The following is a 919,389-nucleotide window of genomic DNA, read 5'->3' as shown; positions in this document are numbered from 1 at the left end:
CCTGTCAGCTACTGTGAGACGGATTCAAAGATCTTTCCTATTCTAAATCCCCAAAGGTGGGATAGAGCAAAGCTGTGTCTAGCAACCTGCGTCAGAGAGGGGAGAACTGGAGCTTTCACTTCCCTTTTCTTTGTCTGTACATCTGTCCCTCAGCTATGCTGTGTGGCATGCTAAGTGCTGCATGTCCAAGACATATTTGCAGCAATGCCAGGACATTTTTACGGAGGCACTGCCTTCATGGCAATTTTGGTTGTCTGTCCTCAACTACTCTGCCCTCTGCACATCCACATTTGAGCTATACCTGAAAGCAGCAGCTGAGCTGGGACTCCAAGTCCAGAGGCAGAGGAACGGTGCAAACCCTGCTAGCTCTATGCAACCCTTGGTTCCCAGAGCCAAGAGAAGTGCTGGAACCACAGTACCTGGACCATGCATGAAGTGCTATGCTGTGCACTGCATGGACAGCAAGGCAGGAGAGAACAGACTGTCACTGCTCAGGGGGAGGCTAGAATGTGTGGGTGTGGAGAGAAAAGTGAACCAGCACAACCCAGCATCCATCCCTGTAAGCCTTCTTGCTGGTTTCAGCTATGCAGAGGCTTGGTCTGCAGTGTCCAGCTTAACCTCTGCACTGAGATGAAACTGTGGGCAGCAGCAGCCCAAAGCTGTGCAGCCAGGCCATGGCCCTGCTAGAGGAGCAGAACTGCACCGTGCAGGGCTTCCTGTCCATGCTGAGCAAGCGCTGTCTGCACACCAAAATTAGCTCAGCTGAACCTGGCCTTCAGCTCTACCAACATCCATACAGGCCTTTAGCAGACAAACTATGGATTGGGGTGCCTAAATGGAGTCAGACACTGAGTGCCATGAAGTGGCTCTGCCAGTAGATAGTAGCTATAAGCTACAGAGTGGTTATAAACTCTGTTTTCCCAAACAAAATGAGAATCTGCATATGGCAAAGGCACCATGCAGTTGCTCTGACAGCTCTGCCTAGCCACAGTGCACTGCTAACCTCACCTGCACCAAGTCCTTGGGATTTCTGGTACATCCAGTCTCTTCTCTGGAGCACAGCTGCAGCAGGAAGCAGAACAGCTCTGAATGTCAACCACTGCTTGACCTTACAGTGCTGTCCATGCAACAGGCATGTATCTGGATGCTCACATTGTGAGCAGAGAGAGCTGCTCACAATGTGAGTTTTGATAGAATTAAACTGTTTGGAAAGCTTCTCCCGATCTCCTGCAAACTAACACCAGGTAACAGGTACAAGCCCTCATTAGACATCTGAGACTAATTAGCTGCATATTTAGCTCCTATCCATACCACCACCTACACAGATTTTTAGCAAGCTGCTGGTATTTCCTTCAAATCCTGTGTCCAGGCACACACTACTCCTTGACTTGGAGACAAAAACAAGGGGAAGGGTTCCAAGTACAAATGATGATTATGGCAATTGAATGTGCAGGCTGGTTTCTGTGAGTATTTCTTGGCCCTAAAAGAAAGCAGAGTACAGCTCCAGCTGCTCAAAAGGTAAATCCCAATCCCCTAATATAAACAGTTCTGTGATCCCTAATGGCTTGTTAGATTGGAATAGTATCTTGTCTCCAAGACACTACAATAGACTCTTTATCTAAAGTGGTTTTGCTATAGATGTCCAGGTAGGTGTCCATGCACCAGCCTCTCCAGAACCAGTAAATAAATACTGACTGTGACATCATTCAGGATGTACAGTGGTCACCCAACCCCCCCACACACACTTATATTCAGCCTTTGCCCTGCACCAGCATGGGAACTTGGCTTGGCCAGATAAAGACCAAAGCATGCATGTCCATGTCACGAAACTAAAGTATTCCATAGTACCTGATGAGGAGGTTAAATCTATAGGGCAGCAGTTAGTTTTGCTGAAGAGTAAATACACCATGCCCTAATTAGGCATTAGTGACAGGCGGTTGGCCACAAAAGTTAGAGTCTAGCCTACATCTAAAAGCATATGAGTAATACCCAAAAAGTACTGGCTACCTGAGCCACTCTGCTACTCCAGCCCAGTATGCTACTGACCTGCTGCTTGGGAAAGGCTTGACAAGTTACAGGTGTATCTGTGAAGGTCACGAGATCCCTGCTCTCCCTTGGTATATGCAGCATCCAGGTGCTCTGAAACAAATCTCTGTAGTGAGGAAAGGCAGGGCCTCTCTGCCCACCACCATGAATGCTGTCAGTAGTAACAGGCACGGGCAGGATCACTGTGCAAGCAGACTCACAGACCTGAGCAGTGAAACTGCAAAGGATCCTATGGGACTTGCTAGTGTTCACCAAAGGGGATGTGCTCAGAGGCCTCTGAAAAGCAGGTGGTTTTCTTCACCAAGAGGGCAAACAAACACATTTTCCATGCAGTCATTGAACATGTGCACACGCAGAGGATACAACACAAAGGAAACAAGCACCGACTGGTTCATATGTAGAGTTTTGTCCAGAGGCATGGGTAACACTTTCCTAGCTCCATCTGCTCTGATGTGCTCCATCTTGCCTGATAGCCATTTGTTTCTGGTCAGTCTCTTGTCTAGTCGTTGTATAATGCATCCTTTCAAAACACACTGTATGGTAGTAGAGTAGTGTCTCTCTCACCAAAACTAGAGCTGTTTCCTTCAGAAATCTGCTGAAAAACTGTCTACATTAGAAAGCCTTCCAGCTTAAGTGTTTTATGCTACTCTGGCCTTGGTCAATTCTCCTTCCTCTGACACTGGTGCTTTTTTGCTGAAAGTGGAGAAATGTAATTTGTTTGATACAGAGCCTCATATGCCAATAGTACTCTGTAATAACAAGACATGGGGTTGTCCACAATAAGAGCAATTGCTACGTGGATCATAGCTTGGCACTTGTGTTAGAAAGACCAGCAAGCAGTTCCCCTCCTGACTCTAAATTGGGAGCTCCCTCTGCAGACCTGTCCTGATCCTGCAGTTCCCATATAGGCAAAATGCCATTTTTACCACTTGCTCTGTCCCCGAACATGGAAGGGTCCTGGTGTCCTCAATGGCTCCCACTGTCACTGCCGAGGTAGAGGGAGCAGCCAGAGCACACAAGGCTGTGCTTGTCTTACACATGGGAAACTGCACCTTCTCAATGTAGTGTAAGCAGAAGGGCAAGTAAGCAAAGAAACACAGCATGGGAAATAAAGGAGAAGGTTAAGTTAGACAGAAGCCTCTGGAGTGCCTGGAACTCAGCAAGACAGCCCCAAACACAGTGAAGAAGTTGGCAAGGAATATCCCAAGAGCAAGGCATCACATGGCCTTGCTGAAATAAGAAGACAGAAAGCCCTGGAAATTACAGGTGCCCACATTCCTGCGTTGGGTGCAAGAACCAGTGCTCCTTACCAGAGCCAAAGCAGTTTCTTGAAGGAGATGACAGTAGTTATAGGGTAGTAAGCCAAGTACCCTCTCTAGAAGTTTCTTCACAACTTACTAAATACCACTGAGCATAACCCTGCTGCCATCTGTTCCCTTGCAGTCCCTGCCCTGTCAGCACACGTGTCCCTGATGAAGTCTATCAGAGACCTCAAGGTGAGAAGCCCTATACAAAGAACACACTTGTTTTGGGCATGTGATGTGTAAAAAGGTAGCCAAAGAGAACAGCAAAAAGGGAGAATGGGCAATAGAAAACAAAACCAAACATGTTACGTTGTGGTATGTTTAATTGATTTCACAACCTACAGACACAACAAGACAACACCAAACTATGTGTGCAGCAGGAGTAAAAAAACTTTTACTGAGGGATAAGAAATGACAGTAAAAAGCATCAGCAAAGATGGTTTTTAGAGGGATGCTGATGGAAAAGCTTGAGACTCAGTGTTCCGAGGGAAAGGCTTGCTTCAAGGTGAACATGACAAAAATAATCTCTTCACATTGTCTGTGGGTCCCATATTCAAAAAGGCAGGAGAACAAAGGTGAGCCATCAGGCCCAGTGCCCATATACTGCAGATCTGAATAAGCACACAGGCCCTTGAAGAGTATGCTGGGTTTTGTCCAGTGTCCTGGATTTAAAGGGTTTTTGTTGAGGTAAATTCCTAAATCTTTTCGACCCCTTGGGTCTGTAGGATGAGCATAGAGTAACCAACTGTCTTGACATCTGGCATTTGGGGGAGGTGGAAAGGCAGTAACACTTCCATGGCATCCAGAGGGAGGTTCTATTAGCGTCTCAACCCTCTGGCCTCCCTCAAAGTCCAGCCCATGGTTGTAGCTGACAGCCTGGATCCTGGCTCCCCTGTTGCTCCTTGCATTGCAATAAAGGACCTTTCTGCCACAGCTATGCACCTCTGCTACCTGGCACTCCACCGCACTCTCCTCCCCCACAAAGTTCCCCTTCTCCCATGTTGTCCCATGGTCAGAGCTGATGAAGCAGAAGGCATGAGGGGTGGGGTGTTGCTTGGGATCCAGGATACGATAGGCATAGGCAGGAATCACAAGGCTCCGGGCCTCGTTGAGCAATTGTAATCCATGACCCGGCCCCACTGCAAACGTGGCCCAGTTCTTGTACTCATTCCTAATGGTCCTGTCGGTGACATCCTGGGCTGTGCTCCAGGTGCGTCCTTGGTCCATGCTAGTGACATAGCAGAGACGTACCAGGTTGATCTTTGTCCTCAGCTGATGCTGCTCAGAGATCTTTCCTGGGACAGCTATGAAGAACAAGATGAGTTTTCCCGAGACCTCATCATATACCGGGCAAGGATTCATAGATCGGTGGTCCTCCAGCTGTGCACTGACAAGGGTCTCCATCCTTTTCCACTGCCAGGGCCCATGGGAAGGGAGACAGGAATGAAACACACTGTTACAAAGAGACCCACATTATAGTGCAAGGATGTCTGGATAAAAGCTACAGAAGAGCATGGGAAGAACAGAAACAGGATAATGGATAGAGCAAGAAATGGGAAGACAATAATCTGGCATCACCAAAGGCAAGTGAAAATTATTTAGATGACACAAAGCATGTACACTTCACCAAGCATGTGGGTTATGTCCTTTTCAATTACTACTCCCTGAGGAACTGATAGCTCCATAACTCAATGCAGCTGGTGGCTGATGACTCCCTTTAAAAAGCTACAGTGGCTGAATTTTCAGAAATTCTCACAAATACATGTATGGCACACAGACATGCCCAGTGGTCAGAGTGTGCTAGTACAGACACTCTGCTGTGTCAATGTTTTTTAGGAAGTCACACAAAAACCCGAGCCCTTTTGAATAAATCCTACATGATGACAAATCCCTTTTAATTTGGGCTTCTGTTCCTCCACTTTGATGTGAATGTATGTGAATGGGCAACCCAGCCTACACTGAGGCACCTTGCTAGGGCTGATTGCGTGGCTCTGGTGTGGAAATTTGGACCCTGAGCTGTCTGACTCAGAAAATAGGTCGCAGAGCTGGTATAACTACCCAGCAAGCCCTGTTTTCAATGAATAGCACATAACACAATCATGTTTCTAACACTAGAATTGCAATTATAAAACTATGACTACATAGTGTTATTGGCTTGGTAAGCAAAGCAGTAGTTTTCAGTAAGATTATATTAATTAGCTTTTCTGCCCTGATTTGCTGATTAGCCTTTTTATTCATATCTTATCTTTTTCTATCCAACTAATATTAACTTTTATTGAAAATCTAATGTTTCCATTTTAAGAAACTAGCATGTGAACAAAAATTACTAAGTTTATGACCAACTGAACCCCACTAACTGAATTACAGGGAGTTACACAAGATGTTACCTGAATGGTACTGCAGGTGGGCTCAGAGGCTGCTTCTGCTAGGCAGACTCCAGCTCTTAAGAGCCTATAATCTAAGGCAACCAACGAAGGTTTGGAATAGAAAAATATAATTACATTTTTTTTCCCCAAGACATTAATGCCTTTGCATATGCAAAAAATTATTATAAATAGAGTTTCCACCACCCCCAGCCGCCCAAAAGCAAAACTGTTAATAATAACTGGTAGGTTAATAAGGTAGCAAATTCACTGGCACCAACAAACCAGACACTTTTTTTTGCATGGGGAGACTAGGTATTCTTAATTGTTTATTAAACTATAAATTAGTCCTAAAATGATGAATTAAGAAACCAAAAGAATAGTCACTGATTGCTAATTTACTCCTCCCCATCGTTAGGGCATTTCTTCCTCTTCCTTGAGGCATTTCTGCCCCTCCACCACATTTTTCCTGCTACAACAGAACTTTGTCCCATCTCTCTATCTGCATCCCCCGCTCTGCAATGATGGGTCAAAGCCACCCCTAGAATATCTACTCCATTTTAGTCCCCCCAACAGCTGCCCATAGGGTTGAATCCCAGCAGTTATAACAAGACGTGTATTATTTATAGGCAGATTTGTCTCCTGTACCTGGGAAGGAGAAGCTGCCCTGTCCCTACAGCGAGGGGGCAAATCCATTCAGCTCACTGGGGGCAGGAGGGCAGAACAGGGGCAGTGTCCTTGCGCTGGTACCTGAACGTGCTGCGTGGCTGGGTCATACACGCCTCTGCGCATGGCTATCAGCTTGGCATGTTCATCCACCAGGTCCTCTCGTTCCTCAGCAAAGGCCAGGATCATGCTGAACCGTGGCAGGTAGAGCAGGGCTGGAATTCGATAGCTCCAGGTACTGTTCTGGAATAATGTTTCTTGCTCCAAGACAGGGAACGCAGCCATTGTGCTAGAGGGAAGAGGACAAAGCACACTGCATTTTGACCCAGCAAAGTGTGATGGGGCAGATTCCACGGATTTTTGCTCTCTCTGCTCAGTGAGACCCGTCCTGCATTGAAACTTACTTTCTGCTACTTTCAGCTTTGCCTTTTCCTTCTGCTTTTCCAAAGAGAACCTATGCATTGCATAGTAGCTGGAACTCAGGCCAAACTTACCCCAGGAACAGCCTGGTTGGTCTGATTGGAGTGTCGCAAGGTAAGTACACCAAATAGAGTTAATGAAAAAGCTGTGCTTTGTTTTGTCTTTTTAATTAAATGCACAGGCTGGGTTGATGTCTTGGTTTTGGTTGTTGGTTTTTTCTTTGGCTTTTTTTTTTTTAGTCTGTAATAAGACATTGTAGTACTTTCCCTCAGAAGACCATTAGTTTCTCTGTTCATGTTGTATCCAAAACTTGGCACAGAACTTCTGCTTTGCTAAACATGAGCTTAAAATCCCATATAAATGACACACTGAGGCAATCCCTGGCCCCAGGGGTGCATCAGTTTGAGGATGACAAGCACTGAGCATGAATAAGAAAAGGAACAGAGCACCCCTCCTTCCGTAAGATCAAAGAACAGTCTGAATGGTGTAACATCACTTGGGATGGAACTTCTGACCAGGCAGAAACCTTGTCCTCTTTGCAATGATTTAAAAGCAATATTATGAAGGAAGGCAAACATGAGGGACAATTTAAAGAAGCTACCTCTGTGTAACTGCTCTGTGCTATGGGCCCACATATCCTCTCTTCCCCTTCTCAGACCTACTTGGCCCTCTGTCCTCTTGTACCAGTGAGCCAACTCACTCCAGTAAAAAAGCCAGTAGATTGAGGGAATTATATCTCAGCAGATGGGGGGAAAATAAGGGAAAAAAAAAAAAAAAGGAAAAATATAAAAGGAAAAAAAAATAAAAATCTCACATGATGCACCAGAAACTGAATGCTTGGATATTCCCTGCTCAGCAGAGAAGGCGGGGAAGAAAAAAAAGAAAAAAAAAATTAAAAAATCAAGCCTTAGATCTCTGACGCATTGAGTGGGTAGGATGGCAGGAAGAAGATGACAATACACTATGAGTAAGAAATTCAAATGCCTCCTACCTCGCTGAGGCAAGACTTGCTGCCCTCTTCGTTGAGGATTCTCCTATTTACCTAAATCTTAGAAAGTGCTATAGTAGCTACTGGACAGAGATGAGCTCCTGATGTTCTTGAAGGCTGCCTTGATGACTCAGGACCAGATATGGAGGCAGCTTCAGAGTTCCTGTACCTACCTGGAGAATAGTTTGCACTCTTCCATCTTTAAGAAGATTATATTAGCCAGCCTAACTAACATAGACTTGGTCAATAATTTTATTTTTTATAGTGTTTATTTTTGAGTTAGAAAAACACAGATAAACTGAGTTTCTCCTCCAGACAAATCTGAATCACAAGGCTAGCTAGCTCACATACATAGCTAGCTAGGACCATACATTCCAGATGTACATACGCTATCCAGATCCATTGCTAGGCAGTAAGTGTTCAAATATTCCTTGCTTTCACCTTCTAGATGCTATAAATATCAATGAGAGTTTTGAACTCACAGCACTGCTCAGAAGGGCCTGAACTACACTGCTCTAGCTAAAGCCAGCTGTACAGTCCACAAAAGCAAGCCACAGCTCCACTGCCACTCTGATCTAAAAGCACTGGAGAGAGAAGTCTATCTCCCAGGAGCAGCTGCTCCCTCATCACTGTCACAGAAGATACAGCAGTGTGAAGAAAGGCAGCAGCACCGCTACTGTACACAGTGTTACCAGAACTGGATCACAGCTATCCATGCAATAACATGAAGGAAATAGGAAGACCTTCCCAGAACAAACAACAGTACCATTCGCTACTTACCAGCATGGATCTGGCTATTTATGGCTCCTGAAACAGAAACTCACCAGTGTGCTTCCAGACTATTTAAAGGGAGATTATTTAAAGGGAGATTAGTCAGCCTGTCTAGTGCAGCACAGGTTCCCTAGTGTTCCTGCTCATGATGCCATCCTGATCTTGCAGTCCTGCTTCAGAGCAGGGCAACAAGGAAGGAAAAGAAAGGTAAAAAAAATAAAGAAGAGGAAGAAAGGGAGAGAGAGAGAGATCTGGGCAGGCCCATGAAGCCCTTGATGGAAAGCCAAGAAACCAGTGCCATGGGAGGCCATGCTGTACACGAGTCCCTCTCGTCTTAGCCTGTCACCTGCACACAGCACTGCCCACGCTCTCAGCCCCTCTGTGACACGCTCACTGTGAATGTCACAACATCTTCCACTTACTGCCAAATGGGGATTGAGGAAATAGCTGAACTGGGAATAGCTGCCATAGAAACAAGCCTGAGGCTCCTGGACACAGCAACTATAATCAAGGAAAATACTAGAATCAAATGACATTTCCATCTATCCAGAGACTAAACAGAGATACATGTGAGTGTGTGTGTGTGTGTGTGTGCATGTGTACACTTGTACATACACTCCCTACACACAGTGTAGGTATTATGGCTGTATGTGTATATATACATGCTATGTATCCATCTGCAGAGAAACTTTTCTATCCTTTTTCAGACACACAAAGTCAGTATTCAGCTTCTTCTACTTTCTCCCTTGTGGATTCTCATGCAGAGATTGAGTCATAACAGTTTGAATTTCACACAGAATCAAAAATGCAGGATCTTTAAATAAGCTTAAAGTTCATAATATATATATATTAAAAGAAAGTAAAATAGGGCTGCTTTGGTTACTTATCCAGCCACCTGAAGGGAATTGATTTTTCTTTTGACCCCAAGCTGTATTCAAAGGCATGCCCACTAACTAAACCCTCCTGAATAAAAAAAAGAAGTAAAACTGGTAAATCTTTGACTGGACAGCCATATGAAGAGTGTTCCAATGCTCATACTCCAGGAGTGCAGGATTTCAAATTGCACATGCCTTCCAAGGCTACATTGCCAGGGGATGCATGTGTCCACAATGCTACTCGGTTCCTAAACCCTACTGAAATAGCACTGGCTGGCCTGTAAGGAAGAAAACAGTGCTGCAGCCAGCATACTCCAAGGACATGGGCAAGACAAAGATCACAGCAATATCTTTTGAAATACTAAGAGCTATACTGGAAAAAAAAGATAAGCTTCTGGGAATACAGAGGCCTGAAACACAAGCAAGAGACTGGAGAGTTGTATATGTGAAGACAAAAATTGCTCAGATCTGTACCAACTCAGCAACCGTGGAGAGAAGAGTTAGCCATATTTTTGTGAACTATAGGAGTAAGAAAGGGTAAGTGGATGTATTATTTTTTTTCCTAAGAGAAAAGAACATAACTGGTCACCTCCTTCTGGAGGACAGAGGTCCTAGTGAGAAGGGAAATTCATCGTGTAGCCATTAAGCCAATATCTCCTACTGCTTTTTAGTATTTACCCGAATCTTTAATTTATTTTCCAGGCTTATTCTTGCAAAGTGTCTTGCTCAGGGAGGCTGATGTTTACCTGCAATTCCTCTCCAAGGCACGAGGGAAGCTGCTGCACTGAGATCCAGTACCTCACCTCTTAGCACGGCTGGGCAGACAGGGAAAGATGAGCACACTGGAAACACTAAGAGAAGGGGGAGTTAAACTGGAGGAACTATTACTCATCATTTGCACAAGTTACACTGTAATGATTTCCAAAGCAGAGACTGTTTCCAGCACACCAGAAGAGTCAAAAGAAATAACAGTTGTCAACAAGTGAATTTATGGTGGATTTAATGCCTGGAAGGAGCCCAAGTGGCAGTAAGGAAAAGGTGCTGGTAGACACCAGGAGAGGATACTTGTTCCTTCCACTTCTGTCCTTCAAGGCAGCTCACATGGACTTGGAGCAGGATCAACCATTGCATGTTTATTTGCTTTAATCCTCTCCAAGAAAAGTGAGTAAAAAGCATAACATTTCCACTGGCCTCAGCTTCTGTAAAAACCTGTTCTGAACATGATTAGAACCAAGCTGAAATAACAGCATGTCTTTAAAACAAACCATGCTTTGCATGATTTTTTTAAAGAAAAACAAACAAATATTCTAGGTTTGATCCCTTAGTCCCTGTCAGAGAGCTCTATGCTCTGTGCAGCAGGTAGCTTGTTCTTGAATGATTTCAGATAGGTCCCAAAAGAACTATCCAACCCATTCAGAGAGACTCTGGGGGAAGAACAATCAAAAAACTCAGAGACTCAAGTTCAAAACTCAACTAAAATTCTGCTTTTCAAGGCAAGCGTAAGAACCCAGGTCTGGTCATTCTCTATTCAACATCAGACCTGGACTTACAGTTTTCCAAATGTATAAAGTCAACCAAGCATTATGCCAAAACACACTCCTTGTCTCACTCAAAGGGAAATAATTTCTATTGGGATATTGCATAGCGGGGTCCCACCCAGAAGTAGTCACTTTCCAGTTGTATAGGGCAAAGAAGTAGAAGACCCAGTTTGCTTCTAGAATAATTGCCACACAGTGCACTTCTGCATGGAAGTTTTCCTCCCTCCTAAGCAGCATGACTGTGCCTGTTTCTGCCAAAGCCCAGCATCAGAGCACTCCATCTCCAACCTGCTTATGCCCTCAGACCAGATCCTACACTTAATCTAGGCTATGGAATTTCTTAACAAGGCAGGCAACACACATTTATTTAGCTGGCTAATCACCCTCAATGTAAAGTCAGAAAGATGTTATCAGCAAAAACTGTCAAACAATAAACCTTAAACAAACTAAAATATTCAGAATTTAGAAGTGAAAAAGACACAAAATTGGAATTACTTTAATCCAGCAGCCAATTGAACTAAATTTTGTCAACCACACTAGAAACAAAAAGTTTCTCTTGTGGTAAAAACTTAATACCACATTTACAAGGGGATTTTCCATCTCCCCAGTACATGCTTTCCTAAACAATCAGTCAGGGTCTGCTTTCAAATTGTTGTGGCTCAGCTTGGCACTAGCTCCTGTGCCTTAAAGTGGAGATTTTCTTAGCAGGAGAGAGGAATTACATGAAGCAGCAGTATTTTTCTTAAAATATATTTGGTGGAGGAACCCACAAACTGCATTCCCTATTTCAACCTACAAAATGTTGTATTTACCTTTTTAGTTCCTAGCAATGTCCACAGTTATGAAAAGAAAAGAAAAATAAAAAGAAAAGGAAAAAAATACCTTTTTTACTCTGTGTCTTCTGGAAGTCACGTCAAAAGGAAAGAATCAGAACCAAAAAGAACTCCTGTTGAATTAGACAAAAGGGATGCTCACCACGCTCTTACTAGTCTCCAACCTGCAAAGTTGTTTATGTTGGCAGCAATGTCAGCCGTCTTAGATCCCCAGGAAAAGCTATCAGCTGGCGTATAAACACAAGCTTACATTTAAATAGCAAACCTGTTTTGCATATAAGGGGTGGTTCCATGTGAGCCAGACAAACAATAGGGAAATACTTTTACATTATAATAGTAATTAAGCAGCATATTTCTACCTGCATGGGTTGGCACACTGTGGCACAGCTGCTTGTTCTATACAGTTCAGCATGCTGTCTTATTTCTTGGTGTTCTACTCCCCTGGTGCTGAGGAAGGCAAAGTTCCTCTGGTTGCAGCATGTGGACTCCCAATGCTTTCTCTCAGAGTACTGAGGTCTGGAAAAGTTTGCCTGAAGAACCCACAAAATTGTTTTAACCAACAGGTGATGCTGCTGTCATAATCTAACACTCTGGCTCCACACACCTCCAATCCATCAACATGTTCTTTCTGGATAAGAAATGGGTTAACACCAAAAGTTCCCAGGCAGGAATGCAGGAATGACATGCTGATGCATTCAGGTGCAGCTGCCAGAGCCTCTTTGGAAGTGTTCTGAGGCCAAACTATCCCAGCAGCTGCAGGCAAGGAGCTACTGGGGAGAACCAAGCAGGGAAACGGAGGAGAGTACAAGACTAAGGTCACACCAGAGGAAGAAAGGGATGGCAGCACCCCTTCTCCAGCTGTGCCCTGGCTGGCTGAGAGGCAGCACCTGCAGCTGCTGCAAGTACCCAAGCAAATAATTTCACAGCTACATTGTGCTACTGCTGTCATCTCTGACAGCAGTATCCCATTTCTTGCTGCATCCCTTGCTTTCCCCTTTTCTACTGAGTTTCCATTGTTGCCATTAACACTTCCTGTCTTTGAAGTGATCTGAAAGAATGAGAACAATAATCCCATGAAGAGATCTTGATAGTCATGGGAAAAAGGGTAAGAAAAGTATCCTCATTTGATGGCAGTTGTGGTTGATCTGTGCAAGCCAAATAGGAAGCTGCAAAGGAGTGGATTTACAACCAATCAGCTGGCCAACCAAATTAAGGTAATGCTTCTATATTACTCTGTTTCTCTTGAGCAACTCTGTTGTATGCTTTCCTGTGCCAGCAGGAATGCTCATCTTACCTTGGCAAGCCATCAGAGGATATCAGACTGGCAGAAAACTAATCCAGGAAAAAAAATAAAAAGTGAACAGTTTCTGCCAGGTCATTGTCCTGGACTGCGTCAGCAAGAGCCCATCAAGCAGCAGAATCTGCAGTTGGAGCAGGAGCATGAAGCTGCTGACAGGAGGAGCAGAGTCACCACCCAGACTAGCACTTTGCCATTGGATCTGCATTGTAAAACCACACCCCTTGTTTATGAACCTTGCCTAACTGGGCAAGTAAAGTACAGCCTTAATTGGGTCACACAAGAGAGGACCAAAGGCATTTGTATCTCACCTGGAATCAAACAACAGCGTGAAGAAAAGTCCCTCCAGAGACAATGTCAATGATATCCTCCAGACACTAACTTTTAACAGTGGCTCCTGGAGAAAATCCAGAGTCAAGTAAAGCAGAAGCAATTAATGGAGGAGGAAAAACATTGAAGAGGCTGCTAAGGTGCAGTCTGCCAGAAAGCGAGACATAAATGATTGCTTTATGGATTTCTTCACCTTTTTTCTTCTCCCTGGCTAGCAGCAGTGTTATTCAGGTGATTTTCTGAGTCACACACTTGGCTTCTGCAGCCAGACAACCCATAAATACTCATTTGTTTAATAAAAATCACCTTTCCCAGCTGCAGCTTCAAACTGGTTGTCCATCTTCTGAGTGGAAGTTCCAAGTGTGGCTTGGTGTGGTGGCAGTGGTTCCATGGGCTATGATGGCAGTATAAATTTGGCAGAGTAGCTCTGCCTCTGGCCACCTTCCACCTCCCCTTATCATCTGTTCCTCTCTAATTAAGATTCCACACATTCCCCTGCAGCCAGCAGGGGTGCCTCTCTTTTGACCCACTCCCCAGAACCAGTCAGTGTCAGAGATGTCTGTGCAGAAGCTAACAGGCTAGAAAGGCTAAATCTACTCCTAAAATGAAGGATGTGCTGCTTAGTCCTGCAGTGAGGTTAAAATGAGTGAATCCCAGTGCCTGTGCAGGACAGTCCCACAATCAACATGCAGGCACCCCACACTGCTTCCCTGTAGCCACCAACACCGCTGCCAGCATCCAGGTTCCAGCACTGCTCTTCAGCCTCCAGCCCACAACACACACCTACCTCTATTTGCAAAACCCCTTCCTTCAGATAAAAGTAAAAGTGCTTTTCCCAAACAACATGTTGTGTTCTGAAACTATTTTACAAAATTGTTCCTTATTAACTATCAAAAATGGATGTCCCACTGTAGACATGCATAGCCTGATCCTCCCTCTTTCCTTTCAGTGTAAATCAAAATCAGTGTCACCACTGAAGTTTAAAAGAGGTTTAGGTCTGAGTAGGATCAAAATCTTCCCTTCTATTGTTCCACACTTACTTCATTGTCCTTATATCTGATTGTTGTAATGAAAACGTTTTTAAAAAGGTTAAAAAATGCAAATAGGGTGTGTGGGTGCATTAATAAGAGGATATAAAAATAATGCAGAAGATAATATAATGACAGAATCCCTAACAATGGAGCATTTGAATTTGGAGGACCGTGTTCAGTTTTGGGTGCCACGTCTTAGGAAAGATTCAGCAATAGCTGCAAATGGAGGCTGAGGAAAAGAAGTCAGAAGCTAATGTTCCTGAGTATGTGAAAAGAAACTAGCAGGAAAAAAAGAGATGGCACATCTAGTGAGTGACATGCAGTCCATTAAAATTTTTCAATGTATATTTCCCTTGCAAAATGCTCAAACCTGACTCCATTGATTCCCAACATCATTAGAAAGGCAAGGGTGGCTCAGGTAATTCAGTATTTTTGCTCTGCTGTACAATGTAGCTGCTGTTGTCAGGCAGCTGTAGTTCAAATCAAGAGGTCTGTGGGGTCAGATCATGTGAAGCAGCAATTACACAGTACTGCAGATTTTAAGTTAAAACATTATGTGCTGCTTTTCAGGCAGTGGGGAACATGGTATCATTGCTGCAGAAGATAAATCTTATAGACCTGGTCTTTGACTAAAAGTCTGTTCTGGCTGGGAAGGAAAAAAAAGACAAGCAAGAAAAAGCCAAAGTAATAATGATTATGAAAGTCACAAGAAAATGCTTGTAAATGCTGCTAATGGCAAAGCATTTTGGGAAACAGGGTCCACTGGATGAGGAGACATCCACTGTTTCCTTGTAATACTGATTCTAGTTAGGGAAAAGAGCCTTTGAGCACATTTGAGACCAGCACCCCACTATCCTTGTCAACATCCTTAGGTGCAACAGGCATGAGGAGGAGGTTCTCTTTGGGTTTGTACTCTTTCACACTCCACTGACTCCACTTACATTACTTTTGATTTCCATCAGGAGGAGTAAGCACAGAATCCTGCTGCTGCTGCCACCTCTCTCACAGCAAATACAATTTATTTCCTCACCTTGTGGAAAAAATTGGACAAAATCAAAAAAATATTCCCTTAACTCAAAGGGCAAAGTATTACCCCATAGCAGACCTGTAAACCTTCTGGCACGCCATGATGAGTCATGGGTTTGTCACAGGCAAGCTTCCTCACCCTGTGAGAGACAACACCCAATAAACAGCCTGTCTATTATACACATTACACCATTTCCCCATTTACTTTGCCCAAAAAAGAAAATACTCTTTATTTTTGTTAATGGCACAATCTATGGGAAACAAAGGAAGAGAGGTGGTGAGGTTTGAATACAAAAAGAGAATTGTAGAAGCAGGATTTATTTAGTCCTAAAAAAAAAAAAAAAAAAACCCAAAAAAAACCAACAAAAAAAACCCAACACCCCACTGAGAAGGAGTTACTGCTGCAATTTAATGACTGGAAAACATAATAAAAGCATAGTTCCTTGCTTCATGTACTCTGCAGTGCTTGGACACCCAGATAAGCAAGTCTGAAGCACAAGCCTAGCTAGATTCACCCTGGACAACTCTTACAACAGAGAGGAGCCCAAATTCCGCTGCATCCCTCACTCCTGTGTCCTGCCAGCTCTCAGACCAGGAGTACACAGGCCTGATGGTGACCTTGATTAATCATTACAGGACTAATTGTTGGCCTCTATGCCCAGGCCAGGCCTTCAGCTGGTATAAAGGAACACTGACACTGGTGACCATGATTCTACGATGTCTGAACTCAGATTAATCCAATCTTAACTCAGTGAACATCTTTCATGGAGTAGGCTGGGCATACAGCTGCATTTTAAAAAGAGTAATGTTGTGACCAGTTAAAATATTTTGAAATTAACAAGACAATTGGCAAGTTCAGTGAACTTCAAGAAGGAAATAAAAACCAAAGAAAAGATTAGCAAATCAAATTCAGCAGGCTATGTGATGTTTTTCTAAGAGTCAATCCAGATGCAGTCTTGAAAATACAGAGTTATCCGAGGATGAGGGGAAAATTCTCTGCTAGGTATAGCACTGATCTAAGCAATCACTATTATTTGTCTTCCTTTGAAGCACTGGGCCTAAGTTGCCCCCAGAAGAGAGACATTCAAATCATAGCAAGAAAGTAGCCTGGTAATAAGGTAAAATATTTTAAGAGGGAAAATTATCACAGGCATTTGAACTGATCCAAAAAGCCTTCAAATAAAACCAGGTTGGCTCTGCTATATCCACCCCAGTGCCCAGGTATGTGAACACACATGAAATTAAGAAATGGCAATCTAAAAATAGTCATAAACATGTAGGTCTTTTCATCTCAAATGACTGTAAATAATGTAAAGCAAGAGCAGTTTCCCCACCAGTGGGCCTTAAAAATGGAAGCAAATACTATTTACCATTTCCACTTGAGTTTGCAGATTTGGACTGAAGTTTCGCCCAGTTGTTAAAGATTTATACGGGAGGTTTAACAATCCCCTGTCATTAAGCCTTGGCACAAGCAGTGCAAAGGACGTTCAGGGCATATTTGTACTAACTTATCTGGGTAAAGAGAAAGCTGTTCCTTTAAACCGTGTTTGCTGTGACTCTGGAAACTGAGCAAACAAAATCTGAGGGACACTTTACTCTCAAGCAGAGCTGACAGGAATGTAGAAGGACTGAAGGACAGCGAACTTCTGTAGGACATACCTGTCTCTGGATTTACAACTGAATTGCAAATCCCTAACTGTTTGGGAGAGTTTAATTCAGACTTTTTGGATGTACCTCATCTCAATGGCAAACAACAGACTGGCTCAGCCCCTGAGTGTCAGGTGAGTAAAATCTTATTCTGGGGGGATCCTGGTAGAGGAACTGCCTGAGGAAGAAACCTCAGGCCACAGACAAAGGCACAAGGCCAGTGCCCAAGAAAGAACTGACTTTACTCTACAAGCAAAGTCGTACTGAAGGAGTCCTGTGCAAGCCAGAGAGAACACAGTTGTGATACTGTTGAAATACTGGCTGACAGAGAGGAGAGACACTGCTGGCACAACCTGGCAGGCATAAAACCCACCACCCACAGGCAGGAAGCCTAATCAGAGGGGAGACACAGACTTCACAGAATGACATTAATGTGACCAACTGAACAGCAAACATTCCCAAACCAACCAAGCTGTGTGTCTTTTTCCAGGGGCAGCACAAGTTGTGATTTTTCCTGTCAAACATTTATGTGTGATCTTGCTTTAAAAAATATATATAAATAAAGACAGGAAATATGAAAAACAGCCTGTTTTCCTCTTAAGTTCAGGCTGATCCTTCCCCTGAGCCAGTCCTCCCTTTCACTCTCAGGAGGCCAATTGCTGTGAATCCAGTGTAACTGTGAACTCTGTCCCAGCAATTAGGTATATTTTTAAATGTGCAAAGTAAACAAGGACTCAAATTTCGTAAGAACGAGCTAGCTCTTCTGATCTTAAACTATGTAGATTTCTAGATCTCTTAACTAGATTTGACCGTTATAATGGAGCTGTCACTTCCAGATCTAGCTGAAAATAGGAAATAATGAAAGCTATTTAGAATATTTTGCTGAATTTGCAAGAAGTACTGATTGGCTGGCATCCATTTTAAGAGACAGACAGGAATTTTATTCAGGGCCGATTTTCTACAGATTCAAATTGGGACTGTTAACTCAAATCTACTTTAAGAAAAACTGTAAATACAGGAGTATGTGTGAAACACCACAGTAACTGCCAGATGAGAAAAACTCAAAGAACCCATTGTCCCACACTGCTATTATTTTGGTGAGGACATTTGCAAGACAATATAAAATGCTTTAATATTATAATAACCTTCATCTGTCCCTGAGTATGTGGCCAGTCCCTGGAGATTTCCTTCTGAAAGTACCTTGTTCTATGATTTCTATAGGCAATTATCATTTTTCCCTCCAATAATTATTAGAGGAAATAATTCATGTTTCCAAGCAGCACCCCATGGAAACTGCCTCATCATATCTCAAATAAGGAAAACTGACAAGACTCAGTAAAGCCTGAAACAATCTGGAAGTCTCATCTCCCTCTTGCCTTCTCTTTCCTATGTGAAATCATCTTGGAAACAGATGTCTGTGAAAAAACAGGTCAACCAGGTTACTCAATCTGCAAAACTTGGACTTTGCTGTTCCAAAAGGGAGCAATTCCTAAAACAAGAACCCTTTTTAGGAGCAGTTGCAGTCAGCTCAAATAAAATTTAAAAAGAACAACAGGGCCACTGAGGAAATGGAAATCTAGACAAGGTGCTTGCTTTTCACTGAAATGAAAATGTGGACTGAAATGTAGAAAACATCAAATGAAAAATACCCAAAACCAAGAGAATATTCAAACTGTTTCATTTTTTTCCTTTAATTACAGTATGTTCCAGAGTTCTTTTGAACACATCATGTTATGTCATGTTCTTGCACTTACATTGAGCTCCTGCTCAAGTAACTCAGAAGAAAAAAGACTATAGAAAAATGTGTGTCTTCACAAACTATTATATACTGCTCCCAGTCTAGAGATGGGGAACTAAGACTGACATGCTCAAGATTGCCCAGGAAACTGCAGAAGAGCTAAGAAATTACATCTACTCTCCCAAAACCTGATTCTGTGCCACAGCCATAAGATTCATTACTCTCATCCCAGCCTTCCTCTTTCTGTGCTTAAAAACTGGGACTGAAGAAGAGGGTAAAAACTGCTGTTAGAAGGAAAGATCCAGAAGGGAAAGTTTTGCCAACCTTTCCCAGTGCTTGGGTAAAATGAGCTACAGAATTGCAGTTGTGGACACCATGGCAGTAATTTGACAAGATGGAGACTCCCTGTGGATATACATGCAGCCAGAGCACTGCACATGTCCCTTGTTTTCCACAGTGCCATGCTGGCTAGTGCTGCAGCTGGCAAATTAGTGGCAAGTGGGGAAGGCTGGGGGCTGATTGCCTAAGCCCTGGGCTAGTCCCCCAGGACTGGGAGACAAGAGGCTGCTCTGCATTGGGAGCTGCAGTCCAGCAAGCTTCTCTTCCCACCAGGGTCTAAAAACGGCCATTCTGAAGGGGAAGTTTGTGTCCTTCAATGCTGTTGCTAATGAGCTTCCAGAGTTGTGTATCAAGTGCTTTTCCTGAGTTACTAAAGACCCATGCAGTCAGAGTAACAGGCTGTAAGAATACAATCAGCTTATGTCTTGTTTGAAATTAGCTGAAATTAGCTTGATGCAGTTGACAAGGATAGCATGGCATAGCAGCGCTCCAAACCTGCCTGTCTTTTCAAACTAAAACCAGCCTAACAGGATTCTGATGTCTTAGTGACTTCTGGCTTCTTTGCGACTAAACATTTGCAAGCAGATTCACCGAACAGGCACTGTTCGGGCCCTCCACCCAATAAACACTGAGGGAGTAAAAAGTGAGAACTCTACTACTTCTTGATCAACAAAATTAGCTTTCTCTTTCCCTGCTTCTGTGTGGAAGCTTTCAAATGAAAAACCGTATGAATTCTTACCTCTCTGTAGTTCAAACAATCACCCATGCTCATTTCTTTCATGACTTCCATAACAAGACCACACTACAGCCAAGTTGTCTAATACACAACACAACACAAGAAAATGTAGACACAAAAGTGGGAATCATTATATTTTTTCCCAAGAGTAGCACAGGTCTTGTCTGCCCAAGGGACACTTGCCCTGTCTGCTTACTACTGAGTCTGTTTCGAAAAGTTTCATCCAAGACATCTGTTAATCCTCCTTTTCCAAGTGTCTTAGCATTACGAAACCTCTGCTTTCAGCAAGGCATTATGCCCTGGATATTATTTCTCATACCATGTTTTTGACTAAATAATTTCATCAGAGACTAAAGCTTGATACCTTAGTCCTTTAAGTTTTTTAAGTGAGTTCTACGTTGCATACATATTCCGTGGCTAGAAGGCTTCACGCAGCCCAAACAGAACAAACAAAAAGGAACAAGGACTTGCAACTCCCACGTGCAATCCTGCAAAACAGAAGAGATCATCAGGCAAACTGCTGAGAGCCTTCCTGTGTACGTACTTGGAGAGTACATGGGTATATCCCGCTTTGAGACTACATCCTGTGATTTGCCCCTAAGCCCTGAGCTGATAATTGTGTACTCCCCCAGCCTAGGAGATGCAGTGATTTGGATTTTAATTATTCACTTACCTTCCAGAGATAAGCCTGGAAAATCTCATGAGTTTTCAACTATAGCTCCTAGCAACAATTTCACTATTATCTTCTCAGCAGAAATAAGGAATGGGATGGTATCTATGGCAAGAACATTTTATAAACAGCAGGAAGAAGGAAAGTGGGCTTCCTCTAGATGCAAGAGTTCCTGTTAGTAGAGAGGCATCAGTGATGTCAGAAGAACAAGGATGAATTTTAGACATTTTATTTCTCAGGACTCTCTCAAAATCTTCAAGCAAGGATGCATTTTCACCATTGCATGTGTAATAATTTAAGGAAAGGAATAGAAATAAGGTCAGATTTTTGGTTTATTAGCAGAAGCAGAAGAGTTTGTAGATTTCCACTTGTACTCTTCTGTATGATTTAAAAATGAGGTTGACTCCTTCTACACAACTGGAGAGAACGTGTGTGTTTATATAAGCGTATATATGTACATATACATATATGAGTATAGTTCCAGAGGTGAAATTCTTTAACACCTATGCTATTGCCTGTGGCTACATCTACCACATGAGACCCAGGGGTTGAAGCATGGAATTCAGTGAGATAGGGCTGGACCACTCACTGAGTTGCATGGATTGAGCAGGGATGACAATTAGTGGCATATAAGAAACCACATCTTTTTAGATAATTGTTCTTGAATCATAAAGAATCAATAAACAGTAAGAAAGATAAACATCCTGCAGCAGAAAAATATGCAGCTTTTTAGTGTTCTTTATTAAGTATATATTGAGATATATTAGCTATTAAAGTAGTGAAATAGTCCATGTTTCATCCAGAGGGAATTGTATGAAGGGATGTATTCTCTTCTGTCATGTGTCGTAATATTTGTAGAACACACTTATTTGGTGGTCCTGTGGACACATGGCTTACCTTTATGCATAGAACTACCCACAGTGCTAGACTTAATTCTAGAAACATTTTTAGATCTAGTGAGAACATTTGAGTCATTTTTAGCTACTTTAAATGTACTGGTTTCTCTCTCCATCCCCATTCACTTGGTCTCAGGGTTTCTAAAACACATGGTTTGGAGGATTTATTATATGGGTCCAATGTATTTATTTTTAGTCTCTGAAGTGTTTCTAAAACAGGTTCTCTGTAACATATGTGCAAGACAAAAAGGATTTTTTTTTACACAAAAGTGTAATGAACTATGTAATTCTGTCTTGGTTTTGCTTGCTATAAATAAGGTACCAGCACTAAATCATGGCAATAGAACCATTATGTTAGCTTCCTCAGCTGAAAGACTGTGTCAAAACTGGAGTGGCTGTAGTTTGATTCTGTTAAGCCTGGTTATAGAATTCCGTTTTATTTACAAAATAAGTAGAAAATGTTTAATTTCTGGAAACGTGGGGTCAAACTATTTGATATTCTTTCAGGCAGCATTCCCAAACTTATTATCTAATTTTCTCTGGCTTCTACTGCAAACCTCTTTGGTCCATGTCGTACTCTCTGGTCAGTCTGTTCTCATGCTCCACCTGTTTGTCTCCACCTTTGTGCCTTAATCAAATAATACCTTGGCCTTGCAGCTAAATAGTTGAAATTCCTGTGTCATGTACCTTGCTCTGGACATGGACAGGTGATTAACTGGCTTTTGCCACTACCTAATAGAAAGTGTCAGGATTATAAACACTTCCAAGGATGGCAATCCCAACCAGGAATAATGAAAATATAAATATTTGTGTAGTCAGGCAGCTGAGGGCCAGAAGAACTTTAGGATAAGATGTTACCATGCCCGTACATCCTTCTGCTGGAATTCAGTCCCCCTGGAGCAGGGATGGCTCAGCAGGACATGTGAGAGCACCACACACACTGGCTCCAAGTCTGTGCCTTCACCTCAGCCACTGATGAGGCTAAATGAATTCATAGCTGCATCTGCTGAGAGCTAAATCTACCAGAGCCTAGGGCTGAGTCTGTGGGTGTTACTATTCCCCTGACTCAGACAGAAATATCTCCCAATGCAAATGCAGGCCTGAGCTTGTGTAGAGCCCCAGAGCCTCTGTCAGGGTCCTCTCACATGTGGCACTCCTTAAGGGTTTGGCACCCGCATGAGCAAGAGCGGCTGCTGATGAGTAAGGCCTGCTGCTAGATTTTGGAATGTGCTGTATACCAGCAGAGCTGGGTTTGCCTCATTATCATGCAGAGCAAAAGAGTTTAGAAATTACATTCCACTCCAATTAAAACCAAGATGGACAAAAGTCACTGCCTAACACATGAGCAAGGATGTAATGGGGGACTGGTTCTGGTGGGAGATAGAGGTTTGATTTTGGCTTGCACAAGACTTTAAGAAAAGCATTTTAAAATGAAACCATTAAGATGCAGCTAAATTGGCATTTGCATGTACATTCACACAGTATTTAAAAAAAAAAAAAATATTAAAGGAGCCATGTTATTTATAAGGGCTTGAAGTCAAAATTTTGTCTTAAAAGAGCTTTATCTGAAATATACCTGAAAGGTGCATCCCTATATTCAGCATGCCAAACCTTCCAGATGAGTCATTAATTTGGCTTTTACACTTGAAACAACTTCAACACATAAAAAGGAAGAAAATATTATAAGATTTTCTGCCTTTCTACAGCACAAACACACTACAGCCAAAACAGCAATTTCTTCATTGAGCCCCAAAACAAAATGATGTGCAGGTAGACATCATTTAAAGGAGCATCCAGCCATGGATGGATTGGAGCTGATGGCAAAACTAACACAGTACTAGTTCCTAGGTAACTAGTTAGTAGTTATTAGGTAACTCAGAATAGGGGTTCATTGTCCTGTGTGCTGAGAGCACCCACCTGCATATTTTGAGTGGACACATCAATACTGTTATCTTGATTACTGGTGGTGGTAAGGACACATTATACAGTCAGACAAGGGCAATTCTTCTGTGACTGCATGTCCCTATATAGGCAAATGATTCAGTCAAGTTGTATTCATACCTGTTATTTTCTACTTTGAAATATCCCTGAGTCACACAGCTGGAGATTTCGGTCTGTCTCTAACATTAATTAAGCAATCTTCATTACTCTCTCAGGCTGGGCAATAGCATTGTATAATATCAGCAAATTGAGCAGTTTTAATTTCAAAATCCTTGTGTTAACTTCCTTATTGCAGTATTTAACACTTTTCAGTCGCCAATACACTTCCTCACTTTAAAGAGGAATTAAGAATTTATTGAAGGACTGGATTCACCAGCAAGGAGAGCCACCACTTCCTGCACCCCTTCCATCATAGGGAATGCTGAGAGCAGGGAGCCAAATAAGTCCCACATCCCACACAAATTATTGCCTTGTGGCAGTGTAAGAGAGGGTGCAGAAAAAAATCCTCCCAGAGGCACAGGCTGTCAGATCAGGGCCAGCACCAGGCACACCAAAATAGCCCATTATCCAGGACAGCAAAGTACTAGGGGGCAAAGAATCCATGATCCAGCTGCCTGTTCTGCTGTGCTGGAGCTTTGGAAAACTGCCACTGAGAGAGGGGCCAGGGTGTGTGGAGCAGCAGGTTTGGCAGGGAAGAAGGTGGCTCATTCCAGCAGCTCAGACACCACTTGCACCCCTCCTGTCTCAGCAATAGCTGAGACAGCCAGCCTGGCTTTCCAGGGCTGCCAGCCCCCAGCAGCTCACTCTGCTACCAGTGCCCACCGGGGCTGCCACCAGTGACAGACCACACAGTCTGCCTCTGCCACGATTCGTTTAGCTCTGCCTGCCTGGCACATCGTGGGATGAGACAGAGATGCTCAAATGATGCCAGAATGTACCTCCTGCTCCAGACTCACACATCAAACTGCCCATAATAAACCCATTTGAAATACTTGCAGGTCTACAAAGCATTGATCTCAGTTTTCAGACTACAGCCGCTACTAAAAGCATCCTTATCTTTAATTAGCCCTACCTGGTTAACAGAAGTTACACCTAATACACCTTTGATACAGCTGACATCCTTCATACCCCTCTAAGTCCAGTCTCCTTATATAGTAGTCACATCCACAGCTAGCCTATGCCTTGAAAACACCTCCAGTCCCACTGTTCCAGGGGCAGCAGTGCTCCATCTTTCCTACACACATCCATGAGTCCAGATCCACACTGTTCTAGGAACCTCAGTCCCTTTCACAGCTTGTATTAGCATCTTACCCAACATCCCTGAGTTCAGCTGTTCTTGTACAAATTCATGGCATTTGCTGGTAAATGCCAGTTTTTTACATAAGCAAGTAAAACTTCTATATAGTCTAATTCCTGGAGTCTGGATTATGTGTGAGTCAAAACGCATATTTCTAGTGTTGCTGTATGTGCATCACTTGCTGGCTTCACTGTTGTCATCTTTCCCTTTTCCCTACAGACTGCTGCTTTGGTCTCCATGAGCTCTGGGCAAGTGTTTGCCTGCAAAGCACATTCAGGTGGGTGGTGACTCAAGCCATGTGATTCTATGGTGGCATGTGAATATGCTTGGGAGGGGGTACTCCTGACAAAAGACGTGGCACTCACCTACCTCTGACTATCAGCGATGAATACCTTCTTAAAAAATTCTCTGCAAACACTCAGACACGGGTAGTTAAGGTCCACACATCCTTGAGCCATTCTCTGTCACTGAATAGTTTGTCTGCTACCATAAATATGTAATACTAAATTTTAATGCATCCTTTAAACATATCCCTAGGTTTTTAATACACCTAAACAAGTGGAAAAGTCAGGACTATTTGATTGACATACCAGTAAATGGCTTCTCAATACTTTCTTAGAGTATCAGTTTTGGAATCAGAAGTATTGACTTCAGAAATGCATTCTGTTCTCGAATTCTTCATTGAAGAAAGTAAAAAACAGTATATCTTGTTTATAACCACTACACTAAATGAGTGCCCCTTCTGCCTCTCCTAGAAAACATGAAAGTCTCTCTCTCATCCATTGCTATCTTCACTTCTGATCAAGGATCTTGTTTGTTAGGGACTGATTGAAATTTATCAGGATGGGAACCCTTCACTCCTCTGATGAACAAAAGAGTGAGTATCTGGCAAAGATAAGCACACAGGTTTGCCAGGGGTACTGAACACATTGATAAGTCTTTGGGTAACCCAGCTGAGTGTCACCTGGCCATGCAGGGGGCTCCTTCTCTTCCGAGGGTCTTTGTAAAAGCCCAACAATGACATCCATGTAGTCTCATATTCAGAAGTCAGATAGGTAAAAGGGGAAAAGTCTTCTCCATGCACACGTGTGCATCTCTTTGCCTAATGATCCCTTTGGACATTTACATGGTTTTGAAACTACTCATGACTGGTGAGCAGCTCCTGGGAAAACTTTATCTATATTTTATTGAAAACACCAGCAGCAATTTTCAAAGTATTGCAAGTTAGGTCAGCTTTGCAAAGGTTGTGAGAGAGACAGGCCCTCTGAGTCACATGGACAAGGGGTGGCCATTTGAAGCACAGAGGAACTTTGATGTAGAGAAGATTGTTACAGGTTCACCTCCTCAAATGTCAAAGCTTAAAATAATCGATAGAAGAGAAATAAATAAAAATTTAGCAATTTTTAGAGTTTGGGGTTAAGTAGGATTACAACTGTAATATTAATTGTAGTCCAGTTAGAAGATACACTTCCATTACAGTTGCAAGGATCAAGCCTTTGGGGCTCTAGTCTTGGGACAGAAAGAAAGACACAGGAAAAGAAATAGCCTCTCCTTTCTTTTCAAGCTGCCTCCAACAGCAGCTGTTTTTATTCCGTTGTTCCACACACCCACAGAAAAAAAGAAACAGGCTTAGTGAATCTCTGTACCTCAGAGTAGTTTGCAAACCAAAGTTAACACCACCAACAACAAATAGGTCCTTCATACACTTCCATTAACACTGGAAACAGTCCCAGAGCAACCACCATAGTTCCAAACAGTCCAAAAGGCAGAACTGAAGTCAGGATCCAAATTTAGAGCTGCATGCTGTGGTTCAGGCTACGAAAGAAGAAAGCAGGCTTTCTCCTCTGTAGAGCCAAGAAGCTTACGCCCAGCGCATGATTTCAGGGAGTGACCTTCTCTTTATAAGGATACATCATAGTGCCTTCAAAAATATTGAAAAGCAGAGGATTCACAGTTGATGTCCCAGGGTCTGCTGGAGTGACCCCAGGGACAAGCAGGGGAAATATTTGTGGAACATATGAGTTCACAGAGATTGCAGAATATCCATAAAAAATTTGAAACACCTTCTTTCTAAGCTATCTTGTATCTTGGATATACTGTAACATAACAAACGAGTGATACATGTGACTTCTTAAAACAGCATCTAACTAATCCACAGCACAGTTTTATGCCCTTCTCTCAGCCTGCTGTCAATTTTATATTCACATTTCCTATATAGCATCTCTTTCTACTACTCATGACAGCCCCATCAGTCACAAAATCATGTTATATACTCAGAAAGACTTTGACAGCTGAAAGAATTCAGCAAAGGACCAGAGAATGCTTAAGTAATCTGTTCACATTTTACCCAGTCCTGCAAAGGCTGAGGGATCAACTGATGTTTTGCTGTTGTGATGTGCCTCCTAAAAATTCTTGGGAGTCCTGGCATAGTCCACATAATGACACACAGAGTAGAGGATTTTTGTGCTGAAGTCCCTGTGTCCATGAGGAGGTACACTGGCACTTGAGGAGAACTCTGGGAAAGGAAATCAAGCCCCTGCACTATATAATCTTGTCTCTTCTACCTTCATGCTCGACAGTTATGGATTTTTCTTTGCTTACCTGCACAGCAGGAGTAAATGGTGTTGATAAGTCCAGCCCTGTAAAAGGTATTAATTCTTCTATTACATGGAGAAGTACACAGATAATAGACAGATTTACAGAGCTTTCTCTTCAGCTTTTACCTCTTATTCCATAACATTTTCACCCTCATATAAAAGGACACAGCCGCTATCTGCTATACACTCTAAATAACCAGTAATAACAAACCAAAATACAATATTTTTCCAGTAACATCTGCCATATGTCATGGAATGACAACCATTTGATATAAGCATATCAAAGCAATGTTCAGGTCATTAGAATAAGGCTTGTAAGGTGATGAGCTCAGAACGATCTCTGATAAAAACTCCTGTAAAGTCTCCATTATCCTAAACAGATGATGGACTATGGCCTCTGAACTAAAAAGAACTTTGTTCTCTCTTCTCCTGTTACTTTCTGTTTTGTCTGTCTCCAGCTCTAATTCAGATAAAGCTGATGGAGTTGTGGAGGCTACCTGCCTTCTGCTGTGCTGCTGCTGATCCACTGTCTCAGTTGCCATAGAGACGAGCTCTGGAAGCCATGGAAGAGCATGGGAGAGAAGCCACCCACAGGCTCTCCACTGGTGGGCTCTGGCAGGGCCATTCTCAGCAGGTACTAAGAGAGTCAGGTTCGGTCTCTGAAGGTGAGGAAGAGTCAACAGGTGCTAACCCAGTGACACATGAGGGGGACTTGCACACACATTACATTGCTATTCAAAGAAATTCCAGATATTACCGATCCATGAGGCTGCCGAACAGAGGGAAAAGGAAGACTTCGAGAGAGACAATGCACATGCATCATACCACAGGTGAGTACTGACCCAAACAGCATTATGCTGCTTTTTCCTGTGAGATTAGGAGCTAGAGGAGTCAATAGAACAGAAGAAGGACAGGAAGATAGAAAGCAGCTCAGCAGTCAGCACATAACAGAACAGCCCTGCCCTACAGCACAGAAGGCAAAGGAGTGCCATTCTTCTTTTCTCGGCTTGGAAATGTAGAATGGTTGGATGTTTAAAGACACTTCATGACAGAGAATCTAAACATATGTGGGACTCTGCACTGCCACCCTTCTGCTTTCTAAGAGAAAAATAACTTAGACATGAAGTTGTCGATGAAGTAGGGACTTCTTTAGCATACAGAAGTTACATATTCAAAATGCAATGTCATTACATTTTGTCAGTAAAACCAGAGGAAGTGGCAATGGTTCCTTGTGAGGGAGGAACAAGGCTTCTGTGAAAGTGCAGTTAGTGCTACTTTGCACTGAAGAGAGCTGTAAGAAACACCTAGGCTCCCTTTAAACAAGGAGGCTGAAATAACAGGAACACCATCCAGAACGTGCATGCATTCAGCCATAGCTTCAGTAGAAAAGGAATGAGTTGGCTTTCCCTGAGTATGAACAGTACACAGCATGACTACAAGGCCAGGCTGGAACCAGACATCTTTCAGGTTTCAGGGCTGGAACCTTGTCTGAGCTGATGTCTGTGAAAGAAGCAAGAGAAAGAAGAAAGAGAGAGCTAGGAAATGAGCTACTGCAACACACTGAGAAGCGCTGAAAACAGGGCTGCATGAAGGAAATTGAAGTTGTTTTATAAGTCATAAATGAGAGAGACCTGGAACTGGAAACGTAGAAAATGCCCTTTGCTTCCATCTCCCAGGTGCTTTGAGAAACTGAATTTTAAAACTCCTTCCCAGCAAAGTTACGTATCCTATCTTCAGGTTATAATCTAACAGAATCAATGCACTGGACTATGAACTTTCGATAGCAGTATGAATCAAAATGATACATCACAGTTCATGTTCAACTGCTCTGCAGACCACTGAAAGCTATTACTTTGATATGTAACAGTGAAGCCACCTCTTCAGCTCCTGAAAGCAGACCAAGTTCTTTAAGAAAAAAAACAAGACATGCTCCACCCCCCAAGTAAAAGGGGTGTGGGAAATGTCCCCAAGAAAATAAGTGTATCCCGCCTGCCTCGCCGAGGGAGTTATGCTACTTCAGCAGTATAAAGGTCCATTCAACTCCGTGGCATGGACAGAAGGAAAACTCCCTCCTTTCTCCAAGTTTCCAAGCAGACAACAGCAAAGAGCTCCTGTTTAATATTCTACTACCGTTGCAATGAAGTTTGTGGATAAACTGAGTGTTGCCTATGCCAGAGCAGAGCTGGTCTCCACCCTGCGGGTGCAAAAAGGACCGGAGCAGGCGCGCTCTGCCCGCCTCCCAGAGCGCTGCTGCAGAGCTAGCACCGCACAGCCCCTCCCTCCCTCCTGCTCCCGGCTGTCACAGCGTCCCCACGGCTCCTCACCCCTGCCACCTGCAGCTGCCAGTGCTGCAGCACCGGCACAGACAGACTCACCTTCTTCCTAGACCTGCAGCATCATGGCATCAGGACATTGGCAGAGGAGGACATCCCTTATATCTGGCCAGTGTCATTGAGGAAGGACAAGCTAAGAGAAGGGCTTCTCTCTTAGCAACTCATTAGAGCATCCACGAGGCTGACCTGTGCTTCTCGGCCACTCCCCTCCCTATATTACCACTGCTGAAACAGGATTGGTTCCAAACAGGGCTTTTCCTTCCATGTCTGCAATTGTTCAGCAAGACACACTGGGAACGTGTCTTTTCTCCAGTCTGTACAGCAAGACCTGGGCTAGGAGCAATAGTTCTTTCTCCAAGGTAACTGTAGCAAGTCCTCCTCAGAGCTACGGCCTTTAAATCCAACTAGGATTGTGTAAGCAGCATTTCTCTCTCTCTATTTCCCTGAATTCATTCCATCTCCCTGAAACTGGACAGAGGGTGCTTCTAAACCAGCCTCATTTGTAGCAGGAACTTATGACAGCATTTGCTGACATGCTTGGAAGCAAGGGATGGGTGAGTTATTTTATATTGCCTTCCAACCCATTTGAACAGCAGCTATCCAAGGATGTGACTCAAGCTCAAATGTTAACCTGTTCTCATTTTACTCAGGGAACAACTGGAGGGGAGGAGAGGGGAAGGCAAGAATACAGGAAGAGACAGAAAAGACAGAAGAGAATATAAAATGAGGAAAATAAAAACTCAAGAAATGCAATCACAGAAAAACAATTTAAAATTATCTAAATCCAGCTGAGGGAAAGGCTTCCATACAAGCACCCTTTGCTAAGGATGGCAAAAGCAGCCCAGCTTTGACTTATAGCCTAGGAGCTGTAAAACATAATATATGCTTTTCTTTAACTGGAAAAAGAATTGTTGCAATCTTTTTTGACAGAAGGATAAAGTGTTTAAACTACTCAAAGTGAATAACTCAAATTACTATTTCATAGGGCCTTGGCTCTGTTTTAGAAGGTTTTAAAACTCTGTATGTCATCCCTTCCCTTTGAAAATTGATTAAAAAGGTGCATCAGAAGCATGATTCAGTCAGAGCACTGACCTGACTGTGCTGTCACCAGTGTGAAAGACAAACAGAATTATGACTTAGACCAAAATATTTCTAATAAAAAACATAAGGCCATTTATTAATAAGCCTCAAACAATGGGAGATTTCATACGAAAAGTGAAATGCACCCTCTCCTGCCAACTACTGCAGTAGTAAGCCTTGGACTTAATGCAACTTTGACTCACTGTGAAAGGATCAGTGGTTCATCTCAGGAAAATTGAAGAAGCAATTAAAAGTAAAGCTCTATCTCACCAAATCTAACCTTGATTTATCTACTAAACTGAACATCTACGGTGTGCCTGAAAGCAGAGCAGTAATGATGCCTTAATTTGGGAAACCAAATATTGGCATGCACAGGTACACACAGCTGAACATTTTCTGCTTAAATAATTGCACTGAAAATCACTCATGTTGGGACCCAACCTGCAGTGGTGAGAGTGCTACTCCCATACCTAAGAACTGATACCCTAAATCCAACTTCACCTTTTCTCAGCTGCATTTAAGCTGAGAAAAGCAGCAGATGACACTGATCTTGTTTTAAAATCAAAGCTAAAATGTAACCACCTTTTTGTCTATGGTCTTTCTGTTGCCTTTGGTGTCAGCAAACCACTACATATAGTAAAGGTAAATAAAGAAAATTACTATTTTAACACCCTCTTGGCTTTCTCTTATATCACAGGTTCGCTCAAAAACAATGAGCCCATCAAAGAGCCTCTGAATGTTTTATCTCATAAGGGATCACCATCTCCAGCAAACTCTGATCAAACAACATTAGATGAATTATTGATCCAAAGGTAAGGAGGTTCCCATGCAGGGTATTCCCCTTGCCTTCCCTGAAAACTAATTAGAGTGGTGTCAGAGTGAGAATGCTTCTTTTGGGAAGGACAGCTGGACTAAGCTGTAGCTCTGATCCATGCCTTCTCACCTTGACTTGTGGTGCTGCTTTCAGTCTTAATGACTTATACAGTATAGTACTAGCATGGTGGTAAAAGGGTTTTATCAGTGTGGGCTTGAGGAAGACAGTGAAGGAAAAAGGGGGAAAAAGAAGAGAGTGGGGAAGATGGAAAAAAGGGTAATGTGATGCAGAATCACCCAGCAATGTTAGCAAACTGGGCAGACTGCCTTAAGCAGTTACTTGAGAATAGGAGAGCCTGTGGGCATTTCATTATGGAACATCCCAACATCAGGGTAATCCTATTCTTGGCCTTCACAGAGCGCTCTCCTGAAGCCTGTTACACAATCCCATATGAAAAACAGGATTTTATAGCTGAAGAAGTAGATACAAAGATGTTTTCTAAAGTATCCAGACTTTTTGTTTGCTGTTTACTTTAAAGAACTGATAAGCAACAGAGGCTTTCAGTGAGGTAGTCCTTTTTGGCTTAAATCCCTCAACAACAAAGGTCCAGTGAAGACCCTGGTCCCACAACTCAGAAATCTATAGATATTCCATAAATCTGCCCTCACTCCTGCTCTCTCACCACTGCAGCCAGGCAGAGAGAGGAGTAGCTACCTATCCCTACACTTTCAAATATAACTGAGGTTTTCTCCCAGACTCCTTCTCCAGCTACTCACCTCCTGTGTGTACAACTGTGAGATAGTCCCTCCTTCCATTGTAGATCAAGCTGGAAGCAGTAAGCATGTGTCCTCTAAAGGGGGCATGCATCCTTCTGCATCATCTGGTCCTAATCACTGAGACCAGCTGTCTTGGGTGCTTTCCCAGGCACCTTTCCTTATGGAGAGGACTCAAACAGAACAATTTTAGCCAAATGTCAAGTTGTATTTAAATAAATTAATTGCCTTGGCTAAAATTGATTGCCCCTTGGCCATAAACTGAGCATATGAAACTAGACAGCCACAGTCTGCTGCGATGTTAGACCCATCTGTCTTCCTCTCCTTGGGGCATAATCATCACTGTCAGTCTGACATCCTGACACTGACACTTAGGCAGCTCTGAAATGTGCAATTTCTGATTCTCCCTGGAGCTGGAAACAATGAGCCTGTGCTAGGAGATAGTTTTATCAAAGACTCTGCTGTGCACAGAGCCTGGCAGGTCAGTACAGGTTCTAACTCATGTGTCTGCTAAAAGCAGGCAGTCCTGCTGAGTGGCATCTCTTGAAACTGAGCACAGAGATTTAACAGAGAATGAGACCAAAGTTCCAGCTCAAATTCATCTCATGTCCTCTTTCCTTCTCCAAAAGATCAGTTGTAATTAATAAGAGAGGTACTAGAAATCTGCATTGGGAAAGCCTGCAAGAGCCTAAAAAATTGACATTATTTGTAGTAATCAGTAATATCTCACTTCTATTTGGAAAAAATGGCCATTATGCAGATAAGTAATTTAAAATATTATTGCTAGTCTCAAGAAATGCATTTTATTTAACCCAAAAGAATAAATCTGGTGCCTTCCAGCTAACCATTCTTCTGAAAACAGAAGCTAGCAGTTCTGCAGAAGGGACAGTACAGGCTCCTCTGACCAGGACATTCTCAGGAGTGGATCACCACAGTCCTGAGTGCAAGTGGGGCAGCAGTGCTGCATCTCTTCACATTCAGAAGCATCCTACAGAAACCATATAAATACTAGGGCCGTCACAATCCCTTCTCCTTGCGTGAAGATAACCAGCAGGTCTGACACAAATGAGCTCTTCATAGGCAAGGATGTCATTTCACATATAGCCATGCTACATAGTTCAGGGCAGGAAGTAAACACAGCTGGGGAACATAGTAAGGAGCTCAGGAAAAGAAATTGTCATCTGCATTCTACTCAGATGGGATTTTGATTTGAATCTACATGTCTTTCAAAGCTCTGAGAATAGTAGAGTAATTCACTGATCTCAGAACACTGATGTCTGAACAAAAGACGTCCTCAAACATTATTGCTGGTGTTCCAAACTCTGGATGGCCATGGGCTATCTATAAGATACTTCCTAAGGGAGTTTTTATGTGTAACTATGCTCAAATTATATTTTTTTCCCCATGAGCTTTCTTTTACACCATCTCCAGCTCCCCATAAGCACTCTAGACTACTCCAGAACATTCCACAGCTTCCTCTCAGTCTCGCCCATTGTACAAAGGTCTAAACCCCTGCAATGCCAAGTCACTTCCCAACAACTTGGCTGATTTGCCCTGAGCATCTCAGTGCTGTTCAGTGTTGTTCTAGCACAACTTCTACTTCCCAGAGTGACCAGGGAAGGAGCTGAACTCATAAAAAGCTGCTCTTTCACATTGGGATCAGTCCTTCCAGCTCCGGTGTGGCAGCAGTTGTGTAAAGCTCATAGAAAGCTGTCACAGAAGATACACTGGAAGAGAAATGCAGTATGGAATTTCACTTTGCAAAGCTCATGGAGGCCATTGATCTACCAGTGCAGAGCAAATAATTTCTTTATGCTGCTTATGAAACCTCCAATTCAGATAAACAGTGACCATCTAAAAACCCTTTGATCACCTTTGATCTGAGCTCAAAGAACGTAAGTGCTACAATGGTGAATACAAATAGTCACCTCCAACAGCAAGAGGGAAACTAACTTGTTTGAATTCCTGCAAACACATGTATTAGAGAGAAGCAGTACCCATGTGAAATAGCACAGCACTCTGAAGGCTGCTCATGTGAGTTTGGGTTAGCATCCCTTAGCCCAGCACTCTCGGTCCTGGGCAGCAGAGGGCACTGCTTTTATAGCCTGATTTAACCAGAAGAGCAAGAAAAGCCTCTGGAGAGTTCAGGACCTGGATTGCAAAAGGATTTATACCACACTTGACCAAGTTTCCTTCTACTAATGAAATACATTTCCTAAAGTTGCCTCCTCTTTATGCTGCCAATGGTGTTTCAATTGCAGGTGGTGAAGTCAGGAATAACTGGTGCAAACACCTGTTGACCAAATCTTTTAATTTTGTTGTTCTACAACAAATTTTTGTTCTTTCAGAGATAGATAAATAGATTTTTTTTCTATCCCTCTTTTTGTGCAATCTGCATCCTAAAAAGTCTAAGAGCAACCATATTTTCAGGGAGAAGTATTTTTAAAACTAATACATTTTCAGTAAAAATAGCCACTGTAGGTATTAAAATGTCATTACTGTAAAAATATCATATTTCACAGGATCACACAGAATAGCAAGCAATAACATACACAATTCTAATAAATCATATAGCCAATGGAGATTCCAATCCCAGCCTGCCCACCTATTCCACCCAGTCTCTTCTTGCCAGGTTTTTCAGCCCACTCTGCAAGGTCTAGGCTTTGCCATCCAGGTCTCCCAATCTGATCTGCTTCATCTGGACATACCCTGACCCCCAAGTTCTCCATCAATCTCTTTGTTTCACTCCTTTTCTATCAGTTTCAACTTGTAAATCCCCACACAATTTCCTCAGCCTACTATTTCCCAGACACATTCTTCTCACTCCCCCCCTGTGGCTCATATCTCAGTGTCCTTTTTGTCCACAGGTTCTTACCATTTGGCTCCTTTATACAATCTTAGTATCCCACCCCTCCTCCTAGCTCCAGTGCCAAATTTTACGGTCTTTTCCAATTCACCATTTCCTGAAGCATCTGGTTCTGGGTGAGTTCCTCTCTTCATAGCAGTCCCCTGGTCCAGAAGTAAACCTCTTTCTCTCCATGCTTGAGTCTTGCTCCTTCTGTTTTTCAGTCAGGTGGCTTTCTCATCATGCTGATCGCAGAAATGGCCTTTATTCACAGTGCCTAGATCTGGACCAGGCAGCTTTTACAGCTATGACATCAGAAATTCTCCCAACCCTCAGCACAACACGCATTCTCTCCATGGGCAGGAGCTCAGGAATTTTAGGTACTAAAATCTAAGTCTAAAATTTGTGTGCACTGTGGACAGTGGAAAAGGGCCTATAATTCTATGGATTTTCATGAGTGCAGAAAAGATAAAGCCCTCGCAAGCCAAAATTTCATTTTGCATATCAACAGAAAGCAAAGTTTCTTGAAGGGGAGAACAACAGGATTTTTGTTTTCCTTTAAAAGAGATCCAATAGTATTTTCCTAAGTCTAATAAATATTTTTTTAATATATAAAAAATAACTTGTTTCTGGCAGACAGTCAGTAAGTAAAAATGTAACCTTGATGATTATGAGCATCAAAAGGTTAGAAGCACATAAAGATGTCATAAACGGAATTCCTGAACATTTTTAGTTATTTGTAAGTCTGCCAGTCCCAATAGACACAGCTAAGGTGTTTTGATGAAAGCTTAAGGAGCTTAAGAAGAACAGATATATTCCTAGCCTTTAGGATCTAAAAATACTAGGGATGAGAATTCCCACCCATCTACCATTAAAAAGTCAAAAATCAGGAATAGAAAGTGCCCAGACATACCGATTGCCAAAATCACTGTTAAAAAATACACATGAACAGAGGGAACCTGAATGAAACTGAGGTATGAAAAAGTCCTTGAGTAGGTACAACATTCAAATCTATTAGTAACTTCACACTTCTCAATAATTTGGTTAGCTCAGATTTAAAAAGTGCTTCTTACCTCATCTTGTGGCCTTTCTTGGTGTGAAACTCCCACTGACTAGAAGGGTTTGGGGAATTTTGCATGAATAAGATCTCCTGGGCTAGCTCTTTTTACTTTCTAGAAGAAGAAATTTAATTTCTAAAAATTGCTGTAAGACAACATTTAGAAATGCATTTCAATTTCATTTAAAAACAAGCTCTTTGCAGGGCTTTATTCTAAGGATTGCTTTTGAGTTGAAATACACATAATAAATCTTAATTCAAATGATTACTCATTTTTCAAAATTACTAGTGCCTGAAAATACAAACCAAGATTGGGAATTCATCCCTCAAGCGTAACTTAAATGAGGTAATTGTGATAAACTAATTATAAACTCTCATCAATCATCACATTTTTAACACAACATGGACCAGGTTAGCCAGTGTTTAAAATCTTTTCCAGCAGCAGTTCCAGTGAAGCTGGAAACAGTCTGCAACAACACAAACCCTTCCTTGCAGAACATTTGCAAGCTCAAACCTCCTTCCCTTTGTCCACAGGGAGCTGAACCATGTCAGTAGAGCATGGCCACCAAGGATCATTTCCGGTGCCTTTATGCTTGCAGACCCTAAGAGTTCCAGAGACAAAACTGGAATTTGGTCTGTTGGGGCACTGCATGGCTTTTGTCACCAACAAGAGCAGAGGGCACGCAGCACCACTTCTACAGTGATGTGAGAGGATTATTACAGGGCTTTAATGTATGTTGTTCTAGTAGTTGGATTCTTTCTTTTTCCCTTCAACTAGACAAGGAGCTTTAGGAAGAATTGGAGGGATTTTGGTGAGAAAACTGGTTTGTCATCTTAAGTTTGTACTGATTTTGGTAACTGGGGAAAAACTCTTTAGGCTCTGTATCAAATTTCTTGTTGTTAATATGAGAGAGAAAAGTACACCTCCTCTAAACTCCTACCTCATGTTTAAGATCAGGTGGAGTAGGCACCTTTCCAGGTCTGAGCCTGCATTTCACAGCAGTGAATAATTATCCAAGGTGGCACTGCTGTGGTCCTGACACCCATCTGCATGTCTGCTACCTCTGCTCTGCTGGCACTCACTTTGAGCTCACTCTGTAGTGAGACAATATGCAGAGAGACCTAGTTCCACCAAAAAAAAAAAAAAAAAATTTCCAAAAGCTTAACTGCCCAGACCTGCTCTTCTGTGAATGGGATGAGCTTGAATGAGTGCTGGCATAAAAGCAGAGGTAGAAATCTGCCTCAGGGAGTCAAGTGAAAAGTGGAATTGAGCAGCTAGGTTAGCTTGAACTGCATATAAAATCCTAACAATTGTGGAAGTAGGGAGGCATCTTATAGCTATTCTACTTCACAGAAACAGTTCAGTATTGACTGACTTAAAGTAGTATCAGAATAAGGTGAATAAGGCATTCAGCATGTTCAAGAACCTTTTTGAGTGATCAGAGAAAGCCAAGCAGCTCCAGGAAGTGACAAACCTGCCCTGGAACAGGCAGTAACATGCAAGGGAGTAGCACATCTCTGACTCTGACCTGGTCCCCCACCCCCAGCATGAAGATCCCAATCGCCAGACCACTGTGACAGAATAACTTGATTGCCTGCCTTTAGTTTCCATGTCAAACTTTAAAAGCTTTCTGTTTTGTCCCGAAACAATAAAGCAAGACTTAGAAAATCCCAGCAAATTTTGTAGGACAAAAATATCTCCTTTTTGCTAAATATAATTTTTTTGTTCCAGTCCCATGAGTGCTGGGAACACTCTGTCACCTCAGTTGGGAGAAAAAGTATTTCTCGGGCACTTGTTTTGTTTATGTTTTTATATTCTCTGTATATCAGTGTGAAGTACAAGAATAAGACTGGGAAGGAAGAAAGAACAACATCTTTGAAAGATCAAATTACAATGAAAAAATAAACAGCCCTAAAGGAAGGACAAGTAGAGTACTGGTCATTGCTACACAGTGTAGCAGCTCTCTGAGACACAGAAACACGAGCTGGGCCTGCCATGGCCACAGGGAGCATTTCACTCCTAGCTAGTGTTTCACCTTTTCAGAGCTTCCACTGGGTTTGTTATCATTATTGCTTTCTGTGATATTTTCAAGTTTTCATCTCAGACCAAAAATAAAATCAGGTTGGAAAAAGTGAAAGAAAAGGGAAGACAGGCAGGATCAAGTTACCAGTTACAGTATCATAAGAAGATGCTTTCTATTTCTGAATGTTTTTCATAGCATGACCCAGACATTTTTCTAAGAAACAATTCTGATTTCCATCAGATTTAACTCTTGAGAGTGAAGCAACTGAAAATCTGAAAGATTTTTTTTTTTTTCAGTTAATACATCAAAAAGTTATATTTAGATATATGTTCATTCTAGTAGTGTCACTTAAGAGCTTATACACTGATTTCACTTTACATACTAGAGAGAACTCCTCACTGCTCTTGGTCCTTCCCTTGAGACAACAGTAAACAGCATATCTGATTTTCCAGATTTCAGGGTAATGAAGAGGCTCCCTTTTTCTAAGAAAGAAACTTTTAAGAACCCTACTCACTCTCTAAAACCCTTGACAATATTCTTGCCCTGACAACAAGCCACCAAAAAATGAGCTTCACATAGTTGCTGCTGCTTTTATCCCTTCCACAAGGTTTTGGCCACCCTCTCACTCACCTGGCTGCCCCAGCCCCCTGATCGCCAGTGTTGGGATAACAATGGCTGTAATGGCTGATAACCCATCCTGACCATCTATCCAGTGACAATCTCAGCCACAGCTCTCAGGCTCTCATCCTCCTCTGTAAGTACAACACAGGCTCCAGCTCTCACCCTCACCCTGATATTTCCTTTTGGTTTCCTGGTTCTTCTGACCTCCTGGTCTGGGACTGGACAAGGATCACACGCAGCCCTCTCTGAGCCCTCAATGGCATTCCCAGCTCTTTTTTCTTTCCCGTTTTGCTTCTTAATGACTTAACAACTGAGCTCTCCAGTGTGCCAGATCTAGATCTAGTTCACATAAGCTGAAGGAGTTTCTCTGGATGTATCGTCATGTGCTGATTAAAAGCTATCCTGACATATCATTTAGCAAAACCAATATAAAAATGGTAGAAAGGAAGCCATTTTACACATACAGACCAACACACCGATTTTATGTTGTTGCATAAATTACTCTATCACATACAGAAAAAAATCACAGTTATTTATGCAACAGGGAGAGAGCAAGCACAAGGAATAGCAGAGCATTTTCCCTCTGTTAACTCCTCAGCTGCAACGTGGTGCAGATGACATATTTTTTTGCTGAGGGCTATTAACGTGTGGTGAAGAGCTGCACCCAACCTGTCCACAAGCACTTGAAGTGATGCAAGTATGTAACCGTACTCTGGAGCTCAAAAGGATTTATCCCTGAGGCAGAAAAACAATTACCTGAACGAAGACAGATATGGATTACTGAGTACTGAGATACTTACTTCCTAAACGAGGGAATATATCCTTATGGAAGTAGCGACGCTAAGGAAGGGGAGATGAGGGAAATGACCGAGCGGGTGCGAAGCCCTGCCGGAGAAGGAGAGGCGGATAGCAGCCAATCCTGTGGGATAATCAGGAGTGCGCTTCCCGGCAGGAGGGATTAGGCTGAGTTTCCCAGTTACATTCCTCCATCTCAGGGTTTCACTCCTGAAGAAGTACACCATATGCACCAGATCTGTAAGCAGTTCAGGCGAACCCCCCTCTGCCACCCCCTTTCCTCCCTCAAAGCCGGCGCCATCCGCACATAAGCAGAGAGCTGCAGGGGATGGGAGGCAGCGCTGCGCCCCGGGGCTGAGGGACGGGAGGTCAGTGCCGGGGCAGGACCCCCTCCCGCTGTGGGGTGGCCGTGCATGGAGGAGAGGGGCTGTTGCATGAGGTGGGACGGGGTGTGTGGGTGCTCGCTGGGGGAGGGTGCCTTGCTGGGGAGGGAGGGAGGGAGGGAGCGAACGGAGAAAAGGGCATCCCTGCATCGAGGGAAGAAGCCCCTCTGCAGGAGCTCAGGGGGGATGGAGGTAGGGGGGCCTGTGAAGGTGGGGGGTCTCTGGGGCAGGGATTGATGCCTTTTAGGGGGGCCCTTGGGGAGGAGGGAGTCAGCCTCCCGGCGGAGGAGGGACCTGCGCTGGAGCGCTGGAGGGAGACCGGGGAACTGAGGAGGTCTCTGCGGGTAGGGGTACCGGGACCGGGGTGAGGGGCTCTGAGAGGGCAGCTTGGGAAGGAGGGGAACGACACGACACCTGAGGGGTCTGCGTGGGCTCGGAAAATATTTTGGTGGCGTTGAGAGGGTCTGCAGGAGGGGCTCTGAGGAGCTCTCGGGGAACTCAGGGGTCAGGCGGAGCTCTGAGGGCTCCGAGGGAGCGGGGCTTGGGAACTGCCGGGCTTCGAGGGATCTCGGGGTCTTTGGGGAAAGCTGAGGGAGCTCCTCCGGGATTTGGCAGAACTCCGTGGAGCCTCGGAGGAAATCGGGGAGCGAGGAGAGGGGCTGCAAAGGGCTAGGGGGGGCTCTGAGGGGTTGGTGGAAGCCCGCGAGGAGGCTCTGAGGGGATTTTGAGGGGGTCTCTGTGGGGAAAATCTGTGAGGAGGCTCTGAGGAGGGTGTGAGAGGATTTGAGGAGGCTGTCTAGCGATTTTAAGGGAGAGCATGGGGACGCTTTGGGAGAAGGGGGTGTTTGAGGAGAGGCTCTGAGGAGAGCAGAGAGGCTCTCTGGGGAGGCTTGGGGGCCCAGAGGGCCGGGGGGGGTGGCGCTGCGGGGGCGCCCCGGGGGCGGTTGCACAAGGTCCCTCTCCCTCCCGTGCAGGCTGCTGCCTTCCTACCCCGGTTACCGTGGCAACCGCCCGGGCTCCCCCAGCCCCGCACAGCCGCTGCCGCTGCCTCCGGAGCTGCTGGGCAGCCGCTTGCCGCCGCCGGCCATGGAGCTACTGGCCGCGGCCCTCAGCGCCGCCTGCGCCCTCGACCAGGACGGCTCGGCGGGACAGCCCGGCAGGTGAGGGGGGTGCTGAGGGCGGGAGGCGCGGGGCGCGGGCGGGTGTGGGGGCCGCTCTCCCGCCGCTGTCCCGCCGCTGCTCTGAGGGTGCCTCCGCCTCCCTGCAGGGACCCCGCCGCCACTGAGGAGACTCCCACCGCCGGCACGGCCGAGGCACCGCCCGCGCACCCCATGACGGCCGACTCCTGGAGGAACCTCATCGAGCATATCGGTAAGGAGCCGTGCCCGCCGCGGGATGTCCGACCGCCTCTGCGCCCTCACACAACTTCGCCGCTTCTCCCGCTCCCGGCACCGACGGCGGCACAGCAGCCCCTAGAGGTGCCCCTCAGCCCAGCCGGACTGCACCTGCCGGCCCCCTGAACCCCCAAACCAAAGCTAAAGACAAGCAGTGCACTGATGGGGGGAGTCTAGGGCAGGGTAAGGGCTTGTGCTAAAGGACCCCAACCCCTTATCCTTGCTGGGAACCCCCCTCACCGTTGGTGTAAAACATCATTATTATAGTTTTTTTGAGGTCTTTAGGGGCATCAGGTTTGCACGTTGCCTGGCAGGGATTAATGCTATCCTGGAACAGCCTGACCCTTGTCTATAAATAATGGTTATTCTTGTGATTATGAAACAATTAATCATTAAGGCTACCCCAAACTTTCTACTAAAATATGATTTTGCATACTCCAAAAGTCCTAAGACTAAAGTATTTTGTCACCTATCCTAACATTAGTTGTGTGCACCAGGTTCTGCATCTCTTTACTGTAACAGCCACTGGCGTAGCACTTTCAACACAGGAGTAAGTTATTTCATCCTTTGTGGTTTCTAAAAAGGCAAAGTTGAGGTTATCTGGGTGGCTATGGAGGAGAGGATTGTTAAGCTTTTGTTCTTATGGTATTTTATTTTTTAATCTTTATCTTTTCTGGGATGGGGGGAGGACCTCCACAGCTTGTTTCTTGGTTTCCCACATCAGAATTGTGGCATTCCTCAGAGGGATTTCATCAACAGCAAAGTTAAATCACATCCTGAGGCAGGTTTCATGGTAGGAATAAAAAAGCTTTGTTTTTAAACACTCCTGCTCAGTTTCAGGAAATAGAATCAACATACTTGAATCTAGAGGGTGGGAATGTAGCACTTAGCATGGGAAAATCGAAGAGATAACTCTCACGAGCAGCAGTGCAAACCTCCCTGGCAGGAACAAGAAGGCTTATCAGGCTGTCTCTGTTGTTTGGTGTCAGGCTGTGGCATGCAAGGCTGATTCTTGGTACACCTGATGCCACTGGGACAGTGCTGGAGAAGGAGGCTGGTGTGGAACCAGCAGCCTGCCAGCATCTGTCAGACAAACCAGCTGAGTTTGGGGCCTCCTGGAGGAAAGTGGCGAACAATTTGCATGAGTGTTGCCAGATCTGTTACCTGCTTTTGGCTGTGTAGATACTAACCTACCAAGGGAGCTGTGTCAAAACACTGTCAGTTTACTCAGACTGTGCACCTCAGAGGTGAAATAAAAAATACCAAAACGAGCAGGAGTTCAGAGCAACCCAGTTGCTATATTCACACATATTTTTATGTACTGTATATCAGAGGGAAGCTGTGCAAAAGCTCTGCACACATCAGTGTAACTGCAAGTAGGTCTGTTGCACCTTTATAGAGGAGACTGGGTTTTGACAGTATGAGGTGTTATGTTTATCCCCACCAGAAATGATACATCAAATGGCTTGAGCTCACTCACTCCCTGCCCTCCCTTGTGCTTCTGAGACATTAGTGGACTCTTTGTCTGAAACTGGAGCAGAGAATTTCAGAGAAAACCTTTCTGGGCCTCCTGGGATTTTATATAGCTTTCAATGCAATAACGTTTACTTTAACAGCGCTGCTAACTCTCTAAGGCGAGGATTTCCACAATTAGTAACTAGTTTTTCAATTCCCCTCCCAGGTTTTAAGACAGCTGGGAAGAGAGACTGTGACTGCAAAATTAAATGGAATAAACAAAAAGGGAAATGTCTGTTATGTACTATAAAAATTATGTAAACATGCCTTAGGAAGAACAGTCTTAAACACTTAAGTCAACAGATAACACCAAAATCATGCTCTGACCACAGGGATAACTGTTAGGTCACGGTAGGGACAGTTGGGACATTAAGCAATGAAGGGAGCTTGTATAGGTCTCTGACTTTTTGTACTTGTTAACTTACTAAATGTAAACATTTACTAAATAATTACATAATCTGAGTCACATTCAACTATTGATCTCAGCTTTTTTTCTACACATTCAGTTAGTTCCCAAATGTATTGTTCTCCTTTCAACATGTCAAAACCTTGTTCCTTCACCTTGCATCTGTCAGCCCTCCTGTGCTGTGACAATCTTCTGTTCCATCTGGACAAGGCTTTAGCATAACTTCCCTACCTCTCTCTTACCTACATAATTTCTCTACCCATTCTAACCTCTTTACCAGCATTTGAGTAGACCCTTAGGACCCAGACAGCAGTGATATCTTTTATCCTTGCTAGCACAACCCTCATTTCTTCCTGTCCTTCTGCCTAAACAGCTAACTGTCTTTTGTCTTACTTCTGTACCACCTTTCTGCTTTCTCCCCATATTGCTGTCTGTGGTAGAGCTTCAGCTAGTCTCTCTTGCTGTCCTTTCCAATCGAGTTCTGGTGGTGGATGCTTTCCATCAGTCAGATCTTTCTATGTCTGTATTTGCTTTGCCTGCTGCTGACAGCTCCGTAGCTCTTACCTGGTCAGTCAGGGAACGTGGAAACAAAACCAGCTTTAATTATCTGGGTTTTCTTTCCTTAAAAGCAAGAGAGAAATAGTCTTGGGCATCTCTTAAAAAGGGCTGCTTTTCAGATCTGCACAAAGGGCCCTAAATACCCCTTACACAAAGCATCCTCTGACTTGCAAGGCAGAGCCAGCAGCACAACATGGCTGTGTACCTGCAGTCAAACACCGTAAGTATAATTATCTCCAATATGAGTAAAATTGATTACGCTTTAGTTTCCCAGCGTGTTTTCCCCTGAGCCAAACACTGCCTACGCTGCTGCAGGATGTTGCTTCCCAGCTTGTCCTGCTCTCTAAGGGGCGAAAAGAACCCAGAGCCCTCAAGCACAGGCTGACCATACAGATCAGTGCCACCAAAAGCAGCTCCAATTTAGCAGGCCCCCTGCTACATTCATGAAGGAGCCCTTCCACCCTGCTACATCCTCAGCATCCTCCCTGATGGTGAAAAGCAGCCTGAAATGCTTAGGAAAGCCATATAAACCTAGTTGACGCAGAGAGAAATTACATAAGTGGCAGCAGCATGCAAAACTTCAGGGGAAGTCTCCTCTGCTCAGTATCGTGTAGGAAGCTAACAGAAGACTATATGGTTTCCTAGGCACAGCTACCCTTACTGCTATTTTAATCCGGTGTTGAACATCTTTCCAGGAAGAACAGATAACAGGACACACTCGCAGACTGCAGTAATGCTGCGCTTGTTCCTGCGCCTTTCCCCAGCATATTTCCTATATGGTTTTAGCAGTGATTGGTACATACCCTCATTGAAACTGGTCCAGAGATTTAATAGGCAGCAAAATCTACGCTTCTGCCAGCCTTAAACAAACTTTTAATCCCATTGTCTCTCACCTTATTACACACAGAATCTCAGATCAAATATCATAAGTACATGTGACCAGATAAATTTTAACCCCTAATGGTTCAGACAAAATTATTTAGCATGTCTTTTTTAACATCAAAAGCTTTTCTTTTTATTCATTCATGTTACACTGCAATTCAAGTATAAACCAAGGGAGATAATGTAAATTGTGCTTCTTCAATTTCATTAAGGGAGGAAAGTGACTCAGTGTGCTCATGCTCTCCTGCCTTTACATGTCTTCTAAATTACATTTTATATTCAAGCAATTAAAATTCTGGGTCCTACAGATGGTTCAGAAAGAAAAATGGGACAGTTTGAAAGCCCTCGGAGAGACAAAGGATGTTCTAAAGATTGGCAATGAACTTCAAGATTCCTGCCTTTTTCATGCTGTCAATTGATATCGGAGTGGGGGCAAATCCTGTGCAATTTCCTCTACTCCTGAAGTTAGTAGTTGAAACTTGGTAGACACCTGGTGTCATTGATGTGCTGCCACATGGTGTGAACTCAGAGTTTGTTCTTTAGTGCTGTAGAGAATAGGTACTTCTGAATATTAATTTTGTATCTTCAAGCATCATAGAAACTGAGAAAGGAAACAGCAGGATATTAAGCAATGTGTCCAAGGCTAACCATGAAGTCCATACCAAAACAAACCTAGCAACTAAAAAAGTAGCCAGTTGTCCCAAAACTTCACCTGTCCAATGCCAGTAACAGCAGCTCAGTGTTTCCTCATTAAAGATTTTTGTGGCCGTCAAATAGCTCCTTTTAAAGTAATTTCAGTGTGTGCAGTATTACTCTTCCAGACACATGGTTAAACATATGTATCAACCTATATAGCTTGTAACATAGTAATATAACAGAGAAAATCAAGGTTTAAAAGACATTTAAAGCCTGAAAAATCGCTTCTTTTATGTCCTCTGAATGATCATGGATTCATCTGACTGTGTTATTAAATGTTTTGTGAGAGCCGATTGTTAACAACACTTTAGATTTAGAAATGGCCTTCCATTTATAGTTTCCACTTCTGGCTGAAATAGGAATACCATAATTGGCTTTTCACTCTGCATGGAAGGGATATCTCTCACCTCTGCTGAGGTGAAGTAATGCAAACTAATTGTCTTTTCCACAATACTTTTCTACTGTCTCATTCAGTTGTAAGCTCTCAGACCTGTTACGTTCCTTCCTAGGACTCTTGTACCAGGAATATCGAGATAAATCTACACGTGAGGAGATTGAAACCAGGCGATTGCAAGATTCACAGACAGACCCTGAGGAGACTTCACCCAGTGAGGAAACCCCATCTGAAGCAGAACCCACAAGTACAATTGAAAACAAAGCTCCACCACAAATCAATTTGCTGAGAAATTCCAACTCCAGGTTCAACTTATGGCAGGATCTTCCTGAGGTCCAGAACAGTGGTGTCCTCAGCATCCTCCAACCAGATGAGATCAAGCTGCAGGAGGTAATGGAGGAAGGCAGAATATTCCTTAACTGTGTTACCTGCTTAAAAAATGGACAGTGAATTAGGCCAAATGATCAAGATTTAAAAACTAAAATCTTCACAGCAGTCACAGACAAGTCTTGCCCTGTTGAGTACTTTCTGAGTTGCACTGGTTAGCACTCACTTTTTTTGTGAAACTGCAGACGTTGTTCTATATGCTATTGCTGCTGGATGTTTCTGTAGCAAAAGGAACTTATTTCCCTTTTCTGGTTCAGTTTTAGGACAAATTTACAAAGGAAGAGGGATATTTAAGAGATTTTTATGAAAGAGCTATTGGTTCCAGTGCACATTAATCCTTTTCTGAAGTTATTGTCAGGACACATAACTTTCCACCAGAAATCTTAGAAGAATTCAACCATTAACTGTAAGGTTTCGAATATGTTAACATTAATAGAAATAGAAGAGATGGAGATTGATAAATGTCCTGATATTTAATTGTTGTTACTTGGGGTCTATTGCAAGCAGTAAAAAATAATGACAGGTGTATTTGCATTTAGCCATGCAGTGCAGTGACATCAGTATTTTAGAGCCATGAGCTATGACTTACAGAACTGCATCAGACAGTGAAAGGGAGTGGGTGGGGGTAGCTCTCACAAGCGATGACAACATCAGTCACACCACAATTTACAACTGCTTGCTATTTTGGGTATCATGGAGAGTGTGAGTGCTCTTTGTCACTGCATAGCGCTGCATTCATAGCAAGCAGTGGGGAGGGCAAACCTTGTTTAGTGTGTGGTTTGCTTTGTGGTACAAGGAGGGGGCTTTCTAAAGCTCAATCCCACAAGTCTAACTGTACTCCTGTGCCAGGATTGCTTCTGATGAGGTGGTTGTGGCAGTGTATGTGCTTAGCCCTGGCTCACAGGATTGTACCCCAAGTGCTGAAGAACAACTTAGGGTGCAAGCAGTCCCTCCTAAATTCACTTAGACTTCCATAATCCACACTGATAACACCTTGTGCACACAGTGCCAGTCCTGGCTAGGGCTGTAACTTAACTGTCACCCTGGAAAGGGTCATCTTGTGCACCCCAAAGGTATGATGGGAAAGGCTGTGTTATTCACACAGGGGACTGGTGTTTCTATATAGTAGTTTGGGCTGGCAAGCACAGGCTGTTAGTGTATCAGGGTTAGGGCTGAAGGTGAATGAAATGATTTGTTGTTGTTTTTCCATGTTCTTCTGCACTGGTTATTTGGATTTGTTCTGCTTACCTGGCAAAACACAGTACTTCCAAGTGCCAGCATTATGAACACAATCTGGCATTTGAAAAAAATACAAGCTTTTATTTTTGCTTCAAAATGAAGAATCTTTTACGGAGAAATATTTTGCTTAAAATGTGTGTTACAGATTCCAAGCTTGTCATTTCTGATAAGTTGCATTCATTACCTATATGTGTTTTTGGGAAAAAAATCTCTGTGCTGCTAAAACCGAATATTAAGTGTTCCAAATTTTCTTCTCTCTGTTAAAGTAACCAGAGAAATAAAGCAGCTGGAGAATGGGACAGTGCTGTCATAAAAAAGTACTATGCCTTCTCCACTGTTAGTTTATCAAACCTGAAATTTTCTTCCTGCTTGTTCTGGGATTAGCACAGTAAGAGATTATAAAATTGCTCAAAGCCAGAAAGCTGTGAAATTGGCTGAACATGAACAGATAGAGTGGAGAATTTGCTTTGTGAGGAGAATCAAGGTCAGAAAACAAGGAGGCCTAGAGAAATCACTGAAGCTATTGAAGAGATGATGCTGAATTCAGCCTTGCTATAAGCAAGCACTACTTGATCCTACAGTTCTGGAACTCTACTCATGTTGGATGTGAACTGTGAGAGTGAGCTGTACATGAGGGCTTAATTTAGAGAATGTAAAATGTTCAGCTTCATAAAGGGGAATTGGAGAAGTTTTCCTGAAGTACAGAAATTCTGGAGTAAACATCTTAAGGACAAAATTGTATTTTCTGACCCATTTTATCTTCAAAGCTGTAGTAACCATAGGGAGCAGAAAAGCTTGCATATCTTCAGCCAGGGAAGGTGGAGCAAGAGTATTATTTGGTACACAAATGGAAAGAAAGTTGAAGTTAGCACCCTGCTTCATAGCTGAGGAGGGGAACACCACCGTAATAGAGCAGGGCTTAAACAGTCAGAGAAAAAGTTGGTTATCTGAAATAATCTTCAAAGGAAAAGAGACTAGAACAAGGAGAGAAATCTGGTGTTCATTAGTGGCAATGATGGAATATTACTGAGCAGCTAATCAATGCAAGATTAATAAAAAAAACAACAAACAGGATTTTCACATGTCAAAACAAGAAACTTGACTGGGAGAGCAGTGGATGCTTGAGAAGTGTCATGGAAAGTGATTTTTTATTGTCCCCACTGGAACAAGCAAGCCAGATATTTTCCCTATTGATTTCATTATTTCTTTAGTATAGCCTCCATTCTGGACCTGCCCTTGCAGGTCTGGCACCCTCCACTATGGCAAGCAGCCAAACATGCACAAATTCTACAGTCAGACTTGGCAGAAAAAAATTCCTGACTTGGAGTCTCTGGAAAGCTGCAGTGCAAAATGATTGGAGGTGTCAATCTCCAGGATACCTGGAAGGGACAGGCTATTCCAACACATCCTTTATATCTTTTCCTATTTCCACTTCTCTAATTTATCAAATAAAAAGGTCCAGTTAAAGCTGTTAAAGTTACATTTAGGACTGAGCCAGTAATGCAGAAAGAGACATTCTCTCACAGGTTCACCCAGTGCCTGGGTAAAGCTTCTGGGAAAGGCTGAGCTGATACTCCTCTATTTTTCTCATTAGGAATCTGGCCTTGAAAAAAGATCCAGCATCCTCTTATTCCTTAAACACTATCTGTTCCACAGTCACTGACTAAGTTCATCTGTATTGACACCCTTTGCTCCATCTTCCTTCTGGGGGCTGTGCAGGCACAACCTCCTCCTCTGGTTCAGGAAACCACTGTTGGACTTAAGTGCCCACTGGGAACATTTCCTAGGCTGCCAACCCTGCAAAGAGCTGAAATGTCACTTCTACTGCTATTTCGGCAGCTCTGGACTGAGTAACAGTCCCTCCTTGCTGTACCCATTCACACAGATCTTGGGCTGCTGCACAGTGTCAGGGACACAACCCAGGTCTCTACTCTTGAGTTCTTATGTGATGCACAGTGATATTTCCAGAAAAAGGCCAAAAACTGATCAGTGGAAAATTCCAAATAATTTCTTTAAAGAGAAAAAACAGACAACAACCAAGCCACAAGACAGACCCCCAGCTAATTTAGAATATATTTTTCTATGTACACATCACAAAAAACACTGCATGTACCTGTGGCTCAATCAGACCTCCTCAGCTTTAGCTGGGCCCCAGCAGCTGCTGAGAGCCAGCAGAGCTCAGGGACTGGCACCCACACTGCCAGCTCCCCGGACCTCAGCAGGGTGCAACAGAGGAGCTGTGAGCGCAAGGAAGCAGCTTTAAATTCAAGGGAACAAAACTTTACTGAACTACCAACTATCTCTCAGTAATGGCAGCATGGGCCAAGGAACCCAAGATACCCCTTTATCAAGAGATGCCTGAAGGATCTAACAGCTTTTCATTGGGTTGAAGCTCTTGTGAGAATCTTCAGTTAATCTTACTTCAACTAATGGATTCAGTAGTTGTGTAAATAAATACCCTTTGTAACTACCTCTGAACAGAGACAACATCTACTCGCGCAGAGAGTAAGGGATCTCTGAGTGGTAATAGTGGAATGTCCCTGCAGCAGTTGCAGTAGGTAGAAGATTTTATATCTACATCTCATTAAACTGATTTTTATCTCTGAACCAAACCATCAATTTGTCTTTCTGCTTCCACAGACCACATCCTTGGCCTGAGGAAGCCAGACTTTGCTTTAGAGATTTCTCTTCTAACAGGATAAGCAAAGACCGAAATTTGGAGATTATTTATTATTTCTGGTATTATTTCTGGTAGTAGTTAGGGACTACCGTGTCTTGTCTTGGTCCCTTGTGAGCTAGGGCAGAAAAGTGTATGGCCAGGGCTGATCAGGGAGTCTCACTTGGACAGTGACAGCTGTATTTCCTCTAGGTCAGGGCTGATGGTTGTGGGAGGAAAACTTCCCCACTGAACTCACTGTCTCCTGTAACATGTGGCAAATGCATTGTGGGCTTACTTCTCCATGCAGCCTGGGCCTGCAGGGTGGGTGCAAGGTCAGTGGCTGAGCAGCACAGACTTAATGCCCAGTGTGCCTCTCTGTAGAAGGTAACTGCTGACTTCCTTCTTTGGGATTTTCCCCCAGGCCATGTTTGAGCTGGTTACTTCTGAAGCGTCGTATTACAAGAGTCTGAATCTGCTGGTGTCTCACTTCATGGAGAATGAACGTCTGAAAAAGATCTTGCACCAGTCTGAGGCACACATCCTCTTTTCCAATGTGCTGGATGTCATGGCTGTCAGTGAGCGGTAAGTTGGCTGCTGGATGGCACTGAAAACAGTAGCTTTAGGTAACTGCAGTTGTAGAGGGATGGATGAGCTGACTTCTCCTGGGCATTGCCTGGGACAGATGGGTCACAATTAATATGGGTGCCGACTTTCTCATTTAGCTTCCTGTTAGACCTTGAGCAGCGTGTGGAAGAGAACATTGTGATCTCGGACGTGTGTGATATTGTCTACCAGCACACAGTTAATCACTTCTCTGTGTACATCACCTACGTCTCCAACCAGACCTATCAGGAGAGAGCCTACAAGCAGCTTCTGTGAGTTCTAGTGCTTGTTGCTGGACTATTCTGCAAAATTGTACAAGCCACAGATTTATGTGTAATTTTGGTATTTATGAGAAAGGGCTAGGTAGCACAGAAACAGGGTTTCCCACTCCGTAATTTCTCACTGCATCTATAAAAATAAAATTAAGGTTTTATTGTAAGGATGGGTTGATGCAGGTAACATGGCAAGTTAATTCAAAGCCAGCATTTCTCAACTGTAGGAAATATTTATGGTGCATGCAGGGGCATGTGCTTGTGCAATGCACATATTTTTAAACTGCAAGTAGAGGCAAGAGATGCAAGGCCAAGAATATAATATAGATGTCTGATGAGAAGAATAGCCACTGCTTTTCCCAACCTTCTCAGCAAGGCATTTGACTTTCCTCAGTTTCATAACTATTCTTTTTCAGAACAACAGGATTTTCTTAAAAGGATTAAAAAATAAAAAAGCTATTTTTCTTCACATTCAAGTGTTAAACACACAAACCTAGGCCTAAGGATATAATCCAAGATATTTTTGTAGTATTTTTCAAGTGTAGCAAGTCTTCTGGTCCAGTAGGAATTTTCTGATACCAGTTCAAAACAACGAGTGCCCTACAAGCTCGTCTTTGAGAGGAGGAAAATCAATTTTTCTCTAGTTACAATGTCCTGGATTCTTTCAGGACAGCCCATTGCACATGCTGCAGTGTATTTTCTCCTGTAGCATCAGCTAGTTCAGGCGAGTGTAACAATGTTTAATCCTTTCATTTCTCCGCTCTCTAACTTTTGAGGAAAATAACCCAAACATGTAAGGGACCTTTATTGAGCTTGGCCTGCTGTTCTCTCCAAAAAGAGGGTACCACAGGGTTTCCTTCAGTCAGAGTTATGCAATGCAGTTGCAGAAAGAGTTTGTCTACAGCCATTATCTTATCACTTAGAAGCAAAGCAACAACGGGTTGGATTGCTTGAGCTTGAAAGGGACCTGTTGGAGATGAGGTATTCCTAAATGCAAATTCAGAGGGCAGCATTTTTGTCTGAAGGAATACATAAAGCAAATTGAAAAGAACAGACTCCCTTCCCCAGGCTCCCAGCTAGCACAGGAATTTTGCAACACTTGACTGAACTCAAAGCCCTGAGGTGTGTCACAGTTTTCCCCCTTTGGCTCTTCTATTGCAGTTCCATTCTGCTGTGAGTCACACTGTCACACAGGTATCTGCTGCAGCAGGGAAGAGCACTGCCGATGGCTTCTTTCGAATGTTGTAATCTGTTACCGTGTAACACACAGTACAGACAGGTTTTGCACTGTTAGCAACCTCTTTGCATCCATACTGTTTCCTCTAGCCAGGACTCCAGCAGCACAAGCCTTGCTCAGGTTTGCTCAGTCCTTGGCTGCCGGGAAGCTTTGCCTGTTTGTGGCAACCGGGACTGCTCTGCTCTGCACAGCTGTCTCTGTGGCCCAGCTGTGCCCTTATCTCCTGCAAACATCGTTAGGGAAGGCCCAGGAATAGCCCTTGCCCTTCTCAGGCCAGATAATGATTTCCATCTTCTAGCTAAGCAGCAAGGAATATTCAAGCTTGAGCTGCTTTGTGGCTTGTCTTGCTCTTATGACTGTGAATTTCACCTTATTACAGCATTCCAACTGTGTAAAAATATATAATTATGCCTCTGACTCATTTACTTGGACACACACCCCATTCACATACACCTACACACGCAGTGTATGCTGCTAAGATAGATATGAACACATGTGAGCACTGCCGTGGCTTGTACATTAGAAGTCTATTTTTTCCCTCCCCCAGCACTATAAATAGTTCTAGATTTAAACTAAAATACACCCAGAGGCATTCAGTCCCCTCCTTCCCTCTTGTCTCCTATTGGGAGAGGCCAGGCAGATGCTGACTCTAGGACCAAGCTGCTTTTGGGTCACCAACTATATACCAGAGTCCCAGGCAGGGTAGCACTCAAAGCTCTCAGCCTCTCTGTCTCTCCTCTCAGCCAGGACAAACCAGCCTTTCGGGAAGTGATCTCACAGCTGGAGCTGGATCCCAAGTGCAAAGGCTTGTCCTTTTCTTCTTTCCTGATTCTGCCATTTCAAAGGATCACTCGACTCAAGCTGCTGGTGCAGGTAGAGTTTTGCTTTTCTCTCTCCCACAAATGACTTTTGGATCACTCCTGGAATTTTCCTTTCCAGCAGCTGTAAAGGGGCTTAGATACAGCTACGATCAAACCTAGAACTGGATGAAGCCTTTCCACAGTCAGACACTCTCCACAACTATGGAAAAAGGATTTCAGTCAGAGTCCATCCCCGAATTAATGTTGAATTTGCCAGATTGCATTTACGGAGTGAAAGAGTTGAGAAGGAGCTTTGTTGAGCTGCCAGAAGGTGTAGCAACAGTCCATTAACTCAGCTGCCTGACAGTTAGGATGGTGACACACACACATACGCAGAACAGCTGGATGACATAGGGATGCTGCACCATGGTGGATTGGACCAGTCAGCCATTTTCCTCCTGTGCTTTGCCATCTTACCTAAACACTGCTGGAGAACATGCTTCCAGGGATGAGGAAACAGCTCAGTTCCAAACGGTCTTATCCCATTGGGATTACAAATAGCACTGTCTATTAGTGCCAGCTCTAGTTATTTATTAATTTATTTTTATAAAATAAGAATCTACCTGTTGTATTTCTCTTAGATATAAGGTCAGATGGGAGCAGGTCTTAATGAGAAACAGGAACTAAGAGGTGAGAGTCACTGTATTGTGTCACCTTTGCTGTAGTTAGGCTGATGGCCAGAAATAATCTGTAGGTTAGCAAAAACCTTTCTGTGCTCTCACATTGGGATCAGCATTAACACAGCATTTTCTCTCATGCAGAATATTTTGAAGAAAGTGGAAGAGAAATCTGACAGAGAATCCACTGCCCTGGATGCACATAAAGAACTGGAAACAGTAAGTTTGAATCAGTTAATGGAACACTGTTAAGATTAAACCACCGTGCTCATTTCACACACACATATCCCCCTGAAAAAATCACCTGTAGACTACATTCTATCCCGGAGCTGTTTCTTTGAATCCTGACACTGTGTTTCAAGAAGGTTTTTTTCCCTGAAGTCTGAAAGATGGACTAGTCTACATGCACTTAGATGTCAGTGACAACAAATCCCTTGCTAACAATAGATGTAGGTTTCTGCTATATGAAAAGTCAGAGAATGTTTTCCTTTAGAGTCTCCAAGAACGAAAAATGTTTTTGCAGACACCTGAAGGTGATGGATCGCACTGAGAGGTGTGATTAGGTGCAGAGTACAACTGTGTCAGGTTTCCTCTTACACAGCACACCTCTTCCTCTGACCTAGAATAACAGCTGCCTGATGAAGTACGCAAGCCAGCTTTTAGCCCTGTTCCCTGAAGCTGGTAGGTAGGTGCGGTGTTCAGTTGTGCTAGATACTGATGTGTACAAAACCCCAGGAAGGCAGTGGGATGCTTCCCATCTGGACTGTTCCTGATATGGTTAGACAGGATAATACTGTGTCTGAATGGTCTAGACATAGCTGGCAGCTACATGGGCTGGGACTGTGTTTCAACCCTCCTCCATCAGAAGCCTGGAACATCTCCTAACTCCTGAAGTTCAACACAAGTATTTGAAATTGAAAACTGTGCTAGAACATCAGCCTGAGAATGGGCCTGCAGTTTCTGACTGGAACACTAGAACAGAACAGGCTCTCGGATTTACCCTGAACCAGCCTAGGAAGTGTATGCTTGGAGATCACTAGGGATAAAGACAGGGACTTTATCAATGAAGAATGTTCTGCGTGGAGTTAGTATTTGCGTAATCCCTCTTGACACATAAGGTAGCCAATTATTTTTCCATTGGTCAATAGTGTGAGGAAGGCTGTTCCTGTAGCATGCAGATGACTGTAGCTGCTGATGGAAAAATGCTGGGTTTGTATTCAGTTATCAGTGACTCAGGTGATCAGTTTACTAATTCTGTTGCATGGTTAAACACTTACTTGTAAGTGTTTAAGCTTAGATACCTAATATCCAGCTAGGTACAGGAATCACAACAGAAGCCTTACTTTTCTGTAAGCTTACTTCTGTATGCTTACTTTTGCTATAGGCTTATTTTCTCTCTATTTGAGAGGCAAGAGCTGATCACAGGTTCAGTTACTGATGTTCTGGTAGATTTTTGAGTAGCAGAAACAGAGCACAAAGTGGAACTTGCTCTCCAATGTAATTTTTCTACCTAGCCAGTTCTCAGGAGAGTTGCTCCTTATGAAACAGGCAGTGGCATCTAGGTTAAGGTCCCTGTAAGAGCGTAGTGCTTGCACGTTGGTTGTGGTTTTTCAGTTAAAAGTTTGTACTCAGAACACAGCTGGGCTCTGTGTGATGAACGGCTCTTTCCCTAGGACATTTCATAGCCCTGGCATCTAGTGCTGCTTGGCAGAACTACAGCATTTGCATTTTTGAAACGAAGTTTGGCTTCATTTTCCCCTTGAAGATGATACTGCACATATACCTCATTTCAAATATTGGGAACTTGGGAAATGAGATATATGGTGTGCCAGGATCTGGAAAACAAGCAGTTCCTTTTGCTGTGCAGCCAGAAGTACTGTTTAATACTGTCTGGTTCAGTAACACAATGTAGCCACGTCCTCTGTCAGTCAGCTTCCACCTGTAACACCTTCTGGGTGTTCGAGAGCTTTTTGGTTGTTCAGGTTTTGGGTTTTTTCCTCCCCTTCTCTTTTTATTCACCCACAGTGTTGATAGAAGAACTTGGCTTTGTCAATTCCTGTTTGCAGCAGAGCACTTATCTGATCACGGTCAGGCCTTTTCATGCTGCTCATCATCACTTACCTGCTTAAGGCCAGCAGGGACAATCCTTTGTGCTCTCTTTTCCCAGGTGGTGAAAGCATGCAATGAAGGTGTCCGGAAGATGAGCCGAACAGAGCAGATGATCAGCATCCAGAAGAAACTAGAATTCAAGATCAAGGTATAAGCACAGGCTGGACAGTTTTGGTTCACTGTCTGCACATTGCAGACAGCCAACAAAAAGGCCCCTCTGAAGGGGCTGCTGCACACAGCCCCTCTGTGTGTGCTCAGTGTACACCTGCTGCAGAGGCTGGGGCAGCACCAAGGCCGGTGTGGTGTGCACATACACAGGTGGGACATGCTGGCATCAGCTCTCCTGTGCACTGTGCTCCTGCTCCAGCACTCAGGTCTGGCTCTTCCCTCTTACTTCTTTTTGAAACACAGGTCAGCTTTCAGCTGTTATTTTGCATACAAAATATGTTAAAGGTAGATGAAAAAAAGCAAAGCACTTTAAAACTGAAAAATACCCAAACAAAGATTGTCCCACCATTTTAATTCTTTCCTGTACTTATGCATTGTGTATGGTCTCTAAATACCTGCTGCTGATCTGCTTCAGCTCCATTGAGGGAATTACTAAATCAATATTTAGGGTGTCTGATCAGATCTCAGGGGTATCTGATCAGATATCAGTTGATATATACCATGAAATTCCAGTGCTGAGTATAAAGTTGTCAGTTCTTTTCTTGAATGCTATAGAGAGGCTTCTCAGGTCTGTCTGCCTCACAACCTTTAAGGATCATATTTAGCTTCCAATAAATCTTTTTATGTCCCTGAACAACCAGAACAAAAAAAATGTATTTTTATAGAGCACTTTAGCAGTGTGTAAAGTGCTCAGGGCTAGACTGCAGTCCAGGACAGTAGTAGATTAGGGAAGCTACACAGTTGCCTTCACTTCCTGAAAAGCTGAGGCTGTAATGACAGACAGGGGCTGGATCTCTGGAGAAGATCTGCCTTGGAAGCTGGCATAGGTAGGGGTCATCTGGGGAGAATAGTGCAAGGAGTTGAAAAGAAAGATTGTGCCACCATGCATTAGGTGAGCACTGGGAGTGAAGGTGGAAAGAGTGACAGTTATAGAGGTATTTTTCAATATTTCAGTCATTTGGAAGTGTAGTGTTCTTTTAGTACATGATGTGCTTTGTTCTGGGCTTCTTGGTTTTAGCACAAGATGTATTGAAACTCCAGCAGAAGTGCTGTGGTAGGTGCATGGACCGTATCACCTCCTGACTGGGACAGACCCAAGCAGAGGAAACCTGCTTAACCTGCTTGGGGTTTTTTTGTAGCCAAAAGGCCAAATCCATGGTTTTGAAAGTCAGTCTTACTAGGATTAGTTTTTAGGAAAGTTCTGCCCAGGTGATCTCTCAGAGAGAGATCAGGGCATAGGCTGTTGTTTTATTCCAGCATTTGGTGCTCTAGCATTGCCATCCTTAAATGTCAGTCCATCCTCAGGCCCCTGCTGTACTCTGTCCAACTTCTGTCATGCTGTGCTGGGCTGTGTAGATGGCAGCACACTGCCCTCTCCTTGCAGCTCTGCTCCGGCCTCTGCAGTGCAAGCTGTGGTGATGGGAGCTCGCCACCTTTCCTTTTGCATCTCTTGATGCTTTCAGCATCATAACCACTTGAATCCTTGGGGTTTTGCTGCTCTCCTGAACTTTGCCATCTTTTCCTCCCTTCTAGTCCGTTCCCATCATCTCTCATTCCCGCTGGCTGCTGAAGCAGGGGGAACTGCAGCAAATGAATGGTCCAAAGACATCACGAACGCTTCGCACCAAAAAACTCTTCAGAGAAATCTACCTGTTCCTTTTCAATGATCTGCTGGTGATTTGCCGGCAAATTCCTGGGTGAGTGCAAAATTCAGGTAGTACACAGGATACTTCATTAGTTCTATTGCCCCAGGTTTACCCAGCCTGTGATGCTGTGACCCCATCCTGTCCCTCAGGCACAGGGAGGGCATCCTGGCCTGACATGTACATCTCCCTCCAGCAGCCACCTTGCCTTTGAGCACAGGTGATTCTTCATGCATGGCACAGCTCTCTCCAGCTGAAAATTTGTGGCCAATAGGGGTTAAACAGATCCCAGGGCAGATCTGCCAGCAGGGTGACTATGCATCCAGCAGTTCCTGCAGGGTAGCAGTGAGTTACACTGGCTGGTGTGCTGACCCTGGAGACCTGTCTTTCTGTCAAGAAGTGATTTTTGACTTTTTGCTACCTAAAGAACAGCTCAGATTAGTCATTTAAAACTCTTAAAAAAGCCAACTAGAAAGTTAGATGAGCAGGGAGAGGTATAAATTTCGGTCTGAGGCCAGTGGTTTATTTGACACGGTGTAACCTGCCTCAGGAGGAGGAGGATGTTGTTGTGCTGAGGACTGTGTCTTGTGCAAGCAAATGCTGGTGAAATATAGCAGCAGAGAACAGCACGCTCTTTGTGGTGTGAATTAGACCCACTGGTAGGGAGCATCTTGCCCATCCAGTGTTCCTAATGAACATGTCGCCACAGTGTCTGTACACTGGGAAATGTTTTGCTTCTGTGGCAACTTGTATCCAGAAAACACAGAGGCACTTCATAAATAGGAATGAATTAAGCCTCACAATCCCCTTTGAGGGAGCGCCATCTGTGTTTTGGACGTGAGGAGCCAAGACGGAGCAAGCAGCTTATTCCAGGCCATGAGGGATGCCCAGGGCAGAGCACGGAGAGAGTTCCTTGCTTTGCAGTGAGTTTTCATAGCCACACGCTCATCTCTTCTCACAGCAGGACATCTTTTTTCCTCTTGCCATGCAGCAGCTCTTGGTCTGTGTCCTCACTACAGCTCTGGGTGGCTGAAGTCAGTCTCCTGCAATAACCACAGCTTTTCCTAATCTCCTCTCTAACCTCTCCCAGGGACAAGTATCAAGTGTTTGACTCTGCTCCCCGAGGGCTTCTTCGGGTAGAGGAGTTAGAAGATCAGGGGCAGAGTTTGGCCAATGTCTTCATCTTGAGGCTTCTAGAGAATGCAGACGACCGGGAGGCCAGCTACATGCTGAAGGCATCATCCCAGTGAGTACCAGTCACCCTGCCAGCACTCAGCAGTGCTTGCTCCCTACATGCTGCCTTCATGGGCACCAGCTGTCCAGGCTTTCCAGGGATGGGCAGGGAGGGATCCCACTGCTGCAGCTGAGCTGGCCCTACCAACCTCTCTGCCCAGCATAACTACCCTGAGGCTACTGAAAGGCACGGGTCACCTAGGCAGGTTTCTCTCTGGTAGGGTGTATTTGAGGCATCTGGGGATGGTGGACAGACAGGCAGTTCCTGTTCTGGGACAGAGAGGTCAGAAATCAGCCCAGGTGCCTTGCCCCAGCTGATTTTCAGCCTGCAGCATATTCAGAAAGTAAGACCAAGCAGGATACACACTGACACACTGCAATGGCTCCACTGACTCACAAGGATCATGGCCATGCCTGACCAGCCCTGTGGGGCAAAGTGTCTTCTGCTTGTGGGTGAAGGTGGGAGAAAAGGTTGCTTCTTCCATGTCTCCACAGCCAGTGCCAAACTTGCGCAGCCCTTCTGCTACTCAGGGCCTCCTTGTCTCCCTGGATACATGTTTCCTGGCTCACTGATTTTTCACTTCAGGCTCCAAAAAGCTCAGGCTGAGCAAATGATCCAGCTGTGCTAGCACTGACCCAATTGTTTTGGAGCATAGGGCATGGCTTTCTCACTGACCCAAGCATTACCAGGCCCATATTTTCTAGCCACCACCTAAACAGCTCCTAGAGACAATGTACGTCCCCAAGTTGATGTTATCTGCTGTCAGTAGGCTGGTGTTCATCATCCATATTCCTAAATGAACACCAGCCCCAGGGTTGCACCCTACACCCCCCCACCACTGCAGCATCAGGACAACGAGCCCCCAGTACAGGGAGCAGCTGTACCTTCTCCCCAGACATATGGCTGCAGCTCTGCTGCACTGAAAATAGAGATGTCAGTCACACTATGCAGGGCAAGCGCACGTGTGACGTCTGTGAGGCTTGGCTGTGCAGCAAACGATAAACCAGGCCAGGATTTGCTCAGCTCAGGGGATGCAGTCGCAGGTCCGTGCTCTGCAGCCTGTCCCATCTTCTAGGTGGCTACAGCAGGTATGTGATCCAGAACATGGCTTGCCAGCAGGTCTTGAGCACTAAAATGTGACATATCATCTGCTGAAGGTTGCTGTTTCAGAGATACAGGAATGACGGAAGCAGTACTGGGCACAGACTGAAAAATTAAACTGTTAGAAGAGATAAATGGGTGCCAAACAGAGCTACAGCTCTTGCATCAGGCAACAATGACCTGCTCAGTGGCAGCTTGCAGCTCATGCCCTGGATGGGCTTTGCCAGGAGCTGACACTTTATTTGGACACAACTGGATGCACTGATAGAACTGGAGTGTGGGTGAGCTCCTTGCAGGCTGAGAGGAGCTGGGCACTGTGGGTGGATCCATGGAGCTCCACAAGGATCTGTGGACAGGGCCACAAGCACGGCAAGACTCTGGGTTTGACCTCTACATGCTAGAGCTCCTCTGTGCACAAGGCCCTCATACCACACATCTTCATGTGGTGTGACCTGCAGGTGTTTCCACTGGTCCTTAGCACTGTTCTTCATACCTGAAATATAAAGTATTCCAAACACCACAGATCAACCTGCCAGCACTTGTCCTGTACATCCCTCTTTTAGGCCCCTCTCCTCCCTGAAGACACTCCCATGGCTTTTCATGTGTGTCAAGCTCAGGCTTTAAAACCACCTGAGAAGGCAGAAGAATCTGGCTCTCTAGCAGCTAGAAGCACATCTGGTCTTCCAGGCAGTAGCATGTGAACTGCCCCATTTCCTTGTGGGGCTGAGGGGAACCTGAGGGGATCCAGGCCTGGGACTCTCCAGCATTTGTGAAATCTTCACCCTCCCAGCTGCAAGTCCAGGTTTTGCAGTGTGCTGTTCACATGGGTCTTGTTGCCAAGTAAGTGGTACCCTTGGTGTGCTGCAGTGCTCTTCTGCAAGGGAAGTAATCAGTTCTTCCCTTTAAACTGCTTCCTACACAGCAGTTGTGGGAATAAATGGTTCCTGTAACTGCATATCTCACGGAAAAACTGCTCCTGTTGACCAGCCCAACCAGGAGCTGCCTTTGCTTGTTACTTCTCAGAAAATACCAGGCCCCCCATCTTGCTGCTGGCTCTCAGCAGCAAGGCTAGCAGAGGGACTGTGCTGCCTGTGGAGGACAGCCAGGGCTGTGCAGCAGGGCCCAGAGCACTGTGTCATGTGTGACATCCCGACTGGGGTGTGCAACAGTGGGGCTCAGCATCACCACTGAACCCAGGACCCTGGAGGGGCAGGCAGGAAAAGTCTGGAAGGAGGAATATGAAGTGCAGAACTGTCTGGGCAGAAGAACTAGGGCCCCTACAACCCTTTCATGTTCACAGCCTTGGTTTGTCTCCCTTATCCAGGAGTGAAATGAAGCGCTGGATGATTTCACTGGCCCCAAACCGGAGAACCAAATTTGTTTCATTTACATCCAGACTTGTTGGTAAGAGACACAGCATGGGAGCTTTTCACCCCTACCACAGGGCACCCTATTCTGCCTGATCTCAGTGCAGCCACATATCTGGGACCTATGCCAAAGCTAAACCCTCTCCCTGGGCTCCTCTCCTTTTCCACTATCAAGCCCAGAGCTCGGTTGACATCTGGGCCTGGCCCTGACCTCAACCCCTCAAACCTGGTCTAGGCTGCACCAGCACTCTCCCTCCCATCCAGGCTGCTCACGGCTGGCTGCTCATGGCTGGCACTGTGGTGGTGACATTGGGCTCCCTTCCCAAGAGTTGCTTCCTTGGTACCTGTGGTTGGGGCACTCCCTGGCTTCCCCAGAGGCCCTTAACAGATCAGAGGGACCATGTGCAGAGCTCATGGGGCTACAGCCATCCAAGCTGTGCTGTTCTTCAAGGGGCTCCATCCCAATCCACCTCTCACTCTCACCCTGTTCCTTGGCAGACTGCCCACAGATCCAGTGTGTCCACCCGTACGTGGCCCAGCAGCCTGATGAGCTCTCCTTAGAACTGGCTGATGTCCTCAACATCCTGGACAAGACAGATGATGGTATGGGGATGGGATGGGGATGGGCTGGGAGTCCCTGTGGAAGGATGGGCTTTGCTGCAGGCAGGCAGCTGTGAGTCTCTCCCTCCAGCCAGGGAGAGGCTCTGGCATCAGCATCACAGCCAGAGAAGGAAGTTATTGCCTTCTCCTAATTCCTTAAGTTGTGGCAACATTGGCACAGCCTCCCAGCACCAGCTGTGGGCCATGGTTAAGCTAGCACAGCCACCCCAGATAGGGGCAGCAGAGGGCACTTGGTGGCAGCAGTGCCTGCTGTGTCTGCTGACATCCCTTGAGCCAGTTGTCCTCACACAATGCTGCTCAGGTGAGCAGACCTGATGTTCAGCCTGGGTCTGCTCCAGCACAGGCCTCTGAGTAGCTTCCAGAAAGCTCTGCCAGCTCGAATGGCTCTTTCCAGCACAACTGTCCCAGTGCAGGAGCAAGGGCCAGTCCTTCCCCACTTATGCCTGTCTCTGTCTGTGCTCAGGCTGGATATTTGGGGAACGTCTTCACGACCAGGAGAGGGGCTGGTTCCCCAGTTCTATGGGGGAGGAGATCCTGAACCCCAAAATCCGAGCCCAGAACCTGAAGGAGTGTTTCCGGGTGCACAAGTCAGATGACAGTCAGAGAAGGAAACTGGGCAGCAGAAATCGCCAATGACCACCAGCACCCCCAAGCTTCTGGAGTGCCTCAGAGAGGCAGAAGACAGAGGCTGCCTGCTGGGAGGAGGTGGCAGCTGTGGGACACTGTGGGGGACCTGGTACAGACGAGGCACACACACCCATGAACAAACAGACTGTCGTTCCTGGGCCCCCTGGCAGCACTGGTCCTTTCCTGGAGATCAGCGCTTTAAACTGTAAAATAACCCCTTTTCCAAGTGTTCTGTACAGCCCCAAAGAGCATGAGCTCAACAGACACTGCCCAGAGGCCACTGGGTGCTGGCCAGATGAGCCACATGTGCTGGCTGCTTGGGAAAGGCAATGGCCACAAACATCACTGAGCAATTAATATCACCCAGTTTAAGCACTAAAAGCTCATTGCTACCTTCCAAGTCTGGAGTGTTCTGAACCCAGCATCTCACAGGTCAAGCAAGTAGACTCAACGGTCTCTCAAGAGCCATTGGCAACAGGCTGGGATAAGCCCCAGGACCTCCACCACCCTAGTCCTGCTGTGAAGCCGCTGGGCTCATTCCCACAGGCAGACCTCAATCTGCTTCCAGTCAAATGCTCTCCAGTGCTCCACACCCAGCTCTTCTCCAGCAGCAGCCCAGCCTTGACAGCCCTGACCCACATCTCTGCCTGACAACCTCGAAGCACATCTGGGCCCAGGACCATGGCTCAGCCCCCTCTTCCACAGCCCACCTCCTTCTGTAGGGCCACTGCAGAACCCCTGCATCATGGTCTTTCCTGGTTGATCGTGCTCTTGTGGTCTTTGCTACTCCCTGCTGCCAAGGCCAAAGCAGGGGTGGCTGTGCCAGGGCCATCTCACACACCACATGAGCTACGGGAGCACCAGCAGCCCCAGGTGCCACACAGCAGGTGAGTGACCTTACCTGGGAGCTGCTGTCCTGCGTGCTCTGGGAGACCCAACAACCACTGCCTGCATGCTTTTAACCCACCCCCATCAGCCTCCCTGTACAGGCTCACCTCCGTGTAAATATGCAAGTCCTGTGGCCAACAGAGCCAGCTCATCAACGCATGAAGCCCCAGGCACAGCACTGAGAGCAGCCTGGGGAACAGACCCACGGCAGCCACCCCTTGTTCAACAGTCCCACACGTGGCTGAGGGCCTCTCAGCCCTCAAGCTGGGCCCAGCATCCATGAGGAAAATCAATTATTTAGCACCTTCCTGTAACACAGCAAAGGATTGTCTTCCAGGCATTGTAGCCTGTGCTGATGTATGCTCTGGCCGTGCCACAGTTGTGCTCAGAAAGGGGACAGAGAGCAGCTGCCGATGGAGCCACGCAGTAGCCATGGGCATGGACGGAGGAGCACAGCTATGCCAGCAGGAATGTGGGGAGAAAGCAGGATGCTTGGAAGGAAGGCTGCAGAACTGCTCTTTGGACACATGGAGTGTGCAGTGTGAGGCCCAAAACAGCTGAGATGAATTCCAGGGCTGTCCCTACTGAAACCACAGCCCTGGGACAGCCAGCCCAGAGCCAGCACCCAGGACCAAAGTGGTGGGAGCCACAGCACTGAAAGGGGACAGAAGGCATTCTTCACTCAGGCACAGATTAGTGCCACCATATTAAGCATGTGACAACAGCCAGCAGGACTGTGCTGCCTTGGCCACCTGTGGGAAGTTTATACTAGCCAGTAATTCCCAGTCACTGCCCAGCCCCAGAGCTGGGCCAGGAAGGACTTGCAGCCTCCAATCTGGTGCATTGGGCAGATTTAATGAGGACTCCCCAAGCCAGGTCCCTCCAGCAGCACTCCACAGTGTGCTTTCTGAGACAACCAAACTTCCAGCTCAGGATCCAAACTTTGCAACAGCCGCAAATTCACTAGTGCAAACCCCAGAGGAGCTCCAGCTCTAGGAATTTCTTAAAATTACCTGAGAAGCCGCTACATCTCGCATCATCCAGCTTTGCAGCCCAGCAGCCAGCCCAGTCCAGCACAGGGCCTGCAGCCCCATGTGCCTGCCTGGCATGTTTCTCGCAGCACAGAAATGCTCCCATCAGATGTTTCACCAGTTCCCCAGTGCTAGGATGCCAGTTCCTCACTGCACTGCTCCAGGGAGAATGGCTCAGTGCTGCTGTGCTCTGTTCCATCACTCCCCACCAAGCCCTGGGATTGTTCCAGCCCCTCCTGCTCCATTGCAATTCCATAGGACTCCAGACCCCAGGCACAGGCTGTGCCATTTTCAAGTGCTGAATGGCATCCAGTGTTATTTCCTCAGACCCAGCCCTGCACGCCTCCATCTCAGTGGTCTCCAGTGTTGTACAGGGCCAGGCCTGGGGCCCACAAGTATGGGCTGAAGCCCCACAGCCCTTGCCAGGCTGCCTCAGCAAACTGAGGGGAACTTCTTGTTGTCTCGTTTATCTGTGATAAAATGTAGCTGAGCAAGCCAGCGCCAAAACACTTGTGTGTCTCCTTCCTCCCCTGGACTGATCACTTGTCTCTTCCCCAGTACCCTCCTGTGCAACTGGCCCAAATGCAGTGGGTGAAAATGGGGTTGCACATGAACAACCCTTCCCTAGGAAAGTTGTGCAGGGAGATGCCCAACACTGTTACCATCACCTAGACTAGACCCAGAAAGGCCCTTCTGAGCTCCCAGCTCAAAGCCACACACTGCCACAGGTTCCTCCTGCATGGGGTTGACAGGCCCTGCCATGTCTGTATCACCAGGAGATAAACACACACACGAACCAAGGGCAGTGAGAACTTGATGCAGCCTGGCTGCCCAGCACAGGGCCTGCAGTGCTTTTCCTGTTATCCATGGCACTATTCCCCCCAGGGCCCCAGGCAGACAGTTCAGGAGCAGTTTATGGCTAGAGACAGACCAGTTGTGTTAACAGAAAAATCTTTTATTGAGTTCAGGAGGCCGAGAACTTTCTCAGTGTGATGATGACCAAGGCCACGAGCACAGATGTACCCAGGAGGGAGGCGATGACAATGGCACCAATAGCTCCAGGCCCCAGCGAGCCTGCAGGAACAGAGAAAAAGACATGAGGTCAGCAAAGGCTGTGGAGCCCATATGGGAAGGGCTCCAAGGATCACCCCTCATCCAGCATGTCCCCAGGTATCAGACCACACTCCTGTCACGGAGCTCCCTGCACTGGCCATGTCCCATGTCCTAACACAACCCAGGTGTGGTCCTGTGCACCTTTGGGCAGGGGGCTGTAGCCAGCCACCGCCATCTCAGCCAGCTCCCAGTGACAAGGACTGCTGCCACAAAGTGGGTCGGTGGTGTCCAGCTTTCCTGCTAACACACCAGGAGAGTTGCTTTGCTTGTGGCAGAACCACATCTCAGCTGGTGCTTGCTGTCAGTCAGGAGCCCCGAGCCATGAAAGGCACTCATGCTTCCTGTGTCCAGGGAGCTCCCTGCATGCTCTGTACTGGATAGCCCTACCTGCACTCAGGGCAGTTTTCAGAGCAGGTGCCTGCCATGACAGGTCATGGGGCAGGAAGAAGTGTCTTGGAGCCATCTTGGGACTGGCAAGAGCTCTGCAGCAGAGGCTTTTCAACAGGGAAGTTTCCACAAGCAGGCAAATAAAACCCTCCCCAGCAGTGTGGCTTTAACCTCTCCTGGGAGAAGACAGGCCCACAGGGAGCAAATCCACCGTGAGGCCATCCCAGGCTGCTGCGGGAGCCAGCCGCGGTCAGTCCCTATCACAGCCACTCACCGTCCCCGGCGTCCAGCCGGTGCAGCTGGGTGGTGTCCTCGGGCTCCAGCTCCGAGGTGTACGGGGGGAAGGCAGTGGCGTCCGACAGCCGGGCGGGGTTGGTGGCAGCGTCGAAGGGACCGGCTCCGGAGGGCAGCTCGGGTGGCTCGTTCCAGAGGGTGGGAACCGGGTCCTGCGGGTACTCTGCTGGAAGACAAGCACCCCACAGGCACGGGGGGCCTGGTCAGGCTAATAGTGATAACCACAGGTCCCCAGGTGCCTGCCTGGTGCCTCTGAGGTGCATCAAGGGTGACCTGCAGGCTGAGAATCCCGGTATGGCAGAGGCCTCCTCTGAGGGACACCTCTGCTGAACAGCCATACCCAGAGCAGCAAAAGGCAATGCTTCTGTGGCAACCTAGCATATACACAGCACACACGAGACAACACAATGTCCTGACACCCTGCAACCTCTGCTCATGCACAAACAGGCCCCACATGAACATCCACAGCTGGTTTGCTCATGGATGCCCTTGGGACTGGGCTAGGAAGGGCTGTCACACTGCCAACAGGCAGAGGCCACCAGGCCACCTGTGCTGGCCAAATTCACAGCATCTCAGGGTTCTTTTGTCCTGCACCACCAGCCCCTGCAGTGCACGATGCTGGAGGTGCTGTCACAGCACAGGACATGGCTCCCCCAGACAGGACCCCAGAGCCTCGACTCCCCCCTGCTGCACCCCCGCCATACTGGGGAGATGAAAGCCCGGCTGGGTTCTGTTTAACATTACCACTCGTCTCCTGTTATTCCTTCCTGCCGTGGGTCAGAGACCAAGCCAGAGAGCCCTCCCTGTGTGTGGCTCACCAAGCACTCCCTGTCAATGCCCAGCCTTGTTCAGGTGGGCTCTGGCAGGAGCAGGAGACATTCCACAGCTCCCTGCTAAACCACTGGGAATGTTGCACTGGGATGGGGAAAAAAGCAGGAGGGAGAAAAATGAACAACATTCACTGCCAGGGCCCACCTGAACTGACACAATGGTTGTCAGGACTGGGAAATAGGGAGTCAAAAGCTGGAGCAAGCACACAAGTTCCCTGGGGCAAGGCACAGAGGTGCCCCAGGCACCCCAACTCTGGTGTGTGAACCTTGGTGTACCAGGGGCACTCAAGATTTGTCCCAGGCTCTCTATAGCCCAGGAAGAGAGATGGCAACAGCACATTTTGGCAGTGCCAGCCCCAGCTTTAATTGCCTGGAGCCCTCCTTGTCTCCTGTAGACAGAAGGCACTGTGGGAGGACAGCAAAGAGTCCTCATTAATGGGCTGCACCACACTTTGTTCTCCCTTCAGATCCCTCCCTGGAAGAGGAGGGCCAACACACCTTTCCTGCCAGTACAAACCTGCTGAGAACTTACTGCAGGGCTTGCATTGAAGTGTAGCTCCCACCATCCCCAGAGCTATTCCAGGCTGCCCACAATCTTGGGAACACAGCAAAGTTCTAGACTAGTTTGGAAAGCTCTTTCTACAGGTGGAAAAGCTACAAGGTATCCAGCGAGACAGCTACCAGGTTTAATCCTAGCCCAATGAGCATTGACAGAGACAAGTTTAAGTCCCCAGCACGCAACCTGTGCAAGTTAGACCCAGGCAGGAACCCAGTCAAAGCTGGGTGTAGCAGAGAACATGCTGTCCTCACACACTTAGTACATCCATGGTCTCTGCAGCAGATGTGGCATCTTGGCTCCCCTGTACAAGCACACAGATTTGTGTTCCACAAGAGCTCCCCAGAAACACCCAAGTCTTTGCAGGGCCCTTCCCATCTTGTGCTGCAAAACCAACCAGCAGAGCTGAAGACTCATATCCCATCCCATGGCTCTTCCAAAAAGTGCCATTTCCAGTGGACCTCTCTACTTTAAATCCTGTGGTTTCACTGCCAGAGAATGGAACAGGAGGAAATACAGAATTCATGTCATTAATGCAGGAGAGAACCAAGCAGAGCTGAGCTATTTAGCTGGCAACAGTGGCATGGGGAAGCTGTTGGTTTAGGAACAGACCAAACATACAGAATGCTTTGGAAGCCCCAGCTCCAGGCTGCTTTTTTAAGGGAGAAACTCCATACAGAAGAGCCACACTCCAGCTGTGACCTTCCTGACTCTGTCAACACCCCCAGGACCAGAACCAACACTGCCACTGAACCCATCTGGCAGAGGAACACAGTGCTGGGAAGAAAGTCTTGCTTCCTTTCCCAAGAATGTTTTTTTTTTCTCCAGAGCTGTGCATTTGCCTTGTGTGCGACCAGGGACTGGTGTTAGTTCAGATGATCTGTAACAGATGCAGGCACCATCCAAGGAGACTGTATGACCTGGGCTGGGCCTTCCCAGTCCCTGCTCTCAAAGGGATGAGGAGGGAGCACTGTCTTCCAACAGCAGGTGCCACCAGACCCAGAGGTGCCAGAAAGTCTCTCCTGTTCTCAGTGCTTCTAGCTGCTGAAAAAATTTCTGGCAGCTCTCTTAAAGCAGGGCACAGAGCTTATTTTTGATAGCCAAATACAGAAGAAACAGTCTAATTTGTTTATGATCTCCATGATTTTTAAAAACTTGGATGGCTGCTGGACATGTATTTTGTTAATTCCCCTCATCAGACCAACACACACTTTCATTTTGCCCACACAGAAAGGGCAGAATGTGCTTAACATGCATTTGCTGTCCTGAGTTCTTGCGGTTTTACCCTACCAGCACTTCAACCCAGGGAAACACAACCTCTTTCAGTTAGGTCTGATGCCTCAGGAACACTTGTGAGCTCAGAGGCAGCAGCAGATTTCTGCACACACATTGCATGAAGTACCTGCAGCTGAGCCTCCCCGGGAGCCAGGGCTTGATGCTGGTCCCCTTCTCAGCTCCTGCCCCTCAATGCTGCTGCTGCAGGTGACAAGGGCCCTGCCATTGGCACACAGGTGGGGGAACACAAAATGAGAGGCAAGTTCCTCCAGAGCCTGTTGCTGCAGCTTGGGAGAACATCTGCTCACAACCAGCACTGTTCTCTCCACGTTTCTCTTTTGATTTTCCCTCCTAACCTAACAGCTCATGTCCTCACATGCCTCCGCTCTGCTGGCTGAGAAACCCAAGCACCCATCCAGCAGGTTTCTTTAACAAGCAGAGGTTTCCCACCTGCTTCTTTGACAGTCCCAATGAGTGTCAGATCTCTAATGGACCCACATCAAATGCCACAATTCCATTTCAGTCCCTTGGTAAAAGCTAGTGATGGGAAGGACAGGGTTTGGGTCAGGTACCAAACCCCAACACATGCACACTATCAGTAAAGTCTCATGTCTCAAAGTGAGACACAAAGGCCTTTTCCAACCACCTGTTAGATAGAATCTGGAGAGATTCTAGGTACAGGCAGGGGACCCAGTTCAGGAGGTTCAGTTCTCTGCTCTGCTACTGATGTTTTGTGTGACCACCATAAGTCCTGCTCCTCACAGGCTGAGTTTCTCTATGCATGAGCAGGATATCAGAATCTAAACATGATTTACAGAGAGAACAGCACCAGAGTGGCCAGGCCTTCCTGCCCACACCATCGCCATCATTCTGACTGTGACAAGGAGGACATGGCCTGTGAACCTCAACAAACGCCTCAGTGACAGCTCTGGACCTGGCAGCAGCCTTTCCCAAGGAAAGGGCAGGTTGAAGGGAAGCTCCATGGCCATGGGGCAAGAAACAGAATTTTCAACTTGTAAGAACACCCAAACATGCTGCCATCTCCAGGGAGGGAGTGCAACCAAGAGCTGGAAACTAATTACTGAAGGTAAGGTAGTGCATGGCTTTCCTGTTCACCCAAGAACTTTGTAGAAATAAAGAACTAGCAAGAAACACATCATCCATCACAAGACTAGGTGTTTAACATCTGGGAGAAAGCCATGCATTAGCTGTGCTGCCATCAGTCACAGGACCAGTTGTACCTCTAGAAAACTCCCGTGGTGCACTCACATGGTTTGTTTGCCCTGCAGGGACTTGGCAGGGGCAGCCAGGGGCACATGGAGGGGCTGCCAGGCTGCTGAGGCACACGAGTGACCCACCACTGCCAAGGCTCCGTACCTCAGTGCAAGCTGTTCCGGAGGGAGGGAAACCTCCAGGCTCTGGCACTAATGAGCTCTTCCCCAGCATTAGCTCTGTCTCAGCACTGAAGCACAAGCTGAGGGCAACTGTTGCTTTCAGACTAACAGTAAAAGCCTTTTCATAAGGAAGTTGGAGAACACCAAGGAGAACAACATGCAATAATCTTATTGGAGTTTTACTGGAGATAGAACTGGACAAAATGGACTAAAATTATTAGAATGTTTTGCAGAAGGACAGGTGGATGATGGCAGTTCTTCCTTCCCACATGTTAACACTACAAATTGTCTCATTTTAGGGAAATCTCTTTGCTGCACTGTCTTCTCCCTCTCCCTAGCACAGGTTAGTTATAACTGAGGTGAGGAAATGGGAAGAAAATATCAGTTACCATAAGGAAATACATGATGAGCTTTCCAAGTGATGCAGGGGCCAGTGGAACTCCAGACACACGGGCTGTAGAAAGACCTACTGGGGATGATGGCAAAGGCAACTTTGCAAAACTGCTATTTCCATGCTCAGAAAGAGGGTGGGGTGAGCTGCCAGCACAGTGACATGGTAGCCAGTACCCCAGGTACTTAGTGACTGGAAGAGTGTCTACAAGTGACAGCCCTGGGGGAAGCCAACCAGACCCTCCCCACAGGCCACCTGTAAGACCTTAAGGGAGGCAGGTATGGCCACGTCACATCATTGCCCCTGGAGGTTACTTGCCACTGGCCAGTAGTCTTCTTCACACAAGCTGACTGCAGCACCTCATCATCCACCGCCTCCAACCTAGCTCCTTATTCAGGAGTCAATACCAGCATTAGAAATTCATAAGGAGCATCGGAGCAGAGCAAGGCTGAGTAATGGCTTACAAAGTCCTGGTTTAAGTCTGGACAGATCTGCTGGAACAATGACATCTTTTCCTGAAATTTGCCAAACAAAACCTATTTACCACTATCCACGTTCTAGTACTTAAGCTTTAAAAAACTTCCTAAAAATCTCCTATTTCCCTGCAGTTGAAAACAAACACACAAGCTGCTACAGAAAGATGTCCCTGGTCAAGGTGTTTTCCTGTGTCTTTTCCATTAGTGTGTGTGCTCTGTTGCTTTTTCCCCCCCAGACTCATTCTGGTGTGCTACTGCAGTAAAAGAGATTTCCACATTATTCAAAACAGGCTCATGAGCCCATATGTGAGCTCAAATACCAAATATACACAATTCAGAAGCCAGCACCTTGCAAAGGCTTGTACTAACTTCCTTAGTTACTTCCTTTGAAGCTCTGAATCCATTATAGGAGTTGAAACTAGGTTTGCTGATAGGGAAAAAAATAAAAATCAGCTCTTTATCCTCCTGTGCTCTACACCTACATGCCACTTGGGTTTGGAGAAAGAAGAAGAGGAGAAGGCTTAAATTTGCCACAGATCCTTAAGCTGGCCGGTTCCTGTTGCACCCAGCTGATGGGGACAAAAAGGGTTAATGATGTGCTTGGTTGCTTCCCCACCTTTGACAAATGTGACCTTGGAAAGAGCTCAGTAAACAGGAGAAGTTCACACTTTCAACAGTTTGCAGAGCCCTGACCATGCTGTCCAGGAACTCAGACCAGCTGGGCAAGCAACCAAAAGGGAGAGGAGACTCATCATGGGCATGGGGTCTGCATGACCAGCACCAGCTGCAGCCCTCCCCCAGGCAGAGCCACTCCTGCTTACTCTGGAGGGCTCTGCTGGGGAGAGTCAGAGGTGCTGAGATGAAAGGGCAGGGGCTGGTGAACTCTGAGGCCAGCAAGGGGCTGTCCAGCCCCAGGTGGCCATGGCAGGCACAGGGCCAGGGCAGGGCTGAAAGGAGGCCTTCAGCAGCAGCACAAAGGGCAGCCTGTGGCGGGCAAGGCCAGGAGCTCCTGTGTGCAGCAACTGCAGAGCTGTGGTTCTGATGGATGCTAAGTAAACTTGTTTACAGAAAGGCAGAGCTGTGTGTGTATGTGCTGAGACCAGAGGGCTGTCTGTGTGCCCTTCCCCTCTTTGTCTGCACCAGGCCTGAAATTTCCTTTCCTAATGGAGTAAAAGAGAAAAATTTCCACTGTTACTCAAAGCACCTGTACTGGGGGCAGGAACTCTCCATGTCTAATGCAGCAGAGACTCATTCTGCTTCTGGGATGGCTTACTGTCCAGGCTGGTTCCCTCATGTCCTCTCTGAGGGAGCAGGGAACAACCTGTTAGAGGCCTTCAGTCTCTGAAACACTGCAGAGAAAGCACAGAATCCCTCCTACACCCCAAGATCTGGATGTCACACTCCCTGGTAACAAAGCCCTTCAAGCCTCACTGCGTGACCACGACTCATCCAGTAACTGGATCAAGGAAACTTGGGAGAAGTGGCACAGGATGGCAGCACCAGGCACAAACCATAGCTGTAATGCCAGAGCAAGCACATCAAAAAGCTGGCAAGAAGCGGGGGGGGCAGAGCAAACGCACCAAATACTGGAAATTTAAAACAGCACAGAAGAGATCCCAGCTTGGAGAGGAAGCAGATTGAATTCTCACTTGAAATCAATCACTTGCTGCAGAGTGAAATACTAATGATTAGCTAATGATTAAGAAAAGACCTTACCTGGTATGGGGAAAGAGCATGGCCAGTGCTGCTGAAAGCAAGAGCGAGACACAAACTGAAACTGTGCTGAAGTGATTAATGTTACACTGTATGAAAAAAAAAAGCTCACGGTTTAAGAAGGAAAGTATCTATTTTTTAGTGCTCATATCTTAGCTAAAGATTTCCCAGCACAAAGGTGTCCCAGAAGATACCAGCTGCACTAATTCTATTCTTCCACCCACAGATGTTCCAGCCAGGCACTGCAGTGAAGTCCCCTACCCATATGAAAGCTCCTTTAAAAATAATTCCATAATTTGATTTCCTAGACAGCTGGCCAGGATCTCCCTGAGAAGAGGCAAGATGCTCAGAAGAAACTTGGAGAGAACTGCAAAACAATGTTACTCCTGGTCTTGGAAGGCAGGACAGGAATTTAGGAAAACAAAGGCTGTGCCTGTTATCTTGGTCCCAACCATCTCTTCAGTCTTGCCTCCACTGCAGGAAAGGCTTTGGGGGAAGCAATTCCCCAGTAGAGTTTCCACCTGTACACTCGGAGCCCATCAGTGCAGTGGGTATGGAAATCAGTTTTTCCCCAGCTGTAAAACCCACCTCAGAACTGCAGCTTTTGAAGCTGCCTGTGCCCACAGCTCCCTGCAGCCAGCACAACTCTGCTGAAGGCAGTAGCAGATAAAATTGAAATTCATAAGAATCCCCAGAAAAACAGTGCCTTACTCAACAGGCATCTCTCCCATTCTTCTGTCCATCTCTTCACTGAGTGCAGAGCCAGGCACCTTCCCTGCACTGCCCTGGTGCCCCAGGTCCAAAGCAACTCTGGAAAGATGCACAGCTTGGCTTTGGGCTGAGGTTTTCACACACTTCCCTAGCTCTGCCTAAAGCAGCTGCTGTGCTCTGCTGTAATCAAGAGCACAGAAGGAAGCAGGAATTGACAGAGGCTTTAGCCAAAGAAAAATGTTTCTATAACTCCAATTTCTTCCTGCCATTAAAAGCTGAGGGACAGCCTGTCCCATCAGCTGCTGAGAGGTTTTCCATCTCCTGATGATTGATGCATCCACTGACCCCCACCCACCAATGCTCACATAGGTACTACTGCCGTTCTTAGGAAAAGTTAAAGGATTTTCTCCACTGAAAATACATTCCTGCTCACCAGCAGCAAACAAAGCTAGTTTCCCTTAATCAATTACAATTCAATACATATTTAGTTATGTTTTCAGGAAAGGGAGAAGAGAAAGGGACAGTGTAGTAAAGGATATCCCAAGCTTTTGGTCTTTAAATGCAAACAAAGCTCCTTACCTGCCAGCACAGCAGGGACCAGGATGCTGCACAGCATTAGCAGGATCAGGTGAAGGACTCTGTGGTAGGGCATGGCTTCCCTCAGGAAAAGCATCAGCAGGAATCCTTAAAACTCTTCAAAGCACAAAACAACTCAGAAATTTCACTGTTATAATAAAAAATTTGTTCAATCAGGTAAAAAAGAAAAAAAAAGAAAAAAAAAAAAGAAAAAAAAAAGAGAAAAAAAAAGAGAAAAAAGTTTGCTAAAGCAACCGTGCAGAGAGTGCAAAGCCCAGCAGAGCCTCCCTTGCTCTGGCTCCAGGAGCACACCTCCTCCCAAAGGCAGCTCCACCCTCCCAAACTTGTGCCTAAAACCCCATAGGCAGCGAAGCAGAGCCATCAGGACCCTGCCAGGCCACTGCACACATGAGCAGCTGTTGGTGAGCCCTCCCCAGAGGCCATGAAGATGCTCCTGGAATGCCTTCCCTCAGGCAGGCCATCCCAAAGCACAGGAAACAACACAGGAGCCATTGGGGCAGCTCAGCCTAAGACCAAGCAGCCCATTCGAGGGCTCTGCTCTCCCTCACTGTGCAGGGTGGGGAGAGCAAAGAACAAGGGCCTCAATCTTCCGAGGCTAAAATGCTCTGACATGGAGCCAGAGCAGCTCCATGGCATCCTTGTTCCTTGGTGGAATACTTACAGAGCTAGCCTGGGAGCCATGGGTGGTCTCAGAACTGCTGTCAAGTGCTCCAGGAGAGTTGCCTTTGGCAGGCAATGGCATCCTCCTCAAATCCCAACTGCTCAGGCACCACCTCCTCCCACCAGCCTCTGCCACTCTGTCCCTGCCTGCGTCGGGGGCTCACGGCAGTTCACAACATGGAAAACCCAGGTTTGTTTCAAATCATATTTGCAGCAACAAAGAATGGGGAAAGGTGTATAAAAAGGGGAACACTCCAGCTGATTGTCACAGAAGAAATTTCATTAGTGTTCTGGAGCTGATATGATGATGAATACTTTATGGTTTCCCATCATGTAATGAATACATAAACACCTCCAATGTCAGTTCTTTATGCTCTGAAAGTATGACACAAGTAGTTTTGTCTTAAATTTCAGATTCAGATTTTTCTGCAGCGATCGCTTTGTTTCTTGGAGTCCCTATTCTCCCCATCCCTACTGATCCAAATGACTTGCTACAGAAAAAGTGCTCTGTTTGTCACAGGAGGTGACAAGGCAATCACCTGGGCACACAATCTGTACATGCCACCACCTTACCTTAGTACTAAACACAGAAACCAGAGTATTTCAGCATTAAGAACAGTATTTCTTCCCCACTGAGCCATTATCTACAAATTCTCAGGAGCCAAGTGAAGTCCTCAAGGTCTGACAAATTATCATACATTTTCCCTGCTTGCGTTTCTGCATTTTCATTTAGCAATAGAAGAGCTGTTCCTTTCCTGCTTCCCAGCAGAGCTCCAAACTAACAGGCTTTTGTTACTTGTAACATAGTGTAGAGCAGTCCAAAATTAGCTTGTAGAAATTAGATCATACCAGTAAAAAAACAGAAAGCACTTATGAACCACACACCTTATATGCTAAAAAGAGAAGATATTAAAACAAAGTCAGGTTATCAGCCTAAACACAAACTGTTCTCTCATACATCAGACATTGTGCAAGGCTACTGTGTAAGTTAGGCCTCAGCATAATTATTTTCCATGGTCATGTGAATGGCAGGACATTTACCATTACCTTTACTGGGATTTTCCACACAAAAACAAGTAGAAAAAAAGGAAAATAACTCTAAAAAGAGAAACCTACAAGGTATCCCTGTGGACTTCAGGCTGAGGGGAGAAATAAAACCTCTTATTTAGGGCAGTGCACTGAAGTGCATGGGGTGGGCACAGACTGGCAAAGGAGGCTCTGTGGCCAAGTGTTTGTGTTAAGAGCAAACCAGCCATGGCTTGATCTCCCCTGCATAAACAGCACCAGCATGAATGCACACGTTTCTCTACATACAGTGGAGGAAAATTAAAGCTTTCTTGTTAGAAATTTCCAATATCAACTTACTGGTGTTTATTTGAACTCTAAAATTATCAAGTAGAAAAACCAACCAGTATTCCTCACCAGGGAAGAAATAAAGCAGCAGCTGCTGTTCCACATCATGTGTATTTGCTTGTTGTTTCTTGATGAAAACTGATGCAAGTCAAGTTTAGGTGAGTTTTAGCACCAGGAATTATCTCAATACTCAGCTTTGACAAAAGCAAGCAGAAAGTTTTCTCTCAGATATAATACAACCAGGTTTTATTTCTCTCTTTTTTCCCCCCCCACACTGGCAAAAGTTCAGAGGGAGTTTAAAGTTTTGTAAACATTTTAACTACCCCTCTTCCCCCTTTTATGAATTTACAAAGCAAAGGAGACAGGGAGACCAGATTTGCAACAGTTCCAAGTCTCTCCATGCTATTGGATCCAAAAACTATATACAAGTCTGCAGCAGTCTCTGTATAGTTACTGTACATGTTTGGGGACGGGGGAAGAGAGAGGAGGAGGAGGGGAAGGTGACCCCAAAAAATGAATAAACCAAACAAAATAAAATCCAAAGCCAAACTGCTCTTGAGCAACTCAAACTGTTTTCTTTAGGCAGTGATGACAGAATAACAGACACCTTTATACAACTCCACCAAAACTGCAGCATATCTCCCTTCGCAGGTTACACCCCTCTGGGGACGGGAGATGGGACCAGGGGGGTTCAAACTAAGTGCATTTGGCAGTTTTCCTTCTCTGTCGTTTGTGGTGTGTGTGTGGGGGTGGGTGGTTACGTGGAGCAGGGAAGGTGGTGTTAATCTTTTGGTGAGAGAGGAAGGTTATGACTCCATAAACACTTAGAGGTTATGGATCCCAGTGAAGGTGCATGAAGTACTTTTAAGGTGTAGAAGATAAGCAGGGCCATCATTGCACAAAGCTTCGTCCTCCAGTGTCTCTCTCCATGACGAAAGGGCATCTCTGCTTGATACCTAAGCACTGCTTCAAGTGACAACCAGCTGAGGCTGCTGGCACGTCTCTGAAAGCCAGGGTCCACCCTCTCCAGAGACTACAGATCCACACTGTAAAGATCCCACTGTCTCTTAAACGAGACAAATTTGCAGGAAAAGAGCTCAAAATAAACTGGTCCTAACCCTCTGAAGGTAGCACTTAAGGGGTAAATTCAGCCTGAAAGAAGAGATGCCACCCCCCTTTTTCCAGAGCAGAAGTCCCCACTTGTCCAGGAAGGCTGGAGAATGCCGATGACAGGAACTCCACCAGCTTCAGCATCACCACCTAAGAAGACAGACTCGAACTTTCCCTCCAAAAATTATGTGCTGAGAAGGGCTGGCAGGGGGTGTGCAACTTCAAACCAACCCAAGCTAATCTGTGCCCGCTACCGCCCCTCTCCTGTTGCCAGTTTCTAAGGGTAGCTTATGAATGCAGCTCCTGGCCAGGAGAGCACCTCTTGCCCTGATGGAGCAGCCAAGTCAGTATCTGTGTGGCATTTTGGTTTTGACCAACATCTGTTAACCACAAACTCTCTCTCAATCTCTCTCTCTCTCTCTCTCCATATGACTGCACATGTTGGATGTGGTAAGAGTAACCAGGAGAAGGAAGCAATGCTTTGCAGAATCCCAATTGATTTTTTTTCCAGGTATGTCAGCAGAATGAATCACAGCACAGTGAAAGCTTGCTGCCCAATTCAGCCTTGTTGGGAAACAAAGCCTAACTCCCACCCTCCCGGGACTCTGAACCAAGTCCACTTGAGTGGGCTGACAGTAGGAACAACGCCTGTGCAGTCCTGGGCAGAAAGGGTTTGCTGGGGCCAGAGGAAGCAGCCTGAGATGATTGATCCTGTGATTCACTGCGAGGCAAAGAACAACACAAGGTGGAGAGTACGATGTCCAAACGGAGAATCCATGGTTAACAGATGCAGGAAAAGCCAGTTGATTTGCACATGCTCAGTAGTCTTCCAAAGTCTCTATTTCTCCCATATTGAGCCGCTCTGATGAAGCATTCACCGAAAACCCTGTGAACCAAGAAGGACTGGTTAAAAATCTGGCTGTGGCAAAGTGTACTTGATACAAAACATCAGTTATGCGCAGTACCACATGTAAGAGAAAGTAAGAATCTAGGGGTAGCTCAGGAAGGCTACAGATGCAGTCACACAAACTGATTTTTTCCTGAATAAACTGAAGATAATCAACTGTATATTTAGACATGCATCACTTAGTGTTTAAAAGCAGATCAGAAGACTGTTTTCAAGTTCCATTTAAAAAATGTCACCTGCAGAGTCAGTAGGAGACACATCTATGCATGGTGGTAACGTGGCTCCGTAACATCTCGCATGCTTAAGTCAACTGGCTCTTGGAAGTGGCTGTCAGCACCATATTTACATGGTGTGAGAAGCAGAAATGGGCATTCTGAGAACTTGGAATCCATATGTGGAATCATGTTCTCATGCTTCAGGAGTTGTGAGCAATTTCACCCTTTAAAGCCTCACTGCATGTACCTATGAAATCTAGTACAAATTACATCTATTTCCATGCTTTTTTTACAAACTTCCATCTCAGGAGTACAACATGAAAACGTACAAAGTTACCCAGGGCCATGTAGGTGGCTAGAGATGCACCCAAACTTCTACCCAACTTTTTAGCTATATGTGCTGAGGATATGATGCACATGAGAAAAGTGTGAGAGAGCGAAACAAATCAAATAAATCAAATGCAGCTTTCCTACTGAAATCCCCTTTTCAGAGCGCCATGAACCCCATATGGAGTATAAGAACAGGGAGAGTTTCCCTGTGTAAGGCTACTAAACACAAAGTTGACACTTCAGTGTCTTGGGAGTGCTACATTGGTTTGCTCTGTGCTACACAACCAACTGCCTCACACTTCTAGGGATAAGAAATGCTCTGTAGGCATAAGAAAATTGTTCTGGCTCCCTCATGTGGCAGTGTGGCCTAAAAGCATCTGAAATTATTTTGTAAAAGAGCAAGTGTATATGTTATAAAAAGCTGCATGGGCTACTTCCTTTACAGTTGGAACTTGTAAGTTGTATTTAGTGATTTCTTCTTCACATTACACCAGTTGGTTTGTTAATATATTCAACTGAGTACCCAGATCAGACTCAGTGGATGGGCACCTTGGGGTGGCATAAGTCAGGATTCCACTGAGAAGTTCCATACACACCAGTGCAGAAGTCACTGATGTAGTTGAAGTATTGCCTTTGGTGAGACCAAAAATAGCAGACAGACAAAAACCAAAGGCAGGGCTCTGCTAGTGCCTTAAAAAAGCAGTGACTTCAGGTGGACAATATCTATCTGCTCTACAGCAACTGGGCTCAGCAGAAGCAGCACAACAAAGCCTGGCCCAGTGCAGTGCCCTGGTTTCCTCTCTGTCACACAGGGCACAAACCCAGACACATTTATTCCACATGAACACAACAGTGACCTGTCACCCCACAGTGTCCATGCACTCACACAATGGTCTTGTACCTTAAAAGCTACTTCAAAGAAACTTTTCCATTCCATCAGTGCTACAGGGGATGGTTAAAACTAGCCGCATGTAAAAATCAAGACACAGAACATAATAAATAAATAAAGGACTACTAATGATGTCATCATCTCCACAGTCTCCAGCTGAAAATCTGTGATCACTTCAAACTTTGCTGTCTTTTCTGACTAGGGTAGTGGTTAGCTCCTGGAAAAATTTGGCAAGGCCAAGGCAACCTCAGAAAGCTGCTCCTCAAAAAAGAAAGGAAAAAATGTTTTTCTTCAAAGAATGAATCAGCATTAAAGCAATAAATTAGCCATAAGTCAGCTCAAAAGAGGAAAGGGAATTTAACTGACATCCCTGAACTACTCAGAGGTTTCCAGGTAATAACCCAGGTATCGAAGAGGCCATTACGTAAGGGAAAGTTTGACAAAAGTTTTTCATAAGTACAGAATTTTTCAAATCATTAAATAAATAATACTACTAAAAATATTCTAAAGACATTCCAACTTTTCTACTCAAATTCAGTATTACCATTAAAGGTCAATAAGAATCTTCTAAATTCCCCAAAGCAAAGCACCACTGCCCAATTAAACATCAATTTTTAAAAACTGAAACGGACCTAACAAGCTGGGATCTGCTCGAACCATTTTCTGTTTCTTCTTTTTCTTCCCGCTCTGCACAGCCTCAAAGTTGGACTGCTGGTTGTTGCTCTGATTGGTCTGAAAGACTGAATGTAGCGAACTGTGGTTCATCCCCCACACTGAATCCTAGAGAACAAATTAAGGACAAGATTACAGAGCACAGTGAAGTCTGGCTTATTTATACACAAAATCTTCAGAGAGCCCAAAACTCTTCCTATATCCACATGACGCATCCACCTCATCTTCCCACAGCATTTCCCAGATCCCCATGCAAAAACACTCTTTGACCTACAGTTGGCCTGAACTGTTGAGTTACAAAGGAATCTTGATCCTGTGGTAAAAACTGGAAAGCTGTTTTATTGTCTGCATTGGCCAGGATGCTGATGAATCCAGCAGGGGTGCTGAGCCCCCAGCCTCACAGTCCCCAGGAAGAGCAGAGGCACCTTTACCTGCTGTTGCTGCTGTTGCCGCTGCTGACTGGCTTTCTGTTTGGCACGGCGCTCGAGGAACTGCTTGGCAAACTCCTTGGCCTCAGGAGTATCTCCAAGGTAGGCTCGGATGTAGTCATGGACCTCATAGGGAGACTCCACTTCCTTCAGGAAAGAAACAAATGTGGGAACTGCAAGAAGAAGGCAGACCATGAGCGAGTGCATGTTGACAGCAAACACACACATACAGTTAACATCAATGTCAGATTTCTGTGTCAAATATTTGCTGGTCTAGTTCTCTGCAATAAAGCCCCATCATGCAATGCAGAATGAAACTAGATCCTCATCTATCTGCCTAATAATGCTTCCATGATTACCAGAAATCCTCAGGAGGGCTCTGGCTGACAGACTCCAGAACTTTTTCAAATCCCACTGATTTGCTTTAGTTCGGACAATGAAAACCTAAAACGCAGTCAGTTCTTCTGGCTGCTATTTAATGATGTTCTTTTGCTAAGTGCATTGGAAACATTGGTTTGATGTCATTAAAACCCCTCAGAACTACTCTGGTCAGGAAACAGAATAGATACTGTTCCCCCCATTCCTTTCCATCTCTTACCATCTAAGTTGTTGGCTGTGTTGAGTGCATGAAGCATCTGTTCACACCACTGAGTGAATCCATCCTGGGCTTTATTAACCCCCTGGAACAATTTCAACAGCTTCTCCTCTTCTTCTACCTTCTTGTTTTGTCTACTTGTAATACCTACAGATTTACTGAGGTAAAGAAAATACATAGAATTAGATTATCAGTTACCAGGCTTACCCACAGTACAGTACACAGTGCAACACTGTAAGACTATTTTACAAGATGCAAACACTTTTTCAGAACAAAATGATTTTCTAACCAGGTGACAAAATGAACTGTGAATGGTCACCTATTAGCTATTTTTGTTGTCAAAACAGATCCTGAATGACACAAAGAAAAAACAAAAGGAAAACACGTGAACATGTTCTAAGTGCCAAGTGATCGTGCCAGGAGTGGCAGTCTTTGCTTGCAAAAGCTCCTTCCCCAGTTCCTACCTGAGGCTGGCATTGCTTTTATTTTTATTGGTCGAGTTACGAGGTCCCACTTCCTTCACTGCATCATCCCAGAAACCCATGTTTGAGTTTTTGGTATCGGCATTACTCCAGATGCTACTGACCAGGTCAGATGCCCACTGGTTGCTGGGATTAGTGTTTAGAGAGCCCCACACTGAATTCCCAATGCTGGTGTGCAGGTTAGAGTGCTGCTGAGAAATAACAAAGAGATACTGGTTATTAGCACAGACCCCACAGAAAAGACATGAACAGAGAGAGGGAACTGGCATGGCTGCTTTCCTCCATGTACTGATTAGATAAATAATCGTACCGTGGTATTTCTGACTCTGTTTGGCTGCTGGTGCTGCTGTTGCTGCTGTTTCTGCATCTGCCTTGCCTCTTCCTGCTGTATCTCCAGCAGGGACTTGGTGGTGCCTGTTGGTTTGGTGACATTACCCCAGCCTGACAATTTCTGCTGCTGTTGCTGCTGCTGTTGCTGGAGGGCCTTCATTAGTTCACGCTGCTGGCGCCTTTGCTGTTGCATTCAAGACAAAAGTGCTTGTAAATACTTTCAGATGATCATTACTTTATTCAAAAGACTAATTTGGAAACTGGTTTTAAACAGAATCCACTTTCTTCTAGAGAAGTCCGGCTGACCTATTACTGTCCTGGGCCATTACAGTTCCTCCAAAAAGGGAGACATGAGTTAAACAGTGAATACAAATTGTTTATTAGCCTGGGACAGACCAAATTTATCAAATGATGACTGCAGTCAGCTTCTTGGAAGAACACCTTCTCTCCTACCACCTCTTGTTCCCCTCCTCAATCCACTCTCCCTTTAAGTGCCCTGGTCTCATGAATATCTTCACACATGTTAGAATTTAGATGTGAAATAATTGCACTCTTTTGTGAATATATTACACTCCCAGGGTTAAAAGGCTGCAGTTTTCCCTTTCAGATTCTTGTACTAAGAAGCCATGAAAACTTTCACATAAGTGCTTACTGAACCTATGCCTGAAGAACAGGATTTTGAGTTATGCTATTTCAAAAAAACATTCCTCATCCTCACCATTCCTTCTAATAACTGAAGTGACAGCTAAGCAGTCCCACAGCTGAGTCCCCTCTAACAAGTTGCACTCCGCTGCTGTCAGTGTTTACCTCTTCTCGGAGCTGCCGTTCTCGTTCTTCTTCTAACTTTTGGATTTCGGCCAATGACAGTGTGGTCTGGGATTGACAAGCTCCTGAATTTGATTGCTGACCCCACGTTGAAGATGAAGGGAGCTGAGCCAAAACAGACATCATCAGGATTACAAAACATTTTAGAGAATACTGCTGGAGTATAATCAGGAAGAAACTATAAACCCAGGGGAAAAGAAAGGACACCTTTAAAGTTTAACAAAACCCTAGAAAGTACAAAATGGTATAATAAGAATGTATGAAAATGCAGAAAATATAAATGGTACATTCTTTGAATTGCCTTATGACACATCAGTCTTTGACAGAGTGTATCAAGAATAATGTAACATCATTACCAGAAAAAAAGCAATTCATTTAGATTTCGAAGACTTTAGAAACTTTGCATAGGCCCTTGCTCATTGTGGCAAAAAGCCAGCTGTGCCCATGTGTGATGCCTTCCCAGTGTGCATCTACTGACAGAACATTTTGGGGTTTTAATCTGTAACTTCTCTTTCTCCTTTTTCTCATATCAACTCTTTACCATCTTCCTCTCCAGACAGCTCATCTATCCCTGCTCTGCCCAAGCTACTACAGGCCACCCTGAATGCAGCTGTGGCTTTAACTTTCCATGCTGAGCTGAAAGGAAGTTAAGCTGCAGGGACAGGTTACCTTCATTTGTGCAAGTTGCTGCTGTTGCTGCTGCTGCTGCAGCCGCCGTAAAGCCTCCTGCTGCTGCTGCCTCTGCCTCATGATCTCCTTCTGGCGCTGGAGTTCCAGCTCCTTGCGCTTCCGCTCCTCCTCCTCCAGCCGCTGCCGGGCCGCCTCCTCCTCCATGCGCAGCCGGCTCTCCTCCAGCCGCCGCTGAGCTTCCTCCTCTTCACGCGCCCATTTGGCGGCCTCCTCTTCCTTCCCGGGACACAGAAAGGAATAAAATCTAAGGAGACTTCGCAGAATTTAAAATACTCAACTCTGTGGCACTGATATTCTGACAGAACAGACAGGGACCATGTTATCTGTAATCTGTGTTGTTTATTTACCTTTACATTTCTCAGTAATAAAGTAATATGGTCTATATTCCCTAAAAATACATGTTTCCCATTGCTCCAAAGAACTTGCATGAGAATGACATCTCTGTAATTCACACCAGCTAATTTCTTACTACTTTCCTTTTATTAGATACACACCTTTCAGTCTGAGCTTCTGCTTGCTTATACTACTTACAGTACACTTTCAGTGGAATAAAACTTGGCAAAAATAACAGGAAAAAAGAGACAGGTGACAAAGATGGAGAGTTTACTGTTATTACTCAATATTAGAGTTCCAGAAAAGACATTTCTGCTAACAAACGACAGAAATGGTGATGGACATCTTACACAGGAGGACCCTGAAAAGGCATTTTAAAACACTAACTGGGAATTCTGAAATGGACCTGGAAGTTAATGTGAAGCCAATCACATTTCAAGATTAGCTTGACCAAGGGACTGTGAGAGTATCAATTAGGGGACTGGAAGTTCAAGTTTCCCAATAGGGACTTCTAATGCTGACCCCAAGGAGAAAAAAATCCTGTTAGTAAGAAAGAAAGAAAGTTGAAATTCTGGTAGTAGATACAGACTTGGCATTGCACAGGAAGACCACCAAAATTAATCATCTCAGATGACACTGAAGATAAAGAAAAGGCCCAGAGGGTGCTAATTCAAAACAAACTTAATCTGATACTGTACTCTGCCTCAAAACGAGTACAAATACTGTGCTGCAAAGCCATTCCTAAGGCTAAATGTGAAGGGAGAACACTCACCCCCACCCAAATCTCTTTACCTAAGGGCATATTGGAATTTGACTGTTTTGTCTGAAGTCAGGATACAGGTAAACAACCTTTTTACACTCAACTTGATACTGTCTGCAAGCTCTGCTTTCTTTGACCAAAACTGATGGTCTCTCAAGTACTGCTGCCTGTTTGTTGTGGCAGCCTCCATCATTAAACAGAAGAGGTCCCTTTTGCCATCCATTTTTCACCTGTTTACGAATTAACTCCTCTCGCTGACGTCTTTCCTCCTCCTCTCTTCTTCTCTCCTCCAATCTCCTAAGTGCTTCCTCCTGTTGTTGCCTCTCCTCTTCCTCCCGCTGCCGCCTTAGTGCAATTTCCTGCTCTCGTTGTCGCCTCAGGGCCTCCTCCTGGAGTTGGGAATAAAATGTTAGTCTATAAATGCCATTTTATCAAGAAACCACATCAGAACACAGATTACAGCATTGTCTGGCCAAATGAGTAGCCTCAAGAAAAGCTCCCTAGCTCCAAACTAAGCTCTACTGAAACATTGCATTAAGCACGACAAACCTACATGTCAACAAGTATTTCTGATGTAATGTGCATCTCCTACATGAATTATTTTAATGGAAAACAGAAGACATAATCGCCTGTCTTTGATTCTAAGAAGAATGGTGTTGAGAATGACAACAAAAGGTGAGACTCCTCTTTTCACTATGCAGCACTAGAAGCTGGACATTAGATCAATAAATATTTTAATGTGTGGGTATCATTAACTCCTTTGGGAGGGGGGGGGCAGCTGTCAGCTCTAAGTTAGAAGATTTTCCTACTTACAGGAGTTTCTGAACACTGACTTTCATGAGCACTACAAAACTCAAACCATATCTCCAGACACCAGAAAGAAGCTGACACAGCCCAGTGCACTCAAGAACAGCTACTTTTGAGGTCTCAAGGCCTTTGACTGGGCTCTCCCTTAACTATTTATATATTATGGGTAACAAGAGGCCTCTTAAGGGCTTTGATTTTGGGTTTTCCCTAAATTATTTAAATAGCTTCCAACAAATTATATTTTGTTTTCTAAGTACTAAAATAATTTACTTAACTCAAAAATTAAACATTAGCACCCTTTCCTATCAACATAAACATTTTTCCAATCTGCTACTTGGGTTTTTTTGAGGAATAGGGACAAGCAGATTCCTGTATATTGTCAAATGGGATCCCACCTGGGGACCTCTTCCACCAGTTCTGACTTTCCCTTGCATAAAAAAGCCTTAGTTTTTGCAGCCTTTTCTGACCTCTGATATCCAGCAACTGAGTTAAGGCTACCCTACTTTTCACCCCTTCTGTTGTCTGACTTACCCTACCAGCTCAACCTGAAGATCTCCATTTTTGGACCAGAACCTTTTTAAGCTTTTTTAATTTTGTTTTTTTTTTAAATGCCCACTATAGCAATCACCATTTTTTTATAAGAAATATTCATAGGATGATCAGTGATTAATTGTGCAGCATGGATGTAAACTCTGGTAAATCAAGGAAGTTAATTCTGAAAACTAAGACCCTTTTATTCAATCTGGCACCAAAGCTTCATGTACACACAGTAAAGATAAACTACACTACAGTTCCCTGGGTTTTTCTCTGACAGTGAATTTCAGATGCCTGAAACAAAACTGTCAGACAGAACATCTTTTCTAAGCAATTCCATGGTACTGAACAGCTGCTAGCTGCAAGCCAACAATTCATTCATATTGCTGAATATCTCAAGTGGTTTGGTGCTGGATGTAAGTGCAGTAAGTGTGCTTTTCCAGTAGCTGGACATAGAACAATAGCCTGTGATTCATTTCTCATTAATCACATCATCTTCAAGTGCAACACACACCACATGAGCCATTTTTGAAATTTGGGCCTTTAACTGTATTAATTGGACACATGTAGTCAAGTCATAATAATCAAGTGTCCCCAATACAAGTGCTGAAAAATTTCTGCATGCTGTATCTTTTATTGAAAAGGCTGCTGAGTAGGCTGGAGGTGCCAGTCATTTCTGTTTGCCTGGAGACCACAGAGCAGGGTCTCAGCTCAGGAGTCCTCAGTGCCAGCCAGGCTGGAAGCTCTCACTGACACAGAATGCAGTACCTGGGAGAGATGAGCACTACTTTCCCCTTGGGAAACGAGGCTAGAATTGCCATTAAAAAAGCTGTACAGATCTCTTTGCTCAGGTATGCCAGCAGAAACACTGTTGAATAACATCAGTAAAAAACTTCTCTCCCCTACAGAACTAGATGAACAGTGTTTTTCTACTGACACAACGGAAAAAAAAAACCCTGTAAAATATGAAAAGCTGGGCAAGACAACCTTTTTGCTGACTCTTCACAGATATAAAAATGTTGTCTTAATATTTACTTCTGTATCTTATTATCTGAAGTTTTTGTTTGAGCATGTGACCAAAATTCAAAGCTCTCCAGCTTTCTGCCACTGACTGGTATGGGAAACAATCAATCCTCTGGCTCTTAGTGATCCCATGTTCGTAGATTCCTGTTCCAAGACATTCTCAGTGCTCTTTAGCATCCTTCTTAGTAATTGTTTTCAAACATATGCATCTTGCTGTACAGACAGCTTATTTCAAATCTTTTAAAGTATCTGTAATATTACAAAAAAATCCTTAAGCAGCAATCCCCAGTTCAATAGACTCTGGATTTTTAAATAGAGAATTTTTTGTAGTTGATGACACCTGCAGTTCTGCTATTCTATGTTACCAGGGCTCACAAATCTTTTTGCTCTCCTCTTTGAAACAGGTATTTTATAGGGAGAACTAAAGACATGATTCAGAGAAAACAATTATTAGCTGGTTATTAAACCTCAAATTTTGTTCCTGAAAGCAATCAATTATTACAAAATAGAAGATACCAGGCCAGAGACAAAAACAAAATACAGGAGGAGCTACACAAGCTGGGCATTACTGTTTGCAATTCTAGAGTGCGAAGTAATCGATGAAAACTGTGAACAGAACTGAATTCAACATTTGGTATGACATTTCATCCTACAGAATTGAATTTCTATTAGTTATTTTTTTTATTTAGAATTCACCATCAACAGCATATTTACTAACCTTATATACTAGTCTTTTATGCAGTATTACATCAAAAGCCTTCCTGAAGTCCAGGCAGATTAAGTCTACTGCTTCACCCCTCTCAGCTCTCACTGTCATCTCCTCAAAAGAAGTTAATCAAATTTGTTAAGCATCATCTCCTCTGCATAAATCCATGCTAATAAATCAGTTCATCCCTGATTCTACAATGCCTTTCAGTACAGAATTCAGATTCAAATATTGACCAGTTTCTTTTTTTTAATACAGAATACAATGTTATTTTCTCTTTCCAGAGAAGTGCTTAAACTCTTTGTTACCTTTTCAAGACAGTACTGCTCAGAATTAAGCATTGTGGCAATTATTGCATTGGTAATGAACTAAAATACTTGCTGTTACTGCTTTTCAAGCCCGTTCTGCTTCCTTCGTGTAAATAGTTATTTCCCATGGCATCTCAGAACGGGAGAGTCAGACTGTTAACTGTACAAATCCCAAGTGGACAACAAAACTTTGGAATTTAACAGACATTGTTACACACAGAGGCAAAACTGTTAGTGAAAAGAAACAACCCAAGTCTACTTGAAGCCAGCACAGATGACACAAATTGAGTTACCAGCTGAAAAATGTGTTCTTGTTATTGAACCAGATCTAAAGCAATCTATCTCAAAAGTTAAAACTTTTGAGTATAATATTGCTTCAATGTTAGTTTGACCTCAGGTGGAGGATGCTTTTCTGTACAGCATAATGACTTCCTGCAAAGTAGATACACTAAAGCAAGGAGCCATTTATTAGCAGATTTGATTCCAAAAGATACCATGAAATTATCTACATATCATATTGTACCAATTAAAATAGACCTTCTGTGACAAAACCCAAACCCTGAGTGAACAGAGATCTACAATGAACTTCCAAACAAAACCAGAGATTCTAGAGGCTTCTTCAGAAGTATCTGATCCTTACAGCAGGAACACGCTTTACAACTGCCTACCTAAGCTCGTAAGAAATACTATAAAGGACAGATTTATTTAGTACTTTTTCCTGTTATTCATGTGGTACTTTTCAGGACATTTACTGACTAACTCCTTAGTGAGTAAGTTCAGCCTTGTGCTTGCCCTTATCCTTTACATGCAGAATGAAAACTTTAACTTTCACTGTCTCTCCCTCCTGCAACACTTAAGGAACAACTACATTTTCTTCCATATAGAATTCCGAAGTACGTGCTAAAAATGCCCAACAATAATGCCTCTATTTTGTAGTCTTGGATGATTAAGAACATACTACAATTCCTATATTCATTCCCCTACTGCAACACTGACCACATAATTCTTTTTAAGACATGCTTGATCAAACTACATCCCTTCCTTTCCCAAGTATCAACTCAAGTAAAAAAGCTGACAGACTCTCCTACCCAGATAATAATTTACTCAAAAAAATAATTTACTAAGTTAAAAAAAAAGGGAAAAATAAGCTGAATGTCACATCACTTTTTGTCCACTATAGCCCTCTACCTCTTATTCATATCAAACAGCTGCTCAAGCTCCATCTACTCCAGAACATATCCTCATAAAACACTTGACTGCATAAATGGGAAATAAAGATCAAAACATGCTCTAACTGGGCAACTAACTAAAGTCTTACATTGACATTAAAAAGTTGAGAGGGAATATTCCACATGGAATAAAGGCCCTGTGCTCACAAACAGAAACCTATCTTAAAGTGAAGCATCAAAGCCCATTTCTCAGCTTGCAGTTTGGGCTCTTAAAAAAAAAAATCAAGAACGGAAGAATCATAATTTAATATACTCACATGAAAAATATTAAAACTGTCTTCATACACACCTACCAAAGATTATTTAGACCCCACAGGATTCTTAAAGTGAGTTTTATAAAATATTATAATTAATTACAGATTAACTACATTGGGGAAAACTCACTTGCTTCCTGCGGGCCAGTTCTTCTTCTTCCCGTCGTTTCCTCTCATCTTCCTGCTGCCTCCTAAGTAGCTCTTCTTGTTGCCTCCGAAGCTCCTCCTGCCTTTTCCTCTCCTCTTCCTCTCGTTTGGCCCTCATTTCCACTTCTCTCCTCTCTTGCTCTAGCTACAATTCACATAAAACTATACTCAGATGCAGGTAACGTATTCCTACACCATTTCTTAGGGCAACTCTGCTGATATTATAGTAACAGCTTAATAGATGAAGCCTCTGACAGATGCTCTCCCTTAATTTCAATTTTGCCTATCAGCTGGCTGCCTACTGAGGTCAGATTCCTGAAACAGTCTAAAACAATTTTGGGTAAGTTTTGTTTGTAACAAACACCAGTTCTCTAGTCAGTCTTTCTACATCAGCTCCTCAAAATACCCTTTGACTTTGGAAGCAAGTAGTGAGTTGCTTTGCAGTCATCATAAAATAGTAATTTTCAGGAAACAGATAAAGTCATACAGGTTCAAACTCACAAAAATAATTAAATACTACAGTACATGTAGAATAACCATGGAAACAGGACTCTTATGATTCCCCAAGCCAGTTCTGGTGAAAATCACAAGGATTAGGAGTACAGCTACCTGGTCTCAACTCAGGGTTTGGCCTGACAGCTCATGATTTCAGTTTAAAACAGAGGTGGCTAGTGAAGAGGTTTTAATTGCAAATGTAGAACACAACCACTATTTCAGAGGTCAGTAGTACCTCCACAGTGATAATTTCCAAACAGCTGTCCACAAGGATTTCATAACTTGTTTTTATAAACCCTAATCTTTTCATGGTGTTTTCCATGAAAATCTAGTCAAAACCATCCATTGAAGAGCTCCATCTTCCACTGGCTCAAGAACCACAATTACATTGAAGAAGAGCAATCCCAACTTCTTAGAGTACAAAACAGTTTCTGACCTTTGCAGCCTTGGCCTTCTCGAGCTGCTGAAGTTGTTCTAGAGCTGGTCCCTGAGCTGCAGTATCAATGGGCAGATCCCAGACACTGCTTCCTTCCCAGACTAGATAGTGAAGAAAACAAACATTGACAAGCAAAAATAAGCACACGAACAAAACATAACTGAAAGGGGACAATCTTGTATATGCTGTTACTATGTTTTAGGAACTAAAATCACATTAAGACTTTTGCCTTAGTCAGTAGAGGGCCATCTTATCTTCCTGGAGAACAAGGCCTGTCCATGACTGAAGGAAGGATGGATTTCCTATGAAATTCCACAGAAGAACCAGCTATTCCAGCTCCTCCCATCAGAGCAGAATGTCCTTAAATAAAACAATCCCTTCAGATCTAGACTGCCCATAACCATAGCAAAAAATTACCATACTCTTCACCGCCCTCAAATGGAACTTCTACTTCAAGGCAAAGCAGGCTGATCCAGTTACACATCATGATGCAGAAATAATTTCACTTTACGTCAAAAAGGGAAGGATCATCTCAAAGATGCTGATTCTTAATGCATGGACTTTTCCCAAGAGACCTGACCCAGGCTAAGCACCTTACCTGTAGGCTGTGAAGCTGACTGAAGTTCCCATATTGAGCCAGTGTCCGGCACTGACACAGACCTTGTAACAGGTGGCATCATGTTCTGTTCAGATATTCTGTAATACCAACAGGAAGAGTCAACACGCCACTTCCAGGGAGAGGAGTGCTCTGAACACGCATGAGATTCAGTAACTTGTAACATACTGCTTTCCTTCCACACCTCTATTTAAAACAAAAATATGATGCGGACAACAGTAGTTGCTTGCAGAGTTCTTGCTGATCTCACCCCTGCTGTTAAGTTAAGGGCTAAGCTACAGTTTTGTATTAGTTGCTTAGAGGCCAGTTTGAGGAACAAGCATCCAGTACTGCAGAACCGGCAAAGCTCCTTGGTGACCAGCACAATCTATCTGTCAGACAGGTTAATTTCAACTCCTCATTTCCATAAACACTCTCTGAGGCAAAGATTACATATATAAAGAAGTACTCCATATCCTGAAACTGTTTCCTATTATTCTGAAACATACTCATATCCTTATTAGCATCTTTAACATATATAATCATAAAATATGAGCAAACTTAACTAGGACAGACAGCTAACAAGATTAAATTTTTGTTATATACAAACTAGAGTGCAGGAAGAACAGAATTCAGTTCAAGTTTGGGCTAGCTCACCTCATCTTCAGGGCCTGGAACTGTTGAAGGAGAATAGCGAGCTGCTGCTGCTGCTGGGATGAGAGGGCTGCCTTCTGCTGCTGAGCCAGCATCTGTGCATACTGTTGTCTTCAAAAGAGAAGCAGACAAATGGTATTTGTTCATTTATGCCCAATTTGCAGAGAGATGCATGCTCTGGGACTAATGCCCACTGACCTATATAATGTGCATGCTAAATACTAGAAGAAACCACAGAACAGGAGCTTGGCAAGAATCAAAATACAAGAATACAGCCAGTTGGCTCACATGACCAGAACCAGACTTCTCTTCACCCTCAGCTATGTCAACTGGCTATTACTGCCCCATGTTTCTCTTCTAAGCAACACTACTTTGCCTAAATTCTGTAAATTCTGTTAGCTCAAATTAATCTGGCTTTGATCACTGCCCACCTACAATCAGTCTCTTCCCCAGTAGGTCAAGGCATTGCCTAGTACAGGAGCAGACTCTTGCCTTATTCAGTCATAAGCTGACAATCAGTATTGAAAAACCATAATTATGACACACGCTTTCAGGATTCCCTGAAAAAGCAATCTATCTGACAGTGTTCTTTCCTTTGAGCTGCAGCAAAAAAGCTGTCAGGAACTGGCCATAACTGAACAACTGAGAGCTTTGGCAAAATGGATGACAAACTGCTTTGCCCAGCAGGACCTTCCACTGATCTTCAAAAAGCTGAGCAGCATACCAAATGTAAGTTCCACTTTCTCCATCTCCAATTCCAAAGATGTGTAGCTTTCTCCTGACATCAAAACAACTGAAGGTCATTACTAGGACATCTGGAATTCAGTCTGACCATGACAGCTACCTATAAAGCAAGTCTCACCAAACTAGCTATGTGTGACACTGGGAAGGACTATGAAAAGAGAGCCTGGGGCAGACACACTTCCCAAATCCTGTAGACTGTCAACATCTCTGGTGTTTGTGGAAGCAGCTACTGCTGTTGGAGGTGAAGCTCTCCCAGCCCCATTGCCCAAGAAAATAATGACAAGCAGTTGAAGCCAGATGACTAAAAATGCAGAGCAGAACACAGCCACTGGAAGATCACAGGAAGTCTTACTGTATTAAAAGATGCTGATACTGCAGGTGCTGTATTTGGATCAGAGCCAACTCTTGCTGTCTAGTCAGTCGCTCTTGGTCCAGCTCACCCTGTGTTTAGGGATAAAACAATCTTTTTCAATAACATATATACTAAAAGTAGTAGATAGCAAATACAAGTGATGTAAAAGTTGTATTTTTACCAGAAAAAATTCAAAAACCAGAAAAATACCAAGATCAGATTTACAAAGCCTGTGAAATACACGTATCAGAGGGCCTAGCCTCCCAGCCACACCAAGCATTTTTAAATTACATGTCCTTTCTACTCTTGCAAAAGTAATCTAACACCAAGTTCAACTTTGGCACTTGGAGCACCTGCAATTCCAAGACAGAGTAGGTGACACCTAAAAAACTCAATTCCCGCTTGTTAGAGAACTGTTTGAATATTGTAACTATCACATAATTACCAGATGCGGAAGTGGTGCTGGGCCTGGAGTGAAGGGAACCCTGCCCCACATTTTCATGATGTCTCCAAGTGGCTGGAAAGTCTCGTCACAGGCTCTCTTCACCAACAGGGACATCGTAAAATATCCAGCCTGGAACCACTCTGCCATCTCCTGATTACTGAACGGACCTGAAATCACATTAACCAACACACGTTGTGGGGAAGGAGAAGCAAGGCCAGGTTCAGCATGTTGGAAACAAGGAACTGGCTAAGGTCATACAGTGCCCAGCAACAGGCATTCTTGTCTGCCTCACCCACTCGTGAGGACACTACTCATCCAAGGCTGGAGTCCATGCACATCTCCACAGGGGCTACAGCACTGCCCCACAGTCTCAGGAAAAGTGCATGATGGCTTTCACCCTGCCTTAGAGGGAGACAGATCAGCTCTGGGGTGAATGCCAAGCAGCCACAGTGGTGTGGGGCTAGCACCCCTGCTATCCTCCGGCAGTGCTTACTGCTTCAGGCTCACAGCAGCAGCAGCTTCCACTCTGGAGCTCAGCAGTACCTGCTGGCTGACAGTGCTCAAACCACAAGTGCTGCTTTTCCACAAGCACTGCACAGATAATTAAACAATCTTCTGCAATCTTCTGCTTCAACTCTTGCCTTCAAACCAGAGGAACTCTCATGTTTTACAGAAGTTTTGCTTCTGGAACTCAGCAGATAAATAGATCCACCTCTAGTGAACAACTGTATTTTTTAAGATACTGAGGATCCAGTTTCTTTCCTTTGTAAAAATCTACCCTTTTCCTTCTCTTCCTCTTTTCTGAGAAAGATTTCAGTCATTCCCTTCAGAGGAGGGCCCCATTAGCAATTTTGCATATTCAAATACATACAAAACCAGTATAAAAATATTATTTAACCAAGTAAGGACCACAGAAGTCAGTTTCACAAAACAGCTTCTGAAGAGCAGGAACATTCTGTAACCCTTGCCTTCTCTGTAAGGAGCATCTCTAGAAGGCAATTCCTCCTAGGGGATATGAAACCACAAAAGGCCCAAGAAAAAAATAAAAATGTGGAAGTGTTTACTTTTTGATGTCACATTGAAGTACTTAATCCAACAACAAAAATATTTAGATTATCACTCAGCAATAACACCAAGCAATGATTGACATACACTAAACAAATGAAAACACTTTGTGGTTTAACATTCTCTAAACTTAAAGGGATGAGAAGAAAATCCTAAAGATGTGTAATACCTGCAGACAAGAGATTTACACAGATCCCACAAATAACACCCCTACCAATCCTATCTGGAGTTCACAGCTGAGAAATGATTCACACTACACAGTGTGAAGTACAGCAAGAAAGGAATTCACTGTTTAACTGCACTTTTGGGAAGCAGATAAGCAGCTGCTAAAACAGAACCCTGAGACTTTCAAAAGAAAAGTACCTTCTGAAAGCAAAGATTCAAGTATCTATATGAAAGGCCTGCTCCATATTTAATAAAAATAAAAAAAAAAATCTTAAGCAAAAATTGAAAGCAGGGAGCAGTTCCTATATATTATATGAACTAACAACACAGTGGCTGCAAGCACAATTTAAATTGAGATTTTGCACAAGCATGGGCTGGTGGAAACTTGATTCCTCTTCGCCCTCAATTCTAAACAAACCACCCTCCCTGACTATTCCATGTCTTCAGGCTGAGTCTAGAAATCTGATTTCAAGGTTTTTTTGTATATTCTTTACAACAAGCTACTTGAGTGGTCACATTCCTCATCTGTTTTCACTGTTATCTGGAAATCTGAGTAACTACTGGCATGTGAAATAGGTTTTAGTCTAACCTAATTTACAGAAACATGAAGTAATGGCAAACTTCAGCCACGATATAAAGCACAGTTCTGGACATTTGGCCTGCTGAGCTCATGGGGGCAGTGATGGGTTGAAGATATTTTCAGAACTTAATTCTAAAATGGTAAATTCCCTGTACTGCTTTTGTAAAAATAGGCACCAGAATCTGTTGGTGGTAATTCTGTGAAGAGCTCTTTAACAATTCTGTGAAACAAAAGAGGAAGTGTAAATGGCACAGACCTACCCTGAATTTCTCCTTGTGGATCTTTGTAGTACCACTTCTGCATGGCTTCATGGAACAGGGGCATAGAGGAACCCTTTGCTCTGTGCTCTTGGATTTTTGCTGCTAGTCTTTCATCATCAAGGGCACTGTCCTGCAGATATGCCACCATTTTTTCTGCTTGCTGCAGGAGACATCAAAACCAGCAAGAAATATGAGTTAAATGGGAGCTTAGATTTGAAAATGACCGTACCAAATACAACCATGTTGTGCTACCCAGTGCTCCAGGAACGACAAGCAGTCCCAGGACAGGAGTGACTGCTACACAAATCTGGAGCTCTGTCCACCACACTCATCAGGCAGAATCCTGAACAAGCACAGTTCACCTGCTTGCAAAAGCTTTAGAGCAACTTGCTAAGGATGTCCATGCAGCACCACAGTGAAAAATGAAACAGGCATGGGAGCATGAGCACAAAGAAGGCTCTACACTTCAGCAGTCACTAGTTTCATCAACACAGTGCTGTAATTCACTTACAGGATTTTTGGTTGGGTTTTTGCTTGTTTGATGGTTTATTTGTGTGTGGGTCTTAACAGACATATATAATTTCTCAAAGCAAATGATAATAAGGCTCCTTGACAGTGATCATAAGCATTACAGTCTCTAGCTCTTTAACACAGGGTATGGTATCCTGATCCATAAAAATACAAAAGACTGCATTATTTGCCAAAAAAAAACCCAAAAACCAAAACAAAAAAAACACAGAGAAGCAGCTTTCAGTACACACTGTGGAGTGTAAAGTTTCAGCTGCATTTCTGATTTTATGGGCTTCAAATGTTTTTTGCATTCCACATTCCTCCAGTCTCATGATTGTCAACAACAAAGGAATTAGAAAAATTCTACCTGCTCTAGGTGTTTGAGGCCCTCTTCATCATCTGGGTCAGTGGGAATGTTGCCCATGCCTGGAGCAGCTGTAACAGGTGTTTGAACTGGCCGCAGAGCAGGATTTGAATTGGAAACAGGAGGAGGAAGATGAGCAGAAGCAGCTGTGTCTGCAGAAATCTGTGGCAAAGGTTGAGCAAGAGAAGCCAAATCTAAAGAAAAATGTTAAAGTTAGTTCATTACCTTAAACATAAATGACAATTGCTTTTAAGAACTTAATGCAGAGAATATTCAACTACTCAAATTTAGCACCAAAACACTAGTGTTATCAGATCTTACTACTGTATGTACTGCTTACAGCATAGGCACTCAACCTAACTTCAAGGAACAAACAATTAGTTCTATCAATGCAGAACTCGGCACATTTGAGCATATCCCATTTCCTGGCCACACACATTTCTCCAGACTATTCTGCTGCACCACAGTGAGGCACATCCACAACTAGCTCATGTTTCTCTGGACCGCATTTCAGTGTGGAGTACCAATGCACTGAAAGCATTTGAGATGGCATATCCAACAAATCCTGTATTTATAGACCAGTTGGTGAATTCCGGCTTTCCATCACCATAATCCAGTCCTTGCCTCTTTTAAGGGTCTAGGATTACTCACAGTGAGTAATGGAAACTTACTAAATTTATCTGTCAGGTTTATTACCTTCCCCTCTGTTGGGCATTTTGGCTGACAATGTATTCTCCACTCGACTCTCTTTATCTTCTGTTTTTTCTGTTCTTTCTGGCACAGTCTCTTCCTTCCTTTCAAATAGGTTTGTCTGCAGTGGGTCTGGAGGCTGGGACTTTGGTGGGGTGTCCGACCTGGCAGCTGGAGATGATGCCTGAGCTGCTTCTTCCACTGCTTCTGTAACAGGGCACAGTTCTAAGTAACTGAATTACAGGAAATCTACACTGACAGCTGCAGAAGTCCCCCTTACCTGCCACTACTCTTTCTGTTTTCTCCCCCTCTTTCTTGGTCTTTTCATGATCTTTGGCTTCTTCATTGTGGCTCCCTTCAGAATCAGACCTTTCTTCCCCTTCCTCCACAGGCCGGAAGTCCATCTCCTGTTCCTCTGGTATTGGCTCCTTCTGCACTTTCTGCAAAGTCAACACAACCATCCATAACCCACCTGACATCACGGGACATTTGCGCCAAGTGACCCAAGGGCCCAAAGCAGCTTTTCACCTTTAAAGAGAGAAATGCTCCAGAGGAGTCAAACGTGCCCATTTCTTCCTCTGCATCCTCCAAGCACCACTCAGGGAGACTGTCCCTGTCGTCGTCCATGCTGCCACTGCCGCAGCGCACGCGGCGATAGCCCCGCTCGTCATCTCGGTCCCGGAAATCAAACTCGAATCTCCGCCGTCGCTCCATGTGCTCCCGCCAGCCTGCGGAATGAGGGCCGTCTAAGGCAGGGAAAGGAGCTTTACCACACGGTCCTGGGGCAGTGCTCGTGCAACGGGGGGAGGGACACTGACAGCAATTCAGAAAGCCCCTACATGGTACAGCCCACCTATGAACAGGCAACTTCAAGGACAAGGCAAAGAAATGGATCATCTTGCCAATAAGCAGAAGACTTTCAAATATTGTCCACTGTATATCCTCATTAAAAATTCTGGAATAAACATTAAAAACCACATAAGGCTAAAAAACCTCAGCTACAAAATCTAGAACAGGCACCAAAATAGGACAAGCAACACTAGTTGCCAATTGAACTTACTAGACATCACTGAATTAAGTCTTTTTTGTCACCTTTACAAGTGTAAGATTTTGTATTTTCCTTCAGGAACTCTGAAGAAGTCACATCTTAAACAGAACACCCCTGATTTTGCCTCTTGCCCTCAGATATGCTTTTATGCATATACACAAAAAACGGAGTGACAGCTGTTCAAATACCTTTGAAAGAACTGGTCAGTTTCCTGAAAGTTTTTTTTTTTTAGCCGTGGAATACCAAAACTTGGAAAGGTAAGAAGTGGGAGAACTTTCCCAATTCATGTATAAACTTCATATTCAAAAGACACCTTCATTCACCCAAGCTTCAAATGCTCCGAGTGCAATAATGTTATTCAAGCTGTAAAGAACTGGCTGCTAAGGAAAACAAATTGGGAGTGAAAGGACTGTACAGAGCTCTCCACGCAATACAAGCCGTCTTTATCACAAAGGTGCAAAGCAAAGGCACCTTAGTGCTTTTCATGGTGGCTGCTCTTTACTGGATTAAAAAAAAATAAAGTAAATTCTTTTTTTTGCTCCAAGAATCTGTGCGCCAGAATCAGCGCAGCCTCACAGTACCAAATGTCTACCAAAAAGAATTAAAAATCCTCCACAGTAAAGGGGAGAAATGTGTTCCTGTTTCATGCATGAAGAATGTTTCCACACAGACCTTAATATTTTAACTATTAATATTACCCATGCAAAAAATCCATGTTTGTCTCACAAATACAGGAAATGTAAAACAAACTTGTTCCAGAAACTTTATGACCTTCAATCTTAGATTTTACCAAGAAAACACAAATGTTAGACTTTTACAAGGCCTTCACTATTCCATACGTGCTTATTTGCAAATAATTCCACTGGATAACTTAACCTATGCTTCTAGTTATGCCTCACAAAGAAAGCAGTATGAAACCATCAAATCAATATTCTGAGGCAATCTTTTTAATGCTACTAAGGAAAGAAATTTATGTGTGCAAGGTAGTTGACAACCAGACAGCAATTTCTGATTGAACAGACTGCCCCTCACTACAAGCATCAATGCCCATGTCAGGGCTCCCAGCAGGGGGACAGAGCTGTGGCCTGAACCTGGCAATGCCATAGTGTATGGATTAACAGCTCTGCCTGTTTGCTACCCTAGTGCTAACAACAGGCTGAGCCATCTCTTCTTCAGCTCTCTTTTGTGTGTAATAGGAAAACTGAGTATTAAGAACTTCCTACACAGCCTTAAATGGGCCATCTAGAGACCCTGCACTGAGAGGAGCCTCTCTTTTTCCACAGTTCACAAGCCAATACCAGGCACGAGCTCATCATCGTGAGACGCAGAAATGTGGTTTTCGAAGGTGAATTCTAAGCATTTTTTTAAGCCCAGGTATCTTCAAAGTTCAAATTAAGAACCATTTAGTCTGCTTGCAGAGATTTTGTCACACCACCTTTTACAGCTCCCACATTTTCAGAGCTATGTGGAGAGGCAAAAAGACATAGGAACAGCAGACTCACACCCTTGTTTCTTAGTAACAAAATGTGCTTGGTGCTTGTAAAAGCCCAGTTAGAATGTAGGCCATAATTCAGGTCTGAAATGTCAGGCTGCCAACCTTTTAAAGCAAGCCGAAAGTAGAGATAAACCCGGATTCTTACCTGATGTTTTTTAAACAACAGTTAAGACACAAACACAGCTTTGAGTTCAGCCCTATACTATCACTAGGAAGTAGTTACATGTTCAGTGTGTCAAATGTAGAGACAATCTTAAGTTTAATTTATCCCTTGCAATTTATAGTGACATTGTAGGCAAAAGGACTACTGGCTGCTTCAAGAAATCCAAGAACACATTAGACTTACTAATAGCTATTTCTCTCTTAAAAGTTATATTCTCTAACTCAGCAGTGAAATTTTCAATATCTACTAAAACAATACTAAATACTAAACTGAACACTTAAAAGAATAGTACACTTTTTCGGGCATATATTATATATAAACCTAGTTCTTTGCTCAATTTTGGAACAAGATTCTCCCATGTACTTTAGTTGCTTCACAGCATTTAAGAAATGCAGGGAACAATGCCCAAAAATTCAACTTGAGTTGAATAGTAGCACCTGATTCTGAAAGTGGAGCGAATCAAGCTAAATTTGAAAAGCCTTTCAAATGAAGAAGCAACTAAAGAATCTTTACACAAGAGTACAGCCTAATACCTCTCTCAAATGCTTTTCAGGAAAATGACCAATTTGAAGAGCTATTTAAGAAAAGACACAAAATCATATCAAAAATTCTAGGCAAGAAAAACTTATTCCTATTTCTTAAGGCTGACTTGGTAACCAAAGCCATGAACATGTATAGATCAGTCTATAGTTATTTTGAGACCAAAACAGTTTTATGTTTCTGACAAATTTAAAAGGGCAATTGCTGGTATGAATGCAAGAACTGGAACAACAAAAAGAGGGGTGGTTTAGACATTCTAAAACATGGTTAAGAATTAAAAGGAAAAAGCACCAGAACATCAAAGCAGCCAGTGAATCTAAATCTGTGATCACACTCTTCTAGTAGATATTAAAGCCAGTGTAAGGATCCTAGCAGGGAGTACACAGAGCCAAGCCACAGGAAGAACCAACTAAACAAATGACTACAGTCATCTGAAGACATTTCTCTATTTTTAGCAGGATATATGACTATACTATTACCTAACATCAGAATAAGTACAAAGAAGTAGTTTAAGCCATGCCAATTTGGGTTAAACTCATTGTTTACAGCAAAAATGTGATTTAAACCATTTTGATCGTTCTGTGGCTACTACTGAGAGAAGAATTCAAATACAGGCTCTGATGAAAGCTGAAACTAGGACAACACAGCTGTAATCTCAGGCCATCTCAAAATTAGCAACTTTTCTGCAGAGTCACGTAAATCTTTCAACAGGCTTTCAACAATACATGCTAAAACTAACTCGTAAGGGAAGTTCAGTTAATTTCTACTACACTGAAAATTCAAATAAGCAGTAATATTTTCCATGACAGAAATGAGATGAATTTTCAAAACCTTCCTCAGAGCATCCAAAAAAGTTCAAGACCTGAATGAACCTCTGAACTTTGAGGTCTATGCTCCCTTTTAAGCTAAAGCATGCAGGCTGGTAGTCACAGAACACTCCACTCCTGAGTATCATGCTGCATCATGAGGTAGCTGGCCTGATGTCATCTCAACTAGATAACAAAGCAGCAGTGTCTGATCAACAACTGTGACCAAACACTGGGGAAAAGAAAATTATATTCTTCAAAATTTGCCTTTTTGCCTTGCTCTAAAATAGAAAACATCTGATGATAAATCAAGCCTTGGGCTTGCTGCTGAATTTTAGTACAATAGAACAGCTGTTTGAGAGCAGAGTTATACACAGCTGTGAAGAAGGCTCAGAACAGAGGTGATGGCTGCTCACAACAATAACCACACTGAAAGTCTGGGATGTTGAAAAGGGCAACAGAGCCATTAAAAGAGCAACTGGGACTTTTTTTTTTATTGAAGAGAATAAGTTGTCCATCTCAGCCTCAACAATGTCCTGTGCTCTCTTTGCTTTTCTATCAAGTTTAGCGTGGAGCAAAGGAGGCTCAAGCCAGGGGACCTTATATCACCTTCTCGAACTACCAGAAAGAAGGTTTAGATTGGGCATTAATAGCAATTTCTTCACTGAAAGGGATGTCAAGGATTAGTACAGATGCCCAGAAAATTGGTGGAGGCCCCATCCCTGGAGAGATTTAAAAGCCATGTCAATGTGGCACTTGAGGATATGACTTAGTGGGTCAATGGTTGGACTCAACCACCTTTAAGCTTTTTTCCAAACTTAACAATTTTATTATTCTGTGACGATGTAATAGTAGAAGAACCTAATCCTCTCCTAGTACTCCAGAAGCCTTCTGTAGCCAAAAGATAGCCAAACCCACGATCCCACACTACGTATGACAGGAAGCTTTTCCAAAGAGAAGGGGGAAAAAAAAAAAGTAATATGTTTCAGTCCTTCTACTAAACTACCAAGCTCTGTTTTGTATTTCTCCTGCAATTCCAGCAATGCAATGCTGGAAAGCAAGTGAACAGACTTGTCCTGTCAGGCCCAGGAAGGGGAGAGTGAAACCAAACACATGCCTAAAATTTACTGAGACAAGATATCCTGTAACTAACTACAAAACGTGTAGAGCAACATATTTTGAGATTTTCCAAGGATGCTTCATGGCATTGCCAACACATCTGGAAAACCAGGAAGAGGTCAATGACCAGAATGGTTTAATGTCAGTGTCACTCTGCAGCCTTAAGTATGCTGTCTAATGTGGGTGATTTCTATCCCCTCACTGTCATAGCCACAAAGAAACAGTACTATTAAAAACCCCTTATTTTACCAAGTACATAGACATCTAGAGCACAATACCTACAAGTGCACACCTGAAAAGCATTGTTCCCTTAAACATGTAAGGGTACTGAAGATGCTAAAAGGAAAACAAAAGGCACAATTTTATGCTAATCATTTTGTGACCTGCACATGCCAGAACAGTATTTAATGACCAAAACTACATGAACCTATTTTTGCCCTGAACGTGGCACCTCCCTCTCCTCATGACCTCTGCCCTCTCTCTGTACCACAGCTGCATGTTTGCCCAGCTCTGCTCTCACCTGGACTGTGAGGACGCCACCTCTCCCCATCCCTCCGTGACCCAGCCAGTCGCCAGCCTCCATCCTCATCTTCCCCATTCTGTTCCTCCCTGAAGATGCGCCAGTTCTCGCTCTCAGAGCGTATAAATTCGTGTTTCCTCCCCGCAGTCACTGTCCCACCTTCCTCAAAGTTTGGTCTCACTGCAAAGAAAACACAGGCCAGTGAACATGTGTCCTGTCTTCAGAAACACAGAAATACAAAAAGGTTGAAATCTTGCTCCCTAGGAGGCAAAAATGCACCAGAAGTGGTTATAGGAACCTAGGAGAGGAATGGAAATTCAGGAAGGAAACATGAGGGATTTAAAAAATCCAGATCCCTATGTACCTTGGGATGGAAAGATAAAAAATAACAAAACCAGAAGGAAGCAAAGCATACAAGCAATACGAACATGGATAGGAAACACAAAGGAGGAAAAGGCAGTTTAAGAGATCTAGGTAAACCGAATAGAAAGAAGGCAAAAGTGTGCAGAGAAAAAGAATAAACTGCTTTATCATGAAGTGTCTCAAGCTAAATGGGAGCATAGTGCAAGCGTTACAATAAACCAAACACATTTCCTACTTCTGTAATAAAAAAAATAGGTGAGATCTATTTATTTAATCCAGCATACAGCAGTCTTACTATTAAAAAACACTGGAAATTTAAGGTAGGATTGAGGAATAAAAAAGAAAAAACTTAGCAATGTTAACATTATACTGTGAATCCATCTTCTGGAGAGCCAAGGTCAGTGTACGAAGGGCTAGAAGCAATTATGACTGAGCTGGAGGATAAGACTACTAGAAGTTTAGGAGATAGGATAGCCTTTTAGTTCCCAATTTACATTATGTTATATTTAAAACAAAACATAAAATCCTCAAGTACTTAGGTAGGGCAACCTTTTCAAAAAAGGATGATGTATCTATGTTTATGAAAAGACTCCATATTATACACCAAGATTTCTACATCATACAGCAATATGCCAAGGCTTAACACAGATAGTTTCACTGCCGGCTTGCCCTGACAAGATAACCCATCACTGAAGTAAGTTTCTTCAGCTGTGTAGCACCAGAATTCTCACAGGAACCACATTTCCCCACTGGTACTATTACCCAATGTTAACCTGAAACTGTGGTGTTATCTATAAAAAGAAAAAAGTTTTCAACTACTAGAGAAAGCTACACTGAATCTTCCTTTTTAAGAGTCCTAAAATCCAAAATTTAAGATGTTATTTGGTGAAGTCTGTTTAGCATGCCTGCTTTCTTAGACAGGACAAACAAAAGAAAGCATGATCATGTACTAACACTCCTAGGGTGGAAAGAGACATTTTTAAGAATTTACTTTAGGAAGCATAGGAGAATGCTTTCTTAGCACCAGGCAATTTTTTCAGTCATTGAAAAAGATGAGAAAACAAAGAAGATCTGAAATTCTGTGGCATATCAGGTTTCTGTTAAGAACATGAAAATTCTTCCTGCTAGAAATACTGCACTCTGGAGACAGGAAGCACACACTGACTCTCTGCTTTGCATGCACCTTGGAGAAAAACTGACATCCCTTCCCCACCATCTCAAAACACCTTTATCTTCCTCCAGCTCCAATTTTTTTGGAATACCTTTCCCTATTGTTTATCCCATATTGTTCCTATATGAAGAGCTAAAGCACGCTGGCTAATTTCAAGTCCAGTACCTAATTTAAATTAAATTAAATTTAGTTAAGCACCAGCACCAACAGGCAACGTCATCTATAACACAAGTATAACCCAGTTACACCTTTACTTCACTGAAGGGGACATCTGGCTGAAGATCACTTCTGTATTTGCTGAGCTTTGAGAATCAAACAAAAAAATATAAAAATCTGAAGACTGTATTTTGGGGGGGTCTCTGGTAAGATCCCAAATAAAATTACTGGAGGCTCCTCAACTCCCTTCATTTGGTAAGTGTGATGCTGGCAACTTCATTTATCTGGAGGGGATAAATCTCTGCAGATGAAGGTCAAGACACATTCTGTTTTCCCACACTTCATGGAAAAGACAGGAAAATAACAAGCCAGACAAAAATCTAAGTCTGGGAATTTTTTCTTTTTTTTATTTTAAAATTTTAGGTATCTAAAAATATAATGCAGACTATGGTAAAAAAAGTCCAGGGAAGCCTCTCATCATTGCTTCTTGGATGGGCTTCCCATAGTAGAAAAGCAGAAAGCAAACTACAGAGCCGAGTCAGCTGGAAGTAAAACACAGAGAGAGGTGCACAGGAGAGAGCACAGGGGAGCCTAATTCCCAGACAACAAGGCAAATGCCTTATTCTTTCTGAATTTATTTTTAAAATGCTACAAAGAGGAAGAGAGAGATACAATTTTTTTCATTTTGCAGCACAAGACATTAAATTTTCTATTACTAAAACAGTTACCAAAAGAAGTTATTCAAATCACTATTTTGAGACATGGGAAGTAACATTTTTACAGATTTATCTATTGTTTTAATAAAAACTCACAGCTGTTACTTGACACTTATTCAGTAACATTAATGTGAGAGATTTTAGACTCTACCAATTAATGAAAAAAAAGGGATGTCCTTCCTGTCTATTGTAGGTTCAGTTGATTCTGGAGACTGCTCTTCAACACAGACAAGCTCTCAGCTCACAGATTCTGTTCCACTCTTCCAAAAACATTTAGGAAAAAAGGTCAGTTAAAGAAAACTGTGAAGTCTGCTTTGCCACTGTATATCCAGGTTTTAGCTCCAGTACACATCTACTCATGTTACAGGCAAACCAAGGCAACTCAGGTTCTGTTATTCCTTAGGACAGCAGATTTTGTTCCCAAGAACTGAACTATCAAAGTCAGGTTTTGTATGCTGAACTTGCAGAAAATGGGGCTCGAAACATTTCTCTATAGAGATTATAAAACGTCAAAAACTGTTTGCCAAGATTAGACTTAAGTGGGATCCTACCCCTCTTTTGATTTTAAATTCTATGGCATTAGAAATATAGAAATGAAAAAGAAATCAAATATAAGGAGTCAGTATTATATTCATGTGAGAATATATATATATATATATATATGAGATCACCTGTGGTTCCAAAACCTTTCCAAACACAGCAGCACTCCAGTGTGTCACATCAGAGACTGTTCTGATGCCGCATTCAGTGGAATTAAGAGAAAAAAAATGCAGCGTCTCATGACATATTTCAGATTTCTGTGGTACTAGGACATCATAGCAAGCATCACTCAAAGAACAAGTTATGTGTCCAAACAGGTCTGGCATTAGATGATCCTGAAGATTAGACAGACCAGCCAAGAAACTAGTTCTTTACAAACACAAACCAGTCACAGGTAAAGGACCAGAAAAATCAAGCTACACAAGTGACAAAAAGACTATAACAAAATTAATACAGGAATATTCATACAGATTATGTGAAAATTCCAAAGTCCCAACATATTCTTTGTAAACTGTTTCTAGATTTGAGAACAATCGTTTCAGCTGAAATGACTTAGATCACAGAGTCAGGACTTGGCAGTGTTTTAAGGATGAAAAACTAAAATGCAATCTATGGTTTTGCCTTGGACTAATTGACTGGACTTCCTGAAGAGAAGGAGCAGTAAAAGGGCACCTCTGTTCAGGCCTGTCACAAAGCCAGCAATGGTGTTTACAGAAAACTTCAGAGAGTCGGGTGGTATCCAGCCAGAAAAGCCTACAGCTGTGCAACACTGATTTGAAGGAATACTGACTGTGGAGAACAAGACTGGATTTGAGGATGTGGCCCCATGGCAGCGCATTTATGAAGAGGACTTACTAACAGAATGGCAAATAACTTCTGTTCTCCAGGCTGTCAGCCCACGTTTCCTACGCCATGCTCACTGTCTGGAGAGAATAAACAGGAAAGCGATGACTGACAGCACTGCTGTTTACAGAGGGGCAAGAACCAGGAGAGGCTATTAAGTACTTTAACTTGTTCTCTCTGCTGCCTCCTGTACAATTCCTCAAGAGGAAGATAAAAACCTTTGCAGGCAGTGTTTTTAAAGGATCTGAAATAACTTTGCTTAAATGTGTAATTTTTTAGTTTATTTCACAGAAGAATAAATGCCCTTAAGATGATGCTTCTAGAGAAGGACTACCTTCTCATTAGAACACTACTGGACATGCCAGGACCACCAAAGGAATACAAATACCATGAAGTGACTCCCAGTGACAGATCAGAAGTTCTGAATCCCATTTCTAGCTTCAAATTTTTAATCTCTCTGCAGAAGATATCAATTTCAAAAGGTCTCAAAAATATACCAAATATAACTCCATATTTTTTTACTAAATTGGCCATTATCTACTGTCACCAGTGTGAGTCAATAGATTCAAAGGAATTTTCAAGAGTTCAATTCCATAACACACCAGAAAAACACACACTGTACTTTATTTCACCTGGTTACAACTGTATAAAATTTCCAATTCATTCAGCTGAATTAGGTTAGAACACCAGTGAGCACATAGCATATTATTTCTACAGTTCAAAAGATGGTTTCTAAGAAATACTGTTTGAGTCACAAGTAGGATTTTGGTTTAAGTGAGGCTGCGTGCAGTGGAGGGAAGGGTGAAGGGCAAGTCACACTGTCCTAACAGCCTTGTCACACTGGTGGGAGTCCCCTGGCACTACATTACTTGCCCTGGTTCTCAAAGTCACAATATGCCTATCAATTTTCAGTGCCGTGCCTGAACATGTATTAAAACGTTCCATACTAATGAAGCAAAAAATTAATGTTTTGCAATTTAGGGTTGGGGGAAGGTTAAAGAAGAAAAAATAGGGAGGATTTTGTTTCCTAAGCAGGAAAGTCTACATTAATGATTTTCCCAGCAGGCCTTCAGTAGTTTTACTGCAAACAACCACAGCCTTTGTTTCTCAGATCCTCTTACATCTGACGTTTGGTCAAAGCCCTCACATCAGCAGCTCACCAAGGGATAAAAAAAAAATTAAAAAAAAGGGAACCAGTACTGTGTTCCAGAGCTGTCCTCAGAGCTGGTCCAGCAGGGAAGCACACACTGACCACTCTGCACGGCTGCCTGCTCAGACATACTCTCAACAGCTCCTCTAATTTCATGAGTGAAAGAGCAAACAGCTTAAGCAAAAGTGGTTTCATCTGCTGCATGGAATCAGCAAGCCACCTAATCTGCCTTGTTTCATTCCTAGGCTTTAGCAAAATCCTGTGATTAATTCCATGTTTTCACAAAGGAGCAATGTGGAGATGAAAATGGCCAGGTCTACATTTTCTGAGCAGCATTAGACTGCAATTCAACAACACTGTCCTGTGACCACAGGCTGCACCATGAACTGCACCCACCTTTCTATTAATGTTCCAGAGCTTGGGACCTAACAGGAAAGAAGTGGAGCAGCAGTGAGACACAAGAGTGTCTCTCTTCACTCAAACAGTAGTTGACACTGGTTAGAGAAAAGGTATCAGTGAACAGTGTAGGTTTTCAGCAGCAATATGGGAACTTTTCCACTCAGTTTTTCCAAGGGAATTTTGGCCTTTTCAACTTTCACATAAAACTTTAGGTTATACAAACCAAAAAAATTATCTTGATTAAGGAGCTGAGGGGGAAGGCACCCCTTCTCAAAGTAAGTGTTTGAGGATTTCTCCTTGGCTGCTAAGGGTTTGTGTTGGGTAAAGAAATGCTCCTAACAAACCAGCATTCTTTTCCACATGATCAGAGCCAACCGGCCCCCCTGCAGGCAAAATGACCAATCAAATCAGCTTCAGATGGAAACCAATCCCCCCAGCATATAAACACAGGAATGAGACATACAAACCCATTTTTAAAGGTTTTGGGGTTTGTTGTTTTTTTTTTTTTTAAATCTCTACCAACCACTTGTGGGAAGTTTCTTGCTAGTGCTGGGACCAATACACCAGACCAGAGCAATCCCTCTCCTGGAGCCCAGATTATCCCCTCCTCCTGCACAAAGACCCTCTGAGGACTGGTAAGTACAGAAAAACATCATATTTTTTCCTTCTTTTTTTCTTTTTGTACAATTTTAATGGTTCTGTCACTCTAATCAAAGAAATCAAAATTCTTTTCAGGGCAGAGGGTTTTATTTCTAAAGCTTGCTAAACTAGGTATCACCTTAAACAAATCAGTTGCTGATTTTTCCTCCTCAAAAGGAAAAAAATGCTCTCTCAGGTCAGTCCTAAGAGCACACAGAGCAAAACCACAGTCTTTATGCAGTATTTTTTCAGGAAGTTTTTGAGATAATTGCTGGCAAGGCTGTGTAGACAGGGAGCACTTGCAAGCTCCAGCCACAGCAGCTGGTGTCATGAAATTGGCCAAGAATTATGAAAAAGTCATCCTCACCTTGCTGTACTTAGCATTCAGTTCCATCACAAATTAAAAAAAGCAAGCTTCACATCTTCAAACTTGCTTTTACCATCTCCAATTATATCTCAGACTTCAACAGTTTTCATTCATCTCCCTGTGCTTATGGACATAGCGAGGCAGCATCGCTGTCCAGGACACCACATACGGACATGGAGTGAACACCACCACCCTGCAAAACCTAGCCTTTCTAGGCAAGCCATGGCAAAGTCTCCATCACACAGGGCAGGACTGCTCTTCAAAAACAGCAAGTTCCACAAAAAAAGGCTGGCAGCACACTTCCACTACTGCAGCTTTACATCAAATAAAATCCTCCCTTGTAACTGTCAAATTACACCTCTGTTATTAATATTTAATTCTGCATTTAAGTTTCTTTATAAGGATTTAATATTTACTAGAATATTTTAAAGTCTTTACCAAGACTTTGCTTAAATGTTGCTTTTCTGCTTCTCTAAAACTGGCTAAACTAGTTGGTCCACTCAGGTGCTACTTCAAAATCAAGAATTAGTGTTCATATGGATCCTCAGAGTACTTATGTCAAAATACATTATATATAAAATGGAGCACTATTTAGCATCCCAAAAATCTAGTATATAAGCAGCCTTGTTTTCTGTACTATAAAAGGAGGCATACTCTTCTATTTTACCACCTCTTTTCTTTAAAGTGCATTCTGTAATAAACTGTCACAGAAACTCAAAAGTACGAGCTCTCACATCCTATCCTTTATGACACTTGCTTTGAAAAATGTAACTTGGGGTCAACAAATTCAAGTTTCCATTTTAAAAAGACCTGCTTATAAATGTAAGAAGTCCTAATAATCTAAAAGTAAGAACATACATAAAAGCCATTTCAACAGCATGAAAAATGCCTTTAAAAATTATAATCTTACTTTGTTCTTACTGCAAAGCGCAGAGGCAGCAACAGACCTGCACAATCTCAGCTCAGAGCAGACAAGCTTTAAATCTGAAGCCTGTACACCATCATGTAAACCCAGGCCAAGTAAAGAGGGAACCTACACATCCCCAGAAGGGCATGCCACCACCTGGGTGGCAGAAGTAAATCTTCAAATGATGCTGCAATTATAAGTAGTTTTTGCAGTCACTCCCAGAAAACAACAGGTTCTCAAGACTACTTTCCTGCCAGAATGAAGCAGCACAGCATAAACTGTTACAAATCCCTTCCAAGGTCAATTAGAACAGACTTTGTTAAGACTAGAACCTGGGCAAGTAGAGCAACACTGCAGAAGTCTGCCCTGAACACAACTCCTCACTTGGGCTCCTCAGAAGGTTGCAGATGCATTTGCGTATCGAACTGAGAACAGGCTGGAAGTGTCACTTTGAATGCCTTCAACTGAGAAAGCAAACAAAAATGAAGACAGTGCTGCCAGTGTCTATCCCTCAGAGGAAAGACAGAGAGGACTCTCCCTACCAGAGTCCTAAGAAAAAGCTAAGCAAGAGGAAAGGAAATCAACACGGTGACATGGAATAGGAACACAGTAAAGGCTGTTACGACACAAGGAAGACAACCTCAATCAAAAACGCAGAGCATGGGAGATTGGTGTGCTGGATATCATGAATTTCAGAAATGCAAGCAACATCCTAAATCTGTAATGCAAGGTTTTATTACACATAAATCATTAGTCAGACAGGTCAGTTTAGAGTGTGTCCCACTGCTGAAGAAGGAATCTGTGATTGTTTTAAAAATTAGTACTCAGCATACCTTGATTTGTCTTAGAGAAGTGTATAAAAGAAAGAAGCCAGGATGAGGGACAAGGTGATAAAAAGACTGAAAACCAAAAAAAAACCACTAAGAACTGATAGAAACACTGGTGTTAGTGATAATTCAGCTTTCAAGAGAAGGTAAAGAGGAAGAATTAGACACAGTAAATGTGTGATAAGGTCAGCATGCCAGAAGAGGTTTAGGAAAGGGATTTCTGACAGTTCCTGTCTTTCTAGTCAAGGGCTTTCAGCTAAGAGATAGAGGGACAAGAAACACCCCAAAGCTTCAAAAACTGTGTAAGTCAGGAACCAGGAAAAGCAAAACCAAGCAAATAACGTAAAATAAAGGCTGTTGAGAGAGAATACTGGACAAACATGGATAAGAAACAGTGTGTGTATGTTATAGTGGAGACAAGCATTCTCCAACAAACACAGAATTTTTCTAGTCGAAGTTGAAATGCCTTTCCCAAAACATACACTGATTACTGGGATTAATGTGGAGTCATGAAGGATCATGCCAGGCAGGGGATTCAATCTAGATGGCTCAAATTGTACTCTACAACTTCATTAATTTATCACTAACAAGGAAAGAAGGTATTCATATTTTTTTACTATGGGCAAAGAAAGGAGTAGACAGAAGACGTTAACACTTTTTCAACTTAAAGTCACATCCGCTCTGCCTCTGCCTTTGAGAATACAGAGGACTGATCCTCCAGTCTGGGTAAGTTATTTCCCAATTGCTCTTTTGCCTCTTACTCTCACCCAACTGCACCACTCTCAGAGTTTATTGCAGTTTCTTATCTGATTTTCTCAGTCCAAGATGCTAAAACTTGGGACTCTTAATCCATCATAGCACTTGAAAAAAGTGCTTATCAAAAAAGGGTTTTTGGAACTTAAGCTTACACATTTCTAATGCTCTCCCTGCCACTGAACTACAAAACTAACATTTTCAACAGTCCTAGACTAGAAAAATCAGAGCACTGTACCAGTGCATAACATCGTTAACCTCAGAAGGCAAATTCACCTGCTTGTGAGTCTCAAGGAGCAGAGACACAAGACTGCTCTGAAATGTGCGGCTGTAGGCTGTCTTTCTCAAGTGCCTTCAAAATCTGTCAGGTATCAATCCTGCCCCATTGAAAAAATCCCAAAGAACCTGACTGATTTTTTTCAGAGTTTAAGACATTAAATGATTAATCACTACTGTAAGAAGCTCCTTAATCAACAAATCTGACATCCTACAATGCTGACAACACTTGCTCTAAGTCTGTAGTGTTTAAACACACTGCTTTAGCACCCATATGAAGATCTGAAGCACAGCCAAAAAAAAAAATGTACAATCTTAAGAATGTTTTCCTTTTTTTCTTAATGTACATAACACCACAGGAAAGGCTTCTGTCACCAATCAGTCAGCATCAGAATCATTTTCACAACATGTATTTGTTTTGTAAACCCAAATTACTTAGAGCCTACAAAGTAGATCCTGCCCTCAAAGTACCACAAGAATTAACAGAAAAACACAAGCTTTTGGTTGTGTTTCATTGTTTTGGGTTTTTTGTTGGTTTGCTGGTTAGTTTTGAATGCATGATGCACTCAGAAGCATTTTGTTCAGCAAGTGTTCTCTGTTCAAACAAGGGAGTGTTTCTTTTGAGTACCGCTTACTTTAAGATGATAAAACCAAGGCACTGTTCAGAACTCATTTTCAGCATGGTCCCCATCATCCTTCCCATTCAGGGATGCCCATTTTCCAGCTCCTTCAAGGCCTCCAGAAAGGCTCATCTTAACACAAGCACTGTGTTCCACAGACAAGTCACCAATGATTGGATTACTGAAGCACGTATCATTGCATTCAGGTTACAGTACAGCAAGAGTGAGAACTGCCATTCAGGGAGCTATGCAGCAGACTGAAGAACCAACTCACTGAAGGTGGGGGATCATGCTATAAACTGGATGGACTACAACCAAAATCCTCCAAGACAAGTAGCCTAGTATCATATGCCAGGAGAACTTCACTAAGTGCACTCTAGTCTCTGACACGATGAATGGTTTCAAAATATTCCTCTTGAGAGATGTGAACTGGGAAATTAAAACTAGGGGGAAAACCACTAAATTCTACTCAGGCCATCATCTATCTACTCTTATCTCCCCCTGACTATGGCATGGATAGAAGTAATAGCTGGATGGTTTTGAGAAGCTACAGAAGAAAAACAAAACCTTAACTAAATGGTCACTGTGATGTCAATCTTCATTATCTCAGTAGGCATTAAACACAAGTAAAAGCAAAAGAGAGTGTTCTGTAGTTACTAAAATTTGGTTGAAGATTAAACAAACAGTCATGCAAACTGCTGGTTTATGGGATCAAAGATCACAAGACAAATTTTCACCTACCATAAATTCATTCTGAATTTCAGGATCTTACTTCCAATGCTTTTCAAGAGAAAGCTAAGATGGCACTGTTGGAAGGGAAAAATCCAATTCCTCTACAAAAAAATGTAATAGACTGAAACAGCCATCACTCAAAGTCAAAATTGATAGGAAATCAAAACTAAATACACCATGTATAATTATCATTTGCAGAATTCACAGATTTTTTATTCCTCTGTTGCTCTACAAACAAGCTTCATCACAACCTTCTTTAAACAGGTTGTAGACATCATGAAGTCTTTATTTTACACAAGACTGTACTTAATTTTAATCTGTCCCAGGTCAGCTTTAAACATCCAGAATTTATAAAATGCATGTATTTGAGTGACCACTGTCTTGTCAAAAGACATTCACAAGCTCTGGCAAATTCCACAAGCTTTGAGGTTTAAAAGCAAACAAAAGAGCCTAATATGTCCAATACCTACAGGTATCCATCTGCTTCCCGTATCTGCAATTCCACCTTAATTCCCATATGCTTGCTGTCCTATTTTACTTGGTCACTAATAAAAATTGCACTGCTCGGGCAGACTAGACTGGAAATAATGTCAGAGTGTATTTTCTGTATTGATCTCCTGCCCTCTTTTTACCTGATCCTTACATAAACAGCCTCAGACTTCCAGAAGCAGCTTTGCCCTGAATACTGTAATTCTGTTTAACTGGACATGGTGGGTGCAGACAGCAGACAATTCTTGAGCTAAGAGAGTCAGAAATGGCTAGTAGCTGAAGTACAGCATTCCCCTAAAATGCATAAATATGTTATAGAAATAATATATTAAACATCCTTTCCTTAGTATAATACTACTGTTAATAGTATTCATAATAGTATTGGTAAATTATTATACTCCGCTCAAAAGAAGTTACAATATCAGATATAATCAGCAAAATTCAGTTTCTCTTCACACACAATATGCCTAATCCCATCCCACTCACCCATAGAGAATTAAAGCATGTGACTCCAATGTAAATTTAGGAAGGTATGAAATTTATATTTAAATAACTAAGCAGGGAAAATTTGAGTAGTAGTCAGATTTTTAGACCTAATCTTTTTTAGCGAAGTATTACCACAAACAGTGGTAAATTCCTCTCCAGGCACCTGACTTAATCTTCTCTGGATTGCAATGTATAAGCCCTCCTTTGTTGGCTGCAGTATTTCTACCCCTGCTGATGTGTCAGAAGCTGTGAACATTAGGCAAAATACAAATATGTGGCACTGTATCACCTTTTTTCCTTTCTTCTCCTTTCTAGAAGATGACAACAGATACAATAGAGAGCAATAACACCAAATCCAGCGCTCCTCTCTTGACTCAGAAATACCTGAGGCTGGTGACCAAGGATGGGCACAGCACGTTCCAAATGGCTGGTGCCCAAGGCAGAGGTGTGGCGTACCTCCGAGATGTGTGGGGGATACTCATGGACATGCGCTGGAGGTGGATGATGCTCGTCTTCTCAGCTTCCTTTGTCATTCACTGGCTGGTCTTTGCAGTGCTCTGGTATCTGCTGGCTGAGATGAATGGGGACCTGGAGCTGGACCACGATGCTCCACCTGACAACCACACTATATGTGTGAAGTACATCACCAGTTTTACAGCTGCCTTCTCCTTCTCCCTGGAGACACAACTCACGATTGGCTATGGCACCATGTTCCCAAGTGGGGATTGTCCCAGTGCTATTGCACTGCTGGCAATTCAGATGGTCCTAGGGCTCATGCTAGAAGCCTTCCTCACAGGTAATCCTTCCTACTGCATCTTTTACACAATTGTTACAGGTGTAACAATTAGTTTTAAGAATAGAGTTAGAAATAAATACTGTTCATTCTGATATATGAAAGAACAATTAGCCACTACAAGGATGACAAGATTTCAGCTATGTAGTATTAAAATTTAAACACCTCTAATCATCAAAAGACAAATTAGGTGCTATCAATATCTGGATTTAATAATTTCACCATTCATTAGAAAATACTTGTGGCAGATCACGGCATATCACTTTCAATCATTTATTTCTTATACCATTCTCTCTCTCAGCTATTACCATATAATTGCAGTGTTTAAAGTCAATTTTTTTTTCTTTACTTTTAAGGTATACTTTTGTCTGAGCTATCTTCATTGATCTTTAACTCAGTGTTTATGTATTCCTCAGTAGCCATTGTAATGAAAGTTTTTACAATGTCACAGCTATTTTGAGGTAATTTAAGTTATTTAAAATATTCATGTTTAAAGTAATTCAAAATAATTTGAAAATACACAGGTTAGTTTACTGTATATTAGAAAGAGCTTTGACAATGTAACATACTAAGATACATTCAAATTACCAATTACAGTACATGGGGCAAGCTAACAGCCTCCTTGCAGCTACAGTTAACTTCCAAACATTAATAAGTGAACACAATTTAGAAAAATAAGCATTTCAGGAAAGCTACACCTTTTTGAAAAAAAGCAGATTAGTACAGTGTCAACCTAACAGTTTTCAAATACGGTCTTTCCAGCCTCAGCCTGCTTTTGCTCCCTTGGAGCCCCTGCAGGGAACCAGCCCAGGTCCTGTGCTCACGCTGAGTTTGCTTTCTTCTGCTCCAGGTGCTTTTGTGGCCAAGATTGCGCGCCCAAAGAACCGGGCACTCTCCATCCGCTTCTCACGCTTCGCCGTGGTCACACACCCCGAGGGGAAGCCACACCTCATGTTCCAGGTGGCCAACACTCGCTCCAGCCCCCTAACCAGCGTCCAGATCTCTGCTATACTTTACCAAGAACAAGAGAGTGGGCAGCTGCACCAAACTAGCATTGACTTCCACCTGGACAGCATCACTGCAGATGAGTGCCCTTTTTTCATTTTCCCACTGACCTACTACCACTCCATCACTGCAGCCAGCCCACTGGCTGCCCTCCTTCAAAGAGAAGCTCCTCACCATTTTGAGCTGGTCGTCTTCCTGTCAGCTGTGCAGGAGGGCACAGGAGAAACATGTCAGAGGAGAACATCCTACCTCTCGTCAGAGATCCTGGTGTACCACCGCTTTGCCTCCCTGCTAGCCCGCAATGCCAAAGGTGAATACCAGATCAAGATGGAGAATTTTGACAAGACTATTCCTGAGCTCCCAGCTGCAGCTGACTCAAAGAGTCCAAAAAGGACTGACAAGGAGATCCGCATCAATGGACAGCATACCGACAGCTTCCAGCTCTCTGAGACTGGCCTCACAGAGTAGAATTAATTGACCTTGAACTTTGTGCTTTTTTAATTATTATTACATTAAACTTGCGGGTTCCACTTAAAAACTCACTTCCTTGCCTGCCCTGCCATCTTCTAGTGATCTCTCTTGCAGTCCCATCCTTTTCATTACAACGTGAGATACAGAGTGAAGAGAACTCGTGTGCCCACTGAGGAGGCACTGCATTAACCATCCAGGTTGAAGTCAGGTGCATCACTCACAGTACTAATTCTTGGGAAATTAGAAGAGCTATCTGCTGAATTCACCAGACTACGATTAAAGCCACATTGACCCTGAAAGGAGAGATCTTCAAAATTCCCAAAGGTGACCAAAGTCATAATTAACCAGCTTGTGAAAAAATGGACAACAAAACAAATGGAGAAAATAATATGGGGTCATTCAGTAAACACATGAATTCTGGTATAAGTAACTCTGCTCATCCAAGAGCCTAGCTTTTCTATTCTCTTAACTCTTTGGGAATACAGACTTTCATCATTTTTCAGATGGCTGATAGTCCTGCCAACCTCTCATGACCGTGCACAGCACTCCAGCTGTGCTTACTAAGCAAAATTGTACATACTAAGTGCAGTTCCTCATTCTGCTAAATAAGAGAACATCTCACTCCCAGACAGGTCTATGAAGACACTATCCAAAAATCTGGTTGTATATGACAAATACTGCAATAGAAATTTTTTCTTATTTGAAAACACTGAATAAATTCAGCAGTGGGGAAAAAAAAAAAAAAGACCGCTTCTAATGAATTAATGTGGAGGGTTTTTGTAAAGCTCCATACATTCCACATGTTTTCACCTTTGCATTGCTTGTCTCAAGTATATCTGACTCAGAAGGATGCACTATATATATGAGAAGTAGAACTGCATCCATTGATATTTTATGCTTTCTAACATCAATCTTTGCCTGTACACACCGCACAAAAAATATTTAGAGACACTTGAATCAATTTTGAAATAAAAAATTAAAACAAACTATATATGAGACTTCTGTATTTAAGTGCCTCATAAACCTTCTGCAACTAAGATGCCATTCTAAAGCTCCTAAATAATTTAAGATGCTAAAGGAAAAACACAGTGATGGATAACTATTTCCAAGCCCTTAAAAAAAGCATTGCCTATTAAGGGTTCATACCTGAACACTCAAGTAAAATTAAAGTTACCTTTCAAAGGTAAAATACTTTTCCCAGAAACCCAGATGGCATAAATAGCAACTTTTATTGACAACACCGTAAGACACTAGCAAATACACTTCCTCTTAACTTCACCCCAGTGGTCAGCAGCAGGAAAAATGGTCTCAAGCAATCTGATGAGGTAGCTTAAACTGAATTCTCAAGTCACAAAACTGTTCACTGAAGTGTGTTCATAATCCAAACAGGGTAGGCAAAAAAGCTACTTTGGTTCAGGGTTTGGGAAAATGGAGAGCCACCCCACAGAAGCATTCCACACACAGTTGGGGAATGAGGTAGAAGGGCCGCATTTTTGCTCCAACTGAGCTCTCATTCCAAAATAGTTCAAGTGCTGCCTTCCCCCATTGCAGACTTCAGATTTATCACAGACACTCCCAAAATCTTTTTTGTACTGAATTCTATGGACAAGCATTCATGACTATGGTGGAGCTTGGAGAGCAGCACTATCAAGTTATACTGCCTTCATCCCTTTTCATTACAGTTTGTTTAGTTGTCTATTCATACACAGTTTAAAGAGCCCTTTTCCACCCATGTGTCAACACCAATAATTTTTAATTATTTCTTGCATTTTTTCCACATTCTCTGTCAGTGTAAGACATTGATAAGAGTCCTACAAATTAAAAACTACTGCAAGACCAGGAGAACAGACTACCATATAAATGCTGAAATAGGGCAGCATTCTGTGTGAGGTACTGAGTATTCTGTTTGACAGTATTCTGGGTGAGGCATTTTTTTTCCCCATACATCACATGGGACTATAATCTCATGATTTAGAGCCACAGTTATACAAAGCTATTTCTAATTTCAATTCTCATCTAATAAAAGGTGAGCTGTTTTGATTTCTACATGACTTGATACTTTATAGTTGTCCTGGTTTTAAAATAATTCTCTTTATAGTTTTGGTTTAAAAGGGAGTAAAACAGCAAGTATAAAGAAAAAATGTGTTGTTAGTACATGCTAAATGCAATCTTCAAATATTAGATTTTGGAATGCAAAGCTGAATGATACTGTAGAAGCAAATCAGACAAAGAACTGTGCAGTTACTTCACAACAAGGGCAGAAAATACATTAAAGTTGCTTTTACAGCTCCAGAGAAGTGGTGAATCATGGATGTCTGAAAGTACTGGAAATATGCTATGGTCCAAATTGGAGTAGAAGCCTAGGAAAATTGCTAATGGATTCTGATGCACCAACTCCATGCTTTAACACAGTAAGAGCAAACTGGTGATGAACCTTCTGTGAATGCGCCTCCTGCAAGCAAGGCATGGCAGGAGAACAAGACAAGCAGAGTGAGGGAAAGTACAATTAAAAGAAATTCAACATCCTTTTTATAGGAACTTGAACACACCTTTTATATTCAAGTCTTCTGAACCTAACCAAAACCCACACATTAAACTAAACTCAACCAGGTTCTACAACTTACTAACTTACTAACAATTTTTCATAACATACAATTACATAACAATTATTCACTTCAGTTTGTAACTGCTGGTAACTAATCAAATCCCTTCATCTACTAAGCTGGTATTAGTCAGGTGGCTGCACAGAAAATTAAGCAGCTTTTGTGAAGAGACAGACATGTGCAAGAAAGCAACTTGCTCATTTTCTTTGCTAATGGCCTCAGCCTTCCAGAAACAATCTGGGTTCTAAATGAAGTCTGTCAAAACTGTGACAATCTGCAACAGAAACTTGCAAATACTTTGTGCATCTTCAATCTGCATGCTGAAACCAGGAACAGATACTGCTTATGCTGAGAATCAGTCAAATGTGACATTTCAAACTGTTGTGACCACTTAAAAAGCAATCATTAATTTTTAAGAACAGCATACTGATCATATTTGAGAAGAAGTTGTTAAATTTCTATTACTTTTTTAATCTCTTTGATTTTTAATTGAGGGTTCTTGCAGTGTTCTCCATTACAAATATACATAAATGTTTAAAACATTTGATCTCTTAATAATTCTCTAATGGGATCATCCACAACAAAGAACATGAAAAAGTTGGCAACTCAGTAAATTATGAAATCTGAATCCAAGGCCCTATGAAACAGCAAGGAAAAACTGAAGTATGGTAAAATTGTAGAATAAAATCCTAAACTAAGGAGTTTAACCAAGGAAACAGAAACCAGTTCAGGCATCAGGTAAAGCGTGTGATCCTGAATTATAATCTGTATGTCAATGTCCTTTCCTTTCTGCTTCCATAGCTCTGTGTGGATACTAGTGCTTGCTATTAACCTGGGACTTCTTTTGGCACATCTGTATCCTTCTCTCACACTCAAAATATTTTGTCATTGGGAAGCCACTACATAACAGTAACTACTTGTAATTAACCAAGGCTTGAGTCAGAATCGACCAACACTTTCTGACAATATTTCTGTGCTCTCCACCTTATCTGTCTTTGGAAGTAAAGGGGAGAGAAATGGTCTTCCCACCTACTGCAACATTAACCTCTAACATAGCAATGCCATAGTTAAAACAGTATTTTTATAACGAAACTTCAGAAAGATTGAAGGTCTTTTGCCTCATACTGACTAGCAGAGAAATACAAGAGATTAAAGAATTGCAATTAGGTACTCAAAAAGCTTCATAATTTGAGAATAAGCACTTCATCTCTCACAATGAGCTTCCAACAAATTGCATCAAGGACACCATCTTCCCTAGGGAACAGTTCATGGAAGAAGATGCATTCAATAGCCCTGATCACTAGCAGTTGCTATAAACACAAAATGCTCTACACTAGCTGCAGATTATCCTCTGGCAGAAGTCAACTTCTATAAGGACATTTTGCACTCTGTAAATTGTCCTCAATTTCAACTGAGAAATACATCTGATCCTATACCAATATGTAATATTTTTTTCCATCTTTATCAGAAATGTGGTGTATTCTATAGCCTGAAACTGGAATAGCTGTATTTCTAATCACAACATCAAGGAGCTAAATAAATAAATCAACTGTAGTAGATACTACCTCTACATCCATTTTTCTTTTGTAAAAGATGAAGTCTTGAAATCTCAGTAGTACTTACTTTATCCTATTTTCATTTTTTCTTTAAAAATTTCTAAATATAAAGATGCACAGAAAGTTTGAAGTGTCACTACTGACATTTAAAACTGCTCAATCTCTGACCAGTATCAAATTATTTTGATAATTTGTGCAGAATATAATGTGGAAAACATACACATGTTAATTTTGTGTCAACATTCAACTTAACAAGCAGAAAAAAAATAGTACTCTTTAGAAGCTGTGAGTATCAATTCCTATACAGAGAGAAGACTGGAAGGGCTTTGAAAGAAAACTCCTATGGCATGTGTCAGCATGATAACACAAAATTATAAATATGGCAATTTATGCTACTCTTAATGCAATACTAACAGCTACACAGGGATTAAAATACATTCCTGTTAACTTCTAATTGCAATTAGATCTCCTTGGGTTTGTCTTTAAATTCAACCTGCAATTATCTCTTCTAATCTATGCTTTCTCAGCATATTACCAAGGAAGATATGAAGCCAAAACTCCTTTAGCAAAGCCAAAGATTCCTTGGGTCCTAAATAGAGAAGACACATCATCAGTAAGCTCTTACTAGTAGAAAACTTCTCAGCAGGCACAGATGTGCTCCATGCACATGGAAACATGCCATGGAGAAAGAGAATGGGCGTACCAAAGAACAAGCAACAGATGAGCTCACACAGCAAAAGTCACTGAAGCTCCCAGATAGCCAGAGCTGCCCCAATGTTCTCACCACCCTTAGAATGTCTGTTTCATCTTCAAGATGACAAACCCATTCCAACTCAATTTTGGTTGGATGTTCAGATGTATTGGGCCACAATTAAAGAACATCTAAGCCAGTATGAAGCATTTCAGAACCAGAATAGTGGAGGAACAAGAGACAGAAGAGCAGATAACCAGACTGAACAGGAGGTTCAGATGATGACTTAACTAATTTGATCAACAGTAAATCCATCAGCATGGGAACCTCAGGACACTGCTGGGATCTCTCTCACACTAGTAAGCGTTCAAAAAAATTAAAGTTCAAATGGTCAAGAAGTCCTGAGTACCAAAACAGCCCACACCAGGAATGTTTAAAGCTGCACTGATTAAAGGCGTATTACCACAGCACGCCTGTTCATCAGCAAAGGCTTCTTTCACAGAGGTATAGGAACTTAGTTCCAGTTGTAGACATCACAACTTAAATAAGCAGAACCTTCTTACTCCACATGTTTCTTATCTACTACATTTAATACTAAGAACAACACAAAGTAGGAGAAACAGCACTTTGAGAACACACTTAGCAACCTGGCACATGAATCTTGTATCAATAATATACCTGGAGCAATAAGAAAAGTTGATATTTGTACAGGTCCCTTCCCCCAAACACACCCTGCTCCTCCCTCCCATTTTCTGCCCACACAGTAACAAAACCATACCTGGATCTTTTCGCCCTGGTTTTTCAAAGCGTCTGTCTCCCCTAGAAAGGCAGAATAGAAGTTTCAAATAAGGGTTTGGAACTACTCCAAAAACTCATTTTAGGCATAGGTTTTGTAGGTTTTCTTTACTTGGTGGGAACTTTTTTAAAATTGGAGCTTGATGGACAGTACCTTTAGAGGTCCAAGTGACAACTGAAATTTTCAGGAGCATCAGTACACACACGGCCCTTGGGAACTGGGTATGTTTTCAAATGTGCCCCTAAGTACTGAACAATGTCAAGACTAAAACTGAAGCAAATCCTTAGCACCAGCACTTCCACTGCAACTGTTGTAATTTATGTTCTCTTAAAGTAGTTTGCTCCTTCTTCCCAGGAACTCGGCAGAAAAATTCTTTACAAGAAATGTTCTTTTACTTTCTCCAGAGCCTCAAGAAACATTACTGTGTTAGATTCCATCTTAGAAATTCAGACACTTTACTCATAGATATAACTAATTACCTTTCCTAAAGTGTTTTTATGAAGTCAAAAGGCACAAATGGAAGCTGAACAGATGCGTGTAAAAAACTTTAAGGGCTAGAGTTCTGTTACCTTTCCTCCCAACTCTGTGATCTGTGCATTTCCCTGCCCCCTCCTCGCCCAAATCCACCCTCCACTTCATCAAAACTTCTTTGGTAGAAACCGCTTTCTCCTCGGCCTCTGCCTGAAAAGACAAAAAACACAAGTGTTTGTATAAATAATAATAGAAGTTGAAAGAATCAGGTAGGTTTCCCTTTCCTGGTGTCCCTGAGAACTAATCTTGCAGTCTTAAGCCCCAGTGAAATTATCTGGGACAAAAGGAAAAAGGAACGACTGAAGGAAGAGTCTTATGCAAAAATTCTTATCAAGAAGTGCAAGACCAGACAGAACAAGCAAACAATTCTGAAATAAATATGATGCAGAAAAACACAGATACTTACCCAAGAGAAATTACCAAGTAAAGTATGCATTGTTCACACAACATCCACATTACACGTGTGCTTCACACACAAAAGTCAGATTACTTTTAACAGCAAACTCCAGTATAATGGCACTGCACTGTGGATGTGCTCCTAATTATTGCTGTCAAAGGTCATATAGGAGAAGGAAGCATCACCACTATTAAGCTCTAGTGACTGCCAGCAAAAATCTCCCCCAGAATCAGTGGGAAGAAAGAAGGATCACAGGATGGCTATAGGCAGGTCAGAATGAAGAACATTAGCCCTAGATTAAAAATGATCCTATTGACCTTTTCAGCAAATGATTCTCTATAGGCAGATGTGAAGTACCAAGCTTTAAGCCAAAAAGATGCAGACATATCCTCAAGCAAATCATGGCAAAGCACATCTTCAGGGCTTGAGAAGGCATAGGGTGTTCGGGTAAAAGACACCAAGCCCCACAGACCAAAAAAAAACCAACACCCACATATATCCCCAGCCCTTCAAAACAACTTCCAGCACTGTTAGATTAATGGCTGGGGTGAAGTTTCCAGATCTACAAAAGATAAACACTGCTTCACACAGTGCTCTAGCAGAAGAAATAGCAGGTTTCTAATCAGCTAATTTACCATTTCAAGATCTCATGGGAAGAAGATGAACAAATGGAACCTTTATCAGCTAGTTGTCAGGATAATGCCTTGCCTACATATATGTGCAGTCTCTACAGTCAACTTCTAGAACCTAAAAAGCACCTGGTAACACGAATTCTGGGCTGGGTGAGTATTTCAATCATCAATCTTTTCATATTTCTCTCCTCCTGGCTTCAAAGAAAAAAACACCTCAAAGCACGAGATGTAAACCTGGCCAGGGATCTGCAGGAGTAAGACAGAATGACCAAATGAAACAGGACACAAACACCTTAAGAATGGACGGCAGTTCTTATAGTCTTCTGAAGAAAGTAGTAATAAAAAGCCTCTACATTTAAAATCTAAAGACACCTGGAAGCATCAAGGAATCATACCATGTTTCAGGATCTTATGACTAGAAAAATTTGAAATAAACGAGACAGTTGCAACAGTTTCTCTACTATTCTATACCAAATCTCTTAGAAGGGGTAGCAGAAGAAAAGGGCAGAAAGTTGCTTTTCAGGCAGAGAAAAAGAAAAGTGATCCACAGATAATCCAGTCGGGGTCTTTAAATACACAACTGCCTTTGTATCAGGCAGAACAGGTTGCAGGGTATATAAGGAACAATTTTAACATCCTGTTTAGAGACACCTATTCTGGTTTATCACCAGCAAAGCTGATCAGTAGCAGATCTCCCAGAATCACAGAGATGCAGCCTTCCTTACCACAGAGTTTTGAGGATGCTTAAGTTCAGATGAAAACTGGACAAACTCAAAAAAGATGAGCAAAATTCCTTAACAGAGACCACAACTGGTTCAGGAAATATGCTGAGCTGCAAACACCTGTCAGCTAAGCCTCTTCACCTTTGTGTTTTTCTCAGTCCTTACTCTCTTGCCAAGATGCCCTCTTTTGGCTGTTGCTACATAATGGACACTATGGAGTTGAGCACACCTATGCCATAGTCACTGTAGCTGTTTTTACACAAACTCAGGGGCAGGCAGAGGAGATGACTGAGCATTTAAGGTAAGAGAAGAGAAATGAGCATCAGACCTATGAGAGTTTTTAGGAACACCTTCGCTATGGCAAGTCTGATACTACAAGGTTGACCATAGTCACAAGTGTAAAACAAGCTGCAAAGGCAAGAAACAGGAAGAGGTGATACAACATCAAAAATAGCATGGTATTTATCCAGTTAAAGCATTGTGAGTCCCCAAAAATCCTGGAAAAGGACTCCAAGTTTTTATTCTTCACAAATAAAAGCCAGAAAAGTTTCAGCAGCTCATGCAATAGCAATCTTTGCCTAATTTATTCACTACAGGAAAGCTCTCTTCCTTCCTCTCACAAGAGATAATAAAACAAAAGTAGTTCATAGAGTCAAAACAGAACAAAGGCACTGACTCATCTCCTGACTCTGAGGTAGCAGAGGTGGTAATTGCATACATTTTCCCAACAAAAACAAAGCATGCTTGTACAGTGAGCAGCAGCATGCAGTGCTCCCCTTGCAGGGTGAGCAAGGGTGAGCGCATGCTGCCTGCTGGGAGGAGACACACACTACCACAGCCAGAGTGCTGGTGAAATGTCCCATATCACCAGCAAATAAAGCAAGTATCCTGAACAAAAGCAAGAATCAGTTGTTTTACCAGCAGCATGGCTTATGGCCATTTAAAAGTGTGTGAAATCACAGCCTGAAAAACCTCCCCCAACTCACCACTCCCGTATTGTGGCCAATAGTCACCAAATGGTCTATATTAAAAGATAACCTTACAAAATGTCTAAACAATTGATCTTAGGCATTCAGGTTAAGGCTGCCTGTGGGGTCACAGCACTCAGCTGCTGTGACACCCCATAATACAGGACAGGACTGCTGAAGACACCTCTGCCCTGGCTGTGTTGCCACCCCATCCATGTGTAGAAACAACATGGGCCCATCCATCAGTGCCAAGCAGAAGTGCATGTGCAGCCCCAGAAGACACCAAGCAGACCACAGTGTAGGAAGCATCAAACAGATCCTATCAAGCCACAGAAGAGAAGCAGCCAGTCAAGGGAAATTGTGGTGTGCAAAGTCAGTCATCCAGCAACTACTGTGTGGGTGGGGGGTCGGACCTGAAAGTGCACACTAAGGCACAGCTAATGCTGGTCACAGAATGCACAAGAAATGTCTGCAGAGAGGATAAAACATGTGTAAGCACACCATTTGACATTCTGCTTCTGAACTCCTTGGCTTATTTTAAATAGAATGCCACTTGTGAAAAAAAAATACCTGGCACACAAGCAGCAGACTAAGTGCATATGTTGCACAAAGTACTGAATGCAAACTCAATAAATGCCAGTAAACCTTTCCATTTAATAATGGAGTGGAACAAATGTGTAATTTGTATTTCAATAATTTCTCAAAAACCTCAGGATGAGGACATCAACCCACTGGACAGTGCAATTAGAACAGCTAAGTCTCTAACCTGAAAAATAGACAAGTTTGAATTTAAGTAAAAATATAAGACACAAGCAAGAAAAGAAGCAGCACAAATTGTCATTCTAATTGTCATTACAAAAAAAAACCAAAAACAAAACCCCACAGAATGCAAGAAGCAAATTCATGAAATTACAGTATAACTGGAGTTCAGGATCTACAATCACAACCATAATACTGTTTGGGAAAAATGGAATAACTATAGTGCAACTAATCCTATTTAGATATGCGAACATTACACTTTCACGCCACTGACACACTTTCCAACAGCAGCAAAAACAGCTTACAAAGGGCAAAGAGGGTGGGTGGGGAAAGAGCTCTAACAGGAAGCAAAGGACCCTTCTTAACAGTCTTAACCAAAAGGGAGAACAGCTACAAAACAAGGTGTCTGTAAGCTTACAGCCCATTCCAGGGACTATTTAAATCTCTCCTCATCTGAGGCTCTTATTCATGAATGTTGACATTCCAGTCCTGCCAGCACAAAACACAGGGCTTAATGGCACACCACAGGGAGCTCCCAGGAAAACAAGTCAATTAGAAAAGAGTCACGTGCAAGTACTTGGTTTCTTCAGAGACTACAACTTCTTCTAAAAAAAACCCAACAAAACTAAAAAAACAGACTAAAAATCAAAGCAACATCCACATAGTAACCGCATTCTCATCATCACAACATGACCATTGTCAGTAAAAGTTGGGGTGACTACCCAGAAAATATTTATTGAGTGTTATCTTTCAGTTTTAAATACTGGTAAGTGAATCCCATTTAGAGTTCTACCCGTAAGACTCCTTTACCAGCATTTTTTTCCCTTGCTAATCCACCAGATTGCCTCTCGTGCTCTCAAATGCTGGAACACAATTCCATGATTTGTGCCTCAGTTCATTAACAAATCTAATCACACATGCAAATTCCTCTATAAAGTTACTGTGGTGCAAGTCCCTTCAAGACAAATCTCATTTTGGTAAAGCTGAAGCCCACACTGACTCAGCAGCAGCTTTGCTGCATACAATTGTCTAAAGTTCATGAAAAACACCAGAAAACCTTTTGAACCCAGGCAATTTTGCAGTGCAATAAAAATGTTTTCCAACTGTTAAGTGAGGCAGCTCATTTAGTGAACAAACTCACAAGAAATTTCAAGTCCTGTTCACTGTAACTTGAAAAAACAAAATTGCATTTAAGCCTGCTACTTAGAAGCAACATTTTTGCTAATGTCAACAGTCCTATATTGAATTTTCATAAATAACTATGGGAAAGAAGTCCTTGGCTAAAACAGCATCATGCGTGTAATTATGAAAATGGTACCGTTTTGTCCTGGCAGAAGCCTTACTTTCTTTGCTGAAACACAGAAACTTTGGGAAGACTCATCATGCCTAGAACCCAGCACTAATTGCTCATGGGAGGAAGGGAAGAGTGGAAGAAACAAGCAGTAACCAGAAAGAAGCAAAGCTCAGAAAGCTGGAGAAATTTACTGCAGAAATGCGTCCTTTACAGCTTAGTCAGAGCAGCCTAACAAGTACACCATATAACAATTCCAACACATTAAAGATCAAATTAGGATAAAACAAAAAAGGAAGTGAAAAGGATTCATTTTGCAACAAAGTTCTCGCTAGTACTTCTTAACAAATCTTAAAAATGAACTATTCCTGGGAAACCAGGAATACATGAAGCAGCTCTCAAACAGTCTTAATACTGTGTACATTTTAAGTTCTGTCCACTAAAAGGTAACAAATCAAACTACTTCCAAACAGTCATGAACACAAGTAGATTCAATAACAGAATTACTGAATTAGAAACCATATTCTGCTACATTTAGCCTCACAAGTTCATTGAAACTAGTGGGGCAATTAAGAAACAACTTACTGCTCACTGCATAAGGATGACATTCTTAGTAGCGCAGAAAGAAAACAAAGAGAAATTTGACAAAAGAAAGCAAAATAAGGGGTTTGACAAATTAGAAATGGTCCAAGTATCTTGATATTGAAACTAGAGAGCACACTAGTAGGTGTATGATCTCAAATCACCAAATTTTAAGCAGAAATAATTTAATTTGCAGAATTAAGTCTTGATGCATGTAAAAAAACTAGCCAATACAGGTATTCCAAGCCAAAGTGAAACATAAGTGGTAGAAACACATACATTAAAATAAAACAAAAAACAATAACTCCCCAATGAGTACACACATCTATATACATGCACCCTTTTTAATAAAACCCTGAGTATTTGAGCAAATACATTGGCAAACAAAGGGGAAGCAACAGGAAAATCTAGTGATAGTCTCAAAGCTTTAAATTTGCATCTTAGCTGGGAAGCAACCACAACAATTTACAAATATCTGAGAGATGTAAACTAAAAAGAAAGCAAGATTAAGGAATGAGAACAGAAATAAGAAAAAGTGTTAAGTCATAGCAAAATTCTGGTCAAGCATGTAATTATATATGAAGTACTTTCTGAAGACTTTATTGAAAATATCACCCATTAAGGACATGTAGAATTAAATTCAAAAGGGCTCTAAGAGAAACCTCACCTAAGCACCTGTAAAGACAGAGGTTACAAGATTATTTACTCAGTATTTCCAAGTTACTACCTTCCCATTATTCTAAATGCAACCCATCATATTTATATATAAAGCCCCCCAAATAAGAGTTCACAAAAATACACACATTGAAAGGGAATTGCTAAGATCAATTCTGGGTTTAACAATTTGATTTGACTTTGGAAATATGGCTTCAGGACATTTTCTTCATTCATTTGTAATCATTTGAGGTGATCCTGCATGAGACATCAACTACAACGATGCACTAAAACTAAAAAGACTCAGACATCTCCCAAATTCAATTACATATTTCCATTAACTGTTTATGCTCAGGATGTTAACAAATGAAGATGGCTTTTCAGAACATTGAACACAACCTACTACAACCTTGATATTTTAAACACATTCACAGATTTTTTTTCTACCCTCTCCCTACAAATTTTTATGCTTTTAATAAAGTTATTCCTAACAATCTTGAACCAAAGAATTTCATATTCCACCCCAAAACTGTCTTTCCCTTTTGCTTTCCCACCCACCAACCTGGCAAAGGCTTATAACAGAGATACCAGTTGCATGCTAAGATGTGCAGAATCATCACTAAACACAATATAAATTCTCAAGCACCATCTTGTTGGAAATGTTTCAGAGCTTTAAGCGAAAAGAAACTGGGCATGAGAACACATGGCTCTAGCCAAGCTCCACTTAATATCTCTTTGACCTGGATCACCTGGATCCACTGCAGAAGATCGCACCGGCAGCTCACCTCGACCTCTAGAGGAACTTCGACCTCGAGGAGCCCCTACCACCGTTCCTCCTCCACGTTGCGTCAACCGCAGGACAGCAGCACTGTTTACAGACATCGAGAAATTTCTCTGCCAAGAATAAGAGACATGGTTAGATTTGACTCGAAAAACCTTCACAAAAAGCCACAAATACACAAAAAACCCAACGAAACAAAAAGAAAAAACAGAAGCATTTACCATTATCTTAAATTTGACTTTGTTTTCATTACAAATTCTCTACAATTAACACTGGAAAAGGAAAAGGATTCCATGCACACATGAGCAGCCAAAGCAGTCTATAAAAGGATCTTGGACAATATTATCATTTCCAAGTTACTTAGCTGAGATTTCTATCCTCTGAGGTAAGCATTTGAACGCCTACTCCTTTATCAGGTGATGCCAGCACAGAAGCCATCAGAGTTGAAGCAGTGTTAAACACACATTCTGCCACAAAAAGAGACTGGCACCTACCTATACCTGACACCAATAATTCATACCAATTCTAAACTTACTTCTTAAGCAAAGAAGGAACATGTAAAGACCAAAAGAATTTGAATAAAATTATATATACCTACTTTACTTACCTTGTCCTTTGCAGAAATAAGGTTTTTTTTATTCCCTAAATATCACAAGAGTAACATATTTTTTAGGAAAAACTAAGTGTACTTAAGGCTTCTGAAATTTAAGTGATACTCATTTTCGTAAGAAAATAAACACCAGTAAAAATCAACTTTAGCTTAATATAAAACAATTGCTAAAGAAAAAGCTATTTCAATAAAGAAAGGATAAATATAACCAACTCTGATGCTGTTCTCTGAGCACAAATACTTGGAAAACTGGACCAAAGAGCTCTAAAGCATGTTCAGAAACATTAACAAGTAAACCTGAATTGACACATGCTTTCTGAGTGTAAGTTTTCAATAATAAGATTGCAAAGGACTCCAAACAGCTGTTATATCAGGCTTCTTGAAAGGAACTTAAAGCCAAGGTGCTTACATCAACTATTCTGAATTACTATTACTTTGAAAGTCTTCAGAGAACAATGAGACAAGTGATTATATACTATTTAGATTTTAAATCACCAAGATCAAAGCCAACAGGAGTTTTAATACATTGCAGAAGCATTTCAGAAACTGCTTGATATATGCTCCCTATAAAAGTAGATCTTCCTTCAAGAGAGAACTCATAACTAATTAGACTTGAGGGGAAAAAAAATGCAGTCATGCATGGCAAAAAAGCAAGGTCAGCCTCCAGTAAATCTGTTTTCTGAGCTAGCTCTTAAAGTTTAAAGCAACTATTTCAACTGCAAGTCAAAATGAACCACCTCTCCATCCGCCTCTGAGCTAACGCTGGTGACCTTTCCGGGTGTTGATATTTATGGTTTTTTGTGAAGCGCTAAAATACCTCACCAAAAAAACATATTTAAGCTGTTTATCAGAATCATTGTCTTACACAGGAGATTCCTCTTTTTTTTTTTGGCTTATTCTTCCTGTAAGAACAAAATAATAATCTGATTTTCTTTTCCAATTAATTTTTAATTTGACTTGTCTGCCTGAACTCTGAGCAACTTCTCCCTCCCCTCTGTAGAGTCAGCTGCAGTGAAGGCATAGCAGTAAGAACCCACATGATAAGATCACAGTAAGCAATAATAAAACAAAGTCAAAAAAGCAAAAATTGCCCTACTATTGATCAGTGTATTCCTTCAATGACCAATGCTGACAATGCACACCAAAGAACAAAGCCACTGCCAAACAGCTTTAGCAGTAAATGAAGTTGTCTTATGAAGCAGATGTCAGGAAAATAACCAAGGAGGACACAAAAGGATCTCCACTATATTCAGCAAGAGTTTGAACCTCCCTTACTACGCAAGCTGGTAAGATTAAGACAACCAAGTCCTCCCCTAATGCAAATACGAAAAAGGAGAGCAGTGGGAAAAGCAAAGGAACACTTGCTGCACCTTGCCAGTGCTCTGTGATGGAAAGCCCTGTTAAAGCCATCTGCAGAAACCCTCTTTGCTTCAACACAGACTACCCTGCAAACATATCTTGGGTAAATCTATGATTAGAAATACATTGTATTTCATTACATTAGGTGAATCAGTGGAACTCTAGGTTAGCTCAACTTTATCTTCAGAAAAGCAACACTTTACATAAAAAGAACCAGCAATTCCATCCAAAGCATGTCCATGTCCTGCTAGAGGGAACACTGTAGCCTTAAGTATCTAATTAAATACTACAAGGCTAAGCACATTTAAGTTTAAATTAATGTACCTGACATGATCCAACATCCATCCCTAGATAATACATCTTTAAATCAGGTTGAGACAAGCTCCTTCCATAGTACACATACAACTGCAGTGCCATCAGGTGCATAATACAGCAGGGTGTCAGGTGGTATTCTCACTCTGTCACTTTAAAGCAGGGTTTCTGTATATCGCCTTTATTTTATTTTTCCTATTAAATTGTAGTTCTGACTTGCAATCTCCCGCTACTTTGCTTTCAGACTAGTACACTCTGAGACCTACTAATCTCAAATTTCATTTGTTTTCTTAATGGAAGCATACTCTTCATTATGACTTTACACTAATATCAACCTAAAGTTTTTAAAAAATACATATACATACCTGTTCTTCTTCTGTAAAAGGTACAAGTGCCAGTGGTGGCAGGGGCTCCTCTTGTAAAATAGGCAAAAATTCCTTATCCAGAAGGTCTGAAGGTATCTATACGAAAGAAAAAGAGCATTCTACTACATCCAAGTATTTCCACTTAAGGGATTATTCTACACACACAGATTCAAAAGAGTTTTTATTCTGCCAACTCTGTCTCCATCTACCCAGAACTTCCAGTAATGCTTCTTGGGGGTGGGTATAACTGCTGCAAATTTACAACCCTCAGAAAAAAAAATAATATAAACAATGCATCCAAAGCATCACCCACCCCCAAGGCCACATATCAGAACTCAAACTTACACACCACTGCAACTGAAATTCAAATCAAGTGGCATTTCACCTGGTAAATTAAACACTATTTCTTTTAACTTCAACACATTTTTATAGCCAGATTTTTAATTAACAAAACTACCACCTACAGCACAGAGGCATTTGATTTAAAGTAAGCAGCTCCAATTTAAAATCAACTAGGAGAGTAAAAAAAAACAAAAACAACAAAACCAAACCAACTAAAAAAAAACACATGGAAAAAGAAAAGTATTGAGACTCTATGTATAGATTAACTAGAGAACACTAATGTTTTAAATCCAAATAAATTTTAACACTAATTTTGAATCAGAACCTCCATCAATAGATGTGACCATGAGAATATGGACAAGAACATCCAATTACGTACAGCCAAGTGAGCTCCAATTATGCCAATGGACAACTGCTTGAAAAATATTTAGTTCTTAACACTAAATACATTTTTTTTCATTTAGATATATGCTAGCAGAAGTCTGCCTGGTTTCAGTCAGTCTCTCTTAGAGATGCAACAGCTTAAGAATATTGCTGACACCTACTAGCTGACTAGAATGACTGTCAAGAGTCCTCTCAGTCTTCATAACTAGAATCACTCAACACCCTGCAAAAATGTGGATATCAAAAGAAAGATATACTCTAATTATAACGGTTTTCTGGTGAACACATAGGAAAAAAAATATACTTTTGGACCATTCAAAACAATCAGAGAATGTCCTGTAACACAGGATATGTGGGGGTTGTCCTGAATCAGCCCCAAGAGCAGAGGTCTCAGCATCATCTGACATAACAAACACAAACTGCAAAAAACAATGACTTCTGACTGGCTGACCTATTCAAACATAGCACCAAGACTTAAATCGCAGTTTCCTGTAGAACAGGACAATCCTGCATGTTCAAGCATGGCTTTGAGCTATACCACACTTAACAGACTTAGAAACATCTTTGACATTCAATGCCCTTAAATCCATGTTTAAGCAACACAGGGCTCCCAGCATTGTAGAATGTCAGCACAGCCAAGACAGGACAGGAACATGAAGCTGTGTGTACGTCTCCATTTCAAACTCAAGGCACAATCTTGATGTCATTTCTTGCAGTCCCTCCCTCCCTGAGGTTAAACTCTCAGGGGAATTCAGACTTCCAACTCTGCTGCAACAGTAAACCAACCACTGTCACCATCTAAAGAAAAACCCAATGTTTACAACTGCAAAATATACTAATAATTTGCCTGAAAGATCTCTGAAATTTTATATAATCTTTTACACCACTGAGAACCTTTGTTTGAAGGAAGTTCTTGATTTTCTATACTGCTCTTATGCATTACATGTCATTGTTTCTGTCCTGATTCCCACAGAAATGAGCTACCCGAGGACTGCTCCCATTGGGCTAGTTACCTGCTAAAGTGAACTGACTTAAAATGGGATAAATAGAGACCTCTTGTTTTTTTCAGATAATCTGCTCATATGATTTATTGCTTGACTTTGTAGCTGAATCAAATAACATTATGCACTACATTAAATAAAATCCTACTGAAGCAAGCAAATCTGCACAGCTGCAAGGAGAGTTTAACCCTCACTCATCTGTGGAAGTAGGACTGAATATGGCAATCAGGTTTTTTTGTTCTCTGGGGTACAGAAATTACCCCTAAAATGGAAAAAAAAAACCCAAAAACAAGTAACACACAAACAAACAAAAATATAAACAAAAAACCCAAAACCATTGGATCTAGTAAAAGTTCAATCAAAGAAGTGCACACATGAAAACCCCCCACAATCAGCCCTCTTCAATCTGGGATTGCAAGGGATATGCAATTTCTTTGTCCATAATCACAAAATACAAACAACTATTCTTAATCACAAGACTGTCATTAGGAATATACACATCAGGCCACCTTCCTCTTCCTGCTCACCTTATTATCCTTTAGAAAAAGTGCCAACATTTCTTCTCTCCCATAGCGATAGTCTGCTAGTTTGTACTTCGGCAAAGCCGGAGACAGAGGAGGGGATGTCACACTCCCGCCACTAGACAAAGCTCGCAGCCTAAAAGAAAGCAGAAAAGCAATGAAAACTGAATTGAGACTCTCTTCACCTGTGCTACCATTCTTCTGCACATTTATAGATTTCACACAAAAAAATAAATACAATACTGAAAGTAAAGACATCAATACTCTAAATCTCAGTGCTTCAATAGGAAGAGTGGAAGAACCTCCATTGTTTCACCCCCAGCCAGGAGAGCAAGAAAAAAAATTCCCATGAGCACATCAAGGAATTCAACTTTCCCCAGGAAAAGTCTTATGTTGGCTATACAGCAATTCAGCTATACCCACCTAAAGCCTGACCTAAGCTGTTTACACAGGCTGCACACACATCAGTACATCTTAATGACAACAGCTTCCTTTTGCCAAGAAAAATTCCTACCATGCTAGGAGAGTGCAGCAAATATTAAGTTAAGGGAAGACTTTATTCAGATGTTTCATGAAGTTTAACAGTACAGCATACTAAATTTTATAACAAAGTTTCTTCTTCTGTCTCTGGAATCCTCCCTTACCACAAATTCCTTTTCCACAAGTTAAAATTAATGGCTTTTGTTTCAGAGTGCATATACCATCTAAATTAGGCTATCAATAAATAAAAATTAAAATTAAAAAAAATGTATGTACAAAATACAGTGACACTACTCCAGAGAAACTGGAAACAGCTACCTAATAAATCTAATTTATGGTAACAGATAAACATGCTATTAATTTGTTCCCATCCCACACAAGTAAGTTACTCGAGTTCTTGCAGGGAGCATCTTACTGTTGTACATTATTCCCACCCTGCAAGTGAATTAGTCTCACTCTACACAGCCACTTCCTCAGCTACCCAAATATTTTGTATTTTTAAGTTTGAGGAATGTTTTACAAAAAGATATGTGTGTCAAGAAATAAAACCCTACCAATTTTCTCACATTCTCTTCGATGGGCAACATAGACAAATAAAATAGTAAAAGCTTTTCTCAGCAATCAAAAAATCCTTCAAAAGGAAGTAGGTCTAAACTAAAACAGTGGTTCAGAGGCTACCTTTCACCTAATTATCGAAGCATGCTTTGATTTGTTTTATTGCTCTTTAAACAGGAAAGAAAAAAATAATTTTCAAGTCAAAGTTGATCTTATTTTTTTAGTTTGGTGCCACCCCGTGGTAGTTCCTCTATGTACCACTTCCAAACAAATTGTGCCTGGGAAAGAATTATTTAAAGGATTTGATGGTTCAGTGCAATGTTCAACACCAATCAGATCAAACGTGATCCAGAGTTTCACTGTTAAGTGATACAGCAGTTTATGTGACAGACATGACTATACCACAGCCCCAAAGAAAAAATATCTTATGTTCCATTATTCCTGTAAAAATATACTAATTCACTGAATATATGCTTCCATATATAATCTAATCTGGTTTTTAATCTAACTGGAGATTCAATACAACAGTCCCCTCACTATGACACAGCAATTAAGTTACTGTTGAAGTAAGTGCTTTTTTTTTAAGAATTGCCTTCCCCCTTCTCTTTTTTTAATCTAACTTTGGCTTCCATCCATCAAGAATCTAATAATGTCTGTCTCTTACACCAAAGAGCACTCCTGCACAAGATATTTGCCTGGTGGGTATATTTATAGAAATTGATAAATTCATTCTTTAACCTTCTTTCATTCTAACAAAACAGACTGAGCTCTCATTGTTTCACAGGCTGCAAATCATGTCTTACTTCTTCACTAAATCTTCTCCAATTTCTGTACATTGTATATAGAAATGTGTCAGCAAAAGTGAATGTGTTATTCAAGTAACAGTTCTAATCACATGCTATGCAGCAACTGTATTTCCTATAACCACTCACATTGCCATTCACACACTTGGAGATCAATCACTCTTCAGAAACCACACCACTCAGAAGTTTTGTTTGTGACTGAAGTCACCAATACTTTAACAAGAAATTGGAACAAATACTGAATAATCACACCTGTGCAATTGCTCTTTAGCAAAAGCCAGGACAATGCATGTCAGACAAGCTGTAAAACTAAAAGCTGATGAAATTATATGCCCACATGGATTCCCGTGAACACAATAGCTCTTTTCCTGACACTTTTCAATACAAACGTGCAGGACACTGACACAAAACTCACACTTTTACCATATTCCATACGTGGACTGGTTTTATTAAAACTGGGAAAAGAAAAAGCTTGCTTAGCTATAGATTTAAGCACAGTGAGGAGAGTTTAAGAACTTCCTTATTAACATGCATCACATAGAAAGACTGAATAAGCACATCTTCAATTATTCTGTGCATACCTCTGAGATCATAAACATTACTCCTCCCTCAAATGCTTGGCAGCAAGGTAAATATTATGCATTAACATAACAAAAAATCCAACTCAATTCATACACAATGCCAATTCACAAAATGAAGACTAATTTTATAACACTGCTTTACATCACAGGCCATGGACTGAAGTGAAGCAGGACAAAACAACAAAGATACATCCCATTCAGTCCCATAATCAATTCTGCTCCAAATGAAAGGGAAAAAAAAAATAAAAATCCTTTTAGACAAGTTCTGGAGTCTGACAAAACAGACAAAACTTACCATTCAGGCCCAAAGTTAAGTGTCTGAGTTTCTGCTGCCATTTTTTTCCTGTTCTATTCCTCTTTTTTAAAAAGTGTGAACCTGAAAAATAAATATTTATTATCAAAACAGCTGGATTCATACAGCCCTTCACAGATTAACTCAAAACACAAAAGCACACCTGGTCATGCAAAGAAGTGAAAAAATTGACTATATTGAAATTTTTTTTTTTTAAGGAATCCATTTCAGCTTTCCAACACAGATTGATTTAATAGTATAGGAACAACTGCATCAAGATTTCTTCCCTAAATCCCTCTTTTAACAGCTCAAAAAGGACACTGGATTAGGGTGTCTGAGGAAACAATTTGTACAAACACAGAGAACTTGATGCATAATCCTCTTCTCTAAGAACAGTAATGCTTAATTAACAGAATTGCTGCTTCCTGACAATTACAAGAGGATAAAAACCCCACCAGAATTACAGCAAGACAGATTTGCCAGCTGAGTGGCAGAGTATTCAAGAATTTTCCACTGCTCATTCTTGAAAAATAAGCCTTCTAAAGATTGAGTACATCCAATGCTACAACATCCTCCAAAATTCTGCAGGCAAATGGCAGTATTTCTTTCATTTTTGGTTTTATTAAGAAAAAAAAAAAAGCCTAACTTCAGACTTCAGCTAATTTCATTGCACTTAGCCAAGGTAGGTCCTCCAGACTAGCAAAGCTCAGGTCAAGTTCTTGCATATCCAGAGTGTATGAATAAGAGCAGATGAAGCCATACAGGAAATAAAGAACAAGACTAAGGCTATGAACTTTTTCCTAACAAAAGCAAGTCCAGCCCAAACAGATCTGGAGAAGTGTCTTTTCAAGCAATAAATACAGCTCCTCTTTCCTTCCAGCAGCAGCCAAATCCAAATCTGCAGAGAAAGATAGTAAAGTTCAAGAAACAGAAGAATTTGAAGCATCATCTGCAGACATTGGTTGATTAGACTTCAAGAACCCATAATATCTGGGAGGAAACTGCTGTATCAGAACCACATCCCTTAGCAGATCCAGGGACAAAATAAGGAACTCCGTGAGTTTGTCTATACTTTGCCTGAAAAGGTGATGAAAAAGAAAAAAAAATCCAGGGAGATAGAGGTGGAAAGGGCATTAGTTACTGAAAAAAACAAGACAAAACAGGAAACTTTTTTCCTATATATTTCCTATATATTCCATAGAAGCAATGATATTAAAGAAAATAAATCAAGGTCCTCAAAGCTAGAAAATGACAAAACATGCTAAAACCAAATATGCTAAAATTGCTTGAGTAGTACTCAAATACTTTGGGCATAAGATTACAAATGCTCATAAAACTCCCTGCAGCCTAAACCCACCAACTAATGTTTGGCTTACATATTTTAACAACGTGCAGTATCTTCTTTGTCCTGTACACAAAGTAATTAATATACTAATCTTAATGTTTTTATTTTCACAGTAAATCTAGACAATTAAATGGAATTATCCCTACTAGCTGCACCAAAAGCTAATACAAAAATACAGATATTCTCACAGGCCTAGTCTGAGATGATTTTGGTATGATCTGAGTTGCCATTTTGAAACAGCTGACAGCTCATTAGAACATTCAAGGTATATCCACTCACTATCCTGCAAATCAAAATAAAAGGTGAGGTACCCAACGACAACAGGCAGCAGCTACAAGACAAAATATTGTGGGGCAATTCAAGTAAACTATCATGCACACTTGGGCAGAGACAAGCGTCTAACACAATTCCCAGTAGCCTTAATTGGATGGCTGTCCCTCCACTTCCTGCAATGCCTGTAATCCCTCTTCTGGGGGTGGCATGGGGTGGAGAGTTTTCAGATCAATACATGTGCATCGTCAGGGAACCTGGGATCTTTAACTCTGAACATCAAAGCCAGTCTAGTATCGGTAATACCAAAAAAGGCTGGCACTCAGGGTTTAACAATGAAAACAAAGCTGAAAAGCATCAGATATAAGGACAAAGTACTAAAACCCAGTTAGGATCAAGCTGTTCACTGGTTCTGGACACACTCAGCCCCACTCTTCAGCCTCTTGCCTTCCAAAAAAATTGAGGATGCTGTGTCATTTTTCTCTACTAGACTCCTTAGCAGTTTGGTACCTACAAGAATGCTAGTCTCCTCCCAGTGAGCTGTTAAATGGCTTTCCATATCCCTCATTTTGGCCACAGTACTTAGTTTTGTGAACCCTTCCTCTTCTGTATTGCGTTCAGGTACGTTACTCCATCCCTAGAAGTTCTGACTGTAAGAATTTTGAACTGAAAACAAGACAACTATAAGTGAATGAAACTGCACTGAATATAACCTCCCAAAACAGATGTGGAGATGATCTGAATAGGTGTGACAGGTGAACTGAATAGACCCAGAAATAAAACACACATGAAAAAAATTACAGGCAAGGCTGAGAAAAAAATGCTGGACAAGAGGCACCCTGGAAATGGGCAATGATTTGGGAGGAGGAGGGCAGAGAACAGGGAAAAGCCTCAGGAAAGCTAAGACAGCATGTGCACCAGAGGAAAACACTTAAAGCCGCGTCAGAGCAGATGAAACAGAGGGAGTGGAAGCCCTGTTCTGCTTCCACTGGTTCTCAAACTGAAAGCCAAAAAGGGGAAAGAATGGAAGCCAACCTGAGAGGAACCTCTGACGGTGACTGCACACCACACCTGGCTTGTGTGCAGGAGAAGCTGTACTAACTGGAAAGGCAAGTTGGAGTGGACAAGGCAGCACTCGCATCACAGGAGGCAAAAGTTAGGGTGGAGCAAGAAAAAGGATGAGGTATTCAGAGACAGGAATGAATGATCAGGTCACAAATTTAACCATTTTGGCTAAGCAAAAGGTGTGAACTTATCACATCTTTATTATCTAGATCACTTTATTGGGTCTTAAAATTCAATATTAATAGCAGAAATGTTGATTTTGGTCTTTATTAAAATGCTACTTCCTTATTAAACCAAGACAGCAAATTACAAAAACAATATATACCTAATATTTCCTCCTTGATATAATTTGATGAGGGAAAAGCCCCTTTCTGAACAGTTAGTTCTGTGAGTTGAGGTTTTCTACAAATCAAAGGCTATTGATCAAGAAATCTCCACAGCCACAGATTTTATATGGGCAGAGAGCACATGGGCAGCCTCAAGCTGAAGCAAGAAACTGCGGTAATATTTTGATAATGGCTAGTTAGCACCACTGCTTGGCCAATGTGGCTACCTGGTGCTTCCCACCAATCCTCCAAACAGGAACATTTTTCCAAATAAGGTCAATATCTGATCAAAGTGCCAGTGAACTCTACATTTGGGGTTTTCCTGCATATTTTGGGGGAACTGGCTCATAAAACTGAAATTGGGACCCTGTTTTCCTGGGCTAACAGCCACAACCAGCCACCAGCATGCAGGAGTGAAAAGAGAAGAAATCACATCAACCCACCAACAACCTGCAGGCTAGCAAGGGGGAAAAACCTCTATTTTGTCTGCTCTTTAGTACTTTCAAAGTCAGAAGTCCACCCTCTGAACAGACACAAACTGCAATCTAATAACATGAAGGCTTTAAGTGGCTTTCACTCACAATTAACAGCTAATATTATACATGCAGAAGCTGCCATCAGCAACACTCATTTCACTGGTTCACTTCAGGAACAATGGTTATTTTACCAAGCTTACAGTTTCTTAAATTATTTTTCAAGCTTGCTGTTTATATTTAGTACCTTACAAATATATTAAAGCTCTCAAACATCTGCTACAGACATGAGCCAGAACTCGATTCTACTAGCTAGATTTATGTGTTAAAATGCATTAGATATTTCAGTTGGAGGTCTGCAATTACTGTGGCACATTTTGCCCATAAGCTCTGGTATCTTATTTAAAACATACAGCTAGCTAATAAGTATCTGGACAAAAAGCTGTTTTCAGAGATTTGAAAGATCAAAACCACCATGTTTTCCAGACTTTGCTCAACCTCACGTAAGTGCCATTTAATCTGTTACTGATAGGCACCTGCATTAAGATTTTCAGGCAATGTTAAATTTCTACATTTCCATTACAGAATTCTATCTGCTAGCAATTCATGGCTATCTGTCTCACCAAGATGTTCTGCTGTTCTGAGTAGAGACTACCAAGAGAGAGGTTCTTAGCATTCCTAGTTAAGCTTAAGCTATGGCTGCATTCAGGTCTGACCATCTAATTTTTTATGGAGACAAACAAAAAATAAAAATAAAATTATATATTGGGACTGTCAATGCAATTTACAGCTTTGGGGCCACTGCATGTTTAGGGGTTTTTTTATTAACTTCGGAAACCTAAACCTTTGAAAGAAAAAAATATACCACTGATCCCTTCTATACATAGCTCTTATTTTTAAATGGTCTATTCTCTGATCAGAGACATTTAAGAAGAAAAGTATCCTTTCTTTTCAAGGTAGTTCTGCTGCTACTGTAGGTCTGAAAGAATCTTTCAAACCTAGAAACTGGATGAAAATGTGAGAATCAAAGAACACAACAGAAATCCAACATGAACAGACTTAAGTGCAAGGAAATGGGTTCTCCTTAAATAAATACGGAGAAGGAATTAACAGCAGTGTTCCACCATTTAAGAGCAACATTACATCAAGATGAGAAAATTTCACCTTCCACAAGCAATAAAACATTCCAAAGACAGCTACTAGACCTAGCTGATGTCAGTGCCAATAACTGTGTTTTAAAAAAAAAATTAACAGGTTGACTGAATAATTAATGCTGATTTTCTCTAATTCTTGAAATATTAAAGATGATTGACAACTGTATGCAAGCTACCTTTGAAGTACAATGGTAAACAGGATGACTCAGGTGGCTACACAACCTGTTTGATATTAATCACTGGCTAAAGCAGACAACACTGATTAAAGGACACTGACATAATTAAGGCCAGGCAACATAGATTTATGGAAGACATGCAATCAAAATATACTTTTCTAAGAGTAGAAATGTCATTACTTGAGCAAGTAGATAGATTTTAACTTCTGCAGGACATTTCAATTTAGTAGAATGTTAAAAAGAACAAAATCATTCAGAACCACACAAGAAGTCTCAAATCATCACAACCTAATTTTTTTTTTCTTCTGAAGAATCCACAACAACCCATCTCAGACAGAACAAAATTCTCAAAAGCAAGTAAAAGGTAAGAAGCCATCTTCTACAGAGTTTGTAACACTGGCCACAAAACTTCTAAAACCAAAGGATGACAAACATGGATATGGTAAATAATGGAAATGATACATCATCAATAGTACCATCATGAATTATTCAATGACTCCATCCAGTACAGCAGGTTGCACTGAATAAGGCAAAGTCAAGAGACTCACAAGCAGAAAACACAGGTGATATATAAGAAATGCAAGGCTATTCTGGAAAAAGAGTCCTGACACCATGATGGGATTTGTGACATTAATCAACTGATAAAGGAATATATGATACCAGATCAACTAGAAGAGCTAACAAAAAAAAATTAACACAGGAAAAAGAAAATGCAGAATAAATATACACCAAATTCTACCACTGAAGGGATACAGTATCCTTTCTGTTGCAAGAGGCAAAAGAGTTGATAAATCAGGTGTTCAAAAATTGATAGAACTTGACAGACATGCCTTACAGTGAGAAGAAAAAACAACATACTCAAGCTCTATTTAATGAGCTTTGAGAAAAAAATTAAGTATCTTAGTCTGTAAATGATCACTCATGTAAAAACATCAGAAGACCCAAGTTTACTCAGTGAAGGGACTGAAACAAGGCATTCAGAGATAATCAACAAACCTAGTTGGTTTTAGATCAATGTGAAATTATTTTTGAATAAATATATTCTAATTTAAATAGAAAATTCATCAGAAAAAAAAATCCATTAGTCACATTATACAAGATGCCAGATAAGTCACAAGAGTCCCTTCTGGCTTATCAAACCTGATTCCTGATAAAGGCAGTGAATTTTCCAAGGCCTATCTACCCACACATCAAAAAGTTTTTCCTAAGAGAACGATGTCCAAACCATGCACTTCTCCAGAAACTACACTTCTTCTATTACACTTACATTTCTTAATCTCTAGAAGTCTTATAACCTCCCTGTCTCAAACCCCTGCAAAAGTATTTCAATCTCTTGGTAGTTTCTCATCAAAAATTGTCCATGACTACCTCAAATGGCACTTTCAAACTGGCACTCCTCTGCTCACTGCATCTCATCACAAGGAGCTTCACATCACATGGAGCACCTCAGCTTGGAAGGTGTTACACCCTAGTCAAGAACAACAAATACAAGTAGCCCTTCAAGGATAGAAATGACATAAGAGACTAACAAAACCTACACACCAAATAATCAAGTCCAAGAAAATGTAGAACATTAAGTAACACAACTCCAGATGTTCTCCTCCTTTCCTACCTACTATAGTGAACTTAGTGGTTAGAGGTAGGCTGGAGAGCTATCCACTTCTTGCTTCACCTGCATACAGCCAAATGTGAATGCTTTTCCCACTTTACCAGCCAGAACACAGTGTGACCTCCACCTTTATTAGCCGACTCCCAGCCAAAGGCAGACACCAGCGATTAAGCTCCAAGCAGAGTCAGGGAACCACACCCTTGGCCTTGCCACTAGCTGGAACACAAATGTTTCTCATTCCAAATCCTATCCAAAAATCCTGTCAGCATTCACTTTCTAGCTAAAAAATAAATTAAAAAAAAATATCACTTCCACATCTGTCTACCTTGTACATGGAAAACTTGCTGGTAGATAGCTATTTTGTCTGTGCCCTTCCAGAAGGCATTACCAATCAAGATGCCAAGCCTGTCCACCTGCTCCCCAGCAAGGCCAGCAGCCAGACTGTGAGCCCACTGCACCACCTCTCTCCCACTCATCAAATACGTTTTATACCTCATACATATTTCCAAACTGGAAGAACACAGCTTCAGACCACATCCACTGAATTAACAGATCTGGGTTGCTGAGAGGGTTCAGGGGTTCATTTTCAAAATGTCATTTAAACAACCAGCTTCTCTGGGCTTTGGAAATTCTCTCCCTCCCCTCCCACCCTGTTCCTTGAGGTATCCTGCTCATGCAGTTCTGAGACATCCTATACTTCAGGAAACAAACATTCAACAGTGAGCATTTAGTAAAAATATTCTAACAGAGAGAATCAGAATGTGTATCAGACTGCAGACTACACATGAACTACAATACTTTTTAATAGCTTATCCATTTTTGCAAAATTTGCTAAAAAAAAGAAATCACTTGTTTTGATCTTGTAAACTGACTTGTGATATTAGCCTGATCCTGGCCTCAGTACTCTTAAAACTTAGTATTACAAAGAAAATTACATATGCAGATGATTCAGCATTACCTAAGCCTACCATAAAAGTTTAACTGGTTTCAATGGTGGTGGAATGGGGCCTCTGATTTATTAAGTCAAGTTATGAAATAACTTTTTTACATAAAAACCTTGCCATATGCTATTCCATGATCAGCCTCGCTCACATTCTGTCACACACTGTCTAACACTGACATCAGCCCTGCTTTGTGCAGCAGGCTGGAGCAGACAACCACCAAAGGCTCTTCCCAACTAAATCATCCTCAGATTCCAACACACGTGGCTCAAAAAAATCAGTTCATAAATCCATTACTTGCCAGTCAAACTAACTGCTTGCCACATGACATCCTAAGGCTGAAGGCATGTAAATTCAGCTACTCAGCTATCATCACAAAACTTCACCCAAAGTCATCACTGGAGTATCTACAGAGCATCTCTTCCTTGTTTCTTCCAGGTCTGAACGAACATACCACCACACATGGATCCTATCTGTTTTCACCCAAACTGATCTACCCATGGACATCTATAGCCTCTGAGTCTCCCAGTCACACAAGCCAGTATCTTTATCATAAAATACTACTAACAGATTGCAATCTACATGTATTGTCAAGAAGAGAAGGAACATTAAAAAACCTTTTTCATTGTAACCAGAACCTGAAACAAGTATTTCTCTACTGAATAAAAAGGACAAAATTTCAAGCAACAAAACACTTCCAACTGCAGTGCATCATGCTTACTTTCACGGGAATAGTAACTATTTAACACTACAAAAATATCTTTCTAACCAGTGTTTGTAACTGTATATGTAAGGTTTATAATGACAACTTACATATACAAGCAGGCCGACTAAAGCCATCGAGTTATTGTTCTTTATTTCCCTAGATTTTTTTAAACATGTGGTCAAAGAGAGAGAATTATGATAATGCACTGTTTTAATAACTGAGACAATCAAAAATTAGTAAGTGATCCAAAAAGCAGTCAACAACACAGTGCTTTAAAACAAGTCTCTAAATATCCACCAAAATTTTTCACTGATCTACACACTCTACAACCTCTACACAGCGCATGGGACTCCTTCTGCTTTTCTCTATAATCCTGAGGTCTAAATATCCAGCTTCTATGTCTTACAAGCTTTAAGGATTACAGGAGAGGCTCACTCCTGAAAAGACACACTTTGATTTCAAGCTTGGGTAAAACCTCAGACACATCAAAACAATTTTATGCATCTTTTCCATATCTTTTTTTTTTTTTTTTTTAATAAATAAATAAATAAATAGGGGAGAAAGAGGCAAAGACAAATTTCAGTGACAGCCTAGTTTCCCATGCAGGCATCAAGCCATATCTACTGTGTATAAATTGAAAGAATGTTTAATCACCTTTAGAGAAAATGGAATGAAAGCCCTCCCTCCGCAAAAAAAAAAAAAAAGAGAAGTGGACGCATTTTGTAATCAACACACAGTGGCAATCTCAGCTCCTAACAAAGCTATGCAAAGACCTCAGCCTGCTACAACCTCCAGCTGCCATCTGAGCTAAACATGAAAAAATGGTATTAAACATCCCCATGATGAACTAGTTATATATATCCACACACATATTACCACCAACCACAAGAGGGCCAATGATGTACAGACCTTGTCACTTTAAACACTTAACTCTTACTTTCATCCACTACTTAGGCACACCTTGAGCAAACTTGCTAAGTTTTCTCACTTCTGGTGATTTTCAAGCCAGATCCTTTAAGCAAACAAAAAAAAATGTTCCAGAGTTTAGAGCAAGAGATACAAGGAGAGGCTAAGCTGGGCAGGAAACCAATTTTGTTCCTGTATAGCAAACCCCATCCCCCTGCAGCATTTCACACACCTTGGATTTCAAATGTCACCCTACAAATTAAAATAAATTGATGAGAAACCCACACAAAGAAAGAGTCCCTTTCAAGGCAAATGCTTCCTCAGTAAACAAAGGAAAAGGTTTCTCCTCACCAAGGCATCCAATGGCTGTTTAGCAAGCTCTGTAGGGAGAAGTTTCCCTTGCTTTGCCCCACAGCTCTATCTATAATCATGAATTATATATAGTTTAATCTCCACTAATCTTTGAGCAGAAGCACTGAAGAGGAAAAGGTAAGAAAAACAGAAAATTAAGAAAAACTAAGGAAATGGACTATTTTGTTCTAAATCAGAGAGAACTTAATATACTTTCAAAAGTCCTAAGGAAGAATTTTAAAGACCTCGATGAAAGAGGATGAAACATATACCTGACAGTTACTTGAACTTGCAAGACCATACTAAAGTAGCCAAAATCAAATTTCACATTCTTAGTAATTAAAACAAATAAATGAAGAGAGAGGCCAAAGGGGAAAGCACAGATCATAGTGCCCAGCTCATCTTCATCTGTTACTCTGAACCAATGCTTTCCCTTCCAGGTTTAAAAGGAAAGATATTTCAGCACAGAGATGTACCACCAAAGCCTTCAGCCACTCAGCTCTCACAATTTGTTCCATGAGACTCTGACATCTAGGGTTGTTTTTATTTTAATGAAGTACCTATAGATTTTAAAAAACTGACAATTTTTTTCCTACATTCAGGTACAAGGAACTCCACTTTGTGAGAGAACTTCATTCAGACAACTGGCCTTAGCAGAGATACAGTGGTGCTTAGTCTCAATTCCTTAAAAAAAAAACCCAAAACCTACTTTACTCTCCCTTTTTACACAATTTTTTTCCTCAACTGAGTAAAACAATAAGGAAAAAATTAATTAAAAAGACCACAACTGCCTACTTAAAAGCATTTTTTTCACTTATATAAGCACAGAGATCATAGTTTTAGCTTACTGTATGTTTTAGAAAGGCAAGCAAAAATGCTAATAGGAGCACCTGAGGATATTTTACAACCCTCAAGGTCAACACCTGTCAGAAAGTGTCTGCAAGATTCCAAGTTTCTTCTGCGGTATAAATTTTTTTTAAAGTACCCTGTAAAACAAATCATACCTGTTCCAAAACCACATTTTAATTCTATGCTCTTGCTTTGAAATAAGAGCTCAAGAAACCATCCAGAAAAAGGCTCCAAAAGAAATACAGCAACCAGATCTCCCCAGGCATGTTCTTGTATCCAGGAGCTAGGAGAGCCTGAAAAGCTCATAAAACCATTCAACTCCAGTGTTTACACACAATATTGCTAGATACTGAAGCAGGTTATCAAAGTATCAACATAAAACGTGACACCCAACTTCCAGGGTTAAAATTCTGCCCTCTCTTTAATTTAGCTGACTATTAGACAAACTTTTTTTTTTCTAAATCACACATTCATTGGGAAATTAACACCAATACACAAGCACTGACATCAACTGAATTGTAAAACTGCATGAACCTAGGGAGCAAAGCAGGTGCAGAAAGGGCCATGGACACTCCAGCATTTCTGCTGGCACCCAGGATTATTTAGGTTTTCACACCAGCATCAGCTAACTGCTCAAAGGATACCTATTCAAATGCACGGCAAGAAAACAAACACCTGGTAGTAATAATGCTCTTAGTATCTACTGCAGTCACCACCCAATAACAAAATTTTAAAATACCAAAACGAAGCTTTTGTTGGTGACAACTGCAACCAATTTTGTTTCCAAAGGTTTTCAATTATCACACTGTGTATCAACCAAATGCTACATTCACAAAACGGCAAATTAACTTTTATTTATTGGAGTTTCTTAAGAACAAAAGCAACCAGCAGTCATAAGAAAAAAAAAATTCACACGTACTTTCCAGGAACTTGCCCAAATCAGCTCCTGAAGCAAGAAAATAAAATGAGCAGCAAGAAGTTAGAGGATAATCAGAATTCAAAAGTCTTTTCCCCGCCCATCCAAGCAAACAGATATTCAAGAATTACAGTAAAAGCAGCACACCACGAACGTTGAACTGAATGTTACTGGGGAAAACGTGGATTTTTATTCCAGAAGCACTACTTGGCAATGCCTCCTTTTGGCCTACACCTTGTCCCAATTCAGAGTGCAATCAAAGAGAACTGCAAGAACCATAAGTACTCTGTTGACACTGAAACTACTTGTCTTGGATCAATACCAAACGTACACAATTCTGATCGATGCTCTCTTCAGCCTGCCAAGGCCTCTCCAGTCAAACACTGCCGGTCACCGCTGCTCCCAACACCCTGCTGCCTGCGCGGGGGAAGGCTCGGAGCTCCCTCCTTCCTCGGCCAGTGTAACCCGACAGGGCCGGGCGTGCTCGAAGCGGGGCTCACCGCGGCGCTCCCGCTGGGCTGGGAGGGGACGAGCGAGTTCACAAGGGTCAGTGCGAGGGGAGACGGCCCCGGAGGGCGGTGAGGAGCCGCGGGCGCCCCGCCGCCGCCTGACAAGTACCAAGGACCCACACGGAGACCTCAAGGCCCGCTCGCCCCAACTCCAACGACCCCTGAAGAGGCCCATAGGGAGCGCAGGGGGGCCCTCCAGGCGAACCCCCCCCTCCCCCCGGGCGGCCTCGCCTCCCGGTTAGGCCGCGGGGCGCCTCGGTGCTGCGGCAGCCGAGGCGGACGGGGGCCGCCGGCAGAGCCGGTGGTCGGACGGGGCGCGAGGCGGCGGGGGCGTGGCGGGGCCGGCCGGGACAGCAGCGGGGCCGGGCGGCGGCGGGACGGCGTTACCTGCGCTCCCGGGCGGAGAGTCCCTCACAGCCGCGGCGGCTCCTCAACCCAACAACACAAGATGGCGGGTGCGCCGCCACGCAGCGTCACGTGAGGGCGAGGCCACGCCCCCAGGCCCCGCCGCGGGACCCGGATGAACAGCGGCGCTTCCCGCCCACTGTCTGTGTGACGTCACCGCGGGGGCGGGCCTCCAGCGCCCCCTGCTGGAGGCGCGAACCCGCCGCAGCGCCACCGCCTCCCCTTCACAGCTCTGAGGGGAGATGGAGCCCCTCGCCTTGCCCGAACCCCCCGGTAATCAAATCACTGCGTCAGGTCCCCTTGTACTTGGCACTGGTAAGGCCACACCTTGAGCCCTGTGTTCAGTTTTGGGCCTCTCAATTCAGGAAGGATATTAAGAGGCTGGAGCATGGGTCAATTCCCCAGCCATTGAGAAGCTGAGGAAGGGTCGCCAGTCCGAGAGGAGCAGCTGAGGCAGCTGGGGGCGGGGCTCAGCCTGGAGAAAAGGAGGATCGGGGGGCCCTTCTTGATTTCCGCAGCTCCCTATGACAGGAGGGTGCAGCCGCAGGGAGGGGCTTGGGCTCTGCTCCCGGGGAACGAGCGACAGGACAGGAGGACATGGCCTTAAGCTGCAGCAGGTTTAGGTTAAACACTGGGAAGAAATTCTTTACAGAAGGGGTGATTAGACATTGGAAGGGGCTGTCAAAGGATGTGGTGGAGTCGCTGTTTAGGGAGGTGTTTAAGGAACGCCCGGACGTGGCAGTCAGTGCCCTGGTCTGGTTGACGAGGTGGGGATCAGTCAGATTGGACTCGATGATCTCGGAGGTCTTTTCCAACCTGAATGATTCGGTGATTCTGCTACCCTTCCACCCCTGTCACACACACACACATACACATAGGCAGCCTCAGCAGCGCAGTGTGGGCTCCCAGCCTTATCTGTTTCCTCTGCGTGGCTCCATGGGGCAATTCAGCTTTATCGGTGGCCACAAAAAACTCTGTGAAAAGCCACCGTGTGTGAGCACTCACAGTGCCCAGGCACCGAGGGCTGGACCTGCTCTCGCCCGGGAGAAGCCCCGAGGACACTTTGCCGTGGGGGTCACCCTGGAAGGCAGCGGCAGCTGCTGCTGACAGAAAAAGGGAATTAGATGATACATATTTTAACTCTTCTGATGGAAAAATCAGGAGCTCGAGGCAAACTTTCTCCAGCTAAAAATACCAGTTTATTTTTAGTCCCCAAACCCATATTAGTACATGATGCAGAATAGCCCCATGTGGTTCCTTCAGCCAGTAGTAAAAAAACTATTCTTGGATGTTAGGCACTGCTGAAGGTATAGCCGTTTTCAGCTGAAACAGTTTCACTCTAATCATGATGTCAGCCACAACGAATGTAGCTTTCTCCATCCTCTTCTAGGTGAATAAATACTTGTCATTGTGTACTGAATGACAGCCAAAAATGATGCAACAGTGAATACTAGTGATTTTTCCGAGCTAATGGGTTGAAAGCCTGTAATTCTTGGGGTTTATTTTTAGCTTAGAGCTACATAGGACTACCTCACCCGAAAACCTTAGAATGGAATTTCTCCATTAGGAGACTGGTATGGAAAAGCAAAGCTCCCTAGAAAAGGGCTGGCCTCTGATAAGCTGCATTCAATCCCCCTGGTTGTTGTCACACAGCTTGAGCCAATACTAATAATGATAAAGGGAGGGAGGGAGGCAATGCTGCATTTCAGGCTGTCAGTGAGAATTTCCAATTTCATTGCAGAAGCAGCTGTGCCTTGTTATTCTACTTATCAAATGTGAGTTTGAGCACTCAAAAATATTTTCACATGCTCTAAGACAGCCTTTATCTGAGATGGGAGATACTTAGCACTTGTAGAATTTTTTTTATCCCAGTTAGCACAAACATTATATTACTGAGACAAAAAAAAAATAAAATTTCAAGAATCCTCTGAAACATGCCTCATCTGCAAAACTTGGCATTTTTGTAAAATACCTTAAGGGAACTCAGATGACAATCTTTTGGTGATAGCAGATGCATCTTAAATCTTCCACAATTCATTCAAGCAGAACAGGGAGAATCTCATGAAAATTCAAGACTGTACCCGTGTGGTAAAATTCCTGCATGGCTCAATGACAGAATGTCAGCTGATATTGTGTAGGTGTGAAATCACCCCAGCAGCCAGTCTGGGTACCAAGGGCATTATGTACTTCAGAATTCTGGATTATTGTGCCAATTCATCCACACTATTAAAAACCCAGTGCAGGGAAACAAACGATAAACTTTCCTTCCTAACCCCTTGTTTTCAGCCATTCTGACTTGGAGGCAAGAGCCCACCTCCCTCAGTACAGTGGTAGAGTTAAGAACAAAGAACACAGCTTTGAAATGATAAATAATGATCACAAAGCAGCCCAAAAAGATGTGCCATAATCATGTTTCCCCTTGCCATTTCTGCATTGTTACTTGAAGAAGCTCCCCTTTTTGTTGAAATAACCAGTGATTTTGTCTGGGAAGAGTCAATGTATTCTCAGCAGCCTGTTTTCCATGTCCTCATTTGTTACATCCCTAAAAATAATGGCAGCAAAGCAGGCAAACAGCCAACTGCGGTTTTTAGTCAGTCACTTCAATGCATCTGTCACCTCAGGTGGCTTGTGCTGAAAGACAGAATACCACAAACAAGCTGCTACTTCTGCAACACTCAATTACTTTTAGATGTCTTGGATTTATTTGGATGCTCCCATAAAGTTAAAATGTTATTTTGTCACCTTAATCCTCACAGATAAACCCTGAACCTTGAGCCAGGAGGAGCTTGATCACACCATCTCTTTCTCTCCACTGTGACCACACCGACCTCTTCAGGTGAGACTTCCTGCTGCCATGAGCTGTCCCCTGCAGCCAATGGCAATGACTATGACAGGAGCATCCTTGAGAAATCCACTGCAATCTGAGCATCCAGACAGGCTGAACCCAACCTCTATGCTGGCTGAAGTGCTAGTGACTCCTCCATTGTACTTTGCCTACTCTGGGAAATGTGAAACAAAAACCCTTCAGGGATCAAAGACTACCTGAACTTTCCATTCTAGATGAGTGACTGGAAGCAAGTATTTGTCCCTTCTGAGGAAGACCACTAAGTGCAACAGGCTTTTCATCAAGCTCCTCTACTTGCCATCACAGACTTGAGTCACTTGGGGCACATCAGAAATACCAGACAGGCATTAATGTACCAGCAGACATCACTAGAGAGAACTGGGATTGTAAGGACCTTTGAGAACCACCTGTGGTGACATCAGGCATAAAAGGACAGAGAATCAAGGATTGTAATACACAAATTACAGGTAAATACAACCAAGTGTTGTCACATGGTTTTAGGTGGGAAATACAGCTACACAACTCTTTAGTACTTATGCATAACCTAATGACACTGTTACCCAGTCTAATAATTGCCAGTAAAACAGAACAATTTAGAAAGCAATTCATTTCCCAATGTCCATTTTAGCAAAGCTAATTTCAAAACACACATTGCTGCAACTTCCAAATAAATGCACATGCAAAAGCACTTATTGCTCACTGCACTGAATGCAGATTCCAACTAACAGCACCTATTTGAATTGAACAAAACCAGAGACAATGTTCATTTCCTTACTGAAACTTGTCAGTTGACTCAGTTCTATTAAAACAACTGGAAAGCCTTTTTCCACTCTCCTCTCCTGCAGTCCTGTGCTCTTTAGCCAGCTGCACATGCAAAGCAGCACAACTCAGCAGTGCTTGCTATGTTGTAAAGAAAAAAAACAAAAAACCCCACAAAAATCAAGAGCTGCAGTGTCACAATTTTCCTGGGAAAATAGGGACTAAGGAACCTTCACCCTGATTTTACCTGACCTCTGAGACCTGAGGACTCATAGACACAGTGAATGTATTAGCACAGAGCAGAGCTGCATGGGATAAAATATTTATGGTTTCTATTTCATCACTGGACCTGAAATGAGGCATGGTTAAACCTCTTCCTGAACCCTCTCCTCAGTGTGGCCATGCCAGCAAAGCTTAGCAGATCAGCAATAGTAGAAACAAAATGTTTAGACACGTTTTCAGATATCCGTGTATTTTCCTTTTTTCTCCCTTAAAAAAGGCAGAAGCAGGAAGTGCAAAGGGAATTCTAGCTGAAGTGACCTGCCCAGCTCCCAGCTGGGGCACTATGGGGGCTGACACAGAGGCTATTTTAAGATAAGGAAAGGCTCACAACCTTCAGATGTCAACATTTAGCAGTGGGCAGAATTTCAAGTATTTACACAGCCATGTCCCTTTCTGAGGAAATGCAAACATGAACGTTTTTTACACCATAACTGCTGTGCAGAACAGGAAGTGTTACCAAGAAGGAGCTGAATTCTTTTCCCACTCATCCAAGTCAGGATGACAAGCTTTGGGGATTACTACTGTAATTTGTGAAAAATACTATATTCAAAGACCTGTAATAAACCACAGACAAGACTGGAGATAACTGCTTTATTTTTACATTTCAGCAACAGGAGAAATAATTGAAGATGAAATTACCTGCTTTGTTGTAAAGTATAAAAACATTTAATTATAAATATTTAGCTAAAAAAGCGTGATTTATAAAATATAATCTGTGAAGATATATACACAGTTTAATCGTTTAGCAATTCTTTCACCTGACATTAAAGAGTAGAGGTTTTTCTATTTATTATTCCATGCTCACAGTTTAGTGCTCACAGTTTAAGAAGCAAAACAGATTAAGTGAAAAGATGACTGGTGAGTTTTGTCCTGGAAAAAAAAAAAATTAACATTTTGCCACAAATTTGGGCAATAGCAGAGGCAGAATTTGAGCAAATCTATGTCTTTAGAGAGGTCTCTGAGGGAAGTTCCCCTGCCATGACTGACCATGTTTATATCCACACAAGCAGTGGGTATCTCAACACTTGTGGTCAAGTTTCCTGTGTTTCCAAGAGAAAATGGCTAATAGAATAATGCAAGCCCTCAAGATTCAGTTCAGTTAAATGCGCTCACCTCTCTGAGCAGGGGTTGCTCAGTATGCTGTGCTGGTGTCCTCTGTTGTACCTCTAATGAAATCAGTGTCACCTTCATGTTTCAGGCTATGAGCAAATTTCCAAATAGAAAACCCCAGTGTGCCATCCAATTGCACTGTCCAGCTGACAATACCCCCTAAAAACAGATACAGCTGCCTAAGGCTGGAAAATAACAGTGAAGCTGTACAGTACACTAAATGTGATGGAATGTGAAAGAAGATAAATGGTCAGGCAACTCCGTTTTCTATTCCTTGTTTAAGAGAGCCAGCTTTTTCCCTTTTAAGTCTTGGGAAATCTCGCCTCTTATCAAAGGGCTTGTTACTATGGCACTTCAGAGAAGAGAAACTGGAAGACTCTTCAACATGCTGGGTGGCAGAAAATGCTACAGGAAATGATAAGTGAATTTGATCCATATCCCTAGTAATTATCTCTCTTCACAGTGTTTTCACAGTGCCTGTGGCATGGGGCTTTGAGGAATAAGAATAGGGTGACAACACCCAACAGTAGTACAAACATACAGAAGTCAAGCTGTATTTTGTACACCCTGATTTACACAAGACCTCACTACTTGCCTGTCAGCAAGGAATGAATTAATACAGGATTAAGAGAAAAAGGATGTATAGGAAATAATGAAGTAAGCAAACATGACACTTGTCAGTGCTCACCCATGATTTGCTACCTGCTGTTTCTACTTTAGGGTGATGTGCTTGTAACAGTTCAGAGCAAACAGCCTATACACAGCTCCTACTATTCACATCATTATGAATGCATAGTAGCTGTAAGAGTTGTGCCCTTAGGAGTTCAGAAGGATCTTCAAGAAAGGAAGGCTAGCAAAGCTGTGATGAGTCTTAGGCAGGATCCAAACAGTTCTGTCCAAGTCAGAGCCCTGATCTGGGAAACGTACCAAGTTGTGTGCAATTTCAGAACACATATTGGCTGGTTGGTTACTGGGTAAATGCAGATTTTAACTCCCTGAAAGCTGCTCGGCGGTGCTTCCTTTCCTCCTCTTCCCGCTTTCGCTCATCCTGCTCAGCTTTTATCTCTGCTTCAAATTTACTGGCTGAGGAGAGGGCTTGAGCCTTTATGAGACAGAGAGAAAATAAACAAGTGTCAAGCCTTGCATCAGAGGGAGAGCCAAAACCTGAGCTACTCCCAGATGAGCAACACAGAACTGCTTGCTGTACCTCCCAGTGCTTGCTGGGATCCTCTGTCAGTACAGTTCAAGTATTAATTACACTGCAGTGCTTGGGTATTTACACCCCATACCTGTTACCTTCCTTGACTTTAACATCAATAAAAGAAAGGCCACTTACTAATAAGTCACTAGCAAGTGACCAAAACAAGGCCATCAGTTCTGGGTCACATATATTATTTCCATATGCAGGCAGCAGGGCATAGGCTGTGAGTATGCAGTGGAAGAAACTACTGCAGAAAACACTCTGAATCACAGCCAAATCTGAGAACATCATACTACACCATGGATAATCTGGAGATCAAAGAGACATTGTTTACTTGCTGGCTATTTTTCCAGCTTTCATCTCAGTACATCTGCTGTGCAATAGCTGTGTTAGGCTCTTGGGAAAAAACTTCTTATATAAACAAGCAGGATTATTTTCTCTCCAACAGAGCTTTCAGAAAGGGTGCTTTGTCAGCTTCGGATGGTGTACAGCTCTTTCTGCCAACCCCAGGACCCTGCAGAATGATTTTGAGTCCAAAGGTTACAGAGAAAGAGATGTCTGAAATCCTATACTCCAAAACACTCCGTTCACCACTAAACTCAGAGTGTTCTGGTTGAGGGAGGGTTTGCAAAATGGGAAAACACTGTCCTTATTGCATTAGTTTTCAGGACACTTTTGTCTTTAAAAGAGGTCAGCAACCTAGTCCCAGCCACAGAGACACAGGTCAGCCAGTCAGCTCTACCAGGGTAAGATCCAGAACACAGACTGTGAATTACATTGCTCTGGTGTGTTGACTGAGCCACAGAAAGGCTCTAGCAAGAGTCCAACAAAATTTGAAAGAAAACTCAGCTGCAGCTGAGTTTTTTCATATTCCTCTGTGCCACACCATACCTTAGCTTCAAAGAAGTTCTTGGCTCCTTTGACCCCCTCAATGGACACATCTATCTCTGAGAGCTTCGCAAGAGTCAATAGGCCGCTGTCCTCCTCAAGTTCCCCAGCTGCAGCTTTGTGGAAAATCAGCAGGAACTAGCAAGACAGAGAAGAGATATTCAGGTTTTTCTCTGAGGCTCAAACAATTTAAAATACAAACAGCACAATCACCTGGAGAGGGATGGAATTCACATTTCAGCAAAGGAAACCAAGTCTATAAAAAACAAGTGGTACCAAGGAGTTTGTGCTCTAGTACACAGTCCTGTTACAGACTAAAAGCAGTAGGAATCTCACAGGAAAAGAAGGTTTCCTGGGAATCAGAGCCCTGGGTAAAGCACAGTTCTTACCAAGTCTGGGCTGCTATGTGGCCAGAGAAAGGAGGCCACCTCTGCACCTGCCCAGTACAACCGTTGGGCAGGCTCAGATACAGCTCTTTATGTCCCCACACCCTAATGGTGTACTCACAAGCCCTCCACTGGCTTCTCCAGTGTTCTACGGACCTACGTCACATCCCATGACAATGAAAGCAGGGCAAACACACCTCTGGTTCACCTCAGGCTCCCTGAACCAAGGCATCAGTGCAGTCCTTTTATAAAGAATAGCAGCCCAGGTGTGTGCATGCCCTTGTGACAGAGTGGCTTGAACAAGTGTCCACAGAGCAAGATGGTATGAAAGTTCTGTCCTGCACTGCACAAATCCAGTGTCACTACAGCACAGTATGTATTGGGAAATGAATTGCAAAGGAAAGCAAACAAAATAAGAGTTATATCTCATTCCACAAAAGCTTAATTTTTGTTTTTGTTTTAAAGAAGGAACAAAACCTGTCTGCTTAAAAATCAAGACCTCTGCACCACCATCCACCTGCCAATCAAACTCCAGGTTAAGATGTAAAAGCTCTAGGTGTACTTGCAGAGGTCCTGTAACTAACTCCCTGCTATTCTTAGTGACCCCAGGAGGTGTCTCAGTGCTCGAAACAGCACAGAGAGAACAGACACAAGAACAAGCCAGGTACAAAAGGAGCACAAGCAACAAAGCCACGCCAATGCAGCACTTCAAGCCAGGCCAGAGGGCTGCAGATACGAGGTAGGGTTGTCCTGAAATCCCTTTGCACAGGAACATCAAATATCTCTAGGGCTGCGCTCCTCAGACTGCCAGGCTGGGTACTCTGCTGCTTCCTATGGAGAGCCCTAGCTGTCCCAGAGGAGGGCAGCAGAGTCCCAGCATCCACACTGAGCCAGCCCTGCTTCAGCTTGCTCAAAGAAGCTGGTGGGAATGCAAGAGTTTGGGAAGGCCTCCCATGAGGAAGGGTGTGGAGATGACAGCAGTGCTGGCCGCCTTCTTGCACAGGCAGCTCACCAGGCACTGCTCCATGCAACAACATTTTAACCTGTGAGCACTAAGCACAGGGCAAGCAGAAAGCAGGCTGGGCTTAGCAAGGGAACTTTTCCTTCTCCAAACACATTGTAGTTGGTTGACCCTGGCTGGATGCCAGGCTATCAAAGCCATTCTATCATTCCCCTTCTCATCTGGATAGGGGACAGAAATTATAATGAAAGTTCTTGAGTTAAGGACCTGAGGAGATTATTCACCAAAATACTGTCATAGGCAAAAAAGGCTCAACTTGGGGATATTAACTGAATTTTTTACTAGCAAAATTAGAGCAGGGTAATGATAAGTAAAATAATTCTTAAAGACATCTTCCCCTCACCCCTCCCTGCTTGCTAGCTTCTACCTCTTCTCTCCAGCAGTATAGGGAGATAGGGAACGGGGGTTATGGTCAATTCTTCACAGGTTGTTCCTGCCACTGTGCAGGGAAAAAAAGAGTCCTTCCCCTGCTCCAGCATGGGCTCCTCTATCCACAGGTCTGCAGGTCTCTGCCAGGAGCCTGCTCCAGCGTGAGCTTCCCATAGGTTCACATCTTGCTTTCAGGCAACCACCTGCTGTGGCATGGGTGTCCTCCATGGGCTGCAGGTGGATCTCTGCATCCCCATGGACCTCCATGGCCTGCAGGAGGACAGCCTGTTTTACCATGGTCTTTACCATGAGCTGCAGGGGAATCTCAGCTCCAGAACCTGGATCACCTCCTGCCCCCCTCTCTCCACTAACCCCATGTCTGCAAAGCTGTTCCTCTCACATATTCTCACTCCTCTCTTCTCTGGCCGTAATTACGTCTGCATGATAACTTTTTAACTTTCTTAAATATGCTATCACAGAGGCATTACTATCATCCCTGATTGGCTCACCTTAGTCAGTGGCAGGTCTGTCCTGCAGCTGGCTGGCTTCGGCTTACCAGACATGGTGGAAGATTCTAACAGCTTCTCACAGAAGCCACTCCTTGTAGACCCCCTGCTATGAGAACCTGGCCATGCAAACCCAATACGCACATGTAAGAAATAAATGATTCACTGCCAAACAGGCAAAGCATCCTGCTTGGAAAGAAAACAAATCCTCCCCAAGACATCCTCTCCCTCCGCTCAGATCCACTGGGCTCTAGCTAGTTCCCCTTTGCCACTACCAGGCACTGTGACACAGAGGGCTGGCAGCTAGGCTGGAATTAGTCATGCTTCCTCCTGCTCCACCCTTGAAGTCCCACTTCCTGGCATTGGAAAAGAGCAGTGGAGGCAGCACAATCCTGAGGTCTGATACAGCTGTCACCTGGGGAGGGACTGGGTCATGAGTACAAGTGAGCATGAATCATCCTGAAACTAAGGGATGCAATCGTCTAGAAGAATATCGGCTGTTGTGGCCAAAAAGGGCAGGCTGAGTTTAAGGAAACTTGGGACTAAGACAGTGGTTAGGGTGGACAGAGCATAATGTCAGTCCCAAGGATCTGGCAAGGTGGACTATGGGAGATCATGCTGGTTCACAGAGGAGCTCAGCAGCAATCACTCCAGCACACAGCCTGCAGCCCACCTTACCTTGAGGTACTGGTCCTTACTAGCTAAAGAACACCAGCAATCTGCATTCAGCTCCTACTGCTAGCCTGTGTAACACCCTTGCTGGGCCCATGACACACCATGTACAGCTAAGTCTCAAGGAAATGTCAACAGAGAAGCACGTGAATAATGTAGGTAGGTACCTTTCAAAACTCTGCTCTCAAAGAGGACAACATGACCCACACTTTCCAACCCATTAACCTGGTAAATTGTATTTGCTTTCACATCCTTCATGACCCAAGACCTACCCCACAAAGCCAGGCTGGGCATCATGAAAGGAAAGGCGTGGGACTGACAGTCAGCAGCAGCCTTGCAACAGCAGCTTGCCAGAAAAGCAGCACTATGGAAGGATGTGGTTTGCACCAACCCTGGTAGCATACATATCATGTGGGTCAACATTTCAGCTGGAGAGGGTGTAGGGGGCAGTGGGTGGATTTCTGTGGGTTCTAGGTAGCAGCTCCAATTACCCATTACTATCCCAGCAATTAACTCTAGTTTCCTGTGGTAATGATGGAACTAGACAGTCAGAGGTGTAGGGTTTTTTCCTCCCACTACACCTAATCTTTTTAAGCCTAAATTTCATTGCTTGAGTCACAACAGGAGTCTTGTACAGTTAATTGTTAATGTATTGGTGGATGTTCAAAGGTCAATGTTAAAAGGCAGCTTTCCTAACAGGGCCTGTGGTTTGTCAGCAGCCTGCTTGCCAGGAAGCAGCTTATCTGGGATGGGAGGACACTACTCAAAGCAGTAGAAAAAGGTGATCTATTGCAAGTGAAAGAGATCCCTACCAATTCTCTGGCCAGGCCACAAGAAGAGTATGATCAGGCAGGTATGCCAGGCCTTGGTATTCTCTGGGTAGGCACAAGAACCCTCCAGTACTATAGTTGCACCCTACTGTGTTCAGACACTCATTTAAACCAGGTTTCTCCTGGTATCATCTGAATTACTCAAATCAGCTTAGTCACCCCTCCACATGCTTGCTTGTCACCACCAATGAGAAGCAGAATGGGACAGGTCTATGGGATAGTTGAGGCCTCCTAACCCACCAGGGAACCTGCTTCCCTTGTGAGCCCTCTGCCTGAACACAGCAGCTGGACAGGGCACACCTGCAGCAAGGCAAGAAGCATCCTGCTCCTCTCTACCACAGGAAGCTTTGGGTATCTGCCAAAACTGCTGTGTAATTTGTCCCCAGAGCTCTGCCAGTGATACTCCCTCATTCCAAACCATCAGCCACTTAAGCTTGCAGTTGCATGACCATTGTTTTCCCTTCTGGCAAAACACTTCAACAGCACCAGCTGCTGCATGCCACATGCCAGGGGCTGGCAGCACAGGCACCCCTGCCTGTGCTCCAAACAGGTGGCAGCAGAAGAGGAGCTGCTCTGCCAGTTTGTGTCATACCACTCATGCTGGGACATCATAGCACTTTTCAGGCCCTTGAGGATAAAGGCATTTCTCTTCCATGGGAGAGCCCCTGCAGCAAGCCTGGAGGCTGTCCCCAGCTCTTCACCCAAAATGAAGGGTGGCCCAGAATGCACACAGACAGAGGGCTCTTCAGCCTACTCAGTGATTTGGCAATCAGTGACCTGAGGCCACAGGCACGTGCTCTTCCTGCTACACTGGATTTTTTGCTACCTCCAGTTCACCTCTCACCGGGCAGCAGAGAACTCAGGGACAGGCTCTCATTTCTCAGATTTGCATATCCTTCCCCTTCTCTTGTAACCCAAGTCTTTGGTCTCTGTCTTTTCCTGCTGTCCTCTTGCACTGAAATAAATCAAACAAAGCTCTTGGGGCACAAAAGCAGAGGAAGATGGTGTGATGTGCCAGTGGAGAGAGATGGTGCAGCAGCTCTGTGAGTGACAGTCACCCCTCATGCCCCAACCAGCCCAACCAGTCGCAGGCCTTGGCTGCTCATCCTCCCTCCCAGCACTGCCAAAGCTCTCAAACTCCCACAATGGAGAGCTTGATGTTCTGAGCCCTACCCTGTAAGAGGCGTGGTGAGAGCATCATGCCTGCAGAAACAAGGGAGCCCAGCTGCTCGGGGCCCACCACAGGCATCCCACAGGACGGCAGGAAGCAGCACAGCCCTCAAAACCAGTGCAGGACATAAGAAGTGCTGCCCCTCCTCCTTCTACCTAAGGGGCTGTGGGTTAACACAGAAAGCCAGTGTGACATTTGCTTGTAACCAAGCTAGCTCTCAAAGACTGAAAGAAGGAAATGATGCAACAGGAGCTTTTGGTACCTGGGTTCCCTCTTCCTCCTGAGATGATTTGGGTACCCCTAAGTACATGCAGGTCACTTCTCAAATTTTCTCTCTTCCTCTGCCTGGAAGAGGATCCTGGCCTGTCCTCACAGTGGTAACAGACAGACATGTTTGAGCAGTGTCATTGCTGAGCCAGTGTGCAGTAGCAAACTGCTGCATCCACATGTTTATTCCTTGTTGCAGGGAGGTGACCACCCCTCAAAAAGCTTGCCATAGCTGGTCACTGCATGATGCAGAGAGGGTCTCAATACAAATTGGAAGAGAGAGCCTTTTGTGGCCCATGAGATAAGCTGCTCCAAGTAGAGCTCCTGCACTGCACCTAAAATGAGGCCTCAGCTGCTGCACCACAGGAGCCAAGCAATTAGACCTGGAAACTGAAGGGACAGAACTCCATCTAAAACAGGGAGCTCAGTGAGCACTCCCAGCAGCTGCAACAGGACTCAAATGTGTTCCCAAAGCAAGCAAGGAGGTTGGAGAGCTTTGGCATCGGGTACCATGACTGTCATGTGGAGATGGAGGTTAACAACACTCCGCACCCTTGGCATGGGGAAGCTCACCAGCTTTTCCACTGCACCCCACCACAGGAAAAACACAGAGGGGAGAGGGCTCCCTACATCCCCCAGGGTCCAGCTGCCTCCTCCTTCAGCCCTGCAGCCACCCTCACCTCACGGAAGCTGAGCTTCCCGTCAAAGTCTTCATCCACCTCCTTGATCATGTTCTTCAGCCCCAGGTGGGTCTGTGGGGCTCCCAGCTTTTCCATCATCAGCTTCAGCTCCATCAGGTCGATATATCCATCCCGTCCAGAGTCATACCTGCAGGGTGCAAAGGGGAAGGGGGTCAACCATCATCATCCCCATACTCAGCTCCCCAGAAGAGGAACCGTGCACATGGATGAAGTCACTGCATGATTCAAAGCTCAGGGGAGAGGGAAAGCTGCATGACATGGCCAGTGCTGAGATATATTAAGCTCAGGGAAGTAGCTGTCAGCTTTCAGAGCTGTTTCTCGAGAAAGAGAAGTACTTAAGGGAACTCAGACCAAATGACCCACACAGAAGGAGCACAGAAGAACTCAGCTTATCTCAGTGGGATTTCCATTTCGCCCACTTGCCTGTGCAGCACAAAGGTAACTTGCACACAGCTTACACCATGCACCAACAACATGGTGAGGCAAAGGCATGCACAGTCAGCTGCTGCCAGGTTTCCTGCTAGTTTCATGGAGAAACAGGGAACAGAGACCAAGCAGACCCTCTTGGCAGAAAGCAATCTTTCTTTGTAAGCAAAACTCCCCCCTCTAGCTGTTAAGATCTTTCCTGTCCAAAATGCTTTTGTACTAAAACAAGCACCGTGCTTCAGGACAGCTGTTTATTCTGCGTCCCCAGGCAGAGCAGAAAGACAGTCCCAAGGGAGCATAGCAATCCTAGCCAGGGCTGTGGTACCAGGGCTGCACCACAGGGCCAGGCTGGCAGAAGAAACCAGTGCCCACCTCCAGGAACAAGACTAGATTGGGACCATGCTCCCAATGGAGCACCAAGGACTGCAAGAACTCTTCAGAGGAGAGCACCAGTGCAAAGGGAGGAGTGCTTTAGGGATGGGGAGGCAGTGAGCGATCTGCTGTGCACAGCCTGGGACTGTGCACCAACTCCTCCCAACATCTGCTGTGGGTGTGGGTAAAGCATCTGGTCCATCCAGCAACCAGCACTTCACACCCACCAGGGCTATCACCAGCTTTCAAAGTCCAAAAGCTGCAGGGATGGGCACTCTGTTATCAGCTGGTCAACAGCCCTCTTTCATCCGGATCTTGACATCAGGGTTCAGCACAGAGCTCTGGCTTCACAGGAGAGGACAGGGAAGGGTCTCCCAAGCTGGGCTCAGCTCTGGCACACAGCCTGCCACTGCACCCCTGCCACCATCTCAACCCTGACAGAGTTAAATCCTTTCAACCATTCAAAAGGAAACCCTAGGCACAGTGCTGAAGCTTTCCAGTGGGCAGGAGCCAGTCAAATCCTCCCACCCATCATCTTTCATTGACTGTTAGCTCTCTTGCAAAGAAATGAGGGCTGTAGCCATCTCAGACAGAGATCTGCACAGTTGTGGTTACCCTGGAAGAGAGCCCTTTCCAGCTGAAAAACCTCATAGCCACAGAGGAAGCTGTGGCAAAGGAAGGCACGAACAAAGCCACCTGCCCAAAACTGCATACAGGCCTGAGCAGCACAAGGCAGAGCTGCAGCCAACATCTCTGCTTCTGCCTTCATGAGCACAGTCACAGCAGACTTTTCCCCCAAACCAGGGTGGTCTCCATGACTTTCCAGAGTCCCACCACCCCCACAACTATTTCTGATAATCTGTAGCTATTAGTTTCCAAGGGTCCCAGGATTAAGAGACTCCCAATGACAGGGATGTAACTACCAGACTAGATTGGCACAGAACTCCTGTTACCTATCTGCCTGCATTCTCTGTACACCCAGCAAGCCCCATGAGCCCACCAAGCTGAACTGCTTTCTGAAAAAATAGGAAAGAAACCTCCATCAGAGCAGAAACCAGGTCATAAACCTGGGATATCACAGGGAAGAAGTGCAGCAAGGTCTGCACAGCAAGGAAGGTGTCAGTTAATTAAGGCACATTCACAGCATTACCCAGACCAGAGCTGAGATGCACTTCCAAGACATCACAGAAGCATAGTAAGTGGAATATTTAATTGTAAATTTTCTTTTTTTTTCAAGTTCAGGAGAAAGGGTGCAGAGCTGTCACTGCTGGAGACATGGTGCTTTTGATTAGACACAGCAGCAAAATGTGCAATAGCAGGGAGGCACCTGGGGTTGGGTTTTTGGGGGCCCAGCAGGCTCATAATGCCCTTTGGCTGGGTGCAGAAGCAAAATAATACCAATGTCCCCTCTAAGGGCTGCTCATCTGGGGTTGGGATACTGCCCAGCCCTACATGGAAGCTCTGGGTAACAGAGATGAAGGCAGAAGTAGGACACAAGCCCAGCCTGTGCCTGCAGTGCTTATCTCACCCTCCTGTTATGGATATTACCTGCAGGTAAACATTGGCCCAGGGGTGAGTACATTGCCCTGAAAGGGTTAAGCATGGGGCACAGCTTCAGGGCTCATCCCTGCAGAGAGGCAGGACAAAGCCAGGATTGTGTGAAATGGGGTCTTGCCAACAGCAGGCCTGGCAGAGCAGCACTCTGTACCAGCCACACAATGGGTGTTGAGCATGCTGGGCCGGAGTACAGCTGGTGCTGAGAAGCACCCAGAAATCAGGTTACCAGTCCCCTGCACTCAGGGACAGCCAGACAGAGGGGCACTGAAACTCAGTGGCAGCACCCTGCAAACTGCTGCGTTCCCTCCCTGCCCCCTCGCCTCTTAAAACAGCTGAACTATTTTAGGACCTGGGTACAGCCACTCAGCTGCTGCACAGCCAGACTATTTAGGGAGAGGCATACTTATAGGGCATCAAAAACAGCACAATTCAGTCCCCACCACCCTCCCCCAGCAGACCACAGGCATTCAACACTGTGGGGCACAATGCAGACTGCATCCTTCTAGTCAGTTGATGCTCTCAGCACACCTCAGTCCTACCAAAGACCCACAGTCTGCCTTTTGAGAGATCATAAAACTCCCCTGTCTGCCTTTTGGCAGCCCCCTTTCAGGGCCCTTGGCTCAGCCAGCCCCAGATGCCTCACACATAGCTACCAGCAGCACAGCCCTGCCCTGGTGATGGACAGCCATCACCTTCACAGACAGAGCTGGAAGAAGGCGCCAGGGCAAGTTAAACACACCCCAGCATGCAGGGGAGCCATTCCATCCTGTACTCCAGGAGTGGCATGGCAAGAGCATGAAACACTCAGGTGCCTGGCAAGCCCCATCATCACCCAGTGTACTGTCCTGCCGTGACACCAGAGCTTGCTTCCTTCAGGCTCAAAGCTCCCTGGGGCATGAGCCAAGCCTCACCTGAGTGATGTGCAGGCATTGCAGACAGAGAGGAATTGTGCCAACAGGCACAGACATCTCATGTCACAGGAAGGCCACTCCAGCAGCAGGTCAGTGCCACGGCTACAGCAGATCCCACCTGTGACAGCTGGGATGCCGCAGGCAGGTACAGGCCCCATGGCCGCTGTGATAAAGCTTTGCCACGCTGCTGCCACAGCAGTGTTCCTGGCAGCAAATCAGATACAGCAGTGGCTGCCAAAATCTGCTGCAACAAGGATGCACCCAGATTCTCATGCTGGCTCGCTTCCACCCGGACTGCGGAGCGTGCCTGGCTGCTGAAGCATTGGGAGAGGAAAGCAGAAGACAAAATCAGGGGGAAGGAAGGAATACTTGCTGAAAAGACTTGCTTAAGAGCATGAAGTCTGTTACACAATTACAATTACTGCCCAAATACAAGCATTGCACTGGTGTTACACAGGTGCTGGGGGGGTTAAATCGCAAAAGAAGGAGGGATCAGGAAGGGAGGAAAAAGGAGATGCCAAGCACTGCATCACCTGTAGTGACTCTGCAGTCACCTTCCTCTAAAACTCCACTTAATAGGACAATTGAATGAGAAAACACAGATCCTGAAGGATCAAAGAGCAGTTGCTAAACATTTACATTCCTTGAGTAAAGCTGGAATGAAAACCTGCCCTCCCTGTACATGTTTGCTGCACCTTACCTTGCTTCACATACTATGGACACCTGTACTTTGATCTGCAGTTCAGTTCCTATATGCTGCAATGGCTTAATTGAGGCTTTGAAATAAAGTAGTTGGAATAATGATGCTGAAGTAATAATCTCCTCTTAAATATTTCAAATCCTAAGTAGCACTTTATTCCCTCTGAGCATTGTGTTTCACCTTACATGGAGAAGGTGGTGCCAATCTCTGCTCCCTGATATCAAGTGATAGGATAAATGGGAATGGTTCAAAACTGCCTCAGAGGAAGATCAGACTGGACTTGAGGAAGCCTTTCTTTAAGCCTGAGATGGTTGTCAGACCCTGGTACAGCCTTCCTAGAAAGGTGGTCAGTGCCTCAAGCCTGTCAGTTTGTCATTTGGACAATGGTCTTAAAAACAAGCCTTAACTTTTGGTCAGTCCTGAAGCAATCAGGCAGTTGAACTAGATACGATCATTGGTGGTCCATTTCAAATGGAATATTCTGTTCTGTTGCCAAGAGTTTGTTCCAAGAATTGGAAACAATTCCTCCATACCAGGGTGGGCACAGGAACAGGCTCCTCAGCCACATGCAGCTTCATCCTCCCCAATCCAGGCAGAAGGAGTTCTCCTGCTCTTCAAGGGACATGAGGGCAAGATGAGAGTCTCCTCCACTAAGATATTCTCCAAGATGCTGGGCAAGACCCGCAGGCCCATGCTGAGTCCCCACAATAATAACCTTCCTGCCCACTGGAAGTCCAGAAACAGCTGGTCACAGACCAGAGGCAGCCAGTCACATGGAGCACATGACAGCTCTAGAGAAAGCAGGTCTGCTGAAGCATGTCAGGTGAGGCTGGGGCACCTGGCAAAGGGGCTCCTAAGTGGCTCCAGGAGGACAAGGGGACATCACTGCCTCTCCCATCAGCCAGATGCAAGGAACTTAAGCAATGTGTGGGCAACACATGAAATTCCCTAGATATAAAAGGCAATAGCAAGACTGGAATTTCTCCACTCCCTCGCACCCCACAGATGAAGCTGCTGTCTGTTTTCCTCCCCCTTACATTTCTCAAAAAGGTCATTCCTGCCAGGCAGAGCCACACTGCCAACTCTGCCAATTTCCTGGACAAAGATGGCACCAAGGAGGGCTGTGAGTCTCCAGAGGCCTAAGAGTTCACTTAGACAACTCAGGAAAGAGAGGTTATCGTGGTTACCACAGTCCTCACATATTGTTAGAATAGGCAGCTAATTAGGTCACATTATAATTAACCTGAGCTCTAGACTTCCTGGTTTCTGCCAAAAAAATATCCATCCTGAGAGCTGCCTGCACCCAGCACTCCAGCAGATACCTGCACTCCATCTCTAGTGGAATGGGGCCAAAAAGGAGAGATGCTGATAAGAGGAGGCTTGGACAAGAGAGGGGGAAAAGTGAGCCCAACTGTGGCAGCCAGAGCAAAGGACATTATTTCTGCTTTGGAAGGATGCTCCTGGCATAGCTAGCAGCACACAGCCCCAGATGGAGAACTATATTTTGGGAAGTCCCACTTTCAGACAAGTTCTTTGCTCCCACCCTGGCAGTCACAGCCACCATCCATACCATGGGATGCTGTGACAGGCATTCAGGGCAGCTGCTATCACTAAGACATCTTTTCAGCTGGAGCACCATGACCCAGCCCACATCATGCACAGGACTACAGACTCAAATTTAGTCTAAACTAGAGATTTAAAAGTCCCACTAGACGGATAAGAATTTTTTTTTTGGACAGGAATTTTCCTATTGGAAACCTGGCATCCTATGGCAATGAGAAGATAGTAAAGGAAAAAAATAAGCCTTTGAGAGAGGGATGTAAGAAAGACCCTGAGCTGCAGTGGCCAGGGCCAATAAGCCATACAGAAAATTAAAACCTTAATCACATTAACTCAAGCTCTGACTGACAGGAATTAAGGGGAACATTTCCTCTCCTCATGGAGCACGTGATGTCATCCAATAGAGACAGGTCACTGGCAGCAGATGGACTAAAGACCAGATCCTCTTCCACTGCAAACCTCAGGTGCCTGTAACAGTGAACACCAGGACAGAGTTCTCTGGCTTCATGTCCAAGAAACACAACAGGGGAGCATGCAGCCCACCTTCTTCCCCCTTTGGCATCAGCAGTTCCTACAGGGTATGCAATGCTTTCCAGCTACATTGACCAGCTGATTAGCATTCAACTGCAAAGCCTAGCTTTTCCTGCTTACAAGGCTGGCGTTTAATGAGCTCATTGTTGAAAAATCAGGCTGCAATTCAACTCTTCCACTTCTGATTTCCCAAAACCATCGCCATTCCTTTCCTCTTCCCTACTGAGGCAGTGCTGCTGCCCAGTCCAGGCTCTCACCCACAGATTTCAGGCCTTGCCGGCATTGTTTGTCCTCCAATCCTCACAGCACCATGTATCAGCCTTCCATAGAGGGGGACCCCCTTTAAGCACAGTCAAAAGAGACACAGGAGAGAGTGGAGCAGCAGTCCCGCCTGGACTACCTCGCTTCCCACACCAGCTGCCAACACAACGCTGCCTGTGCAACAAAGAACTCCAAACTCCAGTAAGCTCACAAAAGCCCATCGCCTGGTCTCCTGTGGCAACAGCCCGGCTGGGACAGGCAACACCCCGCAGCGCTGGGAGGCAGCAGCATTCAAGTAACTCTTGATCTCCTCGCAACAATTCAGGGTGCCCAAGGCAGCTTTCAGCTAGGTGAACAATGATCTGACAACTTACTAATCTCACTTCAATCACCTCAGTAAGGTGAAGTACACCTTCACACCTTGCTCTGTGGTCCTGCCACCTCCTGTCCACAGCAGCTTTCTCCCAGTCTGGCAGCCTCTCATGGGGCTCTGAGGACACGGACACCAAGGAGCCCATGGGTCTGTGGTGCTGGAGGGAAACCTGAGCGCAGACAAAGGTACCCAGACACAGCCTAACTGCAGGAGCGAGGACATGGTCTGGAGGAGAGAAAGGGGTACGATCATGGTCTCGGGGAGGGCCAAGCCCTTCTGCTTACAGGAGCAGCTCTCCCTGCTGCTAGCAGCAACTTGACTTTAACACAAACCTTCCTGCTGGGAGGGGAACCCCATCGCAGCCCCCACGAAGCGGGTAGAAAAAGGAAACTGTGCTCAACCTTTGTTTGGGTGCATGGTAAGAAGCACCAAACCTGGAACTGTGCGCGGAGCTAGGACACTGCCAGGCAGAAACAGCAGGACAGCTGGGGACGTTCAGGGTCGCAGATGTCTCAGGAAAATGCCCAGCACCTCTGCCAGGCCCCGGGACACAGACCCACCGGGTGCCCCAGGGTGTGGGGCAGAAAAGTACTGTGTTCTCACAACCCCCCGTCCCACCCAGAGCGTCCCGCAAAGCCATAGCTCCTGGGTGCCACCACAAACAGCCACCGTTCCAATCCCAGGCAGAGCAGAGCCCGTGAGCTAAACGCAGGGCTGAGCCCCAGGCAAACTCTACGAGTCCCCCGGCAAAGCACAGGGACAATCTGGAGATCAGATGGCGCTGGGAACGCGCCGCGGCTTCCTCCAGCCCGACCGCAAAACCGCGGAGAAACGCGAGCATGCCGCCGAGAGCGGGCAGCCCTCCTCCAGATGTGCCCCCGGGGGCCGGCCCCGGGAGGGGCTGCGCGGAAAGACAGAGCCCCGGCCCCGGAGCCCACGGGCCGGACAGCGAGCCCCCCACCCCGCTCCACCCCACTCACAGGCGGAACATGCGCTCCATGTCCTTGATCTGCCGGCGGCTGAACTCCTTGAACTCGGTGTAGGGGTTGAAGACCGCGGCCCGCCGGGGCTGCGCCGCACCCTCGTTGATGTCCTGCCGCCGGCACAGCTTGGCGCTCAGCTCTGCGCCCGCACTGGCCGTCAGGCAGCTCCGCTCCTCCAGCTCCCCGGCTGCCACCGCGCCCTTGACCGCCTCCGCCTCGCCCTCCGCCGCTGTCCCGCTCTCCTCCAGCTGCAGCCGCCGCTGCAGCTTCTGCGCCAGCTCCTCCGAGGCCATGGCCCGGCGCTCCCGCCGGCTAAGCCGCGATACCGCCCCCTCAGCCCTGCTCCGCTCCGGCCAGGGCCGCCTGCCCCGATGCGCAACTTTATTCCCTCACTTGGCGGGAGCGGGGCGGGACGGGGAGGGACGGGGCGGAGGGAGGCCGGGACGAGGCGGGCACTTAAGGAGGCGCGGCGGGGTGGGGAGGGGGATTGTGGAGTTTGTCGCCACCATATGCGAGGATTTGGTGTGCCGGCATTCCCCCGGCTGATCTCTGACGTGTATGCTCTCCCATAGAGCAGCCACCTCTACCTAGGTGACCTACGCAGGCTGTCTCCCCACATCCTCATGCAGGGAGCCCCCCACTCCATGGGTACTCTCCAACGCATCCCTCAATCGAGGGATCGAGGGGGTCCTCGCCAGGTCTCCCCTGTACCCCACAGCAGGGCGCTGCACTGGCCCTGGGATGCACAGACCAAGTGCACCCCACAGCGCTGCCTGCTCCGGTCCGTCCCGGGGGGCGAGACGAGCCCCGAGCCCGACTAGGAGCCTCCCGCGCCCGGGCAGAGCAGCGGGATTCCGTCGGCTCACCAGGCGCTGCAGAGACGACAGAGACCAGGCTTGCCCGGCACCAGGCCAGAGGGACCCCTTAAGCCCCTCTATGCGCCTCCCTTTTCTTACCTCCTTGGTCTAAAATTAGCCTAGGACAAAGCTCGGCTTAGGCCTGGATTCTCTCTCCTTCCCCAGAGAACATGGGCAGCAGGCTTCCCAGTACTTCCCAGCACCCAGCCCCCCCTTCCCAAGGCCAGTGCCCAATGCCATCCCTGCTGCCTCCCCGGCTCTCGCAGGGGCGTCCGGCCCGACCGCAAGGACTGTCAGGCCCTCGCCTGGCTGATGTGAGCCTGATGGCGTACCCGACATGGTATTAGGGCTGGCGTGGGGCGGTTTAGGTGGCGGCTGATGGGATTTACCCACCGGGGAGGAGGGGGAGAGAAAAGAACCAGCTCGGACACGCCGCCTGCTTATGTCTCCCGCGTGCCCGAGCCTGTGCGTCACAGGCAACCGGTCCCAGCGTCTGTTACGTGGCTGTTTGACACCTCCGGGCAGGTAGTAAGCAGTTCTCTGATGTGGTGACCTGCAGTTGACCCTCTTGGATAAGCTCATTCCCACCAAACCTACTCAGAAAATGACTTATGAGGCCGTTTGCAGCCACCCTGCTCCTACATACTGTCTGGGCAGCTCTAGGCTGCCCCAGCGAGGGTCGGGAGGGTCAGGACGGCTGCAGGTTCATCACAGCATGTGACACAGGACAGCCACTGCAGGTATATTTCAGTATATTCATATTTCGGTATGCCCGGGAAAGGGCTGCTGTGTAGAAGGGGTGGGATGTGCTACGCCCACACCTCGTTGCCCTCAGGCGGTGCCATGTCTATGATGGAGACACGTTCTTTCCACCAGAGAGGAGTGGGGAGGAGAGCGGGGAATTCTGCCTCGGTCACTGGCCACCCTGAAGAACGATCCAACAACACAAGGCGCTTCTGTACCTGCAGGGTGCCCAGGGAAAAGAGTAGCTGAGGGTGAAATCGGCAACTGCAAAGCCAGGCTGCCATCTGGTGGAAATAAAGCTGTAGGCCACGGCTATGGGTGGGAGACAGCAGCAAGGGAGGGGTAGGAGAGGCAAGGAGAGGGGTAAGCAAGGGAAGGAGAAAGGTGGGCAAGGTAAGGCAGAGGTTTGCATGGCCTTCCCTTCCGTGATTCTCACTCCATCCCTGAAGTTGTTATCCTGGCCCCATTTTTCCTATCAGAGCCACACAGTCCTTATCCCAGCTCCAGTGATTTCAGCTGCAGCCCCAGAAACTTTATTTCTCTACCAGCTCTGATGTTTCTGCTCCAGCTCTGCATCTTCCCGATGCTGCCATGTGAAGCTGCTCCTGGATCAAGGCAGGATCTTCATTTCAGCTTCAGCTCTCTGATGCTTCAGCTCTAGAGTCCATATTCCATCTACAGCCGTACAGCGCCTATCCTGGCTCCACAGCCCCTATCTAGCCCCACAGTGGTTTTACCCTAAGCCCCACCTTCTCTATGTCACCGACAGCTCTGCTGCCTCAGCTCCAGCTCCTCAGCTTTCCACTGCCTCTGGCTAAAACCTGCTCCTGATTGTCACTCTACTCCAGGACTGTTGACAAGGCGATGAATCAATCACTGTCATCACTTAAATATCTCTAGGAGCTGCCACACTCATCCCAATGGGGCCCCAGCTTTGGAGGCAAATGAGCACTGGTCCACAGTACACACCTTGCCCTGCACCCCACCTGCCCACAGGCCCCTCAGCCAGCATTAGGTGCTGGAAACAACTGCTCAGCCCTTGGTCCCAGATCCCAAAAGGTGCCCCTCGGCTGGCTCTGAGACCTCCACTCCCAGCTTGTGGGTGGTACCATTTCTGGGAGGCCTGGAATCCCCCCTGGCAGCTCCTGTAGCCCTCAAGCTTCAGCTCCCTCCCCTTCCCCATAGGATTTATGTACCTCCACCCCCACAATTTCCATTACTCCACATCAGTTTGGGTCTAGATCCAGGTTAAGTTTCTACTGATTCTATTTTATTGTTTACTATCTCAGTTTTACATTATTCTAGTTGTATTAAGATTTAATTATACTATTGCATTGCCATATTTTTATTTTATTCTATTTTTAAAACTTCTATTCCTAGATATATGATGTTTTAATAACATAAAGATTATAGGGCTGGGGCTGTGGGGCCAGAGGGTATGTTGAAGCCCCTGGGGCTGAATCCAGACCCAAACCAATGTGGAGCAGTGAAAACTCTGGAGCTGGATAAATCCCGTGTAGCTGGAGGTGGAATCACTGTGCGGTTTGGGTAGGGACTGTGAGGCTGTGTAACAGGATGCTTGGCCCTGAGATGTGGTCAAACAACTCAAACAATGCCCTCTCAGCTACCAATGGTGGGCTGAGAGGCTCATCATGTGCTGTTTTTTGGTGCTGAATCATGCTAAAAACCCGGCACACTGTCTCAATCTGGCAGACCAGCCTCAAATCAACCTGCTGATAACAAGACAAAGATTTGGCAGATAAACTGCTAAACTGATCTGTAGGCATATCACTGATGGTCAACTGCATCACACTATAAAAGTCCAGTCCACTTTCCATATAGTAGGTTCTTCTAATAGAAGCGTGTGGAGATTTTTCCATTGGGTTTTAGGGATGCTCACCAAGGATACTTCTAAAGGTTAGAAGAGATTTGTTCACAGTTGTTGGTGAGTTTCATCAGTCTCTAATAAGGGTTTTTTTGCTAGCTTTCATAGAATTGCTTTAATATTGCTTTGATATAATGCATGATCCTATCTTGTAGAATAATAGTTTTAGCTTTTATAGTGTCTAGTAAATATTTCTGAGGTCTTTTTGTCTAATCATTTATCATAATAAATAATTCATTCTCATAAAAATATATCTGATTTGCTGTCGTTAAAACCTGTGGGCCAAAGTTGTAAAACTTTAATTGTTGGCAAAGTCCAGAGCTGGGACTGTTTACAGCTGCCCCAGGCATCTCTCTCTGAGAAAGCAAAGGAATCCTTTTCTGCACCTTGTGACACAGTGGAAGGGCTTCTTAAATAAATTTTGTCTGAAGTTACCACTCCCACCCGTGACAGGCTGGAGCTCAAATGTGGATTCTAGAGCTGGAGCTGAAACACGAGAGAGCTGGATGTGAAAAGAAGATCCAGCCCTGATCCAGGAGCATCTTCACCTGGCAGAGGTGGGAAGATCTGGAACTTCACCTGGCAGTGGTGGGAAGATGTGGAACTGAAGCTGAAGCAGTGGAGCTGGTAGAGAAACAAAGGGATAAAGCTTAAATGACTGCAGAGTGGGGATAAGAACTGTAGGGCTGGTAGAGGGATTGTTGGGCTGGAATAGCAACTTCAGGGATGGAGCAGAAATCTCTGTAGGACTGAGACAGCAACCGTGAGGCTAGACCTGAAATAAAGTTCTTCAGGCTGGGTTTGGAATATGCATTCTAGAGTTGAAGTTGGAACCTCAAAGATCTGGAGCACAGTGAAGATCCTTCCACAAGAAGGAGAAGCTTCGCTTGGCAGCAATGGGAATATGCAAAGATGGAGCTGGTGAAATAAACCTTGTGGGATTGTAGCCAGCATCACTATGATGTCACAATAGGACTGCAGCTGAAATCTCTGTAGGGTTGGGGTAGCAACTTTAGCGCTGGGTTAGTGATTGTAGGATTGCAATTGGGACTGTGGGGCCAGAATATGAACTGTAGGCCAGGGTACAGTCTGTGGGCTGGGGGAGAGATTGTAGGCTGGGGAGGTTTTGTAGACCAGGATAGGGACTGTGGGCCAAGGTAGGAACAGTGGGCCGGGGAAGGGATTATGGGTGGTACAGGGGCTGTGGGCCGGGATAGGGTCTGCGGGAACGGGATAGGGACTGTAGAGCACGGGTAGAATCTGTCGAGCCGAGGTAGCGACTGTGGGGCAAGGGAGGGGAATCTGACGGAGAGGCGTCAAGCGCCACCAATGCCAGCACGAGGAAGGCAATGGATCTGCCAATCGCGACCCGCTGACCCCACGTAGTACGAGCACAGCCGCCCTATCCACACGGTCGCGTTCCCGCCAAGCCCGCACCGCCCATCTCCGCACGGCGCTCGGACCGGCCCCGACACTGCTCCGCTCAGGCTTCGGGCCCCGCCAGATGCTCCTCGCACGAGAAAACTCGGGCTTAGGCTTCGTGCCCGGCGCGTAAGTAAACCTAAACTGTTTCAGGAATATATTAAGCCTACAGCCTGACAGAAATATCGCGTTTACTTCTCTGAACATGAAGAGTGTCGGGACTGGTTAGTACTTAGACGGGAGACCACCTGGGAATACAGGATGCTGGCATGCGTGGTTTGTATACTTTTTGTGCCTTGTACACTGTAGGATGCGGCTGTAGGTTGTGTTGTGCCATGGCCAGCTCTGGCCACCATGTAATCTATGAGGGTGCGGATCAGGGCGGGAAGGTGGAGGTGTGTGCTCGAGAGCGCTGCAGAGGCTGAGCAAAGTGCCTACGGCCATACCACCCTGAGAACGCCCGATCCCGTCTGATCTCGGAAGCTAAGCAGGGTCGGGCCCAGTTAGTACTTGGATGGGAGACCGCCTGGGAATACCGGGTGCTGTAGGCATCTTTTGCTGCGTGTGCTCCCTTGTTTTGCTAGGGCAGCCGTGGCGAGGGGCAGGAGGGTGCTGGCATGCGTGGTTTATATACTTTTTGTGCCTTGTACACTGTAGGTGCGGCTGTAGGTTGTAGTGTACCATTGCCAGGTGTGGCCACCGTGTGGTGTGTAAATGCGGTTGCAGGTCAGTGTGAGAAGGTGGAGGTGTGTGCTCGAGAGAGCTGCAGAGGCTGAGCAAAGTGCCTACGGCCATACCACCCTGAGAACGCCCGATCCCGTCTGATCTCGGAAGCTAAGCAGGGTCGGGCCCGGTTAGTACTTGGATGGGAGACCGCCTGGGAATACCGGGTGCTGTAGGCATCTTTTGCTGCGTGTGCTCCCTTGTTTTGCTTGGGCAGCCGTGGCGAGGGGCAGGAGGGTGCTGGCACGTGTCGCTTGTATGCTTTTTGTGCCTTGTGAGTGTCTTTTGGGCTGTTTGGTGCAGGTCAGTGTGAGAAGGTGGAGGTGTGTGCTCGAGAGCGCTGCACAGGCTGAGCGAGGTGCCTACGGCCATACCACCCTGAGAACGCCCGATCCCGTCTGATCTCGGAAGCTAAGCAGGGTCGGGCCCGGTTAGTACTTGGATGGGAGACCGCCTGGGAATACCGGGTGCTGTAGGCATCTTTTGCTACATGCGGGCAAGTAGGTTTGCAGTCCCTTGTTTTGCTAGGGCAGCCGTGGCGAGGGGCAGGAGGGTGCTGGCACGTGTCGCTTGTATGCTTTTTGTGCCTTGTGAGTGTCTTTTGGGCTGTTTGGTGCAGGTCAGTGTGAGAAGGTGGAGGTGTGTGCTCGAGAGCGCTGCACAGGCTGAGCAAAGTGCCTACGGCCATACCACCCTGAGAACGCCCGATCCCGTCTGATCTCGGAAGCTAAGCAGGGTCGGGCCCGGTTAGTACTTGGATGGGAGACCGCCTGGGAATACCGGGTGCTGTAGGCATCTTTTGCTGCGTGTGCTCCCTTGTTTTGCTTGGGCAGCCGTGGCGAGGGGCAGGAGGGTGCTGGCACGTGTCGCTTGTATGCTTTTTGTGCCTTGTGAGTGTCTTTTGGGCTGTTTGGTGCAGGTCAGTGTGAGAAGGTGGAGGTGTGTGCTCGAGAGCGCTGCACAGGCTGAGCGAGGTGCCTACGGCCATACCACCCTGAGAACGCCCGATCCCGTCTGATCTCGGAAGCTAAGCAGGGTCGGGCCCGGTTAGTACTTGGATGGGAGACCGCCTGGGAATACCGGGTGCTGTAGGCATCTTTTGCTGCGTGTGCTCCCTTGTTTTGCTTGGGCAGCCGTGGCGAGGGGCAGGAGGGTGCTGGCACGTGTCGCTTGTATGCTTTTTGTGCCTTGTGAGTGTCTTTTGGGCTGTTTGGTGCAGGTCAGTGTGAGAAGGTGGAGGTGTGTGCTCGAGAGCGCTGCGGAGGCTGAGCAAAGTGCCTACGGCCATACCACCCTGAGAACGCCCGATCCCGTCTGATCTCGGAAGCTAAGCAGGGTCGGGCCCGGTTAGTACTTGGATGGGAGACCGCCTGGGAATACCGGGTGCTGTAGGCATCTTTTGCTGCGTGTGCTCCCTTGTTTTGCTTGGGCAGCCGTGGCGAGGGGCAGGAGGGTGCTGGCACGTGTCGCTTGTATGCTTTTTGTGCCTTGTGAGTGTCTTTTGGGCTGTTTGGTGCAGGTCAGTGTGAGAAGGTGGAGGTGTGTGCTCGAGAGCGCTGCAGAGGCTGAGCAAAGTGCCTACGGCCATACCACCCTGAGAACGCCCGATCCCGTCTGATCTCGGAAGCTAAGCAGGGTCGGGCCCGGTTAGTACTTGGATGGGAGACCGCCTGGGAATACCGGGTGCTGTAGGCATCTTTTGCTGCGTGTGCTCCCTTGTTTTGCTTGGGCAGCCGTGGCGAGGGGCAGGAGGGTGCTGGCACGTGTCACTTGTATGCTTTTTGTGCCTTGTGAGTGTCTTTTGGGCTGTTTGGTGCAGGTCAGTGTGAGAAGGTGGAGGTGTGTGCTCGAGAGCGCTGCACAGGCTGAGCGAGGTGCCTACGGCCATACCACCCTGAGAACGCCCGATCCCGTCTGATCTCGGAAGCTAAGCAGGGTCGGGCCCGGTTAGTACTTGGATGGGAGACCGCCTGGGAATACCGGGTGCTGTAGGCATCTTTTGCTGCGTGTGCTCCCTTGTTTTGCTTGGGCAGCCGTGGCGAGGGGCAGGAGGGTGCTGGCACGTGTCGCTTGTATGCTTTTTGTGCCTTGTGAGTGTCTTTTGGGCTGTTTGGTGCAGGTCAGTGTGAGAAGGTGGAGGTGTGTGCTCGAGAGCGCTGCGGAGGCTGAGCAAAGTGCCTACGGCCATACCACCCTGAGAACGCCCGATCCCGTCTGATCTCGGAAGCTAAGCAGGGTCGGGCCCGGTTAGTACTTGGATGGGAGACCGCCTGGGAATACCGGGTGCTGTAGGCATCTTTTGCTGCGTGTGCTCCCTTGTTTTGCTTGGGCAGCCGTGGCGAGGGGCAGGAGGGTGCTGGCACGTGTCGCTTGTATGCTTTTTGTGCCTTGTGAGTGTCTTTTGGGCTGTTTGGTGCAGGTCAGTGTGAGAAGGTGGAGGTGTGTGCTCGAGAGCGCTGCAGAGGCTGAGCAAAGTGCCTACGGCCATACCACCCTGAGAACGCCCGATCCCGTCTGATCTCGGAAGCTAAGCAGGGTCGGGCCCGGTTAGTACTTGGATGGGAGACCGCCTGGGAATACCGGGTGCTGTAGGCATCTTTTGCTACATGCGGGCAAGTAGGTTTGCAGTCCCTTGTTTTGCTAGGGCAGCCGTGGCGAGGGGCAGGAGGGTGCTGGCACGTGTCGCTTGTATGCTTTTTGTGCCTTGTGAGTGTCTTTTGGGCTGTTTGGTGCAGGTCAGTGTGAGAAGGTGGAGGTGTGTGCTCGAGAGCGCTGCAGAGGCTGAGCAAAGTGCCTACGGCCATACCACCCTGAGAACGCCCGATCCCGTCTGATCTCGGAAGCTAAGCAGGGTCGGGCCCGGTTAGTACTTGGATGGGAGACCGCCTGGGAATACCGGGTGCTGTAGGCATCTTTTGCTGCGTGTGCTCCCTTGTTTTGCTTGGGCAGCCGTGGCGAGGGGCAGGAGGGTGCTGGCACGTGTCGCTTGTATGCTTTTTGTGCCTTGTGAGTGTCTTTTGGGCTGTTTGGTGCAGGTCAGTGTGAGAAGGTGGAGGTGTGTGCTCGAGAGCGCTGCGGAGGCTGAGCAAAGTGCCTACGGCCATACCACCCTGAGAACGCCCGATCCCGTCTGATCTCGGAAGCTAAGCAGGGTCGGGCCCGGTTAGTACTTGGATGGGAGACCGCCTGGGAATACCGGGTGCTGTAGGCATCTTTTGCTGCGTGTGCTCCCTTGTTTTGCTTGGGCAGCCGTGGCGAGGGGCAGGAGGGTGCTGGCACGTGTCGCTTGTATGCTTTTTGTGCCTTGTGAGTGTCTTTTGGGCTGTTTGGTGCAGGTCAGTGTGAGAAGGTGGAGGTGTGTGCTCGAGAGCGCTGCGGAGGCTGAGCAAAGTGCCTACGGCCATACCACCCTGAGAACGCCCGATCCCGTCTGATCTCGGAAGCTAAGCAGGGTCGGGCCCGGTTAGTACTTGGATGGGAGACCGCCTGGGAATACCGGGTGCTGTAGGCATCTTTTGCTGCGTGTGCTCCCTTGTTTTGCTTGGGCAGCCGTGGCGAGGGGCAGGAGGGTGCTGGCACGTGTCGCTTGTATGCTTTTTGTGCCTTGTGAGTGTCTTTTGGGCTGTTTGGTGCAGGTCAGTGTGAGAAGGTGGAGGTGTGTGCTCGAGAGCGCTGCAGAGGCTGAGCAAAGTGCCTACGGCCATACCACCCTGAGAACGCCCGATCCCGTCTGATCTCGGAAGCTAAGCAGGGTCGGGCCCGGTTAGTACTTGGATGGGAGACCGCCTGGGAATACCGGGTGCTGTAGGCATCTTTTGCTACATGCGGGCAAGTAGGTTTGCAGTCCCTTGTTTTGCTAGGGCAGCCGTGGCGAGGGGCAGGAGGGTGCTGGCACGTGTCGCTTGTATGCTTTTTGTGCCTTGTGAGTGTCTTTTGGGCTGTTTGGTGCAGGTCAGTGTGAGAAGGTGGAGGTGTGTGCTCGAGAGCGCTGCAGAGGCTGAGCAAAGTGCCTACGGCCATACCACCCTGAGAACGCCCGATCCCGTCTGATCTCGGAAGCTAAGCAGGGTCGGGCCCGGTTAGTACTTGGATGGGAGACCGCCTGGGAATACCGGGTGCTGTAGGCATCTTTTGCTGCGTGTGCTCCCTTGTTTTGCTTGGGCAGCCGTGGCGAGGGGCAGGAGGGTGCTGGCACGTGTCGCTTGTATGCTTTTTGTGCCTTGTGAGTGTCTTTTGGGCTGTTTGGTGCAGGTCAGTGTGAGAAGGTGGAGGTGTGTGCTCGAGAGCGCTGCGGAGGCTGAGCAAAGTGCCTACGGCCATACCACCCTGAGAACGCCCGATCCCGTCTGATCTCGGAAGCTAAGCAGGGTCGGGCCCGGTTAGTACTTGGATGGGAGACCGCCTGGGAATACCGGGTGCTGTAGGCATCTTTTGCTGCGTGTGCTCCCTTGTTTTGCTTGGGCAGCCGTGGCGAGGGGCAGGAGGGTGCTGGCACGTGTCGCTTGTATGCTTTTTGTGCCTTGTGAGTGTCTTTTGGGCTGTTTGGTGCAGGTCAGTGTGAGAAGGTGGAGGTGTGTGCTCGAGAGCGCTGCACAGGCTGAGCGAGGTGCCTACGGCCATACCACCCTGAGAACGCCCGATCCCGTCTGATCTCGGAAGCTAAGCAGGGTCGGGCCCGGTTAGTACTTGGATGGGAGACCGCCTGGGAATACCGGGTGCTGTAGGCATCTTTTGCTACATGCGGGCAAGTAGGTTTGCAGTCCCTTGTTTTGCTAGGGCAGCCGTGGCGAGGGGCAGGAGGGTGCTGGCATGTGTCGCTTGTATGCTTTTTGTGCCTTGTGAGTGTCTTTTGGGCTGTTTGGTGCAGGTCAGTGTGAGAAGGTGGAGGTGTGTGCTCGAGAGCGCTGCGGAGGCTGAGCAAAGTGCCTACGGCCATACCACCCTGAGAACGCCCGATCCCGTCTGATCTCGGAAGCTAAGCAGGGTCGGGCCCGGTTAGTACTTGGATGGGAGACCGCCTGGGAATACCGGGTGCTGTAGGCATCTTTTGCTGCGTGTGCTCCCTTGTTTTGCTTGGGCAGCCGTGGCGAGGGGCAGGAGGGTGCTGGCACGTGTCGCTTGTATGCTTTTTGTGCCTTGTGAGTGTCTTTTGGGCTGTTTGGTGCAGGTCAGTGTGAGAAGGTGGAGGTGTGTGCTCGAGAGCGCTGCAGAGGCTGAGCAAAGTGCCTACGGCCATACCACCCTGAGAACGCCCGATCCCGTCTGATCTCGGAAGCTAAGCAGGGTCGGGCCCGGTTAGTACTTGGATGGGAGACCGCCTGGGAATACCGGGTGCTGTAGGCATCTTTTGCTGCGTGTGCTCCCTTGTTTTGCTTGGGCAGCCGTGGCGAGGGGCAGGAGGGTGCTGGCACGTGTGGTTTATATACTTTTTGTGCCTTGTGAGTGTCTTTTGGGCTTTTTGGTGCAGGTCAGTGTGAGAAGGTGGAGGTGTGTGCTCGAGAGCGCTGCGGAGGCTGAGCGAAGTGCCTACGGCCATACCACCCTGAGAACGCCCGATCCCGTCTGATCTCGGAAGCTAAGCAGGGTCGGGCCCGGTTAGTACTTGGATGGGAGACCGCTTGGGAATACCGGGTGCTGTAGGCATCTTTTGCTACATGCGGGCAAGTAGGTTTGCAGTCCCTTGTTTTGCTAGGGCAGCCGTGGCGAGGGGCAGGAGGGTGCTGGCACGTGTCGCTTGTATGCTTTTTGTGCCTTGTGAGTGTCTTTTGGGCTGTTTGGTGCAGGTCAGTGTGAGAAGGTGGAGGTGTGTGCTCGAGAGCGCTGCACAGGCTGAGCGAGGTGCCTACGGCCATACCACCCTGAGAACGCCCGATCCCGTCTGATCTCGGAAGCTAAGCAGGGTCGGGCCCGGTTAGTACTTGGATGGGAGACCGCCTGGGAATACCGGGTGCTGTAGGCATCTTTTGCTGCGTGTGCTCCCTTGTTTTGCTTGGGCAGCCGTGGCGAGGGGCAGGAGGGTGCTGGCACGTGTCGCTTGTATGCTTTTTGTGCCTTGTGAGTGTCTTTTGGGCTGTTTGGTGCAGGTCAGTGTGAGAAGGTGGAGGTGTGTGCTCGAGAGCGCTGCGGAGGCTGAGCAAAGTGCCTACGGCCATACCACCCTGAGAACGCCCGATCCCGTCTGATATCGGAAGCTAAGCAGGGTCGGGCCCGGTTAGTACTTGGATGGGAGACCGCCTGGGAATACCGGGTGCTGTAGGCATCTTTTGCTGCGTGTGCTCCCTTGTTTTGCTTGGGCAGCCGTGGCGAGGGGCAGGAGGGTGCTGGCACGTGTCGCTTGTATGCTTTTTGTGCCTTGTGAGTGTCTTTTGGGCTGTTTGGTGCAGGTCAGTGTGAGAAGGTGGAGGTGTGTGCTCGAGAGCGCTGCGGAGGCTGAGCAAAGTGCCTACGGCCATACCACCCTGAGAACGCCCGATCCCGTCTGATCTCGGAAGCTAAGCAGGGTCGGGCCCGGTTAGTACTTGGATGGGAGACCGCCTGGGAATACCGGGTGCTGTAGGCATCTTTTGCTACATGCGGGCTAGTAGGTTTGCAGTCCCTTGTTTTGCTTGGGCAGCCGTGGCGAGGGGCAGGAGGGTGCTGGCACGTGTCACTTGTATGCTTTGTGTGCCTTGTGTGTATCTTTTCGGGTGTTTGGTGCAGGTCATTGTGAGAAGGTGGGGGTGTGGGCTCGAGAGCGCTGCAGAGGCTGAGCGAAGTGCCTACGGCCATACCACCCTGAGAACGCCCGATCCCGTCTGATCTCGGAAGCTAAGCAGGGTCGGGCCCGGTTAGTACTTGGATGGGAGACCGCCTGGGAATACCGGGTGCTGTAGGCATCTTTTGCTACATGCGGGCAAGTAGGTTTGCAGTCCCTTGTTTTGCTAGGGCAGCCGTGGCGAGGGGCAGGAGGGTGCTGGCACGTGTCGCTTGTATGCTTTTTGTGCCTTGTGAGTGTCTTTTGGGCTGTTTGGTGCAGGTCAGTGTGAGAAGGTGGAGGTGTGTGCTCGAGAGCGCTGCAGAGGCTGAGCAAAGTGCCTACGGCCATACCACCCTGAGAACGCCCGATCCCGTCTGATCTCGGAAGCTAAGCAGGGTCGGGCCCGGTTAGTACTTGGATGGGAGACCGCCTGGGAATACCGGGTGCTGTAGGCATCTTTTGCTGCGTGTGCTCCCTTGTTTTGCTTGGGCAGCCGTGGCGAGGGGCAGGAGGGTGCTGGCACGTGTCGCTTGTATGCTTTTTGTGCCTTGTGAGTGTCTTTTGGGCTGTTTGGTGCAGGTCAGTGTGAGAAGGTGGAGGTGTGTGCTCGAGAGCGCTGCACAGGCTGAGCAAAGTGCCTACGGCCATACCACCCTGAGAACGCCCGATCCCGTCTGATCTCGGAAGCTAAGCAGGGTCGGGCCCGGTTAGTACTTGGATGGGAGACCGCCTGGGAATACCGGGTGCTGTAGGCATCTTTTGCTGCGTGTGCTCCCTTGTTTTGCTTGGGCAGCCGTGGCGAGGGGCAGGAGGGTGCTGGCACGTGTCGCTTGTATGCTTTTTGTGCCTTGTGAGTGTCTTTTGGGCTGTTTGGTGCAGGTCAGTGTGAGAAGGTGGAGGTGTGTGCTCGAGAGCGCTGCGGAGGCTGAGCAAAGTGCCTACGGCCATACCACCCTGAGAACGCCCGATCCCGTCTGATCTCGGAAGCTAAGCAGGGTCGGGCCCGGTTAGTACTTGGATGGGAGACCGCCTGGGAATACCGGGTGCTGTAGGCATCTTTTGCTGCGTGTGCTCCCTTGTTTTGCTTGGGCAGCCGTGGCGAGGGGCAGGAGGGTGCTGGCACGTGTCGCTTGTATGCTTTTTGTGCCTTGTGAGTGTCTTTTGGGCTGTTTGGTGCAGGTCAGTGTGAGAAGGTGGAGGTGTGTGCTCGAGAGCGCTGCAGAGGCTGAGCAAAGTGCCTACGGCCATACCACCCTGAGAACGCCCGATCCCGTCTGATCTCGGAAGCTAAGCAGGGTCGGGCCCGGTTAGTACTTGGATGGGAGACCGCCTGGGAATACCGGGTGCTGTAGGCATCTTTTGCTACATGCGGGCAAGTAGGTTTGCAGTCCCTTGTTTTGCTAGGGCAGCCGTGGCGAGGGGCAGGAGGGTGCTGGCACGTGTCGCTTGTATGCTTTTTGTGCCTTGTGAGTGTCTTTTGGGCTGTTTGGTGCAGGTCAGTGTGAGAAGGTGGAGGTGTGTGCTCGAGAGCGCTGCAGAGGCTGAGCAAAGTGCCTACGGCCATACCACCCTGAGAACGCCCGATCCCGTCTGATCTCGGAAGCTAAGCAGGGTCGGGCCCGGTTAGTACTTGGATGGGAGACCGCCTGGGAATACCGGGTGCTGTAGGCATCTTTTGCTGCGTGTGCTCCCTTGTTTTGCTTGGGCAGCCGTGGCGAGGGGCAGGAGGGTGCTGGCACGTGTCGCTTGTATGCTTTTTGTGCCTTGTGAGTGTCTTTTGGGCTGTTTGGTGCAGGTCAGTGTGAGAAGGTGGAGGTGTGTGCTCGAGAGCGCTGCACAGGCTGAGCGAGGTGCCTACGGCCATACCACCCTGAGAACGCCCGATCCCGTCTGATATCGGAAGCTAAGCAGGGTCGGGCCCGGTTAGTACTTGGATGGGAGACCGCCTGGGAATACCGGGTGCTGTAGGCATCTTTTGCTGCGTGTGCTCCCTTGTTTTGCTTGGGCAGCCGTGGCGAGGGGCAGGAGGGTGCTGGCACGTGTCGCTTGTATGCTTTTTGTGCCTTGTGAGTGTCTTTTGGGCTGTTTGGTGCAGGTCAGTGTGAGAAGGTGGAGGTGTGTGCTCGAGAGCGCTGCGGAGGCTGAGCAAAGTGCCTACGGCCATACCACCCTGAGAACGCCCGATCCCGTCTGATCTCGGAAGCTAAGCAGGGTCGGGCCCGGTTAGTACTTGGATGGGAGACCGCCTGGGAATACTGGGTGCTGTAGGCATCTTTTGCTACATGCGGGCAAGTAGGTTTGCAGTCCCTTGTTTTGCTAGGGCAGCCGTGGCGAGGGGCAGGAGGGTGCTGGCATGTGTCGCTTGTATGCTTTTTGTGCCTTGTGAGTGTCTTTTGGGCTGTTTGGTGCAGGTCAGTGTGAGAAGGTGGAGGTGTGTGCTCGAGAGCGCTGCGGAGGCTGAGCAAAGTGCCTACGGCCATACCACCCTGAGAACACCCGATCCCGTCTGATCTCGGAAGCTAAGCAGGGTCGGGCCCGGTTAGTACTTGGATGGGAGACCGCCTGGGAATACCGGGTGCTGTAGGCATCTTTTGCTGCGTGTGCTCCCTTGTTTTGCTTGGGCAGCCGTGGCGAGGGGCAGGAGGGTGCTGGCACGTGTCGCTTGTATGCTTTTTGTGCCTTGTGAGTGTCTTTTGGGCTGTTTGGTGCAGGTCAGTGTGAGAAGGTGGAGGTGTGTGCTCGAGAGCGCTGCAGAGGCTGAGCAAAGTGCCTACGGCCATACCACCCTGAGAACGCCCGATCCCGTCTGATCTCGGAAGCTAAGCAGGGTCGGGCCCGGTTAGTACTTGGATGGGAGACCGCCTGGGAATACCGGGTGCTGTAGGCATCTTTTGCTACATGCGGGCAAGTAGGTTTGCAGTCCCTTGTTTTGCTAGGGCAGCCGTGGCGAGGGGCAGGAGGGTGCTGGCACGTGTCGCTTGTATGCTTTTTGTGCCTTGTGAGTGTCTTTTGGGCTGTTTGGTGCAGGTCAGTGTGAGAAGGTGGAGGTGTGTGCTCGAGAGCGCTGCGGAGGCTGAGCAAAGTGCCTACGGCCATACCACCCTGAGAACGCCTGATCCCGTCTGATCTCGGAAGCTAAGCAGGGTCGGGCCCGGTTAGTACTTGGATGGGAGACCGCCTGGGAATACCGGGTGCTGTAGGCATCTTTTGCTGCGTGTGCTCCCTTGTTTTGCTTGGGCAGCCGTGGCGAGGGGCAGGAGGGTGCTGGCACGTGTGGTTTATATACTTTTTGTGCCTTGTGAGTGTCTTTTGGGCTTTTTGGTGCAGGTCAGTGTGAGAAGGTGGAGGTGTGTGCTCGAGAGCGCTGCGGAGGCTGAGCAAAGTGCCTACGGCCATACCACCCTGAGAACGCCCAATCCCGTCTGATCTCGGAAGCTAAGCAGGGTCGGGCCCGGTTAGTACTTGGATGGGAGACCGCCTGGGAATACCGGGTGCTGTAGGCATCTTTTGCTACATGCGGGCTAGTAGGTTTGCAGTCCCTTGTTTTGCTTGGGCAGCCGTGGCGAGGGGCAGGAGGGTGCTGGCACGTGTCACTTGTATGCTTTGTGTGCCTTGTGTGTATCTTTTCGGGTGTTTGGTGCAGGTCATTGTGAGAAGGTGGGGGTGTGGGCTCGAGAGCGCTGCAGAGGCTGAGCGAAGTGCCTACGGCCATACCACCCTGAGAACGCCCGATCCCGTCTGATCTCGGAAGCTAAGCAGGGTCGGGCCCGGTTAGTACTTGGATGGGAGACCGCCTGGGAATACCGGGTGCTGTAGGCATCTTTTGCTGCGTGTGCTCCCTTGTTCTGCTTGGGCAGCTGTGGCGAGGGGCAGGAGGGTGCTGGCACGTGTCGCTTGTATGCTTTGTGTGCTTTGTGTGTATCTTTTCGGGTGTTTGGTGCAGGTCATTGTGAGAAGGTGGAGGTGTGTGCTCGAGAGCGCTGCGGAGGCTGAGCAAAGTGCCTACGGCCATACCACCCTGAGAACGCCCGATCCCGTCTGATCTCGGAAGCTAAGCAGGGTCGGGCCCGGTTAGTACTTGGATGGGAGACCGCCTGGGAATACCGGGTGCTGTAGGCATCTTTTGCTGCGTGTGCTCCCTTGTTCTGCTTGGGCAGCCGTGGCGAGGGGCAGGAGGATGCTGGCACGTGTCGCTTGTATGCTTTTTGTGCCTTGTGAGTGTCTTTTGGGCTGTTTGGTGCAGGTCAGTGTGAGAAGGTGGAGGTGTGTGCTCGAGAGCACTGCAGAGGCTGAGCAAAGTGCCTACGGCCATACCACCCTGAGAACGCCCGATCCCGTCTGATCTCGGAAGCTAAGCAGGGTCGGGCCCGGTTAGTACTTGGATGGGAGACCGCCTGGGAATACCGGGTGCTGTAGGCATCTTTTGCTGCGTGTGCTCCCTTGTTCTGCTTGGGCAGCTGTGGCGAGGGGCAGGAGGGTGCTGGCACGTGTCGCTTGTATGCTTTGTGTGCTTTGTGTGTATCTTTTCGGGTGTTTGGTGCAGGTCATTGTGAGAAGGTGGAGGTGTGTGCTCGAGAGCGCTGCGGAGGCTGAGCAAAGTGCCTACGGCCATACCACCCTGAGAACGCCCGATCCCGTCTGATCTCGGAAGCTAAGCAGGGTCGGGCCCGGTTAGTACTTGGATGGGAGACCGCCTGGGAATACTGGGTGCTGTAGGCATCTTTTGCTACATGCGGGCAAGTAGGTTTGCAGTCCCTTGTTTTGCTTGGGCAGCCGTGGCGAGGGGCAGGAGGGTGCTGGCACGTGTCACTTGTATGCTTTGTGTGCCTTGTGTGTATCTTTTCGGGTGTTTGGTGCAGGTCATTGTGAGAAGGTGGGGGTGTGGGCTCGAGAGCGCTGCAGAGGCTGAGCGAAGTGCCTACGGCCATACCACCCTGAGAACGCCCGATCCCGTCTGATCTCGGAAGCTAAGCAGGGTCGGGCCCGGTTAGTACTTGGATGGGAGACCGCCTGGGAATACCGGGTGCTGTAGGCATCTTTTGCTGCGTGTGCTCCCTTGTTTTGCTTGGGCAGCCGTGGCGAGGGGCAGGAGGATGCTGGCACGTGTCGCTTGTATGCTTTTTGTGCCTTGTGAGTGTCTTTTGGGCTGTTTGGTGCAGGTCAGTGTGAGAAGGTGGAGGTGTGTGCTCGAGAGCACTGCAGAGGCTGAGCAAAGTGCCTACGGCCATACCACCCTGAGAACGCCCGATCCCGTCTGATCTCGGAAGCTAAGCAGGGTCGGGCCCGGTTAGTACTTGGATGGGAGACCGCCTGGGAATACCGGGTGCTGTAGGCATCTTTTGCTGCGTGTGCTCCCTTGTTTTGCTTGGGCAGCCGTGGCGAGGGGCAGGAGGGTGCTGGCATGCGTGGTTTATATACTTTTTGTGCCTTGTACACTGTAGGTGCGGCTATAGGTTGTAGTGTACCATTGCCAGGTGTGGCCACCGTGTGGTGTGTAAATGCGGTTGCAGGTCAGTGTGAGAAGGTGGAGGTGTGTGCTCGAGAGAGCTGCAGAGGCTGAGCAAAGTGCCTACGGCCATACCACCCTGAGAACGCCCGATCCCGTCTGATCTCGGAAGCTAAGCAGGGTCGGGCCCGGTTAGTACTTGGATGGGAGACCGCCTGGGAATACCGGGTGCTGTAGGCTTCTTTTGCATCTGTGTGGTGACATTTTTGAGATTTCCATGTCCACTTCTCTTTTCATTTTGGAATAGTTTATAACTAGTTTATAACTAAGTTATTGTTTTGTAACTTTATCTTTTTATCATTTGTTTAATAACAACGATTTTTTTATTGTGGTATTGTTTTTATATTTTTTTTCAATCACCTTTTGTATTTTCTCTGTGATGTTATTTATTCACTTTTTCATTGTGCATTTTCTCTGTTGAGTGTCACTAGCTGTGACCTGCTATTTTCCTTTGTCTCAGTATTTTTCTTATGTTCTTTTGTGTTTTTTTCTGTCAGGATTTTTGGGCAGCTGTGATGCCTGTTTACATTTTGTTTTGCATCTTTCTCAGAGGCTGTTTTTTCATAGCTTGGGATGTGGAGTCCGCTGCTTGATCTGTGCACTAGGCAAGGAGCCCCTGTGTTTCTGCGAGCGGCCGTGCCATAGTCTGGAATGCCCACTGCAAGATCCCATCCCACGTGCTCTGTGGGACAGCCCCAGTGTTCATTTTCTATTCCCATACCACATCCTTCCCCTGTGGGGTCTCCCAGCACACAGTGCCTGACCCACAGCCACGTGTCACCCTGTGGGCCACACCAGAGACATCCGCTTTGCACGGAATCTGCCTGTTGGTGTCACAGAGTCTTACCTCACCTAGCAGCGCATCGAGCTCATCCCGGCTCAGCACAGTGTCACTGCCAAGGGCTCCGTCCTCTGCCTGTGCATGGAGAGATGTCATTCCAGCTCCCTTTCTGCCCTCAGCCTGCTCTCCTTTGGTCAGGCTTGTTCAGGCCATCACCTGTTGTGGGCCCAGCTCCTGCTCCCCCAATACAGCTTCACTAACTTGTCCGTCCAAGTCCACCTCCATGTGGTGTCAGCCAGTCCCTCACCCTACCTGACCCACCTCCATCTTCCTGCTCCCCATAGGAGCTCTTCCCTGCTCTTCCTCTCCCACCCCATTCCTGGCAGCTTGTGCTGACCTTGGCTGCTGGAAGCAGTTGGTCTCCAGCTGCTGAGGTGGTGCCCACGCCACCTGTGTCCAGGGTGCCCATGCAGGATGTGCACAGCAGCAGCCCCCTACACCATCAGGGGTGACACAGACTGTCAGGGCAGACCCCTCCAAGGAGGAACAAAGGCTGGGATGTGGGGCGTGATGGGGGATTCACCTGGGGTCCCCATTGGGAGCAGGACAGTGTCGGGCAGTGGGGATCTGGGTGCAGCAGCGGCTGCAGACACTTCCCTCAACTCCACCCAGCTGGGTGTCCCGTGTCGCCTCTCCCAGGATCTCGGGGGGTCTCTCCACAGGCAAGTCTGCCTCCAGCAGCTGGCCTGGTTCAGTCACGTTCTCCACACAGGAGCCACATCGCCATGTCCCGCTGCACAGTGGGAGCAGTGCAGTGAGGGATGGCAGGGGGCACTAGCAGGCCTGTGTGCCCTGGGACTCACCTGGGGACGTGGGGCAGTGGGGGCACCAGGCAGGCAAGGTGAAAGGCCCTGGGGCAGCCGTCACAGCAGATGAGCTCACCACCATCACCGCATGCTGCACACTCATCCTCATTCTCCTGTCCTCAGGGGAGTGGGCAGGGCATCACTGCCACCCTCACAGGCTGAAGCCGTGGCTGTGGCAAGGTCTGTCATCCCCCTTGCCCTCTCCCCCTGTATCACCCACCCTTCACCAAACATACCAATCCTTTAAGGGTGGCAAAATTGCCTGTCTCTTGGGAGTCGTAACCTGGTGAACCCCCAGTAGCTGAGCCTTGGGTTTCCTTTTCAAGGCCAGGGCAAATAGATATGCCAGGGAAACCCCAACAGTTCCTCTTGTGGGTGCACCAGGTGTCATATCAAGGGCTCACCTGCTGGGGCACAGGGTCCTGGCTGAACACAGTGGCTGCTGGCAGCTGGCCCTGGGGGTGCAGTTGGGGTTCCCTGTTCTGTTGGCAACACAAGAAGGGGCTTGGAGAGGCACTGCTTGCACTGGGGGACACTCCCAGGCCATGGCTATGATACCATGCAGAAACAACCCCCTGCCACAGCCTTGGCAGCTGCACAAGATGGGGGTCAAAACATATGAGGGGGGTGTCTCTACACTTTGGCATGCCTTGGGCTGGGCAGAGGGCTTCAGGCTGTGGCTTCTGCTCCTGGCCTCTGGCTCCTCGCAGGCAGCAGGGTTATATGGCTCATCCTCAGCTCTGCTGACTGTCTTGGAGCTGCCTGCAAGAGAGGCCAGAGGCAGCTCCAGCTTCCCTTCCCCACCTTGCCCTGCCTGAGGGTGGCTCCTGAATTTGGGGACTAAACTGGGCAGGAGGTGGCTGGGCTGTACTTACGTGGATCCAGCACATGTTTAATGAGGATGCCCTCGATGGCCCCACGGCTGACGGGCACCTCACCACCTGCCACAGCCACTGCCCTCTGCACCGAAGCAGCCACTGCCTGGAGGGCTGCAGGCAGGGGAGCAGCTTAGTGGGGTGGGCAGCCCCTGCCCACGGCTGTGGGAAAACAGGGTGGACAGGCAGAAGCTGCCCTGGGGGTTTTGGCACTCACCGCTGGCACGAGAAGTGCGGGGGGTATCTGTGCCCTCCGGCTTCTTCACAGTCTTTGCCTTCATCAGGGGCCCTGCAGCATTGTGAGGATGGGCGTCAGGGGGCACAGTACCTCACAATACCTCGGGGGCAGCACCCTGGCCCGTCTCCGTCCTGCTCTGGGTCTCCATACCAGGACTGGCGCTGTGCCGTGGAGCGGACTGTGCTGCCCGGGCCTTGTCCCGCTCCTCAGGGGCTTTCCTCTTGCCTTGGGGTCTGTGTGGGGCCGGTGCTGTGGGGCTCGGGGAGAAGCGCCTTCCACGGCGCTGCCGCCCCAGCTCCACCTCTGCAAGAAGAACAGACACGGGGACAGGCACCGGCACCCTGGCTGTCACCCCTGCGCACTGTCAGCCCGCCGGGGTGCCAGTTCTGCCTGAGCCCCTGCTACCTCTGGGGAAGGCGCCGCGGAGAGGCCGGAGCCGGGAGTACCGCTCCAGGTTGTAGTCCTTGAAGAGGACGGCCCAGAAGTCGCGGACTGCGGCAGAGTCGCGGCCCAGCAGCCAGGTGAGCAGCGCGTGGAAAGCGCGGTGGGAGCCCTCCCGCTCCGTCCGGCTCAGCGTCTCCTGCCAGGCACACCACGGCCTACGGGCTGCCCTCCGGCCCTCCTCCGGCCCCGGCCCCCACAGCATCACCGGCCTGTCCTGCTCCGCACCCTCACCTTGAAGATGTGATCAGGGACGACATCGTGGTCAGCCAGGCCATGCAGCAGTGGGAAGACGTCGTCCACTGCCATGGCGATCTCGGTGCGGTGCAGCTTCAGCAGGCGCCGCAGGTCCCCGTCGCTGCCCGGCCCCGCCATGCCCGGGGACACTGCCGGAGCCCGCAGCCGCCCGGACACTCGCCTTTAATACACCTCTGCCGCGGCACCAGAAACCTCATTGGACTCTCGCAGCCCCACTCATTTCTGTACGAGGCCGTAACCTGAACCCGGCCCTCCCTCGCGGCGGCACTGGGCTTGTCCCAGCCCCCCAGCCCCAGGCACCACCGCAGCTCCGGGCGGCAGCAGCCAGCGTGGGATCGGCTGTGCTGCTGGGCAAGGACACCCAACCCGCGGGGACCATCCTGGACTGACGAGGGAGAGGGGGTCAGTGAGGTTCTGGCGAGGGGCTCCCACCTCTCTCATATCTGTGGCCACCCAGGCAGCTCCCAAAATTTCTGGACTTTCCACAGGACCTGCTTCTCTCATTCAGAAACTCGGCTGCAGGAGCATGTGGGAAGTAAGGGCCCAACAGCTGGGGATGTGACAGCAACAAAAGAGAGTCAGGGTGTGGGTGCCTTTGAGTGTGTCCTCCCCCCACATTCTCCACTTCCCTTCCCAGCATCTCTCATGGACAATGTGGTATGTCTCAAGATAGAAACACAGGAGGAACTGTCTGGGTGCTCACAGAGACACAGGATTCCAGAGACAGAGGAGACAAGATGTGAGTGATTTTGGTGCACATTGGCCTGAAAAAGGATATAAAATGCTTCTGGAGACTGGGCCAATTAAGCAAACTGATCTCCTGAGGTTGCAGGCAGCTTCTGTGGGGCAATAGGAAGCACTGACACACAAAGCAACTCCACAAAAGGTGTGTAGGGGTACAACTGAGGATGCTGAACAAGCAAACGTTTTGCCAGAGCCATGGCAGTGCCTTGAGTACTCCCAGGGAACACCTGGGCAGGTGCAGCCCACAGCTCTGTCAGTGTCCACTTCCAAAACTGAGCATACGGAGCTGAAAAAAGTGTGGAGCCAGGGGGAAGCTGACTACTTGAAAGCATCTGGCATAGAAAAGTCTGGGGGCATGGCTGCTCTGTACCAGGTAGCTGGGAAGGAGAAAGCTCAACAGCTCCTACCCCAAGTCCCAGACGTTTGGATTTCCCCAGAATCAATTTCTAGCCTCCCTCCCTCTTGAAGGTGTGTCTGGGCTGCCCCGCAGGCTCTGCCAAGGGTGCTGTGGCTGTGCACATCTGTCACCAGGCCACGGGGCAAACTCCAACCTGAGCAGGATCAGAGCACGGTGCAAGAGGGGACGCTGCTGGGCAGCACAAGGGAATACAGGGAGGAACTTTCATTGCTGTGTCTTAAAAAACTGGAGCAGTATCTGCTGCCTCCAAAGCTGTGCCAGGAGGAAGCATCTGCTGTCAAGAAACTCGGGAAGAATAACAAGACAACACCCTTGGAGCAGGAAATACCCTTGCATGTGTTAATAAATCTGGTTAATAAATTAATGTGGTTGCCTATGGAAAGGCTCACTCTGCAGCTCCTGTCAGCATTCAGGAGCGGTTTCTGTGCCCAGCTCTGCCACCATCTGTCTCATGCATCCCCCCAGGGGAAAAATGTGGGTGTCAGGTGACACAGGAGGTTCATCTCCCTTCCTGGAGCTCTGCCCAAGCCTGGCCACAGGCACTGAGCACAAGCACAGTTGTGACACAGCCTCACAGGTCTGCTCCACTGTTTCCAGGAGCACTGTTTTCCCCAGTTTGTCACCCTGTGTTAACCTCTCTGGCACAGCTGGTCTAAGACAAGGCTCTGGCACTTCCCCCTGCCCACCCAGCTCCCTCGTGGGGAGGCACTGCCCAGCACTCCATGAGCCATATGCCCACAGTGCTGGGCTTGGACTTGTTTTAAATTCCAACTATGTGACTCTTTCTGTGCTGAGTCACAGACATTGTTTTCCACATCCAGCCCACTCAGTAGTGCCATGATTTGCATTTTGGGTTGGTTTTTTTGTGTTCCTTCCCCTTTCTGAGAGGGGCGGGAGGCAGAGCAGTGGCCACATGAAGAGGCACATCCATGCTGGGAAATCAGGTGGTTTCTGTACAACTTCACTCAAGACCAGCCTGGGAAGCTCTAAGAAAGTTGTAAGGGCTGCAAAAGGGCAGCTTTTGCCTGGGGCTGGCACGTACCCTGCTTGGCTGCCAGGGTCCCTGGCTGGAGCGCAGGGCTTTCAGGATGCTCTCTCCTTTCTACTGCTTTCTCTGCAGAAACCAGGACTCAAGGGCCGAAGGTTGACAATGTTCCTCCCCAAATCCCCAATAAAATCAGTGACTCAGCATCCAGCAAAAGTATTTGTAGCTCCTGGGATGCACCTCAATTCCCTCCTGCAAAAGCCGTTGATGCAAACACACCCCTTTCCAGCATTTCTTCCTTTCCAATTTCTCTTCCTTGTTGAAGTCCTGTGGTGCAAACCATCGCCATGTCTCCCTTGGACACAACTGCCCCTCACTCATCTCAAACAACATCCCTGAACCACAGTCAGGAGAGAACAGGCAGCAGTGGAACAGTCATGCATGGGATCACACCAGGAAGGCAGGGAGTCCCTACCTTTGTCTCTGATACCAGTCCCACCACACCTGAGGCACACTGAGAGTCCCCATGAAACACTGCCACAATGTGCAGATATTTTATTCTTCTCCCCTTACCTCCAGCTGCTCCAGGCTCCAGCATCTTTGAATAAAAGGGCCCCTGTGCCAGATCCCAATTTCTTGCAGCTGCCCTACCACCGCCCCACATGGTCTGGAGGGGAGCAGCTCCACCTGCATGCATCCCAGCTGCTCCTGCAAGGGCCTGGGAAGGAGAGCTGAAGCAGAGATTTACTTTAGCTTCAGTTTCCTCTTTCCTCCCCCTTTAGAAAGAAGAAACAAAAGCCCAGATGTATGTTATATTAATTTATTTGGGACACACCAAAAAGGAAAGTCAGCAACTGTTAACGTACAAAAGTACAGAATCCTAGGACAAGATTTACTGTCCTGATTAAAAAGGCACCATGGTCCCAAAGAAGAGTAATCAGAATACCAGAATACATGATTTAGAAATTTTCCCCTGTTGCAGCAGAAACAGAGCCAGGCTTTGGCTCTATCCACAGTCAAACCAAGTTAAAAAAACCCAAATATGATTTCATTGTGATAAACTCTGCTCAGCCTGTATAGGATGTTGTGAAAAAGAATCACAGCCTAGAAGTTGATCGGATTTTTTTTCATCTTTTTTTGAAATAGTGAAGGTGACTAATCACTAAGTAGATAACAAGGAAGACAGCAGACTGCTGACACCTGTGGTTTGACTTTCTGTCAGACATTTCAGTTCAACTGAGACCAGCAGGCTGAGTGTGGGGCTTCTGAATGAAATGTAATTCCCTGTGGTAGACAGGAAGTCAAATTTGACAACCTTAAATTCCCTGAATCCCTGAAAATCATAAAGCACTATACAGCTGTGTTCTGTATCCGAGCCAACCCTGATGGATTTGCTTTACACACAAGCATTTATACTGTCAGCTATATTTGTAATAAAAAGGGGGCTTACAGCAGTTATTAAAAAACTTCTACTTTGGCGAGGTCTGAGCTTGGCTATATTCCCTGCTGAAACAGAGCTGCTGGTGTAGAGACCCAGTGAGAGGCTCAATCCAGCACCTCCGTGCTGGAAGGCAAATAGTTTAAACGTGACATAATTTGCATGGGGAGGTCAGTGAAGCACATCAGAGAGAGGAGATGGAGGGAGGCTGCAAAGCCTCAGGCAGCGGAGGCTCAAGGGTGCTGCTACCAAACCTGTAAAACTACGAATGGCGCAGAGCACGTGGCGGGCACTAAATACTTTGGAGCAACTTACCATGAAGAGCTTGTCAGAGACACAGAGCAACGACCCTGGCACTAAGGAGCAGGGTCCCTGAGAAGGGACACGCAGCTCACAGCCGGACAGATCCATGCCAGGTGGCCGAGGCTGGAGCCTGCCTGGGCAGCCCGGCTGGGGCCGCCGTGTTCCAGGGCACCAGCAGCTGCTCTGAGTTTCATTCCTCCTTTGGCATAGGACTTCAAAGCAGTCCGAGGACTGATTCATCAAAAGTAAATGAACTGTCAAAATTATTCGTACATGCATTTATTGTTAAAGGGAGCAAAAGCCAAAGAATGAAAGAGCACGAGTTAACGTCAGTAAATGATGTGCAGGACGGAGAGGAAAGAAACGGGGAAACGCTGAGATACTGGAGTGGGGAAACCAACATTCACACTGGAAGGTAAATTTTAAAACCAGGCAAGTTTGCGCTCTTTCTACCACAGATCTTTTGTGGACAAGTAAGAGACTCGGGGATTTTCCATTTTCAGTGCGGTCTGGCAAGGTTTGCGCATCTCACCAGAGAGATCTCCAGCACTGGGTTTCACTGGAAGTTCAAGTCTCTCACCTTTAAAAACCAATAAAGCAACTCTTAACTAAAAAAGTCACAGATACATCACTGCTCAGGATATACGTGGGCAAGAGGGTCACACATGTTCAAACAACCTCTGGGTGGAAAACTACCATCTCCCCCCCTGCTGGTCTACACCACCTCGGGGGTGGAAGAGCAAGCCCACATCTGGGTGCATACTGCTGTGAACACCACAGCTACACCTGGGAAGGCTTTTTCTTCCATATGTCCTAAAAATGCAGTATAACAGTTTATAAAATTACTCTCATCTTAAAACTAAATAATGCAATTTGCATTTTCTCCTATGTTAACCCCCTCCCCCCAAAGATAAAACATTACCACTTCATTTAGGATTCACACCCCAGATCCTAGATTAGGGAACTTAATGATAAAACTCATCCAGTTATGGGAAGGTTTATCCTGATCAAGGAAACGTTGGTAAAATAGAATCTAGAATAAAACATTCAGAATCACCAATGCTTTAACAGCCAAAGCACTCCACTGTCTCCTGCTCTCTGCCCACTCCTCGAGCAGGAGAGCAGTCCCTTTCCAAAAGCACAGCGTGCCTCTCTAGGGCTGGTGACACACGCTGCAAACCCACTTCCTTCCTGGCAGAAACGCCAGCTCCCGCAGGAAGAGGCCAAGCACCTTTCACCCCCACTGCAGCCAGGGCTCTTCAGCACACGGATTTTCTGTTAGCAACAAGTCCGAGTTATCACCCTGCAGTAAATCCGAGTCCTGATTCACACTGTTAGGCGACCACTGGCTCAGAAATGTTGAGAGACTTCCTAACCCCATGGATGCAGACAGGACCTTGAAAGAAGAGGCTTATGTGCTACGTAACTTTGGATCATCCGCTGCATTTGAGCCTTGGCATCGCTGGCTGCTGACAGCTCATCCTTCCAAATCCATGTGGTTTAGTCCTTGTTGCCACTGTCATCATCCCAGCCCTCTTCCCTGGAGGCAGCATGTTCCTGTGCTCTGGCTTGTGGATCTACAACAATCACTTCCAATGGATGGTGGGATTTCAAACTTGCCTAACGTGTGCATTGCCACCTTGTACTCCAGCAGCTCTGCCCGCTCTCCGTGGCGGGCGCTAGCAGTTTTTCACCTTTTCTACAGTCTCGTAGAAGCCAGGCCTGACCCTGCGGATGCTCATCCGTATGTGCTCGCCCTCCAGGGGCAGGTCAGTGCCGGTGGCGGCTGCGGTGCAGCGGCGCTTCCGCCGGCCCCGCAGCGAGAAGGCCGGGGCACCACCGTTCTCCTCCTCCGCAGGGTACAGCTCATCAACACTTGTGCCCTCATCCGACTGCTCCTCACCCTTGTACTTCATCTCCTTCGCCTTGCTGCTCTCCTTCTCTTCCCTGGCGAGCTTTCTGAAGTGCTCCAGACACTGTATCTTCTGCCTTCTCTCCATCATCTTCAGCTCCTGCTTCTCTGTGAAATCTTCATAATACATTTTTCTCTCGTTCCTCTGATCTTCCAGAAACTTCCACTCGATGCTGGTCATTTTTATCCCACTGTACTCCTCCAGTTTATCCCTCATCTGTGTGTCTGTACAAAACACGTCAAAGAGCTTCTCTGAACTCTCATTGAATCTGTCGGCCCGCTCAGAAAAAGCCTGGTTCTGTCTCTGCTTCCTGGTCTGGTACAATCGGGTGAACTCCTCATACATTTTGAGGATGAGTTTCTTTATGTTCTGCGTGGCGATGGTGTGCAGGTTGCAGACCAGCCAGTGTTCCTGCAGGTGCTCTGCGAGAAGCTGGGCCGCATCCTCCTTGGAGCGCTGGGCCTGGCCGGCCCTCTTGGGCTGCAGCAGGTACAGCATGTTCTGCACCACATCCTTCTTGGTGGGCAGCACCCCCTGCGCGAAGCCTGAAGATTCCACATATTCCACAGTCCCCAGGGTCTTCCGTGCCCTCACCTCAGTGTCCAGTGATTCCATCACTGCTCGGTAGTTCTGTGGTTACGACATAACCTGAAAGACAGGAGAAAGAGTGTGTCAAACGAAACAGTTTTTTCCACGCAGCAGAAACAAGCCGATGTAAACCGTGCTGAGGCCAATGGGACGCGGGGCTTTGCGGCGCTCCGCCGCTGTTGGACGGCTGCGTTAGCCCAGCCCATCCCAGCCCCTTCTCCGCGAGCCTATCGCTCCTCGGAGCGACTCCCAGAGCCTAATACGGTGCGTCTGCGTGCGGGAATTCGGCTTTAATTGAGTTTTGCACTTCGCCTTATCAATTACAGCGGGACAGGCACGCCGGGGCCGCAGCGCGGCCGCAGCGCCGGCCCGGCCGTGGCCCTGCTCGCGGCTCCGCCCGCCTGACCCCGCGACAGCGCCCGAACCGCCCGCCCCACCCCCCTCCCCGGCCCGGAGCACGGCCCGTACTGCCGCGGCCCGCCCGGGGCACGGAGCCACGAGGCACGGCCGCCTTGGGTGCATCCCCGGGCAGCTCCCTCCGTCTCGGCCCCGCACCGGGCGCGGCAGGCGAGGCCGCCTCCGCCGTGCGGCGCTGAGTCACGACGCGGCGGGCCCCGGGCGCCGCCCGCCCGAGCCCTGCGCGGAGGTCGCCGCTGTTCACCCCGGCGCCCCCCGCCCGGCGCTCACCGCCATCGCGCGGAGCACGGCGCAGAGTCCGCGCGGGGCGCGGCACGGGAACCGCACCGACGGTGCCGCCGCCATCTTGGCGAGGGGAATCGCCGCCGCTCCCTGGCCTTGCGTCCGTCCCGGAAGTACCGCCCCCTCCCGCGCGCCGGAAGCGCACCTCCTGGAGAGCCACGCCCGTTCCGCCTCGGGACGCGCGAGAGTGGAGCGTGAGTGACGCCCGCCGAAACGTGGGGGGGGGGAAAGGGGACAGGGGACTCGTGCGCCGCCCGCCGGGGACCAAGGGGAGCCCTGTGCGCTCGCGGGGCCCCGGCTAATGGGGATGGCGGCAGCGGATTGGGCAGCTCGGCAGCGGGAGCGGGGTGAGGGAGGGGTCCGTGAGTGCGGGGCAGCTGATTGGTCAATGCCGTGAGGGGGGGCAGTGCCCAGTGAGCTGATTGGTGGGTACCATGGCTATGGGGCAGGAAGCAGGGAGCTGATTGGTGGGTGCCATGGGTGTGGGGCAGGAAGCAGGGAGCTGATTGGCGGGTTTCATGGCTATGGGGCAGGCGGGAGGGTGATGGGTGGTTGTGGTGCCCCAGGCAGGGCAGGTGCCTGGTCCCCCGTGGGCAGCCACATGTCTGTAACCGACGATGCCAGGTTGGTGACGGCAGCGAGACGGTAACAGTGACGGTGACAGCAGTGATGGGCGCGGAGACAGAGCCGGCGGAGGCGCGGTGTGACTCACTGGAGGGGTGAGGCCCTGCCCTGCCCCGTACTCCCCTTTGTGCCCCCCAGCACCCCTTATCTGCCCCTGTCCCTACAGGAGGGTCTACCTGGACCACAACGCCACCACCCCGCTGGCCCCCGAGGCAGCTCAGGCCGTGTGGGATGCCATGTGCCAGGCCTGGGGCAACCCCAGCAGCTCCCACCCCGCAGGTAGGGACCAGGATGGGCCATGTCACCTCCTCGGGCTGGGCCCCGTGGTGGCAGGAGCCCTCGGGAGCTGCTAGATCTGGTCCTGCAGGCAGGAAGGCGAAGGAGCTCATCGGCAGCGCACGGGAGAGCCTGGCGAGGATGCTAGGAGGCCGCCCTGAGGACATTGTCTTCACCTCAGGGGGCACAGAGGTGGGAGCAGGGAGGACCCCCTTCCTGGGAATTCCTGCCCGCCACCCCTTCTCCAGCAAGCTGCCATCAGAAGGATGGAGATGAAGGCTCCTTCTGAGCCTCCGTTTTCCGTCTCCATCCTTCCTTCAGGCAAATAACATGGTGATCCACACTGCCTGCAGGCACTTCCATGAGAGCCAGTATGGGACAGGGGACAGGCGGGGCACACCTCACATTGTGACATCGAGTGTAGAGCATGACTCCATCCGCCTGCTGCTGGAGCAGCTGGGGAGGGAGGGCCTGGCTGGTGAGTGGCACAGGCACAGATGGGGTTTGAATGGGGGACTTGTCTCTACTGGTGTTTTTGTAGGGCGGCAAGATCTTACATGCTCTGTGATGTTCCACTTTCTCCCCATGGGGAAGGGCACCATTTCTCCCCGTGGTTGCCCATATTCTCCCAGGCTGGATGTGTCACCTCCCTGCTCTGTGCCTGTGCTCCCATTGTCCGCACACTCCTGTCCTGCCCAGTGGGGCACAGGCCAGCCCTGAGTGTTCACAGCCTACCCAGCCAGCCTCAGGGCTTGTCTCCTGGCCTGCAGAAGCCACCTTTGTGCCCGTGTCCCCACGGAGTGGGCAGGCAGAAGTGGATGATGTCCTGGCCGCCATCCGGCCAAACACCTGCCTGGTCTCCCTCATGTTGGCCAATAACGAGACCGGTGTCATCATGGTGAGTGTGGGCAGGGAGGGGGATGGCGGGGAGATGTCCTCGCAAAGAGGTGGTGACAGAGTGGGGCAGAAAGTCTCTGGGATGCCGACTCTTGATGATTCTTGCCATCAGCCTGTTGCGGAGCTGAGCCAGCGCATCAGTGCCCTCAACCAGCACAGAGCAGCGGAGGGTCTTCCCAGGATCCTGGTGCACACCGATGCGGCCCAGATGATTGGCAAGGGGCGTGTGGATGTGCAGGAGTTGGGTGTGGACTACCTGACTATCGTGGGACACAAGGTGTGGCCCTGCTTGTGTGGCCCAGCTGCAGATCACCCTGTGTGACATCTCTGCTGGGGTGCTAGGGGAACTTAGGTTTCCCCACACAGCTTGGTACTTCACACTGGCCAAAGTTCTGCTAATTGGTGCTGTGCAGACAGACTTTGCTTGTGTAGAACCTGTCTGGGCTGGGGGGCAGGAGACTGAGGATGGGGAGCAGCTCTGCAGCAGCTTGTGCCTCTGCAATGGGCAGGAGCTAGCACTGGAGGGCACTCAGATTTGGGCAGGAAGGCAGGAAGCACTGTCAGTACTGTCAGTGTCCCCAGGGTCACCACAGCTGTCCCCACAGTTCCATGGCCCACGGATTGGAGCACTGTATGCCCGCAGCCCCGGCACCGCCACCCCGCTGCACCCCATGCTCTTCGGAGGGGGACAGGAGAGGAGTTTCCGGCCAGGGTAAGGGGACAGGTGGTTACTGGAGATCTGAGCCTCTGGCTGTTGGCCAAGCTACGTGGGCTGCCTTGCCTGAGCTAGGAGCTCTGTCACCTGCCAGCCCTGGGGTGAACAGCCCAGCATGGCAGGGAAATGGATCTGTGCATAGAAACTCCCTGGAGCTCAAGCTCTGCAAAGGGTGTAACCTCAGGGTGGAACTGCCTCCTTCTCAACCACCTCAGAGAGGTGTCCAGGAGCTCCTGCCAGCCCTGAGGGGTCCAATGAGGGAATGTCTGTGTCTCAAGGCTGGGTTTCTGGTCTGGAGAAAGAACTCACTGGTTCCTGTTCCCTTCCAGCACTGAGAACACCCCAATGATTGCCGGCCTTGGCCAGGTCAGTTGGGATGGTGAGGGGTGAGTAGTGCAGACCCAGCACAGAGACAGACACTTGTGCTTCCTGGTCAACAAAGGGACAAACTCAGGATGTGGGAGGGAGGGTGAATGGGGAAAGGTCGTGGGACTTTCTGGTGCCAATCCAAGGAGGTGCTTTAGGGCGCTTGCCGTGGGTTTGAAGCCCTGACAGTCACCCAGCTCACATGGCACAGGGCACTGAGAGGGCACACAGGGAACCTGGCACTGCAGAGGCTGTTCCAGGCTGGGCTCACATCCTGGGAACCATGCACAAAGGGAGGTGTCCAAGGGTCACTGGTGAAGCCTGTCTGTGTGTTCTCAGGCTGCAGAGTTAGTGAACAAGAACTGGGAGGCCTACGAGGCTCATATGCGGGATGTCCGGGATTACCTGGAGGCCACACTGGAGGTAAGCACATCTGGTCCTTTCCTGCAGTCTCAGGCTGCAGGGTGTGGGGCCTGGAGCAGGGTGGGTGTGTGCCTCTGGCCCTGCTTAATCCATCATAAGGACAGAGCTGCTTGGAAACCCAGAGAGGTTCACAGCCCCTCTGATTTCTCCAGGCCTCCTTTGGGAAGCAGAGGATTCGCTTCAACAGTCACTTTAAGGGCTCCAAGAGACTCTGCAACACCTGTAACTTCTCCATCCTGGGCCCAGGCCTTCAAGGTAGCTCTTACCCTACAGCTGTCCTGTGATGGTTACACACAGCCAAGCACCTGTCCCTCACAGCACCTGTGGTTGAGACTGGCGGGCGCTTGGTGTGGCTCAGGCAGGGAGGTGAGGCAGGAGTAGCCCCTGGAGAGAGCCTTGGCACTGGGAGAGCTGTTCTTGTGTTGCTTGTGCTGCAGGACGAAGGGTGCTGGCTCACTGCAAGGTGCTCCTCGCCAGCGTCGGGGCTGCCTGCCACTCTGAGAAGGGGGATCGGTGAGCACATGGCTTTTGCAGCCCCTGGGTGTCTTCCCATAGGACAGAAGTTTGGGAAGGACAGAAATCAGGACAGGGAAAGGGACAGTGGGTGGCTTGGGCAGCATCACCTGTGTGATGAGCAAAGAGGGTACAGAGCTTTCCAGAGGGGCTGAAGGGCTGTGAAGGGGATCATTGCAGGAGACACAGCTGGAACGCTTGATTGCTGCTTGGAAGGAGTTTGTCCCTCCCAGCTTTGGTGATCCAGCTGAGTTTCGAAGTACTTTTGAACTCCTGGCACTACCAGAAGAAAGCCTGCCTTGTGTGTGTGTGCCTGGCTTATCCGTTCCAGCCCTGCTTGGGTCTCCAGATGGCTTCTTTAGGGGATATGGGGACAGTGGGTGCTTTTGGCCTGGTCTAGAGCAATTCCCCGTGGATGTGGCAGAGCTGGTAACCCACAGGGACATGGAACAAGTTTTTCTTAAAAGAGCCAGATCCCCCATAGGGCAAGAAGCCCAGTGGGATTGGGTACCCCTGGAAAGCAAACAGGGGTCCTGAAGTGTATCTGCAGATGTGGTTCCTCCTGTGGCTCACTTGTTGAGGATCCCTACTGATGTGTGGAGCTTCCTCGACCTTCAAGTCCAACCTCCTCCTCTTGGCTGTGTTCCAGGCCCTCCCCAGTGCTGCTGAGCTGCGGGATTCCCCCAGAGGTGGCACAGAATGCGCTGAGGCTGAGCGTGGGGCGTGGCACCGCACGGGCAGATGTGGACAGGGCTGTGCAGGACCTCATGCAGGCTGTGGAGCAGCTGGAGCAGGACCAGGCTCCATAGACCCCTGAATTGTTCCCTGGACACCACTAAGGTTCTTGGGGTGGACCCCTGGGTGTGAGCTGCCTGTGCCAGCCTGGGCTAAGGGGTGGCAGGGGGAGGTTCTGAGGAGGGGGCTTGGCTGCTTTGGGGCTGGGGCAGCTCCAGGGCTTGCCCAGGACTCATCCCTGCTGCACAGTGGAGGCTTTTGGGGAGTCCTGCTGTTCAGTGCCCCTGGCTTGCCATCTAGCTGGGTGCCTGCACATGTATGTGTTTGCACACCTGAGCCCCTGCAGAGGGACAAGCGTGGAAGCCATTGAAAGAGAAGCCTCATGACCTGGTTGCTTTCCACAAAGGAAGCTTTCCTGCTGCCTGAGCAGCCAGAGGAAGAAAGACCATCTGCCCCAGAGTGCAATGAGGAATTGATAGAAGCACAGCAGGACTCTGGGCTGGGAACTGCTCTGCCCTAAGCTATCAAAGGCATTGATTACTGGATGGGCAGAGCTCTCCCAGCACTGCTTTGCTTTATTTGCTCCCCTTTTCTTCTGTCCTTCCTACAGGGGGCAGATCTCCTGTTGCCATCTCCATCTGCTCCTCAAGGAAACAGTTGTCGGTGTAGCTGTGACTCTGCCAGCACCTGAGGGAACCCTGTGTGGCCCAGGGGGTCTGTGGCATCAGCAACACTGGAGGACACAAGTGTCACACGGATCAGAAGCATTGCCGGCTGGGCTGGCTGATGTCAGGGAACTTGGTCTCCCTGGGTATTCATAGGAATAAAGCTAACTGCTGCTTTTTCTCACAAGTAAAATGTATTTTCTGTGTTGGAAGCGGGACGAGTTGGAGCCATCTGAGTGATGTCTTTTCCCTCAGAAAACACTCATGTCACACAGAACAGAGGCACAGGCGGCTGGAGTGGGAGGTGGCTGCAGGGCCTGGTTGGCACAGAGCCCATGCTGGCCTTTCTCTTTACAGCCACACATTAGAATGGCCAGGAATAGTATTTGAACTCAAAACCCTGGTGCTCTTGACAAATCTGTTATCTTATTGGAGTTTTAGGATCCAAACACCCTGACTGACAGTCACTGATCCTGACATACTGATATCCTGACTGATACTGACAGTCACAGGCTGGTCAGTATTACCATGCTGCTCACATCTCCATCTCAAATGCATTCTTTTATTTCTCCAATTTTTCCCCTCCCTTGGATAACAGTCAAAACTTCCTATAGAACACATGGTTCAGTAGAAGGGATTTTGGTCTGCCACAGGGCTAGATCTTTCATCTGTCATGGACCTTACTGTTCCTGGGGACCTGTCACAGCTGTGGCACAACCAGAGATTCAGCTTTTGGGGCTTACTTTCCCCCACAGGACATCTGGGCTTCGTGCATTGTTTCAGGCAGAAATTTAGCCACAAAGCACAAAAAGCTTTACTGACTTTATACGCACAGGAAATGCAAGTTTTAGCCACAGAAATTCAGCATTGCTCCATTTAGAATATGACAGCCAAAGCTTAAGAAGCATTACAGAGGAAATGACAATTTGGGTTGACTGTTGTAATGGTTTTGCTGCTCATCTTCCTACTACCACAGCACACATGAATGAGAGTCACTTTGGAGTCCCTCTCTATTGCTTTATCCAGAGAAGGTCAAGAAGAGCTTGGCCCACATTTCAGTGGGCCAGCCTGTGCTGGCTGTGCACCCTGTGAGGTACTCCTCTGGGCATGACAAAATGGTTGTGTGCAGCAGAACAAATCCACCTAGCATGGGAGCCTGGAAATACCAACATTGTTACATCAGCTGAGAAGTGAAATGGTAGAGAGAGGGCCTGGCCACTACATTCAGACACAGGAATTGAAAGAAGTCATTTCCACATGGTCACAACCAGAATCAGACATTGAAAACCAACATTCATTTAATGGACAAATCCACAATCTCCTGATAATCTTGCCTTCTTAACTCCTTCCAGGAAAGCTTATAACAAGCAAGGAAAAAAACACTCACCAAAATAAGCACTGCCCCGACCAGATCACATGTGCCTGGGAAGCTGTGCAGCACAAGGAGCTGCAGGACCATGGCGATGACAATCTCCAGGTGCTGCACAGTGCTCACCAGAGCAGGGTGGAACTTGCCCAGGGCATAGTAGACCCCCAGGAAGGCTGCAGTGGAGCACAGGCAGATGGTAAGGAGATAGCTCCAGGTTTCCCCGTCTAGTGGGACGATTGGCTCTTGGAGCAGGAACATGGTGGATGCTCCCCACACTGTTCCCGTCCAGCTGAAAGTGAACAGCGCTGTCCACATGCTGATGTTGTCTTTGATGGACCTGTAGACTATCATGGAGAGGGCAGTGGTCAGACCAGCCATGACGGTCATGGTGTAGCCAAAAGCTTCCTTCCAGGTGCTCAGCAAAGAGTTCTCCTCCTTAACAATGTTGGGGATCATGACGAGACAAACACCGAACACACTGCCAACAACAGTGACTATGTCTATATAAGCCATTCCTTCATCTATGAGTAAAAAAGCCAGAATGGCACTGAACACTGTGGTGGTGGCCCTCCACATGATGGTCCCATTGCTGGGGGGCACTATGGAGAAGGAGGTGTAGGCACAGGTGATGGAGATGACATTGCAGACCCCATAGAGGAAGAGCCGGAGCCTGTAGCCTTTGGGGCCAAAGGGAGGCTCGTGGTGGTAGCACACAGCAGTGAGAGACAGCAGCTGCAGGACCGAGCGGATGAAAATCAGCTCCAGAGATGGCACTTTGGAACGGTCAGAAATTAACCTTGTGATCAGAGCCACACATCCATGAGCCACGGCAGACCCAAAAAGCACTGTCCATGTTTTCCTGGACTGCAGTACATTTCCTTCAGGGAAGTGCTGGGATTGTCCACCCTCATCACGTTTTGGCAGTTGTGCTGGCTTGATGTCTGTTGCACCAAAAAAAGTCTTTTCTCTCTTTTTCCCATCATTCAGTAGTCCTCTCGTAGGATTATCCTCCATAAATACTCCAGTATCTTCATTAACATCCTCGTATCCATCTTCTCCTGGCTGGGGGTAATGAGAGGTGTATTTCACTGTTACTGTGCTGGGATGAATTTTCACTCGCTTTTTGACTGGGTATTTTTCAGAAGATGTATCCATTTCCTTAGAGAAATGCCCTGGTCTTAAGAAAAAAAATGGAGATACACTGTTATTTAATGAATAGTGAGAGATTAATTCGAATGTAAGTGCTTTTAGTGTTTACAAGCTGTTTTAAATCAACCAGTTCCAAGTACTAGTAGCCTCTTCCTGGTTTTGCTTTAATTTTCCATTGAGTAACTGCTAAATACCTTTGATGGCTTTGGGGGCCATTTGGATCTCCTTAAAAGTCAACCATGGCACTTCACTTCAGTCACTGATTTTTGAAAATAACATATTTTGTCATTATGTATGGTATACATAATGAATTCTAGTATATTTTAATAAGAAAGCTCTCTTGCTAAGCTTTTTACCCTGTAATTACGCATTACTATTAATAGCTTACCAGTGTTACAAGATTACACGAGAAATTTGGCTGGAGGAGATGACAAGAGGGTAACACAGGGAAAGAGGGGCAAGTCAGCAGTTTGCATATGGATATCAACACATCTTTGAACACAACCGGGACAGTGTTAAACCCTTCTGTCTCCTCGTGAAGGCCCATTTCTCACTACACAAACAGTGCCTGTGATGTGGGGTGGGGCAGTTGTTCAATTAAGTCAGGGGAATGTCACTGAAATGACTTTTCATACCATCTGTGCAGAGCTTTCCAAGCAGAAGCAATGAAACCTTCCTTGCCTTCTCTTCACCCCAGCAGATAAAACCTGTGTAGACCATACCTGTGACAGAGGCATTCGATCCCAAGGCAGAGGGGGAAAACACCTCTTCATCATCTACATCTTCAATGGGCTCTAGACAGAAACAACAGTTGCTCTCAGGTACCAGCAGGGAAGGTTACAACCATCTCGGCACAGAAAATAAAACCCAAGGGAGGCTCAAACCCCAAACCACTTTAGATGGAGAGAAAGTAATCCGTGGCATCCTGTCAAAACCACTCCTCAGCCATCTCCTAGAGTAACTGAGGGAACCGATCCAAAGAACAAGTGGTGGCTTGTGAGCTACGGGTCCTACAGCTCGACAAGAAGCCGATGCACCCTCCCACGCCTGCTGTGCTGCCCCAGGGGCTGCAGAGGAGAGGGAGCCCAGCAGGACCCACCCTCCCTGCCCGGAGCTCCCCCCCGAGCCGAGCTCTGCCAGCAGCAGCAGCTTGGGCTCTGCGGTGACACCGCAGGATGGGTACAGACAGTCCCTGTCCCCAGGGAGGGCCGCAGCATTCCTGGGGGTCCTGGAAGTGCAAGAGCACAGCTGCTGGCCAGTGGACAGCAGATTGTCAGGGTCAACGCAGGTCTAAAGGCAATGGGAAAGTGCGGGCAATAGTTCCTCACAGAAACACTGAAAATACCAGGTTCAGCCTTGGCATTCTCTGTGCTTGTCATCTGTGACAGCCAAGAATCGCCTGTGTCTCTGGCAAATTAATTTACATGAGAATTGGACAATCTGCCTTTTTCCTCACAGGCTGAGTGTTCATTAACCCCCTGTTAGATCCCAGCTGAGCTGTAGCCGAGTCCCTGCTCTCCTGCTAGGGATGAACGGGAGCGGGGCACGGGCGGGCACCAGTCCCAGCTCTGGAGGAAGCAGCAGCCCCGGCTTGGACCTGCACGAGTACCAGGGGCTGAGGACCCAGCCTCTCGAGTCCCCCTCGTCTCTCAGGAAGCCTTGCCCAGCACTGCTGTTCACGTTTTTCTGCTGCAGAGCCAGGGTCAGAGCACACCCAGCACGGTAAAGACTATTCCAGGGTGCCCGTGGGCAGCTTGCTGGGCAAGGAACCCGAGAGCGAGCAGATGAACGCCAGGGAGAGTAAACAGAGCTGGGAATCAGCTGTGCTAGCGGGCACTTCAAACAACACATCAACATTTACCAACACCTGCCAGAAATCTGCCCCAGGCTCACCTGCTACCTTCACTTTTCCTTCAGTTAAATTGTTCATTTCCCAATCTTTTAACATGCAAATGTAAACCGCACTGAGGGAGCCTAGGAAGGCAGTGATTTATACCTTCACAGCTTTTCTCACCTAGCATTTTCATTGTGCAGTTTTGCCTTGCAGCCTTAAAAAAATTAAGACTTTCTTGCTTTAAGGCACAACATACTGGATCGTGAATAAAATAAGTGGGAGGAAAAGAAGACAAGAGTGGACAACAGGAACTATTATTAGATTGACGGTAGACCACTGGGTAAACTCATTCATTTCATTAAGAAACAGCTGGGTAAATGCTGCAACTGTTCCTGAAAACAGAACCAAAATAGCTCATTTGTTAGCATGAGCATACAACGGTAACCTTCTTGCTTCCTGGCTTTAGATTACATTTTCTTTCAACATATAGTTCCAAATTCAACACAACGGTTGCGAATGTAGCACGGGACCCGTGCAATGTGTTCAGGGATCTCTCTGGAGGAAAACAATAGATGGTGAGCGTGTCGCTCAAAATGGCTGTTCTGCACAGAGCTGCTCCCTCAGGACTGCTCAGCTGGGAACCAGAACAGTTGGCAATCTGGAAAGTGGAAGGGCAAACACGTGTGAAAGGCAAGAGATGGGAAGTAATAAAGAACATAAATAACAGGAATGCTTAGCCCAGAATTTCATTTTTCCAACTAAATACTGAGTGTATGACAAATGTGATGCCAACAGTACGTTTGTTTGTAGTTTTTGGTGACCTTGCTTTTCTTAACCTGTGGCATTTTCCATAGAGACTGGGATTAGGGCATATCCCAGATCCATTATGTGTGTCCCTGACACAAATTTAAAATAGACAGAAATCAGCACAGCCTATACAGAAAACTTGCTACTTCTCTTTCTGCCCATGCCTTTTGTGGAGATGACATGAGATTTTTAGTTTTCGTTCATATCTGGAAACTTAATGTGGCTTATCTGCATTTTCTATTAAACTCACAAGTTGATTGTGAATCAAGTTTAATACAAGGCTGAGATGAAGCACTATGTGCAAAATTCTCAAGTTACATAACAAAAAAACCATTCCCAATTCTGACCGGGACACCCATTTAAATTACCAGCTCATTGAAATCACTGACTTCAAAGTGTGAAGCCTGTTTTCCCTTGGGGGAACAAATAATCACTGTAAATCAAATAACTGGCACAGATCATTGATAGAATGCAAACCATGATTTATTTTAAAAGAAAAACATCCCCGAATACTGCCCTCCTTCCCCCAGCACTGCAAGTGCTGGTTGGTCAGGTGGAAATAGGTGATTATCTGTCCCCTGACTGCTGGGGTTAGATACTCCCAGCCTGAACTCTCCTTCTGTACCTGAAGGAGTAAAGGCTTCCAGGTCTCGTAATTCTAACCACAAATCTTGAATAAACTCACAAAAAAATACTCTCATTTTCTACCAGATTGATTAAAATCAGTCAGGTTACTGAAGTGTTATTATGAAAGACTCGCAGACATGGCAATTCCAGCTATGGATACGGAGTTGGGAATGAGTCAGCTACCCCTGCACTCTGAAAGACAGGCCCCACAGGAATGCTCCTTTGCTCCTTCTGTGGAAAATCTCCCAATCCTCACCAGAGCAGGCTGAAATTACCAGAGCGCTGTGAGCAGTCTCTACAGGATAACTACAGACTGACAATTCTCCCTGAATATCACACAAAGGAAAGACCCACCCACCCCTGGAAACCCACGGAACTGACTGAACTGGTGCCACCTTCACTAAGCGCACGTGTGCACTGACTTCTCAGCATAAGGGATTTTCTTTTGATTCCTTATCAGGTGCAGGAAAATCTCCTAAAGTCATGTTTCAGCACCATTGAGCCACCTGGAAATTCTTAAGCGCCTCATAATTCAGACAACTGCACATGCTGAGGGATCTACACTCATGTGGTGTACAAGTACCTTTATCATTTTAGCCAGATTGACATAAATCAATTTGATTAAAAATACATTCCAAGAAACTCGAGTCTTTATTAAAATTTAATGAATAACAAAAGGTATTTAAGAAAATGAAGGACCAATTACATGAAAGGAGTTTTTAGCACAAGAGCAAATATTATACTCAAACCAACAAACCATTATCCTGTGTCTTCAAATTAATTGAGTCACATCCAGCAGCACTGCCTGAAGGACAAGCCAGCACAACCTTCACTGAATAAAAATACAAACCCTACGCTAAAGTCCCAAGAGTTGTCAGTACATTCCTCATAATATTTTGCTAACCAAAAAACGACCTCTGTTTGTGGTAGCTCACTGAAGCAACCTCCTTTGATGGGACATACCTTTAATTTCCTTTGCTTTCTCTATTCTCTTGCTGAATACCGGCTCCATTTGCAGCCGTTTCCATGAAAAAATACTATTTTCTAATTTCTCCATTCATGCCTGTTGCCTGCTGCAGCTCCTACCTCTGCAGCAGCAACACTTGCATTGAGTGATTTTGGGAGAAGAGCCACTTTGCCTGCAAACTTCCCATTCCAAAAACCCTTATCTGAACAAACCCATAGCATTCACATAGCAATTCCAGGCACGGGGGAAAGAACAGAGAATACATTAACACTGAAACGTAGTCCCCTACAGCAGAGGAAACCAGGAAAACAGCTTAGTTAGATGTAAGAAAGGCTTTAAGAGGTACATTACAATGGGGCGAAGCACGAGACGGCACCTTCGGTCCACGACAGCAGATGACAGGTCGAGATTAGAAAAACCTCACTCACTGCTCCGGATCCTCTCCCAACAATGTGCAACCCCCGGCAGGCAGCGGTGCTCGCGGGGTGTGCAGGAGGGGACAGTCGCCTGCAAAGCAACCGAGCCCGGGAGCGCGGCGAGGAGGGCGGCACCAACCGCGATGGCAACAGTCGCTGATAAGAGGGCACTCGTCAGAGGACGCGGGGCGTCTCCATGGGAACCCCGGCAGCGGCTCCAGGAAAGCCCCTCCGGGCAGGAGCTGGCGCAGGGCGGTGGCTGCCCGGGCTCGCTCCTCGCCGTGCCGCGCCCTCCGCGCCCGCCCCCGCCATGGCGGAGAGTGCCGGCCCCGCTCGGCCGCAGACACATCACTGCCACCGCCGTGGCGCCGCGGGGCCCACCCGCCGAGGCACCGCCGCGGGCTGGGAAAGCGCTCCGGCCCACGCCGGGTTCTCGCCCCTACTCTGTCGCGACAGCCACGACTCCCTTCCCTCGCCCGTGTCCCTGTCCCCGCCGTTTCACGGGGCCCGGGACCGTGGCCCGACCCCGCTCTGTCGTGACAGACGCCCCCTCCGCCGTTGCCGGCGTCCCTGCCGGCTCTGTCGCGACAGTCTCTCCCCCCCCTCCCCCCCGGCGGTGTTCGTGGGGACGGGGCGCACGCGCGGCCGTTTCCGCGCGAAAGACGTTTTCCCGCGTGCCGCGCGCGCCGGGGCGGGGCCGCTTGCCCTCGTTCCCGCCCCTTCCTCTCCGCGCGGCGCGGGGCCGGGCGCGCGCTGCGGCGGCGCGGGCGGCAGGGGGCGCTGCGCGCCCGGCGCGCGGGGCGGCTGCGCCGTGGCGGGTCGGAAATGCCGCCAGGTGGCGGTTTAGGATCGCGGCCCCGCTGAGCCCCGCGCGGGCCCCGCCAGCGCCGCCGCCCCGGCCCCGGCCCGCGCCCGCCGGACCCCGCGCGCCGCCGCCGCTCCCGCAGCGCTCCCGGGGCGCTCCCGGGGCGCCGCCGCGGCGCGGCCCGAGGTGAGCGCGGCGCGCGGGGAGGGAGCGCGCGGGAGGCGCCGATCCAAGATGGAGGCGCGAGGGGCGGGGGCAGCGGGGCCGGGGCCGCTCGCTCGCTCGCTCGGTCTCCGCGGCGGCCGGGCCGGGAGCGGGCGCTGCCCGTGCGAGGAGAGAGGAGAAGGGGAGGGGAGGGAAGAGGAGGCGGCGCGGGGCGGGGCGGCTCCTGCCGGAGCAACGGGTCCCCCGGGCGCGGCGCTCTTCGCCGCCATCTCATTGTCCCCGCCGGGGCTTTGCCGGGGGCGCGGGGCCGAGCCGGGCCGGCCTCCCCCGCCGCCAGGCCTGCGCCCCGCTCCGGGTGGCGGCGGCCGCGGCGGGCCCGTGGGGGCGATGGGGGATGCTCGGGCGGAGCGGGGGTGGCGCTTCCGCCGCGCGGGGCTCGGTGGCGGCGGCCCCCGGCCGGCCCCGGGCGGCGGCGGAGGAGGGAAAGTTCCGGGAGCCGGTGGGCGGCCCGACCCGCCTTTGGCCCGGCCCGGCCCACGGGAGCGCCCGAGCGCCTGGCCGGAATCCAGGGGGGCCAGGCCGGGGTGCAGCCCCGGGGTCGGGGACCCCCGCCCGCCGCTCTTGTTGCTCATCCCCGAGTTTCCAGTGCCGTGGCCCCGGGGCGAGCGGCCGGCCCTTGGCTGGCCCGGGGGACGGGACCGTGTCACGCCGCCGTGGGGCTGCCCCGGGCTTTAAACGGGAGAAGCAGCGCGCTGAGCCCCGGGGGTGGCGGGACCGGAGCCGGGATCCAGGGATCCGTGGCTCCAGGAGCGGCCAAGTGCAGGCAGTGCCCTCTGGCCGGTGCTGGGAGTGGAGGAGAAGCACAAAACGAGGTTGGGGTCCTGCGCTGTTGGGCTCAAACACAGCAAAGGCTGTGCATGGAGTAGTGGAAGGCTTCGGTGATGGGTGCTGGTCACTGGGTACCTGGCCCATCCCGGGAAGTGGTGGACAGCCGCACTCAGCTCTCCCTGTGTTCCTAGGGTGGAACAGGGAGTGTGAGCCGTGGCTGGGAGGAAGCGTGACTTGGGAGAAAGAAAATAGTTGTAGTATCCATGGAGCAGCTTAAAGGGACATGACTGCCAATACCAGTGTCAAAAAACTTAGTTTCTGGGAAGACAGTGTGAGTTTAATTAAACTGAATTGAGCTGCTTTGTAAGTATTGATTATTTCAGTTGCATTTCACACAATTTTGTAGCTGCCCAGAGTTAATCTAATGATAACATCTATTGTTGAGGTTGTTGAGGAATGAAAAGCCTTCTTCAAGTCACACCACCAATGTAACTGTTCTTAAACTGTGTCATATGTTTGGTGAGATGGATGACATTAAATGTCTGGGTTCATTAACTTTCCCATGTTATTATACTAGTCAAAAAGGAGTGGTGTGAGCAAAGGATCAGTGCAGATTCTCTGGATCCAAAGCAGCTTGGTCTTGCCTAGTGTTATAGCAAGGTTATTTGATGAGTGTTTTTACAGTATAACCCATCCACCTGTGAAGAAATCACTGGGCCACAAGACACTGTGCAGGTTGTCTGTCAGAAGGTGTTTTTACCATGTGAAGAAGTTCTTCCTATTAGAGAATTAGAAACCAGTTATTAGAAAACAGTTTATTCTTTCTTTGGTTTTTTTTCTTTCTGACTCAACTGTGATGACTTTTTGTTGGAAAGTCTGAGAAAATGCACGTAGGGGTGCAGAGGATTTTGAAATGACACGTTAACCCGTGATGCAGCAGGATTTCCTTGTGAGCAGGAGCAGAGGGGCTGACTTCAGGATTGTGATTAATCTGAGAGGATGCAGTTTTTACTGGCTGCTCAATAGAGAGTGTGCAGTTGAAATTCTATGTTGCTGCCACTGATGGGCACATGGATTTACATCAGTGAGAGTGGGTAGTGGGAATGAAGCCTTTCTGAAGCTGGATGAACAGTTAGTGCCAGTTCTGGAGGTTCAGAGCACTTCATCCGTCTACAGCCCCTGCAGTCCACGGCCTCTGGTGCTTCCTAACGTTTTACAAAGTGCTGGAGTTACTAGTTCACTGAGGGACAGCATTTCTGGGCAAATGTCCCCACCCAGTATGCTGTGGTTCAAAGTTGTGAGGGCAACTGAAACCCTGCCACTGGAGCTGTGTGACTGGGGTCTCTGAGCTTGTCAGCTCCTGTCCCTGTCCATAGCCTGTCCTTCATGTTGTGCAGATTTGTATGTGACTTCTTCTGCAGCTGCAGTGCACCTTTTGAGAGTTGAGAAGGTTTGTAAACAATATTATAGCTCATATTTGGATGCATTGACAATGTTTGTTCCTTGGGGTAGTCCAAAACTCAACAAGTGAATATTTTTCATTTGAAAGAACAAAATGTACCTTGAGTTTGTGTTGGTGACTGTGGAATCTCTCATTTCTTTTCCTTGGTTGTAAAGAAATGCTCTGATACAAGTTGGCGTACCGGTAATTTAAATAACATTTTAGTAGGCAAGTGAGCCCATAGAAGTGTAAGGATGCTGCAAGAGAAATGCTGAATTGAGATGACTTTCTAAGAAGAGTCCCTACACTGGGATGAGAACATGCCTTTACAGTAATATTGTGGTTTGTTTTCTGGTAACATGCACAAAAGCCTCTCCTACCCTGCTGAGAACTCCAGAGTATCAGATCTGTAGTTACCACAAGACATTGAAAGGGGCAAACTCCACTGAAGTTGTGCAGGAATGTCAAAGCCAGAATTCACATGCAACACTGCTGAATGGGTGATCAGCCTCTCTGGGATCTCCCCATGCTGCACCTTGGAGTTTTGGGATGAGGCTCTGGCTTCTGGTGCTTGGAGTCAAACCCAGAAGGTGATGCTGAATCTGGTGCCAAGATAAGGAAGTGCCTTATCTAAATCTGCTGTATTGACTTCAGGACTTAAAATGCCAGCCCATGTCTGCAAAATACTTCCTGCTTTCTTTAAAGTTTTGGGGATTTACTTGTAGTCATTCTCATTTATCAGTGGAGCTGTGAAACTCCAATTGCAGGTTGTCATCTCTCGCTTGCAGTGCCTCTCTGTCTGCTCATTTGGCTAAAACCAGAAAGGAGGAGAGTTGGTTTTTGTTCTTGGAGAAGAAAGGGAAATCCTACAAAGTTTGAGTTCACGAGCAAATAATTATACTGTTGTTTCTATCCAGGGATATGAAGTATTTTGCTTTTCCATGCTGACGCAGTTTTGTTGGTTTGGGATTTCAGTATGTGAGCAGAACACAGAAACCTATTTCTTTGTTCCCTTAGAAAATATGTGGTTTGGAGAGTGTTACCATGACCTCTTGCGATTTTTCAGTCAGAAAACACTTATTTCAAAAATAAGTGTTGTTTTGTGAAGGCACACTGATTTTTTTTAAAGGCAGACTTCACCTTGCTGAAAGAGGTGAAGGGAAGGAACTGCAGAGGGAATTTCAGCTGTGATTTTGTAGTGACTTGCTAATTTAATTTCTGACATGTCCTCTTGGAAGTCTGTCTGTAGGCAATGGTTGCAGCATTTGGCAGCTCATGTGTCACTGTGAGAGAATACCCAGGAACTCAGGTTTGAAGGAAATGTGCTCCTGGCTTTACCAGCTTTGCCACATTTCCTTGTTTGCATCCCTGCAGGCATTTTATAATTTGGAAAATGCTTTTTAATAATAACAGTGTGCTTGAGATAGGATGCCTTGGACAAGAGATCCATCAGGGCCCAAACAGCGTCACCTGTGTCCTGTTCTGAACTGTAGGTATGACATGAACTTGGTAAATTGAGTAACTCTGCCTAATTTTGGAATATCTGGGGAGAAAATGCCTATATAAAAATTCAGGTAATTCCAAATGAAGTACAAGTAGTGCAGATACGAGGCTTTTCATGCCTTCAGGCCTCTGACTTTGGTGGGCACTGCTCTCTGTGCCCAGAGCTGGGAGCAGTGGCTGCCCAAAACTACCAGCACCTGGTCTCTGACCAGCTGCTCATCCTGTCCAGAGGGGAATTTGGGCTTAAAAGACACAAAAAGGTTGCGCCTGGTGTGGTGGGACAGGCTCTCAGTCACAGCTGTCAGCATTATTAGACGTGAAGGCTTGATGTGGGAGTGTATTGTGAGCTGCAGTCACACAGTTATTAATCATTTATTTCAGAATTAGGAGCAGGAGGTGGAATTCTTAAGCCTGTCCCCCTTCAGCTGAAGGGCAGGTTGTTTCAGGTGGTTCTCAAAAGTCATGTTTTACTAGAAAGCAGCATGAGGGAACACCCAGCCAACTGTGTTTCTTGCTGTGCAAGGTTTCAGCAGCAGATATGTTATTTATTCTATAAATAAAACTAGTGAGTTTATATTCTGTAACTCTACAAATGGCAGACTTGTATTATATTGGCAGGTTAGGTGACTGAAAACAGCATTGACAGATTGTTCAGCTCACAGGAAAAAGATATTTATTTGTAGAGTTACTTAGGGATTATGCTGTGTGTCAGAAATATTTCTAAATGTCAACTGGTTTTTTACAATAAAATAAAAAAAAATCCAAACAATCTTGGATACATTTTTACATACTAAAGCATACCATGTGGAGGTGTTTTTGAAACCAAAATCAAGTAACAAGCTGAGTGTCTGTTTGCTCTCCCCCACATGAGGGTTTCTCTCTTTCCTTTTAGGCTTAGAATCCCCAAGGACCTGGAAGATACCAACATGTTTGTGTTTATAAGTGGAAAATGAAACTTCAGTTGCAAATGGGTAATGAATTCCACCTTAAATGCATACTCATTGTGCCAGTTTTGCATTGTTAATTTCTACATCTGTTCATTAAGAGCACATGAGCTGGTTGCTGCCAGTGGAATTGCACAAGATGGTTGAGCTGCTCTGCCAGCCTGCCTCAGCTGAGAGGAATCTGTGTCTCCACAGCTGTACAGATCTCCCTTCCCTTTGTGCTGCTGCTCACTTGACCTTCCCTGGAGCTCAATTCCCTACCTGGCAAACTCCTCTGCTTGGGAGGGAGGTGAATGAATGAGTGAATGGACTCAGGCTGCCAGAGTCAGGAGTTGAAAGAGGTGATACAAGGTCAGTGGCAGGAATATTTTTGCTGAAAAATGGTCCTGGAGATGGGGATCCTTCAGGTGCAAGGTCCAGATTGGCTCAGCTGTGTGTGCCTGTGCTGGGTGTGGGTGTTCAGCATGGAGCCCATTGCTTGGTGTAGGGTTGGGATTCTGTGGGTAACTCTGACTTCACTGAGTGCCCCCTGGCAGCTCTGCTGCCTGCAGCCTGTGTTTGTTCTTCCCTTCCTCCGGGCTGGTCCTGCCCTGCCAGAGTGGCCTGGTGCCATCAGCACATTGTTGGCATTCTTTTCTGGATGGAAGTGTCCCAGTCTGGCCTCCAGCTCACATTCCCAGTATCCTGGGTCTGTTTGGGTTGGAAGGGACCTTACAGATCATCTTGTCCACGTCCTCAGTGACACCTTCTCCTGTGGGACTCCCCTGGGAGTTTGCTCTTTGTCTCCTGTCCCTTCCCCAGGTAACCTGTCCATGCAAGGCCTGTTGTTGCCCTGGCAGCTAAATTTCTTTAAGGGCCTTTTCTGAAGAATCTTGTTAAATGTCTCTTGGAAATTAAAGCAGGCTTTGTCAAGTACAGTCCACTGATGTAAGGGAGGGCCTTGTGAGAAATCCTGTAGATTTGTGGAACTTGACTTTCCTATACCAAAAGAAGGTTGATTTCCCTGTCTAAATGCTGTAGTTTATTTAGTTGCCTTCAGATCTATTTTCTGGAATGGTTTCTACTAAATTAGGCTCACTAGGCTGTAACATCAGTGTTAGGTGAGAGTGTAAACATAACTATAAATTGTGTTCAAGAGTAAGCACTGCTTCAAGCAGTAGAATTTTATTTTGAAGGCTGTTTTTTTCCAGTTCACTTATGTGACTTCTTTGGTGTCTGATAGTTGCTTTAACAGGACATTGCTTGTGGGAGAGGAATTAAACATCTCTCTTCTAAGAAATTAATATTTTTAACAATGGAGAGGTACTTATATATTTCAGGTTCTCTGTTTTCCTGAGTTCAGTGGATATTGGTCCATGTACTGATAATTATTGATAGTGGAGAAAAGGATAGAAAGAAGGATATATGCACATATATCCTCTCGACCTGTTCCCGTTGGCTTCTGGGCTTAAAGAAACCCAAACAAATGGTTGCAGTGATACTGTAAAACAAATAATGTAGCACAGGGAGTGCAAATCACCACTGCACAGATCATCCTTGCACACAGAGCTGCCTTTGGCTGCTTCCAGACTGTGCTCAGCCATCTGTAACCCTTGTGCCCTGCTGTACAAAGTGCTCTGGCAATGGCAGTGAGGGTGGAGAAGGAGAGCTCCAGTGATAAGGAGGGAAGCTCTTCCCCAGACTTGGCCACAGTTTTGGGTACTCTGCCCTTTGGGTCTCAGATCCTGGCTTGTTTATTCTTTACCTCCTTTCAGTTCCACGATCTTAGCATTTCCATTAAGCTCTTTAGTTCTTTTTCTATTTTAGCATTAGCTGATTGTTCTGCTTGTATTTACATAAATCAAATAGAATTCACCTATAAGTGTCCTTTCCCATCCCTCTGAGAAGGGTCACTGTAACCGATCAGAAGAAATTACATGATTTCTGTGGGTTTATGCATCTCTTTTGCTTCCCTATTCAGAGGAGTGGTTTTTGGATTTTTTTAAAATATCTTTAGTTTTTGTAAGCTCCATTTGCAGCAGTTTTCTCTGACATAGCAATAAAATGGAGCTAAAATTTAATTCCTGTTTCAAAATGGTCTAGGAAGTTTTGAATGCTAATTACTGTGCTGTTGTACAAGATACTGGACATGCTCAGAACGTGGAGAGGTGTGTTGCGATATGGAATTGTTACACTTAGTTTTCTTCCCAAAATAAACCAGAGAAGCTGCTTGTTTTGCTTTGCTTTGCAAAGGAAAGTTTTTACACACTCAAGTTCATACTGAGCACCAGCATCAAGGACAGAAAGCACTGGTGTGGGGGCTTATGTAAATCCTTTTGCCTGACTGGGTAATGAATTGGGAATTTCTTGTCTTAGAGGTAAATGTGAATGCCAGAGCCATTAGAGCAGGGAGGACAAGCCTTTTCCATTGGTATGCCTTACTTTAATGATTTCTCATTGCTGGTTGTTGGATCAGAGCTGTTGGTGTCCTGGTGGAAAGTTCAGAAGGAAAGACAAGGGCTAAGAGATAAGGCTGAGGGATAAGAATCAAGAGAAGCAAAGCGTCACATTTGAAAGGTGGAGGGAGGAATTATCACTTGCAGCTGCCATTACTTCTTGAACATTTTGTTTCCCCAAGGCAAATGTATTTTTACAAAACTTCTAAGACTTGAATATGTATCATTTTCTAAACTTTAAACTAAGAATGTTTTCCTGGCGATCTCTACCGTTGAGGATTGCCAGGCCTTTTGCAAGAGTGTGCCAATCATCAACATCATCCATAGCATTCATGCAGGACTTGGAGCCCCTGTGCAATGGCAGGAGGTACCCACCAGTTTTTTCTGCAGTAAATTCTGTACTATTTGGCAGGGTATGTCACTGATGGAGTTTTATTGTGAAATACACAGCTGAGAATAACCTTTCACATCTTCCTCGCCCATAAATTTTTGGCAGTCAGCTCCTTTGTTGTCTGTCCCTCAAACAACTTCCTTGACCTAAAGTCATGCATTGGTAACACCCACATCCAGGGCTGAGCTATTGTGTCTGCCTCTGTCCTGAAGGCCACGTATTGCTCCTCTTTGTAACTCGTGCTTGCATTCAGGCCGATGTCAAAAGATAATGATTTTGTGTGGCAGTGGTCACAAAAAGTATTCAGCATGTGGGACAGCTCTGATTTGTAGTTCTCTAATTCTGATCTCTTCACCCACAGGCCTGGTAAATGACAAGGAGCACCACTGAAGTGTCACAGAGTGTGCCACTGCAGTTATTTATGCTGCTGCAATCCTGAGCCTGTGTGCAGGTTCACTGGTACTGGCTGATGTGAGCCTGACACAAGGAAGAGCTTGTGGAACTAAGCTGTAATGGAACAATCACATAATTAAAGAGCATGGGAATGTACAAAACCAGTGACTTCCAGCTCTTCAGAAGAAATAAATTCATGATGAGCTCTCTTAGCACTAAACAAGGCGTCAGGGGTGAGCAGAACAGGCTGTTCCCATCAGTGATGGGGGCAGCTGGGCTGGAGAAAGTGGTGTTGTGCCAAGAAACTGCAGCTCCTGCAGATCCTTAACTGGCTTGTTTTATATATGTGTATAAGAAAGAGGTGTCTTTTTTAATCTCTGGTCAAGCTATTGCTGGTGTTGGTGGCATGCCAGGCTCTTTGATTGAAGACCCAAGAGCAGCTCGAGTGTCTTGAGGCAGTGCAGGACCTGTCCTGCCCTTCCTGCAGCTCCTGCATCTGATGTTGCAGTCAGAGCTCCCTGAAATGGGGCCTCGGTTGGGAAGACAAAAAGCTGTGGGGAAGGAAGGGAAGAACATGCTGGTAAAAGGCTAGAAATTATCTGAATATCATCTTACATTCACCACACTTGCCTATTAATAGCCAACAAAGAACAAAAATTTAATACACAGGGCAGCCTCATTTGTATTATTTTTCCTTAGCTGTAAGCTCAGGCAGTTTGGAACTTGGTTGCTGAGGATTTTTTTTTTTAATCCTCAAGGGGAATGTTGGTTTTCTTATTGTTATAGATGGCTCAGATGAGCACGCCTGTGGTTGAGATGGGTATTGTTAGGCAGTTACTCCCATCTTGTTTCAAATAACACATGACTGACAAATCGACTGTCCTGACTGGAAAGTCCTGTGTTAAGTTTTTAGCTGCAGATTGCTTATTTTTGTGGTGTTTTAACAAAACTTATTCAAATTGATTTTTGAATATGAAATTAAGGTGGGTTTTTTTGTTTGGTTTTGTGGTTTTGGTTTTGTGGTTTTGGTTTGTGGTTTTATTTTTGGTTGGTTAGTTTTTGTTTTGTTTAGGTTTTTTAGGTGTGGTAAATACATTTTCTTCTAAGGATTTCAGTGGGAAATTCCTGCTGAGTTTTCATACTTTAGGGTAAAGGGCTGTGGCTTTAATGAGATCGTTGTTTCTTAGTTGTTAAAAAAAAAAATAAATCCACATTGCTTGATCATTTCATGATTATCTGCAAAATGGTAAGTGGTAGCTTGGTTTGACTCAGGTATCTCTTGCAGATTTTGTAGTTGTGCAGGTTTTGCATGGGAGCAGGTTGCATGTGCCACATGGAGAGTAACCTTCAGTGCATCCTTCCAACTCTGGCAAGGACAGGAGTTGGACAGACATCAGTCTGCTACTTGTGAACAGAAGCTGTTCCTGAACACCAGACTGTGTGAGGCATAACTCCCCAGGTTTGGAAACCAGGCTTTGGTTTTTTGGTTTCTTGCCATAAAGTTACCAAAAGGTGGACCTTGTCAGTCAGGTGTCTTTTGTGCTGTATCCTTGTTTTCCTCCAAAGCAGGCAAGTTACCGAGGGATCAGATAAGGAACAAATGTTTTTCCTAACTTTGTTTAGGAGAGAACATTTATTTTGGATGAAATCTCCCAGAGGAACTTGAACAGACAGCGGATGTTATATCCAGCAGGATATAACAACACTGTGTGCTTGGGCAGTTGAGAATGTGGAATATGAAATAAGGGAGCAAAATGATGTGGTTTTAACCTGGCCAAGAGCTGAGAGGTGGTGTTGAGATTAGAGCTGGTGGTGCTCAGAGTGCATTCTGAGGGTGCACAGAAGGGTGCACCTACAGTGTCTCAGTTTGGCTGCAGTCCCAGGTGAAAGGTTCCTGTCTTGGCGGACAGTATAGCACTTTTTTTTTCCCCCTTAATTTTAAATTAATGTTGATGATATGTGATGAGAAAAATTGAAACCACCCTCCATCATGTTCTTTTTCTTTAAATATTTTTTCTTTACCCTGCAGCTGATAAGAATTTCCCTGTGTTTAAGGGATTTAACCTTGCTATATGATTTCTTGAGGACTACTACCCAAAATGTTGCAGTGGTTAGTAGTTTCCTATAATACCTGCTCTGCAGTCCTCTACTCCTGGCTTTCAGGCAGAAGTTTTCTGTTATTTAATCCTATAATTATTTTCCTTTAAGAACAATAGTTTACTTTTGAAAAATTGCAAAGCGTTTGTCACTTATATGTCTCCATCCTCTAACTGGAATGTGCTGTGTTGTGAGAATAGATGCTAGAAATACTTTTACTGTTGTAAAGAAAGACTGGTACTGTTGATTTTATTTAATGAAAGAACCGGTGGAGTGTGTTTTTCTCTAATTATTTTATTTGAATTTTATGCACTGATTTGTTTTGTGCATTGCTGGAAGCTCTAGGATCACGACTCTTAAGTCCAAAATCATCTTGCTTTTACAGCCATTAAGGGATATTAAAGCTGCAGACCTCTGTCAGTCTTGTGTTTTACTGGAACAATGGACTTGTACTAGGATGGTTATTTATTTACTTTTACTTTTGTGGCTCTTCCTGGGCTTTCTTTGTTCTTGGAAGAACACAGAATAAAAAAACAATGGAGTGAGACCTTGAGTTAATCCCTTTGTCTGTCTTGGGGTGCAACAATTTACAATATTCTCGACAACCGCTTGTCTAATCTCTTAGTTGCTGGAAGTTTCACTACATTTCCTAAGCAGCTTACTCCAGTGCTATATGTTTTTACTGACTGGTTTGTTTCCAGTGTTTAACTGACACATTTTGCAGTTAACTTTTGGGTTTTATTTCATCACAATGAGGTATTTCTGGTGTACTGTAGTGTCCATGAGCTGTCATATTTTTTTCTCGAGCTCTAACACAAACCGGGTCTTTGAATTTTTCAGTGTTTCCCTCTTCCTCTGGTTTTCTTGTCCTCTGACCCAGCTTACTGCTTTGTAGACTCTCTCCTGTCAGTTCATATCTCAAAGCCTGGGCCCCCAAACTGGGCACTCTGTTCTGATTATTTAGTGGTGCAAGGTGAATTGTTCATTTATTTATTTATTGTGACTCTTCACAAGAGTCCCTTGCTCTTCCCTCATCCTCTTGCTTGTTATTCATGGAAGACTTTGCAGGCCATCCCAGGGGTTGTGCTTGGGTATCTGGAGTCACTCTGGATTCTTTCACCGAGAGACACGGTCACCCTTGTCACAGAGGGAGGGATGGAACCCGCACGGGAAGCGACTGTCACTGGCGAAACAAATGGATATTTGCCCTGGGAACCCACATGGAAGGCGACTGTCACTAGTGAAACAAATGGATATTGGCCTCTGACAGGGACAGCTTCCCCTGTGTGGTTAGCACGGGCTGCAGCACAAACACAGGATCAATCCTTGGCTGAGATGGTATCAGAGAGGAGCCCGGGCTCTCCCCTTGCTCCTGGGGAGGAGTGTGAGGATGCTGCTGGCTGATGCAGTTGTCTGCGCTGTCATTTGATTAGCTGCAGTCTTCAATATTCATGAAGAGCACTGAAGAAAGAGGCTGCCTTGTTTGTTCAGCATCAAGCTCTTGGAAGCATACACGCAACATTGGTTTTTTCACCTCCTTTGATTTCAAATGCTGCTTTTTTGTTATTATAAAATGGTACAAGTCTTCGTGATGACTTTGACAATACGAGAAGAAGACTTGGGGTTTTTTTGTGGTAAAAGTATGATAGCAGCTGTAAGAGAAAAAACTGGGAAAGAAAATTAAAAGATGCTAAAAAAGTGAAGGGATGCATTTAATATGGATGTAATCTGTGTCTTTCACAGACTTGCCCTAAAATTTTCCTAGGAAACAGCTGTCTTCCAGCATGGATAGCATTTGCAGTTTTTGTTTATTCCAAACTGAAGGTACATTTTTGTACCAAGCAGAGATGTTTTGAGCTTTGAAGCCAGTCTTCTAGTTATGACATCATTAGCAAAATTTATTTACTGTCTGCTTGAATCCTGAATCCTTTATATCACAGCATTTGTTTCCTATCAGTTTGTAATCTTCAGGGAATAGCTTCAGACAGATCTGCTTTGGTATGCTACTGTTTTAAGTGCGTAATGATTTGTAACTTGGATTTCACTCCTTGTTTCCTTATTTTGAAACTACCTTTTACTGAGTTTTACAAGCTAATTTGTCATGGGACTATCAGTAGAGGTGGGATGAAAGTTAAAAATTGATCAGTTTATAAGTAAATAAATGGAACTAGATTGTTCTTTTTAGGCTTTACTGAATTTTGTTCACTTAGTAGCTTTATATTGATAAACATAACTAACCTTTTGTATTTTTTAGTGCTTTTTTGTTGTCAGTTAGTGCTTTCCCACCTCTTTTTTTTAGATGACAGGCTATCACCTTTGCTGCCCTCCTGTCACCCCCAAGTGTCTGCTTTTGACTAATGAGCCTCTGTCCCCCGACCATTGCTGCCGGTTCCTTGCGGAGCAGTTTGTGTCCTTGGAGCACGAGGTTGTGTTCCTGGCAGGGCTGAAGCTGTTCCAGGCTGTGCCTCGGGGAGAGGACGAGTGCTCTGTGCAGGTCTGGGATGAACAGGGGTACTGTGTGTGTGTGTGTCACCGGTGCCATCTGCCTTGGCCAGCCCATCACAGCCACTGCACTTGTACAGGTGTTTTGGAGACACGCTGAGGGAATTTGTCAGCAGATGAACGGGACTTTGAGTAGCAGAAAAATGCAGGGGATGGTGGCTGAACAACCTTTCTTTGGTGCCACATGTCCTCCCTGTGCAGCTGGAGCTCCCCAGCCCTGCTGCTGTGCTGGGGGTGTTGGCAGAGGTGTTTGGGAAGACAGGGATTTACCTTTGCAGGTTAGAGAGTTCTCTGTGGTGTGAAGATGGGAATTGTTATACTGAGGGTTGGTCTGGAGAAGCTGTTGATGTTTTGGGTCTGTACTTCTGTGGTTCCCAACCTGATGGAGCGTGCTTTGTTGTATACTTAGACATTTTACTGGGTGGGGCAGCACAGAGTGAGTGCTCAAGGAACCTGGCTAGTTCTCTGGGAATATGGTTTTAGTCCCTATCATTGCAGCTGGGAAGCCATCAGCGCTTTATTCTTCCAGTGTACCTCCCAGGGGAACTCATCTCCATGATTACATCACTTACCAATATATCTCCCTTTTTCATAGACTAGGAAGAGCCTTACCATCAATCTCTTACTTTCCCTTCTAAAAGCCCTCAAAAATCCAAAGGTTTCTGAAAAAAAAAAAAAAGGTAAAAAAAGTCAACTGCGCTCGGATCTCTTGAGAGTTTGGCACTGTGTGTGTATAAGAAGCTTGAGCTTTAAATGTTTAAATCAAAATCCATTCAGTCTTAGGATGTTTTTCTCTCTGGTTTCATCCTGTAGCACATAATTCTGCCAGTCTCTCTTCTGCTCTGTTTTCTGTAGACTGCAGTATTTTTAAGAATCCTTTCCTTGATCAAGCTCCAAAACCGTTTTCCTGTTCCTCCTCTTCATAGTGGCTGTATCTAAGTTTTTGGTTAACAGACTCAACAGTTTAGTGTTGAAACAAGAAAAAGTTTGTGCTGTTTTATCACAACCTTGTAACTATTTCTTATCTGAAATTAAAATAAGAAATTAAAAAAAAAGAAACACTTTAACAGACCAAAACAACAGCCAGTAGGAAGGGGAAGGTAAATGACTAAATGTGGGGTATAACAAGGCAGAATTTCTTGTTTCTCACAGCCAAGAACTGGATCATTGGGTGTTCGGAGCAGGAATCTCACCAGCTACCTGACAGTGGTTTGTCCCTAAAATCATCTTTGCTTAGAAACTTTTAGACATTAAAGATTTTATTTTCCCCTGTTACTTGGGGGCTCTGCTCAGAAAGCAGGTGATAGACTTCAAGCATTCATTTCAATCTTACCTTGCTCTTGTAATGTCAGTTGTTGACTTAAGGAAATCATCTTATGTTTGCAAGTCAGTACTTAACTACTGTGCTAATTGTTTTCTCTTCCATTTCCCTGTAATGGGGTTGTGGTGGTTTCATTTTATCCAAGTCTTCATCGGTCTGGGAGTTTGCAAGCAGATTAGAAATTAAATTGTATCATAGAGAACAGGCAATAATAAATACCCTTTTAGATATTAATTTTTAAATAATAAAAAGAATTATAAAACCTCTCCTGTTAAAAATGATACTTTGAAATGTGTGCTGGGTACCATTTTTCTAGTGAACTGAAATCTCACTATGTTTTCTTTATTCTTCCTTTGGCAATTAATCTCATGACTCATTCTCCCAGTTCATTCTTGTAGTAAGTTCAGCAGCTACTCTAAATGACAATCTTTTTTGAAATGTGGCTGCCAAATTGCATTTTAATGTCAGATAAATATCTGTCTGTAAAGAACACATGGATGCTCCTGCTACAGAAACATTAGTTGTTCCATCTCAGCTCAATGTGTTCATGTATCAGTGCTCCCTCCTTTGAGGAATAAATGAAAGTGGAAGAGGCTTTTGTGCCCATTGGTAAGGAGCTTATGAAACTTTTTATAGATTAAAAGACACAATTTTCTCAGCATTACCCTAGGAATTCTGGAGAGATGTTTTTAGCTTCAATGTGGGAAATTTTGCTGAAACTAGTAACTGTCTTATTTTGCATTCTGTTAACATGCCCAGTGTCTCTGGAACTGCAAGATGGCTGTATTGACTGCAGTTAATTTGTGAATAAAACATACAATTAAACATAATATTTTTTATAATATATATACAGTATATAAAATGAATAAAACACGAGAGTGTTGTAGAGTTTCCTGAGTTCTGACTGCAAAGGAAGGTTGAAGGTTTGGGAGTGCTTGGCTGGGTTTCACTGGTGCTGTAGGTTCAGAGGGCTGGCACTGAAATAGGCTGGTTTTTAAAAGTGCAGTATCCACAGCTTCTATTAGACGTGATGTCCAGGCTCTCTGTTGTCTCACATCTGCTTATGGTGCTTTGTCTACAAGATCACATCCTTCTTACAGTTCTGGTTTTGAATGGTACCTACAGAAATATGAAGTGGACGGGATTTGACTTCACTTTATTTAATTTTTTTTTTTTTTTTTAAATTGAAGAATGAAAGAGCAAAAACCCACAGGCATAAAAACCTCAAACACATTCAAGGGTGGAGTTTGTGCTCCACATACTGATTGGGCATTACCTGTGAATTCTCTGGGAGCTGTATATTCAGGACCTTCTGTACTTAGGAAGGTTGTGTGATTTTCAGCATATACGTTTTGGAGTGCTGAATGCCTGCTCTAAGTGCACAGTGAAGTCCAAATTTCAGCCTGCAGCTAAGGCAGGTGCCTTCCATAGCAGATGCACAAGTAATTCCCTATATTCCTGCAAAAGAGGAATAAGCCTAAAAGCATCAGTTCAAAAAGGCAGTCAGTTCTCTTTTCTCTCTTTGTCAGTATTAATACCAGAGCATTTTTTGATAAAGAAATATAAAAATCGGTGCTGGGAATTGCACTAGAGTTGCATGGCTTTTGGAGCTCCCGTTCCTCTTGTGTTTCCTCTTGCAGCCAGGTGTTGGAAGGCCAGTTAGCAATCCTGCAGGGGTGTGCTCCTTCCCAAGTGCCTGTGGGCCTGGGATAGACTGATAATGTGTTTTGCCATAGATTTTACAAATGCACATGAAAGCAGTGTATCCTGCTTGAAACCCATTATTTAGAAAGCTGAGCGTGACAGAGACAGGAGAACATGGTAATCATAGCAGAGCAGGCCAGGCTGAGGTAAAGAATAAGAGGTGGGATTGCTCTTTTCTGTTGGTCATGGGCTGGAAATTGATTAGTGTTGGACTTGAAATATGTAATTAATGATGAAAAGAGCCACTGGCAATTTGGAGTGTATTGAACATGAGCTGTGTAATGAAGTAGGGAGGTAAGCTCAACCACTTTAAATGGGAGAACCTGTCATATCTGTAATATTAAAAATCTGTCTTACTATTAGAAAATGGAAATGTTACAGTACTCAGTAATTTATAGTATTTTGCGTTAAAAATCAGGAAGAGCTAATTATGGGTATTAAAATGGCTACAATAAAATTTGGACATTAAAAGTTTATAGAAGCGCTAAGCAGTAATTAAGGATGCTATTTTAAAATATAAAATTTAATAAAGTTGAGAAAAAAAATCCTCATGCAGCTCACAAAGCGAAGTGTAAGAAGAAAAATCTGCTTTTAAATTCTTATTGTCTCTTACTGAATTTAGTTGAATAACTAAGAAACTAGACTATCCTCATACACAGTATAATTTGAGATATTCCCATGTCCTTACTAAAATTGGAGAAGATAGTCCTTTGCATGTTTATCTAATTTTATACTTCAGTTGATAGTGGATTAGAGACTAAGTTGAGAATTTTTTGTCTACTCTGTATTTTCTGGAATTTTTCTATTTTAGAGCTTCTGAGATCACAGCTGAAATAAAAGCTATACTTTTATGCCTAATCAAGCAGCTTCCTCATTTTTAGCTGGTGGAATATTTTTGGCACCCTTTTCTCAATCTGACCTTGCTGGGCTACTACTGCTAGGAGACTGGCAGCTCCCTGGAGAAAAGGAGGAAAGCTCTGCTTCCAGCTTGCTCTGGATGACCCCTTTGGTACTGGAACCTCCTCATGGAACAGTCAGAGAAAATCCAGGCAACCTCCTTATCCACCTGCAGGCCTTTGGATAAGCTCTAACAGTAGCCAAGAAGCTCCTGGGAAATAGCAAGAAGTTACAAAATCTCACGGATTTCTTCAGAAGCTCAGCAGAGGCTTAATGGATTGTCTGAATATTGAGTTGTCACCTGGAATGGCACTTTTCCAAAAAAGATTTACATTACATGTGTTCTTGAGCCATCCACCCTCTTCCCTTCCAGACAGGTAGTGGTACATCAGTGACACTGAGCTGGATTAAGTACCTTGCTCAGTTAGACTGGGTAAGATGAGGTAAATAGAATGGGGCCTTTCAGTTTGCCGCCAACTTGTTTCTTAACTGCTTTTCACTGATTACCAAGATGTGCCCCTTTCTGCTAAAATTTTGGTGGTGTTTCTTTAGCACATGCAGGTTTGAAGGTTCAAGCTAAATCATTTGGGACAGGGAGACTTGCAGAGCTCACTTTTAACCTGTGTTTATTGATGAGTAATCTTTGTTCATTGATATCTGTGATTGTTGATGAGTAATCTCTGATTAGCACCAGCATCATTGACTCCTAATGAACATCATTGCTTTTCTCTAGGAATACAGGAGGATTTGTGTTGAATTCTAGCTGTTCTAGGCTCTATGCATCCCTTAAATGGAGTTTGAGCATGTCCAGTCATTCTTTTTGAAACCCAAAATAGAATTACTACCTCATATGTCCCTGAACAAATAATTCTGGAAATGTTTTTTGCTCTAAGTTTTACATTCACTGCATTTTCCTTGAGAAGTATTTCTGAAAAAAAATTAGTTGGCTTTTCCTCAAATCAGAAAGTGTTTGTTCTTGTTACATCTAGCTGTTCAGGTGGATGGATATTGCCTTGATCACTGGACTGAATTTTCACGAAATAGTGGCAGGGCTCTGAGAGCACTCCTTTTGAACACTGCAATTAGGTGCTCTTCAACACTTCTCTTAGCAGGACCCTGATCAATACAGTACTTCATAATTTCTTGGGTTCAGCTCAGATTTAGAGAGGCTGTCAGTATTAATGTGTTCAAATTATTCTCTGGAAGCAATCATGCTGTTAGTTCATTCAGCAGACAAAATCAACTTGACCTGGACCAGGAAACTGCCTCTCATCCTAAACCCTTATCATGATTTACTAAACCCTCTGCATTCATTGATGTTGCCTGTTCCTGCTACTGCTTTTCATATTATCAGAGAAGTCATTAACAACTTCCTCTTCTCTGAGATTATGGTATGGCTTATTAGAAGCCACATATCAGTCTTTTTGCTTTTATCACCTGCTTTCCTTAATTCTTGAGCCTTTGTTTCCCGCACTAAAAAATAAATAAGTAAAAAGATCAGCAACTCAGAAGGGTAAAATGCTGAGCATTAAATCCTGCCCTACTAAAGCTCTGGGATTAAGAGTTTTTTGACTGCTGAATTCTGGAAGATTTTGGAACAAACCTTTGAATGTGTATTAGTTTGGAAACAGAGAAGTCAATCCTTTAAAACAGTTCTACAGTACACATTTAATTGTCTGTGTTTATTCCAAATGCTTTTAAGGTAGAAAAGAAGCTTAAAGGTTCTTGGCAAATACGTGCTACTTGGATAGAAACCCAAGAATTTTAACAGCTGTTTTCTGGAGATTGTCTTGGCTTCTCTTGTTCTTGGTGATTTCTATCTGTATGGGCAGTTTGATGTCAGCTTCTGCTGATTTGTGGTTTTCAGTTTGGTTCTCTAAGGCAGTGTGGCATTGCAAGTGTTTGAGTCACTCCTGTCACTGCCAGGACAATGGGACAGAGGGGACAAGGGAAAAGCTCAGGGTACTTCAATATTGCTAATTTTTGGTCCTTTGAATAGGGGTTCAGATTTTTTATGGTTTGACATAACATGTTATTTAAATGCATTATAAGGATTGAGTTGCTGCATGTCTCTTAACAGCACAGCCACTAATTTCAATTAAATTTGGAAGGGGTGGGAGGTGTCCAAAAGACAAATTCCTGCAGTTTTTGTGAAGGCAGATAACTGGCCAAAGCTACTCTCTTAACGTCTCTTTCCTGTCCCTCTTCTACACAATCCTTCAAGAGCAGGATTTCATTTGTTGTTAGAGAATCCACACAGAGTTACAGAACAGTAATCCATGCAGAACCAAGCTTCATTGTTTCCACAGCTTGTGGAACTGCTGGAAAAGACAAACAGAAGGGAAGAGTAAGTGTGCAGCAGTCTCAGGCCAAACTCTACAAAGAGAGCTTTTATCAGTGTATCAGCATGGCAGCAAAGACTTCTGATACTGTGGTTCCTGAAAATAGAAATAATGTTCTGGTTCTGGAAGAAAATCTTCATCACAGTTTTAACTGGAGCAATTATATTCCCAGGAAACGCAGCAGGAGGGAGAGAAAAATGTATTGTACCTCCTCAGAAATCCCCACAAAGTAGCTGATTAGATTTAGGATCTCATTTGATGGCACATGATGTGTTCTTGCAAATTCACTGTTTTTAAGGTGGGATTGTGCCTGACTCTTCCAAAGGCACACAATCCATTTACTGCATTGAAAGAGTCTGTGTACCAATAACTGTTCTTGTTCTCTGGGTCAGGAGGTGGTTCCACTGCTGCTTTTACACTTCTTGGTTCTCTGGTTGGTGAGGGCAGAGGGCTGGGTGCACTCAGCCTCTTACCCTCGGGCAGTGGATTGGGAATGCACATTGATCATAAGAGAGAATATGGTTTTATTATACTTCATGCATATTGTATAAATTGTTATGGATTAGTATTTTACTTCTAATTTAAGAAGCAGTTTATTTGTATTAATTACTTTTTTAAATTTGACAGCTAGTTGGTAGAAATTATTCATTTACTGGGGAAAAATTCAGCTCATTTGAGGTGTCAGGTTAAATTTGACACCTTCAAATCTGACTCTTCAGTGCAAACTGAACTTTATGCAGTGCTGATGGCAAATGGAAATTATTTCTAGTTAGCTAATAAATATAACCATTGTCAGCTTAAAAACAGAAAGGAAATCCAACCTTTAAATAAAAGGAAAGACTGTCCTACAGCCTTATTAGAAGTGTCTTTTAAGAATTAAAATATGGGAATTAACTGAATGATGAACAGATCACTGGAAAAAAGCTATGTAGGATTCATCTAAACCATCAATTTTTCATGTTAGTGCTAATGTATGAATTTAGTAAGAAATGGTTATGTTTGTGTAATCCTGATAGCAAAGCTGGCGTTAATGTGGCCTTTTGACTTCCATCTGAAGAAAAAGTGGAAGCCTAAGGACCACATGAGTTTTCAATGATAAGTATCAGAGTTTCAATGTTTAATTACACTGGCAAATTATGCAGAAAGGGACATTTTGTAAAACGTCTTGTTTATGTGAAGGCCAGGGCTGTATCGCTTCCTAATAGCGAGACAGCAGCAGTGTACAGGATAAAATGTAAAAGCTACATCTTTGGGATCAAAAGAACTCTAGAAATGATGGACCTGAAGGTCTGATAGTCAGCAGATTATTTTTGGGGAGGAGTGTTCTGGGAGTTAAACAGTGAGCTCAGAACTCACCGTACGCTGCTGCTGGAAGGTGCACTCAGCTTCCCTCCATCCTTCTGCCCTTGTTTGCCACACTGTGCTCTTGCCAGCATAGTCTGCAGCACTTAACATTTCAGAGGACTGTATTTTAAAATTGTGGATAATTTATTTTTCAACTGGAAATGTTTCTTAGAAGAGGAGGCCGAAGAAGAGATATGAAGTATCTCAGCCACATATATGAGTACATGAGTATAAAGAGAAATGGTTACTTAGGGAGGGTTTGCTGGTATATCTTGCTGACAGGAATATAAAGGGGGGCACAGACTCCAGAACAGGGAAGGGTTGGGACAGGACAGGATGGAACCTTCATTTGAGTCAGTGAAGGAAAAGAAGCAGAGAGGGAAGGTGGTGCCTGACAGGGAGGTGTCCTGGCCCTGGCTGGGTCTGTGGGAGAAACCAGCCTCCTGAAAATGCAAAGGAGAAGCTGAAAAGCTGGTTCCAGCATGCCCTGGCTGTGTGGATGGAGAGGTGGGGATGGCTGTGGCATTCTAACTGCTGAGGAACCACTGCTCTGTGAAACTCACCTGGTGCCTTGAGATACCAGGGTGATGTCAAGACAGGCAGGGATTTTTTCCTGAACAAAGGGAAAGGTCCAGAGGGGAGAAGTAGATTTGGAAAGAAATGAGAGGAACTTACAGTACTGAATGTAGGTGGTAGTGAAAGCTGACCTGCATTGTTTATTATCAGAGGGGTTTGTCAGGGTAGGATATAACTGCATTTTTGAATAAGGAAGGATCCCCCTATACATATAATATTAGGGAATGAAAACTATCACCTAAAAAGATAATAATGCAAAATCTAACACGTGTAAACACAAGCAGTTGGGAAGATACAGATTTTGGGAGTGTTCTGGGAAGTGTGGCTACACACATGCATTTGTCTTGTGACTAGGCTTTTGGCCTCTGTAGAAGTACATGTCTTTACAGGTCTTTCTTCTTCCCCATGTGGTATTTTTATTATTGTAGATGTGTTTAAAAAAAATTTAGCCAGAAAATGATACCACTTCTTAATAACTTAGAAGATTTGGGTATCTTGCTGTTCTCAATTATTTAAAGGTTTGATTCATAAAACTGCTCAGTCAAATTCTGGATTTTTTAAAAAAATAAAAAAATTCCAGTTTAAAATTCCTGTTAAAAAACCTGGAGAGGTGTGTCTGTTGGTATCTCAGGGGAAAGATTAAGAGAAACTTTATTGTTGTATTTAAACAATAGTTTTTAACTAGCCGTCTGCCTCATGACTGCTGCCAGCTGTCCACAGGTAAGAGAGAAAAAGTTCTTCCATCTTGATGTGAGAAAAGAGATTTTAAGGCAGTGTTTTTCTTGCTGTTCAGAGACTTTTCAGATTGTTACACTAATCATAACTACAAAGGAAACACTGGTTGGTTGTACCTGCTTCGCTCCTGTGAGCTGTCAGCCAGATGCAGTGAGATAGAATTGCCCCTGTACCCCTGCCTCTGGGCCTCGCTGCCTTGGGGAGATGTGTATCTCACAGCTCTCTCACAGTACATTTTATATATGTATAAGAATCAGACTTTCAAAGGTGGTCTTTGTTATCCAAGCTAAAAGGATTAGTTGTGATATGGTTTTTAGAAAATCCTCCCTGTGAAGTGCAGGACAAGTGGAAAGTCCCTGTAGGAATTGTTGCACACACAAATCCAGGCCAGGGTTCTTGCTGGAGCTCGCTCAGGCTGAGCTGCTCCCTGAGGCCACGCAGAAGTTTGGGCAGGATTTCTGTCCCATCCAGCCACTGGATCTCAGGCCTCGCAGTCACTCACTTTTCCCCACCAGCAAGATCAGAGAGAGAAATGGAAGGGTAAAAGCTGGACAGCTCATGATTTGAGAGATGCCCAGTTTAACAGGGAAAGCAAAAGCTGCACACAGAAGCAAAGGAAACCAAGGAATTCATTCAGCCTTCCCACAGGCTGCTGTTCCGCACCTCCAGGGTAGCAGAGCCCCAGCACAGGTAACAGTGACTTGGGAAGACAAATGCCATCACTCCAAATGTCCCCCTTCCTCACTCTTCCCTCCATTTTATATACTGTTCATGAAGTCCTGAGGTCTGGAATATCCCTTGGGTGGGTTTGGGTCACTGTGTCCCCTCCCAGGCTCCCTCAGGCCCTCCCTGGCATTGCTGTAGGAGGGGCAGGAAAGGCCTTGGCTCCGTGTGAGCTCAGCGAGAACAGAAAGATCTTACCATTATCAACCTGTGTTCAGCACAAACCTGAACACAGCTCTGTACCAGCCCCTGTGAAGGAAATTAACTCTACCCCAGCTGAAACCAGCACAGTCTTTTACTCTGTTTTCTGACACCCAGAAGGATTTCAGCTGGCATCAATACCTGTATATTGTCAAAGACTGCATGCTGTGAGAGTTTGATGTTCATCTCAAACAAGAAAATATAACAGGAAAAATGATTTTTATCTTTGTTATGTGAGAGAATGGTTTGAACTGGATTTAGAGGATGTGAGAAAGGAAATTGAAACACTTTTAAAGGTCACATTGGAGCTTGGAAGCTCTGCAGGCTTTCTCAGCATGTTATTATGCAGACAGCCCTTGGTGATCCAGGGTCTCTGCAAAGCTCACACTTGTACATCATCTCTGTACATGTTCTGTACAGAGAATATTCTTCAATTAGCAGTGCACTGACCTTTCACTGGTCAGAGTAACAGTCCGTGGACAGCACATGTGCTGTAGCTGAGAAAGGCAAAGAACTGGAACTTAGAATACACACTTGACTGAAAATCAGCTGCTGGTGTAAGGCAGGGCTGTGAGAGGAAACAACAGGAAATGAGTTGTTGTGGGTAGTACTGGAGTATTCTTGAGTTTCTAATTGTGCTAGTTGAATTTTCTTGAACTTTTCTCTCTGTGAATTGGCATTTTAGATATTTAGTTCTTTTCTGTGCTTATGCTTTGTATCTAACATCACCAAAAACTGCTGGACACCTGCATCCAGAGAAAGGGACAATGCCACAGATTAGAAATAACCTGGCCACAGGATTTCATGTCTGCTGAGGCTGAAAGTGGATACTCGGTTTTTTGTTTACTCAATGTGTTTTCAAATCCATTGCTTCTTATTAGAGATTACACTCAAAACACCTAACAGAAACATAAATTAAATTATGTTCTCTGTGTGTTACTATACATTGTTTTGCAGCTAAGTTGAACTCACTTAAATTAGACATTTAATAATATTTATGAGTGATTTTCCCCCTTTAAGACTGAAATGAAGTTTTTTTTTCATACTTCATTAATTGTGTGCACTTAAACAGAATATGGGAGTTACATCTTGGTGCTAAATATGTGTCATTTGTTCATTTTTTCTATTGGTAGTGAGTCTAAGCCCACACTGGGTTTCCCAGTACTTCCTTATGGGGACATAAAGCCTCTCTGTTTATTTGTTAATTTTTTTGGAGTATGTGGTATGTTCCTGTGAGCCATGGTTATTAATTGACAGATGAGTTACACTATGATGGCACTTAAAATGCACAACGTGTATTTCTGAAAGCAGTCGTTGCTATAGCAACTTTCTAGTAGGTCACTGGCAGTGTTGTGTGAGTGTGTGTGTATGATTTGGCTGTTAATGCAGACTAATACTGGTAGAAAAATGAGAAATGGGAGAGTCAGAAAGACGGGGTAGCCCTTCCCCCCTCCCTGTCCTCTCCCCTCAAAACAGTGTAAGAGAATTTTGTGGAGAAAATGCTTACTTAGGATTTTGCATGTATTGTCAAGAAACTGGCTATCATCTGCTATAATTAGATGCTTTCTTTCTATTTATGTAAAGATTATTATAAAGCCTCCAAATGGCCTTAATCTGACTCTGCTTTTTCTTCGACATTTTTAGAGTTTGGTTTGGAAAGGAATCCGTACTCAGTTGATCCAAAAGTAATGTGTTGTATTTATTGAGCAGTAACACCTATTTTTGAAGTACATCTCCAGCATGCACTGGAATTTTGAGAAATTAGGGGGGTTTTCCCTCTTTTTTTAAGATCTTTCATCAAGGTACTTGCATTTCTGTAGCAATTTAGGCCAATGCAGATCTCCTGGTCCTGTTCTCTCCTGATTGTTCCTGTCTCTCCTAGCCCTGGTCCTGTGCTTGTGCAAACAAGGCATTAGCCAGTTCAGGGAGCTGATCCAAATACAAACAACTGCAAAACAGTTTCTAAAATTGCTAGATGATTTCCTGGATTGTACAAATGGGCAGAAAGTCAAATGCCAGTGCAGCCATAGGAGGGAGGAGCCACAGTGCCCTGGGCAGTGGGCATGGATGGTAGTGACTGGCATTCCTAGACATTCATTCAGATGCTATTTCCCACTGATTCTGCTCTTCATTTTGCTCTAAAACTTAGCTAATAGTGGTGTGCAGAGGACTCTATCCCAAGTTCTTTGTATTTTTCTCTGAAATAGTTCTCTAATAGTGTCTCCTGGGTTTTTCTTTATTTTTTAATTTTTACTGCTCTGATTAGAGAGCATTCATATATCCCTTTTAAAGTGATCAACCTATAGCTAGGCCATTGTTTTGAGTCTTGAATTAACACTGCCTTAAGATAATAGAAGATGAATGATTTACAGGAGCATGTTCTAGATGGTGATAAATGAAAATGATGTAACGTGTAGGAAGTGTACTCTGACATTGTAATCAAATAGATTTTTCTCAAACTACAGTGTGGACTTTGTTATGTATTGGCTCTTTTGTTCTGCAAAAGCCATGAAGAAGCTGTGCTGTATTTTCATTAGAATCAATATGGTGGAATTGCTTTGCTGCCTGGATGGGAGCAGGGAGGGCAGGAGGACTGCATCTGCTTGCTCCCTTCTCTTCTTTTCCTGTGTTCACTGGTTTGCTGGGAGTATCCAAGCTGCTGCAAAAAAGGAGTAGGAACATGTGGTTAGGAGCAAGAGGAAAAAGCAGGGAGTGCATTTTAAACATCAGCAACCAGTCAGATTGGTTCAACCATTGTATGAAACCTCATCCCAAAACCCTATTGAAAGAAAAATATCTGTTCCATGTTGTTTGCTTGTTTGTTTTAATTGTTATTCTCTGATATGTAGTAATGTTCTCTGGGTTTTGAGAACTTGATTTTTGGAAGTGCCGAGTGCTAGTATAACCCCTGGAAAAAAACTTCCTTGATACTTTTAAAGTATTCAAATGATTGCTGAATGCTTTATTAAATATACTTGTGTATACTGTGTGCTCTGGAAAAGCTTGCTCCAACTTTGCCTCAAGGGTGAAGGTAATGCTTACAGATTAGTGTTTACATTTATTTGAATAATTTGTAAGGAAATGGAGGTAGGACCAGGTACAAGAAAAATGAGAACTTGTGTCTTTCTTGTATTTTCTGTTAAGGATTGTTCCTAGAAGAAATTTTCCCATAGTTAACTCCTGGGGTTACAATTTTTAGCTAGAATTTGCTCTTGAGAATCTCATGGGAGTTGAGAATCTGTTTAAGGAAATACTTCAAAATATTCTCACTCTTGCTCTTACAGTCTGACACTTTCAAATACCAGGCATTTACTGGAGGCATTTTTATTTTATATAACTGTGTAAGATACGGAAAATCCTTTGCCTGTCTCTCTGAAGCACAGAAGAAAGTATTTGCAAATTCTTCAATTTTTAAAGCTATGTGGTCTATTCTCTTCTCTGCAAAAACAAAAGCCAAGAAATCTTACAGGGGGAAATATCCTCTTGTGTGGATCAGCTGCTGGAATTTCCCCCCTCACTGGAGAGCCTCAGCTTCTCTTTTCCAGAGCTTCTGTTAAGTTTCACTCAATCTTACCAGCAGTGCTGAGAGAACTGTGCTTTTTCTATTTCCAGTGTCTTGTGTTTGATGGTTAAAGATGATTCTCTTTTCTTCTATGCATGAGGTTTTCTTTTCTCACCTGTTCGTTTTTCCTTTTTTCTTAGTCTGTCGTTCTCAGGGAAGATATCTGTAGGGCTGTGTGTGTGTAAGCAGAAGGTTGGTACTGTTGGAGACCATCACTGTAGCTTAGTAGAGACGTCTGTGAGTAGCATTTCTTAAGTTTCACATGTTGAAGACTGTGCTCTGAACACTGACCTTAACTCCACCAGTCTGTCCTGAATGGAGCTTTGACCTTGCATAGACACAAACCAGGCAGCTGCCTCTAACCTCTCAGCACACTTCTAAACAAGCTTTGGTTGTATCAGGATAGCCTCTGGATCCCATGTTTTTCCTGTTCTTGGGTCCCTCAGAGATGTTGGTTTGTGGCTGTTGATTTCATCTGTTAGCCTGCTACCTGTGAGGTAGCTCACTGCAGCTGCTCTGCTTTCTGGTGATTAATCCTTGGATTATTTCTTCAATCCACAGTCAAGATTAGCTATTTTTGGGGATCAGGTGGGAATAGGTTTGGCATTAATAATTTCCTACAGGAGGGTAATGGGTTTAGATTGCTGGCAAAGCCCATGTTCCAGTTTTCCAGTACCACAGGGTTTCCTCTTTGTTTGGGTATCTTTTAAAAAATAAAGCACTCTGGCAGTTCATACTGGAATTGTTGATAGCTTCATTACCAACATCATGGAGCAGCATTTATCTGATGCAGCATTTCCAAGGGAGGCAAGATCTTTCTTCTGTCTCTTTTTACGTGGTCCATTTTGGCTAAGCTTTAGCTAAGCTATTTCATTAGGCTGGAAACTGCTGCAGTAGTCCAATGAACTGTTTTAGTAAGTATTTCCTAGATCAAAAAATTCTTCCTTGTCTAGGGGGAAGGACTGCTGTCAGTGTTACCAGGAGAAAGTATTTTTGGCTAGGCTTTAAAGTTGGGAGCACAAAAATGAATGATGCTTACTCAAACACTGTCACACTAATTCCAGTTCTTGTAATCTGCTTGTCAAATAACTCCTCAGAATTAAAAAGAGGTGTTCCTGTATTTCTGTAAGCAATGCAAGATACTATTATAAAAGAAATGATCAGTGTTTGCAATTGAGAGTATCCAAGGAAATTAGTGATAGCTTTGAAGTTTGAGTTGTCACCATGCCTTCAAAGTAAAGTATTCGTATTCAGTCAGGAGGGAAGACACTGAAAGGGCAGTGAGGAAGATGGTGGGAAATCAGCTGTTGTGTGATCGATCAGTGCAGTTAGCAAAGCATGTTTTGGTGATCCTGCTCTGTGCTGCACTGCAGTAAATCCACAGTTCATCTGTGACCTTGTGCTCATCATCTCTGTTACAGCATCGTCTCAGCGCCTTCCCTGGCCTGGGCTGGGCAGGGTATGTGGGCTCTGAGCTGTGTGTCTGATAAACAGGACAAAAGCAGCTCTGCAGAGCCAGAGCACTGGGCTCAGCCAGTGCCTCCTTTCAAAAATCCCCTTTTGAGGTACTGTCCGTCTGTCAGGCCTGTTGGGTTTTGGCACTACAGCCAGAAATTGTCAGGAGATGGAGGGCAAACAGCCTGGTTGGATGTGAAATCCTTAAAGAAGGAAACTGAATTAGCTTCTTGTCCGGGTCATGCACTGGTTTCTGTGTTTTTTCCTCTCCTTCTTGTATTTCTGATAATGCTGGTTTGGTTTGTCCAGTTTGAACTGGCCTCTCAACTGATTCCACACAGTGTGATCATCATCTTCCATCTGTACACACTCATCATTCCTGTACTTGGAACAATGAAAAAGCAATGGAAGAGATATCGAGGGCTTTTTCAAACATTTTTTCCCCTAGAAATTTTCCCTTTTATTGAGATTACTGTGCTGTGGAAGACATTCTTAAATAAAAAAGAAATAGCAATTTTTCTCCCCCAGCTAGTCTTTCTGGATTTTTGACTAACCAAAATTAATTTCTGCATGATAAAGCTTTTTTTTTCAGGATTATTTACTGAGCTAAAATAAATATCTTTTCCAGGTGCTCATTTGTCTTTTCCCTGCTTGCTTTTTGGCCTGTTGCAGAAGTTGCCAGTTGTACATAGTACTTAATAAGAAATAGGAACTAAGTTATTATCATTTCATTGATTTCTTGTGATTTCTGTGTTAGGGAGGTCATTAGGAAATGTTGGTGTGTAGCCATCCCTATTTTAGCTTATTTTATATTCTTGAGTCCTTGGATTCTTTTTTTCTCTCTCATATCTCGATCAGGAAAGGCTTGTAGGTACAGGTAATGTATTTTTTAGGTCAGTTGACATTGACATTGTGAAAAAGTAGGCAAGCTCCTCAATCACGCTGCTTTAGACTGAAATAAAACCACAGTCCTCAAGCTCAGTACAGGTAGAAAGCAATTCATTGCTGTCAGCTCTGCGGAGGTGTGGGGAGATATTGCCTGTAGGGCAGAGAGATAAGTTATAGAGGGATGGAGGAAACAAATGTGGGATAAAGCCACTTTCCCTTATGAGTCAATTATTTAAAATGAATGTGAATTATTATTTTCCAGCTGTGCACCTTCCTAAATGTTTTGAATCAAGAGTGAGAACTTAAGAGTGGAATGATTTTATTCTGGGAAGTGTTCTGGCAAATCATAATTTCCTTGTTTGCTGCTTGTCCTGTTGCTGTTCACTTGTGCAGTGTTGGGGAAGCCATTGGGCTTTGGGGAATTTTGTTAGCCTGTGGATTTAGGTTTGAATTTTGATTGCAGTATGAGGTCACCTGGGAGATGTGCTTGCAAGGCTTTTTATTTCTAGCTCCAGCATGGCTGTGTGTGTCCACTGGAAAAAATGTGCTTTTCCTCATGACTTTGTTGTGGTGGTCAGGTTGTTTTAAGACAGATGAGAAGAATTGTTTTAATGTATGCTTTTGCAGTGAAGGATTTGACTGTACTGCTGCTACAGGTCAAAGTGCTTTGTGTACTAATGCAGGACATGCTGTTGGTGAGGTTTGTTCAGCAATGTTGGTAGGTTTTTTTGTGTGAGGGAGTCTTTGGGAAGGTTCTCTTGGCTCAGTGCAGGTGCAGTGCTGAGCGCTCGCAGGACATGCCCAGGCTCTCGGGGCACTGCCTCCACTTTATGGCTTGTTTGAGTTTCACATTGTTGGCTTCGTGACAGGAGGTGTTGGCTTGGTGGACAGGAAACCAATCTCAGTGTGGGCTTTGGGAATGGTCTAGAGGTGTTTGTTTGGTGTCACATATTGGATGGCTTTGAAAGTGTATGAGTTTTCAGAGGAAAAATACATGGCATCTGTATGTTTCAGAAGAAGAGTAGGCTTGGTTGTACCTTTATAATATTTGTTGAGGTAAGCCCATTAGGATTTCAGCCTGTTCATGGGTCTCATCCACTGCTTTTAGAGTGAGGCAATGTCAGGTTAGGATGGATTTGGGCTATTTAGCAGCATGTGGACTCTGGAGTTACTTTTAAGTTCTTAAGGTAAAATATGGTCAATGGGAAACTGGTGATCTGACTTAGTGAGTTTGTGGTAGCATTGATGGAGGGATGATTTAAATTGTGTTGTTTGTCTTGTAACCAGCTCACTGGGTGGTGAAAAGGGGAATACTCTAATGTGTTGTGATGGGGTTTTTTTTCCATCTGGTCTCCTTGGATTAAAGACCTGCATAGCATCAGTCTTGGGGAACACATAAGAAAATTCCTGGTTGAGAAGAAAACCGTTGATTAATTTACTGAGAAGGGAATCTGAAGCAAATTTTAATGAGGAAGAATGAAGTTAGAGTTGCCTGCTTGTTTTGCTGTTGACAGGATTTGGGATTACTCACAGCTTTTTCTTTCTTGTCTGGGACATGGTGGGATTTAGGACTTGGGTGGTTTTTACCCTGAAAGGCTGCAAGTTGTGGATTGGTTCAAAAGAGGGATTGTTGTGGTACAAGATGTAGGTGGAGGGTGTCTGGTTTCATACCAGGTTGAATTTTGTCAAGAAAGTTGTTGGGGTTGAGCAGTAGAGGTTGATTCTGTAATTTTTATATTTATTTATATATATATATAATGATTTTATTTGATAACCTAAGCTTTTATGGTCTACCCCTGCTCCTTTTTTTGGTTCTTTTTCAGTTTTCACAAATGCTTTTTTAGGAGGAGCTTTTCAGATGTTTATAATTTAGGTTCTCTGGCTAGTGAAAATTACTCCCTCTCTGTGGTACATCCATAGATTCTGTCATTAGTCCCACAGAATGTCAAGAATCAAGAATCAAAATCTATGCTACCATGACCTCTTTTGAGAAGTCTCTTTTATGCTAAACCAAATGGGATTTTTAAAAAAAAAATATTTACAGAGTTACTTGGGCCAAAAATAATTAACAATGGAATAAAAAAGGCTTTCTTACATTTCCTGTTGAAATGTATTCCTGCTTAAATGAAAAGCATCAGTGGAACTCCTGTCCACTTAATGCTAGTAAAAATGGTTACTAAAAGCAAGGGTATTTAGGCTGCCTCACTGCAGAGAGGTAGCATTATGCTCCTTATGAAATGCTTATTGGATTTACTAATCCCTTTTTTAAATGCAACATCACGTCTGAGCAGCTTGAAACATTATTTAATAATTTTTAAATATCCACATACCCTCATGTACACAAGAAGATGATATTTGAGTGAATAAAGAGCTGTAGTGGAACAAATGCCAATAAGCTGCATCAAGTTGAGGGTTAAGCTGAGCTGCCAACCTGTTGTTAGACAGGCAGTAGTACAGGAATCCATGGGGTTTTTGTCATTGGAGCATTGCTGAATTCCCTGGACTTGGAAAAACTGGTACACCAGGATCTTCCAGTTCGTGAACTGATAACATTAGCCTAAAACTTTGTAAGGCTTATCTCTGGAGTGGATGTGAATATTGAGGAGAGGCTTTCAGTGCCTCAGCCACTCTGAGATAATGGCCAGAAATCTTTGCTGTTTGTGGGTCTTGGATCAGGACATCTTTGCAAGGTTGTGGATCTTGACAGGTCTGGTAATAAAGGAATTGATGGAGCTGCTCCTCCAAAGCTTGTGGTCTGAGATGCTGGCTTCCTGAAAGATGAGTTTTCAGTGGTGGGAATGCTTTATAGCCAAGTCCTCAACACCAGCTGCTTTTTTTGAAGAGCCATTATGAATTTGTGTACTTTTGAGGAGAGTATTAAAGGTGCCTATCAGCAAATTGGTGGGCTATTACACATTAGAGTGGTCCTACATTTTCTTTTACTTGATACATACAAGTCTCTATATTAACCATTAAATATCCTTTCTCACGGCAGCTTAGTATTTTACTGACCTTATTTTCATCTAGCCTTTGTGCACTTCCCCCCATAAGTCCAAATGAGTACCAGAATCTGTCATTTCCCAGAGTTCTTAATTTATATGTGACTTCAAAATGCTTGTATTCTTTTATAATCTGGAAATAATGTTCTGCAGTTCCTTTTGGCTTTTCTACTCAGAGTCCCCCATATGAGGAGAACAGAGAACAAAAACGTGAACCATTCTGAGAGTTTTTTCTTTTATTCTAGCATTCTGCATGTCAGGCTTTGCTTCCTTTTTGTGAAAATTGGTTTTATTGTTGGCAATTTTCCAGATGCAATGAATAATAGAACACCAGATGTCCACTGCTGAGAAAAATTACAGATGAGTAAACACTTTTCTGAGGTAGCATAAAAATCTATTAACGGTGCTTCTGGTGTGCCTGCAGACAGTGTGAGCTCCTGGCCTGCTGTGCTTTGTGCTGCTCAGAGATGAATATCTAAAACCTCTGTGGCCCTCTACATGTCTGACTACCAGGGATTCCTGCCTTCCTCTAGGTGTGTGTTATTTTCTAAGCATGAGCACTCACTGCAGTGCTTGAGTATGAATTTAATCACTGGATTTAGTTTTAATTATTATCGCACATGGGTTTGATTGAAGGTAAAAGTCCTAGAAACACTAGAAGAGACAAGGGTGAGAAAGGGTATGGCAAGTTGGCCTAGTCCCCAGCCTTCCTCTCCAGCAGGCACAGTTCTGGTTATGCCATGTTTTCAGACCCAAAGCAGGCTGTGTCCCAAAAGCCTTGTCTGGTTTTTCCCAGCTGTTTCAAGCTCCTCAGAATAAGCTTTCACCACAGACTTTGCCTGTTTCATGTGACAAACAAGACCCATCTGCTTGGGAAAAGCAAAAATATTCAGTGGTGGGTAATTCACATTTGATTGAGCAAACTATTGGAGAGCTTCACTTGTCCTTACCTGGTTTATATGTGTCTTACCTGAGTTTTCCTTGCTGCATTAAAACCCAGTGCTTGTGCTCCCACTGAGAAAGACACTTTATTCTCCCTTTCCTTTGCCTTTTCAACAGTTTTTACACATGGGAGAATTCATCCCCTTTCAGTCTGGTCTATGTCCAGCTCTATTTTCCTGTTGCTTTCCTGTGCACAGGTGTGTTAGGGAGTCCTGGAACACTGGCTTGGCCTACTGAAATCAACTGTGCAAAACTTGAAGAAGCTTTAGGTCATTTTAGTGAGCTGAGTCAGCATCATCTGAGCAGGATGGTCCTTTTGGGGCAAGCGCTTAATTACCTTGATAACTTTAATTGTCTTGATAACTCACACTTAGACTGTTCTTTTCATTATTCAGTCTTTTGCAAATTTTTATTGATTGCTTAGTCTTCTGTTTGGAGGATGACTTGACTCCACAGTTTCTACAATAAGCAAAATCTCTCTCAACTTAAAACTTGTTCCATGGACTTTTTTTCATGATTCTCAATGCTCTTGCATCATCTTAAAAAGACAATTGAGCTTATCTTCTCAAGACTCCTAAGTTTTGGAAATGGAAGTGCAGAAAAGCAGAAGGGTTCAAGGGTCCATCTATTCATTGTCACAGCTTGAGGACAGTAGAAGTATCTTTATAGAGCCCTTTTTTTTGTGTGTACTTTAAGTACAGGGCAGGTAGGCATGAGGCTGGTAGGTAGCTGATGTTATCATGGTGAACAGGTGGGAAGGAGAAAGTTGTTAATTTTGACCTTAATCATTCAGGTATTGGACTAACATTAGAACTCGGTGCCTTAACTCTTAGTCTTGTGCAATCAGCCCATAATTATTTGCCCTATGAGTGACGGAGTGCCCGTAGCCCCCGGTGATCTCAGTCACAGTTATGAATGCTCAGTGCTGCAGAAAATCAGGTCAAGTGTCTCATGGAGTGTCCACAGAGGAAGGAGCAGTTACATCTGAAGAGTCTGTAAGAATAACAAAAGGAAGGCAAGCTTGTTTTCATATGCTCAGTCCATCAAATTTACACTTATTTAAAAATATTCTAATTACAAATTGAAATTTTAACATTTCTGTTCTTGAGCAAGCCAGATCTACAGGCAATTGTTTTCATGAAGCATTGATTAGTATTTTTAATATTAGCCATCCTAGGCATTAGAAGAAGCAGTATATGATAATATATTTAAAAGCTATTGGACTAAACACTGGAGATCAAACAATTTTTGAGTGATGTGTGACATTTAAATTAATTATGCTATTACAGCCACAGTTAAAAGGTTGTATCAGCTTTGCTGTGTGATCTTGGTGTCGGTGCCTTGGCACAGACCAGCACAGTACAGGAATTAGCTGCTACCTTTTGGAAATGGTAGCAGAAGATACAGAAATAACTGATTGGTTTTGGCAGTTCACACGTTTTTAAAGACAGAAAACTAAGTATAGAAATGTGGTAGTATGACTCGGATGTTTTTGTCACGTTCAGATTTCATTCCCAGCTCTGGAAGAAGTGATTTGTGTAGCCTTTCAGTGCAAGGTCTTGAGTTTGGAATGTCGAAGAGCACAGAACAATATCTCATGCTATGATATGACACTTCAGATGATTTTTCTGGCTGACTGGGCAGGACCTGTCTAGGCTAAAAGCATTTGGTGAGAGGAAGCAGCAACAGCTGTTTTGCCTGGAGAGTCAGTTCTGCATGTTGGTGCAGCTGAGGAGACAACTGCAATTGAAGGCAATTTAAATGGACAGCTGGGGGTTGCCACTAGATAGTTCTTGATCCCACAGGTATGGGTAAAATGTCTGGTGACACCTGTAAAGAATGGAAGAAAAGAAACTTCAGTCAATGATAATAAAAATCTGCTAAATACTCCAGTTTTGTTACAAGCATCACTGTGTAATTCTTGGCTGTACATTTTATTGACCTTCATGTGATTCCTGTGTGTCCAGTGCTCCAGCCTGCCCAGGTCCCTGTGAACGGCAGCACAAACATCTGGTGTGTCAAACAGCTCTTCCAGGGTTTTGGGTTTAACATTCTGCAGGCTGGGAACTGCAGGTTGTACTGGAATGGCTAACAAGAACAGCAGAGGCACTCTGGTGAGGGATGTGGGGTTCCACTAATAATATATCCAGGATGATTTTGATGGGTGTAGGAAGTGAAGCATTGCCATGCTAGTGCTGACCTATTTGATACTGATATTTCTTCCTTCTGTCATGGTCTGACTGGATTAGGAATGCTGCAGACACATAGAGAGTTTGCTATGCACCATAAGAAGTGAGAAACTCACTAATGCTCAGTGACAATTTTTCTATCATTTGGGATTTCAATTTTGGTATAAGTACTTATTAGAATGTGATAGAGTGAAATACATATTGTGCACAGAACTTCAATGAAATTATTTTAAAAATGGGCTGAATGAGTATTATGCCTTGTTTGGCCTTAAATGATGCTATGTGCTTTCAAAATCAGAGCTGGGAGTGGTGATCTCATTTGGCTTTTAATCAAGTTGCTGTAGGGTCAAAATTAATTAATACATTGCAAATTCCAAACCTATAGCAGAAATAAAGCTTATGCTTATAGAAATATTTAATCCAGATCAAACAAAGATTCCTGAGTGATGCAGAACACATCACGGTGTTTGGTAAATTTGTTACAAGATTAGTTCCTGATGATTATTTTTCTATTCCTGCAGGATTTAAAATTCACACTTGCAATTTCTAGATATTATTTTCACTTTGCAGATGGGTAACTGGGCAGGAAGGTTTCAGTGGTGTGCCCAAGATGTTGGATGAAACAGTGAAGGCTAGAATTGATCTGCCTGCATCTGATGCTCTCTTCTCTCTCATCTGGTGGATGGAAGCTCTGCCTGGGTGTATGGTGTAGGATTGTTGTTTGTGCTGATATCTTTTCCTAACAGTCAGATGCAGGTTTTGGGCAAGAATATTGAGGTGACAAATCTCATCTCTAAACTATGAAAAACTAGAGTTTTCCATGTCTTGTTTTGTGGTGCTGTGCAGGGGCATGACACACCATCATGTACCTCCAGTACGGAGGGAGAGAGCGGAGTCATTAGAAATGGGAAATGAAGGAAGGGGGTAAAGGTATTACCAGTTAATTGTAGAAGACATTGCTTCATTTGTATGAGCCATTGTTTGAATATGTTCTGCACTTGGAAGGGATAAGGTGACTTGGTCAACAAGGAAAGGATTTTGTATTAAAAGTCAGCCTAATACCTGTTATCTTTTGTTTTGGGTATTTTCTAGCCAAAGGAATTAATAATGTCGTAATTGCTAGATTTATTAGCTGATTTTCTTTTGTTATTTAAGTTTTGGGTTCAGTTTTATAAGATGTAGGTACGTAGTCCATGATAGAGTTAATTGAACTTGATTTGGTTTTGTTGCTGACAGAGAGTTGCTTGGAAGGACTCTGTCAGGATGTTGTCAATCTTTTAATTTGTTTGTTTTTTGGCTAAAATGGGTGGATTACTTCAGCACCAGAGAGGCAAACAACCTAAGGACTGCAAAAAATGTAGGTAGCTTTGTGTGTTAGTAAAAACTGCAGGAAATATTGATTGGATTCAGTGTTGTAAAATCTTAGAGTCTTTTTAAAACTGAACTCAAGATGAGCTCACTATTGAATAAACACTATAATAAACCAAACAATCTACTAGAAAATACGTTTTTTATAAAGGCAGCTTTATATAATGATCATTATGTCTGCCCTGATTATTGTGCATGCTTGGAAAGCAGGCAAAAAAGGGAAACATTTGTTTCCCATTGTATGTTTGAAATAAATGGTGTCTTCAACTGCCTACTCTATATTCCTCTACAGGTAATTTTAACAGGACCAGCATAAATTTATGTCATCTTCAAATACAGAGGTACAGGTTAAAAAAGCTGTAGAGGTACAAAGGTCATTATAATTAGGTTTGAATGAAAACATCAGACTTTTTTTTTCTAAACTAAAATAGAAGCAGTTGACTGCATGTTGAAGGACTGTATAGTGTTTATCATAGTTTAAATAACCCCAAATGCCGAAGTATGAAGTATTCCTCTCCCTGTTCTGTTCTCCAGGACAGGTAACAAAATGGTTATGTGTCTCAAGCTTTCCGGACTTTTTTATCAATGCCTTTGTTCTCAGGCAGAAGGAGAGAAAGAGGGGGAGAGTTTGATTTTCCTGGTTATGAGACCATCATCTTTCAGAAACAGATATTTCTTTCATTAAAACCAGAAAAACACAAAGGTTCATATTTTTGATCCATAAGGATCAATGAATTTTCCACAGTTGTCAAACAGTTTTTGTATTTTGTCCCACGCTGGCTGTATTAATACTAGAGTGCAGAGAGGTAACTGTCATCTTCTGATGGTCCAGTCTGAATTTTACCACAGAGGGGTGTTTTCTTCCTGCCCTGTTTTGCAGTTTCCTGCTTAGCATAAGGACAAGGAGAAAACAGCACAGGCCCTTGCAGATCCCTGGTTTCAGGTTTTCTGCCCTTAGCACTGTGGGTCCAGCTGCCTTGGTCTTCTCTTCTGCTTCTGGCTCTCTGTACCCTTCACTCCACGCTTCTAAGTCAGGACTTTGCTTTTCAAATAAGCTGTCTCTGAGCAAGTATCCTTTTCTTTGTGTGTAAGAGCACTTCTCTAGAGAGCTGAATGCTGCTGATTACTACATGTGAGCATGCACAGCCAACAGTTCAGAAGGGTGATTAGGTTAAAAAAGAAAACTAAAAAAAGAAATCCCACATAGCAGTTGAGCAGGATGCCATAAATGTCTGTGGAAGTTACCTTACATGGAGCACACATAAATTTCCTTGAACTTCTTTAGAAAGCTTTTCTGAAAAGTAAGATTACCATGAATCCTGCTAGAATTAGATAATCTGGAGATCTAAGATGGATCTAAGCAGAAGTGTGTGTGTGTGTGTCTGTGTGCATGTTTGTATGAGTACAAAAAAATACTTTTTTCATCAGTCTTGTTCCACTTGTAGTGAACTCCATTTCAGAGGTCTGAACATTGCCTTTTATTTTTCCTACAGGTAGTCAACTCATAACTTAATTCAGTCTAATGCTGTGTTTATGATAAATTTTTACCAGTGTCTGAAGTAGTTGTTTTATGTTGTTGACTGGACAAGTCATTGCCCCTGTTAGGAGCAATCACATCCTTTGAAACACTGTAATGAGCAGTGTCTAATGAAGAAATGCTTATGCAAATAGCACAAATAGCATATTTGTCATTTTTGTTCACAGTGAACTCAGACTAACTTCTGTCTAATAGTGAAACTGGAGAGCTTTTCCACCAGCCTGGTCTATTGGCCCCCTTAAACCATTAATGCTAGAGTGGTGGTTTTAGCTCCAAACAAAGTTTTTGTTTGTTAACATGTGCTTTGCAACAAAATGGCTTGCTAATTGTATGGTATACAAAAAAGGTAAATTTCACAATGAGGTGCTGTAAGTAAAACTGTTGGTAGCACAAAGTAGTAAGTACTGGAAGAACTAGTTGTATGCAACTGTGAGTCTAGTTGGAACTGTAATATGAAGAGGCAGAAAAGTCTGTTCATTCTGTACAGTTTGGTAAATAAACACTGATGTGTGTGTAGTAGGATGGAAATTATGCTTTGTATGCTGCACTCTTTTGTTTAGAAAGGTGCACTTGAATTTCGATCCTCCATTTGGTGCAGGTTACATTTCCTCTTCCTGGCTGGATTGTCCTCCTGCCTTGTGCAAAGCTACTAGAGCACGAGAAAAAAAAGCCTATCAAGAGGAAATTACGTATTTAAATAAAAGAGTTTGAGCATATTCCATGTTTTAAAAACACACAGTTGAGTTCTTGGTGTTCCTTGTCATTACTGAGCTGCAGTGCTCCATGCAGCTCTTTATATTACCCCAGGACCTGTAAAATGGGAGACGGGAACAAATATACTTAGTTTCTCCAGAACTTGCATTTTCTGGAAGACTAGGATGGCAGTTCTGTGTTTTATTACAGTGAAGATTATTGAATCTGTCACATTGTGCTATTATTTAATGGTAAAGTCACATCTGCTTCCATTAGTCAACTCCTTTTGGGTCGAGAAATGTTACTAGTGGGTGTAGTGACACCACAGATGCAGTCTACTTTATTATTTAAACTTCAGTTTCATTAAGTTAAAATACCTTCTGCTGCAGTTAGACTCTTGCACAGCTTCTGACTATTCTGTGAAATTCAGTCACATAAAGCTGTAAGCCATAGGGTCTGATTAAGTAGGTGTAGTGCCATTTAAACACACATATATTAGTAAACAAGTACAGGATGTAATGCAGAACATTTGTTTTTAAATTTTTATTTAATTGCACAAAGTTACCTAAACAGAAATGTAAAAACTGAATGAAAGAATATGATTAAGCTGTTTCAGGGTCATCCATTCTAAAATTCTTGTGGTTTAATAGTGATGCTACTTTAAAATTGACCTTTTTTGTTTTATTCAATGTATTATATTTCAGAGTCACATCTAAAAATTTTTTTCTCTCTCTTACAGACTGGACTTTGACATTCTTTTCATGAAAGAGGTTTCCAAGTAGTTGTCTTATAATAACTTTGAGGAGTTCTATGTAGCTCTTACTTCCAAGAGTCCTGCAAAAATGATTACTTCAGATTTGCCAGTACTACAGTGAGTATACACTTCTTTCTACATTTGTAATCTTGGCTTTTAAAAAGGTTAAAGTAAACAGAGAGGTGATTGTGAGGAGAAAGCACAAGCTTGAAAGAAGTGCATGTTACTGTGACTCCTGTATTTTCATGGGCTGAAAAACTGTAAAAAAACCTGCAAAACACTTAATCTAAAAAATACTTCTTTCTGTGTATGGAGATTTAACTTCGCTGTGCAAAGCAAAACAAGGTCTTTGCTACTTTTATGTTTCTGAATGTCGTAAGATTTCAGCAGCATGTATTGGCTTTTCTCCTAATGGACCATATTGTGTATTCCAGTTGTGTGCTTTCTTAAAATGAGCTGAATTTATTGTGCAAAAAACCTTTGCCTGCTACAGCTGAATATAGCAAGTGGCATGAATGTGTTTTGGTCCTGGCAAATAGGAGTGGCTAATGCACATGGGAACATGGCTGTGCTTGGATAAAGTGAGCTACTGGGAAGAAGAGAAATCTATAATAGGAGGAGCTGGAGAGTAAATCAGGTAGAGTGAAGAAGGAATTTTAGAGACTGGAAGTTCCTCCTCTCTTCACAGGGCAGGGAGAGACCATAAAGTGAAGAAGCTCATGGGGTGAGGTAATGACAGGGAAATAACAACAGACCAAAGGGGCTTGGCTTGGAGAAAATTAATTTATTGCTAATCAATAAATCAAATAATAATAATCAAAAAGGATTTGGATGATGGTGAAAAACAAAGGCAAAACCTACCAGGTGTTCATTCTACCCCTGCCCTTACCTCAGTTCACCTTCATCCTTTCATCCCACCCCATCCCCTCATGCCCCCAGTGTGGGTGCCCAGCCCACTCCAGCATGGGCTCCCCTCACAGAGCTCCCCACCATCCCCTCACAGAGCCCTTCATCCCCTCAGAGCTCCCTACCATCCCCTCACAGAGTCCTTCATCCCCTCAGAGCTCCCCACCGTCCCCTCACAGAGCCCCCCACCGTCCCCTCACAGGAGCTCCCCACCGTCCCCTCACCGAGCCCCTCACCATCCCCTCACAGAGCCCCCCACCGTCCCCTCACAGGAGCTCCCCACCGTCCCCTCACCGAGCCCCTCACCATCCCCTCACAGGAGCCCTCCACCGTCCCCTCACAGAGCCCCCCACCATCCCCTCACAGAGCCCCCCACCATCCCCTCAGAGCTCACCACCAACCCCTCACAGAGCTCTTCATCCCCTCACAGGAGCCCCCCACCGTCCCTTCACAGGAGCTCCCCACCGTCCCCTCACAGAGCCCCCCCCCATCCCCTCACAGAGCCCTTCATCCCCTCAGAGCCCCCCACCATCCCCTCACAGGAGCTCCCCACCGTCCCCTCACCGAGCCCCTCACCATCCCCTCACAGGAGCCCCCCACCGTCCCCTCACAGAGCCCCCCACCGTCCCCTCACAGAGCCCCCCCCCATCCCCTCACAGAGCCCTTCATCCCCTCAGAGCCCCCCACCATCCCCTCAGAGAGCCCTCCTCCATCCCCTCACAGAGCTCCATGTGTGACCACTGTGCTGCCAGTGCCAGGCACCTGTGCCAGCTACACTTGGTAACTATCTAATGTTGGTTTATTTTAGCTTGGAACGTTTTCTAATTTATTTTTTTTTTACCTTAGTTATCAGGGTTGAGTGGCATTCGAAGCTAAGATTTCAAGGCCTGTTATATAAGAAACTGAATGGTTGGACAGTTGAAACCAAATTTGTCTGACATTAATAATAGCATGCTTTTCATTACAGTTTTCCCTTGTATTTTTAAAACCTCTTTAAAAAAATTTAGTTGTGGATGAGTAGAGGCTAAAGCTGGGGATGACCTTGATGGGCAGCGCTGAGGCGGGGTGTCAGCCTGAGGGGATTCTTGTTAGCTTGAAGATTAGTTGTGGAAGAACATTTTCTTGGTTCGTATTTCCTGGATTTGCCACATTTAAGCAGTGAGGGAATGTTTGTCAAATATGCCAAGAACAAAAAGCTAGGAGAATCTGTGATGGTAGTGGTGGGAAGGGGATATTTGCATTTGCACTTCAAGAACCCAGCTGGACTTAAAAAGTGAATGGAATATCACAGAGTTTAAAGTTAAAAAGTGCATATTAATGGATTTGGTAACTCTACATACCAGCTGAAAAATGTGAGGGATTTTAAATATACTGGCATATTCTTTACTCATAACCACTGATATTAAGCAAATCAAAGAGTGAAATAAAACATGAATGTTGTTTTTTCTGGTAATAATTTAATTTTTCTGGGAATAATTTAATGCTACTCTGTGAAGTGTTGGTGAGATGTCATCCTCAACAATACATGTAGTTTTGATTGCTTTTGAATAAGAGGAGGTCTTTCAATTTACACAAAATTCAGTATAATTTGCACATAAAAGTTTTGGGTCTCTCCTGAGGGCTCAGAAAGAACATTGGCTAGTGTGGATGAAGTATCAAAGGAAGCGATAAATTCTAATTCGGAAGGTCCCAGCCAGGCTTTCATCAGGAAGAGTGCTGGCTAAGGCTGAGGAAACCTGAAACAATTTTTGGGCTAGGGGGTATTAGCTTCACACATGTACAGATATGGGAAGACACAGTCCAGTTCCACACAGAAAACCAAGGTTTTTCTAGCTCTTAAATGAATTATTTGAAGGATTATATAATCTCCCATTCCTGTCCTTAATTTCTACTTCTTTTTTGTAATCTTTTTGGCTACCCTCTTTAAAGAAACAATCCTAAAGCCAACTTGATATGTTAATATACATTGCTTAGGATCATATTATATATTCTCTCCCAAATTATTCTTTGTCAAGGGAACATGAAAGGAGAATCTTTAACCTTTCTACATTCATAGAAGTGGCTTCAGAACACAGTAAAGGCAGGATTTCACTTACTGGTGTTTCAGATGCTTGGAGAAAACGTCTGGTGTATTTGATCTGTGTGACAGGTGTGAATCTTCTCTCAATGACATGGCTCATATTTACTCCTTAGATTTTTTGAAGATCGACCATGAGAACTGATTCGTCCATGATTCATGAGCCTGTGCATTTAGCCATTTTTCTTCATGAATGCTTTTTTTCACAAGGCTGAATCTGGTGGTAGCAATTACTGAATTTATCTCTGCCAGAATGTGAGCCCCTCAGCAAACAGAGCAAACAGAGATAAAAACTTACAGAAGTGTTTTGGTTTCTTGTTTTTTACAAAACCTGATACATAAACACAGGTTTTTGCTGTGGTATGTTTTTAAATGATCTATAAACTCTATAACTAGGGCTTTTTGGAATAGTAGAAGAAAGGTAAATTAATTTTAGTTTGTTTTACAGAGATGTGAAATTTACTGTGTTAATGGAAACATGTTTTTCAGAAGCATGACGTGGTCAGGGGCTGCCCAGTGATCTGTTAATTCTTCATTAACATGGATAGTGTCAAAGATTAGTAATTATAACTCTAGAATAATATCTGGAGTTTTTAGAAGGGATCCTGGAGTTGCTGCCACTTTTCTAGGATGCTTTAGTCACCACAGAAACCAGAAAGCAAAGCAGAGTATACCTGAGCCCTGAAAAGAGCTTATCACTTGTCTCCTTTGCTCTGCTCACCCCTATCTTGTAGGTTCTCCCCCACCTCTGTCAAATTCTCTCATGTCCCTGTCATTTCAAATGAGTCTTATGAGAGGAAAGGTTTAGCTTTAGGCACTTCCACCGCTCCTTAGATGAGGCAGGTTTCCTTAGGCCCAGATTATCTTCCCTCCAACAGCTTCAGGAAGGATAAATTATGACTAAGCCAAAGTTTCCCCCTCAGGTGCCTAGTCACACACAGTGGAATGAGGATAGGATAATTCTGGTCTATTAAGACGTGGATAACTGCCACCAGATAAATTACTTCTTAACAGTTCTGCAAGATGTGTAGGGAATGAGGGAGATGGATGCCGGCCAGCTGCTTCTCTCACTGAGTGTTACAAACTGTCAGAACTGCAGGCAGTTAGGAGATGCTGTACTGCTGCTCTGAGTTCAGAAATAAGAGAAAAAAGGGGCATGTGTGTGTACCCAGGGCAACTGCAAGGCTGGGACAGAAGCAAGAGGCACTACCTCCCAAACTGAAAGGGCTCCCAGACACACTGGAAGGGCATTTTCGTGTAGGAGTTTGTTGACTCAAACAGAATTCCTTGCTGCTTGAAATTACATTTATTTTCATATGAAACCATCTAAAGACTGCAGGTTGTCCTTGATCCTGGCTTCTTACTCCAAATAATGTGAGAACTGAAGGGAATCTAGTTTTTGATGTTTTCCCCTTGCTGCTTACATATATTCTTTGCTGGAAAGATGTTTCCTTTCTTCCTCACATGTTGTTAGGGTGAGTTTTATTTTGTTTAATTTGAAACATTTATATTCAAGCTGCTTGTCTTGATCACCTTATTATCAATGGAGAGAAAACAAAATTTATAAGACTTAAACTGTCTGACCAGTTTTCAACACTGACCTTAGCATGAGGTATCTTGTACATTAAGATTTTCTGCATTGCAAATGTTTCTAATTTAGATTAGATGAATCTCACCCTTAGTACTAATTTATTGAGCTTTTCCTAAAAAGGGAAATGGCCAAAGAGACTTCCAGCAAATTTGAGAAGTTTTACCAGAAGAATATAAAATTCTGTTTAAGGCAAATCTATTTAAGGCAAAGAATAGAAGGTGGTTGATAACTATTTCTTTCATATGCAGCATTTGGAAAGATTTGAAATTTCCTGAACTAAATAGACAAATTTATTTGGAGGTTTTGCTAGACCAGACTGAGGCTGTATAGGAAAGTCAAATTCTCTGTGGAGTAGATGCATGTGAAGTAGTAGTAGAGTGTAATTTATTTATATAGCTCTGGTGTTTCAAGGGAAGGGTTTGAGCTGTTTGCCTAGGAGGATTGCTGAATCTGTTTTTAATAGAAATTTTTATCCTGATGATCCTAGGGGTGCAAGTTTAAAAGCTAGCAAAGCACAGATTTCCCCAGGAGTGGGGGTATTGTTTAGACACACCATGCCTGAAAGAAACTCTTCCAGTAAGGATCTGAGCAGACCAGAGAGAAAAAACATTGGTTTTTTTTTAGAGAGAGCAATAGAGAATGGTTTTAATTTCTCTCCAGCAACAGAAGGGAACAAATATTTTTTATGAGGTTCCTTACTTCTATATTCAGAATCTATTAAAATTGCCATTGTGAACCAATGTACATTTTTGTCAAATTGACTTGCAGTGTGAGGAGGTATTTGAGTAAAGGCTAGATACATACATCTGCATAAGCATGTCTTCAGCTGTAGTTACTGCATTTCTTTTCTCTGCTGTGGCCCTAATCTACCAAACAATTTTGAACTCCATTTGGGGTATCTTTTCTTTGATTTTAGTATTTTTATATTTTTGTGTGTTTTTCCAAACACACAGCTTGATACTAAGTTTTTCAAATTTCATATTTTATGAAGTGAAAAAGCTTCTTTTCAATTGTATCACAACAAAGCTGCATTTTCAATATTTTGTAGAGGTACTGCATTACAAGCATGTAATTTGTGAACTCAAATGCACTTGAATAGTGGCTTTTCATCTAGGGTGCTTGATTTTCTGGGATATGTAGAGTATTTAGAGATAATCCACTGAAGTTACTTTCGGTAAAAGAGATTCATATATGTTCTGCATTCTGGCTTTTGTAAAAGATTCTGTGGACCCCTTGATGTTTTTCTGCTTGCAAGTAGGAAAAGGTAGGACATCAATGTCTTAATATTAGAAATTCATTATAGTTCTGCAGAATTATTCAAGTGACAGCAGACCTAGGCAATACAGTAATTTCAGTAAAGAGGAGTATGAGAACATTCCCAGTTCTGATACAGTGATATCTTTATGCATTATTAAATAGCTTTCTTGGTGATACAACAAATCTGTGAAGTATTCCCGATCTCTAGAGCAAAATACAAAATAACCCCCAGACAGCCTGGAAGATCTGTGTAGATCTTGGCTTGCTGGAGTTTCTCAGTTTCGCTAGAGCAGATCACTAATGCTGCCATTGATGTTTGAAGCTGTTAAATATGGAATAAGTCTGGTTTTCACCTTCCCTTTGCACAGCTTGTACAGCAACTGAACTCTTTTCACTTCAATGAAATTATTTTGGATTTAAAGAAGTCTATGGTTATAACTACGCTTGACCCATCCTTTAGTAATCTAGGACATTATTAGTTGTAAATGAAATTTTTTAGATATCTGGTGCACTGGTGGTCTTGCACAGTAAAATTAAAGCCCACCAGTAACAAGTGAGGTTTTGCATGTGAACTGCTCTCGGGTAAGATCTAATGCCTCAAAAGATCAATTAAAATGTGAGTTTCTTCAAGCAGCCACATCTATTTGGAAGGCAGAGAAGTACCTCTGCGTCTGGCTGGGAGGGGTATGAAAATCGGAGGAATTTCATTTTTTCTTATCATGATCTTAACTCTGAAATGGCAACAAATGAGAAATTATTGTTCAGGCTTCTCTGCTAACAGGAGTTGAGCAATGTCAAAGCTTTTCCATTGTACAAGCGAAAATATTTTTCTAACTGCAAAAATTATAAATGTCTTCAGATCAAAGGGAGTTTTTGGGTTTGGGCCTCACAGTCAGCATGAATCCTCTTTATTAACAGCTGCCCAAGCCCCTTGTCTTGGGGTGTGAGTGAGAGTGTGGTGTAAGCTGTGTGGAGCCTTGTATAACTGTGCTAATGATCAGACAGCTGGATTGGACTCCACATTGCTCTTGGGGCCTTGAGAGCAGCTCAGAAGCAGCTACAAAGAATAAAAGGAAGTTCTTGGTAGTGAATACATTGTGGGATTGATGAATTGAACATATGCTGGGTAATATAGCCAGTTTTGAAGTGTAACGTGTTTTCAAATGAAAATTAATTAAAAAAATTCCATTCAATAAAATGACATTGCAGCCAATGAAGAAGGAAGGCCTTTTGCCAGGGCTAACAATGGTCTGTCCTTGGTTTGCAGAACAAATGGCCTTTCAATGCCAACTTTTTTTTTTTTATTTATTTATTTGTTTTCTGTCTCAGGACTAAGCATTTAATTGGTCAGTTACAGACTATTTGTTGATTTCAAATAATTTGAATTTATCTATTGTTTTTCCCCCCTAGGGATTCTACAAACGAAACTACTGCACATTCAGATGCTGGCAGTGAGCTTGAAGAAGCAGAAGTCAAAGGAAAAAGAAAAAGGGGCCGTCCCGGCAGGCCTCCAGTATGTGTAATTTGTTTTGCTTTTGTTATGCATCTATGTAATTTTGTTTTGTTATGCATCTATTTATAATTGACTGCAGACTCTTTTTCATCTGATCATCTTGTGGTCACATAAATAGGCTTTTAATGAGTCCTATGTCAGACTTTATGAAGACTTGTAGTATGAAATATTTATCAAATTGATGTGCAAACAATGTTTGGAGTGTTTAAAAAAGGGCATAAAAATGATCTCATAATAGCTATTAATTTTTCTTTTGCTAGCTGCTTTCATGAACAATACAGTTTTGTTATTACTGTTGTTACAACATTCTTACAGATATGAGAATAACTTCAGTAGGTACAGCCACTTTCTTCTTGAAAGTTGTAATGGACTTCAAATGACAAATGACATTTGAGCCATCTTTTTATTACTGATAATCTTTTAATGTGAATAGAAGAATTGCAGCATGATATTTACTAGATTCCTGAGAAAATCTATTTTAGAAGTCGTGTGATTGACATGCACTGCATTCTACTTACAGAATGGAAGCTCTTCAACGAATCCTCTGGCATAATGAAGTAGGTGATAAGGTTGTCTTTGTCCCTGCTGGCCTATCAGTAGGAACATACAGAAACAGTTCCCTATTACACAGGGTATTAGGGAGGCTTTCTCTCTTATTTTAATTTATTTTATAAAATATTCAATTTATTGAAAAATAAAGGGAAAGTTCTGTGTGTCATGTTGTCGTTCGTCTCGGTTCTTGAAGATGATCAGCTTGGCTCTTTTGGCTGTATCACTTGAAGTACACAATGTGGAGTAAGACTTTGTGGGAACTTCTCTGTGTTTGTTTGATTCACCTCTTAGTGTTGCTCTATGAATAAAGTCACAATATGAATGTCCCATCTATATAGCACTAGTAGATGGAGATGTTTTGTTGTTTTTTTTAACCCTGAGGGCTTTGATCCTAAGGCTTGTCTCAAGCCATGGGCTTGGTGAGGCTGTAAGAATGGACAGATCCATGTGTTCCTCAGGCATGCTGGCCAAGCTGGAGCAAATTCCTCTTTACGGTTGGTTTTCAATTTGCATCACAGTCTCTGGACTTACTCAGGGTGCCAACATTTTAAATCCAGTCTTTTCTAGGGATGTTGTCTTCCTTTTTGAGAGCTTTTGAACACTTTCCTATGATGCATGTATTCTTCATCAGATAAATGGATTTGCTCATGAACATGAAGCCTCTTCAGAGCAAGCCTTAAGTGTTTAAAGAGAACAGCTTATCTGTTTACATAGCTTGTAAGCAAAGGATAAAATGAAAAATTATCTTATGAATACTTCATTAGCAAATCTATGGGGTTTTGTAGCTCTAATTAAAAAAAGCAGGCTGGTGCAACCTGATTGCTAACCCAGAATTTTGTCACAATATAGGAATTCAAGTTATAGTAACACTAGGGGTGGTATTTTGTACCCAGCCCACACTCACTGGAAGAGAAAGGTGAATGTTACAAAAAGCATTTCTCATTCCTCTGCTTCAGTTTATTAGTAGCTCCTATGGGAACATTTACTGAAGCACTCTGCTGGTCCTGCTATCAGGTTTCTAAGGGAGGAATTGCTCATTTTGCTTAGAACAACTCCAGGCTCATTAGGTATGTATGATTGTCACGTGATGAACGTGCAGGGGAAGCAGCCATTGCTTCATTCACAAAGTGATGGGCTGTGAGCTGCTTGCTGCTGCAAGACCTTACGGTTGTCAATAGAGATTCTGTGGAGGCTTCATCTTAATGCTCAAGAGGAGTCAAAAAACCCCAAATCCAGTCTTAAAACTTAGAGGAAGAAAATAGAGAATGAAACAAATACAGTATCCTTTATGAAACTGTAGCTTGTCAAAATTTGGAAGAATTTTCTCACTTCTACTTTCTCTTTCCCTTTTGACCTCCATCCCAAAATCTCAGGAAAAGCATATATTAGGACTGGAAGAGTTTCAGAGAAGAAAAACAGCATGGTCATTTATGGAATGGGACTTAGCAGATCTCAGTGCAACCTCCCTGTCAGAGTGGGGCAGCTTTGGGATCAGACCACATTGCTCATGGCTTTTCCAGTTTGATTTTGAAAACTGCCAAGGCTGGAGACTGCACAGCTTCTCTTAGGTGCCTATCCATTTTACTTCATGATAAATTTCTCCTTTGATTCTTCTACAAAAAAAAAAAAGCTCCTAAAGCAAAAAGTCACTCAGTGTCTAATGTCTAGAGGAGAAATGCAAAAACATTGGGAAGGCTAATCTAGGCAATTGAATTTACAGCATTATTTGATGTTAAGAGCCAGGGACTTGGTAATTGTATTGCTTTAGCAAACCGTGTTGCTAACCCAGTCACTTCCCTCAGGAGAACTGCCTGGTTCTTACAGGAGGTGCAGCTGTGACATTCCCCCCCCCACCCCTGACTCTTCACTACTGTGGTTTGTGTTTCCTTCACAGGTACTACCTACCTTTACTGCCAGATGTGAAACAGATTGAAAGGTTTAGTTAAGTTCAGAAATGTTTTTCATAACTGAGATTTAGCTTAGATGATTTTCATTTCTGTTATAGACCTGAAGAGGGTAGCCCAAAGGCTCTTCTCATTTCTGTGTCTGGGAATTTTTTCTAACTAAAATATTCTCTAATAAAATTTAATCTCTTCCTGTAAATGCCGATTTGTTGAAGTCTTAGGCCACCACAGCTACAGTGGCACATCTGGCATAAACATACTGACCTCTTTTGGAAAGGGACTTTACTTTGTGCTGCATGATCCTATTACAGAGCTGTCTGGAATATATTCCATCAAATATATGTATGTATTTTAAACATAAAAACATATTTTAAACAGGTTTCTGCTGAGTGTCATAGAATGGACGTGACATTTTATCAGAAAGATACACTACTACAAGAGGATTTTCCAGATTGTTTTCCAAAGAAAGACATTCTCTGCAGATTAGAGACCTTTGTAGGAAGATGGTGTTCATTTGAAACACTGCTTTTGTAGCAAATACCTCTTCAGTTCATAAAGAACTGTAATGCTTTGGGGGTGCTTTTTCTTTCTAAAACACTTTGAGCTAGTTGATTTTTAGGATTTCCGTTCAATCCAAGTCATTCCATTCTAAAGCACTGCTGTTTAAATAGCCCCTTCACTTCTATACACTGTTCTAATGAGTACTTGACTGAGTAGTCTAGAGAGTCAATTTGCAAATAGATTAAGTGCATTGGTCTTGCAGAATATCTCTCAGAATCAAACCTGACTGTTCAGAATTCCCTGCCCTTGCTGTTCATTTAGCAGGGGCTGCTCTAGTGGCTGGGGCTGACTATTGGCCACGTACCCTCCTAAGCACTGAGTCTCCTAGAGCAGATGCTCATGGAGTGACTGGCCAAGAGCTGAACCTGTCCAGCCAGTGAGATATTGTGGTGCACATGTTTGTGATACCATCTTGGTATGTATTTAAATGAATTCTGGGGATCTATTTAAGGAGTGAATTCTAACAGTCCTCTCCTTGAAGCTCCTGAGTAATACTGGCCAAATTGCCCTCTCTGCCTGCTACATTATTGAAATACATGAGTATGGATGTGCTCTCCTGTTCTAGGGGATTTGAAAGCACAAGGGCTTATGATGCAGTGTAGCATTCACATCAGTGAGCTCAGGCTCAGATCAGTTATTTACCCATCCTTTTTTGTCTCCTCTTTTGGATCAACACTTTGTTCAGCATTGTTGGCATGCTTTATTTTAAACTGCTCATCCTCACTTTCCTAGGAGCTCAGAACAGCCTGGCTTAAACCTCAGCTGCTGGAGGTTGAGGCAGTGAGAGAGATCCCTGGCTGTGTTTCAGATTCGAGGTAGGAGTAGACAGTTCTAATCTCTAATTCAGAGTACAGGGAGAAACATCAATTTGTCTGTTCCAGAGGTGGCAATTTGGAGATCTCTGCTGGTTTCTCTCTCATTCATACTCAGAGTCACCTAAAACAAGATGAAACAAGGCACTTCTGATGCTTTTGTCCCCAGAAAAGCCTGTACAATTTTGCTTTCAGGTCCTTTTGTAGATTTTGGTATGGAGGAGACAGACCACAGTGCCTTATCTTTGCATTCATATTGGAAATTTTAACTTTGCAGCAGATTCCTGGTCTTATTTTATCTTGCAGTATAGATGTTAGATACAGCAGGGGATTGAGTTTTGCTTCTAGTTCCAAGTCATACGTGTCCTGATTAATAACAGGGAGGAATCCTCTTAGAAGAATTTCTTTTCATAGCAGTGGAGGTTTGTGGTTGGTGTGATTTACATCAGTGTCCTGTTTCAGCTTGCCTGCTGCCTGATGGTTTAGGTCTGTCCCTTACAAATGAAGGAAGTCTCTAGGTCAGTAGAAATGCAGTGCATCTGTAGCATCTTTGTGAAGACTTTTTTGTCCTGTTACCTGTAGCATTAGAAGTTTTCTTTTTAAGCTTTTGATGGGATGGTTCTTGTATTTTTGGCAATCTATTCATTTTTCTGTGGAAAAAAATCTTTTTTTGGTACTAAATGCCTCAGCTAGAAGAATTGAAATTATTCAAGCATTTATAGTGTACTCTCTTGATTCTTTAAGATGACTTTTAGAACTCTTGATAGATTTCTAAATAAGGGTGAAAAATAGCACCACCACTCCCCAACACTCCTACTTTTTTCATCCTAAACTGCAAGGGCTGTAGCTGAAGCAGCTCTGGATGCACTGGGTGTTAGGGGACATGCACCTGTCTTTATTTGAATATAGGATGAAACTTTTCACAGGTAGCACCTTGTTTGTTTATATGACCAAAACAGTCCACAGGACTGTTGGAATCCAAGAACTTCTCCCTGGATAACCATGATGATGGTATGAGATGTGTCATAGTCTTTTTTTAATCAGAATTAATCCATGAAGACCTCAGGCATTACTCTTCTTCTGCTTAACACAGGCTTATAACACAGAGCCTCTTGAGGGGCTGATGCCTTGGAGAGGCAAGTTCTTCAGTCTTACTCAAATGGAGGTTACAAAGCTTCTACCACTTTCCCTGGGAAATGGGATATTTATTCCTCTAAATGACTCCCAGTGTGAATGCACATACAGGTCATTGTTTCCAGGTGGTGTGTTAGGTGGAGTTACTGACTCTAGGACTTTATTTCTTCATGAAGTGCATCACATCAACTTGGGGAATGTTAATGTAAAACATCAAGCCACCTTCACTTTTTTTTTTGGTAGTGTGTGAATTAATTTTCACTGTATTACTTGATTTTACGAATGTGGGTGAGTTTATTTTCTTCTTGGTAATTTTAAAGACTTGAAAGGAAAAGTACTGCGTAGCTAATTTGTTAGAAAATCCTGAACTGTCATCATTCTAGTTTAATTGCAGTCAAGGTGAGTATTTTGTTTCCTGTTTGCATTTGTTGAAGCCTTGAAGCAACAGATAAGGTATGTGACAATCAATATGGCCATTTTTGGTTGTTGCTTCTGTGGCATATTCTGGAACTTCTGAATTTCCTAATGCTGGTGTATATAAACCCTAGGCTTTTGTTGTCACAGATTTCAAAAATCATCAGTAATTTCTGTTTCATTTTGACATCACACCAGCCAAGCTGTCCTGGGTTTTGGAGAGAAATCTCAAATGCAGTTGCTGCAGCCTCTCAGCTCCATGCAACTTTTTTTTTTTGGGGTGTGATTAAAAAGCCTCAAGCATTCTTACCTTGTCACGCCGCTTTATCCTTTCCTTTGTCAGTCCTAATTCTCCCACTTCAGGGGGGAACTTTCTGGCTGAAAGCTATAAAATGGTGTGCAATAATCATGATTTTTATTCCTGTTAGGACTCAGAGATTCTGTTTTTCCTGTGTCTTGTTGAGCATTAGGTGGATCCGGGGGAGGAGACCTGCTACATTTTCACTCTGATCTTATTAAACATTTCATTTTAGAGCTGTCAGTGATAGTCTGACAGGTTTACTGGGGCTGCCTTAAGCAGGTCTGTTTCTGTGTGGAATCTCTTCATGGCGTTAGAGAATGGGTTCTGGTTTTTTTTGGGGTTTTTTTTCAGAAGGATCACCCTTTCCTGTGAGTGTATGTGTCTCTTTTCTGGGATGCACCGTTACCTGTGCCTGTCATCCTCAAAAACAAACGTAATTCTTAGATTTGTAGCTTTTGCAACTTCCGCTTCCAAGAGCACCCTGCCTTTGGAGATACGCCACAGATGATCTGTATCATGAATGAGTCTTCTCTGGGTTTCTGCGGATGTGCTAGTCCTGCCTTTTCGTTCACTTGCTCCGTGGTGGTGGAGGATGTCTCCATCCTGGGATGGAATCATAGAATACCAGGTTGGAAGGGACCTCACAGATCATTTGGTTCAACCTTGTCTGACAAAAACACAATCTAGAAAAGATGCCCTAGCAGCCTGTCCAGCTGAATCTGAATTGTCCAATGTTGATGAGCCCCCAGATTCCCTGGAGAGATGATTCCAGTGGCTGATTGGTCTCTTTGAAGTAGCATTTCCTACTGAACTTTGTGTTCAGAGGGAGGAAACTGTATGGAGCTCAAACCTGTCAACATGGCCTGCAGAGTTTCTTGATGTAAATTCAGACACACTATGTGCAAATAATGTTTGACTACTGCATTGTAATATTGTGTGTTAATGACCAAGGAATGCCATGTGCTTTGTGCTTGCAAAACTTTAAAGCACCAAACAGTTGGTGGAGGGCCTATATATGACTTTATTTCATATTCACACTCTGGAGTGAGACTGAACTTGGGCTTCCTGCCAGATGCCTGCTGGGTGGAAGTGCTGAAGGGTGGATGCCCTTTTACTAGTGCCTTTCCACCTGAAGACAATGTTAATCCTTTCCTAGCTCAGAAAGTTCACGTTTTGGATTTTCTTCAGTCTTGAGTGGAGCATCTTGTCTACTTGTTTTGTCTCTAGAGGCAGGACTCAATACAGATCCTGCATCTCTATTTTGCTACTCCAGCTTGGATACACAATGGCTTTTGTTAGATGCAAGATTTTTCTCCACTCTGAGAGATGTTCTCATTGTCAAAAGAAAACCTACACCAGAGAGAAATTTTATTCAAGTAGATTCAGTAATATATCTGGTGTTAATTCAAGGGCAGGATATTAAGGTATTTACTTGAAGAATCTGGCTTTATTTGTCAGAAGTACACCTGTCAATTATTTCTGTACCTCTTCTGAGGGCTCGGTGATGATCTCACCCTTCCAGTTCAGACAAGGAGCCGTGATCAAAGCGCCTCCCTTTTCCCAGGATACCTGACAAAGAGAATTTAAACTGGGCATTTATATACCTAGTGATGGCACATTTTGAACCTGTGTCTGTAGTACTCATGCTCAGGTACTCACACAGGTGCCTTTTCACATTGCTTTCATTAACAAGGTAGCTTTGGATATGTGAATGTCACACCCTTCTCTTACTGCCTTTCCCTTCATCCTTGCAGTGTTTAATGCCTCTCTTTCAATTACACGTTGAGAAAAACGGAGTGTAGAGGGGGCTTGCATTAGTTTCTGTAGAGGGAGTTTGCATTCAAGCTTTCATTTAGCAGTTCTTGTAACTAGGTGAAATGCTTACTGTCTCCCAGATGGAATAAGTGTATGGGTTATATATCTCAAAGGAGTCAATTTACTTCTAATTTTTTCCCATTTTAATAAATAGTGATCCCATGTCTTTCAAGCTCAGTAGTATTTAAACATGTTGTATGTTGATAATATTCTTGCTGTTACAGGGAGCTTTGCACATATTTAAAAATTCATTGAGGGAGATACTCTTTTGATCCTAAGTGCAAATGTTATCCAGAAAACTTCACAGAGATTGTACCATTATTTTAAGCTTTCTGGCTTGCATTTCTATGCGAGCCCTTAATTGAATATTTGCAAGAGGTGGTTGTGCTCTACCTTGCCCTTTGCTTCAGCCCTCTGGCCCCACCCCTTTTAAGGCAGGGATCCCTCTTTAAGCATGAGGGAAGCTGGACTTGCAGGGCTGTCTTCTGTCAGCTCTCTGCCAGAAAATTAGATTCCTTTCCTCTGCAGTAGAATTCTCAATGTGTCTTGAGACATTGAGACATTCTTAATATGCAACTGAAAATGTTGACTTTGTGTTCTTTACTAAAAGCATTAATAGAAACTCAGCTGACAATATACTTGAGTAAAACGGTGTCATAAGGATATTGTCCAAAATTTAATTTTTGAGTTGTTTGTGTGTTGTTTTCTTCAATATAATTCCTCACAATAGCTTCATTGTTCTGTGGGAAACAGCAGATTTTGCTTTTGTTTGCCTCACAGTAGGGAGAAAGAATAGAATATGAAAGTAAGAAATCTGATGTTATTTTCCCCAGAGTTTTTTTTTGTTTCTGTTTCACAAGTGACTTAAATTCAGAGCAAACTGTTCAGTAGGTGAGTCTTGACAGACAGCATCTATACCACCTGATTAAAACCTTGAAGAATGTAGAGAAAATTTACATTAAATAATTTAGACTCAAAGGGAAAACATTTTAACTCATAAAATTTTGAAGCAAGAGGCTGTTATGGTGATCTACTAAGTCTGGCTGTACAAATTTAGTAATTTGGTGATTTGAGTTGAAGAGCTGTTATGTACACAGTTTCTTATAAAAGCTGTATGAAAATGAAAATACAGAAAATGAATGTTAATGTGGCAAATGTATTTTTAATAACTTACTGTCTTAGCTCATTAGTTAAGATCACCAATTATTCTCAATGTCTGTCTTGTGTAAGACTCATATGGGGACTGACATGAACTCCAGCATTGGGAGTTCATCAGTGTCTTGGGGTGACCACTACTTATCTTGGCATGGCAGTGACTTTTAAATAGTCTCTCAACAACTACTGATAAATAAAATTCTATGTACATAACTGGATAAAGTCCTGAGCAACCTGGCTGATTTTCCTAGCTGACCCTGCTTTGAGCAGGAGGTTAGGCTGGAGACCTCTGGAGATGCCTTCCAGCCTGGCTCATCCCATGATCTTTGTATGTATAAATGTGTGTGAGGGTGTAAGGATGTAATGTTTATGGATCATTTATAAAGAAATGCTGGGTGATTTCAGATGTAGCTGTAATAAACTTTCACTCTGCTGGTTTTCTTTGCCCAGTCTGCCACTAAGAAACCCCGGAAGTCTCCAGCGGACAAGGGGCGTTCTGACGCTGGAGCTCGAGGCGCAAGTCGTGGGAGAGCCAATGGCCACCCGCAGCAGAATGGAGAAGGGGACCCTGTCACTTTGTTTGAGGTGGTTAAGCTGGGAAAGAGTGCTATGCAGGTAAAATGTCTACTTGTGTTCCTCCTCACAATTCAGTGTATTCAGACTGGAGCCCAGTCTAAGCTGTGCTTTTGTAGTATTTTCTCATGACTGCATTGGTCAGTGGACTGCATATGATAAAGTACAGGACTGAGTGGGTTCTGATTGAGGGCTGCTGAAGAGCAAGAGACCTGGCAGAAAGCCATGTGTTTCAAATTCTCCATTATTGATTCATTACTCTGAAGTTAAAAATATCTGTTGATAATAAGCAGTTAATTAAAGTATATCCTGTAGCAAGCTTTATATGGGAAAAAAGTGTATGAAAATAATGATGAATCCAGGCCTTTTTTGTTCACTTGTTTTTTCAAGAATACCTGCTCACACAAGTAGTTTGGAGCCCTTTGCACTGGAACTTGCATTCCTGCTGTCCCCATCAGGACAGTAGGTAAAGGCTAAACTATTTCCCTAGACTTCCACTGAGTCTGAGGGGAAATACTGACACATCCTGAAGGCAAATTTTTCATTGTATAAGTAAGATCATCCTAGTTGCCTCTAGAAATGTTTCTTACCCGCTTATGTTTTGATCAGGTCAGAGGTCTTTACAGGATGTGTGGGGCCAGGTGAGTCACATCTCAAGACCCTGCACAGAGGATTGGTTTTGACAGTGTTGTGTGGTTTTAGTAAGCTGCTGTGCTGCAGCTCTTGGTTTTGATACTCAAAGGAAAAAGAACGGGCCCAGAACACTCTTCATCTCATGCAAAGCTGACAGTCATTCCTACTCTGAAGGATTGTTTAAGCAAACCTCCTTTACTTTGCATTTCAACAACACAGGACTTAGCCAGTATCAGCTTGTTTTGATGCTGACTAACATGAGAAAAGTCCAAATTAGGAAAATTTGTGCTAAGTCCCAATCTTATTATTACTTTTAGTGTAGCCAAAAGCTGAGCCTCTTTTAAGTCCCAGAGGCATCATATACTTCAAATGAGTGAAAGTTGTTGAAAATTTCCTGTCTCAAATCTGTGGAAAGTCTGAGATGTAATTTTAAAGAAGTAATATACAGGAAGGAAATGAGAATTTTTGTTCTTCATAGTTTCTGTGTTTACACTTATTCAGGATTGACCCTTCTTATCTAGAAGGTGAAGACAGAACAAATTTACTCCTAAGAAAGCTGTGGATGGATTCCTTATGCCTTTTTTTTTCCTACAACAGAGCTTCAAACTTTGTTTGGTTTTCAGCACTTTTTCAAGTTTTGTTTTTGGCAGAAATCAAGGAAACATCTGGAGTCTATTTTCTGGTTTTACTGTGGTACAGAACATACAATATACTTTGTACAGTATAGTTGACTTAGAGTTATTGATATTTGCAGAAGTCAAATGGAAAGGAACGGGCAATTGCTTTGATATTTGATGAATCTGTGTGGATGTGGTATTGACTTTGATACATTTTATCTATATCAAAAGAGATGCTGAAACAAGTCTTCTGCAGATTAAATACAAAAAAATAAATTGTCTTCATGTTTGTATTAAGAACCCTTTGGAAATCAGATAGAAAGAAATTGTTTTTCGAAGTGGAGAATTTGTATATGCATGTGTAGGTGGATGTGTGTCTGTATATACACATATATATGTATCCACAAATCACATATGCATAGGACACACACACGCTTAACATGTGCCCAGCCTGCAGGTAGGAGAAAAAGTATACAGCACCATCTAAGCAGGGGTGAGATTATATGCAAATAGTAAAGGAATAAGCCTTTTGTATTTGAGATATATGAAGGCCTGGGGTACAAAAAGGCATAAATTACTTGAGCCCTAATTTCAGGAGTATGCATCTCTTGGGCACCTTTGAAAAATTTACTGTTGGTAAAAATATTCTAAAAAATCAAAGAAACCCTACAGCAGGAAAGAGAATGCAATTAAAATGTGATTTAATATCTTTTAACTTGCACTTTTGCACAATCAGCTCATGTGAAACCAAGGTTCTTTAAACCAAACTTATTAGTGTCTTTATACTTGTGGTTTTTTGTAATATATTAGGATTTTAATGTAACAATTAGGAATGCTTGGCATATTTGTTTTTCATAGTTTTGATTCAGGTTTTTCTGTTCAATTTTAGCAATTTTGTCAATACAGCAGTTTTCAAACAAGTGCCATATATTTGTATTTGGCAGAACATATTATTTCTCAATATTTAGTTATTTCTCTGTAGTATGAACTTGTAATTCCCTGTTATATAAATAATTTTTTTGTTCTAGTGCTCCTCAGTTTGCTTTCAGCAATGAAAACCCAGGAAAATTCAATTGAAATATTCTGAGATTACATAGAAATCATGTGCTTTCGTTTCTGGTTTATCTGCTCCTGCTGTTTGCTCTCAGAATTTTTTTTAGTCGTTAGATTTTTCTGGCTTTGTGATGCCAATTCATAAAAGTCTGTTGCTGAATTCAATTTTCACTTCTTCTAAGCTTCTCTATTTTTGTTCTCACAGCAGGATTCGTTTATTACTTCTCTTCAGGCTGGTTGCTTCTTCCACGGAAATAAAATCGGTTTAATTTTTTGTATTTAAAATATACATAATTCCAGGGTTGTTCTTTGCATAAAATCTTTGCCTCTGTTATGGGGTGCTGCTTGTGTCTTGCTTGAATTCTGTAAATCTGTTTGATGACCATGTTAAGTTGGTATCAGATGGTTGTCAGTGTTTTTCATTTGCTCTGTAACCTTTTGTACAGTTAGTGCTTCAGAAGTTGTTCTGTCAGCAGCTCTCTGTGTATGAAGTGTGACATAACCTTCTGCTCATGCTTTCTGCAGGTACATTTTCAAGTGTTACTCCATTAAGGCTGTTCATAGAATTTCTTCAGTGATTTTTGTTTTTGTAGTCAAACATGATACTCCTCTGCTTTTTGTCATTTATCTCTTCCATTTATTTATTTTTTAGTTATAGCATTTTATGGTGACAGCTATATTCTCTACATTTCCCTGCTGTGAACCTCCATATGCTGAATGGTCTCTATCAGCATTTGTCATGTGCTCAGCTGCCTGCTGGTTGGAATGAAGGCTTGGGTGAGCCTCTGCTCTTCCAGCTGAGCCACCCAGGCAGAGACTGACTGATAGCTAAAATATTCAGACATTTCAGCATTGGTGTCTGACCCTGCTTTTAAGATGACAGGGACTAAAGAAATTGTGATGAGATCAGATCTTGTTTAGGACTGCAAATTTCTCAAATTTGAGAAATTTGCAAATTTCTGCAAATTTGAGTTAGTTATGACCAGTTATCTGTAGTGAAGTTTGTACTACTGGTAGTCAAACAGAGTGTAGAAGTGTTCTGCTTCCTTGTCTGCAAAGGATTTTGTTCCCCCTGAACATCAGAGAATGCATCATCAGTAATCCTAGCAGGTGTTCAGTACTAAAACATGAACAGATCTGTGCCTTGATGTCTCTGCAATACTCCATGCATTACCAGGCACCCTCAATTGGTGTTGGCAGCTTACTACAGAGTAGGGGCTGATTTTGGGGAAAAAAACCATAAAAAATTGCTGCTTCTGCTTAGGCTCAGCTAATAAAAGGTAATCTTGGTGTTGATTAGACATAGTTCAGAATAAATATGGCTCCATTATATGCCAGCAAGTATTTTAAGAGAAGTATCCAAGTATCTAGTGTGTTGAAATTGATTTTTTAATTGTGCCACCAGTTTTTCCTTGTCTTTCCAGAAATCAAGGCTGCATGGGGTTCCTCACTATTCCTCACCTGCACATCTAGGCACATGGGGATTTGTGTCTTTTGAGGTTCCCTCCCTGTCCAAGTAAAGCTGTATTTGTAGTAGTGCTTACCCTGCCTTGAGAAATCCATCTCTGGCCGACTTATTCCTGATTAAAGTGATTATATAACCATATTTACCTTGTGCAGGAGGAATTACATGTGTTTTTACATAGATCCTTGAGATTAAGAACATCAGAGCAGCTGTAACTGGATTGCACCAAAAGTCCAACAGCCTGTATCTGACAGTGGCAGAAAGGGAATAAGATGGCAAAAATGAGTTTTAGGTACTCTCTCTATCTCTGACTGTTTGCAGCTCAGAGCCACTGTGGTGTCTGTGTTCTCAGTGGTCTTAAAGGCTCTCTCTTTTCTGAGTTTCTTTCTCCATCTAAAAGAGTTTTTTGCTGGATCACATCTGTGCCTCCCTCAGCTATTTCTGAAAGCAGAGGTCTTTGAAGATTAAAAATATACAGACATACATTAAGTATTACCCATGCTTTTTGTGTTAAAGGCAAGGTTAGTTTAATTGTCCTTTATTGTATTTTAACTGCTGTATCCTCCAGCTTGAAGGATGGATTATAACTTAGGGTTTCCCCAGATTGTCTCAGAAATTCTGAGTTTCAGCATGCAGTCTTTAAAGTTTACTGGGCAAAATGACTGCATCTATTATTAACATTTAAACTAATATTTTCATTTTGTTGGGCAGATTTCTTCTGTAGCCTAATCTTGCTTTGCTTTTGATTGTATGATACTGAATTAGAAGAAAAAAAAAATCAAACCTAGGTACATGTTTTTATAGTTGTTACACTTGAAACAATTTAGCCACCAAATGAAGCATTAATTAATTAGAGGAGTATCCCTTAATACAAAATGAATTTTTTCTGCAGTCACCAAACAAGGCTTCTTTTCCCTTGTGATTTAATAAGATGTGAGATGATTTTGCTGTTAATGTGGACACAAATGCCAGTAGTGCAGTGTGTGAAAGCATTTGTACCTGAAAATACTGTATTTGAAGGCAGAAAAGTCTTTTGCTCTCTAGAATGCTGATGTTTTTTGAAGTGTCTGGGGTGATCTCTGAACCCTTTACAAGCTGTGCTAGCAAAGGAATACGAATCATGTGTTCTAATAAATTGATGTGTTTCTTACTGGAGCAACTACATTTTGTTTCAACACTCCTCCAACTGTCTTTTCATTCCATTGTTCAATGTTTATGAGCAGTTTTGATGCTTTGTAACATCATTCATGCCCATGATTGGCTCAGCTTAAACAGACACAGTCCCCTGGAAACTGTGTAACATGTCAGCTGTGAGAGATGAGCACCTTAGAAATCTGTGCCACCTTAGAAAATCTTGGTGAGAACTTTGCATGGTGCACCCACCCTTTTTGAGCACTCAAGCGAGGAACTGCTCCTCTGACTAGTGTGGGTCTGCTGGGCAAGAGTGCTCAGCCTCAGGACTTCCTGTAATTTTATCCTGCATTTGAAAGCAGATTTTTCCCAGTACCTTTTATGCACTCAGTGTAATTCCAGTTAACCTTTACCATTCTAAGATTCTCTTAAGGAAATAATTTATTTATTTTTTTTGGTAGCGGTTTTTTCTCCCAAATGGTTCAATGTAACACGTTACATTGATTTCCCTGTGTAATTATATTTAATACCCAGTCTACTGCATAGAAATATGTATTTACACAAAACGCCAAATAGATAATCCTGTATGGAGAGTATAAATCCCTTAATTTTATTGGGAAGAAATACTTCTAGGATTGTATTCCTTTCTTCTCTGTGCTTCAGAAAATAAAAAGTTACGTAGGACACTGCATAAAACAAGTTTTCCCATTTTTGCTTACTGTTATCTATAGTGAGATTTTGGTTGTTTGTTTTTTTTAAAAAAAATCATTTTAGCTTCTCAGGAAGTGCATGATAGGTGTTAGCAAAATATGAACTCTTTCATAATTTAAAATTATGATCCTTAGAGAAAAAGAACGAAGTGTATGTCCTTAAGCTGCAGTTCATTTTTATTATCCTTATATTAGGTTTTCACTGGGTGTATATTAGACTGCAGTTTGGAATTCAGCCAGGCACTCATCCTGGAGTTTACTGTCCAATCTAAATTGCACTTTCACACATTAGGAGCCACCTTCTCCCCAGTAGCCATCTGTGTAATTTCTTCAGTTTTTACAAAATTTATCCTTAAAAGGCTTTTATTCTTTTTTTAAAAAACCCAACCTGAACAGATTCACTTAAAATTTTTTTGCCGAGTGTTTTAAGTCTCTCACTACTTGTCTTTTTTCCCCTGGGTCCTTATTTTAAGTGTACTAAGTTCTTCTCATTATCTGTTAAAGTATATTTTCTACTTTTCTATTTTAGTTGCTCTTTATACAGGTTATTGAAATATTTAATTTCACTGTGCATTCCTTTTTTAATCAGTTTCAAATTTCATTTGAGTGACTGTGATTTTGGCAGAAGTTGTTAGTGTAAGCTTTGATTATTGGATTTTTTCCTACCTTGATGTAAACACATTGCACACCCATTCTAGAGTAATTTTTTTTTCTTTCATATTCACTGTAAATGAAGCATGTCCATGATCAATTGTATGAAATGGCAAATTATTTAAAGTTCCTTATACTCAATTTGCCTTGGTTTACAGTTGACTCAGATCTTCCATTTTAACATGCACTTTGTATATGGTGTCATTTGTTTTCCCTTTTGTTTTAGCACTGTTGCCAGGTTGTTACTTAATTGAAATTGTGAAACAGCTTTTTTTGAAATCAGCTTTCATTAATATTTAGTGGGACTGTGCTAATTTACATGAACTGGCAATGTGTCCTCTGTAGTCCGTCCCTCTGGTTCCTTCAGCACTTAATGCTCCTGAATTCTCTCACACTGAAGGAATATGAAGTGGATTCATAGCTGCAAAGCCTAGAGAAGGTAATAAGATCATTAGCTTCATTATTTCATTCATTGCATCTGACTTGCTTTTACTGGAAGCCCCAAGCTGCTGTTCCTTTTCAGTACTGTAAAATGCTTTGGTTTATCTTTTAGCAGACTTTGACATGTGACGGTCAATATTTCTACAAGTTGATCGATTTGAAGTTGTTTACTCAGACTGTGGATCTATTCTGCTGCTTGCTTGACTTAATTTAGGCTTCTTATTTGTATGGGGTTTCTTACCTGGCATATTCTTCAAATTACGCTCCATGGTAGTTCTTAAAACAGCCTCATCAGAGAGTTCAGTTCTGTGACATTCTCTTGAAAACTGTTGCAGGCTTTGGAAAATCTTTGTATTGACTCTGTATATGTACCATACATCATCTGCCATTTGCAGGACACCTTGAATTTCTACTCAGTTCTCATAAGAATAGAAGCAATTTCATAATTTTAAAAAAAAAAAAGTTTGAGTCTTATTTTTGTAATGTACCTGTATGGCCTTGTTGACTGTCCCAGAGATATGATGCGTGTATGTGTCTAGATGTGTCCTGACAGCAGGGAGTGGAGGAGGATTGTTGGTGTTGCTGGAGTCATTTGGAGGTTTTATCTGTGTAGTTGAGCTTGTTGCCAAGGGAGCCTTTTCCTTGTGCATGTGCCTTGAAGTTGGTGAATCCCAAAAGTGTGGATGTGCTGCCCCTGGGAAGGCTGCAGCACACGTCCTCTAGATCTTGTGCCTCTCCAGAATGCTGAATTTATTATGTATTTCATGCACAGCATGTAAGTGCACATTTCCATATGGTAAATTTATGCTCCCCACTGCATCTGAAGGTAAAAACATCTGGAAGCAGATGGGTACCACTGGAGCAGCTCATGCTCATCTATTGCAGCCTTCTTTCCTAGATGTTTTGTGGAAGTAGGCAGGGAGACTCGTAAGGATGAATGTTGGGGGGTGGAACCTGCTTGTAGCTACCTCCTTTCTGAAAGGACCACCTGGTCTTTCCCTCCAGTCACCACATGTGCCTTCAAGATTTAATGATCTGTGCTTGGGACAGATGACAGGGAGGGGCAAGAACAGGAGATCTCTGGGCAAGTTGATCAAATGTGGGTAATTTCCCTGAGTTTGCTCTTGGATTATGTTAAAAAAAGGGTTTGCTGTAACCTGGGGCCCGTTGGTTAGAAATACTTGTTTTTAATGGGAGTCCTTCTCTCTATGCATATTTATGCAAAATAATTCAATTTCTGGCAAGGCTTGCATGTTGCACCATTTGCTACGCTGCTGCCCCTGCTTTGATTCCTTTTTTGCTTGTATTCAATCTTTTTTTCTGGTATTTGGATTACTGCTGTTTTGTCTTGTTTCAGTGTATACTTGTCTCTCTTTTGGGTCTGAGGTGTGTAATTTTTATTTATTCATCTAGTGTTTTCTAGTTCTTATAGCTCTTTTCTGTTACATCAAAAGTCAAACATTTGATTAAGTTCCAACTGTTGCAGCATATGTAGACTGGCTTCATTATCTCCTGTTGCCTTAAACTGTAATCTCTAACAAAATTAGGCAGCCAGCATGCCAAGTGTGTAAGAAGGGCTGAATGTGTGGGTCTTTGGGTGTTATTTTGGGGCACTGATTTTTAGGGCTTAGTGAATGCAGTTTCTGTGGCTCTGTGCTGATGCTGGCAGGTCAGGTGCCTGTATGTGACTTGTCACCCACAGCCCCTCAGTCAGTGGGGCTCTCCTGTAGTAAACATAAGCAAAGTGCAGCAGGAGCCCTCTCTGCTCTCCACAGATGCCTGTTCAGAGCAAGGAGTTACACTCACAGCTCCCTGAACACTGACTGTGCATGTGTGTCACACACAGTGGTGAGTGCCAAGGCACTGAGGAGCTTGTGCATGCCAGCTTAGATCAAATGGTCACACAAATTCAAATTTTACTAACAGCTTTGTCAGTTCTCTGAGAGGTCAAGACAGTCTTTGTTTGATATCCCTCTGGAGAACCTTCACTCTGATTTTTCTGCTTTTCTTATCTACTGCTGCCACTAAAGACTCTGTATTGCCTCCAGTCTGGAGATGAGCCACTTCTTACTTTTCTGTAAATTGCATGATGGTTCTGGGTTGAAAGTGCAAGTGCCAAACTGGTAGGACAGAATGGGCCCCCAGTGCCCAAGGACACAGCGTGTCCCCCATAATTCTTTTTGTATAAGAGACATAAAATAGAAGTGAGAGGAGCTGCATTGATGCTGCAGTTTGAGATAGTGCTGCAAAAATAAATAAATAATTGTATAAAAGAAGCAGAAGCAAAATTTAAAGGTATTCCTTTACATTTCTTCCCTTGTGTCCCCCTTTTTTAAATCCAGATGGGTTCACAGGCAGTATTTATAGCACAGTCCATGAGAAGCTGCAGTGGTATGGCTGAAGGGGCAGTGTGTTGTAGCAAAAAACAAGAGTAAGACTGAACGTGGGAGGGAATTTCTTGGGCCAGCCTTACTTCCATGGGGAGTGTTTTCTGTGAAACTAAGCTGTGGATAATGAACAGATGCTGGGAAACTAGTTATTAACACTCAGGAAAAGCAGCTGAGGTTTCCCAGGCTCAAAGAATATAGTAGACTTCAGAAACTGTCAAGAGATGTGTGACAGGAGTGGGCAAGAATAAAGATACAGAATTATTTCTGGGCAAGCCACGTGGCACAGAGTAGGATTATTCTGCCTGGAAAGAGGTGACCAGATGGAAGCATGGAAGATGCAAATAGGGGCTTGGGGTTTGTTTTTTTCTTCTTTCATAAGAATTGGGTCACACCAAATGGATCTAACAATTGGCAAGTTTAAAACACAATTATTCTTTTATTTTGCAGTGAATAATTAACACTTGCACAGTGCTGCAAGATGATGTAGACATAAAGCTGGTTTAGACAGACACATCCCTGGGAGAAGAAATTTTCTTGTTTTAAGGGTCTGGGACAGTAACTCAGAAATATCAGTGTATTCTTGCACTTACGCTTCTTAAGCTTTTCCCTACGTGTAGGGAAAACTGTAGGCCAGTGAACCTGTCATCTGACCAAGAACAGCTACTGTTTTCTTTAGTGTTAAAAATAACTGGCAATTGCATATTGTTCAGATATCTACAGTAACAGAGCTGTTCAAACAAATCTTGTAAATTGGTAGTTCACCAACAGCCTGGTCATTAAGCTCTGTCAATATTTGGTGTAGTAAATACTTTTTACATTTGGCTACATTTGGTTTATGTGCCCTGGAGAATTTTGCTGATTGACTGAAATGATTGATACTTCCAGGAACAGGTCTGAATTCATGATGAAATAACAGTGAGATAACATTCTAAATAAGTGATTTTGTGCTGCTGCTTCATGCTTCCTCAACTTGTGTGAAGCTTATTTAGAGGCCAAGATTTGCTAATTTCTTCTAAGTAGCAGATGGACCCTTTTTTAGATTGCTTCTCCTACAGGGTGTGTGTGTGTGCGCGCACGCGTGTGTGTGTGTGTATTTTGGGAGACAAAACCTGTGAAAACTGAGTTTCCTGGCAAATTGGATGTTTAGAGATTTACGCTGGTTGTTGGATAACATGATAGTATCACTAGTCTGCTCCTGGCTCAAGGGTGAGTGAAGTGATGTGTGTTAAACATGGAGAGCTTTGGCTCAGTACAGAGTTCTGTGTGTCTGGTACATACACCACTGGTTTGCATCCTTTTCCTAATTCACCTGCCAAGGGCCCACTGGTAGTCTTGGAATTTGCACTTGGAAAAGTGGAAACTGCAGAGGGATTTTTCAAGATTACTCCTTACAGCTACTAATCAAGAAAAAGGCTGATTTTTCCAAGAGATCAAATTATTTTGATTATTTTGGTTTTTTTTAATTAAATCCTTTTCAGCACAGTAGAGGCCACTTGTGTGGGCATGGTGGGATGTTTGTATGTGTGTGTGGTTTTTTTAAATTTAATTTTATAGAAACTCATTGTCAACCTGAACTGTCCAGAATAAACTAATCTATTTGCAAGTGTGCTCTGATAATATAATCAAGCTTTTCCTAATGAATGCTGTTGCATGTGCGGAACAGAATAGTTTGTCTTTTCCCTCATAAAATAAGTCAAGTGCAATGTTTGATTACATTAAATCAAACATTAAATATACACAATTCCTTACCTACAGTGTTTATGTAGCTGAGGAGCTTGGAATATCAGAGATTAGATATATATATATAAAAATAAAAATATCTCCTGGCCAACTGTAGTTCTGAGGGCAGTTAAAAACTGAGTTTCCTATCCTGTGATCCAAGTAGCTTTACAAACACACAAAGTCAAATTTCTCTGTATTATTTTATTTACTGTGTATTCCTCATTATATTTTTATTCTCCTGAACTATTTACAGTGTTCCTGGGTGACTGATGTACTACTTTGGCCTTTATAAAGACTGAGATATTCACTATGCAATAGAATATCAGTATTTATCCCGAAGTATTTCTACTCATCCATTTTCTGGGAATACATGTTGGTCATTCTGGAGTAACAGTGTTTGTTTTTTTCAACACAATTTTAAAACTGAAAAAATACTCTAAGTACTTTGGACAATTTAAAGTTAATTTCTATCTGAACTTGTGTTTATACAATATAATACCACAAAATGGTGCATATAGTTCTGCTCTCTCTAACTATATTTGTTCTGTCTCCACCTTGAGAGAAGGTGCATAGATTTCTGATTTTGTACACATGTATAATTATACAAAATAAATGCTAAATTATAAAATTATGTTCTGAAAAGAATAAGTCATTTGCCTTTAATAAAACACTTTTTAAGAGTCTCTGATAAGTATTCTTTTTTTCTTGACAGTCTGTGGTGGACGACTGGATTGAATCATATAAACAAGACAGGGACATAGCACTTCTGGATTTAATCAACTTCTTTATCCAGTGTTCAGGATGTCGAGGTACAGAACATGGGAAACAAGTTGTATAGAATAAATCTGACCTACAAACATGTGTTAATGCAAATGTTGGTAAAGATGGGGGAGACTCTTGGATTGATACTCCTTGTGTGCATGGTTTGTATAGAAATATTGTCTGCATTCCAGAATAACATGATTTAAAGCTTGTTTGTGAAGGGCTACCCTTTCTCTTTCTCACTTTCCTGTCATCATGCTAAAGTATACAAATCCTCACAGAGACGCTCTACTCATCAGCAACAGGAGACAAAAGATCTGGTACTCCAGGTAGGCATATCTTTATTTGCCTTTCTGTTTCTTCCCAATTTTTTAACTGCAAAAATCAGTTGGTAACTATACCTTAACTTGATATTTTTTCTTTCTTTTTAGGAAAACAATTTTTTTTTTTTTTAACTGAAGAGGAAGGAGTCCGCCTTCAGTTCACTTTGCTTAGCAAGAAAGGTTTTCTGTGGATGAGGCAGCAGAGTTATTTATTCCTCTGTAATACTTTATCATGTCAGCAGCGAGTGCCCTGCCTTTTATACCCTGCTTAAGCAGTCTCCATTACCAGGCATGCAGCAGTCAGCCATTCTAGCATTCTGTTGCCACACTGTGCCTTCTAATGAATTTTTCATGTGTTGTCTTTTTTCAGTTAACTCAGCCTTGAAAAGAGACAGAACTCCACTCTGTCTGTAGTGCCCAGAACCAAACTATCTACTGTTTTCTGATGCTTCTTAGAATTTACTTGGAATAGAGTTGAAAACAATCCACAATTCAGAAATTCTTTTTCTTCATTTTGTATCTGATGTGAGAATACACCTTTAGGCATTAAATGGTCTGGGCAGAAGTCCCTTTTCTTCCTTAAGTGTAAGGTGAAGTCTTGAGTAGTTAAGAGTATCAGAGAAAAGAAATAGGAGCCATTAGGAGCTTCAGCAACCGTTTTTCATAGCTGAAGGAAATAAACATATTTCGTGGATGACAGAAAAGACTGAATCTCTGGGAGCATTCTGTGAAAGGGCTGAAGGTTAGGGCTTAGGTTACCGGCCTGTGTCAATGTCTGCACTGTTCACACAGAACCCCTGAAACATTTTTCAGTTGTGTTTGGCAGCTTATGTGAAAGTAGTTGTATTCTGTGTGCTTTTTCTTTCTTTTTTTTTTTTTTTTTTTTTTTTTTTAAACTCCTGAAAGTCTATGTGAAAAAAAAGCAACTCTACAAGCTTACTTGTAAGAATTTGGGCAGCATTAAACCAAAGGCATCCTTGGCCATATGTTTATATTCTTGTTGATGCAAACTTTTGGTGAAGGCATGTCATAAATATCTTCATTCCCCTGCTGCTCTCTAATTTATTCTCCCTTTCATTCTCTTCATTAGAGAAAGCAGCACTGTGATAAGATTCCTATTTTTTATACCCCTTGTTGGTGAGTGATGCAGGCTGAATGCCCACTGTCAGCCATATGCTGCTGGAGCAAGTGCTTCCCAGAAAAGCTTTCTGTTACTGGCTGGGAGGCACCAGCACTGCGAGTGTCTGATATCATTGACTTACTTGGCTTTTCTTTGAGATGTGACTTTCCATTTTCAGTGCTCTGCTCTGTATCCCAGGGCTATCTCTGCTTAGCTTCTTCCAGTGCCTTCTGGTCCCAAACTGCAACAGTAGGAAAAAGGAAGCAGAAATTACTTAGTCCCCAAGTCTATAGTGTGTTCGGGAGATTTATTTCTGTTTTGGAACTTCTTTGCAGTGGCTACAGTAACAGCTGTAGAACAGGGTTAAAAGCTGGGCAAACAGTGCAGTTCTTTCCAGTAATATGCTTGTTTTCTAGGATAAATAAGAATTTTATCAGAAGAGAGTGGATTTTATTGGTAGTCCACTTAGGGTAAAGTGCATACCAAGCTTTCCTTAATGGAAGTGAGAAATAGGGGGTTGTTTTGTATCTTGTGAGAAAGACTTAAATTCTTTTTCATGGGTAGATGATATATTATGACATCTTTATTTCCCTTTAGAGACTTCGTTGACATTCTTGCTTAATTATATTTCTGATAAATAACAGCCATTGTGAATCTCAATGACTGCTTTATCTTCCTTGATTTTCTTCTTTTCAGTTTGCTCCACTAACATTGTCTTGAATTCTCCAGCCTCCTTTCCCAAAGCTGGATCTAAATGCTGGCTGATAATATGTCTAAGTTTGTGATCATTAACTGAAGGGAGGAGGACAACTAACTTGGGATGAAGTTTCTCAAGGAATTGTGATGCTAAGTTTATAAATCTACAATTTCAATAGTGCTTAGAATCACTTGACATCTAAATATATGTAAAGTACATTTAGCTTGATGTGTCCTTCAGAAGTTTTGAGCAGGTGGAAGAGTGTGTTCCCACTTAATAGCTTTAATTAGAAATGGAGACACCAAACTGTTTTATTTAGAAGCACTTCTGACCCTGAAAAGATATCTTTCTGTTTAGAGAAAGATTGATTTTTATATATTTATCTCATTCTTTTGGGCAGCACAGATGAATGAACCTCTCGGCATCTTCCAGCTTTGCTTGTAGCTGTTGCTGAAATGAGAAGTGATCTATTGTAAATATGAGTAAGCAGGCATATTACGTAGATCATTAATACTAACAGTGTTAAATTAGTGGCTTTTGCAGGTGAATGTAAAAGATCTGTGCAATTTAAAATTCAATAAATATGCATCAAATATTCAAGCATGTCTGTCCTTTGTCAACTCTTCTGAGTATCTATTTAATGTATATCAATTAAAGACAAAATAGGAGATTAGGTTTTAGTGTGACTCCAGTAATCCTTCTGTGTTTTTAGAGTGCTATTTGGTGTAAATGAGAAGTTTCTTGTTTCTTGTCAAAACATCTCAGTTCAATAAGCAGATTTGCATGGGAGTTGGTCACTTGTCATGTCATCTTTCCTCTAGTTTGCCTACTCAATCTGTACATATGTTGCCTTTGCTAATTTTGATTACAAGGAAGTGAAATTGTTATGTAAAGAATTTTTCTTTATCTTGCGTGTTTTTTTCTTCTGAAAATACAAAAAATCCCTGCCTTTCACAGCTTGTCTGTGTAGTCTTTTCCATTGTGTTCTGCTGAATTTCTGTGGCACAAAAATGGTTAACAAGGACTGATACATTCACCCATTCTTGTTTTGTTTCTGATCCTTTTAAAATGTGTTGCTGCTTCTAGAGGGAAGATCTTGTATCAGATAGTACCTTAAAGAGGTGAAAAGGTAAGTGTTAAAATACTACTTCTTTGTGGAAAAACAGTAAAATTGCTGATGGAAGTCCTTGAAAATAAAACAGGTATGTCTGTTGGTAGTAGGTGTTTATTTTCCATAGGATTTACAATCTGTAAAGCAGGTGGTGTTGTATTTACTTTCTTATTTCAAAGTCAGGAGCAAAATTTCAGAGTTTTCATTATTAGGTAACAAGGAACTTTTTGATATAAGCTTGTTGTAATGGTAAAGCCCTTTCTTCAATTAAGTGCCACTGGACTGGGACAGTATCCACACTACTGAAATTTCCATCTCCACTGTTGTGCTTTGGTCTGCAGCATTGTGGATTTAGACACCCTCCTCCCTTGCAGAAGTGTTGTAGATCAGTGTTCAGAGTTTTCTGGGAGTTTTTGTGAGCTCTTTTCCATTGCTTTCTTCTTTGTACAAACATATTTTTGCTTTTCCCCCTTTTTTCTCTTCTTCCTTTGAATGTTTATGTAAAGCACAGCATTGAGTGCCGAGCTCTCTGAGCTGCTTGCAAGCAAACTGAAATGTCTCATCAGCAATATGTACGTGAGGTCCCAGAAGGATTATAACTGTGTCAGTGTGATGCTGCATCAGGGCTAATTAGCTCTGCCTCTCAGACTGAGTAATTAGCTCAGGTATCCTGCTCTGCTGCTATGACAACCAGGCAGTTTCCATTTTTGGAGCTCCCTGGATTTAGAGCTGACTTGGGTATCTGCATGGCTGTCAGCTCGTGCCTTCTGTTATTGATAGAAAACAAACAGAAAGCTCCTCGAGCACTCTGACCTTTCTACATTTTAAAGGCAGAGAGCCATGCTTGTGGAATAAATATTTTTTTTTCCTAACCAGAAGCAATTAGTGGCTGAAACAGCCTCTTGAGCTGTGTAGGAAAACCAGACACTGAGTTCGTGGGAGAAAAGCAGCTTTCTTTTGCAGGGGAAAAGGGTCTCCCATAATTGAAGAGGAAGCTACTTGACTGCTTTCAAGTGTACAGTGAATTTATTCCCATTCCTTCTCTCCCATCCATCTGCTTCCCTCTCATTTATTTTCTGCTGGGTAAGACAGAAACATACATTTTAAAGCAGGTTTTCAGAAGTGGTCTTTGATGAGCAAATATTCCAGCTGTCACCTGCTGGCCTGGATTGCTGGTGCTGTTTAAGGCTGGGTTTTTCTTGGTTGTGAGTAAACAGAGATTTGTCTATGTCTCTTTTCCCAGGGGCTTAAAGCCAGACCACTTTGTAGAACTTTTCCTGTGAATCAAACACTTGGGGTTCCACATTCTCTTCCCACCTTCCTTGAGTGTCTGGTTGTTCCTCATCTATTGTAGATCTTCTGTCAAATTCTGATTGAATGGTGCAAACTGAGCCAATAAGTGCAGGATTTCTGAGTTACCTTGATAATTATGGTTTTTATTAATGTTCTAATTAATGAGCTTAATTAAGGGCAAACTAATAGATATCTGCTTTGCCAAAGGAAACTGAAGGCTAAAACCAGGAAAAAGTAGCATAGAGTGGCCATTATATGGTCTGTCAAAAGCAGTGAGCAAGTGCTTGCTTTGCTGTTGGAAAGAATTCCAGAAAGCGAGTTAGCCAGGAAATAGTGTTATTTACTTTTATTAATAATATTTTAATAGGGGATGCAACATGGTAACTAGAGAAATGGTAAAAAAAAATTAGTTGTCCATGGTTCTGTTTTGTGATTGATGGAATCGTTGTTCTGTACAGGATGTTATGGACCACAAAGAAAACTTTGTTAAATCTAATTCCCTGCATATGAACCTTTTGCAAGGAATTGCAGAGAGTGACAAATGTTGCTGACTTCAGTATGTGTTAAAAAGCTTTACCATTTCAGTCATTCAATTATTATTAAGAAGTTGATTTCATAAATATTTTGTATTGTGACCAAATTAGAAAATACTGCAGGTCATTGCATTGGAGCTTGTATTTTTATTAAGTATATAAAGTCTGCTTTCCCACAGTTTCTTCAACAAAATACCTTTTCAGTGTGTGAATATAGGGGAGAATGTTGGAAAGTAAGAACTAATATACATTTTGAAAAATTGTTACTTACTTGTGTAGGATTTAAGTCATAGCAATGTCAAGAATTTCTGAAATATTTTGTATGCATAGTATAAAGAAATAAATGCACCCCAATAACTATAAAGCAGTTAAAAACGTGCTGTTAGCCACATTCAAAAATTGGAGGATAAGACTGTAGGATGGAATTGGCTTAATCTTAATTTCATGTGTGTTGTATATAAACAAGAGCTGAACTTTCTACTTCTTTCTGAGCCTCGAGGTAATTTTTACAGTGTGTTTATCTTGAAGTGAAAGCTTAGAAAATGCAAACTGAAAATAAGATGCAAGTAGCTCGGGTGGAAGGTAAATGACATTACCAGGAATACATTAAATGTTTCATTAGTTCTTTAAATGAATATAGGTAGAGTTAAAAAGTTCTTATCAGACACTTGACAATGATTATGGTTACATCAAAATCAGTTTTTGTGAAGAAATACAAATAGTTAATATCAGTTGACATTCTGGAAATTAAAGCTTTGGTTTTGTTGTGTGTATAGTTTTAAATCAAAAAGGTTTTTACTATTTCTTCCTGTCTGCTGCTGAATGTATTTGTACTTGTAATTTACTTTCAGTGCAGGAGACATGAAGGAAGGGCACACTGGTTTGTGGTTTGAAAATCTGAATGAAATACCTCCTGTGCTGAGTTCTGACTGCAGTCCAAGATTTCCCTCTATGAACTGATAACAGGAGCAACAGTAATTTAAACCAAACATATTTTTCTTTATTACTTACAAACTATTCACGTTGCATGTACAACAGCAGACCAAAAAGGAAGGAGCTAGCTTAAAATCAGCTATTAACTAATTTATGGGTATGAATTAATACAAACTTCCAAATAATTTAAAACAAATTTATTGAAATAATTGACAGAACTCATACTAGAGTATTTTGGAGCAAATCTATAATGTAAGGAAAGAGAAATTAGCTTTGAAATGAATTCTGCACTGCTAGTTCTGTATAAGTTCAGATCTCTGCTGAAAATGAAAACACTCCTTGTAAGCTTGGAACAAAGTCTGTGTTCTGCCCCTGTCCACTACTAAACTCAGAGCTTGTAAATTTATTTTTGGCACTGCTCACTGGAGAAAAATTGTGCAAGGAGTTCAAATACTCTTGCCTGTTTTCCACTATATTAATTTAATTACATTCATATTGATCTGTGAAATAGCACTACTCACATGACTACAGAGGTAAAACTTGAGGACAGCCTCAGTTAGACCATGCTTTTAATGTTACAGCTTTTCAAGAGAAGAGCAGTAACTATCTCTTGGTGTTAGTAATTTTGAATAGTTGCTGCCTTACTAGCCAGATCTGTGCCATTTCCTCTTTATTTATGGGGGTTTTTTTCTGTATTGTATATGAATTTATTACTCCTCTGTACTAAGCAGAGGAGTAAAAGCCTTAGTCTGATTTATTTTTGACAGTATTATTCTCAGGCTTGTGAATGAATTATGTCAGTGTATGAGTTTGCTAGCTGTGTGTGATACACATTGCTGGATTTACTGTAGATGACAGGTGCTTCCTGAGAAGACAAGAGCTAATTATAAAAAGCAACCCAATACCACTAGATCTTAGATCTTTTCTGACTGGATTACAAATTGGAAAAGTACTCATGTCTCTGGCCTTTCCAAGGATGCAAATTCTGCTGAAGGTTTAGTCAGAATTTTTGCAGACCAAGGGTAAGAATTAAACTGCAAAAATTATTTCTCTTAGCAAACACTGTAATTATGATTCTCTCTTCTTTGCTTTAATTAAGCCATAGACTTTTTGATAAAGTGCAGGGCTGATACACTGTAGTAATTATGTCTGAAGAGAAGGAGATGGGGATGATAAGGAAGGTCTGTATCCTAATGAAAACGTGCTATCTCTGGCACAAAGAGAGTGGTTAAACCAAATCAAATATTCTCTTAATCTGCAGGCATTCAGTAGTAGCTGGATATAGGAAAAAAAGAAGCTTGGTTTCAAAGAAGAGCCATAAATTGGAAGAAGTGGACTCTGAAGCAGATCCAGTCCTGCTCACATTCTGCCACTGACTACTTCTTTCCTTATTTATATCAGTCTGATCAGATTGCCTCAGTTGTCTTTAACCTATGTCTTTAACTATGACCAGCTGAGCCTTACAATTATTCATGTCCTTTTAACTGGAAGTTACAGCATTTTCTGGCACTGCCAGAGGCAAAGCCATTGCAGGACAGAATGTTGTAAATAGCCTTTACCTTGTCTTTCCTTAATTGCATGGAGCAGGTAATGTGGTGGAATGTTTTTGGACGTCTGGAAGGGTAGGAAATGGTGTTTGTACAACCTTTACAAAGGTTGTACAAATTCCTAGTCAGGAATTCCCTGGCTTAGCAGTATCTCTTCTCTTGTTTAAGGACTGATAAGCCCAGCAGAGCTGAGCCCAGTTCTTGGGTGACTGTTACCAGCTCAGACAGGTGTAGAGTTTTGCATTTCTCTCTGGTAATGGCAGTAGCTTCAATTTCAGATTTGAACTACTGGTGTTGGCCCTCTACCTGTGTAGCACTGGCTGTGAAGGGATGAAGCTCAAAGCATCTGGGGCTTTAAGAGAGCCCTTTCCCTTAGGAGCAGTCACTGGCCTTTAATAGGCACCATCCCTTGTGGGAATTGGCTTCTACAAAGCCTTCTACAAACTTCTACATCTTTTGGAAAACCTTTAATGTAGTATGTCAGATTTGCTGCTATCTCTACTCTTTGTTTTGTTTATTTCATCATTATTGAAATAAATGTTCTGGATAACTTAAAAGTTCTTGTGACTTAGATAAAAGGACCTAGAAATACTCTCAGCAACTTACATGAGTTGAAAACAAACTGTATATATGTTTAGTGACATAGATACAGATGTTGTGGAATTTCAGTTTGAGGTGACATAAATAATGGCAGTTTCTGTACTGTTGGTTTAAACCTTCTTTGCCGCCCACTTTGATTTTCAGCATATGTTCTTCAAGTCACTTTAATTAGCTATTTCAAGTGGCATTTTTTTCATTGATGAAGAGGAGGCAGATGTATTTCAAGAAAACAATATCTTTTAAGGTTAACAAGGTATTGCTGTTATTCCTGTGTTCTCACAGCCTAACTTGTAAGCTGCTAATTTTTTCCTTATGGTGGAGAAGACTGAAAAGTGCAAAATTTAAGACATCAGGTAAGTCTGTTTCCACAGATCTCCATAAAACCAGAAGTACTTTCTTACAATTAGAGCTGGACTTAACAAGAGTTTTTCTTTCCAAAGTTTTAAACGAAAAATAGAGAATCTCACCAACTAGAGCATCTGTGCTTCCCATGGAAGTCCTGCTGTAGGCAGTGGCTGTGTGTGCCACAGTGTACTTTTAGGGAGCTCCTTTGGTTCCAAGAATATTGCTTGCATGACATGTTTGAAGAGATGTCAACCAGAGTCCTCGAAGTACTCCTTCGTACTTTTTTGTATGAAAACAGGCATGGAATCCCATGCCATTGTGTAAATAAGCCACTGATCTTGGGAGCTGTCTCACTTTTGGAGTCTGAAACTGTTGCTGAATGGCAACAGTCAAGTTGCTCCGTGATCTTTCTAGTCTTAACTCCATGTCTTGTAACAAGAATTTAATATTGTATGTGTCTTGGTTTTACTTACTGTTTAGAACCAGCTGTAGATTCTCACTTCTTGTTCCCTGTCATTAGGAAAAATAGTGGATATCATTAAAATTCTGTCTGTAGAGACTTTGAAGACAATTTACTTCTGATCTGCAGCAAGGGGTTATTCTAAAGCTGTGGCCTAACAAAACAAAAATCTTAAGTGATTTTTGCAGTTCACAGAACTGTAAAATGGGTTAGGTGGGAAGGAACCTTGAAGCTCATCTTATGCTACCTCTACCACAGGCAAGGACACCTATCCCAGGTTGCTCCAAGCCCTATCCAACCTGGCCTTGGACACTTCCAGGGACAGCATCATTTCATCCTGGCATGGCACCATGAATAGAATCTCAGCAGACCACATTCTTTTCAGGTTCAGAGGAAAGGAATCAATTTGTTTTCATATCTTGTTTTATAATTTGGTGAATTGGGTAAGTGGCCAGTGATGGAGTATCTTTTTGCTCAGAATAGTGAGAAGGTTTAGAGTTGGCAGCACTTCGATATATAATTTTCCAACCATTGCAACAGGTTGAATTGTCTTTTCAACCAATCACCATGGAACTTGCTTCCAGAAGACGTAAACCTTGTCATTAATATAGAGAAGAAAATATATGTCACTCAATTACTGCTATCACTTGTGGGTATTTCAGTACCAGATTGAATCTCAATCCTTAATTGAATCCTGATAAACAAACAGCTGCCATGAATTTTTTACCTGACTTACAAAGAATTTTATCTTAGTGATAATACAGTTATCACTATTGTGTCACTTAGTGATATAATAGTGATAAGAAGTTAGTCAAGCTGACTCTTTCTTCTCAAGATTTGTTAATTAATGTTGGTTTTTTTCTTTTTCACTTTTCCCCCCTCTTTTTCCCCTGAAGATGCCAGTTTTGTGGGGGTAGAACTGAAAAGTGAAGGTCTGTTGTTGATGGAGAGATGCAGAAATTTGCCTTACTGGTGTCATATGCTTATTCTGAAAGAATAAGAATTTTTATTAAGACTAAAGAAACAGTGTATTCTGATGTTTCACTCTTGAATGTATTTGTTGTCAACTTCTAACTAAACCCATGGATTAGATATGGTTTAATTTTTGATGTTTGCCTTTGGAGTTGCTTACCCTTCTGTCAAACAGACACTTCTTTTTTTCTCCTTTTTGTGGTGTATAAGTACACTTGGCCTGTAAAGATTTTTGAATATTTTCTCTGTCCTGTGTTCAGCTCCACTTGTACTTACAGGAGAAAGTGGCTAACATGAAAGGTTCCAGCCCAGACCCATTAATAGCAGCATTTGCAAACCATTTTGTCTAATAGCAGTGATGGATATTCTCACTCTCAAATTTCAATATTCAGCCTTTTTTTCCCCTCTGGTTTCCATGGTAGCCTGTAACAGCAGGATTATTCATCAATTATGTGCTGTGTGTAAAAATCACTTCATAGAGTTCTGAACTGGCTGCTTCCTTGGGAAGAACAGGCTGCTTTTTGGGAAGTCCTCAGCCCAGGAAGTTCTCCCTTCTGCCTGTGCTGAGCAAAGCTTCCAGTTCTTTCTGACTGGAAACAGGGAGAGACATCATACTGTGACGAAAAATGCATTTAACCCTTAGGGAGCTGGAGACTTTGACCTCATGCAAGCAGTTTAAGGTGGTGGGGATTGTGAAAATGTGCAGTCGCCCTTGCATCTCTTTCTTAATCTTGTCAGCCTGTAATAACAGCAACCAGTATTAAATGTCACAGAATCATAGGATGGTTTGTGTTGGAAGGGACCTTGAAGCTCCTTGTTCCACCCCCTGCCACGGGCAGGGACATCTCCCACTACCCCAGGTTGCTCCAAGCCCCATCCAACCTGGCCTTGGACACTTCCAGGGATCCAGGGGCAGCCACAGCTTCTCTGGGTAACCTGTGCCAGGCCTAACCACGCTCATAGAGAGGAACTCCTTCCTAATACCCCATCTAGCCCTGCCCTCCAGCAGTGGGAAGCTATTCTTCATTGTCCTATCACTCCAGGCCTTTGTCCAAAGTCCCTCTCCAGTCTCCCTTTATGCACTGGAAGGTGCTACAAGGTCTCCCTAGAGACCTATAAAAATTAATTACATGTATGAAGTCTCATTTGTAGGGAAAATGCAAGGAGAAGAGAAAATATCTGTAACAGTGGAATGAAGGATGGAAAGGTAAACTTCTGCCTTCAAATGCAGCAAAGCATAAGGGCAAAGGAAAAAAATTATGGATTCTGAAAACTGCAAGAAAGGAATAATGTGTTCTTTTGAGGACACATCTCCACAGTGGAGCTTAGGTAGCAGGAGAAAAGAGACGCAGGCAGGCGTACATCCCAGTGGTTTTGCTTTGCTTCAACAGCCAAAATAACAGTTTTTTCACCTGATGAATACACTGGGGGACTGTTTTAAGCTACTGCAGAATGATGGAGCCAGAATATACAACTGAACAGGGCCAGAAATTACAATGTAACTCAATTTTTGTATATTCTCATCAAGCAGATGATCCATAGTGTAACACCCCTTGGTGTTTATGATGTGACCTTCAAGGACAATTTCATGGGGGAAGGACAGGAAAGCAATTAATAGGTAAGAATCTTATGTTGACAAGAACAAGAATATAGTTATGCCCAAAAAAAAAGGGTACTCTATAGAGAACTCAGCCTTCTGGTTAAACTTAAAAATGTGAGCATGTTACAGGAAAGGCATCCTGATATTAAGGCTTCCAGACGTCTCAAACTTACAGTGGGGTAGAGGGAGCACTGAAAAGTCCTAAAAGGTAAATTTGCTGCAAGTTCTGAAAGCTAGGGGAAAAAAATCCTGTTTGTTACAAAATACTGAGAAAACTGCATACCCTTAACAAAATAAAATACTTGAAGAAGGTTCTGTTAAAATGTTTTGTTTTACAGTATAACTCTGTATTTTCCCCCTTTAAAGATTTTTTCCACCAAGCTGTGAGACGCAACCAGAGAAGTTGCAGGGTTCATTAACCTGGTTTGGTGGAAGGTGTTCCTGTCCATGGCAGGGGCTTGGAATGAGATGAGCTTTAGGGTCCCTTCAACCCAAACCATTCTGTGAGTCAGCTGTCTGCTTTATTCTATGTCATGCATTTGTATATCTACCAGGAATTGTATGATAATACATGGTGTTTACATGACATTTTTAATTTGCACAAAATACACCATTTCAACTAATTCTGGTAGTTAAAATTGTAAGGTAGAGGATCCAAAGCAATGTAAGAGCAGTTACAACTAAGAATTTAAGACATTTTTCTGATTAAATGTGCTTTACTTGCAGTGTTCCTCTGTGTTTTTTCTTCTTTCCTTTTTCCTTTGCAGCACTTGATTAATTTCCCCCCTTGAGTCCACTATCTTTATGTTAATTAATATACTCAGACTTTTCATTCCCTCTTGTATTTAATCTGCCATATATTACTATTTGTCTTTCAGCACTCTTTTCAGGGCCTGCTGCTTTATTACTTATGTAAAGTTTTGGGTTTCTACTATTAATAAATTTATACAGGTGAATCATTTTTATATTTTGCTCTTAAATACTCCTTAGTGAATCTTAGACTGTTGAGAAACATGCTGTATGTTGAGCTTTTTCTGCTCCTGTTTCCACATTCTCATTTATATTTGTCCTGTCAGCACTTGCTGTGATCTCTGTGTGTTCCAGCAGTTTATCTTTTCTCAATTCTGGGGTGACAGTTCCCTCTTGCATTGTATTTTTAGAAGCATATCCAGCCTTTTATGGATTTTGGCTCTAATACATGCTCTCTCATTCTCTTACCCATGCCAAAACATGTTGAGCAACTATTCATTGTGTTGTTTTAACTTCATTTTTGATATGATGCTTCCTCTTATGTTTCTATAGTAGCCAAGTTCCAGTCAAAAATTTAAAAACTAAAGTGTTCCTTAAGGATGTTTTATCAACAGGGTTTCTTCTACTTATCTTTGTAAATCCCTTTTAAGTAAAGATCCTGTTTCTGCTCCGGAAGTGGCCAGTCCATGAACAGAGTCATTGATATCAAAAGCTTTTGAGGCAGCAAATAGAGAATCTGTGCCACTCCCAGAGAGGAAGTTTTTCAGAGTATATGTGACATGTTTAAACCACTGCTGTTACTGGTCTCCTGTTCCTCCTCAGATTGCTCAAAGACTAAGCTCAGAGTGCTTAGACTTCTTAAAGCTCATGGAATGGAAACTTGAAGTGCTTGATTTTTTCTGATAGATACGTATTTGCAATAAGGAAAACACAGGACTGGAACCTGAGCCCTCTTCCTTAGGTTCTTTGACAAGGAAGGCCCTTTTCCTGCTTTCCTTTTGTTCTTATGTTTATGATTTTACATACCCAAAGAATGGTGTCACAGAGTACCTGGAGTTACAATTGTTTATGTGCTGCTCTTTGTACATTCATCCACGAGACTTCTAGGGGGATACCTGGAAAATGGGGAATATGCAGTTAGGGACTATCTTGGAGATAGTTTAAATTGTCCAGACTCCTACAGGAACCTCAGGAGTAAAAGCAAAAGCAGCCTGCAGCATCCTTATCAACCCTCTTCTAAGAACCCCCCTTCCTGCATTTCTTCCTGGGTTCATTTGCTGCAGCAGAGCTGCACACATCAGAGAGACAACAATGTCACCTCCACAGCTCCTGTTCCCAGATAATTCTGGAGTCTGTGCTAATGAGCCCACACAGAACAGCAGACAGCCCTGGGAGGTTGGTGACTCACCAAAGCTGGCACACAGAGAGACTAAGTCAGGGTTACACACAGCATCTGAAGTTTAGCACTTCTTTATTTCTGCTTTAATTTCTAAGCACAAAGATAAGGGTTTTTTTTGCATGTGACTTCTCAAATTCTTTGTGTTTCCATACAGAAAAAAGCTCTATACATGGTTCAGACAGTCAGAAGTTATAAAGGGGCTTTGGAATGGGCTAAGAGCTAAGAGAAAATGGTTTGGTTTTCTAGAAGAGCAGGAAGAAATAACTATATGAAAAAGGAGGGTTCCTCTCATCTTGTATATTTTTTAAATGAGGACGGAGAAAGATAAAGACATTGCTTTGTGCCAACTCAGCTAATTTTTTGCATTGTCTTTTCACAGGTCATTGTCAGTAAATGCTTTGGTCTTTAATATAGTCTAAATAAGTGATCTCATGAAAAGCAGAAGTAATGAAGAGGGATTTCTAATGTTTCTGTAACAATCTGAACTATACAAAAGCAGGTGAATGTGCTCATGAAGTGCAGCATAAGAGTATGAGAGACAGCATTCTGCATGTTGTGTAACTCCAAAAAAGACTGGGGGGACACACAGCTGGGCAGGAGGTGGTTGTGCTACAGGTGAAGCTGTTCCTGAAGAAGCAGTAGCATTTCCAGTGTGTGTGTTCTTGTCCATCTCCAGCTGAGTGAGTGGCTGAGATTAACAGAGATTGGGGTCATGGTTCACACTGTTCCCCAATGACCTCATTGGCTTCCTTTCAATGACCTGCTTTTGTAAAATTCATTGGGACACTTTATATCCAAGACCAGTGAGGTTTTGTTAAACAGAAAGATTAGAATTTATTAAGCAGCACAGTTAACAGACAGAAGTGCATGCAAATCTCATTTCCTTCTTTCAGGTTAATAAAAAAAGCATAGAAATGTTGTGGGCAGATGGTGGCTTTCACTTAAAGAGGGAAATCAAATGTTTTAGATATAAGTTGTTTCCATGATGTTTCTGTATCTCCAGTCTCACTTTTTGAAGGAGATCATCTTTCCTCAAATTGACAGATAAAGTTCTTCACCTTTCTGCAGCAGCTCTGCAGTGCTTACAAGGCCTCTGTTTTTCTGTGGTTTAATGTATCGGCTTTTTTTCTGTCAAGTAAAGGGTATGGGAGGATACCAGTCAGCCCTGGCCTCGTGGCTCTCTGGATGATGCTGTTGAACACTGAAAAATAAGGATTGGCTCTGGGTAACCTGGAGTTCAGCAGTCTCTTTGGTGTGCCATTGCTAATAAGGTTTGGCACTGTATAGATACCAAATGCAGACACCCCCTGTAGTGCTGATCCTTCCCTTCCATGTGCTGGAGCAGCAAACAGTTACAGAAAATGCAGAGACCCTGAACTGTGGATATTACTTCAGAGCTGTGACTGGGAAGCTCTCATGCAAGTAACAGCAGCATCCTTGAGGAAAACAAAGAAAGCACAGTTCTCTCAAGGGAGAAGAGGCAGGTGAGGAAGGAGCAGAGTATGATGGTCCATCAGCAGCTGCAAGGGACTTGCATATGGCTTGCTGAGCTCTATCAGATCTTTGGCAACTTTCAGGTGTGGCACAGAAGGTCTGGTCTCTTGTTTCCTTAGTTTTATTACTAGATACTATGTTTTGTGGACTCTAGAGCCTGTTACATCAGTTGAAAATTTCTAGATAATTATTTCTTTTTTTGTATTTATTAGGACTTGCCTTTCATCTTCCCTACTTTACTACTTCTGAGAAACACTGAGAAATACAAGTAGAAGTAAGAGTAACATATGGCTGAGGAAAGGATCCATCAGGGAAAGCAGAAAGACTGAGGGAAAGAGGATAGACTGGCTATCTAATCCTCCTGTGATCATCTTTTGCCTCCTGACTTTCTGGAGAGTGCAAGTACCATGTTTCATGGCTTTTTGTTTATGAGCTGGAGAGATGTTGACACTGAGTAACGAGGTTTGTTTCTCTGATAAAGAAAATGCCTTTAATAAAAAACATGTGAAGGCATGTTGCTCTGCTGACTGTGGGTTACTGCTGAGCTCTGGGAACCTGCAGATGAGACATCCATAGAAAGTGGAAGAAGGGTGTACACTGAAGTAAATGTCCTTGGTTTCTGTGAAAGTGAGCTTGAGGTTCTTTGAAGCATGAAATGTGGGTAAGTGTAATGGGATTAAAAGAGTCAGCCTGGATTTCCAGGAGGCCTTCTGGGGAGTCCTCACTCTACTGCACAAGGAGAAACTGGGCAGCAGCATTGCTCAGTTTTAAAAAAGCCAAAGGAAGATCTTGCTGCTTCCTTCAGTTATTGAAGGACTAAAGAGAAGGAAACTGCAGACTCTTCATGCAGTTCTGTGGCAGGTAACAGGCACAAGTTGAAACATGGGGAATTCTAGTTTGACTAGAATGGAAAACATTTCTGCCATGAGGTGGTCAGGCACTGGAGGCAGAAGAACTCCCATTGTGGGTGTGCCTAGTGTGGGTTCACTGTCCTAGGACATGCTCAGACTCACCTGATCTAGCTGGGATCTCTGCTTTGGGAAGACTTTGGATAGTGACAGTCAGGAATCCTGCCACCTGAAGTTATTCTACAACTCTAGACTTAGGTAAGAAGCTCTGAGTTTGTCGTTCTGTGGACAACATTTGGTAAAAATCATAGGAAGTAGAACAGGGATAAATAATCTGTGTTAATATAGTAATTATTTACTTACTGCTTTTAAAATTCGTGGATTAAATCTTTTAGGTATCCAGAAGAATGCACAATAAAGAATCTATAGTATATGAAACATATTCCAGTATGGTGGAACAGAAATACATTATTTTTCCTTCAAGAAGTACTCATTAAAAACTGCTCTGGGGTTTATTGTAGAAAGTACAGTAGTGGTACAAAGCAATTGCTCTCCCTTGAAATGAGTTTATCAGACAGATTGGATGTTTTCAAGACCTTTGTTATTACATTATCCTACACCTAGGCTTGTGTTATAACAAGAGACACCTGGTGCCAAGCCTCTGCTCACTCAGCAGGTACTTGTGGCCAGTGGAAAACTGCCCCAAGAGCCCAGGATGGGGGCTGTGCCTCAGGGACAGGGCACAGGTAGCAATGGCAGTACTGTTTTCTCTCCATTGGTGGCTACAGAAATGCTTACGCAGCAGGGATGTACTCATGTTTGGCTTGTCAGGCTCTTGTCCTCTCACCTGAATCCACTGAGAAGCATCTGGTGCCACTGTCTTTGCCCCCTCAGATCAGGTTTTTAAGCACACAGACAGGTTTTGCTGTGAGGAGGGAAGAACTTGTGCTCACACTGGGCCCCTCGTTTCAAAGGGAAGCTTTTGTAGGGGCTTGTTCACAGGGTAGCTGAGGTGGGGAGAGCAGATGTGCAAGCAGCCTGTGATGAAGGCACTCAGAAAGAGATAGACCTAAATGGACTTAGTGCAAATATTTACATTGTTGTATGTTACACTTGGAGCTCAGCCTCCACACTACCTATGTTTATATTGCTGGATTTGAGTCACTTCTGACAGCAGGCAGCCAAAGGCTGCTTCCACACATGTACTGATAAGCTGTAGTTACTCACATTCTGCTCTTGGAGCCTGCTGTTATTGTGAATAATCTGAAAATACAACTTGTGTGCTTGGCAGTGCTCTGAGAGGCAAAGTTAAGAATTAGAAATAAAGGGCAAATTTATGTGTACATATATTAGACACACAAAATTTTCTTTCAAACATACATAGCACCTACACCTTGAACATTGAATCCAGTTATAACCATCCCACTTCCTAAAAGATAAACACATTTAAAAAGAAAAACCCAAGCAATGTTGGAAAGAATGGCAAATACAAGAATAAGTTTTCATGCATTGGAAAAAGAAAAGATTCTGGTTTATCAAATAAAAAGCAGTAATTTTTGAAGTACAATGATGTACCTCCTGAAGGAGTATGGGGCTAAACTGCAGGTTGCATTGATGCAAAGTTCTGTGGAGATGGAAAGTAGAAATGAGTTAAGAGATGATGGATCCACTATCAGCTGTTAAATCCAATAGTCACAGCATGCCTTAACACTGCACAGCTTGGGTACACTCTGAACTACTGCCAAACGTGACATTCGTGTGATGCTAACTTGTGCTTGCATTCTGCCTAACATCCCGTGCTGACTGCTGAGTGCAGGAATCCCAAAGTTAATTGATTTCGTCACATCCACCAGGAACATTCTTAACAAAAGTCTGCTTAGAGCACATATGCAGGAAGCACAGTGTGAGCAGTGCTCACAGAAATGAACCTTGGAGCCAGCCCTGGGGAAACAGGTGGGAAGTTTCAGCAGAGCGTTTCTTGGATGTGTGCTTTTACTGCTCTCCTCAAATGTGAGTGTCCTCTGTGGCCACAGATTCCTCATTCAGCCAGGGTGACCTGGGACAGTGCAGGACAGGACATAGCTGTGGGGTGACTACAGAGCTGAGGGCTTCCAAAAGCAAAAGCTGTAAGACATTACTAGAATAAACTCCCGCCTTTGGGGCAGCAAAGGCTCCTCAGCTTTTCACTCATGTTGAAGTTACTGACTGCTGTTCAGTTACCTGACAAAGAGTTTGGTGCTGTATGAGAATTGCTACTTTAAGTCATCAAAGCATCAAAAGATCTATCTTATGAAATAATTCAGTAAAAATACTAGGTTGCAAATTTAGCCTCTTTGGTTTGTAATTATGTGGCTTCATGCAAATTGTCTCTGTGAGGATGCAAAGCATCTTACACTTGGCAAGTGCAAATGCCATAGAGCCATTTCAAACCAGCCTTATTTGCCTTAAACCCAGAGCAAGGGAGTTTCCTTTATCAAAATTTTAAGACTTAAGCACATGAAGTGTACTGTTTCTGATGCACTGAATTATGTAGACCTACTTCTTTCTCTACTAGCAGTCTGGGGACTGAACATGCTTTCTTCCTGAAGAACATATTACCGATTTCTGCCTATGACATCCTTTGGCAGTGCTGGCTGGCAGCTGTCAGTCTAGCTGTTCTAAATACTTGTGTCACCAGCAAACTATCTGCTCCATCATTATCCTTTCTTTCAAAGCATTTATATCTGCTATGGAACATATTTTATCAACATCTTTACATAGATGTTTTATTGGTAGGTTCACTGTTCTAAAAACTGACCATTTTTGCTATCTCTGTTTTCCTGGTTTTAATCTGAAAGTTTTCTTGCATATGATTATTGCACATCAGCTCCTTTAAGAAAATGAGGGAGATCATTGTAGGATTGTGAAAATGTCTCTGTGTTACATAAATGTATGACTTTCAGCTGGCTATTGATGCCTCATCATGCTCCAGGGGGGGTTGTGAAGCATTACTTGACAGAAATAACATCAACCCTTGAACAGAAACGCCAGATCTGTAGTACAACACCTCCCAGTCTGATACAGAAGTCACATTTAGTGCTGTGTAGTTCTTTGGGTCACTCCTGAATTCTTTATTTTTTCCCTTTATTCTTCTGACACTCATCATTTAAGTACGTAACAAATTCACACACATAATTGTAGTTTCAGAATTTCATCGGATCTGTTTTCTTTAAAGTAAGGATGAAGTTCCTATCTCTTTATGCTATAAGAATATGTACTTTTTCTTTTCAGGAAGGAGAAAGAACTGGATTGTCAGTGACATACATCATTCTCCGTAAAAATCTCCGATTATCTTCAATGTATTTCTTTACATACTTGTACTGAGGAAATCAGTGCCATCACTGTTGTCTTCTGGATCAAATAACATTTTGGATTTTAAAAGAGATTAGCAGTTCAAATCATATGAAATGCTAGTTATGTATATAAAGTTACTAACTCCTTAATATCATTCAGAACTTTGAACTTCTAAGTGAACTACAGAATTGCTCTTAATATGAAACAATTGTCGTTGAATTTGAGTATCAGAAATAGCAGGGATTTGATATTAAGTTCCACTGTTTTGTACAATGACCCCTGTTAGTAAGAAAAAATTAATAAATCCTCCAAGATTTACTGATAACTTTTAATGATGCTCACAGATATTGACAGTATTAACATTACTGATTGTTTTAAGCACAGACTCATGGAACTGCTTAAATTGGAAAAGCCCTCTGACACTACTGAGTTCAGCCCTTCCCCAGCACTACCAAGGCCATCACTATCCCATGTCCCCAAGTGCCACATCCACATGGCTTTTCAATCCCTGCAGTGATGGGGGCTGCACCACTGCCCTAATCAGCCTGGGCCAGAGCTGGACAACCCTTCTGGTGAAGAAATTGCCCCTAATATCCAACCTGACCCTCCTCTGGCACAGCTTGAGGTCATTTCCTCTTGTGCTTTGGCTTGTTACTTGAGAGCAGTGACTGATCCCCAGCTGACTGCCATCTCCCTTTAGGTGTTCCCTGCACCTTCTTACTGAGGTTGCCTCAATCCCCTCATCCAGATCATGACTAAAGATGCTAAACAGGACTGACCCGAGCTCTGGCCCGTGGGGACACCACTTGTGACCAACAACCACCTGGGCTCCACTCCCCACTGCTCTCTGGGCCCACCATCCAGCTGGATTTTTATTCTGTGAAAACTGCCCATCCAAGCCACAAACAGCCAGTTTGTCTAGGAGAAGGCTGTGGGAAATGGTCAGAGGCTTTACTGAAGTCCAGGTAGACACCTCCACAGTCTTTCCTTCACCCACTAAGCAGGTCATAGAAGGAGGTCAGGTTGGTCAAGCAGGGCCTGCCTTTCATAAACCCACACTGCCTAGGTCTGGTCCCTAAAGCTAAAATTTTTTATCAACTCTGAGATTATATTGAGATTTCCATACTGGACAAGATGTCTTGTTCTAGGCTAAGTCTGGTGTGAAAGGACAGCAGAAACAATTAAGATAGTTTCTAAATGACAGTAGGAACAAACCGTTTCCTTATATCTAAGTTATATAAACCAGAATAGTAGTGGATTTCTGGGCCTGGTGTAATGAAGGAGGTAAAATTGGACATGCTTTGGTTGTGGTCCCTTGGAATGTCCTGTTCTCTCCCAGTGACAGTGTCTGTTGGATGTACATGCCATCGTGGGCACAGAGTGGGCTCTGTAGGTGGCAGTCAGGCACTGGGAGCAAAGAGCTCTAAAGGGCCATAAGGACAGTGAAAGGACTCTTAAAAACCAGTTTCCTCATTCCATAGTCAAGATGTCCTTTCAGATTTTCCCAGCTTTAACAGCACCTTGCAGTAAAGGTGGCAATGTTAATGTAGTTCTCTGTAATGACTTTACTGGTCTCCGTTCAATTCCAAAAATTGCATGGAAGGATTTTTAACGAAATCAAAATCTGAAAATTCAGGAAAAGGAGTTTGCCACTAAATCCTTGTCCTGTGTAATGTTTTGCATTTGTTCTGAAATCCAGAATAGCTTTCTTGAAAATGTCTAGGTGACAGAAGGGGACAGAAGCCAGGAATTTCTGCTAGAGACATCTCCTATGATCCATGAAAACAAGAAGGCCAGATACAAAAGCTTCACTGTTTATACTTGGTATATAGAGTTGCATGATTTACAGTAGGTTGGGAGAGGCACTCAAATTAATGAGGTGCCATCAAGGAGTAGAATAGAGCAAGTTAAAGATTGTCCAGTGAATTCTTAAAATGTAGTGCTGACAAGGTTTTGATACAGAAAATGAAGAACACATATGGAAAATAATCCTCTCTAGAGGAAATTTTCATCATTGGGACAGAAATTTAATGAGAGCAATAATTATAATAATGACATTAATGATAATAGTCCTAGTTCTATGAGAGCAGAATGAAGAACAAAACAATAAGGGTTTTCAAAAGAGGAAGAGAAAAATAGATATAAAATTTCTGTGTGGGAAACACAACCAAAGCAATGAATTATGTGCTGTGCAATGGTCTGAAAATCATCATGGAATTTGAAAAATCAAATTACTAAAGGTAAAGATAGAAGAATTGCAGGAGCATGATGATTAAAATTAGAGCAATTCATCACATACATAAAAAATGAAGTGTAACAAAATTTTATTCTGGTATATAGCAGAGTTGATAAGCAGAAGGTCAATCAGAGAATTGGACTGCAGCAAGAGAGTGCACTTCACATGGCTGTACTGTGTATAAGGCCTTCACATTGCAAAGAGATTTCACAGGACACATTCAAACATATTTTTGGTTTTGTTGTAGGAGGATAGACTTAGGTTAACCATTAGAATTTTTTTTTAACAGTTACCTGTGATTCTGTTTGATGAAGTTTTAATTGCACAAGACTGTACTTATTTTTCCACTGGGATTCTTGCTGATTCATTCAGTAAGAGTTCACAGGCAGAAACTGCTCTAAGGATGAATTGGCTGTGTGCCTTATAGGAAGCGTATGACTTTTGAATATTGTTTCATTGGCAGCAGAAGATGGGCAGTATAGAGTCCATGAAGCAGGAAGAATTGGGGAATAAATCAATAAAAGAGTCTTCTATTCCTACATGTGCGGAAATTCAACCAAATATTTAGACTGATGTCTTTCTCAAGTCTTGACCTCTGGTCTCATCAAAGAGTTTCAGTTTTCAGGGACAGAAGTCAATAGAAAGTCAGGAGCCCTGGTGGGATTTAGGAGTTTCATCATCTATTTGGATATGCTTCAACTGCCTCAGTACTGCTTCTATTAAAATTAATCATTAACATCTATTGATTCCAATGAGGTAAGAGCTACTTCAGTGTTCTTACATGATTGTGAGCAAGTCACAGAAAATTAACTTTTCGACTGGCCTGAGTAATTTTTGGTTAGTTCTCTTTTTTTGGCAGTTCTCTTCTGGAAACAGTTAGTGGAAATGCCACAGCAGAGTACCCTGACCCAGGCTGAGCACTGAGAAATCATGTGATGTTTGACTTCAGTCTTTATCATCTGTCATATGGAATTTTTCAGTATCACTTCTCAGATGATTGAAACCTGCACTTAAGGACATTACAAAAGTGGATTATTTCTTATGATCTAAATTATAAGTGGGGCAAAAGGTATAGTAGTTGCACATTGAATGGTATCAAGGGAGATAAATACTGCCTATCCAGCAGTTCTATAATCACCATCCATCCTCACAAATGTTTTATTAAACTTGCCCTCTCTTGGCAATTTCAATTAGGTTTTGGTGCTGTGGTCCCCACTATTGACTTTGAGCTGATGCAAAAGAGCACATTGTGTTTTTCATGTACTTTCCTGGGCAAATCTCCTTGTGTCTTCTTCTAATGCCTCTATAAATCTTTCTCCTGTTTTTCCAGTTTTTGTGTTTGAGACATCATTACCATGAATTTAAGGTACCACAATTAATCCTCCTTCAGCAGGAGACTGTGGGCTTATTTCATATCCATTCATTTCAGTCTTGAGCTGCAATTTTCCCATTGTTTTTCTTGCAGCTTACTCAGCGTGGGCAGGTAGTCCAAAAGAGAAGGGATGAAATTGTCTGCAGCTTTGGTAAATAAAGGTCCCAGTCATGAAAACTGACCATATAGTACAGGTAGTATTCTCCATAGTATGTAATTTATTACCATCAGCAGTTTAGATTTCAGGAGTAAATGACTATGGGCTGCTAGAATTGACGTTTCCTCATCCAGTGTTTCTTTTCCTTTAGAAATCCCAGAGCTCCCATTTGCAGGAGGCCATGGGAGTGTGGCACTTGGTGGGATGGTGTTCCCTGATTGCCAGCAGTGGTCAGTACCAGTAGCTCCTGTTTGCAGCAGGAAAGGCAGTCATAGGACCACCCACATCCCAAGGGTAACCCTGTTCAACTCCTGATAGTAAAGGCTGGTTTTTGCTCAGACTCAAGGGCTGACACATTCTATAAAGCTCTTGGAGATCTTTATTGTTGCTTGCTTTGCTTTTACAGAGCTTGCTAATAAAACCAGTTATTCTTCTCACTCTAAACATGTTTTCAACCCACTGAGTCCATGGTGTATTATATCTCCCAGAAATACTATATCTGGTTTTGTACACAGTTTAGGGTTTTTAAGGTGTATTCATCCATTTTTTTTATAGGCCTCTTCTCTTCTCTTCTCTTCTCTTCTCTTCTCTTCTCTTCTCTTCTCTTCTCTTCTCTTCTCTTCTCTTCTCTTCTCTTCTCTTCTCTTCTCTTCTCTTCTCTTCTCTTCTCTTCTCTTCTCTTCTCTTCTCTTCTCTTCTCTTCTCTTCTCTTCTCTCTTCTCTTCTCTTCTCTTCTCTTCTCTTCTCTTCTCTTCTCTTCTCTTCTCTTCTCTTCTCTTCTCTTCTCTTCTCTTCTCTTCTCTTCTCTTCTCTTCTCTTCTCTTCTCTTCTCTTCTCTTCTCTCTTCTCTTCTCTTCTCTTCTCTTCTCTTCTCTTCTCTTCTCTTCTCTTCTCTTCTCTTCTCTTCTCTTCTCTTCTCTTCTCTTCTCTTCTCTTCTCATTGATACTAAGTTTTGTGCTCTGTGTGGGTTTTTTCTTCTCATTCTTAAAGGCTGTGTTGGGTGCTGTGATTATTGACAAATTATACTGTTACCTGTTTTGGCTGAAAGTTATATATTGGAATTTGGTCATTAAGGAAATATACTTACATGTTAGTGAGAAGACTTTTGAAAACACAGTGGGTGTGAATAGGTTCTTAACTGAGAACTTAGTCCTGAAGTAAAATAGACATCTCAGTTTTTAATGGATTAAGACGATTTCCATTCTCTTCACTAAATAGAGCAAGAGCTCTATGACAGAGATAAAACTCAGGTTAGAAAAGGATGTGAAGTAACTTGAGTAAGGTAAAGACTTCAAGGATGCATGCCACTCCTTCAGTTGTACTTTGTAAATAATCTGTAATATTTTAAGGATTCACCTGAAAAATGGGAAAGTTTTGCTTTTCACATTATTCAAAGTATGAGTTTGAATAATGTTGACCATTGCAGTGCTGAAATGTAGTGGTGACACCATGAAATCTGAGCAAAGTGTTTGTAGCATACTTACAGTGTTAAATGAGTTTGCCAGAAAAACATGTGGGGCTGTGCTGTGGTTGGGTGGGGGAGAGGTGGTGGAAGGGAAAGCAATCAGGCCAGAGCCATTGCCTACTGCCAGATAAGCAGAAACACTCCTTGTGCTTTCCATGACTTCTGTAAACTGAGTCCTGAAAAGTGGGGGAAAGAATGGGACAGGACAGTAGGTAAGTGCTGTTCTCCATGCCGAGCCCTTGCACATGCTCCCTTGGCAGTGCAGAGCTCTTACCCACCCTGGCAGCCCTGGGAGATGTCAGGAGTGTGTCTCACAGTGTGCACACCCCTGCCTCCTGGTCCCAGAGAACTGCACCTTGTTTGTTGGAAACTGCTGGAGGATCTTCCCATCCTCACCTGTGACACCTCTGGATGGGGATCAGACTCTTCTGAGTGCCCAGGAAGAGATGGTGCTCTCTCAGTTTTGCTCACACAAGGTAAACAGCCTGGCCCTGACTGCAGAGAAACTGAGGCTATGGCAGGTTATTAGAAAAAGCCACAAATAGATAAGGATGAAATTAGAATCAGGGCTATAAATCAGTAGGTTGCTCTTTGACTGAGGGGTGTGCTGCCAGTGGGAAGAGCAGCAGATGCCATGAGAGAAAGGGACATTCCTGCAGCAGAGGGGGTTTGCAATAGAACCTGTTCTGAGACATACTGGGAAACTGCTTCATTTAGCCAAAACAAAACTTTCAGGATCAGGGGAGAGATGAAAATATATCTGCAAGATGATTTCCAAGCTGAGAAAATATATTTTCAGCTGCCACATGGTGGTATTCTCTTGGGTTCCTGGTTTTATGTTGATGTATTGCATTAGTAATTGTTTATTAATGATATGGAAATTAGCATGCAAAAATTTAAATTGCCATTGTCAGAACTGAGGTTGACAGTATTTCTCAGTATGAAATAGATAACAAATATTATTTAATGAAAAAGCAAAGGCAATTCAAGAAATCAATATTTAATTTGCTTTGTAAAACTGTACCCATACTATCATAGAGACTTGGTGTGCTCTGCGCTTACATGTTTTGAAATGCATATATTTCTAATGGTCTTTTTTAAAGGAATAAAATACCAGAATTAAATCGTTTGCATAATATTTAGTATGTTTAAATTATTTGTTCTTTGTAGAGAGACTATTACTGGTAGCTATTCAGCTGCTTGTATTATGGTCTGGATTTTTGAATCCATGCAGTGGATCATTAATCCAGTTTAACTTTTTGCAAAAACTGAGAGATTACTCTTTGTAACATTAATGATGTTTGGATGGATTTTGTAGCTCTGTAGTTTGCTTAATTTTTCTGAATTTCCTCCATTAACAAAAGAAGATTGTCAAGTGATGAAGAGAAGATTATGCAGGAGCAGCAAAAAAAAAAATCTTTACGTTGCCCTGGGTTATATGGTTAGATATTTAGATAGTGTCTAGTTACAGAGGCAGTAATAGGCCCAAATACTTTATTTGTATACTGACTGAATTTTGATCAAGACACAAGAATTTTCATTTACAGCTATTGTGTTGTTCTGTTCTTGATTTTAGTAACTTTGATTTACAATGAAAAATCAATCCTATCAACTCCAGTGTTTAGGTAACAAGGGGGAATGGAAAATCTACATGGAAGAATAACAGAGATACAGTTGCTGCTTCTGGTGCTGAGCTGGCTCACATCTTGACTGAGCCCTTTGGAGCCTTTGGGTTTGGAAGATGTGCCTCAGTCAATAAATGCTGGTCCTGAGCTGAGCAGTGTGAAAACCCCCAGTCAGTGCATGGCGAGAACGTGGGTATCTGTCATCCAGGACATTCGGCATGGAAAGTGCAGAACCACCAGGAGTGTCTGTGACACTGAAAGATGCTGCTCATTTCATTTTGCACACAAAATTGAAAGCCTTGGGCAGCTGCAGACATGGAATGAGTCCTCCATGGTTTTATCACTGCTTTATCACACTTGCTTGGCTGCAAAGAATGAAAGGATGGAAAGTGGTAGTAATTCCTCGTTTGAAAGCACATTACAGGACAGATGAGTTCTCTTTCCCTACTTCTTCAAGAGACAGCCTTTTTCAAAGCATTCCTGTTATTATTGCACTCTGCATAGTCTGATATGTATCACTGTTTAGCAGCAAAAAAACACTGATATTTTGATGTAGCAAAACCATGTTGTGTTCATTTCTTTTTGTTCTTTCATTACATTACAGGTACAGTAAGAATTGAAATGTTCAGGAACATGCAAAATGCAGAAATCATAAGGAAAATGACAGAAGAATTTGATGAGGTAGAGTATACAAATAGTTGTTTGAAGCATTATGAAATATATTACTATATACTTCTGGTTTAAATTAAAAATGCAGTGGACCAGTGGAAAAATAATGTCTCAGTATGGGAAACCACACTGACAAGCAAAGCAGCAACTTCAGCTGTCGGATGCAGAGTAACAGGGCAGAGAGAGGTTTATCAGAGTAGGCAGGAAGAGGAACTGGAGAGCTCTCATCCCACTGAGAGTGCTGCTGGCACTCTGGGTGCTGAACTTCAGCTCTTGGGAGTGTCATCATACAGCAAAGAGCTCCAGATTCTTGACACATCAGATTCATGAGACAGGATTACAGCATTCTGCTCTATTTTTTCTGTGCAAATTAATGTTTTATGCATTTTAAATGCCAGTTTAAACCAAAGAGGAACTTGACATGAAAATTATCATTTTGGAACAGTGATACAGAAAGAAATACTCTCAGAAGATCTGAGCATTTTCTTTGAAACAAGTACATTACAACTCACACTGGGTATCTTCTGTCAAAATAAACGTGTTCCTAATGTGGATGCTTTTTAGCTTTGAGATTTTTGAACTGTGTTTTCTTTGATTTTTGATGTATAAAAAGCTGAATATTCTGAGCACTCATTTTGTTTAGTGAGGAAAACTAAAGCTGGAGCAGGAATTTCTGTAGGACAGCAGTGTCTCTGACCATTTCTAAATGAAATGCCAGTGCTGTTATTCAGAAAGTTAAGCAGGAAAACAATAAATACAAGAAATGCTCTTCTTCAGGATGTACTTATACACAATTTCCTTCTTTGCCATGGCCTTGAACAACTAAATGTCTCAGTAAATGCCTGACTACAGCCATAGGGGTGCTTCTTTTGCTGCATGATTGTCCCATAGTTGATGAAGAAAGTATTTTTCAAAAGAATCTTTTTTAAAACTGTCCAAGTTTTTTCTCATGGGAGGAAAAAAAACTTCCTATGAATCCAATTGAAAGCAACATCTCTGAAAGAGTTACAGTTTCTGGTACGTAGTCTTTCTCCATTACTAAAACTTTTCAGAACTTTTATAGTCCTAAAAAAAAGTTTCAGTTCTAGTTTTTGCCTTAACGTTTGAATGGATTTGTGAGAGAGTTTGTGGGGCTTAGTACAAAAGCATAAAACCATTAGTCCTAGGCTGCAACCCAATTAATATTTTGAAATCTGTTGGCATTTCATCTGTAATAGCTCCCCCAGTACCTCAGAAATCCCAAACTGTCCCATGGTTCCATGAGTCCTGCAGGAATCAGCTGGCTGTTGGCCTGAATTTTACATTTATGACTGGGATTGAAGTATTGATTTTCCTCCACATGAGTAGAGAAATGCTTGTGCAGGATTTAAATAATGGAAATAACTTTGTTCACAAAGTTCACTTCGGGACAGGGAATTCCATGGACATCCATTGGCTGCACTGTTTGGCTGCTTGGCTTAGGAGTACAGGTGTTTTGTAGATGAATTCTGTCATAATTCTTGTGCTGGAGTTGTCAGGTGAACAAAGACTTGGTTTACATGTAATTTTCTAAGCACTGGGCCATCAAGTATTGTGACAGTGTCACTAACACATCATGTTTTTATTAGTATTCAAGAATAAAAGATCCATGGTGACTTTATTGTAAGTTTATTCTTCCCATTTCAGCCAGATGAGGTGTTCATGGGACAGTCTCCATAGACTTTTCAAAGGTGTTGTCTGGTATGTACTTGTAGGTTAAAAATTCACCATACAGAGACGAGTAGTTACACACAGCACTAGAGATTATGAGGATCTGTTCCAAAAGACTGCATTTACACACACCTTGAGAAAGCATATATTATGTACCAAAGTTCACATGTAAAGATCCATCAGGTTATTTTGGTGAGGTTGAAATGGATGTGATTTGCTGCAATGTGATGGCTAAAGGGTTTTCTCTATGGGGATGTTGTTAATGAAGTTTGGGTTCAAGGTGTTTGATTGCAGCTCCTCTGTGCTGATGTTGCTGCCTTTGTGTGTTTCAGTCTGGGTCATAAGTCGTGAGGAAGAAAGTTTGTTCCCCACAAAACCACAGAATAAATGTGTACAAATGGATATAACAGACTTCTTATCCTGGCTGAGAGATTCAGGATGGAGCATTACTACCTTGATGTTTTGGATACTCTGGAACTGGCTTACAAACCAATCTTATAATTGTACACTTACAATCCTTGTCAGGGAGATTTATACTGAGGCTTTTTCACTGAGGGGGAAAAAGCATTTTCTGATCGTGAGGGGACAGTCTGCCTGTAATGCAGTATACATAGTGGATGTAGTAAGAGCAGACCTGGAGAGGCATTAGATGAACATGCCTAGTCCAATCTTGTAATAATTTTTTGAAGATGAAGTGTATGAATCTGTGGTAAAATTTCCATTACTGCCATCAGAAGGCACTAGAAAAAGGCTACATTTACAAGATAAAACAGGGCAGTGTTTGCTTTCTGATAAGGAAGCTAATTTTGAGTAAACCATACTCAACTGTAAGCTTCAGCAAAGCAAAGTTTAGGGGGAGGAGCAGCCAGCTGATTAGAATATTAATCTAGAGTTGAAATGGGGTGGAGAATGACACAAACTGTCAATCACACAAGCCTTTCTTTAGGTTTTGACCTTAAATACTTTGAAATATTTCTGTCTCATCCTTTGCTCCCACTTCCTAACCGAGGATACAAGGAAAAGAACTGAATCTTGATACTTATTTTGGACTATACAGAGCCAGTACTTCAGGTGGAAAACAGTTACAATGATACCTTTACAAAAGTGGTGTCATGCCAATGGGCCCCCCTGTTTATTGAAGAATAATGTGTTGTTTTTATTTGTTATTCTCCCTTGGTTGAAGGAACCAAGATGATGTTTCATTTAGAACCCTAGATCACCAATGGCTGCACTAACATTAACATAAATTAAATGGGGGAGACTTTTAATACTTGATCTTTTCCTTCTGTTGTTCTGCAGGACAGTGGTGATTATCCCCTGACCATGCCTGGGCCTCAGTGGAAGAAGTTCCGCTCCAACTTCTGCGAGTTCATCGGGGTGCTGATCCGGCAGTGCCAGTACAGCATCATCTACGACGAGTACATGATGGACACGGTGATCTCGCTGCTCACCGGCCTCTCCGACTCGCAGGTCCGGGCCTTCCGGCACACCAGCACACTGGCTGGTGAGTGAGCTGCCACAGGAGGGTTCTGTCACAGAACTTGCTGCTGCTTGTCCACTGCGAGAAGTCCTTGTAATTTGGATTGAGGTGGACCCTGACCAGCATTAAAACTGTGGAAAGCTTCATCAAATCCAAGTACCACAGATGGTACAACTATACTTAAAATACTCCTTTTTTATTTGGAAAGTAGTGTGCTGAGGCACTTAGGGATTCCTGTCATCCCCAGGTCCTGCAGTGAATCCTGAGAATCAAAAGTGGAATGCTTATGTCTTGTATTTTATTATTAACTGTTCACTTGTTGTACAAAATGTTGGAGTAATTTTATATTTTAGAGTATAAATTTATTCTAAAGAAGTATCAGGAGAATTGTATTATCAAAGAGCTTCCATTCACCAGAAAAAATAATCTGTGCCTTAACTCTGGAGAAGCATAAGGTTTGGGATTACTGGGGCATGGTAGTAGGGTTCACTGTCTTTGCCTGCAGCCACACCACCTTTCAGTGCAGCTGTCTCACCTAAGGAAAGCCCTGTGTGTATCATTAGATAGAAATGGGCTTTGCTTATGTATTTCATCACACCTATATGAGATGTCTTCTCTAAGAGGGATGAATTGCTCTCTACAAAGAATATTTTTCTCGATTACAAAGCACTATTAGGGTGGCTGGCTTGGGTGTGGGTGTCTACAGCTAGTCATGTCAGGTGATAAGAAATTAATCTTATTGCAAAGTTCATAGATCATGCCAGATATTTGAAACTCTTACAGCAGACATTTGTCATGATCTGAATGTTTCTATGGCCAGTATTTATCACTATTTAGTCTTTCTACAATCAGCTTCATACACATATTTTCAGTTTCAAGTGTACCAACACCCAGTGTTAAACAAATACAATCAGAATTTATTTAAAATTTCATTTCTTCTTACGAATCAAATTAAGAGCAGATTTCCAATGATATTGAAAAAACAAATCCAGTTTTGAGTGAATTTTGATTTTAAAACTAAAACCCAAAGCCTTCAACTCACAGTGACTAAGCTCCTTTGGGAACACATGCCCTTGTGTTTTTCACCATACTTAGCAATGGGATGGTAAAACTGTGAATTATACAGGCTTAAGCTTCCAGGTTTGGAGTTTCCTCTTCAAATTCAGTATTCCAAGGTAAGCACAGTTTGAGCCTAGATAACCTGCTGGAAACCCATGCCTGTTATTTAAACTATATTCCCTTCCATGCTGTCTGCATTTCTGGGTGGTTTTGATTTGCAGTTTGATTGGTTCATAGGGAAGAATTTATGGAGTGAGGTCTTTACTCTGGTCCCTGGGATTGTTTGGTCCATCCCTGCATGGGCTGGTGCACAGATGCCCATCATGGATGGGAGCTGCCAAAGATCTCGGCATTTACCAGTGACAATACATGCCATTTATTTATTTACTTGCTTGTTGTAACAAGCTTGAGGCTTTGCTTTGATTCGACAAATTTCCTTCCAAATGTTTTTAGCACATTTAATTGTTTTGGAGTCCCAAAGATCAGAGCTCAACATGATGCCATGGAGCTCAGTCTTGATAAAGTTTTTGAAAATCTATTTGTAGCCTGGCATTTCTTCTTGAAGTAGTGTTTGTAGGTCCTTGTTTTCTTCTATGCTAGTCAGTTGGAAGGAGAGATGATTCACTGTAGGAAGAAGTACTTGTAGGCTACCAGTTTTGAGCCATAGCAGTGTAAGTCAATCCAAGTAGCCTCACTTCTCCATTTGTGTGGTTGCTTTTCTACCTTGAAGCAATGCTGTATATTTAGAGTAGCATGCAGAGAGGATGTGGTAGTTTATTGCATTATTTTGCTGGTTTTTCAATATTGTAAAATGTGTTTTACTATGTAACAACTCAGAACTTGGGAAAAACTCTCATTAATGTTTTTTTGTAAAAATAAATGTTAGTACTGAAAAGCAGCCACAAACAATATCATATCCAGCATGTGTGAAAAAAAAATTGCATTTTTATATGGCTGTACAGCTGACTTTAGAGCAGTGTCAGACCTGGATTCAGAGATGCTGTGCTGAGGTCCCTTGTGAACTGAGCTGTCCTCAGCAGCCACTGGTTAAGGTCACCCTTAGTATGGAGCCATCTCTGCTGGTACTCTTCTTATGTGCAGAAATGGCTCCAGCAGCTGCCTTCATGGTGCCTTGATGCTGCAGGCTCACATGCTGGCTCCCTGGTGCACTCAGAGCTTGTCTAGAGAAGACAGCAAGGAGCACTGCCTGCAGCTCAGTGTGGGGTAGACTCAGCTTTCTGACCATGGGCCAATGACCTGGGCATTGCCTGGGTGGAAGTGCCTTTCAAGATGGCTCTGCCAGGGTCGAGAGGCTTTTTGCTGTGAGTATGGATCTGCTGAGGAAATATTTTCTGAGCTCTTGACTACAGGTAAAGAGTCATAATCTGTCTTATGCCTTTGCAGCTATGAAGCTTATGACTGCTCTTGTGAATGTTGCCTTAAACCTGAGCATTCATCAGGACAATACACAGAGGCAGTATGAAGCTGAGAGAAACAAAATGATTGGCAAAAGAGCTAATGAAAGATTGGAGCTGCTGCTTCAGAAAAGAAAAGAGGCAAGTGAAAAGACAATTTTTTTTTTTCCTGGTTCGTGTCCAACATTCCCTCCAACAGAAAGCCCAGGGCGGTTTGTGAGTTGAGTACCAGAGTGAGAAAGAGCTTAGTTCTGCAGTGGTGATTTGTGTGGTCTCAGGCACGCTACTTAACTCCTGTATTGCCACATTCAGTTGAGTTTGTGGAGCTATTCTGTACACAAGGAGAACTCTGTTCTCAGGCTTCTATGTATGACCAGGAAGGAAGAGTCTCAAACTGTAAGCAGTCACTGTTCTGAAGATGCAGAAAGATTCTGGCAAGAGGATCCTCAGCTCCCTCCCTGCACTGCCCAGTTTTCCCCTTGATCACTGCAGTTATTCCACAATGTCTCATTAGTACTTCTTTTTTAGCTGCTTGCAGGAAACACAGGAGTTGAGGCTATAGCACCTGTTCTCAGGGAGAAGGAGCTAGGGAAACATTAAAGTCGCCTTTAGTAAGTACCAGTCTTGCATTAGGTGAGAAAAAACATTAGAAGGCTTCTGTAATCATCTCTAAATAAAGTATTATATCACAGGGAATTTCAGTTTTAGAGATGTACTTAAATTTAAAGATGACAAGTAGAAAATTAATACGCATACACCCAAACAACCATAATGTGTAAAGATGCCAAGTAAAACTCATAAGAGAAATTGAAAAATCAAAGTTTGTATGGCTTAGACTTAAATGTATGATTTTTAATATATTAGTTTTGAATTTTCTCCACCACTGTTTTACTCTGTGGCAATTAAGGATGTCTGGGTGCTTTGCCTGTGTGCACCCTGAATTCCTTTAGGTGTAACTTTGACTCAGAATTGTTTGACTTTGTAGTCTTTGGGGATAATCACAATACATCTTTTTATTTTACCCTTATGACCTGTACCACAACTTTATTTGGTTTTCCTAATTCTTGAAAAGCATGCATAAGGTACAACACAAGAACAATCCCTCCTGCCCAAACTGCGAGAGAAACATTTTTAATTAAATATTAAATTGAATGTGTGTTCCAGAGCATTTTGAAAAGCAAAATAGGTGGAACAGAGTTTACAGTCCACATTTGTTGATTGTTGCTCTGAATTTGCAGAGGACTAATTGCACTGATTACCTTGGGCTGGTGGCTTTGTGGCTAGGGACTCCTCTGTGCCCATTCCCCCAGCCATTCTTTCGGAGCTGCAGGACATCCTCTCTCTGGGGAGCTGTAGCAAGGATGCTCAGGCTGCACGGGGCTTGGGAGCCTTGACAGCAGAAGGATCATTTCATAGTCCTTGCCTTTGGCTCCGTGTGTTCAGGGGCTTTCATCTCACTGCTCATGACAGCTGAGCAAAGCATTGCCTGGGAATAGCCAGATTGAGTATGTCCATGGGGTCAGCACCCCAGGGGCACCTGGGCAGAAGAGATCTATCAGGATTAGATGGCATTATGCTCTGTGTAAGAATTCCTGACATAATACTGTATATTCCCAGTGTTTAAATACTCTGAATTGACAGTGGCATTCTGTGCTAGCACTTCCTCAGTTGATTCTTTGATAAGGTGCCATCCTAACAACCCCTCCTGAGCACACACACATGCATGTGTGTCTTCATAAGCTGATAGAGGAACAGTTCACAACTGAGTGTGGCGAGTTAGTCTGAAGCAGAGGAGATGGAGCGCTTCCTGAAGTATTTCATTCTCATGCCATCATCTACAGGCCTGGTGGGAGAGCCATGCATGGAGCTCTGTCTTATCAACAAGATTTTCAGCTCAAGTTGATGGTTTATGTAGCAATTTGCCACAAAGCAGAGAAAGTTGTCTTTTTAGCATCTGCCAGTAATAATTCAAATTTTGTGCTTCCAAACCTGCTTGCATGTTTCCCTCATTTTTTTTACTTCTGTTTAAGAGGGGGGTGTTAAATAATTTTTGCATTGTTAAGAGCAGGAGTCCTGAGACACAGATGCTCTCTCAAGATGCTTGAAGTTAAGCACTCAGATTCAAGTGCATGGGTTAAAAATCTTGAAAGTGTAGAAAGCAGTTAGGGTTTCAGAGAAAATTAATTACTGAATCCAAAATACATTTGAAAATTGTATCCTTTCAAAGTTAGTACACAGAGGTAAAAGGGATCTCAGATGTACCTACTGAATTTTTGTTTCTGCTTCCACACCAGCTGTGCCCCAGCACTTGGACACCTCTACCAGATGATAATTCACTATGTTTATAGAGAACTGTAAATTCTGTGCAGAAGAAGAGGGAGGAAGCCTGTCCCTTCGCCTGTGCTGCTTGGGCCTCTACCTTGCTACTTCACTTCATACTCAGAGAGATGTCAAAGTACACTTTTTTCAGAATCCCAACTTTCTCATGGCTCAGAAAGTCCATCAATCTCCTACCAGTCTTCTCTGGTGTTGTTTTATACCAGGAAATCATTCCCTGAGTTTTGTGTGAGTTTCCGCTTCCAGGGCCCTGGCAGATTTTCAGAAAGCCTCATGAGACTTCTTGATTTGTTCCTGTCCTCATTTTACTGCACAACCTGTGCTAGGCTGTCTCTACCTACATGTTGCTGTAGATGTTTCCCTGTCTGTAGCCTGTGGAGTCATCCAGCTGAGGAGTGATTAGGAACTCACAGTCCCCTTTGGGGTTATGAATTCTCAAACAAGCATTTAGTCTGTAAATATTTGGGTTGAGCGGATGCTGCAAATAGTGCTTTTCCCAGAGGCCATGTCTAAATATACTTGGTTCATGTATGCAGAGCTGGTGTGGACCCAGTTCTTCCCTTTGTACATAATCCCTTTTACTGTGAAATTAGTTTCTTTGGCAGGCTTTTGACTATTTAGTCAAGAGCCCTCAATGCTTTGGTTTCTTCCACATGCAAAATGGAGACAGCACCCCCTTAAACTTTAGTGAACTGGGAGACTTTACTCCCTGAGTTCTGAAGCTACTTGAGGTAAAAGATGAAATAGAAATATTTGGCTGAAAAACAGAAGCCCTCAGGTGAAAGTGTTTCAGAGCTCATGCCATGCAGGAGGTCAAACCAGCTGATCACAATTTTGCCTCTGGCTTTAAAACCTTTTATTTGTTAAATATATACATCCATAATTATACAGGTTTAATTATTTTGTGCATGTATCATAAAATAATTTAAATTAGTAAGGCTTTGTTGTGGTTTTCCTACTGTGAGAATGTGGGCAAATTTACATTCCCACATTGTGGTGCCATGCTTAGGCTGTAATGAACACCTTGATGGAAGAATAGTGGCTGCTCCAAAAGCTGATTGGGTAAAATTGGTGTCATCTTTTAACATCTATTAACAAAGCTGCATTTAGGTGTAATTAAGTTATACTTAGTTTAGTACAAGATCTGACAGTATGAGAATACTGTAATTAATTCCAAGTTGTGTTAACATATCAATTGACACAAGGTATACTTCCCATAGTACTTGTAAAACCTGCTCATATTACCCAGGAAATGAAAATATTTTTAAGAGAATGCTCTTATTTATAAAAGCATGCTCATAGCACCTTTTCATTTGGAACTGGGTTTGGTTTATTGCAGTCTAAGGCCTGGATGTCAGGTGTGCTCCAGTCCTGGAAATCTTCTGAAACCCAGTTATTGTGGATGCTGAAGTTTAAGGGACTGACAGTCTTTTATTTAAGACTGAGAAGATATTCAACTCTTTTCTTTAAATAGAACATTATTTTTTTCAAAACTAATCTGTAACCAGCTTTGTTTCTGCAGCTGTCATTCACTCAGCTCTGTGTTTCCCTGTGAACAGAGCACTGCTGAAATTACTGCACACATTGTCTCTACTTGTCTCATTTTCAGTAGCAAAAGTTGATGATCACTTTAAAGAACTAATTTGAGAGACTAAATTGATGTTTGTAGTGAATGTTAATTTTCTTCCATGAAGACATTGAATATATAAATGTAAATATTTGTATGTATATGTACACAATATAGGCGTGTGCTAGAAAAGCAGAAACGGTGAATTTACTTGGGTGCTCTTCAAAGTTTTCCCAGTAGGGAATTGCAGAATACCAAATTATAATAAGCAATGATCTTTTATTTATTTTGTGTTTTGTTTTTCACAGCTACAAGAGAACCAAGATGAAATCGAAAATATGATGAACTCTATTTTTAAGGGTATATTTGTTCATAGATACCGGTAAGAAAATGCATGTTCCAGTAGGCTCTGCTAACAAAGTGTGGTCATAAGGAAAGTCAAGGGCAGCTTCTGTCTTGATTTTCTTCTGATGTAATATTCTAGATGCTGCAAGGTCACTGTCAAAAACACTTGAAATTATGGAAGAATATACAAATTGTAACCTCTATTAATTACTCAATAGAACCATCCACACCATTTTATTTTAATTCAGTAGACAGCTTGAAAGGGTTGTAGGAGATACGGGCTTTGAATCTTTGTATTTTGAAAAGAAAAGTTATCCATGTTGGGAGCTCAAAAATGACGTAAGAATAATCCAATAATTACTGTGTATCATAGGATACCAGTTGTCCTACAAGCCTGCATTTCCTTTTGTATGTCTTGGGTGTAAATAGCAAATTTGGAATATGGTTTACCAGAGAGCAGAAGTCTTTTAAATAGATTTAGGGTTGTTGTGTGATGCAAGATGCCTCAGAGCATCTGCATCACCTTGGTGCAACCAGCTCTTTAAATGTTAATTGACTTGTTGAAATCAAAAGATAAAATTCAAGGGTACTAAACCATGCAATTAACATTTAAGATTTCAGTTCTGCTTTAAAGGTTTATAATTTATGGAATCTTTTAGGAAAATGGCAGGAAAAAAGGGTGTATGAGAAGAGAGTTAGAAGGTGAAGAGGAAGCCATAGTTCAGTTGGACAGAGGGATGGTTGTAATTTGGAGACAAGACACAGAAGCTAGGAAGGTGCTCGTGTTGACAAATGTGTGAGTATGAGCAGCACAGTGGGGTTGGACAGCATCTCCTCAGTACCTGAGCATGGAAAGAAAGTTCATGGTTTATGGTCAGGAAGCCTTGAGCTTCTTGGCAGCAGGAGGATGGGTGTGCAGAGCCAGCAGGTAAATGAGTGTGCTAGATCAGCATAGCACTCACATCATTTTGTTAGGAGAGCAGCTTTCGTGGCATAGATAAAAAAGGCTGAAGAAATTAAATTCTAAGAATGTTTCCTTTTTTATCCCCTCAGAACTTAGTGTATTATATTGAACAAATGTTGCTTTAAAATATTCTCTTAGTAGTTCATGCTCTTATGTGGGGTTGGAAAAAGATTCAGCCTTTGGTAGTCTGCATTCTGATGCTTTTGCTTTTTCTTCTGAAATCATCTTTTTGTAAAAAAAATTCTTTTCATGCCTCCTGCCACCACTAGTGAAGACCTGATTTTGATGATGTTGCTGTAAAAGAAGAGACGCCAAATAAATAAAATCCATCCATGCTCTTGTAAAAGGTGTCCATAGTGGCCCTGTTAGACCAGTGGGGAATTGACTGAAATCAGACAGGTGGTGGCACCACTTGTGCCTCTATTCAGAGGGGTCAGGAGGAACCTGTTCCCACCCTGCCCCCAGAGCCACCTGTGTGAGCACTAGCCATCCCTGACCTTTAAGCCCCCAAGAGTCTCTTACAACATACACCAAACTACGAGTAATGGTACACGACAGAGAGCACAGAGTTGCACTCACAGCTGGACGAGAAAATGAAGGGGGAAAGTGTCTGTGTGAGACCCAGCTAACTGACAACAAAGCCCAGGGGGATCAGATAAAAAGGATTTTGAACTATTATCTGCTTTCATAACTTCTTAATTTCCTGAACCTTTCTTCTCTCAAATAGCTGTAATTATTTATAAACTTCACATGATTTTAGGCTGTAGACCATGCACAAGTGGTGATGGTTTCGAAAGAATGTTATTTCAGTTATTCCCAGAGAGTAGGTCCCATCCTTCAATATGATTCAGACTCAGCCACAGTGATTCATGCTTAGTGACCTTTGTAGCTTAAATAACAAGTCCTTGACCTAAACAAAACCCCCAAAACTGTTTCACTCAGAATGTGTCTTCTGACAAGTATTGCAGTGAGGTTACATCTTCTTTCTGTAGCCTGGCTTACAATTTACTGGAAGATTTCAGTGCTCACTTCTCTCATCAAGAAAAAAAAACAAAATTGCAGAAATAGCTAAATAGTTTTCTAGGTACAATGCTAGTCTAGTGTGAACAGCAGATTTGGTCAAAACCTGAGATATTCTTAAGAAGCATGCAGGAAATGTACCCACCTCACTGCATGTTGCCATTTCTCCTTCCTCAGCCAAAATCCTTTACAGTTAGTAAATTTATAAGGTTATAAATTGGATTTGTGGGGTCCTAATTAAGGTCCAGAGATGAGAGTCATAGAAAAAAGAAGTATAAAAGACATTCTTGTCTAGTTCTCATTATAATTACATCTTCAAAAGGTTTCTAAATGGACAGGCAGCCCAAGAGATGGGCCCAGTTCTGCCCAAGTGGAAGTGGTGTGGTTCTGTGCAGCTGCTCCATTTCCTTGTCCCTTGAATGGGAGTTTGAGTTTCCATCCCACAGAAAGCTCAAGGCAGTGATTCACCCTTGGTTCTGTCCTTATTAGAAAGTTTTCCTGTAAACTAACTCTCAGCCCAACTCATTGACAGAAATACCTGTATTTTTCTGTTCATACTGGTTTGCCTGTTGAGTAATACCACTGTGTTCTGATGGTTATCTGCAGTTCTGGTTGTTTCAGAACAAGGTGTGAGAAGAAGCATCTCCAGAGGTTAAACTGGGAAAGCAGGTGCAATGACAGTAGTGAGGCTCCTTTAGGAGCTTCCAAGAAGCCTTGAAGCAGTTCCTGCTCCGCTGCTCATCCCCCAGGTCATGCCTTGGTTTGACTCAGCACTGACAGTGCTGTAGAATGTGAGCATCCAAGGCACTGCACATCAGCCAGGTTTGCTTAGAGGGCTTTCAGTTTAGTTGTGATTAACCTCATGAGTTCGTGATTAAACAGACTGAAAGAACCCGTGAGCTGGAGCTGAAGCTGGAAACCACTCCAGCAAGCCTGAGGAGCACACTGCTCTGCACCTGATGTTTCCCAAATAACCATCAGAGTCTCTGTGACTCAGGTCCTGAATACTTCTGGCCTTAATCACAATTCTTGTGTGTATTTTGGCATAAAAGGTACGCTGAAGTGGCATTTGGAGTGGCACTGGTAAAATCTGTTTCCTGACCTTACTGTGGTTTGTCCTAAGATTTATGGGCCTGCTTCGTCAAGCCAAGATTTCAAAAGGAAATGCAGAGTTTCTTATCTGAACCCCTTCTGTCAAATCTTATCAGAAGTTGCATCATGGAGGATCTCTTCACCCAGAGTAGGAACTTGGGCTGTGAATTGTGCTGCAAACATTTTCCTCTTGTAGACCTTGCTTTGCAGTTTGTGCTGAAAAACGGGTTAAATATATTTCATGTCTAAGATCCGTAGATGCCACGTTAGTTTTCACCTCTATGCTGGACTAGATTCTGTTTCTTTCTAGATGCATTTGACAAGCTTACATCACTAATTTGTAATTATGATAATTAATAATGCATTCATTATTCCAAAAACACTTCCAGTGCAGGTATATTAGTATTTAAGTTTTTGTATCATCCAGAATTAATGTGTATTTTTAAAAAGGTAAACAATTCATAATGACTCTGACCAGAAGGTAAAAGTATATAACTGTGCAAAAATTAGGAGAAAATAATTACAATTTAGTGACAAGCAATTACCACATTGATAGCAAAGGTACAAAGAGGTTTTTGCCTGTACTGTGTTTGATACAGCATTGGATGGGCATGGAGTCTGTGTTAGTGATTCCTGCAGGAACGCAAGTGATGCTGATTGGTGATAGTTACCTGGAAGGTGATGTGGGTGGGAAGTGGTGTCTCACAAGTTCCCCTGCTTCTCCAGCACCTTGAGTCTGTTTGCTGGTCTCACATGCCTTATCCATGATTCTGTCTTATTTTCAATTATACTAGAGATGTTAAATTCTTGTTATACTAAATCTCTTAATCAGCTGAATAGCTTTCTTCCTCCTTTCTTTCTTCTTTTTTTTAATTAGCAGCTTGGAGTGAGTGTCTGTAGTGCCGAGGGATCCCTGAGAAGGCTTTTGAATCAAGAAGCAGTTTTTCACTGTCTTCCTAGGGAAGCTTGAATGCATTCTTAGAGAAAACATGACTTTTCCTGCTCTTTGGCTGGCTGTGTCCTGCATGATTAAATAGTTGTTGACATTTAGGTTCTTTTCGGGATTGCCATTAAATCCTTCCAAAATCCTTTGCAGTTAGTAAATTTATAAGGTGGTGAAGTAACCTACTTGGATGTGAGGACTCAGGCTGTCATCCCCTAGGAAGAATGTCTTCCTCACTATTTTGTGTTGCTGCAGATGTGGCTCCCCATCTTTTCTTGATTTATATTTACTAGTCTTCGGGGTTTTTCCATAAGTCTTGCATTCTTCCAACTATATTTTGCTTTTAAAATAGTTTAAAAGTAACTCCATATAAGAGAATTGCTAATCTAGTTCAGTGTGAAGCAATGTACAATTAAGTACACACACAGATATATATATACACACACACACATATATATGTATATATATATCTATATGTGTGTATATATATGTGGCTATAGTCATAGTTAAAACTAAACTAAGCATAGCTAAAACTTGTCTTCATTATGGCTGCCTTTCCCATAAGGAATGCAGTTTTTAACCCTTGATTGTGATATTTAGCACATTAGTTAGTGATATTTAGTCCTTACACTTAAACCTGTTTGAGAAATCCTGGGTGGGAGCAGCTTGTTTGATGCCCTGCCCTGCTCCTAGTGCAGCTTGTCTCCATTGTGGATTGCGTCTTTCCTTGGTTCTGGGATTACAGAGCCTTCACAAAGTTGAGGCAGGCCAGATTTACTGATGCTATTGGGAAATTGTTCAAATTAATGTTTCTCATAGGCAAAGAGAGACAATGACAGTGGTTTGGTGGCATTCACACAGGTGTCCCCCTCATGTTATTGCATTAAATGCATTACATGCTGCTTATGCTTTTCTGCTGTTAGAGCAGTACAATTTCCTCCCTACAAGCTGAATTCAAATGCCAAGACTCGCCTGGAGAAGTGCCCCCAGCCCTGTGTGATGCTGGGCTTGGTTCATGGTCCCTGTGGGAGCCATGGGTTCCAGCTCAGGCTCTGGAAGGTCAGGGGCAGGACAAAGGCACTGGATCAGCTGGGCCAGCCTGCAGGAGGGAAGTACATAGTTCCAGTATGGAGTCACCAGGGGTTTGCTGCATTGGGTTAGGACTATGAACCTGTGCAGTTTCTTGACCAGAAGAGTGAGTGCATTTTATTTATATTTTGTAAAATAGCTGACTTTCATAAAAATGCAGTTTCTCATTTTTGCAATTATTCTCTTGCTTGAAGCTTGGAATTTTTCTTTCCTTCCCATAAATTATATTTCATTTTGGGGCTCTGGCTTAGAATTAAATTGATATTTATTACTTTTCCAAAAAAGATTTTTTTAAAATAAAAATACAAAACAAGGGTCTCAATTACAAGCAAGTACAGTGTTTGTGAAGCACCAGACAGTCCCTTCTTCTGTGCAGTGACTCTTTGTGTTCTTCTTGTATTGCAGCTGAAATTTGGAACTGTGAGGCAGTGCCAGCTGGAGTGGCACAAGTGATTTCTCATGGTAACAGATGTCCCAGAGATGGAATTACTGAAGGGACAGATGGCCCCCATCTCTTTTCCCATTGTTTCATTATTAGTAAAGATGCCATGCTCCATGTCAGGCAGGCAGGAAAGTGCCACTCAGATGAAAAGCATTTCCATCCACTCTCCTTAGGTGACCTCTCCAGTTTCCTGCCACCCCTCCTCACTGAGCAGCTGCTAGGTCTGCCTGAGTTACATCTTTTCTTCTTCCATGACTTGCCACAGTCAGAATGTAGGATAAAAACAAGAAAATTGGAAGAAACCAATGCTGAAGTGCAAAATTCTCAAGGGGAAGTACGGGTGTTCATGGGGGATATGAAATGAGATCTCTTTGTATAGTAAATTCCATTGTGCTCCTCTGGCAGTTGCCTTTAGCTAAACCAACCTTGAAATGGTTCTGCACCTCAAGCTGGATACAGGGCTGCAAAGCAAATTTCAGTGATGCTGTTTCAGAAATTATTGCCCAGAGGAGGTTTATAACTTGGGTTCATAATTCTCTTTGGAAAGAGAGAGGTTAAAGATGGAGTAATAGACTAAGAAGCAAACTAGGGTGAGAATTGACCTATGTAGAGGAAATGTAGGAGCATATATAAACACTGAAATGATTAGATCAGTGAGTTCAAGGATGTCAAGGAACAGAAAATCAGTGAGATGGCAGTAAGAACAGTGACAGGCCTCACACAGTGAGGTTCATGACAAGTAAAAGCAAAATATTATAGCTATGGGGATGAGAAGTATATGTGTCTAATCTGGCTAATCCTTGTTCTTTTCTTTTTCTATATCAGTGATGCTATTGCTGAGATTAGAGCTGTCTGTATTGAAGAAATTGGTGTCTGGATGAAAATGTACAGTGATGCCTTCCTGAATGATAGTTATTTAAAATATGTTGGCTGGACACTACATGACAGGGTGAGTATTGTGTATTCCCACACTCAGCAGAGTGCTCTAGAGGCAGCTGCTGCCCAGCACAGCGTCATTCTTGGCTTACAGAGAGATTGTTGTTTCCTCACCTGGTATCTTTCAATCGGGTCACTTCCAGGTATTGGCTCAAATTAGGAGGCAATACTCCCAGTCTGCTTGGTCCACGTGTTTTTCATGTGTCCAGTCTCTGATGAAGTATCTTGACAGAAATCCTTCCATGGGGCTTTTCTGTTGATTACAAGAGAAGTCTCCTCAGAGCACCCCTGAAAGCCTCTGTGTCCGAAGCAGAATGGAAAAAGGATTTCTATGTCTCTTCCACTTATATTGCCCAAAGGTTAAAGGAAAAAAGGAGATCTCTTGGCCCTCAGTAGACACCATTGGTTCCACAGCCAGTGGAGTTCTCTTCAGTTCACTTTCCCTTCCTTGAAGAATCTTTTTAGCTTTTTCTTCAGAAAACTGTTGAAACACCAGATGGAAGGAAAAGAGGTGCTTTTCTGGCTCATCACAGTTCTTAATGCTGATGGTATCCACCCAGTTCCCGCAGCAAGAGGAGCCCATTCTGGGTGCTGACAGAGGACTTTGCACTTCTGCCTGGGAGATTTTATATACCAGGCAGCAATGGGACTGGCTGTGCTCCCACTCCCACCAAAACCACTGGAATCAGTTGTTTTACTCTGAATTCCCTTGCTAACACTATCCAAGGAGTACAAAGGAGACTTAGAGTACTGTTGAAATGCTCATCAAATTCCAGCATCCCGATTCAGACTAGTCTTCTTTTCTAGGAGCACTGCTGGAAAAAAAAATTGTAAGTCTGCAAGTTCTTTCAGATGACTTGCATAACTCATAGTTAACAGCTGATTCTTTAAAAATATTACTTTTTTCACTGGAGGATCTCTCACACCTTTTGCATCCTTCAGCCAGTGCTGTCCTGTTGTGAGAGATGGAATGTAAAACATTTGGGGATAACAAATGCAATGTGTGTGCCCTGTGTCCCTGCCCTGGCAGCTAGTTGAGCTGCTGAGCCCATGCCCAGTCATTTTGAGCCCCTGAGCGCTGATTGTGAGCACGAGTTGTCAGTCATGAGGTGCCTGTGGGCTCCTTCCTGAAGACAAACAGCCACACTGCCTGCATCAACCACCTGGTGAGCCTACGTCTCTATTTTGGATTTCCTTGCTGCATTCTTTTATCTTTTTGTGGAACCACTTGAAAGGGAAGCGCTAACAGACGTCTAAGTGATGGCACATTAATTCTTTCTATATGCAAATAGGAAGTAATTTAACATTGTAGGTGACTGTATGTGGGTTTTGGTTTTTAGCTAAATTGCAAATTGGCTTTGGTCATTTGCATAAAATTTTAAATTACATTAAACAAATGACAGTATTATGTTTTTTAATATTCATGTGCATTTGGTTAAAGTATTCTGACAGCTAATCTCAGTGTTTTTTATTTAGCAAGGTGAAGTGAGGTTGAAGTGTTTGAAAGCTCTGCAGAGTCTGTATACCAACAGAGAGTTGTTTCCCAAACTGGAGCTGTTCACTAATAGATTCAAGGTAAGAGGAAATACAGTTTTTGGAAGGATGGCAAAAGTAACAGTGTCATTATCCTGTTGTGGTCTTTGAGTCACATCTATTAAGAATAAAGTCATTAGTTTTTGAGGAAGCTTGTAACTGCACTACTAAAACTGGGTTACTGAATGCTGAAATTAAGCCAAGTCCATTTCACAGGGTTTATCTTGGAAGATTTGTCAGACCTAACCAGGATGATTATTTGTCTGTATGTATTATTTATAGCTTCTATATTGTCCTTATTCAATCTGCCTCTACTTACTTAATTTTCGATTTATTGAATTAAAAGGATGTACACAATTTAAATTACACAGTTTAAAATATAGCTGAAAGTAGCAGCCTGTAATGAAGGGTTGTTTGTTACACAGCTTTTTTAGCTCAATATGTGCTTGTGTTTGGAGGGAGAGTCACTTGGATGTGCATCACAGTCCTCTACACAGTGAACTGGCCTTGCTGCAGAACAGGAGTTCACATTGTGCTTCCACACCCCTTGAGCCGGATTGGCTTTTCAGGAGAGAAGTGCTGGGGGGGATAATTCACGGGGTTTTTATCAGCACAAACTTTTTGCATAATATCTGGGTAAGAATGTGGCTCTTAATTCACTTTGTGGTCTGACTGCATTATTGTACAAGTGAACTGTCTGGAGGGATGGGTGTGGAATTGTTCCTGCTCTTGTTTGGATGCCTGGTGAGGAGACTGTTCAGGCCCTGCCACCATGTCAGCTGCTACATCTCCCCATGGCTTTTGTGTTCTGCAGAACACACTACTGTGGGAAAGGCTACCCCTAAGGAAAAACTCATTTATCTCATTTAAATCTTTATTAGAATGCTGATGAAACAATTTGTTTAGAAAAGAAACAGAGCTGACTGGTTTATTTTAACTTAAATCATTATTATAATGCTGATAAAAAATTCTGTTTAGAAAAGTGGAGATTAAAATATTTATAAATACTGTGCACAAGACTTAAACTTCTCCCTGTAGATTTTATGCTGGTTCACTGGTTTGTCTGCCATTTCACAATTAACTCCTCCAGTCTGATCTAGAAAACAAAAAAAAAACAAAAAACAAAAACAAAAAAAAACCCAAAAAAAGAAATTTGTCCTATTTTCCCTGTATGTAAACAATTTATAAAAACATGATAATCAGCATTTTACCACATTCACTTGTGATGTTGAAAAAAGATGCTTAACCTTCAGTAAAGCCTAGATATTAAGGAAGGTTTTTTTTCAAATGATAATTATATAATAGAGCATATCTTTATTGATAGTCTCCTTCATTTAAGATAACAATCTTAAAGGGCAGATTAAATAAATATCTGTCAGAAATGAACTAAGTATAGTTGACTAAAGTAGGAGATAAAACTGGATCATTTTGTGAGACCACTTAAGAGCCTGCATTCTTCTAATTTTATAAAGCCATTTTCTGGGACTGTCAGTAAAGTCAAAACTTCCTCTCGTAGGAGAGAACCTGGGAAACAGGTTCAGACCTCAAACTTCTTCTCTAATGCCTCCATAAGTCTGGTTTCCTCTATCCTCACAGGACAACCAGAAAAATGGAGCCTCCAACTCTGCTGCTTTTCCTCTTCACTCTGTGCAGATTTAGATTTGTTTTTATTTGCTGCTTCTGTAATTCCACTTATTTTTGAATAGGCCACTAAAGCTCTCATGGGCCTTCATCTACTTCTCTTTACTAGAAAATATGCTGGATGCTTCTTTGTCAGGATCCCATCATTTGTATGGGAAAAGACTTCTTTGAGGCTGAACCTCTCCCATGCACCCACAAAACTTTCAGGACAATCTGGGACACTTTGGATAATAGTTACTCTGTAATATATTCCAGGAAAACTACAGGAACATGAAATGAAACCCCAAATACATTCTGCCTTTCATAGCACAGACGTTCCTTTTAAAGGAAGCCAGGTTAGCCTGTCCATTGCTGCTTGACTTGGACAGGAAATTTTAATTTCTGTCAAAGAGGTTCAGAAGGAAGGGGGGCCTTGTTAGGAATTTATCTTTCTTCTGTCCCATAAAAGCTGGTTTTACTACAGAAATCTGTATCATTATGAAATAAGTAAGAGGAAAAGGTGTGTTCAAAGTCTCTGTGAGCCTAGAGAACAGATTTATTTAACATAATCATTAATCACTTTCAGTTTCTGCCACATCAAGAGAACAAAAAGCTGGCTTGGCCCAAATGCCTGGACTTGGATTTACAGCTGCACTGTCAGGGATGTGGCCTTTGGCACGAGGATGGAGCAAAGTTCCAAATTAATGCTTTTTGAATCTCTGATACATTAGCTAAATGTCTTGCTGCCACAGACTCCACCACCACCTCTTTGAAAAATAATTGACCTAACTGCCATTTTCAGTTCCTTGGCTGCTTGTTTATATTTCTTCATCAGAATTTAATCGACCTGCACAGTTCAGCTAGTGTTCAGTTCAATCCATTCAAATAGAGAGAAATCTCTCTAGAGGTCTCCTAGCTGTTTAAAGAATAAATTAATTTGATCCATAGTGCCTTGTAGTGGTGTGTTAATATTTCACCACCTTCCAGAGAGCTGTGACAAGGATGTGATCCTGTCTCTTTTTCTAAGAAAAATGCCTGTTCTTTCCAGCATTTGTGTTTCTAAGGTGATATGCTGGAAAATAAGCTCAGTCCATCAAAACAAAAATTTGTCCATCAAAGAGAAGACTTTTATTTTCCATCAAGATGTCCTGTCCAATACAGACATTAACTGACCCCATATGGAAAGGTGGGAATTAACTCCTCTGCAGTCAGTGCCAAAGTGCTTCATCTCTCACCCTATGCTGTCTCCACAACCTGGGAGCAGAAGGAGAGATTGGCTCTTCAGTCTGCCTTGTTCAGAGCCTAATATAGAATGGAAAACTGATCTTCAGGGACACTGAGAATTAGTAACTCAGCTTAAAAATACAGGCCTGTGCCCTGTTCTGCTGCTTTAGAACAGTACAGGGAATCTCTGTAAAGGCAGATTGAGCAGATGGGGGTTGGACCTTGCTCAGCCAGAAGTTACACCTTTCATTCAGGGTAATGAAGTGGGGCAGTTTTTCTGCTGCTGTCCAACCCAAGTTCATGACTTCAGGAAAGACCTGTTAAATTAATCCAACCCAGAACAGTGCTGTAACTCCCAAGTCTCCTCCCTCCCTTTCTGGCAAACACACAAGGATAAGGACTGTTGAAGCACTTGTTCCTGTTGTTCCACTGTGCACATGGCACACAGCTGAGGGGTACATTATAAGGCTGGTAATGTTGAGGGGCTCTCACTGTCAACGTGTCAAAACATCTTCCTCCCAAAAAGTATTTATTTTATAATCTCTAGAATTTTCCACCTGCTGGCTGTGCTGTGTTGTGCCCTGTGACTGACCTAGAGTTGCCTTGCAGGACCGCATTGTGTCCATGACCCTGGACAAGGAGTACGATGTCGCTGTGGAAGCCATTCGATTGGTCACGCTCATTCTCCAGTGAGTGCTGCTCCAAACCCCTGTGTTCCCTTGGAAAATTACCTAAACCAGGAACATTTGAGTGAACTGAGTGCCTTGTTTGTGTATTGAAGTGAATGCATTACTTTACACTTAGTATGAAATTGAACTGAACACATAATATGGACATGAAGCTAAAGTAAGATATTTAATTTCATGGAAATATAGGAGGCAAAGTTTAAAAAATATTTGGATGTTTTGGAGTCATCAGTGCATCCATAGTGTGGAAGAATGCCAAAGGGCATTTCTACCTTTTGCCAAGGGCAGAACAACTGTCCTCCCAAAATGAGTGGATTACACTTGCTAGAATAACTCCAGCAGTAACACAGATGCAGCATAGGGAGATTTGATTGATTTCCTGACACAGCTGGAAAGTGTCACATGGTAGGACACCTGCTTCCAGGCTTTTCCATGTGGGGATGCAGTGGCTCCCCTGAGGTAAGGAGCACCTCAGACATCCTCCCACATGGTGATGTGGAACCAGCCTGTCCCCAGCAGCTTCATGAGAGTGCACCTGGAGGGGCACTGCTAGGCTTTTATATTTATTAAAAACTGTATTAAAGAACATCTGGTTTACAAGCAGATGCACAAAAGTTTTGCTTCATATTTTATATCCAGTGGCTCCACTTTGAAGAATGTTTTTGGACATGCAGAATTTGAATGAAGTTTACACTATCCTTTCCTTAGTAAAGAAGTCTAGACTTCAGCTTTTTATTTTTGGGTCACTTTTTTAAAGCGATTAGCCTTGTAATATTAGCAAGAAATTAAATCTTGCATCTACTTTTATGTTTCTAAAGTAAATATAACAAATATGATCTGAAATTATGTGTAGAGCACATCTCTTTCCTGCATTATCAGCAATTTTTGCGAACACAGTAAGTTTTAAGGTCAAAAACTACCCAGTGCACCTTTTTTTTTGTCTGTTCTTGCTTTCTTTTTGGTTGCCCATTGAAAGCACAGGCAAAGCTAAATGTCTTTAGCACCAGAAGGGTCACTTTGAAGAGCACAGGGCAATATTCTGGCAGATAGGAACTCCAAAAAGGTGTCTGGAGCAATCCTTATGGAGAATGACCAATTAAAATTATGCCTTGCATGAAGCCAAATGATTTAGAGTCCTGATACATAAATGGTTCTGATGGATGCCAACTAAACAAGGATGGAGGTAATATCCTGATTGTGACAGTGCTGGTATTTTTATATACTTTTTCTAATATTCTGGGACAGGCAGCCAAGGGAAGTGTTCAAAAGTGGGTGTAGCACTTGGGGACATGGATTAGTGGTGAACACAGAGGGCCTGGGTTAATGGTTGGACTCAGTGAGCACTGGGGTCTTTCCCAACCTAAAGGATTCTGTGATTCCAGGTTTCCAGTTTGTGATGTTTGAGCAGTGTTTGGCATCTTGCAGTATGTGCATTGAAGTTTGTATGATGGTCTAAGGAATAAGCAGGGGAGGGTTTGTATGGCAGTGATTCTGATCCTTTCATAATATTATTTTATCTCTCTATTGATACAACTGGGAGAAGGAAATCAGAGAAACTTCCAGTCTTACAGGCACTTCAAATACTTCTCTATTTTGAAATTGAACCAAAGCTCAAAGTCCTTGTTCAACCATGTAGGATTTTGTGGGACATGAGCCAACCTTGTATCTGTCCCAAGTGAGCTGTGGGAGGTGTGGGATGGAAATGAAACCTGTCCTGTAGTTCAGGTGTTACTGTGACTCTTTCAGTGGGAGCGAGGAGGCTCTGTCCAATGAAGACTGTGAGAATGTTTATCACCTGGTGTACTCAGCACACCGGCCTGTGGCAGTAGCAGCTGGGGAATTCCTCCACAAAAAGTAAGTCATTAGTTGCCCTGGAATAAGACCAGATTTGTGATTGCTTCCTAAAGAGGTAACATCAAAAAGCAAAGAAGCAGTGGAGTGAAACATTGCAATTTAGGAAATGAGGTATTTAATTTAAATTACAGACTTTATTCTCTTGTTTAAACAAGATCTGGGGACTTGAAGAAACTGAATATGCATTTTTCTTGCTGTACAATTCAGATAACATTTCCTAACAAGGGTTAAATATACAAAGGCTGCACAAACTTCTGAAGTTGGTTTAAGTCCTGCAGCACTTGCTGAATTCCCAGTGTGATAAGATACATATATTGGAGCTGTCCTCTGGGTATCTACCTGATACATACACAGTCATAATTTCTATCAAGTTTTAAGCCAGTTTATTTCTCTGATTTGAATTTGAGAGGTTTTTTATGTAGCAATAATTACAAAATTTGTTTCTAAACTCGCTATCTTCCCCTGAAAATACATTGCATTATGTTACATCTCTCATGTCCTCACTATTCCAAAGGACATGAGCCAGCTTTTCCATAGATGTGAGTCACACCACCCCAGTGACTGTGACCAGGGCATTGCCACATCACAGGAGTTAACCTCTTCCTTTTATTGTTTGCAGTTAAAATTCTTTCTGCAGGAATTTGATTTTTTCCCCTCATGGGTTGTGACATTAGATTTTTTTATTACATGTATAGAGGATTTATATTAGAACCCAGATTGTCTAATTTTTTCATGCCAAGATACAGGTAGGAAAAAATACACAAAATCATCTGTTTTTCTTTGCCAGTGCTCTAATTCTCTATGGTTTATTAGGGATTTACAACTCCACGTTGTAATTGTAAGCTTTCATTGATGGATTTTTGGAATTCCAGCTTTCTGATCAAGCACTATCCGTTTTAAGGAATATATGTGCAGATCTCCATTACCAGCAAGACATTAACAGCAATACTAGTTATTGGAAAGGGTTAGGTTCTCATTAAAAATATACACTAAAATTCCTTTACTAATCAACATGTGACAAAATACTTTTGAAAAATGCCTCAAAGGTAAATAAGGACATAGCTGCACCTCACTGCACTTAGGATAAAAACTTCATTCTGACTTCTTTTGTGAGGTACTAAGCTGTGTTCTGTAAATGTGTCTCAAGGCTAACAGCATGGAGACAAGATTGTCCCATTCTTAACTAATTTTGTCTTGGTTTCTGCAAAGAAAATCTCCAGTTAAGTAAGTTAGAATCTATTTCAGGCACTTGAGGTGTGATTTATCTCACCTAATTTAATACATTTTGCTATCACTTTCTCTGTGATAATCATCAATCATGCTCTCTGTGCTTAGCAAAGGAAAGCGAACAGTACAGAGGATATAAAAGATGACCAAATACAGAAGATCACTGGCTCACCCCTGAGGTGCAGGTTGTAAGTTTTCATCACCTGCAGAGGTGCTCATTGCTTATCTGTTAAGATAAGCAAGGGGATGAGGTAATGTTTTTAACTAAAATACAACATTTGTGTGGAACTTATCCTTCTCTTCAGTGAGCTACAGCAGTAAAATCAGAATTCTGTGTTTCATGTGTTAATCTGCTTTGTGATTTCATTGTAAAAGTTAGGAACAGCTTTCAAACTTCTCAAAGTAAAACAGTCATTGTTGTAAGAGTTATACCGGCACACCTGAGGTCTCTTGGAAAATTTGAGCATTGAGAGGATGTTGGGATGGGCCATGCATCAGAGAACTCAGTGCAGAGTGTGTCGCTTACCTGTAAAACCCCAAAAATGAGTAGGAGCTGGTTTTATCTTTGATGCTGCTCCTGGTACCTGAGGTTGGCTATGTGATGGATGTCAGGTTTGCTTGTACCATGTCCCAGTCAGAGTGATACATCCTTAGCTCTCAGCACACTGGTGCAGTAGTTGTTGCCTCCACTGTAAGACTGGATAAGTTATATATGCAAAAATGTACAAGTGATGCAAATACTTAAAATTCTGCAAAGCCTTCAATATAAGTAGGTTTTGGAGAACTTTTTCCTGTGTGAAATTCTTCCAGCTTTGTGAACTCAAAGACTGAAGATAAATTGATCTCTTCAGACAGGCAGAGGTTGTGCCCTCTTTCCCTTGAAAGAAATATTTAGATACTTGCACTGTTTTATGAACAAATTTACTAAGAGTGAATGCTCTTCATATTCTTGCAGAAATGAGAATTGTTGTGATAGCCATGAGCTCCTTCTGCTTATTTTCAGGCTGTTCAGCAGACATGATCCCCAAGCTGAAGAGGCTCTAGCAAAGAGGAGGGGCCGAAATAGCCCAAATGGAAACCTTATTAGAATGTTGGTTCTTTTCTTTCTTGAAAGTGAGGTAAAAAATTAATTTTTAATGTTTAAATGTTTAATAAAACCTGGAACTTAAATAGTGATTTATCAACATACAGTAATAAATTGTCTCTATTTTCATTTTTTTAATATTTTCAGAAATACTGTAAGCCCTTTTCCCTGCCCCTCCATTCTCATGTCCATTAAGGAAATTGATCTGAATATCTTCATGGTTTATTTAACTCGTGCATGTCCCCACTGTACTCACACTGCATTGCTGGTGCTTTGGTGGCTGCCAGGGTGCATTGCTGCACACAAATGTAAATGGTTCTTTGCTTACAAAACCATGCAAGGAGAACACCTCTGGACTTATTCTTTGTGGAGTAAAATAGTTTGAATCGAGATGGAACAAAAATTGCATAGTATCTCCAGTTCTGATTAGAATCATAGATGAACTCAGAATGGGAAGGACCTGAGGGTCCTTAGCTCAGAGCAGAGTCAGCTGTGAGATGAGATGAGATGAGATGAGATGAGATGAGATGAGATGAGATGAGATGAGATGAGATGAGAATCTTTCAGGGCTTTATGCAGATGCATCTTGGAAACACTGGAGGATGAGGAAAACGAGCATAGATGTGGTGACATGAAGTGTTTAATGAACACATCCAGGATGGGATTGTGCCCATGATTTATAGAGACATTTATATGGGAAATTGTATGGTACATGTAGTAACAGTAATACAGATTGGGAATGGCAGTGGAGGGAGGAAAATTTAAGATATTGTCAGGTACAGGACGTTCTTAAGATAGAGGGGGAAGGTTCAAAATTACACATTTGATTTGATAAATAGACTGAAAGAAAGGAATGACAGAAATGTTTCTCTAGAGGAAGTATATTAGTATATAAACTATAATAGAGGCAGTATATTTTGGGTAAAAAGCAAAAGGAAAGATATTACAATTGGTTATTTTAATTGTTATGAAGCCTTGAACAAGAGACTTCACTGTGAGAATGAAAAGAAACTCAGAGTTGCTGAGAAGGAAGCACAAAATTTGGTAGTGTTCTTGTTTTTTGGAAACACCTCATAAACCTACAAATTAATCTGGATGAAATGTCACTACCTATGTGAGCCTTCCATCTGCCACCTGAATGAATTTTTAGTTCAAGCTTCTTTAAAACTTAAATTGTACAGTTCATTGTGTTTTACAGTGTAGACACCTTAGATCTGAGTGCGTGTGACTGGAGTTACTGAGCACTGACTTTGTTTGTTCTTCTGAAGAGAAAAGAAAAACAGCTCCACTCCCAAAGCCAAGACCAACAAAGGGCCTCCCATGCTGCTCCCTGAGGGTCACTTCTCTCTCAGGGCCAGGTTTTGCTGTCATTGTTTTTGAGAGACTTGTTAGGAACCAAGTAGAATATCCTGACTCCAATTTTAGTAAAGAGTAAGAGAACTGGGACTTTGCATGTGGGTGGGACAAGTTAACACTGCAGCCTGGGGGTGCATTCTAGTGATTGAACCGTGCTCAGCAGCAGTTACTCTGTGACATTTTGCTCAAAGCTGTCAGAAACAGAGGAGGGGAATGTACTGACACCTCCTTCTCTGTACTTGGAGATGTTTTCTAGCTAAGGAATCAGTCCCTGGCAACCACAAACTGCACGTTGTGCTTGTTACTTGTTGGTAGTAGTTAAAGATAAGTTTAGAAAACAGCGGAAGCCTATGGATTATTTTTCTCACTTTACAACAGTTGTGTTAATTCACATAAAAACATTTTTTGCAGTTGAAGTTAGTGTTAGATCTCTACGCCCTGTAATCACCAAGGCTTTTACTCCTTTTTTCTGAGCACATAGCAGCATGTATGAAAACCAATTGCTTGTTCAAAATAAATACAACTCTCATGCCTCACCATCTCTCCCTTTTATAATGCAGTGAGAAAGTGAGGGACGATAAGTTTAAACCTTCTGGGTCAAAACTCTGGGAAAGATTTTTTTCACAAACAAGGAGCTTCATGCAAAGAAGCTCAGTTTGGTTTTATTTCATCTCTGTTAAAACATAACCCCACTGCACTGATGTCATTCACTTGGGATTCAGAAATTCAGTCATTCAAAAAACCTTCCTGAATTAGTTTCAAACTGAATGTTCTTTCCAACTAACATAAGACACATGCCCAGGCACTCTCTGTGGCCATATGATTGTGAAAGTTGAAGAACTGGTGCTTATACCAAGAGCTGTACTGATGATTGCTTTGGATTTTCTAGTTGCATGAACATGCAGCCTATTTGGTGGACAGCTTGTGGGAGAGCTCTCAAGAACTGCTGAAAGACTGGGAATGTATGACAGAATTGCTCTTGGAGGAGCCAGTCCAAGGAGAAGAAGGTATTGGCTGAATCCTGTGCTTCCTTGATATTGCAGAGTGTTGTTAATTATTCCTTAAATACCTCTGCTACCCATAGCGAAAGATCTTTTTATGTTGTGGTTTGTTTGGAAAACATATTTGAGGATTTTGGGTTAATCTGTTTTTAATGTACTTTCCTTCAAAGCAGCAGTTTGTAGTGTATTTTTCTTTTTATTTGTACTCTGGAGGGTTTTTTTGTCAAAAAGTTTGCTGTACTCTGATTCCCTGATATTAAAGGATAATACTTGATTTGCTTGAATGTTTAAATAACTATTTCAATAAATGAAATAGCTAATACAATTTTGAACAAACAAGTACTTCAGGTGATGCTAGTTAAGTATGGGGCTTTTCCAGGCAATGTGAACACAATGAATTCTCAGGAGAAAAACCAGAGGGGAATATTTCACCATTAGTTTCAGGTTTCCTTTTGCTAATGATAGACCTGGGTGCACAAAATAGCCAGGGAGGCTGGGGGCAAAGCATCCCTAAGGTTAATGAGTGTCATTCAAGATCCTTTATAATTCCTCAGGATTCTCCTGCTTCAGGAACCTTCACAAGGCTTAGGTGTTTGAAAAATGAATGTTCCTGGCAAGGTGTGCTCATCATGTCCATGCTTCAAAAGCTGACCTTTTGGTATGCAGCTGCTACCAAAAGGGTAATATCCTTAAGAAATTAGGCACTTCGCTTCCTTGTTTTTCCTTAGTCTAGTGGGGTTTGATCCTCCAAATGTGAGCAGAAGCACTTGCCAAAGAGCAGAGAATTTATGAGGAAGTGATAGTGAATTGTCTGTCACTGTTTGTCTTCTATGACTCTGCCTTATTTTGTAGATCTTCCTTATGTTCCCTTTCATTGATCCTTTTATCCAGCCTACATTTCTCTGGGCTTCTTTCACTTCTGCTGTGTCCATTTTGAGATGATGCAAATGGCAAATGAGAGAGGAGGCAGGAAAGCCTCGATAAATGTGACAGAGTTCCCTTGTGTGCGATGTTGTGTGCTGCTGTGTGTTCCCCTGCTGTCCCAGACATGTCCCCAGTGATGCTCTGTTCTCCCTGCAGCGATGTCGGACCGGCAGGAGAGCGCTCTGATCGAGCTCATGGTGTGCACCATCAGACAGGCTGCCGAGGCACATCCCCCCGTGGGCAGGGGCACTGGCAAGAGGGTGAGTGGGGCTGCAGCTGCCTGGCTGTCACCAGAGCATGGGAGATACATGTAACACCACATTTGGACATTCCTGCAGCAGAGTTTTTCACTGGTGGTTGCTGTTTCATCTGAACACTTCTAAGAAAAATATTAGAAATTCTGTTTCTGGACATGTTTGGTTTTCTCTTTGTTTGATTTGGGGATTTGCATTGCCAAGTTAAGCAATATAAATTTACAGCTTAAAAGTATTTTTTATTATATTTTTGGGTGTTCTTTTTATCATACCCCTGCCTTATATTTGTAATGTACCCACATCATCAGCCCCTAATGTTAAAGCTATATTAGAGTGGAAAGTGTAGGAGCAGAGCAGACTACCTCTGACTGTCTTTGGTAAAAACAAATGTGCTGCTAATATTGGCATAAAATTTGCAGAAAAGTCACCAGGATCTTCATCATGAGGGTGTTTAAGCACTGGAACTGGTACTGGGAGTTGGTGCCCTTTCCATGCTTGGTGGTTTTTGAGAACTGACTGGACAAAGCCCTGATCCTCCAGGGTGACCCCAGGGTGGGCTCTGTTTTGAGCAGGAGGGGTGGGACTGGGACCAGTCTGAATGTGTCTCTGGTTTTAGGGATCCATCCTCTTAGGCCTCTTCTACTGAGTGCCCTAAACATTTCAGAGCTTTGCATTCTGGCCAAACTGCCTTTTCAGTTTATTTTATAGTGACAGTTTGAGCACCACTGGAAGGGCATTCCTAAGGTTGGGCATGCAGTTTTAAACACTTCATTATAAGTCACAGGGTCAGGGTAATAACAGGCTTTCAGCTGTATTCTCCATAAATACAGCATCCATGTTCCAAATCAGTCTCAGCTTCTTAAACATATTCCCCTGATTTTTGGTAGTCCCCATCTTATTTAGGATAGACAAAAATGGAATAAACCCATGTGAACATATGGTACTTCTTTTAGCGTCCATTCTAAATAATCATAACTAGTTTGTTAAAGCCACAGATTTAATATAGATGAAATCTGAAGAGTCTTGCCATTCTCTATTGCTAAAATAATGCAGTTACTTACTTCTTAATTTTTTATGTGCCAGAGCAGATTAGTCTCATGTCCAGAAACAGCATCCCAGGAAAAGCTCCAAGAAACCATCAGTTTAAACATGCTTTATGATCCTTAATTTATAAAGCACGTTCTTAGGAATTCCAAATTTATTAAAACATTTCAGGGTTAAGGAAGGAATCCATGGAAGCTCTTATTGAAATTTACACAAGCATGTCTTATCTTTTGTTACGAAAACTGTATTGTAAGCATAGCTTTTTATGTCTCAAGCTGCAAACGTTTCTAGCAGTCAAAGTGACCTTTAAATTTATTTTTTAAAAAAATACGGTGTTGGTGTTTTCTGTTTGAAGCACCAAATAATGTCAGTATTAACTTTCCAGGTATCTTCTCTTTCTCAAGAGATCTACAGCTCAATTCACTGAAGTTCAGCAAATTGCTTAGTGTTAAGTTTTCAATGTCTGTATTTGGAGCTAAAGAAAACAGATCAGTGAAACAAATTCCACCTTCTGAAGGATGATCCAAAGAGCCTGGAAGTCATGCTGGGGACCCAGATCAATTCCCATTGCCAGGGAACAGCAGTATTTGGTCACAGAACATGACTGGGCTGTCGGGGTTGGGATTCTGACCTGGGTTTGCACTGCTCTGAGCTTGGCTGGTGCTGCCCTGGTGGGTGTGGAGGGGCTGAGGCTGCTCTGCACCATGAACTGAGCAAGTGGTGTCTTGTCCTGGTCACTGATCCATTCCCCCTCACTTCCATGGCTGTTCTGAGTTCATGCTTGCACAGTGCCTGGCATCCAGCCTTTTGTCCAGCTGCTGCTTCTCCCTTGCAGGGCCACGTAGGGGTGACACTTAGCTTTTGCTTCTTTTCAGTTAGACCATGAGCTGTGGGATGGTAATTGTCACTGGAGATTTGTCCTGTCTCATGATTCCACCAACTTCTTCTCCGAGTTGAAAGGGGAACAGATTGCTAATTAAGCACCCACCTTGTGAAATAGTTTCTCCTCTGACTTTACCTTGTAACTCTTACCGTGCAGTCTGGGTGATTGGCTGTAGGTGAATCAATAACTAACTTGAGTAGTTTATTATCATTATTTGTTTTCAAATATTCTTTTCTTTCCTGAAGCCAGGAAGCCAGATCTGAGCTTTTATGAAGCATGCTGTTTTGATTATTGTCTCTCTGGTCACTCTTTCCTAGGGGGTTTTGTTCTGACAGCATTAGTGCTCCAGTACCTCACTGTGAACTTGGATTCACATTCTCACTGAGAATTCCATTGCAGTTTAGAGAGGAGGCCATCAATCTGCTACTGAAAATCATTGTTACAGTGTGGTTTGGTTTTGGTTTTCTTAATTATACTTCAGTTTGCCCTGAGGTTTTACATTAACACTTGGTTAAATGTGTGAAAGCCAGAGTTCAGTACAGTTGGAAGCAATTGCAAAACTTCCACTGACTTGGGTTATATTTGAATTTCAGTCCTAAAAAGATGTTGATGTGTGGAGACAATGTCATGCTGGGTGATACGGTGTTTTCCTTTTCAGTCACAGCTTCTTAGGACACACAGTCCTCCCACTTAATCACTCTTCAGCCCAAATGTGTTTTGAGTTTTTTATTCCCTCCTCTTTTGATTTATTAAAAATACACTTGCATGTTTTTGTCTGTAATCAATGTTTGTAAAAGTTAATGAATGCTGTATACAGAAAATGTATTTACTGTAGTTATGTTTGATCACTTCCAGGTCTTAACAGCAAAAGAAAGAAAAACTCAGATAGATGACAGAAATAAATTGACTGAGCATTTCATTATTGCACTTCCCATGCTGCTATCAAAGGTACAGTTTTCAACAAAATCAGTCTTTCACTGGGATTTACAGCTGTCTTTAAACTTTTTCATTCTGTAGTGCAGGAGTTTATTTTTACTTCCCTGTTTTGTTTTGTTGCCATGATGTTCCAGTATTCAGCTGATGCCGAGAAGGTTGCAAACCTCTTGCAAATCCCTCAGTACTTTGACCTGGAAATCTACAGCACAGGCAGAATGGAAAAGGTATGGTGTCTTGGGCAGGAAGTGTGGTTGCTCTCAGATGTGACCACTGTTCAGCCCCACAGTGCTGTGCCTTTGTTTGGCACGTGAGCAATGCAGCCTTGGTTGGGTGTTCTGGCAGTGGCTTTGCTCAGTGTCATTGTCTCATTGAGGGGAAAGCTGAAGTTCTTTTCTACTCTGCAGCATCTGGATGCCTTACTGAAGCAGATTAAGTTTGTTGTGGAAAAGCATGTGGAATCAGATGTTCTGGAAGCCTGCAGCAAAACCTACAGCATCCTCTGCAGTGAGGAATACACCATCCAGAACAGAGTTGACATAGCTCACAGCCAACTTATTGATGAATTTGTGGATCGATTTAACCATTCTGTTGAGGATCTACTGCAGGAGGTTTGTTTTCTTAAAATTATTGAAGTTAACTGCCTAAAATATGCTAGGATAGGCTACAGAAAAACATTCTTAGCAAGCCATGAAATTATCCATCTGAAGACGAACTGCAGCAGCAGCTATTTCATAACTATTTGGAGCTACTTCTCCCTGGGGAAAGTCCCTTACAGTAGCCATTAAGCCTTCAAATCATTGATGAAGACTAAGACTATGGGACAGTCCTGCTTCTGAAAATTTAGTTGAGCTCCTCATAAGGAATTAATGGATGAATGGGTGAAAGATAATAGAAAATGCAGAGGAAGTTGTGTTTACATTAATGTTTGTAGTGATTCCAGTAGTCCCAAATGTATATGCAGGCAGCAAAATCAAGATTGGATTATGTTTTGAATGGAAGAGAGGATTTAAGAAAATATGTGTAATGGCATATTAAAAGAGCCCTGGAAAGAGTAAAGATCCAGGTCTGAAACCTGGAATTACCTGGGATTTAGTTGTAAGAATTTACTCTTCAAAATACGGAAGACAGAATACATTAAATAAGCCTAGAAATTGTACTAATTTTTTCTTCCTTTGAAGCAATTTAACTTTGTATAGGACTACTTAATTTGTTGTAATTTTCATGCTTTTTAAACAAAGCATGAGAGCTGCATAAACCTTTTTCTTTCCTTGTAGTCATGCACTGTGCTGTGGCAGATACATTTAATTTTGATGTACATTTAGAGAAAGTTAAGCTAAGTCCCTGATTTAGAATGGCATATTAAAAAGCGCCTTTTTCCTTTTCCTATTTTTTACATAATGTGTTACATACAGGCATACTGTAAATATGCCTTGTCACATTGCAGAGTAAATTAAAATATTTGTATAGCTGCAGAAATGTGCATGAGTGAAAAGGCAGCACATGCAGGAAACCTTCCACAACACAGAGGAGATGTGGCACTGTAGTAGTTTGGCAGTTTTTCTTATCTTAGAAAATTGCTAGGAAAATTATGGTTGGAAATACCTTGTTTTTACTTGATTCTCTAAGAGAATTTGCTGTTTAGTTTAAAAAAATACTAAAATTATGTTGTAGCATGTTTATCAGCTAGTGATTAAAGCTGGTGGTTCAGTCCTTTTTTGTAAAATAAGCTAGAACTCTGATTTTGGTCTTGGGAATGATTTCTACTCATAGAGGATACGGATATGGGTTTGGATATTAATACAGTGATAATGCTGACTATTGTTAGATGATCTTACTTTTTAGTGCTGTGCAGTGCTTACTTAAATATTATGGAATCTACATAAAAGTCACTGTAAAAGTTGGAGACAGTTTTGATACTGGTATAAACCCCTAAGAAGCCTGTGCAGTAATGTACTGGGCTGAACTGCTGGGCTCTCCTCATGGATTGCCTTTCCTTTGCAGGGAGAAGAAGCTGATGACGATGACATATACAATGTGCTCTCCACGCTGAAGAGGTTGACATCCTTTCACAAGTAGGTGGTGTCTTCCCTACAGATTTGTGATGCTAATTTTATCCTTTCAGCGAGTATCAAGCCGTGTCAGGTGTGGGGAAAGGAGAAATCACATGGCCTGAAATCTGAAGTGGAGATGGAGGAATGACTGGTGTTTTGTCAGTAGAACTGTTTGGGTTGATCTGTCCTTGCTCAGTTTGTGCCATAACCTTTGCAGATGGGATTTGCAAGTGGCACCCCCTCCCTTGCAGCCAGTGCCCTTACACCCATGAGTAAGTTACTAGAGGTCCTGCTCTCCTGCATGGCACAGTCAGAGCACAAGGGACACTTCTCTGCCATTTGTGCTTTGGGGCTCAGCTTAAGAGCGCCTGCAGGAAGCTGTTTCTCAATGCCTTTGAGCTACTTCTCTTTAGCTCAAACGAGATAAAAAGGTACCAGAATATAGCTAACTGTAGTGCAGAGGCTGTGCTTTAACAAAGTTTCAGTTGAAAAGCTGTGTGTAACTTGTATAGTTACATAGTGAATTTTTCGGCTCCGGAGGCTGAAGAGCCCTTCCTGAGCTCAGCTGTAAGGCCAGGCTGAGGGCGGGGAGCTGCGTGCCCCCAGCTGTGGGGGCATGGCCCTGTGGCGGATGCCTGACGAGGAATTTTTGAGCTGAAAAAGACATGAGACAGTTTTTCCTTTCATATTCTCTGTAGGATAATCTGTGCAGTTATCTGCCTCTGCACACCGAGGAGACTTTACTGCTTTAATTACAGTGCTGTAATTAAGGAGGTACCACTCTGCCTTGCTGGCAACCCTGTGATTTATTGAAGCAGCATTTCTGCTTAATATCACCAGTCAGAGGCAGCTCTCTGGCAGCCTCTAATTTATCTATGAAACATTTTATTTTAGTACCTCAAAGACCATCTAAATCCACAAAATATGTTTACACTTTTTTACATTTTTAGTTCAAATATTTTGTTTTAAGTTTTCCTATTGTTATATTCATGGATTTGAACTGGAAGTTAAGGTGCATCTTGGCTTTAATGGCACAGTCCTGGAGTGCACAGTGCACTCTCATGTGTTTTCTGGGAAGCTCTTACCAGTGACATTTTCCACAGCTAATACCCTCCAGCATGGGAGGTGTTTCATGGCAGGGCTTCCAGCAGGACCTGGACATTCCCAGTCCTGAGTTCAGTCTCTGTCCCTTTTGGAACTAGAGAGTTATTCCTTCTGGCTGAGCAGGGCAGTTAATGATTTAACCCAGGGCAGGCACAGCCATGGGAGGAGTGAGCTTGGCTAAGTGATCCAGGTGCTGGGATGAATCAGATGCAAAAGGCTGCTGCATCCAGTTGAGACTCCCAATTCAGTCTCAGTATCCCTTCTTCCAGGTGGGTATTTCAGTCAGCAAGTTTATGATTATTCTGAGCTGGCTTGCTCTCTTATAAACATCTTATAAACTCTTTCAAATTATCTCAGTTTATTTCCACTGCAGAAAAATGTGTATGGAGAAAGTTTATCTCCTCCCTACAAAAATCTCATGTAATAAAATGTTTTTCCTGGATTATCAGAAAACCTGGTTTGTGCTTTTAGCATGGAGTGAGCTGCTGTGCAGCTGCTTGGTCAGGTGTAGAAACCACCAAAGCTCTGGACTGGAGGTTCTAGGAACACAATTAATCCTTTATTTCCTCTCGTTCCAGTGCTCATGATCTCACCAAATGGGATTTGTTCAGTAACTGCTACAGATTGCTGAGAACTGGAATTGAACACGGAGCTATGCCGGAACAGGTACCCATAACACCTGCACTGCATCACTTGGGTGTCCAAGGTTCTGAAGGGTCTGGTTGTACAGAAGTTCAAAAGCTGAATGCACTTCAGTGATGTAGGAAAAACAACCTTGGAATGAAATTTACAGTGGAGTCAAGGGCTGTCTAAGAGGTGGAAAACCTTGGATTCTGTGATTTTTGAGCTCCTTCCCTCACCTTTTTCAGCTGTAAAGTTGGGAATAGCTAATGTTCCTGACTCTGAAAAGCAGTGCATCAATCCTGGTGTTTACACTGAAACCCAACATTGTAAGCCTTGGCTGCAATCAGAATTATCACAAATTATTATTGTGCATTGGAGGTAAGATGAAAGCTAATAAAAACCAGGAAATTAGGACATTCTAGTGGAGTTCTTTTAGTGAAACATATCTTGGACTTTGTTCCCTCAGAGGTTTTGTTTCTCATGGATAAGCACAGGCACCATCTTATATTCTCCCATGATTCCTGTTTAAATGGCAGAATTCCTACTTCAGCATTTAAACATATTTTAAGTTTTGATTTGATTTCAGTTAGAAGTCAGTTGTTAATTTTAGTTTAGCTTCATTTAGAGAAAAATAAATTCTCATGAAATTCTAAATCAGAATTTTGTAGAAAGGACCCTAAGAGGCAGCATTGTCACACAGTGTGTGAAAGTCTTTTCTGCAGTTGCTGCTTCATGCTGGAGTTGTGCTACCTGGAGGGACAGGGCTGGCAGATAAAACCTGTCCATGCAGCTGCCAGGCATCCTCAGTTTCTGGGTCTGACAGTGTGTGGCTCTCCAAATGCCTTCATAAGATCTTAGGGGAAAGATCCTGAAATCTGAACTGTGTTCAGTATTTCTTCCTTCAGGGATCCCAGAGGAGTTTGGCACTTGTAGCACCTAATTTGCATTTGAACTGTTCAAGAGACACCATGGATGCTTTCCTGGGCACCATGGATATGACCCTGGTCTTCTCCATGGGACAAATTGTATTTTCTCCCTTTTTTTAGCAATTGGACTACATGTTCATTTGACAGTGGAACAGATTTCCAGGCTGTTTAATAGTGAAGCTAGGTTTAGAGGTATTTAAACAGATGCTTTTCACCTGAGACATGTAGATGTTGGGTTCTGCTTCTGTCACACTGTCACATCCCCTCTTGCTGTACCCTAGTGCACAGTTTTCTGGTGTTTCCCAGCATTTACATGTTTGTTTTTTTTTTGCCTCTAGTAGGCTGATTTCTTATTGCACCAAACCAACCAAGGAATAATGTGATGCCCTTGAAAAGAAAAAGTTCTAAGAGCTGCTCCTGTCTTCTCACCACGAAAAGCATGATAGATTTTCTATACACTGCCTGCTGTGCCTGCTGTTAGCAGCATGCTGAGATTCTGTGTGTTCTTGTGTTACAGATCGTTGTCCAGGCACTGCAGTGTTCCCACTACTCTATTCTCTGGCAGCTGGTGAAAATCACTGAGGGCTCCCCTTCCAAAGTAAGTGGCCATTTGATCATACAAATTTTACTGATAGAACCCAGCTTAGATAGAAAACACCTGATTCCTCTGTAACTTTGAGATAAAAGTAAAAGATTACAAAACAGAAGACAAGCTGAAAGCAATTTCTTGGTTTCTATTTAGATACAAATCAGGTAAACTCTGACGGGGAAGGAAAAGGTCATTGGTACCTATAGAGGAGAGGTGAGAGCAGAGAGGTAGAAAAGAGAGTTAGGAGGAGAATTAGTGGGGAAGGAAGATAAAAGATTAAAATGGAGAGAATTTATAATATGTCATAAAACTAATCTTAAGTCTTTGATTTTCTGTATCCCATAGATTTATGAGTTTTTGTTCCCAGGCTCATGTTTCAAAGATGATTTTTTAGCTTTGCCTTGAACAACCAGACTGAGAGATCAGAGATGGAGGGATTGATTTGTAAGAAATGTTCATCTGCTGCCAGCTGGGTCATTTGTTTGACTTCATGCTGGCAGTAGTAGCTGCTCTGTTTCACCTAGTGAGGTCCCATTTAGGCAGTCAATACACAGGATATGAACATTTTGGAGTTGTAAGTACAGGAATAAAAGATGGAAACAAGTACAAGTATCTTGGTAAGTTTTAAATTTGTTCACGTGTGCTTTGCATCCATCAGGTGTACCTTTTATTGCAGGGAGTTTGCAGGTGGAATGTGGAATTCTGGTAAGGTTTCCTTCAAAGTGAATTCTCTGACTACAGGTCAGAATTGCTCAGTATTTTTTGTATCTTGTACTGATTCTGTGGTGGAGTCATACCTGACAACCTTAGGCATACACTGGGAACAGAGTTGCTTGGAATGAAGTTATTTTTTGTCTTGTGTTCAGGCATTTCTGTATGAGGAATACCTCATATTACATCTGTTGGGTATGTTCTGGATCATGGCTCCCCATCTGATCCAGATGTTTTGGACTCGAGCCTCCATGTGTGTGGTAGGGAAAAGCTCAACTCATGTTTAAATCTAATTAGGATCAAGTCAGCTCGTTGATTTATTAACAGTACATAATTGACCTACAGCCAGTGCAGCACACCTCCGGGATAACTTTCAGCTCTACAGAATGCAGGACCAGAATATTGGACACTTTTATAATATTAATGAACACCTATAAATTCCAAACTTGCTCTCAGCTGCTCCCAGGTTACTGAAGATTACCAAGATACACAGAGCTCTTGTTTCTTCAGGCTATTACCAGGGGGTGCTCTGCAGGTTGCCCCTCACTGTTCAATATAATTTGTAAATTGGGCCAAAGGGAGTGTCTTTGATACATTTTTATCATCATAAAAATGTATCAAAAACATTTTAGCAGAAGGGTGATAATTAATGATTATTTGAATTTTTAAGGAAGTCCAAATTCTCTGCCCAATAACAAAGATTTCATGAGTTAAATACAGCAGAGGGTTGGGGCAGAGTTATTTTGAAACACTTCTTCAAGCTAGCCTGTGGAGAGAAGGGTGTTCTGTGGAGTCATCATGGTGTCTAAAATCTGAAAAGGAAAAATTGCTTACTGAAAGGTAGCATGAAAAAATGAAATGTGTAAGACTCGAAATATCCACAGTCTGATGTTTTAACCTTCAGTCTCCCTCTGTTCCAACTCAGTGGAGGCTGAGGCTGTGTGGGCTGTTTGTGCAGACTGGTGCTCTTTGGGGTAACCAGCACTGTACTGGGGGAAGAAAGCTTATCCTCCATGGCTTGTGGGAGCAGCCTGTTGTAGCCTGGAGGAAAACTCCTCCTCAGGTGGAAAGGGGTTTGAGGGTGGTACCACAGGAAGCTGGTAATTTGTCCCCTGGAGTTCTCTCGTCTGTCAGTCTGGGGGAGCAAGTACAGTCTTGAGGCAAGAGACTTGGGGATTAGAACATGCACTTGTTTCCAGCTGGATTTCTTCAGCCATGTCCCAGGTACCCAGGACATTGTACTTTGCACTGTATGTATATGTATTGAGAAGGAAATATTTGCAGAAAAATACAGTCCTAAAACCTAGAATAGTAAAAATAAAGAGTAACTAGAGCAAACATTGAGAGGCAAGACAGAGGTCAGCCAGTTGTGAGTGAGCAGCAGCCAGAGCTGCAGCCAAATGCATGGCTATTGGAGTGTGATTAGTGGGCAGAGGTCTTAGGAGAGGGGATTTAAGAACAATGTGTTGACTTGGTGACTTTTCATATTTATATGGGCATGATGACAGAAGACACAAAAAGCTGAAGAGAAGAAAAAAGCCACAAGGTGCAAAAGGTTGGACCATTTTCCACAGTCGGGTAGGAAGCTGAGGGTTCTTCAACACTGTGAAGTTAATACTGCAAATAATAAGTACTTTAGAGGAAAAGCGGTGAGCACATACAGAGAAGAGGATGGGGTTTGGGAGATAAGCACAGCAAAAGTACAGCATTTTAAAATTATTTCAATGGAGAAAGTCAAGCTTTAATTTAAAGCTATAAAGTACCTGAAGAATTGTAGGCATGGGTCTTCTGCACACCCTGGTTTGGATTTGGGTGGTGGCACAGACCCCAGTCCTTGCTCTTAGCAGCTTATTCCAGTTCCTGCCATGGAGCACTTAAATTGCAGAGTTGTGACCCCGTGGTTTTGTCTAACAGCGACAACAGGATAATAACGTGGTTTCATAGCAGCTTTGCTGCTGAAGGCATATCAGGTGCTCACACCTCAAGAGCCTGGGCTGTGCACCCCAGAATGCTCAAAGACTTTGAAATCTAATTAATTTTTTTCTTCCCATTTTCTCTGTTGAAAAAAAAAATCCCCTACTCTTCAGTAGTCTGGGGATTTCTCCATGTTCAGAAGAGTTCCAGGTGGCTCCATTGCACTGTTCAGTTGGGCTTTCTCCTGCTGTCTGTAACTTTTCAGTATGAATCTCTATCATGCTATACTGTCAGGAGAGAGGGTAATAAATTCCATGTACCTGCCTGTTAGTCACTTTGACAGAAAGAAAAATGGGAGACACACTCATTCCCTTTTTAACCTGCATGTAGGTTTTTCCATAGGTTTAAGTTTCTCTCTTGAATTCATGAACATCTAAATGGTTGGTAATTGTGATAGAAAGTAGAAAGCATGAAAGTGATTGTAATCCCAGTGCTTAAATCAGGTGATTATGTAACAGTGAACTGATAGGCCTGGCATAATCAGTTAGATTCTAGGTAGAATATTGGAGTGGGAGATAGACAACACAGTTGGTACAAGGCTGAAGGGCCAACAGCTAAGACTGGAAGAAACACATGAATTTCTTGTTGATAAAATTGCGTTTTTGACTGAGAAGAAAACTAATTGAAACACCAGAGTCTGTAAGACATTAATACTACATTGCATTTCAGGTGCATGTTTGAATTTAATGTAGCTCATATTCAGGAGCTTAAAACTGATCCATACATTAAAGAAAAATTGTAGGTGAGCAATCCTTGCACAGTGTAGTAGTTTCTGATGCATTCTGGGAGAGATCTGTTCTCTGCTAAAAAAGGGTCATGTTTGTCAGTCATCTGGGAAGGCCCTGAAAATGGGGATGATACAGATTGATTGGTGAACAAAATACAATTTAAAACTTAAAAAAAAAAAGGCATCTTAATGCTGCCAAATGGGAGATTTATATCCAGGGAAAAAGAGAGGTGATTAATGGCAAGCTGTGGGTTAGAACAGAGCAGAGCTGTCCTAGTGATTCTGTAATGGCAGGGTAATGCAGTGGCACCATGGCTGCATCATCAGAGAAAAACTGATCCAGGAATAGGAAGGTGAAGGAGTGCACAGACCTTCAGTGTCCATATCAGCAAATCCCACTCACTGCATTGGAAGTGATGAGAAGTTCAGAGCTTTGGGAACACTCAGGGTGCTTGGGCATGCTGACAGTCCTATCTTGGGCTGTCAACCAGCACAGGGAGAACATATGGACCACAAAAAGGCTCTGCAGTAAACACAGAGCAACGAGAGCTCGTGGCAGGAAACATAAGAAAAGCTAAAACCAGAACTGAGACACATGGGCTGAACAGCCAGCATCAATAAAACATTTCAGAAAGGAAAACACTGCATGTGCATTATGTAGGTTCTTCACATTTACTTGGAGGTTGTTCTGCAGGACATTCTCTCTTCCATGTGGAAGCCGAGAGGGCTACTCTGAAGAAAGGTCTGCAGGGCATGGGCCAATCATCCTGCTGTGAATTCATCACATTCCATTTAATTTGGGGTTCTCATTTTCTTCTCAGTGATTGGTTCTTCATCACTGTAAAACCAAGGGACAGTTTCTTTGTGTGTTCGCTTTGAATAGCTTACTTCTTTCACAGCTTTTTGTTGAATGTATGAAATCACCACCATTTCTTTATTTTGCTTCCTCTGAGAAACCTTTTACTAATTTTTTGATACTTTTTTTTTTTAATGTTTTTTCCAGGAGGACTTGTTGGTATTGAGGAAAACTGTGAAATCCTTCCTGGCTGTCTGCCAGCAGTGTCTATCAAATGTCAACACTCCAGTCAAAGAACAGGTAAAGAAAATGTCTGTCACACTCTTAGAAAAGTGTATGTGTTAAATTGTAGTAAAACTCAAGACAGCACTTCATCAAACTTAAAGCAAAATCATCTGTGCTCCTGTCTAAATAAACCTGAAAAAACAGTCCAGAAAAACAGCTGTATTAACAGAACTTCCAAAGCACAGCTCATGACAAATTAACTTTTGATTAAGTAAAGAAAGATTATCTGGATGCTCAGGCTCATTTCCAGCCCTTGTGACTTCAGGCATCTAACTCAGTCACCTCAGATGAAAGACTCTTCCTGTAAACACTGGATTAAGAGATGGAAATAGGGACTTTGGGGGGGTGACTGAGACCTCAAATGGGCTGAATCTTTTTAGATTTTTTTCCATTGAATCAAAGGGTTTACTGAAATAATTAAGTCTGTCTCTGCAGGACACAGTAGCTGGTATGTTAACTGAGGTTATGTGAATATACCCTTGATATATGTCAGTGACATTTTATTTGTCTACAAATGGCATTTCTATCAGACTTCCCCAGACTTTGTAAAGAACATAACTAATATCTGGCCTGTGGTTTTTGCCTGTGGTATTTAAAAGATAATACTTCTTTAAAGACCTGTATATATAATAAATATATTATATATATATATATATATATATATCAGAGATGTCAGTAGTTTATATATTTCTAAAAGACTTATGTGTCATTGGCTTCCAGCAGATTTTACTTTAGTAATTGTTTTTTAATATTCAGAGTAGTTACTCTTGGCATATTATATGAATACTTTATGATGTGAAAATATTTTCTAGCTCTAGCAAATACCTCCCTTCCAGCTCAAGCTGGACCTGACATCCTTCCTGCCTCAGCAAATGGCAAATGTTCCTTCCCATGCCTGCAGTGGGTTTGTTCTTGGGGGTGTATTAACATGGGCTTGTTCTCTTTCTTACTAGTGGCCACCATGGTTTTTTCATTGATAATTTAGACTTTTGTTTAGAAAGTCCTTTGCAGTTCCCAGTTGTGGGGACATTTTCAAGCCTCAGCCAGACAAACCTACACCCAACCAGACCCAGAGACAGCAAGTGTCCCAGGCAGAGTAGGCTGGATGGAGACTCCAGGCACCCCTTCTAGCTGACTCTTCTATGATGTGCTCTTGTTTTCTAACTCAAAAAGTGTATTTCTGTGAGTGCAGGACTGCTACTTATTCCTCTTGTTTTACTGGATTCCTTTTGAGAGTCATGTGCAAATAGTATTGTCTCCCTACCATACTTGATCCTTACTCCAGACATTCTTCCCAGACAAAGTTGGTGTCCATATTAAAGGAAGGAAAAATGTGTGAAGTATTTAGAGAAACAGGATTGAAACATATCAACTTTTCTATGAGTGTTTGAGGGAAATAAATATCCTGTGACTAAGCCAGCTGCTGCCTTTATATTGGACAGAACTCAGCACCAGCAGTGCATTACTCATCTGCTTTTTTAGAGGTCTGCATTAGGAAGAGCTTCAGTTCCATTGAATATCAAGGGAGTTTAGAGCAGGTGAGATCATCACTGGAATGAATCACAGCCTTTTGCATCAAGGGGAGAAAAATCCCAAATAGCAACATCTGTTCCTAAGGCCTCAACAGAACATAGTTTACAATGATCTGCATCTGTTCTTGCCTGACTGTAGCTCATTCAGATTTTATAACATACTCCCAGAAATAAGGGAGCCACTAGGAAGTTCAGCATTTACAAATTTTTTTATTTTTTTTTTAATTTGTAAAGTATTCAGAACCTGAGGTTAAAAATAGAGAAGCTATGAATAAAAAGGCCTCTGAAAGGTGCTGAACGTGATCAAATGCAGACAGCTGGCTGTGAGACCCCAACAAAAGCCATTTGGGAGCAAAACAGTGTTATTAGCATGCAGGAATGAGCCCTTGGAAGACAGGAAGGTAGTGACAGCTGCCTTCTTTTCTGTCTCAGGTAATGAGGGTTTAACAGTAATGAGCATAAATCGTGGACAATTCTGCCCGGGTTGGCTTTTGTCTGGATTTGAAAGCTGTGCAGATGAACTTGGTTCTTTTTTGCAAGAACTGTTGATGAAATTCTGCAAGAATTTCCTTGCTGTGGCTGTTTGTCTGTATTTTTGGGGTCTGACAGTGACTCAGCTTGAATTTTCCCTCAATGCTGTTCATATTTTTACTTGTTTGATTTTTTTGGCTGTTTATCAAAAGAGGTGTCTTCTCTTTACTACAAATTTGGCTGCATGCCTTGGATCAGAGTTACATTTAGAATTCTTTTCATGGAGAAGAAATGGAAGTTTAATATGGGTCATCTGGGACATGGAGAAGGTGATAACCACAGTTCCTAACCTAGGAACCAAAGGCACAGCGTTCCGAATTAGAGGAAACCATTATGGAATACTTTTCACAGCACATAAACAACAACACCTGAGAACAATTTAAGAAGCTGTTTAATAATAGCAGGCAATATCTGGAAATTAGATCAAAGGTATTTTAAGTTTTCCTTACTTGACTTTTCACTGCATTCATTCTCTTGCCTTTCAGGCTTTCATGCTGCTCTGTGACCTCCTGATGATTTTCAGTCACCAGCTGATGACGGGAGGTCGAGAAGGGCTCCAGCCTTTGGTGTTCAATCCAGACTCAGGCCTCCAGTCAGAACTTCTCAGTTTTGTGATGGATCATGTGTTTATTGACCAAGATGATGAAAATCAGAGCATGGGTATGTTTAGCTTTTTTTTTCATAAAAAACACAGAAGAAAGGAGAAAATAGAATTTTCTGATCATTTTGTTCAGATGTTTTCAGAAGTATTCCTACTTTAATTTTGGAAGGTTTCTGCTCTGAAGTTTCTTTTATAAGTTGTGGAATATGCTTATATTACATGATAACTGTATTTAAGATTTTATCTGTGTAGTTTATTTTTCATTCACAGATGAAGTCTTGCATAGGGACTTAACACTTCTGGCATTGCCATTCAATGTTAATGCTTCTTACAACTGGATTTTACTTTCTGTTGTTCAGAGCCATTGATTTCACATCTGAAAATCCAAGGCATGCAGAAGTACTGGTGCTTCTGATTTTTCTTTTGTTAAATATTTATAGCTTAGTCATGTTAATGGAGCCTCTCTGAATGTCCTGCATTTGAGAAGTTAATCAAGAGCATTCAGCAAGTGTTCACTGTGGCCTTCCACAGGATATAGGAAATATATGACTCAGTTCCATGTGGATTATATTCAGGATCTCCTCAGGACTGTGGAGAGCAGCCTTGGTCAGTGATGTGTCATGTTCCTAAACTTCCCTGGAAGTTTTGAAGTAGGCAGGACCTAAGATTTATCACCTTTATCTCCAACAATCCTGCTTGCTTCATGTTGAAGAATTTTTTATTTTTTTTTCCTAAAAGCTCCCCTTTGATAATGTTGTTTTAGAACTTAACAGTTACTTACAAACATTCTGTTGTTGATAATGCTTTCAGAGGGAGATGAAGAAGATGAAGCCAACAAAATAGAGGCTTTGCATAAGAGAAGAAACCTTCTGGCTGCCTTTAGCAAGCTGATAATTTATGACATTGTGGACATGCATGCAGCAGCAGATATCTTCAAACACTATATGAAGGTACAGGCCGTGCATCCTCCTGTTCTGACTGAGCCCAATCTGCAGTGTTAGGGCTTCTCCTGCTATCCCTGCCAGGACTGTGGTTACAGCCCAAACACTCCTCAAAGCTTTTTCAGCTTTATTTGATCCTGCGTAGTAGTTTTTCCTTTCTAAAGTGGGAGAGGGAGAGAAATTTAATTTAAATTAGTACCAAAGAAGGCAAAAGCAATATTTTAGAGGCAATAAAAATAGGTGACTACAAACGCAGAGATATTGATGAGGCTGAAAGAACACTGTTGGGAAAAAGAATATATTCTCAGCTTGGAATTTGTAATGATAATACAGCTTTTCTACCCAAATGGGCAGCACCATAGGCTGTGGCTTTCAGCAAGCATTCTGTTAACATAAAGAGAAAGAGGATTCCATGCTAACTCATTCCTTACTCCGCTTTCTGGCTTCAGCGAATTCCTTTGCCCTCTGTGTCCAAGGAGCTCACACCTGCCTGTTAAGAAGGTGTTGGATCAATGTCATATTGTTGCTTGGATTTGGTAGCCGTGGGTCACCTTCATCAAGTGCTTACTTTGGGGCAGGAGATGCTCTTTCATTTGGTTTTCAGCATACTTGTTACAAAAGATAATAAATACAGAAGTTCGCTACCTTATCACAGGGTTCAGTTTAAATTTTCATACTGAAACATTGTCCCTCACTCACACCAAAAATCTGGATTTGAGCAACTGCTGCCTTTTCAAATCAAGAATTAAAAGTAATCTTTCTCTTGGGAAAACTGTAAGAAATTGTATTAGAGATGTGATTTAAAGTTCTGTTGTTTTTTTCACATTTTTTCTTAGTACTACAATGATTATGGAGATATCATTAAGGAAACCCTGAGCAAAACCAGGCAAATTGATAAAATCCAGTGTGCAAAGACACTCATTCTCAGTTTGCAACAGGTAAGAACATTGATTTTTTTGTTAGAAATGCCTCACTGCAAAAAGCCCTGGCCAGGATTTCCTCTGGTGCACTTTACAGGGAAGCAGAAATGCTGCAGTTCCTTAGGACATTTTCTTCGTTTTCCTGCTCCCCGGTTCAGGCTGTCACTGCTCCTTTGTCTCAGTAATCTCTGTCTCCATAGGCCCACACTGGCAAAGTTTGGGCACATAAAAATGGAAGGGAGGGAGAGAAGAGCCTTGGAGGCAATTTGGTCCAAGCTGATTCCTGGCATTTGTTTATTGATCCCGAGTCAACAGGAAGAATTAGAATGGCTTTTTCTTCTTAGCATTTGCTGAAGTAATGCATCTTCCTTATACTTTGTCTGAATACTGATGAATTTTTCAAATTTCAAGCTAATTAAGTCTTCAATAGTGTTAGACATGTTTTTCCTGGAAAAAATTGCTTTACATCAACTGTAAATTACTGTCTGGTGATGAAATCTATCAGCCAGCAGCACGAAGTGCACTAAATACCACTTAGGCCCTTGAAGTACCAGCTATAGCCATTTCACAGATAAATTACTTTCACTAATTAGATGCTCTCAAATGAGCTGGACTTCCCAAAATTCCTTCCTAAGGTTTTTCCTATAGCAATCTGGAAGCTGAGAGAGATCTGTGCAAACCTGAGAAGAACAGATGTACTTCCAGAAGAATCAGGGAGTGTCAAAGCCACTCCTGTCTGTAAAACTTGGAGAGGAGGAAGCCACAGATCAATCAGCCTGACAAAATTCTGTGAAAAAGTAATGAGGAGCTCTTTGCAAGTGCCTCAGTGATAGGTAGCAGCCAGTGTAGATTTGTCAAGGAGGAATCCTGTCAAATTAAGCTGCTGTCATTAATTACATGGTAACAGAGCTTGTGGAGATGAGAGAAACAGTCGCTGTAATGCAGCCTGATTTAATATCATCACTGGCATTGGCTGCCAGGGTACTCTCAGCAGTGTAAATGGCAGTGCCAGGAGAGGTGGAACTGGCTGGAAAAGCACTGAGCACTCCAATACTGTGCTGGGAGGGCCTTTGAGGCAGCAGTGCTGGGCAGACAGACACTGAGGCTACAGTGGAGGAGCTGAACTTTTGATCACCAAATTCAAAGCACCTCCTGATCTGATGGGTGATGGAAGTGCTTAAGAGAACAGCACGAGAATGCAGGACCTTCTTGATGAGTTGGGAGAATAATAGATGGGATTCAGGGAAGGTGGGTGCAGAATTCCACCCAAATAACTCCACACAAGTACAAGATGGAGGACAGCTGGCAAACAGCAGTGGGGCAGAAGAAATTCTGGCAAGTGACAGGGACTATGTTATGTCTCGTCACAAAGAGACAGTCACAAAGGCCATTCTCAGATGGAAAAGGTTTAGAGCTCAAGTCTTTCTCAATAAAAGTGTCTCACAGATATCAACCTTTGAACTCTCTCTGCAGCTGTTCAATGAGCTTGTTCAGGAGCAAGGTCCCAACCTGGACAGGACATCTGCCCACGTCAGTGGCATTAAGGAGCTGGCCAGGCGGTTTGCCCTCACTTTTGGCTTGGATCAGATCAAGACAAGAGAGGCTGTGGCCACACTACACAAGTGAGTGGTGGTAAATAAACTAGATTTTTATACTACTTCAGATTGAACTTCTTGTTTGGCATTTCCTTTCTAGAAGCACATAATCTCAACAGGCCATGGAATAATTATATATTTTTTTCTGCTTTTAACTGGAGGGCTCTATATATATGTAGGTAGAAAGGAAACGAACTAGCTGCTACATAATTATTTCTTGGAATTTACTGACATGGCTATGTTTCTTTATCTCAGGTGGGTTGTGTCTAACAACTGAGGATGGTTCTTTGTTCCACACCACTGTGGATTCTGGAGGAACCAAGGCCTTTTATAAAAAGATACTCCAAAAATATTTTGGAAATAATTTAAAGTGGACTTTATGCAGCTGCTGCATAGAAAAGTGTGGAAAGGTTCTGGTAAATTTAAATTATGACTTTGCCATGCCATAGAAAAGTTCAGGTGCTAAGGTCTGCAGTCTCAGAGACTCAGTTGGCTTGGTCAGGATGCACCAGATACTGTCCTTAGCCAGGCAGGAGTCACGGGACACTCATGCCTTGCTGGGTGAGGAAAGGGAGAGTGTTCTCTTTAGTCCCAGATGACAAAGCAGAGCCGAGTGTGTCCCTGCTCTGGGATCTCAGTTCTCTGCTCTGGCTGCAGAGGTTGGCTCCTGTTTGATCTGACACATTCCATGGAACTTCTGCCCCTGGGCTGCACCTGCCCAGTTCCCACACTGGGCAAGTACTCTCTTACAGGGACTGGCCATGTGCTTATCTGAATGGGGGCCCTCACAAATCCACAGGGAACTCTGCATTCCCCTTTGTCCAAAAGCAGCTGTTTGCTAGTAGTGGGGAATAACATTGTAATGGGATCTGAGGGTACAAACAGTTTCATCACAGCTCAGATTTGGGGCAACTTGTTTGGTTTCCAAGTTGGCTTTTTTTACTTTCTTTTTTGATGTTTTGGGGTGGGTTTTTTTGTTTTCTAGTGCAAATGTCTGAACATGTTAATATTTCTGTACTATAGAGATGGCATAGAGTTTGCCTTCAAATACCAGAATCAGAAGGGACAAGACTATCCACCTCCTAACCTTGCTTTCCTGGAAGTGCTTAGTGAATTTTCTTCCAAACTCCTGCGACAGGACAAAAAGACTGTGTAAGTAAAGCTCTGTTTTCTTCCTCGGCCTCTGTTAATCCCTGCAGTGGGGGTTTCACCTCTCTCCTTTGAGGTTTCTACAATCTAACCAGGGCTGCAGAAAGTCCCTTTGAGACATTTCACATATATACTTACTTGTCCTTTTATGTCTTAAATAAAAATAAATGGGAAAACAAAAATCGGACCCACTAATGAGGTGAATTTGAGATATTCCAAAACAATGTTTAAAATTTCTCATGGGGTGTTGAAAATAAAAAGTCCTTTTTTAGGCTAGAAGAAAAGAAATTAAACATTAGCAGTGCAGGGAATTTACAGGCTGTCACTACTGCAGTAACAGCTGTTTCCATCGTATATTTACATAAATTGTAAACCTATACTTGTTTCTTTTAATATATTGGAAGAGGACTCCATTCAAGCATCAGCCAAGCACTATGTTCCCAGTGTGGAACTGAATTCACTGAATGACTTTATGACCAGTTTAAAAGTGCAGTTGCCAGATCTGCTGATTTATGATTGTAGGTGTCTTTCCAGTCAGTTCTGTGACCACACTGAGTGTTAGTCAGAAAGATCAGCTGGAATGACCTCAACTGACTCTGTCAGACCTTGCTGTGAAGATTTGACAGATGTTTTTCTGTAAAGACATTTCTTTTCTGTTAGGGTTAACAACTATGAACATTACAGCTTTATCTGTTCAGTAAGAAATGCATCTTGGTTAACTTTGTATATTTTTTAATGTGTACACACTTGAACCAATTTCATTTTTTCATTGTATCAATAATTTCTCAATTCAGCAAACATTGTAAGACAAATAGTTACATGAGCTAGGGAATGGGATGATCCAGTTAGGCTGTCTTGGCATTCCATTTGTGCATCCGCTCTTCATTGTTATATCCTGGAATCTTGTCAACCTCTATCCTGTTCTTCAGGACAGAAATTAAGTATAACAGGATTTTATAGCTTGTCTTCCTAGCTGAACAGTAGATTCTCCTGCATGGTGGTCTCAGTGCCATTGGCCTGTTTCCTGTTGAATTTAGTGAAGTTTAGCCTTTCAGCAGAGTCATCCCTTCCACAAGTTTCCAGTGTCTGATATTTAAAGTTACATCATGCTGTCCCTTACAGCTTCTGTTAACCTGAGCCTTCAAGTGAAATTCAGTTCTTTGGGACGTATTGTTCCTTCACCTTGTTGCCATTTAAATTCTTTCTTAAAGGTTCCCCTGCCCACATATACAGCTGCAGGCTGCTCCTGCAGGACTATAAGGATTGCTGTGGTGGAGTATCTATACCTGAGCTATTGACCTCAGCTGAATCTGATGATCATGAAAAGAAATTGGTCCTTTATGGCCTGATTCCTCTGATCTGTGCCAGACTATGTGTTGGGATGAGTTCAGCCCTGCCCCAGACCCTACAGGCTGTGGTGACCATGACACAACTTGCTGACATGTAGGGATTCTGTGGAGGTGGCTCCACTCCTGCCCAGAGTGCTCCACTAACAGGACAGGACTGGGAAGCTGGATTTGCCCTTTCCTGCAGCTCCTCCAATCCATAGGGACCTCTCTCCCACCACAGGGGCTGCCTGTGTGCAGGAAGGTCCATGACCACCATCTGCTGGAGAATTCCAATTTTTGGATCACTTCCCTCCCTCCCTGCCCAGAGGCCCTCCCCAAACTCAGTAATGGCCTCTTGTCTGCAGCCAGAAGTGTCCTGGAGCCCCCAGTCTCAGGAACACATGGATGCCTACGTTTTCTAGTTTGGCTTCCCTGCCTCAACCCCCAAATCATCCACCCCAGAGCCTGCAGGTGTTGGGGCATTGCTCCAGAACACCCTTCCTGGCAGGGTCCAGCACACGCTGCTGTTCCACAGGGCTTCTGCTTCCTTCTGCTGGGCTGCTGGCTTTTTTCTTTGTGGCTAGAAAAGGGAGAAGCTTCCAGTTTGAGAGTGAAGCAGCAACATTGATTTAATTTAATTTTCCTAGCCTGTTAATATGGTTACTCATTTTATGAGTAACTTCAGAACTGGTGATAGCCATTTATGGATTTATTCTAATCTATGTATTTCACATAAAGCTGTTCATGTAAGGTGCCAGATTCATACAGCTGGAGAAAAAAAAAAAATTGTACTAACACTGTTGCAAACCCGTTAAGGCAGATTCAGGCAGGGAAATCCTGAGGAACTAATGCAGGACAGAATAGAGGAGATTGTCCTTGGAGGCACTTATTTCAATTTATTTATCTCAAAGATACAGTTGACTTAGTCTGGATACTAACTATTGAGTGTCAGATGAGTCAGAGCCTCAGCATAGTGTTCTCACTTGTGGAAATTCAGAACTGATAAGAACTGGCAGTGTGAAGCTCCCCCAAAATGCTCAGCAGAAGATGTCTCAAGTTTGGCATCCGGGCAGGAAAGAGCTCCCAGGTGGTGTCATATTCATCCTTCACAATTTGACCATAAACATGCAATCTGGTTCTATAAATACAAACTGGAGGCAGAAAAACTTCTTACTTTCCAAGACTCTTCTGCAGGTAGGTTCTCTAAAGCCGTGAAGCACTCAAGTGGCACAATTTGGTACCATAAAATAGAGAATACACAAAGAATTTCCCATTACTGCCAGGATTGGGAGTTAATATACACATGAAAAAGGGAAGGAGGAAGCATTGACAATATTCAATAAAACAGCAGACAGGAACCTGCTATTTCTTGAACAAAGTTACATCATTCATTGAATCAAAAAACTGATGTGATTGTTACCCTGGCATGAGCAGTGTGTTCTGGAGCCTGTTCTGGAGCAAGCTCCAAGCTGCCATGAGCTAACAGAGGAAATCCCTGCTTTTCCAAGTGGAATATGTGAAGCTGACTCCCACTGCTGCCAACCTGGCAAAGTGGTATTAAAGGAAATTGTGACTGAGGGGTGCAGGAAGTGATGCTGAAGTACCTGAGTTCTCTTACCAAACTTCTGAATGTTTGGAGCCTGAAACATACTAGAATTACATTTAAGTAGATTTGCATGTTCATTTTAGAGGTGACTTCTAAGTTCATAATTAAATAATCAATGGAAAAAGAAAACAGTTCCTATGGCCTCCAGACCAGGAAGGAGTTGTTGACTCCTCTTTTCAGTTAACACTTGTGCATTGGACTTCTCATGGCAGTGGACCAGGTCTTCAAATTTTTTATGGAAAAATAAATGCTTGCATTTGACTAACCCATTTCTCTTGTTCCAGGATGCCAAAGGACATCCTGCATCCTGGCAGCAGCAGCTCTGATGCAGCCTGGCTGCTGACACAGTGACCATATCCAGGTGTCTGTGGGGAGATTGCTGCTCCTCTGTACTCCCTGTATTTCTTTTCCAGGCACACCTACTTGGAGAAGTTCTTGACAGAGCAGATGATGGAGAGAAGAGAGGATGTTTGGCTGCCGCTGATCTCGTACCGGAACTCGCTGGTGACGGGTGGCGAGGACGACAGGATGTCTGTGAACAGCGGCAGCAGCAGCAGCAAGGCCTCCTCCGTGAGGAACAAGAAGGGCCGACCCCCACTCCACAAAAAGAGAGTGGAAGGTTGGTGAGGGGGTGCAGGGCTTTGTCATTCTGGACACTCAGGAGAAGAGGAATTTACTATTTAATTTAAAATTTACGATTTTAGTTCATGCAGAAATAGGTGATACATTCTGGATGTGGCCAGAACCAAGGCAGCTGTTGTACAGATTCTGTCAGGCCTGGGCATGTCTTTAGGGGAAATACCACCACAGCTCCCTGTTCTTGTTTGTCTTGTCCAAAATTGGCAGTCAGAACTGTTTAGTTCCATTATGCTGGTGGAAGAGGTGTTTGTGAAGTTACCTGCTCTTTCTCACTCCTGGATTGCTGGGATTCTGCCTGTGCTTCCCTCTGGACAGTTGTTAATTCTCAGGGATTTGGAGCAGATTGCAGGCAGAAATTCTGGTAACAGATCTCTGTTGTTGCAGAGCCATTAGGGAACATTAAAAAGACACAATTTTTGTTTAAAATCGTATTGCTATCTAGTGTTCTCTGCATTTACTCTTTCTGGGGCCTCCAATATGTTCATCAGGAATCTGGCTGTGATAGCAAATTTCTTACAAGGCTGCATCTGTTCCTGGTCAATCTGTACAGGTGATGTAGTGTGGACTTTTGTGAATACTAATTTATTGTTCCACTATGCAGTAGATGTGAGTAGGATTTAAACTTCAAAAGCTTTTCCAAGGTCAGTATCTATGACAGTAACCCCTTAGTAAGGAATCTAGTGCCCATTTGCCTGAATATACAGCAATTTCCCAAAATACTCCTCAAAAGTTTGCCCATACAGCCAGGTCCATTCTCCACTGTGGTTTATGTTGAGCAGTCCCTGCACCAAGTCCTTTGATTTCTCACAGCCAGCCTCGAGTGTAGGTACATAAAACACTGGCTTCTTTCTTCAGGCACTGGTTTTCTTCTTTCAGGATGCCAACATTTTCACAGAATTCAGCTACTGAGGTTTTCTTCTTTCCTCTTGTTGCCATTTTCATTCTATTGTATTTATTTTTCTTTTTTTTTTTACCCTGGGAGGTGTAGTAGCATCTTTGCTTCCCAGTAAGGCAAATCTCAGTACTAAGATGCAGTTTTTAGGCTTCGCTTACCTCATACTCTTTTGTGTCACCCTCTTTCAGTGATCTATAGAAGGGAGAATTGATTTCCAACACTTCCCATTTGAGAATCTCCTTTTTTTCTGTTTCTTTAATTTCCACTCTAAAAGATCTAGAACAGGAGAAAGGTCACTGCAGAAACTACTGTGGCATCCAAGAACCATATCCAGTCACTTCTGGTTCCTTTCTCACCTAAATCCAGCACAGCCCAGCTTGGAGAACATTCCCTCTTGCTTCTGAGAGGAAATGTGCTCTGTGACATTTCTTGACAATTCCTTAAGAAAATCAATAGGTTTTTAAAAAATAATCCCTAATATAAAAATTATTCAAAAATAAATTTACAAAATAGACAGCTTTTCAGACAACGTTTATGCCTAAAGGGTAGTAAAAGGCAATAGAAGAATGAACAGATCCAAAGAGATCCCCATCTACTTTTCTCACCACACATTTCCTGTTAGTAAATCTGTGATCTTGTCATCTCTGTTGTCATCTCCTGTCTTTCACTCCAGTAACGGAATTTTTCCTATGTGTCTCTGGCTGCACTCTTCCTGCTCTAACCCATTCTCAAGTCCTCCCTCCTCTCTGCTTTGCTCCCTTCCCAGCATAAGCACAGGATCCCAGCTAGACCTTCAGTCATGTTTATCTCATTTTTATCGCTGAGTAAAGTGTCCTCTTCCTACTCCAATTCAGTGATTCTGACAATTCTAAAGATCTGGACTGACCAGATTTTGGGGTTTGTGCTCCACATTGTCTTAGTGTTTAACTGTGTCTTGTTTGCTATAGGTACATGAAATTAACAGTCTCCAATTATAAGCTCAGGAACTGGCAATTACCTTGGTTGTTTTTGTTCAAGATACCCAGCAGTTGAGGCTGTGCTGCAGTATGACTTTGTTTGCAATGGGGTTTGTGTTTGTTCCCTTTAAATTGTTGTTATTGCTGGGAATAGGGGGTAATAATACTTAAAAGAACAGAATCTAAAATCAGAACTGAAAATGTTACCGTTCCAAGCATTTATCCTGGTGATCCCTTAGTGCACACTTGTTTGAATACTGCCCTGCATGTGGTCAGAAATTAGCAGTGATTTCAGTGTTCTCTCTCTAGATGAGAGCCTGGAAGGCTCCTGGCTGAATAGGAATGAGAACATCCATACTCCAGGGGCACTGCAGGCACCTCAGCTCACCTCCACTGTCCTGAGAGAGAACACCAGACAAATGGGAGAGCAGATCCAGGAGCATGAGTCGGAGCAGGGATCTGAACAGGATTTTTTACACAAGTAAGTTGGAATTTCAGCATCAAATACAGTCAGCCAGGCAAAGGAATTGCTTGTGGTTTATAGTGATATTCTTAGCCTGTGGCTTCAGAGATGCAGTGTTGATTTGCAAAGCCACCTGGAAATGCCTTGACTACAGCTCAGCAATACTTGGATTATCTTCAGGTCACAGGAAAAATATCTTGTAATGAAATAATAGTAGAAGTTCTTTATGTTAAATCTCAGAGCATAGCCATGCAGTTCTGGTTAAATCCTCCTAGTCCTTGTGTCCCAACTGGGTGGAACTGTTTCTTTGGAAGACCTGTACATACTCTCTCTTCTTTCCCCCTTCCTGATAGCAGAGTTAAGGTTCTCCTGACACCCTGACTACTTCCTTCTGGATTTCCAGCTGCTGTGCTAGTAATTCCTGATTTGGGTAATTGCCCTAAATTATATATTCTTTTTGTCCCTTTGCTCCCATTTTATCACCTCCATTTAGAGAGAAAACATTGGTTGGTTTCTGTCAGTGGTTGCATGGCTGTGGGTGTTGGCAGCAGGTGTTGCCAGGATGCAGCAGGTGAGCACAGGCTGGTTGTGGGTCACAGGTTGGTGACACTGGCTGGACACAGCAGCTCAGCCCAGGTAGAGCCCAGGTCACATCTTCCCAGAGCATCTTTCCTCCTTGGTCCCACGGCTAGGGAGGGATGCACTCATGGCTCCTACTTGCCTTTCTGAAGTCAAGTATTTACCTCCTATCTTCTGCCTTCCCAGGTGGGGCCATAACTTCAGGTGATGAGGAAGATGTTGAGGCTTTCAGTTACTCCTTAAGAATTTTCTACTCTGCAGTAAAACCAGACTAAACTAAGAACTTCCTTTCTGTCCCTCTTTGATCCCACCTTTGGCCCAGCTGAGTCTGTGACCATTCCATTACTCTGGAAGTGGGACAGCTTCCCAGTGCTGTGGTTTTCTCTCAAGCCTGATGAGCAGCCAGCCTTAAGCTGTGTGAGACCCTTCCGTGTTCCTGGGGGAGCTGAGCAGGCTCTTGCCCAGCACTCGAGCCCCCTTTTTCTCTGTCTCAGGCTGTGCTGTGAGCACAGAACGGTGAGCCAGGGCAGAGAGCACCTCTCTTCTCCCTGCAAGATTCCAGGTGGGAGTTCCCAGTGTGAACTGACAGTGGGGAATGGGAACCCTTCCTGTTCAGCCCTGGTTGGCTGTCACATGTCCTCCAGGTCAGCTTAGGAGAGCTAACACTTGCCACAGCTACAGAGCTGCTTGAACTGGCAGGTTAATCATATTCAGGTTTGGTTCTAGGCTGTTTTCCCATGGGTTATCCCAGTTTATCCTGTCAGTCTTATTAAGGTGCAAGGGTGCATAGTACAATAAAATCTGGTGCTGCTCCAGAAGAGCTGCACACAGTTTGCTGCTGTTTCCTTGTGCTGCACCACACAAACTGAAGCAGAGGCATTGTTGGTTGATGGCATCAGCAGTGCAGCCTGGAAGGTATTTACACATGGGTGAGGTACTGGCCCTTAAGTTGATCAGGGTATTAGTGTAAAAAACATTTGGTTTTCATGTTGTGTAACATTTTTGTCAGTTACTATTTTGAATCCATTCTTGGTCATATTTTGCCTCATCTGCCACAGTGAAGTACTATTTAATAATAATAAACTTTAGAGGTGCTCCTGCTCCAGGTGCCTGCCCCTAATGAAGGAACAATGTCAGTGTTTCCATACCTGTTTTTATTGCAACAGTTAATTGATTTTTTTGTGCACAGTGAGAGGAGACAGACTCTGGAAGGGAATCCAGAAGATGGGTACAATGATGAATGGAAGTTAATTATCCTAATCTGAAGCATGACCAGACACAGAACTTGAGAGAGAAACTGCCCCAAAATAGGCAGCTCAGAACTATTACTGCTGTCAGTCCTAACTTAATCCCTGTGTGTCAGTCCCCAGATGCAGATCTCGTGGCTGGGCCAGCAGAAGCTGGAGGATCTCAATCGAAAGGACAGGACAGGAATGAACTACATGAAAGGCAGAAGTGGCGTAAGGCACGCAGTGTAAGTGCTCACAGCCTGCTGCCTTCAGCAGAACCATGTGCAGGACAGCACAGTGAAATGTTACCTTTCCTGCTGGTTGCAAATCATTTCTGTGCTGTGTCACCCTTGTGGTAAAGGCAGGGGGGACAGTTTGTAGTGCTGGGATGGCTCCAGCCCAGCACTGCCATTCTCTGACTTGTGGCCAGGCCCGGTGACAGGGTGCAGTTCCCCATGCCTCTGTCCCAGCCTTCAGCTGCTTCCATGTCAGAGGGGTTCCATGATTTGTGTGCTGTGTAATTCCCTGTGAGCTCTGCCCACGAGCCTGTTCCTGTGTCTGTGCTCTCCATCCTTTTTTTGCCAAGGTGTGTGCAGTAATGGAGGAAATACACGTGGGTGAACACTGGGGTACCACATGCTCTGTGCTGATCCCACTGAGTCCTTCAGCAGTGGGGCTGGAATCCTTACAGCCTTTGGAACTGGGCTTGAAGGCACTGCTGTAGTCTCAGGGTTTTACCAGTGATCCTGGCAAACAGTGTCACTCCTCCTTGGTAAAAGGGCAGGCAAACACAAGAGGAGTTACTGCCCTGTTCTTGTTGGGGACAACTTTAACTACTGGTCATAGTGCTGTCAGTGGGACTTGCTGCTTTAGCCTGGGCCAGGGCTTGGGGGAGGGGAGTTTATGTGCAGTTTTCCTCTTGTTGGTATTACAGAGAGCCTGTTGGCTTTACCCTCAGCATCAGGGTTTGAGTGAAGGCATTAAATGATAGGATTTGAGCATTCTTTTCAATGACAAAGATCAAGGCTGTGAAATTTTTCTGTCTGGAAATGACTCTCCCTTTATTTAATCAGACGAGGTCTAATGGAAGATGACGCTGAGCCCATCTTTGAAGATGTAATGATGTCCTCACGAGGCCAACTAGAGGACATGAATGAAGAATTTGAGGACACAATGGTCATTGATCTGGTCAGTAAATCTTATCAATGGCAATTTAAAACAGTTAAAAGCTAATTTTAAAGGAATTTTAGAAGTGTAAACAAAAATTTTCAGAATTTTGAGCCTGGCCTCTGGTTTTCTGAATGTTAGAGTGAAAATGATGTGAGCACTTCCCAGAGCCTCCAGCTGCAGGCTCAAGCCCAGGGTGTTTGTTCCACAGCCACACAAGGAGCATTGCTTTGTGCTCCTTCTCCCCAAGGCTCTGTTCTTGGGCAGCTGCAGGCAGCAGCAGCATCACACACCTGTCACTTGTCAGCCTGCAAGAATCAGGTTATGAGTTACAGGCTGTGCTAACACAGCTCTTCATGCAGCCACAATGTGTCAGACTGGCACAGCCAAGGGGTCCCTCTCTTTCCCTTTCCTGGTTAGTTTGATTTTGAGGAGGTGGGCTGGACAGGGGATCCTTACTTGAGGTCTCAGTAGGGCACAGCTAGAGTCCTGCTGGCACAGCGGGAGGGAGCTCAGGCACTGGTGTGTGGGTGGGAGTTTCTTCAACAGGAACTGCTCCCAAACAGGTCCCATTATCAGTGACAGCCTCCGTCCCTTCCAGTACTGCGCTGATTGCTGGGAGAAGTTCCTTGCAGCGCTTAGAACCTTACCTGGCCTCCCCTCTGGAATGACTGCTCCCTTGTAAAATGGGATAAAGGAGCAGCTTGCTTTACACACCTCACCATTTTTATGCCTTTCTGTTTCTCCTTTCACATCCAAACAACAAGCCCTAGATTATATTAGGACTGGGTTACAGTCTCTTGGGAAAGGCTACTGCATACTCAGGTTATTGCCAGCACTCATGTGATTACCAAGTAAGTAACATCCAAGGCAAGGAAAGGAAAGAAGTGATCGAGCTGGTGAGGCTTACATTTACTCTTGTGCTCCTGAGGAAGGAAACCATCAAGGGTTTAAGCCTCAGAAATATTTCAGTATCTTCAGTACCCTTTTTATTGGTAAATCCATTTTTGACTACGTCGGAGTTCAAGTTTCACTATGAACGTTGAAATATAAAGACAGTTAAGAGGGAGTTTGTGTGCAGTCTGGCCTAGTCCCAATACAGAGACATCCTTAAGTCAGCAAGAGCCTTGGGCAAGTCCTTAACTGTGAGCACAGAGTTAGAATTAGAATCCCTCAGCTTTTACCCCATTCTTTCAATAACAAAGAATTGAGGGAGTGCTGTCCTGTCAGGGCCCACCTTTTCCCCAGAGGTTTTGTGGCACTGGGAGGGAAGGTGAGGGCAGGCACAGGTGGCCCTGTGGCCAGCAGGGCTCCCTGTGCCCCGTGCTGTTCCAACTCCCGTTGTTACAGCCGCCGTCGCGGAACCGGCGTGAGCGCGCGGAGCTGCGGCCAGACTTCTTCGACTCGGCAGCGATCATCGAGGACGATTCAGTAAGGCCTGCCTTGTTGTGCTTGCTTTCAGCTCTGCTCTTGTCCCAGCCCACGTAACCGCTGTCTTTTCCCCCCTTTTCCAGGGATTTGGCATGCCCATGTTCTGAAGTCTGGCGAAGACCTTTTACAAACTTGGAACTCTATTGTTTAGAGCTAGAGGCCTATATACTGTGATAGCTTGTATGAAAACCACATTTTTGATGTGATACGGTTTGATTTTTAACCAAATGATTGAGGTCAACCCCTTGGTGTAGGGACGGAGAGAAGAGGAGCTTCTTAATGACACACGGGAATGTTGGCCAATCTAGTCACCTCAGAAGGGCTGACCTAAAAAATCATTTGTATCCCTGTTCTTGACTGTCCTAATACGGATTTTTTTTTTTTCTGTATGAGGAGGAAGTTTTAAATTGTTAAGACAGCTGTCAAAATAAACACTGTTCTACATATGTTTTCTGAAAACAACATTGAGTGAAAACAGAACTTTTTAACTTTATTTTTCTGCTGTACAATTTAAAACAGTTTTAACATTTGCCTTTTTATGTTTTCAAAGCTAGCCATTTTTATTAAACCTATGCCTATCAGCCACTGACTAGCAAGGCTGCTGTAAGCAGGTCGTTCTGGCTACGGAAAAGTGTTTTGGAACACACTGGATTTGATTAACATTATGGTACGCTTATGTCCTCTCATAGGCATGGAGAAGAACACTCTCAGAGAAGAGGTTAGAATTCTAATGATGTGCATCTCTGCCAAAAAATTTCAGATTCTGATATGATAAACCCAGATTTTATACTCTTGAGAAGATTTATTTTTATTTATAATGGGACATAAAGTAAGAGATGTCCATGAAGCCACTTTTCCAACAGATGCTGTGTAACATTCATTTTATATAGCACATGGGGACACAAAAACAGTAAATTTTCTATTGGTACTTGCTCTGTGCATTTTTAGCAACTTATACCAGCAAATAAAGTATTCTCAGTAAAACACACAAACGGTTCTCAAGTAATCACTTTGCTGTTTTTACTACCTACTTCAAGCCTGCCAACACAAGGTACATAAACAGCAACTTTCCTATTAAAAAAAAAAAATAGTTCAAGGGTGGGGGAAAGGATCACTTTAGCATACTAAAAGTAATTTTAACTGTACCATAAAACAGAGTCTACTTTCCATGCCGTAAATACCCTTTTCTGCTATTTTTGTAAATTAATTTTGCCAGTTAGAAGTACTGTATGTGCTGCATAGAAATTTGTGCTTAGATGGTGAAGTTCTTAAGCTTACAATGGAATACAGCTACATTTTCAGTGTTAACTGTGCATATTGAGAGTAATTCTTTGGAAAAAAAAAATATGATTTTTCAAAAAAGCTAAAAATGTCAAAAAAAAATCCAAAAAACCCCCAAAACATTCTCAGCTAATTCATTGTACTAAGATATTTTTCAATGTCTTCAATAATTTGGAATTTCATTATGCTTCGATTTTATGACTCGACATAGTAGCTGCTCCTTACCCAGCCTGGCCTGGCACCAGCAGTGCTGGCCTTCCACAGCTCCAGATCTCCAACAATTGGCCCCAAAACCTTTATCTTTCTGCACTCAGTAGCAGTTGAGATACAAAGCAGACTGACCCACTTGGAGCACAGCAGTTCCAGAGGTGCTTTAGTTTTAGCAGCTGCAGAATAATCACGGAGCTTTTTTCTGTTTCGAGCTTACTGGACACCAGCCCAACCCCTCAGTGCCCAGCATGGGCAGAGAAAGAGCCCAAATTCACCCAGCCCAGCACCTCACCCAGCTGAGCTTGGCTCTCTCACAACACGTGCAGTTCTCAGACACGGTTGCCAAAAATGTTTGACCAGGTAATTCAGCCATTCCTTAGTGTGGGTTGGGGATGTATTGATCCCAAGAAGTAGCTGGAAATTTATAAACCCTCTTACCTCCTTCTGTGCACCCCCACGGCCTGGGGGCAGGAATGGCTGCAGGACCTGTCCCAGGATCACTCTGTGAGCATGGTGGCAAAACAGATGCTGCCCAGTTTGAGTCAGAGTCTCAGACAAACCTTGTGCTTCACAGTCCTCTGTGTGGAAAACTGATTCCTAATTTAACATTGTAGAATACTGTATAACAAACATTTATTATCATGGTACCTGCAATGGGTCTCCAGTTCAGTTTGCAGTCAATAGGTTTTTGTATTATGAGTGTCTCCTTGATTGGTTTTGCTAGTAATTCTGTAAATTGTACATTTACAATATGAGGTTTTTTTTTTTCCTTTTGTACAATTTAAAACTGATGCTTCACCTTTCATTTAATAAACTATTCAAAATCATGAGTATGATGAGCACCCTCTTCACTATAGTTTTCTTTTAAGTGCTTGGTTGGACCATCACATTTTGTCATCCCATTTAGTAGTAGGAATTCAAGGAATTATTGAAGGCAAAACTGACAGGTAGCTTTCATGTAGTCCAGGCTTCACAACCAGACCTGTACCCACTCCCTAAATCACTCAGCCTCAAGAGGGACGGAGACCCTCTCTGGGCTTCTTCCTCCCCTCCACCATGGTGTGGTTTGGTTGTGGGGGGTAGAGGGTGGTTAACATGAAATTGCTGTGAATCTGGAAAGGGCCCACACCAGGTGCAAGTGCCACACTGCTAAAACTTACAATTTCTTGAACTGCCACAAGGTTTGAGAAGAATTTCTCTCTTCTGCCCTATTCATCTGAAGTGACCTGGAATCTCTGGGAAGAAACTGCCATGGGAAAAGCTTGAAAGCGCTAACAACCAGCTGGGCTAAATGAAGTTTCACAGGTTCCTGAAACAAAATGTCCATGTTATTCCCATGTCTCAAGGAGCAAGGTGCTATTTTTGTCCAACCCATGAACGATTTAATCTCTGTAGTGCTAAAGAAAACTGACTGGTTTATCACCTGCCCCACTTCCTAAGGAAAAATCACTGGAGTCAGGAAAAGGAACAAGATGCAGCAGCTGAGGCACAGGGATGATTCAAAGTCTCAACTACTCCCAAGACAGAGCCTGAAAGCTCAGTCTCCAAATGCTTGTAAGTTATGGCAACTCCTGCTGCATGAGGAGCACAGTAAGTACCTTGCCTTGCTGCTAAGTTCAAGGGCTGTGCACGGTTGACAGGATTTTATTTTGTACCTCTTGTTTTTTTTAGATGGCTGGACTTTGAGGAAATTCTCAGAAGCCTGATGAGAGCAGCTTTCAAGCCTGTTTCCAACATGTCCTGGTACAGCAACTGCCTGTTTGGAAATGGAGAGGACTTTAAAACCCAATTCTTGTGCTGGCAAGGGCTGGGAGAGAGGATGGAGTCTATAGCAATACTGAGGATAGGAAACACCTAATAAAGCTATACTTTTCTCTTTATGACAAGTGGATTTCTCATGGAGTGTCTCCTTCTGACTCTGGGCAGGCTGATGAAGCTGTGTATGTATCCCTTCACCTATCAGAGCTTCTGCTTCTAAACCACCTTTATCTTTGAAAAATCTTCTTGGGCATGATAAACCCTTACAAGTGTGCTCACAGTTAACTAAGAACTCCCACCATAGCCATGACACCCAAAACAGTAACATTTCAATTTACCTTCCCCTGTTGCTGTAGTGGCCTCTGTTCCCTGTTCCTGCTGAGACACAGACATGTAGGCTCATGCAGCTCCCCTGAATATGCTGCAGCCAGGACAGCCAGTGTGTCTGCAACCTAAAGGTGCTGCCTTCCATGCATCCAAAACCCTGGGGACTTGGGACTCCTACTTGAAATGCTCCTTTTATATTGTGCTTTTAGATGATGTTTAGCTGTTGTTTTTCCCCTCTCCAGGCTCAGACTCCAAGCTCCACAGCTCCACTCACTGCACTTTTCCTGGGAAGAGAAGCTGCCTGGGACACAGCTGTGCTACCTCTCTCCTCCTTCAGGCTCATGCTGGGGAGTGAGCAGCTGCAGTGCAGGTAGGAAGTTTCTGTCTCAAAACAAATGAGAGTTACTCAGCAGCCAGGTTACTACAGAGCCCCTCCCGTGCCTGGCAGCTGGTGCAGCAGCACTAAATGTGACAGTGGCTGTTCCTCACTGCCTTGGGGCTGCAGGAAAGTTGCAGCTTCTACTGAGCAGGGGAGCACAGGCCCAGGGCTGAGCAGAGTAACACCTCCTGCAGTGGTTCCTGGTGAGGTTGGCAAATAATCCCAGAGAAAGGAGGCTGGAAGGGACCTCTGGAGGTCTGTGTTCCAGCCTCTGCTGAGGGAGGAGGGTTTGCATGTCCCACCAAAACTCCTATTTTTTGTCTGCTATCCTTAAGAGGGGGCTGGCTGTGCTTCCCCTGTGCCGCCCACCTTGTCGTGGGGCTCTGAGACCCAGCTGCTGCAGCCAGCAAAGAAAATCTGCCACAGGCCAGGCTAACAGGAACAAAACAACTGAGCCCAGGATCAGCAGAGCCTGGTCCCCAGACACTGGAATCCCAAAGCTAGGGTTTTCCTCTCTTGAGTCAGTGGTGCAGGAAGTGGAGTCAGACACCAAGGTCTGTGGCCAGTGGAAAATCCTTGAACTCCACAGGGGTCCAACTTCCCAGCAACGGGAGGTGCTCAGCCCTACCTGAATGTTTGACCTTGAGCAATTAGTAACAGTTCACCTGCTGCAGACAGGCAAGGGCGAGTTGAGTATTAACCACCAAAAAACCCTTTGGTTTAGAGAGGTGAGCTGGTCAGACCCCCAAATTAAATATATAGTATGATTTATTGATGATTATTGGCAAAATCAAAATGAAAATAATTGTTTCTATTGCCAAGCGACCTCCATTAATCAGAGATTTAATCAGAACTCATGTTCAGGATGTCTCCCAGCATGGACAGCCCCTGCTCACCCTCACAGTGGGATGTTGGCATGTTTCTTCCAAGGACTGGACTGGGATTTACTGGCCAGTACGTCGAGGTCATGGCAGATGCGTGCGCGGGTGGTTGAAGGCTGGATGATGTCATCCACAAACCCTGCAAAAGAGTAAAACAAAAAAAAAACCTTAACCTGACCAACCATGAAGTGTTTGCCTCCCAGCCTTCTATATCTAGGCTAACCATAAGTTAGAAAAATCAAAACAATGGCTGGAATAAATAACTTCACAAGTCATAAATTATCTAAATTTAAAATAGCCTGAGAAGAAAACATTACTGAGTCAATTTTTAAATTTTATGTATAACTTGCCTTTTAGAGCACAGTTACTGCTCCAAAACTGGAAGTAAAAACAGTGGAAAAACTTACTCTGAGAGTTCTGGAGAACATAACTGAACTGGGCCCTACTCTTTCTTCAGGCCACTGCTTTGCATCTAGGGCTGTATACCAGACTGTCAAAGCACCTGTGCTATAAAGGAAAAGGCTGAATTTTGAGACACTTTCTACTACCTACACAATTGAAAATGCACTTTGCAGAGCAGTCCCCACTTTTCACCAGGCTCTTTGCAGCTGAAGGTGTCTTGTGTACAAATGCTGTCCACATGTACAGGCTGTAGTTAAGCATCACCTTTCTAACTCAGATACAAGTATCTTACCTAAATAACTTGCTTGTTTACTCCAGGTTTTACTAAAGATTTACTCAATAGCACAACTTTATCCCCACGCAATGTGGGAGACAACCATACCTCTCATGGCAGCAGGGAAGGGGTTTGCAAACTTATCCACGTACTCCTCCTCTGCATCTGCCTCCTTTCCTCTGAAGATGATCTGGACAGCACCCTGGGAACAAAAGGGCTCGGCTCAGTGATAGTCCCTCAGCCCTCTGCCCTGCTAACCCTTGCCCACCTCACAGCCATGCCCTCCAGCTGAGGGCTTGGGAGCATCCCCGCTGCCTGCAGCGCCAGGACACCCCACGGTGCTGGCATCATACTGGTGCTGCTGGCAGGGCACTGCTGCACCACAGTGAGAAGGGCCTGGACTCACCTTGGCTCCCATCACGGCCACCTCAGCTGTGGGCCAGGCGTAATTCACATCTCCTCGTAAGTGCTTGGAGCTCATCACATCATAGGCACCCCCGTAGGCCTGTAACACAAACCAGGGCATCCACTCCAGGAGTGGCCTTGCAGTAGCAACAGCCTGCATTGCTCCTGCAGCATTTTCTATTCCAGAGACAAGCAGCTGGGACTGGATTTTACCTGAAGGAGAGCATCTCCATTTTGTGGCAGCAATCTCCTAGGAATAGACATACTTCAACTAGAGCCCCAAAAGAGCAAGGAAGAGGGCTGCTGGTGGTGACCAAGCCCATTCTGCAAGGCAGGCAGGGAGGGGGCTGTGTGTATCCAGACCATCAGGCCTCGACCTGCACCCTGCACATGCACACAAACCAACCAGACAGTGTCCTTCTGGAATTTCCTGGCCAGGGAATACAGCACTCGGGTTCTGCAGTGCTCCACTCTGGAACTGGAAATGCTCCAGACAGCAGTGATGAACAGATACTGCAGGGCTGCAGAGCAAACTGCAGTGCAGTCCCTGTCAGGACAGTACTGAATGGTGCAGCAAGGCTGCAGGATTGACAAGTACTGCATGGAAATACTAGGAACAATCAGAGAAGGCAAAAGAACAGAAAGGGTTTTTTTTATTTTTGCCATGATAAGCCAAAAGCATATCAGAAAAGCAAGCAGGAGGGGCAGAGCAGCCAGGAGAAGGCTAAGACTGTAATGCACCAGCCTGAGCTTATGGCAGTAGGGTGTTGGGTACCTTAGGAGAAAAGATGAGGTAGAGCATAGCAGAAGTCTGGGGAGGAAAAGAAGCCACATGAGTGTTCAGCCTGCAGGCACAGCAGAAAACAGATGCAGCCAGTGCAGGGTTTGCAGAGGGAGGCTCAGGAATCAAGACAGGAGAAAGCAGAATTGCTGCAAACAGATGGCATGTCTTTAGACAGGCTGGGTGACATGGGACAAGTACTTGAGTGAAGGCATTCCAGAGAGAAAGCAGGGAGCAGAAACTGGAAGTTTCAGAAGGGTGCTGAGACAAGAGGAAGGAAGGAAGTGGTCTGGGAATAGAAGAAGTGGCCTCTTGTAACGTTACACAAAAAAGTGTTACCAAATGTGACAAACAGATGTGACACTGATAGAAAGCACCACTGGGACAGACAGACAAAGTTTGGTTTAACTAAAATTGCCACTAGTGGGAAGAGGAACTCCATGGAATTTACCAGCTTACCTTTCTGGTGATGACAGTGATCTTAGGCACAGTTGCCTCTGCAAAGGCAAACAACAGCTTGGCACCATGACGTATAATCCCACCGTACTCCTGAGCCGTGCCTGCAAAGGACAAGGAATTGCTTCACTCCAGGGAATTCACACAAACGCATTATCCACCACCAGCAGCAAACCTCACCACCACCACAGCCATGTTAACACCCTGGAGAAGATCATGCCAGGCAGTGGTCTCTTCAAGATACTGAGCAACTCAAAAATCAGAGCAGCGGTTGTTTGTATGGAAGGTCACAGAAGCAAAGCTCAGCAGATGGGACCTTCCTAGGAACAAAATACACTCCAAGCATTTTCAAGACTCCAGATGTGACCAGCAGTAGGGAACAGCCTAGAGTCACTTCTCCAGAAACCTCGTCTTCCAAGCTCCCTCTTATCTAGACCACACAGAAAGCAGCTTGGCTGCTCTACCATACTGAGGACCTACCCTAGTTATCCCTCAAGGCAGCCCAGGATGATGGACCTTAAAAGACAGAGCATGAATTCCACAGCAGGTGCTTCTGGAGAATGATCATAGGCAGCAAACAGGAATGCAAGCCATCCAGGATGTTCAACACCCTTCTGTCCCAAAGACAGGCGAACCTAATTGGACTTGGAATCAGCAATCCCTTGTAATTTATTTTTAGGACTATGAATTTCAGAACACTAGATGTAACTCTGCAATAACTTTATTGCAGTTTATTCACCTCTTGACTTTAGGTTTTAGCAAGATGATCCCAAATACTCCAAGAGGGTTTTCTGTAGATTTTTTTTTTTAAATGTAAGTAAAAATTCTTTTGTGAGATTGAAGAACTTACTTGGTAGTGTGTTTGCTGGCCTAACATTACTGTTTCCCCTCAGGTGTAAGTTGAGTGTCTGAAAATTTCAGTCTACATTCACAAATGTCTGCTCTCAGCTGCAATTTCTCTTCTAGTTCTTGCCTTTCCCTGCAGCCACTGGGACCTGCCAAGCTCACAGACCCTACAGTGAGAATCAGAATAGCCAGGGGGATTCATCCCCAAGGAGCAGCCTGAGCACAGGTGGGACACCCAGCCCAGGCCAGGAGCTGGGGAGCACTCCCAGACCCCATTTCTAGTCACAGCCTGCTTCTAAAGCACACCTAGAACAGAGCAGCCAGTTTCCAGTGTAAGCTCATTCAGTCATTTGAAGTAATTTCAGTCATTTGAAGTATTTACACTTCCATGACCAATTAACAGAAACTCTTTTCTGGACACAGATTCAGTCCCAGCCTTGTTCTAAATATGTATTTTTATCCAGTTACAGGTTATGAACACCTTAAATGCCATCTCTGTGCACCCTTGTGAAAACTGGGGCTATTCAAGTGTTTGGGTCACTGATGCTGGGAGAAGTTTCATACACTGCTGTGAGCCAGTGTGACAGGTGTTTTCTCCTTCTGTACTGGACAGGGAGATGGGATGATAATGCCACCCTCAGAAATTGTTACTTAATCTGTGATTTCTAATGCTAATGGGCTAATCTTGTCAAATTCCTTAACACAACAGATCATAATCAAACCTCAGGTCTCATCTCTTCAGGTTTGTCTTTTTTTCCTTCCATTTACTTGCTTTCAAACCAACATTCTATTGTGCAATATCAAGTCAGTACTTTGAATTAGCTATATGAAAATAGTTATTGGATTCTGAGCAACTGCTGAAATCTGGATTGCTGGAGTGTCCACTTACACCAAGCTACTGCCTGGCCCGTATCAGAGGAGGAGGCTGAGCCTACACTGGGGAGAAAGGAGAGGAACTCCTGGTTAAAATGTGCCAACTCCATTGTGTTAAAGAATTGGAATGCTGAACAGTCACATTCTGATGCTTTGAGAACTACAGAGGCCTGAAGGTAAACCATGGTTTATACAACAGTATTAACGTTAGATCTGATTGTATAACATGTATAGTCCTCTCTCAACCTGTTTTGTAATGGGTCATTTTAATATTACCTGCTCAGCAAGCCTGTGCTGAAAGCAGGCTCATCATAGCCCTTTCCTCACCGAAGTACCTCTAAACACAGGCATTTTCCACTGAGGAGTGTCTTGGAGCATCAAAGACACGGGGGGGGGGACATGTATAACTAAATCAATGCCAATGAAAACACACTTTTCCCCTCAGAGCTTCATCCTGTCCCCTCAGAGGCTAGAAAAGGTAATCTGTTCTGAGGGATCTTGGGGGCTTTGAATGCGTGGTGGTGGGTGGGTCAGACCTTGCTCTGATGAGCTGCAGCCCTGCCCCCTGTACCCCCCAGCCCCACAGTGTCTGTCAGCCATGGCACACTGAAGGCAGCTGCCTCAGAGTTGCCTGAATGGCTGAGAGACTGCAAGTTCCACCTGGGAGGAAGACCCAGGATGGGCCAAAGCCTGACCATGAGGGAAGCACGTTGTCCTTTAACCCTACCTTCATCTTAGAGTTTCACATCACTGGAACCTAGGACCTGGGAGCTGTTTTTCTGTATCTTTCCCTTTTTCCTGTTTTTCTCCCCTCTTTCTTCTAACTATTTTTACAGAACATGACATTGAATGGGTTTAAAGGTTTTCTATGTTCAGTGGTCTGTCTATGTTGTGATAAGTGATGTTATGTTGCATTTACTCGTTTGCAAATATTCCTTAATTTTCTATAGTTTGCCAGTAAACTTTAGTGGTTTTTATCTCTTGAGAATATTTGGTTGTGATTTTCTCCTTTGTGTCTACCCAGAGCAAAAGAACCTTGGATTAGCCCTAGGTCTGAGCGAGGGGGCTGTAACACCCCCTCTGGGCAGTAGGTACAGGAGATGGAAGAGGCAGGTTATCCTGCTGGAGCAGAGCCTGAAAAGGAACACGTGCCAGGATCAGCTGTGGGACTGCAGCAGGTGTGGGTGGAACATCCTTGAGTGGCCCCAGCTGCCACTGCTCCCTGCCCAGAGCTGGCAGTGCCAGCTCTCCCCTCATCGTGTCCCAGGGGCTGGAGACAGCACTAGACTGCCTCCCCTGGCCCCGGCACAGCCTGTGCAGGGCCTACTGCTGCCACCCTGCCCAGCAAGAGCTGTGGAGATCAAACAACATCTGAAAACACAGCTCTGCATGTACCTGGACATGGAGCCTCGGTATAATACAGCAGTCAGTGTAACTTCACACCTCTTACAACAAGAGCAGCATCTCGAGGGAATGCAGGTTTTTCCTTGCACAGGTCACAGTCACAGCTTTTCGCAGTAGGACAGAGCTTTCCAGAGCATGGTATCCCCAAGCCTGGCCCTGGCAAACTGGCCATCCCAGTGTCTCTACCAGGCTGCTGGAGACTGCAGTATTACCTGACTGCATGATGTGTCTCTCTCCTCAGGTAACTCCAGCAAAGCTTTTTAACTCATGAACACACTGGTTAGTCAGGCGCTATTTCATTTTCCTACAATTTTTGCCCTTTTTTTTTTTACTATCCTTTGTGATGACTAATGTAGTTAGAATACAGAGTTTCTCTCCCAAAAAGTGGGATTTTAAAACCTGGTTTATTTAAGTCTACTGCAGCAAAAGTCTTCTCAGAGTGCTGAAAATGGGTTTTTAACACCAACACCACCATGCATCACACTGAATTCTAAGGATAGGGCATACCTGGCAGAAACCCAGGAACATCCACAAACGTGATCAGGGGGATGTTGAAGGCATCACAGAACCGAACAAAGCGGGCTCCTTTCACAGAAGAATTTATGTCTAAGCACCCTGAGGTTAAGAACACAGAAAAAGATGTTAGCAACTCCAGGGATCTGCAGTAATTCAAGGTAACTCAAAATCACACTATTTTAGCTGTATTGTCTTCTTAAAGGAAAAGCTTATCTGTAGATAATGTGGAGATTACCTGCCATGAAGCTTTTCCTGGTTTAGAACCAAGATCACAGAACAAGCTACACTCAAAGGCTCATTTTATTTTTCTGATCCCTGTGTGCAAAGACTTTCTCTCCCAAAACATAACAGTTTAATTACATACATGTAATTAAAAATATTTTTTCTGTAACTTTCTCTTCATTAGTATTTTTCAGATCAGTCATACTGAAAGGTTACAGTTTTCTGATAAAATAAAACCCAATAACGTTTTGTGAAAGAGCAGCATTTCTGGTAGACACACTGCAAAGTGTTTCTGTTCTGTCTCAGCACCATTTAGAATTATATTATGCACAACTATATTAAAGCAAAACACATTTTGTATCAAAGCCTCTATATGAAACATTAAAAAGAGCTATTAAAATTTAAAATACTAAACGAAGATTATATTAAAACCTTCCCTAGTATCTTGATGGTCATACCTTGTAGAAGCGAATGAAACTAATAAAACGTCAAATTGGGTCATCTGATTTCCCCAAACAAATAGATACAAGAATTAAAAACAAGGAGTAAACCAGAAAGTTCCAACTGGGGAAGGTCACTTCAGAAATTATTCAGTTAAGGAGGGAAAGCAAAATCCCTGGATAGTTAAGAAAGGTGATCTTAGCTAGAGCTGCACCTTGTACCTTCAGATCCAAACCATGTGAGGCCAAGAGTTCCACACTTGTGCATCTGAAGGCTTTGCACTGTTCAGCTACAGTGAGATAACAAAGTCCCCTCACCGTACGGAGGAGTTTTAGGGATTTTGCTGCCATGGAAGGAAGTGTACAGTTTCCATGCTATGATTAACCCAGTTAATTGGTGCTCGCTCTTTCCCCCCAACCCCCGCCCCCTCCCCCCCACCGCGTGTGCAGCTGCTGCTCCTCTTGGGCTGGATGCAGCACTGATTCAATTACCTGGGAGCAAGATCACCTTGTTGAGCCACTAAATAAATGGTTTGCAGTTCATTTCACAGCTCACAGCTGCATTACAGTGAGGTTCAAGGCAAAAGAAGCAGTGGAAAAACACAGAATGAGTGGAGGAGTACACAACACAACAGCTCTGACCTTACACAGCATGCACAGAGAGACACAGGCAAGACACTGTTGAGAGTCTCACACTGGACTCTAACCTGAGGCTACTTTGGGCTGGTTGCCCACGATCCCAACGGTCCGTCCATTCATTCTGGCAAATCCCACCACGATGTTCCTGGCATAGGTTGGCATGATCTCAAAGAATTCCCTCTCATCCACAATCTGCAAAAGGGAGAGGCAGACAGAGCCCATATGAGGCCAGACAGAGGTGCATAAATACACAGGCAAACACAAACTCAGTTACCTTTGTATTGCAACTTTTTAAACAGCTCAGAACTTGCAGAATTTTGAAGGAAAGAGAGGGAGGGAAACCTTTTAGTCTTTGCAGCCTTAATTGCAAGAATTATATAGTCCTGCAAAAACTACCAAAACAGTTAGTTAAGCGATCCATCAGGGAACACCTTTATGACTGAAGGGAGCCTTTCTTCCCAGTTTAGAATAAAATGGAAATCACATGTTAAGAACTTCTTTCTCACAAACTAATTAGCAGCAGCCTTACAGACTGATTTCCAGTGACAGAACAGTACTTCCTGGAGCTCAGAGGCTCCCCATGATACGTTTGATGTAATCTCTCTTGGCAAGCTCAAAGCCCTTTCTTGGAGCAGCCAGCACAGCCCTGCTGCCCCAGGGTCAGTGCTGGGTGTGTCCCAGGGAATGCAGGGAATACAGTGTCCAGCCAGCATCCACCTGGAAGCACACACCTGTGTGGCTGCACTTCCCTCGGGCTGGAGCTCAGTGTGTGCCCTGCCAAGGGACAGCCCCTGGTGCATGAGGAACGATCAGAACTCACACATTCCAACAGATCAGAGTTATCCATGGAGCAGTAGCGACACCTACACACGGCTGCCTGGGCTTCCAGCAGGATTCCCCACTTCCATCTGTTTATGGCAGCTGTTCCCATACACACTGCAGTGTGCCAGTCATTTCATTAGCCTCAGTCTTAAAAAAGTTGTGTTATAAAAGTGGTGTTATTTCTTCCCTTAATACTTCCCAAAATCTGTGGGAGGGCTTGGGGGTTTTCTCCTAATTCACCTAATGATTTTTATTTCATGCCATCTTTTAACTTTCATTACACATAGTGTGGAAATTCACAGTGGAAGAATCCAGGGATTAAAAACATCTTGAGCTTGGTTTCATTTTTTGCTAAAATGAGTCTAAATGACGCCAGTTGCAAATTTTGTAATTTGAAAAAAAACCAAATGTATTTTCTTGTACTGTGCAAGTACATAACTGTCTCTAACCAGAAACAGGGAAGGCTAAATCTCTGCATTCTGTGTACCTTATTACTTTTATATATAAGTGCTGGAATCCAAGACAGAAGCACCAAGGTGCAGGGAGGTGCCAAACAACTCAAGGGAGGTTCTGACCCCAGAAAGAACTGAATTGCAGCATCTTTCATCTGTAGAGCTGTGTATACAGCGTAAGATGTATCCTGAAAAACAAATCTTGGGATTCTACTAAAATCTTTTTTCCCCTACAGTTTTTGTTGCCCATTCACAAGCTACTGCACAGGTGGAAATAGTCACTTATAAAGACTGAAATAAATAAGTAACAGTATCTGTATCTTCAGTGCTAGTCTACTGTTTTTTCTCAATTATTTAGACCCAGAATGTAATATATGCATCTTTAAGCTGAATACCATCAGACTTACGGAGTGTACAATATCCAGCATATCATAGGCTTTGGTTGACTCACTTGGGACAATGGTGTCCAGCTCTGGAACCGGACGGTCACTGTGGAGAGCAAGCAAGTGTGAGCAACAACATTTAAAGACCAAATGAACACCAAGACCAAAAACTCGGGTAAACATTTCCACCTCTCAGAAACTTTGGAAACCGCCTCAAATATGAGGAAAATAACCGGTTCTCTTCTTCTCAGGCATCCTGAGCCCGAGCAGCCTCTTGCACAGGCACCTGTGCTTGGGAAGCCCCGAGCAGCACGGCCCGCGGGGCTGTGGGGACACGGCCGGGCTGCAGGGGGCACTGCCGGCTCGCGGGACAGAAGCGTGTGAGGACACGGCCGGGAGGCTGCAGGGGACACGGGGGCTGGCGGCAGGACCGCTCAGCAGGTCGGGGGCGGCTGCAGCACAGCCGGGTCCCTACAGCGGGCCAGGCCCGAGGCTCCCTGTCACACACCAGGGTATCAGGAACTCCACACTCACCCTGCCCTGCCCACGCTGTCACCCGGGGATTTGAACACACAGAGTTGTAGGAAACCTTTCTATGTTCATTTCCCCGTCTCCAACCAGACCAAAGCAGAGTGGGGAAAACATACGAAAGACACTCTGTATCTTCCCTTCACTTTCCTTCACTGGCTGCGTTTAAAGACTTTCTTGTTTTTCCACAAGAGTGACACATTTTCACGTGGAGTTTTCCTGTAACAGAGACACTGTCCTGCCATCAGCAGAGACAGGATCAGTTCCCCACCTTAGATCACATTACCCTCATTAGGGACCCACTCAGCAGTGGCACCCACTGGGTCTGAGGATTTAGTGCTGGGGTGTCAATTTTTATGAGTTGCCACTGAAGTTTCAGGGAGTATATTTATGCTATTCCATAAAAACACTGATCTGTTTGTTACAAATGGTGTTTCTATGGAGTTCTTACTGAATTAATATTTTAACAATGCTATGCTTTAGTACATTTTGAATAAGACAACACAAGGCTCTAGACACACAATTTAAAACTGAAGAAAGTGATGTGTGGTTTGACAAAATCAGACAGAAGTGCAGGCCCATGGCTGTCCCTGTGCTCCCTCAGACACATGGGACGAGAGAGGCACAGCCCCTGGCAGGGAAGGGAAGAAGCACAGCTATTTATAGAACAAGGCTAACAGCAACACTTCAAGTGCTTTTTCCACAGAATACAAATATTGCATACAAACACTTCCATAAAATGATACAGTGGAGCCTTATTCTGAAGAAGTTAAACTTGTTTTAACATACTGAACCCTAAGATAAAAACTATTCCAAACTTTCTTGTCTGTAAAGTAGATACAGATGCACTCCAAGCTCTGTCCTGCAACCTGTGGTACCCCAAAAGATAGAAGTGGAAAAATTAAACTATTGCTCCCATAAATACACAGTGCTGAAGGAAATTTTAACAGCATTAAAAGAGCCATCAGCAAAATGAAGACATTATTCAGGATACCACATTTGAAAAATAATCTTCAAATATCTACAAACACAGGACATCTGGAGCTTGCTCATTTGGATTAAAAGGTGTTTCTTACAGATCCCACTTAATGGGACAGAACTGCTACTCATTGTTAAAGCCTGTGACAGCTGGATGGACACTCGGTTTCATTCAATGCAGAAGTGAAAATGCACTCGGTTACCAAGAGTTTGCAATAACCTCCTTCAGAAGTTTGTAGAGACACAGAGAGAGGTAAAATCCCACCATGCCATACAGCAAATGCAATTCATCAGGTACCTCCAAAAGGCAGGATCTTCTAAGTCCTCGGAACCCAGGTCACCGACAACACCAACACAAGCTTCAGCAGCCAAGGCTGGCATTTTTCAACACCAAAAAGAACTTACCAAACTAGAAGGAAAACTAAACCAACCAAACAACCCCCAAAAGCCCCAGGACTTCACAATGAAAGCACAAGTAGGTTACATTTGATTTGCATAATTTATAGCAATTTTTTTTGTGTGAAAACAATGCAATAATAAAGTAATTATTCTAGAGGAAATGGATAGGGACTGGAGCAGCTGTAAGGATCAAACACAATCCCAAGAAAAAGGAATTTATTAAGATGTCAGAATGTCCAGATGAAATAATACCAATCTGTGCATCATTTAGGACCATAAATGGGAGAACTACCGGAGATGCTGCTATAAAACCGGCCAAATTTAACAAACAGATCTGCCTTCACATGTATAAAGGCTACTAATTTCAAGTTCTTAGTACAAAATGCACTTATATCTCATGCCTTGTAAAAGATTAGCTCTTTTTTTCTTAAGGGAGACAGATCTCTTATACTTTAGTAGCTACAACCTGACAGCTTCTCACACATAAAATTGCCTGATAGAAAGTACATTGATTTAAAAAATGGACTGTTGCTTCCATAGTGAAATTAAAATACAAAAGTCAAATCTATAGAGAGCAATTATCCCAGTACAACTTGTTAAATGCTTATAAAAATCATGATAACCTCAAAGATAATCCCCCAACTCAGCAAATAATACAAGAGATTTGCTTTGGTTTTGTCACTATCAAACCAGAGCAGTCAAGAACAGAACAGAATCAGACTAGCAGAGTTTAATGAACTCCTAAAGATTAATACCTACCTCAGAAAAATTTAGGACTAGTAATTAATTCACCTGTCTGGCCATTTTCTTAAAGAAAGTGGCAAATTTATTTTTAAAAAAGTGAAAAATGTATCTCAGGGACCAGCACAGTGATTTGTAAATCAATCCAAAAGCACCTCCCCAAACAAACTGTTACACAGACACTGAAAAGCATACTGGAGAATGAAGAGGAAATAACCTTCCAGACTCACATGGTAAAATCATCACACATGAAGAGCCCCAAGACACATCACACACATGTGAGGAGCTGAAAGGAACATATTCAGGCACCACTCCTATGCAGGAGAGTGCAACAGCCTCTTGAGGGTTCCCTACAGAAAGGGCTGAACTTCAAGTGCAACTGGAGCTTGGGTCAAAATACTTTTACTCCACTTACATTCTGTCTTCCAATCCTAGCAAGGCTCTCTGCTCAGTGTCCTGTGCTGTCTCTCTGGCTGTCTCTCAGCTCCTGGAAAAATTCCCTGATAAAAGTCCAGACAGTTGCCATTTTTCCCCTCTTGAAATGGCTCAAGTCCTTTCTGTATTATGTTGCCAACTCCACAGTGAGTCTGAGACAAGTACCTAACACACGAAGCCTTCTGCCTCCTTGTTGCCTGCCCACCTCTAACCCTTATGAGCAGAACTCATCCAACAGACACAGCTGACAGAACAGGGCAAGTTCTCCCCACTGCCACTCACTGTGCTGTTTCCTACCTCTCTCACTTGTTCCAAGAGACTGGGCAGCCCACCTGGACAGAGATTGCTTTTTCCCTGGACAACAGCCCTTTCAGAAAACAGAATTCTACCTAATAGTGAACACACACATGTTGGGAAACTTCCCATATTCACATACCAGAATGCAGAATTATCTGCCAAGATCCCAGGCACAGAACACCCGTGTCTCAGTGTCCCTTAAGCCAGAGAAGCCATGAAATGCAGTGCTCAGAGAGCACCGAGCTCAGGCAAGCTCCCCTTACCTGGGATCATGGCACTCGCAGACTGGAGCTGGATCCCGGTTGCTCAGGGGTAAATAATTAAAGAACTCTCGGAGGTTCAGCAGAGCATCGATGTCATTCTCAAAGGCTCTGTGTGCAACTCCTGCACAGACACAGTAAAGCAGGTATGGAAACCATCATGCAAAGCTTTCCTTTCCAAATACATACCAGTAAAGATAGAAACAAGTAACAGCAAGACTCTTTAAACTTGAGCTATTAACAATGAGGAGTCTTAAGCCACTAAACCTGACCAGCTAAAAATATCTAGAAAACATGTGCTGTATCAGACTTCCTCCAGAACAGGTCAGCATTGTTGACCTCATATTTAAAATGATGTGAAATGGTTTATCAGCTGGCACAGCCCTAGTTGGACTCCAGCATTCTGGAACTCTGTTCAGGTTAGTATGCTGCACCCAAGTGTTGGACTACAAGTGCTCTTTATAAAAGGGCTGGATCTGGGCAGCATCTGTGTGTGTGGTTTTGGTTCATCATCAGCTCAGTTCACACAGAATTTGAGATCCCACAGTCATTTGTCATCCAACACAGTCACTTGAGAAGATTCATGACTCACAGATATTTTCACAGAGGGGAAAAAAGAAGAGAAGTGCTTCAGCTCACACTGCCACTTGGTTTATAGTTAAGCAGTTCAAAATCAATCACTTTTAGTGAGCTAACAAGGGACTGTTGAGAATCTTTCAACCCATGCAAATATCTGGAAAACAAACAAAAAAAACCCCACCCCAGGCTGACTTTGTTGAGCCCTGCCCCCTGACAGTCTTCCCACTTCTAGCATCTTTTGTGGGTTTGCTACTTTCTCTTCCAAATCCCAGAACTCTCCCATATTCCCACTTTCCCTCCTTTGTGTTCAGTTACTCAACAGGAGCTGCAGGAGAGCATATGCAAAGCTAGACCCTGTGCTTAGGCAGAGCTTTGTCCCTTAGACTCATCTGCAAGGGCTGTTTAGCCAGAACTACTCACATTTACTTTGCACATAATTAGCATGTTCTGTAAAGCCCCCAGCTCTCACCAGACACTGCAGTGTGTGTCTTTGCACCCCCCAGCTGCTCCTGGGTGACATCTTCATTGGTGACAGACTTTACCACATCAGGCCCAGTGATGAATAGGTAGGATGTGTCCTGGGGGAAGTGGAAAAGCAGAAACAGTGAATGCCAGAGCCAAGCTGCAAAAGCACCTATGGAACAGCTACAGCCTCTAGAGACTTCCCCCAAAATAAGAACAGAGGGACAAATTTCTTAAAAAGGCTGCATTGCACTGAAAATATACTGAAGATGCAACTGTCCACAAGTTATTTGGAAAAGTTTTTCTCAACTTTTCATGCAAAATAAAAATCCAAAGCAGAAAGTCATCTCAGAAAATACCCATTCGCATGTGGTCACTTAGTGTGTCATCACCATCACCAGCAGCAGCTCAGGACACACCCTTACCTTCACCATGAATGTGAAATCAGTTAAGGCAGGAGAATACACAGCTCCACCAGCACAAGGACCCATGATGAGGGAGATTTGGGGAATGACACCAGAACACAAAACATTTCTCTGAAACAGGAGAAAAAAAATCTGGTTTTACCAAAGAAATGTGTCTTTAAATCTGTGCCCAGGTCCTGCAAGAATTCACCATCACAGTGACTGTTTTATCTATTGGCAGACAAGTATCTGGAGAGAATCTCTTGATGCAAATTGAACCAAAATGAGTTTGTTATTTCTGTTTTTCTCCTTTCTATTCCCCTACAGTTGATTCCCTATACCATACAATGACTGCAGAGGAGATAACATGAGCCACCTCAACAGATACTGCAGGGGCAAAAACTGCACTGAGCCTGGAGTGGGAAGGAGTGGATGTCCCTGACATTTGGATGTGCACGTACACTATGCTCAGAGGTAGAAGCAATCTTACTGACCAACTAGGGGAGAGATTCTTTTAAAATCAGGTTTCTGCACCAGCTTGAGTTTTACACAAAAGTGAATGGCTACCATCCAACATGGATGGTGTGTTATCAAAAAAACCACTTCCATTGCTTGTTGCTCAACTGGGTCACAAAGACTTCTGTAACTGTTCCTTCCAGACTGCACCACCCCAAAATCTGACTGACCTGACATGCCACTTACTTTCCTACTGACAGGACAGTGTTCTGTGCACACAATTTGATGCAAAGTATTTTAGCAGGCATACAAAAGAATGTCATTTCCATGAAAAAATGAGCAGCAGTGCACTAGGGGAAAAAAATCTTGCATTAACCACAAAAATCCTCTGGGAACATACATCTTTCACCAGTTGTAATCAACACTGGACATCCCAAACCAGCAAGGTTAACACTGACCTGCACGCTTCTTTGAACAGAAATCTTTCTGGCTTGCATGCCTTCTTTCTCTGCTGCCACAAACTCTATTTTGTTTTCCCTCCTAACCCCCATCTTGACAGAACAGGCACTTCACTGCTTATGATCTGAGCTTTTCAAGTTTCCAGTCTGTCAGTGCACAATGCTTAATTTACTTTAAGTTCCTCTTTCTCCAGTGGAAATCCTTCACCTTTTACAAGCCCTATTGAAAATAACTGCTGTGTGAAATTGATAACATATCTTTATTTCAAAAGAGACACAAGGAAGCTGATAGTGCATCAGAAGCAAAAAAAACACTGAACTATGGTGCACCCACTTGCCTCAAACTAATAAATGCTCAGAGAAATTACATCCCAACACAGACAATTCAAAATTGGTATAAACCAAGAAGTTAAGCAGTTGCTTGGGGTTTCCTTCCAATTAAGCAAATTGCCTGTTCTGTCATTCTCACTATATATTAGATCACAGAGTTTTACAGAGCTCAGCATCACCCTTGTTTAAGACATGGGTACATTTGCCCAAAGCCAAGAAAAGAACCAAGGTTTGACTTTCACATACTATTTTATCCATTGGCTGAAACAGAACGATAACTTTAACATTTACTTACAAACACCCACTTGCATGTTTTGCCCACCTTTATGGATGCCAAGCTCTCTGTCCATCCAGCAGCCTACTCACCAAAAATATGTCTGCATAGCCTGCCAAGGACTCCACTCCCTCCTGGATACGGGCTCCTCCAGAGTCATTCAACCCAATCACAGGTGCTCCAACCATGGCAGCTTGATCCATAATCTAGTGATGAACACAAACTCCTCAGTATTGGCCCAGCTAAGCTAAACCCCAAAAAAATATCTGCTCTCCCAGCTGTGCATCTCCACACTCAGCACTGGAGTTGGATAATGCAGTGTGAGTGACACTGTCACAGGAGAGGGACAATTTCCCCTTCTTCATAAGCAGCCTCAACTGCACCTCAATCATCCCCTCATCTACTCTTCAAAGTTTGTTGCAGCGGTGGCTGTGGAATCTCTCTAAGCTGTATATTCTAATGCTTGATTACCCTTCTTAGAACTTCTTTGGGAAGACTAAATTAAATCTTTCCTCCAGAAATTTAAACATTCTGTTTGTCTTGATACACAGCAGTGAGGGAGACCAATTAGCTATTCTTGGCCTTTACTTTTGTGAACATTCAAGTACCTCAAATTTCCCTTCAGTCTTCGTATTCCTCTTCATGTTTCTAGGTTAAGCACCATCAATTCAGTCCCACATCCTGTTTTCTAGGACTCTGATCATTTTGGTTACTTGCCTCAAGATCATACACAATACTACAACAGAGCCTTAAGTAGGAGGACTGAATTCCTTACATTCCTTGCACAAAATATTCCTGATTACTGAATTCCAGTAAAATATTTGCCATAACACTACAGCACTGGCACATTATGCTAAGATCTGTTTTAACATCAAGATTTGCTTTAGCTCCTATATAATTTTTGTAAAACATCAGTTAATCTCCATTTTGAAATTTGAAGTTGCTTTTCCCTGCTCTTTTAATCATTGTTATAAAATTATTTTAGACAATCTTTAACTCTCTAAGTGATTTACAATTCCAGTCCCATCTTTCAGAGTGCCTGTAGAATCAATCTTGAATTTTATATTGCCTAGAAACACAGATACCACACTTGGTGCCACTCATGTCAGTGGTATCTCAGGAGACCCAAAACTCCAGCCCAAACAGGAACTGGTGGTAACCACCTCTGTACAGTCCTAGAATTCACTGACACGTTCTGCTGTTTTCCAGGGACATCATATATGGACTTTCTTTCTCAAGGCTCTTCCAAGTTCTTTCTAAAACACACCTCAAAGACTGAACCCCAAAACAACTGATGTCCTCAGAGCCTTCCAGCTTTGGAGCCCACAAAGAACAGCACCAGCCAGGAAGGACCCACATTTTTTCTAGTTCTGTGATCAGACCCTGCTGCTTTAGAAAGAAGAGATCAAAGAAAACCCTCCAGAAAGCATCCCATCATTCCAGTGCCATTCCATCCCTCCCCAGTACAGACACCACAAAGCTTCAGTGTTAAAGGGTAATTCAAATCCTTCCCAATATCAAACCCTGGTAAAATCAAATAGTTGTTATCTAGCCCGAAGTCTTCATGTTTTCTAGTTTTACACCCACACACTCCTGAGGAGCCTATGCCAAAGAGTAGTTATTTCCACAGCATAAAAGGCCTTGTGCACCAAAAATCTTGTTTCTGATTCCATGGCAAGAAAATTCAGGAAGATTTCCCAGATCACACCACTCAACACTCATGCATGAAAGAGTTCTTTTCTCCCCAGTCCTGGGATTCAAAAACTCTTCTAGCAAGACAAGCAGACAAACAGAAATAAATAGCCACAAGTGTCTGATAAGAGAAAATCTCAGGGTCAAGGTGACCTCCAAGCTGTAAAACTTTCTTTTCAGGCTGTTTACTTGTTACATTTACTTATTTTTAACTATTACACACTTTCACAGCACACTGTTTAGAGGAAAAAGTTTCTCCGAATTAATTCCACATTTCTCCAGTGTACAAGGAGTAGTACATTTATATTTGTACTTGGCAAGTCTCTCATCCTTCGCAGTAAAGTAGAAGAGATAACTTAATGTAACGAAGTGTGTATTACCTGGAAAGGCTCATTCACACTCAAAAAAGTTTCCAGAAGCACCATTCTCAGGCATGGCACATGCCAGAGCCCACTAAAGTAAGTCACCAAATATTTTCTCTAAAGTCATAATCGCAACAGACTGAAAAAAGGATGCTGAAAATTGTTTTATTTTCTCCTGTGTCATATTACCTTGCAGATCTTCTGAGCATGAACTCCAGATAAACTGCCTCCAAATACAGTAAAATCCTGAAGGTAAAGCAAATTTTCAGATAAGGGAAAGAATAATTTCAGCAAAATGTTGTCAATTATTGCCAGTAAATAATATAATCCTACAGTGCTCTATATTTGGTATGCTGCTTCAAAACAACCGACTCCCTCAGTGCAGCCTGCAGATCATCCCAGCTCAATAAAGCCTCCTTTACAAGGAGGAAATACAAACCTGGATACACATCACCATTCTAGACTCATGAGTTATGTCCAAGAGTTATTACTCTTCTGGGGTGCTGTAGGGACTATGCCAGCCAAAAGGCCTAAGCAGAAAGATCTCTTAACAGGCCCTGGACTGATCCAGAAGAAAAAGAGGATATTGACACCTACTGGCACAAACACAGCCCAGAGGCAGCTCCTGGGGAGTTTCTCTGCTGCATTCCCACTAAGTCTTACTTCTAAAGAAGCCCCAAAAACTGTATGGACAGAGACAGCATGTCTCTGTTATGACTGTTATGTTGTATGTCTCTGTTACAAATAACAGTTGAACCAAAAAGGCTTGGCATCTCAAGAGGCAGCTCAATTTGGAGGGAAAAAGGTCTTTAAATATAAAAAGGGAGGGTTGTATCATGAAGGAGCACTCTTAAATTCTACTAATACAAGAACTGCCCTCTAGTTGTGTTCTAAAATGAAGGTTTGTGTTTGGCTCCTCTCCACATGTTCAGCCCCATGTAACAGTGTCTCTCCTTGGAAGGAGCACATATCCAAGACAAAAAAAGGCAGACTGTACCCTTGCTCCAAGGTAACACAGCAACGGCTACTTTGGCCATGAAAGCAAATGGAACAAAGGCTACTTTGTGGCCCAGAACAGAGCAGCACTTACTAATGATCTGAAAGAAAGCCTTTCTTTCAGACCAAGATAAGTCTCTACCTAAGATGTTTCCTTTGAAATAATTTTATTTTAATATAAAAATATATTTTAACATAAAAAATATATTTTATCTCTTTATATGCTATCTATCACAAGCTTTTTTGCTTCTTCTTGTCTGAGGGATCACTGCTTCCTTCCACATTGCTACATGACCACACTGAACTATTGTGAACTTATTTCAAAGGGTAAGTTCCCACTATTTAAAAACAAGTAAAACTTTACCTGACTGAAAACATAAGCTAGTCTCCCGTTAATTCGTCCACGGCCAGTCACCACACTGTCACCAGGATACTGCATTAAAAACAGATAAATTAACTGAAAATAAAAAAAAAATCAAAGCAACAATGACATCCAATAGAATTTCCACAAACTCCTATTAAGACAAAGCAAAGACTGATTTCCTGGGAAATCTTATCTTCCATGTTTGCAGTGCAGACTCCACAAAGATTTTCCCCAGCCCTGAAAAGGAAAACTAGAGGTAATATCACATATTCATTATGTATTAAAGATCAGCAAACTTAACAGTTTCCCTTCAAATTTACCACTTCTGGACTTAAGGCAAATCATATCCTCAGAGACAGGATGTACCCTTTTATCAGGACTAGCTGATGTTTTTGAAAGAATGGACATGGTGCACCTCTGAGTGCTTGATACAGGATAAAAAAACAACCCTGGACAGGTCCAAAAATATAATCACAGTCACCTCAAATGCTTGAACTTGACCTGTCCCATTTTCCCCCCTGTAAACAAGGGAAGAAAGAACTGGCCAAGGAAATTGAGCCTTTGAGTCTTAAAATGTGCTTCATCTATATTGTATCACTTTCTAGTAAAGAAAATATATAGAAGTCTTTTGAGACAACAGTAGGAAAGGAACTTTACTAGGCTGTCAGTAAAAAAGGGAATTTCAGGCACTGAAGTGCTTTTTGTTGTTTGGTACTAAAAATGAAAAAAAAAGGAAAGAAAAAAGGGAAGTGTGTGGTGCAGGCCCCCTCTAAGGGCCATTTATGCCCAGGTGGTCTGTTGTCAGGAAGGTCACACCTGTCTGGTGCCTTTTCTCAGGCTGCACACACAGGACTGCTCTCAGCCCCTGGCACACAGGACAGCAGCACATGCCTGTACTTCAGCCACTGCCATGTACAGGTGACTCCCAAAAGCCCCAGAAGCCCACAGAGCGGCCTGGATGTGAACACAGGTCCTACCATACCCTCAGAAAGTTCCAGGGACTCTGAGAAACTCAATGCTAAACCAATATTCCAGCTCAGTGGCCACAGTTAGGTCATCTGTTGTGAAACTGTGCTCTGTAAACACAATCTGCAGCTCACTGAAGGGTGAATTCTGAATCACAAGGGAAAAAATTAACCCTATTGTCACACTCAGGACTGTGCTGCTCCTCCTTTTTTCAGGAACAGCAATTTGTTATCAACAGTGTTGATACGTGTGGGATGCAGCATGGAGTAACTTGATGGGAGGCAATGTGGCAGTTACTTCAGTCTGCTGGGGAAGAGCAAAAAATGTAGAGGAAAAAAGATGATTGCTCCGCTACTCCCTGAGAGGGGAGGAGGTCTAACACAACATCCTTCTCAACACCAAGTGTCATCAGCTTTCTGTCAACAACAAATAAATCCTTCACCTTTGCTGTTCCCAGTGCCCCTGCTGGAACCCTGCTGTCCCCTCCCTCATCCACAGGCTGCAATCCTACAACCTGGAGGACTGAAACCCAACAAACTGGTTTAGAAACTCCACAAACAGAAGCTGTAGCCACTGTGTGCAGCACAGGGCACACAGAGAGCAGCTCCTCACCCAACACCACAACCCACAGCCAACAGCCTTTGGCTACAGGAAGATTAATGGTGAACAGGCACATTAGCACCAGCCATTGACATCCCAGCAACTCACTTGTCTTTTCTACCAAACCACAAGAGAACACTTTTCCCAGGTAGCACATTATCAGGAATCAACATTACGGTGAGACTTTGCAGAGCCACTGATTTTCCCTGTGTGTGTGGAACTCCCTGTATCGTGTTGGTTTAGGATACATGGTCACATTAGCAAAGTGCCTTAGCAAGCAGGGTGTAGCTAGCTAACAGAGCAGTACAAATGCTGGGACCTCCAAACATCCAGATCAGATTGTAAGGCCCTAAAGGATTTTATGACTGTAGTTTGGCAGGCATAAATATCGATCTGAGCTGTTTAATCCAATAACTCTAATCCTACCTGTAGGGAATCAGAAGTATCTACCCTGAATTGTTCCTCTTATCTGATTGACAAAATTTCACCAACAAAGCTCTGCAGCCTCCTCTACTGTTTAAAATGTAAATATAAGACAATTTCCAGGAAGGTATTTAAACTGAACAGGTGACCTTATAAAAAAGGTATCAAGTTTAGGCAACAGAAAACTCTGTAAGCTGTTAAATGGAAACTGAGAGTACTTAGAGCAAATTTACAAAACAAAATTATACATAAAAAGAAAACAAATAGTAGAAATCACATGTGAACAGAAGACCCCATTTTCAACCAGCAGGCTGGCTGCACAGCAGAGGACACCAAAACAAGAGTTATATGAAATAAAACTACCTTATTCTTACTAGAGTCCATCCCAAAGTCAGTACATCTGTGTTCCACAAACATGTCATATTCATCAAAACTGTCAGGGTCCAACAGCAGCAAAATTCGTTCCCTTGCTGTCAGCTTTCCCTGAAACAGAGCAAGCAACAATTAACAGAGCCATCAGGTGGTTCTGGTTGGTTGCTGACCCCCCCAGCTGATGCAGTTTAATCAAGCAAAACCTCACTTGATCTGCTACACTGGGTCCATTAAGTAACTGCAGGCCCCCAAAGCTGGAAATAGCCTGTGTAGTGATTATCCTCCTCAAAAACAAACATAATGGAAGCCAGACTCTGAAAAGAAGGCTGACTGTTGGAGCAGCACTACCACAGGAGAAAGGAAACAATTGCAGAGACTTTTCAACAGGATATAAATGCATCACAGCTATTTTTGCTTACACATTTAAATGCTGTTATAAAGGCCTTTTTTCTATTCTTAACCAGGGAACCCTTCCACAGCTAAACCAGTCCTCTCCAACAGCTCAGGGTTCAATTCACCACACTCAAATATTATTTGACTACAGTAAATAAGAGGGAAGTGTGTCAGCCTGCAGGGATCTTTTAACAAAATCCTTCTGTTCTTTTTCCTGCTGGACACTGTTATGGGCAAAAGTAGGGTAAGGGCCAAGAACAGAATCAAAGTGCCTGCAAAGTTCTTTAAATCTTAACCTACCAAACAAATCTGTTATTTCCAATCATAGTAAGCATCTGTCTGCAAAGGGCAGGGCACCTGGGCTGTCTCCTTTAGGGGATGATGTGACCCTGCACCAACATGACATAATACAGCTCAGCTCCTACAAAACATCTGACCAGTAGGCCAAAAAGCTCATGAAAAGCAGCAAACACAGGAAAACCTAAGGGAAGCCATAGTTTGAGTTTATATAGAACATAAGTTGTTCAAGGCCCTAGACATGCAAAAATGCTTGTATATTGGTATGTCAGTGTCCTGAATGCAACTCAGTGAGACTGAACTCTCTTCAGGTGTTGTATGACTGGGGAGGCACACTGCTGAAAGGCAGAGTGATCACTGAGGGAGCCTTCATGGGAATCGCCATTCCCACCTCCTTGATGCCTAGGAGCCACCATGGTACCGCCAGGGCCGTCCCAGCAAGAAACAATAAACAGAAAATAGAAACAGGAAACCTCTGCTGTCACCCACATCAGCACTGCCTAAATTTTGAATGAGACAGGAGACTAAACACCCACCTGTTGTCATCCCTCCCACCTGTTTTTGCCTTGTTTTCACTCTTCTAACTCTTTGCTCTCATCTCAGCTTAAATTTGCAACAGCGATATGAAGATGAAGCTGCTGCTCAGAAGCGTTAAGCAGCCTAGAACTGACTTACTATCACACTGACAGGCAGAAGTTGCAACTTCTGTCTACGCTACCTCTCATACATATCACAGGCAACCTCGGTGACCACTCTGAGGCGAAGGAATTAGTAAAGCAATTGTTCTTTTTTCTACTCAGAGTAACAGGCAATGCAGTCTTTAGTGCTGCTTGAGGAAAGCTTTCCGCAAAGGGGAGTCTGCAGGTTCCACGCGAAGCCGCGAGTCCCCAGAGCCGAGCGGAGCCCCGCCGTGCACGGCCTGCCCTCCCCGGCGAGCGTGCGCCCGGCGGCAGCAGGACGGGGCTTTGTCCCCGCCAACCACCGTGCTGGGCTCACCCGCTTGTGCTGGGCGTCGATGCGGGCCTGGCCGCCGCCGAGCAGCGCGGCGCGGCGCTTCTCCTCGATGCGCTGGGGCACGGGGGCCGAGCGAGCCCCCGAGGCGGCGCGGCCCCGGTACAGCCCCACCGCCCGCCGCAGCACCCTCACAGCCGCCATGTCCCGGCGCTGCGCCTGCGCGCCCGGCCCGGCCCCGAGCCCGGCCCCGCTCCGCCGCCCGGGTGTCCCGGCTATGGCAGGGCCGTGCGGGGCACACGGCTCCGGGAGGCCCGGGAACGGCGGCTGCCCGAGCCCGGCCCTCCGCGGCAGGGCTGTTCATCGCTGTTGTCTATGCGCAGAGACCAGCAGGAAGAGGCATCGGCTTTTCCCCCTTTCCTGCGTGGCGGAGAGATTTGTGGCGCTTCAGAAGTGGGGAGGGCAAGCAGAGGTGTCAGCTCGCAAGATTAGCTGCCCTCGCTTTGTTCCAAATGCCAGAAAGTATTTGTTAGGAAAACAGTCCTTGTGACACACCGGTACCGATTCCCTGCCGCCTCCTATGCCTCTTCAGGCACCGTGGCTCTTGTCACGGCACACTTTGGGAGGGATGAGGAAAATCGAGACCCTTTAAGAAGGGAGTGGATCAGGATGCGTGGGGAATACGCAACACACACAGCGAATGCCCGAGCTGCAGTGTATCCGCAATCCAGAGATCTGATGTCATCGGCTCCCAGGCAGTTCTCCAGTGGGCAGGCACAGCCATCTGTGCAGCAGATCATTTGTTACCCCTGTAGGCCACCTCCGACACCGACCACCAACAAAACACCGGCCAGTTCCAAGTAGGGCGAGGTGAATGTTGCCGTAAGTGCGCACATATCACACATGAAATACACGAGCATGGCCCTGTGGATACCACAAGCCTGAGGAATCTCCAAGAATGGAAATTCTTGGATTACATAGCATGTACAAGCTGTTGTACGATAATTTATTTTGAAAGGGCTCTCAGGCTCCAGTCCAGCCTCCTACTCAGAACAGACTCAGCCCTGAATTCATACCACTTTTCTTAGGGCTTTTGTCAGTTGAACCTAGAAAGGACAGAAGCTGACACACCTTTCCCAATCCGGGTTCCAGTGCCTGACTGGCTCCATGGAGAAGTGATCCCCCTACACTCATTCCACTCAGTAGCAACCTGCCCTGATTCAGTTTAAGACAGCTGCCTCTTGTCCTCTGACTGTCCCCTTCAGCCAGGTGGGGTTAGTGAGGTGACAGCCACAGGCTCTCCAGTACGAGAAAGCGGCTACTAGGGATGTCCCCAGTGTCCACTCCAGGCTAATAAAGCCCAGTCCCCCAGCATCTCCTCCTGGGGCAAGTGCTCTGGCCCTTCACCATCATCCTGCCCCCCTCCTCAACATGATGTGCTAGCCTGGATACAGCTGTATACCAAGAGATCGTGTCAGAAACCTTGCCCAGGGTAAGACACCTGACATACACTGCTCTTCCTTCTTCCACAGAACCCCTCACTTTGTCACCAGAAGGCACTGAGGTTGGTTACACAATTTATTCCTGGTTAATCTATGCTGGCTATTCCCAATCAACTTCTTGTGTGACCACAAAATGCAGCCAAGAACACTTGTGCCATGGCTTTCCTCCCATACCAAATTGAGGGGGATCACCTTACAGTCCCCCAGGCTTTTTGTAGATGGGAGTAAGCCCAGCCTTTCCCCAGCCATCAGGGGGGATCTCTCTCCACCCTCTTGGATCATCCTGTCTGATCCCCTAGAATGTGTCAAACTTTCTCAGTAGCTGATGACTCAATCATCCCCACTACAGGAGCCCTCTCCTTGAGCCCTGCCTGCAAGCACAAAGGCCCAGGGAGATCTTGGCAGTGAAGACCAGGACAAGAAAGGCACCAAGTAGCTCAGCCCACACACTGCTGAGCAGGAGGCTGTTTCAGCCCCCAGCCAGAGTAGCTGCAGGATGCCAGCTGCATTCCTGACCTATCTGTGAGATAGCTGCGCCTCGGCAGCAGCCAAACAGGCATTTCACCCTCCCCACTCAGGAAGTTTCTCCTGGTCACAAAACAGCCCAGGCAGAAATCAGACAACAGATACTTGAAGCAAAAGCCTCCACTATCCCCCTCAGGTGGGGTCAGCATCACTCAGGCTGCCTGCAATAGCTTCTTCATTAAAAATTACACTCAAAAGAGCAACTCTGCAACTTCAGAAATTAAAATAACCACTATTCAGAATATGGGTCACATCTAAAAGAGGTTGGGAATCTGCATTCTGGGAACAAAGGGGTTTCAAAAAGCCCCCATCTGGAAGACAAAGCTGGCATGGCAAGGGGAGTCATGCTTGCTTTTACTTTTCTTTACTTCCTTTTTACACTTGATTTTTAGCCCCCTCTTTGAACCTGATGATAAAAATTCAGCAGAGGCAAAAGGGCATTCTTTGGATAACTGAAGTTGTGCCCAATAGAAGAGTAGAGGGGGAGACTGAATTGTCAAGAGTTGCAGGTTACATATTAAAAAACAGGGTGAAGAGTCAAAAAAATACCTTTAGAAGGAACTTGCTGGAAGTATGAAAACTAGTAAATTCTTTTTCAAATACTTGAGAAGAAGGAAGCATGCCAGAAATTCTGGCAATAAGACAAGCCAAGATTACAGGGATTGTTCAGACTATCCAACAAAAAAAAAAAAAAAAAATATTAGTTTTGGTTTGTTTTATCTGAATTCAGTGCAAAGGAACTTGAGAAGATTTCTGGGCTAAAAAGATTGTTTTTTCTTGGGTTTTTACCTGGATGTTTACTGGGTACACTGAAGGTTCTATTTCACCCCAAAGAGTGAAGATTAAGTTATAGAATAAATCCTTAAGGACCAAACTGTTTTCACCTCAGTGTTATAAGGTCCTTCAGTGATAACTCGCTTAAATATAAAGCCTCTTGCTAAAAACTCCCATGGTAGGTGGCTATTATAATGTCAGTTTTTAAGGCAGGCACTAAGGGACCTAAGAAAACTTAAAACCTGTAAATCCAATATGAATTATGAAGTAAAATGCCAAAAAGCCCACCAACCCCACCCAAAAAATCCAGTATTAGCAAACACATAAACAGGACATACTGGGGAGCACTTGGCAGAGATTTTGTACAGAGATTCCTGCCATATACATCTAGTGACTTTATTTAGTGAAGTCAAACATATAAAAGGGAGATCCTGTTCATATAATAACTCAGATTTCTAGAGGCCTTTCAGAACTTTCTTGATTAGGAGCTCTTGAAATTAAGCTGTCATTAGAGTAAAAGGAATTCACCTTACAGAGCTCAGAGAGAAATGTAATTCAGTAGATGAATACTGAATACCAAACCCCAAAAATACACATCTGTTCACAAAAGGAACAAGCTCACAATACCTCTGCAAAAACATCAGCTCCATTTTCAGTAGTGGCCAAAAAGTCAAAAGGTCCTGGACACACTAATGGAGGAGGAATCTACCTAGGAGTATAAAACGAAAGGAGCTGCTGGTCTCTGTAGGTCATCAGGACACAAATTGCTGGAAGACTATGCTAGGAAAATATCATAATATGCTTACAATATTATTACTGTTCCCTACATATTTGTCACTGCCTGCTTTTGGAAGTGGGATACTAGACTCAGCTCTGACAGTCATTCATACAGTCCAGTATTGTTAGAATTGTCAAGCTAGAGATTGTCACAAGGATGCATCAGAAACTGAAAATTCTCCAGGCGGTTTCTCAAGAAGCCCCCACAATGCAAATCAGTGAAAGAGAAGCAAGTATTTTGAAGCCAAATTCAGTTAAAAGAAGACTTTAAACCATGAGAAAATAGTCTCCTGATATTCAATTTTTCCATATTCAGTCAAATAGTAGTTTGTGCTTGGTTTTGGTAAACAGAAGTAGGGAATAAAACCCAGTTCCATCATCAGTTTGTATTCCTGTAGGGAACTACCCAAAGTCATCAAAGTCAGTGGGGTAACTTGGGTGTTTAAGAGACACATTCTTCTTGTATGTACAGTAGGATTCTCCCTAAACCCAAATTAAACTGGAGTATATGCAGAGTTGAACCAGTATTTCTGCATTAGCAGTTTGGCTCAGAATCAGCTCAACTATTTAGTGCTAATCCTAGGTCATCTCTACTTGGTCTGGGCTGTTCCAAAGTGAGAGTTCTGTTCTGACAAAACTCACGCACTCCTGGAAGCACAGGTTTTGACCAGACTCACAACCTGCATCAGAGACGAGCTGGGCACTCACAAAATGAGCACATTTCCAAAACTGGATTTATAGATACTAAGGCCAGAAGTGACTGCTTGTGATTACATCAGACATGCTGTACAACATGAGATTGTCTCAGTAAGATGCTCTATGAATTACATATTTTAATCAACTATCAAATACTTGTATTGCATTGTTAAAAGGAGAGCTTCATATTCTTTAATACAGTGAAATAATCAATCTGTACTGCTTTCTCAAAAAAGCCTGTCAGAAGGCCTTCAAGTGAAGATAAAGGGTTTGTGAGGGGGTCACTACAAAGGACCTATTGAAGATGTAGCTGTAGTCTTACAGCTTAAAAATAAGGAAAAGTACCAAGGGGATTAACCATCTATCTGGCATCAGGCCCAAGTCTTCTCACTACAGGACACCAGATGCTCTAGTCAAAAAAGAGCTGCACAGAGGACATATGGATCTAAGAAGTCACCTTTAGGAAGTCACAGTAATACTTATTTGCCTGGACTTACTTGCCACCAAGCTAAAAATTTATGTTTTGGAAGAGTGTGAGTTTCTGTAGTACTTCTCAACCTCACAGCTCAGTGGGCAGTAGGGAAGAAGATGATGCGCCTGGAAGCAAAAGTCAACGGCCAGCTCAATTATGCCAATTCATTTATGCAAATGCAGAGCTTGCTCACGTGCCCCTCCCAAACCTGAGCCGGTGAACAGGTGCAAGAGCTACAGCAGGAGTAGAGTGATACTTCACTTGGATTGACAGAGGGCACATAGAAACCAACAAGAACCCCCAGCCTAAACAACCAACAGCTGTCTTTGGATTTACAGCTCTATATCCAGAGAGCAACTTTAATTTCTTTGTTTAGCAACATCAGAAAAACATTAACAGCTTCAGTGAGGAGGTGGACTGCTGGGAGCTTTATCAATGCCCTCCTTCTTCTATGGTTCTTCTATGGTTCTAGCGTGCATACTGGGAATCTGTGTTGGAATCTGTGTTATGACATTTTGGAAAGGTAAGCTAAACAGATTTTTTTCATTAACTGCAATATAAAGTTTACTCACATGGTCCATTTAAGTACAACTATAAGGCAAAACAAACTGAAAAAGAGGGATTTGATCTCACCTGACATAACTTCAGAGTTGCACACGCGTATCTCTTGACTTCTGCTTATAGAATTTAATACCAACAAAAGGAATTTGATTAGCAAAGATCTAACATGATATACAAAATGCACATACTTGATGCTGATTCAAATAGAACAATTATTAGGCCACACATGCTCACACAGCTGGAGAAAAGCTATTGCAGCTACACCCACTAGCCTGGTTCAAACTGGGGGAAGGGCTGGGAGAACTGAAAGAGAAAGGTGTGCTGAATAATAAATGCTGGAAGAGATGCCCTACAAATTCATCCCATGAAAATTCCCTTCAAATATATCACCCAAAGGAAGTAAATGAATTGTGGGTGACTGGCTTGTGGAGAACAATAAGCAAACTCCTTAACAATGGTGTAGTGGGTGGGGTTTGGCCTGAGATCCCAAGGACCTTAAAATTGTTGGGGAATATTCCTTTCAGGTCCTTGTGGATCCAAACCACAAATAGATTCCTGTTTGTTTGCTGGGTGTTTCTGAAAGTGGTAGACAGTTAAAAGAACACCAAACAAACAAAAGCCCACACAGAGTTATGAAGAACTGGTGGGTCTAACAGGCAGTGCTATAAAACTGTACAGCTTTGAATATTCCAATGCCCAACAACAGATAAGAAATGTTCTGGCTTAGAACAAGGAATTCCTCCTACCAGTAAAGACACAAATTGTACTGCACTATTCCAGGTCTCAAGACTGATATCAGAGATGCCTGTTTTGTTTTGTTTCATTACCTAAAAAAAAAAAAAAAAAAAAAAAAAAAGCTGCTTAGAAAAAACCAGACCCAACTAAAAAAGCAGAAATTGGCTTCATCATATGTGGAGGTGAACTTCAATGAAAGGGCCATTGCAACCACTCCTATAATCCATAAAAAAGGGTGTCCCTAGTGTTGTGATTGTGAACCCCTCAAATCAAATCCAGCAATTCTCAGAGATGGATATTGATAAAAGATTAGTAAGCAACCAGAATATGTTTCTAAAAAGCATGGCCATTCTGGAATAATATAAAAGAATACTTTTGAACACAGAGGAGAAAATTTGTAATAGTGGTGAAGTCTATGGTTTGTTCTTGAATATAAAGGGGAGGCAAAACCCATGGACTGGGAGTATGCTCTGCTTTTACCAGGATTCCAAAGATATTTCATGGTGGGGCACCCCCTGGAATATCTGGGAGTTACAAAACTAAAAGGACAATCCTACGAGACAAATTCAAGGCAAATTAAAAAGGCACAAACAACTGAATTGATGCAGTTTGTACTGCAGGAGTGGTCTCTGCAGCTGTGTCTCGTTGGGATGGTAACAAGGGTGAGCAGGTAGCAGTGGATCGCTTAACAAAGGGCCACAGGCTTTGCAGAGTTATGATAGCCATCCTGAGCTCCTCTAACTGCTTTCTGACTAAAGTCAGTCTGTGTCTTTCTTAGAAGCTGTGGGGGATGCTTCTTGTTCCTTTCTTCTGCACTTATTGTGATTACCTATTTGTTGGTGTTTGTTTTGTTTTGTTAATTCATTAATAGCATCAGGCCAGAAAACACTGTGTTGTTGGAACTGTTATGATCCCTTTGGTCTCACCCTGCCTCTCTTCACGATACTCAAAATGCAGTGACATAGAAGGAAGCCTACATCAAGTCAAACAAGCAAGCAATTAGAAACAAGCTTGCCATTGGCAGCCAGATGAGGGAAAAACAAACCCTCTAAAAAAACAACAAAACCCCACAATTTTATTCACATCCAAGCTTTCAGAAGCAGTGTATGTGCTATTTTTTTTTCTACCCAGTTGATACCTTTCCCTTAAAGATACAGTGCTGTAAGAATCAGCCTTCAGGATGCACCACTTCCACAGCAGAAGGAACTTAACACAGGGAGCTTGAACACCTCATATTTTTTATTATACAAAGAACTATTCAGTCAGATCAAAATGTTTATCCTGTTCAAGTGCTGTAGGGAAGAATCAGAAACTATCACCCAAGGACCTGGCCATTAACACGGGTATCTGTGTTTGGTGGAGTTAATAGGCACTATTCTAACCTAATCTGAGCAAGGAGTCTAGTTTTTCCCAAACACAGCCACCAGCAGAGCATTGATAGGAACTGGAAAATGAAATAACATTCTTATTCCACCCTTATTTTCCAGTGAAACAACAAGGTGATTTACTCAAAGGTTTATTGAGTGTTTCAGTGCTTGTTCAACATTAAGCACCTACCACTGGCTTGGGAGGGAGACTGTACCACAAGGCTGTTAGCATGAGGGAGTACCAAAGGTGGCTGCTGCAGGAGGAAGGTGAGACAGGGAGGTCAGAGCAAAGCAGGTGGGGCAGTGCTATCAGCTACAACAGTCACATGGTACCGGAGTGAGGAGAGCAAAGCAGGGCCAGCAGCAGCAAGAAGGGTGAGCTCTTGACCAGCAGCCATCTGCAGCAAGGGCAAAGCAGGCAGCCAGCAGGGCAGACACAGGGTCAGGGATCAGGAAAAGGCCAGCTCTCATGCTTGAAAGAAACTCCTAAGGTACAGCAGAGAAGACTCAAGTGGAACTGCTCCCCACTTGGATGTTTCTCAGCAGCCTGATGGGGGTCACACAGGTGCAGCACATCAGGGCTGAGCCAAGCCCTGGGGGAGAGAGGCTGGGGATGGGGTGGGGGTACTCAACCTCTCACATTTACTATCACTGCCCCATTTGTCCCAGTGATCACAAACAGCTGAGGCCCTAACCCACCCTCCTGAGACAGCAGGACTCTTCTTGCAGGATAGTGGTGGTTACAGACTGGAAGAAATGATCAACAGAGGCAAGAAAAATTATATCTGCTTCTTGGACTGCACTATTACAAATGAGCTCAAGGATCTGGATAGAAAAACAGTGAAATTCAGCAGATTAGCCAGCAACAATGGGGGAAAGGAAAGCCCTACGGCCTTCCTCTGGTCTAAAAGGTATGACCTAGTCAGTATTGCTACTCTTGCAGTTTCATATTCTATTATTACCATAATTTCAAGAGTAATAATTATTTGTAGTTCTAGAGAGTTTATACTATCTGTCTTGCCAGGATTGCAATTGTCCTTAGATGGAATCCAGAGCTACTCATTTAGGTCCATCAGTAAGTGCCAGAACAGCGCAGGTTAATGCTGTGGATGGGGATATTGAGGTTTGGCCCTGGAACCCTCCTGCTGTCAACTGCTGAATCCTAGCCCATAGATGATACCTCAAAGGAGTGTATCCCAGAAATTATATGAGACTGGTAAGATTGGGTGTTGGGTGTCAAGTAAGCTCCTTGCCTAAGAGCTAGAGCAGCATGAGAGGGAGCTGGGAGGGGTTGCGAGTGTTCAGGACACAGTGTGTTGAGAGTTTGGCAGAGGAGCGATACAGGGAGGTGTGTATGAGAATGCGGACTTGGTGGGAATTTGCTTGGATGTTATTTCAGTCTGCTGGCTTGGTTGAGCACAGAAGGTGTTCCTGGCAGTAAGCTGAAGAAGGAATTGGGCATTTTACAGGCAATGTAACAGCAGGCTGAGGGTGAGAACGAAGATGCTGTGCCTTGGAGTGAAGTCAGGTTGGGGATTCAATGCATGCAAGGAGTTACAGTTTAGAGATGGCTACTGAGTGTTTGCTGTGAGGCAGAAGGGCATTATTGTAGGTCTGCATGGTAACACAGAGATGCACCCACATGGCCGGTACCTGGGCCATGTGGGAACAGTGCCAGGTAGGGAACGAGCTGCTTGATCAGGACAAATGCTAAATGAGTATTTAGAGTCAAGATCCAGATTCCTGTATTTTGTGTGTACACTCATTTTGTGTTGGGCTGGAAAGTTGGGGGGATACATGAAGTGAACAAGGAACTAAAAGGTACAGGTGGAACTCCTTGATTAGTTTCACATGGGCAGCTCTAAGTGAACACAGAGGGCCAAGTAGGAAAAAGGAGAAGCTCTGTCAGGCAATTCCCCAAAAGGCCAAACACAGAAGCAGGGAGAGGGCTGCCTGATGGTGCTGACAGCATTGCAACACAGGATCTGGAAGGCTGTGGAATGGCCTTGGTGCTTACATAGGAAATAAAACAAGTTCCCTCCATAAAAGTCCCGCCTCTGCCTATATCTTGGTCATACCTGCCCTCAGCCAGTTCATCCACTGCTGTGCTATACGTGGGGTCTCCAGCAGGAACACTTATGACAGACTTCTGTCCACAGAGCCGTGCGTGGGGGGTTGGTGAAGTGCTGAGCGATTTGTGCGCTCCGCAGCTCCCGCGCCACCTCTCCCAAAAGCTGCCAGGCCCCACAGCTCCCCGGATTCGCTCCGTGCCGGCGGTAGGGGGTCGGAGCGTCACCCGGCAGCCTAAGGTATTGACAGGCCTGGCCGCAGGTTCCAGCACGGCCTGAGGGCAGAGGCGGGGCCGCTTCCTCAGCCCGAGTGGAGGCGCTCGCCATGACAGGGGCGGGACGCGGCGTCCGCGCCCGGCCGCCGTGAGCGGGCAAAGCCGAGACGCGGCGGGGCGGGGGCGCTGGTGCGGGGATGCTGGTGCGTGAGGCGCTGTGCGAGGCCACGGCCGGGGTGCCGTGAGCAGCCCTGTACGCGAGGAGCTCGCGGGGCCATGGCGGACGCTGAGGCGGCGCGCGCCCCTCCCGCCCTCCTGCGCGCGGCCCCCGCTGCCAGGTCGGCCGCCGCTAGAGGGCGCCGGCGCCCCCCCGCCCCGCTGCGGGCGCGCATGCGCGGCGCGGGCGGCGGCGATGGCCCCGCAGTGACGGCCGGATCTAACGGCGCCACCGCGGAGCGCGCGCGGCCCGCCCGGCCCTGCCCGCGCGCCCACCGGCCCCGCGCAGGAGGCGGCGCCGCCGCCGCGGTGATGCGGCCGCGGTGAGCCCCGGGTGCCTCCGCCGCCCTCCCGCCGCATCGGGCAGCGCGGCCCCGCCGCCGCCCCGCGCCCGTTCGCGGATCCTGCCTGCGGCCGCCGCCATGCCGGGCCGCCGCTGAGGGAGGCGCCGACAGCAGCAGGGGCCCCGCGGCGGGGCGGGTATGGCCCGCAGGGACCTGCAGTAGCGCCGCCGCCGCTGCCGCCCGGGCCGAGCCGCCGCTCGGAGCGAGGCCTCCCCCGCGGGAGGCGGAGGAGGAGCCGGCGCGGCCCCCTCTGGCAGGGCCGCCGCGGCCTCCGCGCTGCCGCCGGCGCTGCCGCGCGGCTCCAGGTGGCCCCGGACCAAGGTGACACCCGGCCGGCCCCCGCCCCGGGGCCACCTGCCCCCGCGGCCCGCGCAGACCTTCTTCGCACCGCGCAGCCGGCGGCGAGCGAGCGGCGGCGATGAACCCGGTGAATGCCACTGCTCTCTACGTGTCCGCGAGCCGCCTGGTGCTCAACTACGACCCGGCGGACCCCCAGTCCTTTTCCGAGATTAACAAGCTCCTGCCCTACTTCAGGCAATCCCTCTCCTGCTGCGTGTGCGGTGAGGATCTTTCTTTTGTTCCTGCACAATGAGCGTCCCCGGGGCTCCCGCACGGCCCTGGGCCCGCACCGGGGCTGGCTCGGCCTCGCCTCGCCCGGCCCGGGGCAGCTCCCAGCAAAGTTTGCCGGGCCCGGAGCCCCCGGTGCCGCGGCCGCCGGGGGGGCGGCTCGGCGCTCGGGAGCGGTGGAGTGGGAACAGCCCGGGCTAAACCCGCCCCCGGCGCGGGGCAGCCGCGGGCAGGGCCGGTCACAAGGGCAGGGAGGCGGCAGGGGCTGTGTCTCCACAGCCGCGCACGCTGCGAAGGCGGTAGTGGCGTGGAGAGAGTGTTTGCCTCAAAATGCAGCTCTTTATTATGAGCACGGCTTCATCAGGGGTACGGCAGTTGTCAGTGGTTATCGAAATACCCTGGTGTATTGGAGTTAATTGCTTTAAAAAACGATGACTAAGAGCGAGTGTGGTAAAAGATACCCAAAACCATATACAAACCATAGAGGCAGGGGAAGAGGAACTTCGTAATTTTTTTTTTTACCCTCCTTGAAATGTAAACAATCAGTAATTCCGATTGAAAGCCAGTAATTTTGAGCTGACAGAAACAATAATGTTTTCGGTTTTTTTTTTTGTGCCTAGTAGATAATTATTCTGTAACAATAATTACCATAAAAAGCAAACAGGCTGGAAGCCTGCTGGGCTTTCCCCACTCCGATCCCCCAAAAAAGAGCCTTCTGTGTGCTCTGGGCAAAGGCAGTATCCGGAATTTCGGTGTTACGGTCCGGGGAATACTGCGAAGGAATTGCATTCTGCTGTGTTTATGGAGTGGGGGCATGTGTCCGTTCCTGGGAGGAAGCTCTGGAATAAACTGAGGTTTCCTTGAACTTCCTTTGAAACCTTGGTCAGAGTCGGGAGTGGGCTCTGACCTGTTAGACCTCTTGGCTGTTGAATTTTTGTAATTCTCCTCTTCTCCCTCTGGTAGTTTTAAGTCCTGCCCTATCTGTGTTTGTATTTTCCTGACAGAATGGTCTTATGCCCACTGTGTTTGTCGATACCGATGTATATGTTACACTAAATTTGAACTGAATCACTGGGATTTAGAAAGTTAAATATTTTATTTATTTACAGGATCAGGATTTAACTGTCGAGACAGCTAAAGTAGCGTTAGATGCTTCCTAGCCTCTTGCTATTGGCTCCTCCCACTTAAAGTCTTTGAAAATAGAGATCTGTTTGCACTGGGAAAGAGGGAGCCCGTTCCCAGGATCTCTGCATCGTCATTTCCTGAAGTAATTTGTCTTAAGGTTTTTTTCCTCATGGAATCCCGATGCTCATATTGATGCATCTCTGCTTTTTATTTCGTATCACCTTAGGCCCGATTGATTCTAACCCCAGCTGTGCTTTCTTCCCATAAATTCTTCCTGCTTTTGGTCAGTCACCAGATTGCTTTTGCCAAAAAATATGCAAATATTCTGATTTTTTAAAATAAGGTATTTGTGTTGCTGTGCTCTCTGGCTTCTCCACTTTGGGCTTCATCTTCTGAAATGTGTTCTTTGTTCTCCTTGCCTTGCCTTCTTCCTTCTTGGCCTTTGGCAGTCTTAGTTTTACACTCTGTGCTGTTGAAATTGTCTATCTTTAATTTGTCCCTGCCCAAATTCCTGAGCTTTTTTTTCCCCTTTTTCAGCTTTTCTTGCTTCGTTTTTCTGTCACTCTCAGTTTGGTAGAGCAAACCACGTTTTTAGTTTTCTTCTATTTCCTTGTGCCTCCGTGGATATTCCTATTCAAAAACTAGCTCTTGATGGTTCTACTTTCTCTTTTGACCCTTTATTTTCTTTGAATATTAAGGTTATTCCTTTGGTGTATATTTTTTTTTTCCTACTGTGGCCAGCTTTCAGATAACTAGAGCTGCTCTTTAGTTCAAATGTTTTGCTTACAGCTGATTAACCAGTCTTATCTGTGCCTCCTGGACTCCTGTTTGTGGTGTGTTAGTATCCAGAGGCCTCAGTAAATTCCACACTCTCTGTGAAGCCATGCAGTAAAACAGAGTTACTCAGGTGTCTGTCTTGAACCTGAGGTGGTCATGAGGGAGTGGGCCTGCCCCACACAAAACTGCTCACTGTGGTGTTCCCAAGTGTCACAAATCTGCAGTTCAGACTTGTAAAGGCCGGCCCATCTTTTTCTCATTTGCTTTTTGTGTTCCTTTTCTCTTAGTGCTAAGAGCTGTTACACTTTTTACACATTCTGAATACTTCAGATCATTAAAGCCTGTGCAACCATCAAAGTCTCTTTAGCTTTGGTGTTTTAAAAGATAAAAATTTAAGTACTGAAGTAAAGGCTACATTGAGAGATCATGACAGTGTGCACTAGGACCACCCAAAACTCTCTCACAATCCCAGCATATTCTGGGTTGGAAGGGACCCACCAGGGTCATGGAATCAAGCAGTTAGTGAGTGGCCCTGTAGAGGGACTGAACCCAGAGCCTTGGTGTTCTCAGCACCCTGCTCTCACTAGCTGAGCTAATTGTGCAGTGTGGGTTTGGGTTGGGATTTTTGTTTTAATACTTGAAAGCTTTTTGGATGTTCTCTTCTTTCTGCTGTTTTTATGTTTAGACCATGAGACCCAAATACCTGGCTCTGGGTCCATGTACGTGGAACTTGGAGTGTCTGGTACTTTCCCTGCACAGATCTTTGTCAAGTGCTGGGTGCAAAGGTTGTAAAACTGCTTTGTTGGAGAAATGCTGCAGGAAGTATCAGTAGTAGTTAAAGTCTCAAGTGCTGGGCTTCTAGGAATTCCCTTGGGAAGTTACTCCACAAATTAGTGCTCCTTATGTCATCAGCTTTTTCTCAGTGTGTAATCTCTCTGGAGTGCACTCTGTTAACGCTTTTTATGCTGTAGGTTTATGCTGTAATTCCACGGTCAAGATTGTCCCTTTAATTTTAGGCAGTTGTTTTTCGGAGAAATGAGTGCCAGCTACATAAATCTGCTAACATTCCTGGGCTTCCACTGTGCTCCCAAAGCATGAGGCATAAGCCAGCTCATTTCCTTGTGATCCCATAGTTTTTACACCAGCTCACATAGCAGGGGGTGGCAGAAGTTTTTGGACCCACATAATTATGAAGTTCTAATTAAAGCTCTGATTTCAGATTCAGATTGGCACACATGGAGTTGCAGCAGTAGAAAGCCAAAATGTAAATACAGTATGTCAGTGTAAGTCAGCTGAATCAGTTCTGGGTGGATTCAAGGTCTCTCTCTTGCCTCATGATGGGTGATAAGGGTTCAGGTCTGTAGCTGAAACAGCTGTGTGTGTGTTTCTAGGATTTAAGTGTGATCATGTGACAGTTTCCTGGACAGTGCTGTAGGTAATACATCATCCTTTTATAGGGATGTATAAGACAATATTTCCTAGAGCTTTTAGAACTTGAAAGTAACTGCTCCCAAGTGTGCATTAGGCAGAAGGGCTGTGCCTTGTGTGTTTTGAAGATGTGAAATTCAAGTTTCAGCCTCTGGAATAAAGTGATTATTATAAAATTGCATGCTAATAACACATTTAGTTTAAAAGTAGCATAGTAGAATTCATGCAACAAACATTTAAATCATTCTATGTTCTGTGTTTTAAAGGTGCTGTCTGTTGGGATAAACCTAGCAGTGCCATTCTATGGTTCAGATACCATGCAGGTAACTGCAAATCATTGGTCTTTTCAGCATTAACAGCCTTCTCTAAATTCAGTTGAAATGCTTGTAAGAGATACTATTGCCAATCAGATCAGCTTAGTTTTTTTATCCATAGAAAATTTCATCTTTGAATCTCTGAAAGATTTCAAGGGTATGTGAAAGATTGTTATTCCTGATTGAAAGATTTCTTGGAAGCTGGCAGGTCTGCAGGACAACGTTTTATGCTTGGCTGGGAACCCAGCTGGTGCTGAGAAATACAGGATGAGAATACAGTTCTTGTCTTAAACATCCTGTAATCCCAGTAAGGGGATGTGAGACAACATGTGGCTTTAGGGAGATTAGGGGGAGAGGAACAAAGAAATCCATGGCAGCACTGACTGGTACCTCACAGAACTCCATCCGGTGTTCTGAGGCAGCTCTTGATAATTTTAGCCAGGGGGTTGAAGGCTCAGTGGTGCAGTAGCATTGTGGAAGCAACTCCCAAGCATGAGCAATGGCACAGATTGCCAAAAAAATGAAATGAAAAGCTGATGACTTCTGTTTTTCTATATAAAGATTAGTGTAAGGATGTTATTTCCCTCCTGCTCTTGTGTAAAAGAGCAGGAGGGAAATAACCTGGCAAAAAACAGGCAATAGCCTGTTTTGAGAGTTTTATATTGCCAAAGCAAGTTGAATGGAGTATATAATATAATTACATATTATAATCAATTATACTTAGCACTAGATCTAAAATGTCTCCATAGCTGGTGGTATACAGTTGTGTAAAATTTTCCACTTTGTGCCGTTCTATCCATGTGAAGGCTCTTCTTCCTTGCCTCTCTCTGAGCTAATTCTCCCTTACTTCTGCAGTCCTTGTGTCCCCCAGTGCCCTTCCCTGGTCAGCAGCTCTTGGGGTGTGGTTCCAGGTGCCAGGAAGAGCTCAGTGCTGTGGGCTGCACTCTGTCACTGGGAAATGGTGTGAACTGAGCCTGGACAGTCAGACTGAACTTCCCTTGGAGAAAGGGAGGTACTTGAGTGACACCTAAACAGATGGAAACTTCCTGAAAAATCAGTTTCCTGTCACAGACGTGGAATAAGGGAGAAGAAACGAATTCCTATTATAATAAAACTTAATTGTATGGATGATACTGGAGTTTCTGTTTGGGATGTGAGCCATGGCTAAGTTGGGCTCTGATAACAGAGTTCTAGAGCGGAGAACGTGAGTTTTTTAAGTTTTGTGATGGAAAAGTTTAGCTTAGAACTTCTTCCTTGTCCATTCTCCCTAGGTTGAGGAGAGTGAGGGCTGATTCATGATCTGCACTGCCAGATCAGAGTTGCCTTTTATGTTTGAAAATTGGTCTGGTGCTGTGGGGTTTTTTAGGTATTTTCTCCATTGACATTTTCTTCTTTCCTTTATTTTCAGTTATGAGAAATACGGTAAATAAAACTACTGGTAGTTTTTAAAAGTACATTATTTTCCCCTAAAAAATGGCATGAGTGGTTGCCAAAATACTTCTGAAAAATAATCAGCATCTCTGAAACAACCATCAGGGATGCATCAGGGAGCATGCACTAAAGACTAAGTACCTATCAAATATATTCTGCTGCAGATCCTCTGTGCTTGGTCTGGGGAGCAGTTGTCTATAAAATGTCCAGTTGTACATCTCTGTATACACCAATTTTTACTCAAGAACATGTTGGGTGATTTCCTCTTAAAATCTCCCTACTCAACTTTGTTTCCCTTTCCTGTTTTCAAACCCTATGTGTGACTCCTGGGAGAACTGCTTTGTCAAGGTTGTCTGCATTGTACTGCAGAAGTTTTGATAACAGAAAATTCTGCCAGTAGAATTTAAATTGGTTTCTAAACTAAAAATACTCCTCTGGCTTAGAAGAAAATTGAGTAGGAAGAGAAGTAGCTGTGGTCCCCTCGGTGGCAGCTGGTTGACAGTGGCTTCCAAAGAAGGTTGCAGTGCTGTCTTGTGCTGGGATTGGAGAGGAATGTTCCTGCTTGAGGAGCTGGGAGGTGATGGATTGGTTTGGTGGTGCCTGAGGATATTGATTAAACCGATTGTTTTCTCGAGTGTTCAAAGAGGAATTAATGTGTTGCCAAGAGGCATCTTTATTGAGATGGCTGAGCTGTCCTGGTCCGTGGGCACAGAGCACTCCAGCACACCTTCCTCTGCCTTTGTTTTCATTGCTACCTTAGGAATGCACATCAGGCCATCTAAATAGGGACTGAGTGACTGAGAGTTCCTGGATATTGTGTTGGAGTCTTTTGTAAGGCCAGAAAACATTCCCTGGGGCTGGGCAATGCCTTAGGAAGTGATGGCAGTACAGCCTTTCCTGAGCACGGTGCAGGGAGCAAAGGGCAAAGATTCCCCTGCTCTCCTGGAGGAATTACAGAGTTTCCCAGTGATATAATTTGGTATTCAGTGTCTCCTGAGCCTCGAAGCCACAGCCCACGAGCCTCCCTCTCACACTGTGGCCCTGGACAGTACACTTCACTTTAAGATTCTCATGTTTGAAGCATTTTTGTTCAGTGTTGAAAAATGGTTTTCATTGCTTTTTGTTTGCTATGGGAATGTGATGAACTTGATCTATAACTTCCAAAGCAAGTTCTAACTCTTGTGAGTGTTTCTGCAGCATAGAAACATGTTATTATTTTATACTTATAGGAAAAATATTAACTACTATTTGAAACTTCTCAAAATACAGCAATTGTGACTTTTGGAAAACATCATTATCTGAAAATTTTACACTGCATGGTGAAAAAGATTAATTTATCCATCCTCTTAAAGCCTCAAAGTTTGAACTTTATTGCTTAGTTTGTTAAAAATACATTTAGAATTTTTCCTGTCAGGGACTTTGTGAACACAAGGGCTTTCAAACAGAACTATAACTTTGACATAGGACTTAGTAAAAATGTTCTGTTTCTTATGTGGGAGGTGGACTCAAAAAGAACAAGGCAGTCCCTTCTGCACTTAAAATGCAATTTGTTGTAGTTTTTTTCCTTGAACTTCAGCTAAAGAAGTTGACTGTATTTCTCCAACTATGAAGAAAAATAGTCTCACTGTCTTCTGATGATGGTTAAATTGGGTTCCCATGGTGTTCAGGCAAAAACAGTGCAGTTTTTATTTTTTCAAAGAGTTAGACAAACATTAATTCATTAGTCACAACTGTCCCTATATGAAGGTAATAATATCTTTAGCAATTTTTCATAGCTGTGTGTTCATGGAGGATGTGCAGTAATATTCAGTAGCCAGCAGAATGTTTTCTCTGATAAAATTTTGAGATAAGTATTTTTAGTTGATTTGTGGGGGTTTTTTTAGTGCTTTTTTGTGTCCCCTTCATTTCTATTTCACCCAACAAGGAATTTATAAGTATTTGTGGATGTCTTGGTCAAATTCTGGTGGTATGGTTGGGTTGATCTAGGGGCAGGGTGGTGTTTGCAGGAAGAAATAATTTCTCATAGTTCACAGGGAAACTCTCATTGTTTCTCAGAGTTCTGTGCTGGGAGTCTTGGGGAACATTTTTTTATTTCTACTTTCTGACTGAATTGAACAATATCTCTGTACAGAACCTTGTGTCAAAGCCCACGAGAGGATCACACATCTGTAGTGTTGTGAACTGCCCTTAGCTCCATGCTGTGTTCTGTGGCCGTAGGTGCAGAGCTTTGCCCCTGGAATATTGCAAAGATGAGTTTGTGTCTCGGCTAAGAGTGTGGCTGCTGCACATGCAGATGTGCTTTGGGAATGCTCTGCAGTGCTGGCTGACGGAATCCAGCAGATTTCACTGAGAGGAGCTGCCCAGCATTTTTCTACCTGGGACAGCAGGTAGGACAGACATGGGTCTGGGGAATCTGGCTCCTGACTTTGGTGCAGTTTTGGTGAAATGCATCAAATCCAACATGGTCCAGCCCACCCCAAGTGTAGTTGTGGAATTGGGGGGTATTAGGGCTTGGGATCTGTGAGACCTTTCCCTGCTGTCATGTCCATGCACCAACCTCTGTGAGTCTGAATGTGTTCAGTTTTCTTGTTTTTTAGGAAGTACCCAGATCTCCCACCCCTCTAAAACAGATCCCACACATTTGTTGTATTCCTCTGCAGATGGCTGGCAGACCTTTTTTGCTGCTCATCATATGCCTGCCTGTCTGTCATCAGATAGTTTTGCAAATAGTGCTTTTAGGGGGTTTATCCAACTCAGGAAATGCTGCTTTTGTGAGGGTGTTTTCTGTTGTGTTTTGCCTTAAAGCTTCGTTGAGCTGCTGTTCATTCTTCAGTGGGCTCCAGCTGATCATTTCTTGGGTGAGAGGATGCTGTGTGGAGTGGCAGGGAGCAGTTCAGGGAAGGTGGTGGGGAGAGCAGAGCTTTTCCTTCCCACGGTGCTGCAGCTGAAGCTGTGGAGCTGCAGGTAGAGGAGTGGCTGAGCACAAACCCCTGTGCAGTGGTGTCACGGTCGGTGGGAACCTGTTCCTGTCCTTCAGGAGCTCCTGAGCTTTGAAGCTTGGATGTGACAAGTTGTTGGAGCTTTCTGGCTGTTGCTAATTATTTTAGTAGAAACAATCAGATGATGTTTAATCGCAAAATGGAAAGGCTGACAAGTGTAACAGTGCAGCTGTCAAAGCTGCAGCTGTGGCTATGACTTTGGGGTCCTTGACATGTAGAAGTCTGTGTGTGCTTCAGGTGGGTAGAGCTTCCTGTTCCTCAGAGCATGGTAGAGGCTCAGCATTTCTGTTTCTGTAATCATGGTTTAAAAATAAACTCGTGCTCACCATGCAGTTTGGTGGGCACAGATTGATGGGTGAGCTCCCTCAATGCCACACTGGCTTTGAGGCTGGGCTGGCCAATCCCCAGTGCTGGCTGAGCACCACAGCACCAGAGCGCTTCTGGTGATCCCAGTGCAGCCAGGATCAAAGGCTGACAGACGGTGGCAGTGAACCCCAGGGATACATTTGTATTTGTAAAAAAATGCGACTTACTTTTTTTACTTTGTGAAATTGAGATTTAATAATGAAATAATTCTTAAGACTTCGGGTTGTTGGAAAAACCAAGATAATTTTCAGTGATTAATGTTCCAGTAGCATTTCCAAGGACCCTAAATTAGATATTTGTGTTTAGCCCTTTCCTGTGGATAGGTGAGAATGGCTGAAGGTACCTGTTCAAGCCTTTTTTTCCAGTGAATTTCATCCATTAGGAACATATTTGCTGGATACAAACACCTAACAATTGTTTTGATTCCCAGTTCTTTTCCTCCCTTTGGTCTCAGAGACACAATTTGCAGATGCTTCCCCTGTCTCTGTGGCTGTGAAATAATGCTCATTAAGGACCTCAGCAGGAAGTATTCAGTGTGGTTTAAGTACCCCTGCTCCCAGGACACCCTTTCCAGATCAGCCAGGATGTTTGGTAAATAACATATTAAAAGTTTTTCCTCTGTATATGCTCCTTATTAATTTCAAGTGCTGATATTAATGTATGTGTTTAGTCAGCCTTTCTGAAATCAGGATAGCTAAGAGCTGATGTGGAAGGAAAGCCTCGTATTGGAGGCTTTTTAAGAACGCGATTTTGCTTTTGGTGTAGTGATAAATCCCTTAAAAAAGAGGGTGAGAAAAGACAGAGCAAGGTTCAGTAACACCAGTCTACTCAGGGCTGTAAGACTGAAGGTCTGCAGTGAGTAACTGTGGAAAGTTACTCAATGTAGGTGAATGGTTGCACAATAAAATGAAAAATTACATTTAGCTTAGAAAAATACTAAGTTACAAGCATGGGAAAATATTAACTTCATGGCCCACCATGTTTATATCTTGGAGATCTATATAAATTTTCCAATTTCTAGAGAGGAGCAGCACCGATGGCCACCAGGCAAAAGTGAGATCTTGGCACTGCAAAACCTCGAGGTTCCAAAGCAGCTCAGATGCTGTTTGTGCTGCTTAGTGCCCCTGCCTGACTATTACAAGTAATGAAACTTAATTTTATGGGAAATTAGCATCTCATGGTTTACTTTTTTTTTAACTTGACAGTACTAAGATTGAGGAGAGTGATAGTCCACAGAATCCATACTAGAGAGAAACTTTAAAGAATGAATATTCAATGAGATAGAAATTGAAACAGAGAATATTCCCACAGCTCAGACATTCCTAATGTCTTTCCAGTGTAGGTTACCTGGCATTTACTGGGAATAGACCTTGCACTGTTCTTCCAGTCAGTGAGAGCATGTGAAGTGTTTTGTCTTGTCAGTCCGTCTGTTTTTTTCCCTCAAAGCCTCCAGAAATTTAAATTTTCCTGTATCCTCTTTTAGTGTTTGTACTTATTCAGGAGTTTCAGCCAAATTTATTTTGGGAGAAATAAAATGCACTGTTGGTGATGTCTTTTTTAAAATATAATTAAAAGTTAAGGTGGTATCTTGTTTATTTGCTGCCATCTCTGAAGTATGTTAGTTCTAGCATCATTTAGCATTTTAGTTAAAGCATTTTAACTCAGTCTTTTTGTCCTGAGGAGCCAAGAGAGGTTTCTGGTGGATGAGGAGTGCACCCAGCTGCTTTGTGTCATTAATGAATTGGGAATTAATTAACGTTGGTGGCTTTTGGCCCTGGGAACACTGTAGTCCCAAGGCTCTGAAGTGTCGGCACTGGCCAGGGCACAGCTCCTGCTGGTCCTGTTGGACTCAAGATCCAGGGGGGCTGGACCATTGCTGGTGAAGTTTCTGCTGAAGAGAGGACTTTGAGGAGCTGGTGGGATTTAAAGTTTTCGTTTTGTTCTCTTCAGGGAACTTTTCTCCTAAAATTCAGTCCCATCTTAGGGCTACAGTGGCCACCCCTGCCTGTGTTGTTGCTATATTGTGTCATTTCAAGGGAACTTGGGGGAAAAAACCCCAATAATTCCCCCTGCAGGTTGGACTACATGACTTCATGTTCCATCTGTTGGCTTTAAACCTTCCCAGTTTGATACGATGAGTGTTTTCTGTCTTCCTCTGGTGGGGTCTTGTCACGCTGTTACAGCAGGGCTCATTCTGTGCCACCTGCCAGCTTGCTGAACAACTCTTTTTCTCTCCTTTTATTAAAAATTACTGTGTAATGGCAGCCTGAGCACTGACTCTTGTGATTTGTTGTTCAAAACCCAGTTTACATCAAGCCACACCCACTGAATGATGGCTCAGGTGGAGGACTTGGAGCAGCCTCTTCCCAAAGAGGGATCAGGGAATGCAGGGAAAAGGGATCAGAGAAGTAAGCAATGACAGAAAATGCCTTTGATATTTTGGGGGTTTTATCCCAGTCTGATATCAGTATACACATATATATATATATCAATATACACTTTGCTTCCTCTTCCCAAGTGGTTTAATTTTATTCACTTGTTGCAGCAGATTGTTTTCACTTCGGAAAATCTGGGTGGGAATTCCCTGATGGCTGTAACTCATCCAGCAGAGGCTCCTTATGGGAGAAGGGTCTGATCAAAGCTGAGAATGTGCTGCTGGGAGGGGAGGGAGGCCTGTTGCTGGGGAGGACTATAGATACTCTGTAGTTTAATTTAGGAGATGGAATATCTTTCTGGCCTAGAGCTGCCTGGAAATAGCAAAGCAATAGTGTCACTTTCTGGATATAGGAACTAGTTGGATTGTTTCTATACAGAATTTAGTTTCACTTGTTCTTTCATATTTTATCCTTAGGTAATATTTGAGTTGTTCATAAATGAAAACCAAAACCCTTCTTCCATGTTTTCATAGTTTTGGGGATCTGCAGACAGAACCTTCTAGACTGGCAGTGCTGGGGGTCTGAAACTTTCTGGGCTGTCAGGGGGTGTGTGGATTCCTTTAGTAGCTGATTCTTATTAGTTTTTTATTCTAAACAGTAAAATACTGAAAAAAAATCTTTATTCGGATGGCTTCACTAAATGCTAAATGAAAAATAACACAAAGTCTACTGTGTCTTCTTCTCTTTAGGGGTGGATATTTCATCATTTTTACATTCCTTTTGGAGTTTTCCCTTTGCTCTCTTTCCATTTGTTTTTTACTAATTACATTAAAATCTTTGCAGTAAGTTGTTATGGGAGTTTATTCTTCCACTTTGGGTAAATTCATAGAAATCTTGTATGTTCTGTAAGTTTCCATGGACAAAGCTGAAGGGGAGGAGTCGATCAGTAGTACTGTAGTTGAGAATGTTTCTAAAGGCTGCAGCACACAAGTTATGGCTTTCTTAAAATTTTATCAAATGTTTTAAAATCAGGTTGGCACATGTGGGAATTTGTACAGGCAGTTGTTTGGATGGGATGTTTTCTTGTGAATAACTGAACTTTTTGAGTAACTTCTTTTGATAGTACAAGAAATTCATCCAGTAGTGTCCCAGAAACCTGCCTTAAGTCCATTGTAATCTTCCTCTTTCTTTTTCCCATAGGAAATTTGCTACAAGACCCTATTGCTCCTACCAACTCCAATTGTCAGCATTATGTCTGCAAAACGTGTAAAGGCAAGAAGATGATGATGAAGCCCTCGTGTAGCTGGTGCAAGGACTACGAGCAGTTTGAGGAGAACAAGCAGCTGAGCATCCTGGTGAACTGCTACAAGAAGCTGTGTGAGTACATCACGCAGACACCGCTGGCCCGGGACATCATCCAGGCCGTGGATTGCTCTGCAGACCTGCTAGCTCTGCTCAAGGATGGGGCACCGCTCCACGAGGAGACGGAGAAATCCTCGGATGCAGCCCTGGCTCTGTGTCTGACGCATTCCCCAGTCCCTTCCACCTCGGAGCTGGCGACGGACGCGCAGGGGGGGTTCACGGCGCTGCCCGAGAGCACCCCCAGCCTGGACCTGCGGGGCTCCATCATCAATGGGCTGCCCCCCTGCAATGGGCTGTCGGTGGAGAAGCTCGGCGTGAGCATCCCCTCTCCCGAGCATGCCAGCGCCATCGATGTGTGTGGCACCGGTGATTACATCAAGACAGAGGACATCCCTGGCAGCCTGCAGCCCGTGTGTGACACGGTGGCCACCAGCGACCTGTGCCCCGCGGGCATCGACATCTGCGGCTTCAGCGAGGACATCAAGCCGGGCGGGTCGCTGCTGCTCAGTGTCGAGGAGGTGCTGCGCAGCCTGGAGACGGTGTCCAGCAGCGAGGTGTGCGACTCCAACCTGCAGCCTGGCTTGGAGGCAAACATGGCCAACGGCCCCTTGCTGCAGCTGTCCCCCCCTCCCCTCAGCCATAACATTTTCATGTCCACAGATGCTTCTCCTCATGGGCTCTCCTGCACGGCAGCCACGCCCAAGGTGGCAAAGCTGAACAGGAAGCGCTCTCGCTCCGAAAGCGACAGTGAGAAGGTTCAGCCTCTGCCCATCTCCAGCATCATCTGTGGCCCGACGCTGGGAGCATCGGCTCCTGTGACAGTCAAACAGGAAAATAAAATGTCTTTGCAGCCTATTGCGACTGTACCTAATGGAGGAACTACTCCCAAAATCAGTAAAACTGTGCTCCTTTCTAACAAAAGCATGAAAAAGAACTTAGAACATGCCCCTAAGAAATCCCACCCAAAAGCCAAACCAGGGGTGCTGAAAACAAAAGATAAGGCAAAGGAGAAAGTTCCCAGCAGTAATGTTATGCCAGGAAGCCCAACAAAAACTGTGTACAAAAAGCCACAAGAAAAGAAAGGGTGTAAATGTGGTCGTGCCACCCAAAATCCAAGTGTTCTTACATGCCGTGGCCAACGCTGCCCTTGCTACTCTAACCGCAAAGCCTGCCTTGACTGCATATGCCGTGGCTGCCAAAACTCCTACATGGCTAACGGGGAGAAGAAGCTGGAGGCCTTTGCAGTGCCAGAAAAGGCCTTGGAGCAGACTCGGCTTACTTTGGGCATTAATGTGACAAGCATTGCCGTGCGCAATGCCAGCACAAGCACCAGTGTAATCAATGTGACAGGGTCACCAGTAACGACGTTTTTAGCTGCCAGTACACACGATGAGAAAAGTTTGGATGAAGCTATAGACATGAGATATGACTGTTAAACCTTTCTTTCTTTTCCCTGCCATCCGTAGGGGAACTGCTACAGGTTTAAGGCAGCTATGGTTCTGTTTAACTTGCTGGAGCTCCTGCGTTTAGATCACTTGTATCAAGTGTTTTTCATTGCTATGTTCTGTGTATTAGTGTCTGGGAAATAGTTGCAGATAATGGAGGAGTTACCCTAAAACTGTTTTAGTTCTTACAGCACCTCATAGTTTGAGATCGATTGCTGATGTAAATGATTTTATCACACGATCTTCTGACAAGGAATATATTTGACCTCATTGTACTTGCTCATGCTTTGTGCTCAGTCAAAGCTTCAGCTTCGGTGTAGCATCCAGATAGTGCATCTCAGCTGTGCTAGATGATGGTGTAGAAGAATAATCATTTGATGGGTTACCGTCACCACGAGCAGGAAATGACCTGACATTCCTGTGGGAAGGGCCGCACTGAGCTGGGGGATACACTCCGGAAAGGGTGGGTAGTGCTGATTGTGAGAATTGGTTGTGCCCTCTACTAAACAGCGTACAGTTTAAAAAAGATTCATAAATAATACTGAGTAAGCTGGTGGGCCAAAAGGCATCTCAGGCTGCAGGCGAGGCTCAGGAGGGTTGGGTGGATGCAAAGGTTGAGCTCCAGATTGGATACCCCAACCTGGTAATGACATCATCCTTGGGGTGTGTCTTCCTGACACTTCACAGGTCATGTCCCTGCTCAGCTGCCCCTCTGTGCCAGCCCCCTGTGTGTGACAAATCACTGAGGGGCTGGGCTGCAGGAAAACATCATTGGTACCCTACGAAGGCTCAAGTTCTGTTAGCACCATCCTCTCCCTTTCCCAAGTTCCTGCTGTCTTACTGCTGTTGCTTCTAGGGTAGAGAAGGGGTTTTGTGGATTACAGGGAGTCCTTGGCTGATTTTCTCCCCTCTGGTGCTGATCAGTGCCAGGGCTACCACCACTTATCACCACTGGGGGGTTGCTTTATCAGGTTTGTAACAGAGCTGGGACCCCTCCTGCAGAGGTGAGTTCCCCACTGACAGGCACCTCCCAGACAGGGCACAGGATCGAGGGTGATCAAAGGTCATATTTTTGGGGTGTTTGCTAAACAGAATAAGCTATATGTAACTCACTCCACCCTGAACCTATCTCATTTTTTGCTAAAATGTTAAAAGCGGCTTTTGAAGGTCATTTCTTTTCAGCCTGGGCCAAAAGGCTTGAAAATAGAAAAATAACACAAAGTTGTTGAGCTTATCTGGAAAAGTGTTACAGTGAAAGAATTCCTCTTAGCAATTCAGCTTTGTGCAAAAATGGTTTATTTCAGCGCAATTCCTAAATAAGAGTGCAGGCACAAGATTTAGTTGTGCCTTTCAGGGCTTCATTGGAAGCCTAAAAAGTTGAGATTTCTTTGTGAAAGCAGAAATTCTCTTGGAATTATAGAGCACAACCCAAACATGGGCTGATTCGAACACAAACATTAGTGTCTGATTTTAAAGGCCATTCCTGTTTCAGCAGCATGTTAAATAGTGTGGATTTTTTTAGTTCCTTTCCTGCTTCCATCTTCCCTTTTCCTCAGGCAGAGCCCCCGTGGTGCTTTCCGGCCCGGCGCTGGGTGTGCTTTGATTTGGCACAAAGCACGTACAATGACGGTTCCTCACCGAGAAATGAGCAAAACCCTTTGGACACAAATGGCACCTCCTTTTGTTTTGTAGTGTACCATGGTGTCATTTTCTGTGAATGTGGTCAGAGCTTTTTGTTGGTTTCGGTTTGTTTCTCCCCCCGTCTTTTTTGTGGGGTGGGCAGGGTGGGGGGTTAAAGCCATAGGAAGAAAAATGTGATGTATGTGTCCAGTCTGTACTTTTTTGTTTTTGTTTTGCAAGAAGAGTTGAAAAATATTTTTGATAATGAGTAAATGGTGGAAAATGCTTCTTAGTATTCTTGTCTTTATTTGCCAACCCAAGTACCTAAGATCTGTGTTTTTTAGCCCTCATGAGATTTAACGATGTCCTATTAAAATGTATTTAGTTAAACTTGTATGTGATTTTTGTGTTGACCCAGAGGGATCCTACCAGTCTCTAATTTGGTGGTTTGATCGTGACCTACTAATGTAAATCTGTTTATTAGTCCACTACGTGTAAGCAAAGTAGCGACCCGGAGTCTGGGAGTGGCTGCACAGCACGGGTTGTGTCAGAATGCTTTTGCAGAACTGTTCAGTTTTGCCAAGATTGTTGATGGTACATTTTTAGGACTTTCATTAAATTAAATACAAAGTACCTTTGCTCCAGAAATGTGGGAGTATTTGGAATCTTTACTATCTCACTGCTGCATTCAATGTGGTACCAAAAGTTGGATAACTTAGGTCAAGAGTGTTTCGGAGCGTCAACAGGAGAGCCCTGATGGTTAATGTAAAACTGCAAATGGTAGATTCAGGTTGTTTCTAAAAACATTTCCTTTTATGCTGCCACATTCTTGAAATGTATATTAAAATTCAAATTGATTTAATAAATGTTAGTTTTCTAATTCTATTTTGCAACTGCTGAAGGCATCAGTGTGGCATATGTTGAACTCACTGTCTAAATACTACTTAGTGTGTTGATGATTAATTCTCTAATTGTTTAAATTAGGGTTGGCTTGGTTTGGTTTCCTTGCCCTCCTGGCTAGTTGTTTGTGAGCTGAGCAATGGAAAGGATCGTCTTGGTGCTGACAGGAATTCCAGCATCTCTAGCTGGGAAAGCATTCCTTCCACGGCAGCTTCTTGATGTGGGGCCTTCCTGCCTTGGCTTGAGCAGAAAGCAGGGTGAGAATGTGGGCCAGCACAGCCCAAGAGGGACTTGTCCTTGCTGCCATCCTGAGGAGCTGGAGAGTCACTGGTGGGGTGCAGCTCAATGACTGTTTGAACTCCAGCCTGGCCCCAGCTGAGCTGCCCGGAGTTTCCAGCGTTCCTCCTGCGGGCTCTGGATCTGGGGTGCTGTTCTCAGCATTAGCACAGAGGGAGCTGCTTGGGGATTTCTTACAGAGGAAGTGCGTGATACTCCAGTTTTCTTTCCAGTCCCCTTGAAGGCAGGGATTAACTGCCAAACGTCATTGAAACCCTGTGATTTGTAGAGCAGGGTCAAAAAGAAAAAGCAGCAGTTTGTAGTCACGTGTAGTGGTACAAAATACGGTGCTTCTGACCATCCAGATCTGAACATGGTTCTGAACAAGGAGGAGATGCCTTCTGTTCTTCCATGTGGAGTGGAAAGGCTTTTCCCAGGTATCACACAGGACACGTTCAAAACATTGAAACACGCAAGTCAATGTGGCCATTGGTGATAGAGCTTAGAGGGCAGGGTGGAGCTTTGTCAAAGGCTGGATTTGGTGATCATGGGGGTCTTTTCCAACCTTAACTATTCTGTGGCAAACCAGGGGTTGGGATTAAATCCCAGAGGAGGGGAGACAGGGAAACAAAAAATTAACTCCTGGACGTGTTACCTTGTGGCTCTCCCAGCAGGAGCTGTTCTCATTCCCTTGGCTTGTCTGACCACAGTCCAGAGCCAGGGGCAATGGGGGCACAGCAGCCTCTCCCTGCAGATTTCTTCCCTTGCATGGGAGCTGAAAACACTGCCAGGAACAAAGGTGGCAGGGACCAGCTGCCTCCTGCACAGAGGCTCCCCTTGGTGCTCTCAGCACAGCCCGGGGCTGCCCCTGCTAGCCCCAGCACTTGGTGTGGGAAGAACCTGCAGTTACAGAGCAATAAACCCGAAAAGCCTGTTTGCCAAAGCAGGTACTTCTGGCACAGCAGGGAGCTGCTCCCTCTGTGAAACTCTGAGAGTTTCAAGGAACAGATCCCACAGCTGTGGCACAGGGATGGTGCTGAGGTTCTGGTGTGGGCCAGCACAGAAGCATCCTTTTACTACATGCAAGAAGCACCCCCTCCCCAGATAATTAGTATTTAAATTATCTATATAAATGATCTATATATTATTTGCTAAATTGAAAAACTCAAAGGATACAAACACCTTTATAAGGATCATTCCAAGTGTGTGGCACAGCTGAGGAAATCCCCTCTGAAAGGCAGGTGATGCTGTTTCCAGTACTACCAAGAACATCACAGGCAGATCTTTGGTGTTAACTATTTCAATTTAAAATTTGAATTAATTAAATAATTAATGAATTAATTAAATCAGTGCTTTTGATTCCCTAAAGAAACTCACCAAAAGTTGACAGTTCTATAGACAGATTTAGGCACCCTTTGGTGAAGCAATACAAGAACAACACACACTGACTGCTTGAGCATTTGCATACAGGTAAAATAGAAAAGGCATTACTAGTTTTCCCTGGGGATTTTTTTTTTGTTTTTTTGGGGGTGTTTTGTTTTGTGTTTTTTTTTTGTTGTTGTTGTTGTTTTTTGGTTTTTGGTTTTTTTTCTTGTTCATTCCACTTGCAAAAGACCCAGGAGATATATCTTTCTTTTTTTTCTGTACAGGTTAAAATGAGGGAGTTGGGTGTTTTGGTAAGGCATCACAGGGACAGTGATCCAGAGGTAAGTGGTCAGATTGCTTTATCACAGTATTTTTGAGAAGCCTGGGATTTTGGCTTTGGAAGGCATTTGCTTGCAGGTGCTTGGGTGGTGTGCACTCACCACAGCAGGGCAGGAGAGTTTGGCACATCAGCTGGAGATGAAGTGAGCAGTAACACTCTACCCCACCACCAAGACAGGTTTTCCTTTTTAAATTCAAAAATCCTTTATTTGCCAAAAAAGAAGAAAATATAAAGTAAAAATACAAAGATCAAACCATGCCACCACAAAATGTCTCCAAAACTACTTTTACAAAGTATGAGAACCTTTATTATTATTATTAAATATTCAGTTTCTAACCCCCTCACCCAATGATACAGTGAGAAGATGAGCACACACAGGGAAGCTCTGTTTGTTTTTCTTACAGTAGCTCATGCTCATCACTGAGGTTCAGTTTTGTTTGCATAGACCCAAGATACTGATCTAGAAACTCCAAATCCATGCCATTACAAGGACAGTTCAGTGAACTTAGTGTTGGTCTTTCAGGACTATTTTGTTTCAGAAACTAAGCCCAGTACCTTGGTTAGAGTGTCTTGAGTCAGCTTCGTTAAAGCCTTGGGGCAGGAGAGCAGGAAGGCTTTGGAATCCCTTTTTTGCTGTCCGTGTCTGTTCTGCAGCACTTGCTCCTCTAAGGCAGGAGGGGAAGTGGAGCAGTGCCCAGGGTTCACTGCCAAAAACTGGGGTGCAGCACATACTACTGAGATTTTAGAAGAAAGAAAAAAATCCAACTAGTACCATTCTAGCAGTAATACTGAGCCATAGTTCCCATCTTAGTACTGCAGAGAGAAAATACTTATGATACAACAGTAAAAATTTGGCAAGGGGTTTGTAAGAACACAGCTTCATTTTGCTAGACAAAAGCAGACTAGAGAGAACAAATAAGCACAATCACATTTTTATCATGCAAAACTGAATTTTACTCACTTTTCTGACTACTCGTAAGGAAAAAGCCTTCGGTGTGAGCTGGATGTGCACTGAACAGTGCAGGATGTGTCCTTCCAGGGATGCAACATCTCAAGTGGCGCTGACATGGAGTCAGGAGGCAGAGACAGAGCCAAGGGACTCCTACAAATCTTTTGGGCAGGGATTCTGGACACAAGCAAAGAAATCTGACTATCTCAGAAAAATATCACAGAAAAATGCAAAGAAGTAGGACAGGAGTTCCCAAATTTACCTCACTTAAATCCTGTAGAGTTACAAACCTTCCATCCAGAACAGCTGGGGACAGGACTAAGGCATAAATGGGGTGTAGAACACACCCTCTATTAATGCACTTGTGCCTGCTGAATTATGGTTATTTTCAAGTACTTTAGGGACAGAGAATGGATTTCCATTCCTGGAATATTACTGCAGATTTTGCACTGCCACCACTGTAGCAGCAGCTTCTGCAGCTTGTCCTATTCACACAGAATGCAAAACATCTGCTGTGAATTGGAGGGTTTTATGGATTAGCTTGTGTTGACCTACCAGAAAGCGTGGATTGGGTTTGGATTCACTCTGTGTTGTTGTTGCAGTACTGAATGTCTGTTTGTAGGAGAGAGGGGCTGGGTTTAGGCTAGCAGAGCAGCTATCAGCTTCCTGTCTCCATTTATTGAACCAAACCTTGGGAAGGCAGCTGGTGAGTTTTATCAGACTCTGGGTTCTGACTTCTGCAAAGAAAGGCACCAGTTCAGGCTGGTGTGGTGTGAGGTGGGAGCCTGAATTCAGGGATGGGTTGAGTTAAAGGCCCTCTGCAAAAGGCAGGTAAGAAAGACCCTGAAGTGGTGGATGATAGAACTGGCAAATGAGACATTGCAGTATTGCTGCTGCTGGAGGACCATGAGGGCTCCATTTCAGCCCAGAATGGGGTTAAGGTTCTTCTTGTTCCTTTTGAGGAATCTTAGTCTTTGGAGAGATGTAAAGGGACATCAAACTGAAAGGCCCCTCTGGGCAGTGAAAGACGGGCGAACTCCTGCTGTGCCCAGGTTCTTCTCAGAGAAACGTGGCTGAAGCAGGTTACAAGCAGCAGCTGTGGGACTTCCATCCTGTGTCCATTCCCACAGTCAGTTCCTTGGTGGTTCTGCATTTGGGCATTTGTGGAATCACCCTAGGGAAGATTTTCCCTTCGAGATTATGGCAGTGATGGAGAATGCATCCAGACCCACTGTGTGCTTGATGCATTCCAGGGGCTTGGTCAGAGTGTTCCCTGCTTCATCTGTTACTATGGGATGCAGATCACCTGGCAGGGCCTTTGGTAACAACATGGGCATCCAGAAGTTTCCCAAATACCAAGTCCAGGATCCTGGGTGGTGTGAGTGCATCTGGTCAGTTCAACTGAAACCCTTCTCTCTTCCTGAGTTTGATTGTTGGAGAATTCTGACCCCAGGGAGGCAGCAGCACATCCCCCTGGGCAGTGGCAGGCAGGGCTTGGGCTTCAGAGACTCCTGGAAAAGCCCAGACTGCACTGGAGTGATCAGCCCATTCCTCATTTGGATACTGAGCCCTGGAGGTACCACAGGGATCCCATCCTGTCTCTGGGGACACTCCACTGCCCAGCTGTGCTCTGCCTCCAGGGAGGGCAGCAGGGGCCTGCTGGGAACAGGGCAGGCATCTCCCAGGAATTCTGGCAGAGGCACAGCTTGAGGCTCTCACAGGGAGGTAACAGGAGACAGATGATACAGTGCACACACAGCAACCCAGCATTACACACTGGGCACAGGTGGGAGGCCCCAGACCTGCTTCTGCATGTATGAGGGCTAAAATTAAGAATTTATTCTAATCACCCCTGTGCTGAACCACAGACAGTTCCTGCTGGCCAGGAGAGGACAGCTGCAGCAGCAGTGTGTGCTGGAAGCAGAGACACCACTTTTGATTCTAGGGAGAAGATGGTTTAATTTTGCACTTAAAGCAAGAATTCATTAGTTAGAGTATTTCCTCCCTGAGCCAGGAGAAAAATTAATTCTGGCAATAATACAGACTAATTCCTTTACTAGTTAAAAAAGGGGGTTGTTTTTTTCTTCATTATCTCAGCTTAGTCTTTTGGCTACAGGTTAAAGAAGACTACAGGAGAGGAGGAGAACACAGGAATGGACGGAACCAGTGCACACCAAGCACAGCAGTCTCAACACGGTAGCTCAACAGCAGAGATCCATATTTGCTGTGAATACTCTGCAAAACACTTCCACCAAGTAGAAATCTACACAGACAAAGCTCTGGCCAGAGGCAGATCAGCACAGGAGGGAACATAGAATAGGTAACTCTATCTCAGATTCCTAGAGAACGTGACATGGTGTAGTGCTGAAACTGCTCTCAGATCCACAGCAGTGAAACAGTCCAGCAGCCAGTGTTAAGAGCTTGGGGGCAAAGCACAAAGGGACTTCACTCTCCCCATGCACAGGCACATTCCCTTCATTTCCAGGACAGGAAGGAAAAAAAGAACTTCACTGTGACCTGTGTTTTAAAAGATTTCTAGACACTCATTTAAGTTAATTTGGCAGCTCTTTTGTCACTCCTGGTATAAAGCCAAGGGGACAGAGTGGCATAGGACAGAACTGACTGAGAAACGACCACTATCGATGTTGCATGCAGCTGTTGCAGGTAATCATTAGATGCTGGCATTTATTGCACATCTGGGGACATAACAGAATTTATATATAAATGAAACAAGGTGCAATCACCATTTTCAGTGAATGTGCACAATAATACATTGTAAAAAGCCTTTTCATAGAAATTACCTTATTGCAATTACACAGGAAGACAAAAAGGGGTCTCAAGTTTCAGTGTACAAAATAAAGCACATTGTTCAGATTTAAGGAAAATCCCCAAGTGCCTTGGGACTGAATGCTATCCAGTTTGAAAGACATGAGCTGTCTACCACTTCTCTATGCTCAGAGATCTGAGATAACTAGTTTGTCTGACTTGGCTCCAGTTTCAGGAGGAGGTAAGACTTCTTCTGTGTCGTAGTCTTCTTCACATGATCTGCAAAGACAAAAGGTGTGTCTTTAAAAGCTGTACTTTGGTTTTTACAGCAGTTATTTCAGTGGCTAACTAAGCCAGCTGGCTAAAATGCAGTAGCATGTGAGAGGTGAACCTCAAGGAGGAGATTCCTGAGGCATGGGGAAGAGGTGGGAGTAATCAGTACTCTGACAGCAGACATGAATCTGTGCTCCCGTCCAGCCTCATCTGAGGCTTCCAGAACAAATTCTCACTGGTGTTCAGCATTAGAAAATTTGAATCCAGCTTCAGTAAAAATTGTCACGAACTCCCAGAGCCTCAATAGTTCAGTGTAGAAATAAAGTCATCCAACCACAGCCCCAGGCCCCAGAGGAGCTTGGCTTAGAAACACCTGGTCCAATGCATCTTCTGGCTGACGTGTGTTTTGACAGACATAGAACAACAATTGTGGCCACGCTTTCATGTTCCTCTCTCCCTCAGTCTGAAGTTTGGTATCCAGGATTGAGCATTTATGGTCCAAGGAGGTTTGGTGGGAATTCTCAGCTCCAGCTGCACTATCCAGGCTGGTTGGGTTCCATGCCCTGCAGCACAGGATATGGCTCTGGGGCTCTCAGCCCATTCCTAGTCCCAAGAAATGATGTTTTTAAGATGTTTCCCTTCAGTCACAACATACTATGGGTTAGTTTTGCAGGGCTGCCAAGAAATTTAAGTTCTTCCTTTTGTTCTAAAGCAAGATTGCTCACAAAGGAGATGCTGGAGCAGGTGCTCCAATGGCCAACACAGAAATGGCTCTCATGTTCATTGGTAAACTGAGCTGCAAAAAGGCGAACTCCTTTGATAGCCCAGCATGGATGTGCCAGGAAGGAGCTGTCTACCCCTTCATGTGGTGTTTTTCCCTTGGCTGACCCATATGCAGGAACAGCAAACCCTTGGGAGGTTGTCAGGGTCTGTCCTGCTGTAGGCAGGAAGCTTCCTGTGTGGAGACCAGCCCAGACCTTCCTGGAGAACACTGTCCTCTCTCTTCCATAGGGAAAGTACCTGCTTAGTAATTCTGCCACCTTCTGGATTCTTGTATAAGTGGGAGAAGGTCTGGATCCTGCACCAAACCTGTTCTGATCATGTATGCAAGGTTGCCAAAGTATGTGCAATTTGCACCCTTCTTGCCTCAGTGATGCCTGTGGGAGCTGTGTCACCCTGCCTTCACCACCAGGAATGGATTGGGAATGTTTGCAGGTGCCTCAGCTTCTCTAATCTCTCCTTGGTTTAAAGTGATGCAGCTGAGGAAAACTTTGTATTTCCATTTGAATGCTGTTCTTAGAATGATCTTTTTTTATCTCATTTTCCTGCAATTCTACCACCCCTTCTGTTAGCCTTGTCCCTTTCTCTCCTACAAATGCAATGTGACTTCTTCCCTGCCTTGCACAGTCACCAGCAGCTGGAGCTCCATTATAATCTTTTTCTTCAGGTGTCTTTTGCTTCTGCACTAAACCCTCTCATGTCTGCTTCAAAAGGGACTTCCCACTGTCCTTTCCCAGTGAGTTTCTTTTCCACTGCACTGGTTTGCTCCTTAAGGCTCAACAGTGCCTGCCTTTCCCATCTTGGAATAAATGCTTTCCACCTTTATAGCTAAGGAGTGTCTCTGGGATGCTTTTGAACAAGATCAGCACTAAAGGTAATCAATCCTTGCTTTCCTCCCAGGCCAGTTTCAGAACTTCAGTCCCATAAAAACAAATATGGGCTTATATAGGTTAAATACCCATTCCTTAAGACTCATCTGTGGCAACTCTAGGTTGTTCAGAGGAGGGAAATGACTTCAGGGAAGCTGAGGCTTCCAGTGAAATATGATGCTTTATTGTTGTCTCAAGCATGACAAGACCTTCCCCTTACTTTTGGTGACTGCAGCTCTTGATGGAGTCCAGCATCCTGGAAGTATCTTGGATACTGGGAATATTCACTGCCTTGATGAGATTCCCATTGTGGGAGCAGGGCTCTCTCCTGGGCATGCCTCAGCTAGCTTTAGATTGGCTTTAGAAACTTTCCCTCCAGAGAAACAGGGACAGGGCTAATCACAGAAGTGGGACACACTAATGCATCTGAGTGCTGAATGATGATTGTTTTCAAATGTCTTCATAAGACAAAGATCAGATTCCATGTTCTGCCAGCTAACTTAGCCAAAAATCTTCCAGTCTCTCCCAGAACTCACCAGGAATTGTCTTGGTTCTGTCCCCGCTCCCTGTTTCTGTCATCCTCAAAACACAGCAGAAATAATGTATGTGCAAAAACTCAATGGGTCTTTCTGGCAAATTTGTCTGGGCATCCAGCTCTTTGTTTTTCTTTTTCCTTTCTTTTTTTCTTCGTGGTCTGTTGCTATGCTCTACAAATGAGATCTAATCCTGCTGCCATGACTACAGAGGTTTTCAGGGGCTCTTAAAGGCTAGCAGCCAGGTTGCTGACATGCTCTTTGCAGGAAGACACAGAGCTGCTTCAGACCAGCTTCAAAAATCTGACATCACCAATCACTCTTCCCCTGGTTTCGGTGACTTTGGGAATTTATGGTCCCACATGAAGCTTTAGTGGCAGCCTCCTGTTTCTTTTCTGTGCTGAGGACACAGGTGTTGCAAAACAGCTGCAGGAAATACAGCAATTTCATCTTCCATCCACCACAGAAAGGCCAGGCAGCTCAGAGGGGCTGAGGGAACAGCCTGTTGCTGTTCAGATGCACAGGCAGAGAGGGGGAGCAGCTCTCAATAGCTTTGCAAATCTCTGTGCCTAATTAGTAGGTGCTACTGTTATCCCAAGCAATTTCCAGTGTGGGAAGTTTTGAAAGTGATGCAATCTTTTCAATACTCTACTGGCTCTATAAATACTGCTTAAGACTGGATGCAATCCTGAATCATGCAGGATTAACACAGGCTAAGCATTCTTTGAGTGGCTGAAAAAAATATTCTCAAGATGCCAAGACAGACACAAATCTAAAGGGAGATTAGACCGAGTCTTCGTTTATCTGCAGAAAGCCCTTGCCCACAGAGGAGTTCTGGAACAACTGCTCTGCCTAAATTCACTGGCTAAAGATAGCTGGTGTGTCTGTCCAGAATCTTACAGAAGGTTGAAAACTGAGTGTAGGTATTGAAGAAACCAAATGTTTAAAAAAAGTCTCAACAAACTTAGTAAATGAATGAAAATATTGAAGTATAACTTATGAAGAACACAGACTAATAGACAAAGTTGGACTAAAGAAAATCTCTGCTAGGTATAATAAATGTAACAGCTACAGCTTCTATACTATGACAGTGTGACATGGTCAATATATGGCCAAGACCAGCAAAAGTAATTTGATCTCTGTTTTTGCACGGTGACTAAAAGAAATAGGCTTTGCCCTTTTTCCCCCCTTACTGATGTGTGCAGCTGATCCAAGTGGCTGCCCCCCAACACTCCTCCACTCCTGCTGTAGGGAGCAGCTGTCCCGGGCCTCATGTGCTCCAGAGTCCAGTCCAATTGTTCATCCCACTACTCCACTCCCTCTGCTGGCAGTGGCAGCACTGCTCCCCCAAGAGCCCAGCTGGAGGCAGCCGTGTGTGCCCAGGGCAGTGCCCAGGGTAGTGCCAGGCCCGTGCTCACCCCTCCTGGAGCTGCTCATTCCCAGACTCCTCGGCCACCAGGATCTCGTACTCCTCAGCCGCATACCTGTCCCAGTCTGAGGGCTCGGGGCTGTCGCTGTCCATGTCCTAAAGAGATCACACAGTCAGCCTCTAGGGTAGTAAGGAATGGATGGAAACAGCCAGGCAAAAATTGCCTTAACTGAGAAAGTCACAACCATCTTGGAGTGTTTTAATATCTGCACAGAAAGGACTATGAAAAAATACCTCTCAGGGTCAGTAAAGCTCAGCATGTGACCTGAGATGCCAACAAACTGCATCTGATCCACTTCAGAAATGCAACAACCACACACTTGCTGTGCCCTAACTCAGTCTGTGCACTGCATACAGGACAGAAGAACTCGGTGGTTTCAGATCTGTCCATCAAAGGTTAATTGTAACTGATCTTTTAAGGGACTCTACAGTTTGCTAAGTTAGAGCAAGTTTTAGAGAAGATTACAGGATAACACTTCTATAAATACCTGGCCCTCTGCCATTAACTACAGAATGGGGATAGTAAATTATCCCTCTGGTCCCACTTGACTGCTTTCATGATGATCCAGTTTAAACAAATAAACAAGCAAACAAAAAGGGTGGCTCTGTCTTGGGATGTATTTAAGCCTTGAATCACGGAGCCACAAGGTTTCTATTGGAGATTATGTGGGAACAACTGTGAGCTGGTTTTGGCATCCCCTCCACTTTTCTGTACTTTGAGCAGATAAAAGGCTTCTGGGAGACAATCAATAAGCTGTACTCATGAAAAAAGTGTTCTTTTATTCAGCTGGATTTTCCCCACATCCAGGAGCACTCCAAAGATGAATGTGAGATTTCCTTATTTAGAAATAAAGGTGATTTATACCTTTTGCACTGCAAAGGGATCCCTCTGTTCATTGTCCAGATACTTCTCTAAATTGAAGAAGGTGTTGAAGAACACATGAGCCATTCTGCACCTCTTCAGGTCTCGCAAGGTTACTCGTCCTACAGAAAAACCCCACATGGTTGTGTTACTGAGTTCTTACAAAAGTTTTAGTTGTAACACCAGTAGGCTTCAATAGCACAAAATTCCTTCCCAAGTCAGTCAAGGATTTTAACATTACTCAATAAATGGGTGTGTTTATTAAGCTTAAATCTCACATACATATGGAGGCCTTTGATGTTCATGTGAAATACAAAGGCATGGGAATGGGGATGGTTCCATTTTACAGTGTAGACTGTCAGCACATCCCACAGCTGGAGCACACAAGAATTGTTGCTTCAGTCCCAGGCACTTAATTCCTGAGCTCTCTTGTGTTAGATTTCAGATTTCCTGATGTACAATATCATGGCCCAATGTGCAGTAATTTCCACCCTGGGACTCACCAGGGCTCTGCCTGTAGATGGGTTTCACAGTAGCTTTACCTTCTCAATCCCTCAAAAATGAAAAGGGGTGAATGCTCTGCCTAAACAGAACTTACCTTCCCTCTCTGGCTTAACGAGGTCCAGCATCTGGCACAGCAGGTCCTGGAAGGGCAGTGGCTCTATGCCCATCACCTCCATGCGCTCACACTGCTCCTCATAGAAGTATTCCAGCTCGTACATGGAGAGCACCCCGTCCCCATCCAGGTCCATGCAGCGGAACCAGTACTCAATGCTGGGAACAGAGCAGGGACACTGCAGCACTGCCCTGGGACATCCACACAGCAGAGACTGCAGCAGTGTACATTCCCCCTACCCACCCACCAAGGCTCTTCTGCCACACCCTGGCATAAACCTAGGGATGACAAGACCTGTTGGGATGGGTCAGGGCACAGGCCAACACTTCAAGCACCTCCTGTTAGTCTCCCAGGTGGCTGCAAGCAGCACAGCCACACTCATCACCTGTCTCACCTGTACCCAGTGTTCAACTGTGCTGCAGCCCAAGGGGAATTCACATCAGGCAGGGAGTCCCTGTCTGACCCAGCAGCAAGAGTTGGCCAAATAGAGCCAGCTCTCAGTCCAGGACACTGCAGGGACCCTGGTGAGGGACAAAACAGCTGCCTCATGCCCTCATTTGCTCCCTTATACACAAGACAGAGCTCTCAGGCAGCTGCATTCTGCATCCCTCCTCCCATCTGGAGGGTCTAAGCCTGCAGTTCTGCATTCTTCTTCTCTTGTTATGTGCAAGATTCCTTGTGCTCACATGCACATCTGGACCACCCCTGCACAGCAGTCTCCCCCTGGCTGTACAAACCAGGCCACAGGCAGGTTTTACAAAGTGTCACAGTGAAGTTGCCCCACAAACCCTCCTTACACACCCAATCCACCTGTGAAGGGATGTGCCCAGCTGCTGCCAGCACCTCAGGAGTGTGTGCTCAGAGCCAGTGCCTTATAGCATGAGGTGATCAAAGGCACTGGTGACTACCAAGACATAAAAAATTACAAGAAAACTCTGCTTCTACACAATTTTTCCACAAGAATGGCAAATGATTTGACCAACCATGACCAGTAAGATGTTTTCTTCCTAACAAGCTCCAGACCCAAGTTGGTCTCTCTTGGAGAAAGTGGTAGGTCACAGAAGTTTCCATATCTTATTTTTTCATCTCAATGTTTTTACTGAGACACAGAAATCAGTCTCACCTTGTAGCACTCCTTTTGTCTTCCTCCGAAATCAGGAGCCACACAAAGTCTGCGTAACTCATGCGTCCTTCCTTTTGTACTTCAGTGCCTCTAGAAGACAGAGCAGAAAAAAAAATTTAAGATCACCAGGCCCCTAAATACTCAGGATGCCATCAAAGATATTTTTCAAATCATTAGTGAGAGAAAATGGGGCACTGTCACCTATTTAGCCTGTACTCCCTGCACCCTGCAGCACCAGGCACAGCATTTGCTGCCTTTTATCACTGCAGAGCTGAAGCTCATCTGCCACCTCCTCTCCCACAGCAGTCCCTTTTCAGAGACTTCAAAGCAGTGCTCTCCAGTTATCCCTGTGCCATGTCTTCCAGCTATGCCCAGTTATCCCATCCTATGGGATTTTAATTTTGTTTTCTTAAGATACCTAGAAGTCTCACTCCATGTTCAGCCAACTCCACCTGGAGCACCCTGTTGGAAACCATCCTGACCTGGGGCATTGCTGAGAATAACTTGTATTTCTCAGCCTGACAGAAACTCCCTTCCCTTCTTTCCCCAAGCCACGTGCTATTCCTCACCTCACCACAGCACCGCTGAATATCCGCTCAATGATTCTGTTTGACAAAGCTGGAAACAAGGAAAACACAGAAAATGAAACTCACAGGAATAACTACAATCAGTTGTTCATGCTGAATCCACACAAAACCCTTTCTCATTGTTAAAAGAAGGCTCTAACCACACTGCCTGTCTAACCACCCTCTGTTTAGCAGCATTTTCTAAAACCCCAAGATGATTCCCCCAGTGCTCTGCCTTTGTATCCTTCCAAACACCACATTGTCCCACAAAGATAGCAACTGTTATCTGCAACCTTGGAAATAGGCATGTTACTCCTACTTTGCTGCAGTAGGGTCTGTCACATAGAAGAAGGAGACTATCCCAGTGTGTACTGCAAAAGAAGTTCAGTTATCAAGCAAAAATGACACATCAAATTCCTACAAAATGCTTTTGAGGAAAGGACAGGCTGTCGAAACCGTGCTACAGGGAAGGGAAGACAATGAAACACCAGCATAAAGGTGAGGCTCTGCCAGCCAGGAGAAATGTTGGACAGACTGTTATGGCAGAGCACAAGCCAAGCAGCAGGTACCAGTTCTGGGCAGGATTTGCACAGTGACCTCACCATCCCCGGCAGCCAAGCCCCACCTAGACTCCTCCTACACATTCTCCATCATTCCTGTGGTCCTGGCATGGTTCTGGCACTGCAGCCAGGCAGACCCAGCCTGCCCTACCCTCAGGTGCCCTGGCATAGCTGACAGGCTGCTGGGCACTGCACCCATGGCTTCTCCCCTTAATCCTTGGCTCCCCAGCACCTTAGGGATCTCAAGCCTCCTGTACAACAAATATTCTATTCCACACTGCAGCTTCCCAGCAGGGACCAATCTCCCATATCACCCATCCCAAGGGAGGCGCTTCTTCAGCCTCACAGAGTTAATTTTTATTCCATTATTTTATCTATGGCCCTTGAACCTTCAAAAACAAATAGCATCTGCTCAACTTCTAGAAAGGAAGTTCCATGCTGAACTGCAGAGATACTCTCCAGAGTCCATCTGCAAGCTGAAATCCCCCAAGCTTCACTGGACTCTGGATTCCTCTCATGCATAATTAGATTGCACTTCAACAATCTCTGAAGTTCACACAGGGTCATCCTTCTTGTCCCTACTTCTAAGTTCCTGCAAAGCCCTCAGTAAATAATAAACAAGTTTCAGGACATTATTTTAGCCTGTCCTCCTGGCAGGGACCCACACATTAACAGAAGCTCCATCTGTAGCTACTCATGCAGAAAATAGCGTGTCCTGCAGCTTGTACAACTCCTTCTCTAAATCAATGTTTATTTAAGAGATGGGTGGCTACATTAAAACTTTTTCTCTGAGGTATCAAATCAACCAAATCAAAAGCAGGCTTCATTCTTCAGTAGGAACATTCTGTTTTCAGCAATGCCCTCACCCCATCACATTTGCAGGCAGCATACCTTGATCACTGTACCTAGCCAGGTCCTTCTGGCTGATGTAAAGGTCATGGTCAGTATCCAGCTCCCAGAATTTGCAGTATATAACATAAAAGTGCTCATAGGAGAAGTAATCTGTGATCTGATTTATGTCATCCTCTTCTTCCAAGAGAGCAAGAGTCTGAAAGAGTACAAATACAGTGGGAAATTAAACCTGGATGAAGAGGCAGCTCAACAGCTGAAGGGCTCCAGTTTCTCAGGAAGCTGGGTGAACACAGCCTTGAGAACTAACCCAAAGTGCAGCCTTTCCCCAAAAGATGTGGTTGCTGTATTCCTCAGCAGGTATTTACAGAGCACCTGGGTTGGCCATCCCGCTTAGCACAACATCTCTGCTACTCCTGTCAAGCAGTTTTGCTCATTTTCAGCTCTAGTGAAGAGTGAGGCAGAGAAACAGGAACACAGACTGCTGTGTCAGCTGGGATCCATGGTCTGGGAAACAATCCTGACCTGCACCAGAGACTCTGAGAGCCACTTCCAGCAGCAAATCCACAGATTTCCACAGGAACTGAGATATGTCTTTACACATCACACATCCCTGTCTGCCTCCTGAAGGGCAAACTCAAGTGTTGAACAAGACTCACACCTGCACTGGGACAGGTGGGATGGACCTCAAATTAATCACACTGACTTCCCTGTGCTGTTGCAGGAATCATTCTGGTTTAACTGGGAGGCTCAGACAGATGTCCAACCATAACACCTGTTGACATGTCTTACTAGGTAACATTTAGTGCTAACATCCATGTTTTCATGGATTCATGTTTCACTTTACCCCTCCCTGTCCTTCCCAGCAACAAGAGGGCATTGCATGTTTCCCACTGTCACCTCCCTACTTTTCTTCTTGGTGCTGAGGCCACGGGGCACCAGAAGCCTTCTTTTCTAATAAATCATGGCTCCAGTGAGCTGCAGGCCTGGCCTTCCCTGCTCTCACAGCCTCTCCCAAGGGAGCAGGCAAAACACAGCCCGAGCTATCCCAGGGAAAGGTGTCCCCAAGCAGGCAGGCACAGTGGCCCTGCTACCCATAAACCATAAAAACAGATGCTGTGTTATGTGTTGGCACTGGTATTTCAATATCAACTTCCAGCCACCTCCACATACAAGGAATTCAACTGAATCCAAACAAAACTCTCACAGCCTGCTATCCACCAGGTTCAGTGAAATTTCTGGCAGGGATAAGAGGGTGGCACTTCCAGACCTGCAGTATTCTGACTTGCTGACACCAAAGCCTCAACACCTTTGATCCATCACTCACTGGCCTCTCCAGACTGTGTGTGCCTCTCTCTCTCTATTTACAGATGACCATCACTTGGGGAGCTTTTGCCATAACTATTTTTTAATTTTGTAGCTCACACCCAAAGATGCGATTTACACATGCAGCAAGGAGTTGAACTTCCCTGCTGCAGGAGATGAAAGGCAAAGTAGATATGGAAGGAGAAAAATAGAGTTTTTAAGGGGAGAAAATGAGTGAATAAAGATGCTGAATGATCTGGAGAGATTTATTTGTTTGGGAAGGAACAGGGATCCCAGGGCTTGGACTGGCATGAGCCAGTTCAAAGGAGCACTAATTTTTCCAGTAGCTGATGGGGTCAAGTAGGGGAGATGACATCTCAAAGGAGAAAGAAAGCGAATTCATACTTGAGGGGTTTGAGGAAGACAGCATACTACACCTGGAAGGGCAAACAGGACACAGGAGGGAAATGCCACTGTTTTAGCCAGTCCTTCACCTTTCAGCCTCAAGACTTTCTGGCTATTTAGACTGGGCTGGACATGAGCAGCCTGGGACAGTTTTAACCTGATGCTCTTTTGGGCAAAATACACAAGAGGACAGAGATCCAGATCGTGACATAAGGACACACTGCAGGCACTGGAACAAGAACTAAGCTCTATTCATTATCCTGTGGAGATCAGCTCCCGAGGTGCCTCGTCCTGCAATTGCAGAGATGTTCCTGACCAGCTGTCAGTGGGCTGAGGGCTGCCTAGGAGACAGGAAATTGGCTCTCCTACCCCTGGCACTCCTGCAGCTCTTCTTGGCTGCTTGTGAGCCACTTCACATGGGAGCAATGCTGTGTCCTGCTTCCCTTCCTGCTGTCAGGACCAGGAGCCAGGCTGCTGCTCCTTGTGGCCTCAGAGTTGGAGCACCCTCACGCCCTGACCTTCTCTCACTGCCCTGGGGCCACTTCTGTCCCTGCTCTTCTCACCTCAACTCAGACACAGCTCCTCCAGTAGCCCCAGCAGACTCCTGGCAGTGAGCACCTGGCTCATCCCACTGCAGCCCAGGTACAGCTCCCTCACCACGCAGCCACAGGAACAAGGAATGCTGCACTCTAGACCTTGTTCCCACAGAAACCCACGTACTTGCAGGAAGTTGCTTTTCCTCAGCTCTGTTAGAGTGATCTTCCCCGACCAGGATCGATTGACTGTGTAGAATATCCTCTGTATAACCTGCAACATATGAACAGTGCTTTTGAAATCAACTCTGAAACACAGCAGATTGGGAATTTTAATGCAGTACCTTGGTTTATTCACTCATCTTAAGGAGACCTCTTTTGAACATGTTTCATGATTTTTCTGTAATACTACTATCTTTAACTGACTACACAGTCTGAAAGCAACATTTGCTTCTTAAACAGTATTACCCCTTTCTAGTCTGAAAACATTTTCACTGCTCTAAATTCAGCTCTTTGGGCATGCAAATGTATTATTTATGTCAGGGAACATGTTCAAAGTGCTGCTGAATCACTTTGAGTTTTTCACATTTAAGGGGACATAGTTTGCATGGATTCCAAATGAAATAGGGTTATAGGGTGAAAAAAAAAAAAAGAGAAAAAAAAGAAGAAAGAACTTCTAACTCTTCTGGTTCCTGCAGAGGAAGCAAGACATGTAAATGAAAGGCACAGTTAATGTCTGACCCACTGTAACTATAACAATGCCTCTATTGCCTGTAACAATGTTCCCAGTGCCTCTGCTGAAAGCAAGCAGGAGAGGTTCTGTTTGCAATTATTTTGGGCAGGTGTTAACCTCATTTGCCTCCCTTCCAGATCTGCCTCTGGTGAAAGCGAGCAAAAATCATGGGGGAGAGGCACAGAACCCTCAGAAGCCAAAAACGGCTCCCAGTGTGAGACTGAGCTCACTCCCAAGCTCCTCAAAAAGCATACAGCCCTTCCCAATCTGCTCCTTGTCAGTTGTCAAGTTTCATCACAGAGTGGGGAAAACAAATGTGTGACCAAGCACATGCAATAAACCTAACAGGGCACACAACAACAAATAAACAGCACTGGCATGAGAAAGGAGGAATAGAATTAATTTGACTATCAACACTGAAATCTTGTGGACCAAACCTACTACAAACCTTTGATGTCTCTGACATGTTTGCACATTACCCCAGAATTTTGGTGAACTTTAGTGCACGCTATTCCAACACAAAAATTAACTTTACACAACAGTGTGGACATTATGGGAATTAATCCAGCTAGCAGATACAATGGGATGGATTTCTCTTTTAGCCAGAACTAGTTTCAAGTGGGCAACCACTACTGAAGGGCCATCTTTGGACTCAGTCAAACAAGTGCTGGTTCTTAGTCCAGAACAGATCCAGAACCAAGTATGAGATTGCTCCCAACAGTGTGCTTTGGGATACACAGTGAGACAGTAATTGATGACGGCACACACAACTCTGAGAGCAACAAGAATAATGTGAGGATTCAAATGTACCCTGAAGAGAGAGCATTGATAGATTCAGCTTAGCTGAACATGACACCTTTTGGTGACACTGCAGGCCCTTCATCACTCCAAGCCTAAAAGGTGGATATCCTTTTAAAGCTAGGTGTCATTTTAATTAAAAACAGACAAAAAAACAGATCTATCCTAACTGTAGCAATGTTCTGTGGCCTGTGTAGCACAAGAGGTCAGACTAGGTAATCACAATGATCCTTTCTGGTCTTAAGCACAATGTTTGTTTCTTCTTTCATGCCTCTGGCAGCCACTGCCATTCTGGTCTCTGTTTCTGGACTTTGTTTGGCTTTGTCAACTTGCACAAGAGCTCAGAAACTGGAGTGGTCTCACCTCACACATCACCCATTATCACACCTAACAACTTTGTAGCAACTCTCAACAATACAGGGTGTTCACACCATTCCAAGGACTCAAAAATAGCAATCCCAAGAATCAGAAACAGGACTCCATACCAGTAATTCTTCTTTTCCTCTGCCTGCAGGGTAGTAAAACCAACTATTCCCATTTGTGACACAAAATGTTTGTCTACCAGACGACATTGATAAAGATGTTCCATCTCCTCACATATTTGTAAAAATAAGCCATTCAGAGGTAAAATGGGATCTCTTTTCATGTCTCTTACCATGTCCAGTCACTCAGTGAAGGCTTTATTATTCAAATAATGGCCCATATTTTTCCCTGGGCCAGTACATAGTATATATCTCACTATTAAATCTCAGTACTTCTCTTTTTCTTTTCAAGGTTGTAAACACCAAGCTGTCAAAAAAACCATTTGGGAAACATCCTAGAGCATCATTACCCAGCCTGAGATGATGCGCAGCATGCAAGTCACACTTGTCTCTTAGGCCATAACTGGTTTCATTTGTCTGAGTTCAGTACACAACCATAGACTCAGACTCTATCTTGAGTTGGAAGAGGGCACAAGAATCATGGAATCAAATTCTTAATTAGCCTTTGGAAAGAGGAGCCTCTTTCTACTTGCCCATTATCTCATGTAATTGACTTCCAGGCCCAAACCATTCATAGACGTGTTCCAGACCTTTCCCCAATCTTCCCACAGAAGAACAAAAGCAATACCATTTCTGGACAAAACAGGAACCTTTATTAATCCCTGTGGCCATTGTCCCGTTACACATTTCCATTGGTGCTACTGTATAAACTCAAGTACTTTTCCACAAGCTTTAATCCTTGAATTGTTTTTAGCTCAAAGCTTTCCAAGAGCAGCATGCACTGCTAACTCTGAGCCTGGTTTGAAAACTCGGGTAGAAGTCACACTAAAGCTTTACAACAAATGCCACAGGACATTCTGTGATGTTCTGCATCATCTTCACCAGCTTTTGTCTCTGTTGAAACAAACACAACTGGTTTAGTAATACAGTGACCAATAAAACAGATATGATACAGATAAAATTCCAGCTTGTTGTGTCCAAAAAGCCCCTTTAAGAGGTTCTGAGGTGGCAGTAAGAACTGAAATGTGCATTCACATCTTACCCATCCTAGACTGTGAGGTCATTCTCCAGGAGATTTCAGCCAAGTCATGCTGTACCCAGCAATGAACACAAAGCCATGTGTCTTTATGGCCCTTGTCTGTAACACAAACATGAACTGTAATTCTTGTGAGGCAGCAAATACAGCAATCTGTCTCTGTAAGGAGGTATAAGGCACTCTACCTTGAAACAATGAAAATGATCCAAGTGGTCTCAAAATCCAAGGATAAAGCTGTTTCCTTCATTGCCTTCTGGTGAAAATACTGGATTTTGTAACATTAAAGAGGGATGTGCTGTCTGTGAAAGGAGAGGTGAGCAATAGGAACTCCTGCTATCAGAGAGCACAGCCACTGCTGCAGAGGACCGAGTGCTGCCCCTCTAGACGGGCACAGCCTGCCCAGCAGCCTCCTGCCTCCACAGGAGGAGGGGGATTCTGCTGCTTCTGCTCCAGCCCAGGGGCATTCTGCTGTCGGCACAGGCCCCCAGAGCTGTCCTGAGAGCTGAAAGGCAGCTCACCTTTGTCAGGTGTGCTGCTCCACAGCTCTTTCCTCAGCTACAGGCACCATCATTCCCTGCTGCCTTTGGAGCAAGCCTTGGAATCCACCTCTGTCCCAGCACTGCCAGTAAAGGATGCCCAAAGGCTCTGACTGCAGCAGGAAAGCACGGCAGACATACAAGCAGGATCAAGAAGCTCTGAGGAACTTCATGTACTTATGCAAGTCTGGTTCTGCGACTGCTTTGGCGACAGAGCACCAAGACCAGGCACCAGGGAAGTGGCGCAAAAGGAGAGAGGAAGGAAAAGATGCTGCCCTTTAATAGCAGCCTGCACTTCAGTTATCTGGAAGTTCAGCTTCACACAGTTGGCCTCAGCCACACCATGCAGTGCCCCTGGTGAGTCCAGAGGGCAGCAAGGGTGATCATGTGAGGAATTACTCTACAAAGACATTTGTTTTTTGCCTGAAAAATACAGGAACAGTGTGTGGCTTAAGAAGAACCCATAAAAGCAGATGCAGAGGATTGCCTTTGTCAGCAGCCAAGGCAACCACACATGGCATTGACCTGTGGATATTGTAGTCAGAAACCAACCCTAGTGTGACCTTAAACCTTTCAATCTCACTCTTCCATGCACTTGAAACAGAAAATACCGGGGTGCACATGCCACAGGGACTTTTCCACATTCACCCATTCATGTGCCTCCGTAATTACCTGGCCATTCCTATACCTGTTGTGGCTTAATGTTTATGTTGTCTTGCTCCACAGGGACTAAACATTGATTATACACTGCTGTTCACTATCGTGTTCAAATACATCTAAAACATTTAGAATGGATTCTCATTATGTATTTTCATTAGTGTGACAGTTCAGGGTTTGCCCTGAAGAAGTGTCTTTGTGCCATCTGCTCCTTACAGGAAAGGAACAAGCATGTTTGTGCCAGGAGCCTCCCAGCTGCCTCCCAGCCCCAGGCAGGCCCTGGCAAATGAACAGGAGAAACTTTAAGCCCTGAGCCATATTGGAATGCAGCTCCCACCAGGTCTGTCATTATTTGAATTTGCTACTGCTGCAGAGATAAAACTTCCCAACATTTATACCTTTTATCCAGATTCACAAGCAACATGAGTCAAGCTCAAGGCTTAAAAAACCTGCTAACACACTTAGGTAAAGTACCAGCCTAAGTACTGACTGCTGAGCTGGAACAAAGCTACTGAAACAAACCCCAGCCACAAGCCCAGTTACAAAAGCTTGGGGAGAGAGAGCCTGGACAGGCGTCCTGGCAAAAGAAAGGTCGGACAGCAGACTCCTGGAGGCAAAGAGCACTTTGTACTGAGCAAAGCCTCAATGACAGAAAACTTCAAACAGGCAGCCTTCCATGTCTCAGCAGCCCAGCACAATTCAGGGTGACTTAGCAGCTCCCAAAGACCAAAGAACTTATTTTCCATTCATCAGGCCAAAAAAGATTTTCATAGGTATGCTTAAGACCAGAAACAACCACTATTAACCTTTGGAATAACCCCTTGCACACACAAGCAGATTACTTTTCTTTTGGAAGCAGTTGTTAAAATACCTCATGGTCAGTAATATCAAAAACACTTATATTTTTAATTAACTGAAGGATTTGCTGGTAGGAACAGTGACAGATCCCAAAGGGAGGCAGAAGCATCACAGGGGATCAAACAGGCAGCCTACCGTTGTAATATACCGGGAATGGAACTCCGGAGCATCCTTCAGGAACGTGAGGCCAGGATGTGTTTCCACCACATCCTGCAAGGTAAGAGAAAATGAAATGAAATAGATTTTCTTCTCCTTTTAATCTTTAGAACTTACTGGGTTTACAAACCAATTATTTTTGGTTACTCTTGCAACTATTTGCAGCATTAACAATAAAACTGCAATCTTTTTATCTATCAAGTCAACCTTCTATTACAGTAATATAATGCATTTGCTGGGCAATACGCACCTGGTGGGCCAGTTTGATTTACTTAAGGACAGAAAAACAAAGGAAGAGAGTTAGTGAGTAGATGAAAACTCATTTTCATTGAACGAGACAAAAATTAATTAGTTGACCATGCAACTATCTTCTCTCCAAGATTTTTGTTTTCCTCCATTCATTGAAGACATTAACATTTTTAAGAACTAGGTGTCAGAAATAAACATTCCTTGAGAAAGACTCCTGTGTCCAGTGAAAGCTCTGTGAGCCTCAGAATGCTTACAGATACAGTTAGTGCTTTTCCAAAATTCACTTGGACTATGTGTGGAGAGGCCTCTTTCTCAAGACCAGCTTTTTGTAAGTCAAACACTGGCTCACAATGCCAAATCTGCATGATCAAATCCATGGAGAAACTGCTCAGATCCTGAATGAATCAGTTCAGATCCTGTATGAATCAATGCCTGTGTAATTTCTCCATGTCTGACTCCTCTACCCTTTAAAGGTGTTCCAAGTTCTGCCATTCCATGCCATGGTGCCCTCAGGGGTGTGACATGCCCAAATTTTGGGTACTATAACAGGATGTCTCAGATGGTGGCATAAATCAGGGTAATTTTGCTGATCTCTGGCTGACTGACAGACAGGACTGTGCATGCCTTGGATTGCACCAGGAACTGAAGAGCAGATCTGCAATCCACCAGGAAAGGCAGTGTGCCCAGTGGAGAAGAGATGAAGAGCAACATGAGAAAATTTACTCATCACAACCCCAGTTCTGTTTGAGAGACAGAAACAGCCAGCGCAGACACAAAATCTTTCCCCAAAGCAGCATCTCCACAGAAGTTTTACCCAGAGGGCAACACAGTGTGAGAAATCTAGGGATGTGTGGAAAAGATCAGAAAAAGTGCAATAGCTGATCAGAGGAGCAGACGGACATGATTTACAGACACTATAGAGAAGCCCTAAGGCTACCCAGAACCTGCCTAAATGGCCACAAATAATTAAAACAACTATACTTTATTAAAAATTAATGGAAGGGAAAGAAAGACATGAAATGAGGATGTGTAGATTTAGCCTGAATATTAGGAAAAAAATATAAGCAGTGAGATTTGTGCATCATCAAGTTTAGAGACATATACAGAACAACTGGAACTGCAGAAATTTTGCCAAGATTTCCATGTGATACTATATCTGGTAGTTTGGCTAGACAAATTCAATTATAACTGTCTTGCCAAGCAACTTTTATAACTTTTCCAATAAGCTTTTATATTGTGCTTGACTATCAACAGCAACAAGCAAAATTTTTCCCAATATCCATAGAGAGAAATGGGTTTAATTCCAGCCTGGTTACCAGGCACTGATAAATATGAATCCTGGCAAGAGACCAGTCCTCAGTGCCTTTAGCAGCTGGTTTGACACTTAAGCACTTACAAAATTTATTTCTATTTCTCTCCAAAATGAACTCCACCTAGATGCTGCTCAAACCAAAGGTCTTCTTGTCCTTGGTAAACATTTAATGCCATGGAAATAAAGAAGGTGCCAAGTGACCATAGCTCTGTGCCCACCATCCCTGTGGAGCTGCGGCAGTACCTGGAGCAGTGGGATGAAGTCCTCCTGTTGTAGGCAGTCACAGCCAGGCTTTGCCAGAAGGGAAGTGAACCTGGAGGCATCGTCGTGGCAGTTCCGCAGGATTCTGCAGGAGAAGGGAGGAGTTACTCCCAGCCCTTCGCACCTCCCAGCCTGCCAGGTGTCCCAGGAGGGTCACAAAGATCTTACAGCACGATACACTTGTGTTGGGACTACCAGCACTTCCTTTAGAGTCTTTCAGCTGCACCAGGGCACACAGAGGGGATTTTTTGCAGGTTAACACTGCTGTGGTAAAGCAAGTTTCTTACTAAGCACCTGTGGAATCAAAGCAACCTGACTCTTGCCAATGCTGCAGGCTCACTCCAAGAGAACAGCACCAACCCAATGGGATGCCACAGGATGTGCTCTTCAATGGAACCCTTCGCTACACTGCAATATTTGGGGAGATTGCCAAACTACAGGGACTGAATATTCACCCAGAAAAATCACTTTTCAGACGGAAAAAGGGCATGCCCTGTTAATTATAGCCCATCTGGAGCTGTGCACCAAAGCCACAGAGAACAGCCTAATGAAGGCATTAGCAGGACTGAGTATTTGGAGAAGTGTGTAAACTCAGTCCCCTTTGGTTGGCAGCATGCATCTGACACACCAGTTCTTGTCTCTGTTTTCTTCTCACACAAAATACTGCACTGGCCAAAGGCATCACAGGTATGTGATTTGCTCCAGAGAAATTCATGAAGAGAGGAACTCCATGCCATTTACCAAACGCTGCTAACAGAACACAACATTTGGACTTATCAAACACTATGTTGTTCACATAGTATTAGGGAAACTCAGAAAACTACACTGTTTTCTTCATTTAGTGTAAAAATACAAATGCACTGTGATCATTTGTTGTGAGTGATTATTCACCACTTTCCTCTCCTGAAAGTGTATGAACATAGTACTGAACTGGCTGCAGTTCTCCAGCAGAGATCACACTAACTTGTTTCCTGCTAATTCTGGCATCATCACCCTGGGAAAGCCAGACTTGACAAAAAAAAAGAAAAGAAAAGGTCCTTTTAAATAAGCAAAAAAAAAAAATTTAAAAATTCTGTTGGCTGCACATTCATCTAATAGTAGCTGTCAATTAACAGATATATTCTACATCAGCTGCAGAAAGAGGTGCTAATGTTTCACCTTAAAAAAAATCTGGCACATAAAGATGAATCCCAAAGCCCTGTTTTAACCAAAACCAGGATCTGACATTCAGAAGTGTTTTATATTGAGCAATTGCTATAGACTTGAGAAGCAGTGAGCATGTGACATTTTGAGAAGTCAGTCATCTAGTAAAGAAACTGAAAATAGGCTTCAGCAACTAGAGATACCTGGTTTAAATTTACACCTGTGTTCACATAGCTGCAGTTGAACTTTACCAGAAATACCACATTTCTTTTTTTCAGCTTTCCAGCAAAGATTTTCAAACTGTCAGAGGGGAAAAGGAAGGTATAAAAAAATACTATCTTTCTAAAAGAGCAATTAAGTAAGAAAAGCATACAAAGCTTGGCTTGGAAATGGGGTAGTTAAAAGGATACAGAAGAGGGACATGACCACAGTCTGTAAATATCTGAAGGATGTGAAAGTCAGAGAAGTGAAAATGTGGTATCATACATTAGGGATTAATTAGAAGTAATTGGAGGAACCTAAGGAAGGAAAATATATTGTCTGTGTCAAGACAAACTTAGAGATCACAGTCACCCCTAACATTTTTGTAATTTTGCCAGGGTAACTAGAAGCTGCTTTGACACCATTGTCACAGGAAATACTTTGAGAATTCAGGGTTAAAGGCTACATCAAGAATCTGAAGAGCAATCGTTAACTAAAAAATTAAAACTCTCTCTGGAGAGGAGATGGAGACGCTGTTCAGGTGTTTCACAAAGTACACTAAAGCCTGAATTGTCCTGGAGGGAAAAAGATTAGGCAAGAGACCAAGTCTGCTCCACGTCAGAGCTGACTCCAAGCACAATGCATCCATCCAGAGCTCTCCATTTCCACAGTATGGACTGTCAAACCCCACAGGTGAACTCAACAGCTTACTTGGGGAAGGCAGTAACTAGTAACGCACCCAGAGTACCCAGTTGTACGATGATGCTTATTTCCACATTCCTCTTTATGTCCTGTAACTATCACACACCTCTCCCAGTTCCCAAATGGCACTTGGCTTAGTGCCAGGGTAAAGCAATAAGGCTGGGCACAAATATACCCCAAACCCACAGACAACTACCAACTATCTCAGAATAGCTAACATTTCTGGGGAGCTTGTAAATATATTTTATACACTAACTAACTCAAAACATCTTACTATCTATACAATTACTTCCAAGTTTGTGGATGTCACATGGAAACAAGTGTTCAGAGAGTTTGGGGGGAAAAAAATCTTAAGCTGATGGAGATTTTTAATCTGCTTAAAGAAGAGAAAAATGATTTGAAAAGCTTGGAGGAAAAGAAGGAAAAAAAAAAAAATACTCGTATGGCAGGTTGATCTCTTCTTCCAGAAATAGAGCTTTGCATTTGCTATACTCACTTTCTCCACATGGAAACGAAAGAGTGCACAGAGACACGTCCTGTCCTCTCTCCCCCTGACGCACTGAACAGAGGTGCTTTCCAGTAGAGTGGGCAGCCACATATCTGTAAGGAAAAACCAGGGCAAGGAGGAATATAAAAGCAGTCCCAAGGAGAACCTGCTTGTTTACACACCAGATTCACTACTGAGACTTTACATAAGGGAAACAAAATGGTAATGGTTTTCTGACTCACCTGTGTGCCATTTACTGCATGCCAAGGTTGAGAATTCACACATAACTTTCTACTTTGTCATGTACCTTTTCAAGTGGCTGAGAAACACATCCTCTCAGGCTAGGAAAAGGATGTGGACTACTCAAGCTCTTAAGCTTTGTCTGAACTGTTTAGCACAATTCCCTAGGAAGTGGAATGGAGAGACAGGCACCTCCTTGCAGGACACTCACACCAGCTACATCATCCACCCACTCTAAAAGAGGAGGGCCCATTCTCATATGGCAGGGATGTTCTCTCACAGGCAGCAAGGGAACCTCAAGTCTAATTACAGACAATTAATGAGTAAATGCCTAAAGGTGAAGTAAACCTCATCCTGCAATTTTCAGTGCAGTGCCTTCCACTCAGCACAGTCCATTCTTTCCAACACTGCAAGGTCTCAGCAGGGGAACACAAAAATTAAAGCACACATGGAAAGAGAATGATTCCAGCCAAAGGACTCCCTGACCAGCACTTTTGAACCAGCCTCTGCAGAAGCTGCTGGCTCTCAATGGCAGTCCATGGAAGTGCTGGCATTGTGGACTGTCTGAGGCCTTGGTAAAGCAAGGCTTGGCTTGGAAATGGTGTCAAACATTCAGCTGCTCACATTGTCAAGCACCTCCTCTTTACCACAAAGACCTTTCCAGCCACTGTCCTAACTCCAGACAAGTTATCAGAATATCCACAAAACACTGGCTTCGGAGGGAGTGCAGCTGACTCAAGCCAGATTCTTGCAAGAAGGATGTTAGGAAGCAGGAATGTTTTGAAGCAGTTGAGGCATCATTTCTGCCACAAAGCCTCTTTCACCTCTCCTGTTAAGCAGGACTATCCTGCAAGTCCATCCTCATCCCTTTGTCCACACCTGCACATTTCTTTGGGAATCTTAATCAGCCCAAGAGCTGCTTTTGGATTTATTCATTTCTATGTCAGGTAGCTGTGTCTCTACAGGTGTTTGGCTCCTCTGAAGAAAGAATGATGTTTATTTTTTGTTGTTTTCTTTGTGTAGCTGGTTTTGAAGCATTTATTTCAGAGCTCCAAATGGCACCTTTGACAATAATCCCACTGAACAGAACCCAGCATCACAATAAGTAAGTGGCAGGGAGCACATCCGTGTAGAGACCAGATGGAAATGCAGAAGTTTCTTCTGCATCACCCTCTTCCTTTTCCCTATTCAAACTTTTTCTGATCAAGCAAAGAAGATTTCCTATTCATATTTTCAGAGCAGGTTTACAAATAATGAGACTGTATTCCTTTAAAAACAAAGAAAACCAACTAGTGTCTCCTTTCAGGAAAGCTTCCTTCTTGCAAAACAAGTGCTGCTCTTGGAGAGAGCATAATTGCTCAGTTTACAGTGCCAGAGACTCATTCAGGGCAAGCTGATCATCCAGGATGTGTCTGATAAATGCTGGTTTTAGATCAGCAGCACTGCAAACTGCAGCTGAAGGAGAGGGAAATAGAAGAGACCATGTGCAGTACGCTCCCACACAAGTGCTGTGTGCTGTCCCCTGAGGGCAGAACTCATCACCAGCTGTACCACCTGCCCTGTGGATACTGAGCTTGCATGGCTCAGGGGCTGGGGGCTGACTGGACATTTCCCCCTTCCACATCCAGGGAGCTGGAGGCTGGAAGCTGCTTCCTCACACAACACTGCAATAGCAATGCAGCTATATAGCATGACCTACAGCTCATGCTAGCTGAGCAGGACATCTACAAAAAGCCACAAAAAGGGCAGCTGATACTACCTGAAGCCAAAGAGGCAGACAAGTTTCTGCTTTGAGCTTCTCAATCTTCTGGGCAGAAATATGAAGGAATAAATAAATATGCAATTTGTATTTACTAAGAAATCTTAGAGAACTGCTTCATAAATCAAAGCAAGAACAAACACACACATCTGATGTGACAATCAGCAAACTGAGCTCATTTTTGTTTACTATTATCTAAATCTAAACAGAAAACTTCAGATCAAAGGGATAATAGTTCTTTTTTTTGCCCTGCAACAGCTGTGAGATAGACTGAAACTAAAACAAAGTATCTCTCCCAAAATTAAAAACCTAAAGAATAGAATCATAGAACCATTAAGGTTGGAAAAGATCTCCAAGACCATCAGTGGTTACCTTAGCAATTTTCCCCATTTCACAGATGTTTGCTTTTTCATCTTCAAACTCTGTAAAGGCCTCTTCAATCCTGGCAATGATTTCTTCATGGTTAGTGCAGACATTTGGGAGTCCTTTAGGGAAGTAGAAACGTGGAATGTTTATGGGCACAGGGGTACTGCTGGTGGCTTTATTCACAGGCAGAGGAGTGTAAGTGCTAACCACAGGCTGCAGGGGGGCTGGGGATGAAGTTCCTGCCTTCTTCTCTTGTTTACTTTGAGCCTGAAAATACAATGAATAACAAACACATTTTAAAATCATGGTACACAGAGCAGGAAAAAATAGTTTGTGCTTCCAGTAATTAGGAGAAAATTAAAGCCCACCAACAATTAAATCATGGCATGGGGATAAAAATGCACCTTAAATAGGCAATTAAAATTTTCTGCATTATGAACCAGTGTGAATTTAGGATGGGCCACACCTGCTTTTATGCCATCTCTGAGCATTTTACATATATAGCTGTGGATCATGATTTCCTACTGAGTCACAGGAGAACACACTGCAACTCAGTGTGTTCCACTGACCACAGACAAGAACAATGCTTTTTCTTCTCATGCTGGTCTTGGTCTTGTCATTCTGCCCCATGAACAACAAAGTATCTGCTCTTTAGTATTTCCCCTCTGAACCAGAGCACCCACCCACACAAACGGCTTGCCTAAAGTATGTGCAAGCTTACATTCAAACAAGGACATTATCTATCCCTTGGGCACATAATTAGTTTTGCCAAAGCACTGCTTCAGAGATAAATTAAGAAAAGATTTTCAAGACTTCCTTCTCAATTTCAGCAAGTCTTTTATTCTGTGCCCAGCTTAAACAGTCCCAGACCTAATTTTGTCAAAGGTACTAAGCGCTGGTAAATCAATTTTTCCATCAGGAATTAGGAGCAGCCAGCAGAGTGTCATTAGGCACTCACATGATGTCTTTTCCTCATTACTGTCGGAAACAAACATATGGCTGATCTGCTGATCCCCACTGGATCCCTTCTCCAATGGATCTCTAGTTCTAGCATCAAAGACAGCATTTGTATTTAAGTACACAATGAGACTCTAAACCAGGGAATTTTTCAGACATGGGAGGGACCATTTTTTAAACTTTGACAAGTAACTACAGTATAAGCTGCAAAATCAGCTGCTGGAATATGGAGGGATGAGGAATTCCCTGCTCCCCCACAGAGACACTCCTTGGGAAAAGGCAACAGGCTTTCCCACTGCACAATGGTTCCAATGCAAGAGTTCTATTAATGTAACAACATATGTGATAAGGCTCAGAAGGCAACAGTCAAGTAAATACAGCTGCGACTTTCAGTTTGTTTATTCTAACTATGAAATAAAAAATGGTTTCAGGATAAAGCAGCCAAGTCTGAGTCCACTAAATGCAGAAGAATGTATATGATGAACTGACTTTGCCTCATTATTTTCTGTAAACTTGGAGCTTTTTTCTCAACACATACTGCATCTCCCAACTAGCCACAGATTTGCTTTCAATAAGGTAAAGAGGTAAGAACTGTAAAAACTTCTTTAAGCACTACTTTTACCTGCAGTTTATAATACTTTATAACCCATTCATCAGAGACCCATGAAAGAAGAAAGAGAGAAGGATTTTCCTCCTCTTTATTCCTCTGCTTCATGGCTTTTTTTTTAAATGGGACGACCTCTTTCTTCTCCCAAATGCTGTCCCATTTCAGGACAGGAGAAGGGGGTCAGCTCTGAGGCTCAGGGAGTTCCTGGACTCACGAGCACTGGAGAAGAGTGAGCATCAGCCACAGTCACTCTGTCCCGCAGCAGGACAACGAAGGTGATCTGAGGTGGTCGCAGAGATTAAGCTGGGGAGAGCTGGACACTTACTCTGAGAGCACAGTTGACTGGGTTAAATAAAAGACAATCCTTCTCCTGGCTTCTTTCCTCAGCAGAGCACCAAAAGCGAAGCCCGCACCGAGTGAATGTGTCTAGGGAGGGAGCAGCTGGCCCCAGCTCAGGGATCACACAAATCACCACTTCTGCTTTTACCACCCGCTCTCACCCTGCCTGTCCTGCCCAGCCAGGGGCTTCTCCAGCCAGGACATAGCTCTGCTCAGGAGATTTTCCTTTCTGGATCCCAGCAGAGGGGAAGTTCCTGCCAGTCTCTCACAACACCATATTCATACAAACAATGCAAAGCTGGAAAACGTCGAGGTGCCAACTGCAGCCACTTGACTTCTATAATAAGACTTCACATCAGTTTGCTCGAAGGCCACTTCTCACAAACAAGTTTATTGCTCCCTAATCTCTTCAGGATACGCAGGCCAACACCAGGAGGAACAAAGAGAAATGACTCAAACTTTTAACTTTTAACTTAAAAAGTTCCACTAACCAAGATTTCTTTCAAAGGACACTGACTCTTCATTGTAACAATCCATCCCCTTCCCCTACAGTACAAGGGAATAATAAAATTGTCTTTTTGTTTTTTTGGAAGGTGAAGAGAAGTCCCCAAGTAGAGCACAACAGCACTGGGCCATTTTCCTCCCCTTCTGCATTTTACAAACATTCCAAAATGGCACACGGCTTGAGCCAACCATGCTGGAACACAACTCTGCCAGGTCTCCACCACCCAAAAACCTGAGCAACTCTTCTGCCTCCAGGTACTCCCAGAGCCAGCAATGCTTGGTACCAGCTCACACAAGTCAGGACCACAAAGGATGTATGAATTTCCTGATTCACATCCACCACACAAGCCAGAAGGTCAGATAGCTCCAGGAGAAATACAGGGAATTCTGCAGGGATTTGAAGGAGGGGGCCTGTTTGGACACACGTTCCCAAGTGACCTTCCCAGTAAGTCTGACTCACTCACTCCTGCTCAGGGATAGCTGCTTTTCACATTCTGCCTCAGGAATAGAAATACAATTTTTGAACTTTGTCTTCTTCATCCTCTTAGAAGAAAGGAGCTATTTATGACAAAGAGAAAAAAGCAGCAACTAGTCCTTGAGGTTTTTGTTCCCTAGAACAACATTACAAATTAATACTCTGGGATGGCTATAATCAGATGCAAACCACGATGGACACAAGAAGAAGTTGCAATTACAACTTACTGTGAAAAAAAATTTAAGAAAGAGGTATGAGAGGAAATTCTGTGGAAATTCCTTGTAAATAAACAGTTTCTTATTGCAAAAAATTAGCCTTAAATGCTGCTTGCCTAGCAGAACACACTTCTCCAAGAGGGATGTGCATTTTCAAAGAGGACAACTAAGAAAGGACATGACAAATAGTCTAAGAAATCTTTTAGCTTTATCACAATCATTAACTGATAAACTTTTTTCTTTTTTTTGTTCAAGAGAAAAGGTGAGATTAAAGGCCATTTTTAAATACCACTCTAGCATTCTGTAATTTACCCTAACAAAAATCCATCCATCCACTATATCACCTTTTGCCAGCCATATAATTTATTTACAGGCAGACAAAAATAGTGACATCTGTGTTATAAATAAACCAGACAGAACTACAGCCTCATTGTAGCTACACAAACAAAGCACAGACTAAACTTCTGCCATCCCAGCCTGTCTCCCTGTGATGTGCCAGTCCCAGCAGAAAACTCTATGGAAGGAAGCAGTATCAACATCAAGTGCTCAAATTCTTTCTACTCCTTCCTCCTGGTCCCAGGCTCCAACAGGGTACTAGGTAATATATTTACCAGTTTCTTGCTTTATTTCCAAATGGGATATTGTAATCCTCTTTTCTAGGGTACAGTGACTCAGCCTGGGTTCTCGCAGTCCACAGTGCTGACTTAATGTCTCCTTTCATTTTTCAGAGTTCCTGCCTTCCTGAAGTCTGATGGTACCTGGCCACAAGCCATCCTCAAAGCTCATCAGTTCTCCAGCACTGGTTTGTATCTATCGCTCAAGACTTGCCCTCCCTGAAGTCCTTTCCCATCAACAAACCTTCTGCTGCCTCTTTCTTACCCATTTCTAAGGAAAGCAATCAAAGGCTCATCTGCACATGGCTCCAGACATCACAGACCTATGAGAAAATGCATTTCTGGAGAGAATATTTTCTTTTAGGCAGCAAACTCACTAGCAGAAACAAAGTCCAGTCACAGCAAAACAAAAATGAAAACAAACTCTACCTAAGCAACTGAAAAACCCAAAAGGATTTAGGTAGGAGTAGACACAGTGCTAATTGTAAAGTTGGATCACGTCCCTCATGGCCTTATCCAGTTGAGCTTTGCAAACAGAAGCCTCCCATGCCTCCACTGACAAGTGTGCCTATAGATCTTGGACACAGCTACCAGCACCAGTTTAGGCTGGGAACCCACTGGCTGAGCAAGAGCCCTGCAGAAAAGGGCTGGTGGAGGGGATGGTGTGCACAGGCTGAGCATGAGCCTGCAGTGAGAGCTGACTACAAATAAGGCAAATGACGTCCTGGACTGCCTTAGGAGCAAGGCCAGGAAAACATGGGAAGTTGTTATCTATGTTTGACATTGGTCGGGCTGCATCTGCGTTCCTGGGACCAGTTTAGGGCCTTCCCTTCAAAAAAGTGATGGGAACAGACCATTCAGAGATGTAAAGGAAGGAAATCAGAAAGCTGGGATCAGGATCAGGCAGGAGGAGACACTGAGGGTTGGCCCTGGATAGCGAGGGGAAGGCAAGGGATGGATGGGCTAAACACAGCCTGCAGCTCTTGGAAGTGCAGTTACAGTGACAATGGAACCAAACTGTAGCTTGGGAGGGAGAGGCTGGAGGACACTGAGGGAAGTAGAGCCTGTGAGAGGTCACCAAGAGAGGCTGGGCAAATCCCTGTCCTTGGGGAAAGCCACTGCTGATGTGACCCAGTGTTAGAAATAGAATTCCAACAAGTGAGATGTTGGATTAGAGACCTCCCTTCCTCCCAGCACTGCTATGGGAGGCTCTCCGATCTGTCCATAAATAGTCTTGCAAAGGATAAGCATAAGAACTGAAATTTCCACCTCCTGAGATAGAAGTTTTATCTTCCAACACTCTTCTCCCCTGCCTTCCTGGCCAACATCTGTGCGTTCCACAAAGCACCTCTCATTCATCTCTCCACTCCCTATCACCACCTAATCACCTGTTCACCTGCCAGCACTTTTGTTTTCTTACTGGGCCCAGTTATCTCTACTCTCAGCTCATCCCAAGCCCCAGGTAGAGCCCCACAAGGCACAACATTTAACTACAGCTCACTGCTGCCACGTGGGAGAGCTCCCATCCCTGCCCTCCATCTTCAGAGGTCCACTGTCACTCTGGGAACCAATTTAGCCCCCTTGGAAAGGCAGCAAACAGACTTGGCTTTGCTGCTGGATGATACTCTACTGTGTTATGAATTAAGCCAGCTCACAGAAAGACCTGTGGGGCAAGAGAAGGGTTGACACAGGGTGAGGAGGTAGCAAGAAAAGAAAAAGACCATTTTTTTTGAATACTGCAGGTGCCCACAGCAGTATTTCACTTGCCTTGAAGCAGCAGCCCCAGACCAGTCATTCCTAACACAGTCAGCAGCGAAAGTGCTCCTGCTTCACACCGGGCAGAGGCTCATGGACCAAAGCCTCGTCCATTTTTCCAGCTGTTCTACCCGGAGCTCTCATCCCTCCCTGCAAATCCTACCCTGGCTATATCCTTAGTGATCTGGAGAGGGAATTTAGCTGTGCTGCGGTTCCTGACGGTCTCTCCAAACTCCTCGGCCCCGCCCAAGCCATTACTGCACATTATTACCTCATCCAATTCTCCCCCAGGGAGTGAAAAACACACGTTCCAGAGATTTAACCTCTGAGATGTACTTTAACCTGTCACCAGAACGCATGAAATTGTGCCACGATATGTTTTGGAGCATTTTTAATGCTGTTTCTTAGGAAACGGCTGCACTGCTCCTAATTTCAACTTTTTAACTTCCTCACTGGGTCACCTATTACTTAAATATAGATAAAGCTCAAGATGGGCCGTTTTCAGCAAACTGTGAACCTTCTAAATCTGGAGTGACTACACGTCCATTTGGTGTCCTGGCACATCCAATCTTTTGTCAGTTGTTCCAGAGAGCGAGTACAGCAGCTGGGATTTACCAAAAACATACAGCTGTGATACAATTTCCATTTCTTTGGCTACACCTCTGTGATCTTCAGGGTCTTTTCCAGACTAAATGATTCTATAATCTCCTTCAGGCACAGCCCAGAGAGGGTAGGAAACAGCACAAAGATGCACCTCGAGATGGTAAAATCATAAAATCCAAAGCCAGGTAGACTGGTCTGCACAGATTTGTACACAGCAGAACAATGTGGTTCTTCCAATATGCAACAACAAGCATTCAGAGCAATCACATAAAAAATCTCATAGAAAACAAGACTTACAATACTTCTCCCCATTATTAAATCACTGCCCTTGCTGTTAATTTCCCCCCTTGTTTACAAAGACATTTTAACTCAGCAATCTAAGCCTAGAAGGTTTATTTTTAAACCTGCTGGTATCTAGCTGCAAATAACTTTCTGCAAATAGACACGCCTAGAGGGGATACAGATTGATTCTCTGATCCAATAAAATATACAAAAAAAAAAAAGATAAAAGAAATGCCAAGCATCCAAACCTGGGCCTGCTGGAAGGCCTTGAGCCGCCTCTTGAATCGAGATGGAAGAACAAAGTCACAGCCCTTGGAAAGGAAAGCTAGCTCCCCTCCCAGATCTGGGTCTCTCCGCAGAGAACTCTCCTTGATCATCATCCTGGGCAGCTCCTAAGCAGATGTTGACCTTTCCAGAAGGGGCACTGGCACTCTGTAGGAGACCACGTCAAGACCAGCACGTTGCTTTCTTGGTTTTGATTTTTTTACAGGCAAAAAATGACAAATGGCTTCAACATATTATGTCTTCTCTCTCTTCACAAGGACAACATCTAGCAATTCATCTCACTCCTGAAGCCAGAGTTCTCTATTTTAACCAATATTCAAAGTGTCTTTCAGCACCACCAGGATCTTCTGCCTTCTTGTAATACTTTAATTGAGAAACATGATCTACAAGTGAATCTATTTCCCTGCTGGCTACATGACAGACAATCTGTCCTTGGCTTGTAATAGGCCAGGGGTGACATGAGAAAGGAAGCACCCACCACCACTACCAAGAGCTCTAAAATTAGATGCTCTGCAGAAGTGGCTAAATATACCATCTTCCCCAATAGTTCCTATTTTGTGTGCTCCATCGCTGAGACCTGAGGGGCACCCCTGGGTCAGTCAGGCTCAGCTAGAGTTAAACCAGGCTCAGAGAAGGGCCCTGCCTGTGGGATGGCAGTGGTTTGAGGTCCCTGCGGCTGAGGTGATGAAGCAGAGGAGCAGCATTAGTTCCCACTCTTGACTGAAGGCTGTAATTTTCAAAAAACATCATTCTTTCTTTATTGCTGGAAAAACCAAATCATATAGTTCCTTTAATGCCAAGCAATAAGGATGATCATGAAGTCATTCCCAAGCAGCTCTGAAGAAAACAGTTTCCTAAAGACATCAAAATGCATAATTCTTGTTACTCACATTCCCCGTAACTCTCACGAGGCAAAGGCAAAGAAATTCTCAGGGGACAATAGTCTGCTTTTTCTCTGCACAACTTGAAGCAGACTTCAAATCCTTGCTCTAACTTTGCCTAGGCTTCTTAGAAGTGTGTTCTCCCTCCCTTATCGTAAGAAGGGTGCTGAACAAGGGTCTAAATCCAATTCTTCCCACACAAGAGTCCCATGGAGTGCTTCCCCTACTAGACTAAAATGTGAGCCACTCTGCCAGGATGCTACATTCAGTAACACAGAAAAACACCCAATTTCGAGCTAGTAGGGCTTGCTTTCATCAAGGTATTGCATTTGAAATGCAAAGATCTCAGTGAGCCTCACAACAGAAAGCTTTTACTGGACATGTGCCTCTGATGTATTTTCCTGGGTTCCTGTAGAAAGCCCTAAGTTAACACAATGCCCAAATGAGAACAATAGTCTAACGGAGTAGCACAAAGAAGATGGGGATGAAAAAATAACCTCCAAAAAGAAAAAGGCAGGTAGGAATGTTTGAAGTGGAGCTGCCACCAAATAAAGGATATACAGATTCACATGCAACACATTTGGAACAAATTTGGTTTTTCTTTCTCTGACAATTTTTATCTAAACATTAAGGCAATACATAAAGAGCCCATGAGGCTGCACTGTACCAGGAGTGCTGCAGATCTCATGCAGCAGCATGTCAGGACGTGATTTATTATAAATCAACTGTGGCAAGTGATGAATTACTTCATGTTCTGCTTACAGCCTGCAGAGGAAATGAAGCCCAAGGAACCTCTCTGACCTCCAGCTGCATCCAGACCAGCTACAGAGACCTTTGACAGACGTATGCATTAAAGAGACACACTAATCTGGCAGCCACTAGTTAAAAATCCAGTACATCCAAGTACTTTTCATGCTTAAATTAACAAGTCACAAAGGATCTCAGAAGTTTGGGAGGTTTTCACTGATAACCTGAAAAAATGCAAGTAATCCAGAGGCACAGCTCACTGTGGCTGTACTCCAGGGTTTTGGAATAGCAGGTTTCTAACATGCTTCTTTCTATCCTCAAAACACATAAAGTGGGTATAAATATAGAGTACTGAGAGAAATCAACAGTAAGAGAATCTTGTTTCAACAGCTTCAAAGTCACCTGGACAAAACCCACAGCAGAAAAGTCTGGTCTCAACAGCCAGACCAACTGCACAAACCACAAACCCAGAAATCCCTCCTTGCTGTAGGTGACCCAGGTTAAAGGTGAGAGATGCCAGATTGCCTCTCAGTCACCTTTCATTCTGAGATACTTTAGATTCACTTAATACTTGTTATTTCAGTAACCATTACCAACAGAAAAAAAAAAGGCCCCATGTTACTCATTATTTGTGTTAAGAGGTAATGAATAATTGATGTTTGAAATTGTGAATAGCTTAAATGACAGATGTTATCAATACTGGATCAAAGCAATTTTTAACATATGTAAGATGAAAGTTGATTTTCCAGAAAGAGTTTTATATTATATTTTAGACACATTTTGAGAATATACAATTATTTCAGAACAAAGTTAAAGCAACTGTGACATTATGGAAGCCTCTTTTTACAATTAATCACCTCATGCAAGATCCTTGATAATAATATCATTACATTTGCAAAACAAAGAAGTGCACAAAATATGAGGGGGCAGAATTACAAAGTTGCAAGGTCAACCTTAACTTTCCATGATTTAGAAACAGTTAATTCCACTCTGAGCCTTCTTAGGGCCCCCTGATTTAAGCACACAGCACAGAAATTTTGATGCAAAGAAGCAAAGTGTGTGGCCTTGAAATGGTGTTTCAGAGCACAGGGAGTTCAGAACCTTCTGAGAGTCCCAGAAACACCCACTCCATCAGTCATTCAGGAGAGGCAGGATTCTACCTAGAGCCCACCCAGAGGAAATGTGGAAACAGGGAACAGCCTCTGGGTACTTCACTCAAGGCTCTACCACCTGAAATACAGCATGATTATAAAGGTGGTCTTATCAACCCCACAGACCCTCTGCTCCCAGATCCACAGACCCTGGCCAGAAATGGTTGGATCACCCATCTGACCTCGGCCTGAGCTGTTCCACTTGCTAAGCTAGCAGGAAACAAAAATGTTAGTTAGGTTTAACTTACATATAAGCACCATAGTCAGTATAAAGAGGGTTTCAGAATCATACAATAGGAAGTAGAGGTAAGTAGGAGAGAGAAATGGGAAGCAGAACTGCTCTTTCTGGCTCACTACAACACAAGAAATGCTCTTCAGGAGATACCCAACAGTGGAGGGACAAAAAACGAAAGAGTCTCTTGTATCAAAGTCTGGCCCTGACCTCTGCTCCCAAAATTATTCATAAACTTTATTCAACAGCTCTTGAAATACAGCACATGAGCAGAACATCCAGCAAAGCCCTGCACCACTCACAATTGATTCTGAAAACAGAAGGACCACGTTGCTTACAGATTTTTCTAGGGTTCTTTCACTAGAGCACCACTCCAAGCATTAGCTCAACTTACTTTGTCAAATCAACCAATTTGGACAGGTGCCAGACCAAGGACACAGGAGGTCAAAAACATCCACCAGTAACTTCTCCAAGGACTTTGCAGATGACATTTTACTCAAAGGCAGCAGTCTTTACCTTCCAACACAACTCAACACTCAGCATTTCTGCAGGTCAGCTCACAGCATCCCAACAGCCCCATCTCCACCTTCTTCATTGCTTACTGGTCCCAGTTTCCCCCAGTTCCCTCAAACCTGGATGCTGGTCCATCCAGGATCCTTATAGCCCTCCTCACTACAGACAAAAATACAGGTAAGTACTATGGAGCTTGCTGACTTCTAAAAGGCAACTGTACTGCTCTCACTGAACTATTTTTTCAAAACCAACATACTAAAAAATCAGCTTAAGTCAGGCACAGAGAACAGGAAATCCCAAAACAAATAGTTAGGAGGTTTAGAGATAAGCAACGGAAAACTGAATGGGAAATGTTGGACAGTCTAAAAGTATGCAATGTTTCCTGGCCTGCCCAAAAGAAGCGTGATGCCCTTATTATGTGCTCTGCAAAACTGATGGACTTCTTGAGTATTCATTTCCTACTTTCTAAATATTTGGGTTTTGGAAGATGAAGAGGCAAGTAATCCTATTGTTCTCTGTGGAGGATCATAATTGGGTTTATGATAAAGAGGAAGTCTGTTGCTGGTATAAGTTAGCACAGATTTAACACAGGCCAGCTGAGCCAGAGAACAGCCTGGTCTGAAGGATTCTCCCTCTCCTTTTTCATTGCTTAGCATTTGAGGGATATTAAATCTGTCAAAACCTTCACGAATGAAAGGTATGCTGCGTTTTCATCAGTCTCAGAGCTCTGGGGTTTCTGCATATGTGGCCAGCTATTTGACAACAGTTTTATGAGCCTTAAGAAAATACAATAAATACTTAGCATAATTGAGGCACACATGCGATACCAACTGAGAATCTACATGCAGCTTCAATAACATCCAGAGTAGTCCAGGAATATGGATGTATTCTCTAGATGCTACACTTAGTAAGGAACACATCTATGCCACAAATAACAGCAAACCTCAGAGCAAGTGCAGACCAACAGCCCAGTGCCTTGTGCTCACTGCTGAGGAGACCAGATGCCTCCACATCCTCTGCCTCCCCAGAACAGCTCTTCTCACCCAGGGTCTTTGGCTCTGGGCATCTGCAGAAGGCAAGGGTTGTGTGACTGCATGGAGGAACAGAGCTCTGGGAGTTGTGGAGCACATGTCCATAGAAAGCAGATTGGGAGCAAACTAACACACAGCTAGGTGGGATCAGGGGAACACAACCTGCCAAGGCACCACACTGAGAAGCCACTTGGCAGCATAAATGCATCCCATTTACAAGTATTACATAAAATCTGCCACAAACCCAGCGTCACACTTCATCAAACACATTTTTGTTTGAACTCACAAGTTAGAAAATTTTGTAAAATGATGTACAAGGCAAGATTACAAGGGATTACTTTAGAAATTTTAGAGCTGTTTAATTCTACACTCTCTGTAGAAAAAGATTCTTTCCCTTGCTGGAAATACCAGAATATCATTTTCTGTAAGCAAAGTTGCCCAGAGCAACAACAGAAACTCTTGGAAAGCCTGGTCTAAAAGGATCTCAGTACCATCATGTAGGGTAAGACACAACCCATGTATGCAGTTTTTCAGAACTGCATCAAATTTTGGGCAAAAGTGGCCAGTTTTGAAAACAAGCACATTAAGCTCCAACTGGAAGAAGCTGTGAAAGTTCACAGGGAAAACAGAACTAAATCCTCTGAGATTCTGTCCTTTGTCTCACGAAGGATTGGTCTCTTTTGCAACCAGTGATAAGGAGGACAAGAAAAGCTGCTCAGAGATGGGAAAGGGAGAGGTGGAAGAATCAGTTCTTACTGGACAGCTGAGAGGAAGTCCAATACTTGGTCCCAGAAATAAAGTAATTATTTTTACTTATTAAAGTAATTATTACTTCACCCTATTATAAGGGACCCATTTAAACCACAAGCAAACAGTCTACAGAAGCACCATCAGGAAAGGGTAAAGCTCAAAGGTGAAACTCCATGTCAGGACCTATTTTATTTTCTCATGGGTTTCAGTTTCCTTTTTTTTTGTTTGTATTTAAATAAAGGCTACATTTCTGCCAGGTTGAATACATCATTCCACACTGCAGCATTCAAAGCACAATGCATCATTTATATGTAATTCCCCACACTCCCCCCACATTTTCCCACCTTTGTTTTTTTCACTATTCTATCAAAAATTTGGTTCTCTTACCTTTATTACTTCTGGGGCCTGCTGAATTGAAGCTGGAACAGAGTCTCTGGATGCAGCCCCAACATGGTTTTTTTGCCCTGCATGTAGGGACTGTGAAGAAGTTGCTAAAGTTTCCTGGAGAATTTGCATCACTTCCCTCTCCTTGGACAAACTTCCCTTGCCTGTCTGGAATTCCACCAGCTCCTGGGCAAAGTCCTCAATGCTTCCCAGGATACGCAGTAAAAGGGCTTTGTCATCCTCTTCCATTTTATGACAGTTGGTTTCCATGATTTTTGACAAAGAAGTAGGGGGATCAGCAGGTTTACTTTTGGGGTCAAGAGCCAGAGGTGGAGCCTGTCTACCCTGCCTGCCAGACACCTGCAGTGAGGCAGGTTCACCCTCCTTCTGAGAGGGTTCCCTCAGAGTACTCTCCATTTTCTGTGAGAAGCACTCCAAGTCCAGCAGTAGTTTGTCTATCTCCTCCTTGTCCACCCTACTGCATGTCTGGCTTCCCTTGGGAACAGCAGCTTGGGCACCACACAACACAGGATCTGACACTGGTTTTAAAAGAGCAGTTTTCTCAGGAGCATCTCCCACCCTGGCCTGCTCTGCTTTAGCATCAGCAGGAAGGTCTGATGCTCGCTCGTAGCTGCACTCCAGGCTCTGCCAGCCCCTCTTCTGCTCTGCCTTCTTCTCTGTCCCTGTTGCTCTGTGCCCATCAGACTCCTCCTCGATGTACAGTGCCTCGGTGGCAGACGTGCAGTCACAGGGGCTCGGGGCAGGTGACTGAGGTAGAGCATCTTTCACAGCTCTCACGCTGCTCTCTGGAGGGACACTGGGCAGGGAGTTGGAGGTGAAGCTCACAGTACCTGTCTGGATGGACTGTGAGGTGCTTGTCACCTCACCCTGACCTGGTAGAACGAGAGGAACCGCACTTGAGGATGGCAGCTGAATGATATCTTCATACCTGGGTGGCTGCTCATCACCAAATACCAGGGGAAAGGGAGTTTGCTGCAAACCATGGAAACAGTTCACCAGCTCTGCCCAGTCACTTGCTTCTCTCTGCCCCGCTGTCTTCAGCTCAAAGGGCAGCTTTTTCAGGTAGGAAGAAAATCTTGTCATCAGATTCATGTATATCATCTCTGAATTAGCCAGGGGATCATTGCTGTTCCCTCCACCAACATCTGCAGACTTCTTCTTGATACAGTGTTTGATTATGTCTGTGCACTTTTTCAGATCCTCTGAGCACTTGAGCAAGATGTCCAGGCACACCTTAATATCCCCACCAGAAGAACCATCTAGCTTGTGTTTTTCTAAAATCTGGGTAATTAAGTTTTCTTCAGGGAAGGAATGAGGGCTGAAGGGTACCACAGGATTCATGGTGACTTCTGGAGCATCGTTGCTCTCCTGCCATTTCTCCACAGGTGAGGGACTCTGCAAAAAGCCACATGGAGGGCAGTTCTCATCATTGTTAAAGTGCCCATAAATCAAGTCAAAATCAAAGGATCGTCTGCTGAAAGATTCTGATCGAACTTTCCTTCCCTTTCTGTAGGCCACATGACTGGAAGAGTTTTTGAGCTTTTCAAATGAGAATTCCTTTATTTTACCACTGGCAAGGTTTATTGCCTCACCAGTAATGTCTTTTAAACTGCTGGATGCTTGCATTGAAGAGCCCTTCTTGATTCTTGGATTATTTGGGAGGATTTGGTGATAGTCCTCATTTCCAGCCAAGGCAAGACCATTTTCAGGAACAGGAATTTTATGGTCCAGGTTGGCATCTTGGACACTGAGCTCTGCACAGACACTGTGGTGTGCAACTATGCAGGTGAGTCCCTGTTTGAGGAGCTGGCAGGAGCCTGTGCAGTAGTGCACAGTGTGCTGGGAGTGCTGCTCTACCACCACGCTGCTGTAGCAGTTCACTGAAGTCACCATCAGCCTGTAGGTCGCTGCCATAGCACAGACCACACTGGGAAGTGAGGCTGCAAAGCTCACCATGAACTTCACAGGGAAAAGCTCACTTTTCACAGCCACACCAGATTGGATGAAAACATTCAAATGTCAATTGGAAACATCCAAACTGTGTGAGGAGCTACTGCAACTTGCATATGGTTTAACTTAAGGCACCCCGATGCTTGTATTTCTTGCAGAAAGCCTTGCTCAGCAGAGGTGCAGCACGAGCTGCTCCATTTCCAATCATCCAGGTAGCTTCTCCACCAGAGGCCATAAAATCCAGTCACTTCTTAGGCAGAAGTGACAGTCAACAATTTCTTTTCCTCTCCTTTTGGGTGTGTCAGTAAAAGGTAGATAATCCAGTAGCATGCACAAATAATCCACAGTGTGCTTGGGAGATTTCTCTCTCACACTGTTGACACAGGTCCCTGCAATAGAAATAAAGGTGACAGTCATTATGATTGCCGTGTATTATGCAGCCTTGTCTACTACTGAACATCTGGCACCAGACAGAACAACCAGCACACAGGCCTGCACAAAACAGAGTAGACTGATAGTCTTCTTTCACTCAGATCTACCATATAAGAGCAGTGCTGAGGAGCTGGCCTATATTTATACACAGGCTGTCTGTGTGCTGCCATTTTAACAGCTCTATTTTAGCCACTCATTATTTCTTTTTTCATACTTACTTTTTTTCCTCCCCAGACTGAGCAAAACATTACCTTTAATTCTAATAGAGCAAAACATTTTGATCCTGTTGTGAATTTCTGCCTTTCATTTTCCAAGGCTCTAAAGATAAGGCAAAGGGCAGTACAGAAAAGCACTTTCAGGATTTCCAAGCTCTCTGGATTATAAAAAGCTGCAAAAAGCCTGCAGCAAAATAGCTGAATGGCTCTAAGAATGCACAGTCTTTAGTAAAGGCCACATTGGCTTCCATCAGCCTTTCACCAAGGTCTCTGGGACCATAGCAATATATTTTAAGGAGGAATAACTGTTTCACTTACAACCCATAAATAGCAGCATATTTAATACACTAAATCCACTGCTGCAGACATTGAGGATACTAACATTTGTATAAAGGTTAAGCCCATGAAAACTAGGAGTTGAGTGTCTTACACTTAGCACAGTCATTTCCAGCTGCATTTCCTATCATCATGGTCAGAACTGCACCAGAAAAAAACTCAAAAGCTGTTTAACTTTGTTAAAAAACAAAGTTGTTTTTTTTTTTGAAAAAAAGCAAATCTCAGATTAAAGAGTTTTGAATTTTAGACATAGCCTCATCTTTCTTTAATACATGAACAATCAAATGAAAACATCCCAGTGAAATTCTGAGCACCCTCTATTCCTGTAAAAACAGAAATCTATTTAATAAAACATTATTATATCACACAGCTAAGTCACTCCACAGCATGAGTTTATTTTGGTTTCTTCAAAGGCAAATATCCAGCACTATGAAAGGCCAGGCCTGCACTTGATGAAAGCACTGCCCTCCCTACAGTTCCATCCTACCAACTTAGCTCAAAGCCTGGACAAACACAGCACACACAAGACAAGTGCCCTAAGAGTTTGGTGCTGTTGTAGTTACTGACTGGGGAGAGCACAAGTCTAAATGTTCACATTTTACGTATTTTAAAGCCTGAATTTAAAATTGAGTAGCAATGATTCAAGAGTTCAGTGGAATTTGTGATGTGCCATGTCTGCTTATTGCAGTTATGTGGATTGGCACAGGTAAAGAACCTTTCCCATTTTGTTCTCTGGATTATATAAGGCATTGAAAAGATGGCATTCAGGACGAAGAGCTAACTGCCATGCTGGGCTCTGTAACAGGCTGCCACCTGCCCATCCCAGCTGCGGGCCAAGCAGCTCCTCAGCTCCTCCAGTCCTGGCCTGCTCCCCTCCACACCCATTGGCACTGCCCCAAAGCCCCTCTGGCGTGGGAGGGCCCTCCCAAGGGATGAGCAGAGGTATGAGGTGTGCCCCTTCCCGAGGGAACAGCAGTGGTACCAGCTGTGCCCCTTCCCCAGGGATGAGCCGTGGTACAAGGTGTGCCCCTTGCCCAGGGACAAACACAGGTACCAGGTGTGCCCCAGCCACTGCAGTGAGTCAAGGTGCCAGTAGAGAAAGGGCGTGCACAGAACCCTTTTCACACTGTGAGGTGCTCAGACCATCACTTGAAAAGGCAGGGAACACACTTCACACCCGCCACTCACTCCTCTCAGGCTTCACTGTCACTGTGCTAAACCCTCTGCTGAATCAGATCCACAGTTCAAAAAGAGCTGTTGACTCCCCAGTACCTTCATAGGCTCTGTCAGGAAACTCATGCTAGGCCTCCAAAAAGTCCACTGATTCATGGACTCCCTTCAACACATCAGAGTAAGAGGTCTGCTGTTTTTCCTTTTCTGAGCCTCCATCAACTTCAAACAAGCCTTCTGGCATTTCCTGAAATGACTGCTATATAATAATTGGAGAAAGGAGAGGCTTTCAGGACAGCAAGTTTGATGAAGAATTAATATTGCTTCTCAAAAAGCATAGGACTTCCTAAGGGCTCCTTCCTCCCTCTGTCATACACAGCAAGAAAAGACTGGTCTTCTTTTTAGCAGCAAAGAACAGTTTGGGTTTATACCTAATTTGGGCAATAATTACATCTTGATTAAGTTATTTCTTAATTAGAGTAATAATGTATTACTCATTGTCTCTTCCTCTGTCACTCCAAGCATAGTTTCCTCCCACCACATCACTGACTAAGCCAGTTCTAATTCTTCAAGCCACCTTCAAGCAATGAAGTTTTTGCATCTGTAAGGTTATTCCTTCAAGGAAAAGGTCTCCTAGATGCCCAGCCTAAATAGACCCTTTTTTTTCTGTTCAATCTGGTATTGCCAGCTATGCCCAATAACAATTTTAGGTGTTTATGCAATGATTGCTGCACTCTCGAATCCCTTCCCAGTTTGCCTGTATTGCTCTGCTACTATCACAAACCAACACAATGCAAACACAGATTTGCCCAGGCCAACACAGGATTGCTGCCTCCTGCCTCTGCTGTCAGCACCTTTTACTGCTACAACAGAGGAGGAAGTAATCAAACCATCAATACAAAACCCCAATATCCTCTTTCCTACCACACTAACTAATGTCTTCTCAGTAATTATTTACTAATTGCTTTATTATCACTGTCTGCAGAAACATGTTTAGGTTATTCAAGGGCTGGAGCAGCACTAATTTCTCCTTTCCCACTGTCTTGCCCAAGGTAGGACATGCTCAGTGTGCAGCTTTATTTGAGTGTGATCCGTTGAACATGATCCAGCATGCAAACCTAGTCAGGACAAAGCCTAAGGGAGGAGTATCCCTGTTTTCAGATCTGGGATCACAGCTTCAAGCCGAGCCTCAGTTGTGACTCTTGGTGGGTGACTCAAACCTGCAACTCATGTATAGAATGAAAAGACCAAATACATCAAGAAACTTTCCTACCTGGCTCTTTCCAGGCTGCAACTTCATTCCAGTTTGACTCTAGAGCAGCCCCCAGTTCAGAAACACTGCAGAAAGATTCTGTAATTAGGAGTGCTGCCACGAAACCAACCCAGCCCCAGGGATACAGGACTGGCTTCACAACACAAACTGTGAATGAATAGTGCTTCTTGTGTGACTGCAGAATAATGCTTTATGTCTGTCCTATCTCTGCAAGATGACATGAATTATTTTCCAAAGGAAAAAATTATTGCAGATACTAATTATATAAAAGGTTATTCCACAAGACACACAAGAAATTCTATTCATGCAAAGATTATGCAGAAGTTAAATAGCTGAACAATGACAATCTGTTCAGATTGGGACTGTCAGCCAGCACTTGCAAACTGAAGACTAGAAAGCTACAGGACAGGGCTCCAATATCTCTGAAAGTCTCTAACTCACCAAGAGTCTTCTTGAACACTAATCTGCAGCACTAGCAACAGGAGGCAGAAACCACCATAACACAGTATTGAATAAGCCAGCCTTTCTGCACCAGGATATGGCCTGAGCATCACTGTGGAAATGCTTGTTTCTAGTGGAAGGCATGGTAGAACCAACCCTCCAGTTTGGTACTCTTGCAAAAGAAAACAAAGAAAAACAGGTTTGTCATTTGGAAAGTGCACCAGTATAGCTTCAGGTGCATCATCATGCCTGTGTAATCAGGTGCCAGGTCTTACCCCCTTAGAAGGGCTTGTAGTACCAAAAAGCATTTAACTGCACCTTCTCTTATTTAGAAATTATTGAGTTTTGTTTAGAATTTACTGAGCAAAGCAGATTTGGGAGCAAGCTATATGGATAATAGAAGAAAAAAACAGGCAAACAACAAAGTAATGGTTTCTTTCAAATAAATTTTTGTAACGAATCCAGTTCTGCGGAATTAAGTGGAAATTTTACAACCAGACACTTAATAAATTACTTTGGATCCCATTACAAAAGAACTGATTAACAACTCACCATCACTTGCATAACATATTACTTCTCAAAAAGGAACAGGAGACTAAAAAGAGTAACTTTTCTTCCTATACTGAAGAAGTTTGGAAGAAAAGAAAACAACAAACAACTGAGTTGTTCCTTTGTCCTGTATTTCTTATATACTTACGGCTTATAATATTTTGATGTTTCGCTTAATGGCAACAGAAATATTTTATATGTAGGACTTAGGTGAGAAGTGCAGCTTTTCAGTCCTCAGGACTAGCAGAAATGTGATGCACATGCAAACATTTCAGGGACAGTAGAAGAAACCACTCACAATTGCACCTGAACAGTTTGGGGGTTACGGGGGCTTATACCACTGACACAGCAACCACAACCTTTAGAATCTTTATTTCTAAAAGGTTTTAGCTCCAAGCTAATTCATGTTTTAGAAACTGCAACAAACTCTAATGGCTACAAATCCCAACTCACCTCATAACCCTGGTTAGAGGATCTGACCTACTCAGAGTAAGCACTTCTATTTGAACCAGAGGACACTTCCTCATATTCTCAAGTGCTTCAGTATTTAATTACACACATTCTTGAAAAAGGGTCATCATTTCCCATTGAAGCATGTTCAACATCAGGTTCCACAAACAGCTATCCCACTTTCTTATGCTAAATTAAAAGAGCTCTCAAGAAGACAAATTTCCTCACCTACAAGTACTAACACAGTGTAATCAAACCATCTCAGCATTTTCCAGGAGCGCCAGAGACTCAGAGATGTCTTCAGAGTCATTGCTATAAATCTTTGTCTGAGTTCTGCCTGTAACTTGCTACTGTTCTTACAAAAACATGGCAGAGGTGGGATTCATCTCACCTACATAGCCATGAAGTGTTTGGTGGTGCTTGTAGGCAGTTTAGATAGGGAGGCACCTCAGAAAGAAGGATCACCCCACTGAGTTCAACAATCTAGTTTTGAGATTATGAGTTACATTAGATGAATCCCATCCTTCAGGATTACACAAGAACATGGGAAAAACCATTTCTGTCTCCAACAGTGGTTAAATGCCAATGCTCAAGGAGCAGTATTTGAAAGACATACGGTATTTCCCAGGAGTATTCTCCTGGCCTCCAACTGTTTCCAGCTCATGAGAACTGTGAAGCTGGATGTGGTTTGTGTATACTTATTAACCACTGGAGGATTTCTCTCTTATGTGCTTGAGCACCCCTGCACTCAAGAGAAATTTTTTGCAATCTGAGCATCTTTTGACAAGACATTCTACCATCCACCACCCCTTTCAATCCTGTCACTCACCAGCTTCAGTATGTCAAGATCTCGTACTAAGACACTGCACAAACACAACACCTGCATGCAGACTGTCCACAGCATTCCCAAATTTACAGAACTCCATGTCATCCCTCTGCCTTGCCTTAGCTTATTCAGTTCTCCCAGTGTAGAAGCCACTTTGCACCTCTAAGCATTCCCACTGCCCCTCTCATAAGTTTTTCTGGTTAAATTACATACTTTAAGACACAGGAACCCAAAGTGGGCAGAGTATTCAGGGAAGATGAGAACCACAGGGAGAAATTAATTTTTGAGCTGCCTTTCAAAAATCAGTATTATCCCTATATAGTGTTTTCCCCTTTCCAGCCTCACTGCTTTCAGATAATGCATTCTCAAGTGTCTGCTCTCAAAACCACCTGGGTTAACTCACTCCATCCTTCTTCCTACTTGTCTTCCAAGAGGAAATAAAGATACTATTGTCCTTTGTAAAATGCTCAGAGATCTACTGAGAGAACACTCTATTCAAGAGGAAGATGTTCACTTTTAGAGACCAATATTTTCATATAGTCTCAGAAAAAAGGTTCAGAGATGGGCAGCAATAATGATCCAGAGGTCTTGAACAGCTATTCTGTGAGGAATGATGGAGCAGGACCAGGCACTTCAGGTCAGAAGAGAGGTGACTTCAGAGAAATAAGATAATCTGCAAGGTCATGAATGGTATGGAAAGGGCGGATAGGGTCTGACCGCTCACCTACTCCTCCGCACAAGAACTAGGTGCTCAGTGCCACAAGAAGCAGGGTAAAACAAACACATGCATGCAGCAAACCTGGGGAAATCTCATCAAAGGATGCCACAGACCCAGAAAGGTTCTGGAGAGTCAAGAGGCCATGTTTTTATACCTCTCTTTGGAGAAGGGAGATTATCTGCCCCTAATTTTGGGAGGGTATGTTATTCATTACACAAAATCACAATGGATTTACACCATGGCAAGCTGGTTTGCTTCCTCTTCTTTTCCTAGAGATGCCATTTCTATTTGCCTTTTTTTGTTGTTTTTGACTGCTGCTGAGCGAGTTTCACAGAACCTTATCTGCATTACTTAAAAGATCTCTTTCTTGAACGGCACAGATTCTCATGAGCTCATCACTGCACAGGCACAGGGAGTTGTTTATCCCTTGTGCACATTAGTTTACATCTGCTGGTATCAAGTACCTACAACCAAGTACTGTGAGAACCTTCTGCAACCGCAGCCAGCTTTTGTTTCTGCTACCCTAATTCTGTGATTTTCAGCATATACTGTCACTTCATTACTCAGCCTCTCTTCCAGGCCATTTATAACTTGGTTCAACAACACAAGCCTTAACACATATCCCCCCGGGAGTGAAGAGTGATCACTCTTCCCTAGAAAAGCTGACAGTCCTTCCTATGCTTTAACCAGGTATTAATTACTGAGAAAGCTATGCTGCTGCTCCTCGCCAGTTCATTTCCTTTCAGAAGCATTTAAAAAGTCCTTTGTTAATCTCTCTCTGAAAATCCAGAGACAGCAGAATATTTGCTTGTTTGTCTCTTATGCCTTCTTGTCCAAGAGCTCCAGACCATCGAACTTTACCAGCTGTAGCTGGACTTCAGCATTCCTGCAGTGACCCGTGGAGGTCACTACAATGGGAACACTTACCAAGGCAGGCTTCCAAGCAGACATGACCTTGAGCCTAACTGTCCATGGAAGGACCATTAACACTGCTCTGCAGTCACTGTGCATTCAGAGAAGTCAGTTTTTACACTGACAAATCTGTTTTGGTAGATTTATCCAAAAGAAAAATAATCCCCCAACACTAACTTAAATACAACCTCTCCACATTTACAGCAGCAACATAAGGCAAGTCCACCACTTAAAAAGATCTGGGCTAGTATCAATAATAATAGTCTGCACTGATTTTTAAAAATAAACCTGGCAGTAGACCATAATCTATTGTTTTAAAATACTGACTTACAGTTAGTGAATACATTATTATTCAGTGTAACTCCTCCAGGTTAAGTGACAGGGTTATCTAATACTCCAGTGCCTTTAGCCCCCTCACAAACACCAGCAGAGTCCCCGAACACGAGCACACCAGAAACTGCTGGGGAGCCCTAGTGCACAGGCCATGCAAAGCTTGTCACTGGGGGTGACAGCTGGGAAGAAGAGTTAACAGTACCAGGAAAGATGTCACCCTTTTCAGCTTTTCTGAAATACCTTTCTTCAATTTTCCGTTTGCACAGTCTTGGAACTAAAACTGACCAGACAGGAATTTGTGCCCCATGAGACTGGTTTCCAGTTAGACAGATGAGACAGCAAGAAAGTAAAAGCTCACACGATTTTTCCACGTAACGCCAACCCGTTCCACATAAATACTTTGCCAATTAATTTTTGTTCCAGCCCCATGTCTGTGTAGAACCACCAAACTTGCTCACTTATCAGGACCCAAATACATTCACAAACATGCTGAAGTTTAGCAAGGCACAAGAAAAAGAAAAATTAATGCCTGAGCTCTGACACACTGACAGAAAATAAGGTGACCAACCAGTAAAACACTGGAGGTGAACAAGCTTCAAAAGCACATAATTAGCAAGGCTCAGGGCAGAGGTCAGAAAGCCTGCTTGATTAAGTAATGTGTCTCCTGGCTGTTTATAACCGTATATGGAAAGAGATAATTTCATATTAGCAAGATGAATTTATTGTTCCTGGAACGTTAATTCAGTATTAAGAGTATCCATTCACTTTACACGAATTAAAGTGATCTTATTTAAGTGTTAAAATAACAAAGGAAGATTGGTGTCCAAGACAGCATTCCCTTGGTCATTAACATTTGCTGGCACTGAGGTTACAATTTACAGATTCCCTGAAACCATTTTCAGAAATTCACTTGGAAGTTAAATTTCTCCTGTAGCAGAGTAGCCATCTGCTAGTGGTCTGCAGAATAAATACACTTTTAATAACAACTAAAAAAAATTGCTTTCATTTATTGCCCATCTATTCAGCTCATGCATTTCTCATTGCTGACATATCTAACTTCTTCAGGTCATACATGTATCACCTTGGGGGTCACTTAAACCCTCAGGCATTCAAAATTTTAGGTAAAATTCTCTTTGTCTAAGGTGACAGCCCATTTCTCCAGGGCAGCCTCAGTTCCCGGCCCATATCAGGCCCCAGCTGGAGTTCTACAGTTATTCCATGGGTCAGCAGCAAGTGACACAGAAAAGCTCCGACTCTGCATTCCCACCCTCTCCTTCGAGGCACAGTCCCAGGATCCAAGAGCTGTCATTCCCACCAGCCATACCTTCCACAAGCCCATTCCTGCCAGCCTCCATCTCGCACTGGGAACAGCAGCAGTTGTTGAAATGCAACAAATTACACCAAAAGGTGCAGCATGTCCTGACATTCTGCAAGTCTGGCACTGCTACAGACTTTTGTGCTTGTGCCTTCAATAAGCCACCCCAGAGGCAAAGAGCAGTGTGCTCAAAGCAATGCACAATTTAAGGGAGTCTAACTTTTCTGTCCCCTGTCCTCTACCAAGGAAAACTAAAGGTGTTTCAACCTGACATCCCAGTAAGATTGAGGAAATAATTTCTCTTGTGTCTTTGTTAACCCAGGGAGATTTACAAAACAACAACAAAGTAAAGAGAACTTCTATTAATTTCTCTCTTTTCCCTGTGTATTTAAATAGAAGCAGATTAAGAAGAAAAGCAATACACACAGGAAAAAAACCCAAAACAAACCGAAAACCAGACAAATGCAAAGATTCCCTCACTGGAAGCAGGCAGCCGTGTTCACATTTTTGAAGCTGCATCCATCTTCATTAAAATGAAGTAACTTTTAACTAGCTCATGTTTTACATGTGTGACCTCAGATATTACCTCCTGCATCCTACCCATACACTGTTCTGCAGTCAGAATTATTCTTTTCTCCATCAGCAGAGTATTTGCATGCTAATCAAACACCAATTAATTGTTAACACTGTTAATTGCTAAAACTGACAATGTTTTCCAGTATTATCCTCACTTTGACCTGAAAAGAGAACACATCCATTTCTGGTGCTCAAGCCCTGATTTTCCAAAGTATGTGGCATTAAGGAGTGCTTCATATGGTCAAAGCAAAGCACCTGCTTAGTCACCACTGCCCTGGCAGTCCTAGCTCAGAAATTCCACAAACCAGACCCAGGGACATAAGCAACAGAGGAAATACACAGTGAATTCTGCTGGAAGAATCTCGTCCCATAACACACATGAAAACAGTTCTTTATGACAGCACTCAACTACGTTAATTATGGATGAGAAAATTCCCCCTTCCACAGTTCGACTTTGCTGTCCCATTTCTGGCAGATTTGGAGCACAGGATCTAAGCTCTAACTGAACCTTCAGAAAAGTTCAGTGTAACAGGAGAAAGCCTGGTCTTATGGGGAAGAAGAACATGCAGTCATTTAAGTACAATCAGTATCGGAAAACATTTACACAATGAAGTCAAAGCAACCTCTGTCCTGCATCAGGACATGCCAAGTTCAGAGTTACTTCAAGTCAGGTTTTCTGCGTAATTCAAGGGCAGAGAAGTTCTCTATGGAGAATGGTCCCTTCTAAAAACAAAAAACCACCAGCCAACACTCACCCCACCCATCAAAAAAAAAGGGAAAACAAATTCCACCATGCAGCATCATATTTATACCTCCAGGGCTACCAGCAATGAGTGTCAGACAGCAGGGCTCCACCACAGAACTTTCTGAACTGCCTGAGCCACATTATTCATCACCTGCTCCACAGGCTGCAGCTGAAGGAAATGAAATAGAGGCTTTACCAGAAAATCTCTGCAGTGTTTGGCATTCACACATCAGTCAGCTGTAATTTGAGGAGCTTTGCCCACAGCTACCTTTAACATTACACCTCTGTGCAAATTACAGGTACAAAATAATACGACACGACAGTGGTTGCAAAGGTCTAGGTAATGGAAACCAGCCATGTGCCACCAGGGAACTTCGATTTTTCTCTTTCATTTTCAGGCAAATATAAATCAGTTGCAACTGATACACACTGTTACCATTTCCAGATATATAAACAGTGGGGAAAAGCCCAAACAACCCACCACTGTCTCATGCTTCAGTTTCTCAGAATCCCGCAGACATTAAACACATAATTTTACACAACAAAGTCTAACAGTACTGACAATCTCCTCGAAGTTCTCACTAAAATAACCTCCCCCTACACAACCTGAAAGAGCAGACCTGACAAGCTAGAGAGACTGACAAGAAATAATCAAGAGAAGGTCTTCTTTTTCTTAAAAGAAATGGTTAAGTAAATTTTTGCAAGAGTTATTTCCTAAAGCAGGCATCACGTCATGTGAGCTAAAGCCATGAGACCACCACCAAGAAACATGTATTCTGCCTTGCAGGCAGCACTTCACAGCAAACATCTTAGGGGACTACCTGGCTCTGGAATCCTTCCCTAGCCAGCATTTCTGCAAAGATGGGAGCACAGAGCAGCACACCTCCCAGTGTTTCCTTCTTCAGCAGGAAAAACAGAGGTAATATAATTAGTCCCAGGCTTAAAAATATTTACATTACTTGAGACCAACGGAGTTTGATGACCTGCAGAGAGAATTACTCCGGCAAGAACACCTCCTTCATAAATCATTCCACTCGTTATTCGAACTCAGTTTCACAAGTTTATGCTCAACTTAATCTCAAATTCATCTGCCTGTGAACCAAGGAGTCTGGTAGCCAAAGCTGTTCCCTTTCTTGCTCATGAAGAAATACATCGTGGAAAAAAAATTAAATCCTGCTTTCACGACCACGTATTCATTCACAGCTGCGGTGAAGATAACGGAAGGTCCAGCTACCCAGGGTACTGGGGCAAGTGATCACAGAAAAGGAACAGCCCGAGGACCCCTCACCGGAGTTAACCTCCAGCTCTCGACAGCAAACACCTCCGGGCCAGCCCGGGCTGGGAACACGCTGTGCTCAGAACCTGCTACGCCTAAGTCCCTGGGGACAACTCTCCGGGGGACAGCACACAGTCCCGGCCCGGGACACCACGGAGCGCCGGTGCTTCAACGCGTGTGGGGCGAGCATCGCCTCCCGCGTTTGCGCGGCACCGCCGGCCCCCACCGCCCTCGGCACACCCCGCCAGACCCTCCAGAACCGCGCCAGCGCCCACACCGGCACCCCCGCGCTGGCTCTTCATCCACAGACACCGTCCCGGGACCCCGGCCCCGCGGGACCGACCTACTGTCCCGGACAGGGCGAACCGCGGCCCCGGGCCCCGCCGCCCGCCCGTACGTACCCGCCGGGACAGCGCCCCGTCCCGTGCCATGCCCAGCGCCGCTCCCGCCGCCGGGCGCGCTCCGCCACCCGCCCCGGCCGCCCCTTCCGCACGGCCGGGCCCGCCCAGCGCCGGGGGCGGGGGGCGGAGGCGGGTCCCGCCTCAGAGAGCCCCCAGGCCGCCTCACGAGCCTGGGGCCGCCTCACTGCCGGTCCGCACCTCAGCTCCGCCTGCGGCTCTCCCACCATCGCGGACGGCGGGTTTTGCTTTGTTTTTCCCTCAGGAACGCCACCAACGCCTTTATAGAATCACAGAATCGTCAAGGCTGGAAGAGACCTCCGAGATCATCCAGTCCGACCATGCAGTCAGCACTGCCACTGTAACGCCTAAACCACATCAACCAGCGCCAGATCCAGACACCTCTTGTACACCTCCACGAACCATGACTCCATTACCTACCTGGCAACCTATTCCAGTGCCTGGCCTCTCAAACAGTGAAATACTTTTTCTAATAGCTAATCTGATTCTTCTGTCTTGCCTTAGGGCCACTTCCTCCTGTCGTCTCACTGAAGGCACGGCAGAGACCGGCCCCACATCACTACAGCCTCCTGTCAGGGAGCTGTGCAGAGCGATGAGGTCTCCCCAACTCGAGCCTTCTCAAAGCTAAACAAACCCAGCTCCCTCAGCTATTCCTCATGGGGCATGTTTTCTAGACCCTTCCCGAGCCTTGTTGGCCTTCTCTGGATATGCTACAGCCCCTCAATGTCCTTTTAGAGGTGAAGAGCCCAGAACTGAATGCCGTGCAGCCTCACCAATGCTGAATACAGGGGAGGAATGGTCCTACTGGCTACAATGCTCTTGATACAGGCCAGGATGTCATTGGCCTTCCTGGCCACACTGCTGGCTCATATCCAGCTGCTGTCAAACAGCATCTGAGAGTCCCTTCCAGCTGATCAGCTCCCAAGGCATCCCTGCCCCAGGCTGGAGCTGCAGAGGCTGCCGTGACCCAAAGGCAAGATGTGGCACTTGACTTTAGTGAACCTCACACTGTTGTCCTCAGCCCTTTGATCAAGACTGTCCAGGTCTCTCTGCAGAGCCTTCCTGCCCTTGAGCAGATCAACACTCCCAACCAACCTGGCACAGTCTGCAAATTTACTGGGGGTTGCTTCATCTCTTCCTCCAGACAGCTTCCAGCCCTCAGTGGCTGGAGGCCATCAGTAGTGCCCTCCGGCAAAGCAGCGTCCTCTGGCAAAAGGTACAAATTAAGAGGGAAAGAGCCCTGTTGGTGCAGCTGGAACAGGGAGGCAGCTGCTGCACTGTCATTGGCAGCTGTGTTGCTGCACTGCAGATCATTTTGCAATCATCAGACATGATCTAGGGGAGGAGATGCTCAGAGACACCTGGACACAGCTGCAGGTAAGCCATTATTCAGCGATAGTTAAGCCAACTTCATGGGGTCTTTCCCTAAGGGAGCTATAGTCTTGTCTGGTTGCAGCAGCCCCTCCCTTCAGTTGCACACACAGGCCAATTTGCCACCTCACATGCCCTCAAAGCTTACAAGGGCAGCTCAAAATCTCAGCTGGAACACATCAGATTTGTCTCTTGCACTCCAGTGTTTATCTCTCTCCCTCAAAAACACTGTCTCCCAGCACTTCTCCTTGTACCTCCCTTCTCAGCCATGCTATCCCTCCCCAAAAGTCAATTACAGATGCCTCCCTTTTGCTGTTCCTCTTCATTTTAGTAATGTGTGAATCATGCTAGAAACCTGTTAGTATACTCTAAAAACACTAGGAAGCACTTGACAGAAAAGTCTTAAAAGCTCTTCTCATTCCATTCTTAGAGATGAGGGAAGCAACTCTGTCATCCACAGCTCCTTCAGATGCCTTTTATTCTTAATTTCTCTGCAGAGATAAACTCCTTTCATGGTACTAAACTATCATAGTCAGCTCAGGAAAAAAACATTACTTACTGGTCAGTGCAGGCAGGCAACATCCAAAAGGGAAAATATCTCCTACCAAAGCAATCTACTGACCTGAACTTGCTTGTTGTGACTTTTCCCTCCTTGGCCTCACAGTTCCCTGGCCATTCATGCAGGACAGGAAGTGCACTTGGTCCTCTGCTGCAGGACTGGACATTCAGGCATGAGAAACATGCACAGGCAACTGGGGCAAGAGACTGACTGCAAAACCCAATCCAAGGCCAAACATGGGTCAGTCATACACTGGAAAAGAGCTGTGCTTCTGTCACATGGGTTTTCAAACAGTCTTGAAGGACTGAACAAAATTACAATAACACAGTTAAGCATTAACTTGCTGCCACCCTGTAAACAGCAGCATGGCTGATTCCCTTTGTGCTCTGAAAAGGTCAGAGCAGTTTTGCTCAGTGAACACTGAGTTTAATTAGGGATACTGAGATGCATCCTGAGTGGTGTACAAATACTAAAATACTAATAAAAGAAACCAAACTTTAGAGACACTATTGTGCACCAGTTCATTTGGGATAAATGGCACAAAGAATATAAGAATTGAGCCCGAGCCAACAAACTCAGGAAATACAATATCAGCTTACCTTGCCTGGCTGGGGGTGAATTTGGGTGGGCAGGTATCTCAGGAAGTCCTTTAAGATGGTGTACCCTGGCTAAGGTGGTATCTTCAAGAGATTCATGGACCTTTTCTGTCTCTCATCCCCTTCCTTTCAGGAAATCTGAGAGGTGGCAAATGCAGGAGGTTGCTGTTCTTCCCCAGAGAGTTGGAAAGTTTTCCCAGGAGAGATGCTGGACTGATGAGATCTTGCACTACTCCAGGTAGGTCTAAGCAAAGTTCATAAAAGAGCCAAGTGCACCCAAAGTGCTGTGGTGTGCTCTTTCCCCTTGGAGACTTGTGGGGTTTGGAAGCCAGAGGAATTTTCCCCTTCACTTCAGCTGGGCTTGGACGAACCCCAAAGTACACAGAGTAATGCAACACTGTGAAATTATGAAATGTAGGAGACAACACTCATATTTTCTTAGTATCAAAACAAAGGCCATTATGTAATGCTTGCTACTATAGGAGAACAGGAATGTTTGCTTGGTTCCATGATTACAGGGGAAGCAGTAGCAAGTTAATGCTTAACTCTGTCTTTGCAATTTTGTTCAATCCCAAGACTTAAAAAAACTCTGAACCAGTCTTGAAGTAGAAAAAGTCTGGAGTGGTTTTGCTACATGACAATACAAGGCTGCCCTACAATCTAATCCACTGCTCTTCCAAAGCAGGAAATCAGTGCTCTCCAAAGAGCCTGTCAGCCCGCAAGGAAAAAGGGGAGATGCCCGATTTCTCACCCCGCCTCATGCGCGCTTGCCCTGGTGATGTCACTGACTCTTCCTGTCCCTGTGTGCTACAAAGTGACAGAAGCCAGTGCCACTTTTTAGCATAGTGGCTATGCTAAAAACACGTCTGCCTGAGACTGAACTGGCCCCGACTCGATGTTTCATCAGCTCAAACGCCAGGTGGAAGCGTGCACAGGCGCTGTTCGTGCTGCTTCATCGCCACTTTGTGGTCTGTGAGCCACGCAGTGAGGGATAAGTACGGCTTGTGCTGCTCCCCACAGGGCTGGCCGAGGAGGTGCGGGCAGTGCCTGGCGGGCGCTGTGGTGCCGGGGGAGCCGGACAGCCCTCCTTGTGCAGCCCTCCTTGTGCAGCCCGGGTACCCCTGCAGGGGCTCCTGCCCCGCTGTACAACCCCACTCTGTGAGTGTGACGAGCCTTCCTGACCAGTTACAGCCCGTGGTGCTCATCGCTGTGCCAGTGTTACTGCCCAGAATGAAGGTCCCAGTGGCCAGCTACAGAATCACAGTCAATCACTAAGGTTGGAAAAGACCTCTGAGATCATCGAGTTCACCCTGTGGCCGATCCCCACCTTGTCAACCAGACCAGGACACTGAGTGCCACGTGCAGTCTTTCTGTAAACACCTCCAGGCGTGGGGACTTCACCAGCTCCTTGAGCTGCCCATTTTCCAGTGTCTAATCACCGTTTACATGGAGGAATTCCTCCTGATGTCCAACCTAAGCCTCTCCTGGTGCAGCTTGAGGCCATGTCCTCCTGGTCCTGTGCCTTGTGTCCTGGGAGCAGAGCCCGACCTCCTCCCGGCTGCATCCTCCTGTCATAGGGAGCTGTGGAGAGCAGGAAGGTCCTCCCTGAGTCTCCTTTTCTCCAGGCTGAGACCTCCCCAGCTCCCTCAGCTGCTCCTCTCAGACTGGTTACCCTTCCCCAGCTCCAGAACACCTCCAGGGACAGCGACTCCACCACCTCCCCGGGCAGCCCATTGCAATGCCTGGCCATCCTTCCTGTGAAGAACGGGCAAGGCTGTAAGGGATCATCGGACATCATCGGGTCAGACCTCCCTGCTCGGGTAGGGCGGGAGGGGACCACTGGAGGTCACAAGGCAGAGTCCCTCAGAGCAGGGCTCTCGGGAGCCCGTGGGCAGCGGTGATGAAGGGGTGAGCCCAGGGCCCCGTGCCCCCAGCCCATCCTGTCCCCGCGGCCCGTGCCCCCCACACGGCGCAGGCGCGGCGGTGACGCAAAGGGGCGCGGGGAGGTGACGCAAGGCGCGCGCGGCGGTGACGTTGAAGGCGCGCGCGACGCCCGCTCATTGCGACGGTGGCGATGAAGGTGGCGGTGGCCGGGTGTTGCCACGGCGCCCTGGACAAGATGTACGAGACGCTGGAGCTGCTGCAGCGGCGCCACAACGTGCGGCCCGACTTGCTGCTCTGCTGCGGGGACTTCCAGGCTGTGCGCAACGAGGCAGACCTGCGGTGCATGGCCGTACCGGCCAAGTACCGGCACATGCAGACCTTCTACCGGTGAGAGCCGCCGGCCCGGCCCCGGCCCTGGCCCCCGACCTGACCCACGCAGACTTGGTTGGGTCCAGCAGCTGCCGTGTCTCCGCAGGTACTACTCGGGCGAGAAGAAAGCCCCGGTGCTCACCGTGTTCATCGGCGGCAACCACGAGGCTTCCAACCACCTGCAGGAGCTGCCCTACGGCGGGTGGGTCGCGCCCAATATCTACTACTTGGGTAAGGTCCCTTCGCTCCAGCCCCGGTCTCCCGGAGATTTTCCCCATAGCCCCTGCCCTGCCCGGACCCTCCGTGACCCCCTCCCCTGTCCCGCAGGTTACGCGGGCGTGGTGCGGTTCCGCGGCGTGAGGATCGGCGGCATCTCGGGCATCTTCAAGTCTCACGACTACCGGAAAGGTACCGGGGCAGCGGGGCCGGCGGGGCGGGCAGCGCGGAGGGGAGAGCCGGGACCGCGGCGTGGTGGGAGGGTCTGGCTGTGCTCAGCCCCGAACCGTCTCTTGGCCTGAAAACCACCCTTGGTTCAATACACGGATTTTACTGGAGTTGGTAGATGAGTCTGTAGCTGCCCGGTGACCACAGCAGGAAGCAAGGCGCCTTTGGAGCGTTGTGGGAACAGTGTTGATTTTTCCATGGCAGTGTCCTTTCATCATGCAGTGCAACACTGATTTTCCTTGAGTGAGATGGTCAGTTTATAACAGTGACGCTCTATGTGTATTGTCCTGCCCTGAGTTTTAGGGTCAGTACATCTGGTTCCTCCTGTTTATGTGGGTATGTATTCAAGAGTTCTTCCTGGGAAGGGTGGCAAAAATCATGTCACAGACGATGACCCGTGTTAGTGAGTAGAAGATAGTTTATTTTTTCTGATCTCAGGACTTGAAAGAGTGGTCCTTGTGGCTACTGTACTGTGCTATCTTTACTAACAAATGGCTTCAGAGAAGCTTTGCAGGTAGCTTTCAAGCTGCAAAGTAACCAGTTTTCTCGAACATTTTTTTCTGTCTAATACCTGTCAGCGCTAATTAAATTTGCTGTCATTAAGGGAGCACTTTATATGCCTGAATATTGCACGAGGGAGATTTTGGCAATAACTAAAAAAGCAATTTTTCTGTTAATTCTGTAGAGTATGTAGGAGCTATGCTAGGCATTCATGTTTTTTGTCCCAAGGCAAAGTTGGAAACTCATCCCTTTTGTCAGGGTACATGTTGGTGCTTCCGCAGCCTGTGGTGCCTGTGGGCAGTGACAGGGATGTTTAGGCTGCTGCTGAACCTGTTAAGCTGTAATTTCATGGTGGGTGGCAGCACTCTGCACAATCATGAAAAATCACAGCCTTGTATTTGGCGTTACTCTAGGTGCCTCTGTGACCCTAAAAAGCTGCTGTGTAGGAGGGAACTTGTGATTCAGGCAACTATTTTTGTTTTCAACATTTTAGGCCACTTTGAGTGCCCACCATACAACCAGCAGACCATTAGAAGTGCTTACCATGTGAGGAATATTGAAGTCTTCAAACTCAAACAGGTCAGTGAAAAGCCTATTTTTTTTAAACAAGGGTAATTAATTTGTCATTAATTTAGAAGTAGGAAGTTAAAGCTGGATATTGAACCTAAATATACTTTAACACGTTGATCAGACATCTGAGGAGTGTGTCTTTTGAGGAGGAATATTGTGCTTAGCCATTATCCCTTTTAAATAAAGCTTTTAAAATTTTCATGAGGAAGAAGATGCCTTTGGCTGTGGGCAGAGGACTTGCTCTCTAGCTATGATTTCCTCTGACTGCCTGACTTACAGTGATGATATGAACTCTTTGATAAGGCAGTATAAAGCACAGGTGGCTGCCTCAAGTAATTTCTAAACTTCTTTGTCAATATGTTGTATTTATGCCATGTGCTTTTTGACCTGACAGCTAAAGCGTCCCATCGATATATTTATGTCACATGACTGGCCAAGGAGCATCTATCACTATGGAAACAAGAAACAGCTCCTCAAAATGAAATCCTTCTTCCGTCAAGAAGTGGAGAGCAACACATTGGGAAGCCCTGCTGCTTCAGAGCTTCTGCAGCACCTGAAACCCACCTACTGGTTCTCAGCACATCTTCACGTTAAATTTGCAGCTTTCATGCAACACGAGGTAAAGGGGGACAGAAAATGAATTGGTCCCAGACACACTTTAGAATTATTCTGGTGCAGATAATCATGTCCAGAAAAGCAATTTAGTGTTTTTTGATCTTAAAACTCAGTTAAAACAATGAGAAATTAAGTGGTGTTAGGACTATTGTTTTATGTAAATGAAAAAGATGTTATGAATGAGGGGTGTAATTCCCTAATCTTCTTCAGGAACAGCATGAAATAGCTGAAGTTACTGTTCTTGAAAGTTGTTAATTTAACTGTATAGAAAAACACTCCTGCTCTGTTGGGGAGGCAGACAACTTCAAAATAGGTGAGAAAAAGGAGATAACTTCAAAGAAGATGCTAAGGGAGTGATTGAAGAGGGTGGTTATCTGAGGGTGGGAGGATCCCTGTAGCACAGTTTTGCAGGTCTGGTAGCTTGAGTCAAAGCCAAAAGCCAGCCTGTAGTTGAAACAGTTATTCCTGAAGTGGTGCCAGTGCTGTTCCTATTTGCAAGTTATTTATCTGTAAAAATGTAACTCCAGACCTTGTAGGGTCAACAAATCGGTTTTCAATTAAGTTACAATTTTTCTTTTTGCTCCAAGGCTGGATTTGCTCAGCTGCCTTAGTTAATGCTGAAATGTAGCTCTTGCTTTATCTTGCTATCATCTACATCCTGCTTCCCCTTATACTCCCAGTGAAGTCTGTACTTCTCTTTGTCCCTGCTAATTTTTTATTTCAGAAAGTATTTTTCTGTAGAAATTATACCTTTAAACCTGTCTATACAGCTTGTTTAGAGTGGTCAAATTTCACATAAGCTCTAATCATTGTGTTAACACCATTTGCTTCCTAGACAAACTCCAAAGAAGAGTTACCAAAAGCAACCAAGTTCCTGGCTCTGGATAAATGCTTGCCCCACAGAGACTTCCTGCAGGTGATGAACATGTGTAGAAGGTTTACACTTTAAATATTTTGTTTGAACTGCCAGTGCTGTTTTTAGATATAAGATGAAGAATAGTGCTGATAAGTGGAGGGATTTTAAAGAAACTAGGAATGCATGTGTGGAATGGTCTTTGTGGGATTTTTCCTGAACTAAGCAAACTGTTGTGTAGGCACAATGTTTACTTAATTTTACCGCTACCATCCAGCTGAGAGCAAGTACCTGACTTCATGGATGAGTCTAAAATAGTTTGCTGTGAGAGTGAGTTCTGATAGTGTGTTTTGAAATGCACTCAAGTGTTTTTACTAGTCTTAGAGTGGCTTTTATTTATCATCCCAAGGGGAAGGTGGTTCATTGTCTGTCCTTTAGATGTGTGGTGGGATGCATTTCCCCTAGTAACTACCTTTGAAGGTGGAAGAGAGTATGAGGATAGGCTCTATCTGTGCAAAGGGACATGAGTCCTAGTCCACACTAAAATCCTATAACAAAACTGATCTGGATTGGTACTTCCTCCAGAAGATCTTAATTTCAGTTCATCATGAACGAGTTTAAAAACATTTCCTGTTAAATCATAGCTGTGCTAAGAGTGGGTGTTCCTACAGCAGAATTTGAAATTGACAATTCCTGTCAATTCTTGGTTTGTATCCATATAGAAGTGTCTTAGTTTGAAAGAGACATGTCTTTCAAGGAAGGTGGGAACCTCCCTTGGAATAGAAAATATGACCCCCTACCCTCCAAATTATTATAACTTTTAGATTATGAGACTTTCAGGAGAAGATAAGAAAAAACTAATAACAGTTCTTTACTGGAATATATATGTTTAAATCTGGCAGTACTTCTGCCTTTCCCAAGAGAAACACATGTGCCTCCCCATCTCTCTAAGAGATATAGCAAACTGCACCCCCTCCCTTGTCCTGGCCACATCTTTTGTCTCTCTTAAGTGTCTATTGTTCCAGTCTCTTAGGCAACAAATGGGAGAAAAATTCCCTAAGAGAGGCGAAAAAAAAAAAATAAAAAAGGAAAAAATCCTAACCTCCAACAGAAGGCAGAATGAATTTAGGATCAGGCGCATTCTGTTTCTAAGTTGCATCACTATCCCAGCTGCTGGCAGTAAGGGAGGGAGTATGTTCTGCTTATTAATTGCTGTAAGCTGAAATTCAGAAATGTCTTTTTTACTGTTACTGATTGTCCTTTGTTAGCCCCTTATAGGAAGCTGGCTTGAGAGGACTTGTTTAGAGACCACTAGCTCAGTGTACTTTAAACTTCATTAAAACCTTGCACAGTGAAAGTAACATTTGAAACTTTAATCAGGTTCTCGTGTCAATAGAAATATCTCACTACATCTGTTTGCTGTGTGTTTTTAAGTAGATAATAGACGTGGACCATGATCCCAATGCAGGTGACTCACTGGAGTATGATGCTGAGTGGATTGCAGTCCTCAAGGCTACCAACAGTCTTGTTAATGTGACCCAGAGCTCCTGGAATATGCCTGAAAAGAATGGCCTCTATGCCAAGTAAGTTCTCTGCAAAATAGAGATGAAAATGAGGGGTTTTTGTTTTTTTTTTCTGGACTGGAAGTAAAGTTATACTGGAGATGTGCTTCTGTTATGCAGCCTGTAATGCCTGTAGGGCTTGCTAAATGCTTTGGAAAGAAAAGAGGATGTTCACAAAAGATGTAGTCTAAAGCATACAACTTCTTTACTGCTCTACCTGGGTAGTTAATTTTATTTTGCAAACTTAGATACCAGCATTTGAGGGACAGAAACTACACCATGAGGCTGAAAAACAGGCTGGGTTATGGGTGTGGGTTGACATAATACGCTAATCCTTAGTGGGGAGAAGGGTGTCTCAGTACTGTCCAAAAGAAAATTAAAACCTTCCTGAAAAAGCATTTGAGGAATAAAGTGTCTGTTGTAAAATGAATTTATAATCCATCTTTGAAGGTTACACTCTGCAGTGGGAGCCTTTTGACTTGCTGTGCTTGTTTAAACTTTATGCACTTTTTTAGGTGGGATTACAGTGTGACAGAAGAAGCCATTAAAGAGGTGTTAGAAGAGCTGAACCATGACCTCAAAATTCCTTGCAACTTCACACTGACAGCTGCTTGTTACGATCCCAGCAAACCCCAAAAAAACATGGAGCCAGTTCATACCATCAATCCACAGACCACCGAGTTCTGTGCCCAGTTTGGCCTCACTGACATCAATGACAGGATCCAGCAGGCTAAAGAAGAGAGCTCAGGACGAGGTGAATGTGAAGAGGAGGACGAAGAGGAGATGGACAGTACTGGGTCAGCAGAGGAACCCAGTGAATACAATACAGATAATTCTGGCCTGTCATGCTTTAATCCAGATGAAATAATGCTGGATGAAGAAGGTGGTGATGAAGACTTGAGTACATGCTCTGTAGATCCCTCCCCTGATCACCCTCCTGAGTTCTCTACGAGCTTCTCTGACATCCGGATCATGCCAGACTCCATGGCGGTGTCCTCTGATGATGCCATGGACTCCAACAACGAGGAGCTGGAGAAGTCTGGTGGGAGCAAGCAGGTGGAGGAAAAGAGCTCCACTGAGAGGTCATTAAAACGCATCGGTGGTGATGAAAACGGGAACAGTGGTGTTAAAAAAATCAGGAGAAGGAACCAAGCTATCTATGCTGCAGAGGACGAAGATAAAACAGATTAATACTTCACAGGGTGTGTAAATAACTTCTCTTCCTGCCTTTCTGTGGGAAGGTGGTGAGAATTTTAGTGGACTGTGCGTGCTTTTAATGTCACATGATCTTAGTCATGTTACTTTCTCAAGCTCAGAGACTGGATGTACTTCTCACAGGGAAGGTGATTTAGAATAGACATCAAAGGAAGAAGCTGAGACTTTTTCAACAAAGAACTTTGTCAAAGGATGTAAAGCTCATATATCCTTGATTTTGTTTCAGTTCTTGGTGTATGGTGTATACTCGATATCTTCAGCTGAACAAGATTCACCATGCTTGTTTAACAAGAACTCTTAAACTGTAGCCTGAGTCCAAGTGAGAGGATGTCTGACTTCCTAGACTAAATGATTTTATTTTATTGCTTTTGTCCTGTTTTATATTGAACTATTAATACACTATAGCATACGCAATAACCCTATGAATAATATTTGAAAATAGAATTCCCATTATAACAAAACAGCAATAGAAGAATGAAGATTTTTGTTTCTGGTGATAGTCATGCCACAGAAAAACTTTGTGGTCATAAGCAAAACAATATGTATTGTCCAGGATTAGCTTTTAATTACAGTTCTGATAGTAAACCAAGTTTCTTGATTTGGAGTATGACGGTTTTATAGGGACCATGGAAGACTGCCTCTCTATTCTTAGAAATTCACTTTTGTGCTGTTTCTTAAATCTTGAGAACAATGTCTTAAAATGGAAGTAGTTAGGAAGGACAACTTTCTAAATATGCATACCACCACTGTCTCAACTCTGATTAATCAGGGCTGTGTTTTGCGTTCATACAAGGTGATAGGTGTGTAAGTTGCCTGAGACAATAACACCTCCCATTTTCATTAGTATCACTTTTCACTTGTCATTTCTGTAGCTGTAACTTTGCTGAACTCTTAAAACTGGATTTGGAATCTTCCAAAGCACCTTTGTAATCTTCAGCTGAGGGAGAACAGGAGCTGACAGAATAGAGACCCTCTTTGAAGTTTTCTGTTTATTTTTTTTTTTCCCTGAATTATTAAATGGCACTCCTTTGGCCTAAGAGGCCATGGGGACAAAACTAAGTGAATTCATGAAAATGACAATGTTTTCAAGCATATGTCATTAGATTCATTAGCCTTCCTGACAGATGGAATTCTTAGATGGAACTCCTCATGGCCATACTGCCCCAAGAGCAGAAGGAAAAGCCTTCTTCCCTGAGAGAAGGAGGAAAAGCTCCCGTGTTTATCCTCCCCAAAGGCATAGGCAGTGTGAAGGAGAAAGCATCCTGACAGGAACAGGGAGCTGGATAGGGAGCAGTGAGTGAAATGCATCTGTGAGTTGTGTATCAGACTCGGGAATTCTGTCTTTAAATCACTTCCATGGTCTGGGGTTCATCTTGCTTCCTCTCCTGTCAAGCAGTTCACTACAAAAACTAAACACCTTAAATATTCAAGGGCTAGAAAAGGGCATAATTAATGCTCTCAACGGTTCAATTATCAGCTCATCTGTCAGAACAGCTGCCAAAAGAGCTGTGCTTAGGTATGAGGAGAAACTGGGAGTAACCCGGGTGTGACACTGGGTTTGAACTGTCAGATAATTTATTGACGCAGATGAGTCTTTTTAAGGGTCCTGGGTCTGCAGTGGTAAAATCTTAATCATGCCTCATGATCTGAACACTATAATGAAAATAAAGTATTTTAAATACAAATTCTGTTATGGACTTGAAAAGCCTCCCAAGGAACCTGAGCATGGTATTGTGCTCTCAAGGTTTCTGCACTGGAATAGAAGATGTATCTTGCATGACTTTTCAGTCTGATTCCTTATGTTTTTAAAACAAATTGTTCTGTCCTGTGTTGTCCTGTGCCTCCCCCGCTTCAGATAAATGTGTTTCTAAAAGGCACGAGACTTGAACAAGATACAATATTGACTTTTGAACCTTTAAATACTTTTTAATGAAGTATTTCAGTGTCCATTGATCAGAGTGCAGCTGGTAAATACAGTGAACATAAATGTTTTTGAGTGTGAATCATATCTGACCTCCAGAGGTGACCTTTCTTGCAGTCGTTTGCACCCTCTTTGCAGTTTGCAGTGTCCTCCCCTGTCTTGCTTTCATCCATTATGGATTTTCCCTGTCGGCAAGATTCTCTGCTGCAAGGAGGATTCAGTAGAAGCTGAGCTTCTTCAGTAAAGGCCAGATATTTCAAATAGTATCGAAAACTCTAGGGAATGCTGACACATTTCTACTTGCTTTTAAGACCTAGAGTCTCCAATCCTTTTTAAAAAGAAGATTTAGAGACTCTTTGAGAACTTTTGAAATTTTTATGAGAAGCCTATGGAAAACATTTCTCTGTACAACTCTTGTATTGCATTTTTTTTTCAGTGTCTGTACTGAGTCTAAAACGGTTTTTGCTGTTACTAGCACTTGGGAAAAGTATTCACCTGTTCCATCCCAGGCCAGCACAGAGGTATTTTCACAGAATGTCATCAGTCTGCTCAGAGAAAAACAGTGAAGAGGTATAGCCTTGTTTCATAATGGAGTGATTTTAAATTAAAGCTATTAAAGTCATCTTGTGACTGCTTCCTAAGATATGTTTATTGTACTCATGTTATCCTGTGCAATCTCTAGCAGCTGCCAAAACTCCGTTTTCTTAGGAAGGGCATTGGTTGAGAGCTGTGAACCTGAGCTGTGATGTTTCTGCTATTTTTTTGTGGTTTTACCATCCTCCTCCCATTTAGTTCTGACTTCAGCGTGGGTACAGACAGTGTCCCCATGCCTCAGGCTGTATAATACATTGGGGCTAATAAAAAAAAATAGCAGATCTTACGGAACCTGTAGCACATCTTAGTGAAGTCCTGGATTGTTTTCTGTGAAAAACAAATTCAAAACCAAAGAAATCAATGCTGGCAACAAAAGCCAGCATTGACGAACTAATGGAACCCAAGCCATTTCTGCTCAGCGAGGCTGAGGGGAAGGCGAGCTCGGGCTCGTTTCGGTTCGGGTTCGTTTCGGTTCGGGCTTGGACAAAGGCTCGGCAGGCTCTAGCTCGTGCTCGGCTCAAGTTCGGATCTGCTCGGGCTGGGCTCGGCTCGGGCTCATTTCCACTCGGTCTCTGGCTCCACTCCGCTCCGCTCGGCTCCACTCGGTCTCCGGCTCGCCTCGTTTCTGCTCGGCTTCCCTCGGCTCCACTCGTTCTCCGGCTCGGCTCGGATCCGCTCGCCTCAGGCTCGCGTTCGGCTCGGGCCGTCACTCTCCGCGGCCCGCGCCGGCCGCGCCCTGCCCCACGCGTGCGCACAGCGGGCGCCGTTCCGCACGCGGGTGGTGTGCGGCGGCGCAGGCGCGGTGGGGCGGCAGCGGGGGTTCGGCGCCGGCCGGCTCGCTGGGCCCGCCCCGCTACCCCCGGCCCCCGCCCGCCGCGCGCCCGCCATGAGCCCGCGCCCGCCGGCCTGAGGCGCCGCCGGTGCCGGAGCGCTCCGCCAAGATGGCGTGTGTGCTGGAGGCGCCGCTCCGCATGAGCGTTCTCTCGGTGAGTGCCGCGGGCCGGGCCCTGCCTGACCTTGGCCCCCGCTGGGCCCCTCTGTCCGGTGGCGCCGGGAGCGGCCCTGGGGCTGCGCCGGGAGCGGGGGCGGTGCGGGCGGCGGGGCCGCGCTCCTTCCCTCTGTTCCCCGCGCCGCAACTTCTCCCGGTGCTGGTTTTCCCCTTACGAGGATCCCGTTCCGTGGCTGCGGAGGCACCGGCGCTCTGGACGTGTCGTTCGCTGCTGACACGGCTCGGGCTCGCCGGCCCCGAGCAGCTGCTGCTCGGCACGCGGAGGGCCCTGGCGCTGTCGGCTCTGCCCTTCCTCAGGGGCTGCGGAGCAGGGCTGGCGCTCTCAGGTGGGCTCGCAGCCCGCCCCGATTCGGGGGCTGTGCCGCTGCCGGAACCGGGGCTCTCTCCTCGCAGCGTCCCAGCTCCTGCGGCAGGGAGGAGCCGCCGTGCTGCGGGAGCCTCTGACAGCCGCCTTCCCTTCCCCGGGGACGGCCCAGGGCGCGCAGCGGTCCTGCTGCATCGCACGCGTGCTGGGAGCAGCGACGCAAAAGGTGCAGCCCGGGTGCTCCCCTAAGAGCGGAGGGTTGGCGCTTTTCCTTCTCTTTGAAAAATTCGTGTTGGTTAAGAGATCCGCGAAACTGATTATGTCGATAAAAGAAGACTTTTTTTGGGGAAGACTGCCTGCATGTGAATACCCTTCTACATATTGCACACCTCGTAGCTGGTGGTGTGGAAGCCAGGATATTTTAGAAACAGAAATCTACGGGATATTTGAAGTCTAGGGGAGTTTTACACTTAAATACATAGGTCAGATAGCTAAAAGTCTGTTGCTGTTCTCAAAAATGCTGTCTTTGGTTGCACGGTGGAAGTGTATCTGTAGGATTTACGTGGCATAATTTAATAGTGTTTCTGGAGACAAAGGAGCCCTGCTGCCTCTAGATGATTCTTCTCTGTGATGTGAGACCACAGGCAAGAAGCTGCTGGTGCCTCTTGACATCGAGGTGGGGAAGCAGGAGTAGATTCAGCCCCATAGCAGATACTTGCTAAAGCAAGGGAGAGTTTTCAATTCCCTTAGAGCTTCTCTCAAGGAAAATTCATAAGGAAAAAATGGGCAAAGCTTAATGAAAAGAGAGCTGGTGAAAAGAAAAAAAGGTGAGATAATGGAAACACAGCTTGGCAAGTGTTCGTGAGAACCTGCAGGGAAAATTCCCTTTGCCTTTCCCACCCTTTTGTAATGCTTGCCATCTCCGACTTTGGATCTTCTCAAAAGGAATAACAAATCAGTGGTGCATAAGTGTGTAGCTTACAAGCATGGTCCTGTTGCCGAGAAGAAAATTTGCTTTGTCTTATACAGCACTATGAGAATGTTGTGGGCAATACTGTGCTGCTGTCCCATTGAAAGTGTGTGGCACAGGCTTTGAAATGTAGATATGTTGTGGCAAAGTAAGTTACAGAAAAATGTCTTGTTAGGAGCTTCCCTCTTTTGGAGAGCTTGTTTGTGGGTATGATTCTTGAGCAACATTGACTGCTCTTTGGAACTTTTTCTTCAAGGTTTTTTTATTCTATATAGTAATTAAACATAATAAAATTGCAATTCAAGGCAGTACTGATAACTGCAGTTCATAAATATCTCTCTGTTAACTTGCTTTGACAGTTACCATGTTGTCATCTACGTTAAGCACCTCATCTTCTCTAGATTACACTTGAACACAGTGTTATCTTTGTGTGATGTTGCCCAGCAGTAACGCACTGCACATTAAAATGTAATTCTTTGGGTTCCCTGCCTCTTGCCTGGGAAGTTTTGTAGACTTGCTGCTGCATAAGCCATTGTATGAATTGATATAAATTATTGAAATTGTTTGCTCTCTCTCTGCAGGAGGTCACAGCCAGTAGCCGCCACTATGTCGATAGATTGTTTGATCTCGATCCCCAAAAAGTCCTGCAAGGTGTCATGTAAGTCATTGAAACACTCTTGGTTGTGCATAGGGCAGATGTACTTGATCCTACTAGAGTGATAGGTTAAGGGCAAGAAACTCTACCTATGTTTTTTTTGAGAAATGCAGTTGGCAAATCTTTATACAAGTATGTCAGTATTGATATAGAGATAGTATTGATATATAGACTCTCACACTGTAGTGCATATGGTTTATAACACAGCCTCCCAGTTGCCAGAAATGAGGTTAAACATTCTGTGAGCACTGAAATTTTTTTGCGATATATTTATGCCTTTTGGCCATGTTTTGCTCCTCTTCCAGGTCTGTTGAGACTCTTTTTTTCTTACTGCACTGCCAAGTCAGTGTACCTGCCTCTTACTCTTTCCCCTGCTGCCATGCCTCTGTGTTGGCTTTGACTTTTTTAGTGCTTGGCTTCTGTCTCCCCATGGGAACTGCAAGCTGCAAGAGAATGCTTCTGCAGACCTGAATTTGGATGCAAGTTATATTTCAGTACTTGTGTTTCATGCCAGCAGTCAGGGCAGTGACTGAGAGGGTGAGACAAGGAGCAGGAGTGAAACTGCTGCAAAGCTCTGGTTGTTCCCTTGCTGTCCTTGGGCCATGAGCTTTCTACTAGAATCACTTTTCCAGCAAAGTGGCAGATGAGACCTTGCCCAGGACTGACTTTGGTGATGGAACCAGACCTTTTTGGGTTTACCAGTAGCTTGTTGGCTGTGGCAGTCTAATAAAACACCAGGAGAAATCAGAGGAACAAATGGGTCAAATAGCCAAGAATGTTGGTTGTGTTGCTTAGCGTGACTTGAGGTGTTCCCCAGTAGCAGATGAAAACAATTATTCCAAATGTCCAGGGGCAACCTGTCAGTGTCCCTTTAAAATACATGAGGAACTCTGTCTAGGTAAAATTGTCCTGGAAGCTTTTTTGGTTGGAATACCCCCTTACCTGCATAAGAACTTCTGATACCCTGCTGTAACTATGAACAGGTTCTTAACTCTATTCTAGGAGAGTCTGGTTTTGCTTCCACCCCTTGGCCTCCTCAGAAGGGTGGTGGGATGGTCCTGGGGAAGGAGATGTCTCATCCAGTTCCCCAGTGGGGTGACTTAGCCCCTGTTTTCTCCCTGGCAGATGCTCTGAGCCATGGCTGGTGCTCCGTCCCTGCTCTCCTTCCTTTTCAAAGGACTGGAGCCCACAACCCTTGGTAATCCCTTCCCTATCTTTTGATATGTTATTCATCTTTTGCAGTCTAACTGATCTCCCAGAAACAGGGAGTATCTTTGTCTTGAGTAACATCTGAAATTGGTCATCTTGTCCATGGGTGTCAGTGGATTCTATGCTGAGATCCTTTCTTGTATTTAAAGATAAGAAAACATCAATTTATTTCACAAAATCTCTCACAGGGCAGATTTGAATGGTAAAACTATTTGTGATGCTCTGGCTGAAATCTTAACTGTGGGAGTATCTTTACTGACTCTGAGCCAGTCCTTTGTGGCAGATATGTTGTTTTTGAAATATTGGTGGGTGGGTGTGTGACAGTCCAATTTAGAAAACAAATATATAAAATAAGTATATGAAAGAATATAAAAATGTATATAAAAGATGGAATTTAGAGTAGTATATGTATTAAAAATTTCTATCAGTACAGGATTCTTTTTTGGGCAGAAAAGTACTACTTTGTCCTTTCTTTGATTTCAGGGTATATGCAGAGGTATTGAAGTTAGAATGATCTGGTATTTGGGGTGGAGTAGGAAAGGATTAATGTTTTTCCAGAAGTGCCTGTCAGAAGCTTTACCAGATATGCTGCATCCTTTGCAGAAAATCTTTGTTTCCTAAGATGTGCTGGTTTTTCCCTGCATCCTGGCTGGAAATACTGATGACCTAGATTTTTATTTTGATTGATGGAACTGTATGAATATCAAGGATCAGAAAATGGGCTGTTGTAAGAGGCTTTGTTTCTGCAGATTGTCTTCAGTTACAATAGTCCTGTTTTTTGTATGCTTGAATGAATAACTTGGGCTTGGGGCTTTTTTTCATTGCATCCTTGTAATTATAATGAAACCAAACTTCTGAATGAGCTTTGATAAAAGTAAAATGTACCTAAATGCTTCTTGAACTTGAAAATCATGCCAGTCCAGTTTTCATCTTGTAACTTGAGAAAGCTTTAATTACATATTCTGAAAGTATTTAAATGATTAAAATCTCTTTTTTTTCCCTTGCTTTCCCATGAATTTTCAGAGAGGTGGTGTTCAGAGTTTTCCTTATCCAGAAAATAAAGCTTTACCTGGTTAGGAGTACCTGTTTTTTAATTTTCCTTCTAATGAGAAAATAGAAAACATTTATTTGTTGTCCAGTACAGCTGCATGTGTCTATTGATCTTATTTCAAAATACAAAGTTTCTTACGGAACTTCTGTTCACATAATTTCTATCCTACTCATCTGGGTATGGACAGTGGGTAGGATGGGGAGAATTGTACCTACCACTAAGTCCTGAAATTCTGATCAGGATTTGAAAAGTTGAGATGACTACTGCCTTTTTTACTGTACCTGGTAGTGCACTAAAGTGTTCAAGGCCCGTCTCCATACCCACATCTGTATGGCAGTGTGTGCATTTACCTTCTACTTACTGTCTTTGGAGATGAGATAGGTTAATATAGTGGTTTCCTTCTGTAAACATGAACTCTACATTGTGGCCAGGCTTACGCTTGAGAGGTCTTTACAGGTTTGCTTTGTGTCTCCTTAGGTGCTCCTGTGACCCTTTCCTCTTGCTGTTGTAGATCTCAGGTTTTCTCCAGTGTGCTCTGAGTGCATTCTGCAAGGTCAGCACTGATGTCAGGTGTGCAGCTCGTGTTGGCAGTGCATACATTGCCTGACACAGATACTGCAGTGCATTAAGGGCTGTGGTTCTCAGAGGTTCTCTTCAATGTTTTGCTGTTATTGGCAGAGGAACAGAACAGAGGTGGCTCTGTAAATTTCTGTGTTTTTATGGGAGCTTAATTTGTCTGAAGTTTGTTCCTGCAACATCATCTTCTGCTTTGCAGTATTTTATTTCTTTTATTAAAAGCATTTCTGGGTTGTGATCCTTAGACTGTCATTTGCTTTTTAGCTGCTATTAAGGTCAGGACCACATTGTTCAGATGCAAGACTGATACCTGTTTCTATTCTCTAATTTATTTGCTGGTAGGGGGCTTCTTTGAGAGACATTTTATCACACATTTAGCCTGGTGCCTTCAAAGTGGCAATATATCATTTTATGGAGAACTCTGTAATCCCACCTCAAGGCTGCATTTGAAAGGAGCATCCTTCCTGACAAGCCTGGCTTACTCAAGGTTCCAGCTGTTTCTCATCAGACTATTCCTCAGCAGTCAGAGGGTGTCATCCTTTAAGACTTGTAAATTACCATCTTTGTGGTGCACTGAGAATTCCTGTGCTACTTCTGTTCCTCTCCTTTATGACCAGTAGGAATTAGAAGACAAGCGTTTTCCAATCTCGTGTGAGCATTTTATTTCTCAGCACAATGAAAGAAACATCCTATAGAAATGGCACATGGTCCTCCCACTGTGTGTTTTGCATCCAACTATTTTATTTTGGTAGTTTGGTTCTGTATAAATGTTCCAGGCACAGGTTTAGATGGCTGAGTGTGCTGTGTTCTCAGCTATGGCTGTTGGAGGGATCATCAGTGCAGTGTTCACACATGCCCACAGCAAAAACTGTGAAATATGAGAGGCAACAACTTCATGAAGTGGGAAGAGAGGGAATTCCCATCTCAGTTATCCCCCTTCAGACAGTTGTGAAGAGGCTACTTCTGCTTCTTGTTCTTGTCTGTTAAACAAACTTTCTGTAACATTAAGTGATGAACAGTGCTTGTTTCCACATTTTGCATCCCAAACAGCTGCATCAGATTTTCATTCTCAGTGGGCACTTCTGCACCTCAGTTTTCTGCAGGAGCTGTTCTGGTTTTGTGCATATTCCCTTAGGTGTGTGGAAACAGAGAACAATCCTTAGGGGGTTGTCATAGTTTGCCCTGTACATTTTGGTCAATTCTGTTGTCTCCTAGGCAGTACACTGTAGTAAATGCATATCCTGTATGAAACTTGGAGGTGTTATTGGCTAACAACAAGTGATGTAATTTTTTGAAGCATTGTTTTTGTGCAGAGTCATTCATGCGTTAAGGGAAGAGGCTCCCGAGTCCCTCGTAAATGCTTTGTAAACTGCAGGATGGGCTCTTTGTGGCTTGGACCTGGGAAGCTGCAGGATCTGACAGAAACTGGAGCAGGTTTAGGTGGTGCTGGGAGCACTGCTCACCTTGTTGGTTTTTCCCTTTCAAGAGGTGAGCTGTGAAGGAAGGCTTTTTGGAGGGAGAGAAGGAACTGAAAGGCTTAAACATCTAGAATTAAGTAGTGCTTTGTGAAGAGGGGCTTTCAGTGCAGTGGTTTTTGTAGTCAGGTGTAAGGATGGTGTAGACAGAGGGAAGAGAGGAAGGTGCACTTAAATGCAATTGTGTTCCTGTCACAGAGAAAAGGTTCTCTCACTTTTGCATGCTTTTATAATGCAGCTAAAGATGCTTATGCAGAATAGTTGGGGTTTTTTTGGCAAGTAAGTTGTTATATATTGTAACTCCTGGTATAATATTTAGAGGTGGGGTAAACATTAGGTGTACCTATGATACTTGGCCATCTTCAGCGTTACAGGGATGTTTAATATTTCAAGCCTTGCAGTTACTGCTCTGAGCCTGTGAGAGAATGATGGTTATTGACTCTGTTTCACTGCTGCTTTTGAGATGGCTGTGAAGCCACTTTTCTCCAAAACCCCTCTGTTGATACTATCCTCAGCATGATGATACTGTTCCTTTGATGGCTTGAGGCTCACAGTTGGATGAGGGAGCAGGAGCAGCCTCTGACAGACTGGCTGATGGAGCTGGAGAGAATGGGGCAAGCATTGGTCACAGGTGTCCTGAGGTGGGACTCGGTAGCAGACCTCAAGTTGAGCCCAGCTGAACATGACATGGCCATTCAGAGTTTACTTTCCCCGTATTAATCTGTTATACAAAGGGAGTGGATGCCTGCAAGGGAGGGTGTAAGCAGCAGGCAGCTGGGGAGAAATAGTTCTGCCCTTTGGGAGTGTTGTCAAGACTGAACTTGGTGGTTGGGCCTGAGGGATATGTGCCACAGAGCCAGAAATGCTGCTGAGTTTGTGATTCTTCATATTTGGCATTGGAGTTTTTTGGTTCCAAGCTAATAGTTTGCACTGATTGGAATCAGTATTAAAAAAAGTTGAATTTAGTAGCTTTCCAACAAAGCTCATTTCCTATTTGCTATATGGAGCTTTTATGCTAATGCCCTGTAAAGGGTTGGTATTTGTTGCAACATGCAAAGGACAGAACTCTGTTTACTAATTAATTTGTGTACCAGATGATTCAGCTGACTTTAGTATGTGTGCTGTGTTGCTGCTGCTGAACTAATAATGTCAATTGTTGAGATTCTTTTCTTTGGGGATTGTAACAGGAAGGCTAGCTCATAGAATTACTTGCTAAAATATACTTCAAACAGGCATTATCTGAAATGCCCAGAAACTCCAGAATGGGAGAGTTTATGGGCATATAGATATTAGGGGATTTCTGTTCTAATGAGAACTTAGTAATAGCCATTTGAAAAAGGGAATTTAGGCTTGACTAGGCCAGTACATCATCTTAGCTCTGATAGCTCTTTGGAGATAAAAGTCAGAGGTTTTGCTTCACGATAGAAGGACTTTAGATTATTATAATCTAATGAGTAGTAGCTATGTTAAATTAATAGGGTTTGGTGATCCTTCAGTGATTGCTGGCCTAAGGTGCAGTGGACAAACAATATTCCAAGCTCACATCTAGAGCAGCCAAACACATTCTGCAAGGCCGTTTTAAGGTATTTTTCTGTCCTGAATGAAATTGTAAACTTCTCCATGTGGATCACTTGTGGTGGGCAACATTCTGTAGATGAAGAGTGGTGATCTTAAAATGGGACAGTGGACAAAAGTAACTTTAAATTAAGGGAGAATATATGAAGAATAGTGCAGTAAAAACGTAGTGTTACAGATACCTCTTGTTTTAATGAAATTTCATTTGATTTTTGCTTAAGCACTGCTAAATGCTGAAGACAGTCCTTTATACTGGGAAGTAAAATGTTCTTGGGGGTAGATAGAGACTGTAAAAAACAAAAAGGTACCACAGTTACTTGTACTTGATATTTTGGGTCATTCACGTGAAGCAGCAGTGGTGGAGCTGCTCTTTTCATGTGGTTTGGCTGTTTTGGGACAGTTGTGAAAGTAGTGTTTTGCTGATGTGGCGTCACAGAGCAGGGATTTTCTCAGTGAGGATTTGTGAGTTCTGCAGAGCTGCAGCTGTTTTGCCCACACCTCTGCTGGGGTAATTCTTTACTCTTAGAACCTAATGTGGTTAAATAGCAGAGATTGATGCTGAAATTGAAATGCTGATAATACAGAGCTCTCTCTAGCTATAGTTCATGTGGTTTTGTTGGTTTGGTTTTTTTTGGTTTATATAGGTTACACAATAAAAGTTAGCTAAACTCCCATCCACCACTAACTTCAAGCACTTTAAATTTGGGTTACATTGTTTTTAAAGCTGAGTGAAGTAAATTGTCTATATATAGCATTACCGATCTCTTGTAACTTGTAGCACTATATCCAGACTCAGTGCAAAGGATGAGGCAATAAAATGTGCTTGGGAGAGGTGGGAAAAGAAGCATTTCTCTTTTTTCAGTCCAGGTAGAGACTGGAAAGGAGCTTGAGTTGAAACTGCAGCCAAAGACATGGAGAGCTGACATTGTTAAGCTTGATCAGAAGGGCAGCACGTGAATTGACTGATGTAAACTCCTATGTGGAAGTGAAGGTTTGGTATGAGAGGTTTCTTCAGTCTGTCACAGCGAGAGGAGCACTGGAAAACAGCATGAATTCAGGGTAGGAGTAAGCTATCAATATCTCTAACTACAGGTATGGGTCACTGAAACACTTTCCTTTCTGTTTGGTAGATTTTCTTTGTCAGGAATCTTATGACACGGTAAGTTGCCTCTCCAGAGGATACTTGAGATAAGAATTCAAGCATTTTCAATGGCATTGCAATATGGAGGAGTTGGACTAAACTATCACTTTTAGCACTATGTGTGTTAAATTCTACTGTTCTGAAGTGCTGTAGTTAGAGCCAGGTGCTGTTTTTCTATAGCACTTTGTTTTTATGCACTGAGACAACAGAATTAAGATTGAGAACAATCATGGATTGAGGGGCTTTTGTTTAGATGTAGTTTGTTTAGTTTGCACTGTGTGTTGATTGTGTCACAGTTTCTAAGGACTTTTTCAGGGGAGTTGAGTAACATTGTCTTGATGTGCTGCTTTGTTCTTTCCTGTAAAATCATCTTTTTTGTTGTATCTACTAATATTTTTGAATGGGATTAGAAATCTTGAAACTTTGCTTCCCAACTTGATGATTGACCTTAAAAATAAGCTGATTTAGGACTTCTGGGGTTTGCTTGAGTTGGCAGGAGTTCGTAACATTTTATTCACATGGTTGGTCCAGGAATCATGTTAGTACAAACACTCCACTTACCAAAGTCGAAAACAGCTTAATGCCATAGTAGTGTCCATCTTAGAAATTAATTCTGTGACAGTAGTGATGGACATATTTTCACATGCTAAAACTGGTCATTAATTCCTGAGGTTGTTTTGTATCTGTGTATAAAAATGGGAGACTGGAGGAAATGGAGTAGGAGGAGAAGGAGACAAAAGCTATAGGAAGCATAATTGTCCAAACTTAGCTCCTCCACAATGGGCTTCTGGCTGTCGTCCAGGCAGTATAGGTGCCATTTGCTTATATGATCCTGAAATTTAGAAACTCATGCAGTTGAGGCAGCTGTTTTTTGTCTGAGATGTGTCCCTGGTACCTCATGTACCAGCTGCCAGTACCTCAGCTTTTTAGAAAGTTGCATTTTGAGTTTTTGAAACCTTTGAGAATGCTGCTTTGTGCCACTCTATTGTTGGTGACTTTGGGCAGCTCCTGGTAGATAAATCTCCAGCCCTGACTGCTTTGTGTTGGGAGCCTCATCAGGCTGCGTAACTGGCTCAGAATCTTTTGGAGCTATTTCTTGCTAAAAGTGAAAGCATTGGCTGGAGGTGCCCAGGGATACTTTTCCTTCTGTGATTGTTCAGGTCATGGTTGAAACCCTTCCCTGTCTAGGAAGCCCTGAGATATGTCTCCCTGCTGTTCTCAAAAATCATAAGACGAGGAAATGTCATGCAGGCTGTTTATTTCCTCTTCTTCTGTGGAGTTCCTGTGACTACTTCCTCAAATCACTCTGGCTCATTTCAAGATCTTTTGTGTTGCTGTGGTGGAAGGTGACATAGGAAAGCTCCAGGGCTTCCTAACAGAATTTTGTATTTGGTCTGTTTGTGCTTGATTTACTATATTTAAAAACGGAGGTAGAGCCAAATTGTCACGTGGGTGTTCTTGTATCCATGCTGCTTTCTCAGGATTTCTTTTGCAGGAGAGATGCAGATATGGGGGCTCACTGGGGATGCTGTGAAAGTCTCTTCTTTCTCAGTTAGGACCTGAGCTCACTCTTCTGTTTCATTGGGGTTTTATTCTATGGAGGGAGTCCCAAACTTACAACTGACTTCATGAAGGTGTTGAACTTCAGTAACTTCTGCATAGGATGAAGGTCAGCGCCTCAGCTTCCTTCTGCAGTAGTAGTTTTCATTTACTACTAATTTTCTCAGGATGTAGACATTTAATAATGTTGGTTTTTATTGGTTAGTTTTCATTGAAACTGAAAGACCATATTTTACAAACTGTTTTATTTAATATAATTTCTTGCTTATCTGAAGTGGCTATATCTGGTGTCTTTAAACAATTACTAAATATTAGAATAAAACCAGAACTTCATACACAGTTGGCAAATTAGTTCCTCTTGTAACTCTTGTCAAGCTTTATTTAGATGGAAATTAGTTTAATGTAGTCCTAAAATATTTTAAACACTCATGCTGTGTTCATATATTAGCATGCACTGCACTTTATTTATAGCTATTTAATTGAACTGATTGCTTTTGGGTTCCTATGTTCTGAAACATTGTTAGAGCTGATAAACATCACCCAATATTTTTTTCTGCTTTTCTCAAGTTTGTAGGAAGAGAGTCAGTCTTGTTGATTTTCCAATCTCTTAAGTTGTTTCATAACTTAAAGCTTGGATTGGTCACAGGGTTGAGCTGATGAAACAATATTTTTATTTCTTTAAGAAGCAATAAGAGATTGAAAAAGCTGGTTTGGCACTTCAGGAAGCAATATTCCCAAGCACTTAGCTAGTATCTCTGCAGTATTTTATTGTTGGCAGCTTATGTTATTCCTTCTTGCAGTTTTTTTTTCCATGTAAATTACTTTATTGCGCTATAGTGCATCTCAGCATAAATACCAGATTTTAAATCTATGCACTAAATTGATTGTAATTCAGGTTATTTTGTTAAATGATTTGGAATTTAGTTTGAATCTAAACTATAAGATTTAATATGCAGGATATTAAACAAACCCCAAACCAAAAACCCAGCCAACCTCAAATGCATCTTAAGGGCTCTGTTTTGTGTAACTCCAGATTTGTCTTTTGACTCTTCACAGAGTTGCTGTTCTGAGCTGAGAAGCTCACTAATGCCAAGGTATTCTGGGTGCAGGTGCCAGCTCTGAGTTTTTCTTGGGAGGCTCCTCCAGCTGTGCCTGGTGCTTGGCAGCCAGCTCATAACCTGAGCTTGGAGTTGGCATTGGAAAGGCTGGGTCTCCCTCTGGATCATGGTCCTGTCACAGGTTAGGCCTAGAGTTACCACAGATGTGTTGTTCTTCTGAAGTTCTCATCTCCCTGTAACTGCATTGTTACTGCTGCTCCCTTCTTCCTCATGCCGAGGACTCCTTTGCACAGAGGAAATGGGAGCAGGGTGCCTTTTGGAAATAAAGTGGGCGTTAGTTTTGGACTCAGTATCTGAGGTTTCTTTGTTACCTCTCCTACAAGATAGTGATCTTTGCTACTTTTGTTCCTTGGATGTATCTCATGATGTCTTGGATCTGAAATCAGTCAAGCTTGAACTTGTTGGTGGTAATGTTCTCAAATAAGGGAGTTGCCCTCAGTTTTTCCAAGTTTTATGATTCACCAAGGACCTGGTAGTCTAGGACAGCATGTGGTAGCTCCTTACTTCTTAGGCAATTAGCTTCCTGATCAGGAAAATCTCTATAAAATACCACATGGAAATACATAATTATTTTTCATAGCACACAAAAAAGTCTACTACTATGCAACATTCAAATATGGCATTTTAAGGGTGTTCTTGCTTTCCATATCCATGGCTCCCTGTGTATTGAATAGGGTCACTTCTGTAGGTGGCAGCTTGGAAGAGAGAAGCGTGGCAGAGAACTTGGGAGTGCCATAATGCACACAGACATGGGGACATTTGAGTCTTGTCTCTGACAGTTTTTGGTCATGTTACTGATCTGAAGGTATTTGACTTACCTGGTGGGTTGAAGTTGGTCAAATGTACATGTGTTGGAGCTGTCAGAAATCTCAAGCTTGTGCTATTTCTTACCTATCTGACATAACTTTTCTGAGGAACTTTATGAACATGGGATGGAGAAATTCATCAGAATCATTTACAGATCAGGACTGTGCTCTCACTAACCCTCTCCACTGGAGTGTTATGGAACTTGGCCATACTCCTGCCACTTGTGAAAGGGTCTCCAAATCAAATTCTAATAAGCAATACTTACTAAATGGTTAAAAGGTTAACATGCTATTCTGTTAGGGATTGGGGCAGGAGTCACAAAAGCTGGGTAGTGTTGTTTTCAGTTTTGTTTTTTGTTATTTTTAACACAAAATACAGTGTAAAATCAACTGAGTAGAGCATTAAAACATCACCAAAATCTGTTTATTAATTTTCAGAGTGCTTGGTTAGTGCCTCCTCTTTAGCTGCCTGAGATGCCTTTGCAGATTGTGGATATGGTGCAGCTTTCCATTGACTGGTGCCTCAGGGTAGCAGGGAGAGGCAGCCTCTTCAGAAGTCCTGGAGTGGCCTGAGCACTTTAGTACCTGAACTTGACACTTCTGTTGGTACAGTTGCCTTTATTCCTCTGAGACATTTGACCTTTGCTTCTGCCACTGTTTTGGACTGACTCTTGTATTTCACAAACTTAAAAATTACTTCTAATGTGAAGGGTTCAGCATAGAAACCACTGAAGTACTGTTTCTGATTTTAGTGACAACTTCAACTCCATTTCTGGAATTTTCAGGGGCTTCCAGCTTGGCCTGTCTCCTGACCTTGCTCTTTCTCATCTACTTCTGCCTTATGGTGTGAAGTTACCCACCTTAGGTGCAGTATTTCCCGCTGATGCTGAACTACGTGGAGCTGTGCCGGGCTGGCAGTTGCTGTTCAGTGATGGCTCTTTGGCAGGGGGGTTCCTGACTCTGCTGGATTCAGGTGTGCACAGAACTGCAGTTGAGCTGCTTTTAGTGATGCTCCTGTGCTGGAGCTCCGAGATCACAGGTAGACTTGGAGCTAGCTTGGAATTCCTCGAGTACCCTTGTGTATGCAAGGAGAGAGCACGTGGAGAAATGCAGGGAGAACAGGCAATTACGTTTTGCTAATTGAGCTTTATGAAGGTCCTGTTTGTGCCAGTAAGGCGTTGCCTGCCTCGACTAAGAAGTTTTTTACAGCTCTAATGGAGGGAGTTGTTAAACTTGGGGCACTCTGGACAACTGCTTGGTGCAGTGAAATCTGCTTTTGCAGTGGACACCAAAGGACTATATAGTGTTCCTGTTGGCCAGGGCAGATCTTACAGAACAGGGCTGCTCTACGTTTCTGAAAACTTGCAGATAGCAGCTGAGAGATATATAGAGGCAGGAAAACGTGCTCACTTAAAGCAACCACTAACACTCCCAAATTGTTTGAATAAATTATATACATAGTGATTCATTTATCAATTTTACTTCTAACACGTTAATAAATCTAGTTTTGGATTTTTGTTAATAAAGAATTAATTAATCAACCTGAAGTTGATCTCTCTTTATTCTCTGCTCTTAAACTCTCCAACAGCTAGAAAGTTTCCTAGATATGAATCATCTTGATTTTCTGAAACCAGTTCTAAGTTGCAGGCTTGCTTTCAGATTCTCTGGATGTTCATGTATGCTCAATGTACTCATATGAAGACAAAAAAGACAAGGTGGTGATAGTTTCTAGGATGTAGTAGCAATTTTCTGAACAAGGTTGCAAACCACATGTTTTCACAGGAGTTCTTAGTGTGTGCAACCATTATCCACTTTACAAAGTGCTTCCTGTGTTCTGGTACCACAGTATGAATGCCTGTAATGTGTGTAACCTTGCAGTGACTCTCAGGCAGGAAAATGCTCTGGTTTCCACTTTATTCCTGAGATTTTGATGTACAGATGTTTAGGTGTCTTGGTGAAATATATGAGAGGAAGCCTGGGGTGAAGAGGGGAGTAAAAGCCTAGTCTCTAGAGACTGGTGATGGTTCCTTGTCCCTTTTTCTTAGCTTGCCTTTTTCTGCACCCACTAGACTATTCAGTTAATACTTGAAACTACCAATATTTGACTTCCCAACCAATAGTGGGATTTTAAAATTGTTTTAGAAGTCTAATGACTATATGGGCACAAAGAATCAGTATATCTACTTTTTCTCAGTAATAAGACTTCTTGGTGTACGGTGTGCATGTGAGAGAGTTTGGGTTTTTGCTTACTTACAGGAGTTGGGGTGTAGTGGAATCCCAGAGCTCTGGGGTATTTTACTGTAGGCTGAGGAAATTGTGCCCTGAAGCACTACCCAGTCTGTAGCTGCAGCATGGACATGTGGAATACTGCTTGATAAGCCTCGTGGAAATAGTAAATTCTATAGATAAGCCCTCAGTACCTCAGCATAATTTACCAGGGTTTGTTTTTCTTTCTGGATTTGCAGAGATATGAAAAATGCTGTAATTGGAAACAACAAACAAAAAGCCAACTTGATTGTTTTGGGAGCAGTTCCAAGGTATGTCCTTTGCTACTCTCCTTTTCACTGATTCACAGCAGGTCTGGAATAATGATCCTTCGATCACAGGCACTTTTTTGTTTTAACTTTGATTTTAGTTGACTGAATACTTTCTTCAACGTAACTGAGAGAGACTTGAAATATCTGTTAAACTCATGTATTGCAGAACAGGCTGTTGAGTAATGCTTTTTATTTAGAATTTCATAGAATTCTCTAAAGTAGTCTTGGTGTTTTTATTGAACTTTATCAGTTCAGGAATAAAATCTATTTTTTTGACGTTGATATTAATGGTGGATGGAAGTGGTTGTACCTTAATCCTGTTCTTCAGCCAATTGCCTGGTGAGTTCATAACTGAAAATGTGTAAGGTTATGTTAAAGATTTAATTTAAAATATTGAAAAACATCTGAGATAATTTGCTTGTCTGCTCCACTTGCTTCAGAGAATTAAAAGCCATTGATCATACTTTATTGTACCTTGCTGCTTCAGCTGATGTTAACATTTTCTGGACCCTGATTCCACTAGTACAAATTGAACAGGTAACTTTAGCTCCTAGACTGCTCGCTTTCGTTTCATCCCTCTTCTCCAGCTTTCTTTCAGCCTCAGTTTGCAGCAATGGAGAGTGAAACCTTGAGGACTGCAGTCCTTGTGCTGTCAGTGTGGCACCCACCTGTATCTTTTTTGCTTAAATGGCAACCAGGTCCCAAACTGTTCTGCTTGAGAGCTGCTGCTGCCTTGTCAAAAATGCTTTTTATTTGCAGAGTATCTTCTCACTGACAGACCTTGTGCCATGGCTGGCCCTTGAAATTCTCTAGGGATTAGCAGTGGAGCCACCCCCTGTACAAAACCTGCTGGATTATCTTCCCTTTTGACCAGATACAAACAGGTGCAGAGAAGACTTCGCAGGAGATGAAAATGGACATTTGTTGAAGATGATGAGAAATTTAAGGAATTTCTATCAGCAATGAGCCTTAAGGGGTTTTTGCAAGTCCTGCTGATTCTTCTCATTCCTATTTTAAAAGCTACAGAAGATCTTCACCTTCCAAATCTAGAATCTTTCTCCCCTTCTTTCATGTGGGGGATGGCAGAGTACAGGGAAGGCAATGTTAAATTCCAGTGAGCAGAGCATAGTTCTATCTTCTTGTTTGTCATAGTTACCTGTTGAAGCTCTCATCTGTGTGATTTTGACAAAAGGCTTTACCTGAATCAAATTATTGCTGACCTAAATATTGCTGAGAGTCCAATATTTTAAGTCTAATCCACTTCATTAAAACCTTCAGTTATTCCTTTGCTCCAAAATGAATAGTTTTTAAACCAAATCTTAATCCCAACCACCCAGGGCCTTTAACAAAACCACTAAATTGTTCTTGTCCCTTACTGGAAATGATTTTCTACCTTCCAGTTGATACCGTATTGCATAAAGTCAATTATTTGGCATCGTAAGGGGGTGATGCACTTCTTCACAAAGCTTTCTCTAGGTAGGTGCACCTCAAAGAATTTTAGTTAAATTTAGTTAATTTTAACCTTTCCCTGTCATTTATTAGTGATTCTGTTTAACTGTTGGGTTATTACATTTTTTTAATTTGTTTGGAGTACATTTTAAAGGCCATGTTGAACAGCTGAAGGACTCTACCATTCCATCACATGAATTTTGAGATCTGCACAGCAGAATTAGGTTGCCTATGGAAGTGAAAACTAGTAAGAATTTATTGGGATTTTAAATTGTTTCTAGGGCTGTAAACACACCAACATGAAATTTTATGTTTAATTTTATTGTTAAACATAATCAAATTCCTTCAGGCAGTGTTCTTTTAGAGCTTGCCAAAAGAGTAAAAGATTGCTGCTTTGATAACTTTGTAACTTCATAAAAATGTTGAGAAGGGAAATGCTTTAGGTGGCCCTGCTCCTGGCAGTGCAGGTGAAAAGCCAAGTTGGTGTAACAGAGCTCTTCTCACAGAACCACCCCCTGTGCTTCAGACCATGTCCTACCTCCACTTCTTGTGCTGTGTTTGACTGCACTGAGACCTGCCTCAGCTCAATAACCACACAAAACGAACTCTCAGAAAAAGCAGGTCTTGTTCTGTGGAGTTAAAATTAGGACAGATGAGCAGAGAATGGGGAGAGCAGAACTTGCCCTACAGCAGTGGGGAAATGTGCTTTGAAATGCTGAGGGATTGCTGGGGTGACAGTGACACAGATCTCCATCAATGGGAGCTGGAAAACCAACCAGGACAGCCACTTCAAATGGTTCCATGTTTGATCCTGCCTTGGAGCAAGGCCTGAGGTTCAGTCAGAACTCCTCAAGCCTCCAGTGCTCCTCTGTGCCCACCTGGTGGCCCTGGTGCCTGCAGGAGCTGAGGTGGCCTCTGCTGCGGGTGTTATTAAATGTGCTGTTATCAGGTCTGCACATCTGGGACCTTCCATCATCCCTGGCATGTTCCCAACTTGCTTCCAGGAACTCCATGCACTTGGACACAGTATTGTGAGGTCTGTCATGCACATTAGGGAGTGTTTTGTCCAAACTTCTTGGATGTCCTTAAGAGGTCACGACGCAATTTTTTCCTGATGCCTTGTTCTGATATTTGTGCAGTGTGCATTGGCCTTTGCCGTCATGCACTCCCCAGGGTAGGGATCTGTGCACAGGTGCTGTGGTTTGCTGTCTTAGGGGAAGGAGCTTCACCTGCCATGCTGGTGTTTTCCAAGGCTTTCTTCGCTCTAGGGTGGTGGTGGGGAGCAGAGGCTCTCCTGTGCTTGTCCTTTGCTTTTCTTCAAGTCAAGTCAGGAGTCAGGACCTGATTGCATAGTTAGACATGTCTTAAAGAGGAATAATTCTCTTCACAAAAATGATGTATTTAACTGGAACAAGGTATTCTTCTAACTCAGCTCTGGAGTACAGGTGAGTCAATGCAAACATTAGCAGTCAGCAGAATTGAATGAGAGCTGTTGTTTAGAAGCTGTACTACCCCATATCTCTGAAGTGCCCTGTTCTGATAGCAAAAAGAAAGTTGTTAATACAAGATGTACTTCTAATGCTACCTTTTCTAGTTTGTATTTTTATTAGAATTTTAACTTTCAAGTTTAAAAATACCATGTCGAAGGTAGCTGTAAGATACCTTGTGTTACTTGTTCTCAAGGAGATGGAAGAGTCAAATCTGTACAAAATTACTCGAAAGTGTATTCTTGACATCCTCTTTCATGTGCTGATGGAGGATGTTGGCTGATGATAAACTCAGTGAGACTGTAGTGTAATCTTTTTGTATACAGTGGAGAATTTCAAACTGCAGGTGAATGGGAAGTAAAAACAGCTTGATTTTTGGTATATGGTCACTCAGACGAAAACCTTTTAGAATTGGTTTATCTAAATGAACAGTAGCTGTTCAGATGGTGGTCATAAGCTGGCTGATTAGCTAATTCAGACAGGAATTTCTGTAAGACTTAGAATAGAGTTTGAATGTGTTTTATCAAAGTAAATGGAATGAGCAGCACAGTGGTGAACGTAGGAATAAGACATGGGTCTTGAGCAAAGTGATAAGATGGTTGAAGCAAGACTAGGTGAAGATGTTGCTTTATGTAATGCCTATTAACATGCTTTTTGTGAAGCAAAAGGCATTTATCATATCAAATATAGTCTTAAACTGAGCCAGTGTAATTCACTTTGTAAGTTAAAAAGCTCTGAGTGCTGTTGGTGTAAATTTATCTCTGTTTGGTTTCAAGGGCTGTGTGTTGATCCCACCTATTCTGGTATAAATGGCTGCAAAGAAAGGATGTATTTATGTTTTGCTGAGTGGGTCATGGAACAGTCCTCGGGGGAAACATTGGAATAGATTCAGCTCAGACTGGAGATCCTCCAGTGGTGATGTACTGGGATGGAGGATTTTGATCTAGTAACTGAGAGAGGTAGTGCAACCACCTCAGGTAGCCTTCAAGCTGCTCTAGAAGGGGGTGTGTGAATACCTCAAGGGAGCTGGGAGCACCAGGGTAGGAACAGGAATCCATGGGGTGCTGGGGGAAGTATTCCTGCTGTAAACAAGGCTCCTTGTGGAGGAGCCAGGGTTGTTTTCAAATTAAACATCATTAAAGAGGAGGGTGAGGGAAAACTTGATAGTAGTCATGAAAAATGTGGAGTTTCAAATCCAGACCTCTTGCAGCTCAGTAGATATTGAAACTCTCCAAAGTTGGATTTAGTTACATGAACAAGAATCAGACTGGGCTGCAGGTTATGTGGCGTATATAGAACAGCTCATGGAATATTAATGTTAGTGAGGATGTCTAAGCATTAGGATGAATTACTAGAGCTGCAAGGTGAGACTCTTTGTTTTAATCCTGAGGGAAAGGCTTTCTGTGCAGCCGACTTGCCTACTTATACACTGCATACTGCTTAACTTGGCTCTTTTAAAAAAAATATTTGCACCTTGTGAAATGTTTCAGAAGCAGTTATCTTTGCTTTGTAGGGCTTTTTAGGGAGTAGAAGTAGCCCAAGTCCCTTGGATCCAGACTCTGGAGATTTGGAATTACTATTGCTTCCAGAAGAGAAACTGGCATCTCACTTCAGGATAAATTTCTGTGACTAGTAGTCATAAAAATCACTCATTTTTTGAGTCTTCATGTGTAAGAATCTATAGCTATTTAATTTGTCACTTTAGATATTATTGTACAAAAATTATTCTGAATGCTTTTAAAATGATGCTTACTTCTGTCTTTGGGAAGTTCTGTGGAAAGTGCTTCCTGTTATGTCTGACAAGTAGTGCTTTTTAGCACTAAAAAGAACAGATGGAAAAAAGTTCGTTGTCCTGCCTTGTTTAAGCTATTCCCAGTACATTAATTCTGTTTGCAGTTTGGGGTTGACTCTCACTGGGAATTCCATCATATTCAGAGGTCACCTCTATGCATGCAGAGACTTTTTATTCCATGTTCTGTCAGCCAGCAGGGGTAACTCACCTCAGCAGTGCCTTCATCTGTATGTTCATCACAGGGCTTTTCCAGGGGAGAGCTTTTGGGCCTTCTGGCAATGGACTGGAATACAAGCATCTTCCAAGGTAGAATAAGATATAATAAGAATTGTGATAATTCCACAAATAGTGTGTTCATCCCCTTTGCAAGGGGACTGGTAATAAACGTTCAGATAATCGTGACTCAATTAAAGCTCTGATTTATTATCATACTTCAGTGAAAGATGTCTTAAGCTTCACAGCACTCAAACTGTTAGCCTGGGCTCTTTCTCCACGTGCCTGCCTATGGGGTTTGAGGAAGTGCTGAGTTTCATCTCCTCATCCCAGGTGTTATAGGAACTTGAGAGATTTTTGTGACAGCTTGTAAATGGGATGGAGTGTGAAAAAGAGCATTTCTATTCTTTAACTGTGATGCTGGTGATCAGACTGTATTGGGGAGGTCTAAATCATGCACATCTGTGTTACAGTGTGGGACTCCAGTGCATCACACCTGTCTCAGTCATTGTCAAAGGAAAGGCAAATCTAAACCTCTTACTTGCTAAGCCACTGTAGTTTCCTTCTGTTCAGCAGCTGCTTCCCTTGGAAGTTTTCTACTTTAAAATAATCCATGGTTTTTCCAGGTGTACATTGTGCCTCCAGCTGACCTTATTTCTGTTTCTTGGCATGGTTGTTCATGGAGTCCAAGTATCTCTCTACATGGATTTGCTGTCCTTCCTCATTTGGATATGATTTCCTGGATATCATTCCTGGCATCTGAGGAAAAAAAGCCTTAATCACTTAATTGCCCTTAGAAGGGCAGGGACAAATGGCAGAAGTTGTATTTTATATAAACGGGAGTGGAAAATATCTGAAGAATCCTTATAGAAGTTCAAAAAAATTCCAAATACTGAATTTTAAAATCTTGGAAAATGCTCATGAAGATGTTGTGAGATCTATCCATCAGCTTTGTTTAATTTCCCATTTGTTGTAATGAGCTTTACTGCAGGATCCACAGGCTGAAGAGTGTCAACAAGAGCATTAGCAATTTTTGGTGATTAGAATGCCTTTTCTGTATATCTGTGCTTTTGTTTTCCCCTAAAGCACACAGAAGTGTGTTGAGGTGGTTCTAGCAGAGCCTTGTTCCAGTATTTCTGCTGGTTTGGAATGCAAAGGCTGGCTGATGAGGGATAAGGCTGCAGATCAGGGGACCAAGTTATGCAGAGACACCATGTTCTTAGAACATGTGAACTATAAGCAAGTACCTTAATCATATTTTTAAGTTTCCAAAATCCAAATTACAATCTTCTCTTCTGTCCCCTGCACATAAATGCCATTTTTCTACCTTTTTATCCTGATGATATTAATGTAAAGGAGGAATGCATTACATCTTTGCTGAATTTGTCTTGGCTAAAGCCTGGGTACAACAAACCAGTCCAGGATGTTCCCATGGTCAACAGAAGGATGTGGATCTTTGCCTTTAATGTTTGACAGAACTTTATTAATTAACAGTTTTATCTTTAGTGACTATGTGGATTCTCCTCACTTGAAACTTTTTGTAATTTTGTAGTTTGTCATGGAACTACTTAATTTTCAATGTTACTTGGTGTCAGTTCTTTCTTTTAAAGACAGAAATAGAAAATATTACAATATGCATGTCTAGCTCTTTGGAACACCTGATCTGAACCTCAGACTTATTTTAAAGATGTAGAAAAGGATATTATCAGTATTTCAGAAACTTATTGTATGTAAAATGGGAATTTAAATTTTGATCTTCACTAATTATAAAGTGTAGGTAAGGCTTTCTATTTTAAGCGTGTTAGACTTTAGATTGTAGTCAGTGTTTAATTTTTGCTCTTTAAGAGAAGCAGAGCTGTAACATTTGTTCCACGTGTGGAGTGTTAATGGAAAAGAAAATAGCAATTACTTTCCTTGGAAGAGAAAAGCCTTCAGAATTTCATGTGCTTTTGAATTTCTAAAAAATCCTTTTTGGGCAAAAAAGTCTTCTTAGGACATAATACTGAGGGGCTGGAGTGTGTCCAGGGAAGGGAACAGAGCTGGGGAAGGGCTGAAGTGCCAGGAACAGCTGGGGGTGCTCAGCTTGGAGAAAATGAGGCTCAGGGGGGACCCTCTCGCTCTGCACAACTCTCTGACAGGAGGGGACAGCTGGGGGGGGTCAGGCTCTGATCTCAGGGAGCAGGGACAGGAGGAGAGGGAATGGCCTCAGGCTGTGCTAGGAAGGTTCAGTTTGGATACTGAGAAAATTCCTCCTGGAAATGCTTGCCTAGCCCTGTCACAGCTGCCCAGGGCAGTGGTGGAGTCCCCATCCCTGCAGGGATTTAGAAGCCATGTGGATGTGGCACTTGGGGACATGGGTCAGTGGTCACCTTGGCAGTGCTGGATTAACGGTTAGACTCGATGATCTGAGAGGACATTTTCAACTTCAATGATTCTGTGATTCTGTGACTGAACATTTCTGCATACAAGGAGCAGGTTACCTGCAAAGGAGGTTAGTGCAAAGTTACCTGATTCCATGGGATTGAGGGAGTGCTGTTTTCCTTAGTGATGATTTTGCATACCACTGATTATGTATTTTGCTTCTTGGTACTGTAGAAATAATCCAAATTGATTTGGACCCAAACTGCACCGTTGGCAAGATGTGCTTTAGGCTTGAAGTGATCCTGTTTAGCCCAAATACAGCTGCCTTTGTGCATGTAAAACTTTCCTGGGCTTTCTTTGTGTATGTGATCATTTCTCAGTGTTCCAAACTCAGATTACTCTCAGCCCTCCCCATGCTTGTACTTGGTGCTGGAGTTACTTTGCACTTGTGACCCAGAAGAAATCACTGCCAAATATAACCATCCCCACAGTGGTAATCAGGGGTTAAGGTTCCCTTTCCCATCAGCCTCAAACTGCAAACTCATTTCCTTTAACTGAAATTTGGGATCTCTCTGTTATCCTGAAAGCCCCATCCTGGATGTCAGTACTGTGTGAGCACCTTTTTAAGAAAAAGCAGTGGGGTATTTTTCTACACCAAGTAAAAGTTGTGTAGAACACCCAGTGTGAAAAGGTTGTGAATGAAATGTTACTCTACTCTTTTGCTCAGTCTACATCTTTCTATTAAGGTTTTCATTCCCTTCACATAGCAGGATTCAGATTATTTTCTTTTAGACTTAAATTTTCTCTTCTATATGAATTTTCCTCTAAAAATACTTATGTTTGCAGGTTGCTGTATTTACTCCAGCAAGAGACCTCAAGCACGGAGCTGAGAACAGAATGTGCAGTGGTCCTGGGCAGCCTTGCCATGGGGACAGAGAACAATGTCAAATCCCTCCTAGACTGCCATATTATCCCAGCCTTATTGCAAGGTACTCATCCTTTAGTGGATCTGTGTTAGTAAATGTTCCTAAAGTACTGAAATAAACAAAGATAATGAGACTGAATTTTTGGTTTGCCCATATATTTATAGGATTGCTATCGCCAGATTTGAAGTTTATTGAAGCTTGCCTGCGATGTCTCCGTACCATTTTCATCAGCCCTGTAACTCCAGAGGATCTGCTGTACACAGTAAGTTGTAAGCAGATTATTATGTCTTTTTAAAGGCTATAGAGAGGGTGGGAGTGAAAAAATATTGTTATCTGGAGTAGTAACAAGGCCTTGTTTGAGCAACAGCATTAGCACTTCTCAGCTCCCTTCAGGGTATTTGGTGCCCCTAACATTTATGGCTGGTTTGATATGAGCTGGTCACCTACATAGCCCACTGATAAAGAAAATACTTACATGTTCAGACTTGTGTGCAATCTTAAGGAGGAAAAACAGTCTCTAAATGATATTTAAAGGTACTATTATCAGAGCTGTACTGGCAACAGTTACTTTCTGGAAGTTAAACACTGTCTTCCCTCTCCAGATGGGAGAGGGCTTGCTCAGTTTCTGTACTTCCAGTGGAAGAGCTTCGTCTCTAAAATGCCTCTGCTCTTAGTTGGTATATGTATGATTTGCTTTTCAGTGACAGGATAGAAAATGTGCTTCTCCAGTTGCTGTAATCCTGAGTTCATCCTGGAGCATGTGCCAGCAGGGCTGTTGGTGCTGGCCCTGGTTAGGGGACTCAGCAGGGCACTCTCTGAAGATACTGCTGTCTCTGGGGTTTGCCCAAACCCAGGCATTGCCTCTTAATGGGAAGGAGGGCAAGGAGAGTTTAGCTGCTCCCTTTGTCCCGGTGTAAGGGATAAAGTGAGCCATGGAATGAAAGCTGTAGTGGACCAACAATCTCTTCCTGCTTGGAAAATGGGAGCATTGCCCCAGTGTAGGGGAGGTCACAGAGCAGCTCCAGCTTGAGGATAATTAGGTGCCACAATGAGAACCACTCTGGTCTCACTCACAGGGAGCTGTTGCTTGCTGAGGAGGTCTTGATGCTTAAAGACAAGGGTACAGCTGGCCTCTCATGTCATACTTTCTCCAAAGTTTGGCTGTTAATAGTCAACAGATTTTCTTCATGATTTTTTGTTTAGTTGTTATGCAACATCTGGTTTTGTTCTCTATTCCTTTTTCCAATGGATTTTTACATTTTCATTCCAGACACAGGTATGCAAACTTGTTGTTTTTATGGACTCACTTACCATACAGTTATTCTGAATTTGATCTGCAAGTTAGTCTATCTCAGAAAGTCAGCTTGCATTTAGTGTGTGTAGACAATCAGCCAGTTTTGTCCTCCACTGTTCACAGCCTTTTTTCCAGGTGTTTTGTGATTGTTCAGCATGGAAAACCTCAATGCATATTGTATGTGTGAATACCAAAGGCACCTCTCCAGAGTGATCCAAGGGCTTTTTGTCTTTCCCAGATTCCCCCAAATCAGCCTCTGAGAGCTGGTAACTGCAGAGGCATCTGCTTACTGGGCTCAGCATACAGAGAGGGTTTTAAGATGACTGTCTCCATTAACAGTCCATATCTCCTCCTGGGGATCAGTCCTCAATAAGGACTTTTGATTGCTTCCTATTTGGAGAGGAAATTGGATGTCTTGAGGGGAGAGGAAAGGGGTAGAATATGGATAGAAATGGGAAAGAACCACCATTACTGTAGAAATAACCACTAACATGGCAACAGTATGCCTGAGAGACTGGATTTGGTGTTTCATGCTTTGCTTTCTTGGCTGCACAGCAATGACATCAACTGCTCCCCCAGTCCTTCAGGCAAATGGGATGTCCTGGAATTAGCTATTACTAAGGGAAATGATCATCTGGTGAGGAGTCCTTGCTCCTTAGTTCACCTGTAAAACCCATTTTCCCATTTCCCATTCCAGTTAGACACCTCAAAGTTAAGTATTTTATGATTGTTTAAGATCCTATTTCTGAAAATACTTTTTTTCCCCTTCTCTTATGAGGATACTCAAAGCCATGCTTTGAAAAGTCCTGAATACAGATCCTTTGAAAAGATGTTTTTCTTATCTCTTGGAAGGTACAGCCCCAGCCCACACTGCTGCAAGCTGTGTTTCACAAGGCAGTAGTTGAGACATTGGCTTTGCAATTAAAGAAGTAATTATGGTCCTAATGAACACTTCATGGTAGACATTCCAACACCGAGAACAACAGGAAGAATTCAAAGTTCCCATTTAGCCACCCTACTCCCTCTTTGTTTCTGGTCCCAGCAGCTCCGGGGAGGCTGTCACCATCTCTATGCAGCTGCAGCACTTGAAGGTCTGTTCAAGTTCTGCCCTTTTCAGGTCCTATTTTGAAAGGTAGGAGACCAAGTTTGTCAATGGCTTTTCATTCCTGCCCAGCAGTTCTGGAAGAAACTTCTGAAAAGTTGCATCTTGAGTTGTGTCTATTGAAACCTTACCAGAATCTTTTCATGGTTTGACTGCAGAGAGAGGATGCTCTCTCAAACCTTGGGCAGGACTGTTTCCAAGACAAGGTATTGGGAGCTAGCTTAACATTGCCAAACCTCCTCATTCTGGCCATTTCAGAAGACCTCTCAGTTAAAATCCAGTGTATACAAGTGCTTTAAAGAAAGCTGTCTAAAACATTCCTTTCTGTTTGTAACAGGTGCACATCATCTACAGTAACCAGAATATTTCTCCCAGTGGAAGTGCTGGGTGTCAGAACTACACCTTTCCTCTTGAGCCTTTCCTTATGGACAGAAGCCTGAAGGATAAACTGCTGACAGTTTTGTGTAATTAATTCTGTTCAATTCCAAGGATAAAATAGCTCTTCAGAGGTGGAAACATTTGGGCAGTTTCCTATAGGAACTTAAAGTTTGTACTGAGAAAATGTGCAGATCCATCCCTCTATCATCTTCGTTGAGCTGGATGAACACTGAGCTCTCAAAAAGGGCAAGTTTTTAGGGTCTGATGCTGAGCTGTGACACCAGGTTATATCCAGACCTGCTGTACCAGAGGAATCCTTGTTAATGGAGGCTTCCTGCACAGGCAGGGTGCAGGCCTTGGTGCTGAGACCCATTTGGTGGCCATGCTGCACTTGGAAATGAGGAATGACATGGAGTCCAGGGGGAGAGATCTGTTGAGGTGCAGATATATGTTCAGACTTCTTTAAATTCCAAGATTATTGTCCGTGTGAACCAGCCAGCTCACCATAGCTGGGTATGTTTTGGGTTACTGAGTAGATGGGTGCATTAGGATAAATCCAGTTTGACTGAGATCCTGTTACTTCATCTCCTGATATCTTACTGAAAATGAAAGAATGGATTCAGTGGCAGAAAATGTTTCCAGCCCATGAAAGCATTCTGCATGTTTCCTGACAGATGTTCTCAGTTGTGATTCCATTTTCCTTCCTCGGTGGGACCGAGATACAATTGCAGCGGGAACTTGCTGTCCTTGGCTGCTGTGCTGGCCTTGCAAGAGGAGGTGCATTCCCTGCTGGGAGTCCATTCCTTTTACAGGAGTTTGGGGAGTGAAGGCACTGTAGCAGGATGAGACTTTGTCGTGTTGAAACAATGAGGAATCAGATTGAGAAGCCTCAGTCTCTAGAAATTGAGTGAAAGGCATTCCTGCTTCCTGGGCAGGTTTGGGATGGAAAACCTGACGTCAGCTGGTATTGGCCAGGCTTGGTAAGGGGGAGGAGGCACACCTGAGAGGATCAGGATATCTTACACTGATTAATAACCAGGTGTTTAATGAGCAATGAACCCACGCTGCCAAGCATACACGTGCTCCACCACATCTCAGTGATCCACAAATCCTAAGGGAGGAATCTGGGTCAGCCTCACATGCCTTATTCCTTCTTTCCTTCTGGCTGTTTATGGTGGCTGAGCCAGGACCAAGGCTGAATGTTCTCCAGTCCAAACTGCTTCCTAAATATGAGAGTTGTAAAAAAATCAATTCTAGCTTATAGAGCCTGAATTCAAATTATTTGGGTGGATAGAAGTGTTTCAGTTCTCTGACTTGGGAAAAAGAATAGCAACCCTCAATTAAAAACAAATGTTTTAAGAGTAGGTCTTTATGCATTTTGTTTTGGTGTTAAAAAGGAATGTGAAGAAATTAGGTATTAGGATCCAAGTAGATAAATTTAACTGTTGATTCTCTCTGAGTTCTGCTTGTATGGACAAGACAATATATGTGATATAGAAGCAGTTGTCCTAAGCTGCCTGGAACTACTTTGTTAGCAGTCAACATTTTAATGGGTTTGTGCATCTCATTGTTTTAACTGTAGCTTATGAGTGTAGACTCAGTCTCACTAGGGTTGCTAGGAAGATCCTTTGTTACTTAGGTATCAATGCTGAATAAAAACAGAATTATGTGTCCTAATCACTATTCACATTTAGTTGTAAGTCACTTATGTCCATACATCCCTTTGTTCTTTCTAGGTTCTTTTCTGATCAACATGCCAAAATTATTTTACAGGTTGGATATTTTAGCAGAGGTGTAGAGCAGAAATAACAATTTTCTTAGAGACACATTAAGGAAGCACTCTTGGAACTTTCCAAGAGTTTTTAACATTTTCATACTCACAATACCCACTTCAGATTTGATGGAACATAAGAAGGTGTATAAAATATATCTATGAAGAATTGCTTCTTAAATGTATAGTCCAGAATATATAATAATACACTTTTTTGTGAATTGGCACAATTTCAGGGGACCGTCACTGTGTTGTTTGCAAGAATTAATTAACTCTTATATCATATGTACAATGACATTGGTGGGGTTACAGTGTCACCACAAGTACCCTCCCACAATGTTTGGTGGCAGAACAGCCCTGTCTCATAAATGCTAAATGAAAATGGTTTTCACCATCCAGTATGAAAACCTTCCCATCCAGGAATTTGTCTCTGGGTCATGGTGTCACACCGGTCAGTAAAATGTTCTCTTACACAAATTACTATGTGTCATTTCATTCCCATTTCTGTAGCTCTACTGTAGAGCTTGCAACAGTTTTAGGCTCAATTTCTGTCCACTTAGATCTTTACCAAAAATCTATAAACTGCATCTGGAATACTCCTGTGATCACTGCTGTTGGATTTTTAGGTGAAACTGGACCATTGCACAAGGATGTCACCGGCGAGGATGCGAAATAAGTGTTTGTTGGTTCCTTCCCTGGTGTTAGATACAGAGGGAGAGATGCTGCACATTCATTTGTGTTGATTAAAAGAGTTTAACTTAATAATTATTTTATTCAAATATGTGCTGCTTTAATAGTTGTAGTTTGAATCCTTTGAAATAATTTGGTTTTCATAATCAGGGATTTCCCTGCAGGAGATTTCAGGTCTTGCATCTTATAATTTGAAACTCCTTTTTTAAAACATTCCTGCCTGTGAATCCTGGGGTGTCTTTCTTCTTTTCTCCCTTTCTTTCTGTCTTCTTGATGGTTGTGTCTCAGGGGAGCTTTGTAACTGAGCAGTCTCTTAGCAATGAATGCCATGTTGTGTTGAGCACTGATGGGGCTTGATGTCTTCAGCTGCTGAAGATTTTCAGAAAAGTACAAGAATCTGTTTTAATGGGTCAAATGTGTTAAAACACAGAGGAATCCTGGATATTTTATTAATTGGTTTTGCTTTAACTCAGGAAAGTTGGGAATAGGCAGCTCAGAGAGGGTGTGGAGTCTCCCTCACTGGAGGTACTCCAGTCTGACACAATCCTGTGCTCTGGCATGGCCCTGCTGGAGCAGGGAGGTGGGACCAGATGACTGCTGACACACAATCCATTCTGGGATTGAATGTCCACTATTGCACTGCAAGCAAACCAGTCCATTGCTGGCCTTTGGGTTCTGAAGTTTGGCTTTGGGCTGTGTGTAAAGGCAGATCAGATGGAGCTGTTGCCCAAACCCTGAGAATGTTGCTTAAAATACGTAGTCCTTTGATCTTCCTATGCACATAAGCTTGAAACGACCATGGATATATGGCTGGTGTACCTGGGAGAAAGTCTTCATAAATAACTTTCTCTCTGTAGGATGCTGAGATGCCAAATGAGGCTGTTGCATGTTGATCCTTTCCATTTGGTGAGAAACAAGCAGTAGAAATAAGTTTGATTTATGCTCAGTGTGTTTTGGCTCTTTTGTCCTATTGTTTTCTGTAGAGAATGAGGGCTGGATTGTCAGCAGAAAATCTTTTTAAAATAAGTATGATAATTGTGTATATACATAAATAAAAATTATTAAAAAAATAAATACTGCAAAGCTTTGTATAATCTCAAATATTTGTGCAAATAGGGGAGACTGGTACGTGTTTATTTTGACAATATTAAGAAGTGTGGTGGGAAATTTCCCAGGTAATTGGGAAATAAAACTTCTCATAACCAGTGTGTCTGTCTGAAGATAGTGTCACTGAACAGTCAGGCTGGTGCTGCTTTCAGTGCTGTCATGGGAGCTGAAGTGCAAGAAGGTTTTGCTCTAATTTCAGTTCACCTCTCTCTAAATCAGAGGGTCATAATTCATCGTTGTGCAGATAAAACAGAGGCTGACTTAGGTTTTTTGGGCTAATATAGGACATGTGCTTTGGAGAGGAAAGGAAGGCTCATTCAATACTTCTCTTTGCACAGCTTCCTTTATCTCATGGAAGTAATTTAGTTTATCACTTTCCAAACTAAAATACTCATTGTTTCTTTTAATATCGCCATAGTTCCTGCCACTAAAACGTGCTGGTAAAAGTAACTGAAAGCTTTATAACATTATCGTTTTGTCACTCACCACAGAGATAAATAACTGGATGTGTTTGCAGAAGAGAACTTGCCACAGAATCATGAAAAAGTTTGGGTTGCAAGGACTTTAGAGATCATCTCATTTCAGTCCCCTGCCTTGGCATAGAGAACCTTCCACTGGAGTATGAGGGTTTTCTTTTGCTTTTGTATTTGGTGTTCTCTGTCACTAGTGTCACACACACTGACAGTGTCTACAGTGTGTGTTTGACTGCAAGGCAAAGGACATGATAACTCCCCATGAATCAGTTTCAGGGGACTGTGCCCTGTCCAGGATGGCACCGTGTTCCCTCCCTTCTCCCATCGACTCAGAACTGGGAGAAGAGCTAAGTCAGCCACACTGGTAAGATAACACTAAAGCAACTCCTGGACTAATCCTGTCAGTGCCATGTTTGATTTTGATATGTTTTCCCCACCCATTCTTTTATTGATTTTGTCCCAAATATTCTGGAGGCAAATTGCAGTTTTATTCTTGTTATTCCTATTTATTCAGATTGTACTGACATTTTATTTCTTTTCCGTGGGGATTTGGCTCAGAACTGTCATTTGTGACTTCAACTTTTAATGAACTATGCTATTAATGGTCTTGCTCTGTATCCATAAAAGTTTTGGTGGAAGGGAGAACTCTTGAATGCAGAATCAGGAGTGCTCCTTTAAGTTACAAACTGCAAAGAAACTCTGCTGAAATCCAGTGTAAACATTCTCTTTTTTCTCACTTTTTTGCAGGATGCTACAGTTATCTCCCACCTCATGGCACTGCTCAGTAGGTCTCGATACACACAAGAGTACATATGTCAGATCTTCTCCCACTGCTGCAAAGTAAGAAAGACAATTCATGTTCTCTGTGCAACTTGTGTTTCTGATGTGTAAGAGCTGTGTGTGTGCTACCTTTCATGGCAGGAATTTTGGGCCAGTAATGACTGAACTGGTACCACTCTGCATTTGCTGCAGATTTGTTGGGGTCAGTATATGCTGCTCTGCAGTACAAAAAAATATGCAAATATGGGGGTTTTATAGGCTTTGGCTGCTAAACAAAACCAGCAGTCTGGGCAGGTATCAGTCTTCATTTTTAGCACTTTAAATCTTGGAAGACTTCTGGTTTTCCTCTGAAAGTCTCAGGATAGTGTGAGCATCTCTTTGCAGAGGTTGTGCAGCTGCTTTCACTGTTTTAAACACAGAGACTGTTCTCTCAGAGGTGCTGTTGGTTGAGAGGAAAAGAAATGCTATTCTCAGCTGAGCTCTATCAATTACAGGTTCATCCAGATACATGTTCATTCCTGCTATGTAATGCAATTCTGTTGATATGAGAAAACTGATTTAAAACCAGCAGCAACTCCACCCCAAACATAGTTTTGTCTTCCCCTCCCCCTCTCCAGGTTTCTACACATTACTGTCTTTTATTGTTGCAGTTTTTTGGGAGTTACTGTAACAGTGAGTTATACAATAACTGTATCAACATAATTGGGGGGAGGGGATAGGAAATGAGCTTTTTACAGCGTCTTTCCCTTTTAGTAACAGTTTAAAACTAAAGGATCACTGTGTATTAACAAATGAGAAAGTTCCTAAGTTTATGAATTTGTAAGTATTTACCTTGAAAAATATCTTTCTGCCTTATCACTTATAATGAGTCCTCTGGAACTGTGTATTATTCCTTTGTTAATTATCTATGTTCTCCTGCCTTGACTGTTATTTATGTACACACATCCCATTGCACTTCTTCTGCTAAGTGAAGCTGAGGACTGAAACTGTCCATTTAGTGGGATATAAAGATAGAACTCAGCTGCTAATATTTAGGGAAATGTTTACAAAAAACATGAAGACAAAATCATACAGTGGACCATGAAAGTTCTCTTATATACCTAATAGTGGAAAAAAATTTGGTGTTTTAGGAAGAAAAATGCACCAGTGAGGCACCTCCTGTTTAAGTGGCCCTTGAAAGTCTCCTTAACAAGCTGAGGAGCTCAGACAGGTGAAAAATCAGGCCATGTTGGCCTACAAGAAAAATAACCCAGGACTAACTATAGGGTGGTAGAAGAGTTGGTTTGCACAAGCAGGGGTTGGCTCTGGTTATGTAAACCGTGTTAGCTGGGACAGAGGAAAACAGTTATCATCATCTTATCCCAAAGGAGTTATTTCCTTGCAGCTCCAGCAGTTCCTGGTGGCTTGCATGTCTGAAATGTTATTTACAGTGCAAATGTCCAGTCATTTCACAAGTGAGGATGGTCTTCTGAGCTCACCATTCTGTTTTTGAGTGCCTCTTCCACCCCCCAAATCTCTTACATTTTACAGTGAATGTCTGGAAAAAATCAGGTTTTTGGAAAGAAGTTGTTGACTTTGTAAACAGGGAGAAATTAGGCTGCAAAAGAAAGATGGTGATGGGAATGAGTGTTAGGAAATGATTGTATTTGCAGAATAAACAGCTGCATAACAAAGAAAAATATTTGAGGTTGAGTAAAAAAATCATCACAAATATTAAATTGATCAAGAATTCATTCTCTTGCCTAGGCAAATCCAGCTGTTCAGCAAAAATCTGAAATGTCCCCTACTATTTTGTTTAGTTTTGAGGTTTCAGGTTTATAATGCCAATTATTGTATTTTCAAACAGAACAAAATACATATAGTACAGTGAAGACAAATTTGGAGGGGATTTTCTCACTTCAGTGAATAGACAAAGTACATTCTTATAATTAAAAAAAAAAGAAAAAAAGAAAAAAACATATATGTACTGAAAGTTTCAATAGTCACTGCATTTTAAATGAAGACTCCATCTTCCTCCAAAAGGCCTGAGTGAGAGAACCTTGCTTACTTTTTTCCCTGGAGCAATAAGTTACTATAAATAAACCTTTGTATTTAGGTAAGGCTTAGCATATCTTCTAAGAGGCATCGCTGCTTTTATTTCTCTTTTTCCTCATCTCAGTAGATGTATTAATCGAATTAATAGTGACTTAGCTCCTACCTTCCTTGTTCTGCACTTTTCTCAGTTCACATCTAGTGTAGCCATTTCTTCCTCTGCCTTTCCAGCATCTTCTGTTGGCTTCTCAGGTTTCTGCCTTGCCCTCTCCCATTTCCCTGGAAAAGCTCAGACCGGTTCTCTAGAGCTAGGAATCCATCATTTGGTTCCTAGCATATTGCTGCTGGTTTGTGCTTTTGCTGCTTTCTTTTGCTGCTTCTCCCTGCATGTTTAGACTTAAAATTAATGGCAGGGAAGCATTGCCCCTGGAGAAGAGCCATCCTGAGCAAGGGAAAGTGTTGATTTACAGGGGAGCAGATGCAGTTCTTAATATACAGAGCCAGGATTCTGTCAACATAGAAGCAAATAAGTAAACTGAAATCAGGCTGATGTACCTGGGATGTGAAAATGCAAGTCAAAATATACTTTTAAAAGAGTCTCTCTATCTCAGTTCATTTGTTTTCAGAGCAAGTGGTGTGAAGGTAGCAAGCAGGTAGAATTTTAGAATGGTCAAACTAGAGAGGTAAGGTATATGTTTGGAAACACATGGTTGTATGAATAATTAAAAAACTAAAACTTTTGGAACTTAGGCTTGAAAGTGGTGACATTTCTGCATAAGTAATAATTTCACTGCCATTTGAAAATTAAAATCATGTGTCTGAGAAGCATCCAGGATAAACCTGTAATGAAGGCAGCTTCCTCCAGGCCTTCTTCTCTTGGGTGACCTTGGGCTGCTGCTGGATCCCTGCCCCAAGGGACAAAGGCTCTTAGGTACTTGCACATTGTGCTACCCTCATGTTTCCTTGAAAATTGGTATTTTATGATGGAAAATTGTGCAAGAAGTGATGTCCATTCCTCAAATACCTCAGTTATTCATATTTGGAGAACAAGATCACCGTCAGAGGAGTGGAACTCTGCCATTGTACCCAAGATAGAACAAAACCAGGCAGCCTTGCTGTTAAACTGGGACCTGAACTGCTTGGAAATGCTTATCATCATATTCTCAAGTTTTCACCTTTATATTTGCAGCTGTCCCTCTTTATGGATTAGTGCTTACCTGGTTGTGCTGATTGGTGTGTGCAAACACAGCATGTACAGACTAAATATTTTCAGTTGTGCAACTCGGATACACCCAGGTGTCACCTCTGTACAGGCATCTGTCCTGCTTGCACAGATTCTGCCACCTGCATCCCATGGAGGAATCACTAATATTTGGGAATTTACTAAATCTAGGGCAATATGATTTCTTTTACTTTAAACTCACTCATTTTTTTCACGTATTTCAATATCTGTTCTTCAGCTCCAACACTGGCATAGCTGCGGCTTTAACTCATTGCCTCAGCCACTTCTGTGTGCCAATGTAAGTGGTTTTCCTCCTTCAACCATGCTGTTTTAATTGCATTTTTTAGTAGAAAGCTCTTGGTGGCAGTAGCAGCTGAAGCATCTCTTAAAGCACCAGATAGGTTACATCTGAAAGTAATTTTATGCCTTTTTCTTAGAGAAAAGAGGTCCTCTAAAAATGTTCTTTTGACTGCAAGAGGAACCTGATTTCAGCTGTATCAAAGATTTGAAGATAATGTGTCACTGATGCCTACCCAGGGTGTAAGAGCTGGGTTTGAACAAGAGATTAAGGTGTGAAGCATCTTTCTTCACTTACAGATTAGCCAAGGAAATGCATGGGGGGATGATAAATGCTGTGGCGTCCTATAAGCTGAATTTAAATATGCATAGTCTGTGCTTAATGCAGAGATGACCTGAGCTATGAACCTACTTTTAAAGAGAGGTTTTCCAAGTCACAGATCAGCTTTGGCAAGAGACTGCTGAGGGTTGCAGGTATTGAGATTTCATGGTGTTTTTTCAACCTTATCAAGCCTTGTCTTGCTACAGAAGTTCTGAGACCTTTCTCCTGCAAAATTTAGTATTTGTGTTTAATTCCAAAGGCTGTTTCAGCAAAAAACTGACATATCAGCCATTGCCAACTTAGATCTTGAAGTCAATAAATAGGTGATGGCTGGCTGGATTTATGGCCAAATATGCTTGAAACTAAAATAATAAATAATGAAAGATTAGAGAAAATGTGAATCTCCTCTCAAAGCACTGTTACTCTGTCTGGAACCAGTTTTAGAAGAAATCCCTTCCCTTATGCATTTAGAATTGTTGAAAATGCTTAATATTAATAGTGAGGAAGACATTAATGACTGGTGATCTTTTATGTGATTTGTAGACAAAATCAGGAACTTTCAGTTGTTTCCAGTAGGAAGAGAAGAAACAGAAGTTCTCTGTCCGTGTTTCTTCATTTGTGAGAACTAATGTCATTGCCTATTGAAGAAGAGAATGGAAATGATTACCAGAAAAGGACAAATGCTATAAAAATATGAGTTGAAGTTGTTTATATAAAAAATAAAATAAAATTGTTATGCCAGCTGATTACAAAGTAAATGTTAGGAAATGTATCTTAAATATTTAACAATGAATTGTAGATAGTGGAAATGTCTTACATGTTGTTTTAAAAAGCCTGTGTTATGTTTCCTTTGAAGGGTCCAGATCACCAGACAATCTTATTTAACCATGGAGCTGTTCAGAACATCGCACATCTGTTGGTCTCCACCTCCTACAAAGTAAGACATTACAACTACTCTGTGTTTAACACATGTTTATGAAAGGAGTTCAAATGGAGATTGTAAAAACGTCTGTGCCTGTGAGCCAAAGCTATAAACAGGTATGATGTATATTTGTAGAATAACAGTTGTTTTTGCTTGTCATATTTTGTCAAAACCGGAGCTATTGTACTGTGAAGTTAAAGCAGCAGTCATGAAAACAGGGCTGCCTACATTGCTCCAAAGAGGAACAGGCACTTGGCAATCCAAATGGTCTCATTTGTTGAAGAATAAATGAGATTAAGAAGTTAAGCTGAAGAGAAGCAAATGTGGTCTGTCCTAAAAAGGAAGTCATACCTTTAAAAATAGATGATTGTGGAATGTGTGGAGGTCACCAGCTGCCTGTGTGTTGTGCTCCCTGAATCCCTGAGTCTCAGCTGCCTTGTTATGTTTTGGAAGTCCATCCTGGACCATCTGAAAGCACCATCTCAGAGGACAAGCATCACACCCTACCTGTTACTTGGTGGCCAGGACAGTCAGCTCCTCCTCAGTTCTTCCACTTGCGAAGACAAGAGCACAGTTTAAATATGTGCAGGTGTAGAAGGGCAAGTCAAAGACTAATATCTGACCTAATCTAGGTTCTGTGATCTGGGAAGGTGATAATGGTTGATCTTCCCTGTGTCAAACAAGAAGTCACAAAGATTTCAGAAACTAAGCAGCCATGAAACATGGATTAAATCAAAACTTTGGTCTGAAGAAGGAGGAGCCAAGATGAAGAAATTTGTCCATCCTTTTCATCCAGGTGGTACCTGAGGCTGTGTAATGGCAGTAAAACTTATGGTGTATATTTGTTTTAAGATTAGTTTGGAATCACTTCAGTTGGATGGCTCTCTTTAGACATTTTATTAAGCCCACCTTTAAAGGCTTCTGAAATAGAAATCTCAAGGGTACATATTTCTGATTCTGTAATGTACTTATAAGTCCTGAAAAGTAAAAGTGCTATTGTTACATGCTTCTGTTCCTCCGTTGTTTTTTACACATTTGTGAGGTATTACAAATAAGACCAGCATTTCTTGTTTAGTTCCCAAGTTTTAACCTTGCTGGTTTTCTTCACAGAGGTTACAGCATCCCCTACAGAAAGATAGTCCCAACAGGGAGATGACAAAGGTTGGGGTGTGAGTTAGATGTTTCCACCTGCTTTTTATTCTCCATCTCCATATCTTGATTATACGGCATTGTTTTCTACAAGCCAATCCAGCAGTATAGCCCAGTTTTACTTTGAAGCCAGTGTTAATATTTCGTATTATTATGTTTTTACACAGGTCCGAATGCAGGCATTGAAATGCTTCTCAGTCCTAGCCTTTGAAAACCCCCAGGTATCCATGACTCTGGTCAATGGTGAGTGCAATGCTGCTGCTGCTGGTTTGACACTCACTTTTTGCCTGGCTGAATGAGAATGACTTGGAGCTCTCTCTCTTTGCAGTGTCTGTTGATGGAGAATTGTTACCACAGATTTTTGTGAAGATGTTACAAAGGGACAAGCCCATTGAAATGCAGCTCACATCAGCCAAATGGTAATTGTCTTCAGGAACTGGGGAAATAGCAGGGAGTTTAATCCTTACTGTTAACTGCTCCCTTCTTCCTCGTTCCAAAGTAATATGTGATGTAAAATCTTAGGAGTAATTAGAGATACTGTTTGCATTATCTAAATTCTTGAACAAGTGGCTCTCACCCTATTTTGTAATGTAACTTTCACTTTTTGCTGTACATAAACAGGGAAAAATATCACTGGGCAGCAGTTTTGTGAGGAATGTGTGTTCAGCCACATGGGTTTTCACATGTGTCTTGGATTTTAAAAGTTTTGCTTTGGACAGGCAGAGCACAGTCCTGAACTATCATCCTTGGTGGCTGTGCTGTGTTGGAGACTGTGCACCAAGATGATGGGAGAGCAGAATTAGTCCCTCTACCCAACTGTTTTAAATAAAATAGATTATTCTTCAGGCTTCATGTGCTCATACAGCAGAATTAATGTTGTTAATTAATTTTGTACTTCAGCTTTCCCTGCTGGTGTGGGCACATTTGTGTGTTCATATTCATAATGACTTCCTACCCAGTGACAAGATGTGACCCAGTTCCATAATAGCAGCACCCTGGTTATGCTCATGTCATAAGCTGGGATTGCCACCCTTTAGGACCATATTTCTTTTCTTGTATTGATAGCAGTGAAATAAATCACTCCAGGGGGTTAAAGAGCTAAAATCACCCATTGCTATAAACTACTAAAATTAAGTTTAACTCAGGAGTTTGGTCACTGATGAGTTGTTTGATTATTCTTTTAGTTTTTGATGGCTTTTGTTGACAAGGATCAGTGAGTTCTCTGAGTTCACCAAACAATTTCACAGCTACTTGTGTCAGTACAAGTCTCTTGATTCTGGATGAGGAACAGGTAGGGTAGGTAGGATCTGTGACTCTCTGCTCATGCTGCCAGATTGTGATGCCCTAACTCATTCATGAAAGCAGTTTCAGTGATGTGCATGTGTATGAGGGGGGTTCTTGGGTAATCCCACTCCATGTAGCAGGTATGTCATGGGACCTCCCAGCCTCCCTTCCGACCAAAATTGGCCCAAGCAGTCTGGTTTTACTGGTTTTGTTAGGCAATTCTTAGTGAAGAAGGCAAATTAAATTAATTGCACTGTAGCAGTTAGTTCTGGTTGACTTATGTGTTTTTTTGAGAGGTCAGAAGGTACATAGAGAATTACAAACTTAAAAGTAACTTTTTTTTTACTAATGTCGAGATTTAAAGCAGTTGACAAGTCATAAAGACAGACTGGAGTTAAGGATTGTTTTGAGATAGACATTCCCAGTTCTACTGGTGTTCTTTGCTGATTGAAGGAACCAGGTACACAACCCAGGTTTTGCTGTTGTTTTGCAGTACTTTGGCTCAGCTGGACCTTTGAAAGCATGAAAGTAAGTGATGTGGTAAAAAGCAGCAAAAGAAAATTGCAGGAAAATGGCAGACAAACCAGTCTCTTGAATTTCAGATTTGGCTTCTAATTAGTCCACAAGGCATTCATCCTTCTTAGGGCTCTCAGTTTTAGAGCAGTCCTGAAGTTGGCAAATCCCTGCTGGTTTTCCTTCTGTAGGTCCATCCTCTACCAAATTGCCTCCAGGACAGACTCTCTCTTCCTTTTTCCTAGAAAGAGTAGTAGGTGAAATTGGCACAGATCATCTTTTTTTCTGCTTGTAAATTAGATTTTACTCCTACCTTGCTATCTTCAGTCAGTTAATCTGCAGTTCCTCTGATTTATCATTAGATTCCTTGGAATACAGATCTAGAAGGTTTTTTTCCTTTTGAACCTTCTTTAAAATTTCTATTTGAATCCTGACTGGCATACAAGACTACTTTAAGAAGTTCCCTTTCTTTTCCCTCAACAATTGAAGTAGACTTGGTCTACCTCTTGACTGAAATAGAGCAAAGATCCTTCCCTTGAGCAGCAGTGTTGGGACAGAGGGAAGAGCAGGATGCCCCATGGGAGAGTGCTCTGCAGCTACAAGTGGAGCAGTAACCTTTCCTGCTCAAATCACCAGAATTGCTTCCACCTAAGCCAATCGTATGTTACCTGAAGTCAAAAATTACTTTCTTTCATCACTGAAATAGAGCTACTTTGCCTGGCAAATAGGGTCTCACCAGACTAAATGGCAGCTGCAGGATGGGTGCTTTCCTCCTGATTGTGCAGGTGTGAAAATGAGTTTCCTGCTGTTAGCTGCAAGGCTTGGGCAATCAAAGTTTAGTATGTAAAAGCTGGTACAAGTTCAGATCTCTGTGCTAACATTCAACTCTTATCTCTTTCTGAGAAGTAATATATTAAGAGGGTTCTGATTGTGGAATTTATAGCGGTGGCTGTATTTAGAATGATGATCAATGAGGGAACTCTGGGCCCTTGGAAGGAGCTCAGGGGTGTGATGAAACACATATGAGCATATTGCTGCTTCTTAGCTGAGCAGTTCTGATTGACCCTATGTTCAACTTCCCGCCCAGCTGAGAGTCCAAACATGTCAGTTTTAAGTTACTTTTACTGAAATACAGTTACATTTTTTAATCTCCACTGTGACATGATAAAAGCCAGTTCCAGTGGTTAGTTCAGAAGCTAAAACAAGGTATACTGGTGCACAGCAGTTCCCCTCCAGCTCCATTCCACTGCCTTGTAGCAGAGCAGGTAAAAACAAAATCACTTCAAAGTAGAACACTTTTTTTTGTGGGTGAACTATTTTGCATTTCTGGTAGTTTGGAGCGCTTTACAAGAACATTAACAAAGAACTCGGAAATTGTCTGATGCTGTGTGCGGGTGAGACCTTGGTTGTCATATCCACTGTGAGCTGTTGTCTAATAAGGAGCAAATGCTGGCTTGGTGCAGTGTCAGAGCCTTGGCTGGGTTCATCATTAGTGAGGGTGTGCTGGTTTCTGCAGAGTGTAAAGCCCTGCCCATGGACAGGCAGCACAACAATTCCACCTCTCCTGGGCTGGGGCAGGGCCTGGGTGTCTGTGCCTGGGCTGTCAGGCTGTGTTCCTGTGCTGGTTCTCTCCTGATGGCTGCACACCCCAGGGACAGGTACTTGCAGGAAGATCTGAGTGTATTGCACCCTTACATTAGTGCAGGTTGTTCCTTTTGTGCTGGGGGCTCAGTCAGGGTGGTGGTGTGACCCTTTGTGGCCAGGGCTGTGTGTATTGATTAGTGCTCCAGCAAGGGCTCCTGCATTGCAAACCTGCCTGAAAGTGAACCTGTAGGAGTTTGTGTGTCCAAGCCTAGTAAGCTGTGATGTATTTAAATCAAACACAGGATGATGTTTCATTAGGACAGGTGTTCTGCAGCAGCTGAAGTGCATCAAAGCTGTGGTAGGTGACTGTGTCTTGTTGTGTTGTTGCAGCCTTACTTCCATGTGCAGAGCTGGAGCAATACGGACGGATGATCCCTGCATCGTTCTGAAGGTGAGCTGTGTCCTGCTTCAACCACCTTGTAAATGTAGAGTAATTCTTTTTGAGCTAGCCATGACAGCTGCTTAAACAGTTCTCTGTTCAAAAGGTTTTCTCCTGTAGGTCTATCCTGGTTTTATTTCTTCATGTAAAAGGTAGCACAAAATCTGTTTTACCAAAGATTGCAAAGCACCAAGTTCTTCTGACTTGAAATTAAAAAAATAGTTCCCTGATTTCCCTTTGTTTCCAAGTAATGATAGATAAAAAAAATCTACATGCTGTCTGAGACAAAGGCCCACCCCTCCTGTCTTTTTGTGCAAGAAAATGTAATGTACAGTTCATTCCAGTGTGCATATTGGCATCTGTTCTGCACGGGCACCTGGTACTATGCAGCTGAGGAAGCCAAGCTGCATCCTTCTCCCTCATCCTCTTCCTTAGCTTTGTTCCAAATTGACACTTCAATTCTCTGCTCTCCTTTCTCCTTACAACACCTGCAAACAGGGGACAGCAATTCCATTCTCCCAACCTGTCTCTCCTGCAAACCTCTTTCTTCTTTGGAAACTTCTTTCCTTCTTAAATCCCCCGTTTTGTGCTGCACCCTGGTCAGGATATGTGTGTTGCAGAACTGCTCTGCCCTGGGACAGGGAGCAGGGCCTGCTGGCAGTGGTAGGTCATTGTTAAGAGCTGGACACTGCCCTGTGGAGCTACATGTGCTGGGCCATGTGGGCCCTGTGGAAAACCACCATCATTTCAAACCTTTGTAAAGGGATTTGCTTGGGCCAGCTCACAGCAACAGCAGCAAGCTGCTTCAGCACAAATCCATGTTTGAGGCTCTGGAATTAAATGTGTTGTAGTATTTGGGAGTAGACGAAAGTGTGAGGGGAGAAGGAAGGCACAGAACCTTTGTCTTGCTCAAACCATCCCAGTGATTCCTGCTCCAGGAGCTCATACTTGCAGGATAACACAGTGTCCCTGTGGTTAATCCAGCCACAAATCCTTTGACCTCTGCTGAACTAAGTGATGGTCCCTTCAGCATTCAGGAATTATTGACCCTTTGCTATCAAACTTCTTGCATTTGTGGGCCAGTCAGGGATGTGTGTTTCCAAAATGGTTTTAATTTATTTTCAATGCTCAGTTTGAGTAGTGGATTGGCCTGCAACATGGGGAAAAAATAAAATCCCTTGAGAAGGGCAGAGGAGGCTGATAAATAATGTATTTGATGGGAAGGGAAATGATTTCTCTGGAGTCCTAATAATGGAACTGTCCAGATAACCCAGATACATCCCATCCCTAGCATGGAAATTAGATATTCCTTTCATCTTTACAGTCCATTTCCAGACATTTATCTCCTGGCCAGGTGTGCATTGTGGCTTTCCATCTTACACCCCTACACAACCCCTTACTCCTGTGCATTAATTGCACTGTACTGATCTGTAGGTCCAATGGAACAGTTAAAATGTGTCTGTCAGAATTCTTGCTTCTGTTTAATTTTAAACATATGGAATTGCTTAGTGTTGAAAAACATGAGATCTGTGTTTCTTGGGTGCATGCGGCCAGTGACTTAACAATGCCCAGCCCTTAAATTCCAAGAAATAACTCATTTCAGGCCATTTGACCTTGGAAAGAATTAAGAGGTACATTGTCTTTGTGATTTAGATATGGAATTCCACTTCTTTTCTTTCTCACTCCACATGAATATAATTTTTTGAGAGCCTATGTACAATCTTCCCTGCTTGCTCAAGGCCAGATATGCAGAAGGGAGTGCTTTGGCTCACTGGATTATCTGCAAGATTCACAACTTGAGTGATAATCTTTGAGGTGGCATCTAGGTTTCCAAAATATGTAGGCACATCCTACTTCCTGTGCAATGGAGATAAGATGTTTATCTATTTAATCATTTGAGCAATCAATGGGTATATGTAATTTCAGGTCTCCAAAACATAACTCTGAGCAACATTTACTAGAGTTATTCTGTTAAACTTGGTGATGTTGCACAAGCACAAACCTTGGTGTTATTCCTTGTCCACTTTCATATTTGGGAAGGCTTGAGGGAGCAGAGTCCCAACCCTTGGTGAATTGTCCTTTCCAGAGTTAAGTACTTTTCACTGAGCTTCAAGTAATGAAAGACTTGGGTGGTTCTGATGTTTCAGTAGAGAAAGTATAACAAAACTGTTGTGGTGCGGGTGTAACCAAGGTAGGAGAGATGTCAGGGAAGGCAGAATGGACCTGGATTCCAGGTTAGCTTCTTTTCTGGTTGATCAAATATGCTGCTGAGGAGTATTCCTCCCTTGCCCTCTGCTGCAGGCAGCCAGTGTGTGAGAAAGGAACCCTGAGATTATTTCTGACTGAATTGTCCTTAGTTAATCCTGGATCACAGAAGGGCAGGAGGGGTCAAGTACTTCTTGAGGGCAGCTTAGGTACTTTTGGTTCTGGTACGTAGTAAGAACAAGCCTGTGCAAATACAGCTTTTGAGGGTTTTTTTGGGGTTTTGTTTTGAGTTTTTGTCAAACTTTGTCCATGGTCACTTCTAAAAATTGCATCATTTTGTCTGTGTGAGAAATTGTTTGAAAATAGCCAGTTGTACACTTAGCAATGCCTGAACAATTCCTCTGTGTGTGCAGTCTTTGTACCCATTGAAATGTGTGCTTGTGAAAGCTCTTATCTAAAGAACAATGCTGTAGGACAGTTGTTTCATTTCTCTGGAGTTTCTTTATCAATGTAGCTACACTAGAAAGTCCCTTTTTTTTAATCTCTGCAGACTCTGCCATGCTTGGTTCGAATGTGCAGTAAGGACAGACTGCTGGAGGAGCGGGTGGAGGGGGCAGAGACTCTGGCCTACCTGATTGAGACGGACGTGGAGCTGCAGAGGATGGCCAGCATCACCGACCACCTCATCGTCATGCTCGCAGACTACTTCAAGTACCCCAGCTCCGTCAGTGCCATCACTGACATCAAGAGGGTGTGTTCCCTGACCTGGCTCTGAACCTGGGGAAATGGGCAAAACTAAAAATGAATGAGTTCATGATGGGTTTTTAATTTTGTTTAAATCTGATGACTGAGATCCTCAATTGAAAGTCCAGCAGGACTTGATTCTTGATGTTTGTACTCTCCAAATATCAGTCACTGCTTTTTGGAGACTTCATTAACCGCACCGAAGTGTGTGTATCTGGTCTTGCCATCCTTTAAGTTTAAACATCTTTCCTTCAGGAACCAGTATGTTTCAGCTTCATAAGAGATAATAGTCCTTGTGAAGAGAGATTTGTTTCCAATTCTTAGGTCAGGTTTATGGAAAATCTGAAGTTCAGAGATGGTTCTGTTCTGTTGAAGCACAAAAACATGTGGATGTTGTGCACTGTTTTGTATTATGAGTTATCTGCACTTGCAAGACATTAGATAAACAGACCAGATGCACCTTGGAGTCTTACTGAGTCTAGTTATTAGAAAGTACCCAAAAAATACCTTACAGAACTTTGTTTTTTTTGTGAAACTGGCCCAAGACACAGGTTCATTTCTCTATTATAGAATGGGGATAATTCTACATAGAGAGCCTCTTGAATTCTCTGTAAAAATGCAAATAAAATATTAAAAAATTAGTTACCATATAAAAAACTGAGCAAAAAGTAGTCTAGCAGCTTATTGAAGAGTAATGGACTTGGTCTGTAGCATCAAAACTATGATTAGGTTCCAAAAGAGAGTGGGGCAATTTCTAAATATTATGACAGTGCTCTGAGTGTGCAGTAAGTCTGTAGAAGCAGCCAGCTGGGAATCCAGGGTGCTGGCTTTGGACAGAGTGCTTGGAATTGTACCCCATAAGGTAAAACTACATGAGGAGTGAGCAAGAAATCTGCCAAATAGAGAATTTGTCTGCTTAAAATATTTATAACAATTATATAATACTTCTGCTCCAATATAGCTGCACTGGAGAGAATTACTCATAGAGCTTAATTTTTGACATTTATTTTATATCAGCACTTTGCTATCTTGGACTGTCATTTTCCTGGCATTTTGTGTAGACTTTGAAGATTGCATTGTTTTGTAGAACAGTTTGGTACAGAGTTTTGAGGGCAGTGAGAGTCACAGAATTATTCTCAGTGAAGAGAACATGAGGAGATCTGGGGGCCCAAATTTGTGTTCCAAGCATGGTCAACCTCAAACACTGATATTTTATGATGCCTTTAGTTCTCCCATTAATTATCATAAAATCACAGAATGTCCTGAGCTGGAAGGGACCCACAAGGATCATCCAGTCCAGCTCCTGGCCCTGCACAGACACCCCAACAGTCCCAGCCTGGGCATCCCTGAGGGCATTGTCCAAATGCTCCTGGAACTGTGGCAGCCTCAGGACTGTGCCCATTCCCTGGGTGCCTGGGCAGTGCCTGAGCACCCTCGGGGGGAAAAACCTTTCCCTGATAATCAACTTCACCCTCCTTAAGATGGCCTGAGATTTAGAGACCAACTTTGGCTCCCGCTTTTGCTTCAGTTCTCTCGATAAAATTTCCCTTGATTCTCTCCCAAATTTTTCACTCCTGGTTAGTTCCTATAAGTTCCTGTTGGGAGATAAAAATAGCTTTTACCTGAATATGATCTTGATAGAGGCCTAACCTAACCTTGTTTTGGCCTCAAGTTGAAGACAAAGTTGTCTTCTCTGTAACTCAGCAGAGGAATGAACCGTATTCTTAGCTCTGGTTATTGAATTTAGCTGGTAAATGTGGACATGAGCAGCACTTAGTGCGTCTGGCTGCCCCTGGAGCAGAGAGAGAGTGGGTAAGCACCAGTAAAACAAATCAGAATATCACACTGCAGCTGCTTTGGTGGCTGAGCCCGGTGCCTGTGCTGTATTCCCTAGCTGGACCATGACCTGAAGCACGCCCATGAGCTGCGCCAGGCCGCCTTCAAGCTCTATGCGTCCCTGGGGGCTAACGACGAGGACATCCGCAAAAAGGTGAGCCTGGGGAGGCTGCTGGGCCAGTGCTCAGCCAAAGGGGCAGCTGGAAGGCATCAATTCCCAGCCTCCCAGCTGTTTTCCCCATTATGATGTAAATAGCTTGAAATGAGACCTCTTTCCTCCATTAATATAAACTTTCATATTGCATAGAATTGGAACAAAAATTAATGTCTTGCTATCAGAGCATAACGAAAGTTTAGTTATGTAAGCATCTTCACTTTGATGAACTACACTTGCACAAGGAGTTGTCTTTCAATGTTTTTGGTACTTGGCTACTCATAAGGAATATCGTGGCATATGAGAAATTTCTGAAACTTGTGTTCTGAGAGAGATAATACGCCTCTGTTCTCGTTTATCCTATTATATAACTGTTAAAAAAAAATAAACCCTGGAAAGTCTGCTCATATTGGGAAACAAAGTCAGAATTTGTTTCCTGATTCTCAAGTGACCAAGGGGCCTTGCACTGTCATAACAAAGCAGTTGGTGATTCAAACATTACAGCAAAGAGATTGGTTGCTTGGAGCACTCACATAGTTAAAAATTAATGTGTGGAAAGTGGAGGGAACTTAATAAATGAATGATTAAAAGGAGCATTTGTTTTTAAATTAATCATGGATTTTCAGTGTCATGTAGCAAGTTTAGAAGACAGGAATGTTTTCTGAGTAAATTTGCTGGTTAAAGGGGAAAAGCAGAAGGAAAGGGGCAGAAAAATACAGGGTGCAAAGATAACATCAGGAGGATTTATCAGTGGGGAACCACTCAGGGTCTCCAAAATTCAACCTCATAAACTCCTCTTTTGTTGCTTTAGTTAATAGTGAGGATCCTTCTTTTACACAGCTTTTAATAAGCAGTGGGTGTGTACATGCCAAAGTAGATTTATTATGCAAAATCCATCATTCATCCAGGTATTAACTTCCTTTTATACAGGTCTTAAGTGTTTGTGCTGGCCTTGTCTAAATATGGCAGATGAGCCACTGGATATTTTCTATCCACGCAGCTCTACAAGCTGTCTCTGATCTGTAGTTTGTATATGTTGTGTGCACTCACACATGCTCACTTTCATTTTAATATGACATTTAAGGGTAATCCATGTATATGTGTGTGTATAGATAGAAGATTCGTATATATAAAAATCACCTTCTTGTTCCTTGATGATCAAAAGCCACAGTGGAACAGAGAATGCAGATTTTTTAATTTCCGAATTGTCTGTAGATATACAAAGCTTTGCACTTAATCTGGCAAGAGAGTTTGGTGTGCTGGTTTTAGCTGCAGTTTTTATATGTAACAGTCAAAATACTGTAGCCAAAAACCCAGCAAGCCATGAATGCTGTTGAGTTGTGCACTGACCTGAGTTCTTTGGCCCAGATCATTGAGACTGAGAACATGATGGACCGTATCGTTAACGGCCTGTCTGAGTCCAGCATCAAGGTGCGCTTGGCTGCAGTCAGGTGAGCCTGTCCTCATCCATGCAGAACCTCTGTCACAGTCTGTGCTACACCTAGGACAGCTCCTGCTGACTGTCTGAGAGCTGCTCTGAGCTCAGTTCTGCTGTTGGGAACCCTCCTGGGGGAGAGGGGCAGTTACCCTGGGCTGATGTGGGGTTTTCTCTTGGCCATTCCCAGTCTTCTCCTTGCCTGCCTCCCAGCTCAGTAATCCTTGTGGAGCAGCAGGGTGTGTTCAGCAGTGTCCATGCGGCTGTCTCACAGGAAAAATTTCTCTTCCATTTCAGATGTTTGCACAGTTTGTCCCGTTCTGTCCAGCAGCTCAGGACAAGTTTTCAGGATCATGCTGTATGGAAGCCTTTAATGAAGGTAAGTGAGGAGCAGTCAGGTCTCAGTGCCTGGAGTGTTTTGGTCCATTCAAGGAGCACAGGGTGTCTGTTCAGTTGGCATGCCTTGCTGTAGAATCATGATAAAAATTACCTAGAAATCAAAATCCCATGGCCTTCTCTTAAGAGAGTTTTAAGTCAACAAAAGCCAACATCAGCAAACGTGTGATTCATGCTTGGTTTTTAGTTGGCCTTTTGTTTCCTTTTTTTCATGGTTGTTTTTGGGAGGGTTTTTGTCATCAGTGAGTGAAGCTAAATTATTCTCAGTGTTCATACAGGACACTACAAGCACCAGATGTCCCTTAATTTCAGACTCAGACTAGATGGCACAGTTCATACTAGGTCTGTGACCCCCTGCAAGAGAATTTAGATCTGTATTTTTTCCTGTAATTCTTTGCCTCTTGCGTCTCATTACAGATTCTATAGCTGAAACCAAAGAGCTCAGAAAGACCTTTAAAAAGACACATTATCATATAGTGCAATTTTCCACAAGATTGAGATTCAAGTGTTTAAGATATGTCATCTCTCATCCTGTAATGTCACTGTCATAAATGCAGATAAATAAACCAGTTTATCAGTTTCAACATCTTATAGATCTTGAAAATGCAGAATAGACCAAGTCTGCTGGCTTGGGCAGTATTGAGACCCATAGGAATCTCCTAAAGTGAGTTTGACTTGACTGTTCAGAGGTGAAATGGCCAGAGCACAGAAAGTGTTGTTGGCAGTAGGGAACAAGGGAGGAACATGTTTGGTTTAGGAATTGGTGTTTTGATGCTGCTGGAGATCCAGGCAGAGATAAGGGACTATGACTTGTCTCAGGCTGTTCTCCTCTGAGAGGATGCTCCTTAGGAATTTGCTGTGTTGTGACTTAGCATGAGGTACAGAGGGGTTCAAGAGGCTCCTCCTAGAGCTTCCTCTGCATATGTATCCTCTGCAGAGCAGGGCTTGTCCCCACTGATTTCTTCTAAATTGGACTAAAAGCTTTCAAATCTGACTTCTGTGAAATAATGCATTGCTCCAGCTTGCCCTGTGATGTGTATCATTGTCTGGGTCTGTACTGCTAGCATCAAAGCACCTCCTGAAGTCTGGAATATCCAGCTACAGCATGATTTCAGATATTCCATTTTAGTGGTCTCTTCATTATCCTACTAACAGAATTCCTTTTTCTCCCCTCTGTGACTGCAGGTTTTACAGAATGCTCCAAATGAAATTCTTGTAGTAGCATCTTCCACGCTATGCAATCTTCTTCTGGAATTCTCTCCAAGCAAGGAGGTGAGTACTTAGCCAGCAGCAGGGAAAGGGGATGGGCTAAAGTGAGATTACACAATGGTTCAATTAGCATAAAGGTGTGTTAATTGGCAGCCATTGCTTGTGACACCTTAAGGAGCTTGTGATGTTACAGAGCCTGTGCCACTGATAGCTTGGAACAAAAAAAACCACATCTGCTTACAGTGCTGTGACAGTTACTTTGGTCTCTAAAGAAAAGACGTAGACATGAAGTTTTGTCATTTCCTTTTTACTTGTAAAACACAGTTATCTAAAAAGATCATAAACAAGAAGAAAACACACTGATAATTTGCAATGTGATCCATTGTCTTAGAGAATTACTGCTACTGTAATGCTGAAAATGCTAGCATAGCTGAGTCTTGTGGTTTTATTGTTCTCAGATGAACAGTACAGGATATCTGGTTCTGCAGAGTCTGTATTTCATACAGATTGTACACACAGATCAACACTGCATAGCAGTGCAACAACTCCCCAAGTCTAAAATACTTTTTAATTACAGAAAATATTTGCAAGATTGTGCTGTATGTGGGAACCTGCTGGGCACTTTGGATTTCCAAATTTTCAGTTGGTCTTGGTGGTTTCAATTATATCTGTGAGACAGAAAATTAACAGAAATAATACCAAGCACAGTTCACTGGCCATGGGGCTTTTTTTGTTGGTTGGGGGTTTTGAGTTTTTTGTTTGTTTGTTTGTGGGTTTTTGATAGTTTGGTTTAGTGGGGTTTTTTTGTGTGTGTGTTTTTTGTTTGTTTGGTTTTCATAATTTGGGGTTTTGGTGAGGGGTTGGTTTTTTCAGTGTTTCTGTTTCAAATTTGAGTGAAATACTGGATTTTCTGTCAGGATATTTGTTTCATGTCAAAAACATCATTGCCAAAAGAAAATTGATTTTGTAAGGGGAAGGAATATTTAGAAGTACTAGATTTGAAAGCCTCTATAAGGCATCTGATATTTTTTTACATTTACCCTTTTCTTCTACATAATTTTCATATATGCAGTTAGTCTAAGTAGTGTTGTAAAGATCTGTTTTTCCCTCCCTTCAGCCTATTTTAGAATCAGGAGCCATAGAACTTCTATGTAGTTTAACCCAGAGTGAAAATCTTGCCTTGCGAGTGAACGGCATTTGGGCTTTAATGGTGAGTAGGACACCCCAATGAAATCCCACTTGTCACTGTTCCTTAAAAAGGTTTGTGAAGATATCTTGTAGAACTTGTCAGTTGTTATTAAAAATTACATAATTGAAATCTGGCTTGTCATTTCACCAAACTACAGAAGTAAAACATCATCAGCCTGGAATACTTCATCCATTAGTCCATAAAGTAAAATAAATTCTTCAGTTCTGGTACTAATTTTGTTGCCAGGATCATTCAGGGAAGCTGTTAAGTAGTGTCAGTAGCATGCCAGGGGTAAATAAAAGCAGGTAATAACTGGGTTAGCTGTAAGGCAATGTGGAAATTGAATTGACTGTGTAGCAGTTGCTCATAAATTACAGCCTTTTTTCAAGATGAATTTAGGAAGGATGTGTTCTTGTAGGGAATAGTCTACTAACAGAGTGAAAACCCAGGTGGTCAGGTAAAAAAAATCAATTTAAAAGTGTGTCTGTTTCAGAATATGGCATTTCAAGCGGAACAGAAGATCAAGTCAGACATCCTGCGAGGTCTGAGCACAGAGCAGTTGTTTCAGTTGCTTTCTGATTCCGATGTAAATGTTCTGATGAAAACTTTGGGACTGCTCAGGAATCTTCTCTCCACTCGCCCAGTAAGTAGAGCTGCAATCATACCTTCTGAAAGCTGACCAAACACAGCCAAGCAGTGCTTCTGTGCAAGACATTTTCCTGTTTTAACACCATTTGGATTTATTCAAATATCTGTAAGCAAACGTGCAAATCAGTATGAGAAAGTATTGGAAAGAATCCTCTGCATCCATGGAAACATTGTAATTATTATAGAGCTAGACATTTTCATTTAATGTTCAGTTCCATTGCATTTAGCTTTTAGCAATATTATTTTCATAGCACTTTCTCTGTGAAACTTGTCCACAGCAGCACTGAGGGTTGCTCTGTTGAGTCAGTGTATGGGAAGGTTCAGATCTTAGAGATACCTGTCTTTCTTCTTCCTTGCCACTTGAAATACTTCTATTCTTATCCATCTACACAGACAGTACTGTCTTTGTGAATTTGGCTGTGGGACTGTGCCTTTACAAAATGCATACATTCATTTTGCACCCTGAAATAAAATGGTTGGAAAATGTAAGCCTGGGAGTTGTTTTTGACAGGGAGAAAGATATTCATGGAGGAAAAGAAAGGGGTAATCCCCTGTGAAGAACAGAGGGAAAACATGCAGCAAACATTTGGCAAGCCAACATTTTTGAGGGGAAAAAACCCATAAAGCCTCTTCTGTCCATTTATCACATATTGTGTTTCTACCAGAAAAAGGTCACTGTAAAAAAATCTTCTGATATTTTTACTCATCGAGTCTCAATAACCTTCATAGAAAATTAGCTCTGTCTTAATGTGAAGACACTTAATAGCCTTTCTTTCATTGAATTCACCCTGACAATTCTCACTGTCACTTAAGGTGTTCTCCATCTGTAGCTAAGAGCCAGCTTCACTGCTTCCTGTGGTAGGTTTTAGAGCCAGAACCAGCCATTTTCAACCTCTACCCAAAACTCACTTCAAAGTAACTCATTCAGCAGCTTTGCAATCAAAACCCATTTTTAGCAATTTTAAGAAGTCCTACAAGAATCCCTGAGGTCTTAGAGAATTTTAGTGTGCCATGTGCTGGTCATCTCTGGTGCGTGTTTGCTGCCACTCCTGAAGTTTGGTATAGTTAATCCAGTAGATCTTGTTTCATCTTCTTTCTTTTATTCTAGTGTAGGTGTTCATAGTCTGTCACCAAGTGACCTTTGAGCTGTGATCCTGTCAACTTAGGGCATTTTTCCCAGACAATAATGCATCTGGCTTATTTCTCTGTGCCCTCTAAGGCTTTGGAAAGGTGGCTACTGGACCTGGGCACAGTATCCCTGCAAGAGTAGCAAATACCAGAGGAGAAACATCAGTTTTCTGACCCGTCTCTGATATTACCCCTTGGTTATCAGAAGAGAAGTGGTTGTTTCCAGCTGCAGCACCACCCATTTAGAGCCTGGGTCAGCAGGGTTCAGTCCTCACCCTGGCTACTGGGACAGCAGTGTCTCCTCTCCAGGTGACAGGGAAAGCACCACCAGGGCCCATACAATGCTCTCCCTGACAAAAGCAGGCTCCACATGAAGAAGAATGTTCTGTAGTGTTTCTGCTGTGATAAATTCTTGGTTTGGGAGAGCTAACTGGGAGCAGTGCTCTGTGTGCAGTGTTGCTGCTCCTCACTTGGAGTAATTCAAGTGGGAATGCACCTTCCTTGTCTGGGGAATTACACTAAATATATTTCATCCTTGCTTTGGCAGCACATAGACCACATAATGAGCACTCATGGGAAGCAAATCATGCAAGCAGTGACCCTCATTCTGGAAGGGGAGCACAATATAGAAGTCAAAGAGCAGGTATCTTTTCTGTTTTGTGTTGTCTTGGCAGAATAAAATATAAGAGAGCAAAAAATGCTTACTGTTCACAACATGTCATTTTTGTTTGGGATTATGATGTGCTGTGAATATTTTACTGAGATCTGTCAGATGAATAACTTGAGCATCTACAAGAATGCTTTTCTTTCTAATGGGTTGTTACATAATTGTTTGAACTGAATTCAGATTGGTTTTGCAAATGTAGGTTTGGCATAGAGGAGGTATCTGAGAGCAGAAGAATTAAACTGGGGCCATTGCATGGCAGGAAGGGATTAGAAGGAATAGAAGAGAAGCACTAGCTGGGGAAAGAGCATCCTGGTGGAGCCCAGAAAAAAGTGGGAAGGGACCTGGCCTGATGAGTTAAAACTTAAATGCAATCTGCAAGAGGAAAGGCAGAGGGAAAGAGGAGATGGCCAGCAGGGAATGGCATCCTGGAACCAATGTACAGAGACAGCTGCTGTGGGGGTGCTAAAGCTGCAGTTAGAGGATAGGTGGGCAGGATTTGGCTGGATAGCTCTCATGCCAGACAAGATGAGTAGTGGGAGAACTGTGTTCCTCATACAGGGTGTGTAGTGGGGAAGGATGGGGGGAGCAAGGAGCTGTGGGGGATGCCAGAGGATTGCTTTGGCTTAGGTTGGTATGGGTAGCAAACAGCCTGGGAAATGAGTGTAGGAGTCGAGCTAGTCTAAATCCCTGAACAGGCTGAAGACCAACAGGCCTCCTTTGGTGATTTAAGTACAAAATTAGTAAAAAAAAATCCCCAAAGACTCATGCTAGCAAGTTCAGTGACACCATGACTCTGATACAGATGAGAACTAACCATGTTTGTCTTTCTAAATAGGTCTTCCTGATAAAGCTGTGGTGACAGGAATGGCCTTTATTGCCATAGGTTATTTACCTTGCCATGCCTATGCCAATTACTTTGCAGGAGAACCAGCATACCTGGGAAATACTCTGGAAAAGGGCTGGGGCCGAATATGGTCTTTGGAATTTGAGGCCTATATCCACTGAGCATTTCCTTGTCCCTGTGGTGCAGATGGCTCTTATTTCAAGATCCAGTACTACCTGAACACCAGAACCCCTGCTTGCAGCAGGACAGTGCTTGTCTCTGTCACTGCCAGCCTCATCAGCATGTAATTATCAGCTTGAAAGTAATTAGTCTCTACAGCTGCTGACACAGCACAGTGCAGCTTAGACACAAGCACCATACAAGTGCTGATCATCCTCCAGTGTCCTCCCAGCCTGTCCAGAAAACATGGTCAAGTTCTTCCAGAGCTCTTTGGGAAAGAGCTTGTGAAGCATCTGCTGGTGCCCCTGAGAGCCAGGGAAGGGGCTGTGCCAGTCAAAGGTCTGTGCAGGTAGTGCCAACATGGGCCAGGGTGCTTCAAGGGCATCCTGTGAGATGGCTTCTCTAATTTGCAAGAAATAACCACCTGCAGAAGTAGCTGGAGTTACCTCTGCAGGTGACAGCTGGGATTGTGATTAGACTTGTTGAAAACAAATTACTCCTCTGCTAGATCAGCAGAAAGGCCTCTGTCTCTCCTTTTCCTGGCCTGAAGAACAAGGTGGAAATGGTTGGGGTTTGTTGTTTTTTCCTTTCCCCCCAGCCCCTGCTACAGAACAGACTGTTCTATATTCCAGAACATTTATTCTTTTCTTTATGTTGCAGATTTCCATAACAGACTTAAAATGTACTTCCTTGCAATGAATTAATGAGTGCTGCTCTTCATTTTAAAATGGTGATGAATGTTTTTGACCAGGGCTGCTCCCCACAGCTGGTAACTCCTTGGCATTGGCCCTAGATGTGAGCAAGCTGGAAACTCCAGATTAAAGATATTAAAACTAATTAAAGGAATTGTTTGTCCCGAGTTCAGAGCTGTCAGGGAAGCTGTCATGGGATGTGATCTGGTGCCAAATAACTTCCCAGTTTTTCTCTCTTTCAGACATTGTGTATCCTTGCCAATATAGCAGATGGCACGACAGCAAAAGAACTGATTATGACCAATGATGACATCCTGCAGAAAATCAAATACTACATGGTAGGGGGGATTTCTCTTAAAGGAATTGTGTTGGTCTTTTGCAGGAATTAAAAGAGGAAAGTGCTTTAGGATTTTGTGAATTATTCACTATCATGCATTTAATTTCCATATAACCAGTGGGGTGTAAGTGCAGTTCTGTATAGCAGAGGTGTACAGAGGAACTGACTAAAAGGAAAATCCAGGGATTATTTCCCATAGAAACATTACAGTGATGTCATCTACAGAGAAAACATTTCATGAACTTAGAAAAGTCGTATCTTGGAGAGGTCAGTAAACATTTGGAAGGAAGTGATTGACCACTCAAGTGCCTTGTATTATGGCCCTATCTTTGAGAGAAGTTGTAGATAAGAATTAGTCCCAGCTTTGCTATCTTAATTTATTACATGATGAATGGCAAAATATAAGTCTTGTGAATTTCTGAATTTCTTCTTCTAAACTTGAGTTCTATTTTTCTGTATTTAGAGTCATTCAAATGCTAAACTACAGCTTGCTGCCATGTTCTGTATATCTAATCTCATATGGAATGAAGAGGAAGGTAAGAAACCCTCCTTATTAATGCACAGACATGTTACTATCCCTATGAAAAAGCTTTTGGTGCATAGTAATCAAAATTTGCAGTGCACAGTGCAGTGGGATTCAAAGTGTAAAGGAAAATGTCATTATAGGTGTAGTATGGAATACTTGGGTGTGGTCAGGAGACACTGAGGAGGATGCAGAGAGCTTTCAGGGGGAGACACAAGGACACAGTGACAAGAAACAGGAGCTGGAGAGACACAGTGGGAGGTTTTCACCTGTAGCATTTCTGTGAAGTCTCAAAATAATTGAAGCGAAAGAGAATTCTTTTAAGAGCTTCCTGTTCTTAAAGAAGCTGTAGAAACTCATTTTTGGAGGGACCATGTTCACTGGAGAGAATAAATGGATTAGAAGGAGTTTTCTGGCAAAGAAATTTTCCACAGTATGGATGGCTTGAGTGGCTTGGGCTGAACCCAGCTAAAGGACTTGTGGGTGGAACTGGGAGCAATGAAAAACGCACTTGGTGAGAAATCATGGCCTGGGAGAGTGGGAGGTTACCAGGAGGGGGCTGAAGGATGGTGCTGCTCAGGGAGGTATGGTGAGGAGAGGGCAGAAGACAGGCTCAGAAACAGTTTCAGGGGAGTGTTCTCTGCATCCAAATCCCGTGAAATCACAGAGATAAGAATAAAACAGCTGAAGCAGGATACCTTAGAATAAAGATTTTTGCCTTCAAGATGTTCTTGGCTCCAAACATGTGGACACAGAGCACAGCAAAAGAAGCTGGAGCTCTCTGAGGAAGCAGGCAGAGCTGATGGAGTGTTTCCATAGCTGTGCTCTAGCTGAACATTGCTCCTTACCCCCACTTTAGTTGGTTTCTGCTCCCACCCCTCTCTGTTCTCCTGGAGACACTTGGGCTGGTGCCACTCCCAACAATGTGATTTGTTGTTCTTGCAGGTTCACAGGAGCGCCAAGACAAACTCCGAGACATGGGAATAGTAGATATTCTACATAAACTGAGTCAGTCCTCAGATCCAAATCTGTGTGACAAGTGAGTATGAAGATAATACAGGATCACCACAGTTGTTAATCACAATTAAATTATTTTAAACTAATTAAGCCCAACAGTAACTTTGCACACACCTGTGCTAGTATCCACACAGATAATCTGGCTGCTTCCCAAAAACATGTAAAACTGAAACAGTTACGGACAATTTCTGGGGTTTTATGTTAACCTTTTGCAATTATCCCACCTACAGTTAGCAACAGCCCATATTTCTTCCATGAAGTAAAGGAGAAAATCTGATCTTTGGAAGATATCACACACAGACAACACAACTCAAAACTGTGCATTTTTAAAATGCATTAAGTTTGTATTCTTGGTTTTATAAAAGATGTTCTCGTGTTCTTAGACATCTTTGTAGTAAAGTTAGGGCATCTCATCCTAAAATCTATGCCAGAGTATTAGCATTGAAAATGATAATCAGAAACATTTTGATGTCCTACCTCTGCCACACCATCCCCCTCCTTGAGCTATTATGGTGATCACGGCAGGAAGCTGCAAAGAAACAAATAAATAATCTTCTTGTGTGTTGATGAGTTATATCAGATCCTGGAAAAGTCTGTTAAGGTCATGATAGCAGGTTGGGAGCTGTGGGGGACAAAGAAAGAGCAAAGCATCTCACTTCAGGTGGGAGGAAACAGAATTAGCCCACGTGATAATGGAACTGTAACCCCAGACTGGTAAGAGGTGTTTCTGTTTTAACAAAAATGTGCAATATTAAGATTACATAAATTGTGTCATTAGACTGGCTCCTTCCTCTCACTGTAAGGTTTTGGTGAGGCCAGTACTCCTACAGGATTCCTAACAGGACTAGTATGCCTTTAGTGTATTTTGAGTTGACACTCCCTGATTTCTCAACTCAAAGACCTGCTTTTCACGGTACACCTGCATTACAGAAAGCAATTGCTCTTCAGGGACTGCTCTTTGGAAGATTTTGGAAGGGGTATATAACACACATCCTGAGCCCCACATCCAGTGTCATTGGCTAGGTCAGGTTATCCCTGGATGCCAGGTGGATTCTTTAACAGTTACAGCCCACCCAGAGCATTTCTGCACCACGGGCCAGATCCTTCCAAAGTGAGGGAACCTTTTCTTCAGCCATCCTCCCTCCCTGTCTGCTGGCACACTGAGCCTGCCCATGAAGCTGCTGCTGCTGAAGCCAGACTCCTGTAATTAATGGGTTGTTCTCTCTTGCAGGGCGAAGACAGCACTCCAGCAGTACCTTGCATGATCAAAGACTAATTGAATCTATGGACACCCCTCATGTCTACTTAAGGAATAGCAGGAGATACTCCTGACTCCTTATATTTGCACAAGTCACCTTGGGCTGCATTTTTCTCAGGTGCAGGGAGCTGCTTTGCAGAAACAGTTCACATGATCAGGTCTCCAGTGCACTTGAGAATTTTCTTGAGGTAGTTTCTTTACTCAGAGGACTCTGGGGGGGTTGTTTTGGTTTTTTGAGATTATTTTTCCTGAGCTACCTGGACTCTCAGATAGAACAATCAGTCATCATTTTCCTTTTGGGCCTCCAATTCTCTGCTTTTGCTGCAGCCTTGTGTGGGTGCGTGGGTGCTCGAGTGCGTGCGTGTGCCGGGCTGAGTGTGTGGGTGTGAGACCTCACTTTTGGTTTTCCTTTTTTTTGTGTGAAAATCTTTTTCTACAGGTTTTCAAGGGTTAACCATTGTTTGCTGTACGAATACTTTGAATTATATACCGTTTGAATGAAAGGTTATTTAAAAAAAAAAACCAAACTGTTGTATCCCATAAAGTTTATTTTGAATTTTGAACAGATGAATGTTTTTAAGTAAAATATATGCATTTCTGAACTTCAGCTTAACTTACATTATACTTCCTTTTTAAAGAGAAAAATAGAGGGAGACAATAGACTCCAAATTCCAAGCAGCACATTCTATACTGACAAGGTCCAAGAGTTCTTTGCCACAATACAAGGCCACCTGGTATGGATGACATGCTCAGATCCATGGAATGGGCCAACTGGATTGGGTTTGGGTTTCTTTACATTTTTAGAAAACAAGCTCATACTTCAGGGTTAGCATGACTGATGCTTTTCAGAAAGGAGCAGGTGGCTGCAAGATCAGCAGGAATAAGCTCTTGCTTTGCCAGCCAGGAACTTGGTCAGCTAATTGCTGAAGGATTGGCTTATTCATGGTCAGAAGGATTTGCTGATCAGAGATATCAGCGGAGCAGTGTGTTGTAGAAGTTACACCTTCCAGAGACTAGAAGGAGCTGGCAAGCAGGATTAAGGAATTGCTTTTGTTTTGCATCCTTTTTCTCCACAAATAGTTAAGTGACTTCCAAATTATTTCCAAAAATGATCAGTTGGGTGCATTAAGTTGGGGAAGGGATGGAAAAACTGGGGCTTCGGCCTTGTTTTATAGCTCAGTAATGTTGCTACAGATTTTCTGTATATATGCAGCTATACACACATGCATGGATTTAGATTGCTGGATAATTGGTGGGCTGTGACTGCATCCAGAAGCCCTGACTGTCTGTATATTCCTGAAATGGTGCCTGCAAGTGTGCAGGGGGAAACACAAATGCAAGTGAAGGGGATTGTGTGAGGTCAGGCTGGAATGGCACAGCCCAGTGGCTTCCCAGTCTCCTCAAGCAGTTCAGGATTCTGACTCTGCCCAGGTCGCCTTTCAGTTTAGACCACAGCTCATAGTCAGACTCTCCAGACACTGTATTTACATAGCACTAACAGGCACTAGGGTTTGCAGCCAATGTCTTAAACCAAATCCTTCTTCTCTTACACTGAGCTTCAGGAAGGCTGCAGCAAGAGGAGAAGTCTATAACTTCGCTAACCAATTTTGATAATTATCTAAATACTTTATTTCTAATCAGAAGGTCAAATTGTGATGACAGCCTTACTTTTTTCCAAGGTAACTCTTTGTGTCAGAAAATGTGACCACAGTTTGGCCTGGAATTTGAATGTGCTGTATATCAGATAACTGTTATCACTTGGTTGCAAAGGAGAATATCTGCATTTCATGTAACTTCTTCCACTCTCAAAGACAAATAAAAGTGAGCACCTGACACTTTTTCCCCAGGCATTGCAGTAAGTGACTGGCAGTTTTTTAACGTCCTTCTGCAAATGTTTCATGATGGACTTTTTGGGTTGAGCAAAATGGAAAGTAAAAATATGTGAGAACTTGTTAAAACTCAGTACTCAGAAGCAAAGTCTTGTTTTTAAAATTCAGTCAAATATATTTTTGCTTGAACTGAGAAAAAAGTTCTGAGGCAGGTATTGTAAATGCAAAACTGTCCAGTGGGCATCTATCTCCCTGCTCCATTTGCACTCCTGTCTGTGTTTAGGAGCTCGAGTTCTTATGTATATCTTCTTATCCTTCCCCACCTCACATTTCTGGAAGCAAATCTGTTTGATTCTATCGAACTTTGGTGCCTACAGGTGTTAAGAAAAAAGGTGAGTAAAAGTATCTCTGTACAAGTTTTGAGGTTTCCTAAAATTCTGCCAGAAAAACTAAAAAACAATGCTCAGACAATCTTGTTGCTGCATGAGAACAGTTGGCATTTTCCACAGGTATAGAGAGGAGGACAAACTGTTGGATGAGAACATTTTTACATTCAGTTAAACTTTGTGAATAATTTTTGATGTTGCTATAGGTATGTACAAAAAGAAGAATACTGTAAATAAAAAGAACTTTACCAGAACATCTAGGTTTTTCTCAGCTTCCTGAAGAAATATGAGCTCTTTTTGCCAGCTTCTCTACAGCCTGAGATTCACAGTGGGACTGACTTCCCTGGTCACCCAGAGATTTCCCAGCTTAATGAGGTAGCAGCAGCTTGTGAATTCCAGGGTTGCTTACAGAACCAAAGCAAAGTTTGTCTGGACATCTTATGACTCACCAGGATTTCTGCTCTTCTTGGGCCATTTCTCTGCTGAAAAGCCATCCTGATGGATGTTGATAAGTATGTCCTCTCTTTATATCTGGGTCTAGTGATGGGAGTCCTTTCAGAGGTTACACATACCACAAAGTGAATAGTTGAGCAGGGGATTTGGGACACCAGCTGTCAGACATTGGTGATCTTGGCTCTCCCCACCAGCTTCATTCCACGTTTGTACTGTCTTACCCACACAGAAAATCAAATAAAAAATCATGTGGCTATTGTTCCAGTCACAGATTTGTGTTGTGGTAGTGAAAGAAGCCAAGTAACCTGTGTAAAGCAGCTTGTGCCACGATATTCTAAAGGCAAGCATTTCGTATTTAAAAAAACCCGTATTTTTACAGAGTTTACCCATTGCTGTGGATGCTGTGCCTCCACAAAACTGCTGAAGCAGTGACACAGCAGGCAGAGGAATAATTGAGGTGCCTGAGGTTAGGTTCTTGAAGAGTAGAAAATTGCTTTAAAAGAGCTTTCTTCAGTACTCCTGAAATGTGAGCACAAGAGCTGTCAGTTTGCAAACTTACAGTGGCAGTCAAAATCATCAGGGCTTTTCTGCAGGCTAATTGCCTCAAAAAGAGACATTCTGGGGGCATTGATGTACGAAAACCTGAATGCTCAGCCAGGAGGATGGTGAGCAGCTGGAGCACCAGGCCAGCAGGTGTCGTGTGCCGGGTGACAAGAAGCAGCTCCAGGGTGTACCTCTGCAGCCCGGTGTGCTCTGGTGTGGGAAGGGATGGGGTAGGAGCAGCAGCCTGCCTAAAAGGAGTGCTGGGCACTGGCACTGCTCTCACTGCAGGGAGGGAAAGAAAACCACAAACCTCCCCAGACCGAGCTTGTTTGGGAGCGGTCCCCCTTGCTCAGTGCTGCGAGGTCACGCCTGGATCCCACTCCTTGCTTTGAGCCCCCAGTTTAGGAGGGGGGTGGGCAGACTGGAGTGGAGGGTGAGTTGGGCTGGGGGTGCCAGGCAGCTGGGGCAGGCACAGGAGGCAGAAAGGCTCCACCTGCAGCTGCTGCTCCAGGACTCCCAGGGGAGATGGAGCTGAACTTGCGGGCTGCAGCCGGCGCTGGACACAGGGGAGGGACTGTGTGGGCTGGGCTGGGCTGACGCTGCCCTGGCGATGCCAGCGCTGCCATGGCAGCCTTGGGGTCCTGCCAGCTGCTGCACAAGGCCCTGGAAGGGAGCGGCAGCTCAGGCCCCGCAGCAGCACCTCGGCTCTTGGAGCGAAGGTGCGTCCAGGTTTGGGGCACTGCAGCAGGGCCTGGGCAATGCTGTGGGTGCTGTGTCTGGGCTGGAGCAGCAGAAACAGGTAAAAAGATCTCTCCGTGGTGCAGGTTGGCCAGCACTTGGATCCAGGTGATTAGAAGCCACCTGTAGTGCTTTGTGCTTGGGACAGCTGCTCAAGGGACCCTGTTCCTGCAGAAGGATGGCCGCAAAGAAAAAGGAGGTAGTGCTGCAGGTCAGTAGTAGCCAGGCCTTCAGCAGACCTTGTAAACTCTCAGAAAGTGCTAAGGATGGAGTTTGGTCTTGGGGAATCTCAGATTCTGCCAGCAAAGCCCCACTGCGAGATCCTTGAGGGGAAGAGGTGTTCCTGGAGGCAGATGGGGAAGTGTGGGAGGACCTGGCAGGTCACAGGTGTCCCCAGGTAGGGCTGTGGGCTGCAGAGGGGGCTGCTGCAGGTTGTGTTTGGGGCTGTTGGGGCCTAGCACAGGTTTAGCTGCTGTCAGAGACCAAAATGCCTCCGTTTTGTGAGGTAATAGCTCAGAGGATGTTTAGGAGTAGAGAACTGGGGCTGGCACATCTCCTGGATGGCAAGAGTTACTGGACATTTCTGACCAGGTCATGCATTCAGAAAGATTGCTGTAAAGGTGAAGAAGCTAGGAGGTACAAGAAAGACTCAAAGGCTGAAAATTCTATTTCACAGTGAGGTGTAGAAGAATTTTTCCTGTTAACACTGCACAGATGACCTAATGATGCTTCATAACTACTGGATGGGGAGAAAGGGGGTTCTAAGAGCAGTTTATGTTGCAGAAATATTGGAAACCAAAAATGAGTTCTGCAGGTCTGCTTCAAATTTTGAGAGCAGTTCAGTCTTCACGAGAGAAAAATAATGAAAGAGATTATGGGCTCATGATCTTGTTTATTCACTGTTTAAACTGGGAAATGTGAACATGTGCAACAAGGAAACAGGCACTTTATGAAGGTAGGAAGAGTTCCTGTTGCTGCTGTGTTCCTGTGGGATGGGGAACTTGACTCTGCCCCTTTGGCAGTGAAGGGAAATCCGGGTCTACATCTGCAAAACTGCGATTTTTTTTATATCTGCACATGAAAGCTGAACATGAGGGGATGTCCTGGAAGGGGTCTGGTTTTATTAGAGAAAAGCCAAGTCCAAGCAGCCTCAGGATATCCAAATTAGCAAAGCATCTTGAAGAGTGCAGCAGTACTTGAGTCCAGCAGTTGAAATCGTGGCCAAATTCATTATCACAAAATACTATCATAAATCATTTAGACTCATTAGGATTCTGTGAAACACTCTGAGGGTGGTCCCAGCACTAGGAATAATTAAATTTTGTAGTTCTGCAGGTGTTCTCTGAGAAAACTAAGCTAGGGGTCATGTGCTGAACAGGCAAATAAAATGAGATGTCTGAACATCCTGTTCGCTGAATGAGAGAGGGCCCTGGAGAAACTGCCCTGTGTGACCCCTAGTGACACAGTGCCTGTGAGAGGGCATTTCATTTGCACTGGAGTTTCCACTCTTGGAATTCTTGGCTGTGAGATTTTAGCAGTCCTTTGATGCCCATTGGTGTTAATTATTGTGAAATAGCTGGCCTTGGTGCAACTTACTGTCTTCCACTGGAGTATAAATGCAGCTGGAGTTGGTAATACCCACTAAGGAAGGAATTAGGAATCTTAATTGTTCAGGATGAACAAAACCAGATTAATTTCTCAAGAAGTCTTTTTTATTTTAACTTGCTGTGTTTTTCTGTGTACTGAAGGTCAAGTCCTGTAAGATGGGGAAGATGCTAAGGATTATATCCTTTCTAATAACAGAATTGGGAGAGTAGGATAATAGAGTGGGTGGTGCTGTGTATGGCATGGTCTAGGGCATCCTTGACAGGGTCAATCCATGAGCAAGCTGATCTAACATTGAGTTCTGTGCAGGAGATTAATAGAAGGACTCCAAAGGCCCCTCCCAGCCTAGAACTTTGTGTTCTCTGTTCACTGTGCTTTGGAAGTCTTTAGGTAACAGCTGGGAATTCAGGTAAGGATATGCTGGGTATGCACCCTCTAGTGCCCACACATCATGGAACCTGAGTATTTACTAGTTTAGTTTATCGAGGCTGAAACATCTCAAATAGAAGAGTTTGTGTGCAGGAAAGGTGAAAAAATGGTGCTGGAGAATCAGGTATTCATAAACCCTGTGAAGACTGGGCCTGAACAAGGTGTGGTTCAACTGGCTGGGCAGGCAGATGGAGATCCTGACAAGGGGCTGTGGGTCTGGGATCTCAGTTTGGGGATCCCAGCCAATCCCCAGAACTGCTCTCTGCAAACTGAGTCTGGGGTCCCCAGGCAGCCACTGTTCAGTAGTGCCACTAAACAGGGGAGGATTTGCCCATGGCTGGATGCTACTGCCCTTTCTGTCTGCCTTTGCTTGGATCTTGTGAGACATCCCTATCAGCTGGGCAAAGGTGAGAGAATCACAGTCAGGAGTTTCCTGAGTGCTCTTCAGGCACATGTGCCCCTCTGGAGGGATTTGTCTCTATGTTTGCAGCAACTGGATAGTACCTGATGAACTACTGTGGCTTTTACTGTGTTTTTCAATTTTCCACACAGATTAACATTACTAGCCAGGAGCTTTGGGAAGAAATGCTGTGTCTCAAAGGACTCATTGGTAAGGGTTTGGTCAGCACACTGAATTGCTCTTGTTCTGTGTTAAAAGGACAGCAGGACTCTAAGGAATTATTAGCGCTAAGGATGTTTAGTCAGTCTCTCCATTCCCCTTACACTGAACGGAAGAAAAAAAAACTATTCTAAGCGAGTTGAGACCAGCAGGAGGTTATAGTCCTCTTCATTTATATGGGACAGTCATCATGCAATCCAGGCAGTGCTGGTCCTGTCTCCACTGCTTGGAACAGGACTGTCTCCAGCACAAGGAACAGGCCTGACTCACAAGGTTCTTGGGAAAACCGCATGTGCTCTACCTCTGTGCAGTGGTTTTCCCTGGGAAATCTACTACCTCCAAGGTCCCAGCTATGTCCATGTTTCTGTTTACGACTCCTCCACATCATTCTTAGCTTGTTATTTTGTAAAGTTATTTTGTCCTCTGATGCAGCATTTCAAACCTTGCAAGGATTTCCAGTTCAGAGCTAAATCCAGCCCTTCTAGCATGTGGTCTATTGGTCTGTGTCTAAACTGACCCATTTGTACCTCCTTCTGACCTATTTTCCTGCTTGCAGTTGTTGATGTGTTTCAAGCCTGGTGTGGTGCATGCAAACCAGTAGTGAATCTGTTCCAAAAAGTCAGGAATGAAGTTGGCAGTAATCTCCTGCATTTTGCTGTGGTAAGATCTCACTTGGCACTGCTTGAAATACCCAGTCCTCTGAAATCAGCTGAAGTCTAAGGGCTGAAATCACTTACCTTTCCAATATTTAATCTGAACCATAGCAGTGCAGGAATTGCAGCTGCTGGGAGTGAACCTGCCACATACAGGGGCTTGGGCATATCTATAAGAATTACTATAATTATGGATTTTCAGGCTTCAACTACTCTATGCTTTTCAGATTCCTACTTAAGCAAGTAACATTAGACAGAGTCATTAATACTGCTTCTGATATACAGGGAGAGGCTGAAGGAGCTGGATTTGGTCACCCTGGAGAGGAAAAGGGACAGATGTCCAGTGTGGGGGCAGGGATGGAGAAGGCAGACTGATGTCTGTTAGGGAAACACAGCAACAGGACAAGAGATAATGGGATAAGTTGCAGCTGGGAAAAGTCCAAATAAATAGAAGGGAAAAGTATTCAAGTGTGAGTGCAGGACACTGGGACAAGTTTCCAGAGTGCTGGGCAGAGCTGATTCTTGGAAAAGCTCAAAACTGACACAGCCTTGAGCAACCTCCTGTATCACTGAGAACAGCCCTGCCCTGGGCAGGGTCTGGAGCTGGAGCCCTTCACAAGTCCCTCTGTGCCTCAGCCATGTGGTGGCTCTGTGTGTTGGTGCCTTTCCTGGCTGGTGGCAGCTCTGCAGTGAGGACAGAGCCGAGGGCACTGACGTTTCTTACGGCTCAGCCCTCCTGTCTCTGCTGCCACTACAGCTCCTCCTGGCACTTATCTCAGTCCTTATGGGCAGGAGGCCTGAATTCACTTTTCAGGCTTTTTCTCTGGGACTCACCCAGGCAAGCTGCAGGGAATGGATATCCCTGTCCCACAGGAGCACTGCTCCAGCTCCTGCAGAAGCTCTACCTCCTTCTCAGGCACTGGAACTGAGCTGGGAGCTGGCTGTGCCCCTGGTTCTGACCAGTGTCATTTTGTCCCCTAAGTCTGGGACCCAGAGGTGTTTCCTTGTTTGTGGGGGGCGAGTACCAGCCAGCTGAGGATGTCTGAGTCCAGGCACTTGTGTGTGCATCCCTCTGGAGCAGAAATGCTTTTCTAGAAACATCTATTTTATTTTACATTCCTTTTAGGCTGAAGCTGATTCCATTGATGCTCTGGAAAAATACAGAGGACAATGTGAGCCTATCTTTCTCTTTTATACAGTGAGTAAAAATACTTTCCCAGTGGTTGCATAGCAATAAACATGACCTGCTGGTGGGAACAACAATTCTTTTGGGAGGATGTTTTATTTCTTTAACATGTGATGGGACAATTTTATTTGCTCTGTATCTGCTGGTAATCAAATGTTGTGCAGATAAGAATATACAGCCAATGTGCTGCCCTGTGGAGTCTTCAGGTTCAGCATGCTGCTTTTGCAGGACCTCTCTCCTCTCACAAGCTTCATCCTGAGGCTGATGAGGAGGCAGAAAAAAGGTTGTTCCAAGGTTTTCCTCTTGCTGTGGAGCAGAGCAGCTCTGAGGGGAGGAGGGCCTGGTACATATATTGTGGGTGATATGCTGCTGTGGGGAATTCCAGAGCCCAGAGAGCACAACCTGAGCACTTGCTGACCAATTTGCTTTCCACACCTTTCAGGGAGGAGAATTAGTGGCTGTTGTAAGAGGAGCAGATGCACCATTGCTGCAGAAGACCATCCTGAAACAGCTGGTAGGGGAAAGGAAAGGTTTACGTGGAGGAGAGCCTGTGGTGGTAATGGGTCACCAAAGCTTCAAACACCTGTAGATGTGCATGCAAGAGGAGAAGTTCAGCTCCCCAGGGATTTAGCACAGAGCTAAAGCAGAGCCACTGCCTTGCAAAAATATCCTCCCCTGTGCAGGCAACCTCCTAAGCCACTACCATAGGCACTGGCTTTCTGTATGTGATCTAAGGTAATGACATTTCTGAGGAGCAAAACTGTCTTACCTGTGTGTGCCCTGCTGCCCCTAAGGCATCTCTAGAGCCTGCAGCTCTCTGCTGGCCTGGGAATGCTTTTCCCCCAGCTCTTGCTGTCCCCTGACTGAGAGCTCAGCAGGTGACCCTGAACAGGCAGATCCTCTGCTGTCCCTGCTGAGCTGGCCCAGGACAGCAGGAGGGCTGTTCCTGCACAGAGGGAGGTGGGACATGGGGCCCTGCCTAGCCCAGGCTCACCTGGAGGGCAGGTATGGGACGTTCCTGGCTCATCCATGTGCTCTTGCTGCCAGACAGAACCTTCTCCAGAGACCAGGGAAGCACAGCTCCCCTTCAGGAGGAACAACGGGAAGGACTAACAGGTAAGGCAAGGCACAGGTGTAGAATGTGCTCTGTACCTCAAGTTGGAACCTTTAAAGGCTGGAGCAGGGATTCAGCTGCTGCTGGGACACCAGAGGGGCCATTCCTCCACCTGGGCACACGGGGAGAGTCACCTTGAAACACAGACAAGAGCCCAGCATAGTTTGGGTGTCTGGCATTGTGAAACTGAGGGTATTCATCCTTCCAATGTGTTTTATCTTACATTTTACCCTCCCTTGCCACCTGGCCTGGCAAGGGCTCTTGGAGACCCACACGGCTTAGTGTTTTCAGGTGATTTTTAAAAGAAAATACAGATGCTTGGGCTCCAAATCTGCTTACAGCATCTCCTGCCTTGTCTAAAATTAGCCACGAATTCCCAAAGGTTTTTGCCTCCTCTTCTAAAAGGGACATTTTTTTCTTGGCTTTGCTGGGACAACGCTGCATCCTGGCCCTATGCACACCAAATCTTAAGCTCCCGGATGTGGGACTCGAAGCAAAACCCTCCTGGCTTTAGCTGAAGCACCAGGGGATGAAGAGGTGTGGGGTCTCTGCCTCTCTGCGCCTATTGTTAATTTTGTCCATTTTCTTCCCTCGGAGGCTGACGCACCCTTCGGGTCCGGGATAACAACCGCAGTCGTGGAGCGTATGCCAGCTTTTTCAATAAATACAAGATTTTCGTGTGGCAGCAGCACCGGCTCCGTGTCCTTGGTGTCCCTCGCTGTCTCCCGGTCCCCGCCGGCGGCGCGCGGCCCCTTTAAGGCCGGCGCGGGGGCGGTCCCGCCGCGCTGCGGCTGCGTGGGGAGAGGTTCGGGTCGCGGGTTCGAATCCCGGCGGAGCCGGCCCGGCCATGGCTGCGGCCCTCGAGCCGGCGGAGGCCGAGCCGTGCCCGGATCCCCCCGCGCATCGACTGAGCGTAGCGGAGCTCGACCGTGAGCTGGACTCTCGGAGCGAGCTGGTGCGTCCCGAAGCGCCGCGGAGGCGGCACGGCCATGCCGCGGGGGTTGCGCCTACCGGAGCACTTCCCGTAGGGCCGAGGGGTCCCCGCGACACACGGCCGTGAGGGAGGGTCGGGGGGTCCCCGCGACACACGGCCGTGAGGGAGGGTCGGGGGGTCCCCGAGACACACGGCCGTGAGGGAGGGTCGGTGGGGGTGTCCCAGGCTTATCTGTGCCACTTCCAATATTGTGACATGGGTCACTATAATTGACATTAATTTCGCGTGCTTCGCCGTATATAGGAAAAAAACCCAACAGCCCCCAAATTTCTGTATGGCGGGTGCCTCATGCAGCAGGTACTGTCAGTCATTTAATTTCTCTCTGGCTGCAAAACCCTCTATACTGCATTAGCGTGTTTACTCTCAGAACATCAAAAGTATTTCATGACTATTTCTGGAAATAAGTCTCACACAGCCTCCAAGAAGGAAATACTATTCTCACTCAACCAGATGAAACTGTGTGACCCTGCCCTCAGAGCTCTTGCCTGCCTTTCCGGGCAGAGGCGTATGTGCGTAGCTGCTTTTTATGCTGCTTTAATTACGGTTTGGAAGGTAGAATAGGCAACGTGAACTCAGGCTGTGGTTTCTGATGTACAGATTGACGACAAAGAATTCGACATTCCTCAAGTTGATACCCCTCCAACGCTGGAGAGCATCCTAAATGAGGTGAGTGATTCATTGGCCCAGGAGAGAGGTCAGGTGAGGCAGCATATGCTCCTTTTCCTCTGCTCTTACTGTGTTTTTTTTCTGGAAAACAAAACTGTAGAGCTTCATGGTTTCCTGATACTGATAGCTAGCAGGTGCATACTGAGTGGAGTAATTGCTCTACAGTGTGTCATACAGAATTTTGGTGGGTTTCTTTTTTCCAATTAAAATATCCACAGCTGCAGCATAAAAGGTTTTCATCAAGTCCAATCACATTCATCTGTAGATCCGGAGAGTCACCTGAAGTCTAGACAGCCTATTAGAGGTCAGGGTCACTGAATAGTTCTTTTTGGTTTAAAGTAATGGCAGAGTATTCTGAGTAGTTCTGAAGTTGTGGGAGGAGATGAGAGCTAGATTCTTCACGGCTTTATCTGTGTTGCTCGTTTCACATATGTAGCTCTCTGGCAGAAGCAGGGAACGGTCTCAGCGTCTGATGTTACTTGTGGTACCTCTGTCTCACTTGTATCCAACTCAGTCAGTATCCAACTCTACAGTAGCTATGTGAGTGCACAATCCTTAGAAATACAAAGAAGGGCATGCAAGTAAAGATAAACTCTGAGAAAACAGGCTTTTAAACAAAATGGGGAGATTGGTGGTTGGATTGCTAGGATGCTAGTATGAAGGAGAAGGGAGCGTGCTGGTGGTGACAGGTCTTCTAAAAACCCGCATTAGAAACACAGATAGGTGTCCCAGACAGAGACAGTCTAGAAACAAGAGGAGTAGTAGGGATAGCTATGTCCTGTTTCCACTGGTGCCTTGAGTAGCAGAAGTGTAGTAAATTTGGGTCATCTCAAGCTGTAACATCTCATGCAATGACATCCATGTCAGAGGAGTAGATACCAAGTCTTAAACTTGTGATGTAATAATTATGAAAATATAGTTCAGTGCAAACAAAGTCTTATTGCAGTATCTCAGTAAATGTAGGATGGGAATGACTGGAAAAATATTTTCTGAAAAGGATTTTAGCAGAGAAGAACCTGTCTGAACCAAAAAGACAAACAGCTGCAGTTCAGAAAGAGATACTTAATAGGGACAGGGCTGCCAGGTGTAAGTGAAATGAGGGGCAGCTGCTCTGCTTCCTGCATGTTTGGCATCGGCTGGGGGATTGTGTTCGGTCCTTCTGGCTTTGTGCTGAGAGACAAGAGGAGCTGCACTGGTTTTAGGGGGAATGGCCTTTTGAAAAACTGTAATAAAAAAATCCAGACTGAGACTGAAAGGAGAGAGAGATTGCAAGCAGAAGAGCTGAGAAAAGAGCTAAGTTAACTCTTGTGACAGCTGGAGGGACTTCTGGGCTCTTAGTGCCACTTGGTGAAGTGCTGGAGGAGATGATGATAATTGTAGGCCTTCTCTCGGCAGTTAAGAGACAGCTGTGTTAAAGGTCAATTAAAGTTTTGATGGAATTCATAATATTTGGGGAATAAAGGTTAGTTGACTTGTTCTCCAGCCCACTTCTGTGGTTTTTGTGAATTCTGGAAACAGGGTCTTCCACAGAATCAGCCCAGTAAAGTAATAAATAGTTCTGGCTTTTAAATATGAGGCTTTCTTGTCCTCTCCTCCTCTATTTCTCTGCTGAATTGATGCTGCTTTGCTAATATTTGAGTTACGCTGTTGTGTGTTTTGAATGTTTAGTAAGCTGTGGTGATTCTCGCCCTCCAGACTGACGATGAAGAAGAGTCTTTCATTTTGGAGGATCCCTTTCTCTTGAACATTGATAACACAGATACACACTCCTATGACACCTCTTCTGTGGCCAGCTCTGACAGTGGGGATAGGACACACCTGAAAAGGTACTGCAGCCTCATGCTCTGGGAAGTCAAACCATTTATGAAGGGGTACTGCTTACATCCATTAGAAACAAATCTTCCTTTTTTTACTGTTATTCCTTCAGGATCATGTAGGCAAAGATAGGATTTGTAGTTGCACTGAGGGCTGGCCTGTTTGAGCAATAATGGCATTCTATGGGAGGTGGATTACTTAAATTTCTCTGAATTTTAATGGAATCTTTAAAGCACTGAGCCATGAAGACTCTAAAGAAAATGTTTCAAAGGGGTGTCTGACCTAGTCTGCAAGCAGCTGGTCATTATTTGTAAAAGACAACTGCTGTCACTTCTGTGAGTGGACTGCTAAGGTTGACATCTAAAATGTGCTAATTAGCTCTAATACTACTGAGGTGTGTCATTAATTACTCAAATGATGGCCTGAGCCTCTCCCATGGCTGTCTTGTGTGCCATGAGCAGTTGCACAGGATGTAAACACTCTGGTGGTTTATGTTGGCATATGGTATTGTACAGACTCTCTGTCCCTTCTTTTTTCAAGTAAGATTGTTTATACTGAGAGAAATGTTACCTGGAGTGGCTTAAACTTCCAGCAGAGTATGCAGAAAAACCTGGAGGTGTTCCTGTCACCTTTGGGTAAGGCTGGTTGCCATGGTTATGGGTCCTTAGTCATAACACCAGCTATTAACAACATGCTTGATGAACATATGTGGGTTCTGCTTGCTTGTGCACCTCTGGAGAGAGAAGAACCCAATGTTTCCATGGTAGTTTTGGGAATTTGGCTCTCTGGTGGTGTGAGCTTGGCAACAAAATTATAGCTTTGCTGAGGGATTTTTCTGTTGGGCCTGCTAGAGTTTACCAGTGCTGTTTTGAAATTACTGCTCTTGTGCTAGTTAAAGACATTTGCCCTATAAACAGAAGCACTTAAGCTTTCATATCAGGTTAGCTGTGTATTAACTGAAGGCTGTTCTTTACCATACACTCATTTTTCCTAGAGGTCTGTATTCTGCTAAGGAGCCTTTTCCAATTGTGCATTTTCCATAGATACTCACCTTTACAGCCCTGAACTTCCTCACTCACTGAAGGAGCCTAAGTGTTGCTTTCAGGATGTATTAGTGAATTCTAAGGTTTGCAGATATGTGCTTGAAACTAAACAATTGTTTGAAGAACTAAGGTTTTTTTACTCCAGGAGATGAGTTAAAACCAAACTGTGACAGCAGAGCAGACTTTGCTGATCATCTGTGGCCCCAAGAAGAACAGAAATTGCATGAGTTACAGGTCTATGCAGAATTTACCTGCTGGCTTAGCTGCAGGTTAGGCTCCAAAAGTTCCAAGCTGTTATTCTTCTCTAATGCTTTTTGGTTTGTTTCTTAATTCCTTAGGAAGAAAAAACTCCCAGATTCTCTCTCACTCCATGGATCAGTGATACGGCTCTCACTCCTGAAAGGAATTTCTGCCCAAATAGTGTCTGCAGCAGTAAGTGTCATCTTCTGAGCACCTCCACTAAGAAAAATTTGAAACTCTTTTGGTATGTGTGTGTGTGTGTGTTCTCCTGCCTGGCCCTACTATTAGTTCTGTTTAACACCATGTTAGGGGCATGAACTACTAACCAGTAGTCCTAAGCAGCAGTGAATCAGGGCTTAGCTGACTTGCTGAAGCAGTGATGTGGTGGGTCACTTTTAGCACTGGTTTGTGTTGCTGGATGTCGTAAGACTTGGTGGGAAATGTTCATATAACATGAAAGTGTGCTTGAAGGTGCTGGAACTGGGTTTGCTTAATGCCTGTAGCATGCTCTTCTTTAAGAAGAGCATGGTAACTTTCACATGGAATTACAGGACGTTCTGCTTCTTCCCTACTTCTGGGTGTTAATAGCCAGTGGTTTCTTCAGCTCTGTCGGCCCTGCTGGGGTCATTAAAATGCAGCTGGTGTTGGTTTTTCTTTGTATTGTAGTTGTTCTAATTATTAGACATGCACAGTCTGGGAGTTGTGTCTCTCTCTTATGGGTTCTCCTGTTCCCCCAGGACAAAGTGGATGCTGGCTTGCCAACTGCAATTGTAAGTACTGTCACAATTACAAGAAGAGTATGTTTAGTTTTCATACCTATTTGTTAAAGTGCTAAATTAATACAGCTGATAAATGTATCTTCCTTGACTTTTCAAGTGCGAGGAGCAGCATGAAAGCTCCCTGGGGGCAGAGTCCAGCCTTCCTTCACTGCCTAGCTGCCCCTCCTCTGAGTGAGCCCCACACCCTCCCGTATTTATGTCATCACTAGGGCTTCTTAGCTGAGCATCTGACCTGCCCCCATCTGTTGGGCACACAGAATGTCCCTAATTGTTTCTTCTTTGACAGTTATTGTTTTGATGCCTAACAATTTTTTTGTAGAAACTTAAACTGGAGTGCTCCAAGTGATGGGTTCAAAATCTGTCTTTGTGTCTGAAGGATATTCCTGCTTACCAATTTGCATCAAAGTTGTTGAAGTCAAGCATGCTAATCATGTCTAAATATGTCAGAAGTGAAACTGCCTGTAGTAAAATGAGAAGCATTTTAATGGGATGAAATACAGTCAATATTTGTTTTGCCCTTGTGAAGTGAGTTTTAATGTTTTACAAGGGAACTAAAGATGTGCTTGGTCACTTCCAACTGTGATAACAGCAGCCCATAAGAAAATATATTTTTGTTTAAAAAAGAAAAGGAAAACATAGTCACTTTCAAGGCAAAAGGCTTCGCAGTGAAGTTGGAAACATGCTGTGACTGATATGTACATAGAATAAAAACCTGTATTTATACATCCAGACATTAAGGCATTTGAATTTTTTTAATCTGACTTAGACTTGTTAAGAAATAAAAAGTAGAACAAGATGAATGCATCTACAGCATTATGCAATTTATATTAAGTTTTATTTCATTGAGTGCAAGTTTTCAAGTGCATTAGGATCTTGGAGGATGTGTTTAATAGGATTTGTTTAATTCCCCATGGAAAGAAGTTGGAGTCTCTGGCTTGCTGTGGACTGCTCTTCAGGGGACAAGCACTGGCCAGGATTTTAGAAGAGTTCAGATATGGAAGTAGCATTTGATTTAGGATAAAATCCCAAGTATTTATACTCAGCAACTACACCAAAATAATGAGACTGACTTTAGAGAGATGAAATTTTGCTGTGGGTAGCCCTCTGAGCATTTGAATTTCAAACAGCAGAGGAAAAAGCTGCCCTCTGATCTTGAGATAATCTGTGTGACAATTGTTCGGGTATAGTACCTATCTGTCTTCATGCAGGAATTGTGCTTGTCACTTAGAAATTGAAACAGTTATAACCTTTGAAATCTTCCCCTTTTGGCAGACTTTGCTTGATAAGTGGTGGATTTGTGATTGATGTTTCTTCTGCTTTCAATCTTCCTGTGTGACTCTTTCAGGCAGCATCAAATCTGATAGCAGTGGGGACTTCCCATGGGTTAGCACTGATATTTGGTAAGTTAAAAAGAAAGTTTGGAGGTTTTTTGCATTTTAATGATCTTAAAAAAATTCGAACACAAGCAAAAAAATGCCATCCTGATTTATAACTGCAGGCTGGGTTTCTTCTAAGATGTTGTTTGTGCTAAATGTGTTTTTCTTTCAGTAAAGAAATTAAGCAGAAGTAATATTTGTCATCCTCCATATTTCTTCTGCATTGTTGGGGTTTGGCACTTTGATATTGAGAAATTTAGCCATGTGGGAATTGTCTAAAGAACCTTTTCTATGTTTGAATAGAAAATACTCTGTTTTCATGTGAAAGAGACCACAACCTGTATACAACCATCATCAATAATCATCTTCTGCCCTATGTCTGAATAGGTGTCAGCTTTATGGGAGTTGAGATGTGTTCCCTGGGAAGTGGGACTTCTGACCCCTGGCTGCCTGCAGACCTGTGCCATGGGTGTCTCCTTCCCTGCCCTTCACCTGCATCAGGCAGGCACCTCTGGCTCCCTTCATTCTGTCATTCTGTTCTTCCTCTTATCATCAAACTTTCTTACAGGGTTTTCTGAGCTTGGGCCAGAACAGCTCTTGAACTGTTCCCAGTCACATTCAGGTTTTAGAAATTTCAGTGTATTTATTGAGGCTGGTTAAAATTCTTAGAGATCAAAAGTTACAGGGGACAGGTACTCCAGAGAGATTGGAAAGACTGTGACAGTGCAAGACTCACCTTTGTGTGTATTTAGACATTAAACTATGCCATTTGCTTCATCCACTATTGAAACAATTCAAGGTGGATTGAAGAGAGCCTCAGATCCCTCACAAAGGTCCATGGTGCTGGGTAAAGGGCAGTGGACCAAGCTGCACTGAGGGGAGCTCTGGTGAAGATTTTTATCCCGAGGGTGTTGAAGAACTAGATAAGAGTTGAGACAGGTGGCACAGTATTTTTGCTTGGGGATATTCAAAATTCAGCAAGGTCCTGAGCTGGCTGATCTCTTTAATCTTGGATGGAGCAGCAGGACTGGGCCAGAGACCACCATGCACAGCTCCCTTACAGCTGAAATTACTTCATGAGTCTGTGCTGTAATTTAAAAGTGATGAGGAATGGAATACAGTGTCCAGTTTTAGGAGGCTTCCTGGACACTTATTCTCTGCTGAATTCCTTCAGTTCTGTAACTAAAACTTGGGCATTGACCCCAGTGCTTTCAGATCTATCTAAAGAGAGAACAATCCTGGCAGGATAGGGCTCTAGGAGGCTCTGTTGTGTGCAAAGAGAGGATTGGAGATCTGGCTTGGGTTTATTCTGGAATTTAAACAGAGACTAAATTTCTGTAGACCAGTCAATATCTGTACTTTTTTTTTTACTAGATGTGTAAATTAGGGTCAGACATACTCCCTGAAGGTTTGTAACGTGTGTGCAGGGTTTATACTATACAATGGGAACATAACATCTTTTTTTGCATGCAAAAGTGTTGCTCCATTTTCTGGTTGAACGAATTTCTCTGAATTGTTGTGTCACTAACACATTTTTTAACTTTATTTTTTCTTTCATATGTTTGATTTCAGCTAATTTGTCTCTCCCCCTAGTTCCACCTGTGCTCCTGATTTGTCTACTCTATCCTTATTATAGAAGACTCAGGAAACTTTCATTCTGATTTTTTGAAAGCTTCTATTGGCTCCTGAAACATTATCACAGGACAGGTCTCAGGCTGTGTGTGTAATACTGAAAAGCAAACTTTCCTTCTAGATTAGTGTTGGATTAGATGCCAAGTCTGACATGCTGGAAGTATTGCAGAAGAGGTGGTAGGAAGGGATGTCTGAAGGCCTGGAGGCACTCTTCTCTGGTACCTGCTCTGGGGCCACATAATCTGGCAGGGGGAAAAATCCTCTTGACCCATCTAAACCTCTCCATCTGTCATTTCTGGGATTTGCTGCTTGTTACATGATCTAGCATGAATGGGAAGGCTTGGTGCTCTCAGTTTTTACCTATCTTTCAGGTAGTTTATCTGCTGTTTGATGCTTGGTTACCACATTTGGATAATTACAGGGTTTTTATGCCTTAGGAAAATTACCCTCAGCTTGTTTCTAGGGCTGTGCTAGCTTGGGGGATTTTATTTTTAATTTTTGATACAAAGGAGGGACATCTTTTTGCCAGAATCTTTCTGAAACTCGTTTGGAGTTGTGAATGTTTTGCAAATGGACAATTATGCTGTGTGCCATTACTTGGCTTGAGGACTGCCAGCTGGAGTGGAGCAGTGCTCTCCCAACAAGCCTACAGCAATACACAAATACTCTTTGGAGGCTTCCTTTATCCATTTTTCTAGATGAACAAAGAGGTTTCACACTACTCAAAAACTAGGTCTTAAACACAACTCAGTGAAATACATCATTTTTCATAAAAACTTGTTCCAGACAAAAGAATTCTATATAGCTAAACTTTGTTTTGATTAGTGTGGTACAACTATTTTTTTCTTGTTTCCTCTGTTGGTTGTTAATCTTGTGTTGAGTGTCCTGAGTCTTTGTTGCAGTATGATGGCATTAAAACTAGATTTTGGGGATATTTTTTTTTTAATTAACTGGGAGTTGATTTACTGGCTGGTGGTAACTGGGTGAAAATAGTTTTACCAATTATATTACAGTGAACTTCCAGTTTTATTTCCTCTCAGATTTTTGTATTTTGGTCTTCAATGCAATGAAGTTTGAATTTATAAGCTCACTTTTTAAGCTGCCTGGTTCTAGAACACTAACCATCACAGCATCATTTCTTGAATAAATCAGAAGGGGAACAATCAGCAAAATCTGAAGTTTCTCTGTCTTTGGAGATGGTTGCATATATTCTGCTCATTGCTTCACTCCTTCCTTTTATATTGATTTATGGCTTTTTCTCTCCTCTTTTGGCCCTTTCTGTGTGGACTGAAAGGCAAAGGTACAGTACCACTGCTGTGTGCATGTCCCTGCATGACCAGCCCCTGCACTGCTTGGGTTGCATGTTTTCTGTGCCAGGATTTCAGGGGCAGCTCAGCAGTGCAGGAACCACTCTGTGGATGATGCTGCTGGGAGTTGCTTAGTGGGTGCATGTGCACTGCCCACTCCCAAATTTACCAGGCAGGGACAGTAGAGGAGCAGGTAAATGTGATTTTTATAACATCTTAGGGCAGCAGGTCCATAGCTGTTTGTAAAGGTGTTGTTTTGGGGCCGGACGAGGCTCTTCCTTAAAATCACCATCCACCCAGAGCATTTCCTGGCACTGTGCCTAATAAAATTAGTAGTGTGTCAGTAGTTCTGCAGAAAATCAGTCAGGCCTTTCAAACTCAGGAAAATCAGGGCATAAGGAAAACATCTTGATGAAAACCCAGTGATCCGAGCACTATCAACTTCTGCAGTGCTATGCTCATTTCTTTGGTTTGGAAATCAACTTCTTTCACGTTCACAAACTTGTCTTTATTCTGAATGTGCATATTGTATTTAAGCACCATCTCATTTTTACTTCAGACTCTGAGAGCAACACAGTCACTGACAGAAAATTCTTAGATGAAGGATTGCTTTACATAAATTGAAAAATTAAAAGCATTTTTTGACAATTGATCGCCACCTTTGTTTCAAGCGTTTGGCAAAAGCTTTTTATGTTTAATCCTAAATGTGCCTTACTTCTGAGCTGGTAATAAAAGTCTAGAGAATCATCAGATCAGCTTTTATAGCCTTTTGCTTTTGTCTATTTTTATTACTTTGCCAGCTTATTAGTAGAAGCTCATTGATTTTCTGATCTTGCTTTGCCTTGGAAGCAATTTCATCCATTTTATAGCTGAGTTTTTTTAAAAAAGTCTTATCTATGGCTCTTACTTGTGTATCATCTTTTGACTGTCTTGAAACAAGAACAAGTACTGGATTGGTCATACAAATCACTTAAATTTGGGATACGGGATACAATACGGGTCTTGTTTGTTTTGAATTGACATTGTGGGTGAGGGAAAAAGAGAATGGCTTTTGAAAGTTCTTGTGGGGATGCATATAAAGATGTAAAATCTTTTTAGAGAAAGCTGTGGAAGATGCTCCTTTTTCATGCCTGAGAGGAAACAAGTTATTGAGTCACTGACAGGCTTAGGCTGAAGTGGAAGGTACTTCTATGAATGAAGACGTCATTTCCCTTTAATATAAGGAGCTGCAGTATTCTCCTATTTTCAAACAGGTTTTTATGGTTAGCGGGTGGTATTTTTGTAAATGAAATGCATTTCCAAGCCTCTGGAACAGGCATTTTTTCTTTGGATCTTGACACCACTTGGAGAATATCTCTTGGTGAAGCTTATTTTCCAGCTGTAGCTCTGTTTTCTCTGAACTTTCTCTGAAAGATGGAAATCTATCATGATTGATCTTCTTTTTACCTGTTCTGATCTATGTCATGAACACCCTGTCACAGTGATGTCAAGGTGTGTCCTAGTAGAATGGCCAAGAGTGTTTTCTCCTCACCCTGAGCAGTGCTTCAGAGTAATCCAAGAGTTCAGCTGTTCTTGCTGGAGTTCATTTGTGAGCTCCACTCATGCCTCTCCATACAGGTGAGATTTGAAATATTTGACTCCCACTCTCATCTGTCTGAACAGACTGATAAATGCATCACTTTGGGCAAGAAATGTAGGATACATCCATGCTCCTTCGCAGCAGCCTGTGGCTCAAGGAGGGAGTTCTTTTATAAAGTAAGAGCTGTGTGCACCAGAACTCATTGGGTGTGTTAATTGTGCAGCTTGGAGACAAAAGTGCCTTTTCCTTCTAGCCTTTGGCAACAAAACCAAGGAGTAAAATTACAAAATAAGAATAAAATTATGACATAAAACTGCACTTACCAAAAGCCTCTGTTGGGGTTTTGTAGTTGATGTTCAAATATAGAAATACAAGGCTCAGAAGGTAGAATTATTTTTTTCATCTTCATTGCTACAACTTAAGCACCATTGCAGAATAGTAAAAGGAAATCTAGATACTGCTTTGATTTTTCTAGTAGTTTCTTTTTCAGTACGTAATACCTCTGCATTTCCATATTTTCTGTCCCTGGTTTGTGCTTTTAAAAATAATTTTTGTATTTTCCTGCAAGACAGTGTCCCACTCCTTCTGTTCTAACATGAGCTCTCATCCTGTAAACCCCTTTTCAAAAGAACTTAACTGTAAGTCTGTGAATTGTATGTGTAAATAATTTTAATAATAATAATTTTAACCACTTTTAATTTTTTTTAACCAATTTAATTTTAACCACTGCTCTTCCTTTAATTTTTTATCAATTGTTGTGCTCCAGATCAGAACCAGGCTCTCCGGCTGTGTCTGGGCAGCACTGCAGTTGGGGCCCAGTATGGGGCCATCTCTGCTCTCAGCATCAACAATGACTGTTCCAGGCTGCTCTGTGGCTTTGCAAAAGGACAGGTAATTCCAAGAGGATGAGCTGCTCCAGTGCTCTGTCCTGAGAAGTTTCCTGGAGGTGCCAACAGCTCCTAGCCAAGCCCCCTCAGTCTGTAGCTGTGTGTTGGCTGGTTCGGTGCTCAGAAGCAGCACATAATGTGATGTGCCCAGAGCTTTTTGGGGCAGCCAATTCCTGCTGAATCAGTTTTTTGTGGAGGAAGTGTGTAATGCAGAATATTGCAAAGGGTTCAATTAATTGTAACTAATTCCTGTTAAACTGAAATGCACAATGGCTCACTGGGACAAGCAGTTTAGTCTTTCTAGGTCACTCTCTAAGGTCTGTGTACAATAATTAAAGCTGTTTTGTACTGTGGTGATGACTTGAAATTCTTGGAACTCATGTAATCCCAAAATTAATTTTTGCTAATACCTTACTTGTATGACAGAAGTAGCGAAGTTTTTGAATGTGGGGAAAAGGGGTTGAGTCTGTTGTAGTTTTATGCCCTTCTCAGAAGCAGAGGCAGCTATTACTGAACAAAAGTAACAGGACTAAACCAGAATAGGTAGACATTACCTTGGTAACATTTAGAGGAGTACAAAGAAAGCTACTTTCTCTTTTTTGCATTCATTTCCCTTTGCTCTTTGGCTTTCACCTTCATAGTACATAAAACACACCTTTGTGCCTATGGTAGGACTAAATGAAAGCCTGCTGCAGGCCATGTGGAAATACTTTATCCATGCAGGACAGCAGCCAGTTTTAAATGATACTCAGCTAAAACATTTTGGAATAGCTCTGAAACACATGGTCTAGAAGCACTGATAGATGATTTATAGGATCACATAAACCACTGTTTCCCTTAAAAAGGTTTCTTCAGATTGTAATCTCAGTTCTTCTGGGCAGTTATGCAGTGAGTAGTTAATACTCTTCAGTCATGCAGTGAGCAGTTTGGGACTTCCTGCTTCTTAGCTGAGAAATTGCTTTAATTTTATATTGAGTACAAGCCAAGGTCTGTCCTCCTACCTGCCTTGTCACACCGAGCAAGCTCAGGAGAGGAGGGATAAGGTTCATGGTAGCTGTGGAGATGCTTGAGTTTTGCTCAGGGGTGTTAGCAGAGATTTTTCACCTGGTTATTGGTTCTGTGAGAGAACCAATGCATTAGACTTGCTGGGTGATAACAAAGTTATCTTACTCTCTTCAATGTTCTTATCAGGCAGATAGCTGTGAGCTGGGGGAGATTGGGCAGGTGGGGAGAGCTAGTCAAAAGGACATGATTCTGAGTTAACACATGATGTCAGCTCTAAGCAGACAAGTGAACTGCTTGGAGAAACAGGACTCGGGTCACTTTTCTTTGATATGAAATCCCTACTAACCCAGGGTGATAATGTCAGTGTAGGAATTTGTTGCTGTACTGTAATGCACGAGGTGATGGAGAGAAACTCTTGACAGTGAATATGTACTGAGCATAATCTGCTTGCAGATCACCATGTGGGATCTGGCCAGTGGGAAGCTGCTGCGATCAATAACAGATGCCCACCCTCCAGGAACAGCCATTTTGCACATCAAGGTAATAAACTCTAAATGTACTACTTTTATCCCAGTTTTCTTCAGCCAGATGTGGTGACTACTTGTGCAGCACTTCTAGATTTTAGATTAGAGCAGCTACCTATGGCAGTGGTATCCAGAGATGAGAAAAATGAGCAGAAATTCTATTTTAAAGCGAGCTTTTCCTGCACATCATAAATAACCCCAGTAATTGTCTCAACTCGGTATGTTAAAGGTGCTTTTCTTTAGGTGCCCTGGTTGTACTATGTGTGTTGTTAGTACTGCCATAGCATGTATTTCTACATTGTTTTTTTTGTAGTTTATATCTTAGGGCCATTTTAATCTTGTTTTCTGCTCAGTTTACAGATGATCCGACTCTTGCAATTTGCAATGACAGCGGAGGCTCCGTGTTTGAACTGTCATTTAAGTAAGGCAATAACTCTACCCAGAGGAAGTTACAAGAAACCAATTTCGGGTCATCATTTCTAAAACCTAGGGAGAAAAAATCCCATTGAAACCAATAAAGCTACTGCCTGAATGTTGGAGGTGTAATTTAGGGCTGCGGTGTCATTTCTCAGCAGAAGCAAGATGCTGTGTGGCAGTGCAATAGCCAAAGAATAGCCTTAATTGTTAAGGTGTCACTGTATTGTCCTGAATTTGGCACTCCTTTTGGGCTCTTGGTAGCTGTCACAAAAGTTCTGCCTCTCGTTTTTCCTTGGCTCATTAGTGAGAGCTGACCTGCAGTAGCTGCTCATTTTACTCTTGGCCTCTTCAAGAGGAGGAAGTACAAGGAGGAAGGATTGACAGTCAGTCTGATCAAGTCCAGGAATTTCCCAAACCTTATTGTCAGATAAGATCTTAAGGAATTCTTATTATTCTAGTCTGTATCTGAGTAGCTGTATGGGTTTGCCTCCAGTGACATATCATAAGTGATCCCTGGAGCCGTGCAAAGGACTTTTTAGAAGGAGTTGTTATGAAGGATCAGTCCTGAGATTATTGGGCTGCCACCAAGCTGATCTCTGCTCTTTGCAGGAGGGTTATGGGAGTGAGGACGTGTGAGTCTCGGTGTCTCTTCAGTGGCTCCAAGGGGGAAGTTTGCTGTATTGAGCCATTACATGCAAAGGTTGATTTGAGAGACCATCCTATCACCCAGTATTCACTGCTGGCCATGGCCTCCCTCACTAAGGTAACTTGCTGCTTGCAGGAGGCATCACAAAGGGGAAGATCTCTGTTGTATACTCAGACATTTTATTTTGCGTTCTTGCTTTCCTTGAAGATCCTGGTTATTGGCCTGAAGCCATCTCTGAAAGTGTGGATGACCTTTCCCTATGGTCGTGTGAGTAATAAAGTCAAACAGGTGCTTTTTGGGTTATGGCTGCAGACATTTTCATGGAGGGAAAGAGATGAGATCAGGAACAGGTGTTTGGTACCACCTCCTTCCACAGCACTGTGGAATTGCAGTGATAAGCTGTGGGTCTGATGTGTGGAGATTGTGGCAGAGAGGATGAGAAGGCTGCTTCCAGCTGTACCTCGGTGAAGATGCTGATTTTCTCAAACAAGCAGGAGGGAGTCCCTCAGCTTCTTGTCCTTCCTGCTGCAGTCTAGATGCACCCACAGGTGGGATGTTGACCTGATTATGGCTACGATCACCTTGGACTGGGGCCACTGTTTTATATTAGAACCATACAACACCCCTTAATTACAGAGACAGGAACCAAGAGGAATTTGAGCATTAAACAGTCTTCTGAACTCTTTATTATTCACTTTCACTGGTCTATGACATAATTCCTCTTGGAAAAGCTGCTGGGGGAAGATGTGGAATAGGTTATGTTAGGAATGTGGAGACAAGGGGGATATTAAGCTGCAGCTTGGTGTAGTTCATGTATCCATGTGGGATTGGATCTACCCTGAGCAGCTCGGACACCAGTGATGTTCTGCCTGGGTGTCCACTTGGGCACATGCTACTCCTAAACGAGTGTCTGGACCAAAGAGCACAAACTGCTTTCCAGGAATTTGGTGTGTACCAGGCACAGCCAGAAGTGAGAAGCTGCTGATGAGCCACGTGGCCTGGGGCTGAGGGTCTGCCTGGTGTGCCTTAACCAGTGTCTGTGCTTTTTGTGTGACAGATGGACCCCTCGAGTGTCCCTCTGCTGGCGTGGCACTTTGTGGCCGTGCAGAACTCGGTGAACCCCATGCTTGCCTTCTGTCGAGGAGATGTCGTGTACTTTCTTCTGGTGAGCCTGGGCTGTTCTGTGCTGCTTTCAGCAGCATGTCTCATCCACACATTCAGGGATTGAGCCTCTGTTTCAGTGACAGTATGATAGCTGAGCATGATGGGAACAGCTGCAGCTTCCTGCTGGCTTGGGAAAACCAGCCTGGTGGTCACTGCTCTCCAGGTGCAGTGGTGCCTTTGCCTGGAGGCATGAGATTCATCTGTTCCAGAAGTATTGATCTGCAGTGTGTTTCTGCTGTAGGTACAAATGTGTGGATTGTTTTCAGGGAGAACACATAAATTTGAGACACCATCTTAGTTTTTGCTTTAAAAGATGAGTCTGGAAAAAAATTGTATAAAACACTAAGAAAAGAGTTAGTTAGTTCTCTTGGTGTGTAATTTGAGGCATGGTGCTAATCCTGTTTAGATCTGCAGCAGTTACATGTGCAGATATGGTTGGTTGGAGATAATTTCATACTGATTTCAGTATGAGAGCAATACCTAGGCTTCTGAAAATCTGTCATTTTGGCTTTGGTGTGGTAAGTTTGTTTCCCAACTGCTATCATGTTGGACCTTAAGCTTTGTTTAAGAACCTGGACGTGTTGTCTGTATTGAATCCTCTTTCTCCTCTCACATCTTTCCTGGTAAAACTTGGGAGAAAGAAAAGGGTGCTTGTTTAAACTTGTCTTGCTAAGATGCTTTTCTGGGGGGAGCTCAAGATTCCTGGAGTCAGTGTGGTGCCCTGTGGAAACTGAGAGGCTGAACTGAAGGAAGCCTTTGAGTCAGCCTTGTCTGATTTCTCTTTTAGGTCAAGAGGGATGATAGTGGTGCAATACATGTCACGAAGCAGAGGCAGCTTCATCTGCACTACGATCTCATCAACTTCACTGTAAGTCTCAGTACTACAGAATGGTTAAATTTTTTTGCACTAGTTTTCTTGTAGGTGTATCTCAGTAGCCCTTAGTTCTGTGCTCTTGGCTGTGTTTATCTGGTGGTAACTAACTGAAAATGTCCTTATACCTGGGACTCTGTGGAAAACCAGCACAGTGCAATAACCACCTGTGAACAGCTGGTGTAGTTGTCTTGGCTTTGACAGCTCTGGATAGGAAGTGTGCTGGAGCATAAACAGTCTGCTAAGAAGACAGGAGCTCTGGTGGATTGCCATTTGTCTACAGCTGTTTTCTGTGAAGATTCCATGTAATTTCTCTCCAGAAGGACCCTCCTTATCTCTGCCTTTAAAGTTACACATATGTGCAGTTGTGAAGTGGCTGTGTGTAGTAACAAAGCTACAGGCTCTCTCAGAATTCCCAGTAGGGGTACTCGGGGATATAGCCAGAGCCTGCTTCCTTGCTCTAATGGAGAATGCATTTGTGAAATGTGAAATTTGGTGTTTCTGCAGTGGATCAACTCACGGACAGCAGTCCTGCTGGACAGTGTGGAGAAGCTGCACGTCATAGACCGTCAGACTCAGGAGGAGCTGGAGACCATCGAGATCTCAGAGGTTCAGCTGGTCTACAACAGCAGCCACTTCAAGTCTCTGGCCACGGGGGGCAATGTCAGCGAGGCCTTGGTAGGCACTGCTGGCCTGTTTGTATTTGCAGCTGTGTTAAACATAGTGGAAGCTGGGAGGGAGAAGGCCTTTTGGGAGCATCTCAGAAGTCAAACATGGTGGTCATGTGGGCAGCTAACAGACAGATCATGTTTCCTTTTGTGCATTGAGAGCTGTAGGAACTGCTCCTCCTTTACCAAGCTTTGGAATACTCTGTCTAGGTTAAAATCTGATGTGCTTTATTCTTTAAGAGGATTTTTTGCTTCATACACCACAGACTGGAGCACTGGTTACTGGCAGTCAAACTGCTGTTGTAGCAACTCTCACTTCAACAGTTGTCTTCCCATCTTTGTGCCCTACATGTTTGCTCTTGAGGAAGATATGTGAAGAAGCAGGTGGCAAGGAAAGGGCCCCCATAACCTTTTGGCACCTGAGGGCAGAGACAGAGCCCTACTTCATCATGTCCTTGGGTAGCCAGAACTCAGCAGTGCTTGAAGCTGAGTTCACAAGCAGGAAGGAGTGACATCAGAGCTCTCTGACTTACTACTGCCCAGCAATTTGTGGTGTTCCTTCTCCAGCCTCATTTTGATTTCTGCGTTACAAAGGATCTTGGAAGTGTATTTATGTTGCTTGAGAAATTTTTAAAAAAACAAAATGCAGTTTTACTTGCATGTGAATTTTCTCCCTGTAGGCACTGGTTGGAGAGAAAGCTTGTTACCAGTCCATCAGCAGCTGTGGTGGTCAGGTCTTTTACCTTGGAACTAAAGTAAGTGGTGGGAATTTTTCAGTAAAAATACAGGGCATTCACTGTTGATGGTAGCTCTTCTAGAAAAGGATAATTTATCTTTTGTGGGGATGTGTATTGGGAAAAGGTTCTGTGCACACTTTATGTTGTGGGATGAAGGAAATGTGCAATAATTTGGTTTTACCAGGGTATGGGCTGGGTAAGACAGTGTCACAGTTTGACAATATCCTGATTCATTCTGCTCCAGGGTAAACTTAGCCTTACTTTATTGACATCTACTCTGTCCTAAGCTTCTCAGTCTCTGTTATAAATGTGCTAGGGAATAAACAGTAGAAAATAAGACAGCAGCTAAAACTGGGCTCCAGTTTATACTACTTGAAAGTTTTGTTATTTAGTCATCTGTACTGGCATGCTGTGGGTCTGTGGGGTACTACAGGCTGCATGAGCATCCACCAGTAAATAACATTCAGTTTCTTTTTTTTCTTTCCTAGTCTGTTCATGTCATGACATTGAGAAGCTGGAGAGAGGTATGTTGAGAAGGAGACTCTACAGCTTAAGCTTGAATTGCTTAAATCTAGCTCAAAAGAGGGAGGGAGCATTTGTGAAGCATTTTTATCCTTTGTTTAGCAGACAGTCAGTAATGCTGGGGGTCTCCATCCATCAAGCATCTGGCTTAAAATGTCCACCCCCCCAGGGACTTGATTTACTGGGCCTGACATTTCTTAGTCAGCAGAAAATGTCCATTTGAGAGAATCCCTTTGCAATCCTGTCCTTTATTGCAGTATGGTGAGAGCTGCTGAGGTGTCTTGTTGCTTGCTGTCAGGAGCCATAACCCACTGCTGGGAAATGCCAGTCCTAAAGGGGAGTGAATCATATTTTTACTGTGGTTCTGAGGTCCAGTATTCCTTGTTATTTTAGAGAGTGGACCACCTTCTGAAACAAGAACGTCTCACAGATGCCCTGGCTCTTGCTTGGTCCTTCTATGAAGGTAAAGCAAAGGCTGTTGTAGGTAAGTTTGGGCTTTTTTGCTTTTAACTGAAACCTCTAGGGATAGTTTTAAATATCTGCAAATACAGGAATCACAATTTTAGGGGAAGAAAACAGAATTGAAGAAGACAAAATAGGATATGTTGCTTTGAGTTTGGCAGAAGCAACCTTTATATGGAGTAGTTTGATCTTTTTGGATGTTTTTTTTAACCGTAGTCCCTTTAGCAACTTGATTTCAAATGAAAGTCAGGCTTGATCTGTGTGTGACTCCATCCTGTTGTCACTGCCATGAAGGAGGTGGATCCTGATGTTGAATATCCAACCTGCTAAAATATTCCTGAAGGCCATGCATGACCTGTAGGTATATTTCAGTGTGATTCTCTGTCAGCTCTGCCAGGCAGGTGCTTTGATCCAGGTCTCTCCCCTGACTGTACAAGGAACTGAAAGAATCACACTGACTTTTGGCACCACATTTCCTATGAGGGAGGTTGCTTGAGAAGTATGTTAATTGTGCCAGGAACTGCCACTTGTGTGGTCAGATTTGTACTGGACACATTGATTTTACAGCAAATAGTTTCTGATGGCTTTGACAGATGAGATGCAAGTTCCCAGGACACAATCCTGCTGTGAAATTGCTGGTATATGAAGATGTGTTTTGTTTTGATGCATGGATATAGCCCAATAAAGAAGATAGTAATGCTTTGAATAATGAAAAACTGTCTTTTTGAGTCGACTTTTATGGTATTTTCCCCTTTTGGTGCACTTTATTCAGCTTCTTTGCATCAAGACCTCCATCAGTTACCCTCATGCACAGTCTTTGACAGCTCTCCATTAATTGTTCTCACAGTGTTAAACAGCAGTTGGAACTGTTCTTGCCCTTCCTGTGCTGGAACAGTCTTTGAGTGAAGAGTACAAACCTTTTAGAAGAAAAGGGGGCTAAAAGTAGAATACAAAATTGTGTATTTACACATCCTGACCTCTACATCTCAAGGGTAGTTGTGTTAGCATCTGAGCTGTGGCGTTTTTTTATTTCTACTGGTAGCTTAGATGAGAAAAGCTTTGTTTTTCACCCCACTCCCTCATTCTTTCTAGGCTTGACTGGGGACACGAACAAGAGGAAAGCAGTCATTGCTGACAGAGTGAGTCCTTGAGCTCTTCCCAGATAGATTTTTATGTGTGCTGGTGTGATACTGTGTTCCTGAAAGGAAAGGCTTCTGTTGAGTTAATCCAACTCACTCTAGAACATATACATGTTCCTCTCTTGCTAAAATTTGGAGCAGAATTTTAGAAAAAACTTGGAAATACCATTTGGGTAGAGGTGGGGATAAAATGTGCAGCATTAGCCATCCAAAAGGAGACATCATCATCCAGGCCTGGAGATCTCCAGTCCCCTCACAGTGAAGAGAAACCTTTTGTGTAGGTGACTGTGGAGTTCCCTGACCTTTGTTTGGCATATGTCCAGTAGTATGTGATTTGCTGACTCTCAGGATGGAAAATGTGCTCTGTGTTTATGTGGACATAACACATGAATGAACTCTTAAACTGATCTAGTTCAGTTGTTATAGGAACTTGCTTGTGAGAGGGGTGTGTTTAAAGTACACACTTACTGCAGTAATTATTTAGCTGTGCTCTGTTCTTATTATATTTGCAGATAGCTATGTTTTGCTGTGTAATATACTTTTAAGTTAAGCTTTGGGTAAAGTCATGGCCTAGATGAGCCTTGTGCTTCAGGATGTGTTCACCACCCTAAAAACTGGCTGTTGGGCTGGCTGCCCAGCTCCAAGGTCAGTTAAAGTTAGTGTAGTCAGTATCCCTCTGGGCACTTCTGTGCTATTGTAACATCACTATCTCTAGGCAGCCTCTTCTCTGCTCCTTCCTGCTCACAGCACTTCATACCCAAAATGGGACAGCAGAGTTTACAGTGCTGCCAACCTCCAAGCCAGTCTGAAATGTGCTACCAAGCAAGGCCTCAGTATAGGATTTGAATGTGTTTTCTTATTTATTGTAATGCAGATGGTTGAAATCCTTCTCCATTACACTGATCGGGCTCTGAAGAAATGTCCTGACCAAGGAAAAATCCAGGTTATGGAGCAGCACTTTCAGGTACAATGCTCCAGAGGACTCTCTTTTGGCTTTTTTAATTAATTTTATTTTGCTGCAAAAATTGTCTATTTTTGAAAAATCCTTACTGTGGTTCAGCTCAACTCTCACCTGTTGTTTGCCCTCATGAAATCAGGACTTGGGTATAGTGGGTGGCAGAGCAGAACCTGTGTGCTCTCTGTGCTCTGCAGGAGTGTCAGCAGAGCTTTTTTCCATATGCATCAGCATATGGAAAACCTGTAACTGTGCCAGCTACCAGCTGAGTCAGATACCTCATTGTTTCTGCTCTGTGTTGGCCAGGCTGCATGTCGTGCTTTGCAGGATGTGCTGCTTGGCAGGATTTTTGCTAGTCAGTCCCTACAGCTTTGTTGTGTTTGTTCCCCAGGATGTGGTGCCTGTCATCGTGGATTACTGTCTCTTGCTGCAGCGCATGTAAGTCTGGCCTCGCAGACCTGTCCCCTAGGGCAGACCCCAGCACCCCAGGTAGCCCCCAGTGCTGTTTCCTGTGACACCACGTGGTGTAGAGGAATTCCATCACATCATTCCATAGCACATGTAACATCACAGTTCCTAGTGCCTAAAGTCAGTACCAAAGTCAGGAACTCAGTACTCACACAAAACCATCTCTTAAATTTGCATTGATGTGTTGAGGAAGAAAAGTTGTTTAAAACCAAGAATCCTGCCTTGATAGAGTTTCCTGTCGTCCTCATTGCTTCCTTTGATAATGATAAACATAACATGATAAAAGCATAAAAGGTCTAGCATTCTTCAAAATCCTTTTCTTTGCATATGTGAGATATCAAGTTTGATATAAATTTCTTACCTAAGCTACCAAATTCAGGCCACGTCTCATCACTGTCTAATTCATAAATTTGCCACATTTTTTCTGTTAAGTTTGGATTTTAGAAGTAATGACCCTCTGCCAGTTAGCTCCCACCAGTTTTTCCATACTAGACCTAAAGGGCTGTCTCTCAGGATAGTAGTATTATTCTCACAGGGGAATACGCACCCCCTGTCTTAGTGCTTATGTGTAAGAAAATCTGTAGAAACTAAAATAAGGGAGAGAGAGAACAAGAGCAGCAGAGCTGGCTATTAATAGATAGGGGTTTAGAACTCAAGACCTTGTGAGCAGCAGTGTGGAGCTAACTCGCTGTGCCACCGCTGTAAAAGCAGCTCCATGTGGGCCCACTGGGATCCTTCCACACTAAACAAAACTGTAAGAGATCTCTTAATACCTAACTCAGGTGCTAAAACAAACAAAATTCCACCTTTATCCAGTTACTCACATGTCTCTGTGCCAAATCTGAGGATTCTTGGGTTCTGATACCCTCTGGACTGCAGCTGGGGTCTCTTGGGAGTGCCAGTGAGACTGGGGGGCAGGAGCTGGGTGTTCCTCTGGTCCAGGGGTTTTTCAGATGCCTTGCCATCCTGGTGGCGTGGCTGCCTAGAACAGAGGCAAGACAGTTTAAAGGAATAAAATTTCTATTACAAAGGCCTTCAAAGGATACATCTGGGACAGTACAAGAGTCTGGCCGAGGCTACACACAAGATGGACTATGGGTTGCACATGCTTTCACACTTCTATGAGTTTTGACCCATTTACACATTGGGGTTAATTGTCCAATTACAGCTTATGAAGTCCCATCCTCCCAGATTGCTCTCCTCAATTCACTGTTGTTTATACTCTTTGGGCCTGAAGCTGGTTTCCCTGGTTCTCAGGCTGGAAAAAGATTGTTTTGTCTAACTAAACTGTGTAGAGAACTTGCTAACACTTTCTAGGAAGTTCAGAGTTATGTACTAATTCACTACAGAATCTGCAAAATAGGAAAGCTAAAACCCAGGCATCACTAACAGCACTTTTCTTGCTGCAACATCCATAGCTGATTTATGCTGTGTAACTCCTCGGTACAGGAGCTGCACAGGGTATTCAGTTCCTGAGCATGGGAAATACAGACAAAATGGAGTTTAATCTGGAGCCCTTGGAAAGTAGATAAGCAAGGAGATTTTAATAAAATTATTTGATAATGAAACTCTTCTTTCCTCCTAGGGATCTATTATTTAACCAGATATATGACAAGATGAGTGAGAACTCTGTAGCCAAAGGCATCTTTCTAGAGTGCTTGGAGCCATATATCTTGAGTGATAAGCTGATGGGAATCACAGCTCAAGTCATGAAAGACTTGCTGCTTCACTTCCAAGACAAGAACAGGTTGGAAAACTTGGAAGCCTGCATTGTACATATGGATATCACCAGTTTAGACATACAGCAGGTGAGTGGTTGTGTTGCCTACTGTATTGAGCTCCTCTAAATAAATCAACAGTTACAACATCTTGTGCTTCTAAGCATAGCATGCCATGTGGGGTTTCCCTGTGTGCCCGGGAACAAATTCAGTGAGTTGGGAAATGTGCAGTGTAGCTGTGTTTTGCTCCCTCACTTTTTGTCCTGGCATAGGTTAATGTATCAGGAGCTGAATGTGTTGGAAAATCCTTCAGGATTATCATTATCCCAAATCACTCTTCCCCATTTTGAGTACCTTACCTGACATCAAAGGCTGCAGGAGCACAGGAAGCTGGAGTTTGTCAGCTTGGATACTTGCTTTTGCACAACAGTTGGTGGAGCAGGGAGGTGTTCCTGCTCAGCACTCCTGTTTTCTGATGGCATGGCTTTCCATTCCAAGGGTGAAGCTGCTTGGAAACTTGATGTTACAATTCACTAACCCAACCAAAACAAAACCAAACAATGTTGTTGAAGACCTGGATTTTTAAAATTTATTCTTTAACCTCATATGAATGTTAGAATCTAGACAGTTAGATTCCATGCTTGCTGCATGAGCATTAAATTGGACACTGCTTTGAGGGGTTTGGGGTTTTCACAGAGACTGATTCTGAAAGTGGAATTTCTCATTCTGCTTTAAGTTGTACTCTTGGATGATGGAAATGCAAGGACAGGGCCTGGGGAGTGAAAAAACTGTGAGATGGGAGCAGTTGTGTAGCTGCCCCATGCTTCACTGCCTTGCAGGTGGTACTCCTGTGCTGGGAAAACCGCCTGTATGATGCCATGATCTACGTCTACAACAGCGGGATGAACGACTTCATCAGTCCCATGGAGGTAGGAGAGGTGCTCCTGCAGGAGGGGTTACTGGGATGTTCAGCACACACCCTTTCTGAGAAACAGCATTTCAAACCCAAAGCCTTATTTTATTCTCTGTATTCTTGCTCATTTCCATTTCAAGGGGGAAATCATGTATGATTCGTGCAGTTTGACTGGATGCAGTAGAGGAGAGAAGTAATTTGTAACTACTGTGCTTTAGAACACCAAATTCCCTGCTGAGGCAGAAATCCTTTTCAGAGTTAGGGCAGGAAATATAGTCATGTTAATAAAATAAAAAGGAAAAGCAGCAGAAGATAATAACATGATTATTTAAGGAGACTGCATGTACACAATTCATACAAAAGGCCAGAAACAGCCCTTGCTTGAGGCAGGCCTTGTTCTGAGCACTTGGAAGAGATCTCTCAGCAGGAAGCACAGGACTCACTGTAAGACTCTGAAGACCCTGTTGATTCTGCTGGTTGTGCTGGAAATGGGCCAGTGGCTCTATAACCCCAGTGTGTTTCACCATGGAAGCACTGCTCTGGTGTTTTCTCAGTAGTGCTGAAACAGAGAGCAACCATTGGAATGGGAAAATCTTCACCTGCCTAAGTTTTAGCAGCTGTAATCTCGTTTGGTTTCTATAACAAAGGAGGCTCTTTAGGTGGTTGTAATTTTAAAAAGGACTTTTGAAAATTGAGCAATAGCTGTATGAGTACAAATAACTTTGCTTTCTAGAGGCAAGTTTTAGACAAGTCTTCATTCTACATGCCCAAACTAGGCTCTGGTGACCCTGTGGAAGGTTGGTTTAGTGACAGGACATGCAGGAACAAGATGTGGGGCTGGTGGGTTATGCTCTGACTGACCTCTGAGACTGCTGAGCATTGCTTTGCTTTGGTGTGGCCTGTGCTTAGGGTTAGAGCTGATGGAATGAAAGCTGTTTTTTCATGAAATGAACTGTGAAAAGCATCTTTTGCTGTGTCTTTGAGTCCTCTGTGCCTTTTAATTAGAAGACATGGTGATAAAGAGTTTCTGTGGGAAGACACCCCACTGGTCTCTGCTTTAAAACCACACAGGTTCTTTGCTTTGAGCTTTTCCAGCTGCTTGAGCACTGCCTTTTTTCTTGTTACAGAAGCTGTTCAAAGTCATTGCTCCTCCACTGAATGCTGGAAAATCTCTCACAGGTACAGCATGCTTTCCCTTTTAAGGTTTCTAGTTTTGATACTTGATATTTTGAATATCCCATGTCACTTCCAGCAAAGAGATGTAAAAAGGGAATACATACCCAATAAAAGGGTGTTGGAGAACAGAAGAGTGTTCTAGTACTGTTTACTGTGTGCAAAGATGCTCAACTTTGTATGATAAACTCTGTATGTAAGAGAAGAACTGCATCTCTGCCTCTTGTCTTGTGAAGAAAAGGTGACAAATAATGTTTTTTTTGTAGATGAGCAGGTGGTGATGGGCAACAAGCTGCTTGTGTATATAAGGTAAGGTCCTTCAGAAAAGTGTGAGGTGTTGCCTAGTGGTGGCACCAGGTTTTAAATTTGCTGTAATTGCAGAACCTTATTGGGAGCTTCAGGTTCTGAGAGATTGTGTAGAATAGCAGTGGGTACTCACTACAGCTCATTCAAATTTATAACCTCTTCCTGTTGCACGTGGTGTGCATGAATAGGAGGGATCAAGTTGGAGGCTTAGTCCAAGTTACTGCTGATGGACATTTTTTCATTTCACAATTTGATTTTGTTGTGAGACACAACAAAATTTTGTTGTGAGCTCCCTGACCAAGGGCTCTGTAGCCTCATGTTTTGCAGCAGGCCATGTTCTGCCCTGCCTTTTGGGGTAGCTATACTCAACTGCTCCTTGCTGAGCTCCCTGTCATTTGCAGGAGCTTGCACAGGAGGGATTCATTAGTGAATTCCTCTTTCTGGAGTCTATGCAAGATTGTGAAGTTAGCTTCCTAAAAGTGAAAATTTTATGAGAGATACTGAGTTTTCCCATTACTTTCCTGCTGTGGAATGACTGCAAATGCATGCAGTGTGTTGGCTCAGTGTGTATTAACAGCAGTGCTGCCTGGGATGCTTCTTGCTTTCATGATTTACAAAATAAATTGGTTTGCCTTGTGTTAAAGCATCCTGAAAATTAAGTCAAAAAATGAACAATTCTCAATCTCTTTAATGTCAGGTGTATTAAAATGCTTTTCCCTTCCTTTTCTGTAGCTGCTGCTTGGCAGGCCGTGCATATCCGTTGGGTGATATTCCTGAAGATCTGGTACCTTTGGTGAAAAATCAGGTGAGAAACCTCTTGGAATGCAACTTTCCCATATGAGGTTTTTAGAAGAAGGTGAATATGTCTTATTTCATGGGTTTCCAAGGAAAACTATTATCAGTCTGATAACTGTATCTTTGTGATATGAGCATACCTTGCTGTAATTACAAAATTAGTTTTTAACGGATGAAATCAAACAGTTGTTGCAGTCTGAATATTTAAATGTAATATTTTTCTTTCAATTGTAAATTGGGGTGTGGGAACACAGAGTTCTCAGTGATTGGGTTTTTTGCTTTATTCTTTACCACAGAGTTTACAGAAATGTTGTTTCTTCTTTGTAAAGTTAATGTGTCAAAGATGGGAGGGTCTTCCCTGTTTTCAAGTGCATGTGACACAGGATTGACACTGGGGAGGAATGTCTCTAAGTAGCTCGTGGTTACAGGTTTCTTGAAGGCTTTTGACTCCTTTGGACCAATCTGACAATTTCTTGAAACAGAGTATGTTCCTGATCATCACTTTTTGTTCTCACAAAACTTCTTCCTGAGTTTCTGGCTGGTTTTACAACAAATATTTTTTTCTGTGTTTTTAGCATTTCACTTCAGTTTCAGGCTTCCAGTGAGAGGAAGTGCTTTTTCTTTTGCACTTTCTCTTTGGAGTACAATGGAACAGTCAGTTTTTGAATGTGGGGTAGGTTTTTGTTTGTGGTTTTCCTGTGTCTGGGTTTTGTTTCCTGGTCCAGAACTTGTAGCTCTATGTACGTGGTAGCTCTGGGATCCTGCAGGCCCTTTCTTCAGCACTTGTGCAGACCAGTTCACCTTGCTGAGCCAAGCACTGGCTGTTGCACTCTCCCAGGGTTGTTGGGTTGTCCCCTGCTCAGGCTCTGAGGGGGAACAGGAGCCCAGTCAGCAGCAGCAGCCCTGAGAAAAGCCTTCAGCCTCTCCTTTCTATGGTTCCTGGTGGTGTTCCTGAGAGCTGGGCTTAAGTAACACCTTTTTGTCTGGTGGGTTTGTTTTGTTTTCTTAAGCATTCCTAGCAGCCAGATTGGGATCCAGGAGGCCAGCAGGGAAGGTGTGGATCTGAAAGGCAAGCTGCTAATTCCTGCTGGATTCACTACCACTGTGCTGACAGAAAATTAACTCAGAAGAGGAGTAAATGAGGGAATATGACACTTGCAGAGGGTGGCTGGGAGAGCACATGGCCTGTCAGTTGTCTGTGGGTTCCCAGTGTGTACCTGACACGTATTTCCGAGTGCTGCTCCAGCCTGGAGCCGCCTGCTCCCTTCCTGCTGGCAGCCAGCTCTGCTGTGAGCCTGGGTGAGACACCTGCGGCTGGCCCTGCCCCCTTGGTTCCCTGGGATGGTCTGGGCACCTCTGTCAGGGTCTCAGTAAAGGGAGTTTATTTTGAAAGATGCCCTCAAATTTAATGAACTGCAAATTCAGTGGAAGAGACAGAGTTGAAAAGCGCCTCAGTCAGTCTTTGCAAAGTGCCAAAAGCTTTGTGCCTCACAGTGAGGGGGCAGATTGACTGGCTCTTCCCAAATGAACTGCTGACAAGGAGAAGAGCTGTGCCCTGGATAAGGAGGAGTTGCACAGCTTCCCAGGAAAGCTGCCAGGAAGGGGGTGGAGTTTTCTAATTTCACACACTTGTCTGTGAGTATAAATAAGCCTTTATGTTTGTTTGATCTTAAATTTTGATTGATCTTAAATTGGTTGGTGAGTCTAAGGAGGGCTGACAAGCAACAGAAAACACCACTCAAATAAGAACTGATGGACTCCTAAGGGGCTTTAAAGCTTAAGTGCAAAGCACATAAGAGTGCTGCTTTCCCACACACTTGTATTCCCACTTATCTGAAATCCATAGGAAAGCTGCTTTCTTTGCTTGCCTTGTCCTTGCAGGTGTTTGAGTTTCTGATCCGGCTGCACTCAGCTGAGGGATCTGTGGATGAGGAGGTGTATCCCTATGTTCGGACCCTGCTGCACTTTGACACGCGGGAATTCCTCAATGTGCTGGCTTTGGTAAGAGACCCTGGCTTTCTGAGAGCAAAATGTAGTACCAGCTCTCCTGTCATCGGTGAGGTTCCTCTCAATAAATCCATGCTTGAGCTAAAACAGGAGTTTCTGGCTTGGGGCAGGAGCAGTTCTGGTGCTTGTTGTATAAGATATCAGAGGGGAATCACAGTAGTCCTTTGTGGTCTTAAATACAGAGTGATAAATATGACAGTACACAGTGAAGTTCTGGCAACAGAACAGAAAAAATAATGTATTTGTAAAGAGTGTTCTTGTAGCTATTTCTATCTCCTGCATGGAAATCTGTCTCTCTTTCCAAATTTCTAGAATTTCCTATGTCTATTTGGATCCATTACTTTTACCTGAATGTGTAAAAACCAATTTAGTAGTTACAAAAGAGCATATTGTATCTTGGAACCTGCTGCTTAGGGATATGCAGAGAAAGGACTTAAACCAGCATTGTCTGCTTTGTGATGTGGCTGCTGCTTTGTGTTTTCTGTTCCAAGGGATTCTGCTCAAAGTGTCAGTGTTTTGCCTCTTGCAGACTTTTGAAGACTTTAAGAATGATAAGCAAGCTGTGGAGTATCAACAGAGAATTGTGGACATTCTTCTGAAAGTGAGTGGGCCTAAAAATGAACTGTGCTTGTATTTGATTGCATGCAATGCTCTGCAGTACAGCCTGTAATCTGGAGGAGGTGTTTCCAGTCCTGCCCTGGCTGACACCTCTGAGAAGGTGCTGGGCCAGGAGCATGGATTCACCTCAGCCAAAGCTCTCAGTTGGATATTCAAAAGTGATGATTCATGCACTTTAGATATGCTGACAGAGAGGTCTCCTTTCCTGTGATTTCACCTGGGTGGTACTTGGTCAAATTTCTTGTATCTGCACCATTAAGCTTACTTTGACCTGCTTCTCATTGAATCTACTCCCTGATTCTTTCTGAGCAGGTAAAAAGGTCCCAGGAATCCTGTGCTTGGCAGGGTGCCACTGCTTTTCTGCTGAATCCCTGCTCCCCATGCCTGTAAATGCTATGTTTGGGATGCAGCATTTCCAGGATGACAGGCCTATCTTGAGGAGAGAAGAGGAGTGTCAGTTATCAGCCTGGTGCTCTGGAAATGACTTGTCATCCCCAGCCCCTGTTCCCAACAATGGATGTTCCCTTTTAAAAGCTCTCACTGCCAAGCACCGTTTGCTTTCCCCTCCAAGCTGCCACCGTTAATCATGAGTGACTCTTGGAAGCTGTTTATGTATAAACATACCATAAGTAGCATTTTCTTCTCCTTATCATCACTGATAGATGAGACAAGGGCATGGTGAGTGACTTGGGTGGCAGTGCTGCTGCTGTGGGCTGAGACAATGCCACTGTGAGGGCTTTTGTGAGCCTGCCCAAACAGGATGTGCCTCTGAGGGGTATTTCTGCCCTGTGCTGGCTTAGCCCCTCTGGTTTGTGTCCTGAGCTGCTGTTAGCAGGAGGTGGCACACTGCAGCCATGTTCCAGAGCTGCTGAGGATGTGTTCCTGTCATGGTACCAACAGCAGGAGGGCAGCTTGAGAAGGGCTGCAACATTGCATCTTCAGGCAAACAATGTGGTATTACAAAAACTGTCAGTCCTTTGTCTTGAATCTGCTGTCCTTTTGGATTAAAGTTAAAAACTCTTGAAACTTTCAATTTTAATTTGCCATTAGCAATAAAGATAACACCTAGGAAATAGCTGTGCTTTTGAAATAGTTTGGTGAATGTAGACATTCTGCTATGGATCTGCTCTGATCAAAACTTTCCCAAATGTATAATCTATGTGGCTGGCCTGCAGCCTCTGGGAAGTTGCTCTGTTCCAGGGTGCAGTATGTTCACCTTCACATAGACTGACAAGGACCCAGTTTGTGAAAAACAAAGCTAAAATTAATGAAACACTCCAGATATCTCAGTGAATAATTTTTTAATGGTATTAGGTAGTGCTATGCTGACTAGGCTCCTGTAAGAAATTGCCTTTTTAGACAGAAGATGGAAAGTGAAAAAGAATGATTACTTTAGCTGGTAATCTCAAGCAGAGCTCTGCTTGACTCTCTAATGTGTCTGGCCTACCTGCCTCACTTGTGTCACAAAACCATTAGCATCTCATGGGGGTCTGGAACTTTGGGTCGCTTGAAGAAATAAATTGACTCCCCCCAGCTCTGACTGAATGAGGTTATAAACTGTGAGCTGCTCCATGGTGAGGCTTTGTTACAGCAGTTCTTAGATCTTAGCTGACAGAGTTGTCCAGGTGATGGATTTCCTCCCACCTTAAACACACTGCTCTTAGAGGGGACCCTCCAAACAGGGGCATTTCACTTTCACCTAGGGTTTAGGATTTTTTTTGAAGCAGGAAACACTGAGTCAGGACACATCAGGCTTGTGTTCTATATGCCAGACAGGTGAAAAGCACTTCTTGTTTTCCAATCCCTTTTGTAGTGCCTCTTAGATATTCCTTTTTTCTGTAATTTCAAGTCAGTACAGCCACAAGTTTCTCTAAATATTGTTAGAGTAGCACTAATATAATGTGAGAATAGCTTTTCCCCAAACCTGCAGTCATTTCTTAGCTATTAGAGTAGTTCTTTGCAGGCCACAGTTGAAGTGGTGAGTGCCTGGGGCTTGAAATGAGGTGTTTGAGGTCATTTTCTCCTATAATAATTATACTTTAGTAGTGTGACAACATTTCTCTGCTCAGAAGCTGTTCTATGTCCTGTGATCAGCACAGGCTACAGAGGCCTCTGCCTCTGTAAATGTGAGTTTGGAGCCTCTTCACACCTAAAAAATAGGGACAAGAATTTTTCCCTTGGGTTTATGGCAGAGGTGGAACTTCTTCAGCTTTGGGACATAAGTGCTTTAGCAAGGACACATCCACTGCCTGTGTCTTCAGGTGACACAGCTGAATGTTGGGGAAGGGGACTTACGTTTCACCTTCAGGATGGACTAACACCAGGAGATGTCTGGGGTAGGAGGAGACATGATGGCTCACAGGGATTTCTTGTTGTCCCAGTTACTTTCCCAAAGGCAGCTGCAGAATCAATCCCTTAAGGGTTTATTTTTCCCTTTTCTCTCCAATATTTCTCAGGTCATGGTGGAGAATTCTGACTTCACCCCATCACAGGTTGGCTGTCTTTTCACCTTCCTTGCCCGGCAGCTCGCCAAGCCAAACAACACCTTGTTTGTCAACAGGACACTGTTTGACCAGGCAAGTACTCCTGAGTGTGTGACATTCCAAGCAGGATGCACCATTGCAGAAAGCATGGCCAATGCTGTAGATTGGAGAAGGTCTGAAGGTACTGGTGCATTATAACCAAGTGGCATCTTGCTGGGCCATTGCTGTGGCTTCCCAGGAGCAGAGTGGATGTGTTCAAGGCCGGGCTGGGTGAAGCTCTGAGCAGTCTGGTCTAGTGGAAGGTGTCCCTGCCCATGGCCGAGGCGTGGAACTGGATGGGCTTTAAGGTCCCTTCCAACCCAAGCCAGTCTGGGATGTCAACTAAAATTACATTTGTGAGCTTACAGAGCACATAAACGTAGTTCATAATTTTTAGTTCGGGTGCCCCCTACATTCTCTGCTGATTGAAAAAGGCAATTGCACCAATGCATGCCCAAGGCTTGCATGAGTTAACTTTGTATCCCAGCCTAAGTCCCAGAAATTCCTGGGACTGAGGAGGAGGCTTCCCTGGCTACAGCAGTTGTGCTGTGATAATAGAGATCTATGAGCACTAATAAAAATGAATTAGAATATAGATGTCCTTGGTCATAATTTGAGACTGAAGAACTATGTGCAGGCTAAACATATTTGGATTAAACATTTTCATTCCACATACATTAAATTCTGTGAATTATATTATTTCCTGTTTTCCTGATGAGATGCCATACTCCAGGTGAGAGGGTCAGTGTAGTGATGCCAGCTGTTTGGTGTGTAGTCTGAAGAAGAAACATGGGCTTCCCTGGGTTCTTCTGTATTCCCTGGGTTCCCTAAAGTTTGGTTCTGGATCCTGGTGCAGAGTCCTGTGTTTCCCTCTCAGGAGTCTTTCAGCAGTTCTCTGCTATTCCAGTATTCCCAGTTTGGTTCCAGGACCAGGTGCATTCAGATGGCCCCGTTGTGTGGTGGCTTGCTGTTGCCACGGCTGGGGCTCCGGGTGTGCTGGTCAGTTTGTGTTCCCAGCTGTGCCAGCCAGGCCTGGCTCTCACCAGCCTCTATTCCTGGCACAGGTGCTGGAGTTCTTGTGCAGCCCAGATGATGACTCCCGGCATTCCGAGAGGCAGCAGGTAAGAGCCTTCCAGGGAACACTCCTTGGAGCACCATGCAAGGCCAGGCTGTGGAATTTGGCCTTGGGAGTGAGTATGGGCTGTGGGTCACATACCAAAGACATGGGCATGGGAATATTGGGCAGTGCTGGGCACAGCAGGAGGGAAGGGTCCCACCCCAGCATTGCCTCCAGGAGCAAGAACAGAGGCAAGAAAGTTCTCAGAAGCTCATGACCTTCCTAGTGAAAGGACAATCAGTTAACAAATCAGTAAAGTCAGCCCTGTGTTCTCACCGTGTTTGATGGTGCAGGAGCAGTGTACTTGTAGGGGCTCTGGCTGTTCAGCTGTTGTTGCTGCCCTGTAAATAACTGGTGTTCAATCTCTTCAGGTCCTTTTAGAGCTGCTCCAGGCAGGAGGGATTGTGCAGTTTGAAGAGAGCCGCCTTATCCAAATGGCAGAGAAGGCTGAATTGTGAGTTGCTGGACACAATATATAAAAACTGCCTTTAAATATCTTCCACAGCTCTTTTTTGGCTCCACTTTTATTGTTTCTGCTTTGCAGCTCTGTTTTGGGTTATTTTCCCTGTGCATTCACTGTGCATTATGCTTCATTTAAGATGTTCACATTTAGTCCCAGACTTCCTTTCCTGGGTGTTCTCAAAGAAAACATTGTTAAGAAAAGAAGGGGTAGAGCTGTGGAAACCCTCCAGGAGAAATCCTGTGGGACTTGATGAGTTTTGACATTCCCTATCCTAGAGCCCAGGCTGTGTTCAGTGGACACAATTGTATATTGGAATGCTCTTCCCCTGGCAGATGGAGATGCCTTGTTGGGGTGAGACCCACAGGTGGATTTAAAAGCATGAAGGGGTCTGGAGCCACCCCCATGGTACTTGTTTTAGAACTGAGTAGGAGAGACAAAAACAGTGTCTGGAAAGGCTGAAAATTTCCAGCATCTCCTTTACATGCTTTATGATTCCAAAAAGAGTCTGTCATGCCAGAGCAGAGCCAGCCAGGGAGGGCATCTTCATCCAGGCTGTAAGTTTGGGTGTTACATGAATGAATCCACCATGCTACAGTGGACCAGAGGGAGAACAGTGGGGTTGCACCATGCCTGTTCTCCTGTGTGTCCTAAAAGGAGTAACTTGATCAAATTTTTCAGATTCAATAAACACTTTTTTTTCCTCCTTGCTTCAAAGAATTTACTGGGTAATGAGAAGGAGCTGAGAATGAACTGAGTCCCTCAGTTCAGCCACTTCCATCAGAGCTGGAAGAGTTATAGTGTAATGTTAATTAGCAGACTCTTCATTTGGTTTGACTCGGTTACATCTGATTATATGTAAAGTCTCAAAATATTGAAAATGCTTGTTAGAATGTAAAGGTAGGAAGCTGTGTCATAACACATTGTTGAGTTGTGTTCAGTGAATTTCTTCAAATTAGCGTAATGGATTGACCTAGCTTAGAGCAGAGTGTTGTGGAAACAAGGAAGAGCATCTCTGACAGCAGAATTTGTGAGACCTGATTTCATTAAGTATTGTTGTCCTCTGTCTCTTCCCTCTCCCCTTAGTACCTCCACTTTTCTCTCTTCTGTGTGATAATTTCCCAGAAGAGGCAGGTTGATGGGCAGGTTGGCCTGAGGCTGGTACAAATGGCACTCCAGCACACTGGAGCCACTCAGCCTGTGTGCTGAAAACCCCAAAGTAAGATACTTCCAAATGCTGTTTGTTGTTCTGGCTCAGCTGAGTGGTTTTCCTGACATGGGAAGTTTCCCTTCCTTTCAGCTATCAGATTTGTGAGTTCATGTATGAACGGCAGCTTCGTTATGACAAAATCATCAGCTGTTACCTGCGGGATCCCCTGAGGAAGGTGAGTAATTCTAGTGCTCCTGGCCTTTCTGCTTTGTGGTCATGCAGCCTGTCCTGCTGACCACAGTGACTAGGCACAGCTGCTTTGCTCTTCTAGCATAATTACCTTAAAAATGCCCTTAACAGTTGAGGTTTCTTAGTTGTAATCAAAGCTGTTTGTGCTTGTCTAGTGGAGAGGAGCTGATTTTTTTTTAAAAAAGTTTTAGAGTTTTGTAGTGTTAGTACATCAAACCTGAGTGCAAGGTAGGATTTACTGCAGATGTGGCTGACTGCAGTACTCTTTTGTTTCTGCCATTGGTCCCCACATTTCTTCCCCTGGGCACAGGCTCTCTGCCCTTATTATCTCTCTGCCATTATCTTTGGCATGCATATGTGCCACAGTTTTTGAGGTATTTCCTTCCCTATCACCAGCAGAAGTTGGGATGAGAGTCTGGCAAATGGGACCTCACCAGATCCTTATGAATCCACAATGGTGAACGTTGTGTGGGTGAAGGAGTCAGAAGAGGAGGCTGTGATAGTGAGGTGGTTGAAAACTGTAACACAGGAGAGCACCTGAGCTGGGGATGGGTGCAGGAGTGCCTGGGGGAGAGACCAGTGTCAGGGAGGAGCTCAGGAATATGCTGGGAAAACTGAGCTACCCTCTGGCAGAATGTTTTCTCTGCCTGTGCTCCTAGCTCAAGTGATGTCCTGTACCTTTTCCCTGTGGGTAAGAGGGAGACATTTCTAGTAGGGGAAGAACAATTCTCTTTGACCTCAGTGCTTAATGCATTAGCATCAGGCTCCTCTTGGCTATTTTTTCAATTGCAGTTCTTCAGGAACTCTTCAGGGACATACAGCCTCCCTGCAGATAACTCATCCTGACTTGCTTGGAGAGGAGTAGCCCTGAGGTCATCCTAAGGCTGTTGGAAACACTCTAGTTTCCAAAAGCCAGTGCTGTCAGTGGTGCTGCAGAACACACTGCAGCATTTATGGATTTGTGCCTTACAGGAAGAAGTTTTCAACTACATCCACAACATCCTGTCCATGCCTGGCTACAGTGCTGAGGAGAAGCAGCTGGTGTGGCAGAAAGCTTTGGACCATATAGAGGTAGGTACAGTATATCCTGCACCCACGGTCCCTCAGCTCCTGCTAATGGTGCTTGGATCTGCTGGGTGCTTTTCCATAAGCACAAGTGTCCGGTGCTGAGTCACAGCTGCTGAGACAGCTCTGACGTAAGCTCAGAGCTCTCACACATTAATGTAAGTGCCTCTCTCAGATTCAGGATGGCTTCCTTGGCTTCCTGGTTTCAAGTGCTGCTCTTTGGATAATGGAGCCTTCTCAGGGAGTGATGTGTATTGAATGCTGTGGAGCAGGAGAGGAGTCCATTAGCAAGTGTTCCATCTCTCAAGCATGCAGCAGCAGCAAGGCAGGATATGGACAATGCTGACCTCACAGGGTGTGGGATCCAACTGCTCACCCTGATTCCTCACACTGATAAGTGCATTCAGCCCTGGTGCCCTGGCACTGCTAACCTGGGGGACAATGAGGTTGTGACTTCTCTATAAGACACAGGCTGCTTCTAGACTTCTCCAGCCAGTAATTTTTACTATGCCTTCAACCTCTTTTGGCTTCAAGGAATGAAGATGTCTGAAATGTTTGTTCAGTCAGTAGATGTGAGGAATCTATACTGTTTCTAGTGCCTATAAGGTGCTCTCGGTCCCCGCCAGGGTGATCTGGAGATAAGCCAGGAAAATAATTCTGTCTGTAAAACAAGCTTCACAGACCACACGCCTTAGCAGAAAATGACTACAGAATCTATATCCTGTGAGGCAGACAAAAAGCTAATGGGCACATCCAGAGCACTTCTATTTTCTACCAGCATCTTCAAGTAGTGCATGACTAATGAGAAAATGGACCAAGAGGGAGAGTTATTCAAAAGGCAATGCACAAAGAAACCCTGTGAATGCAGCTGTCTGACACATGTGGCTCACTGAGCTCACAGCCCCTCTCCAGAGGCACTGGCAGAGCTGTGGGACTGGTAGGGATGGTTGTGCTGGGACTGAGCAGGCCTGGCTCACTGCAACCTCATCAAAGCAACTGGGGTTCCAAGTTGGGCAAGCTGCTGTCTGCTTCTTCCTTATGCTTCATTCTTCTACTGCATCCTTGGTCCTCCAGAGAGCTGATGGGCTCTGTGGGTCACCTTTCTTGGGTGAACAAGATCTTGTTACCAAGATCCCTCTCTGATTCATTTGGCATCTTCTACTTCCCAGAATTGGTAAACCATGTGGTTAAGCAGCCTGGTGGCTGCTGTGGGCTTTTGTCCTTTTCCATTGTGTTAAACCTGCTCTCAGGCATCCAGAACACTTGGAACAGTAAATAATACTTTACTTTACTGGGGTGAAGCTGTGATTTCAGCTCTTAGGACAACTGTCATTTGCTGAGATATGAGTGCAGCAAACCAGCCTCTTCAGGCAAAACTAGCAGTGTCTGGAGAGGATTTCCTCGTGGTTGTATGGCAGAAAGTGGGGTTTCTGATAATTTTCCCCATCATCCCACAGCCATTATTCCTTGATGTGTATCTTTAAAAAATAAACTCTGTTCTCTTCAGTTGCAGTACTGGTCCTTTTCCACCCTCATACTCACAAGCCTTGTGTCAGTACTGTCCCCTCAAGGGCTGTCTAAGCAGTACCATGTTTGCAGGTTGTTCAGACTTGGGAGAGGATAAAGACCCAAGCACCAATGTTTTGCTGGGGGATGAGCTCTGAAGGTTGCACTGATTCTAAACAGGGAGATTGTGTCAACTCCCTCCAGCCTGGCAGTCCTACCTTCAGCAGTCCCAGAGACTCCCAGGGGGGTTTGTGCAGAGAGAGAAATAGATTGAGGCTGTCCCACTGCATACTTTCTGTGTCCCTCTGTACTGCTGTGCTTTGGATTGCCTGGGGTGGAAGAGTCATGGGGATGCAGTGAAGGGCTGAGCATGTGCAGGGAAGCTGTGGGGTCAAACACTAAAGAGCTGCTTATGGAGCAGGCAGGTTTTCCTTTGGAAACCTCACCAAAGGCATTCTCTGTGACAGCTCTCCCTAAAGAGCTCATGGAGTGGTCAGGCTCTTCCTTGCTTCCCTTCTCCCCAGTCTGTTGCTGGCATTGGCTGTATTCAGTGGCTGCTATGTCTGTCTGGAGGCCAAGCTACTGCTGAGGAACTTCTTCAGTTTGGATTTTCTCCCAGGTGTACATTTTTGAAAATTTTCGTTCTTTACTGCTGTAACAGTTGTTTTTGTTCAGTAAAGAAATGTTTTGTCCTTTTTAGGTTTAGCAGGGGCTTTTGGGAAGGCTTACCAGATGCACAGTATTGTTTTGCCACAGTTGCTTCTCATTTATTTGCAAGTGTGGATGTGTTTGGAAGGGTTAGAAGCAAAAAGCTCACACTGCAGATTGTGTAAACTTTCATGATAGCTGAAATATTTTAGCTCAAGCTTGATAGAAAGCAAACCCACAGGCATCTAAACGATTTTTGTTCCCTTGTATTACAATAAAGAAATTACTTTTTCGTATCTGGACAGGTATCAGTTATGGTGAACAATTACAGGAAACTTGCTTTTAAAACTGGTTTGGTTCAGTTCAAGCCAGTTAAACTGTTTACATTGGACTGAGAAACTCCCGAGGGTTGGTTGTTTCCCCTTTTCTGCTGGCTCACAGTTGGCACTGAGAATGTCTTGGTGGCAGGGGGCAAAGGCAGTTGTCAGAAAACTTGATGGAATAACTTTCTCTCCTTAGGACTGAGATGGATTCTTGCTGTGAGGAGTTTTGTCTTCTTCAAGACCTTGTGTGTAGCAAAAACATCAACTCTTCAACTTCCAAAAATCCCTTTTTACCAGCTACTCTTCTATTTTTTCTACATGTCTTTGTATATTGGTGTTTGTTATCTTAGACTTGAATCTAGACAAAGATGCAGTTACGGTATGGATAGGCTCGGTGATGCTGCATAATTATATTGCCTGTGAAATCAAAAGGAATTAATTTGGTTGTGTTTCCCCCCAAAGGAGCTGCTGGTGCTGAGCCCAGGTAAAGCAGCTGACCTGGCAGCCATTCACTTCAGTGAGCAGATCGAGAGCATCATCTCAAACCTGCAGGTGAAGTGTCCAACTCCATTAGTTCAGGGTTTCTGTACAGTAGGGATGTCATTCCTGTAGGAAATTATTGCTAAGAGTCATGGTGAATTACTGCTGTGTCAGAAACAGAAGAAAGATAGGCTGTAGCTACTCACAGGTAGGAATTGTTACATCTCAATTATTTGGCCTGTTGGTAGAGTTCTGGCCATAAAAATGTATAAGCTCAGAACTGCTGGCTGCTGCTTTTAGTTTGGGTTCAGTATGGCTTAGAGTCCCAAAGCAGAGCTGTTGTCATCAACCACATCCTCTGAATATTTGTGCAAGACTGCCTAAAGCAGCTCCTTCAGCAGGCAGCAGCATAGCTGGGACCTATGTTTTCTTCAGTGGATATAGTTCAAGGATCACTATTTTACAGCACATTATTTAAAATAATAATACTGTGTCTCCTCCTGTTGTACAGGACAAGTTCTTGCTCTTCCAGTTCCTGAGGAGTCTCCTGGATCCAAGGTATGTAGAAAATTGGACTGTTCTCAAACTGCAGCTTTATGTGGATTCAAATCAGTTCTTTGAAACAGTGCATCAATAGCTAGCCTATGGCCAAGGTCAGGCTTAGGAAAAGTGACCTGCTCCTCAGGGTGGCCCAAGTTGAGAAGGACAGCCCAAAAGAAGCATTGTGGGGAGTATCCTTCAGGAGAGTCCCTGCTTACTCCCTGCCTGGGAAGTGCTGTGGGCTCCAGTGCATGGAATGTGCTGTCTCTGGCATGTGGGGGGAGCTTGGGCACTGCTGCTCCAGAGAGCTGTGGAATGGTTACCCTGGGGCTGGAGCATCCATTTCTCTTCTCAGCCCACAGCTTTGGTTACTTGACTGAGGTACCTGAGCTTAACATAAACAGAAGAACATTTGGGTCAACTGACATTTTTAATTTCTGCATTTTTCTGCATTTTCATTTTTAATTCACTGCAAGCTCCTCTTTTTAACTACTTGCTTGCTCCACCTGCTCATGTTCTTTCAGTGCTTGAGCATTGAGTGTTCTCTTTCTGTTAAATCAGTATCAAATGCACAGCTCCAGCTGCTTTCAAACAATTGTTAATGCAACTGAGGGAAAGATCTTGGTCTATCAATTAGTTACAAATTAATTGTGCTTAATGAAGAGGAGGAATAGGAATCCAAGTGTCAATGTTAGTTTTTGTTGAAGTGGAATAAAAAGCATGCTTTGGAAGCCAGAACCTGGAGTTAATCAATCACCTCTTGGATTTTCTTAGCATGTAAATTAAGGAAAAAAAAATAACCAACCCAAAGCAAAGCCAAAACCCCAAACATACGTTTTGTTATTTCCTGAGTTTTACAGACATGTTTGTGTGGAAGGTGTGTTCATTTCCACACCTCCTGTTTTCTCTGGGGCCAAAACAAAATAAAAAATAAATATCTTGGTTGGGCTTTATAAGAAAGAAATCAGATTATTTAGTTAATCAATGGTTTATTGGGAAGAAAAGAAAGAAGTTAAGCAGAAATGAAACCCAGCTGGATGTTAAGTAGGACTTTGTTTATGCTGTGGTATCACTTGCACCCAGTGAAGGTGGTAATTAACCTGGATTCTAATCTTATGCACAGAGTGCCTCCCATAATCTCTGAGTAATAAACATATCTAATTTCACTCTACCATAATTAGAGCTAAATAGGCCCATTTCTCCTGTAGTTACCTTCTGATCTCAGGCAACACATGATGTGTTCAAAGCAGCAATGGGAGGCAATGTTCTGCATCTGTTCTTCCCACAGGTCTCTGTTTTTCCCTCAAGGATGATGTTCCATGTGGTACACTAGGCCACATGGCTTTTTCTTAATAACACTCAGATCCTGAGGTCTGTTCTCAGAGCTGTGAAGTTGTTTTCTTCTAAGACCTATTGAAAGCAGCTAAACTGTATCCTGGGAGAGGCAGGGAATGAGGAAAAATCTTGCTCTGCAGGCCTAACTGCAGATGTACCTACACTCTGTAGCATATTTATACATAAAATAGTGATTAGGCTCTTCTGCAGCATCTGTCTCTTTTCATCCAGTCTAAATGTTTATATACTTTTGTGAAGCAAAATTCATGTCAAAATAAAAATTCTTAGAGCAGTAAAAGAGCTTTTTAGGGTCTCAAGTACAAATGATTGCTTGATCATATGGGGACAAGACTCATCATGCTGGTCTAACTATCCGAGTTGGTGGAATTGCATTAGGGATTAATTTGGCCCATTTAATTTAGCTAGAGATTTATTTTTAAGGAGGTGGAAGGGGGAAGGGAGGAAACAGGGTTAACAGGAATTGCCTGGGGAAATTAAAACCAAATGTCTGAATGTTTGTAGCATAAAGCAGCCCCAGGAAACAGAGAATGTAGTAGGGATTGCTCAGCTCATTAATCACAGTATTTACTATGTTTCCATTTTAAACTCTGTAGTTTTTTTCCTCTAAAAAACCCCAGCACAGTGAAGCATTGTCTGTTGCCATTTGTGTTTATGTATTTTACCAACAAGATGAACTTATTTAGCAACACAGTGTTCTAGGTTTATAAATGTAGTAATAGCCTCCTAAACCATGAGTCCCCAGGACTCTCTTCTGTGCCCCACTGCCTGTGACACTTGCAGGGTTCCCTTGTGCCAGGTTTTATGTTATGCCAGTGCTTCTCTCTTGCTTTTTGTAAAGACTATGGCAGGGGAGACATTGAATATGGTTATATTGGAGTGAACATGAGCCCATGTAGCCAAGCAGGACCTGCAAGTCTCAGGACTGTCAATTAGTTTTAGAAATTATCAAAATCCAGATTTCTTTCCATTGTCTCTTCTCTGTATTGAGGAAATAAATGGCTGAAGGAAGGGTGAGCTTGCTTATGAAATCATGGATGCTTGCTGCCCAGAGTATTTCCAGACTTGAAGTTTGCTCTTATGCTATAGGTGCATGACTTGCCATTTTTCCTATCTTGGTAGACAGAAGATCATTTTAGATAGAGAGCATTTATTTTAGTCTACTCACAGGAAGAGGAGAGCTCTCACTCACTTTCAGGCACTGGGGGAGTTTACAGAGTGTTTGTTGTGGGAAGAGTGGATGGTGAATGCAGAATTCAGGGTTTTTGTTTGGTCCTTCAAGGTCCGTTCTTTGCTGTCAAAACACAATAGTTGGGCCACAGTTTTTGTAGAGTTGTGCTCATACTTGCCCACTGTGATCAGTACATGGGGTGAGGCTTTTGTTTCTGGGCATGTCACATTTTTAATCATTGTAATCACAGTAAGCTGCTCTCTTGGCTTGCTCAAGCCACAGCATTCTCCTGGCCTTTCTTGGATGCTAGTATGCCTCTTGTAACTCCCAGGAAATAGAGGATATTGGGTATCAGACCTTTTTCATCCCATGGCTGTAGGGTTTTCACACTAACAGATCTTCTCTTGCTTAGGAATTTGTGTTCAGAAAGATAAGAAAACTGGATACATACACCCTGATCCTTTTCCTTTCCTAACAGGAGCTTCAGCAGAAACCCCAGTTTCATAGCCAGGATAAACTTCCACTGTTTCTCTATGTGATGCACTAGAACTGCCGTGGGAAGCGTAACATGCAGTGGCAGAGAGCTGCTGTTCATTTAAAGGTTGCAGGTGCTGTATCTGACTCCAGGAAAGCATCATCCTTTCCCTCCTCACTCTGAAGTCTCCTCTTTGATGTTGCTCTTTTTAAAAACAAGATCAGTAGGAAACTGTCATGACAAAGGGACATGGGCACTGCTCACAATTCTGTTCTCCCTTCTGTTTCTGCACATGAGAAGTTTCCTTAATAATGAGCCCAGAGATTGAAAAATGGGGATGTTTCTCTAAAGGAAGTATGAGTTCCTTTCTCAGTGAGGTAGATAAAAGGGATGAAACATTAAAATGTGGTAAAGGAAGTCAAAGAAGAATTTCAGGAACAATAAGCAAAAAGCAACAAAACGTTTCCTCAAACACATGCAGAGCTGGTCTGTAGGACACAGGCAACCAGGATCTGAACAGAGCACTGAGACCATAAGGTTTCATTGAGGAAATGAGGCTAACTCTTTGTGCCTCTTTGTCACTGGAGTTGCTGGAGATGGGTGTGTGCTGGTCTCTTTCTTCACAGGGGTCTTTGAGAATTTAATTCGTACTGAGGCATCAGGAAGATGTGTTGTGGAACAAATGGAATGGCTGCTGAGAGACCTCCAGCACCAGTAACTAGTAGAAACAGCATAATTTTCCTCTTAAAGGCAGATTTTTTAACTTCTGTATTAAGGACAAAAGGCAACACACAGCTGAGTAACAAACTATTCTTCCCAGCTAGATTTCTGGGATAGAATTTGATTTTAGTCTCTTGTGCCTGTTTTATTCCAGAGAAGGCATTAACCAAGACCTGCTACACCTCCCACCCTGTATCACTGAGCAGTTTATTGAGCTGCTCTCTCAGTACAGCCCTGACCAGGTTTTGGAGACACTCAAAGTTCTGGAATACTGCAGACTGGAGGAAACCATCCAGGTAGGAAAGAGATGTATGACAACAAGGGCCATGGGATGCATTCAAATCAGGTCCTACCCCTTTAAACTGCTGTAAAGGTACTTTACCTTGGGCCTTGGACTAGTTCCTGAATGCTCTTCCAATCTGTTTCTAGCACTCTGTCCCTCTGAGCTGCTAAACTGCTCTTCTGCAGCACAGTTGGATATATTTAATAGACTAACACTGTGTTGGGTCTCAGGGCTAATAAGAAAGGGCTGGTAGTGCTCTGAAGCTGCTGAGAAACTGCAGAATAGAGGGTGGCTGTATTGCTGCTAATTAATCATGTTGAGGGTATATAAAATCACGGGCCTGGGGTTTTTGGAAAGCAATGCTGCCAAAATCTGCCTAGTGCTGGGAGAGCAACTGTTCCTTCTCTGTGTGGAAATTGTACCAGTAATTTTTGAGCGCTGGTGGTGGCAATAGTGCAAGCTCAGAAATGAAAGGAGATGCAGGAGAGCTACTCAGCCTGGGTAAGGTGCCTGTAGGCACAGGCACTTCCAGCCCTGGCCATCTGCATGGCATTGTAAACAAACATTGGCAGCTTTCTTCAGGCAGACATTTACTGGTTTTTTTTCCCTTTCAACTCAGATAACCCAAAAACATCAGCTCCATGAGGCTTCTTCGTATTTGCTAGAGAAGAAGGGAGATATCCATGGTGCCTTTTTGGTTATGCTTGAGGTACAGTACTCCCAAATCCTGAATGTGGCATTGTTGCCATGCCATGGCATCAGTGTGGTGGCCTGTGCTCAGGTTGGATGTTGTCCTTGTTCCTCAATTTGTTTCCTGCTAGAATCCATGGAAGCATTTGCCTTCTGTCAAATACCAAAAATTTGAGGTGTCTGCATACTCAGAACATCAGTATATTTTTCTGACAAGTCCGCAAATATTTAGAAAATAATAAATGCTGAAATTAGTTTTTCATAGCCAAAATCATCTTTCACCTCCTGCTTTCCTTTTCATATTTGGAAAGACATTTATGCCTTGTTAGTCATGCTGGGGAGGAAAAGGGGGATGAGCCTGTGTAACCACACCTTTGACAAATGTTTCTATCAGGATTCTTGGGAGTAAACTCTCAAGCTGACTGTTCTGTGTCCTCTCTTTTGTTTCAGCGATTGCAGAGCAAGTTGCTGTTGCTTACTCAAGATGATGGAAGTAAGGCTTACTGAGTTAAATTCCATTTTCCATTAAAAACAGATAAACACAAAACTGTGATGTGCTTGTGTCTGCCACCTGGTATAATGAGATTGTTTCAGGTTTCTAGGCATGGTAGTGACACTCTTCATATGGTAGTTATTTGGATGACACTCCCTCACTCTGGTATACTGACCTTGGTAGAGACCTCAAACACCATGAGGGATAGTTTGCATGTGTGTGGTCAGCTGCCCCGTCAGCTTTTCCCATTGGGAACAGTCCTCTCACTGGCTTACCAAACACATTTTCCATGTCAGAATCCATTCAAACTCATTGCTGAGCTTCAGCTGGCATTATATGGGGAACAGTGATGGGAGACAGCTTTTTTGAAAGCAAATTTCTCAGATAAATAAGAATGTTCTGCCCACAGAAAATGAGTGTATGCACAGATGTGCTATTCACTAGCCCAAGGACTCATGGGCACCTAATTAAATGCAGTTGTTGTTACTTAATTTATTCTGTTAGTTGTTACTTAATTTATTCTAAACCACTGCTAAGATCTTCCTTATTTGATTAAATGAAATGTTTTATTGCCCAATTTATTGTGCCATTCAGGAAAAGTGCCAAAAATCAAAACTTTTCTTAATAATGTAGTTGCTTACAGTAGTGGGCAGACTTAGATGAAGAGCATGATTTTATTTTGCAGGATTGATAGTTAACTTACCTAATGAGTGTTAACTTGTCTAATAGTTTTTATAATTGTAATTTGCTTTTTCCCCCTGACACTTAGGCTCAGTTGAACCATCCTTGTTAGAAAACATTGAAGATACTTTAATGAAAACAATTGCTCTTTGCCAGAGGAATTCACATAGTTTAGACCAGCAACAGCGAGAGGTAAGGTAGTCAAAAACGTGTCACCAGAATCAACCAAGGCCTCTGTGTCTCCTGAAGCTTTGCCTCATATGGCTCTTGCTCTCCCCATCCACTGGATACTGCTATGTCCAGGCAGTCACCATGTGGCTCTCCTTGTGTTCTTCCTGTGCTGCTTCAGGGTTTGGAGACATAAGAGTGAAATCCTCACTTGTGAGGTTGAAGCACAAAGCAAAGTTCAGGTCAGAGGGAGGAAGGGATGAGACCAGGGCCTTTCCCCTTTTCCAGATCTGGACAGAAGTTGGGCACAAATGTCAGTCAGACGCTGCAGAGGCACTGTGAGCTCTGAGCCAGCTTCCTGCTGGCACAAAGCTGCTGTTGTTGTCATTGTGGCTGCAGAGCTGTTCACAGCCTCTGAGCTGAGTGTCAGCCTGGGCTCTGAGAGGGGAGGCAAATGCAGCTGCCTTGCGCTCTTGCACAGGGAGCTGGCTTTGCCCATCTCCTCCGACTGAGGTTGTGTTTCCCTTTTGCCCATGTCAGTGACACAAAGGCATCTTTAGTCCTAAGATTCTGCATAATCTATGTAATTTCTGAATTCAGAACAGAGAATGTTGTTTCCATGTCTGAGGAGGTGATATGGCTGGAAGTCAAGAACTCTGATTTCTTCACAAGCACTGCCCAGTGTGAGAGGTGACCTGCTCCATTTCTTCCCTGCAATGGTGTCATTGTACAACAGATAGGAAGAGAATTTAGATGTCTCTTTCCACTTGGGATCCATTTACTGTGCTACCCACTCTGAGCTCTCACTTTGTGTGGGAGTTTGCCTCTCACATGGGGAGACTGAATGAAGCAAGTGAAGCAAACACAGATTGTTGTCACAATTCTAGTGAAGTACTTTTCTCTGAGGTTACTTTATCCTGTTTCAGCTCTGTCCCACAGCAGTTATCAGAAATGCAGTTCTGTTCTCAGAATGTGGAAGTGAGTCTTAGCCAGTGGCTTCTGATGTTGCTCACAGCTCATTTTTAGCACTACCCTGTTCTTACGGGTTCTTTCCTCACATTCCATGATACCAGGCCCTCTGGTTTCCCCTGCTTGAAGCCATGATGTCCCCACAGAAATCCTCTGGTTCATCGCAGTGTCCATTCTCTGAATGTGAGTACTTTGGCATTTGTGACTCCAAACAGTAAAAGTTGTGTGCTGTCTCTCCTCTGATGAATGAATAGAAGTTTTGTTACTCCATTCCTAAATATTCTGCTCCCTGACTGGCAGGGAGCTCAGCTTGGGTGTGTGGTCTGCAGCTGTTGGGTGGATAGGGTTTTTTTCATTTACTTAATTTTGTCCTGTGTGGAAGAGGAAGCCTACCATAGGCTGTGCTAATACGTTGGTTGTATTAAGGATGGTCTCTGAAGTAGCCAAGGTGCACAATGTGTGTACAAGGGCTCCGTAGGTTGTAGTCAGCACTTGGGGAATTCCTGACTTAATACATAGTCATTGTGCATGCCCAGTCCTTTTGTGCACCTCTGCCTGCACCTGTCTGCCATGGATAAAATCAGTGGGACTTGAATACACCAGCTAAATTCTCTACTCCACTTCTGAGTCAACAGCACACCTCGAACAGCAGCCTCCCTTTGTGGGAGAGATAAGAATAGCTAAAAAGGGGCTTAGATGCATTGGTTTTGACAGTCCCCAGCACAGGAAGGACGTGGAGCTGAGGGAGCAAGCCCAGAGGAGGCACCAAGGTGACCAGGGAGATGGAGCAGCTCTGCTGTGAGGAAAGGCTGAGGGAGTTGGGTTAGATGGGATATTGGGAAGAAATTGTTCCCTGTGAGAGAGGTGGGGCCCTGGCACAGATTGCCCAGAGAAGCCTGTGGCTGCCTCATCCCTAGGAGTGTCCAAGGCAAGGTTGGATGAAGCTTGGAGCATCCTGAGGTAGTGGAATGTGTCCCTGCCCATGGCTGGGAGTGGGACTGGATGAGCTTTCAGGTCCTTTCGAATCCAAACTACTCTTGGATTCTCTGAATGTCTTTTGCTCCATCCCAGACCCATGTTGAGGATCTAGGAACAAGTTTCATGCAAAGGTCAGTGCTGGGAAGCTTTAGAGTCTGTAGGCCATAACACAGATAAGGATCCAGATAAGTGAAAAAGTGGGTGTTTACTGCAGGGGATGTGGAAGGGTATACAGAGGTACTGTGTGATCAAAACCTTGTAACACCCTTCATACTGCAAAGAGCTATGTGCTTAGTGCAGTACATGCAGGAGGAAGAACATAAAAGCTATTTCCAAACCAGAAAACATGACCTGAAAGGAAACTTCTCTATCTGTAAGACTGAACCTCTCTTTACTCCTGGAATCCTAATGAACTGTTGTGGCTGTTGTGTTTGACATTCTAGCTTTGAAGAGTTTGACAATGCAAGTGCTGAACAACATGGCTGCATTTATTGCTCTCCCCTCAATCCTGCAGAGGATTCTCCAGGTGAGTTCCTGAAGAGAAGGAAGTTTCACCAAGCTGTGCCACTGGGTTATTGGGAAAAGGTATTCCCAGGTCACTGGAGATCAGATCAGCTGATTGTCTGTTCGGTGTTTCAGTAGAAGTTCTGTTGGTAGAACATAAGGTGTAAAAGCTGATAGAATTATCTAGAGAGATATGTGGGAGAACACAGACCTGTGAGAAGGTAATTGAAGTAATTCCTGCAAACCAAATAAAATTGTACCTCAAAGGTTGCAGTTACTTGGAACTGAAACTTGACAGGTTTAAGGGTAAAGCCACAATGAATTTCCCAAAACTTGGCACTGAGTTTGTTTAAAGCCTTTTAGTTAAGGCTCTAGGATGGACAGTTGTGGAGACGCTACCCAAAGTGTATAGGCTTTGCAGAAAGATCATGATGGGGCCCAAAATGTTATTGATGGTGCAATACTATTTTAGAGATGCAATTAGTGAATAGCAAACTTGCAGAAGAGATGATTTTAGGCAGGCCCTTGGGTTGAGTGATCACAGGCAATTGTAATTTGTTAATTTGCAAAACAGATGAAAGCTGATGTTGGGATTTAATAATAAGCCTTCAGAAATACAGAAAAGGAATTAGAAGAACTGTCAGTGTTGTGGAGTGGAATGATTGACGGGTTGAGACAATGTTGAAACATTGTGCAGGGTTTCTGTTCCAGGTGAGAGAGGAGAAGGGCTTACAGGGTGAACACACACCTGTAGCAACCTCTTGGTTTGATCTTAATATTATGTACAGTCTTGGACTTTGAACAAACTCTTAAGATAGCAAAGCATGTTGCATGAGAGTGGATAATAAGTGTGTTCAGATGAAATGTGGTTTTATCAAAGGAAGTGTCAAGCAAACCTAATGGCTCTTCAATAACTTATTTAGTCTACTTTTAGCTGAGGTATTGGTATAATTTCCTGTTGGGCTTTGTTTGATGTTTAATGTAGGCAGAAAAGGAGGGAGAAGCTGTGAGTGAGTGGGAGGTTGCCAGGGAAGGGAGGCTTCCCTGGGTTGTGCTGAGAACTGTCAGGATGGGGTAGGAGTCAAAGCAGTGACCACTGCAGATAACACAGCTGGGAGGTGTGACAGTGTGGAGGAAGATCTGTTCTCCTTTGGGATGAAAGGAGAGTCTTGTTGATGGCAATCTTCACATATTTAATTCTATTTCTGTTCTGATGGACTCTTTTATCAGCAATAGAAAATCCTTTTCCAGGGGCTGGCACTGATGTCCTGGAGGCAGCAGGGGAGTGAAATGTCTTGGTCTGTTGTAGAGAGAAGTGGTCCGTGTGATGGCTCTGCAGAGGAGGCTGAGGGGATGCTTCATCAGGTGAAGTGCTTTACTGAGGACAGAAATGGGTCAGGCATCACTGAGAGCAGCATGTGCAGCTCTGGTCACTGGGTTTGGAGGCAGGGGGGAACTGCTCCTGGTCATTCCACCTCCTTGGTCAGCCTGACAAATTCAGTCTGACTAAAGAGAGTTTTGGAAAGACAGATTTTTGAACAACTAGAGCAAAAAATGATGTCTTCTTAAGTGCAGAGAAAAGGACTGAATTACAGGTAAAGAGCATTAATATCAGAAGTTCATAAAATGGGGCAGTAATTGGTACCTTGTAGCTGAAAAAGACGTGTAGGAAAAATAACATCATAAAGATCAAGAGAAGATTGTGTGGAAGGGAAGGTGGTGTTGATACACAGGATCTCTAAGTTGACTTGGCATCTTAACACTTACCCTCCGTAGCTTTCACTCACGCCCATGTATTTGCAAACTCCTGAGGTGTGTGGAGTGATGTGACCTGGATTGTTTGTGGGCAGCAGAGAGGGTGTGAGCCCCTTGCTGCATCCTGAGTATCCTCTGACAGATGCCAAGAGCTCAGCTGTGTCCTTCAGAAATTGCTGGCTCTTTTCACCTCTGAAGCTCACTTAAGCCTCTCCCAACTTCTTATCCTCCTCATTAGGAGATGGGCTCTTCTCCTGAGAGCTTGCCTGTGCTGAGTCTCACCAGTCTGCTGCCTTCAGTGCTTGGCACCTCCTCTGTCCTTTGTTACAAGACAAACCCTTCATTGAACCCTTTGCTCTTGTCCTTAACCCCACATTTCCATTCACTCTGCCTTCACACCAACCCTTATTCCTGGGTTGCTGGCACTGCCCTGCTCCAGCTTACTGTTGCCTGTGGGTTTGTGGCTGTGTTTTGTTAAACTCTTGCTCCAGGGCTTGCAGAGGGTGCCTGTGGGAGGTTTCTGTAAAGTTTATTTGAATGCACAGCTTGGCCCTTGGGAGAACTTTGTTTTGAATCTGTCTGGGAAGCTGGTGTTGGGATGGTGATGAGCGGGTCTTACTCTGTGGCCTTGTCATGAGTGCCCAGCTCAAATGTTCAGGGACTCTGAACCCTGGCCCTGCTGGGGATCAGGAAGAAAACTTCCTTAGATCCAAGCAGCAGAGGGCATTGGATTTTTTTGCCTTCTAGTCATCTGCTTCCTTGGGTTATCTGGGAATGCCATATAAGTGCCCTGCAGGGAAGAAACACAACATGGCAGGCATAGGTGGTGCTTTCCCAGACAGGCAGATCCCTGTGTTGTTAGCCCTGACTAGGTGTTCCTTTTGCAGAGCTGTGTAGTTGCTTTTTGAAGCCATGCAAAATTCCAAGCCCTGGTGCCAAACCCTCCTGTCTTGGCTCTGAGCTCTCTGCAGATGTGTTACTGATGTGCCACCTTAACTGTGACCAGAAGGAAATATTGAAACCAGCCTTTCTGGGCCCTGGAGTGCACACAGCCTTTCCCAAGCTCTCCAAATATTTTGATGAAATGCAGAATTATAAGTGGTGCTTGTCTGACAGGGCCCTCAAACGCTGTTCTAGCAGAGCTCAAAGCTTGTTATAGAGTGTAGATATGCTGGAGGTGTGGCTGAGAGGTGGCACAGCTGCCCAGGAATTCACTGGGGGTTTTGTTGGAAGGTGGGTAACATCAGTCAACTGAGGTAGATTATCTTGCCTTTTCTGAAAAGGAATTAGAGTATTCCAATTTTAGCTGACTGGTTTTCTTCCTCTTCTGGGCTTAACTGCTTATAGATTATACCTTATGCATATGTTAACTTTGCAACCAAAGTGTTTGGCCAAAGGGCACCTTGCAAGGGCTGGGGCCAGACCTGCAGCTTTCCCAGAGAACAAGCAGGCTTCTGGCACCTGCCTGTCCCAGCAGCTGGGCTCAGAATTATCTAACCAAAGTCATGTGAAATAACAATTGAGAGATTTGCTGCTGCTCATCCTTTATAGTATTGGGGAGTTACTTATTAACTGGGAAGTCTGAACTAACCGTATTAGGAGAGATACCAGAGGAATCCTCTTGAGCATTAAGGAAAATTCCATGTTATTAAGGATGTGAGTGCTCTCTGAAGAGGGCTGAGGTTGAGTGTTAATTCCCTTACAAAGCTGTAATCCTTCATGAATGTTTTGTAAGCAGATGCAGCTGATGCCTCCTACAAAATGGAGAACTGGAGAAACCAGAAATGTAAAAGGTACTTGTAGGGACCCCAAAGAGGGGAAGGAAGGATTCTCTAAAAACTGTTACAGAGTGAAAGCAGAAAGATCCAGAAAGCTTCTCCTTATATTCTTTTCAGTCCCGCTTAGGGCTTTGGTTGTTTTCATCCTAGTCTGGGAGATGAGCACTGGGATTAGCTGTGTGTGGAGTGGTTGCTCTGGCCCCTTGCAGAGGGGAAAAGCTGAAGTGAAGGGGTTTGCAGAGTGCATTTATCAGCACTGGTAGCAGAGCAAGTGCTATTTCCTGGACCCAGGAAGAAATGGGAAATGGAACAGGCAGAGCGGGCTGAAAGGGCTGCGTGAGCACCTCTGGGCTGTGTGTGGATCCTTGCCAGCTCTTTCCCATCTGTTTGTTGGTGGCAGCCCTGGGCAGCCCGTTTGGCTCTGGCTCCTTGTGCTGATGCCACATTCCCAGGGCAGCACCAGCCTGGGAGCAGCTGCTGGGATCTGTTCCTGGTTGGTGCAGTGCCTGTTTCACTGCATGGGAAGGCACATCCGTGTCTGGAGTATGCCTGAATTCCAAACTGAGACCAATTTTATAAGGTGGAATTAATGAAAGATATTCCTCCATGAAATTAGCTGATCCCACATGGCTTTTGTGGCTGGAAATTTTTTGGGGTCTGAAGCTGCAGTTCAGAAGCATTTTAACTGTCTACAGAAGTGACCTGGGAGCTGTGGGTGTGATGCTGGAGGCAGGCAGTCAGCTCCAGCCCATCACATTGGATGAATCCCACAGGGAATGGCCATGGACTCACTGCTGGCACTGGGCTGCCAGGCTCAGGGTGAGACTTGGCCAGACCATGGGCCTCCTCTGTAAAGAAGAAGGTCCATTTTCTTCCCAGCTGCTGTTATTTTTAGAGATCAAGCATGACTTGAGGAAGAGACAGCAACTGAAAGCCCTCAGACTTGTGTTCTCCCTCTGCAAAGCTGGACGCGGGTCTTTATTCTTCTCTCTTCTTTGCATCTCCTATTCCTCCGCTCTGTGTCCAGACAGGAAACCAGTGGCTTTGAAAATCTCCACTTGCAGCTTAGGAAGTTTGAGTTGCCATATGGAAATTGTGGGACTGGGACAGTTTGTGAGTGACCTGTTGGGCATGTACTTGAGGGCTTTAGAAGAAGAGATGCTGGCTGCCTGCCTAACTGCTCTGTGCTCTGGATCACATTGCTGCTGTCTGGAAATCCCAGTTGACTTCCTAATCCCTTCAGTGACTCAGTGCAATGCCCTTCCTGTGCTGTGCTGCTAAATGGTGCAGGAAGAACGGAACCATGTTCAGGCTGTGCTGTTTACCCGGCAGAAAAGGAGCCTGTGCAGCACATCCAGCTCTTCATGCTTCATCCAGTATGCTTCAAATCTTGGTTTTGACTCAGTGCTGTTATTCAGGGCTGCTTTTATTTAGGTTTGAGCATTGGATTTCTGCCTGTTACACTTCCCATGAGGGCTGTTGTTCAAGAGTTCCTTGACTTGCTTTCTGTAGCTTTGGTGATCTCTCAGGGTGTCATGCAGTGTAGCCTCCATGCTGCTTTAGTTGTCTTTGTCAGCTGGCTTTGTCACTCTCAATTCTTCTTGCCCAGTCCCAGCATGGAATCAGCCTTGCTCTTACTCCTTCTCTCATTCATCTTATCCAGAGCTTATTTATCCCATTCCTGTTCCTTTGTCCATTGTGTCCCCACCATTTTTCTGCTCTCTGGGTTAGTTGACTTTTCACATCTTGCTGGTCTGTTTTTGCCAGTTCAATTCAGTTTTGTTGCCCCTTCCACCAGACAGCTTCTCTCAGCTTCCTGATGCTTCAGAGGGTGCCAGGATGGATGTGCAGGGCTGTTTGGGCTGGAGCAGGCTGGAGGAAGGGGGACATGCACAGATTGATGACCTGAACCACAGCCCTGTGCTTCTGCTGCTGGAACATGGCAATAGAGCTGCTCAGGGCATGTGAAAATCAGCCCTGCAGCACCAGGAGAGCCCCTGGGCCCTGTTCCCCCTGCCAGCTGGGCTGTGGGCTCAGCAATGACTGGGGTGTGCTCTTCCAGCCTGCAGATGAGGGTCTGGGATGAGCCTGGGGATGAGGCACCACTGTCTGGACAAGAGCACAGGGCAGTGGCAGGGCTGAGAGCTGGCTGGCCATGCTGTTCCCTTCAGTATTCCTCAAATGTACTCTCCAGTCACCTCCTGCAGCTCCTGAATGGAGTTTCCAGTTTTGACCCAGGCACACTAATTTATACTGATGTTGTTATCTACTGAGTTTTGCTAATTACTGATTTTTCCCACCAGTATGTGGGATTATTCTGCTGTCCCTGTGCGTGTGCAGCATATTTAACTCCGCACTTGTAGCTTCCATTTGCAGTTCCATTCCAGAGGAAAAAAAAGACCTAAAAAGAATCAGAATTGTCATATCCTGTGATTCAACTGCAGCTTTGCATTTCTACATACAGGATCCAGTTTATGGAAAAGGGAAACTTGGAGAAATTCAAGGGCTTGTTCTGGGAATGCTCGACACTTTTAACTATGAGCAAGTAAGTTGCCTGTGTTTCTGTTCTGTCCACTGCTGCATGCAGAATTATTTTAGCTGCCTGGCCTACTGCTCTCTCTCATTTCTGTCTGCAGGACAAAGTCAACAGACATGTGAGTGATTTCTGTGTGATTGGGGGATGGGAAGGGTGTTTGGTTTGCTCACAGATTGCAAGTGAAGGGATTGACAGGTACATGGTGAACACCTCTGCAGCTCAGTTCTGTGTTAAATGTACCAGAAGGATAAACATCTGCTTTTTCTCCAGCTCATCCTGCAGTTAGGGATTCAAAGGCACAAACCTGATATATTTTCTTTTTATATGCAGTTTTAAATAACAGATTTTTAAATTAGGCTGGTTTTACACTTCCAAGTGATAATGCTGCACTTCCTTTGTGACCTGGTGAGATTTCCTCTTAGTCCAGTCCCAAATCCCAGGCAGTCTCCACACTTCAGCAGTTTTCTGAAACTCCTTTCTCCCTAAACAGGATGCACAGTGTTCCACCAAGCCCCTCTCCCCCATCATGAGGCAGTGCCATCCCAGCTGCTGCTCAGGGCAGGCTGCCAGGCACCAGCAGCCAATGCAGAGACACAATGGGAAATAGCTTTGTTGTGGAGGCTGAGCACCAGGGGCTTTTATCTGTGTTTGGGTTCTTGCAGAAGGTCTGGGCAGCTCCTGCCCCCTGTCCCTGCCTGGCAGCTCTGAGACAGGCTGTGTCCCCAAATGGGATCCTCTGGTGCAGCCTTTTGCAGCTGCTGCTGTGGAGCATGGATGGATCAGGGAGCAGAGCCCCTGTGCCTGAGAGAAACTGGATACTGGAAACTCAGGGTGGTTCTTTGGGCTCTTTGAAAATGAGCATCTATTAGGAAGGACAAGCAGATGAGCAATTGAGTGGATTTTTAAAAGACTTTAATTGCCATAGTGCATTTGAGCTTTGATTTTTATTAGCACGTTTCCCTTAACATGGGGATATAAGCAGTATAAGCTTGCCAGGTAGAAGGGAAAAAAAAGGAGGTTTGAAGTGGAAGATGACAAGATGAGCCTGCCATGCCTCTCTTTATGCTCTTGGGCAAAAGTCAATACAGGACTCGTCTATTTGAGAGTGCAGAGGAATTGCTCCATTATCGTGTGATGAAAAGATACATGTTTTGAGGTCAGTGGATAGAAAGTATAGGAGGAGAAGGGATTTTATTGGGTTGTTTCTGCTCTTAGTAAGCTAAGCTGCTTGTTCTGAAGAACTGCTTGGCAGGGAGTTTCTGCAGTCTGGAGGTGACAAGACTGACCTACTCTGTGTGTTGTCTTCCCCACAGACCCTTCTAGAGACAACCACGAGCCTTTTAAACCACGATCTTCACTGGTCCCTGTGTAACCTGAGAGCCTCTGTCACCAGAGGCCTTACCCCAAAGCAGGATTACTGCTGCATCTGTCTCCAGCAGTATAAAAGAAGGCAAGAAACTGCTGATGAAATCATTGTTTTCAGGTAAAGTTAAGAGGTGGGGTTGCAGCTTCGATCATGTTAATAGTTTAGAAGGGGAAACAAATCTACTTGCTTGAGTAATGATCTGTATTCCTGGGAGCACATCTCCCTGCTGTCTTGCACTGTGAGAGGGCTGGCTAATCACACCCATCAGAGCCTGCTTTGCATGCAGCCAGCTCTGCCTGGCTGGGAGGAATTGCCTCCCAGCTCAGGAGCTGGCTGTCAGTTTTCTGTCCCCTCTCCCAGCAGTGTGCTTTGGGCACTGCAACACCTGGGCTCATTTGTGTATTTGTACATCTTGGATTTGCCACAGCCCTGGCATCTCCCATGTGCTGTCTGTGCCCAGGTGTCTGTAAAATGAGGTGAAATCTTTGTTACCTTGGTGTTACAGTCTGTAGCAGTATCAGCAAATGGGCACCCAGTGTTGATTCTGTGAGTCTGGAAATCAACAGGAGGGTGAGGATACACTGCTGATCTGCTGATTCCCAGATACAGCCCCTTCCCCTCCACCGTGCAGAGCTCAGGAGGTGCTGCCCTGCTTCTCAGCACTGACTTCTCTCTCCCCAGCTGTGGCCATTTGTACCACTCACTGTGCCTGCTGAGCAAGGAGTGTGGGGTGGTCACCAAGGGCCTTATGAGGTGGATGTGCTACAAATGCAACTCGAGCAACAAGGGAGGGAAGCTGAGTGAGAACTTCTCAGAGCTGAAAAAAGGGACTGCAGCATCCCTGGCACAGGTAGGTTTTGTGAGGTGGTTTCTTGTCAGGTAAACTTTCATCATCACTTCGTTCTCTGTCTGTCTATGCTTCCAGACAAGACTCTGATCAGTTCCTGTCACACTCTCAGCAGCTAATTGGTCACTTTTCTGAATGTTTATTTTGGTGGGGGTACAACTCTGGAAGTCATGGAAATCTGTTCATCCAGAAAGTCTAGGAGCTTGTGTAAGGGGCAGCTGGATGCTTGCAGCTGCTTGTGTGGACAATTCCTGTCACATTATTTTTAGGTATGTTTTGTATAAAACTTAGATTGAAAGCTGGCACATTCCTTGTGACTGGATTGTGGAACCTCTGTTCCACCTTCCTAGCAGATAATCTGGCTCTGGATAAAAGGTCTGGGATTGATTTGACTCATTAAGTGCTTGCACAGTATTTTAAGAAGCTTGAGTGTAACCAAGATTGATGCAGCTGGATTTGGGTAAGAGAACAGAGAATTAATTTCTATTTATTGTCAGTATTCATGCACTAAAGTTTCATCATCACTAATTGAAACTGGAGTACAGCCTCAAATATACATGGAGCTGTCTTTTCCCTGGGCTGGTGCTGTGGATGGTAAGCCCCCATGGCAGGGGGTTTGTTGGGTTGTCTTAAGGGATGTTGCATTTGGGCAGCTGAGCTCTGCTGCTCTGTATTCCAGTGGCCCCTGGGTGAGGATTTATTCCCAGCTGCCTTGGGGTACTTTGGGCATTTGTCACCGTAGGGATGTGCACAGAGCAGCATTTTCACTCCTGGAGTCAGAATAATTCAATCTTGGAGTATGTTTTTATAGTAGTACTTTGGTTTTGTTCTAGCAGATTATTTCAATTGCTGCCAAACCCATCCCAACCAAAAGCTGGCTAAGGACCTTGGTCAGCTGCTGCACTCACAGGAGAGGCTTCCTGCTTGAGGGAGATGTGGGGAAAGGGAATCTTGCAGGCCTGTGTGGAGCACCCTGCAGTCTCTGCAGTCAAGGCTGTGTTAGTCTTTGATTAGGTGACAGCAGCAAAGCTTTCCCAGGAGCTTGGAAATTGAGCGTGGTCCAACCAGGCTGAGCAGTGTGTGTGTCCTGTCCTGCTGCAGTGGGATGTGGGCAATGCATCTGAGGCTGGGAAGGTTCAGCAGCCCCACATCTCACCCTGCCCCAAAGGAGTGGGCGTAAATGGGAGTGACTGGCTGAGGTGTAGCTTAAAAACTAAAGGCAGAATTAAGTACTAAAACTTTATTCAGCATTCAAGTGCCTGACACTTGATTCCAATGCTTTATAAACTGGGTTATCCCTGGGTTACTCTTGGGCAGTCAGTTAAGGAGCCCCTGTGGCTCCCCTTTGACATCAGCCTGATTTACCCTGTAGAGAAAGAAGGGGAAAATGTTCCACATGCCATGGCAGTGATTGGAGTAAGGAGCAGAAGGTGCTTCCTTCTATTTAACTGATGAAGCTGAAGGGCTGGCTGGGACTCAGGGCCTAAAGGGAGATGTGGAGAGACTGGATGGGGAAGGTTTACACCATGGATCATCTAGTGCTAGCTGGAAAGTGTCCATCCCAGGCCATCCCAGTGCAGGATGGTGCCCTGCTGCTTCTCTGCTGCTGTCACGTGTTCTTGGCAGGGAAGTCACAGCATCCTGTGCTCCAAACACACAGCCTGGCCCTGGGCTGGGTTCAGCAGAGCCCCAGCACTGCTTGGGCCCCCAGCTCCTCCTCCCTGTGTCCCAGATCCTCTCCAAGTCTGTGATGTTCCTCACATACCGAAATTACAATATTTAACTGTTGTACTCACATGTGATCAAACTGTTGCGCAGTCACATCTTAAAAAAGCTGAGTATATTTAGACTTGGCAGTAGACTGGAGAATCTCCAGCTCCTGCAGGAAATTAGTTTGCTGAACAATCACTGCTCAGCAGTGTTAATTAACCCTGGGGAGGGGTAACAATTCCTCTGGCCCTGCATGGGCTGTTACAGAGTGGACTTTCTGTGCTGGGGTAATGCTGGGAATGCCAACTGGGGGAGATGGGGCTTCTCTGTGTCCTCTCTTGACTCTGTTGGCCCTGGTCAGACCCAGAGCTCTGGGTTGAACAAGCTACTCTGGCTCCACAGCTGGTGTTTGTGAGCAGGAAATCCTGAGTGAGGTCCTGCTAACAATGTTTCCCAGCCCTGCCCTCCTGAGAGTTAGATCTGGGGCTTCCAGGCCCTTCTGCACAGAGATCTGCAGAGGGAGGGTGATTGGTTCCAGCCCTGTCCTCCCTTGATCCCAGAGAGCAAACTCCAGAGCTTCTGGACCTCTTCTGCACAGAGATCTGTGGGGAGGGTGTTTCCCTGTAGCCCCTTTGAAGACCCTGAAAGCTTATTCCTCTCTTGGCAAAATCTTATATGGTGATCTTCAGCTGAGGTATTTATTTTCTTAGGAAGCCTTGAATTAGGAGTAGTCATACTGAGAAATGCCACTGAGCATCTGGAGTGCATTTCACAGCACTAATTCTGCCCTGCCCAGGCAAAGGCTGTCAGTTTGAATCGTGCAGTGTGGCTGAGATGTGTATGTGAAGCGACAGCCCAACAGACAGCGCTTCCTCTGCCCTGTGCTCTGTGTGTGATGCTGGGGCCATTCCCTGAAACTGGGGAGATGGAGAGATGCCACAAGCCAGCACTGACCCATTATGGGGTCAGTGACAGCATGGATTTAAGTGAAACCTGGCTGGGATGAGGGCTTGGTACACTCTGCCCCAGCCAAGGGGAACAGAAAGAAGGGCACAGGGGATTTTCTTTCTTCTGATTCTGCTACCAAAAGTTTGTGCTTTCTGTGTTACCCCTGAGCCTCACTGGCTTCCCAAGGCTAATCCTCTGGGGCTGGACGATCATCTGTCCTGCCCTCCCTACCTTGGAGCATACACCCTAATGAGAGTTAAAAGAAATGGACGCTTGTTTTGATGGCATGTCTCTAATCCGCTTGCAGAGCTGTGTGTTTGTTGTGGTGTGTGGAGCTCACTGAGGCGTGGGGGTGAGGGCTCAGCAGCTGGGCCACTGCCTGCATACCTGCAGGAAAGGCTCCGGGTGGCTCAGGCACCGATTCCCAAAACTCACTTGCCTCATTTCAATGAGAAAATGTTTTCCATTTATTCTGCCAGCCTATGCACTGGAGATCAGGGAGAGGAAGAGTCTTGGCTGCTGGGCCATAAGCTCTGCCATGAACCTCTGAGCTGCCATGCTCTGGTTATTCCGTGCCCGAGGAGTTCCAAGCATGCTGTTGTTGGAGCTGTCCAGATGGTAGATATGTTTTATTCAGGAGTTTAATCCTGTCAAGTCACGACAGGACGGACAATGGACTTGATCCATAGTTAATCCAGTTTGTCAGGCTCTACCTTTGGGCTTTGTCCTGCAGTTTTCCCGTGTCCCTCCCTATGACAGACTTCCAGAGCCTTGGGAACAACTCCCACGTGTGAGAGGCTGGGTACCACATCCTTCATGTGACCCTAAAGGTCCCTCTGTACTACGTGCTTTCTGTTGGGCAACAGTGAAGGTTTAGGATGGGTTTTTTCACCTAAACTTACTTTAGAGCTCAACAGATGTTACACTACCTCCATCCATCAGGAGAGAGCCAGTGTTACTGTTTTCAGGGTAACAGTGACCATCAGTTATGAAATTCAGCAATATAAAAAACTTCCAAGGGGTTTGTAACTTTGAAAATATCCATATGTGATCCCCACCCCCAGTAACACCATAGAGATAATTAGTGTTTTACACAGTTCAGGCCTCTGAACTCTCCGATGCAGGTGCTGAGCTCAGCCCAAACACAGGCCTATTGGGCATCATCTTTCACATGTAGTCTGTGTGCTGCCATGCTTCCGTCGGAGCCTGCTGGATGAGAAATGAACACCCTGTCTGCTGGGCCATGGTGTCCAGTGTGGATGTGTGGGGGTTGTGTTTGTCTAATTAACTCTGGGCAGGGTTATTGCTCCTTTGGCTGAAGGCATCAGTAGCAGTCCAAGGGAATATCCCAGCAGAGCCTGGTGTAGGCAGGAGCAGCTGCCCCAGAGTGTGAGTGGGAGCACAGGAATGTGCCTGTGTGCTTCCCTGTCTAACACAGAGTGCCCTCCTCTCCCCATCACTGCAGTCTCACGTGGCTGCAGCACTGACTCGGTCAGAGCACAAACAGACCTGTGCTCTCCCAGGCCCTGCTCCCAGGCTTGCTCCTCAAGTTCAGCTAAGTTCAGCTGGAAATAAGAGACATCTTTCCCCTGGTGCTGCCGAGGAGTGAGAGGCCAGGGCTGTGTGACAGACTGCCTGCTGGGGAGGCTGCTCTGCCCCGGCCACTCGGGGCTGTTGGCTGCCTCCAACGGGGAGCAGGCAGGGCTCACCTGCTGCCAGGCCAGGGGTGTGCTACCACAGGTGAGCTTCTGGAGGCTCTGGGACTGTCCCAGCGCACCTTTGCCCAGGACCTGCCAGGCTGTTCCCTATCCCAGAGTCTCCCTGGCAGGGGCTCTGCAGAGCTTGGCAGCAGCAGCAGAACACTGCTGTTCTCACAGGGACATCCTGAGGTTTCCCTGAAGTTCCTTAACAGTTCAGTAATGTCACTGTCATTGTAGTGACTTTGGGTCTCAGCCTGCCTTGCTCTCTCTTTGGTTGATTGTTCCAGGTTCCTGGGAGCACCCTAAGAACAGCAGGGCCTTTTCTGACAGAGGAGAGGCAGATTACTTAATTTAACATTAATTGTCTGGGTTTTCATTAAAGACCTGGATTTGGGTACCTGTTTGTAAGGCTGATGAGCCATGGTGAAGCAGGGGAGGAAGACCAAGGGTGGGCTTGGTGTCCACTGTCTGTGGGCTCAGCTCTGTAAATGGGAATGTGGAGGGGGTTGTCTTTGTACCTAGGAATCCCAAAACTTTCCCCAGGACTTCTGGCTGAATCTCTGTGTTAAGGGAGCAGCCCCTGGGGCAGTGGGGTACTCTGAAGCTCTAACTGATGCAGCTATATCTTTTGTGGAAGGAATGGCAGCTCTGGGATGGGTCTCTTGGCATGACGGTGCCTCTGCTCAAACTGTTGGGATCTGCTTTGCTTTAAGCACTGGCTGATGATGGAGTTTGTAGCTGTTAAATTGAAGATAATTGCAAGCTTGGGAGGGCTGTGTGGTGACTACCAGAGGGGGTGGAATACGTGCAAGAAAAAGATGCAATAGAGATTAGCATTACTGGTGGGATCTAGGAGAGCTGGAAAATGAAAAAAGCCTTTTTCCTTCCTCCTGGCCAAGATTCTCAGAAGATGAATTGCCTTTCTGAGGTTCTGTATCTTGTCTGAGGCCTTTCTTAGGGGGTGTGGGGATATGGCTGGAAATGGGTTGGAGGTGCTGAAGGGTCAATCTCAGAGCTGGCCAGCCCTGGAGACAGAGGCTGTGATGTGGGGTGAGCCCAGCACCTTCCACTGACACCTGAGTGCTACTGCTGGACCCCGGGAGCCTCCCGTGGCTCCTGGAGGGAAACATGCCTTTAGTGACATGGTTGAAAAAGGAAGAGGCCTGACAGCAGTTGTTTCCATGACAACAGAAAGAATTGCCTGCAATATTTCAGCTCATCAGCTTGGGAGCAGCCTGATTGATAGTTACGTACGCATGGTAGGGAGAGAGCAGGAGAGGGGAGGCCAATTATATTGCATTTTCCTTGCCCTTGAATGCTTGTGGCCACAGGAAGTGTGGAGGGAAGTTTTTTCTTGCTTTTTGCATTTTCTAAGTGAGGATGACCTGTGTGTCCCTGGGAAGCACTGGTACAACCTGCTGGCTGTGAGTCCCTGACCCTCCCTGTCCCAGGCTCCCAGGCTCAAAGCCTATGCCAGGTATGCAGAGAATGAGGACATCTGGCTCTCTGACTGGCAAATAGTTATTTACACTACAGAGAATATCCTGGAGGAGAAGGAGAGAGTTTGACTAATGTTTCCAGCATAAGTGATCTGCACTCAGGACATTCCTCTCTTCACAGACTAATGATCAAAGGCAAGATGTGCATGTTTTTTGGGATGGTCTCAGAACTATCCAGGCTTCAGGAAATCCATGGGGACTTCAGTGTATCTCCCATTGCCAGAGAGCTTAAAATCAGTGCAGCTTCAGTCAGTACCCACTGACAGGTAGCATTTTTGGTTAGTAGCCCCTGGGAAATGTATTTTGGAGAAGATATTTGAATGTTCCCTTAAAAATAGATCCCCAGAGACAACAGATGCCAGCCTGCTGCTCACGAGGGAGGCTGTTCTTCTGGCTTCTGTTGGGGTTTCTTGATGATGCTTTTGCTTTGCAATATGAGCAGAAGCATTCAAAATAGAAACACTGTGGTGTGATAAATGAAAGAAACCTACAAGAATCTGTGATGCTTTGTCATCTCTCCCTGGGACCTGTAAATGGTGCCATTTACAGCACTTTGAATGTGTGCAGCCCTCTGCCTTAGTGTTCTTGGTGCAGCTCTGGGCCCTCTCTTTGCTTGCACCTGCAGCTTCTCCTCTTTACTGGGGTACACTTGGCCTTGTACCCCACAGCTGGCCACAGGCTTGGGGATGTGGCTGCCACTGCTGTGACTCACCTTGCCTCCCCCTTTCCACCACTCATTTCCCAGCTTTCAGTCTGTAACACCCCACTAGAGTACCAGATAGGACCTCCTGATGCCATCATAGGATGCCAGTAGTAGTTACTAGTCATTGTCAGAGTCATGGGGTGGCAGGCACAGACAGCCCCTGTCCCCTGGCAGGGTTCCTGTGCCACCATGTCAGGCTAGGCAGGGTTGGGACACGGGAAGGGGCTGGGGGAAGCTGCTGCTGCCGCCTGGGAAGGAGCCTGGGGAGGCTGATTGGCCATAGAGGCCCATTACTTCTCTTCCCAGCCAGCTGTGAGCCAGTTTTCCCCTGCCTTTTTTCCTTCCTCAGAGGTATCACAGTACCGTCAGTCTCTGCCATCAGGGACAGAGCCCAGCAAGAACTCGCTGTGGATGCAGGGGTGTAACTGTCCTGTAATTTTTTTTCCCCCAAACCTGGGCTGCACATAGTGGCTTCATGGCAAGGGAAAGATGGCTAAAAAGACCTCCCAAACAAGTTGTGGACCAAATGCACCCAGCCCAGGAATTAATTTCTCTGTGTAGGAACTGCCTGCTCTGCATGGTTTCTGTAACTTTCTTACTCTTTCTCAGATGAGCTCAGAGTCTGTGTTGGATCCTCAGCAAATCCAAGCTTTTGACCAGCTCTGCCGACTGAACCGAGGCACCTCCCGAGTATGTACCCCCTGTTTTCCTTCTGCTTTTAAACTGATGGTGGGCATTTTTCATGTTGCCAAGCCAGACATTGGCACTGGCAAACGAGGGCTCTGGCTTTTCTCTGGTGTTTGGTCTAGTGCTGGCACTTGGCTGTGGCACACTACAAGGCAGCCATGCTGCGGAAATGACTAGCAGGGAAACCATGGGAATGCCTCTGGCTTTGGGGCTGGGTCCATGGGGTGATCCTTTGTGGATTTGTAACTACGCTCCCCCGTAGACACTGTAGCTCCTGTAGTCACTGGGAACACTCCCTCCTCCTACGACCCTGCTGTCCCAAGGAGAGCACAGCTCCTTCTGGCCCTGGCATTTCTCCTGTGCCTCCTGCCTCTTTTGGCTTTGGTTGTTGGCACTTTCAGTTATTTCTGGGTTTGTTTTTCAATTATGTGACTTCAGAGCAACCTAAAGACCCCGGGAGAGTTGTTCAGTTGAGGACTGGTGACCTGCACGGAGCTCCATAGGGTCCCTCAATGTCACGCATGCCCTTGGCTTTACCTGGGTTCAGGTTTCTCTCGCTGCAGCAGGGACACAGTGACGCCCTGGGCTCTCTGTACCCTGCAGAACGCTCCCAAGGTGACCAGGGTTTTTTTCCTTGCAGCTGGCTCTCCTGACGGAGCTGGCACGTGGGGGTGACAAGCACGGGCTGCTCAGTGTTTCCCACGGGGACCCAGCCACCAGCAGCGTCTTCCAGAATGAGAACTTCCAGCTACACCTGACTCCCCCTCCGCTGGCTGAAGAGTAGTGCTCCTGCCCTGGCCAGGCCAGGGCTGCTCCCAGGACATGGTGCTAGGAAGCCTTCCCACCACAACACAGGATTTTCCCCTGCACCACCTTTCCCAGAACCTGCTGTGCTGAGCCTTGCTGGGCACTGGTGGGTCATAGCTGGACAATACCCCAGCTCTGCTTTGGCAGTCCTGGGGCAGCTGGGCTGGAAGCTGGAACTCTGGGACAAACCCCAGCATGCTGAGGCACAGGAAGGGCTTCCTGTGCTCACCCTGGGGCTCGTGGCAGCAGCAGGAACTTTTCCAAGTAACCAAACCAGCTCTGCCCCACTGGAGGAGCCTGTCCTGTGCCCAGCGGCCTGGTGTCCCTGTGCTGGTTCTGTGGCTGGGGGCCACACCTGAGTTCTGCGTTCTGCTAAAAGCAGATGTTCTGGTAAGGCCTTGCCCTGCTGTCTCATGGCAAGTCATGGGGTCTGAGGGCACAGAATGGGCAAAGCTGGACAAGGCTGAAGAATGCAGGAAATAGCACCTGTGTAAGCAAACTGACCTGCACATGTTCTGCCTACCTATTAAAGAGGCCCTTGGCTGAACTTCCCCGTGTGCCCTGTGCATTTCTGTGAGTGGGCTGCTGGTAAAAGACACATCTTCTGCCTGTGGGTGAAACTTAAACCTCCTCTCTCACCTTGTTGTACCTGTGTTGGGGGTAGGAGGAGTGTGTGTAAAAAAGGTGTCTCAGGCCGTTGGGGGCTGCAAGGGGTAGAGGGTGTGTGTGATGGGCACTGATGGTCACAGACCCTTTAGCACTTTGCTGTCAGCACCAGTGTTGGTGGGGTTTCTGTGCTGTCACACACACTCCTCTTCCCCGTGCTCACTTTAGCACTGGCACTTGGGTGTTTTGAGGTACCCTCGGGCTCCCAGCTGCTCCCAGAGCACAGCACCAGGTGTTCTGCACACGGAACTCCTCTGGTTGATCTGTGCAGAGCTCATATGGAATGGCAGGAATATGGAGCAGCACAGCTGCCTTCAAGGAACACAGAAGCACCAGGTGTTGTGCAGAGCTCACCTGGGCAGTGCCAGTGCCCTGGGGCCCATGTGCTTACCTCCTGCCCATGAGCAGAACTGCCATGGAATGTGTGCAGCCTGCAGCCACACCTGAGCACAGGTAAGTCAGGGAGTTGAATATGGCCGCACATCAATTGGGGCAGCTCCATCCAGCTGCGTCAGAGCTGGGCCTTGAGGCTGCCCACCAGCCCCAGCACTTACCAGGGCCTGCTGTGCTGCCCTGGTTATTCCCTTTGCCAGGCTCTGAGGGTGTGCCAGGGGCTGCCATCTGAAGCTGTGAGCAGCCCTTCCCTTGCTGGAAGTCCCAGAATGCTTCTCTCTAGCACGGAAAGCACACAGGCAGTCAGGACAAGCAGAAGGCCAGTTGTTCAGTATTTTATTCAAGAGGAAATATACACACACCTCTCCCTGGCAGGGGGAGCAGCCAGCCCAGGGCATGGCTGCAACAACACGGCCACACCCGTGTTTGTGCAAAGGAAGGAGCCCCATTTTCCCTGGGAGCGTTCCAGAGCCGGGTGTGAGATGGAGCAGGAGATCCCCGCGGCTGGGCCCTGCCCCAGTGCTCTTGAGCAGCCCCGGCACTCCCCAGAGCGCCGCTGACATTTTCCAGGAACAACAGAAGGAAGAGGCAGCTTATTGTGCTTAAGACATCTGAACAAATCCTGGGTAGGAGACACTCACAGCTTGTGGGTATTGCTAATTACTTACAGTTAAGAAAAGAATGGATCCTGGTGGGGATAAGGGCCTTGGGGAGTCTCTGCCACCAGCACCCCCGAGGCCACCGCGCTCCCAGCCAGTGCCCAGGCAGGGCTGTGGCTCCTGCTTGCCTGCAAACAAGGTGAGCTGTGCTGGGCAGGGGGGTCCTGCTCACCTTCCCTGCCCTTGGTGCCCCAGGGAGAGCTGGTGAGGAGCTCCCTGCCCTTGGGACTGTGCTGCCTTGCCCATCCTGCCTGGAAAAGATAAGCCATTCCCAGGGGAGGAAGAGCCTTTCTCTTTCTGAGAGGAAAGCTCAGAGGCAGGGCATGAGAGTGAGCTCGTTCAGCTCTCCACTCAGGTTACAATAGAAAGATTAAATATGAATAAATGCTGTAGGTTTATACATAATGTTTCCTTCTACCTATGGAATGTGTCTGAATGGTCCAAAGACACCAAAAATGTTTTTAGAAACCGTAGTTAGCCAAGAAAGACAATCCCGCCCTTAAAAATGAAATAAATCCTATTTAGTTTTACTACAGCCTTTGTTTAAATGCGCTCAGAAAAACAGAGTGTTTTCAGGTGCCTTGTGAGAATGTATCCGTTCATGCAATGGCCCAAGTTCCTCGTTTCACAAGCATTGCACATTTTTATGTAAGTCATCAAAACTATAAAACTTATTATTTTTGTCTGAAAGTCTTAGTCTAAAAAGTACAGCATTACTTTATATCCACCCATGGAAACTCCTAGACACGCGCATGTGCACAGACACACACTGTTGCCTAAATGTCTTCTAAAGATACTGATTACAAAGTGTATAAAATCGGGAATACATTGTCAGGATACAGTGAGAGATGAGCCATCCTCTACCACAGACTATAACCTAGGATCAGTCACGAACTGTACACGTTTATACAGCCTTGGATTCACCAGGGACTCCTGAAACGCAAACGGCAACTACACAAAGGATGGCAGTAACGCTGCAGCAACACAGGAGTTACTGGCTCCAGCTCTGTGAAACTGGCTGGAATCTGAGCGACATTTTTGTTTCCTTCAAGCAGGGCTGAAACTGAACCTCCTGTGAGACAGGTCCACTACCAGCTGGGTGAGGGACCCCTGCCCCAAACCTGTTCTCAGACTGGGAGCAACAGAGCGGAGCCAAAGCCTTCTCTCTCCACTAGGATGACCTTAGGATGTATTTTAACAAGCTCACGTGCCACCGAGCCCGTGGGCCACCTCCCAGGGGAATCTCCACGCTGTCCCCAAGCTCTGCCGACACAGTGGTGTGGCTGGTAAAATTCTTTTTGTTTAAACTTTGTTATTCTTCAGGCAAACACAGACCCTGAGGCCATTTGGTCCTGAGTGTCTGGCCAAAGGGCCCAGGAGGAGGCAGAGGCGGAGCCAAGGGCGGGTGTTCGGAGGTAGTCGCTTCCTTTGCCTGTCCTGGTTCTCCCCAGTCCAGTGTGGTATTGGTTAAATGGCCATGCCCCACCTGTGCCTGCTCCCACTCCTGCCCACCTGCAAAAGCCAGACCCCCTTCCCAAGATCCAAGCAGAGAAAAGGGACCAGCTAGATTCAGGCAACTCATCCTCCTCCAGAGCAAGACCTGCCTTCTCAGGAGATTTCAGAGCCTGGCCTACCTCAGCAGCTGCTCGGTGCATAGCCTGGAGAAAAGTTGGAGGCACTTTGTGCATTCTCTAGCCTGCCATTCCAACCTGCTGGAAGCATGGTGCCGACAGCCTCGGAGAAGGGTCGCACCAGCACTAGGGAAGAGGCTGGACAAGGCGCTAGGACAGACAGAGATGGGAGGAGCCTCATGTAGCTGTTTGGGAAAGACTAAGGGCACCTCGGTTTGCTGCTCCAGGTGTGCACCCCCATGCTCTGAGGGACCCCTGCCAACAACCTGACAGGTGGAAACATCTCGAGTGGCGCGTCCTCACGTGAGAAGTTGTGTGTGGGGTAACCCAGACCAACAAAAGGGCCTATTTCTGCTAGAAAAGTCTTAAGATTTGTCACTACCTTGCGTGCAGACGTGGGAGAGCTGATCAGGCTGAGAACGTGTTAAAATTGCTCAGGCTGCTGCTAGTTCACCATATGTAAGTCCTGTGACCGCGCTCCCATGACAGGAATCTGAAATATCAAGTGCACTGGAAAAAAGGGATTGTCAGAAAAAACAGAAAATAGAAATACTACAAAAGCAACATTACTGAGAAGGAAGTGGACTGAGCCGATGCCAACTTGCGTGGTCACACAGTGGTTTCTATAGTCTCAATCACTTCCATCTCGCACTGCGAGGGCGACAGGAGCGGGCATTCGTCCGGCTCCCAGCTGCTATCGGGGCTGTAATCCTCCTCTGAGCTCAGCTCGGCCACCCCCTCCGTGTCCTCGTCACACGACTCCATGTAGTGAACCCCCACCGCATTGATGCCGGAGTCCTCAGAACTGGAGGGGGACGAGCAGTGCTCTGTTTTTGGCGTATTGCTCTCCTTTGTGATTAAGGCATTGCGGACGGAGCCCTCGTCGGGCTTTGCCCTGTGCGGGGCGGGCGGCTGGCGCTGCACGTAGCACATCTTGCCGTTGATGCACTTGACGCGGTAGTTGTCGATGAACAGGTCGGCGATGGTGCAGAACTGCGGAGCCTCGGGCGGCAGTGGCGGCTGGAACGCGGGAGCGAACTTGAGGAAGTGCTCGGTGAGCGACACGGAGATCTGGATGGTGTTGGGGGACTCCCGGGGGCGGACGGGGATCTCGGTGCTGGGGAGCTGCTCCACGGGGGTCATGGGCTGGTAGACGTATTTACCTGTGGGGACACAGAGGAGCTTTTAAAGGTTGTTGTCCTTGAGTTTCAACAGAAGCGATGACGTTGACACTCTTGCGCATCACCACCAGTTCCCTGCTGGCAGCAGTCACTGCTTCTCTCATGGCCTCTGGATCCTCTGATGCCTAATGCTGCAGGTAATCACAACCTCCTGCAGCCCAGTGCTTCCCCCCTGCCATCCCTGCCTCGAGGACAGCTGTAGGACATGACTGACTCTGGAGAATTTACTCCAGAGGCACAACTCCATAGCCATGAAGTGGAAAAGATGCCAAGTCTGCCCACCCCACCTTCTAGGAGAAAGAAAACTGACAAGATTCTCAGAGGCTTTTTTTCCCCCACTGAACATAATGTGTAAGCTCTAGCTTACATCTTTGTTACAATGATCAAAATTTTATTATATTATTATTATTCCAGTGAGTCTCCTTGCACATGATTCCATGTTCTTCATTTCTGGGGATTAAATTGTGGTTTTCCATATTATAAACCAGAAGTTCAAACGTAACTACTCTTAGAATTTTAAGGCAGAAAATAAGGGAATTTCCAAGCTATAGAAATGCTTTTGGCATCTTGATTATCTGGTTAAATAGTAAGAAAATAGGATTATGTTGGTTCTATTGAGCAGAACAAAGTGTGAACTGAACATCTTCACTAACAGAAATAAATAAGAGAGCAGAAAATTGGGACTATGTCAGGAAAAACTGAGAAACCCGAGGCTATGCCTAAGACTGTAAAATGCTGCATTTTATTTGCATGAAGCCTCTGAAAGATTCATGTCTCCCCAGGGGCTCATCCGCTGGGAAAGCACAAATTTCCAGAAGCCTTGTGAGTAGTGGGGCTGTCGGAAGAGTTTTGCCGCACGCGCTGCAGATCCTGCTTTGCACAGGCAGCAAATGCACCAAAGCACAGAGGGGCTGTGCAGGTGCTTGGAGCTCTCCAGGCGAGGGGCAGAAAGCTCCTGCATTAAGGAAGGCTGAGTGCTGGTGCGTTTCCAGCTCAGAGGTAGATGCAGCCTTTGCCCCTGAATTACCCATTCCTTTGGAATATCATGGAATGGCTCGCGTTGACCTTGAAGATCCCGGAGTTCCAATCCCCCTGCCGTGGTCCAGGGACACGTCCTACTAGCCCAGGTTGCTGTAAGCCCCAGGGAAGGGTTCGCTCCCCCTGCAAAGCCTCTCGGCAGTAGAGAATCCCCCCTGGGGCTGGGAATCCCTCTCAGCCCTGGAAGAGCTCTGTCGGCGCTCCGGGGCCCACGCACAGCCTGTGCTCTGCCAGCTCCAGGAACCTCGAGCACCGGCAAGGCTCTTCCCACCCCGCAGTGCTGCTGGAAGGGAAACGGGTCATGTGAAAATCAGCTGGGACTTCCGACCCCCGTTCAGCCCAAGGACAGGGAGCACAGCACAAAGGCCACGGAAGCGAAGGAACGGCTCTGGAGCGTGGGAGAGGCTCCAGGCACGACGAGGGAAAAGCCCAGCCGTGTGCCATGGGAGGAGAGCGCAGACAGAGCTGTCAGCAGAGGGAAGTGTGTGAATAGCTTTGACCAGCTCGCCTCGAATACTTCATCCAATGTTTTCTCTCTACGATCTGTGCAATGGTAATTGTTAAGAGCCACGAGGAAAGCTCAGTGACAACAAATCAAGCTTTTCCCCTGTCTGCTTATGGCTGGATGACAGAAAACACAAAGCCATCCTCTCCATTTGCCATCTCTTTATCATGGTGTAGCTCCTAAACCTGCTGTGACTCAGAGGAATGAGTGCTGGCATCCAGCAGCTGCATGCTCCAGCCACAGGCAGAGCACAGCTCTTACTCCTCCAGCACAGATCCTTGGTTCTGGCCATCTCTGGGCAGTGGGGTCCCTCGGAGCTTTCTCAAATCTTGTGGACAGAACTTCCCTAGGAAGCTCCTCACCCTCACAGCCACAGCAGCAGCCCACGGCTTCCTGCCATCTGCTGCTTCCCAGAAATCCTTCTGTGAAATTAGTGAACATTAAATATGCCATTGCCTTGCAAAGCCCCACAGCTGATGATTACTGTGCTGCTGGCTGGGATAGTGTCTGATAAATTCAGCTCATGGAAACTGAAGTGCAGCCTGCCCTTGCCTGAAACCACAATGCTCTATTTATCCATAGATTTGGAGTGCTTCTGTGTAGGCTCCTTTGACAACCAATGAAAAAATAAAACCAGATATGGGTGAAAAACGTTTCTTCAGCTCAATTCTGTGCTGCCTCTGTTTGAAGAGTCCAAGGAAGGGCCCGGTGAAGATATTACCCGGATGAAGAAAAAAGGTGTCTGTGTAACAGGACAATGTTTTTCTACTCAGCAGAAGGCTGAGGGATGTTGGGAATAGAAAGTAACGTATTTAAGCCACAGAAGCTTACAGCATGGGCATGAAATGGTAAAGCAGAGACTCCTCAGTTTGACTTTTTTGGGAAAAGGAGAAGAGCGGTGGCCGGGTCAGCTGAGGAGTTGCTGGGAGCTCAGCTGGTTGTTTCTCCACTGCGGCTGCACACAGCAGCGCCCTGCGTGTCTCAGGACTGCCCCGCTGGCACTAATTCCAGAGCAGGAGTGAAGAGCATTCCCTTAGCACAGGATTTCAGAGCCTGCCTGTGTGACCTCACAGGGGCTGAAATGTTCCTCACCTTCCAAGGACAAGCTCTGCCAGGGTAAAGCAGGAACCGGCCAATACACAGCAAAGAGAATTTTCTACATTTCTTTAGATTTCTGGTACAAGTTTGTCAAGTCTTAGCTGGGTTTAGAGGCAATTTTAAACAGAATAAACTTGTTTCAAAACATGACCAGGTGCTCAGAACTGGGACTGTCAGACTGGATCATGGACACAGCCTCGGTTAACACTCCTCACCCTACATAATGCATGAAAACACATCAGCTAGGATGCAGCCTATGAAAAATAAATGCAGAAATTAGAAGAAAGATTGCCCCCAACCCCTGCAGCTTGCAGGATTGCCAGGCTTTTTCACTAGAAATGCCTAGAAGCACAAGTCCCCAAATTCTCTTATAATCCATCTCAATCTGATCAAATACCCATGGAAATCAACAGCAGTATTTTTGCTGACTCTGAACAGCTGGCAACAGTCTGTGATGAATCGGTACTTTGAGCACCTGTCCTGCTCCATGCCATCTAATACACTAGCTCAGAACTCATTGCCTGTTTGTTCCAAGTCAGCTGAAGAACTCTGTGGCTGCACTGTGCTGATGAGCACTCCTATGAATGACAGTGTTCTGTACAAACACAGATGCTACACAAGACACTGCTTCCCAAGTTGTCTCCTGGGTCACTTCCCCACCACTGCCTATGCGGAAGGTGGTGAAGTTAAAATACTGCACATGTCAAACACATGTCCAAAAATCAAACTCCAAGTCCTGTGATAAGAAATCTGCTGAATTTGCAGAAATTTGGGAAGTTTTTGTGCACTTTAAGAGCTGCTGTGAAGAGATGTCACAGTTCTGGCTCTGCACTTCCACCACCGTGGCAAAAGGGCTCAGGGAAACAAGAGCCTGCTCCTCTCCTGGAAACAGTGACTGTGTGAAATCAGGCACTGCCAGAACAACTGCCATGGTAAGTCTTGACTGTCCATGACAGGCACTGGCTGACAGCTGAGATGATGAAATAAGGGACCCCAGAAATAGGTCTATAGGCTACACTTAACCATTTATCCCCCTGAGCCTGCTCAGGGCATTATCCCCCACCAACACTGCTCCTCTGTCTGACCCTCAAAGTGACAGCAGCCTGTGCACAACGAGAAAGGGACAATTGTTTCTCCATTTCTTCAGCTGGCCCTTGTGCCAGCACACAAACCAAATCCTCAGGGACCTGGCACACGCTACAGCCAACACTCAACTGCAGAACAACTATTCAACTGTGTCCAAGGAAGTGAGTGATGGGCAGTGCTCATCTCCCTGTTGCTCTGTGCACAGGAGTAGGATTTCTGTTGCCAAATCGGATGGATGCTGTTCCCCAAAGCCTTGGCTCAGTGCCTCCAGTGAGCCTGCCAGCAGGATAAGGCAGGATCCAGCAGAGCAGGGAGCTCTATCATCACCTGCACATCTCCAGCAGGCAACTTGGAAAATTTCTTATGTTTGTGGCACTAATAACCAGAACTATGTGGCTGATTGACTGGAAGCTGTATTACAGAATCTCCTGCTTCGAAAACCCCAAATCAAGCCTTGAGAAACAAGCCACGAGGTCATTTCTCTCTGATTTTTTACTAATTGGGCAGTCTGCATGCATCCTCACCAAACAGACACAAAACGGCAGCAATTTCCATGGCTAATACAAAATAACCATGAAATAAGCAGAGGTGCAGCTGGAAAATTTTCTTTTCCACTTCCCTCTATCCCAGCATTCTGGTTTACCTCTAACACTCATTAACATGCTTGGTGTGTTGAAAAAAAAAAGGCCAGCTTTCAGGAGGGAGGTTTCTCATAACAAATTCTCAAGTTTTACCCTCTCAAAAGGAGAACTTAGTCCTGACAAATAACACCATGAATTACACTGCACTTCAGAAAATGGTGAGAGAGAGCTGTGGATCTTATGAGTCTAAGTCAGCAATACATACCATGGATATTTGTTCACATGCAAGGCATTTAGACATCTATTAACTGAAAGAGAAAAGCTTTTTTTCATGTGTATTCTTCCCCCTGCAGCTGCTGGAACAAATATTTCTACAGCCTCCCATCTGCCAGCTCATCTATCTCCAAAAATCAGCAAGGTTAACGAAGACCTGCAAACACTTGCAGTTATTGAACGTGACCTGGCTCAGCTTAGGAACTGCTCCTGTGTGAGCTGAGCACTTGTGGAAGTCCCAAGCAGAGGTGTGCTGGAGGTGAACTGGCTCTGATCCCAGTGGAATCTCCATGGCTTTGGCTGTGGTGGATGCTCCAGAGGGGCTGGAGCTGTGACCCCAGGGCACAATCCACAGCTGCCACAGGCCCCCAGTGAGGCTGTGCAGGGATGTGTCCTGTTCACCAGCACCGAGCTGCTCCCTAAATACTGGTGACTTGGTGCTGCCTGAACATACATCTGAGTAACAGCACCAGCTTGTGCAGTCCAATGGGATTCTCACTCCAGCTGTGCCAGACTTTGCTATTGCCACTCGCAACCCTGCCAAAAAATTCAGCTCACATGGGAGGGGAATCAGTCCCACGATGAAAAACATAAAAACCCTCTAATTAAATACCACATAGCTCTGAAGGAGTGAAGGCAAAGGAAGCATTCATAATGCATGTGTGACAGGAGACAGCACTGCCTTGGAGGGGCTCTGCATTATTCCAAGGAGAGCTCCCTGCACAGCTGTTCTGTGTGTGGAAACCTTGGAGATGAGCTTCTCGAGCACTGGCTTTTCACAGCAAGAGATGGAGAACCAAGTGCTCTTCTGGCAGCACTTGTTCCACATCTCCTGGGTGTGGCAGGAGAGCCAAGTCTGGCTCTTGGGGAAGCCCCGGCTGGATGCGTGGCGCTCCGCCGCCTACGGAAGCTGTCTGGCAGGTGGAGACAGCTCCGAGCGGGAGCAGTGCCCTGCTGCCAGCTCTGGCACCGTGGCCCCAGAACAGTACAAAGGGTGTCACACCCACCTGAGTTTCCAGGGCCCCCCCAGGGCAGTGGATGGCACAGGTTTGCCAGCCCAGCTGGAGGGCATGGGAAGGAACCAGGTAGGGATTCACCACTGGCACAGCAGAACCTGGGGGCAAGGGAGGGTTTCCTCCTTCACAGACTAAGGCAAAGCTTGCTGCACAGCCTGGACAGGTTCATGGAGGGCACTCAGCATCCTCAGCTGCTGGAGGTGCCCACCACAGCTGCTGTTGCCAGCTGCCCAGCAGAGTAGAATTCCATTGGGAAATGTGATGTTGGACTGAGTACCCACCTGGGTAATGGCCTTCCGGCCCTGCCAGCTGAACAGTGAACAAAATGACTGCTCTGGCTTTGCTCCTCCTCACTCCAGTTGCACGCACAGCTTGGAACAACAAACCCTTGCAAACAAAGCTTGCCCTACCCGTAAGTACTCACCGAGTATCACAACTCCAAACTACACTTAGAGCACAGTACTAACTTTTCCAGAGGGGCGAGAACAAATGGAAGGAGAAACCTGGAGCACATTTGCAGATGGGACATGTGAAAAACCCCACTGCTTGCCCTGTCTACACTTCTTTGTGATGTATGGAACAGACATCATGTCATATCCAGCAAATCCTCATGGGCTGCATGGTGAACAAAAGATGTGGAATGAGCCACCAGAGGAAATGGAAAACGTTTCAGGACACTGAAGTACTGCCAGACTTACAGGCTCAAGTAGAGCTGAACTGGGCCATTGGTAGTTATAACAAGGCAATAACTGAAATGATTGTCTACCTTGAAGAAACCTCGTAGACAAAGATATGCAACACCTCAGTGCAAGTAATATTTCTGCCCTGCACTTTGTCCAAAGAACTTTGAAAAAGCACTGAGATTGCTCAAACAAATTTCTAGTGTGGGGAATGCAAACAGAACATTCCGCATACCTGCAGGAATTCTGGCAGAACCAGAAGGCCCAGTAAGGGATCACAGAAGAGACTCCAAGGGAACAAATCAACTCAGCAAAGGAGCAACAGAAAAAGTAGCCACACAGCAGGACCTGAGCAGGCTGGAAGTGCAGCAGGAAGAGCTGGCAGGCTCTGCCCTAACAGGAATGTATCACTGCAAAGGGCTCCTTCTCACAGAAGCACCTCCATCTGAGCACTGATGAATCCATCCCATTCCAGACCCCAGTCCAGCGATGTTTTGGCAGTGGCTGCCTAGGAGCAATTCCATACAGCTGCCAGCTCTCTCCGGTGGAGGAGAGGTGTTCCCTCCCTGCTGTACAGCCAGACAGCTGTGCCAGCCCCTGACTCGACACTTTTCACAGGAAACCAGCACAGAGGGGGGAAAAAAATCAGGAAGTTTTTCCTCATCAAATTTGTATTTTAATGCCCTTTTGTCTTGATCTGTCTTAAATACAAAAAGGATCATGACAGTACATGCTGTGAGCTGTCTAAGCCTTTGAGGAGTTTCTGTGCACATCAGCTTAAGAGCAGGTAACACTTAAATCCAAACAGACCCTGGAGCTTCCTCCACCATCCCTGCTCTTTACTCTCATTGCTTACATGGATTTACTGGACTTAAAGAAAAAGCAACCCCGAAGGCTTGAGAGACGCAGCCATAAACCCTCTTAAAGGGGCCGTATTTGCTCACTAACCATTGTAAGGGAACAGAACACCAACACCCAAAAAGGCAGTGAGCAGCAGCACACACCACCTGTGTGTTCTGGACGAGTTCTTTCCTTTCAGTATCTGGAGAATGTCACCCATACCACAGGTGCTACTAACCCCAGCTCCATGCTGGGTTCCAAAAACATGGAAGCACAGGCATGGAGAGTGTGGCACAACCCTGGTTACCTCTGCCAGCACAGCAGCTGGGCAACACTACCCAAGCTCTGAATCCAAGGATATTCATCTTCCAACATCCCTCCCAAACCCACCCCCAAAGGCCAGAACAGCCACTTCTTACACATTCCCCTGAGAAATTTTATCCCCCAAGCTACACTAGATATTTTTAAAAATCAGTACAGAAAATAGCAAAAAATGGCTCAGTGCTAAATATTTATTCTACAACCCCATCCCTGTGCACCATCTGCTCAAGCTTCAGCAGCCCATGGTTTCCATGCAGCCAGTCAGTGTGCTGATAGGGAAACAAAGCAACATAAGCACAGCTCCATGACAAACTACCCAAAAAACCACAGCACTGCCTGGAAATCGAATGGACTGGAGACACAAGATCCAGTTGTCTTCCAGTTATGTGGTATGTGCTGCAGGGGGGCACCCTGAGCCTCTGCATACGATGGAATGCTTTCTTGGGAATTCTCACATAGCAGAACAGCTCAGCAGGTCCTTGAAGGAAAGGTCCTCTCTAAAGATCTGCACTCTGCACCTAGAGGGGACAGCTGGGGCAGGAGGTTGGGTTTCGCTGCTTGGAACAGACACATCTCTGTGGCCACAGTGTTTTCCCGGTGGCTGACAGGAAAGACAATGGCCCATGGGATGTGCTGTACCTGTGCTGGTGCCTTCCTGTGGCCAGAGCCCAGGATCTCCTGCTGACACATCATCTGTGCAGTGGTTGTGTGAGAGCAGGAGTCTTCAGGCTGGACCAATACCATGTTCTTCAGCTTCAGTGGTGGGAACAGGGTCCTTATTCCCAATACAGTCTTTGAACCCTCTTCCAGTCACACACCATTCAAACCAAGCTATTTCTATCACAAGCCTCTAGAGAACCCATTTCTGGGGATTTTAAAGGACTGCTCTCCCTGTTTGTGACAAAAACATGTCACTATGTGGAGCTGAAGTCTGCAACTATGGGCACCAACACTCCCCTTGAGTATGAACATCTCTCAGCTGTGGCAGGGTGAGCCAGTGCTAGCAGAGGTGAGAGCATCACCCTTGCCTTCACATCTAGAGAGCCAAGATCCCAAGGGACCAGCTGGAAAACGGCTTCTGTACCAGCAGATCAAGGTCTAGTGGCACAGGGAGGAAAAACAAAGCAAAAGGTGTCTCCTTTCACCTGCCTGCCCACAGCTGGGCTACTGCTGGTGGACTGCAGGAAGGCTGCAAGAGCTGCTCAGTCCATCCTGGTGCACCTGATGCCGTCACAGCCTTTCACCAGGCCCAGGGGAGGGAGTGGGGGAGGAAATGCAAACACTCGGAGGGGGACTCAGGAAAGCAGGAAATCCAACCAGGCAGCTCCACAGCGTGGAACAGCCAAGCACCCCGCCTGCAACAGTTACAGGTGTGCACCAGCATCATGTATGGCAGGGGGAGGGACAGACAGAGCCTGGCACAGAGCTGGGCACAGCAGGGAGTCATTTCAGGGCTGGGTGCAAGCACACAGCCAAACAAGCAGCTTCAAGAGCAGACGTGTGGGCTCTCGAGCTCCGCAGCCACCAGTGAGAACAGGAATACAAATGCAAGCCTCTTGCTGAAATTGTTTTACAACATAGGTTACATATAAATTCCAACTGTTACATGGCCTAAATTAAAGTATGGCTATGTTAAAAACAAGGCCCAGTTGCCAAGCAATCAGTTTTCACTTTCCCAGTGGGTTTTTGACTACCATCTATGGGAATATACTCAACTATTGGCAAAAACATCTCCAAATTGCATGAACTGCACTTCTTGAGTTCTGTGATCAGTCACTACATAAAAATTGATTAGTGGAAGAATCAAAGCCATTATGAAAACATACTCTGTATCTTGTGGGCAGATAAATTCATGGAAGAAAAACCACAACACATTAAACCAGGGTCACTTTATATGCAGAGAGAGGGATGCTCTACCTGGAATCCAATCTCCTGTCAACCAGCTTTTGCATTAGGACAAGCTTGTGCCATCCATCAGCAGCTAAGCCCACACTGTCACAGCTCTTGGGAGTTTGGGAACATCTTACATTGTTTGTGAGTAAAGCATTTTGCTTTTTATCCTTTATATAAACACAAATTTCTAGTACAGCCTCACCAGCATGCAGAAAAAAGTTACCAAGGCTGGCAGTGAGTCATGAAGTGCTCGGCAGCACTGGTTAAATCGAGAGCCATTACATAAGAACACCCCAAGATGCCCCTGCTCTACAAGCCCGGCTCTGCTGGTTGCAGCAACACGAGCGGTGACAAAACGTGTTCTTGATGAGCACACAGGTGCTGCCAGGAAATTGGAGGTCCTGTGCCAAGCACCTGAGAGGCCTCTTCAGTGCTTCCAGCAGACCTGAGCAGTGTCAGCTCTGCAGACCTGCAGGATAGAAGTCACAGCGACAACAATCTTGTGACTCAGTCTCATGGGACAATGCAAGGCTATGACCACAGGCTGCTGTTTAAGACCCATAAAACATCCATCAAGAACTACAAGAGGAAGGAGGATGTGACAGCAGGCACTTTTGCATCGGGCACTGGCATTAAGCAGGCTCACATATCCAGGCTGGCAAAGAGATTCCCTCACCTGCAGAGTCCAGGAAGGAAGCCACACGCTCGCCACAGGCACTGTGCTCCACGCAGATTTTATCTTTAGGCTGTTCCTCTGCAGTGACAAAAGTGCCAGCAGCCTCTCACCAGCAGGAAGCCCTCTGAGCAGGAGCACAGGCCAGCCCTCACAGTGCAGGGTTCAGGACATCCTGAATCCACCAGCTGATGACACAAAAGGTTAACAAACTTTTTCTTCAGAAATACTTGCTTCTGGTAGGAAACATCCCCAGCCTTGTCCTTTCAGGCTTCACAAAACCAGCACTTAACCCTTCAAGCAGAGGAAGGGTGTCAGTTATCTGCCACTCTCAGAGGTTCTAACCAGCAGATCACTGAGTCTGGGGCAAGCAGATTAAATTCTTTGTGAATTATACCTCTCAGATGGATAGACAGATTACAAAATAGCCTCACTGTCATGCATGACAAAGAGTTTTTGGCTGTCAGGAAGCATTTTGGTACACAGATCCCTTTTTCTTAGACTTTTGGAGAAAGAAGTGCAGTGATTTCTGTTCAATCACATAGGAGCTGTACAAGAGTTAGTCTTATGAGACACATTAAGCAAGTAGCCTGAATTCATAGAATTCCTATGGTTTAATTCTGTTGTGATATCTGGACCTTTGTTAATAATAACAGAACATGCATGTCTCTAAACATTATAGTAAGGATTCAAAATTAATGCCAGCAAGTTCTTCCAGAAGCGCTGACATTCCCACAGGGCACAAGGAATTGACACATGTGGGTTCTCTTATCAATGGTACATTCATACTGTGATTTCCAGATTATCACTAAAACCTGAGGAACAAAATCCCATCTCCATTTTGTGAGGTGCACCCATAAAAACTGGCAGTGTTTTCCCTCAGAGTAACACTTCAGAATATATTAAACTGACATGCTTTTCTTGGTTGTGTACAGCTTAGTGAAATGAAGCTGGAATATCATAGCTCTTCAAAATACAGGTGAAGAGAAAGTCTTGCACAGCCACAGGCAACAAATCCTCATTAAAAGTCTTTTCCCAATACAAGCTGCAACATCCACCTTTCTGCAGCTCCTGTCTTGCACTCAGCATAATGCCTTACTCTGTGCACAAACATTCTGTCCAGACACACAAACTTAATAGGGTTAATGTTCAAATCCTTTTCACAGCAGAATTAAATTAAAAATGCCTATTTGTCCCAGGACTTGTGGTCATTTTCCCTCTAGACTAAGCTGTGTTTTCTGGGAATTCCCAGCCCTAGAGCTCCTAGCCCCATTGTTCCATTCAGCTTTAGACATGAGTTTTCCATGAAGAAAAACCTATGAGCTCCTCCAAATACTCAGAATTTCAGATATAAGCATATCACAACTCCATTTCCCTGTTTATCCAACAAATCAGCCATCAGGATGTAGTTTTGCCCTGTGGGACAGTACTGCTGGAAATTCAAGTTGCCATCACCACTGCCAGGCTGACTGCTTCCAGTCCATCTGCAGACATGGACACACAGAGCATTGGAGCACTCTCATTCTGCTCCCTCCTGTAAATGAGTTCTGCAGCCACCAAAAAGCAGCATAAGGAAAGCCCACTGGAGTAAGAGCAAGGCTTTTGGAGATGTACAATGTATGCTGTGCTGCTGAGCACCCCAGGGCTGCAGCTGCTCCTCCAACACGCAGGGATCAACAGACCCTGGCTGCAGGCAGGCACAGCTCCTCTTTAGACCCCCAAGCCCTGTGAGGATGCCCCTGAATTCCTCTCCATACCATCTCAGCTCACTTACCAGCTTTGTCACAGGAAAGCAGGGCTCCCTCACTGATTCCCTCCTCACAGTTCTCACAGGCAGACTGGGGTCTGAATAATTACATGGGCTTGGGAGATAGTCAGAGCCCCTGCTGATGGCTTCTGTCACTGGAGAGAGGGAGAGACGCCTTGGAAATGCTGCTGGTGTGCATAAAGATACTGAAATGCTGCATACATCACTGTGTGGAAGGGGAAAACACTTGCACCTGGGCCAGGTGTGAGCCTACCAGAGAGCAGGCAGGAGCTGCTATGGACACACACCACATCTCCCTGGAAGAGGTTTGATTGAGGACGGCCTTGCCAGAGAACTTTCACCAGCCTTGTGTGACAGACAACAAATGCTTTCATTTTAAAATGTTATAAAAAAAAATCACTAGTGATTCAAGCAGAGAAGAATGTGAGAAGCAGTATCAGCTCAAAGCACACCCAGGTGCAGTGACTCTGATTTGCCTCGTTCCCTGGCTGCAGCTGTGGGCAGTGGATAAGGGATAACCCCCTGCCCTGGCCAGCATGCAGCTGGGACTGATGAGATCCCAGCCACGGTCCCTGTGCCTTGCTGGGTGCCCTCAGACACTGAGAGGAAGCAGTGGAGCTCTGAGAGCAAAGAGAAACCCTGGGCTGCTGTTCAGGTGAACAACAAATGGAAATGTACTCTAGTTCTACATTCCCAGAATACTGCTAGCATAGCCAAATTTAGAGAAGCCCATCTCCCCAAAACCAGCCAGAAAACACGTGCCCTTTGTGGCATGCCATCCATCACACAAACCCATTTTCTCCTCTTGGCTGAAGAGTGATAGTTCCTTGGATCTCTTGCCAGGCCTGCCTGACCTTATGCAGAACCTGCCAGGTCTGGCTGCAAACTGCAGCCGAACGGTGCCATAATTTGTGATGCATGCCGGGGAGCAGGAAGCTAATCCAAGGCACACCTGCAAGTGCTATCTACCACCAAGCAAACTGCAAGGGTTGGGGAGCAGGTGTATTTTTTAAAAGCTTTCCTGCCACCATGATCTTGTTCCTTGCCTGAGCCTGGCAACTGTGTTCCCTTCCTGGCCACTCAACAGGGATCTCACACTTTCCCCATGCTTGGTTTGTTTTCTTGTAAAGGTTCCAAACAGCTGAACCTGTAAAAGTGGTGAAATTTATTTGCTGCATTTACTTTTCAATATAAGATATGCAAGAGGCTTTAAGAAGCTAAAAGCTTGCTCTTTTGATGCTGAATTGTGTGTGGGGGGAAAAACATAGAAAGGCTAATAAAAGGTGGCACAATTACTGTCTATTGATGCAACTGCTGTGGAACCACAATCCATCATGTATTATTGATAATTGCAGCATAATGTACCAAAGGGTTTGCAGGATATTTAACAGAATGCAAGATATCCAGATTACAAATGAACCAGTTGCAAGAGAATGCTCTTAATTGTATCAAGCATGATGCCTTCTCTCACAGTTAATTCTTAGGAAGTAAAATTAGAAAAATGCAGTCGAAATCCTGCTGTCAGGTCAGGACAGATGCAACCCTGAGGATCTGATCCCTTCTGACATAAGCAGGTACCACCTCAGAGCCAGAAGCCTCACAACCAGCATCAGTGCAAATCACAGCTGCAGTGGAAATCCCGAGGTGAGGAAAGGGAGGCAGGCACCTTGCTGCAGACCTGCCTCTGGCATGTTTTCTCTGGCTCTGGAGAAAGTAGATCAGAGTAATTTAAGGCTCTCAGCTTCCATCTAATAAATAAAACCTCACAAGGCTGTCAGAGGGGAAGGGAGGAAGGTGAACAGGGGGCTGCCACCCTGGCAAAGGGAATGCATGCAGGGCACAGAGCAAGCAGGAGAAGTGTGTAGTGGGACAAACACAGGGACTGATGTCAAAAACACCTCCTGGGCCAACACCTTCTTCCCTGCTGGGAAAAGGACTCCAAGGCTTGAGCCCTCATCCTGCTTCCACATGGAGACTGGAGTCGGCACAGCCTCCTGGCAGCACCCAGGGGAGGGGTGTTGAGGGCAGCTATGGCAGCAGGGACCAGGTGTTCCTGTGCTCCTGGGCAGAGCCTGGCGCTCCAGCGACACCCGAGGCACCCCAGCAGCCTCCCACCCCAGCCTCCCCAGGCACACCCATCCTGCATGTTTTTCATGCACCTCTTACGGAGGCTGTACCTGGGTTCAGAGCTCCCCACTAGAGAAACACCACACTGGGAAATCTGCTCCCCACCAAGCCCAAAACAGACTGAAAAGGACCTAAAATAAACCCCAGGCTTAGACACAGAAGTCATAGACACCCAGGGCAGCTGAGGCTCTCGGAGCTGTTTGAATACACCAAACAGTCCCTGATCTCCCTGCCAGCTATTATTGCCATTTTACAGACAGAGAAACATCTGAGGCAAAGAGAGCACCTACAGTACTGCCTCACTTCTGAGCATGCCAACTGCAATGGCTTTGGGGAATTCAGACTGGGTTCCTTCTCAATTATTCCTTCCATAGCCAAGTGGCTCTGCAATGCTAAATTGCTCCTGTCACTGAAGGAAGCAGATGTGATCCTGAATACACGAGGAGACAATCTACTCATCATGGCATGGTGAGTTTTTGTAATTTCTCAGTGTAAGTGCACTTTAACTCAGTTGACATTCTCCAGGACCTTGGCCACTGATGGAAAATAATACTTCAATGGCCCTTTTAATTGATGTAGAGTTTCCTGTTCCCCTACACAGCTCTTAAGAGTCACAGAAAAGCACTTTCAAGGACCCTCTGAGGATTCCCAAGTCGGTATTACAGCACTGCATTTATGCAAGATAACTCCCAATGCTGTTTAATTACATCTCTGACCTCTATACAATTTCCCATTACAGACCTCATTCTTACCCCTTTTAAGTGCAACTCAACTCATTCCACAGGAGCAGGATACAAAGGGATCCTTAGCTCTGAAATTTGCATTAGGAAATGAGGGGCAAGAAGGGAGCGCACTTCACCATGGCTTTCACAAGATTAAACAAGGCAATGAAGTGTGTGACTTTCTTTAAAATCTTCCATTTAAAATCCTAGTTTCATGAGGCAAAAGTATCTTAACTTTTCCTTAGCCATAAAGGAGGAATTGAGAAGAAGTCTGTACTTCTTGCAAATGCTATAACTATTTTTAAATCTTATAATTGCCACACAGAAGCAAAGGGTTGGATGGGATCTCAAACAGTCTTTCCAAGAGGGAAGCAGCTTCATGTAATGCCTTAGAGACACCAGTCTAAGCCTTCTTTGAAGGACCATGACTCCTCACCTTCTCAAGTACTCTGCTCCCCTGATGCATTTCTCTTTCTAGTTACGATACTTTCCCATATCCAAACCTAAACTCTCCTTGTCACATATTAGAGATACCTGGTTATCTGCCACATCTGTGCAGAGGACTGGAACACAGCTGCTCTGCAAGGCTACCTTACACTTTGAAAAGCTCATCATCCCTTCCTGCTCTTTCTTTTCTCCCTCCCTCAATCTTTTACAGCCCAAACAACCCCTTCTTTTGCACCCCCTTATAAAGCATATTTTTCTAAGCTCATCTTTGTGATCTCCTCCCCAATTCTCCTAAAGCTCTATAAAGTGCAATGCTCAAAGCTCAGCCCATCAGCCTGGTTTCCTCATCACTGAGCTGAAGAGACTAATTAAATTGCACACTTGCCATGCTCCTGGTAATGCATCCCAAAGCGAAGGCTGGGGTTCTGGGTTTGGCTTTTCTGCCACACAGACCTCCCGCTGCTGACGCACAGGCAGTTTGTGATCCATCCTAATCCCCAGATCCCTTTCTGCAATCGTTTCTACAGGTGTTCCCAGCTTCATGTTTGACTTCCCTATCCCAGGACCATTCCCAGATGATTTTGGGTAACATCTCCAGTTTATAAGCACCACTTTGAGCTCTGATCCTGTACTCCAGAGTGCTCATAAGCTTTTATATCTTGATGGTGGCCACAAATAACTGAGACCAGGGAAATGTTGGGAAGAATCTAGGTCATAACTTGAGAGCTTTTGTGTTATCAATGAAATGCCAGTGAGACATCTCTGTCCCTGTGCAGCAGGTGACTCTGGCACCTTCTCATACAGCCAGTTGTGCCACACAGTATTCAGGGCACAGACAGAAGAAAACCTTTTGTCCTGAACTGCTTTCAAATTAATCCCAAATCAAGACAAAATTCCTGAAATGCATATTTAATTGATGTAGAAGCTTGCATCCAAACAAAAGCTGGCTTTTGGAGCAGCCCCTTTACCTGTGAAACAAAATTTGTAAAAAGCGCATGTGAAGGGGAATCTGTGAAGGTGACTAAATTGCAAGGAAAGATGGTAATGGCAATGGATTTAAAAGGAGAATGGGATGTCAGGAGTCCAGGGACATCTTCAGCAGCACCAAGTAGCCCTCACATAAGGGTCCAGTGTTAACCTTGTCCATCCAAGCTTTAAGATCTCCAGAACACAACATGACCCAAGTACATTGCTCCATCACCATTTCCTGACCTCGCATCAACACGCTGCTGGGAAAGCCTGCTCTTCAAGGCTCTACATGATTAATTATTCATCAAACTATGTTTGGACATTCACAGTTCAATCTCAGCCTCCATGATTAGATACATCAGGATCGTGAATACCAATATTAAAGTCATTGGGCACCTTTTCACCAGAGTTGGCTCAATACTAGATTTTGAAGCTATCTGCTATATATAGCCTAAAGCAGCTACCTCTCTGCTCAAAGAGGTTTATGCCTGTAAAAAGAAAACCATTAGCACCGAGAATGAAGTGGCTGATGTGAAGGACAGCGGTGCCCATCAATGCCACAGCCCATCCTCCGGCCAGCTCACAGGGGCGAGGGGCACTGGGGCTCCAGGCCCCAAGAGAACTCTCTGGGCAGCATCTCTGGGCATCATCTGATGCCCCTATGGGAGCAGCGCCCGAGGTCCGGGTCCCACTGGGGCAGCCTCGGCACGGACAGCTCCGGGAGCGGGCTGCTCCCGGCCGCGGGACAGGACGGGACGGACAGGACGGGACAGACAGAACAGGACGGACAGAACGGGACGGGACGGGACGGGACGGGACGGGACGGGACGGGACGGGACGGGCGGTGAAGCAGTGCGCCGGGACCGACAGGACATTCGGGACGGCCGGGATCGCTCGGCCCCCGCCCGCTCCCTCGCCCCCTCACTCACAGTGGCACCATCCCAGGTGGCAGCACCAGTGCAGGCGGAAGCAGCGGCCGTGGCTGTGGGTGGCGCAGAGCGAGAGCCCGTCGCAGGGCTGGAAGTCGGGTCTGCCCGCGCAGCTGCGGGCGAGCGCCTGAGCCTCGTCCAGCTTCTCGCTCTTCGCCGCCGCCGCCGCCCCGCTCATGGCGCCGCCGCTCCGCCCGCAGCCCCCGCGCCGCAGCGGCCAGAGGAGGAGGAGGAGGAGAAGGAGGAGGAGGAGGAGGTTGAGGACGAGGAGGAGGAGAAGGAGGAGGAGAAGGCGCCGAGCCGCAGCGGGGACCGCCCGCTCGCCCAGCGCCGCGGGGGCAGCGCCGCGGGCAGGGCCCGGCCGCCCGCCCCGCCCCGCCCCGCCCCGGCCCCGCAGCACCGCCCGCGGTACCCCGGTGGCTGCAGCACCCGGTGGCGCTGTCCCGCGATGGCCGTACCTTCCGATGCCTCTGTCCCTCGATGACCATGCCCACGATGGCAGTGCCCTGCGGTGACCGTGGCGCCTTACAGCCGTGTCCACGATGGTCGTGCCCTCGATGGCAGTGTGCCTTGGCGGCCGTGTCCCCTCGATGGCTGTGACCCCATGGCTGTGGTCCCCGGCTGGGTGGGAGAGTGACCCGCGGGCTGCCCTGCGCGCCGGGGTGAGCCCGGCACGGTGCCCGAGGGCGCTGCCGGCAGCTGTGGGCCGCTGTGAGATTTCACTGCTTTCCCAAGGCACGGGCGGGAGCGGCCACCAGCCCCGGGAGAGACAGCCCGGCTCCCAGCAGGGCTGGGGCCGGCTGTCAGGCTCCCCCGAGCACTCCCCCGGCCATGTGGAGCTCCTTTCCAGACACCACCGAGATTGATAAATGGGATCCGGTCACCCTGGCATCTGACAGCAGCCTCCGGGGAATGTGGGCAGCAGGCAAGCAGCCTCGGTTACAAGCGATCTGGGGCGCTCCAAGCGTGCAGCTCTTTGCTAGTCTGTGAGACAGGTGGACACAGATCACCCCTGCAATGCCAGAGACAATTGAATAGGGCACTGAGCTGCTTGCACACGTGGTCGACAGCTCATGCAGGTTTTAGTTGTTTATTTTTTTAATCGTACTACTTAATCTAATTCAGAAATCCATTTATTTCTAAGCACACAGTGATTTAAAAAAACCCTGATAAACTTGTCTTTCATTTTGTAAAATAATCAGCAGCCATAATTTTGATTAATAAACATATTAAAGTGTATTGTTATTTTCCAACAATCATATCTTTAGGCCAAATTAAAGTTTGGATTTATCTTGAGCTGTGGCTACATTATTTGTTTCCTAAGTGTGGTGGCAGACTCGTTTCCCTGCTATGTTTGAAAGAAAACTGCAGTTTTATTGCTGCTCTGCTCAGCACTGGGAGTTGAAGTCAGCTTTCTGTTAGAACAGAAATCAAATGGTCATTTTCATAGTCCCATATCTTCGTACAATACCCAATAGCTCTATGTCAGAAACAGTCAAAACATTATTTTTCTGTGTTCTCCAGAATATTCCAAGACAGTTCATATGGGGTCTGTCCTTGGATAGGTCCCAGAGATGTCCCCATCCTGTACACCCTCTTGAAGGCGTGCTGAGAGAACCATTTGCTTCTTGCCAATAAGAAGGGCTTAAGAACAGCCAAGTTGCTGGTATCTGGCTGTGATCACACTTTATGGGTCAGATCAAGGGATATGGGTCATAATGACAGAGCACAGAGTTGCACTGAGGCTTTGAACCACCTCTATGATCCCTGACTTACAGTGCAGACCTGGTCTCTGCAGTACTGCTGACCCTTCCTGCTCATCAACAGTCCCTTCCTGCAGCACCTCATGCCTTTGTCCCAGCTGTGCCCTCACCTCCTCAGATCTGGAATGGCTACACCATTAGACTCAGCCTATCTTGGAGGAGATGGGTGCCCAGCTGCACTGAGCAGGGGCTTTGGGCCTCCTTTGGCACTGGTCACCAGGAGTGGGACATCTTTACAGGTCTGCACATTTTAAATGTCTGCAGTGTTTATTAAAATGGAGAGAGAGTATTCTGACACTCCTGGAGGCTTATCTGCCTTTGTTTTGCCGAAATCCCACTGAAATCTGCAAACCTTTAGGACCTTGCTCAGCTGTTTGCAAACAGAGGAGAAACTGATTGCAAATCCAGGTGTTTCTTTGACACTGTCCTGATGTCCCCCTGTTCCTTGGAGCCTGCCAGCAGCAAACAAAGGATGCAGCTCAGCTCCCATGAGAACCCTGGCCCAAGGAGGAATGACACTTCTGCTGGCATGAAGTCCTTCCTCTCCAGCACTGTCTCACCTCCAGAAGTGCTCTCAGACCAGCCTGGACTGTCAGATCACTTTCTGTTCAAGAGAAATAAAGAAGGAAGGTGAAGTGTAGGTTACAGAAAGAGAGGTAGGTGTTTCTGGCAAGACCCAAGCACCGCATCCAATTTGGGCATGCGCTGCAGGACAGCACTTCTGAGCAGCCTAAAGCAGGGAGCTCTCTGCCTCCCTTTGAAGGGCCAGTGCTGCAGGGGACTCTGATCAAAGCTAAGGCAATGCTCCCCTTTGGTGCACTCCCATTCGCTACTGTTTTGCACAATGCCTGTGGCTGAGCAGAAAGTGGAGGCATCTGCTGCACTGGCAGAGTTCACCGACTTAATTAAAGATATCTAACAATCCTGCAGCTGCATGAGAGAGGCCACGGGTGCTCGCAGGGCTGACACTGAATCTCCTCAGACTGAAAGCAAGCACCATGCTGTTCAGAAAGCACAGACGTGCAGCCAGACACCACAAGAAAGCAAAAGCAGGGCCCAAAGATTAAGGATGGACTGGAGCCAGCTTGCGCTGTGTGTCACCACAGCCTCACCATGCCAGAGAACTGTATAACCTTGGCTCATATATACCTTGCAATAGTCAGACATACAGCAAGTGTGCAGAGCTGGGGACATTCCTCACTTGTAGGGATGGTTTTACCTGGAAAACATTTTTAAAAGATATTTCCCTAATGAGTAAAAATGGTTAACTGGTTTTAAAAAGACAGGTGGGAAAACTAATCCTGTACCAAGTGGTTATCAAGTTCTCCTCTGTGCGAGGCTGTGTTCTCTCCTGTTAAATGAAGAAACATTTCACTCATGGGTATATTTCTGGCATCACTGCACATTTGAGCTGATGGGGACTGTGCAAGGCTGTTAACAGTTTACCGAAGAAGCTCACAGAACAGGCAGCTGGTTGCTGCTTGGGCTGCTTGTCAGCAGGCACCAAGGGCTTTGGATCAGGCTGCCCTGCAGGGCTGAGGGCCAAGGAGCTGTGGTTGCCCCCCAGCGCTCTCTGCCCTGCCGGGAGCGGGGCAGGCCAGAGGCCAGGGCTCCCCGCACCGCCCCCGCCCTGCCGGGGCTGGCAATGTGGCCTGGCAGCCGCAGCAATGTCACCGCTGCCTGCTGGGACGTCAGGCAGACAGAACGATCGATGCTGGGCTGCTTTGGTCGATGCGAATTTACAAATGAACTTCTGTCAGGAGAGACATTACTGGTGTGAACCTCTGTTCTCAGCAATTCCTGATGAGGGAAACGGACCCATCAAAGGCACCAGCACACAGGTGCTGCAGGTGATGAGAAGCATTTTCACCCCAGGGTAGAAGCTGGTGTTATCCTGGAATAACATTACTGCTCCAGAGGAAGGGCACGTCCTCTGCTCTGCAGCCTCCTGCTGCAAGAGAATTGCCCTTTTCCAGGTAATCTCCAGTGCAGGTGAACCCCACAGCTCAAGGCACAGGAGAAGGGAGATTAGCTTGGGTAGGGCATAGTGTCAGAGCTGTCCTGGGACAACAGACCAGCCACCAGCACAGCCAGGGATGTTGTGTAACGTGTCATGCAGAGCCTGCTCATGTGGAAGTAGTGCTTCACCTCTGAGCCAAGAGGCTCCCAGCTGTGGCACATGAGTGATTTGGGGCAAACTGCCAGGCCTAGAGTGACTCCTCCAGTTCTGGAGAAAAGTCCCCCCAGGAACCAGGCACTTGGGTTGGCTTGTAACTCCTGATGGGTTTCCTGCCCTCAGTTTTGCTCTCTCACCCACTGGTGGACAGGAATAGACAAAGGGCAAAATAAAACATATTTAGACAAAAGAAGCATGCAGTCTTTTCAGACACAAACTCCTCCAGAAACAGGAAAATTGTCTAGTTCCACAATGCAGAGAAGGGATGGGGAAAAAACAAAAATCAAGCACATTTGCTTTTTTTTCACCATCTCACATGACACCATATAATCTGTCATTAGATAATCAAAGCAATTTTATTAAATTAAAATCAAAAGTTAAACATTCAATATTCCTGAGAAGGGAATACAGACCAACCTATTCCTCACACCAGACTGAAAGATACATTCACTAGACATGTGAAATAGGAGACTTTGTCCCAAAGCATCAAGTCTGGAGCTGGTTTGGCTCCCTCTCACTCTGCTCTGCCCTTTGCTAGAGATCTGCCACCTCCCTGCCTGCCTGCAAGCAGAGTCCCTGCCTGCACAGCTCTTGTGCTGTGCCCTTCCCTGTGCACTCTCTGATCATGTGACAACCTAGTCAGTGCCAGGCTGTGTTTCAAGCTGCTCAATTAGAGTCTGTTGAGCCCCAAAACCTGGTAGCTGTAGTCAAGCAAGATGAGAGGAGTGATGGCAACACATTTCCACATTGAAGAGATGCCAGAAGATGTTTCTGCTTGGACAAAGCTAGGTGGGGATAATGGCAACAGAGGATGGAGTCTGGATGCAGAAGGCCGGTCATGAGCCAACACCACAGGGTAGGCTAGTCAGGCTGATGGATTTGTGGCTTTCCTGGCATTTATTAGAGCCTCCTCTGCAGCAGGAAGAAGAGACAGTACCAGGGGGCAGCAAGGGACTGCCCCTTGCTCTCTGCCCAGACCTGCTCTCTCCACTTCATTTGACTTTACCTCTGAAAGCTGCTACACCCTTGTGCCGTCTGTCCCCCAGCAGCAGGAAGGGAGCAGGTTCCAGTTGGCTGGCTGCAGAAGAGCCAGGGAATTGACGGGAGGTGGCTGCACGGGAAAGAACCGAAACAAACCAGGAAATAGGTTGAAGACAGAATTTGGTAGATCCAGCAGGTCTTGGTTGAACTGTGATGGTAATTTTCTCGTCTCCAGCCATTATTCGCATTGTGGGCTGTAAATGCTGCTCCCTGCCTTTCCCCGAAGACAGACTGCAAGCAGCGCAAAGTGAGATGGGCCTTTACACAGCAGGGTGTGAAACAGTGGGTGAGGTTGGGCCTGATACAAAAGGATGGATTAAGGCAGTTGTGACCTGCAGCAGGTGGGGGACTGAGATCAATTATTGGCCAAAATTATTCCCTGCAAAGGCCTCGGAAGGCCCGTGACTTTGTTTACGGGCCTGTAGCACTTTGGGTTTTATTGGAAGAGGCAGTGCAATTGAAGCACTGGTTTCATGAGATCAGCCTCCATCAGAGGATTCACAGCTTGGGGCTCTGCCGACCGAGGTAGGACATCCACTCCTTGAGGGGGGGATTCCCCACAGCCACCAGCTTTTTCAGAAAGGCACTGGGCCGTAGCCCAGGCACATCAGGGTGGGCCTCAGAGTATTTCTGCAGTTTAGTCAGCACGCGGGGAAGCCCCACAGTGGAGGCGTAGAACATGGGGCCACCCCTGTGCTTCGGCCACCCGTAGCCATTGATGTAAATGACATCCAGGTGCTCTGGGCCTGATGCTATTCCCTCAGCCAGGATGGCAAACCCCTCGTTGATGAGGGAAAACAGACACCGCTCCAGGATTTCCTCCTGGTCTATAAAGCGGGTCTTGATGCGATGGGTGTCTCTGTACTGGGACAGGAAGTTGTGGAGCCATGGGTCTGGCGTGGCTGTCCTGCCCCCAGCCTTCTCGTACTGGTACCAGCCTTTGCCGGTTTTCTGGCCGAAGCGGCCGTGCTCACACAGGAGGTCTGGCAGGGGGCTGTAGCGCTGGCCGTGCCGCTGCCGGGCCGGTGTGCCTGCAGCGAGGGACGGCCCAGTCAGGCCCTGGTCCTTCCGAGACCTCCAGCCCACATCCAGCCCGGCAAGGTCAGACATGCGGAAAGGGCCTATCTTAAACCCAAAATCTTCAAGAACCTGATCTACTGCTTCTGGTTTGCTTCCTTCCTCTAAAAGGAAAACTGCTTGCTGTACATACGGAAACATCATGCGATTCCCAACAAACCCAAAACAGTTCCCTACCACCACTCCAACTTTTTTCAGGGCTTTGGCCAGCTGCATAGCAGTGGCGATGGCAGTGGGGGACGTGTGGCGGCCATAGATGATTTCCAGCAGCCTCATCACGTGGGCAGGGGAGAAGAAGTGGGTGCCAATGACCTGCTGTGGGCGGCTCGTGGCAGAAGCTATTTCATCGATGTTCAGGGCTGATGTGTTTGTGCACAGCAAGGCTCCTGGCTTGCAGATCTTTGACAGCTTGTGGAATATTTCCTTCTTTAGTGCCATGTTCTCAAACACAGCCTCAATGACGAGATCTACATCACGCATCAGATCAAAGTCCACAGTGAACTGGAGACGTGCAGGGTTATGGAAATCCAGGGTCTGGGCACCCCCCTCCATTTTCATAGCCTCCCGTTCCAAAAGGAGCATCACAGCTTTTCTTCCCTTGTTCAGATACTCCAGATTCTGCTCCAGGGCTACCACAGGTATGTTGGCCTTAACCAGAGAAGTCACAATGCCTTGGCCCATTGTCCCCAGCCCTAGGGATAAAAGCAAGATAGAATCAAAGACTATGAACAGAAAATTAATCTCTTGACAGTGGCATTTCCTTCGTATCTCCAGGATAAAAAGTGGAGGCCTCTGGAAAACAAGTAGAGTAGACATAGAAAACAGATATTGAGGACAGGGAAAAAGGAGGGTGAATTTGCTCTTTCAGTGAGCATAAAAGTTTGAAAAGAGGTAGCACAAAGGCAAGTTAGTACCCTCACAAGCTTACAAAATGCCAGTGGGATTCACCCAGTGTGCACTACCGTGTAATTCATGTCTTATCTCTGCAAAGTTTTATACCTATGGAAACCAGGGTCATCGAGGAGTGAGAACCTGGGGATCAGAGACAGAAGCTCTGAGTTACAGCTGAAACCCTGTTACTGCCTTCTGCAGGCAGGTTCAAAGCAAGATATCACCCTGAGGGTATCAGTGCCTCACTGTTCCTGTGAGATGGTCTGTTATGGGCATTGGGCAGATATACCCCTCTAGAGAGTTTGACACCAGCAAAGTTCCAAGAGTCGGTTTCTCCCTCATGCTCCCAAGCTTCCTCTTTGTCTCCCTCCTTTTCTCCCTCTGCGCTTCATTGCGTTATCTTTGAAGCAAAAAAAAAATTTTGGCTGCTATTTCTGTGAAGACTTGGATGCTGAACTGCTCTAAACTTTGTCTCTAATGTCTCACGTGTCTCTCAGTGCCTGGTCAAACTAGAACTAACACAGCGTTCTTAATCTAGTTCCAACATCTTCTCTCTTCTTTTAAACCATGCTGCCACATCAGTAGCCTTTTGCCTGCTGTTCACTTTCTGTCAGGTATCTCTGCCCACCAGGAACTCTTCAAGTCCTCCAACACAGGCCATTCCTAACTTCTGAAGATTCTCTAAGTCAGTCTTTCTTGTCCAACCACACAGTTAAAACTCTTGCTGAGAATCCCCGTAACTGAGTATCCATTCATACTGTAATTTTTTCCTCCAGGATCTGTAAATGTGCTACCCCCAGCTCCATACCCCCAGCAATATCAGTGTAGAGATTACTGCCTTGATCCCTTGCACCAGTTCTATCCTCTGTGACATTAAATGAAGCTGCACTTTCCTGTGACACACAACCCACACCACTGATCCTGCTCTCCCACAGTGGAGGCTTTTCCAACTAAATTAATTCAAACTAGTGAGGGAAGGTCAGCACAATTTTACCAGCTTTGAAAGTGCGAAGCCTCTGAATGGGAGGATTATTAATATCGTAAATAAAGCAGCAACCAAAGTATAGGTTTGTTATAATTCTGTAAAAATGATTTTTTTAATCTCAGGTTTACAAATGGATGTCAGCTCAACAAATAAACAGAAACAAGGGGATTAAAAATTTTGTCTAAATCAGCTTTGTAAAGAAGAGCTGAAATTATGTCATGATTTAAACAAATTCCAGCAGCCAAGGTCAGACAAGGTAAGATGTTTTTCCTGCATGCTGCACACTCTTGGTTTAGTTTTGCCCACCTTCAGCTTGTATGCACACAAGACATTTCAAACATTCTCTGCTTAGCCACCAGAAAATAGTTTTTACTGGCATCACTAGCTGGCAGCCTGCTTACAAACCATCATTACACTCCCAAGCAAGTGCTGAAGTTCCTTTCTAGGAAATTAGATTTTCTACTTCATAATCAAGTTCTGCTGAAAACTAATTTGAAAATAAATCTAGAATAACATGAATCAACTCTTAGTAATTCAGTGTCTATGGTTTGCTGACTGAAAAAAACGTGAACATGAGTAGCTGCTCCCACTGTGCTCACTCTCCAGAGCCTTTGATGTGGGACCAAGTACAATTAGGGACAGGTTTTCCCTGGCTTTGTTGAGCCACACGAGGTGCTTTCTTCCTGCAATGCAGGAGGGTAACTCACCCCCCAAACCCAGCTCCATCTGTCAGGCTGTCTTTAGACATCAAGCTGAAGTGTTTGTGGTTCCACATAGCTCCCTCTTCAAGTCTCTTCCTTCCCACCGTGGAGGCCAAGGGTTTCTCTAGAATTTCCAAGTTCTCCACACGTCCTAGGTCTTAGGCACTCCTGATCCTCCCAGCTTCAGTTTCATGACTGAAATCTCAGTGATTCTCTTGCCATATGAACACACTGCCTTTTCCTAAATCGAAACCTCTTTTGTGAGCAGATGTTCCCAAAGCTTCTTTCCCGGGGAAGCTCTGCAGTGGTGCCAGGTGATTCCCCTGGTTGCTTTCATCATGAGTACTCCATGTAGGTTTTAGCCATCCCATGAGAGACAGGCACACATGCTTGTAGTACTATGCTTTCTAGGCCACGGGAACAGGCTTATAGATAAGATATGAGCTTGCCAAGCTTGTTTCTGACCTAGAAAAGCTGTCTCTCAACTTCCTACAGAACTCTGCAATGGCCTGTATGAAATGATGTTTAATGAAGCTGGCAGAGAGAGTAATGAAAGCCCCAAGGGGTTTGTTACATTAGAGCTCGCACAGCATGATTCCCCTGGAAATATTTTCTAAAAGTGGACTATAAAACTAAGGAGAGCTTTGGCTATCTAGCAGCGAAAAAGGCATTTCTGAAGACTCCTCTTTTGCAACTCAGAAAGTCAAGTGATCTTAGGAAGATTATGGAATATGTTAGAGCAAAATAAAATGGCAGGGAATCATTAGGCCTTACACGTGTAAAAGGCTGTGGAAGAAAGAAGAAGGGAGATGTCTCATGCTCAGCTCAGATCACACAGACTGAAACATGGCAAGGAACTGCTCCAGAATTTCTGCTGTATGTTCCATTTTCTTACCCAATAGTATTCTCCCTTCCCCCAAACCAGGAAAATCCCTATATTCTCATCTTCAATGCAGGGGACTATTTTCATGTTCAAGGCACATCTTTCCGAAAAAGACTGAAAACTGCTTCAGGAGGCAAGAACAGTGCCCAGCCATCCTGGTCCTGGTCTTTTATTGTGAAATGAAGCTTTGACATATAATTAAAACTATACTTGTGCATATGTAATTTCAGGCCAAATATGGGTATGACAAATCCATTTGCTGGGCAAGTTGAGTGAATAATGATGGTTAATTATTTATCTGTCATGTGAAGTACTTAGAATATGAAAAACCATACAAAATTAATTAAAGGACTTTAAAATACAAATTTCAAAACAAAAGAACTTGAAATATGTACAAGGCAGATCATGTACTGTCACACATTACAGAAATACTGATCAGTGGAAAACACTCTGAACTATAATGAATATTTGGACGTTAAAATGCCTGGCAATTGAAATAATCTTTTATAGATCGGTAAAAATATGCAAGGACTGTTCCGGTTTTCCTGATAAAAACAACAATAAGCACTTGGCAGTGATGGGCTGTTGCAGGCTGGGGCTGCTGCTTTCTCTGTTTCAGGGTATTGGTTTCAAGCAGAAATAATGTGATACTCCAGGCAAGCAGGGAGCTGTGGGGAGATGTAGTTGCAAGGAACAGAGAGAAAAGAACCTTCTTTCTGGGTGCTGAGGAACCAGAGAAAGTAAAAAGAGATGGCAGCTGAGAGCTCAGAACAACAAAAGCCAAGGAAACAAAAAGTCGACATGAAAAAGTCAACATGATCTTCTCAGTTGCTTCTCCCTGTGCAGCAATAAAAGATGGAAGCGGCAGCATAATGCAATATAGGTTTAGTGTGTGAAACTGCTCAGCTCTGTCTGTGGGAATGTGGGGTCTGCATGATTTCTGAAGAGCCTAAATTGAGGCAGCATCTTTATCTGACTGCCCTCCTCTCTGCAGTCTCTCTCTGCAGAACAGAGACCCTGGGTCACCCAGGTAGACTCAATACTTGCATGGATGAGCAGCACTATTTTAAAAGGTATCAGTCCCTCAAAAATCATCCCTAGGATTTTGATTTTTGGTGCTGCAGGGATGTACTTCAGATCAAAAATATGAAGTTACAAAACACTGTAGAGCATTGTACTGTGTGGAGAATGACTTTTTGTTAAAGTAGCCTGAAAGAAAAAATACAATTATGTTGGCATGTTCTCTGCCTGTCTCTAATGGACTTACAATTTCACTTACATGAAAAGGCAAAATATGAGGGAAACCTTCCAGAGGAAGGAAAAAAAGCACAACAAGATGCAGAAAGAAGTGATAGAAAGCAGTGACACTTTGGTGTGGGATTCAGGGTTAAAAGGAGGTCAAGATCAAGAACCTCCAAGATAAGATATGTCACATGAAATGAAGTATGACATGAACAAGAGCATAAGAAAAGCAAGCTCTACTGGTGGGATACAGGGGCTGTGTAATAGGAGCAGTGATTCAGCAAGGACTGGAGTCTGGGTGAGTGTCAAGGCCCTGAGTGCACTGATGGAATTTAATGTGTCCCTGACCAGCCACACCTGGAGCCTCCACTCACCTGGACTGCCCATTGCCTCTGAGCCCTGTTTAAGCTCAGACCTGGGCTTGTAACCACTTCTTAAGCTTCCTTGGAGGAGTTCTGGTGGCTTGCTGTGGCTATGACCACTGTTGATCCAGACCTCAGCCTGCCTTCCTATTTTTACCTTGGACCTGCATTATCCTGGGAACTTTGCTTGATCACTTGTATTCCCAGTAGGTCCTGGCCATGACCTCTGGGCCTGCCCTACCTGCCTTGCTGAGGTACTGTAAATGTTGATGCAGCAGTGGGTTGTGCTGCCATCCAGAGGGAGAAATGAGTGGACAGGACCTTCAGGAACAGGGAAGTGTAAAGGCCTGTATGTGGGGAGGAATGGTACAGAGTGGGGGCTGGCTGCTGGGAAGCAGTTCCCCAGAAAAGGGTTTGGGAGTGCTGGTGGATACCAGGTTGACTCTGAGCAGCAGTATGACCTTGTGGCAGAGAAGATCAATGGTATGTGGAGTCATGTCAGGAGGGGTCTTGCTGGAAGCTTGAGGGAAGTGATCCTGCCCCTCTATGTGGTAAGACTACAACTGGAGTGCTGGGTCCACTTCTGGGCTCCCCAGTACAAGAGTGATATGGAATGATTGGAGTGAGTTCAGTGAAGGGCGAATAAGATGATTAAGGGACTGGAGTATGTCTCATGAGGAAGGGCTGAGTGAGCTGTGACTTCAACACTGAGAAGGCTTGGGGGATCTCACCCATATATATATAAACACCTCAGAGAATGGTATCTGGTAAAGGAGATGACACCAGACTCAAGTGGCCTCTGGTGATAAAACAAGAGGTTATGGGCACAAACTGAAACATGGGAGTTCCATCTGAAAAAAAGGAAACCATTATTTTTAGTGTGGGGCTGATTGAGCACTGGCACAGGCTGCCCAAAAAAGTTGTGGAGTCCTCATCCTTGGAGATGTTCAAGAGCTATCTGGACATGGTCCTGAGAAAGTAGCTCTAGGTGACCCCATGTGAGTAGAGATGCTGGACAAGATGACATTTAGAGGTGCCTTCTTGTCTCAAGGATTCTGTTGTTCTGCCCCCATTATTGCCACTGGCTCCCCATCCTGGGGTGCAGCTGCTCCCTGCCAGTAGATAATTTACTGGATGTGTTGGACCTGGCTAGTATCAAGGTTGGCAGTTACCCTGGGGATACTAAGCAGGAGCAAGGAAGAAACATCTTGGTACCTAGTCTTGGTGTAATTACTCCCGGAATGCTGTTCTGACTTTGGCTATGCACATTTTATGAAGTGTTGAAAAATTTGGGAAAGTTTAGGGTATGAAGACCAGAGAGTGACAGATTGTGCTTTGCAGCAGAAGTATCAAGGCACTTAGTTTATTTTATCTGAAGAAGGAGGAGTTAAATTGAGCATGGTCTGTAATCAGCTATGAAAACACTAAAATCTGGGGGTGAGGTTGGGGCAATCTCAGACCGTAATTCAGAAATCTGTCCAGAGATGAGTGGCAAATATTTAATTCAATGGAATAGACATGCAGCCCTGCCAATTCTGCCTGGATACAAAGTACAGATTATGTTTCTAGTAGAAACTTTCTAATAGAGGTTGCATTTGTCCTCAGAATTCCTTCTAGCTCAGTTACAGCCCCAAAATAGGCAGCTCAGCTCTAACAGCCCTTCTGGCTAAACTGTCACTGTGATTAGATCTTTGCAAGTGTGTTGTTCTGGCATGGTTTAGCAGCACAGAGCAGAGAATGTCCCTCCTGGTCACCTGGTCATTCCCCCAAACTCCACAGGAGCCCTCCTGTCAAAAAGCACGCACTGCAGGACTGACCTGTCTGGGACTGACAAAAGTGCATGTCCAAACTTCTATGCTCTTCAAGTCATAGAATAAATTTGGTAATAATTAATGCCTCTTTACCCGAATGCTTTAACAGCCACAGATCCTTCTCACAGGGTTTGTGGACCAATGTTTAAAAAGCCATTTCTATTAAAAATATGGCATAGCAGCTAATGAAGAGAACTTTCAAAAAAAATCTCTATGGCCTGAAATGAGTTGTCAGACAGCTCAAGAGCCCTGAGAAACACCCAGAAAAAACAAAAAACAAAACACTGTTGATCTGGTAAGATTTCCTTGAAACAGAATGGATGTTTTCCAAGTGCTCCATTACTTGTCTAACCATTTTTGAGTGCTACTATCAACAGCAAGAGCTGAAATATATTTTTTTTTTAATCTCAGCAGTGCATTGAAGGTTTTATTTAAATTGCTCTTATAAAAAATTAATGAAGGCATTATCTTGCTGGGCTACAAAATGGCAGGAGTGGATCCCAGTGAGATGAAATCTTCTTAAAATACAGCTGTCAAAACATTTTTGTATTAATATATCCCTGAGTGACTCTGAGCACATGCACTTGCAGTACAAAACTAGACCAGGAGGAGGAGAATTTCCTACAGACCTGCTTCTAGAACGAAGCAAAGCCAGGTCTCGGTGCTTAAAAGGGAGTAGACTGCTTATGGTCCGCACACGAAGCTGTCTCTGAAATAAAAGAAAGCTATTCTTCCAAAGGAAGAGGCGACATCAGGCGCTAATCTAGCGGCATGCGATCTGCCATCTGAATTTGGAGCTTCCCAGGGTAGTGACAACTTCAGCAGTGGGTGTGAAGTATCTGTGGCTGCGATGGGTGTGAGTGACTGCTGGGGACTCCCGGCTGAGCTGTTGGCTAAGGGACTCCCACCCCGGCAGCTCCCTGTCCTTACCTATGACGGCTGCCTGGCGCACGGGCTGCGGGGCAGCGCTGCTCCAGGAGGCTCCGCTGGGAGTTGCCCACCTGTGCACGGCTCTCTCGGCGAAAAAGGCGTACTGCAGCGCCTGGGCCTGCCCCGAGGTCAGCAGCACCCCGAACAGCTCCCGCTCCCGCCGCACCCCCTCGGCAAAGGGCCTCTCGGTGGCGGCTCGCACGGCCTGGAAGCACAGCTCCGGAGCCAGGCACCCCCGCGCCTGTTTCTTCACCTTCATGAGAGCCTCCTGCAGAAACGCTTCCATGTTGGGCAGTCTGGGAACTGGCTTAAGGCTGAGCCTGCGGGGTCCCAGGGGCTGACCTGGTGGGAGAGAAATGGAGTTACACAACAAAGCACCCGCATCTTTTCAGATGCAGCCTTTTCAGACTTCCAGACCCTTTTCTACAGGTTGGGAAGGCAGTCTGTCTCTTCTCCAACTCCCCCTGCGTTAGGGCTTGCATGGCACAGTGAGCTGGGTCTAGAACTAAAGCTTCTGACACTTCTCCTTATTTCTGTTTGCTCTGACAATTACGATTTTTCAAGTCCCTTCTCATACTCCAAAAAAAGTAAGGCTTTATTTTCAAAGTAATTGTCTCCTTCCTTTTCTCAGCTTCAGAGTGCCCTGACTTTCCAGTTCTCTCCCTCTACAGTCCCAGCTGCTACATTCGTATGGATCTTTCTATAGGCTTCATTAATGAAGCTTTCCTCCAGTATTGTTTAGTATTCAGGACCCAGTTGACACTAACCAGAGGCATTCCAGCCACAGGCCTGACCCAGACATTGACAAGAGAGTGGAAAACACACCCTGACTTCTTCCCTGACTGAAGGAGCCCCTCAAGTCCCTTTGGGACTAACCAAAAGGAGATCTCACTCAGCATGAGCTGGGCAGCAAATGAATAACAAGGGAAAGTTCATGTTTGTGTCAGTAAGGGATGAATCAAGCAGACACACAAATATGTGAAATTCATTACAGAGAGAGGTTGCTATGGTGATACCTAGAAAGGATCTTAATTGAGAGAACTTAGTTACATTTCAGATGCCAAAATTCTCTGTCTTCTTTTTAAGTACAGGCCTGGCCATACTCAGGAGTTGCTCTGCTCTTAATGGCAGCTTGATCAATAAAGACCAGGGAGGATCAAGATCAGCAATTCGGGATGTATCCCCTTGATACTGCAAAGTTCTCACAAAGACCCTGTTGTCATCACGACATATTCAGATCATTAACTGTAGCATGGCACTGCATGGATTGCTGTTCCCAGAAGCAGCCAGGACTGCCAGCAAAGTCAGGTGATGGGCTGAGAACCTTGTGCTGAAGCTCTCTGGGGACAATGTCACATTGCTGTGGGCTCTTAGATGAACTCTGCCAGGGGGGCACACTTCCTTCCAAGGTGGCATATTGCATGCGGCTCCCCTTTCTCTTCCTGTTCCCCTCTCTTCTTCACTGACAGGGCAGTGTCAATGCCCCAGCAGAAGACTCAGGAAATCCTGCAGGGGATACTGAAGAGCAGGAATAATGGCAGCACTACAGGCATAGTTGCCTGAGGAACATGTCCTGACTCTAGCTCTTTCTCCAAGACTGAGCAATGCTTAGGAGAAACAGAAATACAAGTTTCCAGGATGAGTTATTAAACTGATTTCTTGTAATAAAGGTCTTCAGAGCTCAGGTTTTTTAATTAAGCCTCTTAGTGAGCAGAAAAAGATGATCACTCACTGTGTAAGTAGCTTCCCTTGTAATCAGAGTTCATAAAAATAGTTTCACATTGACAGTGGATATAATTTGTATCAGCCAGTATTGCAGGATTTAGTCAGGATAATGTTTCTTTATTTTGGAATAATTTTTTTTGCCTCTAAGTTTTTAACCCAGAAATGCTCTTTATCTGCAGTTCTTTATTTAGCATTTAAATAGTGGGTTATATTCCATCAGAAGAGGAAAGCTCAGGCTTGTCCCAGAAAACTGATCTGATGGCTGGAAGATTGGGCAGATCAAGGGACTTCATATGACATCCAGTGGAAAGGGCTGGTAAAAAAGGAATACCATTGGGAGCCTTTAAGCTTGGTCTTCAGACAGCAAATAATACTGTAAGCACAAATACTGATGGGGGACAGAAGACAGTTCCTCAGACTGAAAAAAATAACTCAGGGTCCTGAAATAAAACTCCCATTTTAGCTGCAAACTAAATAGATTTTCCACACCACCTCTATGCAGTATTATAGCTTCTGCAATGCCAATAAGAATACACGACATGTTTGTGATCAGGAAAGAATTATCAGAATCCAAATCTGGGAAGAAGAGATCAGTGTGGGACACCTGCAGCTTGATTTCTGAAAGCAAAGCAGCAGGAAGATGATGAACAGTGTCAGACATCAGTGCTGCAGGAAAAGCACTATCCACACATGAGATAACACAGACTCCTGCTTTGTTTGCCAGGTTTTTAGTCCAGGTGACACAAAGGACAGATTGAGTCTATAAAATTTGTGTCAGCAAATGCACCACATATGCATACAGTATCAAATATTATGTTATTTAAAGAAAGAAATATCATCCCAGAGTTGTAAACCTTTGGGATACTATGGGATGGGACATGCAAGAGAAAGGGTCAGCCTAATGTTCTTCCTCGTGCAGGGAACTGCTTGTGAATTTTTGAGGAATAAAGCTGAGCCTGGCCACTGCCCCTCAGGCTATCAGAAACAAGTCCAGGCCATGTCAGACCTTTCACAAACTCAGTTTGTGTCCAAAGGACACTTGGCTATGCCTCTGTCTAAGGAAGGTGTCAGCCAGAACCTTGAGCCCTGGGGAGAGATTAAAATGTTTTTTGATATTGTGCATCTTGGCAGAGATGATTCACAGAAAGGCTTTGCAGCTCTAAAGGAAAGCCTTTCCTCCAGCCTCCATTTCAAGGATGCAATTACCCACCAGCGGCATCTGTTCCGCCCCTGGCTTTGATGTGCCTCAGAAGGAACAACTGCTTCCTCTGCAGCAGTTCCCAGCAGCTTACAGGCAGAAACTCATCATCTTTCCACACAGATTAATACCTGGGGGACTTGAGCTACTCCAAATTGCTCTGGTTTTCCTTGGCTCTTTGGTGCAAGGCATTGGTACTGCTTTGCTCTGAGGTCAATCAGCAGATGAGGTCAGAAAAACAAGGGGTGTATATGGAGAGTTTCAAAGTCTGCTGTGTAGAGGCCAAAAGCCAATTTCTCCTCCAGCTGAGGAAGACCAGAGCAGTCCAACCAGAAGTGTGCAGGATGAGCTGCAAGTTGATGACTGCCACCAGCAGTTCCAGCCATTTGTCAATTTTGTGATGCCATCAGCTGGGAAAAGCCTGAAATGCAGCTTTGGATTACTGCAGTGATCATCAAGCACATTTAATGAAAGGACATTCTCCTTGTCCCCAAGGATTTAATTCCTGTCTATTCCTTTTTAAAAATGCCTTCAGAAATGTTTTCTTTAGCCTGGAGAAGCCAGTTTGCCTAGAGAAGTCAGGGAATTATTCTCACTTCCTATCTGCAATATATAAATACTGGCTTTCAATAAAAAATCTAACTCTGAATCAGTAATTGCCTCTGTGTATTCGTACACCCACTTACTGTTTCAGAGCATCTTTTGAAGGTGTTCTTCATTAGGAACAATCCATAAGAATGTATGGATGAGAATGCTCTCCCAACATGCCATAAAAGTAGCTCTGTCAGCTGTGTATCACAACAGTAATCAAGGACCCCTGATACAGTAAAGCAGTCATTTGAGACTGATCTCTTGCCATGAGATACTGCAGCCCCAGCACTAAGAAAGCTTTGGAAGAAAATTATTTCTGAATTGATTCTTTGAGAGTTATCTTGCAGTACAGCCTTCCCAGGAATAGAAATTCCAGTGGTGACAACACTAGTTATTTAGCCAGACTGCTCTGTAAGAAGTCTGCAATTGTAGCTTCATGTTAAAAAAAATCTCATCAGAAACAAAATGCTGCATGCCACACAAAGCCAGCAGAATTTTGTGATGACATTTTTTTGGTACATTCACTTTGGTTTTATTATCTGAAAAACATTCACTGAAAACAGAACTCCATGTGAACAAACTCCAGACCAGCTATATAAGACTGTCATCTCTTCTGCAGCCCTGTTAGTGCTTGATGAATAAAGATGAAGGTGCTGCCTTGCCTTTGTGTGACAGGAAAATTACTAACTTTAGGCAAAGACCAAAGCAAGGAATGGCTCAAAAGGAACATACAGGCCCTGGGTAAACCAATCTTTCAAATTATTAGATAACCTGAGGGTAAATGGTGCATCAAAACTTGTCATGGTCTTCTGCTGGGTCTAATGAGAAATTTTTCAAGCAGGAAAGAAATAGATGAGCTGGCTCACCAGTGTTTTCACTGTTAAAACATGTACTTTAAATGCCAGTAAAGCTGTTGGAAAGAGTCTGAAAGCATTTTTAAAGTCCTGTGGGAGCTGATATATAGTGTGATGTGAAACACCATCAATGATATTACTCATTTTTGCTGGGATAACTCAAACTAGCAATAAACAGATTGAAAATCTAATAATGAGTAAGACTGGGACAGGCTACCTGCTGGACATTGAGCCAGGATCCTTGTATGCTTATACAACTCAAAAAATATTTTAAAAAAAATCAAATAAATAAATAAATAATAATAATAATAATTTTTAAAAAAATGGTAGTTGCAATTTCCAAAGAAGAGGACGCTAAAGAACAGGATTTTGCTAGTATTGGTAGTGGATATAAGCTCTAGAAAGCAATTTACCCTGAGAAATAGTGTGGCCAATGCTTCCTTCCTGAGGGTCTCCTCTAAGGCCAAACTGGCTTTCACAACTGTCAGCCACTGCACAATGTCTGTCACGGAAGAAACAAGCATGCAAATATCTAAACTTCACCCACTTGTACATAGCATTTGTTGAAATCCAGAATGTTTTCTGGTTTGCCAGTTCCAGCAATGTATCCATTACTCATTCATGACACACTGCTGCTGCTGCTGCTGCCATCAGTACTGCCATAGATCGTGTGCAAAGCATCATTCAGAGCCCAGAGGGTACATCACAGGGAGCACTGTTTGTTGGGTTAATTTGCCTAGAAGAGTGGTAATATTTCACTACTCTCCCATCAGATGGAGAATTCTCATTCAAAACAAATAAACCCAGCAAACCAAAGTACCTTTGTTTTTCTTAGAAGCAGCAGTGAAATACATCACCCATCTCTTGCTAAGGAATTCTATTTAGTCTGATGACATACAGGAAAAAGAAAAGAGGACTGCTTATGTCATTGATTCTGCACTAGAAAATGAAGCCCTAACATACTGTGGTATGAATACTGTGAGAAGGATGGGCATCTGCTATAGAAAACCCAGCCAAAGAATACCTTGGCAGCTCTGGTACATCTCAAGGTATGAGGAAGTATACAAGACACTGATATTTAAGAAGAGTCCATTTTTTGAAGTACCTTAAAATATGGTGCACTGTCATCTAGGACAAAGCTTAGGCTGCTTCAGCTTCTAGCATGGAGAAGGGGCCTTGTCTGTAGTGAAGAGAAGTGAAGGAACAAAACCAACACCCCAGCTTGGAACAGCATTGCCTGTAAATGCCATGTGATCAGAGCAGAAAGGCTATTTCACTTTCCTGCATTCATCTCATTGTGACAGAGCTCCAGATGAAATTCAGTGGTCAGGTTCCAGAGGTACAAGGAGGTCAGTAGTGGGAAAATGCCCTGTTTTCTTTCAAGGCAACATTCCTCATGCTGCACAAGGAATGTTCCGCTTCCTAAGTTAACTCCAGTGAATTTGATTCTGTTATTTCTAAGATGGGGAAAAAAAATCTCTCCCCATTCCTCCTATCTGCATTGGCCATTTTTTTTTTACATGACACCCAAAGGATTAGGGACAGAGTCACTTGCAGACCATGGATCATTAAATTGAGCAGAGGATGTGCCAGCCCCTCCACTACAGGGAGAAAGTTATTTTTGCTCAGCCATTATGGATGGTGCAACCAGAATGTGCACAATGCCAGCTGGGATCCAGAACTATATATGGATAGAGCACTTATTCCCCAAAACCTGGAGAGTGCAGCATCCCAGAGGAGCGTGTGAGTTTGGATATACAATTAAAAAGCAGGAGGACTTGATATGTATCTGTTCTCTGAATCTCACATGAACTTCTGCAGCTTTCCAGCATTTGATTTTTTTCACTTCAGATAACAGGAAGCAATTCTGCAATTCTGCAATTAATTCTATCTTACATGGATGCCAAAACTCAAGAATGGAGCATATAAATTGGAACAAACTGGCGGGCTTTGTTTTGACTCTTTTCAGCCCTGAAACATCACCAGTTATTTCCTGGCACTGCTACAATTTGTTCCTCACCAATCACTTTGTTTGCCAAACGGATTGCTGCCTCAATGGTGTTTTCTTCCACAATTTCATCAACCAAGCCCAGCTTCAGTGCTTCAGTTGCTGGAATGTGTTTTCCTGCCATAAAAAGAGAAATAAGGTGACTGCAGTGGAGCCTGATGGGCAATTTTGTTCTTTTCCATCTGAGCAAATAACTTGTGCAGCTGGTAATTAGCCCCTCATGGGTGGAAGGAAGTAGAATTACAACCCAAGCAGCTTCACAGGTAAGAGATTCCTGGTTTTGAGACCAAGCTGGTATAATTCAATGCCATGTTCTTCTTACAGACACATCACTCACCTGTAGTGATCATATCCAGAGCAGCTGGTACTCCAATCAGTCTGGGGAGTCGCTGGGTGCCTTCAGCACCTGGAAGTAACCCTATGGTGACCTCTGGCAATCCCATCCGAGCCTAAAATGAAGTAAAATTAAACAAAAAAAACTGATTAGAAAGAATGACAATTGCAAACTGAGCAACACAGAGGAAAGCCAAGCAGATGTAAGTCACATTGCTCCTCTAGGAAGCCTCAGAATTTCTACATTGAAACTTTATCCTTGCTTTTTGCTACATAAAATATATAAGAAAAAAAGCACTTGACCATTTCAAGGATTTCTGTGTAAATGCACAATGAAAACATGACCTTTCAGAGGATTTCTGTGCTAGTGCAGCACTGGGGAAGAGCCGTAGGGCCAACAGCATTCCCTAGATTGACATGTGTCAATAATGCTTTCAAGTAGTTGTTACCAACTGTTGGAGGGTATGCTGGCTTAACTTTCATCTCCCTACTCTAGTTCCTGCAAGTTTAGTAGAGTTGGAAGGAACCTTAAAACCATCTTGTTTCACTACCTGCTATGGGCAGGGACACCTTCCACTACATGAGACTGCTCAGAGCCCCATCTAACCTGGCTTTGAACACCACTGAACTCTTTGCTAATCTTCCTTCAAATATCTCTTGGTGAATTTGACATCTGGTAGTCACAGCAGATAAGCCAGGGACAGCAGGAAGTGTATGGAGGTCTTCTCTTAAAAATTTGTATCTAGATTTTTTTGCCTTTAAACAATAGTTTGCACATTTTCTATTGAGCTTTTAAGAGACTCTGAGTTACTTTAAGACCACTGCTTATAGTTCCAGTAGCCATGGCACTTCATCATGTAGTTTAGTGGGCTTGGTGGTAATTGGTCAAAGGTTAGACTTAGTGATCTTGGATGGCCTCTAAAAGAGGCCTCCAAATCCTCTTGGAGGTCTTTTCCAACCTTAATGATTCTGTGATTCCATGGCCCTCACCTTAGGTGGCACAGAGCATGATGTGGAGTATCTCTTTATGCTGTTACAGCAACCCACACTGCCACAGAGAATGTGAGTCACTGCAGAAGTGAGGGGATGTCCCTGTCAGTGAGGAGTCTATTCAATGAGACAGGTACTGCTCAAGGTGGTTCAGCATTCCTGAACCTTGAAGGAGGGGATTGAAGAAAAAACCCAGATCATTGCTGAAGAGTCTTCAAGTTGTCTTTTGGTCAAAGTGGTCCTTGGGGACCCAGCGCTCATGAGGAATCCAACCATAGATGCTCCACGCTAGCTGAGTTTCAACTACCTAAAGAAACTAGGCCATGAACAGAAAAGTGCAAAATTCACAGGGCGGGGGAAAAAAATAAATAAGAGAAAGTCACGCTGCATGAGTCAGTAAGATGCAGCTGTCTGCATCAGAATATAGATAATGAGACCTAGGGCAAATTAACATTTGGTTACTGAAGTTTCTATGCAGCCGTCTTATCATACTAGTTGCTTTATATTTAGAAATGACTTGAAATTAGTTAGTAAGACTTAGGAAAGATGTCAAGGGTGATGGCATAGGTGAAGAACATCTGAGTGCACAGCCTTGTATCCTACTGCTGTAAAGCTGCTCTCCTCTGGGCAGAGTGTCCCAGGAAAGGCACCCTGTCCCTCTGCTCGTGCCGTCTCTACCCGGCTCAGGGATGCCTTCAGCGGCCCCTCTGGCCCGCAGTGTTACCTTCACGTGTGCAATGCGGTAGTGACAGCCCAGCGCCACCTCCAGGCCTCCTCCCAAAGCGACGCCTTCGATGGCCGCCACCACCGGCTTCTCGATGCTTTCGATGAGAGCCACGATGGGGCCCAGGGCAACTCCATGTCTCTTCGGAGAGGAAAATCCTCGGATGTCAGCTCCTGAGAGAGCACCAAGAGATTAGGAGGAATTAATAGGCGAGGCGGTGACTGGAACAATCCTTCCCTCTGTGCTACTGGACACAGCTGCTCACAAATGCCCAAGTCCTTGCAGAGCATGCTGCTGGCAGAAGAGTGTTTAACAGGAAGCAATCTCTTTTGGGACCATCTTGAAGGAACCCTAGATCCTTGATCCTGTTCACAGAGCTCCAAGGAAGGCTTAGTACAAAAATACAGAGTAACTGTAAGGATCATGAGGTCACTGCAGAAATTTGCAAACATTCTTGGTGTAATACTGAGCCTGCAATAGTTAAGTGGAAGTTACTAATAACAAGCAATGTAGAACTCCACAGAAATCCCCTAGCTTTTCAGACTTCTTCAGCTGGAGATCTGTTATTCACCACTGCCCAACCCCAGGCACATTCCATACACCAGAGCAGTGTGGTCCAGAGATTTTACATAAACAAAGCTATGGAGACTGAGGAAACACCAGGATGTTATGGAGTGGAGCAGCTGTCCCTCATTTCAGTAATTACAGACCAGCTCACTTCTGGCCTATTTCAAGGTCCAGCTTGTCATGTAACCCCATGTCAATTGTGGCATAGCAAAATAGACAAAGCACCCTGTCTTGTGGCCATTTCCAGCCAAATCAGGACTTCCGTCAGCAATGTTACAAGGCAGAGAATCTTCAGATATGCTGGGTAGAGAGAGTTTAATCTTTTTCTCAGCCTGTGTTTGATGTCTTACCTGCACTGAATTTCCCATTTTCACCACAAATCATAACAGCTTTCACTGAGGGATCTGCATCTGCTTTCTTCAGCCCATCCTCTAAAGCCTGGAGAACTGCCAGACTGAAATAAAATGGAGATTCAGTGAGTAGCCATCAAATATATCCACCTTCTGAGAAGTTTATGTTATGAACACCGAGCAGCCCAGTGAAAATAAGCACCATGTCCAACAGGCTGTCCCCATGCCTGGCTGCTGCCACAGCTTCTTCAGGTGAATCTTGTCCTTAGTCTCCCTCTTACTCCAAGGACAAGCACCCAAACCCAACAGGCTGACTGCCAACCTGTCAGTCACTGCCTGGAGACTCATCTTCAGGCTATGACACTGCTGTTTCCACAATAAGCAGCACAGGGGAATGTTCTTTTGAAGATATCTTTATGAATTAAACATTCAGATTTTCAAGAAAACAGTTTAGCATAATTTAGAAGTAATTAATGCTAAACCACTGACAATCTAAGAACTTTTTTGAAAGGAGCTCTAGGGATAAAAAAGTTACCTTTCAAACACCTGACACAGGCTCTGCTGATGTTAATTATGCTTTCACCTTGTGAAAATCTGCACCTAGGTCCAGACTTACACTGGTGTGGGATCCTGTCAAAGGGAATTTGGGCATGAAACACTACACAGAACATGTCTTGGCTCATCTGAACAGGTAGCTCTGCAGACACCAGCAGTAAATGCAGCCAGCAAAGAATTAATGAAGAATTTAAAAATGGATCTGTAGAAAACATAAATAGTGGTTTTTTTCAAATTAGATATTTAAAAAGTTTGACCCAACTGTATGTCCACTTCTCATTTGCCTCTTTAAAGCTAATTCATGTGTTTGTATGGATGGACTTGGAGAACCTAGTCTGTTTTAAAAGGTGGTAACAATAGTGATAGTAGGTAAAAATAGAAGCATTTACACTTTAATAATAGAAATATTAATACAAATTTTATGTGTATACAATTTAGATACTAAAGTGTACTGATATACACATATACTCACAGAGTTTGTGAGAGACTCTTCTGTGTGCATGTGTAGAGATGCCTCTGACAAGAAAATCTGAGCCACAAGCAGTTGGAGGCTGGAGGAATATCCAAGTATCATCCACACTTGCCCAGACCTTTATAAAACCAGCATTCCTTCCTAGACCTTCTCCAACCCTGAGCCCAGCTCCACATGAAAGCTTGGTGCTGAGGAAAAGGGAGCAGAGCTCTGTTGATGCCCAGTGGAGAGGAGCAGTATTAATTACACAGAACTAATAAAAAGCCCTGAGGCATACTCAGCTTGTGCATGTTGCTCTGTGTATTAGAGGGTGTTTAATCTAAAAAGGAAGTCGTGAAGTAGATGAAAAACACATCATTGTACTCTTGTGTACAGACATTTCTACAGAGCAATGCTTTCAGAAGTCACATGGGGATCCATAGTCTGCAAAGGGAAACCTGTGAGCCCAGGGAGCCCCCTGTAAGCCAGATGTATGAAGGAATCCCAGCCAACCTCTGCATATTCCTCCTTCAAAATCAAAAATTAAAGACAAACCATAGGCAAAGTCTAACAATCAGGGCTGTTGACAGAGGAGGGTTTTCTAGGAGGGTCTCCAGTACCACTTGCTGCCTCTATAAGGCCTTGTTACAAGAAGGGTCAGTGGGAGCCCTGAGACCTGACAGCCAGAGACTGGGAGAAGTATTATTCTTTGGAGAGAGAACAGTTATGTACCAATTGCCCAATCCAGACATCCAAGACAACTCTGATGTTAGTACTGGTTCTGAAGGCTGAAATTTAAAATGAGAATAATTTGGTCATGTCAAAGTAAAACTATGAGCTGAGTCAGTAAAGGTCCCTCCACTGCATGTAGGTCCACATAGCAGAACATGAAAACCTTTCCAAATTATATACACTAAATGTGTTTTAATAGGTTAAAAATTTGTGGTTTATCTCCCTCCTTTTGGCATACCTGTGGCTGCTGCTATTTGAGGAGCACTCACAGGCTGCACCCAATGCTTGCTGCTCTTTGAGTTTTGTTTGTGCATCAGTGATGAGCCAGGCCACAGCAATACCAAAATCACCCAGGGGCTGGCAGATAGCAGGGAAAGCCATTAGGAAATGTCATTACACTCTACAAATCATCGTGCAAAGAGGGAGAAAAAATATGTTCCATGATCCAAACAAATGTGAAGTTACTAATTTGCAACTATTGTGTAGACAAATGGCACAATTCCATCAGGGACAGACAAGAAGCAATCAGTATTTCTGTGTCTGTTCCAGGCATGTGACCAACAGATGCAAAATGCCCATCTAGAAGGGCTGTCTGCAGCAAATGGAAAGGTTCAATGTTCTATGGAAGAAATCAGTTACAAGTCCTCAGTACTTACAACAACATACTACTACCAAAATAAAAACTAGTCATCAAGGCTGCCACAAAATCAGTTTGATCTCTGCCTCACCTTCATTAACCCAACAGGACTTTTTATGGCAGTGAATAATTTGGTACTTGTGTAAATATCTCTTCTATTTCCATATAACTTTTTCCCAATGGGAATTTTTGTGGGATAAAAAGGAAGAAAGATCAGACTCTTTGAAGTTTCGTGTTTTCCTAAGATGGAGTGATAAGTTTGCCTTGGATATGTCACAGTCCAACACACAGACTGCACTGCTTTGTCACTCACATATTATAACTGGCAGTAAAAGATGTAATTTTCAATTAAAGCATCATAGTAAAATATATGACAGTAGAATTATAAAAATGCTCAGGAGAATCCCAGATTCAAACTGCTAGAGCATTGAAGAAACAAAAAGTCACAGTAATTTTCATAAGTATTTCATTACTGCGACACTGTCATTCATTTAGCAGTAACAATGCAAAAATTCCCTCCATGCTTTCCAAGGTTGCATCCCATGCCATGTAGTCAGTTCTACCATGGGTACTATTGCAACTGCAAAAAAAGTGATTCTGCCAAGGTGATTCTGTTTTCCAGGTTTCAGGAACTCAAAACAGGTGCTGTTAAAAAGTAGGGGCATACCAGAGCAGGAGAATATTCTTGGATGTTACCATACCAGGTTGTTTTTATTTTAGGGAACTCATTGCAGTGATTCTGATGTGCTAGATTTGTAACAGGGTTTTATAATTTACCTTAATTATTTCACATTTTAGCTGGAGTTTGTGAATTTCTTTCATTAAAAAAAAAAAAGCAGAGCTGGAGTTTGTGAATTTCTTTCATTTAAAAAAAAAAAAGCAGTATAAGGCAATCCTGAAAATTGACTTAGTCATATTCAAAGAAGTGAGATTCAAATCCAACAGTGGAAAATGTTTATGTAAAACATGCAGGTCTGATCCTTTCCCTTTGTATTTTTCTTAGTTTCTAATATACTTTAAAAACCTGGAAATCCCAAACCTGGACAACAGTCCAGGCTCTCCCATTGTCACAGGCTTCCTTTCCTTTGGATAGCTTCCTGCAGTGTTTTTCTTTGAACTACCTGCTGGTTATTACATAATCCCCTACTTGGAACTGAGGACTTGCGTGCTGGAGTTACCTGTTCTGCTGTCCCTTGCTTCAGTGTCAGATCCAGCTGTGTAGTAGCTACTGTCATACATTGTTGTGACAGGTTGCTAATACAGCTTGAACGGTCCTGCACATAAATTAAGGCCAGAGCCAGAATGGCATCTTTTGGGTGGAATTTTAGTTGTTTTAGGGAGCAGATGCTTATTCATCCCAGAATTTTCTCTCTGTATCTCATCCTGATGAAGTGCTGATCACATGTAATCACATTCTCCCTGCATTGCTACCTGTCTGAAACTGCAGCTTCTCTCATCTCCTTTACATTTCCTGATTTTTATGGTGATCAGGGTTAGAAGGACAATTCTGGCAGCCATGGAGAGCCTTTCCCAATCAAACCTGTTATGCTGTCACATTGCATAGCTCCACACATAAGCTCCCCTATTGCACGGCCTCCCCTGTCCTCCCTGGAGCTTTTCTGTCCTTGTCAGCTCAAATGTTGATATACTCCTTTAAGTCCTTCTAATTCCCAGTGCCAGCAGCCTGCCCCTGCTGAGAAGGGGTAGTCAGTCCTTCCTTTTCCAAGTCTTGTCTTTCTGTTCCTCCAGACTCACAGATCTTTGCATATCTAAATCCCTTCTCTCAATGCCATGATCTCGTAAATGTAGATCTCTGAATACTAAACTTCTGCAAGCCAGGAAAAAAACCTCCAAACAAATCAAATCTGGCACATACCACCTCTGCTGGTGAAGAAAGCACTGAGCTTAAAGGGGAGTCTGTGTGGGAACTAAATTTGCTGCCAGAATCTCAAGTCAGCACACATTTCTCAGGAAAGCACTGCCCTGCAGGTATGAAGCAGAGGATGGTGTCAGACAGGAGAAAGCAAATTCCTGCCCACCAGTGGCTTCTAAAGTGCTAATGGCCAGTGTGATGGCCCAGGAGGGGGGAAATGGATAATGGGGAGAGGTAGGGGAGGCTGGAGCACAGCAGCAAAAAACTCACCAGTCTTAAAAAAGCATTTGTGCCTGCTGTGAAATAAAATTTTCAGGATTGCAGGACGTGGCTCCTGTCTGTAACTTTCACTGCCTGCTATCACCTGTGCAGTCAAACGTTTCCAACAGCACTAATAAACCTGCTCCCTGTGGTCCAGTACAGAAATGTGCAGAAGCAGGAGGAGCACCCAGGGATCAGAATGTGCTCTACCTTTCCTAGCTGCAGACAGATCTCAGCTAACACTTACCCGATGGCAAAGGTGTGAGAATTATGGATCTCTTTTAAAACAGGTGTTACCCTGGCAGGCCACCAAAGACCACAGACATGTCTCAAGTTGTAATTTAATGGATCTGAAGTCTGCCAGGGTCTTCCTTTCCTGTGGGGCTGAGGGACAGGACCACAACCACACTATCTGTCACCCTTGGTGAATCAGAACTGCACCTTGCTGTGAGGGCACTTGCATGGCCAGGAGGAAAGGGCAGTAAAGGCAGAGATCTGTCCTGAAGAATTTCTTGTGCTGTTGCTGTTCAAAGGCAGAGGTGACTTTGGGTTTTCTTCAGGACTTCTCAAAAGAGGGGAGTTAAGGTTCCTTAAGCACATATCTGTTACTGTTGATAGTTGGACTCAGTGATTTTAAAGGTCTTTTCATCCTCAGTGATACTATTATTCTTTAGGTCTGTATTTTGTATTTTTCATGGTAAGGATTGAAAATTTATTGTGAACACAGCCTGGAGATCATCTTAGACTGGTCTCGGGCACAGGAGGTCCAAAGGATGTCTTACACTGTACAGTTCTGGGAGTCCTGCATGTCTGGTTCATCTAAACTCATCAAGTCACTCCCAGTTTCTCATGGTAATTACCTGAGCATGTGAAAATGTTCTTAGTGTACTTCTAAACAAGTTGCAACAGAAGAGTGAGCACTGCCAGCTATAATGTAGCCTTGCTACAGAAAAGCATTAGGTTTCATCTCCTTTTCATGTTCTTCTTTATCTCAATGAGCTTCTTTCAAACAAATTTTCTCATTTATAAGTCAAGCACAGCTGCAGTGGGGTTTTTTTTGGCTTGTGAATACAGATTGAATATACACTGTGGTCACTGTTACTGAACAAATACAGCTGCTTAAAAAGGCTTTATGTGCTACTCAGAACTAAAAGAACTAAAACCCACAACTAATGTAAAGCCAAAAGCACATAAGTCCTTTTCAAGACACATGAAAAACTAAAATTTCTGAGGCTCCTACAGCCTGGTGTTTGACCTTGTTTTTCACTGGCTCATGTTTGAGACAGCATGGGGCCCTTCTTGACCATGATCAGTATTTAGAGGTCAATTCCTTAATCGTTTTTAAAGGCCAAACGAACTGCTTTCTGATAGCCCTGGCTGGGTTTAATCCTGGTGCCAGCTCCTCTTGCTGAACCACGCCTGATATCCACAGAGCCCTTTGCCCTCTGTCCTGCACACACTTGGATAGTGCAGAGATTTGCCAGGCAAGCATTGAGCAGTGTGTGGGGCAGGCAATAAAACCAGGGAATCTGCGAATTGACTTGTACCAAACAGCGCTGAAGGCACCCCAGACTGAGTTAGCGCTGCTGTGCTGTCTTGCTGAAGCAGTGTCTTGATGTTTAAAGACTGGAAGTTGATGAGAAATAGGCAAAGTTCTTAAACATCGTCCAGGGGAGATGACAGAAAGTAGGGTTTGCTGAGCCTGGCACCCCTCCTTGTGAAACCCCCCAACTAGAAATTATAAGAAGGAGCAGAAGTTATGGCAAAGTTCAGCATTTTTGCAAAGCGAGATCCAAGCTACCTCTGAAGTAGCTGCCCGGGCCCCTGCGAGTACGGAGCGGTGTAGAAATCCCGGCTGAGGCTCTCTGGGGCCGCCCCCGCTCCGGGACCGGGCGGAGCCTCGCTCGGGCACGGAGAGAGGGAATGAGGTGAAAAGGAAGGAAATCGGAGAATCCCCCACCCGCTCACAAGGGTGTCCCAGCCCCGGGCCGGCGCTCCCCGCGGGCTGCCGGCGGTACCTGAGCGCGTTGACCGGCGGGTTGCGGAGCCGGATGACGGCCACGGCCGAGCCCCTCGCGTAGTGCGCCATGCCGAGCGCTCCCACTGTGTCCCCGTGTCCCCGGGCCAGCCCCCGGCGCGCCCCGCCCGCAGCCCGCCCTCAGTGCCCGGTCACCGCGGGGCTGGCCCCGGCCCCGGCCTGCAGAGAGCTGCCTCCGCTGGGCTTGCAAAATACGGAAATTTTTCTTAAGAAAGGATGTTCATTAATGTTTGATCTTTGTAACTTTCAAGCCTAATCAACTAGGAAGGAGATTTGACCCGTGAAACAGGAGCTCGCAAGCTCTAAGTGATGTCCAGGTGTTGGAAAGAGAAATTCCATTTTGGTAGAATTGCCTTGTTAAGGTGTAGGGCTCCACATGTTTCAATGATCTCAGTCCTAGGGGGGAAGGTTGACAGCATTTGGGAAGAAGGATGTGTGTGATGTGGCACTGAGAGTGGGCACACAGAATGCAGAGCTTAGTGGCCACAAGGACATTTGGCAGAACCCCCAGAATAAGGAAGAAGCCAATAGAGCCAACCCAACAATTGTACCGAAATCAGCTCTGATGGGTAAATGGTAATTTTGGCAGGGGCAGATCATGACCAGCAACTCAGAGACCACTGACCCAAGAAACACTCACCCAAAAGAAGAGGAAGACTGGGCTAATTAGCATGAGAAATGAGAGAATCTTTAATCAATAGAAGATAAACTACTAATTAATGAGAGAACAGTGTAACTTGCAGCCAATGAACATCAATACATTCATTTGCTAAAATGTATGAGAAGTGAGAAGTTTTGATAGTTGTTGTGCTGGTTTTGTAGATTTGCCACCCACCCTCCTTTCTGTACAGAAATGTAAATAAATCAAGTACCTCAACTCAGTGTTGGATTGGAATCTTGTATGCTGGGTGAAAGAACCTATTCTGGGACAACACTGGGATTTAATGTGTGCTCCCAGTCAAGCTCTGTCCCCCTGGTCCCCTTGGGCACCACTTCACACCAGCCCCTCAGCTCTGTGAAGTGATGCTACTGTAAAACAAGCTGAGGGGTGGGGAGGAAACATTGTTTCTAATGTTACAACATGTATCTGTTGCTCTAAAATGTTATTTAAGGGAAAGAGAGGATTCTTATATACATTTTACTATATTCTTATTTATATTTCTATAATCTCCCCTTTATGTTTCTTGGCTTTTAAAAGTCAGTCCCTGGGCAGAATGGCTACAGCTCCCTCCCTGGTCTGGAACAGGTGTACACAATTTTAGAAATTGATTTACATGTACAGAAAGGTCCTTCACTCAAAGCAACCTTTAGTGCTGCTTTTATATAAACTTTATTGTTATAACTGTTGTGGTGTATCACTCCAGCTCTTCTGGCATTTATTATATAATGTTACAACCCCCTACAAACTAGCAGTAATACTCTGGCATTTGCTTGTAAAGCAACATGTTCTGGGAGTTAAAAAAAATGGTGCAAGTGATGCCTTGGAGAGCTAGCTGGTCTGCTGAATTTTTATTAACCAGAATGAAACCAAAGATCACTCTAACTTGTACTTTGTGTTTATAATTTACAGGTCTGATCTACTTGTCCTTTAGTAATACAACTGCTCTAGTTGTGATAAAACAGCCCCATTTCAAGCCCTAATAAAATCAGAAGAAAGCAGTGTTTGGGAAAAGAGAGCTCATAGGAAAGAAACCCCAAAACAAATTTCTACATTGTCATGGAAAAGTTCAAGTAATATTTAAGGTTGTAGGCCTTGTGCCTGTCTTCTTTTCCCTTTTTCCTTCAAGATGAATGGAGTTTGGTAGTGAGAAGAAGAAAAGCATTTCAGTGTATACAGCAGAGAAATATTAAGCCTTGGAAGTTGTGCAATGACCAAGGGCAAAGGCCTGAGCTTAAATCCAGCTCCCAAACCAATGGGGAAAGATAAGTGCATGACATAGGCCCCAGTTATGCTTCTGCCTGTGTTCTCCTCTCCCAGCATTGCTTTTTTCACATAAATCAGACCCAAGGCTGTGCAGTTCTGCTACATCTGAGCCGATCTTGCACATGGGAAGGGTACAGGTTGCAGAGCCTGTCAGTGCACCTCATATTGGCAAAATGTTATCAGGATGGTCCAGTTTGTTCCTGTAGCTTTTGTGTGGTTCCCCAAGAGCTTGTGCAGGTCTCTGTCAGCCCTGCTGTTCTAAAGCTGTGCAGGGGCTGCCTGGCAGTTTGTGCTTCACCAGAAAGCAGCTGTGGGCCATGGAACCACAGGACAAGCTGGCAGCTTTCTCTAACCCTAGGCCTGCCAAAAGAAAAGAGGTCTCACTATTCCAGATCCCTCTGGTTACTGGTCTTTCCACCATACATTAGAGAATAATGCCCAGAAAGTACACCTAGCACACACCTCTAGAAAAAGGCTTCTAAGACAGGAATAGCAAACCCTTAGAAATTCCAATACTGTAAGTGGGAATGAGAGTATTCACCAAAGGACAGATTTTAATGAATGTGAATGTTGTGCTTTGTCTTCCAAACCCTTCAGAAAGCATCATAGTAGAGGAAAGAAGACTCCTGCTTCTTTCTGAACTGGAGCAACACAAATGCATCAAGTTTCCTACAGCCCCCTGTGATCATCAGCTTGTGCAGAAGTGCTGAATGATAAAAACAAGTGCTTTATTTCTAGGAGCCTCAGCTTAATTTTTCTTCCAGTGTATCAGTGCTGCAAGGTACTCCAGAAGAGGCAGCTTGATTTGCTCTAATCTTATTCACAATGAACAAAAAAATCCTGGAAAATGTTTTTTTTTTGGCAGCTGGACAAACCCTGTCCATTTCTGCACCCAGAGACACTGGAAAAGGTGAGTGCAGTAATGTCCCAGCTGGAGGACTAGAGTATTTCTGTGGGAACAGCCTCTGAAGAACATGGACAGTTGTACTGTGCAATCTGAGAGGAGATTTGTGGTAAAGCTCACAGCCATAGTGCTGAGAGGGGTAGGTACTCTGAAAATTTACTGGTTCTTGTCATCAGCTGGTTTAAACTTTAGGCCTGAATTGTACCTTGCTGTTGAAATGACAGCTTGGATGGCTAGTTAAATCCAACAAACACTGTTTTCTGCTTTCCCTTTTACAGCTACAGTTTTTAATTTTTAGTTTTTCTCCCCTTAAGAATTATCTGTTGTAAAAATTGCTGTTGAACCTTTGTGACATTTGTCTGGTCATTTCATGTGTGATAAAAGCCAATACTAGTAAACATTTGTTCACAAAATAGTTCTCCAAGTCTCCTTTGGTTATCACACCCTTAGGAGATGTCCTCTGATAATTTTAAGTTCCTTTTCCAAACTGTCCCCAAAACCCAGTCTCCCAGAGCCTCAGTGAGCTGGAGTTCAGTGCCTCAGGGCTGGCACAGGGAGCTCTCACAAAGGCACAGCTGGAACAAGTGTGATAACTACAATGACACAGCAAGGCACATTGTGGGCCATCCTATTTCAGAGTTTAAATTTCTGCTGAAGAGCCACAGCTTCTTTCAGCCATGAAGGTTGTTTCAGCTTGATGTGATAAAGACATATTTAAAAACCTTTTCATCCTAGCTGGTATCCTCTGAGGGTACCTTTTTTTTTTTTCTGTAGTAAAAAAAGGGTTTAAAATGTCTTGGAATCTCTGCTTCCTGTTTTGTCTTGAGAAGTAAGGCTGGGCATAATTAAATGCATAGTTAACTTTGCCCCTGTTAATACATTCAATAACTTAAAACCTAGTATGCAGGTGGATAACAGCTGTATATCCAACTCTGCATTCCCCCTTAGAAATAACAGCTCATTTTTGTTTAAAATGTGTGTGTGCAGGTATGGAGAGCAGTGACACAGCCCTGTGAGCACGACAGCTGTTAGCATGGAATCACAGACTGGTTTGAGTTGAAAGGGACCTTAGAGCTCATCCCATTCCATACCCTGACATGGCCAGGGACACCTTCCACCAGGTTGCTCCAAGCCCTGTCCAGCTGGGCTTGAAGGACTTTTGTCTTACTGAGGCTTTATTCTGCTCCTTGGCTTCTTGAAACCCAGGATTATCCCTCTAAAGCTCCCCATTGCATCAAACCTGGTCTGTATTTATGTATATTTTAGCATCCAGCCCTGCAACAGCAAAGCCATGAACAACTTTGCACACAAAGCTGGTCTGACAGATATGTTAGCAATATACAAACTCCCAGCAATTCCCACCAAGTGGATTGTCTGTTCTGTATTTATCTCACTCTGTATCATCATTTAAGATCTAAATTGTCTTAAACAAAAATCGCCATTTCAAAGGTAGGACCTCAATTTTTCCCTGACAAAACAAAGTATGTTAGATACTTTTAATAATACAAGCCTATCTCATGACTTTTGAGCTCTGATATTTGCGTGGTTTCAAAGCAACACCTCCTGGCAAGCTGTGGTATTGCTTCTACAGGGAGAAACCTTCCTTTGGAAGGAATCATCGTGGGATGATACATGACAAACCAGGAATGCTGTGGAGTGGTAGAATCAAAGGATGGTTTGAGCTGGAAGGGACTTTAAAACCCATCTCATTCCAACCTCCAGCCATGGGCAGGGGCACCTTCCACTATCCCAGGTTATCAATGTGGCTCCATGCCCCATCCAACCTGGCCTTGGACATTTCCAGGGATGGGGCAGCCACAGCTTCTCTGAGAAACTGTTCCCAGACTATCAGTGACCTGTAGCAAAAACCTTTCCCTGCTTAGTGTGCACATCAGGGTGTGATGGATGTGGCTGTTCCAGCTTCCACTGGGGGAGAATAAAAGTTGGGAGCACGGTCCAGAATTCTTTAAAATGAGAGCACATATAAGCACTTAGTGCTGTCTGACAGGTATTGCTGTGCTTTTCCTTTGTGTGTGTGTGTGTGTGTGTATCTATATCACAGGTGCTGGTTTACAATGGGCAATATCACCACAACCATGCTCTTTATCCATAAAAGAGCAAAGCCAGCAAAGGATGCTTGCTGTCATCTCTATAAATAGTGAATGGATGTTAGTGCTCATCTTTGCCCTCTTAACTTCCTTTCTTTCCCCTGTCCCACCATAAAACTGACTGTAGAAGCAAGAAACAGAACCATGAAGTGAAATTTGAAGCAGTTTCAGAAAAATTCCTTAGTGCTCCAAGAATCCCATTCCTTGAGCACTAAATCAACGTGGGTGTCCTTAGGAGCAAACAAGAATACTACGGAAGACTTGGGAACGCCACAGGACAAAGAACAAGGTGACAGTGCCCTCACTCACAGCATTACACGTGGTTCAAGGCGCTGTTGTGCTGCACTGGCATCCCATGGAACAATCCAACAGGCTGGAACAAAGCGAGGAGTCAGGCTGAAAAACAGCAGGCGATGGCTGCAGAGGGCTGAGTCACAATAAAACCAACACAAGTCGCCGTAGGAGGAAATTTCTGGAAGGAGACTAACATTGCAATGAAGATGACGAAAAGATACATGTAACCGATATGTTTTTCTGTTCTCCATTCCAGACTCATTTGTGTCCAGTAGTAAACTACAGTGTTAAAAGTGTCTGCCAAAGCTTGGCACCTTAATATCTAGTTTGGCCACGCAAGGCTATAACCTAGTGTTGTGAGAACTGGCAGGTAATATCAGAATACTGAGGCTGCTGTCATCAAGTCCTAGAAAACAGGGTAAACCTCAGGTAGCAAGTCGTGCTTTGGCCTCCCTTACCGCACTCAGCCACAAGTCTGGTGCTTGTCTGTCCGTACTGGCCCACACAGGTGATGCTGTAGCAATTCTCGGCAGCCCTGTCCGTGCCAGCTGGGATTCCTGCATACATCCCGCCCGGCCCAGGGTTGGTTGGGAGCACCTCAGGACAGCTCGAGGTGTCCGCCTCGCGGTTCCGGCTCGAGGTTCTGCAGGTCCTGCAGGTCCTGCCGTACCCGCCATACTCGGCCCCTCACGGGCTCCGCCCGCGGCCGCCTCACGCGTTCCCGCCCACCGCCGCCTCACGCGTTCCCGCCCACCGCCACCTCACGCGTTCCCGCCCACCGCCTCAGGCCCCACAGCGCATTACACCACGTCCACATGCACAGATCCCCAAAGCCCACAGATCCCCCCAGCCCACAGATCCCCCAGCCCACAGATCCCCCAGCCCACAGATCCCCCCAGTCCACAGAACCCCCCCAGCCCTCAGAGACCCCGCCCGCTCCCCTGAGACATTCCCACCTATGCCCCGAGGCCCCGCCTACACCTCATTGACCCGCTCCCGTTCCATCAGACCACGCCCAGTCGCTTTAAACCCCGCCCACGCCCCTCAGACCCCTCCCCTGCCCCTTCAACTCTTGCCACGCCCCATCAATCCACCCACACCCGCAGGCCCCGCCCACAAGCTCAGCCCCGCCCACACACCTCATGCCTCACCCACACCCTCAGGCCCCGCCCCTGCTTTAAATCCCGCCTGCAGCTGGCGCGCGCCCGGAGGTGACGTTACGGGGCCGGCGTGAGGCGGAGCGGTGGCGCCGGTCGGGGACGCGGGGTGTGCAGGTAACGGGGAGTTCGGGGGTACGGGCTGCACAGGTAACGGGGAGTTCGGGGGTACGGGCTGCACAGGTAACGGGGAGCTCGGGGGTACGGGCTAGGTAGGTAACGGGGGGCTCAGGAAGCGCGATGCTTAGGGAGCGCAGTGTCTGAATGACGGAGTGCTGAGGGAATGATGTGCCCCGGGAACGCGGTTCTCGGGGTACGGAATGCTCGGGGAATGCTCCGGGATGCTCGGGGAATGGAGTGCCTCGCTTTCGGGGTGCTCAGGAAACCCCGCTCCTGCTTGCAGGCGCGGAGCTGTCGCGCTTGTGTATTTGATATTACAGAGGGATTTTTTCCATTTTAAGGGAGCGGTCAGAGGTGCCGTGGCCCCGGCCGCCGCCGTGGTTCTGGCGGTGCCTGTTGTGAGGCAGGTGAGCAGTCCCGGGGTGCTAGCGCTGCTTTCCGGGCAGCAGGAAGCGTTCCAGTCAGTCTCCAGACAACCTGGAGCAAATCCCGCCGGAGCTAAGCCTCTGATGTCTGTCCTAATCCTGTCTGGGGGCTGTTGACAATGGCAAAGACCAACACACGCTCCAATGGTTTTGTGCCCTCTCCAGTAAACAAAAAAAAGTGTAGGAATTTTGATGCTTCTCGCATCAAAAGTGGCAGAAGTTTGGGAGAGTGGATGGGATAAGTTTAGTGGCTGCTTCTCTTGGGCTATGTGGCTTAGCCCAGAGAGGTGCAGCTCTTAAACTAATGAGGGAAAGCAGGAACTGTAGTGCAGGACAAAGGAAATAGCTTCCCACTACTAAAGGGCGGGGATGGATGGGATATTGGGAAGAAATTCCTCCTTGTGAGGGAGGCGAGGCCTTGGCACAGGAGAAGCTGTGGCTTCTCCATCCCTGGAAGTGTCCAAGGCCGGGTTGGACAGAGCTTGGAGCAACGTGGGATAGTGGAAGGTGTCCCTGCTCGTGGCAGGGGCTGGAATGGGGAGAGCTTTAAAATTCCTTCCAATCCAAACCATTCCGTTTTTCTCTTTGTAGGGCAGGGTGCTTCACCAGGCACAATCTTTTACTGTGCCTCATTTTTGCTAAATGGATGGCGATTGGGTGTAAGTAACACCTCTATGAAAGTAACAAGAAAATAAAACCTTTAGATAAAACAGACAGGATCCTGCCTCCTCTCTCATTTCAGCTCTGTGAGAATTTTGCTGCTGGAAAGTGCTGAGACCTTGCTGTGAATTCACTGACAGTTGTTCTTTTAACCTGTAGTTTTACTGCTTCAGAGGTAGGATGCTCTTAATATACTGATCTCATTCTCAAAGCAAAGCAGAAAAAATAAAGGTAAATACTTTCTTCATTCACTCCAAGATGGAGTGAAGTTGTGATCTTACTGCTCTAAGGAGGCATTTGAGCCATGAAAACTTGAATTTTTGTGGTAACTATGGATCTGGAAGCGTGGAATTTCAGGAATGGGTTTGCTATTACTGCTGGAAAGGGGAGCCCTGTGCACCTCTTTTCCATCCCTTTGCTTGTCTATTTTCTTTGCTCCTCAAATGCAGGTGTAAGTGGTGTGGTGGGCTGGACCCAGTGCCAATCTGGCAATTAGCACCATATGGGAGTTGAATGCATGGAGCTCTGTGTCTGTGCCTGTACATCCAGCAGGGAGAGGCAGGCCTGCCCATTAGGCAGTGACAGGGATCCAAATCAGTTAAGCTGCTCCTGAAGGTGTTCCCCAAGGCTACGCTTTGCTGGACTGTCCTGGTGTGTGTGGTTTGTCTTTTTGGTGGTTGTTCTTTTGTTTTGGATTTTTTTGGGGATGGAAGCTGTTCACTACTCCTTATTTCCAGATGTTCCTAATTTCCTCAGCCTCTTCCTTCTACTCTTTCCCAGGAGAAATATTTTTGTTTCCTGAAAAAGTTTATTTTTGGGTGCTGACCAAACTTCTATCTGTGAAGGGTTAGAAATAGAAGAACTGGGGCATTCTTATAATACTGTCTGTGGTGGTTTTCACCCATAACTACATGCGAATCATTGCTATAACAGATGTTCTGGTTTAGAGAACAAAACCAGTTTTTGCTAAATGTAAAGGTGGGAGTGCTAGCAACAAATAAAGAAATCACAGAGAACAGGTGGATAAAGAATAGAAACAGATGTAGGAAAGAAGGAATTACTCTCAGTTGCTCACTTTTGGCCTGAATTGTATTTTAACAGCTGTTTCTCACAGCAGAAGGCTCTCCATCCAAAAAGATAAAAGGTGAGACTATTGGCAAAAAATTATATCAGCTACATGCAGAGAATTTTTTTTTTTAGTATAAACAGTTTTTTTACCCTCACTAAGACTAGGAGCAGTTAACCTGGAAAAAAATTACTTTTGTTTATTGTGTTATTTTAAAGTCTGTGTTAGTAGAGCAGTTCATGCTTAGTGGTAATTAGTGGAGAATAAATGCTTCTCCTTGTAATGTGCAAGACTTTTATATAAGCCTTTGTGACATAGATTAAGTGCAATGTTAAAATACTACTTGTGGGACAAATGCTGAGTTTCCAGACCTTGGTGTGGTTTGTTTTTAAATGCTTTTTGTCATGTGGCTCTTGCCCCTGCCCTGAACCTGGTCTGCAGTGTACACATCCCATTGTTTACATCTGCTTTGCTGGAAGCATTTTCCTTTAGTTCCCTTATTAAAATCACTTATGCTGGCTCTAACTGCTGTCCCTGTAGAATTTTTCTTCACAAGTTCTCATGAAGAAGAGAGCTTGCCTGATATTATTTTTTGTTAGAAATGGCTGCATAACCTTTTATAAGTGACTATGTCCGGTATTCCAGGTGGGTCTCAGCAGTGCAGAGGGTCAAGTTAAATACTGACTTGTGTAGGACTTTGGTCTTGGGTAATCCCTGCTGAAGCTGCAGCCAGGAGAAAGGTGTTGTGGCAAAGATAATCACTTTAAGCCACCCCCTGCCAAACTGAAGCCAATCTGACTGTGGGGAATGGTCTTAGCGGAGACTCAAAAACCCCCAGAGTGTCCCCATGTCCAGGGCTGGGAGTCTGCATGATGTGAGAAGTCAACCACATCTGTACCTGGCAGTGGTGACAGCCCCAGTCTGTCTCTCTGTAGTGAAAAGGCTGGAATTTGGGGTCTCCCTGATGGTGCCATGTCTGGTGGTTTGTTCTAATCTTGCTCTTATTTGTATTTAACTGTCCCTCGAGCTGGAGGGAATTGTGTGTGCCAGGAGCCCAGCTGGCAGGAGGTCTCTGCTCTGGGACCATGGCTCCTACTACAGAAGGCTCTTTGTCCTTTATAGACACGTGATCCCTAGAAAAAAATAAACATTTCTCATTCTTGCAGGGATTTGCTCTCAGATATGAACTAAGCAATAACTGTTTCAGCACTTTCAGCCTGCTCCATCCTTCCTTGTGTTGTGGGCTGTTTTACAAAAGTCTAAAATCTGCTTGCTAAACTTTATTAGAAATAGAATTCCTCTGGGACTGACAAGATAAATTTTGTTCTTGATGATGTAGCATGTATCGTTCTTGACTGCTTTGCTGTGGAGAGCTCAGCAAGCAACATAGAGCTATATATTAAAGAAAACTAGTTTTTCTCTAGCTAAGAGGCTTTCTAAGATGTGGGAGACATCTTAGACTTTATTTGCTTGTGGGGAACAAGAATTTCAAACTAATCAGAAAGTTTTAGCAAGAAAAAGAATATCCAGTCATATATGGTGCTTTAGGTAAAATAATTTTGCCATCCTTTAATAGTAAAATATTTCGAGCTGTTTATACCTGGGGGAATAAGTTATTTTATATCTGTGGTAAGTCTATTTTCTGTCAGAATCTGGTTCTAGGAGGATTTTCCTCCTGTGTTTCTGGAAGAAGGTTGGGTCTGTCATGTGTCAACTTTGTTTACTATAAACTGAGGTTTCGATGGAAGAAACATTTTGTTTTAGACGCAGGATTGGGCTGCTGATTTTTAACTTTTTATTTTTGAAACCATTTCCTTAAGTGTGATGGGTGTGAACTGAAGAACCTGTTGAGTTCTATGGTTGGCTCGAGTTTTTAGCATTCCTGTCAACTTTCTCCACTTTGTGAATGCAGTGTAGCAGTGTGAGTCACTGTCAGGTGTGTGTCACGGATGTGTGGCTGTCTGGTGTGACTGAGGTCAAGGTTTAGGCTGAGCTCCAGATGGTGGCCAGAGGATTACTTTGAGAGCTAATTACAAGGCTTCTTTGTTTAACTCTGAATAGTTACGTCACAAAGATATTCTTTAATGATTCATCAGGCAATTTCGTGGGGGAAATAGCCCACAAGTTTTTAACTCTCTGATGAGGTGTGTTTTGTCCTTAGCCTGCCTGGCTTGTGTTGAGCTGTACCCCAGCACTTGCAGGCTGTTTTAATGGGCATTCACTTCCTGACTCTGCCAATGGGTTCTCTGGCATCTCTGAACTCTGGATGTCTCTTTTTGTCTGCATGTGTGGCCTACATTTCTCCTTGCACCCACCTCTGGAGCAGGCAAGCTGCTGTGGTGTGGGCTGTGAACAAAGGCCTCTGTCTGTGGTTAGTTCAGGCATAGACTCCCTTGAGTGAGCAAAGGCTATTTCTGGAGTTCCCTCGGGGAGAAGGTGATCAGGAATCCAATCTTGGAGCTGAGCACAGAGGGAAGCGCAGCAGTGTCAGCCTTGGTCAATGAGCTGGGTCAGCTGCTGGTGGTGGTTCTGTCAGAGAGGATCCTGTCTCCTGCAGAAGGGCTTTGTAAGGTCACCTGACAGCAAAGTACTGAGAAAACATTAATTTTACTCCATTGGTTTGTTACAGTCACCAAGAAACGCCTTGCCCGCATTTCAGAGACTTGTGAGTTTTGGTTGCTCCTATCTTAGCTCAACAGATTTGCCAGCTCATGGATAAAGAACTTTGTCCCCAGCATCCATATCTCTGTATCAGTGTGTCAGCCTTTCTTGTGAGGTTGCATTGTCACTCTCTTAGCTGGTGCCACTACATTTGTGACCTTTGGCTTGTGGCAGGATGGCTCAGTGCTAAGGGGGATGAAATTTCCTCGCAATGTTATCCTTCCCTGTGTCTTGGCTACTCAGGTATCCCTCAAAGAGGAGTTTCCCACTAATGCTGTGTATCCAGTGCTGCTGGTGGCTTCAGGTCAGCCTGACACCTGCATGTTGGTGGAGCAAACAGAGTGCTGGGCTCTCATCCTGGTGGTGCCATGGACCTCAGCAGATGGCAGATGGATGGTTGAGTTTTCATAGAATCATTTGTTTTCTACCTGTTTTCCTTGCAACCTGAACACTTAAGTTCACCATGTTGCTTGGCAGCATTGGGACACCGCTTTGGGAATAAGAATGTTTAGCAGTTGCTTTAGCTGTAGGGTTGCTGGAAGGACTCCTGTGTCCCTGGGCACAGGTCAGTGTGTCACATACCTGACACAGAACACTGTGACCTCCCTGGTTCCCTTACAAACAGAGCTGTCCTTTAATGGGGTATTTACATTCCCCAAGGCACAGTGTCCTGGAGTTTCAGTGTGCTTGTCTGTCTGTACTGGGAGGAAATACCGGTGCTGGTTAACTGATTTAGTGTGTTCTCGTGGGTAGGGGCCCCTCCTGCAGCCTGGTGGGCAGAACAAGGGTTCTGTCTGTAAGCTACAAGTATTATTTTTGTGTTCAGTCATCTATTGCATGTTCCATGGGCAGGAGCTCTCTGGGCAGAGATAATCCAAACTGTTGATGTGCTCTGTGTAGTGCAGTCAAGAAGAGGAGCTCAGTGGAGTGATGGGCAGTTGGCAGAGCACATACCTGTATAGAAGCCTCCTAGTGCTCAGGGCCTTAGGGAATGTTTGCACAGTCATTTTTCCCTGTGTCTAGGGCCAGAATGTACCGTCTGCAACAGAAAGTCACCATGATATCTCTTAAGAGGTAAAAGGATTTGTATGGGTTTTCCTTTGCTTTGTCAGGGAATAGCTGACCTTGGGGCCAGCCATGAGCTGGCTGCTTTTCTGTGTTTCTGAACATACTGAAGCAGCAAAGATCAGTCCCCAAAATCCATGTGAGATTGAGTCAGGACCCTTTTCAGAACCCAGATTATCTTGAAGTCTCTGCTTTAATTTCCAAAGTAATTCAGTTCTCCTTTAAAAGATCTAAACCTAAGCCCTGGCTTCCTGGTTCATGGAGTGGGAGGCTATTGTGTACCTGACCTCAAACTGGCTGCTGCTCAAGGTTCTGCAACATGTGATGCCTGGTGTTGCATCAGGTGATGGATGGGGGATTTTGTTGATTCCCTCTTGGCCAAGGCATCCTTGAACCTTCTATTTTGAGACACCCATATGGTTGCAGGACTGAAAGAAACACAAACTTGAGTGTTGCATCCCATGGGCTGGTTCTGGGAAGCTGTTGACAATTACAGCAACAGCCCTTGCTTCTCCAGACTGTCACTAGAACCAGGAAAGGTGGTGGTAAAGAACCTGCTCAGCCTCTTTGTGCTCAATGAGCTCAGTGTTTTCTTTGGGGGTCACTTCATACTCCTTCATTTCCCTTCTTCCCCTGTAAGGCATGCTTTTTCCAAGGTTGTGCCCTAAGATTTCATTTCATTTTTGCTGAAACCTCACACCTCCGAGAAGGTGGTGCTAGACCACACTTGTTTTTCCATAATTAGAGGATTGAATCTTCCAGACATTCTTTGAAGCCACTGAGAGAGCAAAGGCTATTGCCAGAATCACCTGGAGGTGCATTAGGGGCTCTTAGGGGCTTCTTTATTCTCTGCATGATGAGAGAATATTCCTTGTCCTCCTTTCTCTCGGGCTAACTCAGATTATGCCGATAGCATTAGCGAAGAACAATTCCAAGTCCAATATCACTCTACAGCAAAAACTTGGAGGTTTGTTGAGGCACTCACCAGGCACTGGGACTTTGCAGGGTATCCCAGGAGTGAAACTGCATTTTGTGGAGCAAAATATACTAAGAGTGATGTTTGCAGGGGGGACTGATGCTTGTGTTTGAGAGAGCTGAAAGAAGGATCTCCAAGGCAGAGCTCTACACATACGTGCGTGTGTGCAGTTACGTGATGTTCAGGAGAGCTGCTTTTTAAACACTTTCCTTTAATCCTTGTTGTCTGTATGACACTCTGCTCTTTCTTCTGTAATTCTTCCAGCAAGCTGACAAGGACTGTGAATTTGGGATATGTGTAAAACCTCTATACCTGTGAGCTTGCAAAGAGGTGTGGGACTTGTCCTACAGATATTCCTAAAAAAGGAAACCCTTGGGGATTCTTTGCATCTCCAGCAGTGAAGCGTAAAAGTGGAAATGGACAGTAGATGCTGAGCTGTAGTTATTAGGAAGCAGGAGTCTTTTCTAGGCTAGTGGGAATGTTCAGAGTGTGACCTGAGTAATCTGAAAGAGTCGAAGGGTTTCACTGCCTTGAGCAACTTTGTGACTCTTGAACAGATGTTTCCAAAAGGACACAACATTGATAATGGGAACCGCGGGATGTGCCACGTTGAAATTTTATCTGCCTAAGTAGCTGCTAGTCCAATTCCATTAATGTTTGCATATTTAATAAACTTCTAATGTGGGATTTTAATGAGTTGGCAGTTATCTCTGAACACCCAGCAGCAGCAGCAGTCTCAAAGTTTAGGTGGCTCTCAAATGGAGATTTCTCTCACTTAGAAGGCATGTGGCCTTTCCTTGGGCAGTCAGCACTTGGCAGGCTGTGGAATACTTTGATTTGGTTTGTATTGATGTACATCAACAGTGAATTTTTAATTTGGATGTAGCCCTAGGGTTAAATTTTTGGGGGAGGCATCTTTTTAGAAAGCCAGATGTAAGAGAAGTGACCTTGGTTAATCTTGTAACACACCATTTATCTTCTTGGGATGTTTCTTGCTAGTGATCTAGTTATTTTGGCTGCGAAATGGGACTGCCAGGGAAATTGCTTCTAACGTGGCATCTGCTCATTTACACTCCCAGTACTTTTGCTTTGCTTTTTCAGCCTAATTTTGCAAATGTATGTCCAAATCCTCATAGTCCCAAGCAGGGCAAGAAGCGCCCTGGTTGTGCTGCACAGTTGGACCCAAGTGTCTCTGGTGAGAAGGAAGGTAATCTGTCATCAAGGGAACTGCAGCAAAATTCAGCAGAGCAGTTCAGTGTTTATGCTTTTGAGATAAACTTGAGTGTAGTAAGTGTATGTCAGTATGTCAAATGTAGCAGGCGAGGTGAAAAGGGACTTTTGATAACACAGTGCAATTCTCAGTTCTGGCACCAGTATGACTTTAAGTAAGTCCCTTGCATGTTCCCAATCTTCAGGATGAATTCTCGGTATGCTGCTGTGGATGGTAGATGTGTAAGCTGTGAGGGTGGCAAGGGTAAAGAAATAACTCCTTACAGCCTCCTTTGAGATAAGACAGCAGTAATTCAGTGACTGGACTATCAGATAGGTTTCAGGCATCCTTTCAGTGGGCCTGGTAGAAAGCAGGAAAAATTTAGTGTTTATCTGAGCTGTATTTTAAATTGAAGTTCTTTTTATATCTCCAGAACACCAGTTTGGGAGGAACAGCAAAGAGAATTAAGGACAAAAGCTGATGGACCATTACATCTAACGAAATGAGCCTTTTCACACTTTCCTACTGGAAAATAACATGTCCTGAAGGTGAGTAGGTTTTGTATCTGACAGATGAGGTGCCCGATGTCTTGGGCCTTGACCAAAGGCAGATCCACCCTCATTCCGGCTTGGCCTCACACTGCCTCTCTGGCTGGCACAACCCATGGAAACTTGCTTGTGAAAATGTGTATTTTATCACCAGGAGAAATAAGGAGAAATATTTTCCACTAATTAATTTTCATTGATTTAGAAGCCTTTGAAAAAGATGGAGTGCTTAGTGAAAGAGGTGAGCCATTGGGAACACAGATATTTTCTGGTGAGTGGAGAAAATGGTGTAGTTGTTTTATTTGCATGAAAAAGTTAAGCTTGTAAGACAAACTTTGGTTTAGTTTGGCAAGTGTATTAAATTACATAAGGCATTTTCAAGTTTTGTTCCAGTTGTACCTCAAATGATATTTTCAGTGTTCAGAAGAGTTGAAGAGGAGTTCTTGCTATCAAAGATGATAAAGTAATTTCCCCAAAGTAAAGAACATAATGCTTGAATGAAATTAAATCAGAATTGTATTTTGTAGAGTTTGTGATATCTTTTATGTTATTTTTGTACTCAGCCCCTTAGGGCTGTAGGCAGTGACCGTACAGTTTTGTTTTAAAATCCTTTAGTAACAGAAATCAAAATGGGAAATGTTACATAAGTCCTACACTCGACATAGAAATAAAACCAGCATTTCTGAGACAGTTAAGGTTTAAAATGTCTTAGTTTAGACTTTACTCTCACTTTAATAAATAACATAAAAGGAAGCCATGACGTATGTAGGCCTAAGTTTGCCTGCTAAGCAGCATTAATTGATTTTTTTTAAATTAGGCTAATAAATTTGCCTTTCTGATGGCTTCTTTGTTAATAATTATTTATTTTTTTTTTTGTCATGAGGCAACTTGCAGCTCTGAGCTTAAAGACAATAGTGGAGTGTAAATGGTGAAAACCAGGTGGTTATCAGTAGGCATTCTGCACAGAAAATTGCTTGAAAATGTTCAGCACTGGTGTCACATGCCTTTTGTACATAAATGTGTACATAAATGTGATTTGTACATAAATTTGTCCACAAATGTGAGGAAAAAGTCCCAATAGAAGTTCAGCCTGGAGTGAACTCTTCATGTGCTTTTATAGATTTGAAGCCATGTGAATTCCCTGAACATTTGTATATTTGGTAGCAGGGAGAGCCTCTCAGGAATGTAGGACTTGACAGGTACAAGAGGATGCAGTGTCAGGGGATTTTACTTGTTGAGGAAGAAAAGTCTTGTAGAAGTTATTTTCTCTGGAGAGAAAAATACTGTTCACATTCATTGGTGCTCTTTGGTGTCTGCTATGATCTGCACAGTTCTGCATAAAAGGATGGAAGCTTGAAACCCCCAAAGCAAAAGGTGTGACTGAGTTCTAAAAGCTCTTTCCTAAGTGCCTGTGTTTTCCAAGTGTCCTCTCTAGATGTTATCTGTGGACCTTTTGCCAAAAACCCCATAAAGCTGAGGAATCTCATTGAAATACTTTTTCTGGTGTAGTCTGTGTTTTGCTGTTGTGTGGATGTTCTCTGCCTTTTGCTTTCTCGTTTCCCGGTCAGTAAAAATTGTGACTTTACTGTGTGCAGAAAGATTGTGCAACAGAGTGAAGAGAGAGAGTGAAAAGAGGATATTTTTGCTGTACTAAGGCTCCTTTGTTCTCAGAGGTCAGGAGGAGCTGAGCTCCAGTGATTTCATACACTCTCCTATTACCTGTTCTCATGCTGGCCGTAAGCCTAAAGGGACAGATCCTCCTCTGGATGAGTCATTAAATAAATATCAGGCCTGTGCTGGTATTCCTGCTCTGAGTACTTGTGTGTTGTTTACTTGCTGTTTTCTTAGCTGCTATCACAACCCCAGCAGATTTTGTCAGCACAGGGACTTCTCACGGTGTGCAGCTGGGGAGAGGCACCTGCACTGGAGCCAGGAGCTGTTCCAGCCTTGTTCAAGGAGGGATTTTCAACAGTAGCTGGGAAATGCTTGGAGATATTTCCAGTAAAACCGTTCTGGTTCTTGGCTCTTGATCAGAGGCACCTTGCCAGATGGCCTGTGGGCTGGATGTGGTGCCTGCTCCGACTGCATCCCTCCTGCAGGACAGGGCATGGGAAGAAAGTGCATCCCGTGGGAGCACTAGAGCACAGAGTGTTCAGAGCTGTCACTGGAGTGACAGTGTTTGTCAGCACTTGTCTCTTGGTCTGTTTCAGCAGTTTGTTCCTGCTGGGCTGCTGCAGGGAGGGCTGGAACTCTGTCAGCTGTGCTTCTCCAGCAGCTGCTGCAGCCAGAGGTGGCTCAGGAATGATTGTAGAATCCTAGAACCATGAAATGGTTTGTGTTGGAAGGGACCTTAAAGCTCATCTAGCTCCAGCCCTTGTCACTCACTAGATCAGGTTGCTCAGCGCCCCGAACAGCCTGACCTTGAACAATTCCAGGGGTGTGGAAGCCACAACCTCTCTGGGTAGCATATGATGACATGATGCATCTCCTGGCGGAGATTTGCAGCTTCCACGGGGACAGGGTGCTTCATGTGTTTGTGCTCACTGGGAAGCTCTACTAGCAAGGGGTAAGTTATGCTATCCACTGGCCCACCCATGCACCGTAAGACTGATTTGCAGTGTGCACACGTTCTGATATTGGATAACCACTGAGTTTTGTCTGGAGTCTGGATTTGGGTCCATTTTTCATGTGAAGATTTGACTGTATCAGGCTTCTATCCTAACTCTTAAAACCTTGACTAGGTGTAGAGGTCCCTGGTAGGTTCTTTCCTTGCCTGTCTGCCCCAGTATGTCATCACTAATGGCCTTACGGGATTTGAAAATGCCTTGGTGTTTGTGGATGAAATTCTTGTCTCATTAGGACAAAAATATGCCATCAGTTTCACTTGCATCTTGACAAAATATGGACAGCTTGAGCCCTGGGCAAATACTGGATGATGCTGCCCAGCCAGAATCAGTTGCCATCCTTATTTTCTCTATGAGAGGGAATGTTTCCAGTGCTGCATGGCTGAGGCTGTTCTGGGGGAGCAGAACCGTTGGAGGTGAGGGCTGTGAGGCAGAGCTGCATCAACTTCTATTTGCATCTTTATTTTCCTGATACTTCCTTCAGGGCTTTGCTTATTCCCTTCTGCCAAGGGAAGCCCTCCCAGCCACCTCCAAAGACACTTGAAGTCCAGCTCATGTTGTGGTTCTCCCTCTTTCCTGTGGATCCCCAGGGTTCCATGTTACAAACTGCAAGCCTGGGAGGAGCTGCTGAGCTGTGGCACAGGCAGTGTGAGCAGCCTGAGACACACCAAGTTTCCTACAGGAAGATCCATAAGGTTCATCCCCACATTGAATTTACAGCCAGTGTTACAGCAGTGGGTTTGACAGCTTGGCTGCTGGGTGTATGTAGCCTTTCTGGGATGTTTCAGCTGCTGTGTTGGGAACCCTTTGTTTTGCTTTAACTGGATGTGAAATATCACAACTGTGGCCTGTTGGATCCCATTGGTGGCACAGTGTACAATCAACATCAGCCTGGGGTGGGCTGTTCACCCACTGCACTGTAATTACCTTGCCATGAACAAAGGAATTCCTGGTCTGGGACCTTTCTGTGCAGCCCAGTTTAGTTAGAAAGTGTCAAAAAAAAAAGCTGCACATCTTTCTTTTATTAAGATCTGCTGTTAAGAAAATAATTTTTGCGAAGCAGAGCACTTCAGGCTGACATTTAGCGAAGGGAATAAACTGTAAATACCTATATTCACGTTGAAGGGAAAAGGAGACATTGTTTCAGATCCATGGTGATTTTTCCAGCTGCCTGAGTAAAACAATTCTATTTTCAGTATATGTTTTTCCTACATTTAAATATTGTGTGGATGCATTTAGAAAAATGTTTGATTATGTTCTGGTCATTTGTAACTTTTGGATACTGATTAGTAGATACAGGTGCAGCAATAAAGAAACTGTAAATTTGCTAGGTAGCATTGCAGGTAGTCTGCAGGTCCCCTTATCAAATAAGATTATATTGTTTCTCAAGCACATTGCACTTGTCATCTTGAAGCAGAATTACATTTCTATTAAAATAATGTTTGCTCTGTGCTTCCAGTTAAAGGAGAATTCAGCTTTACTGATAAAGACCACAATCCACTTTTATTTAATTAATTTACCACTTGGCTTGATCTCCATTCTCTGGTGCCTGAGTATTGCATTGTCTGCTGTTTTGGAGTAGCTGTGTTTGGAAAGCTGCTCAGTTTTTTGTATTCTGATGTCTGTTACCACAATTTTTTTTTGCATTGAAACCTAGCTACTGTCTTTGAGATGATGCATCTTTTTTAATCTCTTAATCTCTGCTTTTCTCTTTTTTGGTTTATACAACCATGATAAAAGTTTATGCTGGGGTCAGTTTGATGATAATACATTCCTTCTCTCCTTCCTTCAAGCCCCAGTGCAAATGAGGAAAGCTAAATTTACTGTCTGTTCTTCATGCCTTTTTGTCCAGTGCAGAAGAAAATTAAGCTATTTTGACCTTTCTTTGACACTTGTAGTCAGCAAAGATGAGGGCAAAGGCTTTGTAAAAGTAAATGAAATCGGTATTGTTTTCTTCTAAAATTGTTATTAATGTGCTATAGTGTGCTCCACTTAAAGTCCCAGCCTGTGAAGGCAGGTGCAGGCAATCCCAGCTGCTATTTCATCCACCTTCGAGGGTTTGTCCATCTTTGAAGTGCCCTGTGGCAGAGGTTTGAGTGGGTACCACACACCTCTGGTGAGCTCTGTCCTGTCTTTCTCCTGGCATTTCTGGTACTGCCAGAGAATCACCTGGGTGGAGCCTGAGCAGGGCTGGCTGAAATCAGGGGCCCTGCCACTGGTACACGACATGGAGCAGAAAAAGGGCTCACAATTAACTGGATGGTTTCAAAGAATCCCAGAATGGTTTGGGTTGGAAGGGACTTTAAAAATCATCTCATCCTACCCCCTGCCATGGTCTGGGAAACTTTCCATTATCCCAGGTTACTCCAAGCCTTGTCCAGCCTGGCCTTGGGCACTTCCAGGGATCCAGGGGCAGCCACAGCTTCTCTGGGCAACCTGTGCCAGGGCCTGCTACCCTCACAGGGAAGGATTTCTTCCTAACATCCTATCTAAATCTCTTGTCTTTTAGTTTGAAACCATTTCCCCTTGTCCTTGCATTCTCCATTACAGCTGTAATTTAGGAGGAAAAAGACTGTGCATAGTTTACCACCCAAAACCTGATTGTGTGCTGCTACTCTATTTTTCTGTTGTACTTGAAAAATGGAGCTGTGTGCTCTTAAATGGTTGTGCTCTGTCCTGAGAGGGAAGGTAAGAAGGGGAAAACTTAATTACTTGACAGAACGTTGCAGCAGTAGCAGAGGATGTTGTGTCTCAGTCCAGGTGGTTTTCAGGTCTAATAGATCTCCTGCTTACATTTTGCATTCCTGCTTCTCTGCTGTGTATTTCCTAGACAGCTGTGCTTGCACTGGCTGCCTTATCTCAAGGGTGATTACACTGGTATCTTTATTTGCTCTGCCCTGTGCTGACACCAGCCCTCAGCCAACCTTCTCTGTTTCCAGCCTTAGGATGGGCAGAGTGGAGGCTGCAGAATCAGCTGGTACCCAATGCCTTGCTCATGGATGGGAGAATTTTGTTCGCTGAGAAACTGGACAGCATAACTTGGTGGTGAACTCAAACTGTGGTTGCTCGTTTCAGTTACAGGAAATGGAAACCAGCCCTGACTTTTTCCTGATAGAAGAGTAGTTTCCAAACAGGTTGTGGCTCCAAGTAAAGGCTTTTCTGGATACACTCCTCTAGAAAGTCATAATACATTTATGCAGTGTGCTGTCTCTTGCAGTTAAAGTGATTGGCAGTTTTTGGGAATCTGAAAAATGCAAAGGATTTGCTTTATCACGGTGCAGTACAGAAAATTTCCTTTTGCTGTTTCCCCACCAGAAATGGCACAGCTCTGTAACAGAGTAAGGTATAGGTCACTGATCTGAAAAGAGCTCATCCCTTCAGAGATGCACATGGTGTTGCTCAAAAACTGCTGCTGCCATCAGCCAAACCAAATTTGTAGTTACATTGCTGTGAAAAATGGGGTTGTGCAGAAACAAATTTGCATCCCTTAAAGAAATTAATGGTGCCATAGTTTTGATGTTGGATAATAGGTGATACGAAGTAAAGGTCAGAGTTTGAGATGAGTGCACCTAAAAATTAATTTCCTTTGGCCTAGGTGGATGAATGTGATAGTTTAGATTAAAACAGAACGAGGGATCTGTTGTGTAGCCAGTGTTTGAAAACCAGGCCTTTCAGCTCCATGCCTAAACTAGTGGATGTAATTATGCATTTCATTGGTCTGTAATATTTATTGAAGTTTCTGTTCTTTAGTGTGATAAATACTTTTGTATATTGCTTAAAAGGATGGGCAAAAAATCCATCTTGTATAAGGAGTAACTCTGTTTTAAGGTTGGATAGAAATTTAGCTTACTGTGAGCTCTTGGAATGAATACTGTTAAATGAGCTTTTCTGAATTTTCTTAACACTGAAGGATTTTTATACAGAAAGTTCTCATATATGTATGTATATATATATATGGCTAGAGACATGTCCAGTAAAAATGGGCAATTTGATTAAACCAGGAATTTAAGGAAGCGTTAGAATGGTTGCCTGGGGCTTTAGTATGATTTTGCAGTGCTCTGGATGGTTAATACAGAATAGAGTAACTGCTAGGACAGAGAAGCCCAGAATAATTTTCCTTGTCCCAGTTAAGTCAAGAACTATTAGAGCAGTGGAAATTAGGTTTCAACAAGAGGGGAAGAAAGGGTGAGGGACATGTCAGCTCTCAGTCTTGGTAGTGAGAGGGGATAGTGCCAGAATTTGGAATGGAAGAAGGATGAATAACAGTTACTAGTGAAAACAGACTAATGTTGTGTGTAAGTGCATTAGAAGTGTTTTTCATTCTTTCTGGTGCTTTTTTTAAAAAAAATAAAAAATATCCCAAACTGAATATTTGCAGTAAGACATGGATGCTAAAGGAATATGGTATTTTCTTTGACATGTGTGTTTGTCAGGAAAGGCTTTTTCTTGGCTTTCAAACCTGATCTTTGAGCCATTTTGAGTCATTTCTCTCCAATCAAGTCCCACTAAACTGTGCTACACTGGCCATGCTGGAGTTTGACCCTCATCCCATGGCTTTGCTTCCCTGGTGCTGGAAGCAGGGAGGGCACAGCAGCTCAGAGGCTCCAGTAAACCACTTTCACTGTCTAGCTTATACTTAAATATTTGGAGGAGTGGCATCAAGTACTTTTTAGTACCTTTCCCACATTTTCCTAAGGTATATTTCTCTCCTGTCATGTCTTGAGGTGTTGGATTGTGACACTGCAGTAGAAGTAACATTTCTGAGCAGCATATTGAAGTACCAGGACCTTGACAAGGATTGTGTGAGAGGAGTCTTTAACCTTCTCCCTGCAGCACCCTGTGGCTGTTCACTGGGAATTACTCAGGAAGCAGAATTTCTAGTCTCTTTTGGAAGTGCAAGTGTAACAAGACAACTGGGAAGAATGAGAAGGTGTTGTAGTGTTAGACAAAAGTCTCATATGCAGCTGTGAAGGCTGCAACCAGGAACCATGATGTTTTCTGGGTGACAGCCTTCTAGTCCAAGGTGACCATCAATAAGAGACCTGTGAGAAGAAATGGGCTCCTTCCTAAAGGAGATGTTCTGCTCTGCTCTTCTTTGCAAGGAGCTAACTCAGCATTGTGCTTGAGGATTGATCTGCAGGACTAATTTCTGATAGTGCTTTATCTTTATTCTCCTATCAGCAGTCAGACTTCATAACCCTCCATATCTCATTCCATTTTTCCCTTGGCCAAGGGAGTGTTGGATGCAATACTCCTGAGCAGTTCATTTGATTGTTCTGCCCTGCCCTTTGCCTGTCTTTGGGGTGACCACAAGAACACGCATCAGTGTGTTCAAGCTTCCAGGAGATACTGCAGGGCTTAGAGAACATACTTCTACCCATTCTGAACTGATGTGTCTGGAACAAAAGGAATTGTTCTCACACTTGGGTAAAAATACAATCCCTTCTCTCACTCTCCCTTTTTGCAACATCAGGGTTAGTTTCTACTGTTTTCAGGTTAAAATACGTTCCTGTGTAAATGAGATTCATTATCTGTGCAATACATTTGCTTTTAAACTACTGAGAGCAATGACCCTGTGTCTGCAGGTCATCCCTCCCCATGGAGTGGGAAGGAAGAACTTTGATCAACCTGTTTGTTACAGAGGAGAGTAAAGGCAAACCCAGAGGGGAGGGCAGAAGGGACCATTAAATGTTATTTTCTTCTCTGCAAGATCCTCTCATGTGCTAAAGGAAATTGTTCTTCTTGTCATCTCAGATGATTATATTCACAAAATCCAACCCTGAAATATCATCCCTGTATTAGACACTGACCATCTACAGTCAGAATCTTATTTTGTGCCTTTATTTTGATTACCTTTGTTACCTCAGGCACTTGGCAGGAGCAAAAAGCCTCATCATTCTGATTGCTTCAGTTTCCCAAGATATCCTTTGAGAGAAAATGTTTCCTGAGCTTTGTTGCAACCTCTTAAGTAGAATTTGGTCTTTCTGGAAATCATGTGAGATCAAGTGATTGCCTGGAGCAAGAGAAGGTACTGAAGCTGCAATAGCAAAGACCTTGATATCAAAGGCCACCTGCTATTGCTCTCCATCTCTTCAGCCTTATGTTACCAACTTATAAATTCACCCTGCCTTCCTACAGGATGGCTGGCAGCTACTCAGCAGGTGAACTGGGCTGTTTCTCAGGCAATTGTTCACATTTGTATCCCAGCCAGAAATCTCTTCCTGCATAAACTTTTGTCTGGTCTTCACAAGGCATACTGAGTTGTCTTTTGGCCTTCTTTCTGTGTGCTCCTTTTACTGTTTTCTTGGTTTTCCTGGTGTTTGTCAACAAATCCATATCAGTGTGTAGCTTTGACGTTCAGGTTTGCAACCCAGCTTACACAGACACCTGGTAGGAATAGAAAATAGTGTACCACTGTAGAATTCTAATAGTTGTCTATTTTTTCCCAAACCTTGGTTATTGATCAGCTTATATAAAGAATTTCTTATGAAAAACTTAAATGAACTCCTGAACACTTCCTTGTTGAAGAAAATGGAGAAAAATGTCTTACTGTATATACTGATATGGCTGAACTATACACACACACAGAGTATTGATTAACCTGGGTATTCTGCTCACAGTGTATATTTTCTTTACTGTGCTCAGTCAGAAATGCATTTCTAGCAAGCTGAGGTTGTATTTATGGAATAAACTGTGGCAGTGTTGTAATAGTAATGGAAAAATTTCTACTAGGACCACTGTCCACATCCAGGCCTGCAGTCCTATGATCCATCTCTGTTGGTCTGGTCACATACCCTTGTGGCCTTTCATCACCTTGGATCTACAGCATGAAGGGCAGAGCATCTTTTCAGTAATTTTGTTTATAAGCAGCTTTTGTAGTTCAGTTTAGCATAGCTGTTCTAAAATGCTTTCTTTTCAGCCTGAACACAGATGTAGTGGCCCCATCAATGCTGTGTAGGTTCAGCTATTATGGTATATGCATGTGGCATTTTTTTCTTTGGTTTGTTTTATCTGCTTTTTGGCACAAGAGGGACTCCCTGGCCCCCCTGCTGCCAGCAATTACAGACAGTTGCCAGTCCCCAGTGGGAATACATATTTCCAGCCAATATTTACAGCTGGTTCTGTCCTGGAGGGATGGAGATGCTGCTGTCAGCTGGAGGTGAGGGAGGTTTCCTTTTGGCTCTCCAGTAAGAAGGAAGATGTAAAATGCAGCTCTGGTGATGGCTAGAAGGTGGTTTTGATGTTTTTTTGGTTTTTCTTATGGCTCAAGCTATTTAATATGTCTGTGCTTTCCTCTGAGGCAGAGTGTCTTGGTTTGGGGAGTAACTGTGTCACCTCTGTCCTGGTAAGGAGGGAGCCTCCCTGTCACAAAGCATGACTGGCTGAGTCTCCTGAGGTGTTCTGTGAGTCTGTCCAAGAGCTGCTTCCCTGGAGTGTTCTCCCTTCTGCAGCCTTGCTACAATACAAGGGTGAGGTCACCAGCCAGTGTTTGCTAAGAGATGGGACTGCTTCCCTTTCTTAGTGCCATCTATCTTGTAGATTCAGAGTGAGTTTCTCCGAAGAAAAAATGACATGGTTGTGTCACAGGAGATTGCAGTTACAGTAGAATCATATCGTAATGTGTCAGTGTAAGTTTTAAATGCTTTCTGTCATTTGAGTAGGAGCACAAACCAGCATTTCTCCTTGTCATCTGTATCTTTTTACTGTTGGACTTGGCTTATTTCTCCAGAGGCCTGCAAAGGTCGTTGTTTTGCAAGGAGAAATGCCATGACATCAGCTTTTGGGAAGCTGAAAATCCAGAGCAGCCAGCAGTGACAGTTGAGGTCCTGCTTTATCTGAGGTGATACCTTCCTATGTCAGGTGTGCGTGGAAGAGTCCAGGGTGCTGTCCTGGCATTGCAAGGTTTTCCTCAGCAGCTTAATGCAGTGAGAAAGGGACTTCTGATGTGTCTGTACTTGCAATGAGTAGTTATGTCCTTGGAGGTTAAGGGAGTTGTGCTATGAGTTTGTTTCCTCCTAATTTCTTTTCACATGCAGAAGACTACCTGTTGGTGTTTCATCTCATGGTCACTTCCTCAGATACAATCCCAGCTTTGAGAACAGTGCAAAATATAAGAATACTACTGTGTATGTTTTCAGATCTGTTTGTGCTTTTAAAAGAGAAAATCTGTACTGATGGATGACCTTCACTTGTTGTGGGGAGGTTTTCCAGAGGCTGGGCAGATTTCGGTAGCATTTGTCCTGTACTGTTCCTGCCTTACCAGTGTGGATGAGGCTCTCCTACTGGGAGAGAGGAAGGCCTAAACCAAAGGGCTTCCTGCTCTCATTCCAAGCTTGTCCAGTCAGTTCTTAGGCATAGCTGGCTTTGGGATAAGTGTCATAATTCTAGTAAAACAGGCTGCTGGGGAAAAATCTATGTCTAATTGAACTTCTGTGCTTGGATTTAGTGAAGCCACATTTCTCTTTAGGAGACTGGGAGGAAAACTAGATATGCTGGTGGAGGCAGCAGAGGAGTTGTCTGAATTTCAGCAAGTAGATATAGATGCAGAAAAAAGAGTGAAGTTTGAGATGAGAAAGACATAAATAGGGAAAGGAAATAGACTCCTCTCTGATTGTGAAGGGGAAAGAAGCAGGTAATGGTGATCAAGTCACAATCTAAGGGAAGTAAAGAGCAGGAAAGGGAAGAAGAGTGGAACTGGAGATCACTCGGGGATCATGGAATGCACTAATTACTTTTTCAGACTCTTCTTGCTTTTTAGGCAGGAAGAAACACTAATTAGCAACTTTTCTTCAGGATTTATTTAACCAATTTGAGCTTACTGTTTTGAGTGGGATAGGAATAACTCAAGGAAGTGATGGGGAAAGAATGATCCTTAATGATAAATTTTATTTGTTGGGAAAGGAGCACAGGAAGAAAGTCAGTCCTTCTAAGACAATTTTGCAAGAGGAACAGTTCCAGGCGGGTTCTTTTTCTGCTCCTAGGACTTGGAGGATCCATTTTCTTCTGTGTTTCCATGTGCATCTTTCCTCTGTAGTTCTCTAGTTTCACAGTGCTCTTAGCAGGCAGCATTGCTTTTTATCAGTGATCTGCAGCCCTGGCTGCTTCCTCAGGTGTGGTGCAGTAGTTCTTGTTATCCCCTGCACTGTGCTGGGCTGGCAGAGCTGTGAAATCGAGGGCTGGGAACACTCCAGAGCTCCATGTGTGCTGCTCACCCTCCTGCTACTGGCCCAAGCACAGAGAAGGAAGGGAGCTGAGTGTGTTGCTGGCTTGTGCAGCTCTGTCTGTAGTGTCAGGTATGAAAATCTCCCTGGTGCTTTTCTCCTATTTTATTTTTATACTTACGTTCTCACTGTGTGTCATCTAGAAGTCAAAGCAGGAGTGTGCAGTTCAGCAACAGCAGCAGAACTGTGCTTACTACCTATCTGCTGCTTTGTTCAAATTAAACATTTATGGGGCCAGAGGCTCCTCACTGCTCCATCTCAAATCTTTCAGCCTCCTACACTGTGATGACTTTTCTCTTTGGATTTTGACACAGCTCCTCTAAGAAATACGGTGAAATCAAATTATTCTCCACTGGCCTCTCTCCCCATCTTTCCTTTGTGTACCCAGTTTGCTTTTTTCCCTTGACCATGACATATGGGGAGCAGCTGTTGGTAGAATCAATGCTTTTCTGTTCCCTGTGAGTTGAAGTTTCCCCTCCAGTCTGATGGGCAGAGATGTGCCCTCAGTTATTGGTACCTGTTTCTGTTCCCTGCTGTGTTCCAAGGTGGTGTGATTGGGTAGGAGCTCCTCACTCCTGGAAGCAGGGAATTACCCAATGCTGCAGCACATTGCCTGTTGATGCTCCAAGCTGTGTTGGCTGACTTGGTCTCCATGGAGAGCAGTGGATACTTTCCAAGGCCTGGATCTCATCTGCCCCTCCTTTGTGGTCTGGAGTGAAACCTGGGCAATAGTTCTGTTCCTTGAGCACACTGGAGTGAAGATAACTTTTGCAAAAAAAGGGTCCAGAGACTTTTACAGGACCTAGTGCTCAATTTTCCCTGCCAGAGCATGGTCTGCTTATTTGATTTAAGTCTTCTAGCTTAAAGCAGTGTTGCATGGATGCTGAAAGCCCACGCTCCTAAAATAGATTGAGTAGAACAAGCACTTTAGTGCTGACTCCTCTTCAGGAAAGGAGAGGGAAGGTAGCAATGAGCAGATGGCAGGTATTAGTCATATCACCTGATATATCTGAGCACCTCAGACCCCATGGGCACAAAGGTGATGGGGGAACCTAGAGGAAAGGAATCCTCCCAGCAAACCAGGCTGGCTGTTGGAGTTGCACAGGATACAAGCGGAGGGACCTGAGAAAATGAGGGGACTTGCAGCCAGGTGCTAACCTGAGGAAAGTAAGTTCACAGAGAGCCCTGGCCAGAGCCTGGGCCTACATTTACCTGCCCAGTTTTCCAAGCCATTCCCTCATATATTTGACAAGCCCTCAGAGCACCACTCCTTGGGCCTTTGCTCCCTCTGCAGGAGGGGTAGAAAAAAGGTCCAGCTACCTCAGAAATAACTGAATTCCCCAATTTCAGGATCAGCTGGAATGACATTATCTGATCTTGTACATTCTAAATGCAGTACAGAAGCTGCTTGATCTTTTCCCATAGTATCTAAACTGCCAGTGTGCACTTTGAAGGTGAGTTGGGCTGGCCCAGCATCCCCTCCTTCTCCAGGTCCTTGGTATCCACGTGTTGGCCCTGGTCCAGCTGGCAGTGGGATCATAGGAGAGCCTGGAGATGTTCCCTCCTGCTGATGTGCTGGGAACACGGCGTGGAAATGAAATGTAGAATCTGTACAGTCCCTTATACAGAAGTGGCTTCCAGCCACCATGCTCCACCATGGAGCAAGTGGGGCACAGAAGTGCCTGCGGAGGCAGTGTGGAAGTGCTGCACTTGCAGTTGCTTGCTCTGGCTGCAGTTTGTATAATCATTTACTTCAAACCCAGCCTGGTGAAAGGGCAGCTGTGGGCACAGTAGTGGGAAGGGAGGTCCAAATTCTGGCTCTTTTGACTCCCCTGTGCAGAGATGGGGTCATCAGGAATCAGCACTGGTATGCTCTCCCTGAAGAATGGCTGTATCTTTATTTTTATTTTTTTTTACCCAGTTTGTTTTGGGTTTTTGTTGTTCTAAATTTTCAACAGCAGAGGCTGAATGTGTGGTCTCCTCCTTTTTTTTCCTCTTTTGTTTCAACTTTTTGGCAATAATTCCTAAAGAACTGTTCTGCTGGAGTTACTCCCATCATTTTTCACACTTGTGTTCAGCCCTTTGTGGAAGCCAAGCACCCTGTGGGCCTCTGAACTACAAATCCCATTTTGGTGGTACCTTGCATCCTTGGGCTTCAGCTTCTGCCAAGCACCTAATGAATGTAGGAAGTGAGTAAAACACTTCTGCTATGATACATAAAGGGTTAAACTAAGTTCTGTTTATTAGTGTTGATGCTTTAAATTGTGCCAGAGCATTTGAAAATGCGGCAGTGGACAGGGCAGCAGGCAGTAAACACCGTTAAATGACAATACTGTTCAATATTTGCTGTTAATTGAGAGAGGCAGCAGCTGCTGGTATGCAGCTTCAGCCAGGATGAATTAGTAATGAGTCTGTAACTGGGCTTTTTTTTTTTTTCTGGTTTAAGGTTGCATCAGCCCTTTACAGTTCAGTAACATGGTTGGTTGGGATAGAAATAAAAATCATAGCATGCCCTAAACTGAAGATTTTGTTTTGTTTTTGTTTTCCAGTGAGTTGTCATGGAGCTTGGTGTCAGTGATAAATTTGGCAGCAGTAATAAAACTGCCTTGTATATAAGGATCAAACTTAAAGATTTTGGTTAGCTTTTCCATCCCGTGTGGCAGCCTGTGGGAATGCAGCAGGCAAAGCAAGCACCTCCTTTGAAATAAAGGGGCTCTCAGATGTTTTCAGTTCAAACAGGAGTTTTGGTGGAAGTTTCTTTGCTGGCACTGCTGCAGGTCATGGGGTATGAGAGAGTTCTGTCCCTTGCTGCAGGGGCAGGAGGAGAGGGAGCACTAAGTCAACATTTTCCTTGTTCTTTCCTTGCACTTTTGCCATGCATGTGTACTGAGATTAACCTTTGAAAACTTTCTGATAAGCTGTTATCAGCCAACAGTTATAACAGCAAACCTTCCTACCTTGCTGAGCTGGAATAGGGACTTCCCAAGGCTTCAGAGCCTGGGTTTGGAACAGGAACATCATTAATCCAGAGCAGCCAGGCTGGGGGCAAAGTTTTCTCTCTGAAGAAACCAGCCACAGCTGCTGCTTTCATGCTGTTTATGTAACCTGCCCTGTAAGTATTTATTTTGCACAAAACACTTTATTTTGAGCTGTAGATGTTGTTGTGAAAGGTCAAAACTCTGTTCTAGTGGTTTTTAGCAGATCTGAAGTGGGGTACAGGAAATGAAATTCCAGCTCAGTTGAAAACAATGCCAACAGTCCTATTGATTTCAGCACAGCTCGGCTTTCACCACAAGTAGAAGAATTTCGAAGCAAATAATGTTTTGTTTGTTCAGTTCTTTAAACAAAAATCCATCTGCAGTGGTTTGCACTTGAATCCAAATACTTGGAATTCTGCTGGTATTTCTGCAGGATGAGAGATAGGAGATGGAAAGAATTCTTTGGGTCCATGATTATTATGTTAAAAAATAAAAAGAAAATTAAATCAGCAGATGTGTTTGTACCCTTGTTTCCAGCTGGGGTGATATCTGTGTTGCACACCTTTGGCTTTTGGGTCTGTCCTGTTCACATGGGCAATTTTTACTGAGTAAGTGCTTTCATGCATTCTTAAGAGCTTGAAGCTGCCACACACCATGCTGGCTTCTGGACTGGATTATAGAGGCATGAAATCTTTCAGGTTGGATGTGGGAAGCAAATGTTAAAAGCCAATTGAAGGCTATAAAAGGTGATGGCAAATGGAACTTCATGAAGACCTGAACTCATTTGGTGATGAAAGTCCAGCCCCACAAGTCCCTTCCCATTTATGCACTGACCATTCCCAGCTCGGCTGCCAGTTATCAAATGGTGGTTTCAAACCTGTCCTTAAAAGCTGTATTTTTTTCATGTGAAATGCAGTAATTTATTCCAGTGGCATTTGGCCAACTTTGGGCATCTGGTGTCTCATGTTTTTTATGAACATCTCTCCAGTTTTCTCTGCTGTCTCTTATACACATATATGATTTGTGCTTACAAGGATAAGGTATTCCAATGCATTTTTTCCTATTTTGTGTGGTTTTGATTCTTTCAATCTTACTATTGTTTCATCTGTAGTATTGCTTACAGCGTTTATTTTCATAAGAAAGAAAATAAACCTTATGTTTACATGTACCATTTCCTGTCTTAAAATAGTGGTAAAAATTATAATTACTGGCTTTTGAGGCTTTCGTCATTGATTTAGTAGAACCATGTAATTTTCTTGTGAACAAAGGTAAATATTTACATTTTAATACATAAAGTATAAACTCTAAAGTTTGTCTAATAAAACTGTTAAGATACATGTATGTTTACTCTAAATTTTATTTGGAAATTGTTCTGTAATGAAAATAGTTCATGCAGGCCTGGTATGGGGCCATAGATGCTACAAATTGCTACTTTCCAATATGAGAATATTGTTATATCATCATCCTCCTGTTGTCCAAATGGAGCCTCTGAATGTAGCCTAACCTGAACCTCACAAGCTTTTCCTTATTGGGAGTGTGGAATTACCTGTCCCGTTTTTGTGGCAAACCAGCAAAGATAAGGAGACATATAAAACGAAATGACAGTGGTCACAAAACTTAGTGTTTTTCTCAAATACAATTGGCCTTTGCTTCTACCTCAGCCAAAAATTAGGTGAGCTTCCCAAACTTTGGCAATGGCCTTGAGAGCAGCTGAATTGTGGTGAGGAATGTGAGGCAGGTGGTGCCACATGGATTTTTTGTCTTAAGTCTCCTAATTCTGGCAATACACTGGTGCTGGTATTTCTAACCCTCCTCCTCAGTGTTGTAGTAGCTTGGTTGTGTCTGAAGGATATGAGGAAAACAATATGTGTGGGTAGAGAGAAACTCTTTTTAGACCAGGTAGTTCAGTGTCTGCATTAAAGTTCTGTAAGTTCAAGGTGTTGATTTCTCTTTAATTTTATGAAGGGCTGGGCTAAGTCTTGCAGCCTGTTAAATTTTGGGGGGGAGAGGGGCAGGGGGATGGAAAAAACGTGCAGAGGGCTCAAGACTGGGAGTCTCAGTAGTTGTCTCTCTCCTTGCATGTTTCTGGTGGTAACAGGAATAATATTTTGAGTTGTATGCATGTAGGAGGACTGTAGTAAGTTATGCTTTTCTTAAAATTTGCTTAAAGTTAGGAAAACAAATAGGTTGGAGTTTGAGTATAGAATTAAGTGTAAAATATCATTAATAGATTACCTTGAAGTATGTTATTTTGCAGTCTAATCCAATCCTGATGTAATTTTGTAATGTGGTAAGCTCTGAGCTCTTTTACTGGAGCTACTTGCTTAATTTAGATTAAAATTGTACCATAAAAGGATTATAGAGTGTGTGCCTGTGCTAAGAAAGGATGTACTAAATATGTTGAGGTATTTTTCTACTCCAGCTCCTTTTTGAAAGTGCATACTTAATTTTGGATGTTCTCTGCTGCCTTTGAATGTGCCACGTCACATCACGATGTGCTGAGGGATGTGTTGGGTTGATCTTGGGAGCTTTTATTCAATACACTTCAGCAGGGTTCTGAGCTTTCTTGTTCTTTCTAGAGAGAAGAATTCAGTGCCGAACTGTCTTAAGCACTACCCATGGTGCAGCTTCTGAGGACAGCTTGATTTCTGTGACTTGAAGAGGAGGCACATGTGCAGTGAGCCAAGAGGACATGGGCTTCCAGTGCTTCTGGAACAATGATCAGGTACCAGAATTGTTGAGATTTGAATTGTAGTAACTAGTCAGGAACTCAAAAAGATATCAAATGATAATGTTCTCACTCCTGCAGTTGTCCTTAAATTCTAAATAGACTTCCATTTCTAAGGTAGGGATGAGCTTCTTGCTTTATGTTGTGTCCAAAGCCATTTCCCTGCTGAGCCTGCAGAGATGGGATCCAGCTCCCATGGGAGTAATAGGAAGGGATAAGTGCCAAAGGGGTGGGTGCATAAATGGAGGTGAAGTTAATCCTAGTGTTTACATTTTTCCAATAGAACTTGGAGTCTGAAAGCATTTGAATCTATTAATTCAGGTGTATTGATTTTGTGAGGGGATAGCTTTAGCATATCATTTCCCATTGTTGTAAGTACTTTTACATGGTATTTCCCTGGTGATTGGCTGGAGAATGCAGATTCTCAGAGGAATCCAGGCTTTTGTAGCTGGAGTAGACACCAGCAAAGTTCCAGAAACGCAGAAATTCATGTTTTATTTGGGGTATTGCTTTCCTAAGAATATATTGTCTCTTGATTCTGTTTCATATATGCAGTTTTTCAGTTTAACTACATCTATTTTATATATTAAAAGTTAAGTGGTAAAACTTGTATGTTAGCAAACCACTTAGATCTGTCTGTATAAGAACTGAAAAGAAGCTAATTCTCTAAAAACTGTGTAAGCTTTGGGGAATTAGGTTTAGAAGAATATGTAAAAAAGAGTTGCTTGTTTCTTTGTAGATGCGGCTTGAAAAATCATTTATTATTTTCTATAAAACTAGCTAGAGTTTTCTTCAGTTAGTGGCTGGCTATCTGTGTGATGCTAGAAAATGTAGTTGTTTCACTCAAGGAGACTGAAAATGGGCTTGTTCTACACATTTTCTTTACGTTTGTGAGATCTTTGTTGTATAGAGATGCTTCATGAAGAGAAAGCTACAGATACATAATTTTAGGATGTGCCTGAGCCACCTCTGAGTGGGATTGCAGGAAGATGTGAGATGGAGCTACATTTTGGGATTTGTTTCTTAATATAAAAGCTGTCAATTTTTACCCATTCTGTGAGGAGTGGTGGGTGCTGTAGAGGCAGAGCATCCATATATTTAGATTCTGGCTGTCTCTTGCTACGAGCTATAATTAAGGTGAAGTATTTTGCTGAAGAATTGAATTCTCCCTTGATTTGAACCTGGTTCCATCTCAGTGAAAGCAATTAGTTGCTTGAACCACCCCTGTCCTTGCTTCATCAGTGACAATTCATCAGTTGCTTCATCGACACTGTTGCTTCTAATTTATCTGATTTTTGTGGTTAATAGACAAGGCACTCTATATGGGAGTGCTCTGTATGACTGTGGTGAGTAGAGGAGGCTTGAGGATGGGAGGTCTGGCCCTAAGGGGGACTGTGACATTTATAGAGGACTGGAGGTTATAAAACACTCCCGCAAAGCCCTGGAAGGTCCCAGGGTTAATGCTTCAGCTGATGGGCTTTTGAACATGGCTCTCAGTCAGCCTCTCTTAGCCATGACTTGAATTTACTAATGTGGTGCTGGTTTTCCCTGGATAGGCAAATCCTGTGCAATGCAAAGCTGGTGGTTTGAGCTGGAGTATTAGGACATTGGTGAAGTTTGAGGAACCCCTTGGGTGAAGTCTGTTTAACTTTTGATTGTCCCTTAAGATGGGTTCTGTGATTTAATTCAGAAAATATTTGGGGCGCTGTGCACTGACCCCTTTGGGGTGCTTTCCCCATCCTAATGCGGTGTCCAATATTACACTTGAAAATAAGGACCAAACCCCCACTGCTGACAAGTTCAGTGTTCTAAACTCCAATATTCTGCTAATCATGACAGTAACTATTTAAAGTGCTGTCAGAACTCATGAACTCTGAGTAATTCTGCGTCGTGATACCTCACACAGATCAAGAGGACTCTTACGGGGTCTGCAGTGAGCACTGGGGGAGCAGAAGTCTCTTGGGAGGGAGGGGAAAAAAAAAGCAGTGAGCTCTGAAGCAAAACCTACTGAAATCTTCATGAGAGACATGGGTCTGGGAGGAAGATGCTGAGCAGGTTTTGTTTGCCTTGAGAATATTTACATAGAGCTGATCCACTCTTCTTGAAGGAACTTTATCACAGTACTACAGAGGAAACTGTTGGTACTAAATATAGAGCCTTATTCTGGCAGTCTCATGACTTGAGTTCTGCTATCTTAATGGGCTTTCAGCAGTTTCTGTAGGTTTTTTGGTAGAAAATCTGAATATTAGTCCTCAAAAGGGTTGTGTAACAGTAGCAAGGATGGAATGATTTAATTTGATGAGACCTTGCACTGCAAAAGATCAGAGGAATTTTTCAGCTTGTGCTGTTGCTGCAAAGCTTTCAGTGCTTCCATATCTTCACAGAAGATCCCTCAGAGGTTCCCAAAGTTCATCTTTTGCATCAAAGCAATATCACTATTGCTGTACAGTTTTTTGTGAAATTAGTTGTTTCCTTTTTAATAGAGGAAACAAGTTCCTTACGCTGGTGCTTCCCTGGTTACCATTTAGAAAAGTTCTTCTCACAGCCAAAGTAATTTTTTCTGGTTGCACTTTGAGTCCATTGTTTTTCCTGTTCACTGTAAATGTGGACTATGACTTCTCTCTTTCTTTGCAGAAACTGTTTCTGTATTTAGTTGAAACATATCATATCTCATTCTTAGCTTCTCATTTCACTCTGTCCAGACTGAGCCACCTGACTGAGTTACCTCCCCCATCCCTCAGAGCTCACCTGATGACCTCTTTGCCTTTGCTTGTCATTCTGGGGCGTCGTTTCTCACATTCCCAGCAAGCCTTTCCAGAAGTGGACTTTCCCAAAGGCTTCACCAAAACTGAGAGGATCAGGAATTTGTATTCCTGTCAATGGACAGAAGTTGCCTTGTTTGTGACAACTGGATATTTATAATTTGTGCTCAGTCTCTGATCCTCTCCATCCCCAATCCTTATCTACAGTGCAGCTGCTCAGCAGTTGTTTCTATATTTATGCAGGTGATTTTTTTTCTTTTCTCTGAACAACACTTGACCTTGGGGAATTGGACTGAATTTTTTAATCACTTCTTCAGTTTCATTAATTCCTCCCTGCAATAGCTTCCCATTTATGCATGTCTTTTTGTGGCAATAACATAAATTATAGGACTTTTCTTTCCACATGGCACTAATACTAAGGCTTTATCATCAAGGTCTCGTTGCTTTTTGCAGGTTCCTCATCTGGTAGAGGAAAAGTGACAGTGGCTCAGCTGGCTTTACAAGTGCCCCTTATTACTGCTGTTGATGAATACTTATTTTTAAAATTCTTTTCTTCAGTATTTCGCACTGCTGGTAACCCTATTTGAGTTAATTATTGTTATGGAAGACGTGATTTCAGCCTGTTCTCTGGGAGAAACATTATTTTGTGCCTGTTTCTCTGAAGAAATAATCTGGTTTTCTCAAATGGCCTCTCCTCAGCTGGCCACCACCACTGTCACTGTGGGGAGGCTGTTGTTCACTTGCTTTCACTTCAGCAGCTATAATGTCTCTTATGTAGCACCATTTTCCTTCCTGATGGAATTCCAGAGCTTCTCTTTATGTCTCAGGAGCTGGACTGCCATCCTTCACAAGAAGGTAGTCTGCAAATGTAGTTTTTTGAACTTTCCCAGCCTCACCAGTACATATTCTTAACATTACAGTGTTATGTCTCCTCCAAAAACTATGCTGACTTGAACCACAAAGGCAGGGCTCACCTGGAAAAAAGAGGAGAAACCACTCAGAAACTCCTTAAAAAGGGAATCCTTACTAACCTCATGCCTAAACACATAATGCTTTTTGTCTTGTCATTGTCTTTTGGTGCCTTTAGTGTCTTTATTTTACTTTATTGTTAGCTCCTGGAGTATTGCTGAGGGCAGTACAAGGTTAGAGAAAGCCCCATTTTGGGGCTTTTTCTTTTCCTTTGATCATGCTTCTCAGGTCTCAGTGCTGGTCCTGTTTTGTTCACCTGCCTCTGCAGGGAGGATTTCTCAGAGTCCCAGGTCTGGGCATATTCTAGATAAAATCCTAGATGATAAATGCATAAATTTCATTTCTGGTCTTAGTAAAATGCCATTGAGACAGTTGATTTAAAATTGTGTTGTATTTGCCCTATTGAGTGTGTAAGAGAAATACAAAATCACACAGAAAAGGAAAAAGAATAAAACAAATTGGTCTATACTACTGTGTTACATGTTCAATTTTTTTACAATATTCCAGTCTCCTGTAACTGATATTTCTGGAATGTGTGGGGCATCAAATAAGGTCTAGTCATAAATCTCTGTAAATAGCAAGTTTGGAAGGATGTGAAATAGAAGCTTTGCTCCTTAAACAAGAGAAAGATGAGTTGCACCAGGCCAGGTATGGACATAATGACAGCATGAACAAGAGTCTGATTCCATGATTCTGATTCCTTCCTTCCTGGACACTCACAGCAGGGATGTGTGTCTAGGGCTGGGAAGAGTGGATTCAAGAGTTCATGGGTGTTTAGAACTTGACAATGAAATGTCCCTCTCAGCACCTTATCTGTGCAAATATTTACCCAAACATTTGCCTGTTGGAGAATCATTTGCTGTCTCACTTCACTTATTTACTCATCCAGGTAGGAAGTTTTCACAGAGCAGTCCCTCTTGTGCCTCCAAGTGTGTGCTGAGTAGGTTTATTAACAGCCTTAGTGCTGCATAATTATGAAATTAACCTTTGAGTCACTCCCATCTCTTTTCTAATTTTCTGCTGTTGTCAGTGGAATATACCAGGGGAAGCGTTAAAGGTTTGCTTTGGGTTTGTGCTTCCCTGTGTTGCTGTTATGAGCCACTGTCAGAGCAGGGTCCTTGGATAACTCAGCCTTTGGTCCAAGGCAGCAGAACCATCCCTTCTTGTCAAAGGTTGGCTTAGGATTTTTTCTCCAAATTGCCAAGGCCTATAAATAACAACGTATGCTATTTTTGAATATTGGCATAATATTGGTATTCTCAGTCTTCTGCAATTTTTGTTGTTCACCAGTTTATTAAAATTGAAGGTCACAGGATTGGAGAACTTGTTAAATGATTATTTTAGGACGAGGCTCAAATCAATAGGATGTGCCAACTAGAAATGTTATGCCTAGCAGATGCTGTGTAACATTCCTATTAGTTATTAATTGGCTTGGAAATAATTATCTTGTATTTTTCAAATATGGTGAATAGTTAATTTTTAAAAATACTTTTAGCTTTCCTTTTTGCCCCATTGCCATCAGTTTGGCCTGTTATTTCTCCTACTGGCCTAGTTACTTGGTTGCCCATAATTCCTTTCAGAAATCCTGCTGCTTGTCAACTTTTCACTGGCACTCTTGTGGTCCCTGAAGAACTTGGGATTTTTAGTATATTGTACCCTTGTTGTATATAGCACATTTTCCTCTCTATTGTCACATTAATAATGAGCCAATAAATTGTATTTGGCATCTGATACTTGAGTTCCCTGCTTTTACCAATGATTTTGTCTGAGCGAGAGGGAGGAGAATAATTTCTTTCTTAATATTGATCAACTTATTTACTGATCAAAGGAGCTGTGTAATGTGTACTATGAAAATACTTATCTGGTTGCAACACAACATAATTGTGTAGCAGCCATCAATTTTAGGACAATATATTTGTTTTTGTTTGTTTGACAATGAATTAAGATATTACCTTATATTAAATTCATAACCTTGGTGTTTAAAAATTTTAACCTGAGCCATTGAGGTGTAGGTGACATCGAGTGTTGGGGTACTGAGCCAAGCCACCATGGACAAGAAAACCTGAAATTCTATGCACAAGCTCTTTTCTTCTCCTGGAGCCTTCCTGGGGTTTTGTTCCCACTTATTTTCTCTGCTGGGTATTCTTTTTTTTTTAAATGTCACTGCAATTAACCCTTGGAAACCTCTGAAAATTATTTTCCTTTCTATTTTTATGCTGACTTTTCTTATTCTATAGCAATATTTCTTCTCTTCCGCTTCTTGCATGTGCTACTGTGCTCCCCCTTCTAGTTCCTGAATTGATCCCTTTAGGGTAAGAGAGTAAATTAACATTTTTGCCTGTTTTGAAAATGTCAGGGAAATCTGGAAGCTGTTTCCATCTCGTGGTGGTGTAAAGCCGAGTGCTGGGCTCTGGAGGGCAAGGCAGGGAGTTAAAGCAGGTGCAGCTGGGATTTGAAATGGAGAAGAGATCTCTCCCTATCCCTCCACTCCTGGTTCCCCTTGGGTACAGGAGTGCTCAGGCTGCAGCAGTGGCATTGTCTGGGCAGAAATCTTACACTTTGGTGACTTTTAGCTCTTAAAGAAAGAGATATTTCTAAAGCAAAATTAATTTGTGTTTTCTTTGATCTTGAAAGCAATAAGACATTTGCATTCCTTTTCATTTTCCCTAGCCAGATTTATAAGTCTCAATTCAGAAACCACAGCCCAAAATCCAAGCCCTCCTCCTCCCTGTGCAGAAGCTGGTATCAGTGGTGCTGGCTCACACGAGATCGAGTAGGCACAAAATCCCTGGTTTTTCGGCCCAGATCTGTGGTGTTGTTACATCCAGTCCTGGTTTATTTTGGGATGTTACCCACTTTCCATAAGGAAAGGTAGGATTGTCTCAGACGTTCTTTTCAGATGTGCCCCACCAGAGTAAGTTTGGGGACTCCCTGCTTTGGCATAATTGGGTTTTCCTGCTGGTTAGGAAAAGGCATGGTGAAATATGGAAATTCTGTCTCTTAATAATTTGAGACTACAAATTGTTCAGAAGGAGTTGGAGGCCAAATTGATGAGTTTTGGTCACCCCTGAGATGGTGTAAGTGCAAAGCTTGCAACCCAGGTTATCCTTCAAACTTTGACCTTCATTCCTTGTCCTGCTCATCCCTCCATTCCTTGCCTCATGTTTCAAAGATACAAAAAGAAGGCAGAACTTGTGCTCTTTCCCTGTTCACATCCAAGTGAATCACAGCTGCTCTTGCAGGCGGTCACCAGGACTCTGGTAAAGATTTGGGTGTCCTTGCCTCTGGTCTGCAGGGTAAAGTGTATTCCATTGGCTTGGGATTGGAGCTGGAGTGGAAATGGAAATGTGTGATGTGCCTTAGCCCCGAATGTGAAACTCTGCCTGCCCTGATCTTTGTTCCTGGATGCTACCGAGGTTGTGAGCTTGTTCTCCCGCTGCCGGGAGTGTTTGACTGGAGCTGAATGTGGGATTTTGTTAACGCTCCTATTTTTATTTTACTGGTGCTTTTGCATCGCTAATCAAACACAAGCCTCCTATTGTTCTCCCCGCTTCTTCCTCGCGATACGTGTTTATATTTAGTTATTTTAATAATAATACGCAGGGTTTGTAATCCCGCAAGAAGCCGGGGCGGCGATGAACTGCTTTTCTGCTTGCCGAATGCATTGGGTTGCCGTGGCAGATGGCTGTTATTTGATCCGCCGCTGCTCGGGAGCGGCGGGGACCGGGGCTGCGGCGGGGACCGGGGCTGCGGAGATGCCCTGGGCCGGCGCCGCTCCCGGGGGGCTCGGGCCGCGGGTGCCCGGGGCGGGCGGGGACTGCCGGCCGCGCTCCCGGTGCGCAGCCCCCGCCGGGCTCCATCCAGCCCCATTTCCATCCATTCATGAATCCGTGACGTCAGCACGCTCGGTGCTTCTTTGCAGCAGGCTGCAGGATTGTGTGGGTGGAATTTCCTTTTATTTTGCAACACTTCCTTCTTTTTTTTTTTTTTCTTTTTTTTTCTTTTTTTTCTTTTTTTTTTTTTTTGCCTTCCATCTTTTTAAAACAAGAAAATGGAGCATCACATAGGGATTCTTCATCCTTGTGAGTATTTGGGGGGGGAATGTGTTTCTGTGAGGGGTGTGTGTGTTTGTGTGTGGTGTTTCATGGTCAGCATTCCCCTTTCGCCATTTATTTCGGAAGGACAGATGGATGTTGCATTTGTGATGGGAAAGGGCTGAAAAAATGATGCTGAGAAAGGGAAGAGGAAACGTGAAACCTTAATTTATCCATCACTGCATATGAATCCGAGAGCTGGCCTGGCCTTTGCCTGTCGGTGTGCTGGACATTTTTCACTTGCAATTTTGCACGTTATCTTCTTGTGCCCCCCTTTTAAAGGGGAAGGGAATAGCAATGGAGAATGGATATAAAGGGAATATACAGGCAATAACATAAGAATTACTAGATAGTGTAAAGAGGCAGAATTGTAATATTTGCTTTTTAGGGAATTGTAATTTTTTTTTTCCTTGTGGGCTAATCAATTCCTCTTGTGCATTACACTGTTAAATAATTGAATTTTATTTCTGAGATGAAGGAGGTGCATTTTTCTTTCAATCAGCCGGGTAGGAATTTGCTCCTGTATTATTGAAAATAGCAGTTTGAGCTGTCTCTGATGTGCTGAACACATTTTTCACCCCTCATTTTCCTAATAAATGAGGGAGCTGGGAGTACCTTTGCAGTTAACGATACTGTTCACTGGGGCAAGATTTGTCATATTCCTGCTCACCTGAATGGGCATGATGTCATGTTTTCTCCCAATGAAAAGAAGAGCTGCTCTTTATTTTTGTTTTGGGGGGTGGTTTAGGTGCTGCAGTAGCTTAATCATATCAAACCACATGTCTCCCTTAAGTAAATGAAAAATGGGATATTTTAAGTAGATCTGGAGAAAGATGACATCAGGCCCATGTGTTTGGATATACTGATTTTAGCAGTAGGCAATCTGTTCAGTAGAAGAAGATGAAGGAATGTATTTGGATCAATAATTTTGAGGGAAAAATATGAAAATGTTTCAAAGGAGAGAGATGCAGTCAGTCTGGCTGAGAAATGTGGGCACTTTCCACAGTATTTGCTGTATGGGTAGCCACAGACACCTTAGGATACCCTAGAATGGGGAGGCTGGAGTTGTCATGGGTTTAAAAGTTTTTGTCACTATCCTTTTTGTTGTTCTCCGGAATGTATACGGGTTTTGTTTCTAGAGAGAGGCAGTCCTTTGAACCCTCTGTCTGTGACAGCCTTCCGCTGAGAAACACAAATCCAGATTTTGATGTAGTGGGGGGTTTGTTTGTTTGTTTGTTTTGCTCTAACACCAGTTTTGTTTCCGGTCTTTGGGGCCTCCAGTCTGAGTCTTTGATCTAGAACGGTCCTGTCATTCAGATTTGTCTTTGTCCCCTGCTGCCTGATAGTTAAATTTATAGCTGGCATTCATTTTGACCCTTGTGCCTGGAATTAGCAAGTAACTTCTAGCACAGAATATATGGTGTGGACTCCCACTGTTCCCTAGCTATAGGTGAACTTGGGTTTAATCATGTTTGGGGTTTTTTTGGTTGCATTTTTAACCTCCCTTTTTCATCTCCCTCCCTTTTTCATCTCCTATTGTAAAGACTAGGTAAGTGGCTTATCTTCAGTGGATCAGAAAATTGAGTAATGGTTTATTTGAAAATCTCTTCCTAGGTAAGACCTTTCACAATTAGGAGTTATTTAAACACGGGTCTGCTCTAAGTAGTGGCAGGATAAGAAAAGTTTTAAGCATTTCCTGTTTGTTAGGACTTTATTTTTCATGGCAAATGTGAGATGGTGGCTGATTAGGCTTGAGTTGTTCCCACCTTATACCTGTTCCAGGCTGTCTGCAGTTGAGATGTGGGGGGTGGATTTTCAAGAGTTTCAAGAGGCTTCTCAAAATGGCAGTTATTAAATAAAACTTTTTTTTTTTTTTTAAATATAAAAATAAAAGAAATCTGGCATGGCTTGTGTGAACAGATTTTAAATCAGTGCCGGTTGTCCTTCAGCTCTGGTCTTTGGGGCCAGGGCAGGCAGGGGAAGATGCATTGAGCCTTTTAGCCAAGCTCTGACCTGAGATCCCAGTGGAGGAAGGGAGCAGCAGGTTCACTGCTTGTGCAACTTCCAGTGAGTTCTCAGCCACAACTGAATCCAAATGAGTCAACTGAGGCACATGTTACCTCTGAAGCTTTCAGGAGCTTGGCTCTTCACCAAGCCCTGTCCAGCTTATGGGACTTTGCTTTTTATCCCTCCTTGGCAAATACATCCCGTGCAGGGGCTTAGGCTTTTGTAGGTTCCTGTTTTGTGACATTGGAGCAAATCAGTCTCATCTCCTGGGGAGTGGGGGGTAAATATTTCACCCAAAACACAGACTACTTAGGGCTGAATACCAAGTTGGCAGCTGGGCCAGGAGCCTCAGCTCTGTGTGTAGTTACTCCCACCCCTATAAATACTCAGTGTGTGCTTTGACCTTTGTGCTCTCTCCCTGCTACAACTTCAACTGAGAAGTTGGTGGTTGGAAGGGGTTCAAAGGCTTTGGCAACAGTTGGGTGTAGGCCAGGAGGAAGAGCAGATTTGTCTGTGTAAAGTCTGTGATTTATAACCCTGTGGTGAAGCTGTGATTGTTGGTGCTGTTCCCCCTGGAGCTGCTGGTAACATAGCACTGAGGTGCTGTGAGGGAAGGAAGGAGAAAGTCCTGGCAGGGGTGAGAGGCTGGACTTTTTCCAGCATGGTGGGCTGGAGGAATGGAGGTCTCTGTTCATTCTGTTCATTCCAAGGATGCTTGTCCTTTCCTGAGCCCCATCTCTGTTCCCTTCTGGAGGTCACAAAAACCAGTAATGCAACTGTACAGCTGTGACTCTCCTGCTGAAACATAGGAGGTCCAGGCCTCACCATCCTCTGTGCCTGGAGAGATCCTCAGGTGTTGAGCCATCAGCTGCAGCCCGAGCAGTCCGGTTGGGGTGTGCTGAGTGCTGCTCTCTGCAGGGTTGGACGGCACAAGCCAGGCCCCAGAGCTCCTCTGGGCCACACCCCAGGGCCGCGCTGTTTGTGAGTTACCAGCGCGTAAAGCTGTAGTGGAGCAGGCTCACACCTCGAGCCCTGCGCTGTCTCTAATACAGGCTTACGAGAGGCTCCTGAGCAGGGCATTGTGCTGCCTCTGTCGAGGAGTAATCCTCTTTGCTCGTGTATGGTGCTTGCTAAATACAACTCAGTGCTGCTGTCGTTTCCCATCCGAGATCTGCCAGCTGGATTTCCAGCATCCTTCCCCTGCCCAGCAGGTGCACCCAGGCATGGACCTGCTGTGGGACACAGGGGCCGGAGCACTGCGCCTACCCTGGGAATTGTTCTACTTTCATGGAGAGCTGTTGAGTTACTTTAATACTGGGTGTGAAGCACATAAGCTCTTAGTGCTGAGAGAAGTTTGTGTGAGTAGCATTTACATGTCAAATGTGCTTTGCAAATGTTGAATAATTCATATCTACTATAAAAATAAAAACAAGCGTGGGAGTGAGCGAGTTTACCTGAGACCAGTCTGACACCTCACGTGAATTAAAGTGAGACTTTGATTCATTCACTGGATTCCTGAAAGCAGCACTGCGATACTGATCTTCATCCTCAAAGATCTTTCTGATATTAATTAATTTTAGTGCTACTCTTTGGAGGAAAATAGAGTGTTTCAGTTCTGTAAGGGGGGGGAAATTGCAAGATGTTGTTCATTGGTAGGACTGGAACATTTGGTGCCTTCATGTGGCAATGTCAGTGGGGCTGTAAGGCCTCTGAGAACTAAACTGGAAATTCTTCTGGTGTTTGTTGTAAAATATTTCAGTTTGAATCCTTAAATCTGTTGTTACTGTATAGTAATATAATATGTTGTATTAGTAATATAAAATGTTATATTAGTAATATAAAATATTGCATTAGTAATATAAAATATTATAATTATAATATGTTGTATAGTAATATAAAATGTTGTATAGTAATATAATGACATATAGTAACTATATTGTAATATAATAACATATGGATCAATAATAATATGGGGATTGTCAATAAGGTAAAAGTGCAGAACTGGGCAGGATGAAGAGAAGAGGAACAGAGTCTGAAGCCTGTGCCTGGGTTTGAAAAGTTGTTTCCTGCTATGGAGGCAGCTGGAAAGGCAGAAGAGAAGAGTGTAACTTAAGGTCATTTCTACATTTTAATCTGAGACAGATTTCAATAGTAATTCTGTAGTATAAAAGGCTAATCAGCCTTTTACCTAGATGGTAATATATTTAGTCTGTCTTTATCCCAGCTGAATGTTTTCCAGTGCATTGATGGGCTTGTGATGAGGATGTCCGTGGTGAGATGGTGTGTGGAGCTGCTGGTGTTCCCTGGGTGCACGTAGCTCACGACATGAAGCAGCCATGGGGAGGGGAGCAAAGAGCAAATGGGTGACTTAGTTACACTGATTTTTGCGGAGTGACTGTGTGGTCCTTGGTTTGTTTCCCTGCTCCCCAGAGGCAGGTGCTGGTGGGTTCCCCTTTCTCCCAAAGCCGAGCACCTGGGCTCGGAGCCGGGCTGCTCTCCAGCAGGAACGTGCTGTCCCTGGTCCCTGCAGCCAATACGAGAGTCATTATGCAACACCACTTATTTCCTATGGCATCAGATTATGCAATTTCTGAGCAGAAGAATGCAAAGCCCTGGAAGAACACAGTAGCATTTTAGCAGATCCAAAAATACCTTCTGCAGGATAGAGGCAGCATTTCTGTGTGTAGTGCTGAAAATACGCTGTTACGTAAGGTGCTTATTTCCCAGCCGGTGCTTGGCAGGGCTGCCAGGTGAAGCAGGCCGTGCTCTCCCTGCCACTGGAAAGGTCTCCCTGCACTCAGAGGAGGCTGGATGGGCTCTTTGCCTCTCTTCTTCACCAAGATGAATTTTTATTGCTTTTTTTTCTTTTGGTCCTTTTGAAAAAAAAATAAAATAAAAATAAGTGGATGCTTGATTTCTCTTTCCAAATAAAGCACTGCTTCACCAAACCCTGCAAATTTGTGACCTTATGCTGAAGGAGGTTCTAGTGAAACATTTGTCTCATGGTGTTGGAGGTAGAAATTCATTCCCATGCTGAGAGCCAGGCAGATGCACACATTGCATGTGGGGATAAGAGTCACCAGTTCTTTTAAGGTGAAGTCTGCCTTGGAAATCTATTAAATTATTTTTGTAGGAGACAAGAGCATGCTAGGAAGGGGGATCTGGTTGATACAATCTGTTGGGATTTGGCAGGAATACTTACCAGAGACTCTTAAAGAGGCTAAATACCTATTAAATAACTGAGACACCAGGCTGGCAGACAGATTACTAGTTAAATGATATGGAGTAAGAGTAGGGGTAAAAGGATGGTAATGCTGAAACATTTTTCTCTGCTTTGGAGATGGCACTACTCATATTCTTCCCACCTTTTCTTCCCTTATTCAGATATTTTAGGAATATTCTGTTTAGGCTGTGAGACTGCACAAGGAAGATGTTTAGGGTAATGACTATGGAGGCCACCTGCAGGGAGTACTGGAAGGCTCCAGCAAACTTGGGTGATAAAATACCAGTTCAATATAGTGTTGATTAAACACAATTCAGTCTTAACATCCAGTCAGAATTAGGCTCTGATGGAGCTTTTCCTGCTCAAGAATGAGATCTTATGTTGTAAGAGATCCATGGAAGTTAGCTCAGCATCCTGAAGAACCAGAATGATCATTGTGCCTTTGTGCATTTCTGTGGGATTCTGTCGTTTTTGGGAATCCTGGCTGTGGTCTGACTTCTTCAACTTTCCAGATAAGCTGCCCCATCCCTGGAAGTGTTCAAGGCCAGGTTGGGTGGGGCTTGGAACAACCAGTCTGGGTTAGTAGAAGGTGTCCATGCCACGAATTTTAAGGTTTTAATAGCTTTTTTCAACCCAAAGTACTCTGTGATTGTACGTTCTATAACTCTAAGGTGATACAGGAAAAATGGAAAAAGAGGTGATCAGAAGCTCAGGGGAAGTTTCATATAGTGAGTGAGAAGGTCAAATGAAAATTGTTAGACTTGAGAAAAAGGATTGGAGGATGGGATAATTCTTTAAATCACAGCTGGAATTAAAGAGATAATATATTCAGGTGTGACTGAAGCAGGGAACAACTGGCTGTTTGAAGAAAGAAAGGAATTAAGGGCATGAAGAATGAAGAGCAGCTGGTGTTACCTTGTACAACACAGGATTAAGCTACAAAACTCCCTGCCCCATAGCACAGTGTTTGTGGAAGTGCTCTGGTTAAAAAAATTCCTTGACACATCTGCACAGGACCAGTTCTTTGTGTGCTGAGGCACAGACACCAGCACAGTGTGCTGTGAGCAGGGGGGAGCTCTGGCTGCACCCTTCCCTTGGCTTTGCAGCAGGATGGGGGGAGTGGATGAACCTCCTGAGCTTCTGTGGCTTCATCCCATTGCTGCAGCCCAGGTGCCACTTCTTTCTCCTCAGCCAGGCTTGCTTGGGACATGCAAGGTGCCAAGCAAACCTGCAGCTGGCTCTGCACAGAGCCGGAATTCAGCCGTTATGGATATTTCTTGGCTGGTACGTGGTGCTATTTTTGTCATTGTCAGAAAGGGTTCAGGCCACAGAGCTAGACAGGGTTCTCTTTCTCACTGGTACAACCACAGACAAAAGGATATCACAACTAAAATCACTTTTCCAGAAATTATGTGTCCCTGTTTTTGATAGATGGAATATATTGAGTAAAGGCTGAATTAAATCATCACGAACTCAGGCTTTGTTGTGATAACACAGATTACATTCAACACAGTTACATGTCTGTGGTCTCATGTGCTTAATGCCCATGACTATCTTAATATTCTATTAACATTTTAAATTTATGATGATTATGATAGTCGTGAGCCCTAAGCAGTTGCTACCACATCACTCAGGTGAGGATTATAGTGTCTGCAAAAGAAAGTTGTCTTATGTTGAGTTGGCATCCAAATATTTATTGGAGAGAGGAAGTAAAAGTATGTGTTCAAGTCAGGATTCTTCAGGAGGTGCAGGAGTACTGTAGTGTTTATCTGACATCCTGAAGGAGCAATGTAAAGCACAAAAAAGCCAGCGTGATAAGACTTCACTTTCTCAGGTAAATGTGCTGTTTGTTTATATGCAAAAATATAAACAGAGCTATGGCAGTGACAGAAAATCTCAGCTGGGTCAGATGAAGAATTTTCACTTGTTTTATCAGCAATTGATTATGTTCTGGTAATATAATTGTAATATTTAAAGATAAAGCTGGGGTGTGGCTTTCATGTGGGTGTGAGATGGGAAGAAATGTTCTTCCTTGAAGGAGCAATGTGTCTTGAGAAGATTGATGGCTTAAAATCACCCAAGTTTTTGCCTTGGGGTACTCCATAGTTGGCTTAAAGGTTTGCCCATAGCCTGGGCGGGGTTATACCAAATTAATGTGAGCAAGCTTCATTGTGTAGTTTCTTATTTTTACAACCTAACAAAACAGATAATGTAACTTTAAAAAATGTAGTGTAATTAATTAATGTAATAATGTAACTTAAAAAAAAAAAAAATTGATGCTCCTGAAAACAGTTTGCCTTTTGGTGATGTGTAACCCATTCTCCATTAATGAATCTACTTTTACTTTTTTGTTTTCAAAGCAACCATGCAAAACACAAGCCTGTATTCCAAGTAATGTAAAAAGTGTGGCAGAAGAGGAGTATCTGATCCACTCATGTAACATTTTCTTCATCAGGAGAACAGGAAAAGAAAGTCTGTTGTAATCCTGTGTAGTAAAACCACATGGTTCAAACCCCAAAGGTCAGAAGTGACAACAAAAGCTCTGGGACTTGCCAATTCAGCAGCTCTCAGTTGTTCCTGTGCTGGAGTTGTACAGTGATGGGAGAGGACTGTGCATCAATCTGTTGTAAAAATTCCTTGTAGAATTTGAGAGAGAGAGAGTCACAAGGAGCAGGAGAACGTGATGTCTGTGCTTTATAGACACGCTTTTTGTGGTTTTGTTAGCTTTTAGAACATTTTTAAAGCATTGTCACAAGCCACTAGTTGAGATGATACATACATAAATTCCAGTCATGTTGTCAGTGAGGAAATGTGTAATTACCTTGTGCCTGCTGTAGCCAGGAGGAAATCACACTGAATACCAGGAAAAAGCAAGGGGACTACAGGGTTTGGCTGTAAGTAGTGATCTGGGCAGGAATCTCCTCTGTCTGTGGTAGTTCCATGTACCAGCTGGATAATATCTGCCAGAAGCTGTTTCAGCCCCTAAACATGGATCAGACAATTGCTTTTATCCCCTTTGCATGTTGGAAGTGCAAGCAGAGATTATGCTTCACTGGCTAAGATAGAAATAGCATTCAAGGAAGCAAACTTGGTGTTACTGGATACTTGGGCTGTCAGGAGACTGAGCAGTGGCCTCTGTGCCTACATCACCTTTCCAGTACACTGACTTTTTGTTTGGTTTGGTTTGTGTGCTGTATCTGGAATGCTGTGTCTGATTTGCCACTCAGTCTTTAGCACAGCTCTTTAATGGAGAAACTTCAGTAATGGTTCACAGAAGGCATTGTGTTAACTCAGCTGCAAACCTGGCCATTGCTTTGACACTCTTACGAATATTGAACTTGTGTAGGCAGCCACTTGCTTTGGTGGCTCTGGGGGGGTGTGAGGACCCCCAGAGTGGATGGCTGTTTCCAGGGACAGGCACATTACCAGGCAAGGTGAGAGTGTACCTTGGTAGCTGATCCATCCTCTTGGTGGTTCAAGTAAACTTTCACTTTTCTATAGTTTCAAACTGAATTTTGGGCTGTCCGACATGTTGAGGTACAGCCTCACTCTTCTGAGAAGAGGTGCATTTCATGCTGCTCTTGTCTGGGGGCGGTGGGATTTTGCCTGGAAAAAATACTTTGCACGGAAATGGAGTAATTTATGAGAAGCTGTGATCGTACAAAATTACACCGAGCCTTGAATTTCCTTCCAGTCAGAAGAGAAATTTGTTAGTGCAGAGTGCATGAACTCATCAAAACAGTTCAAATCCAAGGGTCTGCCTTCAAGTCTGTGTGTGCAGCAGCACTTTGTGAAGTCTCAATCTCTTAAATATGCACAGTCCTCCCACACATGGAGCTTCCAGCTTTTGACTGGGAGGCTGCTGCAGCAGGAGCATCACTTGGGTAGAAATAGCACCGCCCTTGGCTATGCCTTTCCCTAGAAAAGGTAAAAATGCACATGCAGAGCACAGACATGGGATCCCAGGCTGGCTTATGTTGGAAGGGACTTTAAAAATCATCCAGTTCCAACCTCCTGCCATGGGCAGGGACACTTTCCACAGTCCCAGGTTGCTCCAAGCCCCATCCAACCTGGCCTTGGACACTTCCAGGGATCCAGGGGCAACTTCTGCCAGGGCTTCCCCACTCTCACAGGGAGCAATTTATTATTATCTAATAATTATAAATTTATTATCTAAACTAAACATGCCCTCCTTCAGCTGAATTCCATTCCTCCTTGTGCTGTCACTGCATACCCTTATGAATGCATCCTGAATGTATGGATGTCTGGATATAATGAAAGCTCAAACTTTCAGGAAAATGCTTTTGTTTGCCTTTTCTTTTATTGGGAAGAGTTCAGCATGAAAAATCTCAGTCTTTTGGTACTATGACTAAAAGAATAGTGGCAGCATGACAGTAAAACTTGGAAGATGCTTTTCTTCCCTTGTTTCAAGAAGATGGTGAGATCTAAACCAACCTATTTTCATTGGATTAAATCACATTTCGCTAAGGCAAGAGGTTGCACAGTGCAGAATTTACTGCAATAGAAGAGAATTAAAAAAATTAATTTCCCCCAACAAGTCAGCACTGAAGTAGTGTGGCAGAAATCACCTTCTCCCCCTCCCAGGGTTTCTGCACCATTTTGCTTCAAATTGGCTTGATAGGTAGTTTTTTAAAAGAAGTTCTATTGTTTCATGCTCTCCAAACAATGAGTTTGCTACACCTCTGAAAATCAGGCTGCTTATGTAAGGGCCTAAATTCGTCTGTATCATGCCAGTTTGAAAGTAATTCCATAACTTTTATGTGCCTTCTCTCCCCATGAAGCACATACAGGGGCATGTAAAGTGTCAGGACATGGTGCCTAAAGGCTTTTTTTTTGTTTGAAACATCTCAGTGTTGGAGAAGGCAATTTGATCTGGGAAAACAGACCTGATATCTCCAAGTCTGGAGCTTTGTTCTTGGCTGAGCTATGTAGTGAGGAGCCACTCATTCCCTGTTAAATTTCCACGATCAAACATTCTGGAGGCAGAAAACTAAAAATGTGAAAGCAAAGCCTTACACACTGTAGTAGTGTACTCTTGAGAGTCACATAACAGCAAAGTTATTTTATTCTCCAAGTCTGATTTAATCCTTAATGCACTTTCCAATACTTAAATTTGAGATATTTTGGGACACTGTTAACTCACATTCTAGCCTTTACATTTGGGTTTCTTGCAGGACACGTGGCTGATGTTTTATTTGCATTGCTTAATATTCTACATTTAGAATATTAAGCAGACTTTAGATATTAGAAAAAAGCAGATATCTCTCTAGGAACATTCTGCTCTTGTTTAAACACTCACTCCCTGACTTTAGGTAATGAGCAGAGGCTGTGCCCAGGAACACTTGAGTTGAGCTGGGCCTGGTGTTTTCCTGAAATTCTGTTCAGATCTGAAGCATGTTCTTACCAATAACAAAATCTGCAATAATATAACAACTGCTGCTAGTAGTATTTGTACTATGAGGTCGCACTGCAGCTTCCCACACTTGTGAATTGGTCATGGTAATGCTGGTCACTGGCAGGTCAGGAATAACCAACTCTTCAGCTTCCCAAATGAGTCTGCTTCAGCTCCTGTACTGGTTTGGGCTGTGCTGTGGCCTCTGCCTTACTTGCTGTTTTGCTTTCTTTTAAACAACAAAGTTTTCAGCCTAAATAAAGCTTTTCTGCAAACCCCATGTGATCAGGCAGGATACAGGAAGGTAATCCAGGTTCCTGGCTGTTCCTGTTAGCTGCTGGAGAAGGGCTGAAGCCCAGGGCGGGAGCTTTTCACCCTGCAGGATGAAGGGCTTATCTCTCCTCTCTGCAGTGACCTCATCCTGAGGAGCTATGGCACTGAGCTGTTCCCTTGCCATTGGCTGTGTCCTGCCTGGCCACCTCTTTCTCCCTTCCAATGGCTGTTTGCAGAACCTGGAAATTTGTACCTGCTATAACTGATCTTACTTTTTAACAAAATACTTCCTGTTAAGGCCTTTTTATTTTTACCCCACTCTCAGCGTCTTCTGGAATTTAAAACTGGACTTTGTTCCATGTTGCAGGCTGAATTCACTTAATTACTTGTGGCCCAGCATTAGAGCCTGCTGTTTCAGAAGGGACTATCCCAAAGCTGTTTTTGCAGTGGGCAGCATGACCCCCAGCAGTCAACCTGGCTCTGTGGGAAGGTGGCACCAGCATGGGTCATGGAAAAAAGACCTCTCAGTAGAGCATGGAGCGAGAGATGGTGGCACTTCTGAAAAGGGATCCCAGCTCTTGTTTTATGTGCACCCTCCCAAAAGCTCATACCAGGTTGAAGTGGAGAGCAGTGGCGGGAGATCAGCAAGGAAGGTCTGCTGTTCTGTGAAACTCTCCAAGTTATACTTGCTTACGAGGGCGATATGCATGTGCTTAGAAAATTGAACGTATCTTGCCATAATGGACGTGGAGGGTGAGTCAAAGGTCTGGGATGGTCATAACTAGGTGGGACTCTGAGGGAGCAGCCATAAACCATCCCTTGGTGGAATCAAGGTACCTGTATGAAAGGGCTCTGTTTCTCTAACTCTGTCTCGAGAGTTTGCAGAGGGGTCCTGAGCTTGTGGGCTGTTCCAGGCCCAGGAACACTGGTGGGACTCAAACCATAGCTAAGCTGGGGCCAGCTTCAGCCTGATAATGCTATAGGAACTCTCTGCAAAGAATCTTTCACGACTTTGACCTTTAGGCTCTTGTTTAAAGTTGTGTTGTTTGTTTACTGGGCAATTCCTGCAGTAGGTTACCGAGAGTATTACCTGAGTGGAGTTTCTGTTGGAACCATTTATATTTTTTTTAGGGCAGTAATTATTTACTAAGTATCAGCGGCTGTCTGGAAAGTCTGGTTAATTATCAGCCCACCTCAGTGAAACTGCACGCAGTGAAAATACTTAAATAAAAAATTGAAGTTATTCTTTTTCCTCTTGTTTCAGGTACTGGGCCCACATGTCACATGTGAGTTGTGTCCTACAAATGCTCTGAGCACCCCTTCGGGCCGTCTCCTTGATGCACACTCACGGCATCATGGCCAGCACTCAGGAGCGCCTGAGCCTGTCTTCCTCTCCCAACTCCATCGGCAAAGCGTTCTGTGAGGACAAAGACTTGGGGAGGTTCCCCGACGAGCACCCCACAGCCGGGAGCCACGCGTCCCCTGAGCTGCTGGAGGACGTGCGGGAGCGGGGCTCGCTGCCGGCCGAGCTGCTGGAGGGTGTGAGCAGCCCGGGCACGGCGGCCGTGCTGACCAGCATCAGCGAGGACGCCCGCGACCAGTTTGAGAACAGCGTGCTGCAGCTGCGGGAGCAGGACGAGCCCGAGCCGGGGCTGCCGCAGGGCACGCGCAGCCCGGGGGACGGCGACACTGGTGGTGCCACCGATGATGTGAAGGTCCAGTTCAACCGGACGGGCAGCGGCAGCGGCGGCTTCCTCGAGGGGCTCTTCGGGTGCCTGCGGCCCGTGTGGAACATCATAGGCAAGGCCTACTCCACGGACTACAAGCTGCAGCAGCAAGGTAAGAGGGAACGGCCCGCTTTGGGGTGAGGTGAGGCAAGTCACCCAGGGCTCTTCCCCAGCTCTCCACGTGGCCGTTTTGGTCTTGCCCAGCCCTGTCACAGGTTTCCAGGGATAAATCCTGCGCTGTAAGGCCAACATCCATTGTGTGGCAAAGGCGGCTCGTGAGGGAGTCAAAGCTGCCTGTTCAGCCCCGTGGCTTGGACCATACTGACAAGGCCTGAATCTGAACGGAGCGTGGGGATGAGAAGGAATTGTGTTGAATTTCTTGGTACAGTCCCTGTGTTAATTTCTGGAGGTTTTTTATGCCAGATGAAAAACACAGACATAGGCACTTCCACTTCAGAACCTCGAGGTAAGGGATGTCCCCAGTTGACCACCAAATAGCAGGAGTATCGCTTCTCTTTTTAAAAGACTTCTATTTCTTTTTATTCAGGAGTATTATTCCTCTTTAAAATATCATTTAGTACTCGTCTTTCCAGAAATATCTTCTTTAATATTTATACCTTTTCCATTTGGATGTGTAAGCGTAAATGTGTAAGTGTATGTGAGTATAAATACATATAAAATCTGTAGCTTGAGAATAAGTGATGTCCCAGTTGACTGCATATATATCTATATATCTATCTCTATATATATCTTTAGGGGGTACTGAAAGGTAAAGAGCAGAGTATGCTCTGCTGTTGGTGTCTGATTTCTCCCCTAGCACAGGGGGAGGGAGGTGGCAGATGGGAAAAGAACAAGCTGTCATTAGAATTAAGGAGCTGAAATGGTTGAGGCTTATGGAAAATGGGAACAGCCTGGCCACCGCAGTACCATGGGGCAAAGTCTCCTTTGAGCATCACGCAGTGGTAATCAGATGGCTTTTTGGCACTGACAAATTATAAGATACAAGGTCAGAAACCTGTCTGAGTGGTTCAAATCTAAACCCCAGAGGGATGGGGAGCAGCTCCTGATATGAGGGAACAGAGCTGTTAAATAACATGTTAGATGAATTTGCCTTGAGATCAGCTTTCTAGAGTCAGTTGTTTCAGCGAGCAGGAAGTGTACCTCTGCATTCCAGGTGCCTCCTGAGCAGCAGCCCCCTGTGCAAGGGTTTGCTTGGTTTGAAATTCTCTGGCACAGTTGGTTCTGTTTCGTTTGCATGTTGTAAATTCGGTGTGTCACATGTGGTTCAGACTATAAATAAAAACAGTGACAGGAAGTTCCCTAGGGGATTAAGGCTACTGGGGTGATTGCACAAGGGGTGAACAGTTTTGAAAGGGGCTGTCTGGGTGGGGAGTCTCCCTTGGGAAGGGAAAGGAGGAAAGGAGGTTCTGAGCAGTTGGATGACATTCAGAGCAGGCATTGGTCAGTGTCTGTGTGACAGTGCTTTGGGTTGGATGCTCAGTGTTTGTAAGTGAAACTAAAAATTTCTGAGGAAAGGCTGCCGATGCAGAATGGTAGTGGCCGCTCCCAGCAATTCTCTGTGTGTCCCACACCTGTCCCCACTGCTGGCTCTGAGCCATCCTGTGCTGGTGTGTCCCTGTCCCCTTGGAAAGGAGGCTTTGGGAGAGCGGCCTGTGAGACAGAGAGATCCCATTTCCCATATAACTGGGCCAGCAGATGCACTGGAGAGCACAGTGCAATCTGTGCTTTGGTGGCCCACAGGGGACACTCGCTTTTGTATGGAAGTCATCAAACTAAAAGATTGAAGCAGTAACGAATGAAAAGGAGCAGCTGAGAGCAGTACTGGGGCTGGAGGGTGCACACAGAGCTTGTTCCTGTGCACAGTGTCTAGCTGTGTTGGGAGCATGTTCAGAGCCACACATCCAGGGGCACTCTGCTGTTTGCTGCTGGCATCAGGCCCTTCTAAAAGAGCAGATTTGAACTGGCTACAGATGTGGTAAGGCTGAGGATTAACTGGGATCAGCTATATGTATACTGTGTGGTTGAGCTGCATTTTCAGTGTCTTCACTGTTGCAAAGGGGAGTGAAAAGAAGATTTTTTTCAAAATGTTATTATTTTTTTCTTCTGGAGCTGCTCAGTTGTCTGGCTCTGATGACATCTGTTACTCTGGTGACAGTACTACATTTCTATTACTCAAGGATAAATCTTTTCAAACTGCTTCTGTGCTGAAACTTGAGGATTTTGTGAGAATATTCATGTTCTCTTTTCCAGATGATCTCATTCTTGCTTCTTACCACCAGAAAATCATCTTTGTGTGCATTTCATCAGCTACATACAAGCCAGCAGTTCAGTAACTGATGTATGTGATTATTTTTATTTTTGCTGTCTTTTAGCAAGAACACAGAGGATGCATGGATTGTGTTTGTGCAAGTGATGTGTGGCTGAGGAAATGTCTGGGGCTCTTTCAGCAGCAGGGAGAGGATCGTGGTGGCTTTACATTTCCCTGGGAGCTGCTTTACAGCTTTGGGCTGGTGCCATGGGTCTGTGCAGACCATTTCCCCCCTCCCCTTCTTTATCAGACAACTACTTAAAGCCTCATCCAGGAGTAATCCTCTGTGTTGGGCTGAATCAACAACAGGGGTAGGAGTCCAGTTTGGATCTGGAGCCATGTGGCTTTCCAGTACTTAAAGAGGGCTTATAAAAAAGAGGGAGAGCAACTTTTTACATGGGGAGGTAGTGATAGGGCAAGAGGGAATGGTTTTAAACTAATAAAAGAGAGATTAAGATTAGATGAGGAAGAAATTCTTCCCTGGGAGGGTGCTGAGGCCCTGGCACAGGGTGCCCAGAGAAGCTGTGGCTGTCCCTGGATCCCTGTAAGTGTCTTAGGCCAGGCTGGATGGAGCTTGGAGCAACCTGGGATAGTGGAAAGTGTCCCTGCCCATGGCAGGGGGTGGAAGGGGATGGGCTTTAAGATCCCTTCCAACCCAAACCATTTTATGTTGCCTGCAGGTGCTTCATGGTACTTTTTGCTGCTCCCTGGTATCCCTGCCCACCTGCTTTGGCTGTCCTGCAGGCCCATTCTTTGGGGGCATGGTGGTGGTGTTGTGGTTGCAAGTAGTAAAAGACAAATAGGTTTCATGTCCTTGAGCCCATATTGCCTGGGAAGCTTTGGCTTAGTGAAAGAGGGAAAAGGTAAGAAGAGCTTTTACACGATTCTGCATTATCTTGTTGAAATTACTGCTTGAGTGTCCTTCCTGACACCCAAATGGTCAACAGGAGTGGTGTGCTGCTCTCAGAACACACCTGGGCAGAATGTTGGTCAGCTGGGAACTGCTGCAGGCTCTCTGCTGGTTGATCAAGTGATGCCAATCCCTGCTTGGTGAGGAGTCATCCTTCAGGGAATGTCTGCTTTTGTATTGTTCAGTGCCAGCTGATTATCTGAGGTTTAAGTACTTGCGGTTTGACCCATAAAATCCCTCCCTCCTATGATTTTCCAGTTGTTTACCCGGATTTCTAAAGGCTGTTGAGGAGTGCTTTCAGGGACACACACTCAGTTCTTTAATTTACATCTATCAGTTATTTAATTGCGATTGTGGGGACTCCAGCACTTTAAAGCAAGACTTGTTTGTGTTTCCTAGAGACTCATTAGACTTCCCAGCCATTTCCTTTGGATTAGAAGCTGTCTCCAGGAGCTGCTTTCACCTTCCCTTTCACAAGTTGTGTGTTTACCATTATTGTGAGGGTTTTTGTGTGTACCTGGAGAGCAAGGTGCCCATTGGAGGGTGCTTGTGTTGAGGGGGTCTGTGTAAACCAGAGATGCTTCTTGTCACAATGCCAGTGCTGGAGAGCAGCCAGTGCTGGGAAAAACTTCCTCCAAATAGATTGGTTCAATGGCTCAGGCTGCTCCTGCGTTTCTTCCCCATGGGAAATAGATTCTCATCATTCTACTCAAATGGTTCTTAATCACCTCAGAAACGCAAGTTCTTGCGCAATTCCTGCTCCTATTACTTAAATTTATTTAGGGGAAGTATCCCACTGGTTTCTTAAGGCCCAGAAGAGTCTGACTACTGCACTGTATGTTACCTATGGTTTGGCTCTTTGTTCTTCTTGATATTCCCAAATATGTGGGATATTTCACTGTCACTACGTGGAAACCTCTTTCTGGAATTGTGCCCCTGACAATCAGGCTGCAAATGGGATATGAGAGAGCATCTATGCTTCAAAATAAACATGAGATGACTCTGCAGAAAGAACCACATGAACTTTTGCTTACTTTGTTTACAGTCCCTCTAAGCCTTTACCATTGCAGAGGGAATATTAGAGGAAGGTAATATTACGTGGTAGGGAGTATTAAGAGCAAACTAAGGTTCCAAGGTGATACAGTTATTCATTACTGCTCACAAACTGTAGATGCTTCATGGAAATGAATGCCAGTGTTCTGTGTCCTGTACAGGAAAGACAGAATTCCCACAGGTAAGGATGGAGAGAGACTTTGGACAACAGGGAATGGCTTCCCACTGCCAGAGGGCAGGATTAGGTGGGATACTGGGGAGAAATTCTTCCCTGTGAGAGTGGGGAGGCCCTGGCACAGGGTGCCCAGAGAAGCTGTGGCTGCCCCTGGATCCCTGTAAGTGTCCAAGACCAGGCTGGATGGGTCTTGGAGCAACCTGGGATAGTGGAAAGTGTCCCTGCCCATGGCAGGGAAGGAACTGGACGAGCTTTTAGATCCTTCTCACCCCAGGCCATTCATGATTCTATGAAAGGAACAGCTATTTCAGTACAACAGAATAGTTTCTATGTTGCCCATATGAAAACACTGTTCATCAACATGCACAAAAATCACCTCTATTTGTCACCTCCTTTCAGAAGGGATGCATTTGTGACTTAAATAGAAATACAGATTTTCTTGATTTAAGTATGAATGAATGAATTTTATTAATTATCCAATAATTTTCTTTTTTAAAAAATCTTTGAGTGTTTAAATATCCAGAAACTTTAATGCCAGTTTATGTTTAAAGCTGCAAGCAGTTCCATGAGTATGGAAAATAGCCTTGTATCTGTGAAGGAACATGTGCTGGGGGTTGAACTCTGCCCTGCCAAGGTGGAGGGAATTTCTGCTGCGGATTTGTGGTTTCAGTTCAGTGAGCAGAAGGAGCGCTGGGGTCTGGCTCTGGTGGAGAGCTGCTTTCCCATGGCCATGCTGGGGGAGAGCTTGCTCAACAGGAGACAGCAGCCACTGCCTGCCTGTTGCATCAATGATCCCAGGGAAAGCCTGGAAGTGGGATCAGGCCACAGGCAGTTGGGATATACAAGTTTCCTTTCAGTGATAACAGTATCTATAACAGACACTAGCATAATCCCAGCTGCAACCCTGGGAACATCCCAAAGGCTCTGAGTCTGGATGAGAGGAGGACACACTTTGTAGTCATGTGAAACAGAGATCTGTACAGGTGTGACTTCCTTTTATTTCAGAAATCAGTGGGTTACTTGTTAGGTTTGCAGCTAAATAATTTATTCTCCAAACTTCGATCTTTATTGAATTACAGTAAATAAACAATTGCCTGCCTTTTATCCTGCTGCTTGTGAGATTTGAGGTAATTTCAAGGTGACTGACAGGGAACAGGGCTTTCTGTTCAGATGGGTGCAGCTCTCTTGAAGCAGCTTATACAGTGCCACTGGACCACTCCAGCATTACCCCTACAAATGTGTGTGGGTACCGAAGAGGAGGAATTACTTAAGGTTGTTTTTCCAGTTTGACATTGATATACATGATGTTGGTGTGGGAAGGACCTATTTCTGTGCCTGCTGCTGTGGTTGATGTGCTTTGTGTTGCCTGTCTTGGTAGTTGCTGCTCGGTGTTTTGCAGCCTGCCACCTCTGACTTTTATTTCCTATTTTTGTTTATTTCAGGTAGTGAAAAAGACACTCAATATTTTTTATATCACTTGTGAATGTTAAATGTTTCTTCTAATCTATGCTTTTCAATGGAGTCATGCACTTTGTTCAGTGTTGGAGTAGATCTCCCAGAATTGCCAGTCCAGGGTCCCTGTTACAGTCAGTTGCTGCCTGCCAAGCTGGAGTGGCTCACACAAGTGTTTAGCAGGGAGGTGAAAAAGCAGCTGGAAGGATGGGAATGAGCAGGCTAGAGGTGGCTGGGATGGCTGAAAGGGTTGTTGGAGCACATGTGGTGTGTGCCTCAGCTGTACCAGGAGTAGATGTCACCTACTCCCTCCAGAAGAGCCCATGCTGTGGCACAATTGATGGCAGGTGCGCTCTGACACTTTCACTGTCTTGACCTTTTCCGTTATCCCATTTTTTTGCCTGTGCCCAGACACGTGGGAGGTGCCATTTGAGGAGATCTCGGAGCTGCAGTGGCTGGGCAGCGGGGCACAGGGAGCCGTCTTCCTGGGGAAATTCCGAGCAGAGGAGGTGGCCATCAAGAAAGTGAGGGATCAGAACGAGACAGACATCAAGCACCTGCGGAAGCTCAAGCATCCCAACATTATCGCCTTCAAGTAGGTTGTGACCCTTGTCAGCTTTATCCAGGCAAGAGCCGTTTGCTCAAGTTCTCTGGGAAGGTTTTTTCCATCCAGGAGCTAAGCTGTTTCTTAGTGGTGGTCCAGCTGTCTGTCTGCTGCTCCTCACTGTGTGTTCTCTTTGACAGGGGAGTTTGCACCCAGGCCCCGTGCTACTGCATCATCATGGAATACTGTGCCCACGGGCAGCTCTATGAGGTCCTGCGGGCTGGCAGGAAGGTCACCCCGCGGCTGCTAGTGGACTGGTCCACGGGAATTGCCAGTGGCATGAACTACCTGCACCTCCACAAAATCATCCACCGAGACCTCAAGTCACCAAAGTGAGTATCAGCTGCTTAAACATCCCTTAGTTTGGGTTCCTCAGGTCACCAAAGTTACACATCCCCCAGCTGTGGTTCTTCACGCCATCGAAGTGACTCAGATGCTTAAACATCCCCCAGTTGGGGCTATTTTTAATTTTTCTTGAGAAATAATTAAAAGTTTGGTCAAGAGGCTCTACTATTTTTTCCCCCATATTGATTCAAAACTAATGAGAGTGAAACTATTGCAGCTTGTTGACACTCAACAAGAGTGGAAATTTTACCAGTATCTTTCATGATAAGTAGCAGTCAGGAAATATTTAATGATTTGATGATACCTGGTCTTTTTAAAAAGTGGGATATTCTGTTGCCTTCTGCCTTTTTATTTTTCCTTTTTATTCTACTGTTAATTCCCTGGCTTTCTAGAGTGTGTCTTCCTTATTTCTAGGTTGCTTTCTGACTAAAATGTTTTGGCTTCTTTATATTCTTATCCCCTAGATGTTTATTACTTCTTTAGTCTGTGACAGTGCATTAAGATAATGCTTTTAGATTATTTACAGCACAGTTTAAGGTACAGCTTTGCTTCTAGATCCTCAGTTACTTGTTAATTTGCAGTTTTATTGAGATTGATTTTTGACTCATAGCATTAAGAAATGCATTTAAGGCACAAAACACAGCCACCCAAAAGAGAGTGAGAGCTTTTACTGGGGAAAATACAAAAGCTTTTCTTTTGTACTGCACTTGTGAGCAGTGTGGCTTCATCAACAGGTTGTGTTGCTTAAGAAGGGATTACTCCAGTGGCTGTTGTGGTGCAAGAAAAATCACAGAATGCTGACTTCTTTTTTTTCCCCTCTCCAGTGTTTTGGTTACACACACAGATGCAGTAAAGATTTCAGATTTTGGTACATCTAAAGAGCTCAGTGATAAAAGTACCAAAATGTCCTTTGCGGGGACAGTGGCGTGGATGGCCCCGGAGGTGATACGGAACGAGCCTGTCTCCGAGAAGGTGGACATCTGGTGAGTCGTGTTCATGGGCAAGAACCTTCACCTTCTGTTCAGTCCCTTGGTTTCCCAGCACTTCCCATGTCCTTTCCTCGTCCTGTGCCTGAGCATGGTTTGCTCTGTGGTGGGCTATTCCTTTTTCCTTCTGCCTGGTGCCCTGAGCTTTGGTGGGCTCTGATGGAAAGGGAAATGACACAGGTGTGCTGGCTGAGTGCTGACCTGCAGCTTCCAGCTAAAGATCAGTGCAGACAGTCTGTGTCTGGCAGGAAGCAAATGCAGAAATTGTTCTCTGTGTCGTTATTCAGCTGAGAATTTTCTCCTAGTGCTGTGCTCAGGGCCCCCTCAGCAGCCTCCACAGCCAGGGTGGTTTTCCATCACTTCTGGCCCTCTTCAGGGCCATGCTGGGCCTGTGAGGAGTTCCCTGCTCTGCTGTCCACACCCTTGTGCTTCCTGCACACCAGGCTGGTTGTTGTAGGGGCAGCCCCAGGATTACAGTCCAGTGAATCCAGTCCCAGATCCAAGAGGGAGGAAACCAGGATAGGTTGTAAGAGTTTTGGAACCTGTTTCTATTGTTGTGGAACATCTCTGTGTCCAAAGGCACACAAGGAATGGTTCAGTGTCTGTGCTGTTAAAAACGCTTGAGAGGGCTCGGCCTTGGAGTTCCTTTGGGAAGCCTCTCCACGGGTTTCAGAGCCCTCAAGGGAACTGCATCTCTGTTTCTGCCTCATTATTTCTGCATATTCAATGTCAGTAGCCAGGACAAATGCCCTTGTCCTTGCTTTACAGCCAGGAGGGATTTTGCTTCCTGTGGTTTTTCAGCTTCAGATGCTGTCCCTTCCCTGGCAGGGCAGGGAGCTGCCGGACAAAGCCGCGGGTGATCCAGGGTGCAGTGGAGTCAGGAGCTGCTGCTGGAGGTCTGGCTCGGGCCTGGGCTTGGCCTGAAGGGCAAGATTTCCTGCAGGGAAGGTGGTGTTATCTGTGGTGTCCAGCTGCTCTTGTGCCTGTGGTGTCCACTGTGTTTATTTTAGGTGTCCAGGTCACAGCACAGCCAGGTCCTCTGGGAGGAGCACTTGGTTTGTTCTGGAAAGAAAACACACCCAGCATTTGTCTGCTGAACCCCTCCCTTTGAATCACAGGACTGTGAGGACGAGTGGTGCTGGATTTCCACCCTTGGCTTTCTGTCCTTTAGAGTGGTTTATGTTCAGGGATATTTCACAGAACATCTTATCCAATGAACCCTTTGCTCCTTCCTTCAGTGACTTGGTGTTGCTTTTTAGTGCCAGTTCCTCTGGAGTTCATAACAGTGGTGATTGCTCAGACTCTCCCTTGCCATCCATTCCTCCTTCAAGATGAATAAAAATGATGTTCATGAATGCTGCCAACAAATGAGAACAATTCCTGAGCTGCTTCTATGTCTGCTCTCTCTCATCCTAACAGCATGCAGAAAAATAAATCTATAATCTTATCAGGAGTCTTGGAAATCCTTTGTCAGTTCTTAGTCATAACAAATATGAAACCAGATGAGCTTTCCATGGTAGTTTGTCCAACCTTCTGGATCCCTGCTTTCCTGCAGCCCACAAAAAAGGATTTTGAGGCGAGAAATATTCAAATTCTGCTTGTTTGTTGCTTTATTTTTCTTTACACATGACTTGAAGTCAATGGGCTTTAGAAGTGGAGTGTTTTTCACATGAAGTTGTTTCCTGACTGATGGTTGTTCAGATCTGGTAGTTTGTCCCTTAGAAGTTCTTCTGTACTGAATAAAAGCACTGGATTATTGGTACAAGCCAGAGGGACCCTTCTCACCTTCCACCTGGCTGTAGTCTCCAGCTTGGAAGGGTCAGTGTTCCACAGGAGAATGGGACAGTGGGGTAAGGTGGTGTCTGGCATGGAAATGGAGATGGTTGTGCCTCACCTGTGTCACAGCCCAGTTGTTGATGTGCAGTAACAGTGGTGGTGGTCCTCAGCAGCATTTTGTTTACCTCTGTACTGACTGGTTTGGTGTTTCTTTGGTGTTTGATCAGGTGATGATTGTATACAAAACAAATGTTTGCTGTTAAAAATTAAGGTTTTGGTTCTTTCTGGTAACTTCACTAAGGACAAGAAGCAAAGTGAGTTTTCTTACCTATATCTTTCGGATCCTGTAGGAGGTTCTTTCCCTGACTGAGTTCTCTTAATTAATTATTTTTTGCTTTACTCTTCCTTTCTTCAGAACAAAAGGAATATCAGATGAGACCTCATGTGCTTTTGGTACTGACAGTTATGCAAGTAGCATTTGTTTCCTAATTTCTGTGGTGCAGTAGTTGTAGTGCTGAGTCTCAAACCTTGAAACTCTTACCTGGGACTACAGGTAACAGCAGAGGGAGCCTTTGGTTAGGGAAAAGAAAAGAAGACCAGTTAAATGAAATGTAGAAAAGCCACAAAACCTTTGTTGTGTTGTCCCTGTAAGACACTTGTCAGTCTGTGCAGTAGTCAATCATCTGTTCTTACCAGCAAGAACAGTTCAAAGTCTATCTGAGAGTAGACTTTGGAGTATTTTCATTTAACAGGAGCAAGACTTAATCTGTACATAAAATGATCTTTAAAATCTCACCAAGAAGCAGGAAAGAGTGGGTGAAAACCAGTGTGGTTTTGTGCTCAGCTCAGTTCTGGAGCAGAGGAGTTACCTGGTGTGTTAAAAAACACTGTTGCATCTGCTTGCAGTTTTGGACCAGACATTCCTATTTCCCTGTTTTGCCCAACAAACTGTTTTTTGAAGCTCCAGATGTTTCTGTTAACAGCTTTTGTGTGAACTCGATTTCTCCTGGCTTATTTCTTCATCAGGTCGTTTGGGGTGGTTTTGTGGGAGCTGCTCACGGGAGAGATTCCCTACAAGGACGTGGACTCTTCGGCCATCATTTGGGGAGTGGGCAGCAACAGCCTCCACCTTCCTGTCCCTTCCACCTGCCCAGATGGCTTCAAAATCCTCATGAAGCAAACCTGGTAAGAGCCTGCACCCCATACAGCATAAACCTAGGGCTGGCTCCCAGCAAAACCCATGAAAGTCAGGGCGCGAATTTGGAGCCTGGAGCAGAGGGCTCTTAGATACTCTCACACTTGTCCTGAGAACAACAAGTCTTAACATTTTGGATTCTACTTCCTTGTGGCAGCAGGCCTGGACCCCAGGACATCTTCAGGAGCCTTCACAGAGGGTGTTGATTTGCTGTAGCAAAGTAGGGGATAAAAAGTGTCTCTGTGGGAAGAGGAGCTGGAAGGAAAGTAGGGGTAAAATTCCTTGAGGCCACATCCAGAGTGAAGGAAACTGATTTTTTCACTCAGAAGAACGCTTGAAAGCAACTGGCTTTTGGACTGGACAAAGAGGAAAAACAACCTTTCTGTCTGGAGCACAGATTTTCCAGGTTCAGATATGGAAAATGCTTTCAGCTTCCTCTGTGTACCAGATTAGAATTTAAATTCTTTGTCTTGGGTTTCACATTGATGCTTTGTCTTTGTAATTACATCTTGACACAGTGTAAAGGATCTTCCAGCATTTTCCCAGTCCGTGGATTTTACCAGCCATCCTCCCCATGGCACAAAGGGGACAGCGGGCCAGAGCACGTGTGGATCTTTCCCTGTGGCTGTTTACCCTGAGCTGCAGCAGGCGGGCTGTGGCAGCTTGTGCAGCTCGGTACAAATGAGCACCTGCAAACACTTGTATCCCCACCTAGTGGAAGGAGGTGGTTGGCAGGGGAAAGGAAGCTCAAGAAGCTGCTCTTGCTCTCTGCAAGGTGGATTCAGTCCTGAAACTCAAGTGCTGGTCCTTTTTCTCAAAAATCCAAACGTTTTTGTATTTTTCTGTGATCTTTGGGGCTGTTCAGTGCATTGCAATACTCAGGCATGTGCTGTGTGACAACTCAGACCTTTAGTGCTTAGAAGCACCCTGAATGCAAGTTTTCATTTCTACTAGATCTAGTCTTCTCATTACAAAATTTGGAAATTGATGGGACAACAAACCAAAGTATGTTTCTTCTTGACAAGCAAGTTAGGATAGAAACTGACACTGTTGCTATCTTTCACCTTGTTACATTTTCTGGGCTTAAACATTTTGCACCCCTTTTGTTTCTTCAGAGTGGGTCACCACAAACCACTTCTAGCACAATTAAATTGTATTCAGCAAAAGAGAAAACGATAAAAGCTCCTTTGCTCTAACCTGTCAGCTGCTTGGTTCAGAGAATAGGATCTAGTGAAACCTTTCAGAAGGGCAGGAGAGGCTGGCAGTGCCCATCCCTCACCCAGAAGGGCAGGAGAGGCTGGCAGTGCCCATCCCTCACCTCACCCCTGGCTGTTTCTGTTTCGTTTCAGGCAGAGCAAGCCCCGGAACCGCCCGTCCTTCCGGCAGACACTGATGCACTTGGACATCGCCTCTGCTGATGTGCTGGCTACTCCTCAGGAAACCTACTTCAAATCCCAGGTAACTGGGGAAAGACTGTAGCCTGTGAGTGCTGGAATTAGCTACAAGGATTCGATTTTGGAGGGCGGATTGAGTAGAGAAAATCTGGATCCATGATTTCAGTTTGATTCTTGGGGAGGAGCAACCTGGTGGATATTTGAAAATGTTTTACCCAAACTTTTCCAAGCTGAGACTCTGCTCCAGGAGCCAGGGCTTCAAGGGGCAAATAGAGTATCACTCTAGACAGGCATCATCATGGAGCTTTCTAAATTATGAGTCTTTCTACTTATTTTCACCGCCAAAATTAAAGGAAATTGTTCTCTTAGGACAAGAAGAGCTCTAGGAATTAAAAAAAGTATTTCTTAGAGAATGCAGATATGTTTTAAATTCTCTGTTTGGAGCACAAAATTGTAAATACCATTTGAAAATGCTGGCACTACATGTGCTGCAGTGTACCAACCAAAATAATTCAGCTAACAAAAATAGATTCTCAACGCAAAGCTGTAATTTTCTGCAGACATGAAGAGCATTGCCCAAGAGTTTTTCAATGGCGCACCTACAGATCCCAATTCTTTGTAAATAGCTAAAAGTAAATTGCTTTCCTAGGCTGAATGGAGAGAAGAAGTGAAGAAACATTTTGAGAAAATTAAAAGTGAAGGAACTTGTATCCACCGGCTGGATGAAGAATTGATTCGCCGTCGAAGAGAAGAGCTGAGGTCTGTTCAAAGTCTTCTGTGTTTACTGTTCACTTTTCCCATCCAGCCTTCCTTTCCCAGTTAAATGAGCCCTCAGCTTCTCCTCACAGGGATTCCTGCTCCAGCCCCTGACGCTTTTTATTCTCCTCTTGTACTGAGGTTCCCAAAACAGGACCCAGTATTCCTGGTGGTATAAATTTGGGCAGCCTAAATTTCTTGTGAACCCAGAAACCAAAATTCCCATGGGCATGGCCTAGGCCATGAGCACTGCTCAACTGATGGGAAGCTGAAGAGAAGCAGTGAGAACTGTCGCTGTTCTTGGGCAGTCTCAACAGTTTGCTCCAGACAAGGTGGCAGAGGCTTGTGTGTTTCCCAGGGAATATTTGTGCCTGAGAGTTGGTGTTTGTGATAACTGCACTGAAGCAGATACATTTATCTCGGTGGGAAATCCATCCCGGGTTTGGCTGTGAGCTTTCTCTGCCCTGATACTTTCTTTGGGTTAGTTATTCCAGAGGAGTGAACATACTTCATATGAACAGCCCACTGAAATGCATTTTGAACATTAAACCAATTTAAAAATGAAAGCAGAAGGTTTATTTAAAGAAGGGAAAGTGTTTCCTCTGGTGATACAGATTTGCAAATACAGTTGACAGAGAAACATAAAACTCTAAGAAGCAGTTCTGTGTCAAACCAATTACCTTGCCTGGGTAATTTGATGCAGTGGTTGTTCAGTGTTCCCTGTCTCCAGGGAGCTTTGGGTGGCCAAGTCTTTCAGCTGGAGCTGTGGGGACACCCTGCTGATAATGAAATACAGACACATGACTTTCCTGTTTCTGCAGAGGCTGGTTTAGCCCCTTCTCTGTGCAAACAGGCTGATCAGGGCTTGGCCAGAGGGCTTCTGGGTGCGTGTGAGGCATTTGCAGCTCTTCTAGGGAGGAGTGTTGCCACTCTTTCAGGGCTGTTGAACACTTTCTAAACCATTTATTGCTGTGTCAGGCTCTAATCAATCATCATTCACTGTTAGCTGTATCCGGGATTCTGTGCGGTACAGCTGACAAATTTGACTTTCAAAAGGCTTTTTCCTAAAGCACCTGTACTTTTCCTTTCTCTTCTCTTGGCCATGGAAGTCAGACTGGAATAAAGCCTTTTCTGCCTTTCAGACATGCATTAGATATCCGTGAGCACTACGAGAGGAAGCTGGAGCGAGCCAATAACCTGTACATGGAGCTCAGTGCTATCATGCTGCAGCTGGAGGTGCGGGAGAAGGAGCTCATCAAGTACGTGTCTGGGATTGGTGATATGCATGTGTCAGTTTGCACACAGCAGAGCACAAACAGTGCTTCATTTCTAAACTGGATAGTGGCACTTGTAGATTTAGTGTCCCCTGACAAACTACAAAGGTTAGGGAATTGCTGTTGAGCAGGGAGAGAGGTCCCTTCAGAGTGAATTCCTGCAGACCACTGTCAGCGGTTACTGACTTGGAGAAAAGCATCTTCTCATTTGGTGCTGGCATCCGTTGGCCCATGTGTGAAGGGAGTGACAGTGCTGCTCCTGGACTGTTTGCCAGCGCCTTGTCCCTGCTGCATGATGGCTGCAGAAGGAATTTAGAAGTGTCTGTGCCCTTTCCCAGCAGAGCAGTCGGGCATGCAGCGTTTTCCTTGTAGAGCCAGTTCCTGTCCAGTGAGAGCAGCAGGTGGAGAGACAGACAATTGATGTGGTTTTCTTTTTTTGTCTTTCCCTGATGTTTCAGGAGGGAACAAGCAGTGGAAAAAAAATACCCTGGGACTTACAAACGCCACCCAGTCAGACCAATAATCCACCCCAACACAGTGGAGAAGTTGATGAAGAGGAAAGGGGTCTCCCATAAACCAGGCAGCCAGACCAAACGGTGAGAAGTAACAACCCAGTCCTGTGCCAGAGCCAGTGGTAGATCCCTACTGGGCAGTTCCTTCCCTTTGAGCCTGATGAAATGCAGGGTACAAAGGGGTTTCTTGAGCCTGGTCTAATCCTCAGAACCATAATTGTTTAATTATCTTAAGGTGAAAGGGATGAATTCTGCCATCCCTACCACCTGGGCAGCTCTCTGGAGCTACAGAATCACGGGATATGTTGGTTGAATGAATGAATTGTTGGTCCATGTGATTTTTGAGCAGATGATGGTCCTTGGACAGGAGGTATCTCTTGTGTTTTCTCAAATTCCTAACTGTCCAAGATCATCCTTTACTTGTATGGGAATAAGCAGGGCAAGGGATTGTGGAAATCAGGCAGGCCTCAGGAAGGATGGATTCATTGTTGAGGAATTAATTTGGGATTTGAGATTTTGGAATTCATGCTGTCCTTTCAGTTATTTCTCTTCTGCATGACTTTGAGATAGGGAGATTATGTTTTTTCTAGAGGAGTTGTCTTAGTCTTTACATTTTTGGGGATTTCCAGGAGTTAGTCCTGATTACCAGTGAATAATCACTTCTGAATTAATATCCCCACATGGCTCTTAGATGAGCAGCCTGATCACCACCATTGTACATGCACAGAGTGAGAGCCATGCTCTGCCTCAAGGTCCTGGGAGGGAGCTATTTTGGGAGAGAACATCAAAATAAGAGCGGAAAAAGAGAGCGTGTGACAGCTCTTGGAAAAAGCAGCAAGATGGGAGTGTAGAGCAGGGTGGGCTGAATGGAAATGGCATTGAGTGGAGAGAATCACAGGGACCAAAATGCAGGAGTCAAGCAGCTGAAGGGGAGGGCAGCCTGTAGATTTTAGGAAGCAAGAGAGCGTGCTTTTGGCTCCAGCTGCCTCTTCATCCTGGCTCTGGGCTGGTGTCACTTCTTTGTTTGTGGCTTGACATTTAACTTCTTCTCCCTGTCACCCAGGCCAGATCTGCTGAAGTCAGAGGGCATACCCAGCACAGAAGCAGCATCCAATGGCTCCCCAGTCTCAGGAAGTCCCAAGATGTCAACCCTGAGTGGTAAAAGCCGGTACCGCAGCAAGCCTCGGCACCGCCGGGGGAACAGCAAAGGCAGCTACAATGAATTTGCAGGGATCTTGAAGAACCAGCCAGCGCAAGACGATGCCCCCCAGCCTGGCACTCCCCACCCTCCCCACATCCCCGGAGTGCCACAGCAGCCCGGCCACGGGCCCCACGGGCAGCACTCGCGGCTGCACGCCCACGGGCAGGACATTGCCACCTGCGCCAACAACCTGCGGTACTTCGGCCCCGCGGCCGCGCTGCGCAGCCCCCTCAGCAACCACGCCCAGCGCCGCATGTCCGGCTCCAGCCCCGACCTCATCTCCACCGCCATGGAGGCCGACTGCCGCCGCGGCCTGGACAGCAAGGACAGCACGGCTGAGCGCTGGGAGTGCTGCCAGGCCGATGCCTACGACCCCTGCCTGCAGTGCAGGGATGAGGACAGCGGCCAGGCACAGATGGCGTCTGTGGAACCAGGGGGGAGCCGCCCCCAGTCCCCAGCATCCGCGTCCCTCTACGAGAGCGCGCAGTTCATGGAGAAGCTGGAGGAGCAGGGCACGGTGGCGTCCGCCCTGGGCACTCCCCAGCACTTGGCTTCCTCAGGGCTGCCCTGCAAAGCAAGATCCCTCCAAAAGGTAAGGACAGAGCACTGGGCTTTGAAGATGTGGTTTTGGTAGGGCCTGGTTCTGTTATGTGCAGTTTTGCATTGGTTTGAATTGCAACTTGTTCTGCTGAATTTTTGATGTTGAAACAGTCTCAAAATGCTTTCAAGCCTTTCTCCAAAGGAAGGGATAAATGCGTTATTTAAATTGTTCTGTAATATTGCGTGAGAGTTTCTTAGAGAATCTGTAGTGCTGCTGTGTGTCTCAGGACAAAGATTCAACATTTGCCGTGGTCTTGAGGACATCCCTTTTGCTGCACTTGCTGGAAATTGTTCCCCTACACTGAAAGTCATAGCTCTCCTGTATTTTGTGAAGATTTTGCAAGAGTAAAAATGAGGTTATGGCACAGTTGTACAGAAGTAGCTCTTTGTTCCTCCTGCTTCCATCCAGATGGTGAGAGAAGTCTGAGTTTAAAGAGCATGAAAACTGGGCCTGGCTGGAAAAGTCAAGGAGAATAGCATAATTACCAGACCAAGAGTGTGGTTTGGCCCCAGTGTGAAGGCAGTAGTACCTTGTAGAACAAGGGGATGGGATGAGATAAATCTGAATGAGGGGCTCACAGGTTGGATAGGATAGAAGGAGGCTGTAAAGAAATAGGTGTGGGGGTAGATTTGGATGGGAAAAGGAAAATAAAAGGCTCTGTGCTCACTGAGGTATGAAATAAATCCCAAGTTCTCCTAGCTAGTGAAACCCATTGGCAAAGGCTGTGTCATCCTCCATTCTTTATTGATGAGCTGTGGTAGAAGAGGGTAAACCCAAGAGCACCAAATCTGCTCCATAATTTATGTGGCTTTCTATGTGATGCTAATTACTTTATTTGCTTCAATGAGAATCTGGAACATTCTGTACTCTGTACCTGCTAAAATACTCCAGTGTATTTCCTAGTCAGTCACGCCAGATTTGGGAATAGCAGCCTTGAGGCTGCCTGAAACAACCCCTGGTAGACAATATCTGAGTCAGCATTCCTGACACATAGGCTATTTTCTGGTCTAGATTCTTGCAGCCTGTAGATTTTTGCACTGTTTTGCAGTGACTTTGTCCTGGAGGACCAAGGGTCAGCCGTGTTTGAACTTCCCCAGACATTACACCTTTTTGTCCTTGTTTTCTGCCAGAGTGGGGATGAGTCGTCAGAAGAGGAGGAGGGCGAAGTTGACAGTGAAGTGGAATTTCCTCGTAGACAAAGGTAAAAGGTGAATTCACTCTAATCTCTCTTTGGTGGGACAAAACAGAGAATTCTCATAACAGCTGCACACCAGCATTGAAACTGGTGAAGGTGCTGGCAAAAGAACAGAATTTGGTGTGTCCCATCCACCCTCAGGTGATCCCTCATGTCCACTCGCTGTTCCAGCCCATCCTGAGATGTTGTCTCTGGCACAGCTTTCCTGCTTCAGGCTGTTTGCACTTGATAACATTATTCTGCCTCTGTAAATGAGCTGCTGCATCTGTTTCACCAGGATCAGACTTGGTGGATATGGGAATCCTTTGTGGGCTACTCCCAGTGTTGTTTATTAATTGTTACTACAGTGGGGAAAACTCCAGCCCAGCACCTTTGTAGCTGAATTCAGATAAGATTTCAGAGCTAAGTGACAACAGCAGATCAAATTTGATGGTGCTGCCTGTAAAATAAGACTTAGGGGAAGTGTTCCTACTAAAGCCTGGGGAACAGCAGGATTTGCAGTCCTGTGCTCAGGAAAGACATCATGGACTTGGTGCTGTAGCTTCATGAAAGTGGCTGGCTGCTTTAAGTGCAGGAGTGATCCACTAGGCAAACAGGTTGAAGGTTTGATTCAAAGGAGCAGAGAAGAAAATAAAATCTTGTCTCCTGTTGTGTGCATCCACAGCACACCTGAAGTTTAAATCCTAATGCCCCCTTCATTGCCTCAGCTCAAAAACCACAGTAAAGTTTGGAAAGGTACTGACAAGTGTGACAAGAGTAGTTAGGGATGGTTTCTGTAGAAGAAGAGATTAAACATGTGAAATGTTTCTCTAGCAGGAGAGGCAGCACCAGAGGTGCATGAAATTCTAATTTATGTGGAGAAAATAGACAAGGAATGATTCTTCACATTCATGTTAGGGGCAGCCAGTGAAGCAAATGGGACTTTAAAATGAGCAAAAGGAAGCGCTTTTTCCATCCAGAACATTTTCAGATGTGGAGCTCATTGTCAAGGTGTGCTGTGGAAATCAGACCATGAAGAGCTGTAAGTGCAAAATTTCTGGAGTGTGGATCTGTCAGCAACTGTTAGCATTGTCTTCTGGGTTTGAGCTTCTGCTTGGAAGTCAGATCTGGTGAATGGTACAAGCCAGGAAGAGATGCCAGGAGAAAGCAGGCTCTGTCTGTATACCCTGTTCTCATACTTCTCCCAGATTATACCTTCCTGGCTGGGGTTGCAGGCAGAATGCTGGGCTGGATGTGTTATGTGATTCATACAGTTCCTGTGTGATGTTGTTTCCTCTGTGATTTACTAACTTGGAAGAATAGGAGGACAAATTGCCTGTTTCATGTGATGCCCAGTTGTGGGTCTCCTGGCATGTTCCCTCAACTGATGTGTTGCCTCATTGGTGTTGAATTCTGGCACAAGGCCATTTCCATGGTCAAGTAACCATGAGCTTATTTCTTGAGTGGATGGTCTTAAACCCTGTCTGGCTTTTGAGATGGCTGCCAGGTGATGCAGGTATTCCCAAGTGGGTTAGCTTGAACTCACAGAATCACTGGGTTGGAAGAGACCTTTAAGATCATGGAGTCCAACTCATGCCCTAACACCTCAACTAAACCATGGCACTGAGTGCCACATCCAGTCTTTTTCTAAACACATCCAGGGATGATGACTACCACCTCCCTGGGCAGATAATTCCAGTACTTTATCAATCTTTCCATAAAAAACTTTTTCCTAACATCCAACCTAAATTTCCCTTGGCACAGCTTAAGACTGTGTCCTCTTGTTCTGTCAGTTGCTGCCTGCAGAAAGAGACCAACCCCACCTGACTACAAACACCTTTCAGGGAGCTGTAGAGTGATAAGGTCACCTCTCAGTCTCCTTTTCTCCAGGCTAAACAACCCCAGCTCCCTCAGTTGTTCCTCACAGGGCTCATATTCCAAGCCCCTCACCAGCCTTGTTGCCTCCTCTGGACGTGCTCAAGCATCTCAAGGTCCTTCCTATACTGAGGGTCCAGAACTGGACACAGCACTCCAGGTGTGGCCTCACCAGTGCTGAGTACATGGAAAGAATGACCTCCCTGCTCCTGCTGGCCACACTACTCCTGATCCACGCCAGGGGTCATTGGCCTTCTTGGCTCTGCTGGCTCATGTTCAGCTGCTGTCACCAGTACCCCCAGGTCCCTTTCTGCCTGGGCACTGTCCAGCTACACTGTCCCCAGCCTATAACATTGCAGGGGGTTATTGCGGCCAAAATTCAGGACTTGGCACCTGGACTTAATTAAACTTCATCCTATTGGACTCTGCCCAACTGTTCCAGGTCTCTTTGCAGAGCCCTCCTACCTTCCAACATATCGACACACACTCTCAGCTTAGTGTCATCCACAAATTTACTAATGAAAGACTCAATACCCTCATCCATGTCATAAATAAAAATAATAAACAGAACTCCACAGTACAGCCTTGCTTTCCTTTAGGAAAATGCACTGTCGAAGAAAAGTATGCTCCAGGGCAGATCAACTAATATAGGGTTAGTAGACATATCAGACAGGGCCAGATAAGAACAGATTAATTTAAAGATGCAGGTCTTGAACTGAGTCATTCAGAAGGGGTAGAATTCTGTAGCTTGGGGATGTGAAAGGCACTCCACAAGGCCTGGCGCAGCAGAGCAGTGAACACAGCATCCAGGAAGTTCCTGTGGCTGTCATCCAAGATGAACACTGAACTTCTCTCCTTGTTTGCAGACCCCACCGCTGCATCAGTAGCTGCCAGTCCTACTCGACCTTCAGCTCTGAGAACTTCTCTGTGTCGGATGGAGAGGAGGGGAACACAAGCGACCACTCAAACAGCCCGGATGAGCTGGCCACCAAGCTGGAGGATGAGCTGGCTGAGAAGCTGGAGGACATGTTGTCCCAGACTCCAGAGATCCCCATTGAAATCTCCACGCAGTCAGATGGGCTTTCGGACAAAGAATGTGCTGTGCGGAGGGTCAAAACTCAGATGTCTCTGGGCAAACTTTGTGCAGATGAACACAGCTGTGAGGTGAGTTGGTTATCCCCTTGTCCTTCCACTCAGTGGAAAAAAACTACATAAATGTTATGGAAAAGAATCCAAGGGCCACAAAGTTGGAACGCTGCCTAGAAAATGCTGTGGTAGGTGTACTATGGCAAAGCAACTGCTGCAATACCCCATCTTCCTCCTGCTTGGCAAAAGAGTGGCTGGGGGAGACTAGCACAAACAAAGCTGAACATAATGTGCTCTTCCTGATGAGTGTGATCTTGGGAGGCCATCAGATTTGCAGTTGCATTAAGTGGGATAAAAATAGATAATGAAATGGAGTAGATATAAGCTGCCTCAGACATATCCATCAGCAGCCTTGATGACAAAGCCGGGATGACTTTCTTCCTTTCTCTGCCTTTCAAGTGTTCAGAAGGGGTAGGGCAGAGCCTGCTGCATGATCTCCTCATAACCCTGTGTTTAAGAGTGCTCTGACCAGGTATTTCTGTGCTGTCCCCTCTCTTAGGGGAGACAAGTGACCTTTGGTGGGGCAGTTGTGTGCTGTGCCCTCTCCCATGTGTGCCACTCACCTCCTCTGCAGGTGGTGACCTTTGCCTGGCTGCTTTGACAGACTGGGATGTGTGGGTGATGTGCAGTACAGGAATGGTGCTCAAATCTCCCCCTTTCCTTTTGTCTTGCAGAACCCACCACAGTTTGGAGAATCAGACTGTGACTCTTCTGAAGGGGAGTGTTCTGATGCCACAGTCAGGACCAATAAGCCCTGCAGCTCTGCTACTTGGTAATTCAGATTTCCCCCAAAGCTTCCTGGTACTGGCATTTTGATTTCCCTGAGATTCCACTTCATTCCCCTTCATCACACTTTACAGGAAGAGAAGATGCTTCTCCTTCCCACCCCAGGAGTGATTTGCAATAACCCGAATCTCTGGAAAATGTCCAAATGAAATTAATTCTCTTTGAGCATTTCAATCAAGAATGGCAGGGATGTATTTTATTGAATAATCTAGTTACTGTAACATGGATATTTATTTTTTTGACATTTTAACACTTTTTACTGTAAAGAGTGGATTGTATTTATAGACACACAGACTCGTTGCAAAAAAAAAAAGTTCAGAAAGCAAGCACACTACGGAGAAACATCCTGGGAGTCCTGCCTGGACAGCTTTGTGTACAGACGCGGGGGATTCTCTTGCTGCTTGCACAGGGGACCAGGCCTCGTGGCCCTGAAGATTGGAGAACAGATAAGAAAACTAAACCACTTAGTCTTATCAAATGAGGAAAAGCAGAAAAAGACCTGACTGTAGAGTCACCTGTGAACAAAGTGTTTTCAGTATAACCAGCTGGGTCATTTTTAATCAGAAGGTGGACTGTTCCTGGAGAAAACTCGTACTGAGGTGCTAACATCCAGGGTCTTCTGAGTCGATACATCCCCAGGAATGTAATGATGGGTTTTATTTTAAGGATTTTTAGTTTCTTTTTTTAATCAGCATTTTGTTGTGAGATCCTGCAAATGTATTCTAACCTCGTCCTCTTGAGAATTGGTATCAGAGCACTTCTTACCACCGTCCTTGCTTCACTCTGGGAGTGTCAACCTCCAGCTGAGCAGGGAAACCTCTCTCAGATGCAGTGTGCCGTTTCCCAGTTTACTTCCTCCTCTTACCTCCTGTCTGTTTCAGTCAGTCAAAGAAATCAATCAACTCAGTGTTGGCCAAGCAAGGACTTGCAAAGTGTGGAAAGCACATTCCGCAGAGCCTGAGCACTTCTGGGGAGGACGCTGGAGACGTCTGGATTGGACCAGGAGAAGCAGCCTCTCACCTAGAGCAGCATCGAGAACCAGCAGAGGGCTGTGTGTTGAGGGGGAAGACTGGGAATCACTGGCCTGGCTTAGAGCATCAGCCCTGCTCTGTCTCCTTATTCACTGAACATTCTTGGAAGCATTAGCAGCTTCCTGCCCTTCATGGCAGGCCTTGTGCAGGGAATCCTGACACGGCCGTGGCACGGCCGTGTCTCGAGTGTGCCCCGAGGCCTCTGTGTCTCCTCTAAGCTGAAACTCTGCAGGTGCAAGTGAGGATAGTACTGGTATATGACAGGCCGAGGCATTGGCAGATGAGAAAAATTTGTTTTCTGATAGAACTCATAGTGCCTTCCCTTCAAACACTACTCTTCTAAAACAATATTGAAAGAGAACAAAACGATAGAGCACGTTCCCCCCCCTTTCCTTAGTTGATGTCCCCCTGAAAGAGCTCTCCCTCTGCCCTTCCCAGTGTGCTGGCTGGCATGGCCAGCCAGAGGTGAACGGCAGGAATGGACCATGGACAGGTACTTCTGTTGCTTTGTTTGTTTACATTTTTATGTTAAAATATTGGTTTGAACTTAACTGTGGTAATTTATAGCCTCATGGCAAAGTGAAGGAAAATGTCTTACTTATACAGAGAGCAGTATTGTATGAGTTAAATTATCCCATATTTTTAAATTTTTGTAGCTGGACTACAGACAGATCTTAAGTTATGATGTTATTTTATTATTTATTATCATTTCTGTAGATCAGAAGGTTGGCTTCACCGCTAGCACAATTGTAATCTCTGTGTGTGATGTTACCTTCTCCCTGCTCGCCAGAGGGGTGGGAGCAGAGCTGGGCTCAGTGGCTGTCAGGAGTTGCTGCCTCTAGTGATCTCCAGGGCAGAGAACAGGGAGGGGTGGATGGCTGCAGTCAGGTTCCTCATGGGCAGAGCTGCAGTTTGCTCACGTTGCTGATGGTCACCAGCCACTGAATGGGTGGGAATGTGGGAAGGATGGTCAGGGGGTGAGGGGCTTTTGAATTGATCACAAAGTGAATAATTGTGACAAGATTCCCTGGACAGAGCATCCAAAACGACATCAGGGAGGAGGGCAGCTGCCCTGGGCAATGGGTCCATGTAGTGGATCACCCTGGCAGGACCAAGCAGGCTCCTGGAGAGGGAGTGACTTGCTCACCCTGCTCTGGGTAGAGGCAGAACCCTGTGAGGAGTGGAGCTTTTTCCTGGCTCCTTCCCCCTCTCTTCCCACCCTTCATTTCTCCTCCCCAATGTTCTTGGTCTCTCGGCCAGTGGCAGGAAGAGCTGGCAGGGCAGAGATGGCTTTGCTGTTGTGGTATGAGAGGGGATTTGGTGCAGATGGTTACTCAGGAGGCTGGAGGCCACGGTGTGGGAATTTAGCAGTGGAGAACTGTGTGCACATAGCACACTGTGGTGTAAAGAGAGGTGGAGAACTGCCATTGGGTGTCCTCAGCAAAGGATGCCAAGCTCTGTGCCCCTGGGGAGACTCTGCTCAGACCTGGCAGGCTCTGGGAGACCCATGGACAGCACTGGTATCCTTGGGCAGTTCCACAAACAGCCCCAAAGCAGAGCTGCCTCCAGCACAGGTCTGTCACTCTCCCCAGGGCCTCCAGCCTGTGGTGATCCAGTCCCTGAGAAATAGGTTCCAGAGGGGTTTGGGTACCTGTGGTCTCTGCATAGGCTCCACCATGGGATGAAGCTCCACTGGGCTCATAGAGCTTTGGTGTTTGGGATTTTGAGACCCTTCTGGGCCAGTTGTCCTAGGTGTGTGCTGATCCCTCCCCATCCTTGCCTGGGGACATGCTGGCCTGTTCTGCAACCTGGGTAAGCAAAGCTGCCCCCTCCAGGCTGCCACATTTAACTCTGTTCTCAGACCCCCAGGTCATTGCACTGCTCCAGTCCAGTGTTGCTGCTCCCACCTGCTGCCCCTGACGTTGCATCCCTCTGGGAATGTCACAAGGGCAGCCCCTTGCCCCACCCATGGAGGTGTCACCCCAGCCTCCCCTGCACACACGTCCCATGGCCTCGCTGTGTGTGGGCAGAGCTGGCTCAGCACCCCCACATTCCTGGGATGGTTGCTGTCGGTTCTGGGGGGGTTATGTAGGATTTTCCTTAGTGACATCTCCCTGGGATTGCACAGACACAGTCCCCACATCGCTGTATGGGCACCTCTGCTGTGGTTCCTCACACTTCCTCTCCTGGCAGGGTCTGGGGTTGAGAGGTGTAGGTGAGCCTGCTTACTCCTTGTAGTAATACCGCATTCCAGGGCCGGAGTAAACTGTGGGTTCCCTTTCCAGCATCCCAAGTACCCTGATCCAGTTCTTGTGGCTGCTGACAGCTCCTGAACACTAGCCTAGATTTTCTCCCAGAGCTGAATGTTGCCCTCCCCACTGTCGTGTTAAGTACCCATTTCATCTTGGCCCTGTCCAGTAGTGTTCATCCCCTCCTCCCTGCTCTGTGGATTCCTGAGACAAACTTGATTTTTTTTTGTATTGACCAGTGTACAGTGATGGAAACAAGAATGACTATCAAAGCAAACAATGCATGGAATAAAAAGCCAGTGTACTTCAATGCTGCAGACTGGTCTTGTGATCTGGGAATGGGTTCTCATGGACTTTGGGATGATGTCATGAGGCCTTGCTCTGGGGTCTCCCATCTGCCCCCTTTCATACCAGGAAGGTTACTTTATCCTTCAAATGGATCTCCTTATGGAGAGCAAATACCAAAATCCCAAGAGCAGTGTCATCCTGGGGTGAAGAGGGTGGTGAGGCCCTTGCACAAGTTGTTCAGAGAAGCTGTGGCTACCCCTGGACCCCTGGAAGTGTCCAAGGCCAGGCTGGATGGGGCTTAAAGCAATCTGGGACAGTGGCCATGAGAGAGGCAAGGATGGGCTTTAGGATCCCTTCCAACCCAAACCATTCTGGGATCTTATGTTCTCCATAATTGGGACAGAGCCCACCTCTTTATTTGGAATCCTCCTAGTTATGCAGGAGCAAATGTGTGGCTTTCAAGGCGCTTTTCAAGGACAAATCTCTGCCAATCAGGCACATTCATTACCATTCTTTTCCCTTTTAGTCTTTATGGGGTGTAGCAGCCACTGGCAGACCAGAGAAGCAATCTCAAGTGTTCTGACATGACTGATTCTGGCAGCTCAAATCCAGAGCATTTTGCTGTGGGGTGTGCTGGTTTAACACGGGAATCAAAGAAGAATCTTCTACAGCTCCACACTGAAACACCATTATTTTCTCAACTTGGTGCTTGTACAGCTGCACAGGAGCACATGGCTCATCATTTGAGGCCAAAAATGCTAAATCTGTCTGGAGTTGGAGGGAGCAGGGCCTGCCTGCTGCCCACAGGGTTGTGCTTGGCCAGTGATCCACAGGTGGGTTCTGGTTTGCCTTCCTTACAGGATGCAATACTCTTCCTTTTGCTCCCCACAGCCTGAGGCACACAGGAGACTGATTTAAATGAAACAGGCAAATAAACTGAGTGTTCACAAAGCCCCTGTATCTCTCTCTCCGTGCAGGTACATGCACAGGTAAACATTCATTAAAAGTAAGAACAGACACCTCCTCTGAGGTGAGAAGGATGATTAAAAATTGCCACTGTCCTTAGTGGCACAGAGCATGCAGAATATAACCCCTGGGAACAGAGTCCTGCAGCTTTTACCCCAAAACTGGGGCACCTAAGCCATCACAAGCTCTTTCTGCCATTGAGTGTCTGAGCTTGCTTGTCCCCATCCAGCTTCAGGTGTTTCTTGCTGTATCTCTTGATAAGGGTCCCTGGAATCAGCGCTGCCACAGCCATGGCCAGCAGCTTGAGCAGTGTGTCCCAGGAGAAGATGGCATCCAGAGAGGTGATTTGGGACAGAATGGCCCCTGTCTGCACACAGATGAAATTATATGGTGTAAGGCCTGAAGGAATCAGAGCAGAAAAAAGCAGTTAGTACTCCCCCATGGGAAAATTAGCTCAAATATGCCCAACACCAGACACAGAAATCACAGAATTGTAAGGGATGGAAGGACCTCTTGAGATCATCCAGTCCAACCCCCTTTGCTAAGGCAGGGTTACTCAGAGCAGGTGACACAGGAATGTGTCCAGGGGAATTTGGAATGTTTCCAGAGAAGACTCCATGCCCTCCCTGGGCAGCTGTTCCAGTGCTCTGCCACCCTCCATGGAAAATTCTTCCTCATGTTGAGGTGGAACTCAGTGTTTTAATTTACAGCCATTACACAGACACAGGGGACAGAAAGAGCCAGGTGTTAAGCAGAATGTGCAGCACTGGGGACATCTGTTTACAGAATGCTGCAGGGCAGCACAGAGGAAACAGACCAAGGGTAGAGTCTCAGATCTGCCCTCCCTGGCTCAGAGATAGCAAGAACAGCAGTGTCACACCGTCCCCTCAGGCCATGTCCCCAGGCCTTACCAATGAGGACGGAGAGAAAGAATTGGGATATAGGGATGTTTAAAATGGGAGCCGAGAGGTTCAGAAACCAGTTTGGTGTCATGGGGAACAGCCTCAGGAACAACAAGAAGAAAAATAAGCAGCTCCTGTTCTCTTCTACCTGCCAAAAGAAACGTTCCACATCATTCCTGCTCCTCAAACGGCAGTAACATTCAAATGGCCAAGATACTGGAGTGAATTTTCCTTCTAACATCCCACAGCATAACATCAGTTCAGAATTGAGGGAGAGCAACAATATTATGTATGTATGGGAGCCCAGTGGTGAGCCAGCCCTCTTCCAAGAAGGGGTGGAAATGGGATCTCACCTGAACAAAAGAACAGGAAGTCAAGAGCAGAACCACCTCCAGTGTACAACACAGCATGGATGGACAGAGGCAGTTCTGGAGTACAGGGGCTTCCCAAACACTCCTTTATTTCATATCTGCTTTTCCTTAAGATCCAGGATTTTCCTGGCAGCCCCTTTGCTAACAGGGTTGCTCCAAGAGAGCAGCCTGCTCCTAGACTGTGCCCTCAGCAGGCCTGATGCATCTCCTGCACACACTCATTTTCACTGTCGCCCCAAGAGCAGCCTGGCCCAGGGCCATCGTGGGTGTCAGCAGAACTGCCAGTTCTTACCTTCCCTTGCAGAAGAGCCACCTTCTCAGGGAAGAAGTGGACAATGAGCTGCTTGCCAAAAGCTGCGGAGAGCAGGTAGCAGAGGGTGGCTCCCACAGATGTGAGCACTGAGCACAGCACCAGCCCCATCCATGGTCCGAAGAGTGCTCCAGCCAGGACATTCTGTGGGGACAACTTAGAGTGAGGCCTGGGGGGAACAGTGTGCCATAGAACCACAGAACTGTTAGGGTTGGAAAGGACCTCTGCAGATTATCCAGTCCAAACATCCTACCAAGGCTGGGTCACCCAGAGCAGGTGACACAGGAACAGGTGGGTTTGGGATGTCTCCAGAGAAGAAGACACTGTGCCCTTCCTTGGGCAGCTGTTCACAGTGCTCTGCCACCCTCCATGGAAAGCAGTTCTTACTCATATTGAGATGAAATTCGTGTGCTTTACTTTATGGCCATTGCTCCTTGTCCTGTTCCTGGGCACCACTGAACAGAGTCTGGCACCATCCTCTGACACTCCTTGGAGACATTTATATGCATTAATGAGATCCCCTCTCAGTATTCTCCAGACTAACCAGGCCCAGCTCCCAGTCTCTCCTCATCAGATCTGCACCTCTTTGTGGCCTCTGCTAGACCCTCTCCTTCTTTCTCTTTTCCTGAGGAGCCCAGGTCTGGACCTGGCACTTCAGCTATGCCTCACCAGGGCTAAGCAGAGAGGCAGGATCACTCCCTAACCTGCTGGGAACTCTCTTCCCGGTGCACTCCAGGATCCCACTGACCTTCCTGGCCCTCAGGGCACATCATCCACCAACACTCCCCGGTCCTTCCCAGCAGTGCTGCTCTCCAGCAGGTCAGCCCCGACCAGTACTGGTACTAAGGGTTACTTCTGCTCAGGCGGGGGCCCTGTCAGGTCCCTCCGGCTCCTCCTGCCCGATCCGTGAGTGCCCGGCCCCTCGCCCCGCGCCGCCCTCCCCGTACCAGGAGGCTGGAGCCAGGGATGGCGAAACTCTGCTTGTACAGGTACGCGCCGCAGAACAGGGCCAGCGCCGCGCCCCGGTGCTGCCGCTCGTAGTCCCGCAGCGCCTCGGCCAGATCCCGCAGCTCGTCCAGGTCCGCCGGGAACCGCAGCACCCTGCGAGGGGAGAGACACACGGGCAGCGCCGGGGGAAGGGAGCGACACACGGGCAGCGCAGGCCCCCCACACCCACCTGCGCGTCTGCCCCGCACTCAGCCGCACCGACAGCAGCCACAGCGCGGCCGTGGCGGCCACGAAGACGAGCAGGAGCCCAGCCGGGCGCCGCCACATCCCGGCTCAGGGCCGCCGCCACTGCCGGACCGAGCCGAGCGAACCCGGCCCGGCCCTGCCGCCCTCAGCGCCCCGAGCCGGGTGCGCAGGCGCGGGGCGGGGCCAGGGGCGGGGCCGCCGTGAGGGCCGTGATGGCGGGCGTGGCCCCGAGGGACCTGCTAGGAGCTGCTGCTCCTGAGGGCTCCGAGCCGGCTCAGCCGCGGATACGTGCTTTCAACTCCCGCTTTAAACCCTCGCTTTAAGCCCTCCTTTTAAAGACACACTTTAAAGCCATGTGCCACCATGGTTTATTGTCGCTCCCCCAGCCTGCGTATACACTGTGCGTGGAGAGCGGGTCCCGCTGCTCGGTGCCCTCAGAAGGCGCCCGGGGCCCCCAGGTGAGGCTCCACCCGGCGGTGAAATGTCTGTCCAGGCACAGCATCCTCGGGATATCCTGCTTCAGCATGGGATGGGCTTGAAGGTTTTCTGGATGTTCTCAGTCAGGACCAGGTCGTATCGGCACAACTGGGGTCTGTGTGAAAACGGCCAAAAGTGAAAAAACGGCACTTTTTTCCTGTCATCTCCCCACCTGCTGGAGGCTTACAAAAAGTAAGTCATCATCTCAAGAAAGCTGCCTCAAAGTCCACCTGAAGTGAGGTTGTCTTAAAACCAGGGATACCTTGAACATTTTGCCATTCTGTTCTACATTATCTTTTGCTTGTGGAAAAAAACACAAAAAAATCCAGCAAACAAACAGACACTGGCTGCAGAGTCTGTAGTCCCCTTTAAGTCAGTCCACACCTGTGTCCACCAAACAAGGTGGTCCTTCCAGCTCACCTGCCTGTCCCTGCCCCTTCTCCCACCATGAGAAAGTCTGCCACAGCTCTGACCTGGGTCCAAACATAGATCTGGTCTGGAACCAAAAAAATTGAGGAAATACTTGGGCTTTCACTGGGGAAATAGGAGCATTAGCACTGAGTGGTGGGTTGAGCAACAGGGAAGAGGAGAGGGCAGGTCCTCCCTCCCTGGGGCAATGACTGATTAGTTGGTATGTTCAAAGTCCTGAATTGTGCTTATGGCCTGTGGCAGCCTCTCCTCAGGGAGAGATGGCATCCTCTGATTAAATATTAGGACATTTGTGTCTGTTTTTTAAAAGACTACATGGGTATCTGGGATTGGAAGTGACTGTGGAAGTGTGGGACAGGAGACAAGGAGTGGCAGCAAGGGAGAGCTGCAAGATTTTGTTTAGTAGATGCACACAATCTTTTCCTTGTTCCAAGGCTAGGATAAGGGTAGCAGACCTCATGAAATACAAAGAAACATGTTCTGCAGCTCTGTATGTCTTCTTGCTTCACCCTCCTGACCCTGTGATCTTCCAGCCTTTGTTTTAACCCAAACTGAAAGCACGGTGTGGTGTCCATATAGTGACCTTGCACACAAGGTCAGCATAAGAGATTCTGTGCTTGCTGGGCTCAGGCAGAGCTCCCAACCTCCAGAGGTGGGAAGCTTAAGGGTAAGACAGCAGAGCAGTTTAATGAGGTGGTAGAAATCTCATCAGCAATGTCTTGAGAGGTACCTCCTGATGCTGTGGGTACCAGTCAGGGCTTTGGGACAGAGCAGCCAGCAGCTCCCACTTGCTGGAATTTCAGGACTAAATTAATCTCCCTGCTTTACTAGCCATACAAATTGACTGGGATATAAAATGTGTATTTGGGGCTGAACATCTGTTCTTCCCAGAGAGCTGCATTTCCCTTCATTCTACAGTTCAGGCTTGGGCAGCTTCTCAAAGGTCATTTTCCTGACCAAAGGCTAAGGTGTCAGGCCACGTCAGAGTCACATCACATGGGACATGTTCCCAGTACAGTAAGACAGCCTCTGTGTTCAAGTAGGTATTCAGCTGTGGGATTCCATTAAAGAGGAATTTATTCCCAAGACATGTTCATGAGAACTAAATGTATATTTAATATATTTATATTCATTTATTTATATTTACTAAATGTAAAATAAATCTAATTCTTCTGCACAAACTCAGCCAGGCCAGGAGTTTCCTAGAACAACGAAGCAAAGAGAGATTCCTTTACTTCTGTCCAGTCTGCTCCAACAGAAATGATTTGTTTGTAAACATCTGCTCACCTTTCTGGGTTTGTCAGTGAGCGGAACCTCATTTGGAGAATCCTGAGTTTGAATTTTGGGCCAATGATAGATCCCGTGGAAAATGTCAAGGAAATTCTTTCCACATTTTCAAGATCCTGGTCAAACCCAATGAGCAAAGTGATTTGTTTGTACTGCTGGAAGGTGGAAGCTTCTCTAAAGGTAAAGCAGACGAGAGAGTGTCAGAATCATCAAGGGAATAGCACTGGGTTTAATGTAGCCACTGTAGTATTTGAAACAGGGCTGGGAGAGGAGGCCTGAGCTTGTGATTAGTTTCTGATTTACAGGAAATGGGTATGGATTCAGGTCTCCAGGTGTCAACCTGCTCAGCCACTTCTGCCCTCAGTTTTTTGGGGTGGAAATGGGGACATAGAGGTTGGATGCCATTGGTTCCAAACCAGAATTTTCACTGTGATTCTGCTTTGATCCCAAGTGGTCTAGACCCAAGTGTTATTTGTACCTGGCTGTCTGTGCAGGCCTGAACACTGAGTCACCTTGAGATATGCATGAAATCTGCACTGGCCTTGGTGTGGGAGTGATGCTGATCGCTCCAGTGCAAGCAGATACCAGATATGCTTGAGGGAATATGCACTTAGAGAAACTTGGGGAAACCAGTTGTGCAGGTTTGTTTGGCTGAAGTGTAGTTAAGATCACTCAGGAGTTTGCATGTCACATAAACACCATTAATTTGTCTCTCTGAGTGGAATGGATTGATTTTGGATGTGACATATTCAGGCCTAGGTTAATCCCCAGCTGTCTTGGGCACTGGGAACTACAACAGAACATTCCCTGAAAGGGGAAGGAAAGAGGGGGAGGTCTTTTTTCTTCCTGCTTTAGTGGAAGCCTAGGGCAGCTTTGCTGCTGGTTGAGATTGTCCACTTCAGTCCTTAAGATGACAGAGAAGGGCATGAACCAAAAGGCTGGGATGTCAGGGCTGTGTGCTGGGGGAAGCTACGGGAATTCCATAGGACCAGGAAATCCACAGTCATGTGCACTAGCAAGTATCAGCAGAGAAACTGGGGGACGATATGTCACCTCCTCCCAGATGCAGTTGTACCAAGGGGTGCACTAACACTTAGAAATGCTCAGACCAGTAAGACTTACGGATTAACTTTTGATTCTGCCTTCCTCCCAGCTTCATCAGCTAGCATGATGCTGAAGGTGCCTCTCCTGGTATCTTTGTTCCATGTGATAATATCCACCAAGTAGTGATAGACTGAAGGGAGAGAGTGAGTGGGGTTAGACCTGTGGGCTCACTCTGCTGTCCAGACTGTGCACTGTCTGGGAGCAGAGCTGTGGGTAGAGGATGGACACAGTCCCTGCAGTTTATCTCAAAAACCCCTCTCTCTTCCCTGCTCTCCATTTCCCTTTACAGAGGTTTCAACCAGAAACACTAGGAGGTGTCAGGAGAGCACTACAGCAAGGGTTCCACGCAGGATGGCCTCTCTGTATGGTTCCCAGCACACTGCCTTTCACTATCTGCTTTCCCCTTCTCTTCCAGATTGTATTTTCTTTCTTCTGTCCCCCTCTGAGCCCCTCCATTTCTGTTCTTCATATCTGTCATTGGTCATCTCTGTCATGGAGCAGAATTGTCTGATCTGTGAGTCTGAATTCACTTGCTAACCAGCACTGGAGCTCAAGCCATAATCCCAGCCCATGCTCTGGTATGTTGGTAATCACAGGCATGAGATTAAACTTTTCACCTTGGCAAAACCTTTTCTTTCTACAGATTCTCTTCCTTTCCCTGTACCTCTCACTTTTCTCCAAGGTAGCTTGTTCAGCCTGTCTTTTCTTCTCATTCCCACAGACCTCTTACTTTCACAAAAGAATAGTGTGTTGCTTTGAAACACGACTTGGGAACTTTTCTAATTAATTTGCAAGTTCTCAATCAGTTTCCTAGAACAACAGAGCAAGTTGGCTTTCCCAGCACTGGACAGGCTGGCAGATAAGGAAGGTCATGGCAAACCACAGATGGACACAATTCCATTCAGCAGCCACTGGAGTTTCTAAAATGCTGGCTATAACACCACCAGCAAATAACCATCTCTGCTTGGCTGCTGCTGACACAGGCAATGCACAAAGAAAAATAATCTCAGAAATCTCAGTCACTTACTGCAAAATGGCTCTTTGTCCGCTGTGTCGAAAAACATACTTGTCACTGGATGGCTCTGTTGTGTTAAATAGCTTTTCCACTCATGGGCATAATAACCTGCAGGTGACAGTTTGAAAATTAAACCGAGTTACTGCACAGGTAGATGAGCCACTAAATGGCTGAAAATAAGCAAGTATTTAAGAAATAGTGCATTGTGAACCAGCTGCCAAGTAGCACTGTGACACACATCCTCCTGTACTACAAAGGCTTAGGAGTGAATATGACTGGTTTCTATTCAGTACTTTCTGCAAGCTGATCTTTTTCCACATCTGTTATCCATGGTCAAGAAGGATTTCATTTTACAGTGCAGAATGAAAATCATCCCCTTGGCTTTGCCAGTTCCTTTCTGGAAGTGTCAGGTGTTTTAGCATGAACATTTCAGAACTGCCAGCCTAAGGCTGAGCTGTCACACCCAGGCTGGGGCAGACAAGTCCAGAATTCCCTTTGTTCACCCATTTGACATTCCCTTTAGAGCACAGAAGGGTTTGTAGTGCTGGGTATTTACTTGTAAATTTTATTTTAGCAAGAACAGGCCCCTGTCCCTCAAACTCTGCAACTGAGGGTTTAATTTACTTTAATTCACTGTTTCTCTGACTTTATTGTAAAGATCCCAAGTCTAGTTTTGGCTTTTCTAGCTCTGGATCCTTTACCTGTGGATTTCTGTTCTAGATCATGACATGATGTGATATTACAAGGAGCAGGCCTCAGATACCTCAAAGACCTGAGTGGAAATAACTTCAGTGCTTTTGCAAACACCATGTTGTGTGAGTCCTCCAGCAAAACATCACCCTCCAAACTACAGTAATGACAGGCAGCTCAGTATTCAGGATGGACTGACATTCCCTGGATCCTTACCTAGGATGGGGCATGGCATGGGCCAGAAGGGTTCGCAGCTGGTGCATTTGCCATTCCTGTAATTCCTGTATGAGTTGCACGGGTATGTGGTGATATTGCAGCTCTGTGTCAGGGAGGACAGGAACAGGAAAACAGACCTCTGGTGGTCACATTTAAAATACTGCAATCCTTAATCATGTACAGGGAAGAAATATTTCATTAGCAATCCTCATGCCTCAGGGAAACACGATTAATGCCACAGGACACACCAGTGGACAGTCACTGACCATTCTGAACCCAACAAATTGCACTGGGGAGCACTGGCTTGAGGCAGAACAGTAAGTGGACAGCAGCCTCTCTTTTTGAATGCACTCAGCTCTGCCTATGTTTGCTTTGCTTTTCTTGTCTTTTTGTTTTTAAAAACATTTGTTTGTGTGGTTGCTGCAGTTCCAGAGGATCCAGCTATGGATCAAGTTCTGTCTCTGGTGTTCTCCTCTCCTCTCTGAGCTCAGGCCTGACAGCCGGATATTGCTTTTAGCTTTGCACATGGCCTTCCATTTTAGTATAAAAAACCCTTTAGAAAGACATAACTAATAGAATGAATTGTTGCATGAGCAGCAAAATGAGCAAAATCCTCATTTCCTAGGGATTTTTGGCTGAGGCTGCTGTCCTATGTAGATTCTCTTGGGTCTGATAAGGGTTGAGTTCACAATACTGCATTTCCTTCCATAAGGTATTTTCTTTCACCCAGCTTTCATCAAACCAGTTCTGCTGCCAGGCTGAAAGGAAAAAACTTTCTTTTGTTCAAGACTAGGGCTGTGCTTTCCAGACTGCACTGGCTGTCACTGCTAAGGAAAGTGCCTTTGCTTTGGCATATCTGCCTGCTCCACATTCATCTTGAACCTGTTTTCTGAACAGGTCCTTGTCACTGCTAGTCCTTGGGCTTTTGTGTGTTAAAAGTAATTAGAAACAAAAAATCTCACAGATTTCCTGGACATAGTCATAAAATGAAGGCACACATCTAACTGATGACTTTTTGCTCAGAGGATTAGTCCCACTTGCACTGTGGCAGAGGGAGGCGCAGAGAGGTCACCCTGAGTTTCACCTCTGTCTGGCGCACATCAGCTGAACTCCTGTCACATCAGTGCTGAGAAGTTGCTGCCATGGCTTTCCCAGAATATGGATTTCATATCTTTTCTAAGCAGTGATGATGATGATGATTCTCTGGCTTTCTCCTCTTTTTCTGATTGGAAACATTTTGTCAGAGTTTGTGCAATTGAGGGCAGGATTAATTACCAGAAAATATTGTCAGTGGGCAGCCTGGTTGGTCAGTCCCGCCGTTGGGATAGAAGTCGACATGGCCCAGTGCTTCTTCATAACCCAGTCCTAACAAAAGGGAATACCAGGGCTCAGGCAGGGAATATTAAATTGTTAAATGCACAGGAAGGAAATATAGCAACCTAACAGGAAAAAATAGTAGTTACTTAGCTCATGGATGCCTGCTTGTACAGGAATACTAAAGTCATCCGTCTGTTTAGGCAGCAGGCAAAAAGTTGTTACCCAGCTGTGTCATTTTAACAATGGTATCAAGTACCTAAAATAAGTGCATGCAACAGTACAAAATGTGGGGGGTTGTGTCACTTGTGTGCAGGAGAGGAGAAGGGATATGAAATCTGGCTGTTGCTGTGCTGCTCTAATCTGACTTCCTGGAAGGGCCGGGAGAAGAGAGGCAGCAGTTAGGTGGGAAAGCCAAGCGTTAAGGGTAGGATGGCCATGGGAGCAGCATGGGGGGCTTGGAATTGCACTGCTGGCCTGGCTGGTGGGTCTAGAAAAGGACAGGGCTGAGGAGAGTCCAGATTTGCCCTGGAGGAAGGTTTAGCTCTTGGAAGTGTGACGGAAGCATCATGCAGGGAACCATGGGGTGAGTATAATTGATCTTCTGTGCAAGCTGTGGGACCAGCTCTGGAATTGCTGTGTGCTCCGATGCAGCCTGACCCCGTGGTGGGATGTTGGTGTGTCCTGCTCTGGCAGGATTGTACTGCAGGACCTCCTCCACCGGTTCCTAAGTGTTTGTAAATCATGGGCCAGGTTATAACTGCAGTCATCAGCAGCGTGTTTTGAAATGCAAATAAAGCAGCAGCTCCTGAGGGAGTGCTGGGGACAGCGTGGGCAGCACAGCCCCCCAGAGGCTCAGTGGGGGAGTCTGCTGTGCTCCTGGGCCAAAGGAGCGAGGACCCCGCACCGCTGTCCACCAGCAGCCCCCCTTCCCCGTGCCCCCGCTCAGGCTCGGGGTTTCCGTGCAAAGGAAAGAGGTGGAATGTCACGTACCGTCGGTGTCGGAGTGAATGACATCCACAAACTGGGCGTCCGTGGGGTCCAGCCTCTCGCTCGGCGCCGTCCCCCTGTACAAGGGGCCCGCAGGGTCAAGGCCTGCAGCACAAAGCCATGGGCGTGGCATCGCCTCGCTCCGGGCTGTCCTTCCCTGAGACGACAGGACTGCTGGAGGAAGGCTTACCTGTGATTCTTCCCAGCGTGCCATCAAACATCTGTCCCACAAAGCCGGAGATGTGTGCTCCCAGACTCACTCCTATCATGTGCATGGAGTCAAGGGACGCTCCATCAATCTGAGATTTAAAAGTACTCATGGTCATGTGTTTTTGAAAAACAAACAAACAAACAAAAATTAGGAGGAGGAATGTAACATCTCCCAGAATGTTCTACTCTGTGTAGGTATTTCCCATTTGACAGTCCCACAGAGCAGCCAGCATTCCTGTCTGAGGCCTATACCTCAGAGAGCTGTGATGAGAACAGTTCAGGCAATGGTTGTATTTTCCTGGGGCAATGACTACAAGTGTGGACAGGAACCACTGATGGGCCCCAGGAGTAAAATTCCAGTTGCCCCACATGTGGTTCCTGCAAGGAATTAGCAGACATTATGATCCTAAGGATTCAGCATCATCATTGCCATTAGAAGAGCTGTGAACTGTAGCTGATCCCCTTAAGCTGCCTTTGGATATACAGAAAGTGGAAGTAGGGTTTCTATGTATGGAGAAACATGTCTGGAGAGTTTTGTACCCAGAAATGTAGAGACTTAGAGTGTAAACCGAATATTGCACCAAAAGGAATCCAAGGGTAGGATTTGGCACTGCAGTACACATGCACTTCCAAAAATTAATGTATTCCTTTTTTAGGAGTTTCTATTCCCAGACATCCTGCTGGTTTAAGCACTTCCTTTGTGCCCTTTACATACTGTGCCTTAATGACTGTATCGTAGCGTGAGCGTCCAACTTACCAACATTTCATCTATAAGTTTCTTCAGAATCTCAGCAACTCTTTTGCAGTTCCTGGAAGCATAGCTGTAGATGAGAGTTGTTGCCCCCTGGTTCCAGTCCACAACGATGATGTTCATGTCCTCTACAGAAAGCAGGAGATGCACCAGGTCAGGGATCCAGACCGGAGCAGAGCCTGTGAGTCGGTACCCGTGGATGATGAAGGTTGTTTTCTTGGTCACATTAAGGTACTTGGAGGCTGTTGAGTGGAGCTCCTCGGCACAGGTTGGGTTCTGCCGGGTGTGGAGCAGCAGCTTCACTTTCAGCTCTGTCCCTATCAAAGCATTCCCGAAGCCAAGGGCTGTGAATGCAGGACATGTCTCCTGAGGATCTGAAAGCAGCGGAGTGGCAATTGGAGTTTGACACCAAGGCATTTTCTTTAGCCTGTTGTACCTGCCAACCCTGCACAACACTGCAGGAAGGTGTGTTGTGAGTTATCTGAGCACAGGAGCTGCTCCTGACTCCCTCTCCTCTCTATCATGCTCATGACTGATAACTTCATGAAACTTAGATTTTCTTGCTGTGTTGGAACTAAGGAAAAAAGACCTTTTTGGAGCAGCATTCCCTGAAACACCACAGCCCTGCTTCCTTTGGCAGCTGGGAGTTGGCAGGGACTCTGTCCAAAAGGTATTAGAGACCAACAGGCAGGATGGTTGCTGTACTGGTTTTTGAGCAGTGCTCTGGACAGGTTCTCAGATAAACAGGTGTCTTTGGGGTTGGTTTGTACCTCCAGCCTGGAGCTGCCAAGCTGCAGAGAGTCTTGCTATGGTGAGGGGCAGCTCAATGCTTCATTTGTATGTGCAGATGCAGTCTAGTATTCCAGACTGCAAAATAGGGCACTCTTGAGTCTCTGGGATGGTAACTGTGCTTTATACACAGCTGAAGTGTAACTGAATTTGATGTAAGTACTGCTCAATGGGATGGTCTGTGCCATTGGAAAGCCCATCTTTGTTCTTGCTTTTCCAGCAGAACACCAGCTGAGTCTTCAGAGCCCAATACAGTCTCCAACAGGGCACTGGCAGGGAATGGAATAACTGTCTCCAGACAGATACTGCTTATGAAGGACCTCCCAGGTTTTGTAGCCTCTTCCTGGCTCACAATCCTTTCCCTCAAATCCTCGTAATCTCATTGAAGAACCTTGTGGGGGAGAGTCTCTCTCACACATATGTCCTGAGCTACAGTAATTGTTCAGGCTACAGTTCCTAGAGGAATCTTCCTGATCTTTGTTGCTTAAAGGACTCTGCAGTAGGTAGCAGGGTTTAGAAAACCTGCAGCTGTAAGTTAATTATGCTCTAGCAAGTCTCCAATGCTCTGTGCATTTTAATTTCTGAATGATGAAACTCTCACAGTTTCTATGAGCAACTTTCCCTTTTCTCCTCCTCAGGAAATCAGGAGCATGAGAGTGATATAAATGCTATGTGCCCAGCACATAAAACAATCTGCTCAGTTGCCACAGTTCTGCTAATTACTTTGTAGAAGCCCCAGGAGCTCCAGAAATAAAAGTTAATAGGCTAAAAGGATGTTGCAGTTAAGTCCAACTGAATATTTTAAATTGCTACAATAAATTCAGAAATAAATTTTAACATCTGAAATCCATGGAGTCCTTCCTGTATAAAGCCTATGGTAATAACATGAATGGTGTGATAGGAGTGGTGGGAAATGTGCCCTCATCCAGGCCCAATGAAATCAGGGGCCTTTGAATGGAGGGTGTCCTGGCTCTGAAATGCTTCGCTCAGAGCTCCCAGGAGCAGTGTGACTCTGGGCCCTGCTCCCAAGAGGAAAGGTGACCTTGGTGGCTGCCTCCTGGCCAGCCTGCTCTCAGCTCATTCTTACAGTGACAAGATGCTCCAGGGGAACAGCAGCAAGACTGCTGTGACACTGCTCTTGTGGAGATCCCAAAGTAACTAGCAGAGAAAAATTAGCATTTTTTTGTTCATGCACACCAGCTCACATCGTGAGACTCTGTGGCTGTCCTCTAGGTGCTACTGCAGCATAAAAATATAGAACTGTGTGTTTTACTAATAACTAGGCATTGTTTCAGTTATTGTATAGTAACACTATATAGTGTTGTTAATTATCTTTACTGCCACTGAAGCTGTAGCAATACAGGCAGAAATGCCAGGCAAGAATTGCTTCTATATGGTGCAAGATTGCTCTGATTGCTTAATTTGTTTCTGTATCTCCTGCACTGTGCTGAGGCTTGCCCAGAGGAGCACTGTGTTTGTCATCAGAACAGCCTAAACCTTCTGGTACTGAAGTGCTTTCAAAGAGCTGGTCAGCATTTGCTAACACCTAACACAGGGACTGTATAAAGAGCCTTATTAGATCTGCACCAGGTCTGTTAGATTGGTTCTGGTTTGAATAACAAACTCAAATCAGCACTAATAAGGAGAGGAAACCTGCCAGCTTCTCTTCTGGCCAAGCTGGTGCCAATGCCAGCCTCATCCACCATGCGTTTAAAAACTGACACATGAGGATGGCCAGTTATCCTGGCTTTGCTCTTCCTTCTGCTAAGCACAGTCACTCCTACCCAAATGGCTGGAAGTGTCTTTGAAACTCCAGGATGACTGGGGCAAGTGGCTTACTGAGATTCACTCTGCAAGCAAATAAATGAGGTAGAAACTTATCCCCTAGCACTGTACTTAACCCATGTCCAACAGATCACTTCCCTCCAGTAAAGGGAAACGAACATGGCCATTAACCCAGCACCCCAGTAACTCTTTTCCAGCCCTTCCTTAGCTTGCTAGATAGCCTCTGGCGATCCCCATTCTCCTTCTGCTCTGTTTTCTGATATGTAAAATTGGAGACAAACACTGCTTTGCTGGGCAAAGTGCTCTGATCTCCTGGAACCTGTAGCAGGGAGCATAAAAATGTGTTAAATCCATGTACCTGCCAGGGACCTGGACACGTTTGGTCCTGAGTCTGAGATCAGCCTCTAAGGCGCTATTACAACACTGGTGGCATCTTCAGAATAACTTGGTTCTGAAATTTTATATATATACACATATATATATTCTGAAGTTCTATACTGCTAGGTGTTGCAGGGAGTGGAACAGTCCCAGGCAGACTCCTGGTATTTACTGCAGTCAGTGCTCTTAAGGCCTGCATTCTCCTGGTGTTTCTCATTCCTTTCTAGGAGATGGTGTTTGGAGGCTTTTTCTTTGATGTTGACCCTATGGACAGAAAGGGTTTGCCACAGCAGCTTTCTGGGGCTGTGGTACCAAGATGTCTGCATGAATAAAGTAGCAGCTGAGGTTTTTTCCAGCCTGTCCTTTTGCAAAGGGAAGTTCCAACAGATTTTTCACCTCAGTGGTCACTTGGCCAGATGTGTGGCTGTCCCAGCTGTGGTCCTTGGGACACAGAGCTGCTTGCCCAGTGAGCACCTCAGGTGAGAGTGTTGCTGCTTCTCTGTCTGCAGGAGCTCTGGCCCTCCAGCCCCTGCCACCTTGCCTGGGCTATGTACAATGTCATCGGACCGGTCTTAACCATCAACAATATCTTTGCCCCTTTATGCACACTTCACTGCCACACCACGAATCTCAAGAACATTAGTGGTGCAGATTTCCATCACTTTTCCACAGAGATGGTGTGCCCTCCACTCCTAACCTCATCCTCAATAGCTCACTGCATTTCATCGGTGTCTTTTCACACAATTCTCTTTTCCCACTTCTAGTGGCTGCATTTCCTATAGAGTATTAAACAAACCAACCCTGAGATTACTCCAGAGTACCCGATGAAACACAAGTTAGTATTTATAAGAGCACTGTTTTTTTTTTAACTCTGTTTGTTTTCCCTACAAAGCAGAGAGCTGTAACTTGCCTTGCTCTCATGTGTATGCTAACACAAGGCAGTACATTTGTTTATTGTTACACAGGTTTGTTCTTGTAGGGCTGTGAGGCTATCAAATGGAGCTTGCTGTTCATAAATGGTAATTCATCCTTCGCCTCTGTCATACATGACACCCCTGAGAAGAAATCATTATTCTCTGAATATTTCAAATGACATTTTCAGTGTCGATGGATTGTACTTACATAAGAGAAGTGTTTGCAAAGGGAGGAAAAGATAATAAAAAAATACTTCTGGTTTTCCATTTGGAACTCTTAGAACTGACTACATTCATGTAACCAGTATAATTTGCTTTGCTAAAATAAATAATGCTAGTGAGAAACCCTGTTTAGTAACTGTAAATGCAGAGGGCAGGTACATTCATGTTGCTGTAAAGCACAGAAAATGTGTTATATTTGACAAAAACATTCAAAACAAATGATGGAGTTCTTACCTGTTTTCACCCCATACAAAAGGTAGATGAACACAACACACAGCCTCAGCATATGGACTTCCACATGGAACTTCTACAGGTAAGAGATTTGAAGGATCCCACAATTTCTCTGGCATGTGTCTGCTGGCTCTGACAGCAGTTTGCTTGCTTTTTTTTCTGCCAGTAACAGTAGGTGTGGTGAAAAGAGGAAGTTACCAGCCAAGAAATGAAGACCAGTCAAATGAAACTTCTTAAGAAGGTGGGGCACCTTCTATTCTAGCAGTTTTCCTTAATTTAAATATAGTTTGCCTTGGGGGATGACTAATCAAAGACACAAATGGGTTGGTATCATGCTGTAAGCAGCAATTTGACTACATCTGTTGAAACTAAGGAAATTATTGCCTGTCTATTCGTCTTTTGCAAAGAATGTCAGGAAGATTGTAGATGTCACTGCAAGTCTGATAAGCATCTGGGCGGGGTTGGCGCTTGGTTTCACAGTGCCCTGCCTTTGGAGAGCTCATGATGATCCCTAATATCTCCCATGTCCTTCCTGCTCTCCTGAGTGCCATAGCCCAGAATCCCTTCTACAAATCCTGTCACCACCTCAGGCAGGAGACAGGTGCACAGCACTTGCTGTGACAAAGGGAAAGTACCACTTCAAGGTGTCTGGTTCTCCACTGCTGTCTTGGATGACACTCATACGACTGGAATTCCCACATTTTCTCACAGACCTGCTGGGACCTCATAAATTCAGCTCTAATTCAAGAAAGGAAACATTTTTCTTTCCTTGATGGATGGGAGGAAGGAGATTGCCAAGGAAAGCCAAATGTCAGGGGCAGGAAAGGAAGTCTGTAATTGGAGCTGGAAGGTATAGCGCCAAAATTGGGAAAATGACAGTGGTGGGGAGTTGTAAAGGGATGAGAAGGGTGGGAACAGGGATGGCTGCTGGATAGAAGTTTGGTGGTAGTCTTACCCAGCGTTTTCTTAGCAAATTCTTCCAACATTAGCCAGGGAAAGGGAATGTGGGGTGGACTAGAAATACGTCTTTGAACCCAGGCTCTGCTTTCTTTCCCCTGGTGATGATCCAATGAGGAGCTGAACTATTACAGCTCCCAGTGGCATAGCTGGTTCTTTGGTCCATGCTGTACTTATTAAGCTTTTTGACTTTGCTAATTCTCAAGTTAATCCTTAACTCTTCCTGCTGTCTGCAGCTCCTTTTCATTCAGACAAGTGTGTGCTGCTCCTCTGGTGCAGGCATGGATCACACTTGAGGCAGAGCATGTGCCTAGCATGATTCTTTCACAAGCACCTTGGGCTCTTCAGCATCAAGCAGCTAAGCAACCTGAGTCTCACTGAACACGTGCCATGCTGTGATCCCATTTGATAATCACCCAGGCAAAAGCTGGGGCTCATTATTTTGAAGGTGATGAATAGACACCAAATAACATCTGTGGATCTGGAAGCTCCAGGACAGTGCTTTTTCTGCTGCACTGGCAAAAGATTATAATTTAAACATTGTTTTCCTTCCAGCTCCTTTCTCACCTCCACCAGTAATCCTAAACTCTGTCAAAATATTTTCCCTTAGCAAGAAGTTCTGCCAATGGTGAGACAGAATTGGTCCAACAGTGAAACATGAAGAACAGAAGGCTTTTACCTGTTGCAAAAGATATCTGAGAACCAGAGATAAAATAAGGTAAATCAAGGGGGCCTTCCTTTTCATCTCAACACAAAGAGTTAACAATTTGATCCCTGAAGCTAAGCCCTACTCATTTATTTTCCCCATCACTTTTTTTGGATTTTCATTTCCCATTTGAGGTTGCTCATCCGAGTGGCTCTCACTTCAAGAGGCCCTACACTGGGAATGGCAGATTCTTCCCTGGAACTCTCAACCATCCCTCGGCAGACCATGATTTTGAGTAACCACCATTTCAGCATAAATTAGTCTGTTCACTGTACACATTGGCAAACATTCCCAGGATGTCAGCACTGGAAATGCTGTCCACTACCACCATCAGATCCTGAGAACAGGAATTCAAGTGCTTACAGGTAACTCCACACTCTTGATTCTGCTGACCAACCTTTTAAAACTGCCCAACATATCCTGCCTCAGCCACACACTTGTTAAAAATAGAAACAACTCACAGCTATGTGGATTTTGTACACTGAATTCTAGACAGTAATCCCACTGTGATCTTTGAAATCAACTGCAATTCAAGACAGTAAAAACTTTTTAATCATGTGCAGAAAACATTTAAGATCAGAATTCACACCAACTTAAGAACAATTTAACAGAAAACATTAAATAATCTTATAAGCATGAAACATTTTGCACTTGGCTCTGAGATATCAGAGCCTCTACTATTTCACATTCAAGAAAGAAGCATTTTAAACTCTTCATTGTGAGCAGTACCACTGTTGGAATCTGAAAGTTTCCGTAATATTGTTTCTTCCTCAGGGCAGCTTAGGACAGCAGTGGTCAGCTAAAAAATATTATTACATTACATTCATGCATCCACTGTATGAAATTCCACTGATTCACTAATTTCCCGTGGGTGGAACGTTTTCATGGAGATACTGGAGAGCCAAATCTGTCCACTTCATTTCTTGCTCTTTCACAGACTCAGTGGTACCACCGTTGTCTTGCTCTGGTTCAGGGAGCTCATTCTGAGAATAAAACACAGGTACAATGCATTCCACACTTAATACACTTCCTGCAAGGTTGTTATGATTTGTATGGATGGATACAAAAACCCATAAACAAGACCAGAGGGTGCATCTGAACAATAAATATCATACATACTGATCCACTTAAAAATATTGCTGAGCCCAGTCATGAACAGTATTCTTTTCATTTGAATACAGTGCTTAATCTGAAAGGTAAATTGTTTTCCAGGACCCTGGGGCCTTGCTATACATTCAGACTGCACATGCAGTGAAGGAGAATATACAGCAAATGCAAAGTAAGTAAATAATAACAGTACAGTGCATTTATTTAATTGCTTGTTTGCAATTCACTGCTTCTGCTGTTGCCAAGAATACAAATACTGCAGACAACTGGTTCTGTAAAATGTTATTTTCCTATGGCAGGTGAGAAGTCCTTCCTGAACGTATGCTGGACAGGTGTAGCTGTGCTGGATCAACAGCAGAAGTTGGAACCCCCTGTCAGCTGTGCCACAGAGCTGCTCATGACATAGTAAGAGGAAGGAAAGTTTAACTGAGATTTCATTTTCCTTCCTGCTATTATTTGTTCTCTGTCTTGTTGTATTGGTGTCATCACACTGAGTGTGTGCTGTTACGGCAGATACCATTTGGGCAGGAATTCTGAGTTCTAGACCTCTGGAAATCCCAGCATGAGCTAAATGTTTCAGCTTTCAAAACAGTGAATGATTGAACCCATTTGTTCCCATTTGAGTTCCCAGAAATATCTTGAGTGAGCACTGGAAAAGATTCACAGGACAGGCTCAAATACCACTTTCACAGCCATTCTGGTTGCTCCTTTGCAATGTCTCTGAGTAAGTCCCCTGTGAATTCATGCTGGTTTTTCTATGTGATCAGCACCAATCCCATCTCTGGGGATCTTTATATTCACAGCCAGGCCTTTCTTTCTATTGTTAGTTGGTAAGGCTTCCTTCTCTGAGGCTGTCATCTGTATGTGACTGTAAGCCATCACAAGATGGCTCTGAGGGAAGAAACAGTAATGTTTGGACTCGGGGTGAAGACAATTGTCAATAAGGAACCTGTTAATGATACTCAGCTTGCCTAATAAAGGTTATCCCAAGCAAAGGAGGGTTTGGGCTCTTTTAGCTGGGAATCATGCTTCTGCAAGACTCTTCCCTCAAGCCCAGATCTTGGCAGGAAAATGTGTGCTGTACATAAGGATTTTGAGTTGTGCAGGTGTTCCTTGCCCTCTCTGAAAAGCCAGTGGTGGCAGGCCTAAAGCTTGAGCCACATCATAAATTTGGAAATGTCTCTGTTCTGAAATAAACCAGCACCCCACAATCCCTGTGGCTGCTTTATCTGTGCTAGCTGGGGTAAAGCTCATGTACCAGAGAGAAAAAGGGAAAGGAAAAATCCTCAGCTAACTCTCACTTCCCTGGAAGTTTCAAAATACCTAAGGAAATGTGTCAGTGTGGGATCAGCAGTAGCTTTTACCCTGCTGCCCCTCTCCAGCCTTGCAACTGTACCCTGGATGAAAGAAGAGGTGCCATGCCTTGGACAACACTGCAGCAAGAATCCTGCTGCACTTGCCAGTCCTTCCCTGCAGTCCTGGAACTGCCAACAGCAACACTGTATCTGGAAAAGACTGCTTTGAAACACGTATGAAAATGTCTCAGCTTATTTAAATGGCATTGTAGGAAGTGGAAATAAAGTGTAACCAAGACTGGAACAGTCAGTGTGAGACTGATCCTCTGCTCTCTAAACCAACCAGGAAAGTACCTCAAACACCAGGAACAAGAAAGGAAGGCAGAGAGAAAGGACGATTATTCTTCTCCCTGCCAAACCCAGGACAGTGCAATGGGAAGGGCACTCCAGTTCTGAGAAGATTCAGCAACTGGTCAGGGGACAAGGGACAGAAACATCCATACACATGGATGCATGCCCTCATGCACACAGGAATGACTGGCATATAAGGAAGGAGTCAGATCCAGGAGCCTTTTGTACAAACGAGCTGCAGCATGAGCAACACTCTGTGCTTTTCTTGGAAGGGGCTGTGAAGAACACAGCAGCCTTAACTCAGATTGATAAGTAGCAATTCACCTACCAGAGGGATGGCCACATCCTCGTAGGGCAATTTATCTTCCCTCCACGCATCATCGATCAGATCCAGGATCCTGCCATCCCTCTGCACCTCGCTGTCCATCGTCGCAGCAGGCGAGAGCAGCTAAATCTGTGACACAAAGCAGATGCTGTTTTAACAACATCCCCAGCCAGGGAGCTGGAGTCTGGACTGTGTAATCCATATGAAGTTTAAACTTGCAAGGAAAACCTTGATTTCCCTAATCAACTCAAAAAGGGGTTATAACTTCATCTGAGAAGAACTCTATCAAAGTGAATTGCAGATTGATATGCATAGGAGATGAATATATAAAACCAGCTGGTTATTATTAATGATACATACATGTGTTTGTGACTACTGACTGACTTTCAGAAGTGTAATTTGAGTATGAGCACCTAGAAGTGCCCAGAACCCTTTGCTGCCTGCTGGCATACAGCCCCTGACCAGTGCCGTGCCTCACCAACTCCTTCACATGTCTGGGAGAGTCACAACAAAGGACTTCAAGGTACCCAGAATTCTGCACAAACCTGAAGTCCGGGAAACTGGTGAAACAGAAGCAAAACGATACCTATATTTCACCCCCAGCTACTGTAATTACGCCAGAGTATTTCATTGTACTCTGCCCTCCTTGAAGGGTCACCTCAGGCCCTCACCCCGGTGTGTCCCTGCAGCAGCAGCAGCAGGCAGCTCGATCCTGGGGGATATGAGAGAACTGACATTCATTCAAAACCAAGCCAGGCCCTGCGCTCGCCGGCTGCCGGAGCCGCCATGTGGGCCTGAGCGTATCCCAGCCCCTGCGCGATGCGACCCCTGCCTCTCCCGACCAATACGGCTCCGTGATCGCTCCGTGACCGCCCCGAGTCCCGCGCTGTCCCCGCAGTGTCCCCAGGCCGTCCCCGCTGTCCCCCTTCCCGCCCTACCCTGCCCATCTCCGGGGCCGGCGCTGCGCAGGCGCCGCCCCAGCGCATGCGCAGCGCTGCCGCCGCGGGGCCGTGCCGTACCGTGCCGTGCCAGGGTGGGAAAGGCGGAAAGGCGGCAAGGAGGGGGAAAGGAAGGAAGGCGGGCAGGCAGGAAGGAAGGAAGGAAACAAACTAACAAACAAACAAACAAGGGAGGAAGGCGGGTCGGCCAGCCAGCCAGAGCTGGGGTGTCGGCAGCCCGGAGCGGAGCCCGGCCCGGGGGCTCAGGGCTGCTCCCCGGGGCGCGGCGCTGGAAGGGCCCCGGGCAGCGGAACTCCGCGGCGGGTGCGGGGTAAACGCTGTGAGGGCTCGGCCGGCGGGGAGGCTCCGGCTGGGGAGGAGCTGCAGTGGCAGGAGTGGGGCTCCGCTGGCTGTGCCGGGGAGCACTGCCCGGGCACGCTGGCCCCGGCCACTTCACAGGCTTAACCTGCACCAGGGCAGCTTTGGGTTGGACATTAGGAGGAATTCCTTCATAGAAGGGGTGATTAGAAATTGGAAGGGGCTGCCCAGGGCGGCGGCGGTGGGGTTCCCATCCCTGGAGGTGTTTTAAGGAAAGACCGGGCGCGGCACTCAGTGCTCTGGGCTGGTGGGCTGGGTGACAGAGTGGGGTCGGTCACAGGTTGGACTCGGTGGTCTCAGAGGGCTTTTCCAACCTCAGCGATTCTGGGATTCTTGCTCTGGCGAGGGCTTTGTCGCTCCGGGCTCCTGCCGCAGGTGCCGTTCCTGCCGCTGGCAAGTGGAGCTCGCCTGTGGCACTGCTTTTGGGAGGTTATTGCTCCTTTTGTGTTCGTTGTAAGCATGCTTCCAGCAACGCCTTACGATTGCATCTTTCTGTGTTTTTAAATGCAAAGTAATCCCAGTTTTTTCTCATGAGTACTATTCTTAATCCTCCTGGGTATTGTAAAGTTCTCTTTACTTGACTACTACAATTTTGCCTTAAGCTGGGATGCTAAATGTGTTGTCCTGTTTTGGGCTTTTTTTTTTTTTTTTTTTTTTTTTTTTTTTTTTTATTCTTTTTGGCAAATACTTCAATTTTCTTCACTTTCAGAAGTGTCCAGGTAGTCCTCCATGCTTCAGCTGTAGTTAATGAAGGAGATTGTTTCCTCTTGTGGGTCTTTACTCAGGTGCCTGTAACTTGCACATTTGCAACTTGCAAGCATAAGAGGCCAAAATTTAATAGTAAGTCAGCAAAGCTTATGTAGTATAAAACTGGCTAGATGTGTCTGATTTTAAGGCTTTTCCCCAAAATCTGGATATGCTGGCAAAGTAAGCAAAGCTGGCAGGCTGTGAGGTTGGTAAGGCAGAGGCACAGAGAAGCCATGGCTGTCCCTTCCATGGATGTGTCCAAGACTAGGTTGGATAGGGTTTGGAGCAACCTTGGATAGTGAAAGGTGCCCCTGCCCCTGGCAGGGGGTTGGCATGAGATGGCTTTAAGATCCCTTCCAACCCAAACTGTTCTGGAATTCTGTACTGTCTGTCTCCTCATCTCTCTGCCCACTGAAAATTGATTCTTGTGTAGGTGTGATTAGAATGAAAGAGGAGAGCTGCTACTGTCTAATGTCTGCTGTTGCCACCTGGAGAACTCTTGGAATGCTGTCAGCAGCTCAGGGGATCTGCTCATCTGCTCTCCTCAGCACCCTGCCCTCAGCAGAACCACAAAGTTGTTCTGCATACTGATTGAGTTTTGTTAAGCACAAACAGGACCAAAGACAGACAAAACACTGTCAGAATAGGGATAGGATTTTTTCTTTGCTTGTGGTTTAAAACACAGCTCTCAAGGACATGTTTTAATCCCTGAGTTGTGTTTTAAAGTGCTGTAGGGGCACAATAGAAGATTCTTTGGGAAAGAGAGCAAAGCTGAGCCTGCATTTGTGAACGTCTCCCTTGCTGTGACTGGCTCCCCTTTTGCGGTTTGCTTAATAATGCCATATTAATCTTTGAGGAAATATGTTGGAAGGATCCATCTTCAGTACTTGGAAAGTGTGTAGATTTTGGAAGCATAAGTTTGTGTTAATAGCTCTGGATGAATTTAACCATTTTTGTGTTAGATGCAGTTTCATGAAGGAGACATTGAAATAAATTTTGGCTTCCTGGCTGTGGTTTCATGGCAACTTTTTATTCCCCATTTTTAGCTTTAGTGTAAACCCTTCTTGCTTTCACCAAGATGTGAAATTTCTTTGGGTATGCGCATGTTTGTGACTTAAAAGGTGTAATTTTTACCTGAAGCAATGTACTGCTCCTGCAGTACAAATGTAAAATAAGCTATTCAACTTATTTTCATAATTTAAGGCATAATTTAAGAGGAATTTTTAAGGAGTTTGTGTTTTCTTGAAATTCCCACAACCATATAAATATCCAGTGTGTTCTGAGTGTGGTGGTAAACTGCATGGTCCCTTTAACATAGTCTGTAATAGAGGCTTGGAAAATACTTAATTTATGGGTGAGTTCTTACTGCTACTTGCTTGTGTTTTCTCTCTGAAGGGACAAACTTCCCTGTTGGGGGTGGATCTTGGGCTGGCCCCTTTCAAGTCCAAATGTTCCTGTTCCTCCACAGGCTGGTGCTCTCAGATCTACCAGTCCCTTTGTGTTGAGTTGACACAATTGCAGATTCTTGTTGCTCCTCTCTGAATTTATTAGATCACATGATTATACCACTGCAATTTGGTAGTGCTGGATGATAGCATTGGGTACATTTTTCTGGGAAAAATCTGCTTTCCTCTATTTGGCTTGTAAGTTCATGAAGGTGCCATTATTTTCCTTACTTGTAATTGCACGCTCCTTGTATGTTTTTTAACTTCTTTGCTTTGTGGGCTTTTGCTTGTCCTGCAGTTGTATGGAGAAGCAGCCTGGTTTGTGCATTGGCATGGGTGACCAGTGCTTTCCTGTACTTCCCTAGTACTGAAGCCACCAGGATTCAGTGATGGAGGCCTTGCTGGAAGGAATGCAAAGAAATGGGCAGGGGAGGTATGTATGCAACTGTACACAGTAGTCATTCCAAATTATTTAAGTATTAACCTTGCTTCTTATTGAAAATAAATCCTCTGGTACCAGTGTGCAGTGGCCTTCAGCTGCTACAGGAGCAAAGTCACTGGGGCAGCTGGGTCTGCACTAATCCCTGCTCAGGTATTATAGTCCTAATTGTCAGAAATTTAGTTCTATGTCTTCCTGAAAACCTTGGCCTCCTTTTTTTTCAATTGTTGTAAACTCTTCTTACTGTCCAACATCAGGAGCAGTAGTAAATAGAGCTGTGAATAAATATTTATTTTGTAACAGCCTTGCAAGGTTAATGAGATGTGACTTTGTTATCTGATTTCACTGAAAACATCTGATTATTTCCTGCTTGTGTTGAAACTGCAGAGTCCCACTCTGCTCTGAGGAATCCTTAATGCTCTGTCTGAGGTGAGAGTCTCTAGACTTTTTAAACCCTGAGAGAGACTGTAGTGACAATAACGGAACAAAATGTTTTATGTGTTAAACAACCGTGAAGCAAAAGTCACTGATGCCATTTTCCTAGTCATCCCTGAGAATGTGACACAAATTTATTTGATACTGTATCTTCTTCAGAGAGCTGGTTGCAGAAATCAAGTTTAGAATTTGCTACATATTAGCAGATGCTGTGAAGGAAATGTTCCTGCTCTGCATAATAGCTGCTAATTTTTGGTTAACTCACAGGACAGGGTGAACTTCAAATGTGACTGATTTTGGCTCCTTTAAGAAGTATTTCTTTTCCTATAGAAAACGTGCCAAGTCCTGAAGTGTGCATATGCCCTGGGGGAACAGAGAAATTTCCATCCCTTAACCTATTGATTTCCATTTCTTTTCAGTTCTTCCCTTTGACAGGCAAATTAAAGGGGTAGAGATCATTATGGAGTTCACCACCCTCTAGGGCTGTGTCTGGCAAACCTTAATATTGTCCCTGTCTTGGCAGCTGGGAAGTTTTAGAAGAGTTACTTGAATTGACTTCAATAATTACTGCACCAAATTAGAAATCTGGGCATCGCTAGGGAGCTTGTGCTCCCCGATGGATTGCGAGGGTTTGATTCTTCATTATCATGTTGTCATCCAGCCCCCTCTGCTTCAGGGTTTGTCTGCATTTGTGATAAACTTCTGTTTTTGGGAGCTCATAGCTTGGCTGTAAGATTCCTCTGGTGACTGAAACCTGCTATAAAATGCCACTGCCTGGAGAGCAATTAAGGCAATACAAAATATGAATTAAACACGCTTTGGTTTCCTTACATAATGCATAGTACCCAAGGCAATAGGCTGAATGCCTAAGTGTGAAGTGATGTGGTTTAGTGGGCATGGATGGTGTTGGTAAAAGATTGGACTTGATGATCTTGGAGGTCTTTTCTGACCATAATGATTCTGTGATTCTGTGTCTGTACAAGCTGATTTGAAGCGAGTTCAAAGCACTGCATGTGCAGAGTTGGTGTCCTGGTGCCAGTCAGTGTGTTCTGATGCCTCTGGTGGTTTGGGACACGGGATGTGTTGGGTGGGACCTGCTTTGTGACTCCAGACTCTCTCCCCTCCAGTGGTGGGTTCTTGACCTCCTGTGAGGCTGAGCTGCAGGAGCTGATGAAGCAGATTGACATCATGGTGGCTCACAAGAAATCCGAATGGGAAGGGCAGACACAGGCTTTGGAAGCTTGTCTGCGTGCTCGGGAGCAGGAGCTTTCTTCTACCAAGGCAGCTTTGCAGGAAAAACAAAAGGAGGTACCTTTGTTTCATACTATTTTTTGTTTGGAGTCAGCAGTGCATTTTACCTGTTAGAAACAGGAAATCAGGAATAGAATTTTTTAAGGACCTGTTGGAACAAAGTGTCTGGTTCATAATTCAATCCAATTCAAGTGATCAGCTCCCCTAGGGTTGGTGGAAATCCTCATATTGAACTGTTAGAGTTATTAGAGAGAACCCAGAGACACTGGTTCTGGCTACAGCAGTAATGGACAGCCCAGCAACCTGCAGTCATTGCTAGAAAAAACCCATTTCCTATAATATAAACTGCACCAAGAAAACCATTTCTTACTATGAACTACACCAAGACATTGCTGGGAAACTCTCCATGGGCTGTTTTTCAGAGAAGAGCTCTGCTTTTGTGGTCTTTAAATAAAAGCCTGAGGGAAGTGCAAAAAAATTGTGTTGGTGAAAAATTACTAATAAGTGAAGTTTTTGTGCAGGATGTGGACCATAAGATGCAGTTGAGCCACAGTATTTTCGTTAGCAAGAATGATGGCTTTTATCATCTAGGTTATTGTTGTTATTATCAATTATGTTTTCTCAAGACACTTGAAATGTTTCTTACCACCAAAGTAAACACGGATTTCAAACTGAACTGTAAAGTATGTTTGAAGTCTCTGCTGGAGTATGTTCATGCTTTTGGTTTAGTCATATGAATTTTCTGTGGGTTTTCTTTTAATTTTAATTTGTTGGCTTGTGACCACTCAGGTTGTGGATGGGAAAAGATGGGAGGAAAAAAAAAGGGAGAAAAATGAGTCACAGGAGCAGTTGAAAGTGTCAGGGAAGTCTTTTCTGTGAGCTTCAAACCCCCATTTATTTCTTTTTCCTTGCTGTTAGGAATCTCTCTTTTCTCTGAGCCTAGTAAGCTAATGATATGGGCAACTTCTCTCTTGGTAGATAGCTTGAAATCATAATGCATATTTGTGAAGAGTTTGATGAAAATACTGGATAGAAATGGGCTTTTGGCACAAACCAAATATTGTCAGCTTTGTCCCCAGAAGTGAAATCCAGAAACTGGCTCAAAACAAGAGGCCACAACAGAAACAGGCGTGGCCCAAGCCTACCAAAGATTTAGGCACAGCCTCCATCTATTTCATATTGAGGGACCCCAGTGAAATGTCCATGTATCTACTGGCATCAGAGCCTTCTTCTGTTGTATTTATTTGCATTTTATCCCTTTGTTCAGATTGGCATGTTGCGTTGCCAGGTCGAAGATGTGGAAAAATCCAAGCAGGACATGGTTAGAGAGTATGAACAACAGCTGAAGAAATTCCAGGAGGAGGTGAGTTGCAAAGAGAAAAGTTTGGTTTCTAGCTCTCAGATAATGATGGACCAACTACTTTGTGTCATAGATTTTGTTTCAATGCTGTGGGTTTAAAACTCCCTACTCCGTTAGTGTTTGTGTGCTTACAGAAAACAGCATTGAGCATAGATAAGGTAGCGTCTTTTTTTTGTGATTTAGAGGAACTTGGTGACAGACAGAGAACTGTTGGAGTAGAAATGTTTTTGTATGTTGGACATCTGCAGAAGTTTACTGCAAGAATGTCCTGTGTTTGCCTATCCCAGTCACCCCAGTGCTGGTTCTGGAGCTGCCACAAGTACAGGCAGCAGCAGTTTGCTCTTTCAGCATTTCTGAAATTCAAAAGGGGTGGAGATGTAATTGGCCTGGCTTGTTTGATATCAGGAAATAGCACTGGCATTTCTCATCTTTTTGCCTCTGTTAACACTGATGAATTTAGAAGGGGTTTTGTACTCTCAAGGAATATTAGTCTTAATACCCTTAATAAAAACCAAGTGTACATAGGAAATGCTGTTTGACATTAATATCAGAACTTTCATCTCAAAGTCTCTTGCTCAGTGCAAGATGATACCTGTCCTGCAGGTGGTATAACAGCATTCCAGGTTTATGTCTGAACTCTTTCCTGTCTCCACTTGCTGGTAGCAGGGAATGAACTGGCATGAGCAGCTCATAGAGCACTGACCTGTTTTCTCTGGAGGGCTGGGCCTAGTTTCTGCTCACTGTAAACCATAAGTGAAATTAATTTGGTAGTCTTTGCTCTGATGACAGAAGGCATCTTTTCTCATTTAAAAGCACCTCACTATTCCATATGACTAAGTGTCTTCATTTGCTGGGTGTTCTCACTGGAATTGTGGATAAGCTGCAAAGAAAAGCTAAGGTACATTGGCAGATCAGCCTAAATTGCTAAAGCTGAAATACAGCCTGTGTGTTGTGGCCTAAATTGCAGTTTGTGGGTATTTTACCTACACAGTATTAATGCTGATGGCATCGAGCTCCAATATTCCTCAGTCTTCTGTTCTTAGTACTGTTTGGGGAAATTATTTCTGTCCCTGTTTACCACCATTTCCAGTGCAATTACAGGTACAGTGTCTAACTTACTGAGACTGTTGAAAGAATAAACCTCTTATCTCCTGATATGTTTGGCAAAAACATAGTTGGTATTAACTCTAGGCCTGAACATCTGTCCCCACTGAACACACCTAAGTACTGAATGTATCAGGGCTTGAATCAGATATTTTTTCTTCTCATGGTCCTTCTGTTCATCCATGGGCTTAGCTTTGTCCATCAGTAAAACGGCAATGATGGCTTCTCAAATTCACGTGGCTATTTGGAAGCTTCTCATTTAATAGTTGAGTAGGGGGAGCTCATCATATGAAAAATTCTCTGCAAGTTGAAAGTGATTATTTGCACAGGGGGTCATTTAAATGTCAAGAGTTTTTTCCTCATTCCTGCTTCTGATACAACTTCAGCATCCTAGCAGCAGGCGTAGGAGTGATATTTTCTGTTGGCATTCTCGACTCATTGTGAAATACACAGTGTATCTAAGCAGAAAATGACAGATGAAGTGGTGTTGATATTATGGGTAATGGCAATTCTCAAACCTTTCTTCTCCCACTAAGCAGGAGAGTTCCAGTTCCCACCTGAGCTGCTCAAGTGTATTTTGATCACACAAGAATTACCTGTGTGTGCTGTGGCGGGTGTGTTCCTGTGGGTGAGCAGAACAGCCACAGGCACTGCCAGCTCTTCCTGGGGCTGGGAAGCACCTGTAGAGTGTGGGATACTGTGCTCTTGCTGCATTGACAGCTGCATGTAAATCTCCATCTTATCAATATTTCAGTCATGCTTTAATTATGGTAAGACAGAGCTTTAATTAAAGCTGCTGATGTCATGACTTCAGTGGCATCTTTCTACTCATACAACTCATGTGTTTTGCAGTGGTGTTGATACAAAAGACTCATTATCCAAATGGAAGCTTTCACTTGGGAGCTGTGTGGCCTTGATGAGGACATTGTTTGTTTGAACCACTTGGTGTGTCTTCTTTCAAAGGGCTATGTAATTCTTGCCTTGGGGCCTTAGCAAAGCTCTTTCTCTGTATCCTGCAGTTGTCCCGGCTGAGGAGGAGCTATGAGAAGTTGCAGAAGAAAAAAAGCAGAGGAGAAGCTAACAAGGGACAAGAGGAGGACAAGTTTGAATTGAGCCGACTGACCAGGAAGCTGGAGGTATGTGGTGAAAAAGCAAATGCTGACTAGCTTGTATGTATTAACTGCCTTACTGAGCTTCACTGGTGACTGACCAGTCCACTAGGAATGGACTGTGAATCCTGCTTAAGGGGCACTGCCCATCCACTCTCCAGGTATGGCTTTTCTCAACTGCATGTGTGATAAAGGCAGTTTCATGTGCTGGGGCCCCTGACTGCACAGCGTAAACCTTAATGCTGTTCTTACCCCAGACTAAACAAGAGGAAAAAGGTGCTGGAAGAGTAACTAAGTATGTGAATGGAATGAATTCCAGTGTGGGGAGGTTGTATTCTCACTCCTTTGAGGAGGAGGGAGCTACACAGTGAAGTGAAACTTCTCAACCCTGTCTCCTAATCTTTCTGCTCTGTTGAACTCAACCCCACTCAGTTTTCTCCTCCTGAGAGATGTGGTAACAACACACATCTGATGATGTAGTGCCCCATTTCTGGAGCAGCAATTAGCAGTCGAATTCGGTATTTAATTCTTGTAATCCTAGTGATTTTGACAGCAACGTGTTTTGGACTCTAAAGCTAGTCTGAATTGTTAAACCCCTGACAGCAAACCCATGAAACCATGAATGTGCTGGCACTTAACATTTGTGAGCAGCTTTACCTTGGGAGGGGAAGGAATGCAGTGAGCACGGTGTGTGAGGGCTCTGCACTGCTGAGCTGCTGCATCAGGTGACTGGCTAATGGTTTCCCTGCTGGGGGAAAGGTGTGGCAGATAAGGCAAACATGGATATGAACTGGAGGGGGATGTACTGCTCCAAGCCACCCTTGCTGTCCTTGCAGGAGTTCCGTCAAAAATCACTTGACTGGGAGAAGCAGCGCCTGCAGTACCAGCAGCAGGTGGCATCGCTGGAGGCACAGCGCAAGGCTCTGGCAGAGCACTCCGAGCTCGTGCAGGTACAATTAACCTCTGCTGAAAGTTTCTGCTTTCTTTGTGGCAGGGAGGGAGAGGCTAATGAAATCTCTCAGGTTCCCATCCAGTTCAGATTGCCATTGAAGTGACTTCTAACGTTCCAGTGGAATAAGGTTTGCTTGTACGAGAGCTGTATGGAAAAAAGATGTGGAGTCTGTCATCAGAGATTAGATAATCCTTGTGCAGCTCCCCCTGCCATTGCTCTGATTAGCAGAGAAGGCAGTAGGATGTAGATTTACCTGGGAGTCAGAGACCACAGCATATGAGACTTTAAAATATGTTACATCATGTTGTCTAGTTGAAAGCTGTGTACCTGCCAGCAGCTAAATACGTACTCTGTGGGTCCAGCTCAGAGGGTACTGTTGGAAAACTGTCTTCCTCTACAACAGAGACTTCCATAAAATACTAAAGCAACAGCAGTTTTCAGCCCCCCACCCCCTTTTTTTTTTGTTCTCTCAAAGGCAAGAAATAGTAGGGCTGCTGTTCTGCAAAGCTGATGGCTCAGTGAATTAGTGGTGCTGCATCAGAGTGAGATGAATTGACCTAGAGCACAGCTGTGAAGTCACACAGACACAATCACAGCAGACACTGATAAGAAGCTCTTGCTGGGGACTTTGCACTTAATGGGCTCCTGAGTTGCTCTTGAGTGGAAGCTCCTGCGAGGAGGGAGACTGTGATGACAGGATTGAAGCTGGCTCTGACAGGGGCTTTGTGAGAGGCTGACACCAGGAGATCTACAAATGCAGAGAGTCCTTGAGCAGAAGGTCTTGCTGCTCTGCTGTCTGTGTGTCGTTGATAGCTCAATTGTTTGGGAACAGATGTGTCCTTGGAGCTCAGGCTGGGACACTGGGGCACAGAAGAACTTGTCTTACTGTGCAGCAGAAAACCAGGAGGTTGGGGAGGTTTTCCCAAAGCAACATAGGTGCCTTAGGTGCACAGGTACTGTGAACAGACTTCCTGAACCCTCAATTGCTTTGAGAAACGCAGCATGGAAGTGCTAAATTTATTGTCTTGGATGTTTCTATATATTTTATGCACTTAGTTGTCTTTCTAGCGTGAGGTCAAGCTGAGATCCATGGCCATGGAGTACTTCCCCTCTCTCTCCTTTCATCTGGCTTCCCCTCATCTCATCCAGAGCAGCTTAGGGAAGCCTGGAATTCTTCCCCAGTACAGGCTACCTTCTGGAACACCTGCAGCCTTTAAAGTCAGCCTTTCCTAAAAACCTGGAATTCTCTGCTGGCCTGGATGTTGTGTGGCTGGAAATAAGAGACAGCTTAAATGTTTTCTTAATGCAGAAATAAATATTCAGGCAGTCTGATACTCTGGCTTCTTTGGTGAAGAAAGGCTGTGCTTTAAACTCTCAGCCCTCTGGATTACCTTTTCTGTCAGGACTATTTAAATAATAATAAAAGGCTGTAATCAAAACTATACCATAGCCTTGCAAATGAGCAGTCATGTGGTGAATCTGACAGGCATTGCTGCTCTTTGAATCTGGGAGTATAGGAGTGCTCAGATATTTTGTTTCAGCCTTTAAAAATTCAATGATTGTGTACAAAAAGGGAATATATGAAGTGAATGTTCCTAGAAATTTATGAGAGAGCTGGCTTGTTAAATTTCACCAGCTAGCTGTGTGGAAAGAAATGCTGTGAAATAAAGTATTGTGCCTATAAATTATAGAGCAGGTATTGTCTGCTACCTGTACATTCCTTGTAACTTTTTTGTCTGCCATTAAAACACTGAAAATTTCAAAGTGAACATTCCCCCAAGCTGCTGGAACCAGCTATTTACTGCAGAGAGCAAAGCAAATTGGCTGTTACACCTGATTTGTTGTGGGGCTGTTTGGTGGCTGTGGTTTTGCAATTGTGCACCCTGAGTTGCTTTCTCTCCTGGTGTGGAATTCATGGTTGTGTAATCTCTGCCTTGTTTGGTTTACAAACTTTCTTACCTGCAGCCATTAGTCCTGGTCTAGCCTTGGGCTCATGAGCAAAAAATAGCAGGTGGCTTTGTTGTTAGACAAATCATACTCAGGCAGCTGGAGTGATTTGAGATTCTCATTTTCCAGATTCTCTTTGAACTGCCTTTGGAATCAAAGGCCCTCTTCTTTCATTTTGTTTTTTACTTATTCTGTTTGCCTTTGGAAGTTTTATCCATCATGTAACCTGGAACAATACTCTCCCTAATTCCCTGGAAGGTATTGCTTACTTTTAGAGTGTGGCTCATTACACCAAGAAATGAGTAGTTGTGTTGAATTTAGCTTTGGTACAACTTTTGTGCTTTTGCAATTCAGCTTTAATGCAGATGATTGCTGTTGGCAGAGCCAGCTGGCCAATCGGAAGCAGATCCTGGACTCGGTGGAGCTGGCGAGCCGCTCAGAAATCCAGCACTTAACCAGCAGGCTGGAGAGGGCCAACGACACCATCTGTGCCAATGAGATGGAGGTGGAGAGGCTCAGCATGAGGGTGGATGACCTGAGTGAGGACAATCGCCTGATTCTGGAGGATCAGCAGAGAGTTCAAGAAGAATTAAGGCAGTCAAAGAAAATGTTAGAGGTGGGAATGTTAGAGTGGAGGAACTCTTTAAGAAACAGGGTCTAAAGAACTGCTGGTGGGAAGGCTTTTCATCCTGGACTTTTTGTCTCTTTCCAGAGCCTTTGTAAAGTTCCTGGTTGGCATAGAATTTTTTGCAGCCATATGCTGCTCTGCAGTATTTCCAAGGGTCCTAAAAAATCTGATCTACTTCTCATCACATTGCAACAAACTGGTTTGGTCCATCTTGCAGCAGTCATTCCTTCTGCCTCCCGTGCAGGTGCTGCAGGATGAGAAGATGGAGCTGAGAGCCACCTTGCAGTCCCAAGAAGATTTCATTGACAGCTCCAAGCTGTACCAGGAACAGTTACAGAAGGAGCTGGCTAAGATGACTGAAACTCTTCACACAAAAGAATTACTCATCAGGTAGCATCTGTGCCTTGCTGGTACTTTGGCTCTTCAATCCAGATCTATGTTCCAGGTTCTCTCTCTGAGGACAGTAGCAGCATTTTCATGCAGCTGGATCTGTGTTGGTTGTATTTAACATTGTGCACTGCAGTTTCTCACAAGCACGGTGCTGCCTTGCAATGTTTTTCAGTTTGCATTGCTTTTGAAATTAGCAGATAATCAGTAAAAAACATGGAAGGAATCCACTTTCCTCAGCTGGGTTTCTGGAGGCAGTGCAGGGCTTTTGAGGGTGTTTCTCCCAGGCATTTTCAGCTGAGTGCTGGAGGCCTTTCAGGGTTTGATAATGTGCTTATTAACCTAGGTGAAAGTTCACATTGGTTGGGGCTGGGTGAGGTGATTACATCTGTGACAAAATCATCTTGGCTTCCCCTTCTGCCCTGGCAATGTGCAGAGGCTGTTGGATTTTGGTGGCTGTGTTAGAAGGTTTGGCTGTTGGTCACCTACCAGCCTCTGTCAGGGAGGCCAACATCAAAATAAAATGTAGTCTTTTTCAATCAGCCTTAACTCAAGCAGGGGCTGTCATCCAGCTGCTGTGTTTGCTTATTCACACTGCACACAGTGGTCACCTGCTTTTAGGTGCTGTGCATTTTTCAGAGAATTCCAAGAAAAAGTAGTTATGTTCCCTGTAGCAGTGAACTCAGACATGATGCTTCTGTGCTGGGATTAAGCTGCTGTTTCTGCATAGGGCCTTGGAGGAGCGCTTGCAGGGGAAGCCACTGTCCTGTGCAGGGCTGGAGCTGGAGCAGGTGCTGCTGCAGCTGAATGTTGCCCAGAAGAAGGAACAACACTTGCAGACAGAGGTGACTCGTCTTGAGAACAGGTAGCCCATGGCTTGCTCCCTCTGGAAGTGCAATTAGTCTTGGATAATAATACAATACCTAATTGGGTTCATCAAGTTTACCAGTGATTTTTGTCAGCTTGTTTTAAATATCAAAGGGCTAAAGAAATCAAGTGCTATTCATTTTGCAGTGTAATAGTGGCTGCTTTGGTAATTTGTTGGCTGCCTTTCACTGCACCTGGTGGGTGTTCTCAGTGTTCCAGCTTGCTTAGGCTGAGCACCTTCACTCATAATAGGCTAAGGAGTCTTTGTTAGGCAGCTGGTAAGAACCAGATTCAGACCTTGCTGTGAAGTGAGGACTATAAACAAATCTGTCCAGAGAGACGGTGGACTCCCCATCTTGAGAGGTGTTCAAGACCAGGCTGGATGGAGGTTGAGGCAGCCTGGTCTAGCTGAAGGTCTCCTTGCCCATGGCAGGGGGTGGAACGACTTGAGCTTTAGGATCCCTCCCAACCCAAAGCATTTTGTGATTCTGTGATTCCTCTCCAAGTTTGTGGTTTTCAGACTCGTGTTTACGTAGAAATTTTGTAATCTTAGTTTGTAAAGAAACAAGCAAAAACCAGCTGTTATCTGTTAGATGAACTTCCTGATCTCATGTGAAATGATTTTGGAAAACAAACCCAAAGGATTGGTAAGGAACTTGTAGGCTGAGTTCAGTTTCTGTTGTAATGGACATAAAAGACTGCCTGGGAGATCAAAGTTTCTCTGACCATTTCCTCCTTCTTGGGTTATTCTAATCTATACTTTTGCATTTGGCACCCAGCCTGGTGTCTTCAAATGCCAGGTGTGTGCAGCTGAGCGAGGAGCTGGGTGAGAATATCAAAGAGCTGCAGTCCCTGGAAGAAGACCAGACTGAGTCAAGGGCAGAGATTAAAAAGGTAACGTGGCTTTGTTCCCAGGGAGTGGGATGGCACTGGTGAAGTGATCCCTGTGTGCCACGTGCCTCAGCAGTGGGCAGGGCAGGGCTGCTGTGCAGGCAGGGATCTGCTGGAGGTAAGGAATACACCTGGCAGAGGAAGGGTTGAGAGGACACATGTTTGCAGGTGTCTGAACTGGCTTTGTGAGCATCTCATGGGCCTTCTGCAGTACTTCTGTACACTGGAGATACTTGAATGGAGGGGCAAATACGCGAAGAAATTAAGGTCTGCAATCCTGAGTTTAAGCCGAGTACAGGCTCCCAGCAGGATGAAGAGCAGAGAAGAAGTGAATTTGCTGTTACACTTGAGGCAGGACTTCCAATGTGTCCTGGTCCCTGTGTGAATAAGGGAGTCTGTTTCAGGCTTGGTAGCTGGACATGAGGGCAGGGGCTGGGAGAGATGGAGCAGCTAACCTGCCATAAGGGGCTCACCCCAGAGCTCTGAGCACCCAAGGGGGGCAAGCCCTCCACTAGCTTGGCTCTTTATAATGGTCTGCATCAGCTTGTATGAGAGCTTACACTGGAGCTGGGGAAGCCTCATTGAACCTGAGTGAAAAACCTCACTTGTGTGGAAATCTTTCATCCTTTATTCTGAACATACAGAGGTGCAGATCTTGCCAGAGATGTGTGCTTGGTTACACATCTAAACAGCCACACAGTAAATGAATCTCCCAAAGGCTGCTGGGGAGGAGGGAGAGATTTATGAAGGCTGTTTCTGTTTTATATACTTGGGAGGCATTGAGGTGACATGGAGATAAATCACTGTATGTACAGTATTTACATGGGTAGGCAGAGATCATCTGGTTCAATTTTCTAAAATGCTTGTAATTCTCAGAAAAATCCTGGCTGTTTGGGTGGTTAATATTTCTGACTAATGAAATGGAGTCCTGGGGAAGGAATTATGCTGCTGTTCTGTTGTGCCACTGAGTAAATATACAGTGTGCCTACCGAAATATTGTATGTGGTGCAGGTCTGCAACCTCACAAAGCATTGAATAAACCAAGATAAGGTATGGAAAAAGATGACCAAAAGGATGGAGTGGTTTTTATACAAGCAACAGCTGAATGGAATAGGACTTACCAAACTGGAAAAGAGAAAAATGAGATTGAATGGACTAAAAATAAAATCATGCCTGTCATGTGGAAAATAAATAGGGAATGATTATTCTCTCATAATGCAAGGACTAGTGGTCATCACACAGAGTTACGAAAACAAAGAGATGTATTTTTACCCTGTGCATAGCTGGCTGGTGGAAGCTTGCCATGGGAAGCTTTAGTTGCTACAAGCTAACATTGATTCAACTCTAATATCAATTCAAAAGACCTAGGGCAAATTAATTCCTGGAAGGAAAATCCAGCTTGAGCTATTTAAAGTTACCATCTTTAAATGGTATCTTCAAATAATTCAGGAAGGCAGAGTGGCAAATTGCAGGGTTATATTTTCCAAGAGTTACTCTGCTTCCCCAGTCATGGTGAACCTTTGGCTCTCTGGTTTTGGCTACAGAGGTTGAATGATGAGCTGAAGAGGCTGTTGCTTTGATAAATTGTGGGTCTTCTCAAGTATTTCACATGGCATGAAACTTCTTTCCAGTTGGCAGTGTGTGGTATGGGAAAGGATTGGAATGAGGTGGCTTACAATCAGGAAGGACAAGCATGTGCAGAGGGTTTGTTATTTAGAGCTTTTTTGTTTTCCAGAACTGAAATTTCATATTACCATGTACAGTACTTTTGGTTTTTTTGCTGAAACGTGTTTTAAAAGCTTGTGGGTGGTGTGTGTGTGTCTTGCTCCAGCTGAAGGACCAGCTCTCTCAGGCTGAACAAATGCACAGCAGTGAGCTAGAAGGGATGAAAAGGGAGATCTCCAGGCTGACACAGGAGCTGCACCAGCGGGACATCACCATTGCATCAGCGAGCAGCTCCACCTCAGACCTGCAGCAGCAGCTGAGAGCTGAGATTGAAAGAGCAGAGAGGAAAGCAGTGGAGCACAGGGTAAAAAACACACAAGACTCTTATGCTATCTGTTTAAGGCATCTGAAGGCTTGGAACACCATCCTGGTTTTTAGCTACATTAGTAGTTTCCTTCTGTCTTTAGCCTCTGTACAAAAATTGAGACCTGAAGGAATCTTCTAATGGTGGTGTTCACTGAATCTGTCTTGCTGCTTCTTTTCAAACTAGTACGCTACAGTCCCACAGAATTCTTTGGGATCACTCATGCTAACTAGGCCAGGATGGATAACATCTTTGAAAACTGTGCATGGTTATTTTTGTAGCCTTCTCTGTAGGGTCCCAGTACAACACTGAGCTCAAATCTTCCTTAGTACTTGAGTTTGAGGGTGAGAAATGCTTGGAGGGTGTTGTGGGCATGCATTGTGTTCTTTTTCTGAGCTTGTTGTTGGCCTCTGTTTCCTCAGGTAATTCTGGTCCAGCTGGAAACCTTGAGGCTGGAAAACCGTCATCTCTCAGAAATTCTGGAAAAAACAGAGTGTGGTAAGCTGAAGGTAGGCACTGAGGATCAGGAGCTGGGAAAGGGGCTAGCCCTGTGTTCCTGCCTGGGTCAGAGTCTTTGCCCAGGCCTCTCAAAGTGTGGGATAGAGCTCAGTGAACTTAAAACCCAAGCAAAAGAGGCAATTTGAGAGGAAACGAGGTGCACAAATATCAAGCATTTGTTCAGTCAGAGAATGGTGAAGAGAACTGCAGAAGCAGCCATCATTTCCATGTCTTCTCCATGGGCTTTGGACCACATTTTTTAGCACATTTCATTACACTTCCATTTTAAGGCAGTTTACCTCAAACCTTTGCTTCTCAGCCTGTGACATCCTTTTGACCTGTCCTAGAGCTGTAACTGCTCTGGCCCATTGAAATACTTGGTGTGAGAGTGTTCTCCCCTGGTGAGGAGCCATTCAGCAGGGCTCTCCTTTGCTCTCCATGAGCAGGGTGCAGACTGGGAGTATGGGCTGGATGTGTTGGGGCAGTGTTCTTGGAAAAGGCCCTGTGGTGGGCTCCTGCAGCTGAACAGAACCTCCACAGCTCTTGAGGCAGAGGGGAGATGAGGAGCCTGCATGGAAGAGGTACAACCTTGGCAGAAATAATGAGTTGGCTCATTTTGTGAAGGAAGAAGTGACTGGTTTGCAAGTTCTGTCTCAACTTAAGCAGAATGGCTGCTTCCCAGGGGATAAGGGCTGGATTCAGGCAGCTGACAATCTCATGAGAGTATGTCAGAGCTTTTATGCTGTTAGATATGTGGGAAGGAAATAGTCAGCTCTTAGTATTAGTTTGGGGTGATTGTCAAATGTGCCAAGTTCCTGGCAAAGTGCTGAACAGAAGCTTGTGTCTGGTGTGATGGATTAAAAACAGAGCTTTCTGGAGGGCTGTTTTGAAACTGAAATGACCTAAGGCCCATTACTTTCTGCTTGAAAAGTGCCTGGTGGCTTTTGCCTGTGTGAGCTCCCAAAAATGTAGTAGCAGTGTGTGAAGCAGGAAATCTGCCTTAAAAAAAAGCCCCACAGCACTAAGGCACAGGAGCTGGATCTTGGCCTGGCAGTCTTAATGCACATTCAGAAAGACTTTAGATACAGAGGTGATGAGAATTAAGCATCTAAATTTAATAGAATTGGCAAAAAGCAAGTGGGACTGTCACAGGAGTAGAAGCAGTGGAAATTTTATCCACCTGGCCTGGTATAAAGAAGATGATGGGAAGAAGCAAGTTGTTCAGAGTTTCAGAAAGGCCAGAGGCAGGTACATCTAGGTCCATGTTTTCCTGTTTTAAAAGGAATCCACTGGTGACAGAGACTGACCTTCCCAGGCAGATCAGCAGATCAGCACACTGAGTCTGGATGCAAGCCCAATAAGGCATATATGTAATTAATTTTCTCCTAGGAAAATCTTGAAGGTTTTGCTAGTCAAAATGAGATTAGGGGATATGCCCTAAGGAATCTCTTGCTGGCCTTTGCTCTGGATGTGGCTGTGGTGTCTTGCAAACCAGAACTTCTGACTTCTGCCCTTCTTTGTCTGCTAGGGGCACGATGGCACCCTGAGAGCACTCAGGGAGGACTATGCTGTTGAGCTCCAGAAATTAATATCTGAGAACCAGCAGTTGCGGAAGGACCTCGCAGAGACCAGGGCGAAACTGGAGGTCACTGCACAGGTGTGCCCAGATGAGCCCGAGGGCACAGCTCAGCAGGGGCAAGGCAAAGAGCCCAGGGATGTACAGTACAGGTGAGTGACCCCAGGGATGCTGCTTCCTCAGGGTGAAGGAGAGCAGAAGGTGTGGGGATGTGTGGGGTTTAATGGCACACTGTGTCTCTCTGCAGTGCATCGTGCATCTGGGAGCGCACAAGGACTGTTTGGGAATCTGCCTTTATGCCTTAAGCAGTGCAGTAGCTTTGAGTTCCAGCTGGTTTGTGTTCTGCAAAGCCAGCAGTGTTTGTCTTTTGTCTGCTTTTGCCTTTCTCTGGAGCAGCAGTCTGTGCTGTTTTTGGTGACAAGATTAGATGTGGCCCAGGCGGCTGCGCTCCCTTCTGTTACTGTGCTAGGATGTGCAGGCTGTGGTTTTTGGTACCTACGGTAGCAGAAGAGAGAGAGAATTCCACAGGGACTGGATGTGTGTTTGGAAGTGCTATGGAAACAAGTTTGGATTGCCAGGGTTGTTAGTAACATCTATGTTAATTGTTGCCTCTGTGTGAGTTTTTGCTGGAGTTGAGCTGCTAAGAGACAAACTCAGTGCTCAAACCTGCCTTCCAGGACAGCTCAGGAAGCACAGCACGAGCATGATGAACACACAGCAAGGACACATCTCCAGCCTGACAGGACTGCTCAGCATCATAACAGGGACTCCCAGAGGTGTGGGGCTGCTGAAACAGGAGCTGTGAGCCCTGAGATGGGTGAGCCACCCTCCCAGAACAGCAGCAAGAACTGCAAGGAGTCACGTGCCCGGCTGGGAGCAGAGTCTGTGCTCCATGTGGTGGATGAAAACAAAGATTTTGCAGATGAAGCATCTAAGCGGCCTGCCTCAAATCATCACAGAGAATCTGTGTTTTTGGTAAGCAGTTGTACAGGAGCTAGTTGTTGCTCAACAGCTGAAAATAGAGCTGGGTTCTAATCTGGTGAAAGGAGACAGGCTTATGAGTGCATGACCTAACTGCATGTTGTGTGTGATCTTGTAAGTAAATGAAAAGTTAAATGAGGAAGGAAAGCCACTGCTGGATGGTTAAGATTTGGCCAGGGGGATCCATATGGTGGCTCTTTCAGAAGTCCTTGGAGAAGAGCTTTGTGTTTGTGGGCTTGCTGAGTTAATTCCAGGAGCTCATGGTTCTCTCTGTGCTGGTGCTGTACCTCATTGTGTACCAGGACCTGCCTGTGTCCCCTCAGAATTCTGCTTCAGCTTTTGGCTTGGGTCTATAGTAGGGTCTCAGAGTGGATGTGGAGTGCTGAGTATGTCAGTATATCACAGTCTCTGGGTGACTAGTTGCTGCATATCTGTAAAGCACAGGGTGAGTTTTACCCCTTTTCAAAGGGGCTGCAGCAGTCAGCACACTGAACTTAAAGCTGCTTATGCTTGCTGATGACAAAGCCTGAAATCTCTGCTTCACTGCACAAAGGGAGCCTGCTCTTTTTCTCAGTTGCTGATCATACTTTTTTCATAGGGAGCAGTGTTAGCACTTTCTCTGTCTTACCTCGGCTCAGTTGCTGAAGCACTTGACCAAGATACAGAAAATTTGTACTGAATCACTTCTTCCTGTCATGTTTAGGGAGGGGAGAATGCTGAGTGCTGGTCCTTGCTCCCAATGTGTTGCCCCAGCAATGTTCAGAGCCATTTCTCCTTTGTTTGTGTGTTGATAGCAGTGACAACTATTAAACTAATAGCTGTCTTTTTGTGGGAGTCCAGAGAAGAGGCTCTAAGGCTAATGCACAGATAAGTGGAGGCTTGTCAGGTTTGTAGATCTTGATGAAGTTTACTGTCAAGAATAGGCCTTGATTTTTCAAGACTAAAGTAGCTTGTGCACATACCCAGACAGCACTGTTGGAAACTCAGGGAGCTACAGTATTGTAAATGGAAACTCTGCAGGTTGCAAGATTGGACCTAAAGTGTGAACAGTTCCACTTCAGGGTCTGAGAAGCTCTAGGACTTGATGTTTAATAGAAGAGAATGGGCTGCTTTTTATTCTGAGAGGTTGAAATAAGGTTTCTAAGGAAATGCAGATATTTCTCCTGGTGTTGACTAGGTCTCCCTGTTCATGGTCAGGCTCCAGGGTCTTTAAATCAATTCCTTTAGTGCTAAGAGAGGACTCTCATCAGAAGACAGTAGTGGGGGGGAGAGATTTGCTTGTTGTCTGTAGGCTTTTCTGTTTCCCTTTGTTCCTGGCTGTTGACAAGACCTGAAAACCACGAGACTCCAGGATTTGGAAATAACCAGTTATTATCTCTTGCCAAGACACTGAGACAACTTGTCTGTAATGGAAAGCAGCCCCTTAGTAACCTTAATATTTCCCGTGCCAGCCCCTGTGCACGAGGCTTCTCTTCATCAACTTGTACATTAAGCCTGGTTTACAGTGTTGTTTTTGTAAGTTAATAACTTGTGGGTAAGTGATGTGAGGAGCAGGAATAGTTCTTGACTGTAAAGGAAAGAATCTGGAGTAGTTTGTTGACCATTGCTGGCTGGACTGAAGTGCTGTTCCATGAGCTGCAATGGGAGTTTGGCCTGTACTTGCCTGTGGGATTGTATCAGGAGCCCATTACTTTGGGGAAGAAGAGGAGGTATATGAAAGAAAGCAGAGATATTCCCAGTGTGGAATATCTGGTAAAATAATTACCAGTCTGGCTGTGCTTTCCCTTCCCTGGACCCAAACTCTGAGGTGCTCCCACTCACTGGGATTTTTATGGAGACAAGGAGCAGGATATAGACTTTGAGTTGCACTGACACGCAGGGTAAACTCATTCTGTAGTGACCTTCTCTAGCCCTGATTTTTTAGTAGTGATTTTTTGGCAGTGTTGGCTTGGTGCATCAGTCATTGCTGGCTGGAGGCTGTTGGGAGGGACATGACCTGTGATACAAGTATGAGATCTGAGTGCTTAGTCTGGTCACTAAGATGGAAATGAGCCCTCTAGGAGCATGTTCAGTTGTGTGGTGTGCAGATCAGTGGAGTTTCTGGCCAAAACTTGGAATGAGGGAATGCCTGATAATCCCTTTGTTTCCTTTAGTGCCCCTTGCCTACAGCTTCTGTCGGATCCATTGCTGCACGATACCTGGAAGATGAAGAAGTGAGATCCCAGCACATCCTGGAGTGCCTAAATGCTCACATTGAGGAACTGAAAAAAGAGAGTGCAAAGATAGTGAGACGATTTGAACACCAGGAATAACGTTTCTTGTGGAATTGGAATGCTGGTTTCCTTACGTGGTTCCACACTGTGACTGGGAAGGTGCCTGTATCCAGTTGGGATTGGAGCTTGAGTGAGAGGCCACGTGTTCCACTTGGAGCTGAATCAGCAGGGTGGGAGTTGAGGAAAAGGAACCCCTGTCTATCTGCTTGCTTTGAGGAGGGGTGTTATACCACAAACATTTTAGTCAGCTTGCCATAGGTCAGAGACCTGCATCAGAGCTATGTGCTCACTCACAAAGATTATGGTGTTTTTTAAAAGCAAACTGTTTTCTAGTTTTTATGTGAAGTATTTAAAGTATATTTTATACTTGTAAAAACACTGAAATAAATCAGAATGACAAACGCCTCTTTTCTTATTCATACAAATACACAAAATTACTCTTGTGAGTTATCTTCCCCTCTCATCAGGAGCTTGGATCAACACCTTTTCCTTCACAGCATAGCTATGTTCTTCACAAAACAAGGAATTAAATTCCTCTTTCCTTTAGGCTATCTGCATTTTTTCCAGTTAATTTTCCCTTAGTGGAATTTCTTAATATTTCCTGATTCTTGCAGCTTCTGCCCTTTATAATTTGTGTAGTATCTAGTGTCTTTGTCTTGAGGTGCTTGAAGTACTGCAGAATATCTGAGGAATGAGTGCCTGAATTCTGGATGTGGTCATGGCTCTTGGAGAAGAGAAATGGGAATGAGAAATGGCACTGGATGGGAGGAGAACCCACAAGCAGGTGAGGTTCATCCACACGTCATTGCAGCTGCCATGTGAGCTGGTGCCAGCCTGAATCTGGACAGTCCAGGGGAACTGCTGCATCAAAATGCATCCTTGACCACTTTTGGGGGAAATATTCAGTCTTTTCTCTAGGAAAGTAAGTTGTTACTTAGTGAATTATTAGTAATTAAGACTTATTTCCTATGGACTTGTTTTCTTTTGGGGGTCCCTGCAGTTCACCTGTGGCTGAGTCTTCATGGCCTTTGTACAGACAAACCTTGGGATGAGGGCATTCCATGTCCACAAGTTTCCTGTTCCTTTCCATCAGCTTTACACTGTATTAGAGCAGCTTAATTATGTGAAGGGACAGGAAATCAAAAGCACCACATGTACTGGGAGCCCAGCCATTGTGTCAGACAGGTGAGTTCAGCCAAGGGGATGCATGGCTGCAGAATGGGCCTGCACTTGGGCATGCACCTCTGCATCCCAGAGTTTAGAAACGTTCCAATCCAAAAAGTCCTGGTATTTTTGCTTTCTTGTGGAGCTCTTTGACAAGGATAAAACCTTCAAATCTATTCTGGATTCTTGTTGTGCAGCCTTCATAATGTGCTGAACTGGCCCCACCTGGGGCTGGACTGTGGTTGTGTTCTGCACAAAGTCATCACTGGCCTTGGATCCTCTGTGGGGCTGTCCATGGGGTTTCTGGAACATCCACCATGTCTGTCCAGATCTCAAATAAGGACTTGTTGGGTGTGGAGCATTTTGATAAAATCTGAACAGCAGAATAAACCAAACTGTTTCCTCTTTACAGATGAACCTATAGGTGCACTGTGTGATATGCCAGAACCCTAAGGGATCCCTTACAACCTCCAGTGAGGCCATCAATTTAGTTTTTGAAATGATACCTTGCAGATAGTATTGTATTTCCTGAAGATTTGTTAAGTTAGTTACTGGGTGTTGCATCATGCTGTTGCTGTTTTCAGAAGTTCAGGAGACATTTTGCCTTGTTTCTGATGTGCTCTTCCATATCCCTTTAGAGATACTTGGCAGTTCATGGTGGCAAAAGGGAAGAGTGAACTGAAGATGATCCATTTGTTTAATTAGCAGGTATAATCCTACAGTTTTATCAATTACTGTATATAATATATATATAATATATATAATACCTGTAATAAGCAGCTTCATTCAGGGAGTAGACTTTGAACTAACTTTATCTAAAGTAGCATCTGCAGCAGGGGAACTGCTGAGTTGCTTCCCTGTGTTAGTGTGTGTGTGCTCTGCCTTTCCCACCTTCTCTCATTGCAGATGCCCCGAGATAACTGAAAAGTCTGTTCCAGAGCTGTTCTCCTGGTGTTGGAACCTTGTTTGTGCTGAAGAATGTGCATTTTTTATGAGGGGGAGGAGAAGAAACCATTTTTATCATGGAGGGAGATGTCACAGCAAGTGCAGACTTCTGAGGTGCTTTCATCTGGGGCTGCAGGGTTTCTCAGGCCTTCTCTGCCTTTGCAGTGTCAAATCTCCCTTGGAATAATCATCTGGCCCTGGAAGCTTTATAATTAATGTAGCTGGAGAGGGGAGTTTGTGTCTTTGAACTTATGCCTTCGATAGCACTAAAGAATTTCTTGCACACTTGCAGAGCAGAACCAATGTTTGTTTTCTGTTTGAGACAAAAGCGTGGAACTTTATTTGCAGCGCTTCCTTCATCTGTCGAGTGAGAAGCTGTGCAAGCTTCATCTGTCTTTAGTGTGTTACAGAGGTACTGCTGTGGGTGTGACAGTGCTTGGGGTCACTCTTGAGGGGTTAAAGAATGTAGATGTGTGGAATTGCAGGTGCCTGGGTTTTGCAGAGTTGGGTGGCAGGAACAGGGAATACTGAGGTTGTGCTAAGTAGGGGGCAGTAGTACATAATTGTCCTCTCTCTCGGGATAAGTGTTCTCCCTGCCATCTTGAGACAGAAATAGAGCATAGGGGCTTAGAGAGAGTGCTTGTGGAAGTGAATCTTTGATACAAGGAGCAGGGACTGCATTCATAGCGGAGAGGCTTTACCAAAGTGTCTGTCTGTGTACTTGTGCCTATTTGTGTACATATAAGTGAACATCAAATGTGTGGTTCCATGAAGAGTGTCTGTACTTTGGTATCCTTGACCCCATTCTGTGGAAGAAGTTGTTTTCTTTAGTCACTAAGCTCTCTGGGATGCTTCCTTATCCTGCCATTGTAAGAAGTGACGTATTTGACTGGATCAGCTTGACCTGTGAAATGAAAACTACTGCAGTGTGTTCTCCTTGATCTGAAAAGTGGGATCTGAGAAAAAGAACCCTTCTGCCAGGCACCAAAATAAACCAGGGCTGTCTGTGCTGACAGACAATACTTACTTTAGCCTTCAAGGTCCTTAGGCAAACAAAAGATCCTGGAGTCTGCCTTGCATCTGTGCTGCTCAGTCTGTGCTGATGCCCAGGGAGCGAGTGCCTGCTGGGCTCCATGGCTTGTTAGTGTTCCTGCAGGGAGGAGCTGCTGCCACCAGTTTTTGAGGGCAAAGACACTGAGCTGTTTAGGGAAGGACTTAAAACCTACTTTTATGTTGCATATGGTGCCTCTTGTCACCAAGTACAAAAAGACCCCAAAGCTTTGCTCTACTCCCAGCTTACCCTGGGGTAAGCCCTGTTAGCTTACACGTTGTGTTTATGCTTGCAAGCTCCTGTCTGCAGCAGCCTGCATCCTCACAGAGGCTGCTGATCCTGGAATCCAGCTGCAGGTATGTAACCTGCTTAAATGGGAGCTCAGCCCTGGGTGCTGGGGTCAAAGGAGTAAGGTAGGAATAGGCCTGCTACAGGTGGGCAGCCCTGTGAGTAATTCCTGCCACTCAGTCACTGAGGAGGCAATGTAGGAATAACCCACCTCTTTTGTGTGGAAAATACAGCAGCTTTGGGAAGAGAATTCATATTGTTTGGTCAATGAAACAGAGTGCAAAAACATAACAGGTTTATTTTCAATTCAAACTCAAACAAAATACCTCTTGGGTCATGCTAACAGTCACAGGCATCTGAATCAGTAATGAAAATGTTGCTCCATCTCAGGATGTGCAGTTGTGGTGGGATTCAGTAGAAGCCCCCTTTGCCTCGTGCATGGAGATGTTTTCCAAGAGAACAGCACCAAATAGTTTGTTACATGATAATAATGTCACTCATCCTGTTGTCCCAATCCTGTTGTCAGTTTATAGTTGCAGTATTGCATAGACAGGTTGGAGGAAGGAGTGATTTCTGAGAACTTTATTCTCATTTTTACTGTCATTTTGGTTATGGAAACACCCATATGCTTCAGATATAATTACAGCAGAAAAAGTGTCTACAATACTCTAATATAAAAAGGTAAAAATGATTTTGTTTATTGTATTTAAGAGTCAGTGTAAAAAGTATTTTCCAGTATTATTGAAATCTGTAAGACAGTGAAGTGCACAAGGAAACTTCATGTTGTATCTTTTTCCTAAGCCTTCTCTCTCCTCGGATGTATTTCTCAATTTGACTACAGTTATACAGAAACTTGGTTTAAATCTCCTGAAGTTCCTCATGTCCAATGCTGCTGCTCAAAACCAGGGTGCACTTTCTTTATCCTGCCTGCCCCATCACTAGGTGAATTCTTGGAGTAGCCCTCATAAGACTTTTCTTATGGTCCATAACTTGGAAACCAGCAATCCCTGCTGGCACAGAATGCCCTGCAGACAGTCAGTTGTTTTCTTCTAAATATTTGTCTGGACAGTGTTACTGAAATGTAGGCGAGGGTTTTATCTCATGTCTTCCACTGCTGCTCCTTTTTTAACAGGATTTTCTGCTTCCTTGACCATCTTTGAGCCCGTGGTCTGGCAAAAGCCTGCAAATGTTGTCCTGCATTTGTTGAAAGAACAGATTTGGTTGAGAGAATGAGCAATCTCCTAAAGCTGTGCTGGTTTGGGGCACACTGGGGAGGTTGGTTCATGCAGGTGAGTGAAAGAACAAGGAGTGGGTGTTACTGGGTCTCAACTTCGTATTTGAGGACCTGAGAGTAGAAGCTGTGATTGGCATTCTCATGCACCATCACAAACACCTCTCTGCACCCTGAGGTGTTGCAGGTTCCCTCCCAGCAGCCCTTCTTCTGGGTGAGAGGGTAGGTGTTCTCAGCCTGGACCAGCACCTTGGCAACGCCGTGCATTTTGAGTTTGAACTGGACGTTGCGGTTGGCGGGCAGCAGGCCCGAGAGCGGCTCCAGGATCTCGTAGTCTTGCAGCCACTTGCTGTAGCTCCGGGGGAAGGCTGGCCACTTCACCTCTGTGTTCAGGCACCTGATGAGGTAGTTGAAGATGTAGTCGTAATTACCAGGGTCCGACTTCTTCTTGGAGTAGAACTTGAGAACGAAGTTCCCCGCGTGCGGGAGATGGACCTTCAGCTCGATCTGGTTTCCGCGGTGGATCTGCAGCACGTGCCGCCTGCCCATGTCCTCCGTGAGGCTGCTGCCGTCGGTGTGCAGCGAGGTCAGGACGCTGATGTCCTTGCCCAGGGTGAAGGTGAGGGAGCAGCGCCCGTCGTTGGTGTGCAGGATGGGCTCGCGGTGTGACGGCTGCAGGAAGCCCTGGCGCTCTGAGAACCAGCTGGGCCCGACGGGCTGGTGCAGGTCCTTGGGGAAGCGCATGGCCTTGTCCACAGACTCGCACTCCACCACGTACTCCACCACGCACTTGTAGACGTCATCCGGAGCCTCAGCCTTGGAGGGCTTGGCAAAGATCTCCAGCTTGTGTCTCCCTGTCTTCTGTGGGTAGACATCCAGCTTCATCCCGCGTTTTTTCAAAGTCATCAAACCGTGTTCATCTGTTCCCTTCAGCTTGAACATAAATAACGTGCCAGGACGGCAGTCCACGGATACAGAGGCTTTTCCATTTACTGGGAAATACAAAAGAAAAGAGGCTGCCTAGGAGTGTCAGTGCACTTTTTGTATGCACCCCCTGTTCTGAGAAGGCTAATCTGGCTCAATAAGTTGCTGTTTTTCTAGAAGGAAAACCAAGAGCTGCAACTGGCAGGTCATGGCTTGTCAGCTGTCTGCTTAGACCAGTGTCGTCCCTCTGGAAGAATGAGAGTGGCCTTTGTTTGGGAGATGTGCATTTATCCTGTTCTCATATACCCTGATGTGGAGCTGTGGTTTGATAAAATGTGAAAGCCTGTGTGAAATATAACTGAAAGTACCATCAGGCCAGATTGGACGGGGTTTGGGGCAACCTGGTCTAGTAGATGTACCTCCCCATGATGGCGGGGGTTGGAATGAGATGGGCTTTAAGGTCCCTTCCAACTCAAACCATTATGGAATTCTGTAATTCTGTGATGATGAAGGGCTGAATTAGAGGTGATTAAACCAAATTTCCAGCCCAGTAGCTGCTCCCAGGAGCTTCAAATTGCAGGAACTCTCCAGTATGTAGCTATGAGATTAATCTACCTCCCTGTGAGCCTGTTCCCAAAGCAGCTTAAAGTCTTCATTATGTCCTAAAATGTTGATGTACATAGGTTTTAACTCTGTTCTTAACATTCACAAATTAGCCATCCAGTTAAATTCCTGCAGCTCTTGGAAAATCCAAGGGAGGGGGTCTTAAATGTGGGCCTTGTTCAGTTGTGGCACCTAAGTGGTTTTATGTCAAAAGAGCTGCTGGACTCACTCAGGTTGCTCAGGATTGCCTGAAGAGGTGCACAGTGGTGTGTGCTGGATGTGGGATGCATGAGGGAAGATGCTCCATGGCTTCTCCCTTACCTGTTTGGATGATGGGAGTCTCTGGGTGTGCGGCCAGCAGCCCCAGCATGTAGAAGTTGCTGCTGTGCAGCATGTTGTTCTCAAACTCCTTCAGCGTCAGCGTGGGCTTAAGAAGCTGCCAGTTACTGTTATCTGGGAAGTGATTGTTAATGAACAGGGCCGGGTGAGTCAGAAAGTAAAACTCATTGTACCTGGGAGAAGGGAGAAATTAGGGAAAATGAGTAATTACGAATAGTGAATTCTTCCCCCGCACAGTGGTGGTGGTTTCAGCAGGAGGATGTTGGAGTGGTTTGAGCTGCGGATAAACTGAGATCCGTGGGTTTGAAATTCCCCAGGCGGAAAAGAAACCTGAGCTTTGGTCTTCTGTTTCCAGGGCAAATGCTGAGCTTTGGGATAAACCCTGGTATTTGCACTATTCCCTTGCACACACAGGCTCCTGGAAAGAGAGGGAGGCACTGGGTATTGACTGCAATCACAAAAGCTGTGGCTCGAGTGCCACAGACTATTGCCTAAGCTGAAGATGTGACAAGCAAACCCAGTTGGCTTTTAGCAGTTTGTGACTTGCTGCTCAGGGCTACTACCTCTCTACAGGCTATGCTCCATGCCTTGTACAGGCAGCCTGGGTACCTTGCTTTGGGTCTTCCTGTGACACCAAATGTGTCTGTTTGATTTGCCAATCCTATCAGCTTTCCTTCTGCCTTGTGGAGGGTTTATGTACTAGCATAATGGGGGTTCTTTACCTGTAGGTGGGGGTTCTTTACCTGTAGGTGAACTTGGTGAAGGAATCATCCACAGAACCACTGCCCCAGGTGCTGTCCAGTAAATGCCACCTTCCCTCAAGGTAGACAGCGTTCCAAGCATGGTCAGAGTCCCCTGTAAAGGTCTGCCCTGTCTTGTACCCGTGTCCCTTGGCATGTCCCGATAGCTTCTTGCACTGAATTCCTGCAAGACTGAAAGGAAATGATAAGCTGCAACAGAAGAGTTCTGTTTTAAAACTGTCAGGTACTTCTGGGGAAAGAGAAAAGGTGATGATGCCCGAGTTGTTGAGTGGGGCTGTTTGTTTTTGTAGTCTTTGCACAGAGACTCAGCATCCTGCTGGAGGAAGGTCCTTTTCTCTAACAATTTTGCACATTCCCTGTCTTTTTGCCTGATGCACTATCAATTCAGCACTGTTATAGGATGACAAGATAAAGTGTGCTTAATTGCTCTCTGTCTTGTTACTCAGTGGAATCCCTTTGCTGCTGTCCACAATTAGCCCATGTAATTACAAATTAAAAGCACAGGCTGTTCTCTCCCTGTGATGGTGGGCCTGGTGTTTGACACCAGCTAAGGTATCTCAGACCTCACGGGATTGTGGATGCTGATTTAGTTTCCTGAAAGAATGAGCTTGTGCTTGCCCAGGGTAGAAATGATTAAACAGTCTCTTTCTAAAAACATGATGAATACCTGTGTGGATGTGTAAATAAGATTTAAATAAGCACTGTGTTAATAAGCTCTCTGCCGATGGATTCTAACATTGGCATCTTATTTCACCATTAATCTAAAATTGCTTCACTTGGAGCGCTGTCTTTTGTGTAGGACAGCATTGACATTTTTCTTCTTCATTGAGAAGTGTGTTAAATGGAACAACTACCTTAAGTAATAAAGTGTGCAGGCTTCCAGAGTGAGATTGTCTGCATAATGTGGGTTTAGCTCAGGAGAAAAGTGATATTTATGGGCAAGATAATTAGCATGGTTGTTAAGAAGTTGAGGCCTGATAACAGATACTGGCTGGCAATTGGCAGTGCAGTGGAGCTTGTAGGGAGAGCTGCTTTTTCCATGCTGGTTTCCAGGGGAGGTGGGCACTTCAGCAAAGGAGAGGATGGAGCAGTGACAGCAGGCACTGCCTGTTCCATGAGTATCCAGAATAAACAGGCCAGGCTGGAAGGAATGCCATGGAGAAACCTGGTGCTGCAGGTGGTCTGGAAAGCCCTTGCCAGCCCACAGGCCTCTGAGAGTCAAATTCTAACATGGAGCTGTGCAGTAAATCTGGAACAACTCCACTGACAAGACTGGTGAGAGCTTGGATTTGCATGATGTAACTGAGACTAGGAGCTGGCCTGGGAGACATAGTGAAGATTTAATCCTAGGAGTTTCAAGGGGCTAAGTACCAAATTCCCACTAATTTCATGGGGATTGGTGTCTAATCCTTCCAGGCTTCTCTAGACATTCTTGTTAGCTGGGATTCAGAGGGAACATTAAGGGACAAGTTCTGCTCTCACGGTGCTCTCAATTACAGTGAGCATTGGCAAAACAGCAAAAAGAGTATATGCTTGGATGTGTTCAAAGTTCTCAAAATAAAGACCAGAGCATTTAAACTGGTCTCTCCAGTAGTGGACAGACAAAAATCCAAGCTAATACATCCTGTAAAGGAGCAATTCTATATTGGTGAAAAGGGTGCTCATGTCTCTTGTGTCAATGACTTCATACAGATAAATTAAGCAGGCAGAGAGAAGATTGGGAAGATCTCCAGAATTGATTGAAGTGGCAGTGTGAGATTGAAGATGACCTAGATACAAAATGGACTGGAAGAACTGAATTAAGAAACAGTTGGCAACATTTGCTTGGAGCAGCAAAGAGATTAAACACAAAGTTGCTTTTCTGCCTCAAGAACAGCAGGAAACAGTCTGGCTCTTACTACAGGCGTCACTGGAATTCAATGGCATCTTCTTCCCTTTGATTTTAGGTTGACTTTGATCATTTCATCTAAAAAAGGAGCAAATCTGACTTCTCCAGAAGGAGACAGAATGGTTTGTGCTTGTGGTTGGTAGGTGTACGCCTCTGAGCCTGAAAAGATGGAAAGCTACTGCCTGCAGGAAACGGGGGAAGCAAGAGGATGTGAAATCTGGAATATTTACAGACTGGGTAGGAAGAAGGAGCAGCTAGATAACTGGTCAGATCCCCTTTAGGCAGTGAGGCCACCTCTCCTGGGAAAAATAATTGTTGTGCCTGGTGAGTGAGTGTCTCCCTAATCCCAGGCTGCAAGGTTTGCCCTAAACTGGATTCATGAATTTGCACTGCTTCACTCAGCCATGCTACCTCCTTGAGTCTGCTTGTCAGCTGAGAAGCCAGTTCTTGATAAGTGCTGTGAAGTATTGGTCAGGAACCACTGTTTGCATTCATTGCTATCACACCTGATGTATGGGAAGTGATGCCTTATGGCCAGCTTCCCACTATCCATGCCACCTTTCCTCTGTGACAGGAATCTCAGCTAATGGGAGGAAGTTTGGCTGCCAGAGCTGTGGTCGGAGGTGACTGTGTTGTGTCTGCAGCAGGAATCGTTCCCTCTGGCACTGGGACAAGTAGGACTCAATCAATGTCAGCTGTTGTCTTCAGCAGGACTTCTGGGGGGACTCCTGGTGACTGGCAAATAGGTTTGTTTGTTCAAGTTCCCTCACAAGAGCTAGGAGAAAAAGGCAACTTAGAACACCCTTTTTCCCCCAAAACCTGGCTCTGAAAAGCCTTTTTATAAGCTGAGCACTCCTTGCCTCCTGCCTTTCCGCTTAGACTCAGCGTAAGAGCAGCACAGAGCACAGGGAGAAGGGATCAGGAGATCTCTCTGCAAGAAAGAGGTATTGTCTTCAAGCACAGTTTTTCAGGACAGGAGCTAAACATTTTGCTAATATTTGACAATATAATAATCTTGATGACTGGGAGATTTCCTGAATCACATAGTGACTAATCAGCCTGGAACTGAGGAATTGTGAGTAAATCAACAGAGCCTTTAAATAGTTAGAGATATCCTTGGAAAGATTAATGCTTTTAATGAACTAAGCATATGCTTTTTAATGAACAGATGAAAATTCCCCCCTTCTACTGCTAATAACTATTCCATAGGATACAGCTATAAATGCATACTTCACCATCCTATTTCTTTACTCTTTAGAAAACAAGATCCAATGTCATAGAATAATTTGGGTTGAATGGACCAAATGTATATTTTGGGATATGTTGTTGGCTGGAAGCATTTACCACTTCAGCATGTGGCACAGTATGCTGGGTTTTTTTTTTTTTAATCTCTCCTTTTCCCTGTAGATTTTGTCTGTTTCGTTGTGAAAACCTTATCAAATCCTTTTGGATGGTGTGGAAAGCCAATTGTCACTTACACATGCTATTAATAACTAGTCTGTGATTTTTCCAAGGGAATGGAAGCCCACCCTCTTAGGATTACTATAGGAATTCCCTTCCAGTCTCCTGTCCCTGAGCTGTCAGGTCCAGTTTTCTCCTTTTTGGCAACCCTTCCACCCAAGACTGATCCCCAGACCTCCAAGCACCTTCACTGCTTTCTTTGCTGTGGATTTCTGGGGCTCTCCTTAGGGATTGGGGCTGCATCCCTGTGCTCCTTACCAAGGAAAGGGGCTGCCTCTTAGAAATGGCTTTGTGACTATAAAGCCCTGCTCAGTGGGGAAGTTCAGGTGACTCCATCCCCAGTGAAGTCCACGAGATTTTGTTGGCAGAACAAAGGATTTTAGTCATTAAATGCCAATGGTAGCTACAAAATGGGAGTTGCAGTATTGGCCTCAACAGTGCTGCACCTTGATATGGGGCAGAGGACGGAGAGGTAAGTGCAAGGCAGCATCCCTGGGGTGTTCCTGGAGGGGACAGGGCATCTCCAGAGGGGTTAGGGAAAGTTCCTCCTGGGACTCTGCCTACCTCTTGCAAGGGAACATGTTGGAGACGGCACTCCTTGTTCAAGTCTTGCGATGCTTTTAACCTTCACATCCAGATACCCCAAGGAAAATCCTACTTCTTCTAATCAAATTATCTCCGTGTTTTCATCTGCCATTATGTTAATGCAATGCGAAGCTCAGCAGATGGCACCAAGTAAATTATGCTGGGGAGGGGGGTGGAGGGAGTGGAGGAGAGAGCAAAATTGACCTTTCTAGGACTTGCTGTTTTTCCACAGCATGGTTGGAAAGCTTAAGTTCCATGTCCTGCTTAAAGTCACATCAGTCAATGCAAAGGCAGACAGGATAGGCATGGAGATGACAAGGAATGTTAACTCTCCCTGGCATCGAACGCTTCTGAACTTAATTTACCTGCACATATGTTCAAAGAGCTCGGCATAGCCCTCACAAATGCTCTTGCCCATCTGAAGCACATCTCTGGGCTTGCTCGACAGCTGGCTTTTGTTGTGGTAGCCCACAACGTCGTATTCTGGGGGAAGGAACAGAGACAAAAGTTCATCCAAAAGCCTGAGGCAATGGGACTGATGGGCAGCAGGAGCAGCGCTCGGGTTGCTTTGAGCAGAGGGGAACGAGCCGTGGCTGTGCTGGGGAGGGTGGCCTGGACACTGCTGGGGCAGAGGAACAGCTCTGTCCCTCATCACCCTTTACTCCAAGCTTGGGCTGGGGTTCAGCAGTTGAATCCCAGCGAGAGGAAATCTTTGATTTTTGGACCAAATAGGTGTCCTCAGGAATTGCCCTCAAGTGGAAGATCTGCAGTCTGAAGAGCTGCCAGTGTAAACCTGAGCATACTGCATTTGAAGGAGTTGGATTGGTGTTACCTCAAAAGAAGCCGCTGAGACTTTTGCTCTCTTTGTAGAGAGAAAATTTGTATTAAAAGCAATTTGTATTTGTATTATAAAAGCAATTTTTATTAAAAATATTTGAAAAGCAGCTTGTTGGGAAACACTTGTAGAGTTTTGTTGCAAGGGGGAATGGTTTGGGTTGGAAGGGGCATTAAATCTAATTTCATTGCAATCCCTTGCCAGGGGTAGGAACACCTTCCATTAGACCAGGTTGCTCCAAGCCCTGTCCAGTCTGATCATATCAATACCAGGAAATCTTGATTTGTTGGAATGAGTCCACAAGAGCAGCACAACAGGACTCCTTCAGACTGAGCTTGTGGAACTGGTCTGGGAAGGTTAATTCAATACCACCAACCTTGGCCCTGTCCACAACCTCTTTCTTAAAATACAGGTGCAGTTTTCTGACAGAACTCTCAGGAATGCTGCATCAGCTGGTTTCCCCTGCCCTTGGTGCTGGGGCAGAGGAAGAAAAGTGGCAGTAGGCTGTGTATGCTTTGATGATCTGCTGCTGATCTGCTTGTCTTTTATCTGAGGGCTCAGCCGATGCCTCCTCGGTGTTGGCTCCAGGTGCTGGGAAAGGCTGGCTGCTCCACCCTGGCTGTTCATTGACCACCAGCAAAGCTACAGGGCCCTTTGAGGGGTGCTGGCTCCATGGCTTTCTATTTGTGCCCCAAATGACAGCTAAAATAATTATTTGCTTTAATGCTGATGCTGCATGGGCATAGCAGCCCATCACAGGTAGGAACTGAACAGAGTGGGGAGAGATGCCCAGAGAGCCGTGTTCTCACTTAAAATCCATTCAGGGAAGGAGTTTATGTCATCAATGCAATTCCAGGATAGATACACTGCATTTTTACCAGCAGTTTTAAATTCCCAACTCTGTCTCTTTTGTGTGTGTGTAAATAGGGGTCAGTCTCACAGGAAGGAATGACAGCCAGGGCCAAGGTGGTATAAAAGATCTTGTGAGGAGATCCCAGCATAGCTGTCAGGGCCAGAGACATCCTCTGAATGTTGAGGAGTATGGACTGACTCCAAAAAGGCCTGGCTCAGGTACTGTGGGCCCTCCCAGAGCAAAGACACCAGCATGTGCTGGAGGGGCTGTATCTGGCTGTGGGGACTTGGCACAGTGATGGAGATGGAATGGTTTGAGTGGGAAGGGACCTTAAAGATCATCTCAATCCAACCTGCCTGCCATGGGTAGGGACACCTTTCACTAGACCAGGTTGCTTCTGAAATCTGCCTGCTCCCTGTTCACCCTCTCAAAACTGGGCTCTGGTGGTGTTAGGTGGCTCTGAAGGTGACAAGCAGGCCCCTGGTGTTGGGCAGCCTGGCTTTTGCTCTGGCTCTTGGATAGTAGTGCCTTGTGTAGTCCCACCTCAAATGGAGTTACAGGTTATTCATGTACACACAAACCTTGTGGGGCCCTGGCAGTGCGAGGAGAGGGACTGGGGCACACAGGTGGTGAGAGACCCTCTGGGTGCATTTCTGGATAAAAACCTCCAGAAAGCCTTCATTCCACTCCCCACATGGAAATAACCCACAAACACTGAGTAAACTGCCATGGCAGTGGGACAGGGGTGACAGTGACAGCCTTATCTTCAGCTGGAGGCCTCAGCCTACCTATGTGATGGCATATCCACATCCATATGGCTCGGACCTTTTCCAGGTCAGTCCGGGCTTGTTTCAGCAGGGCTTTGACCAGTTCCTCCACGCTGTTCTTGACATTCACCTGTGTGTGGGGAGGAAGCATTGCAAGGTCACGGTGAAGAAATCCCTGTAGTAGATCTCCTGTCCTCCCCATCTCTTGTTCTTCTGAAGCCAGTGAGACCCCACCTGCCAGAGACTGCTCTGCCTCCGGCTTCCTTAAAAACAGAGCTGCAGTGCTATAGGCCAATTTATTTTTGGTTATAGTTCCCAGAGTGGACTTTCTTCACTAATGTTGAAAATAAAAGTTTTTTCACTTGTTTGGGAGATTTTAATGCCGTTGCCCCATAGCTCAGCCTAAGCTGGTGCTGGTGCTGGGAGCCAGGTTCATGGAACGTCACCATGGGGGAGCTGGGAGGAGGACAGAGGCAAAAGCAAGACTTACTTTTAATGCGTAGGCATCCAGCTTCTCAAATTGCTGCAGGTCTACTGGCATGGATTTCAAAGAGGATTTGTCCCATGGATATGCTGGGAAGAAACGAGTTGTCATTGTTTTGGGAAGGGAGGGAGTGTTTTTCCTGGCAGTACGGTGGAACAAGGGAACAGAGCTCCTGCCTGGCCCATGGAGACATCCATCACTGGGTGCTTAGGGAGAAGAGGACACGAGGGCACCCACAGGAGGTCCCTGCCAGCTGCATGGAAAGCAGGAGCCATCCTGTCTAGGCTGCTAGGATTTGTGCAGTGCTGGAGCATGAGCTGCCCCTGCAACTTTGGCACTGCATAACAGCATGGAAAATCCTGGGATACAGAATGGAGACACAGGAGATCAATGTAGAAGTATCAGTGCAAGCCTTAGAAAACACATGACTTCTTAAAAAAAACCCAGCAATAAATAGCTGGGTTTCTCTAGGAGTTTTGCATGGTAAAGGGCCACAATTCTGCAGGAATTCAGGCACATGAGGAATGTAGCACTGGGAGCAGTTGGACTGAACCTGCCATGCCAACCCTCCCCTCCACATCTTTGCAGGTTCTGAGCTCCTGGTTCTATTCAGTGTGAACAAAGCATTAATTCGCCCTAGTTAACCAGATAACGGATTTTTTTTTTAACAGCCTTGGAATGAGCTGACACTGCTGTCTCCTATCAGTGAGCCATGGGGAATGGATGGACATAGTCCCTGTGCTGGGCAGGCACCTGTCTGCCAAAATCAGCATGTAGGCACACGACACATATTTCTTATCAGGCTGGTTTGTTTATCCGTCTTTTCCCTGAAAAGAGGTGCTACACTGACCTAAAGTTGTTACACTGACCTAAAGAGAGAGAAAGCAGATTTACTCTTTTAAAGGTTCCCACTCTGCAGCTTTAAAAATTACTTTTTGCCCCTTGGTAAGGGGATGGTTTGTTGTATTTTTTTATGTGGTTTTGTCTTTGGCAGGTTCTATCTGCAGAGGCTCTGTGCAGGAGTGGGATCCACAGTACCTCAGACAGTCCTGTGCCTTGTGCCCATTTGCTTTCCCTGGTACAGAGCCCTGGGCATGGCTTGGGCACCTGTGATGTTCCCAAAGCCACTTCCCTCTGCCATCCCAATGAATGGGGGTTTGGGGAGCTGGACACAGCTCGTGCTAAGGGATAGTTACCATGGAGGTCCTTTGCTCCCGGTGGCCGTGGGGCCTCAGTCTTATGGAAACCTGCAAAGCAGAGAAGGGAGAGGGAGGGAGAAGGTTGTTGCCCGCAGGAAAAAGACAACTAGAAATAAATTACTGTGGGGAGCAGGATTGGGTGGAAAAAGCTGGAACTGAGGCTGTTCTTTGCCCATTCCCTTCCATTTGGATGTGGATGTCAGCACCCTGTGGAGTGTGCTCTGCATCCTCTCCCTGCCATCCTGCAGAGCCCACATTCCCCAGCAGACAGGCATCTCCTGTTCTTGCCTGAGGGTTGGGGACACCAAACCCCATTCCACCATGGCTGAACCTCCCCAGGTGTGGAAGAAGGGAGCACTGAGCTCCAGAGCTGTTAGATAACCCCAGTGGGAGCTCTGAGGCATCTGGGGGACAGCTGAGCTACGCTGGAATGTCACCACTCGCCTTATCCCAGGACCAGAGGAGGAGGAGACACCCACACCCCAACAGCAGAAGGATTTTTCTCCTCAAGCCCCAGTCCTGGGCAGGGTCCAGCCTCATGTGCTCTTTATCAGCCTCCCCACGGGAGGAATGAGGCTCTCCTCCTGGGAGCAGCCTCCCGTGGGAGGGAGAGCTTGGAGACACCGTGATAGAGCAGAGCCTCACCTTTGTTGTCGTGTCCTCTCAGCCTCTGGGAACCTGCAACAAACCGGGCAGGGTTAGTGGGATCCCCTCAGCCCCGCCCGGGCTCCCCAGCCCTGGTGAAGGGAAGGGAGGATGGGCTGAGCCTCTATTGGGGTTTAAAGCTGGGGCTGTACCTTTTCCCAAGGAGAGTCTTTTGATGAGCTGGGGGCTGGTATCCTTGTGGTGAATCTCCACTGTCACTTGGGTTCCTGCAAGAAACAATGATAAACTCCCTAAAAAGGGAAAACTAACCAGGATATGGAGGAGAGGGCAGGAGTACCTGCTGAGGCAGCTCTTAACTTTAGACAAAGCAGCAGCTCTGGTGATAGCCAAGGTTTATCACCATATTAAAGACCCTTGATGGAGCTACAGCAGAGAATCAATGTATTTCATTGATTTTTCTTGGAATTAAACAGAGGAAAGCTTGAAGTGATGAAAATGGTTGGACTTGTGATACTAAAATATCTGGCAAAGTCCATTGCCTGTAAGAGACTGCATCCTGGTGGAGCCTGCTGTGGTCCAGGCGTACCTTGATGCTCCAGAAAAACCTCCCCTGGAAACCTGGGCTCTGCTCTTTAAAGTTTCAGAAAGGGAAAGACCAGAAAAAGAGTGAGGGAATCTCTTATAAAAACTACCTGAACTTTTTGACAGAGACTACATTTTTTTGGCAGGTATTTCAGAAGGGTTTGCAGGTCTGGAGGTTCCCTGGAGGGGCTCCATGTGCTCCTGGGCTTTTGTTTTGGATCAGGCAGGAGTTACTCAGGAGGCTGAAGGTCAGGATGTTAATGCACCTCGGGGCTGCCATCCAGTCACACCTCCTGCACGTTTATCAAGAGCCTCCTGACATTTGGGGTTTTCCTTTAAAGTCAGCTCTTGGAACTGACTAATTAGGTGGGAATCTGCATTTTCTTCAAATAATAAGTTTTTCTGCAGCATTTACCCCTAGAAAAGTGAAGTTTCTCCTATGATTATGCAGAGAGATTCAATTTCCTTCAAACCCCAAAACCAGCAAGAAAGAAAAACTGTAGAAGCTGTAAAAACTTAAATCTTAGGGCTTTACTCCAGCTTTAGGATGGTTGCAGATATCAGGATGTCAGACAAGAGCTGGCTGGTGTATTTTGTCAGTTAATTCAAAGATAAAATGAAGTTGTTTCTCAAAGAGAAGACTTTATGCAAATGGTTTGATTTCCTTGAAGTTTTTATATTTCCAGGGGTCCTTTTTTATTGCTCAAGATTATTTTTACTTTGCTTTTTTTGTGGGTTTTCTCCCCAACTTTCTAAGTTTCCCCCACAAATAAAAATTCTTTGTTCTTAAAAAGCAAACTTACTGGTGCTGAGTGCCTTTTGCTGATGAGTTTAAAATACATTTAACAAATGAAAAATGTAGTTCCACAGGAATTTTTTAATGTGCTATATCATTATTTTAAAAACTGGTGGTATGAGCTGGTTGCTGGTGCTTTTATGATTGTTTATTTAATTATTTCTGATTGAGATACCTTCATAAAGAATCATAGAATGGTTTGGGTTGGAAGGGGCCTTAAAGATCCTCTTGCTCCAACTCCCTGCTACTAGACCAGGTTGCTTCAAGCTCAGAGAAGTCCTTGCTGTTCTCCTTGTGTTTTGTGGCCAGACAAGTCCTTGGCCAGCAAGTGCTTTGAGGGGCAGCTGTCCCAGGGTGGGATATTTTCTCTCTTTTGGGATGCTCTGAGGTTATTTTATTGGAGAAAAATCTTGTTGGGAGCTGAGTGAAGCCCTGCTCTGTCTCTTGGGTCACCACTTACCTTTGTCAGGGCCCAAAGTGATGGGTGGTGTCTGCTCACAGGGGTCTGCGGGGCCACGCCGGCCTGGGGGCACAAAGGGAAACATCTCAGTGCCTTGGAGAGAGGGGAACAGTCAGCAAGGATGGGGTTAAATCAGCCCTGCTCGGCGGTGAGGTAGGGAAAGACTCAGGAAGCTCAACCCTGTTCTTCAGATTCAAAGCTCAATTGCTCCGGGGTGCCTGCCCCCTCTCCAGAGGGATGCTCCAGCCCAGCCTGCTGCTGCTCAGGGCAGGGGTGTGGGACCAGGGGGCGTCTGGAGAGCTGGGTGGGACAGAAGGGCAGAACTTTGTGTGGTTGTCAGCAGCTGATCCTCACCTCTCCCTTCTGGGAGACCCTGGCTGTCTTGGACCTGGAGTCCTCGGGGCAGCCCTTGATGTACTCAGGGTTTGCACAGGTGGAAGCAGCACAAGTCCCGAGGAGGGAGCAAATGCCAGGGGACACGGAGCCATCGCTCCGGGCTCTGCTGGGTGTTGGCCAAGGTGATTTCTCGCTCTTTTTCAAAGCGTCCTGCGATCCCCATCGCACCAGCCACCAGAGGCCAGGGGGAACCCGGATCTGACGGCTTGTCCGAGTCCATTCGTGCCGTGTGGCCGTGACGGGGACCAGCCCCAGAGCAACGGGATCTTGTGGAGTGGGGCCACAGCCTCTGACACAGCGGGGCTGGGGATTATGTATGCTTGAAAATATTGTTGCAGCACCAGGGGTGTCAGAGGCCTCATAGGCACACGACCACGGCTGGTGAAAGGGAATTCATTAACCCTTGTGGTGCCAGAGGAGCCAAAGCTTTGCCTGCTCCTCTGGTGTCTGAATTCCTCCCTCACAGGGGTTTAAATTGTGCCTAAGGTAGAGCTGCAAGGGAAGGATTCCCATGTGTGTGCTAAATAGTCCTGCCATTAATTCATGGTGGGAAATGATCAATATCAGCTTCTTACTCTCTCATAGAAGAGGCTGACTCTGCAGCTCTGGTTGCAGAACCTCTTGAGCATGACAGAGGGAGAGAATGCAGGATATTTATCTGCTTCCTAGAGTGGAGGCTTTTGTTATCTGCTTTTTAAAAAAAGCCCCCAAGTAGTGCCTTGCCATGAAATACTGTTTGCTCCCAGATTGTGTGCAGCCTCCAGCCACCACAGATTACAGAGGAGCTTGGATCAGGGCTCCTTCCAGGCATCCTGCTGGGAGTAGCTGTGGCTTTTGCACACTGCTATTACCTGACCTGTGGAAGCAAAGTTCCTCCTTGGTGTAACTAAAATCCACTGTCTGGTAGCATGAAAGTTACCAGTGTCTTGCTCTACCTTTGCCCCCTGCCTTTCTCTGCTGAGCCATAGTAGTCTTAGACTGCCAGGAAAGCAAGTGGGATGGTCTAAGTCCCTTCCCTGGGAGCTGCTCCATAGTTCCAGGATCGCCTCCTCAGATATTCCTCCTCAACTATTTTAGGGCAGAAGTCTGGGAATTGGCAGCAGAACATTGAGAACTAGAATCCACATCATTCCTGGTCAGCAATCTCACCTGCCTTGTGCTTGGTCTCTGAGGGGTGGAAATGAAGAAAGGACTGGTGGAGAGATGGTTGAAAAGGTTCTTCACATCCCCCAGACCCTACTTTAAGCTGTGTGAGTTCTGGGGAACTCTCTGGAAGCTCTAGCTGCAACCTGAGCAATTGGGGTCACTGAATTTCCCCTGCCATCAGCTGGCTGTGAAATGTAAGAGCTCCGTGTGCTTGTAATCCGAGCGAGCTCCATGGCAGGAGAATCCCTGCAGATGGATGTGCAGGGGCTCGGCAGTGCCACCCCTGTGCATCCTGTCCATGGGCATGGAGAGTGTGGAGGGAAGGCTTCCCAGGGCCCTCTGTGTGCCTCCACTGGACCCCCTGCTGGAAAGGGATGGGTTGTGTGAAGCACATTTATGCTCAAAGGGCACAGCTTGGAGCTTTGGGCTGTGTGCTGGGGTTGGTTTCTCACAGAGGGAGAGGGTGACATACCATTCAGGTCTGGGCCCTGAGGCGGCTGTGATCTGCTGTTTCCATTGCCATCACCCTCCGAACCTGTAAGATAGAAATGAGGGATTGGCAGGATCCTCCTGGACTGAAGTGTTGGCTCTGCCTGAAGGCCAAGCACCCCAAACTCTTTCATGCAACTCATTATTCCAGCTGATGCCAGGTGTCATCAGGATCCACCTTCTGTCTCATCTGCAGCCTTGGCTTGCAGTTCTTTGTTGCTAAAGTGTGGAATACCAGGGGGCAGAAAGTGCAATAGTCCAGGCCTAAGCTGCTTTGGTAGGATTTGCTCTTATTTGAGCAGGTGCTGAATGCCGTGCTTGATGGAGCATGCACATGACGTTGTGACAGCTCTGCCTATAGTTGTTAGCCTGGGACTGGTTGTCTGAAAATTCAGCTTCTCTCCCAGGTTTTGGAGCAGAAACACTCATTCTCCACCCTTTACTTCTGCAGGGACGCTCCCCTTGCAATTGCAGAGCACAGCCGTAGCTTTTTGGAAGACCCTCCACAGGACAGGGAGCTGGGCCAGGGACACTGTCCCAAACTGTAGCTATAAATGGCTCAGGACAGTGAGCCTCGGAGACAAAGCCTGGGCACGTTGCAAACAAAACAGTTCTGCTCCTGTACTCCAGGGCAGAGAGTGCTGCTGTGGGGTGAACCTGCCGAGCCCTCTCCCTGTTCCCCTCGCAAGGCGCAGAGAGCCCGTGGGGGCACCTCGGGGCCAGCAGAGCACACAGCAGGGTGCGAACACAGCGCTCGGATTAGTGTCCCTGCGTGTCCCTGCTCCGTGCGCACTGCAGCTGGCCAGGGCGCAGCTCCGAGCCTGCCTCCAGAGAGGCTCTGCTGCACCAGCGGAGACGCGCCGGACTGCCACAAAAAAGTTGGCATTTTGGAGTCTGGCAGCATGTGTGCAAAGAGGAGGAAGAGGAGAGGAAGCCCAAATCCTGCTCCAAAGCTGCCGCTTCTCTTCTCCGTGTGCAGCTGCAGCCCTGCCCTCCCTCGCCCGGTGCAGGCGCGATGTTACCTGCGCCTCGGCCGCCTTCTGTCTGCCCCTCTCGCTGCCCCTTCTCCTTGCTCGCCGCCTCCTCGGGGCGCACAATAAGCAGCAGATTGATGGTGACTGCACTGGCATCTGTCTTAAAGTCCATGGTACCCATCAGCTCATGGCCGGGGCGCCGGTGCTGCCGCCGAGCCTCCGCCGCGCCCCGCAGCCGCGAGTGCTGCCCAGCCTTGGCAAGGCGAGCGCGCTCCCGCCCAGCGCAGCCCATCAGGGCTCTGCCAAAGCCGACCCTAATGAAGAGGTTACAAGTCACCTTTGAAAGGAAATCGCAGGAGGGATCCGTTTCCTAAAGCAGAGGAAGGAGCTGCGTTTCGGGCGGGGGAGGGGGTCTGGTTTCAGAGCGTGTCCCCGGCTCCCTCCCCTCTCTTTGCCCTTTTCAGCTTTAAGCACTTGTCTACACTCAAATCCCCCAACACCACTGTTCGCTGGGGGGGATTCGCTTCCCGGCGCTGGCACAAATCCTTAAAAGGCTTTCTCTTTGGATCCTGTCCTCCGGCAGAACTCAAAGGATGCTTAGGAGCGTAAATAATAACAATAACTGCTGCAGGAGGAGGGCAGCTGTGGGGAGAAGGGGCTGGAAAGGGGACATGAGCCTTCAGAAACCTTCAGGTTTCTGCAGGACTGCCTGTCGTGGAAAGGGACAGCAGAGAAGGGAATTGCAGGCTGCAATCCCAACCGTCCCAAAGGATCCAAAAAACCCCATCTCATTGCCCCATCAGCCCTCGAGCTCGGCTGTCTGGGGTAGCTGCACACAGCTGATCAAAAAGGAAAGCCCTGTAAATCCCTGGCTTTCTAGTAACTGTCCCAGCCCACAATGCGGGGGACATGAAGGGTTACAGTGCGGGTTAGACGGGCTCAGCTGGTCCCTGCAGCTCACAGAAGGGGCTGGCAGGGACACGCGTTCTAATTTTACCACTGGCCCGTGTCCCGGCCGTGCTGCCAGCCCCCGCCTTGGCCGGGGGTCCCGGGGGAGCGACAGCACCTGTGGGCTGAAGGGCTCTCCGGCAGCCTTGGGAAAGGTTGTGGGAGGCACCCGCTGGCAGAGAGGGGGTTCGGGAGCTTGGCATGAGCAGGGTGCCTTTCAGGCTTTTCAGGCAGGGGTGTGGGAGCAATGGGCTCCTCTGCCTGCAGGTGGGGAAATTTGTTGTCCTGGATCCACGGGCGGGAACTGGTACTACCACCTGGTGTTAGGTTACTGTGTTTGGAGACACGGGTTTTCCCGTGGATCTCTATATAAAACCTGTCCCCTCCCAATCTCCTGCCCCTTTTCTGTTCCTGAGTCCCTTCCAGAGCATGGACAGCTGATACGCCCCCGTGCTCGCCTGCAAATCCAGCCCTAAGCAGCTCCCCAGCACATCCAGAAATAGCCGCAGGGAACCTGCATCCATCCAGCTCTGCTGGTGCACCATGGTACAGTCCTGAGCCCCCCGTGCCACCCTGGATGGTGCCACAGCATTCTTGCCAGGAAGGGAGCACCAGGGATGGAGCCCTGTAACCCCCAGTAATGCAGCCAGGGTCCTATGTCAGGATGGATGACAATGTTGTTTTTGTTTCAGGGGTCCCCAGTTCAGCTCTGGCTGTGAGGAGCTGGCTGGAGGTGGTTAAACCTGGTGAGGAGGAGGAGGAGGAGGAAGAAGGGCCAGATGCACGCTGAGCCGTGCTGGACTCTGCCAAGCAGATTTCCAAGCCATCTGGGGCTTGCCCATCTCCATTTCAGGTCCCTGAGATTTATGGCTGGAGTGACTTTCTAATCACAGTTTCACCATCTGCCTGTTGGCCTTTAGCACCCCCCTGTCACCTGTCACTGAGCCCCACAGATCCTGCCTGGTCCAGAGCACCCTTTCCTCCCCAGCCACTCACCTGGGGTGCAGCCCCTGTTCCTGCTGTCCCTTCTCCCTCACATCCCAGGTGGGACAGTCTGCTCTCCTCAGCTATTGATTGGCACAGCTGAATCCTAAGGCTGGTGTCACCCAGGTCCTGCACCAAAATCTTCTCCAACCCTCTCCACTCTGCTCCTGCCTCCCCTCCACAGGGATTTCCCTGTGTGTCCCAGCCTCTCTGCTCCTCCAGATCTGCTCTTGTCCTTACTCCTTTCCAGCTCCAAAGAGGTGATGTGATGGCTCACATCTGGGGATGTTGGGAAGGGCCAGTTCCAGTGGTGCAACCAGGCCATGCTGGGATCTGAGCTGACCTTGATGTGGATGCTCTGGTGATGTTGTTGAGCTTGGATGTTTCTTCCCTGGCAGCTCTGAGCTGGAGCCTCCGCAGCCGAGCACATGGAGGTTGCTGCCTTGGGGGCTGCTGCAGTGCCCTTCCTGCCAGGCTGAACAAATCACTTGAGTCTCCTTTTCTCTCTCTCAGTGATGAGGTGGCTGCTCCTGGCCTGGCTGCCCAGGGGCTGAGAACCCCCTGCTTCCCTCCTGCACTGGCCTCACCTGTGTCATGCCACAAGGTGCTTCCAGCACACTGAAAGCATCTACAGGGAGCTCCTGCTTTCCTAAAAATGCCAGTCTTCAGGGAGAAGGTATCTGGGTTTGAAAGGCTCTTTTGCATTATCCCTTTTCCTATTTCATCCTCTATTTTCTCCTGGAGAGGGGAAAGGGAAGGTTTGTGATGGTGAATTGTGGTGTGTGCCATGAGGAAGGCACATCTGTGCCTGAGGTGGGTGCTGCTGCCTCCCATGCAGCAGTGAGCCCTCTGCTCCATGAGTTTTCCATGGAAAACAGTAACATCCTCATTGGCCTGAGCTAAGGACACGACCAGCAATATCTGTCCATGGGTCAGGATATTTTTGGAGCTAAAATTATTTACATTTTGAGGAGGGAAAGGAGAAAGCCTTTTACGCCATGTTGATTTTCAAATAAGGGCAGCTCACTGGATTTGCTGCAGGATTTTAAACACTCACCAAGGCCCCAGGGAGAAGAATTAATGGCCAGAGAGCAAAAGCTGCAATCAGAGTGCCATGATTACATGTATTTACCACATGGCTGGCATGTCTCTGGGGGGATCTAGGGGAGAGAGGGAGTGTACGAATGTAGAGCAAGAATTAGGTTATTTGAATCCCATTGGGTGGAAAGGGAAATTGTAGGCTGCATTCCCAGGAAAGGGTTTTGACTCTAGCGCAGGTGTTTTGCCTTCACAAAGGTCCTTAAAGGCTCTAGCAGTAGGTGTGCTGGGAAGATATTCCACCTCTGCTTGTTGCAGGGAGGCTGCTGGGAATCTTGGTTCTGCCAGGGCCATGGGTGAGGGTGTCCAAATGTTTTTCCAAGACTGGAAAGAACAGTTGTAGATGTATGCATTGGAAAAAGTGCTAGGGCTGCTCTTCCTCTTGGTGTGGTGACCTGCCCTGGCTGCCCACCTTGGGACATGTTACACCCTGGTGTTTCAGAGCCTTCTCCACTGTCTGGAGAGAAAGCCTGGGCCTGTAACCACATTGGAGGCAGCACCAAAGTCATCTAAAGGTGAACCCCCCTTAATGTAATTTGGAACTAACATATCCTGATCCCTTTGATCGATGGCTGATACCTACTGTTTGAAACTTCTGCCTTTCATTGTGTCATACTCCTTGTGACACATAAAGTGTCCCTGTTTTTGCCAGCTGAACTGTCCATGAAGCAGTTCCAGCATCACCTCTGAGCTGCAGAGCCTTTCTGCAGGAGTTGTTCCCTGTTGCTGCTCCTCCTCCTCTGAGCCCTGCGAGCTTTGCTGTGTCCCTTTTGAGATGGGAGACCAAGACCAGCTGTGCTCCATGTACAGAGGTGCCAGTGGCTCCTGTCCTGTTCTCCACACCCTCCCTGCCCAAGCCATCCCAGCCTTAGGCTGGCTTTACTCACCACCCAGACTCCCAAGATCCCTCTCCTCCTCAGAATGTCTCATTCAGAGCTCATTATCCTGTGTGTGTTTGCAGATATATTTGAAGTCTGGGGTTTGTTTTGTTTGTTCCCAGCCGTTACTTTGCATTTGCAGACATTGAATCTCAGCTCCTTTTTCCTCTCTCAACTGCAAATGAGCTGTGGAGGGCTGGGACACATCCATGGTGGATAACACATTACAGCTGCACTCTGGTGAGCTTTAATCTGCTCTCCTGGCCTCCCTGTCCTTTCTCCCTCCCTGCCCTTATTCTCCTGCCGGCGTTTTCCAAGCCCAGGCTGCTCAGATGCCTCATTCTGCAGTTCTGCTGTGTCAGCAGCTGTGCTTTATGATTTAAGACGGCAGCAGAACTTTCCACTGAACTATAAGCCCATGTATTCAGTTTCCTGGTATCCACCACACAAGCTAACTGATGGCAGGGGCAGCCCTGCCAGGGAGGTCAAGGACATGTTTAGATGTCAGGGAGACAATGAGGGCTGGTTCAGAACTGAGCCAATGCTGTGACCTCTGAGAGGCACAGCGGGAGCGATGCTTTGGAGGCGAATTCTGCCTCCTGTGGAGAAATACCTGTCCACAGGTGGGCGAGCCTCTGGCAGGAGGCCCTGCATTTTGAGTGGGATTGCTGGGGATAAAAGGCAAGCCTGGCTGTTCCCTGGCTCATGACACTGCCCAGCACTCCTTCCATGAGGAACCTGAGGACACCCTGCCTGCACAGGATTGTGAGAGGAGCTGTGTGAGGAGCGGGGTGTGGCTCGGGGTGTGTCGCAGCTCAGTGCTCCGAGAGAGAACTGCAAATATTTCTGCTGGTTTTTTCTACTCTCCCTTTCTTCAGTGACAAAAGACATTGCTGTGAACATAGCTGCTCTTTGTTCCTCCAAGAACAAGCTCTCGAAGCAGCTGTGGATTCAGCAGATGTTTTGCTACGGTTTCTTAAAAACAAAAAATACCACTCGGATGTCCCGGGTGTCCCCGCAGGAGTGGCCGTGTGTCCTCGGGCATCTCGGGTGGTGCTGGCACGGAGCTCCTCGTTCCCTGGCAGCTGCATGGGGCTCTGCCTGTGGCACCTGGAGGCACTGCCCCTGTCCCCAGCACTGCCAGAGGCAGGGAGAGAGGAGGGGGCTGCTGGCAGGACTTCAGCCACTGAAGGCTGTGAGGCTCTCCAGAGCTATCCTGACTTGTCTGTCCGAGCATGCATCACTGACCTTAAGCCTGCATGTTGGGGTTTGCTGCTGGCCTTTCTGGATGAAGGGAGTGGTCCTGGCCGGGCTGCATGCAGTCATTAGACATTAATCCTTGTATAATCTTCAAATAACTTATCCTTTGAAGGCAGTGGGGGCCTGTGTGACCCTGCAGAGGGTTTAGGGTGCTTTTGTTAAGGTATTCTGGTAACGTGAATTATCCATTAGCTGTGCCCTTGGAGGTGAGCTTTATTGTCAAGCACTCCCCACAAAGCTGCTCCCTGACATGTGGGGGTGACGTGTGACACCAAATGCATCCAAGATGGGCAGATGAAAACATACAGGAGAGAGGAAAATACACTCTATTTCCTTTTACCAGCATTAAAGGTGAAGGAGGTTTCTCTCCCAGAGCAGATTGGCTTTCTGGACATACTCCTCCTCCAAAATTCTGGCTCTTGTATTGCGCAAGACTGGGGGAGATGTATAGCTGCTCTTTCCAACAATCCCCCAGAATACCCAGGCAGGGTTATTTTTTTCCCTGGAAGGCTATTTCTGGTTTATTCAGGAGGGAGCCTTGCCCCTTCTAATTAAACAAGCAGCATGGCATATCCTGGGAGATGCAGAAAGTCCTTTTTTTGCTTTTTATCAACATCTCTCTGCTGCAGGGATGAGCAAAGGGTCACCTTCTTGGTGACCCAGTAGACAAAGGAGTTGTCTCAATTGCCCAGCCAGCCTGATATTCTCTAATACAATGGCAAAGGTAAATGTAAATGGAAGGCAAGTTTGGAAAAAATACCTGGAGCTCAGTGTGAGTCGAGATGTTTGAAGGGATGTGGACATCATAGGAATCAACCCTTTTGGAGTGACGGTGACCTTGGGGTGCTGAACCTCCAAACCTTCCTTCCTGAGACACCCTAAGAGTGGGGCTGCTGTTCCTTGGGAGCTTGGCCTGCAGAAGGACAGGCTCCAAGTGGTGTTTACCTGGGCTAGAGCTGAAGGACCTGAGTGGTCATTTGGGGGCAAGGTCATAGAATGGCCCTCACTGGAGTTATTCTTAACCCAAGGTGCCAGGATGCTGTGGAAGAGCTGGATGCTCTCATGGTGATCTTGAACACCTGAGCTTTGGATGAGCTGAGGACACAACACTGGCAACAGAAGCAAGTCCACCATTACCTTGGAGAAGTGTAGAGGTAACTGGCTCTGGTTTTTGAGAAGCTCTGTCCATATTTGCTGCAGTGTCAGGAGTAAGAGTTGAACAGTTGGAATTTGCTGCAAGGCTTCTGTTTGAAGAAGTACCCCTGGTGTTTCTGTGGGCATCCCTCTGAGCTATGGCTACCAAAACACCATCTCAGGTGCTCTTGAGTGAAGAATCTTGTGCTTGTCAGGATGGGGTGAGGTGTGACAGTGCCAAAGGAGATGTATGTATTTAATTCAGGGTGAGTCAGGCTGGGTTTTTCTGCCTTTGTGCATCCTTGGACCTGGAATCCTGCTGATTCTGTGTGCTCTCAGGACTGGAGTGACACGAAGGAGATCTGTTGTGTCCCTCACAACATGTGAAGCTGCTGGCAGGAAGAATGTGTCCCCAGGGAAGGCTGGACTGTTTCTTCTGCACATAAACTCATTTCTTTTGGCTAAAGCCCTGGAAGCATGGATGAAATCCTCCTTTTCTGCTTTTCCTGCCTTCCTTGAGGGCCACACTTTCTCTCAGGTTGACTGTTCCTGCCATTCCCATCCAAAATCCCGACACCACAGTGGTGTCCTGTACTCCTGCTGCCCTGCCATGGGGATGCTGGGCTGTTTGACATGGACTGGAATATGAAACACCTACCAGGTAAGGGCTGCTTGCACTTCCAGGTTGTGGGAGAAGCCCGAAACACCAAATCATTTTGTACCAGCCCAACCTTCCAAAAATTCTTTTGCCAGGTAGCAATACCTTCCAAAAAAAATTGCCAAAAATACCTTTGCCAGGAATTTTGCTATCAGCTGGGAAGAGCCATTTGGCTCCTCCCACAGGTCAAAGCACCCTGGTGTCTGATGTGCTGCTCCTCCAGCAGCCTGGGAGTGCATCAAGAGGAACCAGAGCTCCTCTCAGTTCCTTCTGCCCTTCCAAAAGACAGGGGAAGATGAACCTGGCAGCCTGCTGTTCCGACATGGACATTGTGTCCAGCTGGGATCAGCATCCCAGAGTTGCCATGGAGATGGTTGAGGGGCATCTCGAACTTTTCAGAAACGTGGCAGGATGCCAGGGCATCCTAAGCAATATTAACAATGCTGAAATAGATTCCTTCTGCCCCAGGAGGCCCAAAACCAGTCAGGGAAATCTTCTCCCCTTGGGAGGGAATGAGCTCACCTGTGAGACTGGGCTGTCTGTCTTGTCCAGTCACTGCTCCCATCTCCATTTGAGCTGCTGGGCATAAGAGAAAATATTATTGGACTCTTTTCTGGACCAGCTGCCCAGAAACCCCACTATGCTCTGCATGCACAGTCCCGGGAAGCTGAATGCCAAAGGGCATGGTGTGTCTGTGCTGTGGTGTGCACTGCACTCTGTGTGGGGAAAGGGAAAGTTGTTTTCATAAAGAAATGGGAGAAAAAGAGGAGGAGAGCACAGTCAGCAGCACAGCACATTGGCCTGAGTACCAGAGCCTCACCCAAAGGGTTAAAGCAGCCCAGGAAGCCTAAGGGGATCCCTCAGGATGCCTCCTGAGCATCTCCAGTAATGAGTTTTCACTCCTGTACTTTCATTATCATCATCCCATTGTCCCCCTTAGCTCTGCAGCACATTATTCCTGTCATTGAGGCAGCTGCAAGGACAGTGCTGTTCCCTCAGCACTCTTCTTGGAAACATGATGGGCTCAGCCTCAGGGCAGGAGTGTGCATTGGCTGTTACCCCAGCAGTGATACTCTGCTTTGCCTCTCTCTCCTGGGCCCACAGAAATCTCAGGTTTGCCATGGTGCCCAGCACAGCCTGGCATTTGGTTCTTTTCTGTCTTTCTAGAAATATTTTATAACTTCATGGAACTGGTTGCCCAGAGAGGCTGTGACTGTCCCATCACTGGAAGTGTTCAAAGCCAGGTTGGAGAGTGGTCTACTGGAAGATGTCCCTGCCCATGGCACCACAAACCATGCCCTGATTCTATGAAAATTTATTAGTTCCCTGGAAACTGGGGAACTGGGGTGGTGCCAGTGGCAATTTGCTATAGCTTCTACCATACAACACCACTTGGAGTTTATCCCTACTGATTGGTAGGATCAGAGAAAGATCTTCTTTCCCAAGATCCCTCAAAAGTGGAAAAGCAGAAGAGGTAAGGTTATATCCTTCATGAATCCTAGCATGCTGTACTTAAGGTCACATTTTTAAGTACCAGTGTCACCTGGTCTATCTCTGTCAGTGCTGGTCTCACAACTGACTTACTGAGGTCGTTGGGTTTGTCGTCATCCTCACTTGCACAGCCTGGGCAGAGCCTGCAAGGAAAACACAACAGTCACTTCTCAGCCCTTGAGTGACCGAGCTGCAGACCTGCAAGGGAGTGGTTCTCCCTCAAATCTCTATTTTGCTTCTTCCACACTTATCACCAAGTGTGACAAGGGGACATTGGTGACATGCACATGGCAGCTGCTTCTTCCTCCTCCCTGCCCATGGCTCAGGGTGGTGTTTGGAGCTGGTGCCCTTGGGCTGAGGGCATGTCTTGCTCTCCTGCTCTGTGTCCCTTTCTGCTCTAGGCTTATTCAAGCTCAAAAGACCCAGCCTAAAAGAGCCAAGGAAATGAGGATCAGTCCTCATTCCGTGAGGGAATACCCAGCAGAAACAAAGCATCTTTACCTAAAGTACCAAAAAAGCTAAAAAAGTACTAAGTACTCTTTAAATAAGCAGCCCTAAAAAAGGTGAGAGAAGAGCTCCTGGATGTTAGGTGTGGAGGGTTGTGCTTGGTGCATTTGGTGTTTGGACACGCCAGTAAAGCCTGGAGTTGTGTGGATGCTGCTCCCCTCCAAACAACCCTCCTGTCAGCCCTTCCCGCTGGTGACCAAATGCCAGTGCGTTCACAGTGCTGCTGGGGGCAAACTCAGGCACCAGCTCTTTGCTCTTTCCATCGGTGGTGCTGGGTCAGATGACAGCCCCCCTGCCACCCTCAGAGCATTGTTGTTGTTATTTATTTGTGCCGTGGCAGTGCCTGGGAACATCCCCCGGGGCAGGGAGCGTTTCGCGCCAATGCAGCTCATGTCAGGACATGCAGAGCCAAAGGAGTAAATGCTGAGTGTCACTGCAGTGACACCACTGTCCTCGGCCGTGCCAGCCTGGAGGCAGCACCCAGCCAGCACCCTTAATGCCTGCCTGCCTTCTGGTTCCTTTGGTCACCCAAAATGGCAGAATCACAGAATCCTTTATGTTGGAAAAGATCTTCAGGATCATTGAGTCCAACTTCTGTCTGACGCACACCTTGTCAACCAGACCAGAGCACTGAGGGCCAACTTCAGTCATTCCTTGAACAACTCCAGGGATGGTGACTCCACCACCATCCCACTGACAGCAGAACTGGCAGTTCCTTGGGAGCAAGTTGTGGAACAACTTTGGTGGGCACCATGGTCTCACTGCCTCTGACTGCAGGGGCCTCTCGGCAAAGCAGGGCTGTACAGACAGTGCAGTTTGCTGAAAGCAACAGGCCTCCAATTTAGCAGGAATTGGTTCCCTGGGTTTTGCTTCTCGACCTCAGCTGTCCTAATTATCTGGCTCCCCTTACAGTGTTTTTCAACTGTACAGAGATGAGCCAAGGACACATGAACGTAACGTGATCCAGGAAGATTCTCCGAGTGCCAGGAAGTTGGAGCGCTGCTGCCTCTGCTCTTTATGGCCGTGCTCGCTGCTCGGGGCTCCTGGAGCAGAGTTTGGAGCTGTTTGGCTCTCACGTGCTCAGGGCTATGTTGGTGCTGCGGTAACTCCCTGGTGCACCCCGATGCACCCCTGAACCCCGCTGAGCCCTGCCATGGGGGCTCTCAGGCCACTGCCCAGAGTGACCACTGCCCTTGGCCAGAACACCCCTGGTTTACTGGTGAGGGTGCAAAGCCCCTAAGGGGGAGGGCAGGGAAGCACCAAGCGATGAACTCAGCCAATACCTGCACATGGCTTCTCTCCCGGCAGCCTGGCTGCAGGATCTCACTCCCCGCCGGTATCCCCAGCCCAGGGGCTGGTGGCCAGGCACAGGACCTGCTTCCAGCTATTGCCACCCCTTCTCTGATCTTCCTGCAGCCCAGGACACGTATCCTGCTGTGCCCCATCTGCTCCTTGTGCCCTCCTTGTCTGAGGAGCAAATGGAGCAGCGGATCCTTCCTGGGAGCTCTGGGCAGCAGGATGAGCCTGCATCAATACAGCCACCACGGGCAGGTCACTACTGCGTGGTTGTGACTTTTGAGGATTTGCCTGAAGTGCTGTGATCCCTCTGCCATCCAGCCTTACTTTAGAGTGTTTTTGCTTGCCCAAATCTGCCCGCGGCTACCCCAGTCTGCCGCTCACACGGGAGCAGGATCCTCCACAGCAGATGGTGATGCTGGGAGGAGAGCTGTGATTTTGGCGACCCCAGTTCCGTGCTGACCCCTGCCACGCCAGCAACTGCTCCGGCTTTGCCCCCGGTGGCTCTGTGTCCTGCCCGGCCCGCGGGAGGCCCAGGTGGCCTCGGTGAGCATCGTGAGAGGCGAGGAGCCGGGGGCTGGCGGCGGCCGCGGGCCAAGCGGCTCTGACCATCTGCTCCGTGCCGTGCCAGGCTGGCGGCTGCTCCAGGGAGCGTCCGTGCCACGGGGCGCGGGCAGCGCCGTAACCGGAGCCGCAGGCTCGGAGAGGAGCTGACTCTGGCTTTTCGGCTCTGCCTCATGTATATTTATCTGTACTTGCAAACAGAGCCGGCGGCTGAGCTGGGTGCCTGTTCCAGGCTGAGCCGATGTCCCTCGTCACCGTGCCTGGGCTCCATCGGCCCCGAGGCCGTGGGGAGCGGTCGGCAGGGCAGCGAGGAGGGGAGCGGGGGCTGCTGAATGTGGGCAGCGAATTTGGGGGGTTTCTAGGCCTCTTTGAAGTCCTGAGAGGCGGTGTTGGGGGTCTCTGCCTGCTAGTGGGAGCAAGTAACTCCAAGGGCCAGGAGCCAAGAGGCACCTTGGGATGGCGGTAAGGACGGGGGAGAGCAGGAGCAGAGCCTGTTCTCTCCCTCTTGGGAGCAGCAGCGAGTGCCTCGGCCAGAAACAGGACTTTTATCTAAAGTACACACCTTGGCCACGCAGAGGAAAAGCAGGAGAGGGCTTTTTTCAGCACTATAGAGCAGCTGACAAACACCTGACTCTACATTTTTCATTTGGGCCAACCAAACGAATGCAGCCCAAGGAATGGCTTTCTCTGAGCTGGGGTTTGGTTTTTTGGGGGAGTGTGTTATCAAAGGGAGAAATGTGTCAAGAGGATTGAATGAGGACTGTTGGGGTATTGTGTGCCCAGGGACAAGGCACAGCATGGGGCTGTGCTTTAGGAACTCAAAACTCGGGAATTTTCTAATATTCTGTCTTTGAACTTCAGTCCTTGTCTTTCCTTGCAACCTATAAAATGCCACTCCTAACTCCTTGTGAGCCAACCTGGACAAACCATTAATGCTAGTTTGAGTCAGAGTGAACCTCAAAAGGACACTCATTTAATCTCAGCCTAAATATGTGTCAAGAATTGCCTTAAAAGCAAGTCATCAAAATGCAGCAACATGAAAAAGAAGTGCTTGAAAATAAACCAGCACTTATAATAACTGAATTTAGGGGACCAGAAATGTAAATGGGGGAAGAAATGGGTGGTGGAGGCTCCCTGTTACGTTCCCTAAACTTAAAAAGGTCTTTTATTTCCATCCTAAAAGTACAGCAAGAGTCAAAGAAAAAGAAACCTGAATCTAGTTGACTTAAAGGTCATGAGACTTAGCATTGGGATATTTGAGGTCTCGTGATTTTTTAAATGTTAATACTGCAATGCCTGCGGTGGGAGATTCACTGCCACAGTCATCAGCTCTGACCCAGGGATTTGAGCTGCTTCTGCCCTGCTTTAGTGGGGGTTTGATGGTGGAGTTACCAAATTACCTGTAGGAAAGGTCTTTTATACAATGTCCGTGAGAAAATTGCAAATGGGTTTTTTCCCCCCCTAATTCCTATAACTTTTCTGATGTTTCTGCTGGTCACAGCCCCAAAAGTGTTTAGTTATTTAAGACTTTGGCAGCTGAAGTCATCATTGCACCTTTTTTTTTGTCCTCAGGGATCTCAGCACACTTGATGAGGTCACCTGAGCCCCTGCCCAAGTCTTGGAGAGTGAGGACCAAGGTCTGAGGGTGCAGAGCTGAGGTTGGAGTCACTTTTCTCTGCAGCACATGACTTTTTGAGGCTGCCTCTCATCTCCTTTCTTCAGCCCTGAATTTTACCCACACATCATCTGGAAGCTGTTGGTTGAAATATTTCATGCTTGGTTTATATGTAATGCTTAGCAAGTGCACAAGGCAGCTCTTAAAAGGTCAAGTTTATATAAATCTATAATGCATGTGTATAAAATAGATAATAAATTCTGAACCCCTGTAAAACTTGGGAAGGTTTTTTTAGGGTAACCCATTTTAATGCTAAGTCAGGGGAGGCCTGCACCTCACCACCCTCATTGGGAAGAATTCCTTCCCAATATCCCATCTAACCTTGCCCTCAGGCAGTGGGGAGCCACTCCCTGTGTCCTGTCACTCCATCCCTTGTCCAAAGTCCCTCTCCAACTCTTTTGGAGCCCCTTTAGGCACTGGAAGGGACTCTAAGATGTCCCTGGAGACTTCTCTTCTCTGGGTGAACACCCCTAGCTCTCCCAGCCTGGCTCCAAAGCACAGGGGCTCCAGCTTCCACCGGACCCTTTCTGATATTGTGGACATCAAAGCTGGACACACACTGCAGGTGGGGTCTCACCTGAGTGGAACAGAGTGGCAGAATCACTCTCCTCAACCTATTGGCCTCAAGCCCTCTCCCATCTCTCCTTTTCCTGGGAATGGCTCCAGTATGCATCAGCCACCAAACTCCACCAGCAGATTGTCCCCTTGGCAGCTCTTCCCCTGGGCTGGATCCCTGCCGAGGGATGGGGGTTTTCCCTCCCGGAGTTCCTCAGTGTACACAAGATAAAGAGGTGAAGTACAATTATGGCATGAGCAGAAGGGCTGTGATTCACAGGGCCAGTGACATCCCAGGGCCAGTGACACCCTTGGGCTGGATGGTTCCTGACTGACTTTCTTCTGGGAAAAGACAACACCAGTAACTCAGTTACTGAGAAACAAAATGATGATGATTCAGTGTTGCTGTACATTAAGTGAGGTGAATTCTTGTTCTGCACTTAAATACAGCAGGGCAGGTGTTCAGCTGCTGGAATCACGTCTGCCTCAGAGCAGATTAATCCCTGTAGGGCAGCAGAGCTGTGGTATTTACACCCTGGTTTACAAACCCTGGTGCCTCCGCGCAGCCAGGAAGCCTCTCCGGTGATTGCCCACATTATGCTCGGTGCCTGCCAATCCCTTCCCAACGCAAACACCTCATTAATTCCCATGCTTTTAAGGAAATGAAGCCATACAGAAATATGCCACCGGTAACAAATTACGTGGTACTGATGCCACCGATTAATGCTGCAGGAAATAATACTCTATTTCAGATGCTGAATGGTTTTATCTTCCTCCTAAATTAATTTGCCACTGTACAATAAATCATAAAATGAATCACAAAATTGTTTGGATTGGAAGGGACCTTAAAGATCATCCATTTCCAACCCCCCCTGCCATGGGCAGGGACAAAAGTGCTATCCTGCTTGGAAGATGCTAAAATAACATGCTGACATTGCCTGAAGGGCTAGAAAGAAACTTCATCCTTTCCCCTCTAGTTTTCACTATCTGAGAGCAAATAAGTGGGTGAGTCTGCAGTACCAGGGGTGCCCCAGTGCTTCCAGCCTCCAGCACACCTCCTATCCCAGTGCTCCCATCTCACCTGTGGATACTGCAGTATTTCTAAAATCCAGCAGCTGCTAAGACACCACCAGTCTCTGCTGCGTTTGTCATTACCTCTTTGCCCAGACAATGCAGAAGCTGTGGAAGTTGCCCATGCTGATCAGGATGCAAACAAGACCTTCTGGGACTCTGTCAAACTGGTTACAGCTTCGTTTCTGTGGAGTAGATAGGATGATTTACGGGAAAAGGAGGAAGTGAGATGAAATATATAGTGCTGGCAGAACTGATCTTTGCACCTGCCAGCCAAAGTGAGTGTCATAGGTGTACCTTGCTCCTCCATTCCTTATATCTTGTCCTGAGCATAACACTGGACATCTGAATCCCCAACATCCCAAATACCTGCCTCAAGATAAGGTTTTCAGAAAATAAAGTCCGATGAGTTGACCTCTGACTTCAGGACTGCAGTAAACACAATGGAAATCTATCAGACACCCTGCAAGGGAATGATTTCCCAGCTTGTACAGGGCTGATCGGAGATGAAGTCTGAATTTGAGCTAGGAATATAAAAAATGCACAAATTAAGCTAGTTTTTTGCACGTGGCAAGAGATGACTATCTGAAAGTTAAACTGGCCTTGGCTCGTGTTGAGTGGGGTTATCTGTGCCAGCCATAAATCGAACCGGGATGGCTTAATTGCTCCTTCGCAGTAAATAAAGCTCTAACTGAGATGTCTGCTCTATAATATAGAGGGGATCTCCCGGGCTATGGAGGATGATAGCTAGCCAGAGAAATCCATTTGGAGGCTCTTTGGGATCAATAAGCAGTTAAGGGAGCGGCGGGAGGATGACATTGCCTGTCTTTCTGTGCAGGCACCGCAGAGGGCCCGGGCTGTTAAACGTGCGAAGGGCAGCGCTTGGGCTTGGAGCCATTTGATTTATGCTGGTTCCAGGTGTGATTTTGGACACCTGATGTTTGAATACAGAGAGGTAAGAGCAGCCTGTACACTGGAGTAAAAGGTTCCCAATGCCAGGGTGATGGGCTGAGCCACCAGGTTTATTAATACTGTGAGGGCTCTGTGGCTCAGAGGGCTCTCAGGGCCAGGCCAGCTTGCAGGTAACCAGCCCTGGGGCTGCCTTATTCGGGCTGGAGCAAATCCACTGTCACAGTGGAGGGAGCTCAGAGGCTCAGAGCTGGTTTCAGCTGAAGGCTCTGAAGAGGTGCTCTGGTAGGCAGCTCCATCCAGCTCTGTTGGAAGAATCCCTTCCACTCAGTTACTGCTAGTGGAATGGTGTGTGTTCTTGGAGTTTTCCTGTGCTGTTTCCCCCATTCCTGGGACAGTCGGAATGGGCCATTTTATCCATGGGAAATGTAAATGGCAACGAACAGCTCCTCCCTAATAATTTACCTTGGAATGCTGTTGTGCAGAAGGGAGATGAATTGGCACTTGGCTTCCAGCTCCCACTCTCCTGCCTTTTAAAATGGAAATATTTCAGCTGCCTGCAAGACCCAGTATTCCTCACCTGGCCCGTGTTTAATTATTAATTCTTCTGTGATGGGGAACTGCAACAGGGGCTGGCCTAAGTTGCTGCCCCTCTAGCCCAAGTCTGACTGGGATTCAGAACATACCAGGAAAACCCAAATCCTGAAGTGATTTCTGCAGTGGTTCTGTTTAGTGACCCATAGGTGTTTCATCTGGCATTGCTCCCCTTGGGCACACACACCTTCCTCACTCCAGGAATACAAAATGCTGGAATTTGTGGGTGATACCAAACTCCCACCAGCCCCAGGAGGAGTTAGAAACCCTTCTATCCTCTGAACTTACCTTTTGGAAAGAGGAAACTACTCCCTGATGGTTTTGGAGCAGATGCACCCTGATCCATGATTTGCCAGCAAATGCTTGGGAAGGGTTGGGGGCAGATCATGGTGTGCAAAGTGATATATTACATTTTCCCTTGTAAGTAAATGAGAAAATGGCCTGGCTCACAATCACTTTGGAAGGACATGAGGATGTGAGGCTCTCCAGAGCTGATTTTCTTGGCCTTGTTTAATTTGCTGTCCTTGAGCCAATCTGCTTAAGTGGCACTGAATGTACCCATGCAAAGCCCAGACTCATAAAGATGGAGTTGGATGAGATGTCCAGTGAACCAAGGCACCACCACCTTCTGCCTTGATTTTTTCCAGCAGATAGCTGTGTGATCTGGTCACAGGAATTCTAATGATAATGATTTTTGGGGAGAGAAAGTAGGGTAAACCCATGCTAAGAGCTTGTACATCCATATGTTCAAGCTGGACAAGCCTAATGGGACAGTTTGACATATGAGTCTGAACTTGGCTGGGTATTTTATGTGTTTGAGCAAGTAGTGCCATGATTCTTCTAAAGATGTGGAACTGTGGAGAAACCCACAAAGTGTAGGAGCAGAAATTCCCTCAGACATCCCTGCCCATTCTGACCTGGCTAAAATAAACCAATAGGTTCTAAAATTGTGGGGTAAGGAGTGGGGCTGGATGCAAATGTGCTTCATTTCTTCAGGGAGGCCAGCTGTGAAAACTGTCCTTGGAAAAAGAAGGTACCTGTTTTGCTCTTTACCAATGGGAATGTTTCCCCCCTTGTGGTATCTATTAAAATGAAACTTTAATTGTTTAAAGTGATCCTGCCCTTACCTCTGTGGCCTTATTTAGATGTGCCTGCTGCCTTGCATCCCATCCTCGCTCCCTCCCTGTTCCAGCCCTGTCACATTGGCATGGAGCATTGGGATGTTGCACATGTACAGGTGGTGCTTCCAAAGGCATCTGTGAGGACAGACACTTGGATCCAAGCTGTCAACATGGACAGCACTGTCTGTCCCATGGGGGCATCAGGCTGCCTTCCCTGGAATAGAACCCTTTCACAGCATCATCTTCCAGCCCTCTCCTGACAAAATCCCTTCTTTGCCCTCATTCCTTTTCTGCTCTGGCCTCAGGTTTATGTTGTTGTTTTTTTTGTTTTGTTTGTTTGTTTGGTTTAATTTTCCCCCCAGAAATAACAAATCCCTAAGCTTGGAAGCATTGCATGGACACATGTGAGCTGGGAGAGGGATGGCAGCTTTGTCCCTCCTTTTGGCCACACCATCAGATGTGCTGTGGGCACGGAAAAGCCTGTGCAGGGACATTGCTGAGCCTTGCAGCCATGCAGGAACCACTCTCCAAATTCAAGATGTTCTCTATATTTATTTTTCTGTCTGGCTCTGCTTGCCGACAGCAAACGACCCATAGCTTTGGGCAGCCGGGGTCTGTGCTACATATTTTTGTTCATCCGTCCCTCCCTGCCAAGTGCTGAAGTCAGACAAGTGGCCCCGGCTGGTGCCAGCTCTGGTTGCTCACACTGGGATTAGCACGTAAACTGGTTTGCTCCCCCTGTGGAGGCCAAGCAGGGCCTTCTCTCTTACCCTCCTGCTGCAGTGAAAGATGTCTGTGACTTTGCTTTTGACTTTCTGCAAGAGCTTGTTGTAAGAAAAGGCTTCTTCCCAGTTTTTACAGGTGTCTCTGCACCCTGGGTGAATGCGGAAGAGCATGAATGCCTCGTGGTACCGCCTGTCTCAGCTTGGTCTTGTGCTTGACTCTTAAACTGGACACCAAGAGGGATTAAGGGGAACTGTCAGACATGGGGATCTCCAGGAAACCAAGGAGTAATCTCCAAGTGCTGGGAGACCAAAGATAGCAAATCATCCCTGAGATGGTGAACACAACTGGACTGCTCACTTACAAGTGAAGCTCTTGTGATTGGTTGCTCTTTGCTTGCAGCTTTTGCCCAGGACTCCACAAGTAAAACTAAAATCAGCTGAAAAAATACAGGAGATGGGAACTGGGCAGATGATGAAGGAAGACAGTAAAACCAGTACAGAGATTCTGGGCCACCTCATCAAATAGCAGGAGCTGGCGTAGGGGTATTGATTTCAGCAGAGCTGTGCCAGTTTATGCAAGTTAGGGCTTTGACCTAACTCACCGTAATAAAGATATCCAAATGCTGGAAAACTTCCAGGGAAACTGTCCCCTTGGAACACATTGGTTATTGATGTATATGCATATCGATACACACACATTAACACCGTGTGGGGCTGTAAAATCCCACACTTTAGGCAAGTCACAGCTCAATTTCACCGTGCCAGGTGGTTACCTGAACAACCTGCCAGAGCGAGGTGCTGTCCTTGGCAGGACCAAACGTTATTCCTGTTCTCTGGTGCGCAGAGAAACTTGATCTTTGCTCTTCCCGTCACTCGGAGTGTGACCGGGAGGCGGCCGGGGGGGTTGAGATGTGGGATTTCTGCGAACCCTCTGGGGAACAGGCGTGAAGGGATTGCCAGGGTGGGCGCATGGCTGCGGGGGGAATGTGCAGACTCAGTCCTTCCTTGGAGAAGCCAGGGCAGTGCTGCCGGCAGCGGGGGCTCCTTTTGGGGTTCCTGGGCTGTAACCCTGCTTACCTGCTGCTCAGCAGTGCTGGATCTCATTGCAGGGAGCAGTGCTGGGCTGGGCCTGCCTGTGGCTCGCTGGGGGATCCCAGTGTGGAGATACTGCTTGTGTTGGTCCTGTCTGGGGGCCCGTGGGTGCTGTGTCCTTCATCCACGTCCCATGTGCTTCCTCAGGGCATCCCAGGAGGTGCTCTCCTGCACTTAGGACCTGGGAGCCACCTGCACATTCCAGGACTGTCCTCTGAATCCTACTCAGGTTTGGCTGCCAAAAAAAATAAAGTGAGGTCTAAAGCTCTAGGTTTCCCATGCTTCCGACAGGTCCTTGTGAGTGCTGATCAAGATGCTTGGAAGCCACTCAAGTGGGAATGGCCTGCTTCCATACGCTGTTACACCTGTTTTGAACAGCCTTCTTGTGACTTTTTACACAAAGCCCTCTCACCTTGGAGCAAAGTGTCTGCTTAGGTCTAATTTCTTTCAATGGGACTTCAGCATGTGCTCAAGTACTTTGCTGATTTGGTGCCCCAGTCATTAGCTTGACAGTTGATTACTCAAGTGGATTTTAGGTGAGGGAATGGGAATGCTAACATCCAGTGGGAAGAGTTGAGCCAGCACCCAGGTTTAAATTGAAACCAGCCTCAAGGTGTTGGTGTGGGCCCATCAGGATTGTTGGTCAGCTCTGAGTTCCAATGCTGTTCCCATGTTTCCCTGCATCGCCCAGGTGTCCTCTGGCCCAAGGGAGCACCTGGGCAGTGCCTGGTCCTGGCAGCATCCTCCCCCTGCTTCGCTGAACAGTTTAATGGTGTTTGGCACCTCTGAAATCACAGTCTGAGCGGCTTCCCCCACACCAGAGAGGAGAACACCGCGGAGCTGATTGCGTGCACTGGAGGAGCTGATTAACTTTTGGCGTCGCAGATCATCAGAAATGCAAACAACCTGCACTGTAAATATACATTTAGGGCAGCAGTGCGTGCGTGCTCTCAGGCCCTCACCAATTACCCAAATTGGTACATTCTGCTCATCGCACCGGCGGATTCAGGTGTAATATATCATAGAAAAATCAGTGGCTCACAGCTAAGGTTGGGCTATGCCTCTCAACTTTCATTTTTTTCTTTTTTTAGAAGAAAGGTAAATAGATTATTTGATATTTATATTTATGAAGTTTGTAAAATTGCAGGTACAGGTAGGGGTGGGATGTGTCAGCCTCCAGGTGCTGCCTGGCCTTGAGGTAGTGACATTATCCCCATTCCCAGGCTCTGGCATGTGTTGTCCTGGCTCACTGGTGCTGAGGTGGAGCAAAGGATTTTTTTCTTTCTTTGATGGATGATTTGCAACCAACTGTGGGGGCTTGGATTCTGGCAAAATGACATTCAGTGCAAATGGGAAAAAGAGTATTTTTGTCCCAGCACCCCCAGTTCAGCCTGATCTGTGTGCTGCAGCCTGCGGCCACCAGCCACGGCCTGGAGCAGCAAAACTGAAGCAAACTCTGTGTTTTATCCCTCTGAAGGGGCTTGGCCACATTCAGCAAGATTTTTCCAAATGGTTTTGAGAGAAATGAAGAGAACAAGCTAAATGTAACACGGAATAGCCTCAAAAGGGGTCAGTGTTCTGCTTCAAACATACACACACAAACCTGCATGGTTGTGCTGACATTCAAAAAAAGCAAATGCATGTGAAAATCAGCTAATCTGAAATGAAGGCATGATTTTGTTGTTGCCAAAGAGGCTGAAAAGTGTTGCTTTTCTCAGGTTTATCTCTTCTCCCTCTCCCAGGTCTTGCTCTCGTGTTGTACCGTCTCCACACCCTGCTGGTGGGAGCATCGCACCTGCAATCTGGAGATAACCTTTGTGCCTCCAGCTGTGTCTGCCAATCCAGCCCGGGGGATCTTCTTCCCTGGTTCTTCCTTTAGCATTCAGGATCACTGCTGTCTGTGCTGGCATGACCCGAGCACGCCTGGGGGCGTGGAGACTCCCACAGATCAAACACCGTGTTTTGAGCCCGTGTTAAACACATTTCATTATATGCCTCCATTTTCTGGGGATGTGCTTGTCTGATAGACAAAGACATGCACCTCATCCCACGGAGCTCTGTTGTAACTCTGTGGGTTTTGTAAGGAGCTTGTGAGGTTTGGGGGAGAGGGGGGTGCGCTTTGAGCTGCTCTGATGCCACGTTTGCTCCCCCTGGGAGGGCTCCCACCTCCACACCGGGTGCAGAACCCTTCCCAGCACAGCGGCTCGGCTCTGTGGGCAGCGAGAGGTGAACAAAACACCCCAGAGCAAGGAGGTGGGAGATGAAAAGAAACTTTGATGAAAGAAATGAAAGAGCAGGGAAGGGGGTGTAGCATGATGTCATCAGGATATGCTTGAAGCTCTTGGAGGGAAATTGGGAGCAATACTGTGGGAGAGTGGAAGTTGCTGATTTGAAGGAGATGCTGATGAATGGGGACAGTGAAGGTGCTAGTGGCAGCCCTGTGGCAGGCTGCCTGGCCACAGCTATGTTGTGGAGCAGTTTGGGTTGGGAGCATGTCATGATCCATCAACCCAATCCACTCAGAGACTCACAGGATGGTTTGGATTGGGAAGGATCTTAAAAATCATCTCAGACCACCTTGCCATGGGCAGGGACATGTTCCACTAGATCAGGTTGCTCCAAGCCCTGTCCAACCTGACCTTGAACACTTCCAGGGATGGGGCAATCACAGTCTCCCCTCCTACGGATTTTGAAGGATCTTCTTCAGCTCAGAAAGCCCAGGAACTTCTCCTGATGCAGCAGGAGGAGAGCTTTCACCTGGTGTCTGAGAGCTGTCACCTGGTGAGGAAGAGCTGGAAGTGGGACAATAGGGAGAGATGGTGCCCACTGCCTGTGGGTGCTCCCCAGCAGGGCTCTCCACCTACATAGGAGCCCTGCTAGGAAGAAATGAGTATCAGCTGATATGTAGCTGCAGGATAAAGAGGGGCCTAGATGTGCTGGAGGAGGTTCTGGGTAGCTGAAGTGATGCTTATTGTCCTCTCTGGAAAAGGAGGGACTTTTTGTTCCTTCCACCAGAGTAGTGGTTGGAGTTGGCCATCTGCTCCACTGCCCTGAGCCTGAGTGCTGTGGCTGAGCTGTCAGTGAGCTCCTGGGACATCATAGCCAGCCCTTGATGGGACATGTCCTCTGCCAGGTATCCTCCATTTGTCCTCTTTGACCACCACAATTCCAGACTCACTACCTGCCCTCTGCTTCAATCCATTCTGGGGAGTGATCTTGTATTGGTGCACAATGGACCCATCCACTTGTCTGTGCTTGTGCTGTGAGCCTGGAGCTCTGAGAACACACCTAGAAATGTCATCTAAAAATAATGAGATTAATGATCCTCACCGAAAGTCAGACTTCTGCTTTCCTAGAGAGTAGGATCGAAACAGTAATGGGAACTCTTTTCCAGGGGGCAGGAATACTTGTTTCTAGCTAGCCCAGACTGAGCTGTAACCCAGTCTGGAGGCAGCTAGCCACAGCCTTGTTTGTGGAGAAAATTCACCTTTTTAGTCAATATTTAGATAGTGCATAGCAGAGCAGTGTCTAAGTGTCTCTGAGGGATGCTGACCCATGATATCGTGGTGATACTCAAGGAAGCATGTCCCTGGGAGGAGGTGGCTACCTTGTCCTGGCAGATCTGCTGCCTTTCCCTGCTCTGCTGGGGAAAGCAGGAGGATTTCTCCTGCTTTCCTCTTTTGATTTTTACCTTTTTGGACCAGGTGAAGGTTAGGACTCCCTTTTCTGCTCTGCACAAGTGGGTCTAGATGTGCTTCCTTCCATACCTCCAGTTCACTTGCCTAGGTTCTTTCTGGTGTTTCACATTGTCTAGAAATCTCTGTTATTTACCAGGATCATGGAGATTTATGCAGGACAATGTCAGATTCTGTGTAATAAATTTACCAAGAGTTTTTTTTAACGTTACCAGCAACTTGTAACCTCTGTAAAATCAGTAATGATTTAGCTGTAAAGGGTTTGCTGTAGCGTCCTTCAGACATGAAATGAGCAAATGACATTGGAGGCTGGCAAAGTGAAATGGGGATTCATTCCTTTTCCCAGAACAGGGCTCACTTGTGGACAAACTGACACGAGACCTGAAGATATTAAATGGCTGAAGCAGGCTTTGGAAATTAATCATTTCCTATTAATGAGGAAGGTCCTGCCCTCCTGCATTCCTGCAGGGAAGGAGAATAGTGCAGGGAGGATGTGTGCCAGCCCCTTCAAACGTTTGGGATCACCTGTGGTGTGTAGAGAGCATTTTGTGTCCAAGCCATTGGGTCTTTCCCTGAGTTCCATTGCTTTCCTGGGTTGGACTTTATTCTTTCCAGCGGCAGCCGCTAGTGCAGAGCCCCAGTGCTGCCGGCTGCTGACCTCCAGAGGTTGGTGCGGGAAAACCTCGGCCACCTGCGCGGCCCGAGAGCACACGGAGAGCTGGTCCCCAGCTCGGGCAGCAGCAAAATGGGGTGTTTTCCCCCAGCCCTGGTTGATGAGTAAGTGGGGAGAGGAGATGTCTGATTTTGGGTCTTGAGCATCTCCCCTCGCTCGGGTGCTCACCGAATTTGTACCAGCCAGGAGCCCGTTCCTCAGTCCGAGGGATCCACGCAGATCCATGGCCGGATCTGGCCATTGTTGCTCAGGCTTGGTGATCTCGGGGTGTGCTGATACCGTAGGAGTGGGGACAGACCGTCCCAGGGACCTGTGCTGGGGTGTGGAGTTTGAGACTACCTCAAGTGCTGCTCTGTGAGATGGCCCTGCTGAGCTGCTTCTTCCTTGGACCATGTCCTGGAGCCAGAGATGTACGGCCTGGAAAGAGGGTTGGGATGAACTGTGGCATACACGGGAGAAATGCCTGCAGAGAGGCAGCATATGAGTTCAGGCTTCATTAGGACAATTCCTCTGTAACTGAAGAGCTGCCTTGCTGCTGTATTGCCTGTTCCTGGTGAGGACTGTCACTGTCCCCAGCTGGCTGCAGCCACTCCAAGTGAAAAGCTGGCAGAGAGATGGAGAGCACAGGATGCTGCTCAGGTGGGGATTGTCCTTATACCCACAATGAAACTATCTGGTCTTACCTCAAATGATGGTCTTACACAAGCTGTTGTAACACATGACAGTTAATTTTCAGAATTACCTCTGAATAAGTTTCAAGTTTTGACTGAAAGGTCTTTTTTAGCTTCCTTTTTTTAAAAAAAAAAATTTTTTTTTAAATATTTTTTAAATCCAAATTTAGATTTTCCTGTTGGTTTTCTATAATGTGGTATTTCTAAATGGAAATTATTTGATGTCCTTATTGGCTTTTTAAGAATAGAAATACAGGTAACAATTAAAAGCTTTGTTTGCAGACCCTGATCAAAAGTCTTTGCAGGTTTTGATCAAAAAGGTCTGATTTTGGTTAAAAAAAAAAAAAAAAAGCTGTTGCTGTGTTTCTTCTTCCCCCACCTGCATCGCCCCCTCTGTTCTCCTCCTGCTTCCACTTAGACAAAAAGAAATAACATTTCCACTGGCTCAGTCAGCATCAAAGAGTCACTTATTTAAAGGGAGGAAGAATATTGTGATGTTTCACTGCCTGTTTTGGATTCTGTGAAGGAATTTCATCCTTTCCCAGTTGCCACATCTCTGGCATCCCTCCCAGATCCAAACTCTCTGGAGGACGGAGGCAGAATTATCTCTGAGCTTTGCAGCTGCCAGATGTTAACCGATGAAACAGCAGCCTCGCTGCTTCCCTCTTCACTCTGGGTAAACCTCTGCCTGCCTGCCGTGTTTGAAATGCAAAACTCCCTCAAATCCCCTCTTGAAGGGTTCTTGATGTCTCCTGCCAATCAAGCCTGGCGAGGACTCCCTTTTTCCCTCTTCCAGCAGCCTGCTTTAAGAATTGCAATTGTGTGTGGCTCTGTGGAGCGCCTGGACATCCTGAGCTGTGGGGTGGAGGGGTGGGAACTGAGGCTGAGGCACTTATCCTATCCCTGGAAGAAAACAGTCTTCCTCCCCTCCCTAGATGGAGAATCATGGAACAGAGATAGGGATGTGCAGGTCACTGGCACGCTCATCACAGAATCACTGAGGCTGGAAAACACCTCCAAGACCATTGAGTCCAAGCTGTGACGGATCCCCACCTTGTCACCCAGCCCAGAACTGTGGGTGCCATGTCCAGGAGTTCCTTGGACACCTCCAGGGATGGGGACTCCACCACCTCCCTGCACAGCCCTTTCTGATGCCTAACAACCCTTATTGTGAAGAAATTCCTCCTGATGTCCAGCCTGAGCTTTCCCTGGCACAGCTTGAGGCCGTTCCCTCTTGTTCTGTCCCTGTTCCCTGCGAGTGGAGTCTGGCTCCACCCTGCTGAGTTGCAGAGAGTGAGAAGGGCCCCCCTGAGCCTCCTCTTCTCCAGGCTGAGCCCCCTCAGCTCCCTCAGCTGCTCCTCATAGGACTGTGAACCTCTGTCTGAGCAGGGGGATGTGCATGATGGGAGCCGGGATCTGGCATCTTGTGGTCTTGGCAGCTGATCCTTTGGGAGTGACTTTGGGAAGGGCTGCCTGGATATTGCCTACTGCCCTGTGTTACCCATGATCCCTGTTCAGAGGGGCACGGCTGGGGCAGTTCAAATGTGTCCCTGGGCTATCAAAGCAGTAGCTTGGTAAAGACCTGGTTGGGAGGCAGGTTTCTCATGCAGACAGTGGAATGACCAAGGCAGAACTCTCGGCATGAGGTTTGGTGTGTGCAGGGAGGACAGGGGGCTGCAGCAGGTCCTTCTGGCCTTTACCTCCTGTGGTCTGTGAGACTGATGATCCAAACAGCACGGAGCCTGCAATGCCTGCAGAGACATTCACTAGCTTGTATGTGTGACTAGTGGGTTTTGGGCCTTGAATATTCCTGGTTTTGTTCCTTTTACCTGGGAAAAACTACTCTTAGTGCCCTGGTGATGCCAGCAGTACCAGGAACTTGTGTGCTCTGTGTAAAGGTGCAGGACACAAGCTCTTGCCCTTGAGTGCAATCATCCATGTAATTACCCTATGAGTGATAGGATCGGGGGAAAAATCATATTATCCTTATGATAGTGTTCATGGGACCATTGATCAAGGTGACAATTGGAAATTAATCACGATAAAGCAGGAAAAAATGGCAAGTTTTCTGTGCATGAGGTGAGCACCTGATCCAAGCCAGCTTTTAACACCCTGGTGTGTGATTTCAGTTGGAAAATATCTGAATGGGACCCTGGAGCAGCAGATATGGAGTGGGCTGGACCATTCTCCCTCCTCCCTCCTTCTTTGGATGGACTTGCACCTTAAAAACTTCCCACCCTTTGTGTGCTCCCAGATACGGGAACATGGCTCAGACTGGAACAAACCAAACGCTGTGATAAAATGAAACTCTTATGGCAGGTTCCCCTCCCTGCTATTTTTTTTTTTTTAAAGCTTCCAAAGATAAATTGCATTTCGCTTCAAGATAATGAAATTTCCTTGGAGGAGCGACATATTTTTCTGTAGCTTTTGCATTTGGAACATGAGGAGAGTTTTTATTTTAAATCTCCATTGAAAGTGTTTGTCTGTCTATATTTTGCTTTCTTCCTTGTGAGAGTTCTGACTTCACAGAGCTAGCAGGGACCCGGAGATGGAGTGTTTCTGTCACTTATTATAGCTTGCCTTGGCATAAAATTTAATATTTGGATTTTTTTTTCCCTCCTAAAGAAATGAAAGTTGAAGCCAGATTAGAAACAGATAAAAAGATGTCATCCATCCTCAGACAAAGGAGTTTTTGTTTTTCTCTTTTGCATTTGCCTTTGTTAGTCCTCTGCCTTCAAAGGGAACAAAGAGATCCTTCCACCTGGAGATCCTAGCAAGAAAAGGAAAATGAGGAGAAAGTGGCATGGCTGATCTGTCCCATGGCTGGCAGGTCTGCTGGGACTTGCAACTGCCCTGAAAAACCCAGTTAAGATGAAAAGCCAAGTAGCAGAAATTGCACCATCTATGAAATAAAGTGAATTCTTTTGCTCCTAAAGGAACTTGCTGATCTTTATCTGTCTTTGCTGTCCATTGCTAGAGGAGCAGGTGTCTCTGTGGCAGTGTGGAGGGGAGGATGTGGTGTGCCCATCCCGTTACATGATGCCTGGTGTCACACCAGAGCTGCCTGAACACTGCTCCCACCAGTGATTAATATGTTCTCAGGCACCGAGAAGCTCAAGGCACTTGGCACTTGACTGTCTCCTATTTTGGAACTTAATAAACAGAATATTCCACCAGCAGAACCTGCAATTTATCTTTCTGTACTGTGTGAGGAGTTACTCCGTGGCCTGGCTCAGGCTGCGTCTCTTGCCTAGGGAATTAATAGACTCTTCCATACCCCAGCTCCCTCTGTTCTCACTCTGGTTGCCAAATTAACCTTCATCTCACCTACTTTTTCTTCACGTCTTGCTTCAATTTAGTCCACAAATTGTTCACATGACAAAGGAGTTGTCCTTCCTACAGCTTCTTCTGCTCTGATAAGACACCTGTATTTTCTTTAAATGCCTGGAGAGGACAATAACTTCTCTCCCTTCCTCTGTCCCTTCAGCTTCCCAATGGTATTTAAGCCCAGAAGTCTCCCTGAGGTAATTTCCCCTGGGAGAACTGTAAGCAGTTTGGGCTGCACTGTGCCAAGTGGCTGAGTTGTGCCTTGAATACACTGAGCATTTAATGCTGCTAATTAATGTTATTACATCATATTACATTTATTTGGACTCGCAGGAAGGGGTTTAACTGCACAGGAGGTGCTGCAGGGGCTGGATGCTGCTCGCCAGCATTGCCCTTGTTACCTGTCTCACCAGATTCTTGTTATGTGGTACACACCAGACAAATCTGGAATACTGGAATATTGAAGGGATCTGCCTCTCTTATCAGGGAGAGGATTTACCAGCTCCTCAGGCTTTGACTCTTGGGAGGATACTGTAGGTGCAGGCTTTTCCTCTACAATTAATGCACATGCAAGCTGCTGGGAGCAGTCCGTGCTGCCTTGGCAGGATTAGGGATTCAGGAGCAGTGCTCCTGCGCTGTGTGAAAATCTTTCTGCCTTCCCTGCAGGCCTGGCCTCATCTGGGAAAATAAACCGGAAGTGTCAGGGCTGCTTTAGCTCTGTGTTTGTCCTGGCTGGGGAGGCTCCCGTGTCCTCTGCCAGCTCTGCTGCTCCGCTAGGCTGATGCAGGGGAGGTTTGTCTGACCTTTATCGTGTTTTGAGCCACTCCTGCGTTAGTGAGCGGCTCACAGGATTCTCCTGCCACCAAGGGCACCATCCCAGTGAGCTCCCAGTCTGAGCAGGGTGGTAGCTCTGGTGCAGGGCAGGAACCTTGGGCACCCTCACCTACTGTCACAGGAGATGTCAGGCTCCCAGAGCATGGGTTTGCTGCTTCCCAGCTCGAAGAGGTTGGGGTGACCCCCCCAGAGCCTCCCTTGTAGCATGGTTGCTGCCACCAGATACACAAGGATGGCCTGATGGGATTCACGTCAGTCAGTGTAGTGGGGATGAACAGGGACTGGCAAAGGCTGTGACCCCTCTGCTCTCAAAGGTGGTTACAAGGGTGTTTTGAGAAGGAGATCTGTGCCTCACCATATGATAAGTCTTGACGCTTCCTTTCACTGGGATCCCAGATCTTCATCCTCCACAAAGGCTTTGGCATCGCCTGAAGCAGCATCTGAGAACAAAGGCAAAGCTGTTAATTAAGACAGAGCTAATTCTGGCAGCTGACTGCTGCCATCTCAATGCGCTACGGGCTGTGAGCACAGAGGGACTGGCCGTGCACCCCGGGCACAGCTCCACCCCAAGCCTTCCCTCTGGGGGGCTGCTCATGCTCTGAGCAGGTCTGTGCCCCCTGTCCTTCCTGCACAGGGGCCTGGTGGGCAGAACTGGAGGTTGCTGGTAGCCCAGAGGGTGGTTTTACTTTCCATGGGGTGTTTGCCTCCCACACATGGCTGGCTCAGAGAGGAAAACAGAACAAAATTGTGCCCCAAAAACCCATCAGGCTTTAATGCCCTTGATGTGCCCTCCAAGGGGACACTGACGGGCACTGTCTCTGGGGCAGATGGTGACAATCTCACTGGGTGTGCAGGGAAGAGTGGCCCTGTGACAGGATGCTGCCACCTTCCCACTTCCGCCCCCAGATGGTACACGGCTTTTTTGGAGATGTGTCCTCCAGGAGAATCACAGCCTTGCTGTTGGGAGACTTGGAGCAAAGCTCACAGAACAGAAAACATTTTGAACAAACACAGCTGGCTTTCACCCAGCGCAGCCAATTCTTTGGCCAGATGAAAAGAAATCAGAAGAATATTGATGTATTATTCTTTTTTTTACCCTACAGAAATTGTCAGGCTTTTTTTGGTCAACTGTTAGTTTCTGAATGCAAGGTTTTCAGTTGCTAACTATTATTTGAGAGGAAACCCCCTTCCCACCCCCCCCCCAAAAAAAAAATTGAGGCACTTCTCTGGATAACTCACAGGCTCAGCTTTTTGCCTCTTGCCTCTTGTATTCTCAAACGATTAACATTTTTTTTGCTTTGCACATCATGAATATTCTATACTTGAGCTGTTACTGAGTTGTGCTAGATCAGATAAATAACATGGTGTTGCTTTTATGGCAGACTGGATAAAGATGCAAATAATACTGACATTTACTTCACAGTTTTCTTTCTGTGATCCTCTGAGTGAGTAAACTGGATTGCTGAGATATTCATGGGAAGGAAATGAAGAAGGGTTGTCAAGATGAAAGCAAATTTCCTTAAAACTTAGCCAGAAGGTTCTTGGCAATTTTTTTCTGTTATTTGCTCAGCTGAATAGGAGCTGCTTGAAAATATATTTTGCACAACCGCAAAAGGAAAACTCTTGTTCCCGTGGCACCGCTGACTGTTTTTTGCACGCTCCCTCCCTGAAAAGCTGACGACTTTCCAGCGTTCGGTGTCTCTGCAGAGGGTTTCTGGTCCCACCGTGGCGGCAGGCGAGCGGCCGTGACCGGAATGAGCCCTCGCTGCCTGCCCTGCCCGCGCTGTTTCCCGTAACCCGCGTGTGCTCGGCTGCGCGGATCCCTGAGGAGGAGCGCCGGGGTCAGCTTTGCTGTCGGGTGGGGAACGGAGACGTGGCGGGATGCTGAACCCTGCCAAGGCTGACCAGGGAGAGCGGGACGGGGCGAGCGTCCTTCTGGATGGTTCTTTTTGGAGGCCGTGGACGTAGATCGCTTCTGGCTGGGCTTGTGGGTACCAGGGCACGGCCCTGGGCTGGCAGTGACGGGGCTGCTGCTGAGGGGTGCTGAGCGTCCCGGTGTTCCCCGAGCGAGGCCGCTGCTCCCCGGTGCCCATCTGGCCGCGGCGCCCGGAGCGATACCCAGCGAAGGGTGAGCGCAGTGGAAGAGAAGGCAGGAGGCTGAGGGGGCCGCGCGTTGTGTCCGACCCCTGTGGCGGCAGTGTCTGAGCGTGAGGGGAGCGGACATGCTGGGGGCGGCTGGGCAGAGGGGCCACGTCTCTGTAGGGCTGACCGTTCGCTCCAGATTCCTTTCGCGGGTGAGAGAGGGGAGCGGGACTGCGGCAATGAGATCCCGCTGCCGCGTCCCCGCCGCTGTCCCCGCCCGTCCCCCGCCGCGTCCTGGCTCTGCGGGGCCGGGTCCGCCCCGTCGCGGGTCCCGCTGAGGGGAGACACGGCGTGAGGGGGCGTTTTTGGGCCGCCAGGGGGCGCCGTCCCCCTTCGTACGGGCGCGCGCGGCGGGCGGGGGCGTGGCCGAGGCGGGGCGCGGCGCGGGGATTGGCGAGGCTGCGGCGGGGGCGTGGCCAGGCGGGCGCGGGGATTGGTGGGGCGGTGGCGGGGGCGGGGCCGGGCGGCGGCGGGGGCCGGCGGCGGCGTGGCCGCGCGCGCCACTCGCGGCGGCGATGTGACCCGGGCGGGCGGGCAGCGGCACCGGCACTGCCACCGGCCCGTCCCGTCCGCGGCCCCGGCCCGCCCTGCCCCGGAGCCGCCCGGCCCGCGGACTCACCCCCCATGCCCGCTCACGGCCGCCCGCCGGTAGCGGCTGACGCCTGCGGGGCCCGAGGAGGCGATGGCTGCGGATCTGGTGGTGCTGCTCTGCCTGGCCGCCGCCGCGGCCGCCGTGGAAGGTGAGCGGCGACCGGGACTACCGGGAGCGGGTGGGATGCTGAGCCGAGGGTCCCCGCGCCGCCCGCGGTGTCTGCAGCTGGGGAGCAGGCGAGGAGCGACTCCCCCGCCGTAAGGCACCGGCACGGGGCTGGATCCCGGCCCCGTGGCCCCGGCCTCTTGTGCCAGCCCGGGTTTCCTGGCCCGCGGGCGGTGCTGGCATCCCGTGCCCTCGGGAGGGGGCCGGGACTGGGGGAGGGAACCCACCCGCATCCCCGTGGGGCGAGTTCCGACTCGGCTCCCCTTCCTTGCGGAGCCCAGCACGGGGCCGCGGTGGGGTCACCTCCGAGGTCCCTTCTGGTCCCCGGGGCCGAGGTGGGGCCATTTTCGGAGCCCCGTCTAGGTCTCCTCTGGTCCCCAGGGCCGTGGTGGGGCCGCCTCCGGGGGCCGTGGCGGTGCGCGGAGCCGCCTCTGCCAACCCTCCTCCTCCCAACCCCGGCGGAGGATGGATGCGCCAGGAGCCGTGGGCAGGTGGTCTCTGTTTCTGGGGATGAACTGAGCCGGGGGACGCTTGGTCGGGCCATGGTGCCACGGAGCAGGTGCGTGCTCGTCCTCTCAGCACGGTTCGTGCCGGTGGGCTGGGATCTTTTCCCCGTCTCCCGCTTGGTCGTGGAATTTGCTGGGCAGCGGGAGGAAGGTGCCTGCAGCCGAGACCCGGGCTCCGGGCGGTGGGCCTGGTGGGACAGCCAGCTCACCCCAGCCTTGGTGCTGTGTCGCTGCTCCGTGCCCGGCATGGCTCCTGAAGTATTGCTTCGATTATTTTTTCTCTTTATTTTGCCGCTGCCACCTCTCTTGGCGGTACAGCAGCAGCTCGTGGCAGGGGCTGCCGAGCGCTGGAGCGGTGGCAGGGGATGGATGAGGTGCAGCCCCTCGGTTGTGAGCAGCGAGAGGCGCGCAGGTGGGGGAGATGATGCTCAGGGTCTCAACCCGCTGCCGGCCGGCGTGGGGCTGGCCCTCCTCGGTGGGTTTTCATATGAGTACGGTTGTGGCTGAATTGGCAGCTGTCAGAGATGGCAGGAGACTGGCTCAGCTTCGGGCGGCGAGGAGCTGGTTCAGGAGCTGGAATGCTGCTCCGGTGGGATTTGGCCGCAGCTCCGCTCTGCTCTCAAGCACGGCTGCTGGATCGTGGCGGCCAGGCCCGCTTGATGCAGCATCCCCTTTCCGCTGGCTTTTGGCTGACACGCGTGTTTGCTTTTCGTATTTCTTGGGCTGCCTCATGACATCTCTGTAGGAATACCTGGAGGTGGGAGTGCTGGTGCCGTGCGTGATGCAGCGAGCGCGCGTTTGCTCGGTGCCGAAGCCGCGCACGAAGAGACGAGACCTGTTAGCAGCGCTTCGCTCGCCGGCCTTTGCAGCGTCAGCGGCTTGAGGCACTGCTGGAATTGCGGCTGGATGGGAGACTTCGGCTCCCTCCTGCTCTGAAGGCACTCCTGGCTGCCTCTCAGGGTGTTCCCCAGCTCTCCCCGGGAGCGCTGGCAGAGTCGGTGTCCCTGCCCAGGACCGAACCTGTTGAGGAGTGGTGATAATTTCTACTCTGCTGAGGAAGTTGCTTGGATAGTAAAGTAGTATCCTAGGAGAGATTTCAGATTTCAGGGAAAATTTTGGATGGGGAATTTCTGAGGTAGAGCAATCAAATCTGATTTGGAGTTAAGGCGAGGGGATGATTATGTGGTCATATAAAGAAAATGCCTTTTTATGTGGTTTATTTAAATCTTACTGAATCTTTTGATACAGAGCGTGAATTTGCTAGATTGAAACATGGTTTTCTCTAATGGATCTGGAGCATCTCCTAGGACCTGCCTTGCCCTGGGGTCTGGCTTTTTCCCTGGAACATCGGCGAGGCTGGATTAGTCGGCAGCCCTCTGACAGCACGGCAAAGCCACGGCTGGCGCTTTGCTCTGCCCTGGGCTGCAGGAGCAGCTGAGCCAGGGATGGCTCCCTGCATCCCAGATCAGCCAACGAGACAAAAAGTCTTTTTTCGTGATGTTGGGGGAGACATCTGGGGGCCTGGGCCCGGCTGGAGTGGGAGGAGGATGCAGCTGGGGTCAGGGTGCAGACTGCCTCCAAACCACCCTCGTTATTCACCATGAAACCTTGCTAACTCATTGCCTGCAGCACGCAAACCTGGATGTAATAGAGTCACTTATCTGACTTTTTTAATGGTTCCTTAATTTTTTACTAAATCCTGTGGCTTAGCTGATCCCTTTTTGCTGGACACCTGTACGTTTGTAGTAATTTAATTTTTTTTTTGTGGCTTGTGAAGAGGAGGAAGGATGTGAGAAGATGACAGCACCAAATACTCTGTCTCTCCCACACCCTGAAATCACTCAGGAGCTGCTGGTGTGCTCTCTCTCTCTGTTAGCTGAACCAAATACAATCCACTTAGCATATAGAAAGGGTGGTAATGGACTGATGTTACGTGTTTTAACTCGGGTTGGAGCTGTTGGTAGGTCAGATGAAGCTGATGACCATTTTGGTGCAGCTTCTCCACGTACTCTGTTTCTCCTGCCTGGCCTGCTCGCATCTCCCTGCCTCGCACCTGCTCTTTTAAAATCCAGGTTTTTCTCTCTCTGCTTGCAGCATCACGATAAGCAGAGCACAGGAGGGAAGTGGAAAGCCCTGCTTGGGGCAGGTGAATCCAGCTTAGTTTTTCTTCCCCTGCTTATCCACCGGCTTCAGAACAGTCACCGGGGAGAGGAGCAGGGACGGGGTTTGACTGGAGAGCGACATCCCTGGCTCCTGCTCCATCCCTGGCCGCCCGCTCTCCTCCCTCTTGGCTCGGGATGCACACATCTGTTGCAGGCATCCTTCGGGCTTCCTGCGCTTCCGCCAGGCGCCGGAGCGGTGCCTGTGCCGAGCAGGCTGAGAGCCTCCCTTCCCTCAGCCCTGTGGGCTCCCACCTCTTGCTGCTCCGCCCCGAGCTCAGCCCTTCTCAAGGAGAAGCTAGAAATAAGTCCTCAGGAGGGAATTTGTAAGTGCAGATGGTAACCTTCATGGGAATTTGCAAGTGCTACTATTCAGCTGTCCGTTTACTCTTGCTTTCTTTGCTCAAACTAACTGAGGGGAAAAAAGAAAGCCCTAAGGGGAAAACCCTTATTCTTGGCATGATGAGTGAATCCAGATCCTGTCAGCCTGAAGGGAAAGTGTTTTGTCAAGTCATAGAAAAGGGGCCTGACATTGCAGGTGCTTATGTTGCCTTTTTTTTTTTTTTTTTTTTTTTTTTTTGTTACTAATTCCTGGTAGCTGTGCTTATGGAGAAGGTGGGGACTGTGTTTTCCTGTTCTTTTAGATATTGGAGTGCTGCATGTTCTCCCATGTGTTAAGTGGCCCTGTGTACTGTGGCATGAGCTGCCAGAGGGTTTGCAAGGTGTCCTCTCACCCATCCTGGGTGAAGCTCCTGACACCACAACAGGACAGAATAAAACCCTTCTACTGGTCTTAGAAATCAGGAGAAAATAGGATGTTTGATGATGAAAGAGGCCAAAAATGTTTGTCTGGATCTGGATCCAGGCTACGGTGCTGAATAATAGATGTTTCTAGCAGAGATGGGTTCTGTAAGGTAAAGAAATGTTCAGATTTGATGAAAAAGGGGAAATGATGCTTTGGGCAGTGGGTAACTCGATGCTAGTCAGGTCAGCAAAGTCTCAGAGACCCAGTCCTGGTGCAGAGGGAGTGCTGTGGGATGAGGCTGGTGGAAGTGGTGCTCAGAGGGAGGCTGAGGCTCTCGTGGTGTGTGTGCACTGCGCTGGCTGAGTCCAGCCAGCTCTCCCAGCTGTGGGTACCCTCAGCTCAGCACACATGGAAAGGGCATCCTGCAGGAACTCCCAAAACTGTGTGATGCTGTCCAAAGGTGGTGCTTTGCTCCCTCTAAACAGTGTTGGTATGAGGAGTCATTTAACAGCACAGCAAGGCTGGGTAAATAATTGGGGTTGCGGGAGGGAACGCTTCCCCCAAATATTCATTAAGATTTGAAAGCGCATTTCAATTTGACCTTGTTCTGCTGCAAACAGAGCTCTCAAGGGTTGCACACATCAGTACTTGGCCAAGGCAAATATTAAGGTTGGATGTTGGCTGGGTGGCAATTTGGGAAGGCATCTCCTCAGCTGGAATGGTAGGAGGTTGGAGTGAGTGTTGCTTACAGGCGTCCCTGGGTAGTGTGGGATCAGAAGGGTGCAGAAGGGGATGGAGTGATGGCAGAGTAGTGTCAGGAGAGAGCTGTGGCCTTGGGTGGCCCCTGGACCCTGAGCTGGTTATTGCATTGTTCAGCTTTTAGGGGTAAACCCACAGTCATTCCAGAAGTGAGCAGCTTGAGAGGCTGCCTGGGAGTGTGCAGGGAAGGGAATGGGCGCAGAGCAGATGCAGACAGCAGGTAAAGACAGCACAGCCCTTTCCTTGGGGACAGGGGGAGCAAATTCTTGCCCAAATTAGCTCCATGGCTTTCCAGATGAGTGGAGAGTGTGGATGGGCTCCTTCCTTCCCTGTAAATGTTGCTCACAGCCACAGCTGAGGTTTTGGAGCTCTTTTATTTTGGTCACCATCCATTTTCCCACCAAGTCACATCAGGGGAAATAGTGAGAATAACAGGACACGTGTTTTGCAGGCACAAAAGGATCTGTGCTCTATTTATTTATTTCTCACAACTTTTGAATTATTAAAGTGCGTTCAGGGGAGATTAACTTTCCCTGCTCAATATTTATTATTGTTTCATTTCCCTGAAAGTTGGAGCTACAAGAGCTTTGATGAATGGGCTGGAAGGTTCTGTAGTTTCTCTATTGCTAATCTAAATATGTCCGTATCCTTTGCTGAAAAGCTAATTTGTAATTTCCTATGGTAATGCTGCTTAGTGAATTATAATGATACACCAGGGCCTGCTTTTCATCCCAGCCCTCTGTCAGGGGAATAAAGCTACCACTGGAAAACGGTGTGAAACCTGGAAACTGGCCATTAGTCCCCTAAATTTTTGGTCTAATAACAGGAATCCAGAAAGCCTGTGCACCATCTGGTCTGTTTTCATCCGTCTGCCCCCAGGTTTTTTCCAGGCACGGGAGGAGTGCCCTGTGCTGATGCCACGACCCGTGGGTTTGCGTCATCGACCAGAGCTGGATGGTGCATGCAGTCGCTGCTTCTGGAAACCTCTCCCACCACCCCAATTAGAACCAAGTGTTATCAGTCTTTTGAATAATTGAAGAGGCTTTCTGTTGAATATTTAATTACAATAATATTTGGTTAGCAGGGGTTGTTGGGCTCAGTTTGTGCAATTGAGAATTGCTGCAAGAAAGGCTGTTAAAAGAAAATGTTGTTGTCTATGATCATTGATTTATCTTTTTTTTCTTTTTAAGCTAATCAGTTACTTAGTTGAAATTGGTTAATTAGCTCAGCTCCATTAAGATTCTTCGGCATTTAAACTTGATGTTTCTAAATAATTATAGTTTTGCCTGCTAAGCCCACAACCCAGGGTGACCTAATTACTATTAAAGCAAGACGTGCTTTGGTCTGGCTTTAATAAGTTCCTGCTGGGAGCCCCACAGTGAAAAATCAGAGGCAGCAGTTCAAAGGGGAAGGGGCTTGTGCTGAGCCCTGGACAAGGAAGATGAGTGTCCTTCAGCCTCACTTATTCCAACTTAAACCAAGGATGCTCTTGGTTTGGGAGGAGGAGAGTCCCAGATCCATGGTTGACATCTCTGTACTGTGCGTTTATGTCACAATGGATGGTCATGGCAAGCAGTTGTTTGGAGGAGGTGAGGGTTAAGATGGGTTTTAGTTAATTGATGAGTGTTAATTTGCTTTTTTTCTCTTCTCAGTCTTAATAAGCAGGATGAGTCCTTTCCAGGTCTTTCTGGGTGGGGGGACAAAAAAAAAAAAAAAGTGGTATGAAGTTAATCTTGATGATTTTTAACAATATTAAGGTTATTTATGTTATTACTAAGATCTAGTGGATGTTGTCCCTGTCTGTGGCAAGGCAGGGCAGGGACAAAATGATCTTGTGGGTCTCTCCCAACCCAAACCATTCTGGGATTCTAGGATTTCATTTATTTATTTATTTATTTATTTATTTATTTATTTATTATTTGGCAATATCCAGGCCAAATAATTAGGCATTAGTAAATGCCCCAGGTATGTGCTCATTACTTAGTGAAGGAAATGTTTCTTATCTTGGGAGACATCCAGTCAGGGTTACTGGTGGCTGGAGCTGATGAAGCTTTAATTTGTTATGCAATGAGTAAAAGTGGAGGGTGGGAATAGGTAAGAGGCTGTGGAAATCTTCACTTGCAAGCTGTTTCCTGCCATCCTTGATGGGGGTTTAATCACGACTTCAAAGGATTGTTTTATGATGATTTCTCCTCAAAAGCCTTTCTCTCATCCCACCTGCTTCTCCAGTGCCCTGGTACGTACCCATTGTGCCACATTCCAGCAGCAACTGGGAGCCAAGCTTTGGATAATTCAAACCATTTTTATAATTTTGATAATTTTAATAATTCAAAGCATTTTCCTTGGATTGCTCCAAGCATGGCTGGGTTTTGGTGTCTTGGCCTGACTATATATTATTTTTATGAGAGGATGGGCAGCTTAGCCCACTGGATGCTCCATGCTCCTGGCTCTGCTGTCTCCCAGGAAGCCTCTGAAGTCCTGCAAAGCCCAAGACCTGTTGCATGTCCAAGTCTTCCCCTCCCTTTATTTTCTTTGCAGAGTGGAGAAGTGGGATGCTTTTATTTGTGTGTCCTGGGGCAGGGCAAGTCACCTTCAACTCGGGGTGTGGGCTGCTTCTCCCTGAGCCCCAAAACCTGGGCAAACAGGGCTGCTGTGTCTGCTTGGATCAGCAGGCCAGTGTCCCCATGCTCTCTCTCTGCCGTGGGGTGACCTGGCAGGTGACACCCAAAATGCAGCCGGGTGTGATGAAGCTGGGGGTACCTGCAGCTGGTGTTGGTTGTTCCTCTCCTGGTGCTAAAACCCACACCACGGGTGGAGGGATGGAGCAGGGAATGGCAGTGTTTGAAGTTTTATGGAGGTTTCTCATTTCTTTTCCAGCAATCAGTGGCCAGGGACGGGCCTTTGATTACTCGAGGCCTCTGCTTGCTTCAGCCACTTCCGTAGCTGCGGGGTTGGAGCCGGCTCATTATCATCCTCACTAGGGCCCTGTTGATATGAGGATAATTGCATTTTGCTCAAAAGACATTAAATCACCGTGGAACAGGCAGAGGGGTGTGAATTACATCTTCCCCAGGAAAACTGGGAACTCAGCAGTGGAGTTAAAAGGGAAACCCTGTTCTCAGGGGGTTGGAGGAGAATGGGGCTGGCTGTGGGGGGCTGCTCTGGGTTCACTGGGCATTCTCTGCCCTCTGAACGGGGGGAACTGAGAGGGACACAGCCTGATGCACTGGAGACAGTCTGGGGCTGACCTTGGTGTTTTCACCAAAGTTCTGTAGCTTCTCATTTCCAAATGCCCAAGGAACGGGATGAACATGCAGGGAGAGAGCACGAGTGGGATGCTCTTGGGGTGCTCCGTTTGGTGCTGGGTTTGCTTTTCATTTGAAACAAATGTGTTTGGAAGTAACAAAATTGTCACAATTGTACTGTCAGAAGTGTTTCCTGTGATGGTTTTAACTAGTCCAGGACCTTTCTGTCCCATGATGTACCCATGGAGCTGAAGAGGCTGCTCCATAGCTGTGTTTGCCCTTACCATGTGGCCACTTCATCCCTGCTCTTCTGCTGTGATTATTTTTAAAGCGGTTTTTATTTAGTCCTGGAAATTATGAGCATAACCTGGCTGCAAGTGAACTTGGAGCACAGATCTCTTCCCTAGCTTGTGGGGTTTGGCTGAAGCGTTCCAGAGTGAAGCTCTACACAAGTGGGTGAATCTCCTGGAGATCTGTGGCCTTTACTGCCTGTGCTTTGCTCCTTGACTTGAAATTGCTGGCGGGGGTCTAAGATGTATGAGCCCATCAGGCTCTCAGCAGAGGCACTGTGAAGTCACGTACAATGATGTTATTGTGACCAGAGATGGACTGTAAAGTGGTCATTTCTGCTTTAATGCAATAAAAGAGGATCAGTTCTGTACTGTGTTTCCTGGGGAGGGATGTGTGGCTCCTTGAGCCATGTGCATTGTGCCAGGTAGCCTCCCTGTTGCTCAGTCAAGTGGAGAAAAGCAGGAATTGAAGGCATTAAAGTGCCTTTTTCTTTGGACCCAGCTCAGGTCGAGCCCTGCCAAGCTCTGTCCATGGGCTGGCAGTGCCCCCTGACCCCTGCTGCAGCCGACTTGGTGGAGGAGAGGAGGTGGCTGCTGGGAGCTGTAAGGACACGAGCTAAGTGTGGTCAGTGTCCTTCTAAAACTCAGCTTTTATTCTCATGCCACGCGTGGGTTTTTGCCACGCTGGCGGCGCTGCTGCGCGCCCGCGGGAGGGAGGCTGCTCAGAGCCTGGCTCCAGAGCCTGCTCAAAGCCATGGAAAGCTGCTCGTAACTTCAGTGGGCTGTGGCTGAGGAAAAGGAGCTGTTTTGAGAGAGGTGCTGCTGCTTCCAGCCCTCTCCAGCTCTGCTTTGGTTTTTTTGTTTTCTTTGCTGGGCTCCGCTTGCCAGGGCTCATCAGGGATGAGGAAATCCCTGCTTTTTTCATGGTTGGGTCTTTAACTTGTGGGAAGATGGTCTGGCTGCCTCCCACCAGTGGGAGCCACTTGGCAGCATCCCTGAAAACAGTCCAGCTGCCTCCCACCAGTGGGAACCAATCGGCAGCATCCCCAAAAATGGTCTGGCTGCCTCCTACCAGTGGGATGCACTCACATCATTCCCAAGATAATCTTCTGTTAATAAATCTCTCCAGCTCCCTAGCGAGGGGGCTTGGGGAGTGATGGGTGGGTGCCCACCTTACCCTGTGCCCTGATAACTCCTCTGTTTTCCCACTTTGGGCCCCTCCTCTCTGGCCTGCGTGGTCACTCCCATCTCCTGAGTCACCAGCCCAGCAGATTTTTGGAGGTGGTTTGCAGCAAGGCACGTTTTTATTTTGTTTTTTAAAGCTTTGTGGCGTTCAGGGGAAACTGGGATGTCTTTGAACCATTTAAGGTATTCCTAATAGGTTACCTTGAAAGCTTTCTGCAGTCTTGAATGAATCAAAGTGCAAATGTTTATAATGCAACACCCACACAGGCTGGGAGAGGAATTTTATTAAGGCAGGAGAGTCAGAAAACAATAATAATAAAACATGTTTTATGAAGTTGGTGAGAAACTTATAAACTAGGTGGAGTTTTACAGCAGATGAATTTGATACAAGTTGTAAATTTGAATTCCCAGGCTGGTCCTCAGGTCCTGCTCTTTATTACCTGAAATAACATTCTCCATTTTTAATAGCTGGCTGCGGCAGAGCGAGCGTGGTTTTATCTTTCTAAATGATCCACCGTGCGTGTCTTATAATCAAACTTCTGCCCATCCTCAGGTTTCCAGCCCTTTCCTTGAGCAGCATAGCGGCTGTTGCCAATTAGCAAATTGCTGCTCTTTGCTTTGCTGTTACAAGGGGAACTTTGAGAATCCTTCAATACATCCACATGTCTGGATTACTGACATCTTTTTTCCCAGCAGAAACCACTTTATTTTCTGATAAGAGAATGTTTTGTTAATACATCAGCAAAAAGGGACTGAAAGATGCTCTTGATAAATCAGTATTTTGCAGTATCAACCTGCTGTGTTTCCCTGCTCCTGGCACTGCTGGGAGGCATGGGGGTGTTTGTCAGAGCGTTGTTGTGAGGGGATCAATTGCCTTTTGAGGTGTTTGGGGTCTGTTCCCATTTTTCTTTCCCATGTTGCCTTGAGAGCCCCCCTTTTTCCCCAACAAAGTTTCCTTGTGGTGCAATTCAGGGACTGGCGAGGTGTCAGAGCATGAGGTGGCTCTGTCCATGTTCCAGGGGTGGCTTCCCAAGGGTGGCATGTGTTGACTTCCTGACTGCCCTGGGTTCCTTCAACCCCTCTGTGCCACTTGGCTGTCAGCAGCTGTACCTGAAAAAAGGTATAAAAATGGTGTCTCAGTCCCCTGTCCTGTCTGTGCACACACCAGCAGATTATTCCTCTTGAAAAATAAGTGATTACTTAAGTAAAGCATTCGAGCTAATGGCCAGATTATTCTCTTTAAAATGGGAAAGTAATTAGGGATGTTTTTTAAATAGGCTTCCCACCCTTGGATCTGCTGGGATTAGCCTGTGTGGGTGTGTAAATATTTAGTTTCCAAGCGCTGTTTTTTTTTTTCCTTTTCCCCCCCACTCCCCTTCCTTGAAGTAACAGTGGCGATAAGTGACAGAAATGAGGCAGCAGCTGTTCTTGGATGCTTTCCCCAGCATCCAAAATATATTTGGAATTAAAGATGACCCTCAAAGGAAAACAAAACTGAGGTTCTGCTAGTGTGATGTACCAGGGGTTTCCTCTCTGTGTGTGTGTGTGTGTGTGTGTGTGTGTGTTTGTGTGAAATTGAAGAGAAGTCATTGGGTGCTGGGATGTTTGGGGTGATGGAGAACAAGTCCAGCTCTGAGTAAGAGCTGTGGTTGAGCATGGTGGGCTTGGTTTGATCTTCTGCCCATGGCTGCCTGCTAGCTGGAGGGAATTTTTGAGCTTGTTCCCCTGCGTGGAGGTCTGTCTTTAACATCCAAACAATTTAGACTTCGTGCACCAAGGCGCTTTGATGTTTGGCTTCAAAACCGTGTCTTGTTTTGAAACTTGTTGCAGTGCTTGCAATGTGTTGGTGAAGCTGGGAAGGCGAGCAAAAAGAAGCTGAAAGCAGAAGCAAAATATGCAATTAGATGCAAAAGTGGTTTTAAGTGAGTGATGTGATGGAGCTGCAGATTAAAGGAACGTTTGGAAGCAGTCATTCTTGCAGCTCTCTTCAAGGTCTGCATCCCTGGAGACTCCTGCAGCTGAGGAGCATCTTGCCAAGCCAGGGGAGGCCAGATCTTGCATTTCCCCCATCCATCCAATGGATAAATCCCAAGCCCTAGTGAGCCACCAGAAGAAAACCTGGCTCAGAAGCAAACCTGCAGAGCCCCAAGGTTGGAATTGTCATTGATATGCCATGTGTCTTTGGTCCTGTCCTGCTTCTGGGAGGTACTTAGGAGACACTTCTGGGCCATCGGTGCTTCAAATCTTCATGCACCCATCATTTTTCTTCTGTCAGGGATTATTTATTGCAAGTATTAACCTGGAGCTGCTTTCAGGTGCCTCAGTCATTTTTTAAAGGCTTCATTTGTGCTGTTCAGCTGTTTTTGGCAATTTGGGACTTTTTGTTTGCTTGCCTGCCTGCTGGAAAGCCTTCAGAGGTTGTTTAGGAGGCAAGGGGAGCCTGTAGATCCAGATTTTTATTATTTTTTTTTTGTTATTATTATTATTATATATTATTATAATTAAAACATATTTTTAGCAGCTGAAATTCAAACCCGTCTGGGTATTTATACAGCAAGATGTTTTGGATGAGGAATAGGCCAAGAGAGTCATGTGATTGGGGCCAACGTGAAACAAAAGAATCCATTTATTATCCAGGCAGGAAATTTGTTCCTCGGGATGTTGTAGCTGCAGACATAATGATTTCATTTCCTCTGGTTCACCCAGATTAATGGCTTGTGCTCTTTTGTTTGTGTGCCTGTGTTATTCCTGCAGCCTGGCTTCCCCTCCCACTCCGTGCTGGTGTGTGTGAACATGTGTGCGAGTGCCCTGGGCGAGGAGGGGGCACAGGGGTCTCCAGGCTGCAGCAGGATGCTTGGGATGGTGGGGTGGGATGCTGGGAGAGCTGAGCAGAGCCCCAGGGACCACCTGGGGAATCCTTCCTGGCAGTGATGGATGATGTGTCTGGGGATCTCTGGGGATCTTGTGCATCTGTGGGGTTTTTCTCCTATTTATATTTCTGGGGGTCTTCTCTTGCTGTGGTCACCATAGCAGTGAGGGGTGTTTTCCTGTGAAGGTGTGATGGGATGAGTGAAGAGTTTTAGACAAGTGTGAATGTTGTTGCAGGTGTGACAGCAGTGTGTCTTCTCCACAGCCGTGCTCCAGGATTTTTGTAGGTGTTGAGTACCTGGTGGGAAACCCAAAGCTTTGCACCCTCCCAAACATCAGGCCGGGAAACAGCCTCTTTCCCCAGGGAGCTGTGCTGATGCACAGCGATGCAGGCATTGGCAGCATGGCTATGGGTGAGCAGCACCTTCCTGGCTGTGTGAACTGGCCTTTCATTCCAGGCTGGTCCCAGCTCTCATGGGACCACTGGAGGCTGGTAGAACCTACACTCTGTCGTTGATAAAAGCCCAGCAGACCCATCTTTGTGAGCACTCCAAGATTAGCAGCAGCCTTAATCACTCCCTTTCTCTGAGTGTTTGCCTTTCAAAAGTGATGTGGCAGGAAACTGGTGCCTTTGTGTTGCTGTTGCCTGGTGGGTCCTTGTGGGGTTTTGGCTAGGAGCTTTTAATTTACTGTGTGCAGGATGACCCAGTCTTCTCTTCTGGATTAATCTGGAGCAACCTCATGGAGCTGGGAGCACCCATCCTCAAATGATGAGGACTTCAGTGTGGTGCTGCCCAGAGAAGGATTGGTGACCACCTTGCTGCTCCCATGCCTGGCTCTTCCTCCTTCTTTAGATGTTTGTACTCCAAGCTGGGGAAAGAGAGTTTCTTCCACTTCTGGAGGAGTTTTTTTTGCAGGGTCCCATCTGTCTGGGACCTTGGTGTACTAACTCCATCTTGGACACGTGTTGCTCCTTCTTGGTTTTATGCCATGAGGGGTGCAAGCCCACTATTCAAACGCTGCAGATGAGAGGAATGGGAAGCTGGTACCCTGTCAAGCCCTGGGCGCTTTCTTCCCACCTGCCTGCCCTCCCAAATGGCTCCTGTGTCGCCCAGGTGACAGAGTTTGCGAGGATATGACAGCTCCGTTGCGCAGAAGATGATGAACAGTAATGAGACCCAGAGCACAATGTGCACTTAAAGTGATTTATTTCAGCAAGGAAACCACAATCAGGGAGGATGGGTCACCGTCATCAGGAGAAGAGGTGGGTATGGAGATGAGCTTCAGGGGAACTTTATCATCAACCAGCAATGCTTTAAAAATGAGCAGAGCTGGTGTTGCATGAAATGGAGCTGTTCTGGTTGTGCCGGGACCATCCCTCACCTGCAGCAGATGGCAGGCACTTCCTGGGCTTTGGTCAGTGACTGGGCTGGCTGACTGGGGGACTTCTCCTTGGTTACCTCCTGCAACTGTGCTGAAGATTTTTGGTGAAGTGTCACCCGTGTGTAAAGTCAGCATTTGGGAAAGGAGCCTGTCCTGAGGAGGAGGGGGAAAAATACTCCCTGAACCCGCCTTGGCGCGGATCCCGGCACGCAGATGGCCGTCCTCATGCTGGAGCCTTTTCCCAGCTTGCGCAGGCGCTGGGACTGGAGGCAGGGGTGTGCCAGGCAGGCTGGCTGCCAAGTGGCACCTCCTGCCAGCATCCTCCTCTTCCTCCTCCCCTTCCTCACCCCCAGGGCCCGTGGGAGCTGTGGCTGTGCAGCAGCTCAGCTGGGCACTGCAGCTTGCCCAAAAAACTCAGCCTAAGAATGGCGCTGAGCAAAATCTTGTGGCTTAAGGTTGGCTTAGAGTAGTGCTCGTGTTTCTTCCCTTCTCACAGAAGAGGCTCCTGGCCTGGGGGGGATCCCTGGTGCTGCCTCAGTGCTGGCATGAGCTGGGGAGGCAGGCAGCTGTTCCCCACTGCTTCTGGCATCATTTGGATGATGCACCATGAGCCTACAACGAAGGGTCATGACCCCTGTTGATGAAGAGCATCTTCCAAGGTGGTTACAGTTGCTGGTTGTTGTTGGGGAATTTGGGCAAGGATTTAACCCAGCCCCAATGGCCCATCATTTGAATGGGTGTTTAGAAGTCTCAGCAAGCACTCACCAGGCCAGCTGTGTGTGTACATTCCTAAAGACGGCCCAGACTGATAGGAAAGCTTTTTGGATAGGTTGCAGGATAGTTACAGATCTGGCTGCTGACTGTTTTGTCCAAATCTAAAAGCGGAGAAGAAAAAAAAAATAAAAGGCAAAGCTGGGAGTGCCCAGGATGAGTTTCCAGGGCATTTTGGGAATTCCAGAGCATTTGGATGTGGAACATCCAGAGCAAAGAACCCAGCAGGGTCTGCTGGTGGGGTGCTTTGCCCTTTCCAATGTATCTGTTGGCTTTGCCATGTCCATTTCTGATGGTGGCAGTGACTGGATGGCTTCTCTGCCAAGGCGTTCTCAGGGACGCAGGCAGAGCTTTCCGCCTTCCCATCCGTGTCCTGACGGAGGCTTCCCTGTGCTGCCGGCAGCCCCGTGTGCTGCTGTGGTGGCACAGATTTATTGCTCTTTGCCTCGTTTGCACTCGCGAGCTGACTCCATATGGTGCAGAAGCCGGAGAGATGACGCTCGGCACGGCCGGCGCCGGGCTGGGGGGCGGCACAGGAGCGACGCTTTTGCAGCTTGCTCCGTTTGAGGTTCAATATTTCCACCTCCTCCCCTTGACGACTGTGCTCCCGCAGCTGCGGATCGCTCGTCATCTCCAGCGCAGCCAGAGCATCCCTGTGTGATTCCACTCTCACCCTGCTGCTTTCCCACTTTTCCCCCTGAGATCCCCTGTGCATGGGTGGACAAGAAATGCTATTTTTTTTAGTTCTTAGTTACTCATGAAATTTTTGGCTGGCCCTCCAGAAGGCTTTAGTGTGTGTCAGAAGCTGCATTAAAAAATAGAGGATCAGTGTGGCTACAGCTGGTCTGTGGTGGGGTGAAAAGTGTTGGTGACTGGGGGAACACCAAGCCCTTGGCTGCGCTGGGAACAGTTGTGCCTGGGCTAAGCTTGAGTCCCCTGGCAGTGCTTGCTCTGAGCAGTCTGTCATGTTTGTGGCTCATACAGAATCCCTCTGACATTTTAAAATAAGATCTAGTAAATAGGAGCCGGATGGTGCCAGGTGCAGCTCTAGGCGCAAGGGCTCTCTGACAGCAGGGCTGGCATTTCAGATTTAGGGCTCCATGAGACGCCTGTTTTTGTAGCAAACGTGAAGCTTTCCGGGAGAACATGGTCCAAGACAGTGACTCATTCTGAATCTCTAAAGATGTGATGGCGTGTAGGGAAACGCAGGATAAATGTTTTGATTTTTAGAGTTTTCCTCACAGGCGGTGCTACCCTGGAGTAAGGCAAAATAAATCCAGTGGGGAAGGAGAGCTGTGGGGAAAGGGGGGGACAGGTCTGGCACATGAATTCACTGAAGCTCGGTGCACCCACTGTACTCCAGCACTGGAAGTTGGCTTTGGAGCCAAACATGTGGCCCTGTAAGACATATGGGAGCCCAGTTGGGAGATACCCTGCAATTCCATGGGTCTTGTGGATCCAGGCATGAAGACTGTGTATCCTTGTAATTCATCCTAACACATGTAATTGCAGATGCTATTGATGTTTATGGCAGCTCTATCTTCTCAGACGACTAGTTCTGTATTTAGAGGCTCTCATTTCCAAGGGAATCCCAGCTGATAAGGAGCCCACTTCCATGGAACTCATTAGGCTTCAATGGCCCTTGTCTGCAAAATCTCACATGCTGCTTGTATTTGTTATTTTTTATCTCTTTTTGGAGTTCCTTGCTTTCTGATAGTGTGATGAAGTTCCCTTTTCCCAAGAGAGGAGCTCCTGGCAGAATGTCCTTGTGGGTGAGCTTACTTGCTTCCACTGAACCTGGCTGGAGCACACCACACGCAGCCCACGTGGGCACTTGGATGTTGACCAAGATGTGAGCTACGGAAAAGTAGTGGAAAATAGGAAGTTGTTGGCATCATTACCCAACAATGTTTGGATTATTCTCAAGACTCTGTGCTGCCCCAGGATGTATGATGGGCTGGGGTTCTGGATCCTCCTTGTTCTGTCGGCTGGTGAGATGGGTGTCCAAGCCAGCTGGTCTACAACCAGAGTCCAGTGATGTGAGGCCACTGTGCCCAGCCTGTGCTGGAACCACTTGACTACATGGACATGGGACAGAGTATCCTCAGGCTCCTGACCTTCAGCCTTCATACTCCTGAGGGGTGATCTCATGGATGCTGAAGACCAGATGAGTGCTCTGCCCACCCTGAGTAATCTTTCTTCAAACCAGACCTTCTCCACCACTTAGCCGGACCTTCTCTGAGGCAGTCTCACAAAGATTTTTGGAGGTTAAGGTTTCTGGGAGAGCCTCTGCCCATCCCTGCTTGGCTGAGTTCCTCTTCCACATCTTGTGGAGGATGAAGTGAGTTACATGCCAAGCCTGACATATGGTGATTTCTGGGGCAGGCTGCGGCATTCTGAGAGGTTTGCTGGCAACCCAGCCTCGAGAAAGCAGGGATGGGGATTTAAATGCATAGTGACATTGTTCTGGAAAAATGTTCTCCTGAAAGACAACCACATCATCTGCCTGCCCCCAATGGGCCCTTGGCATGGCTGGGTCTGTCTTGGGTGGGGGGCAGGGTGTTCATTAAAGTGCTCTCTCAGCCCTCATTGCTGCTTGACTTTGAGTTGCCAAGCCATAAATGATGATGTATGGACGGTGACCTGTGTGTATGGTGTGTGTGGATTTTGGGTAACCAGGTCCTGTGTGCAATTATAAAAAGTATGGTATCAGCAACTGATTCTGTCCTGACAGGAGCAAATGAGTTCCTGATAGTTGAAAACTTGTTTCCAAATTTTCTAAAATAGGTTTGCAATTTAGAAAACAAAAGGTATTGAAAGCCCTATCTTTTTTTCTCTTATCTTTCCATTTGATTTGATCCCCTTTGTTTGTTTTTTTCCTGTGATGTGTGCATTTTTGGGTAATTCTCTGTCATTTCCTTCCCTTTCCCTTATCTCTCCCTCTGCAGTTCTCTCTCTCTTCCTTTCTATCCCTCTCCCCCTCTCCCTCCCCTCAGTAATTTATTTGCAAGCAGGTTGTCTCTTTGATTTACTGTCTCTCTCCTCGGTAGGATTATGATAAATGGATTGTATGGCTTCGTCTGAGCTTGCCCAACATCACGTACCCACGCTGGGTCAGGTCCCCTCAGAGCCTGGCAACCGAGGGAAGATGCTGGGGCTGGAGGTGGAGTGAGAGTTGTGAACAGGACTTGGTCCATATGGTCCTGACATGGCATCACCTCCTGAACTTTTTTGGCTGGTGTTTTGGTTTGGGTTTTTCTCTTGCCACGCATGTGTATGAATGCTTGCAAAAACGGAAGCAGGTATTTGATTGGGTGCTTTCAGGCACATCAAGCAGCATATTTCAATTGACTGTATCCTGATGTGGGGAGTGTTTGCCACTTGCAATTAGAGCGTTTCATCCCGCGGCACAGCAGGCAGCGCTTTATTGATAAAGTTGTTCTGTAGTTGCTGAGCAAACACCCCCAAATCTGAGCTTCATTAAGTTATCGCCTGCCCTGCTGCGATGCATCTTCATTGTGCGCTGAAATCCATGGCACTGACGGGGGATCCTGGAGGAGGCCAGGACTGTGCTGTGCAGCCACAGCTTAATGCATCCCATCACAGATTGACAGAGCACACTTGTCCTTGCCTGATATATAGAAATTCCTTCCTTTACCAGCTGGAAGTGAGGGGTATTTTGGCCACCACAGGTCTCCTCATGCTGGCAATGGCTGGGATATCTTTGCAGAGCAGGCTTGGCTGCTCCTCTCTCCTGAGAGGTTCGCACAGACCCTTAAAATACAGGAAGGCGATATTTTGTGTTGACTTGTTGTTGTTTAGCGCATCCTCCCCCTCTGTGTCTGGGTTTGTTACTTGGTGGGTAATCCTTCATAACGAACCCGCGGGAGATTGATGGGGAGAGCTCGTTATGCACTTCCAGAGCTGTTCCACCGTCGTTCTGTAGCAGCAAAATGCACCATTAAAGGCAGAGAGCCCTGGGAATGATGGGACGTAATTAGTTGTTGCTGTAATATTTTTGATTGAAAGCGCAGAGATGCTGGAAGCGGCTTGGGGAAGTCAGTGCTCTCAGGAAGCCGTGAAGAGCAGCAGCTCTTGTTGGAAGGGAGAGGCTGATCCTGCTCATACCTTTGCTGCTGCTCCAGTGCTGTAATTAAACCATCTGGGAGATGCCACAGCGTTCCTGCTGTGCAGCCACTGGCTCCAGCACGGCAGTGCTCCCCTCACAGTTCCAAGCAGGAACCAAATGGGGAGTCCCGCAGCAGAAGAGACATTTTGGGTGGGATGTGCCTCCAGCAGCTCACTGCCTTAATCCCTGTGGCAGAGCTGTATGGATTTTGTGTTCCTGCTTTTTCCTAGCCTTGTCTAAATTTCAGGATGTATTAAAAACTTGCACAGGCAGCCCTGGGTTTGTGGTTAGAAGTGTGGTCATGAAGAGGAACCTGGAATTACTCAGGCAACTTCCTGGTGTGTGCTTGAATGCTTTCATGGAATCACAGAATCCCAGAATGGTTTGGGTTGGAAGAACCCTAAAGCTCCTATTGTTCCACCTCCTGCCAAGGTCAGGGGTACCTCCCACTATCCCAGGTTGCTCCTAGCCCCATCCAGCCTGGCCTTGGACACTTTCAGGGATGGGGCAGCCACAGCTTCCCTGGGCAACCTGTGCCAGGGTCTCAGCACCCTCACAGGGAAGAATTTCTTCCCAATATCCAACAGAAATGTACTGTCTGTCAGTGGGAAGCCATTCCCCCTTGTGCTGTAACTCCATGCCCTTTTCCACAGTTCCTCTTCAGCTCTCTTTGAGCCATTTTATCTACTGGAACACCAATACATGAGAGCCATCTCTTCTCCAGGCTGAACAGTCCCAATTCTCTCAGATTTACCTCATAGCAGAGCTGCTTCATCCCTCTAGGTGTCTTCTTGGCCTCCTCTGGACTCCCTTCAACAGCCCCATGTCCTTCCAGGGCTGGACACAGTGCTGCAGGTGAGATCACACCAGAGTGGACTGGAGGATAAATTAACCTACGGTAGCAGAGAGAATTTAATTCTGATTATTCCACCAGCGCTTGTGGGACTTTCCTTCTGTTGGATGCACACCACGAGTGTATGGAGTGGTGATGATGGAAGCCATGGTGCCACCTGCACGTGGACACGGCTTAAAGTCACGACAGCCCCGGGAAGGCAAGGCTTGTGGTACCGTAGCAGTTAATGTTATTTAGTACTAAGCTTGAGAATAAAGCATCTTGGCTCTGTTTCCCTGTCATTCCCTTTCCCTGGTAATGTCACCAAACTTGGACAGAAGCTTCCAAAGCTGTGCATTTGCCTTGGGCTGATTTTGCTGAAGCTCTCGGAAGGGAAGGAAGAGGTAGGAAGCAGGCTTGGCATTTATGAGTGTGAAATAGAGGGGAAAATATAGAGCTTTCCTTATGGAAAAGAAATCTTGCTATTGTTCCCCTTCAGAAAACCACTCTGTGGGGCTGGGCGTGCCCAGGGATGTGCTCTTGTGTGGACCCATTGACACTTACTGAGGCACATCAGGAAGAGCCTCTGAGGATCCCACCTGTGGAGCATCCTCTGCCCCCTGGACCTGAGCCCTGAGTGCCCTGCCCCACCCCTCACTCACTTGCTCTCCCATCTCCCCTCCCTCCAAAGGCTCAGCTATCAGCACCCACCTCCCTGCTCCCCACGTATCTTGGGGGGCTTATTTCCAGCAGCTGGCATCCTTTCCAAATCTCCCTCTCCCCATCTGTTGTTATCAAGCCTCCTCTCTCCTTATTTTGCTTAATTTCTATCTTTTTCCTCTTGGTTGTCTTAGACAAGCCTGTGTCTCTCTACATATGCCCAAGCATTTGCTTTCGAGTGCCTTAGACTGGTTCCTGCCGTTATCTTCTTGCAGGAGGGAGAGAGCTGCTGTTCCTTGCTTCGGGAGAGGGACCCGAGGCAGTTACTGAGGAGTGATGCACTTGGAGAAGTGTCTTTGTGGTCTCTCTGAGCAGAAAATTTGTTGCTGTTTCTCTTTCTTTCCAGATAACAGCGTCAAAACGTGATCAGGTTGGGTTAGTTTGGGCGTGTCTCTGCCTGTGGCCAGACCCCGTGCCCTTCTAGGGAAAAGTGACACCTTCCCCTGGCATGATGGGCTACAACCTGCCATTGGGAGGTCTGGAATACGGGTTTCAGGCTGGGAGTTTCGGGAAGTAAGTTCCGCTTCATTTTGGGCAGTTCAGAAAGGTTTTTCTGGAAGAGGCTTCAATCCTGCGGGAAGAGTGGTTGGCAAGACGGCATCAGCTGGTGTGAGATGAAGGCTATTCTCGCCCAAATAACTTATTTTTTCCTTGCTGTTGGAAGGATGCCAGCCCATCCTTCGCTCCTCTGAGGCGCAGCTTATCCTGCCGCAGGCATCATCTCTGACCAGGTTTGCCCAGGAGGGTGTGGGGAGCCCGGGACAGCAGCGAGTCCTCCCCGCCTGGATCACACGAGTGCCATCCCAGATGGATGCGCTGCTCGGCACAGGGAAGCTGGTGCATTCTAATTGCTGGCATCTTTACTTGTTACGAGTGTAATTGTGAGAAGACGTTTGTTTTTGTATTGATAATTAGGGACTGGAACAGATGGCGAAGGCTTAGTTTAAAGTAATGTGTCCATTAAAGAAAATCTACTGTATACAGCTGAAGATTCTTCACTCCAAGAGAGCTCAGCTCTCGGTAGCAGAGCTCCTCTATTCCTAATGAGGGGTTGGGCTGTCACAGCCTGGCCAGCACAGCCTCCGATCCCAGAGACTTCTCCCAGTGAATGTGCTGAGCTCCCTCCTGACAGCCGAGCATCTCCGGGTACCTGCTGTGCCCACGTGCAGGTGGGCAGGTGTGGAGGGAAATGCTGGAGGAGCGTGCCTGGGGCAGGGGAGGGGGTGGCAGTGTCTTGGGCACTGAGCCTGACATGGTGGGACTTCTTGATCCAGCTGACAGGTGACACGGTTCACTTGATGTGGTCAATGATGCTGTGCTGGATGTCAGAGGCACAGGGAAAGGATGTTCCCCTGGGGGTTTAATTAATACCCTGTGCCAATTAACGAGGACTGGTCCTCGCAGAAGGGCAAGGCAGTGGGAGGGAAGGTGCAGTGTGTCCATGTGGCTTCTCTACTCATTAGGGCTGCTCAGGCACTGATCTGCACTAATCCCCTTGTTAGCATCGTTCCCTGTCTGTCCTCCTTGCCCAATCCCAAGTGATGGATAGGTGGGGGGGTGGATCCTGTGTCCCCTGACCTCTTGGGATGTTTTACAGACGTAGGTGCTGGAATCTCTTTCTTGTTCCCCATTTCTCTGTGAGGATTTGGGATCTGTGAGCCCTTTCCTGTTGAAGGAGGGTGCTCAGCAGCCATAGCCCCAAGCAGCCTGGCCATAAATGCTCCACCAAGGTCACGGGGTCGTTTTTTCATCCCAGAAAATGAAGTAAAACCAAGATTTCCTCCAAGAGGAAATAGGAGAGGTCAATAGGAAGTTGCTGAGCCATGTCCTTCTGATGCCAGTGCCTCTGCAGTCACAGGGTTGGGTGAACTCAGCAGGAATTTGAACTCAAAGCAGGGATTTAACCATCTTATTGTATTTAACAAAAAACTCCCAAATTAACCATTTTGCCAGTTTCTGGATCTTCTTGTCTATGGCAGTGCCCTTGGGAGATAGGACAGGATCTGTACAGGAGATGGTCTCTAGGGGGTCAAGATCTCATCCTTCTTATTCCTTTGCTTTGCAAATTACTTTGGAAACATGGAGCCATGGAAGTGCAAGTGTTGTTCACAAATATGGGATCCAGTATGCATCAAGCCAATAATTACACACTTGAGAGAGACATTGATTATTTATTTCAGAGTTGCCCAAGCCTGGGTTCTTCTTGGTGTTCAAGCACCCCAACTACCAAAGCTTTTTACTATTTATGCATTTTAGCAATCAAAAGAATTAGCATTTATTGACTACAATCTTGTCTTATTAATTAATATTCTATCTTCTGTTTGTTAATGACTATCTTGTTTCTCATGCTAATTAGAGCTAATTAGCTCGGTCTTCCTCTTATTTTGGGTCAGTGTTTCTTGGGTCAGTGGTCTGTGAGTCGCTGGTCATGATCTGCCCCTGCCAAAATTACCATTTACCCATCAGAGCTGATTTCAGCACAATTGCTGGGTTGGATTTATTAGTTTCTTCCTTGTCTTGGGGATTCTGCTAAATGTCCTTGTGGCCTCTAAGCTCTACATTCTGTGTGCCCACTCTCAGTGCCACATCACACACATCCTTCTTCCCAAGCATTATCAACCTCCCCTAGGACTGAGATCATTGTGGAGCCCTAAGCCTTAACAAGGCAGTTCTACCAAAATGGAATTTCTCTTTCCAACACCTGGACATCACTTAAAGCTTGTGAGCTGCTGCTTTACAGATTAAATCTCCTTTCTTGGTGATTAGCCTTGAAAGTTACAAAGATCAAACATTAATGAGCATCCTTTCTTAAGAAAATTTTACATATTCCACATTTTACATCACAAGTTCTGCATCTGTGGTGGAAATTTCTTGAATGTGACCTCCTTGGCCACAGAATTACCTAGGGACTCCAGAAACATCCGAAGTGAAAGCTTCTCTGCGGTTCCTTTCCATTTATTCATTTATTGTTAATTAATTTCTCTATTTACTTAGCTATTTTGAGGTCTTCTTCAGCATTGCTGCTGTGCCTTCCTGCTTTCCTTCCAGAATGTGGAACCTTTAGGGAGGAACTCAAGAGGAGGGAAGGGGTGAGACTTTGGAAGGGGTCCTGGTGTCATCTCGGAGCAGAGCTGGTCCTCGCGTGCTGCCGTCCCACGGGGCGGCTGTGCTTTATCAAAAGTACATTCCTCTGTCAAAGCCCAGGGAAGGAAGCTGTAAGTGTGTGCAACAGGAAGGGAGATGATGGAGTGAAAAGCCTTTCTGAATAAACCTTTGGAAGAAGTGCCTTTCCTGTAATGGAGCCTGTCCTTATTTATCACAGAGGGTGGATGAGTCAGCTTGGGTCCCAGCCTGGCCATGGTCCCCGTGTCTCCCTGTTCTCCACTGCCTCAGTTTCCCCTGCATGGTACAGGGACACCCTGTTTGCTTTGGAGGAGAGCACCAAGTGTTTCAGAGGCTCTCAGAGTATCCCTGACAGTGCAGCCCACTGACAGGGGGCACTGGGAGATGTTTGCATAGCCTGTCACTTCCACCTCTACACCCATTTATGCCTGTACACATCTTCCTGGTCATTTGAAAGGCTGTTGCAAGGATTAATGGCTGTTTAATTAGGGGCTGGGCTGTTTGGAAGGGAAGGAAGGCATGGAGGTGGTGGGAAGGTGAAGGGTGGTGAGAGTAGAAACTTGCTAGATGTCTGGAGCACAAGCCCCTGGCCCCATTTTGACAAGGGCCTGGAGTGACAGGACCAGGGGGAATGGCTTCCCAATGCCAGAGGACAGGGTTAGATGGGATGTTGGGATGAAATCCTTCCCTGTGAGGGAAGGAGGCCCTGTGAGGCCCTGGCACAGCTTTCCAGAGAAGCTGTGGCTGCCCTTGGATCCCTGGAAGTGTACAAGGCCAGGTTGGATGGCACTTAGAGCAACCTGGGATAGTGGAAGATGTCCCTGCCCCTGGCAGGGGGTGGAACTGGATGTGCTTTAAGGTCTTTTCCAACCCAAATCGTTCCTCGATTCCATGATTCAAGACTGGAGAGGAATTGCAGCTGGAATACTTAATTTTTTCTGCCAAATGGAAAATGACTGAAAACTACAAAGTGATGTGTGACAGTGTGAAAATCACCACACTCTTCTGTTTCCCATGGGGAACTGGAATGAAACATCTCCTCTCTGAGGGCACTGTGAGCAGAAACAGCTGGCACCATGCAAAGCAGGGGCTGTGGCCTTTGAGCACCCCTGGCAGTGCCACCGCAGCAGCCCGGGGCCTGTTTGGGGTGCAGAAGCTTTGCCAGCTCCCATCTCCTTTTCACTCCATGCCTTGGGATTGCTTTGCTCTCCCTGCCCCAGGGCCCTGGGAAGGATTTCAGGAGTGGCTATCGCTGGTGTCGGGGTGGGGAGTTCCTGGTCACGCTTGTCCAGCTTCGCATCCTGGAGCGGCTGGCAAAGGGAGGGGTTGGAAGATTAATCGGAGCCTTGTTTCCCGCCTCTGATTGCTGGAGCAGCCGTGGACAGATTAAAAACAGCAGCCTGGCAGCAGCACAGATTCCTGCGCTGATTTTTATTTCCTGACCTTTATTTCTCTGGTTGCACCCCTTTTCCTGGCACTGCTGTGAGTACCTGGGACCATGCAGGAAAGGGGAGGGATTGGGGATGCTCAGCTCTGCCAGTTGCCAGCGGCACATCTCCTCCTGTTTGGTCAGGATGCAGGAATTGAGGCAATTAATCTGCATGTCTGCTTGCTGCAAACAAATAAATAAAACCTGGAGGGTTTTCCCCATCTGTTTCTTTATGGTGTTGCTCTCGCTATTATTCTTGTTGTATTTTGTTGGGTTTTTTTATGTCTAAAAGTAGGGAGTGATGTGACTCTGTGAAATATAGCATCTTTTGATTTTTAATTTTTCTTTTTTTTGTGTTGGTGATAGTATTTTCTTTTCCTGGGCAGGAAAGGGTCAGGGCTGGCAGTGTGAGCTGGGTTCAGGCCATGACTCCTTGAAAAGAGTCTTGTCCCCCACTGTTTGCTCCAGAGCAAAACTGCCTTGAGTCTATTGGGGCAGCTGTTGTTGATTCCTGAGCTCTCCAAGGGTCAGGTGCATGCCCTGGGAGAGCAGCTGAGTGTTTTCCCATGTCTCTGTGCTCAGAAACTAATGGAAAACTTAAGGAATAACTAGTTTACTTTCCTTTTCTTCTGTTTCCTCAGAAACTTTGATGGATACGCGGACGGCGACGGCCGAGCTGGGCTGGACCGCCAACCCACCTTCAGGGGTAAGTTCCACTTGTCCAGCTGACCTTTATGTGATCATGGGGGGTCCATGCTTTTAACCTCACTATTTATAGGGGTAAAAAGCTCTTGGGAAGCCAGAGGAGTCACAGTGGGAACAGCAGTGCTCCATAGGGCTAAGTGTGGGGTGCCAGGGCATTGCTGTCTGGCTGAGCCAGGCTGAGCATCCTTCCCTAAGCCAATCCTGGCACCTTAGTGAAGATGGAGCTTGTCTCCATCTCCATGCTCTTTCTTCCCCTTCCTGTCCTCCTTCCTCATGAAGGGTTCAGCCCCATCACTGCTCTCCATCCCCCTGCTCGTGCCTTCCCTCTCCCTGTGCCAAAAGACTTGTAATTAGGAAACATTAGCAGGCTCCAAACAGCTTTCATACCTGGAACATCATCCATAATTGCACTCGGCAGTGCTCTTCCTTGGCTATTAATGTCACTTTTATGAAGTAATGAGGAACCAAACACCCTGAGGCACTTAAAACATCTTTTTTTATATAATATGAGCCTTTGAGGAATGGAAGCATAAAATAACCTGACTCACATTCTCCTGGCAGAAAAAGTGAGAGATGGAGCTGCGGGTGGGAGGGGATGTGAGCTGATAGATGGGCACCACAGTGGGACAGGCAGGTTGGGAGCAGCAGCAGGGCCTCTCCCTGGTGACTCCAGGATGTGGCAGCAGAGGGGAAAGGATGCCAGGCTTCCTTTGGGTGTCACTGGCTTGGCCAAGTCTTTGAAAGAAATTATTTTGCACACCATCACCAAAGCTGAGCCACACCTGCAGTAGACATGAAATCCACTCCAGACATGTCAGAGCCCCTTGAATTGGGGTATTTTGCTACTGAATTGCTTTGGAAAAATTCTGGGCCCAGATAAATTGCTGGAAAAATGCAGGAGGGGCATGTGCAGGTGATGGAGACAGGATATAAATAGCTGCCTGCAGCTGCTGTAACTGAAAGCCTGTGTGAGGCAGGCGGGGAGCTTGTGTTGTAAGGAATGGTGGTCTTAAACTCTGCAGAGCAGCAGAGTAAAGCCTCTCCCCAGCCCAATCCCTGCATCCCACTGTGTGCATCTCTCCATCCCTCTGTGCCTCCCTGCAGCCATCCAATTCTCACTCCTCTGAGAGCTCCTGAGGAGGCTTCTGCTTTACAGGAGCACGTATTAAATCTCTCACAAAGTATTTAAAATGCCAAGTCTTTTATCTAAAATCATAGGATCACAGAATCCTTTAGGTTGGAAAAACCCTCTCACACCATCAAGTCCAACCATTAACCCAGCACTGCCAAGGCCACCACTGACCCATATTCCCACGTGCCACAAAAGCTCTATTGTCAGCTTTTATGGCCCTCCAGAAATGGGGACTCCACCACTGCCCTGGGCAGCTGTGACAGTGCTGGACAACCCTTTCTGGGAAGGGATTTTCCCTAATATCCAATCTCAACCTCCCCTGACACAGCTTGAGGCCATTTCTACTTGTCTTGTTCCCTGGGAGCAGAGCCTGACTTCCCCCTGCCTGCCCCCCCCTGTCAGGGAGTTGTGCAGAGTCACAAGGTCCCCCCTGAGCCTCCTTTTCTCCAGGCTGAGCCCTCCCAGCTCCCTCAGCCTCTCCTGGTGCTCCAGCCCCTTCCCCAGCTCTGTTCCCTTCCCTGGAAACACTCCAGCCCCTCAATTTCCTTCTTGTCATGAGGGGCCGAGAACTGGACACAGGATTGGAGGTGCCCCAGCAGTGCCCAGCACAGGGGATGGTCACTGCCCTGGTCCTGCTGGTCACACTATTCCCAAGAGGATGAGAGGCTCCTGGCGGCTGCTGGGTGTCAGCTCCTTCTCTGAGGCTGCTCTCATCTCTCTTGGGGCTGGAGGCACAGCGATTTGATGACCCACCTCTCCTGTCCCTGGATTGCCATTGGCATGGGCTCTGTGCAGGCTTTGGGTCCCTTTTGGGTCCCTTTGGGTGGTGGCTTTTCCCCATGGCATGCTGAGCTCCCAGAGGGGCTGTTGACCCCAGCTCACAGACCTGGCCCAGGCTCGGGGAGGGGGCTGTTGATGTTCATTCTGGGGCCTGATGCCATCCAGGCTGCAGGGGCTGTGGTCTCCCAGGATGGGCTGTGGCAGGATGTGGGCTCTCCTCCTTCTCTTCCTGATGGACGTGCTTTAAATCTTGGTGGAGACAGAGAACAACATTGACATAATCCCCAGCTCCCTGTGAATTATTTAGTAGTATCTCATTGAAATGATGTATTTGTCACTGTTAAAACATTGGTGGCAGCAGCTGCTGGCACTGTGGGTCCTTACAGCCACAGGGACCTGCTGCTCCCAGTGCTCGGTACCTGGAGTGCTCAACCCAAGGGATGCACAAGGCAGTGCCAGGGTCTGACCCTTGGAAAATGCATTTCATGCTGTTCCTAAATGCAGGAAACCTTGAAGTGAGGCAGTGGTTGTTGGCAGGTTTTGGTTCTGAGTTTTGAGGCTCTGAGTTTTTTGAGGACGAAGCGGAGGATTCCTGCCACGAAGACAGAGGTGCCGTGGGGCTGGTATTAAAGCTGGAGGAGAGCTTGTTGTTTGGCCTTAATTGGAGGCTGGGCTGTAATGCAAAGCGCAGGTGGGAACAGCAAACAATGGCAACCCCCTTGGTTGGGGAGGATTGTACAGCTCCTGCTCTGAAAAGGTGTCTGGTAATGAAGGGGCACTGAATCCCCACTCCTTGTGCACAGGGGAGGGGGGCTTTTGCAGTGCTTTCCTGGCATGGGATGAGAAGGAAGAGCACTGGGCTGGATGGGGGAGGCTTTATTTCTGGTTTGGTAACCATGGCTAAACAACAATGCACAACCTTGGGTTCTGATCTTGGCTTAAGTGTAGCAGAGCTGAGTAGGTGGGCCTGGGAATGAATGTTCTGCTGCACTTGTTGGCAGCGTGAGGAGGACCCTGCTTTGAAAACAAAGCAAAAACCTGCGTTTTGTTACATCAAGGCTGTTCTTCACAGGAGGAAAGCTTGGGGATGAATTGAGAAATGTGGTTGTTAAATGGAAAAGGGAAGAGGGGAAAAATCTGTGAGGTTTCAGGGTCGGCTGTGGTGCATCAGCTTGTCAGGACTCAGTGTGACAGGGCAGGGTGGCATCACCCGTTGTGCCCTGTGTAAACACAGGCGTGAAGGCTGCTGCAGCATCGCTCCTGGAAATTATCCCTGATACTGAGGGAGCTGCTTAAAGATTGCCATATGAATAATGCTGTTATGAGGAGACTGTAAACATGGATTAGTTAAAATGAATGGATTATGAGGTTGTAAATCTGTCTGTAGGACTCTAATGCCATCATAGACTATTCACAGTTTGCCGCTGTCCCTTAATTGAAATTGTAGCCTGGATTATATTAATGCCCTTCTATAAATCGAATTGCGAATCTATATTCCCTCTCTCCACAGCAGTAATGTTTTATTTAGTTGGTTTTCTTTGCCGGGGGAAATGATCCCGTTGTGCCGGGAGCTCGGGGTCAGGCTTGCTCTCCAGCCCACGTACTGGCTCGGGCTTTAATGAAGCTGTAGCCTCATGTGCTGCCTTCCCTCCTGCCTCCAGATGCCTGGGCCATCTTTCTTCCCATTTTTACATCCTCTCAGTGTAGATAAGGCAGTTGTCCACATGGAAAAGACATTTTAACATCAATTGGGAGCAATGGGGAGAGGCATGGAGGGGTAAGAGGGTGGGGATTTCTTGCGGTCCTGGTCTGGTTGGTGTTCCTGCATATGCATCACATTGCATGCCCATAACCACCTTCCCCGTCCCCTTTGGAGCTTTGGGATTGTCCTTCCAGCCCTGGCCTGTGCAGGCTGAGCGGCCACGGCCATTCCCTCTTCCTCCTTCTCACCACTTCTCCCTGCTCCTTTCTGCAGTGGGAAGAAGTCAGTGGCTACGACGAGAACCTCAACACCATCCGTACGTACCAGGTGTGCAACGTCTTCGAGCCCAACCAGAACAACTGGCTCCTCACCACCTTCATCAACCGGCGCGGGGCTCACCGCATCTACACCGAGATGCGCTTCACTGTGCGGGACTGCAGCAGCCTCCCCAACGTCCCTGGCTCCTGCAAGGAGACCTTCAACCTCTATTACTACGAGACAGACTCTGTCATTGCCACCAAGAAGTCTGCCTTCTGGACGGAGGCGCCCTACCTCAAAGTGGACACCATTGCTGCTGACGAGAGCTTCTCCCAGGTGGACTTTGGGGGCCGGCTGATGAAGGTGAACACGGAAGTGAGAAGTTTCGGGCCCCTGACCCGCAATGGCTTTTACCTGGCTTTCCAGGACTATGGGGCTTGCATGTCTCTGCTGTCTGTCAGGGTCTTCTTCAAGAAGTGCCCCAGCGTGGTGCAGAACTTCGCCATCTTCCCAGAGACGATGACGGGTGCGGAGAGCACCTCTCTGGTGACGGCACGTGGCACCTGCATCCCCAACGCCGAGGAGGTGGACGTCCCCATCAAGCTGTACTGCAACGGTGACGGCGAGTGGATGGTGCCCATCGGCCGCTGCACCTGCAAGGCTGGCTATGAGCCCGAGAACAACGTGGCTTGCAAAGGTAAGGTCGGCTTTGGACAATAAGCCCCTTGTGTTTGTTTTAGTGCAAATCATTTGTCCCCAAACAAACTGTTTTGTGCAGTGGGCAGTACTTCCCCTGATGTGGTTTTGCCCCAGGGAGCAGGTAGGAATTTGGGAGCTGTGGTCACTGTGGTTTCTCGGTGTGCTCCGGTCAGTGGTCTGAGCTGGTGGGCAGTGTGGTGATGGCGCAGGTGGTGGTGCTGGTGCTGTTGCCACCCTGCTGGAAGTCATCTCTGTGATGTGGTGCCTTCAAAGTGCTGCGCTCGCTGGACAGACTCTTTCATCTGCCTCGTTATTTCCGTGGCAGAGCCGGGCAGCTGCCATGAGGCCCGGCTACTGTGGGGCTGCTCTGATTCTCGGTGTTAATTGGAATTGTTCTGCTGGTTTTTGGGTTCCCCAGCCATGCTGCCAGCATGCTGCTGCCTGCTGGAGTCCTGCAGTGTGAGGTTATAAATATGGAAACAGTGCTCACTGCTTTTCACCTCCTTTTACCCTTGTGGTGAATATTTCTCAAATACCATTGGAATGTTGGTCTTTTTTTTCTGTTGGCTGCCCTTTCCTTCTCTCCCAAATTAAGGTATTGGTTTTGCACACTGCTTGGAAGGAGGGGAGAGAGCTTTGTGCTCACCCTGTTTTATTAGTTCCAATTAGCTTCAAGAAGGTCAGCAGCACCAGGACAAGGAAGGGTTGGGAAGAAGGAGAAGGTCAAAGTGCTTAAGGGCTGCTTTGGCATGTTGTGATGGGAAGAGGTCCAACTTGGATCTCTTTTGGTGCAGATGGGGGAATGTGTGTACCACCAGGCTTGGCTGTGATGCTCCCTGGGGAGTCCCTCGTGGTGTTTCTTCTCCACCTGTAACGCTGGATATGTGAAAATAGCAAATCTGGGATTCAGGCTGTGGAGAAGCTTGTTTGATGGTTTGCTCTAAACCTGGGAACTTGTGTAGGTTTTCACCACGCAAAGCCTCATTCCTACCTGGCCAAGATGGGGGTGGTGACAGCTTCCTGTGCCAGGGCTCCAGCAACCAGGAAACCCCCAGAATCCTTTCTCAAACAGCATGGCTGAGGGATTCCTGTGAGTTTGTGACTGAGCCTTTGGGTGGTTTTGTTCCCACCAGGAGATTCCTGTGAGGAGCCGAAGCGCTCAGTTGGAGGGAGGGAGGGCTCTCTGCAAACCAAGCATTTCTGGCAAGGCGTTCCTCTGCTATTGAACCAACACACAGAAAGCACACGTGGTTATATGGCAAAATGACATTTATCATCATGGCAAAACAAATACTAATTTTAGCTAAACACTGCTATTGGGAAGTAATGTCACTGGCAGAAATGGAGGAAAACAGTGACAGTGTAAAATCATGGATTTTGGTGGTGTTGACCTTTCTGCCAGCTGCAGGAAGGTGGGGTCTTGAGTGCTCCTGACCCATGGGAGGACCATGATGCACCTTCTCGTGGGAAGGGGAGAGGATTGACAACAGCAGGACAAGAAGCGTGGGAGCAAATCTGCTGAGGGTGGGTGTCAGACCCATCTCCATGGCTTTTCTTGTTTCCTTTTCTTGTGCACACTCCAAAAAGGTTGTGAAGTGTTCATGCCATCAAAGCTACACCAGGCAGAACCCAGGAAATTAGGGATTTGCTGGGTTTTCTGTGCCCTGGTGCCTGTATCTAGCTGTGTTCCTGCTCCTCAGCACTGATCCCTAAGGAGAAACTGCTGAGCTCCTGGTGAGTGTTTTGCCTTTGCATGGGAGTGTGCTTTGTATTCAGACTCCTTGAGGCAAAGATTAGGGATCCTGGCAACTCCAAGAAGTAGAAATATCCTTTATAGATTGACTGGCAGTATGTATGATCCTGAAAGGCACCAGAGTACACTGTGGGTGCAGGGAAAGTGGGTGTTAAATGGTGCCAGGCTTATCTGTGATGACAGGAATTTGCTGTTCGATGATTCCATGGGTGCTGGTAAGACATTGTCTGTGGAGGAGAGCTCTGATGGCTGCCCTTTCCCAGTCCTGTTGAGTATTTTCCAGTTCCTGTGTCAGGAGGACAGAGAAAAGGCTGGGATGTGTGTCTGAAAGGCTGGGATGTGTGTCTGAAGGCCCTGCTCAGTGCCGCTGCGGAACCCAAATCCAATATATCCCCCATCCTTTGGAAGTTCACTAAAACCCCTCCAAAAAGCTTGATCTGGGGTTAACATCAGGAATTTTGGAAAATTACCTTTGTTTCAACAAAAATCTGACCTTGGGTTGGACTCTGGCTCTGTGGTAGTTCATTGGCCATCAAGCTCCTTCTCGTATCCCCATGGACCTTGGAGCTGGCCAGGGAAGACCTAAGCCCACTGCTGCCCTTCATGAAGGTTGTTGGGCAGGAGGTGGAACATTGCAAAGTTTAGAAATAAATATTCCTTTGTTTTCTATATGACTTTGTTTTCTCTGAAAGGTTGTATTCCTCTGCCTGGTTTGCCTGGCAGGGAAGCTGCTGGGATTGCACCCTGGCTGCTGGGAAGCACACACTCCTGACATCTGCTCCAAGCCTTCATCAGCCTGAGATGAGACACTTAACAAGCCTGTGGGAATTGTCACCAAGGAAAAAAAACCAAAAAAAGAAAATCCCTCAGTATTTGAAGGCTGAAAAAATAGGCTTAATTCCTGCGTGGTGGGGAAAAAGATAGGTTTGGATTGTTTAGCTCCCCCAGCTCCGTCTCATCCTCGCTCCCCTGGGAAGGAGGCTGTGCCTGTCAGGGGGCCATTAGACCAGAGTGGGTTCGTGCTGACAGTGGAGCTCGGACCACTCAGGGATTCATTAACCCTGGCTTTTAGCGGCACTTACGGCTCGAGGGACACACAGGCACAACGTTGTCTTCATTGGGGGTACTCAGAGCCCTGAGGAGATTATCCTCGTATTTTGGGGGTCATCAGAGCGATGGGGGGCTGCTACCACTGCCGTGCCAGGATGGGCGTGGGAGGGAGGGGAATTGTCTTTGTGGATCAGCCACAAAGTGGATTATTTGTTCCCATCCCAGGCTGCTTTGGCACCGACTCCCTGGCGCAGCTCTCAGCCCAGTGGGCTGCCCAGCCCGTCCTCTTGGACACCCCATGCCCGTGGGGGCGGTGGGTCAGTGTGAGATGGAGGCTCTGCCTGAATCCCAAATGAATAATTCATTCGCTGTGCGAGAGAGCCCACGCTCTCCTCGGGCTGATATTAAATCCATTCGTCTTGCTCTGCCCTGTCCCTCAGCCCTGCTTTACGGCTTCCTGGTGTGGTCAAGGGGCAATGCATCATCGTGCTGGGGAGGAGGTGGGAGGGAAGGTGGCAGCAGGGATCACTGGGAGGCGGGGGAAACCTTGGATGAGCGTGCTGGGTGGATTTCGCTTTTTCTCCTCAAGGAAGATTGTTAAACCCTTTCTCTCCTGGTGTTTGAAACCTGATGATGGCAAAGGAACCCCTCACTAGAATGTTGGCAGTTGTCTCTTGGCTTTTATCCCTATTGACTTTGAGGACTGGGCACTGCATTTCTGCCTGCTGGAATTGTGCTGGCTTTCTCTCTGACCTTCCCAGTGCCGGGCACTAACTCGGGTGCACGGAGAAGGAAGAAGTCTGGGACTGAACTCACTTTGTGCTGAATTTCTATGTTATATTTATAAACCCAGGAAGAAGGGGTGAGAGAGCAGTCCTGCTGCTTCCCGGCCTTGTCTCACTTTCAGTTTTCCCCTCCTGGCAAATTCCTGTGCTGGCGCGTTCGGGAGCCTCCAATCTGCTGCTGCCGGCCTGTCTGCTACAGCTGCTGGAAATCTGACCTGGCAGGGGGGAAAAATCAAAATAAACCCCGCAAAACAAGAGCAAAGCTGGGCTGTGTTGCCTGCAATACAAAGGCTCCTCATCAAGCAGCCTTGCTTCCAGGCATCCCTGGCTTTCCACACAGCAGCCGCTCCCATCCCATCTCCAGCCCGGTCCCCCCATCCTTCCTCACCTGCTGACCGATCTGCTGGGCTCTGCCCAGCCTTTGCCAAAGCTCTGTGTGGGTTTATCCTCATCTCCTTCATCCCTTTGATTTCTCTGTCTCTGTTCTGTGTTTGTCCTTCTCTTCTGCCTTTTGTGTGGAGGAATGGATTGGGGAAAGGAGCAGTGGGAGTGGCACGTCCGACCTTGAATGTTGAGGAGTGAGCAGCTCCATGCTGGTTCCCCTTTTATCCGCCGCCCCTGCTGAGCAGCCCTGGTGATAATTATTGATTTCCTCTACTTATCCATCACAGAAGATTGGAAACAATGTGATTTATAAAGTGATTTTTTAAATAATTGCGAACATTTTGCAATTAGTAGTAGAACAATTTGCTATCACTGAGAACAAGGGAATTGTCAGGTTTTCCCAATGAAATTGTTGCTTGTGTTGAGAACCGGGAATTTTTGGTCTCTGGCTGTGCCCTTGTCTGTCTTTTCCCTGCTCCATGGTCCAGCCTGCGTTCCTGCACCATTTTGGGGCACTCAGGAGAGGTTTTCTTGGGTGATGTTGGTTTTATCCCATGGGTGAATGGCAGCAAGGGAGGTCATGGTGACACAGGACCCTGCTCCCTGTGCCTTTAGCCGGGTCTATCCCATCCCAGTGTGCTGCAGCTCCATGCCCAGCTGCTTGGATGCTTGGGGCAGGGTGAGCACACCAGGGATTGGCAGGGGCTTCAGAAAAGCCTTTTTTTTTTTTTTTTTTCTTTTTTCTTTTAAAGATGAATTATTTTTTTATTTTTAATCCAATCTGCTGGTCCATACAGTTTCCCGTGATGGAAAATCATCATCTTTCCAGCCTCTGTGCTGACCTCTCCTCCCCACCACTCCAGCATCTCATTCCAGCATACCTTGCCTATAAGTGATCTTTTTTTTTTTTTTTTTTTGAGATTTTATCCTCTAAGACAGGAGGGGAAGAACAAAGAGGTGAAAGAAACGTGCTTGCCCTGCCCTTCTCTCCTTCCACCTGCCCTTGGATTTGGTTTAGCAGGGCACGGGATAGGGCCATCAGCATCCCAGAGTGGGCCAGATAGAACAAGGGCTGGGAACAAAGAAAAATGTTTGGGCTTCAAAACCATGAGCATTTCCTCATCAAGCTCTTTCCTGGGGACCAGGTTTAGGTCAACCAGTTTGTTCCCAAACCTTTCCAAACCTGTGACAAGCAGCTGATGCACACTGGGGTCTCTGCCTGGCAGCTGGGTGGAAAGGAGCTTCTGCAACTGATGCTCATGATGATTTAAGCGTTTTTCCAGGGAAAATATTTCCCTGTGGGTTGGAATTGGGATTTCAAGCTTTCCTCTTGCCTAGCATCCCATGGCTAGGCAATGTCAGCATGCTGGTGCTGTGGATCTCCTCCTCCCTGTGCATTGCTGTGCCTCTGCTCCCTGGGGCTTGGGCACCTGTGACACAGTACCCACTAACCATCCCAAAAGCTGATTTTAGACCCAAATCAGAGCAGCCGAGGCACTTTCCACCCTGAACAGCAACAAAGGTGTCCAGGGAGGTGTTTTATTTCAGGCTTAGCTGAGCCACAGACCTCTGACTGTTCAAAATGGGCCATTTTCTCTTTTTTTCCTTTTTTTTCCTTTTTTTTCCTTTTTTTTCCGTTTCTGTTTTTTTTGGCACAATATCAAATTTCCTGCCCCTCTCCCATCCCACATCAGCCCAAGCCTCTCTCCCTGCTCGGGCTGTGCTGGGGAGTGGCAGCTCTGCCAGCTCCTGCCGAATCCTGGCAGCGGTGCTGGGAGGGAGGGAGGGAGGGAGGGAGGGAGGGAGGGAGGGAGGGAGGGAGGGAGGGAGGGAGGGAGGGAGGGAGGGAGGGAGGGAGGGAGGGATGCTCCCCTTTGTTGGAGGGGCTTTGCCTTTGCCTGGAAGCGATCTCCCAGCTTCCACCACTGGGTGGAACAGGCAGCCCAGTTTTACCACGGCCACACTGTGGAGGAGAAACAGTGAAATCACAAAAAAAAATTTAAAAAAATAAAGGAGCAAGAAAAAAAAAAGTGTGATTTTTCCTAAATTATGCCTTAGTGAAGGCATCCATTAACCTCTGTAATAATTTTGTAAGGAAAATGTCCAGGAAAACCTTGTTAACTTTTTTTCCTAATGAGTGTGATGGGTTTTAATGAAACTCTTAATTAGACATTATTAGCCCAAATGTGCCTCTGATGGATTCAGGCCCTTTTCCTTCCCCCAGCACAGGGATGGGGAGGGTCCATGAGTCCTGGCTGCCGTCAGGGAGGAGGATTGGGCACCACAGCCACCACTCTCTGTCCCCCAATCATCCCTGTGATCCAGACCAAGGAGAAAAAAGGATGAAACACTGAAAATACCCCAGGCAAGGTGTGAGTGGGGGCCAAGTGAGCATTGCAGGGTTGGGATTCCCAAGCTGGGATTGTCACAGCAGTGACCTCAGGGATTAGGGAATGGTCCACAAGCTTCCATGTATGGCTTTATTTTTCTGCTTATCAATTTTTTTCCACCTTAAATTGTTCCATGGGCTGTTTCTGTATCTCCCTTCCCTACCATGAGAACTTCTGAGTGTTTATAACATTGATTCTAGCCTTAGAACAGGAAGAAAAATCCTCCTTTGATTTTCCCACTCACCCAAGGGTCATTCCTTGTGACTGTTTGCAAATGGAGGCATAAAACTGCTTCCAAACCTTGTTCTGTTAATGATCCATCCTTTTGGGAAACTTTCTGTGGTAGCTGAAGAGCCTGAGGAAATGCTGGGGAATTCTGGGGTGCAGCGCTCCATGTGTGCATATTCATGGGCATCCCTGCAGCAGTGGGCTGTGGAACCCACCCATCTTTCCCAACCTTCTCCACACACCCAGCCCAGGAGAGCTGGCTCTCACCCTGCTGCCAGCAGGTCGGAGGCCTTTGCTGTGCGGCAGGAGCAGGGATTGTTCTCCCGGACAATGGGAGAGCCGCAAGGAAGCGCCAGATCCGGCCCATGTCCGGCATCCGCATTGTTCCACCCTTGTTTGCAAACAGCCAGCACCTGGCAAACCCAGTGACTCAGCCAGGGTCTTTTAAAACCTTTCTATAACGTTTTCCTTTTTTTTATTATTTTTTTTTTTAGGTTGGTTGTTCTGGTTTTTTTTACAGTCACGAGAGAGCTCCTTTGGGAATGGCTCTTCTTGCTGCGGTTTGCTTGCCAAGGGGTGGGAATCTCATCCATGTTTGGGGCTGTGCTGCACCCTACAGCCCATGGCATGCTCCAGGCGCCAGTGTCTCTGCCAGTAGGATAACTATAATAATTTTAAAAAAATAGTTTTTACCCTGTCTGGGGAAGGGGCTGGAGCACAAGGAGAGGCTGAGGGAGCTGCGGGGGCTCATCTTGGAGAAAAGGAGGCCCAGGGGGGACCTTGTGGCTCTGCACAGCTCTCTGACAGGAGGGGACAGCCAGATGGGGTCAGGCTCTGCTCCCAGGGAACAGGGACAGGAGGAGAGGAAATGGCCTCAACAGGTTTAGATTGGGAATTAGGGAAAATTTCTTCATCAAAAGAGTTGCCAAGCCCTGAAACAGGCTGCCCAGGGAAGTGATGGAATAACTGTCCCTGGAAGTGTTTGAAAGCTGTGTGGATGTGGCACTTGGGGACATGGTTTAGTGGTGGCCTTGGCAGTGCTGGGTTAATGTTTGGAGTCAATGACCTTGGAGGGCTGTTCCAACCTAATGATTCTGTGATATTCTATAATAGTAAAATGAATTCTCCCCCTCAAGCCATGAGATAACTAATCACCACTCCCCTGTGCAAGGCATCATTTGGAAGCTGAGTTGTGCTGTAGTTGGGCTTTGTGGGTCTCCTGCAGCCCCTGCTTGGGGAAACAGCCCTTCACAGATGATGCTTTAGTAAGTGAGAGACCCAGAGTGGTGAAAAATCCATTGGCCAGGTGGAATGGGATGCCCTGCTTTCCCCTGGCTGTCTAAGGAGGTTTGTGTGGCTTGGATGTGCCAGCTGGGACACCGCTGAGGAAGGATGGAGCCCGCTAGGATGAGGAAAAGCAATCAGTGCAGAGAGCGAGGTTTTAATTTGCTCCCCTCTCCGAGCCCCGCCGTGCGCTCGGGTGGTGACAAATGGAGCGGTGCCGTGGGTGTCAGCTCCGAGTGTGTTACAAGTGGTCATTTGTCACGCCTGCTGCCTCGGATCGCAGAGGATGCGTGGAGAGAGGAGCGGGGTGATTAAATCAAAGCTCTCAAACAGGCCTTTGGAGGAGCCATGGGAAAACCCATCTGTCTTCAGCCAGTGCAGCACTCATGGCCAAGGAACCTCCATGACTTCGTTGTGAGAGCATCAACCCAGAGCTGTGGGCACCCCAAATTAAGTTCTGCACCTACCCCAGGGGGAAATTACTGTTCTCCCACCCTAGGCTCCAGTAGCAGCCATGAAAATGATATTAATGGTATGGAGGGAGCTGCATCCCTTAGTTTTTGTGTTCAGCCCAAGACTCATCTGCTTGTGTCACATTTATTGTATGAAATGGATTTGAGGCAGGAGAGCTGTGGACTTGAGTAGAAGCTGGTCACCTTGATGCTCTCAGTGTGGCTGCATCCTGCCTGAGCATGGCTGGGCTCCCAGCAGCAGCACCCCTGTGAGCAGGGAGCAATTCCTGGGATAATGCTGTCCTTCTCTTGTCTCATCCCTCCTTGCCCTGGGGGCTCTCTGGGGTGATGCTCTGGTCGGTGCAGGCAGAGCTCTGCCATCTCCTCACTCTTCTGGGGGAGAGCTGTGGAGTGTGGGGCACAGAACTGTGTGCCAAGCTGGAGGTGGAGAACTCCAGCCTCAGGTCTGGTCTCTGGACTTTGCTGCCTAAAACTTGTCTGTAAATGCAGGGGCATCCTGGAAAATTATATACAGGGGGAATAATGAATTGAATTTCCATCCTGTCTCAAGTGGCTTTGCCAGGTCTGCAGCCCAGAGAGGAAATTGCCCTTGAGAAGAGAAACAGTATTGACTTATGCTTTTATTTTTTATTTTGTACTTTATTATAGTACATACTACATCCAGGCTAAACAGATCTATCCTGGCTCTGGACATAGCTTTGGTGGGGGTTGGTGCACGCTAGCATGTGTCCCCTCCATGGTGCCGAGGGTTCTGGTCACCCTCCTCACAAGTAGGGATTAATTTGATGTTTATGAGTTTTGCACTGATGCAAAACAGGGAATTTGAAACAGTTCTGGGCATGGTAGAAAGGTTCTCTGGCTGTCTCAGTGTTTCCAGGGACTGTCATTCTGTGTGTAAACCCAAATCTCCTGGTTCTTCCGTGTACATCTGTTTCAGCACACCAGGCAAGCGAGGGTGGCAGTGCTGGAGGAAGGGGACAGGAGAGACCTGGGATTATCACAGATCTCCTGCTTCACATTGGATCTGCTCCTGAGCTCTTAATCGTGTGTTATTATTGAAGACAACTTATTCTTAGAGAGCCCAAGGTGCAAATTATGTTTCACAGCTAAGAAAAGCTTCCAGAGCTGCCTACGTACAGTAAATCCCTGCAATCTCGGGTGGCTTTGGCTTATGTGTACCAGATGTTGAGGATGGAGGAGACCACTCCCTTGTGCCTGCTTCTTCTATCACCAGCATAGACACAGGTGGAAATTTAGGCAGGGAGAAGCTGTCTGGGCTTAGAGGTGAGGGTCAGTGAATGTTCTACCACCCTGCAGCTCTGGGCATCTGTCCTATCCCCACTGGTGGCACCAAAATGGACAGTGCCAGAGTGTTCACACTGCTTGCAGGAGGTCCTTGTCCTGTCTAGAGCAGGTAGCCTGCCCTCCCCACTGTGGTGCTGGGGTGAGTCAGTGGAGGAATCATGGAAGCATCAGTGGAGGAATCATGGAAGCATGGAATGGTTTGGCCGGAAGGACTTTTCAAAGGTGTCACCCTTGCTGGTGCTGTGTGTCCTCTCTCCTCTCTGCAGCTATATAGGAAGGTGCCTTTCCTCCCAGGAATAGTAACTGTGGCTTGTTCTGCTATAAATATTCATTGGGAAGCTCTCTTAATTGTTTTTCTAATTAATTCCATGCATGGCACTCTTGGGGCGGATGAGGAATATGCCTTGGTTGGGAGGTCCTCCCGTGGCAAATCTATTCCTGGGCATAGTCCTTAAGCAGTCAGCCAAACCACAGCCCCCCATGGTTCAGCTCCACCAGGATGGCAGTGTCCTCCTGCTCCATGTTGGGACATCTCAGCACTCCAGTGGGACCCAAGGCACCATGTCCTGCAGTGCTGTGTCAGGGACACGGGGAAGCTGTGTGTCCCCATATCCCTGCCTGTACCGTCAGTGCCAGCCTGGCCCTGAGGCTGAAACTCTCCCCAGCCCCATCCTGGGGTGACTTTTCCTTCACGGTGTCAGCACTAACAAGGAACCACTTCAGACGTAATTAATGAGCACTTGATGTTCTCTAGGTCGAGGGGACACTGCATGGCATGAGCTGAAGAAGGACGAAGAGGTGCTTAATTAGTTCCTATTAGGGATGGGAGATATTTGCTTCCCAGCCAGGAGGGGACTGTGCTTTGGGGAGCCCCATGGTGATGCCACCCTGATTTCCCAATCAGAAAAGCGGCTGGAATTATGGAGTGACATCAGTGGTTCCCAAAATCCCTATCTGCAGAGGAAAGATGCATCTTCTTCAGTGGGCTTCTAACCACAGCCCCTGCCAGCAGCTCTGTACCTGGGGGAAGAACTTCTCCTGGAGATCCTCCAGGAATTTTGGTGCCTTTTTGAGCTCTGTTGATGAAGTGGCTCCATGGCTCATGCAGGCATTGAGGGGTGAACATGATGTGCTGGGTTAGGCAGCACATGGAAGTATCAGCTCATCCAGTCTGTGTCTGTCAGCTCTGGAGTTTCACATTGCTGCAGTTCATGAGGGAAAAAAATAATTCTCCATGGAGCCTGATGCCAGGAGTGGGGGAAGAACATCTTTGGGGGTTATGTTTTTGGGACGTAAGTCTTGGCCTGAATCTCACTCCCCCATTTTTTTTACTCCAAACTTACTGTGGGGTTCATTGTGGATGACAGATGGTGGTGAGGCACTGGCTTTAGACACTTCCAGGGATGGGGCAGCCTCAGCTTCTCTGGGCAATCTGTGCCAGGGCCTCACCACCCAAGAATGTCTTTTCAATATCCAATCTAACCTTCCCCTCTGTCCATGTAAGGCCCTTTCTCCTTGTCCTGTCCCTCCAGGCCCTTGGAGCCCCTTTAGGCACTGGAAGCTCCTGCTTGCAGGGACGGCAGCCCTGGCAGAGGGAAGAGCCTGTGCCAGGCTGCAGCTGCTAAATCTGTTTTTAGAGAAGACTATAAGGAGGTTAAATAGCATGAAATCCTAGATGACAACTTCATCCCTTTTTCATTTATTGACTCAGAATAATGAGCTGGGGCAGTGAGGATGGTGAAGAGCAGCCTGTGCCTGATACTGCCATGGCCATGTGTCTGCTGCTCTCTCTGCGCTGAACCTCCCTGTGTATGTGTATGAATTGTCTGGAGTTTAATTTATTCAGTTTGATCACTCAAAGTGGCTGGTTTATGGCAAGGAAGTGGAGCTGTGGTGAGGGAGCTGTGGCATGGGACTGGGCAGTGAGCCTGGAGCCCAGTGGAAACTAAAACAGAACAAAACCTGAGTGGGAGAACTGTGATTTGGAAAAATGACCATGACAAGTGTTTGTTTTTTTCCCTCCTTCTGGCTGTTCTGGAGAGAGAAGTGAGTTCCCTGCTCCGTGGCAAGCTGGCAGCCCCGCAGCACCGTCTGCCCAGGGCGTGCCTGCTCTTCTCTTTGAATCCATCTGGGACAGATTTTCTCTTCAGACCTTCAAAATTCCCCCAACCATGAAAAACAGAGAGAGTGAAGCCCAGAGTGGTGATTAAATGGGTGAACATAGACCTGTTGGGAAGCTGCAGGCGGTGAGCACATGAGAGCCTGAACCAGCTGCTTCCATGCCCTGCTTAAACTCCTTGTTTAGGGCCATGATGTCACCTAAACAGTTGGTGTCGAAGCTCCTTTGCATCCAGAGACCCTTAATATTTTCAAGCAAGCCTTTCTGGAGGAAGACTGCTTCTGGGTGAGCATTGACTGCATTTTGCTTCCAGTGAAGCATGCGGGGCTTACTCTGGTGAGCATTTCAGTCTGTGAGCACCTCGCTCTGTCAACCAGGTATTTGTTCCTCTGGGGCGAGGGCTGGGTTTTTTGAGTGAGGTGAACAGGGATGCATCCAATCCTGTTGCCTCTAATATGCTTTGCACAGCTCCCTACCCTGCAAGCACCTTTGAAATCCTGCCCTGCTCCAATTCATTTCTCATCCACGAGAAGAATAAGCGGAAAGAAAAAAAAAAACTCTGAGAAAGGTAAAACCACATTGAATTTTACTTCCCTCCATGAATAAACCATGGCAGGCCAGCTCTGACTTTAATTTACATGTGTCCCAAGGCAGATCTAAGCCTATTCCTCCCGAGGTGGAGGGCTGGTTTAATTAAGCGGCTGCTTCACGCGGAGCAGGGGCCGCATTCCTCCGTGCAGCGGGAGAGACGAAGCCCCGTGCCCGCAGGATGCCAGCCCAGATGCTGGGAAGCTCATGTTTATCTCATGAGTTTATCTCCTGAGTTTCTGCCTATACAGTGCTGAAAGAAGGGAACACAATGGGGTGGGTGCTGTTTGTAATTTGGATGGCCTCGAGGCAGGAGCATCTCTGGGTGATCCAAGATTTGTGCGTTTGGCTGCAAAATGGTCAAGTTTGCACCAAAATGAGGTTTTGGACAAGGATCTGGGGACAAGGCTCTGCAGGGATGTCCTGTTCCCATGTGATGCCATTTCTGGCATGGCTCAGGGTCCTGTGCAGAGCTCCCTCCTTGGGAGCAGGAGGATATTTCAGGGCTGGAATGCTTGGATTTCCCTGTTCTTCCACCTGGGTCGCACTCTTCTTCCTACACTGGGGCCTGGATGCTGGGGTTTGGCAGCTGACAGGTGCTTAAGGGCTGAGTCTCCTTTCTTGGCATGGTCAGGAAGGTGGGACACAGGTCCCCTCCCAGCTCTCCTGGCTTGGCATTGCTCCCAGTATGGAAAGCTCTCTAGATTAATTTGTGGATGCCTGGTGGAGGGCAGCATGGCAGAGCACCCCCGGCACTGCTGGCTGCCTGCTGGGCTCCCCGTGGCCGTGCCAGGCTGAGATGTCTTTGAGAAACACTTGGCATAATAGAAAAGACAATCAGATCATTAAAAAGTAGGTATGGGGGCAAAATCCTCATGAAACAATCTGCCAGCCCCCTCCCCAGCAGAGAGGCAGGAGGGAAGAGATGACAGGAAAGCCCCATGTAGGGATGCAATTAAAGCTCCAGCACCATGTGCCTGCTCCCTGCTTGGATGCGTGCAGGGAGGATAACGAGGGAGATGAAAGCAGGGTGGGAAAGCAGTGCCCTTGTCACCCTTTGAAGGTGGGAGATGACAACGCCTGCCTGTGGGTGACAACCTGCCCAATTCTGCTGCTTTTCCCCTCAACCTGCTGCCTGTGTCGTCGTCATATCAAAGGCATTGGAGCCCAAATGCATGGACTGGGGGTGTGTGTGTCCCCAGGGAACAGGGTGGCAGCAGTGCCCCAGCGCTGCCCTGGAGGGCAAGCAGGAGCCCTGGGGAGCCGTGCCAAGTGCCTGCCCCTGTGGTCACAGCATCCTTGCAATGACACTTTCCTGTAGCACACAATTTCATGTGGGTGTTTATTTGCCTGGGTGGTGTCTCTCGGCTGAAAGTGTCTGGGAGGGTGTTCTAGCCGGCATCTCGGCCGCTCAGGGTGACAGCAGGATGGCAAGGAGAGCATTTTAAAACACTCAGCTCTGGGGCTAACCAGTTTGAAGGCTGAAAAACTGATGTTTTTTCCCTTATTTTATTTTTTAATTTATTTAAATATAGATTCTGTGTCAATAGTGTCTACAAAATGCGCAAGAAGTTTCTAGCAAGCATCTTCTCCCTTTTCTGGGGGGGATTTATCAGAAAATTATGAGCCTCATGCACAAGGCTCATAAGGCAAGGTGTTGGGTTGAGGAGCCAGTATTTTTTCTTAAAGATAAATTATTGTTTGCAGAATGGAGGGGCCTTGAATCTCTTTCTGGCAGGCTGCAAATGCAGTGAGCCACAGTTTCTCCTTTTTTTCCTGACCTGTGCTGTCCTCTAACCCTGCTGCCCATCTCCCAGGGGTGCTGGTAGGTGCTTCCACATATCTTTTTGGAGCAAGGCTGGATCATCCAGGCTCTTTAGTGCCTTTACACCTGACAGTGCTCTCCACACCTCCAGCTTGCTTGAGGGCATCATCTCGTGCAGCGCTGCTGCTCCAGAATGCCACAGGAGTGCTTAAAGACACTGGGATTCTCTGGAAAGGTGATGGACCCAGAAGGGAACCCAAAACAAGTGTGGATTTGGGGATACTGAGAAAATGGGGTTAGCTCTGCCACAGCAGGGACAGAGGGGCATGGGACTGATGAGGCTGACTTGGTTTGCAGGGTGCCTGTGAGGGTGCAGGTCAGGGCTCTCTGAATCGCTGCTGAGTCTGCAATTCCTTGGAGAAGCTCCTATTTTAAAATCTGAGAAGGAAAAATGCCACTCTGCATCCCCAGGGAGCTTTAGAGCAAGTTAATGTAGATGCAGTGTCTCCTTTCTTCTTTTCTTCTTTCTTTTCCTCTTTTGACTTAAGATTCCCTGAGAGAGTAATTAAAAATTGCAAGTTCCAGGTGCTGACAGGATTTAGTTTGAGAGTGAAACGCTTGGATACCCCCGTGCTTGAATATCCCCACACTTGCACCCTTTCCACAGAGGCTGTGAGGGTGGCTTGCCTCAGGCCAGGAGCAGGGATGCATGAGCTGGGAGATCCTGCTTATCTCTGGCTCTTTCTAGGACTCCTGGCACCTGAAATACAATGATGCAGGATACAGGAGAGTGTTAAGCAGTAAAAAGTCCTCATAGTTCTGCTGTGTGCTACGTGTGCTTCCATAATCCATCCTGCTGAACAGGCTCCCTAAGGAACGGGCACAGCCCCACAGCTGCCAGAGTTCCAGGAGCATTTGGACAGTGCTCTCAGGGATGCACAGGGTGGTATTGTTGGGGTGTCTGTGCACAGATGGATAATCATAGATGATCCTTGGGGATCCCTTCTAACTCAGCATATTTTGTGGTTCTGTGATTCTGTGGTTTTGGCATTCTCAGATTCTGAGGTTCTGTGGTTCTGTGATTCCCAGATTCTGTGATTCTGGGAGCTGCAGAGGGAGGTGGCAGTGGGGACACAGCTTTGTGGTGCCTTCACTGGGTGTTTGCCTTGTGTGAGACGTGACACATCCCTCCTCCGAGCCTTTGAGGGTGGGTAGGAGAGGTTCATCTCTGGCTGAGAGTCCCCATTTGTATCCAGCCCTGTGGCCACATCCTTACAATCACCCCTTGGACGTGACGGCAACTCGCAGCTCTTTTCCCCCAAAGTTCCACTGATGATGTCTTGCTGCAAGAAGCCTGAGTTTCACCAGCCCCTCAATGACGTTCTCTCCCACCCCCAGACATGTCAGCCCTGGAAAAGGGGTCCTGCTGGCAAACTGACACCTGGGATGTGCTGCATTCCTGGTGTGCAGGCAGGATGATGGATCCGTGGGCAGCTTTGACTTGTGGGGGGGGTTAAGTGCTGAGCATCCTCCCTGCTGAGCAGCACGGAGGAGTTCTGTGCCTCAGCATTTACAAACACACCCCTGGTGCCTAAATGTGAGGAAATGGATAGTTAAGCACATCATTAATCTTATCCAGCCCCCATAATCAACAATCAATTAATTCTCCTCCGGGCTGAAGAGATGCGGGTTGTGCTATAGCCTGGGCACTGCAGAAAAAGCTCTTTCCCAAGGGAAAGCTGAGGCAGAGCCTCATCCTCCACTTGTCCAGCACACTATCATGGATGCAGGTCTTGCCAGCTCTAGGAAACTCTTGGAGCAGCCCTTAAATTAGGGCAAATGTTGTACTGGCATTAGTGGGGTGATTTATTTCTCCCTCCTGGGCTTGCGTCCTCCATCTGAGCCTTGCACTTGGACTACAGGTTTGCCATGTGAAGGATTATGGATCCCACCATGGCATTGCAGGGCCCTGGGGGTTTCTGCTGTGTTTTCAGTATGAGGTTCATGGTTCAGCTCCCCCAGAAAGAGGGGAAACACGGGCAGCAGCCAGAGGGGACTGCTGCACCCACAGCATATTTGGGAGGGAGGAAAAGGCATCCACCTCCCCGAAACTGTGGGAGGCTTTAGGCAAGCACAGTGTAATTACAGGAGAGTGAAGCTAATTGGTAATAATAGCAATTAAGAGCCATGTGCCTGCAGATTACAGGAATTTGTGGATAAGTGAGGTGGTAACGGAAACCTGTGGACACTGGGGTGCAGGGTGGCATGTTCAGGTGTTTTGACAAAGCATCACTTGGATTAATTGTAATTAAACATTAATAAACCTCTTCAACAACCCACCAACATGCCTTCAAACTTAAAACTGAGGCTTGTTTATAGCACTGCAATCCTCTCATCATCCTCGTTCCCTCCTCCATCCTCTCCCATTAAAACACAACTGGATGTTCCCTGGTACCACTGCCCTCCCTTCCTGCATCTCCAAAGAATCTGGTGTGTTTCAGGTGTGTTCTGACACATCCCCAGCTCCAGAGCCCACTTTGCATGTCTCACAGATGCTCACCCTTCCTGTGGGAGCACAAGGCTGCTGGGACATGGTGGGGAGGGAGGGGTGAGGAGCTGGAGATACACTCGAAGCCTTGGTGTCCATTTGTGGCTTTGTCTCCTGCCTTGTGTGTCTGTGTAACTCTGTGCCTCCCTGTGCTGTTATGGGAATAGGGCTGTATGTGTGTACTGGGGAAGGTTCTGCATCACTCTGCCTTCTGCTGTGGAGCATCCTGAAAATGTTCCCCTCAGACCCTCTGGACTGCATGGTGACCCTGTGTGTCTCACTGCCCATTTGCCCTGAGTGCTTCCTTAAAATGCCACAGGCATTTGGCTGTGGTGGGATGTGGAGGACTTGGCAGCCCTCCCGTGATGGGGAAGAGCAAGGGCAGTGGGTGATGGTGTCTGGTTCCTCTGGAATGCCACGTCCTCACCCACCTGTCAGGGCCACTGGAAAAAGACAGTTCATTGCAGCCAGCTGTGTGCCTCAGGCTGGGGTGGGGGGGAATCTAATGAATAATAAAATTGTAAAATATTGTTTTGATTTATTCTTTTCTATCATCTATTAATATCTGGAAAGGCTGTGTGAGCAGGAGGCCTTCATGAGTTTTGAATGACAGGTTAAAGGGCTCCAATAAAGATTAGATGGTCCACTATCTCCCAAGGAAATTGCATCAAAGTGGTTACTCCTGCTTGCTCCTATTAATTTCCTCTTCATGGCTGCTAGGAGATGCCTCATATCCTGATGCAGCAGACAGGGGCTAAGAGGCACTTTCCATTATCTCAATCATCGCCGTGTTTATGAGACACGTCGGGTGTTTCTCTGCAGACCTGTGCCTTGGGGGGATGGCACCACAGGGCCAGAGCCAGGACCCGAATGGGGCTGGGACCATCCTGGTGTGAGGCCAGGAACAGTCTCTTCTGGGCTGGATGGAAGTCTGATCCCTTGGGTACATGTGCTAAAATACAGATATTCCCTTCTGCTGCCTTTGGTTCCGTCAGATTTTGTTAGATGTCAGGGATGGATGAGCATCCATTCATCAGTGCCCATTGCTGAGGATGGGTGGGGTGGGGCGGAGATGAGGGACCCCATCCCTGTCGCTCCCTCTCACCCTCTCTCCACAGAGCAGCGAGATGGTTGATTAATGGAACCTCCCCTGTGGCTGATTAAACCCTCACTGTAACTGGAACATCTCCGTTATGAATTAGTTGCCATTTCCTGCTTGAATGAACTCAGAGGCTGGGAAGCTCCAGCCCCAGGCTGCAGGGGATTAACAGGATGGACCCATAACACACTGTCATGGCAGTCACATTGACTTTTTAATTAAATATTTAAATTTTGCATGGAAAAGAACTATAGGACATAAGCCAGGCTGTTGGGGTTGGTGGAAAGGGACCCATCAGCAGAAGAGGAGCACTGTCCTGCCCCTTCTTGTCCATGTCCCCAAGGGTGCTGCTGGGGACAGGGTTCCCACAGCCCCCTGCCATGCCCTTGCCTGGGTATGAGCAGTGGGGAGCAAAGCAGCTACTGCAGCCACCTTGCTCTACGTGGCTTAAGATTGTTGCCATGTGGTTGCAGTGTTTGTCTAGTGGCTTCAGGAATAATCCATAGCCAACATGGAAAATTTGGCCATCCTACATTCATAGGAAGGTGCTACCCCATTTAGCACTGATACAAGTGTGAAGCTTTTCTGTGTCTCCTCTTCCTCTCCCTCTTTCTTTCACTCTTCTTTCCCTCTTCCTCTCCTCTCCCTTTCCACCCCATTTCAAAGACAGGACCTGTTTTCTCCTGCATGCTGGAACAGCTCAGGACCCACGTGCTGTGCTCTCTCTTGCAGCCTGCCCTGCAGGGACGTTCAAGGCCAGCCAGGGTGCGGGGCTGTGCGTGCCGTGCCCCCCGAACAGCCGCTCCACAGCCGAGGCCTCGCCGGTCTGCGCCTGCCGCAATGGCTACTACCGGGCAGACTTCGACCCGCCGGCCGCCGCCTGCACCAGTGAGTACGGGATCGGGGCTGGGGGCTCTGCAGGGTCTTGCTCCCCTCTCTTCTGGGGCAGCAGCAGGGATAAAGTCTCAATCCATGTAGAGTTTATTTTATTTTCTCTCCCTGTAACACTGTGGATGGGAGCAAGAATGCGGCTGGGTGGGGTGGTGAGGGATAGGATGGCCCCACATCCCACCTGACTGGCAGCCTCTGGAGTTTATACATCACCCAGGCAGCGGTGGTGATGGCAGGGAGATAGTCCCCAGGATAAATTAGGATTTAAAGTTATCTGCTCTGGCTGTCTTGTTCATAGTCTTGCAGATGGAATATTTTTTAATAGGGGGAAGGCTGCATTAAGCATTGGTATTCAGCGATGCGTCGCTGCTCGGCTGCCTGCCCGAGCTGCCTGGCATGGCAGCAGTGTCCTCAAGCCTGTCTTTTGGTGGGAAATGAGCCCAGGAGAGAGGAAAGAGCTGCTGTGCTCTTCATCCTGCTGGAAACCTAGGCCTCAACTCACCCCCAGATACACTGCAGGCCCTTGAACCAGCCTATCATGGAGCTTTAGCATATGGATGCTCTGGGACTCTCCATGCTGGGAAGTGCCCAAAGCACACAGCAAGGAAACAAGGAAAGGATTTGTGAGTTTTGCTGGATCACCTGAGCTCTCATACAGATATTCAGCAGGTTGCACAACTACAGATAATCTACAGATCTTTATTATGCCTCGTTACATAACTGATTTACAGCAGTGCTGCGCTATAGGAATACAGGGAAAAAAGTCTCTTTGCTGATTTTTATTTCTTCTCGCCAGTGCTTGATTTTGCAGTGCTCCAATCAGAGATGCAAGCTGTTCATCCACGAAGTTCTCTGTGTCAGAGGAGTACATAACATTGTGGAGCTGCAGGCAGTGCCCTGGACTGGAACCCTTCCAAGGGTGATCCCTGCAGTTCCTGGGCTCCTGCAGAGGAGGGAAAGGGCTGCAATTAAAGTGGGAAGAATTTGGGGAGGTAGCAGTTTGCTGCTGGGAAATGAAAGAAATATGGGTTTTTCCCTTTTTCTTGAAAAGCTATTAACTGCTTAAGGTATGGAGGGAAGATTTGGCCTAAGGCTTAGAGACAGGCTGCAGATTTTTGGGGTAACTCACTAATATTGATCCTGCAGTCTTGTTCCCCTGGGGAATCAAGGTCCTTCTCCCTGCTCCTGCTCCTGCTGTGGCCCCTACAGTTCACCTGTAACTCTCTTTGACATCTCCACCATGGGGGAGCCTGGCAGTTCTGCGGTGCCTCAGATACAGGAAAGCCCTTTCCAGCAAGGATGCTGCACTGGTGGCTGCTCCATAACAGACACTTTTACTCCTAAAGAGGAAAAGAATTAAAGGGAATGGAATTCCATTATGTTAATTTTTATTTTTTTTTTTAAGGCTGTCATTTCTCCAGACATTTGATCAAAATATTTCATCCGCATTATCCACGGCAGCAGCTTAGAGAGGCTCCCAGGGTGTCTCCATGCAGAATGACCTCTCCATCCCACCAGCCACATCACCATGGTGCTGATGAATCTGTCCCTGTCCAGCCTGTCCCTGGCCACTAACGGGGCTGATTTATCCACAGCCCTAACGATGTTCCCTGGCACACACACACACATGTGAGGAGGGCTCCCGTGGGATGGGTTTCCCCAAGACAGAGTGTGCTTCTCTCTCTTAACCTTTCCTTGCAGGTCAAGTCCTCCATCATTTTTATTGCCCTCTGTATCATGGCAAAGTCCTTTTTCTTTCTTGGAAGTGCAACCCCCAGCCCAGACAACATGAGGAATTCCTTTCTTCCCTTACTTAATATAACCAAGCAGCTGAATGTTGTGGTCTCGGCTCTGGAGCCATCCTGGCTGACCCCACATCCTTCCCTGAATCTGTGCAGACATGTATTTGTACCTCAGTGATGCTCTCCTGGGTTCCTCCTGAACCGACTGCAGCCCAAATCCAGCAGTGCTTGCATTCAGTTCCCACCCTCTGAAGCATTTGTGATGGCTCCTGATGGCTTTGATCAATGCAGTTTTCATCTCTTGTCCAACATGGGAGCTGCTTGCAAACCATGGAGTGGTGCTGGCTTTCCTCCATGCTGGGGAATTCCCGGGTTTCCAACTTGAGATATTGAACTCTTAATAACCACTTTCCATTTTTGACTCTCTCCTCTCCTGCTTTTTCTCTGGTTCTCCATGGTGCTGGCTAAGTGATTTTTCTCTTGCTGGGTTAATCTGCTCGAGATGCTTCTCCACGTGAGCACTGCAGTTATCTCAGCATCTCCTGATGGGATTAAAATGGGTCCATCTTCATGGATGGATCTGTGTGCATTCCACATGGAGGTTTTTTGGAGACTTAAGTGGGTTTGTGGCGTGGGAGTTGTCATCTCCATCTGGGAAACTTGTTTGCAGTGCAGGTGGTTGGTGTTGCCAGTGTGGAAAGTCTGACCCTGAGCTCAGCAAAGCTGTGGACACCAAATCCCTCCTGAAGGAGGAGGTGATGGATAGTGCAGAGCCCTGGGATGTCCTCTGCTAGAGCCTCCATGGGAGGGCAAGGACCTGTCTGAACGCCTCTCCTTTCCTCAGGTGTCCCATCCGGCCCTCGTAACGTCATCTCCATTGTCAACGAGACGTCCATCATCCTGGAGTGGCACCCGCCGCGGGAGACGGGCGGCCGGGACGACGTCACCTACAACATTGTGTGCAAGAAGTGCCGCTCGGACCGGCGCGCCTGCTCCCGCTGCGACGACAACGTGGACTTCGTCCCCCGCCAGCTGGGGCTCACTGACACCCGTGTCTTCATCAGCAACCTGTGGGCTCACACCCCCTACACGTTCGAGATCCAGGCGGTCAATGGAGTGTCCAACAAGAGCCCCTTCCCACAGCAGCACGTCTCCGTCAACATCACCACCAACCAGGCCGGTGAGAGCCGGGTGATGCCGGGGGTTTGGCTGTCCCACTGCCGGCTCCCTGTGGAGTCGAGCTGTGTGTCCAAAAGGAAAAGCTCCTGGGGTGTGAGGGTGTGTGATGGCTGTGGTGCCCTCAGGCCTGAGTGGGGAGAAAGGCCAGGAGAAGAGGGGGTGAGGGGAATGGGGATAGGGAAGGGTTGCCTGTGCCCTGGCCAGTGGTGAGTGGCTTGTGGAAGGGTCATCTGATACCTGCTTTTATCCCACTCTAGATTGCCTGGGGAGGACAAGGCATCACCACCTTTCCCCTTTTCCCAGTTGGGAGAAGGGAGATGGGGTGAATCCAGCCTTGGAAAAACACAGCCTGAGTGTTACAGCACAGAGAGAGCAGCATCCTGGGGCTGAGCCCAGGCTCTGTCCCTTCTGGCACGTCCCTCTCCCATCATTTTCCTCTTGTCTCCTTTTCCAGGCTCCCCTGCTCCCTTTCCTGTCCCCAGTCAGGCATCAGGAGCTGAATGAGCAGCTCTGGGTCAAACAGGGATGCTGGTGGGGTGAGTGTGCAGATGGCAAGGGAGCAACTGGTCCTGGGCTGCACTGAGGATCTGAGGGGATGGAAACCCATGTGCTCGGGGTTTAAAAGGGGAATGGGAATTCCTGCTTTGAGCCAGGGCAGGCAGCCTTCGCCATCCTGCTCCCTCTGGGTAGCACAGTGGAGAAACCTGGTGTAAATATTTCAGTGTAAATATTTCAGTGTAAACCAGTGTAAATATTTCAGGCTCCTGGCTCCAGGGAATACAAATCTACACTTGTGCCTGGCTGGCATCACTGTCTGCTGAACCACGTGCAGCCAAACCTGCCTCTTGTTTCCAGGCCTTTTCTTTTCCTGGGGTGGATTTTTGGGGTGTTTCTTAGCTCTTCTCCCACCATGGGGAGCTGGGAACAGCCAGGTCACCCTCATCTGTCTGTCTGTACCCCAGTGGTTCCTGTTTGTCTTGCAGGGGCTGATTACAAACAAGGAAATGCTGGGCTGTGGGGTAACCTGATGGAAATTCACCAGGGATATCCGTGGCATTCATGCTCTCCCTCTAAAATCTCTTTGGCTTTGCAGTGGGTTTTTCCAAACGTTTTCCCAGCCCCATCCAAGCTAGTGGGAGTTAATAAAACAGCAATCAGAGTGCTTAATTTCAGCTCTTGAGCATCTTCCTGGAGCAGATGTGGAGAGATTAAAAAAAAAAATAGGATTATATATTCTGGGTAAACAAAGGTAGTGCTGAACTATCCACATCTTCCATTGGAACCATGAGAAGCAGGGCTCCTGCCGCCCCCAGATTCCCTTCGTGGCATGATCCTGTGCCCCAGGTTGGTTGTGCTTGGTTCAGGCATTCCCTGGATTCACACAGGGCAGCATTTTCCCTGCCCAGCACTGCCCATACTCTAGGCATAGTGAGGAGGAGGAGGAGGAGGGCAGAGATGGCTGGATTGGGAGCTGACTCTGTGGACAGGACATACCAGTGCCCCTTTGGGTGTGAACAGATACCTTGGATACCTTTCTTTTGATAGGATTAGGTGCAGGATCAGGGCTGTATTGGCTGGCTCTGCCCCTTATAGTATAGCTTGGAGGGCACAAAGCATTTGGAAAAGGGTCTCCTGACTGATTTACTGCCTCAGTGTCCCTAATGGTGGAATGACAGTGTTGCTGTTTTCCTGGGAGAAGCACTTTGGGGTGCTGGGGATGAGCATCCCCTGAGAGCCCCTAATAGCAGCCCCAGCAGCTTCTCTGGAGCCAGGCTGGGGTGTCCCTGCCCTGGTTCCCTGTCACTGTCCTCAGGATGGGCAGATTTTTGCTCCCACACCCCATTTCTGAGAGCACTGCAGGGAGCAGTTGTGGCACAGCTCCCTGCATGCTGAGTGCTGGCTCCCCAGAGAGGCTGTTACAGCAAAAGATGTCACACAGAGCTGGACCCTGTCACCAAACCTTGGTTTGCCCCGCTGGGGAGAGCTTTGCTGCGTCTCTCCCACCATGGGAGACATCATTGGAGTAAGCAATCCCAGGGAGAAGGAACACCAAGGATTTCCAAGCCCCTAATTAAATGGAGAAGTTGGTTTAAGTATCAGAATTCCCTGTGTGGCTTGCTGCTCTGCTTCCATGTAAAGCTGCTGAGATGTCGGTCTTCCCACTGCTAATGAGTGAGCTGGTCCCATGGGGAAGCCAACTGCAGGCATGGGAGATTTGGGATGCCGTGGGGATTTCCCTTCTGCTCAGAGCCGTTCTTCCTACCCCTCTCCATTAATTTTCCCTCGCTCCCTGCTTCCTCGCAGCCCCCTCCACCGTGCCCATCATGCACCAGGTGAGTGCCACCATGAGGAGCATCACGCTGTCCTGGCCCCAGCCCGAGCAGCCCAACGGGATCATCCTGGACTACGAGATCCGCTACTACGAGAAGCTGAGCCGCATCTGCACGCCCGACGTCGGCAGCACCGTGGGCTCCAGGCCGGCCCCAGTGAGCCCAGGGGGAGCCCTGCCCTGGGGGCTGGGCTGGGGGCATGGGGGGCAGGGGCAACATCCATGGGCTCTGGGACAGGCTCTGCTGGGAATGGTCAGGCAGGACAGGCACCAGGTCACCCAAGCTGCCTCCAGAAGGTGGGAGTGAGTTGTGACTGCAGATGCTAAATCACAGAGTCCAAAACACAGAGCAGTTAGAGTTGGAAAGGACCTTAAAGCTCATTGAGTTCCAACCCCCTGCCATGGGACACCTCTCAGATGATCAGGTTGCTCAGAGCTCTGTCCAACCTGAGCCAGTCCTTGCCTGTGGCAGCGTTTGTCCAGCACATCAGTGCCCGTGGCTGCCTTGGCGCTGGTATTTGCTAGGATGAGCAGGGACCTGAATCATGGGGATGGCATCAGGAGGAGGGGGAGGGGGTTAGAGAGGACCAGGGAAGGTTATGGAGGTTGTCCCTGCCCCAGGTCACTGCCTGCCACTGATCCTGTCCCTGGCAGCTGTCCTGTCCTGCAGGGGACATGCTCCCGACCGCTGCGATGAACCGTGCCCGGCCCAAGCTGTTCCATTCCTCCTGTGTCTCACCAGCTCTAATGAATTCCTCTAAGTATGAATAATTAGATGATCTCACCAGTGGCCTCTTACCAGCAAAGCACTGGGGAACGTGGTAAAAAATGAGAATGGAGACACATGACTTTCCCACCAAGGTTTAGGCCAAGGACCTGTGCCAGCAGAGCAGGACTGCAGGGGCTGGGGATCTCAGCAGAGAGTTGCCCTTGAACCTGCTTGAGCAGGGTCTCATAGGGCACATTATGGTGTTTAGTGGAATCACAAAATGGTTTGGGTTGGAAGAGACCTTAAAGATCATCCAGTTCCAACCCCCGTGCTGTGGGCAGGGACACTGGGTTTCCATAACTGTGGGATGTTTCTGAAATGCACAAGGACGTCAATCATTTGAAGAGGAGGAATCTGTTGTTCATAAATTATTTCAGCTCTGGATGATCTTATTGTTTCCATTCTGCCTGCTCTGGTGGGACCAGGGGGCTGCCTGGGAGGCACATGCTGCAAGGGCCTCCCCTGTTCCTTCTGGGGATGTTTCATAAGATGTCCTGGGTTGAAGGGACCTTGAAGCACATCTTGTTCCACCCCCTTCCATGGGCAGGGACACCTTCCACTAGACCAGGTTGCTCCAAGCCCCATCCAGCTTGGCTTTGGACACTTCCAGGGATCCAGGGGCAGCCACAGCTTCTTTGGGCACCCTGTGCCAGGGTCTCAGCACCCTCACAGGGGAGAATCTCTTCCAAATATCCAACCTAAATGTCCTCTTTGTCAGTGGGAAGCCATTACCCCTTGTCCTGTGACTCCAGGCCCTTATAAACAGTCCATCCTTATCTTTCCTGTAGCTCCCTTCAGGCACTGGAAGGCCACAATTAGGTCACCCCAAAGCCTTATCCAGGCTGAACAATCCCAGCTCCTGAAGCAGAACCAGAGCCTTTCCTTTATCCCCCTGCAGCCGAGCCCCATCCCAGATGGGCTGCAGCCCCACCATCCTCCCACTGTCCCCATCCCTGTCACACTGACCGTGGCTCTCTCGGGTGCCCGCAGGACCACAACGAGTACAACTCGTCCATGGCGCGCAGCCAGACGAACACGGCGCGGCTGGAGGGGCTGCGGCCCGGCATGGTGTACGTGGTGCAGGTGCGCGCCCGCACCGTGGCCGGCTACGGCAAGTACAGCGGCAAGATGTGCTTCCAGACCCTCACGGACGGTGAGTCCCGCCGGGCCTCGTGCTCTCGCTGGGTTAAAGGAGCTCGTCTGCGCAAAGCTCGGTCTCGGCGGGCAGCGTGGCGGGGGCCGGGGGATTTACGGCCGTGTCTCCTTATCCGCCGGCGGGAGGAGTGATCCGCTCTCCATCTCCCAGCTCTGGGTTTCCCCTACTATTTATTTCTGTCTCTGCTGCCTTGAGCTGTGGGGGCAGAGGCCATGGCAGCAGCTGTGGGTCTGGCACGGTGTGATGGGGTGGGAGGAGGGTTGTAGACCCTTGGAGGAAGGACTCTGGGATGCTCTCCTGGGATAGTTGGAGTCCATCTGAGCTGTCAGGGCAAAGCGGGGATGGTCAGACCCATCTGAAAGCTGATTTCCCATGCCAGAGGGGTGTGTTGGGCCAGCTCCTCTCCTTTGTGACTTCTGGCCCCAGCCCTTCCCTGTACTCACAAACACTGGCTTCCTTTAGAAACTGCTAATTCGTGGGAGTGTTTTCCATTAATCCCCGTTTCAGCACTTACCCAGAAGTTGGGGAGTGAAGCAGGTCCTCCTACCCCTGGGGCAGCTGAGAGCCCATTCCCTGTTGCTGCTGGTGTGGTTCCTTCTTTGCTTAGGTGATATCCATGGCTCCCAGCCTCACTGCCTGTCTTTCCTAAATCTTTTCTTCTTACCTAAAGCTTTTCTTCTTCCCTAAAATGGGTCACCCCTTGCTTGCATTCATGTCGAGTGCCAGCTGGGGTGGGAAGAGGAAAACCATGCTGGGTGACCAAAGGGAAGGAAATGGTAATAAACCCCCCTCCAATGCCTCAAATATTCAGGATTAGAGAAGCGAGAAGAAAAATCCTGCCTCAAATAAGCAATTAATTGAAATTTAATAAGAATGGATTGTGTAGCTTATTAAATAATAATTGATTGTTAGATGAGAATTTCTCAGGATTTAAGCAGCATGCAAGAGATAAATCTAGTTGCCAGTAATTAACTGCAGAGTAGAAAATACAGATAAAAGGGTGCTAAATGCTTTTTTTGGATGAGTTTTATTTTAACCCTTGCGTGTGGTTGCTGGCACAGCCTGGCAGACTTTGATGGGGCAACTGGAGAGAGGGGTGTTTTTGGAATGCTACAGAAGCCTCAGGAATGTGGGATCTGCTGGATATACTGCCTGTTGAGAGTACCCACACCACTGATGTGGCACAGAAAAATGGGGAGACACATGGAGGGTGCCAGTAGCTTTTTGGGGGTTCTCCCAGTCCTCCCAGTGCCACCTTGGCTTTCACCCCAACCTGCTGCTGAAGGATATGGGGGGTGCTGAGCAGACAAAGGAGGTTCTGAGGGATGCTTGGTGGGAAGGGATGCTGTGGGTGCCATGGCTCTGCAAAAGGACTTGTCTCATGTTGAGATATTAAAACCTACGAGCAGACCTGTGGAGAGGGTTCCCAGGTTCTCCAGAGCCTCACTCCCAAAGTTCACCATTGTGTGGTGGACTCTGATGTCTGATCTGGGTCAAGTCTTGGCCCAGCATTCTCTGGCTGGCTTGGTTATTAATGGTGTTTTCCTCCTTTCCTACAACTTGTAGGCATTTTGTGTCTGTGAGACCCCATGTTAAAATTGGTCAAACTGGCCAACAGGTTGCAGTCATAGAGTCTCAAGAAGGTTTGGGTTGGAAGGGACCCTAAAGCTCATCTCGTTCCAACCCCCTGCCATGTGCAGAGATCTACCTTCTGGTAGATCAGGTTGTTCAATAAATTAATTTATTGAGGAAAGGGAAGTGCCAAAGCCATGGACAAAGCCACATTATATTCAGGATCTCCTTTCCCCTGTCTTTAAGCCAAAGGTGTGTGAGCCAAGCATAACAATCCGTACCCAGTGCAACATGGGTTGCACTCAGCTGAGCCCCCTGCCTGGATCTCCCTTGTCCCACCACCTTGGGAACAGCACCCATGGAGTCAGAGGGGATCCCTTCCCAAAGGCTGCTCTCACTCCATGAGCACGCCAGGGAGGATTGACCCCATCCCTCTTCTCTCGCAGACGATTACAAGTCAGAGCTGAGAGAGCAGCTGCCTTTGATCGCGGGGTCCGCGGCGGCCGGGGTGGTCTTCATCGTGTCCCTGGTGGCCATTTCCATCGTCTGCAGCAGGTGGGTCCCTGTGGGATTGGTGTCCCTGGAAAGTGGAGGTGCTAAGGTGCAGATTGGGGGTGGGAGGGGTGGGATGGGGGACCCATGAGGCCAGAGGGAGCAGCACGATGCTGCAGTTCATGGAGTGTTGCTGGCAGGGGAGTGGGTTGGGGCCAGCAGCAGCTGCAGATCCCTGAAGCCTGGCTGTTCTCTCCCCTGTTCTCCCAGGAAGCGCGCCTACAGCAAGGAGGCAGTGTACAGTGATAAACTCCAGCACTACAGCACCGGCAGAGGTGAGCAGGACAAGTGGGAAAAGCAGATAGGGGAGATGCTCCCAAACCTGCACCCAGCATGTGCCCCACTCCTCCCCTTCCATCCATGGTGGATGGACAGGACATGGGGTGGGAGTGGAGAAGTCCACACGTGTCTGTCAGGGTGTGGGGGAGGGCGAGCTGCAGTGGTGCAGCGCTGTGGGTGGGATTTGGGGAATGATGATGGATTTGGGGGTATGTCAGGGGCAGGGGGCATGTAGGGGACAAGGGATGGGGAGAGGATGCTGTGAAGACTCCCAAAGGAGGAAAGGAGGGAGAGAGGTGGTGTTCAGAGGGAGGATGAGCCCCTGATCTCCTGCCAGGCTCTGCCTGGGTCTGGATCAATGCTGAGCTCTTAAAGGGATTCTGGATTTTGGGAGCATGGCTGGGGTGTGGGTGCTGGTGGCTGGCACTGCTGCTGTCCTGGCTGTGTGGCTGATGCTTGCCCTGTACTTTGCTCTGGAAAAGATGTGCAGCCAGTGACTGGGAATTTTTAACTGGTTTTGGGCTGCTGATCCCCTTGGCAAACAATTAGGACAGCCTGAGCTTTTCCTAGGAGACCTCTGCAGCTGGTGGAGCTGTGCACCAGAATTAATTCCAGGTGTATTTGTGTGTAATGTCTGCTCTGGTGCCCCGCCAGCAGCCAGCACTGCAAATGAAAATAAAGCAGCAGCTTTGGGGGACAGGATTTTCCTGGTGTCCACCAGTTCCATGTCCCATCCCTGCAGGATGTAAATCCCATTTACACTCTCCTGAAAGATGCTGCCCAGGTGCAATTTGCTTGTGTTAAGAACTATCTTGATCCTGGGTGCTTCCTTGGGGAAAAGAGGTGTGGGACGCAGGGATGGAGGAAGGATGGGTGGGGAAGGCAGGGAGCAGTATGGGTGAGCAGAGGGGAGAAATGGGGATGGAGCAATCTCGGCCTGGCAGAGAAAAACTGGAGGGGCTGGAGAGGGCTAAAGAGGGATTGGAGATAAGCAGGAGAGCCCAGCCAAGAGAGCAGAGCACACTGGATCTCTTCAGACCCTCTTGGCATCACACTGAACCCTCCCAATGTCGTGGCAGCACTGTGGGGAGCCCTGAACCTCCTGGCAAACAATAAACTGTTACCCAAACATCACCGAGTGATGACAGACCTGTGCTTTTCCTCCCTCTTTTCTCCACATTTCTGCACTGTGGGGGGCAGGGCAAGATTACTTTGATGCCTGATGGATAAGCTCACATCAGGCAGACTGGTTTTTCACATTTTCCCCTTGTTTTGAACCATTCCCTACTACACATGCATCCCTAGCTGGCCCCAAGAGCCACAGAATCCAGGATGTTCAACTGAGGTAGGGAAGTGATGAAGCATGTGCCTGCCTTGGGTTTCTAAACCTGGGGGCTGTGAGGACTGGTGTCAGAAATCCGGGGTGCCAGCAATACCCTGTCAAGGTTAGTGAGCCTCCGGGCGCTCCCTCAGTGCAGAGGCTGGAGCAAAACAGGTGGGAAATTTGTGGTGAGCAACTAATGGAGTAATGAGAGCATCCTCTGGAACAAATCACCGTGTGTTCAGTGGCACAGCAATTACAGCCTCCCAGCACAGCTCTGCCATCCCTCCAGCAGCCCCTGGGATCACCTGCTGCTGGCAGAGTGCTCCAAGTGGATTTTGGGATGAGATGGGGGTCTCTCGGGGTGTAATTTTTTGTGGTTTATCCCTTCCATTGCTTCACTGGCAGCTTTGAGATTGGGGAAATAGGAAAAACGCCCTGTTGAAGCACCAACAATTCAGCAGGAAGGGTTTTTCTCTGTCCCCATGATATTTATTGCCAAGGAAACACGATGCCAGAAGGAATTGGCCACTGGAGTCAGGGTCGTGGTGCAGTGTTTCAACTTTTGAAGAGTGATAAAACATTTGCCCTTGTTTGCAGTAGTGAAAAATGGCCTAATCCAGTTTTCAGGATTCTTGGGATGATTTTAAGAGCACAAAGCTCTTTGCAGGCAGGCTCACCACAGGTACCTTTGGTGGTGCACTCCAGTACCCAGAATTTCACCCAGCTTTTGCTGGTGTGGGAATGATGAGCCAGGGGCTGATGTTGGCAGGGATGAGGAGTGGGTTTAGGTGCCCTATCCCTCATTTGGATGGGATGAGCATGAGGAGGGGCTCATCCTGGTGATTACTGAGCCTATGGATAGACCCTGGGGCACAGCAGATGATGTTTGAAAACCAGCCTGTGTTGACAGGGGACAGGGAACTTGGGCATTGTTTTCTTCTCTATTTTTTCAATATTTTGATCAGGGAGCTAGTCTCCGTTACGATCCTGTAAATCCCTTTGTAATCCTGGCTGGAGCATCAGCTGCTCTTGTAAAAGAATTTATGGGGCAGTTAAAGTGTATGAGACAGAGCCATAAAGGGATTTATGAACTGGGAGATGCACAGATGGCTTCATTGCAACCTCCCCTGCCTCTGAGGTGCAGAACTTCTGCCCCAAAGGCCCCTTTTGGGGGTGAGGATTCTCCTGCCTGGTCCTTCCTGAGTCCTTAATGCCCCACAAGCAGCTCTCCCCTGGTGGCTGTTTGTCACCAGCAGTGCCCACTGTGAGGCTTTCGTGCCTCTTCCTGAGTTGTTTTGCAGCTGGGAGCTGATTTAGATTCCTGGTGCAGAGGTGATGCTGTGGTCCGTGCATCCATCTGTATCTGGCTCCGGAGGGACTGTGGGAAGCACCAGTGTGATGGGATCATGGCCATGGAAAGGTTCTGAACAGTGTAACTGAGGGCTGTTTATCCCTGTGAGGGTGAAGTGCCTTGGGGAGGGGGCCAGGCAGCGATGTCCTTCCTGGTCTCCTCCAGAGATGACCTTGAGGGGCTGCTGTGCCATCCACAGTCCGCTTTTTGGGTGAGAAATGGCACAGGAAGCTGACCTCTGGCCCAGGGGGACACCACAGCCCGTTGTAGGTCCCTTTTGGGTGGCGGTGCAGCACCGGGGTCTGGCTGAGCCCTGTGACCTCACTGTGCCTCGCCACCGTGCCCCTCGGCAGCTCCGTAAGCCCCTGACATCCAAACGTGACATCTGCAAACCCGTTCGGGAAATCTGGGGACCTGTTTCTGTTTTTTCCCCTTTGAAAAGGGCAAGAGCCCACTCTCTGCGTGTCCCTGCAGCCTGGGCAGGTCCTGCTACCACACATTGCCTCGGGCGAGAGGCCACGCGTGTGTCCCGACGTCCAGCCAAGGCGTATTTCACAGATCCATACAGGTTGTTGGTTATAATTGCTGCACTCTGTCAATTTAGTAGTCGCCACAAAGCCATCAAAGGCCTTTTTGGGTAAATAAATATTTCTTCACTAGCATGTGGAGCCTCATAAAGCCTTCACTGTAAAGCCAGCGTGCTGTACTCCAGGTCTGTAACTGCTCCCTTTGCCATGGAGGAGGAAGAGGAAGGATCATGGTACAGGAGAGGAGAGCAGAGAGGGAGAGGAGGAGGTATAAGGGAGAGTGGGGTGAATTGGTGGCCCAGAGGTTGATAAGGGTCTGTGGAGGTGGTATAGGTGAGCACAGCCATAGCAGCCACTTAATGGAAAGTGTGAGCACAGAAGGGTCTCCAATTCTTGGCCATGGTACAACTGCTCTTGGTTTTCCAGGCTTCACAGAGACTGTGGGGATCCCCTGTACCTGGCATTGTTCAAGGCCAGGTTGGATGGGGCTTGGAGCAGACTGGTTTAGTGGAAGGTGTCCCTGCTCATGTGGGATGGTATGGAATAAACTTTGAGCTCCTTCCAACCCAAACAATTGTATTAACTCTGTTTCTGTAATTCTCTCCCTTTTGCCGTTCCTGTCTTCCCTGTAACAAGGGTCTCCAGGGATGAAGATCTACATCGACCCCTTCACCTACGAGGACCCCAATGAAGCCGTCCGAGAGTTCGCCAAGGAGATCGATGTGTCCTTTGTGAAGATTGAGGAAGTCATTGGGGCAGGTGGGTCTCTCTGTATCCTGCTGCCCACCCTTCCCTGCCCTCTCTGCTTCTCCTCTGTGGCTGTCCACCCACCTGGAGCAACTTTGTGGGGGAGCACACACAGTCCTTCACCTGGAAGCCCTCAAAGAAGCCTTGAAATATCAGGCTTTCCTGGGTTTGTGATGGGTTAGGGTGGACACGAGGTTTTTTAATGCTCTCAGAGTTCCTCTGAGGTGGGAAAGGCCCCAGAAATGTATTCACTGGCTGACCATGGGGCTTCTTGGGATTTTCCATGTGGCTTTTGCAGGAGATAACAAGAAAAGCCTGATCTCACTGTTGTAGTCTGTGCCATATTCCCCTACATATGTATATATACACACATGCATGTGTGTGTGTGTGATCTGTGCTGTTTTATTGCCATTTTTAAATAACTGTGTCATACTCTTAGAGAAGAAAGTGAGAAGCTGGGGAGGGGAAGCTGTGAGGAAGCAATTAGTCAGTTTGTTTGGGATCAAGTTCAGCAATGTATCACCTGCCCTTTTGCTGCTCATCAAGGCAAAGTGACTGCAAACATGGCTTAAATGTAATCCTTCCACAGGCAAATTTTGCTTTGGTGAAGTGAAAGCTCTACTGCTTTCTCTGTATTTTAAATCAGAGAGCAGCAACGTAAACAGCCCAATTATTTCCCACCCCAAGATAAGTGATGTGCAGAAAGGCAGCCAAGATTAACAACACAGACACTTGATATTTGAGGTACTCCTTAAATGTGGATGCACTTTCCCTGCAAATCCTCCTTGTGGGGGTTTGCACATGTGGCTGCAGCCTCTGCCTGTGTCGATGTTGGGCTCTGTCACCTTGGAGAAGGTTGCAAACCTAAACATGTCCCCAGCAGCAGACACTGGCCCTTTTAAAGAGGACAGGTGGGCAGATTTGTAGAGGAAGGTGTTGTTGAAGTGTGAATTGGCTGCCATTTCTCAGCTGGGCAAGGACCCCTTGCTCTGTGCAATGTTTAGTGTGGAGGAGGAGGAGGTAGCTCTGGTGTTGATTGATCAAAGGTTGGACTCTGTGATCTCAGGGGTCTTTTCCAACCTAAATGATTCCATCTTGCACACTCAGGGGAGTTTGGAGAGGTGTATAAAGGGCGCCTGAAGTTGCCAGGCAAGCGGGAGATCTACGTGGCCATCAAGACTCTCAAGGCTGGGTACTCGGAGAAGCAGCGCCGGGATTTCCTGAGCGAGGCCAGCATCATGGGGCAGTTTGACCACCCCAACATCATCCGCCTCGAAGGGGTGGTCACCAAGAGCCGACCGGTCATGATCATCACAGAGTTCATGGAGAACGGGGCCTTGGACTCGTTCCTGCGGGTGAGGCGAGGCCGCGTGGGCTGTGGGATTTGGGAATGTGTTGTTGGTGTCCCATTTGTAAACCCCAGCCTGTTTGCTTAGTTTGGGAGCTGGCTGGAGCGTGCCACACCTCTAAAATGTGTGTTTTGGGGTGCTTACCTCTGCTGTAATCAGGCAGGGCAGCTGGAGTCCTCTGGGGAGGCGCAGCATCCTCCTGAGGTCAGGGTGAGTGGCCCTGGTCTCACTGTGCTCACCCCAGTGCCTGTTCTTTCTGCTTGCAGCAAAACGATGGGCAGTTCACAGTGATCCAGCTGGTGGGAATGCTCAGAGGCATTGCTGCTGGGATGAAGTACCTGGCAGAGATGAATTATGTGCACAGAGATCTGGCTGCCAGGAACATCCTGGTCAACAGCAACCTGGTGTGCAAAGTATCCGACTTTGGCCTCTCGCGCTACCTGCAGGACGATACGTCTGACCCCACCTACACCAGCTCCTTGGTAGGTACCTCCCACAGGATGTTCTCCTGCCCAGAGTTCCCTGTGCCCTGCACCTGCTGAGCCTGGGAGAAGGGTTCTGGATGTACAGTCTGGCATGGGTGGGAGTACCTCATGAGTGTTCCCACCATGTACGTTCATGGTCCAGAGGTCCTGGCTGTGGTTTCCACAAATTATTCTCTTTCCCCTCCTTTTTCTTCCTCCTTTTTAGAAGTTTTCCACCTCCCTCCTCCCTAAGCACCTTTCTGCCTTCTGCAGTTTCCAGATAAGCCCCTTCCCTTTCCTCTGGGGAGGAAAGGTGAACAGAGGAGTCCTTGGAGAGACAGGAAGGGGAGGCAGGGAGATCACAGCAACTCCTGGCAGCACAGTGATGGTGTTTTAACTCCCCTTCCCCCAGCACTCCAGGTCTGGTCTGCTTTTCCCTGCTGGAAACTTGTTCCAAGCATAAATTAAAGAACAAGCCTAATGGGAGCTCTGCCATTCCCCAGCCTTCCTTCTCCTCCTTAATTAACTCATTTGTAGGTAACAGCAGCTCTCTTCTCCCCCTGCTCCTGGCTACCCCAGGGGACCCCCAGCTCCCCACCATGGCCACTGTCCTGCTTGTGAGCCCCTGAGAGGTGTTAAGGATGATCAGAGGGGAAAGGGATGAGCAACTCGCTGACCTTATCTAATGAATTAAGCAGAAGAGTGTGCGGTGGGTGCCGGCATGAGGCTGCACCAGCTCCTGCCAAAGCAGTTCCTTGGGCTGCTGAGCTGTGCCCAGGTTCCAGGGCTGGCTCCAGCTGCCAAAATGGGAAAGCCAGGGACATGCCTTTAAGGCTGACTCAATGTTTTGGCCCAGTTGCAGCCCCTCACTGTCCCCCCGCTGCTCAGTGGGATGTTCCTGTTCCCCCCAGACCTGCCCTTCTCCCTGCCCAGACCCTTCCTGCAGGCTGCAGCCTTTAAGCAGACACTCAGCTTTTATTTTTCCTTCAAAGACCCCAGTGGTAGCTGCTGAGATGAGGCATGAATTAGTCTTTTCCCCACCTTCAGAGATAAAAAGAGATTATCTCATCTGTGTTTTTATTTAATTTAGTCCATAATAGATCTCCCCGGCAGCTGGGAAGTGATGCTGTGCCTGCGATTGCATCACTCTGCCTCCCACAGCAGGCTTTTCGCTCTGGGGAAAAGGCAGGAAAAACAACCTAGCAGTTAATTTCTCCATTTGTAGTTATTCAAATCAAATTTTTTGCCATTCATCCTTCAAGAGCGGCTGACGCGTCCTCGGAAAGGCTACGGAAGATGATTGTGCTAAACGATTTACAATGCAGTCCTGCCCCCAGACAATTCCCGTGCGTGTCTGTGGTTTTCCTTTTCCCTTGGCTTTTTTTGTGGTTATCTTATGGAGCTTCCCCAGGGAGCAGTCCCTCTGTGCATGCTGCCCCTCCTCATATCCCTGTGCCCTTGGCATGGCCTTTGGTGGGACCTGCACTGGCTTGGTGGGGTGGCTTGAGATGCTGACCCTGATTTTATGCCTCTGGGAGAAATGAGGAGCTCTCTGCCGAGGGCACTTTCCTACACCAGTGCTTTCCATTGGGTTTTAAAGGTGTTTTGCTTTTTGCCTTCCACTCCAATTGTAGGGCTGGAAGGACCTTATGGCAGCTGTGGGAGCCCAGATGAATCTGTACTGGATGCTTTTAATTCAACCTTGTTTCCATTGAAGGCCAAGGGACGGGGATGCCTGTGGCTCCTCACCTGTGACAAGCGCTAGCCCGGTCATGCTCAGCCTTGTCACCTGGTGACTCCCTGGGAAGGGATCTGGGGACAGGCCACTAATGTGCTGGGTCCTTCAGGCAGCTGGAGTGGCGTGGTGTCAGTCAGTGGGGTAAATCCTTGAATAAACCCATTTGTTTTGTTCAGCTAAACCATTTTAGGCAGGTGCAAGATACAGTCGTGCAAGATTCAGTATATGTTTTTGGCTCCTGCCTCCTTGTCCCATCAGGTGGGGTTCCCGGGGACCCATGGTTTGGGGTGTGTGGGATGGCCCCAACCCTGGCTTGTGGGCATCCAGCCTCCTCTGCCTAGGGAGATGTTTCTCAGTTGAAATCCCTTCCTCTGTAGGGGGGAAAGATCCCTGTCAGGTGGACGGCACCGGAGGCCATCGCCTACCGCAAATTCACCTCGGCCAGCGACGTCTGGAGCTACGGCATCGTCATGTGGGAGGTGATGTCGTTCGGGGAGAGGCCCTACTGGGACATGTCCAACCAAGATGTAAGTACTGGGGGTCATCCACACTGCTCTGGGGGCCAAGGGCTGCTCATTCCCAAAAGAAATCACTGTCTGAAGGGCCCTCTGCTCCTTCCTGGAGCCTCAGGAGCGCTTGGTTTGGAGATGAAACAGGCTGGTGAGCGAGAGGATGCAAGGAGGGAAATTGGGAAGAAAAGCCAGTGGGCTGGTAATTGGACTTCAGCAAGCTGCAGGGCCTTTGAAAATGTTCAGAGGGTTTACGAGCAGGGAAGGAGCTTTGGAAGTGTGACTGCTGTACTCCGGCGAGCTCCGCCGAGATAATGAGTGGCAGCTCTCCGCTGGGAGGAACTGCAGCCGCGGAGCATCAGAGCAGAGATTAACCTCGGAGAGCACCGGCTCCTCCCGCTCCCTTGGCTGCTGATCAGCCGGGCTGGCCGTGCCTTCCTGGCTGCCTGCAGCCCCTCTGCCTGCACAAGCAGCTCAGGGAGCCCCCCGAGTCCCTCACTCATCCGTCCTCATCCATCCTCAGGTCATCAACGCCATCGAGCAGGACTACCGGCTCCCGCCGCCCATGGACTGCCCGGCCGCCCTGCACCAGCTGATGCTGGACTGCTGGCAGAAGGACCGCAACACCCGCCCGCGCTTCACCGAGATCGTCAACACCCTGGACAAAATGATCCGCAACCCGGCAAGCCTCAAAACTGTGGCGACCATCACCGCTGTGTGAGTGCCACGCGCGGGGACGCTCCCTGTCACCATCCCATGCCGTGGGGAAAGGCTCCCCCAGCAGCTCCAGAGTTCATAAATCCTTAGGCGGGGGCAGGGGGTTCTGTCTTCGCTCTGCCTGACAGTCAGACAAAGAACATGCAGTTTTCAGCCAAGCGACAGCAATAATTCTTTGCTATTGATTCTTTATGGTGTGTGACCATTTGGGTGTGGTGGCTGCTCTGCCGATGCCTCATCCCTGTGGCTCCCGCAGCTGGAATACAGCGAGTGAGCTTGCAAAGCCCTGCTCAGCAGCATTCCCATGGGACAGGCCTTCCTCATGGCCTTTCATGGGTGTGTGCTGTGGGGGAGCACAGGGGTGTGGGGGCTGGATTGGGAAGCACAGTGTCCCTGTGCTGGCTGGGCTCAGGCAGGGCAGCCCCTCGGTGCCAGCCGGGCTTGTCCCCAGCGGTGTGTCCTGTTTCAGGCCTTCTCAGCCCCTCCTCGACCGCTCCATCCCCGACTTCACTGCCTTTACCTCAGTAGACGACTGGCTGAGTGCTGTGAAGATGAGCCAGTACCGGGACAGTTTCCTGACCGCTGGCTTCACCTCCCTGCAGCTGGTGGCCCAGATGACGTCCGAGTGAGTTGGCCATGCCAGGGCTGCCCGAAAGCGGGGTGCTGCCCAGTTGGGGAAGTGGGGAGGTCAGTTCAGGGCAAAGGACAGGTGTGAGCATCCCTCACATTGGTCACCCAGTGTCTGGAGTTGGCCACATTCACTATTTGGGGATCAATGTGTCAGTGTCTTCCTGCTCCAAGAGCCAGTGATGCTCATGGGGCTGTGCTTGGGTTCTCTGTGGATGTTTCAGCTGAGCTTACCTCCCTCACCTCCCTTAGCAACAGCAAAGCAGGTTCTCCACTCTCAGCTGCCCACTGACCTTGTTGTTTCTCTGTCTGTCTTCCAGAGACCTCCTGAGAATAGGGGTGACTTTGGCTGGGCACCAGAAGAAGATCCTGAACAGCGTCCAGTCCATGCGAGTACAGATGAGCCAGTCTCCGACCTCGATGGCATGACGTCCCTTGTTCCATGGGGAGGGGCCGGGGAGGGCGCGCAGCGGAGGGCAGAGGTGGGAGGGGAGGAACTGACGGGGGCAGCTCCGGGAGAGGAGCCGCCGCTGCCTGGGGACTGCGACTGCAGCCAAAGGATGTTCCTGGGACTCACCTCTGACCGGTGACTTCAGTTCCCCACCAACAGAAGCACACTTACCAATGTCATGGGGGACAGCGTATAAATACATATAAATATGTACAAATCATATATTTAAAAAGCAAAGCAAAACAAAAAAATCATAAAAAACAATGAAGACAAACCAATGTGCGTTGGGGAAGCAAACCCAAACCCTAGAGACCAGACTCCAATCCTGCCACCAGTGAGCAGTGGTCGAAACTGAGAAGGAGGAAGGGGCTGTTGGGGAAGGGAGAGGCATGAGATGGAGCATCCTGTCCAGAGAAACAACCTTCCTTTTTCTTCTTTTGCCCTTCCTCCCTGCCCCGGCCCTCCTGGCTCACCCCGCTCCCCTCTCTGCTCACGGACTGGGTGGAAGTGTCCTCAGATGTCTCTGCAGCTCCCTGCCATCGCACCTGGGTGCTGCTCCGGCAACTACCAAAGGACTTCGCTGACCACTGCATGGGGGATCCGACTCAATCCAGTTAATGTCTTCATATTGAAGAAGAGATGTACCTTCAATAGAAAACCTTGGGTTTTGGTTTTTTTTTTCTCTTCTGCTTGCATTTTTTTGCAAAAAGGAAAAAAAAAAAAAGGATTAAAAAAAACAAACAAACTCTCCATCTTGGAAAATGGAAAGAGGTGTTCCCGTGTGTGTGTGTGCGCGCTCGTGCGCCTGTGTATGTTGTCAACCCTCCGTGGACTCACTGCTTGTCCATGACCGAAGACCAGCGCTGACCCTGCAGCTAGCGGCCGGCCGGTCCCCAGCCCGGGGGGCCAGGGGTTGTGCCCACAGCCCCCAGGGGCGGGAGGCAGCCGGGAAGCCCCCGGCGATGAAGGAAGCTCTCGGCATTCTGCACGTGGGGAGGAGGATGCCAAGGGCCGGCTGGCGCGGCGGGAATGGGACGGGACTGGAGGAGCCACCGCGTGGCTGTGACTGGGTTGGTGGCTGCTGGAGGAAGAGAGATGCTCTGGGAAATGGACTGCTCAGGCCTCCAGGGCCTCGGTGATGTCTGGAAGATGGCTATGGAGGACTTTTTCCCCCATCTTGTGGACCTAAGGATTTTGATATTGATTTATGGACTTAGATTTCTTGGCTTCAGAGGTAGGTCCAAGTGTCTCACATGTCTCTGTCCATCCCTCCATCCTGCTCTGTATTTTTCTGCTCTTCTTTATAGCCTCTCCCAGTGGATGTTTCCCCATATTTAATTTGATCTTTATTCTTTGTTTTTTGTTCCTCCATTGGTCTCCTAGGCAAATTGATCCGGTTAAAATTGCCCAACACGTGTCAGTGTTTACCCAGAATATTGTAAGGCTGGGCCATCTGACGTCCCCCTGTGGATCAGGAGTTTATAAAACGAATGAACTCTTAATAAGGCTTTTACTTAGAGGGCTGTGTGCGAGTTGCAATGATCCATCACCGCGCTCTCGCCGGCGCGGTGCTGGCACCCGCGTGCCGGGGGAGCAGCGGCACAGGCTGGCTGTGGCTGTGCCTCGGGGGCTGCAGGTCCCAGCTGGGGTTTGGTGATTCACACATACACAGAGATCCTCCGTTCTCCTCACTCCTCTGTCCCCCTCGCTCCATCCCCACTGTGGAAATACTCCACCTCTGCGAGCGCCATGGGGATGTCCTGCATCCAGCTGTGTCCTGGGGGTGTTCCTGAGCCACAGGGGTGCCCCATGTCCCGCTGTGTTATTGGGGCTGTCTGTGCCGCAGTGACGTCCTGTGTCCATCAGTGCTGTGAGCAGGGCTCACACCCTCCTGCGCTGCGGTTTTTCCCCATGTCTGTCCTTGCCATGGGGCTGCCCACATCCAACTACACCATGGGATTGCTCCATGTCCATCTGCCCTGTTGTATTCCCATCTGTGCCTGGAGATGCCTCACCACATTTGCTTGCTGCCACTGAACACAAGGAGACAAACCTGTGCTCTGCCTGCTGCCAGCAGCTGTCCACATCTCATGATTGGAAACACTGTTCCTCCTGTGTGGGGGCTGTCAGGGTCCTCTGTGGCTGGGTGGACCCCCAAGTATCCCATGAGGAGCACATGCTCAGTTCATGGTGGTTCATGAGGAACATGTTCATGCTCGTGGTTCATCACCACCAGTGGGTGAAGGACCCTTTGGGGTGCTCTTTACACCTCCAGGTTGTTTTTTCCCCATTGCCCAAGGCAGATGACCTGTGCTCTGCTGAAGAACGGGAACTAACAAGATGCAGGAATGAGCTTGTTCCAATTCACTGAACTCCCCCCAGAGAAAGAGGCAGAGAAAAACACCCCTTGTTTACAACAGCAGGGACTGCTCCTCTTCCTGTCTGATAGACGATTGCTAATACCTCTCGGGATGTTGGCGGCCCAAATCTGTATTCTGGGATGTTGTCACACAGAACACAACATGCAGATGGAGCGGGCGCCGCGCATGCTAATGCACCGCCCCGCCACATTGGTATTCCCTGGCACTGAAGGGTCCTTTGTGGGGTTTTTTATGATTTCTCTTTTATTAGAAGGAAGCTAAAGGCGTTTAAAGGAACGAGTGACAGCCACACAGGCTAAATATCAATACTGCACCTTTATGGCTCCCTTGCTGCTGTCGCTGGCTCTGTGAGCACCTGCGAGGCAGCTGCTGCTGCTGCTCGGTGCTGTCCCTGCCCCAGCACACCACAGCAACCCTGGTTTGATGGAAACCCTTTAATACAGAACCACAGCGTCATAGGGTGAGAATGGATCTCTGAGACCATCAAGTCCAACCTGTGACTGATCCCCACCTTGTCAACCAGTCCAGAGAACTGAGTTCCATGTCCACCGTTCCTTGAACACCTTGAAGGATGGGCATTCCACCACCTCCTTGAGCAGCCCATTCCAATGTTTGATCACTCCTGCAGTAAAGAAACTCTTCCTGGTGTCCAGCTTGAACCTCCCCTGGCACAGTTTGAGGCCATTTCATCCTGAATATGAAATGTGAACCTGCCCATCCCACCCAGCAGACCAGGTACCCCTGAGGGATCAAACAGGCTGTCTGGGTGCTCAGGTGCTATCAAGAGATGCCAAAATCTTCTCGGTTCAGTTTTCCAGGTTGGATGATGCTCCTTGGCTCTGGGCCACCAGCAGTGCCCCTGGGCATTGCTGGGGCTGGTGGCCTTTCCATTCTGTTGCCCTTTCCCAGCTGTCCAACATCTGATGTCTCCTGAGCTGTCTCAGAGCAGATGATTCCCATATCCCACTGCTCCTAACCAGCTGTCCCCACATCTTGGCCTTGTGGTAGGACCTGGACGTGTCTCCTCCAGGGTCATGCAAGAGCCCAGCAGCACATTGGTGGTGCTTGGGGCTGAGCAAAGAGAGTGCAGGTGTGCTCAAACAAATCCCTGCAGTGAAGAGGCATCATGGGCCAAGGGAGCTGCTCTCAAGGTGATACTTGAGGGACAGTCACAACTGGCCACTTGTTCTCTTGCCTTTCAACAGAAGTTGTTTCATCCAAACCAGAAGATTTCATGAAATGTCATCGGTCTGTTAGTGGGAAGCAAAGGGGAAAGTCCAAAATGGCCATGTTTGGATTTTGCTTTTTATTGAAAAAAACAACATAAAAATTTCAGACTACTTCTGACAGACCATTTTGTTGTTTTAGAGGCCTTTCTTCCATGTAAAATCAGTTTTTCAAACTGTGAAGCCTTTCTGTCTGGAAGTGACAGTGCTATCCCTGCCTGGCCATGGCAGCAGCGTTGTGTGTGACCTGCTCCTCCTTTTCCTTTCTCAGATGCCAAGGAAGAGGTTCTCACCTTGACTTGGGTGGCACCTCGTTGATGCTGCTCTATTGCCCCTGCTCTGGTGAGAGCCTCTTCCTTGGTCTAAAGATGAATACTCCAATTTCACATCTTCTGATCCATGCTGGTTTGTGTTGGACTTCCTTTCTTTGATCACAGAGGAGAATGGATGGCTCAGAAGCTGTTTTCTTCCTGCAGTTTTACTTTAAAGGGAGGAAAAAGGAGTTTTGGATCAAAGAGGACAAACTGCACAGGCCTTTCCTCTGGGCTGGGCTCCATCCATCACACAGGGTCCTGATGGGTTCCTGTGCCATGTGGTGAACCCTATTGCTGGTGAACCCCACTGGGTTGGATCCTGACCCCTGCCACTGCTCATGAGTGAAGCTCAGTCAGTGTCTTGCTCCTTTGGCTGCATCCCACATGAATATCCATGCATGGATGTGGCTGTGTGCCCGGGTGAGCCCGCCTCACCCTCTCCCCTGATCCTGGCCTTTCACTTTGTGCTCTGCAGTCGTCAGCTCCTTCTCTGCATTTCTATGGCAACTGTAAAAACCTCAACCCTTTTGTGTCTTTTTTAGGGGTTTTTTTTGTGTGTGTGTGTGTGTGTCTGGGTTGGCTTTGTCCTTTTTGCATAGGGCATTAAATCAAAAAAGGGACTTTTGGTTACCAAACCCCTGCTCTGAGCTTGGCCCAAGGTCTTGTGTGGGAATCAGTGAGCAAGATCCTCACAGCTGGACTGGGTGTTGCCGAGTGGCTTCACATTTCCAGCCCCACTGTTACTTCCCTCATCCCCCCAAAACCCCCATTTGCAATTCAGCTGCATCATTCTCCCCTGGGGCTTTTCCATGCTTTTTCCACAGCCCCATCCCTGGGTGTGATGGAGGAGCAGCAGGCTGCTCAACAGCAGTAATTAAAAGGAGATGTGGTGACTCTGCCAGGGAAGGTGAACCCAGGCCCCTTGCACATCCGAGGCTTGAACGTGGAAGAAGAGCATGTATTAATGGCATAATTATGTGCCTCTTTCCAGAAAAAAAGGAATGTATTTTATGCCATTTAATGACCTTCAAATTAACAGTTCTTTGAAAGCACTTATGTATATTTAATTTTAAATATTGCTGCAAGTCAGAGCAAGGCTTGCGATGAAAACAGCAGGCAGCTGGTTTTTAAATAAGAGTGATCTCAAGCCATTATTTCTGAGCCCGTTGGCTTTTGGTGCCTCTAATGCTCCTTTGCCAAGGAGAAAACAAGGCTATCCTTCCCCCTCTCTATCAGCCTGAATCCCATGGGGTCTCCTCTTTTACTTTCTACTTTTCCAGGTGTCTGATTCAGAGATAGGGCAGGGTTGGGGCTGGGCTGCAGAATCTCATCAATAAGTTTGCCTGCATCCCAAGGACATCTCTGTGGGCCCATGGTCTGGGAGAAATCATTGGGCATCACCTATGAAAGGTTGTTTGCACTGCCATCAGCCCTTGCCATGGTTCTGAGATGGGGACAGACACGTTTCTCTTCGTTAAGGTCTGAATTAAGGCTTTTGCCTCTGATCCATAAAAACTGCCAATATATCTGAGCCACTCTGTGTTCACTTGGAAATCATTACTCTTAAACATTGAATTCGAGTTTAAAAAAAAGGATCAATCAGCTTCTGAGACGAGGAATGGATTTACAGACCCAGAAATGTTCTGTAGCTCCAAGGCCACCCGTCCTCCTTGAGCTCCTGGAGTCACATCCAGCTCCAACACTCACCCAGGTGCTGCTTGTCCCTGCTGCCCCAGTGTTCCCACTGCGTGAGGAGCTGCAGGGGGATTTAATGTTCAGGTTGTTGTCTGCTGTGGTGCCTCCTCTGTGAAGCATCCTGCCAGGGTGGATAGTGATCCAATACTTGGATCATTCCCAGTGAGTCTCCTCAGAATTTTGGAAGTGCCAGAAACTTCTTGAGTGATGATGGCGGAGAAGCCAGCTCCACACTGATGGGACTCCTGCAGCAAGTTATTTCACCCCATCAGTGATTTCTTTGCTGTTCCTGTTTTGGCTTATATTTTTCATAATTTTGGGGTGTTGGAGGAGTCCTTTAGGATCATCTTGGATCATCATGCTGTGCTGGGAATGGCTGCCATGAGGGAATGGCTCTGCCTGTCCCAGCTGAGCTGAGTCTCCTCCAAAGCCTGTCTGGGAGGTGTGAGAGCTGCTGTTGGGTTGTGCTCTCTCATTTTTGATGTCCTCAGGTTTGTGTCTTTGGGGAGATCTGGCTCATGTCCATCACTGGACCCTGATGGGCTGTGTTGCCTTCCCAGAGTTTGATGTGGAAGGAGGAGCTGCTCTGCTTTGCCTGGCAGGAAGAGATGTGAGGTGGGAACCGTGAGCATCCATGGCAATCACTGTGGTGTCTTGGTTCCTGTCAGAGCAGCAGGTCGGTGCTGCCGAGGGGAGTGCACCTGTCTTGGTGACCATGGTGCCCCTCACCTGTGCCTTTTGGGGTTGTCAGAGCTGCTGGCTCTTGGGATGGTGTCCCAGGGCTGTCACTTTTGGCTGGCTGTCCTCCACAGACCTGCACTGTGTGCAGCCCCTCCAGCTCAGGCATAGCTGCCCCCCTTCTCCCAGTCTGTGTCCAAGCATCACTGCTGCTTCTGCTCTCCTTCCTCTGGCCATTGGAATTTAAACTGCCCCGAAGCCCCTGGCTGTCCCACCCTGCTGTAGTGGCTGTTTTGGGGACATCTCTGGGTCCCTGTGGACCCCAGCACATGGACACATGGACAGCTGCACTGCAGGTGCTGCAGCTGTGGAGGGGGTGGCCCCATCAGTGGCCAAGGCAGGATGGTGTTGAGGTCTCCTAGCCTGTCTCTGGAGGGAAATGCTGGAGGAGGTTAATCTGAACAAACCAGCCCTGTGAATTTTAAGTGGATTAGCTGAACTCTGCTCCTTCCCAAAACAGACAGTGCCCTTTTGGGGCGGATGTGGAAGTGGATTAGGCAAAAATCTACTTAAGGCTGCATTAATTCTAGATAAGTGTAGAGGGATTAGCGCCCATCCACTTAAAAAAATTAATTGGAGTGAACTTTTCTCTGTGTCCCCAAGTAAACAAGACTCGGCAGCTTTCCCCATCCAGCAGCTGGGCTGTGCCTTTCCCTTCTCTGCTCTCCCATCCCCTCACGTTGTGCAGGAGCTGCCATCGTGGTGGGAGAACCTGCTCCTCTCTGATTATCCTCAGGGGCCTCATTAGGCAATTGAACCCTTGTGTGAAGGTAGGGAGAGAGGGCAGGAAAATTATGGTCACCATCAGTGCAATTATCAATGCTAATTAGTGCCAAGCAGGACTGACAGCGGGAGGTGCAGCCCATGGCAAGTGTTGTCTGAGGAGCCAGGTGAGCCTCACATCGCATCCCTGTGGGGGCTGCCACGGACATGCAGATGTGGAAATGCACTTATTACTTGCTTTACTTCTTTTTCCCCACTGTGCTTTGGCTGAACTCTTCAGATTCCCCAGCCTAAATATTTGGGAGCCAGCCAGAGGCTGCCGTGGTCAGGGGCTCAGGCTAGGGTTAGTGCCTGGGTGGCAATGCCATGTCACTGGTGCCTGGATGGGGCTGGGGCTCTGGGAGGCCCCAGGGAAAAGGGGGTGAGATGTGGCTCCCTTTGCAGGGTTTGGAGATGGGCCGGTGCTCAGCGGGGGCTTGCAGGATACAGGGACGGCCTTGGGTCACTCCAGAGTTGCCTCCGTCCTTCCCCGTTCCCAGCAGCCTCTCCCTTTTTCCATGGCACCACACGGGCACAGCAGCTGCGTTTGCAGAGCCACCCATCCTTGATTATTTCGGGTATTTGCAGTTCTGCCCTTCCCATGAGTGTGGAAAGGGAGAGCGCCCCGGGGCTGAGCCGGTGCCCGCATCCCAAGCACGCTGCTGGGTTTCCTCACGGAACGCTTCTCACGGCACGAACTCATGGCCTTTTAATCGCTCTTTGTGTCACGGCGGCGCTCGGAGGCTGAGATCAGAGCCCTCTGCCCGCCTCGCAGGGGCTCCCACACCGGCACCCCGGGAGGAGGAGGAGGAAGGATGAGGGATGAAGGATGAGAGATGAGGGCGGTGACTCGGTGGCTGCGTACCCGGGGATGAGCTGCGAGCCCCCAGCCCCCCCATCCTCCTCCAGCTGTTCATGACCTGTCCCTCGGCTCTCTTGAGATCCATCCTTTGGGGTCGGCCCAAATCAGCTTTAGCTGTCCCTGCATCATTTTTGTCCCGACCAAGAGCAGGGCTGAGCCTGCAGCCACCCCCGACCCCGGGAGGGCGCGGGTTCCCCGGGGATGACAAAGCCCCAGAGCTTCCCCAGCTGTGCCGCGGCCGGGCGGCTCGGGAAAGGGCGCTGGAGCCGCTGGGAATGCCGCGGGGGAAGCGGTGGCGGAGCCGGGAGCAGCTG

General features: G+C 45.2%; 27 protein-coding genes, 4 long non-coding RNA genes and 42 other non-coding genes across 242 annotated transcripts; 58 read left to right on the top strand and 15 right to left on the bottom strand.

Moving 5' to 3' along the window:
* Positions 1 to 3,655: 3,655 nt before the first annotated feature.
* On the bottom strand, positions 3,656 to 41,071 carry NEU2 (neuraminidase 2). 20 transcript variants are annotated; one of them, XM_086844551.1, is made up of 10 exons: positions 40,489 to 41,071; positions 39,697 to 39,901; positions 36,268 to 36,366; positions 35,307 to 35,439; positions 32,353 to 34,642; positions 27,354 to 27,391; positions 11,854 to 11,917; positions 10,180 to 10,284; positions 6,464 to 6,668; positions 3,656 to 4,763 (listed from the first exon to the last, which is right to left on the bottom strand). In XM_086844551.1, exons 9-10 carry the CDS (start codon positions 6,662 to 6,664, stop codon positions 3,825 to 3,827), a joined length of 1,140 nt encoding a protein of 379 aa, XP_086700677.1. In that variant the 5' UTR covers positions 6,665 to 6,668; positions 10,180 to 10,284; positions 11,854 to 11,917; positions 27,354 to 27,391; positions 32,353 to 34,642; positions 35,307 to 35,439; positions 36,268 to 36,366; positions 39,697 to 39,901; positions 40,489 to 41,071; the 3' UTR covers positions 3,656 to 3,824. The 20 variants fall into 20 exon arrangements, with proteins under 20 accessions (XP_086700677.1, XP_086700676.1, XP_086700673.1 ...); XM_086844550.1 differs by lacking the exon at positions 27,354 to 27,391 and having other exon boundaries at positions 11,854 to 11,968; positions 34,575 to 34,642; positions 40,489 to 41,062; XM_086844547.1 differs by lacking the exons at positions 10,180 to 10,284; positions 11,854 to 11,917 and having other exon boundaries at positions 32,353 to 32,522; positions 34,575 to 34,642; positions 35,307 to 35,477; positions 40,489 to 41,032.
* Positions 16,943 to 65,089, top strand: NGEF (neuronal guanine nucleotide exchange factor). 12 transcript variants are annotated; one of them, XM_086844492.1, is made up of 17 exons: positions 16,943 to 17,269; positions 24,972 to 25,029; positions 27,808 to 28,179; positions 31,460 to 31,574; positions 41,049 to 41,234; positions 41,342 to 41,445; positions 46,035 to 46,309; positions 50,626 to 50,786; positions 50,927 to 51,079; positions 53,060 to 53,189; positions 53,938 to 54,012; positions 55,961 to 56,050; positions 57,604 to 57,767; positions 58,804 to 58,959; positions 61,373 to 61,452; positions 61,914 to 62,018; positions 62,500 to 65,089. In XM_086844492.1, exons 3-17 carry the CDS (start codon positions 27,912 to 27,914, stop codon positions 62,670 to 62,672), a joined length of 2,235 nt encoding a protein of 744 aa, XP_086700618.1. In that variant the 5' UTR covers positions 16,943 to 17,269; positions 24,972 to 25,029; positions 27,808 to 27,911; the 3' UTR covers positions 62,673 to 65,089. The 12 variants fall into 12 exon arrangements, with proteins under 12 accessions (XP_086700618.1, XP_086700619.1, XP_086700621.1 ...); XM_086844493.1 differs by lacking the exon at positions 24,972 to 25,029 and having other exon boundaries at positions 17,083 to 17,269; XM_086844495.1 differs by lacking the exons at positions 16,943 to 17,269; positions 24,972 to 25,029; positions 27,808 to 28,179 and adding an exon at positions 30,188 to 30,236.
* A 427-nt stretch (positions 65,090 to 65,516) lies between these two features.
* SNORC (secondary ossification center associated regulator of chondrocyte maturation) lies at positions 65,517 to 76,490 on the bottom strand. 4 transcript variants are annotated; one of them, XM_086844567.1, is made up of 4 exons: positions 76,402 to 76,490; positions 74,302 to 74,446; positions 66,357 to 66,542; positions 65,517 to 65,656 (listed from the first exon to the last, which is right to left on the bottom strand). In XM_086844567.1, the coding sequence occupies exons 2-4, from the start codon at positions 74,393 to 74,395 to the stop codon at positions 65,547 to 65,549; spliced, it is 390 nt and encodes a 129-aa protein (XP_086700693.1). In that variant the 5' UTR covers positions 74,396 to 74,446; positions 76,402 to 76,490; the 3' UTR covers positions 65,517 to 65,546. The 4 variants fall into 4 exon arrangements, with proteins under 4 accessions (XP_086700693.1, XP_023789159.2, XP_023789161.2 ...); XM_023933391.2 differs by lacking the exon at positions 76,402 to 76,490 and adding an exon at positions 74,981 to 76,342; XM_023933393.2 differs by lacking the exon at positions 76,402 to 76,490 and adding an exon at positions 74,981 to 76,342 and having other exon boundaries at positions 66,357 to 66,539.
* Positions 76,491 to 76,549: 59 nt separating this feature from the next.
* Positions 76,550 to 149,567, bottom strand: GIGYF2 (GRB10 interacting GYF protein 2). 33 transcript variants are annotated; one of them, XM_086844448.1, is made up of 30 exons: positions 149,207 to 149,369; positions 148,642 to 148,828; positions 137,227 to 137,307; positions 134,519 to 134,648; positions 132,265 to 132,360; positions 129,623 to 129,731; positions 122,871 to 122,982; positions 122,284 to 122,324; positions 102,953 to 103,132; positions 97,790 to 98,007; positions 97,542 to 97,701; positions 97,268 to 97,468; positions 96,575 to 96,765; positions 95,698 to 95,857; positions 93,628 to 93,794; positions 93,183 to 93,271; positions 92,090 to 92,197; positions 91,436 to 91,533; positions 90,838 to 90,938; positions 89,890 to 90,051; positions 87,981 to 88,082; positions 85,129 to 85,287; positions 83,785 to 84,021; positions 83,098 to 83,220; positions 82,271 to 82,474; positions 81,943 to 82,148; positions 81,482 to 81,636; positions 80,887 to 81,056; positions 80,416 to 80,563; positions 76,550 to 78,328 (listed from the first exon to the last, which is right to left on the bottom strand). In XM_086844448.1, the coding sequence occupies exons 3-30, from the start codon at positions 137,265 to 137,267 to the stop codon at positions 78,261 to 78,263; spliced, it is 3,936 nt and encodes a 1,311-aa protein (XP_086700574.1). In that variant the 5' UTR covers positions 137,268 to 137,307; positions 148,642 to 148,828; positions 149,207 to 149,369; the 3' UTR covers positions 76,550 to 78,260. The 33 variants fall into 33 exon arrangements, with proteins under 33 accessions (XP_086700574.1, XP_086700577.1, XP_086700579.1 ...); XM_086844451.1 differs by having other exon boundaries at positions 81,943 to 82,151; positions 97,790 to 97,989; XM_086844453.1 differs by having other exon boundaries at positions 97,790 to 97,989.
* KCNJ13 (potassium inwardly rectifying channel subfamily J member 13) lies at positions 108,889 to 117,641 on the top strand. Of its 2 annotated transcripts, XM_023933394.2 has the most exons (3): positions 108,889 to 108,925; positions 114,702 to 115,182; positions 116,030 to 116,707. In XM_023933394.2, the coding sequence occupies exons 2-3, from the start codon at positions 114,705 to 114,707 to the stop codon at positions 116,650 to 116,652; spliced, it is 1,101 nt and encodes a 366-aa protein (XP_023789162.1). In that variant the 5' UTR covers positions 108,889 to 108,925; positions 114,702 to 114,704; the 3' UTR covers positions 116,653 to 116,707. The 2 variants fall into 2 exon arrangements, with proteins under 2 accessions (XP_023789162.1, XP_086700687.1); XM_086844561.1 differs by lacking the exon at positions 108,889 to 108,925 and having other exon boundaries at positions 108,954 to 115,182; positions 116,030 to 117,641.
* On the top strand, positions 149,409 to 153,696 carry LOC111933686 (uncharacterized). The gene is made up of 2 exons (XR_002866834.2): positions 149,409 to 149,539; positions 151,981 to 153,696. It is a non-coding gene; the product is annotated as an uncharacterized LOC111933686 (long non-coding RNA).
* Positions 153,688 to 171,242, bottom strand: EFHD1 (EF-hand domain family member D1). Of its 2 annotated transcripts, none has more exons than XM_086844565.1 (4): positions 169,904 to 171,242; positions 162,212 to 162,359; positions 156,313 to 156,447; positions 153,688 to 155,322 (listed from the first exon to the last, which is right to left on the bottom strand). In XM_086844565.1, the coding sequence occupies exons 1-4, from the start codon at positions 170,197 to 170,199 to the stop codon at positions 155,188 to 155,190; spliced, it is 714 nt and encodes a 237-aa protein (XP_086700691.1). In that variant the 5' UTR covers positions 170,200 to 171,242; the 3' UTR covers positions 153,688 to 155,187. The 2 variants fall into 2 exon arrangements, with proteins under 2 accessions (XP_086700691.1, XP_086700692.1); XM_086844566.1 differs by having other exon boundaries at positions 165,499 to 171,214.
* Positions 171,243 to 171,290: 48 nt separating this feature from the next.
* On the top strand, positions 171,291 to 192,764 carry LOC147651216 (uncharacterized). The gene is made up of 4 exons (XR_015274656.1): positions 171,291 to 171,503; positions 173,846 to 173,949; positions 174,729 to 174,943; positions 188,277 to 192,764. It is a non-coding gene; the product is annotated as an uncharacterized LOC147651216 (long non-coding RNA).
* LOC111933803 (5S ribosomal RNA) lies at positions 175,247 to 175,365 on the top strand. The gene has a single exon (XR_002866886.2). It is a non-coding gene; the product is annotated as a 5S ribosomal RNA (ribosomal RNA).
* Positions 175,598 to 175,716, top strand: LOC147651250 (5S ribosomal RNA). Its single transcript, XR_015274760.1, has one exon. It is a non-coding gene; the product is annotated as a 5S ribosomal RNA (ribosomal RNA).
* On the top strand, positions 175,898 to 176,016 carry LOC147651249 (5S ribosomal RNA). The gene has a single exon (XR_015274759.1). It is a non-coding gene; the product is annotated as a 5S ribosomal RNA (ribosomal RNA).
* LOC147651248 (5S ribosomal RNA) lies at positions 176,214 to 176,332 on the top strand. Its single transcript, XR_015274758.1, has one exon. It is a non-coding gene; the product is annotated as a 5S ribosomal RNA (ribosomal RNA).
* LOC111933806 (5S ribosomal RNA) lies at positions 176,514 to 176,632 on the top strand. The gene has a single exon (XR_002866889.1). It is a non-coding gene; the product is annotated as a 5S ribosomal RNA (ribosomal RNA).
* On the top strand, positions 176,814 to 176,932 carry LOC147651247 (5S ribosomal RNA). Its single transcript, XR_015274757.1, has one exon. It is a non-coding gene; the product is annotated as a 5S ribosomal RNA (ribosomal RNA).
* LOC147651246 (5S ribosomal RNA) lies at positions 177,114 to 177,232 on the top strand. Its single transcript, XR_015274756.1, has one exon. It is a non-coding gene; the product is annotated as a 5S ribosomal RNA (ribosomal RNA).
* Positions 177,414 to 177,532, top strand: LOC147651245 (5S ribosomal RNA). The gene has a single exon (XR_015274755.1). It is a non-coding gene; the product is annotated as a 5S ribosomal RNA (ribosomal RNA).
* Positions 177,714 to 177,832, top strand: LOC111933804 (5S ribosomal RNA). The gene has a single exon (XR_002866887.1). It is a non-coding gene; the product is annotated as a 5S ribosomal RNA (ribosomal RNA).
* On the top strand, positions 178,014 to 178,132 carry LOC111933805 (5S ribosomal RNA). Its single transcript, XR_002866888.1, has one exon. It is a non-coding gene; the product is annotated as a 5S ribosomal RNA (ribosomal RNA).
* Positions 178,330 to 178,448, top strand: LOC147651244 (5S ribosomal RNA). The gene has a single exon (XR_015274753.1). It is a non-coding gene; the product is annotated as a 5S ribosomal RNA (ribosomal RNA).
* On the top strand, positions 178,630 to 178,748 carry LOC147651243 (5S ribosomal RNA). Its single transcript, XR_015274752.1, has one exon. It is a non-coding gene; the product is annotated as a 5S ribosomal RNA (ribosomal RNA).
* LOC111933799 (5S ribosomal RNA) lies at positions 178,930 to 179,048 on the top strand. The gene has a single exon (XR_002866882.1). It is a non-coding gene; the product is annotated as a 5S ribosomal RNA (ribosomal RNA).
* LOC111933796 (5S ribosomal RNA) lies at positions 179,230 to 179,348 on the top strand. Its single transcript, XR_002866880.2, has one exon. It is a non-coding gene; the product is annotated as a 5S ribosomal RNA (ribosomal RNA).
* On the top strand, positions 179,546 to 179,664 carry LOC111933800 (5S ribosomal RNA). The gene has a single exon (XR_002866883.2). It is a non-coding gene; the product is annotated as a 5S ribosomal RNA (ribosomal RNA).
* LOC147651242 (5S ribosomal RNA) lies at positions 179,846 to 179,964 on the top strand. The gene has a single exon (XR_015274751.1). It is a non-coding gene; the product is annotated as a 5S ribosomal RNA (ribosomal RNA).
* On the top strand, positions 180,146 to 180,264 carry LOC111933797 (5S ribosomal RNA). The gene has a single exon (XR_002866881.1). It is a non-coding gene; the product is annotated as a 5S ribosomal RNA (ribosomal RNA).
* On the top strand, positions 180,462 to 180,580 carry LOC147651241 (5S ribosomal RNA). Its single transcript, XR_015274750.1, has one exon. It is a non-coding gene; the product is annotated as a 5S ribosomal RNA (ribosomal RNA).
* On the top strand, positions 180,762 to 180,880 carry LOC147651240 (5S ribosomal RNA). The gene has a single exon (XR_015274749.1). It is a non-coding gene; the product is annotated as a 5S ribosomal RNA (ribosomal RNA).
* Positions 181,062 to 181,180, top strand: LOC147651239 (5S ribosomal RNA). The gene has a single exon (XR_015274761.1). It is a non-coding gene; the product is annotated as a 5S ribosomal RNA (ribosomal RNA).
* Positions 181,378 to 181,496, top strand: LOC147651238 (5S ribosomal RNA). Its single transcript, XR_015274748.1, has one exon. It is a non-coding gene; the product is annotated as a 5S ribosomal RNA (ribosomal RNA).
* On the top strand, positions 181,678 to 181,796 carry LOC147651237 (5S ribosomal RNA). Its single transcript, XR_015274767.1, has one exon. It is a non-coding gene; the product is annotated as a 5S ribosomal RNA (ribosomal RNA).
* On the top strand, positions 181,978 to 182,096 carry LOC147651236 (5S ribosomal RNA). The gene has a single exon (XR_015274746.1). It is a non-coding gene; the product is annotated as a 5S ribosomal RNA (ribosomal RNA).
* Positions 182,294 to 182,412, top strand: LOC147651235 (5S ribosomal RNA). The gene has a single exon (XR_015274745.1). It is a non-coding gene; the product is annotated as a 5S ribosomal RNA (ribosomal RNA).
* On the top strand, positions 182,610 to 182,728 carry LOC147651234 (5S ribosomal RNA). Its single transcript, XR_015274744.1, has one exon. It is a non-coding gene; the product is annotated as a 5S ribosomal RNA (ribosomal RNA).
* On the top strand, positions 182,910 to 183,028 carry LOC147651233 (5S ribosomal RNA). The gene has a single exon (XR_015274743.1). It is a non-coding gene; the product is annotated as a 5S ribosomal RNA (ribosomal RNA).
* On the top strand, positions 183,210 to 183,328 carry LOC147651232 (5S ribosomal RNA). Its single transcript, XR_015274742.1, has one exon. It is a non-coding gene; the product is annotated as a 5S ribosomal RNA (ribosomal RNA).
* LOC147651231 (5S ribosomal RNA) lies at positions 183,510 to 183,628 on the top strand. The gene has a single exon (XR_015274741.1). It is a non-coding gene; the product is annotated as a 5S ribosomal RNA (ribosomal RNA).
* Positions 183,826 to 183,944, top strand: LOC147651230 (5S ribosomal RNA). The gene has a single exon (XR_015274740.1). It is a non-coding gene; the product is annotated as a 5S ribosomal RNA (ribosomal RNA).
* Positions 184,126 to 184,244, top strand: LOC147651229 (5S ribosomal RNA). The gene has a single exon (XR_015274766.1). It is a non-coding gene; the product is annotated as a 5S ribosomal RNA (ribosomal RNA).
* On the top strand, positions 184,426 to 184,544 carry LOC147651228 (5S ribosomal RNA). Its single transcript, XR_015274764.1, has one exon. It is a non-coding gene; the product is annotated as a 5S ribosomal RNA (ribosomal RNA).
* Positions 184,742 to 184,860, top strand: LOC147651227 (5S ribosomal RNA). The gene has a single exon (XR_015274736.1). It is a non-coding gene; the product is annotated as a 5S ribosomal RNA (ribosomal RNA).
* Positions 185,042 to 185,160, top strand: LOC147651226 (5S ribosomal RNA). Its single transcript, XR_015274739.1, has one exon. It is a non-coding gene; the product is annotated as a 5S ribosomal RNA (ribosomal RNA).
* On the top strand, positions 185,358 to 185,476 carry LOC147651225 (5S ribosomal RNA). The gene has a single exon (XR_015274765.1). It is a non-coding gene; the product is annotated as a 5S ribosomal RNA (ribosomal RNA).
* LOC147651224 (5S ribosomal RNA) lies at positions 185,658 to 185,776 on the top strand. The gene has a single exon (XR_015274768.1). It is a non-coding gene; the product is annotated as a 5S ribosomal RNA (ribosomal RNA).
* On the top strand, positions 185,974 to 186,092 carry LOC147651223 (5S ribosomal RNA). The gene has a single exon (XR_015274738.1). It is a non-coding gene; the product is annotated as a 5S ribosomal RNA (ribosomal RNA).
* Positions 186,274 to 186,392, top strand: LOC147651222 (5S ribosomal RNA). The gene has a single exon (XR_015274737.1). It is a non-coding gene; the product is annotated as a 5S ribosomal RNA (ribosomal RNA).
* LOC147651221 (5S ribosomal RNA) lies at positions 186,574 to 186,692 on the top strand. Its single transcript, XR_015274769.1, has one exon. It is a non-coding gene; the product is annotated as a 5S ribosomal RNA (ribosomal RNA).
* LOC147651220 (5S ribosomal RNA) lies at positions 186,874 to 186,992 on the top strand. The gene has a single exon (XR_015274763.1). It is a non-coding gene; the product is annotated as a 5S ribosomal RNA (ribosomal RNA).
* LOC147651219 (5S ribosomal RNA) lies at positions 187,190 to 187,308 on the top strand. The gene has a single exon (XR_015274762.1). It is a non-coding gene; the product is annotated as a 5S ribosomal RNA (ribosomal RNA).
* LOC147651218 (5S ribosomal RNA) lies at positions 187,490 to 187,608 on the top strand. The gene has a single exon (XR_015274754.1). It is a non-coding gene; the product is annotated as a 5S ribosomal RNA (ribosomal RNA).
* Positions 187,841 to 187,959, top strand: LOC147651217 (5S ribosomal RNA). The gene has a single exon (XR_015274747.1). It is a non-coding gene; the product is annotated as a 5S ribosomal RNA (ribosomal RNA).
* Positions 188,141 to 191,474, bottom strand: AIRE (autoimmune regulator). Of its 2 annotated transcripts, XM_086844523.1 has the most exons (12): positions 191,215 to 191,474; positions 190,945 to 191,119; positions 190,690 to 190,842; positions 190,519 to 190,590; positions 190,302 to 190,415; positions 190,076 to 190,188; positions 189,831 to 189,908; positions 189,424 to 189,539; positions 189,144 to 189,353; positions 188,958 to 189,054; positions 188,627 to 188,695; positions 188,141 to 188,461 (listed from the first exon to the last, which is right to left on the bottom strand). In XM_086844523.1, the coding sequence occupies exons 1-12, from the start codon at positions 191,353 to 191,355 to the stop codon at positions 188,381 to 188,383; spliced, it is 1,419 nt and encodes a 472-aa protein (XP_086700649.1). In that variant the 5' UTR covers positions 191,356 to 191,474; the 3' UTR covers positions 188,141 to 188,380. The 2 variants fall into 2 exon arrangements, with proteins under 2 accessions (XP_086700649.1, XP_086700648.1); XM_086844522.1 differs by lacking the exon at positions 188,141 to 188,461 and having other exon boundaries at positions 188,489 to 188,695; positions 191,215 to 191,362.
* A 1,427-nt stretch (positions 192,765 to 194,191) lies between the features above and the next one.
* LOC111933683 (uncharacterized) lies at positions 194,192 to 198,713 on the bottom strand. 2 transcript variants are annotated; one of them, XM_086844564.1, is made up of 2 exons: positions 198,472 to 198,713; positions 194,192 to 197,687 (listed from the first exon to the last, which is right to left on the bottom strand). In XM_086844564.1, exon 2 carries the CDS (start codon positions 197,652 to 197,654, stop codon positions 196,806 to 196,808), a length of 849 nt encoding a protein of 282 aa, XP_086700690.1. In that variant the 5' UTR covers positions 197,655 to 197,687; positions 198,472 to 198,713; the 3' UTR covers positions 194,192 to 196,805. The 2 variants fall into 2 exon arrangements, with proteins under 2 accessions (XP_086700690.1, XP_086700689.1); XM_086844563.1 differs by having other exon boundaries at positions 198,315 to 198,515.
* Positions 198,437 to 203,727, top strand: SCLY (selenocysteine lyase). 5 transcript variants are annotated; one of them, XM_086844541.1, is made up of 14 exons: positions 198,437 to 198,520; positions 198,951 to 199,045; positions 199,117 to 199,229; positions 199,318 to 199,418; positions 199,548 to 199,704; positions 199,997 to 200,124; positions 200,236 to 200,400; positions 200,729 to 200,835; positions 201,168 to 201,204; positions 201,544 to 201,627; positions 201,780 to 201,882; positions 202,065 to 202,140; positions 202,790 to 202,980; positions 203,486 to 203,727. In XM_086844541.1, exons 2-13 carry the CDS (start codon positions 198,996 to 198,998, stop codon positions 202,947 to 202,949), a joined length of 1,281 nt encoding a protein of 426 aa, XP_086700667.1. In that variant the 5' UTR covers positions 198,437 to 198,520; positions 198,951 to 198,995; the 3' UTR covers positions 202,950 to 202,980; positions 203,486 to 203,727. The 5 variants fall into 5 exon arrangements, 4 of the variants coding, with proteins under 4 accessions (XP_086700667.1, XP_086700670.1, XP_086700668.1 ...); XM_086844542.1 differs by having other exon boundaries at positions 198,460 to 198,520; positions 198,893 to 199,045; XM_086844543.1 differs by having other exon boundaries at positions 198,519 to 198,673.
* Positions 203,728 to 204,330: 603 nt separating this feature from the next.
* On the bottom strand, positions 204,331 to 211,010 carry SLC35G2 (solute carrier family 35 member G2). Of its 4 annotated transcripts, none has more exons than XM_023945646.2 (3): positions 210,645 to 211,010; positions 206,781 to 206,852; positions 204,331 to 206,086 (listed from the first exon to the last, which is right to left on the bottom strand). In XM_023945646.2, exon 3 carries the CDS (start codon positions 206,062 to 206,064, stop codon positions 204,835 to 204,837), a length of 1,230 nt encoding a protein of 409 aa, XP_023801414.1. In that variant the 5' UTR covers positions 206,065 to 206,086; positions 206,781 to 206,852; positions 210,645 to 211,010; the 3' UTR covers positions 204,331 to 204,834. The 4 variants fall into 4 exon arrangements, with proteins under 4 accessions (XP_023801414.1, XP_023801415.1, XP_023801416.1 ...); XM_023945647.2 differs by having other exon boundaries at positions 210,670 to 211,001; XM_023945648.2 differs by having other exon boundaries at positions 210,722 to 211,001.
* A 601-nt stretch (positions 211,011 to 211,611) lies between these two features.
* STAG1 (STAG1 cohesin complex component) lies at positions 211,612 to 365,811 on the top strand. Of its 6 annotated transcripts, none has more exons than XM_086844357.1 (35): positions 211,613 to 211,700; positions 216,344 to 216,422; positions 250,429 to 250,560; positions 257,685 to 257,787; positions 266,886 to 267,050; positions 278,534 to 278,630; positions 305,402 to 305,478; positions 308,455 to 308,659; positions 311,099 to 311,250; positions 315,322 to 315,395; positions 321,734 to 321,857; positions 323,321 to 323,419; positions 326,831 to 326,910; positions 328,654 to 328,761; positions 330,992 to 331,106; positions 333,318 to 333,435; positions 334,510 to 334,613; positions 337,390 to 337,482; positions 337,605 to 337,694; positions 337,875 to 338,078; positions 339,472 to 339,542; positions 341,204 to 341,291; positions 342,693 to 342,773; positions 347,180 to 347,272; positions 349,806 to 349,980; positions 350,732 to 350,871; positions 351,699 to 351,800; positions 353,256 to 353,404; positions 354,401 to 354,529; positions 357,874 to 358,079; positions 360,260 to 360,431; positions 362,356 to 362,466; positions 363,295 to 363,409; positions 364,739 to 364,819; positions 364,903 to 365,811. In XM_086844357.1, the coding sequence occupies exons 3-35, from the start codon at positions 250,532 to 250,534 to the stop codon at positions 364,924 to 364,926; spliced, it is 3,774 nt and encodes a 1,257-aa protein (XP_086700483.1). In that variant the 5' UTR covers positions 211,613 to 211,700; positions 216,344 to 216,422; positions 250,429 to 250,531; the 3' UTR covers positions 364,927 to 365,811. The 6 variants fall into 6 exon arrangements, with proteins under 6 accessions (XP_086700482.1, XP_086700483.1, XP_086700487.1 ...); XM_086844361.1 differs by lacking the exon at positions 211,613 to 211,700 and adding an exon at positions 212,699 to 212,870; XM_086844360.1 differs by lacking the exon at positions 211,613 to 211,700 and adding an exon at positions 213,222 to 213,957.
* On the top strand, positions 360,767 to 362,318 carry LOC147651215 (uncharacterized). Its single transcript, XR_015274649.1, has 2 exons — positions 360,767 to 360,843; positions 361,179 to 362,318. It is a non-coding gene; the product is annotated as an uncharacterized LOC147651215 (long non-coding RNA).
* On the bottom strand, positions 365,602 to 402,638 carry PCCB (propionyl-CoA carboxylase subunit beta). 11 transcript variants are annotated; one of them, XR_015274646.1, is made up of 18 exons: positions 392,633 to 392,816; positions 390,938 to 391,057; positions 388,586 to 388,654; positions 387,415 to 387,471; positions 385,264 to 385,377; positions 383,675 to 383,785; positions 383,257 to 383,365; positions 382,212 to 382,332; positions 378,595 to 378,676; positions 376,982 to 377,105; positions 375,604 to 375,711; positions 371,977 to 372,077; positions 370,738 to 370,836; positions 370,440 to 370,533; positions 369,671 to 369,794; positions 368,407 to 368,776; positions 367,966 to 368,066; positions 365,602 to 367,619 (listed from the first exon to the last, which is right to left on the bottom strand). XR_015274646.1 is itself a non-coding variant. In XM_086844435.1 (16 exons), exons 2-15 carry the CDS (start codon positions 390,989 to 390,991, stop codon positions 369,673 to 369,675), a joined length of 1,365 nt encoding a protein of 454 aa, XP_086700561.1. In that variant the 5' UTR covers positions 390,992 to 391,057; positions 402,075 to 402,638; the 3' UTR covers positions 365,602 to 368,066; positions 369,671 to 369,672. The 11 variants fall into 11 exon arrangements, 7 of the variants coding, with proteins under 7 accessions (XP_086700561.1, XP_086700558.1, XP_086700559.1 ...); XR_015274648.1 differs by lacking the exon at positions 392,633 to 392,816 and adding an exon at positions 402,075 to 402,638 and having other exon boundaries at positions 365,602 to 368,066; XR_015274645.1 differs by having other exon boundaries at positions 365,602 to 368,066.
* MSL2 (MSL complex subunit 2) lies at positions 397,529 to 419,039 on the top strand. 6 transcript variants are annotated; one of them, XM_086844429.1, is made up of 3 exons: positions 400,331 to 400,561; positions 400,726 to 400,907; positions 415,423 to 419,039. In XM_086844429.1, exons 2-3 carry the CDS (start codon positions 400,865 to 400,867, stop codon positions 417,018 to 417,020), a joined length of 1,641 nt encoding a protein of 546 aa, XP_086700555.1. In that variant the 5' UTR covers positions 400,331 to 400,561; positions 400,726 to 400,864; the 3' UTR covers positions 417,021 to 419,039. The 6 variants fall into 6 exon arrangements, with proteins under 6 accessions (XP_023789169.2, XP_086700555.1, XP_086700554.1 ...); XM_086844428.1 differs by having other exon boundaries at positions 400,338 to 400,487; XM_086844427.1 differs by having other exon boundaries at positions 400,338 to 400,487; positions 400,666 to 400,907.
* Positions 419,040 to 421,714: 2,675 nt separating this feature from the next.
* LOC111933691 (serine/threonine-protein phosphatase 2A regulatory subunit B'' subunit alpha) lies at positions 421,715 to 478,720 on the bottom strand. 5 transcript variants are annotated; one of them, XM_086844363.1, is made up of 15 exons: positions 476,736 to 478,700; positions 476,200 to 476,346; positions 460,253 to 462,609; positions 447,931 to 448,191; positions 445,569 to 445,672; positions 443,009 to 443,111; positions 441,184 to 441,258; positions 436,136 to 436,222; positions 433,748 to 433,904; positions 432,300 to 432,348; positions 431,731 to 431,820; positions 430,590 to 430,765; positions 429,995 to 430,113; positions 429,119 to 429,225; positions 421,715 to 425,524 (listed from the first exon to the last, which is right to left on the bottom strand). In XM_086844363.1, the coding sequence occupies exons 3-15, from the start codon at positions 462,224 to 462,226 to the stop codon at positions 425,434 to 425,436; spliced, it is 3,393 nt and encodes a 1,130-aa protein (XP_086700489.1). In that variant the 5' UTR covers positions 462,227 to 462,609; positions 476,200 to 476,346; positions 476,736 to 478,700; the 3' UTR covers positions 421,715 to 425,433. The 5 variants fall into 5 exon arrangements, with proteins under 5 accessions (XP_086700489.1, XP_023789173.2, XP_023789175.2 ...); XM_023933405.2 differs by lacking the exon at positions 476,200 to 476,346 and having other exon boundaries at positions 476,736 to 478,720; XM_023933407.2 differs by lacking the exon at positions 476,736 to 478,700 and having other exon boundaries at positions 476,137 to 476,346.
* Positions 478,692 to 487,288, top strand: DBR1 (debranching RNA lariats 1). Its single transcript, XM_086844437.1, has 8 exons — positions 478,692 to 479,003; positions 479,092 to 479,216; positions 479,313 to 479,393; positions 480,424 to 480,509; positions 480,895 to 481,119; positions 481,951 to 482,031; positions 483,406 to 483,551; positions 484,046 to 487,288. Exons 1-8 carry the CDS (start codon positions 478,807 to 478,809, stop codon positions 484,719 to 484,721), a joined length of 1,617 nt encoding a protein of 538 aa, XP_086700563.1. The 5' UTR covers positions 478,692 to 478,806; the 3' UTR covers positions 484,722 to 487,288.
* Positions 487,289 to 488,003: 715 nt separating this feature from the next.
* ARMC8 (armadillo repeat containing 8) lies at positions 488,004 to 547,742 on the top strand. Of its 13 annotated transcripts, none has more exons than XM_086844415.1 (24): positions 488,129 to 488,246; positions 490,125 to 490,201; positions 496,947 to 497,143; positions 503,175 to 503,246; positions 511,395 to 511,537; positions 511,639 to 511,736; positions 519,037 to 519,129; positions 522,561 to 522,620; positions 523,798 to 523,878; positions 525,180 to 525,255; positions 525,341 to 525,431; positions 528,784 to 528,844; positions 531,588 to 531,788; positions 533,676 to 533,771; positions 535,140 to 535,222; positions 535,504 to 535,585; positions 536,788 to 536,874; positions 537,929 to 538,021; positions 538,494 to 538,643; positions 540,324 to 540,419; positions 542,381 to 542,476; positions 542,939 to 543,011; positions 543,944 to 544,037; positions 545,247 to 547,742. In XM_086844415.1, the coding sequence occupies exons 3-24, from the start codon at positions 497,133 to 497,135 to the stop codon at positions 545,278 to 545,280; spliced, it is 1,971 nt and encodes a 656-aa protein (XP_086700541.1). In that variant the 5' UTR covers positions 488,129 to 488,246; positions 490,125 to 490,201; positions 496,947 to 497,132; the 3' UTR covers positions 545,281 to 547,742. The 13 variants fall into 13 exon arrangements, with proteins under 13 accessions (XP_086700539.1, XP_086700544.1, XP_086700545.1 ...); XM_086844417.1 differs by lacking the exon at positions 496,947 to 497,143 and adding an exon at positions 491,324 to 491,396; XM_086844419.1 differs by lacking the exon at positions 522,561 to 522,620 and having other exon boundaries at positions 488,073 to 488,246.
* A 1,322-nt stretch (positions 547,743 to 549,064) lies between these two features.
* Positions 549,065 to 555,516, top strand: NME9 (NME/NM23 family member 9). 8 transcript variants are annotated; one of them, XM_023933415.2, is made up of 8 exons: positions 549,065 to 549,203; positions 549,309 to 549,433; positions 551,809 to 551,866; positions 552,432 to 552,535; positions 553,655 to 553,726; positions 554,157 to 554,228; positions 554,762 to 554,830; positions 555,426 to 555,516. In XM_023933415.2, the coding sequence occupies exons 2-7, from the start codon at positions 549,401 to 549,403 to the stop codon at positions 554,825 to 554,827; spliced, it is 405 nt and encodes a 134-aa protein (XP_023789183.2). In that variant the 5' UTR covers positions 549,065 to 549,203; positions 549,309 to 549,400; the 3' UTR covers positions 554,828 to 554,830; positions 555,426 to 555,516. The 8 variants fall into 8 exon arrangements, with proteins under 8 accessions (XP_023789183.2, XP_086700569.1, XP_023789184.2 ...); XM_023933416.2 differs by having other exon boundaries at positions 549,080 to 549,203; positions 553,655 to 553,700; XM_023933414.2 differs by having other exon boundaries at positions 549,080 to 549,203; positions 554,766 to 554,830.
* Positions 555,517 to 555,639: 123 nt separating this feature from the next.
* Positions 555,640 to 619,682, top strand: VPS8 (VPS8 subunit of CORVET complex). 7 transcript variants are annotated; one of them, XM_086844353.1, is made up of 46 exons: positions 555,806 to 556,119; positions 556,228 to 556,331; positions 556,420 to 556,488; positions 558,184 to 558,314; positions 559,685 to 559,778; positions 560,324 to 560,356; positions 561,711 to 561,765; positions 567,026 to 567,150; positions 568,605 to 568,691; positions 569,029 to 569,096; positions 569,702 to 569,855; positions 569,946 to 570,005; positions 570,796 to 570,903; positions 571,690 to 571,770; positions 572,281 to 572,451; positions 573,122 to 573,196; positions 573,667 to 573,702; positions 574,094 to 574,184; positions 575,255 to 575,301; positions 576,176 to 576,265; positions 576,648 to 576,694; positions 578,310 to 578,532; positions 579,282 to 579,371; positions 580,483 to 580,534; positions 580,795 to 580,837; positions 581,567 to 581,639; positions 583,511 to 583,630; positions 584,166 to 584,237; positions 586,711 to 586,830; positions 587,841 to 587,897; positions 588,265 to 588,347; positions 589,654 to 589,738; positions 590,725 to 590,823; positions 593,757 to 593,846; positions 594,286 to 594,332; positions 598,188 to 598,329; positions 598,936 to 599,025; positions 599,457 to 599,499; positions 600,269 to 600,372; positions 601,422 to 601,500; positions 602,739 to 602,821; positions 608,797 to 608,877; positions 610,182 to 610,351; positions 610,916 to 611,084; positions 618,251 to 618,331; positions 618,969 to 619,682. In XM_086844353.1, exons 9-46 carry the CDS (start codon positions 568,611 to 568,613, stop codon positions 619,110 to 619,112), a joined length of 3,549 nt encoding a protein of 1,182 aa, XP_086700479.1. In that variant the 5' UTR covers positions 555,806 to 556,119; positions 556,228 to 556,331; positions 556,420 to 556,488; positions 558,184 to 558,314; positions 559,685 to 559,778; positions 560,324 to 560,356; positions 561,711 to 561,765; positions 567,026 to 567,150; positions 568,605 to 568,610; the 3' UTR covers positions 619,113 to 619,682. The 7 variants fall into 7 exon arrangements, with proteins under 7 accessions (XP_086700475.1, XP_086700476.1, XP_086700478.1 ...); XM_086844349.1 differs by lacking the exons at positions 555,806 to 556,119; positions 556,228 to 556,331 and adding an exon at positions 555,640 to 555,783; XM_086844352.1 differs by having other exon boundaries at positions 555,773 to 556,331.
* An 831-nt stretch (positions 619,683 to 620,513) lies between these two features.
* C10H3orf70 (chromosome 10 C3orf70 homolog) lies at positions 620,514 to 640,961 on the bottom strand. Its single transcript, XM_023933417.2, has 2 exons — positions 640,632 to 640,961; positions 620,514 to 623,647 (listed from the first exon to the last, which is right to left on the bottom strand). The coding sequence occupies exons 1-2, from the start codon at positions 640,807 to 640,809 to the stop codon at positions 623,094 to 623,096; spliced, it is 732 nt and encodes a 243-aa protein (XP_023789185.2). The 5' UTR covers positions 640,810 to 640,961; the 3' UTR covers positions 620,514 to 623,093.
* Positions 640,962 to 644,907: 3,946 nt separating this feature from the next.
* Positions 644,908 to 676,823, bottom strand: EHHADH (enoyl-CoA hydratase and 3-hydroxyacyl CoA dehydrogenase). Of its 13 annotated transcripts, none has more exons than XM_086844387.1 (9): positions 676,787 to 676,816; positions 676,069 to 676,271; positions 675,626 to 675,712; positions 663,834 to 663,937; positions 662,917 to 663,089; positions 661,207 to 661,318; positions 660,882 to 660,986; positions 654,494 to 654,835; positions 644,908 to 647,380 (listed from the first exon to the last, which is right to left on the bottom strand). In XM_086844387.1, the coding sequence occupies exons 3-9, from the start codon at positions 675,628 to 675,630 to the stop codon at positions 646,110 to 646,112; spliced, it is 2,112 nt and encodes a 703-aa protein (XP_086700513.1). In that variant the 5' UTR covers positions 675,631 to 675,712; positions 676,069 to 676,271; positions 676,787 to 676,816; the 3' UTR covers positions 644,908 to 646,109. The 13 variants fall into 13 exon arrangements, with proteins under 13 accessions (XP_086700513.1, XP_086700512.1, XP_086700516.1 ...); XM_086844386.1 differs by having other exon boundaries at positions 676,762 to 676,802; XM_086844390.1 differs by having other exon boundaries at positions 676,069 to 676,167; positions 676,750 to 676,796.
* MAP3K13 (mitogen-activated protein kinase kinase kinase 13) lies at positions 676,816 to 748,648 on the top strand. Of its 10 annotated transcripts, none has more exons than XM_086844370.1 (19): positions 676,827 to 676,884; positions 677,229 to 677,294; positions 677,904 to 677,971; positions 685,384 to 685,498; positions 702,898 to 703,043; positions 723,052 to 723,626; positions 729,845 to 730,028; positions 730,178 to 730,369; positions 731,207 to 731,365; positions 734,171 to 734,329; positions 735,689 to 735,797; positions 736,383 to 736,492; positions 737,632 to 737,748; positions 738,222 to 738,359; positions 739,339 to 740,068; positions 741,208 to 741,278; positions 743,993 to 744,290; positions 744,947 to 745,044; positions 745,133 to 748,648. In XM_086844370.1, the coding sequence occupies exons 6-19, from the start codon at positions 723,125 to 723,127 to the stop codon at positions 745,167 to 745,169; spliced, it is 2,904 nt and encodes a 967-aa protein (XP_086700496.1). In that variant the 5' UTR covers positions 676,827 to 676,884; positions 677,229 to 677,294; positions 677,904 to 677,971; positions 685,384 to 685,498; positions 702,898 to 703,043; positions 723,052 to 723,124; the 3' UTR covers positions 745,170 to 748,648. The 10 variants fall into 10 exon arrangements, with proteins under 10 accessions (XP_086700499.1, XP_023789186.2, XP_086700497.1 ...); XM_086844376.1 differs by having other exon boundaries at positions 676,882 to 676,917; XM_086844371.1 differs by lacking the exon at positions 677,904 to 677,971 and having other exon boundaries at positions 676,818 to 676,884.
* Positions 748,649 to 749,005: 357 nt separating this feature from the next.
* Positions 749,006 to 752,554, bottom strand: TMEM41A (transmembrane protein 41A). Its single transcript, XM_086844439.1, has 5 exons — positions 752,353 to 752,554; positions 752,123 to 752,276; positions 751,158 to 751,319; positions 750,504 to 750,642; positions 749,006 to 749,991 (listed from the first exon to the last, which is right to left on the bottom strand). The coding sequence occupies exons 1-5, from the start codon at positions 752,448 to 752,450 to the stop codon at positions 749,771 to 749,773; spliced, it is 774 nt and encodes a 257-aa protein (XP_086700565.1). The 5' UTR covers positions 752,451 to 752,554; the 3' UTR covers positions 749,006 to 749,770.
* CEP63 (centrosomal protein 63) lies at positions 752,549 to 792,548 on the top strand. 16 transcript variants are annotated; one of them, XM_086844403.1, is made up of 20 exons: positions 752,549 to 753,038; positions 765,883 to 766,021; positions 766,739 to 766,846; positions 766,969 to 767,199; positions 768,047 to 768,113; positions 768,241 to 768,321; positions 773,719 to 773,853; positions 775,422 to 775,602; positions 776,813 to 776,908; positions 779,029 to 779,145; positions 779,955 to 780,068; positions 782,400 to 782,633; positions 782,890 to 783,035; positions 783,763 to 783,897; positions 784,679 to 784,793; positions 786,622 to 786,819; positions 787,242 to 787,328; positions 788,846 to 789,045; positions 789,571 to 789,868; positions 792,028 to 792,548. In XM_086844403.1, the coding sequence occupies exons 7-20, from the start codon at positions 773,810 to 773,812 to the stop codon at positions 792,184 to 792,186; spliced, it is 2,124 nt and encodes a 707-aa protein (XP_086700529.1). In that variant the 5' UTR covers positions 752,549 to 753,038; positions 765,883 to 766,021; positions 766,739 to 766,846; positions 766,969 to 767,199; positions 768,047 to 768,113; positions 768,241 to 768,321; positions 773,719 to 773,809; the 3' UTR covers positions 792,187 to 792,548. The 16 variants fall into 16 exon arrangements, with proteins under 16 accessions (XP_086700529.1, XP_086700527.1, XP_086700524.1 ...); XM_086844401.1 differs by lacking the exons at positions 752,549 to 753,038; positions 765,883 to 766,021; positions 766,739 to 766,846; ... (1 more) ...; positions 768,047 to 768,113; positions 768,241 to 768,321 and adding exons at positions 770,784 to 770,945; positions 771,548 to 771,681; XM_086844408.1 differs by lacking the exons at positions 752,549 to 753,038; positions 765,883 to 766,021; positions 766,739 to 766,846; ... (1 more) ...; positions 768,047 to 768,113; positions 768,241 to 768,321 and adding exons at positions 770,884 to 770,945; positions 771,548 to 771,657 and having other exon boundaries at positions 773,786 to 773,853.
* On the bottom strand, positions 752,720 to 765,262 carry LIPH (lipase H). The gene is made up of 10 exons (XM_023917929.2): positions 765,175 to 765,262; positions 760,859 to 761,226; positions 760,082 to 760,190; positions 759,895 to 759,996; positions 758,863 to 758,952; positions 757,588 to 757,755; positions 756,694 to 756,789; positions 755,685 to 755,796; positions 754,563 to 754,736; positions 752,720 to 752,961 (listed from the first exon to the last, which is right to left on the bottom strand). The coding sequence occupies exons 1-10, from the start codon at positions 765,224 to 765,226 to the stop codon at positions 752,889 to 752,891; spliced, it is 1,344 nt and encodes a 447-aa protein (XP_023773697.1). The 5' UTR covers positions 765,227 to 765,262; the 3' UTR covers positions 752,720 to 752,888.
* On the bottom strand, positions 767,364 to 770,906 carry ANAPC13 (anaphase promoting complex subunit 13). 3 transcript variants are annotated; one of them, XM_023917930.2, is made up of 3 exons: positions 770,851 to 770,906; positions 769,916 to 770,041; positions 767,364 to 767,817 (listed from the first exon to the last, which is right to left on the bottom strand). In XM_023917930.2, the coding sequence occupies exons 2-3, from the start codon at positions 770,012 to 770,014 to the stop codon at positions 767,692 to 767,694; spliced, it is 225 nt and encodes a 74-aa protein (XP_023773698.1). In that variant the 5' UTR covers positions 770,015 to 770,041; positions 770,851 to 770,906; the 3' UTR covers positions 767,364 to 767,691. The 3 variants fall into 3 exon arrangements, with proteins under 3 accessions (XP_023773698.1, XP_023773700.1, XP_023773699.1); XM_023917932.2 differs by lacking the exon at positions 770,851 to 770,906 and adding an exon at positions 770,755 to 770,813; XM_023917931.2 differs by lacking the exon at positions 770,851 to 770,906 and adding an exon at positions 770,584 to 770,699.
* Positions 792,549 to 793,949: 1,401 nt separating the features above from the next.
* LOC147651214 (uncharacterized) lies at positions 793,950 to 794,584 on the top strand. The gene is made up of 2 exons (XR_015274650.1): positions 793,950 to 794,019; positions 794,218 to 794,584. It is a non-coding gene; the product is annotated as an uncharacterized LOC147651214 (long non-coding RNA).
* Positions 794,585 to 795,868: 1,284 nt separating this feature from the next.
* Positions 795,869 to 843,215, bottom strand: KY (kyphoscoliosis peptidase). Of its 6 annotated transcripts, none has more exons than XM_086844392.1 (16): positions 841,974 to 843,215; positions 841,090 to 841,174; positions 827,178 to 827,278; positions 821,519 to 821,568; positions 820,457 to 820,513; positions 811,984 to 812,046; positions 809,970 to 810,032; positions 808,323 to 808,397; positions 808,171 to 808,203; positions 807,523 to 807,573; positions 806,333 to 806,415; positions 805,864 to 805,972; positions 803,753 to 803,870; positions 799,436 to 799,624; positions 798,675 to 798,865; positions 795,869 to 797,818 (listed from the first exon to the last, which is right to left on the bottom strand). In XM_086844392.1, exons 2-16 carry the CDS (start codon positions 841,090 to 841,092, stop codon positions 796,911 to 796,913), a joined length of 2,094 nt encoding a protein of 697 aa, XP_086700518.1. In that variant the 5' UTR covers positions 841,093 to 841,174; positions 841,974 to 843,215; the 3' UTR covers positions 795,869 to 796,910. The 6 variants fall into 6 exon arrangements, with proteins under 6 accessions (XP_086700518.1, XP_086700520.1, XP_086700522.1 ...); XM_086844394.1 differs by having other exon boundaries at positions 820,457 to 820,510; XM_086844396.1 differs by having other exon boundaries at positions 820,457 to 820,510; positions 842,145 to 843,215.
* EPHB1 (EPH receptor B1) lies at positions 842,515 to 911,371 on the top strand. Of its 2 annotated transcripts, none has more exons than XM_086844368.1 (16): positions 842,515 to 842,862; positions 868,419 to 868,483; positions 872,370 to 873,051; positions 891,557 to 891,712; positions 894,302 to 894,637; positions 896,941 to 897,122; positions 898,725 to 898,887; positions 900,909 to 901,017; positions 901,225 to 901,289; positions 905,132 to 905,254; positions 906,350 to 906,597; positions 906,858 to 907,073; positions 909,171 to 909,320; positions 909,826 to 910,019; positions 910,489 to 910,644; positions 910,967 to 911,371. In XM_086844368.1, the coding sequence occupies exons 2-16, from the start codon at positions 868,427 to 868,429 to the stop codon at positions 911,073 to 911,075; spliced, it is 2,946 nt and encodes a 981-aa protein (XP_086700494.1). In that variant the 5' UTR covers positions 842,515 to 842,862; positions 868,419 to 868,426; the 3' UTR covers positions 911,076 to 911,371. The 2 variants fall into 2 exon arrangements, with proteins under 2 accessions (XP_086700494.1, XP_086700493.1); XM_086844367.1 differs by lacking the exon at positions 842,515 to 842,862 and adding an exon at positions 843,364 to 843,616.
* The last annotated feature ends 8,018 nt before the right edge of the window (positions 911,372 to 919,389 follow it).

Source organism: Cyanistes caeruleus, chromosome 10, assembly GCF_971803275.1.
Source record: "Cyanistes caeruleus chromosome 10, bCyaCae1.hap1.1, whole genome shotgun sequence".
NCBI lineage: Eukaryota > Metazoa > Chordata > Aves > Passeriformes > Paridae > Cyanistes > Cyanistes caeruleus.
The sequence above is the reverse complement of the archived record's forward strand: the minus strand, read 5'-3'. Positions and strand labels throughout refer to the sequence as shown.

Excerpts from the sequence above, each read along its gene's own strand:
- STAG1 (XM_086844356.1), top strand. The coding sequence starts at position 250,532 with ATGATTACTTCAGATTTGCCAGTACTACA. Across the intron at positions 315,396-321,733 it reads ATATTTGTTCATAGATACCG|TGATGCTATTGCTGAGATTA; the intron begins GTAAGAAAATGC and ends TTTCTATATCAG. Across the intron at positions 342,774-347,179 it reads CTGAGGGCTCCCCTTCCAAA|GAGGACTTGTTGGTATTGAG; the intron begins GTAAGTGGCCAT and ends TGTTTTTTCCAG.
- EFHD1 (XM_086844565.1), bottom strand. The coding sequence starts at position 170,199 with ATGGCCTCGGAGGAGCTGGCGCAGAAGCTGCAGCGGCGGCTGCAGCTG. Across the intron at positions 162,360-169,903 it reads ATGGAGCGCATGTTCCGCCT|GTATGACTCTGGACGGGATG; the intron begins GTGAGTGGGGTG and ends TGCACCCTGCAG. Across the intron at positions 155,323-156,312 it reads AGAACTTCTTTGAAGCTAAG|GCTCAAGCCCTCTCCTCAGC; the intron begins GTATGGTGTGGC and ends TGTCTCATAAAG.
- NGEF (XM_086844492.1), top strand. The coding sequence starts at position 27,912 with ATGGAAGAGCATGGGAGAGAAGCCACCCACAGGCTCTCCACTGGTGGG. Across the intron at positions 31,575-41,048 it reads GATGAATTATTGATCCAAAG|GCTGCTGCCTTCCTACCCCG; the intron begins GTAAGGAGGTTC and ends CCTCCCGTGCAG. Across the intron at positions 54,013-55,960 it reads CACATAAAGAACTGGAAACA|GTGGTGAAAGCATGCAATGA; the intron begins GTAAGTTTGAAT and ends CTCTTTTCCCAG.
- ARMC8 (XM_086844411.1), top strand. The coding sequence starts at position 488,202 with ATGGCGTGTGTGCTGGAGGCGCCGCTCCGCATGAGCGTTCTCTCG. Across the intron at positions 533,772-535,139 it reads ACGAGGACATCCGCAAAAAG|ATCATTGAGACTGAGAACAT; the intron begins GTGAGCCTGGGG and ends TCTTTGGCCCAG. Across the intron at positions 540,420-542,380 it reads ATATAGAAGTCAAAGAGCAG|ACATTGTGTATCCTTGCCAA; the intron begins GTATCTTTTCTG and ends TCTCTCTTTCAG.
- KY (XM_086844391.1), bottom strand. The coding sequence starts at position 829,852 with ATGCCTTTGGAAGCACCACCTGTACATGTGCAACATCCCAATGCTCCA. Across the intron at positions 820,511-821,518 it reads CGACAAACCCAACGACCTCA|CTCAAATGGAGATGGGAGCA; the intron begins GTAAGTCAGTTG and ends TATGCCCAGCAG. Across the intron at positions 807,574-808,170 it reads GAGAGGACACGACAACAAAG|GTTTCCATAAGACTGAGGCC; the intron begins GTGAGGCTCTGC and ends TCTGCTTTGCAG.
- TMEM41A (XM_086844439.1), bottom strand. The coding sequence starts at position 752,450 with ATGTGGCGGCGCCCGGCTGGGCTCCTGCTCGTCTTCGTGGCCGCCACG. Across the intron at positions 752,277-752,352 it reads AGTGCGGGGCAGACGCGCAG|GGTGCTGCGGTTCCCGGCGG; the intron begins GTGGGTGTGGGG and ends CTCCCCTCGCAG. Across the intron at positions 749,992-750,503 it reads CTTTCTCTCCGTCCTCATTG|GCCTTACACCATATAATTTC; the intron begins GTAAGGCCTGGG and ends TGATTCCTTCAG.
- AIRE (XM_086844522.1), bottom strand. The coding sequence starts at position 191,355 with ATGGCGGGGCCGGGCAGCGACGGGGACCTGCGGCGCCTGCTGAAGCTG. Across the intron at positions 190,591-190,689 it reads ACGGCACAGCGCCAGTCCTG|GGCCCCTGATGAAGGCAAAG; the intron begins GTATGGAGACCC and ends ACAATGCTGCAG. Across the intron at positions 190,416-190,518 it reads CCGCACTTCTCGTGCCAGCG|CCCTCCAGGCAGTGGCTGCT; the intron begins GTGAGTGCCAAA and ends CCCTGCCTGCAG.
- VPS8 (XM_086844349.1), top strand. The coding sequence starts at position 555,676 with ATGGCTGCGGCCCTCGAGCCGGCGGAGGCCGAGCCGTGCCCGGATCCC. Across the intron at positions 555,784-556,419 it reads TGGACTCTCGGAGCGAGCTG|ATTGACGACAAAGAATTCGA; the intron begins GTGCGTCCCGAA and ends TCTGATGTACAG. Across the intron at positions 581,640-583,510 it reads TACCTTTGGTGAAAAATCAG|GTGTTTGAGTTTCTGATCCG; the intron begins GTGAGAAACCTC and ends TTGTCCTTGCAG.
- KCNJ13 (XM_086844561.1), top strand. The coding sequence starts at position 114,705 with ATGACAACAGATACAATAGAGAGCAATAACACCAAATCCAGCGCTCCT. Across the intron at positions 115,183-116,029 it reads GCTAGAAGCCTTCCTCACAG|GTGCTTTTGTGGCCAAGATT; the intron begins GTAATCCTTCCT and ends CTTCTGCTCCAG.
- ANAPC13 (XM_023917930.2), bottom strand. The coding sequence starts at position 770,014 with ATGGACAGCGAGGTGCAGAGGGATGGCAGGATCCTGGATCTGATCGAT. Across the intron at positions 767,818-769,915 it reads AGGATGTGGCCATCCCTCTG|AATGAGCTCCCTGAACCAGA; the intron begins GTAGGTGAATTG and ends TTTTATTCTCAG.
- SLC35G2 (XM_023945646.2), bottom strand. The coding sequence starts at position 206,064 with ATGGATACATCTTCTGAAAAATACCCAGTCAAAAAGCGAGTGAAAATT.
- MSL2 (XM_086844426.1), top strand. The coding sequence starts at position 403,259 with ATGAACCCGGTGAATGCCACTGCTCTCTACGTGTCCGCGAGCCGCCTG. Across the intron at positions 403,401-415,422 it reads CCTCTCCTGCTGCGTGTGCG|GAAATTTGCTACAAGACCCT; the intron begins GTGAGGATCTTT and ends TTTTTCCCATAG.
- EPHB1 (XM_086844367.1), top strand. The coding sequence starts at position 843,559 with ATGGCTGCGGATCTGGTGGTGCTGCTCTGCCTGGCCGCCGCCGCGGCC. Across the intron at positions 843,617-868,418 it reads CGCCGCGGCCGCCGTGGAAG|AAACTTTGATGGATACGCGG; the intron begins GTGAGCGGCGAC and ends CTGTTTCCTCAG. Across the intron at positions 868,484-872,369 it reads CCGCCAACCCACCTTCAGGG|TGGGAAGAAGTCAGTGGCTA; the intron begins GTAAGTTCCACT and ends TCCTTTCTGCAG.
- SCLY (XM_086844541.1), top strand. The coding sequence starts at position 198,996 with ATGGGCGCGGAGACAGAGCCGGCGGAGGCGCGGTGTGACTCACTGGAG. Across the intron at positions 200,401-200,728 it reads TGACTATCGTGGGACACAAG|TTCCATGGCCCACGGATTGG; the intron begins GTGTGGCCCTGC and ends CTGTCCCCACAG. Across the intron at positions 202,141-202,789 it reads CACTCTGAGAAGGGGGATCG|GCCCTCCCCAGTGCTGCTGA; the intron begins GTGAGCACATGG and ends GCTGTGTTCCAG.
- NME9 (XM_086844440.1), top strand. The coding sequence starts at position 549,095 with ATGCCAGCGCTGCCATGGCAGCCTTGGGGTCCTGCCAGCTGCTGCACA. Across the intron at positions 551,867-552,431 it reads GTGTCTCAAAGGACTCATTG|TTGTTGATGTGTTTCAAGCC; the intron begins GTAAGGGTTTGG and ends TCCTGCTTGCAG. Across the intron at positions 553,727-554,156 it reads CTATCTTTCTCTTTTATACA|GGAGGAGAATTAGTGGCTGT; the intron begins GTGAGTAAAAAT and ends CACACCTTTCAG.
- CEP63 (XM_086844403.1), top strand. The coding sequence starts at position 773,810 with ATGGAGGCCTTGCTGGAAGGAATGCAAAGAAATGGGCAGGGGAG. Across the intron at positions 782,634-782,889 it reads AGTCAAAGAAAATGTTAGAG|GTGCTGCAGGATGAGAAGAT; the intron begins GTGGGAATGTTA and ends CCTCCCGTGCAG. Across the intron at positions 787,329-788,845 it reads CAGAGTGTGGTAAGCTGAAG|GGGCACGATGGCACCCTGAG; the intron begins GTAGGCACTGAG and ends TTTGTCTGCTAG.
- C10H3orf70 (XM_023933417.2), bottom strand. The coding sequence starts at position 640,809 with ATGAGCGGGGCGGCGGCGGCGGCGAAGAGCGAGAAGCTGGACGAGGCT. Across the intron at positions 623,648-640,631 it reads CCACCTGGGATGGTGCCACT|GTAAATACGTCTACCAGCCC; the intron begins GTGAGTGAGGGG and ends GTGTCCCCACAG.
- DBR1 (XM_086844437.1), top strand. The coding sequence starts at position 478,807 with ATGAAGGTGGCGGTGGCCGGGTGTTGCCACGGCGCCCTGGACAAGATG. Across the intron at positions 479,217-479,312 it reads GCCCAATATCTACTACTTGG|GTTACGCGGGCGTGGTGCGG; the intron begins GTAAGGTCCCTT and ends CCTGTCCCGCAG. Across the intron at positions 481,120-481,950 it reads CAGCTTTCATGCAACACGAG|ACAAACTCCAAAGAAGAGTT; the intron begins GTAAAGGGGGAC and ends TTTGCTTCCTAG.
- GIGYF2 (XM_086844445.1), bottom strand. The coding sequence starts at position 137,267 with ATGGCAGCAGAAACTCAGACACTTAACTTTGGGCCTGAATG. Across the intron at positions 122,983-129,586 it reads ATCTTCTGCAGTGGATCCAG|GCAGAGGCCGAGGAGAAAGC; the intron begins GTGATCCAGGTC and ends TTGTCTTTTCAG. Across the intron at positions 90,939-91,435 it reads GTCAGCTTCACAGCCTACAG|TCTGGGAAGGAAGCAGTGTC; the intron begins GTAAGGTGCTTA and ends TTCACTATCTAG.
- SNORC (XM_086844567.1), bottom strand. The coding sequence starts at position 74,395 with ATGCTTTTCCTGAGGGAAGCCATGCCCTACCACAGAGTCCTTCACCTG. Across the intron at positions 66,543-74,301 it reads GGTCCCTGCTGTGCTGGCAG|CAGAGTACCCGCAGGACCCG; the intron begins GTAAGGAGCTTT and ends CTTGTCTTCCAG. Across the intron at positions 65,657-66,356 it reads CCGGCTGGACGCCGGGGACG|GCTCGCTGGGGCCTGGAGCT; the intron begins GTGAGTGGCTGT and ends CTGTTCCTGCAG.
- EHHADH (XM_023948015.2), bottom strand. The coding sequence starts at position 676,177 with ATGTATGCAGGAATCCCAGCTGGCACGGACAGGGCTGCCGAGAATTGC. Across the intron at positions 675,789-676,068 it reads CAGACTTGTGGCTGAGTGCG|AAATTTCCTCCTACGGCGAC; the intron begins GTAAGGGAGGCC and ends GTCTCCTTCCAG. Across the intron at positions 663,090-663,833 it reads AAATGGGAAATTCAGTGCAG|GAGCTGACATCCGAGGATTT; the intron begins GTAAGACATCAA and ends GTGCTCTCTCAG.
- LOC111933691 (XM_023933405.2), bottom strand. The coding sequence starts at position 462,226 with ATGGTGAGCTTTGCAGCCTCACTTCCCAGTGTGGTCTGTGCTATGGCA. Across the intron at positions 448,192-460,252 it reads AGGCCCCAGAAGTAATAAAG|GCTCAAAGTAAACAAGAGAA; the intron begins GTAAGAGAACCA and ends TTGTATTTTCAG. Across the intron at positions 431,821-432,299 it reads TTCAGCGGTGCTGTGGTGAG|AGGCACTGAAGTACAAAAGG; the intron begins GTGAGGAATAGC and ends TCTGTCTTCTAG.
- LIPH (XM_023917929.2), bottom strand. The coding sequence starts at position 765,226 with ATGCTGAGGCTGTGTGTTGTGTTCATCTACCTTTTGTATGGGGTGAAA. Across the intron at positions 758,953-759,894 it reads CATTCACTCCGACACCGACG|GACTGGGTTATGAAGAAGCA; the intron begins GTACGTGACATT and ends CCCTTTTGTTAG. Across the intron at positions 756,790-757,587 it reads CATGCCATGCCCCATCCTAG|GTTATTATGCCCATGAGTGG; the intron begins GTAAGGATCCAG and ends TGTCACCTGCAG.
- PCCB (XM_086844430.1), bottom strand. The coding sequence starts at position 391,346 with ATGCATTTATATCCTGTTGAAAAGTCTCTGCAATTGTTTCCTTTCTCC. Across the intron at positions 383,786-385,263 it reads GCTATGCAGACATATTTTTG|AGAAATGTTTTGTGTTCTGG; the intron begins GTGAGTAGGCTG and ends CTCCTGTTTCAG. Across the intron at positions 382,333-383,256 it reads GACACACACTGCAGTGTCTG|GAGTTGCACACAGAGCCTTT; the intron begins GTGAGAGCTGGG and ends GTGTCTGTGCAG.
- MAP3K13 (XM_086844373.1), top strand. The coding sequence starts at position 723,125 with ATGCACACTCACGGCATCATGGCCAGCACTCAGGAGCGCCTGAGCCTG. Across the intron at positions 735,798-736,382 it reads AAACCTACTTCAAATCCCAG|GCTGAATGGAGAGAAGAAGT; the intron begins GTAACTGGGGAA and ends TTGCTTTCCTAG. Across the intron at positions 741,279-743,992 it reads GAATTTCCTCGTAGACAAAG|ACCCCACCGCTGCATCAGTA; the intron begins GTAAAAGGTGAA and ends CCTTGTTTGCAG.
- NEU2 (XM_086844546.1), bottom strand. The coding sequence starts at position 35,389 with ATGGAGAGAAAGAGGTTTACTTCTGGACCAGGGGACTGCTATGAAGAG. Across the intron at positions 6,669-35,306 it reads ACCAGATGCTTCAGGAAATG|CACAATGGCTGCGTTCCCTG; the intron begins GTGAATTGGAAA and ends TCTTCCCTCTAG. Across the intron at positions 4,764-6,463 it reads CAGCCACGCAGCACGTTCAG|TGGAAAAGGATGGAGACCCT; the intron begins GTACCAGCGCAA and ends GGGCCCTGGCAG.
- LOC111933683 (XM_086844564.1), bottom strand. The coding sequence starts at position 197,654 with ATGGAATCACTGGACACTGAGGTGAGGGCACGGAAGACCCTGGGGACT.